At 47.5% G+C, this 1056708-nt stretch overlaps 9 protein-coding genes, 5 long non-coding RNA genes and 1 other non-coding gene across 35 annotated transcripts; 7 read left to right on the top strand and 8 right to left on the bottom strand.

Moving 5' to 3' along the window:
* Positions 1-19156: 19156 nt before the first annotated feature.
* CDON (cell adhesion associated, oncogene regulated) lies at positions 19157-122086 on the bottom strand. Of its 8 annotated transcripts, XM_068554358.1 has the most exons (22): positions 121767-122085; positions 113961-114068; positions 93028-93106; positions 80161-80297; positions 78338-78610; positions 76909-77055; positions 75871-76014; positions 74918-75205; positions 72725-72994; positions 68284-68637; positions 62877-63166; positions 61098-61272; positions 58534-58662; positions 55017-55220; positions 53292-53473; positions 52700-52805; positions 47838-47960; positions 44954-45175; positions 42389-42639; positions 39582-39673; positions 23642-23916; positions 19157-23038 (listed from the first exon to the last, which is right to left on the bottom strand). In XM_068554358.1, exons 4-22 carry the CDS (start codon positions 80234-80236, stop codon positions 22875-22877), a joined length of 3765 nt encoding a protein of 1254 aa, XP_068410459.1. In that variant the 5' UTR covers positions 80237-80297; positions 93028-93106; positions 113961-114068; positions 121767-122085; the 3' UTR covers positions 19157-22874. The 8 variants fall into 8 exon arrangements, 7 of the variants coding, with proteins under 7 accessions (XP_068410459.1, XP_068410460.1, XP_068410457.1 ...); XM_068554359.1 differs by lacking the exons at positions 93028-93106; positions 113961-114068 and adding an exon at positions 119907-120049; XM_068554356.1 differs by lacking the exon at positions 93028-93106.
* A 48672-nt stretch (positions 122087-170758) lies between these two features.
* Positions 170759-177111, bottom strand: LOC137772679 (uncharacterized). The gene is made up of 3 exons (XR_011075516.1): positions 177010-177111; positions 171963-172048; positions 170759-170839 (listed from the first exon to the last, which is right to left on the bottom strand). It is a non-coding gene; the product is annotated as an uncharacterized lncRNA (long non-coding RNA).
* A 1410-nt stretch (positions 177112-178521) lies between these two features.
* LOC137772680 (uncharacterized) lies at positions 178522-203813 on the bottom strand. The gene is made up of 3 exons (XR_011075517.1): positions 203665-203813; positions 203412-203503; positions 178522-178688 (listed from the first exon to the last, which is right to left on the bottom strand). It is a non-coding gene; the product is annotated as an uncharacterized lncRNA (long non-coding RNA).
* Positions 203814-241067: 37254 nt separating this feature from the next.
* Positions 241068-259065, bottom strand: RPUSD4 (RNA pseudouridine synthase D4). 2 transcript variants are annotated; one of them, XM_068555042.1, is made up of 8 exons: positions 259022-259065; positions 251705-251937; positions 251159-251324; positions 249671-249872; positions 246532-246625; positions 246313-246457; positions 244096-244193; positions 241068-243618 (listed from the first exon to the last, which is right to left on the bottom strand). In XM_068555042.1, exons 1-8 carry the CDS (start codon positions 259053-259055, stop codon positions 243382-243384), a joined length of 1209 nt encoding a protein of 402 aa, XP_068411143.1. In that variant the 5' UTR covers positions 259056-259065; the 3' UTR covers positions 241068-243381. The 2 variants fall into 2 exon arrangements, with proteins under 2 accessions (XP_068411143.1, XP_068411142.1); XM_068555041.1 differs by having other exon boundaries at positions 241068-243621; positions 259022-259059.
* FAM118B (family with sequence similarity 118 member B) lies at positions 251821-306516 on the top strand. Of its 5 annotated transcripts, none has more exons than XM_068555045.1 (8): positions 251821-251906; positions 283273-283365; positions 287170-287422; positions 295742-295969; positions 298542-298670; positions 299987-300272; positions 305651-305731; positions 305986-306516. In XM_068555045.1, exons 2-8 carry the CDS (start codon positions 283280-283282, stop codon positions 305997-305999), a joined length of 1077 nt encoding a protein of 358 aa, XP_068411146.1. In that variant the 5' UTR covers positions 251821-251906; positions 283273-283279; the 3' UTR covers positions 306000-306516. The 5 variants fall into 5 exon arrangements, with proteins under 5 accessions (XP_068411146.1, XP_068411149.1, XP_068411148.1 ...); XM_068555048.1 differs by lacking the exon at positions 251821-251906 and adding an exon at positions 251992-252087 and having other exon boundaries at positions 295775-295969; XM_068555047.1 differs by lacking the exon at positions 251821-251906 and adding an exon at positions 251992-252087 and having other exon boundaries at positions 305654-305731.
* A 264-nt stretch (positions 306517-306780) lies between these two features.
* Positions 306781-312790, bottom strand: SRPRA (SRP receptor subunit alpha). The gene is made up of 14 exons (XM_068555040.1): positions 312558-312790; positions 311853-311936; positions 311392-311555; positions 311046-311209; positions 310634-310793; positions 310350-310503; positions 310029-310120; positions 309806-309924; positions 309595-309681; positions 309113-309285; positions 308799-309012; positions 308240-308403; positions 308052-308150; positions 306781-307884 (listed from the first exon to the last, which is right to left on the bottom strand). The coding sequence occupies exons 1-14, from the start codon at positions 312672-312674 to the stop codon at positions 307756-307758; spliced, it is 1920 nt and encodes a 639-aa protein (XP_068411141.1). The 5' UTR covers positions 312675-312790; the 3' UTR covers positions 306781-307755.
* Positions 312791-313024: 234 nt separating this feature from the next.
* FOXRED1 (FAD dependent oxidoreductase domain containing 1) lies at positions 313025-320570 on the top strand. 2 transcript variants are annotated; one of them, XM_068556510.1, is made up of 11 exons: positions 313025-313292; positions 315133-315353; positions 316186-316296; positions 316548-316666; positions 317849-317943; positions 318224-318325; positions 318703-318779; positions 318928-319088; positions 319179-319308; positions 319547-319651; positions 319856-320570. In XM_068556510.1, exons 1-11 carry the CDS (start codon positions 313085-313087, stop codon positions 320108-320110), a joined length of 1584 nt encoding a protein of 527 aa, XP_068412611.1. In that variant the 5' UTR covers positions 313025-313084; the 3' UTR covers positions 320111-320570. The 2 variants fall into 2 exon arrangements, with proteins under 2 accessions (XP_068412611.1, XP_068412612.1); XM_068556511.1 differs by having other exon boundaries at positions 313026-313169.
* LOC137772549 (uncharacterized) lies at positions 319292-323952 on the bottom strand. The gene is made up of 4 exons (XR_011075497.1): positions 323272-323952; positions 323069-323181; positions 320535-320728; positions 319292-319443 (listed from the first exon to the last, which is right to left on the bottom strand). It is a non-coding gene; the product is annotated as an uncharacterized lncRNA (long non-coding RNA).
* Positions 323953-324064: 112 nt separating this feature from the next.
* On the top strand, positions 324065-341214 carry TIRAP (TIR domain containing adaptor protein). Of its 3 annotated transcripts, XM_068556514.1 has the most exons (6): positions 324090-324141; positions 334047-334430; positions 334638-334761; positions 334974-335132; positions 336598-337191; positions 338302-341214. In XM_068556514.1, exons 4-6 carry the CDS (start codon positions 335066-335068, stop codon positions 338319-338321), a joined length of 681 nt encoding a protein of 226 aa, XP_068412615.1. In that variant the 5' UTR covers positions 324090-324141; positions 334047-334430; positions 334638-334761; positions 334974-335065; the 3' UTR covers positions 338322-341214. The 3 variants fall into 3 exon arrangements, with proteins under 3 accessions (XP_068412613.1, XP_068412615.1, XP_068412614.1); XM_068556512.1 differs by lacking the exon at positions 334047-334430 and having other exon boundaries at positions 324065-324141; XM_068556513.1 differs by lacking the exons at positions 324090-324141; positions 334047-334430 and having other exon boundaries at positions 334512-334761.
* A 5938-nt stretch (positions 341215-347152) lies between these two features.
* DCPS (decapping enzyme, scavenger) lies at positions 347153-383320 on the top strand. Of its 2 annotated transcripts, XM_068556455.1 has the most exons (6): positions 347153-347387; positions 348790-348964; positions 370250-370395; positions 376451-376564; positions 380918-381028; positions 382912-383320. In XM_068556455.1, the coding sequence occupies exons 1-6, from the start codon at positions 347187-347189 to the stop codon at positions 383176-383178; spliced, it is 1014 nt and encodes a 337-aa protein (XP_068412556.1). In that variant the 5' UTR covers positions 347153-347186; the 3' UTR covers positions 383179-383320. The 2 variants fall into 2 exon arrangements, with proteins under 2 accessions (XP_068412556.1, XP_068412557.1); XM_068556456.1 differs by lacking the exon at positions 376451-376564.
* TRNAK-UUU (transfer RNA lysine (anticodon UUU)) lies at positions 357755-357827 on the bottom strand. Its single transcript has one exon. It is a non-coding gene; the product is annotated as a tRNA-Lys (tRNA).
* Positions 383321-391071: 7751 nt separating the features above from the next.
* Positions 391072-423530, top strand: ST3GAL4 (ST3 beta-galactoside alpha-2,3-sialyltransferase 4). Of its 2 annotated transcripts, none has more exons than XM_068554339.1 (11): positions 391072-391232; positions 416236-416308; positions 416609-416681; positions 417113-417193; positions 417397-417494; positions 417687-417747; positions 418205-418300; positions 418399-418588; positions 419223-419366; positions 422880-423023; positions 423295-423530. In XM_068554339.1, exons 2-11 carry the CDS (start codon positions 416293-416295, stop codon positions 423379-423381), a joined length of 990 nt encoding a protein of 329 aa, XP_068410440.1. In that variant the 5' UTR covers positions 391072-391232; positions 416236-416292; the 3' UTR covers positions 423382-423530. The 2 variants fall into 2 exon arrangements, with proteins under 2 accessions (XP_068410440.1, XP_068410439.1); XM_068554338.1 differs by having other exon boundaries at positions 391073-391232; positions 416609-416693.
* An 8325-nt stretch (positions 423531-431855) lies between these two features.
* KIRREL3 (kirre like nephrin family adhesion molecule 3) lies at positions 431856-991173 on the bottom strand. 4 transcript variants are annotated; one of them, XM_068554334.1, is made up of 17 exons: positions 990835-991173; positions 555283-555360; positions 522705-522854; positions 517973-518122; positions 473077-473234; positions 464234-464384; positions 457965-458070; positions 452794-452942; positions 451176-451303; positions 449931-450057; positions 446409-446509; positions 443895-444093; positions 442506-442541; positions 439137-439244; positions 437597-437706; positions 433768-433854; positions 431856-433297 (listed from the first exon to the last, which is right to left on the bottom strand). In XM_068554334.1, exons 1-17 carry the CDS (start codon positions 991004-991006, stop codon positions 432854-432856), a joined length of 2454 nt encoding a protein of 817 aa, XP_068410435.1. In that variant the 5' UTR covers positions 991007-991173; the 3' UTR covers positions 431856-432853. The 4 variants fall into 4 exon arrangements, with proteins under 4 accessions (XP_068410435.1, XP_068410436.1, XP_068410437.1 ...); XM_068554335.1 differs by lacking the exon at positions 442506-442541; XM_068554337.1 differs by lacking the exons at positions 431856-433297; positions 433768-433854 and adding an exon at positions 436915-437154.
* LOC137771234 (uncharacterized) lies at positions 522800-524592 on the top strand. Its single transcript, XR_011075346.1, has 3 exons — positions 522800-522877; positions 523447-523535; positions 524282-524592. It is a non-coding gene; the product is annotated as an uncharacterized lncRNA (long non-coding RNA).
* Positions 602219-608850, top strand: LOC137772657 (uncharacterized). The gene is made up of 3 exons (XR_011075511.1): positions 602219-602653; positions 605425-605584; positions 608774-608850. It is a non-coding gene; the product is annotated as an uncharacterized lncRNA (long non-coding RNA).
* Positions 991174-1056708: the final 65535 nt, after the last annotated feature.

Below are 1056708 nucleotides of genomic sequence, written 5' to 3'. Positions count from 1 at the left end.
TGATACTCTCCCAGAAAGCCTGAGCAGGTTTTGCAGCCCACAGCCAGAGCTGGGCCCCAGCTCTGTCACAGCAGACTGCCACCAGCAGCCTCAGTGAATGCGCCTGTCATCCCGGTGTGGAGGGGTGTTTCTGGCCTATGTCTTCTGATATTCCATGTGCATGTCACCTGCCCATGTTGTATCCCGTGGGCAGGGCTCAGAAATACATGAAAATCGTTCAGCCTCCTCACCCCACAACAGATACTTATCGTGCACCCTTTATGCTAAACACCAGGGAAGAGAGATGAATAAGATGTACCAGTCATTTCAGAATTCAGAGTCTCACAGCAGAGACTCAGAATAAGCCAGCATTATTTTAATAATGATCTTTGCTTAAGGAAGGGGTTCAGAGGAGGCACCCCAAACACCGTCGGGGCCAGTTTCCCAGAGGAGAAGACGTCGTATCTCCTCTTATAAGAGAGAACATGAGTTGCATGGTGCCTCTCCTCGGGTACTTAGTACCTCCTTGCAGTCACCTGACACAGATCCACTGAGACAGTGTTCCAGACCCAGCTGATTGCCAGAATTACCTGGAGAACTTGGGGAAAAAATACAGATTTCTTCCGCATAGTGTACACCAAAAACCAAACTCTCTTAGGGTAGAGCTCAGAAACACAGTTAACCTAAGGAAGCTGAAAACAGGTAAAGCAACAGGTCTTAAAGACCACTGTCTTAGGGAGGAGATGCCGAGGCAAAGAGAAGTCCCAGGGAGAGAATCTATAAAAAGTAGAGCTTCCGCCTCTGAAGGTCCACTCATGTTCTCCTTATGGTATGTCTGCCTTCCTCTCTGGGCCGGATCAGCTTATCCACTCGATACCCAGCCCCCAACACAGCGCCCAGCACATAATAGGCAGTCAGTGAATACTTGTTCTGTTGAGTACGTATTCTCTTGCCATCTCTTCATTGACTGACGTTCTTCCCTGATGTTTGCCATCTTAGTTTTGAACCGCAGTCATGTGGCGCAAGATGAATAAACGTAGGAAGTGTATCGAGAGAGTTTGCTCTCACTATTTGAGAATTGAGTTGGACTTTCCATCATAGTCAGCTGAGCATTGGGGTCTCTTAAATAAGATCTTACCACCTCCCTTTCCGGTCCAGATCTGATGGAATCTCTATCTGCTACCCTCACAGGCGTCTTGAGCGATTTCCATTTGGCAGCTATTCCCAAAGAGTCTGCAAATAGTGGGCATTCTTCCTGCCCCTTTGCCCCTCCTCACTTCCATTTGTCTCTCCACCTAGGAGGCAGAAATCCATCCCTGTTCTGTGTGCATGACAGTTGCCTTCACACTAACTGTCCAGTTGGGCAAGTCGACATTCCCAAGGCTGTCTTGCGGGGCACAGCTACTCGCTTAGAACTGCCAGCAGCCTTTGCATCTCCGTGCCTCGCTGGGCCAGGGTTGTCTTTCTCCGTAGATGCCGGCCTGGGGAAGAGTACGTGGAGAAGCCGGGAATAGCCAGATGATTCCAGTGCATCCATGAGCCGGGCTAATCAGCTGTGTGTTACTTGGCAACAGGCACTAAACCAAAGCCATTAGGTTTATGTTGGCCAGCTTCAGACTGTGAGCGTATTGAAATTCCCGATGACATAGAGCAGGGCTGTAATTTCCAGTGGGAGTTGTGAGTGAACACCTGGCCGCCGCCGGGGGCGCAGATTCCTTGGATGCTAGGTGCTGGATCTGAGGCCGCTATGAATAATAGGAAAGGCAAACGTGTGGGTCCTAGTCTGGTAGGACGTCTGACAGCCCTTCTCAGGAGACATGATTGCTTTCGCTCCTGAGAAAGTGTTGACGTCCCCAGCAGACTTCGGGCCCCAGGAGAGCGCTGGCAGACTCTGCACGTGTGGTCGACAGTGGAAAGTCTTAGAGGGTCGCTGGGGGTCAAGCGGTGCCTTTCCCGAGAAGCCCCAGGACAGGAGCCGGTTGTGCCCAGCCTTGGTTCTGCTCTTGGTCCCCTGAGGGGTTCAGCCTCCTGCCCGTTGACTCAGGTGGGGGCCCAGGTCAGAAAGAGGGCCGAGGCGGAGCCAGCGCAGTTGCGGGATGGATGCTGCGGTGGGATCCATAGTGATGGGCTCCCCGTGGACCTGCTCTTCTTCGCCCTCCGAGCTCAGGGGCCTTCCTGCTGCAGTACGGGCAGCCCTGCAGGCTGGTCCGGAGGGCACATTCGTCTTCTCCAGGGACAGCAGAAGAGTCGGGTCCTGTTAAATCCTAAACCCCACTCTACCCCTCTGCCACTGTCAGGCAGTCAGCATGTATTGAGGACCGTCATCATGCTGCAACCCACAGGCTATGAAACATCACAGCCTTGCCCTACGCTGCAGGGAGCACCAGCTTTCTGCTCTGGGAAGAACCCAGAAAGAACTCATCCCAGCGCCTTCTGTACTTTTTTTACCCACGGCTGAGAGAAGAGTTGGGACTCTTCCTCCTCCCTTCTGTCTGCTCACTACCCCTCTCTCGGGGACACTGTCCTCTGGCCCTGAGCCCTCCTGTGGTCCCCGCATCTCTAAGGAGGGATGGGTCAGCCAGGCCGGCTGTCAGAGCCCTTGTCTCTGGATGCTGCTCTCTTCCTCCGTCTCCCTTACTGCTTCGTGTCTCAGTCGGCTCAGGCTGCTGTGACAAAATACCACATAGACTGGTGGACGTAAGCAACAGAAATGTATTTCCTCAGATTTCTGGGGGCAGGAAAGTCCAAGATCAAGGTCCGGCAGGGTCGGCTTCTGGTGAGGTGAGGACTGGTCTGCTTTCTCACGGTGTCCTCACGTGGCAGACAGAGAGGGACATGCATTCTATCTGGTGTCTCTAATCCCACAATCCCACTGTGAGGGCCTCCCCTCATGACCTAATCACCTCCCCAAAGCCTCACCTCCAAATACCATCACATGGTGATGGGGGTGGGGGGAGGTTGGTTTAGGGCTTCAACATACGAATTTGGGGTGGAGGACAGACATTATGCCCCACCCACCAAATAATACTTTGCTATCCATCGTTTTGAAAATCTGGGTGGGGTTGAAGCACCATTATCTATTTTTAATGTGGTTGGTCTTCCACCCCACCTGTAAACATGAAACTTTTAGACTCTTCTCATGAAATACAGGAAACACACCTGAAATGGGATGATTCTTGGTTAAGAGAAGCGCTGATGTGTCCTGTAAACCCAGGGCAGGGTCCCACTGCCCACGCTGGGCTGCCGGCCCTCCCTCACCGCTCATCAGCCTTGCACTTCTGCTGCTGAGGTTAGAGACAACCAGAAGCGCTGGGATAATGAGAAAGAGGAACGCGGAAAAGATGGGTCTCCGCCTCTGGTATTCACACAACTGAAAGAATTTTCTAAATGACAATCTTTACAGATCCAAAGTCTTTAGTCTTTAGGGAGAAGCATAGGCAACTCTCTGTTGCACTTTTCTTTGGGAATTCATCTTTTCCCGTAATTTATTTTTTTCTATTCAGTAGAATAGCCGTGGGTTTCTACATTCCCAATGCTAGAATACATTTGTCATGAATGGAGATAGTCTCTTATTTTGTGTTTAATGTTTTTCTTTTGTCAGGAAGGTAGTGCAGTCTCACTCAGTCCCTTAGTTTGTGATTTGTGGCTTGAAATCCCAGTTGGAAGGAAGTGATTGACAAGGGAGCCCTGCTTTGTGTGAGTCAGGTTAGAGGTGTGGTCCTGTATAGCAGCCTCAGGCTTGGTTGAGAAGGCGGAGCCTGAACAGGCTACTCTGCGACGTGGTGAGCTCCCTGCTTGTGGGAATATTCAATCATTCGGAAGCATCCATTACAGTTACTTGTAATGGGTGCTGTAGTCCTGGTTCTTGAATGAGCTGGGAGTTGGGAATAAAATGACCTCTGAGACTGCACCCATTCTAAGATACTGCGTTTCCCTGACGTCACACAGCAGAGCTATGCACACGGAAGGGCATGAGCCATAGGAGCTCTGTACAGAGGAAGACTGTTTGCCACGAGCAAAAAGAAAGTGGAGTGATTGATTGACTCCTACCCGTACCCTGTCTTAACTTTCAGATTCACTGGCTTCCCCGTGTGACCATCTCATTATACCTATTTTCATCAGCTTATGCAGAATGTGGATCATTTATAATTTAATATTTACCTTATAAAAGTAATAAAACAGCAAAAAAGTGCTAAGGGAAAATTATCAAAAAGCTCATTACTTCATCATAACACTTATTGTCTTGAAATGGTCCTTTTCATCTTAATATGACTGTAGTTAATCATAGCGCATAGATGGTATTGTGTCCTTTTATTTGAAACATTCAAGTGGTTTTTTTTTTCATGTTGCTACATAGTCTTTGGAATTATTATAATAATAACAATTGATCAGATTATCCTATGAGATGAATATAACATAATGCATATTATTATCCTGGTTGAACATTTATGTGGTTGTCCGGTTTCTCAACGTTGTAAATAATGCTGCGGCAAATCTTCTTGCCCATTATTTTGAATTATTTCTTAGAATTAGAGATGTTATGTTTGAGAACTAGGTCAAAACATAGGAGCATTTTTATGGCTTTTGATAGGTAGTGTCAAATTGCTTCCAAAGGCCAAGACTATTTCAGTTTATATTACCCCACTGATTTCACCTCACCTAACCAGCAAGGGATATTTTCATTTCAAAATTGCTTGGTAACTTTTTCTGGTTTACATTTCTTTTAATACAAAGTTGCATATTTTTATTTTTTGGCATGAGGTTCATTGTTTGAAAAACCTCTGTGGTGTCCTTTGCCCATTTATCGTATGAGATCTTAATATTGTCCTTACCAAGTTTTGTGAAATACATGTGTGACTTGATTTTTCCAAATAACGATATTAACTTTTTACTGAACATATATTTTCCTATTTAATTTATACTATGGCTTTTACACACAAAACTATCTCTTTTTTTTTTTTAAATATTACTTTATTTATTTATTTATTTATTTTTATTTTATGGCTGTGTTGGGTCTTCGTTTCTGTGCGAGGGCTTTCTCTAGTTGTGGCAAGCGGGGACCACTCTTCATCGCGGTGCGCGGGCCTCTCACTATCGCGGCCTCTCTTGTTGCGGAGCACAGGCTCCAGACGCGCAGGCTCAGTAGTTGTGGCTCACAGGCCTAGTTGCTCCGCGGCATGTGGGATCCTCCCAGACCAGGGCCCGAACCCGTGTCCTCTGCATTGGCAGGCAGATTCTCAACCACTGCGCCATCAGGGAAGCCCCACTATCTCATCTTTGTAGTGAAATAATAATTTTGTGGTTTCTGTCTGCTGGTTCTAGAATGTCAGCCCTGCTCTAGGAAATATTCAGTTTTATTCTTCATTATTATTGTGATTTTTATCTTTAAAAAAGGTATTTGAGTAATCCATCTGAAATTTTTTCTGGTGTGAGGTATATCAAACTGGTCACATTTTCCCTTTTTAAAAAAATTAACTAAATTCAATACCGTTTATTGAGAAATTTTCTTTTTTCCACAATCTCCTTTATCATATTAAATTTCTATACACCTACACACATATAATAGGATTCTGGGTACCTACTTAATTTCAGTTTGTTCTTGTGCTAGTGCCACAGTTTTAAGTATTATTGTCATACAGTGTTTTAATTTAAGGACTTGTTCCTCCTCTTGACTATTTTAATTCTCATTAAAAAAAAATCATTACCAGTTTTATTCTTCAAGATTAATTTTAGATCCATTTTCTCAACTTCCAAAAAAACCTCTGAATTTTTATCTGTACCCATTTGGCAGTAATAATTTGTTTACTCAGTCCATACATTAATTGGTGGATAATTGATGTCTTTACAATATAGAATCATATAGTAGATCTTTCCTGTCTCAAAAAAGTCAAGAGGCACACCTGGAGCCAAGACACAAGGGAATGGGCACGGTTGGCCTGGCCAGGAGGCTGTGACTGCCGAGGTGGGGGAGTGAGGTATCTCGCTGGGTGTTCCCAGGTCGGGCCGTGCACGCCCACCTGCTGACTCGTCTGCCTGAGGGATTCCAGGTGAGGCACCAGTGATGCGTGTGGAGGGGTCAGGACACCTGGGTTCTAGCCTCATCCCCAGAGGTCCCTTCCAGCTCTGAAGTCCTTCTCATCTCTGCTTTATGTCAGGGAAGACACCAGGCGCAGGAAGGCAGAGACCCTTCCTAATCCATCCTGCACCCTTCCTAATGCATCCTCCCCTCACTCATGTCCCGTCCCTGCATGAAGAGGAGGGAAGGAAGGACTTGTATTGCCCCAGTTTATAGAGGAGTTTTGTCCTGGCCCATGTGTTTGGACCATCCTCTCCCAGCCTTGAGTGTAAACAGAAACCACGAGGGAGCATGTTAAGCGGCGGCTCTGAGTTCACAGGTCTGGGCGGCGGCGATGCCCTTAGTCTGCAGAGCGCACTTTGAGTAGTGAAGTTCTAGAACACCAATCAAGATGAGACTTCTTGGCTGAAAAAGAAGGGAGGGGGTAGCCGGAAGGGGGCCTGGAATCCTAGTCACAATTTTGCTTTAAAAGTACGGGTTTAGGGACTTCCCTGGTGGCTCGGTGGTTAAGAATCCTCCTGCCAATGCAGGAGACACGGGTTCGAGCCCTGGTCCGGGAAGATACCACATGCCACGGAGCAACTAAGCCCGTGCGCCACAACTACTGAGCCTGCGCCCTAGAGCCCATGAGCCACAACTACTGAAGCCCGCGTGCCTAGAGCCCGTGCTCCACAACAAGAGAAGCCACTGCAATGAGAATCCTGCGCACCGCAACGAAGAGTAGCCCCCTCTCGCCGCAACTAGAGAAAATCCACGTGCAGCAATGAAGGCCCAACACAGCCAAAAATAAATAAATAAATAAATTTATTTAAAAAAAAAAAAAGTACGTGTGTAGACAAGAAACTTCGAAACAAAACCGTTGTATACATTATAGGAATGGTGAGGTTGTGGGTGACTTTCTTCTACATGTTTGTTGCTTTCAAGTGTTTGCAAAGAATACAAACTCTAAAGAACTCTCAGTGAAGGAAAAACAAAAGCAGTTCTTGGTCCCATGGCCACAGGGGCTGGCTAGGCCACACCACTCATTGTCCCTTCCCTGAGTGACTGCACTTCCTAGGTAAGGTTGCTCTCTGGCTGGGGGTTTTCAAAATGTTTTCCAACAGCCTGCGTGAGTTTGCTCTCGTTTAGAAGCATTTGAGGCTGTACCCACAGCGCAGAGGGTGAAGTGTGACAAGCTGCCCAACTCTGGTGCAGATAATGCCTTTATGGGCTGCAAGAAAATCCCTCGTCCCCCATCAGGGTTAACCCACAGCGTGGCCAGATGACCAGCGCTGCCCTCCACCCACCTCCCCTCCCCCGAAAGCGCGCTCAGGAAAATCTCGGAGTTAAAAGTTTGCCTTTCTTACTGGAAGAATTTTTATTAGGCCAAAGCGTTGACAAGTTTGTCATTCCCAGAATCTGCTAACACCCTCCCCCGACTCCCTTCGATTTTTAGTACTTTTTCCCTCCTCATTTCTAAAGGGGGTGAAAAACTGTCTCCAACAGGCAGAAAGTTTTATCCAAGGTGTTTGGCAGTGACTCCACGCGCTGGGAGAGATTTATGTCTCCGTTCTCTGGCACTGCCTCGCGTGAGCTCACTTAAAACAACCGAATAAATGAGTTCACTTTATCCCGTCAAAATGGAAACGAGGGTGGCATGGTACCCAGCTGGGGTCCTCGGGGACCCTGAGGCAACGTTCCTGTCTCAGTCGCTTGCGCTGAGCTCAGCTGTTTTTATGTCTGTCTGAGATCATTAAAAAGAGGAGGGCAGGGAGCCGAAAGACCCGTGGAACTGGTGGTAGGATGGAAACACCACTTGGAGCCTGGAGGCCTCCCCCGAAAGCATGAACCCAGGGGGTTCGTTTAAATGGCTGCCTCTCACCATCTGGTTTGGCCTGAGCTCCCTGAAGGGCGTCCCCCCAGAGAGGTTTCTTCATGCCGATGGTCACAAGAATATTGGTTTTCCTGTCTCATTGAGTCATATTTTTTTCTTTCCTGCTGCCCTACTACCACTAAGACCAGGGCCTTGTTGCTCTAGAAAATCCAGTGGATTTTCTGGGCCAGGCCCAGGTCCTTCCCTCTCACATGTGTTGGGGCTCAGGATTCACCAAGCAGCTGTGTTATTAACCTGAGGCAACGTGATCAGAAACATAACGGCTTCCCCGAAGGGAAGGACTGTGGAGCAGAGGGGAGCTGCGTCTGCCCATCCGGGAGAGGCTGCCTGACTCTCCAGTCTCCCATAGGCTAGGGCTTATTCCTCCTTCCAGAGTCCTGGGCTGCAGCCGAAGGGAGGGATGGCTTCTGTCTTAGGGTGGGGACCAGGATTGCAATAACCCCTACAATTTCTAAGCTTTTGAAGATGACAGAGCACGTCTCCTAGACTGTAAGGAACCTGAGGGCGGGGATTGTGCCTGCCTCCTGACGAAGAAGAAGGGAGGGAGGGAGGGAGGGAGGAAGTAAATCGATCCTCGCTAGTCCTGGGAAACTCCCAAGGAAACTTAAGGATGCCATTTGATAAATGCAGAAGGTGAGAGGTCGTGGTTTCCATCCTGCAGCAGAGCTGGGACTGGACTTCAGGCCTGTCTGAATCCTTGTTCTTTGCCCTTCCCCTTCATCAGTATTGCCCAAACTTCAATCACCCTTTGCCTTCGCCTTCTTTGCCAATCTTCACACAACATAGATGTGTAAATATATCCTTAAATCAATTTATTTTTACTTAAAAATATAACTAGTTTGACATGCTGGTTATACTTTCTAACATGCATTAAAGCATGATAAGATAACAATTGTCATCCACGTTATCACCTTGCAAGCCGCCCAGAGCCGCTCCCATGATACCAGAGCCGTGGTTCTCAGTGTGGTCCCCAGACTGGCGGCATCAGCGTCTCCTGAGAACTTCTTAGAAATCCGAGTTCTCAGGCCCTACTACAGACCTCCTGCATCAGAAACTCGGGGGTTGGGGCTCCACAAGCTCTATTTTTCAAACCCTCCAGGTGATTCTGATGCCTGCTAAAGTTCGGGGACCATTGCACTGGAGTGTTGGACCACTCAGGAGTGTCCTGGTTGAGTCACCTTTGCCCCCGCATCCTGGATCCTCTCAGTGTCCCCATGACCACAGAGCATATGAAAACAGTGAGTGAAGCACCACATAAATGTTAAATCATTAGTTAGGAAAGACAGGAAGTGTGATGTGAATGAACATCTGCATCAAGGAAAACACCTTGAAACGTATACGTAAGGATACGAAGAGCCAATGCTGGCTCATATCTCGGTGACTCCTTGGGTCAGAATTCAGAAGTGATGGGGAGGACCTAGCAAAGCAGCCAGCTCCTCGTTGCTTAGAGCAGCTCTGTCCAACAGAACTTTCTGCAACAATGGAAGTGTTCAATATCTGCCTTATGCCGGGAGACAGTTCTCCATGGGTCTTGCATTTCTGCACATTTGGCAAGCAGAGACACTGAGTGCCCTTTTTCCTGGACACTTTTCAAGAACCTTTGTATAGCCAACAGCCTTGGAAGGTAGAGGTAGTGTCTTGCTCCAGAACAAAGGACAGCATGGTTCCTGCCTGTTATAAAAGATTCAGGTTTTCTAAACTCAGGGTTCTTGTCTAGTATTGTGACCCACTTCATGCACATATAAGCAGGTATCTCTGACCCTCTTCACGTTGCCCTGTAGGAACTGGAGCTCAGAAAACTAGAGCAAGAAAATGCTAATACTCTGACTACTGATACTGCTATAAATAATAAAGCCCCTTGTCTCAGACCCTGGAGTCATGTCTTCTGCAGCGTTCACGAAACTGGCAGATTAACCTGTTACCTTGCAACTAGGGCAAAATGTGAGATCCCTTGAATTTCTTGACACGTTGTCCAACACGTGGCTATTGAGCACTGGAAATGTGACTAGTGTGACTAAGAAACTGAATTTTTAGTTTTAAATTTTTCCCAGTTTTATTAGGTATAATTGACAAATACAACTGTATATATTTAAAGTGTAGAACGTGATGATTTGATCCATGTATACATTGTGAAATGATTGCCACAATCAAGTTAATTAACACATATTTAACTCACATAGTTACCTTTTTTCTTTCTTTCTTTCTTTTTTGTGATAACTCTCAGGAATTACTCTAGGCAAATTTCAAGTATACAATACAGTATTATTAACTAAAGTCACCATGCTGTACATCAGATCCTCAGAACTTATTCATCTTATAACTGAAAGTTTGTACACTTTGACCAATGTCTCCCCATTTCCCTCACCCCCGCCCCCTGGCAACCACCATTCTACTGTTCCTCTGAGTTTGACTTTTTTTTCTTGTTTAAAAATCCCACATATGCCATACAGAATTTATCTTTCTCTTTCTGTCTTATTTCACTTAGCATAATGCCCTTCAGTTTCATCCATGTGATCACAAATGGCAGGATTTCCTTTTTATGGCTGAATAATATTCCATTGTATATTTATACCACATCTTCTTTGTCTTTTTTTCATCCATTGATGGACACATAGGTTGCTTCCATATCTTGGCTATTGTGAGTGATACTGCAATGAAGATGGGAGTGCAGATACATCTTCGAGATACTGATGTCATTTCCTTTGGAGATATACCCAGATGTGGGATTTATTTTTTTTTAAATAAATATATTTATTTATTTATTTATTTTTGGCTGCTTTGGGTCTTTGCTGCTGCGCGCGGGCTTTCTCTAGTTGCAGCGAGCGGGGCTACTCTTCGTTGCGGTGTGCGGGCTTCAGTAGTTGTGGCACATGGGCTCAGTAGTTGTGGCTCACAGGCTCAGTAGTCGTGGCGCACGGCCTTTGTTGCTCCGCAGCACGTGGGATCTCCCTGGACCAGGGATCGAACCCGTGTTCCCTGCATTGGCAGGTGGATTCTGAACCACTGCACTACCAGGGAAGTCTGGGATTTATTTTTAAATAGCCGTGGGGGGCTAGGGACTACCATATTGGACCACATAGCTTAGAATGTTCAAGCATCAACTGTCATGACCATTGGTCAGGATGCTGTTGAGAGAGTTTCTACGTTGAGAGTGAGTTGAGACTTAGGTGATCTCTAAGTTATTTTCAATATTTGAATTTTGATGATTCTGCAGCTCTAGGAAGAGTGGAATTGTGAAGAAATACCTTTTCTAGTTTATTACAGTCAGAGGGGTTTTGTGGTACAGGTGAGAGATGAGAGGAAAGAGAAACTGGGCTGAGTTTGGAGCTTGGGGATGGGGAGATGCTCTTGCTGTAGGATACGTCTTTTGGAAGAGGCTTGGAGGCTAGAGAGAGAAGATATGGCCAGAGAAGGTAAGCACTCCAGGGGCCCTTCAAGAATTTATCCAGGCCTGCATCCCTTTCTCCCCTCAGCTTGAGAATACCCGCATCTGCCCCAGGCTGGCTGAAGACTCCCCTGGGCCCTTCTCAGCTCCCCAGGCTCCTGCCCCTCTCACCTCCTGGCTCAGAACAATCTCCCCTTTGATTGCTGGCTCAGGCCTTGCTGACAGGTCAGGTCATATGTACCTAATCAGGAGGAGCTGGGGCCTGATGGATGAGAAATGGGGCTTCCCATGTCAATAAAGTTTGTGCAGAATATTGGAAACAGCTGTGGGCCTTGGCGGGCAGTACCAGAGCCTGTGGGGACCTGGTGTTTGGAGGAGGAGGGTTGAGATAGGGGAGCACCAGGGCAAAAGTCTAAAGGGTGCTTTACCACCCAAAGGCTGACAGAGCTAGTGAGCTTAGTTCAGCGCCAGCCTGGAATCCTGGACCCTGAGGAGGGTGAGAGCGCTCTGGAACCAGAGGACACAGATCACGGCCAAGCAGATCTGGACTACCCAACAGATATTTATGTACATCCATTGCCATTTATTTCACAAATACCACACTGATTTCTCTGCAAGTTGCTTTTCTCACATAACCTCGTGAAAATCCTTCTAATTTATTTTTTCTTAAATTGTGGTAAAATACACATAACATAAAATTTACCATCTTAACCATTTCTAAGTGTACCTTTCAATAGTGTTAAGTATTCGCATTGCTGTGCATCCGACCTCCAGAACTTTTTCATCTTGCAAAACTGAGACTCTGTACCCCTTAAACAATTGCCCATCCCCGCTTCTACCCCAGCCATGGACAACCACCATCCTTTCTGTTTCTATGAGTGTGACTACTTTAGAGATATCTAGAGTGGAATCATACAGCATTTGTCTTTGTGTAATTTATTCTTTTGAATAGCTGCATAACATTACAGTATATGGATATATGTGTATCACTCAACCATTACTAGTATGGTGGGAAAACCCACCACATAAAGTGCTATAAAGAATTTTTTCTATGCATAACCTTGCATACTGGAGTTTGCTGGGGTTTTTTCCCCCCCTATAGGATAAATTGCCAGACATGACATGACTGGGTCAAAGAGATGCATATTTTTAGTTTTTATATACGTGACCAGATCCCTTTCTCAAAAATCCGTGGTAATTCACATACCTGCCAGCTGTGATTAAGAGTGTTTTCTCTCCCACATCTTCCCCAGCCCTTCCCCTTCCCCTTCCTCATTCTTTTTGTTATTCCAATAAATGAAAAGTGATGTCACACTTTAAAAATTTGCATCTTCTTGACTATTAATGACTTTGAGCATCTTTCCATAAATGTACTGATATTTTGTTTTGTCCATTTTTGACTAGGTCATTCCTCTTTCTTATTGTGTGTAGGAACTCTTTGTATATTATAGATGTTAACTCTTTATTGGTGGTAATTGAAATATTTTCTCCAGTCTATAAATTGTCTTTTGACTTTGTATATGTTATCTTTTATCCTTCTAAAATTTAAACATTAAAAATTTTCCTCTATAGCTTCTGGACTTTCTGCTTTATTTAGAAAAATCTCCTCAAACCCTAGATTGTATAAATATTCTCCTAATTTTTTCCTCATTAAATTGTTTTAAATATTTAAACTGTTTTAAATATTTCCTCATGAAATTGTTTAAATATAAAAACCAATATTTAAATTGTTTTAAATGTTTAAATTTAAATACATTTAAATCTTTCATCTATTTGAAACTTGGTTTTCATAACTCATGAGGTAGAGAGCTTAACCTTGTTTTGTTTTTTCAGACAGACAGCCAGTTGTGTCTTTACAATTTATTAAAGAAACTATCCTTTTCCCCTCTGGTTTGAAATACCACCTTTATCATATACTATAATCCATATGTACTGGGATATATTTCTCGACTGGTTTCTATTTCTGTCCCCTGGAGCTATTTATCTTGTCCTTTACCTTTAATGTATTATTTGATCACAGAGATTTATAGTTAGTTTTCTTAAGGCCACTTTTACCTAAATATTTCTTCACTGATGTTGTTTTCATCTTTAACATTATACAAATTCCTTCCAGCTGTCAGAGCCTGTGAATGTCAGTAACTCTTCCAGACAAACCAGAGTTAAGTCCAGGGAAGTCCACGTGCCCTTTCGGGAACCAACCAAGGCAGTGGCCAGATAGTGATATTAGATGAGCACCTACTATGTGCTCAGCACCACTCTCTCCGCTAAAGCTGGGGCTGGAAGACCAGAACTTCCCGCCCCCCAGTGGCTAATACTTTAAGAGTCTTGCTTCTCAGCTCCATACCCATCCTCTGTCCCCTGCTTTGCGACGCTGACCTTGGGCACTGTGAGCCCCATTTCCGCTTTGCCAATTGTTTCCTCGCAGATTCCCCAGTCGGAGTTGCTAAAGGGAGGTTGCAGGATGGAGGACGAAGGGTGGGCATCTCCTCGTGTCTGTGTGGTCCCCGTAAGCATCATCTCAACGACACTTCTTCACCCCAGGCCCACCCTGACGCTGCAGCTGAATCCAGTTTGCAGTTTTTCCGACACTCGCAGCTTCATCAGCCACCACCCACCCCCACGTCCCTGCCCCAGAGACCCCACCCCCAGCTGGCAGGAGCCCCTTCCTCAGAGGTCTGGGCACAAGCCCAGGGGTCCTTGTTTCCTACTCAGAGCCTCCTCCTCAGAGGTCAGGGTCCCAGGCTCTGGGTCCCCCTCCTTGAAATGTCTAAGGTTCAGTGATTCCAGCCTCTTCCTTTGTTTTCCCAGCCCCAGCAGTTGCCACCTCCATGACACCTAAGCATTCTCTTGCGCTACTTAATTAGCAACTTTATACCCAGTTACCAATTCTTTATAGTAAGTTCTCTTCTCAACTGACTGATGGGCCTCTGTCTCCCATCTGGACCCTGACTGACACAGGTCAGAAAGAATTGAAGTTTTCTGGGGGCCGAAGGCCTGCTTCTCTTGGCCAGCCTGCAGAGAGTTCCCCTGCCTCCTCCATTCCGAGAATTATTTGGCTGCCGGTTGCCAAGGAGATGGCTGACAATTTCCAGTTGCCAAGCCTCCCACTGGAGCTCTACAGAGACATTCTGGAAACTCCCTCCTCCTTCCAGCTCCCCAGCCAGGGAACTTGGAGAATCAAGCCAGGTTGGGGAGCGGGGGATTGGGAAGAGGGGGAGGAGGGAGTAGACCAGGCCTGAAGATGGAGATAGAGGCAAGAGTTTTCCTTGAGCCCTGGCTTCCTCCACAGACCTGTGCCTGGCCTGGCTCCCCCTCAGCCCTATCCAGACAGACACCCACTGGGTCCAGGCAAGGCTCAATTCTCCAACCAGGCCCTCAATCACAGAAAGCTGTCCTAACACTGTCACTCCAGACACGATAGAAGCCCCATCGCCAGCTGGAGCAGGGAAGGGCCTGGAACATCTACAGGGGAGGAACCTCAGCCTTGCCCAAGCTTTCCTCTATTGGAGCAGCATTCAACACGCACTCAAACCTGGTGTCACAGCGCAGGCTCCAGGCTATTTCATAATAGAAATAACAGCAACACTAATGATAACAATAGCAGGGAGGTGGGTGTGAATCTCACTCCACAAACTTATGTGTGCAAGAGTATCTGTTCCTTTATTTCATTAAAATCAAATAAAGTGGACTCCATACTGGAGCCCCTGCCCCTCCCAGGGTCCCACCAGAATCCTGGAGGTTTACGAGTTACCAAAAACGGAGAAGCTTCGAACCTTGGGTCCCTTATGGTTGCTGCTGACCCTGTTGCCCGAGCCTCCAGGGGGCTCTCCACTTCTCTGCCCCCCTGGGTCATGGGCCTGGCCTTCAGATTCATCCTGTCCCAGGGACCCAGGAACCTCTGACCTGTCCCCAGTTCAGGGAAATCTCTTCCTCTTCACTTTAAGTGCCTCCAAATGCTCTTTCCTTTCTCCTGCCCACCACTTCCACTGAGAACACCTAACACGACTTTTCAACGAGTTTAGGCTTTTACAAAAACAGGGAAATGCTAACTTTGGTGTCAAGCAGGTTTTGCATCTGCCCCGTAAAAATCCCTGAACCAATGCGGAGCTAAAGACCTGGCTAAAGCTGCTTCACCGATTTTATTTTCACGGAGGTATTTTAAAGATACCATGACATCTCACCCTTGAATATCTTAGCATTCATTGAAAAAACAAATAGAAACATTGTCTTCCATAAACACAAAACTATTATCACACATAACAAAATTAACAATTTTCTAATAGTAGCCTCCTTTTGTAGGGGAAAAACTGAGACTTGGAGTAAGTCACTTGCTTGCTGTCACCCAGCTAGTGGATGATGGAGCCAGGGTCCGAACGCTGATCTGATTCCAAGGTCTGCTCTCGTTCCACCCCCCACTTCTGTACAGTGGTTTTCATGCTTTTTGCAGACCTCTCCTACTTCACCACGCAGCCAGCTCTTACAGCAACTCAGAGAAGCGGCTGGTGGGCATTACGACCACATTGTTCATCCATCAGGAAACAGAGGCCCAGAGAAACGGGGTGTCCTGCCCACAGCGGCCCAGGAAGGGCTGTTTGTGGAAGGGCACCGAGAGTGGTCGAGCAGATGGAAGGAGGGCTCGTTACCAGGCAGAGCTGGCACAGACACCAGGCCCCGAGGGGGCTCTACCTCTCCCGCCTCCCCTTCCTTCTTCCCCTGCTCTGTTCTCCCTCTCTTCACCCCTCCATCTAGGGCCCCATTCATTTCCTCTCTGGTCTCCAAGGAGCAGTTTACAAAGTGACTAAGCCGCAACCCCTGCTGGACCCTCTGTCCCTCCTTCCCCCATCCCCCCCTCCTCTCAGCCGTGAATGCAGCGGGAGCCGTGTGGACCGCGGAGCCTCTGGCCCATTTCCTCTCCAGCCTTCAGCCCGTCTCCCGCTGGGGTCCCCAGGGGGAGCCTACGGTTGGCCTCCAACAAGGCCCACGTGGACACACGTGGAAAAGCCATTTATTTCCAGGATCATCCTCTTCCTCTGCTCCAGCCCAGCTGTCCCCATCCTTCCACATTCTGCTCTGCCCAAGGCCTGGGCGTTCAGAATCAGGCCTGCACGTTGGCTCAGAGAAGCAGAGATGTGAGTGCAAGACAAGAAGAGGCCGGGAATGAGAATCCCCTGGCCCCGAGTTTAACAAGGGTCACAGTCTGGCCGAGGCTGCCCATAGCGCTGCGGAGGTTCCTGGAAAGTGAGGCAGTGGCCGGAAGCCTGGACAGTTGCTGCAGCCACGGCACTCCCTCGTCCAAGGATCGGGGAGCCCCACGGAGCTGCTGCGTCCTCTCAGAGTGCTGCGTTCTGTCCGGCCTTGCTCATGGGCCTGGGTGAGGGCCCAGCAAAGCAGTGGAGTCAACATGCCCTGGTACATGGTGGCCGGGAAATAAATGTTTACTAGACTGATAAACAAAACCCTAACAGTACGTAACTGAGAAAGATTTTGAGTCTTCTTGTCAGAGAGAAGGAACTTAGCGGTTCCATGGACCCCTGGCCAGTCAGAGGTGACACAGCTTCAGGTGGGTGGGGACAGAATGGAAGGGGCCCAAAGGTGGGGAGCCAAGTGGGGCGTGGGAAATGAAGCCGTCAGGGGAAAGAGCGGAGAGAATTTGAGCGCATTCATGAAACGCGGACAGCAGTGCTGTCTCCTGGAGGGTGGAAAACACACGGCACATCCAGCACACGCCTGGCAATGGTTGGGAACTCAGATTACCATCCAGGTAGAGAAGAGGAGGGCTGGACATGCTGTTTCAAATATTGGATGACTCTCATTTGGAAGAGGGATTTGAATAGTTTTGCAAAGTTTCATGGGAGGAACTCAACCCCTAGGATAGATGTGTCAGAAAAGCAGATTCCAGTTCAACCTAAACACAAAGAGGGCAAGAATGAGCATTGACTGAACGTGCACTGTGGACCATGGGCTTAGGAGGTGCTGGATGTGTGCGGCTGCATCTTCTCTGTCCAATACCCTGAAGAGGTCGTTACTATTACGCTCGTTTTAAAGATGAGGACGCTGAGCCTCAGAGCAGGCGCGTTGCTTGCCCAGGGTCGTGCTGCTAGGACACCGCCCACTTAATGCCGGCTCCTGGACACGTTCCCCTGTGAGTGGGAAGCTCAAGGGCAGGGTTGCTTGACCCCGTAAGGTGGCCCCATGAGATGTAGACTCCCCTGGGCAAGGAATCTAGGCTCTTCCTTAGTTGTGACCTCTCCCCAATGCTAGATGTCCATCAGGGCTCCAACCCCCAACCTCGGGCATCTAGGACCACCCCCTTCTGGGTTCCTGAGTCTCGGGGAAGGGAGGGTTATTCTCCCGAGACCTATGCTGGTTGCTCAAGAAACGCACCTCTTCCTTTTCTTCCTACCGGCCTTGGGCGGTTGCTTGTTCCCAGGTGAGTATGGAAGCCCAGTCATCCTGGAGGTCAGGAAGGCTGGGAGAGTGTAATTGTCATCTAACTTTACTCTCACACTTCACCCTCAGGGAGCAAAGTCACCAATATCGGGGTTCAAGGGGTGGCCCCGAGGCAATGACAGGTAAGCTCGATTTTATCCCCAAAGCCAGGAAACAGTCCTGAGTTTCATGCGTGATGTTCAGTCTCTCTTGTTCTCTGGGAACAATCTGGGGCACCCCCAGGGCATCTCTCTCTCCTTTGCTTGTGTCTATTCTTTGTAGGCACTGAACAACCACCCACCACCCCAGGTTCGGATCCTGCACAAGAATCCACGGAGGCTCCAGTAAACATCACCATCACAGTGACTGCCACACCATGAGGCCTCAAGGGGAAGGTGCCAACACGCTTAGGGGAGAAGGTGGGGATGGGAACATCCCCTCGGTCATACTGAGTGTTCAAGCCAAGGTAGCTAAGACCCCAGCTACCCCTTCCCACTGAATATCCGGCTTTTACAACCAGCACGAGGCTCAACTGCAGGGCCTCTAAATGACTTGATTATGAGACAGGTCCTGGCCCAGCTTGTGGAAGACAGAGGTGGAAAGACGAGGAAGACACACGACTGGGGAGAAGACCAACCGGCTGTCCGAGGGCAAGTGAGAACCACGGTGCCGGGAACAGTGTCTGGTGCCGTAGGAGCGAGCTGCCTGCTTCCACACCAAGTCCGTGAACTGAGAAATCCCTTGATAAATCACACGTGACGCTCTCACCAGTGGAGGATTATTCCGATTGCAGCTCCCACAGGGAAAGGCTGACCTGGCTTCAGCTGGGTCCCAGGTTTCCCTACTGGGGGGAAGCTAGGAGATGGGAAGCAAGATCTGCAGGCATGTGTGCCCTTCATTCAACTCTAGCAAGAGATGTGCTCGTCTAGTTCTTTCCACATCCCAAGTTCCTTCCCTAAGAACACGAGCTTCTACTGTAGGACCAGCTGAATCAGGGCTGGTAGCAGAGCCAGGTGCCCGGGGCCTTTGTCTCCCTTTCACCTTTCACGTAGGAATAGCACCGAGCCTGTCGTTGTCAAAGGGCCTCACAGTTGCTAGACCCCGGAGTCCGTGCCAACAAGACGGGACAGGGCTCTTGCCACCAGGCTTGGGGAGCTGGCTGAGAGGGGACCCGGGCGAGCCAAAGTCACACTCTGTCAGCCGCCAGCATGACTCACTGACTCCAAGCGTGTGTCTGACATCTGGGTGAAACACAAATGCATGCTTGTTCCACTGCCTGGAAGAGTCAGCGGAGCTGCCTCCGCAGGGGACTCAGATGAGAAGAAACAGCAAGAGAGCCGAGGGATGATCCTGCCAGGAATCAGGAAAGTGGCGCCTGAGAGGAGACAGAAAACTGACAGAAACTAAGCTCTCCTTAGGTTCTCACAGATTCAGACTTTATTAGAAGAGGGGTTTCAAGTTCCCTCACAGCTCTCAGGACAGGGGCTGAGGTTCAAGGAAGGCTCTTTTAAATCTGGGGAATACAACAGAACAAGGCCTCACCCCATGCAAAAGTCCCTCTTGGCTTTCTGGTCTAAGCAGCCCAGACACTTTGAGTTTTTCAGGGCAGTAAAGCAAAGCTGCTTCTTGAGACTAAATTTCAACCCTGGGGTTCATAGGGACATCGCTCTAGGTAAACGGTGAAAATAGGTGAGGTCTCAGAAGGGACCCCTCTTCCTCACTCTCCTCCTGCTGCTTCTCTCCCACTTCTTGCTTCCTTCCAAAGAAATACCGAGTTCCCCTAAGGGAGTCTGCCTGCTTCGACAGAGCTCCTTGGTGCACGTATTTTCCCAGCCTCCCATAAAATACCTGTCCTGGATCTTTTACCTTCAGGGCCTGGATCTCTGCAGTCAGAACAGAATGGATTAGCTCACTGGGCTCTGGGATGTGCATAGGGGATTTTCAGGGGAGGACAGGGGTCCAAAAAATGTCAGGCTGAGATGTACACCCACCCCAATCACAGGCTATAAGCAGCTTTACACAAACAGGGAGCAATCAGAGGATCCCCATCTTCACATGCTACTCTACATGAAAGCAGCATTCTCTTTTAATATAAAATCAAATCGACAAAATAAAACCTGTCAAAGCTACATCATTTAAAATATGTACAATTTCAAACATAACATTACCACTTTAAGGAAAATAAAACATACTTTTCAATATGATACAAAAACATGCATCTTAAAAGTCATTGCTTTAAAAGAGAGCAACACAGATGAAATTCAGTTATAAAGTTAACTTCTTGGCAGTACTGTAGCTGGAATGAGAGTTGCATCACAATCAGCTTAGTAAGGATGTATTGGTCCTCGAGGACTCATTGAACAAAAACAAAACCCAGAAAGAGATGCTTTTTCTAAAGACCACTTCAGAAGGTTTAAAACATTGCCATTTCACTTACATCTTGTAGAGCACCCATCACCAGACGATCAGTGCATAACCAAAAGAAGGAAAAAAAGGAGCTAGTGAAATTACATAGTAGGAGTGGGGGGAGTTTTATGCTAAAACAAAGACTCACAGTGAATTCTAAGAGGAGAAGGAACACGAAGAGGCCTGACGGATTACAGGATCACTATTACGCTGAGAGAAGGTCAAATTCCCGTGCGGGGCTGGTAGTGAGGGGGGTCATGGAGAGAAATGAGGGCTCCGGGAAGACCAGGCAATAAGCTCAGAGCTCTGCCCATGGAGGACAGAGGCAGCTTCTCTAGTTGTGGAGTTAGAGCATCCGAGGAATCCCATGGCGGGGCGGACCAGGGCTTACAGAACTGGACCAGTTCCATCAGGAGAGTGAACCACGATGCTTTCGGAAAGCAGTATGGAAAAACGGAAGGAGCTCAGATTACAGCTCCAGGTAAGTTCAAATGCAGGCTCTGTGGCTCACCTGTGTGACCTGGGGACTTTACCACCTACTTTGTAGATGTGTCTTAACAGTAAGATTTGAGATAGCAGTCACAAGCACCAGCACAGTGCCTGGTACACAGCAGTTACTTCACAAATGTTAGAGCCATCGCCCACGCTGTACTTTCCTCTGACTTCCTGGCAAGTGACATTAGGGCAGGACTGTTTTGGGTGACGGTGCAGGGCTAAAAGTTCAGAACAACTCATGGTTAGAGAGCACTCATAACTCCTAAACATGAAGGCAATTATATATATATTTATATTTATATATCTCAATATATAAAGGCATTTTTTTATAAATAAAATACAATAAAAGGGATAACACTTAAAACAGCGTTACTAATAATATAAATAAAGCAGTCCACAATGAGATTGCCCTAAAGGTAAAGTTGTTTTCTCTTCCTAGTGGACAAATCCCATATTCAAAGTCAATCTTTAAAAGCAGTTTATGACCTAAGGCTCATGCTAATACACCTCTGTTTCCTGAATCAAAATGACTGCCTACAAACATTTACTCCCCAGTTTTCTAAAACTCCCTTTGTGACTGTATTGCCGTAACTTGACTGGCAAACACAGGGTATGTCTTTATGTTCTGTGTGCTAGGACTTTGTCCTTTGCTAGCCACAGAAGCGAGGGTCACAGCTATCCCCCTCCAAAGCTAACTGCGTCTGAGCAACATGAAGAATAAATCCAGTATACTACAGGCATGGACGTCTGGAATGGAGAACTTGACTCTGCAGCATCCCTGATACCCGACTATGAAATTATATCCACTACATTCTACTCAAAGTAATCCTTGCATAGTGACCTAGCTCACAACGCACATTCCACTAACAGTTCTATTTATAAAGTATATAGACATATGTAAGGGGATATTGATGCATTTATATAGAAAGTCGATTAGTACGGTATTCTAGTCTATTTCACTGCAATTGTTGGGAAACTGTAAAATTTTTCCACTTATGCTGGAATTGCTTGACTCTTAGGTAGAATCTGTTTCTTCCCCAAAGGGATGCACAATCCAGAAAAGAGCAGTGATCTATGAAGCTTGACTCAAGCTATTAAATACTCTTAGAGTGTTGTTTTGTTTTGTTTTAGATGTGGAGAAGAAAAGCCTTCCAACGGCAGCTGCAAATGTCCTTGTCACTCAGAGGCAGCAATAATTGTGATGTATGAGCTCTGCTAATCAAAGCTTTAGGTGCCTGTTTGTTACAACGATGACATTCAGAAAAAACGTCTGGAAACTTCAAACCTCCAGATTCTTTTCTGACACTCCCATCTTCCAGGTATTGCCCAAGCTGGAAATCAGAAAATATCGATTTTCAGGGGCTGTGGCACCATAACACATCCTATACTAATGGGAGAGCTTCCGCCGAGATAGTCCCCCTGGAACCTTCCCTTTTTTCTTAAAATGCAGATCTTTCTCTTCCAGTCACTACTTGAAAGTCTTATTTTGCTCTTACTCTTAGAAACAGTCAAAAAGAGCCCCATGGTGACCATGTTATAAACAAATGCGATTTTAAATTTTAGTAGGCATTCTTTTTCTCTCTGGCCTTGGCTCCCTTTCTGCCTTCTGCAATAACCCAACCAGACTTAACCACCACCATGTCCATGACACTCTTTGTGATTAGTGCCTAGAAAGCTGGACATAACTTGTGCCCATGTGCAGACAGTCTACAGGTCAACTATCACTTCTGTGGAAGGCACTCATCAAATTCACAAGACATCTGCTGTTACAAACATCAGGCTAAAACTGTGGTTGACTACAAATGTTCTCAGGAAGTCTGATGACATGATAGTGAAAGACAGCTTTCCATCTGAAAAGTTCCAACGGCCTGTGCAATTCTCTCTTAGCTGAGTCAGCCAATAGGTGGGATCCTTGTAGGAGGGGCTCTTACTGTCGCTGAGGCTCTTGGACAACGTGGAATGATCCCACTGTTCTCATATGATTGAAAACTATGCCAAACCAGGTTGTTTACTACTGAGGGGGAGGAAGAAATAGGGAGGGAAACTTTTAAGGCATAAATAATATAAAAGGGCACACATTTTAAGATACATTCATATGACATTACTACTACAAAAAATAAATAACGATTTTTCTCTGAATTGAATTAATGTCCTTCACACAGTCCATCCCCAGGCCTGTTTTGTGCAGTTACTGGCTTGAAGTGGAAACATCACGAGGCACTGCCACATCCTCAGGTTTCCTGGGATTGCTGAAGGACCCCTGAAGGGCTGTCTACAGGAATGCCAGGAGGAGACCATGGTGTCTTTTCAGTGCAGTCCTTTGAAACAGGTGGCAAAATAAGAGGATTCCAACTTAAAATTTTGTTCTCTGTTTCTGAAGGCACACAGCTGTCTCCTGAAAAACAAAGGTTTGGAAGCATTATGAGATGATAAAGGCTGATTTTTATCAAAGCAGTCTACAGACATTACCTTGAGCAATAAAGAAAGAATCATGAGCAAAATCAGAGCCCAGTTACGTTTAGTTTGAATTTGAGGGAGACAGTAGGTTTAAAAGGTTTAAAATAAAGTTGAGCTCTCATGAACAGTTATACAATTCATCTCAGGGTTAAAGGAAACCCCTTAAAAGCCCCAAAATTACCATCTTAAAGAAAGGCTGCAACTCCAGAATCAATTCAAATGAAAAAGCTCAGGATCACAAAATGCATCCTTCTAGCAAGTCTACTTTCAGGTACAAACTGAATCAAAGCCTAATTGGATTTATTTTCCAAAATGTTCTCAGGATGAACAACCTGAGATGAATGGTGTGCATGACAAAATTTCAAAGAACTCTTTATCGGGTCAACTTTTTTTTAAGTATCCAATACCCCCCGACCCAATATCTAAGAAATACGTGAGTTGATCACAGAGAGAACATTCTGAAAGCATCACCTTTCCTGATACAGTTCTTAGTTAACTGAAGACTACCTAGAAACTTAAGATTTATAATGTCTTGCTGTACCTCTGTTGAACTCTGCTGCAACTTCCACACAATCAGAGTTGGTCTCATTTCTTTTGTCTTGACAGCAAATGTGCTGAGCAGGTCTTCGTGCCTTGTCATCTTTGATGCCCTCCTCAGGTGACTGACCACAGTCGGGGACTGTGGAAGCCAGACATACAGGCATCTTCATGTGAATGAGGGGCATCATTTCCAAACCATCCTGAGGATAAGGTGCTACCACTGGGACCACAGGAAGGGGGCTGCCGCCCAAAGTGCTGCTGGTTTTGGTGAAACACCTACAAAGGGTAAACCAAAAGAAATAGAATTGTATCCAGAGGGATCAATAATTAAAAGTCACTCATTTTGAAATATCGTTTGGTATTTTGTATTCACAGATTCTTGAGAAAGATTGATGCTTAGAAATAACTAAATGATTCACTACTATGATTTGAAATATCAAAAATTAGAGTTAAAGTGAAATACAACAGGAGAATGCATCAAAAAGCAAACCAATTAAGAATGGAACTGTATATGATGACCTATCCCATGTTTCCTTTGCCTTAGTCCACTGTCAGAAGTTGTCTTCATAATTAAATAGCTCCAGAATATAGCACACAGACGGAAAAGGCCATCCGTGCTGGAAGGAATGAAAGAAAAAAAGAGGAAGAGGACAGAAAGCTAAGAAACTTATGGCCACATGAGAGAAGTGACCTTATGAAAGCCAACAAAAACACACTGTTTTGAAATCAGATACGTTCCCTCTCACTCTTGGAAAAAAACACTACAAGAACTAGACACTCAAAATCCAGGTTTTATTTTTCCATTTTTTTCTTTGCAGAATTAATTGCTAGAGTTTACTAGTACTGAGCATTCACTTCATTTCTGCCCTACTTTTATTTCTTGCCTTCATCCAAGATATGTGTTTTCTCTAATTTTTTTCCTTCCTGTTCTTCAGATTGGATCATTTCTATTGATCTTCCAGTTCATTGACTCTTGCTTCCATTTTCTCCAATCTGATTTTAAGCCCAATCAGTAAATTTTCCATTCCAGTTATTTATACTTTTCAGCTTTGGAATTTCCATTTGATCTTTTTAATTGTTTCTATTTCTCAGATGAAATTCCCCATGTGAATTCATTGTGTGTATATCTTCAAGTCCTTGAGCATATTTGTAACAGCTGCTTTAAAGTCACTGTCTACTCGTTGTGATATCTGGATCATCTCAGAGTCTGTTTCTATTGACTATGTTTTTCCCTTGAGTAAGTATCACATTTTCCTATTTCTTTACATGTATGGTAATTTTTTTTTACTGGATTTTTCCCTCTGATTTTCTGGTTGTTCTGTTGGCCTCAAACTCCATCCTTCAACACCTTCAGTTTGTGTTCTTGACCCAAGACTGGAGAATGCCCTCAGGCAAAAACCCATAAACAAATGTCACCCATTGTCTTTCAAGGTTAGATTTATTCAGTTTCTGCCTGTTTCTGGTTACTCTACAATACTTTCAGATTGTCCAATTTCATCATTATTTCCTGTGGATGATCAAGCTAGTCCATCATTAGCAGAAACTGGAATCTAAGAAGTATTTACATATAAAATAAAAATATTTTTTATTTATAAAATTAGGAGTGAGGAAAGTCTGGAGAAGACATTTCATTTGGCTTTGATCTGGGTTTGTTAGGTAGGAAACACACCAGGACTGACCAGTAGTATGATGGAGCTAGGCATGTTAGGGAATAAAGATAAGAATTCTTTGGACTTCCATCCTTTTAACATGGGATGGTATGTTTCTGGAGCGTAAGAAAATCAGTAAAAGGAAGTCCATGCAACTGTTACCAGCATTTCTGTTGGTTCAAGTTATTAGAAATACCAAATCCTAAGCATGAAGACTCGGAACCTGAAAGAGAATAAGACGTCTGTCAGGAAACCAAATCCTTAATTTAAATAAGTCCAACTTTAATTTCAAATAGAGAAATATATTCACTATATACTTAGTAGAATTCAGATACCAGTCACCTGGCATGAAAGCAAAGTATGTCTGTCAGGTATTCATCTGCACAGAATAATTTGACTACAGCGTTATCTGATATGACTGTAATTTTAACTTTTAATAATACAGGAAAGATATATACCTGATTGAAAGAAAATCTGTGTTCCCATGCAAGTGTTAAGGCAGTCAAACGTGGAGGGAGCACTGGTGTGGAAGAAAGTTTGTTGGAGTCAGAATCAAAGCCCTGCGCTGGACAGATCACGACTCCAGGAGAGCGTGGCATTCCTTATTGGTCTGCTATACATTTTATTCAACTCTGAACTTAAAATTTCTTTCCGGGGCGCTGACGAGGGTGAACACGAATCTCTTGACATACATTTAAAAATGTCCATGTTATCAGTCTCTTTTTTCATTAGTCTCTTCCACTGTCTCAATACCCAGGGAACCTGAAAATCCCCCTGAATGTATTCAATTCATGAGAATCCACAGACTCTTAACAGGGTAACTCACCCAAAATGTGGGGCAAGTCCAGGGGAAAAATCTTCTTGTTTTTACTGTTTTTTGTTTTTTTCTTTTTTGGCCGTGCCGCATGGCTTACAGGATCTTAGTTCCCCGACCAGGGATTGAAGCCGGGGCCACGGCAGTGAAAGCGCTGAGTCCTAACCACTGGAGCGCCAGGGAACCCCTGGAAAAATCTTTTTGCATTCAAACTACTACTAATGAGAATTTAATAGATATGATATATCTACAAATAACGTTACTTAGAAGAACCCTTTATTCTAAAACCATTTGCTGATACTTTCTAAATGTCAGACACTGTGGTAGACACTGAAAGTATAAAGATAAATACAAGAGGTTCCAGCTCTCAGTCTAGCGGAGGAGAAAAAGTAAACAAATGGTTACAATATAATGTAGTAAGTGTAATATAAGAAGGTATAAAAGATACTGGGAGCACTCAACTTTGAGATGGGTTATAGATGTATAGCTGATGAGAACAGGGTACTTCCCACATTCCAGCTAGAGACCAGTGTGTATTCTTCCACGCTATTTCAGACTCAAGTGTCTTATAATTGAGGAAATTACATTAGATGGCAATTGTGGATTTAGAGAGTAAGAAGGATTCTGATTTCAAAAAACCATAAATATCTCTGGTCAGGGGAATCTATATGGCTACCATGATTCGCTGGAAATCATTCTTAAAAATTAAGTTCCTGGCTTCTGGCTATGGCTGATTAGTTTATATCAGAACAACTCTCCTGCCAAAAGCAACTTGGCAACTAAAAAAGATGGAGAAATTTTAGTTTAAATCTGTCAAAATCATCAGAGAGCTACTCCAGCACTTAAGTGGCTGAGATTCCAGAAAGAAGGTAAATGTGAGCTTCAGCGCCACTTTTCCTCATGAGGCATCTTCCCAGTTCAGTGCAGGATGAAACACTAAGACGTCAAGCAGGAAGTGGCTACCGAACTGAGCAGAACTTCTGGCAGTTTCCTGGGGCTGGGAAGACAGAAATTGGAGTTCAGAGCCTACCAAAGAGAAAAGGCCCAGTAAACACCCGAGGCTTTCCATTGGGACTCTTGAAGGGTTACATTGTAAAAATAACAGTGAAGCAGGAATAGACAAGGCTTTTAAAAAGACTGAAACTCAGCATTAAATCAGCTCAATCACTAATTAGGTTAAAACGATCTGCCCCTTGCCTAACTGCCTGCCAAAAGCAAAACTAAATCCTTTCTGGGGCAAGAAAACATCTTCCAGAGCCTCTATGAGTTTTTATATGCAATGTCCAGAATTCAATAAAAAATTACCTGGCATTTCTGGAGACAGAAACAAGAGAAAACTAAGTGATGCAGATATTGAGTTAGGAGACAAAGATTTTAAAAGAACTGGATGAACATATTCAAGAAAACAGGTGACAAGATGGAGAATTTTAACAGAGACTTAGAATCTAATAATAATTATTATTTGGAATTTCTAAACTAAAAAGTAGAATACCTAAACGAAGAACTCAATTCATGGAGTTAAGACCAAATTGAACACAGATGACTAGAGGTTTACTGAACATGAAGCGTGTCTCTGCACGGTCCTCAGACTGAAGCACAGACACAAAAGGATGGAAAATATAGAAAGAAGCTTAAGAGGCACACGAGGCATAGAAAAAAGCTCAAAAATATATGCAGGCACACCTCATTTTATTATGCTTCACTTTATTACACTTCGCAGATAACGCGTTTTATACACACTGAAGGTTTGTGGCAACCCTGCGTCAAGCAAGTCGATCAGCGCCATTTTTCCAACAGCGTTTGCTCCCTTCTGTCTCTGTGATACATTTTGGTTAACTCTCGAAATATTTCAAACTTTTTCATTATTATTATATTTGTTATGGTGATCTGTGATCAGTGACCTTTGACTGTAGTTGTTTTGAGGTGCCACAAACACTGTGGTCTTATTTTAAGAAATTGCCACAGTCATTCCAGCCTTCAGCAACCAGCACCCTGATCAGTCAACAGCCATCAACATCGAGGCAAGACCCTCCACCAGTGAAACGATTAAGACTCACTGAAGGCTCAGATGATGGTGAGCATTTTTTTTAAGGAATAAAGTATTTTTAAATTAAGGTATGTACATTTTTTTGGACATAATCAAAAAATTCATGTGACTCACTTTATTGCAATATTCAATTTATTGCAGTGGTCTGGAACCAAACCCCCGATATCTCCAAGGTATGCCTGTAAAGTTGGAATCTCTCTGAAGGACAGAAAAGAGAGAATGGGATAAAAGCTATATAAGGAGAGATAAAGGCTAAGAATTTTCTAAAACTGATGAAAGTTCAAGCCACAGATTTAAGAAGTTCTATGAACCCCAAGCAGAATAAATACAAAGAAAATTATACTTTCAAATGTGAATAATTAAACTGCTGGAAGCAAAAGTACAAAGTGAAAATCATAAAAGCAGCCAGAAGAAAAAGACGTTATCACCTTGAAAGGGAACAACAGCTGTATAGATGATTCTTCAATAGAAACAATAGAAGCAACAAAATAATGGAATGACATTGTTAAAGCACAAAAAGAAAGTAACTGCCAACCTAGAATTTAATGAACAGTAATAAATACCCTTTGAAAAGGAAGATGAATTGAAGACATTTCCAGACAAAAAATCTGGGAGAATATGTAACCCTCAGACCTGTACTACAAGAAATACTATAGGGAATTCTTCAAGTTGAGGGAAAATGAGTACCAGCAGACAACAGGAAGAAATACAGAAAAATCTACAAACCATAAACGAGGGATAGGGTGTGGAGAAAAGGGAACCCTCCTACACTGTTGGTGGGAATGTAAATTGGGGCAGCCACTGTGGAGAACAGTATGGAGGTTCCTTAAAAAAACTAAAAATAGAGCTCCCATATGATCCAGCAATCCCACTCCTGGCCATATACCTGGAGAAAACCATAATTCAAAAAGACACATGCACCTCAGTGTCTATTGCAGCACTACGTACAATTGTCAGGACATGGAAGCAACCTAAATGTCCATCGACAGATGAATGGATACCGAAGATGTGGTACATGTATACAATGGAATATTACTCAGCCATTAAAAAAAAGAATGAAATAATGCCATCTGTAGTGACATAGATGGACCTAGAGATCATCATATTGAGTGAAGTAAGTCAGACAGAGAAAGACAAATATCATATGACATTGCTTATATATGGAATCTAAAAAAAAGGTACAAATGAACTTATTTACAAAACAGAAATAGAGTCACAGATGTAGAAGACAAACTTACGGTTATCAAGGGGGGAAGGGGGGGTTGGGATAAATTGGGAGATTGGGACTGAAATATATACACTACACTATATAAAATATATAACTAATAAGAACCTACTGTATAGCACGGGGAACTCTACTCAATACTCTGTTATGACCTATACGGGAAAAGAATCTAAAAAAGAGTGGTTATATGTACATGTATAACTGATTCACTTTGCTGTACACCTGAAACTAATACAACATTGTAAATCAACTATACTCCAATAAAAACTGGTTAAAAAAATAAAGAAGGGATGAATAGCAACACAGGTGATGTTGGGAGTTGTGACTAAATATATCAACTGCAAAAAACAGTAACTGTATTGTCTTAAAGGATTTTAAATATTTATAGAATTAAACCACATGACAAAAATAACAAAACACTGGGGAAGGAACTGGAGTTAAAATGTTCTAAAGGATTTTATTGTCTAGGGAGTAATAAAAGTACTAATGCACGTTAGACTCTAATTAAGATCATAATGTCCAGCACCAAGCACACAGTAAATGGCACATGGTATGATCTCAAAAATGGTGACTAAATAAATAATAAACATTAGAACATCAGACTTTTTAAATAACCTTTTCTGTAAGCAAGTAAATTTATTATCAAGGAGCAACAATTAAACTAATTGGTCAAGATACCTTATAACAGACCATACCTAAAACTAAGATAATACACGTAGATTAAAGTGAGAATGAACCACGGGACTTCCCTGGCGGTCCGGTGGTTAAGACTTCATGCTTCCACTGCAGGGGACACAGGTTCGATCCCTGGTCAGGGAACTAAGATCCCGCATGCCGCTCGGCACGGCCAAAAACGTAAAGTGAGAATGAACCACACACTTACCCCTTAAGATTTTTGTACCACAATAGTAGTTATCTCTGCCCTTGTTCAATACTAGCTCTGTTGTTCGGTTTTTCTTCTACCTCGTGGCTTCGAAGTTCTCTGACTTCAAATTCAGTCTTCTGGAGGACGGGCAGTGCCTGTCCTAGGTGGCAGAGAAAGCTCTTAGTGAGACAACGGAGCACAGTCAGGCACTTAATGAAATCCCCAATCATGATGTAAAACAAACTAAGTGAGCTTCCGGCTTGATGACATTCCATTTCTCTGCAGGAATCTGGAAGTAATACAAAGGTGCTAGAAACCTGAAAGACAAAAGAGGATCAGGTCAGAAAGAGAAGTTTTCATTTAAAGAGGTAAAGTTAAGGTGTAGGAAAAAAATATACTTGCCAGAATTTGAAACACCAGGGCAGTTCCCTAAACACAAGATATTATAAGTTAATAATTGGCTTATATAGATCTAATACGAATTTAATTTCATAATGCTGACATAAAATAATCAAGACTCACCAGATAAGATGCCTTAAATTCTTCTGTTGTTTCGTTCCTTTCAGTTTCTTTTCTGTCCTGCTCATTTCTTTAATTTAAAGCAAAGGACAAGATTTTTAAAGGAAATCTAAGGGCAGTCTAACAGTTTTGAGTGTAGAGCACTTTCGTGAGAAAGAAGGTGAACTACCTGGATGGGACAGGACCGAGGGATGGTCAGGACAGAAGAGCCAGGGCCAACCACAATGGATGGTAATTAAAGAGCTGATACTGTCACCTGGTTTTATGTGCTGGGACTTAACAAGCAGAATATACATATGTTTGAAAAGAAATTACAGATATTTAGCAAGAGAAAAGTGCAATTTCCTATTACGTATTCTTTAGCAGCTATTTTTCAGGTAAATGATATAGAAAATCACAGCAGTGCATACTTTTATTCCAAACTGTGACTCTCAATTAACAGGGTGGTGCTGGTAGTAACATCGTCATTTGAGTTAGACTGCTAACGTGATTATAACCCAAATTTCAACATGATAAACCGAACTGATTTAAAATTTTCTAGTACACCGAACCCTAACTCACAATCGTCGGTAATTAACCACATAGATAACCAAATATAAAAAATTCAGTCACCTTACTTTTAGTTCATTTATGGATGTCTACATGTGTTGACATAAAAATGGCTTCAACTTGGGGGCTACATGCTAAGACATAAGCACAGAGGACATAGTCGATAAAAAAGGAATATAATACCTGTTCTGAATATAATTAGGCATATAACATGTGAAACAATTCTTTTACTGATAACGCTTTAATTAAAATTTCTTTTTTTAAAAAAAACTGTGGCTTTATTTATTTATTTATTTTTGCCTTGCTGAGTGGCATGCGGGATCTTAATTCCCTGACCAGGGATCGAACCCATGCCCCCTGCAGTGGAAGCACAGAGTCTTAACCACTGGACTGCCAGGGAAGTCCCTAAAGTTTCTAAAGCAATCAGATAATCACAAAAATAATACCTGTATATACGTAAATGTAAGAGACCCAAATCTATAACAAGTGAGAGAGAGAAAAGGGCAAATGTCTGTGTCTGCAAATGTATCACATTCATTAAGATGCTCTTATAATGCACATCTTACAGTTTACATGATAACAAAGAGCTTGTAATTTTATTATCTTAGGCTTCTCAAACAATCTTTCAACTGCAGTTACTATTGGCTTAACGTGGGGTGAAAGTTTTCACTGAGTTGTCTCTGGCTCAATGAAACGACTTTTCCTAATTTTAAAACATTGAGTAAATAGAACTCTGTGCATCTTGCCACATACAAAAATCTGTGCTGTTTTGCAAGAATTCAGGTAGTCTGGGACCTGTTAGTTTATTACTAAGACATCTTTTAGTAAACAGGAGAGGCCTGTCTGACCAAGCTGTAAGATAGGAGAATGACTATTATAGAGTCATAAAAATAAAATATTCTTTCACCAACAATCTGAATAGCACAGACTAGGAAATAAGAAATTGGAATAGCAGCATAGAATTGTTCTTGAAAGAATACATTGCTTTAGTATTTGACTAAACATATTTTGGACATTCCAGTAAAACTACATAGCACCTCCAAAATATTTTGCAGAGAAGTATCCCATTTCTGATTACACAGCTGAATATTTGTTAAGCATGATTATGTGCAGAATAACTCTGATTAGATAATTATATACATTTTGCCTTAAGTTTCCTCTTTTGATTATCCCTGGAGGGCAGGGACTAACTACCCATGAACCTCTTGAATGTGTGATACTTATTTTCATGAATGTGCTTCATGAACATCTCCTGAAATGCTTTCATCTTGGTGGTGGTTTGTTTTAATATTCAGCTCACCCCTGCTGTTTCCTCTTGCCCCTGTGTCTGTCATTTTGCTGACTTAGCCCTTATTTTGGGGAAGTCATCAGTAACTGTGCAACAGAACCCTGATGACATTCCTCCAGGGCCCATAAAGTTTCTCCATTCTCACCGTACACTCTTTGTTGGATTGCTGCAGTGACCCAAGCCTTGCAGTGGGAATTTCCTTTTGGGAACTAGTTTCTTGGTGACTGTCACCCAACAACATGTTGGGTGACTATAAATGACTGAGTGTATTACTGAACATGACAAGTTCACTCACACACACACACACACACACACACACACACACACAATCCTACAAATAAAAGACCAAAAGTACTAGTCTAACCACGTGACTCCCTGACAACAGGATTGGGTCTCCACATCAAAAGTAGGAGATATGTAACTCAAAAGGAAGGTACTGATCAATTAAAGAAATCAGACATAGTTCTTTCAATATTTTTCTTAGGGAATCAGGCTGATTACCATAGATGGAAGAGAATCCAAATCTTAGGCTTTGTCGTGTTTCCTTCCTTTGGTTTTATGGCTAGTTCTGAAGTAGCTGAGTAGACAGGGATAGATGGTTTAGTCATAACAAATTAACCTGCTGCAGGGAAGAGTCTAGGTGTCCTGGATAAGCAGTTGTTTTCATACTTAACAAACCAACTGGGTAGACCAAACTCTAGGTCTGAAAGAACTACTACTATAATGAAATGTTTTCATATTCATCTCTAGACACTATTTTTACTTGAGTATATCTGACAGCAGTGGAAGGTTTCAAGTTGGCGAAAGAGCACCCCCAAACCCAACAATACAAAGACTTCTAAGGTGATCATTATGTAAAAACTCGGAGGTCATTTATAATATCTATGTGTTCTAAAGCACTATTCCGAATAGCTTTATTTCTCCTCTTGACCAACAGCCAGGTATAGATAGTACTTTTCTTCCCAGATGGATTATATACATTTTTCCAAGCTGATTTTTACTTGGCTACTTCCTGCCCATTTCCAGTCTCTCTAGGACCCTTAAAGTTAATTTTTTTGTTCCCTCCTGATGGGACCTCTCAGTTTGTTCATCTGTGAATTTCATCAGTGTCCTCTCTACTCTCTTACAAATTATCAAGACTGATGGTAAACAGACCAGATTTAATGTCAATCCCTTCCCATTAAACTAGCCAAGCAACTGACAAACCCCATTTGATTACATATCCAGAACTGCACTACTGCTTTTTGAATTGAGGAGAGGAGGTGGGTAGAAAGCTATTGATTTATTTGATTAAAATCTGTTTAACTCTTGCAGTGCCCAAATTGCACAAGACTCTCAGTTGAGTCTTTTGTGTAGGGGGCTAGCTCCCTGAAAAGCCTCGTTAAATATGCTTCTTTCTAGCTGTTCATAGGGAGCTATTACATGCTACTCTCAAACCTGAAAAGCTCACATGGACTGAACCCAGTGAGGCAGGCAGTCTTCTACAAATGCCACAAAAGCCCTAGAAGCAAATGAAACTCCACAGATTGCTGGAGTGCACACGCCCCTCTTATCTGTTGTCAAATCTGCATGTCAATATGCCAGTTTAGACAAGAAAAGCAAACTTTTCTATGACTAAAATAGAAGGATGATAAAAGGCGCCTCAGGTTGGCAATGACTTGCTTCTTAAAAGACCACTCTAAGAAATACATTCAAGTTTAAACCTAAGAAGGCAGAAAAAAACAAACTGGGGTGGCAGGACACAGCGCAGGCAAGATTGCACGTGGAAAGGCCTTCGTCAGTTCTCAGGCACCTGTGGACTAAGACAGCTGCCCTGGGTCAAGGTGAGTTTGATGAGGCACCCCTGGGGTCTAAGGGGATGAGTCCCAGGTGTGTGAGGGGTAGACAGGTATAAGCTCTCTCCTGCAGTGTTTCCTCGTTCAGTGACGGCATCCAATTACCTGGACACCATCCTTGACACCTCCCCCTCTGCTGCCTCCTCACACAATTACTCATGTCTTTTTTAAAAACTGCACCTCCTAAATCTCTCCAACCCACCTACTTCTCTCTGTATCTACTGTAGCTATCTTAGTGCACTATTTCTCGTCTGGACTACTGCCACAGCCATCCAACTGGTCCCCTGTATCCTTTCCTGCGCCATCCAATGGATTCTCCAAACTCTATCCTCCGGAGTGCTCTATCACAATGTTCTTTACTTAAAATCTTTCACTGACTCGCCATGGCTCCGTACCATCTGATTTCACTCATCTTCTACCTCTGACCCTTTCGCTTACTAGGTTCCTGCCACGTTAGCCTTCTTTAAGTTCTGTGAGGATTCCGGCATTCTGCTTTAAAGATTTTGCATAAATGGTACCTTGCCTTTGCCTGGAAAGCTTTAAACCTATCCCCATTCTCTTTTACCTAGTTTTACCAATTCTTCAGACCAAAATGTCACTTGCTTAGGGAAGTCTTTCCTTTCTACTACATTCTTTACTTTGTCTTTAAAGCATCCAGTTTTAATTATATATTCATCTTTATGATTATTATGTCATTTTTAAAAAAGATATGTCTCCCCATCAAACTATAAGCTCAGTGAAGGCAGGGACAATGCCTGTTTTGCTCACAACTGTAGCCTCAGGACCTATCTTGGTGCTTGGCCCACTGCAGACCTTCAACAAATGTCCGTTGAATGAATAAATGAATGAATGAATCCTCTTTCCCTTTCGCTCTCCTGATTTTCACACCCCTTTCCTCATCTCTTTGAAGATATATCAAGGCAATAAGCAAAAGATATAATAAAAGAGAGGATTATAAAAAAGATGTCTAATCACTTTAAATACTTAAGAAATAGGGACTTCCCTGGTGGTGTCGTGGTTAAGACTTCGCCTTCCAATGCCAGGGGTGTGGGTTCGATCCCTTGGGGAGCTAAGATACCACATGCCTCAGGGCCAAAAAAAACAAAACATAAAACAGAAGCAATATTGTAACAAATTCAATGAAGACTTTAAAAATGGTCCACATCAAAAAGCTTAAAAAAAAAAAAACTTAAGAAATAAAGCAAACAAATACCTTAAATAATTAAATATATAAAAATAATCAAACTGCCAAGGTTGTTGTCTCCATTGGTGATCCCACCTATTCTTAAATTCTATCACTTTGATACAAATGACTCTGAAATATAGAGATCATTGTCCCAATCTAACCCCTGAACCCAAGACCAGCATTTTCCTGTGTCTCCTTGACTTAGATACCCAATTGGCAGTTGAAACTCTAAAAGCCCCAAACCAAATTCATCACCTTTCCTCCACACATCATTTTATTAAGTTTCTTATTTCTATGGCTATCACCATGGCAACTACCAGGTCATTTGTGTTTGAAACTTTCTATTCATTTGAACCTCCCATTTTTTCCCAGATCCCGATCAGTCAATGGCCAGGTCCTAAAGATTCCAGCTCTAGAATCTCACTTTTCTCTGCCTTTCCACCCCCATTCCTTGCGTGAAGCTAAGGCCTTCATTACACAAGTAGTCACACTGGTCTCCTCCCTCCAATCCTACGAGTGTACTGACTACTACCATTAACCAGCTTATTATACACATCTTGCAGAGATGGCTCCCTTTCTTAAAAATCTTCAAAAGAATCATTGTGCCACTAAGCCCGGTGTTTCTCAACACTTAACCCATATCCCCCTTTTTGATTAATGTAAAAATCTCACATCCCTCCTGTATTGTATATTACAGAAACAGTAGGGATTTTTTTCTATTCCTTAAATAGAAAACTACAAGATTCAATGTGCTTCTTCAAACTCTACTCACTATACTTCAAGCTCTGGCTGTGAATCACTATTATTAACTGTTGGCTCTCTGGAGGGAGGGCTTGGGCCAGTACCTAGGACATGGTGGGCACTCAATAAATGTTGATTAAATAAACTACTAGGGGGCTTCCCTGGTGGCACAGTGGTTGAGAATCTGCCTGCCAATGGAGGGGACACGGGTTCGAGCCCTGGTCTGGGAAGATCCCACATGCCGCGGAGCAACTAGGCCCGTGGGCCACAACTACTGAGCCTGCGCGTCTGGAGCCTGTGCTCCGCAACAAGAGAGGCCACGATAGTGAGAGACCCGCGCACCGCGATGAGGAGTGGCCCCCACTTGCCGTAACTAGAGAAAGCCCTCGCACAGAAACGAAGACCCAACACAGCCATAAATAAATAAATAAACAAACTGCATTCCTTTAAAATAAATAAATAAATAAATAAATAAACTACTAAACCCTGACAGTAAGGGTCATCCATGATATAAACTCAGACTGGTTTTCCAGTTTTATATCCTGCTACCCGCTATTTGCATTTCTCTAGCTAAATTATGTCAGTGTTTCTCAAAGCACGGTCCCAGGACCGGCAGCATCAGTAGCCCCGGAACTCATCAGAAAGGCAAATTCTCAGTCCCCACCCGAGACCTACTGAATCACAAACTCTAGAAGTAGAGCCTCGTGATTTGTGTTTTTACAAGTGCTCCAAGTTAGTTCTAGTGTGTGCTGAAGTTTGATAACCACTGAACTGGACTATTTACCCTCCTGTAAGCACTATCCTTCCTCCTTCCATGACTCGTGATTCCTTCTGCCTGGAAACACCTCAGAACCTATTCCAGTGGCTAGTGCCCAGTAAATGTTTCTCTTGACTGAAGAGCCCAAAACTCTAAAATATCCCCTGGATAGCCCTCATATGTCTTAACTGAAATTATACCACTTTTTGTGTACACACTCTTTTCGGTTGGCATTAGGAAACGCAAATTTAGTCTTAGCGATAATGTCAACATTCTAAAAGTGTAAATTGATGAAAATTGTGCATATTTGGGGAGTACATGATATATCACCCGCCTCTCAGTATTAGAAGCTTATTACAAATTTTGCCATCTTGGGGATCTTGAGAGGGGATAACTGTTTTCAGTTACAACGTTAAAGGAGTTAGACGCTTTAGATTTAATGATTCCAATTTGGCAGAGTTGAAGATAGGTACTTATTGATGTTCATCTGTGTCAAAACCGCATAAGCGCTCCTGGAAGCCAGATGAGCCACTTGGCTAACCTCGGAGGCAAGGCAGGCAAGCGAAGGTTTGCCCTAAACAGGTAGACTCTGAGGTAGGAAGAAGATTTAGGCCAGGGAGAAACAGAAGCTGGATTTCTCAGGCTGCAGAGAATTCACCTAGGCTCCCACACAAAGCCCCCAAACATGAAATGCAAGAGGCCATTAACTTGAAAACCAACAGAAATATAATTGTCCACTGTCTTAAAGGAAAAAACCATGTATAATAAAACCCCCAAATGCCACATACACACAGGCTCACACATACAAAAATGGCCATGAATGCAAGATGGCAGAAGTCATTCAAATTCTTTTAAGGAAATGGGATGTATTTTTGGTACTAGGATATGATACCTCATTATAAAGATGACGAGCAGCAAATTACCAAAATCTATAATCAGAGTATGTTGGGAGCAATTTTACACTATCTAGGACAATTCTCCATTTTTCAGATAAGGAATAGCCTCAGAGAGATTACATAACTTTCCCAAGATCATAGATTTAAGCAGTGGCAAAGCCTATGTTTACTTATTCTTAGACCTGAGGTCCGCTCATTCCATCATTCTAACGTCTGGGTTGAATCACATTTGCTGATGGCCACAGGAACCACAAAGGATGTGTTTTAATTAAGTCCATCTGATTACTTACCAGGCGTACGAACCATCTTTACCAGTACTTCAGCATGCTCCTAACAAGTTGTGATAAAGCCTTTGACAAGCTCAGGACAAAACTGTAGCTTCACTGTTACGAGCATCTTAAAATTTAGCTAGGGTCATACAGAATTTTAAAGTGTAACAAGCAAATCTTAGTACACAAAACAGGCAGATGGCTCTTGCTAATATAGAAACCCTAAGATGGGTTAAGTACATGATTAAAAAAAAAAAAAATCTCCAGAAAGCTTTATTGCTTTTGCTCTGCAACTCTCAAAACACATGATGAAACAATGTACTTTTAATTCAATGGTTGACCAGATCCTTCTTCAAGTTCTGGTTTTGATAACTCCCAGATGCAACTGTTAACTTCATAATTCGTTTGAAAAATATGGGTCAAATCCCATTTCAGTAATGAAATAACCAAACTCCAGTCCATACTCCAGGTATTTTATGTACTAACTATAATATGAATTTTAAGTTGCAGAGCTTTAGAGTTGGGAAGGACTTCTGACACCATGTAATCAAACACCATCATTATGTAAGAGAAAGAACTGAGATTTCTGACAGATGCAACATCAGTACAACAAAATATTTGATGATCCTTTGGGATTAATACGTAGAGAACTAGCATGAAAGCTTTCTGAATATTCTGTCAAAATTTAAATGTACATTTCACTCTACATATTTCTATCTTGTCTGAAGTATTGTGAGTACATATAACTCTTAATTTAAAAAAACAGAAATTAAAAGAAAGCAAGATTATGCTACTTAATTATCTTAAGGTTTTAAGAATTTTTTAAAAATTGAATAATCTGATACGAAAATTTCAGTAATGTTACTATGAAAAAACATTACCATACACACAGGGTTTTTCCCCTAACATTCAAACATGCTCTCATCCAGAATATAGAGTAGAAAATATCACATACCATAGAAAAGAACTCTACTGAAAATAGAACAGGTGAGAAAAGGTAAAGTCTGTATGCAGAGAATGACACTAATTTAAAGATTTCAAAAACATCAAACCTCTTAAAAGCATCTCAGTGAGAAATAAAGTCATCAATATTGTCAATATATCTAAAGAAACCAAAGCACAGAAAGGTAAAAATCGTAAAGCTGGGGCAAAAACTGAGTAACAGCCTTAAACTTAAGACTCCACATTCTGAGATTTTATGACTGAGGTAAAATTTTAAGAACTTCCTCTGCTGAAGGGAGAATAACAAAGGGAGTCACGTACCTATTCACAACCACCTGTGCAAACACACAGCAACATACCTATTGTTGTTCCGACAATTTCGACAACTAATGCACTCCATCGGGTCAGTCTGAGGTACTGCCGTGTACAGGCCACCGCCCTTATCAGGAAGCTAGTACAGGGAAAAAGAGAAAAAGAAAGAGTGCTGAAGGTGCCACAGACTAGTGACCACATCATCTCAAATGTAAAAGCCGCACCAACAATAAATGGCTACGTGGTATATTTTAACCATCTCCCTGAGCCCTGTTATGTTTATCACTATTTACTTGTATCCACAAATGAGTTCTGCACAATATTAAAAGTGTTCTCCAAAAACTTAACTCCTATGTTTTCTGCATGTATGTTTGTACTGGAAAGAGGCAAATAAATGAAGGGAGAAGTTTAGTCACTTTCCTTCAGTGTTTCAAATCTAATGGGCCCAAAATACACTATACGTTATAACCTCCTATTCATTTTTACCTTCCTAGCAGTCACAGAAAAATTTTATGGGATGCCGGTTGGAGAAACAGGGTGGAAATCTGTTTGAATGATGTCACAAGATAAACCCATCTTCATTTGCCTGTAATTATTTCGATTGGGTCTGTTCACTTGACTAGACGAAGCCTTAGAACATGTTATAGTTTTCCAGATGGAGCAATTCTCAGCCAGCGATGACTTGGAGCGGAGTATTAATATTTTGCTGTTGCTTTTGGCGGAAACCGCCCAGCAATTAAGAAAAATGCCCAGATTAACACATACCTCATTGTAAAATGTTCACGTGACATATACGATGGCAAGGGCTCTTCAAAACTGAAGTTAAGGCTTGAACCAGCCTTTTGGTCGGAGTCAAAATTCTGCTTTCAAAAGCAAAACAGCAGAACTGAATTTGATAAGGGTGAGGGGAGGCTGTTACGTTGCACCCAAACTCAGAACAGGCCTTCAAGGTCAGGAAAAGTTCAGCAATCGTTTTGCCCAGAACACTCTCCACTTCCATTCATCTCATAACAACAGCCAGAATCAAAGCAAACCACAAGTACTGGAAATTTCTCTCAACATTCCTGAGCCAGCTAGCAATAGGAATTTTTAAGAAAACTTTGAGAGAAAGAATATTCCTATGCTACATTCAGTCCACGAGGATAAACTCCAAAGCTGCCCAAAAAAATGAAGTTAACAACCTATAGAATGATGCATTTATTTGAATCACTAAACGGATTACAGTTAATTCCATCATGTGTATGATCAACAGCATTTAAAATATGTCCCTATTTCCACCTCCCCAGAAGAGAAGAGTAAGAAAATGAATGAGTTAAGATCACAGAGGATAACCTCTAAAATTGTACACTTAATGCGGCAACTCTCATTTAAATAGCAACTCATTGTTCAAAAAACACAAAGTACTGTGTTCAAATACCAAAGCAAGCATCAGAGCTATTTTTTTCTTCTTATGGAAACAGCATGTGCTGTTCAAACCGTCATGCTCTCTCTCTCCTTCAGTTTCTTGGACAATGTTAGTAGTTTGGACTAGGAATGGTGACAAAAAAAGTTTAGAAAGTCTGAATATAAGCCATGTCTTTCCACACAAAATAATGAAATCATTATTCTCGTTTGGGAATGAGATGCACTAAAGCAAATTAAATATTTTTTCTATGACATACTAAAGCTAGGTCACAGGAAAGCCATTAGATTTCTAGCTTTAAGATACAAATATATATTATAGTTTTGTTCTCCAAAGGTAATATTTTAATAAACCTTTACTACTGTTGAAGATAAAAAAAAAAAAAAATCTCTAAACTTCTCCAAACTTTAGCACATTGGGGGTTATGGGCAAATATATCTGTAAACAATGACAAAAACATAAATGAGTGCTTAATTGACCAACTAAACATATTATCTATCTGATTGAAAAATAATGTGGATGCATATCCAAACAATGTAATAAATCAAACTGCCTAGTGCAGAGAATCTCTTTCACCAGCACAAACCTAAAATACGCCAGTCATTCTACTCTCATTTCAAAAATTAAACTATATCAGCTGGTTATCCCTGAAATAAAGTAGTTTTAAAGGTTTATCACTCCTTGTGGCTAGAGAATACTAATATTGTAAAACATAAACCACAGAAACACACAGAACCGGCAACCACAGAAACACACATGGGGCAAAACAAATCAAAAAAACCTCACAGGAGGTCAGAAGTGACAATCTGGTGGCCTGCAGACATGCTGTGCATGGCCCATGCAACGCTTTCTACAACTGGAATTAGTTGCCAACGTGTAAAAAAGTCTGGTGATTTCACCTAGATTTACGGATGTTGTGAAAAATCAGAAGACCAGGCCACACGGGGCCCTCAGCCCTGCATACAAACAATGGGCGCTGAACCGGGGCTGCTGCTTTAAGACAGTGCACGACTCTCCCACGCCTCCACCGCTTCCGTCCCGTCCCCAACTTGCTTCACTCAGTTTTCAAGATCTGCCTGACTCGTCTAAGCATATGAGCTTTCAGAGTTTGCTCTAAATAAATCAAATTTAAAGTATTTGGTTTGGTCCACGCTCAGTGGTATTTCAGCTTCATCGCAAGAATAACTTCCAGTCTGTTTGTTACTGGTCCTGTACTTCCAGTGCTAAATAATTTAAAAATATAAATCAGATTGATTAATATAACTAGTGCCTGATAATAGAAAGCTTCCAAACATGACTCTGGATCAAGGGGCTGCCGGTGATACATGCTACGTCCACTCCAGTGAACCTGTGAGGTTTCTATATTGGGAAAAACCACGCGTGCCGGCCCTGTTCTTGTATCCTGGCACCGTGGGGCACAGGGGCGCTTTTATTTATAATTGGGTCTCTTACATTCACTAGATGACGCGGATGTTCCAAATCCACACGTGTCCTGGTTAGAGAGCTCGTGCGCCCAGAGTAGAGTCCTCCACTTAAGCTCCCGCTGACTCCATTGGGGAGCTTATGGTGGAGATGGGAGCAGCCATTGCTGAAGCTTCCATGCACATTTCTGTTTATTCGGTTTGTGCCAGGCAGAGTGGTGTATTCCACCATCTGCCCAGTAACATCTGACCCTTGGTAGAGATAGCCTGGTGGGTCATATTCTGTTGAGAGAGAACAACAAAAAGAAAAGGTAAGATACTGAAAAGGACAATTCTTCTTGCTTAGGAAGTTTTATTAATTAAACCCTTAATGAACTATAACTATACTAAAATAAAATACTCTAAAAACGTGTTCACTTAAAGCCTCCCTGTGAGATATGCTTTAACAAAGTTATTGCGGTTATTTCCTTTACAGTGTGGAGTCAGCCAGGAACTGTAAGTTAGTTATGATTCTTTTAATGGGAGGAGAAATGAACCAGAGAGAAATTACTCAAAAGAGAATTAATAAACTATGCAAGCTGAAACCATCAAAGTACCGGCAACACTACGAAAAGGTGTTTAAATTCCCCTGTGCTTCAGAGTGCTGAAAGAAATTGTACAACAACAGGATAACTTTAGGTAGGATATTTCAAAAAGCAATAAACACCACTTTTAAGTAAAAGGATGGGGTTGGGGAAACATTCACTATTCATATAGTTCTTTGGTTATTACAGCCAAGTTGGAAGTTTTGAGGCACCAAAGGCAAAAGGCTAATTATTCCCTTTCCTTATATTAAAAGCATTTCAACAACTGCCTCAAATATCTGATTCCCAGAGGCACACCTACCAGATATATTTAGAAAAAGTGAAATGTCCTTTAGAAAATATATTATCTGAACTGCACAGGATTTGTTGTTAGAGTTTCGATCGATTTTTCACAGGTATTGGAGGCGCCAAGATTGGACTAGGTGTTCTTATTCCTATGACAGGTGTGTTATTAGCACAGGTGTCTTAGTATCAGTATACCTGCTTCTCTTCTCCACTAAACTATAAGGAGAGGGCATTATACCTGCACTGTCCACCACAGTGCGGAGCACACAGGAGAGAGTCAACGAGTATCTTTTGAATGAACGACGGAATGAACATCACCATCATAAATTCCCGTCTTTCAACATGTTATCAAGTCACAAAGAAAAATGACTTTAGCCAGATTAATCTTGCTCAGACAACCAGATCAATACTCTTCCTTTAATGGTTCAGCGCACTCTCACACACTCAAAGTCAATGACATTAAAACCATTTAGAAAAAGACCCAATCAAGGGATGGCCAGTTCTTTCAGGCTGGTACCACCACCATTTCTCTCCCTGCCTATCTCCTGGAAGGCGACAAGGCAATAAAAATACATCACTTTCTCCCCCCCCCCCCCCAAAAAGGGACCACGGGCAGGAACCGGCTAAGAGCTGCTCGAGTGCCTATTACTGCTGGGGTCTTCCTCTGCCTTTGTCTCATCCCTTTCTCCTGGGGCCAAAGAGGAAACCAAAATACCTCCTCCCAGCAGAGACTAAAGACTCTGACTGATCTGATTGTCCTCTTTTATGATAGCTGAGGGAAGAGGAATGGTAGGAACGTGAGGGGAAGAAAAATGGGGAAAGAGGGCTTCCCTGGTGGCGCAGTGGTTGAGAATCTGCCTGCCAATGCAGGGGGCATGGGTTCGAGCCCTGGTCTGGGAAGATCCCACATGCCGCGGAGCGACTAGGCCCGTGAGCCACAACTACTGAGCCTGCGCGTCTGGAGCCTGTGCTCCGCAACAAGAGAGGCCGCAACAGTGACAGGCCTGCGCACCGCGATGAAGAGTGGCCCCCGCTTGCCGCAACTAGAGAAAGCCCTCGCACAGAAACGAAGACCCAACACAGCCAAAAAATATATAAATAAATTAATTAATTTTTTTAAAAAATGGGGAAAGAAAAGGGAAGAGTGTTCTAAGGTTACTTGTTTTACTACAGCACCATCACTGACAGCTCGGACACACCTACTACTGGACACATTTGGGGGTGGGGACGCCACTCTGCAGAGGTTTTAGTACATTAAGTACCGAATCAGGACTGTGGTATCTTCATCTGTGTCATCCCGGGACAGTAACTTAGAAAAGTCTTCACCACCCTCCTTTCCATCATGCCTTTTCCATTCCTCGCTGACAAGCTCTGGACCCGTATGAAGGGGCTCCTGCAGCAGTTCCAAAGCTCATGCTTCAAGCCCTCATCCTCTTTGGTGGTCCGACAGGGCCAGAGTTTCCCAGCACTAAGTCAGCTATTTACTTAGAGACCTGCTTAGTTTGGGCTTTGTTGTTTATTTCTCCTGGGCAATTTAATTTGATGCTCTACTTACTTTGGCTTACAGCTAGAACTGTTTTAAAGTCACCTCTGCTGAATGAAGAGTATTGAATGTGTTTTATACCACGACACTCATACGTGAACGTGTTAGAAAGCAATATTTATTCTGACAATCTTTTTCTACTTATCTTTAGAAAAAGAGGAGGAGACACTGATGGATGACTTACTCTGTATGGGATTCTGCTGGCGGTTCTTCCACAGGCACATGGCAATGAAAGCCATGAGGATGAGCACCATCACACCCAGAACGCAGCCAACGATCAGATACAGCATGTCACTGCTTCTGGCAGGACTGGTTGCGGGCCCAGCATTTCCTCCACTCCCCGAAGAATTTGGAGGGGTGCTCAAGTCTTTGACAGGATACTCAGAAGCTCCAGGAACCCGTTTCACTAGTTGAAATGTACAGGAAAACATGATGTCAGAGTGAAGACAGACTCTATGAAATGGTTTACTCTCCGAAGGAGGTCTGGTTAGGAATCCAAGCCAGTCTGTTTACGCTTGGTACTGAGATGATCTGACCACCAATGAGTCACAAAGAGGGCTCAAAAGTTAAAAAATCTAATGTCAAGGTTTTAGGTCACAAATTCTAGAGAAATTATAAGATCAGAGACACAGATGCACTTGGTCTAAGCCAAACTGCTATATGATTAGCTGCTCAATTGTACTTGCAGAAGACTCCCAAAGAGTTGACATAAAACTATTTCAACTTACAGATGGGACAAAAACTCCTTTCGATCCGATATACTTTGAGCTGAATGAGACTCACAATTAGATATTGTATGCCTCTCGCATGTGAATAATATTAGAAGACATGACTCTGGACGACTAGAACAATTATATACAATTCCAAAAGCCTCACACATAATATTAAACTTCCAAAACCAAAAAATGTTGGAGTCCACATAAACACAGTGCTTTTACCTAATTCACTGGTACTCTGGATAATGGCAACAACAAAAGCCAATAACCGGTGGGACACAAACCCCATTTTCTCTGTCCCCAAATAACATGCTCTTGATGCTTTAAATGTCATAGAAAAGCAGTAGAGCATAGTGGTTGATGGCCTCATCTTTAGAACCAGACTGCCCAGGTTTTTAACCTGTTCCATCATTTATCCTTAGCTGTAAGACTTTGACCTCCATGAACCAATTTCTGCATGTGGAAAGTGGAGATAATAATAACAGCCCCATCATAAGGTTGTCATGAAGAGTAAAGCGCTCAGCATGGAGCCTGGCACGCGGCAGTGTTCAATCCATTTTGTCATTATTATTAGTTATTATAGTATACTTCCTGTTATGGTTCCTAATAACTTACAGGAGCAGAGTGGTCTTTAAAAAAATCTACTTCAACAAACATTCTATTGGGGTTCTATTTTCTAGCAACTTGAACTATGCAGAACAGGGCTGCAAATCAGTCAACGAGAGGCTGCCTTTCCAAGGAAAGAGCTCTCCATCACTGAAAGCTGGAAGAATACCTGGCAGAGAGTCTCTATAGGAAATTTCTACTCTGGGTGGTATGTTGGATTATACAATTCTAAGGTCCCTGACAATTCCAAAGACAACAAACAAGCTTCTGAGACAAAAATGGATGTTATAGATCGCACGTGAAATACCATGATTACTCATAGGGAAGTCCGTCAGGTTTATTCACTCTTTATTTACTCTTAATGTATTCAAAATTCCACCAAGCTTGATGACCAGTTGCCAACCTCTCACTGAAGTTAGAAACTTTTGCAGTGGATGGTGAGTGAGACGGTCCCATTAACATCAATAAGAAGAGACAGCCAGGAGCATGACATGAGCAATGTGAGGTGAAAAACATAAAGAGAAAGCAGAGAACTAAAGAAAAGTTGTGACAGTCTATGATCTTTAAGGGTGGGGGAAAGGCTGGCCTCCAATATTTACTGAATTACTAAAGATAAGACAATTGCTGTTCACAGCAAGAACTCTGAGTCATTTCTTTAAAAGGAGAAATCATGCATCAAATGTTCTACTTAAACAGGCTGGGATTGTGTAACACATTTTAGAAACTCATTCAGTATGAACAGTTAACATTTTAAAGTTTTTTGTTTTTCACTGATCTGAAAGTCTGTAGGTAGAACCTTTGATTCCCCAGCAAAGTCAATTAATAATCCTTAAAAACAGCACAGTTAGCACTTTATTGTCTGTGTTTTATGTTCTTCCTGGCTAGACTCTTAAATGTCTTGGGAACAGAGATGACAAATTTCATTTTTATGTAATTTTGCTCCAAGTTTCACAGCACTCTGGAGGCAAGTAAGAAATGCTCATGAACATATCACAGTGTTCAGTACAAAAAGGTACTCAAATATATGCTAAACAAGTGAAATTCAAGGTAAGTCTACAGGTCTGTGTGTATATATGTTTAAATGTGAATTTAATATGTGGGTTTTGCAGCAGGAAGACACATGATTCAGAATTAAACAAGGAAAGCGAGTCTTAGCTTTATAATTCAATCTTTCTGAGCCTGTTTCTACTTTGGCTATTTCTATTATTCAAGTGTGGTATCTTCTCTTTTCAATGATGGTAATATTTTACAGCTAATCTATGTATGCAGGCAGAGCTGAGAATTTCACTTTAGAATTATCGACTAATTCTGAACTTTACTACACTTCATTGAACGAGTAGGTAGTGTTACACATATCTGTGATTCAAGAAACCACTTTAAACGTACGTACTGCTTTTCCTTAAAAATCCTTATACTTTTTTTTTTTTAAGGATTCTAATTCTCACAGCAGTCTCAGATAATTAGTCAGCAAATATTTCTGTTCCTTCATGGAGGAAAAAAAAAAGAAATGACTTACTCAGAGTCACACAGAAGTTAATGAATACAATGAACGCTTATGTAAACTATTCTTAAGGCAAGTTCTCTAGCCGACAGAAGGCTGGACTGTTGGGACAGTCTAAGTGGATGCACCTAAAAAACGGTCCAAAGTTTCTTTAGTAAATATATCGATAGTCAGGAGGAATAATCCAGAGTTCAGAATTCTAGTTCTGTCCAGGGAGAAAGCACTAATTCTGACCCCTCCCCTACCTTTCGTCTCACAGATCATCACGTTACTAAACTCGCTCTCTCCTCCTTCGTTGAAGCATTGCATTTTAATATCATAGGAGGTTTCTGGCTGCAGGTGGCCTATCATGTGCCACTGCTTTGAACCTAGAAAGGAAAAATAAAAGATAAGCTTTACAACCCACAACCTAAACAACACTGTCAATAAAATCACTCAGTAATTTTGAAATGAGGTTGGAGCAGCCGCCATCACCATATATAGTCAGTTTGTGCAATAAAAGTGTACTTCATATAAATATTTTAGCAACGCACAACAGATAAATAGCATTTCTATTACGTGGTATGAAAAAATGGTAAAGAGAAGAGAGAAACTGAATTAAAGCTCTACCTGTGTGTAGGCAGACTTTGTGTCATTACACGTAATTAGTAGTAAGTCCTTCATAAAATACATGTTACTTTTATGCATAAGTAAAAAAAAACAAAAACAAAAAAAAAAACCACCTCAAGTCCTTTGATCCCCTAGTTCAGCCCAGCAAGTCAATCACTCTGTCCACCTAAGCAGAAAGCAACGCCACAGATGAGGCCAGAAAACGGTGCCTTACCCAGAACAAGACAGGCCTCAGCGAAACTCTCAATTCCACTGTAATAGACACAACATGATCCAACAGATAAATGAATGCCTGAATTCGAGAACAGTCAGAAAGCAAAGTGTACTATGGGAAACTCTTGGCTACCGCTCCCACCATTTCTTTCCTTTTGCACCAGGGTCTCCAAACCACACAAGCATCTCTAACAGAATAATTCTGCTATCCATGGTGCGCAGCCAGCATTTCATTTAGAAACACTTCTAAACTGAACACTCCAGTATAAATGACTCTCCGTTTTTACTTCTGTGGACCTGTGACAAACTTTAATAAACAGGGACACTTCTGCCAGATTCAATGAACTCTTCAAGCACTTTTAATCCTTCTTAGAAAATACCTCTTCAACCTGTTTCCACTGTTTCTTAGAAACTCAACTATACCACCAACTGATTTAAGAGTCGATTAAAGGGGAAGAAAAACAAAACAAAACCAATCCACACACACAAGTCATATCTACTTGGCTGACAGGACCAATAGCTCTGGGATCCTTTCTAACTCAACACAGACAAAAACACCTTGACCTGGAAGCACCTTGAGCCCTTTCCAGGACACCAACACAAAGCCCCTCGTTCATATTTTATAAGCCCCATATTTTATAAGGAAGAGAATCTGCTTGTTTTAGGATCAAGGGACTATGAAAAGCTCAAGAAGTGAGGAATTCTATGCCCCATTTATAAGTGTAAAGAGGACCCTAAAAGAAACTTGACTCAAAATCTACTTGAGAGAGGAACAGATCTATTTTTAAATTCCAAAAACTTTTCTAAAAGACTTCAACATTTTTCTGTATCTTTAGGTCTTTCCCAGCCTTCCACTCACCTATCTCCATTCACTTGAATAATTATTACACTAGATTTGAAGTTTTCCTTTCGTAGCACTAGTTAAAAAGTGGAATTAAACTAAACTTCTGATATGTTTCTAATAAGAGAGAATAAAGTAATACATATTTTGTTAGATTAACATCCCGTTGTTATGGTAATTATTCCAATTACAGGAAATATCGGCAGAGAGAAAGTTTTACGGCTCACTGATGAATAAGACACCTAAGTGCATTATTAGGTTTAAAATCAACCAACCAGCGTATCCTTTGCTTAGCAGGCAGTTTTTTTCTCCAAGAATATTTTAGAAAGGGTAAAAAACCAAAGCACAGGCTTAAAGATCAGGATGACTGATACTTTGATTTACCTGGAACTCAACTTAATTTACAAGATTAAAATATTCATCACGAAAACATGGTATGTTGGAAATGTTTAGTTTATCTAAATGTGGAACCTAATTCAGAAGATAGGATAACTTAATATAATTGCTCTTCTCTTACTGTATTCTTTAACAATGTAATTGTGTTTCAAAGCTTAAACAATTTTGAGTCAATATACATAAGTAATCTAAAACTTTAAAGAAAACTTTATGTACAAAGGATAAATACTTCTGCTCCTCGGCTTGGGAAAACAAGCCAATAGTTTCCAACTGCCACAAAAAGAATTTCAAGTGCATAAACTTGAAAATAAGGAAGGAGCAAATTACACAGCACAGTGAAGCCCACTTAAACATCTAACTGCTCCATCTATTACGTTCACAAACAAGTTCTCTGTGAACCACAAGGCAAAGCTCACATGTACAGACGCTTGTAGTGAAAACAAAGGCTTCTTTAGAGCAATTTCCCAGTTCCACACTCAACAGTCACTTCACTCAAGCCTGCAAAAGTTCAAAGATTTAACTAGAGAATATAGTTTAGAAACTGTTTATCAGCGGATTATTTCTAGAGTAAAACCCAGAAGGGTGGGGAAGAGAGTGATACAGATGGAGACAGAGAGGGATGTTCATTTTACTGACATTTGCCTCGTTTAGAACGGTTTTCTAACAAAGGTGTAGCCTCTCTCAAAAGATTTTAAAAATAAAAATCTGATAGCCCCACTCGCCTAACCCAGATAAACTAAAATGAAGACTGAGCCAGGACTAAAGTGTAGATCAGTCACTAACAATTCTTTCCATTTCGTTTTTTAAACAGCTTTTTTATGCAGTAAAATATGCATATGGAAAAGTACCCATCACTGTACAGCTGAATGTTCACGAACAGAACACAGCCATGGGACCAGCACCCAGGTGGAGAGAGAGAGGGGACCTGGCTCCCCCATCCCCATCATGCTCCCCCCTGCCACTGCTCCCTCAAGGCAGCTACTATCTCAACTTCACAGAATCCTTTTGCCGCTAACAATGATCTTTCCACATTTCCCCAATTCTTACCGTCTAAAGCAGATTTGGGGGACTCGTTTCTTTCCTACTTTTCCAGATTAAGAGAAGAGAAACAATCACTCTTTCATTCAAAAAATATGCTGGGTATTAAAACTTAGACAATAAATTTTTCATCATATTACAAAAGTAATTCCATTGGATAAACAGTAAAAGGAATGCTGCAATATTTCAAGAAACGTGATGGTGCAGATTAAAAGTAATTTATTATAAGACTACTTGTAACAAAAAACCATGTGCAGTATTTGACGTCGAGAATTCAGGGGAAAGAAACCTTGGCCTGGGACGATTTTCTGACACAATCCATTAGGAGATTAATATTTCAAAAGGGAAGAATCTTGGAGTGAAAAAAAGACCTTGGAAGAAGCTTTCCTCCCAAACTAAGAATCCCTTCCAAGATATCACTGAGAAACAGGCACCCAGCTTCTGCTGAACACCTCCCGAATTAGGGAGCTTATTATTTTGTGAGAGAGCCATGCTAAAAATGCAGTATTGGAGGGTTCTTCTTCACAAAATTTCCTTGTAGCCCCCACCCCCCACCCCAACAGGTTGAGTTCCTCTCCCACATCCTAGTCCTTAAATACCTGGAGACAGCTGTCCTGTTCCTGGGTCACTGTCTTTTTTCCAACCTCATCATTCCCACACACCCCACTGTTCTCTTTGGACCCCAAGCATTCATTCATTCCTTCATTCAACAAACACCAGACATCTCACCACTGTAGGACCTGGGACACAGCTGTGGGAAAGAAGGCCCTTTGCCCACAGGGAGGTTAACATTTAGTGGGGGAGACAAACTTTAAGCAAATAATTCCGTACACACAACTAAACTAGGATAAACTGCATGAAATACACATAAAGCGCACGGTTAGAAATCACAAGGGCATCTCCTGTCAATGGGAGGGGGTTCTCTGAGCAAGGAACATTCAAGCACACAACAGACAGAAGTGGAGGTCCTAGATGAAGCCTTGGGGGAGGTAGCTGGAACTGCCGTGTGCCAAGGTCCCGAGGCAAGAAAGATCTTGGTGCACACGAGGAGACACAAAGAAGACCCATGCGTGACGGAAGACACGGTGAGGAAGGGAGAATGCGTGACACATAGTGGAGGTGAGGCAGGCGCCAGCCAGACCACGTGCGGCCCTCAGACCACAGGCAAAGTTCCGGATTATATTTTCTTTTCTTTTTTAAAATTAATTAATTATTTTATTTTATTTTTGGTTGTGCAGCACGGCTTGGGGATTCCCCAACCAGGGGTTGAACCTGGGCCCTTGGCAGTGCAAGCGCGGAGTCCTAACCACTGGACCGCCAGGGAAGTCCCCGGATTATATTTTAAATGTAGTCAAAAGGCAGTTTCAACACCCTTTGCCCTCTCGGCTGTTTTCTTCTCTACATATATTCAACTTCTCAGCATCTCTAAAAATGGGTAACACGCTCAAGATGTGATCTTTCTAGGACAGACTTCAATGGAACTGTTGCCTGAGACATTCTTTTTTTAAATATAGCTAGAAGTTGTAATTGATTTTTATATTCAGGCCACACTATTCATTTAAACAAAACAGAAAATTTTTTTTTCAGATGAACTACTGACAAATCGTATCTCCCCCACTCTTTTGTAACTGACTGTTTCTTTAAGCAAATGTAAGATGGTATATATACAGCTGACGCTTGAACAACGTGGGTCCACTTTTACACAGATACTCGGTAGTAAATGCTACACTACTACACAGCCTGTGGTGGGTCGAACCTGCAGATGTGGAGGAACCCTGGATACGGAGGGCCGACTGTAAGTTATATGAGGATTAACCCCCCCATTCTTCAAGGGTCCACTGCACTAAATTGGAAAAATTATCTTTCTTTGGGAAAAATTCAAAGTAATAGTACATATACCATTTCATTTTTTACTCTATCGTAACTTGGGATAATGTTTTTCATAACATTTATAAACCCTCTCCCTCCAAAGTTCCTTTATTAGGACTCCCACTTGTCCTTGTAACTTACCTTCTACAATATCCCTCTTGTAATCACTGTCATTGTCACTATCTGTTGGCCGGTAATAGATATAAAATCCTTGAATGGGAGTGTTATTGTTACTTGCTGGAATGTACTAGAAAAGAGAAGCAAAGACTTGTCAAAAGACAAAAATAAATGTAACTTTCACATCTATTAAGATTTATTTATCTGTGTGGCAATATTTTTTTAGCTTCATTTTGCAAACATCCTTGATGGTCATTTTAAATTTAATTTAAAGGTATTCAAAGGTATTAAGAGCATTTTAGCTTACTGCAGGGCTAAACAAAAATAAAGCAATATATCTCACCAGGTTCAAAGACATAAAAGTACATTGGGTTCAAAAGGAATAAAACATGAAATGGCGATTAAGTTAACATTTGGATGAGAGCTGAGGAAGCAATCATCTTATTTTTAAACCTGCCCCTCTTATAACACGTGCTCTTACACAAATATCTGTGCCCTTCAATTTCCCCTTACTTGAAAGTTCAAAAATTTGCCGTTCATAGTATTGTGTCACAAGATATTAAATTAACATGGCCAAATCAGAAACTCTTCTCATTAGAGAAGATGTTTTACTTACCGTCCACTTGAGCATGATCTGAGTATCACTGACAGCTTCTGTGTATGCGATGTGAGGTCCAGTTATCGGACGGTTAGAAAAACGATTGGGGAACCCAGCCACCTGATAAGGACGAGAGGCCGAACTCCGAAAACTCTCACCATAATGGTTGATAGCAATGACCCTAAATTTGTATGTTGAACCTTTTGAGGGGGGGAAAAAAACACAGAATTTTTTAAAAGCTATAATAAGACATCTGAAAGGACAATATTCAAAATACGACAATTGTGCTTAAGTATCTCTCTACAATGACAACAACATCCTCGAAAGCCTAGATGGTGAATAGATTTCAACGCAGTTGCCAACTCCTATTCACTGGTATTGCATGTGTTCACTGCGTGTGTTCAAGATTCCAAGACCTTACTGGGAGTCACTGGGAGAGACGGATGATGTCCGTCATGGAAGGGGGCAGGGAGAAAATGGGAAAGAGCACGTTACTCTTTCAACATCCTGTTCTAAAGTCATACCCATCAAATACAGAACTAGCTGGTGTATCTGTGCTCAAAACTAGGTTCTTTTCCCTTTCAAAGAAACAACTGAAGCGAAGTTTAATACGGTGAATACGTGTGTGAAGAGGCACTGTGTGGGTGATAGCAGATGTCACTCTGCTCCCACTAATAATAGGATAAGGGGAGCAGATTTAAGCTACAACAGAAGGTATCTGTTTGGATTAGATATTAAGAACTTAAAAAAAACCTCTAAGGATTGTGAGTTTCTGAACATCTGAATCTAAAGAATAAATTAGACTCCTAAAGCAAGTTTCCTAAAAGCTCAAAAATAACCCCTGGGCATCTGAAGACAGTCTTTTCTGTCTGTAAATTGTTCCTTAGCTTTGCCCATATTTAAAACTGCCATCTTCTCCCAACTGCACCCCCATGTTCCTGGGCTCCTCATGTTACCTGTTTAGACAAACACAGGTATTTGCTACTAAAGTACATTTAAAAGTCCATCAACAAAAATGGTCATGAAACCCAAACAAATAAAAGTAAAGAAAGTTGATTGGTGATTACTGCTTTTCTCTTTTACAGTTTAATTTCTTTCGTACACTGGGGGGCTGGGGGAGTCCCCTGCTGCTGAAACAAAACTTACAGAACAAAGAGGTGTGAGCGTGTCTCGTCTTCATAAAATAAAGCAACGGGTCCCACCATGCTGAGATGCGTTATCAGATCGATTGTAGTCAAATAAGCAATTTTCCTCTTAAAATATTCATTCACAGCAAAACAGACACACACACACACAAAGATGTCACCACAACACTGTTTCTATTTATTCGCAGTTAGAAATAATCTAAAGCCCAGAAATGATGAATGGGTTAAGAAAATCATGGTGTACTTACTTGGTAGATACACAGTTATTAAAAATTGAGTTTCTGAAGAATTGTTAATGATATTGGAAAATGCATATGATATAATATAGGGGAAAGGGGTCACAAGATAATATTTATGGCACGATCCTGGTTTGTATTAGAAAGGAAAAAAGACTAGAAAGAAATACAACAAAATATATAACAATGGTTATCTCTGGATGGGTGGGTTTCAGGTGACTATTCTCTTTTTATATTTTATTTTCAAATTTTTATACAATAAGCTCATATTACTTTAACAATTAGAAGAATATGAGATTATTAAGAATTTGCATCTAAAGTCAGCACTGATGGTTTAAAAGAAAATGTTTGCATATCACTACCTGGCTCTAAACTACGCACTTCCACAGAAAGTTTGGAAGGAGGAATGTCTTCAGCTGCCACCAGCCAATCGCTAGTCCGCATCCGTTTATATTCGACCTTGAAGGCAGTGATTGGAGACCCCCCATTTGCCCGAGGAATCCAAGTGACATAGACAGACGTCTCCGATGCAGTGGAGATAGTGGGCCGATCAGGTGCCTCTGGGACTGGAAATGGAAACATTCATTTCAATAACCCGCGGCAGCAGAGACAAGAATGACTCAAATCGACTGCAAGGGATAAATCCCAAACATCATTGTCTTCACGGCTCTTCACTAAACTTCCTTCCAGAGTTAACAGTATTATGACTACCCTCCTGTCCTCTGTTAAAAGCCAAGGGGCAATGAAATCGCCAAATACAGCACGGAAGGAAGGAAGAGTGAAAAAATTTATAAATTTGATAATTAGCTCTGAAACACTGAAAGTTCATGAGTATGATCATTATGACCATGCTATCTTGGATTCCTGGCTAAAACAGTGAGTACGTAATTATTACTTGGTGCTTCAAGTCTGACTGTGGTTAAAATTTACAGTAAATTTTCAAAACGATGTGTTACTTAAATGTTTTTCTTTACCCATCCAAGCTACAGAAAACATATTCAGCAAACGACCTACAGATTATTATATTAGCTATTACTATTGTAGCCTATCAATAATCAGTAATGTAGCTATTACTTTTGTAGGAATGCTACTCCAAAAAACAGAATGCAAGCAGTAAATAGGGACAAAACTTAACCAATAATATCAATACTGATAAAAATGGGAGGAGAGAAAGCAGGAAGGCAGGATGCGCAGTTAAGTAAAGAGACAAGTGCTATCAGGAAACTGATAATCCACGTGATCACGCACATGAACTTATAGAAAAAGGGGGTCAGAGAGCTAATGTCTGGCAGTTTCCAGTTAGCACTGCCAAGGGGAGGGGATGTCCTAGTCCCCAAATGGGACGGTTTCGATTCTGTGGCTGGTGGAAACCTCAGCAGGGAGTTCATCAGTCATTTAAACCGTGTACCTAACACTTCTTGCTGACCAAGCAATCTCGTGGTTATAACGGGTTTCCCATTTGGTTCCTAAAGGAAAGGACGCAGATAGAAACAATCTGGTCTGTATGACAGTTACATTAAACTGCCCATTTCAGTTTACATTAATCACCTGTGAATTTTGTAAGGGTGAGCTGGTTCTCAAGAGATCAACTATCCTTTGGCATGCTAACAATCAAGTTTCTAGAGTTAAAACAAGGAGGACCAACTCTGGGCCACGGTTACATTACTCTGGTGAATTACTCAGGGAGCCCTGACTCTGTCCAGCCTGGGCCTGGCCTCAAGCAACACCCCTCCGTCTCAACACCTCTTCAATCTGACTACAAATACACAAGAACAAAATAATGCTGCATGTGGTACCTGCATGGAGAAAACTGTGGCATTTTAAAAATAAACTGCTTAATGGATAAAAAAGAGGAAGATATTCAAAGCAGGCAACTTGGCATGATACTTACTGTATTCCTTTCAAGTTAGAAAGCAATGGAAACAGAATGAATAGAAGTGTTAGTGAATGTCTTTTTTTTAATACCAGATAACCAAACAACTTCCTATGTTGATTCACGTGAGGTTAAAACTCATCAAAGAATACCACAGACCAAATAGAAAAAGAAAGTTATTAGGGGAAAATCTCTACTGAGAAGAATAGCATCAATATCTAAAAGAAATCGTGTGTGACTGTTAGGAGATAAAAGAAAGAATACTGCTCCTGGCGTTCAAATATCTGACTGTGAATAGCAGTTCCACCACTTTCTGGATGGTGGAAGATGATGATCTTTCTGGATGATCTTAGGCAAGCTGCATAACCTCCTTGAGAGCCTCAGTTTCCTGATTTGTAAAATAGTTATGCTACTTTCCTCACAGGGATGTTGTGAAGATTAAATAAATCACTTCTTTATGGTTATCTCTGCTTGGATAACTCCAAACTCGTGATTTCCAGAACAGAATCCACAATCTCCACCTAAAGATTCTTATCACCTATCTTGGTAAAGGGTCCAAGTTGCCCAAGCCCAAGTCACCATATTTCTTCCTCTCATTCTGTGTAGATTCAACTCCCTTTATCCCTCACCTGTGTCCTCCTTCTCCACTCACACTGCCACTATCTTTATTTCTAAGCCTCACCTGTTGCCACTCCTCCTGTCCCGTCTCTAAAACCCTTCAGGCTTCTTTATAGCTTCCGGGGAAAGACTAAATTTTTAAGTACATCATATACGGCACCCGCCCACCTCCCCACTGTCGCATCACTTCACACAGCAACCAGTCACACGCTCAGTAAAATCTCTGAATCTCTAAATGAAGTAGAACATGTCATTCATCTGTCTCTGAACAAGGAGGGGTCTCTGCCTAGAACTGCTTCTCCTCTTTCTTTATCCAGCGGCAACATTCTTATCTTTGAGGCTTAGCTCAGGACACTGCTGATCACCACTGAGCCTCCTTCATAGCAAGTGAGTGATTTAGATATTTCTCTTCTGACCTCACAACACCAAGGGTGGAATCAAAATCACTGTTATGGGTTAATTTGTCTGTCTTCCCTACTATATTGGTATTGGTTTAATTGTCTGTATCATCCACTGTACTGTAAACTTCTCCAAGGGCAAGATTTATTTTATCTCTGCTGCTCCAGCATTTAGTACAATGTGTTAAGTCATAAGGTTTTTGTTCTTCCGATGTCAGTTTTATACCTATGAAGTTGACACTCCTATATCTGCTTAAGGAAGCGGAAAGGTTCCTCAGAAGTAAAAGGAATCAAGAAAAAGCAGCTCATGATATTGAAGATGCAGAGGTGCTCCAGAGGGGTGTTCAAATGTTATGGCTTGCTTTTGTCTGAAACCAATGCATGGAAGACTATAAAAATAGGGAGGAGAAGCTTGAAAATTCTTAGAGCTCAGCAATAAAATGTTAAGCCTTCCCTAGATCACGAAAAGCACATTATGTTGTAACAGTAGAATTCATGTGTGATTAAGTACTAAAAAGAAGTCTTTTGAAAATTCTACTGCTACGGCATCTAAAAACCGTAAGATATAACAATAATGCTGAGTATGCCATGTAGTCCATTCAATTAAAAAAAACTAAATCTTACTCTAGGTACCATCACATGTTTTGACAAATCATTTTTTTTTAAAAAGTCAGATGTTCAGAGTTCAAATGTAAATTTGGTTTCCTTGCCAGAGAGGAGACTGAAAAATCCCTTTTGTGAGTTATAAAAACTTAGTATCATAACATTTTGAATCTGAGTTTAAATACAAACCATGGTACTGGGTTACCAAGATCTGAATATAGGACATTTTAAAAAATGGTTGAAATAGAACCTAAAAGAGCTGTATGGTAGGATATAATCTGAATAGTAAACAAACACCCTGTGCCACTCCACCCCCCAAATAATCTGAAACAGGTCAGTTGCATCTGAAAACAAGCAAAATGAATAAATGAAGGGTCTTCTCTTTACCTCCACTGTGCCTGGAGGGATCTGTGAGTATCACTCCAAAGTTGTCTGCAGCCTCTGAAACAACAGGGCGCTTAGGGATGCCGACAGGTGGAGAGGAGGCCTGGGTGTTTTTGGATGATGTTGTTTTCTCTAGAAAGGTATAATAATAATAATAATAATAATATAATATAATATAAAAGCATCTATGTATAAGTAAGAAAAGATACTATGAAACTCACCTGGCATATAGATACAAATATATAAACTTATCGTTACAGTGTCTAAATTTAAAACCTACATTTTAATTACTTAGCTAATATGAGGAATTAACTTTAAAAATTACTTTGGGGCTTCCCTGGTGGAACAGTGGTTGAGAATCTGCCTGCCAATGCAGGGACACGGGTTCGAGCCCTGGTCTGGGAAGATCCCACGTGCCGTGGAGCAACTGGGCCCGTGAGCCACAACTACTGAGCCTGCGCGTCTGGAGCCCGTGCTCCGCAACAAGAGAGGCCGCGACAGTGAGAGGCCCGCACACCGCGATGAAGAGTGGCCCCCGCTCGCCGCAACTCGAGAAAGCCCTCGCACAGAAACGAAGACCCAACACAGCCAAAAATAAATAAATAAATTAAAAAAAAAATTACTTTGGCTTTTTGTAGTACCTATAACTAAAATGTGTCTTTCTTCACCAGGCCAGCTTTAATTTACACATAGAAAAAATGACACAAGTGAAAAAGCCAAATGACTAGAGTGAAGGTTTTCAAACTATTCACTCATTTTTCTTTTTACTGTACATATTTCTTAATTCTGACACATAAAATTCATTATTTAAGAGCTTCTGTTAAGCTTCTTCATGGGAAAGCTGTCATGTTAAGTTTTAAAATTTCAAGAGGCAAAAAGTGAAATTCGGTGATTGTTTTAAAACTGAAATACATGCTTACTATTCAGTATTTGTAGGTCACACTTTATAAACAACTAAGGACTAATTATGGAAGTTAATTCAAAATACATTTCAAATAAGAAATACTCATTATTTTTCAGGCCAGGCTCAGTAATTAGATGAAAGGGTCTTTTCCTTTTTCTTTTTTTTGCTTTTTAATTAATTAATTTATTTATTTTTGGTTGCACTGGTCTTTGTTGCTGGGCGTGGGCTTTCTCTAGTTGTGGCGAGCGGGGGCTACTCTTTGTTGTGGTGTGTGGGCTTCTCATTGTAGTGGCTTCTCTTGTTGTGCAGCACGGGCTCTAGGTGCGCGGGCTTCAGTAGTTGTGGCACGCGGGCTCAGCAGTTGTGGCGCACGGGCTTAGTTGCTCCGCGGCACGTGGGATCTTCCCGGACCAGGGCTCGAACCTGTGTCCCCTGCATTGGCAGGTGGATTCTTAACCACTGCACCAGCAGGGAAGTCCGAAAGGATCTTTTTCAAAAGCCAATAGACAATTTCTTCTCAATCATCAGAACTCCTTTTTAATACTGTGCCACCCCGAGAATACTCCTCTCCCCAATTCCCATCTCTGCTCACTGAAGTCTTTTTGTTCACTTATGGCCAACCGGCAATGGCATCTTTTCAATCAAGCTACCCTCACAAGCTACCCCACAGAAAGACTATCCTCTGGCATCTTCTCTGTAAGTCTTTCCTAGTCCTTGTCAGATCTGGTTTCTCTCCCTATTCCCTTGCCCTCCTCCAGTCTATCCTTACCCTACAGCCAGTATGTCCCATTGAAACACACAACAGATTGTGTCACAACTCTGCTCAAAACCCTCCAAAGCTTCCGGCTCACTCAGGGTCAAAGTCAGTGTCCTTGCAGGGTGGACAACGTACTTAGTGCTTTGGCCACTCTGCCATCTCCCTGAGCGTTCTCCCCTCCCCACTTACTTTACTCCCATCACTATGGCCCCTCAGTGTTCCTAGGGCACACCAAGTACACCCACCCCAGGGCCTTTGCACTTGCTATCCTCTCTACTGGGATGTTCTTGCCCTAAATACCCACATGGTTTTCACGCACCTCCTTTAAGTTCTGCTCTGCTGTCAACTACTCATTGAGGAGTTCTCTGGCCACCTGCTCAAATTGTGACAACTGCTATCTCATACACTTCCTATACCATACCCATCCCTTAATTTATTTCTCTTGTTAACACTCACCACCTACTAATGTTCTTATAACTTATCTCTCCCAACTAGAATGGAAGCTCCATGAGGGCAAAGGAGTATTGTCTATTTTGTTTATTGCCTGGCACAGAGAAGCCATTCAGTAAATATTAGCTGAACCGAAATTTTGCGTTGGTATTTATGTATATATGTTACCTTTCTTAACAAAGTAGAAGCTCCATTAGGATGGATCTTGTCTTAATCATCTTCATTTTCCCTGCATCACCTACCCTACTGTCTTACCTATAACAAGCCCTCAAAAATATCTGTGAAATACTGGATGGAATAGAAGAATACAACCATCCAAATGTGGCCTCGAAAGTTACTATAAAAGGTTTATTTAGTAAATTTATAAACAAGAATCTCTACTACCCCAAAAGACACTTATTATTAAAGTGACATCAAGACAGCCAACTCCTTCCACTTAAGGAAGATTATATTCACCTTTGCTGGTTCGGAAGGTGAGCATGGCAGGCTGTCCTTCACCTGCTGCACTCCTTGCCACCATCAAAACTTCGTAGAGACTCGATGGCTCCAGTTCCGTTAAATGGAGCTCATTTTCACTTCCTGGGACTCGAACTGTGTGCCATCTTCCCACCACGCCAACACCATCTTCCAGCTACTCGAGGGAAAATAAGGCATTTTTTTAAAAAAAGGAGATACAGGGCAGAAGAATCTTCCATTCCAACTGGATAAAAACTAGAAGTCATTCAATTCCAGATGAATTTTGGGAAGTAATACACTATCGAAAGTGAAAGAGATGTAACACCTCTTCACGTTAAGAAATGGAAGGAGACCTATAGCAAGAACTTAGGGATTCTCACTGTGAAAAGACTCCTGCTCCGTTAGCTGCCACTAACTTACGGCCTCAAGCAAGTTATTTGGTCACCCAGTTTGTTTCCTTTTCTTGTAATGGAAACAATGCTCCTTTCTTACTGGGCTAATGGGAGAATTAAATAAGTATACAATAACATGTATTAATGATAATATATACTATGTATAATATATGATAAATCAAAATATATACTATGTATGTCTATACATGTATAAATTATATAATTACGCATTATATATTTCCAACAGTCTTGCTTCATGTCTTGACACTGTTCAATGTGAGCTCGAGGAAACAGAAAGAGATCCAATCCGTTGGGTCTTGATTAATGGAACCGAGAGCCAACATTACATGGGAAGTTTCACGTGGATAAGAATGTCCGTGAAACTATCCGCATCTAGAATCATCAGGTTACAAACAGTGAATAAACTCTCAAATATCACCATGTTAATTTTTCCAGATATTAAAAATATTACTATAAGGGGAGGGATGGAGTAGGAGGTTGGGGTTAGCAGATGTAAGCTTTTATATACAGGATGGATGAACAACAAGGTCCTACTGTAGAGCACAGGGAACTATATCCAATATCCTGTGATAAGCCGTAACGGAAAAGAATATGAAAAAAAGAATGTATATATAGGTATAACTGAATCACTTTGCTGTATAGCAGTAATTAACACAACATTGTAAATCAACTATACTTCAATAAAAAAATACCTAAAGAAAAAGTATTACTGTTAAATGATGGATACCAAAATGTCTTGAACATAGAAAATTATTTTAAATACGAGTGCATCTCCTCCCATTTCATTCACAGTCTCATTAAACAAAGAGGGGAGATTTTTTTTCATTTTGCTTTAATAGAAGCCTGTGGATGAAAAACATCACCTGAAAAATCAACTGAGACAATCAAGGTTTACCATAATAAATGACCAAACAGTGTAAGGTTTTAATACAATTAAGAGAACTTGAAATGAAAACATTTGTCAGAGATTATAAGGGACAACTTTGTTCAAACAGTTGTTTCTAATAAGAAACTGCTTTTTTACTAAATAAACTTCATTCTGCCATCTCAGAGAGGGAAGGAATTACTTTTTAAAAATTGGTTTATAGAACTTTATACCCAAGGGGTTAAAATATTTGATTAAAAATGTCTAGAAGTTACTGGGTTCTTAGAATCCCAGTTTGAGGGGAAATTATTTGTACTTCATTCTTACTGCTTTTATAAGACTGGTAAATCCGGCATGATTGCTGGCATTTCTCTCCCAAACTCATCATTCTGGGACACTCCTGTTTCCTGCCACTCCACAAATGTGAAAGATAACAAGCATGTGTTATACACAGGATGTGAAGGTGTGAGAAGGAAAAGATGATAAATGAGAAGACATTACCTTTCGATACTTCACAAAATAGGCATTGATGGGCAGCCCGCCATCCTTCCCCGCCCTCCAGACCAGGTTGTACGTATCTGGTGTGTGCGTCTGTGGGGGGCTCAGAATGATGGGGGCATCGGGGACAGAGGTACCACTAGCATTTTTCTCTGATGACGATTCTGTAGCACTGGAATGTTCCTTCAACGGAAATGAGCTCAATAGACCAGTTTCTGAACCATCACTTTTATCATTCTGAGTGGGATCAGAAGGTGTGACTATTTCTGCTTTTATATTTGTTTCAAAAGGAACTGCAGAGAAACGGAGAAAGAAAAAGAGGAGATTGAAGAAATTCATTATTTCAGGGTCTCTCATACAGTGATCTAACACACTGTCAACACAGTTTGAGCCCTAGAAGTTAAAGTAGGTAACATTTCAATTTATGATTCATGGAAACATCTAATCTCCAGTAGCCATCTCTCATTCATGAAGGAGCAAATTAATTGTCTGAAAAATCAGTTCTATGATGCAGGAGTTTAGTAGCTGAGAGGATGCCATTCTTCCTTGCTCGACACCAGCATTCCCTCTTTTACAACAGCAATTTGCTAGGGTAACCTCAGAAGATTTTAAGTTGGAGAACAACTTTTAACTCTAGTTGGTAAATGAAACACAATGAGTAATGCATTCCCTTGGGAACAAAGTAAACTAAATAGTAAAGAAAAGGTCAAGAGTCAGGCTATTACCTACTGGGTAGCTAGTCTCCGAAGATATCTCAATGTTCACACCCTTGAGCAGTCCCCTCCCACGCTGAATCCGGGCTGCCCTGTGACTCGTTTTAACGGACACCAGGCCCAAGAGAGGCTGCGCTCTTCCAGGCTTAAGCCTTAAGAAGGCCTGGCACCCCTACTGCAGTGCTGCCACATACAGATAGATGTCCAAGCTACCCGTGGAGAGGGGTGATGGGGGGGAGGGAGAGGGGGAGGGGGAGAGGGGGCGGGAGGAGGGGGGAGGGGGGAGAGAGGGAGAGGCAGGGGATGTGGGTGGGGTCCAGCCCTTACAAAGATGCCACACGCGTGAGTGAAGCCACTTTGGCTGTTCCAGTCCCAGGTTAAGGGGCTAAGAGACAAGGGGCTAAGAGACTCCAAGTAAGGCCTGCAGAACCGCCCAGCTGCATCTAGTTAACCCACAGAATTGTCAGGTAATAAAGGAGCTGTTGTTTTAAGCTGTTCACCTTTGGGGGTAGTTATACAACAACAGATAACTAAATACCTACCCTACACACGTTAAGACAAGCCACAGGCAAGAAGAGGGAAGAAATGAAGCAAGACTAGCAAAGATAAAGGACGAATTTACTTGTTTCCAAATGAGCCCTCTCTGTGGATAGAACACAAGGTCGGCTTAAGAAATTGCCAATCTATATCATACTAAGTGAAATCAGTCAGAAAGAGATAAATACCATATGATATCACTTACATGTGGAATCTAAAATACGATGCAAATGAGCTCATCTACGCCACAGAAACGGACTCACAGATACAGAGAACAGACCTGTGGTTGCCAAGGGGGACGGGGGTGGGGGAGGGAAGGATTGGGAGTTTGGGATCAGCAGACGCAAACTAGTATATGTAGGATGGATAAACAACAAGGCCCTACTGTATGGCACAGGGAACTATATTCAATATCCTGTGATAAACCATGATGCAAAAGAAGATGAAAAAGAATGTATATGTATAACCGAATCACTTTGCTGTACAGTGGAAATTAACATAACATTGTAAATCGACTATCCTTCAATAAAATAAATTTAAAAAAAGAATTTGCCAATCTAAAGATAAAACAGGCAGACAGCCTTAATACTTATTACAATGAGCATACAGAATCTACACAGGAAGGTAAAAATAATCTATTTGTGCTGAAAAAAAATAAATTGGTCACCTACACCCAAAAAGAATTACAGATCACATATTATGTGCCAAGCATTGTGCCAGACACTTAATAACCATCATCCCATCTAATTCTCAAAACAACATTCTTAGGTAGATGGTAATATACCCACTTTACGGATGAAGAAAGTCGGGTTCTGAGAGATTAAGTGACAACAGCTGGCAGGAGAATGTTAGAGGTGCTGCAGTGAAAAAATGAGAGAGCAATTTATGAAAACAAATAAACTGCCAGCACAATAAAACCCGAGGGTCGACAGCCTAGTTTCTCTAAAGCACTATTAATACTGGCAATGAAAAGTCTCCTACTTTTGTGGAGGAAGGGAGCTGAGGAAACAACGGCAGAGTCTCCTTTCCACAATGAAGTCGGATTCCTGGTGCAAGGTGGGAGTGTATTAGGAGAACTACTGCAGTTTCATAGAGAACTGACCAAAAAACAGGACTAACAGTGGAAGGTCGGTTCTCTGGTTCTCTGTTTGTTTAAAAGAGAGAAAAGGTGTCCCAGAAGCATCCCCCATCAAAGAAAACAAGAAGCTAGTGGGAAAATAATATAGAAGAAAACTAATTAAGTTCGCTGACACAGCTTCCAAATATTGCTCCTGGAACAGTCGTGTTTATCTAGTGAGTCAGAATGTGGGCTGGATGTGAAGGGTGTGGTCGAGAGCCTGTTAATGCAGAGATGGACTCTAGCAAGTAGAGGCAATTAGCTGTGGCTCAGGGCAGTGGAGAAGGACCTTTTTATCATTAGTGTTTCATGGATCCTCTGGGCAGGTCACCACTGGGAAGTGGTATTTGGCTGTAGAAGAGTTTGAATACCACACGCCTCAGTTTATACAGAGGCATGAGAAAAAATGTTATGCTACAGCCTGTGTCTACTGCAGGAGTATCAAAATTCCACTTGTGTTCAGGCTGCAATGAGACTTTTCCATAACTTTTATCGAAAAGGGGATTCAATTAATTTTCTTCTACTATTCCCGATAACAGAATTTGAGCACTCACAGATACTAGATACAATTCATAAGGCCTTCACAGTACTTTCCAAAGGTTCTTCACATACACGATCTCAATTTATCTTCAAAATAACTCTGTGAAATGGTCAGAAGAGACATCTAGCATTTTTTAAGGTAGAATGTTTTTTGAATTGGAAAACAGATTGATAAAACTCTGGCTTTCTAAGTACTATAACTATGGTAATGTCTATGAATTAATGACTCTGAGTTGAAACCAGCTCAACAGGGAACGGAACCAGATCTGCCAAAGTTGTTCCCACTGTGACCACTCAAACCAGCAACCCCACCCTAAACTATTTAGGACCCCAGGCCAACTCCCATTATAGTTTTGAAAAGTTACAACTCACTCTACAAATATTTGTACATCCAGGACCTCAAAAACCCAAGGTCTCTGGAAAGAAAAGAAGGTGGGGGAGAGAGTCATCTTGCTTACTCCCCCCTTCATAACAAATAAAGTAAAGGCTGCCAGCATGCTAGAATTTAATAATAAGCTCAGATTCCCATGGGAAGAAGTGGGTTGTTGTTACCTGCTGTTCTGAGCTTTAATAGACTCAGCTAGACTTCAGTAATTACTATAGAGCACGTAAAAGAAGCAACGAAGGACCACTCAGGTAGGATGTAGCTCATGGGGTTACTATACATAAAAAATGGTATTTATCAAGACATAAAATCCTGGGAGTGAGGGGGATCTTAAAGATCTAGAAAGATCGAATCTAAACAAGTTATGTATCTTCTAAGGGCTTCAGATTTCTCATATTTAAAATGAGGGGCTTCCCTGGTGGCGCAGTGGTTGAGAATCTGCCTGTCCATGCAGGGGCCACGGGTTCGAGCCCTGGTCTGGGAAGATCCCACATGCCGCGGAGCAACTAGGCCCGTGAGCCACGACTACTGAGCCTGCGCGTCTGGGGCCTGTGCTCCGCAACAAGAGAGGCCGCGACAGTGAAAAGCCCGCGCACCGTGATGAAGAGTGGCCCCCGCTTGCCACAACTAGAGAAAGCCCTCGCACAGAAACGAAGACCCAACACAGCCAAATAAATAAATAAATTAATTAATTAATTAATTAAATAAAATAAAAATAAAGTGAGGCAGTTAGACAACCAGATACTTACCTAGTTCCATCAGCTATGACTGTGATGTCTATGGCTCCCTTTACCCTTTATTTACATAACATAATCACTTCAGGGACTTCCCTGGGGGTCCAGTGGTTAAGAATCTACCCTCCAATGCAGGGGACGCAGGTTCGATCCCTGTTCGGAAAACTAAGATCCCACATGGCGCGGGGCAACTGAGCCTGCGCGCCGCACCTGCTGAGCCCATGCGTTCTGGAGCCTGCACACCACAAATAGAGAGCAGCCCACACGCGGCAAAGAAGAGCCCGCATGCCACAACGAAAGATCCCGCATGCCGCAACTAAGACCCGACACAGCCAAATAAATAAATACATTTTAAAAAATAAAAAATTTAAAAGAAAATCACTTCAGCCAAATGATACCCAAGCAGTGCCTGCATGACAGCTGTCTTACAGCTAACAATATTGAGCACAGCCACTCCTATTTTTGCTTAGCAGAACAGATATATAAACACACACACGTACACATACATATACACATCCATATGTGTGTATAAATTTATGCAACACTTAACTACCTTCTTTATTTAAGGATTATTGAGGTCTACTAATATCAGTAACTATTTCTTCTTCCCTAAACACTACCAGAAGGGATAATTATAATTTAATAATAATTAGATAGTAATAATTGTAACCTAATACGTAGTATTTATTGAAGGCATTCTACTTCCAGACATCATTCTAAGCACTTTACAGGTACAGACTCCTTGAATCCTCACACCAGCCCTATGAGTAGGGCACCCTCACCAATGCCCACTGATATAAGATTTGAATGTGGATTAAGTCAAATTTGAATTAATTTGAATAATACTGATATTCTATATACCAGTACTCCAAATTAAGTCATCATCACCCAAAATCAGTAAAATATAAAGAATATTATATTATACACCCTATTAGAACAATAACTTTGAGTAAGGTTGAGGCAAATATACAGATGGGTGTTGTTTGACAGTACACGTGACTCAACATTCCCAATAAAAGCCAACTCTTTAGACTGAATACTACCCTTACTAAGGGCCCACCTGAAAATATCTGCAACGATATTTTCAGCTTAGAAAACCAAAAGCATTAATTCCCCAAAGAGGTCATACCTTGGGCTTGCTCCCAAATGAAAGTGTCCTATAGGAAAACTACAAGCTTAACAAACCCACCAGAAGTGGAGACCAAAGTTCATCTGGTTCGCATAAGGCCAAATACCAAACAATGCAGTTCTACATTTCACTGTTGTTGGTAAATACATATATATTTAGAGGTTGCTAGACTCATTAAAATCTACTTCAAATCACTTTATCCCCTACTATCAAAGGAAACCATTCACCTGGGAAAAGGTACTAATGACAACTCACCAACAGTGAGGACAGCTTCCGACTGTGTGGTGCCGTGTGCGTTTGCAGCTTCACAGGTGTACTTCCCAGCGTGTTCCCGAGTAACAGCCTGAATATATAGAGAGCTTGAGCCAGCCTGGGACATGATGAAGTACACAGGCTCCAGGTCAGAACCCCCAGGTCTTGATAAGTGCGGTTTTCGGGATTTAGATCTAAGAACTTGAGACAAATGGCTGGTTATCAATCCATGCCTGTCGTACCAACGAATGGTTGGAACTGGCACCCCGGTGGCATTGCAGGACAAAGTCACGGAGCCTCCAGAGGCCACCTCTGCACTTGCTGGTGCTGTAATTATAACAGGCTTGAGTCCACTGTCTGTTAAAAAAAAAGTAATTCACACAAATTAAGAACATTACAGTATCTACAATGCAAAATAATTTCATCCTATTACGTAAATGTTGTGTCGTGCGCAAGTAGCTGTCTTAGAAACATCTTTTATATGTGTGTTTCTAAACAGTGTTTTACATGCAGAACAGTGTGGTGAACATGTGCATTCACTGAAGTAACAGTGTTTGCAATGTCATTAGCAAGTAGTAATGATAATAGTAATGATTAGAACAAAGATATCTCCTTCCTTGTTAGTTCGCTTCTCAACTTTCACCAAGTAAAGCAGTCAATAAAAAGTAGAATTTTTCATCGTGTGGGCTCCTAGACATTTCCCACGTAGGTTGCCTGTCCTTCAGAAAGGAAGGAATGTATATAAAGGAATCCATAGAGAGGTTTCCAATTTGCATCCTCTGCATCTGACCACTGTAAATACAGAACATGTGAAGCCAAAACCTCAGACTTTAACATGAAAAAGGTGTAAAGAAGTATAAAACTAAATAATAGTCCTTCAAAAAGACAGTCAATTCCAGGGTGCAAAAATCTGATTACAAAAATCCTGGGAGAAAAACCTGTTCTGAATTACAGTTGACAAACATATTTCTGACCAAATACGTGAACAAATTTTTGTTTCTGAACAAGTGGCACCAACTCTTTCCTTTTGGTCCCAGGTATTTTTCGGGGGGGATTTTTAAGTGATCTCACAATGGAATATCGATTACAAATGACATTTTCTCCAGCACATCTTTCTCCTTTTCCAGTCTTACTTCCTGTGTTTGACGAAGTCTATCAACAATGATCAGATTTCTGAATTTTTACTAATCTAAAAAGTTTAAAATGCTTTCATGGGTCGTAACCTGCATTTCCCTCAGTACTAAGGAGGTTGACTATCTTTTCACATATTTATCTGCCACTCATTTTTCCTCCTCTGTCAAGTGCATTTTTTCCATTTTTCTATTGGATCCTTTATCCTTTTTGTAATGGTTCTGAATTCTTTGTAAGTACTAGATACTGCTCTTTTGTTAGTTACATATGTTACTAGTATCTTCTCTCAGTTTATTGCTTTTCTTTTCATTTTTAATGGTATCTTTAAATAATAAGGATGCTTTAATTTTAATGTAGTCATACCAATCTTTTCTTAAAAATTAGCCTAAAATGTCTTGTTGAAAAGTTTTACCCAGATCATATAGATATTCTTCTATATTTTCTTCAAAAACTTTGCCATTTTGCCTTTCATATACAGGTCTTTAATCCACTGGAAATTTGTCTTTGTGTACAATGTGAGTTAGAGATTTAATTTCTTCTTCTCCATTTTGATAACCAATTATCCTACATCAAATCTTGAAATGGATATCCTCCCCTTGGTGATCTGCAATGCCACCTAAGTCAAATCCTTAGTGCAAATCCTTTTTGCTGGTCTCTGTCTTGTTCCAAGAGTCTATTTGTCTGTTCCTGCACCAATAATACAACACTGTCTTAATTACTATAGATTTTTGTGTATGTTCTAATATCTGGTAAAGCAAGGTCCCCACTTTCTTGTTCTCCTTCTTTTAGAGTGTCCTTTAAATTACGTTTTCTGTCTGTTGCTAGTTGTAATGGTTAATTTTATGTGTCAGCTTGACTGGGCTAAGGGATGCCCAGATAACTAGCTGTGTTTGTGAGCATGTTTCCAGAAGAAATTAGCATCTGAATTGGTAAAGTGAGTATAGCAGATGGCCCTCCCCAATGTGGGTGGGCACCATGCAATCCGTTGAGGGCCTCAGTAGAACAAAAATGCAGAGGAAGGGCGAATTCTATGAGCTGAGCCATCGTTCTTCTGCCCTAGGACACTGGACATCAGTGCTCCTGGACCTCTGGCTTTTGGACTTAGGTTGAGACTTATACCATCACTCCTCCTCCCACAGCTCAACTGCATCATTGGCTTCCCTCCTTCTCCAGTATGTAGATGGGAGACTTGTCCTCCATAACTGTGAGAGCCAGTTTCCATAATAAATCTCCTCCTATGTGTATATTATATATCCTCTTGTGTTTTGTTTCTCTAGAGAAACCTGGCTAACACACTCGTACACAGAAAGGCAACATTCTTGTTTATTGGTCTTTATCCAGCCACCTTGCTAAAAGCTTTTATTATTTCTAACAATTTGCCATCAAACTATTGAGGATTCTCTATATTGACAACCATAGCAGCTGTGAATGAATAACGATTGAGTTTTCTTTCTCTCTTATCCTTACATCTTTCATTTCTTTTTCTTGTCATTCTGTACTGATTAGAATCTCCGCTATGATGACAACTAAAAGAGATTTTAAAGGGAATGCTTAAACATTTCGCCATTAAAAGTAATGTTTCCGGTGAGTTTTTGTTAGATACTCTTTATCAAGTTAAGAAAGTTCCTTCTATTTCTGTTTTCCTAAGAGTGTCTATCATGGATACTGAATTATGTCAGATGTTTTTTTGCTTCTATTGAGATAATCATGTTGTTTTTCTCCTTTATTCATTAAATAGGATGAATAATACTTTAAATTTTCTGATTGATTACTGGGATAACTCCTTAGTTAAACTTTATCTTTACTGATCCTATTTTATCTTCATTTTCTATTTAATTGATTTCTGCCCATATCTCTATTATCTCCTTTCTTCTGTTTTCTTTAAATCTATTCTGTTATTTTACTTAGTTCACTAATTTTCAGTTTTACTAGCTTTCTTTTATAAGCATTTAAGGCTATAAATTCTATGTTCCTTTTTCCTATAACCCACACAATTTGACACTCATTATCATTGAAAGAATTTTAAATTTCCATTATGATTTTTTGACCCAGCTGTTGAGAACTATAATTCTAAGTTTCCAAATACATGCCATTTAAAAATTATTTTTTATTATTAACATCTAAATTAATTGCACCAGGTTCAGAGAATTGGTCTCTATCATCCTGATTCTTTGAAATTTGAAATATTTATAACTCTCAGACAAAAGATTAATCTCCCTAATATATAAAGAACTCCTATAAATAAGAAAAAAGACCAACAACCTAATTTAAAATGGGCAAAAGACAATGAACAGTCAATACACAGGAAAGCAAATTCAAATGGCTCATAAACACATGATGAGATGTCCAACTTCATTCATAATAATAAAAAATATATAGATCAAAAGATACTTTTTTTTAAACCTATCAGATTGGCAAAGATTAAACAGAAATTTTGACAACACCATGCCTTGGTGAGGATATGTGGAAACATTGCTAGTGGGAGTGTAAACTAGTAACTATTTTGGAGAGCAATGATATCTATCAAAATTACCAAGGCAGATATGCTTTTATTCAGCAAGTTCATTTCTAAGAATTTATGTTAGAGATATTCACACATGTGCAAAATAATCTATGTAGAAGGACATTCATTGTAGACTTCTTGTAATAGTGAAGGATTAGAAACAGCCATCAATGAGGTACTAGTCAAATCATCACAACTATACAATGGAAGACTAAGCAGCCATTTTTAAAAAGAAATGAAAATAGTCTTTAATGTACCATATGAGAAGATGTCCAAGATATATGTGAAGTGAAAAGTTCAAGGTAATTTTTAAGGTAAAATTCAAGGAAAAATTTTTAAGGAAAAATTCAAGGTAATTTATATGAATGCTACCACCATTTATGTTAAAAAAAAAAAAGACATCGTTATTAAATGCACACAAGCTCACATGTTATATGTAATTGATTATACATACATACAAGGATATTCAAGAAAATGATAAAACTAGTTAGTTCTAAAGAGAAATCTGGCTGGCTGGGGAACATGAGTGAGACTTCTACCATGTGCTTTTCAAAATTATGCCTTTTCAAAACTATGTAGTATCTGTTGAAAAAATATTATAAAAATTTTTTTTAAATGAGCGTGATTAAATAAGGTTGCTTCTTCATGGAAATGCCTACCTGCAACTAGAAAGGAACATGGAAAATGAACACTGCTCTGTTATGGTGATAGGATTATTTCCTTTTTTGAAAAAAGGATTTAATTTTTAACCAGAACAAAACCCCATCTGTAACGTAAAATCTCCTATGATTACATGACCTAAAAGCCTACCGTTTTCAATTTCCAGTCTCCCAGTAGACTGCATAAATCCAATCCCATTATCTGCTACACACTGATACAGCCCAGAATCTTCCGTGGTAACACCCCTGATTTTCAATCCATTTCCCACAGTTAGATGTCGTGGGGAACGATGAATGGGCCGTGCGTTGTGAAACCAGGTACGGTTGGGGGTTGGGTTCCCATGAACTTCACACGTGAATTGTACCGTGGCACCCAGAGACACTGTCTGATCCTGCAGTCCTTTAGAAATGGAAGCATGTTCTAAAAATAAAACAAATAAGAACTAATGAGAACCTACTGTATAGCACAGGGAACTCTACTCAATACTCTATAATGACCTATATGGGAATAGAATCTAAAAAAGAGTGGATTATATGTGTATGTATAATCGATTCACTTTGCTGTACAGCAGAAACTAACACAATATTGTAAATCAACTATACTTCAGTAAAAAGTTAATAAAAAATAAAATAAATAAAAAAATATAAATTAAAGTCTAGCCCTCAAGATGTACTTTATAAAAAAATATAAATTAAAGTCTAGCCCTCAAGATGTACTTTTTAAATTATCACATGAGTCATACCAACTCTCCTCTCTATTAATAACTAGTTGAAACTGAATTGTATTATTTCCTCACATACTCCCATCCACCATGGTCATCAAGAAAAAATTAGAAATGTATTTACTTTCCTCCAATAGGATAAACCATATGTTACTAAAACATTATAGCCTCTTTTTATAGATCTCTCCTCCCACTTAACCACCCCCCGCTAACCCAACAAATGCACACACACATACATACATACATGCAGAGTTTCTAATCTTTGGCTTCTCTGAGCATTTGTTACAGGTGATCTGTTTGAAATAAAGTAATCATTTCCCTGGATTTCACACTACACAAAAGCCAAAACAGAAGAATGCTTATTTGGAAGTTAAATTCTTTTTATGCTCAATTCTGCTTTGAGGTTACGTGTATTCTGGGCAAAAATTTTCCTTTCGTATCCATCAAGTCACTCTTTACCTGGACAGAGTTCATCATGTATCGGCATTTGTAACATATGCCCAAATTAAATGATTATGCATATTAATCTAGTCCTAATTATCATTAAATTTTAAAGCCCACTTGCCACACACTTATATTAATTCCAGTGTAACCTATGTCAGGCCACTGTTGCACATAAACAGGTGCAGAAGGTTTACAAAAACTGTATTTATTATGAAAACCTTTTTTTTCCGGTTTTCATGAAAATCTGTTTTGATAAAGGAAAACATTTTTGCTGCTACACATGACAGTGAGATAGGTAGCTGGAAGAAAGGAATAGCTTTGAGATAAATAGTATATATAGAAATATGGGTGAAAATAACACAAATTTTATGAGCCAGCTATAGTGAAAGCATTCCAAAAGGGAAAATAAAATGAAATGATTTCTTTTTGAGATGACATTTTCTAGTCAGTACTCTGTCTTAGTTACGATTACTGGACACTACACACTGATACAGCCCAGAACCTTCCATCCTGTTGAATTCCAGTCTCTTTCCTCCACGTCATCGAGAAGGAAGAACCAGCTCTGTAAATAAGTCCCCTACGTATGAACCAGTTCCATTCCGAGAGTGCGTTCATAAGTTCAATTTGCTCCTCAGTCCAACAAAGTTAGCCTAGGAACCCTACTAACAATCGTCTATATAGTACAGAACAAGCTACATCACCGCTGCTTTTACACTTGCTTCAGGACATCCTGGGCTTGAAATAAAGATACTGTACTATGGTACTCTATACAGTACTGTACAGTACACAAAAGCACAGCCACTTGTAGAGGATGCACACACGTGACAATGTACACCAGACACGTGAACTAACTTACGTGATTGGACATGCGAACGCACGTTCGCATCTTTGAAAGTTTGCAACTTGAAGGTTCGTATGTAGGGGACTTACTGTATTGTGTAACCAGGTTGGCGGGTGAGGTTCCCAAGAACATCCCAGGTGAAACGCTCTGTGCCACCCAGAAACACTGCCCAACTCAGCAGTCCTTTAGAGAAATGAAGCTCATTTTGGTACTGGGGTAGCTATTTCTAGGTAGTCTCTATTCCATTTACGGTTCACAAATAGATCTTCTACTCAAACATCAGTTAGACCAGAAAAATAGCCTGACTTGAAAAAACACTTAACAAGTAACATCTTACCAAGTACATTCACCACGTAAGTCACGTGTTTGGTGTCTCCAGACTTGTTTCCCACCACACAGGAGTAGTTGCCAGAGTCCGCCGGATCAATGCTGTCCGTGGCAAGATGCGAATGCAACCTTCTCCACTTGCTTCCCGGCACAGCGTCCTCACCGTCCTTCAGCCAGCGCACGTGAGAAGCTGGGATCCCACTTACCACACACTCCAGGGTCACAGGGCTACGAGAGAGAACAGCTAACGCCTGTGAAAGGGTGGGGTGAAGAATGTGAAAGTCATCTGAAGAAGGGCCTGGAGAAAGAAGGGAAAATAAAAAATCATTATTCTTACGTATTCACTTCCACCCTCTTCCTTAGCAAAGCTGTGAGTTTCCCCATCTTCCCATTTATTCTTCTTTACACTATGAGGTCCTGTTTGGTAACTAAATCATTTTCAGTTGAGAATTAAATTTAAAAGACTTGATGACCCTTTAGAGCTACTTCTGAATTAGCAGTTTGGAAATGCTGAATTTCTCAACAAGTATGTGGACTGTTACTTAACTATGCTTTGACTATTGGTGCTACTACAACTCGACCACCCTAAGCTAAACATCAGCTATGACTTATCGTATCTCGAAGAGAACAGGTAAATATTTTTTCATAATTCACAGTTAGCTACCAATTTGATTACCACTGATATAAAGTGATATTTGCTCACTAATTTCTTTTTATTTGAGCAAAGGGCGAAGTTCTCCACATGAATTCTATCCTGTCATCTTGACCAAAATTCTCTTCTAAAAAGTCATTATATTTTTAAAACATATACAGTACTATGCTATAATGCATTTATGCATGTAAAGACTTTCTCATGATAAACAAACAGGATCTGAAAGAAAAATGAACTCCCACTTCCCAACTTTTTATGAGAAATGCTTCTGAGAACTCTTCCCAGTGACCACGATTCCCCCAAATACTTACGACTCACAAGGAGCTTCTGGCCAATGGGTTCAACTTTTAATTCATGTGTGACAGGATTAAAAGCTGCACATTTATATGACCCCTTGTCCTCTAAGGATACATTCAAAATCTGAAGATTCCCTGATGGAAGGATTAAGTAATTCTCTGAGGAAGGAAGGGAATGCAGTTAGGCCTCTCTCTTTATGAAGGACACAAGTTAAAACTAACAAAGGTTGATAGTTATGCTTTAAATGTAGACGTGACATGAGCAGCAAATAAGCAATCAGGGAAAATTCATTAAATGAAGGAAAAGGAAAGTCAAGGCAGAACAAAAAAAGTCAACAGCACTACAGTAACAAAATCAAACCCATCAGAGCCCCAAGACAACAGATCACTCACTGAGAACACCACAGCACAAGAAACATATTTAGACAAAGATACAATGACCACAGCTGCCACTTTGGGCAAACCCCTGCCTGCAGCACTGACCACTCAGTAGTCATTCACGTCTTCATTCATTTCTTCTCAACAATATGTACTGAGAGCCTATTTTCTGCCAACAACGGCCTGTGCACAAGTGATACAACAATGAAGCAAGCAGATAAAGCAAGCCCTGCACTCATGCTGCCAACGCTCCAATGCAGGGACAAGGTGGCAGAGAAAGGGACAAATGACAAACAAGCAAACAGTAAAACATATAACACAGTGGTACAGAAAATGAAGCTGAATAAAGTGGACAGAGCGACAGAGCATATTATTTTAGACAGTGCCATGAGGGCGATCTTCTCAAAGGAAGTGATATCTGAGTAGATTCCTGAATGAGTTGAAGGAGTGAGCCTTGGGGGTGCGGGGTTGTAATCATTTCTATACTGTCTTCTATACTATGTTCTATTTCATACTGTAACCATTTGTCTAAACTACTCCACTTGACTCCCAATAGTAGAAACAATATATCTTATGTATTTTTGTGTCTACAGCCCCTAGCACACAGAGCTTAATGGTAGTTGGTTAATCACATTTGTTCTCTGGGTGCCACTGGCTTGTCGTAAGAGGTCTCACCTGTGGAATGTTTCAGCCACTTTCCCCGGATTTTATAGCGCACCTCAGCTTTGGGGTTACTATCTGGTACCTTGCAGCCAATGAAACCAGTACTTTTTTCTTCTGCTGTAATAACATGCTTTGTTGATGAACCAAAATCACCAAGAACTAAAAGAAATAAGTAAATAAGTAGATAGATAAATAAATAAATGTAAATTTGAACTCTCTTTCCCAAAGGAAATTTTAAAACTAGAAACAACATCTGCACCATGGCCATTTGTGGCAGCTAATCCCAGTTCCCAAAGTAGCAGGATCTTTTTATCTTAGAAAGCAGTTGGGGTAGAGGTGCACAGTTGAGAGCTGGAGCTTAGTCATGGCACCCTTTTCCAGAAGACAATGCTTCCAGGAGACTACAAGACAAGCAAACTGTTCTTAAAACATTAGGGAGAACTATGAAGCCTAATTGTTCCCATTCTGTCAAGATAAAGCCTTCTTAATCCAGTTTCTCATCAAAACTCACTTTCCCTACGCGTCCTTATTCTGTTTGTAGCTACTCACATGGCAATAAAAGGGTTTCCAAGAATGAACCGAGGATATCAAAAAAACAAACAAAAAAAAAGCAGTGTATCGTTTGAATTACCTGAATATTCTAACTAGGTCTCAATTTCTCTCGGTTTAAGTTGACTACAGCTGGAGGCTGCATGGAAGGGCTCTTTATTATTGCCAGTGCTGAAAGCACTCTGCAGCTCCTAGGAATTCAGCCCTCCGGTGTGTGGCTTGGGGCTGTCCATGGGTCACAGCTCTACCAAAACATTTACTCTTCTCAGTTATGACAAACTCACTACTCCTGGGGAATCCAGATTTGTTCTGTAAATAGGGGTGCCCTCACAAAGACGTTTTCCATTACTGGAAGCCATCACCATTTGAAAGGCAGATGGCTCAAACTTACTAAGAAAACCACACATTCCAGATTTTTCCATAAGTTCAATACTCAACATTCCTTTCTTTTACAGTTATTTTTCTACCCCGCTTCTTTAGCCTGGTTTCAATTAAATTAATGAAAATCATTCTGTAATCAAGGCAAATAAAACAATTAGATGTGAAAAAAAGATAAAGGACTGCATGAAATAACTGTCAAAGCAGACAACAGCTTTTTTTGTTGTTGATATTAAGGACTTTTAAATACTCACAAAGAAATTCAGATTCACATTAGAAAACTGTCCTAACGCTGCACAAAATAATTTCCATATCCCTTGTTACAAAGGAAGACACTAAGCAAGGCTCAAGTATCGTCCCCCAGGTTAAACACACAGCAAGTGTCAAGGCTGGGATGAGAACTCATACGTGTCTTACTCCAAAGCCCATGCTCCTCCCACTACTCAAAAAAATGCAAGTATTAACAGTAATTTCAGGAAAAAAGCATGTATAACAGGGACAAAATCAGACTCACCTGCAGTGGATATGGTTGCAGGACCACTCACAATGGCGCCAATGCTATTGTTGGCAATGCACTGGTAATAACCCGAAAGGGAGGGGTTAAGAGAAAGGATAGTCAACCTCCCCTGATGAACCTTAATCTGTTCCACATTTCTGTCCAATCTTTTTCCATTATGCAACCATGAGATACGAGCAGTCACAGGTTTAGCAGAACAATGCAGTACTACAGGTCCACCAAGTTTCTGGACAGCAGACAATGGCTCAGAAATAAAATAAGGTGCCAAGTCTACAAGGGAACAGTCCCCGTGTGCAAAGGGGTGGGGGGAGTGGGAGAGAAGAGGAGATAAGGGGAGAGAGAAAGAAGAGCACGTTTAATACACTTCATCTGAATCTACACAACGAAAGGCAATCCCTTACTTTATCTATACGTTATGGTCCTTAGAGCTTGTAAGAGTTCTAGGAACATTCTTATATTTTGGAAGAAGTAAGGCAACATACCAATGTAGAACTTAACAATTAGGGCAGCACAGATGAGAATCCTTATGATATAAATAAAACAAAATACTAATTCTATAAATGAGAAATGGTAAACTGCTCTTTTAATGAAGTAGCTTTTTAAAAATGGAAGTTAAGAATCTGAAAAAGAGAAGATGACTTTCAAAATAAAAAGAATTCTCTTCCATATTACCAACAGGATTTGACTTTAAGAGCAAATTATTTTCTCAAAATAATTTGACTACTTCCCTTTAATATAAATAATGTTCAACTTTTAAGAACGCAGAAGTAGAAAGTTAGGAAGCCAGGCTGAAATACAAAGTCTATCCTTTTGGGGACACGAGGATAAACGGGGTATCAATCGTAATATTTTTATTTGGTGTTTGGAGTAGTTTCATTTGTTACGTCTATTCCTCCAGTAACTTGGGGGAGAGGGGTTCTTGTGCTCAAGGATCAAAACAGATCCCTCTCCTCCACCCAAAAATGAGGGCGGGGGACAGGAATACTATTAATCTGGTGTAATAAAATACTTAAAAGAAAAAAAAATAATAAATTGCTGAATCTACTTTTATAGGATATTTTACCAGAAATAAAGATTAAGGGAAATGCCTTGACTGAATCTGAGGTTGCTATTTAGCCAAAAAAAACCCAGAAATAAAACCACTAAATCAATTTTCCCTTACTAAGTCGAATATAGTTATACAGTATTTTTAACAGAGATAATAAATAAATATTACTTAATAAATAAACATCACCGTATTTGTATATACTCCTATGTAAATCTTCACACATATCTAAAATAAAAAGAAATGCATATGGGCCATGAATTAGCCTCAGGCTTATATATACATTTCATAATAAACACATTTAAGCTTTTTAGTAACCCAGAGTTAGATAATAAATTCGGCAGGGTCATGAGAGACCTGGGATTTGAACCAAGTTCTCTCACTCCAAGTGGAGTACTCTTACATATGGATTCTAAAATTCCTCTTTGGTGGTGTATAGTCAGCATTTTATTCCTATCATAATTTCCAAATTCAGAGATTTGTAACATATCCTCACTGAAAAAAAAGCGTGTTCGGAAAATATTTATTTTCAAGGCAACAAAAGGAATAAATTATAAGGACAATGATGGGAAGGCCTGAGAGTGCCCAGAAGCACTACTAAGAGATCCTTAAATTGCTTAATGAATCAAAGTTTTCAAATCATTCCACTGGTCAAACAAATCTTAGAAACGTCTTTAGAAACCATTACTATCGTCGAAGCACTAAAGTCGAAGTTCTTCATAGGATTAAGATGAGGAAAAGCTTCAGGCCCAAACTACCATTCTTCTCCTCTTACCTGGATGCACAGAAGAGCACAGAATCGGGAGAGTAACATACAGCAGTGTCTGTAAGGGTCCAGCAACTGGATGCATAGCGCCAGATTACAGAAGCGGGCAGGACAGACTTCCAGAGCAAAATCCAGGCCTTGGCTTACTAAAAGACATCAAAAAAAAAAAAAAAAAAGGAAGAAATTCTAAAGTACAAAAACAGTTGAAATTTTTTATCTGAATAGCCAGAGTTACGAACACGGTGTCTGCCCTCTATTTTGAAAGCTCTATATAGAGTGCGTCAAATACAAGGCATTTAATGATCCACATCTTCCCAATTCACAAGCTAATCTCTAGACGTTAAAGTTAGAAATTCTGCTCATTCTTCCAAGATACTAAGACACTTATTTTACACAGAACCAATCGTTCCAAATGAATACGTAACGGCCTTTAGCGCCTTTCTCTTTGTACATCTCACAACCATCTAAGACTCAACACAACTAAAATGCATTCCTCCTCCATGTTCCTTAAAACAGCAACAATAACAAAAACAACAAAATAATAACTAACGTTTATACAGTGCTTGTACGAGCCAGACACCATCTCAGTGCTTTTCATATATTAACTGAACCTTCACGACAACCCTATGAGTTAGGTACTTCTGGTTTTCTTCCCTTTTTTCAGATGGGGGACTCATGGATAGCACAGAGAATACCAAGGGCAGGCCTGTGTGGGGATTGAGCTTGTCTGCAGAAATCCAAAGACCACTGTGGTGAGAGTGGGATGATCCAAGAAAAGAGCACAGAGGAAAGCTGGGCTAGATCCCGCCCAGCTTCAAAAGCCACGCTGAAGATTCTGGCATTTATTCTACATGCGATGGCAGACCCTTGGAGGACTTAGAGAAGGGAGTGATGGGATCTCATTATGCTTTAAGAAGATCACTGGCTGATGGAGACTAGACTGAAGTGGGGCAGGGATGGAGGAGGGAGACCAAGTGGGAAGTTACGTGATCGCTGGGGGGAGAGATGAGCACGTGGTGGGTTAGTCCAGTGAGTCAGCTGTGGAGGTGGTGAGGAAAATCACCGGATTCAGAACATACTCTAAAGGTTAAACCAACAGAAGCTGCTGAAGGCTTGGATAAAGAGTGTGACAGAAAGAGCTAAATCAAGGACAACTCTTAGTTTTTGGTGTAACAGAATAAGTAAAAGCTCTCTTTCCTGAAATGGGGAAGACTGGAGAGGGGAAAACGGCTGAAGAAGAGGTTGCTCAACAGCTGTGCTTTGGCCACGGAAAGTCTGAGATCTGTGAGGCATCCGAGTACCAGTAACTAGTCGACAGTTGCATATAGGATTCTGGAGCTGTGGGAAGAAGTCAGAGCTGAAAATGCAGATATTAGACGTACTAAAGCCTTGGCATTAGATGAGCACTAAGGAAAATATGATAGAGGAGGAAAGATACTCCAACCTTTAGACACTGAATAGAGGAGAAAGAAGTAATAATGGAGACTAAGAAGAAGTAGCCAAAAAAAAAAAAAAAAGAAATCCAGGGGAATGTTGCATCCAGGGAGAAAAATGGAAAATATTTCTGGAAGAAGACAGTAATCAACCCATCTCAAACACTGCTGAGAAATAGAGTAAGATAAGATGGCATCAGAAAGCCATGAAGAAGACCACTGGTGATATAGCAAGAATGGTTTCAGTGGAGAAGGGACAAAAGTCTGATCAGTTCAAGATAGGATGGGAAGGGAGGAAATGAAGAAACAGGCACAGAAAACTCCTTCAAGGATTTGCTATAAAAGGGCAGCAGAAAAATAGAGAGAATTGCTGGGGATGGATGGATGGCAGCCATGGAAATGTTTGTTTATGTGTTTTTTTTAATATAGAGATAATATAACACATTTACAAAGCTAAAAAAAGTTTCACAAAACCCAGCACTGGTAAGGATGTGGGTAAAAATCACTATAATATCTCGTTGGTGAAATATAATTGGTAAATTCCTTTTGGAAGGAAAATTATTCATTCATGCAACAAATATTTATTGAGTGTTTATTACATGATGGGTACTATTCTAAGAGCTGGAGATAGAGCACTTAAAATATATACAAGTAAAAATAAGTAACAGACAAAAATGTATACCTTACATTCTGTGGGAGAGATGGACAATAAACAAGATAAATAAATTAGGAATATTCACAAGGTCCATGCCATCCTCCAGATATGGTTCATTCCTTCTCCTCTGTGTTACTTCTACACCTTGGTCACTATCTACCACTGCACTCACTACTGTGCTCTGCAATTTATCTGGTTACATAACTGTGTCCTCTTTGAAGGCAAGAATGATGTCATATTCAACTTGGCAAATTCTAACGCCTAGCAGAAAAGAGGCACTTGATGTTTCTTAAAATGAAAGGAATACCTTAATATAACGTAATTCCCAGAAGTACCTTAGAGAGTAGTATTTAATGAGAACTGTTATCTCTACTGAATTCAGTGTAACCTAGCTATATTTTTATTCCTTCATTCACTTATTCATTCATATATATGATTTCAAAAATTAGCAAACATAAAGTAAGTGCCTACTGTATGCCAGACACCATGCTAGGCTAGAGATCCAAAGAGTGGTTATTATGTCGACAAATTCTCCCCTACATTCCTGCTTGGCCAGGACACAGAATCTGACTACAGAATACAACAAAATGTAATGCCAGAGTTACATTAGTGACATTTTAGAAATGAGAATTCTACGTGTGTGCTCATCTGTGAAAAGAAAGGTTAATTCTAACCATTGGTAAAACTGGGTAGTAATACAAAGTAAGGCACCTTAAGTATGGCTTTGAATAAATCGAATATTTCCCAGGATCTGCTCACTTCTCTACACCAGGTACTCCAAAATCTCCAAGTTGCAAACTCAAGTTTATCTACCTCGCGGACTATCAGTTCGAGGCATGCCTTTTAAAGGTTTCCTTGCTGAGCTCTTTTAAAAGTGGGAGAAAATACTCTGGTACCACCCGCTGGCAGAAGGGGCCAGCTGTGTGAAAACTTTTTTGGTTTATTTGAATTCTTCCCTTGGTTCAAGGGTAAGAACTGACACACCATTGCTAAGCAGTCACGGCAGAGTAAACATTCAAACAACTTGTTAACAGGAGGCACTTTCCTGAGAGGATGAGGACAAGGAAGAGAGTTTCTTCCTTTTGCCAAATCTTTCCTCAACTATTTATTTATTGAAAAGCAGTGAAACAAATTCCAGAGTCAACTTTAACCCCAGCACGTGATCTAGTGAGTTACTTTACAGCTGTCCTTTAAAACATCACAGCTCATTACTGCTACCTAAATATTATCACACAGGAATACGCCTATCTTTCTATTACGTTAACATGCTGTCTGTCAGTTGATTTGAGAAGCTGGAAAGAAATTATGACCCTCACAGTCACTGACTAAATATTTGTTGACTTGGTTTATGTTTATCTGTGGCAAGCCTGCTCAGCTTGTTAGAAAATTGTGATATTCAGGACAAGAACCTGGGTTCTGTTGCTCTACGGGTCAGGTGGCTTGAAATTATACTCAACAGCCACCAAGAGCAACCTAGGTCCAACCTCACAAACAAACATCCCTGACCATAAGGAGGGTTAGATGATGTATAAATCAGCGTATATGCGTTAGCACTGCTGGAAAATTATTCAATACTATGGCATTTTCAAAAGTACTATATTTGTTGAAAGAGGAAACTTCTTAATAATATTAGTGTTATTGCTACTTGACTAATTAAGTTATTGGAAAACAAAAAATATATTTTAACATATATATATATTTTAACATACATATCTAACATCTATACATAAATATATGTGTATACTATAAATGTATATAAGTATATATACATTTTATATATTTATAATTTATATACACATAAATATAAATATGTATCATTTCCCTGCATTGCTCGCAAATGAACAATTTGTTTGGCCAAGTTTATCACAACTGAACAAGGTTCCTGCCATCTTCTCACACACAGATCAGTGGCCTTAACACGTATGTCATCTTTCTTACCCACAAAAATTTACCTTGCCAAAGGAGAAAACAGCCCTAATTTCCTCTGCATAGAAACTGTTATCCCATCCTCCTTTTCTGATCTGGAAACAGTGGCCAGCAGAGAAAAGGTCCACAGTAAGAGGACACCAGCCCACCCCATCACACGTCACTTGCCAAGGCTGTCTGACCTCTGTTCTAGCATACATACCATCCAAATATTCTCATGCAAAAATTAAAAACAGAATTCGGATTTAAATCATATCAGATAGAACAGAATTCTGATTTAAATTACATTGCCATTTTTCAGACTGCAGTGTTTTTCTCATTTAGAATTTTGTTTTAAGCATCCAATGTGGTTAACATAATGCCAGGTGATATTTTAAACAAAATATTCAAGGTTTTCTTTCACATATTCTACAGTGAATATGCTATTTTATCAGGTAGAAAATTGTTAACAGAAAGTTTCTACAAATACTCAATGACAAAGAAAATTACCCATTTAGCATAAAAATGTGGAATGTGGGCTTCCCTGGTGGCGCAGTGGTTGAGAATCTGCCTGCCAATGCAGGGGACACGGGTTCGAGCCCTGGTCTGGGAAGATCCCACATGCTACGGGGCAACTAAGCCCGTGAGCCACAGTTACTGAGCCTGCGCGTCTGGAGCCTGTGCTCCGCAACAAGAGAGGCCGCGATAGTGAGAGGCCCACGCACCACAATGAAGAGTGGCCCCTGCTTGCCACAACTAGAGAAAGCCCTCGCACAGAAACGAAGACCCAACACAGCCATAAATAAATAAATAAATAAATTAAAAAAAAAAAAGGTGGAATGAATGTACAAAAAAAAGGAAAGTAAGCATGACAATTCTATCACCTAAAGACAACACATCAATATCTCAATGCATTTTCAACTAATCCTTTTCATATTGTGTATATTTACATAACTGAAGATCATTATATGGAATATAGTTTTAAATCCTGCTTTATTCATTTATCATGATCATGTTTATTAAATTTATTTAAATTATTAAATTATTAAAATTATTCATAAACGTCATTTGTAACAGCTATAGATACTTATTGAATGAATGTATCAGCACTTAATTTGCTTAGCCATTCCCTATTGGTTAGGGTCCATTGTTTTATACGTGTGCATATGTATATTTTTTGTTTTGTGGGGTTTTTTCGCTATTACAAATAATACTGCTGTGGGTATCTTTGTCCATAAATCTTTAACTACTCTTCTAAGTATGTCTTTAGAACTGACTTTTAAAGTGGAATTATTGGGCCAAGGAGTAAAAACATTTTTAAGACTCTAAATATATAGATGGTTGAGGTTGTCGTCCAAAAAGATGGCAACAAGGCACAATCCCATCCCCATCAACCGCCACCAGCACAGTGGGGGGACCCCTGCTCACCAGCATACTGTTTATATCCTTACACTGAGGTAAGCTAAGTGTGGATATCAAACATGAATTTGAGAAATTAATTAAAATATTTTATAGGGCATAAAGCAACATTCACTGTCTAATATGTTAGGGATTTCTCTAACAGTATTCTAAATTTATATGGAAGTAACTGCAGAAAGAATAACAATAATGGACACTGCAGGCTACACTGATCAAACCTTGTCCATCTCTGAACTTTCAATTACAAAAAACACCATGGACACAAAAATCTCCGCTTTTTACCCAAAATTTACTTCAAGTAAGTTAAGGGGTTGTGTGTTGAGGTTGTTATACTGTGTGATTTTAACTTATAACGTGTATTTGTCTGAAAATAAATTTGTACGCAAGAACTGCTGACAGACGCTTTCTGGCAATATTTGCTGGCATTCAAAATAGTAAGTTACCATTCATTCCAAACCATTATCCTCTCTTCCTTACTGCTTTCCGTGTCCATTAAGCATATATATACACCCCTACTTTCCTAAACTACTAGAGGTAGTAAAATAACTCAAGGACTTGGACTTTAAATTGGGTTTGATCTTGTCTTACTATTGGACATTGGCAAAAGCCTGATCAATTTCCCATGTGGAAAACAGAACCATTAAGGCTTATCCAACTCACTGGTCTCAGGAGGAATTAACATGGTCATGAGGAAGTTCTTTTACCTCCTTCCTATCCTCAGAGGAAGTTAAAGGCCAACATCCATTACTTTCACTGCAGTTCTGAGTGGCTGACTTAAGTGTCTGAGAAGATGCTCAGTGGTCACTTTCCTCCCAAGAACACCTGGTAGTACAGTCTCTTCAGAGTACCAAAAAAAAAAAAAAAAAATAGAACAGCTAAGTGTAGTATCCCATTCAACCTACAAATCAGGGGATAACTCCTCCATGCGGTAAAAATCTTTTTTTTACCCATTCTCCTCCCCATTCCCCACTCTCATATGGCCCAAATGCTGCTCCTTGAGTCCTGGCCTAAAGACTAGCTGGTATCTCCTGAGTTACAGGGCTTTCTCTAAGCCTTTCCTGCATGCCTACAGAGAAGGCAATTTGTCTTGCATTACAAACTGTCCTTTTAAGCCATCCCAGGCTTAAGAGAATTTCTGTTGGCAAAGGGAAGCTAAAGGTATGCCTCGTCTCAGAATAAGAAAGGAAATAGTTCCCTAACATTTACTTAACTTATTGTTCAGGTTGTGAACTTCATGCTTTTATAACCCCTTTTCAACATGCTGCCAGAATAATCCTTTGGGAAAAGTCCTGAATTTCTAGATTTGATTCCTCTGTTTTTAAAGGAACGCCTTTGCTTTCCTAAGGATGATCAAAGCTGTCTCTCTGAATTATCCCCTCCCTAGACTCCTATATCAGACTTTCTTATAGTTTTCTTTGAGGCTTAGGGAATAACTGGGATTAATTTGTGAACAAGAACTCAGCTTTGGGATCAGTATTGTTCTTCAAAATAGAAAATTCTTTAACTTAGTTTTCTTTTTTAAAGGCATCTTTTTCTTCATGAAATAGTAATTTCCTTCTTAAAAAAAAAAAGATTGATTCTTACTTTCAAACCCTCTATTTCAAAACATCCTATTTCTCAATTGTTGAGAAAAAAAATGAGTTTTCAGAAATAACTAAACAAAAGAAAAAATAAAGCATGTCTACTTGAAATTTTTTTATTAGGTACTGATTAATTCAGCACAATTTCAATTACGGAAGTCCAACACACAATATACTTTTTTTTAACCTACTGAACCACCTTGACCTTAATCACATCCAGCTTTAAATCTCCTCTCAAAGTTTTCTTCATTCTGAATATTTGAATAATTTAGCTAAGAAGCAAAGATTTCCTGCACAGATTTCTCAAAGAATCTTACTTTTTCCAAGAAATATTCATCCAGTCAATTAATTCCATACGTAGGGCACCTACTTTGGGCAAGGTCCTGGGAGGGTACAAAAATGAGGAAGATGAGGAAGGCATAATTCCTGAACTAAAGGATACTGCAGCCTAATTAGGAAAAGAGGGCTTGAACTAATTAACTTTGGAATAAAGAAGATGATAGTAAGTAAATGAGACAGTGAAAAGCATTAGAAGAATTCAAAGCAGAGGAATTCATGTTTCATTCAACAAATACTTAGCGCCTGCCTACTACGTGCCAGGCGCTGTGCTATGCTGGAAACTCAGCCAGGGAGAAAACAGGCAGGGCAGCTGCCTTCAGGAGGTTTTGAGTCAGGTGAGGACAGGTGACAACTAAAGAAGCTGTTCAAACACAGCCTCACCTAACAGCATGACTACATGTTTTGCCACAGGGGCTCCTGTGAGGTTATTCCACGTTGCAGACGGCTTCTTTTTACTTGGTATAAACTTTTATATAACTTTTTCAATCAGAAACTAAACAGTGGAACTTTGATGCTACAGCTTCGGTCAAAGACACACCCACCGGCGGGGATGCATCGTTTCCACAACTGGTGGGACACTTCGCCGCTTAGCCTTTATTTTGCCATAAGGTGCTTTTGTGTGCTGTAACTTTAAGTGCCATGTGACTGCAAGATAACTACATGCCTTTAGAAGACTTCCTGTCTCCAAGTCCACTTCCCGACTCCCCCCCCCTCCCCAAGGACTTCCTCACCAGCCCTCCTTCACCAGTCACCACCCTCAAGTCTTCTCTTTCTCCTTTGCTGAGGACAATAAACTCACTGTAATATATTTAGGAACAAACTATTCACTTACTTTCAAAATATTGTTTATTACCTACACAAATTTGTTTTTATTGCTTAGTTGATTTATTTTTCTATCTGTGAAAACAGTGTAGCTCTCTTGGTTTGGGAGGGAACACATGATTTTTTTTTTCCACTAAAATCAATGAAAATGGCTTTCGCTAAGAAGCAAGACTTTTCAGTGGAATTCCCTGGCGGGCTGGTGGTAAGGACACAGTGCTTTCACTGCCGCGGCCCCGGTTCAACCCCTGATCGGGGAACTAAGATCTGCAAGCCACAGGGCGTGGCCAAAAAAAAAGAAGCAAGGCTTTTAGGAAATAAAGGTTTTTCCGGAATTAAAGTAGGTAAGTGAGGAAGGGATAGGTAAGCCACAGAATAAAGCAAGTACAGGTGCTACGGGAAAAACGGAAGGGTTACCCAACCAAGACTCAGAGAGTGAGAAGATTTCCCAGAGGAAACAATGATTTGGTGAATCAGATGGAGAAGTTTGGGAGGAGGGAGGAAAAGCAAGGGGAGGGGCGTATTCCAAGCAGAAGGAAGAGTCTGTGTGCAGAACCAGAGGCAGAGAGAGCAAGGAAGAATGGGCTGGAGAGGAGAGTAAGGACGGGGTTGACAGGTGACAGGTAAGGCACATAGGCGAGTAGAAGCTAGAGCATAAAGAACAAAATAAATCGGGTCAGGGTGCTTGGCCTTTTTCCTGAGAGAGGAGTATTGACAACTTTTAAGCAGGCAAGGGACAAGATCAGACTTGTGCCTTTGAAAAATCATTTACACTGCAATGTGGAGGACGACTGAAGAGGGGTTAGGAGGCTGCTGTGAAAGAGAATGGGGACCTGTACTAGAGAAATATCAGGGGATAAACGTAAAAGGTTTACAAAATGTTAAGACATGGACATATTTAAAAGCTATTGGGTTGGCCAAAAGGTTCATTGGGTTTTTTTTCTGTAAGATGGCTCTAGTAAGACTTAGTTGTCTTTAACTTCATTCGAAACAATTTTGTTAGATTGTACGTGACAGCTGTCATATCAGCGTGCATTTAAAAAAAGACTTATCAAAATTGGTGAATTTTTGTGTAGCCATATTTAGGAGGTAGAATTGATAGGACCCGGATAGTGAATGATGTGCATTGGAAAGGAATACATCTCTTAGACATCTTTGGAATGCACTGTCTGTCCACTTCTGTTTCCCTACTGCTTCGGCCATAAATAAAGGCATGAAACCTGCTGTCCAGATTTCTCATTTGGACAAGCGAGTTCGTGGATGCCGTGCCTTCACTAAGACAGGAAACGCACAGAAGCAGCAGGGCTTTCCGTGGTTTGTTGTTGCTGTTTGGAGGGTGGCAGAGAATGGAGAGGATGCATCTTAAGGTGTGGAGCTAATAAGCTGAGTTGGAGAGCAGAGAAACTCTAAGAAAGACCTGGCAGGCAAGCGGAAAGAAGCCTGAGTGCTTAGGAGAGACGAGGGAGGCGTCGGCGCACAGAGGAACTGTTATCCCTACTGGGGAGGGGCCTCAAGCTGAAGCCTAAAAATAAAATACAATAAAATCGCCTTTCAAGGGGTAGCAATTCCTCACTCAGAATAACTCACATTATGAATACTACTAATAAAAAAGATTTTTGTAACAAAAAAGGAAAAGACAGAAAATGATATTCCAGGGATGGAATCAGACACTCAGACTTCCTAAAAATGAGTTTCCAAATGTCCCTGAATTTCACACCCATATACCTTTCAAAGGTACCACAGTGTAGGGCAACCAGACGCATTCCTTCACTAAAGCCTTTGATCAGTGACAGTCTTCATGCTGCCCACATGGGGTCCCGAGAAATGAGAGTAACAGCTGGCAGGCATCCTTCAGTGGTCTGACTGGAGGCGTGGGTAGGGGCAGGAGGAGGCGGAGGAAAGGAGAAGGGAAGAAAGTGCTTTCCTAAGTTCGGTGGCAACAAATACACCCTCTAAGAGTCAGCATGTTCATCTCTGGGGGCTATTCTCGGTGCTTTTAGAGACTAGAGAATCCCTTCAAGCAGTCATGTGCAACTGACAAGGATGCATTCTCCGACCTGCCTCATAGCTGGGACGCAGGACGAGGAACGTATAGATCTTGTGAAAGCAGAGCTGCAGAATGTCCAACACCCAGGCCAGGTCAACGACTGGCAGAACTCTCTTCTCACCAGAACTCAGTCCTCCTTGCCGTCAGAAATGCAGCACTCTCGGCGGTACCCGCTTCATGAGCTCGGAAGGATCACGCAGTCATGAGGCTCAACGTTTTTTTAAAACATTGACACCTACAGGCTTCACGACCCTTCCCCCACTTCTCCTGAGTCTCAATCAAGTCAGCCAAGCATACACACTGACCCTGCTGCTTGCAGAAGCATTTCCTTTCACTGTGGACCATCAAAAGTCGAGGAAGAAAATGGAAGTGACTTGGAGTTATGGCACCAAAAAGGCCAAATGAGCAAAGAAATAATCAACTCCACATGAGCCACTTCAGCTCCAACACAATGAAAAGGGCCTAGGACTAACCCCAAGAAAGGTGACGGAGATCAAAGGTCACAAGCAGAAAAAGGCAACCGTGAGGGGCTGCCAGCTGCAATAGGAGTCAATGTGGTCTTAATTACACTCCGAAAGGGAAGGGGTCTGAGTGAGAGCCGAGTTGGGTTCTGTTCACAATATTTGTGTGTTTAAAAAAAAAAAGTCAAGTGTTCCTGTTCCACTCTCTTTCAAAGAGGCTATTTCTTCCTGCTTCTAGAGCACAGGAAACCAAGAATTGTGGAGATAAGATAATTCTGGCATCCACAGTGAGCTGTACAGGAGCGTTACAAATATTTAAAAGCACAGCTGCATACAGACAGTGAAATTCTAAAAAGTGACTTGGGAGAGATTATTAAAAACACAAAATACAGCAAGTTTCAAGGGGATTACTCTGCAAGCATCACAGAATCAACACTTGCCACAAATCCAACTCTCAGGAGATGTTCAGGTTTGTCATTGGAATTGGCTTCATGGGAAAAAATAAGAGAGTGACGGTAACCACAAAACACATGCCAAATGCAAAATCTTAAGTTTGCAAGGAACTAGCTAACCCTGAACAGGGCGATATTATAAAGATCCAGACAGACACCTGGCTAACCGTCTTTGATGGAGAATGAGGAGGAGGAAAGTGACGACATTTAAAAAAGAGCTCTAGATGATGTGTTAGGTAATAAGATTAATATAGTTGTTAATAAGGCCAATGCCTTGCTCAGACCTTACCAAATGGAACAAATTTTCCCTGGCCATGATGAAAGACACCCTCATGGGGTTTGGTTTAGATTGCATTTTCATAACAAGGAAATAAGAATTGAAGGAGAAACTCGTTTCCATGAAATATATTCTAATGTACACAAACACTGAGGAAAAAGCAAAATAAGAAGAATTTAGAAATCTAAGAAAAAATATCTTTGCTGCAAACAAACTTGAATCAATGCTGCTTGAGCACTGGACCTCCTTCAGGATGATTTTTATATTATATGACCTGCTGAATTATGAGTTTCCTAGAGACCTGGAACATAGTGATACTAGTTTCCAAGTACCTCTTCCATCTTTAAACTTGGCTGCATAAATTAACTGAAGGGGTCTAGATTTCTCAGGAGGCCTGCTTTGTTCAAGCTGGTGATGGGAATTAGGTCAGACACGGCTTCATCAAAGCTGTCACAGCACCATGTCTGTGCACCAAGCACTGAGAATGGGACTCTTCAAGCACGTTCATAAGTTGGCACACAAGTCAATCACAGATTCCTGTGCAGTTAGTACGCAATCCCCACAAACAGATTGAGAAACCTAAAAATAAGTAAAAATGCACATTGGTCTGTAGAAAGAAAACTTGCATTCCCGGAAGCTTTGATAGACAGATAAAATCAAAGAAATGATCAAGATACAATGTCTTGATGAAGTGAAAACAGAAAAAGAAATCAGTTAAGACTGGGATATCTTTCTAAACACAGCACAATACAGCATGAAGTTTTAGTGCAACTGGAGAGCCTGAGACGCACTTTTAGCATTGGGCCCAGTCTGTCCACCAGAAATGAAGCAAAGCTTGTTGGAACAACTCTGCTGGGCTGCATGTGTATCAAGCAAGAGCAGCTGCTTCGTGACATTATATTGGGCAACAGTAAACAGGATGGGTCAAAGAAAGGATTCAAGGACACACTGATACAGGAGACACACACACACATATACAATACACACAGAAACCACTGGAAAGCCGTAGCAGCAGATAGACCCAACCCGGAAGACAGATAAACTTATTCTAATGATGCTCCTCTTTGCAAAACTTTTCTGAAAATCCTTTGTTAATCATTTTCAGTGTCCATGTATAAACAAGGTATAAAAATAATCTCATTAGGTTATAATTACACCTGATTTTTAACCCCATATAGTCTTAACTCTATCAGCATCACCCAATTAATTCATTAATGGTTATTTCCAAAAAACTCAAGAACACCAAAAATTTTTTTAAAGTGCCATAAGCAGTAAAGATAATTCCAAGAGAACCCCAAATTACTCAGTACAATAACAGCAATGTGAGATTAAATATACAGCTTCCTAAAGAGACAGACTTCTTTAAAGATACAATTCTCATTTAAATATTTAAGTTCTGATATATTTCTTAAATATTTCATATCACACTATACTCATGTCATAGCTGACATCTGTAGAATACATGTTATATGTTGATACATCCATGTACCTTGTAAGCTGGAATTTTAAGGACTTATTGGCTTCTATGCACAACTTGAGGAGTTTTTGTTTTGTTTTCTTGGTGAGATCTAGAAGAGAATTAAAACTTTATTCTTTACATAATGAAATGATTAATTTAGGGCTTAAAAGTATAAGAATGCTGTGGGTTGGATCCTTAGCTTAATTTTCTAAAATCTCTTCATTCAACCCTTTTTCTAAGACAAATTATGAGTGGAGTTGGAAGCTGTAGCCTAAAAACACAAAAAGCAGTTTCTTGTTCATTTATACCACAAAAATGTATTGAGTACATATATTCAAGGTAGCTGGGAGAAAAGATGGGCGGAGGGGAGATAATGTAGAAGTAGAATAAGATAACAGAGACCAGACCTCGACCTCATTTCTTAATCTCTGAATTTTTAACTCTTGAACTACATATAAACAATAGCATTTAAAACTTTTTTGAGGTATAAAAAAGTTTCCAAAAGTGACAGGAGTCTGAATTTTTTAAATAACCGATTTTTAAATATTTAGTAAGTATATTTTAAATATATATATTTTAAAATTAATAGCTGGTGGTCTACAGTGATGTATTTCTTTTTCTTAAAGAATGTTAGTCAGTTAGAACATTTACTAATTTAATGTGGCTTAGGTTCTGTCTGCAAGTGGGGAGAAAAAAAACCCACAATTTTTTCCCCAGCTTTAGGATTCTATGACAAACATTCTACAAGTGCTGTGTTTAAATGAAAAATCACTTAAAAGCTTGTATGCACCTCTTACACTAGGTTTTGCCTCATCTTTGGCAGACTCCAAAAATGACTGAACTAACGAAAGAGGAAAGGGGGAATAAAAACAGCAAAGGTATCCAAAATCAACAAAATTTCAGCTCTAAAAATTAAGGCAAAAGCATATAGTTCAGCACGTCAGTTTGCAAGCAAAAAAAGAGACTGTTCGTGTTCACTCTTATTTAAAAAAAAAAAAAAAAAAGCCAAGTTGAAAAAGAAGCAGGAGACTAGTTTACGATTTCACTGTAAGAACTTAGAGAGGCGGCCCCTTTACTTTGTTTTCAGGTAAAGAAACCGGAGAAATTTCCCTAGCAAACTTTCCTGCTTTGTGAAAGGGTCACCCACTATCTTACAGTCAAATTATCTGTGAGGTTTTCACAGAATTCTTGAACCACTGCTAGAAACATGTACACGATGGAAAAGACAGGCCTTCTCATGAAAACTCAGGGTTTATCTTAGAAAAGAACCAGTGGTTATGAAGCAAACAACACCGGCAATTTGAAAACTACTTAGTTATCAAGCTTTCCAAGAATTTACATTTAAAACATTTCATAACTCCACATAATCATCTTCTTTTTCTCTTCCCAGCTTCCCTGCCAACCTGAGTAAGTACTTAAGAGGAAAGGCCCAGATGGCAGGTGTGGGCGTTCCAAAACATCAGATATTATTTTGTTTATTTGAATTATATTCTTTGCTTGAACAGCCTCAGGGTACAAATAAAACATACTAGTAATTAAAATAACCAACAGCAGGACTAATAAAACATCTAAAAACAGCTTTTATATATAGAGAGACTTTTTAGGTGTTTGCCTCCTGACCTCAGTATACGGAACAATGAAGGTACACTTAAAACTAAGTGAGGCATTTCCATTTCTGCTGGGGAAGGATAAAAGCCAACTTAAGTCTGTGGTCAGAGAGAGAATCCTACTCAATACTGATGCATCATAAACACGTGGGCATAAATCTTACAGATGGAAAAACATCTAGCATGAGGCACAGCAAAGAAGCCATATCCAATTTGGATAATTGTACACTGATAGTTTACTAAATTTAATCTACAGCAATGGTTCCCAGACTTTTCAATTTCAATAACCAGGAATAGCTAAAAATAAAACAAACACCAGTATGTCCCATGTAAGAGTGCCAACCATTTACCAAGTTAAAAAAAAAAAAGAAAGAAAAGAAAAGAAGAATTGCCAACTACGATCATAGTTTCATTGGATCAGAACAAAATGTAGGCCAAAAGGTAATTTCAGAATAAATTTAGCTTTAGGAAGTAATCACTACATGTCTTTTGGTTAACTGTTTCTCATTTTACTCCAAACAAATATAAAATTATAAACCACGCTGGTTTGAAGAGCAATGTTGAGAAACAACCTAAAGACTTAAGTTTTCACGGCCTTAATTCAGTAGATTATGTTATAAAAGCTCATCACCAACATTTGGTTATAAAATAGGCTGAATCACATGTCCCTTAATGGAGCATTAAACACAGATATCCCTTAGCTTTTCATCCTGAATGACAACCAACAAATTTCCCAAAAGGAGTGTTTTCACTCTTCGTAGTACTGACAGGTTTCTGCCACTCAAAAAGACCCCCTGGGCTTCCCTGGTGGCGCAGTGGTTGAGAATCTGCCTGCCAATGCAGCGGACATGGGTTCGAGCCCTGGTCTGGGAAGATCCCACATGCCGCTGGGCAGCTAAGCCCGTGCGCCACAACTACTGAGCCTGCGCGTCTGGAGCCTGTGCTCCGCTACAAGAGAGGCCGCGACAGTGAGAGACCCGCGCACCGCGATTAAGAGTGGCCTCCGTTCACCGCAACTACAGAAAGCTCTCGCACAGAAACGAAGACCCAACACAGCCAAAAATAAAAATAAATAAATAAATAAATTTTTTAAAAAAAAAAAGACCCCCTGCTCCCAATGCCACCTTTACTTTTCATTATTAACATTCCTCTCCAAAACAGGCCAAACTTTTAGACCTTATTGGGAAACTGTTGTTTCAGAGGCGGGGAACATTTGTCTATACATCCCTACATTCAACTCACAAAATTCCCGTCATCCCCTTGCTTTCTCTGTAGATTATTCTTAAACGTACTTCTTTCCTCATACAGTAACGGCCTTGATGTTCATTTTAATCTGATTGCTCCTGAGTAAAAATTGTAGCCAAGGAGGAGTCATGCAGAGAAAGTACAGAATTTGGTTTTACCTGACGCATTATAGTGTGAAAAAAAAGAACTAGGCTAGATATTTATATCTAAAGACTTAAGACATAAATGTAAAAAATTTCTACCGGACCTGGATTAAACACTAGTTTGTCAGTTCCGTGAGGGAAGGGAACCATGTCTATTTTGCTCACCACTGTATATCCAACACCCGGGAAGTATCCTGCACAAAATGAGTGCTTAACGAATGTCGATAAATGAATAAACGTACACTGAGAGAAACGTAGCAACGGTTCCTAGGAATTACGACATGTCTTAACACACTACTAATTTAATATGTTTAAAAACATTCTAGTAAACCAAAAGAGAAATGATTGGAACGGTCTAGCACTCTAAAACAGATGTTGAAGAGAATCAGCACTAAAGCTTTATGATCTGTCTGCTGAGTTTATTTGGTCTTCTACAGAAGCGAACACTCATTTACTTAAATTTTATGATGTCCATTTTTAAAAATCAATAGCTAATAGTTATATAACATACAATTTGACAGGTACTGAAGCCAAATGACTATCAAAGCACATGATGTAGCAGTACAGAAAAGCCATACACAAAAATGAAAAGAGTTCAAATAATGGATGTTATCAAGAGGTCCTTTTAAATCTAAGAGGAAAAAAAGGTACTAGAGCTAACACCAGAAGCCCTGTTACTTTGCTCACAAACAGCAATGACTCGGCAGTCAGCAAAATATTCATCTTAAGCATTCTAAAGGCATAGGACCAACAGTGGGTAAATGGAAATCTTACTTTTAGGATCGTCATAAGGATTTGTAGCTAAAACAAATACAGCAGACTGTCTTCATACACTTATGAGAGATTGGTGTTACAGACTAAAATATCAGGTTTTTAATTGTACATAGTCATGTTTCCTGCAATGGGATATGAACTTTTGCATAGTCAAAATCATGTAACCAAAATCCTACCACACAGTGCTATTTCTAAATAGGAAGATAACTCTCTAGGAAACGGTTCAAATATACTTAAAGAGTACTGGCCAAATTAACTGGGTCAAACCACAAAGAGTTTTATAAATTTATAAATTTCCCTAAAACCATCAAGTCAATCTGTCTCACATCTTGTCAACACCTTTTTTTAGGTCCCGAATTTGGTAAATAAATACCTAAGGAAAACCACATACATTTTTTAAAGCAATCTGCTGCAACGCTAATTTGATTTATACATACACGTCAGGTAGATTAGTCATTCTCTGTCAATATCAGGCAATATCAACTTGCTAATTTATTCACGTAAATAAATAAGTTTGTCTTTAGGATAACTAATAATAAAACTAGGATTTTAAAAATATTGTACAAGTATTGAAATCAGAGCTACCAGAGAAAGATTCAAATGTTTTAGCCAGTACATCTCAGTCACCTTTTTGTCCCAGCACAAGAGAGTAATGATACATTCCCAGTGGTAATCCCAGGTCATTTGGAAATGATTTTAGGAAGCAGGTCTCTACATGCAGTGTGAAAAACCTTACCAAAGAATTCTGAAACTCTTTGCCACCTTTGCCTCTTGCTTTCACTAGGCAGAAAATTGCTTTGTGTAGAAATACATACATTTATAGATAGATACAATACAGATACATACATATATATATATATATATATATATATATATATATATGCATCTTAACAAACATCTGTCTTTTTTTTTTTTTTGCCCGCACCACAAGGCTTGCAGGATGTTAGTTCCCCGACCAGGGACTGAACCTGGGCCCTGGCAGTGAAAGTGCCGAGTCCTAACCACTGGACCACCAGGGAATTCCCCAAACATCTGTCTTATGAGATTAATTATTCCAAAGAATAATGACAGCTACCAATTATTAAGTTCATGGGTGAAAGAGTTTACATATATCATCACCCATCCTCACAACAACCTTAAAGATAAGTATTATTTCCATTTACAAAGGAGGAAACAGAAATGCAGAAAGTTCAGGTAGTTTCCCAAGATTCCACAACTAATAAATGACAGAGGTGAGACCTGAACCCAGGGAGAGCCCAGGACAAGCCCAGGCCTCCGCTTCACCCATTCTACACACAGCTTCTTAAATAAAAGGAAAGCCTTGAGTACAGGTCTCTTTATGCCCATTTAATTCACTGTGAATCTATAGCCACTTCTCACTCTGGAAGGATTCTTAAACCTACCAGGTTTTAGTTCTTTTTCTCTATTTTAGTTTTAATCTACAGATGAATTTTTGAAGGTATGAAAATTGTTTTTTTTATTTCACTGTGTTTCTGCACTGCTGAAACTTAAATTATTGTAAGCTTACTCTGGCTCACTGGCCAGAAAATGAAGACATGACACAAGATTTCAGTACCCAATGTACATTTGTGTTTTGGGATCATATCTATGACATGTGAAGGTCAAATGATGTTACAGAATACTATACAAAGAAAGTTTTTGAAACAGGTGAAAAGAAAAAGTAGGAGTTGTAAATCATCTTCTAGCTCATGGCAGCATAAGCGTGCCAAACTTGAAAAGCATATGACATAGCAGATGGTATAACACAACATTAGGAACACATGTATAACAAAGATCCCACATTACTATGGCTTATCAACAATAAGCAAATATTAATGCATACATGCACTTCATCAAATGGGTTTTTAAATTTTTTTTAGTATTATATATCAGGGTGAACTTTTAAAGTGACTGGCCCACAAAATAGTGCACCAGTAGTTAATAACAAGCCATTATTAAGAAGAAAAAATAATGTCAAACATGCTTAAAATAAAAAGAATCAAATCAGAGTACAACTAAGCGATAAGCGAAAGCAATCAAATACAAAGGTTAAAGTAAAAGAAACTGATCCAGTATGGAGTCAGATTTGTTCTTCCCTATTACACACTGAGTTTCTGCAATGGACCAGGCATTGTAAGAGGCACTAGAGAAACAAGGATGTTCCCTGTCCTCAAGGATCTTCCCTTCTGGTTTGCGAGGAAATGCCGTGTGGCTGACAGAGTCTTGGTGCTCTGGCCGGGTGTCAGGCCTGAGCCTCTGAGGTGGGAGAGCCGAGTTCAGGACACTGGACCACCAGAGACCTCCCAACCCCACGTAATATCAATTGGCGAGAGCTCTCCCAGAGATCTCCGTCTCAATGCTAAGACCCAGCTTCACTCAACGACCAGCAAGATCCAGTGCTGGACACCCCATGCCAAACAACTAGCAAGACAGGAACACAACCCCACCCATTAGCATAGAGGCTGCCTAAAATCATAATAAGTTCACAGACACCCCAAAACATACCACCGGACGTGGTCCTGCCCACCAGAAATAGAAGAACCATCCTCATCCACCAGAACACATGTACCAGTCCCCTCCACCAGGAAGCCTACACAACCCACTGAAACAACCTTATCCACTGGGGGCAGACACCAAAAACAACAGGAACTATGAACCTGCAGGCTGTGAAAAGGAGACCCCAAACAGTAAATTAAGCAAAATGAGAAGACAGAGAAATATGCGGCAGATGAAGAAGCAAGGTAAAAACCAACCAGACCAAAGAAATGAAGAGGAAATAGGCAGTCTACCTGAAAAAGAATTCAGAATAATGATAGTAAAGATGATCCAAAATCTTGGAAATAGAATGGAGAAAATATAAGAAATGTTTAACAAGGACTTAGAAGAACTAAAGAGCAAACAAACAATGATGAACAACACAATAAATGAAATTTAAAATTCTCTAGAAGGAATCAATAGCAGAATAACTGGGGCAGAAGAACGGATAAGTGACCTGGAAGATAGAATAGTGGAAATAACTGCCACAGAGCAGAATAAAGAAAAAAGAATGAAAAGAGTTGAGGACAAGCTCAGAGACCTCTGGGACAACATTAAATGCACCAACATTCGAATTATAGGGGTCCCAGAAGAAGAAGAGAAAAAGAAAGGGACTGAGAAAATATTTGAAGAGATTATAGTTGAAAACTTCCCTAATATGGGAAAGGAAATAGTCAACCAAGTCCAGGAAGCACAGAAAGTCCCATATAGGATAAATACAAGGAGAAACACGCCAAGACACATATTAAGCAAACTATCAAAAATTAAGTACAAAGAAAAAATATTAAAAGCAGCAAAGGAAAAACAACAAATAACATACAAGGGAATCCCCATAAGGTTAACAGCTGATCTTTCAGCAGAAACTCTGCAAGCCAGAAGGGAGTGGCAGGACATATTTAAAGTGATGAAAGGGAAAAACCTACAACCAACATTACTCTACCCAGCAAAGATCTCATTCAGATTTGACAGAGAAATTAAAAACTTTACAGACAAGCAAAAGCTAAGAGAATTCAGCACCACCAAACCAGTTTTACAACAAACGCTAAAGGAACTTCTCTAGGCAGGAAACACAAGACAAGGAAAAGACCTACAATAACAAACCCAAAACAATTAAGAAAATGGGAATAGGAACATACATATCGATAATTACCTTAAATATAAATGGATTAAATGCTCCAATCAAAAGACACAGACTGGCTGAATGGATACAAAAACAAGACCCGTATATACACTGCCTACAAGAGACCCACTTCAGACCTAGGGACACATACAGACTGAAACTGAGGGGATGGAAAAAGATATTCCATGCAAATGGAAATCAAAAGAAAGCTGAAGTGGCAATTCTCATATCAGACAAAATAGACTTTAAAATAAAGACTATTACGAGAGACAAAGAAGGACACTACATAATGATCAAGGGATCAATCCAAGAAGATATAACAATTGTAAATATTTATGCACCCAGCATAGGAGCACCTCAATACATAAGGCAAATGCTAACAGCCATAAAAGGGGAAATAGACAGTAACACAATAATAGTAGGGGACTTCAATACCCCACTTTCACCAATAGACAGATCAACCAAAATGAAAATAAATAAGGAAACACAAGCTTTAAATGACACATTAAACAAGATGGACTCAATTGATATTTATAGGACATTCCATCCAAACACAACAGAATACACTTTCTTATCAAGTGCTCATGGAACATTCTCCAGGATAGATCATATCTTGGGTCACAAATCAAGCCTTGGTAAATTTAAGAAAATTGAAATCATATCATGTATCTTTTCCAACCACAATGCTATGAGATGAGATATCAATTACAGGAGAAAAACTGTAAAAAATACAAACACATGGATGCTAAGCAATACACTACTAACTAACCAAGAGATCACTGAAGAAATCAAAGAGGAAATCAAAAAATACCTAGAAACAAATGACAATGAAGAAACGACGACCCAAAACCTATGGGATGCAGCAAAAGCAGTTCTAAGAGGGAAGTTTATAGCAATACAATCCCACCTCAAGAAACAAGAAAAATCTCAAATAAACAACCTAATCTTACACCTAAAGCAATTAGAGAAAGAAGAACAAAAACACCCCAAAGTTAGCCGGAGGAAAGAAATCATAAAGATCAGATCAGAGATAAATGAAAAAGAAATGAAGGAAATGATAGCAAAGATCAATAAAACTAAAAGCTGGTTTTTTGAGAAGATAAACAAAATTGATAAACCATTAGCCAGATTCATCAAGAAAAAAAGGGAAAAGACTCAAATCGACAGAATTAGAAATGAAAAACGAGAAGTAACAACTGACACTGCAGAAATACAAAGGATCATGAGAGATTACTACAAGCGACTATATGCCAATAAAATGGACAACCTGGAAGAGATGGACAAATTCTTAGAAAAGCACAAACTTCCGAGACTGAACCAGGAAGAAATAGAAAATATAAACAGACAAATCACAAGCACTGAAATTGAAAGTGTGATTAAAAATCTTCCAACAAACAAAAGCCCAGGACCAGATGGCTTCACAGGCAAATTCTATCAAACATTTAGAGAAGAGCTAACACCGATCCTTCTCAAGCTCTTCCAAAATATAGCAGAGGGAGGAACACTCCCAAACTCATTCTACGAGGCCACCATCACCCTGATACCAAAACCAGACAAAGATGTCACAAAGAAAGAAAACTACAGGCCAATATCACTGATGAACATAGATGCAAAAATCCTCAACAAAATACTAGCAAACAGAATCCAACAGCACATTAAAAGGATCAGACACCACGATCAAGTGGGATTTATCCCAGGAATGCAAGGATTCTTCAATATATGCAAATCAATCAATGTGATATACCATATTAACAAACTGAAGGGGAAAAACCATATGATCATCTCAGTAGATGCAGAAAAAGCCTTCGACAAAATTCAACACACATTTATGGTAAAAACTCTCCAAAAAGTAGGCATAGAGGGAACTTACCTCAACATAATAAAGGCCATATATGACAAACCCACAGCCAACATCATTCTCAATGGTGAAAAACTGAAACCATTTCCTCTAAGATCAGGAACAAGACAAGGCTGTCCACTCTGACCACTGTTATTCAACATAGGTTTGGAAGTTTTAGCCACAGCAATCAGAGAAGAAAAGGAAATAAAAGGAATCCATATTGGAAAAGAAGAAGTAAAACTGTCACTGTTTGCAGATGACATGATATTAAACAGAGAATCCTAAATATGCTACCAGAAAGCTACTACAGCTAATCAATGAATTTGGTAAAGTAGCAGGATACAAAATTAATGCACAGAAATCTCTTGCATTCCTATACACTAATGATGAAAAATCTGAAAGAGAAATTAAGGAAACACTACCATTTACCATTGCAACAAAAAGAATAAAATACCTAGCAATAAACCTACCTAAGGAGACAAAAGACCTGTATGCAGAAAACTATAAAACACTGATGAAAGAAATTAAAGATGATACAAACAGATGGAGAGATATACCATGTTCTTGGATTGGAAGACGCAACATTGTGAAAATGACTATACTACCCAAAGCAATCTACAGATTCAATGCAATCCCTATCAAACTACCAATGGCATTTTTCAAAGAACTAGAACAAAAAATTTCACAATTTGTATGGAAACACAAAAGACCCTTAATAGCCAAAGCAATCTTGAGAAAGAAAAATGGAGCTGGAGGAATCAGGCTCCCAGACTTCAGACTATACTACACAGCTACAGTAATCAAGACAGTATGGTACTGGCACAAAAACAGAAATATAGATCAATGGAACAGGACAGAAAGCCCAGAGGTAAACCCATGCACATATAGTCACCTTATCTTTGATAAAGGAAGCAGGAGTATACAATGGAGAAAAGACAGCCTCTTCAATAAGTGGTGCAGGGAACACTGGACAGCTACATGTAAAAGAATGAAATTAGAACACTCCCTAACACCATACACAAAAATAAACTCATAATGGATTAAAGAGGGCTTCCCTGGTGGTGCAGTGGTTAAGAATCTGCCTGCCAATGCAGGGGACACGGGTTCGAGCCCTGGTCCGGGAAGATCCCACATGCCTCGGAGCAACTAAGCCCATGTGCCACAACTACTGAGCCTGTGCTCTAGAGCCCACGAGCCACAACTACTGTAGCCTGCACACCTAGAGCCCATGCTCCACCACAAAAGAAGCCACCACAATGAGAAGCCCACGCACCACAACTAAGAGTAGCCCCTGCTCGCCCCAATTAGAGAAAGGCCACACATAGCAATGAAGACCCAACACAGCCAAAATAAATAAATAAAATAAATTAATTTTAAAAAAATGGACTAAAGACCTAAATGTAAGGCCAGACACTATAAAACTCTTAGAGGAAAACACAGGCAGAATACTCTATGACATAAATCATAGCAAGATCCTTTTTGACCCACCTCCTAGAGAAATGGAAATAAAAACAAAAATAAACAAATGGGACCTAATGAAAATTAAAAGCTTTTACACAGCAAAGGAAACCATAAACAAGATGAAAAGACAACCATCAGAATGGGAGAAAATATTTGCAAATGAAGCAACTGACAAAGGATTAATCTCCAAAATATACAAGCAGCTCATGCAGCTCAATATCAAAAAAACAAACAACCCAATCCAAAAATGGGCAGAAGACCTAAATAGACATTTCTCCAAAGAAGATATACAGATTGCCAACAAACACATGAAAGGATGCTCAACATCACTAATCATTAGAGAAATGCAAATCAAAACCACAATGAGGTATCACCTCACACCAGTCAGAATGGCCATCATCAAAAAATGTACAAACAATAAATGCTGGAGAGGGTGTGAAGAAAAGGGAACCCTCTTGCACTGTTGGTGGGAATGTAAATTGATACAGCCACTATGGAGAACAGTATGGGGGTTCCTAAAAAACTAAAACTGGAACTACCATATGACCCAGCAATCCCACTACTGGGCATATACCCTGAGAAAACCATAATTCAAAAAGAGTCATGTACCACAATGTTCACTGCAGCACTAGTTACAATAGCCAGGACATGGAAGCAACCTAAGAGTCCATCGACAGATGAATGGATAAAGAAGATGTGGCACATATATACAATGGAATATTACTCAGCCATAAAAAGAAACAAAATTGAGTTATTTGTAGTGAGGTGGATGGACCTAGAGTCTGTCATACAGAGTGAAGTAAGTCAGAAAGAGAAAAACAAATACCGTATGCTAACACATATATATGGAATCTAAAGAAAAAAAAAAGGTTCTGAAGAACCAAGGGGCAGGACAGGAGTAAAGACGCAGCCGTAGACAATGGACTTGAGGACACCGGGAGGGGGAAGGGTAAGCTGGGACAAAGTGAGAGAGCAGCATTGACATATATACACTACCAAATGTAAAATAGATAGCTAGTGGGAAGCAGCCGCATAGCATAGGGAGACCAGCTCGGTGCTTTGTGACCACCTAGAGGGGTGGGATAGGGAGGGTGGGAGGGAGACGCAAGACGGAGGGGATATGGGGATATATGTGTACGTATAGCTGATTCACTTTGTTATACAGCAGAAACTAACACAACAATGTAAAGCAATTATACTCCAATAAAGATGTTTAAAAAAAAAAGAAATCAAATAGACAAGTGAAATATGAAATAAGCAAAAATATCTTCCTACTATTAAACTCAATACTGACAACATAAAAATAAATTTTTTAAGATTTAACATTTCTGAATTATATTGGTTTTGTCACAATTTGCAAATTTAGTTTTATAAGAAGTTGGCATCTAGTTTATTTGTACATAATTAAATGAGATTCATAATAAAATTATTTCATCAACATTGGGGTTTATGAGAATTTTTCCCTTTGAAGAAGTCACACATTATTCAAGTTTTAGTGTTTACCCCTTTTTAGCAAAATATAGGACATTATCATCTCGGTTAAGACATTATGTTAACTAATCAAATGCAAAGCTATATCCTTGATCACACACATCTTTGCAAATCTCAACTGAGAATGGGTGTGACAGGACAAGAATTATAGTTTCAAATACTAGATTCACATTCCCCAAAATCAAAAAGTTTAAAAGAATCTTGTAAATGCTACCCAATTCCATAGCCACCAAGACCACTACTTTAAGAAAACTCATAAATGCAATTCAACCAAGCTTTATTCTCTACTTTATAGGCCCCAGATGGAATATCTTAAAAATCTGTGCATTTTAGAGTTGCGGTACAATGTTTTCTCCTGCAAACACACTCATGATTGCTACAAAAATTACTGTGCTGAAAACCCAGATTCCAGTGATAAAAATACAATAATGAGGCCAACCTGTAAGGTAGAAGAAACAGATGAATTCTCAAAACTTACCTTAAAAAATATTTAAAACAACAACAACAACAACAAAGTAAGACAAACATCTCCTTCCTGAAGCATTATTACTGTCACTGCTGATGACAGAAAGGAACTGCAGGACAAAGAGCCAACAGTCAGCTGGAAAGGGGTGCATGCAGCCCCACTTGTCATGTTCTGACTCAACAACTCCTGGCTCCAGTTCTTTGGATCCCCCTCCACTGCTAAATCTCAATCTTCAACAGTCACTTGAGGGCTTATCCTGGCCAGCGAGAAACACACCGGGGGCGGCTGGGGTGGAGCTGGCAGTACGCAGAACTGGCCTTTCTCCAAGTCAAAGACTGGCATCTGATGATCCCATATCTATTCTTTTCTTCTTTTGAAACAACGTGGGAATGGTATTTTATTGGTGGTCTTCAAGGCTACCAATCCCAGTTAAGTGTTTATCTGCTCTGACCATACCTAAGCCCAAGAGAAAAATAGGAAAACTGGAAGAACAGACGTAAGAGTCAAACTCATTATTTAAGTACATACACATCAAAATTCTAGAAAGCACTGGGATTTCCCATAGATAGCAACATTTGTACTTTCGGTGGAAAATTATCAAGAAGAGTTATCAAAGGGTTCCAATGATAGATATCCCTTGCTTTTAAGAAGGAAAGCAAACTTATGTCAGTACGTCTAGGTATGAAGTACATCTCATACCTAAAAATAAATTTTATTTTCCTGGTACTAAAGTATGTTTCTATTGAGTCTAGGGAGATGAGAAGGAGAAAGGGGAGATCTCAAAGAAACAAAATTGAAATTTAGGGCAAGAAAGTTAAGATGGTATTCAGCTGTTTGGGGATATGGGAATTCATCCAAAGGTTCCTCCATCAGCTATTACATTAGTCACCTAACCTAACCAGTCTCTGTGATGGGAGCCAAGTCCTAACCAACTCAAGAACAACAACATATAATCAATTTTAGCTTATTCCCACACTTAGAGCCCCACAGAGTTTAATCTCTACTCATTTTACATTTGACAGTGTCTAATTCAGCTACATCGCAATAATATTTTGTCACTATCGCTGACCTAACAGCCATGGAAGCAGCAACAGCAACCGTTTACATTCAAGAAGCACCTACCAAGTGCCAATCACTCTGTGAGGACTCACTGAGGTGATCCCAGAGCCTAATGAGGTGCCATTCCCATTATACAGATGAGGAAACTAAGGCACACAGAGGCTATGTCACTAGAAGACGGTGGAGTCTGGCTTTGACCCCAGGCACTCTGACTCCAGAGTTTACCCCAGTCTAAACCTGTATGATCCACAGCCTGGAAACTCCCAGGTTAAGAAAACCCATTTACAGAAAACTAATTCATTCTCAACTCAATCGTTTCACTAATCTGGAAATTCCTTATGCTCAATTTACTTAAAATAAGGCGGAGAGAGTTCTTCTGGTCCTATACCCATTTCTACTAAGTAGCGTATGAATGATAAAAAAACAAGAAATGATCTTCTTTGGTTGGACGCAGCACTATATGTAGACTAATGATTTAAAGTGTTGCCAAGAACATCTGGCACATTCCAGTCACACACAGAATCTATCTGTTGGTAATGAGAATGAGATAACGAACAAATAACGTAGCAAAGGTCAGCAGCAACACTCAATGATATGCTATTACAAGTGTCCAAATCATGATTGTATAGTGAGAAAGCAGGGGGTTGAAATGCCTTAGGTTAAAGCCAAAGATTTGCAAATAACTCAATTTCATTAGAAAATAAAGAGGAAAATTCCTTACAGGTTAAAAATTCCACTAAAGAATATATAACATCTGGGACCTCCCTGGAGGTCCAGTGGTTAAGAATTCCACAGGGGACACGGGTTCGATCCCTGGTCAGGGAACGAAGATCCCACATGCCACAGGGCAACTAAGCCCGCATGCCACAACTACTGAGCCCGCATGCCTCAACTAGAGAGAAGCCTGCACGCTGCAACAAAGATCCCACGAGCCGCAACTAAGACCCGACGCAGCCAAAAAAATAAATAAATTTAAAATAAATTTTTTAAAAAAGAATATATAACATCAAAGAAAACCATAAGAAAGATGTTATGATACGAAGCAAGATCTCTAAAATTTCAAGAATTTAATCCTGTAGAAGCTAAATTAACCTGCTGACCTAAAAATATTATTTTAAAGCCACTTAATTATAACATTAAAAATAGCATACAAATTAATACATATTAACCACTACAGATAAAACTACATTATAGACTTGGCTTATATGTGGCAATTAGAGATCTGAACAGTATTCATTCTTGTTCTGTTTTTCTCCTTTCAAAAAAAAAAAAAAAACTTACAGACAAGCCTCATCAATCATCAAGAGAGCCTGGCTCTGATATTATATGAGCTGTGTCAACCTTAATCAAATTGCTTGCCAGATCGTAGATAAGTAATGACTTGCTTAGGTTAAGCAAGGCCAGAGTTTTCCTTCTGTAGTATATACATCTCCAGAGTGAAAATAAACAGCCTCACACCTCTTACTGGGCGCTGGACTCTGCACTCTTACAACTCAGCCTTCACTCCGGCCCAAGAGGAGGGGCAAGATTTGCCTTTAAGAATATTATTTTTCTTTCTTTCCTTCTCAACCTGGTCATCAAAACTACTCTTAAACTATCTCATTAAACAGCTAATGAGTATTTTGATCTACACTGAAAGAACACATGAGCTATCTTTAAATGCTGTAGCACTAACATTTGTTGTAGCCAATATGATACAATGATACAAAATGAAAAAGAAATAGCTAACCATTGACAAAAGCGATACTAGAGGAATCACTTAAAGTTGCAAAGCTTGTATTCATTTTCTAACACACCCAAGAAAGTCAGGTTAAGTGTTGACATCATCTGTCACGCTTTGGACACAGGAGCACCGTGGAACAAATGTTAAGAGAAAGTGCATTCAATTTGATTTTATATTTATTCCACGAGCAAAGACACAAATGTAAAATGAGATTTACTTCTAAAAAGCCCCCTTTGCTATTTTCCTTACTGTCATACAATTCGAAAGGGCTTTCAAATATCACTTTCAGCTGGAATATACTATTAAAGAATTTCTAAGTATCAAGTACCAGCCTTAAAGATATGTGTTAGAAAGCAAGGATCCCTGTGGCTAGAAAAAAAAAAAAAAAAATGAAAAGACCTCTTTAAAGAGGAAAGAGTTTAAAAATACAAGACATCTGGGAGTCAATTTTACCTTGGGCAAAATTCACTTCACTATCTCAATATCTTCCATTAGGTCAATAGAATCTAGAATGCAGAGTTTGTGGTTTACAAATGTCAAAGACAAAAACAAAACAAAACAAAACAGGGAATTCCCTGGTGGTCCAGCGGTTAGGACTCGGTGCTTTCACTGTTCTGGACCTGGGTTCTATCCCTGGTGGTAGAACTAAGATCCCACAAGCCACGCGATGTGGCCAAAACCAAAAACCTTAGAATTTAAGAATGTGCAATTATAACTTAAGCTTTAAAAAGAAAGGGACTTCCCTGGTGGTCCAGTGTTAAGAATCCATCTTGCAACGCAGGGGACACCAGTTCAATAGCTGGTCAGGGAACTAAGATCCCACATGCCACGGGGCAACTAAGCCCACACGCCACAACTAGAGAGAAGCCCTCACACTGCAACGAAGAACCCGTGTGCCTCAACGAAAGATCCCGCGTGCTGCAACTAAGAACCAATGCAGCCATTAAATAAATAGATACTTTAAAAAAAGCTTAAAAAGAAAGACTATAGTTTCAAATATTAGGCAGAGATATTTTAAAGATCACCCAACTTTGAACTACGTTAAAACTCTTGTACGTGAAACCAATGCTCGATCATTATTGTCTTCATGATTTCCATTCTCATGAAAATTTTACCATCTCATACATTATTGTAAACAGAAGAAAAAAACTTGTAAAACACTCTGCAAAGTACAAAGGACTCTATAATATTACTTAAGAAATGATGACAATTAGAAATAAAGGATAGGAGGGCTTCCCTGGTGGCGCAGTGGTTGGGAATCCACCTGCCAATGCAAGGGACACGGGTTCGTGCCCTGGTCCGGGAGGATCCCACATGCCGCAGAGTAACTAAGCCCGTGAGCCACAACTACTGAGCCCGCGTGCTGCAATTACTGAAGCTTGCGCACCTAGATCCTTTGCTCCACGACAAGAGAAGCCACCACAATGAGCACCCACTGCAACGAAGAGTAGCCCCCACTTGCCGCAACTAGAGAAAGCCCACGCGCAGCAACGAAGACCCAACGCAGCCAAAAATAAAAATAAATAAATAAATAAAATTAAAAAAGAAATAAAGGATAGGATAAAATTATTTCATATATGGAATAAAAAGAACCACAAGACAGGAGTTGTAACTGAACTAGCAACTCCTCAGCTAGGAGCCGAGTGAGCATGGGGAGGGTCCTGGTTTCTTCTGTGCCTGTCTGTGCATGCAATGCCAGACAGGACAGTCTTTCCTTTCCCAATCCTCTGGAAGCATCATTCTGATAAGTCTGCAGGGCACTCAAACAGACAAGGGCCCTGCTTTGCCTAAGCAATACTTCACTCCTTTGTCACCATATTATTTATCGTTAAATTGCCCAAGTACACCTGTAGTACAGTCCCTCTAGGTGAATCAGGCACAAAAGATGCTAGTATTTCTCAGTAAATTAGAAAGGACTTTTACAAGCAAGTGGGGACTCTGTTTGCCTAGGAAATGTCAAGTGAAGGGATTCTTTTTCCAGAAAACTCACATTCCAACATGAAGGGGGAAAAAATTCTTAATTGCACAAATGAAAAACTCAAAACTCAAGTCTCTCATTCTTAGTCGTTGAAGGCCTCGGGAGTTTAATATGTGGTGCCTGTTAATTTGATTCCATGACCAGCTGACATCTACAATCACAACTAATTAAGTATTCTGTGTATGTGTACAACACCCAGCTGAGAAAACATGGATCTGATCAAGGGTTAAAGTCTTTGTTCTACAAGGCCAATCGTTTCCTTATCTTTTTCCTAATCATCTACCTATCTGGAAGAGAAATCCCAAAAGAAGTAAAACACTGACAATTTTTCTTTAAAACAATTTCTACTGTTATTTTCCTGTGGGGTGGGATATAGCCTGGACTTCCTAGGCTCACATTTAGAAACCCACTTTGGGAGTTAGATATAAGACTCTTATTAACATTATTAAGATGTATCTAGTCAAATCCCTGAGCTAAAATTTATTTGATGCTGCAAAAAATATCAAATCTCTGCACAAGCTGTACTGTATGATTAAAAACCCCACCGCGGCTGCTGTCACAGTGACAAATGTGTAATTATTTTAAGACCTAACCACTGTGACAATAGCTCTTTTAAAATGCATCCTTAAACACAAAAGAAATAACAAATAATGACAATTTCGTTTCCTAACCTAATAGGAGACCACAGTTAACAACCCAACTTAGAATGACTCAAAATTGGCTTTAGTTAGCCATGGGGTTAAAAAAAAATCTTTAGCTCTAAAATGTATGATGAAAATTATATGAAAGAGCTTATATAGGTCTACAGTCAAAACATGAATAACTTAATGACTAGAGCTTGGAATTAGGAACTCAGGGTAGAAGTTTGATCTTTTTGTATTTGTTTTAATCTCAAAAAGGACTCAGCCATAGTAAAGGAAGTGTGCCTGATAGTCAATAAATAAAAATCAAAAGAAACGATTTAGCGATCAGAACCAATTCTAATCAGATCATAATATGACTTGAAAATATGTTCTTCAGTTGAAGTAAATATGCAGAATTAGGTTTAAAAGCTACTTTAACCCATCAGTACTATAATCCTCCTTACTGTAGAACAAATCTTAAAATTTCATTTTGGAAGAACATCCAAGACTTAATGGAAGAAACAATAAAATGGCCTTGTTTTAAAAAGTGATCACAGTAAGAAGAAACCAAAAGGTAAATTACGGGCACAACACAATGGTAAGACCAGTGTGGTTCTACTCAGGAGTTTTAATAATCTATTAAGAATCATAAAAATATCTTCTCAGGATTTAGCAGTCCCAAGATCTACTGGAACAACTGCTCAGATGCATGGAAACCAAATTGAAATCCTGGTGCATGAGTTGTCATTAAATCACAGCAATATCTAAAAGCCTAATTAGCCTAATTTCACAACAGGAGTGAACAGGTCAGAAGGAAACACTAGTTTAAATCAAACGATGTTACTTTACTGGTGTTTATAAAGAAGAATAAATAGCACCTTTCCTACAAAACTGTACAACCCCATTCATAATCACATTTAGACATTCCCCCTCACGTGACCATTTTAACAGCCAATTAACAAACGTTTTCAATATATTGCAAGCTATGTAACACCAACCCAAATAATGAAGCTTAACTCCACTTCATAGATGGGGATTCCTCATACCCACTCTCACAACCTCATATTCACCAATCTGGGAGGAAGTCTACTGAAATAGAGATGAGTGATTAAACAGTACATCTGTTCCAGCTGAAACTATGTTCACTCCTTCTTATTGCCTGTTACTCACTGTGCTATTTTGCTGCACACACACCCTGAGGCCAAAACCATGAAAATAAGCCAAAATAAATGGGCAAGAAAAATCTTATCCTTAGCTTAGGATGCTATTTTTCTTTTTATTGTAATAAAAGAGGCTGCCAAATTCTGATGTCACTACAGTAATTTCACGGCCTGATAAAAGTAGTATTTTATCCATTAGACATTCATCCCCCTTGCCAATTTCACCTCCAATCAGGCAGTGTGTACAATTACTCACTAAACAGACTTCAAATGATAGTAAAATAGAAAATACTAATTACTGTTATTCTGATACCTAAAAAGCCAATAACTGTCAGAAATTTCCCTGGCAAGAGACAGAAGGCAGAATGTACTTTTTAATACCTAGATATCCAGGAAAACTTCTCTAATACTGCATATTTAAAAAACAGACAAAACATTACATCAGCTCTCTGGGCACAAACTAATGTAGCACAGAATGAAAATATGCATTTTAAATATGTAAGATGTTTGGCCAGCATTCCAGTAATAATGTGACAATAGATGTCCTAGTATCTTCAATATTTAACTATTTTTTTATCTAAAGCTTTTTTAACCTTCATTACTTGAAGCTGTGATATGCCTGAACTTGACATGCAGAGTCACTGATTTCACTGGATTTTTTCTTTAACATCTTTATTGGAGTATAATTGCTTTACAATGGTGTGTTAGTTTCTGCTTTATAAGAGCAGAATTGTGTGTTGAAATCATTCATGGGTCTAGAGATGACAGTTTAGCATCTCACTATTCAGTGTGGTCCACCCAGTGTCATCAACATGATTTGGAATCTTGTTTGAAAGGGAGAATCTTGGGATTCACCCACAACCTACGAAATCAAAATTTGCATTTTAACATCCCCCCCACCCCCACCCCAAGAAATTCAAATGCACATTAAAGTTTGAGAAGCACTGCTTTAGGACTCATACGTTCGGGACATTTGGGTTTAGTATTCGTTAGGCATAGTGCAAGGAAAGGGGTGAGAGGGGATACATACAAGGGAAAATCACATTGTCTGTCCTTAGGGATTAAGATAAGGATGAGACAGACACACACAAAATGATGACACAACATCAGCACCACGAGAGACATGTTCCCAGCCTGCAAGAGAAAAAGCAAGGTATATTCAAGGAATGCAAGGTAGGTGGAGGATGGCAGAAGCACCAGGTAGGTAAAGACCCCTGTGTGCCCCTGTGTGCCTGTGTGGGTTTTAATAAGGGAGTCAGGGCCTTTGAAGAAACTGATGTTAAGGAGAGCAGTCACACGATCAGTTTTATGTTTTTGGAAGATCATTACTCTGACAAAATGTAGAAAAATGGATGATGTGGAAGCGGGGAAAACCAAGAGTGGAGACAAGGGAGGTGAGGTGGCAGCAGTTTAATAAGGAGTCACGAAGATATTTCTTTTGTCTCACATTTTGTCTCATCTTCTCTGATCCCCTTCCCAAAATTCGAAAAGGAAGTTGGAAGGGTAAGGTAATGGTGACAGAGAAAAGAGAGAGCCACTTAGAGGTTACAAGAGGCTTCAGACGGTTGTATGGGTATACATCAATACAAAACAGACAAAACTCATTATACTTTCCTGCTTCATAAAATAGACAAAATATTATTTTGGTGATTCAGGATTCTATACCCCCTTCAATCATTCTAAATAGCAATTACTAACATAAATTATTAACATATATCTAAAGACACAAGATGTGTACCTGGTTATAGTAAATAACTATGGACTCCAGAAAAGATCCTGAATACAGCTTTGTTGCTTGGATAAGTCACTCATATCAGCCTTTCTCCCCTCCGTGAGTTATTTCTCTCTTGAAATTCAAGTGTGGAAAAATTGGGGTGGAGGAGAGAAGGTAGAGAGACAAGAGATACATTTATTAATTTTTACTTTACATATAATTTGCTGTAGGAGTGCATAAATAACTCGGCCAACAGACGGGCTTCAAGTAAATTCAGGTGTGTACCTACCTAAAAAGCTAGCAAATACTATACTTGTAAAGTGTTTTCACTTCTGATACTGATAGAATATTGGAAAGGTCCCTGTTCTCTCTTTAAGTAAAAAAGAAAGAATATTTGACATTTACTTGTTAGTGATAAACTAAATTACATTTAACGTGAAAAAGGTCAACAAGAAGAGGCATTCCTCAACTTTAAACTAGGGAAAATTTGAGAAAATTTATTTATCCAGTGGTCGTTTGGAACATTTTTTACACATTTTCTCCCTCCAAAATTAGGTACGGTAGTCCCCCCCTTAGCCACAGCGGATGCATTCCAAGACCCCCAGTGGATGTCTGAAGCTGTGGATAGTACTGAACCCTATTTACACTATGTTTTTTCCAACACATACATATCTACGATAAAGTTTAATTTATAAATTAGGCACAGTAAGAGAGCAACAATAATAATAAAACAATTTTAACAATATGCTGTAATAAAAGTTGCATGAATGTGGTCTCTCTCTCTCAAAATATCTCATTGTACTGTAATCACCCTTCTTATGATGATGATGATACTGTGAGATGACAAAACACCCACCGGATGAGATGAAGTGAGGTGAGTGACGTCCACATTGTGACGTAGCGTTAGGCTACTATTGACCTTCTGATGATACGTCAGCAGGATCATCGAGCCATGACGAAGTGAATGGCTGGATGTCAGGAGCAGAACAATGTTGAGGGTTTGGGGATCTCGGGAGGGATGGCACGGGATTTCATTACACTACTGAGAACAGTGCACAACTTAAAACTTATAAATCATTCTTTCTGGAACTTTCCGTTTAATATTTTTGGACTGCAGTTGACCTCAGGAGAATGAAACTGCAGCAAGTGAACCCTGGGATAAGGGGGGACTACTGTATGTGGTGGTTAAGTAGCACAGCTCCCCCATAAGAGCCTGTTTAGAGGACTCAAAAGGCAAAGGCCCTTGGAGGTCACGTGGTCCCAACTCTCACCCAAGGAAGAGATTCTTACCGCACCATCTTTTGCAAATGCCACTACAACATATCTAGTAATAAGGAGCTCATGCCCCTTCAAAGGAACATTTTCCAAACATGAGGCAGCTTTATTTGTCAACAGTTCTTCCTTCTTTTGAAACAAAACCTGCATCTTTGGAGTGCCCCTCTGGGACAAAAGATGAATCTCATATTACTCTTTCACCCCTCCCAACCCCATTGAAGTCTTGGCCCCTGGTGCTCTGAATTAGGAGAAAAGGGGACAACTTGCCCCCTCTGGAGTCCAGAGGAACACACCCTACACATGGCTGCATGTGAAGAATGACCTTGTGTCAAGGAGCTATGAATAATAAGATTTAATAAAATTACAAATGCTGAAAAAGACAATGTCTCCGACGAGAGAAGTGGCTTGTGTTCAAGCAGAACATCCAGAAAATCCTTCATCAACATTTCCAAGAACAGAAATATGATGATGGCAAGCTATTAACCTCAACCGCAGCCCCTTTCAAAATGAAAAACAAAAAACACACTTCTGATTCATCAATATCACCTTGTATTCTTGTTTCATTGTTTAGTGAAATAAATTTTATTTAGCACATTAGGGAACCCCAACAATACAAACAGAAATTCCAAACATATAAGCACAGCCTGACAGCAACTGTTCAGAAAGTTAGTAGCCAAAATTCTTCTTCCTGATATAAATGTAAGGTCCCACTCTTCAAAATTTTCCTGTAGTATAACAACATCCTTGCTCCATTTTCTTCCATTATTGGTGGATTTTTTTTTTTCCAGAACACATTGTGTTGTTTTGTTTTCTTCTTAGGGAATATTACACTTATTGCTGAGCTAGTGGTTACTTCTGTACCATTCTAAGTACTAAATCCTAAGCATGAAGGTTATAAGCTACCTTAGATGGTCCTTCTCTCTTTTGAGGCTCCCTCCCTTCGCTTCTAAACACACACACACACACACACACACACACACACACACAAAATGAACGCAGTTATCAAAAGATTTGGTTTATGGAACTGTCACTGAAGGTGATTATATTACCTTCAACCCAACTTTATGTATAAACAGAAGGTCATGGTTATTCTTCTAAGATAGTGACTGGGATCTGATTTTCTAATAATTTAGGAAGAAATGTTGTTATTTTCTTGTTTTCTCAATGACCACATACCCAATGTGCCGACAAAATGAACTATGAATTTCAAAACAGGCAAAAGATGCTAGAACAATTTAAAAAGCATACATTCCTACCGTACACAGTAACAGAAATGGATCTCGGACATAACGAGCAGTGCGAGAAACCAGATATCAAAGAGTATTTATCGTATGAGGCTATTTTTATAATGTTCGGGAACAGGCAAAACTCATGTATGGTGAGACTAGTCCAAATGCTTGTCGTCTGCTGGGGGTGGTGGGCTAGTCTGGGAAGGGGCACCAGGGAGCCTTCCACAATGAAGGAAATGTTCTACATCTTGATCTGGCTAACGGTTACCACACATGTGCATATATCACACTTCATCTGGCTGTTCACTGAGTATACATTAACTGTACACTTGTATACCTTTTTCTATTATACCTCAATCAGGAAAAAAATTGCAACATATTGTTTCCAAGTGCCTTTTAAGTTTCAACTGCAAAAGGAAGAAAACTGTAGCGTACTGAAACTATAGCAGTTCCACGTGCCCACACTATTACTAACTTCAGAGAATTCCTCATTATTTAATCTTCAAAAGAAATCATTTCTGGATCAAAGTAACAGACTAACATGTACAGGAGGAGTTACTTAAAATAGCAGCAGCTAGCATTCATAGAGGTTTTATAATATGCCAAGCACTTTACTTTCAGTATCTCATGTAATCCACACAACAGGGGTAACAGATACTATGGTTATTATACTCATTTCAGCGATGAGGAACCCAAGGCTTAGGTCAAGATCACTGCCCCAGCTCACACAAATAAAAAGAGATGAGCTAATCTATGTCAAGAATAGCTGAAAAGCAAGCTATATGTTTATATTAGGGCAATACAAAAATTTTGTAACAAAACGTAAGCAGAATATAACTAAGTTCAGTAACATAACCTGTGTGTTTTTCCCCCTCTCAAGTAAGATGTAAGGAACTTCACAGTTCCTTAATTCTATGGTTAAAAGCACATCATGGTTCTCAAGAACTGAAGTCCTGACTCACATTCCAACTGATACGTAGCAGAACAAAATGTGCTTTGGGGTAGTTTTTTGTTATCTCTGGCCATCAAAATGCATCACACAGCAAAGTGCCTGAACAACTGTGAACCGAGACAGGCCCAATGCTAACTTTAGTGTTTACTCCCATTCATTCCAGAGTTCTTTCAATCTGGCCATACTACTAGAAGGCAAGCCCAGGATGAAGGTGGGAAAAAAATTAAATATTCTCTAAAAGGCTTCTTTATTTTATAAACACTTAGTATTATAAGGAGAATTCGGTAGAGGACTACACGGGAATAGGATGGAGAGAATTGCGACACACAACATGATTTTAATCAGAAACAAAATACATCAAATTAACCATCAAATAGGCTACTGCACTCTGCACTAGTTGAAAACTACAAGCACTGGAATTCACATTCATTTTTAACTATTCTCAGATGAGGAAAATCAATTAACTAGACGATCCAAGACTCAGAACTGCTCTTCCTTGAAAAGTACACAAGAATCAAACTGGGCTCATATTCTGAAGAATGTCTGTATCCAAAAATGATTCAGGGGCAGGGGAGGTGGGGCAGGGAGAGGAAGACACGCTGATGCTTCTCAAAAATCTTGCTCCAAAGATTTTACAGAATATTTTTGGTAGATATATTTTCATTTACACACGGCTGCTGGCAAGTCTGCAAAGCGATGCCTTAAAAAATACTAGCAATCAGAAAGAATTCTTCAAAAGACAACAGAAAAGAGAGAGACCCTAAATGAATTTAAATTCTGTAATAATGTTACAAAAACACAAGAAAAGTCATATAAAAACAAAAGAGCAAACTCAAATATGCCTATTCAAACAAGCATTTCATCTCTGCAAAATACTTTGCTTCACAGAAAAGGTTGATTTTGCTCTCGGTTGAAAAGTTATTAAAACAATAAAAGCAGCCCTTACAGGCAAGACCAAACTGTAACACGATTTTACATATTTATCAAAAGATCATTCAGAAAAAACTTACCAAGTCTGCAACGTGTATATGCTTGTGCTTCGGAGGCAAAGCGGAAAAGTGACTTTCTGTACTTACAGTGGCGTGCACTTCAGGGTAAAGACACATCACCACGGTCGTGCTTGTAAGAAAGTCCTGACCAGCAATCTGCCTTTGGGTTGGGCTCTTCTCTTACAAGATAAGCTGTTAAGTCCTGCCTTGATTTTAGATCTGCTAACATATGGAGTCTTCTAATGTAGCCTCTCTCCGCACCCCCCCCGCCACCCTCCCCCCCCCTCACCACTCGGCTCCCCTCCCTTTCCACACACGCACATACACACATACAAAAAAGGCACTGCAGGGCAGAAATTCCTCAGGTGCTCGCTAATGGAATTCCCAGGGTCTTGGAGCCGCTTCGGGGATCAAGAGATCTCATCGCCCCTGCTGGGGTAAGGAGCAGCAAGTCTGTTCCATTTAATCAAATACAGAATGAATTTTCAGCTCTATTCACTAGCTTGTCTCCAGGGCTCTCAAAAGGCACCAGGCAGCTAGAATCACACACATGTGGCTCTTTTAGGCAAGTATAATTAGTTTGATTTTAAAAAGCCACATTAATAATATCACCTCAGGACCATTATTCAGGGGACAGATGACAATGATACTGTATGTTTTAAGCCTGACAATGGGGGAAAGAGCACAAACAATGAGGGAAAACTTGAAGGATTAAAGAACAAAAACAAAAACAAAAAAAACCAACAACCAGTTTTTCATTTAATTGTAATCCAATATTTTTAAAGTAACATTAAGTATATTCCATATACCATCTCTTAATTGCAATTGAAGGAATCAAGTAAAGCCCTCCTCCCCATTCTCTTGAAAATGAGTTAGTACCATATATACAACAAAAATTTATAAATGTAATGTTTATAAATCAATGAAATGTCTACATACAATATAAAAATTCAATAAAAACAATAAAGCATTCTCTAATTCAAGTTAACAAAATTTCTTGAAAAAGGCACCCATCAAAAACCACAGTAAAATCAAGTCCTTCAGAGCAATCTATTTAGCAACCAGACTCCAACCAAATTCCCTTTCTAATTAGTTTCTATTAAGTAGTAAGATCATATATCTAAAGAAAGACTATCTCTAGACAGCTCACCTTCTCTTGCGATGTGTTGCCTTATCTGCACTCCTACATAGTACAAATGTTAATCACAAGGCAATGGCTAACGTAACGATGTGTTTAAAATAACAGATTTTTCACTTAATTATCTTTAATTTCCTATCTCCAGCCTGATTTCACTACAATAATGGTTAATTCCTGAAAGCATTTCTCCAGGATTTTACTTAGAAACAATACCAATTTTTAGTCTAAATGCCTGCATAAGAAACATTTCTAGAGAAGACACATTTTACTTCAACTTACATTTTGACAAAACCATAAATGAAATCATCCAGAAAGTCATGAAAGCACACAGGCAAAGAGGAAAAATAAGAAGAAGGCACCAGAGCTAGTCAACAGGTTTTACCTGACCTTTTTAGAGCCCAGCCCTGTGGCAGAAGTCCTTAATCCAACATAAAGCCTTCCTCTTTATATACACCTTGCAGATGGGGGCAGAGGTGGGGGAAGTCCTATCTTAAAGTGAACTTAATTCCTCCCATGCACAGTCAAACCACCTGCAAAAAAGGCAAGGAGTAACATTGACTTAGAAGCCAACCGACACAAGCTAGATCAGTATGCTCCAAGTCCTAAGGGTTCTCTGTACTTCCCAGCTTGAGAGTCAGAGCTGTTTAAGTACTTTCCACAGAAGAGGAGGTTGATGAGAACCATGGCAATCAATCAAAGCATCGCAAGTGAGTTACTACACAAACAACAGCACAGTACCTCTAGTAACTGATTTTCCCGGTTGACTGAACTATTCAAACGAAGACAGATTTCCCCAATACTATATCCGAGTTTTTGCATGAAAGTTAAACAATATACACTTGTGTGTTTTTTATAGAAATATAAATGTGTCTGCTCCACACACTGCCAAACACACACCCAGGGCACGTCTTTACAAAATGAAACAGTTTTTCTCCATCCTCCTCATGTAACTTCAAGTATGAGGCAGTTCATTTCAACATGTGCAAAACAGAAACTACAGTATTTGGTGCCTCTCTGGGTTCCTAAGAATGCTTTCTAGTTAAGCACTAACTTAAATTTTCCAGTTTTCTGGAGTTTTCTTTCATCTTGTCCTAAAAGTTGAACTACCCCCGCATTTTCAGCTAAAATAGACTACCCCCAAAAAATGAGTTATGAAAAGTAATAAAACGTTTAGAATTATACTGAGAATAAATCCATTTCATTCTCCAGCCCCTTCCCCACCCTCTCCTAGCAGACACTGCCCACTAGGTATTCCAAAAGTCAGCTGGAGAGTCTGCGGGTTGTGGCATCAGTGAGGCATGGAATCAGAACTGGCCTCTTTCATCTTTACTTGCCACTGGCCTGAGACTAAATCTCATGTTACCTTTTAGACCTATCTTCTGTTTCTCAAGGTGTCTGATTCAGGACACAGAGGTTCTGTTAATGAGGTTCCCTCAATTCTAGATGTCAACTGGAAAGCAGCCTGCCCTTAAGGCACCTGCCACCCTCTGGAGTCCGGACTGGGAAAGGCAGGCATTATGGAGAAAGCTCCTTTTGGAGAGCCTTCCACCTGATTTGGTGGGGTTGGGAGAACAATGAAGGGAAAGGCGAGAGAGCCTCTCTAGCCCCCTCGGTGATTTATTACTGAAATTCCTAGATGTGGAGAGAATGCAACAAAGGTCTGGAAGCTGCAGAGTGAAATAAATTGCGAGCTGTAATGTATTTAGCAAATGATAATGCAATCCACAGAAAGCTATACAGAGGAGAAGGAAAAATACGCTCCCTGGGGCTGGGAAGTCACTGAGTCTGTGAAGGCAAAGATACATTGCGCAGGAAATTTCTCTTGATTCTCCCTACACATAAATCACTGTCTCTCGCGGGCGCTCTGCGGGGATGGAGGTTGAGAGAGGCGAGGGACCCCGCTCCCTTGGGAAAACGTGCCGGCGCCCCGTGCTCCCCGCTATGCTGCATCTCACCTGCCCCAGCGGATCATTGTCAAAGAGGTTTAATCGTGTCACTGACACCTCACCCCGCCTCCTCCCACGAGGTGGCTCAGAGTTCCCGAGGACGGGGGACGTAGGCGCTCCCCACTGCGCATCCGTCAGCTGCCCTCCCCAGACCCCGCACGCAGCCTGGACCCCCACGCCCTCCCGGGCACTCCGGCCAGCCCGCCCCCGGACCTCCAGCTCCCAAGCCTCGTGGCGCCCAAGCCCGGTGTCCCCAGGCCACCCCTCCCGCCCACCCTTAGGTGGGACCCCACCCCCGCACCTCTCAGCAGGGCTGGCTAAGCCCCCAGACCTCCTGCGCGGCAGCCGGCTCCGAAAGCCACCCCCAGGTCATCCCCCGCGCGCTGGCGGCGGCTACGGCGGCAGCGGCGGCTGCGATCCGAACGGGCCCCTCCATGCACCGGGCAGGGCAGCGGGAGGGCGCGGCGCCTCGCACGCCGGGGCGGGGGCGTGGGGGCTGGCGGCGCGGGGTCGCAGTCTCCTCGCACCAAGCCGCGCGAGCCGGGCACCCGGGACTCAGGGGAGGGGAGCCCGGGGTGGGGGGGGGCGGAGTCACCGGGGCGCGCCCCCGCGGCCGCGCTCCTCCCCTCCAAGGCGCGCGGGCGCGTAACCCGGCGGGCGCTGGGCCAGCGAGGAGCACGCGAGGAGCTGGAGGAGGGAAGCCGGCCGCGGAGGCCGCAGCTCCCCGACGGCCCGCGCCCCGCCGGAGGGTGCGCGCGCAGCCTGCCAGATCAGCGGCGTGGAGGGGGGGATGGGCCGTACCAACGTGCAGGGGGGGGCGCTCCGTGCAGGCCCTTCTCCCAGTCCCCCTCCCGCTTGCTCTCCGAGAGAGCTCCCCCAGAAAAGGAGAAGTCAGTCTCTGCTTTGGTTTAGGCTGGGTGAGGATGAGCTGCCTTAGCAATTCCCGGAGTTTCCCATAATGCCTTCATTCCCTTTCCCCTCACCTTTACTTCCCCGGGAGAAGCGGCGTTTGGGGCGGGTCCACTACTGGTCTACACGTTCCCCTGTTTCCCCGCCCAGGCCCGGCCCCTCGCCCCTCCACCTAAGCAGTGTGCGAAGCCAGGCAGTCCGTCCATTCTCTTGGCTCGTACCTAGTATCTGCTTCATGGTTCCAGCTTCCCGCCGCTTTTGGTACCTTCGCTTTTAAGCCACTTTCAGTGTTTAGATTCTTAGGCAGTTTCCTCTGATTCCCATCACACCCGCCCTGCATTCACATACACGCAGGCAGGTAACAAAACTTCTCAGAGACTAGGAGAGGCTCAGTGTCGCCTGGTGCAACCAGCACGGCCTTTGGCCCCAGAGTCTTCCCAACTCGTCCTTTGGACGTGCCCCAAGTGATCTGATCTCACTGAATTTCAGTTGTTCAAACAGAAAAAGGGGGAAATAATTTCTGTTTAAAAGGTTGTTGTGAAGCATAAATATGATACTTAGTGGAAAGCACCTGCCACTGCATGGACATTTGGGAACTGTAACTTCTATATACTACTACTAATAATAGTAATAATTATTATTATTAGCAGTTAATTTTTTAACCATCATCATCTTTACTTACTATTTAACTACAGAAAGAGCTCTAATGATACTTGGAATTCAAAAACACTCAGTACTGAACATCAGGAGAAATATGACAGAACTCCTTACCTTCTTACTTGAATTTCACAAGCAAAGGCTCTGAAAGTGGGGTGATGTTCAGACAGTTTAGTTTTTTGCTTTAGCTACATCCAGGGTCTTTATGAAAGTATCAGGTCCTAAGAAAGTCAGTATAGGAGGGAAAAAAAGAACTCCACTTGTTTGTTCTCTATTGTTCCATTTTTTACTTATTCAAACCGAGTCTGTGTGTTATTAACTTAAGGTATATTAAATGATTTTTCAATCAGTAAATAAAATGTCCTGGAAACACTGAAGGAAAAACATTGAAAGTTTATCTGAACTGAGAGTTGTGTGTGAATGGGGTGGAAGTCTTGCAGGTTTCTAGTGGCACTCTGTAAGAATCCTAGCTGTCCCCTACCACAGCGGTTCCACTACAGACCCTTGTAGGGTCCTCTCTTGGGGCCCAATTGATTCTGGGCACCCCCAAGTCTCACAGTGCCAGTTGAATATCACTATGCCTATTGTTACTCATAATCAGACCTGAGAAATAATCATGATGTTGTGGATACTGATTACTCCCTTGCTGCCTTGCTTGTAAAGTGGAGTATTCATTTCAGGGGCAAACAGTTTTTCATTCATGAATCATTCACTTGTTTGTTCACTTATAAGTGTAAAGTAATATTTTGCAAACTTATTGAGCACCTACTCTATGCCACCGCTAGGCAAAAAGGTACATAGAGAAATATGGCACAGTCACAAGCTTCAAAGAGCTCACAATCTGATTGTGATACTGATACATCGATGGATAAGTACATTGAGACGTCTTCAGTGCAATGAACAGGCGGATGTGAGAGCACAGGGGCAGTGTGGCCAACCCAGTCTAGAGTTTGGGGGGAGTGGCGGGGGGCTTGTCAAGAAAGACTTCCCAAAGGAAGTGACCCATGAACTAAGCCTTAAAGGGTAGTAGGGCTTAGCCAGGTACAGGTGAAGGAGTGGAAGGACCATCTAGGCAGAGGGGACATTATGAGCAAAGGAACAGAGGCGAGAAACAAGACAGCCCAAAGAGACTGCAAACTCTTCTTTGTGGTTGAAGTGTGAGAGGCCAGGTAGGGATTGGTAAGGGAAGGCACTGAAGGAGGAAGCTGAAGCCAGATCACAGGAGGCTGTGCGTGTCATTCCAAGAAGCTGGGACTCGATCCTGTAGGCAATGGGGAGTCAATGCACAGTTTTAAGTGGGAGTGTGATACGGCCAGGTTTATGTTTAGAGATATCACCTAGCAGCAGCCATAAAGACAGATTTAAGGGACTTCCCTGGCAGCCCGGTGGTTAAGACTCTGCACCTGCAATGCAGGGGATGCAGGTTTGATCCCTGGTCGGGGAACTAAGATCCTACATGCCTCACGGCACGGCCAAAAAATAAAAATAAATACATAAATAAAAAAGAAACTGCTCTCAGGAAAAAGAAAAAAAAAAAAAGGACAGATTTAAGGGAGCCAAGCCTGAGATCAAAAAATGTGGAAGCTTCTGAAGAATCCAGATAGTCCAATTGGATCAAGAGACTGAACTAGGACAACCATAATAAGGTCAGAGAAGAGAAGGGAAATTCTAGAAACAAGAGGGAATCTTGGCTGGACTTGGAACCTGATTGCATGTGGAAGGTAAAGAAGAGAGAGGACTCAAGGATGACATCAGCCTTCCAGCTTGAGAGGGTGGTGGCCATCTCCCTACCCCCACAGTACCCAGGAAGAGAGTCATGCCCTGAATAAGAGATGGATTTTAGGGGAACAATGATGTGTTTAATTTTGACACTTTTGAATTTGAGGTGCCCATGGACCCTCCAAGTACAGGTGTCCACTAGATGGAAAAGTCCAAGCTGGAGGTATTAGATTTGAAAGTCATCAGCATAGAGTAGTTTTTATACCATGAAAGTAGAAGTGAAGCCTCAGGAAGAATGTGGAATTCTAGAAAGTTGTGGCTAAGGATAGATCTCTAAAACTCCGATATCTAAAGCCCCCAATTATCCTGATGAATTTGGAGGGAAAATTGTTTACGGGACTCAAGGTGTGGGACTTGAAAAGGACGCTTGGGGAAAGTGGTGAGGGTTTGGAATAGTCATTAGGAAAAACAAGAGTTGAAAAATGAAAGTTGAAAAGCAGTCACAGGATTGATGAGTGATGCTGAGGGCCTGGCTGAGGTTGGAGATCATGAATTTGTAGTGATGGAGTCTACATGGTTGTGTGACTTTCTCTATCAAAATTTAACCACTTAAGTGTGAGGGGAAAGCATAACACTGATCCAGATTTGGCTTTGTGCTGGAGGATGTGTAAGAAGGAGATTAATACACAGTATTAGTAAGAAAATAATTTAAATCATCAATCATAGAATCTAGGCTCTGAGCTGGAGTGATACACTGGAATAAAATGAAAAGTTGAATAAAAGTAGATTTCTATGAGGTTAAAGGGCCCTTGTTTCAGGATTGAGGAGTGAAAAAGCCAGGAGGTCTTTGGTTACGATCCCCAATTTCCGAAGTGGAATAGTTCCAGGTAACTATTAGGTCCAGCATGCTAATGGATGCTGGTGGATGAAGTGGTACAGAGATTTAAGGTCATCAGAATTTATGGGATAAGGGGACATTGGGCCTTGAGAGATGGTCAGAGATTGAAGGTACCTAGAGGATGTTAAGAGAAATACCATGAGCCCAAGTCCATAGTGACTAGCTGGGAAGGTTGCTAAGTGACACAGATGTACATTCAATGAATTTTAGGCCTGAATCGGGTGCTTTTCTAATTCAAAATAAAAGTTAAAATTGATTCTCCAAGAATAACACAACAGACAGTTGAATGAAACAGACCTGAATCAAATTCTGACACCACCTCATTTGACTTGGTCAAGTTACTTAAGCTCTTGGAGTCTTGATTTTACCATTTATAAAATAGGGATGATACTAATACCTTATATACCCACTTGATACTTTCATAGGGTTGCTGGGAAGATTAATTGAGATGATACGTATGAAGCACTTAATACTTGGAACATGGCAAACACTGAATAAAAATTAGCTATAATAATAGTTAATGATTATATGGTACTTGCTATATGCCAAGTATCATTTTAAGCATTAGTTTCATATTACAAATGAGAATATGGGAGGCCCAGAAACCCGAGGTGTCCTGACAAAGATCACACAGCTAGTCAGTGTTGGAGTTGGTGTTCAAACCCAGGTAGTCTGGCTCTAGAGGCTGGACTCTTGATTACTAATGTCTCCCCATAATAGGAATATTTATTTGTATTAATTTCACTTCAAATGAATTTATCAATTAAAAAACTTTTATTGAGCACCTTTTAGATGTAAAGCACTGAATTAAAGAGACATAAGACCAGGACATGGAAGCAACATAAATGTCTATCGATGGATGAGTGGATAAAGAAGAGGTGGTACACATATACAATGGAATATTACTCAGCCATAAAAAAGAACAAAATAATGCCATTTGCAGTGACATGGGTGGACCTACAGATTATCATACTAAGTGAAGTAAGTCAGAGAAAGACAAATATCATATGGTATCACTTGTATGTGGAATCTTAAAAAAGGTATAAATGAACCTATTTACAAAACAGAAATTAAGTCACAGATGTAGAAAACAAACTTACGATTACCAAGGGGGAGCGGGGGAGGGATAAACTGGGAGATTAGGATTGACAGAGACACACTAAAATATATAAAATAGATAACTAACAAGAACCTACTGTATAGCACAGGGAACTCTACTCGATACTCTGTAATGACCTATATGGAAAAAAAATCTAAAAAAGAGTGAATATATGTACGTGTATAACTGACTCACTTTGCTATACAGCAGAAACTAACACAACATTGTAAATCAACTATACTCCAATAAAAAATAATTAATTTTAAAACAGCTATCACTTATAGCACTTTTTGTACATCCTCAATTTCTAAATGTAGATCACCAATAAAATTCTTTGCCATTTAACTTAGATTATATATATAATAATATATATAATCTTATATATATAATAATATATACAATCTTATATATATAATAATATATATATATATATAAAGAGGTATAAGAAAATACCTGGATTAAACAACCTGAGGGCCTCCTGAGGCTCCCTTGGCCGCACTGTCCCTAGGACCCTCGGCCACCACAGTGACCCACTCAGCGCTCCTCCCACCATTCCTGGACACTGCACAGCTTGGGATGTGGCTTCCCTGCATTTGCTGAGAGAACCAAGTGACTGAACCCAAAAGTGCAGGTGTGTTATCTCCCCCACGACCCTGAGGAGAACACAGCAGGAGCCCCACAGGAAGGTTCCTTCTCTGCCGTGCCCTGTTCAGAGGCGTGGTTTTTCAGTACATCTCCTCTGGAGACACCTCTCATGGCCAAGCTGGAACGCCTGATGAGTGACCAGCTGTGTCTCTTGAGACGTGTCAGAAAGCAGCGGCCAGCGTGGTAACACGTCCCCTTGCACTTGTCTCCCAGCTTTTCCTCCCCTTCCCCCTTCTCCCTCACTCCCACCTGGGGTTGACTTCATTGTCTCAATCTCTGTGTACCAGAGGGTCTCTGAACATAAGGAATTTACATAAAGCTTTAGAAGGATTAAGCCTATGTCTGCATGAGATAAGTGACAATACAAATAACTATTTGATAAATACCAAATGAGCATCATGCACCAGAGCACAAGTTTGCAGCCCAGCCTGAATATCATTAACTACATGATCTTGCATTTTCTGTGCCTCGGTTTCCTCATATATAAAACAGGTATAGTGAGACATGTGTTGTAGTTTCACACATTGACGGTAAGAATAAAAAATGGCACAATCTCCAGACAAGAAAATTTGAGGACGTTTATAAAAATTTAGCACTCTTTTACCCTTTGATCCAGCAGTCCCAGCCTCTAAATCTATCCTACAGACACTCTTGCACACATGTGAAAGGCTGATGTGAAAGTCATTTACCGCAGCATTGCTTATAACAGATTAAAAACAACCCAGGTGGGACTTCCCTGGAGGCACAGTGGTTAAAATCTGCCTGCCAGTGCAGGGGACACGGGTTCGAGCCCTGGTCCGGAAGATCCCACATGCCACAGAGCAACTAAGCCCTTGTGCCACAACTACTGAGCCTGCGCTCTAGAGCCTGCAAGCCACAACTACTGAAGCCCACGAGCCACAACTACTGAAGCCCACGCGCCTAGAGCCCGTGCTCCGCAACAAGAGAAGCCACTGCAGTGAGAAGCCCGTGTACCGCAACGAAGAGTAGCCCCAGCTCGCTGCAGCTAGAGAAAGCCCGCGAGCAGCAACAAAGAACCAACACAGCCAAAAATAAATAAATAAATAAACTTATTTTTAAAAATCCCAGGAGTTCATTATTAGACAAAACACAAAAATTTGATATGAAAATAATCCTCCTTTCAAGGCTTAAATGAGATAACCCATGTCAAATTCCTAGCATAGTACCTGACACATAGTAGGATCTCAGAAAATGGTGACTACAAAAATATCTCTCAGTTGAAGTGGAGGTAGAAAGGCTTTAAGAAGGAAAGAGAACTTGACCTCATCCTGGAAGCTGGGGAAGACTCAGAGAGAAGTAGGGAAATGGGGAGGGTCCCCAACGAGGAGTGGGGGGCACAGGGGAGCAAAGCTGTGAGGGCAGAATGGCAGGTGGAAGGAAGGCTCTGGACAGAGTGGCCCAGGGGGTTAGAGCAGAGTGGCGCATAGGAGCAGTGGGAGGTGGAGTTAGTAGAGAAGTTGGGGCACATGGGGAGGGATTGAATTGTATCATGAACTTGAGACTTTATTCTTTGGGCCATAAGAGTAACTAATTTTATATTTGTATTGTAGCTTATGGTAGAAAATCAAACCTTATTGGTTGGATTTGATACCAACCCAAATCAATATTATGAGCCTCTCAAATATTCTTGGGCTAGAAATGACCTAATAGACGTGGCAAATGTCAAGGAATTTCCCTTTTAGGGAGAGCAAGTTTGGTCAGAGTTGGTCATCACCAAGCTGGCTCAGTCTGTTGAAGGTTTTCAAACTAAACAGTGATTTCACATGTTTTGATGTTGGTCTTGGCTTTGGATTTTATTGGATCTTATATACATAAGAAAAAACATGAACCAACTTAAAGCAAAAGAGGGAAGGAAAAATGACCATCTAAAAGTCAATTGGTTTAGGGCCTTTCTCTCTGCTAAAAGTTCCAAAGTTCAAAACAACAACGAAATCCCACAATAAGTTGGGCCCAGAGGGCTAAACAATAACAAAAGTCACTTGTCTCCCTTTGGATGGTTTCCAAATTTATACAACGAAGTTCCCATTAAATATGCAGGAAGTTCTGATTATTTATGATGTAATTTAATATTGACATGTTATTAAGTGAGCTGACCCTCCCCCAAGCCTTTAGAATTTCACATCTAATGACTGCAGGATAACCCCCCTACCAAGGCTCAGAGGTTGGTAATCAACGGCTTTCCTCTGCGAGATATTTTTTTCTTCAAAAAGAAATTCCAATAGGTTGACTGTATTCTCACTGTCCTGTACATTTCCTGAATTGTGTGCAAGAGGATTTCACGGAGAGAGAGATTTCTATGGTCTTTTTTATGCTGAACAGGCTAAGCTCTGGAGACTCACTGCCTAAACCCATTACACACAGATCAACTAACTCTGTGACTGGGTGTGTGATGCCAGATTAATTTACCCACACACCAGGTCGGGAGAAAATGACTTTACACACCTCCTTTGCACTAGCAAAGAATGTGGAGATCATTTTACAGGAAAGAGAAAGACAGGTCTGTAACGGAGGTCAGGGCTGAACAGATAGGATGCCACCTTCCATGCCATTCAGTTACAGGCGGCAAAGGGGCCCCATCTGAGACTTGAAAGAAAGCAAAAGGCCTGAGAGGGAATGATGAGGGGTTGGGGGTATTTGCAAAGGGTAGCAGCTAACGAATGAGCTATTTGGGGCTGGACGGCCTCATAGGCAAGCACTGAACTGAGGAATGGGAAACCTGTCCAGTGTGATTTATTCCCAGGTCCCTCATTAGCCTCCTGTCTGCTGTGTGAACTTGGGCCAATCACTTAATCTCTATGATAGAATTTCCTTTCTTCCTCCCAGAGAGGAAAAAAATGAGCTCCAGTATGTCAAGGTCTCTAAGGGGCTGGCATTGTTAGAGCAGATTCTGGCAGCCTTAACAGCTCTAGTATGGGTCGGAACAAAAAGATTTTGGCATGATGTCTTCGCTGCTGCTTGAAGGATGTGGTTTTCCAAATCCTCGGGACAGGATCTCTAACACCCAAGGCAGCTCTGACTGGGCTCGTCTCTGGAGATGCTAGAGGTCTTCTGTTTAGCCCTTTGGTCCATACACTGTGTAAAGTCAGGTGAGTTTCCCCATCAGCCAAGATACCATACGTTGCCCGGTGGTTTTGAGGATTTAAAGTGTATAACGTACCTTGTGTTGTGGCCAGCACAGAATACGTGTGCTGTACTGATGGCTCTTATTATTCACCAGCTTGCTTTAGACGTTCCTTATCAATTATGAATATTTCTTATATCAGCAGCAAAGAATGTTATGAAAACTAACTTCCCTCTTGGACAAATTACTTATGCTTTGTGCATCAGTTTTCTCATCTGTGGAACAGTAATAATGGCACCTGTTTTCTATGACTCTGGTGAGGATTAAGTGAAATAATGCATACAAAGAACTGGGCTCAGAAATAATAAATAATAAAAGCAGAATCAATAATTTAAAATAGCTACTATTATTATTTTTATCATCATCATCATCATCATGGTAAAAAATCATTGTGAATTCTCCCCTACAGTCTAAAGTTTTCTCTCACTGCTTTAGCTGTGAACGACTATCATGCTACACGAGCAGTGAAAGACTGAGCACACGTGAATTAACGGTCTGTGTGCTGATCATTCACATATTAGTAATAAGGATAATACTTGCTCTTCATATTAATAGTTATCCATAAATGACATAAATTTAGAAGACTGTTAGGAGGTGAGGTAAGCTTGGCACATGGCAAGCATTCTATGGTGCTTGTTAACCAAATAAACACATACATACATAGAAAGACAAGGCGAGCTCATGAATCATTATCCTTAGCTTTGCTTGTGCCCTACATAACCAAGTGTTTTCTCTTCTCTAGGTTGGTTAAAGGTACTTACAGAGCGCGTCGGTGCTGACACAGTGTTCTCAACAGAGCTCTCTAAGAGTCCTTAAGTCTCCCCCAGCCTCGGGTCTGGTGCCAGCCACTATGCTTCCCCACGTTCTCACATCTTTGTCCCATCCTTTCCCTTGATCACATCCTGTCCAGCTCATTTACCACCTACTGTTCACCAGTTACTGTCTGTCCTGTCCTGGAGGTTCTGGGTACCACATTTCCCGGGAGAAATGGAAATTCTTTGTTTCTGACTGCATTACCATCTCAGCCTTATCACATCCCTGGGGGCTAGAGAGATGGGGACCAGGGCCCGGGCAGAGAAAGGACACCAGGAGAGGAGAGCCTGGGACTCTGGCCACTTGGGACAGAGATAGGAGACTGGAGAAGGCCCCCCACCCCCGAGTTTTGGATTCAGCCTTTACATTCACATTTACGCCCGAAAGGGAGGGAAGCAAGTAGGGAGACAGCCCCTGGGAGCTAGGTACCCAAGTGAGGGAAGTTTATGAGGGGCGGCAGGGATGGAGAACAATTTACACCGTGTTCTTACTCACTGCCCCTTGCCTCCCTGCACCAGGGACAGCCTTGTTAATGAGGGGAGTGCGATGGAGAAAGAGACAGATTTTCTCCAGGTTTCTTCAAGCTGCCCATGTAAACTGGCCATGGGCTTTTCAGCATGTTTTCAGGCTAATTCAATCTAAGCTGTGAATAACTGATAGCAGCTTTATAATTGGGACCCCGGGATCCCGGGCAGTCAGACTCTCAGGTGCTACAGCAGACGCCTAGGGAGATATTCTGGCTTTAGGGGATCTTCTGTCTCCTCCACCATCCAGATCCCAGCACACGTCTGGCTCTGCGCTGCCTACGTTTAAGGCCCAATACCCTTTCTCTGCTTGCCCCACAGCCAGCAATCTCCCTGGTGACCAGCAGTGTGTTAGGGGCTGAAATTAGCAAACCTGGTCCCAGATTGGGAGGGGGCACGAGAAGACCTTTGGAAGAGCTCATTCACAGGCCCCTCCGGTCTGTCTCAGACCTCACCTGCACTCAGGAACACCTCTTTGCCCACTCCTCTGTATTCATTTCATGGATTTGTCAAAAGCTCAGCTCTGCAGTGAGCCCCTCCTGCAGCCCAGCTTTTCTTGGGCCCCTTCACAAAGGGCTTCCACCTTGATTAAAGGACTGTGCTTAACATTCTTCACAAACGCTGGAGGAGGAGGGCTGTGGGACCTTTTGAAGAAGGAAAGAAGGGAGGAATGGAGTTGGGGGCGTTGAGACTTAAGCCCCCAAATAAACGAGACCCACACAAAGTGTCAGGACTCCAGGACGTTTTTCCACAGTGAGATCATTCTCTTTCTAACCAACCATCAGGAGCCATGCCTCTGGGGACTATACGTGCCCATCAGGTCCAGTCCCCTGCCTCCATGCATGAGGATGGTTCAGAGACGGCACACTCCTCTAAAAGTCCCTGTTTACCCTTCTCTCCCTGTGTCAGTGTCTCACACTCCTGATCATGAGGCACGTAATCCTGAGGGCCCCTTCTAGGGCCAGAGGCTGGTTTCACCATCCTGTAACACAGGAAACATTTCAGGACGTCTTTGGGATGTTCAACCGTCTGGCTTCCTGTCGGTGAGCCCTGTGACCTGTCCGGAGTCACCAGGAAGGTGGTCATTCTCTAACTTCTCTTTCTATCAACAGTGGCAGTCACAGTTTGGAGATTCAGCACCGTGCTTCCTCTCGAGCCTGGATCGGTGCGTGCTTCCACCCCATGGCTGCCCTAGAGATGGTTCAGAAGGTGCTGAGCTTAACAAGCACTTGGAAAAACCAGCCAAAGGCCTGAAGGAGATAAAATCTATCATCATCCCTCTGCTTCCTTCTTTTCCTTTATTTCTCTCTCTACCTTTAAACACTGAAACTGCCATAGTTCTCAATTTTAATCAGTTTGCTGATTAAGTTAATGAAATGATTCAATGACATTTACTAAGCACCTACAAGATATTATCAAGAAAAATGTAGTGATTCTACACTTCTTTGTTTTACTTCCTATTTTGCTGCTTTCCTGGGAGGGGTCCCAGGAAGATACATGTATCTTCTCACCATTTCTTTGAGCAAAGACCCAGGCAAATGCTTATCAAGTACTTGCTCATCACTCACTTGCCACTTATAGAAAGACACGGTAGCATCTCTGCCCTTGAGACACTTAGTCTCTTTTGGCCAGATAGCATTACACTTAGGTAGTACCTATTATGTGCCAGGCACAGTTCGATAGCACTCATTTACTATTCCTGTGAAATAGGCATATTATTCCTGCTTTATAGATGAGGAAACCAAGACTCAGAGAGGTTGAGTAACTTGCCCAAGGTGACACAGCTAGAGAGGACAGAGCTGGATTCAAACTCGAGTGGCTAACTTCAGAATCCACACACTTTACCCCTATGCTATGCAGCCTTTTAAATGTGTCTCCACAACAGTGAGAAAGCCAGGCAAGGCAGCACAGAAACAAACACTCAGTGGTTATGGTGGAGACTGAGTTTATGGGTTTAGAGCAAGAAAGAAATGGTTCTTGGGGAGAGAACCACAGAAAGAGCTGGGTTGGACTGTTTCAAGGCTAACAGAAGACCTTGTTCATGTGCGGAATGAGGGAGATAACCTGGAGATCTGAAGAGAAGCTAAAGGGTAGGATGGGAGCCTCTCCTAACTTAAGAATAAAGAAAATAGGAAAGCTCTTCTCTGCAAAATGACAGTACTAAGATTACCTCCTTCCTGGTTTTGTGAGAATTAGAACAATGCCTTGCACGTAGTAAGTGTAAGTTTGGGCTATACTATTACTATTATTGTTCTTGGATGAACTTTTACTCCAGGACTAGCTCAAGTTGGGGACCGGGGAGCCTGGCTTGTATTATGGTGTCTTAGGTTAGTGATTGAAACACAGTGAAAATCTTTATTCCTGGCACAACAACACTGTGTTCTCATTTCAAACCCACTTATAAATCCTGCAGTGGAAAAAAAACAGGACTGGCCCATAGGGAACTCACTGTAAGGGCCCGACACTTGGGCCACACTCTCACTAAGTCTGCTGGCAGAAGACCTTCAGGCCACCCAGCCCCACCTGTAGGTGGAAGGCAATTAAATGGGTGATCTCACCGGGTCCCTTTTGACCGAGGAAAGGGCCTGAGCCTGTGGTCCTGTAAACAGACTCCTGTGCATTGCAAACCATGGTCGTTTTTGTGGATTGTTCTTTGTTCAGAAAAAGCCAGAGCCGTTCTGAGAAGTCTGCAGAATGTTAGCGCTGTCACTCCTAAAGTAACCTAACTCTGTTACCCAGCCGGTCAGCAAAGTAAAGCAAGGTATCCGTCTCTGTGAGTCAGGGTTTATTTAATATTCACCACCCTGGCAGTTTTTTGACTGATGAAAATGTTTTGCAAACAGAACCTGGTCCTGTTTTTCTCCACGCTCCTTCCCCTGCCAAACGTCGAGTGAGAGGTTGGCAGAGGTGCTGCTAAACTAGTAGGGCTGATGAGATAGTATCTCCGTGTCCTTGTAACACAAAACATTTATTTTGCAGCGAGTTGAAAGCCAAATTGAAAGTGGTCCAAGATTTCTGGGAGCGAGAGGCTTGATCTTCCCCCTCGCTGGACGGTCTGGTTTGTTGACTTTCTGCGCTTTGTGTACCCACAGCAGTGCACAAGCCGCTACCACCACCCTGAGACTCACACTATGAGGAAGGCAGTTCTGGATGCACCAAACACCCACCCCCCCACCCTCAGCCCAGGAAGTTGGGGAGACTGCCTATGTTCGGTGAAAGACATGAGCTCTGATGGGCCGAACCAGGCTGGTAACTCCCTCCCTGTCCTACCTTTGCCCTCTAGCTGTCTGTCGGGGACCCAAAGCCCTAAGTACAGACACAGCCTGGGGACCACGCAGCGGCCTCAGCAGACACAAGGGCGTTTAGCCGAGGGCTTGACTCCCCCGTGCAGCAAGACGGCGAAGCCTCACAGCAGACCAGTTCCCCAGCTGGACCAGCCTCAGACGCTGCCTCTGTTAAAATCCTGGCTCTTACTAGGATGGGGCCCTGGGCAAATTACCCGATGTCTGTATCTGCAAAATGGGGATCATAGTAGTACTTACCCCCTAGGCTGTCGTGAAACTTAGAACAGTGAGCGCAGTACAAGTGTTAGCTGTGCCATTACTATTACTGTCAACGGCAAGGTGTGAGTATGGTTCCCTCTTCACGATCCAGGAATCACTGACACCTGCTCTCAGTGGCCTTGCTGTGACCACCGGCTGGGCCCTGGTGCCTCTTCTCATGAAGGCTCACCTTCCTCTTACCTCAGAGCTGGCTTTGTGTTGTCTCTGAGGCTCCTTGGACTCATAATCGATTTCTTTGGTCCTGCTTCTTGCACGGGACTCCCAGCACTGGTACCACTCAGCCTCAGTCTGTTCGTTCAGTTACTTAAAACACAATTGTCCAAACTCTTCCTTTCAAGAAAGCAGAAAAACCTAAAGAGCTGGTCCCAAGGTGATTCACAACCACATGACTGGAGGTCCTGCTCCAGAAAATGCACCATCGCCTCATGACCTGTTCATCTAACTGAGGTTTATTGGGTGCTACTTACATCAGAATTTCTCAACCTGAGCACCAGTGGATATTTTAGGGCAGATAACTCTTTTTTTTTTTTTAATTTTTATTGGATTATAATTGCTCTACAATGTTGTGTTAGTTTCTGATGTACAGCAAAGTGAACCAATTATATGTATACATATATCCCCTCTTTTTTAGATTTCCTTCCCATTTAGGTCACCACAGAGCACTGAGCAGAGTTCCCTGTCCTATACAGTAGGTTCTCGTTAGTTACCTATTTTATACATAGTAGTGTATATATGTCAATCCCAATCTCCCAATTCATCCCACCCCCCCCTGCCCCCCTTAGTATCTATAAGTTTGTTCTCTACGTCTGTGTCTCTATTTCTGCTTTGCAAATAAGTTCATCTGTACCATTTTTCTAGATCCACATATAAGTGATATTATAGGATATTTGTTTTTCTCTTTCTGATGGAGCCGACACTCATTGTTGTGGATGCCGTCCTGTGCATCGTGGGACACTTAGCAGTGTCCCTGGCCTCTACCCACCAGACGCCAGTAGCCCCCAGTCATCCAGTTGTGACAACCCAAATATCTCTAAGACAAGCCAATGTCCCCAGTGGTAAGGTTGTCAGATTTAGCAGATAAAAAGATAAAGATATGTTTTATTGGGCACCTTATTCTGGGGGCAGATCACCTCTGTCGGGAACCACTGGGTTAGGTGTCAAGCCCTGAGCCTGGTGTGTTCACAACCATTTACCCACATGATAACCGTGTCAGGCAGTTATGAAGATGAGAAACTGATGAGATATCTCCTCACACCAGTCAGAATGCCCATCAACAAAAAATCCACAAACAATATATGCTGGAGAGGGTGTGGAGAAAAGGGAACGCTCTTGCACTGTTGGTGGGAATGGAAATTGATACAGCCACTATGGAAAACAGTATGGCAGTTCCTTAAAAAACTAAAAATAGAACTACCATATGATCCTGTAATCCCATTCCTGGGCATGTATCTGGAGAAAACCATGGTCCGAAAGGATACATGCACCCCAATATTCACTGCAGCACTATTTACAATAGCCAGGACATGGAAGCAACCTAAATATTCATGGACAGAGGAATGGATAAAGAAGATGTGGTACACATATACAATGGAATATTACTCAGCCATTAAAAAAGAATTAAATAATGCCACTTGCAGCAACATGGATGGACCTAGAGATTGTCATACTGAGTGAAGTAAGTCAGACAGAGAAAGAGAAATATATGATATCGCTTATATGTGGAATCTAAAGAGAAATGATAAAAATGAACTTATTTACAAAACAGAGACAGACTCACAGACTTAGAGAACAAACCTCATGGTTACCAGGGGGAAGGGGGAGGGGGAGGGGATAGTTAGGGAGTTTGGGATTGACATGTACACACTGCTATATTTATTTATTTATTTATTTATTTATTTATTTTTGGTTGTGCCAGGTTTTAGTTGTGGGAGGTGGGCTCCTTAGCTGTGGCATGCAAACTCTTAGTTGCGACATGCATGTGGGACCTAGGTCCCTGACCAGGGATCGAACCCGGGCCCCCTGCATTGAAAGCACGGAGCCTTAACCACTGGACCACCAGGGAAGTCCCCCACACTGCTGTATTTAAAATGGATAACCAACAAGGACCTACTGTACAGCGCAGGGAACTCTGCTCAATATTCTGTTAACAACCTAAATGGGAAAAGAATTTGAAAAAGAATAGATACATGTATGTGTAAAAACAAAGCAAAACAAAACAAAGGTGAGAAACTGGGTCTTGGAGAGGGAAAGCGGTTTGCCCCAGTCAGCCGGGTGGGTGACTAATTTCAGGCTCTTTCTGTTCCATTACAGCGGCTGGGTGGTGTTCATCCTCCTGTAGAATCTTCCCTGTGTATGAGCACGGAGGAGCCCCCATTCCCACCTCATTCCAACCCTTCTGCGCCGGTGCTCTGATAACTGGGGCGTCGATTGCACAAAGGGCCACACCGGACACTGTCCCACAAACCTCTGCAGCCGGCGCAGCTCTGCAAGCCTCTCTGGGAGAGGAGGCGAGGGGAGGAGGGGAGGGGGAGGAGCAGCAGGGGGTGCGGGGTCCCTGCCTCTCGCTGCTCGGCAGCCCACGCCTGGAGAGACAAAGGGCGCGCGGTGAGGCGTGATCGCTTCCCGGGCTCCGCCACCCAGTCAATGGGGCTTGCTGGATCCCTGCCCTCGGACGCTCTCAGGCCTTATTAACAGACCTCAGCTGTTGCCCAAAGCCCTTACCTCACCCAAGAGGGCTCTATTTGCATGATAATGCCCTCTTTGGGGGGATGATTGCTTAATTAAAGAACAGCAATCACTTTAATTAGCATGTCTCCTTGCGCCCTGGTCCTTCCTCGGATTCCAACGAGCTGCTCATTAGGTCTGGGCACTGGCACAAATCTGGGGCCTCTGTCACCAAAGGGAGGCTCCCAGGGCTGGCAGCTCCCAGGGCTGGCGGCTCCAGCGGGGACCTTGGGGACAGGAGGCCCAGCCCTACCAAGAGCACAACCCAGGCTTTGTGAGGAGAGCTACCGGTGGGCCTGGGCCAGCACCCTCAGGGCCCACGACCTGCGTGCAGGGGAGGGCCAGGCCCTGGAGGGTGACATCTGCTGGCTTTCTCTCGGCCTCTGCTCATCCGCTCAGGCCACACTTCCCTTTTCAGCTCTTTTTGCCCTTAACCTTTCGCTGCCTGATACCACCCTCCTCCTCCCATGAGCTACTTTCTGTGACCCCCAACCCATCTCTCTTCTCCTCCCCACCCCACACCTGAATCTGTTTTCATCTCAGTGCCCCGCAGATTCCTCACCCCCAGTTTTAGGGGACGATTTTCTCCCTTAACAGGTTGTGTAGGGGATGGCATGTAAAACAAAATAAAAACAAACAAGGAAAAACACCTGTCCTGATCCAGAGATGGTCTCCTCCCCTGGGTGAGATCACCACCTTTCTGTAGCTTCTCTTCCTTGAGATCTAGGGAGATATCCAGGGCCCTGAGAAGGATTTCCAGAAATGTGGGCCAATGTGGATTCTTACTGCCAAAGCTCACCTTTCCCTGATTGTTAGTAAAGCAGAAGTTATTTAGTTGGTTGCTGGACAACCACTTCCTATACACTACAAGGAATGTCAGCCAAACTGTACTTTGATATTTCTCTTGATGTTTTCTAGAAGATCTTTTCTAGAATAAGGACAATAGCCTCCCCTCCAGAAAAATATCTTCTCTCTTTGCCTGGATGTCAATGTACCTAACATCAATTGACCTTCAGCCCCCTTTCCTACATCACACACATACACACACACACACACACACACACACACACACACACACACACACACACTCCATCCCTCAAGTCCTCTGTCTGTAAGATTCTGTCTATTGCAAATAAAGTTAAAATACACATTTAAAAAGTGATAAGATAGAAATAGCCCTGGATTTGCACTCAAGAGATCTGGCTTCCAGTGCAAGATTAGCATGTGAGGCAGAAACACCCCTTCCACCCGTTTTCTGGGGTCTTCAGGAAGACAGTGAGAGAGAGACTCCTGGACCCCAACCCTGGAGAGGGACCCAACCCAGCCTCTCACTCAGTTTGGGGCTCTCTCCCACCTCAGTCTGCTGAGCGCATGTCCAGCCTGTACCATCTCCAGCTTGCTGGCCTTTGTGCCCCCAGAGTGAGCAGGCCTGGGCCCCCCTTCAGAGTCCCCGCCTTCGCCGGCGTGGCAGGAGAATTCAGGGTGGGGAGGAGGTAGCTGGGAGCAGCTCTGGGGACGCAGGCTGGAGAGAGAAGGGGGAGGGGAGGGAACGCACGAGGTGGGGGTCCCCGGGGAGAAAGAACCTCCATCAACCCTGGGCATCATCCTGTGGAGAGAGTAACAACAAATCAGAGGTAAATCCACTTCCTGGCAGGAAGCTGAGCCTGAAACCAGATGAAGCCACAGCGGTTCAAAGGCAGAGTGACACCCAAACAAGAGAGCAGCTCTTAATCCCCCATAGAAAGATGAGAATGGGGAGCTCAGGCCCAGGAGGGAGATTGCCTGGCTTTGTTTAACCAGAACTGAAAACACAGCCCTATTGAGAGGCCGGGCCTCCGAGACACAGACCCGGAGGGGCAGTTGCCAATTTGAAGGCAGCCCAAGGCTGCCAGCTTTCACCTTTTTAGCTCTGGCCTTGGCAGTAATGAGGCGAAGGGGCAGGACTTTTAACTGGCTGGGTCAGAAATGTTTCCTCATTAGACAAACATTGGGGTGGGGGGGAGGGTGGGCAGGGGATGAGTCTCAGCTTGGAACCAAGAGCTTCCAGAAAAGAGGCAGAGCCGGGGGCGTGTGAGGCAGGCTCCTTCCACCCCCAGCCCCGCTGAGTCCCCAGGCCCTTCACCTCCGCCAAAGCCTCAACAGCTGCCATCTTCACCACAGCCTGAAGGGAGCCGGAAGCAGTGTCAAGCGGGCCAGAAGAAGGTCCAGACAGACATGAAGTGACAAACGGGTGGCCAGGGGAGAGGCCTGCCCCGAGGCTAGTTCTTGACCTGTAAGTCAGCACCTGGGCTAAGGTAAACTCGGGGAGGACATCCCTCAGCCGTTGGGCAGACAGGGCCCACGGGAGGGAGGGGTCCCTCTCCTGGATGGCAGCAGGGTCACATCCTGCATCCTGCTGGGTCTTCTCCAAAGCTGTTTGTCAACCTGCTCCCCTCAGGGACCTAACTAGGGCTTAGGAGGTGATTCACAGAGATGAGAAAGGGGATGGTCCCAGCTGAGTGAGGGGATCCCATCCTCTCAGCCACACATCTCAACCAGAGGTCTGCTCACATTTACTTGATATACCTTCCCTGTAAGATTTCAGCTAAAGAGACAATCACAGAATCTAGAAAGTTTGAAAGGCAACACCCTAAGGGGTAAGATGCTCTGGAGGAAAGATTCATAGATCTCTACTTTCAGGAAAACATCTCTGCAGAGTTGGCATCCAAATGTAATTCATTAAATAAATGCTTATCAGACACCTTGTTTATATGCCCACTAGTTCCACAGAAGATTTGAGGAAGCTTATGAAGAGATGCACATAAAAAGTAGAGAGGTAAATATAAATGGGAATAAATTACCAGGACCAGAGAAAACATACCTTAACAGAAATCCAGACTAGGGAAGAGAAGTCTATAGATGCAGGTGATAAAGTTCTATATATTTACTGTTACTGGACTCCAAAGTGACTTCTGATTTTCCTATAAGGCAGGGAGGTGGGGGGAGAGGGTCTGGTATCTAATTCTCTTTATCAGAATACAAGAACTATACCAGCTTCTCAGGCTAAGCAAAAACATCTTCCACCTTAAAATTTTAGAAGAAATTTTTCACAATGAACATCATATAGGAAGTGCTGTGTAACAGAATTGACTATGTCTTTAGCAGGCTACTGAAGGAATTGGACTCCTTTGGCAGATTCTGGGCTTAGTCAATAAAAACTAAAAGCATTAACATTAAACTGCAACTCTATAAAAATAGCTTGTTAGTGTATAGGAATGCAAGAGATTTCTGTGCGTTAATTTTGTATCCTGCTACTTTACCAGTTCACTGATTAGCTCTAGTAGTTTTCTGGTAGCATCTTTAGGATTCTCTATGCATACTATCATGTCATCTGCAAACAGTGACAGTCTTACTTCTTCTTTTCCAGTTTGGATTCCTTTTATTTTTTTTCTTCTCTGATTGCTGTGGCTAAAACTTCCAAAACTATGTTGAATAATAGTGGTGAGAGTGGGCAACCTTGTCTTGTTCCTGATCTTAGAGGAAACGGTTTCTGTTTTTCACCATTGAGAACAATGTTAGCTGTGAGTTTGTCATATATGGCCTTTATTCTGTTGAGGTAGGTTCCCTCTATGCTCACTTTCTGGAGAGTTTTTTATGGTAAATGGGTGTTGAATTTTGTCAAAGGTTTTTTCTGCATCTATTGAGATGATCATATGGTTTTTATCCTTCAATTTGTTAATATGGTTTATCACGTTGATTGATTTGCATATATTGAGAATCCTTGCATTCCTGGGATAAACCCTACTTGAGCATAGTGTATGAGCCTTCTAATGTGCTGTTGGATTCTGTTTGCTAGTATTTTGTTGAGGATTTTTGTATCTATGTTCATCAGTGATATTGGCCTGTAGTTTTCTTTTTTTTGTGACATCTTGGTCTGGTTTTGGTGTCAGGGTGATGGTGGCCTTGTAGAATGAGTCTGGGAGTGTTCCTCCCTCTGCTATATTTTGGAAGAGTATGAGAAGAATAGGTGTTAGAGCTTCTCTAAATGTTTCATAGAATTCACCTGTGAAGCCACCTGGTCCTGGGCTTTTGTTTGTTGGAAGAATTTTAATCACTTTCAATTTCAGTGCTTGTGATTGGTCTGATCATACTTTCTATTTCTTCCTTGTTCAGTCTTGGAAGGTTGTACTTTTCTAAGAATTTGTCCATTTCTTCCAGGTTTCCATTTTATGGGCATATAGTCGTTTGTAGTAACCTCTCATGATCCTTTGTATTTCTGCAGTGTCAGTTGTTACTTCTCCTTTTTCATTTCTAATTCTGTCGGTTTGAGTCTTCTCCCTTTTTTTCTTGATGAGTCTGGCTAATGGTTGATCAATTTTGTTTATCTTCTCAAGGAACCAGCTTTTAGTTTTATTGATCTTTGCTATTGTTTCCTTCATTTCTTTTTCATTTATTTCTGATCTGATCTTTATGATTTCTTTCCTTCTGCTAACTTTGGGGGTTTTTTTGGTTCTTCTTTCTCTAATTGCTTTAGGTGTAAGGTTAGGTTGTTTATTTGAGATTTTTCTTGTTTCTTGAGGTAGGATTGTATTGCTATAAACTTCCCTCTTCGAACTGCTTTTGCTGCATCCCATAGGTTTTGGGTCATCGTGTTTTCATGGTCATTTGTTTCTAGGTATTTTTTTATTTCCTCTTTGATTTCTTCAGTGATCTCTTGGTTATTTAGTAGCATATTGTTTAGCCTCCATGTGTTTGTATTTTTTACAGTTTTTTTCCTGTAGTTGATATCTAGTCTCACAGCGTTGTGGTCAGAAAAGACACTTGATATGATTTCAATTTTCTTAAATTTACCGAGGCTTGATTTGTGACCCAAGATATGATCTATCCTGGAGAATGTTCCATGTGCACTTGAGAAGAAAGTATATTCTGTTGTGTTTGGATGGAATGTCCCATAAATATCAATTAAGTCCACCTGGTCTAATGTGTCATTTAAAGCTTGTGTTTCCTTATTTATTTTCATTTTGGATGATCTGTCCATTGGTGGAAGTAGGGTGTTAAAGTCCCCTACTCTTATTGTGTTACTGTCGATTTCCCCTTTTATGGCTGTTAGCATTTGCCTCATGTATTGATGTGCACCTATGTTTGGTGCATAAATATTTACAATTGTTATATCTTCTTCTTGGATTGATCCCTTGATGATTATGTAGTGTCCTTGTCTCTTTTAATAGTCTTTATTTTAAAGTCTATTTTGTCTGATATAGGTATTGCTACTCCAGCTTTCTTTTGATTTCCATTTGCATGGCATGTCTTTTTCCATCCCCCCACTTTCAGTCTGTATGTGTCCCTAGGTCTGAAGTGGGTCTCTTGTAGACAGCATATATATGGGTCTTGTTTTTGTATCCATTCAGCCAGTCTGTGTCTTTTCACTAACAACGAAATATCTGAATGAGAAATTAAGGAAACACTCCCATTTACCATTGCAACAAAAAGAATAAAATACCTAGGAATAAACCTACCTAAGGAGACAAAAGACCTGTATGCAGAAAACTATAAGACACTGATGAAAGAAATTAAAGACGATACTAACAGATGGAGAGATATACCATGTTCTTGGATTGGAAGAATCAACACTGTGAAAATGACTATACTACCCAAAGCAATCTACAGATTCAGTGCAACTCCTATCAAACTACGAATGGCATTTTTCACAGAACTAGAACAAAAAATTTTACAACTTGTATGGAAACACAGAAGACCCCGAATAGCCAAAGCAATCTTGAGAAAGAAAAACGGAGCTGGAGGAATCAGGCTCCCAGACTTCAGACTATACTACACAGTTACAGTAATCAAGACAGTATGGTACTGGCACAAAAAGAGAAATATAGATCAGTGGAACAGAACAGAAAGCCCAGAGATAAACCCATGCACATACGGTCACCTTATCTTTGATAAAGGAGGCAAGAGTATACAATGGAGAAAAGACAGCCTCTTCAATAAGTGGTGTGGGAAAACTGGACACCTACATGTAGAAGAATGACATTAGAACACTTCCTAACACCATACACAAAAATAAACTCAAAATGGATTAAAGACCTAAATATAAGGCCAGACACTATAAAACTCTTAGAGGAAAACATAGGAAGAACACTCTTTGACATAAATCACAACAAGATCCTTTTTGACCCACCTCTTAGAGAAATGGAAATAAAAACAAAAATAAACAAACGGGACCTAATGAAACTTAAAAGCTTTTGCACAGCAAAGGAAACCATAAACAAGACGAAAAGACAACCATCAGAATGGGAGAAAATATTTGCAAACAAATCAACGGACAAAGAATTAATTTCCAAAATATACAAGCAGCTTGTGCAGCTCAATCAAAACAACAAACAACCCAATCCAAAAATGGGTGGAAGACCTAAATAGACATTTCTCCAAAGAAGATAAACAGATAGCCAACAAACACATGAAAGGATGCTCAACATCATTAATCATTAGAGAAATGCAAATCAACACCACAATGAGGTATTACCTCACACCGGTCAGAATGGCCATCAACAAAAAATCTACAAACAATAAGTGCTGGAGAGGGTGTGGAGAAAAGGGAACCCTCTTGCACTGTTGGTGGGAATATAAACTGATACAGCCACTCTGGAGAACAGTATGGAGGTTCCTTAAAAAACTAAAAAGAGAACTACTATATGACCCAGGAATCCCACTACTGGGCATATACCCTGAGAAAACCATAATTCAAAAAGAGACATGTACCACAATGTTCTTGCAGCACTATTTACAGTAGCTAGGACATAGAAGCAACCTAAGTGTCCATCGACAGATGACTGGATAAAGAAGATATGGCACATATATACAACGGAATATTATTCAGCCATACAAGGAAATGAAATTGAGTTATTTGTAGTGAGGTGGATGGACTTAGAGTCTGTCATACAGAGTGAAGTAAGTCAGAAAGAGAAAAACAAATACTGTATGCTAACAATATATATGGAAGCTAAAAAAATAAAAAATAAAAAAGGTTCTGAAGAAACTAGGGGCAGGACAGGAATAAAGGAATAAAGATGCAGACGTAGAGAATGGACTTGAGGACACCGGGAGGGGGAAGGGTAAGCTGGGACAAAGTGAGAGAGTGGCATGGACATATATACACTACCAAATGTAAAACAGATAGCTAGTGGGAAGCAGCCGCATAGCACAGGGAGATCAGCTCGGTGATTTGTGACCACCTAGAGGGGTGGGATAGGGAGGGTGGGAGGGAGAAGCAAGAGGGAGGAGACATGGGGATATATGTGTACGTATAGCTGATTCACTTTGTTATAAAGCAGAAACTAACACACCATTGTAAAGCAATTATACTCCAATAAAGATGTTTGAAAAAAAAAGGGGGAACGGAAGGTGATGTCTCACACCATGTTGTACCCTGCCAAAAATCCTTCCAAAGCTTAAATCATCATTTGCTTTTTAAAGAAATACTGCATGGTTGCAATTATAACTTAACATTTTGTTAAACATGAGGTAAAATGAACTTATTTTTCACATTTTTTGTATGATTTTCAATATAAAAATTTAATCTACCCTTTTTCCCCTGCTAGTAAATAGTAAATATGAACTATTTGGTCCTCATTCTACGTGGATTCACTTTCAGTGACCATTTCCCAGGAACAATTACCCTCCAATAATGAAAAATCTCTGTGTAGCCTGAGGAGTCTGAGACAGGTAGCTTGTCAATAGCATGAAATCCCTTTAAAGTTTCACGCTTTCTCTTAAAATTTCATAAAACTATTTTTATACTCTGTAATTGCTTCTGATAAATTACTCTCTGTTAAATTACTCACACTTCTCACTGCAAGTCTTTATGAAAAGGATACTCTCAGAAAATGAGCCTTATTCATCCTGTGGTTTTACATCCCCCTGTGGCATGTTGCCTATTTCCTTCATGATGTATGAACTCCATTTGAAAAGCATGGCCATAAAGGATGATCAAAATTACTTTGGTTTTCACAATGTCCAGAGGGGAATGTTGTCATCAACTACTGTACCCCGTCATAGAAAAATCTCAAAAATTCTCCCTTAGAAGATCTAGCTTGGAGCAGTGCTTTCATCACTCAGCAAAGAAAATTAATTGTAAATGTACTCCTAAATTGCTAGACTGATTAATCTGATCTGTGGGATTATCCTAGGTGAGCCAATTCAATTTTGGAGGATAATATCTGCCCCAGATAGTAATTCTGTTTTAGAACAGCAGTAAGTCACCCAACATGGTAGGATTCCAGGACCCTTGGTCCCTTCAATTTATCTACTCCTAATCATGGCAAACAGAAGGCCTAACCCATCTTCAATTAGAGGAATCCTTCCCCTCCTATTTCTAAAGCAAAGATATTCATCCTTATGTAATCCCAGAGCAGATTATTGGGGTATATGTTTTTAAAGTTTTAAATTTAAAAGGTGGGGGAGGACAAAAGAGAAAAAAGAAATCAGAATGGTGTTGTGGTTTAGAATGTTCTAAATTGTTATTTGCTCTGATTCCTGAGGACTTCGATTCTCATGGTGGCATCCAATGAAAGATTTATATGAACATTGACAACCGGGGATCTATCCTGTTCTTATGTGATCCATTTTCTGTCCATTGAGTCAAGGCCAATGAGAAGCTAGTGGAAACCTCAAACAACCTGACATTGGCTTTGACAGATTCCTTCACAACCACAGGGAGAAAATCAGCGATTCAAGTGAGTGGCTGGGCTTGAAAACCCCAGTTGCTCCCCAAGCAAACTATTCCCCAGGAAACACAAAACTATGATTTGCTAAGAAGAAAGAATGAACAATTTTACTGAATACAATTTATTTCATTTTACTGCTGTAACAGAAAGGATATTCCATATCATCAAATGCTGCAAAAAAAGTTGAGTAAGATGAAAGCTGAAAAGAACCTGTAGGGTCTCCGTTCAATTAGAGGAGAGTGTCTGAGCCCTGGATACTCACATGGGAGATGAAGCTTGAACTACTGTCAACTTCCTCTCCCAAGCCTGCCTGAGACCATTGGGTATTTGAAGACTGGCTAAAGGGTGTGCTGGTCAATCATATCATAAAACAAATCCAGGTATCAAGCTGAAGGTGGTCTGGTTTAATGGAAAGGGGTTGAACCTTATGGTGATTCCACCACCTCTGGCTGTGTGGCCTTGGCAAAATCGTTCACCCTTTCTGTTTTCTCATTTGTAAAAGGAGGGTGATAACATCTGCTTTCCGGGCTGTCGTGAGGATTAGAAATCTTCCAGCCTTGTTTCTGTTAAAAGCATGGTAAAAGAAGCTATGATTTTCATCATGAGAAGACTATATTTCTAGACTACAGAAGTTTAGTTCCCACAGAAATGCTTTCATTAAGCAATGTTTTAATGTCTGCATATCAATTGTTATTGAGGATTATCATAAGAAGTTATCATAAGAATTCTGCATAATGTCATTCATTCTGGGTCCTTGTGATTCTTTGCCTGGATAGGACAAATTGCTTTGAATTTGGCACTCAAAAAAGGTTTCCTATTTTTGTTTGCTTTTTATCAATGAGGATCACAGTGTTTTCATTTTCGTTTAGTTGCCAGGAAGCCTAGGGCTAAACTAAATACAATATAAGTCTTTGTTTTCCTCTTCCTCCCTATATGGTTTTGGGGGTTTCATTTCTATTTTAAACCTCATTTTATATGTGTATATTACCATTACTATTACTCCTACTACGGCTACTACTACTGCTTCTGCTGCTACTGCTATGTAGCATATGGATAGTGACGATGTCAAATTTTACCTGAGCCCTCAGATCCTGGAAAGCAGTGAAAGTTAAGAAATCCCCCCATCTTTTGTGCTCCAGAAGATGGCTACTGAAAAGTACCACCCTTCCCCACATGACTAAGAAAGACTCCACGATGCCCTTGTTTACCTGTGACAAGGCCAGATACACACCCTCAAAATTCCCTTTCCTTGCCTCAAAAAAATTATCCAAAGAGCTTGTTCCCCCCCCGCCGCCCCCCATCAATCAGAACAAAATGTTCATTACTGGAACTCCGGTTATGCTCCTCTCCCTCCTCCAGGACCCTGAACTTCGGCCCACCCTCCGCCAGCCAACTGTCCTGAGAATAGGCTGGCCTCAGGGTACAACATTCTCTGATCTGCTGTCCCCTAATTCAACCTTTTCAGTCATCCCACTTCCCTACCCCTGGTTCTTTTCAGCCTTGTTTACTCCCCTCTGGAAAGGAAAATCCCTTTTTTTGCCCAACTCTTAAGATGCTTGCAAATCTCCCAATCGACAATGTTCTTCTACCACAGCAGTCCCTTCCCCTCCCCTAACCTGGCAATACTCCTTCCTGAATAAAGTCCATCCTTACTAAGTCTGGATTTGTATTTTCTTTGAAAGTAGTCATTTGCATCTAAAGAGTAGGCACACACTTAAATATACATACAAATAATCTCATTTAAATTCCATGATAACCACACAATAAGGTCCGTTTTCTAACTACCAACTTCAGTTTAACAGTGAGGAAACAGAATCTCAAGGAATGACTGGCAGAGGGCTTCCCTGGTGGCGCAGTGGTTGGGAATCCTCCTGCCAATGCAGGGAACACGGGTTCGAGCCCCGGTCCGGGAAGATCACACATGCCGCAGAGCAACAAAGCCTGTGGGCCACAGCTGAGCCTGCACTCTAGAGCCCGCGGGCCACAACTACTGAGCACACGGGCCACAACTACTGAGCCCACGGGCCACAACTACTGAAACCCGCACACCTAGAGCCCGTGCTCTGCAACAAGAGAAGCCAGCGCAATGAGAAGCCCGTGCACTGCAACGAAGACCCAGTGCAGCCAAAAATAAATAAATTAAATAAATAAATTTATATTAAAAAAAAAAAGAAATGACTGGCCAGTTGGTGAAGTAGAGACCTGAAGATCCTGCGTCTTGAAGTCCTGGCTTACTCTTGCTCCTCCATCACTGACCTTTCTTGGACGTGGACAAGCTGTACATAAAGCTGCACAGTCTTTCTGGCCTGTTACGCCCTGCCCAGACGTGATTACTCACATGCGTCATGATGCTTGGTGTGCGTTTGCTTGTTTCCCCAGGAGCGCACGGCTGGCCTGGTGATTAAGAACATTCTGCCTGTGAAGACAGCGGATAACCCCATGCACGGAGACCCTCGTGGAGTAAACTCTCTCTACGTGCAAGCGTCATCGCTGGCCATCAGGTCGGATGTGTGACTGCAGTCCCGTTCTGCCTGGTTCCAAAAGCATTTGAGGTTGACCTTAGTTACTTCACCTAATCTCTCAACAACCTAATGAGGCAGGTGATTATCTCCATTGTCCAGATGAGAAAACTAGGGTTAATCCTTGGATGGCTCCGTCCGTGGTTCCAAAAATAATAATTACTATATATCAGAGACAAAAAGAACACTGTGAGTTATGTATTATTATCCCCATTTTTTTGAGGAAGAAATCAGAGAAATTAAATAATTGGCCCAAAATACTGCAGAGCCCCGTCTTTACTGGACTCTTCTGAGCTCTTCTTCTTTTCCTCCCCTCCTGCTCTTACTTCTGTTCCTTGTCTTTTTGTTTTTTTTTAATAACCATTTTCCTGGCACATAGTTTAAAGATACCACAAGTTCTGCAAGGCTTAATAAGAAATACAGCAGAGCTCCTGCCCCAGTCGGTTCCTGCTTCAACTCCTTTTAACTGATTCTTTCCCTTCATATTGCTAAGTAGCGAGCTTACATCACTACTCCTAATTTTTCAGTGTTAGACATTTCTTAAAAATTTTTAATGTAGACATCGCTTTGTTCCCCATTATGGAAGTGGAGGATTTCTCTCTCTTTGGCCAAATCCTTCTGCCCTTTTTGCCACACATCCACACACGTTTCCTGCCGTTTCCCAGTGTAATTAGATCATGATTTTCGTTAGATCATGATTTTCGTTAGATCAACATTCAATATTTACCTTATTATGAATATATAAACACTATTCACAGCCAAGTGCTAAGTATAGAATGATTGTTTTCCTTTTCCTGCTAAATTTTTCTCTTGGAGTTAAAAATCACTGTGTTTTTGTTTGCTTAGTTGTTTCGTTCTATGTATTTGTCGCTAATTTAGTGACAAACTCTTCCCACATTGAATGTTGCCTCTCAATCATCCCAAATGCTGAAACTCCTTAGGTATTTTATTCATCTCATTTTCTTGAAGAGATGATCCCGGAGCTTCTGGCTGGACCAGTCTGGACCGGGTGCTTCCCAGGCTGGCTGCAAAGCAGCTGACTTGGGTTCTCTCCTCACTATCTAACTGGGGCCTCCCTCCTCTCTCGTACAGGGTCCTCTTTTCCCTGGGCGCCCTGTTTTCTTCCTTGGTCTACTCCCAGATTTTTGGTGGAGCATATGCTTCGCAGTAGCTTCCTGAGGTGGAGCCTATGGGAGACAAAATTTGGAGACATAACAGAAAATACCTTCCTTCTACCCTCACACTTGATGGAGAGTTTAGTTGAGTAGAAAAATTCTAGGTTGGAAGTGGTTGCCCTTCTCTGTAGTCTCCTCATTTCCATTGTTGTCGGGAGGTCTACTGTCATTTTGATTCCTTTATATGAAACCCGCTTCTTTTCTCTGGAACCTTGTTAAGATACTTTCTTTGTCCCTAACACACTGAAATTTCATCATGGTATACCTTTCTGTGTTTTGGTTTTTATAATTCATTGGTTGTTCTGGGCATTCAGTTAGCTCTTTCAGTGTGGAAACTCATGTCTTTAAGACTGGGGAAATTTCCTTGAATGATGCTTTTGATTATTTTTGACCTCCTTTGTCTCTATTCTCTGTTCTTAGAATTCCTGTAATTTGGAGGTTAGCGCTAATGAACACATCTTCTAATTTTCTTTTTTTCTTCTCTCCTAACTTTCCCCTCTACTTTCTGAGTAATTTCCTCAACTTATTTTTCAATCATCATAAGAAACTTTAAAAAATTTTCTTCTATCACATTTAATTTTCATAAGCTCTTTTTTTCTCTGAGAATTACTTTTTTTAGAGCATCCCATTCTTATCTTTTAGATGCAATATCACATCTTTCTAAGAATATGAGTTTTCTTCTCCTTGCATAATCTGTTTTCTCCAAGATGTTTTTGTCTTCTGTTTGTTTGTTGGGCCTTTGCTTTTCGTGTTAAAGTTTCTTCAAATATCTAGTGCTTCTTGGCTGACTGCTTAGGACTGAATACTGAAAGGCTGCTTGGGGTGCTTATCTGTGCATGGGTAGGGCTTGTCAACTGTAGGTTTCACTGTAGGGTGATCTGGCTGGGACATTCCCTTGGGAAACTCTTGATGTCATCTGATAACATTTCTCAGAAAAACTTTATCGTGGTCTCCTGCCTGGAGAGTATTAGCCTGGCTTTCAACATTTAGGGGAAGAAGGCTGGTGGTCTCAACATTCAGTCTGTAAACTTGCACTTAATTCCCATGTGTTCATGTATTGCTAATAGCGCATGATACCCCCAGTCTAGAAACTGTTTTATCTCTTCTCCTCTAGAAAGGTCTGGTCTTTGCTAGGGATGGGAACGTGGAGTAGGGGAAAGGATCTGGGGCTTACGGCTTTTTGAGCAAACTTTTAATCTCTTTGTTTTCAGCGCTAACTTTGCCCCTCTCCCTTCTGGAAATATCTTATATCACTAATTCCTTAGTCTCTGGGGGTTCTGAGATATGATTTGGAGTTTTTGTGTGTGAGCTAGGATTTAACTTTCTCAGCCCTGCTTAGACAGTTTCCACTTACTAATATGGCATTTATTAAATGTGCTTTCTAGCCTCCAGAATTTTGTTGCTGTTGTCTCCTTTCCCACGTCTTTGTGGGTTTATACTTTCACACAATACATGGAACCCAGGGCCTGTGCTCTTCGCCCAGGCTGCCCTTAATTTTCCCCAGTGTCTCCCTTGTCTGTCTTTTGGATCATCCTCTCCCCTGCCCCCAAACCTAGTGACTTTTTTGTTTTCATTCTCATCAGATTTTTTTCTTCTCCATGAGCCCTTCTCATGCACACACCTCCTGTCTCATCACTTTGCCTGGTTTCTTGCTCCCAGTGGGGTTTTCCAACATGTCTTGGGCTCAGAAGCCTAATATGTAGAAGTGGGGCTCGGCAGGGCTTCAGGAAGTCTCCCTCAGAGTACAATCCGAAAACCACTGCCCTGGAGCTGCAGTCTCACCCCTCCCTTACAGAGCAGACAGTCAAGAAGCCCCCTGCTCCAGGTCACGCAGTGGGTACATGGCAGAGCCCTGGGTTCCTGTTACTTCCCCATCCTGTTTCCACCACCAACACTCCTGACTCTGCCACATCAGCTACAATCAGGTTTGACGTCCACTTGCCTTGTCTTGTCATGGGTACCCACACGTGCTTGAAGACCACTGCCGTTCTCCTGTGGTCTTGTCTCCCACCACCTGGCGACCGAGAAACTGATCTCTGCGGGGAGAGCCCTTGCAGCAGACCATCACCCTCCTCTTTGGGGGTGATTGGTCTATGGGACCAGCCAGAATCCCTACCTTCGCTCCCAGGAAACACCTTCTCCTGGTCTGAGCGCCCCACCGGTCTCCTCTCCCCAGCTACCCCCTGTCCTTTAGCAGATCCTGTTAATTCCCTTCACTGACTGTAGGGGTGAGGCACAGAGGGGCAGGGGGAAAGGGATCTGACACTTAGCTCTACTTAGCTCTTAGCTTTCTACACATGACTTCATTTATTCCTCACTCTGATCCCCATTTTATATTATGAGAAACCAAAGCCCAGAAAGGCTTACGAAGAAAATGTTCTTAAGTGCTGTCAGGTCATACAGCCAGAAAATGCTGGAACTGGAATTACTCTCATCCCTATTCCAGAACAAGTGAGACTGGATAAAGAGGAACCCGGGAGTGAGCAGGAGGGAAGCTTCTGATGCGGATGCTCAGAGGGTACCTGGAAAAAGTGGAATGGCGAAGACGGTAATGGAACCAGACCATAGTAGGCTGGATGGACATTGTAAGTCTGAGTGCTGTGAATTGTGGGGAAAGTGCTGTGAGTTGTGGGGAGATGCTCAGGCATTGGGATCAGTGCTGGGGGCTTCTACTGACATAATTACCTGAGCACCTAATGCCTAGCAGAGCCCCCAGATCTCTTTGCTGTCCTTGGGTGCTGGGCAGAGGGTCTGGAGCTAGGACTTATCATGGGCAGCCCTGGCAGCTGAGGGCTCAGTGTCAGCGGAACCCAGGAGCAAGGAAGAGGGCGGGCTTCCCAGATGGGCTGGGGCCTCCACAGAGTAGACAGCTGTGGCCTCCAAAAGGCAGCCGCTCCAAAGGCTGCATTGTTCTCTTTTTCTTCCTCTGGGACTCCAGGATCAGGATGAGGGAAAGGGGCATTTGGGCAGGAACCTGGTTTACATTTCAGATAGAGAGTCTAATTGATTCGGACTTGCGCCTCTTCACTTTTCATTACCCCCAGGAGCCACTGAGTTCCTTTTATGTTCCAGGAGACCCAGACCTCTCCCTCACCAGTAAGACTCTGGGTTAACCCATTCCTGGCCCTCGGATGTATGTGTCCCCAGGCCAGTGTTTGCTGGCAGAGGAGGGGGTGGTGGGGAGAAGTCCCTGGCATCCGCAAGTTACAGAATCAACACCCATTCCGTTCCTACACTGCAGGCTCTCTCCTTCCTCATGGGCACATCCCTGCTGCCTTCTGGCCTGGATTCCCCTTGATTCCCACCACCTCCATCCCTTGCTCCTAGACTGGACAGGTGCTTAAAGAAGGCCACCTCCTGGGCAGTTTGAAGGTCAGGGCTCTTATTTTCCTGTGTGTGATTTTGTGCAGGGTCATTTAAATTTTTTGTCCTGCATGTTCCTTATCTGCAGACTATGAGCATTGGGCCTTTTCCTTTCTGTGTATATTCATTTTTTTTTAAAACAAAAGCAATATATGCCTCTGGTAAAAAATTTTTTTAAAATATGTACATATATAGAGGTCATCCTATTAACAGTTTGGTGTAAAGTTTTTCAAACTTTTTATTTATTTATTTTTTAATTTTTATAGGAGTATAGAAGATCTACAATGTTGTGTTAGTTTCTGCTGTACAGCAAAGTGAAATCAGATATACATATACATACCTCCACTCTTTTTTAGATTCTTTTCCTATATAGGTCATTACAGAGTATTGAGTAGAGTTCCCTGTGCTATACAGTAGGTCCTTATTAGTTGTCTATTTTATATATATTAGTGTGTATATGTCAATCCCAATCTCCCAATTTATCTCTCCCCTTACCTTTCAAGCTTTTAAAAAGTGAACTTTAAATACTTAAATATATATAGATATATAGGGTTTTATTTTGCTTTGTTTTACATAAATAATACTATACAGGCAGCTCTGAAACGTGTTTTACTTAATATATTAAGGATATTTTCCATCTAAAGATATACAGTTCTTCTTCAATCTTTTTAACAGCTGCATAGGATTCCATAAGAGGTACCATAATTTATTCACCTGTTTCCCTATCGATAAACACCAGAATGTGTCTAAATGCTGTAATGAACTTGCTTTGTAGTAGACTCAGTGTGGGGTGATTGCTTAGCTCGGGGTTCACATGGAGGCCACGTATGTGATCACCCTCTGTCTCGGGGAGCCGTTTCCTCCTTCTGCATCCTTTAACCTGTAGTCCAAATACGCACAGGGTCATGCTGTTTCCAGGGCCACCATCATGGGTGCTAGGGTGGTGAGCACCCCTCAAGCTGGACCACTGTGGAGTCCGTTCCCAGCATCCTTCCCACCAACCTGATCCAGGAGAGAGAAGCCCTGTTTTCTTTCTGGTTAGGAAGCTGGGATGACAAAACCCAGGAGCTGCCAGAAGGTCTGAGTGAATGAAGCCACCACACAGAACAGTAGAAGTTAGGGATACATCCTTTCTTTTTAATCAAAGGTCTAGATCACTTCTAAGGTCCCTCCGCCCCTCCCATTCTGTGACTCTGGGAGGGGGGCTTTGGAGGGGATGCCAGAGCTCCTCCCGGGCTTCCTTTCTGCTGCATCAAAGTCTCCTTCCTGTGACCCCTAGCTGGGAGCCCCCGAAGCCTTGGTAGGCCAGGGGTCTGCCTGGGAAAGCCCTCTCCTCTGTCCTTGTCTCTTGGGTCTTCCCACTGTAGTCTCCAGTGTCTGCTCACTGGAATGACATCTGTAACACAAGAACTGACTCCTTTGTGAGGCATCGCTTGAAAACTATCACCAGTTGCTTACATCTCAGTGTGGCTTTCAGGTCTTTTCATAAGAACAAGTAGAAGGCAGGGATATCAAGAGAACACCAGGCATATTCAATCAGTCGATGAACATTTACTAAGTGCCCCCAGTACCCTGGGCACTGGGGATAGAAAGTTTCCGAGCTCCTGGTCCCCCCATGGTGGGCTACTTTAGCTCCTGGCTCCCTGACGTCTTCTCCATCTCCACTCCTGACAACATCTGAGGCAACTGGAACATCCGTGTGAGCATGCCATCTAATAGCCTTAAACCTCTTGTTTCCAGAAGCTTCTGCTTCCTCCGTTCCTCTGTCCCTTCCTGCATAGGGTTCTTCTAAGGATCAAATGATCTAGTGTGTATAAATGTGCTTTGTGAACGGTAAAGCACTGCACTGCTAATACCCAGGAAAGGAGGAAGTTCAGGGAGCATGGAGGAGGTGGGAGGGGAGGGGGCAGCGGATAACTGGGAGGGCAGAGAAGGGCAGCTCCAGAGGACCCCACACTGGTAGAACTGGGCTGGGGAGGGGAAGTGACGAGCTTCGGAATGCAGAAAGCATTCAGCCGTCATCCCAGGAGGCAGACCCACCAATCCCAACATTATCCATCTCCCTGGAGGGGGTGGCCTCAGGAGGTTTCTGTGACCCGTCTCCAGCGGCAGCTGCCGAGGCCTGGCAGCCTCTCCCATGGGACATCCGTCTGCCTGTCTGTGCATCCATCTCTCCGCAGCCCTGAGGAGCAGGCAGGAGGCTCAGCCGAGCTCCCTTCCCTCCCTCTGCCTGTTTCTCAAATTTCCCGAGATGGACAGAGAGGGACAAGGAGATGCCGGCAACTGGGAGCATCGTTGGGGGTGGGGTGTATGGATTTGGACTTCCTACTCCACACCCCACGACCACCGCCAGGGCCACAGCAGGGCAGGCGGGGCCAGACAGCTTGGGGATGCGCGGCTCCCCCAAGGCAGGGCTGGGATATCAAAGCTGGAAGCACAGGGGCATGTCAGCCAGCTTTGTGAGCCCGCTCCCATCACGGCATGAAAACCCGGCTGTACAAACTGCATTCGCTGCGCTCCCAACCTGCATTCCCGATTGGTCACAGCCTGGCCCCAGCTGCATTCCTGGGACAGAGGAGGCAGAGGGGCCTGGCCTCTTTGTTCTTCCCAAATCAGGACTGGAACCATGACAGGCTGATCGCATTACCCAGCTGAGGTCAGCCTGGCAAGGATGACCCCTTCCCGCGCCTCCCCCACCTCACCAGACAGCAGCGCCCACCCTGCACCGCCTAGCTCCCTTACCTGGATCTTTACAACAGGCTCCAGTGGGCCCTAGCTGAGGAAGGAAAATCTCCCAAACCACAGCTCTGCTGTCTCCATCCAAGGTCAGATGCTGGGAGCGGTGCCCAGACCCTCATTCCAGGCCTTGTCCAATTTCAGGCCACCTCCAAGGGCTGCAGCTGCTCTGGGTGGGCCCAACTGCCCTGTTTGTTGTTGGACCTCTCAGAACCCACATGTACCTAAGTGGCATTTAAGACCTGGACTCAGTATCAGAACAAACCCAAGTTTCAGAGTTACCATAGATTAGAAGCTATTCTGTCATAAGCCCCATTTGAACCACTGCCCACTTTGCCTGGGTAAAGCCTTCCACCTCCTCTCTTGTCCTATGCCTGGTTACAGAAACGCAAGCTTTGACATCTGGCTTGCCTGGTATGACATTCTGGCTCTGCCAGTTACTTGCTGTGTGACCTTGGATGATTTACTTACCTTCTCTGGGTCTCAGTTTCCTCCTTTGTAAAACTAGATAACTGTGAAGATGTAAAAAGATGTCGTAGGGTAGGTTTCTGGCATGCTGTAGACACATGACCAATGTTACTTTTCCTGCTCTCTTCCTTCTCTCTGGAATGCGTGGCCTCAAGCAGAGTCTTCACAAAGTAGCTAATACCCTTTCTTCCTTTCTCTGAATTCCTAAAGCCCCAAGGGTGAGGGCCACGCTCTCTGGAGATGGCTAGACACAACTTACCCTGCGTTGTTCTGAATAGTTTTCTATGTCAGTCTGTGTCTCCCCAGCAAGCTTGTTGGCATTCCAGGCAAGACCTTTTACTTCGTTATTCGTTTAACAAATATGCATTGGACAGAACTGCACAGGCCACTGGGGATTCAGCAGTGCGGAAGGCAGTCAAGTTTCCTGCTCTCACGAAGCTCCTGGTGGAGAGGACAGCCAGGCCGCAATCCATCACACGAGGAGTTGCAATAAGTTTTCACCGGATGCAATGGGTGCTGTGATGGGAAAGTACAGGCCATCGTGAGAACACAACAGGGAACTCTGGGGCTTTGGGAAGCCTCCTCGGAGTAAATGACATTTAAGCTGAGATCTGAAACATGACAGGGACAATTGGGAGGAAAACAGTCCGGGTTGAGGAAACAAGGGCAGCTGTGAGACGGTAGGGGACTTTGCATCCCCACAAGGAACCTGGATTGTGTTCTAAGTGAAATTAGAAGCCGTGGTGAGGTTTTGAGTAGAGGAATGGCATAATCCAGTGTCCCTAGGTTGAGAAAAGAAAGGAGGTGGGGTGGAGGGTGGTGGCCAGAATGGAAAATGGTGGGATTTGATAGGCTCCCGGAGCAGCAGTCTAGGCTGGAGGTGCAATATCTTTTCTAATCTTCACAGTTACCCTAGTTTTACAAATGAAGAGGCTCAGAGAAGTTACGTAAGTCATCCAAAGTCACACAGCAAGTAAGTGGTAGAGCCAGAATTCAAACAAGGCAGGCCAGATGTCAAAGCTTGTGTTTTTGTAACCAGGAGTAGGACAGAAGGGGAAAAGGTAAGACTTCACTCCCAGGCAAAGTGGGCAGTAGTTTAAGAGGAAGGACTGGTGGCCTGGCTTGATAGGGACAGTGGAGACAGAAAGAGGCAGACAGGCCCATAGAGACTACTCCACGGAAGCCCCGTTTATAACTGGGGGCCTGGTGGGCCTGGGAGGACCATGCATTGTCCTGTTGTGAGTTACACAGGCTATGTGAACACCCTTGGAATGGCCCACCCATCATGACTGATGGGGTATTTTCAGAGATTTTTCATCACCAAGGACTCCTTTTATTGTTCCTGTTCTCACCCCATGAACTGTTTTGAAGGATTTTTTATCCACTAAACAAACTGAATTCATTAAGTTACTAATTTGCTTTACTGTCTCGTGTTCTGATAAGCAGGCCTACATAACTGTTGATCCAAGCTTCTGATTGCTGGACATAACTACTGTTGACACATTGAGATGATGCAATTTCAGCCAAAGTAAAGAAATGTGATGTCTTAGTTAGTCTGAGCAACAATTTTATTCATTTTTCCCAATGAATTTTATTGAGCACATATGAATAAACCATAGCCCTTGCCCTCAGGAAGATTTAAGTCTTGCAGGTGATACAGAAAAGGAAAAAGCCAATTATGATAAAGTATGACAATGTTATGGTCTAGGTAAGCACAGGGTTGGATGGGAGACTCGGGAGACACCGAACGCAACCTTGGGAGGTTTTAAGGCCTGAATGTTTGTGTCCCCAGATGCATATGTTGAAGCCCTACACACACACCCCACCATGTGGAGGTATTTGGAGGTCATGAGGGTTGGATGAGGTCATGAGGGTGGGGCCTCCATTATGGGATCAGTGCCCTTATAAGAAGAGACAAAGAGAGCTCTCTCTCCACGTGCACTGGAGAAAGGCCATGTGAGGACATAGCGTGAAGGTGGCCATCAACAAGCCAGGAGGAAAGCCCTCACCAGGGACCAAATTGACCAGCACCTTTATCTTGGACTTCCAGCCTCCAGAACGGTGAGAAATAAGTTTCTATTGATTAAGCAGCCCAGTCTATGGTATTTGGTTATGGCAGCCGAGCAGACTAACACAGGAGGTAAGGTGGATAATTTCCTTCGTCCCTCCAAATCCACTCTACTCCTGGGTCACCCTGCCCCAGACCTCAAGGCCTGACTTAGGACTCTATCAGAGGGGTTCCTCTGCCGTCCAGCTTCCAGGTGGGTTTTGCCAATGGGAGGCCCTGGCTGAGGAGGGTGTCAGTTCCCTCTCTGATCAGCCGCCGTGGACCCTCTCCTGAAGGCCACAGAACTTGCCAGGCAGCCCCTTCTATCACTTCCAGTCTCGCGGGGGTCCAGTCACTGCCCCTTTCCCTTGTCCCTTTAGGCCTCAGGTGGCTGAGGGCTCGAGATGCTGTTGTTAGTGTCCCTTAATACTGCCAAGAGCTTTCTTTTTTTAACACATACATGTATCTATTCCTTTACAAATTCTTTTCCCATTTAGGTAATTACAGAATATTGAGCAGCATTCCGTGTGCTATACAGTAGGTCCTTGTTGGTTATCTATTTTAAATATAGCAGTGTGTACATGTCAATCCCAAACTCCCAATCTATCCATCCCCCTAACCCATTCCCCCTGGTAACGGTAAGTTTGTTCTCTATGTCCGTGAATCTGTTTCTGGTTTGTAAATAAGTTCATTTGTATCGTTTTTTTTTTTTAGATTCCACATATAAGCGATATCATATTATATCTGCCAATAGCTTTTTCAATAATCCCTTCTTAAACTCTCAATTACCCGTCTGCAATGAGCCATCGGTTCCTGCTGGGAACCTGACATGTAAAAGGTCAGGAAAGCTTCCCAGAGGAATGACGTTTAAGCTGGTATCTGAAGGGTGAGCAAGAGTCAATCTTACTATAGAAAATATATGATTTTTATGAGATGTTCCTATAAACACTAAAATAACTCCCCAACCTCCAAAACTGCCTCCAGGGACCCCTGGGGACTTGGCGTGACAGGGTCGGGAATCCCTGGCCTGGAACCTAACGAGGCTGCACAGACCCCAGGGCGGGTAACGTGGGAAGAGAAAAAGTTGGGAGCTGCACCCAGCGGGAGTGGTACTGTGTCCCTCCCCTCGGGGACTCTCCTGGGACTCCTGTCCTCTCAGAGAGCTGCTGGGATGCTGGTGGAAATGATGCCTCGGGAAGGGACGCCCCCCCACCAACCCCCGCATCCCCTCCGTGGTCCATCAGGCTGAGGGGGACGGCTGCCGGAAAGATCAGGTTTCAGGACAAACAGGCCTGCTTCCTCCTGCCTGGCAATCGTGGGTGTCGAGACACCTGCCCAGGGCCCACGCCATCCCAACCCCTCTGGCCCGGCTGTGGGTCTGTCCCGCTCCTCCCTCCCCGCCCCCCAGCCCCGAGTCCACTCCCTCTCCCACTCCCTGTCGCCTCCAATTCCACAATTCCTGTTCATGCTCTTCAGAATCGGGTCTTCCCACCGGCTGAATTCAGCACCTGCTCATGCCTCCCCCTCCCCCAGCTTCCGTCTGAGATGTCACGCTGACCTCACCTCGTGTGTCTTTGTGGAGAACACACTACTTACTCCTGTCCCTGGGCTTTGCCAGGTCCCATCCTCCACCTCCTGATTCCTGCCACCTCTGGAGGTCAGCCGTCTCCCCTGCCTTGAGGAGGCCCACAGCCTCCAGACCATCAGTTGCCATCTGTGCCCTTGGATGAGGAGCTTAAGGCTACCGCATACTATTATTTAAATAATAACACAGCCACTATTTATTTCTGCACGTGGCACTTTGTGATGAGCCACGCTCCAAAATCACCCCATCAGGCAGGTGTTGTCATTGCAGTAGCTGAGAACTTGGGTAACTTTCCAGGCTGGGAAGCAGTAGAGGGAAGACTCAAGCCCAGATTCCTCTGTCTTAAAGCCCTGGATCTTGCCACTCTCTGCATCGCCTTGCCATGTCTCCCCAGCAGAGTGTAGTTCTCTGTGGATAGAGACCGTATCGTGCAGTGCTCCTGTATCCCATGCCCTGGCAACCCTGGGCGCAAACCGTGCCCGCCGCTGAGCAAGTACGATGACCATTTAATACTTAAGGCACGTCATGCCAGTGCAGTCTTCTACACAGTCTTCTACAGTCTTCTACACAGAAACTTCTACAGTCTTCCCGCCTCACCCAGGATACAAACCACAGTCTCTTTGATGGCCTGCAAGGCCCTATGTGATCTGCTACACACACGCACACACACACACACACACACACGCACACACACTCTGCCCCTTACCTACTCAGGCTCCTTGCCCTTCCTCAATGTTCCAAACATGACCCAGAGTCCCTCCATGAATAGCTGGCAGAGCCAGCCCCAGGACTCCTGGCTCCATCACTGCGGGAGGCTGCCTCCCAACTGCCCCGTCACAGCCTTATTGGTTGCCAGAGCTGAGGGAGCTGCACCATGTCTCTGGCAGCTCAGTTTCCCACTCAGCATTCCGGGGCCTGCGGGCCCTCCTACTCCTGCTGCTGGAGCTGTGAAGGCCTCCAGTCTGGCCCCTGCCTCTATCTTGTACTATGCCACCCCTCCCCCTTCCTCCCCGACCCCCAAATACCAGGTGCCCTAACCTCCAGCGGCACATGCCACCCCAGCGTGCACCAGGACCCCTCCCTGCCGGGCTTTGCTGGCTCTCTCCCCACTGCCCAAACGGTCCTCCCAATTCTGGCCTATCCAAATCCTCGGGGTCCTGTTCAAATCATTCCTCATCCCTGAGCTTTCCCAGTCTTCCCTCAGGCCCTTTAGACTCAAATAGCAACTAGTCTCTTCCCTCTGCTGGTCCCCAGGGTGTTGTGATTATCTGCCTCCGCTACCGAGGCCCCTGTGCACTTTCTTACATACATGTCGGTCTCCACCCGTGCACCTGAGCGCCTACAAGGCAGAGCAAGGCGCTTGAACGTGCTGTGCTGTCGCCCAATTCATACACATGGATTTTAAAGAATTACATTGAGTTCTCTGAGGGGAAACTGAGGTCAAGAAGGGGAAGGAGTTGATCCTGGCTATGAAGCAAAGTCCCCTGGTGGTCTATCCCCACCAGGGCTGCCGGGAACACACAGGACTCTGGGAAGTTGTAATTTCTAAGGAACAGAAATGTAAATGTGTAGTACAGGTGTGGTGGGCAGAACTTTAAGATGGCCCCATGACTTTGTCTCTTGGTGTCTCTCGTGGGATTATTCCGTGCTGTGCTGCAAAAGAGAGATTACCTAGACTAGCCCAAAATAATCACCATGGGCCCTCTAAAAGCAAAGAATTTTCTCCAGCTGGTGACAGAAGGGAAGTCAGAGATTTGAAGCATGAGGATTCCATAATCGTGTGCTGGCTTGAAGATGGCAGGGACACATGACAAGGAACGTGGATGGCCCCTAGGAGCTGAGAGCATTCCCCTAGCAAGGAAACCGGATCCTCAGTCCCACAACCACAGGGAATGGAATTCATCCAGCAACTTAAATGAGGAGGAGCGGATACATCCCAGAGCTTCCAGAAAGGAACGCAGCCCGGTCGACACCTTGACTGCAGCCTGTGAGACTCTAGACAGAGGACTCACGTGAGTCACACAGGGCTGAGTTCCGACCCATAGAACTTGGAGCTAATGAATTTGTATTGTTTAAGCTGCTACCTTTGTTACATAGCAATAGAAAAACAATAAAATAAGCATGTCCCAAATATTGCATGGGACATACTTACACTAAAAAATTATTCATTGTTGAATAATTATTCATTATTCAACAAAAAAAATTATTCATTGTTGACCTGTAAATCAATTTTAACTGGGTCTTCCATAATTTTGTCTGCTAAACCCTAAAACCCAGGTAGGTCACAAGGACAGACTATTTAGAGCTGGGCCAAGGAGCCACTCAAGATTCCTCAGCTGGCACAGAGCTCCACAGTCTCGAAGTGGTCTGCATACTCCTTACCACCAGGGCAAAAGGAGAGGTTTCTAGTTAACAACCTCCCTCTAAAGCAATGGTTCCTAACCTGGAGTCTAGACCCCTGAGGTATCCACGGACAGAATTCTGGGGGCCTGGGAACATGATGGGGGGATAAAAAAGTCACATCTTTATTTTCACTGCTCTCTAACTGAAACGTGATATTGTCTTCAATTAAGAATATCGGTGTTATATATACAGTGGAATATTACTCAGCTATAAAAAGGAACAAAATTGGATCATTTGTAGAGGCGTGGATGGACCTAGAGACTGTCACACAGAATGAAGTAAGTCAGAAAGAGAAAAACAAATATCGTATATTAACGCATATATGTGGAATCTAGAAAAATGGTACGGATGATCTTATTTGCAAGGCAGAAATAGAGACAGATGTAGAGAACAAACATATGGATACCAAGGGGGAAAGGGGCAGATGAGATGAACTGGGAGATTGGTATTGACATATATACACTATTGATACTATGTATAAAATAGATAGCTAATGAGAACCTACTGTACAGCACAGAGAGCTCTACTCAATGCTCTGTGGTGACCTAAATGGGAAGGAGATCCAAAAAAGAGGGGATACATGTATATGTATAGCTGATTCACTTTGTGGTACAGCAGAAACTAACGCAACATTGTAAAGCAACTATACTCCAATAAAAAATTGATTTAAAAAAAACAAAGTAGCCATGGACAATACATACATGAATGGACAAGGCCGTGGTGCAATAAAACTTTACAGAGACAAAAAAAAAAAAAGAATATCGGTGTTATCAGTACCCATAACTCTGCTACCAGTAGAAATCACACAGCAGTTTTCGCCGATATCACAAAATATTTTTGCATTCATCGCTATTTTGAAATTATGATAATTATTAGATCTTGTTATTTAATGTGTTAATAAAAAGCACATATATTACTATATCACACATTTTTTGTGTTTTGATAACTATATTTCAATGTAATTGGTTTCCTTTGTGAATCTATTATATTGTTTATAAAAACATTATTCTGAGAGGGGTCTCCCACGCCTTAACAGACTGTGCCCAGGGCACCAAAAAGTCAGACCCTGGTAGAAGCAATGTGGTATAATGGAAAAGATGTCAGGATATCAGAGAGCCTGGGTTCAAGTCCCAGCTCTAATGCTTCATTACTATGACAACGAAGACATTTACTTAACCTTTCTGAGCCTCAGTTTCCTCATCTGTAAAACTGAATTATTGGGAGAATTAAAGAAATAATATATATGAACCACCTGGCTCAGGCCTGCCCTCAAGAAATGAAGGCTAATTATTATTATTAACAAGTTACAGCCAATAACTATAATCCCAGCATCACTGGTTCCTCCTTTCTCTTTTCCCCGCGTGTTTGCAAAGCTGCCCCTGGGCTCCAGCAGGGACCGTGGCTTCCTGTGGCCCCTCAATGGCTCTGCCCCACGTGGCCGCAGCCCCTGCCCTGGGTCCCACAGGCCCTGTCCCTGGCTCAGCCCGCACGTCCCCACCATCTATCCAGGGCTCCAGCAAATAGGACAAAAATGCACATCCACCCCGTGGTGATGACATCGTGCAGTTTGCTAATGAGAAACAAGTGGCCTGCCGTGCTCAGGGCAGAGGGCGGAGGACAGATTCCCACCACAGCCCGAAGCCACATTCCCCAGGTGACACACAGGTGACCCAGCCGGAAGGTGCAAGGACTTCTCCGCCTAGACCTCTCTTTCTGCACCGAGGCCCTCGGCAGCGCCCCTCCTCTGCACCCAGAGCACAGCCCTTCCTGTTATGGGGCACCGGACCCGCCTTGGGTGTGGGCAGGAGGGCAGCCAAAGCCTGAGTCACTGGGAGGGGACAGCGGGGCCCTGAGCTGTGGTCTCCATGGGTTGGGCTGAGAGGACAGGGAGGAGTGCAAGGCCCCTCCCGCTCACCCAAACCCCTGTAGCCCCATGTGGGGTGAGCTGGCGCCCCGTCTCCAGCCCTGGAGTCCTCCGCAGCTGCCTCGGCCCACACCGCCCTTCTCCGGTGTCCTGCGCCGCTCCAGCCAACTGTTCCCTCGGGGCACCTGCTCCCGGCCTCCTCTTAACAACCCACCTCTCCCTCCTCAGTATCGCTAGTCCAGCAGGAAAACAGAGGCCCGCAGAGGACTACTCACTCACTCCAGGTAGCAGGGCCCCGTGAGGACTAAAGGTTACTGCCTTGGACTTTGGGTGGAGCTGGAGATGCCGGCTGGAAGAAGGGACCATCCCTGAGGCCTAGTGGCCCGGCGTGTCTATCCGCAGCCTGGCCTGTTGCCTGCCCCGAGCTTGCCCGGAGCCCTTTGTCCCATGCCCAGGCCGCTCCATCTCCAGCCTTGGCTTCACGCCCTGGCCCTTGCTGCCTGGGTCAAGCATCCACCCCCCCACATGCTGGGTCCTCTGATCCTTTGGGATGCTTTTCTTGAACACCATGGCCTCGGGTTCTCTGCCTGCCTGTGACTCAGTGAGGCTTGCACGGCCCCCTCAAGGAGGGGCAGATTTGGACACTGCAGCTTGGTTTCCAGCACACCGGCAGGGGACCCTCCCCCCAAACTACTCTCACATACAACTGCCCTCTTGTGCACCAGGTGGGGGCCAGCCATCCCGCCCCCCGCCCCTGCTCTCCGGGCTCAGAACCCTGCTGTGTCCTCTCAGCTGTCAGCACCAACCCTGACCACTCTAGCCCAGACAGGTTCTGGACCAATCCTAACAAAACCAAGCAACGCATTAGTCTTAGGGGAAGAGTGTGGAATCATCCCCCCTTTCCAGGGAAGGGAGATCAGCCACCTCCCATGGGATCTCAGACACTATTTTTTCTAAAGAACATCTTAGATACTCCTTATAAGAACCTGTAAAATTGGTATTTTCTCTATTTTACAGGTGAGAACACCAAGGTTCAGAGAATTCTTGGACTTGCCCAAGGCTGAATGGTGAAGCTGGATGTCAAGCCATGTCTGTTTGGTTCTATAACTCCTGCTTTTTCTACCACTCTGGGCACTCTTAGGCCTGCCCACCCACTGTCTCCCCCAAGCCTCTGCCAACTTGGCCTTGCCTTAGTTTCCCACGTGGCCTTTCAGTGCCTCGCTGGGAATAGAGCTTTCCCTGAATCCCTTCCAATATGACTGAAGCCCTGACACACCCTGTAATTCTTGGTAGACCCTCTCCCTGGGACTGGTCCCTGGTACCCAGGTGCCCCAGAGCCCAGAGGGCCCCTGCACCCTATTGGCTGACCCCCAATGCCATGCTGTTTCTGTCCTTTCTGACTGTCTTCCTGCTCTTCTGGCCCATCCATCAGATTGGACCTCCTTGGAATGGCACTGGCCCAAAAGAAGGCTAATTTGCTGTACTCTTCTGGATGCTGGCCTTGTGACAATAGGGTACCGCCCTCAGGGCCCTGCCCAGCAGCTGCCTAGCCATTCTCTCCCTTTTCATCCCGGGTCCCATCACCCTTGAGGGCTGAGCCTGCAGGAGTCATGACGAGCGAGGGCAGTTTCTGACTCAGCCCCCGGGTTCTGAGTCCGATGCCGCTTCTCTTCTCTCCTCCAAACAGTCCTGTGAGGGCTGCCAACCCTGCCTGAACATCTGGGTCCGTACGCTTTCCAGGGCGACCTTGCTCAGGGAGTGGGGACCAGGCCTGATCAGAAACAGCCAAGGACAGATGTGGAGACTGGGAAGGTGGTCTGGAAAGGCTTCTCCAGAGGGTGTGGATGCAGAAACTTGGTGGAGAGCAGCTGGCAGGCCTGGGCCTCCTGGGCATGAAGGGAAGGAAGACCCAGGGATGGAGGGGGCGGGGAAGCCAGGAGACACCCTCACCTCCCGCGGAGCTGCCTGTTTATATTCTGTCTGCTCACTCGGCCTTTACCAGACGGCTGGCCCACCTCCCTCTCATGCTGCTGTCGTCAACGCCCTCCCTGCTGCCTGGTGCTCCCACGGAGGGCCACTGCTGTCTGTGATGGCTCTGCCACCCCCACAGCCGGGGACAAAGGACTAGAAGCTGGAGGGCCCCTGGGAGAGCAGGGTACCTAGGGACCTCACAGCCCCTCCCACTGGGGGGCACTCATCAGATTTCCCCTGCTTCTCTCATGTGAGTTTTAGCTCTTTCCCCGTATCTGTTACTCTCCACCTACCTCGTCTCCGAAAGTCCAGGGAACGAAGGCTATGAGAGCCAGGGACACCGCACTCCCACACACAGGGAGGGACAGGAGCAGAAGCCCACATCCTTCTAACGGGCATCTCCCAGAACCCAAACCCCTCCCTCCCGAGGGGCCTTCAGGGGGCAGGGAGCCCAGGTCTATGTCAAACAAACAGCCCCGAGCCTGGCTGAGCCCCTTCTCCACCAAAGGCCAGTCTCCTGCGTTTCCCGTGCGGCTTTCCCATCCCTTCTGGGACATCCTTAGTCAAGGACTGCCAGGAGGGGAGGAGGGAGGGTTTGGGGGTGAGTAGAGCAGGCCACTGTCTCTACCTACATCACCCAGGGATGCGGGAGCAGCTATTTCCTGGAAAAAGAAAACAGAGAGGCCCAGAGACAGGCTGAGGAAAGACAGAGACAAAACGACAGAGAGACACAAGCTGGGGGAGACAGACAGAGAGACAGAAAAGCACCAAGAGGCCCAGATTGACACCACATGGCCTCTCTGCCGGACTCCAGGGCCCAGCAAACAAGGTTTTGTGCTGAGTCAGTTGCCATGGTGACAAACATGCAGGAAATATCCAAGATAACTAGAATAGTGGCAATAACATGTGTTTTGGATAAAACCTCCTCCCCACCCCACCCACTCCAAGATATTCATTGCATTACTTGGGATAAACTTGGCTTTTGCACAATCACCTTCCCTCAGAGACCTGGGGTGGGGATTCTAAGGTCATCGGGTGAAAGGAATGGCTGCCTTAGGGGACCATGATGGACTGGAACAGACCTTTGCTCTGGAAGAAAGGATACATTTTGTGCCTCTAACCTCACTTGTGCCTCTTGAGTCTAGATTTGGGTTCCCTTATCCTTGTGCTCCAGAACAGAAAGGCCCAGAAGAGTCTAAATTCCTGTTGGAGGTCACATAGTAAGTCTGAGGGTGGGGGAAGGTACTGGGGGTTCTTTACAAGCCCCAAAGCATCCAACAGAGTTCAGTTTCCATGGTGGAGACAAAGCAAAAATGAGGGCACGTGAGGCAGTGTAAGAGCCAGACACCCTGGGAATGCTGGCACCTCCACTGGGGTGACCCCTGCCCTCTCTTCCGAAGCAAGGGCAAAAATATCGGGGAGAAGGAGTGGAGAAGCAGAGAAGGAGCAGGGGTTCTTTGGGGCAGGTGACCCAGAGAGAGAAGAAAAGGACAAGCTTTCGCCTGGCAGACACACAGGAAGGAGATCTGGCGATGCCTCCTGAGGATCTGAGAAGGCTGAGGCCGCCACCAAAGACCCAGCTGGAAGGCAGTCAAGGCAGTCCCTTCCTCTTGCCAATAATCGGGGGGCTCTGATTCCCCTACACGTCTCCGGGTGGCCGGCAGAAAGGATGCCAGGGAAAGAACCCAAGATTTCAAGTCAGGCCCTGCCTGTACCTGCTGCTTGTACAATCTCAGGAGGGCCCCAGGGCTGGGCAACCTCGGTTCTGGCCTCTGTTGGGTGGAGCGAAGGATCACTTATCTCGAAGGGGCAGGGCCGGCAGGAAGAGGGCCTGTGGGAGCACTTGGCACAGTGGAAAGCCCTGTGTTCAAGTTGCTGATTGTCGTGACTCAGGAGAGAGGAGTGGACGGGCCGAGGGAGCAAAAGTTCACGTGAGGAGACTTTCTGGTTTCTCTAATGACATTATACCCAGATTTTCCAATGTAAACAACCAGCTTCAGTTGTGATTTCCCATCTTGGAAAGTTTCTGGGAACTGATCCGTGATAGAAATGGGTTTGGGAATGGTCCACCTGGACACAGTGGACCTTGCTTGATTTGGAACAGTCCCCTTGGGAATGCCAGAACGACGCTGTGGCCTGGGGGGAACCCAAGGGAGTTCTACCTACTGACCCTTGTCAGCAAACATCAGGCCAAGCCCTCCTGCATTGAGGTCTGTGCTGAGCCAGGCCTGGAAGTGGCCCTTAAATGACCCTCCAGGCTCAAATGAGGTAAGTGGCACCAGCTGCCTTGGGAATGTAGAGATGTCTCAAATTGAGACCAGATTTACTTCCTCTATGCTGTTGGGAAGAGCAAAATCCATCCCACTCACATCCCAAATTCAAAACTTCACTTTGGTACCATGCTGGAAGGATGTGGAGGTGAGGCGGAGACAGGTAGGAGAAAGCAAGAAATAGCTCAACCCTTGGTACCTCGCTCACCAAGTGACAGCCAAGCAAGGGGAGGGGTTGTCTCGGGGGTGGGGAAGAATCATATTTCCCAGATCTGGGACTAGGGCCCTAGAGGAGCAGGGGCCTGCCAGCCCCTTGCAGGTGGCCTGCCAGCTGAGCAAGCAGGGAGAAAGGCAGACCAAGGCTGGGCCTGGGCCTGGGCCCCCCACCCAGGCCCCGGTTCCAAGGGAGGATGGCAGGAGGTCTGCCGGGGGGAACACCTCCCCCCTGGCTACCTTCTCAATATCTGGTTTCACTCTCTCCCCTGCTTTTTCCACACTGATTCTCTTTGGCCCTGGGCTGATTTTTCCAGCTCTTCGTCTGTTTCTATGTGGCCGCAGCAGGAGAGGCAGCCTCAGGGGCGGAGGGCTGACTCTGGGTGTGTGTGTTTGTGTGTGCTGGGGGCAGAGGTGGGTGGTGGGGTGATGGGTAAGGAGGAGGAGAAGGAATTAGTAGCCCTGAGCCTAGCAATTATGGTCGCTTCTCCAAACATCGTCAGGAAAGCCACAGGCTGATGGGAGCTAGAGAAGGCTGGAGCCTGGAGGGGGCAAAACGTGCCCACCTACCCTCTTTCTTCATAATTCCTCTGGGCTTTTGAGAGGAACACACGTCAGCCATAGATTCCACAAGAGCCTTAACCTGAAAAGGAAGAACCCGGTCTCCCTTTCCTACCCGACAGGCCCAGCTGGGATCCCAGCCCAAGCACCCTGGGGCTGTGACAGAGCACTGAGGCACGAAGCCTGCCTGGGAGACTCTGGGGTATGGAGTTCACGGCCCCGGGGTGGGGGCAGAGGGCAGGCGCTCACTCTTCTCTGTTTGCCAAGGATCCTTCTCCCAGGGGATTAACAGGGCCTTTCCGCCACCCCTCTGGCTGGTGCAGGAGCCAGAACACCAGCCCTGGCTGCCAGCCAGCCTGTGTTTGGGGGGCCGTGCTCCCTCAGAGACTTGCAGATGCATTGCTGGGGCCTTAGGGCGGGGGGCGGGGGGGGGGAAGGGAGATGCCTCTGGGGGGTCCCTGGGGCCACCCAGCTGGGAAGTACCAACGCTGAACTCCAGCCAGCTCCGGCTTCTGGGGAAACAGGGCTGCCTGGCCTGCGGCCGATGGCAGACAGGGAATCAGGAGGGTCTCTTGTTGGTTTGTCCCCTTTCTCTCTCTCTCCTGCAGTCAGAGAACACGTGACCAACATGTAACCTGGAAGGCGGAGGATGGGGGGCTAGGAGGCTGCGGCCAGTCTTCAGCTGAGGGGTGGGAGTGCTCTCTGGCGGGGATGGGAGTGGAATGAGACCATAGCAGCAGGATCGCCCTTGCAGGTCCCACGGGATGGGAAGCAGCTGGCGTATGTCTCCGATTCCTGAAAGAAACGACATAGATCTGCAAGGAAACTCTGAAATCACCCTCATTCTACAGATGGGGAACCAGGTGAGGCCCGACGAGGTGAAGCAGCTTGCCAAAGGCCATGCAGTTATGGTCAGTGGAGCCCCGTTTAGAACTAGCCGTTCTGTCATTATACCCCAGTCCCTCCTGGTTCTCCTCCCCCTTCTCTCAGGACCCTGCCACCAGGAGACCCCCAGCAAGAAGGGATGATGGGGGATGAGCAATTCTACGCAGTTTGGGTGGAGGGTCGGCGGTAGAGCAGCTGGTGAGGAAGGTACACCAGAGCCTGTGGGCCTGAAGGGGGCGCTCTCGAACCAGCAGCACCGTAAACGGGGACCACTCCGAGTGGCCCCAAGACCATCTCTAGTTGTACAGAGCCTGCACTTGTCTCTCCCTTGTCCTTCCCTGGGCTCTTTTAAGTAAACAAACACGGCACTCAGGCAGCTCTCTGCTGGCAAACATCCCCGACTTAGCAACCGCTCCTGGAATAAACAAACACTCGCACGCTGCACGCTTTCGCACGCCTGTGCCCCCTGACGTCCGCGGAGCCCCCGCCGGGCCCCAGCCTTAACAGACAGGCTCCTTTCAGCTTTGTGGCTGAGACTGCCACCTTCCGCCAGGATGCTGGGACCCTCAGGGACCTCGGGGTTTGGAGACCCGTCCCACAGGCTCCATCGAGGCCCGCTCTGGCAGCCCCAGTCCCAGTCTCTTCTAAGAACCCCAGAGGTCAGCCCTGAGGACAGGGGGACTGTAACGGCACCTTCAGGATGATCTAGTAACTAGTTCAGCCAACGGGAGCCCTGGGAGAGAAGATGACTTCCCCGAGATCCTGAGGATGGGTCTTACAGAGGCAGGATCAGAACTCTTTTTACCTCCCCCAAAAGGCCCCTACTCCTGCCAATCTTCTGGGTCATTTTCACTCATGGTGGCCCTCTGTGGTCAGGATGTTTCAAAGGGGACAAGCATCATCCAGATCCGGCTGAATCTCAAGAAACGACAAGTAGATAGCAAAGCCCCTGCCTCGTCCTGGAATGACGTTCCCCACGAGGCCTGGGCCACGTGGAGGAAAAGTCCTCACCGTGTTGTCACAGTGGCCTTACCTTGGAGCTTCCCAGGAGCTGCCTTGTCTTATGCTTGGGAAAGGCGGCTTCCTGTGACAACCAGCTCACCGCTGAGCGCCAGGCACCTTAACAGTAAGTCAGATGGGAACGTCAGTTACCTAGAGCTTGAGTTCCAGTGGGGCAACAGCAGAGGCGAAATCACCTTAGGCCAAAGGGACTGGAGATGAACACCAGGGAGCTGTGTGGGGTTTTTTGTTTTTTTGTTTTGTTTAGTTTTGTTTTTATTTGGCTGCGCTGGGTCTTTAGTGGCGGCATGCAGGATCTTCGTTGCCGCGTGCAGGATCTTTTTTCAGTTGCGGCATGCGAGATCTTTTAGTTTCGGCATGCGGGATCTAGTTCCACGACCAGATATCGAACCTGGGCCTCCTGCCTTGGGAGCTCCCAGTCTTAACCGCTGGACCACCAGGGAAGTCCCGGGACTTGTGTTTAATACATGAGAAAATCAAGGCAACTGAGGGGTGGGGAGGCGGTGGTGTTTAACCTGCGTTGAAGCCCAGAGCACACAGCAGGACTAGCGGACAGGCCCACAGATGGAGACCAGGCCTGGCGGCGGGCAGAGCACAGGGCTGTAAGCGCAAGCACCAGGCAGATCTGGTTTCAGGTCTCGGCCTTTCTGTTATTAGCTGCGGGACAGTACGCAAGTTACCGAACTTCTTCTGTCTCTAAAATTCTCATCTTAGGTGATTGCTGTAAAGATGAATCAAATGCTGTATATTAAGCCTCCGACACTTGCTCTGCTGCCATCCACAGTGATGGATGACGATGGCACGGTTTTCCATCCCAGCTGTATTCCCCTTTATTGTATGAAGAAAATTAACTGAGTTGAAACAAGATCGTATGTGTGAAAGTGCATTATAATAAAAGTGACCTACAAAATTGAGGCGTTAGCATTTAAAGTAGTTTCACTATTCGGATCAATCTGGCCCCAGTGTATTTCTAAAGTCCAAGTTTTCTTCATCAGTGATTGCGTATTGTTAACATAATCGCTATCGTCAGATACAAGTGATCATTAACATAGCAATCAAAGCTGGGTTTAAAATATTAGTCCTGTTGTCAGGAGCATGTTACTTGTACTTGCAATGTAACTTTGCCCTAATGACAAACAAACAGCAATAGAGGGATAAGAAAGCCACAGAAGGTGGGCCTGTGGCTCCAAAGTTCAGGTGTGAGCTCTCCGACTGCAGGTGTGGGGGACGAGGACCAGAGGGTGTTGACCCACCCGTCCTCTGTCCCAGTGTGTCCCTGATCGGCACTCACGGGCCTTTTCCAAGAGTCCCCTCTGTTCTCTGTCTCCTCTGGCTGTCTGGTCCCTGAGCTGCTGTCAGTGTGAGCAGACAGGAGGGTCTGAACTCAGGGAAGGGAGACTCAGAGCAAAGCAGGGAGGCCCTGGATTAGGTGGCAGGCATGCTGAGAGCACTGGGTCTACGTGGGAAGTGCTCAGATCTGGGCTGGGGGTGTGGCCTAGCCTGGGGTGCACACCAGAGCTGAAGGCCCAAGGCAGACCTACTGGCCAGACGTGTCTGGGAACCAAGCATCGTTGAGTGTTGCCAGCTACAAGTCTGCAAGAGTCAGGAAGCAGAACTCTTAAGTCAGGAGACCAGGAAACCGGGCATCAGATCTCAAAGAGTCTGGGCAGGGGTGTGGGACTCTAGCAGCGAGAAAGGATTTTGACTTGGGAGAGAAGACTGGCTGACCTGGGAATGTGGAAATATTCACCAAGTGCTGGCCTCAAGGCCCGAGTTAACAGGTGGAGGCCCATTGACTGCAAGCTAGGGCAGGGTGGATGGTGTGGGAGGCAGTTCCTGGGAGCTACGCCGGAACCCCTGCCCCGAGTGTTCATCAGCGTGAAGGACGGCAAACAGCAGCATACACACGCACGTTTAATTAGGAGCACGGTTCACCCCTCTTCTGAGGCACTTACTAGCTTGGGAGAGTTGATGGACCCCTCTAAGTCTCAGTTTTCTCATCCTTAAAAGAGGGATTATGACACCTACCTCATAGGGTAATTGCAATTGTGTGAACTAAATCACACAATGGGTGTTAAAGTGCTTAGCACTCCGCCTGGCCTTATTAAGAGTGCTTAACAAAAGGTAGGCATACTTACCAATTAAATATTTATCAAGTGCCTATTATAAGGCCAGACCCTGCACTTTGTATAAGAGATACAAAGATGAAAAGATCTGGACACTGCCCTCGCGAAGCTTAGAAGTAAAGAGGTTAGACAGAGGCTCCAACTTCACACTGGCACTTAGAGTGAGATCATGATCCCCATGGGGGCAGGTACAAGTGCAGCAGAGGGAGATGAGGGAAAGAGCGCTCCAGTTCACCTTAAGAAATCAGGGAAAGCTACCAGAAGGAGGCAGCGCATGAGTTGCACCTGGAAAGATGAACAGGCGTTTTCCAGGCAGACAAGCCGAGAGACAGGAACACAGGCAGAGGAAGTAGCAAGTGGAAAAATGCAGAGCCATGAGAAACCCGCTGCACCCTGGGAGTTAGAACAATGAACTTCAGTGTTGCTGTAGCATAAAGACGAGGAGTGGGACTGGACTGACAGAAACCAGATCCCACAGGATCTTTTGTGCTGAAGAATTGAGATGTTACCCTGAGCACGATGGGGAGCCACTGGAGAAGTTGAAGTGAGGACCTGAGGGACAAGATTTGTCTCATAACAATATCTCCCTTGGGCTTCCCTGGTGGCGCAGTGGTTGAGAATCCGCCTGCCAATGCAGGGGACACGGGTTCGAGCCCTGGTCTGGGAAGATCCCACATGCCGCGGAGCAACTGGGCCCGTGAGCCACGACTACTGAGCCTGCGCGTCTGGAGCCCGTGCTCCGCAACGAGAGAGGCCGCGATAGTGAGAGGCCCGCGCACCGCGATGAAGAGTGGCCCCCGCTTGCCGCAACTAGAGAAAGCCCTCGCACAGAAACGAAGACCCAACACAGCCATAAATAAATAAATAAAATAAAAAGATAACTGCTTAAAAAAAAAAAAAAGAAGTATCTCTCTTGCTGCCCTGTGTGGTATGCATGGCGCACAGTCAAGACTGGCCGAGGGGAAACCAGTCGGGAGCCTGTAGCAATAGCCATCAAAAAGTGAGTGCTGCATGTTACATGATTTCATTGATATGAAATACACAAAATTGGCAAATCTATGGAGACAGAAAATAGATTAGTGTTTGCCTAGGGCTGTTGGGGGAAGTTGGAGAGAAGTAGGGAATGATCTCTAGTAGTTATGGGGTTTCTTTTTAGAGTAATGAAAATGCTCTAAAACTGACTGTAAGAATGGTTGCAAATATTTGTGAATATACTAAAAACCATTGATCTGTATACACTTTAAATGGGTGAATTGTACGGTATGTGCATTATATCAATAACTCACTAAACTTGTTATTTCTTCTTTAAAGGTTAGAAAGAAGGTAAATCATGAGAATCCTTCCTGTTGTACTTTTATAACCACACCCACCTTCTTCCCACCCTTCCCTATCCTCATTTCTATTCAGTGGCAATCGCTAGTCTGCCCTCTATTTCTAAAATGTTGCTACTTGAAAAATGTTACATAAATGGAACCATACACCATGTGACCTTTTGGGATTGACTTTTTTCACTCAACATACTTTCTTGGAGATTCATCCAAGTTGTTGCATGTATCAATAGTTTGTTCCTTTCTATGTATTACCCTTGGTATGGGGGTACCATAATTTGTTTAACCATTCACCTGTTGAAAGACATCTGGGATGGTTCCAGTTTGGGGCTGTTGGAAATAAAGCTTCCATGAACATTCACGTACAAAAAAAAAAAAAGAAAAAGAAGAAGCGAGCGCTGGACTAAGACAGGAGGGGGTGGGGACGGGGTGTAGAGCAGAGGGGATGCTGAAGAGGTTGAATCGGCAGGACTGGGCGACTGATTGGATGTTGGGGATGAGGAGGAGGCCCTGGGGAAATGCTGACACCCTCCTCCAAGGTAGGGGGCTGCAGAAAGGTGAGCAGATTCAAAGGGAGAGAGAGTCCCGCTCAGGAGTCCTGCTTTATCTCAGAGAACTTCAGGTGGAATTCGGAAGAGAGACCTTGACTGGAAGTGCAGATGCAGGGTCAGGGGCCTGAGGGTGTAGTGTAGCCAGAAGTGTATGGGGAGTGTGTAGAGTGAGAAGGGAAGGCATGGAAACCCCACCAACATGTATGGATCTAGTTGGGGGGGAAGGCAGCAGGGGGCACAGAAGACACTAAACAGAATCCTCCAGAGTAGTGGCAAGAGAGTCAGGAAAGAGCAGTACCCCACAAGCCAAAGGAGCAAAGCACGTTAAGACTGAAAGGTCGATGGTATCAAATAACCACTGACAAGTCCAGTAAGAGAAAGACTGAGGAGCGCCTGCTGGTGGTGACTTGGGGGAGTGCACTCTGGGTTGAGGAGTGAGTGTGAGGTGAAGCAAGCGATGACAGGCCACTCTTTTGAGAAGCTTGATCAAGAGGGAAGATGTGTGGCGTCATAGCTAAAGAGGGACTGCGGGTACAAGGTAGGTTTAATTTTCATTTTTTAACATGGGAAGGATTTGAGGAAGTATATACGCTAAGGAGAGGTGGAGTTTGAAGATTCAGGGGGAAAAGAGGAGGAAATGGGATGGAGGACAGAGGAAAAAATAGGATCCCAATCACAGGATCCTGTGCCTGAAACACTCCCTCTTATCTCCGATCAGGTTCCCCAGGAAACAGACTTGGAGATTTTCTTGGAGAATTACCGGGGCAGGAGGGGTGGGGGAGGGAGGAGCTTAAGGACAACACCTGCTGAGTGAGGGAGCCAGGAGGCAGGCGTGGCAGACAGGAGCTGAAGGTGATGCAGGTAGCAGAGCATCCTACGTGAGGAGGGGGTGCGCAGAGGCAGGCAGGTTTGCAGAGAGTGACAGGCATGGAGGAAACTGTCCTGATGGACTCTCCCCTTTTCTTTGCAAAACAGATAATTGTTGAGAAAGAGAGCTTGAGGTCTTGAGAAGACCCCAAGAGTGGTGAAGGTCTGGAATGGCTGTGGAGACTCACCTGATGGGGTCTCTGTGTACTCTCTCGGGTGCAACAGAGATCAGATACCATAAATCTGTGGTGACACCATCTCCTGGGCTGGGTGATTTTCCGTAGTAAGGCTCAGAATCCCAGAAGTACAAGCAGAAGGGGAGCTGGGGGTGAGATGAATTGAGGTATGTTTCTGGGTTTTTGGTGTGCTCCCCAGGTAGGCCTGGGGGAGGAGCCTGCAGGTCACGCCTCTACTTGAAGCATCCTTCCATCTCTCGGGGTAGCTGTTTATTTTGTTTTGGCCAACTCACCAATCCAAGAGTTGAAAAAAACCAGACTACATATCAAACCATTCCCAGAGTCAAACATTAGGATAACTTAGAGGTCAGTGAGTCAGATACATGTGGATTACATTTTCTTCTAATGACACGCTTGGTTAGAAAATCCTAGTTTGGGATTTGGGAGTGATGGGTGCTGTTTGGGACGCCCATATAATTATGAAGGGGTAAAATGTACGTCCGTGTCCCAGTCGTTGAACACTGACAAGGTCTGAACACCTTCGTTCAAGACTGCGTAAATTCCCATGTCTGCAGACCACTGGAAACTTCTAGGAAACCTCTCATGGGGCCAGCCTGGGGTAAAAGAGGCCCCATATGGCTGGCTTCTGCTACCCTCACCCATCCTTCTGTTTAAGTGGGGTGACCCTGAGGCCACAAGGCAAATGCCAAAATGGGCTCAAGAACAGTAAAATCAAGGTAAGTGCAAACTACTTTAGGGTTAATAAGCCCAAAAAGGAGGATCCCCAGGTTAGGTGAGGTGCTTTTCTGGAATCAACGAGTTTGAGGTGAGTGTGGAGAAGACGAAGTGAGCGTTTTGTCAGGACAAGACCATCAAGAGACGCCAAGTCCTCAGTCCGGCTCTGTGACCTTAAGGAGGTCACTAAGTTTTCTGTCCCTTCGGGCTTTTGGTGCCTCCCCTGAAGAAATAAAGGTTTGGAATGGATTCAAACCTTAGGGTCCTTTCCGATCTTACTTCTCCAGTTCTCTATCCTTTATGCCTCAATTTAAACTCATCCTTTTCTGCCTCTTCCATACGAATCTTTCTTCTTCCCAAGGGGCATGAGGGCGTTTGGTGAGCTACACAGTCTTGGCCTTGTCTTCCTGTCTCTTGCCGAAACTTCAATCAGTTCTCTAAGATATCATCCATCCACGTGTTCATTCATCCATTCATTCAACAAAAGTTCAATGACACCAGTTTCCATCCACCACTCTAGCTAGAGCTGGGCGACTGACACATGGCAACCTCCTGGGGAAGAAAACAAGAAGTCCACCTGGGCCATCGGATTAGGGTTAGACTATGTTCAATTAGACCAGGTTAGGTTAGGTTAGGGACTGGCCCACTCGGACCCCAAACTTCTTCCTACACAGCCATGTAACGGAAAAGTCTCTTTTTCTAGCCCTCAGGTCCCCTGCTCTTACCTCAAGGAATAAACGTCCCCATTCTTGACCCCCTAGTGAGGATGGAGAGGGAAAAGACTTAGGCAAGGGCGGTGAGGCTTTGTGTCAGGTGGCAGTAGCTGGCAGCTCTCCGGGGCTTGATCTCAAGGCCACGTTCCCTCAAAGGAATGATGGTGGGAGGGGAGCCAGCAAGAGATCCTGGAAATGGGATGCCGGAGCTTTCAGGATGGACGGGGTGCCACAACAGCTGTCCTACAGATGGGGAAGAGCATTTGAACCTTGAGTTTACATTTCTAGAAAAACTCCCCCACCCCCTCTCCTTCTCAGCTCACTCCCTTGCTGTATTAAGGGGCTTTTGTGAGGTTTAGAAAAATAAACAGAATCTAACCATAACTGTCTGAAAGTGCTAAATTACCGAGGAAGACATAACAGATTAGCTGTGCAAATGAGGCCTGGGTGGGAGATGGCCGGCACACTGGGGAGCTGCGAATCACCCACGAGATCAGTGGTTTCCTACTCCCCGCCCTCCGCTGGGGTGAGCTGACCGTGGTGAAGCTTGTGACTTCTCTGGTGGCACTGAAGGCTGAGTCCAATTGTCTACAGAGATGAGCTTTAGGAAAGGGGCCCATCCACCCTAAAAGCAGCCACACCCTCAGGCTTGAAAAGATCTGGCTAATGCCATCTAGTCTATTCTCGCCTTTCCGGGAGGATGGTGCCTCACTCATCCTGGTTGGAGGTGAAACTTTTCTGTTTAAGAGGCGACTTTCATGGTCTTCCCCTAGAACCTGTTGGAGTGGGTGTGTGGGGGGTAATGATGCAAAAGTCTTGCCGTGTTAGAGTTGAAAGGCATCTTAGAATACTGGTCCAACCCTTCACTTTACAAAGGAGTAAACAGGCTCACGGAGAGGAAGCCACTTGCCCGAGGTCCCTCAGCTGGTGAGTGACAGAGCCGGCACTGGAACCCAGGTCTCCTCAACCCCAGGAGAGATGCACTTTGTGCAACAGCCGACTTCAAGCCTCCCAGCTAACTTCCCAATTCCTGTTTCCTTCAAAAATCCTGTCCCTTCCGTAGTTGTCCCTGAGTTCTGCTCCATGAATTCGTGTACTTTTGGCCAGTCTGCCGATATAGCTTCTATAGTTTCGAGCCCCAAGACTTAAAAGTCCAAGTCAGCCTGCATTTATGGAGCCCCTCCTGTTTGCCAAGCGCAGCATTAAGCACCAAGGACACCAAGATGAATAAGGCATAGTCGCTCCCCTTAGAGATTTACACTCGGCCAGCCAGGGAGCATCTGGAGTTCTTTCTACAAACAACCTGAACTCCCCCTGTAAGTATTTCCTCCCCCTAAACCTTCAGGAGGTACACAGGGTGGGTTAGGAAGTAGAGGTTACCTGGTTAGGCTGCCATCTGTAAGGTGCTCTTCTGGTTCCGGAGGAGAGAAATCCCACTTCCCCACACTTCAGGATATATGAGAAAGAGAGGTTTCTAGTTTTCTAACGGATTTGGAGTCAGAGATCCTGGATTTGAGTCATAGCTCTACCTTTCACCAGCTACTAGCCCGTAAGCAAATTATCTAACCTTTTTGAACCTCAGCTTCTTCTGAACCAAGGGTCATGAAACCCACCTTATAAGACTGTTAACGCAAATCAAATCAAACAAGTAACTTCCCCAGCGCCATGCCTGGCACACAGGGAACCTCACTAATGCTACTCTCCTTCCTTTCTCCCGAGCCCTGGCCTCTATGGCGGTGTGCCACCCCCGGCATGATGCCTTCTGAAGGGTTTCAAGGCTTTTTTTTTGAGAAGCTCACTGTTGATTCCCTCCCAGGCACGAGAAGGGGTTGACATCCACCTTCTTCCTTCTCAGAGTGAGTTTCCACCTCATGTCTGCCCAACTTAGACACTCAGACCCTCTCTCAACACGGCATCCCTTCCTGCTGGCCACGCTCCCTCACTTGAGTCCGGCGTTGCAAAGGAATGGGCCGCCCTGATCTAAGTCACAATTCTGTTCTGAAGATGTAAAAATGAAGAGAAGGCATGTGGGAGATGCATTCCCCCAAAGAGAAAACTCTCTCCTCCTTGATGTGTCACGGAAGACACACAGGATTTAAGTCAGAAGACACGTGTTGGACACCCAGCTCTTCACTAATTGTCTATGTGACTCTAGCCCACTGAGCCTTGGTTTCCTTATCTGTAAAAGGGGAATACAAAAGCTGATTTATTTAGTTGTTGTGAAGATTAAATTTGAAAAGACATATGAACAATCATAACAAAAAGGAAAGTACCGCATTGATATTACTATTATTTTTCCCCTCCTGTTCCCCTCACACATCTCAAGGAAGGACAGTCCTGGGTGAGGAAAGGCAGTTTGCTTCTTGCAAAGCCTCCGAGTCCCACCTCTCCCTCTCCAATCAGAAAGAGCAAACTCCTCCTCTCTCCGCCTGAGCTGGGGGAGGTAAGGGTGGATCCCAGAGTGGGGAGCCCAGAGCTGTCTCCTTCTCCATCTGTCTACAGGGGAGTGCTGTTGGCAAGGAGCAACTCTCCAAGTGCCAGAGGTGAAATCCATCACCAGGGCCCTGAACTGAGATAAGATAGAGGAACGTAAATCAAGGCTCCCTGAGATAAGAAGGCAGCCTGGGACCTAAAAAATGCAGCTCTCCTGCCAGCTGCCCACTTCGACGAAGTTGCAAAGCAGAGGTCTGTGCTAGGCGGGGAAGAAACCCAGACCCAGGGCCCCTCTTAGAAAAGAAGGAGGAATCCCAACCTTCTCTTTCCCTCTTACCAAGTCCCAGCCAGAGAGGAGGAAGAGGCATATTTACTGAGTCCCTCTCAGCAAAAAAAAAAAAAAACAAAACAAAAACAAAAAAAAACCTGTGAGGCCATCCACTGGCATCAGAGATTAAGGGCAAAGGTTTGGGGGTCAGGCAGCCTGGGTTCAAATCCTGACTCTTCCTGTGTCATCTTGAACGATCTACCTCATCTCCGTGAGCATCAGTTTCCAACAGGGATGAAAACTGACGCTCTGTAATGCTACTTTACTGAATGGTTTTGAAGACTAAATATGATCCTTTTTGTAGAGCATTAGTAGTAAAATGTCTGGCACATAGAAAGTGCTTAATCAGTAGTAGCTATAGCTATGTATCATATAGTTATATATAAGACTGGTTGTGGGGCTTCCCTGGTGGCACAGTGGTTGAGAATCTGCCTGCTAATGCAGGGGACACGGGTTCGAGTCCTGGTCTGGGAAGATCCCACATGCCGCGGAGCAACTAGGCCCGTGAGCCACAACTACTGAGCCTGCGCGTCTGGAGCCTGTGCTCCGCAACAAGAGAGGCCGCGATAGTGAGAGGCCCGCGCACCGCGATGAAGAGTGGCCCCCACTTGCCACACCTGGAGAAAGCCCTCGCACAGAAACGAAGACCCAACACAGCCATAAATAAATAAACAAAAATTAAAAAAAAAAAAAAAAAAAGACTGGTTGTGATCAAGGAAACCAACACCTCACTAACTGACTGTTTATCTCATTAATATAGTCATCTTTTTCTAATTCTCTGAATGATATTCCCAAGAAACAAGTCTGGTTGAGTGTTATTGAGGAATGGACCATCACCTTGCCAACGCTCCCCAGGGTTTGACACGAGTGTCACCATATGTAAAGAGCTCCTTCTCCCCCACCTCTCCCCCCTAAATATGTGTGTTTAAGTACATGTGTGACAGAAAATCATTAACAGACACCTAGAGGCCTAAGACAGGGCTCCAGGGAAGGAAGTGGCTGAGAGAGACCTGGGAGGAGAGTGAATACAATGGGTCCCCTACATGAGATTGAGTTCCGTTCCAAGAGCGCGTTTGTAAGTCCAACAAAGTTAGCCTAGGTACCCAACTAACACAATCGGCTACATAGTACTGTACTGTAATAGGTTTAAAACACTTTTCACACAAATAATACATAACAAACAAACACAAAAAATAAACATTTTTAATCTTACAGTACAGTACCTTGAAAAGTACAGTAGTACAGTACAACAGCTGGCATCCAGGGGCTGGCCTCGAGTGAAGAGGCAAGAAGAGTTACTGACTGGAGGAGGGAGAGGAGGTGGGAGATGGTAGAGCTAAAGGATCGTCAGCAATAGGAGATAGAGGGCAAGCTGCAATTTCACTCACGCCTGATGTCGATGGAACGCACGTTCGCATCTTTGAAAGTTCGCAACTTGAAGGTTCATCTGTAGGGGACTTACTGTAATGACCTAGGCAGGCGCCCACACAGGCAGAGGGCTCATTTCTGCCTCAGAAAGAGGCCCTCATATCCTTAGCCATCCTCTCGGCCGTGTGGTCATCTTTCCCTCCTTGGTTATCAATCAAGGCACAACTACTTAATTTGTGCCTGGGTTTGGAGGATGGTGGGAGAAGTTGCTACCTTGGTCCCTGATCTAAAGGTGCCAATCTGATTCGAGAAGGAGCTGACAAACTTGAGATGTTTCAGGGAGTCAGGGAACCCAGGCTCAGTCCCACAGAAGCCCGTGATAGAGTTTAGCTGGGTTCATAGGGGGAGCGGGGGCTGGGCAAGTACTGGAGGGCCCTGAAAGGTGGGCAGAAGCATGTGGATGGACTGACACAGTCAGCCAAGGGGACCCTTTATGGTTTCTTGAGCAAGGAAATTGCACAATGGATGTGGTGTGTGGGGTGAGGCGGACTGACAGACCGTGTAGGAAAGTAAGAGTGTGGGACCTAAGTTCAAGGCTTGGGTCAGCCACTTAATAGCTGTATGGGTGACACCGGCGAGTTATCTGACCTCTCTCTTGGGTTTCCCATTTGCAAAAACAAAGCCTAGCTTCCAGGTTTGCCGTGAAGCTACCAGGTGACATATGTAAGGCCACTTGCTACAAATGTATGGGTTACGATGACTGAAATGGGTGTGGGGACGATGAGCCCTGCAGGAAGGGGGACTAGCTGGGGGCAGGCGGGCAGGGACAAGGGCAGGGATGGGAGTGGGGAGTTTTGGAATCGGCTTCCTCCTGCTGCCCTTCCTCCTGCTGCCCTCCTCTGCTGCGGGCCAGGTAGAAAGCGTCCCATCCTGTGGACTTGAACCCTGTCTTGGGCTAAAACTGACCGTAAGAGGCAGACAGCTGAGCAGATCAGGGAGTGACAGAACATGAGTGGATGTACAAATAGACAAGATGAACGATTCCCATTGTATACACAAGAGGCTTTGCTAACACTCAGCCAATTAGAAAACTAATCTAAACAGCCACCGGCTTCCAGTCTCTTCAGAGCTCCTTCAAACAGCTGTTTAGTCTGCACTTGCTGCGGCTCCCAGCAAGTGCCCTGGGTCTGCTCCTGGGTCCGGTTCCCCACTTGAGCCTCAAGGGCTCCTCAAGAGCAAAGGATCGTGTCTTTTCCACCCCCTGGACTCCCTCTAGGGTCCCACTGCTGTTTGAGCTGTGCTCCTGTGTCCCCATCTCTGAAAGCCCTGCACGGTGCCCCAAATACAGGGACCGGTCTAGTCCTGCCCATGTTATATATTGCCCTTCATCTGGGAGACAGGGAATGATGGGGTAGGAACAAAGGCTTTGAAGTCTGACAAATTTGAGTCCAAAATCTCCTAGGTCTCTCACTGCTGTGATCTCTCTGAGGCTCTGTTCCCTAACCTAGAGAGGAGATAGTAATTGTACCTCCTAAATAGGGATTAAAAGCAAGCATATATAAAAGAACCTAGCACAGTTCCTGGCACACTATAAGTGCATATAAGTACACTACATTTGCCATTACTGTTATAACTGTCATTATTGTTGACTCTGAGTTGCCTGAGGGGCAGGAGACCATTGGACTTCGGTGTCAGGCAGACTCTCAGATGGTCCTGGACAATCCCTGTGTCCTGGTATTCACAGCTCTGTGTAATCCCCTCCCTTGAGCCTGGGAGGGCCCTGTAACTTGCTTCTAACCAATACCATATGGCAAAGGTGATGCAACGTCACTTCTATCATTAGGGTACATGAAGTTGTGACTTCCGACTTGCTAGGCAGCTCTGTTGCTTCCAGCTTGTGCGCTGCTGGAGAAGCCCTAAGGCGAGGGCTGAGGGCAGCCTCTGGCTGAGGACAAGCTGGCAACTGAGGCCCTCAATCCAACAACCCTCGATGAACTGAATTCTGCCTGCTATCACGTGAGCTTGGAAAGGGATCCTTCCCCAGCTGAGCCTTCAGACGACACTCCAGCCCTGGTCAAAGCTGTGCTCAGACTCCTGGCCCACAGAAACCATGAGATAACGGGTATTCTTTTAAGCCACTGAGTTTTATGGTAATTTGTTGCACAGAAATGAATAACTAATATAATTTCTTTGTGTTTCTGGCACAGCACTTGGCACAGAGTAGCAGTCAAGTGTGGACTGAGTGGATGGATGAATGAATAATGGTTACAGGTAAACTCATCAGGATCTGAGAAAGGTCTGGCTGGGCTAGACCCAAAAAGTGGGCTCTTCCCCAGACCTGCTACCTATATCTTTTGTTCCTTTCTCTCCCTCACCTATGACCCGAGGTCCCTCTTCCGGTCTCCAGTCCTCGGGACATTTCCCTGCTTCTAGTTCCTGCGTTTAGTTTATTTTCTTCCTTAAAAAACAAAAACAAAAAACAATCCAGCTCTCGCTAAAATCTCTGACCCTGGTGAACTGAATCATTTCTGATGGAAAGCAGTCTTGTCCAGAAGCCTCTTACCCACCCTGCTTAGGAATGCAGTTGCTGCAGATATTAAAACAGACCTGCAGACGTCTGCAATGAGTGGGGAGCTCGTGCCAGGAATGACCTCAGCCTGAACAGCAGGGCTTTTACCTGTGAAAAGCTGCTGCTCTGGTCTGGACCACAACAAGACCCTCCCTTCTCCAAACCCTTGCCCTTCAAGGTACCCCAGGCTGCTCCCCTAGTTTAAGGCCTGAGCCATAGCTTCCTGCCCAAGGCTGCTACAAAATCAGGAGGGCGGTGCCATCAGGCCCGCTAGAGAGGATGCTGTGGGTCCCTTTGTCCAAGCGGCTCCAAGTGGCTTTGGCTGAAGCATGTGACCTCATGGCTGGCAGCCCCCCTTTCCTCTTCTCTCCTCCTGACTCCACTCTTCCCCTCCAGACAGCCGAGAGGGACCCTGTTCAGGTGGAGAGGTATCAGGCTTCATTCCTCTGCAAGAGGCACCCTCTCAGGGAAGGCCAGGACTCTTGGGGTAGAAACCAGCGACTGGAAACCCTCATTCTGAAGGCTCCTCCCTGTGTAGCCGTGTAGCTGAACTCCCACCCTGACCTTGAATTTTGCCCTAATTCAGCTCCTGCGGCTCAATCTGAACACGTCCAAGATGAAGCAGAAACACTCGTCAATGATCGGATTTCCCTCTTCTGCTGAGAAGCTCCGAGAACTAGGAGAATCCCAACTATAACTCTTCCAACCTGCAAACTCAGCGGTCTAGTCCTTGACAGTCCCGATAATCATAACAACTAATATTTGCCTAACCCATTCCCCTATGCTAGGTACATCTATATATGCTATTTCTCACAAGAATCCTGCAGTATTTTTAGCTCCATTTAACAGATGAATGAACTGTGGCTCAGAAAGACTGTCACGTTTTCCCAGTTAAATAGTGGGCAAGACTAGGAATCTAAACCACGGTCTGTTGACTCAGAGCCCCGTGCTCTTCCCACTGCTGGGCTCACCTCGCCCCGCCCCCATCTGCCGTGCTCATTCGCCTCTAATTTTGCATCTCATTTGTGCGTTGATCACTTTATGTTGAAATGGACGCACTGTATTGCCCAATTCCCGCCCCTTTCACCTTAATCTTGGCCTATGCCAGCCTCTAGAAAGCTGGATTGAGTGGCTTCATCCAAAGTAGCATTGGCCTGATCCCTGGTCTTCAAATCTAGAGACCCGGGTTCGAAATTCTGCCACTGACACTAATGAGAGGTATGACTTTGAGTGGGTCACCTCACTTTTCTAGGTATTATAATGTGAAAGTCACAAATTGGATGCGCTTTGAGGTCACTTCTTGCTCTGAAACTGTATGTTCTTTGACTCAATTTCTGGTTGGCCTCCCTCTTGGGGAGGGACAGTTTCCCAAGTCACTGGGAAAATGACTCAGCCCGTTGCCATCTGGAGCTTGGGCTGGGAGTAGGGAGCACTTAGCCAGCTGCTCCAGAGACCACAGGAGGATGCTGTCCCCCACTCCACCCCAGCTGGTCCCTCCACTCTTGGCTCCTTTTTCCAGCCTTCCATGACATCAATGTGATCTCTCTCAGGTTAGAATACAAGCTCTTAAAGGTCTCTGTCCTTGATTGTCATTGACCCATGATTACCGCCCAACCCGGGTACCACGCCAGACAGGCTGGCACTCCACTGATCTCACAGGATGTCTGTGAGCTTGGGATGAAGGTTATCCCAATCCCCGTGCTTGGGGAGACCCGGGGGCCCTGCAGCTGCTCCCAGCTGTCCGGCTGAATAATGCAGAGTCTGTCGGGTCTCCGGCTGAGCCTCTTTTAGAGGGTATTCGGGTTGCAGCGTTAACTGGAGGCATCTCAGCTGCTTCCTGCTCCTTGGGTCCCCGCACAGATTCCTAAGCAAAGACAATCCGTCCAGCTCTGTGTCCAATCACAGCCCCAGAAGCTGGGGGTGGAGAGCTGAAGACCTTCATCATCATCGCAGAGCAAGGAGACAAACTTCCTAGGCCGGAAGGGGCTCCCAGGGCCAAGCGCGCCCGGGTCTCTTCCTGCAGGCACAGAGGCAGAAGCGTGGCTCAGTTTCCAGAAATCTTTGGATGCTTCTGTGGCCTCCTAAGTCACTCTTTCAGAATCTAATCACTGACAACCACCCTCCCCAGAGTCAAACTATTTGCACAAACTACCTGTGCTACTGACACTAGTTCAACCCTCCACATCAGCAAGACGTAGCCTCCTGCCTGTCTCCCGAGCTCAGCTCTGCCCCTTCATTACCAAGCGCGGCAAATGCTGTCCCCCAAGCATGCCCACCTGCCCCCATTTCCACAACACCCCTTGTCCTTCTCTGGGCTTCAGGTCTCGAGTGTAAGACTTATCTTCTCCCCAAAACTGCTGTGAGTGATACCAGGAGACTCTAGTTAGTCTGTTCATTCCCATGGTTCTTTCTCTGCTGCTTCCTCAATGCTAAGTGCTTACTTGATAATTTTTGCCAGTGCACTCAGTTTCACGGTATCTTCTCTCAGTTTTGTTTTCATGCTCATGTCAGTGTCTCCCACCCACTCATAAACCCGGAGCCCCTCTGGAGTACAGACCAGTTCTCCTCCTTCCCCTCTGAACTGTCGTCGGTGCTCACATTTCTGACTATTGACCCTCAGGAAGTTCCACCTGAGAGCTACCCTCTGACTACAGTTCAAGCCCATTTCCTGTTGGGTTGGGACCTGGAAATGTGACAAGGTTTTGGCTGGCTGCCCACAGACTGGCTGGTTCCCAAGGCCAATTTGGGGAGATGAAGGGGAAAATGACTCTTTTGACATAAATAGTGTTTCAGAATGCACCAGCATGGAAACAATGGCCCTCCTGCACCCCATTCACGCTAACCCTCTTCCTCATGCCAAGCACCCTGGCCTGCCAAGACAGCCGTGCTCCTACGGCATCCTGGAGGGAATATTACTCAGGGCAGTTGGCCCCAGGGAAGTGTGGAAAGGAAGAGGCTGGGCAGGGGACACGCAGAGGACCAGCAAAGGCGAGACACAAGCCAGGTGTCCAGCTCCACCCTCTTCTGCTTCCACAAACAGGGGTTTCTTTAGGGCTTGTCTTGAGTCTAAATGAAAAACAAGTTGGAGCAGAGATGAGGGGTAGGGTTTGCAGAGCAGAGTTTATAGGCGCTTGCGTGTTCTCAGTGGCTCCCTCCTCACACATTCCTCTGCATTTTTCCTTTTATTAACGTGGCGTCTTTCCCAGGCCACTTTATGGAACCGTGTGTGTTTTTACTTATGCCCTGATTGGGTTTGATCGCGTCTCTCCCTCTGAAGAAACTTCAGATCTGTTCAAGCCCTCCCCGCGGCCCCTGCAAGGACGCGCTGGTCACCATGGGATCCTGGGCTGACCTCTCCACCGAACCCCAAGGGCTCCGCTGTGTTTTTGATGACACCGGGCACTTTCCCGCAGGAGGGTCACACCTCACTTGGACCTGAAACGATACAGCTCAGTCTGACGACTCATCCAAACCTGAAATGACTTCTGGCTCTTGCCCTAAAAATCAAATCTGCCCCAGACGAGGAAGAGGAAGATTTACCACAATGAAGATTTTCCAAGGAATGTGCTCTAAGCCCTGAAGGCCATTGCCAGAGAGCAGATCTGATAGAACACAGCTTTCCAAGGACCTGGTTTCAAAGCATGGCCTGCATTTCTGGACAAACAGGCGTGTTTATTTAAAAAGACACTTGTTAGTTTCAGGAACTCTGCTCTTCACCTTTTCCTCTTTGGACCATCAGTTCCAAGAGGACCAAGACCAAGGTCTGAAGTTGACCTACTCTCTTTGAGCTCCATTTTATCAATGTTTCCCCATAGTGGTCTCCTGGTGTCTGGAAGACATTCTGTTTTGCTGAGACCTGAAGCAGCAGGCAGGATAGCCAGCCTGCGATCTTTGAAAACTTATTTGCCCTCTTGGAGCTGCATTTTCTTCCTCTGTGAAATGAGGAAAGTAATGCATTCTCTGGAGGGTTTTGAGAATTAAATGAACTAATGTTTGTAAGAGGCCTGGCACTTTGGAGGCATTCAGTAAATGGTAGGGACTTCTGTTACGAAGGAGGTAGGGACCTCTTTCTGAGAATCTGCTTTTGTTCCCTAAACCCTCCCCTTATTCGTCCTGGCCATCTCCCGTCCCTCTCCCGCTGCAGCAGTCCTTCCTGAGATGTCTGTAGACAATATCAAACTCCCCTCTACGTTCTCAAGGGCAAGCATCTCCCAGTCCTTTGGGAAATGTAGTTCTGAGATGGTTTTCCTGTTGTCAGCAGGCTCTGGAAGAGGCATTAGCCCAACAAGGCTTGATGTGGGAATCTTTCACAGGTACCACTCATCTGGCTGGCAGATGTAGCTTTGCTGCAAGATATAGCTCTGTCTTCCAGATGGGAGGGTGCCTGGGAGTCCTGAGGTGGGACTGGTCTCTCTCTGCCTGGAGCCACTGTGGGGCATACTCTCGGGTCTGTCACCCTCTTCCAAACCCCCAAGTCCTTGAACCAACTTAGATGGAGCTGATTGTATCTTTGTCCCTCAAATCCACATTCCAGCAATCAGCTGACCATCTTCCCATCTCTCCACCACCCCCGCCTTCCCCCAACACACACACACACACACACACACACACACACACACACACACACACACACACTGGTATTTCCAGGGGAGAGGGGAGTAATACTGGGTAACAGCAGAGGATACACTGGATGTTTCTCCACCAGGTAGAGTTATATTCATTCCAACATTCTCTGGGAGGTGAAACAGGATACAGAGGGCTTCTCAGGTGAGGGTCCTCACAACAGAGGAGTTTTTTGGCTGAATGAAGGTGGGGGAGGGAGTAGGGGTCTGTGGCCCTGTTCTCCTCCCCTGGTAACCTGACACTGCCAGGCAGTGGTCCCTAATGCTCCACTCCCAGAGTCCCACCTCTGCCTTGACAGGGTGGGAATGCACCTTGCCCATTGGCAGCTGTGGTCCAGCCTCATTTGAGTCGGGCTTGTTTGGGGACTTTTATGCTAAAATGCTCCCTTCCTCATCACTTCTGGTCAAAGCGCTTTGGGTCACAAGGGGCAGAAACCCATTCACGTATAAAAAGTGGATAAAGGGACAGCTATTGGAGGACAAAGAGATTCCAAATAAGTGAAGTACCAGGCCTCATAGCTACAGTCTCCTGTCTCAGCTTTTCCGTGTGTTGCTTGGTTTGCCCTTGGTGTCAGCAGAGGGTCGTGACTCAAGTCCTGGTTGAATGAGAAGTTTTTGGCCAGCCCCTCCAACTAAATGGCTGCAGAGTCTGTGCTTTTTTCTTTCAAACTCTTAAAAAGAAAAACAGATTGGCTGTGGTTCCGCCACAGTATCGGCTGGCCTTGGGCATTTACTCCTGGTCGAATGAGCCGTGGCTGAGGGGTGGAGCAGGAGGTACAAAACATGTACGAGGTAGCAGAAGCTGAACGTGGGGAAACAACTCTCTGAGAAGTAGACGCATCCCTCCCGAGGTGTGTCTAACCCCCCACGTGGTTCTGGGGTTCATCGAGGGACGGGTAACACTCATCCTCAGCGAATCCAACCATCTCAGGAGTGGATCTCGAAAGCTGGGGGGCAGGAGCCCCACGGAAGAACTGTCACCTCCACAGCGCTCTGGGGACAGGGTGAAATTTCTCAACAGAGGGACACGTAAGATGGTGTCTTGTGAAAATAGCACTGGATGGGGAGCTGAGAGCCCCTGTTTCTGATTCCAGCTCTGCCGCTAACCCACGGAACAGCCTTGGGAAAATAGCCTTCACCCTCTGGGTCTTAGATTCTCCAGAAATTAAAAAATAAATAAATAATAATAATAAATTCACAGTGTTGAGTTAAATAATCTTCAAGGCCCTTGCCAACCCCTAGGAATTCCTTACCTGACCCCGGCCCCAGCAATTTCCCAGAATGGAGCTCTCTGACCCGTGACTTTGGTGGGGTCTTTGCCAGCCACCTCTCTGTCATGACAAACCACCCATCCCTGGTGACTAGTCCTTGCCAGAAGCTTCCCAGCCTGGCCCTGTAGTCATCCAAGAAAACCCAGGCAGGGCGTCCTGTGGAGTAGGGTCAGGAATCCTCATTTCAAGAAGCAAATTTATTTCTGCGCTTTGGAGAAACTCAGGACAGGACCTGAGCTTTTGTTCTCTGACCTCACCAAGGAGGACAGGTGAGGACTCCTCTAACGGAAGGTGTCCCAGCGGGGTCATCGGGGCCTGTGAGGCCAGAGGGAGCTGTAGGAGAGGGTCAGCAAAAGCTGCAGAGGGCAAGTACTGTAAGTCACATGGAGTCGGAGAGGGAGAGCAGAAAATGTGGGTCCCAGGGGAAGAAGGCAGGGGCAATTGGTTGTGCCTTCGGGCAGGAAGTGAATTACATTCAGAGAATATGAAAATGCCACACTAATCAGCACCTGTTCATTTGGGAGCCAGCAGGCCTGTGGCATCTGAGGTTGAGCCTGGCTTTGGGTCTCCCCAGGGGGAGGAAATACAGCACATTGAGATCCACTCAAGTGTTGAAAGAGGCCCTGCTCCTAAGTGCGGGGGAGAGAAGGAAGGTGCCCTCAGCCTCCATTGCTCCTTCCTGGCCCCAGATGGTCAGTTACACACCCCCCAGCCCCCAATCCCGGGCAGATGGCTGCAAATTCTGCAGGGGCCTCTGAGCATTCCCTTGGCTAATAGCCACATTCCAGAGCAGCATATGTTTCATCTCAAGCCCACAAGGTTTGCACTTCCAAGTGGAGCCAAAGAGAAAACCTTGGCCCGGCTGCACATGTCTTTGGAGAGGTGGGGATGCGGGAGGCCAGCAGGGAGGTGGGAGCTGTCATGTCCAAGAATATCTGAGCGAAGGCAAAGCTGGGTCCAACATTGGCGACACCCTCCTTCCTAACTCAAAACTCCTCCAGGCACCTACCCAGGAGCCTGAGCAGCAGAGCCACGCCTCCAGCCTCATCCAAGTGCCTCTCACGTGCCTGCACATTCCTCCAACCTCTGGCTCCAGTTCTGCACCTTTGTCTCACCTCCTGCCCCTCCTGAATCGAGGGTTCGTAGCGCAAGGCTGTGTGGAGTGAGGAAGAAAAGAGGGTGCATTCGGATCTCTCTTTGTCCCTTGAAAAATGCCTGGACCTGACCCTCCCTTGCCCCATCTCTCTGCTCTGAAGGGTGAGCTCCCCTGGCCTTTGGCTGCTGAAAGACACAAAGTCTGGAGGAGGATTCAGGAAGGATCCAGAGTTGGATGGAAAGAGACAGGAGGAGGAGGAGATTGGGGGAGGGGGGGAGGGGAGAGAGACGAGGTCAGATGGGGGCTGAAGCTCGGAAGGGACTATAGAGGGCTTCGGGCTGGAAAAAGAGAGGCGGGGTCTCCTCTGGTGGGTGGGGAAGGAGGGGGAGGGACAGAGGGGGTCCCGGTCCTCCAGGGGTTCTGCTCTGTGGTAAGCCAAGGGATTTCTGACAGCAAAGTAAACTGTGGTGTGCTGAGTTTACCCAGCTCCAATAAGCAGTGTTTGGAGTGTTTAATGTTTCCTTCCCACCGAACTAGCTGACAAGCACTGAACTGCAGCCAGCCCTTGCAGTCTTTTGGGAAGGTAGAGTGTGGGGAGGTAAGGAGAGGGCTGTCAGCAAAGCCAGGGTCCCTGACACAACCCAGGAGGGGAGACTTGGGTGGGAACTGGGAAGTGCAGCTAACACACACAGTCCCAAAGTCCCCCATCAAGGAGAAAGAACCCGAACTACAAGTCACCCCCATCACCCCAACTTCTCTCCACATCAGTCCCAGCCTGGCCCGCACACCCTCCTGTCCTTTACATGGTCCGTTTTTCTCATTGTACTCTCTGTATTAAATGCTGGCCTAGGGGGGTACAGTGTCAGACAGCCGTGCATATGCGGATAGAGGCAGAGGGCACACAGACCACAAAATAAATCAGGACGACACCAGAGCTCAGTGCCCAAGAACAAAGTAAACTAACCCTGGCATGATGCCCAGTACAATGTGCCAGTGGGTTTTGCGCTAAGTATGGATGAACGGGTGGAAATATTAGGGAAAGATAGCTCTACCTTTCTACAATCCAGGGAAGATCCTGGGAAGAAACTGGCTTCTGAAAGGCCCTTACAATGAAACGGAGGAGAAAAGTTCAGACAGAAAGGCATTTCAGGGAGTGGAATGAACAGAAGCACAAAGTAGTAGGTAAGAGAACCAGGTGGTGCATCCAGAAAGTGAGTGCACACAAGGGCAGGGACCAGGTTAGGAGAGGGAGGAGGTGGGGAAGGACAGAGTGAGCTGTGGGCACAGAGCCAGAAGCTGGTTCCAGCACAGTAGCCAAGGGTTCGTCCTCTGCAGTCCTGGGCTGCCGTTGCCCCCTCCCCATCCCACATGCAGGGAATTAGAGGTCACTCTGGACCTCTAGAGCAAAGAGAGGTGGACGAGTGATGGGGAAGAGGGAGGGGCCCATGGCACCAAGACACAGCCCAGGCTGAGGTCCAGGATGTGTGATCCCCGCTGAGCTGTGGGCATGGAGCGGGGGATGTGGCCATGTTATGAGGGCAGGCACAGCAAGGCGTGGAGCAGCCTGGACCAGTAAGGTTAGAAAGACAAAAAGCAGGAAGTGGTTCACTGCTCGGGAGAAGGGGACCAGAGAGAGTTTGAGGATGCAGGTTGGGGTAACAATGGTGTGTATGGAGGTGTGTAAACGTGACACAGCTGCCAGGATAATTGTGCATCAACTCAGTCTAACTTAACTCAGACTCCTGAGTCACAACTCGTTCTCCTGTGCAAAAGTTCATTTGGGTTTTGCCACAAGATGTTATGGAAAACCCAAACGAAATTTTTGGCCAACCCAATATTTTAAAATACCCCCCTAAAAGCAGAGAGGAGGGGTAGATGAGTAGCTTCAGATGGGCTCCAAGGAACACAAGGAGCTCCTGGGAAGCCAGCAGAGGGCGGGGAGAGGAAGAGGGTAGGTGGTGGGAGGGAGGTCGCTCACAGCTGGCAGGGCCCCCATCTCAACCAGAGCAGCTCCACATTATCTGCTGGATTTGTTTGCTTTTATGTAAGACTTCCTTGAAAGAAAGGCTTACCGTTGCAAGCCTGTAAAAGAAGAGTTTGGAAACCACTAAGGTATAATTTCTCTTGGGAGTTCCTATCGGCTATAAGAACTGTGGTTCTATGAAAGAATGTGCAGTGAACACATGCACCAACTTTGGGGCACAGTTCCCACATTCAAATATTCTGTCTCGCTGTCAGATCATTCTTTCTCTCTTTTTATTTTTTTTGGTTCAGAGAAAATATGATCAGCACGAGCATTGTAATTCTCCCCTCTTTTCATTTGGTTCAGGAATGGGAGAAACAGCACCGATTCCATCATTCCTCCAGCCCGTGCCCATGGCAGATATCACAAGTCAATAATAACACTCTCAGAATAATAATTATAATAATAATATTGAAAATAATAATAACAGCAACACAGTCTCAGGATCTGTCTAAACAGAGCATTCCAGGTGCCCACCCCAATCGGGAAGAGTCAGTACATGAGCTGAAACCTCCCTGCTAGCCCAGACTTTGTTGGTGTCTGACTCCAAGAAAGCCAAGCTAAAAGGACCACCACCATCACTGCCCAAACCATCCTTCATGGCCTCCTGGACCCATAGGACAAGGTGCTGGCCCATAATTCCAACAGGAGATGAGGGCTGGCCTTAACTTGGGAGGTAAGTGCTTTAAACTTGCCTGTTAACTGCCTGGGCCCTGGAGAAAGAGGCCTACGATGTAGGGGAAATACGGTCATTTCTTGTACCTTGCAATCTATTCGAAGTCCAGGGACAGTTACCATATATGACTTTGAACTCTAGATTTATTTATTTCTTCAGACTGTCCCCATCTGTTCATTCTCTACAGTTACCAAGAAAGAGACTCAGGAAAAACTGTAAAGGACTTTGAACTTGTTTGAAGGGGAAGTATAAAACGGGGCCGAGACAAACTGGATTCCAAATCCTAAGCCAGCTTGGGAAAGATCAGTCTCTATGGGCGAGAAGTGTAGGGAGGAGGAAGAAGGAGCCTTGGAAGGATCTGGGAAGGGTGCACAGTATATGAAACAAGACAAAAAAGATGAGAATAAGGTGCTGAACGGGGTTTGATTCATGGTTTTTAACCTTTTTGGCCGCACCATGCAGCATGTGGGATCTTAGTTCCCTGACCAGGGATCGAACCCGTACCCCTGCAGTGGGAGCACGGCGTCCTAAACATTGGACCATCAGGGAAGTCCCTCAACTTTTTAAATAAGGCGAACTACCTTTTCAAAAGAAATCAAGGGACTTCCCTGGTGGTCCAGTGGGTAAGACTCCGTGCTCCCAGTGCAGGGGGCCGGGGTGCGATCCCTGGTCGGGGAACTAGATCCCGCATGCTTGCCACAACTAAGAGTTCGCGTGCCGCAACGAAGATCCCGTGTGCCGCAACTAAGGAGCCAGCGCAGCCAAAATACATACATACATACATACATATTTAAAAAAAGAAGAAGAAGAAGAAGAAAAGAAATCAAACGCAGACGTAGAATCCCAGGATGTAAATGGGTCAAAGGAGCTGCTCTGGTTGAATGTGGTTCCCTTCTGGTTCTGCTGCTTCCCCCCCGCCCCGGACTCAGAGCCATGTGGTCATTGCCGGGGGTCAGCAGCATGTCGACTCCAGAGGTGCCGCGCCCAGAGCTCCTCACCCGCTTTGCTCCCCGCTTCTGTCCAGCGTCTAGCATCATGTCTGGCACACGGAAGCCCCTCTGTGAGCACTTGTGGAATAAACGGATACACCGCAACTATGCTTTCTGTCAACACAGTTCACAAAGCACTTTCACAGGAGCTTTCTGGGCTAAACGTCAACTCTCACCCCACTTCTGTGCACTGTCTCAGCCGGGCCAGTCCCTCTGGAGCTGGGGGTACACTCAGCAGGTGTGACCCCTCCGTCTGGAGGGGCTCCAGATCCAGGGAACTTGAGGTTTCATCCGAGAAGCCTCATTCCTGCCCTGACTCGGTCACTGAGCTGTGACCCAGCCTAGAGACCCTCTGATTCCTCACCTCCGCCCCCTCAGGCCCCCTCCCTAGCATGCCCCCCATCTCCTGGAAGAAGATGTGGGTGTTCACTCCAGATCCTCCAAGACCTGCTCCTTGTCCCTGGCACAGACCTGCCAAGTTGGGGACATGAGAACAGGCCAGGTTCCCTACGGGGAGCCCAGGGGGGTGGAGCCAGGCCTGGCTGGGCCTCCAGGTCATCCTGCCCTGGCCCCAGGGTTTAATAAACTCCAAGAGAGGTTTTCAAAGGCCACTTGATCTTCCCCATCAGGCAGCCCCTGTCTCCCTTTCAGAGCCGCGGGACTGGAAAGAAAAAACCGCTCAATGAACAAGGGGGCCAGAGAAAGCCGAGCCACGGGGCACCTTCTATGAATTTCTGATGAGCACACGGTCTGACTCCTGAGTCCCGGCCCAGTGCAGTCAGGGATGTTAGTTTAAGTCATTTCGCACGGTTCACTGGCTCTCTGAGAGCCGCTTGTCTCCAGCCTGGCCCTCTCTAACAAGCTCTTTTTACTTGGGGCTCCTCTGAGCAGAGACCTCAAACAATAACAGCTTTCAAGGGGCTCGGCCCTCCTCCGGCAGCTTCCCTCTCCCACCCTGGTCCACTCTCCATCCTTCTCTGCCCTGCCCACCTGAACGTCCCACCCAGTGCAGGGCCTGACACAAAGTAGGGATTCAGGGAAAATTTGCCCCTCCCTCCCTTCCTTCTTTCCATCCTTCCTCTTTCCCTCCCTCCCTCCCTCCCTTCTTTCCTTCCTTCCTTCCTTCCATCCTTCCTCCCTCCCTCCCTTCCTTCCTTCCTTCCCTCCTTCCCTCCTTCCCTCCTTCCTTCCTTCCTTCCATCCTTCCTCCCTCCCTCCCTTCCTTCCTTCCTTCCATCCTTCCTCCCTCCCTCCCTTCCTTCCTTCCTTCCTCCCTTCTTTCCTTCCTCCCTTCCTTCCTTCCTTCCTTCCTTCCTTCCTCCCTCCCTCCCTTCCTTCCATCTTTCCTCCCTCCCTCCCTTCCTTCCTTCCTTCCCTCCTTCCTTCCTTCCTTCCTTCCTTCCATCCTTCTTCCCTCCCTTCCTTCCTTCCTTCCTCCCTTCTTTCCTTCCTCCCTTCCTTCCTTCCTCCCTTCTTTCCTTCCTCCCTTCCTTCCTTCCATCTTTCCTCCCTCCCTCCCTTCCTTCCACCCTTCCTCCCTCCCTTCCTCCCTCCCTCCCTCCCTTCCATCCTTCCTCCACCTCCTCCTCCACCGTCCTCGCCCTTCCTCCCCTTGAGCAGTCATAGACTAAGTAACCATGCTCCCAAGAGCAGGCCACCTTGTCACTGCAATACTTTGTGGCTGGCGCCCCCTGGGGTTGTGTGGTGGAGAGGCCCCGGCCAAGGGCATGGGCCTGATACCCTAGGCCTGTTGGGCTCCTCAGCCCTCTTGAAACTTTGAGCAGTTTCCTCCTTGCTTTGCTCGGAGCCCTGGGGGCACTGGGGGCACTGTGGCTGCGGGCCTGCTGGGGGCTGGTCCGGGCAGGTCCCTCTGGGCCCCACAGAGGGTGGGCGTGTCTCCCCTGTTCCAGCTTCTTTTCCTCCACTGTCCCCTCTGTCACTGAGGCCAGTGAGGAGCCAGCCGGCCTCCCCACCCCCCGGTCTCCTCGCTGGGTAATGAGTCTTCAGAAGAGACTCCTGGGGAAGAAAAGACGCACTCAGCAGCAGACGACAGTCGTCTACGTGTTTAGACTAAACCCCCGGCCAAAACAAACAAACAAAGTTCTTATCAAGACCAGTCTGTATTTTGGCTTAATGAGAGCGTTGCCTTAACATTTGGATCCTTTGATGGTGACCTTTGACCGGGGGAGCTCCGGAAGGCTTTGGACATTTGCTCTGGGAGAGGCTCTGCCCCACACCTAAGGCACCTGCCAGCACTTAAAGGTCTCCTCCCCAGGGCCTGGGTACCGCCTTTGGGGCCCAGGGTCGCTCCCCTTTCAAGAGTCCCAAGCAGGCGGGCTGTGCGTGTCCCTCCCAACCTCCCCCCCCCCCACCCCGCACCATCCCCGCCTCTCCCTGCTTCGCACCCTCACGTCTCCACCCCCCATGTTAATAACCCAGCTTCTTCAGGAAGTGAGGTTTGAGCATCAGGAGTGTGGCAAACTGAAGGCACCGTGGACTGGGGACGCGGGCCCCAGACCCCAGCTCCGCCCCAGCCGCTGTCTGGCTCTATGGCTGTGACTAGACTCCCCGTTCTCCACCATCACCCCCTTATGACAGGGGTGGGCCGGACCAGTGTTTCCTAGAGTTGAATCCCCAGATGTCCAGGATCAGACTGCTCTGGATGACCCAGAGTTAAATAAGCAGGCTCCAAGTCCCCACCCAGATCCACAGAAGCAGGGCTTTTAAGGGTGGGACCCAGCCCGCATTTTCACACATGCTCCGGGCGTGTCCTGGGCCCCCTAAGGGTGGAGAACCACCGTCCTTGTCTGTTCCGAACTCTAGCCTCCACCGAGAATCCACCTACGTGCTCAGTCTGAACTTTTGTGAGCTCTACTTGGGGCGGATTTTCCAAGAACTGAACGACCTTTGCACAGGCTCCTTACAAGGCCCTGGGAGGGGCCCTGGTAACTCTGTATTCCTACTTGTGAATTCTTTTACTTAAAGAGAACGTAACCACCGCATAAGAAAAGCTCAAACCCCGAAAAACCTGGCCTGGCCCCTGGGTGAGCTAGTTGATCGGTGACTTTTTATAGGGTCTTAAGCCTAGGTCACACGCCCCCTCTGATGATAGGCTGTCTCCGGTTTCTCTTACATCCCTCTTCCCTCATACAGTCCAATATTCTTTGCCCAGTGAAAGCTATAACATCACCTCTAACAATCACTATGGTAATCCCAGAGGTCAAATTCCAGTGGCCAGAGGTAGAAATGACTCCAGAAAGAGAGAGGTTTGTCTCAGGCTGGCTGATGCCTCCACACCCAGACTCTATTTTTTAAAAGTTTCATTCCCACGTGTTGGAACAGAAGGGGCCAGGTGGAGAAAGGCAGACCCAGTTTTTAAGCTAATCAGCCATTCTTCACATTAGACCAGACTTGGGTTCACATCTTTACTTGGTCTTTATCAACTGAATGATGCCGGAGCCTGAGCGTTCTCTGACATGAGGAGCTGATAGCCCTGCGTTCCAGGGCTATGGGGAGGGTGGGTGAGACTGAAAATAAAGGCCTTTCACAGTCCATAAGTACTAACCAGTTGTAAGATATTGCTAATCAGGACATATTTAGGCAGAGAGGGCTTGAAACAACCTGTGGTCAAAGAGTTTGGGATACTTAATGTCATTGATGGTGCCCAAATCCTTCTAGGGCAGCTGCGTTGCAGAAGGGACCAAGGCCCCCTGCTGGCTAAGCTCCCAGGGGTAAGAGCTTACCCAGCACCATGCCTCACTGTTGGCACTCAACAGACGTCCTGTCATGCACTTCTTGCTTCCCCTCGGCCTGGGCCTCGGAGCTGGGCAGGGAAGCAGAGGAGGGAGAGCAGGATGTGGGTGGAGAGCTTCTCCTCCCCCTCTACCCCCCGCAGCCCTTGGCAAATCAGGGGAAGAAGGAGGAAGAGGAGGAGGAAGCCACATCTGGTTTGAGTGAGGTTCCCAGCAGAGAGAGCAGGGCCCTGGGATGCCAGAGGAGAGGGCCCAGAGCTGGGGAGGAAGGGAAGCAGGGGGGGCTGGCGTGGGCCCCGGCCAATCTGGGAGTAGAGAGTGAAAGTGGTTGGTACTGGGGCAAAGCAAATAAACAGAGTGGTTGAGACAATAATAATAAAGAGAAGAGTCATTGAAGTGAAGAATGGAGGTTGTGTCACACCCAAGACAAACAGAAAATAAACGGCCAGTGGATCCACTCTACAGATGTTTGGCACCGAGGCACGACAGATTTAAGATGTGTGGAAGATGCCGCAGCCGACCAGGGCTCCACCAGCAGCAGCTGGAGAGCAGGTGGAGAGGAGCCCCAGCCAAAGGCCTTCGTGGCTGGAGGGGCGCCAACCCCAGAGGCCATTTCACCCTCCTCCAGCCTCAGACAAGCCTGCCCCTTGCTGATCCCAACACGGCATCTGCACGTACCGAGTGGGAGAAGTAGAAGGAGCCGTCCTTCCTGGGCCAGGCTGGGTCCCTGGGCAGGGCGGCCTCCTACTTCCCAGCACGGTTCCCTCCCTGCAAGAGGGACCTAGAAGCCCCAGTATTCAGATGGAATGAATTCTTCAAGTGGCCTCAAGGAAGCGCAGACTGCCTTTCTACTGGCTGGTCGCCAGCTTGCCACATGCTCATGTCAGTGACTTCAGGGACCGTGTTTTCCCTTCCTGGCATCTCAGGCTTCTGAGCTAACCTTTGACCTGGAATAGCATGGGGGCTGGGAGCTCAGTGTGTAGAGTGTTCACCCCCTCGTTTACTCAACAGTCTACTTGGTGTGCCTGGCACTCCCAGAAGCACTTCAGGGGTTACAAAGATGGACGAGATGCTATCCTTCCCCTAAAGGGATTTACAATCCAGGGATAAAGAAAGTTAATGTTTTTTGAGTGTCCATTACCATAGTAAGTACTCCACTAGGTGCCGTCAAGCGGTCTACCTTATTTATTCGTTACCCTGTTTGGTAGATATTATTCCATCATTATTCTCACAGAGGACCACAGAGATTTGGTGCTTTTTCTACGGTCACAAAGCCAGGAAAGGCATCATCTGGTGTTCAGACCCGGATTCATCTGGTCCTAAAGCCCAGTGCTCTTTCCCTGACCCCATAAACAGCCACAAGGTGAAGCAGAATTCAACAACTGTCAAATAAAATCGCATGCTCTCAAAGATACAAGAAAGAGGTCTCCTATCTCACATCCACCCCTGCTCCCTGCCCCCTTAATTGGAACCAAACTTCATCTTTCTGTTCTGTGCACCAGCAGGGAGGAGCCAACACATCCCATCCCCAGCCAAGGCCAAGTGCCTGCAGGTGTCTGAGGAATGCTAATGGCCCTGAATTGGGGGAGGGTCTACACAGGGCTCTTCTCTGGCATTTGCTTCCCATTAAGCCCTCTCCCTCTTCCTCTCCAGACCCTCCCTCCCCCTCCAGCAACATGCAGCTTTCATGAGCCAATTACCATGGCCAGGTTTTTCTGTTCGTCTGAAGCCCCTGGCACTGCTAACAAGACACAGATGCAGCAGAGCAAGCCCCTGCTGTCCACTTCGGAGCAGGGGCTTTCTTTGCCCTGAGGGACCCCAAGTAGACAGAAGGAAGGTTGGATAGTCCAATTTCAACTCAGCCCCAAAAGGAGGGGGAGGCCTCAAAGGGCAAGATGGTTATGATTGGTCTCAGAAAGGACTCTTCCCAGGGCTGTGGAATCATGGTGGACCTCAGGGACAGAGCAGGGGTCCCGAACAGGAAGATCAAAGACCAGGCTTGAGTGAAGGTACATAGCAGGGGAGGGTACCGTGAAACTTTCAGTTAACAAACAGGTATCCAGAGTCTAGGTAACTTAATTCAAAACAGATTGTGTTAAAACCAGTTCAGAAACTAGTCCGACAGTCTGGAATCTCCTATTTTCCTACTACTCCTTAGATTTCCTCCACAGCCTCTCTGCATCTTAAAATTCTACTCCGGCTTAAGCCTCAGTGATCCATGAACTCTCCCAGACATTCATGGGCAAAATTATACTCTGATTGTGTTTCTTTGAATCCAGTGTCACCATAACATATCTGAATGTGGATTTACTTATGTATGTCCTCCTCAGAACTCCCCAAATTTCTTTAACCCGAGGATGAATGTCTTCCATCAATTCTGGAAAATTAAATATTGCCATTCCCACATTCTCTCTGTTCTTCTCCTTCTGCATCTCCTTGTAGGGTAGTTTGGACTCTCTTAGTCTACCCTCCATGCCTCTTAGATTCTCTTTCATATTTTCTCTCTCCTTATCTTTCTGTGCTGCATTTGGGGTAATTTCCTCTGATCTATCTTTCAGTTCACTTAATCTCTGTTCAGCTTTGTCTAACCTGCTGTTTGACACATCCATTGAGCTTTTATTTCAATGACTATTTTTTTCATTTCTAGAAAGTTCCATTTGGTTCTCTTTACAAATTTCCCTGTTCTCTTTCAAAATATTCTACCCTTTCTTTATGGTTTATAATGCTTTTTCACCTTTTTAATCATTTTAAACATAGTTATTTTAAGGCCTCTTTCAGATTGCTATATTATTTTATGTTATTGATGCTAAACTAGTTTGCTGTGTTTGCTGACTTTCCCTAATGGCATATTGTTTCCTCATGTGGTTTGCAATTTTTTTATTGTTAGTGCAACTTCAAAGGGGATTATGTTTTGCTGTGAGAACGCTGTTGCTCTGGGGCACATTCCTCCAGAATAGTCTTGTCCTTCCTCCTCTTGATACCCCATGAGTTTTACTGGTCTGGAATCTATTCTTACATTAATTTCTCAGCTTGGGAATTCCAACAATGGAAATTCAGACACTATAGTCACATATGGTTTGGGCCTGGAGCTTCTTTTTCTCACTGGAGACTTTTTTCTATTCAGAGCCCCAGTAAGTCCAAGCTTAATTGTCACTGCCCTAAGGCCCTGAGTGATATATTTCCAGTCCAGATTTCTCTGAGGATGCATCCCTCACAGGGTCTCAGTTTTTTCAGAGGTCTCTATTTTAGCTGTCTGCCTCTTATGAACTAGAGATCCTGTCACCTGCCCCCTTGCTGATATCAAAACCATAGTCTCTAACACCTAGGACTGCATCTAATCTGATATCCCCCATGGCACCATTATCGTGGCTCAGCTTGTGGAACTTACCATTCAGACTTTAAGCTCTATATTTACCTCCTGAGGACTTTTTTTTATTGCGCTTTGCATTCTAAGTCATGAGTTTTTGCAAACAGACCGAGTACTTCTTGAAAAGCCTGCCTACTTCATCTTTATCGCTCCTGTAGTGCCTAGCACAGTGTTCTGTCACAGCCTCCTTACTTATCCATCCAAACAGACAAAACCCTTAGGCACCCACACATGACCCTGACCCCTTCATCTGTGCAGAATCCCATAAGCCAGGGACATGCAGGGTGATCCAGGGAGGAGGGACGCAGAAGTAAGCACTGGCACTGACGCAGGACACTTCATTGCTCTTTTCCAAGCTATGGGTTCTTTCCTAGGAGGTAGTGCAGGTAGAGATTTGGACCAAAAGCTAACCCTCATTCTAGTCTGATCTCGGGCACTTATGAGCTGGGAGAACGTGGAAAAGTCACTTCACCTTTCTGGGGTGTCAGATTCTGCATCCATAAAACAGAGGCAGAGGATCTGGGCGATCTCCAAGATCCATTTCAGCTCCGACAGCCTTTGAAGCTGCAGGGTAAGAACATATACTGGAGAAAACAGTGAGGCTCTCACTCAAGTGTCCCCCAGATATTCCCCACCCCAAATCACCCATGAGAGTTTCTATCTCCCTGTGGCCTCTCCTTCCACCCCCAGCGCCCCCCGCACCCACCAGCTTCCTTTCACCGTACCTTGCCGTTCCTCCAAGTCCACTGCCTGGGAGGCCTTGGTCCCACGTCTGTGTCTTAGGAAGTGGGGCGTGGAGGCTTGGCTGGCAGTCAGTATCCCTCCCAGGGGTGGGGATGAGCCTCATGGGAGATCAGAGGAGACAGCAGATGACACGGTGACCCGGCCCCTGGATGCGCAGAAACCCCATCTGCCTCCAACTTTAGGGGTTTCCTGAGCCTTGGGCTGGGGACCCTGCATCTTAATGAGCCTCTTGAGCCGGTTTAGAAACAATGAATCAAATCCAGCTGGAAGCTGCCCTCCGACCCAGCTAATGACTTGTTTATTGTCAGAGCAGCAGTGCGTCATTTAAGGGAATTTCAAAGTGTCACTAATTGGCAGAGGGCCAGCAAATAGCACCATATAAATCTGAAGGCACTTCCGCTGGTGCTGAGGATTGCGGAGCAGATACAGAAGAGGCAGGAGGAAGAAGGGTACCGCCGGGGCAGGGCCGTGGGTGCTGGGTGTAGCATCTCACCAGCTGCTGCTGCTTCTGCCCTGGGTCTCCACTACCCTGGGGAGGGTGGAGTGTCTGTTCTGTGACTGAGGAAAGGAAAGAATAAAGCCCTAGGATGGTCCTTGTGCCCTTAGTGACATTACACTGCATGTCCCCAACCCCAAGATGCCTGGCTTCCTACTGTGCTCTGGGAGAAGATGCCTTCTTTCTGGGGTAAGAACTGAAGCTCTCATTTGAGGCAGGATTGATGGATTCTGTAAGGCCCTGTATCCATTTCATAGAAATGTGCTGCTCACAGAAGACCCTTGGCAAGACCCTTACTCCAGTGGGCCTCTTAGGGACGGAGCTGGGAGGACCAGGAAGGAATGACGGGATAAATAGAGCCTCTTCTCACTCAGCGTAACCCACGAGCTCCTCCTAGGAGCAGGACCAGACGATGCGCCGGAGATGGGAGATCAGTGAAGGCCATGGGTGTTCCTTCCACGCCCACCCAGCTCCTCCCACACACATCCCTCAGCCGTCTGCAGATTTAAGCCGGTGGGTGATGTGGAGAAGAGGCAAGCAAGAGGGAAGGAGAAAGGAGGAAGGGCATAAAGTGGGAAATGAAAGATGGGTTGGAGCGGAAGACAGGAGGTCGGCGTGTCAGAGTGGCCTCACCCGGCTCACAGCAGACACTCCTCAAGGCCTCCAACAGGCCCCCTCGTGCACGCCTCCAAGCACTGGCCCTGATGCCGTCAGCAGGCGGGCAGAGTCAGGAAGCTTTGCCCTGAGGCCCTGCTGGGGAGCAGTCGGGGAGGGGGGCCGAGGGCTGATTCCTTGGGCTAACTACTCCGTGCCTGGTGGCGATGGGCCCTAAAGTTAGGCCCAGCCTAATGCCAGCTAAGTTTATAAACTGTGACACCAAGGACCCATGTGGGAAATGGAAAGAAGGCAAAATCTGCACGCAGTAGAGTTGACAGGAAGTCAGAGGACCAGCACTGCCCAGATGTATCAGGCATCCATCAGGGCCAGCGGCGCAGCGGAGACTCCTAGCACAACCCAGCTGATTTCTCACAGGTGGTTCCATTATTGCCATCCCCATTTTACAGATGGAAAACTGAGGTTCAAAGAGACAGGACATATCAGGGCCTGTCCAGGAGGTCCTGAGGGCTAAGAGCTATGCACTCACTCACTCACTCATGCCTTCACAAGCATTGATGGAGAACTTAAGATGCTCTGGGCCCTGAGCCAGGAACTCTAGAACTAGTCTGAGCTGTGGTCTCTGTCCTTGGGGGACTTCAAAACTAACAGTGGGGGCTAGCAGCCAAGTGACTGAAGAAAATGTAAAACAGGCTGGAGGAAAGAACTAGAATAGAGAAACGAGCAAAAAAAATACATGAAGGGATGGGGAGGTGAACTCTGATTCGGTAGGAGGAGAGAAGATTTCACAGAGGGGTGGAATTTGAGCTAAACCTTGAAGAAAAGACTTTTAACGAAAGAGGAAGGCCTGCAGGGGAGAGGGCTCCCAAGGAGGTCTCCACAGGCCATGGCTGCAACTTCCTGCCTCACTCCCCACAGAGCAGAGCTCGCCGCACGGATGTTGAGTGTCTGCATCCAGGTCACAGAGGAGCCACTGGGACAAGGCACTCAGGCAAAAGATAACCTGCCAAGGAAATTACTCCAAACAGACCCACACCAACCCCCTGGGGCCTTGGACCCTCTACCCCTCGGTCCCCACATCACTTTCTCCTCTGAAGAACCCCTCATAATTGGCCCTTTGCCCAACCAGATGGCCGAACACCTTAAGGTTCGAGAATTGAGAAAGCTTAGGGGTCTCGCCACTCTTGGGCATATATCCAGACAAAACTATAATTCGACAAGATACATGCACCCCTATGTTCATAGAAGCACTATTCACTATAGCCAAGACATGGAAGCAACCTCAATGTCCATCAACAGATGAATGGATAAAGAAGATGTGGTACCTATACACAGTGGAATACTACTCAGCCATAAAAAAGAATGAAATAATGCCATTTGCAGCAACATTGATGCAACTAGAGATTACCATACTAAGTGAAGTAAGTCAGACAGAGACAGACAAATGCCACATGATATCACTTACATGTGGAATCTAAAATATGACACAAATGAATCTATGTAAGAAACAGAAACAGAATCAGGGACATAGAGATCAACCTTGTTGGTTGCCAAGGGGGAAGGGGATGCAAGATGGTTGGAATGGGAGTTTGGGATTAGCAGATACAAACTATTACATATAGGATGGATAAACAACAAGGTCCTACTGTATAGCACAGGGAACTATATTCAATATCCTGTAATAAACCACAATGGAAAAGAATATGAAAAAGAATGTATATTTACATATATATATATAAAACTGAGTCACTTTGCTGTACAGGAAAAATTAACACAACATTGTAATTCAACTATACTTCAATAAAAAATTTTTAAATTTTAAAATTATTTATTTATTTATTTATTTATTTTGGCTACACTGGGTCTTAGTTGCGGCATGTGGACTCTTAGTTGCAGCACGCGTGCGGGATCTTGTTCCCCGACCAGGGATCAAACCTGGGCCCCCTGCATTGGGAGCACAGAGTCTCACCCACTGGACCACCAGGGAAGTCCCTCAATAAAAAGTAAATTAAAACAAAAAAAGAAAGCTTAGGGATTGCTATCCCAGTGTGTGTCTCCTTTTATGTGTTTCTAATATTTAATTTTTAAATTTTATACATTTTTTAAAAGGCAGTTTTGTATGATGTAAACACAGAACAAAGAGTCAAAAAGACCTATGATGGGGCATATTCCTCCTACCCCTGCCTGTGGCCACTGCATTCCCCTTCCTGTTCCCAATATTCCCAGGGCCTTGTGGATCCTTTCAGAGACTTTCTTACCTGCATATCTTCTTTAGAAAAAGAAACACAGGGCTTCCCTGGTGGCGCAGTGGTTGAGAATCTGCCTGCCAATGCAGGGGACACGGGTTCGAGCCCTGGTCTGGGAAGATCCCACGTGCCGCGGAGCAACTAGGCCTGTGAGCCACAATTACTGAGCCTGCGCGTCTGGAGCCTGTGGTCCGCAACAAGAGAGGCCGCGATGGTGAGAGGCCCGCACACCGCGATGAAGAGTGGCCCCCACTTGCCGCAATTAGAGAAAGCCCTCGCACAGAAACGAAGACCCAACACAGCCATAAATAAATAAATAAATAAATAAAAATTTTAAAAAAAGAAAAAGAAACACACTTCCCCGCTGAAACAAACTTTCTGGGCCATTTTGGAATTCCCCTGCATGGGGGCAAGAGGGGAATGCACACAATCCTGTGTCCTGGCTCACATAGAAGAGGAAAGTCCTCCCTCAGACGTTACATATAATACAGATGAACATCGAGTGTCCTCGGGATGGTAACTAATATTGTGTGTGTTACGGGCATTCTCGCTTGTCATGCTCCGTATTACTTTCAAAAGCCCCATTTTCCAGACATAGAAACTGAGGCTCAGAGAGGTTCAGAAATGTTCCCTGTCACCCAGCTAGTAAATAGCAGCAGCAGCAGCAGGATTTGCACTCAGGCCTGTCTGATTGCACCTCTTCGACTCTCAACCACCACACAACTGTTCCTAGAAAGAGGAAGTGGAAAGCACTTTGGATTTTGCAGACTGAAGTCCAGGGGTGGGGTGTACAGAGAGTACAGAGAAGAGCCTGAAATCCAGTCTCCACTCAGATGTCCAGGGAGAAATCCACCTGCAAAGAGCACCCCGAATTTCCTCGTGAGATTTCTCTGGCCCAGCTCAGGTTTTGCACTGAATTTTAGGAAGGGAGAGAGCTGTGTGCCGGAACAGAATGTGTGCACACAGAAGAATACCTTCTGGGCGTCCTGAGTTTACAGTGGGCAAACACCACGAGGAAAGGAATTCTTCTTCACAAAGAAGAGCAGGGTTGGCTTTTAGGGAGAAGGTATTGGAGACCCATCATTCTGCATCTGATCCAACAGCAGCTGTTTCCTTTGGGCCCTGAGAAGACCTAGGCAGTCCTCCCACACCCATAGCCACTTTGCACTAATGACCACAGGGTAGAAACAGTCCTGGTCACTCTGAGGACACAAGGCAGTGCTTCCAGGGCCTCTGAGGGGCCTCTGTGCATACAGGCTTCCAGTAGAAGCTCGGGCCATCACGCCAGACAGAAATGATTGTGCTAATAAGGAGAGAGGTGGCCTGCAAGAGCCCCGCCTTGGCCCCAAGCCTCCGGTTAATGAGACTTCACAGGGAGAAAGAGCCTCTAGGGTGAGGGGGTGGGGCCCAAGGGGCCGCAGAACAGCTGGAGGCCAGCGATGGCTGAGGTTGTTTATTAGGGGACAAAGAAAGGACTTTGCTCCCTGCACCGAGGTCAGAATCAAGGTATCCCGGGGAAATGGCAGGGGAATTTATAAAGTGAGGAGGCAGCCGGTTTGATAGCTCTCTGCTGGCCCTGCCCCAGCCCTGTTGCCTCAACCCTGCACCGTCCTGGAGAAGGGTCACCTCGATGAAGCAACATTCTCACCAGCAAGCTGGGCAAACCCCTCGGATTTCAGGCCCCTGGAAGGGCCTCTGGGAGATGATGTTCACACAATGGTGAGGGTTGCAGAACAGGTTGGAAAGGGATAAGGCGGTGACAGCCACTTCTGGGTTCCCACACAGGTCCACCCACTTCCCAACTCCCTCTAACCCAGACGCACAGATCTCCCCCAGTGCTGGATGCTCCCCTGACATACGGCACAGCCTCTGACCTCTGAGGACAGGCAGCTGGGTCCCAGTTTTGTGACCATGAGGCAGAAATGGACAGGACTGCCCTCCACATTCCCCCCCACCCCTGCAATTCTCGGGCATATAAGGAGGAAGGGGTGTGGAGCTTGTACAGGAGAGGGTGGACCCTCAGGCACTGAGCAGGAGGGAATTTGACACTGCACTTGGGGCACTGGAGAAACAGGTGGGAGGAGAGACATGATTTACAGCCAAGAATGTCAGTTTAGACACCTCGGTTATCTAAGTGGTCAGGTTTCCATGGAAACCAAAGTCCCTTTTTTTAATGAAAAGAGGTTCTGTGGGTATGTGTGTGTGTGTGTGTGTTTGGGGTAGGGCAGAGGATACTGACAAGAAAGGCACTACCTGTTTGGCCTGTGTACTGCATTTGGACCCAATCCCTCCCCAACACGGGCACCCTGATACCCACACAAAATACAGTCACACTAGCTCCTTAGGAAGCCTAGCAATACAACTCAAGATGGTCTTCTCTAGCCAGAGAGTCATTTAGTCCGCTGCCCACATGGGACTTGTCCTTTCTCCCCCCACAGACACCCACCTCCCATCACCAGCCCTCTGAACAGCCCCCGCCCCCCATCCCGTGGACATTTCAGTCACCAGAGCCCCCTCTGCCCTCAGCCTGACCTTGCTCTGCAGAGCCTGGGCCCCGACCCACAGCAGGGCAGCTAGAGCTGCTGCCAGGGCCCATCCATCAGGCCCAGCACAACCCTCCCTCCCGCCAGCCCCATCACACCCAGCCTGTGAATGTCAGAGCTGCCGTCAGAGGGCCCACCAGGAGGGACTCCCAGGGCCTGTCCGCTGCCAGCCCCTGGGGTGTGACAGTTACTGGGCAGAGGAAAAGGATGACTCCTCCCCTCCCATCCTCCTCTTTCGGAGGCTGACGCCCCCCCCCCCACCTGGTGACCTGCTGGGACCTACAGAGACCAAAGCTCCCAGTCAAAGATAAAAAATGCCTGGCTATTGACTAAAACACAATAAAGGGCCAATTTGCATGTTATTTACATAAACAGTTAATGCCAGAATGGACGGAATGCCCCCTCCCCTCTGCCGCCTTCCTCAGCGGCCCGATCCCCAGCCTTTTCTCCCCACGGCTGTGTCACCTTCTCCCGCGCCCTGCAGAGTGGGCTCCAGCCTGCACCAAAACTCTTCACGCCTCCGCCCCGCCCTCAGGGTAGGGGTCTGCGCAGGGCATCCCCGTGGATGGCAGGGGTCCAAAGTGCCTGTACCCCTCCTCTGGCACGTTTCACGGCGCTCAACCCCTGAGGAAAGCCCTATCCCACCTTGCGGGTCTCTCCCCCCAACATCCCTGCCCCTACAGACCTGCTCTGTTTGTGCAGGAGCTCAGGGGACGTAATGAGAGGCTGACTTCCTGCCGCTGGGCTGTGTCTGGGCTCCGGCGGGGGTGAGGGGAGGGCAGCAGGGCAGCTCCAGAGAGTGAAGGAGGGCGAGGGGGGCCGCAGAATGCTTGGGGCCGGGCAGTCGCAGCTCTCATAGGATTTTTCTCCCCACAGGGTTCTCTGCTCCACGCCTGTGGGCCCCTGAGTCAGAGGCTTCCAGGACTGTAAGGAGATTGAGTTTATACACAAACAGCTGCCTTTTCCTACTACTGTTTCCTGCAAGGGGGGCCAGCCTCGGCATCCTCCCAGCTCCACTTGGCCCCAGTCGTGGGTGTTCGCTCAGCTGGTCTGGGAGAGCAAGGACAGCACGGGCCATGAATGGGGAGCATCCCCAGGGTCACAGGGCCGACTCCTGGGTCTGTCGTTACTCCAGCTCCTGTTTCCCCATCCTTCTGGACCTTGGGTTTCCTCCACCTTTCATCCCGCTCCCTGATAAACACACTGATAGAAGGACAAAGAGTTTAAGAATGAAGGCAGATGCAGTCAGATCATTGGTCAGGCAAAGGAGTCACAGTGACACGCTTCAGGGCCCGAGTGTGTTGTCACCTCCATTCGAGGTCAGGTCAACATGCAGAGACTGCACCTCCTGCCCCTTCCACACCCCACGGTCAACAGGGCCACGACAAATGCCCTGTGCCCTGGGGCTGCCGTAAGCCCTTATTGTGAGGCACTGATGAAGCTCACAGCCCTGGAATCCCGGCCACCGGTCACCCTGCGGCTACCAGGCCCGGAGGGCAGCACGAGGAGGGAGGGGTCTCCCCACCAAAGCGGGGCCAACCTTGCCTCTTCTGATCTCTGGGCTGCCAGCAGCTGAGGGAAGAGGCACCGTCCCCTGAGGACCAGAGGATGGTGACCCTCCCCCTCTCTGCCCCTTTGGAGACGTGGCAGGGGAGCTGCTGGAAGCATTCCCCTCAGGGCTGCATGGCTCAGTGGTTAGCGCCGGCACCAGGAGGCAGGCCCCCGGCTCCCTGAGCAAGAGAAGTTACTCAGCATCTCCAAGCCCCAGTCTCCCTCTTAAAATCGAGTGAGGCCCCCTTGCCAGTGAGTTACCCCTCTGGAGCGCTCGCAGTGGGCCTGGCACACAGGTGCTCAGTGATGGGCTGTTGGTATCTCCGCACGGGCCGGGCCGGGGGGATGCAGAGGAGGGAGAACCGGAGTCTGATACGGACACCACTTGCTTCCGTCTTCACACCGCTACTGACTCAGAGTCACCTGCAGGAATTTCATGTCTCTCTTCACAATCTTACCTCAGAGAAAAATGTAGAAGAACCAAATTTCCTCATCTCTAGCCTGGTGCGAACCCCCCCGCCCCTCACCCCTTGATGCTGCGTCTCCACATGGCGTAAAGGGAAGCGTGAGCTTTGGAGCAGACAAACCTGGGTGAAATCCCAGTTCTGCCTGGAGCTGGCCGTGTGGCCTTAAGAAAGTGACTTATGACTTAATTGTCCGGCTCTAAGGTCATGGCCACTAGCACCTGTCTTACCAGGAGAGCCTCTCCACGCGACCACACCTGGTGCCAGCAGAGCCCGAGGGGCGCCACCCAGGGCCAGTCCCCCAGCTTCTCCAAGTCAGGGGCCTCTCTCAAATCCGCTCAGATAATAAGCAGTAATGTTCACAGGGACCTCAGGACTTTGAACAGGGGACACCCACAGAAGGCCGGGATGCAGTCAACCCCCGCTCCTGGGCCGACTCTCCCGAGGTGGGCCAGGCTGAGAAAGTGCAGGGGCTGCCGTGAGGACAGTGTAGATGAAGTACGGCTCACGCTATGCCTTCCAGGGAGAGAGAGCGATTGATGGCATTTGTCAGGGCTCAAAGAATCACCCTGCACGTGGCCAGCTGGGCGCCCCGGCAAGTGGGCTCTGCTGTCACGGCTGTCTTGACCAGAGCACCCCTGTCACATGCGCAGGGGCCAGGGGCTTTCTGCAGGGGCCTCATCGCTATCCCCTGCCCCGTGATGACCTCACACACAGAGGAACCTGCACGCCCCACCCTCCCGCTGGACACAAGTGTGGGTCCTCCATCCCCAGCTCCCGACACCCAGGCTGGGGCCCAGAGTGCAGAGTGCCCGGGGAGGGTGCCAGGACAGCCCGCAGCCCGTTGTCCTGACCCTTTTCCTCTGCAGGGAGAGAGGAGGGAGGAAGGGGCAGTTTGGGGAGAAAACAAACTTCAGACTCATTATCCCCCTGTCTGCTCTCAGCACAATTAAAGGTCTCTAATCCGGAGTGAAAAGCAGACACAGTTCTCCTCTTGTGCCCGGCTTCCCCTAATCAGGGGCCTGGGCCCCGGCTCTTGTTTTCAATACAAATATTCAATTAAACTTTCCTGGAGGTTCCAGTAATTGAGTCCCAAAGGGGGGAGGTTCCCACAGAGGCAGTGAGACCCAGGAGGTGCAGACAGAGAGCTGCAGGCAGATTTGCCCTAACAGTCAAGAAACTCTTTTCTGGAACTCTGTGCCCACGTAGTCTGGTTTCCTCTGAACGGGCCTGGGAGAGGAAATGAATCTTCAGAAACAGGCCGTGGACCTGCCTGGACCCGCCTGGACTCGGGGACTTCCAGCAGGTCCCACCTCAGCCACCTTCTCCAGCCGGCCGCTCTCGCCACCCCACCTCCCGCCCCCCAAGGCCAACATCCTCGCCGTGTTTATTTATTTTTTTATTTTTTTATTTTTTGGCTGTGTTGGGTCTTCATTGCTGTGCACGGGCTTTCTCTAGTTGCAGCAAGCGGGGGCTACTCTTCGTTGCGGTGCGCGGGCTTCTCATTGCGGTGGCTTCTCTTGTTGCAGAGCATGAGCTCTAGGCACGTGGGCTCAGTAGTTGTAGCACATGGGCTTCAGTAGTTGTGGTGCACGGGCTTAGTTGGTCCACAGCATGTGGAATCTTCCCGGACCAGGGATTGAAGCCGTGTTCCCTACGTTGGCAGGTGGATTCTTAACCACTGTGCCAGCAGGGAAGTCCCCTCCTCTCCATGTTTAAATCAAAACAGTCCAGCTCCATCATGAAATCCTTTAAGACGCCATCTACCTATGACATGAACTGCTCCTAGCAACCATCACTCCTTTTCCTGCAGCCACTTATCCGAAGTACCTTCAAAAGCAGAAGTGTTCTCCTATTTCTATGAAAACACTCTGAGATCCAGAGAGGAGAAAAATCTGGTCCAAGGTCGCCCTGCAATTTAGGGCCTGAGCCTGACCAGTGCCCAGGGCTCCCGGTGCCTTCCTGGTTGTTTCCACCCGGTTAGCTCCAGTCAAGGCCGGAACAAGGGGATGTCTGAGATCCAGGCCCAGCCCCATGGCTGACCTGCTATAACAAAAAGGAGAGAAACCTCCCTCCTCGGACGACTTCCAGGAATCAGTTTCCTCCATCAGAAACTTTCCCCTGCAAATTCTGAGGACATCTAAAGACACCAGGAGTCAAGAAGTAAGAAGTAAGTCCTGGCACAAGGCCATTTTTAGAACACGGGGAGGGGGTGGAGGTTAGTCGTCCTTCTTTTTTTTCTTTCTTTCTTTTTAATTTTTGATTCCACCTTAAAAAGTCAAGTTACAAGCCAGGGGTGTTGGGTGGAGGGGTGAGGGAGCCAGAAAAGACTAAAGAAGGAGGCCAGCTGGCCCTCCTAATTACAAACCCTAAAGCCCTCTTGACAGATCTGCCTGACAGTGTGGGATTGACTGCCCTCATCCCAGCAGAGGCTGCACCTGGACGTCTCTGCTCATGACCTCTAGTCGAAGGACAAGATTGACTGGAAAAGGAAGAGGGGAGGGGAGGGGCCAGGAGTCCCCTTATCAGAGTGGAAGAGAGACAGACTCCTGGACAGAGGGCTGGACCTGGAGGGAGATCAGCCCTCTGGGATGGGGCCACAGAAGGAATGGGGGGACCTGGGTGCCAGAACCTCCGCTTGAGGAAAGGGGACTGTAGGTAGATTTCACCTAAGCTCTTCCTGGTCTGATGGCTGTCTGGGACCTCTCCAAACTTAATCTCTCAGACCTTCCCCAAAATGCTGGGTCAGTATCTCTCGATCCAGCAACCTCAAGTTTCAGAAGGACTTGAGGGCTATAGCTCTGCCCAAAGATGCTCACGCATCTTAACCAGAGCAGGCCCAAGGCCTTGGCCAGGCGGTAGAGGCTGCCTGGCCAGAGTCAGGAGTCAATGCATGAAGTCTGCAGGGAGAGAGGGCGGGCAGATGGGAGACGCTGCCCGTGGCAGGGAGCCCAGGAGGCGAGTGCTGAGCCAGGAGCTTCCAAGGGAGTCTGGCTTGGGGATTTACACGTCTCTTGTTCCCATTAAAAAAGACTCTAGGCCTCAAGTGCTCTGGAGAGGATCATTACACGGAGCCAAGACCTCAGGGGGGAGGGAAGCTGGCTTTCTCGAGAGGTACCACCCTCTCCCCTCTGAGGGCAGATTCAGGGCTCCCCGTCTCCCTTACCCCAGGCTGGGGCTCAGAACTTCTCTATGATTTAGGACAAAGTACGTGCAGAAGAGAGGGAAAAGGCCATGTCTCCTTGGCCCTGAGCCCAAGAAGGAGCTTTAAGTTCCTGAAAAGTGGCAGCGAAGGTCAGATGTGCTGAGATTCTCAGGCCGCCTGACTCGGGATGGGAAACATCATTATCTGTAACTTTGCTGTCTTCCCAGGATCGCTTTTCTCAGTGATTCCAGAAGTATCTCCTCTGTGATTGAAATTGTGCTGGCAATTCTCCTCTCTCTACAAATCCCTTCTCCGTTTCCTACACTAGGGTTTGGGTACCACGTAAAGCTTCGGTGTAGATTCCACATAAATCCTGATTTGGGCATCGCGTTGTCAGACAGAAGACACTGGACTCTACGATGTCCAGCCCAGGCCATGCATGGATGGACACCGACCGCCACTGCTCTGCTTCCCATTTATCTTGTATTTGTTGAAGTCTTGTGGCTGTTTATCCTGCTTCAGGACAGTCCCAGGATGACTGGGACTCGAAGAGAAGAGATGATAGCGTGACCCCGATGATGAGTTTCATGGGAAAACGAGCTATGTTAGTGGAGGGGAAAGAGCCAACCTAGGAGGCTCTAGGCCAAAAGTGAGAAGAATGCTTCTGGGATCAATTTACAGGAGCAGGGGGAGGAGCAAGAAAGAGGGAAATGGTGACAGTGGGGGTGAGCAGATTAATAGGCTCCCAGCCAGGCTGCTGTTAGATAAGGTGCAAATCCAGCAGGAGACAAGAGCTATTGCAGGAGACTGTTTTCGGTGGAATAAAGATGCCCTGGAGATGTTTGAAATCCATCTTGTAATCAACAGCTATCACCAACTGCAAGATATCTGCAGGGATCTTTTCCTCTGGGACAGAGAAAAAGAATTGCAGGAAGAGGTAAACAGATCCCCATACGTGATTTGCATGTGGGGCCTCCACATCTTTGCGATGCCAGTGCCTCTGCCTGGAATGCTCTTCCTTCTCTTTTGTACCTGTTCTTTGCTCCCACTCTGCACTAAGCTAGGTAGGTAGTCCTTCCCAATGCTCATAGAGTTATTGTGAGAATTAAGTGAGTAAATTCATGTAAAGTCCTTAGACAACCTGGACCGTGACACTCAAAGATGAGTGCCCTTCACATACCTGTACATGGGCCCCGTGGGTTGGTAGTCAAATGCTTTTCCATCACATCCACCTGATTGTAAATTCTTGACAAGCAGGACCGATTTGTTAGATGCTTTTGTATCCTAAGAACCTGGGATATGGGATAATTTAGTGTCTGGTGTATGCTAGGCGATCACTAAATGTTGAATGAGTATATAAATGAAAAAAAGAATGCCTCTGCATTTTTCAGATGTACTGTGAGCAAAACATGTGCCTGCCACCAGAGGTGGTCATATCCCCTTGGACATGTGTGCCTTCACCCCTCACCCACTGGTTTAGGCACGCAGCCAACAGCCTGTGGTCCGCTCTCTTAGGGAGAGAGTTCATTTTGCTTTTCTCCAAGGCAGCCAACATCAACAGCAATGTGGAGATGGAAAACAGACCAGGACCAATGGAAGTGGCTCCTCCTCCAGCTGAGGTTCCAAAGGTTTTAATTCCACTAATGAGACCCAGAGAGGAGTAATCAGGGAGTGTCTAAAATTAGCCATTTTAATTTGAGCAAGAGAGAAAGGGACTGACTCAGAAGGGGGCACAGTCTCTGGTGGAGACAGTGGGATCCCAGGGAACTCCAGAAAAACCAGAGCAACATCTGGTGCTCCAGGACCCAAGAGAATGCCCAGGATGGACTCAGGATCCCCGTGACTCAATGCATGGCTACCCATTTGAACAATTCACTGGTCAATTGTCCCAGAATCCATTGTGTTTCAAGTAAGTGGCCATGGCTCCAACTGGAAAGTATTAGCTGGAGTTTGGTGATGGCAGACCCTTCTCCTACCCAACTTACCCCTTTCTAACTTCATTATTTTGGTTCCCACTTCCCACCACTGAAAGTTAGGCATACGGTAGGTGCCTCACTGTCTTTGTCAAACTTCCTGACTGTTCTGGCCCAGAGAGATCCCTACATCCTCCGAACTCTTAGGAGAAATGTACTGTCTTTACCATTCATTTATTAATCTATCAAACATTAATTGAGCACCCAGTGTAAGATAGATACTGAGTTAGGGAGGAGGAGTTCACATAAACAGGAAGGGTTCACACAAAGAGGAAGAAGCTGTTCTGCCTTAAGGAACTCAGCCTGCTGGGCAAACAAAATGGAAACAAACAGCCGTGCTATCACAGGACAATTGCTAGGTGGGACTAACTTGTGTACCAGGAACAAGGGGAGCACAGGCAGAGAACAACCCTGGTCTAAGTGAATCAGGAAGATTTCATTTGGCACTAAGCCTATATTGCCTGGTGTTACGAGTGTTCTTTTTTACTTCCTGACTCGCCAGATATGAGCAAGTCAAAGCCAAAGAATGTGTCTTCTAATTCTTTATAATCGGGTCTGCACAGAACCTTTCACACAGTAAGAGTCCAATAAATGTTCTTCATTGGTGATTGCCTAAGAATGTGGGAATCTTTCATTACAGAAAATGGTGGCTATTTCCATTCCTTTGAGAATCTACAAAAATAAGTTGAAACTGTAAAGGAAAAGAATTAGGACGAGGGCTCCTGTCAACGAATGGATGACCCAGTGAACTGGTAGGATCTCCTTTAAAATGCTTCAAATATAGGAAAGTTTCTCTTGTGTCCAGGACAGTTTAGATCTGGCACCCCAAAGGACAGCAGAACGGATAAGATGAACTTCCAAGGGCCCATGGGTGCCAAGGATTCTCTTGTGTTCATAGGGCCCCAACAGAAGGTCAAAGACCAAGTCCTGTGAGGAGGAGAACTTACAAATTAGAGGAGTGGAACCAAAACGGAAATCCAAATCATTTGTTTGGCTTCCACAGCCCTTCTCAGCTGGTCCCAGCCTGTCTCTCCATCACATCCTGGTCATTCTCCCAGACACAGCTACATCGCTGCCACTTTGAACTTCCCAGTGTTTCGCAGACTCGACGGGTCCTTTACAACCCTGTGCCCTCTTACGTGCTTAGGACACCCTCTTCCTTCTTCGCCTGAGAACAACGACGACCCTTCCAAGAACCAACTCAGATGTCACCTCCGCAGTGAAGTGTTCCCTGACGTTCCCGGCAGAATTAGTCCCTCGGTTCACTCAGCAGCTCTAGCATTGTACTGATATTTCTCTCTCTGTTGTGACACTTGCCATGTCATATTAAAAACAAATTCATTAGGCTGTTTGGGTTACAAGGACAAAAGTGATCTGATTTCAAAGCCTGGACAACCTTCAGGGCACAGCTGCACTCACTCCTCAGACAGAAGCTCTGGTGCTAATGGGAGCCTCAGGCAGCAGTCACCTCCTAAAATCCGATGTCTCCGGACCCCTCTCTGGCGAGTCTCCATTTCCATCACTTACCTTCCCCTCTTCATCCTCAATACCTCCCTGACCTCCCACCAGGCAACACTCCAGGTCCTATAAACTGAAGCCCACGGTCCTTCTCCAGTCTGTCCACTTCTGCTTGCCTTTACTGCCACCGCCTTAGCCCCAGTGGTTCTCAACCCTGAATGCATATTAGAGGCACCTGGAGAGCTTTTCCAACCTTCCAACCTGGAGGCTTTTCCCCTGCTCTTAGGTTAGAGGTCACACCTTTGCCTTGGCACCGAGGCCCTCAGGTCCGGCCCTCCCCAGCTTCTCCAGCCTCACCTTGGGCCCCTCTCCTGCGCTCTCCACCCTGGCCTTTCTGTTTCTTACATGTGACATGCCCTTCCCTGCTGGGGCCCTTCTCAGGGGTGGTTTCCTCCACCTGGAGAGTTCTTTTCCTTTCTCCCTGCCTAGGTAACACCGCCTCTTCTCCTAGAGGGGGCAGAGGTTAAGAACAGGAGCTCTCGAGAAAGACAGCTGAGACCCCGAGACCCCAGTCCCAGCTCTGGGACTGCATCCCCTGCATAGGTAACCTCGGGCCTGGCTCCTGCCCTCTCAGCCACGATCTCTTCATCACAACATTGCTGCTTAGGGCTACAGCTGCAGAAGGTGACTGCGGGCAGGGGAGTCACCTACCGGAGAACAGCATGGTAACTTATTTAGATGTCTGTCTTCCTACTTTCCCCTAATACTGATGGAAAAGGCTCGTGATTTGTTTACCTGCGACTTGTCACTATGCCTGACACTAAGTATTCAATGTGCATTTTTTGGGAACAAGAATGAGTCCTGTCTACGTTCCTAAAACAGCCCCCTGCCTGGAGCTGCCTCGGTTCTTCTGGTGTTTGGGGTCCTGGATCATCTCCAGCTTTGCCCAAACTGGGCAATTTACAGCTAAAGAATCGTGACTTCCTCTCTCTCTCTCCCCCATAAAAAAGCAGAAAGTGAGTTGGACATCAAAGGCCTCTTTAAAACCAACATTTTGATGACTTAGGAGTAAATGAATGAGAAACATACGGCTTAAATTTCCTTTATGATACACGAGGGCTCTTTCTGGACTTGCTTCCCATTGCTGCCAAGCTCGTGATGAGGGTGGAAGTTGCCCAATTCTCACATCATCAACAGATGGCTCCCCATATTTGGAAAATGTTTACAAGGCCGAGGAAGGAAATTGCCAGCTCCCCGAAAGAGTTATGTGCCTGGTGGTGCTTTTGCCTGCTTCTACATCTGACCCTAGTCGCAAGCAACTCCACACCCAGTGGCCCCAAGGCCGGGGCAGTAGGGGATGCCCTCTGGAGCTAGCAGCGGGGCACAGCAGAGGGAGCGTGGGACCCAGCAAAGATGGGAGGCCCAGAAGCCAGTCCATATAACTTCACTGAGCTTCAGTCTTCTCAGCTGCAAGATGGAGATAGTGATCCTTATTCTATCCAGGACAGAGTTGTAAGGATACATGAGATGACATACAGTGTGATGTCTGTCACACAGCAAACAGTCAACACTAATTGACTAAAAACTAATACAAGTGTAAGGGCGCCAGGAGTCTTAACATTCTATGTTAAGTACATAATCATTCGCTGGCTTCTTCTGTTCCCTTTAGTTGGGGAATTGGCACTGCTCCAGCGGGGTGCAAGGAAGACCCATGAGGCTTGGCCTCATTTTGGTGCTGTGATCAGAAAAGGACCACATGCAGGTGCAGAGTCCAGGTGGAAACTCCCAGGGTGCTGTATTCTCAGTGCAGTGACACCCCCATTTCCCCAAGGCCCAGTCTCACTTTCAGAGTCATTGGTGGATGGCTGTGATATGAATGCCATTTTTAAAACCTTCCCAACACTGACTTGGTCCGGCAGACAAAAAATATCTCAGAGTCACAGCCGGACCAAGCCGGCAGGCTTGAGACAGAAAGCATCGATATCCTGCAGCAGAAGGAAGGCCCAGCTGCATTCCCTGGACAGGGCCATGCTCAGGCAGAGGCTGACCTGAGCTCTGTGGGCCCTCCCTTTCCTGTTAACATTAGTTGATGGTGAAAACCAGTTCAAGTGAACATCAAGCAAAGCCCAAGCAAGGGCATGCAGGAGAGGCGGGGTGAGGGCTGGGAGAGATGGCAGAGAAAGATGAGTGGCTGGGGCCAGGGCCACATAGGAGAGACATGGCAGCCGCCTCCCTCCTTCTGCCTCCACCTACTGTTTTCAAAATCTATTCACTGATTTCCCAAGAAGAGCCTGCTCTGGGCCAGGCTAGGAGCTGGGTCAGAGTAGAGAACAGGACAGGTAAGGTTCCTACCTTCATGGAACTCATCGTCTAGCAGAAACCAGACAAGGAGTGAGTTACTCCGAGGGTGCTGAGCATTTAGGAGATGGGCAAGGTGCTCCAGGAACTTATACCAACTGGACTAAATGGTCTGGGGGGTCAGGGGAGGATTTCTAGAAAGAGTGATATTTAAGCTATCAGTAAGAGTTTGCTAGGCAAAGGGACTGTGGGGAGGAGGGGGCCGGGGGGGGGGGGAAGGAGTGTTAACAGGTGTCCAGGTAAAGGGACTGCATGTGCAAAGGCCATGGTCAATACTTTTGGCTTTGAGTGATTTTTTTCGGTCCCATTTTGCCTCCATGCATTTACAGATTTGTAGATGGATCTGGACATCTGTGTAGATATCTGAGTTCTTTTCCATGGGGTTCCTGGGTGCCTTGCAAATGGGTATGTGTGGCACGAAACAGACGATTTCACCTCCCTTCACATTCTAGTGTATTGGAATTTTCACTCTGATGCAGGTAGCTCCCTGCTTATGTGCTTTTCTAAAAAAAATAAAAACTGGTTTTCCTGTTTAAAAAAAAAAAAATCAGGAAGGGATGATGAAGCCCCGCCTCCTCCCCAGGTCACTTGATGTCTTTTTCAGGCAAGACCCACCCTGCCGTGCTCCAACCAGGAGTCAGCCCAACCTATGCCTACTAGAGTGTTGAGATAAGAAACTATCCTGTGGGGTAGAGGTGGGAAATCTAGGCACAACTGACCTTTTCCCCAGAATTCAGTGTGTCCTTCAGAGACATCCTCATCCCTTGCCTTCTCGCAGTTCCCCTCCTCAAGCAGTTTCACTGATCACAAAGCTGTAAAATGCTCTCTCTCCCCTCTCATGAGTGGCTCCTACAGCACGATGCTGTGGTTGAAATTCACAGGATCTGGAGCTCACAAATACCATGCGAAGTTTTAAAGCTGGCTTCCCTCTGTCCTCTAAGTAGGGCAACTACTAACATTGTGCAGGTTGTGCACTGCAAAAAAAGACACCAGTTAAGATGCAAATGCAGCTTAGGACTACATTAGACCAGAAGAGGGTTGCCCTCTTCAAATTCACATGGAGACACCATATGAGCTGGTTGTAACCCTGCTCTCAAGTCCCTTCGTGATCTAGAGGCCACATAGAGTCCAACTTCATCTAAGACTACAAGCAATCACTAGCCCTTTGTCTTCAGAAGGATCTTGAAGGGACATCATCCCTGCTTTTGAAGGCTTGCTAAGAGGCAAAGCGAGCAAGAAGATAAGGGTCAGCTCTCTCCTTTGAAAGGAGATCGTTTCCAAAGGGCAAGTTCTTCCCTTCCTTCCCCACTTCCTACAAGCTCTCAGTCCAGTTCCCATCCTCGTCTTCCTCCACATTCCTAGCCTCAGTGTGGAGCCACTTACCAGATCAGCCAGACAATTAGTGTCATTGAATCAGAGATAGATGGAGAGTCACAAGAAAGTTCCCTAAGAAGAGTAATTCAGACAGATGAAGGGCAGAACAACAGGAAATAATAATACCTCCCACCATTGACTAGAACACTTACTTTATCCAAGTTATTATCCAGGTGCTTTACAGACAGTTTGATTGATCCTCACAACCACCTATGAGTCAAGCAGAGTATCCTTGTTTGACAGATTAGGACATTGAGGCTCAGGGAGATTAAGTGGCTTGGTCAAGCCTATATTTAATAGAAATGTGGTAGGACAAGTGACCCAATGTACACTTTCAACCTTGCATCTTCCTACAGACCTCCTCAGACAAAGACAGGGAGGTTTCAGATCACCTACTTCGTCATCCCTGTCACTTCCCATTTCCAGTCCATCACAAGTCCAGAGGTCCAGAGAGTTTTAGCTCCCCCACTAGTCTGTAAGCTTCATTTGAATGATTCATAGCAAGTGATGAAAATTATCAGATTAATTAACTGACTGATGGAGTGGGTGATGGGGAGGAAGATTAAGAGAAAGTGGAGAGAGGGAGCCTGGCCCATGGGATCACCAAGACTCAGCTCCAAGCTACATGAAGCAGGTGTCTCCACCTGCACTCTTTACCTCTCCTTATCTGTGAATAAAGTGCAACCCTCTTACTCATACAAAAGATGTCCACTGAAGGCTCCCCCTGAGCCTAGAACAGTCCCAACACATTGGAAATGCTAAAAATAAAAATAAAAAATAGAAAAAAGCAAAAGTCTGCCTGCCCTCGTGCCTCCTCAAGACAAAGTGTAGAAGGAAGTCCCATTGCTGAGGAAGAGTACAAAAGACTTACAAGTGAACACGAGATCCTGGGGAGCAGAAGTGACAGAGAAAGCAGAGTTCCTGCCATTTCATCAAACAAAGGGTGATGGGCCTATTAAAAAGTGCTCACAGAATTTTGTCCACAGCTGCCTCTATCATCTAGTTTACTCCTCACAGCATACCCTTTGAGACAGGAGTTGTGGAGATACTCATTTTACAGATTTTTAGAGATGAGAAGTCTAGGACCCTGAGACACAGGTGACTTGGCCAAGGTCACACGGCTGATCAATGACCCCACATTCCTTGCTTTTGGGTGGGGATAGGAGCAGGAGGAGGGAGAAGGAAAGTATAAAGAGAAAGGGAGCTTTCAACAAACAAAGCTGGGCCAACTGGATGTACACATGCAAAAGAATGAAGTTGGACCTCTACCTCACACCATATACAAATATTAACTCAAAATGGATCAAAGACCTAAACGTAAGAGCGAAAACTAGAAAACTCTTAGCAGAAAATGCAGGCATAAACCTTTGTGATCTTGGGTGAGATGGTGGTTTCTAGATATGACACCAAAGACACAAATGACAAAAGGAAAAATAGATAAATTGGGCATCATCAAAATTCAAAACTTTCGTGCTTCAAAGGGCACCATCAAGAAAGTGAAAAGAGAGACTTCCCTGGCAGTCCAGTGGTTAAGACTCCACGTTTCCAGAGTTTGAGCCCTGGTCAGGAGCTAAGATCCCGTGTTGCACGGCCAAAAAACAAAAAAAGGTGAAAAAATAACCCAGAGAATGAGAGAACATTTTTGCAAATCATATAAGAGACTTGTATATAATGAACTCTTACAACTCAATAATAAAAAGACAACCCAATCTTAAAATGAGCAATAAATAAATAAAATGAGCAAAAGATCTGAATAGACATTTCTCCAAAGAGGATACACAAATGGCCAATAAGCACATGAAGCGATGCTCAACATGATTAGCAACATAAAAATTCAAATCAAAACCACAGTGAGATATCACTTCACATCCACTAGGATGTCTAGAATCAAAAAGACAAATAATAGCAAGTGTTAGTGAGTATGTGGAGAAACTGGAACCCTCATACACTCCCGGCAGGAATATAAGATGGTGCAGCCTCTTTGGAAAACTGTCTGCCAGCTCCTCAAAGGCAAAACATATAGTTAACATTTGACCCAGCAACTCCACTCCTGAGTATATACCTAAGAAAAATAAAAACACATGTCCACTCGATATGTCCATAAATATTCAAAGAAGCGTTATTCGTAAAAGGAGAAAAGGAGAACCATCCCAAATGTCCATCAACTGATGAACGAATAAACAAAATTTGGCATATCTATGCAATGGAATATTATTCAGCAAAAAATATATATATAATATTGATACTTGCTACAACAGGAAGAGCCTGAAAAACGTGATGCTAAGTGAAAGAAGTCAATCAAAAAGGATCACATATTGTATGATTCCATTTATATGAAATGTCCAGATAGGCCAGTCTTAGAGACAGAACACAGATTAGTGGTTGCCTAGGGCTGGGGAGAAAAGGGAGATTGGGATTGATGAATACAGGGTGTCGGGGTGCTGAAAATGTTCTAAAATTAATTGTGATGGTTGCACAATTCTGTGAATATACTAAAAACCATTGGATTGGACACTTCGAACGGGTGAATTTTATGGTATTGTGAAGTCTCAATAAGGCTGTTGGGGGAAGCCCATCATTTCCTCGGATAGAGATTCTTAGGGTCCATGAATCCCCTGGAATTGCAAAACAGTACGTGGGAGAGCATTTGTGCGTTTTCTAAGAAGGCCGGCAGCTTTCAAAAGATTCTCCAGAGGGTCCAGGCGACAGAAAGGAATCGCTGGCTTCAGGCTGACTGGAGGGGGAAGGGTGGGAAAGCGTGTCCTGCGAAGCCCCTTTACACCTCTTCCCGCGATCCGCTGTCCCGCGGTGGTGGGAGAGGAGTGGTTCCGCCCAGCACCCCCCAAGCCCCCCCACCCGGGGCGCTTATGCTACCGAGTCTGTTTACTTACTGCTCTGCTGCGGTGTGGAGTCGGGTTGGTCGCAGCTCCCCACAGAGCAGCGCTCTGCCCACAGCCTGGCGCCTTTCCCCCGGGACCCTCCTGCCTCCCCGTCCCCCCTCCCGCTGCCCTGCGAGGCTCCCCTGGAGCCGGGAGTCCTGGCTTCCAGGGCCGCCAACTCTGATGCTGGGGTGACCCATAAGTAGGGTGACCACAGTCCTGGTTGCCTGCAGACGGTCTTGGTCTAAGCCTGTGTCCGGGGATGATTGCTGAGTGTCACGTTTGTCCTCAAAAGTATCCTGGTTTGTAAGGCATTTAATTGGCCCTTTGCCTAAAGGGGGAGTGACTGTGGGGAAGACTCCAGCATCCCAAGGCTGTGCCTGCCAGCAGAATCGTTGGGACAGCCTTCCTGGCTCTGTGTGTGAAGACCTTAGCATGTGGTCCTTTGCCACCGCTCTGGCCCCAAGGCCTCACCTCCTCCCATGTCATCTGTCCTCATCCCCAGGACTCTCCCTACAGACCTTTGAAGGCAGTGGTGACTTTCCCCTGGAGCCCCTGCAGCCAGCAGCCTTCCTTCTCCTCCCCAGGCTGAAAAAACCCAAATCCTCACATTTCATTTCTACCCTTCCCCGGCTCCCCATCCTCTCTGCTTTTTACCGTCCCAGACCACATCCTTTCTACTTTATACAGCTAGTGCCTATATAAAGTAGGAGGTGCTCCAGAAATGATTCTTTTTGAAAAGTAACTTTTGAATGAATAAAGCGCTGGCAAAATTATGCTAAAGCTGCCAGTATATCGCCCTGGGCATGGGCCCTGCAGAGCCTGGCCTCTAGGCGTGGGCAGCCCTGGATGATACCCTCTCCGGAAGAGTGGCACTGAGGGCGGTGGATCCCACCGAAACCTACCCTCGGGGATGCAGGCAGGAGGGTGACAGACCAGAGGGAAGGGGCGCTTTCTGCTGTCCCCATAGTTATGACACACACGGGACCCTCCCCAGAGCCTATCCTTTTCAGCCAAACCCACCTCTGCTGCTCAAAAGAAGAAGGAAAAAACTGTGGTTTTATGAAGGGGCATCCAATGTAGAAGGGGCCGCCTTACACTTTGTATCAAGGGTCCTTTCTATTTTTTTTTTTTTTTCCTTTTTACAGTATTTACTACCCCTTTGACGAGCATTTATTAAGCACGTCCTACGAACCAGGCCTTGCTCGGCTCTGGGATGCAATCACGAATTAGATAATTATCTCTGCCTCGTGGGGCTGTATTCAGTCGAGTCCAAAGCTGGCCCTGGGACTATGTTTAGAATGCAATAAGACCATGATTTCTTGGTTCCTACACACTGGATATCTCAATTAATGGCAACCTTTACATAGGTCCATAACGGCAATGGCATAAGTATCTACTTAACAACAGAATTTTGGAGTCAGGGGGAAACATTTTCAAATGTCAATCCTGTGTCCTCTTGGGCAAGTTATTTAATCTCCATCCCGTTTTTGAAATAGAGATAACGCCTTCTACCCTGCAGGATTATGTGAAGGGCACAGTGGGGTAATGGCTGTAAAACATGAAGCGCAGTATCTGATGTGTGGGGACATCCATAGATGGTGCCAACGAGTATCCCTGAGAACCGGAATTTCCTAGCCCGGTGAGAGGATGATTCTGGCCAGTCGACATTGCTGTGTGTTCAAAGACAGTGGTTACTAAACTTGGTTTTTGTTTTTTTTTTTCCACAGGAGCTCACCTTATTTATTTTTTAAACATCTTTATTGGAGTATAATTGCTTTACAATGGTGTGTTAGTTTCTGCTTTATAACAAAGTGAATCAGCTATACATATACATATATGTCCATATCTCCTCCCTCTTGCATCTCCCTCCCACCCTACCTATCCCACCCCTCTAGGTGATCACAAAGCACCGAGCTGATCTCCCTGTGCTGTGTGGCTGCTTCCCACTAGCTATCTATTTTACATTTGGTAGTGTATATAAGTGCATGCCACTCTCTCACTTCATCCCAGCTTACCCTTCCCCCTCCCCGCATCCTCAAGTCCATTCTCTACGTCTGCGTCTTTATTCCTGTCCTGCTCCTAGGTTGTTCAGAACCATATTTTTTTTTTAGATTCCATATATATGTGTTAGCATACAGTATTTGTTTTTCTCTTTCTGACTTACTTCACTCTGTATGACAGACTCTAGGTCCATTCACCTCACTACAAATAACTCAATTTCATTTCTTTTTTATGGCTGAGTAATATTCCATTGTATATATGTGCCACATCTTCTTTATCCATTCATCTGTCGATGGACATTTAGGTTGCTTCCATGTGCTGGCTATAAACTTGGTTGTTTTTAAGAATCACCATGGGAGCTTTTTAAAAATACAGGTTCCCAAGCCCCACCTCAAACCTACTGAACCAGAAACTCCGGGGATGGGGCCTGGGAGTTTGTATTTTTAGAAGTCTCCAGGTTTGCAATCTATGCCTCTCAAATCCAGCCCCCGCTTCTATTTTCCAGAGCTCCTCTTAGGGAGGCGGGAGGTGCAGGGGCTCCAGTGAACCCTAGCCTGAGCCCCAGTCCCAGCCCTCCTTCTCCCCACCCGGGGCTGAGCATCCCCAGGCTGCGGTGGGTCCCTTGTGAGGGAGCTGCTCACTCGTAAAGCTCCCGATGAAAGGCGAGATGGACAGGAGAGGTCAGAGTTCACACAAGCTGCGCCGCCTTCTGTTTCATTTACAAGTGGCAGTCACCTCATTAACCCCAGGCCCCTCCACCCACCCTTCTCACCCACAGCCCCCCACACACATGCCCACACCTGCCCCTCCTCCCCTCAGCCCTGGCCAGGTGGCAACACAAACACTTGCTGGAGAACAGCGGTCCAGGGGCAGACAAGTGACCTCCCGGAGGTGCCACCCACATCCCGTTTGGCAAGTCCAGCCCCTAAACTAGCCCAATGCCTGGGGTAGAGAATGAGCTCAAAAAAAATGTTTGTTAGACTCGGGTATTTATAAATGCAGGGAACCGCGGGTTGCAGGCTAGCACAGCCTGAGCTTGGCAGTCAGCGCTGATGCCTTCAGGCGGGGTCCTAGGAGGTGGTGGCCGTGGAGAAAGGAGGTCACCCCGGCAATGGGGCTGACTGCTCGCCCCTCTGATCCGCAGTTCCCTCCTGCGGGTTCCCTCCATCCACAGCTCCTGGGATGACTAAATCAGGTAGATGGTAGGAAAGATCCTAGTTTAGCAACCGGCACATTGTAGATTTTCAGTAAATCCTCCCTCCCCTGAGCCGCCGGCGGGCAGTGTCTGAAGGGGACGCACATCACACAGAGGGGCCTATGTGATGGGGCAGGGGCGTCAGACTGCGTAGAAGGACCCAGAGTCTGGCGGAGGGTTGGGCGGTGGTCCCCGAGGTGGGGACGTTTATACTGACGTCGGAAGGAGGGGCTTCAGCCGGCCTGGTGGCGGAGGGGAGTGCAATGGGGGTGAGAGAGAAGCCTCCACGCACACAGACGCCCCCCTCCTCCCCCTTCACAGCAGAGAGGCGACACTCTGTGTGTGGGACCTGGGGACTCAGTGTAGGTTTGGTGACAGCCCTTGGGTGGTGGAGGCTCAGCATTTCCACCCAGGAGGGGGTTAGGGGCTGCAGCCCCTCTGGCAGAGAGGGCGAGGGGGCTGGTATGGAAACGTTAGTCAGGCAGGCACCTTAGTACTTCGATTGTTTGCTGGGGGAGCGGGTGGAGATTATCAGGAGCTAAAGCCCGCCCCCCCACCACCCCCCAACCACAGGGCTGGCTTCCCCATGCCTGGAGGAGAGCCCGGTGGTCTCCTGGTCTCCATGAGGGGGTCCTGGGGACGAGTGAGGCCGCTGGGCCTGCCCTGCACCACCCCTGCTGTACGGGGGGCTGCAGAGAGGATGCAGCTGAAGCTGCCACCAGAGGAGAGGAGGGACTTCACACAAAGAAAGCCAATCAGGACAGAGAAAATGGGGGCGGTTTGGGCAGAGAGAGAGGAGGGGAGACTCGGGTCTAATTAGGAAGGAAAAGGCACTAGATAGGGAACAGCAGAGGGGTGGACGCCAACAACAGCTGCGAGAGAAAGAGAGAGAGAGAGAATGAGAGAGAGAGAGAGAGAGAGAGAGAGAGGCAGATACAGAGAGACAGAGACGGGACACGGGGCAAGACAGAGAGACAGAGGCAGAGTGAGAGAGGGTGAGAGGGGTGGAGAGAGACCACAGCAGAAACGAGGGTGAGAGGGGTGGAGAGAGGCCACAGCAGAAACGACGGCAGAGGCAGTGAGACGGACGATGCGCAGCCACTCGTATTTCAGAGCTTGACTCTCTTATGAGAATTCTTGGCCTCAGTCCCGGGTCAGGACCCAGGAGTGTGCCTGTCAGTGGATGCCTTCCTCTCCCATCTTTCTGATGGGAACCCTAGAGGCCTCTGCAAGCCTCCCCATCCTCTCTGTGAGGTTCCAGCTGCAGCCAGAGACCCCAGGGTCCAGCCAGCTGGGTGGGGCTGTCTGTGGGGCATCAGGAACAGAGCCCCTGGAGAGGGCAAGAAAGACCCTAAGAACCAGCAGTCAAACTGACCCTCCCAGGCTCCTTCCAGGCCCACGTGGCACATAGCAGGGCTGAGTGTGGACCTCGGACCCAAGAAGAGCTGAGGACAGGGCATCTCTGGGGGTTTTGAGACAGAGAGGTGGCCTGTCTGCGGCTGCTGAGGCCATGACAGTAAAACGGGCAGTTCAGGAAACTGTCCTTTAGTCACCAGAGCCTAATTGCACGGCTCAGGCCTCCTGGTCCCCATAGCTCGGACCCAAGACTGCCCACGACTGCCCATCACCCTAGGCTTCCCGGCCTCACCCTCAGACTCCCTTACCTGCAGGTCACCAGGCCCTTGCTCCACTCCCCAGCCGTGCCTCTTCCTGCCCCAGCTCTGTGCTCCAGCTACACCAAACCCCCTGCAGACCCACCTGTAATCCCTGCTGCTGTCTCCTGGGAGACCCCCTTCCCCTCCCTCCACCTGGAGCTCCAACACTCCAGGCTGCACCTGCACTGCCTGGGGCCTCATAACACCCTGTATGTGTCTGAAACATGCTCTCGAGGATGGGGCTGCAACTTCACGTGCATCACCACTGCCCGGCACAGAGCCTGGGCCCAGCGGGGTGAGTGAACAGATACGGCACGGTCAGATGGGAAGCCTCAGCTCACCAGTTACTCCTGATCGGTTCTCGCTGCATTTTTGTCTTTCCACCTAGAGTGCCGGCCCCTCGGGTGCAGGAACTCTACCTCCCGCTCCTTACGCCTCTGTCCAGGTTCAGCTCTGTTGATGGCAAGAGGAGTTGGAGTCTTGCTGTGACTCAGGGGACCCGCCTGGATTCTCCGAGGCCTTCCCAGGACCCTGAGTTCCCGGGCACCGGGAAGGTTCCAGGTCTCCCTGGGGCTTTACCCCTTTCCAGGGACTGCCTCCTCCCACTCCTGCTACCCCAGACCCTGGCCTGGAGCCCACCCAGGTTGATTTTAGGGTTGGCCAGAAGGAGGGGCGAACGAGACAACTGGTGATGGGGCACTTTTCTTTGGACAATATGAGACAGGGGGGGCAGAACGCAGTCCTGGGCAAGTTTCCTGCTGAGACAGTGGCCATGCACTGCTAATAAGCCAGCGTGTTGGAGAGAAGCTGTCGGCCGCTGTCACCCGCCCCGCCCGCTGCTGCGGTTACCTGGCCTCTTGGTTTGGGGATGAGCTGGGCTGGGGCTCAGGGCCTAGAGCCTTAGTCCCCAGAAGGTCCTCAACCAGGCAGAAACGCAAGCCCAGTAAGGTCCCTGGTCGTGTAGGGCTGTTGGGCCATAGGGCCCAGGAAGACTTGGGGACCACGAGGAGGCCCATCCCCAGGTGGTTTCTCTCCTCTCTGGTGGAGGCCCAGCTCCCACAGAGGCTAGGCTTCCTCCCAGGACACGGGGAGGGGGATGGAGGGCGGGGGACACTGCGTGCAGAGTCCAGGTGCGGGGAGGCAGGTCAGGGACAGAGCCCCCTGGCAGGAAGCTCTCCATGGCCAGCGCTGGTCAGGTGAGCCCAAAGGTTGCTGTGTCCCCAGCTGCACCGCCCACTTCGGGCCCTGGACCCTGCTCTCCCGGTCCTGTCTTTCCCAGGTGTCCTGAGATGCCTGGCTTTGTCAGCAGTTGCTGGGACAGGACACCAGCCCCGACAGCTCTTGTCACGGCCTCTCAGGGCTCATTCACGCTGGGGAGGCGAGGAGAGTTAATTCCCTGACCCAGACTCAGGGTTGTGTGCCGGAGAGGGTGCGGGGCTGCCGACAACCCCCGCCCCTCCCCCAAAAGTTGGGCATGGGAAACAAAGCCGCCAGTGTCCCCCACGCCCCAGGGCTCCCCTCTGCTCTCCTCCCTGTTCTGCCTCCCCTTCCCTCTCCCTGCACCAGACAGCACCACTGGTGGCAGATAAATTGCCCAGGGATGAGTGAGGCTGGGCGCTGAGTGAACCTGCTTGGAGGATGGGAAGGAAAGAAAGCTTCTGATACAGCAACCTCACCCCTCCCCCTCCGATTCTGGGACAGGGAAAGGATTTGAGGCCAGATCTTGGCGGTTCCCTTATCCCCGGTATCTTGGGCTTCTGGCCTGCAAATCAGGAACCCAGGAGTCCTGGCTGCATATCAGCACCTTCAAACCACCGCACACGTCTCAAGGAATCCAAGGCTCTTCGGGGGCTGCCCGTGATGCTGTGCTGTCCCTCGAATCTTCTCATTTCCCGGCAGGGGGGCTTGGCTGGGGGTGTCTGCCATGTCCTCCACTCCCAAGGTCTCCAGCTTCATCTTTGGTGAACCATCCAGTTTGGGGAGCACCTGTGTTCCCACCCTATTCTCGGGGTGATCTTCTGAGCTACGGTGGGGGCCTCCTCACATTCCCTCCTGAGGCTCTAACTGCTCAGTCATTGCCTGGCAACTCCCAGGTCCAGCTTGGGACTCCAGTCTTTCTCTTTTTTATTTTTATTTTTTGACCACGCCACGCGGCATGTGGGATCTTAGTTCCCCGACCAGGGATCAAACCCATGCCCCCAGCATTGGAAGCGTGGAGACTTAACCACTGGACTGCCAGGGAAGTCCCCAGTCTTTCTCAAGGTAGGGAGGACCCAACTTCTTTTCCTTTCCTGCTTCTCCCCCAAACTGTAGTAAAGGTAGCGTATTTAGGGCTGTTCTTCATCCCATGAGGACTCCAGAAAAACATACTAATGGCCCAAAGAGCCTAACCAGAGATCCGCCTCCTTTCTAGAAAAATTGGTGAAAATCTAAGACTGCGTCTGAAATCGGGCCCACGATAGCACGGTGGATAAGAACGTGTGTGCAATTCTCAGCCCCCTCACTTCCAAGCTACCAGCCACTGGGCAATTTGCTTAACTCGATTTCCTGGTCTCTAAAATACCTACTATGTGGCAGTTCTGTGAGGATTTAATGAGATCACATAGATAAAACACACAGCACAGCATACACAGTAAGTGCTCAGGATAAGCTACTCGCTGTTGCTCTGATTCTCCTGTGATCACTCACTGCCTGGAATAGTAGGAACGTGCCTCCCAGCCCAGGTGCTGGGCAGAATGTTAAGGACACCATGTCCCCAGGGCCCTTCTGGGAGGCTCAACAGGCAAGCCTCCGAAGTTGGATCCAAATATTGAGTGATTACACTGTCTTTCTCTGAGATGCTAAAGGGTCTTAGGCAGAAACCCTGTGGGTTCCAAGCAAGGGGCTGAGGGCATTGTTTCTTCTTCCAAATCAGTAGTCTCAGAACAATCAGACTCAGGGTCCTGCAACTAGAAGTGATCTCAGAGATTGTCTTTGCTAGAGACTGAGATCATAGACTTTGCCTCATCCTACCCATTTTACAGGTGAGGACACTGAGGCCTGAGAGATTGTGACCCAGCTAGCCATCAGCAGAATAAAGATAAGACGCATCTGAATCATCCTCCATTATGAGATGCTCTTTCCTCTCTTCTCAGGGCTGCTGTCCATCTGGTTGGGACCTGGGAAGGCTGGAAGAGGACGCCTGGGACTCCTTTGTTGATCTCTGGGACACCTGGATCGCTGGGGAGATGCAGGTGAAAAGCAAGGGCTCCAAAGTTAGACAGATGTGGGTTAGAACTTCGTTCTGCTGTGTAACCAGATGTGACCTCAGGCCCAGTGGCCACTCTGGGCTACAGGGACCTCTTCTGTAAAACAGAAACCAGAATCAGAAAGAAGAGTGTATTCCACCCACGGCTATTATTGGGGGCTTTAAATCAGCTAACACAGGCAAGAGGTTCTGTGTGGGCAACAGGTGTTGGATGTTACAGGTACTGTCAGTTAGGCTCCGGGAACTCCAAGTAGGAGGGAAGAAGGGAAGGATCGGCCTTCGGTGTGATCACAGGCCCTCTGTCTGCTTGCTTTCCCTCTTTGGCTTTTCTTCTCTAGGCCAGAGAAGCAGGGGGACAGGAGAAAATCTGGTTTCTAACGCCAGAAAAAAAGAAAGACAGGGAAACTTCTGGAAAATTCTGTAACTTTAGACAGGAAAAAGGCCAGACTCCCCGGCTGCTGACAGCCTTTCAGGCCTGGCTGTAGGAGGGGTGTGTGTGTGTGTGTGTGTGTGTGTGTGTGTGTGACTCCGGCCACAGTGAGGGGAGCCGGTGGCTCTCTCCCTCTGTCTGTCCTTCTGTCTTCCATCTCCCTGCCTCCCTCCCTGTTCTCCCATCTCCTCCCTCCACCCATGAGTGCGGGACCCTCAGGAGATAATGCTCTGCCGTGCAAGTGTGCAAGGCCAGGCTGGGCAGCTGCCTGCTACGAATGTAGCAGAAGGTAGAGATCCCTCCCGGCCCTGGGATTTCTGGTTCCAAAGGGAAGACTCTCTTCTCTCTCAGGCTGGGTGCTTCCTGCAGGAAGCAGTTACCACTTGCCCCTTAGAATCAAGGACAGATGAAGCAGGTGGGTTTGGTCCCCACCCTGGGCACTACCTGCCCACCCACTGCCTCACTCCCCCTCCGAGGAGGGTGTGTGGGCAGGCGATGGGGCCACATCTGGGACACGGGCTGGAGGGGTGGGACCAGGAGCCCAGAGCAGTCCAGAGGCTTGGGCGGAGAGTTGGCCCCAGAGAAGGGAGACAGGAAAGGGGTGATGAAGACAGCTGGCATCTGCGTGGAGGCCTGGCTGGGAGAGGAGATTGCCGCCAGCAGCCCGGCCCTGGCTCTCACCTCCTGCTCCCTCCCTGACCCTGTTGCTCACATCAAAGTGGGGACCCCTTCCCCTTGCTCGCTCCCTGAATGGGTCCAGGTCATCACTTCTGGCTCCCTGAAGCTGCTGATGGACAGACGGTAATAGCTCCCAGAGCGCTGAAAGACCAGCTTCGGGTTAGCACAGCCCCGGCGGTCAGAGCTGGCCCTCGGGGCTCCCTGCTGCCCTCTCCTGCAACCACCCTCTCGGCTCCCCCGGGACAGACTGGTCAGTGGGTGTTGGGAAAAAGGGGTTCACAGTCTGCTCTGACGCTGGGGTTCAGAGCCCACAGATGCAGGTGGGAGGTGTGGGAGAGGTGAGGGACCTGAGGACTCTGAAATCCACGTGAGGAAGCCTGTGGGGAGCAGGAGTGAGGCCCGCCCCCGGAGCAACAGTGGAGAAGGGAAGGGCGACAGCTGAGCACACATGTCCGGTACGTAAGGCACATCATAGCAGCCCAGGCTTCCAAACCTGCCATCTTTATTTCCCCCCATTATTTATTAAATGACATTTTATTGACCTGCTTTTATTAGTCAAAATCATACATATCAATCAGTGCTTCTGATCAACAGAGAGATTGCAATTTTTTACTACCTTGAGCCAAAAGCTAAGAACTCTGGATATTTCAGCTGAGCTGTGCAACCACGTGGTGAGTAAATGCATATTTCCATTAGGCTTTTTTTTTAATTGGTGAAAAATTGAAAGTAGCAGTGTCTTATAAATGAATGGAGCCTGCAGACTATGGAATGGGCCCCATCAACAGAATTCACGGGTAAAATCTCTGTCTCTAGCGGAATTGGGAGGAAAGGTGGCCCTTCAACCCCGTGCACAGTTAGGAAGCCCGGAGGTGAGGATGTAGCAACACTCCTCCCAGCAGATTCTGGGACTTCAGAACGGCTAATACTCTGAGAAACAGGCAAGAGAGGCCAGTGAGCCAGAGCGGAAGGTATTTATTCCTGAAAGGAAGGTAGGCGAGCACTTTCACTTCCCACTCTCACTTCTCCCCTGGTGTGCCAGGGACAGCGTGCAGGCAGTGTGATTGGTGGGCTGGGCCCCATAATGCAGATCTGGGATAAGGCAGGGCTCCCATTATAGGGCTGGATGTCATTTTGTCATCCCACCTAAGATGTACTCTTATCTGAGTGTAGCCATTAGGCTTTTAGATAGTTGAGAACAGCTTGATTATACTTTTCATTTCTATAATGAACTTGTAGTACTTTTATAACTGAGTGTTTATGAGTCAAATTCTAGTTTGAATGCACTCGGCCAGCCTAAACCATGACCTCTCCCCACTACCTCACTCTCCACCTGAGAACAGAAAACCCCACGTTTAAGCTAAATTAAAAAATAAAGGACCGAGATTTACAATGCTGGGGAAGCCAATGTCAGGGGTTTCAGGAGGTTAGAGAAAAACAGGGAAAGACTCTTGTGGAGGATACTTGATTATAAAACGTGTTCCCACTTTCAGCCCAGTGAGGGATAAGAAATCTGGGAGACTGTTGCCATCTGGTGGCAAAATAAGAAGCTGCAATTATTTCTTATTTTGCCTCATTCACATTAACACTGTAATAAAACTAAATTGTACCCTATAAAATTATCTATATCTGACCCAGTGTGACCTTCAAAAATGGCAGCTTACCAAAACAATTCCATGGGAGAAAGAATAATCTTTTCAACAAATGACGCTGGGACCACTAGCTACCCACATGCAAAGTTAGGGACCTTAATACAACATACTGAAAAATTAATTTTAAATGGATCATAGGCCCAAAATGTAACAGCTAAAACTAGAAAACTATTAGAAGAAAAAATAGGATTAAATCTCCGTGACTTTGGATTAGGCAATTTTTTTTTTGTATGTGGCACCAAAAGCACAACCAACAAAAGGAGATATAAATTCAACATCAAAATCTAAAACTTTTGTGTTGCAAATGTTATAATTTTTTAAATGGAAGGACAACACACAGAAAGGGAGAAAATATTTGCAAATAATATACTTGATAAGGGACTAGCATCCAGAACACATAAAGAACTTTTACAGTAATAAAAAGACAACCCAATTTTAAAATGGGCAAAGGATTTGAAGATATTTCTTCAAACAAAATATATAAATGGCTAATAAACACATGAAGACATGCTCAATATCATAAGTCATCAGAGAAATGGAAATCAAAACCACAGTGAGAAACCACTTCACATCCACTAGGATGCCCATAGTCAGAAAGACAGGTAATAACAAGTGTTGGTGAGAAACTGGGTGTGTAAAATGGTGCAACCCCTTTGGAAAATAGGCTGGCAGTTCTACAAAGTGTTGAGTAGAGTTAACGTTTGACCTATAGTTACCATGTGACCCAGCAATTCTACTCCTAGTTATGTACCCAAGAGAAATGAAAACATACACCCCCACAAAAACTTATACATGAATGTTCATAAGCAGCATGATTCATAACGAAAAAGTGGAAACAATCATCAATAAATGAATGGATAAACAAAATTTGGCATACTTATACGATGGAGTATTATTCAGCAATAAAATGAAGTGAAATACTGATACATGTTACAACAAGATGAATCTTGAAAACATGCTGAGTAGAAGAGGCACAGAAGATCATATATTGCATGATTCTATTTATATCAAGTATCCAAAATAGGCAAATCTATAGAGGCAGAAATCGGAGAGTGGTTGGCCCTGGCTGAGTGGGAATGGGGAGTGACTGCTAAATGCATATCGGGTTTCTTTTTGTGAGGATGAAAATATTCTAAAATTACATTGGGGTGATAGTTGTCCAATCCTAGGAATATACTAAAACCATTGAATTTTACACTTTAAATGGATGAATTTTATATAAAGCATGTGAATTTTATCTCAATAAAAATGGCAAATTTAACCTGCTTTAACCTAACATTACATTAATTGGGCACTTGCCATATGTCAGGAACTCTTCTGGGAACTTAACATGAATTATTTCAATTAATCCTTAAAATATCTGTGTCATAGAGGTACTATTATTATACCCTTTTTGAAGGTGCACGAACTGAGGCTCTGATAAGTTAAATAAATTATCCACGGTCATACCAAATAAATATCAGAGCCATTTGAACCCAAAGCCCATCTGGCTCCAGAGCCTGAGAGCTACCACAGACCTAGGGCTGCCTCTCTGTTCAGTAGCCACTTTTCAAGGGTTTACAGGTATAGGGCTTGGGGGCCAGACACAACAATGAAAGCCCTGGTGCCTGCCCCCGAGAAGCTCACAGGCTGGGAGAAGGCAGACACGATTACAGGTAATGTGCGCTGTAGTAAGTGTGGAATGACGAAGGTGGGCACACCTCGCGGTGCTCTGGGGACACGGGGTAACCGCCACCCTCCGCTCCTCCCTCTTGGATGCGTGGATGTGTAACAGCACTGACATAGGACTGGGACGGCCACCCCACACCTCTTCCTCCCCCCTTTATTGTCAACCCACCTCATCTACCCCACCACTCAGACAGGCTCCCTGGGAGGCACCCTAGACGCTCCCCCTACCCCACCCATGTCAACCCCTAATCAGCTCTACCCATGCTCCTTCCCAGCTGTGTTTTGAGCCTGTTTACTGCGCGCCCAGGGCCCCACTCTAGTGCAGCCACCGTCACTTGTCACCTGGGCCATGGCGTGGGCCTCTTCACCAGTCTCCCTGCTCCTAGTCTGGCACCCACAAGACATTCTGCACACACCCACTGAGGAGTCCACAGTGTGAGCAGGGGCAGGTCAAGAGCCCCACAGGTGTGAAGAGTGGCAGTGAGGTGGGTTGGGGGGAGTGTTAAAGAGAGGTGGTATGAAGTGTGGACTCCTGGTGTGTGTGGAGTACACACGTGTGTGGACTGACGTGGGCTGGAAGGCATGGGGTACCTGTGTATTTAGGACATGTTTACTGTAACTGTGAACACACAGCATAGAAAATCCCCCGAGAAGAAGAGATTCACCCTACTGTGTGATCACCCCTGATTAAAACCCCAGGGATTTAATCTACGCTGTGGATCGTAGCAGATAAGAGTGCACCACATGGTGTTTGAGAAAGGAAGTGAACGGAAATATCTCAAGACTGCTGGTCCAAAAGGACCCTAAGGCCCCAGCTGATGGAGGCACCTATACAGACAGCCACAAAGGAGACAGAAAGGTGAAGGGGTCCCTATGTAGGACATCGAGAGATGACTCAGGGAACTGGGGGTGCAGAGGGGAAACAAAGTTGTATAGTAAGGAATTTGCCTGGCTTTTGTCCCTGGCTCCTGGAACGAAGCGTCTAAATCCTTGGAATGATAGGAGTGTCTTCGTTACTCACGGTGGGCCCTGACAGTTTGTGTAACCCCTGGGGACTGTCAGGGTGGAGGCTATGTCAATAGACCAACCTTGTATTTAGAGGGTTTGGGCTCCGAGATGGAAAGGGGAGCTGGATTGAGTTCAATTACTAGTGGCCAGTGATGTAATCAATCAAGCCTACATGATGACACCCCAGTAAGAACTCCAGGCACTGAAGCTACATGACCTTCACGGTTGGCAATACACATCCGTGTGCCAGAAGGGTGATGCGTCCTGACTCCCCAGGGAGAGGCCATGGTAGCTTCATGTTTGGAACCCTCCCAGACCTTGCTCCGAGTCTCTTCTTTTGGCTGGTCCTGACGTGTATCCTTTTATTGCTGTAATAAGCCTGTAATAGTAAGTATAGCACTTTCCTGAGTTCTGGGAGTCACTCTAGAGGATTATCAAGCCTGAGGAGGTAGCAGGAACCCCTGAATTTTTAGCTATTTGGTGATGGTGTTGAGGACATGCTACCCCAAAATCTGGCACCTTGAATATTTTAAGTTGAAGAAGTTTGAGAAAACAGCAGAAGCAGGAAACTCGCTTTGACCTTCTCCTCTCCTTGCCCTTCTTCCCTGAAACAGGTCATGAACCGTCACGTGAGAGGCGCCCTCCCCACACCTGGAGAAAAGGAGCATCCTTATCTGCAAAGACTGCGTCGCCAAGAAGAATCCTAACAAACAGGCCTTGTGAAGCTTCCCCCAGTTACTACAATTACTTCCTCCCCCTAACCCATCCCATTCCTCCCTGATGGGCCACTCTTCAACAAAACTAGCATGAAAATACACAGGTATTTTTCTGGGTCTTCATTTCTTTATGAAAATTCTCATGCCACGTTTAAAACTTGTATCAAATAAATTTGTACGCTTTTCTCCTGTTAATCTGTCAGTTCAATTTTTAGACCCAGCCAGGGACCCTAAGAGGGCTGTGGAAAGCTCATTCCTCCCCTTGATTACTCGGAAGTGCGGTGGCCTGGGAACCCCCGAGCTTGCAGCTGGTGTCTGGCCAGGAGTCCTTGCAGCACTGTGCCCTTCACCTGTGGAGTCTGGCCTCACTCTGGGCAGGTAGTGTGGGAAGTACACCGCGCTGTCCGCCCCACTGGGGGAAGAGGTGTCTGCACCCCCAGGGCATGCTCCGCACAAGCACAGGCAGAAGGCCGTGTCTGTATATCCTACTGGGAGCTCTGGCTACAAGTGGCCCAGAGAGCCAAGGGCAGCCGATTGAGAAAACATGGGGGCGTGTTTTGCGGTGTTCTGTCGTAGTTACAACAGCCCTCCACTGTCCAGAGCCCAGGGACCCAGGATGGTCTCAGCACAGCCTGAGCTTGGTTTCTGGGGGAACGAGCAGGTTGCCTGTGACCCTACTTCTAAGTGGCTCTGCCACTCCACCTTCCCCATCTATCCCCTCGCGGTTGAAGGCTGGGGAGGGTGACACTGGCGCCCGGGAAGCAGGACGTAAGTGCATATTCAGAGAAGGGGTTTAAAGGGAAGGAGAGCAGACTTGGTGACTAACTGGATTTGGGGACAGGTGTGAGAGAGGAGTTGAGGTTGATTCCCAGGACAAGGGTGATACCATCTAACTAAGGCAAGAGCAGGGGAGGAGGACCAGGTCTGGAGGGAGAAGATGAGCAGTGAGCACAATTTGGGGGGCCGGTACGGGATCTCAAGGGGTGATGACCACGGGCAAATGGATATAAAGATCAGGAGCTCACAGGAGAGACCCAGGTCACAGAGAGATTTATGAGGCATCAGCACACAGGCAGAGGTTTCCAACGTCGATCCAGCTCTGCTGCCAGGTCACCTGGGTGACAAACAGGATGCACAGACGGAGCACTGAGGCCGGAGCCCTTCAAGGAGCCTGGAAGGAAATCAAGTGAGGAGATGCGAGAGGAGTTCACGGAATCAAAGCGAGCAAGGAGGCAGAGCAGGAGAGATGGGTTCTAAACGTACAGACAAGGTACGGCGTGATGATGGAGGAAAGTGCTTGCCGGCTCAGGCTGGGGGGTGCCCAGCCTGGAAAAAACCTACCTGGGGAGTCACAGGCGAGGAGCGGCTTCCTGCAGCAGCGAGTACTGGCGTGAGTCTGCCCTACAACCCCCTGAGCAAAGCGACTGGCTCTTCCCAGAGGCTCACAGTGGCCATTTGTGGGGAAGCTAAAAATAAAAGCCCCGATGGGCAAGGGACGCTGTTTTTCATTCTAAGCCTTTTAGTTCTTGATTTTTAAAAAAATCACGTGCATGTAGAACTTTAATAAAAAGAATGAAAAACTACTTTCTTATTAATTATATAATACCAAATCCAACCTTTTCACTGGCTCTAACCAATATTTCATTTTAGGCATGCTCCAGCCTCCCTTGGATGTAGCCCACCTTCCCAGGCCACGCCAACCTGGCATAAAAGTTCTCTTAGATTATCCTGGATAACTGCTATACCCAGCACGACTAAGAAAACACAGACAGGAAAGGGAAGAGCACCGTCACTCCGCGCCCTGCCCTAGCCGCCCAGCAGTCGGGAGTGTTGCCAGCAGACTGCTGCAGGCTGGTGCTGACCCATCTCTTCCAGCCAACGCCTGCAGCCCGGGCTGCCCTACATCTGGACTGCCTGGTCCCTTTGGGGAGCGGTTCCCAGGTTCCTGGGGTTTCTCCAAACACTCACAAAACCAGGGGTCTTCTTCAATTGCCTCCCCAATTCAAAGTCAATTATCAGGATTTTCTAAGCGTCACGTTCTTGTACCTTTATCTCGAGGAGCATGGTTTACTAGAAATAGAAACAACAGCCAACATTTTTAGGCCTTACAGAAACAAATACAGTTAAGTCCCCTACATACAAACCTTCAAGTTGCGAACTTTCAAAGATGCGAACGTGCGTTTGCATGTCCAATCACGTTAGTTCACATGTCTGGCGTACATTGTCACATGCCTGCATCCTCTGTAAGTGGTTGTGCTTCTGTGTACTTCACTGTATAGTACTGTATAAAGTACAGTAGTACAGTATCTTTATTTCAAGCTCAAGATGTCCAGAAGCAAGCGTAAAAGCAGTGGTGATGTAGCTGGTACTGCAGCTTGCCCTCCATCTCCTATTGCTGGCAATCCTTCACCTCTACCGTCTCCCACCTCCTCTCCCTCCTCCAGTCAGTAACTCTTCTTGCCTGTTCACTCGATGCCAGCCCCTATATGCCAGCTGTTGTACTGTACTGCTGTACTTTTCAAGGTACTGTAAGATTAAAAGTTTTATTTTTTGCTTTTTATACATTATTTGTGTGAAAAGTGTTATAAACCTATTACAGTACAGTACTATATAGCCGATTGTGTCAGTTGGGTACCTAGGCTAACTTTGTTGGACTTACGAACAAATTGGACTTACAAACATACTCTCAGAACGGAACTCGTTTGTATGTAGGGGACTTACTGGACAGTTATTTCATCTGAGCTTTTAAAGTTCAATCCATCGTGCATGGTAACAGGCATTATGGAAACAGGAAAGTGGGTTTTTAGAAAGTTGTATTATCAACACAGAGAGAACACCTAACGACTGTTCTTGGGGCTTCTCCCCAACTGTGCTGTCACTCCGAGTTTTCTCAGCTCAGCCAAAGTAACGTGAGGTGTATTTGTTTGCAAGATGGTACTGTTGCAAGAAATAAGATGGGAGCCAGCTGGACAACTGAGTGGGATGGCCGAGATAACTCCCTCCCGCGGGGTGCTCGGCTCTGCATCTCCCTCCTGAGACCCAAGGACAGGCTTGCTTCCAAAACAAAGGAGATTCAAAAAACCGGCAGCCCCCTCACAACCACGTATTTACAGATTAATCAAAGCCATCCCCTAGTCTAGAAAGGACAGATGCTACATGAAGCTAAAATGCCAACTACTGATCCAGAACTTTCAAGATGATCCCTTTCCCCAAACTTCTACACCATTCTTTAGATTGCAAACAGGCAGCCTGCAGACCAAATCCAACCTACAAATATGTTCTGCTTGGCTATCCAAGTGTTTTTTTAAAAATTCTGATTTAGTTAGCAATATACTGGGAGATTTCACATAAATATCTGGGTTTCCTGACTCTCTGAAAACAGTTAGGACTTCCCTGGTGGTCCAGTGGTTAAGACTCTGCACTCCCAATGCAGTGGGCCCGGATTTGATCCCTGGTCAGGGAACTAGATCCCACATGCCGCAACTAAGAGTTCGCACGCCACAGCTAAAGATCCTGCATGCCATAACAAAGATCCCGTGTGCCGCAACTAAGACCTGGTACAGCCAAATATATAAATATTATATAAATATATAAATATATAAATATATAATATAAATATAAATATATAAATAATAATAAAAAAAAGTTAGAAAATCTGTTCCCACAGAGCAACCCTCAGCTGGAGCTAACAACTGCCCTCTTTAGACATGTGGGTGTTCCGCACCACGGCCTTACACCCTGCTTGCTCCACTCGTTTTTGTTACCTGCCTGCCATTTACACCTGCTTTGCTTGCTCACTGAACAGCCCTTCGCAGGCTCCATGGTCACTTGCACAGTAAGGGGCCTGAGCTGAGGCTGAAGAGAATCCTTGTAGTCTATGGCTACAAAGTCTATGGCTATCTTGTAGTCGCTGGCTACAAAATCTGAGACTGAACAAATAAAGCAGGAAGGCTTTGCTGATAGATCCTGCAGCTCCATGAGGACAGCAGAAGCTGCTTCTGAATCTCTATGAGCTAGACAACCATTATGTTCTCTCCAACCACAGGAACTTTCCTGACAGACCAAGAGCTTTATTCTTGGGTGAAAACAGTTCCTGATCACAGATTCTGTGCTTTAGTTCTCCTGGTCCTGGGCTCTCTTCCACTCTGAAGCAGGCAGACTGCCTGCTGGCTTTTCCAGCATGTGGCCAAAGTGTCGAGAAACAGACACTAGGCCCCAGTAAGAGCCCTGAAGCAGCTGTTTCTTCAACTCATCAGGCCTGGCTCTTCTGGAGTCTGTCCCAAGTGAGAAGTTAGCAGAGTCCCTTAAACAGAGAGAAGAATTCAGGGCAAACTGCCCAACTGTCTTCACTGTGCTCCTGAGTGTGTGGCTTCCTCGTCCCCATTTTGATCCCGACTCGGCATCCTTAAGCCCAGACGGTGCAGGGAATGGACAAAGTATCGAGGAGGCTTGCAGACCAAGTTGAGTTCCTCCTTCCCGGGCTGCAGGGCAGGCAGAGTCAGCTGGCAGGCATGCAGGTGAAGGGGGATGTGGCGGGCCTTGGACTGCGGCAGCCCCATCTTCTTCAGGATGCAGGCAGACAGCTTCTGTGCAGAGGAGACAGCTCGTGAGCGCAAGGCCAACAGCCCCTCCTTGACCAGCGTGCGGGGGCAGAAGACCTCCACTTACGGGGCCCCCTCACCAACTCCCGGAAGACACAGTGATGGACAGCCTGCTTCGGGGCCATTTCTAGGAAGGCTTCGGAGCCCATGTATGAGAAAACCCACCACACCAGGGAAGCTCTCCTTGGCCAGTTCTCTGGCTTTCCAAGAGAACGGGCTGTAACAGCAACAAGCAAAGTTTCCACCAAGGCTCTTTAGCTGTAGCGTGAAAGCCTGCTTTGAGCCTTCAGAAAGTCTCCTAACTGCTTCTCAATTTCTCCATAAGCTAGATAACTAGCATGGTACTGTGTCGGAAGACAATCAACACATCTCTGCTGTGACTCACTTCAGGGATTGAACAAGGGGAAAGAGTAAGTTCTCCCCCTTATTCTGTTGCATATTGGGTCAAACGTGTATTACCTGGGGGGCCAGCCTGTTCCAGTCTGAATACTTGTGATCACCAAGGACTGGGCAATCCAATCCAAAAGACAGGTGAACTCGAAGCTGATGCTTTATTCCTTTAAAAAAAGAGAGGGAGGAAACTTATGAGTAGCCATTGAAACAATACCACTGGTGGCATCTGCTTCTAATCATATTAAATCAAAGGACAGTAAAACCGGCAAAGCCCCAACTACAATAAGGTATAAAGAATAATCTAACAAACAATAAGCTATTAGGAAATAAACATTATAAATACTGTTAAGCCTCTAAGTACCCCTTGCCATCACAGTTTCCTTTCCACCACAGATAACCACTATCAACTCGGTGTCTATCATTGCCATGCTTTTTTATTTTTAAATAATTGTGTTGTATAACACTAAATAGTATCGCTTTGTACATTTTTTTTATTGTGGCAAAATATACATAAAATTTACCATTTTAATCCTTTCTTTTAGTATAAATTTATTTATTTATTTTTGGCTGCATTGGGTCTTCGTTGCTGCATTGGGTCTTCGTTGCTTCGTTGGGTCTTTTTTCTCTAGCTGCGGCGAGCAGGGGCTACTCTTCGTTGCAGTGCACGGGCTTCTCATTGCGGTGGCTTCTCTTGTTACGGAGCACGGGCTCTACACGTGTGGGCTTCAGTAGCTGTGGCTCGCAGGCTCAGTAGTCGTGGCTCACGGGCTCTAGAGCACAGGCTCAGTAGTTGTGGCGCACGGGCTTAGTTGCTCTGCGGCATGTGGGATCTTCCTGGACCAGGGATTGAACCTGTGTCCCCTGCATTGGCAGGCAGATTCTTAACCACTGCACCACCAGGGAAGTCCCATTTTAATCGTTTTTAAGAGTAGAGTTCGGTGGCACTGAGTACATTCACATTGTTGTGCAATCACTACTACAGTCCCTCTCCAGAACTCTTCCGCTGCCCCCAACTGAAACTCTGTACCCAGGTAACAATAACTCCCCGCCCCCTGCTCTCTCCAGCCCCTGGTAACCATTACTCTACTATCTGTCTCTATGAATTTGACTACTCTAGGTATCTCATATAAATGGAATCATACAGTATGTGTCCTTTCGTGTTCCATTTAGCATAATGTCTTAACGTTTATCCACGCTGCAGTATGTGTCAGAATTTCCTTCCTTTCTAAGGCTGAATTACATTCCACTGCATGATGTACCACATTCTGTTTTTCCATTCATCTGTTGATGGACATGTAGGTTGTTTTCACCTTTTGGCTACTGTGAATAGTGCTGCTATGAACACCGGTGTACAAATATCTTTTCTGAATCCCTGTTTTCAATTCTTCTGCATATATACAGGGAGCAGAACTGCTGGATCATATGGTAATTCTATGCTTCATTTTTTGAGTAATCAATTTGCAAATTTTTAAATAAACGTAAGCAAACCATTTATTTATTTATTTATTTTTTGAAGGGAAGAATTGATTTATTCAATCATTTTAACTGAATATTTCTCACCCACCCAGGAAACTGATTAAGAGTAGGAGTCTGGGCTTCCCTGGTAGCACAGTGGTTAGGAATCCGCCTGCCAATGCAGGGGACACGGGTTCGAGCCCTGGTCTGGGAAGATCCCACATGCCGCGGAGCAACTAAGCCCGTGTGCCACAACTACTGAGCCCGTGTGTCACAACTACTGAGCCCGTGTGTCACAACTACTGAGCCTGCGCTCTAGAGCCCACGTGCCACAACTACTGAGCCCGCGTGCCACAACTACTGAGCCCGTGTGTCACAACTACTGAGCCTGCGCTCTAGAGCCCACGTGCCACAACTACTGAGCCCACACGCCTAGAGCCTGTGCTCCGCCACAAGAGAAGCCACCGCAATGAGAAGCCCGCACACCGCAATGAAGAGTAGCCCCCGCTCGCTGCAAACAGAGAAAGCCCGCGTGCAGCAACGAAGACCCAACTCAGCCAAAAATAAATTAAAATAAATAAGTAAATTTATAAAAAAAAAAAAAAAAGAGTAGGAGTCTGCCTAAAGCAAACTATTTGTATCCTTCTGCTACCTACTGTTTGTAACAATCATCCCTATGGAAGCTCCCAGCCTCAGATCAGCACCGGAAGCAGGCTCTGGTGCAATCCCAGAGCCCCCAGAATACCAGCTGCTCAGGGGAGGGGCGGAGCCCAGCACAAGGCCCTGGGTGAGGCTTCTCCGCCCACTGCAGAGCAGTGGGACCCTCACCGGTAATAGGCTGGAGCTCCACGAGGGCGGAGGAGAGGGTGCTGCTCAGCACCCGGTACTGAGTCACAGCCAGCTGTGCGTTCCTGCTGGTCCGCACCCTCACTATCTTCCCATTGTCCATGCAGTAGCTCGGGGACAGCGTCATCTGGAGCCAAAGAAATCAAGACACGATTTCGAAGAAAGGGCAGCAAACCCACCCCTCTGGAGGCGCTCACCCACCTTGTGGTGTCGTTCCTGGCCCTGCGCCTCCTTCTCAATGATGGGAATGTCCACGACTCCCGCTGAGGGCACCGGGACGCGCATCGTGATGGCCCTGGGGGGACACACACAGACCCTTGCTTAAGCCACAAAGGTGAGTGAGGCTCTCCTTGCATCGGCTACTTAGAGGTTTTAACTCTGGACCTCCTGCACTACTGCGGTCAGTTCTTAAGATCAGAGGGTCCCAAATGATCTCCTGGTATAGTGCTTAGCCTGAGAGCTTGACACTATCCTTATAAGCCTATCTTTTTTTACAACTAAACTAATATGTGCTGATTGTAGAATATTTGGGGAAAAAACGGAAGAACAAGAAAAAAATTATATTAATAAGACGGTCACTCATCTAGCCTTTAAAAATGAGTATGTACAGCTTAAGGTAAAACTAGGGTAATACAGTTTTGCATCCTGTTTTTCTTTTTTAAATAATAAAAGACGGTAAGTTCGAGCTGCATATGGAATAAATGAATTAATGAATGAATTGAGTGAAAAATTCACAGGACCGCTCCTGCCCTATTTGCCAGGTCGATAAAACAGGGAGGAACTGTGCTCAGAAAAGTCCCAGGAACCCCAACCACAGCTCAGTAAGTCCCTCTTGTGGGAGGTTTCCCTCCATCACACCACAGACAGGCAGAAGACTCTTTAATCTGTCCTTACGTCCATGCCTCTTCCAGTCAATCAGCTCTCCTGGGTACTTGGTGGCCTAACACAGAATCACTGGCCCAGGAGTCACAAGCCCAGATATAACATCGCACACCCTAGACACCCCACTGCAGACTGGTAGCAGTTTAGGCTGCTATCTGATACATTTTATCATACTTACACTGAGTTGTAACTACGAGCTGACGCTTTCTAATGGCCTAACACTACTGCTCAAAAACGTTCAGTCAGTAAATATTCACTGAATATAAATAGACACTGATTTCAGTAGGTACTAGTTCTAGATGGATGAACAAGACAAAAATCCCTGTTCCTAAGGAATTCCAAATCTAGTAAGAAGACTCAAAGAAATCACTAGAATATAACAAATTGTTATCATACTAAGCCAGCAAGTGCTAATCAGTTGCCTGCTATGTTCTACTTCTAACTTCTATTTCCTGCACCTGGTATTTAAGGCTGTCAGTAACCAGTTTCCCGCCGAACCTTCCAGCACTCTCTGCCACCGCCCCCTGTCCCACACCAGACTGTAGGCCTTACTCCTACAGTGCCCACTGTTCCTATAATCTGGAACACGTTTCTCCACCTCATCTATCAAACCCTTCATTCATCGAGACCCAATTAACTGACTTCAAGTCTTCCACGAAGCCTGATACAGAAAACGGTGAGCGATGCTGAACTTTTACAGACAATTCTCACAAATAACACTTTTTATAGACTTACATTTTGATTACTTGTATACATAATAATAGTCTTGATTTTCCATCTTTCAGCCTTTACTGTGATGTGGGTACTGTGTTAAACACTTCACATGCACTGTCTCACTTAACTCTCTCATTGACTCCATTATTCCCATTTTCCATTATGACGACAAAGCTTAAAGAAGTTCAATAATTTCCCTAAGGTTCCACTCTGGTAAATGACACAGGTGAGAGTTGAACACAGATCTTGTTGAGCTCTTAGCTGCCATGCCAAACTTCCTCCATTACCTGTAATCTCTTCTTACAGTGATTCTTAAACTTGATTCTACATCAGAGTCATTTGTGGAGCTTTTGAAAAATATAGATGCCCAATCCCCACACCCACCAGACTTATGAATCAGAACCTCTGTGGGTGGGTCTCAAGCATATAGATTTTTTAAAGGCTCCCAAGATTACAAAGCAGCTGCAAAATCAAGGACTAACAAGCAAAATCTAAAAAGAATACTCACAAATCAAACAGGAAATAATAAACAACCTAACAGAAAATAGGCAAAAGGAAATAGTCTGTTCACAGAAAGGGAAACTCAAACAGCCAATAAACACACACACACAAAACAGTCAACATCACTAGTACACAGGGAAACAGAAAATAAAATATCATATATTTTTTTACCCATCAGAATGGCAAACCTTTTAAAAATGCATTGGTCAGGGATAAGGGGAGGTAGATATTCACTACTCCTAGCGGGAGTAAAAACTGACATAACCATTTTGGAGAGCAATTTGGGTAGTAACCATTCAAATTTTAAAATGTGTGTGCCCTTCAACCCAGCAATTCCATTTCTGGGACTCTGTCCTAAGGATATACTCACATATTCTTTGCAATAGGCTCTGAAAATTGGGAAAGTACCTAAACACCCGTCAATAAGGAAATTATGATATCCATACAACAGAGCCATTAAAAAGGAGATAGCTCTAAATGTACAACACAAAATGCTCTCCAAGATGTACTGTCCACGTGAAAAAAGCAGGATGCAAAGCAGTGTAAAATATGCTGCTATACAGTAATATGCTTATACATGTCCCATATAACTCTGGAAGTTTACACAAGACACTAATAGTAATAGGGACTGCTTCTGGAGAAGGAAATTGAGTAGGTGGGGGACAGGAGTAGGTTTCATTCTTGCTCATGCATCTTTCTTCTATTAAAAAAACTGAGGTAAATCTATATGCACTAACATGGAAAGATCCCCAAATCAAAGAGTTAAGTGGAAAAAGAAAGTACAATATACATTGTAAAGTGTGATATATATACACACATCTGTATGTAGACATACACAGGCATACACACATAGTGTATACACCAGACATATATGTAAGTACGTTGAGTAAGCACCAGAGGAATAAAAACCAAAGTACCCCAAGGGAAGAAACTAGAATAATAGAATGAGTGGATTCTCCAGGAGATTTTTGCTTTATCTTTGTTGTCTGACATTTTACCACAGGAATGTAATCATGTATACTCATATAATTAATTTTTAATAATTTTTATGTACAGCCATAATTAGGAACCACTATGCCACCGGACTCTAATGTTCTAAGCACTAAACCTGTTTCCTATAATTTTTATATGCCCACGCGTCCGAGTGCAGTGCCTTCTATTACTAGGAGTTCCTGCTGTATGAACGGATGAATAGATGGAAGGGTGCCTACACCACCTCGACCGCTATCGATGGGCTTCATACCAGTACTTCTTTGTCACCTGACGGGTTCTAAACAACTCTTGGACTTGATGCGCCACTTCTTTTTCCCAAGCCAACACCATTACGCCTGTAGTTTCCTTGTCCAGCCGATGGCACAGATGCAAGGGCTCTGCCTTGTGGCCGTGAAGCATCTTCGCCAGGACAGGCAGTGCATCACTGATGCAGAGCCGGACCCCAGGGCCACCTAAGAAGGAAAAAGCCAGAGGTTTGAGCGGCCGGGAAAAGATCCCACCGAAGACCTCTACCTGGGACAACAGCCCTTACTGGATTAACAGTAAATGCTTTCTAGAGCCTTATTACTGAATTGTGGTCCAGGGACTAGCAACGTATCAGTCTGCCCAGGGAGCTTGCTAGAAAGGAATCTCAGGCCTCCAACCCAGACTAATTAATCAAAATCTGCATTTTAACAAAAGGCCCAAGTGACTCATATGCATATTAAAGTTTAAAAAGCACCATCCTAGAGCATGTGGCTTTCTCCTCAGACCTATATGTGTATATATATATATATATATATATTTTTTTTTTTTTTTTTAATCTACTTATGTACTCATACTAAAATTAGCAACCAAAATGATGAGATCTGATATTTCACTATGTAAGCAAAGGCTTGAGAATTTGCCAAGTAAACCCTAGTGAGAAATGCAAGACCATGAGGCCCTCCTGAGGCATTACAGAAGAGCTGAGAGGCTGGGCTTTGGGGTGAGACATTCCTGGGTTCCATTCTATGGACCCTCACAACTAGCCACTGACCTTGGACAGATTACTTACTCTTTCCAACTTTCAGTTTTCTCATCTATAAAATGTAAATATCTTGATAATAGTTATCTCTCAGGGAACGGAAAGGCAAGCTACTGGAAGGATCAAGAGAGAAAAAAAAAACATACAAAGCACTTGGCACTGTCTGATTTAATTCGTTGTTTTCATGTACAACCTTCTCCATACCTCTCCCCAAAACATTCGTTCTTCTAGCTAAAATACGCCTATTCCCCCAGCAAAACCCTTTCCACAAATGCATTTTTTTCTATCAGTCTTTCCTGACTCACCCTAGCTGTCTCTGACAACTACATTTAACATTTATTCAAAAACATTAGGGTTTCCATTACGTTCTAGGCACCCTGGGGTTTTGTTAGGTATACACCAACACACGTTATGTCCTCTTTCCCAGTTCTGATGGAAAATAATCTGAAGACAGGAACCACACAGCCTTTGTCCTTCTCTATAGCAATCCTCGGTGGAGGTCTGCACACAGCAAATTCCATAAATCGCTGCTGGCTGCCAGATGTTTGGAAGGTGGGGACTGTCTTATTTATCTCTGCGTCCTTACTGGTTCCTCACAGAGGACAGTGCCCCACAAAAGTTTAATTACTTTGAAAGCAAGGCTTCAGAGAGCCCCCCGGGTAATGTTAGAGTTGCCCCTACGCGTAGCAGAAAGCAGCAGCGGCCCGCCTCCCTTCCCCACGTGCTGCTTACCATGCACAGGGAGACCGTAGGGCTTATTGATGACCACAAGGTCCTTGTCCTGGTGGACAAGTCCTCGGCTCAGCGCCTTAGCAAGCACGTTGGGGTGGACGCGCTGCAGCTGCTCTGTGAACCGCAGTAGTTCTTGCACTCTCCGCTGAACAGGGTTTGTGGGCACCTGCGGGGAGAGAAGGAGCGACGGTAAATGCCTGGTGGGGAGGACTTGCAGTAAGTCTGGGTGAGAATTTGGGAAGGGAATGCCTGTATTTTAGCATTAGACTCGCCCCGTCCCCGAGGAATTTGAGCGCAGGGGTGGGTGTCCGTCTCGCCTGTACCCACGTGGTGCTTAGGGCCGGGGTCGGCAGGAGCCAGAGACCCAGCCCACAGGAAGATACCGCACCCTTCCGACCTCTCCCCTCCGCTTTCTCCTCATTCTCCCACCACAAGTCCTCGACATTGATTACTTGACACGTGTCAGAGGACCCTCCCACCTCCCTCCCGGCCTGGGAAACCAGTGAGCGCACTGCCTCTTGGGAGTCGTGGTCCTTCTGGGCTCACCGGCTTCTTCGTCTTTTGTTCCTGTTTCTGGGCTCGAAGCCTCTCCGCTAATCGCTGGGCATCCAGGGGCCGAGAGGCAGCAGCAGCGGAACAAAGTGGCTTTGAGACGAAAGTGAAGAGATTCCCCAGACGCTGCCAGGAACCCCGGACCCAGAGGCCAGGCACACTACAGCTAGGAGCCGCCATCTTGCCGAGAAGGGAGGTACGAGCCAAGCCCACGCGCAGAAGACGGACTGGAGGGAGGAGGGAGTGGGTGGGCCCTTCGGGTCACATGGGCCGGGAGGGGCGGGGTCCCGGGAGAGTCACGTGGGGGCGATGCGCGGTAAGTGCGGCTGCGCCGGCCGGTAGCTGCAACTGGAGTGGTGGTGCTTGGAGGAGACGCGGTGAGTGTGTGGGGAATTCGGGTTGGGGCTGGGAAATGCCGGTGCCTCAACGCTTTAACGTTTCCGCGTCCCCAGGGCTTCCGTTCTCGGAGACCCCTGTCTTGGGAAACCGTTTCTCCCTTTAAGAGACGACCCCACTCAAAACCACCTCCCCGCCCCCGCGCTCGGGAGAAGCGTGCCCCGTGAACACTCGCCCCAGAGCCGTCTGAGGCGCCCACCTCGTCCCTTTTGGCAACCACGTCCCGGGTGCTCGGCCAATCCCTCGAGGGACGCCTCGCGTCCTTTTTTTTTTTCCTTACCGCTCGACCTTCGGAGATGCGGGATCTCTGAAGCCTCTCCACCCCTCATCTCCTGACTCCCAACCTCTTTGTTTCACGTTGTAACTAGTCCTTCTCTCCCAGGGGTGACGGGGAGCCCTTCCGTTATCCACGGGTCCATATTTTCTTCCTAGGGAGCACCTTGAGTCTCTTCTGCCTTCTTCCAGAATTCATTTCGTGGCGTCTCCTCCGTCCCTCCCCCAACTGCTTCCAAAGAAAAGAAAAAGTACAGAGCAGGAATCTTCCCTTCCCTTTTCCACTTCCTTCGTTTTCTCCATCCCTGGCTTGTAACTTGCTCCAGACCCTCTCCTTCTCTTACAAGGTGCAGTGTTGGGACTTCCATGCCCAAACTGCCAGGGACTTCACTAAGTCAAGACCTTGTGACTTCACTAAGGGGTGTCAGGGAAGAGGAACATCTGGTTGGGATGGTAATGTTAAAAGTACCTGGAAACAGACCTGCCATTTACTAAGAAGAAAGCTGATGCCGAGCCCTGAAGAGATCTCAGGAAATTAACGGAACTGTGCTGACGATAGAGGAAACAGTTTTTAAGACTGCTTAGAATGAAGGCTGCCTGAGGAGTTAGAGGAGGTAGTGGCATTAAGTTTGCGTCCTACCCCTCTAAAAGGGATTGGCAGAAGGGAGCCCTGTAGAGCATGAGATAAAGTTGAACAGGTAAATGGAGCTAGCCTATAGAAGACTTTAACTGGAAGAAGGGTTTGAACTAGATGTGGTAAGTAGGGAGGAGTCTTTGAAGATGCTAGAGCAGGAGAGAGACTCCTTGAAAAATGGAATTCTGGGAATGAATCTGGCAGTTGAATGCAGGACAGATTGAAAAGGAGAAAGCTTTGGTAGCTGGGAAATCAGCTAGGACGCTGCAATCTGAGTGCTCAGTAGAAAGGCTGTGCTTGGTTCAGTGGTCTTTTTCCCTACACTGTACTGTCCTTGGAGTGTGAATTGGTTTTGAGTTGTACAGGTCAAGATGTACTATTGACTGCTGCTGTTGAACTGTGAGTTCCTTAAGGACGCGTTCATTTTTTTTATCCCCTGCATCTGGTACAGAGTGAACTCACAAATATCCCTTGGCTGGCTGAAGTGCGTCACAGGCATGGGTTAGGTGTGTCTGAACATTTTGAATGATCTAATTTCTGTCCATTTTTGACCTAAAGAATGGAGGTAGGAGTACATGTATTTGTAAAGAGGGGGAAAGAAGACCTGTGTATGTTTCTGTAATAAGAGAGGTGATCGGGGTATAAATGTGAAGAATTCGAAGGGAGATTGAGAAACAGCTTCTCTGCTACTGTTTTTTTCCCCTGCAAATTCCCAGGAAAGACACAGATCTAGAGAAATTGAGAATTACTACCTTTTACTGATAACGTCCCAGACCCAGGTTCTAATTTCACTAAGCAGTCACGCATCACGTGTTACGTAAGTATGTGAAGGCTCCTTTCCAGGGACTCTGAAATTTGGACATCAGGACTTAAATTCGTATCGTTACATTAATTACAAGCCTGTTTTAGGTGTAGGACTTTTATGGTTTTGGGGGGGGGGGCTGGGGAACCTTCTTCTGCCTTAACCTGTCCTTAATGGCATTCAAGAAGTGACCCCTGTTCCTGCAGAATTGGCCTTCTGTGGCAGGAAACAAAATGAAGAACCAACTCAGATGTCATTGTCAGTGACACAGAGCTTGTGTTCTTGGGTTTCAGGTTAACCCAAGGCACACACTATAGTGCCTAGGCATAAAAACACTGGTCCCTTTTTTTCTGAAGAAGGAACTTTTAGGTTTTTCTTGTTGAAACTTTGTAAGAGAAATTTGAAGAATTCAGAGTTTTTGTTTGCTTGGTATCACAGTACAGCTTTAGCCAGTGTGGGTACAGAAGTTTGGTTCCTTAATGTTTATCGTTTGAGTCTAGGCACTTGCTGATTTGAAATAGAGTTGCTCTCAGTACACAAGAATTTATGTAAAGATATATATTGCCTCCTTTCTCTTCCTCATTCAGTTGATCCTGTTTTAGGTAGCTCATTTTTCCACTTCTGCACTAATCTCATATTCTCTTTTTGATTGGGAACTCTTCTTATCTGGACTGTTTTCTCAGTGTAAGGAGGGAAATTCTATTAGTGGTGTCTTCATTCTTATAGAGTAAAACGTGGCTTATCTACCTAGATCTTGATATATCATAATATGTGCCCCTCCCCCATAACCATACAAAGAAGAACTTGATAATTTGTTTTTAAGGATATTTTCTAACCTGTGCAAGAACAACAAAGCCTTCTTTTTAATTTCATAAATACAAACAGGGACTAATAAAAGAACTTGTGTCTGAATATCCCAAATTTAAGGTTAATTAGTGGCATGAGGTTAAATTCTGGTTCCTTGAACAGCGATTTGCTAGTTGCAGATTAACCAGCGATTCAGTTTCCCTGACGAGCAGGAAGTACTTGGATATTGTTTTATGGTTTTAGAGAGATTCAAAGAAGCAATTAGCAGTTCTCTGGAGGTGCCCTGGAAAGAGCAGTTGTCGGCAGCTGGGAGATCTGGGGACTGGTCCCAGTTCAGCTGCTTGTGAACTTGAGCGAGTAATTTGGGCTTCAGTTATTGTTTTTTAAAAGAAGATCCTTACTAGCTCTAAGCTTCTATCAAGATTTTCCACTGACACTTAAGTGCTTCTCTTTCTTAACAAGTGGAATTTATTTCAGACTTACCTTGAGTACATTTAGCATTGGCACAGAGAACCAGGATTTTAATCCTGTCCCCACAATTTAACCTTATGCCACTGAGCTACCATTTGTGTTTGGAGGTTACTTCATTGAGTGCTGCTGGAATACACCTTCAGATTTCCTAGGTGGGTTGTGGAAAGGAGTGCAGATAGAAAAAAAGTTAGAAAACAATGGTATTGACCTATACCATGTGTGTTAGTTCTTTTTTCCATGCCAGCATTTCAAAGAGATTCCATTGTATTGTTGACCCTTGTTTCACTTTTTTTCAGCTTTTGAGCAACGATCAGGGCAGGTCTAGCTTAAATGCCTGCTTCACAAACTTTTTTCATACTGTGACACACATGGAAATTATTGTTGTGTCACTGAGGAAAACTGGCGGCGACACACAGAAGACAGCTGGCCTGGGAGCTGTGGCTGTCCCATCCCCACCTGGCCATACACTGGCGAGGAGATCCCTGTCCTGTGGCCCATGTGACCATTAGGAAGGTCAGCATTACACATTCAAAGTCTTTGTCCCAAACTCTGCCTAACTATCAAGAGGAACTGTCTCACTAGTTAGTCTTTTTTTTTTTTTTTTTAAACCAAAGCATGTTATATATTAATTATCCCTTGAAATGTAACCCATCTTTACCTGACCGTATCTGGTTTTGGGGTTCAATTTCTTTTTTAAATTATTATTATGTAAGTTTCAGTTGTACAGCATTATAATTCAACATTTATATACACTACAAAGTGATCACCGCCACAAGTCTAGTTACCATAATTATTTTTCTTAAGTCTGTGTCTAATTTGTTTTGCCCTTATGTGCCTTTATGCTCTTGGCTAGTTTAATATTTAAAGACCATACTTGTCCTTAAAAAGTGGCCTTTTTTTGAAGTGTGTGAATGGTAGTTAACTGATAAAGAGGTGGGAAATGCTTTCGTCATGATGCTTTGACCTCATTAGATTATGGGCAGACTTGCTCTGCCTATTTTTAGAAGATAGGGAATTTCTTTTTTTGGGGGGGGGGAGAATTTCTTTAAGTAGCTTATTTTATGTTTTCCATTATAAAAGTAATATAGAAAATGTGAAAATACAAAAAGTAGAGTGGGGGAAAATCATTCATATTTCTGTTTCCCAAATACTGTTAAAATAACATGGTTTTTCTCATCTTTTTCTTTTTTTTGTGCATTCTTTCTGAATTGTGGAAATTTTCAAACGTTTACATGATAGAGAAAACTCTAATAAACCCCATGTACCCATGAGCCAGCTTCTAATACATCCAGCCAACACAGGGCCAGTCTTGTTCTACACCCCAACTCCCAGATGGTTTTGAATCAAATCCCAGAAATAATCATTTCATCTGTAAACACTTCAGTATGTATCTGTCAAAGATTAGAACTAGTTTTCAACATAACCTCAACACCATCATCACACCTTAAAAAATATATTCCTTGGTATCACCAAGCAACCAGTCAGTGCACAGATTTTCCTGTTGGTCTCACTTTCTAACACTTCATTTGTTTGAATCATCAGGTTGAAAGAAGGGTCCACACATCATGTGTACACTTTTAATTAGACTAAAACCATATGGGCATTCAGAAGAGATAATGTGGACTGTAAACCTTGGAGATGCTAAGAGCTTGCACTTCGGAGTCATGCAGACTGGGTTTCAGATCCAGCTCTGCCACTTGCTAGCTGTGTGACCTTGTGCAAGTTACTTAATCTCTCTCACTTTAGTTTTTTTATCCTGTAAAATGGGAATAATATCTACCCTAAGACCACCATGAGGATCGATTGAGTTAATGCAGGTTAAAGCACTGTGGAGCCCCATACGTAGTTAATGCTCAATAAATACTAGCTCTGTCCAGCACCTAGTATAGCATCAGTGCATAGATTTGTGGAATAAAAATAGAGTAAGAGCCAAGAGCTATGGAATTTGGTTTCATTCTGCCATTTAGGGGAATCACTTCAAAGTTTTGTACCCTAAATTTCTCGTCCAAAAAAGGGGGTGGAGTAAACAACCTGATGATCGCTGAAATTCCAGTGCTTGCAGGAAATGAGGCAGGCTTAGTATTTTAGAAACAGCATGAGCTTCAAAAACAGACTGGGGGGACTTCCCTGGTGGCGCAGTGGTTGGGAGTCCGCCTGCCAATGCAGGGGACACGGGTTCCAGCCCTGGTCCGGGAAGATCCCACATGCCGTGGAGCAACTAAGCCCGCGAGCCACAACTACTGACTGCGCGTGCCTAGAGCCCGTGCTGCACAAGAAGAGAAGCCACTGCAATGAGAAGCCCGCGCACCGCAACTAGAGAAAGCCCACGTGCAGCAACGAAGACCCAACGCAGCCAAAAATAAATAAATTAATTAAAAAAAAAAAAAAGACTGGGATTTGCATCACACTTTGTTATTTACAAGCATTTAATCTTCTCAGCCTCAGTTTCTTCATATGTGCAATGGAACCAATAATACCTACCTGATAAGATTGTTGTGATGAGCAGCAAGATAAATATATCTGGTTCCTACTGTGTAGTAGGTACTCACATTATTAGTCAGCATTTTATGATTATAAAACAAGAATGTTACATTGGAGCATTTTCAACATTGGAGTATTTTCAACATCTTAAAGAGCTATGTATTTTGTAGCATTTATATAAATAAAGATGACCAAGTATCTTATGGGAAAAGGAATATACACTGGAAGGGTGAACCTGGAAACTATGTTTCCAGAACATGGACAATGGAAAATTGAGGGATTATTCAGCCATGTTGCTAAAAGCCAGAGGATATGAGGATCCCTAGAGAAATTCAAGAAGGTCTTTGCAACACATAGTTGGTTAAGTTGAATAAACCTATTTTCTGTAGCATTTGAAAATTTCATCAATAAGTTAAAAGATGTGGCTTTTTTTAATTGAAATATAGTTTGCATACAGTGGTATGTTAGTTTCAGGTGTGCTAACATGGTGATTTGATATTTGCATACTTTATGAAATGATCACTGCATTAAGTCTAGTTACCCATCTGTCCCCATACAAAGTTATTAGAATATTATTGACCATATTCCTTATGCTGTATGTTACATCCCTGTGGCTTATTTATTTTATAACTGGATGTTTGTACCTCTTAATACCCTTCACCTATTTCTCCCCCACCTCCACCCCCCCTCCCCTCTGGCAACCACCTGTTGTTCTCTGTATGTGTGAGTCTGTTTTCATTTTGTTTTGTTTTTTTAGATTGCACATGTAAGTGAGATCATATGGTATTTGTCTTTCTCTGATTTATTTACTTAGCGTAATACTCTAGATCCATCCATGTTATTATAAGTGGCATGATTTCTTTTTTGTTATGGCTGAGTAATATTCCTGTGTGTGAGTGTGTGTGTGTGTGTGTATCTTCTTTATCCATTCATCTATCGGTGGACACTTAGTTTGCTTCCATATTTTGGCTATTGTAAATAATGCTGCAGTGAACACTGGTGTGCATGTGTCTTTTCGAATTTGTGTTTTTTCTTTGAGTAAATACCCAGAAGTGAAATCACTGGATCATAAGGCAATTCTGTTTTTAATTTTTTGAGGAATCTCTGTACAATTTTCTGTAGTAGCTGCACCAGTTTACAATCCTACCAACAGTGCACGAGAGTTCCCTTTTCTCTCATTCTCACCATAAAGACACTTGCTACTTCCTGACTTTTTGATGATAGCCGTTCTGACAGGTATGAGATGGTATATCATTGTGGTTTTGATTTACATTTCCCTGATGATTAATGATGTTGAGCATCTTTTCATGTGCCTGTTGGCCATTTGTATATCTTCTTGGAAGAATGTCTATTCAGGTCCTTTGCCCATTTTTTAATCAGGTTGTTTGGTTTTTTTTGATGTTGTGTTGTATGAATTCTTTGTATATTTTGGGTATTAACCCCTTACCTGATGTTGTTTGCAAATGTCTTCTCCTATTCATAGGCTGCCTTTTTGTTTTGTTGACAGTTTCCTTCACTGTGCAAAGGCTTTTTTCAGTTTGATGTACTGTAGTTCCATTTGTTTATTTTGCTTTTGTTTCCCTTGCCTGAGGAGACAGATCCAAAAAAAATTGCTAAGACCAAGGTCAGAGAGTGTACTGCCTATGTTTTCTTCTAGGAGCTTTTGGTTTCAGGTCTTACATTTAACTCTTTAATCCATTTTGAGTTTATTTTTGTATATGGTGTAAGAAAGTGGCCCACTTTCAGTCTTTTGCAGGTAAGTGGTCCAGTTTTCCCCACACATTTATTGACAAGACTGTCTTTTCCCCATTGTGTATTCTTACCTTCTTTGTCATAGGTTAATTGACCATATAAAAAGATGTGGATTGGGGGTGTGTGTGTGTGTGTATGTGTGTATTAATTGTTAGTGATTGGAATATGCTGTGTTTGCTCTAATGATATTGTTGGCTTAATGAAAATGACTTATACTAGCTGTTATAAAGAGAGCTGCACTGTTAACTGACTCAGAAAACCAAATCCACTCTGTTTACTGACCCCAAAGTACTAGTCAGCATTTCCCCAACTTGCTTGATGATATAAGAATCACCTGAGGTACTTTTAAAGCTACAGATCACTCCTCTAGAAATTTTGATTCAGTGAATGCTGAGTTAGGGCCCAGGAATCAGTCTCCCTCCCTCCCTCCCGCCCGGCAGACACTCCTGTATTTATACCTCTGCCCAATGTCGTCCACCGTTGGTTGAGCCAGGTGATCCTGCGTTGCTGTTCCCTGTGTGTAGGTTCACCTTTGCCTGGTTATTTCACTTACCTATGTTAATTTTTTCCCAAATGCTCTAATGTATTAATCCCATTCATATCAGTAACATTATCTCTGGGCTCAAATGTATCAGTTCCATTTTTTATTGGAGCCCCGCACCACCTTCCTCCTGCCTTTACTGCTTCCTGTCAGTATCGTTCAGGAACTGACCTTTACTCTCCTCCTGGGCTGGCCCCCATGCCATCCCATTTCTTGGCTCACATCTTACATCCTAAGAAGTATCTGAAAGACTTTATTTTGCCCACAAACTTGTTTGATAGTTTGGAAGTGTAATCGAGTCCCAGGTTAGAAATAATTTTCCCTCAGAGTTTTGAAGCCCTCGTTGTACTTCCCGGTGTCTGTAAGTGCCCTGGAGGTGTGGTGGTTCACACCTTTTCTACGAAACCTTGTTTTGTTGGTTTGGTTTTTCTTTTCTCCCTCACTGGAAGTTTGAGGATATTTTCTCTCTCCCTGGTGGTCTGGAGTTTCATGATGATGTACCCTGGTGCAGGTATTTCATCATCGACTATTCTGAGTGCTCAGTGGACCCTTTCATTCTGGAAATTCATGTCCTTCAATCCTGGGACATTTTCTTCTATGATTCCTGTGATCTTTCTCCCGATCTTTTCTTTTCCTTTGATCATTTTTCATAATATCCATTCTTGTCATATGGATATGACAGCTTTAATGAGAGCCCATTATAGTTTTCAGTTTCCTGCTCTCCACATTGGAGCAGGTTTGAGATCTATTGCCAGAATGAATGCGATAAGAACTTAGCGTTTCACCACAGCTCTGTAGACCCCACTAAGGCATGTCCACGGGGACCTGGAGGGTCCAGCCCTCTCCTCACTTCCTCCCGGTTCCCCCATCACCCCAACTTGCCCAGTGGCCTCAGTCACTGCAGTGCACTGCTTCTCTCTTTCTTCTGCTCTAGAAACATGCTCTGCTGCTCTTTGCGTGAATCCACAAGTACTTAATATTTTAAAAAGTTAATTTTACTAAGACACTAAGGTAAATGAAGGAAGAAAAGTTAAAAAAAAAAAAAAAAAAAACCCCGAAGGGGATTTACGTATAAGAAAACGTGTGGTGTAAAAGCAGGGGCAAACTCTTAAGAATACAGTTGTTTTGAATTGATGTCAACATGAAACCAGGATGCTTACACTTGCTCCAAGAGTTCCTCCTGAAAACTGCTTTTCTCCACAGAACCAAATGGGAGCACTTGTTCTTTCTACTTCGCTGTACCCTAAACGTATTCCCGGGTGCCTACATGCAACCTGTTCGTTTTCTCAGAAAGCAGAAGTGCTTTCCCCGACTCCCTCCGCCCCCATGCATTGTCCCCATCTCGGGGCCCAGGCCATCCAGCCCTCTTGTCTCTCCCTGTGACTCCTCAGTCTTGCATTGACCTCCTTCGCTCTTTATGAAAGTATGTTTTTAGGTCTCCCTAATCTGTTTTTCTCTCATCTGTCTTTTTTCCTTAATTATTTTCACTGGCCACTTTTTAAGTCTGATGCCGCCTGCTCTGCAAAGCAATGCTTTTAAAGCTGTTTCTTCTAAGTCAGCCTAGTCTTTGTAGCTCTGGTGGGCCTCTATGGCAGATAATAACCTCTTTTTGGAGCTTTCAGATTCTTGTTTCAGGTCTAAACAATACTTTCATCCCTCAGTTCATTTACAGATCAAAGAGAATATTTTTCAGTTAATTTTTTATTAGGAAGAAATCCAAATACCCTGAAAGGAATATCAGCTAGTTTACAGTTACAAGCTTAGCCACTTTCCTACATTCCCACTGGTCCATCATTCTCTTGTTCTTAAGGGATTACTGAGATTGGTCCAGGAAAGGTACTTGCAAGAACTTTCCTAAAGTAGATGACAGTTCTTTCAAAATCAATAAATACTTGTGTTAGTGCTTGAGACAGAAAGAAGGAAATAATCACCTGTAATCCTATCTCCCAGAGATTATTTCTGCCATTCAGAGACCTCCAACACATGATAAGGAGCAGGTTTTTGAACTGTTTTGATCTTTAAGTTTGAAATAGGACTGTCTAAAATTATGTTTGAGTTTTGAAGGGCTGTAATGAAACTTCTGAGTAGGTATCTCATCGGTCTGAAACACAGGAGAGATCTGAGCTGAAGATACAGATTTGGGAGTCATTAGCATTTAGTTGGCCTCGTAAACCATTGGAGTAAGTGGGGTGGGGAGAGTAGGGAGTAGGTAAAGTGGTTAAACTGGAGAGCCTCAGATGGTGCCATGAAGACAGTCCACATTCAGGGAATGGGCAGAGGAAGAAGAGCTTTCCCTACAGGGTTGGGAGGAAGACCAGGAAAACACAGTATCCACGGGAGATGAGAATGGAATTAAGTGTCAGATGCTTCTAAGAGGTAAAGGAAGATAAGTCCGAACTATTTCATTGAATTTTGCCATAATGGTAAGTACATGTTTACAGTTCCGTTGCCCCTAAAAGATGGAGACTTTTCAAGGGTTTGGCCCTTAAGGGTATGACGTTAGTCATCTTTGGTGAGACAGTATTGAGTTGTGTCTCCAGAACGTGGACTCTGGCATCAGCATCCCGTATCTACTGTGTAATAAATAGCCATGTGACCACTAGCGAGTTACTTAACATCTCTGTGCTTCCGTTATCTGTGATATCTGTGACATGTGATGGTGATGGTGTCTGCTTCATAGAGGAGTGAACGTTGTAAAGCGCAGAAAACAGTGCCTAGCTCACTGTAAACACTACATGGTGTTTGTTGGAGGTGAACTGGATGCGGTAATAGTATCACTTTTAGCCCAATGCCTGGCATTTAACAGGTATTTTAACATGAAAATTCAACAACTTGTGACTGCAAAGCAATGGATTTGCTGTGACTAATACAGTTCAGTCATTTTAAACTCTACCAGCATATACAGAATATAATCGTGCCAGGCCAGAGGAAGAACGCAGGGGACTGAGAATTCGCTGCATGTAGCTTTGAAACTGTGTAAAACTCAGATAGGGACTTGAACTCACGTGCCGAGACTTGAACCCAGCCTAAATCCTGATTGGGACTGAACCCAGCCAAAACCCACGGTCTTCCAACTGAGATCACACACCGGGTTTCAGGACTTAATGAAGTTTAGGTTCTTGATGTCTCATTGCAGAAAGAATTCAGTGAGAGACAAAGTGATAGGTAGGAAGTGGATTTACTTAGAGAGAAACACTCCACAGAGTGTGGGCCATCTCAGAAGGCGAGAAAGGCACCAGGGCATGGGGGTTGTCAGTTTTTATAGGGGTGGATAATTTCATAGGCTAATGAGTGAGAGGAGTATTCCAGCTATTTCAGGGAGGGGCAGGGATTTCCAGGAATGGGGCCACCATCCACTTTTTGATCCTTATGGATCCTTGGAACTGTCATGGCGCCTGTGGGTGTGTCATTTAGTTTGCTGATGTATTACAGTGAGTGTACAGTGGGGCTCAAGGTGTAGTGGAAGTCGACTTGTCCGCCATCTTGGACCCATTTGGTTTAAATCAGTTTATGTCATGTCCTCAGGCTATGTTATTCTTTCAAAGGTTGTGCCCTGTCCCCTTCCCTCCTGTTTCATTCCCCCCTCGGAGATTTTAGTCCCATATTCTTATGGGAAGCAGAAGGGCGATGGTTCCTCCTCTCTAACTGCTTCAAGGCTGAGTAGGGGCGTCGACCCTGCCTGTCAGGGAGTAAAAACCTCTGGATGCCTGATCTAGGGGCCCCAGGGGCAGGACAGCTCCTTGTTTTAAGTCAGTATAGGCTGGAATCCTCTCATAGTCATCATCTTGGTATAGAACTGTTGTAATGGCTTCCATAGCCTTTCTATGAATCTCCTTGATGATGAAGCACTTTTTGTAACAGCATCAGAGTACAAAAATATCTATACATGGTAAAAGACTTAAACGGCATGGTTACACATCGCTTACAGTGTAATCGATAAAGAAACTTGGTTACAATAACCAGAATTAGGAATGATTACATTTAACTTAACGTACCACATAATCCTAGTTACATATTTCTCTTTAAGATGCCTCAGGGCCCCTCTAAAGTACCCCAAAAGTTACCTGGAAATCAAAAGAAACTTAATTAAAATTTGGTATTTGGGAAGTTTGTCCAAAAGTTTACAAACACCTGGTCAAATAAGATCATAGGTCACTGTGAGACAATATTTATTTCTTAACCAAAGTTACAAAAGATCTCAAAAGTAAATACAAATCACTTAAAGGCAAAGAAACTCATACTATCGCTTGTTAAAAGCAGCATTTCAAGAAAACTTTGGAGGGAGAAACCGAATCTACTCTTGTCCCAGCCCACTCCCAACAAAATTCATTTATGCAGCTAAATTTAATCCAACCTCAGAAAATCTTGATCATGCACAACTTTTTTCAGTTTTTTTTCTCATTCCTCCCACATTCTTTTACTGAAAACATGCATGTTACTTTCCTTAAAAATGTTTTTTTTCACATTGAGTTACTTTTCTTGTTGACAAATTTATAACAGGTAGAATAAGGTTTTATTTGACCCCTAGTAACCTAGGTACAACAGAAGTATTATACTCAACATTGATGATTTTAAAGACATGCCTATATTAATCAAACCAACAAGTTTAACCACCTTCAATACTAGATATCAGTTTAGTACTGAATATTTTCCAGATGACACGTACCTGAAATTTATTCTGGCCATTTTATTTTCTATTTCTGGGTATTTATATAAGCGCTTAATTTTTTAAAAGCCAATTAAGTAGAGCTCTTTTATGAATTAATTTTTGGCAGTACCGTACACCTACAACACACGTATAGATACATATGAACACACAAACACAGAGACCTCGTAGTTGCCATTCCAAAATTTCAGTCCTGAGAGGTACACCATAAAACCCATCAGTTACAAGAGGTTGGACTCAAATTTGGCTTCTGGCAGATGGAACAAATCAAGGTCACTTACCTAAACCCTTTTTACTAGTGTTTACAGAAAAGACACTTAAGATTTCTATTTATCCTTGACCAGTCAAGTTCTAAATTACTTGACCCTCTTTTGATATTGAAGGACTGACATACCCATTCACCTGTGTTGGAAAGTTTTACTTTTCCTTGTTTAGCTTAGGGGAGAAGGCCTCCTCCAAAATGCCTATCAGGGTCTGAATATCAGCTATGGTCAGTTTAGTCAGAGCAGTGGCCTCCTATTTTGGTAATCTACTTACAAACATTTTTGAGGATCTTCCCCTAGGTTTAAGAAATGTGTACCTTATATTTAGACACTATATAACCCTTTTTACTTAATGATCACCGGCTGGATATCTTTGGCCAAGCCCGGAACCTCAATATTCCACATTCCAGGGTCTACTAAGGCTTCTGTTTTAGCTTCAGATTTTATCTGTTCCTTTTTGCTTTGTGTTAGAACCATTTGGTGATGAGGGTGGTTCCCTTGCCCCTCAAGAAACAGAGTGACCCCTAACTTAGTTCATAAATCTCTTCCTATTAGAGGGATGGGACAGTCAGGCACAAACAGAAAGGAATGTAAAAACAGCTGGCCATTGATCTTGCACAAAAGGCGTTCCAGGAAAGTGCCCGTGTCTCTTCCCTGACAACCCCATTACGTATTCCTTATGATTGCTAAGGTTTCCAATCCTGTGGGTTAAGACTGAGAAGGTTGTACCAGTGTCGATAAGAAATTCTATCAAGTGGCCTGCCACATCGATGACCGCCGGAGGCTCTACATTAGTTACATCGATGGTATCTCTAGGCAGAGCCACTTTTGGCCTTGTCCCCCTTAGTCTTCTGATTGCAAAACCATATGTGGCCAAGGGGTCCCCGTCGCTCTCTGGCATCTGGGGCATTTCTTCCAGTGCCTGGCTGTTTGCAATGGGCACATCAATCTCAATCCTCCCTCCAGTGCCCCTTTTGTTCACACAGGGTACACTGGCCTTGTATGGGTACCCGTGGGCCTTGTGGTCTGCCAAGGCCGGATTGGTCCAGAAAAGCTGGCTTCCTCTTTGGTGGTCTCTGAACGAACAAAGCCACTGCAATCATTCAGGCCTTTTGCATATTTCTCTGGGAGCGTTCAGCCTTTTGGGCCACATCCCTGTTACTGAAAACCAAATAAGCCAATTAGAACTAGTCATTCATTGGAGTCTGAGGACCAGCAGTTGCTTTCTGAATTTTGTGCCTGATGTCTGGGGCAGACTAGGCTATGAAATGCATAGCCAAAAGGGCCTGTACCTCGGGGGAGGAGGGATCCACGTTCATTTGGGATCCACGGCTCTGTAGGGTGAGCCAGTGAAAATGTCCTCTGTGTCCTCCTAGAGTTATCCCTCCCGAGCTACACACTCCTTGAATTCCTTTTGGGTTCCATTGCCTAGATACAAGGCCATGAAAATTTCACTCCATTTTAAATTTCCTAACTCATATGGTGGCCAAACCTGATTACATAACCTACTAAGTTTTTTCCTTTTAATTTCTGTTGTCCAAATCTTTCCCAGTCCTGGAATATATGGCCCAGAGGGGTATTGGTTGAGGTTGATGCAGCCTGACCCATTTCAGACAACCTTGAGGTGACGTCTCTATCTCCCAAGCTATCCAGAATTCCACTCTTAAGTCAAAATCCACCGCGCAATTTAGTCAAGATTTGCACTTACAATTTTAGATACTATAGCTTCCATGGTAGTCTCCCTACCAGGTGTTAGAGCCCCAGAAGTCACAAAGAAACGGCACAGAAGACGTCCCCAACAGTGTTGACGATGAACAGGAGTTGGTCTAGCTATAAGTTGGGAATAAAGGGTCAGTATTTGTAAGGGTCAGAGGGAGGGGAGTAAGAGCAATAAAAAGTACACCTTGGGGCTTCCCTGGTGGCGCAGTGGTTAAGAATCCGCCTGCCAATGCAGGGGACCCGGGTTCGTGCCCCGGTCCGGGAAGATCCCACATGCCGTGGAGCGGCTAGGCCCGTGAGCCACAACTACTGAGCCTGCGCGTCTGGAGCCTGTGCTCCGCAACGGGAGAGGCCACGACAGTGAGAGGCCCGCGCACGGCGATGAAGAGTGGCCCCCGCTCGCCGCAACTAGAGAAAGCCCTTGCACAGAAACGAAGACCCAACACAGCCAACAATAAATTAATTAATTCATTCATTCATTTAAAAAAAAAAAAAAGTACACCGTGGTGTTCACACAGGTCTTCTGGGGTTAACAGAAGAAAGAAAGAAATAGAGCAGGAATGAACAAGAATGCAAGAATGTAAGAGAGAAACCTGAGTTAAGGAGAAGAATTCAGAGATTAACAATTCTGTCCTGGACCTGCTGTTGTATGTGCATAAGTATACAGGGTTGACCCGCCGGTCAAAATGGAGCAGACATTGGCAGAGCGTCCCCCCCAGTATGGCTGGCTCACGGCATCCCATGGGCCTCTTTAAGACTGAGACCTAACTCTCAACATTTTCTTACCTTATCACTGTTTCTTCGTGGTCGCTAGTTGAAACTGTGCACCTCAGTTTGGGACTTGAACCCACATGCCAGGACTCCAACCTGGCCAAAACCCAGATTGGTACTTGAACCCACGTGGCCGTGACTCGAACCCAGCCAAAATCCACAGTCTTCCAACTGAGATCACACACCTGGTTTCAGGACTTAATGAAGCTCCGGTTCTTGATGGCTCATTGTGGAAAGAATTCAGTGAGAGAAAAAGTGACAGGTAAGAAGTGGATTTATTTAGAGAGAAACACGCTCCACAGACAGAGTGTGGGCCATCTCAGAAGGTGAGAAAGGCACCAGGGTATGGGGTTGTCAGTTTTTATAAGGGTGGGTAATTTCATAGGCTAATGAGTGGGAGGAGTATTCCAGCTATTTCAGGAAGGGGCGGGGATTTCCAGGAATTGGGCCACCGCCCAGTTTTTGGTTTTGTTTTTTTTTTTAATTATTTATTTATTTATTTATTTTTAGCTGTGTTGGGTCTTCATTGCTGCGTGCGGGCTTTCTCTAATTGTGGCGAGCGGGGGCTACTCTTCGTTGCGGTGCGCGGGCTTCTCACGCGGTGGCTTCTCTTGCTGCGGAGCACGGGCTCTAGGCGCGTGGGCTTCAGTAGTTGTGGCACGTGGGCTTAGTAGTTGTGGCTCACGGGCTCTAGAGCGCAGGCTCAGTAGTTGTGGCGCACTGGCTTAGTTGCTCTGTGGCATGTGGGATCTTCCCAGACCAGGGCCCGAACCTGTGTCCCCTGCATTGGCAGGCAGATTCTCAACCACTGCACCACCAGGGAAGTCCAACCACCCAGTTTTTGATCCTTATGGTCAGCCTTGGAACTGTCATGGCGCCTGTGGGTGTGTCATTTAGTTTGCTGATGTATTACAGTGAGTGTATAGTGGGGCTCAAGGTGTAGTGGAAGTCGACTTGTCCGCCATCTTGGACCCATTTGGTTTAAATCAGTTTATGTCATGTCCTCAGGCTATGTTATTCTTTCAAAGGTTGTGCCCTGCCCCCTTCCCTCCTGTTTCATTCCCCCCTCAGAGATTTTAGTCCCATATTCTTATGGGAAGCAGAAGGGCGATGGTTCCTCCTCTCTAACTGCTTCAAGGCTGAGTAGGGGCGTCGACCCTGCCTGTCAGGGAGTAAAAACCTCTGGATGCCTGATCTAGGGGCCCCAGGGGCAGGACAGCTCCTTGTTTTAAGTCAGTATAGGCTGGAATCCTCTCATAGTCATCATCTTGGTATAGAACTGTTGTAATGGCTTCCATAGCCTTTCTATGAATCTCCTTGATGATGAAGCACTTTTTGTAACAGCATCAGAGTACAAAAATATCTATACATGGTAAAAGACTTAAACGGCATGGTTACACATCGCTTACAGTGTAATCGATAAAGAAACTTGGTTACAATAACCAGAATTAGGAATGATTACATTTAACTTAACGTACCACATAATCCTAGTTACATATTTCTCTTTAAGATGCCTCAGGGCCCCTCTAAAGTACCCCAAAAGTTACCTGGAAATCAAAAGAAACTTAATTAAAATTTGATATTTGGGAAGTTTGTCCAAAAGTTTACAAACACCTGGTCAAATAAGATCATAGGTCACTGTGAGACAATATTTCTTAACCAAAGTTACAAAAGATCTCAAAAGCAAATACAGATCACTTAAAGGCAAAGAAACTCATACTATCGCTTATTAAAAGCAGCATTTCAAGGAAACTTTGGAGGGAGAAAGCAAATCCAGACTTGTCCCAGCCCACTCCCAACAACATTCATTTATGGAACTAAATTGAATCCAGTCTTAGAAAATCTTGATCATGCACAAATTTTTCAGTTTTTTTCCTCATTCCTCCCACCTTCTTTTACTGAAAACATACATTTTACTTTCCTTAAAAGTTTTTTTTTCACATTGAGTTACTTTTCTTGTTGACAGATTTATAACAGATTGAATAAGGTTTTATTTGACTTCTAGTAAACCTAGGTACAAAAGAAGTATTATACTCAACATTGATGATTTTAAAGACATGCCTATATTAATCAAACCAACAAGTTTAAGCCACCTTCAATACTAGATATCAGTTTAGTACTGAATATTTTCCAGATGACATGTACCTGAAATTTATTCTGGCCATTTTATTTTCTATTTCTGGGTATTTACATAAGTGCTTAATTTTTTAAAAGCCAATTAAGTAGAGCTCTTTTATGAATTAATTTTTGGCAGTACCGTATACCTACAACACACGTATAGATACATATGAACACACAAACACAGAGACCTTGTAGTTGCCATTCCAAAATTTCAGTCCTGAGACAGGTACACCATAAAACCCATCAGTTACAAGAGGTTGGACTCAAATTTGGCTTCTGGCAGATGGAACAAATCAAGGTCACTTACCTAAACCCTTTTTACTAGTGTTTACAGAAAAGACACTTAAGATTTCTATTTATCCTTGACCAGTCAAGTTCTAAATTACTTGACCCTCTTTTGATATTGAAGGACTGACATACCCATTCACCTGTGTTGGAAAGTTTTACTTTTCCTTGTTTAGCTTAGGGGAGAAGGCCTCTTCCAAAATTCCTATCAGGGTCTGAATATCAGCTATGGTCAGTTTAGTCAGAGCAGTGGCCTCCTATTTTGGTAATCTACTTACAAACATTTTTGAGGATCTTCCCCTAGGTTTAAGAAATGTGTACCTTATATTTAGACACTATATAACCCTTTTTACTTAATGATCACCGGCTGGATATCTTTGGCCAAGCCCGGAACCTCAATATTCCACATTCCAGGGTCTACTAAGGCTTCTGTTTTAGCTTCAGATTTTATCTGTTCCTTTTTGCTTTGTGTTAGAACCATTTGGTGATGAGGGTGGTTCCCTTGCCCCTCAAGAAACAGAGTGACCCCTAACTTAGTTCATAAATCTCTTCCTATTAGAGGGATGGGACAGTCAGGCACAAACAGAAAGGAATGTAAAAACAGCTGGCCATTGATCTTGCACAAAAGGCGTTCCAGGAAAGTGCCCGTGTCTCTTCCCTGACAACCCCATTACGTATTCCTTATGATTGCTAAGGTTTCCAATCCTGTGGGTTAAGACTGAGAAGGTTGTACCAGTGTCGATAAGAAATTCTATCAAGTGGCCTGCCACATCGATGACCGCCGGAGGCTCTACATTAGTTACATCGATGGTATCTCTAGGCAGAGCCACTTTTGGCCTTGTCCCCCTTAGTCTTCTGATTGCAAAACCATATGTGGCCAAGGGGTCCCCGTCGCTCTCTGGCATCTGGGGCATTTCTTCCAGTGCCTGGCTGTTTGCAATGGGCACATCAATCTCAATCCTCCCTCCAGTGCCCCTTTTGTTCACACAGGGTACACTGGCCTTGTATGGGTACCCGTGGGCCTTGTGGTCTGCCAAGGCCGGATTGGTCCAGAAAAGCTGGCTTCCTCTTTGGTGGTCTCTGAACGAACAAAGCCACTGCAATCATTCAGGCCTTTTGCATATTTCTCTGGGAGCGTTCAGCCTTTTGGGCCACATCCCTGTTACTGAAAACCAAATAAGCCAATTAGAACTAGTCATTCATTGGAGTCTGAGGACCAGCAGTTGCTTTCTGAATTTTGTGCCTGATGTCTGGGGCAGACTAGGCTATGAAATGCATAGCCAAAAGGGCCTGTACCTCGGGGGAGGAGGGATCCACGTTCATTTGGGATCCACGGCTCTGTAGGGTGAGCCAGTGAAAATGTCCTCTGTGTCCTCCTAGAGTTATCCCTCCCGAGCTACACACTCCTTGAATTCCTTTTGGGTTCCATTGCCTAGATACAAGGCCATGAAAATTTCACTCCATTTTAAATTTCCTAACTCATATGGTGGCCAAACCTGATTACATAACCTACTAAGTTTTTTCCTTTTAATTTCTGTTGTCCAAATCTTCCCAATCCCAGAATATATGGCCCAGAGGGGTATTGGTTGGGATTGATGAGGCCTGACCCATTTCAGATAAGCTTGAGGTGACGCCTCTATCTCCCGAGCTATCCAGAGTTCCACTCTTAAGTCAAAATCCTCCACGCATTTTAGTCAAGATTTGCACTTAACAATTTTAGATGCTATCGCTTCTAAGGTAGTCTCCCAACCAGGTGTTAGAGCCCCAGAAGTCACAAAGAAATGGCACAGAAGATGTCCCCAACAGTGTTGACGATGAGCGGGAGTTGGTCTAGCTATAAGTTGGGAATAAAGGGTCAGCATTTGTAAGGGTTAGAGGGAGGGGAGTAAGAGCAATAAAAAGTACACCTTGGTGGTCACATAGGTTTCCTGGGGTTAACAGAAGAAAGAAAAAGAAAGAGGGGGAGAGAGAGAGAGAGAGAGAGAGAGAGGGAGGGAGGGAGGAAGGGAGGGAGGGAGGAAGGGAGGGAGGAAGGAAGGGAGGGAGGAAGGAAGGAAGGAAGAAATAGAGCAGGAATGAACAAGAATGCAAGAATGTAGGAGAAAAACCTCAGAGTCAAGGAGGAGAGTACAGAGAGTAACAATTGTGTCCTGGACCTGCTGTTGGATGTGCATAAGTATACGGGGTTGACCCGCCAGTCAAAAAGGAGCAGACATCAGCAGGGCATCTTCCCTAGTATGCCTGGCTTGCGGCATCCCACAGGCCTCTTTAGGACCAAGACGTAACTCTCAGCATTTTCTTACCTTATCACTGGCCCTTCTTGGTTGCCAGCTGAAACTCTGCACCTCAGACTGGGACTTGAAACCACGTGCCAGGACTCGAACCCGGCCAAAACCCACGGTCTTCCAACTGAGATCACACACCTGGTCTCAGGACTTAATGAAGCTCAGGTTCTTGATGTCTCTTGCAGAAAGAATTCAGTGAGAGACAAAGCGATAGGTAAGAAGTGGATTTATTTAGAGAGAAACACACTCCACAGCGTGTGGGCCATCCAGAAGGTGAGAAAGGCACCGGCGTATGGGGGTTGTCAGTTTTTATAGGGGTGGGTAATTTCATAGGCTAATGAGGGAGGAGTATTCCAGCTGTTTAGGGAAGGGGGATTTCCAGGAATGGGGCCACTGCCCACTTTTTGATCCTTATGGTCGGTCTTGGAACTGTCATGGCGCCTCTGGGTGTGTCATTTAGCTTGCTGATGTGTTACAGTGAGTGTATACTGAGGCTCAAGGTCTAGTGGAAGTTGACTTGTCCACCATCTTGGACCCATTTGGTTTAAATCAGTTTATGTCATGTCCTCAGGCTATGTTATTCTTTCAAAGGTTGTGTCCTGCCCCCTTCCCTCCTGTTTCCCTGGCAGAGTATAGCACTCTAAGCAAAGACTGTGTGAGCCGGGAAGGTGTGTGATGTGTTCTGTGTGGGTGAGGCAGAGGGCTGGAAGGGATGTTAAGAGGACTGGAGAGGCCAGGCCAGGCCTGGTCTTGCAGGCAGGATGAGGAGTTTCGTATTATTAAACACAGAGAGCCTTTGAGTGATTTTAAACCGTGACTTAATCCAATTTGTGTTTCGAAATCCCTTTTGCTGCTACAAAAGACTTTGACTTCTCTAGCTGTAAAACACTTAGGATAGATTTAATATATTAAATAAAAGAAACTGATTTCTTAGCCCTAAATACTAAGGTCTTTGAGTTGTTTGCCAGAAAGAGTTCCTGCATGAAGAATCTACATGAGTTTACATCTTAGATATCAGAAGCTTGAGTTATAAAAATAAAATTATTTACATCTAAAATTTTTCATTTAGTGTCAGAGGATAGTCTTAAAACTTTTAAGTCTGAAATCCTTCTTTTGCCTGCTGGAATCAGATTACCTTCACTCCCTGTTGTGACTGTTGGTGTATCTGAAAAGTGATAGCCTGAATGTTGATTTACTGTGCACTCAATTTTCACAGGAATTTGTCTTTTCCCATTTGTTCCATTTTAAAAAGAAATGGCCTTTTATGGTCCTAGTTGCATTAAAAGCAGTCACAGGGTGTTTCTTTTAATTAGAAATGCATTCTCTGTTGCACAATAAATTTCTTTCTTGTAATTCTGATCATGAGCAACATCTTACATTTCAGTTAGTTCATTCAGGAAGTATTTTCACGCCTACTCTGTGCCAGGCACCGTCTAGCATCTTGGGCTACATTGTGAACTAAACAAAGATCCCTACCTTTGAGGAGTTTATATTCCAGTGGGAGGAGGCAGATGGCAAATAATAAGCGTAATTAATATCTTTATTATACTAATAATAAATATAACTAGTATACTGGGGGTGGTATGTGCTATGAAGTTAAAAGTAGAGCAGTTGATGCAGTGAGTGAGGAGCCTGCAGCTTCAGATACGGTGGCCAGGGTCGCATCGTTGAGAAGGTCTGCCTTGAGCAAAGGATTGGAAACTTGTGCGGATTGGTGGGGGGGTGTGGGGTGAAGATCCAGCAGGAGGAACAATCATACAAAGAAAGGCCCCAGGCCAGAGTGCTCCAGGCCTGTTTGAGGGCCAGTAAAGAAGCCAGCAGGCCTAGAGGGAGGGAGGGAGTTCCTCAGCCTTTTAGGAGCAGGCTTCTCAGCCAAATTCAAAAGCTCATAAGCCAAAATAAGTGAATAAATTAGGGAAAGAATTTTCGTTCTGTGAGTGCTCTGCAGGTGGTAATCTATAAATACCCCGACTCATGTCTTAACTTGATTTAGGTAATTCCAGAGTAACACGAAAGTTTCTTAAATTCATTTCAAAGGGCAGCTAAACAAGCCAAAAATCTCTTCTTCTGTGAATGAGAAACTGATGTTAGATCACAAGCTCATATGACCTAGCATTTAGTAAAAGCTGAAAATTTACCTTTCCAATTTAGAGATCTCAGGTGAAAAGCCAAAGGCTTTGTTTTACAGCAAAGGATGGCAAAGGTGCCAAATGCACTTACCTCCAAGAGGGGCAGTGATGGGGGTGACGGTTGGGCCGAGTCTGGGAGAAACTGCCCTGTAAGAGCAGGTTTGGTCACCTCCCTTATTTCTTTCAAGCTCAGTTGCTCCAAATCCTTTTTTAACATTTTCATTTGGTGATCTATATTTTCTGTTCTTTGACTCAGTGAGATTTTCCATGTTTTTCTTAAGTTTGCGACCTAAATCAGGCACACTACTTTCATAAGGTCCTGTTACCAAATCAGGTCTGGCTGCTGTCCGCTCAGAAATCAATACTCAAGAGAGAGAGAAATGTTGGTAGAAAGAAAGTTGCTTTTAATTATAGAATGCCTGCAATCTGCAGAGATGGTGGACTCAAGTGTCCCCCCAAAACCATCTCCAAAGATTCTGCTTGGCCGTGAAAGTTTTTAAAGGGAAAAAGGGAAGTAATCTCAGTCAGTCATTCACATAGGGGGTCACAGTCATCGACATCCCACTGTGTGCAGGCTTGCCGACGTCTTGTGATGATCCCTCCCCGCCCCCCTGCCCAGCTGTGCAGCGTGTGGGACTCTTATTCCCCCACCAGGGATTGAACCCGGGCCACGGCGGTGAAAGCACCAAGTCCTAACCACTGGACTGCCAGGGAATTCCCATGATTTTTCTTTAGATGCTATCGTGTTCACAGTTTGTTCGCCGGATTACTGAAGGGGAAGCTGGGGAAGAGATCTGGTTATCTGTTACTTATTCTTCATTTCTACTCCTTTGATCTACGGAAAGAACCAACAGACTAGGATTAGGAAAGGTATCATGTGGTCAAAAGATCTGAAAGGTGTACTAGGGCCGGAGATGAGTAGAGCCGGGGTGGGGGGGAGCGGGGGGCGCTGGGGGCTGGTTTAAGGTTAGTGACAAGGCAAAGGGGCCTCCTGCAGAGAGCGCTTTCCTGCCAAAAGCTGCTTACAAATCCCCACTTGTCAGAACATCATTCCATTTCTGTGGGATCATGGGCAAAGGTCTGTCTTCTGTAACTTCTTCCTGCTGACGTAGGGTGCCGTGTTCTTAGAGTGGAAGATGTTGACATGGGTCTGTAGCATCTCTTTGCTCACAGTTGTAGTTGCCCGTTTCCAGACAGGGGCAGAACAAGCTACAATTATTTTGATGCCCACAAAGATACAGATTATTTTCAGCAGTAGTGTTAATCCCATTCTCTTAAGGTCAGTTCTTGGCACTGTGCTAGCCATAGATTCCGTACTGCTCAAGATGGAGCGGTTTGTCATAACTGCAGTCTGGTCATCATGCAGTCAGCCTTTTCCCTCTGGTGGCAGTTACGGTATCTGTAAAACAACTCAGGAACCTGCATCAGACACTGAGTCTGTAACTCTATTGTCCTAATCATTAGCTGCTTGAGCCTGCTCCTTTGTGACTCAGGGAGGCCTGGGAGACTTCAGCTTCTCTACAGACAAGAGGCAGGAGACGTGGAGGGGTGTTTGTCCTTGGGCGGGGTTGGGGTGCAGGGTTCTGCTCAGTTCCAGTCCTAATCAGTACTAATGTAGTAGAATACTGCCAGAGTTGCATGCATATCAAGTGTGTTTTGTTGGTGTGTATATTCAGTATCGTCTTTGTTTTGCACATACAGTATTCTTTATAAAGAACCAGGCTTAGTTTATCCAGGGAGGTGTTCTGCCGTACTTGCCCATAACTGATCTTTTCCCATGTTTCTGAATTTTATTTTTCAGAGTATCCTTTCGTGGTTTCTTAAACTTCTTTCTTACTGATTCCTTTCCCAATTTGTCATGGTTGTTTCATACTTGAGTCCTCTCTGTGAAATTGCTGTTTATTGTTTTGAGTTTAGTTTCCCATGAGGCTAAAGCTGAGGTATGATCACTAAAGAAAATGCTGAGAAGCGCACGTCTTTGACTTTCTGAAACAAAACATTCTACATTCATCTCACAGTAAAAAAGGAAAATGGTACAGGTTAATAAAACTGAGTTAGACAGGCCCTAGAAAAATTTGCAAGGCCTTTTCTCTCCTTCCTTTAGATAGGACTGCATAAGCATCACCCCAAAAGGTAATGGTCTGCCCTCTTTTTCTTTGAAAGGAAATGCCATGACCTCTGTAGGCCTCCAGTTCCATTGCCATCCTGAGTGGGAAGTTCAGGAGCGAGCACTTCATAGACATTTAATCTCTGTTGAATGACAGAATGAAAAGATTGAATGCACTCACAGCAAGCTTTTTGCGAAATCCCTCTTTACTGGGTATTTTGATAATTGAGTTTTAAACATAATTAAGAACCCAAGATGGGTATCTATTCAGTTCTTTTTTATCCGTTATGTCAGTTTAAGATATTGTGCAAAGACGAGTCTATTTTGTGTATCTTTCCTATATTCTGTCCTTGGTTTTACTGTGAACGGGTTTTGGATTACATGGCCACGACGGACCTCGGAGATGTCTCACCCGGTGTTGACGTTCACTTAATCACTATTAACATTCAGCTACACTTGAAGTTTTTAACCATAATATTTGCCAAGCTCCATGTCAAAATGCAACTTGAAAAACATTTTTTCAAACTCAGTGCTGTTTAAGTCAGAAATCCTCAAGAAAGTAAAAAGGAGTGGAAACTAGGTGGGATATTCTTACTAAACATTTTAATTTTTATTATGACAGGAAGGTCTTCCCTTCTTTACGACTTGTCAAATTTCAGCTCATAGAGAGATCCTCTATAATGGTGACATGGCCTGAGCTCGCCCGGACTTGAAGGAACCTGTGTCTGTATGCGGCACATTGTGTGTCCTCTTGGTGGCATGAGAAGCAAGCAGTCGAGGGTCCAGCCATTCATAATTCACACTGTCTTAATCGGGGACTTTAGTTTTCAAGGACTGGCTAGAATGTAAAATCTTACCCTTGAAGATTTATTTAATCTTATTTTTAATGAATTGCCTAGGTCACTTGTGATGAAATTGTATGATCGTACTACTTGATACATGGAAAATATTTCTTTTTAATAAAGACCATATTTTTTTTAATATATACAAATTTATTTTATTTATGTATTTTTGGCTGCGTTGCTACGCACAGGCTTTCTCTAGTTGCGGCGAGCGGGGGCTACTCTTGGTTGGGGTGCGCGGGCTTCTCGTTGCAGTGGCTTCTCTTGTTGCGGAGCATGGGCTCTAGGCACGCGGGCTCAGTAGTTGTGGCTCGCAGGCTCTAGAGTGCAGGCTTAGTAGTTGTGGCGCAAGGGCTTAGTTGCTCTGCGGCATGTGGGATCTTCCCAGACCAGGGCTCGAACCTGTGTCCCCTGCATTGGCAGGAGGATTCTTAACCACTGCGCCACCAGGGAAGTCCCCATGGAAAATATTTTTATTAAATATTTTTAAAGTCTCCTTCCTTAGGAACATGTGTCATTGTTTTCAGGATATACCGTCTCAGATACAAGATTCTCAGAAGCTTCACAGGAGGGAAAGCTGTGACAAAGAAGGAATTCATTAGTTATCATTCTTTGCATGGTAAAATCATCAACTTCCATCACCAACTTCTAATTCAAATCAGATTTTAATTTGGATGTTCCATTAGTCCTTCTTGAAACTCTTTTTGTTCCCTGTACATGCATGCTGTGTTACTTTGGTTTTATAATTGAAAATAAATGATATAAACAACATCTGAGCTCTTGAGCCTGGAATACCAGTGTAGTTTATTTTGGGACTCGAGTTAAAAGGCTTTCTGGAATTTGTGATTATACCTCTCAATCCTTAAAGTCTTTCCAGAAACCCTATATCTTATGAGTTCATTCTCACATTTTTCACTGATAGGTCATTGTTTGCTGGTGAAATCCCAAGAATAAGGGGTATCAATCTGGCATTTTATCAGTGACTGTATTAAAGGAAATGAGTGTGATACAGATCTTATCTGACAGAAGGTAGAGGGTGTCAGGCACATACAATTTAGGGATAAAAGTAGGAGCAAACTAGGTTAACCAGAGGTAGAGGAAAGACTTAAAGACTGGGGTACACAGAGGGATTGCATCCTGGCACATCTAGATACAGTTCTTATATATCAGTTCCATTTCTTTGTATGAATGAGAAGGAAGAAAATGGAAATTTTGTTTTATACAAAACAAATAGGATAGGCTGCAATCTACATTATAGAACTGAATTCATCAACTGCCTTAGTAAACTATTTTAGTTATATTGTTAAATTGTCAACAAGCTTGTCGGGTGCCCTTTTGTAGTACCTTACACTGGCTATCTTTTCCTTCTTTCCTCTCCCATAGTTGCTAAAAAAAACAGATGTGTTGAAATTAGTCCAAAAGCCACAATCAGAGGGGCTTGGTTTCTTCCAAGTCGGAGGATGACTGTCTTTTCCCTTAAAAAAACGAAGTTAACCCTTTCCTATGTTTATGATAGAGAAATAAGCCAGTCTCTATTTCAGTCACTGTTTTATTTTATTTTTATTTTTAATAGAAGAGGGGAAAGCTTGCTATAAATACAGCTGATCTTTTAAAACAAGAAATGTACCATCTTTGCAAGCTAGTCATTTGTAGATCTTTTATTTCCAGGCAAAAATGCCATCATTAGAACTCTTCTTTCCTTTTTATTCCATCCACCCATATCTGCAAGTGTATTATTCTGTGTTCCTTCTGGCATGTCGGTGGTTTGTTTGGGCTGAAGACCACACACTGGAAGTTCAGGGAGACCCCTGGATCAGCGTGAGGAGAGCGGGCTGGGAGGCCCCACTCTCATCCCTCCATGAAAAAAGAAGCCAGATTTTGCCATCTTTGCTAGCACCAAGATGCTGTGAAAGGAGGAGCTGGAATTCTTTCATGTTTTCAAATCTACAACTGCTGGTTTATACAATCTTAATTTCATTCATATAACCAATCCTTTTTCTCTTACCTTTTCCATGTTTCTTAATGGATTTTTCCTAGAACACTTGCCTTGATTTTTCCGTTTTTCACCCACCAGATATAAGCATTCTGTTTCTTGCCAAGCTGACAGATTTCAAAGTAGAAGTATCCTATCTGATATGAAGACTTAGGCCTTAAAAAGTTTGTTAATGAGGTTACTTGTCTTGGTATTTACCGAACGTCTAACTTTTATTTTGCTGAACTCTGTTGGCCTTAAAGGATTTCTCAGTGGCTTAGCAGTAATTGGAGTAATGAAGACACTGGCACAGGTAATTGCCTTTGTTTTCTTGTGGCAAAAAAGCTTTTTTCCACCTCTGCTAAGTCCCACTAAAATGAAAACTCAAATAGTGATCACATAAATTAATGTGTGAACTAGTTGATGCATATTAGGAATTCTGTGCAAGATTTTCGCGATTAGCTTAGAACCTCTTTAGCAGTACCTGCAGATTGTTTAAACAATGGGGCAAAATAGATTTTTTTTTTCCTGAAATAACACTCTAAAAGGAATAAGATATGGTTTATGCTTAGATGTCACTGAGGTATACATGTAAGATTGTATCATATGAGGCATCTTTTAGACTGAAGAAAAGATGTTATCCTGTTAGAAAATGGAATGAATGTATGGTCAAATTTAATGTGGGCATAGTGAATTACTTCTCGTTCAGTTCCTAAGAGGACCGAGAACATTCCAGTAACAACTTGTCAAGAGTTGTCGGCCATATTTAACTCTCTTAAATTATGTAGATGGAATGGACCTTCGGAACAGTTGGCTCTGTAAAGAAAAAAATTAAAAAGCTTAGTATTCAGGTGTTGACACTAAGAATTGACCATCTGTCGGAAAAGAGAATCCAGCAGAATGACCTTGCATACTTTCCAGGAGAAAATGATAGGACAGATCTAGGGCTCTGGTAGGTTGTTGGTGGTGGGAGGTACGTGACAAGTAGTGCTTATCACCAGAAAAAAATGGCTTCATTTAGCTCCTGAATTTAGCCGACTGCCGTGATTGTATCAACAGAGCACCTAATCATGTAGCAGCTATGAAGCGTTACAATTATTTCAAGTAAATCTTTCTAGAATGTGGGAGCTCCGTTTTTTGATAGTTTTGGACTGTAAATTAAAAACGGGGGGGGCTTCCCTGGTGGCGCAGTGGTTGAGAATCTGCCTGCCAACGCAGGGGACACGGGTTCGAGCCCTGGTCTGGGAAGATCCCACATGCCATGGAGCAACTAGGCCCGTGAGCCACAACTACTGAGCCTGCGCGTCTGGAGCCTGTGCTCCGCAACAAGAGAGGCCGCAATAGTGAGAGGCCCGCGCACCGCGATGGAGAGTGGCCCCCACTTGCCGCAACTAGAGAAAGCCCTCGCACAGAAACAAAGACCCAACACAGCCAAAAAATAAATAAATACAAAAACGGGGGGAAAAAATGCTGAGAAGCTAATACTTGGAGGATGTTTTTAGGTTGTAATAGTGCGATTAAGAGCATGAACTTGGAAGGCAGACCGCCTTGTTTTGAATTATGGTACCCAGCCTTTCTGTGCCTCAGTTTTCTCATCACTAAAATGGGGTAGTAATAGTACTTCATAAGGTTATGGGGATAACATGAGTTAATATTTGTAAATAGTGCTTGGCACGTGGTAGGCACTATATAAGAGTTAAAACTCTGGTTTAGTAGCTGAATTAAACATTGGATTATGAAGATGTCCATCTTCAAAACTTAATGAACATTAAATTACTTTCCTCTATGTTTTACTTTCATCTTTCTCAAGACACAGTGTTTTTTACATGAGTGTAGTTTGTCCGGATTGCAGATGGGTTTATACAGCCATATTTAAGGAAAGAGATAAGCATATACACTTTTCATTGTGTTCTTTTAAAAAACATCCCCAAACTGCTGGGCTGTCGCATATGTGGTAGAAATTCCCACTCTCCTGCCACGACTTCTCCAGTCTAGAGCATAGGTAGACTTCAGAGAAATAAAAACCTCATGGAAATATTTTAATGGCAGTTAACTCCTAACTCTTGGTATTGGCAGCTGGGGAGCTGTGAGACTGTAATAAGTGATGTGTACACGTAAAAGAAGGGAGTGTGGCGTGTGGTGTGCATCCTTTATTTAGCAAAACGTTGGATTGTGGGGAAATTGTTTGCATTTCATTTAGGTGTTCCCTGTTTGTCTCATCATAAGAATCCCCTCAAGATTGTGGAGATTCTCGTTCAGTAATGTAGGATTAGAGCCTGGAAACATATACTATCTTTTAAATTAACTAATAGACTTTATCTTTAAGAACATATACTTTTAACAAGCATCTCAGATGATTATGAAGCTAGGGCAAGGTTTATTGAGTTAAGTAGTTTGTGTGTCTGCTCTGAGCCCCAGCTTTCTCACCAACAGAACCAGAGATTTGACTGGAAAGGTGGTCTACTTCCTCACTCACTGCTAGGATTTTGTGATCCCTATTTTCCAAGTGATTATGATACCAAAGAAGAATTCTAGTATGTGTGGTGGAATATGAGTTGAGGGAATTAGCCTTCTCTTTACCAGAAAAACTAATTCAGCAAACTTTTAAAAATGTCTTAAGAAAGAAAAAAGCTTTCTGATAAAACAGCAAGCTTCAAGTAATTATTAGTAATTTGGTTTCTAAGTACTGACAATGTAAGGTAATAAAACATCCAGGGACTTCCCTGGTGGTGCAGTGGCTAAGAATCCGCCTGCCAATGCAGGGGACACGGGTTTGAGCCCTGGTCCAGGAAGATCCCACCTGCCGCGGAGCAACTAGGCCCGTGCGCCACAGCTACTGAGCCTGCGCCCTAGAGCCCGTGAGCCACAACTACTGAGCCCGCATGCCACAACTACTGAAGCCCGTGCACCGAGAGCCCGTGCTCCACAACAAGAGAAACCACCGCGATGAGAAGTATGCGCGCGGCAACAAAGAGTAGCCCTCGCTTGCCGCAACTAGAGAAAGCTCGTGCTCAGCAACGAAGACCCAACACGCCAACAATAAGTAAATAAATAACAAATTTTTTTTAAAAGTCCCAAACTCTGGTAATGTGTATTGTCTTCTGTTCATTGGGGGGGGAGCAATATTTAAAGTATAGCTATTTTAGAATTAACAGTCCTTATATTTAGCAAGTTTAGTAAACTTTTGAGCAGTTAAAACTTCTGTTTATTGATCTTATTCTAATCCACGATAATTCTTTCACTTTTGCTAGTTATCACCTGACTATAATTGCTCGGTAATACCTTTCCCATTCTTCACAGTGTCTCAGAACCCACTCTGTGTTTAGCTAGAGAGTCATGCCTCGCTGCCTGTGAGGACACAATTGTCCAGCAACAAGGGATGTTCAACAATCAGCAAATTAGTATTGATTATTCTATTCTTGAGCCAGTGATTTCTTTAGGTGATAGTAAAGGATAATTGGGGGCATTTAGCACACTTACCCGTGGGTTAGTTTTAATCTTTTTTTTTTTTTTTTTTGATTTATTTTTGGCTGCATTGGGTCTTCGTTGCTGTGCACATGCACAGGCTTTCTCTAGTTGCGGAGAGTGGGATCTACTCTTCGCTGCGGTATGCGAACTTCTCACTGTGGTGGCTTCTCTTGTTGCGGAGCACGGGCTTCAGTAGTTCTGGCACACGGGCTCAGTAGTTGTGGCTTGTGGGCTCTAGAGCACACAGGCTCAGTAGTTGTGGCTCATGGGCTTAATTGCTCCGCGGCATGTGGGATCTTCCTGGGCCAGGACCGAACCCCTGTCCCCTGCATTGGCAGGCGGATTCTTAACCGCTGTACCACCAGGGGAGTCCCTGTGGGTTATTTTTATCCTCTAAGTCTTCCCCAAGCCTGTCTCATGGGAGAATAGCAGGTATTTCTTAGGCTCCACAAAGTGATGGCCAACAATTGACATGAGTTGATGTTGGTTTTGTTTGGTTTTGGAGGGGGAGGGGAAGCCTTCAGGACTTATATATATCTGTATACTTTGGATAACAATATAGAGCTCCAAAGTCATAATTTTGAGGTTACTTTCCTTTGGATGAATTTAATTCCTTAAGTTTGGGACACATTAATTAATGAATTTCCGTTAAGCCAGTTATACATTTAGAACACTTTTTAGGATGTACAGCTTGTTAAAACTGTTTAATGCATGTGCTATTTTGAATGGTACACCTTACACATCTAATTGTGGTCCATGGTGTTTAATCTCTTTTAGAAACTGGATGGCTTCTACAGGGAGCCAGGCCTCGGATATAGACAAGATTTGGGGGTTCTTCAGTGATGGCGCACCTCCCACCAAAAAGCCCAGGTAAACAAAGGAAGGGGATCCGAGGAACAGAGGAAATCACCACTGATGGTAGATAATGAAAAATAATGAATTTGCCCTACATCCCAGTTGGCGTCACTAATTAATATTGGCCTTCATATAAAATTAAATTATTTTTATTTTGCATTTAATTTCTATTTTTTATCAAGGTCAGAAATGTATATAATTTTAAAAGTCAGTTCTTCAAGGCTCATAGTGCCTCACCCCCTCCTCAGAGGCAATCGCTTTCAACTTTGTCTGTTTCTTCTAATACTTACATTCAGATTTTTAATACTGTATGTGTACTGCTGTTTTTTAGTTTTGGGTTTTATCTGTTTCTGGTTATGGAAGGTAGGGTTAGGCTTGCTGTCCTGAATCCTCCCCTCATGTCCCCAGCCGCCCTCCCCCCCCACACACACCATAGACTCTCCTCACAGCCTCCTAGTGTGTTTTATATCACAATTTTTGGTTTAATATTTACATTGTATGACTGTATAAATAGTATTCATAGCTGAGCCTAATATGTTATCGTTATGTTTCTTTTTCTTGTCCATTTTTTCCTCCAGGTTATTAAAGATTGTCTCATTTTGGGGGGGGGGGTGGTTTGCTTTGTTTTCTTTGAACCTATCCACTTAAATTCAAACTCTGTGACAGAGAGTAAATCTCCTAATCTGCTGACACACGTCAGTAATGTACGAGTTTAAAGTTGCTCCGTGGGTTCTTCCCTCTGGCCAGTTGTGCCCCAGGCCTGCCACAGTGCTGCTGTCTGCTGTTTTCCTTTCCTGTCACCCTGCGAATTCCTTTCACGTCTCTCCTGTATTGGATCCTCTGTTTCCTGGATCTTATGTCTTCCTTTTTGGCGTACTTCTTCATTTTGCTGAAAAATACCTCGTTAGCTTCCTTAGTAAGGATTCAGAGGAGAAAAGTTTTGGGAGACATTTGAAAATGTCTTTATCGTACTCTTACATTAATTTGATGATTTGGCTGAGTGTAGAACTTTAGATACAGACTCATTTTCCTTACAGTTATGAAATCATTGCCCATTCTCTGCTAACGTCTTAAGTGTTCCTGCCAAAATAGCCACTCTCTTCTAATTCCTAGTCCTTTGTATTATATGATCTCTTTTTCTTTTCTCATTAGAAACTTGTAAGTATGGTTATTTTATTCTCAGTAATCTGAAATTTCACAATGATATATCTTCATATGAATCTGGATATCAGGTAGCTCTTTCAAGCAGGCTACTAATAATTTCACTTTGGAGGAATTTTCCTGTGTTACTTATTTGATAATTTCCTTTACAGTTCTTTCTGTATTCTGTCTTTGTAGAATTCTTGGTATTCAGATGTTGGGCCTTTTGGATAAGTCTCTAATTTTCTTACAGCTTTCTATGACTTTTGTTTTTATCATTCTACTTTCTCAGAGATTTTCTCAGTTGTATCTCCCAACTTTATGAATTTTTTATTTCTGTCTTTTTTTTATAGAAATAAGAAATGTTTTCGTTTGCCCAGTTTTTTTTATAGCATCCTGTTCTGTTGCACAGATGCCATTTAAAAAAAAAAAAAATCTATGTCAGGATGTCACTGTTTCCTTTTCAGTTTTTCTCCCCTTTCCCAGATTGTCTCTTATTTCCCCCAAGTTCCTTTCTATCTGCTGGTTTGTTTGGGTATAACTCTCATGCTGGGGATTTTGTTCAAAGGTAAGGTGACCCTTATTTTTCTGCTCATATTTAAGAGAACACACTGAAAAGCCAATGGAGACTCTGTGTGTGACGAGGGGCTTGGTGGCTGGTGGGCCTCCCTGTGGCTAACAAGCGTGGGCCGGGTTCCACAGCCTGCCAGACTCTGTGGGTCTTTTCTCTCATGCTGGCCATTTTCCCCAGAGGGAACTCCTCCCATCTCCTGACCCAATGAGGTTAAGGTGTAGGCATAAGGGTGACTGCCAACGTCCGGGAGTCTTCCTTTAGGAGAGGGGGGCAGGGGAGAGTCTCATATTTCTTACACAGAATGTACACAGTCCCCCTCCCCAAGCTGTGCACGGTGTTCTCAGATGCAGAACCCTCGGGTGGAAGCTCTCTGGAGGACAGGCCTCCTGTCCTAGAGTTCTGACCACTTCTGACACAGCCTTGCAGAGAACTGACCCTCCACCTTCAGCTGTGCCTGAACATTCCCAAGCTTCTGCAGAGGGAATCAGCTCTTACTTGACCGCTTCTAAAATCTATTGACCTCTTCTGTCTACTTTTCCTATTTTTGTCATCTTTTCCTATTCTGCTTTTTATGAATGTATGCCTTCTTAAAAAATTACTATTATTTAGTGTTTTAGGAAGAACCAGAGGTGAAACATAACTGTTAAATTTTTCCCTTTTAACTGGAATCTTAAATTTGGAAAAAATCACATCTCAAATCTATAATGTATGAGGTAAAGAATTCAAATAGCACAGCACATTCAAATGGAAAGCAAAAATCCCTGTTCTCCCCAATCCCCAGAGTTAACCACTATTTACAGTTCTTATGAATCCTTCTAGAAATTTTTTTTTCTTTTCCATTATGGTTTATTAAAGGACATTGAATATAGCTCCCTGTGCTGTACAATAGGACTTGTTTATTCATTCTATGTGCAGTAGTTTGCATCTGCTCGTCACCCCCTTCTAGAAATTTTAAGTATATGTTTGTGTGCGCTTCACTTTCTTGATCCCCTTGAACTGAAGTGCATTTTTCATTGTTTGCTTCTAACGTCTATTATCAGTCTTCCCCAGCAGACTAAGCTTTTGCGGCCAGGGACTCCATGTGTACGGTGCTTTATGAGTTTTTCATGGAACTGGGAATAGGGAAGGCAGTTCTAGAAGTGGTTTCTTCAAAACCAGCTTTCTCAAGGCTAAAAGTACCTTTCCCTTCTTGCATTATGCCAACATGCAAATCCTTTTTCTGTTCATTGTATTATGTGGACAAAAGTTCTAGAAGGGCACTTTCTTAGGAAAACACATGCCATCAGCAAAAATTAAAGTGCATAAACATATTTCAAACAGATTTTAATATAGTTCCAGGATGAAGGGGGCGTGGAGAAACAAAACACAAAAATTATCTCACACAGAAGTCAGGGCAGAACTCAGTGTTTATCACGGGAAGAAAGGAATGTTTTCCACCTTCCGTCATATCCATTGAATAGTTGTTTCTTTATTTAGGTATGTAAAGCTTTTGTGTTTTCAGAATTCTGTTGGCCACTATTTTTTTTTTTTTTTTTTTTCTGCTTGGGGATATCTAGAACAAAGCCGAAGGCAAATGTGTTCCCATATTTGACTGTCTCATGCTCAACTTTAGTCATGTTCATTTTCATCTTTGTGTTCACAAACTTTGGACTTACTTTTTTTTATTGGCTTTTCTTTCATCTCCTGTTTTGCATTTCTCAACAATAGGAATTTCACACGTGGGGGGGTTTCTTTTCTCTCTGGAATCCAAATCAAATCAGACGTGTTTTTTTAAATTTATGTTTGTTTAAAATGTAATTTAGTTACCAGAACTGAACTGAGTGGTGATAGTTGGACCTTTTCCTGACATTAGTGGGTTTTCTTAGGTTGAGAGGACTACAAAGGAGAAGATTGGTCTTACGGTGGCTCTTCAGGATTTCCACAGTAGGGTTATTACTTTCTCAGCAAGCACTGGCTGTGCTCACAGTACTTTGGAACGGCATCAAGCCTGTGCTTGTCATCTTTGCGGCTGTAGGAGTTAGAGCTGAAAACCGTGGCTTTGGACGGTCTTCGTGCCTCGTGTCTGTTGGACGTTCCCAGTCCTCTCACTTGTTTGACTTTTTCAGGAAGCTGCTCCCAAGCCTGAAAACGAAGAAGCCTCGGGAGCTCGTGCTGGTGGTTGGAACAGGCATCAGTGCTGCGGTCGCACCCCAGGTCCCAGCCCTGAAATCCTGGAAGGGGTTGATTCAGGCCTTACTGGATGCGGCCATTGATTTTGATCTTCTAGAAGATGAGGAGAGCAAAAAATTTCAGAAATGTCTCCATGAAGACAAGAACCTTGTCCATGTTGCCCATGACCTCATCCAGAAACTCTCTCCTGTGAGTACCCTTGTGTGAGCCCTGGCGTTCGACCTTTCCTAAAACCAGACACACATGCTGAATGCAATAAGGAGATTTATGTTTCTAGCCTATAGATTTGCATAACATTTGGCTCTTCTGCAAAATGTCCGTTTATGGACCCGAATCATGGTAGTTTCCTTGACCTCGTTTCAGTGTGTGTGGTGGTGGTGGGGGGGGGGGGGGTGGGTGGTGATGATGGTGACGATAATGTTGTTGAGGCCTTTATATGTACAAAATGAGACCACTGTCCCATTATTGCTGTGTTTTAAATTTACTTTTTCTACACTCACTACTATAAAAGCTGTGTTCCCTGGCATCCATGCCTTTCAGGGAACCTCAGAGAGATTAGAGATAATTCTCATTTTGTGGATGAAGCAACGCCGGTTTTTAATGTTCCTTTTAAAGGCAATCATTCGTACATATTTATATATATATATATATATATATATATATATATATATATATATATATATATATATATATATATATATATATATATATGGAGTTTTGCTGCGTTTCAGCAAACTGAGCTGGGAATCGATTCCTGAATGATTTAAGGGCCTCCTTGTCTTGCTTCGTTTTAAAACTGTCTTAAAAATCAAGATTCACTTAAGATATATTTGGAAATAGTAGAGTAGCCAAAGCATATTTTAAAGCTTAATGAATTAAGTGCACCTTGAAAAAAAAATGTAACTCTTATGCCTTAAACAGTCAATTATCAGTGTTGATTTTTTCCCCCTACGCCCTAGGGCCTATAGGAAAGAAGTGTCATTAAGTGTTAACCTGAAAGGCATTTAAAAGTATTGATAATTCCCTCCTAGATCATGACTCATTCAAACACTTAGGGCCTTTTACTTCGTCTTTTCATTTCTTTGTCCTTAATTGGGGTAAAATGTTACTAACCTAGAACAATATAAAAAATTAATAGACTTTAAAGAGCTCATGGGACCTCCACCTCATACCATATACAAAAATTAGCTCAGTGGATTAAAGACCTAAATGTAAGAGCTAAAAACTATAAAACTCTTAGAAGAAAACATAGTTTTAAAGCTTCATGACCTTGGATCTGGCAGTAGTTTTTTAATCGTGACACCAAAAGCACAAGAATCAAAAGAAAAAATAGATAAACTGCACTTCACCAAAGTTGTAAAAGCTACTAAGCTCACTGAGCATTATCAGGAAAGTGAGAAGACAGCCCCCAGAATGGGAGAAGATGTTGACAATTCATATATCTGATAAGAGTGTAGTGTCCAGAATGTATTAAAAAAACTCTTATAACTTAATAAAAATGCAGATAATCCAGTTTTTTTCAATTTAATTTGTTTTTGAAGTATAGTTGATTTACAGTGTTGTATTAGTCTCTGGTGTACAGCAAAATGATTCAGTTATACATATATTCTTTTTCATATTCTTTTCCATTATAGTTTATTACAAGATACCGAATATAGTTCCCTATGCTATACAGTAGGACCTTGTTGTTTATCTATCTTATATAGTGATTCGTACCTGCTAATCCCAAACTCCTAATTTATCCCTCCCCCTGCTTTGCCCTTTGGTAACCATAAGTTTGTTTTCTATGTCTCTGAGCCTGTTTCTGTTTTGTAAATAAGTTCATTTGTATCATTTTTTAGATTCCATTTATAAGTGATGTCATATGATATTTGTCTTTCTCTGTCTGACCTACTTACTATGGTAATCTCTAGGTCTATCCATGTTGCTGCAAATGGCATTATTTCGTTCTTTTTTATGGCTGAGTAGTATCATTGTGTATATGTACCACACCTTCTTTATCCATTCATCTGTGGATGGACATTTAGGTTGCTTCCATGTCTTCCATGACTATTGTAAGTAGTTCTGCTGTGAACACAGGGGTGCATGTGTCTTTTTGAATTAGAGTTTTCTCCAGATATATGCCCAGGAGTGGGATTGCTGGGTCATATGGTAGCTCTATTTAAGGAACCTTCATACCGTTTTCCATAGTGGCTGCACCAGTTTACATTCCCACCCACACCCTCTCCAGCATTTAAAATAATCCAGTTTTTAAATGGCAAAGGATTTGAATAGACATTTCTCCAAGGAAGATATACAGATAGCCAGTAAGTGCGTGAAAAGATGCTTAACATCATTAGTCATTAGAAAAACGCAAATCAGAAACTATGTCAGGTACCACTTCACACGCACTGGGATAGCTAGAATCAAAGAGTTGGGTAATAATTGCTGACGAGGCTGTGGAGAAACTGTAACCCTCGTACGCTGCTGGGATTGTGTAGTGGTGCAGACAGGATGGAAAATAGCCTGGCCATTTCTCAAACAAATAAATAGAGTTGTCATATGACCCAACGATTCCACTTATGCATATATATATACACACACACACACACACACACACACACACACACACACACACACACACACACACACACACACACACACACACACACACACATACCCAAGAGAAATGAAAGTGTATGTCCATACAAAAACTTAGAAACAAATCTTTATAACGTTACTCATAATGGACAAAAGCTGGAAATAGTGCGGATGTCCATCAACTGTCAAAGAGATAAACAAAATGTGGCATATTCACACAATAGACTATTACTTGCCAATAAAAAGGAATCAAGTACTGATACGTGGTGCAATGTGAATGAACCTTTAAAACATTATGCTGAGGGGAAGCCAGTCACAAAAGACCACATGTTAGAGGATTCCACTCATATGAAATGTCCAGAGTAGGGAAATCTGTTAGAGCAGCAAGTAGTTTAGTCGTTGCCTAGGACTGGAGCAGGGATGGAGGGTGGGAGGGTGATAGTTAAAGGGTACGGAATTTCTTTTTGAGATGATGAAAATTTTCTAAAATTGACTGTGATGGGGAGCTCCCTGGTGGCCTCGTGGTTAGGATTTCGGGCTTTCACTGCTGCAGCTGGGGTTTCATCCCTGGTCGGGGAACTGAGAACCTGCAAGCTGTGAGGCACAGCCAAAAAAGAAAAAAATTGACTGTGGTGACAGTTGCACATATCTGTGGATCTACAAATAACCACTGAATTGTGCACTTCAAATAAGTGAGTTGTATGTTATGTGAACCATATCTCAATAAAGCTGTTAAAAATAAAAGTAAGAGGATGGAAAAGCTGTATGATCCAAACACTAGTCAATGAAAGTGAGGGTGGCTGTGTTAATATCTGATAAGTACACTTGAGAGAAAAGAAGAAGAAAGCATAATTTTTTAATGTTCAAAAAAATACAAAATCGTTGTCATATAAAAAGGTAATTAAAGAGTATATAGACCCAAAATATAAGGGAAAAGTATTAAAGAAGTGTGTCAGCCCAGTAACAAAAATGTTGTCTTTCTGGGGGAAAAAAGAAAGAAAGAGCTCATGAGGACAAAGAGTGCTGTATTAGTCCAGCAAGTCTTGTCTGCATGGTGCCGTGCCACTCGGCTGGAGCCTTCATTCATCCGTTGAAAAGGTCTCCTGAGACTAGAAAGCATGACCTTGCTAGGTGGGTTAGTTATGTTTGAAAGTAATGAGAGGATTTAAAGTCAGTGTCAATAAATGTATACTAACCAAACATCAAACTGGAGTCACTAATTATCTTTGGATGAAGGTTTAGTATTCACCTTAAAGTGTAGTCGTAGTGTCACTTCCAATAGAGTAGCAATTATCAAACTTTTTGGTCTCAAGACCCCTATTTACGCCTAAAAATTACTGAGACTCTCAAACAGCTCTTGTTTATGTGGGTTATGTCTATTCATATTCACTATATTAAAAATTAAAACTGAGAAATTTTTTAAACATTAAATTCATTTAAAAATAATAATAAGCCTGTTACATGCTAACATAAACAACGTGTTTATGAAAAGCAACTATATTTTCCAAAAACAAAAATAAATTAGAAGAGTGGTATCGTTTCACGTTTTGCAAATCTCTTCAGTGTCTGGCTTAATTGAAAATGGATTCTCCTATCTGCTTCACGTAGTCAGTTCGGTGTCTTTGTGAGGTTTTGGTTTAACTATGCAAAAAAAATCAGGGCTTACAGGTACATACTTGGAAAAGAGAAAAGTATTTTAATAGTCTTTTTGGATAATTGTAGGTACTCGTTGTTGATACTACACCAAAAATTCAGTAAGTGATGGCTTCCTAAAGATTAATAGCCATAAAGAATCTGATATCAGATCATATCCATGTTATTGGTGATATGGAATCTGAACTTCCCTTATGCTGCTGCATTAAGATCCATGATCATCTTCTACCCATGCACGGTGTTGTAACATTACCCATTGGGAAAATACTGCTTCCCTGAGTTATATGTATCTTCTAGATTTTGGCACATTTCATTACACCATCCAAAAAAATTGCATCCATTAATATCACCACCAATCTCATCACAAAGGTATTTGGAAGCTGTCAAGCTCATGGTGGCAGATAAAAGTTTTCTAAAAATCTGATTTTTGCTTGAAAGCTCAGCTTTTATCATTGGCAACAATGGCAGCGATCATTGGCTAGTTTTCCCTCGAAATGACAGGCTCACTTCATTTATTTTTGCAAGAATGCTGAGAATACGCAAATCTGAATAGTCATCGTTTGTCTGCCAGTCATTCTTTCAAGTAAAAATGATGTCTGATGAAAAAAAGGTGGCTAGTTCAGTTTAAAGCTCAAAATACATTTGAAGATGTCCTTTTTGGGTTTTTTGTTTGTTTGGTTGGTTTTTTTTTTTAAGAATCTAACAAACAACAGTAATATGACAGGGTTAATAGGCCCATCTACTGAGCCAGTTTCTTACAGTAGGGAAATGCCATTGCAAAAATCTTGGGTTTCAGTACCGGAAAGACTGTGCCATTTTTAAAGGCACTGGGACCCTGGGCAAATCACTTAACGTCTCAGAATCTGTTTTTGAACCTGTAAAACTCGGATAATGCTACTTATCCCACTTGAAAAATAAGTGAGAAAATGTATGGGAAGTGTCTGGCACAGAGTAAATGCACTGTAAATGTTAATAACCTTGGTGAAAATGAGTCAGGATTTTTTTTTTGTGGTTTTTACTGTGTCTGGGATCAGAAGGATGGGAGTTACAGGGTAGGAGGAAATGAAACAACATTGGATTCAGTTCACTGTTTTAAACGAATGAGAAAATGTCCATAAATATGTGTGGGAGTTTGGCATTTCCTTTTGACCTTGGAACCTCCTTGTTTGTTTTCATTCTTTTGTCTTTACTTAGAGAGGCCGCTGGTGGGAAATTCAGTTCTAGGGTCACCTGTTTCAAGAGAGAAAAAGTTGATTTTAAGTCTGAGGAAATCGATGCAGCTATAGAAGCCGCTTTCCTTCCTCTCTATGTTGATATGCAAAATGTAATAACTCAAAGAAAGAGGACCCAAAGATAGTTAGCTAAAATAAGTGACTCATGACTTTTATTTCCAGACTTTAACCTCTTGTATTTCTTTTCTTAGAAGCAAGGAAGTATATCTCACACCCATGCTTACCTGGTCGTATACCCAGGTGTTTTTATATGTGTGCATAATAATTAAACTGGTGCTGGCTTATTAGTGTTGTTTAACGGTGTGTGTGTATGAATCAGAGTACAAAATGAAGGTATGTGGGCTTCCCTGGTGGCGCGGTGGTTGAGAGTCTGCCTGCCAATGCGGGGGACACGGGTTCGAGCCCTGGTCTGGGAAGATCCCACATGCCGCGGAGCAACTAGGCCCGTGAGCCACAACTACTGAGCCTGCGCGTCTGGAGCCTGTGCTCCGCAACAAGAGAGGCCGCGATAGTGAGAGGCCCGCGTATCGCGATGAAGAGTGGCCCCCGCTTGCCGCAACTAGAGAAAGCCCTCGCACAGAAACGAAGACCCAACACAGCCATAAATAAATTAATTAATTAATTAATTAATTAAATTTTTTTAAAACACCTGCTTTCTGATGGCCCTACCATCCTGGAGCAGTGCTATTAAAAAAAAAAAAAAAATGAAGGTATGAAAGATGAGGAAGTTCCTAAAATCACCATATTCTTTAATTTTAAACTTAATTTTCCTTTTTTGAATGGGTATTGTTTATACACATTGCAGAAATCAAAATGGTATAAAAGGTGTGCATACATCATGGCATCTCACTCGCACCCATGGCTTTGTCTACCTCCTTTCCCCGACTTGCCCCCAGTTGGTCACCACTCTTTTTGAGTATCCTTCCAGTGTTCTTTTGTGCAAAAACAAGCAAATAGGATTCTATGTATTCTTATTTCATTGCTTCCATCCCCGTGTCAACAGGTAGCATTCTAGACATACAGATCTGCACTTGTTTGTTTTACGTGACAGTATATCCTGGAGATCTTTCCATACCAGTTTCCTGTATATGGATACTTGGCTCATTTCCAGTCTTTTACTGTCACAGGTAACAGAGCAGTGATAATGTTGCATATGTCATTTTATTTGTTTGCAATTACATCTGTGGGATATACTCCCAGAAATGAGATTGCAAGATTATAGGGTACATGGATTGTAATGTTGATGGACATTAAAGGGGCACCATATTTTTGATAACAAATCTAGAACAGTGCCTGGCATTCAGTAGTGGTTGACTCTTGCATGTAGTGAAATTCAGTTTCTTCACTGTTCGTTTCTGATCAGATTGTTCATTCTGATTCAGTGTTAGCGTCCCTAGTTGGTTGCCTGTGGGCTGCAAATATGTGACGTAATAATTTATGCCATGATGTAAAGAGAGCGGACAGAAGTTGAAAAACATGACCCACGTTCTTAGCCGCATAAATCGTGGGCTGTACCATCTAGTTAGCCCTAGAAAGGAGCCTGAGCCCACTGACAACAGGGTACACTGAGAAGCCTGTCTTGTGGTAAAAGTAGCATAGACCAGCGATCCACAGAACTAGACAAGCTTCTGGGTGTGTCATCACCAGGCAGAGGTACTGTTTCACCTCTGTGCTCTCATTTTTCTCCTGTGAAAATAATTTACCATTTACTTGGAAGGTATAATGAAAAAATGGATAATTTTTTTAAATACTTTGAAAAAAATAGGAAGCACATTTGGCAAATTGAAGTGCGCTTTATGAATCTACTTATGTGGTTCCATGGAAACAGATCTTTATGGGCTATTAGAAAGGTATACAAGGGAAACCAGGAAGGTAGGGGGACTACTTTGAGGAATAACAGAAGGATTATGGCTCGTCTGCTATCTAGCAGCTAATTGCAGTTACTTGGAGTTTGAATGGGGAATAATGGGGCCTTTAAGAACTGATTCTTGCTTAGGTATTATCTAATGGAATGGTGTTGCAGGGATAAGATAGGGATCAGATATTTGTTATAGCACACTGCATAGTTACTTTCCTGTTTCAAATTCCTTTTGTCCTAGGGATCACTTTGCCTTTTAAGTTAGAAAGCCAACTTCCCACTTGAGATTGGTATTATATTTCCTCATCAGTTCTCAGAGATATTTACATGTAGTATTCAAAACAAACCTGGGAAAGCAGTTATCTAAATGAACCATTTGTTAAGAAATAGGGAGTCTGTTCAGAACTGATTAGTTTTGGTATTTTTAACAGTTGCAAAATGCAGACTTTTGGTAACCGTTATCATGTACTAAATATTCTCCCTGGCAGCCTTGTAAACAAGTTGCTGAATTATACCAGGGAAAAAAACAGGCAGGGAGAAGGTAAGCAGTTTGTCCTAAAGCCGTCAGCATCTGTAAAAAGCACCTAGGGTTAGAAAAAGACATGTTAAACCACATTTAGAGCTGTCTTTTAGTGGTTATTCCCTAGATAAGGAAAGTTTAACAGAAAGTATTCTTACCTGAGGCCTGCTTAAAGGGTAGTTGGAGCTGTGCTTTCTGCCCCAGTTTTCCTTTAGTCCGGGTAATAGTCACCTCTCCTCGCCATGCCCATCTTCTTCATTGTATCAAAATGCCTATTTAGAGAGCATGTGCTTCTTTGCATATGATGTAATAGTGCGGATCACTTGCTATGTGCTAAAGTGTTGAGCTGGCACTTGGCATGTATCCTCCTATTTTCCGTATTAGAACCCTGTGAGGGAGACAGTATTCTACTTTTTTTTTCTTTTTCTTTTTTTTTTTAATATTTTGGCCATGCTGCGCGGCATGTGGGATCTTAGTTCCCCGACCAGGGATTAAACCCGTGTCGCCTGCAGTGGAAGCACAGAGTCTTAACCACTGGACCGCCAGGGGAGTCCCAGAGACAGTATAAGTGCAAAGCACTCTTCAAAAAGTTGCTGTTATTTAATGAAAACAAATGACCTACCAAAACGCTAGAACTAACTTATCTCTCTTATATCGCTCCCCAGCGTACTAGTAATGTTCGATCCACATTTTTCAAGGACTGTTTATATGAAGTATTTGATGACTTGGAGTCAAAGATGGAAGATTCTGGTAAACAGCTACTTCAGTCAGTTCTCCACCTGATGGAAAATGGAGCCCTGGTGTTAACTACAAATTTTGACAATCTCCTGGAACTCTATGCAGCAGATCAGGGGAAACAACTTGAATCCCTTGACCTTACTGATGAGAAGAAGGTAAGAAGTAAAGGATTAGTTTATCTCTTCAGGCCAGTGGATTGTATCCTCATGAGAAATACTGTTTTCTGGTTGGGATATTGTATAGTACTGGCGTTTATGGAGAGGTAGAAAGGGAGACTGTTATCGCTGGTTGGATTTTTGTTTTTGGTTTTTTGAGATAAAAATCAATGTACAATAAAAAGCACAGATCTTAAAAGTGTTCCGTTCTGTGAGTTTTGACAGTTTCACCCGATTTTAAGCAAGATTATAGGAAGCCATTTGAACTGTGAAATCTAAATCTTTTAACACTAGATAATATCAGGTGGGTGCAGTATTGATTTAGAGTTCTCTGTTAGGATATATTCTTCATGGCATCTGTTGGAAATGTACGAAAGCTACTTTTTGATGTCTGAAGGGCAAGTTTCAAGCCAAATGACAGCTGGGTTGAGATTAGTATTCAAAGGACACCTCAGCAGACTTCTTTTTTTAATGTAGCCCATACTATACGTAAGCCATCTCCCATAATATGGAATTACAGATGTCCATCTATGTCATCTAATGAGAGAAGGCTTTTATTAGAATGGTCACCAGAGGTTGTAATTTGAAATCTAGCACCAATGGGATATTCTATAGATAACACTATTTAATTGATGAAATACACTGAAGCCATAAAAGGGAAAATGTTTTCATTGCCATAAGAAGATGTCAGAGACATAATGATTGAAGAAGGAGGGGGGAAAAAAAAACAGATTATAAACCGCCACAGGGTCTCATTTGTCCTGCCCTGTAGTTTTTGTAATTTGCCTTCATACTTCGTTTTCCTGGGAGCCTGCCTGCCTTTGTGTCCCACTTAGAGCCCAGCTAAGTAGAGTTTGAAGAGACAAATGACTCCCCCACTGGCACTCATGTCACAGTACTGCCTCTGCCAGAGCAGTAGCTATAATGCCAGTCTTGTGATTTTGCTGACCTTGAATTCGAGTCGTAAAAGGAAATCCAATTTAGAGAAATGGTGCTGAAAAGACTGGTTTTCTCTGGCTGGAGTGTTTTCCACCTGCTGCCCCCATGCTTTGTATGGCCAGGTCCTTCTTCACCTGGAAGTCTTCACTTACGAATCACTTCCTCTGAGAGGTCTTCTCTGACCATCCTAATTAAGAAAGGACCCACCCTTATTTTTTGGTTCATTTTTTCAATGAAGCACTTGATACAACTTTCCATTTTCATCTTGGTTTGTTTGTTTTCTGCCTGTTTGCCCCAGAGGAATAGCAACTCCATTTGGACAGGAACCATGTCAGCCCTTCTTACCCTAATGCCTAAGATAGTACTTGGTACATAGTAGGTGCTCAGTAAATATTTTTGAATTTATAAATGGTTGAATGAAATTAAAAAATGAATGGCAAGAAACAGCTTCCATGCTGTTTCTGATACAATCTCCAAAGATCATGACCAGCATCAAAAGCATAAGGGCCTTTTTAAAGTTAAAGGTATCAATCAGACTTGAAATCTTCCTTCTCATTTTCATCCTGGAGTCTCAAGATTTGCTTTGTATTTTAGTCCACATTAGGGGCAATATTGAAGTTTAAGGGTTAAAGCCATTGACTGGCAGTCAGAATAGAGCCTGGTAATACTCTAATTCTAAACCGCTGTGCCTCTTGACTGTTTTTCCCTAATCCATACCTTATTTCTCTAGAATGTTAAAAATAAATTTATACTGTCTCAAGTCCTTGGGAAAATGGAAACATGGGATCCAGTTGGCCCTTATTATCATTGTCATCTAAATAATCGTTCTTCATTGGTAGCCTTTTGGTAACTCAGAGGTGACCGAAGTGATTCTTTTATCACTTATCAATTGCTGCACAAGAAATCACCCTGAAAACTTTGTGGTTTAAAACGATGTTTTATTTGCCCGTGATAATGTGAATTTGCTACTTGAGCTGGGCTGATCGGCTCAGCTGGACAGTTCTGCCGGTTTTGCAAGTTACACACATGGCTGCAGTCCTCTGGGGGCCAGACTAGGTGGTGTTAGATGGCCTTGATTGCATGTTTGTTGGTGCAGGCAGTCGGCTGGGCCATCAGGCTTCTTCACATGGTAGCTGGGTTCCAAAAGCAGCAAAAGAGAAATAAGACTCATTGTGCCAACATTTTCCAAGCTTCTGCTCTTGTTTGCTAATGCCCCCTTGGCTAAAGCAAGCCATATGGCCAAGCCTGGAGTAAGTGTGAAAGGGGACTAGACCAGGGCATCGATACAAGGTTTGACATCTCGGGGATCCTTCCTGAGATGGTCATCCAGAGCTGTCATGTATGTCACCAGTGGAAAGAGCCCTGTGGTTCCTGCAAATTATGACAAATAAATTCTAATTTTTGCTTGTTACTCTCAAAGAGAAATCACCAGACTTGCTGCCCTCATTCCTAACAGTCATGCATGAAGTAGAAAGTGAGGCCACGTCGGGTGGCCGCATTCTTGGCCTATAGTATCATGAAGCTGGAGAGTTATGTCAGAAGCCTTGTCCTCAAAAGAGCCTCTTGCCCTTTGGGACCCTGAAGCAAGTGCTCAGCCCTGCCCGCCTGGTTGAGCTGTGTTTGTGTTGTGCAGGTCCTCGAGTGGGCTCAGGAGAAGCGGAAGCTGAGCGTCTTACACATTCATGGGGTCTACACCAACCCTAGTGGCATTGTCCTTCACCCAGCTGGGTATCAGAATGTGCTCAGGAACACTGAAGTTATGGTGAGTGGTGTTGACCTTGCTGCCCTCGGGAGAGCCTTCCTGGGAAACCTCTAAATACACCACTGGTCTTCCAGGGATAACCTCTAAATACACCACTGGTCTTCCAGGGATAACAGTTTCTTCTCATTAATTAAAATTGGAAGGCCGGGACTTACCTGGGGGTCCAGTGGTTAACACTCTGTGCTTCCAATGCAGGGGGCTCGGGTTCTATCCCTGGTCGGGGAGGTAAGATCCCACATGCCATATGGCAAGGCGGGGAAAAAAAAAAAAGGAAGGCCAAGCATTCTTTCCTGTGCTTCTTAACTTGTGGATGTGCATGCCATCTTTGGAAATGTCAAACATCTCTTCAGGTGTCAAACTCTGAGGTTTTACTTTGTTCTTGATTGACACCCAGCAGATGGCACTGTGTTATTGGTGTCATTTTCACATACAAAGAAGACTTACTACCCTTCATCGTTTGGTGTATATAGTGTTAATGGCCCTCTCTATGATGCCAAAACTAATTTATGCAGCTTTTCACTGACCAATCACTACTAGACCATACATTCTAAAGAGATTTTATGTAAATGGTGATGGTTTTATATTGAATCATCACACTTATTCACTTATTGCTCACTGGAAAACATAGAAAAAAATTTGGATAGGGTGATAAAATGGAGGCTTTCTTTGTGAAAAAAGACCAAGAAAATGTGATGTTTTCTAAAGCATAAGGGACCTTTTTTCACCTGTTCTTTCCCTGACATCTGTCATAGCTGCATCTATCATCACTATCATTTCTAATATTTTTATATTTATATATGTGTAGTGTGTGATATATATATATATATATATATACACACACACACACGTATATAAATGTATACACACATGTATATATTAATGTTCTAAGTGTCAGGCTTTCTTTGAGCAGATCTGGTGATGGAATTGTCTTCTCTAGTTATCCACGGCTTATTCTGTTAAGCAAAAAAGGCAGATATGGTCAAGAAAATGGGAAGAGTAAGCTATACTGAAGATTACTCATTGCCTTATGGCCTCTGGGCACATAGATCTAAAAAATAAACTGTAAGGCATAGACCAGTGAGACCCTGAATAGAGAGCCTGCAGGAGAATTCCAGGTAAAGATACAATTTTAGGGCAGTCATCAAGTTACAATAATAAACAATGAGGAGGTCAGACTCCTTCACGGGATGCATCTCCCCTCTTAAATGCTGGTTAATCGGTCATCACAGTCTGCTAAATGCAGCAGTTATGACCTTGTTGACTCTTGTTTCAGACATGTCTTCACGGTGTCATTAATATGTTTCTTTTCCTACAAGAGAGAGATTCAGAAGCTCTATGAAAACAAGTCGTTCCTTTTCCTGGGCTGTGGCTGGACTGTGGATGACACCACTTTCCAAGCCCTTTTTCTGGAGGCTGTCAAGCACAAATCTGACTTAGAACATTTCATGCTGGTTCGGAGAGGAGATGTGGACGAGTTCAAGAAGCTTCGAGAAAACATGCTGGACAAAGGGATTAAGGTCATCTCCTATGGAAATGAATATGCTGACCTTCCAGAATACTTCAAGCGACTGACATGTGAGATCTCCACAAGGGGAAGGTCAGGTAAGATGCGTTTTGAGACTGAGAGGGCTCGGAGGGCAACCGCTCTTCAGCCTCTTATGTGTTTGTGGTGGGTAAAGTCATCACCAAGATGAGGAATATAATCCTAACCAGATTATGAAGGGAGATGGCGGTTAGTCTTCAGATTAATAAGTGAAATGCAATTAGAGTTTAGATTTCAAAATAGAGAAGAATGATAACTCCCTTTCGGCTAAGGCCGTGAGGAAAGGAATACATTCATGTAGTATTGGTGAGAAGGTAAAGTTAGTACAACTTTTCTGAAGGGGAAATTTGGAATATGTTCAGAAGTTTAAAACCTTTGACCCAGAAATCCCACTTGATACAACTTATCTTAGGAGAAGTTTCTCCTAAGGAGATCACCGGACACTTGCACAATTATACGACACAGTTGCACAAAGATACAAGTGTAGGGATGTAATCAGTGTTGTAGATAAATGGCAAAAATTGGAAGCAATCTAAAATGTTCCAGAAAATGGGGGATTCTATAAATACACCATTTATTAATTGATGAAATACATATGAAGCCATAAAAGAAAAAATGCTTTTACTGCCCAAAATAATGTCAGAGATATAATACTGTGAGTGACAAAAAAAAAAAAAAAAAAACGGTTGTAAAATGCCACCATGGTCAGTCCCTGGCATACAAAATTGTAGATATATTCTAATATTTTGTTTCTCTGTTAGCATTTTCTATGATTATGCTTTGTCTTTATAAACAGAAAAAAAAAAAAACGACACACTTTGAAAATGCTGTTTGGAAACTGTTATGGTGGAATTAAAGTCAGAGGGTAGGGGTACCACTCACTTGACATTTTACCTCCAGGTTCTAACAGGAAAGCCAAATGGGGATAAAAGGTTCAGTTTATTAATGGCTCCAGGCAAATTCTCAGTTACTCTACAAAATACAAAACCTTTTGGTATAGCTAAATTGGAGAACGCTTTTTAAAATCTCAGTTTGAATAAAGCCGGACCCCAGGGTATGGCCATTCTGACTCACCACGCAGTTCCAAAGGAACTTTCCTGCTGTAAGTAGAATATGTTCTTGAAAAGTCATGTGCCAGTATGCATTTTCATTGTCAATCTGAATACATGTTAGGGAGCCTGTTAAGGTACAGGTAATTTAATAGATTAAATTAATCTATTAATTAATCTATTTATTAATCTATTAGTAGATTAACAGATTGATTTAATTGTCCTATACCCAATAATCATTCCCAGGTTTCTCTTCTGAATCAGATTGCTTCAAGTGGAATTCTCCTGTGATGAGAAATTCCACAAGCTCTTATTATCCATGGCTGTGTTTTGATGGAACAAGATCTGTAAAAGGCATCACCATAACTGAACACTGAAAACTAGGTCTACCCTTTTTCCAGAAGACTTTTTTTTAAAACCCTTAAAAAGAAAAATCTTCTGGTTTATCTCTTTTGTGAAAGCAATTTGCTATTCTTCCTTGGGGGTATGTTTTCTGCTGTCCTGCAGTGCTCCAGATTCTTCTGCTGTTTGCCCACACATAGGACTCTCAGCAGGCTTCTCCACTGGGCAAGGAGTACATAGCCAAGCTCTACTTACTTCTTTTGATCTGCGTTCTGAGATATTCCACCTGGGGAAGATGCTAGGGTGGAAAAGAACAAAGTCCTGCTGGACAGCTGTTCCTCTTACACTGTGTCTTTTCTTGACAAAAATCATCAGAAGTGTTGTGGAGCAGCACAGACTCTTTCATTAGCTGCATGGGCTTCCTAACAGAGCAGCTCTCCCCAGAGTTATCACTCATTAAGGTATTGTGAATTGTTAAAGATCAAGGATTTTCAGTGTGGCCAGGGGCTTTATTAGAATGGTCAGCTAAGTTTGTGATCTAAAATCTAGCAGAGCAGTTTTAGGTTAAAAACTTCTTTGTTTTGAGACAGGTCAAGCTTACCTTCCATCCATGGTTATGTTTTGAGTCTCTATAGATAAATACCGATGAGAGGTCCGAGGTCTTTTGCTGATGGTTTTTTTTTAACCCTGACCTCTTGCTGTGTGCCTGGCGTTGTGCTGCCTACTCGCTTTTGCATAGTGAGAATTACTTGGGTTCAAAAGATTCTGTAGGATCCCAGTACATTTATTTCAGAAAAACCAAGTAATGGGGAAAATAAAATAATTCTTTTATAATTCATTACTGTAACAGAAGCAGTTACTTTGGTATATTTCAGGTAAGTTTTCCTTGTGCATTTCTTCATGGCTGTAAACAAAGTATGCATACACTCCTGGTACTTTTTTTTTTTTTAATTAACTAACTTATTTTTGGCTGCGTTGGGTTTTTGTTGCTGCGCGTGGGCTTTCTCCAGTTGTGGCGAGCAGGGGCTACTCTTCATTGCAGTGCGTGGGCTTCTCATTGTGGTAGCTTCTCTTGTGGCGGAGCATGGGCTTCTAGGCACGTGGGCTTCAGTAGTTGCAGCACACAGGCTCAGTAGTTGTGGCTTGTGGGCTCTAGAGCGCAGGCTCAGTACTTGTGGCGCACGGGCTTAGTTGCTCACGGCATGTGGGATCTTCCCGGACCAGGGCTCGAACCCATGTGCCCTGCGTTGGCAGGCAGATTCTTAACCACTGCGCCACCAGGGAAGCCCCTGGTACTTTTTTTTATTCAGTGATACATCATACATTTTCCCACATGGCTGCAGTCTTCATAACCAGTACTTTTTTTTGGATTTTTTTTTTCATATGGACCATTTTTTTTTAAATTTAAAATGTAGCCTTTTATTTTTTTATTTTTTGAATTTTTTTGGATTTTATTTTATTTTTTATGCAGCAGGTTCTTATTAGTTATCTATTTTATACATATTAGTGTAGATGTGTCAATCCCAATCTCCCAATTCATCCCACCACCACCCCCTGCAGCTTTCCCCGCTTGGTGTCCATATGTTTGTTCTCTACATCTGTGTGTCTATTTCTGCCCTGCAAACTGGTTCATCTGGACCATTTTTCTAGGTTCCACATACATGCGTTAATATATCATATTTGTTTTTCTCTTTCTGACTTACTTCACTCTGTATGACAGGCTCTAGATCCATCCACATCTCTACAAATGACCCAATTTCGCTCCTTTTTATGGCTGAGTAATATTCCATTGTATATATGTACCCCATCTTCTTTATCCATTTGTCTGTCGTTGGGCATTTAGGTTGCTTCCATGACCTGGCTATTGTAAATAGTGCTGCAATGAACATTGGGGTGCATGTGTCTTTTTGAATTATGGTCTTCGCTGGGTATATGCCCAGTAGTGGGATTGCTGGGTCATATGGTAATTCTATTTTTAGTTTTTTAAGGAACCTCCATACTGTCCTCCATAGTGGCTGTATCAATTTACATCCCCACCAACAGTGCAAGAGGGTTCCTTTTTCTCCACACCCTCTCCAGCATTTGTTGTTTGTAGATTTTCTGATGATGCCCATTCTAACTGGTGTGAGGTGATACCTCATTGTAGTTTTGATTTGCATTTCTCTAATAATTAGTGATGTTGAGTAGCTTTTCATGTGCTTCTTGGCCATCTGTATGTCTTCTTTGGAGAAATGTCTATTTAGGTCTTCTGCCCATTTTTGGATTGGGTTGCTTGTTTTTTTAATATTGAGCTGCATGAGCTGTTTATATATTTTGGAGATTAATCCTTTGTCCGTTGATTCATGTGCAGATATTTTCTCCCATTCTGAGGGTTGTCTTTTCGTCTTGTTTGTAGTTTCCTTTGCTTTGCAAAAGCTTTTAAGTTTCGTTAGGTCCCATTTGTTTATTTTTGTTTTTATTTCCATTACTCTAGGAGCTGAATCAAAAAAGATCTTGCTGTGATTTATGTCAAAGAATGTTCTTCCTATGTTTTCCTCTAAGAGTTTTATAGTGTCTGGTCTTACATTTAGGTCTCTAATCCATTTTGAGTTTATTTTTGTGTATGGTGTTAGGGAGTGTTCTAATTTCATTATTTTACATGAGGCTGTTTAGGTTTCCCAGCACCACTTACTGAAGAGACTGTCTTTTCTCCATTGTATATCCTTGCCTCCCTTGTCATAGATTAGTTGACCATAGGTGCATGGGTTTATCTCTGGGCTTTCTATCCTGTTCCATTGATCTATATTTCTGTTTTTGTGCCAGTACCATATTGTCTTGATTACTGTAGCTTTGTAGTATAGTCTGAAGTCAGGGAGTCTGATTCCTCCAGCTGTTTTTTTCCCTCAAGACTGCTTTGGCTATTTGGGGTGTTTTGTGTCTCCATACAAATTTTAAGATTTTTTTGTTCTGGTTCTGTAAAAAATGCCCATAACCAGTGTTTTTAATGACTGTGTTATAATCCAGTGTGGATGTCGCAGTTACGTAATTATTCCCCTATGTTAGGCAGTATCTAGTTTTTTCTATTGTAAGCACTGTTGCAGTGAATGGTATATTCATCACTACAGTTTTTCCTTTTGCCAGTAGGATGGGTTCTCAGTATAATTACTAGGTCAAAGGGCATGAACATTTTAGTGGTTGATAAATATTGCTAAAGTGCTTTCCAAGAGAGGAATACCAATTTGTATGTTCGGGTGCTGTCTTTTGTTTATATTCTAATTGGCCATGTTTCTGATTGCTATTCTTTCCTCCCGTGTGTTCAGATTTAAACCTCTTCCTATACATTATCTATCCCAGTGCTGTCCAATAGAATTTTCTGCAATGATAGAAATATTCTGTAATCTTCTCTGTCCAGTACTGTAACCACAAGCCACATGTGGCCATTGAGCATTTGAAGTGTGGTTAGTGTGACTGAGGAACAGATTTTTTTTTTTTTTTTCTCCTGGCCGCACCACTCGGCTTGCGGGATCTTAGTCCCCCAACCAGGGATTGAACCCAGGCCCCTGCAGTGGAAGCTCGGAGTCCTAATCACTGGACCACCAGGGAGTTCCCTGAGGAACAGAATTTTTAATTTAATTTAAAACTAAACAGCACATGTGGCCAGTGGGACAGCACAGCTCTAAACCCATTTTATACCGTGGGCCTGTCTGCTACTTTTCACTCTTCTACTTGGTTGAATTTGCCCCCTTGCACGCTGCTTCCCAACCCCGGCTGGAGTAGTTTTTTTTTACCTAAACTTGGCCTTCTGGACTAGTTAGGGACAGCAAGCACACTTGTTTTTTTCACAAGTAATGTCCGTGTACTCAGGGACCTCACTGCTTCCCTGTTGTTTAACCCAACAGTGTGAAGACTAACCGGTTTACTCTCCTGCCTAATGTGTGCATTCCTAAATAATGTCATCCTTCTTAGTCAGCCATGTACTTTCATCTCCCTTTAGTTGGTTGCTTTTCTGTTATTAGCAGTTTTAGCTTTTCAGTCAAATATCTGATACTGATGTATGTTCTGTTTAGCAGGGATGGTAAGAGAAGGCCAGCTAAATGGGTCAGAAGGCCAGCTAAATGGCTCATCGACAGCACACAGTGAAATGAGAGGTATACTGTTTCCTGTTCTACTCTTTGTCAGTTTGTCAGCAGAAAACGCTTTCCCAGAACTTAGTTAAGACCTTGGAGAACCTCTCCTACCTGTTAAAGAGTCTATATTTTCCTACCAAGTCTGTTACAAGTTTCCTAGTATCTTGTGTCTTGTCTTCTGAAGGGTTAAGCTTGACTTCAATTTCTGCAGCTTTAGATGTGTAAACCTGTTTTGTGAAACTTCACTTACTCTCTCCCCTTCTCTCTCTCCACAGACTGTAGTACATGAGAGGGCTAGAGGAATCACCACCATTAGGCCAAGCTGTAAGGGCCTACCGTGGACAGTGTTTAACAAGTAAACTCACAAGAACCCAAAGCAGCTCCTAGGAAGTACCAGAACGCAGAGGTTGAAGGCCGGGGCCGGTGGGCGGGTGTCGCAGCTTATCCCTTCGTGCTGCACCGGCTGGTTCCTGATCCTCCGCGGCCTGTTCTAGTTCAATACCCAAGTGACAAGGGACCCGGAAGTCGCCCTGCCCCACCCCCAGGCTGGACAGGCCTGTGTCCACACGGCAGATCCATGGGACATCTCTACTGACTGTGGCCACAGCTCTGCATGAAGGACTTGGGATCTAGATGCCACGGGATCGCCACGGCCCTTGTTGCAGTTTTGTACTCTATACTTGGTTTTTCAATTAAGCTTAATGGCTTTTTTAAAACATGGCTTGAAGCTCTAGTTTTCTAGATCTTTTACAGTGTACAGTATTTTACATAATTGAGCTGTATTAAAAGCTTGTTCATTTACTTCCCAGGGCCCCACCTCTACTTTGAGTCACTTTAGAAAACTCCTAACCTGCAAAGGTACAAGCCGAATTTAAATTTTGAAAGTTCTCTTCTTTCACCTTGGGGAAAGGTGATCTCATTCTTGGGACAACTACTTATCTTTACCTGATTCCTCAGCATTATCGATTCCTGTTTCCCTTCTTACCATAAATCCTAGAACTACAGTTAGTGTGATGTAGGATTTTAGCTTTGAATCCTCCTGTAAAATAACTCCAAGACCTAAAAGGCAATTTATTTATGAAATTTATTTTCTTATATAAATTATGTATTTCTCTGGGCAGACAGCCTTCACCTTATTGCACTAGTAGCACATCTGTAATACCAAGCTACAAGACAAGTCTTAACAAGGTCTGTATTCAACGTAGCACTTGTCTACCAGGCACTGTAGAGGAGGATGAGGAAAAGCCAGGATCCATCCCAGGTGAAGAAGGGGGAAGGGGCAGTGTGTCTCCCCTTCTGACAGTTGGTTTTCTCCCGGGAAGGGGAACATGCAAAGTTATGTCTGGATTCTGGAAGTGGGAGGAGATCTTGGAGGCTGAGAAGCCCAGTGCAGCACTGCAGCTCGGCTCCCTTCATCTCTGAGGGAAGCAGGGACTCCTCTTTCACTCATCTGTAACACATCACTGTGGCCTAGCTGATGCTTTGGGGAAACGGGGCCAGGGGTCATCCTCGAATCAGCAGCAATTAAGAACAGGCCACACACTGCCACAGTGTGGGGGTGTCGTCCTGGCCCCAGGGACCTGAAAGCTGTGTATCCTAGGGGGAGGTGCCACTCAAGACCCAGAGCTGGCTCTGGAAGTCTCTCCATCTAATGGAGCTGGGGATGATGCTTGGACGTGCCCACGACCACACTTAACTAGCAGAGCTCTGGTGCTGGCTCTTCTAACCACTGGTCAAAGCTGTACTGAGACCGAGTCTGTAGGCAGAGTGAAGGGATGCCTGAGTGAGTAGGAAGGGGGAGGAGCATGGGGCTGGGGGCGGGTAATGGGCAGTGACTGCGACGTGATTAGGCCCTCCTCGCAGAGGGAGGCTGGGCTGAACGGGGAGTGGGGTGAGGAGGGGCTGCAAGCCCCCGCCTGGAACTCCCCTCACTCTGCCTTTGAACTGCACTGAAGACAAGTTGCTCACGTTCTCTAAAGCACATTCTTGATACGGGGATGGGGGCTTTGGGGGAAGCGGTGATTTGGTATCGGCCGAGAGCCACGTTAAGCCTTCATGAGCGCGGCCACCACGGCCTTGGCGTTGAGACTGCGTAGGTCACAGTAGGTCTGGCCGGTGCCCACAAAGACGATGGGTTTGCTTGTGATGTAGGTCATAGAAATAGCAGCTCCCACCTGAAGCAGAGAAAGGGGGATACCCAGTCAACCCCAGGCCACTCCTTTTCACTCCCTTAGCAACAGGAGGCTGTGGAGCCAGTGTGCCCTTAGAGCCTCTGCTCCCTTGTGAAGGATGGCCATTCCCCTCTCCCAGTCCCACTTTGCCCTGTGTCGTCCATATTTACCTTGTCGTCGATGGTATCAAATTTGGTAAGGACAATGCCATCAATGAGCCGAGGTGTCTGGGCCATAGAATGGTCAGCCAAGGCTCTGTTGAACTTGACCTGGAAAGGAGGAACATGATGTAAGTAATAAGATGCACCTAAAGTGGCCAAAGCTGAGGTTGGAAAGAGAACCAAGCCCTAGCGCTCACCAGCTGGTCCACGGCCTCATTGCCTACTAAGGCCTCCCCCACAAACAGCACCAAGTCGGGTGTGTTGACAGTAATGAGCTTGGCCAGGGCAGTCATCAGAGGGGCATTGTCCTGCATGCGGCCAGCTGTGTCCACCAGCACCACATCAAAGCCTTGGTTACGTGCTAGAGAGAAAAAAAGAGGTCAAGTCAAAACTCCTGGACTGTCACGTTTCCAGCTTTCCTCTCAGGAAGTCCCAAACTGGCCGTATTAGAAGTCTTACCTGTTTATTTTCCTTAGGTTACAAGGTAGTGTAAGAAAAAATTCCCATACTCAGCCATCAGGCATATTTAGGAAAAGGATGGCGGTAGGATAAAGGTGACCAAATAGAGATAAACAAATATACTAGGTTTGCCTGCAACTACACTTGTTACCCCAAAGCAGAGCACGGCACGTCACTAATCCTGACCTGTCACAGCAGAAAGTTGGTGGTAGGGTAACCCTGGTCCTCTGCAAGTTCCAAGAGAACCCAAGGAGAAAAGGGGCCCAGACAAGCCCCCCAGCTTTCTGTGCACTGTACCAAAGGCAATGGCTTCCATGGCGATGCCAGCAGCATCCTTGCCGTAGCCCTTCTCAAACAACTGCACCATGGCGCGGCCACCGTGATTCTCGGGGGGGTGCAGGGCGTGCAAACGCCGGGTGTGTGTCCGCAGCTGCTCTACAGCCCCAGCACGGAATGTATCACAGGCCGCAATGAGGACACTGAAGCCATTCTCTAACAGCCAGAAGGAAATCTGCAAAAGAGGCAAAGAAAACTGTCACCTAGACCCAGAGTTGCCAGGAAATGCAGAGTGAAGAAGTGATGTCAGAGACGGGCTGCGGAACTGCACCGACCTTGGCAAGGTTAGTAGACTTCCCCACGCCGTTCACACCACAGAAGGTGACCACGTAAGGGCGCTGATGACGCTGGGCGTCCATGATATCCCGGAGCATGTCCACACGGCGCTGTGGCTGCAGAATCTGCACCAGGGACTCCTGGAGAGCTAGCTTTACGGTGGAAGTCACCGCTGAGGTGGGGGGAGAGGTACATATACCCGTGAAGCCCCAGTAATGTGCTCCAGGAATGCCCAGCCCCTTTCTGAGCTAAGGGAACTAGGAGCCTGCCCAGGAATCCTAAGCACTTTACAAGTATTAGTTCATTTAAATCCTCCTAATTTAGAGGTCATCAACACCCAAAGTCTAAGTTACGGAATAGAAATTTAGATGTTACGGGATCTGTCAAAAGTCACGCACCTAGGAAGAGTGGAGGCGGACGCGGCGGCCTGCTGGGGTGCGTAACGCCCACCCAGCACTTCCAGGCCCAGCGAGATACTTACTGCTGAACGTCCCCATCACCTTCCCCTCCAGCTTGTTCGCAACAGATTCACAGAGTTGGACTGCAATGTCTGCTGCCACGTTCTTGGCTGAGAAGAGGGGCACAGGCACGGTATGAGTGCTCCACCAGCAGTGAACAACCCCTGTGGTACCGCCATTCTGCCCCGCACCGTCCCTACCCCAGAAACACGAGTCCACCCGTTCCTGACTCACCAATGAGATGGTCACGCATCTTGTCCAGCACAGATTCCATGTCTTCACGACTCAAGCTCTTGGAACCCACAAGGCCCTTCAGCATCCCGAACATGCCACCCAGAGTCCCCTTGGTAGCACTGCAGGCACAGAAGGTCACAGATGCACATGTGGCCAGCAGGCAGCAGTCAAGTCTCCTCGGTTCTGGAGCCACACCCACCAGCCACCACCTGGGATCCCCTACCTAGGTTTGGTGGAGTTTTGAGCGACCCCTTCGTCATCTGAGCTGCTGCAGTCCAGATCCTGAAGCTGCCTCCCAGACCCAGTCCCTCGAATCTGGAGGGTATGCGGAAAGGAAGGAGATGGGATCAAGAACACGATGGGCTGTGGGGGGAAAAGCCTGGATTTACCCTGTCTACACTGCTCTCCACCTCTTCGATTCAGGAAGCTCCAGATGTAACTCACCCCTCGCTCCAAGAAGTCAAGAGTACTGCCCTCCTCATCTCTCCTTCCTCCCCCATTTCTTATTGACATTGGCCTTCACTCTGGCGCTGCTGCCTCTTACCAAGTTGATGTCCTCGGGCGGGGCCCCCTCGGGGGCCCCGTTGGCGGTCGGAGCGCTGTAGTCTAGGGCTTCCTTGTTGGCAGAGCCACCCAGCGCCCACACCCGGGGCGCTTTTTTGCCCTTCTCCTTGGGAGCGTCTGACTTACTGGACTTGCTGCAAAGGGTTACAGCACAAAGGGTTCCGATGAAGAAGCAGAAGAGGAAACATCCACCCCAGAGACAAGGACTCCCTTCCCACAACGTGTCTAGATAGCAGTACGTATGGCAAAAGCTGGAATGCTCACCTGGACTTCTCCATACCCCTCCCATGCTTCTGAATGAACTCTTCTCGCTTCCTGCGGATCAGTTCCTCTTTGGAAAGTTCTATTCCGTTCTCAGGCCCCACTGGGAGACCTGACTTTTCTGCAGGGACTGCTTTGCTGGTAGCCAAAGGGCCATCAGAACCTGCCAAGGAGAAAACTCACTGGGGAAAAAAAGACCAAATTCCAACAAAATACACAAATGGGGAAAAGCCTTCCAAATCAGTAAGACGGAACTAGGAACACACATCTGGGGGATCGCAAGGACCGGGGACGATGGTGAGGCTGGTGGGCACGCGAGCGAGGGAGGCACACAATGACAAAGGCAAGGGCGGGGAACCACTCCAGCCCACCTTAACGACTTCTCATGCCCCCAGGTGTCCAAGTTCAAACTCACCTTCCTTCTTGGCCCCCTTGTTTTTTTTGCTGTTCTTGGCTTTTTCCTTAGGCTTTTCACCCCGTGTCTCAATCATGGACCTCACAGGTTTCTTGGCCTTTTCAGAATCTTCAAATTTCTTCATGGTTGTGGGAGCACGGACCTTACTGCTCTCCTCTGCTTCACTAAAGAGAAAAGGGAACAGTCCAAATCCAGGAAAAGGGCCCTCACACCCAGAGGACAACCAGAACTGGACAGCAAACTCAGGAGTGCCTTTCAATCCACAACATACTACCCTTCACCCACCCTCGGGAAGGAAGGAAGCTCAAGTCACAGAAATTGATTTTGGAGAGGGGAGGCCTCTCACCGAAGGAGCCGCAGAAAGTCATTTTGGAAATCAAAAGTGCCATTCAGTAGACTTAAGGCACTTTGCTGTTGGATCTCAGTGCGGTACTTGTCACGAAACAGCCGGTGCACATCGTCTATCAGCTTGTCTACGTACGTCAGTGTTAGGATCTTCTGAAAACCTACCTGTTTAGGGAAAGAAACAGAGCCAAGAGATCTGCTCACATGCCAGCCCAGAACAGAGGGAAGCCAACTCAACCTAGGCCTTCAGAGACTGGCTCAGCCACCTGGCAGGTTTCCCTGACCGGAGGAGCAGCCAAGCCCTCTGACTGGGCCCGAGAGCGTCTCCCCTTTCCCCCTCCACCCTCCGTGTCTTCTCAGTTACTTCATCATAAACACTGGGTGCAATTAATCAGGGTTTTCTGAATAATCAGGACTCCGTGGTGACTGTAATCATTGCCCCTCTAAAATACCCCCACTTACCACAAACACCAGCTCAAACTGGTTGTCCAGTTTATACTTGAGCGTGAGTGCCTCATGGGTGAAGGAGTTGTTACCTCCCCTTTCCTGGAAAAAGAGTATGTCTCAGAGTTCAGACTGTCCCAGCACCTAGACTTGGGCCTCTCCAGGATTGCCTTTGGAGAAGAACTAGACATTCCCCCAAACTCAAACCTGTCCCCAGGGCAAGAAGATTCAGGGGAGCTGCTCTTCAGCATTCCTCCTGCGAGAAAAGGAGACAGCCAGCTTGGGGGAAAGGGGCAAAGAGGTGGGAGGGGAGGACACGTGCGAGCCAGAAAGGAAGGAGTCCTCATCTCATATAAACAATCAGACTTACTAGCAGCTGTACACTATCTACAGTTCTTAAAGGACGTTTTTCCATCCATGATCTCACCCGGCTTTCGAAACAACAGAAAACCAAGCTGCTGGGGGCGAATGGAGGGAACGACGGTAAGTCTCAATAGGCTACGGATTCCGGCCAGAGTCCCAGAAAGAGGAGGGGGAGGGGACAGCGCAAAGTTGCCGGATGGTCTGATGGGGGCGGGAGAAAGAAGTGGAGTCACAGTTACAAGTGAGCGGCCAGTTTGAGGTGGGCCGACGGGGTGGCAGGGAGGCGCGGGATCAGTCGAGGGGGACTAGGGACCGGGTCAGGGGGACGAGCCCGGAGTTCTGATCCCGCGGGGGCAGTACCTGCAGCAACACGGAACGAATCAACGCGTTAACTGGCCCGGTGCATGAGTCGCTCACGCCCTGGAAGCACCAGAGCACGAGCCCGCCTTTGGAGAAAATGGTGAAGAAGTCGAGCATGGCGGCAGCGGGAAAGGAGCCGGGGCCGGCGCCGGGAACTCAGGCCGCGATCGCCGCCGCTTCCTGCTGCGCCAAGCGCGGGACACGTCACACCAGCGGCCCCGGAAACCTGCTCAGCCGCACTTCCGCTCAGCGCAGTGGCCCGGGTCCCTCCCCAGCTCGGCCAGCGGGCGCGCAAGACCGACGTAGACGCCGGGCTTGCCAATGGCGGGTGGGGGCGGGCCTGGGCGGGGCTCTCAGGCAGTCAAGGGACAGTACGGCCGCCTATAGGGTGGAGGGGTGGGGCCCGGAGGGGTCGCTGGCCAATGGGCGCGCGCCAATGAACAGCCGGCGACGCGTAGCAGTGACGGCGGGCTGGGATCGTGCCAGGGTGGGGCGCCCGTCACTTAGCGGCCAAGAGCAGCAGGGCCATGCTTCGGGGGGCGCTGCGGTTCGGCTTGGGCCCGGGCCTCTTGGGCCGGGGGCTAGGCACACACAGAGGAGGCTCTACTCTGGGTAAAGCTGAGGGCAGCGGAGGGTGTCGTGGTTCTGGGGTGTCCCCAGTCTCCAGCCATGTGACCTTCAGGACTCGAGGTCCCGGTCCGCGCTGGGAAGACAGCGGGTCGCTGGGAGCAGGAGGTAACCTTGCCTGCCGGAGCTGGTAGAGCCTGGACAGGGGTATGGATCCTAGGGTTGCCCTTCTCAGGTGACAAATCCCAGATCCTTCTGTGCCTGAGCTTACCACCAGAATAGCAGCCGGGCTGATTCATTGGTGGCACAGAAGTGCACGAAGTCCTGCTCGCGTGCAGGATGCTGTGCTTAGTGTTGTGGCCGTGAAGGAGGAAAGGAGAGAAAGAGAGGATTCGATAGATGTCCTGCAGGTGCCTGAAGTGTAGCTGGAGAGGGAAGGCTTTAGTAGACCGGTTCAAGACTGGAGAGAACCCAACTCGGAGGGTACCCTTCACTGCCAGTGCCAGTAGCTAGTGTAATTGTAGCAGTACATGGAGCAGGTGGGAACGGAGATCAGCCTTGAAAGATGATGTTTACTGGCTCAAGGAAAGCATGAGTTCCAGGTTCTGGGGAACTGAGCAAAGGTTAGGAGGAGGAAAGTATTGTTCTTGTGCAAGGAATTAGCAAAGGCCATCCAGATAGAGAGTTTGAGTAGTAGTATGAAATGTACTCTGGACAGGTAAGGTTAAGTCCAGATCAAAGAAAGATTCGAATGCTGAGAAGAGTTTGAACTTTGAATTGGAGACAGTGAGAGAAGACCTGGAGATTTGTGAGTTAGCTGTGAAAGACAAAAGGATTCATGTATTCAAGACATTTATTGAGCACTTAGGATGTGCCAGGTACTGTTCTAGACTGGAGATTCTATGGAGAAGGTAGACATAGTACAGCATGAAGCAATCACAGATAAACTCAAAGTTGCAAGTGTGTTGCATGCTGCAAAAGAGCGGTTCACGGAGCTATGAGATAGCGTGACAGGAGAACTTGGCATAGTCTAGGGGGTCAGGAAAGAAGGCATCCCTGAGAAAATGATAACTGAGCTGAGATCTAACGGAAGCAAGGAGTTAACTGGGCAAAGAAGTGGGCACAGAGTTTCAAAGCAGGGAGAACACCTGTGTGGATCCCCTGTGGCGGGAATGAAGGGGCTGAGGCTGGAGGGTTCGGGGAGGACAGGGCAAACAGGAGCCAGATCACGCAGTGTCTCACAGGCCACGTGAAAGATTTTGGACTTTTATCCTTAGGGTAATGGAAACCCACTGGAGGGTTTTAAGCAAGAGAGTGTGTGATTAAATTAGTGTTTAGAAAAGATCATTCTAGCTGTGATATAGAAAAGAAGCTGGGGGGTTGGACAAGAGGGGAATGAGTGGAAACAGGAGCTTTTAACAGTTTAGGTGGGAGAGACATCGTGGTTTGGTCTAGGGCAGTGGTGGTAGAGATGGGGAAAAAAGGGGGACAGATTGGGCAGATTGGGGAGATATTTAAGAGGCAAAGTCATCAGGACTTGATAACAGACAACATGAATGTAGGTTTGCTGATGGTGATGGATATCCAGGATAAGGTGCCACTCAGAGGTCCGTGCTTTAGAGGGCAGTGCAGCTCTAGGTGTGCCGGGACCTCTTGGTCCAGGAGCCTGCTCTCAGGGGAGAGAGAGGTCCGCACAGGAGAGAAATATGTGTAAGTCCCCTAGCCAATGGAGAGAATAGAGAGTGTCAGTTTTAGGAAGTTGAATCTTGCAGTGCTGGGTATAATGCACTCAAAGGAAGCGAGACTCTGGTGTAGAGAACATGAAGCCAAGCTGTGGAGTCCTGCTGGGTGCGAGTTGGCCTCGTGAGAAGGAATGGCAGTGAGGACTGAAAACTCGGTGTTCAGTTTAGCCCACCTTCTCCTGTGCCCATCCTCTAACACACACCCCCCCCTCCACCTCCTGAAAAGGAGATGTATGGCCCTCTTTGACCATAACTGTATCCCACAGACTGGGATGGAAAGGTGTCGGAGATTAAGAAGAAGATCCAGTCCATCCTTCCTGGAGGGGCCTGGAGTCCACTGTGTGACACCAGCCACCTGCCCCCCGAACACTCCGATGTGGTGATTGTTGGCGGTGGGGTAGTTGGCCTGTCCGTAGCCTATTGGCTGAAGAGGTTGGAGAAGCAGCAAGGTGCCATTCGGGTGCTGGTGGTGGAGCGGGACCACACGGTGAGGTCTGGGGTGGGGCAGAGTCAGGAGTGGGGTGCAGACTCGTATTTTCTTAAGGACTCAAGGGGAGGAGAAGGGAGGAAAGACCTCATTGTTGGAAGGGCCAAAGGGCAGGGACTGTGCTTTGGCCCTTGTTGAGAAATAGCCCCAGGTTCTTCCTCCCTCAAACCAGAGACCTTGACAATAAGGTTTTTGCTTTTGGAAGCAAATTTCACAACGTTGTATGTCTTGTGATCTCAGAGGTCTGGCCTGCGTTCAAGCTGTGGTTAACAAACAGCTGTCACGACGCCCTTGCAGGTTACATTACTTCTGAGGTTTTTGCGCTTTAATTGTTCCTGTTTACCACTGTCAGCTAGTCACGAATCTTGCTCCTTTGGCCACATCCCTCTGTTTTCCAATCAGTAGAGCAAACGTCAGTCTCCTGCCTTGTACTTCCAGGCCATTACCATGTTGTACGACGGCGCCCAGCCCTTTTTAGATGACTGAGCCTCTCTGCTCTGTGTATCTTCTAATAAGGATTTTAATAGCTATTGTCCTTGATGGGCTGCTGGTGGACTTGCATATAGGTTTATGCAAGTTTAGATTATAAACTTGCAAGTAGGACTCCCCTTTAACTTTGGGTACGTGGGACTTCCCTGGCGGTCCAGTGGTTAAGACTCCGCACCTCCACTGCAGGTGGCCCAGGGTCCATCCCTGGTCAGGGAACTAAGATCCCGCAAGCAGTAGCGCGGCCAAAAAAAAACTACCTTTGGGTATGTGACTCTCACCCTCCAGTACAGTATTCTGCTCGCGTGGAACAGGGCCCATGTCGCCTTCTCTTGTCTTTCCACAGTATTCCCAGGCCTCCACCGTGCTTTCTGTGGGTGGGATTCGCCAGCAGTTCTCGTTGCCTGAGAACATCCAGCTCTCCCTCTTTTCGGTCGAATTTCTCCGGAACATCAATGTACGTGCTGTGAGATTTGGGGGTGGGGTGGTGACCCCTCCTTTAGCCCAGAGAGGGGAGCAGCCCAGCTGGCTGGGCGAGCACGGGCAGCTAGGAGTTGGAACCCCCGGTTTTCTTCCCAGTGGCGGTGCCCGGAGAGGGCTTCCCTCTGGGTCGGGGCACCGAGCCTGGGGGCTGTGGTGAGAAAGCCAGGAAAGCTCTCCCTCCCTTCTTGAAGTCAGCTTCTTGGAGGAGCTTTTCTTTGCACACAGGAGTACCTGGCCGTGGTCGATGACCCTCCCCTGGACCTCCAGTTCAACCCCTCTGGTTACCTCTTTCTGGCTTCAGAGGAGGGGGCTACGATCATGGAAAACAACGTGAAAGTGCAGAGGTGGGCGCCCGGCACGGCTGCCATGCTGCGTCTCAGCTGCCCGCCCGCAGTGGGCTCTGACTCACTTTCGGAGCCGGGGTGACAGAGCCAATGAGACAGGCCCTGCTCCCTAGGAGCTCAGTCCGTCAGGAAGATGGACACGGGCAGACCTCCGATGCCCTGTGCTAAGTGCTGTGACACAGACACGGACAAAGCGCTGCCACGGTGGTTCCTAAATTCCCAGGTGATGAGAACCACCCAGGACACATCCCTCCTAATAAGTCAGGATCTCTGGGGAGGGGCCCACAAATCTGCAAATGTTTTCTCTAAGCTGGAGAGCTAAGCTCGTAGGCTTTGCCGGCCATACCGGGACTCGTGTAAAAGGCCGTGGGTCTCATGACCAGTCAATCAGGACTATCATCTGGGCCTGTGAGCTCTTCACTGGGCCCCCAACGCCCCATCTGTCACCCTGGGCTCTAATCCCGGCCCGGGTTCACACCTCCTCACGGCTAGGTTGCCCCCCAGCACCACGCCAGGGTCTCCTCCGCCCCCCTCTCGTCCAGGCCATCCCGCCCCTGTATGGCTGGGCAGGCAGGTTGATCACTGTGCCTGAGACCCTTCAGCAGAACCTCCTACGAGTTTCACTAGTGACATCAGGTCACATCCTAAATGCATTATAAATATTAACTCGTTTAATCATCAGAACATGCCCATTTTACATGTGGGAAAACTGAGGCCCCCAGAGCTAGTAAGTGGTGGCGCTGGGACTTGAACCAGGCAGTCTGGCTTGTGAGTGTGTCCTTTTAGCGCATACAATGCTGCCTTTGGGCATGAGGGTCCCAGAAGGAGACAGTTGTGCTGGTGAGCAGGATTGTTCTAGAAGGTGGACGGGAAGGCTGTCCTGGGCAGAAGGAGTGGAGGCAACAGAGTGACCCGCCCTGTTGTGAAAGCACGAGGAACAGTTAGGCGGTGATAAGGTGTTTAGCGTGGCCAAAGGGAGGCTAGGGTGTCGTAAAGGAAAGGGGGGTCAGATGCTGAAGAGCCTTGACTAGGAGCTTGCTCTTTTCCAGGAAGCAAGGAGGCTACGTGGGGAGTTGGGGGCAGAGGAGTGACATGAAGGAGGTGACTTGTGGAGCTGGGGCCCATACTTCTCCCCCCGTACACTCACCCAGCACACATACGTAGACCCACACATTTCTCCAGGCAAGAAGGAGCCAAAGTTTGTCTGATGTCTCCAGAGCAGCTTCGGAAGAAGTTTCCCTGGATAAACACAGAGGGAGTGGCTTTGGCATCTTACGGTGAGGCTTGCTTGCAGAGGGCGTCAGGGGTTGAGCGGCACCTCAGGTTACGAGTCTCAGCACCCCGCAGCCAAGTCAAGGAGGAATTCTTCCCTCCTGGCTGGCAGGGCCTCCCCCCGGGCCAGGCCAGCTCTCTGTCCTTCCGCAGGATCTGACTCTGGTGCAGTTGGTCAATGTGACTCCCCAGCTTACGAGCCCTAAAGAAGAGTTAGGGGTGCAGGAGAGACAACAGGAGAGGAGGGTCCTAGCCCACCTTCACGCGTCCTCTTTCTCCTCACAGGGTTGGAGAACGAAGGTTGGTTTGACCCCTGGTGTCTGCTCCAGGGGCTTCGGCGAAAGGTCCAGTCCATGGGGGTCCTTTTCTGCCACGGAGAGGTGACACGTGAGTCTGCGGCCCCGTGTCCACTGCTTGTGACCTCTGCCAGCCAGGACGCCAGCCCAGACTGGGTCTTACCTTCACGCACAGGCTGAGCAAGGCCTTTGCTTGCTCAGGATAGGGGGTTCTCCCCCGGGGACTGGTCCTGGGCATCCTGACTCTGGCTCCTAACGCATTTGTCCGTGATTCGTGATCTGCTTGAAGATTTTGGCACTCTCCTGTCCTGTGCGGCCAAGTTCATCCCGGTTACCCTGTCTCTTTGCTTCAGTGTCTGTGGGAAAGCTTCCAGCCTTCCAGCTTTCTTTCCTTAGGAAACCAGTGGAATCTCCATCTCCTTCCTCTTTGAGGCCTCAAGGGCTTATTTTCTTTGCTTTTTCCTGCAGGTTTCGTCTCTTCATCTAACCACATGGAGACCGCCAGTGGGGAGAAGGTGACTTTGAAAAGGATCCATGAAGTCCATGTAAGTTCCCGGCCTAGGTGTCTCCTTTACCAAATGAGAAACGTAACGGCTGTCATTTTGATCTTCTTCTACCCACTTCCAGTGTGGGTAAACTGAGGCTCAGGAAAAACTGGACCGCTCCCTCCTCCCCCCTCTCTGGTGCCCATAGGTGAAGGTGGACCATAGCCAGGAGTACCAGCCCGTGGAATGCGCCATAGTGGTCAATGCAGCGGGGGCCTGGTCTGGGCGAATCGCAGAGCTGGCTGGCATTGGGAGGGGGCCGCCTGGCACCCTGCAGGGCACCAAGCTGCCTGTGGAGCCGAGGAAAAGGTGACTTGCCCAGGGCCGCGGGTGGGTGAGAGGAGAGTCGGGGAGGGGAGTTGCTGTTCTCGCCGCTTCTAACGCCGCTGGTCACGGCAGGTATGTGTACTTGTGGCACTGCCCCCAGGGACCAGGCCTGGAGGCTCCGCTTGTCGCAGACCCCAGCGGAGCCTATTTCCGCCGGGAAGGATTAGGCAACAACTACCTGGGCGGCTGTAGCCCCTCTGAGGTGAGCTCTGTGGGGTCGGGGTGCCGGGGAGAAGACAGAGACCGGGTGTCGCTGAGCAGTCAGGCTTCTTTGGCGGGCCCAGTGCTGGTCCTGATGTCACGGTCCCCTCTGGCTCTGACTTGGGGTCTCTTCCCCCTATCCGCCACGTACCAAGCAGACAGGTTAAAGAGGCCAGCGAGGCCTGGGTCTGCCCGTGCGTCCCGGGCAACGTAAGCCTTGTCCCCACCTCTGCCCCCAGGAGGAGGAACCAGACCCAGGGAACCTGGAAGTGGACCATGATTTCTTCCAGGAGAAGGTGTGGCCCCATCTGGCCCGGAGGGTGCCAGCTTTTGAGGCTCTGAAGGTAACTGGAAGGTGACAGATGGCCCCGGAGCACCTGGGCCCCGCGGGAGGGCCTGCCTGCTGTGTTTGTGCCTCCGCCCCACAGGACCCGTCCCACGAGCGTGCTCAGCGGTGGTGGAGGGTACCGTGCGCCGACCCCAGCCGCGAGTGGGTGGGGCGGAGCACATGGCAGCCCTCCCGAGACCCTGCGTCCTGTGCCCTGCAGGTTCGGCGCGCTTGGGCCGGCTACTACGACTACAACACCTTTGACCAGAATGGCGTGGTGGGCCCTCACCCCCTCGTCGTCAACATGTACTTTGCGACGGGCTTCAGCGGCCACGGGCTCCAGCAGGCCCCCGCCGTGGGGCGGGCTGTGGCAGAGGTGATGCTGGAGGGCCGCTTCCAGACCATCAACCTGAGCCCCTTCCTCTTCAGCCGCTTTTACTTGGGAGAGAAGGCCCAAGAGCGCTGTATCATCTGAGCCTGTGAGCTCTTCGCTGGGCCCCGACGCCCCATCTGTCACCCTGGGCTCTGACCCTGGCCCACGTTCACACCACCTCACTGCTTGATTGCTCCCCAGCACCATGCCAGGGTCTCCTCCGCCCCCCTCTCGCCCAGGCCATCCCGCCCCCATATGGCTGGGCAGGTGGGCCGACCACTGCCTAAGGCCCAGGCTGACAGAGAACGATGGGGCGGGACCCCAGGACTGATCATGGCCCAGGCTGATGCCACGCACCAGGAGCCCAGCCGGACAGAACACCTCAGGGGACCTGAGCACCGTGGCCCAGGACTGGCTCCTTCGTGGGACCGACCCAGAAAGACTGCCTCTGCCCCCTTCTCGGCAGAGCCCAGGCAGGGAGCATTCTGGGGCAGCCTGGCCCAGGTCTACGGACTTGTCTATTTACCCTATTCATCGATCAATAAATGTGATTAACGCCTTCCTTTCAGTCTTCTGTTCCTTCCTCTTTTCACCTCACGTTACCCCACTTGCCTTTGATACCAGGCTGGGGGGAGCACAGGAGCATTCTTAAATCCTAGATGTCAGGCATCTGGTCTGCAGGTTAGTGCCTCCTTTTCCTGAGTTCCTGCAGGGGGGTGACTGTAGAGGGAAGGAAGGTGTTCATTCATCAATTCAATACGTATTCAGGCCCAGGGCTGCATATTAGAGATACACCAGCAGGCAAAGCATGGCATGTGGTCTCACTGGGAGTTCTCACCTCTGCCCGGCCCCTCGCCCCTAGGTCAGTCCCTGCAGTGCTGCGAGAAAGCACAGGACACAGACGCCTGTCCCCAGCTGGGTGTTTCTCCCTGAAGGTTCCCAGGGAAGCTGACCTCTGAGCTGAACCTAAAGGACGAGCAGTTTAATACGGTGAGCGCAGGGTGATCCCAGGCTGCGGGAGAAGCACATACAAAGGCCTGGGGCCAAGAGTTAGCAACATTCAAGGGACTCCAAGTGGTGTGTCCCGGCTAGGTCATGGAGAGGTAGGAGCACAGCAGGGCCGGGGCCTGAAGAGCCAGCTGTGGAGCTTGGCTTTTTCTCTGTGCACAGGGGGCCGCTGAAGGGCTTTCAATAGGGAAGCCACATGATCGGATTCTCCTTTTAGAGAAATCACCCTGCCTGCCTTGTGGAGAAGAGTATGATGCCAAAGCAGGAGACCAGACAGCAGGCTGTCACTATAGTCCACGTGGCAGGGACAACCAGGCCTGCACCATCACGGCAAGAGGTGCGTGGACCCAAGAGGCAACAGCAGCAGCGAGAAATGGGCTCAAGTAAGACTGCAGGGTTCTGGCTTGGACAACTGGGTGGATGTCATGCCTTTCGCAGAGCTGAGGAGCAGGGTGAGGGACGCTGAGTGGGATGGTTTGGGACACGTTGAGTTAAGGCTCTGCCTGCAGAACGTCTGATAGAAATATCTAATAGGGGCTGACTCACGGTTGTGGCACTGAGGGGGATGTGGGCTGTAGGTAGAGATGTGGGCGTCAAGGAGAACGACAGCATCACCCTGGGAGGGGAGAAGAATAGGGGACTGGTGTGTGTGTGTGGGGGGGGAAGCTGGAGGGGCTCCTGCCACATTTAAGAGATGAGGATGCTGAAGAGGTGGCCAGAGGCAGGAGAAAAGCCCAGAAAGTGAGGTGTCTCCAGAGCCTGGGAGGAAGGATCAGTGGTATAAACACACACATGAGGGCTGGATTCAGTACCAAGAGGGTCCGTGGGGACCTTACGGAGGGCAGCCCCAGGGAGAAATGCACCCAGTGGGGTTGAGTGTGGATACTTGTTCAGAGGGAGAAGTGAGTGGGAGTAGAGACAGCTAGTAAAGTGCCCACTCCCTCCCAAAGTGGCCTGTGGGGAGAAGAATGAAACATAAAAGATGGAGGTGGTGGACCTCCCGATCATCAGTTGGGTGAGGGAGGGAGAAGAGGGCAGATGTGCTCCCAGGGAGGGAACAGTAGAAGCCCCTCAGTGGGGGGGTGGGGGGGGGTGCGGTGAGGATGGGTGGGGAAGAACCAGGACTAGTTAGGTGAGCAAAAGAGGAAGAGCCACCTGAATGCGGAATGAACTCAATGAACTCACGCTGAAAGAGAGGAAGGAACTTGCCAGGGCCCAGGGGCCAGGATGAGGCTGGTTAAACCCAGCATCCGTGTTAACCGTGCAAGGCAGCCTCCTTTAGTGCCCAGTATCCACTCACCCTTCCTTCAGCACAGACGCCCCTATCTACTGGTCCGGAGGAAAAAGGCCTTCATGTGGCTCCTCCCCCAGAAGCTGCTTCCTCCAGGACAACAAATGCTGCACTTGTTAGGAAGGCGGTAATGAACCCTCTGCACTCCCACAGGGCTTTATTCAGGCTACAGGACAGCACTTACCCTTGCATCTGTCTTCCCTGTGCGAGGGACACTGGGACCTAGCCTTCACGCTTGTCCCAGCACTGAGCTGGGCTGTCCTAGGCTTGTCCTAGCCTTGGCTCTCAGTGTGTTTACCTGAGTTCCTCTTTGCTTCCACTGGAGCCAGATCGATCCCTGGCCTCAGGGAATTTTCACTCTAACAGAGGTAAGCTGCTTGAGCACAAGTTCCGAATAACATAAGGTCCTAGCGGGGATTTCAGGGAAGAAGGTGGGAAGAGCAGGGTTAAGAAAAGATTTCCTGCATAAGCTGCAAAAATGACCCTTGTCAGAAGACGGGGGTTTTTGAAGAGCGGAGTTGGGAAAAGGGAGGACACCTTGGGTGGAGGGGACCTCGGAGCACAGGCACAGGGCAGGGAAAACGGAGGTGTACTCCATGCAGAGTACAAGGAACCCTTTTACTCTGAGCACCTGGGCACTAGGCTAGCTGTCTGACAGGCCTTATCACATCTACTCCTTCCCACAACATTAGGAACCAGATATCATAATTTCCATGATGAAAGTGAACCTCGACAGGCCCCGCGCTTCCCCAAGGTCTCACCTCTAGCGTGATGCGCCCTGGATACGAACCCCAGCCATCTGACTCCTGAGCTCCCCCGGTAAGGCCTTACACCACACTCCCTCCCAGGAGTAGCACTAAGTCCTTTTGGCTGGCTGGTGAGAAAAGCAGGAAATCAGATGGAAAAGGAGATCATGAATCTTAGATCGGCCCTATTAAACCACCTCCACCCTCCGGCATTTCACCTGCACAGCAGTAGGCGTGTTTCCCAAACCGGCATGCGAGGAACACTGCTCAGGAAGATACTGGAACACTGCTCAGGAAGATACTGGCATTCCCGCTGGGGTGGAACAAGCTTAGGAGATGCCGGGTGCTGTATCCCCGCCCGGGGGGCTTCACGCTGCTCATCAACACCCCAAGGGCGCTGAGAAGTCCCTTCACTCTGTCTAAGCCAGGCCTCGCCACCGTTCGCCCGTCACACTCGGCCAGGCGTTAGTGCCCGCAGAGCCGTGCCCGGCCGGCCGTGCGCTGGGCCACGAACTTCACGGGCGCGTGCCAGGCGCCCCGGCCCCGGGGTCTGCCCTCACGGCTGCCACGGCCGCCGGCCTCTCCGCCTCACCACTGACTGTGTGTGGCCATTGGAAAAGTCCTGCATCATCTTCCTCACTTGCCTAAAAAGAAAAAAGGTATAAACGCTTCCCTGGCAAGGCGTCGAGAAGACTCAATGAATGAAGTAAGGGGTTTCTTTCCGTGTCCGCGACAGAGAACACAGCCGAGGCTGCTGGTTCTCCTGGTGGGTTTCGGGGAACTCGGGAGGAAAGACTCATCTCCAAGCTTCCGCCCGGTCCTCAGCTGCGCAGATGCCCACGAACCTCCCTGCGAGCCCGGGGAAGCGGGCGCGGAGGACCCGGCTGCCGGCGGGCGGGCCGCCCCCTCGGGTCGGGCTCGGGGCGCGGGAGCGGCGGGCGGAGGAGGGGCCGCGGGCCGGGAGCCTCGGCGCTTCCGGGACAGCGGGCGGCCGGCTGCACTTCCCGTGGGCGAGCGGCCCGCCGGGCGCCGGAGCCCGCGCCCCGCACCGGCCGCACCGAGGCAGCGCCCCGCGCACGCAGGCGCAGGTGAGCGCTCGGGGAGGCGCGGGCGGGAGCGGGCGCGGCGGGGCCCCGCGGGCCGGGCGAGCGGGCGGGCGAGCGGGCGGGTGGGGCGGGCAGGCGGCTGGGCCGGCAGGACTCCCGCGGGCAGTGGACCCCCGCGTTCGGCCCCGTTAGCGGCCCGGTCCCCGGTCCCTGGTCGCGGACTTGCCCCCTCCCTGCGGCACCTCTGACCGGTTCACCGCCGTCCCCTCTGCGCCCCTTCACCTGGCCGCTCGTAGCCCCCACAACGCGGAAACAGGTGAAAAGGCCCTCGGAGAGAGCTGGCACCTTCTCTGTCGCCAAGAAGCTCGTGCAGGGAGACCTCCCTGAGCTTGAGGAGCCTGCCTGGTTCAGGTGGCTTCGGTCTTGAACTGTAGATTCTTTTTCTTCCAGGCTCTCGCCTCCTTCTCTGCTCTGGTCGCAGCCTCTCCCTCTGCTCTTCTGATGGCCTTTGTGACAGTGTTTCAGCAAGAACAGGGCTTTACTTAGGGTTACAGGCCTACGGAGCGACCCCTTCCACAGTCATTTCACGAACCTCTCCGATGGGCTGGGCATCGTGTGACAGCACTGAACAGGACAGAGTCAGCCCTCGTCCTCTACCTGGGGACACTAGGAACCAGACACACCCTGACAGGTGCAGCTAAGAGAGGGGAGGATGGAGTACAGGCTCCCCAAGCCGATGCACCTAACCCAGGGGCCACGAGGGTCAGGAATGACCCATTGTCAGAGGAAGTCACATCTAGTTATTTTTAAAACCTTTTTTAAAAATTGAAATACAACCCACACACAGAAAAGTGCACAGATCTTAAGTGTACATCTTTCCCAGTGTCACGCAGTGACATTCCTGTGCAGCCCACACCCAGAATAAATAAAACATTACTCACACTCCAGAGTTTTTTTGACCGCATCAAACAGCTCGTGGATCTCAGGCCCCAACCAGGGATTGAACCCTGGCACCCAGTAGTGAAAGCCTGGAATCCTAACCCCTAGGCCACCAGGGAATTCCTCAGATGCCCTCTTATGCCCACTTCCAATCACTACTTTCACCCATGGGTAACTGCTATCCTGGTTTCTAACATCATATAAAATAGTTTTATTTGGTTTTGAATTTTGGATACTTGGGACCATACTTATGTACTTTTGTGTATGGTGTTTTATACTCAATATATAGATTGAACCCTGTTGCATTTAGCACTCGTTCATTTATTCTCACTGACGTGTAATTTTTCACTGTATGGATAGACCACAATTTATTTCTACATTCTACCGGATACTAGGATTGATGGATACGGTTGTTTCCAGCTTGGGGTTATTGTAAATAGTGCTGCTGAGGCATTCTTATGTTTGTCTTTTGGTGAGCATATGTTAGCACTGCTGTTGGGTACATTCCTAGAAGTGGAATATAGCGCCAGTTTTTCAAAGTCCTCCTACCAATTTGCACTCCGGCAGGCAGTATATGAGTTCCTGTTTCTCCACATGCTTACCAATACTTGATATTGTCTGTCTTTTTCATTGTAGCCATTCTGCTGAGTGAGTGGGAAGTGGGGTTGCATTGAGGTTTTAATTTGCATTCCTCTGGTGACTAATAAATTGTGCATCTTTTCATACATCTGTTGGGCGTTTGGATACCCTTTTGTGAAGTGTCTGTTCAATTCTTGTGCCCATTTTTCCAATAGGTTGTCTCTCTTTTTCTTACCAGTTTGTAAGAGTTCTTAAATATTCTGGATATGAGACATATTGGATATGTATTTTTAAAATATCTTCTCTCTCTCTCAGGAGATTGCCTTTCACTGTCCTAATGATGTCTTTTGAAGAACAGAAGTTCTTCATTTTAATGTTGTCCAGTTTATCATTTTTCCCCTTATGGTTCTATTATTTATGTTCAGTTTTTTTTTAAAAATTGTTGCCTATCCTGGGGGGTAGGGAGTGGGCGAAATGGGTGAAGGTGGTCAAAAGGTATAAACTTCTAGTTATAAAATAAATAAGTCCTGGGAATGTAGTGTACAACATGGTGACCATGGTTAATAATACTGTATTGTATATTTGAAAGTTGCTAAGACAGTAGTACTTAAAAGTCCTGAGGACAAGAAAAAAAATGTTGTAATTATGCATGGTAGTGGAAGCTAATTAGACTTATTGTGATGATCATTTCTAAATACATACATAAATCGAATCATTGTGTTGTTCATCTGAAACTAATATAATGTTGTATGTCAATTATATCTCAATTTTTAAAAATCAGGAAAATAAAGTCAGGAAAATAATCTCCTATATTTTCTTCTAAAAGCTTTATTGTTATCCTCACATATATCTACTATCCATCTGAAATTACTTTTTTGGTATGGTGGGATATATGGGTCAAGATTCATTTTTCCCACAAGGCTGTCTAAATTGACCCAGCACCATCTTGTAAAGAGACCACCTTTCTCCAGTGCACTGCAGTGTCAGCTTTGTCATAAACCAGCAGACGGTATAGATGTGGATCTGTTTCTGGACACCCTATTCTTCCATTACTCTGTTTGTCCTTGTGCACAAATTATCACTGATTGTTCCGTATGTCTGAAGATATAAGCTAGAGAGTACGGAGTGGAAAAAGAGAGTGATCAAAAGAATATGAGGCTGGGTAGGTAAACAGGGACCATATATTTAAGAGCTTGGTAAGTCATTATAAGGAATTTGGGCTTTAAAAGCAATGAGGAAACATTGATATTAAGCGACAGAATGATGTGATCAGAGATGGGAAAATGAGTTAGTAAACTGAAGTCATCCAGGTGACAGTCTATGGTGGTCTGAACTATTTAATATTGAATAGATATAATTGACAGGTTTAGTAATTGAGGAGATGTAGAGGAGAGTGGCAGTCAAAGATGATTCCTAGGTATGTAGATAAGGCAAGTGAATGGGTTGTGTGTAATTCACTGAGACAGAGAATACATAACGAAGATCAGGAACAGAAAGTGATAATAGCAGAAATATGGGAGAATCATCGGATTTTGGCAACTTTTGTACAATGGATAGTTGTACTATCCATTGAAACCAAGACTATTTTTCTAATTTAGAGTAGAATGTTTTAATATCTATTTTTGAAGCCTAAACAATTCAGTTTAATATGAATCTTTTGTAATATATTTTCATTATATTTGGCATTTACTTAATAGATATCTCTTATCTGCCCTACTGATATTGGTAAATTTTACTAAGAAACCAAGTTGAAGGTAGATTTTAACAAAGAAGAAAGGCCCAGTGAAAATAATAAAATGTCTGGTTTTAAAATAGCACAAATAGCAGGAATAATGCAGGTATTCCAATAAGAATATAGACTTGTATAGCCTAGAGTTACTATTATTTCCTTCTGGTAAATACTTCTGAACAATATGCTTTTAAGTTATTTGAAATTATTCTCTGTTAGGAAGATACAGATTGCAAATTTTCATCCTTCTTTGGTCCCCAGACATTACTAAGACTTTCTGTCTGGTTATGGTTAAATATGAACAGAATTAGATATTAATGAAATATTTGCTAATGAAAGATGAAGATATTATAAAAAGTTAGGGAACAGAATCTTAAAGCTAAACATTGCTGATTCATTTGCTCTAATAAGACAACTATTCATGAATCAGTTCCTACAATTCATGTTGTCTGACATGATTCTTTGGAAAATAATGCCAGTCTTCTGTTAAATTTTTAAGCATGTGACGTAATCATTGCGCTTTAACTTGGGATGGTATTTCAGTAAGTAATTACGTGTGATAGTCAACCTATTTTGTAGTCAGCCTATTTAGTTAAAAGAGTTATAAACGTACTGAAATCTCCTGAAAAAGAAAAACAAACAAACAAAAAAACCAGTAAATCTTGTTTTCTGTTTATACTATGATGTTACATCTTCCCTTCACTTCACAGGCAAAACTTAAAAAGTGTATAATTACTGTCTTCATTTTCTAGCAGGCATTTCATTTGTTCCCCATAATCTAGTTTCTGTTCTAAATGAAAGTGGGGTATTGTGTAGGCAGTTGGTCTCTCCTAATTTTCAAATTCAAATGCTTCTTCTTAATCCTCACTGGGCATTTGACATTGTTTACCAACACCATTGTAAACACCATCTCATTTTCAAAACTCTCTTTCCTTGCCTATCATAACATTGCACTCTCCTGATGTGTCTGCTTGTAAAACTTGCCCCTCTCCATGTTTTAACTGTAGGTATTCCTTAATGCTTTGTCTCTTTCCATGCTACGCTTTCCCCAGATGATTTGAATTATCACATACAGGCTGATGACTACCACGTCTATAATTCTGGCCCTGCTGCCTTCTTCAAACTCCAGACTCATTTTAAACATATGGCTTGGCATGTGTCTCCATGCAAATATCCCACTAGGATCTTAAACCTACTGTTGCTTTAGAGTAAGTTTTTATTATTCTGGTAGTGGAAGTCTTCTTAAAGTTCCTCTTTAAAAATCTTAGTTTTTTTTTAATCTAACCGCCCCCCCCAAGCCTTTTTCAAAAATATATAAAAAGCAATCATTTTGTAAGCTCAAAAGGGAACTAATGTATAAGGGCATAATTTGTAAACTATATCCGTCATTAAATTCACTGCTGGCACAATCTAGATTACATTCAATGCCTGCGTATTTACTTGAGACCTACAGCAAATACAAAATAAGTTCACACCATTTCAGTTTAAAATGACCTTTAGTACGCATGTGACATAGTTTCAAAACTAAGGCAGTTTTTTAAAACTAAGGAGCTGTTTTCCAAAGACCAATTTGCTACATTTTGCAAAATACAGCAACACTAATTAAAATGCTTCACATTCCGTGTTTGGTCAGTAAGATATATTCCTATGTGACTAAAATACAGCTAAGGTTTTAGATTTTAACAACCAAGTAACAATACTTTTGATATATAATTAAATTTAGGGAGTTCCCTAGTGGCCTAGTGGTTAAGATTCAGTACTGTCACTGCCGTGGCTGGGGTGTGATCCCTGGTCGGGGGGCTGAGATCCCGCAAGCCTCGCGGCCAAAATATTAAGAAAAATAAAGCAGTGGGTGCTTTTATATACACATACACACACACACTCACACATATATTTGAAATGTTTAAAAGTCTTCAAAATTTACAAAATGTAGTGCTGAAAGCATATGTACCTTGTTATATATGCAGCAAAAATTCAGCAAAATGATTTAATTTAATACAGGCTATAAGACTTCAGTTTTCTGCTTGCTAGAGTCCCATCTTAAATCTGACTTTATAGCAAAATTAGTAGTTTGAAATTTATTTCACAAAATCAAATCCCAAGATTTGCCAGGCAGTTTTCAGTTATTCCACTGCTTATATAAATCGAGATGAGTGGTTCCTTGTGTCAGAATTACCTGGAGAGCTCTTTAAAAAGTACAGATTTGGGGGCCCCACTTCTGAACTATTGAATAAGAATTTCCAGGGGCAGCTATATTTTTAAAAGCTCTCTAGGTGATAATTGTATACAGCTTAGTTTAGGAGTCACGGCTGCAGCCCACTAGACCAATCCTTAGTTATATCAGAATCCTGGGGTACTTGTTTTTTGTTTTTTGGCTTTTGTGCTTTTTGGGTTTTTTTTGGTTTTTGTTTTTTGTGACGCACTGCGCGGTTGTAGGATCTTAGTTCCCCAATCAGGGATCAAACCCAGGGCCCCAGCAGTGAGACAGCTGAGTCCTAACCACTGGACCGCCAGGGAATTCCTGGGGTACTTGTTTAAAAATCACATTCCCAAGTCTTACACCCAGAGATTTGATTCAGTAGATTTGGGATGGGGCCCAGGAACTGGCATTTTAACCCATCATTTTGGTTGGTCCCTGTGTTCATTTTCTGTGCTGCATGACAAATTACTACAAATTTAGCAACTTAAACCAACACCTATTTGTTATCTCATAGTTTCTGTGGGTCAAGGGCCTGTGAAAGGCTTGGCTGAGTCTTCCGTTGGAGTCCCACCCAGCTGCAGTCCAGGTGTTAGCTAGGGCTGCGGTGCCATCAGAGATGCAAATGGGAAAAGACCCACTACTAAGCCCCCTCAGGTTGTTGTTTGTTGGCAGAATTCACCTCCTTGAAGTTGTAGGACTGAGGTCTGCTTTCTTGCTGGCCATCAGCTGGACACCACTCTTGGCTTCTTGAGGCTGCCTGAAGTTCCTTGACACTTTGCCCTCTCATGACATGGGAAATTCTTCCAAGTCAGCAAGGGAGTCTCTCTCCAGTCTGCTAAGATGAATTTTTACACCCACACCTACACCCATGCACATAGGTACATGTGTACATAATATTCATTTATATGTTATATTTATATATACACATCTTATATAGCAAATATACATACCATATGTATGTATATACACATATACACACACACGATTATGTTACTATATATATGATGTGTATATACATTTATATACATATGCAAACACACACACCCTACAGAATAACCCAATCATGTGAGTGACATACTACAACCTTTGCCATATTCTTTTGGTAAGAAGTCATGGGTCCTGCCCACACTCACAGGTATGAACATGGGGCCACCTTAGGGTCTGCCCACCACAGTCCGCAACTCCTCAGAAACAGTGTATTGTGCCTCTCTAGCTATTAACAATTAATTTCAGCACTTTAAGGGACGTCGTCCTGCAAGTTCTAACGCATCCTGCCCTGACAAGTGTTTCAGCAAATGTTTGAGAAGCCAGTGTTGGAGCCTTTGAAACCAGTGTTCTTAAAGTCAAAAATCACATGAAGAGTAGATAATAATTTATCCATCAAAGAAGTGAAAAACTCCCTCAAACAATTTAAATCTTTAAGCAGACCAGTTTTTTGTTTGTTTGTCTGTTTACTTTCTGGCTGCACCACACGACATGCAGGGATCTTAGTTCCCCGACCAGGGATTGAATCCGCCCCCCGCCCTGCAGTGGAAGCGCAGAGCCTCAACTGCTGGACCGCCAGGGAAGTCCCGAGCAGACCAGTTTTTAGCACTCAGATTCAATACTTTCCCTATTCATTAGCCTCACATACAATCAAACATAGTGTAGTAGTTTCCTATTGCTTCTGCAATAAAGTACCACAAACGTAGTGGATTCATACCACACACATTGATTATCTTATAGTTGTGGCAGTCACAGTCTGAAGTGGATCAGTGGGGCTGCATCCCTTCTGGAGGCTCTAGGGAGGAATCCAGGCCCTTGCCTTTTCTGGCTTCTAGAGGCTGCCGCCTTCCTTGCGCACAGCCCCACGCTACACCCACCTCTGCTTCTGTTGTCACATCTCTTCTCTCACTCTGACCCTCCTGTCTTCCTTTTCTAAGACCTTTGGGATTACATTTGGCCCACCTGGATAATCCAGGCTAATCTTCCCATCTCCAGACCCTTAATCACATCTGCAAAGTCAGCTTCTGCCAAGTAAGGTAGCTTATTTTCACTGGTTCTGAGGATTAGGGTGTGGATGTCTTTGGGGACCACTGACAGTGATTCCAGCTTAACAGAAATGTGATATGAGTTATATAAGATACATAATCATATGCCTTCATAGGTTTCAGAACATTCCCTATATAATAGATACTGGAGACCAGTTAGATATTGAATAATACTTAATACACTTGGGATTTTATACAGTGAAACTTTATTTACCTCACATATTAAGTTCCTTCATGTAATATTGAAAAAGCATTCTAAAAACACTGATGGTAACAGGCTACTGCTTTTTTTTTTTTTTCTTTTGAAGAAGCTCTTTACTAATTTTCTATCAAGTCTTTGTAATTATCTACAAAGTAGGTATTTAGGTCTATATCATTCTACTTGATGAATGTTTTAAAAGCACAGGGAAAGGTGACTACATAACAAATCAGAGAATAGACGGAGTGAGGGATGAGACCTTCCAGTTGGAGATTTGGGTTCATTATCTTCTTACCTGCCTGACAACTATGTCTCCCATATCTCGACCATATCTCGATATAGACTGTTACTAAATCTTGTAAAGATTAAAGCGTATTTGAATGTGATTGCTCCACCGCCTCAGCTGTACAGAACTGAAAAAGTAACAAGGAAAATGCAGTATGGTTTTAGACTCTAGGAAGTAGACAGTGTATACAGTTAATGGAACTGATCTGCATTCTTGCTCAATTATCCTTTGTCAAAGATGCTATTTCCTGTGTTTGAACTTTTCCATAATATCAATCACTAGGGCTTATACCAATCTACTTCCAGTGGCTGTTGGGCAATTGGATTTCTTAAACAAGCAATGAAAAAAGGCAGCTACCCAAAATCAGCATGTATCGCCAAAAAGACACGTCATTTGATAAAATGAGAAACTGAAACTTAGATCTATCTACATCTGTTAAGTGTTATGTTAATTTTGAACCTTTAGGCTGTCATTAAAAATATCAAATGATTCTCCAGTTTGTAAGTGTATCAAGGCCAAATAATGAATTTTCAAATTAAAACACAATTGAAAAAAAGATTTAAATAATATAAAAAGCAACTAACATTGTGTCTACTGCTGGGGGGCGGGGTGGGGAGGGGAAGGACATCTTGAATGGTTGAAATGAAGATGTCAAGAAACAGAGACTCCTGACCAGGAAAAGGATTTCAAAACCTAACAGTGGTTACCAGGCACTGCCTCAATCTCACCACTTAGGGGCTGAAATCCAAAGAATATTAGGTAGGAAAAGAAACCCATGTCCTTGTTAATGTTCCCCTTTTCATGTCTTTTTGACTCGCGTAGCAGCTCTCTGCTTTGCTCTTTCAAATGTACTTCTGGTCCCGAGCCCGTCGCAACTCCTCCTCCTCCTCCCACACCCCTGCACCCACTACTGCTGCAGTGGAAGTTCTCCTTTTTTTGAACTTTGGTATATTTTCATGAATCATCGGTATCTCTTGTCTTCTCTTTATCAGCTTAGCATAAGGGTGTCCAGCATTTAGCAGAATGAAGCATTTTTGTCCAACATTGAAGGACATTCTTCTTTTTTTTCTAATTTATTTATTTAATTTTATGTATTATTTTTGGCTGTGTTGGATCTTCGTTGCTGTGCGCGGGCTTTCTCTAGTTGCAGCAAGCGGGGCTTCTCTTATTGCGGAGCACGGGGTCTAGGCGTGCAGGCTTCAGTAGTTGTGGCGCATGGGCTTAGTTGCTCTGCGGCGTGTAGGATCTTCCCGGACCAGGGCTCGAACCCGTGTCCCCTGCATTGGCAGGCGGATTCTTAACCACTGCGCCACCAGGGAAGCCCTGAAGGACATTCTTTAAATTTTGAAAACTCTTATCTCAGCGCGTCTATTCAGACAAGCCATTTCTCTGTGAGTTCCTGGCTGGTGGGGGCAGGGGGGGTTGTTTTGACCTCTGCAGATCCATCAAATAATGAGAAAGCAGTCCTTGCTCTAGAACCAAGTTCTCCACCAGCCCTTCATCTTCAGAATCCACTAGAACACAGTGGCTCCATCTTGGATCAGGGTGGGCTCTGCCCCACGCAGTGTCCTCCCAGAAACCTAGGCAGAAAGAGCCTCCACCATCAGGGACATCAGGTCACTGTGGTGGGAAGAGAACATGGCCATGGCGAGTTGCCCGTCTAATGGGCCTTTGCATTTCCATATAAATTTAGGTGCTGTTTGACAATCCCTTCCCTCCCCCCCCCAAAAAAAACAAACCAAAAACCTTCCGGAATTTGGAATAACATTGAATAGATCCCTCCAATATCTAGATTATTTTAAATACATACTAACCCACACTATTTTCTGAGCATTGTATGCCATGCGTTTTACATAAATCATCTCATATAATCTTCACAGTAATGCTGAGCAGGCTGTAGTATTATTTCCATTTCACAGATGGAAAAGCTAAAGTTTAGGGTTTCCCTGGTGGCGCAGTGGTTAAGAATCCGCCTGTCAATGCAGGGGACACGAGTTCGAGCCCTGGTCCGGGAAGATCCCACATGATGCCGAGCAACTAAGCCCGTGAGCCACAACTACGGAGCCTGCGTGCTACAACTACTGAAGCCCACGCGCCCTAGAGCCCGTGCTCAGCAACAAGAGAAGCCACCGCGATGAGAAGCCCGTGCACCGCAACAAAGAGTAGCCCCCGCTCACCACAACTAGAGAAAGCCTGCACGCAGCAAGCAACGAAGACCCAATGCAGCCAAAAATAAATAAATAAAATAAATTAAAAAAAAAAAAAAAAGCTAAAGTTTAGCAAGAGTAAAGTAGTTTACCAGAGGCCACAGTTCATAAGAGATGAGATCTAGGACCTCTGCCTGCAGAGTCTGCAGCCTTTACCACTATGTACAGCTGAGGGAGGGAGGGAGGGGAGGGAGTGGAGGGAGGATGGGTGGGTGGATGGAGGGAGGGAGTTATTCAGGGGAAGGCAGACCTGGAGGAAAAGTCCCCCAAGGTTTCTAACATGTGCTCTCTCTCTACTGCTCAACATCTGTCTACCTTGATACTTAATTATTTGTCCAAATAGTAACAGACCTTCTTCTCTGATTTCAGCATTTACACAGGAAGCCCTTACAACAAGCTGCCTGCCAGCCGCCCTTTCCCAGATCCCGAATGCAACCCTGGCCAGGTGGCGCGGAGAACCGTCACTCTGCTGGTCATGCTGAGCTCATACTCTGTAAGTCTGATGGCTACACAGTCGGGGTTCAGCTGGCAACCAGCCCGGATCCCAGTGGTGTCTGTCCCTAATCCCCAAAAGGATGAGGGGCCGATCTAGAGACTGAGCCTCTGTCAGGCACCAGGAGAGAAAGAAATGCCAGAGCCCACCCACTGGGACTGGGAGTAAGGTTAAGTACAGCTTTTGTGATCCTGTCTCTCTGTCTCTTGTAGGATGGCTGTTGGATGAGGTCAAGACTGGGTCCCCTCCCTTCTCCCACTTTACCAATGCCTGATCTCATGGGGTTAGTTTGGAGCCCACCACTATGGCATCATCACCCTCCTTGCCAGCTCCTCGTTCCAGGTCCAAGAAGCCTCTGGGCAAGATGGCTGGTGAGTGGACACAGACTCCTAATTCCAGGAGGCTGCCTGGCCCCCAAGCACAGGCCCTGGAGAGATGCAGGGAGGCTGACGGGGTGGGCGTGGGGGGGTCCTGCCTTGACCTCAGTGCCCAGAGGCTCTGTGGGGAGTGAAGGGGCGTGCATCAGGGAGCCTTCAGTCATTTTGGCTCACAGGTTTCCCAGGTGTGCTCAGCTAGTCTTCCCAGCCTGGAAACCACTGTGCTGAGTGCTTAACAGGGTGTCTCTTTTTATCTAAATCGCCCTGAACCATTCAGAGGTAGGAGCCAAGCAGAGAGAAAAAAACAAATCAACCTCCAGGACACCATACTTTCTGTCCAGGTCAAAAGCTGGGGAAGCTGAGTTGAAACCATTTGGAGTACTCACAATATGCCAGACACTGCATTATCTCTGCTGATCTTCAACAACAACTAAAATGAACCCATTTTACAGATGAGGAAGTGGAGACATAGACTGACTTGCTTATGGTCGTATAGAAAGCAAGTGGCAGGTCCACAATCAAATCTGTGTGCCCCACTCCAAAGTGTGGTCCCGGATCACTCAGCTCTAAGGTCTTCAGGTACTCTGGGCAGTGAGTGGTCCTCTCCCACATTTCCGTTTTACCCATTTAGCAACAAGCTAGGATTTCTCAGGGCCAAACAGATGCCAATCCCTGCCTCTCTCCCTCCCATAATGGGTAGCCCCTTAATCTAAATCCACCTCCCCTCAATGCTGAAAGTGGGTTTGGGGACTAATTGATCTTTACCAGCTTAACATAGCTCTACTTACTGACTCACAGATGGTTGACTAGTCAGCTTGTGGGAAGTTCTGGTTAGGATAGGTTAGGGGGGTACCAGCAATCGAAGGGTGTGGGGCAGACAAAGCCATCTTTCCCAATCAGGCTGGTGAAACAGCCAGAGTTCTTTTCTTTCTTCCTTCCTTCCTCCCTCCCTCCCTTCCTTTCTTTCTTTCTTTCTTTTTTTTTCCCTCATATTGTTGTTATACCAAAAGCTTTACAAAAAATTATTGAGGTATAATTGACATACAGCATTCATTAGCATAATGATGCAACATTCGTATACATTGTGAAGTAATCACAATAAGTTTAGTTAACATCCATCACCATACATAGTTACAGATTTATTTTCTTCTTGGGATGAGAACTTTTAAGATCTATTCTCTTAGCAACTTCAGAATATGCAGTACAGTAAGACAGGCTGGCATTACATCCCTGCCGACTTATAAAACTGCCAGAGTTTTTATGTACTCCCGAAACCTTTAAAGACAAGGGAAACTTTTGGGCAAGTCCTGAGGGATGTACACAGTCGCAGAGCAGCAGTTGTGAGAAGGTGGACAGGGGAGATGGGCTGGCCTCCTCCCCGAGGTGGCTCCTCTCTGGGGGGGTCGCCAGGAGACCCCTGCTGAAAACTCCAGGCCAGAGCAGTGCTTCTTCCCCGCAGACTGGTTCAGGCAGGCCCTGTCGAGAAAGCCCACAAAGACGCCCGTCTCCCCAGAAAGCACCCGCAGTGACGTCTCACAGCCGAGCTCCTCGGACAGGCCCCCACCCCTGGGCCCCAGCCCAGCGGTGTCTCCCACCCCGCCGCCGACACACGTGGGCGCCCACGGCGGCAGCAGCGGCGGCAGCGGCCGCTGGAGCAAAGACTATGACGTGTGCGTGTGCCACAGCGAGGAGGACCTGGTGGCCGCGCAGGAGCTGGTCTCCTACCTGGAGGGCAGCGCTGCCGGCCTGCGCTGCTTCCTGCAGCTGCGCGACGCGACCCCCGGCGGCGCCATAGTGTCCGAGCTGTACCAGGCCCTGAGCAGCAGCCACTGTCGCGTGCTGCTCATCACGCAGGGCTTCCTGCGGGACCCGTGGTGCAGGTACCAGATGCTGCAGGCGCTGAGCGAGGCCCCCGGGGCGGAGGGCCGCACCATCCCGCTGATGTCGGGCCTCCCCAGAGCCGCCTACCCCGCCGAGCTCCGATTCATGTACTTCGTGGACGGCTGGGGTCCCGACGGCGGCTTTCGCCAAGTCAAGGAGGCTGTCACTCGGTGTAAGTTATGGGGAATGGAGAAGGGGAAGGGGCTTCAGCCATCGCGCCTGCTCTACTTGGGCTTTTAGGAGACACCCAATGTGGCCTAGTGCAGGCTTCAGTTTAGAGCACTTAGCAGATGCTGCGCTTTTTTTTTACAAATAGGTTTGTGGCAACCCTGCGTTGTCAGATGATGATTAGCATTTTTTTTTAGTAATAACGTATTTTTAAATTAAGGCATGGTCATTGTGTTTTTTATCAATTTTGTATTGAAGTGTAGTTGATTTACAAGGTTGTGTTAGTTTCTGTTGCACAGCAAAGTGATTCAGATATAGATACAGATATAGATATATATACACACATTCTTTTTTTAAAATATTCTCTCCATCATGGTTTATCATAGGTTATTGAATATAGTTCTCTGTGAAGGCACGTACATTGTTTTTAAAAACATAATGCTATTACACACTTAATAGACTACAGAAAAGTGTAAACATAACTTTTGTATGCACTGGGAAGCCAAAAAATTTGTGTGACTCACTTTATTGCAATATTTGCTTTATTGTGGTGGTCTCGAACTGAACCTGCAATATTTCTGAGGTCTGCCTGTAGTTCAGAATGCAGGCTCTGGAAAAAAACTGTGTCACTTGGGCAAGTTACTTAAGTGCTCTGTGCCTGGGTTTTCTCATTGGTTAAATGAGAATGAAACTATATACCTAAATAAGTATATACACTAAGTAAATTCAGAACGTGGCCCGGCACATGTAAAGTACTTGTGACAGGCCGGGCCTAGTGCATTATCAAGTCCTCAATAAATATAAGTCACTATTATCATTATTAGTATTAATAGTATTAGGTTTCTCTCACTGAGGTCAGGTTGGAGATGGCCGCCAAGAGCTGGGAAAATGCCAGGAGGGACCCTGGTTTAGTATTGGTTTAGTAACGCAAACAGGTACAAAATAATAGGAAAGAACTGCCTACCATAAGTGTATCCAGGGAGGGGCATTATATTACAGTGGGTTTAGAAGTAAAATAGATTAAAAGGTAGCGAAGGCAGGGACGTGGGGGAAACAGAGATTCTGGGATTTGAGGAGGGTGACAAGCCATGTGATTCTCTTTCGTCTCTTTCAGACCTGCAGACCCTCAGCTGACACTTCTTACATCAACACGGATGCAGACAGTTGGAGCAAAGCTGGAAATGGAGTTAGAGGGCCTAGGACCTTGGATTCCAGCAGACGTGCCAAGTTGTATGGAGTAAGTTTGCAGCACGTTGTATGTGACCCTGGGATCAGATTGTCCGTGGCCTCCATAACCGTGGGCTCCCAGGAAGGCCTGGGGAAGCCAGAAAGTGGCGGTGGAAGGAAGTGCTGATACCAAGACATCACCCACGTGTTGCCTCCTGCGTGACTGGACGTGAAGCCTGGCACATCGTGCCTATGTCTTCTTCCCCTGGAATCGGGCACTGGTGTCTAGGCGCCTTCCTCCCGAAGAGGTGACTCACCTGAGTAAGGAGCTGGAAGCCTGGACTGCTCGCCTCAGCTGGGTGGTTTTCCCAGTTGCCTGGGGAAGCCCTGAACAGGTGTCAGGAGAAAACAACAGGTATAGCGTCTTTCACACTCACACTCTTGCCGGGGTCTCCCAGTGAGTCGTTCACTTCCGAAAGCTGCGTGGAAGATGCCCTCAGCACGTCTACAGGACAAATACTGTCCTGTATTTGTTTTCACTGCATGCCTGTCATTAAAGACTCACACCTAGAAACGAGTCTGAATAGACAGAAGAGGGGAGGGAGCAGGTGGGGTGAAGAGAAGGAAAGCTCAGACCCTTTAGCTGGGATCAAAAGCCCACCCACCAATGCTCTGACATATGGGGGCCTCATCAGGCGTCTGGCCAGAACTCCTGCTTTTACAGTAGTTCCTTCACCTCTGCACTCAGAGGAATCAGCGTATTTCTTCTGGCAGATGATTGTCTACCTTGTAGGACAGGCAGAGTTTCATTCATCTGTTCTCAGTAAAACTTGGTTGTTGAACTGAAATGAATTTATGATTCCCCTGATGTGTACTTTTGTGTCTCTTCTCCCACTTCCCCCTACCACATCTCCTCCTTTTACTGAAAAAAATGTATATGTATATATATTAAATTGAGATATAATTGACATATAACATATTAGTTTTAACTGTACATGATTCGCTATTTGTATATATTGTGAAAAAATTTTATTTTTAATTACAGATTATCTTATTACATACAAAAGGACTAAAGGATAATACAGTGTACACTCACGTACTCAACACCCAGCTTAGAAGCCAAACCTCACAATCCCCATGTTGCTTCCTTTGTGCCCTTACATTCTCTTCCCTACTCCCACCAGAAGTAACCACTATTCTGAATTTTGAATTTATCATTCTTAGCTTTTCTCTAGAAATTTATTACATATGTATGCATCCCTGACAATATATTAACTTTTACATGGTTTTACACTTTACATAAATGGTGTTATATTCTGCAAATTCCTTTTTTCTTTTTTTTTTGCCATGTTTGTAAGATGTGTCCATGTTGATTCATGGAGCTGCAGTAAATTCACTTTCATTCCGTTATGTAAATATACCACTATTCAGTCGCACGTGTTTTTACAAGTGGGCATTTGGTTGTTTCCAGGCTTTTTGCTGTGGAAAACAATGAGCCTGTGAGCATTTTTATTCTTGTGTATGTTTCCAAGAGCAAGATTTTCTAGGATTTAACCTAGATGGGGAAGAGCTGGGTAGTGAAGAGTGCGCACCTTCAGTCTTGGTAGAAGATACCAAATTTTCTTCCAAATTGGTTGTGCAATTTATGTTCCTGCCATTTGTGCATAAGAGTTGCCACTTCTTCATGTTCTTGCTAACATTTAGAATTATCAGATTTTTTAAATTTTATTTTTTTGCCATGCTGCACGGCTTGTGGGATCTTAGTTCCCTGACCAGGGATTGAACCCGGGCCCCGGCAGTGAGAGCACCGAGTCCTAACCACTGGACTGCCAAGAAATTCCCTAGACTTGTCATCAGTTTTTTAAGTGTTTAATAAGCTGGTGGATGAACACTGGTATCCCATTGTCATAATATTCTTTTTTTCCTTTTGCCTTTTTTATAAAAAAAAAATATATATATCATACACTAGAAGGAAGGAGGAAGTTTGATGAATCCCCATATACCTATCACCCAGTTTCAACAATTATCAACTCAGAGATAAGCTTTTATTAATAATGACCCTACCCATTAGTCACCGGAAGATCATTTTGAAGCAAATCGCAGGTATTATTTTATTCTAAATATTTAAGTATGTCTCTCTAAATAATTAGAAGTTTAAAAAAAAATGACCACCATATAACAGTATCTTTTAAAGAACAGAAGCTTTATTTTTTAATGTGAAAACTTTTATCTATTACTTTGTAGTCTGTGCTTTTTGTGTCTTCTTTAGGAAATCTTCCCTACTCCTGTATTTTCTTCTGGAAGTATTTCACATTTAGGTCTTTAATCCACCTGGATGTTTTGTTTGGGTTTGTTTTTGTTGCTCTTGGTTTATAAGTTAGAGATACTTTTTTTTTTTTTCATTTGAATAGCCATTATTTACTGACTAGTGCATCCTTCCCCCACTGATTGTGATGTCACTGCTGTCATACGTTGTCATACGTGAGGGTCTGCTCCTGGGTTCTCCAGCCTCCTCCCTCTGTCTGTTGATGTATCCCTGTGTCAGTGGCACCGTGGCTTACTTACTGTTGTTGTTAGTAAACCTTGATAACTTAATAGGTCAGCTCTTCCCACTCCTCTTAATCATGAAAATCACTTCAACCCTTCCTGTTCCTTTACTCTTTCATATAAATTGTTTATTCAGTTTGTCAGATTCCAGGAAAAGGCCAGCTAATATTTTTATTGGACTTACATTGAGTTGAGAGATTAATTTGGAAAGGATAGATGTTTTAATGATATTGAATCGTTCTCCTAATAAAAATGGCATGTCTCCATTTATTCATGTCTTTAAATGTATTTCAATAAAACTTTATAAATCTTTTCCATATTGGTCAGTCACATTTTTTATGAGATTTATTCCTTAGTACGTCGTATTTTCTGTTGCTACTGTAGAAGGTTTTTTTTAAAAAAAATATTTATTTATTTATTTATTCATTCATTCATTTTGGCTGCACCGGGTCTTTTTTTTTCTATAAATTTATTTATTTTTGGCTGCGTTGGGTCTTCGTTGCTGCGCGTGGGCTTTCTCTAGTTGCGGTGAGCGGGGGCTACTCTTCGTTGTGGTGCGCGGGCTTCTCATTACGTCCACCGGGTCTTAGTTGCAGCACGCGGGATCTTTTTTTTGAGTTGCGAGAGGCGAACTCTTAGTTGCGGCATGCGTGTGGGATCTAGTTCCCCAACCAGGGATTGAACCCCGGGCCCGCTGCATTGGGAGCGTGGAGTCTTGACCACTGGACCACCACCTCATATTGATTTAATATAAGCAAACTGCTGAATTATTTATTCTCTAAGACTATAGATTTTGTTGGGTGTCTATAAAGACAATCATATAATTTGCAAGACAAAACAAAAACTTGTCTTTCTCTGCTGCCTAGGATCACCAGTAAGATATTGAAAGTGGTAACTTTGTCTAAATCATGATTTCAAAGGGAATGCTTCAAACATTTCACCGTTATACGTGGTATCTGTTGTACGTTTTGGGTTTGGTACTTTTTTTTTTTTTTTTTAAGTTATTTATTTTTGACTGTGTTGGGTCTTCGTTGCTGCGCGAGGGCTCCCTCCAGCTGCTGCGAGCGGGGGCCACTCCTCATCGCGGTGCGCGGGCCTCTCACTATCGCGGCCTCTCCTGTTGCGGAGCACAGGCTCCAGACGCGCAGGCTCAGTAGTTGTGGCGCACGGGCCCAGCTGCTCCCCGGCATGTGGGATCTTCCCAGACCAGGGCTCGAACCCGTGTCCCCTGCATTAGCAGGCAGACTCTCAACCACTGCGCCACCAGGGAAGCCCCAAAGCTTAGGTTCTTGATGTGTCCTGGCAGAAAGAATTCAGTGAGAGACAAAGTGATAGGTAAGAAGTGGGTTTATTTAGAGAGATACACACTCCACAGACAGAGTGTGGGCCATCTCAGAAGGCGAGAGTGGCCTGGTACATATTTTTTAACAAGCTGTTAAGTTTCCTGTTGTTTCTAGTTGATTAAGAGTTTTACTTATCTTGAATGGGTTTGAAATATATTCTAAAATTTCCGCATCTACTGAAATGATGTTTTTTTTTCCCCTTTTAAATGGTAATGCAGTGAATAACATTAGATTTTCTAATGTTAAGCTGGTCTTATATTCCTGGGGTAAACTTATCTTGATCGTGATGTATTATTACCTTTGTTTAAATTGCAGGATTCAGATTGCTAACATTTTCTTTATGATTTTACATCTATATCCGTATGTAAGATTGGCCCATAATTATCCTTTCTTGTATTATCCTTTTCTGGCTGTGTTACCAAGGTTATATCAGCTTTCTAAAATAATTGGGGAGTGGTCCCTTTTTTCTATTCATTGATGAGTTAAAGCTTGGAATTAATTGTTCCTTGAATGTTTAGTAGACTAATCTGTAAATCCAGTTGGACCTAGCGTGTTTTGCGAGGGGGGAGTGGGGCGGATTTAAACTGCAGTTTCTGTATCTTAAAGAGTTATAGATCTATTTAGATTTTTCATTTCTTCTGGAGTCAATTTGGCATAAACAGTGACGAATACAAGACTGGCTGAAATAGATTTTTCAGTTTGAATTCCCGGATCATGTAGGCAGTATGAATCTGAATTCTAAACCTGCATGGAGATTGGCCTGTGATTACAAATTTTCAGGGGTTTTTGTCTTTTCTTTTCTTCTCCCCTCTGGAGCCAGATGTTGAGGCGGATAAGTTTCCTAAACATCTTGTCTCCTTTAGTAGGGCAGCTTTTATTTTACTTTTTAAGTAGTTGGCCCTTTCATTGAGGTGGGGGCCCTTTAGAGGTCTTGGCTCTCTGGGAAGTTTTCTCTTCCAACTCCTCGCTTGCATGAGCCCAGATCTGCGCCTTAAACATCACATTTTAAAGCCCAAGGCTCTAGATTTCCAGAAACAAGCCATCACCCTTAGAACTTCAGCTTCAATACCCACTTACTATTCTATAGATTTGTGCTCCCACATTTTTTGTTTCTGAAAATTTTATTTTCTTGGGAGCGCAGGAATGTAACGAAAGGGATGTTTTAAATTTTGCATCCAGAATGTTTAGGTGTTTTTAGCTGATTGTTTTTAGAATATCTAGTCTGTCATACTACCTGAAGTGGAAGTGTCTAGTCCTTCTTTAAACTAAACTAAATAAATAAGTAAGTAAGTAAGTAAAATAAAAGGGAGAAGTTTTGAGATTCCACAAGAAAACGGAAGGATTGATGCTTATAGACTAGGGCTTCCCAGTAACAACCTTCTAATACAGCAACGTCCAGTCGAACTTTCTGTGGTGATGGAAATGTTCCACATCTGTGCTGTCCAATGTGATACGAGCCATACGTGGCTATCAAGCACTTGAAACGTGGTTGTATGACTGAGGAACTGAATTTTAAATTTCATTTAATTCTAATTAATTTAAATGTAAAGTTACATGTGGCTAATGGCTACTGGATAGGACAGTGCAGAGCCTTCTAATGTTTCCAAACAAGCTGAACTAAAAAATTATCAACAGACAAATGCCTCTGAAGCCAAGTGAAGATTTACTGCTGTAAAGGTCCCTTACACTCTGCTGTCTGGTATTCCAGCAGGCCCTCTGGGGGCTGAGGCTCCCTATGAGCTCATCTTTTCCTTGAGCCAGGCCCTCTTATGAGTAGAATTCTGACCTTATGCATATTCTAATTAGAATTATACAGTTGGTCCTCCAACAATGTGGGGCTTAAGGGCGCCGACCCTCTGTGCAGTAGAAAACCAGCTACAACTCTACAGTTGACCCTCTGGACCCGTATCTGTGGATTCATGTAGTAATGCAGTATTTACTATTAAAAAAAAATCTGAGTATATGTAGACCCTGCAGTTCTAACTCATGTTGTTCAAGGGCCAAGTGTATGCTTCTTTTCTTTTCTTTTTTTTCATCAGCTAAGACAGCAAAAGAGATGATTTACTGTACACATTACATTCAGCCACAGCTGAGGACAGAACTAGTACAGAATGACACAGGTCCAGGGCAAAGGACCAAAAGGGGCCGTTTTGATATGAGCAAGGTGGGTCTCTCAAAGGTTGTCGAGGCAATCAGAATGGCCATACATGTTCCAGATCCACTGAGACAAGTTCTAGACAGTAGGTATGCAGCCCAACAATTTCTACCAGCATCCCTGGCCTCTGGCTTCCCTTGTTTCTGCTCCTGTGGCCTCCATGGGTGTACGATTTTACTTGGACCTCTGCCTCATCTTTCTTCTTTTGCGCTTCAGCCTGCGCATTTGCTTCTTCCTCCACTTCGCTCTCATGGCGCGGAGGTTTCTCAGGAGATGGCACTAAGGCTGAGAGCTGTTTCTTTTCTTTTTTAAAAAAATTATTTCAAAGAAAAATTTCACTTTGAGTGACAATTATTTTTCTGGAAAGCAGAGACTTCACTCTCCTGAAGTTTCCACCAAAGCCACCATATTTCAACCAGTTTGCTAATAGCCCAGCTGGTCACTCATGCTTATGGGGGGACGGGGAAGAGGAGCTAGAGAAAGTGCTATAAATTTAACTGGAGTAGTGCAAGCTCACCCAAGAGTGCTTTGAAAACCCAATATGCTCCCTCCTACCAAATTTAAAAAAATTTAAAAAGTAAGGGTGGTGAGTAGAAAATACCAATGGTTTGCTGACAAAAAAAATGTCACCTACCATTTCAGGAAACAACAAATATTGCCACCATCAAGCCATCAGCCACGCAGCCACCCCATGGTGCACCCTGAGGGGACTCAGGATGGAGAAAAACAGGATACCGGCCCTAGATAGTTAAGATGCATATCGAAGGAATAATTCCAAGGAGCCCAGACTCTTGCATTTTCCCATACACAGACAAGCACTAAAATCATTAGCTTGAGATGTCTCTTTTTTGTGATGAGCAGTAATCTTTTTAAAATTAATTAATTATATTATTTATTTATGTATTTATTTTGGCTGCTCCAGGTCTTAGTTGTGGCACGTGGGACCTTCATCGCGGCATGGGGGATCCTCAGTTGTGGCATGCATGCGGGATCTAGTTCCCTGACCAGGGATCGAACTGGGGCCCCCTGCATTGGGAGTGTGGAGTCTTACCCACTGGACCCCCAGGGAAGTCCCCTAGCAGTAACCTTTTGATGTTCAACTACATTTTTTTTTCAGCAAAAGCTCCTATATATCCCGGCTCCTCCCTTACCTCTTTGGAATAGCTCCTCAGAGCCATCCTGACAGTCCGTCTCCCGGGCTGTAGTCCTCAGTAAGGTCCCCGAATAAAATACAACTTTTAACTTTTACATTGTGCGTTTTTTTTTTTTTTCAGTTGGCAGGTTTCAGCAGGGGTGAGCTCACTTCTCAGGAGGTGATGCTTATGTGCCATTGGTCCCTGGAAGGGTGTGCTCGAGCACTGGGAGGTTGCAGAGAAGTTATAAATTAAAATTTTACATGGCCAAATAAAGAAAAGAAACTGATGGATGAATCATATTCATGCTGCAAATCACAACCTTGGTTGCACAGTGGACACATGGTCAAAGTGGGTGAAACGGAGCAGGACACTGTGAGGCTTTCCTGGGAGCAGACCCCAGCCCTACCCCCATCTCAAGTTTGTAGAAAAGCTTCAGCCTCCTAGGACTTCCCGGAGTTCCAAAGAGCAAGTTGAATCAGAGAAGTGAGGAAATGCAGACACAAAGGAAAACAGTCAAGCAAGACAAAAATAATAATAGTTTAGCCATAAAACAAAGTCAAGGACCCTTAGTTCCTCCTCCAGGGCTAGAGATAATATCCTGAGCCATATCCCTGAGTTATTTTTCAGAGACTGAAGCCCCCACCAGGTGGAACAAGTTAACTGCAAACCGCATGCTGACCATAACTGCGTAGACTCCCAGCCTCCCTGGAACTAGAAGGTTGATGTTGACTCCAGAAATACCACCTAGTTACATCACCACCAGCCAATCAGAAGAAGTCCAGGAGCTGATCAGGCACCCCGCGACCCTCTCCCTCATCTTGTCTTTAAAATCGCATCCCTGAAAGTCATCAGGGAGTTCAAGTCTTTTGAGCATGAGCTGCCCACTCTCCTCGCTTGGCCCTACCTTGAGAGCCTTGCTACTTTCCTTCACCACAACCCAGGGTGGGTAGACTGGCGGGCTGGGGGGAGCAGACACAAGCTCGGTTTAGTAATGTGGATACAGAAGGGCAGGAGCCTCCAGGCTGGAGGTTTTACAAATGTATTTCAGTCCCTGTTCACTTACCTTTCTTTTCAGCAAAAAGTACTGAGAACTGAACATGATGAATATTTCTGTAAAAATGAAAACGGGTGAAAACTGGAAATGATTTAAGGGCTCTCTCTAAAAACAAATTGACCAAGAAACAGATTGGCTCAACAAGATTTATTTCCGAAACCCCCCTTCCACTCTAATCAATGTGGGTGTAATTCTGATTAAAATGTGCATTCAACCAAAGTGTCAAAGCATTCAGAGTCCAAACGGCGTCTTTTGGCTCCTGCCTCTGGGAGGCTGGGGCAGCCCTCTCCCCTGCAGCCTCTCTAGCCCACCTCTTTAGGGCCTTGTTGCCTTCTCGCTGCCCTCAGCACCGGCCTCCACTCGGGCCGGCTAGCACCAGGGGACCAAGGGGAGGTAACTTGAATTAAAACGCTCGTTCCGGGCGGATCCCAGGGATCAGCGCTCCGAGGCTCCCTAGGGCCGGAAGGGATGCGGACTGGAGGCGCGGACCACGTCGGGAGTTGTAGTCACCGCTCCTTGGCGGAGGTGGGAGGAGGCGGTCGGGAGGGGCGGGGCCGCGGCCGGGTTCGCGCAGGCGCACACCTCCCGCCGGGCAGCATGGCGGACACGGCGCTGCAGCCCAACAAGAGAAAGCGCGAACTGGATGCCGAGGAGGCGGAGGTGCCCAGCACAGAGGGGAAGGAAGCAGGCGTTGGGAATGGTACCTCTGCCCCTGTCCGCTTACCTTTCTCCGGCTTTAGAGTGAAAAAAGTGCTGAGGGAGTCTGCGCGGGACAAAATCATTTTCCTACACGGGAAGGTACCATTAGGCAGCCCTGGGGAGGGGGTGCGGGAAGGAGTGACCCAATCGTCGCCTCGGAGGCGGATTTTTTTTTTTTTTTTTTTAGATTCTTCGGAAAATACCAAGCGCATTCCTCGGGGGGGGGAGCGGGGAAGGCAGAGTGCACTAAAATGCAGGGGGGTTAGTTCGTGGAGGAGGCAAGACTACCTGTGAAATTAAGGGAATTAACACGCGTAGGGCTAATTTTCCTAATTCCTCTTTTACTAAAAAAAACTAACATTTGTAGAGTGTATTGCCGATTCAAAATCACATGTTGAAGTCTCTAAGCATTGATCAGTCATTCATTAAACCTGTAAGATGCTAGGAACCCAGCAAGTTCTGGACGGTCTTGCTCATCCAGGTAGGGACATAGAGGATGTGGGAGGTCTGATCCTTGCTATACAGAACTCCAGCCCCAACCGAGGAGACAGTTTATTAAATTGGTGATTCAGTTCTTTATTAAATTGGTGATTCAGTTCCACATATCACGCGCTGACGGGCCAGCACTGAGCTGGGTGCAGGGGACGTAGTGATGAAAGTTACCATCCTTAGTCTTCAGGAGAGCAGAGTATCTTCAGGTAGGCAGACACCGCTGCCTCTAATGCCATGCGCTCAGCTTTCCAGCAGGGGCTGAGGAGAGACTGGAGACCACCTCAAGAACTAGTGAGGACGCTGCCCAAGGGTTCTCCAGAACTCCTGGCAGGAGCTCTCACTTTTGACAGCATCAGGGGGACCTGGCCGAGGCTTCCATGCCTCTCTGTGCCTCTCTCTGTTTTTTGGCAGTGCTGGATCCTAGTTCCCAGACCAGGGATTGAACCCACACCCCCTGCATTGTAAGCGCAGAGTCTTAACCACTGGACTGACACGGAAGTCCCTGCAACTTGTTTTTTACAAGGTTCTGTCTGGTTCTCTCAGCCCTACCTGTCTTCAGTCTGCAGCACCTGCTGAAGATTTTAGCCATGAGAACCTTCGACCTAGAAGCCTGTTGGGATACCCAGATTCTGTTGTCTGTTTCAACATTGACTATTCGTGTGACTTTGGGCAAGCAGTCTTCTCTGGACCTCAGTTTCTTCATCTGTAAAATGGGGAGAATTTGACAGAGGCCTTGTGAGCCTAAAATAGAAGACAGCTGAGAAGCTTTGCATCTTTTAGAAGGAGGATGTGAGAGCTGCCACAAGGATTTGGGTTGATGCGATGCCTTCTCTGGGAGAAGAAACATGGGCGCCATCGGCTAGACTTCCCCAGAGGGAAGACTGCAGGGAAGGAAATCCCAAGTGTTGCGATTGCAGAGGCCCTGGGAGCTTTTACATCTTTCACCTTTGCTCTCCAGGCCTCACCTGTGGTTCTGCCCCTGGGCCCACTGATGGTGTCTCACCCACAGGTCAATGAGGCTTCTGGGGATGGGGACGGAGAGGATGCCATTGTGATCCTGGAGAAGACACCATTTCAGGTGGACCACGTTGCCCAGCTCCTGAAGGGCAGCCCTGAGCTCCAGCTGCAGTTCTCCAATGATATCTACAGCACCTATCACCTGTTCCCTCCACGGCAACTGAGTGGTGAGCACATGGGGTGGAGGTGGCCGCCTGGGGGGAGAGTGGGATGGTGGGGAATCGGGGTGCGGTGACCACTCCACAACTGATTTGCATATTCTAGTGCAGTAGTTCCTTATGGAGGAAGAAGGGGACATTTAGCAATCTCTGAAGACATTTTTGGTTGTCAGACCTGGGGAGGTGGGGTGCTGCTGGTACCTACAAGGTGGAGACCAGAGATGCTGCTATATGTCCTACAAAACACAGGGTGGGCCTCCACAACAAAGAAATGGCAATGGTGCCGAGGTTGAGAAACCCAGTTCTGGTGTGATGTGTTTTGGGTGGTAGTGTGATTCATAGGATAGAACGGTTTCATCTACTAATTGAATAATAATGATTGTCAGCACTTATTAAACCCTTACTGTTGTGCTAGCCACCATTCTAAGTATTCTACATGTGTCATTGTATTTAGTCTTCAAAATAGCCCTATTGTGATAGGACTTTACAGGTGAGGAAAATGCAATTTGGGAAGGTTAAGGAAGTTGTCTAAGATCACACAGCAAAAAGGTGGCAGAAAAACTGAGATCTTTAGTCGACCGAGGACTTGCTCACCACGCGGCTGTGGAATGAGCAGTGTGCTGGGTGCCGCAAGATCAGTTAGTTCCCTGAAGGAACTCACTTTCTAGGGGGGAGACAGTGTGATTGAGGAAGGACTTGAGAAGGGCAGGAGTTTGTGGGTTAAAAGGCAGTGATTTGGGTTTTTTTTTTTTAATTTTATTTATGTATGTATGTATGTATGTATGTATGTATGGCTGTGTTGGGTCTTTGTTTCTGTGCGAGGGCTTTCTCTAGTTGCGGCAAGTGGGGGCCACTCTTCATCGCGGTGCGCGGGCCTCTCACTATTGCGGCCTCTCTTGTTGCGGAGCACAGGCTCCAGACACGCAGGCTGAGTAGTTGTGGCTCACAGGCCTAGTTGCTCCGCGGCATGTGGGATCTTCCCAGACCAGGGCTCAAACCCGTGTCCCCTGCGTTGGCAGGCAGATTCTCAACCACCTCGCCACCAGGGAAGCCCCAGTGATTTGGTTTTGATTGCAAGTATTTTTTAACTTATTAAGAAGAGGAAGAAGAAGAATATTCCATGCCTAAAGCCAGACGTGACGTGAGCTTTTCTCCTTTAGATGGTTAGATTCAGGAGGCAGCTTTGTGGGAAGCATGAGACAGCCTGGTTGACCTTGAAGGTTCCTTCCAACCAGGAAATTCTGGGATGTGCTTTGCAGCCCAGGACAGTTTTATAATATCCTTCTGTCTTTATTTGCCCTCCAGCATTTAAGAACAGTTTGGCTTTACAGATATCCTGCCGCGGTCTTTTGGATAGACTTAGTCTTTTCTGCACCCCCGAGAAAGGGTTCTCCTGTTGTCCTTCGGAAATATATGTGAATGCTTAATGTGAGACAAGCAAACTTTTCACGGCTGGAAGCAAAAGAGCCCGGTCCTTTGTTGAAAGAGGGCCAGATTGATCGGTTCCCGTTGACGGAAATGGACGGCTGTATTTACTTTCTCAGGCGCTGACATTTAAGCAGACATAGTCGTCAACACAGCGTGGCAGAAGCATGACAGTAGCCAAACACTGTAGTCAAACATGACGTGGGGCAGCCCCCAAACTACAGGCTCTGGGGCCGTTATTCTGCTGCACCCCTTGCCCTTGCCTTACCCTTTTCTCTCTCCACCCTCCCTACCCTCATCCAAAATTCAGAAGGTTTTGCTCCACAGAGCAACCTTGTAGAACTCCCTTTCGTATTATTTTTTTCAGCACATGTACTTCTGTGGTGCTGCACACAGTTGCTGGTGGCTGTTGCCCCATCTTTCTGTTTTTGTCGTTTTTTTCCAGGATAAGCTCTGAAAGAGGAAGTGGATTATCAAGATGACAGGTGTTTGTCCCCATTCAGCCCCGAAGATGTCTACACCTCTTCCCCAGTGCGGCACACTCCCACCTGGGAGCCTCAGGCTTTAGCTCATCTTTTCCAGGGCTCACTGTCTTTAAGCATAAGCGCACAAACAGTGCATTATACTCTTATTTTTCCTACTGAAACTAGGCACGGCAACTTGGAAGTCATAACAGTCTGGCTCAGGGCTCCACCCTCATCCCTCTCTCGTTTCGCTGTGCGTCCTGTCCCTGGATGACATACCAGATCAGGGGTTGGCAGACCTTTTCTGTCAAGGACCAGAGATAAATATATTAGGCTTTGTGAGCCACTAATGGTCTCTGTCACATATTCTTTTCTTTTTTAACCTTCTTAAAAATAAAAGTACTGCTCTTATCTTGCTGGATGTAGGGAAACCGGCCATAGGCTGGATTTGACCTTCTGGCCATGGTTTGTCAACTTCTGTTCCAGATTTTTCCCACTCAGAGTGTGGTCTGTGGACCAGCAACGTTGGTGTCACCTGAGAGCTTGTTGGAAATGCAGACTCTCAGAGCCCGCTCCAGACCGCACAATCAGAATATGCATTTTAGCAAAAACCCCAGGTGAGTCACATGCACACGAAAGTCGTTGAGAGGTCCTGGTCTTTGAACACATCTGTGGGTGATGTTCACATTTATTTCTCCATCTCTGACCTCTCCAAGAACCCCAGGCTCATACTGAAATAAACACTGACTTGACATCTCCATTTGGCGGTCTCATAGGTGCCTCAGGTAAAATGGTGAGAACTGATGCGCTGTCTTTCGAAGCACTTAGCACATATTAAATTGTAGCCACTATGACTGTTCTGATGTGCTGGGCCCTGTGCTGGGTGCTGGAGCTTCAGAGATGAATGAGAGACCATCTCTGCCCTCTCAGTCTTGTTTCGGGGAGGGGGCACCCCACAAGCTACTGCGAAAAGGGGGAAGTAAACCTCTCAGGGTTGGGTCACTGCCCGGATGTAGGGAACAGCGGTCCTGGGACGTTGGAGCCGTGTCAGACTCATTTCCAGGCCCCAGCAGCCAGGCCCACATCAGGTGTTCAGTAAATGACCCCTGAAGAATGAACCCACAGGCCAGCCCACCTCTCTTTTTTTTCCTGTGGGCCAAGCATTCCACAGCCACGAGGTGGCAGCACGGCCAAAGTATCCCTTTGGCCTTGGTCCTCAGGCTTCTCGGCCCCGCCTCTCCAGTCCCAGTCACCAGCTCATTTCTAAGCTGGCTGCTCTGATGACTTCTTCTGGTATTTCTCTGTTCTTTGGCAGACTTCTTCTCTTCTAGCCTGAGGTTTTGCTGTCTCCTCACTTACCCCTTCCAAGTTCTCAGCTGACCACAAAAGGCTGTTCAGCGAGGCCCTCATGGCCCCCCTACCCCGTTGACCTAATAGAGCACAGGCGTCGGAGTCCGACCCAGCCAAGCGCTAACACTTACTGGTGCTGTTTCATAGTTTTCATATACAGTGCAGGGGTCAAGGGGTCCGGCCTCCTCCGGCTGGGATCCTGGCTTTGCCATTTACCAATTGTGAGAACTTGAATGTCTGTATTCAACCAACCAATTAGGAAGTGTCTGCTGCCAGGTACATACAGGCGAGGGCATCAGACGTTACCTCCTTTGGGGTCGTAGTGGGGAAGGCAGATGGCAACAAGGAGACACATCGACATAGCCGTGAACAGGAGAGGGGCTGCTCGGGCTGGGGACCAGGGCTCTGTGGACATGACCCCCAAGCTGAGGCCTGAAGGATGGAAAGGAACCAGCTGTGCAAAGAGCTGGTGAGAGGGGTGGGGAGGATGCCCTGGGCTGAGGCTGCAGCACGTGTTCTGGGGGAGGAAAGGGAAACGGAGAGCAGCGGGAGCCTGGTGGGTGGTTGGTGACGGAGCTGTGTGACCCAGATGAAGCTGAGGAAGTAGCTGCAGTTATTTTCTTGTTAAATTAGGTTAGTAACTGAACCTACGTCAGGATGGAAATAAATGAGACAAGAAAGGGTGTTTTAAGATTTTTTAGCCTCTATCCACAGTGAGAGATATAGATATAGTTTACATTGTGACCCAGTGCAGATAGATAAATATATGTGAATATAAGGTACAGAAAGAATTCACAAAACAGTACTTACCCTTACGTTATGGGACACGCTCTAGTATTCTCATCTTCATTCCAGTCTTGTCTGTTTCCTTTTGTTTAGATGCTGGTCTTAACCTCCTAAATTAATTTCCTCACCACTGTCATGGGTTATGACCCACTGGGATAAGGTATCTAAAGCACTTAGCACAGTGGCATATGGTGTGTACTCAAAAGTGTTAGTCATCTTTTGTTGTTGTTTTTCCACCTTTAAAATTATATGAGCCTTAAATGGAACAATATATGTAACAGAGGGAAACATGCCTGGCCCTGACCACGGTCCGGTTTCCTTTGTTCCCCCTGTAGCCATGTGGCAAATGTGAGGACCTTGTGGGCCAGATGGCGGGGCAGAGCCTGGCCCCCTCCTGCTCCAGCTCTCACGCTTTCACGCCTGTGGCCCATCAGTGGAGGCCTTTCATTGGGAACTCTGTTCTCTTACCCGGGGAAGAAGGGGCAGATAGTAGGCAGAGCGGTGTGACTCAGAAATCCAGACTGCCTCTAAAAAGGCTGTTGTTCTCCCTGCTGTTAGAGCAGGGGTGGGGAGTCTCAGGTTCAAAGCAGACGGCTTCTGTGTGTGAGTAAGGCCGCGCCAGGGAGCAAAGGGACCCTGGGAATCCCATCTTCTCGTGGGTGCAGGGAACTCCCAGAACTCTAGCTACAGGCCCGGTATTCTGTACAGAGGCAAAACCTGGGGCTCTGGAGGAGGGGCATTTTAAAAGGCCAGCCACTCCCATAAGAGTTTTTCTGGCAGCATAGAAAAAACTAGAAACAGTCCAGATAACAACTAACAATACGAGTAGGTAAGTAAATCCTGCACTGGACTACTTCTCCACCCAGCTACACACACCAGGAAGGAAGGCCCTACACACATAGAGCCGGAAAAGCAAGACATAAAATACTGTGTGATTCCTTGATTCCGATTAGATCACGTTGAAAAACAAGCAGAACTAAACAGTACACTGCTTGTGGATGCATTCATGCCTCATAAAACTAGGAAGACAAAAAAAAAATAAATGATTAATCCCTAATTCAGCAAATGATTATCCCTGGCGGGGCAGGGCAGAGACTTCGGGTAATATTTGTTTCTTGGGCCGTGTGCTCCATGCATGGAGGTTCTTTTATTTTAGGTCTTTAAACGGTATATATTTTATATTTATGTACATATGCGTGTGTATATGTGTATATATGTGTGTGTGTAAAATGTGTGTGTGTATATATATACACATATATATGTGTGTTATATATATACACAGACACACATTTAATACTTACAGTATATTTCCCAATTAAAAATTAAGAAAAACTGGCAAGTCCTTGGAAGAACTAAGAATATTCCCCAGCTGCATTATAGGGCTCTGCCCTCACTCTCAGGTTTGGTTTCTAGTCACTGTTGCTGCAAGTAAAAGTGTTTGATTAAGGCCTCCTGCCTTCCTTTGGGTCTGGGGCACTAGCAGACTTTTGTTTCTGTTCTGCCTTCTGCGGACGAGGGAGCCCTGTGCCGTGCGGTGCCCGCTCGGGACAGTGCCAGCGGGCAGAGGAGGGTGGCATGTGGCCTCCTCCAACGACTGGAGGACAGGGCCGGTACCAGGCTCCGTGGCTCCGCTCCAGCACAGACTGGCACAGGCCTCTCACCCCGTCCCCTCGGGTGTCCTCCGCAGCCCTCCCGGCACAGCTGAGCTGAAGGACAAGTGCAGTTTGAACCGTGACCAGCAGGGGAAGCCTTGCCAGACAGGTCTCGGCCAGGACAGCACCAGAGCAGGGTGGGGAAGGGCGCCAGCATCATCCGACGCGAGAAATACCCCAGGCTCAGGGCCACATCACGGAATTGCTCTGAGACTCGGTTTCTCTGAATGAGAAATGAGGAATTGAGTAGCTGACTAGCCTACCTCAGGGGGCTTCGGTATCGGATGAGGTCATAAAATCATCATTTCTCAGCTCTGAATGGGATGCAGAGGTTAGTCATCAGAATTGCTTGAGGAGCTTTCTTGAATACAGAGTCTGGACCTACTGAATAAGAGTGTCTGGGGTAGGCTGGGGCATTTATCAAAGTCATGCAGTCACACGGTCAAATAATCAAATAGCACGGAGGCTTATCTGGGTAGAGACAGGCTCTGGTACCACTCTGACCCACCCTGGTTCTGCCTTCCAGAAGTAACTACCATTAAGACAGTTTCTGGGGTTAGTGCTTCTGGTGATTTCTTCTAGACACTTAACTGAGTAATATGCTTATACACCTCTTTCTTGATTTATCAATTTTGACATTATCAGTTTCCCACAGTGGAAGATGAAAGTCTTAGCTCCTTTACATTTTCCTCACCCTCCCTCCCTCCTCCTCCCAATTTTTGATGTTTATATTATTATTTCCAGGGTTTTTTTCTTAATTGCCTTTGGAAGCCTAAATATATCAAAATCTTTAGTCCTTATTCCGTGTACTCTAGGTTGTATCACTCTGCTGGGGGAGAGTATCGGTGAGAAGCCTCCGGCCTTCCCTTCCCAGCACCTCTTCTGTCCTTTGCTGTCCCCCAGCTTCTCTGTCAGCTGTACTGTACTTGTATTTCACAGCTCCCAGGCAGCCCTGAGATCACGAGGGCAAACCACTTACAACCATTCTGTACCCAGACAGCCATTCTGTTTTTCACATTCAGTACAGTATTCAATTACGTGAGATAGCGACACTTTATTATAAAATAGGCTTTGTGTTAGATGGTGGTGCCCAGCTGTAGGCTAATGTTAGTGTTCTGAGCGCATTCGGGGTAGGCTAGACTGAGGTATGGTGTAGGTTAGGTGTAGTAAATGCATTTTTGACTTAGGATGGGTTTATCTGCATGTAACCTCATAAGGTGAGGAGGCCCTGTACTCTGAAATTACCTAGTCATTTACTTCAATAATTTGCTATGTATCTCCTTCCTTCCTTCTGGAAACATTGTTTCCAAAATGTTCTTCTCTTTTCGCTCCAATCTGGAGAGCTGATTCTTGAGGCATGCTTTGAGCTCTCAACAGACTTCCCTTCCACAGCTGCTTTCCTGGGTTAGATCCACTGTCTTCTGGATGCTGTGTCTTTTTCTTTCTTGTTTTACTCTTGTTTAGCTGAAGTACATTCTTAAGTACTTCCTCAGAAAGAATAAATGAGAGGAAAACTTTGAATCTTTTGTTTTGCCCTCACTTTTTTTTTTTTTTTTTTTTTTGGCCACACCACGTGGCTTGTGGGATCTTAGTTCCCCAACCAGGGGTTGAACCGGGGCCCTTGGCAGTGAGAGTGCGGAGTCCTTACCAGTGAACCACCAGGGAAGTGCCTGCCCTCACTTTTAATTTATGATTTGACTGAATACAGAATTTAAATTTATTTCCCCTCTGAATATTAAAGGCATTGATCTCTTGACTTAAATAAAGCATTGTTGCCAATAAGATATCCAATGCCAGTTTAATTCTCATTTCTCTGTAGCTAACTTCGCTTTTTGTTGTCATTTGTTTGCTCTGTTAGTTTCCTCTCTGGAAGCATATAAGATGTCTTCTATCTTTAGTGTAGTGGGGTTTTGTAATGCTGTGTCTAGGTTGGATTTTTTTTTTTTTTCATTCATTCCGCTGGGTACTTTTGGATCCTTTCAATTTAAAGTCTTATGTTAGCCTTTCACTCTGAATATTTCTTCTATTATTTCTTTGATAATTTCCTTCTCTCTGTTTCCTTTATTTCCTCTTACTGGAAATCCTATTAGTTGTTAGACTTCCTAGGTTGGTCCTGAAACAGGAGGGAAGGGGGCAGGGCACAGCCTTTGAAAGAATGATATAGCCCAAGGACATGACATAAACTGATTAGAACCAAATGGATCCAAGATCATGGACAAGTCAACTTCCATTAGACCTTGAGCCTCAGTATACACTCACTGTAACACATCAGCAAGTTAAATGACATACCTACAGGCACCAGGACAGTTCCAAGACCGACCATAAGGATCAAAAAGTGGGCAGTGGCCCCATTCCTGGAGATCCCCGCCCCTTCCCTAAATAGCTGGAATACTCCTCCCACTCATTAGCCTATGAAATTACCCACCCCTATAAAAACTGACAACCCCCATGCCCTGGTGCCTTTCTCACCTTCTAGGATGGCCCACACTCTGTCTGTGAAGTGTTTCTCTCTAAGTAAATCCACTTCCTACCTATCACTTTGTCTCTCACTGAATTCTTTCTGCCAGGACACATCAAGAACCTGAGCTTCATTAAGTCCTGAAACCAGGTGTGTGATCTCAGTTGGAAGACCGTGGGTTTTGGCCAGGTTCGAGTCCCGGCCGTGTGGGTTCAAGTCCCAATCTGAGGTGCACGGTTTCAGTCCCGTGTGCTGTTTCTGTTCTCTTCCTTTTCCCATCCATGTCTTTTCTTTCTGTAGTCTGGTAGATGGTCTTGACGTTGTCCTCCAGACCTCCGAGTGAAGGTTTTCATTGGGAGTCACCATTTTAATCTTCTTTCTTCTGGTCCTCTGATGATTTCATTTTCATAGCGTCTTGCTCTTGCTTCACAGAGGCCAAGTTGGGTTGACTTTCTCTGACACACTAATTAGAATTGTTTTAAAAATTATCTCCTGACCCTTAAATGATCCCGTTTCCTCTGGGATCTGGTTCTGGTTGTTTATTTTGGTCATTCTTTTTCAGGCTGCTGTTTTTCCCTCAGTGTCTGGTGAATGTTAGTTCATTTGTATTTATTTTATTTTAAAAAGTTTTTTTGGCCATACCATGTGGCTTGTGGGATCTTAGTTCCCCGACCAGGAATCGAACCCGGGCCCTCCGCAGCAAAAGCACAGAGTCCTAACCACTGGACCGCCAGGGAATTCCCGTTTCATTTGTATTTAAAATTGAAGAACCAGGCTGATAGTCTAGTGAGCTGATAGGTAGGTCTGTTTCCACAATAGGCCCCTCTTGGGTGGGTAGCTGCCCAGTGCTGTGCAGACGGGGCATGGGGCTTGCCGGCCGTCTGGCCTTGCCTGAGTGTGCGGCTTGACCAGTGTGTGCTCTGGAGCCTGCATGCTCTCTCGTCCACCATAGCTCATGGGCCATATCTGGGCTGCTTCCTTTGGTATGGCCCATGAGATAAGAATGGCTTTTACATTTTTCAAGAGTTGTTTAAAAAAAAAAAAAAAGAAAAGAAAACTAAGAAGAGTTTTCCTACCGTTGCTCCAGCCCAAGGGTTAATATCTTTGGGGCACATTCCTCTGTTTTCATCTGCATTAAGTGCCTGCCCCTAGGATGAAGGTAGGCAATGGATGGAGCCAATTGGTACAGCTCTTCTCTAGAGGGGGCCTTTAGCTGGTCCTAGTCTCCAGCGTCGTTTCCCGTCCTGTCCTCTGTCCCTGCTTGTTTAGAGCCCACATCCTCTTCTGGTTCCTGTGGTGAGGCTGGCAGTCACCTCCCTGTAGCCCATTGGATGCTCCAGGCTGCAGCTTCCTTCGGGGTGGTCTCATCCACTCACATCCTACCTTCCACTTCCTAACTTCGGATAATGAATTGCTGTCTCATTCTCTGCTGCCTCCCTCCTCTTGTTTCTGTCACTGTTATGGGTTTGTTCCTATTTGTACGTCATTACTGCCATTGCAGTGGGTTTTTGAAACGGCCTGAGAGTCACTATTAAATAGGAGATGGGGACCTTCCCCATATGTCTCAATATGCCGAGTGGGGCTCTGTCGGTGTAGGGAGCTTAGGCCATAGAGAAGTTACCCCATTGAGGCCATGGCCAGATGGAGCCAGTGTTGGTGAGCTGAGACAGACACCTCGTTTCTCCCAAACTCCCTTGCACAGAGCGAGTCCTAGGTGCTCATGCACAGTGGGTGGGGTGTCAGACATGGCCAGATCCATAAGATATTGAAACCTGTGTCCCTCTGACCTAGCGTTTCTACTTCTAGGTGTCTGACTTAGACAGTCACTCATCCACGTCACAAAGAGGGGCCAGAATGTCCACTGCAGCATCGTTTGTGATAGAAAAAATGAAAAATGAAACCAAAACCAACCTAAGTGACCATGTGTGTGTGAGAAGGGTTAATAGGCGTGGTACGTACGCAGCCTAGGCTACAACACGATTGTTACAAAGGAGGAAGGAGGTCTGTATGGACTGTCGTGGGAGATCTCTGAGGTCACAGATAACCCCTCAAGACTCATCCCTCTTGTGCTTAAAAAATAGACCTCTATGTACGTGTGTTCATGTATATGTAAATTCATTCAAGAAGAGACTGGAATAATGAGCACCGAACTATTATTGGTGTTTACGTCAATGAAAAGGATTAGGGGTTAGACCTCTGGATTACTTGAGAGTATAATCACGTGATGCTCTGTTAGAGATTTTTTAGGATGTTAACCTCACCCCCAAACAAACCAAACAAAGAAGCAGACCAGAAGATGAGCCTGGACGGGGGCCTCTGGCTGTGTCCTTACTTCACAGCCTGAATGGCCCTCGTTGTATGGGGCTTGTCAGTTCATCAGCAAGTACTGCGTACCCCCAACTATGCAGACCCCAAACTCTGGAGATTTACACTTAGCTGCAGAGACATACCTGGGAGGTACTGGTCAAGAGCATGTGGCCGTGGAGGGGTGATGCTGGGCCCTGCACAGTTAGCTCCTCCCACTCCTGGAGACGGGAAGGCAGAAGGTGGTTCCCGGTGAGGACAGCGGTGTGGACAGAGCTGCGGAGTGGCCTCAGCTACTTCTGGGGCTTCTTTAATGGGGCAGGGGAAAGGCGAGCCAGCCCACAGGGGTCTCTCTTCATCAGCAGAGGCCACCTAAGGATGGCAGATTTCTGTCTACCTTTCTCCCTGGGAGCTTCAGAGCTTCTGACACCAGCAAGCCAGGGCCCTCTCTGGGGCTTAGAGGGACAGTGGAATAACAACAAGCAGAAACTTCAAGATGGAAAGGTCCCTACCACCAGAGTAAAATTCTTGTCCCAGAATCTGGGTTCTGCCTTCCTCTCAGCTGTCTGACGGGCCTCGCTTGCCCTCCTCTGCCAGCTCCGCTCCGAGCGCCCTCGGGTGCGGCCTCCTCCGTGCCCCCATCTCCTCCTTCACCGGCTGGGAGCAGAAGCCTCTCTTCAGTTCTCTGTTTAGACTTGTGGCTTCCGCGAGGCTGGGAAAAGCCACTGCGTTCAGAGCCTGTTTAGAAGTGGCTAGATCCTGAGCTCCTGAAGTGTGGCCACCACTCTCTCTCTCACTCTCTCAGATGGGGCAAGGCACCAAGACTCTGTGGCAGTCTTAAGGCTCGAGTCAGCAGAAAGTCAGCTTGCTCAGGACCAGTGGGCGAGGGCGGATTACCCTTGCGTTAGCTGGTCCCACTTCAGCCTGGGCGGCCTGGTTCTGATCCGTGCTTCTCCGTGAGCGAAGGCCTGGCATTCCTGTAGTCCTGGCTCCCCGGAGGCGGGGTGTCCTGTGCCCTCCACCTTCTCGCTTCGCGCCAGCGCACGCAGGATGCCCTGAGACTTGGCACCTCTGCTTCTTTCAGAGTGAAGTAAGGAGATGCCTTTAGACAGAAGTTGAGATTGAGGCCGTCTTCTGGGACTCCTGAGTGTTCAGTCTAACAGCTTTTAAGAGTCAGGTCCGCTGGGCCCCAGAACAGTTTCTTCCCGCGTGTGGGGTTAGGGTCTCGCCAGGACTGTCGATGGCAGCTCCATTATCTCGTTAGATATCTGCTCTCATCCTTCTGTTCAGATGCAACTCTGGAGTGCTGTGCGCCCTGCAGCCGTCCTGCCGCAGCAGTTCCCATCCCTAAAGGATGTAACCCCTGGGGCTGCATGCAGAGTCACTGAATTTGTGGCTGGGCCGTCAGGTCCTGTCAGACCCTCTCCTGACCCTCCCGGGCCTCGGAGGACCAAGGAGAGGAGGGGGCGGGGAGGAGCCTGCCGGAGCCAGGGTCTTGCTAAAATCGGCATCTGCCTCTCCTGTGTCTCCAGTGGCATCTCTGTGCTTTCGTTGAGACAGGTAATTAGCTGTTTGGAGGTTTGCTGTGGGGCGGTTGAAGCTGCTTTCCAGTAGGATCCCGACCACACCCTTCAGCCCAGTTTATCCTTGATCTGGAGGTCTTTTCAGGCCTCACTTGAGTACTTTCAGCCTCCTGCAGCGTGGGACAATGGACGCCCCGCCCCGGGCCTCCTCTTCCAGCCTCCGGCCTGCTCTCTGGTCTCTATGACACCAGGGCTGCAGAGGGTGTTGTCTGGCCGGGGGAGGTCCCCAAGAGGAGGAAAGAAAACGCAAGTCCCGGGAGACCCCCCACCAGCCTCTCCCCTTGCCAACCTTCTCTAGGAGTGCTCTGATGGGGTGCCCTGCCAGCCTGGGTCTGGCAGCCCATCGCCCGGGTGTCTGCTTGGCTCCTGTGGACGGAGGGCGGGGTGGGCCTCGCAGCCGCTCCCGCTTTCCTCTTGCTTCTCCCCTGCTCCCCTGAGCCTGCACATCTGGGTCAAATAAGTTGAAAGCAGCTCCTGATAATGGCGGGAGAGCAGGAGCCACGGGCTGGGCCGCAGCGATGACCTCATCACTGGGGAGAAGTCAGCAGCAGCGCTGGAAAGCAGGCTTGTTTGAACATGTGTGTGGGAAGGAGAGCAGACTGTCTGTGGTTTGCATTTTCATGTTTCATGGGCAACAGCATTTTCCTGGGGATTTGGCTAAGCTAGCTCTGGCAGAGGGCAAGAAAGGCAGCTGCTCTTTCCTGTCTGTAGCCCTGCCTCTGAAAGCAGTTGGGCTTTCGTGTCTGGGTGGGGGACAGGGTTGGTTTTATTTGTTGGAGAAGGATGTTCAGGAGACCCTAATTAAGGGTCCTGACGGGCAGGACGGAGCTGTGTGCTGGCCATGGGCACACCAGCCTGCTCCTTGGGCTGCGGGGAGAGGGCGCGGGTGTGGACAGGGCTGCTGACACCTGGGGTGTGTCAGTGTGGCCATTCCTGCCGCCACGGCACCCCTGTAGAGAAACAGCTGCTGCCCTGAGCCCCACAAGGGCGGCGACCGCCCCGCCCCAGGCCTCCTTCCCCACCATCCGGCACTGTCACCGTGGGTGGGCGGCAGGGCGGTTGGTACCACCCACAGAAGTCGAAGCAGCCATCGTTCCCTGTTGTCCGCGGGCTCGTCTTCATCCCTCCGTGCTCCCCTCCAGAGCCTGTTCCAGCCCAGCACCTGGCTTCAGCGGACCCCCTGGGGCCGCTCCTCAGACAGGCCCCGGCGGCGGCGGCGGCGGCGCTGAGGGGAGCGTGCTTCTGCTTCCCTGCGCTCCCAGGGGCCATGCAGCGAGCAGCGAGCATCACGTTGTTGGGCTCTCGCTCTGACGTCCTCCCGGACCTCCCAGTCTGCAGCTCCAATCGCTCTGGCACCTCACTGAGCTCTTTGGTTTTGCTGACGGCTGTTTACGTGTCTCCAGGAGGGGTTGGAACTAATCGTGTCTCTCCTATCTGATAGGGCTGCTTTTTGGAGAAAGTGGCTGCAGCACAGGTTTCTTAGGAGAAGGCCTGGAAGAGGATGGCCCTGTAGCAGGGAAAGCACTATTGCATAGAGGAGTCAGACTTCTTAGGTTCAATCTCAGCTCCACCACTTACTAGCTGTATGACCTTGGGTAACTTACTAACCTCCCTGGGCTTCAGTTTTAAGGGGTGGCTTATTTTTCTGCTTTTAATATATTTGTCATGAAGTGATCCATATTTGTTTTAGAAAATGTAATGAATACCCAAAAAAACTAATTTTAAAAATTACAATTACACACATCTCCACTGCCCAGACGTAACATCCCATCTTGGAATATGTCCTGAATTTCGGACTTTTTTCTGTGTGTGCTTATGTGTATGCAGTTGTACATGCACACACTCTTTTATCAGTAAAGTGGCATATATTCTGTTCTGTAGACTGTATTGTGAGGGCCCAATATGTGTCAGGTGCTGTTTCAGGCACAGTACACCCAGTGTACAAAACAGAGTCTTTGCTCTCAAGGAGCTGATGTCCAGTTGGAGGAGAGGAACCATAAATAACAAACAGGTCAAGAGTCAGTAAACGGCTAAGAAGAAAAATTAGAAGGGAGACAGAAGGACAGGGACCTGGGCTTCCAGTTAAAAGGGGGCAGTTCAAGTGCCCACCTGCTTCCTTTAAAACCCTCACGAAAAATGGCATGAAAGGAATTACCTTTAAATAAAATTAACCCATAAAGACTAGAGGGAGAGGAGACAAACCGAGGAAGCGAAGGGAGGAGGAGGAACTGACGTGGCAGGTCTGAGAGCGGAAACCTGAGCCACGGCTGCCGAAATCCCCTTTCCCGCTTCACAGGACTGGTAACTGCTCCTTCCAGAGATGGGTCTAGAGATTCTAGGTGCCGGTGAGGGTGGGGTGATGGTACCAAAACGTAGAAGGTTAAGTGGAAGTCAGCACATTTAGTGTTGAGATGACCCCTGGCCACCTTCCCTCCACCCACCTGCTTCTCTTCCTCATCGCTCAGAATGCTGCCTGCCAGGTTCCTACCTCCACATATGAAACTGGAAGAATCATGTGGGGAATCTGACCAGCCCAAGAGAAAAGACTTAAGTTCTTGAGGGCTCCATCACGCAAAGGAATAGCCTGATGATCCTAAAATGAGGCTCCAGGTGAGCGCCCGTGTGTCTGCAAGCTTCCCGCCAGCGACTTAGTGCTCTCCTCTTACATATGAGTGAGCGGACAAACCAGGTGGCAGACTTTGGAGTAATGCCTCAGTTAAAAAAGAAAGGACAAGGAAAAGGAAGGAAGGAAAAGAAAGAGACTTGGAGGAGACAGAGACTACGCAGGGAGAAGGAATTTTCAAAGACTGTCATTAATCTCAGAGAGAAATTATGGTATATAGAAAGCAAAAGAACAAGATACTATCAATAAGGAAGTTTTTTTTAAAGCTCTTAGAAATTAAAAGTACAACAGAAATGGGACTTCCCTGGTGGTCCAGCGGGTAAGACTCCATGCTCCTAATGCAGGGGGCCTGGGTTTGATCCCTGGCCAGGGAACTAGTTCCTGCATGCCTCAGCTAAGAGCCCGCGTGCCACAACTGAAGATCCCACGTGCCGCAATTAAGACCTCACGGCAGCCAAGTAAATAAATAAATATTTTAAAAAATGCAGCAGAAGTGAAAACAGAAGAGAAGATGAAGAAAAATTCCTGAAAAGTAGAGCAGAAAGACATAGAGCTGGAAAATGGGAGAGAAAAGAAAACTACAACATGAATCAAAGAAGTTAAATATGCGAATAGTGTTCCAGAAAGAAAGGGCAGAGAAAATGGGGAAGAAAATAATCAAAGAAATGAGTCCCAGGACTGAAGAACATGATTTTCAAGATTGAAAGGGCCTGACACTTACCCAGCTCGATGGATGAAAGTAAACCCGCTCCAAGACCCATCAATGCAATCAGGACACGGGGGGACAGCGAGGAAAAAACAGGTCGGTACAAAGGTTTGGGGATCAGAATGACCTCAGACTTCTTAGCAGTCTAGAAGGTCACAGAGCAGTGCTTTCAGACTTGGAGGGTCGTTGCTATCCATCCTAGAATTCTTTAGCCAAGCGCTTAATTAAGTGCAACAGTAGAATAAAGACATTTTCAAATGTTTCAAGTCTCTAAATGTATCTCCCTTGCACCATATCTCTGGACGCATCTTGAGTGTGTACTTTAGTGCCGTGGTTCTTTTTTTTTTTTTTTTTATTAATTTCGTTATTTATTATTTTTGGCTGTGTTGGGTCTTCGTTGCTGCGCGCAGGCTTTCTCTAGTTGCGGCGAGAGGGGGCTACTCTTTGTTGCGGTGCGCAGGCTTCTCTTGTTGCGGAGCACCAGCTCTACAGCCCACGGTCTTCAGTAGCTGAGGCGCGTGGGCTCAGTAGTTGTGGCTCGTGGGCTCTAGAGCGCAGGCTCAGTAGTTGTGGTGCACGGGCTTAGTTGCTCCGAGGCCTGTGGGATCTTCCCGGACCAGGGCTCGAACCCGTGTCCCCTGCATTGGCAGGCAGATTCTTAACCACTGCGCCACCAGGGAAGCCCAGTGCCGTGGTTCTTGATGTATGGTTCTTGGCCCGGCGGCAGCAGCTGCATCTGGGGACTTGTTAGAAATGCAGATTCTTGGACCGCACCCCAGGCGTCCTGAGTCAGGTGGTTCTGATGCACACTAAAGCTTGAGAAGCACTGCTTCAGTAAAATGAGGACATACATGTGAAAGAGGAAGATAATGGATCTGGGAAACAAGGTACCAGCACAGGAGAGGGGGCGAGGGCACTGCTCGGAGCTCCCAGGCCACAGCCCTGCACGGGGCACCTGCAGGAGCAGGTCACAGGCTCCGTGAACACACTGTTGCTCTTGTGCCTGATGAGTTGTAACATCAAGAGGAGATTTTTATAAAAAGGGAAGTGGATGTGGGGATGAATTAGTGACAAGTTTATAGAAAAGAAAACAAAAAAGTAAATACTAACTCTGTACACCAAAAATTGTGCTGAAAAGGAAAAATAGCCATAGTGTACTATTCAGCAGTAGACAGCATTTACATCATCATAATGGTATTGCTGTTGAGCACTGATTTATCCAAAATCGTGATCTGGTTGTGTTGTGAGGATGGGGTAGAAGGAGCGTGTGTACTGATTTATCCAAAATCGTGATCTGGTTGTGTTGTGAGGATGGGGTAGAAGGAGCGTGTGTACTGACTTATCCAAAATCGTGATCTGGTTGTGTTGTGAGGATGGGGTAGAAGGAGCGTGTGTACTGATTTATCCAAAATCGTGATCTGGTTGTGTTGTGAGGATGGGGTAGAAGGAGCGTGTGTGCTGATTTATCCAAAATCGTGATCTGGTTGTGTTGTGAGGATGGGGTAGAAGGAGCGTGTGTGCACACGCGCACACACATGCATACTCAACGCTCTTCTGGTATAGAGTTGGTAAAAAAGCTAAATCCTTATCTTCCATAACGGGAGGTTAATAAATAATAAAACTGAAAAATCAAGGTGGAACAAGTTATAAAAATGTTTGTAATTTGGAACTGTGGAAGTACGAAACCAAGGAAATGGCCGGAAGAGTTGAAAATGGTGCTCAGAAAGGAGCAGAAAATATTTTAAAACAAGCTTCGTTTGACTTTTAACCTATGTGCAAACACACCTTAAACTAAAAATAAAAACAAAGTTTGAAAGAGCATGACGGATAGGAAGCCCTTGTAAGGAGTGTCAAGGATGCTCTCAATAGATTGTGAACATTTTTGAGCTCTTGGTTTTGGAGTTGATTTTTTTAAGAATGCCAGCACGAGGGCAGGGTCAGGAAGTTCCTTGTTGCTTCTCTAGCTACGGGAAGAAGCTTCTGGGCTGGGAGGTTCCAGGTACTTCTCATCCTGGGCAGGTGGCCCCTTAAGTCAACTTGCTAAACTGGGGTTGGCAGAGAGGGCGCCGGGCGGAGGGGTGAAGCCACGTCTGCTGGCCTGCGCGGCTGGCACGTGGTGCTGAGGCTGGAAGCCCGGCCCTGAGCCTCAGCTTCCTCGTGTGTGACACGGGGACCAAAGTCATACCCGTCCCACGCTGGCTGTGGGGAGTGAGTGGGTTCATACGCATGCAGGGCTTAGGACAGCGCCTGGTACCTCCGCTGCCAGTTAGCGCCCAGGGTCTAGAGAGTACCAACACCTTTTTATTTAACTTTATATTTTGAAAAAAATTTTCAGCCTTACAGAAGAGCTGTAAGAATAGTACAAAGAACTCCCTTAAAAAGCCCTTCACCTCTTGTTAACATCTGGCCACGTTTCCTTTTTCTCTCTCCACATACACATATAATAATATTTTGTTACTATTCGCTCTGTTATTGAAAAGTAAGTTGAAGACGTGGTAGCCCCTCAGTGCTAAGCACGTCGGTGTGTGTCTCCTAGGAACCAGAGTAAAATGATCAATTTTGGGAGCTTCCCCATTTATACAAAGCCATTATGTGATGTGGAGACCGTTATTAAATCTTGCCAGTGTTTCAGTACCATCTTTCAAGCAGGAAACTCCCGCACACCCCGGTCCTGCCCCCGTCCAGGATCCAGCCCAGGCCCTAGTGTCCTGTAATCGGGAGCAGTCCCTCAGCCCTAACTTTGACGCTTGGGCAGAGCTTGAAGCCACTTGTTCCGGAGAGCGTCCCTGGGTTTGGGAGGATGATGTCGCCTCGCGATCGGATGCGGGTTATGCGTTTCGTCGGGCGCACCACGGCACAGCCCCGGAGGCCCAGGCTGTCAGTTCATCCCACGGGGAGTGGTGTTCACCCCAGTCACTTTGTGTCCGCCTCTGTAATTAATAAGTAATCTCTGAGGAGAGTTTTTGAGGCCCTGAGTGCATGTCCTGTTCCTCAACATATTTTCACCCGATGGTTTGAGCATATATCGGGCATTGACTCTTGCCCAGATTCCTCGTGAAGCTCAGTTGCAGGTCATTTGGATAAACACCAGAGTTTGCTTTTGGCTTCCAGTGAGAAAGTCAGCATTGGGAAATATATTGACTCTTTTTTTTTTTTTTTTTTCCGGAGAGGTTTTATTCCATTTGGGACAAGAAATGCTCTTCCTGGGTTTAAAGTCTAAAAAGGCCAGATTCATTTTTTCATTTGTTCAGTATTTGTTGAGTACCTGCCGTATACCAGGCGCTCTTCCAGGTGCTGGGGATAAAATGATAAAACAAAATTTTAAGGTAGACAGAAATCCCTGTCCTCCAGGGAAGTCCGTCTAATGGGGGAATCAGACAATAAATATGTCCTCTGTCGTCAGGCAGTGAGGGGTGAAGGAGGCAGGGCGTGGGGAGGTAAGGGGTGCCTCTCTGGTCGGGGCCGTCTGGGAGCTCTGAGGAGCTGGCCTTTGGCCGGAGGCCTGAGTGAATGAGACAGGGGGGCAGGTGTGAGGCCTAGAGATGGGAGTCGGTGGGGAGTGTAAGGAGGTCGCTGTGGCTGGGGCAGAGACGGCCCGGGGGGGGGCGTGGCGGTCAGTGGGCTCGGAGGGGGGCCTGGGCGAGACTGGAGGGGCAGTCCCCACCGTGATGCCAGCAGCGTGGCTCTGCCCGAGGCCGGGCGAGGAGTGACTGGCTCTGGCGGGGCTCAGGGTGCAGCAAGGTGTGCCTCCTCCAGGCAGGCGGGTCTCGGGAAAGGAAGCAGGACGGCAGAAAGTGAGCAGTTGGAAAGTGCCTTTTTATTTTTCCCCCGCTGCTGGGGGGAGGGCAGGAGGGGCCGGTTCCCAGGGCTCTGCGGCGGGGGCAGTCTCTGGCCGGCCTTGGCAGGCGGGCAAGCCCATAGGCCCCGTGGCTTTCCGGTCTGGAGCGGCCAGGGGGGCCCCAGGCCGGGAGCCCAGGGCTGCGTGTGCGTTGCCAGTGGGACTGGGCTCTTCTCCAGGTCGTCCCGGCCGGCCCGTCTCCCCACCCGGAGGGAGCGCCTTTCTCCGCCTGCCCCGCCCAGGCGACACAAGGAGAGTAAGAGGCAGCGTTGGAGGAGCACTTTTGCATGGGGCTGCAGGTGGAGGGCAGCTTCTAGAGGCTTCCCACCTGCCGCTCACTGGCTTCTCACATGCCCAAGGTTACCCAGCCAGGATTTGAACCCAGGCTGATGGGTGCCAGAATCTCGTCCTTCCCCACCAGGCTGCACTGCAAGGGCCAAGGTGCTGACATTCCCTCTATTTCAGGCAGTCTCCTGTCTCCTGAGAGCTTGGTGTGCTTGCCCTTTGACCTCTGGCCTGTGACCCTGGGCCGTTAGAGGGTGGTGGGAGTGAGAAGTGCCCAGAGGATTGCGAGGAGACTTTTGTGCCTCCTGTTCCAGGTCAGATGGGAGCCATGGTTCCAGTCCTGCCTCTGCCCCATCCCACAGCGTGGTGTCGGAGGAGTCGGGAATCCCTGTGAACTCTTCACCCACCTGGGAAATGAGCATGACAATCGCCTGTATCCTCAGACCTAGGTCGGTAGTTCTTAGGTGGGTATGCAGGCGAGTCTGAGAATTTCCTGGAGTGTCCAATGCTCATGCTGGGCTGCTCCTCTCAGGGACCTCTCTGGGAGAGCACATCTGAATCTAGAGTCAGGGAGGACTTGGGTCTTTTGAGGAACATCCCAACTGATGTTGCTTTTAAGATCTATGTTGCTTTTAAGATCCTGCTTTTAAGATCTATGTTGAAGCTGTTGTAGCAGATGTTAAGAGAAACAGGAAAAAGGACTTAACCAAAACCGGGTGGTGTTTTACTAGGACCCTAGCTTAGAGTCTCTTTAGGAACACTACCAGGTTTCCTTGTGATGGAAACAGTGGTTCTCAACTGGGGGCAGTTTTATCCCCCAGGGGCACTTGGCAATGTCTGGAGGCATTTATGGTTGTCACAACTGGAGAGAGGGTTTAACTAGCATCCCGGTAGAAACCTGCAATGCTGCTAAACAGCCTGCAATGCACAGGACAGCCCCACAGCAAAGAATTATCTAGGTGGAAATGTTGATGGTGCCAAAGTCAAGACTGAGTAACCCTGGGTTGAAAATAGCCAGTATTTATTATGTGTCAGACATTGTTGTTCGAAGAGCTCCACAGGCATTAACTTGCTAATGCTCCCAACCCTATGACGTAAGAGCTATTATTACCCTCAGCTGACGGATGGGGAAGTAGGGGCACAGGCAGGGTAAACACCTGGACCGGGGCAGGGGTCCCAAGCGAGGAGCAGGCAGAGCCAGGACTTGAACTCTGATGGTCCAGCCCCAGAGTCTGCACCTTCAACCACTGTTGTGCTGCACTGCCCTGTGTTAAGGAGGCTGCTTGGCTTTTTTTTTTTTTTTTTTTTTTTTTTTTTGGCCGCTCTGCGCAGCATGTAGGATCTTAGTTCCCTGACCAGGGATCGAACCCGTGCCCCCTGCGGTGGAGGCGTGGAGTCTTAACCACTGGACCGCCAGGGAAGTCCCTGGCTTTAAATCAGACTTTCAGCTTTGGGTCCAGAAAGCCACACACCTGGACGTTTGCTATGTGAGAAGAGTCAAGAAACGTTTCATTCCTGTGCCTAGAAAATAAGAGGGAATGGCTAGGGTTAAGGGTGATGAGGGGCCTAGGTACCCATCAGTGAAAACCGTACGTTTTCCAGATTCCGAGTGTGGTTCAGGTCATGAATTTAATGGCACGAGGCACCTCATGGGAGTGGGTTATGGGTGAACATAACTTCTTAGTCTTTGGCTCCCTTCACTGGGGAATCAAAGAGGGACTGGGCCCATCCTTTCCGTGGTGCCTGTCAGAGCCAGAGTGTGGCAGGACTGGGTGGAGAGAGTGGCTGACTGTGGCCCGGGCTGTGTTGTGTCACTGCAGACGTGAAGACAACCGTGGTTTACCCCGCCACAGAGAAACACCTGCAGAAGTACCTGCACCGGGACCTCCGCCTGGTCCGGGAGACGGGCGATGACTACAGGAACGTCACCTTACCGCACCTGGAGTCCCAGAGCCTCAGCGTCCAGGTACGGCCGCCACGGCCTGGGCCAGCCCCCTGGGTCAGACTCGGAGTGCTGTCCCCGCGGCCAGTGTATCTTCTCAAGCACCTGTCGAGGTGGTACCAGGGGCCAGCGCTCTCCCACAGCACAGGCCATGGGACACAGCAAGCAGAGAGTACAGCGGCGCCCCTGCCTTCATGGAGCTTACCTCCTTGTTCAGGCGTCAGACAGCGCGTGAATATATAAGTAACCACACAAAACGTGAGATTGTGAGTGCTGTGGAGAAGAATAAGCAGGATAGAGGGCACAGAACGTGCTGGGCCGAGGCAGTCGCGGTTTCATAGAGGATAGTCACCTTCGTTGATAAGGGAATTGACACCGGTCTTGGGCACGCCACCGAGGCACTCTGGGATCTCAGGGCAGTCCAGTTCGTGGAAAGAATTTCTAAGTACTCTACAGTAGCCTTGATACGGTCTCAGAATGGCTTGCCCTGGCCGGGGGTCTGTGAACGGTAAAGACGGGTGCTGGTTAGGCCTCCTCATCCAGACTCTTATCCCTGGTTTCACCCACAGCAAACCAGCCTCCAGGAGTTGAGTCACAGGGTAGAAACCCCCTTCCCTCGCTCCCCTGCATCCATTGCAGGGGGTAGGCTGGGGGGTTGGTGCGGGGCCTCTTCTCCCAGGGCGATGTCCGTGGGTTGGGGGCATCTTCGAAGTGTCTTCAGCAACTGGGCCAGATGCGAGGCCATTTCGCTAAGACATCCGACTTCTCCTTGGGTCTGTGCCCAGCGCCAGCCAGAGCCTCTGCCTGGAATTGGTCCCACGTGCATGCTCAGAGATAATGTGATAGATGAGGTGTTTTCCCGTTCTCTGTCTCTTTATTACTCACCCCTGTTCTCTCTGAGCATCTCTACGTACTCCACCCAAGATTCAGGCTACGGTGGTGTGGGACGTCCTAGTATGGGAAGCTCACAGCCATTTGTCCCGGAGAAGGGAGGGTGTCCTGTGTGTGGGGTCCCGGGGGGTGGATTGTGCCTGGGAGGAGGAAGGACAGGAGGTTGACAGGGCCTGCAGGGGGGTCCCCTGGGGAAGACCCGACCCGGCTGTTAGCCGTGGTTCCCTGCACAGTATTTGCACAAGGCTCCTCTAGCTCACAGTGGCTTGATTTTTTCCTTTTTTTAAAGAAGTCCCAGCACTTGCTCTGTCTTCTAAGTAGAAGGGAAATATGTCTCCATCTTCCTAGACAGTGTCTAAGATCGCGGGGGGATGTCCTGGAATGTGTGTTCTGCTGCACTGGTTGCACATATATGGGATTCAAGAGAGGAAGCCCTTAATACAGCTGGTATGAGTCGTATATATACCTTCTTATAGACCGTTATGCAGATCCTCTTGGGAAATAATAACCCCTCTGCTCTACCAACTTCTGCTTGACATGAGCATTCATGTATTCTTTTTTTTTTTTTGGCCGCACCACGTGGCTTGTGAGATCTTAGTACCCCAACCAGAGATGGAACCCAGGCACACAGCAGTGAAAGCGCCAAGTCCTAACCACTGGACTGCCAGGGAATTTCCCATGTATTCTTTCTCGGCTGTTTCTAGCAAGTTTACAAGCACTCAGCTTAATTGGCAATAGTCATTATATTTATTGAGCATCCCCTATGTACCAGGCCCTGTGCTAGGCTCTGGAGGGTCACCAAGATAAACACTGATAATGTCCGCACAGTCTTGTAAGGAAGATAGGCATGCAACCTGGTAACTGCAGTATAATGGGATGAGCACTTTGGTGCTCTATACACGAGGTGCAGTATCGACACAGAGGGGGAGTGATCAGCCCAGATAGTGGGGGGCTTCACAGGGGAGAGGATCCTAACCCTAACCCTAAAGGGGTCTTAAAGGGTCCCCTTTTGGGTCTTAAAGGACAAAGAGAAGTTTGCCAGCTGGAAGAGGCAGACAGGGCACTCCAGGCAGAGGGCAGAGCAAGTATAGGGGCACAGAGGGCTGGACCCATTTGTTGCATTTCGGGAACGGGCAGGAGAAGGCAGGTGGGGGCCAGAAAGAGGCTTGTGCACTTTGTCCAGGAGACCAGGAGTTCCCACACCTTGCTGATTGTCAGGATGGCCTGGTTAGATTTTTTTAAAATACAGAGCACAGGGCCCTCCTCCATATCTACTGAGTCAGAATGGAGCTGGGAGTAGAGCTGGGAAATCTGCATTTAAAAAAATCTTTTTGTTCTAATGATCGTCAGATTTGTGGACGATTGCCATAGCAGTGAGCGTCCTGTTAAAGGTTTTGAGCATGTGGGTAACGTGATCAGATTTAAAGAATCATCTGGAAGTGGTGAGAGTAGAAGAAGGAGGAGGACTGAACCGGGGCAGAGGCAGCGGGGAGCTTCCCTCGTGATGAAGAGATAAGGCCTAGACGTGGGGGATTTGGAGCAGTGAGGGAAGGGCCTGGGGTGGGTCCAGGGGTAGCTTGGGCGATGAATGGTACAGAGTCGGATCGTTAGCCAGCACGGGGGCCTGGGCAGCGGAGTGGTTTACGTGGAGGACGGTGAGTTAGTTTGGCACTTCTTGGAACTCACGGGGTGACTTAGAACAGCGACTGTCCTAAGCCTTTTACAGGCATCGTATCTTCACAACAGGCCTTTGGAGACGGGCTTCAAAGCCAGGCAGTCTGGCCCCAGCGTCTGTGCTCTAAGCCATCTACCCTATTCGGCTGCTCAAATTTGAGGTGCTTGTAATTTCCCAGTAAAAAAAAAATGCGGTGGGGTGTCTGGATCTGGAGCCTTAGAGACTGATTTGTGAGCCATCCGATAAGGGCTTCTGCGTCAGCCCAGGGTTTGGACTCTAGTCCTGCCACCCCAGAGCCTCGCGACCTCACCCTTCACTTCTGAGTCCCGGTTTCCTTGTCTGGAAAATGTGACCGACGGCACCTCCCTCCTGGGGTCCCAGTGGAAGTTGAGAGCCGTGCCACTTATCATGTGCCTGCTGCCATTTCCAGCACAGAAAAGGCGCCAGAGTGGTGGCCGCCGTTGCCCACACAGGTAGCCGTTCCAGGGAGGACGGGAGAGTGTGGGGCTGAGACACAGGCAGGGGAGGGGCGGCTGGAGGAGAGGGGCCTGCAGAAAAGAGCAGGAGGATAGTGAAGAGGGGGCTCGGGGAGAGGGGCTCCTGGGTCAGTTGCCAGTGTCACCTGCAGGGAAGAAGTCGTGCCAGGTGCGTCCGGAAGCCGCCAGTACCCCCATATCGTCTGCGGGGCCGAGGTTCCCGGGCTTGCTCTCCCAGCGTGTCACTCTCCGTTACGTCACCCCTATGATTCATGTGGACTTTGTTCCCTGGCTCTCCTCCCTCTCTCATCTGGGCTGAGACATCCTGTGGATTCAGGCCCCTCCCGGCTCTCCCAGAGGCCTTACCCACGTGGCCTGGAGCGTGGGCTCTGGGTCGGAATGTGTGAACTCGGGTGAACTTCCTTGCACCTGCCTCTTCCTTCCCTGCAATATGGGGACCCCGACAGCGCCCACCTCACGGGCTTGCCGCACAGCGTGGTCCCGTGAGATGCCCTCATCACAGCATACCTTCCCAGCCCTCACGCGCCTTTCCAGCCCCGTACGCGGTCCCCTCAGCGCACCTCCTTTGCTCTCATCTGCTTTCTTTTTTGCCTTTCCACAGTCGGTCGTGTAGCCTCGGGCAAGCCCAGCCTGACCTGCCCTTGGAGCCTTCCCAGCACCTTCCCTGCTCTCAGTTGCCTCCCTGGGCAGGGCTCTGTGCTCGGTGCTTTCACACGCATTTTCTCACCTACAGTCCGCACCACAACCCTCACTTGGGGGTGTTATTAGCTCCTCTTGACGAAGGAGGAAACCAAGGCTTAGAGAGATGAAATCACTTTTTTTTTTTTTTTAAAGATGCTAGTTCTTTATGTATTTATTTATTTTTGGCTGCGTTGGGTCTTCATTGCTGCATGCGGGCTTTTCTCTAGCTGCGGGAAGTGGGGGCCTTCGTTGCGGTGCGGTGGCTTCTCTTGTTGTGGAGCACGAGCTCTAGGTGCATGGGCTCAGTAGTTGTGGCGCACGGACTTCAGTAGTTGTGGCGCACGGGCTTCAGTAGTTGTGGCGCACGGGCTTCAGTAGTTGTGGCGCACGGGCTTCAGTAGTTGTGGCGCACGGGCTTCAGTAGTTGTGGCGCACGGGCTTCAGTAGTTGTGGCTCACGGGCTCTAGAGCGCAGGCTCAGTAGTTGTGGTGCACGGGCTTAGATGCTCCGAGGCATGTGGGATCTTCCCGGACCAGGGCTTGAACCCATGTCCCCTGCATTGGCAGGCGGACTCTTAACCACTGTGCCACCAGGGAAGTCCCAGATGAAATCACTTTGCCAGCGTACAGCTAGTTAGTGGTGGAAGTGAGAGATGAACCCGGTCTTGTTGGGCTCCAGAGCCCGTTCATTCTCTCCCAGACGACATGTTGCTTTCCAGGCAGAGGCAGAGCTGCTTATCTGTGGGCAAAAGCTACAGGCCCCAGGGAGGCTGGGCCACACCAGGGCCCTCCACGCAGGGCCACCATCCCCTCCCTCCCATTTATTTTTGGGAGGCTTCAGGTCAGGATCCGGCTGGCTTTTCTTCTCCAGTAGCACATTCTTAGAGAGAGTTCCGGTCAGAGAGGACATTCTGACTGGAATGTCCCTCCCTCGGACGTTCTCCACCTGCTGGGCTGTGCATCGCTCTGGCCCCAGTGCTGCATGAGGAAGCCACTGCTGGGCGGCCTCCAGACTCCACCCAGGAAGTGAAGCTGGCAGGCGCTTCTCGACCGTGTTGTGACCGGGCTGTGGGTCTTACCAGGGGGTCTGGGAGGCCCAGATGGTCCCAGGCAGGTGTTCTCTGCCTCCTCCCTCTCCATCTCAGACAGTGGCACTTGGCCTTGGCCCTGCTGGCCGGCAGCAGAGGATGTAGACCCGGCGGGGCATGGGGGAGGATGTGTGTGGCCCTGGCCCTCGCTGACACTGCTGCGCCAGCGTTCCTGGTGGTGGGCAGAGGAGCCCTCCGCTGGCCTGGCCGTGTCGGCGCCCTGGCCTCCCATCCACCCCTCGGGCAGCTTGAGGTCCTGCGTGACTGCGGGGCGGAAGAGGCAGCCGTGTGAGCCCAGCTCCTGCCCTCTCTGTGGCTCTCCAGCAGGGTTCGCTCTCGGATTTCAGGCACAGAGTTCACTGGCCTGGAAGGAAGTCGTGTTGGCAAAGGGCTCTCAGACCTCTGGGGAAGTGGAGAAGAGCTGGGGCTGGGGGGTTGGATCCCCGTGAGAACAGGGGCCTTCTTATCTTAACCTCCCTGCAGGCTGGCTTCTTCAGAGAGGCCCCCAGGACCTTAATGGTAAAGTGATGCCCTTGGGATCCACACAGCGCCCAAGGAAGGGTCCTCTGAAGACTGTTGACAGCAGCTAATCAAAGGGCGTGAGAGAGCTGACAGCCTGGGGTTAACAGGAAAGGTCTGTGTAATCGCCTCTCCACGTGGCGTTTGTTCTGCTTTGTCATGAAGGGTCCATGTCAGCTGGGTCCCCAGGTGGGGCAGAGGTGCTAACCCCAGCCCTCACAAGAATCCCAGCAGGCTGAGAAACCCAGCACACTAACTTCTAGAACCTGAGCCTTTCCCCACCCTGGTGTGTAGCGGACTTCCTCTGCAGAGGGAACTCCCAGCCTGACTCTCTGCCGGTGGTCCTGAATAAAGTGGGACAGGGCCCGCCCATGGGACGCTTTTCCCGAGTCCTGTGGGCAGTGGAAGGGGCGGCTGCAGACCAGGCCTGTGAGGCCGGAGCAGAGCGCGTGCACAGTGCCGGCCAGGAAGCGCCTGAAGAGCTGGCCCTGTCTGAGTTGTCGGGACCCCTGTGGGGGTGGCTGTGGTGGGAGAGGGGAAGCCCCTTCCGGACCCGCAAGTGTAGCTCCCCGGAACAGGACAGCCTGAGTGTCGGTCCCCTGAGCTTAGTGGCCCTTTCGGACTTGGCTGTCCTTCCTGGGGAGGCCTGAGAGCCTACCTGGCCCGCTGTGGGGTGTCTCCCGGGGAAAGTGATTGGTCTGTGAACCCCCTCTCTCCCCTTCCTTCCAGTGGGTGTACAATATTCTCGACAGGAAGGCTGAAGCTGAGCGGATTGTTTTTGAGAATCCAGATCCCTCTGACGGCTTTGTCCTCATCCCCGACCTCAAGTGGAACCAACAGCAGGTAAAGGATTTAGTGCTGGGCCTCTCTGGTCCCTGAGGGCCCTGCTCCAGGCTGCTGGGCCTCCTTAATCCTGCCCTCCCTCCTGACGTTGCTCGCTCTCTCTAAGCAGATTATAATTAACCAACAGGGGAGGCCCGAGTTCTCTGCAGTGGGAGCGCCTAAAACAAATGTTTACACTTTAATGGGCCAGTTAAAGCCCCTCTCTGGCTCACCTCCCACCCTGGGGGTGAGGATGGGACAGTGTTTGCATTCATGACCTCGAGGGCTGTTCCTTTACCAGCCAAGCTGGGGAGCTGCACCCTCACTTCCAGGAGCACGTGGGGCCCTGAGGTGGACTGTTCGCCCTCCCCCCGCGCCCTGGATACCGGCAGATCCAGGCAGGCCCACGGTCTGCGACGCTGGCCGGCAGAAAGTAGGGTGACCGACCCGAGGAGTCCCCTGCACTACCCGAGCCACACAGGAGGCCTCCGGTGGCCCAGGGCCACCCCCCTCCTCCAAGCCTCTCAGCTCTGCTGCCTGGCCCCCGAGCGGCCCCCCGCCCTGACCTTCTTGGGAGCAGCTTTCCCGGGAGCCGCCTTCACTCACACCGCCCCTCCTGTCCTCTGCAGCCTCTGTCCCCCTTCTGTCCTCCTTCCTCACCTCACACTGTGAGGCCCGTCACCAGTCTCCCTTACTGTCGCCTCTCTGGGTGGACTTTCATATCCTGATAGTAACACAAAGCAACAGAGCGCCGGGTGCAGGAAGCGCTCTTCCTGCACAGACTGGAGTTGGGCCGGGAAAAGGCCTAGGAAGCCAGACCCGGGCTCTCGGGGTGGGCAGTAGGGATAGATGAGCGCCCCCTCCCCCAGCTGAAATCTGTGAGCGACCCAAGCTCAGATTTGCCGTTCTGCTCTCGGGCGGGCCTTCCTGGTTTCTGTGTTCCTCGCACCGTCGCGAGATCACCCGGGCACCGTCGCGACATCACCCGGGCACCGTCGCGAGATCACCCGGGCACCGTCGCGACATCACCTGGGCACCGTCGCGACATCACCCAGGGACGTTGTTCTGGAGGCGCCCGCCCGGCATGGACGCCTCCCGTCTCGCTCTCTCGGCTGCCGCCCGCCCTCCTGGCCTCTGCATCCTCACCTGGGCTCCCCTGCAGTTGGCTTGGTTCACTTCGGTGGTTTTCCGACTGGCCACACCACTCCAGTTGCCAGAAGAGGGGGGCCGAGAGCCAGTGGTCGGGGTGAGGGGACAGGATTTGGATGGCGAGGCGCACAGGCCGGCGAGCGCCAGCTGCCTCCTGGGGAGGCTCGCGGGAGTTCCTGAACGTGGCTCGCCGGTGGGGCTCTGGGCCGTGCCTCCGTGCGGTTCTGCAAACCCGCCTGTCCCTTGGGCAGCCCCGCACCGGCAGGTTGTGGATCGCAGACTGGGTGGCGGCAGGTGGGTGTGTGGTGGGAGGGACTTGTGACTCACGGCATCCCTGCAGACGTCGGAGACCTTGTGGTCTGCGGGGGGCGGGGAGGGGGTCTGAGGGCCATGCGGGGGCCACCGAAGCATCTCCATCCAAGAAGCCCTAACACACCGGCGCCCACGGCGCCAAGAATGGAAATTCATCGTCCTCCTGACCTGGTGCTGGCAGGCATCCCGCCGGGCCTGCCGGTGGAACTGCCCTCTCTCTGTCCCCTTTAAGAGAGAAAAGGCTTCAGGAGCTGCACTGGGCTCCCAGCCACCTGGCTGGGGCGACTCGCCCTTGGGCTGTGAAGGGGCCCCCTTACATATCAGACTTTCCTTGATGGTGGGACACGTGCGATTGTCCCTAACCTTTGCTTAGCTTTTAGCACTTGTCTCTTTGGGGTGCCACGTCAGTGTCTCAAATCCTCGACTTGTGACAGAGCACTGAGGTCCGCCGCTCCCTAGAGTTAGGCAGTGTGTCCAGCAGGGAGACAGGCCAGGCCTGGACCTCTGTCCTTCGTCCTCACCCACCAGGAGAGGACTGAGGAGAGGGCTGTCTGGCATGTGCTTTGAGGGGACTTCTAGCCACCCTGGAGTCTCCTGCCGCCACTTCTCCCAGAAGTGTGTCTTTTTTCCCCCAGCTGATGGCCTAGGGTTAAAGATGTCCATCCATCCCTTCATCCGTCCATCCGCCTCACAAGTATTTATCAAGTGCCTAATGTCTGCTACAGATTCTGGCTCCCTGGAGGTTATAGAATCCCTCCCTCAGTTCTCTTAAGAGAGACCCTGTATATTCTTTTTTATTTCCTTATTTGGGGTTGCCGGGGCGGGGGGGGAATCGGTCTAGTTAATACACGTACGTGGTAACAATGCAAATAGTACAGAGATGGGCAGTGAAAGTCAGTTCCCTCACCTCACATTCCTCCATTTCCCTTCCCAGGAGAGACTGTGTTTGTCTCTCCTTCCAGAGTTAGTCTTCACATATTGTGCACGTCAGCATATATGTATGTGTTTATAGAGACACACTTTCAGTTCACGGAATTTAGATCCTTGGGTCTAAAGCCCTCAGACAGGGGGATCCTCCTTTGCGTCTCCCCTGAGGTGGGGAGATGGCTCTCCGAAGCTCCAGCCGCTCTCCGTCTTGCCCCTTGCGAGGAAGCCGTTACTTTGAGTTTGCTGTCCTGCCTTACGAAAAAGATTGATGACGCCTGTCTCCCCAGAGTGACTGATGGGCCACCTTCTTGGGTGCCAGTCTGAGACCCTTGCCATCCCCCCGTCTAGCTTTTTTCAGATCATTTCTCTGGGCCGGGGCCCTTTGGCTGCCTGCAGGAAATCCGGGGTCACGTCTGATCCCAAAGAATGGGTTTGTTTTCCTTCCCTCGCCCATCCCGTGAGCTGATACCCAGCACAGGCGTCATGCTTCATTCCATGCCAGTGGAGCAGAGAGGTGTGATTTAATGTCATGTTTGGGATTCATCAGCAGATACCATCTAAAATAAATGCTACTATTATTTGGAAGTCCTGTGACAGTGACACGTGGAACAGCTGAAGACACCCACAGACATGCACGCACTCCGAGTTCAAGCAGTTTTATTTCCTACTTCTCCTTGGGCCCCTAGCTACTGCGAGAGTCCTGGACACAGGCCATGAGAAGGAAGAGTCCAGAAGGGACTTGTAGGCAAAACTGAGGTCTGGGTGGGCACAGCTTAGCCATCTGTTGGGAGGTCCCCACTGGGCTCATCTGTAGCAGGTCTGGGGCAGAAAGCCTGGATTCTTAGGGCCCTGGAGGAGAAGAATGTGTATGGCATGGAGAGACTGTTGGCATGCAGAGGCACGGTTGGACGTCCGGCACCATATGGAAAATCGCATTCTAAGTTTTTAAGTTGGGGCCCTTGGGGATTTGGTTGGGTGACTCATGGTCCCCAAATTATCTCATTGAGGAATCTAGCAGCTCAGACTGCAGGGCTGAGGGCTGCTGGATTCTCTCCACGCCTTGGCCCTTGGAGCCCTGGTGTCTGGGGCTTGCCTCGCACGAGGATGTGAAACTGGCCAAGGCCAGGGTTTGGGTAAGCAGAGACGGGTGGGAGGGTTTTGTGGGCAAGAGGAAGAGTCCGTTTGCTCCTTGGCTCAAGACCTTGTTGGCCTTGGGTCTCAGTACTGTTGTGAACTCCAGGTCTTCAGCCAGGCAGTGTTCAGGACGGACGGCAGGAAGGGCCGTCTGTGAGCCCTGGGAGATAGGGGAAGGGAGAAGAGGGTGAAGCAGTGGTGGAGCTCACTGCCCCGCTGGCCTGAGGCTCCCTTCCCCCCCGTCACATGCCTCTTCACTCCCTCACCTGCCTCTGATTCCAGGCACATGGAGTTGTTTACTCTCCCGCTTAGATGCCCTAGACTTTCTTGCCTCTGAGCCTTTGCTTTCCTCTACCTCAATGCCCTTTCTCCAAACCCTACCTCTTCTTCAAGACCCGGGTGCCCTGCCTTCTCTTCTAGGAAGCCTCTGTGGATCACCCTAGCTAGTCTTTCCTTCTTCCTCCTGCACTCTTACCACCTTATGTCTTACAGCAGTTACTTCTGTACATGCGATTAGACCATAAGAGTTGTTCTTGGCATTTTCTTGAACCTCCTTCCCGCCCCTCATTCCCCATCAGCTGTGAGTATGTAAATGCTCTCATATGGTATTTTTTAGCAGGAAGAATAAACAGAAGCTCTGTCCCTTAGACCGTCCCAGTCACCCTGGCCACGAGGACGCCCACGTTGCCTGGGGATTGGTCCTGCCACGGGGTCCCTGGGATTGGCTATGGCTGACACTGCAGGCCTTGGGGTGTGGATGCTTCCTGGTTTCTGGGTGGAATTCTGGGATTGGCAGCCTCCCCGGCCCTGTCCCCTGCTGAGCCCGGTTTACCCCTGCCTGTCTCTGCACAGCTCGATGACCTGTACCTGATTGCCATCTGCCATCGCCGGGACATCAAGTCGCTTCGGGACCTCACCCCAGAGCACCTGCCACTGCTCAGGAACATCCTCCAGGAGGGGCAGGTGAGCTGCCGGGGCCGAATCCGTGCCGGAGCCCAGGGGAGTTACACTGCAGTTCCATTGCGTTCCTGGACCCCTCTCCTCACCCCTCCCAGAAGTCTGTCTCGCGAAAAGGGCTCCTCTCTGAATGCCCGTGCAGGGGCCCATGAAGGCTCTTAGGGGGCCTCACGAGGCCCCCGTTCCTGGTCCTGCCCTGCCCTCGAGCTCTACTCTTAGCCCCCTTGCCTCGCCCCACACGGGCTTCCTCAGCTTGGGGTCCCGCTTTTGCTCCCTGCCTTTGTCCTGCAGGCCACGTCTGAGATGCCCTCCCACCCCAGGGTCACCCGCCCTGCTCACGACAGCCACATCATGCCAGACGTGTTTCTCGGGTAGATGGTGCACGACCTGACGTGTGTCTGTGCCCCCTCATCTACCCTGAGGGAAGAGACTGAATCCTCTAGCACCTGGCATTCTCCCAGATTCTTTCTCTCTGGGAGATTTGCTGAATCGAATGAAATTACAGGGTTGCTAAAAGGAGCCCTGGGGGCGAGGGGAGATGGGGGTCAAGAGAGTCTCAAGTCTTGGGTCCTGGTCCTGGTTCTGACACTTTGACCTTAGCCCACTGGATGACCTCAGGCAGGTCACTTCGCCTCTCTGGGCCTCGGTGTCTGGAGGGGGTCTTCTTCCTTCTGATTCCATTATTCTGTGGGCTTGGTCTCAGCCTGAGACATTAGAAGATGTGGCCTCCATGCCAGGCCTGCTGTCACCAGGGTGCCCAGCGGGGGAGACGCTCCCCCCCAGGTCAGGTTCAACAAGAGCTGCTCTGAGGCTCTGCCGCAGACCTGAAGGAGGGGCTGTGCTTGGGGCCGCTCTCCCTTCACCTGCGGCCCCTCCCTGTCCTGTGCCCACTGCCTTCTGCCCCGCCTGCCTACGTCACCATCCCCCTGGCTGCCTTTCTCTTTTCCCAGTAACTCGTTTCTCTGCTGAAACAGCCTCTGGATGCAGAGCCCCTGGGAGATGCTGGGCCAGCACTTGCGCCTGCCCTGGCAGTTCCGGCAGCACCTCCCAGGCAGGCCAGCCCTCCAGGAAGCCCTTTGGGTGCCCTGGTCCTGGTGTCACCCTGCTGCCGAGATCCCTGGGGGAGCGCCAAATGCAGAATAGAAAACAATTCCAGGGTGTATTCTGAGCACACTGAGGCCCTGTCTTTTTCTCTTCACCCCTGCTGCCTCAGGGATTTGCCTACAGTGGAAATTAAGTCTCCTCTTAATTCCGAGCCTTGGAGGCTCCTGAAGGGGGTGTGGTAGAAAAAGCCCTACCCCTGAGCAAGGTTGGGGCAGGCAAAGGGAGCCAGGGCCGAAGGTGATGCTTTCCTCTTCCACCAGGAGTCCTGCAAGAACTTGATGGTCCTATTATGACTCCCTGGTCTGTCCAGGGCAGCCCTGCTCGCGTCCCCTCCCCTATCCTTTCTCTGCCACCAAGCCCTTAGCTCTGCCGCAGCCCAGCTCCACTCTGTTCTATGCTGAAAGGGAGAACAAGGCCTCTTCCCACCTACTTGATGATATGAGTCTGGTAAATCATCCAGGGCAGGATAGTCCCCACAGTCTTGGAAACCTGGGCCTGTCCTTAGCACCGAGACTTCCTAGAGGCCCAGTGGCAACTGTGAGGAAGCAGGTGTTTTACCAGGTTGGAGCGGGGAAGCCTGATCGAGGCCACCGTCCCCATCCTTGGGAGAAAGAGCCTCCGCTTTGCTGCTGTCACCTGCACTTGCTGACTCCCAAGAATGGAAGACAGGGATCCGAAGCCAACAGCGGGCGGAGAGGCTGGTCGGGGCCGTGGGCAGGAGGGGGTTCTGGCGCCGGTGTGTGGGTAGCACGGTGACCCTCCCCGCCCCTCCCCTTTCTTGCCAGGAAGCCATCCTGCAGCGCTACCAGGTGGCGGGAGACCGCCTTCGCGTGTACCTGCACTACCTGCCCTCCTACTACCACCTGCACGTGCACTTCACCGCCCTGGGCTTCGAGGCCCCTGGTGCAGGCGTGGAGCGGGCCCACCTGCTGGCGGAGGTGATCGAGAACCTGGAGCAGGACCCCGAGCACTACGGCCGCCGCACCCTCACCTTTGCCCTCAGAGCTGATGACCCCCTCCTCGTGCTCTTGCAGGAGGCCCAGAGAAGCTGAGTTGGAGAAGAGCGCTGATGTGTATTGGGGGGGTGGACAGCCAGGTTTTTAGCACCAAGTGAATTTTTTTTTTTTTTTAAATATATTTTGTACTGGCTTCTTCCCAGCATGAGAATAAACTATCGGTCTCATTCGGTGTGGACACACGGTGTGGCCTGCTGGGGAAGCAGAGTGGGCAGAACCTAGGGGGAAGGTCTTAAGAAGGGGGTGAGGGTCTGGGGGGCAGCCCCAGCTGGCCCGGAGGGCTTGGGGCTTTCTCTAGGCCCCCGTGCACCCGTCCTGGCTGACTTCACTTCCGGAATCCAACTGAGCCTCCCTGCTTTCACTCCTTCCTGTTCTGCCACCACAGGGCCCTCTGCCTTCTTCCCACTTACTGTATCTTCCTAATGGTTCTCTAGGTCCACCCACCTGTCTGGGAGTTCCCCCAAAAAACCAAGTACAAAAACTTTCTGGAAGTAATCTATAGAGTCTTTTTGACAGTACTTCCTCTTTCTCTCCCCAGCATTGAGGTCACACTTCCCATGTGTGAGCCAATCCTGTTGATAAACTCTTGTTGACAAGGATGGAGCATGGCTGCTCCTGGAAGTGGGAGGGCCTTAATAAGAATCAGATGATGCAAGCCCAAGAAGCCTGCCTTTGCCTCGGCTACTTGGTCAGTGAGTCCGTGGCCTTGAGTTTGTTATCTGGGCAGGAAGATAAAACAACTCTCAGGGAGCAGCCAGGAGACCAAATACAAACAGTGTCTCAACAGGGCAAAGTGACATGGTTGCAGTGGAGTCTGAAAGCCCTGAGGGCCTTGGGTGCAAGGTATGACCAGCATCATAGGTCCCTGTCCATAGACTCGCGAGGCCAGGAAGGGACTTCAAAGTGTCCAAGGCTATGGCCTGTAGGAAGCCATCCAGGGCTTGTCTGGGAAGGTGACATCTACCACTGCTCCAGCAGAACAGGGACACAGGTGCAGACGTTGACAGCATGCAGTTAAACACATGAGGCCCTCTTTCCAGCCCAGGGGACAGATGTATCACGCTGCTGGAGAGGGGCTGGCGTTTGCTCCTTAGTCAGCATGGGGCTGCGGGTTACTGGGTCTTGTTTCCTCAGGACACACTCTCAGGGGAGACAGGATGTGTGTCCCGCAAAGTGAAAGGAGGAGGAAAGCTGAGGCAGACGACGGAGTGGCTCTTATTCTGCGTCCCCTGGACTGAGAGGCAGGAGACTGGAGTCAGAGCCGAGCTCCATTCATTTGTTCTCGCATGTTTATTAAACACATACTACAGGCCAAGCACTGCCCTAGATAGTGGTAAATGGTCTCTTCCTGGCGTCAACCCGAGGCGTCCTGAGCCTGTTTCTTTGTCAAGGGGAATGGGGATGAGGACCCACTACGGAGTGATGTGCTGGGTGATCATAAGCCAACAGGGCAGAGTGACATGGTTGTGGTGGCGTCCAGAGCTTTGACTCGCTGACGGACTCTTGAGCCAGACAGTGTCCTAAGCGCTGGGAATGCAGAGGTGACTGAAAAGAAGCTCCCAGCCTACGGGCTAGTGGGCGGACAGACGGTCCTCAGCCCGAGGGATGCAGAGTGAGAACCACCCCGTCCTCTGCCTTGGCTTTCCTCCTGCCTTCCCTCAGCAGACCCCAGCATCCCGCCGGCCCGGAGACAGCGTCCTGAGCAAGACGGGCAGTGCCAGCCCTCTCTGGCAGCGTGGATGTCTGTCCTGTGTGTTCAGCCGCGTGCCCTCGGTGGGCGCGCCTGTGTCCCTGCTCTCCTGGAGGTAGATGTCACCTTCCCAGATGAGTCCTGGAGGGCTCCCCACCGGCCACCAGGCCCCAGTTCTTGGCCGACTTTCTTCCCGGCGTGGTTGGGGAGGGAGGGGAGCAACTGGAGACAGGACTGCTGTTCCTCGGCTCCTCTCAGTTTGCCCAAATGTTTCCTCAGAGAGCCCAATTGCTGAGTGTTCTGTATTTGTCAGCGTTCCTTCATGACCCTGAGAAAAATAGCATTTCAGGAGGAGTTGGACAGTTAGCTCCACAGTGCCTGATTCTGTTGGATACAGATCCCCAAATGGAGAAACAACTCAAGAAACAGTTACGGGGGCTTCCCTGGTGGCGCAGTGGTTGAGAATCTGCCTGCCAATGCAGGGGACACGGGTTCGAGCCCTGGTCTGGGAAGATCCCACCTGCCGCAGAGCAGCTGGGCCCGTGAGCCACAATTACTGAGCCTGCGCGTCTGGAGCCTGTGCTCCGCAACAAGGGAGGCCGTGATAGTGAGAGGCCCGCGCACCACGATGAAGAGTGGCCCCCACTTGCCACAACTAGACAAAGCCCTCACACAGAAACGAAGACCCAACACAGCCAAAAATAAATAAATAAATAAATAAATAAATAATTAAAAAAACAACAATTACGTACAAATTAATATTTGAAAATGTTTCTCTTGTAATACTTCTATTCCAAAATAGTTTAATATATCTATTTTATTTCTGAATAGGCTGACGTGGGTCTGCTAACTCTGCCTTCCCAGAAAGGACTAAATCTTTATTCCAGACCCGTATATTGAACCCTAAAATGTCCTTTCTTTTGTAAGAAGATGGTGATAATTAATAGTAGTTGTTTTTTAAAAATCCTCACTTAGCAAAATAAATGTTGGCAGCCCTGTGTTTGCTCCATATTCTTACTGAAATTACACTGGATTCTGAAGTCTCTATAAACTTGAAGTTACCAAGTTTTAACCACTGTTGAAAAATAAGCACGGACTACAGTGTTTCCGTTCAATCAACAAGGTTTTGAATATCTACCCTACTTTTTGTTTTTAGACAAGAATATGGAGCTAGAGCTCTCGTGGAGCTTACAAGGTAGTGAGACACAGAGACATAATTACAAAGTAATTCCATGGACGTGAGTACTTTGAGAAGACCCAGAGGGGACTGTGGCAGCTTATGCCGAGAGAAGCCAGACTTCCGGGCTGAAGCTTGAGAGCCAAGTGGCCAGCACAAGCCAAGGCCAGCAGTCAGGGAGACAGTGGCTCAGCACGGCCGGGACCTAGAACTTGGCTTCTAGCATGGGGCACACACGTCCAAGAGTACCCTGACCAGTTTTTCCTTCAGGATCAGGAGGAAGAAATTAAAGTCAAGGCTAAGGGGAAATTTCTTTTTTTTTTTTTTTTTATGAAGTTTTTTTTTTTAAATTTTATATTTATTTATTTATTAGTTTTGGCTGTGCTGGGTCTTCATTGCTGTGTGTGGGCTTTCTCTAGTTGCAGTGAGCGGGGGCTACTCTTCGTTGCGGTGCGCGGGCTTCTCACTGTGGTGGCTTCTCTTGTTGCAGAGCACGGGCTCTAGAGCGCACGGGCTTCAGTAGATGCGGCGCGTGGGCTCAGTAGTTGTGGCTTGTGGGCTCTAGAGCGCAGGCTCAGTAGTTGTGGTGCACGGGCTTAGTTGCTCCGCGGCATGTGGGATCTTCCCGGACCAGGGCTTGAACCCGTGTCTCCTGCATTGGCAGGCGGATTCTTAACCACTGCGCCACCAGGGAAGCCCAGGGGGAAATTTCTTAATGTTCTGTACCACCTCCTTTTGAGAGCCAGCGTGGTCTGGTGATTCTGGCATAGAACCTGCACCAGAACCAGATATGATGTCGGGCAAGTTACATAACTGTTCGTAAGCTAGGAGTGATAGCAGTGCCTACCCCGAGGGGCTTTGTGAGGATTAAATAAGAGGATTTTGTGGACATGGTAAGACCTATAAATGTTAGCTGCCATTTTCCTACCGCGAGAAGGGCCTAAAGGACACAGCCAATATGTTGGGGTTAGATATTAAAAAGGACTTCCGGATTAGAAGGCAGTGAAATCCTCGATTATGCACTGAAGTCATGGTGACCAAGAGACTTGAAGGCAAAATGCAAGCCATAAACTCTCTGTGGTTAATTGATCGTGGCCCCAAAAGAGACAAGGGCTGTGTGCAATGACTTCTCAAGGATCCCGTCCAGCCGACAGGTTCCTGGAATGCGTTTCAGCCTTCGCCTTACGGCAGGTTTCTGAGACTACAATAGTGATGTGTCCGCTGCTATTGAGAACCCTGGCGACAGCTCAGCTCCAGCGTCCAGCCATATAAACCTGATAAAAATAGGAGCTGAAACACCATCCCGGAGTTGCTATTTTTAAAAGCGTCTGAGATGCTGGATTGGGTTTATTTCTTCCTCAAACGGCATCTTGCTGTTCCCTCCTCCTGGTGGGCAGGATGCTAGCGTGGCACATGTGAAGGACAGGAGCCAAAAGCCTGTGAGACACACGTGTCAAGGGCTCCACACCTACCCACACCCCTGCCTGCCCGGGAGGAGCCACAAGTCCAGGGCCTCCCAGCTCCAGATGCACCTGCCCCTCCCACGCCCGTTGCTCCTCTGTCTCCTCCCTCTACTCCCTAGAGAGAGAGAGAGAGAGAGGCGCCCTGGTCGTCCCAGCAGAGTGGTGTCCGCCACCTCCTCCACAGCAGAGACAGAACCAGAGAGGTAAAGGGGGGCGGCTGAGGAGGTGGGAATGGAGGCAGCATGGCTTGGAAGGGGACCAGGACCCAGACCACTGACCCTCAGGGTGTCTTGACGCGCCTTTGGCACAGCTGGTCTCAGACAGGAACAGTTTCAGGAGCCGAAGCCCCGCTTGTCCCACCACACTGCCTCTTGCTAAGCAAATCCCAGTGCCTTGTAGATGGGCAGGCGGGGCGGTGGAGCTGGGAGGGGCTCCAGGTGAAAAGTACCAGAATCGCTTTCCTCCTGCCCCACAGATGATACGGGTTCTAGGCAGCCAGCTAAGCATCTGGCTGTGCCATTAAGAAACTGGAGGGAAAAGATTCTGAGTAAGCACACTGTGGCCTAAGGGGAGAAGTCAGGATCTCAGTTAGCTTCTGGGCACCCAGTAACCAGGTCTGGGATAAGCTGGGGAAGGGGGAAGGGAGGAGATCCGAATACAGCTTACTGGTTCCGTGTGCATAATAAAAGCGCATACTTATACAGCACCTTATACTGCCAGAGCAAATGTGTATCCATTTGAACTTACATTCCTTTGAATAAGCACAGTTATTTCCATTTTTTTCTAGTAAGAAAATTAAAGCTATTTATTGACCGAGGCAGAGTTAGAAATCAGGTCTCCAGGAGCAAAAGTTGGCCTTTCAGTTCTGTTTTCCCACAGAGTGAAGTTTACATGGCTCATAACAAGAACTGCCAACTGTGTTTAGATCTAGTTCATTAAAGGGTTTGCAAAGTTTAGAAGCTGGGCTGATTCTCAGTTCAGCTCTGCCAGACTCACCTAGTCGCTTGTGGGTGATTGCTTACTCTCTCTGGGCCAGTTTTCCCACCCACGCACCAAGAAGGCTATTCTGTCTTCCTCTAACCTTGACCCAGGCAGAGACTTTAGTCACTGTGCCAGACCTGGAGCTGATACACAATACATTGACCTGGAGCTGATACAAAAACCTGGAGCTGACACAAAAACATTTGTTGGATGAATGCTTGATTGACAAAGCCAAAGGCACTATTCAAGCATAATATAGACACTGGGGAAACGTAGGAAAAACCTCTGCCCACGCAAGGTGGGATTTAGGATGGAGAGTCACCTGTGGAAGCACTTGAAGCCCTCTATCTTCACCCTGCCTTCTCCACTTTGCTTACGCAGGGTAGAGCTTCCTCTGTTATACGTTCTTAGCAGATAAACTGTCCAGTATCGGCTGAAGCGAGTGTTGAGCGGGCATTTCCGGGAACCCTCTTTGTCAGTTACACACACCCTACACTTGGTCACATCCTGTCCTAACTTATTTTTTAACAACTTTATCGGAGTATAATTGCTTTACAATGGTGTGTTAGTTTCTGCTTTATAACAAAGTGAATCAGTTACACATATACATATGTCCCCATACCTCTTCCCTCTTGTATCTCCCTCCCTCCCTCCCTCCCTATCCCACCCCTCTAGGTGGTCACAAAGCACCGAGCTGATCTCCCTGTGCTATGCGGCTGCTTCCCACTAGCTATCTATTTGACGTTTGGTAGTGTATATATGTCCATGCCACTCTCTCACTTTGTCCCAGCTTACCCTTCCCCCTCCCCGTATCCTCAAGTCCATTCTCTAGTAGGTCTGCATCTTTATTCCCGTCTTGCTGCTAGGTTCTTTATGACCATTTTTTTTTTCCTTAGATTCCATATATATGTGTTAGCATACGGTATTTGTTTTTCTCTTTCTGACTTACTTCACTCTGTATGACAGTCTCTAGGTCCATCCACCTCACTACCAATAACTCAGTTTCGTTCCTTTTTATGGCTGAGTAATATTCCATTGTATATATGTGCCACATCTTCTTTATCCATTCATCTGTTGATGGACACTTCAGTTGCTTCCATGTCCTGGCTGTTGTAAATAGAGCTGCAATGAACATTTTGGTCCATGACTCTTTTTGAATTATGGTTTTCTCAGGGTATATGCCCAGTAGTGGGATTGCTGGGTCGTATGGTAGTTCTATTTTTAGTTTTTTAAGGAACATCCATACTGTTCTCCATAGTGGCTGTATCAATTTACATTCCCGCCAACAGTGCAAGAGGGTTCCCTTTTCTCCACACCCTCTCCAGCATTTATTGTTTGTAGTTCTTTTGAGGATGGCCATTCTGACCGGTGTGAGATGATATCTCATTGTAGTTTTGATTTGCATTTCTCTAATGATTAATGATGTTGAGCATTCTGTCATGTGTCTGTTGGCAATCTGTATATCTTCTTTGGAGAAATGTCTATTTAGGTCTTCTGCCCATTTTTGGATTGGGTTGTTTGTTTTTTTGATACTGAGCTGCATGAGCTGCTTGTAAATTTTGGAGATTAATCCTTTGTCAGTTGCTTCATTTGCAAATATTTTCTCCCATTCTGAGGGTTGTCTTTTTGTCTTGTTTATGGTTTCCTTTGCTGTGCAAAAGCTTTTATGTCCTAACTTATTTTTGAGTGGGAGTCCACTGTGAGCCTTCTTTCTAGTAAGCTTCCTGTGGGGTGGGGGGCGAGGGAGGTGTGTCTTACGTTTTTCCTTGGAGCCCTGGAGCCCCCAGCATCAGGCTGTTCACACTAAGCGCTCCGTAAATGCTGTGCACCTATGAAAGAGTGTCTCGGGGGATGGGGATTGTCCTGCGGGTGACTTCTGGACTATTCTTCGGCCTGAGTAGTTCCCAGGTTTGATTGGGGTGGGTGGCCCCCAGGAACCAAGGTAAGGCCTGACGGGGTTTCCCCTGGAGACAGGCTGCTTGGCGCCTTCAGTAAGGAACAGCAACTGAAGCTTTCTCAAGGCCAAAGATAGGGTGTGCAAAGAGGCTGCAGAAGGAGGGGTTTGGGGGTGGCAGGTGGAGACTAGGGCAGAGGGAGGGTCTAGGTCTCCGTCCAGGGCACCTGGCCACTGTGCATGGGGAGTGGAGGTGGCCCTCCCTCTTCTGTGCCTCGCTTTCCCGAGCGAGGGAAGGACACGGTTCATCGCGTGGGAGAGCGGAGAACCCTTTGTTGGGTCTCATTGTTTCCAGGAGGGTGTGCAGAGGCTGCGTTGGGCATATCCATCCTGGTGCCACTCACAGGCTGCGCCCGCCAGAACTCTACCCTCACCTTACCAGCCTCCTCTCCCGCCCCTCCGCGCCTGCCCGGTCGGTCGACCCCTCCGCGCCCCTCGCTCCTGGCCCGGCCGCCCGCCCTCTCCGCCGGCCTCCGCGGCTCCCGGACCATCGCGAGCCGCCGGCATCGGCCCCGCCCGCAAGCAGGATCTCCCGAGTCCTTCCTCCTCCTCCACCCCGCCCTTCCTCCTCCTGCCCGCCGGCTCCCCCAGTCGGCTGCCCGGCCGTGTGCGCAAGCGTGTTCGGCCCCTTCCCCGCCCCCCGCCTGGGCCTGGGCCCCCGCCTCCCAGCAGGCGGACTTACCCGCTCGCAGGCCGGCCCCGCGCCCGGGACAGGCACCGGGCCGAGCGGAGCCGCCGCGCCAGTGCCGCGCCTCCAGCCCGTGCGCCTAGCGGATCGGAGCTGCGCGCGGAACTGTCCTGCCTCGCCCCGCGCCACCCGCGAGGGTGAGTACGCGGCGGCCGGTCCCCGTGGGGCCCGCGAGGGAGGGTGGGGAGCGCCTCCGGGTCCCGGGTGCCCGGTTGCCCGGTTCCCCGCCCGGCGCCGCGGCCGGGGAGGTGGCCGGGCACGTGGGCGCCGCGCGGGGCCGGGTGGGGAGGCCACAGCCCTGGGATCCCTTGCCCTGGACCAGTTTTTCGCGGGAAGCCGATTCTTTCTGCTCCCTGGGAGTGAGCAAACGGGACGGTCTTCTTCTCTAGAAAGTTTCTAGCCCCCACCCCTGGGCATCCTCTGAGCCGACTTCTCCCCACAACTGCCCCACCGAGTCCAGGAGATCCTGGGCTGGCTTGCCTGCAAGTGGCAGGCTCTGCTGCGTCCGGCTGTGTGCAGGAGACCCAAGGTCGCCAAGCAGAGCCCAAAGGTGGGGCTCTAGCTGCAGGCTGGCTGTGCCCAAGACACCAGTCCACGTTGCGGGGCTCTTTGGGCCTAGGCCACTGGGCCACAGAGCTGGCTGGTGGGCAGTGGGAAGGGATGGGGTTGGGGTGAAGGTGGAGTCCAGCTGGGGGCAGAATCGCTGGGCTCAGCCGTCTGTGCTGGGTGCCCCCCCCTGGGGCCCCTGCTGGCTGGGACCTCCCAGGCAGCCCAGAGCTGCCAACATGTCTGCCAGCACTGCCCCCTCCATTCCCAGTCCTGGGGGAGGCTCTTTCTGGGCATCGGAGGCCTGATCTACTGCTGCCCCTTCCTCTGTCTGTCCTGCAGACTGGGTCCTGAGTGCCGGGGTGGGAGGCTCCTGCCAGAGGACTGGGGCTACAGGCACCGTCCGGGTGCTCAGCTCTGCCCATGTGACCTCATGCCCACCCACAGGCTGGCACCCCCATGCGCCTCTCACAGAAGCCTGTGCTTTCCACCGCTGGGGGGAGGCACAGTGTGGAAGCCAAGTTCAGGCAGACTTATTCTTTGCGGAACCTTGGGAACGGGCCTGGTATACAGCTAGGGTGTCACCAGAGGCACAAACCAATACCGCTCTCTCCTGAGCTTTGCTGTGCTGCGGGGGGCAGGGAGGGGTGATCGTAAAGGCGCTGAGTACTGTGGACGGTGTCTGCACAGAGGCGGAGGTATGTGAGTGTTTGCTATTAGCAGCGGTTCTCCCGCACCCTCCAAAGTTCTCCACACTCACCAAAGCTGCCCCATAATTCCAGAGAGGGTGCCTGGGAGGCGCCAGCTGTTTGGGGCCTAGAAATGAACTTCCGGGGCTTTTTCTCTTTGCCGGGAGCTCCTCTGTGAATAACCCCTGCCCGAGCCGAGGCACCCCAGGTCCCTCTAGCCTGTTCCTGGCTCTGCTCGTGTCTCCCCTGCACGTGCTCTTCGTGCCCCATCCCTCAGCATCCATGTGCTGGGCGGGAGATCTTCGTCTGTCCCCTGGGCCTGGGTCTCCCTCCCAGCAGCTGAGGGGGAGCCAGGAGTCGGGCGCTTCCCCCCAGAGTCCAGGTGGTCAGGGGTTAGGAGGGGAGCGTAGACAGAGGAGGAGTTAGGAGAGTAGCGTGGGAGCCTCTTGCTTGGACTGTGGGCCGAGAGGCATCTGTGGCTTGGGAGTGGACTGCTGTCATGGCCACAGGCCCCTTGCCCGTGAGTGGAGGCCCAGGCCAAGGAAGCGCTCGGCGTCTTCTGGGCCATCTTCCCTTCCCTCCCTCACCCCTTCCCTACCCAGAGCAGTGACTCAGTCCCCACTCCTCAGAAACAGACTTCCTCGGCCCCTCCACCCTGCCAGCCCTCTTAGATCCCTGGGATCCAGTTTTCTGGAGAGAACCGAGAATCTGCTCCTTTCAGAATTATATAACAAATCCTGGAAAGAAGCCCCCCTACCCTTCACCAGCTGGAGCAGAGAGGCCAGACCCCCCTTCCTGTGCCCCAGCTTAACCTGTGGCCATCTGTGGTTTACCCCTACTGGCCTGGCATCTGCCCTGCACTGGGTGCCCGCCCAGGCCCTACCTGGGTACGTTCTCTGGGTGAATTCCTCCTCTCAGAGCGGCTCAAAGGTTTGTCCCCGCCGTCGTGGGGAAGGGGTCCCTCCACCTCAGAATGACGCAAAGTGGTCCCAGCCCACGGTAGGGTGGGGACCTCCAGCCTCCTGAAAGAGACCCTTCAGATCAGTGTCCCAGAGGGTCCCAGAGCCTGAGAGCCAGACCTACAGATTGTGCCCAAGGCGTCCACCACAACCCAGCTGAGTTCCCAGGCCCTGGGGGTTGGGCCGTCAGTGCTAGGGAGCAGGGCAGTCAGGTGGGGGGACACCCAGAAAACATACAGGGCCTGCCCCTCCCTCCTGACTCCTCAGCTGCCCTGGGGTTACACATTTCCCTGCAGAAACGAGCTGGCTTCTCATGCCTCTCGACCTCAGGTCCTCCTTCCTTCTCGACTCTTGTCCTTGACCTGAAACCTTTGGTTTCCTTGAGGAAATGACTAGGGCAGGCACGTTTGGGTGCCTGTAGTCATTAATTCCCCCTCTCGTTTGTCACCCCTTCCCAGAGGTGCTCAGCACTTCTACATGAGTGTTCTGAGTGCCCCTGGAGGGGCTGCTGGCCACCCCTGGCCTCACGTTCACTCCTGACCTGTTATCACATTCCGTGTGTGTGTGTGTGTGTGTGTGTGTGTGAATGTGAGTGTGAGTGACGCCCTTTATTCTACGGATAGAGGAAGTGGTCAAATGCACTACAAGTGCGAGCAGCTGTATACGATGTGTGGGCCCCAGCCAGGTGCCATGGGCCTCCGACTGGTGCCCCTGAGGCTGGCAGGGGGTGAACTCTGCCAGGGGGTGCGCTGGGTTGATCGCTCTTCAGAGTGAGGAAGGCCATCCCAAGCTGCAGGTTCTCCTTTAATCTTGGCCCCTTGCCTGGGACCAGGAGACCTCCAGCCAGATGACTGCCTTATCTCTGCCACCCCACACCCCGCAAAGCCATCCTGCAGAGAGATGATGTGAACGCTCTAGAATCTGAAGCCCTGGCTTCTGCCCTGAGCCCAGCAGGGAGGAGGGTGCTGCTGGGGCCGGGGGGTGGCCGGGGGGGTGTCCACCTGGGCCTCGAGGGTGAGGAAGGCCTGGCTGTAGGATGGTCCCTTCTTCCTGCCTGCAGCTTCACTTCAAAGCCCCAGTGTGTCAGGGGCCCCAGGATCTTGCTTTCCTGTGCGGGGTGGACCGTGGTTGCTAGAAAGGGGACGCGGAGCAGTTTGCAGAGCGCCGGGCTCGCGCACTGTTGTGCTGCGTGGGTCCAAACCCTGCTCCAGGGTGCACGTTCCAGGGCCTGCGGTGATGCTCCCGTGTCCATGGTCTGCCCTGTGTCCTCTGCCCGTGCAGCCTCTGCAAATACCTGTCCTTATAGTAAAAAGGGACTTAGCAAGTAACAAAACTAGTTATGATTTATCTATAGAGCACTTATTAAAAGCCTGACCCAATAAACCTAAAAAAAAAAAAAAAAAAAAAGTGCTGTCCACTTATTTACATCACTTCACGCAAGCACGACCCTTTCATTAAGCCCATTTGTAAATGAAGCCATGGAGGCTCGGGAAGATTAAACCATTTTGGCCAAGGTCACACGACTCCTAAGCAGCTGAGCTGGGACTCCTAGCTAGGCCTGTTTCCAAAACCTGCACTTTTCAGCCCAGTTCTCTACTGCTCCCCAAGCTCATCTTCTCCTGCCCTGTGATCCAGGAAGAGGGTGAGGCTCAGAGGTGTGAAAGGGTTTGCTCAAGGCCACCGGGTGTGGGTGACAAAGGAGGACACCGCCCTCCTGATTCGCAGCCCAGGGTTCTGTGCGGCCCTGAAGCCCACATCTGGCCCTGCCGGTCCTGGCTCCCCATCCCCTGCCTCTCTCAGCTGGGCAGGGCTGGGCTCTCCTTCCTCCCTCCCCGCTGCGGCCCCTCCCAGCCCCTGCCGGCCCCCACCTCTCCCGCTTTCCCTCCGGTAATTGCTTCCATCTGGCCTGCCCAACGGCTCCTATTCCTTGGAAATGCGGCTCCCCGGCTGCCGCCCACAAGGATGTAAGGCCTCATCCGGCAACCACAGCGACACGTGGGGAAGGGGAGGGGTCCTCCGGGGGTCTGAGCGCGGGGACCCGGCCAAGGTGGCTGCTCCTGGCATCTGGCATCCGCAGATTCCTGCCAGGCCACAGTACTTTGCTCTGGGGCTCTCCTGGACCCTGGCCTGGCCTGGCTCAAGGCCAGAGAGGCTCCTCAAAGACCTGCTTCCCCTCTGCTCCTTAGAGGTCACTCAGGTCAGGAGGAGGGAGGCCTGGTTGGAAGGGATGGCAGGAGAGAAGTGGGGGCCAGCAGGGGCCCACCCTGGCAACCCACTGCTTGAAGGTCACGGGAGGGGAGCAAAGCAGGGGACGGGCGGTGGCAGGGACCGAGGGACCTGGGAACTCTGGGCAGGTGAGAAGGGAGACGGCTCATTTCCTTTGGTTCCGAGCAATTGACCCAGAACCAGCAGAACTCGAGATGAAGCTTTATATTTTGTCATGATAAAAACTAAAACTTGCCCATTTAGCGGTGTGTTCAGCGCCCTGTGGACTGCCTTGCCTAGGCTGGGCGGGGAGGGACCCAGGGCCCTCAGTGTGGCCACCTGGAGCTTTCAAGAGCAGCCCTCTGCCTGCGTAGGGGGCAAGTGCCCTGTGGCTGAAGATGTTCAGGCTTGGAGCCGTGACCTTGGCCGGGCCGGTCCAGAGGAGATGCAGGCACTGGAGGGGCGTGTTTGTGGTGTGAAACGGGTTTGAAAACTTCCAAGGCATTTTCCTCCCTGACTTTTTAGGGTTTTCATGTAAGCTCCAGGAACCTGTCATCTCATTGCCATGTTCTTCATGCCTGGAATGATGTCTAACAAGTAATAAGTGCTCAGTAAATATTTGTTTGATGAACAAAGGGAGGATATAGATCGGATGTGACATTGTCTTCACTGTGTCCCTGCTTTGCTTCCCCCTTTTCTTGGGGCGAAGGGCGAAGAGTTTCCCTTTTGACAGCTGTGCTGTTTGGAGCCTGGCCTGGCAGCCTTTTCAGACACAGGAGAGGCAGGCAGGAGCTCTGGGGGTGGGCTGGGCAGGAGTCTGCCCACCGGGAGGGCATCCCCCCACTCCCCCGTGCCAGGGCCACCTGGTCACCTTCCTGCCGCCATCCCCTCCTCAGCCCTGCCTTTGGGTCCTTGCACAGACTGGTCCTAACCTCCCCTCCTGCCCAATGTCAGCTCTCCCCTTATCCGGGTCCACGAAAAGCGCCCCAGGGGTGGAACCCTCTGGGGTGTCATCTCAGGAGTGAGGGCTCAAGAGGCGGGTTCGCCCCCATTCTTGCTTCACCCCAAACGACTCCACTCTTATTCCTTCTACATATTGGGTTTCCACATAAAATCTCATTTGAAAGTGGTAGAGAGGGTGTCTTTTTATTTGAAAACCTCCGTTGGGCGCCGGTCAGACTGTTGTACTTCCCCAGCCGCGTGTTCTCAGCTCCCCACCTCTGCTGCCACTGTCCCCTGACGGTGGCTTGGGCGCCGCTGGCAGTCCCCTTCCTAGACTGCATCCGACTCGAGCCTGTTCTGAGGCTCCCCTGACGGCCCTGCACCCTTGTCACATACCCCGCCCCCCCCCCCACAGGTCCCAGCCTGTGACATCAGGGGACCCTACCACCCGTGAGCTCAGACGGGTGGGGGAGGGCAGGACTGCACAGCCTTGGGCCCGACACGGAGCCTCGGTTTCTCCTCTTCTGAACCAGAGTGCGTTTCAGATAATGTCTCAGCATCTGGGGCCTGGCTCTGTAAGTGCTGGCTGGTGGGCTTTCAGGGTGCGGCCCAGAGACTGCAGAGTGCCTTCCTTCGGGGCCAGGAAGCCAGGCAGGTGGCCTTTGTCTTCTCTGTCTGCTCCCAGCTGTGTGACCTCAGGCAGGTCTGGGACTTTGGCTCTCCATCAGACAATCCGATAACTGGCCTGATAGCGTCTGCCGAAGCGCAGCTCACAGGATGGATCTCGGAGCACAGATGATAGACACTGGCGAGCTGGGGAGGCCTCAGAGGTCCCGGCTGATGTTAGACTGTCGGGCAGGACCCGTGACCGTCTGACTCCCCATCGTGTCCCCAGCACCCGGCACCGCACTGGCACATAGTAGCCTCTCGGTAACTCTTTCTTTTTGCAAAGGTGGGAGCTGAGACTCAGAAAAGTAACTTACTGTTCAAGGTGTCAGAGCGACTTTTCCCCCAGGCAGGGGCTGCCTCTCCTGACCTCCATCCCACCCCTGTCTCTCCTTCCTCCAAGGTCCTGGTTTGTCCTCTGGTTCCGAGGAGCCAGGATTGTTGAGGCTGAAGCCCCTGGGGCGTGGCTGACAGTGGCACGGGGCGGGCTGGGGCCGGTGCTCCGGAAACGCCCCCTGCCTGTGCTGCTTCTCCTGGACCGGCCTGGCTGGCTGAGAGGGTGTGGACGCATCCTTGCAGGAGGTGTGGGCCCTTCTCTCCACACCGCCCCCTGCTCCTCTTGTCTCCTCTTTGGTCCTTTTCCTCTTTCTCCTCTTTTTCCGACCCCCCTGCCTTCCCTCCCTTCTCCTTCAGATTTCTCCCAGCTCCTCCCCCAGCCATCCCTCTTCCTTTGTGTCTGCCTCCTCTTCTTTCCCTTGCCCCTCTGCCCCTGCCCCACCCAGGCCTCAGCCTCCTCGCTGTCCTGCCTGATGTGGCAGCTGGACTTCGGGTGGGTGCCCTGCAGCCGTGGAGGTTCAGGAGTGCCTCCTCTTGTTGGCGGCCCCAGCATCTTCGAGCGGGACGCTCGTCCAGCAGTTGGGTTGGGTGAAGGGACAGGGCCTGCCCCAGGTGCGGATGCTCTGATCTTAAGCTCAGCTTCCTGGCCCCTCACCTCCCTTCTTGGACATCTGCCTGGGTGGGAAGGCAGGATCTCATGCCGGAGACAGAGGGCCTCCAAAGAGGAGCTGGCTGGTGGAGCTTCTCTGGCCTCTGACCTCTGCCCTCTGCCCTCCACCCTCCTCTCTCCAGAGGTACCTGCTGGGATGGAGGAGGCTGATGAGAGCAGGGAGGAGATTTCTGCTCAGATGCCTTCCAGGTGAGCACACACAGCGTGTGTGTGTGTGTGTGTGTGTGTGTGTGCGCGTGTGCGCACGGAAGAGTATGTACATGGGTTGTGTGGTAGAGAGAACACGGGCCTGCATCCACGTGTGGACAAGAATGGGGTCCACTGGTGTGGGTCTGGGCCCCCCTCCAGGCCTTCACTGTGCAGCCCTGCTCGTAGCCCCGAGCTCTCCTCTCCGGGCTTCGGGGCCCTGGCTCTGCACTGAGGCTTTCCTCTGTCTTGAGGGCCAGCTGCTGCCCTGTTGTGGTCCCACGCGGTGGTGACTGATCCCGGGCCACCCATTCAGCTGCCTGGGGGCCCTGGGGCCAGCGTGTTTTGCCCCCCACCTCCCCAAATGGAGGCGTCGGGGGGCTTCCTGCCTGGTGCCTCACCCCTGCCAAGGCGGAGGGAATGGGGAACAGCTGCGCTGGCCGATCCCGGCTCCGTATGGATTTGGTTTGACAACAAAGCTCCCTCTGTGTGTTCTCAGGCCCCTTACATAACCGCGGCGGGGGAGGCAGGCAGGAGGAGTTGGAGATGGGGACAAGGAGACACCAGGATGGGGTGGCTGGAAAGGGGACGGGGGCGGGGAGGAGCGGGGAGGGGAGTGAGAGAGAGACCGGCCACTGAGAAGGAGGCAGGCTGGGCAGAGGGAGGAGGAAGAGCCTTTGGCTTGACCCCGCGCTCCTACTTCCTGCCTCCCAGGGCAGGAAGAAGCTGCGCTTCCAGGTCCTCTGGCCTTGTCCTGTGGGTGCCTTGTCTTCCTTTCTGGAGCCCCGCCTGTCAGCCCTGGACCTGCAGAGGGGCTGCTGGGCCTGAGAGGCGTGCTCACCCCGCCCTGTAACCGAGCACATTCCCTAAAGATGGGAATCGGTCTCCCTGGTGCCTTGGGCTTCTCGTCCCTCCTGCTACCCCCGGACCTGGGCCGGGAGACCCTCCAGCTACTCTCTTGATGGTGCTGCTGAGGGACGCTGACCCTTGTCGGGTGGCCCCAGGCCTCCCAGCTCCTCACGCAGCCCCCCATCTGGGGCCTCCCCAGCTCCGGCCCCCCGGCCACTTCGGGGGCCCTGTGGCCCTGTCCCCTGCACACCACCTCCCTCAATGATCAGACACTCTCTTCTCACTCTCACTCTCCCCGCAGCTGTCCAAATAGAGTGAGAAGAAAATGTTCTCTTTCTGGAACAGCGGGACTGACAGGCTGGGAGGGCCAGGTGAGCTGGCCAGGCTTGGGTGTGTTGCTGGGGGCGGGAGGGGCCCTGTCCCAGGACCCTGATCCTGACAGCTTCTAGGCAGGAGGAAGGGCTCGCGGAAGAGGCCAAGAGGATGGATGGGGGCGCCTCTCGGGCCTCCCACCTTCAGACGGGGCCAGGGCCCCGCGGTGGCTCAGTCGCCTAGGCCTTCTCAGGGTCTCCTCTGTGCCTCAGTTTCTCTGAGTCTGCTTCTGGCACCAGGCTTCCTCAGAAGGAGCCCCGGATGTGGTCTGGCCCTGAGGGTGGTACTCATGCGCAGGCCGCAGGGGGCTGACAGCTCCTGCCCTCGCAGCCTGAGAACCAGGACGGCTCCCACAAGGGCAGAGAGGAGGAGCTGCTGGCAAAGCCCGGGATTTTCCTGGGCGTGAGTGGCAGAGAGCCCAGGGTTCTGGCTCGTGACTTGACCCCCAGCACCGCCCTCCGTGAGATTTAGGGTGCCCGCCCAGGGGCACCCTCTAGGACCCTGGGCCAGCAGCTCTGGGGAGAGGCGGCGTGGGCATGGCCCAAACCTGCCGAGCAAGCCCGAGACTCTGGAATCCTCAGTCCCCAGGCCCTGACTGCCCCAGGCCTGCCCTCCTCCGCCTCCCCCAGGACTGGGTGCCTGGATGAGTCTGGAATTGCTAATGCCTCAGGGCTTGAGCCCAAAAGGGCTTGAACGGGGTGGGATGTGGGCGGGGGAAGGCCTAGGGGTTTCCTGGATTTGTTAGCGGGAAGGTCAAGATCAGGTGCAGGTGCAGGTGCAGAGAGGCTGGGACAGGCCAGGAGGATGGTGAGTGAACGCTGCTGCTGGGGGGTGTGCCCTGCCCCGGGGCAGGGGCCTCTGCCCCGTGCCTGACATTGGCCACAGGCTGCCCCAGGACGCTCCCCTGGCCCCGGGGACACGCTTACAAGGCCGAGTGTCCTCCCCCTCTGCTTTCCTGCCGCCCCCTGCTCCACAACCCGCCTTCCCAGGCACCTCTGAGCACAGCTGGGGTGGGGCTCCCTTCCTGGGAACTGGGCTTGGCCGCGCCGAGCCAGGAGCCCAGGGCTCCCCTTTACTCAACTTTTGGAGACGAAGAGATCCCCGGAGGACTGGCCCAGCCACTCCTGGCTCCTCCCGAATCTCAGGCTCCCTGGCTGACAGCCCAAGGGACCTACAACCTGACAAACAAACTCCGCTGGAGCCGGAGCTGAAGTTGAAGGAACCCGGTGGGCAGTGCCCTTCTCGAAAGATGGGGGAAGACAGCGCCCTGGCAGAGGAGGCCCAGCAGGCCCCAGAAGCTGTACGTTGTGGCGGGAAGTGGGGCCAGCAGGGAGGAGGAGGAAGGAGGAGAGAGAGAGAGAGAGGGGGAGAGTGTGTGTGTGTGTGTGTGAGTGTGTGTGTAGGGGCCATGTTTATCCTGGGGTGTGCTCCTGTGTTTGAACAGGGGTTCGTGTGTTTGTGCTCAGAGGTGTGTTTGTAGGTTTTCAACACGGAGGGTCTCAGTGGACCAGAGCGGAGTTGGCCTGGGAAGGGGCTCAGAATGTCTTCTGGGTGCCTCCCGGCTCTGGGGTGTGGATGGCGCCGTGCGTGCTCAGATCTGCCTCCCTGTTTCCCCACAGGGGCTGCGTGAGCCCCTGGCAGGGGAGGCTCTGGGTCATCCCTGATGACCTGGCAGCCCTCCTGCCAGCAGTCCCGCCTGCTCTGCCCCAGCCCTGCCCCAGAGGGACCACTGGTCAGACTGGAGGGTCTGCACCTTCCCCAGCAACACCTAGAATGCTAGCCGCCCCTTCCCTTCCCTCATTGGTAACCTTTACCTCCAGGAGAGTTGTATAAACAGCTGGTTTGTGGAAACATCTTACTGATGTGAAACGATCTCAAAAGGGTCTCTCTTATCGGCTTCGCTGTTCCCAGGGGACAGGCTGATGCAGGAAATGGAGGTCTTGTTTTCATTCTCCGCAGTTTCATTTCTCCTCCAGAGACCCCACCCCGGAGGCCGTGCACACCAGCATGCATAGCCCTCCCTTTTTGCCCTAATCCCACCCTCAGCCACTCTGACCCTGGTGGGCTCCTGATAGAAATTCAGGCGTGGACTGAACTTGGCCCTGTACCGTCCCTGCTGGGGGACTTTGGGAGCACCAGCTCTGGAGAGGGGATAGCACTCTGCAAATGAGGCACTGCTCGAGCGGAGCAGGTGCTGCCCCTGGAGCCGCCGGGGGAGGGGGCAGCTTGGCGCTGGCTGGAGGTTGGTGGCCACGCCCCGTGGGACTGGGCACTTTCTCTAGGAGGGGCTGTACCCAGAAAGGGAGAGCGGCTTGGCCACTGAGGACCCCAACGCCCCCTGAGCCTGGCCTGTACGTGGGATCCATGTTCAGTGCAGGCAGAGTCTGGGTGGCAGTCCCCCCGGTCCCCGGGCAGCTGCGTGTGTGCCATGAGTGCCGTGGACCCAGCGGCTGGGAGGAGAGGTGAGTGCAGTCGTGGTTGTGGTGTCAGGTGGGAGCTCTGGACCGCTCCCCATGCTGGGCTGGGGCAGACCTGGAGCGGAGAGGGGCTGCCACGCACTGGGGGAGGCCCAGACCAGGAGTCACCTTCAGCTTCCAGGGGCCGAGTGCTTGCTCTGGGCTCAGCCGGTACTAAGGCTGCGGGCTTTCAATCCTGGAATATGTTTTGAGGCTCCCATACCTCCCAGAACTTGTTCTTGCTACTCCCATTTCACAGATGGGAAATCTGAGGCCCAAGAGATGTAGGAGCTTTTCTAGATCCACCCCAGACAGCTCCCCCCAGTTCATGGGTGCCAGAGAGTGTAGGGCTTCTGAGCAGTTCAGACTGCTTGAATTCTTTATTTCTGGAGACCCTGGGACCCTTAATGTATCTCTCTGTGCCTGTTTCCTCATCTGTAAATGAGAATGAAAGAAGACTACCACACAGAGTGTTTTAAAAATTAAATGAGGTTATGCACAAGAGCTGCCGAACAGCCCCAGGGATCTTTAAAAAATGAATCCAGAGTGTCACTCCTCTGTTCATACCCTCCAGTGACTTCTCATGGAACCCTGAGTAACGTCCAGGCTCCAGGGTGGCCTGTGATGTCCTGTACCACCCGGCCAGCGGGTCTCCCTGGCACCGCCACTGGCCCTTCCTCACTGTCTCCGGTCACTTTGGACTTGTTTCTGTTACTTACACCCCACAGGCCCCAGGGTCTTTGCTCTTCTCTCGGGCTGGAACCTCTGCTTCCCCTCCCCCACCCCCCTTTCCACGACCGCCTCTCACTTAGGTCTGAGGTCAAGAGGCAGCCCCTCAGGGACCTGCCAACGCTCCATCCCAAGGTGCTGCCCCATCTCCCTCTGCTCCAATACCCTGTTCTGATGGCCTCACCGTGTGTTTCTTCTTCTTTTTTTTTAATAAATTTACTTATTTTATTTAATTTTGGCCGCGCTGGGTCTTCGTTGCTGCGCGCAGCCTTTCCCTAATTGCGGCGAGCGGGGGCTACTCTTCGTTGCGGTGCACGGACTTACTGCGGTGGCTCTTCTTGTTGCGGAGCACGGACTCTAGGCGTGCGGGCTTCAGTAGTTGTGGCTCGCGGGCTCTAGAGCGCAGGCTCAGTCGTTGTGGCGCATGGGCTTAGTTGCTCCGCGGCATGTGGGATCTTCCCGGACCAGGGCTCGAACCCGTGTCCCCTGCATTGGCAGGCGGATTTTTAACCACTGTGCCACCAGGGAAGCCCTCACCGTGCGTTTCTTGGCACCTTTTCTTATTCATCTATGTGGTTGTCAGGTGTCTCCCCCCGCCCCTCCCCCCCGCTCCCCAGGTGTACACTCCAGGAGCACAGGCCTGTTACCTTGTTTCCTGCTGTAGTTCAGTGCCTGAGGCCGTGCCCTGGGTGCACTAGGCCCGCAGTCCCTGTCAGCTCCTGTTTCTTCTGGACTGCCCAGCCTCACCGTGTCCCTGGAGGCCTCAGGACCCCAGACCTGCCCTGGGACAGGGCTGTTCTTGCAGACAAGCCCTTCTGAGGAGCAGGCAGGCGGGGCAGGGGGGTGTCCCCTTGGCTCTCCTTCCCCCACGCAGGATTCGTCTCAGGGTGACCTCACTTAGAACATCACCCAGCTGCCCAAGGTTTATGAGGTGGGTACCGATGGGCCAAAGGTGGCAGGACTCTTTCCCTAGAAACCACTGCTGCTGGTAAAACAGGGTGTCTCTGTGAGTTCAGAGGAAATGACACACGGAAAGATAAATACCGATGGGATGACTGTACCAACTTTCCCATGGCTACCCCCCGCCCCTGGTCTGTGTACCCCCAGATCTTTTCACTGGGCTTTTTATAACCTGGCAAGGATTCTGGAGAAGGGTTAAATTGCTCTGCTGTAAATTATGTTGCTGCTAGCCTGTACAGAGCCTTTACAGAAAGCAGAATGAATGACCCCAGCGACTGGACACAGCCCTGCACCAGGGCGATGGTTTGACAAGCCAAGGGAGGGCTGGATTTCAGCCCTCACTCCCCACCCAGGCCTGGCCACGCACACCCAGTCTGCATAGCTGTGCCTGGTGGCCCTGCCCCTGCTGTTCCCTGTCTGCGGAGTGGGACATAAGGAGAGATAAGAAGGGCCTGTGTCCGTTGGATCCGTGAGGGGGAAAGATGAAGCGCATTCTGGAGTCTGAGACCAGCTGCTTCTACTTCTCCACGGTAACAACCTTAGAGTCCCTCTTACCTGGCATATCCACCCACCCTAGGAGGAAGTGCCCTGTTTTTATCTCCATTTGACGCAGCAGAAAACTTGAGATCCAGAGAAGATCCAACACTTGTGCAGCCAGTAAGTGGTCAGTCCGGAATTCAGGTCCGGGTGTGTGAGACTCCAGAGTTTACATTCCTTTTTTTTTTTTTTTTTTTCCTCTCCTCTTTTCCTTTTAGCAAAACTTTAGTTGAAAGTGTATCACACTCACCCGTTAAAAAAAATTAAACGTAAAAAGAGAATATGGGGCTTCCCTGGTGGCGCAGTGGTTAAGAATCTGCCTGCCAATGCAGGGGACACGGGTTCAAGCCCTGGTCTGGGAAGATCCCACATGCCATGGAGCAACTAAGCCCGTGAGCCACAACTACTGAGCCTGCACTCTAGAGCCCGCGAGCCACAACTACTGAGCCCGTGTGCCACAACTACTGAGCCTGCGCGTCTGGAGCCTGTGCTCCGCAACGGGAGAGGCCATGACAGTGAGAGGCCCACGCACCACGATGAAGAGCGGCCCCCGCTCGCCGCAACTGGAGAAAGGCCTCGCACAGAAATGAAGACCCAACACAGCCAAAAATAAATAAATAAATTAATTAATTAAAAAAAAAAAGGGTATATGATATAAAGAAGGCCTTTCTCCCATTCTAGACCCCTGCCCCCTTAGTTTCTTCCGCATCCTTTGAATAATCTATTCCTTTAGCGACATATCCACGTATATGCGTGTAAGTCTTCTGTCAAAAGGGCATGAGATACAAAGAACACTGCTCCCCACCTGCCTTTTTAAAGTTTCATCATGTACTTGGGAGATCATCTGGTGGCAACGTGCATGCATTTGCATCCTCTTTTTCACAGCTGCGTAGCGTTCCGTTCGTTGTTTGTGTGGTGATGCTTCTAAACAGGTCCTTGTCGATTTTCGGTAGAATTTCAAGTCATTTACATCTTTCACTGTCACAAATAGTGCTGTCTGTAAAGACTGTGATAGAAAAGTTCATGCAAATATAGGAGACTTTTCTGTAGAATAAACTTCTAGCAATGGAATTCCCAGGCTAAGGGGATTTCGACAGATATTGCCAGGTCACTTCCAAAAAGGTCGCCCTGATCCACTCCTGATCTGACAGAGGGCCTGTTTCCCCACCTCCCCAAGCAGCGTGGGCTCTCAGGCCTCTGGAGCTTTGCTGTTACGATCAGTGAAGAATGGGTCTTTCCTCTGTGCCGTTATATTATGTACTGTCAACTGCTCATTCACGTCCTTTGCCTATTTCTCTGTCTGATTCGTTGACTTGTTTCCTTATTGACTTGCATGAGCACATTATAGGCTAAGGGAGTTCATTGGTCTGATACATATTATGTTGCAGAGATACTTTTCCTAGTTTGTCATTTGTTTTTTAACTGTTCATCCTGTCTCTCTCCCCCTTCTCCCGCCGCCCTCTGCTTCTTAAATCTTTATGTTGTTGAATTTATCTTTTATAGCTTCTGAATTTTTGTCTTAAAATCTGTACTCCCTTTTTTCAGTATAAAAATATTTCAAAATATAAAGGATAATAGAATCCCATGTGACAGCCAGATTTACAAATGTTAATGTTTTTGCATATTATGTCTGATTTTTTTAAAAGAAATAAAATATTAGAAGAATAGAACTAAGCCCTGTCCTCACAATCCATCCCAGTTTACTCGATCTCTTCCTAGAATGTAATGGTCACCAAGAGTTGGGTGATTCCTCCATGTTTGTTTGTTGTTTTTTTAATTCTTCTAACTCACACACGCTATATATAGTCTTGTGTGTTTTTAAAGTTAATGAGATCATACTATAAGTATCTGTTTACAGTTTTTTGAAACCCTTAAACATCAGGTTTATCCTAATAGATCCATAGAGAGGACTTTCTTCAGTTTAAATGGCTGTATTCAGTTGTGTGATGATACAGTTTATTCAGCCATCCCTCCACTCTTGGACATTTAAGATGTTTCCATTCTTTTGCTGTTGCCACAGTGCTGCAATAAACATCCTTAGTGTGTGTACACGTACAAAGGCAGGTCACTGTGGGCTACACCTAGACGTGGAATTGCTGGCTCGTAGAGTGTGCACGCCTTCAGCCTTACTAGATACTATGAAGTACTTTTTGTCAATGAACAAAGCCTTTTATGTCAGTGAACTCTAAGCCTTTATGTCAATGAACGCCTGCCAGCAATGTGCAAGAAGTGATATTCGGTTTTAATCTGCATTCCCTGGTCACTTAGTGAGGTTGAACATCTTTTCATGTTTGTTAGGTGTGTGGGTTTAAGCTGTGAATTGCTTTTCCTGTCCTTTGCTTTATTCTCTTTGGTTCCTTGGTCTTTTTCTTAATTGATTGGAAGGATTACTGCCCCATCCAGGTATTTGTTGATGGTATGCCTTCTCTGACTTGTCCGAGGCTGGGACCCTTCACCGCTGCACCACTGCCTCTGCCTGTGGCCGAGCAGCTTTGTGAGCACCTGTTCTGCAAAGGGGGCACACCACTCAGGAGAGGGGTCTGATCAGGGGTCTGGGCACCTTCTCTAGGAGGTGCTGTACCCGGAAAGGGAGAGTGGCTTCTCCAACGAAGCCTCATCTCTCTCCTCCATCCCATGCTCCTCCCCACCCCAGCAATGCAACCCTGAACCTGGCTAGTACGTGGGATCCACGTTCAGTGCAGGCAGAGTCTGGGTGGCAGTCCCCCCGGTCCCCGGGCAGCTGCGTGTGTGTCATGAGTGCCGTGGACCCAGCGGCTGGGAGGAGAGGTGAGTGCAGTCGTGGTTGTGGTGTCAGGTGGGAGCTCTGGACCGCTCCCCGTGCTGGGCTGGGGCAGACCTGGAGCGGAGAGGGGCTGCCACGCACTGGGGGAGGCCCAGACCAGGAGTCACCTTCAGCTTCCAGGGGCCGAGTACTTGCTCTGGGCTCAGCCAGTACTAAGGCTGCAGGCTTTCAATCCTGGGATATGTTTTGAGGCTCCCACACCTCCCAGAACTTGTTCTTGCTACTCCCATTTCACAGATGGGAAATCTGAGGCCCAAGAGATACAGGACCTTGTCCAGGGACAGCTGGCCCGTGACCACAGAGGCTGGGTTGGGCCTCAGGTCTGTGTCCAAACCCCTTTCCTCTGCTTCCAGGAGGCCAAGGGTACTTGGAGGTCTGGGGCTTGCTGGCTGGGGTTTTAGCCCAGGCTGGCCCTCTTGAGCAAGTAAGGAGGAAAGGAGGTTTCCTGGGTAATAGGGTGTCTCCAGGCCTGTAGCTCTCCTGGGACCCCACAGAGTATATTGACATCAGCTCGCAGTGTGGTCCAGCAACCTTGGAGCTGGTAGTAATTAAAGGGAGTCAAAGGTTAACCCTAGCCAGTTCTGCAGAAACAACACCTTCTTGGTATAAGGATGTGTTTATGAGCATGGCAACGTGCCTTTGGCAACAAATGTGGTAGTGGCTGGCTGTGCCAGGTCCTGAGCTGACCTCTAACAAGCCCCTGGCCCCTTGTTTGACCAGGTCACGGCAAAGTAAGGGTGTGGAAATTTTTAACTTGGTGAAACTTTCTGTTCACACTTGTTCTGCTAATTTGCTCGTTCATTTAGACATCTGTTCATTTCAATATCCGTCAGTTACCTACCACACATCAGGTGTTTCGTTTGGTGCTGGAGATACTGTGGGCCACAAGAAGTCCCTGCTTTCTTGGGTCCTATCATCTCGTGAGTACGGGAGACAGTGTGGTGTCCCTGCTACAGAGGAAATGAAACAGGGCGACCGGGTGGGACAGACTGAGGGAGTGGTTGGGTAATCTGGGACCCGGCGCCAGGAGGAAGCATGGAAGCGTGAGTGCCAGGATCCTTGAGGGGTGGCTGGGGAGAGCAGCCTGGGCTTGGGTCCCAGCAATGATTCCAGATCCCCCCAACATTTATACTGTAATCAACCCCCCTGACGAGGACTCAGATGTGAAACTGCTGGCACTGACCTTGCCTCCTCCTCCGTCCTCAAACGGGCTTGGGGTGCAGATGGGGGCGTGTGAGCTAAGATTCTTACCTTTGGGGAGGGGAGGGTGTGTTTAGGAAGTCTGGTGGGGCCTCGGGGGTCAGCCGGGACCTCTTCAGTTCAGTGGCCGTCCAGCTCTGCTCCATGTAAGGTTCAGTCCTTAGTGCTGTGCTTTCTGGCCACAGAACAGGCTGAAAAAGTGTCTTTTCAATGACGGCTGCCGCCTCAATGTAAATAATTTTTAAGGGGATAGTTTACTTTTTGTTTTTGTAGTGAGTCATTGAAATCCAGCGTATGGGCCCCGCAGACAGCGCTCCTCAGCGCAAACTAGCCGCATTGCAAGTGCTCCATGGCCACGTGAGGCTGCGGCCACCTCACCAGACGGGACACGGCGGGGCTGGTGCAGTCCACCGTCTTCAGAAGGGGCATCTGGAGGCCGGAGGGAGGGAGGGGACTGGCCATACTGGTGGTTTCAAGCTCCAGTTCCTGCAGGGCCTTCAGCTTTGGCTCCCTGGGGCTAGATTCATTGGCCCCTGGGTGGGAGGTATGAGGAGGGAATCGTGCCCGGGAGCCTGGCGCCAGTCGACGGCCACACCGGCTTTTTTCTTTATTTATTGTGGGCATGAACCTGTACTGTTGACTCCCCACCCCGTCACTACACTTAAGCTCTTTTACCCAGCGAATGGAATTCAAAGCTCCTGCCCCACCCCGGCCAACTCCAGAAGTATGATTTTCATGTGGTTCTCGGTGGTGTCTTGTGACCGGCAGCTGATAAAGTGGAGAATACAGTGTTTCTCTGCAGGAGGCTGCAGGCCTGGGCTGTTGGAGACGCCTGTTGGGGGTGGAGGGTATCCTGTGGACCCCCAGGGTGGGGAGCAGAGAGCCTTCCTGCCCTGCAGGTGGAAGCCTCTGCAGCCCCTTTCCTCCAAGCTTGGCTGGCTGGACAGATGCCCCATCTGCCCACTGGTGGGCCTTGAGGCAGTTGGTCAGTTACTCTGCCCTCTGCCGCCTCACAAGAGCCCCGGGCCAAGGCCAGCTCCCTCCCTACTGGGCCGGCAGAGGTCAGATCACGCTGTGCTGTTCAGGCTGTGTCTAGCCAGCGTCCAGGCCAGAGGGGCTGGAGTGGGTATCTGACCTATTGCTACCGCCTCTTCCCCTCTTGCTCTGCCTGCTCTGTGGCGGTGTAGTTCCCGATGAGTAAATTAATTCAACAAACTTGTGTCGAGAGCCTGCCGTGTGCCAGTCACTGTTCTAGACATTGGTGATACAGCATCGAACAAAACAACAGCAAAAGTTCTTTGCAAGCCAGGGAGGGGGATCTGAAATATGAGGTGTAGGGGGGATTTTTGACCAGAGGTGGAGAAGATGAGTGGGTAGCTACCAAGCCTGTGTCTAGGGGAAAAGCATTCCAGGCTGAGGGAACAGCCAGAGCGGAGGGAGAGGGACTTCTCGCCCAGTCAAGAGCAGTGAGGCCCGTTTGAGTAGAGCAGACTAAATGAGGGAAATGGGGAAGGAGGGCAGAGGAGTGCTGGTGGGGAGATCATGTGCATTCTTACAGGTCAGAGCAAAAGGCTGGGCCTTTCCCTCTGAGCAGATGGGCGCCGTGGAGGGTTTTTGAGCTGAGCAGAGGGGATACAGATGATGCATTCTGGAGAATCGCCGTTAGCTGACTCCACCCAGGACTGGCTGATCACAACACAGTGCGACTCCAGTGGCCTGTGTCCTCACCCTGCCTTACCTCGCAGTTGTATCAGTTACATTAAATTCCCCGTCCAGCTCAAGCCCCCCCCTGGAATAGCGGCAGAGGACTCGAAGCTGAGAGGAATCGCTGTGGGTTAGCTGGCACTGTCGAGATTCACACGCCTCATGGACACGTGGCGGGAGATCCCCGAGAGGAGATGTTTGCAAGCAGCTGTGGTAGCACAGCCCTGCTCTTTGGTTCCAGAGAGTAGCCACACGAGCTCAGGGCCCGGGGGACCTGGCTGACCAGCTGAGGGCTGTTGGTTCCCTGCCAGCAAAGCGGCACGGCCGTGAGAAAGTGGACGCGGTCTTTGCCAGCATTCGTGGAAGTCTGGTGTCCAGATGGAGGGCACTAGTAATCCCGTGAATACAGCTGCGGGCTTTGAAGACATGCTGGAGGGCTTCCAGGGCAGCCAGGCGATGCGGGGGCCGGAGACTGTGTCTCATGAGGCAGCCTGCCTGAGAAGGGGCGCAGGAGGCACCTCTTAGCTGTCAGAAGGCTTTGAAGGACTTGGCTGTGACGGAGGGCAGCTTCCTCCTGTTGCCCCAGAGGGCTGCAGGTGGGCCCTGCGAGGATCTTGGCGTCTTCGCAGGATGGTTTAGGGGCGGTGGAGGGCAGGAGTTGGGAGCACGCCTCTGGAGCTAAGCTGCTCACTAGCTCGGCGACCCCGGGCAAGTTGCTGACCCTTTTTGCACCTCACTTCCCTGTCTCCACAATGGAGGTAATAATAGTGTTTAACTCATAGGGTTGAGATCATACTTGGACAGTCCTTAAAAGTACCTTGCAGAGTAGCTCTCAACATGTGGTAATGTCCGGCGACATTTGGTTGCCAGAACTGGAGAGCGGGGGTCATACTGGCCTCTAGTGGGCAGTGGTCACGGTGCTGGTAACCATCCAGCGGCGCACAGGACAGCCTCCACAGCGATGACTCACCTGGTCCCCAAAGCAATGGCAGTGAGGTTGGCACCCCCCTGGTGTTGCACATTGTAAGTGCACAGTACATTTCAGGATCAGTAAGGGATGTAATACAGTTTTAGTCTCATCGTATTACTTGTGTGTCAGATGTTTATAAAACATCTGCTATGTTCTAGGCACTGTAATAGAGTCTGAAGATATAATGCAGGCCTGGACCACAGAGGTCATAGTCTCATGGGCAAGATACGAAAACACAATAATGTAATATAAAATTATATTATGTGATAAAGCATCTTCTCTAAGTGCTCTGGTAGACTCTTGGTATAAACAAGCTTCCAATTTCAGAGGTCAGAGGATAGTGGGCAAGCCATGAAATTAGTAATTATATAATACAAAAAGTTTACTACCTATTAGGTGCTAAAATCAAGACATAAATGATTTTTTGTGGAAAGAAAAACATTGCTTAGAAATGTCAGAAAACACTTCGTAGAGGAGGGGCCGGTGCTGCAGAAGGAGTGAGATTGTTGAGGCTAACCGGGGCTGCGGAGGGTCTTCCTGCTGGAGGAAAGCCCGTGCAGAGGTGGGGTTGTGGAAGAAGGCGGCACCTGCAGCGCACGTGGCAGGAGCTCCGAGATGCACATGCAGGGCTTGGGGCCTGGGACTGAAGCGCCCTGGTTGCCTCTAAAAAGCTTTGGTTTTTCATTGAAGAATGGGGAGTGACTGAAGCAGGAGGGTGGTTTGGTCCAAACTGTTTCTGAGAAAGATACCTTGTTGGCAGTTCTGAGGAAGAGGCTTGAGTGAGGAAAGACTTGTGGCGAAGAGACCAGTTAGGAGACAGATAAATTGGGGTGAGATCCTAGAATCCACCTGTGGCTCAAGAAGAGAAGATGCAGGCTGCTTTCCGAAGTACTTCTGAGGCTCTAGACTGTGTGGCCTTCACGCTGCGCTGAGCTTTATCAAGCTTTACATCCCAGTGCCGCCTATAATGGCGAGCGTTCAGTGGGAGTTCAGCAAGCGTTTGCTGGAACGAGGAACTGGGGGTAGAGTGGGTAGCGTTTCGCAGGGATGGTGTGAAGGCGAAGGAGATGTTGGGCGGATGAGCTGATGAGAATGTGGGGTGGGGGGGAGCGGGGAGATGCGGGCCCAGTTGTGGACGTGTTACGTGTGAGAGTTTAAGATCATCCAGGGAGGAGGAGCAGTAGAAAATCAGAAATATTAGGACAGGATCTGGGAGAGAAATTACAGAGCTGAAAAAGAGCTTGAATCATCAGGGTTTGAGTAGTAGTTAAGCCTCCAAAAATGAATGAACCTGGTCTGTGAAAACAAGCAGAGGGAGAACAGAGGCTCAAGGGCAGCTCCCTGGAGAACGCCAGCACTTAAAGGAAGTGGAGCCAGTTTGGAGGAAACCTGGAGAGAGTCTTGACCTGGAAGCATCGGCCTATTAGCTACTAGTAGCAAAGGCTTCAGAGTATGGGTAGAGTGAAAATAGATCTTTTTCAGGTTTGACCATTAGGAGGCCACTGAAGGCTTCGGCAAGAGCGATGTCAGCATAAAGACAAGGGTGGGGATCAGGGGTGGAGTGGGGGTAGAGGGTTGAGTGGGAAGTGAGGATGTAGCACAGATTAAGGAGTTTGACCACTGGAGCTCAAGATGGAGATGCAGAGGTAGCTTGAGGAGGAGGCAGAGGCAGAGGCAGAGAGGGGGTTTGTTTTGTTTTGGGTACAGGGAGACTTGATGTTTCTGAGTCAAAGGGAGTGGAGGAGGGGGGAGAGGTGGAAGCAGCAAGGCAGAGGGGACCACTGGTTGGGAGCAATGCTGGAAAGGTGGGCGGGGACCCACCCAGTATCCGGGTGGGGCAGGAGCTGCAGGTGGGTCTAGAGGTGGCAGGCAGGCAGCTCCGGGTTTTCCCCCCAGAACTGAGGGACGGTAACATTGATTACGGCTTCTGCCCCACTGGTTTTCCCATCGCCCTTCTCAGGAACATTAAGCCACAGCCCTTTGATGGGCCCAAGGGCTTGGAGGGGCCTGGCGTCATGCCATGTCCATGGGTGATGCCCAGTTCTGTTCATCTTGGTACAGCGTGTACCCACTGAGTACTCGCTGTGTGAGGCTTTGAGTGCCAGGCAGCAGGAGGCTTCTGTTCTTCACCCCGTCCTCCAGTTCTGCCCCTTGGCAACTCCGTGGCAGGGCTCGGCAGCCTCACTGCCACGGGGGACACCGTGGTTCTTAGCAGAGCACCAGGAGGGCACACAGCCTTCCTGCCCTGGGGTCAGCTTTACCTAGCGGGTCGGGTGAGCCAGTCTCCTGGGCAGCTGGTGGCAGGCAGAGGTTGCTGCACCTTGGACATGAGTGGATCAGATTTCTGTTCTCCTGCCCAGGTACCCTGCTGTGACTTTTCTTCTGTCCTTTTGTCCCCAGGGGCTGTCAGTGATATGGGACAGCTGCTGGGAGAAGACTCCCACTTGTCCCGAGGCAGCAGCCAGCCCAAGGAGCCCGTGCTCCTGGAATCCGGGGGGCTGAGCCATCCTCTTGGCTTGGCCAGTAAGGGGAGGGGGTGGGTGGGTGGATGACATCCCTGGGGGTCTCTCGGAGCAGACCCCAGGACTAGCCAGTCTGCTTAGCACAAGACCAGCACAGTTTAGGAGGGAAGTGCAGAACTTTACTGGGGAAGAGGTCAAAAAAGAGTAGTTGTCTTGTTGCTCAGGACCCATCACCTCCGGCCACCAAAGTTCTCCTTCACTGAGGACAGCTGAGTCCTTGACTTCCGGTTACTGCAGAGCACGTTCTCTGTAGTGTTCTCCATTTTGGTTGCATGTTAGAACCACCAGAAAGGTGAGCTTTTTTTGTTTGGTTGGTTTTTTACTGGCCAATGCCTGGGCCCCATGCCCAACCAATTAGATAAGACTTGGAAAGTGGGGTCTAGACGTCAGTAAATGCCTCAGCTTCTCAGATGATTGCCTTGTGCCCCGAGTGCTGTGACCTACTGATACAGGGAGATGGAGTACAATGGACTGAATCCTGATCAGAAAGGAGGACTGAGAGCGCGGAGGGCGGGAGAGGATGCAGTTCATAATGTAAAGAAATGTGAGAGCCTGAAGGATCTTGTTTAGAGCTTTGCAGCTCTCAGTGCGGTCCCAGCCTAGCAGCAGGGCACCACCTGGGAGCCAGTTAGAATGTGGACCCACGACACTCACTGAGTCAGAACGTACACATCAAAGATTGAGAACCGTGCTTTCGCCGTTATCCGGACCAGTGGTTCTCAACCTTGGCTGGGTTAGAATCGCCCCTGGGTGCTTGAACAAATTCCAGTGCCAGGCCAGACCACGTAAGTCAGAATTTCCAGTTATGGGACCCAGATACTGCAGTCCTCCTGTTCAGCCAAGGTCAAGGACATCCATCTTGACAAGTGCTTCTCAAGCTTGAATGTGCCTGTGAATCATCAGGGGATCTTACGCAAATGCAGTTTCTGATTTGTGCATCTGGAGGGGCCTGGGATTATACATTTCTAATAAGGTCCCTGGCGTGGCTCAGGCTGCTGATCTGATAAATATATTTGCGTCACAAGCATTTATTAGGCCAAATTCCCAGTTTTACAGCTGAAGAAACTGAGGGTCAGAGAGGGAAAAGTGACTCCCCCAAGATAACCCAACATGCTATTCATTCAATACTTGCTGAGCACTGGCTGCGTGTCAGGCAGTGTGCTAGATGCTAGAATAAGACAGACCCGATTCCTACCCTCACAGGGCTTATATGCAGCGGGGGAGACAGACAGAGAGCAAGTAACTAAACGAATTACAGATCAGGAGAAGCGTGTGAAGGGGATAACGTGGTAGGGCATGACTTGGCAGTTGTCGTGGGTAGGTCGGGAAGGCAGGCCACCCTCGGAAAAGCAGTAGGTCTTGACTTTCACTGGGGTCTGCTGATTACAACTCTAGAGCTTTTCTTTACTGGACAGGACCATCCCCCATTCCCACTGGGATTCAGAGATGGGCCCTTCTGACCCTACTGAAAACATCTGGCTCTGGTCCCCACCCCTATCCCTTTCCCCCACCCGGCTTTCTCTTTCCCTCAACACTCTCATTCTTGGGTATTAGTGGACTCAGGGTGGAGCCTGGGGAGTGCCCCCTGGGAGCAGAGCATCGACTCCATGACAGGACAGTGTTCAGGATAATGGATTTATGATATCTAACAAAACCCAGACCGTCCAGATGCGGTCCCCCACCATTGAGAAATAATTTGAGATTTTTCATTTCTCCCCAAAAGAGCACAGACACTAGGGCTTCCCTCCCTTTCCTGATCCTTCAAAAGAATCACGTGGGCAGCTTGTGAAAATGCCCATCCCAGGTCCCACCCCAGCTGGCCGAAGCTATCCCAGGAAAGGGCCCTGGAATCTGTGTTTAGTATGTGGCCCATCTGATTCCTACAACCCAGATCATTGGGGAAGATGTCATGGAGAGGAGAAACTGGCGCTCTGCGTGCATCCCGTGCCTCTTTGTGTGGCTGTGAAAGCTGCAGAAATTCCTTCCCGGTGACTCAGAAGCATGGTCCTTGGCTGGCTTTGTGACTAGAGGGACCTCACTGTTTATGTGCATGTAACAACTCACCCCTCCCACAGCCCTGTCCTTACCTTGCCAGCCTCTGCCCTTACCTGAAAGGGTCTCCTTTCTCTCCTCTGACCAACCAGACCCTTCTCACTCTCCGTGCTCCTATTCAAACAGCCTGCCTCCATTGAGTTTCCCCCATGTACCTGGTGGTGACGGCTTGGACACTGTTTGTACTCAGCCAGAGTCTAGAAGGGCTGCAAGAGGGCTTGCGGACCATCTGATGGTCCCAGAGTCACCCCAGGGCATGGCCCGAGCAGATCTATTCGGGTGGAATAGTGAGAGATGGATGATAGAGGGGTGGACGGTGGCCAGAACCAAGGGAGTGCCTTGGATGTGGAGAAAAGATAAACTTCAGTTGTGTAAAATGTGAATCACGCCCTTGTACAGTTAGCTTAACTTTCATGTAGAAAATGGGTGGAGGTACATCTGTTTCCTGGAGCTGGCCCTTCTGAGGTCCAAGTGAGGGAGAGGACACAGTGAGGGGAACCGTGCCGGGGAAGCTGTGGTAGGCTGGTCTGGCCTGGGACGGAATTCGTGAAGGGTGGGACTCGGTTTCCCTTTCTGGGGCGTAGGCCCCACCTGGACCGCTGGTGCTGCCTCTGAGGGGTTAGGGAGATGTCCAGGGTGAGGAGGGCCACTCCCCGGATGGCCGCCCTGGAAGCAGCTTTGTGCTTTCTGGAGGTGGGAAGAGGCAGGCTGTGGGTGTGCCCTGCTCCGGGGTCTAGGCGAGAGTGTTTGTGGCGCTGACCAGACACCTGTGACTCCTTTCTCCTAGGTGGCCCGAGGCAGCCGGGATGACAGCTCTCCCCAGGAACCCTGGCACCTGAGAAACATGATCAGCAAGTCCCGTGAGTATTCTCCAGGAGCTCCCCACCCTGAGGGGTGGGCTCCCCAGAAGCAGTCGTAAACATCATCCTGGGACCCGCAGGGGGTTGTGGAGGGACTGACACGGAGCCAGGGGCCCCTGTCTTCATCTTGAAGGACAGCAGAAACACTCGGGTCCGAGCCCTGAGCCAGAGAACTAAGGCCAGGCGAGGGCCTGCTTTGAGCCGGCCTTGCAGGGGCCCCAGCTGGGGCAGCTGAGAAGGTGGCCTGGGGCGGTGCCTGCCTGTTGTTGCTTCCAGCTCTTCTGTGCGTTCGCCCTGCAGGCTGGAAACTCCTGGCCACGCTGGCTCTGGTCCTGGCCGTCATGGTTTGGTACTCCATCTCCCGAGAAGACAGGTACACTGAGCTGTGAGTCCATCTCTCGTGTCCTTCTGTGGGTTCCTCTTGGGAACCGGGCTCGGGGATGGAGCACGTGAGGTGGGGACCTAGTGGGGCGACAGGGGGGTTCAGAGAGCCAGGGCATGACCTCTCCCGTACACTACAGCCCAGAATCCTCTGTGAGGGGAGTTGGTGGGTTTTGGGGAGTAGGGCCTGGGATGACTCCCCGGGGCCCTCACCCAGGGAGTTCAGGAGAAGGAAGAGCTGGGTTTGCAATGATTTGGTTTCAAAGTGGGACTTGGGCTGACACCGTTCCAGCCTGCAAGTTGCTCTCCAGGGCCCTGGGGCCGACGTGCCCTGGGAGGAGGTGGAGGCTTCCTGGGAAGCTGGCCCCCCGGGGCCCGGGAGGTCTGACTGGAGCGCCTGCCTCTCTCCTTTTCTGTCTCCAGCTTTTATTTTCCCATCCCAGGGAAGAAGGAGCCATGCCTCCAGGGTGAGGCGGAGAGGATGGCCTCCAAGCTCTTCGGCAAGTACGTGAGGATGCGGGGTGGGGGGTGGGCCTGGGTGCCGGCTGGATGGAGGGAACCGTGCTGGCGGACACGGGTCTGGTGCAGCCCGTGAGGGAGGGAGAGGCCTTGGTGTGTATACATAATGTGAGTCAGGGGTCTGACCCAGTTTCTGGCACAAAGACTAATCTCTTTCTCATCCCTACCCTGCCTTCACCTCGGCACAGCTACTCCCGAGAACAGCCCGTCTTCCTGCAGCTTAAGGATTATTTCTGGGTCAAGACGCCATCTGCCTATGAGCTGCCCTACGGGACCAAGGGGAGTGGTAAGTATCCGCCTGGTCAGGTGGGAACGGTGGCCTCACCTTGGCCACGCTGCTTCTCGTTTTTTGCTGTCCGTGGTCCCAGCGCCCAGGTTCTCAGCCAGGCCTGGATCCTGGGGTCAGGGCAGGGAGGGCTGGCGGCCTTTGGGGAGCTAGCTGTTGTCCTCAGCCCCTTCCGTTGCGGTTCTTTTGTAGAAGACCTGCTCCTCCGGGTGCTGGCCATCACCAGCTACTCCGTTCCAGAGAGCATCCAGAGGTAAGAGACCCTCCTTCCTGCCCCAGTGTGGAACAGTCATGGTCCAGCACCTGCCGATGAGCCTGCCTGTCTCCAGGGGAGGCGGGCACGCCAGTCCCCACGGCAACTGAGCCTGGGCATCAGGCTGCCGGAGTGGGCAGAGGCTGCTGAGGGTATTGCTGTGGTAACAGGAAGGCCTGGGCAGCAGTCGGGGGCTCCGAGATGGGATTGCTTCTTGGTACTCCCCAGGCATCTTCCCTCCTCCCCTCTGTCTCCCGTGCTCTGCTCAGTTTCCTCTCCCTTGAAAGCCCAGGGCCGCAGGGTCGGCATGACCAGAAGCAGGACTTCTTGGAGATGCCTGGTCCATGGGGCCCAGGGGCTGAGGGGCTGAGGGGGCCTGGGCAGACTGGGCCAGGAGAGTGAAGCGGGGCAGGAGCGGGGGCTCCTTCTGGGTCTCACCACCCTGTTCCCGTGGCAGCCTCAAGTGCCGCCGCTGCGTGGTGGTGGGGAACGGGCATCGGCTGCGCAACAGCTCTCTGGGAGAGGCCATCAACAAGTACGACGTGGTCATCAGGTCTGTAGGACCGCCCTTCCCTCTTCTGTTTGGGGGGCGACGGTAAACAGACCCAGGGGGGGCTCTAGGTGACGGGCACCCTCCCCCCTGCCTCCCAGGTTAAACAGTGCGCCAGTGGCTGGCTACGAGCATGACGTGGGCTCCAAGACCACCATGCGTCTCTTCTACCCTGAATCCGCCCACTTCAACCCCAAAGTGGAGGACAACCCTGACACGCTCCTTGTCATGGTCGCTTTCAAGGCCATGGACTTCCACTGGATTGAGAGCATCCTGAGTGATAAGAAGCGCGTACGTGGAGAGACTGGCGGGGGTGAGGTCGCAGCCTGGGGATGGGGACGCCGCCTGGGTCAGGCCCTGCCGCTCCATCACGTGTGCCCCACGGTCCTCAGGAGTCAGGCAGCAGCCGCGAAGGGCACCCCAAGCTCGAGGCTGCTTGGGACAGAGAAGCTGCCAAAATATGTTTGCCAGTGAGAAGCTTGGCAGCAGAGGGGCCAGTTGGTAGTCGTCTCCAGGTGGAGGCGGGTTAGAACAGTTGAGACCTCTGTCCTTCTAGGTGGACTCCAGAAAGTCCGCTCTGTCTCTTTGCCATCCGGTTGACTGCTGAACTGTCCATTTTCTGCCACGTGTTTAGCCAGCCCCTTCTACCTGCATGCCTATACTTGGAAGTGGGCAATGGTTGGAGCCCATACTCTCCATACCATGTCACCTGGCCTCCCCTGCGGGGTGCCCCGCTCCCCTCTCTCCCTCCTCCTCTCTTCCGGTCTCCTCTCCCACCTCTGGTGTAGGCCTCCACGTCCCCCCCCCACCCCGCACTCCCGAGGGCCTGTGCCATCAACACAGGGGCCCCGTCCCCTGGAGAAGCCCCTCCCCACCTCCCCATTTCAACCCACTGGCTCTCTCCCTCCCAACCCCACCCGCCTAGGTGCAAAAGGGCTTCTGGAAGCAGCCTCCCCTCATCTGGGACGTCAACCCCAAACAGATTCGGATTCTCAACCCCTTCTTCATGGAGATTGCAGCTGACAAACTGCTGAGCCTGCCGATACAGCAGCCATACAAGATTAAGCAGGTGATGATGGGCTGCAGACGGACGGGAAGCCAGAGGGTTGGGGTTCTCTGTGGGAAGTAGGAGGGACTTCCTAGAGGCTCCAGAAGGCCAGGGAGGACCCCAGGCGAGGGGAAAACAATAGCAGAGACCGCAGCACGAATCTGAATAACACACAGCCCCCGGGCACACACCTGTAATCAGAGGCAGGTATTCTGGCTTTTACAGCAAAGGGAGGGCACGCGCTCCTGAGATGCTCCGGGGGCATCTCCAAAGTGGGGAGTCAGGGAAGGGTGTTTTTAGGGCTTGGGGGCTAGAGGTAGAGCATGGCTTTGGCAGGCGCTGATCAGAATCTGTACACTGCGGATTTGCTGGGACAGTCAGTAGTCTTTTTTTGTTTTTTGGGCCGCGGGCCGCACGGCTTGTGGGATTTTAGTTCCCCGACCAGGGATTGAACACGCACCCCCGGCAGTAAAAACGTGGAGTCCTAACCACTGGACCGCCAGGGAAGTCCCAACAGTCAGTAATCTTATGTTTAGGATATGGAGCCCAGCCTGAGCCCTGTGGTTACTATTTGATCACTTCATCTGTGATCCAATCTTGGAGCATATTGGTCTAAAGGAGTTAAAAGAATTTGAGGGTGCAGTTGGTCCTGCAGATCATGGTTTGGTAGGTGTGACAGTTTGGGAAGTCAGGGTGCAGTTTGCAAGTTCCGGTTTTGGTTTCGGCTCGCAGTACCCTCCCTAGTGGTCTTCTGCTGGCGGGCTTTGGCACACTGGGTAGCTTCCCAAGCAGGTACTTCCACCGTATCTTTGAGCCCTCAGAGAGGCTGTGTAGGCTAGGAGACAGAAGTAATGATCAGATATAGACAGGACTCACGGTGCTACCTGCTGTATGGCCTTGGGCCAGTCAGCCACTCAGACCCTTGGTTTTCTTAACTGTGGGGTCGGGAAAATAGGAGTACTGACCTTTTAAAGCCATTCTAGAATTTAAAAAGATAATTACATAATGTGCTTATCACGGAGATTGACACACCGTGAATGCTCGATAAATATTTGCCAAGTTTTGAATAAATGATTTTATTCTTTCTCCCCCCCCCCCCCCCCCGCCCCCGCCGGCGCTGCATGGCTTGCGGGATCTCAGTTCCCTAACCAGGAAGGGATTGAACCTGGGCCACCGCAGTGAAAGACCGGAATCCTAACCACTTGGCCACCAGGGAGCTCCCCATGATTTTATTCTTTACTGAAAATCTACTCCGATTCAGCTTCCTATGCTGAATGCCTGCTTTTGTGACTGCTCAGTGCCAGGCCCCAAGTTTGCACGCATGGGGAATAAGACATGCTCTCTGCCCTAAGGAAACTCGGTCTAGCGGAATAAACACGCAGGATGCAGCCTGGAATGGCAAAATGCTCCAATAGAGAGTTGTTCCAAGTGCTGCGGGGTCTCAGAGGAGGGGCGGAACTCTGCTTGGGGCTGTCTGGAGGTGGTGCCACCTGAAGAGGTGGGGCTGGAGCTGGGCCCTAAGGGGTCATGGGGCCCGTCAAGCAGAGAATTGAGGGAAGGTATTTCATTTGTCAAGAGCAAACAACGCCCCTGGCACTGAGTTCTAGTGCACGTGGAGTTGGGTGGGGGGCAGCAAAGAGGAGTTTTATGGCCCTGATGGCAGAGGGTGAAGGCTAGAGAGGGAAGCCAGAGATTAGGACCAGAAACCAGCTCCTGGTAGGAGGAAGAGGGAGAGGAAGGGATGAACTTTAGTTTCCTGTCACTGCCTAACAGATTACCACAGTTTAGAGACTTAAAACAACACCCATGTATTGGCTCATAGTTCTGGAGGTCAGATGTCCAGTACAGCATGGCTGGATTCTCTGCGTAGGGTATACAAGGTTGAAATCAAGTTGGCAGCTGGGCTGCCTTCTTGTCTGGAGCCTCAGGGGGTGAAATTTGCTTCCAAGTTCATTCTTGTTGTTGGAAGAATTTGGTTCCTTGGGTTGCAGGACCGAGGTCCCCATTTCCTGGCTGGTTTTCAGCCTAGGGGTGGTATCCTCAGCACGTAAGAGCTGCCTGCATACCTTGCTGTCTGGTCCCCTCCATCTTCAGGCCAGAAATGCAAGACAGATTCTTCTTGTGCTTCACATCTCGTACTTCCTCCACTGCTGATCTCTAGACCCAGATGTAAAAGCTCACGAGATTAGGTCAAACCCACCAGGACTATCTATTTTACAGTCTACGGTCCCATAGTAAGCAATATAATACAATGTAATATATCTCATCATATTCATAGGTTACGCACACTCTCAAGGGCAAGGGGTCATTGGGGTTCATCTTAGAATTCTTCTGCTACAGCATTTCTTTTAAGGTGAAATTGAGAGATTTATGACAATTCTAGGTTTCCAGCACAACTGGGTGGACGGTAATATGTTTAACAATTACAGGAATACACGGGGAGAGAAGAGTTTGCTAGAAGGTGATGCATGTGTAGTTTGGCAGAGGTCTGAACTGGATGAGATAACACAGTGGCGGTAAAAGCAACAGGGCTGAAACGGAAGGCCGGGGCAGGCAGTGACATGAAAGGGCAGGAGAGCTCAGAAAGGGAAGCTGGGGAACACCTGGCCTTAGGGGATCTGACAAGGTCCGGGGAGTGGAAGGCAGGTCATCCCTGCTGAGGAAGGTGGTTTGTGAGGCTAGAATATCAGGTGGCCCATCCCCGTGGATGGCTCAGGGGTGGAGAAAGTGAGGCCCTCATAGCAGCCCATACGGTAGGGGGCGGGGGAGGTGCTGCCGTCCCCACTTTATAGGAGGGAGAGCCCACCCTCATGAAGGGCACACAGCCCGGAAATGTGAGAGCCTCGGGGCTTCCAGGAGAGGTGAGGTTCTCCAAGATGGAGAGCAGAACCTTTCCACTCCTTGAGTGACTTGTTTAACGGTTGTAAGCCTCAGTTCCCCATCTGGAAAATGGGGCTAATAATACTATCTAGCTCAAAATGTTTTTGTGAGGACTGGATGAGGTGACATATGGGGTGAAATACTTAGCATAGTGTCTGGCACATAGCAGGTGCTCCGAAAATCACAGATGTTATTATTACTATCATTTGTGTCATCTTGATGGCCATCATCATCCCCAAAGGCCCAACCCCTCCCCAGACGTGTTGAGCTATAGTATGCAGTATGGTAGCCACGAGCCACGTGTGGCTTTTTTTTTTTTTTTTTGGCTGCGATGCACGGCTTGCAGGATCCTCGTTCACCGGCCAGGGATCAAACCTGAGCCGTCGGCAGTGAGAACACGGAGTCCTAACCACTGGACCACCAGGGAATTCCCCACATGTGGCTATTTAAATTTAAATTTTAATTAAAATTGAATAAAATGAAAAGTTCAGTTCCTTAGCTGCATGAGCCCCCTATGGCTCGTGGCTGCCATATAGGACAGCACAGATGAAGAACATTTCCATGATACTAGAAGGTTCTGTTGCAGAATGCTGGCCTAGAGGTGCTGAAAGAAGCAGGCTCCCTCTAATACCTTCCCCACGCTTTGTCCCTCAGAAGCCCACCACAGGGCTGTTGGCCATCACCCTGGCCCTCCACCTCTGTGACCTGGTGCATATTGCTGGCTTCGGCTACCCAGACGCCCACCACAAGAGGCAGTCCATTCACTACTATGAGTATATCACACTCAAGTCCATGGTGGTAAGTGGTCCCTGCTGGGGAACTGGGTGGGGCGGGCCAGCCTGGGGACACGGAGTGAGTGAGGGTGGTCCCAGAGGCAGCTCACCGTGCGGTCACACAGAGAGTCAGATCTGGAACCAAGGCATCTGGGCTCCCAGGCCAGCGTCCCCTGTATTCTGTCTTCCTTCCGAGAGCCGGCATGGGGAGCGGAGCTCCCGGGGCGTGGGCTTACGGGGAGGACCAGGGAGCTGCCTAGGAGTTCCTCAGCTGGCTTCCTTGGCTGTCTCCACAGTGGTCAGGCCACAATGTCTCCCAGGAGGCCCTGGCCATCAAGCGGATGCTGGAAATCGGAGCCGTCAAGAACCTCACGTACTTCTGACTGGGCAGGAGCTGTTCCCATCCGCCTGCTCACCCTGCTGAGTGCCCCCGTCCGTGGCTGTGGGGGGTGCCCGGTGCCAGCCTGGACTCAGCCTCCCCTGCGTGGGGAGGAGGCCAGGTCTGAGACGAGGCTGTATCCCTGGCTGCTCTGGTGGAGGCCAGATCGAGTCAGGGTGGCGGCCGTGAGGCAGCAGGAGCCCGGCCAAGGCACGGGGCTTGTTGCCGTGGCATCCCCTCTCTGCCAGCGCCGGGAGATTATTTAACGGGCTATTTAATTATGGGGTAGGAACATGCTGTGGGCTGGCCCCGTGGCATCCAGAGAAGGGGGCATATTACAGTGGTCTGCTCGCTTTTTACACAAAAGTGATGGACCCACTACGGCCTAGACCCAGAGCAGGCCTCCCAGGAGGGCGAGGCGTCTGGAGTGGGCGGTGCCCAGAGTGGGTGGTGCCCTCCAGAGAAGGGCTGCTCCCTCCCAGCAGGCATGGGAAGAGCACTGGCACACGGGTTCCATGGAGGAGAGGACCTAAAAGGGGTTTCAGACTTATTAAACTATTTTTCCTAAAACAGAAGCAGCTGTGATACCCTGTGTCCTTTCAGAGTGAAGAAGACACGGATGCGTAGTGGGCCACAGCGGCGGGTCCCTCTCCTGGCCGTGGACAGGCTTGTTAAAGACCCACTGAGACCCAGAGTGGGCCAGGGTCATTCAGGAAATAATTATTTACTGAGTACAGTGCTTGGTGGGTGCCAAGTCGCGCTTTGTCACCCTGGCGTAGCAGGCAAGCAAGTGGTGCCCCAAGCAGCCCTGTCTGCTGGACACCGAGCCTGGCATCTGGCATCCTGGTTTACCTTCCAGAGGTAGGGAGGGGCAGGAAGATGCCAGGGTAGAGTGGCAGCACCCTCTTCCACCTCCCTTCCTCTCCCTCACCAGCCTTTTTTCCAAAATCTCATTCTGGGAGGTGTGTGTTTGAGGACAGGGGTGGAGACAGACAAAGAAAGCCAAGTTTCCCTTCTCAGATTAAGTGGGAATCATAAAATGGAGTTTACAGAAAGTCCTGCCAGTGGCCCAGGCAGCCAGAATTGGGATAGGCAGGGCATGGGCGGCGTCTGAGGGCTTGGCAAGGCCTGTCAGCCAGTCGCCGAGCCACAGGATGAAATGCTTTTGCCCTCCCCCAGTCTCTAGAATTGATACAGCCCTGCTGTTTGCCTGTCTCTACCCAGCTTTGTTCCTCATCTCCCCAGGCCCTGCTTAGCTGCCAAGTGGGCTTCCTGCCACTCTCACAGCTGTTCCTTTACATCTGGAGCCAGGAGGGAGAGCTGGACCTCCCCCAGAGGGAAGGGACTCACAGCTGTGTTCCTGGCTTTCTTGGAAAGAATTGAAGCCTTGAGGTTTTGAGACAGCAAGGCTGGGACAGGACAGATACAGAGGGGCAGAGATTTGGGAGCAACAGAGGACCATTGCAATGCATGGACAGAAGCCTGGCAGAACACTTTTGCTACCTGCTCTCCCCCCAGGGGAGAGGGGGAATTCTGAAAGCAAATTGGGCTGCAGCCCCAAGCCCCCTCCCCTCTCCACCACACAGGCCAGCTTCATCCCCCAGGCTTTGTCCTGGGGGGCCTTGCTGACTCCGACAGGCGTCACAGGCGTGAGTGTGTTGGGGGATCTCAGCTCTGCTGATTCCTGATGCTTCTCCAGCTGCTTCTCGTAAGGGTATGCATGGGAGTGTCCAGTTCCCCGTCCAGGCCATTGAAGGTGGCTGTCAGCACATATGATCCAGCTGTCCTGGACTGGGGCCACTGCCTGTTACTGAACGTGCCTAAACTCGAGCCAGAATCCAAACTCATACCCACCCCCCCCCCAAACTCCACACGCACGCATGCAGACACAGGAGCGGTTTACATTCTTGCGTGAAGCCTGTGATACCACATGCAGACATAATCACATCCACACATGAGTGTGTATGGGGAGGGGGTGTATACTCCCCAAAGTGGCCATTGTTCCCTGGGGGGTGTGCATTCTCCAGGGTGCCCCAATCTAGGTGGATGGAGGCAGCACCGCTCAGCTAAGGAGCAGGCAGTGGAGCTTTGATGTGGACTTGCTGGATGGGGTTCTTTGGCGTTCTGAGAAAGGAACTTTCATTCTTCAGTTAGCCCGACCGATGTGAATGAACCGCCGGCCAGCCAGCCTGTCTGGTCCTGATTAAACCGTGCCCCGAAAAGGAGGCAGGCGGGGAAGCAGGGTACAGCAGAGGGAAGGCACTTGGGTTAATTCTCGACGACCCTGGGCTGATCACTTCTCCACGTCTCTGCCCCAATTCCTACATCCCTTGAAACAAGAGGGAGGGTCCAGCCCATGAGGACCACCTATGCCGGAATTATCTGGGCATAATCAAGAATGGAGATTCTCGGGTCTTACCCAGGCCGCTGCGGGTACGGCCCAGGAATCTGGAATTCTAACAAGCACCCGCAACCACTGCTCCAGTCGTCTAGACTACAGGATGATCTCACGGACCTCTTCCAACTCAACGGTCTGCGTGTACAGCCCAGCCTAATCCCCGGAGCCCTTGAGCCGCGTTAATTAGGCGCACGCGCGGTTTTCTTCGGCGGGCGGGGGCGGGGGGCGGGGGGCGGGGGGCGGGGCCGGGGCCGGGACGCGCATGCGTCGTCCGCGCAGGCGCGGGACCGGCCCCGTCAGAGCGGCGCTCTAGCGCGGTGCGCGCGGGAACCTCTTGGCGCGCTGAGAGGCCGGCGCCTCCCTGGCAACCGGTTCCGGGCCTGGCAACGGCCGCTGAGGCCTCCCCAGTCTGCCCGGTTTGCAGCGGAGCCGCGGTTTTCCCAGCGGGTGTCTCCCTGGGCTCGTCTGAGCTCCCGCTGGGCCTCGTTCACGTGACTTACGTTGACTTCACCGCAGGGGCGGGGGTGAAACAGACTAGGACTGGGAGGGAGCGGCGGAGATCTGCTCTGTGCAGTGTAGACTGTGAGGTCCATCTCTCCTCCACAGAGGCCCGGAGAAGAGGCGGGACTCCCAGCTCGACCTCCACAGAGGCCCGGAGAAGAGGCGGGACTCCCAGCTCGACCTCTTAGCTGGGCAAGACAGAGTTCAGGTCTTTATCTAGCCCAGGAACACATTGAAATGATATTCTATAGTCACATCAAGTGGCGTGTCTTAATTTTGAACACTTAGGGTTTTATTTACACTTTCCGAGGACATGAATACATCCAACTGCCTTACCCCAGAGACTGGCCAGCCTGCGAAGAGTTTGAACTCGGAAGCAGTTCCGTCCACGAGGCAGTTAGGTGTAAGCGCACACACAACCGTGCTCTGCCACGTAATCTGTAAAATAGTGATTACGCGTGCCTGTCTCACAATGAAGTTTTAAGGATCTAGTGGGAATATGTCTGGAAGAACATTGTGTAGACTGTAAAGTATGACATAAATATTAGATTGGAAAGCTACCTTGCATAATGGAAAATACCGGAAAGCATATGGGACAAGTGAGGTCCATCTGAAGGGCCAAACGTATGCCCAGGTACGGCTAATTACAGAAAAGTCTTTGTCCTCAAGTCACCCACAAGCTAAGGAGAGGAAGGTTAAGACATTGGTGAGCGGACTCGAATGCAGGCTTTGCAGAATCCGACAAAGAACTGTGAGTTCAAACTGCTCTCTGGCAGTGGCTTTCAAGTTGAAGTCAGACGCTCTTAGGGGTTTTTGGAGAAAGGGGTTTCTTGGGTGGCATTATCCGTTTCCATGGCATGCAGCACACCAGGGTAGGTTCCCAAACTAAGGTTGAGAAGTACATCTTCAGAGTTGGTAAGCTCTCCCCTAAACCATCTGACCGTTTTGATGTCTTAATTATAGCTTCAGAAAACTATTTGTTAGTTTTGAGCATTTCCATGGTTTTGTACCAGACGTGGTTCCAGGAAATCTTTCCAACTTAAAAGTTTAAGGAGGGATCTATGTGTGCGTATGTCAGTAGGTATATAGCCTGTTTTCCTGTCCAGTTCTTCCTCAGTGACCTTCCCTCTCTTGTTAGAGTTTGTGGAGATCCTGCACCCGGGAAATGAAGCGGGGACATGAACCTTGGGTCTCATTAAATGTCAGATTTGGGGGGAGCCCAAATGTATTGGAGGGCTCCACCTCTTAAAGTAAAGGGATTGCTGGGAGCAGGCTGGGGAGACCACAGTCCTGTCTGTCTAGGAGCGTCAGCACAGAGGATCTGACAAAAGTTTTTAGGGAAAACTGAAAGTTGGGAGCCAGATTTCAGGTTCCCAGGGCAGACCAGTTGAAAGTACTGCACCCCTCAACGGAGGGGCTGTTTCCTCTGGAGAATCTTGCAAGACTGGGAGGGTGGAGTTGGCGGAGGGAATGAGAGAAATCACCCCAGGGGAATCGAAGTTGGAATTACTGAACTAAGCTGTTCCAGAACCGTCTGTTATTCTGAGGTTTCCTAAAACACTATTTATGTACATCACCAACTTTAACACTTAAGGAGTGTCTTCACTTGCTTAAAAATGTGTTTCTCTCCTGAGGAAAAATATCACAAGGGGACAAGTTACAGTCTGGTAGGGAGATTCTCTCCAGTTCTGTTCTTTTTCTCTGTAGATTTCTGTTCCACTTGCAGCCCTGCATGGCAAGAGAGCGATGGAAACTTGTATATAAAACTCAGGAAATTCTCATCTGAAAATTCTGCTGTAGAAGTCCTCAATCCTTTTCTGTATCACTTTATCTCTAATGCCTTCCTCATTCCGTATTTCTCCCATTAGTGTCATGAATTTGTTTTCTAGTCCTTGGGCAGCAAGGCTGTGGCCCTTTAATTTCTTTACAAAGGTGGTCAAGGTGGTATCTTGAGCTCAGTCCCCTTGAACTTTTCTTTGCCTAGTTGAGGGGGGATGAATCCATTCAGGGGGAATGAATCCCTATATTCAGCCCCTATCCTGAGTAGCACTTTTCCTCTTGCATAATGGGGAGTAGATTTCAGAGAAGGTCTATTTAATAAGACCCCACTTCTCCCTAAGAAGACCTGTTTCCTGAGACTTCACATACCTTGTCTTTAAACATGAATACTTTAGATTCATCACAAAGAAGACAGCTATTAAGGAGCATTATATGAATGTTCTCATAGCATTCCAAGATATTTCCAAGGGTCATAGATTGAGAAGCAGTGGAAGGAGATTCCTTTGTGTGACCGGGGCTCCCTGATCAGTGAGCTCAAGGGAGGCTTTTGGCCCAGGGGTTGAGGCTGTTCCGGCCATGTGGGTGGGCCGAGTGGGCTGGTCCAGAGAGGAGCTCTGGGAACATGGAATGGCAGGCAGATACGGGCACCTGGGATGTAGACCAAAACTCAACAATGGATCCTGTGAATGGCATGTTAGAGAGGGAAAGAGTGGATGGTCCTCTCCCTAAAACACAAATGGATTCATCCAGGAAAACAAATCCTTATTTGTTTTTTCCCAGTTTATGACCTAGTTAGGAAGATGGAGACATAGTAGGGGGTTGGGGAAAAGATGATTAGAGCCTTACTGGGTGTAAGAAGTAACTGTCAGAGCAAGGGAATGTTTTATCAGTGACTCAGAGATCGCTTGTAGTTTCGATGCTGAAGCTGTAAATGGCTGGCCTGTGGTTACAGCTCCTAAAAACAGCTTCCTTAAGAGGCTTCTAAAAGGCTTTTTTAAAGGGGAAGTAAACGTCAAGATTTAGTTGAGATGTCATCAGTTTATGTCTAAACATTCATGTTTCTTTAAGCAGGCACCCCCAAGTGGTATTTTAAATAAAAATCTATATGCAAATTAGGATAGTTTTTATTTAAATATTTATACTTTTATTTTAATAAAGAGTTGATTTTATAGGGAAACTTACTAGAGAAGAAACTAATCACAGGACTCCCCCTCGTCTTTTTGTCTGGCGCCATCATAAACTGAGCACGATACCTGGGAAGGGCTGATGGGACTCCTGGAGTGTGTACCTGGCGATTTCAGTTCTGATCCCGTAATAGCAAAGGCCACGGTGCCTCGTGTATGCCGCCCCCATATAGGAAGCGAGAAGCGGAATTCCTGTTGGCTCTTTTCTCCTGTTCTGAGAAATCTCCCAAGGGCTGCTTCACATTTGCTGTTATTTCCCCCCCGGTTCCTCTTCACTCCGGAAGCTCAAAGGCAGCTTCAAGGCCTATTCCTTTAGAGCACTGTTTCAGTAGTCTCCATCAGAGATGGATTTGCTGTGGTGCTCTAGTGCTTTGTATGAGACCATTTCCTGTTCCATGAAAGTTGAAGACGTGATGGAAATAACCCTGGCCTTTCCAGACCGATAGTGAGCCTGAGAGTCAGAAACTGGGCCCCCATCCAGTGACTCGGAGCCAGTAACGAATTGTAAAGCTATCAGAAAACTGGGTCCTGGCCTTGGGAGGGGTGGGGGTGATTTGATACACAGACGAGCTTTCCCAGGGCGTTGTGGTCTTTCCAGGTCATCTGGGGACTGGCGGTGGGGGATGCCAGTCCTGCTTCCCTGCTGGAGCTCTGGCCTGTCCTTGCTCAGCCTGCCCCCGAGGGGGTCCCAGCTCATGGCCTTCAGCGTCGGCCGTTTTCATCTTATTCTAGGATGAAAGTGGCCTTGGGTTTGCACTGTAGGATGGAAACATTTCACAGAGGAAATCATATGTTTAAATCTCGTGCTGTCACTTGTTAGCTCTGTGACCTTGGGCTGGTCTTTTGGCTTCTTTAAGTTCACTCCCTCGTCTGTAAAATGGTAATACTTGGTAGAATTGTGAGAATTAAATGATTACAAATGTGAAGCACTCATTTCAGTTAAGTTGAAATCACCTACAGGGAAATTCAGGGCTTCCCACTGCCTTAATTTTTTGTTTTTTTAACACTTCCCTTTACCAGCTATTTTGTCCCCTCCTACGTGAGAAGTAAATGGAGTCAGAGGGGTTGAAGGACACACACTGCTCAGGCCAGCATCCTTCTCAGTGCCTCAATGGTCCAGAGGCCACCAGAGCCTACTGATTTCCCCTGCCTACATTCATCTCTTTCACCAGGGCCTTACTTGTGATCTCCTACCCTTTCGGCGATTCTTTGCTGTGTTTGTGCCTCGGAGAGAGCTCAGGGGGTGGGCCCCGTGTAGCGAGTCTTGACTGTGCAGCCCCATCTTCCGTGATGCCCACGTTCCCACCCTGGGAGTGTCTGAGGCTCCCAAGGGAGAAGAGGGTTCTGTTCTCCAGGAGATCAGATTTCTTCCCTGTTCTCCAGGTTATTCTGTGCCATAACCTTGGGTTCCAAGAAAGAATGGGTACCGCCATCCTATTATAAGTGCTGTGTGTGTGTTGGGGGAGGATGTGGGCAGGGGGTAAGGGGCAAGGAAGGCTGTGGTGAGGCTTAGGAGGTAGATTTCCCACCCACCTCCAAGGTGGGGAAGACTAGGAGAAACGAATGGACAGATCCTCTTAGGTCATCCTCTTCCTTATTCTAGCACACCAAGGCATTTTGCATCTGATCTTAGATCCTTACTCCTTCCTGGCAAAGGCAAAACGTATATGGGAAGGAAGAGAACTTGTCAAGATTAACCTGGAGCCCACAGGCATCTGTGCTGGGCCAGAAATGGTACCAGGAGCCGGATGTGGGGCTGGGATTTACACTTAATATTTCTCACCCGTTTCTACTACCTCAGGCTTGGGTGCTGCAAAGGAAGACATCTAAGGAAGTGGAGGGTTCTGAAGCAATAGGAAATATGGGGGAAGCAGAAACATCCTCTGGGTGGAGGCTCTAGGAAGGCTATGTATACCATCTGTGGGTTGGGGCCGTCCAAGGCATCAGTGGAGGAAAGAAGCAGAGACTTTTGTGATGAAGGTTCCCAGGGTGGGTGAGGACTCCCGGGGAAGGTTGGAGGAGAAGGGTCTAAATCTGAGGAGGAACCTCCAACCTTTGGGACAGTGTGGGCTCTCCAGAGTTCCATTTGAATCCTACTTGCAGAGTAGCATCCTAACTTGGCCCTGTTTATCCACCCTAGCCTGTCTGCCATCACCACGTCAAGCTTTCCACCCAAACAAAACCATTCTTAGAACATCACTTGAGTCTCAGAGTGTTGGGCTGCTTGGTGGCACAGGCTCTTTGAAGAGGGCCTCCTCCCCTGAACCCCCAACGGAGGGAGCCGCCCTTGCAGAATATAGCTGAGAGAAAGGCCTAGAAGGACCCCTCCAATGTGCAGTCTGACCCCTTGGCCCCTAAGCTGCACTTGGCATGAGTCAGGCAGTTGGTGAGGCCCGGTTTCGTGCGCCCTCTGGGTTGGGCACATCTGCAAGGAGAGGAGTCGGCCCATAGGTCCTATTGTCACCACAGCCAGAGCTCTCCACTGCCTGGGAAAACCAGATCAAAGCAGGGCAAGGCACCCTGCGTTCCCAAAGCATCCTCTGAGCTCTTGGGGTCTTGCTGTGACTCTGCAGGAACAAAAGAATAGAACGCATCTGTTGGAGGAATGACCCCTAACGTTTATTCTCAGGTGGCAGGCAGGAGTGAGGTGCAGATATGCTTTCTCTCTTGCCCCAGCAGCCTTACTGAGGACAGGACCATGGTTCCTTGTGTGAATCTAGGCTCAGCTGAGAAGGTGAGTCTCATCACCTTAAAGGCCTGCCCCCTAGTCCCCTCAAACCCCACAGATCCTGGGACACAGTCTCTCCAACGGCTGTTTAAAGAACCCTGACCAGAGAAGCTCTCACACTCCTTATATTGACTCCGAATGTGCAGAGGGGAGGAGGGGAGTACACGAAGCAGGGCTGGGTGGGGAGGCTCTGAGTTGCACAGCCTGGCGAGGGGTCCCCGAGGGTCACGCTCCCCCCTCCCTCCCAGACGCCAGTCTCTGATTGGGCCAGTCCCACCTCAGAGTCCAGAGGCATCCAGTCCAAGGACAGAACTGGCAAGTGTGGACACAAAACACCCAACAAAGTGGGGGTGGGCTCCGGGCCAGTGTGGCAGCCAGGGCCGCTTCTGGCTTCTCAGCCTCTGGGGTCTGCACTAGGAGCGGCAGGGGGCGCTGGGGTCTCTGGGGCAGCTCAGTGCCGGCAAGCACTTGATCCCCTGCTGCCCGGGGCTGTACAGGAGCACAGGCACGGTGGGAGTCGGGGGAGGGCTTGCGGGCAGCAAGGGGCAGAGCTCCTCCGAAGCCCGGAGCAAGGACCGCAGTTTCACGAAAGCAGAGCTGTAGCTGCCTCTGGAGCCTGTGGGAGGAGCAGGTAGAGGAGGGGCCGCCCGGAAAGGGCCGGGGGCCCGGGGCGGCCAGCACGGAGCCCGCTGCGCTCAGCGGCGTCCTCTGGCCACGTCCCCACCTCCACGCCCCGATGCCCTGCAGCTGGGCCCGCGTTTGTGCTTGATCGGGGTTGGGCTGCCAGGAGGGTGGTGGCGGGGCCGTCCTGGAGGCGGCTGCTTCCGGGGTCCTCTGCAAAGTCTCTGCAGAGCCAGGCCGAGCCCCCGCCCTCGGTCCGGGATCCTCAGACGTGAGTCTGCATCCGCCGCTGCAGGGGCCGGCTGGGGTCGGAGTTCTGCGACGATGACTGGGAGTGGTGGGAGGAGGAGGCCGAGGCCTTGCTCGCCTTATCGAACTGCACGTAGCCGTCCTGCTTGCCGCTGCTGCTGACGCTGCTGTCGCACTGCGTGTCCAGGAAGGAGCTGCTGTCGCTGAGCGAGCCCCGCTGGAACTCCCGCTCACAGAGCTCGATGGACGAGCTGCCCGTGCCCAGCACGAACCTCTGCCCGTAGTCGTAGAGGCGGCCCTGGCCGCTCAGCGTGCTGTAGATGTTGGTGAAGGACATGCCCGTGGGCACTCGCTGCTTGCCCGCGGGGCGCAGGTCGGCCTGGCAGCCGGACAGCGAGATGGCGGGGGTCGAGTGGTGCTCCTTGAAGGTGTTGACGCTGTAGTAGCCATTGGTGGGGTCCTGGGGGGCCGGGGGGAGAGCGGCGTCACAGCGCCGGCCGGGCGCCAGTCCCGCCCTCCACGGGGAGGGCCGGGGACACACAGGAGGAAGGGGACAGCGGGAGAGGTGCGGGGGGTGGCGGTCGGGAGGGTCAACCTGGGCAGGATGCTGGCAGGTGTTCAAGTGGGGTCTTGACCGGTACGTTTTGTTATTTCAGGGCAGCTCAAGGCCATGTGAAAACCAGGCTTTCATTGTTTTTTGTTTTAGTCCGGAACTTGGAAACGTTATTAAAAATGTTATTGGTGAGGAGGTCGTGGGAGGGGAGAACTGTGAGAGCTCAGCCTTAACTCTCTCACCTCCTTGGTGCTGGGGCGAGAGAGCAGGTGCCTTTGTGGGGAGCTGTCCCTTCTATCTGTGCCTGGATCTGGGGCCTGGGTCATCAGAGCTGAAGACCAGATGCCCGGCGTATCGTGACCCGGGGCTCGTCTTACCTTCAGGTTCTGAAACTCCTTCTCCTCTTCTTTGAGCACCTCCAGCTGCTTCAGGACTGAGTCTTGCTGGAATTCACCCCGGTCCATCTACAACCCAGAAATCGCTGCTCAGTGGGTAGGAGGTGGGCTAATCGTCCACTTCCCCCAAGGAAAAGCCGGAGAAATGCACTCAAAAGATGCTTGCCATCTGTGCCTCCCCTGCCCCCCACCTCTCACTGCCTGGCCCCCCGAGGCAGGTGACAAGAGTCTGGAGGAGATTCCAGATCTCACTGTTGTTCTTGGACCCCCTAGCCCCACCCCTCCTGAGAGCCGGAGACAGAGAGGTGGGTGGGTGTAGGGCAGGTCTCTGAGACCCACCGCCTTCCTTCCCGCGGGCTACGGTTATCTCCTCCAGAGATCTCGCTTTGATTTGGTTCAATTCAGTGAGCTTTTATTGACTTCAGGCCAGGCATTGTGCTCAGGGCCAGGCAAACAGAGGTCAGGAGACATTACAGAACAGCTGTGCTCATCAGGGAGCTGGGCCTGTAGATAAATAACTGCAGAACCTCTGGGCAGGGGTCGGGGCCCCGCAGCTCCTCAGCGGTGCTAGGCTTCATGACGGCCTTGAGAAGGAATCAGTGAATAACTACCTCTGAGGTGCTGGCAGCTAGGGCCTCACCTGCCATTCACAGCAAGGACTTAGATTATTCAAAGTTATCTTCCTGAACAGAGGCCAGAGAGCCTGGGGACAAGGACCACTTCCTGTTTCTCTTTGGTTCTCCAGCACACCTGGTACAGTGCCTTACATACTGTGGTCATTGACCCAAATCCTTTTGGAGTGGAGTCATATTTAATTGTGTTTTATTCATTCTTTGATTTGCCGGTGCCCGGCGTGGTGCCTGCCATGCAGTAGGACTGTCACAAATGTTATGTTTATGTCAGATGAATGAATGAAGTGGCATGGCGCTCAATTACTGGAAATTAAAAAAATAATTAGACTTAAGGTGAAAAGTAAAGCACACTTGGCACACAGTGGGGTTATTAATGAATGTGAACAGCCACAGTGGTTCTGGTCCTGTGGCACAGAGTGTTCTTCCCATGTATCCCTTCTGCACATGACATGATCTGGGCCAGGTTCCCACCCACTCTCAGAACTGGCATGTGTCTTCTCCCTTGTGACTCACTTTCCTGACCTCTTTTTGGAGCCCCACAGAATCAGCCAGCGTACTTCCATCCTGTCACTTCCCCACTAATGCTGCTTTTTTCATTTTCCAGTAAATGCTGTGGCTCTATCTGGATTGAGTTCTTCTCTTCCACCAGATTCAGCTTCTCAGCCCGCCTCTCCTCAGTGTTGGGGCTGTATCGGTGCCGGGGGTGAAGGGAGTGGCGGAACGAAGGTCTCCCCAAGGGGAGCCCTCAGCGGGTTCTTCTTATCTCCCACTCTTAACTGACGACTGAGTGACCCCCCCCCCCGCTTCCCTGAGGGTCTGGAGTGGAGAACGGTGCGGAAACAGTCAGAGGCAGTCAGAATATCCCAGTGGGAGGGAATGCAAGGTCCCCAGGGGATGAAGGACAGGCGTGGGTACTTCCACACTAGACTCAATAAATCTCATCAACAGAGATGTCCATTCCTGCCCAGGTCTGGACTGTGGTCCCCTCCCTTGTAAGACTGACCGTTCAGCTGGGTCAGACACTATGTTAGGTCCGGGCGAAGTAGACATTTGTCCCTTTGCCTTTGAGGAACGCTGGGATACTTGGGGAGGCTGACGTGTAATTAGAGAAATGCACTATGAAAGAGGAACATGCAAAGTGTTTGGGGAGAGCACCAGGAAAATGCATAGCTCTGCCAGCCATGGTGGGGCAAGCCTGGAAAATTGTGGAGGAGGTGACATTTGAGCTGACTCTCAAAGGAGAATGTGAAATTCAACAGACAAAATCAACGGGCCGAGGGAACAGCGGTGCAAAGCCTCCGAGGTATAAAAGACTCAAGGGCTGGGAACTGCAAGTTCTCTGGGGTGTTGGAGGGCTGGATGCATTTGGCAGGAAGATGGGGCTGGACAGGCCAGAAGCCACTTCCTGCTGAAGGGTCTTGATGACCCGCCTGGTGCTGGACTATCCAGTAGATCTGGAGCCACCGAGGGTCTTTAAGTAGGACGGTAACAGGATCAGATTTGCATCTTAGAAGGACCCTTTGTGGGACTCTGGAGGGTGGAGAGTAAAGTGGTGAAAGATTAGAACGTGGGACCACTTGGGAGGATGATGTCATGGACCAGGGGAGCCGTGGTGAGGCCTGCGCTGAGGAGTTACAGTGGAGAAGAGGCAGGGGCACAGCTCTGAAAAGATTTTGAAGTGGAATTGTCGGGACCTGAAAATCAACTGGATAGAAAAAGAGCAGCAGAGAAAACGTCAGTTCAATTCACTAAACGTTGGTGAGCATCTGCCAGGGACCGTGGAAGGCTCTGGGGACACAGGGATGAGCAAGGCAGCTTGCTCACCATCTAGTGGAGACAGATAAGGAAACAGGTGATTTCACAGCAAAGCAAGTAGCTACCGTTCCTTGAGCCCTCACTGTGTTCCACTGGCTCCAGCCTCTTCAGGGGTTCATCCACTGAGCCCTCACCCCGACCCCATGTACCATGACCTTCATTCCATTTCCTAGAAGAGGAGACTGAAGCACGAAGAGGCCCATGCTCTTGACCCACCTGCTTGCTGCTGCTACTGCAACATACTATAACCGTGACACAGTAGGCACCAGAGTTTTCTAGCAGAGTTTTCCAGGATTTTGTTTGGACAGATGGATGGGTGACGGTCCATCGATGGGGATCAGGAGGAGAAGTGGCCTTGGGGTTGCTGGAGAAGTTATGAGTTTAAAGCAATCCACTTCCCAAAGAGGAACCTATTCTTGTTGCAGACTTCTGGGGAGATGGGGGGAGCAGGGCATGTACTGAATGTTGATAACATCTATGTGTGGAGGATTCTGTGTTATATCACAACATCTTATGGCAATCATGCACATCTTCTCTCCCTACCGGACAGTGGGTCCCTTGAAAGCTGGGACTGCATCTTAGATGCCTTTGAGTCTCCGAGAACCCCAAGCACAATATAGTAGACACACAATAAATCTTTGTTGGCGGAGAATACGAGCACACTTCGTTTTATTGCGCTTCACAAATATTTCATTTTTTATAAGTCAAAGGCTTGTGGCAACCCTGCAGAGGGCAAGTCTTTGGGCACCATTTTCCCAAAAGCATCTGCTGCTCACTTTGTGTCTCTGTGTCACATTTTGGTAATCCTTGAGAATTTAAGACTTTGTCATTCTTATCATCTTTGTCATGGGGATCTGTGATCAGTGATCTTTTTTTTTTTTCTTTTTGGCCACGCCGCACGGCATGTGGGATCCCGTGCCCCCTGCAGTGGAAGCGCGGAGTCTTAACCACTGGACCGCCAGGGAAGTCCCTGTGATCAGTGATCTTTGATGTTACTATTCACTGAAGGCTCAGATGATGGTTACCATTTTTTAGCAATAACGTATTTTTTAATTAAGATATGTACCTTTTTAAAGACATAATGCTATTGCACACTTAATAGACTACAGTATATAGTATAAACATAACTTTTGCATGTACTGGGAAACCAAAAATTTCATGTGACTCACTTTAGTGTGGTCTGGAACCCAACCCACAGTGTCTCCTAGGTCTGCCTGTAGATGCCTGGCCTGTTACGGGCGGAGAAGCACATCTTGGCTGATGCTTTGCTTCTCAAGAGCATCCAGAGCATCAAGAAGCCTCTGGTTCTGGGAGCTTCAGGGCACAGAGGTCGGGGTGGGGCGGGGATAAGATGACATTCTCACCATCAGCTGCTTGATGGTGGGGTGTTCCTCAGCCTCCCGGCCAGAGGCAGGCTCCTTATGGACAATCTCCACCCGGATGTCATTCTTGGCTGACACGACACCTTTGAGATCTGGACATAAAATAGGAAAGTGTAGATGACAGAATCAGTTGTCATCTCAGGCATTAGGGCCTGAGATGTCAAGCTCTCCCCTCCCCTCCAGTTGACCCTCCAGCCCCTGAACTCAGCAGTTTCAGGGCCCGCCTGGTAATAGAACCTGTCTGGACGTGCCATGGGCTGTTGGGACCTCAGAGTACTTTCTCTGCTGGCTCCTGGTTGCACCACCCTCAGCCTTTCCCTGCCGCTCCCGTGGCATGGGTGGTCATCCCCAGCCATTCGGCCACCTGGTCATCCTACTAAATCCTCACCTCCTTCTAGAAGTCTTCTCTGACCTACTCTGCCAGGCTCTGATCTCTCTGTTCAGAGAATCACACATCTGTTAGAAAGGACCTTGAGATCCCACGGTCAACCTCCCGCCCAAAGCAGAAACGTCCCTGCACTAGTGGTCCAGCTTCCGTAATGGAGAGCTTACGGCTTCTAGAGGAAGAAGCCGATTTATACCTGGAGAGCTCTGTTAGAAAATTCCTGCTGAAATATGCTCCCCTATGATGTCCACTGAGTGGGTGGTGGGGGAGGGCCTGAGACCGCATCACTGGGGGCCCTCAAAAGAGCAAGGCTGCTCAGCTTGGAGGGGAGGACACAGGCAACCTTCTTCCAACACGTGAAGGCTGCCAAGCAGAGGAGGGAGCAGGCTTACCCTGATTATTCTTTTCGTGCCTTACGCTCATAGAATGTCAGAGCCGGGTGGGGCCCCGAAAGTCACATCAGCCGACCCCTTGCTATTACACAGGAGAGAACCGAGGCCTGGAGTGGCTGTGGCTTGTCCAGGGTCACGGGGTGGAAGAGGCGGGACCACAAGACAGTCTCTATTGTTCCCCACCGTCCCATTTACCCTTTCACGTGTCTGTCTAGCACACGTTAACTTCAGAGCTACGCCCAGGACGGAGACTCCAGGCACACACGATTCAAGAACGCATCAACACCAGCATTTTATGGCCAACGACTAAAAGACCTTTAGGAGTCCGCACAAAGCAATTCCTTGAACGCCTTTTTTCCTGTGTGGGTGACCTGCTTTTCTGGTTCGACTAGCAGATCTTGGAGGGCAAGGATCACCTCCCCCCACCCCCCCACCCTGGGTTTCAATACAGTTCCCGATGGGTGGAGAGTGCTGCGTATGTTCAATCCGAGGTGCTAGCTGACGGCCCTGCTGCATGAAGTTCACTTCCGTCCAGCTCAACAGCAGTGGAGCGCCCACTGTGTGCCAGATGCCGAGCAAAGCGCTGCATGTGAAAAGATGCACGAGACCCATCCCTGCCCCAGCAGCTCACAGCACTGGTAGGGCCCCTGCTCACTGTACGCCTGCTTACTTGCTCTCCGGGGCAGTCTAAGCCTGGCCTTTTTCTCTGTCCCCCTCCCTGAGCTCCCGGGTCTCCCTCCCGTACTTCTCTGGGAGCGGGCACAGCAGAAGGCCACAATGGTTGCCAGAAGGACGAGGAAGGCCACGCCAGCTCCTACGGCCACCCCGATGATGACGGCCATCGGCACAGCCTCTGTGGGAGAGAAGCAAGCAGGCTGATGAGGGAGCTGGGACAGCCCGCTCTCCCCCAAGATCTCACCCAGTTCCTTGGGTGCAGCCCCTGCCGAGCTGGGGCCAGATCACTGCGCGTGGGCGCTCCTGGGAAAGGCCACAGGGGCCTGGGCAGGCGCGGGCACAGTCCAGCAGGGGTCAGCTCGGGCGGGACACGGTGTGGCGGAGAGGGCCTGGGAAAGATGGCAGCAGTGGTGGGGGGAGAGAGGCAAGCAGACACAGGGAGGGGAGGGGAGCGTCGGAGGTGAGAGGCAAGGCTGGTACACTGAGCTCTCCGAGGTGATAAGCCAGGAGAGTCGTTAAGTCCTGGCTTTTCTTTGGAAAGCGACCAGGGTCACTGCCGCTGTTTGTTCGCTTCGCTTTTTCCTTCTCTCCCCTTTCCCAGGTGCAGAGGGTGGGCACAGAGCAGCAGCTTTTGGAGAGTTTTCAGGCCTGCGGCAGCTTCCCCTCAGGACCTGGGCATCACAGGTGGTAACTGCCAGAGGCCACGTCTTAGGGGCCGGAGGGCAGGATCAGAGGCTCCCTCCACCTCTTTCTGTTTTTCTTGTTTCTTCCCTTTTTTTTTTTTTTTTTTTGGTCGCGCTGCATGGCATGTACTTCCCCAACCTGGGATCGAACCTGTGCCCCCTGCTGTGGAAGCGCGGAGTCCTAACTACTGGGCCGCCAGGGAAGTCCTTCCCGCCACCTCTTTAAGGAGAGATGCCCAGTCCTGTTCCCTCCTCTCCTGGGCCAGTCCTCTGGGCAGGAATCCCGGCACCCCACCCCTACAGAGAGGCACCTGGAACTCCAGCTAGACAAAGCTTCACTCCCTGCTGAGTTCCTCTAGTCTGTCTCCTGCCCTAGCCAAGTAGAGATGGGGGTGGGGAGGGTGACGTTAGGCTGGGGTGGGCGCTCTTCCAGACAGTCCTGACCCTTCTGTGTCTGCAGAGGGGGCCTGAGCATATGATGCGGGGGCCCTGAGTAGTCCATGGGGGGATAGAACTAGAGAATGCAGGGGCAGGAGAGCTTAGGGCTCAGAGAGTCCAAGCCTCCCATTTAGAGATGGAAACCTTGAGGTCCAGAGAAGTCAAGTGACTTGGTTAAGGACACACAGCTGCCATAGAGCCAGTGCAAATCCACGTCTCCTCTTATCCGCCCCCCTCATCCTGCCCAGCTCCGCAAACTGCGTCCCATGGCATCCTACAAATCTCACATCCTCTGTACAGCCCGGAGCAACGTACTTTACCTCTCTCTCTTTTCTTCACCTGTAAAATAGGATAATTACAGTGCCTGCCTCAGGGCGGGTGTCTGGGGTTTAGATGGGTGAATGCAGGCAGGTAAAGGCTGGCACAGAGCCTGGCACCCAAACTGATCCAAGCCTTTGCCCTCGTGTCTGTGTGGGAAGGAGGACCGCAGCAGATGCAAGGATAGGAAAGACCCTTTTTGAGACTCAGCTGCTGCCCCTACCCACGCTCTCAGTGTGGATGACTGGGGACTCCAGGTATCTGTCCTGAGCTGGAGGTTAGCCTCTCGTCTCTCACTGTCGTTTTCTTTAAAGAGCAAAAGAAAGGAAGAACCCCGCAGACCCTGGCCCCTGGAGACGCCGCTGGGAGGGGGTGGGGTCCCTCTCCCGGAAGGAGCACGTGTCCGATGGTTGGCAGTGTTGGCCGTCAGGCTGGGGCTTTCCTTCCAGCCCAGGACAGGCACACTGGTGCATTCATCACCTGCCTACTGGAGCCCAAGACCCCTGTAGGGGTGGCAGGGGAGGCGACGGGGAGGGGGTGGGTGCGACAAACACTCGGGGACTGAAAATGGGAGGCGTTTGGGCTGGTCTCAACAGTCAGGGGTGAGACAATGGACTTGACCTCGGCCAGCCCTGTAAGCTTGCTCTGACGGTGAGATGGTTCTGTCTCCAGGTTTGAATTCCTCTAGGAAAGGAAAGCCGCGTTGGAAGTTCGTTGCTTCTATGCTTTTGAATTTTATTGATTTGAGTTGAATTTAGTTTCTCCTAGATTCCTAGGGAATTTCCTTGGAAAACTCGGGTCGTGTCTCAGCTGAGCTCAGAGCCAAAGGATGACGGTGGAAGGGTCCTTAACCTCTCTGGGCCTCAAGGTCTGTGAAACCAGAGAACCAGGGAAGCGGTATCTAAGGCAGCTTCTGCCTCTGGCGTCCGCATTTCCTTAAGTTGTTAACAGCTGGGGGGTTGTGGTGGTAGCCATCTTATCTGGAGGACTGTCCTGAGTGGGTGGGCGGGGGCAGAGGGAGAGGGTTCTGGGCGGGGGACCCAGGGTGCAGGCACAGAAGAGATGGAGACGGAGGGTGACACCAGCTCAGCGCCAGGAGTGGCCCTGAGGGGCGTCAGGGAGAACACGGCAGGCGTTGATACCATGTGCCCCCCTTGAGCCCGCCTGTGCCCGGCCGGCCTGTCGCTCTTTAAGGGGCTGTCCGCCCAGAGGCGAGGGGGTGAGCGGGACCCACCAGGGACTTGCTGAAGCTCCTTCTGGGCCGGTGTGGCGGGAGAACTAGGGCAGGGGACCCCACATCTTCGTCATGGCCTTTGTCGACCCTGTAGGGTCTGGCTTGCCATGTCCTGATTCTCTTGTCTGGGTTTCTCCCTGGAGGGTGGTGGGGGGCAGTTGTCTCCTGTGGGGTCCCAAGAGAGAGCAACTCAACCCAGGGAGCCTGGTGACCCCCTTGCTGCCGAGTCCCCGGGGAGAGAGGCACTGCCCAGCGGCCTCAGCCCCGGGGGTGGGATGACAGCTCCACGGCAATGCAGGAGTGCGGGGAGGAGCCAGCCAGCAGAAAGCATGGGGTCAGCATGGATTACGGCAGGCCACAGCCGGGCTGGGCGGCCCAGGTGTTCTCGGAAGCGATGGCCAAGCTGGTGGTGATGGTGAGAAGCGGGGGTCAGGCGGGGTGAGCTGACCCCAGGGGGGAGGAGTCAGGGCTTCAGAAGAGGAGGGGCGGGAGGAAAGACGGGGAGGGGCAAGAGCCAGTGCCCTGGGCTGCGAGGAGCCTTTGGGGGGGGGGCAGCGGCAGCGGAGACAGGCCTGCGGGGTCTCTAGACCCATGCTGCCTGGAGACCCTCTCCCTGCTGCTCTGACTGCACTAAAGCCTCAAGACAGGGGGGAGGGCAGAGAAGTTAGCGGCTGCCCTGGCCTCCCTACCCACACCTTGGGCTCCCTCCGCGACTAGCCCAGCAGTCCCTTCCCCCATCCCGGGGAGTCTCAAGTCTCCTTCGTACCTGCTTCCAGCCCGGCTCCCGACTTCATTTCCGAACCTGTTTGGAAATAAAGCAAGCGTCCACAGCCAGGGCCTGGCTGGCCAGGGTTGGGTGGGACTGGGGGCGGGGGCGGGGGCGGCCTTCTGGAGGGTCTGGGGTGGCTGGGGGCTCCCTCCTGCCTTACGTCTCCAGGATGCTGCATCAATCCGGGCTGGCCGAACTGAACCTGGAGTTCGTTCAGACTGACTTGGAGACTCCAGACGGGTGGGACCAGAGAGAGAGGTCAAAGCTGGGGTGGGAGTTGGCTCTGAGGAAGGGGGGGTGGGAGTTGGCTCTGAGGAAGGGGGGGTGGTGAGAACACTAAGGGGCGGGCAGAGGAGTGGGGCACTGAGGGGAAGACACGGAGGGGAAGCAACAGTGGACCGGGAGGGTTGGGATGATGTGTGGATGATATTATGCAAATTATGTGCAAAGCATTAGCAAAGCAGCACTTATTAGGGAAGAGGGGTTGGGAGCAATGCGTGACCCACAGGGTAGCACTGCGGCCCCAGGGGTCCAGCTGAGACCACCTGCTTGGCCCAGAATCTCTTCCGAGGCCTGACAGCCTGCGGATGGGGCTTCAGCTTGGAGGGGTCGGAGACTGCCAGGGCCGAGGCCCCCTGGACCGTTCCCGTCTGTCTTGGACTAACCCCCGCTGGCCAAGGGGCTAGATCTGCAGCCCATCTCAGGACCTGGTGTGCCACTGGCTGGCTGCCTCGCTTCTCTGGAACCCCCTCCATGCCCCTCTGAGGCTCCCCGCCCTCCGAGCCTGAGTCCTTCTGAGCTCTGAGCCCTTCTGCCCAGCGCTGCCCCGCCGGCCGGGGTCTCCGTCAGAGCACAGCGGTCCAAGTGTCTCCTGTGTCCCCCTGGGGAGCTGCAGACAGCCTGAGGCCAGTCCTCCCGCACACCAGGGATTGCACAGCTCAAGTGCCACTCCTTAGCTTAGCACGGGCACCCTCGGGTTTGGGGCACCTGGACTGGCTTGTTGTCTTAACGGGCTGGGCCAGGCTCCCCGATACGCCCATCCTGGTGCATCCCCGTGGGGACGCTGCTCAGAGATCACGCCCCCAAAGGGCCCCAGGGAACTGCTGAGAGCAGGGAAGCCGGGGCCTTTAGGCGATGTGGCGCTTCCTGAGGGGACACCACCCGGGCAGCTCTCCGCCTGCTCGCTTCTGGTGCAGGCCAGTGCCCCTGGGCTCGGGGGAGCTGGCTGACCGGCAGCGGCTGCGTGGCAGGTGAGGAAGGGCCTCCCGCCCGCCCGCACCGTGTAGGCGCTCTGTCCCCCCCAGGGCCCCGGAGGACCTTGCCTGGGGCCCTGCCCTCGCGGGAAGCGGCCGCGGTCCACGGCCCTGGCGGCTCTGGCGGCCCCACCTTGCTCCTTGAGCCGGATGATCTCTGTGTCGGAGCCGAAGCTGTTCCAGGCGGTGCAGTTGTAGATGGTCTGGAAGTCGGCCCGCACGATGTTGCTGATGGTCAGCGTGGAGATGACGCCCTCCTCGGTGCTGACAGTCTCCACCGTGTAGCGGCCCGAGGTCCCCGACTCCAGCACGTTCTCCTTCCAGGACCAGGCCTGCCCAGGTGTGCAGAATTAGGAGGACATCCCGCCGGAGCCACCCTGCCAGGACCACCGTGCCGCCTCCCTGCTCCCGGGCGGACGCTGCCAGGCCCACGCTCGTGCTCACCGCCACACGGCACAGGTCGACGCGCACGCCACAACATGTGTGCACACAGCACACGCAAACACACGTCACAACACGGGCACACCTACCGCCCCACCCACAGTGCCGACACGTGTACACACAAGTACGCCCATGTCACAACACACAGCACAGACACATGTGCACACAGCACACACACACATCACAACACGGGCACACCTACCACCCCACCCACAGTGCCAACATGGGTACACACAAGTACGCCCACGTCACAACACACAGCACAGACACGTGTGCACACAGCACACACACATGTCACAACACGGGCACACCTACCGCCCACCCACAGTGCCAACACGGGTACACACAAGTACGCCCACGTCACAACACACAGCACAGACACGTGTGCACACAGCACACACGTCACAACACGGGCACACCTACCGCCCCACCCACAGTGCCAACACGTGTACACACAAGTACGCCCACATCACAACACACAGCACAGACACGTGTGCACACAGCACACACACACACAGCACGGGTACACCTACCGCCCCACCCACAGTGCCAACACGTGTACACACAAGTACGCACACAACACAACACACAGCACGGACACGTGTGCACACAGCACACACACGCATCATGACACGGGTACACCTACCGCCCCACCCACAGTGCCAACACATGTACACAAACAGAGGTTGGGCCGCCTCAGAGGGTATTTCCAACGACACGGGGCCTTACGCGGCTCTGTGCTGGAACATTTTCGCAGGCAAGCAGGGGACTCTGGGGCGACGGGAGCCCCTCCGTCAGCTGGGGCCCCTGACAGATGGTGGTGAAGGCCAGCCCCAGGCTGACTGAGTCTGGTTTGGTTACGTTGTGTGTGTCTTTGTTCAAACATTACGCTCTGAGAGTTGCGGTTGTGAGAACCTTAGTGCAGCTTGGTTTCGGCCGGTGAGTGTTTACCTCTTCTCAGAGCCCTTTCCCGTACACTGTCGCCGCCCGCCCCGCCGTGTTGCCCTGGGCTCTGTGGGGCGTTTAGCTGCACCCTACAATGTCTCCACGTGTCGCCAAATGTCCCCTGGGGGCAGAACCGCCCAGGTTGAGAACCCCTGGCCTAGAGTTCCATTTCCACGAAGAGGAAGACAGTGTGAATATGCTCAGGAGTGAACAGGATATTATTGACACTGGCACGTGTTACACTTTAAAAAGATTAGAGTGAAGGGAAGAGGGAGGCGTAGGCATTAGTTCTACGCGTGGACTCTTGCCATTTTTGTGTGACTCAGACAGTGAATGAACTGAATGCCTGAGGAAATGCGTAACGCACCAGCGCTCTAACAAGGTCTTCGTCTACGGGGTGACACCTTAGCTGTTGGCGTGTGCCTCCCACGTCCCTTCTGGTGCTGCCGCCCTGGGGAAAGGTGAGACTGCCCTGTGAACTTGACCTGGGCGGTCTTCCGGCAGGACCGCCTGGGCACTGGGCTTGCCGACAACAGTGTCTCCACCCCTCCCCCGACACCCAACAGTACGGGGAGATGCTCGCCTCTCCGTTTTCCCGCCCCAGCTTCTACCAGTGTCAGCGGAACCTGGGTGGGAGACCCCCACTTCTACAAATGCAAGTACATGGGAGGGCTATGTGTGAGCCAGTCAGGCGGCCCAAGCTGCACTGCGGGGGACGAGGGTTTTGAGGGAGGGGCGGGGAGAATGGAGTGATGCTTTCAGAGGGAAAACTTGCTAACTGGGGCAGCGCTCTCCATGGGCATCAAAGCAGAGGAGGACTGTGGAGGCGCAGAGAGAGGTCTGCCGACTATAAACTGCATCCTGTTTACGATTTTGCTAAAGGCTGGCCTTGAACCCAGGAAAGGGAAGAAATCATTTTTTTCCCTTCTGCTGCCCTCACTGGCCCTCTGCCCCCAAGATGCAGAATTCGGTCGGAACCATTTGTGTTGGCACACAGCTGAGAGGCAGAGAAGAGTTAAACACACCTGCAGGCAAGGAGCACAGCCTGTCCTGAGAAAGGAGACTGCCCGTGATTTTTGTCTTCGCGATGCCTTTCCAAGAGATAACAAGGCAGGAGTAGTTTTCCCCAACGGGGAAAGGCAGTGCAGAGGCAAGACTGACCAGCCGGATGGTGGAGCGGCTGCAGGCAGAGATGACCTGCCAGGCTGCCCAGCCCGGGGGCCGTGCCACTGGCCCTCCCTGCCCGCCCCGGGGCACTCACGATGCGGTCGGGTGGCGGCGTGCTCCGGATGAAGCACTTGATTTGGCCTTTCTCCCCGTGGAGGGCGTGCTGGGTCTGGGTGCTGGAGATGATGGGGGGTCCTGTTGGGGAGACAGCATCACATCAGGGATTCGGGAGGGGGTGGGCCCTGGCTGAGCCCCTCTTGGCAAGTTCAGAAGTTTATACATTTATTCAGTCGTTCAGCAAACAGTTACTGGAGGCCCGTATATGCAAGGTGACGGGTGAGGCAGGGGACTCAGATAGATGAGGCTTCAGTCATAAAACCTCTCAAGGGATTGTGAGTGAGTGCCTCTAAGTCAGGACACCCAGAGACATCAAGAGCTGCCACAGGAGGTGGGGAGGCGAGCACCAGGCAAAGTGCTAACCGACTTCACAGCAGAGAGAAGAACTCTACCCGGCAGGTGGGGAAACCTTTATGAAGGAGGCGGTACACCTGAGAAGGGAGTGGGGGAGGGGTCAGGGAGGAAGGAATGTAACGTCACCTCCCCTAACTAATGTCACCTCCACCTTAGCCAACTGTTGGATTTCAAACCATTCCCTTGTGTCTCCAGTAGAGGGCGCGCTTGCCTAACAAACCGGTGTCCTCGGCAGGAAGGGAAGTAAAAGATGTTCCTCCACCAAGCGGGGAATCACCCCCCACCACCCCCGCCGGCATACGTGGCTTGGGCTGGGCACCTTCATAGACTTCATCTCACATGTGTCTCAGGAGATCCCTTAGTTCATCGCTTTGCACGCCTCCACATACATACCCGGACAGCCCAGGTGGGACCACAGCTCCAAAGCTGACCCTGACATTATCCTATCCGGCCGGGCGTGCGTGCGTGTATGGGTCATGTTTATGGATGTCTCTGGGGACACCTGGCTCGTTTACCGCCTCGGACAGCCTGGAGGGTCCACCAGGATTCCAGCAGCGTTTCCTGTCCAGTTCTGCCTGTTAACTAACCCAAACGACTGCATTTAGGCTGGGAAGGGAAAGGTCTTGGAGCTGGGAGAGGCAGACATGAGGGACCCTCAAGATAAGGGCTTCCACCCTCAGGGGGCCTTCAGAGTACCTCTCTTAGGTACCTTAGCTCCAAGAAGCCTTTGGCCAAAAGGCAGGAGGGCTTCATGTTTTAGGACCTTGGGTGGCGCTTTGTTTTGCTGCCGGGCTGAAAGTGCTGATCCTGTAAAACCTTTTCCCCTTCACTTCCCAGGAGCTAGGATTTCCCTGGGTGGTGGGGGTGGTCATCAGCTGTTCTAAAAACGATCAGGTAAATGCAGACACATTTAAGGGCTTCTTAAAAGAAAACAGGAATCGGGGTAAGGGTAGATGAGGTTGGGAGAGTCAGAAGGCAGCAGTAGTATGGTTTATCTCCCCCTTCCTGCCAATCCCAGGTTTGAGCCAAATCACGGGCCCGTTTATTCCCCAAAGGGCAATGGCCAGCAGTCACCCCCCGGCCGGGATGCATTCTGATGAGAACCTCATCTCAGTTTGGATTTGTTCACAGTGTTGATTCCTTCAGCCTAGTCCAGGCCTGCCCAAGGGGCTTCACCACCCCTCCCCACCTGTGCTCCAGACACAGGTATAGACAAGTCCATTCCCAAGTCCACGCATGTGCGGGCTGGCCGGCTCCCCTCTGTGGGCCACTTCCTGCATCCTCCTGCCTCAGGGCATGATAACCCTCATTCAGAAACAAGCACACTGCCTCCTCCTTGCTTCACTCCAATCTCTTGGGTGTTTCTCTTCCTAGCAGCCTAGGGGAGCTTGTGTCAGAGCATTGGAGGCATAGGCGGGGGTTGAAAAGAAGGACCCTGGAGAGTGCAGATTAAACCCTGGATAGACACCAGGGCCCAGGCTGGGGTGTCCCATCCAAGAGGAATGTCCCTTTGAGGTGTGCGTTCCCGCCTCAAGAAACCGCTTTGAATCCCTGTTGGCAAATGCTTGAGAGTCTTGAAAGTGCCAAAGGATTTTAGTCCTTCCTTTATCCGTCGTGTTTTCCCCAGAAATGAGGATGCTCATTTAAAAGCTTCAGGCTTGGGGACCCTGGGGGCCACACGTGAGTCTGAGGGTCCCCAGCCCGGCTGGTCACAGGGCCATCGGAGCGGAGCTGGCCGTAGTCATGCGCCAGCACGACTCCCAGCGCCCTCCCAGAGCGGGTAGCGGGTAGCGGGTAGCGGGGGAGGCCGCTGATTTCACCCGGCCCTGGCGCCTGAGCCGAGTGTCAGACGCTGGAGCCGGCAGGAAAAGGCTGCAGCCCATGTTGCCATGGATATATGGAGGTGCGATCAGATGCTGTTATTTTTAGCCCTGCCGCGCCAATTTATTGGTGGCGTCCTGGGGACACGTAGGAAAGGCAGGATGGCTCCCGAGGCAGGGATCTGCCCCGGACAGACGGACAGACGGCTCCGGGGTCTGAGCAGGTTCACCATCCCTCTGGGGCCGCCACGACTCTTGGGGAGGCGGGAGGAAAAGAAAGGGACGGAGGGGGGCTGGCTAGCGGGGACAGCACCAAGCTGGTTTTAGTTTCTAGCAAAGCGGAGACCAGAGGAAGCTGTGCGCCACCTGCGCTGATTCCTGGGTCCTGGCTCAGCCCCGCGCTAGGGCCCTGGTCTGGAACAGGAAGCAGAGGCCCTACAGACGTGGGTCTGTGGCTTGGTTCCTGCTGGGGCTCAGAGCCTTGATCGGGAGACAGGCTACGCGGCAGCAGAGGCCTCACAAGGAAACCGAAACCCAGCGGAAGGAGGGCGTTTGGAAACGCAGAGGGAGCTGTCTCAGCATCCTTGCCCTCTCGGACCAGCAGCGTCGGTTGCCGGCGTGGCCCAAGCGCACGTAACGGCAGGGACATCGACTCTCCGTCCCGGTGCCACAGCCTTCTTGGGTCTGACCTGAGCTAGGTCCCAGCTTCTCTGTGACCTTCTACGTCCCATCAACCAGGCCCCGTCCCCGGAATGTCTCAGGTGCCAGTCCTCTGGTAGCTCACGCTGTGTTCTTGGAGAGAGATGGCAATACTCTCCTGCTGTGGTGATCTTACTACTTATCATAAGACAAGTTCCCCGCCCTCAGGGGACCCCCTGAACTTGGCCCTGTGGGGATGGTGGCAGGTCTTCCTCACTGAGCGGCTCTCAAAATGGGAAGAGGCAGACGAGGAGTCACAGAGATGCCCCCTTAAATCCTCCACCAGGCCCAAGGTCATGGTCAAAGGGTAGATATGGGATCTATGTTGGTTGCCCAGTAGCTCTCGGACCCTTCTTCCTGGCCAGGAATAAATTCATCAGCCATCACTTTTAGGGCTGAGACCCCTTAGAAGGAACACAGAGGAGGGAGGTGGCCAGACAACCACCCAGGTCCTTCGTCACCCCAGGGCTGGGCTCTGACACGGACTGGAACAGGTGGATGTAATCACTATGGACCCATAGTCGGAGGTGGATGTGAGGCCCAGAAGCCACGTGTGCCCCTTGGGGCAATGCCAGGGACCCTCTTGGCCCCCTCCCAGCCCTGCCCTGGCACGAGTGGGGTCTTACCATTGACAGTTAGGGTCACCTCTCGCTCCCCGGCCCCTACCCGGGGCACCACAGCTCGGCACACGTACTTCCCCGCGTCCTCCTGGCGGACGGTTTTGAGGGTCAGGGTCTTCTCATTGCTCAGGACCTAGGAGGAGTGGGGAGGGTCAGACCCCGAGGGCAGGGGCCACGCTCTCTGTCTCAGAACCAGAAAGGCTGACAGGCAGGCCGGGTGGCAGGGGACACAGTCTCCAGCATCTCAGCGACAACAGGGGGGTGGGGAGGGAGCCAGAAGTCTTCTTACACAGCGTGCCCGGCGGGCTGTCGGGTGCGGGAGCCCACGGCACAGAGCACCCCGTGAGGCTGAAGATGGTCCGCCCCAGCGGCGGCCCTGAAGGGTGGGCATGCAAGGGGGGGGGGGGATGGTGAGAGAAAAGGAGGGGGCCTCCCTGGCTGGGGCCCCCAGGGCTTTCTCATCCCGGGGGTCTGCCGACCAGCCTGTACCAGGCTGGCCAGGGGTGAAGCTATCCCGCAGCTGAACATCTTTGAGGGTCCCGGGTCTGTCTCTCCTGAGTCATTTGCAATATCCCTTTGGGATGAGGTTTGGGGTGATGAAAAGAAAACAGGCTTTGGCAACAGCTGCTCTGAGTGGGAATCCCGGCCTCAGCGGTGCCTACGTGTGTGGCTTTGGGTGTTAATTATCTTCTTGGAGGCTCTTTCCTCGTCCCTGTAATGGGGGCAGTGGCGCTCAGAGGATAGTGCAGTGTCTGGCACACAGTAGGGCACACAGAAGTCACTTTTCTGCTGCTTCTCCCCCTGCTTCCCTGCCCAAGGCTCTCACTGGTCCTCCTGGGAGGAGGGATGTCTGAAACTCCTACGCACACTAAAGAACACATACACTTTAAAAGAGGAACACAGGAAGAAAGCAAGGCTTAACCCCAAAGTTAAAGGGTTACAACTATTTGGGGAAAGCTGAAAAGCCTTCCTAGTGACTTTTCACCCCCAGCATCTTGGTGAACACTTGCTTTTCTTATAAGGTTCAGGATAAGGCAAAACGGCACCGGCTGAATGTGTTTAGACCCAAGGGGGGTACGTGTGGGTACCTGGGGTTCCCTCTCCTCTTTCTGGGGCCTTTCTTCCTTCAGTTTACATGGGAGGCTAACGTCGCCAATCTAAGAGTGAGAGGGGCCATGGGAGGCAGTTCCCTCCTGGACTGTGGACCTCGCACCCCTCCAGGGCCCTCCAGGGTCTGAGCTGCGGACTCACCACGCCAGAGCCCCGCTTCATCCAGACGATGGTCAGGGACGGGTTGCCTGTCCAGGCACAGCTGAAGACGGCGTCGGAGCCCAGATCCACGAGCAGGGATTGGGGTTCCGTGGTCATCCTGGGCCCGACTGCGATGGGAGGAAGGAGGAGACAGGGCTCTCGTGGGCCGGGAGTTCTGGGGACCCTCCTTGCTGCTGCCTTCCCCCCCCCCCCATTCTGGTTGGGGGAGGGGACACCACTGGTGCCACGTCCCTCCACTCCGGCCATTCCCTTCCCTTCCGTGTCAGTCCTCTACCGGTCTGGGCCCGGGTCTGGGCAGTTTACGAAGGAGACGCCTCTCCCCCAGCCCAGCCTCCCTCAGGCCCACCATGGGAGTAAGCAGCACCAGCCCCGGAAAGCGGCTCTGGTCCCATTTCTGCCTGGATTTGCCCCCAAGGGCTCTCCCATCCCATTCCCTCTGTCCTGGTCCCAGGAAGCCCCCCTGACCCCAGCGTGTGGGCAGAGGGTCCTTCCCCCACCCCAGAATCTCTCTGTGTCTGCCTTCAAGTCAACTGGCCACCTCCTGCAGGCCTCAGCCTTGTGACCGGGAGTCAAGGTACCCGTGCGTCTGGCCCAGCTCCCTGGGCCCACCCAGGGCCCCGCAGGGCCACCGCAGGGCTCTGAGATAAGGAATGGGGAGGCCAGGCCTCCTGGAGGTGCCCCCCCACACCTGGCGCCCGCCCAGGTTACTCTCTAGTCCAGCCCCGCCCCACCTCTTTTTCAATCCACAAAGCATGCGGTCTTTGGTTCCGTTGCCCGCGCCCCTGCTGTTAATGGAGCCTTCTCCTGCTTCCCCCGCTACACCCGCCCTAACCCGAGTCCCCCGCAGACCAAGCCTTGGTTCCCAGAGTGCGTGCAGCCGTGGGATTTCAGGGGTGGTGACGGGAGGGTGTGCAGACAGCTGTTTTCAGGGAGCAAAAGGTGTGAAACCAGGGTCAGGAGACCCAGATGAGTCCCTTGGTGCAGAAAGGGAGTCATAGCACTTTCTGCTGAGGCCAGTGTGGGCGAGCGGGCGGTCAGGCATAAAGTTCGCACAAGTGCTTCTAAATCTGTAAAGGGCAGCGGGTGAGCTGACGCTCAGTGCTGTGAACACAGCTGTGGGCTGTTTCCCCGAGGGTCCCCTCCGGGCCGCTGGGGAAGAGGGGGAGCCCCTGATGGGAGGTGGACCCTTTTCAGTCCTCATCGTGCCACTTACTCGCCGCGTGACCTTGGGCCTCCATCCCCTCATCTGGGTACTGGGAATGAGAAGTCCAGCCTCCCTGGGTGATTTTTTTTTTTTAAGTTTTTTTTTGGCCACACCGCCTGGCTTGTGGGACCTTAGTTCTGTGGCCAGGGATTGAACCCGCGCCCGCGGCAGTGAACATGCGGGGTCCTAACCACTGGACCGCCGGGGAACTCCCCTCCCTCGGTGACTATGAGGGTCAAGATAAACACGAGGGCAGCTTTTCGTAAAGCACACGGATTACGAGCCTGTGAGGCATTCTTATGGCACGTGCAACGAGCCCACGACGGTTCCTCCTGCCGTGAGCAGCGACCAGCCGGTGCCCGTGCGCCCGGAAGCCCCCAAACAGCCACTCACAGTAGACGTCGACGTTGCGGCTGACGTTGGTGCTGCCCAGGGCGTTGGTCGCCTCGCAGGAGATGGGCTCTGAGAAGTACGTGTAGTCCACGGTGGTCCGGTACACCTCCCCGGATGCTTCCTTGATGATCTGGCCCCGCTTGGCCCACCTGCAACGCAGGCGCCCGGGCTGATGTGGACCTCCGGTGGCGAGGGCGTCCTTCCCGCCCGGGGGGCTCTTCTCTCTGGGAGCCGGACGCATCCATCCCGCAGAAAAACGAGGCCGAGGGAGGGGCGGCGTGGGGCAGGCCCCCGAGCGGTCCCTCAGGGGAAGCCTCCGCAGAGGGGTTACCCTCAGGGCTAGGGGCGTGGGGTTGGTGATGGGGGCAGTGGTTTCTGGTCCGTGGGTCACCAGGCAGCCGGCAGCACTCGACTAGTGGGTTATTCTGGAGGGCGGTGGCTTGACTATTCAGTGGGTCAGCGCACCTGGCTGGCCAGGTGATGGCTAACCCAACTGTCAGTGCCCAGACCGCTCGGCCCTCTTGCTCTGAGCTCTCTCGGGGGTGGCGGGGGACCGTCCTGGGCCACAGTGGAAAAGAAGGAAGCCAAATCCGTGACCGAAGAGGCCAGGGTCTAATGGTGTGTGCCCATACATGCGTGCACTCCTGCACGCACGCACACGTGCACGTGTGTACACACGCCTGGGGCTCAGGACGCTTGATTTCCAGACGAGGCGAGAAGCTGATGGAGAGGTGTGAGCAGTGGTCCCAACTGCTCCCTCCCCAACTCGGTCAGCTCTCTCAGTCCCCCTGTCCTGACTCCTGTCCCTGGGGGGGGGGGGTCCCCTCATGGTGTCCCTCTCTCTCTGAAAGCCCTTTCAGCCTCCCCCATGGCACTTGCTCTTCTTCCTGCCCAGCCTCTGCCTCCCACCCTGGCTCCGCCGCTCAGAGGCCTGGGCTCCATCAGCACTGGTTTGATGGGGGTGGGGGAGGGGGGATGGGAAGACAGCTGTGCTGACTTCTTTGCTGGGCCAGTTGGCTGATCTGTGTCTTGGACCTGGCTCCGGGGCGGTGATCACTGCATTGGACCGGTAGCTGGGCAGCCTGCTACCTGTGGGGCAGTGCGCCCAGGGGGGTGTGTGCCTGTATGCGTGAGGCTGGGGTTTCCTTACAGATGCCTAAGGAGAGAGAGTTCAGAGCTTCCCTTGGTTTACTCCTATTGTGGATAAAACGTTTTAAAAATCACAGAACTTCCGACCAGGCTCTTCCTACTGTGGCTCAGGCCTGTTTCGGGGTGCATGTCTTTACCAGAGCTGGGCAGGTACCTTGGCCCTGCAGTCGTTACCCTGGGGCCACGGTCCCCTGTGACCACATTCTTGGAGCCTTTCCTGGGGCCACAGAGGCCCGTCTCCTGCCCTTCTCTCCACCGGCTCCCACCCAGCCTGCCCGTCCGGCCCGGAGGCTGCCGTCTCCCGGCATAGCAGGGAGCGTCAGGCTGGCAGCATGCGGTTATTAGCTCAAACTAATATCGGGTCGTTATTAAGAAGACAATAATAACAATTATAGTTTAACGACAGAGCAAACCATAGCTCCCCGAGAGCTGAAGGAGCTTCCCAACAAACTAACTTTAATTTAATGACCAGACTTAATAGTCAGGTACAGCTCCCGCCTCGGGTGGCTGAGTTCAGTCCCAGACACACGGCCGGGGATCGGTGTCCAGCCCCTACTCCATCTACCCTGCTGCGGTGAAGATTTAGGCGGTGGGATGCTGGGGGGTGGAGCAGGCAGCTGGCTGGGCTGGGGGGAGGCGGGTGAGCCCCTCCTGCCCTGCCCGGACCCCTGCTCCTGCCTGCCCACAGCTCCAGATGCTGGGGCAGGGGTGGGCTTGGCCCCAGCGAGCAGGCTCTGCTGGGCAGTCCTCTTCCATTGCTGGGGGGTTCCTGGGGAAAAGGGGGCTTTCTCCCCACCTGTCTGGGGCCCCTCACAGTGTAAGAAGGGTGAAAGCTCCACCACTGGGGCCCTGAGGGTCTCAGAACTGCTGGGGCGTCCTCAGGCCCGGAGCCCAGTGCCCCAGGTCACATGGGTCTCCTCTTCCCCAGAGCAGGCTGGCCTCCCCTCTCAGAGCCAAAGAAGGGAGACTTCAGGGATGCCGGATGGCTGTGCGGCTGCGGCTCTCAGCTCCCAGGGCCCGTCCCCACCTTGGAGGTGAAGGGGGAGCCGGAGGAAGTCATAGGCCGTCTTCTCCCAGGGCCACAGGAGGCCAGCTGTGGGGCTGGGCCTTTGGGGGACGCCCCACAGTCCCCTGCTCACGTCCCACTCAGCCAGTCTTTCTCTCCCCCGTCTTTATTCCCCTCCCACACCAAAAAGTCCCTAAGAGGCATCCCTTCCAGAAGCTCAGACCACTCACTGAAGCAGCTGGTCACAGGACCGAGGGTGAGCCAGGGAGCGAGTCCCACCCGCTCCCGTCTCCCCTCCCATCTTCCCTCCCATCTGTCTTCTCCTGTGTTCCAGCTTCGCTCCCTCCTCCTCCTCTTTCCTCCTGTCTCTTCACTCTCCCACCACCCACCTACGCCCCTGCCACCACTGCTGCTTTCACCGCCTCTCCCAGCCCTCGGAACAGGAGTCAGACGAAACCTTTCCCAATCAATGCCTAATTTGGCGTGAGCAAATGTAAGAGGATTAATTATTTATATCACACAATCAGGAGGCTGGTGTGTCAAGGCTGACAGGCTGTTCTCAATAGCCCTGCCTTTCACACTGGGCAGTGGGACCCACGCTGTCACCTGCCGGGTGGGGTGGCCCTGAAAGCCTCAGAGGGGAGCAGAGAGGCCGGAAGAGATGCACTTCAGGTGTGCGTGGGCCTGTTCTGCTCGCCCCGGGCCGCTGGTCCAGTGGGGCAGCCAAAGTGACTGCTGAGTCCAGCTGGATGGGCTCCCCTGCACCAACCCCCAGGTCCCCTTGCTGGGTGCTGGGGTGGACGAGGGCATATCTCTAATTTCCAAGATCACAGCCTCTTATGCGGAACAGGAGGAAGCAATCAAGACCAAAGGAAGTTAAGAAACAAAGACCCCTTAGTCTTGTCGAAGTCCTTTGGGAAAAATCGATGTGCTTACGTGCCAAGATTTGCTCAAGGCTTTTCCTCTCGGATCCCAACACCACGTCTAGAAGGACCATCTGCCTGCTGGGTGAGCCCTTCCTGAGGCCAAGGGGCTGAGCGCAGACGTCTGCCTCCGCTTGCCATGGCCCCTGCACCCCCTTCCTCCTGGGCCACCCCAGCTCTCCCACATTTTCCTGGAGGCCAGAAGGGCTCCCTGAGAGCCTCTGCAGTCCTGGAGGGAGCCTGATCCGCACCAAAGCCTTTCTGGGGCCTTTGGCTAATTGGAAGCTCAGGAGGGAAGGAGGCAAGTAAGAACAGGTGCATATCTGCAGGGGGCCTGCCTGCACCTCTGGCTCCTCCTCTGTGTGTGATGGGCTGACCCAGGCTCTGAGCTGCAGGGAAGGATGCGGATGGAGGGAAACCACAGGTGCCCAGAGCCTGGGGAAACCTGCACGTCCTGGTTCATTAACTTTTTAGTTTGAAAGCTAAATATAACTTTGTAGTTATAGAAAAGTCACAAGAATGGCCCAAGTAACTGCCATATTCCCTTCACCTAGATCCACCAGTTGTTAATATCTTGCCACATTTGCTTTCTGATGATCTCTCCATATGTAGATTTATACCTTATTATTGTCAACGATGTGAGGGTGAATGTGGGTGTGCCTGCCCGGGGGGGTCAGTGGGAGAGAAGGGCTGCCCAGGGAAACTGGCATTAGAGGTCTTTTCTGGGCAGATGGTGCCTGGTGTTTAGTGCCTGTGAGCAGAGAGCAGACAACAGAGAGAAGCCCACCTGTGGATGGAGCCCAGGTCTTGCAGGTACAGGGTGGAAGCTCAGAAAAAAACAGAGACTCTTTGGGCATTTCCTTCTGCACCTTTGTCACTTGTCCCAGCCGAACCAGACCTGCCCCCTGGACCTAAGGGGCTGTAGGACTCCAGGGAGCCTGAAGGTCGTCTGATCTTTCTCCTGCCTCTAGCCCAGTGACTGGTTACATCGACGGGACAGATGGGTTCTCATCCTACTTAAAAATATTCTCAAGGATAAAGACTCTGTGCCTTTCCTGGGTTTCCGGTTCCAGCGTTAATTATCTGCAGTGCAGGGAGTACCACCTATGTCCAGCCTGAATCTCTGGCTGCCTCTTTGGCCCATTTGCTCGAGTTCTGCCCTCTGAGGCCGCACTGCCTCTTGTCTCCCCTGTCCTCCACTCCCACTGGCAGGCTTGTTTCCTAGTCTGGGACCATCAGCATTCCTGGCACTGGCTGATGCTGGGGTTTCATAGCCCATCTCGACAGCGGAGGCGACACCAGGCTCTTCCACCAGGTCTGGGCTGGGGGAAGGGACGGGGCAGAGTGAGGGCTGTGGTGAGTTGCACAGATGCCTCAGGGAGGGGAGTGTCTGAGTCAGCTCCCGGAGCACCTCTGAGGCCACTCTGTGTCTGGAAGTCTTGGGTGGTGGTGGTGCCCGGGCAGGAGGGTGCCCAGAGGGGCTGCTCTACGTGTTTACGGAGTCTGCGAGCTAACGTTGTGGAGCGCCGAGTACCTGCCACACAAGTGCTGCACCTGAGAGCTGTTAGGTGACTAAACTGCGGTCCCGCCTTCGAGAAGCTCAGTCAACAGGGAAAGACAGGCATGTAAAAAAAAGTGATGCTTTTATCAGTGTGGTGAGCAAAGGCTGCACAGGGGCGGTGGGTACGAATGATTCTGGGTACCCGCCGCTCAGGGCTGGCGGTCCCGGAGACCCTACCCTACCAGGAGAGCGGTTCGGCGAGCACAGAACCAGAATCCAGATGCTGAGTGATCCTGCTCGTTCTCCGGGTCGTCTTAGCTTTTCTTCCCTGAGCCTCTTTCCCTCCTTTCAGAAATAAGGGGTAAACAAGCTGCTCAAACAGAAGGAGTGAAATCTTCTGCCTCAGAGGAGGGGGGGTGTGTGCTCATGAAGGAAAGGAGAAGTCCGCCTGGCCAGGGGTGAGCGGGTGTGCTGCGGACACCCACAGCGGACCAAGCACCGCGCTGGAGGCCCAGGACCACAGGTGACGCCCCCGTGACAAGGAGGGGTGTGCAGGGCGCCACGGTCTGGGCCTCCCCAGCAGGGCTCTTACCTGTACTGGGTGACGGCGGGGTTGGCCTTTGCAGAGCAGTGAAACGTGACCACGTTGTCCTCCAGCACTGGCTGTGGCTCCACCGACAGGTTGACAAGCGGGGGGTCTGCGGAGAGAAGAGGTGTCCTTGCAGATGGGGAGCTGCATGCACAGGTTGGGGATTGAATCCCCGGGAGAACATGAGGGTAAAGGCCAGTGATTCCACCACCTGGGACCGTCAGAGCAGCCACTCCCCTGGTGGTCCCCAGGAAGCTGGGGGCCCCGGCAGGGGGCTCCCTCCCTCCCTGCAAGTGCCAGATTCAGGCCGTCTGGCAGTGGGGTCAGGGCTCCCGCTGTGGATTCAAGGCCGTTGTTTAAATGAATGGCCAGCCAGGAAGCAGGGCTGCCTGGGCCTCACAGCGTACTGTCCACCTGCCAGCTTTGGGAGAACAAACCACTGCAGAAAGGAGAGGTGGGAAGAGGCGATGCAGGGGCCAGAGGGGGATGTGGACACTAAGTCCCTTTAAATACAAACTTTCTGTCTCTGAAGTGTCTGTTTCGTGTCTCTTTGTGTAAAGGTTCTGGTGCATCTGTTGCCTTGAAAGTGGCATTTACACCCTTTCATCAGCCTAATCATCTCTGCTGAGTCCTGACTGGTGTCACCCAGCCCTCAGCTCCCCAGGCTGGGCTCGTCTTTCTCACTCAACATGACGAGAAGCCCAGCTCTGAAGTGCGAAATGGTCGAAGGTGGAGGAGACAGAAGTCAGAGAGAGGGAGAGAGACGGGGAGACACAGAGACACACAGATCAGTGCCGAAGGGATGGGGGGACAGGCAGAGAGATGCCTACATAGGAGAGACATGGAGATGAGGGAGGGAGAGAGAGAGAGACACACAGAGAGAGAGAGACAGAGACAGAGAGACATATACAGAGAGGGAGAGACAGAGAGAGGGAGAGAGAGAGAAAGTGCAGAGGCAGACTAAGAAAAAGAGGCAGAAACCCAGAGAAGCAGAGAGCAGAGATGGACAGGTTCAGAGAGAGACTGACATGTGCACAGAGACACACAATCAGACAAAAATTTCAGACTTAAGGCAGAAAGACCAAGGGAGACTAAACAGATGGAGACAGAAAATGATAGGGTGCTGGGGAGAAAGGCCAAACAAAATAATGAGAAACTGAGAAAAGAGGGAGAAACAGACACGGAGTGACCTAGAGATGAAAACAAGAGGAGGAGGGATGTACAGCAGAGATCAGAGGCGGGGAATCAGCCCAGAGACAGGCCCCAAGGCGGCCTGGCCCTCCTGAGCTCCGGGGAAGCAGCCTCGGGACCTGCTCTAAAAGCTGGGCATCCTCGTGCTTCTGGGCATGCGCCCAGGCCCAGCACCCCAGGCATCCGCGCTTCGGGGGAGGGGCGATGGCAGCCAGTGCCCGCCCTTCTTGCTTGTCGGGTCCTGGAGGTCTGGCTGGAGTTCAGCTCTAGGCTGAGTGAAGAGGGCGGCTTGGTCCCTGCGTCCTAGCCAGGCCCCGGGGCCACATCTTCTAGCCCGACCTCACCAGTAAGCACAGCAATGTGCTGGAAGGGCATGAGAACTTTCCAGGGGTTCAGCCCATTTTCAGAAAAAGAAGTGAGGAAGTCGGTTTCTCAGAGACCATCGAGAAAACGCTGAGCCCTCTGGGTGCCTGTGAAGGGCACCACCGGGGGAGCAAGGCTCCAGCCGCCTGACCCAGCTCCTGGCCGAGACGACAGGGTGGTCCCCGAGCCCCTCAGAGAGTCATCTGTGCAGACGCCCAGCCATGGACGGAGCCTCACCCACCCCGGAGCCGGGATCCTTTGGCCACTCGGCCTCCCTGCGCCCTGCTGGTGCTCAGGCTGCCAGCGCTGGGGCACCGGGGCCGGGGAGATGACCCACAGGGGCTGTGCCGGGGTCTGCAGACAGCTTGTTAGGACACGGGAGAGAACGCTGGCTCCTGAGTAGCAGGTGGCGACTGAGCTGGGGTTGTTCTCCCCACATTATCCCCGCTTCTGGTTGGGGACCACGAGCTTCTGCTACCGGAACAGCTGGCTTGTCTGCCTTTTTCTGGAGAGTTAATTACCGGGGAAGTACTTCAGTGATCTCAATCTTGGTTTCTAAAGCGTAACTCCAGTGGTCCCAAAGATGCGAGGCCAGGACTCTCCATGAGAACTCTCCCCACGCCTCCCAGGAGAGCTACCCCCCAGAACCCTGCAGCCTCTCCCCGGCTGCTGCCCATCATCCTGGTGCCGGCCCACCCAGCCGAGGACCACCAGCTTCCAGGGCTAGTTCAATGGCCTCTAGAAACCCGCCACAGAACTTGCGGGGTAGTTCCAGGAGGTCTGCCCCCAACTGGATGTGCTTTATAAAGTGATGAGGCTTTGGTGGCAGGGAGATGGGGCACACACCTGATGGAGGACCCCCTTCGGGCTGCCTGCTCCCCTTCTCCACCACAGAGCCGCCCTCCTCCGTTTATCCTGTGGGCACCACTCTCCTGCAGCTTCCCTACCTCTTTGCAACATGCTCGGTACCCAAAAGAACAGGCCCTGGGAAGCTTCCACACTTGCCAGTCTCATCTGTGCTTCCACCCCAGGCCCAGCGGTGCCCATGCTCCTCTCTCCACCCCTCTCCTCTGCGTATGCAGGATATGAATTTTCAGTAGTCTACCAGGCTCCGGAGGTATAAATAGTTTATGTCATATCCAACTATTAAACATGATTTTAATCCCATTTGTGATGTCAGCTGAATAACTTGCATGGGGGCAGCTTTGATGTAGCTGGTGGAACTGAGATCACATTGAACAGATGTCACAGCTGAGAGTCTGTTAGTGTATCCATCAGCAACCTGCCTCTGTGTGTGTGTGTGTGTGTGTGTGTGTGTGTGTTTTCAGGGGAAGTAGTACATCGAGGAGGGGGTGAGAAAAGAGAGAAACTCCATGACTCAGTGATTTTATAGCACATCCATTTGAAACTTGGCAGCTGGATGCAGAGTCCAGATGTAGCAAGACTTTGGGGGTGTTAAGCTTTCTCTCCCATTACTCAATCTGGGGGCTTTGTCTTCCGTTGGGTAACATCTAAAGACCAAGGGAAACAAACAACAAATGTGTTTTTGCTGAGTTTGGATGCTTCTTGGCTGACTGAGAAGATGAGCAGGTTTGTAAAGGCAGCTCTGATCCAGCCCGTGGTGTCCACAGTGAACAGCTGGGTGCTTACTGAATGAACAAAGGGATAAACGGGGGCAGGGGGAGAGCAGGAGGGAGGGCGTGGCGGGAGCGTGCTCTTTTGCTCGGCAGGCGCACGCAGACACCTTCAGGAGAGGGGACAAATGGATGCAGAGCTCCCCCTGTTGGGGCTGGGGGCACCGGGGAGGGGCAGCTGCTCCCCCATGACTGTGCACGGTAACAGCAGCTGACAGGTGCCGGCGCTGTGCCAGGGTCGCCACCTGAATGATTTAATGTAATCCTCGCAGCCAGAGTGTGAGCCAAGCGCTGCTACCTCCAGGCACAGATGAGGAAACCGAGGCACAAGGAGGTTAAATAACCAGGTCGGCATCACTCAGTAAGTGGCAGAGCCAGAATTCAAACCAGGAAGGGTTTAACCACGACGCTAGACTGCCTCGGATGGGGCCCAGCTAGGAAACCGGGCACCTGGGTTCTCAGCCTCAGCCCGACCTCATTCCCGATGCCTCCCCACCTCAGGTGGCTGAGCTGTCCCTGGAAAGAAGGCCAGCAAAGCCCAGAGACCTGGCTAGGCCGGCGTCCTCCTCCTGTGCAGACTGTGGTCTGTGTGCCCTGGTAAATCGATCACCTCATTAGAGTGTGTTTAGAGGGACGTGTTTTACTAGTTGGTGGGCTGTTGTCACGATGATGACTTTCCTGTTGACAGAAGAGGTTCTGCTGTGTGACGGAGAACGGGCTGGAGGGAGCAGAAACACCCCTTGCCCTGGGTCTCTCCTGCCAGGGCCCAGGAGCTGACCAGGCGGTCCTTTTGTGAGGGTTCCGTGGCTGGCACAGGTCTCCTGACCAGCTGGGGGGTTGGTGGGCGAAGGAGGGCGGCGCTGCACAGCGCCCAGGACTGGCAGCCTGTTATAGGAGGCTTGGGTGTCTGTGTCTCCCACCCTCATTCCTCCCAGGTTTGGCTCGTGTCTGGAGAGAGCTCTGATTCACGGTCAATCTCAGGGCAGAAAGAGAACTCGGATGTCATTCGATCCAATCAGACAAGGAACGGGCATCTCTGGCGTGAGGCGCCAAGCTTAGGCCTGCATAGCTCCTGGGTGGTGGAGCCTCTCTGGACGCGGACCACTCCATCCTCCGGCATCTTGCTTCCCCTCCGTAGCTGGACCTGCTGCTTGATGCCACGCCTGCTGCACGGAAGAAGCAGGCGGGTGTGGAGAGCCAAGGCCTGGACTGGGGTTGGGGAGGGAGGCATCCCTCTCAGGGTGACCCTGAACTTACATGACCCTCAGAGCGAGGGCCTCCCTCCCGTCACCCTGGTCCTAGACCTGGCCAGAGCCCTCCGCTTGGTGCAGACGGGGGTGGGGGGGGTGTTAACAGCTGGTGAAAATGGCAAATACAAAACCTTCTCCGAGGCCTCAGCTGTTGTGTCTAGGTGTCCAGAGCAAGCCCATTTGAGGGTTTCAATAGTTTCTTCTGCCCTCTGGAACCTAAACGTCGCCTGCCAGGATTCCAGACGCTGAGAGAAGTCTGCTCTCTGGCTTCCAAGACGGGCTCTGGAAGCCCCAGGACATGGCCCCTGCAGACCCCAGATCCCTGGAGAGCCCCGTGGAGCACAGAATCCAGACACTTAGATGAGCCAGGGCTGTTGGGAGGTGTTTCTAGGTGGATTTGAATTAAAATGAGTAAAATGACAAGGAAGAAACAAACGCCAGCCTGCAGCTCTGGCCTTGTCCTTCAGAGACTCCAACCAAAGCCACCAGCTCATGACGGCCTCATGCTCTGTGGCAGGGAGGGGGGCTTAAGAGAAGAAAAGTCGACTTCCGGGGGCTGACACTTCCAACCTAAGCCAGTCCAGTATGGAGAGCAAAGCTGCTGGGTCCCTGTGTTGAGCTCACCTTTGTTCCTGGGGGCCGACGGGTACATTAGAGAGATTTTAGACCTTCAGGAGTCTCCTTTAGGGACGTTGGGAATGCAGTGCTGGAGGAGCTTTAGAGTGTCACTGCTCACGTGCGTCGTAATAACTGACCCTGGCTGAGGGCTCCCGGTGTGGACGTCTACAAGAGGAGTTCCCAGCGTGGGCCCTGGAGAGCTGGCTGCCCACCTCAGAAACCCGTGCGGCCTGGGGGCCCTCGGTTTCCCAGATAGGGACCACAGTCATACCCTGGTCCGGGAAGATCCCACATGCCGCAGAGCAACTAAGCCCGTGCGCCACAACTACTGAGCCTGCGCTCTAGAGCCCGCGAGCCACGACTACTGAGCCCACGAGCCACAACTACTGAAGCCTGCGTGCCTAGAGCCCGTGCTCCGCAACAAGAGAAGCCACTGCGATGAGAAGCCCACGCACCGCAACGAAGAGCAGCCCCCGCTCGCCACAACTAGAGAAAGCCCGCGCGCAGCAACTAAGACCCAATGCAGCCAAAAAAAAAAAAGATTACATGAGATAATACGGGCAAAGTACGAGCTGACTGAGTGATGACTCCTCTTCGTCTTCCTCTTCTCTCCTTGACCGACCCTTCCAGGACAGGGCCTGGTGCCGTGCCTCCACTCTGGAGCCCTGGGTGCCCCTTCTGCTGCCAGCACCTCTGCTGTGGCATCCTCTCCAAGGGAGGGTGTGAGGCCGCCTGGCTGGGCCGGCACTGCCAGGGCTGACCACCCTATTTGCTGGTGTGGAAGTTCTACCTTATACAGGTATGGAAATGGGGTTTCAACTTGTCGTTTGTAAAGGACCCTCATCAGTGATGTTTTCTTTTGTTTGTTTGTTTGTTTTTTGGCCGCGCTGCGTGGCAGGTGGAATCTTAGTTCCCAGACCAGGGATCGATCCCGTGCCCCCCTGCAGTGGAAGCGCAGCGTCTTAATCACTGGACCGCCAGGAAAGTCCCCAGTGGTGTTTTTAAGAAGATTGTCACCCTCATTTCTGACAGTAAGAAGGACAAGATGGTCCTTTGGGTGCCCATACAAATCCGCGAGTCCCCGGGGTGGACTGACCCAGGTCCTGTCTCCAGCCCTCCTGCAGGGGTGTGGCTCTGGCCTGGTTACATCCCCCCGCCCCGTGCTCCGGGCAGGGGGTGCTGGGTGGTCCCTGCCCTGGGCTGGGTCAGTACTCACGCTGGATGTCGATGGTGACCGAGGTCTCCTTCCCTCCGGGGATGGCTTTGTTGGTGGCTCGGCACACGATGCTCTGCCCGTTCTCCACGTCGCCGGGGGAGACGAAGAGGGTACTCACAATGCTCTCACGCTTGCCGTCGCGAAGCAGGGTCTGCAGGGGGGAGAGAAGGCCCTTGTCACTTGTCACTCGGCTGGGACGGCCTGGGTGGGTCGGGGAGGACACGTGCCAGTCTCGGAGAGGACGAGGGAGCCCTGTGGATGGAGGTGGGTCAGCTCAACACACCCAGGGGAGCCCGTCTCCATGCAGAGCCAGGGGTTACCCTTGGCTCCCCGGCCCAGCTGAGTGCTGGGCTTCGGCTGGAAAAAGGAACTGGAAAATTTTCCATCATGTGTGAAAATCAGCCTGGACTTGCCCACCCTGACACATAAAAGAAACCAGGCTGGGCTTGACGGAAACCAGGTTCTATGCAGAAATGAACTTGTAACTATTCTGCCTCTGGTCTGGGGGTGTCTCTGGGTCTGCAGGAAGCTCTGAGATGGGGGCTACATGCAGGTGCCGTGGCCCCTGGGGATGACGCAGGCTGCAGAAGGGGGTGCAATTTGGGGGGTGGGGGTAAGGGCGGGGCTGGGAGGGATGTAGGCAGAATCAACGCACACTGAGCATTTCATTACTTTACCTGTACAAACCCTTTCAACGTTTCAATCGTTTCACTTCCTGACCTCATTAGAGCTCGGACCAAGCCACAGGTGGGACAGATGCCATCGTCTTTCATTTGACAGGTGAGAAAACAGGTGTGATCAAGAGAGGCTATGTAGCTTGATCAAACTCACTTCAAGTTGGTGCTGATAGAAGTAAGAGGGTCCTGGAGTGGGTTGAATAGTATCCCCCCAATTCATGTTCACCCAGAACCTCAGACTGCGACCTTATTTGGAAATAGGGCCTTCACAACTTAGTTAAGTAACTAGTAATTAGTTAAGGATCTTGAGACAAGATCATCCTGGATGTAGAGTGGGCCCTAAATCGAGGGCCTGGTGTCCTTGTCAGAAGACGAAAAGACACAGGGAGAAACAAGGAAGGGGGCCATGGGAAGAAGGAGGCAGAGATTGGAATGATGCTGTCACAAGCCAAGGAAAGCCAGGAGCCCCCAGGAACTGAAAGAGGCAAGAAGATTCTCCCTCTGGGGCCTTTGGAGGAAGCACAGCCCTGCCCACACCTTGATTTTTCCCCTCTACAAGTGTGAGACAACACATTTTGGTTGTCTGAAGAACCAAGTTGTGGTACTTGGTTACAGCGGCCCTAGAAACTAACGCAAGCCTAAAGGTCTCCTGTCTTCCCCGTGACCATGAGGTCATTCCTCACAGCTGCTGTTCCCCATCATTGCCGCTACCCCCTCCCTCCTCTGAGCCCCCGTCCAGCTACTTCCCCATCTGTTTGCTGCCCTGCACCCTGAGCTCCCTGGTGGCCCACGAAGGTGGGTGCATACTGGGGAGGTGCAGTGTGCAGGCGGGTCACTTCAGGGGATGAGGTGGGGAGACTGGACTTGCTCAGTACAGAAGGAACTTGATCCTGCAGCAGGCAGGTGCCGGATGCAGTCTTACTTTGCCATGATTGGAGCCAAGGAATAGATGGACAGACTCTACTTCCTCAAAACCTCCCTGAAACTAACCATGACATCCTCTCTAATCCTCACAGGACCCTGGAAGGAAAGGTCTCCTAAATAACGGAAGAGAAAACTGAGTTCAAAGTGAGTCAGGAACTTGCTGGGCAGGGCTGGGATTTGCACCGGAGAATGGTGAGCCCTGAGCCCATGACCCTCCCACTGCAGCTTCCTGAGGACCTGGAAGCCGGGTGGTGTGATCCCCACTTAAAGGTGGGAACAGTTAGATGATGAAGTAGCTTCCGAGTTTAGCAGTGACGTGCAGGCGGCTGGACCCTGCCTCTAGGTCCTCAGTTCAGTACCCTCCAACACTAGGAGAACAGGACGGGAGCTTCGGTCCAGAACAGCGCACCCTGCTGTAGACAAAGCCGGACTCAGATGCCGGAGAGATCCGCAGAGCAGGGCAGCAGTTCCGGCCTGTTTCTCCTCTGCTCTAGAACAGCCCGGGCGCAGGCCTGCTCCCGTCCATATTCTCTCCTGGGACGTGGGGTGATGGTCTCAGCCCTGGGCAGAGGGATCTCGGAGAGGGGCTGGGGGAGGGTGATACGGTCAGTCCCAGGAGCCGGTGGGGTGAGGGTCTTGAGCTCAGCCTCAGGGCCAGGGCGCTAACCTGGACGCCGGCCCCCGGGGGTGGGGCTTGGCGTGCGGGCGGTGTAGCCCCGCGCAGCCGGAGCAGGGAGCTGCGGCCGCGCCACCGTAACCTGCTGGCTCCGGCTCTGCTGACCTCACGAGTCTATAAATAGCCAAGCGATAATCAGAACAATTTCCTGGATGAAAATAAGACCTCGGGGCTGGGGTTGAGGAGGAGGGTGATCGTATTGTTCTTCCCCCTCTCTTTTTCTTTACTTTTCCGTGGTGCTAACAAGGGACATTTACATAAATTTTACTCTGCCAGGACCCCTCAGATTGATCTGCTGGAGGGTTGCAGGGCCGGTGGGAGGGGAGCCGGGGGCCCGAGCTCCTAATTAGGCCCCTGACTGCTGCCAGCTCCCCCGCACCCAGGGCGCTCCTCGCCCAGAATGATGATTAATGACATATTTACTGTGTCCGGGCGTGTGCTTTTCTGGGAAATAAAAATTCTGGTTCAAGTTGTTTGTTCCACCTAATTAGAGAAGGGGAGATGTGTTCATTAAACCGGGGGAGAGCTCAGCGCCCGCTCCCCAGGGGGGGGGCCCGCAGCTCGGGGGTGTGAAGGCGAGGCCACAGCGCGTTCCTGGGGAGGGAGCCGAGCGCAGGGCGAGGAGGGGGCCTTGGTCTTCCCACCCTGGTTTTCCTCCTTCCCTCGTTCGTTCCTTCCGCATCTCCTCCCCTCTCCTTTCTTTCTCTTTTCTTTTCCATCATTCCTCTCTGATAAACCTCCACTATTCTCACATGCAAATGAAACCCTGGGACTTTGTGGCCTCCAGGTCCAGGCCAGGTGGACACTCTCTCATTTGCTGATTCTTGTCACTTCCCCATCCTCCCTGCCCCTTCCCTCCCCTGAACTTGGCTCTGGGGACACACCTCCAGGCCGCCACCTTCTGCCTGAGAAACCTTCATAAGCACGCACTCAGCTTCAGGAGGGTAAGTGGGTTATTAGCGGTGAATCACTGTTTCTAGGGCCACCACCTCCAGGGCCTGGGGCAGCGTTCCCTCCAGCTTGGTGGGCACTAGTGTGACCCTGATGGCCTCTCCTGCGGGTGCCACCTGTGTGTGCAGATATGGACCAGGAGCGGGGCCTATATACCTCACCTGCACGGGGGTGAAACACGCCAGGGCCTGTGTGCATGCCCACCGGCCTCTGGTCCACTAACTGCTTCCAAAGAGCCTTCCTGACTGTCCCAGTGTCTGTGGGAGGCTTAGGGCTCATCTCTGGACCCTGCCTGTGCTGTGCTGCTTCCTGTCTGTGCATCCAGCCCCCCTGTCCCACCCCTGAGGGCAGGCACTTGGCATTCAATTGGCAGTGGTAGTGGGGGAGCTGGGCTGGCCAGGCGCAGACTGCACCCTGTGTGAGGTTATCCAGTGTGGGCAGCTGCCACCACTCTGCTCTTTCCAAAGCCCCTGGAGCCTCAGCTGGGCAGTGGAGAGCCAGGCTGAGCCCCAAGAGCTGGGAGGCCTCGTGACCACAGTTGAGGGAGGGTGGAGGTTTGGAGGGAATGCAGTGGGTGGGCGGCCCAAACCTGGTGCTAAATATAGGATGTTCATTGATATGCAAACAGCCTGGAAAGGGCTTGAGCCGGCCTGATTGCCTGGCAACAAGGCCTCCTCTCTTCTCCCTCCTCACTCACCTCGCCCACCTGCCATGTCCCTCAAGTTTTTTTAATCATCTCTCCACCTCCCCTTCTTACAGCTGCCTGGGGACTCCATTGGTGCCTGTTATGTGGTTTGAATGAGGGCTGTCAGGGAAGGTGGAGATTTGCACGGTGCCTTTTGCCCCAGACCCTGTGTCTTCAGGGACCAACCCCCAGTTTTGTTCCCTGGGACCAGGAAGGATGCTCTTCACAAAGAAGGCCAGGATGAGTGGCAGCTGCACACCAAGTAGAGACTCTTGGCCCCTCAGATGGACAGATGGGATGGGGGGTACTGGGGTGACTGGTGGGGAGAGATTGCAGAGCTGGGCCCCAGTGAGGGCCCAGCATGGAACCTAATGAGGCTCATTGGTCCTGGGGGTGGGTGGGTGGCCCCTTGGGCAGGCAGCAGTCTGAAGCTGGAGGAAGCAGAGGGGTAGGGCTGGAGGGTAAGGGGCTTCAAGGTAGAGATGTACACGACTGTACATTCTAAGACCAGGGGACCCTCCCCCTGTTCTGCGCGTCAGGGTCAAGGCCTCATCCCCCAGTGTGGCAGCTGCGGGGGTAGTAGCAGTTGGAGCAGGAATCTGGCTCCCAGGGAAGATTTCTCTCTGGCCTCAGCCCAGACTGTCTCCTCTCCTCTTCCACAATCTGTCCTGCCTCCCCTGGTCTGCCTTCCAGATGAATGCCAGGTGGCCTCCGTTCTGGTGCCAGGCCCGGAGAAGACGGCCTGAGGCTGGGTGTCCAGGAAGAGAGGACTTGGAGAGAGGCCCTGCCATCCACTCCCCTGCTTCTGCAGCCAGGCACCTGCTGGGAGCTGCGGGCCCTCCCCCAAGCACCCGGGCCACGAGGGCTCTGGCGGCGGCCGTGGGTTCAGGCAGAGGCCCCACAGCCTGTGCTGGTGCATCCTGTTCCCGAGGATTCTCCCAGGGCGAGGGACCTAGCCGTCCTCTGTGATGCCATCCTCAGTCCCACCAGCCCATCCTTCCCCTGCTGGCCGCACGGTGGAGGAGCAAAACGAACACCCCACGAAACCTGGGCTGCTGTGTGACCTCTGGGGAGGGAGAACAGGGTGAGCGAGACGGGGCTCTGGGAGGAAGGGCCCAGTAATACCAGCGAACGTTTACGAAGCCCTGACTCTACGCCAGGCACTTTACACAGTGCTTTCAACGCATTATTCTTTCTACGTCTCAAAGCAATCCTAACGGGTCTGCGGTTATCATCTTCCCGTTTGGCAGATGGGGAAGCTGAGGCGGAGAGCTGAAGTTACCATAATATGTGATGGGGCTCAGGTTTGAACCAAGTGGGTAGGACCATGGGGCCTGCTCTACTATGACACTGTCACTCTTATCCAGGAAATGTGGTTGGCAGGATGCAGCATGGGGACCTCACGGATCAAGTGAGGGAAGGCAGTGATCCTAACAGCCTTGCTTCCCCCTGCCAGGCTCTCTGCTCATTCAAGCCTCACGACCATCCTCTGAGGCAGGTGCCATTGCTCCCCTTGTCGAGATGGGGTCTCTCAGGCACAGCAAGGTTAGGGGGCTCGCCCATGGTCACAGAGCTAGAAGGAGGCAGAGCCTGGATTCAGGCTTCCCAGCCCCCTGGGCCCACGGGCATAACCACCCACCATGTGATAAATACTGAGGCTTCAGCTATGAGGGCTTTCAGGGCCGCCCTGTGGGATTTTTTTCTGTAGACGGTGGACCCTCCTTGACTGTGTGTACTTGTGTGTCCTCTCAACCTCTCTCTCTCCCAGTCTCTCTGTCTCTGTCTCTCTCTCAGCTGCTCATGCCCCCGGCCCCTTCTCTTGCATAGCCTGTCTGGGGCTGCTCTGCCTTTGGGACATCAGAAGTTCCTAGGTCAATGGCACTTGCAGTCCTGGGGAAAGAGGGGGCAGCAGAGGGCTGGGCTCTGACAGCCCCCAGAGCGGACTCCATATGAGTATGGCTGGATGATCCAGCCTTCTCCGTGTGCCCCAAGTCACAGGTTTATAGCTAGTCAGAGCGGGCAGGTCCCTGCTATATATAAATTGTGTCCCCCCCAGAATTCATATGGTGAAGCTCTGACCCCCAATGGCACATATTTGGACATAGGGCCTTTAAAGAGGTAGTTAAGGTTAAATGAGGTCATAAGGGTGGGGCCCTAATCCAATAGGACTGGAGTCCTTATGAGAAGAGTTAGAGACACCAGAGATATCTCTCTCTCTCTCTCTCTCTCTGTTTCTAAACACACAGAGGAAATGCCGTGTGAGGACACAGTGAGAAGACCGCCGTCTATAGGAAGCCAGGAAGAGAGGTCTCACCAGAAAGCAACCTCACTGGCACCTTGGTCTTGGACTTCCAGCCTCCAGAACCGTGAGGAATGCATGTCTGTTGTTTAAGCCACTGGTCTGTAGTATTTTATTATGGCAGCCCAAACAGACTAATACAGTGTCTGATCCAGCCCCTTTGTTTTACACAGGAGCCTGAGGCTCAGGGAGTGACTTTCCTGAAGTTACACAGTAGGGATGGATCCCAGGGCCCTGGCTGGCGGTGCCATGTTCCTGTCTGTGGGCTGGCGGGAGGGTGACAGGGTCGGGTGGGGCAGAGGGTGGAGCGTGGCCTCCCTGCTCTGGTCTGCAGGGGCACGGGGCTGGGCTCTCGGAGGGGCCTTCCCCTCATGGACGAGGCCAATGTGCTGGGGGCAAGGTCCAGCAGGGTGACCCGGACCTTTTTCTTCCCCTGATGGGGGCATGTCCTCTGAGGGCAGAAATCTTGGCAGGGGCCAGGCTGGTCCAGCTTCAGGGAGGGACTGGACAGATGCCCAGACTGAAGGAACACCCCTTTCCTTCTCCACCCTCACCTGGATGATCCATCCCTGTGTCATATTTTTGTGTCTCCTAACACAACAGGGTGGCTCCAGCTCTGGATGTGAGTGCGAGATTTCTCTCACAGTAAAGCAGCTTCCCCCTGGATGGACTCGTGCCCGAGGGAAGGCACTTGTCCTGGGTCTGGCACCAGCTCTGGGTGGGGGCCGGGGGCCCAGGCCTCGATCTGCAGGCTTGGAGCTGACTCCTTGGCTGGGTTTTCGGCTTTGGACAGGAAGGACACTCCCTCAGAGGAGGGACGGTCCTATCTCGTATCCTCCATGGGTGGTGGAGGCCGTGCTCATCTTTCCGGGGCCCAGGAAGTTGGTGCACTGGGAGTGGGCAGCAGGCCGTGCCCCTCCTGCTCTCTGAGGCCAAGGAAGGCCAAGGGGAAAGGAGAGCCACGGTTCTGGAGGCCTGGGCCTCCCGCCTCAGAGACTGATCCAGTCTCTGAGCAGCTGCCCATGTGTCTGAGGCTGCACGGAGAGGAGAAACAGGCCCGCCGTTGTGAGGACGGTCATCAGGTGAGAAGGGCCGTCGCTTCCTTTGTCTGTAGGTCAGGGAGTCGGACCAGCCCTCCCCAAGGTCCCGTTCATCTTTAAAGGCTCCATGGTATGTCAAAGCCGCCTGGAACTCTACTCACAGCCTCCTGGAGTGGAGTTTGGTGGGAGCTGTTTTAAGATGTGCCCAGGATTTTGTTTTTATTCAGGGTTGATGAGGCTGACAGATCAGGAGAAGATGGCCATTGAAAAGGTAGTTTGGGGAATTCCCTGGCGGTCCAGTGGTTAGGACTCCGGGCTTTCACTGCCGAGGTTGTGGGTTCAGTCCCTGGTTGGGGAACTAAGATCCCACAAGCCATACAGCACGGCCAAAAAGGAAAAAAGTAAAGGTAGTTTGTTACTCAGCTCCCTAGAAGAGGGGGCACACGACTCCATGTACAGCACTGGCCCCGCCGGGAGGCACCGGGTCGGTCAGGAGGCAGAGGGAGCGAGGGGAAAGCACGGGTGCAAGCCTTTACTGTGTTTTTTTGTGGGAAAGAATGGACGAGGCAGGGTAAGCAGCTGAACAGGTCTAGGATTGGAGGGTTAGAATAATTTCCGCGGGCTCTAAGCTATAGGGGTGGTCTCTGGTTACCTGGTATCCAGCTCTGCAGCGACTTAGGGTAGGGGGAGAGCGCCTGGGACCGCAGGAGTCCGATAGAGGAGGTGGTGAGGATGTGGACCCAGGGTGGCTTGGTTTGCATATTAGGGGCCTGTTCCCAGCTGTTTGCTCTCTAGGGATTAGCTAGCCCTAGGAGGGACCGTCCCTCCTCAACTACAAGATGTCAAAGCATCATGAAATATAGAAAATAAAAACATGACAAATACAGGGGCCAGTTCAGGGCCCTTCCAGCTCATGGCACCTTGTGTGAATTAGAGAAAAGCACCTCAGCCGGTAGGTACAGCAGATGCGGGGCTTGGTAAGGGATTATGGACTGGATTCAGCACCCCTCCCCCACCCCAAGCCAGGCACCTGGGACGGGAAAGAACCTAAAGAGCCTCACCTTGCAGCTCTGGGAAGGTGGGCAGATTGACTAATAAAAATACAGACATCAGTTAAATTTGAATTTCAGATAAACAATGAATAACCTTTAGTATAAATATGGCCCATAGTACGGCCCATGTAATACTTGGGACATACTTACACTGAAAAGTTATTTGTTGTTTACCTGAGATTCACGTTTAACTGGACATCCTGTATTTTATCTGGCAACCCTCAGCCCTGGCCACCTCTGTCCCTGAGTCCTCTCCTCTGACCATACTCTATTCTTAGGGTGACCAAGCTCAGCGATTACCCCAGGAAAGAGAGAAAGTGGAGGAGAGACAGAAAAGGTCAGATAAATAGAGCCAGAGCACGAGAGAGAAAAAGAGAGAAAAGGTGACAGTGTGCGCGAGAGAAAAAAGACAGAGAGAGAGAGAAAACGAGCCAGGAACAAAAGGCGACAGAAAGTCATACAGGCAGAGCAAGAGCTGCAGAGAGAGGGGGAGAGCCGGCCCCTCCTGCAGCCCCTCCCCTCCTTCCACCCCGCCTCACCTTGGAGTAGGTGGCTCCATTGATCACCTCTCCCTTCCTCAGCCAGATGATGGAGGCTGCAGGCTTGGCGTTGTCTGCATGGCAGGTGAGGTTGAGGGGGTCCCCGGCCCGCAGGCTGATGACAGGCCCCCCCAGGATGACGGGGTCGTCGGGTGGCACTGCGGGGAGAGGAGGGGAGAGGTCAGGCTGAGGGCGTCCCTCCCCTCGGGCAGGGCTGGGTGGATTTTATGGAGCCGATGACAAACGGTAATTATCATTCTTTGATAAAATGTATAATCCCCTTGTAGGATAACAATAACAGCAACAACAGCAGTAATCCTGACACAGGCATCGCGTGTTTATTTGCAGAGGACTCTCATGTCATCATTTCATCCCGCGCGCGGCAGCCCGTGACGGGACAGGGCAGGCGTCATTAGCTGTGATTTGCAGATCGGGAAGCACGGCACGGCTGCCTGGATCAGATCATTCTTTTTAACTTCTCTCTCCCTCTTTTAAAACAAAGCAGTGTCACATCTGTCGTCTGATTTAATCCTCACAACCATCTTGCGAGGTAAACATTATTATCCCAATTACACAGATCTGGAAACTGAGGCTCAGCAGGACCAAGTGACTTGCTCAAGGTCACACAGTGCGTGAGTGGCAGAGCCAGGGCTGGAAGCAGGTCCCCTGACACTTGGAGCACCAGGCTGGCTGCTTCCCTTGCAGGGGACAGGTGACAGGCAACCTTCCAAGGCTGAGACAGTGTTTCAGAGGGCTGGGCATCTCCTTAGCACTTTATTCTCCCTCATCCCAGAGTCAGAATGAATCTCTCTTGCCTGGTCCTTCCACCCCATTTCATAGCAGCGTGGTCCCCGCCAAGAGACGGGGACTGCCAGGAGGAGAGTGACGCCTCCCATAGCGCCCGGCACAGGGCCCGGTGCCTGGTGGAAGCTCCACACACGTTTGCTAACTCCAGTGCAATCACGCCTTTGATCCCCATGACGACCGTGGGATGCGGGATGGGCAGTTATGATGATGAATGACCACTGTTCGGAGAAGAGGCCCAGAGAAGTTAAGTGACTGGCCTAAGGTCACAGAGCCTCTTCTGAGGTTCGCGCTTGTGGACGCACGAGGGTCTCAGGCCTCTGCTGTCCCTGCCTCTCCTCCCTGGACAAACCAGAAGGGGCAGGGCTCCTTGGAGACCACCTGAGGAATCCCTGGCCTTCTCCCCCAAGGAGGGGCTGGTCAGGAGGGCTGAGCTGCGTGTTTGCTCAGTGAATGGGTGAAGCGGTCATTAGGTGAGAGTTGGGGTCCTCACACAAAGGGCCTTCTTTGCCCAGTAGCCAGAGAAAGTCCATCCTTCCAGCCAGGCCCTGTGCGGCCTTCTGGGCCCGTGGGCAGGAAGGCAGCCTCTCCAGGCAGTGGAGGCACGTCCAGACCCAGCAGCTCTGCCTTCCAGCCCCTCCCCACCCAGGGCACCCCCAGCAACCTGCTGGCTTCCCTCCGCTCCCCAGGGCCCATCCCTGCCCCCGCACCCGCCAGGCTCCTCAGGAAACTCCAGGAGACCCTGGGGCCAGGTAAGTACTTGAAGCAGCATGCCTCCAGCTAGTGGCTCTGCCCCCTCCCTTTCCGGCCTCCAGGACGCCTAGTTCAGAACTACAGCCCCGGCGAGGGCCATCCCCCAAGTCTCTATTTCCTAAGGGAAAAAAAACCCTTCCGGCTTCCAAGTTGCTCTCATCAGCCCCAGGACTCCACCGTGATCCTGGCCCAGGGAGGAGGTCGGCCTCATTCAACGCTGCCCAGCCTCCTAGGGGGCCCTGGGTGCAGGCAGATGGTGGGTGTGGGCCGGACACTAAAGACAGCCTCCTACCCCACCCTCCCTTTACTCCCTCATTAGTGCCAGAGGCCTCCTTGGTGCTGTGCGGCCAGAGAGCCACAGGGAGGCTAATGAGGGCTTTACAAGTGCTGGGGAGGGGATTTTATCGCCTTGCTTTGGGCTGGCCCTTCCAGCAGGGAGGGCTGGGCCGGGCTCCTGCCCCCTCCCTCCGTGGTGGCGGCTTTCTCCCCGTGAGCTGTTCGATGGATGTGCTCAGGCTGAGCTTGCTGAGGGCCAGGGAGACTGGAAAGAACCATCCGAAGCTTCCGGAACAGAATCAACACCTGGCCATCCTGTCTCCGTGGCCCCCCCAGTGCTGAGCCAAGGGGGCGAGATTGTGGACGTGCCCTAAATCAGAGGCCGAAGCGGGAAGGCAGTCCCTTGCCCAGTTTTATTTCCTCAGATATAAAATGTGGAAGTACAACAGGGGATCTGGAACGTTCCCCCAGCACTGACATTTGTTGGGCCCGAGACAGTGGTTCTCACTGCAGTTTACAATATTCTGGGGGAGGTTTTAAACGTCCCATCGCCAGGCCACACCCTGACCAGCTGAATCTCCATTTCAGGGGGTAGACCAGAGAGCATCAGGGCATTTTAAAGCTCGCAGAGGATTCTGCTGTGTGACCAGGTTTGAGAACATAGTGTCTCGGGGCCTTTGCTCAGTGTAACCACCTGTGATCACGGCACGGAGACAGAAGGGGCCTTTCCAAAGAGCAAATGCAGCCAGGGGCCGGGCCCTTTCTTCCTGCTTCTCTAGTGCTGTGTTTGGAATGTCGGGTTAGAGGAGGGGAGAGGGGAGTGGGGCTGTGCTGTGAGATGCTTAGGCGCACGTGCGCGCGCACACACACACCCCCCCCCCCTCAGAATGGGCCCTGATTACATCTTCCCAAATAAGTGGTTATCACGCCGGTTGTTCACGTAACCATGCATTATGGATCGGCCTTCGCCTCGGTGCACGCCAGATGGGGTAGGAGGGGGTGTGGATGGGGGCTGGGGTGGGGGAGGGCGGGAGGGGGAGGAGGGGGGAGGTTTGGGGCCCGGCAGGCTGAATAGAAATCAACAGTCGCTCCTGGCAGCTGTGGTCCTGACAGGAGGTGAGGTGACTCATTACACCTCCATTCAGACCCGGGCCGGAGCTGGGGGGCCAGGAGGGGGAGAAAGCCTCGAGCAGCCCGAGCCTGGACATGCATCATTATCCCCCTCCCAGGATTGGTTGTTATGCTGAACCACTATAGAGCTTGGTCTCCTAATTTTTAATCACAGGGAAGGTGGAAGCGTTAGCCTTTTGTGATTAATCCGGAGATGAAAATAGTTGACTGTTTTGGTGCTGAGCTTGTTGTCGGTCAGGAAAAGTGCATTAACTGTTGGGTGACTGAGGCCTGGGAGGACTTGATGGAGCCCGGGCAGAGCGGGTGCCAGGAGCTGGAAGCCAGCCCAGGGCTCACACCCTCCCTGGGACAGGGGCTGGCTCCGGGGCGCTGCTTTTGAAAGGGACACATGCGAATTAGGGTTCTACAGTTTGGGGGGGGTGGTGCCTGGCTCTTTGCCATTTACCCTCCTGTCATCCAGGATTTGGGCAGGCGGCTGGGGGCCTTCCTCCTTGCTCTGCCCGCCTCTGGCCATCAGCTGTATAGACAGTGCCACGTGCGTGGGTGTACAGTGTGGAGGACCCGCGCTCCCTGTGTGGGAGGGAGCCCCTGAGGACTTTCTCCCATCTCTGCTGCCCAGGGCAAGCGGGCTTCAGTGGAGAGGCGGGCAGGTGTGTGAGGCCAGAGAGCACGGTGGCCGCCCAAAGTCACAGGGGGCAAGGCTAAGAGGCTGGGGAAGTGCATCCTGGCTCCACCTGCGGGGTAAAGCTTTCATCTGTTTTATGTACTAGGGTTCTTTATACCATTTTACAGCAACAAGAGATTCTGTGGCTAAAAGTTGTATGGGACCGATCCCCAGCCCCACAGCTATCTCTAAGACGTGCTCCTGTGATCAGAAGGCCTCCTGCAGTAGAGCATATGCTAGGGGTGACCATCTGACTGTCCTTCCCGCCGGACATCGGCTGGAAAGAGAGCAGAGTGGAGCTGGGCTCAGAGGGCTTCCGCCTCATTCTGGAACTGCTCACTGCCTCTGTGCCCAGCTCATTTCACTCCTTGGTCTTGGTTTGCCGGGTTGGTCAACCTTGCCCGAACAGGCTGGGAAAATTCTCTCGGTGCCAGGTTTCCTCCAAAGTCCAGTTGGTCACCTAAGTGGCCCCCTCCAGCCCGCTGGGCTTCCAGAGTTCCCCAGATGCTCCGTCAGCCCAGATGGTTGGTCCCCAGAGATGGGGGATGGGACACATCTGCCAGCAGAGGCCAGCAGCCCGGACACAGAGCTTATGTTGCCAGGGGCAGAGGTGGGGCGGTCAGCGGGCCATCCCCCTGCCCCCATCAGTACGGGGAGCACCTCGTAGACGCTAAGCTCTCTGGAGGGCAGGCCCGGGTCTTGTTCAACTCATGTGCAGTGCCTTCTCCGCAAGTGGGCTGTTCAAACACAGTCTGGTTGTGTCACTGCTCTGTTCCAAGCTCTCTGGGACCTCTGCACTGTCCCTGGAATGTAATTTGAAATCCTCTCTGTTGTCTATAGGCAACTGCACCCCTGGTCCTGGTCTGCCTCTGGGACCCGGCTTCCTTCCACTCAGCCACTCAGCCCTCACCACGCCCCGCCCCAGGGCCTTTCCGTCTGGAATGTTCTTTTCTGTGTCTTTGTCTTGCTGGCTTCTCCTTGTCAGTGATGGCACGGCTTAAATGCCACGTCCTCTGCGAGGCCTGGCCACCCCGTGTAACATCCCCTCATGACTCTCTGTCACACCAGCCCCCTTGCTTCTTTATCACCGGGTTCATTTGTATCTCCCCTTACGGAAAGGAGGCTCCCTGACAGCAAAGAAAGACCTTGTCTCTCTTGGTCACTGGATCAGTGCCTGGCACACAGTAGGTGCTCAGTAAATGTGTGTTGAATGAATAAATGAAAGATCCCTGGGTGAGGGGTCTGGCATAGGCGTTTGCTTCCGAGGCCAGCAGTTTTTCTGCTGTGTGTGTACGGCGGTGGGTAGAGTTGGGGTGGCGGGCAAAGAGGAGGTGCCTCCCACCCCTCGCGGGGACAGGAACTCCCTATGGTGGGACCTTGGGGAGTGGTTGCTTCCTGCCGTTTCTGGAAAGGAGGAGCCCAGGCGGGAGGGCTTGGGGTGGTGGGGTGGTTCTCGGCGTGCTTTCTCGGTAGCACCAGACCCCTCGGTCGAGGAGGGACCCCGTCTGATTTGTCTGGGTCATAGGCTAGGGGGAGGTCTGCGGCAAGCAGGGTGGCAGCTCGGAGGGCTTCTGGCTTGGAGGGAAGAGGAGGTGTGCCTTCCACGGTGCTTTTCTCTGCTTTTAGGGGTCAGTGTTCAGCCCCAGGCTCCAGGGAGTCAGGAAGGGGTAGGGAGCGGACTGAATTGGTGCTGGGAGTGGGGGAGCTAACTGGAGGGGAGGGAGGACCCCCAGGGGCCTCTGAGCTCATCCTAACCAGCACCTCCCACACTCCAGAACCTTCCTTCCTCCCAGTGTCCCGGGTGCACGGCCAGTGTTCCTTCCTTCCCTCCTGAAATTGATGTTTCCACGTCTTTCTTTCAGCCTCTTTCACGCCCCAATCTGAGCCCATAGTGGTTGAGTAAAGCCAGACGCAGCCTGCCCTCTTGAGCTGGTAGGGTGAACTTTGTTACTCAAAGCGTGTGCCCGGGATGGAGCTGCAGCCTCCACGTCACCCGGGAGCTTGTTAGAAGCGCAGGCACTTGTGCTTCACCTCAAGAGCTCCTGAATCTGGATCTGCGCTTAAGAACGACCCAGATAATTTGTATGTACGTTAAAGTCTGAGGAACACTGCTCTGGAGGGCTCCTAGGATGATTACAAACCGTTAAGTGCTTTGAAAAAAAGGCGCATCGGACAGTGAGATCACGTGTGGGGACCTCTGTGCCTTGGTTGGTGCCTTTCCCTCCATGACTTCCTGCGGTAGCGTCCTGCTCACTAGACACTAGGTTTAGAGGTGGACCCCAGTATGAATGTGTTTCATAACAGGTTCCTTTGGGACTTCCCTGGTGGCGCGGTGGTTAAGAATCCGCCTGCCAGTGCAGGGGACACGGGTTCGAGCCCTGGTGTGGGAAGATCCCGCGTGCTGTGGAGCAACTAAGCCTGTGCGCCACAACTATGAAGCCTGTGCGCCGCAACTATGAAGGCTGCGTGCCACAACTATGAAGCCTACGCTCTAGAGCCTGCGAGCCACGACTACTGAGCCTGAGTGCCACAACTACTGAAGCCCGTGTGCCTAGAGCCCGTGCTCTGCAACAAGAGAAGCCACCGCAATGAGAAGCCCTCACACCTCAGAGAGAAGTAGCCCCTGCTCGCCACAACTAGAGAAAAAGCCCGCATGCAGCAACGAAGACCCAACGCATTGAAAAAATAAAAAATAAAAGTAACAGGTTCTTTTGCTTGGGCAGTTCTTTAACTTGGGATGCTGGGGTCCTTCTCCTCCTGGATCATTCTTACCCAGCCTCCCAGATTTAGCTAAGGGGTTGCCCAGTCCATGAGGTCTTTCTGGATCTCCCAGTTGGACCCAGTGGCTTTTGTCTATGATCCCATAGCATCCTGGGCATCCTTCTGTCTCAGTATCTCACCTCTGCTATGGAAATGATCCGAGCGTGTTTGCCTTTCCCTAGACTGCACCCTCATCCGTCCTGGTCCTCGTCACCTGGCAGAACACCTGCCGCTCCAGGGTCATCCCTTGTATGTTTGCTGAGCTGAACCTGGCTTGAGTCCATCCCTTTACAAGCTGTATGATGTGCGGGTGACATATATAATCTGACAACGTTTGCCCTCTTATCTGGGAAGTGGGGCAATAAAGATACCTGCAGGTTGTCGTGAGGATTACCTTTATGATATGAAGAATGAGGAGGGAGCTTTGTAAAGGGCTAGACAAATATTGATTATCAGGTCCAATTTTTAAGAATGACATTTAGTTTTGTTTATGTGGACGGCACTGGGCCAAGGGCCCTCTTGTGTCATTCTCAGTTTTCCTCGAAACGGGTGCTCTTAGGACCTCCATTTTATAGACTAGGAAACTGGGGCTCAGGGAGGGCAAATTACTTAGCTAGATGACACAGCAGGTAAGGGGTAGGGTTGGGATTGAGACCCAGGTTTGTTTGCCCCTGTGATATGTTCTGCCAGCATCAGAGCAGCACCCAGAGCCGCCCGTGAAGCTGGGGCTGTGCCTCACAGCCCGTCCCGTCAACCCTCCTGCCCCACCCAGTCCTGACTCTTTATCCCTATGCATTCAGACCCCGCACTCCCGTCCCCCAGCTTGATTTCCGACGGCTCGATGACGCACGGGCCTGACTCGCAGTTTGTGTTGGAAAGAGATGTCTGCTAAGGGAGAGGAGGAATGATTTCTGCCGTTCAGAGCCACGCTTTGCTCACTTTTGTCATTCTGCCCTGTTGTCAAGTTCTGGGCCCCATGCGATCCCAGCCTCCTGCTTCCTCGCTCACTTTGATGCGCCACCTAATGGCCAAAGTGCAGAACCGCAGTCTGTAAAGACACGGCTGGGATGGGCCTGCTTTTAAGGGTTGGCTTCTCAGGGCCAGCTCACTAGACATGTATTCAGAAAAATCCATATTGAGTATCTACTATGTGCCAGGCCCTGCTCAAAGCAGCGGGGACGCAAAACTCCTGCCTTGGTGGAGTTTATACTCCAGTGGGAGAGACAGACAATACACGGGTAAATACTCAGTACAATGTTGGTTGGTAGTAAGTACTAAGGAAAAAAAAAACACCAAGTGGGGGAATAGAGAAATCCTAAGTTGGCCTCTAGGATTCTCTTCTGGTTTTCTCCCATCCTCTCTGGATGCTACTTTCTGTCTTCTTCCCACCCGTAACTGGTGGTCTTCCCCAGGGATTCTCAGGCCTGCATACGTCCTTCTGTACACTATCCGTGGAGAAGCACATGGCTTTCCTGTGGACTCAGCCAACATCTGCATGCTGATAAACCCCAAATAGGCATAACTTCTATCTGGGGGAATGGCACCACCATTCAACTACTGAAGCCAGAAATCTGCACGTCTTTCTGAATTCCACTCTCCTGCATCCGGCATTACGAACCGTCCTGGTTAATTCTCTGAAATATCTCTCAAATTTGTCTCTCCCTTTCCATCCCCAACAGTCTTCCTCTCTCAGGCCCTCATCATTTCTTACTTGGGTTACAATACCTAACACCCTCTGCTCTACCCTCCACACTGTTCCAGAGTGATCTTTGCAAAGGTTTGATATTCACCCATCCACTCAGTCATTCATTCACTCACCATTTGCTGAATTTCTAGCAGTCCTCTGATTAAAACCTTTCAAAGGTCCCCCACTGCCATCTGGATAAAGTCTGAACTTCTTGGCTCTTGCCAACCCCTCCTGCCTCATTTTCCATCACTTCTAATTTGTTCTTATGGATGAGAATCACCTGCAACTCCTGGAATGAGTCACTCTTCCCCAACTGTCACTTTCCCTTTCCTTGGCTAACTCGAAAGTCAGGCAGCTTGGGTTCACGTGCTGAGCCCTGCACTTACTAGCTTGTGGCCATGGCCAACTTTCTTAGCCTCTCTGTGCCTCAGTTTCCTCATTTGTAGAATAGAAAATATAATAAAACCAGATTTGCTGTGTAGCTCCCAGGATCAAGTGAGATGCAGTGTGGGAAAACACTTTATCAATGGTCCAGTGTTGTAGAGAGGTTATTTGTTCTCCAAGCAGACTGGGCTCATTCCCTTGAAAGATGGTGGGCAGAGTGCCTGGGGCTTGTGAGTCTCGTGCTCTGTTTCCCTGGGGAAGCAGAGGTCTCTCTCTGCTTTCCCTGCTCTGTCCTCACCAGACATGGCGTGAAGACCCTGCTGCTCCCCAGGGGTGATCTGCTGCCCTGCCTGCTTGGCCCCCTCCCTCTCCAGTCTCCCCACATGCTGTGCCCATGAGAGTGAGGCCGTTATGCTAGACGGCTGCAAAGGCGTACGTGCGCCACTGACCCTGTGTAGAGTCGAGGTGAGCACCTCCTCTGGGCTCGGCCAAATCGCTGGCTTACAGAATCATTAAGTTTGCAAAAGCTAACTGATGCACTCAGTAGTAACCTACTGTCCGGTGTGCTCCTGAAAGATGGCCCGGAGCTCTGGGCTCCTGTAGTAGTCCCAGCACTGGGCCCATGGCCGCGACCCTGTCTGCTGCACTCCAACCCTTTCCACCTCCGTGATGGTCGGGGACCGTCCCACAGGCTCCATCTCTGCTACTCACAATGTCCATCGCTCCCTGCTGCTCCGGGATAAAACCCAGGTCACCCGCGTGGAGCGCATCCAAGGCTCTCTCCAGCTAGGCCTTCTTTCTCCAGCTCTCTCTCGTGTGCTTTCCTTGGACGGGTCTGTTCACCTCTCTGCAAGGATAGCCTGACCTTTACAACTACATGCTTAGGTTTGTGAAGTTCCCTCTGCCGAGAATGTCCTCATCCTGAGTCTTAACAGGCTGGAATCCCATCCTCTCTCCAAGCAGCTCAAAGGCCACCTTTGCCTTGTTAACTCTTGGTCATTCTTTACTGTCACCTCCTCCAGGAAGCCCTCTCTCAATCTCAGCCCTTGCCCTAAGACCATGTGCCAACTCCATGAGCTCGTGAGGCCCTTGGTGCCATTGCCGTCGGCTGCCCGACCGCTGTGAGCTCCTTGAGGACTGGCCCTCGCTGGGTTCTTCTTTCTATCCCAGTACTTAGTACCGTGTGCAGCTCAGAGTGAGCCTCAATAAATCTTGGTTAGCTGGTGCCTTGTCTGATCCCACTGAGCTGGAAGCAAACGTCCCCTGCTCCCTTAGCACTAGCCTTTTACGCTGGCACCCACCGTGGTCCCCGTTAGGCTGATCTGTGGACCTGTTTCAGGTTCCCTACAGCTCCAGGAGGAGTCTTAATACATCTTTGCATTTTTACCACCTCCTAGCATATTACCTTGGGTGTAGTAATAAGAAGGCAACAACAACAACAAATAATAATATGGTTAACAGCCAGAACTCCAGAACTCTTCCAGTGCTATAAAAGTAGTCATTTAATCCTCACAACAACCCTATACAGGTAGACGTGGTCATGCGTACTTTAGAGATGAGGAAATGGGGGCACAAAGCAGTTAGGTTTCTTGCCCAGTGTCACGCAGCTAGCAGGCAGCGGAGTTGGGAGACGTGCAGGGTTGCCAGATTTAGTAAATAAAAGTACAGAACGCCCAGATAAATTAGAATTTCAGATAAACTGCAAATAATTTTTAGTATGTTTATCTGAAATTCAAATGTAACTGGCATCCTGCATTTTATCTGGCAATGCTATACGTGTGTTAATTAGGTATATGTAATTTAATAAATGTGAGTGCCTTCCCCCCCTCTTCAGACCCTCTCCACTCCCAGTCAGGACTACCGAAAGAAGATTTGGGGTAAGATGCAAATAGGGTCTTTTTAAGATGTGTCATCCACGGATTCTGTGGCACCATCGCCCACACACTTTTCCTGGGAGGTTGGGGGCAGAAGGACAGGAGGAGAGAGGGCTGGAGGCTGCATTTCAGCTCTGGCCCTGCCCCCAGCCTGGGGGGCCCTGGACTAGCTGAGCTGCGAAGTCCGCCCCTCACCTGGAGCTCCTGTTATGCAGGGAAAAGACGGGCGGCAGGTGCCTTGCTCGGCTCCTGGCTCCTGGCTGCGTGACTGTGGGCAGTCGGCTTCATTCCCCGGGCAAGATAGCGTGGATGGCATAGATATTACAGTATCTATTTCACAGGGCTGTGTGCTGATGAAATGGGTTAATACAAGTGCTTTGTCCCAGAGCTCGACACCACAGTAAGAACTCAGCCCTCATTAGCTCCCGATATGAGTACTGTGTGTTCAATAAGTGGACGCAGAGAGCAGCAGCTACATGCGAAATTGCTCCTTTCAGCCTCTTGCTCCCTTACCTCCTTGTTCTGCACCCTGGCCTCCGCCTCCCTAGATGGCCTGGTCAGCACCTTGCCTCAAAGCACCGACGAAACCATCACCATGGTGATGGTGCCGAGCAGGAGGTAAGAGGCCAGGATGGGCAGGGCCCCCAGGGGGGAGAGACGCGGCAAGGGAGACATGCTGTAGGGACAAAGTCAAACGAAGTCGCTTGTCTCGCCCCTCAGATTAGGAAGGGTGTGCGCTCTGTTTATTTCTGATTACACCCTGAAAGGGTCTGAGCCACTCCATCTGCGAGGAGACGGATGTTTCCTTACTCCCGGGGACACAGATGAATCACAGGGTGTGTGCAGAGCAGAGGGAGGGAGAGATGAGGGGGAGCGGGAGGGCGCAGGTGGCGGGCGCCACGCAGGCAGAGGGGTGTGTCTGTGTGCGTCTGTGTGTGTGTGTTCACGGCGCAGGTGGGTGATGTGTGATGGTGTGCGGAGAGCAGGTGTAGCACCCTTTGGTGGCCAGAGGGAGAAACCAGATGGGAAAGGGTGACCTGTGAGAAGAGCAGCAGCAAGAACAGCGTGGGGTGGGAGAGCACGTGGAACCCTGGGGCAGGCAGGGGGGGGAGGGGGGGCAGGGGAAAACACCCCTCCTGCCACGTGGGAGGTGGGTCATCCTGCGGAGGAAGGGACTTCTCCCTCTCCAGCTCGGCTGTTGTGCAGAGGGCCACAGGGCGGGCTGAATGCCCTTCTCAGGTCCATATCTGCTTTGCAGCACCTCCCAAAGCTCTCCAGCTCGTCCTGACCTTGACTTGACTTTGGGGTTCTCCTGCTCAGCATGGCTGGGTCTGGTGGAGAAGTCTAGCGTGGTGGCATGGGTTGCCATTTACTGGTTTCAACCTCACAGTAACCTCATGCCTTATTCTACAGATGGGGAAACCGAGGCACAAAGCGGCAGACCCACTCGGAACAAGTGATACAACTCACGATGGGGGGACCCAGAAGTCTGGCTCAGGCCCCTGAGGTTAGCCCTCCTAACCTCAGGGCTGCCTGGCTGCCACTGCGTGAGAAGCTGTCTCGGGGCCTTTGGCTCTTTAACAGCTTCAAGGAGGCCATCCTGACCCAGCAAAACACCGCGGGACTCGGGAGTGTCTGGGTCGGTCCCATAAATAGAGAGCAGAACTGATACGGCTGGTTTTGCAACAGGCTCCCATCTGCCAAATCAGGGTCCTCAAGAGGCTCCGTGGCTTCACTAAGGAGGGAAGGGAGGCTGGTGGAACCTCCCCGACCAACACCCGGAGCCTGAGGAGTCCCTCAGAGATTGAGGGGCACGGGGCAAAGGTCACCTCATTAAGGGGCTTAAAAAATAAACACATGAAATCCTAATAATTGGCTTTTAAGATGAGACACTAGGAACACTGATTTTTGCGTTATACAAATGTGTGTTTGTTCCCTATGGTAGCTGGTTGAGGAAGTGCAGGGAAGGATGGAGAAGTGACCGAGAGAGTTCAGGGAGGGGGACACACAGGGTCAGACAGGCGGGACGACAAGAGACGGAGCCAAGCGATGGGCAAGTCATCCACTCGGGAAAATGATAAACGGGAGCAGAGAAAACACACTGTCCCTTGTCACGGGGAACTGTAAAGCAGCGTGCCAAGCAAGGAAAAAAGCAAAATGCTTTCTCTGGGCTTCTCGCCACAAAACTTCATTTCGGGGAATCCCAGAAAACCACTAAACGTACCTTTCAACTTGATGCAAATTTACCAAATCCACTATTTGCCAGCATCCTTGAGAGGAAAAAGTCAAGGTTTTTTTTCTGCTCTGAGCCTGTTTTGGGAAAAGCACGAGCCTCTGAATTTGAAAAAGGGCAATTCTTTTAGAATTCATTGCAAAAAGCGCTTCACTGCTCCTCCGTACTTTAGCATTATAGATATTTTTGAAATCTCCTATCTTCCTCATTTTTCACAGAGAGAGACCACATTTCTCCTCCGAAACTGGTGAGCACTGCATGGCATTTTCTATGGAGAGGGTGCATTTTATAGGTGAACATTCCCTCTTTACAATCTGCCCGGATGCTGCGATGTGCAACGTGACAAGGCTGAGGCCGCTTTGCAACCGGAGGGAAATCAAGTCACGCTCATCCTCATCCTGGGGAGGGTGCAGGTGGGGGGGCAGTGCAGACTGGGGCCCTGTAGGCCCAGCCCGAGACAGAGCCCTCAGGACGTTTAGCGGGGAGGCCTCTCTGGATCACCCCTGATGGGAACCAGGGAGGTGGGACTGGACAGAGGGGCAGTCTGGACTGCGGCGGCGGCACCTTGAAGATCTCAGCAGACCCAACAGGAAGCTGTGAAGCCGGGAGGGGGACCTTTGGGTTGCCCCATTCCGGGAGGGCAGGCTGGCCTTTATGCCCCGCAGGGGCCAGTCACTGGCAGTGGGCTTCTTCCCCTTGGGCCGCAGCTAATCCCCAGAGAGGACTCAGCAGAGAGCTGGCCACCTGACAGCCCAGCAGCTGAGGGAAGGAGTCCTTCTGTCCTGAAAGGCGGAAGGGAAGTGGAGGTGGCCATCACAGCGTGCACTGCAGGTGGTGTGCATAGGAGGGGGGCATGGCCTCTTCTCCCAGAGCGGCCCCCTCTTCCTCATCAATATTGCGGTGGGGTGGGGTGGTTTTGGCCCCAGCGCGCTCTGTATCAGAACACAGCGCGCTGTATCAGCGCGCTCTGTCCTTTCGGAGGACAGCTGGGTAGTTGGCCAGGAGAAGGTGCCGGCCCTGCTCCGTGCTCTGGGTCTGATTCACGGGGGGCAGGGAACGACTCCCCGTCTGCCTCTGGTCACGCCCACAGCTGGTGTTTGCTGGTGTCGGTGGGCTGGGTTTGGGGCCACCCAACCCCTGCCTCTCTGGCCCCAGGGAAGCAGTGTCAGGGTGAGGAGTGGGCACCGTCTTTGCTCTCAGACGGACCTGGGAACCTCCTTACGTGGTGACCTTGGGCAAGTTTCTAAATTTCCCAAGCTTCAGTGTCCTCATCTGTAAAGTGGAGCTAATGTGGGCTTCTCGTGGTGCAGGATTGAACGAGGGAGCACACGAATGGTGCGGGTGGTAGCAGGTCCTCAGCAGGGGTGGCCGTGAGCTGGGTCGGCTAAGGTTGAGGTCGGCTGCCCTCTCTCCTGATTTGTGCTCCCTGGGCTTCAGGCAGGGTGCCAACAAAACTCAAGTCAGATATGTGGTTTGCAAAACGTTTTCGATATAGAGAAAGAAGATATATATATCTATGTAAAATGGAACACTATTCAGCCATGAGAGAGAAGGAAATTTTTCCATTCGTGACAACGTGGATGAAACTTGAGAGCATTATGCTAAGTGAAATAAGTTAGACAGAGAAAGACAAATACTGTATGATATCACGTATGTGGAATCTGAAAAAAGCTGAACTCTGAGAAACAGACAGTAGAGTGGTGGTTACGAGGGGCTGAGGGTGAGGAAAATGGAGAGATGTTGGTCGAAGGGTACAAACTTCCAGTTATAAGATTAACACGTTTTGGGGATCTAATGTACAGCATGGTGATTATAGCTAATTACACTGTATTATACGTTTTAATATTGCCACCAGAGTAGATCATAAATATTCTCACCACTAAAAAGAATTGGTAATTATGTGATGGGATGGAGGTGTTAGCTAACGCAGTGGTGATAATCACAGGCAATATATGAATGTATCAAATCAATGCATTGTATACCTTAAACTTACATATTATTATAAGTCAATTATATCTCAATAAAGTTGGGAAAAAAAGGTCAAGTAAAATGCTATGTGCAAGGTAAGAGAAGCAACGGGGAAAGAACCCTGATGTCTCATGGCGACGGACAACCTTATCAGATCTGCCCAGAAAGCCGTACGGGGCAGGTAAGTGTGACAAGGTGCAGAATTGGGCGGTGTTCTGGCCTGGGCTGGAGAAGGCTGCTCCCCAGACATTCCTAACGTTTATACTAACTTTCCACCTTACAACGTCAATTATGACAAACCTACGAGGTGCAGCCTTAGTCACCCACTGGGTGACGTCCCTAGGAGGTGGGTGAGGGGTGCCGTTCCAGGGATGAGGGACCAGAGCCGGTGTCCAGGCCTCAGAGCTTTTCGGTGGAAGGAGGATTTTAATCTCACCTTTCTGACCTCAGGTCTAGAGACCTTTCCACTTAGTTGCTCCTCAGCAGGGGCTGGGCAGCCTGGGGCAGTGTGAGGGCTCAGGTACCCTGGCCCCAGGTTGGAGGGCCCCCCCCACCCCGTGCTGGGTGGTAGCCTCCTGGGCCAGCTGTCTCCCGGCCCTGATTCTGATGCACTCCTGGGTCTCCTTCCAGCCTGGACCCCACAGGCTCCCACTCTCCTCGACACCCCAGAGTCCACTCAGACCCCTTCCACCCTTTGGGGAAGGTGATCCTGATGGGACCCTCAGGATGAAAAAATCCCACTCACTGGTGTGTGCTCGGACCTCAGTTGGAAGATAGATTCTCTTTATTCCAAGTCTGAGTGATGTTTTCTTCCCCATCTCCCTTGGCCCCCCTCACCCGTGCTGGCCCTGGGCAGGGGCCCTCCTCTGGGGTGTGTGCGTCCTTCTCCATCACTGCCCCGACAGCTCCGAGGTGCAGCCACTGCGCTGGGTTCCCTGCCTGCAGGTACCCCATTGCGTGGTTGCCCTCACGTCCCTAGGGGGCGGGTGGGCAGGGAGGGGTGGCTCTCTCTTCCTGGAACACCCATCCTTCTTTTCTGACTTGCGGGCACCTATGTGACCTGCAGGCTTTGCTGAAGTGCCTCCCATGTGACCCCCACTACACTGTGGCTGGGTACTGGGGGGCAGGGGACAGTCGTATCCCCGTGTGACCCGGTGCCTCTGCCAGTGCCGCGGGGCTGAGCTGGCTGGGAGCCTCCCCTCCGCTCCTGCAGAGCTCCTGCGCCTCGCAGGCGGCTGAGTCCGGGAGCCTGGCTGGGGGTGACTTCCTGAGGGGAGCGGCCCCGTCGTTTTCCTCCTTGTCTCTCCGGCCCCAGCCGAGAGCTTGCACCGAGCCGGTGCTCAAGAGATGAGCGCGGAGTAAGCGAGGGAAGGGTAGGAAGAGATGCTGCATGAAGCGGGGTTGGGTAGAAAACACGAAGCCTCCAGATGGGGATGCTTAGAGAGCAGACCTAGAAACGTTAATAAACACTAAGATGTATCGAGGACCTACTTTGTTCCAGAAGGTCCCCTTTGGCCCTACTGGCACTCCATGTGGGACTCAAAGGCCAGTTTTAGGGCATTGCTAGTTTGGAGATGGCTACAGGGATTTGAGTCACCAAATGGGACCCAGGACAGCTGGTGTCCCCTGGATTTCTTGAGACCTCGGACAAGTCTTTTAACTTCTGTGTTCCCCACTCTCCACCTTCAACCACCCTTCCCTATGGCACCTGTTAGCTACGCCTAGCTACCCTTGGATCCTTCTTTTCACCGTCTCCCTTCTAAGGCTTCCCCTTTCCTTTGATTAGCAATTGACTCACTGTGGAAAGGGTTCTGAGCACGGTGGATACTCTATAAAAAGAGACAGGACAGCACCGAGTTGCTGGGAGTGTCCTGGGATCAGAATGTACGGGTTTCAGCTCAGATCTACATCACTGTTAATGTGCAGGAACCTGGGGAGTCAGTGCTGCTCACATACGTGTCTCTGGGGAACAGCCCACCAGCTGCTCAGAGGAGCGGGTGGGGTGAGGTGCTCAGTGCTGGCTTGGGGTGAAATGTATTGGATGTGTCTTAAAGCCACAGTCGGCTTCTGTGATGGCCACTAACGTTCGTGGCCAGAGGCACGGATAGTCCAAATTTGGTGTATAATTGAAAGTATCACTTGCATTTGACTTTGGAACCCACTGTGAGTGTGTGTGTGTGTGTGTGTGCGCGCGTGTGTGTGTGTGTGTGTGTGTGTGTGTGTGTGTGTGTAGGGGAGGAAGGCGGCTTTCCTTTTTGACCATGTTTACTTTAGACTCCTGTTAGAGTTAATTTGCATTCACTGGACGCAGTCCCGGGAGACGTGGGCAGGGCTTTCCCTGCACGAAACAGCCCTCAGCGTGGACTTGTTCACGAGGTGGAGCGTGGGATTCACAGGTGCTCAGAACTTCTGGGGGCTAAGACACTGCCTCCGTGGATGGGCCACTGGGCCAGGGAGGCAGGGCTGTTTTTGGAGTTAGACCGGGCATTAAATTGTGGTCTTGGTTACTAGCGCCCATCTCTCTGGGTGCCCTGCAGCACAGATGTGTTTTTTTTTGGAAAGGGTGATTTCAGAATCCGGACTTATTTTCTTAGTTGCCTTAAATGAGCCCAGTGGCTCCCATCCTTGCTTGACTCAGTTTCCTGGGGCTTATCATATATGAGGATAACTTACAATGGACCTTCAGTAACAGAGGGGTCATCGATACGTAGAGGATGGCCTCTATGGGGTCTCCATCTGCCCTTAAAGGGAAGAGGGGCTCAAGGGCAGCCTGAGCGAGTGAGGTTAGACATCAGGAAGCATTGAACCAGGGAAGGGAGAGGGGGCTTCTCTCTCTTTCTCCAGAGCCTGCTTTTTTTTATACATAAAAAATTTTTTAAAAAATTTTATATTGGAGCATAGTTGATTAAAAATGTTGTGTTAGTTTCAGGTGTACAGCAAAGTGATTCAGTTATACACATACATGTATCTATCCTTTTTCAAATTCTTTTCCCATTTAGGTTATTACAGAGTATTGAGTAGAGTTCCCTGTGCTATATAGTAGGTCCCTGTTGGTTATCTATTTTAAACATAGCAGTGTGTACATGTCAATCCTAAACTCCCAATCTGTCCTTCCCCCTGACCCTTCCACCCCGGGTAACCATAAGGTCGTTCTCTAAGTCTGTGAGTCTATTTCTGTTTTGTAAATAAGTTCATTTGTATCATTTTCTTTCGATTCAGCCTATAAGTGATATCATATGATATTTGTCTTTCTCTGTCTGACTTACTGCACTTAGTATGATAATCTCCAGGTCCAGCCCTGTGGCTGCAAATGGCATTATTTCATTCTTTTTAATGGCCGGAGACTGTTTTTTGTTTTTTGTCTTCCCTCGTCTGGGATGAGTTGCATACAGGTGGCGACATGGCCCCGAGGCAGACGGTGGACCTGATGGCTTCCCAAAGCCCCTTTGGGCCTGTGTCCGCTCCCAGCCTTGCTCATTAGTTGGCCCCAGCCAGGGAAGTTTCTTCCCTGCTCCCAGTTAGCCTCTGCCCGTCTGGTTCTCTGAGAGGAGTTTCTCTTTGTGGAGGAGGAAGGGAGCGGAGAGCAGGGGCCAGGGCTGGGTAGGGAGGGGGCTGGACTGGGGGTGGGGAGGGCCAGGGTCTGGAGCGGGGACAGCAGTCAGGCAATTTTTACAGCTTCCTATCAAACTTTGATAAATTGACTCTGAAAGGGCCTTTCCTTCTGAAAGTGATTTATGCCTCGCAGCTGTTCACGGTGTGAAGTATCTAGGTGCTGAAGGGGGCTGTGAGGCGGGCTGTGCGGGGGAGACTCTGCCCTCTTACTGCTCTGAGCCCCCAGGACCCCCTCGCTGATGCTCAGGGGAGGGGTATTCAGGTGGCCGCCTCGGAGCCCCAGCTGGGAGCCAATGGCTGCAGAACCGAATAGGGACCTCTAGGCTGGTCTTCCAGAAGAGATGGACCAGGGAGAGAGGGTGGAGGAATTAAGTCAGACACGAAGCAGAACTTTCTGACACTGTGCTGAGTGACCAGAGAGGCTGTGGAATAGCCTCGGGTGCCCTGGCTGCCCAGCACGGGGCGATCATTAGTATTATTTACCTTGAACCTCACCATGACCCAGCGAGGTGGGCAGACAGGGCAGGCCTCAACAGTCCTCTGGGACTCAGGAGCAAAGAGCCCAGCAGGGATCAGAGAGTTGCCCGACATCACACAGCGGGAATCTGAGCTGGAACCTGAACTTCAGGTCCAGGACGATTTCCCCACGGCACCTCACCCTGCAGCCACGCAAATCTTGCACTCACCGTCCCTAGCTGGCCTCGCACATGCTGGCAGCAATGTCTCGGGGTGAGACGACCCTGTGAATGCTCTCAGACCCGTGGCTCTCAAGCTGTGCAGAGGGCGCAGGCAGGGGTGGCTGCTGAGGGAGGGATCCATCGGTGTCACGGCCAGGCTGGTGGAGCGGGAGGGGAGCTCAGAGCTCTGGCCCCTCTGTGAGCCTGTGTGGGAGCCCCCGCCCCTCTCAGGGTTCTCCTGACAGAAGACATCGCTGCCTGAGGCGCAGGACACTGGATTCTCCTCCCAGTGTCCCAGCAAATGGCAACTGCCCCCTGCCAGCAGCTCAGGCCAGACACCTTTGTGTGCCCTTGACTTTGCTCTGTGTCTCACACTCCAACTGCTGTGGCTCCACCATTGAAATATACACAGATCTCATCCCTTCTCACACCTGCGCTACTGCTGTCCCAGTCAGGTCACCAGGACAGGACACCTGGACCACACAGTGGCTTCCTAGCGGGTTTTCTGCATTCATTCTTGCTTCCTCCCCGCCCCCAGTCCCCCATGATCTCGTCTCAAAATAGCAGCCAGGATGATCCTCTTTGCATTATGTCTCTCCTCTACCTGAAGCTTCTGGTGGTTTCTCCCTTAAGCAGAGTAAACTCTGAGATCGTTATTGTGATCTACAAGATCCCACAAGATCTGGCTCCCTCTGACCCCATCTCCATCGCTCTCTCCTTTATTCACTCTGCGTCAGCCCTGAAGGCCTCCTTGTTGTTCCTGGAAGATGACAAGAACGGTCCCGCCTCAGGGCCTTTGCTGTGCCCACCTCTGCCCTCCCCAGGTCTGGAACGCTTGCTCTCCAAATGTTTTCTTGGCTAGCTCCCTCGCTTTCCCCAGGTCTTTGGTTATATGTTACTCCCTCAAATAGGCCCTCCCTGGTTCCCCATATAAAATTGCACCTCTGCTCCACCCCCTCCTCCTCCTCATCCTGCTTCATGTTGCTTTATGACACTCAGGACGTTACAGTATTTGTCTGTCTGTCTCCTTACCCTGGTGGAAACTCCAGGAGAAGAGTGACTTTTTCTGTTTTGTCACTGTTGTATCTTTAGTGCTCAGAAAAGCAATGGCACACAGTAGGTGCTTATCCGAACGGCTTACCGCCTACTAGCTGCATATGATGGGGGATAAAGTTCTCCCATCTGCATATGGGTGGATGGACTTGCATCCCATCAGGCCACGTCCAGCTCTCATGCTCTGCTGGAAGGCCCCCTCTGCACCCATGGTCCCTGCTTTGCACTATGTTGGCACTCTATACTTTTCCAATGGCTTTCAATACAGGATCTCATTTCATCTTCTTGCCCATCCCTGGAGGCTCACGTGGTAAAGTGAGATGCCTGAGGTCACCTATGAGTGAGGGGTAGACCCTGGGTCAGAGGCACGCCCCCTGGGGCTCAGCCTCTTCATCCCAGCCCTCCGGGGTGGCCTATGGTCTGAATCATGAGTGATCTCTGGGGTCCATGTCCAGGCCGGCCCCTGGGGAGGCTGTTGAGCAAATCCTCAGCCTCTCCAGCCAGGGCTTGGTTCCCGGTATGGGTCACAGCTCTGTCACTGCTCTTGCCTGTTTTATGATGAAGGGTGATTATACTAAGGGACATTAATTACAGGAAATAATGGCTCACTCTTGGGGCTTCTCCAGCCTCGTTTTGCCGAAGAGCCCAGGGCACTTTCATTCATTTCAAATAGCCTCTTTGAATAGTGAGGACAGACAAGAATATTTGCTCCTATTTTACAGATTAAGACAGGGGAGGGGCCAGGGCAATGGCCGGCTGTAAACCCTGCTCTCCAAACATGACATAACACACCAAACAAACCCTGATTGTAATGTTTGGCAATTTCTAGGGTATACATCCTCCCATTATGGCCAGTTACAAGCTGCCGATGTGTCGTCACTGGATGCAGAGCTGGGAAGAGACGTCCGCCAACCCCTCTCCTGGGCAGCACACACTGTGCCAGGGTGAGGGCCCTGAGCTTCGCTTCAGACCTTCACAGTTCACGCTCACGTTCAGTACTCGTCTGATTTTCATAACAACCTTTTAGATGGGCAGCTATTCTTATGCCCATTTATCAGATGAGAAAACTGGGGCTCAGAGATGAACTGATTTGTTCAAGGTGGGAGGGGAGGGCTATGTGTCCCTGCTGGGAATGCCAGCCAAGCCGAGGCAGGGCGGCCGGGCAGGAAAGGCGCGGAGGGCACCCTGACTGGTTTAGTGCCCTGGCTGCTCCTCCCTCAGTCCGAGCTGACCTGGACAGTTGCAGTGGAAGGTAAACTCCCTTAGCTAATAGGTGACCTTGGTGGTCATTCATCTGTTCTGCGGACTCTACTGACAGCGGTCGTGTGCTGGGCCTGGGCTCGGTGCTGGGTGCAGAGGGCAGGGAGACCAGGCCCTGACCACCGGAGACACGCAGTCCAGGTGGGGAGACATCCACACAGCACAGGACTGTGTGGTGAGGGCTGTCACAGGGAGCGTAGGTCACATGGGAACCTAGAAGGGACCCTAAATCAGAGGCCGGGGAAGGCCGAGGCCTGGAGGGGCCTGGGCGGCATGGGGGGTGGGGAAGAGCGAGGAGAGGCGTCTTCCACACAGAGGAAGAGAGAGAATCGTGTGATTAACGCTTGGGAGAGGATGAGTGAGGGGGTACCCTGCAGTGGGGAGAGCGGAGGCTGGAGGGAGGCTGGTCCTAAGCCGGACACTCCTGGTCCCCAGTGCCTTTTCAGCTCTGCCCCTCCGTGGCTGCGTTCCCTGAGCGTGCTCAGACTCTGTGAGTTTGCTATGAGAATCTGGAGCAGCATGAGGCAGATGCCAGCCTGGTCAGCCCGTCAAAGCCGTATTTGGATTTGGGATCCTGAGAAACTGACCTCCTATTTGCCGGTCTTAAATCCCAGCTCCCTGGAACCCACTGGAGGCAGAAAAGGTGTCTGCTGTCCTGCCCTCCCTGCCCCCAGCCCCAGAGCAACTCCCCGCAGAGGGCAGGGCTGGTGTGTGGTCGGCAGGTGCCCACACATGGCTTCTGGCCACAGGATGCCATGGCCGGTGGGAGCCCGCGGGGCAGGTTGTGTGTCAGGGAGAGGGGCTCCCCATGCAGATGGCTGACCAAGGGCCAGGTGGCTGAGACCCCACCCTGCTCTGGGTGCCCCGGGGCAACAGGGCACTTCTGGTGCATTTGCCACTAGGGGAGGGACATGTGCTTTGGAGCCCTAAGCAGCTGTGTAAGAAGTTCACTGCCCTGAGGCCACTGCGCTGGAGAGACCACGTGGAGAGACCACACAGAGATGGAGAGAGAGGCCGAGGAGCTGGCACTCCAGCCCCCTGACGCTCACATATTCCCAGCCCAGGCACCAGACATGCAAATAAAGGAGACTTTGAGATGACCCAGCCCCACTGGGCTCTGATGGCCATGACACAGCCGGAGCCAGAGCAGACCGGCTGAGCTGGGTTTAGCTTCTTGACCTGCAGAAACGACGAGAATTTAATAACTGATTCCTGCTGTTTTAAGCCCCTGGGTTTGGGGATGACTTGTTATGTAGCAACAGAGAACTGGCGTAGACTTTGCAAAGGTATCTGCGCTCAGAGCATCACGAGGCACCGTGCTGCTCGTCACGGGCTTTCCTTTACACAGGCACCTTTCTCTCTGTGATAACCCAGGAGGCTGGTAGGCCAGGTATTCTTAATCCTCATTTTATAGATGAGAAACCGAGGGTCAGAGAGTCCGAGCGATGCGGACAAGGGCAGGCGGTATTAGGGCTTAGGGATCTGATAATAAGTCCATGCTTTCTCTACCACCCATGGCTCCATTCCAACTCACTGCTCACCACGTGGGAACCCAAGTCTTTGGCCAAGCTCAGAGTGAGGGGTGGGTGTGATGGAGGCAGCAGGAAGGAAGGACTCTGGGGAGGTCGGGTGAAGGGGGTCCGTTCCTGGAAAAGGAGGTTAAATCCAGGGTGGGTATCAAGAAACCGAGGGCATGGGGAGGGGGAGGGGTGAGATGTGACAGGGTGAGAGAGTGTCATGGACATATATACGCTACCAAATGTAAAATAGATAGCTAGTGGGAAGCAGCCGCATAGCACAGGGAGATCAGCTCGGTGCTTTGTGACCACCTAGAGGGGTGGGATAGGGAGGGTGGGAGGGAGGGAGATGCAGGAGGGAAGAGATATGGGAACGTATGTGTATGTATGGCTGATTCACTTTGTTATGAAGCAAAAACTAACACACCATTGTAAAGCAATTATACTCCAATAAAAAAAAGAAAAAAAAAGAAACCGAGGGCTAGCCTTGGACTCCCATCTCCTCCAGGTCAGCACCCTGAACAGGAGCCCTTAGAAAAGTTGGGGGTGGTGCGGTGGTAGGCATGGGTGTCCAGGCTGCAGAAGCAGGGCTCAGCCAAGGGGGACAGACACAGATCCTAAGTCCAGGAAACTCTGTCTGGACCCCCGGGAGCTGGGGTTGCCCTCACCCGAGTGCCACGATCATCCACAACTCCTTCTTGGAGGGCCAAGAGGGTGGAGGGGTCCTGCTGGTGAGGAACAAAGGGTGGAGGGAACAGAGGGCCCACTCGTGGAGCTGGGGTGACGGTAGAGGAAAGCAGTCCTGGATTCCCCTGAGAATCCTTTCAGGTAGCAAGTCAAATACTTAGCCTGAGCAGCTGCATAAACTAGTATACTTCACATGGGGCGGGGGTGACCTCTGCAGGTACCTGAGCTTGGGGCCTGTTTGGCTGTGTGTGTGCTCGTGTGTGTGCGTGTGCGAGTGTCCCCCTCTCACCAAAACACCAAGAGGGGCTGTTTTCTGTGGCCCTGGCGTCTCTGCCGTCTCTCACCCGCATAGAGCAGGTCGAGGGTGGACCCGCCTGGTAATTCGGGAGGTTCAAAAGAAATCATTCGGGTCTCCCCAGGGCACCAGCCCACGCCACCGGATTGATCGTGTAATGGCCACACTGCACTCTTCCAGGGCTGTTAGAGCGTCTCTCTGCTCGGGGAGCCTAGAAGACTCTTCTTGCATGAAGATACTCAAGCCCAGATTTCCTCTCTTCACGGTGAACCACTTGGAGAAGGTGTCACTTTATTCAGCAGGTGAAGGAAGCAGCCGAGCGCACAGGTGAGAGTGTCCAGCAGCGCGTAACCCCGTCTCCGCTGGCCTTTCTTCTCCTGGCAGTGCCTGCCGCTCTTGGGGAGGGAGACGCCCCCGCCATGGGTCCTGGATAGGACTTTAGTGTGGCTCCTCCTTCAGTGACGAGGACGTTCTCTGAGCCAAGCCTGGGGCTGAGCCTGGAGATTCCCAGATGATTAAGCCGTGGTCTCTGGCTCCCAGTGAGCCCCCAGCCCCAGAGCCCTGCAGGTAATGGCAGGTGTCTGGCTCAGAGACAAGTGTTGTCCCCATTTCACAGATGAGGAAGCTGAGGCTCAGGGAGTTCAGGTGATTTTCCCAAAGTCACACACTAGTGTCTTTTGATCACGTCCACTGCGTCACTCTGGGCAGTGGGGGTGGCCTTCGAACCCCGAGAACCCGAGATGGGGGAAAGAAGGGGAGCACAGCAGGGAGTTCAGCTTCTTCCTCCAAATGATGTCATCAGCTGAGACAAAAAGGAGATGGTTGAGGGAAAAAAATGTGCATTTCTGCACTCCGACTTTCCCCCCTGCACTAATTTTAATCTAATTTGATCGTGACATTCCTCGGTAAAGAGCAGCCTCCCTCTAATAAGCCAGGCTCTTCCCCTCGACCCTGCAGTTGTGTTCCTAATCAGCCAGCGTATCAGGGAAGCCTCGCCGCTAATTGTTGCAAGGCCCAGTCCTACCGTGTGCGCCAGGTAAGGGATGGCAGCAAGAGATAATTATAATCAGATCTAATTAGTAATTATAACAGATCCTGACTAGAAATTGTTTTCAGTTAAATATTCCCAGGGAGGTGCTAATAGCCCCCAGGGCTGCTGAGAGCCACAGACACAGGGGAAGGGGCTTGTGAGGAGTGGGCGACCTCACATCCGTGGTTTCCATCCTCTGAGCTTCCACTGAGTAAAGAGACTCAGAGGAACTCGTGGCTCAGAGGCCAGGAGGTGGGTGGACCCACGGGGACAGAGCCCGACTGGCATCCGGGTCACCTGGCACCTGTGGTGGCACTTTCCCCTGCACATCAGAGACTGGGGTCTCTCACCCCACAGGGCTGCCCTCAATGGGTGTGCAGCAAATGCCAATTATTAAGTGGCTCAGGAGCCCGAGGCATGGAAACTTCTGGATCATTAAAGAAACTGTACATGGCTTAGGCATCATGGGATATTTACAGTTAAAATCATAGTTGAATTGAATGGGAAGAAAGGCATTCATAGAAGTTCCCTGGCTAACGAAAAGCGAAGGGGGTGACTCTCACCCCCACTTTGGTACCCTCTCTCTGGGCACTTCTTTCTTTTTTGTCTCTAGCAAGGGCTTTGGCAAAGTCTTGGTTGTCCTGCCTTCTGTTGACCAGGATCTAAGTAGCCAATGCCTCCCTGCCTTCAGATCCATGCCCCATACACCATGTGGTTCTCTTCCTTGGGGCCATCAGATTTGGTGATGAGCTTCCTCAAGCACCTGCGATGGCTCCGCGCTTATGATTATTTCTTTTAAACAACATCACTCTTTCTAGTTTCCCAGTCTCAGCAGATGTTCTCAAGTTTGCACGTCTTTTTATTTATTTATTTATTTATTTATTTATTTATTTATTTATTTATGGCCGCACCATGCGGCTTGCGGGATCTTACTTCCCCGACCAGGGATTGAGCCTGCGCCCTCGGCAGTGAAAGTGCGGTGTCCTAACCACTGGACCACCAGGGGATTCCCTGATAATTTTAAAATAATCTACCAAATAATTTAAATAATTAGTCTACTAAAATTCTACTCATTCTTCCAAGGGAGAGTTCAATAGTCACTTCCTCACAAAGGCCTCCCAGACTTTCTCAGTTGAAACGAACACTTTCTCTGTATTTTGTTTACACACGCAAACACTTCCTTCCTTCTGCTTTGTATGATTGTTAAATGGTTTGTATGTTTTCTCTTTCCCATGGTGATAAACTCCTTGAGGGCATAGACGATGTTTTATACCTCCCCTTTGCATCTACGTGATGCTTTTACACATAGTAAGAATTTAATAAAGACTTGGTGGGTAAAACAGGGAGTGAATTAATGAGAAGCTTCCACCCATTGGCTGCATTATGACATCAACGCAAATGGTGGCGGGAAGCTGACCTCTACGCCTCCAGGTCCAAGTCTTTGACCCTGTGTCTACTGTTGGATGCTGTGGGGTTTTTGCGGCAGGATTAGATGGCCTTTGGCCAGGAACGCCTGAATCCTGTTTAAACGAGCCTTCCCAGAGCCCCATGCGGCTATTGAGCACTTGAAGTGGGTCTAGTGCCACTGAGGAACTGTAGTTTTAGTTTTATTTAATTTTAATTGATTTGAAATTAAAATTAAATAGCCACTTGTGGCTGGTGGCTGCCAAATTGGACAGCAAGATCTAGAGGCTCCACTGGGAGTCCTCAGAGACCCATCACCCAGGGCAGCACGAAGGGCCTGGAACCAAAGCCCATTTTGTATCAAACGAGGTTGCTCACAAGTTATTCCGGTGACTCACATTCATTCAGTTGAAAATGGGATCTATTTTTAGTGCATTCTTACTTTTTCGGTGCTGATGTGGGTATGATGTTGATGGTAACTCTATTAACTGGAAGCTTAACCGGGGAAGAGCCTCTCCTTGGCCACGTTGGGGAACATGAGTCATTTCGCTCAGTTCACTGCCTGCGGAGCAGACCCCACTCCAGCCCATCCTGGGCCCTGTTTCTGGGCCACACCCTATACGGGGCATTTCCATACCAGGCAGTGAGTGGCAAAGAGAGTTCAGCTCCAAGCTCTGGGCTCTTTACAAGAGATCCTCTGTTAGCAGGGAAGGAATAGGCTTCTGCTCTTCTAGGCCAAACTGATTGAATTGTCCAAACTCTTCTCACACTTGAAACCTCACCTAAAACTGGTTCAACCCTGCCCTTGGTGACTCCCCTGGCACGACTGGGTGCTGCTGGCCTTCTGCCTTCCCTCCTCTCCTTTCCCGTTCCTGTTTCTCGTTTAACCTTCGATTCTCCCTGTGAGCTCCCCGAAGGCAGGTCTGGGATGGGCAGGACCAGGGGCGGCAGATTCAGTGCAGGTAACGGGAGGCATGGAGTGCCCCAGGTGAGCGGGGGCAGGCAGCTGTACCGCCCCAGAGGGAGCAGCCATCCCACATATTGCCAAGCAGGCGAATGGGCCTGATGTTGCCAGATCTTTGCAAGAGAAGCCAGAATCTGTGTTTTTAATACATAACCCTTCAGAACCTGAAATGTTGGTGATGAATTTAAAAAACTCTACAGATGCTTTGGGAGCCAACCAGATGCGGCTGTGTGCCGGATCTGGCCTGCCAGCTGCCACTTGTGAGCCTGGGCTCAGTGAGTCATAGGGTCCCTGCCCACTCTGCTATCTCTCATTCTTTGGCCGACCCCACGCCGCCTCACACAGAGGAGGCATCTGACACATCTTGTTGGACAGAGTCCCAGACTCCTCATGTGTGCGAGGCCCAGGGGACTGTCCTGGGAATGCTGCCCACAGCAGCCAGCCCACTCCCTGGGGTAAGATAAGATGTGACAGCTCCTCTGTCTGGTGGCCATCAGAAGAATCCATCCCCTCTGGGCGGGCGCACCTCGGAGGGAAAGCGATTCAGTTAAGCACCATTCACAGTGACGAAGGCTAACATCCTCCCTCCAGACAACCATCTCCTGCTATGGATCTTTAGGACCCGGGTCTGGAGAATCACTCTCCTTTTTTTTTCCTTTTGGTGCTGTATCTCTGGTCAATAAATAAGTGGGAAATAAAGGATTCACAAGAAAATGGAATGCAGTCAAAAGGTAAACTGTGAGCTTAAAAGCCCCTAAGAGTCTGACACAGACTTGGAAATGTTTCCTGGTTTGACGCGCTCGTCTGTAAGCCCAGCTTTCTGCGCTCCGATTTGCATCTCGGAAAGGTAATCTTTAAAAGTGGTTTCCCTCGGTTGCATTTCACTGGTGTAGAAACTGAACAGACTGTTGTATTACAATAATAACGTCAACAATGAACCTCCCTTCGCCTTAATTATTTTTCTGTCTTGCCAATGGAACCCTTTTAATAAGATTTATAGGTAGTGGGGAGGTGGGGTGAGCGGGCGTGTGGCTCAGATAATGGGCCAAGCTGATTTCCCCTCACTGGGTGTCACAGGTATAAAAACATGAACTAAAAGTGTCACAGCACTTAAGTAATAATAATGTCAACATTTCACCTGCCTCCCCCTTAATTTTTCTTCTCTCTCACTCTTGCCATCTGAACCTGTTCAGGTAAGATTCCTGCACAGATAAAAACCAAGGGCTCTCATTCTCTTAGGCAGCTAAGCTGCTGCTTTTCTGCGATTCTGTGTGGAAAGGGGGCTGTGAGTGGCAGAAAGGCTTTCTCTCATATCTTCCTGGGGGGCGGTTTCTGAGCCTGTGGATCATGGATGGACCAATGGCCGTGGGCAAGGAGGGCAGGTGACTGTGAAGGCAGACGTGGGCACTGGGAAGGGCACCCTGGCCTGGGAGGCAGGCGGGCACCAGAAGCTGGGCACAGAGGAGGGGCCATTTCTGTACTCCTGCTCTCTCCCATAGGTGCCCCTAGGCAGGAGTGAATGGGTCTCATTGGACTGGTGGGGAGAGGTCCTGATTAAACATACCACTAGGTAAACTACCGAGGTGGTGGGCAAGGCAGCTGGGATAGCCCTAGCTTTACTGCTAGTTTGCTGAGTGGCCTTGGGGAAGTAACCCAACCAGTCTGAGCCATAGTTTCCTAAAAATGAAGATGTTGGTCTAGATTAGCCATTCTTAAATTTTGGGGAGCTTATTGACTGACTCCTTTAAACATGTGACACCTCTCTCTTGAAATACACATCTTCATTCAGAATTTTGCATCCAATTTTATAAGGACAAAAGACTTCACTCCCAAATACTTGGCATCGCCCTTGGCTCCTGCTGTTCTCTTCGACTGCTGTCCACTGCTTCCACTGCTACCATCCTGGTCTGAGTCCCATCACCTCTCATCTGTATCACTGTAAGAGTCTCTCACAGGTCTCCTTCCCTGGCCCTCTTACAGTCTGGTCTCAATCCAGCAGCCAGGGTGGGGCTTTTAAAATGTAAGTCAGATCATGTCACTCCTCTCTTTAGAATCCTTCAATGACTCTGCTTTTTCACTTCAAGTAGAGATTTTCCCCCAAGATTCACAGCTAAATCCTTCACCTCTCAAGTCTGTTCAGAAGCCACCTTCTACAGAGAAAATCTGAATAGAACTATGTCAAGTAAAAAAATTGAATTAATAATGAAAAATCTTCCCACAAAGAAAACCCCAGGCCCAGACAACTTCACTGGTGAATTCTATCAACTATTTAGAGAATAAATATTATCAATCCTTCACAATATCTTCCAGAAAGTAGAGGAGGAAGGAACACTTCCTGACTCATTCTACAAGTCCAGTGGTACTCTGATACTAAAGCCAGACAAAGACATCACAAAATAACTACAGACCATTGTCCATTGTGAATATAGATAAAACCCCTCAACCCACAATTAGCAAACTGAATGCAGCAACATAAAAAAGATTATACACCATGACCAAATGGGATTTTCCCCAGGAATTCAATGTTGGTTCGACATTTGAAAATCAATTAATATAATCCATATTAATAGAATAAAGAACAAAAACCACATGATCATCGCAATTGATACAGTGAAAGCATTTCACAAAACCCAATGCCATTCATGGTAAAAGCTCTTAACAAGGTAGGAACAGACGGAAACTTCCTCAACCTGATAAAGGGCATTTATGAAAAAAGTAGAGCTAACATTATACTTTATGGTGAAAGACCGCATGCTTTCTTCTAAGACTGGGAATAAAGCCAGGATGTCTGCTCTCACCACTTCTATTCAACTTTGTACTGGAAGTTCTAGCCAGTCCAATAATTTAAAAAAGGCATCAGATTGGAAAAGAAAAAGTAAATCTATTTTTATTCTTAGACAAAATGATACTGCATGCAGAAAATCTTAAGAAATTCACAAAAATTATTAAAACCTAAAAAATGAGTCCAGCAAGGTTACAGGATCCAAGATCCATATATAAAAATCAATCACGTTTCTATATATTAGCAATGAAAAATCTGAAAGTAAAATTAAAACAATTCCATTCAGAATAGCATCAAAAAGAATAAAATACTTAGGAATAAATTTACCAAAAGAAATATAAGACATACACTGAAAACCATAACATGTTGCTGGGAAAAACTAGAGAACTAATTAAATGGAGACGTATTCTATGTTCATGGATTGGAAGACTCAATATTGTTAAGATTACAATTTTCCTCAAATTGGTCTGTAGCTTTAGCACAATTTCTATAAAAATTCCAGCAACCGTTTTGCAGGAATTGATAAGTTGATCCTAAAATTTATGTGGAAATACAAGGAACTCAAAATAGCTAATATCATTTTGAAAAAAAACAAAATTGGAGGACCTTCTTTTCCTGACTTCAAAATTTAATATAAAGCTATTAGTAATTAAGACAGTGTGGGACTCACATAAGAATAGACATATAGATCAATGTATCATAACTGAGACTTGAGAAATAAACCCTTACATTTTTGGTCAGTTGATTTTTTTTTTAATTTCTTAATATTTTACTTATTTATTTATTTACTTATTTTTGGCTGCATCGGGTCTTTGTTGCTGTGCGCGGGCTTTCTCTAGTTGTGGCAAGCGGGGGCTACTCTTTGCTGCGGTGCACAGGCTTCTCACTGCAGTGGCTTCTCTTGCTGCGGAGCACGGGCTCTAGGCACACAGGCTCAGTAGTTGTGGCTCGCGGGCTCTAGAGTGCAGCCTCAGTAGTTGTGGCGCACGGGCTTAGTTGCTCCGCGGCATGTGGGATCTTCCTGGACCAGGGCTCGAACCCCTGTCCCCTGCATTGGCAGGCGGATTCTTAACCACCGTGCCACCAGGGAAGTCCCGGTCAGTTGATTTTTGACAAAGGCAATTTGGTGGGGGAAAGGGTAGTCTTTTTCAACAAACAATGCTGGAACAACTGGATAGCTCTATGCAAAAATGATGAATTTAATTCCTTACCTCATAAAGTACCTAGAAATTAACTTAAAATGAATCATAGACTAGATGTAAGAGCTAAAACTGTAAAACTTGTAAAGAAAATATAGCAGTAAATTTTTGTGACCGTGGGTTAGACAGAGTTCTTAGATAGAATATCAAAAGCACAATCCATAAAAGAAAAAAAAAATACTAAATTGGGCTTAACATTAAAAGCTTTTGTGCTTCAAAAGATACCATTAAGAAGATGAAGAAACAAGCCACAAACTGAGAGAAAATATTCACAAATTATATATCTGATAAAGGACTTGTATCCAGAGTGTGTAAAGAACTCTTACAACACAATAATAATAAGACGAGGGCTTCCCTGGTGGCGCAGTGGTTGAGAATCTGCCTGCCAATGCAGGGGACACGGGTTCGAGCCCTGGTCTGGGAAGATCCCACATGCCGCGGAGCAACTAGGCCCGTGAGCCACAACTACTGAGCCTGCGCGTCTGGAGCCTGTGCTCCGCAACAAGAGGGGCCGCGATAGTGAGAGGCCCGCGTATCGCGATGAAGAGTGGCCCCCGCTTGCCGCAACTAGAGAAAGCCCTCGCACAGAAACGAAGACCCAACACAGCCAAAAATTAAAAAAAAAATAAATAAATAACAAATAAGTTTAAAAAAAAATAATAAGACGAGTGATACGGTCTAAAAATCGGCAAAAGATTTGTATAAACAGAGCAAAGAAAATAAAAAATGGATAATTATCAGATCCAAAGATGCTTAACACATGAGTCATTAGGCGAATGCAAATTAAAAGCATAGTGGAACACCACTTTGACCCACTAGATGGGTTATTACAGAAAAGCCAAACAACACCCAGTGTTGATGAGGATGTAGAAAAACTGGAACTCTCATACACTGCTGGTGGGAACAGAGTAAAATGATGCAGCCACTTTGGAAACTTTGAAAGTCCTCAACCCCAAATTAGCAAACTGAATGCAGCAACATAAAAAAAGATTATACACCATGACCCAATGGGATTTTCCCCAGGAATTCAAGGTTGGTGCCACATTGGCACTTTTTAAAAAAAGTTAAGTATAAACTTTCCACACGGCCTAGCTAGTCCACTTCCTAGGAATCTACCCATGAAAAATGAAAACACATACGTACACTTGGACTTGTATGTGAGTGCTCACAGCAGCATTATTCATAACAGCCTCAAACTGGAAACAATCCAAATGTCCATCAAGTGATGAAGGAATAAACAAAATGTGTCAAACCATACAATGGGATACTAAAAAGAAATGAACTATGGACACTTGCCACAACACAGATGAATCTCAAACACATGACGCTAACTGAAGGAGCCGGACACAAAGGCCACATATTTTGAGTCTATTTATATGAAATATCCAGAAAAGGCAAACCTATGAAGACACAAAGCTGATCAGTGGTTGCTGGGTCTGGAGGTGGGAGCAGAGATGGACAAGGTATCTTTTTAGGAAATGGCCTAATACTGGATTATGGTGATGCGTGCATAACTCTATCTACTAAAAATCATTGAGTTGCGCACTTAAAATGGGTGGATTTAATGGTATATAAATTATCCCTCAATAAAGCTCTTAAAAAATAAAGGGGAAGATGAAAAAGGACACTTCCTCTGGGAAGTCTACCCTGAGTGCTCAACCTGCTCTTTTCCCCAGGAAACCCCACCCCTTATACTCTGCTCTCCATTTTTTGATAGCACTTACCACCTTCTAATAAACTATCACATTTTCTTCTTGTATTTATTTTTTATTGACGAACTCTTTGCTAGAATAGAAGTTCCACGGAGTCAGGAGATTTTAGTCTGTTTTGATTACTGATGAATATTCCCCATGCCTAGGACGGTGCCAGGTGTGCAGAAGGTACATAGATATATGTTGAAAAACATAATGAAGGAAGAAGTCTTGACTGGCAGGTTCCTTCTGAAACGGAGAAGGACCCTGTGGTTCCTCCCCACCATGTCCGCCACCTGCCCTTTGTCTGTAAATAAACTTTAGCCGAAGAAGAAGTTTAATCAGAGAAGTGAGAAAATGCGGAAGCGAAGGGAAACAGCCAAACAGGACAAAATAATAATAGTTTAGTCATTAAGCAAAGTTAAGGACATTTAGTTCCTCCTCAAAGGCTATAGATAATATTCTGAGACATATCCTGTGAGGTGTCTGGTAGATACTGAAACCTCCACCAGGTGGAAGAAGTTAACTGCATGGTGACCGGACTGTAGCCATGACATAACTGCCACAATTCTGAGAACTGGCCTCAAAGAAATGGGAACAAACCGACCCTGGAACTGAAGACTAATTGTACTGAAGACAGTCAAGATGACACTGACCAGATGACCGCATGACCAATTTCAAGATGACTGTCAGAGCTGACTGTGCTGTTTCTACATGTAGCCCCCTCCCTCTGCCTGTAAATGCTGGAAACTCCCCTTTAGAAGCCCTTGCCCACTGATTGACAGGGGGGAGTCGACCTTTGGACAAGAGTCTGCTCTCTCCCCCAGTTGCCGGCCTCTGGAATAAAGCAAACTTTCCTTTCCACCAATCTTGCCTCTTGAGTATTAGCTTTCGAGCAGCGAGCAGCTAGACACCAGTTTTGGTAACACTTATAGCTCTAATATTCTCTCATCAAGGTTTGGTTTTGGGGGAGCTTCTCTTGGTCCTTAGTAGAACTGTCGCCCAGGTCAAGTTGGTATTTGAGTCTGGGGCTGGAGGAGGGACAGGGCAGTCCCAGGTGACCCTTGCTCAAAGCCCGCCATTCTCTGTCTTGCAGAGTCAGAAAGGACTAGTTTTCTCTTCCCAGGCATCGTGCAGCCTCCAGTTTATTTCTTTTTTTGACCTCAGTCGACCCATCTGCAAAACAAGTTTTCTTGATCACCTTATTGAACGTGTGTCTTTCTCTGTGTGTAGACAGAGGGGAAGCGAGTGGAGGGCGTGTTTGCGGCCAGAGCGTGGCCAGCTCTTCCGGGAGGATGGCTGTGGGACCACTAGCCTGCTCCCCAGTTTCTTGCCTTCCACCCTGGAGGCTGCAGTGGTGTTCCTGGCACTGGGTGATTTCTCAGCTGCTGACACCTTTCCTGACATATTTACATATGGAAAGTTCTCCCTTCCTACAAACATTTACAAACACCTTGATCGACTTGTGAAAATGTGAAACTCTTTTGGAAGCCAGCCTTCGTGGGCTGTAGGGCTCAGCTATTGATTTTTGCGAGACAGGGGCAGCTGTGTGGGCTTCTGGGTGCCTACGAACCTCCCACTTAGGAAAACCTCCACAGGGACAGAATAATTTAGAGGCCCAGGGCGACGGGAAAAGAAGCAGCGGGCAGTCCCCTGATGATGAGACTTACTGGGATGGAAAATGGACGCTGTGGGTCCAGGGGCCCTGGCTCCCGTGGCACATCTGGAGAAGAGGGCTGCCGGGACAGGTTTTCTGGAGCCTTTGGTTTGACTCTGGGGGCCTGGGCAGTGAGAGGGCTCAGACAGGGCTCCTGGAGCTCCCTGGGGCTGGAAAGAGACTTGTGATCCTAAGGGGAGGAGTCAGGCAGCAGTAACTGTGAACAGAACTTTAGGAAAGGGGCGGGGCATGACTTAGCAGAAAGGGCAAGGGTTTTCGAGCCAGAAAGACCCGAGTTCAGGTTCTAGCTCTTTTTCTTTGTTGTGGTGTGACCCGGGGCAACTGAATGGGCCTCTTGGGTGTCAGCCTCCTCATCTGGAAAAGGAGACCACAGGCCTGCCTGCCACAGATGGTGAGAAGTTTAAAAAAGGTCCCTGTGTGGATGACCGAGCGGGTGAAGATTCCCGAAATGCTCCTCTCTAGCTGGACCTACAGCAAAGGGCTCATCCCAGCACAGCGGCAAAATAACAAAGCTCTGGCCGTTCCCAGTCCCAAGGTGGCTCTGGGCATCCTTCCTCTGCAGAAAACTGCCTGCAGGGAGAGACTGGCTCCCGGCTTCTGCTGGCCGGCATCGCATCCTGTCACCGTGGGCTCCTCTGCTGGCCCGGGATGCGGGGGCTCTTGGGAGCGCTCCTGGGAGTCTGCCCGGGGTTGTGTGACTTCAGCTCTAACCTCCCTTGCCCATTGGCTGCTGGGGGAAGGCTTCCATTTAGTGGCATTTTCTTTCTCATTTCATGCTGTAATGGAGAGTCATTGCTAGTTTTAAATCCATAATTTGCCATGAAACCCTCGTCCCTGGCCCGGGCTGAGGTCGGAGCGGAGAAATAGTGGCTATTCTTACCCTTTCAAGGTCCCGCTGTCCACCCCAGCCTCTCGGGTTTTCCCCAGGGCTGGCCTCGGGCAGAGTCCTGGGCGTGACACCTGTGCTGCCCCACAGGTTGGAGCCAGGAGGAGGCCCTTCACTCCTGGGGGACTGGCTGTGTTTGCCCCTCTCTGTTGGCTGTGACTCTTCCCTCTGCTTCATTCCTCCTTAGGGGGAATCAGTGGAGAAGTGGGCCTCGTGCTGGGGGTGTCATGCTTCACCTACTCCATTCCTTTCTGGGCCTGACAAGGAGCGGGGTCACCGAGATTTGTCTATTTCCCAACAGTTAACTATTGTCTTGATTGAGGGTTCTTGTGTCTTTTCACCGTGGGCGCACTGATGAATCTGCCAAGCTCTGAACTTGTGTGGGTGTGTGTGTGTATGTGTGCACACCAGTGCATTTGTCCTTGGTGCACGGTGTCATTGTGTGTCTGGATGCATAAACAGGGAGCCTGGGAAATGGCCAGTGGCCAGCTGGACTTCCTGACTGAAGACCCAGGGGGGCACCCGGAGAGAGGTGGGCTCTTGCTTGTGCCTTTTCAGGTGGGAGGGATGTTGGAGACCACGTCCAGGCCAGAGGAGGCAGCCCTGTGATGGTAGAGCTGGTGATGGCCTCCTCAAGGCAGCTACATTCCGAAAGTTACAGGGAAGTGGCTGGAATTTCATGCGTAGCCATGGAGCGGGGGGTTCCATGCTAAAGGGCTGACACCAGAGGATCAAGGTCCTGACTTTTGCAAATCTCCGTGGTCTGAGCCCACGCTCCCCTTTGCTGAGCATTGGAGCCTGTTCAGCGTCTCCCAGGGTCACGCTTGGTTACAGCAGCGGAAGGACATATTATCCTTGCTCTCAGGAGCAAGGGAAGAAGGACTCAGGGAGCAATGATCTCTAAACCACGATGGAATGAGGGAGAAGCACAGTCAAAGTGTGGAGTGGATTTGCATGCCATCTTTCCAGCTCCTGGTTTTCCCAAGGAGGAGGAAAGTGGGTCCCGAGAGGTTAAGCATCGTGATCCCAGGTGTCACGGCTGCTCAGTGGCAGGACTGGGGCGACGATGCTGGTTTCCTGACTTCCAGGCCACAGCCCTTGTCTGGCTTGGACCTGGAGAAGTGGCGGTGCCCTGGACATGGTGGAGGCACACTCAGGACCGCAGGGCTGCCCTGGACAGCCTAAGCCACTTAATGATGGTGGGGGGCTTCGGGGGAGGGTCAGCAGAGCTAGAAATGGAGTGGTGGGGGGCCAGGAGCAGGAGGCTGAGAGCCTTGCATACAGCAGACCCTGGGCTCCTACAAGCCTCCCTGCCTTCCCTTGTGCTGCTGTTGAAAGCAAGAGAAGCTGGAACAGGGAGGGGAGGGGCTGGCCCTGGGGTGGTCGCGTGGGTCGTGTGCTTTGAGCGGTGAGCACTTCCCAGCGCCGTGTCGGGCATCTGGGCCACCTCGGCAAGGCCACTTGATTGGACCACTTAGCTCTCCTATCATTGGCTGAGTCTGCTCCAACTGCCCTTGGCGATGGCGGGGGTGGGGGACGTTCGTCCTTGCATCAGGTCTCCTCCTTCTTGGAGAGGCCCCCGCCTACCCCCTGCCACCTACGTTCAGGCCAAGAGGGGAATTGCTGAGCTCGCCTCCATCCCCTCTGGAGCCTTGGGAGTCGCCCAGCATCTGTGAGTCTCCTTCTCCCCCGCACTTCCCACCACGATGGATGGGCCCTGGCTAGGGAGCAGCGGCCTCTCCTGACATCCTACTGAGGCTGAGATGAAGAACAGGGAGATGGGGGTGGGCAGAGAGGCCACTCCTCTCCACACAACATGGCCGATTAGAGGAACAGTGAGACTGTCGGTGGTGCGGTGGGGGCGATATTAGCTCACAGCAGGAGGGAGGGTCCACTGTGACTCAGCTCCAAAGTCAATGCACCTCCACCCAATGGCCCTCCAGGAATATCCTCCAGGGACCTCCAGGAATATCCTCCATCTCCCCCGATCCCCCATCAACAACGGCTATGGGCAGCCACTCGGGGGTCATATGGCATTGAACCCAAGTGTGGACCTCAGAGACCAGAACCCCACCCTCAGGGAGCTTATAATATAATTTGGGGGCTTCCCTGGTGGCGCAGTGGTTAGGAGTCTGCCTGCCAATGCAGGGGACACAGGTTTGAGCCCTGGTCCGGGAAGATCCCACATGCTGCGGAGCAACTAGGCCCGTGTGCCACAACTACTGAGCCTGCGCTCTAGAGCCTGCAAGCTACAACTACTGAGCCCATGCGCCACAACTACTGAAGTCTGCGTGCCTAGAGCCTGTGCTCCGCAACAAGGGAAGCCACGACAATGAGACGCCCGCGCACCACAAAGAAGAGTAGCCCCCGCTCGCCACAACTAGAGAAAGCCCGCACGCAGCAACGACGACCCAACGCAGCCAAAAATTAAAAAAAAAAAAAAAAAAAACTTTGGAAGAGAGGGACCATTTGTCAGCTCCAGGTAACTCAATGACCCCAAGCCACGCCCACCTCATAAGCTACGCGAGCAGGTGGGCACAGAGTTAAACCAAGAAATCAAAGAGGGGCAAGCTCTGGCCAAAACGAGGCGGGGGTGGGGGGTGGAATCTGCTTCTGGCCCAGGGGACCTTGCGGGTGGCCTGGGTCCCTGAGAGGGCAGAGGAGCAGGAAGGGAGAGGAAAGAGCCGGCGGCAGGGGCAGGTGTGCACGGGGTGAGGGGCACAGCGGCTCAGGCACCATCTCCCGTCTGGAACTCTGGGAGATAAGGATGCTTTTTTTTTTGCTACTCTCTCCCATCTCTGGCTTGTTCGCTGTCCCAGTTTGGGGGTGATTGCAGGGTAATCAATGTGGCAGGAAACAGGCACACAGCAGAAATGTGACATGGCGCCTAAGACCAGGCTGGGCCCCAGGAAAACACGCTTAATGAGGAGATAAGGAAATCAATTCTGCTTGTCTTCCCAGGCACGCGAGATATGAGAGGCCTGCAGGAATCGTGGATTTCTGCCTTTGTATTGGATGGAAAAGCTTCTCTAGAAAACAGAACCTGATTCCCCCAGGAAGGAGGAGTTGCTTGTTGGTGTCTCTTAACGTTGCAGGAATAATAGTAACAACAACAACGAGAGGTGTAATAACAACAGCCAACACTTGCATGTCTTGCTGCATACCAGGCACTGTTGTGAGAAATGCCTTACATGTATTATTTTATAAAATCCTCTCTATACCACTAAGAGGGCAGGTACAACTCTTCCCCCATTTTACACACGAGGAAACGGAGGCACAGAGTGGCTGAATAACTGTCCAAGGTCACGCCACAGGTTTCAAGTGCAGGCAAGCTGGCTATCAGAGTCTGGGCTCTTAACCATGAAGCCGTGTTGCTTCTGTAGACACAGCACAGCACAACACAACTCTCCCATGTATCGAGGGCGTACTGTCTGCCAGGTACGGTTCTCTGTGTAATCCCCCTAGTCAGCCCCACCCCTATCACTACAGTCACCTGATGGACACTTACTGAACCCCCGGTATGTGTCTGAGCTGTGCTGGCGTGAGGGCTGCTCACTGCCTCCTAGACACTCAGTGGGGGAGACAGACATGTGAACAGTGACTTTCAATGTAATGTGCCGAGCGTTGTGATTGAGGTGGGGATGGACGGCTAAGGAGCGCAGAGCGGGATGGTTGGGCCATGTGGGGTTCAGGGAGGGCTTCCTGGAGGAGGTGATATCTAAGATGAATCCTGTTAGGTGAGCAAGAGTTAGCCAAGGGAAGAAAGGTGGGAAGTGCATTCCAGGCAGAAGCACATGCGAGTGGAGGAGAGGAGTGTGGTGAGTGGAGGCCGCTGTGAGCTGGTCATTATCCTGGAGCAGCGGCCGGAGAGCAAGCCGAGGGGAGGCCTCAGAGGGCCTGTGTGCCACGGAGGGAGCTTGGGCTTTGTTCTGTGGAGGTGCTTCCTCACCCGTGAAGGGCCACTCAGACTATCCCCTACTAAAAGTGTGACCGGGTGGCTTTCTCACCACCAGCTTCTGGAAGAATGATTTTAGAAGCCAGTGCTCTTGGGCTCTTGTTTCAGCTCTGCCTTCCCTTGCTGTAGGACCTGAGTTATGCACCGTCTCTCTCTGGACCCACCTACCCAGCTTAGGGGACTGGGAATTGGGGGCTGCTGCCAGCAGTGTGAACTTAGAGACCTTGCCCTGCAGCTCCCCCTGCTGGAAGAGTTGCAGACAGCGCTTGTGGCTTTGAAAAATGCACAAAGTGAAGACACATTTGGACCTTATTCGTTTGCCCCAAAGTATTTGGGGTTTGACGTCATTTTAAAGATGCCTTCTTCATTTAAACTGACTTACTCTCCATCAGAGTTAAGTAATTCATGTTGATTTAGGAAGCTTTCTTTCTTTCTTTTTTTTTTAACATCTTTATCGGCGTATAATTGCTTTACAATGGTGTGTTGGTTTCTGCTGTATAACAAAGTGAATCAGCTATACATATACATACGTCCCCATATCTCCTCCCTCTTGCATCTCCCTCCCACCCTCCCTATCCCACCCCTCTAGGGGGTCACAAAGCACCGAGCTGATCTCCCTGTGCTATGCAGCTGCTTCCCACTAGCTATCTATTTGACGTTTGGTAGTGTATATATGTCCATGCCACTCTCTCACTTCGTCCCAGCTTACCCTTCCCCCTCCCCATGTCCTCAAGTCCATTCTCTACGTCTGCATCTTTATTCCTGTCCTGCCCCTAGGTTCTTCAGAACCATTTTTTTTTTTAGATTCCATATATATGTGTTAGCATACGGTATTTGTTTTTCTCTTTCTGACTTACTTCACTCTGTATGACAGACTCTAGGTCCATCCACCTCACTACAAATAACCCAATTTCATTCCTTTTTATGGCTGAGTAATATTCCATTGTATATATGTGCCACGTCTTCTTTATCCATTAATCTGTCGATGGACACTTAAGTCGTAAGAAGCTTTATTTCTAATGGGAGCCACAAGACAGCTGAGTTAATATTAGAAAGGACCAGGAAGAAGAGGGAAATAGGATAGGAATACTGGGAAAATCCCCTTCTTAATAATTAACCTGACATCCACTATCCTTTCGCCCCCTCACTTCCAATCCCCCTTACTCTGCTCTGCTTTCTCATTTTCATAGCACTTGTTACCATCTGATATCCTACACAGCTACACAATGTACTTGCTTAATGTTTATTATGTATTGACTGTCTCTCTCTCTCTACTAGAACACGAGCTTCACCGGGGCAGGGGTGCTTTTCTCTCTCATTTACTAATGAATCTCCAGTGCCTGGCACATAATATGTGTCGATCAAATCCTTGGTGCTCGTGTCCTCCTGATCTGGGTCCCCCAGATCCCTGCCTTCCCAGTTTTCAGGAAGTTAGAAGGATCACATCATGCAATATCACCCTTACAGCTCTGGCCCTGGAACCGTTTTGGTATTTTTCAACTCAGGGGTTCTGGCAGGTGGGAGAAGCAGCAGTGTGCATGGGTGTGTAACTTGAAAGTGCATGCCACTTAGTGGCATGTGTGTTAGTTTCATGCTCGCAATAATTCTAGGAGATTAGTATTTTTATCATCCCCCTTTTATAGATGAAGAACCAGAAACTCCATCCATTCATTCAATCACTCATTCGTTCATTCATTCATTCCTTAAAAATCCCCAACGTTACTGAGTATCTACCCTGTACTAAGTACTGGTTATAGAGTTGAACCAGAGGCCCAGAGGGAGCTCTGAGGACCTTGCCCAAGGTCACACAGTGAGTAAGCGGCAGGCAGGTATTCTGGTTCTCGGCCCAGCCTCTTCCCCTTGCACCACAGCTCTGCACACGTGTGGGGGGCCCTGAGCAGCGTCCCGGCAGAGCCGGCTGGGTGTGCATGGAAGCCGGATGTGGAGGAGGGCTCTGGGGCTAAGGTGTACAGCCAGAATCCCAGCGCTGGGCAGGACTTTGAAAGGTCCTTTCTATAGCCTCAGAGTGGGATGTTGCCTAAAATACCCTCATCAGTTACTGTCTATGACTCAGGCACCACATGAATTCGGGTTTCCAGTGGGGGATTTTCCTAAAATAGCTGCTAGAGCAAGTTGGGCTCCTTATTGCAGAAGTCGTTGCTTTCTGGGAGCTGGATGGTTCTTCATGGTAATGGGTCATCTTATCGCCACCTTTATTTTACAGATGAGGACACTGAGACCCAGAGAGGCTGGGTAACAAGATCACACAGCTGGTTAATGGCAGGACCGTGACTGTTGCCTCCAAGCCTGTGGCTCTGCCCCTGACACCACGATTCCGGAGGTGTTCTGTGGGGTGGAGGGGCGCCCAGACCTTGCCTTGCTCAGCTTCACAGGATCTGCCCCTTCCCCTTTTCCCTCTCTGTCCCCTGGCTCCTTCCCTCCGTCTCCCTGAGGTAGCAAGTGCTCGGCTCGCAGTGGCTCCTTGCCTGATTGCATCTGCGAGCTGGGAACGCAAGGCTAATTAATGTGTCTGTGACTGTAGGCTTGGCTGCCGGGCCCGGGTCCCCATGCCCTCCCTGGAGCATGGCAGACTCTGAGCTGGCCCTCTGACTTCTCTAAGCAGGCTGCCGGCAGTTGCATATTTTAACAGTGCACATCTGTTGGCTATATAATCTCTCGTATTTGCCCTTCTCACTTGGTGCTTTGATGGAAGACCCCTGGGGGGTCTCCCTCTGTTCCAGCCAAAGTGTTTGCTTTGCAATTTTGCTGGAATACCATCTGATTCCTCTCTTACAACTTCTGCAGGTTCTAATCAGGCTCTTACTTTATTTAATTAAAAATCTATCTCAGGCAAATACGGACTAAATTAGGAAAGCTCTCTCATTCCTGGAACATAGGGAAAGCAGCGCCTCCCTTGGGGATCTGGCTGGGACATTTTTCCAGGCTGAGATGTCATGGCAAAGCAGATGGGATCTTGGTTGGGAAGCTGGCTGCCCAGGGTAGAAACAGCCCTCTCTCTGCTGGGACAGGAGAAGCCCTGTCTATCCACCACCGTGAATAGACCAGGCTCCCTTTCCAGAAGGCTGGGTCAGCTTCTGCCTGTAGGGCCTCCCTCCAGGGCAGTAGGTGGGGCTGTATACCATGGAGAAACTCAGCTAGAGTCCTGCAGGGCCAGGTCAGGGCTGGGACCCACAGGACCACTCAGGGGTAGGGACTTAGGGTAGCCTTGAGGAGTCAGGCGGGAATGTAGCAGAGCCTGGGGAAGCTTGAGAAGTGGTTTTTGTGGAGTCCTTATGAAAGTCTGATGGACAAATGCCAGCTCAGTCTCCCTTTCTGGCCTCAGGAATTCTACCCAGGCCGTGCTGCTAGGGTATCCTGGAAACTCTGCCTTCCCCCTCTTCAACTGATCTCCAGACTTGTGAAACATTTCCCATCCCAAACTGCCAGAAGCCAGTGCCAGGTCAGGCCTCTGGAGAGGGAGACGGGGGAGTGAATGCCTTTTAGATGTGACCCAAGACAAAATTAAGTCTGTTCAGATCAGATCCAGAGGCCTTGCTCTCAGAAGCCTGGCTCTTAACCAGCCAGACAAAGGCAATCCTCCTGGCATTTAGGGATGTGGAGGCCGGGCAGAGAGCACCCTTCGCTTCTCTGAGCCTCAGACCCTCATTTGGGGCCACAATCCCCATCCCACAGGCCGGCGTCGGAACAGGCGAGGTAACATAAGTGGTTTGGAGTTGGAAAATCTGGGGTCTATTTTGAGGGCTAATTAAGCTGTGTGACCTCCCATGAGAGCCTTTGCCTCTCTGAGCCTCAACTTCCTTATCTGTAAAACTTTTGGGATAATGTGTGGACTTTGTCACCTAACTGAGATAGTAGAGAGGAAAGGAGGCTGTGACTGGCTGGGTATGACCAGGTTGAAGCTCTGATACCAGGACGTGAACTTAAGAACCAGAGGAGTCTCCATCTGTTTTTGGTCCTGCGTGAAGTCAGGAGTGGGCGCTGCTCAGGTTCCTCTCATTGTAGCATCTCTGGGACCCTCTAGAAGGGGTACCAGGGCAGGGGCGGTGCTAAATAACCTCTGGAGATGAAGATCCTACAATTCCGCTTAGCAAATCTATATGGCCTTTTGCAATCCTTAAAGATCAGAAAATATATTAGACACTAAATCCTCCCCTCTCCTCCCTCAATCCCCACAGCGATTATAGACCGGGTCCCATTTTAGCCACATCTCAGGAGAGATGAAGGTGGCAGCCTCTCCTTCTAACCCAGGAGGCCCACTTCCTGGTCAATCCCAACTTACTGACCCTCCAGAGCAGGTTTATTTTTCTCATTCCTTCCATCGCAGGTGGGGGGAAACTCAGAGGTGGAAGGGGGTTTCTGAGGTTGGCCCCCAGTTCCTCCTTCCCGTCTCAAGAAGCCAAGCTCCGAGTTGGGTAAGTGGTCCTCCAGGGTCAGTCTGCTGCTGTGCTTTACACAGTCTACCCCGTGTGCTGGCCGTGTAGATCTGAAGATAACCTGACACCCTCGTAAATATTTCATCTCTGAGCAGCCGGTGGCAAGGAGGCAGCACCCCAGCTGCTGACCCTGTTGTCAAACTTCGCACCAGCTGCAGGAGGCGGGGGTGGGAGGGACTTCCCTCTTCTGGCTACCTGTGTGCCATCCCCCACGCGTGCCCTTTGCTTCTCTGAGCCTCAGACCCTCAGCCGGGGCCACAATCCCCGCCCCGCAGGCCGGCGTCAGAACAGGCGCGGTAACATAAGTGGAGGTGCTGAGAGGGCTGCTGTGTAGCGCTTTGCGAATGTGAGCTATTATTACTTATGTGCCGGCATGGCTCCCCGAGGGCCTGGCTCCTGGCTAACATCCGGCCGGAGGAGGCAGCTGACAGGGGCTGAACTCTAAGCTGGGACGAGGCAGCTGGAGGGGGAGATGAGCCCGTCCCCTGGTCTCAGGCAGGTGTGCCCGAGTCAAGGAGTGGGGACCCCTTCAGGAGGATGTCCCAGGGATGCTGGGCTCCTGGGAAGCCACGATGGAGAACGACCGAGGGGTAAAGGTGTGATTGAGCATAAGAACCTGAAATGACTTTTCCTGGGGATGACGTAGGCAGCCGGGGACCTGAGAGCCGGGATTCCCAGGGAGCAGCAAAGGTGGGAAGGAGCAGGGTCAGGGTGGTCCCTCTGGATGCTGAAATCATGGAGAGAACTGAGCTCCATGCTGAGTCTGACGGGAGGGGGTTAGATGGGGCTTTGTCAGCACCAGGGGAGGGCAATTCAGAAAGAAGGGACTCGAGGGTGTGTCCCCTTCTTCTGTGGATTTCCATCACCGAGCACAGGACCTCACATGGATCACATGTGCAGAACATGCTTCCTGATTCAATAAATAAGCACCCAGGAGCCCCTTTTAACTCCCTAAGTGGCAGTCAAACACACTGGGGTTGGGCAAAGTCAGAGGTCAGCTGGTGCTGGCCTTCTGATGTCCAGGGCAGGAACTTTCATTTTCCCCCTTTGGGTGGGGAGGGACTGACACAGTGGGGCAGCAGTGGTCAGAGCCCAGTGGGACAACGCCGGGGGGCTTTGTCCAGTGGGGAGGCCCCTCCAGTCTGGCCCCTGGCTTCTGGAGCTGAGCCCAGGGTGCTTCCCACAGCATCCTCAGCCCAGCGTACGGACGGTTCTTACCTAGGACGGTGAGGCGTGCGGGGCGGGACCGGATGGCGGCCTGGATGGCCTGGCACTCGTACACGGCATCGTCTTGCAGCTCTGCCCGCAGGATCTTCAGGTGATGTTCCCCTGACAGGTGATTCCCTACCACCAGGTACTGTGGGTAACCTGTGGAGACGGCAGGCATATCAGGAGGGCTGGGGCCGGGGTGGAGGAGCCGGGCATGACAGACAGGCACAGCGGGGGACCGGGGGGACACCCGAGCCGGGGCCGGTCTCAGGGGCTGGCAGAGCAGGAGGTGACTGCACAGGGCCCTGATCTCAGTATAAGGAGCACAAAAGAGAGTTTCCCCGGGGGGCTGGGGCAGCGTGTGTGCGTGTGTGTTTGTGTGTGTGTGTGTGTGTACAAGGGTACTGTAGGTTTTAAGTTTAGGAATGTTGGGGAAGCTATTATTAGAGCGGGGAGGAGAGAGCAGAGATAGGGGTGCTAAGTGTGGACAGACACAGCGGGGCTGTCACCCTGGAAAGCAGCGCACTTGGCACTGTGGTTTGCAAAGCAGACATGCATCCTAATAAGGAAACACACAGAGAGACAGAGAGACCCATGCTGAGATGTACAAACCGAGAAGACAGAGTCAGAAGGAGAGAGAAGAAGGAAAAACAAAAACTTGGAAAAAGATCAAGAGTCATTTTGGGGAAAACTTTAGTTTCAGGATGGATAGGAAGTAGAAACCGAGGCCCACCCACCAGTTCCCAGGAACCTCTGGTCACTTGGAACTGTAAGTGACTCTTTTCTGGTCATTCCTACTACGACCCCCTGAACCCCAGGGCCTGATTAAAAGCTTAGGAGGCACTCGGGATACTTAAAAATTTGGGGCCTCTTACACCGTGGGCAATGAATAACAGATAAATAAAAGCTTGAGAATGATAAATCATTAAGCAGCTTTCCTATGCTCTGCGGGTTGAATATAAATGCCAACATGAGTCATGGCTGCCGGGATGGGCAGAGCCTCTCTCTCCCGGGTCTTGGACCCTCGACCTCCTTAGTTTCTCCCAGCAGGACCTGTTTTCCATCAGTCCTCTTCCCAGAGCTCTGCTTTCCCCCCACCAGTGCCTTACAGGGTCCTTCCTCCCCTCAGAGGCCCATCCACCCTCCAGCAGCCCCACACTGCTCCTCTTTCTGAAGGGCCTTCGCTAGGGCAGAGTGAGTTCTCAGAAACGTGCCATAGGAGGAGGGAATTGGGCACATTTGGCCTTTTAAAGAGAAGACTAGTGCTTAAGAGACAGAAGCAGAGACAGAGGGACGTGCCATAGCTCTCTTCAAATATTTCCAAGTCTCTTAGTGGGGGTTAGATGTGTTCATGTAGCTCCCAAGGACGGCATTAGGACCAAGGGTCAGAATGAACATGGGGAAATACTTTAGAATATTGTTAACAATTTACTGGTGTCCCACAAAGATCTGGGCTGCCAGAGGTGGTAGTGAGGTCCCCGTCACTGGCTGTATTCAAGCATACATGGGATGATCACCTGTCAGGAATACTGCAGAGGAGATTTCTACTCTGGATGAAGTGTTGGCGCTCTTAGGCCCCTTTTACCCCCCATAACCTAAGGGTCTTCCAGAGGTGGGGCAGGGCTCCCTGGGGGTGGGCTGTTAAGCAGCACCCATTTCTGGTCAGTGGAGGTAGCTGTGATCCTCCACCAGACTCCCCGGTATGCTTTTGGGATGCATCCTGTGTGGCTGAGACTTTCAGGCTCACGTTTTCACGACTAGCGTTGTCCCCATCATGCCATCAAGTGGTCCTGCCCTGCACAGCTGTTCAGGCCTGGCCGGAGATGCTACAAGGCCATCAGCTGTACCCCCAAGAGCCCGGCCGCCCCCCTGCCCGCCCTTCCTGCCCTCTGCTGGGCTTTGGGAAGGAGCCCGGCTAAGTTAAGTTGGCTCTCCCTGGGGCCGGGTGAGGGGCTGGAAGTGGGTGCTAGTTCAGCTGTCACCCTGCTGCGGCTGTCCTCAGTGTAGCTGGCGCACTGCCCCTAGCCCCTCCAGCCCAGCCTCTGGATCCCACTGTCCTGTGCTTAGCCCCTGGTCTCCTGCAGGCATCTTGGCCGGAGCTTGTGTTTTTGTTGACTTGCAAGCCGTCAACAGCAGGCTTCCGCTCTCATAAGCTGCTGAAAACATCAGTGATGGGTTTGTTTGTATTTGCATAATTAGGCAGCGAGCCGTGATGCTATCCCAAGGACTGGCAGCATCTTCGGAAAGCACAGGCCCAGAAGCACAGATTCTGGGGAAGTTCTAGCTCCTTCCACAGCATCAATGCTCTCTCTTGCTACTCCCAGGGGAGGCAAAGTTGTCGGGAGTCTGGGTTCTACAGACAAATTGCCTGGGTTCCAATGTCAGCTCTGTCACTGCCTAGCTCTGTTGTCTTGGGTCAGTTACTTTAACTTCTTTGCCTTTCCATTTCCTCGTCAGTAAAGTGGGGACAATGCTAGTACCTCACAGAGTTACGGTGAAGATCAGACAGGATAATCTATGTAAAGTGCCTGGCATTCAGTAAGTAGTCTATAAATGCTAGTTTAAATGAACATAACAATGACGTAGGGTAGCCAAAGAGGTCCCTGTTTTGAGGAGGGAGAGCAGACAGGGTATAAGGGCTTTTGGGGTTACGAGCCAGGGTCCCATGCATTGGGATTGGGTATTTGTTTGAATCAATTTCTTTCTCAGCTGTGATTCTATTTACCTGCCAAACAAAGGGGAAAAGCCTTCTTTTTCTACCCGTGGATGATTGTAGATTTATGAGATAATGTCTGAGAAGTATTTGAGCTTCTTAGAAGAGAAATGTTCCATCAGTATGAGGGAGTGTATTTATAAATCACTTCCTTCGACTGTTTTTTTCCAGCTTTGGTGACCAGAAAGATAGTAAGGTCTTCAGTTAAGGCATCATTTCTGGTAGACTGGATGGGGCTACACATTTAAAATAGAAGAGGGCAGAGCTGTAGCAGGCTGAAACCCCATAACACGGGCCCCAGTTCCCCCATAGTGTTAGGCGCTCGGCAAATATTTTCTGAACTGAATTGAGATCTATTACACTCACGTTCTTATCAGGCAAACAAACAGTGTTTATTGAGCATATATTTATCATTATTGTCATGATGCTATTTTGGGACAAGTGATCAAATACAGAGAAAACACGTTACCAAGAGTTTGAGTTTATTGGCTCTGCAAGGAGAGGGCTGACTTTCTTTCTATCGATGGAGTCAAGTTGGAGAGGAAACGGACCCCAGTTCATCAGATCCCATTGCCCTCCAGCACTTAGCAGGACCCAATGCTGGATCCCAGAAAGCCATTCATGGAAGTGGATGCCAGAGGGTCAATTACCCATGCAGCGATGACCACTCTATGAACCATCCATGGTGACCTGGGGCTTCCTCTTCACCGACCCAACAAGTCCCCAGTCCCTGATGCAAGCTGAAAACCACTGACCAGGAACCCAGAGAGCTTCCTTAACCAGCAACAGTGCTGGGCCAGCTCACAGCCTCGTGGAGCGTGAAGGACTCGGTTTGGGAAGATCATATTATTCCCCCAGTTCCTCTGGGGTAAGGGGGTTCAGAGTCCCTGAAATTGGCTGGTTCCCACAATACTTAAATTTTATGGCAGCACAGTATATTTTGGAGATGTGATTGTGTATTTTATCCAAGCTCAGCTGGGCTGCAGCACTCAAACCCTGTGATGCTATTGACCATTGCTATAATGTTTCAATACACATTTTTGGCAAGACATAACTCATCTTAAAATATTAATTTCCCAACCATCATGTTCCTGAGTGCACTTTGATTTTTATTTTCCTGCAGCTGAACACCATGAGAGAGGCAAAGCTACTTCTCCGTTGAGTACATATTTTTCTCTCCTTCTCTACCCCCAGACACTCCCCAACCACAGGGATACCCACATTCTTCGTTCTGCATTTTGCGGTTTATGCTAAGTTAGCAAACAGCCACATGCCTACCCTCCTCAGGGGAGAATAATAATGGCTGATGGGTGAGTGACCAGGAGGATGATTTCATTCTTTTTTCTCCCAGGGGAGAGGATGGATTGGAAAAACGTCTGTATGGGCTTAAGGGTTGACATTTACAATAGTTAACAGGTGATGGGACGTGGGCACCAACTAGGCAGCACAGACGCCAGCCATCAACAGCCATGGGAGCCCACCAGCGCATCTTTGCTGAATGCCAGCCTGGGTGGTGGGCTGAACGAGGCTTGGAATTTATTTTAAACACTTGTTTTCTTTTCTCCCCATCACATGGCGACCCCTAAACCCAACCAGGTTTCTTCGCGTTTTCAATCTACTTGGCTCCCTTTAATGGACGGAAGGAGGGAAGAACAAGGTTGTGACTTAAGTGGGGAATACGTTTTGGACCAAGGAAAAGGAACACTTTACTTCTGGAAGACTGACTTTATGTGAATCATGTTTGACTTTGGAATGGATCCTCCAGGGCAACACTGTGTTAAGTTTAGGACTGACCGCCAGAATTGAGGGTTTACTCGTAATTCATCACCAGAAGTCAGAGGGGCCCTCAAAGTCCTATGCATCCTGGACCCAGGGCCTGCCTCGCCTGCCTCTGCCTGTGGGATCTGCAATGAAAGCTGAGATTTAATCCCCAAATGCCTAGGAAGATGGGGTTCCCTAGGAGGGGGGGTGGGTGGGTAGGGCAGGGGTGGGTTCTAGGCCTTCCTGGGGAGGTCCGGGGGTACTCACTTGAGAGGTCCCTGCCCACGCCCAGAGCCAAGCCGTCTTTGATCCACAGAACGAAGCCATCGTATTCAGGGATGGCACACAGCAGTGTCACCGGCTGCCCCGACACCACAGCCTGGTCCTGGGGCTGCTGGCTGAAGGAGTACACTTGACCTAGGAAGGAAACAAGTGCAACGGTCAGTTACTTGCCGGAAGGGCTTCCCCTCGAGCTATGGAAGCAGAGCCCAGGCTGCCCTGGGGGACAAGGACCCCCAGAGCGCCTCCCTACCTGCCTGGGGCCCAGCAGCGGCTTCTTCGCTGCCCCCAGCTCCATCCCCTGCTTGCAGGAGCTGGCCCCGGCTGCAGGCTCCCTGCCCATCAATCCCCAGCGCACTCACGCTGTGGTCCAGCCATCCTCCAGCCCCCAAAACGGACCATGCGCTGCTGCACTTGGCACGTGTTATTCCCCTTTCCCTTTAACGCCACTTCCTGGCGCCTACTTCCACAAGGGGGCAGAGGCAGGAGAGAGACCCCCAGTTGGAAGCACTCTGGGGGGGGCGGGGTGTATTTCAAGAGGGCAACAGGCATAGGGCGTGGTGTGCTTTGGTTAAACCTGAGAATCCAAGAAATATCAATAATATCATCGTTTTAGTGGCTCCCAGGATGGGACTAGGGCCAAATTTGGCAGGATGAGGGGTGGTGTAGTGTGAGGGATGGTGGGGTTGAGTGAGCAGGTAATCGTCTCCTGTCCCTTTCTTTTCTGCAGCAGACCCTGCACTAGCCCCTCTGTCATTGGGAGCAAATCATCAGTGTGAACCCACACCTGCCCATACACACCTCCCTGAACCGTCTAAGGTAGGCAGTTCATATTTTATTAAACAGAGACACCCACATTGGGTACAATATGCCAGGCATTGTTCCGAGATTTAAAAATATTAGCCTGTTAATATTTTCATCCTCATAACAATCTATGAGGCAGGTACTATTTTTATCCCCATTTTTCAGATGAGGAAATGAGGCCCTAGGAGGTAAAAAAATAGTAACAGGAGCTGCGCATGTTAATGACTCACCACGTGCCCTCTGGGCCTTCTCTGTGGCTGTCACATCCCCACAACACTTGTGTGGAGCCTTATTAACCCCTTTTCACAGGGACTCAGCACACTGAGCCTTAGAGGTTAACTAAATTGTCCAGGGAGCATCTAGCGGCAGGACCAGGGCAGCGAATCCAAGACTTTCTGGCTCTAAGGACCATGTTCTCATCTACTGCATGCAGGTCCCTACGCCTTATCCTGGAGGGATTGCTGAAGAAGGGGGGTGATGTGACCCACATTCCCTGGGAGGCCACAGCTGAATGGACAACAGGACATGGGACGTTGATGTCCACTGAGCTCCCGGCCCACAGTGCCATCTGTGCTTCCCATGCTGTCCCTCCTGTAACCGTGTAATTACACTTCAGAGCAGGACTATTCCCATTTTATAGCAAAGACACCCAGATCAGAGAGGCAAAGTAACCTGCCCAAGGTCACACAGCTAATGAGTGGGGTTTGACCTGGGGTTCATGACGTCTAAGCCTGTATTCTTTCCTACCCCCTGCTCTGCAGATGCAGATACACAGCCGAGGAAAACAGGACCTGGTGGGCAGGCTGCCCTTCCACCTGGAGAGAGTCAGAGGTGGCCACAGAGGTCCTGGACACCGGCTGCTGTCCAACTTGGGGGCACAGAGCCCCAGGCTTGGACCACGGTTAGGGCCAAGCTGTCAGCAGCAGATGGCCCTAAGAAGGGAGCCACTGGCGTGTGGCTCCAAGGGGCGCTGGGGATGGCAGTGGAGGAGAGACAGAGGTCCACACTGGAGAGTTTGTGGCAGGTGGGAAGGTAGCTGAGTTTTCAACCTGATGAGATCCTGGCTGGGTCTCTGAGGAATCTCATTAAAAATCAAATCGGCCCTGAATTGTGAGAGTAACACTTTTTGTTCTGATTTGAGCTTTATAAATTAGATTTCATAGGACATTATCATCAGCTATGTGTGGTGGGGTGGTTTTTTTGTCTTTTTTTCTTCCTTTCTGTCTCTTCAAGTTCCCTGTTGTAATTAGACTGTTTCTGGCACCAAAACAAGAGAGAGAAGGAGGGAAGAGATGAGAGGAGAAAGGGAGGGAGAGACCGGAGAAGGAGCGAGAGAGGGAGGGGAGTGAGGAGAGCAAGAGGGGAGAGGAGGAGAGAGATGGAGAGAAGGCAGCAGGGAGAAGAGGAGGAGAAAGAGGGGCGGGAGAGGCTGGGATGCAGAGAGGACGAGTGCGTGGGAGGCCGGTCCTCTCCCAGGCTCCTTCTCCAGGCCCTCATGATGATTTCACAGCGCATTCTTCTATCTCAGCACCTTCCTTGCAAGGACAGTGTCAAGACAGCAGCAATAGCTGCCAAAGAGTGTGTGATCAGAGAGAAGTATCGGGTTGTCAGCTGAGAGCTGGGGGGTTGGGGTGAGCTGGCCCTCAGCAGTAGAGCCTGAGCCCCCAGAATGCCCACGAATAGGGAGGCCTGCGGTGGGAACTGGCCTGGTCTCCCCCGCCCCCAATCCTGCTGCCTCTTGGTGTTGGTGAGGGTGCCCGGAGAGCTGGAGTGCAGGAAGCACCCCCAGGCCAAGGTGCGGGCAGGGGCGAGGGTGAGAAGCCCAAGGGTGACGGGTGTGGCAGTGCCCCAGGGAGAAGAGGGGCTGTCACCATGGAAACCGGGCTCTGGAGGGGCTGGGAGGAGAGGGTGTCAGAAGCAGGCGTGGAGGTCACGATTTCACCTTGGAGGCTGTCTCGGACCCAGGAGTTGGGGTAGGGGCCGCCGGAAGGGAGCCTGAGGGGCAGGGAAGTAGCAGCAGGCCTCGAGGGGACCAGAGTCTCCCGACCCATCCTAGCAGGCTTCAGAGAGAGTTTTCAGCTTTCACATTTTTTTGTTTGGATCCCCTTGGCTTTTCTATGGAAAGAATGTCTCTGGAGGGATACAGGTACACAGGATAGTCTCAAGAAGCTGCCTTAAAGGACATAATCGGCAAATTATTTGGGGGGAGGGCGTAGTTAGTGCTCTGATGATTTTTTTTTTTCTTTTTTGGCCGCACCTGGCGGCATGCGGAATCTTAGTTCCCCAACAGGGATTGAACCTGTACCCCCTGCAGGGGAAGCATGGAGTCCTAACCACTGGGCCACCAGGGAAGTCCCCAGCATACTTTTAATTTTTGTGCATTAAATACAAGCCACTAAGAACACTTTTTTGAATCAATGAGATGCTTTCTCAAGCAGAACCTAAGTCAGGTGTCACTTCTAGAGGAGATGAAGGTTGCAGTGCGAGAGGATGGAGAGGAGGTGGAGGAATGGCCTAGTGGGACAGGCCCTGAGCCCTCCCCTTTAGGCTCAGGCACCCTTGGGGATGTGGCGTGCAACCACAGGGGCAGGTTCTTGTCCAAAGAATCTCCTCACCAATTCCCTCACTTCCTGCTTTCCAGTCCAGAGAGGTGAAAGGCAAATGATCATTTTCTATAACCTCCTGGGCAGTATATTGCGTAGCCAGGAAGCCCCTTGAGAACCTTTGTTTATTCAGCACACACTTATTGAGACCTGCCGGGAGGCAGAAACTGCACTGTCTGGTGAGAAGTGGGTGAATGCGACCTGGTCCATCCCTCCAGGTGATCATGTCTGGGCTCCCCACATCCGGCAGCTCTGATGTGAGCGCAGTGTGTGCTGCATCAGCCAGTGTCCTGCTCTCATTGTGGACTCAACACCATCCCAGGTTTCTGCTTCAGTTTCCCATTTTCTCCAAAGACGTTCTCCTGGTGTGAAGCCCGGCAGCCCGTGTGACCTCCCTTCTCATGCTTTGTTTATTTATTTATTTTTATTGAAGTATAGTTGATTTACAATGTTGTGTTAGTTTCAGGTGTACAGCAAAGTGATTCAGTTTTATATATATTTATATATTGTTTTTCAGATTCTTCTCTATTATAGGTTATAACAAGATATTGAATATAGTTCCCTGTGCTATATAGTAGGTCCTTGTTGTTTATCTATTTTATTTTTAGTGTTTATCTACTTTATATTTAGTGTTTATCTACTTTATATTTAGTGGTGTGTATATGTTAATCCCAAACTCCTAATTTATTGCTCTCCCCCCTTCCCCTTTGGTAACCTCAAGTTTGTTTTCTATGTCTGTGGGTCTGTTTCTGTTTAGTAAATAAGTTCATTTGTATCATGTTTTTTTTAGATTCCACATATAAGTGATATCACTTGATATTTGTCTTTCTCTGTCTGACTTACTTCACTTAGTATGATAATCTGTAAGTCCATCCATGTTGCTGCAAATGGCATTATTTCACTCTTTTTTTATGGCTGAATAGTATTCCATGGTACGTGTACCTGTCACCATCACCGAGTCTGGCCCAGCCTCCCCCCCTTAATGTCTCCCAGATCCACCCTTTCCTCTCCATTCCTGCAGCTACCATCCAAGCCCAGGCCCTCATCATCTCAACTGGGGTTCTTTCAACAGACTATGAATCCTTTTAAGTACTGCGCTGAATTTTTCTTCCTAAATCACCACTTATCTCATGTTCTTTCCCTTTACAGGGGGTGTGGCTCTCCGCTGTCTGCAGGAGGGTTCCTGACCTTCCAGCCTGCATTACAAGGGTCTCCACAATCCACCCCGCCCTGCTCCCTGGATGCTCAGCAGTAGCAACCCTGGGCTGGCTCTCCACTGAGGCTCCCGGCCCCAGTCCTCACTGCTCCACCCTCCTGGAACTCGCCCCTCTTTCAGGCCCCCCGGCCAGCTCTGCCCGTCATTGAAGGCTGAGTGTTCAGCCCATGACCTTCGCTTGTACCTCTAGAGCTCCCGTCACCAGGAGGGGGTCTTCTCTCTCTCTCCTCCTCCCCGCTGACCCCTTTTCCTCCTTCCCATCTCCCTTAATGTCTTCAGTCCTTTATTGAGCACCTACTGTATGTGTTAGATGCCAAAGAAACAAAAGCAAGTAAGAACTAGAGGGTAAACCCCTTGAGGGCAGGGGCACCGCTACCTTTCCATCTGGTGCTCTTAGTGACTAGGTTTAATTCGCCTGTGGCCCAGGAAGCTTACCTACTCTGCTTTGTCTCCTGAGATCTGTGGTCACTGCAGAAAGATGCTTTTTACATTATAAACGACTGATTAGACAGATATTGTGCTGAGCACACCACACAGGAGGAGTGAGGTGAGAAATAAAGGCAAAGGGCCAGCGTCCCAAGGAGTCAGGCTTTACCAGACAAAAATAACTGAGTTATTCATGGAGGATATAACTACAATGCTAGTTAGCTGTTATTACCCACAGTTTGCAGATGAACTGAGGCTCCTAGAAATGAAGTGACATGCCCAGGGTCACACAGTGGACCCAGGTACACTTCAAGGTCACACAGTGGGCCCTGGTGTAGTTCAAGGTCACACAGTGGGCCCTGGTGTAGTTCAAGGTCACACAGTGGGCCCAGGTGTAATTTAAACGAAAGTGTCTCTGGTTGCAAACCCTGTTTTCTTTCCACTATCCCACATTGGCTATTGAATTAAGGGCCTGGAACCTGGATTTTGATTCTCAGACAAGTACTCATCCCACCAACTGAGCAGCTCCCTCAGACCATCTAAAGAGAGGCAAAGGATCTTTGGAGAAAAAGCGCTTTCTTGGTGCTTCCCTAAGTTTACATAGCCTCCTCCCAGCGGAGTTAAGGTTCAGAGTGGACTCCAGTGCTGGCCACCATCGGGGTGGGTGTTCAGAAGAAAGGAGATGTAGTATTTATTGGTACTTACTGTTATACAGCTAGTCATTATTAATATAATACTGTTATATAAATATTATTATATAACTAGTTATATATTATTCACAATATTTTTATTATTATAGAATTAGTAATAACTGACTTTCATTGAATGTAAACCATGTGTTAAGAGGTTATCTGATTGAATTCTCTCCATAGTCAGTCCTATGAAATGGGTACCACACGAGACCCACGGGAACATGAGGCTGTACGGGGGACCCAGAGTGCTGCGTGGTGGAGAAGGGGCAGCAGGCCCAGCAGTCCTGTTTCAGGGCCTCATCCTGAGGTCCTTTACTAGACCTCAGCTTCGGGGAGCTCATAGAAACCCCCTGAGACCTCCTTCCCCTCGTCCTTGGCCAGAACTGAAAAGTCTCGAGGAGATGTTAAAGGAGAGGGCCGGGTGGAAACGCATCTGGAGCTCTCACACATTTGGTGGGTTAGATGGAGGGGAAGGTGATCCTGGAGGTGGATGCAGGCCATCTTTCCTGTTCCCTTCCTGGGAGGATGGTCCTGTCCCAGGAAGGGAAGGGCCCTGCAGAACTGTGGTCCCGGGGCCATTTCAGAGCCTCTGAGGCGACTGCCCCGGCCTGCGTGTCACCCGGCATGCCCAGGCTGCCGTGTCCTGCCCAGGCCAAGAGAGCTTCTCACCACCTCTGCAACAGACCTCTACAGCACGGGGGCAGGGGAGGGAGTCTGCGTCTCCCCACTGAGCCCAGAAAGGGAACGTGACCCCCTCAAGGTTTGCTGAGTCAGGATTAGGGGTGAGCAGGCAGGAGTGAGGCAGCAGGTGAGGGGCAGCGGCAGAGGCAGAAGTCTGAACAGGTGGGGCCTTTGGAGCCTTCTCTCCAAACCTCGGGAAGCGGGGGCTGCTTCCAGCTGGAAGGACGAAGAGGAGGGATGGCTCTGAGCAGCCCCATCTTGACGAGCTGCGCACCTGCGCCCTGCGGGCGGGCTCTGAGTCAGGATGGGGATGGAGGCGGGCACTGACGGTTGGCGAGGGGGAGGAGGCGTAGGGGTGGCGGCAGGTGGGGGGAAGACCCTCATCTCCCCAGCGCTGGGAGGGACAGGTTCGGGTGCAGCCTGGCCCAGGGCGGGGGAGGGGGCGGCGGGAGAAGCCCCTGGAGGGCTCAGGTCCCCCACCCCCCGCACCAGCACAGCCTGGGGCCTCCCCTCCTGCAGCCCTGCTGCCCTGTCCTGCTGCCGGCCGCTCCCTGCCCTCTGCTTTCCGCTCAGCACCTCTCTCGTGCCTTCTCTAGACTGTTCTCCAAAGCGCCCCATCCCCCGCTCTCTCCCTCGTCTCCATCAGCCCACCAGGCTCTCCGAAGGGGCCGCCCCTGCCGGCCCTGACCGCCCAGCCCCTCGCCTCAGTCTCTTTCTGGGGTCTCGCAGCACAGCTTAGCATGGAGAGACAATCACCATCGGGCTCGGGGAGGTCCCCACTGTCTTTCAGGAAAACATTTAAAACGCTGAAGATCCCGTAAGTGTCTATGAGCTCACACACCTCTGGCCCCCGATCTGAGGTCCCCCCCCCCCAATTCCCAGTTACTTCCTGGGGAGGGAAGAGGCACTTTGCTGGCTGAGGTGATAAGGGCCAGATCACCCTGAGTGGTGCCTTTACAGCCGCGCTCCAGGGGCCTGGCTGCCATGGTGTATGCACGTGTGTCTGTGTGTGTGTGTGTGTGTGTGCGCGCGCACACATGCGTGTCTGTGGGGCTGAATGAATTGACTTCTAGGCCTCACCCCTTCTCCAGCCAGACTTTTCTGCTTCTGTTCCTTGTCAACCACTTAAAATTTTGCTTGAACAAACTCTTCTTATTCTTCCAGAATCTTTGAAAGCCTCTGGTTTAGAATTTTGTGGGGGGGGCGGGGGCGTGGTGGAATTTTTTCTGGGACTAAAATGTAGGCTGAGAAGGCCAAGGCCTCCCTCTGCTGTCAGGGTCACTGGAGACCCCTGGAAGGGACTGTGGTCTGGACAATCTTTAAGGCTTTAAGTTTCCAGGAGCTCGTGGTGCTGCGGCCTGACTCTGGCTGTGCGTGTGTGTGTGTGTGTGTGTGTGTGTGTCTATGTGTGTGTGTGTGTGTAGAACAGGCAGGAAGAGGGCCCAGTGAGCCACACCCATGGTGGCCGGGGTCCTCCCTGCCAGGCTCAGAGGAACCATGGCGCTCACCCATCCCTGCCTCCGATAACTGTCAACCCCAGATCTCCTGGGGACACATTCTGGTACTGCGGTGTCGTAAGTCTGTTGCCACCCCTACAGGCATATGTGTTTGTGCCTCTCCCCAGTCACTGATCTGGTGGTCAGGTGGTCCCATGCTGGGATGAGAGGCAGCTCTCTGTGGGGTCCGCACGCACTAGTGCAGAGAGCAAGGGGCGTGGGGTTAGTTAGCGTAACAGGAGAGACAGCCTAGGGGCAAACTCCGCAGGGAAGCCTGATGCGGGGAGCAGAGGTGCAGATGTCCCCATATCCCCTGCAGCCCCCTCGGGAGATGGTGTGGAGTGAGCTCACCCTCCTCCTCCCGTCTCTCTGGGCACTTTGGCCAGGGCTTTGCTCCAGTAGCAGGCGGAGGGGAGGTGCCCACTGCCCTTAGGGTTAATCCCAGCCAGACCTGGACAGGAACGTCAGGGCCGCCTGGTAAGCTTGCCTGGCTTTTACGGAGCCCGGTGCACCGCCGCCCTCACTTGCTCCTTCAGCGGGGAGGGAACGGCAAGGAGGGAGAGGCCGAGTGACGCCCCGAGGATGCCCAGGGGTCCAGGAGCAGGTGGAGTAAGGACTTCTCTGATGCCCTGGGGAGCACCAGTGCCACCCCTGTTCCTGAATGCGGGGGCAGCCCGGCTGAAGTCCTGCTTGCTGCAACTCCCAGGACATTCGGTGAAACTTACTGAGAGTCTGTGCACGGCCGCACTTGACCCAAGTTCCTAGACCGTGAGGGAGAAGGTGATGGGTCTCATAAAGAGGTCACATAAAGTTCTTTTGGGCTTTAAGAAAGGCCTGCTGCAAGTGTAGGGGTGGGGAGAAGAAACAGAGGGGCTTCCTGGAGGAGGAATCAGGGTACGGGGATGTGATGGAAGAAAGATGGCCTTCTGTGGGAGGGAAACTACAAGCAAAGGTGTGAGTGACGGGTAACGTCAGGGACCCACTTTGAGTACCTAACGGGTCACCTGCCAGGGCCTGGGTCCTGGACAGTGGAAAAAACACAGACCCAGGCAGGCCTGGGAAGGAACTCCAGCCCTGTCACTAGCAGCATGATGTGGGGCACATTCCTCACCCGCTCTGAGCCTCAGTTTCCCCATTTGTAAAATGGGGGTGACACACCTACTTTGCAAAGCTGCCGTGAGGCTGAGGGGCCACATGTGTAAATGATCTGGGCACACACAAGGTGTTTCATAATGGTTTGTTATAATTTTCATCACTATTTGTGAGTCTTTCCTGAGCCCAGGACTATTAAAACTGGAGCCACGAGGGGTCCCAGGGATGGGAAAGGAGGCTTTGCAAATCTGAAGTTGGACCGATTAGAATCTGCTTCTTCCCATGAGTCATGCAGGTGAGAGAGGTGAGCATTTGAGCCTCCTGCAGCCCTGCCTTTACTGGCTTCAGCCTCCTGGAGCTACCTGGTCAGCCATGCAGAAAAGGCGCAAATGTCACCGTCTGCTCTGCTATTAGTGACCAATTGCGGAAGGCTTAAGAATACTTGTACCAGGGATTATTTGTTGCCAGGTTTTTCCCAGCCCGGAGCACGCAAATTGCCTCTTATGAGATTAAGGGAAGCTGCACAGGGTCCAAGAAGCGAACAGATGGGTGGAAGGGAGGGGAGGCAGGAGCCAGCTCAGCGCTCAGCTGACACCAACAATGCCAGGCGGGTGGGAAAGGACCAGGGCAGGATGGCTCAGATCGTGCCTGGAGGCCCAAGTCTTGACTTCTGCTGCTGTCCTGTGGCTCAGCACAGGGCCAGCTCTTAATGCAGGAGAATGAGTTTTGGGAAATTTCTGGAATGCCCTGTTGTGACCTACTCAGGGGAGCGGGATTGGGGATTATGGGGTTATGGGGTTATGTTCTAGCCCCCTGACTAATAATAAAACTGATCATTATGGGGTGTAATGGTACCAGCGATGTGCCATTGGCCACACACAGGGGCAGGTCCCACCCCATCAATCTCCAAGACCCCTGGCCAGGTGTGGGGATGCAGAGGAGGGACTGATGTATTTTGCACGACAAGGAGCTTAGCGTCTGGAGGCGACAAATATGTGCACAGGGAACTAAAATAAAAGGTGCCCCAAGTGAGGTATAAAGTCCTAAGAATATCACAAACCGGAAACAGACTCACAGATACAGAGAACAAACTATTGGTTACCAGTAGGGAGAGAAAAGGGGGGAGGGGCAAGAGAGGGGTAGGGGATTAAGAGGTGCAAACTACTGTGGATAAGATAAATAAGCTGCAAGGATGTATTCTACAACACAGAGGATATAGCCAATATTTTTTAATAATTATAAATGGAGTATAACCTTTAAAAATTGTGAATCACTAGGGCTTCCCTGGTGGCCCAGTGGTTAAGAATCTGCCTGCCAATGCAGGGGACATGGGTTCGAGCCCTGGTCCGGGAAGATCCCACATGCCGCGGAGCAACTAAGCCTGTGCGCCACAACTACTGAGCCTGCGCTCTAGAGCCCGCGAGCCACACTACTGAGCCCACGTGCTACAACTACTGAGACCTGCATGCCTAGAGCCCGTGCTCCGAGACAAGAGAAGCCACCGCAATGAGAAGCCCGTGCACGGCAACGCAGAGTAGCCCCTGCTCGCCGCAACTAGAGAAAGCCCACTTGCAGCAACGAAGACCCAGTGCAGCCAAAAATAAATAAATACATAAATTAACTAATAATAATAAAAAAATTGTGAATCACTATGTGTTCCCCTGAAACTTATATAATAATAATAAAAAAAGAAAGTCCCAAGGAAGAAAGATTTTTCCTTCTGGGAGAATGGGGAAAGGAGTTGCCAAAGGGCTGGCTTCGGAAATGGCCTGGAAGGGTAAGCAAGGTGAGGGCAAGGAGGCAACGTTCCCTGGGATGCGGACGGCGTAAGGAAAGCGAGGAGGTCAGAACGCGTTCAGGGAACAAAAGCACGGACGCCACACGGTCCAGGCGTGATCTCTGGCTCTGCTGTTACAGCTGTGCGTCCCTGGGCAAATTTCTTAGTTACTCTGAACCTCAGTTTCCCCATAGGATGGTAATCATGCTTGTTGGGTTGTTTGTGAGAATGAACAGGACACTTTGAGGAAAACGCACAGGGTCCTGCATGCCCTCTTACTGCGAGCCTGGTGTGACGGGCGCGTGGCCTCTGTGCATGTAGGGTGTGTATCGAGAGAACGTGGTAGGTCCAGCTGCGCAGGCCCTGGAATGCACGCTAAGAAGTTTGCACTGATGAGAAATCATTACTGGTTTTGACCCACAGGCTCAGGTCTGAGTTTGAGAATGATGACAGTGGCCACGGTGAGGAGGGCGGATGAAGAAGGATAAACTGAAGGCAGGAAGACTATCAGGAGGATTTTGCTCATAAGGGCTCAGGCTGAAGCTGCAGCCACGGAAAGAAGGAAATGGATTTAGGAGCCAACGGAGGTAGAACTGATAGCACTTGACGTGGGACGAGGAGGATGGAGGGCTAAAGGCCCCTCTCTCCCTGACCTGCAGAACGGGGTGAATGGGTGACTGCTGGAACCACTGCTGTCTCAGGGGAAGAAGCAGGTTTGGGGGAGGGTAGTGAGCTCAGTTGTGGAGAGGGGCCCGGAATCGCTCGGGAGAAGAGAGAAGATGCCCTGGTTGTAGTTGGATCCTTGGGTCTGGTGGAAGAAGGTGGGATTCACTCACACTTACTGAGCGTCACTATGGCTCAGGCAGTGGGAGAAGTGTTTTCACGACGTGTCCTCTCATTGGGTGTTGACCTGAGAACTCATCTGCAAATCTGGAAAGTTATAGGTGTTGATGTGACTAAGAGGGACGCGGTTGTTCTAGGCTGGGAGTATTGGGGGCAACTGCCTCGGGGGGGGCACGTCTAACTCCTGTCAAGTTTTGCACAGGCTTAGAGCCCTGTTGGGATGGAAAGAGGTCAATCTCCTTCCTTTGGACCAGAATTGGAAATACAGAGAAGCCAGAAGAATAGGCAGGGGTGGAAGACAAGCCTTCTCTCCGTTGTCTGTTCCCCCTGGACCTCTGCTGGGAGAGAGGCTTTCAACCCCAGCATTGCCATCTGCAGCTGTTGGTAGCCTTGACTCTGAAACAGGTGAGGGGAAGCTTGCCAATATCATGAACGTTCCAAAAATTGTGCTGAATTTTTATTGGGGCTTACACGGGAGAGAGTGACTACTCTTCCCAGGGCTGGATGAGGGGCAGAAGTACTGAGGGCACGTTCTCCCACCTCGTTCCTTGCCTAAGCTGGGGCAGCCGGGCAGCCTGTGATCCTCCCAACCTCACACGGCTCTCCCTAGGACACGCAGTCTGCCAAGGTTATCCAGGACAGTGTGGGGCTCTAATGGAAAACAATGGGGCTGGCCGAGGCAGGTGACTCCAAAGGCACTATAAATCCTTCGCCTCCTGATTATCAGCCTGTAGCCCCAGCCCGAGCCTGCCCTGAGTTCATTAGTGGCTGGGAGAGGTGATCCTCCATCCATTCAGCCAAGTTCTGGATGCCAAGAAGACACTGATAAGGGCTGCTGGAAATACTGGCGCGTCGGTGCCTGTGAAGGAGCCCATCCATCCCTGCCTGCGGTCATCCTGGGGTCTGACCGAGATGGGAAGGGCAGAGCAGTGTGGGCTTTGGTGGTGGCGATGGGGGAGGGTAGAGATGCGAGACACTCGGGCAGCCTCTGAAGGCTGGCTAGGACGCTGGAGGTCATCTCAGGCCTGCTGCTGGCTGGCCAGGGGCCCAGGCTAAGTCCCCTTATTTCTCTGAGTCTCGGGCTCTTGTGTCTTCGGGATTGGAATATGTGCTCACTGAACCATTGTTGGGGGAGGGTAGGGAGCAGCATGAAATAAAGAAAGTGGGGCTGAAGAGCGGTGACGGACTGTCATTAGCCTGAGAGGTATCTGTAGGCGTCAGTTACAGGCAGACAGAGCTTCTATGGTGCCCGCTTAGAGCACAGCAGCTTGGGAACCACCGGGTTAGGCTGGAGGCGGGGCCATGGATCCCGGACCCTAGGAAGTCCAGCGAGTCTTGTTCCCTTTTATAAGAGATGCTGTCTGGACGTAGGAAGCCGTGAGCACCCAGGCCCAGAAGGTACCAGTTTGGTGCTGCGTCTGCCACCTTTTAGCTGTGTGCTCTTGGGCCTGACCCTTCCCATCTCTGAGACTCAACTCCCATCTGTAAATGCAGGGTTTAGACTAGAAGTCAGTCCCTTAGGTACCCCCTTTCAGCCCTAATGTTCTGTGTTCTGATTTATCCAAAGTCTTATTTTGGGGGAGGGTTTAAGGCCCAAAAGAATAAAACCGAGGCACACGGAAGTAAAAGAAAATCTCCTAAGACCATTTGGTCTATTTGGGGAATATCTATGTCCTAAATCACTTTTTAAAATTTATTTTTATTTTTATTTATTTTTGGCTGTGTTGGGTCTTTGTTGCTGTGCGCTGGCTTCCTCTAGTTGTGGCGAGCGGGGACTACTCTTCATTGCATTGCGTGGGCTTCTCATTGTGGTGGTTTCTCTTGTTGTGGAGCATGGGCTCTAGGTGCGCGGGCTCAGTAGGTGTAGCTCATGGCCTCTAGAGCGCAGGCTCAGTAGTTGTGGCTCACGGGCTTAGTTGCTCCGCGGCATGTGGGATCCTCCCGGACCAGGGCTCGAACCCATGTCCCCTGCACTGGCAGGCGGATTCTTAACCACTGCGCCACCAGGGAAGCCCCTAAATCATTTTTTAAAAAACAAACATCTTAAAAAAATCATTTTTATGCTGGTATAGGCCTTGCCAGTTGCGGGTTGTTCTAAAACTTCTGTATGCATGAGAATCACCTGGGGAACTTGCTAAAAATACAGTTTCCTGGGCTTCAAGCCAGAAATTTCAAGATGGTGGGTCTGAGCTGGGCCAAGGAATCTGGATTTTCACAGCTTCCCAGGTGGTTTTTGGTCCACATCTGAGAAGCACTGTTGTATGCAAACAGCCCAGGCTCAGAGGGACGGCATTCTTTCCCGTCTTGGCTCTGTCCCTGTGTGGCCTTGGTCAAGCTGCTGTCTGTCTCTGAGCATCCCGTGGTTTTCTCAGCTGCACAGTGAAGATACTGGATGAGGTCAGAAGCTCCCACACTTTTTTTAGTGCATATACTCTTATGTTGATGGAATCTTGTGTGGAACCTCGGTGTATAATGTGGTTGGAGACAGAACTAGGGTGGAGATGGAAGGACAGGGTCTGGCCCCTTGGCCCTCTGCAGTGGACCCCAAGGTCCCTGTGTTAAATGCTCCTGGAATCAGAAGGCTCTGGGCAGTTTTGCTGGCCTCCAGGTGTTCCAGGAAGGGTAACATTGCTGTGTCCCACTGACAGGTGCAAAGCAGGCCTGGGGATCCAGGGGACACTGTGGCTGAGGCAGCCTGGCCTTGAAGCACGGGTTACTTCTGGGTCACTCACTAGCACTGCATTAGGGACAGCAACTCAGGCCTGGTGTTTTTGGAAGAATCTTCTCGTGGCTGCTGAAGTCCTTCCTGATTGGAAGCAGATCATCTCAGGGCAATGTCCTGAATTTCTCCTCTCTTAGAGCCCAGATACCATCCACTCTTCTTGTGTTTTTAAATTGAAGTAGAGTTGATTTACAATGTTGTGTTAATTTCTGCTGTACAGCAAAGTGACTCAGTTGTACATATATATACATTCTTTTCCATTATGGTTTATCCCAGGACAGTGTATAGAGTTCCCTGAGCTGTACAGTAGGACCTTCTTGTCCATTCATTCTATATGTAATAGTTTGCATCTACCAACCCCCAAATCCCAGCCCATCCATCCCCCAACCCCCCGCCACCCACCTCGCCCTTGGCAACCACAAGTCTGTTCTCTATGTCTATGAGTCTGTTGCTGCTTTGTAGATAGGTTTGTTTGTGTCATATTTGAGATTCCACAATAAGTGATATCATATTGTATTTGCCTTTATCTTTCTGACTTCCTTCACTTAGTATGATAATCTCTAGTTGCATCCATGTTGCTGCAAATGGCATTATTTTGTTCCTTTTTTATGGCTGAGTAGTATTCCATTGTGCATATATACCACGTCTTCTTTATACATTCCTCTGTGGATGGACATTTAGGTTGTTTCCATGTCTTGACTATTGTGAATAGTGCTGCTGTGAACATAGGGGTGCATGTATCTTTTTGCATTATAGTTTTGTCCAGATACATGCCCAGGAGTGGGATTGCTGGATCGTATGGTAATTCTATTTTTAGTTTTCTGAGGAACCTCCGTATTGTTCTCCACAGTGGCTGCAGCAACTTACATCCCCACCAACAGTGTAGGAGGGTTGCCTTTTCTCCATGCCCTCTCCAGCCTTTGTTAGTTGTAGACTTTTTAAGGATGGCCATTCTGACTGATGTGAGTTGGTACCTCATTGTAGTTTTGACAATCCACTCTTCATGATCTTTGTTAATGGAGAGGAGCAAGGGTGTGAATAATCCAAAATGATGGACATTTCAAAATAATGAATAATCCTAAGTAACATTTATTTTCAACGTTGGAATGCATTTTGGTATTCATGTTTGAATATGGATGTGTTTGATGCTCTGGGAATTTTTAATACTTATGAAAAGCCACAAAAACCCAGCGATGAAACTTCCTCCGGCCTCCTTCTCAGCTGGGTGGAAAACATCACCCCTGGTACTCATCCACTCACCCTCCCCAGCTTGCTGTCTTTATGGCTCACACTTTCTGCAGGAGGGGATGGAGATCTTAGCTGATTTTGCCTTTAAAGGACTTTCATTCCCTTTGGGCTGCATGCAAATAAGAAAAAAATAAGAAGCTGTGAAATGTTAACAGAGGACTTCATTAAGCATCTTCGTGAGAGCATTTGCCAGGAATGGGGATATTTGCCAACAGATAACTGAGAGCTGACTATATATGTGTCTAATTAAAAAGGCGATTCTTCTTCTCACAGCCCTGGGATTCTGGGTCTTGTCTTCTGGCTGCTCTAGGATATTAACCACAACTAACTCTTGTGTATGCTGTATACATCACAAAGCTCTTCACTTACATTATTTTACTTAACCTACTCCCCTGACGCCCTGTCAAGAAGATTCTATCATCAGTCCTGATGTAGACACTTGAATGTCGAGGTTCAAAGTGATGACAAGCCAAGGTCCTAATGCAAGTGTATGCCCCATGCCGGCCCTCTTCTGTGTCACATGGCCTCTCCTGTCACCACCTAACAGTGGCCCTGGGAAGGGCTCAGATTATTTGCGTCAACCCTGAGAATGCAGCAGCAAAGGAAACAAAATAAAACTAACTTGCAATTACTGCCCTGCCTTTGTTTTGATTGTTTGAAGTGGAGATGTTGGTAAGGGAGAGATTTTGTGCTGGAAGCACCTTGAGAGGAAGGCGAGGGAGCGTGCAGGCTGCTGGGGGGTGCCAGATGGGCTGAGGGCTTGTCTTCCTTTCCAGGAGGCTGAGGCTGGGTCACTGAGCCCAGGCGTTGCAGAAGGATGGGGTGGGACGGGCTACTCCTTGGAAGCAGTAACCTCAATTGCAGGCAAGCTATTTTCACATCAGTAATCCCGAGGGGTTGAGAGAATCAATCCCACTTTATGGATTAGGAAACGGAAGCTCAGAGAGGTTAAGAAACCCACCCAAGGTCACCGTGTGCGCTGGAGGCTGGTATCTGAACCATCTGACACGAGTTATGGGCCTTTGTTTACTAGACAGTCCCCGGTAAGCCCAGAGAGTGTTTGAGCTGTGTGGTTTCCTCTTCAGAAAGCAGAGGCTGGCTACTGTGTCCTCCAGCTGCCCCCAGCTGTGCTCCCAAAACACACAGGAAGCGGACGGGACGTCTGCTTCTTGCCGCTGGCCACAGGCCCTGTCCCACCTGCACACCGCAATCAGCCAAGAAACCTCTGATCCTCCCGGGGAACCCCTGGGCCTGAGATCAGCTCCGTAAGCAACAGTTTAGGGCAAAAGTCATCCACACCCAGGCAGAGGCACGGGCCACACTGCTGCATCCTTGTTCAGAAGCCCTTTGCATAGGCGACCCCCTGAAATAGCTTTCTTAGCTCAATCCAGGGCCGTGTGAGGAATGACTTCCATTCCCTACACGGCTGGAGCTCTGGGCCTTTGAAACAGCCGCTGTGATGCAGAGCGTCTTCTCTGTTGTAAAGGTGACCCAAGGAGGACCAGTTGGTGCCCAGCCTTCTACTGGGCACGGGATTGGGGGCAGCGAATGGGAGTCTTCCTGGGAGAAGGATCTCCCAGGACGTCTCTGTTTAGAGCCTGGAGTCCCCCTGGAGGGGCCGACTCCTCTAATAGGAGAGTTACTCATGGCTTCACTGGAGAGAACAGAGCAGCTTTCACGCCTCCTCCCCGAAATATAACAATATCTGGTACCACTTGGTGTCTTGGGGAGAGAATTCATGTCCGTAATTAGTTACTGTATATTGCCGTTAGTACTCTGCTCAGGATTTACTGGGCAAATACCGTTTAACTGCACAATAAGGACAGGTCCTTGCTGCTTATTGGGTAATTTACTAAGGCTGGAGAATGGGGCAGGAGGGACTCAGAATAGGAGGTATTGTAACCCCTTGAATCAAACTTTATGAGTTTGGGTTCGGCAGGGAGGTGGCAGCTGGTAGCCAGCTCTCGTTGCTTTGTTTCACAGAGTTGGCTTGCAGACTGCTTCCTTCCCCTTTCTTTATTGCAGGAGAGGTCTGGGACTGGGGCCTGCGGCTGCCCGGGGCTGCTGGGGGCTGCCTGGGGCTATGGAGGGCCTTTTGGTGGAGAGGGTCTTTGGCTGAACACATAGGAACTCAGCAGGAAGCCAGCAGCAGGAACCAGGCCTGCTGTCCTGGGGGCTCCATCCAGCCCTTCCATTTATTCCCTCCACTGGGCCTCTTTCTGTATCTGGGCCAGTGGGTGTGCAGGGTAGAGGGAACTGTCCTTGGCTGGCAGCATCAAGATAATCTGAAACCCTCTCCTCTCTCGCAAGTGCTGTGCTGGTCAGGAAGCAGCCATTCCTGGACACTTCCCAGCCTCCGACTGCTTGAGCAAAGTCTGTCTTTGTTTGGCAGTGCACTGTCTAAACTCCTCTAACCTATTTAGACCGCGGAGAGGGGAAGAGACACAATAATGAAAAACGCAACGTGCAACATTGCCTTACGCAATCTAATAAATTACTCGGTACCTGGCTGCCAGCTCAAACTAAGCCCAATATTGCCTGCAGTAATTATTTGGATCAAATCCAGTTTATCTGCTTCATATTTGTGCTTCTGTGCTCAGTGGTAACTTATTAATGTCATTGTGGTGTTTATTCGTTACAATGAAACTTAATGACGTTGGAAGCCAGAAGCAGAGGTGGTGGAGCGGCAGGTTTAAAACAATCTTTTCATCTCTGGAGGAGGGCTGAGCCAAGACAACATGGAAGTTATGCCCCATAGGGAGGAGATTTGCAGGGATGGGGGTGTCCTCATGCTGTGGGGTGGATGGAGAGAGCCAGGAGCCTTCTCAAGAGGCATCCATCAGGAGGCGGGGAAGACTTGGCTGGGTTTACCCCTGGCACTGCCCCGTCTGTCCTTGCTTCATCTTCTGAGGGCATTTAAGGGGGAGGTGTTCAATCTTTACACCACTCGATGGCTGGTCCAGATAAGAGATACAGGTTGCCCAGGGTCTTGGGAGGCAAAGGTCTTGATGGATGGGGACAGAAATTAGAACCTCAGGGTGACCACCGCATGGGAGACAGACCTTTTAAAAGAGGCTTGGAAGAAGGGAGTAGGGGTTGGAAAACAAAAGGAGGGTATCCTGGAGGGCCAAGAGGGGGTGGCAAGGCAGGTAGGGTGAGCACAAGGCATGAACGGAATAGGGAATTGCTGGCGGGTGGAGGCTGGGTACCTACCAGTTCTGCAGAAGTACAGACAAAGATGGGCCGTCGGTGCAGAATGAAGGGTTTTGGCTTCATACCACCCCGGACTCTGCCATTTACTAGCTGTATGGCTTTGGGCAAGTTATTTATCTTTCCCGGGTTTTCTTTCCTCATGTAGAAAATGGGAGTAATAACAGATACCTCTCAGGATCGTGGCGATGATTAAACGAGGTGATGTGTATAAAGCGTTGAACGCAGTGTTTGGAACACTGTGACCGTGGCAGTGATCGGCACAGGGTAGGTGTTCAACAGCTGTGGTCGAGAGAATCCATGAATAACAACACTTCCCACCTGAGTGCATTGCAAAGCCGTCTTCCAAACAGTCGAGCTTGGACTGAGACCTTGCAGCCGTGCAGGGCTGATCTTATCACCCCATTTTACAGCGTGGAAGTGGAGGCCTAGGTTGGTGACAGTCACTTGCCCAAGTCTACCCAGCTGGAATATGGAGTGGGCGCTGGCTCTCCTGCTTCCCCGGACAGGAGTCCCCCGGCCAGTCCGAGCTGGACGGCTCCCCGTCTGTGATGAGGGCTGTGCTCTTCCCTCTTGACTGGCTGCCCTGCTCCCCAGAGCCACTCATGAGCCTGGACCTGTGCTGACTTCCCAGCTGCACCTGGAGGCGGAGGCAAGCGGGGCTCTTTCTGTCCATCTCATCTTAATACTACATTTAGTGCCCACTCATGAAATATTCATTCTCTCCCCTCAGGGACATGCTCATACAAGGCTCCTAACATCATAAATATGGATGAAAATTATTAGTCATTGTTATGTCTCCCACGAGCCGATCCCCTCCCCCAGCACGTCTCCTGTTTTGGTCTGAGCACAAGTGGGACTGAATTGAGGGTGTTAACCTGGAGCACTAATAATAATGCCTTGCATTTTATGGTGCTTTGTGCTTTCTCAAAGCACCTGTACAACCATTGTGCATATTTTATCATTGCAACAAATTCACGGAGGAAAGAGGGCTAGCATCGTGAGTACACCCATTTTGCAGATGAGAAAACATAGGTCAAGAGAGATCAAGGTCAAGGTCACATGCTTAGTCAGGAGCAGAACTTATTACTTAAAAAAATTATTAATTACTATTATTATTATTACTATTATTTTGGACTCCGAATGAAATGTTCTCTGGGAAACTGAGTGTGTTTGTTTTATGTGAATAAACAACAGCGCCATCTTTTATGTAAATAAACAATGGCACCATTTCCTTTATGGTTTGTAAAGAGTTTTCATCCCTGTTATTTTACTGGTCCTCATGAGGCAGGCTTCATTTATTCTTACTTGACAAAGCTCACATGCCGAGTTAGTGGTAGAGCTGGCCTTAAACCATTATGTCCCAAAGTGGATTCCAAGAAATCCTAGTCCTACAACGCGCTCTAGGGAAAGTGTTTTGTGGTCAAGTAAGTTTGGGAAACTCCGAGAACCGTATCCTCCTTTTGGGGGTTCACCAGGCCCCCTGGCGTAGTAAAGGCTCTGAGAGGTTCTGTAGGAGAGACTTGTTTAGTCAGGGTTAACCCAGTCTCTGCCCACCTTATTTAACTATGCAGACTCTATTTCACAGAAAAACTATTAACCTGCGACAGAGACAGAAACGTTGCTCCAGGGAAATGCGTGTATGTGATCCCTCCTCCGCCGTATTTCCTGAGGCCATGGGGTTTGGAGCAGGGCTGGGAGGGCAGAGCAGGGAGGGCAAGGACAGGCAGCAAGCATGCTCGTGGGGCCCATTAGAACCGAAGCCCTCACCTCAGGCTGCCTCTTCTCTTTCCTGTACCCGCAGGGCTGTGAGTTCCAGGTAATTCACTCAATATTAGGTACAGTCAGTCCAGCTTACATCTCGGGCAGGATCAGAGGGGCTGTCTGACTGGCTGAGTGCGGGTCCATGGACAGTGCAGTGCGGGGAGATACGGGAGTGGGCAGTCCATGGCCAAGGGGAGAAACCTACACGGATACACAACAGGCTCTGGTCACGTCTGCCCTTGACGGTGATGGAGGGAATTACCCCATCCCCATCTCCCCAAATACACAAAGCTCCCCTAAGCAGAGTAGGCGTAAGAAGACCAGGGTTTGGGGCTTCCCTGGTGGCGCAGTGGTTGAGAATCTGCCTGCCAATGCAGGGGACACGGGTTCGAGCCCTGGTCTGGGAAGATCCCTACATGCCGCGGAGCAACTGGGCCCGTGAGCCAAGATTACTGAGCCTGCGCGTCTGGAGCCTGTGCTCCGCAACAAGAGAGGCCGCGATAGTGAGAGGCCCGAGCACCGCGGTGAAGAGTGGCCCCCGCTTGCCACAACTGGAGAAAGCCCTCGCACAGAAACGGGGACCCGACACAGCCAAAAATAAATAAATAAACAAATTAAAAAAAAAAAAAAGAAGACCAGGGTTTGAATCTTAGCCCTATGCCTTTGGTAGATGACTTAATCTCTCTGAGCCTCACTTGCTTTGTCCTCAAAATGGAGCTAACACCACCCACTTTGTGATGTCATGAGGATGAAACGACATGTGTGTGAAGGTGCCTCCCTAGCCCCACAGCTTTGCGGGCTAGCTGCCCCGTCCCCTCTCCCGCTCTCCCCAAGTCCCTCCAGTCTTACTGCAGTCAGACAAAGGGCTCCCCCCACCTCTGTGCTCCACGAGCATCTCACCTGCACACCCCTCTAGCTCTCCCACCACCCTGCCTTCTGCTATTTCGTTATATGCCTGTCTCCCCGTTGGCCTCAAAATTCCCTGGGGGCTGTAGCCAACTCTGCCAGTGCCCCACCTGTATCCCTCAGGCCGACTCCCCACTGCCAGCACCTGCTGCCCTTCTCCTGAGGTCTTTCTCTTCAGCTGCAGAGGCCACTCTGTCCTTGCAAAGAGCAGGACAGAAGTGCCAGGGAACGAACACCCCGACCCGAGCGGCCCTCAGCCAGTTACTGGCGAGAGTGCTCTGTAGATACCCTGATCCTTGGGTGGCCTGACTGTGAGGCATGGATTCCACAGCACTTCCCAGAGCCTCCCACTGGAATGCGGCTCCAGCTGCCCCCCATTTAGGGACCTGATGGTACCCTCTGGTTTGGACACCTTCCCTTTCTCTTGTCAATGCCCTACCGTCCTTCTGGCGCTTTCTGCCCCTCCTGGATGAGTCCGTGCTTAGGGTCTGCTTCTGGGGGAACCTGAGCTAAGATAAGGGCATCCTCTACGCGTTTTTCATCACCACATCACCCTTAGCACCAGGCACACAGTGGGTGCCTGATGAATCTTTTCTAAATCAGACAGAAAGGAGCCAGAAGCACAGGCACTTGAAGGCCATGTCCTACCGCGGGCTGGCCGAGTGGGGTGCCTGAGGATCCCAGGGCAGGACGGCTGCTCCTTCCACTCCTCTGGACGGTGCATCCTGTCCTCTGCACCTGCCCCGCCCGACACCCTGCTCAAACCTTGGCAGGTGCAGAGGACCCACGGTCTGGCCAGTATCCTTCCTCAACGAGAGAACAGCTTGGTGTTGTGTTTTGAGACCCTTTCCTGAGTAATGGTTGAGAAGTTCTGCTCTTGTAGTAAGAATAGTGGTTATTCCTGGTACGTTTGATTTGGGGGTTGGGGGGAGTGTCACATCGCTCTATTTATCCTACAGTCTGTACGCAGTTACTGAAACTGTCACCGTGTCCTATATGCCACAGGCCATTATGTGTATTTCAAACCATTATATAAATGGACTTGATCTGGTACTTCCGAATGTCATTAAACTCCTCCCATACCAGTAACAACACAGTCACCATGGAAACGAATACATTGGAGAAGGGAAGGCATAGAGAAGAAAGCAGATGGATTGGGGGGAGACGCACCCGCCGATTACTATTTCCAGAGCACGGGGCTCGGCGGTGTGACACGGCCACTCCGAGGAGATGGGGCAAGCTCCTTCAGGTTTTTATTGACTCTCCTTTGATAAAAGGTCTGGATAATTCATCTCAGCCTGAACCTGCTCACTCCGGCACACAGCTCTAAAACTTTATGGCACCGCAGGCCATTAAGCACCCTCGTTTATTCACTGTCCCTCCCTGGGGAGGGGGGTGGACGGAGGGTCTCAGCATTCAGTGATGAAGCCTCTGGGGCTGGCTGAGGATGGGGAAGGGGAGGCGGAGAGAGCAAAGGATGCCTACTCAGGGCATAGCTGGCGTGCGGTGAGACCCCGGGATTTTGGCCCGTGGCTGCTACCTGTCACTCGGTCCCATTGTCCCCAGTGCAGCCAGAATGACAAAACTGTAGACTCTCGGGGTTGAAGGGGTGTTTTCTATTTGAAACTCCTTTATAAGAGCCTAGCCGAGGAGCTGCCCATGGCCTTGGTAGGCAGTGAGTTTCCTGTCTTTGGAGGGATTCAAGCGTAGGCTGCAATGACCTCTTATTTTTTTTTAAGTTTTTACTAAAGTATAGTTATTTACAATGTTGTGTTAGTTTCAGGTGTACAGCAAAGTGAATCAGTTATACATATACATATATGAGCTCTTTTTTAAGATTCTATTCCCATATAGGCCATTACAGAGTATTAAGTAGAATTCCCTGTGCTATACAGTAGGTCCTCGTTGTTTATCTATTTTATATATAGTGGTGTGTGTCTGTTAATCCCAATCTCCCACTTTATCCCTCCCCCCCTTTCCCCTTTGGAAACCATAGTTTGTTTTCTATGTCCGTGGGTCTGTTTCTGTTTCGTAAATAAGTTCATTTGTATCGTTTTTTTAGATTCCACCTAGAAGTGATATCATATGGTATTTGTCTTTCTTTGCCTGACTTACTTCACTCAGTGTGACAATCTCTAGGTTCATCCATGTTGCTGCAAGTGGTGTTATATTTTTTTATGGCTGAGTAATATTCCATTGTATATATGTGCCACATCTTCTTTATCCATTCATCTATCGATGGACACTTAGGCTGCTTCCATGTCCTGGCTATTGTAAATAGTGCTGCAATGAACATTGGGGTGCATGTATTACAATAGCCTCTTATAATAAAATTTGTTCCCAGGGCTCAGGTATCACTTTCTCCAGGAGGCTTTCCTGGGCCCTGCTCACTTGGCCTACAGTTTGACTGGATTCCCTTTCTCTGTTCCCATAGCTCCTTACACACCTGGTTATAGCCATTATGACACTGTGCTGTAATTGCTGTGATATCCTTGGGGCAGGGACTGTGTCTTTACATGCCAAGGGCCCGGCACAGGGCTGGGCATGGAGTTAGCACTTGATACATGGTTGGTGAATGAATGAGCATGCAGCACCACAGTATTCAAAAGTATTTACGTGGATTGGTAGTTGGCAGGGATATTGAGCCGTCAGAAGAGGGTGTAGACTAGATGACCTTGGGTCCCTTCTGGCCTTGAGAATCTCTGATGATATGGTTCTCAACCTGCTCTGACGATACCTAAACTTCTGTGTCTCCCAAGCCACAGTGCTTAACCATTAAGCATACTAACCACAAGGCTAAAGAGAAAAACCAAAACCAAAACAACCACAAAATCAACTTGACCTGAAATAGGTCTAATCTCTCCAAGTGGAGGATGGAGTTCCTGAGGACGGAGGCTGTATCCAGCCTCTGAAGCTCCTGTACCCGGCACAGTACTGGGCTCACAGGGGTACGTTTCATGTCAAAACATACCCCTGTATCCAGAAAACCTACTTCCCTTCCTTTTCTCCAGAGGTCCTTGATTCTTGTCTCTTTCAAAACACGGCCCACCCCTCCCCAGAAGTGGTCCAAGAAAATGAGAGTTCTTTGCCTCTAAAGTAAACATAAGCTCTAGGCAGCAGAGCTTGAATGCCTAAAATAAAAATGGAAGACCTGGTTTTTCAAAAAAAAACAAAAAACACCCTATGGCCCCAAACACACTTTTAGCAGGCAGACCTCCCTGATAGACCTGCTCAACTGGTCATGCCCACATTTCAAGGACTCAGCACAGTGAGGTGGGGAGGGGAGTGGACTTAGGCTCAGGAGCCTGGGTTCAAGCCTTCGCTGTACCGCTCGCCAGCTGTGCTGTTCTGGGCAAGCCTGTCACTGTCCTGAGTCTTGGCTTCCTCTTTTCCAGGTGATTTCTAATGTTTCTTCTGTGATTCTCAAGTTGCCCAGTCCCAGCATCTTGGGAGCCACTGACCAGGGGCAGAAAAGTTCACTGTCCTTGCTCTTCTTTCATTGTCTACTTTGTGCAAACATGATGCCATGAAACATTATCCTGGGAGATAATGGAGACCAAGCAGAACTTACAGACTGGGAAGGGAAACAGGTCTGAGCTAAATAATTGCAAAATGAACTTCTATGTACAGACTGAGCTAAGCCTTTGGATGGAAAGAAATATGAGAGCATGTAACACAGAAACTTGATTGAGACTGGGGAGGGGTGGGTCTGAGGAGGCTTCACTGGAGAAGTGATACTTCAGCTGAGATCTGAAAGTTGAGCAGGAGTCACTATGTGAAGGTTTGGGGATGGGGTGTGGCCAGTGTGGCCAGTATCCTAAGAGGAGGGACCAGCGTAGACAAAGGTTGTATGGCAGGTGGGAGCATGCCCTGTTGGAGGAGCCAAAAGCACGCTGATGTGACTGGAGTACAGAGTATTAGGGGGCAACATGAGGCCAAAGGGGTTGGTAGGAACTAGGTCACAGAGAGCCTTATAAAACATGCCGAGGATTTGGGTATTTTCCCTACCGGTAATAGAGAGCTATTGAAATATTTTCAAGAGGAAAGTGGCATTTTCAGATTTGCATTTTGAAACACTGCTGTGGCTAAAGGATGGAAGAAGAACTGGGAGGGAAGGGGCTGAGCTTGATTGACACAAGGAAGCAGTTAGGAGTGCACAGCTGCCGTCCTGGTCAGGGGGTTGGCGATGGGTAAGGGCGCTGGCCGTCAGATGGGCAGAGGTGGACGGATTCGAGCGATATTCTGGAGGTAACATTTCTAGGTCCTGGGGAGGATTGGATAGGGGTGTGAGGGAAACTGAAGTCTGAAAAGGAGCTTGGCAGGCTCTGTGGTCTAGATGGCCCCCAGCTCTCCTTAGAGCAGCAGGTCTCCTGGTAGGACTGGTGTCTGGAGAAACAGGTCTAGGGAAAAGCTCCGAAATCCACCGTCAGATGGAGGCAGGAGAATGGAAATGGTGGGTTCCTTGTTCCAAGGCGCCGAGCTAATTAAATAACAATCATAAAGCGCCCTGGAAATCTGAGTCTTGCCATAAATAATAAACAGGGACGTTATACAAATAACAAGCTTTGCAGCCCCAGTGGAAGAAAACACATCAGTAAGAAAAATGAAATAAGAAGAAATGCACCTAAAAGCTCCAACTAACAAAATGACAGTACTAGCCAGTATCCGGGGCGCCCTGGCAGGCGGTGAAGGGACTGTCTCAGGAAAATGATGGTGGGCCCTCAGCATGAGCCAGACTCTGGGGGATGACAGGCAGAGGGCGAGGAGCTCGAGTGTCAGCCGACCCACCCTCCCCTGGGTCAGGTCCCCGGGCCAAGTCCAGACCACCAGCCTCCTGCCCATCCCACCAAAAAAAAAAAGTGCAGCTTGTCCTGCAGGCCAGCTCGACGGCCTCCCAGCCACCCACGGTACAGCTGACATTGGCCCGAATTCATTCTCTAAGGACAGACAGAAACAGACACTCATCTGCCTCTGAGGCTGCTGAATTTCCTAGTGCTGGTTCCTTTGGTGACCAAAGCATTTAAAATTATGGGGTGGGGGGTGAGAAGAGGGTGTGGCAGGGTGTTGAGAGCCGGGGTAGAGTTTTGAATCATCACATTTCAAAGACTTAACGGAGATCATATCCAACATTACCCCGTTTTGCCCACAAGGAGGTTATCTATCATCCGGGGGTTTAGGGATTTGCCCCAGGCCACACACATGCCCATGGGGCACGTCTCCTCCTTATCACTCTGTGAGGGGACAGACCGGGCGCAGTGGACGTGTTAGACTCATTCTTAAGGATTAGGGAACAGGGGTGCAGGAAGAGAGGACGGGTGCCCCTGCCATCCCAGAGAACTTCCGAGCTGCTCAAGATGCCTGGATTCTCATCCTCCAGGGCTCTGTCTCCCTCACAGGCTGAGAGGCAAGGACGTTCGCACGCAGAGCCTGGCCTAGGATGATGGTGCCCTCAGGGGCTGTGCTGCAGCCTGAGCCTGTGTGGACCAGTGGCCCGTGGAGCAGGCCTTCTCCTTCCTCGGCCCCTCCCGCCCCTCCCGCAGTGGCCCACCCCCAGTGAACAGAAGCTGCCTTTGCTAATCACTTGCATTTGTTTCTTTCTGGGAAGATGAAAGTGACAGTGCTGGGAGGCATATCTGCTTTCCCTTCACTGAGCCGGGAGAAGCAGCCGGTCGGTCCCTGTGATTCTGAAGGTCTGGGGACTCTGCCGCCCACCAGATGCGCAGCTGGAGGAGGGAGGACGAGAGCCTCCTGGGCAGGCCCACCTCGGCCTTGAAGGGACGCCCGGGCAGGGAGGCCAGGGCTTCGCGGCTTCCCCTCTCCTCCTTTAAGCATCCTCTTCCTCATTTCCCCCTCATTTCCCCCTTCAAGACTCCTAGGGCCCGGTAGCCTTTTCTGGTTCCATAGAAAGAAAGGGTCATCCCTGGCCTGTGTCTCCCTCCCCACGTCTTTCCTGATTTTCTCCCACATCAGGTGGAGAGTCTCCTGTCTTCTGCCCCCGTTTTCTCCTGCCCCTCCCACTTTCTCTGTATTTTCAAGTCAAAGCCTCAGGGGCTTCCCCTCCGATCATGGCCACAGCCTCCTCTTTCCGAATTCAACGAGGGCTGGACTGGATGTCAGGAGAGCTGGGCTGTAGTCCTGGCTCTTCCAGCAACTTCCTACTGACCCTGGGCGAGTCCCTCCATGCTCCCAGATCTCCCTGGGTGGGTGGGTTGTGCTGCAGTCGCTAGAGTTGCTCACGGTTCTAACACAGAGGAGTACTGGGCTTTCTGAGAGGCAAGCAGAGCCCCTCATCTGACACCACGTGAGAGCTTCCTATTCTGCCCTTGGATAGGATCCGCCCTGGGTAAGCGATGTGCATTGAGCAGGTGAGTGGTTCTGGGCTCTTCAGGAGAAATGGGTAATCAGGTAATCGGGGAAGGATGGAAAGAGGAAAGGGAATGGGGTGTGTGTGTGTGTGTGATGTTAGAGCAGTTCCCCTCGCATATCTGATGGGAAATACCTGCCTAGTGATGTCCCAGATGACAAGGTGGCCCAGCAGTAGGAGGGGTGAGGAAGGAGGGCAGGTGGGTACAGGACGGACAACACCACTGGTGGCCTCACCTCCTAGCCCTCCTCTCGGCTGACCTGCCCGGGTCCTAGCCTCCCAGGAGGGACTGTAGCACTGGCCTCGGAGGAGAGGCTGAGAGGTAAGGCTTATGGGACTGCTGGGGATGTGGAGACTCGTGCTCTACGTCAGGACGCTCTGCCTCCTGGGCTCCTTCTCCGGACCCACCTTACCCTTGTGGGTGGCTTTGGGTGCTCCTCCATTGTCACTCCTGGCACTAATTAATTACTTAACTTGAAATTGATTACTCCCTATGTGCGAGACACTGGGCTAAGGCCCAGGGACGGGCAAGGAAATGAGGGAGAAGAATCCTTGCCTTCCTGAAGCGAACTCTTAGGTGGGACAGTCTAATGAATAATCACCAGTTAGAGTAAGTGCCACAAAGTAAATAGGCTGGTTGTCACCACGGAGCACAATGGTGGGGGGAAGAGGGGTATCGGGTTTAGGTGAGGTGGTCTGGCAGGACCTCCTGTGGAGGTGACAGGAACACTGAGATGCGCCTGTGTGTTTTTATTGGGAGCGTGAGGGCAGGGGCTGTGTCTTATTTACTTTTAAAGCTCCAGTGCTTAGAACAGTGGCTGGCACTTACTATGAAAAATTGGTATTATTTTTATGGTGGGTATTCTTTGAATGTTTGATGAATAAATAAATGATCTCCTTCCAGCAGTTCCTACTTAAAGCACCATGTACTTAATCACATGAAGACAATTATGTCAAACAAATCTAATAGTCCCAGGCCTAGTCTGTCTTTATTTGCACCTTTCTTGTCAGCCCTTCATTGATTTTTGTCCATATCTCCATTTGATGCCTCAGATGTGTTGAGTCCAAACAGGAAAGAACACACACACACATTTTACCAACCACCTCCATTCCTGCAAATGCTGCAGATTCTACCCGAGAAGCTATTACGTGCTCCTAAATAGAACAAACCTCTCATTAACTATCACATGCCTCCTTAAATGATCTTTGAATAGTGTTTTCTTTGTATTGCTTTTTGTAGTTTAACGGCACCGGTTGCGTTTACTCTAGCTTATGATAAACCCCAGATCTATAAAGTTCCTGTTCATTCATTATTTTTCTCTTGCTTCTTCTCAAGCTGTTATTTTTTGGGGGAGTGTAGTGAGGAGGGGAGAGTGGAAGGAAAAGAAAATAAAAAGATACCAAATTAACAAGGAAGCAAATGAAATAGGGGACGACTTCTCCCCAGGTGACAGACACCCTGTTAGATACTGTTAAACAGAACGAACATGCTTTAATACAGCACTAGTTAGTCTTTTATTTTTATTCTAAACTGCAAATATAATGCTCACCACCTTATCTTTGATGGAAGAGGCAGCTAATTGTTCCAATATCTCACTAATTCCAACACCCGGGAGAAAAAATTATAATTTTTAAAACTATTTTACCAATTGTTCAATTTATAGCGAGGAGTGTAGTGCAGCGTGGACAGAGGTGTCTGTTTCTTGATCTATGTCATAGCTGCTATTCCAGTTCAATTATTAATGTGTGGAAGTTATAAGCATTTTGAGTATTGGAACAAGATAATTATAAACCATAAAACAGCTCCCCATGCTTGCTGATGCTTTTTTCTTATGTGCAAACATGCTGCAGTTGGGGCATGTGAGCTTTAGAAAGAGAAAAAAATGTATAATATGGCACTTGGGGTGGTAAGATTGGCCGGAGTGGGAGCAGAGAAACATTCTTTTCCTTTCCAGGCCCCTCCCACCTCCACTCCTCATGCCTCCCACCCCTCCAGAGCCAAAGCTTACCCACCCCCGGCAACTCTCCTTCTGCCCCAGTGACTCACCCGCCTCCTATCCTGTCTCCTCTTTGTTAGCCGAGATTTGTAACTCCTCACACATGGTGGTTTCACTTGCTTACCACCCCCTTGTCTCCTTGTTTACCCAGAAGCAGCAGCAGCTACTGTATGTGCTGTTGTGTGTGAGCCTGAATGTGTGCAGGGGCATTTGGGAGGGGCGAGAACCACAGGCAGAGAGGAAGGCAGGGCTGGGGGGTTAGCCGCTCTGTTACCTCCTGGCTATTGCTGATGGCTCTGTTGCCTCCTCCTGCTTGATTCTCAGTTTGTCTTCACTGGCGGAGGGTATAGGTTGGGGTAAAGCATTCCTAACCAGGTCGACCATAATCAGTTGAAAGGAATAACCCGTTTGTGTGGATTGTGTGTGTTTGAAGAGGGGACTTAGAGAGAAGAGGCATTGTTCTGGCATCTTCCCTTTTTAACAAGAAAAAAACAGTTTAAAATGCCGCCTTAGCTTAGTTGTTGCACAAAGTAAGGCTAACTGTCCTCAGAAGTAATCTGGTGCTGGTCTTGTCTCCAAGTCCTCCTCAAGTCCTCCCTGACTTTCTTCCTTCCTTCTTTACTTGAACAAAATCTAAGGAGATATTAAGGCTGCATTTATTCTTCTTACCATTTTCCTAACCTCTGGTTCAGAGTATCACCATCGTACCTTTCTGCTATGGCAAATGTATTTAAACTCCTTGCTATGGATTGAATTGTGTTCCCCTGCTGCCCCCCCTGCTCCTATGTTGAAACCCTAACCCCTAATTGTGACTGTATTTGGAGATACGGCTTTTACAAAAGTGTTAAGGTTAAAGAAGGTCATAAGGGTAGGGCCCTGATCTGATAGGATTAGCGTCTTTGTAAGAAGAGACACCAGAGCACTCTTTTTCTCTCTCTCTCTCTGCCATGTGATGACTCAGTGAGAAGGTTGCTGCCTGCAAACCAGAAAGAAATCTCTCACCAGAACCTGACCATGCTGGCACCCTGATCTTGGACTTCCAGTCTCCAGAACTGTGAGAAAATAAATTCCTGAGTTTAAGCCACTCAGTCTATGGTATTTTGTTATGGCAGCCCAAGTCACTTGTGAAAATTTGGGGGGAGTCAAATCGTGTTCATCAGCCTTGTGATATGAGTTTTTTTTTAGGCCCCAAGGTCTTGAGTCAGTATCCTTCTACCGAGGTCAGACACTCAGAGCTTGAGCTTTCAAATCCAGTCCAACTCCTGACTTTTTGGCTCCCCTGTTCCCTGTGAACCTCATTTCAGCTTCTCTAATGAGCATGGCCAGCAAGAGAATGTGTCTATTCAGCACCATGGACAGAGACAAGCTGTCAGTTTCCACAGATTAGCTGTTACTTGCCTTGGCTCTCAAGAAGACGGTGTTGGGAAGTGAGGGGTAGGCTGAGAAAGAGAGCAGTCAGGAAGGGGTGCTGACTGGCAGGGTGCAGAAGATGCAGCCCTCAACCCTGGCTGTGCTCAGCCACGGAGCTCCGACAGAGAGGAAGCAGCTTCTGGAGGCTGTTGCCTTCTTACACAGACAGGCAGTGAAACGGGGGAGGTGATACTCTTCATGTCTAATTGCGCTGGCTTAACCGCTGTCAAACTGTCAGCATGATGTGTGCTGGCAACAAACCTACAGCTGGTGAGGCATTAGGTCTGGGGGGGAGCACGTGGGGTTGTGAGTGTCATGGTCTGTGGGCTGGGAGGAGAGGCAGCTGAGGAGCATAGGAAGAGGGCACTGGAGCTATGCTATGGTCTCACTTTAGGGCTAGAGATGGTACAGGTGAGCTGCCTTATCCATGCCTGGAATGGGAATGAGGCTGCAGGGACCCTGGGCCTCGGGTGGGAGGGGCCCGGCTCACGGCAAGCTGGGCTGGTGAGAAGCCAGGGTTTCATTTGTCTGACTTTATTGAATAAATGGCATCCCCAGCCATTGTTTACCTACTTTTGATTCCTGACAAACAGTCTGTGGCATCTGATGGAGAGGGTTATTAACTGCACGGAGACAGATGGCTGGGGATGAGGGGATTGGCTCTTTATTACAGCAGGCCCATAAGTGACAGCACTCCTCTCACATCCTAGCCTCCACATCAATGTCAATACCTTCCTCCAGCCTTCTGTGGTCCAGTGAAACCTCAGAGGAAAGACCCAGTGCTAGAGGAAGGCAGAATGGCCTATGAGTAAATGGGAGACGTAGGGCCAATGGAGTTGGAAAAGAGGGCAGTTTTTCGAGGGGAAGTTCTTTGAGAATAAAAGCTCTGCCTTATTCTTCTATAGTATCCTCCCAAATGCCCTGTGAGGTGCCGTTAATTCAATAAGCATCCAAGAAATGTGAATGATTAAGGAAAAGGGCAGAGAGGTCTGGATGAGAAAAGATAATAGAAGCAGATTTAATTGCACTGGGTGGGTAGGTGAGGAACAAAAGGAAGCAAAGAGAGAGGAAGAGAAGGAGGGGACACAAAGGGAGGAGGGAAGATAGCACATGAAGAATGCTCGTGAATCAGCATACAGTGTTTCAGGCATTAGCTACTCTTCCCCATGTTACTATCTGAACAGCTTCATGGAAACCAAACTGATCTGTCCACTGTCCTTTCTGAAACGGCCCAGATTCTTTTTCTTGGTACCATAGTTGTAGGGCACAACTTCTTCCCTCCCCATCTCCCCTGCGAGGGCAGGTTCTCACTGACCTTCATTCATTCTCCGAAACTTGTCCTTGGCCATGTAGCCCAGCACCAGACAGCATCCTCTCTTCTGCAGGCCCAGCTCTGGAAGAAAAGCAGAGGTCGGTGAGGTGGGAATGGGTCAGGGGTCAGTGAAGGTCCTTTTGCAAGGGATGTAAAGCTTGTTGCTCTTATAAACAGGGCTACTTAATTATCTAACAAACATTTAGGAAGCACTTACTATGGTCCAGACATAATTTAAGGCCAATAATTTCATCATTTGATCGTCACAACAACCCTATGAGGTATATGCCATTGTTATCCCCACTTACAGACATATTAAGCAGGCAGCCTTAGATGAAAGAGCTGGTAGGTGGCAGAGCCAGGAGTTTGAACACAGGCAGCCTGACTCCAGAGTCCATGTTCATAACCATTACTCTATAGGTTAACGAGGCCCTATATACCCCAGGCATAGGGACGACGCTCAGATCACATTGGGATTGTTGTCAAGCCAGAGAAGAGGCGGAGTCCAGCCAGCGGTGTCCAGGGTGGAACAGTACAACTAGACACAGTGGCCAAAGGAGTGATGGGGTAAATTTGGAAGAAGACACAGGGGTCAAGGTGTAGGTGGAAGGAGTCTATCTTTTGGGAGAGAGTGAACTTCTGGGGCTGGGGATCCCTGTTCATCCTTATATTCAGGCGCAATTCAGCAGTGCCATCAGGCACTAATGAGATGTAAACACAGTGTGGAACACAGGGGTGGGGATGGCTAAGAGACATAAGACATAGACTCTGGTCCCACAAGACTTTGACCCAGTGGAACAAGTTAGAACAACAATTCCAGGTAGCGAAAGCAAGAGACCATTTTCTCCTCCACGATATTTTGTAAATCAATGCTCACTGTGTGTGAGCGTTGGACTGGAGTACCTCAGCCAACGGGGCAAGATTTCCTCTCTGGTATTTATCCTTTGCTCCTCACCTGTCTTCAGCACTTGTGGGCTCTGAAGCAATTCCACACCAAGTTTCTCTTTTGACCCTCACAACAACTGCATGAGGTAGGCAGATCGGTTATTACTATTCACATTACGCAGATGAGAAAATTGAAGTTCAAAGATGTTAAATGACTTCCCATGATTATTGTAGACTCCCCGCCCCTCCCTCTTTGCTTTGGAGTCATACAAATGGTGGCAGCTGCCATAAACTGGGTAAATGGATAAGGGGTATGATTTCTGGAGGTGGGGATGTGCCTGCAGCTCCTTCCAGGCTTTGCTAGCTCTCTGGACACCCAGATACTCTCTCCATCGGTTTCTTAGAGAAGGAGGGTCCCCCTGAGGGGTGTGTCACAGCAGCTTCTCCCACGACACTGGGTGTTTCTCTGAGCCCTAGACAGTCTGCATCTAGGCTGTCAGCGCATAGAGAGGCTGGGCTCGTTCTCCCCCCTACCCCTCCACCCACCTCTTGTGGCCCAGGCCCAGCCTCTCTGGGCAGCAGGATGAAAGGGCCCAAGAGACACGGATAAGCCAAGCTCAGGGGCTCCAGCCCCAGAGGAAAACAAAGCGTGGTGGGCGGTGGCAGAAGCCATGGCCCAAGGAGGTTGCAGGCTTTGATCTCCTGATTCTTTAAAGGGGTTTATTGACTATCAGTAAAGAGCAGAGAAGCAGATCTGAGCGTGCCTTTTCCAAAGGCACTCACTTCTCTTCCTTCCCCTCCACGCTTGCTCGTCTGAAGGCACGGCCAAAACGCCCCCACTTCAAACAGCCTTACATCTCAGGCGCTCAAATTGACGATGTTAAGTTCCCTCATCCAAGGCCTTGGCCCTTTCTTCAGGGGCTCCTGCTCTGTTGAAAGCCGTGCGGATCAAAGCCCCTTTGATGTTTACTTACTATATTTGTGGATCCTTTCTAACAACCACCTTCAAGAGGCAGGAATGCGGCATGCCAGGAGGGGGCCAGCGGAAGCCCGAGCTGTGAGGGTGCTCTGAGCTCCAGCAAACAATAGCCTCTTGCCTGGCGCTGTATTGAATCCTCAACACGCTGACGACAGGCAGAGTTCACCAGCCCGTCAGAATTGCACGCATATTGTTCATCATCAGGATGATACAATTGCTGATGTTCCTATTATATTTTCCACTGACTTCTTATGTTCATCTGAAGCACGTCAGCGGCTGCTCCTAATGAGAAAGGGAGCCTGGGTTCTTGAACTGAGCCCAGGAACGAGCCCAGGTGAGCACTGAAGGGTGGAGGGCAGAAGAGTCCGGATGGATTTTGGCCAGTGTTCGTGTTGGGCTTCCTGGACAGTCCCCTCGACTCTCAAGGAAACGGAGGAAGCATGATTCTCCTAACGATTTCGAGACCGTGGACAACCTGTTGACTCTGTGTTATCTGGGCTGGCTGTCTCTGCCACTGAAACCCACCCGCCCAGTCCTATGTCATATAATATGCCCCCAGGGGGAATCGCCCAAGGAAAGAGGCTGCACGTACGCACGGTTATTATAAGTAAGAGTCTCACTGACCATGTTTGATTTTTGCAAATGAGCAGGAAAAGGAGTTTTTAAAAAAAACCTGATTAATAAAAGAAATGGAGGACCAGGCAATTTCTCAATGTATTTGGCTCATTTAATTTGACACTTGTGGGTTAGTCTTAATTATTTAGGCGGCTACATTACAAGGCACTAATAAGCACACTGCAGAAATTTATTAAGTGAGAGGGCTCTCTGACTGAGTCTTTACTGAGAAGTGGGGAGAAGCCACTGGGATCTTTGCAAGAAAGAGCAGGTTGGGGGATCAGCGAAGTGAGAATTAGCTAGCTATCCATATATGAAAATTTGGGTTGTTCTTGGGAGAGATTTTGCAGAGCTAAATTAGAGGTCATTGGTTCTACATGAGGAAGCGGGCCAGGGGCCAAAGTGGGGGAGGGGAGGAGAATCTGGGAACACAGGTGGGGAGGATGGGTGTGGTTAAAGATACCGACCAGAGAGAGAACCGGGGGGAAGCAGGAACCAATGGCATCTTCTTGGGAAAATGCCACCAAGCCAGATCAACCAGGCTATTAGGGGAGAGATGAAAGAATGTGATAGAAAGAACAGGAATCATTCACTTTGTGATCTAGACCAGCCACCAGACTGCGACCTTCCTTGTCACATGGCATGGGACCGATGATGGAGTCAGGGTCCTAGATGCCTATTTTAGAACAGCAAGATGATGGGGTCTTCTCCACGTAGACTTTGGGGCTGCAGCCTTTGGCTGAGGACTAATCAGTAGCAGAACCACCAGATGCGCTGAACGTACCCATGGGAAATGATTAATGTGAATGGAGTCATCCTGGCTTAACGGACAGCTCAGAGCAAAGAAGACCAGTGTCACCTGCAGATGGGGAGGTGGAGGTCGCTGTCTCAGGAGAACAAAGCATTAGGGCACACTGCTACACAACGAAACATTTCCTGGGAAGGGGTATGTTTCTTAGGGAGAAGTCCAGATTGCACCCCAGGAACTCCCGGCCTCTAGATTGTGAGCAACAGAAGGGCGAGGTTAGTGCCTTTTTAGGCTCCGAGTCCTTAGCCCTAAGCACAGTGCCTGGCACGGGGCAACTGATCAGGAAAAGTCTGATTTAATGAAAGAGATGACTAAGAAATAATGGGTAGTGAACAGTTCTCCCCGACCCGGGCCAGAGTGAAATCAGGTGGGCTTAACCCTGGCACAGTGGATTAGGTAGATGCAGATGGTCTGAAGTGAACGAACATTGTAATTCAGCAGAACAGGAGTCTGGGAAGCGTGAGGTTTCCTCTCGGAAGGAATAAAAAGGGATGGCTTCATAAATGGAATGGTTTTCCTTCAGTTTCAGAGGGTGAGGATGGGACTTTTTCTAGCCCAAGGATTCCTTTATTCTTACTAGTAATCATAATGATAGTGCAGTGATATTACCTCACGTTTGTGGGATACTTATTTTTTCACGATGCTGTCATATTCAGTATCTTATTGGGTGTTCACAGTAGCTCTGTGAAGCAGGCAAGGCAGAAATGATTTCCTCCATTTTGGTTTCAGAAACAGGCTCAGAGAAGTAAAATGACAATTCAAGGCCAAAGCACAGTTGGTAATAGTGCTCAGGCTAGAATCCAGGTCTGATTTCTGGCTAATTCTTAGGGGAGGTTCCAGGATCCCAGGGCTGCTGATGCCATGATTCAAGACAGAGAAGAGACAGCAGAGATCAGTGGTCCTGGCTGGGACTGTGGGTTGAACTGTGTCTCGCCAAATCCGATGTTGAAGTCATAACCTCAATACCTCAGAATGTGCCTTTATCTGGACAAAGAGACTCGACCGAGGTAATCAAGTTAAAATGGTCACTGGGGGGCCCTAATCCAATATGACAGGTATCCTCATAAACAGGGGAAATTTGGGACAGACACACATATAAACATGGAGACGGCCATCAATAAGCCAAGAAGGGAGGCCTAGAACAGAGCCTTTCCTCACAGCCTTCAGAAGGAACCAACTCTGCCAACATCTTTTGTAGACTTCTAGCCTCCAGAACTGTTAGGCAATACATTTTTGATGTTTAAGCCACCCAGTTTGTGGCTCTTTGTCACAGCAGCCCTAGCAAGCTAACATAGACAGGAAGAGGGGAGAAGCTGGTCTTCTATAGGACCTGGCTATTTCCATTGGCCACGACTCTTTGACTCCCATCCCTTGGTCACGGGGGATGCAGGCAGCAGTATCACATGACCACTCAAAAGGCTTGTGAGAGGCACCAACTGACTGGAGAGCAGCCAGAGGGGCTGCTAAGATGGGACAATGGGGGTGGTGGCATAAGAGATGATGGGAAAGAGGGCGGGCGGGGAGGGAGGGCGGCTATGGGTCTTGGTGGCAATCCAGGATGCTGTGAGCTTTCCTGCTGCCAGCGTGAGGATGACATTGGCTAGAAGAGTGCTGGCTTACTGCCCCAGCCAGAAACAAATGAGCTGTGAAGTAACCACAGATCGAGCTGGTGACAACGGACAGGTACCAGGTCCTTCTCCCTCACCATTTCTTTCTTTCTTTTTTTTTTTTTTTTTTTTTAATTTTTATCAGAGTTGATTTACAATGTTGTGTTAGTTTCAGATGTACAGCAAAGTGAATCAGTTATACATATACCCACTCTTTTTTAGATTCTTTTCCCATATAGGTCATTACAGAGGATTGAGTAGAGTTCCCTGTGTTATACAGTAGGTCCTTATTAGTTATCTATTTTATATATAGTAGTGTGTATGTGTCCATCCCAATCTCCCAATTTATCCCTCCCTCCCTTTACCCCCTCATAACCATAAGTTAGTTTTCTACATCTGTAACTCTATTTCTGTTTTGTAGATAAGTTCATTTGTACCCTTTTTTTTAGATTCCACATATAAGTGATAACACTCAGTATGACAATCTCTAGGTCCATCCATGTTGCTGCAAATGGCATTATTTTGTCCTTTTTTATGGCTATCCCTCACCATTTCTGAGGCTATTCGGTGCATCTGGGGGCCCTTCTGTCCCCAACTGGCCCAGTCACAATGGTTCAGGGGTGCCTGCTGAGGACTAACCCTTTACCACCTGAAGCTATTAGATGGAGCATGTCCCCAGAAGCCTACTGAATAAGAAATAGAGCATGATGGGCAGGCAGTTTGGTGTGGATACAGCAAAGATTTCGGGAGAAGAGAAAGTGAGACGAGGCAGGAGACAGAGTCAGGGACCAGATCTGGAGGACCTGGTGAGCCTTGCCTAGGAGTCTGGACTTTTCCTACAGAATGCTTAGCAGAAGAAAGGCCAGACTTGCATCTTATAAAGACCATGTTAGCACTGGGGCAGATGATGGCTGGGAGAAGGTAAGACCAGACAAGGGAGTGCAGCTGGGAGACTATTGCAACACTCCTGGCGGGAGGCGATGGGCTGACATCTGCCCCCTCTTCCTGCTCTCCCAAGACAGCCTGAGAGGAGAAAGCAGGTGAAAGGACCCTGGGCTTCTCAGAGAGACATTCAGAGCCTCCACATCCCCGCCACCTTGACACAGGAGAGCAGTGCAGGGGCTGAAAATAGCTCCCCAGATGGTTCCAGAGAGCAGGTGGAGAAGACATCAGCTGGACCTGGCTGCAGTCACAGGGGGGCCCTGGGGGGCTGGGGAGGCCACGTGTGCTGTAAAACCACCACTGCCGGCTGGAGCCTCGCTTCGGCCCTTAGCGGTCCTCAGGGCTTCTCCGGGCTTCAGTTTTCTCATCTACGAAATATGGTTACTGGTAGTAAAATCCTTCTCACATGGCTGCCATGCAAATCCAATGAGACAGCATTTGACGAAAAGGGCCTCGAATGAAGTACTGATGAGGGAGAGTTCAGGAAACAGAAACAGAATATCAGACTGGGGTTTAGAGATCATCAAATCCCCTTCCTTCCCCTCCTTTTTTTTTTTAAACAGATGTGAAAGGGGAGACTCAGGGAGGTGAAATACCCTGTCCAAGGTGATATAATGAGCTGTTAGGTGGCATCTTTGAAGGTCAGTGTGGCAGAGACAAGTCAGCTGGGCTGGAGGAGTGAAGTAAGTCAGGAAGACAAGCCAGGGGGTGTCACAGGCGAGGCCACAGGACCAGAGGTGCTGGCGACTGAGAGGAAATGGCGACTTGGAGAGATGTTCTTGACCGAGACAATGGGGCTAAGCATCAGAGTGGCTCCGGCAGAGGAAGGGGACAACGACGACCACAGGTCTTTAGTGGGGAAGATTGCAGGAAGCGAGGGGTCTGGGTCAGAAGTGATTGACAGGGACTTCTCTGGTGGCGCAGTGGTTAAGAATCCGCCTGCCAATGCAGGGGATACCGGTTCGATCCCTGGTCCGGGAAGATCCCACATGCCGCGGAGCAACTAAGCCCGTGTGCCACAGCTACTGAGCCTGCGCTCCAGAGCCTGTATGATGCAACTACTGAGCCCACGTGCCTAGAGCCCGCGCACCGCAACGAAGAGTAGCCCTGCTCACTGCAACTAGAGAAAACCCACACACCGCAACGATGACCCAAAGCAGCCAAAAAAAAAAAAAGAAGTGATTGACAAAGGAAGCCTATGAGGTTACGCATGACAACGGTGCATTTTGGACTTCCTGTATTTGAAGGATTCCGCAAGTGAACAGGTCCTGGATGATTACATGACCGCAAGTGCAGATCTGAAGAAATGCATTTTTAACCAGCTTCACTGACCTCGGAGAGCAAATATCTTGGTCTGTAGACCAATTCATAATGTGATGAATTATGTAAAAAGCAGTGGGATGATACAGGTAACCTCTGCTATAGTGCGGCTACCACCCCTCCATAACCAGCAAGTATTTACAAAATGCGGCAGCTATAAAATCCAACCCACGAACACTCGAGAGGCACGATGCTCAAGACAAAAATATGTAACACAAGCTACCTCTCCCAATGAGATTATGATCCAGTTGGTTATGTAAGGCATACACCTGTGAAAAGGTAGAGTCAAAGACAAGCAATGGTTCAGTTAAAGAAGCGTCATGAGGCAGGGCTGGAGTCATTTCTACATGAACGGCAATAATTGCTGTAGGGGTCCCGAGGAGGAAAAAGGAGCTCAGGTGGTGGGGTGGCCCTCCTAAAGGACCTGGGGGGCTGCAGATTTGTCTGGGGTTTGCCTTGGTTGGGTGTCTGTACCCATGGCCTCTCTCATAAGTGATTGTTCATCACAAGCCATTCTGCCCGGTGAGAGCCCCCTGGTGGCAGGATGCTGGAGTCTCATGTTTGGCAAGTTCTCACTATGATTCTGCTAAACTGCTTTCTCCATCGGGTTTGCCTAGTCCTGTTTTCAGCATAATTACTCACATCCCAGGCAATAAGGGTGCCCATAAATCATGCAAAGATCACAGTTTTCCGATCGACCTCTCTAGGAAAGAGTCCTGAAGAGTGGGATATTAAGGTTTATTAATCCTGACTAGCGCATGGCTCTGGGCCTCTAGGACAAGTAATAAATGTTTAATAGACCAATAATACCTGTTTCATAATTTTTGAATTGCATTGCTTGCTAATGCTAAGTTTATTAAAGCACTATAAACTTTACATTGTTGTAAAGACATAATTGCTCTTTCATTGCTTATTTAATGAGTTAATTATATTAGAACTAAGTTTTTCACCTTCATGTTAACTATCAATTAGTTCTCTTAAACAATTGATTTGTATTTAATTAACTATGCTATTACATACCAATTAAATTCTTCTAAGAGAAATCTGAAACACCCGTGGTCTTAAATTAAATTTTTTAAAACAATGAATTACATAAAAAGCTCACATCAAGCGACCCTCTTTTAGGAAGAGTTGGCAATCATTGCGTTAATTCCAAAAAAATTTTGTGGCCACCAGCCCATCCTCACTGCCTCCTGCAGGGAGCAAGGCTCCTTCAGGAACCTGATGGTAAGCACCTTGCGGCTCCCTACGACAGCAAGGACCAACATCGGGGCACCCCTTTGCCAGCCCCCGCCTTCTCAGCTGCCTCAGCCGTGCCATTTACTGCCTGGCATGGCCCTACCCCAGTGCAGCCAAGGCAGGCAGCATATCAGCAAATTCCTCACCACCAGCTGTGGGGCCCATGATTGTCTGTGTTGCTCCTGGCCCCAGATCCCATGTGCCTGCAGGATCCCATGTGGCCCCCAGTCCTCCGGCTTCTCCGAATCTCTGCTCACTGCCCCGAGTCTGTACATCGTGGGCAGGAAAAAGACAGCCCTGGGTATTTACTTTCCTCATCTTGTTTCACCCTCACACAGACCTTATGAAGCTAGGTATTACTATTCCTGTCTTTGTTTATAAAGAACTGGACATTTTAGATGGGTAAGGAGTTTGCCAGGGTCCCTCAGCTGTGAGTGGTGAAGCTTGGGCACACCTGTGTGCCTGACTCCATGCCTGGTGGCTTCCATGCCGGTCCCCCTTCTCTGTGAGATACGACTCCTCACCAATGCTGAGTCTCAGACCCCAGGCTGGTTCTTTGAGACCTTGCCGGGCTCTTATCATCCTTCTTATCTCTCTCTTCGAGGCTGGGCTCATCTCCTACCCTCAGATGCTGCCTGGGGGTCTTTCTCCCAGCGGATTAATTGCTTAGCGTTCCAGCGCGGCCACCAGCTGACTCGGGACGTGGCCTTCCTCTGGGCCACTTGGGCATCGGTGCAGCCCCCAGGGTCAGCAGAGTCTACCACACCCCTCTGCACCCTGGAATTGGGACACTGGCTGCCCGCCCCTCCCCTGGGGGCTGGATGCAGCCTCGCCTTGCCCCTCTCCACTGGCTGGTATCACCCGCCCTGGGGCCAAGCTCACTTAATTCACCAGTGCAATTAAAGTTGCCATTTACTGATTACTTACGATTGATTAGTCTCTGGGCGAGTACTTTGCATGCGTTATCTTCTATCGTAAAAATTCTGTAAGGTAAGTACTATCATTGTTCCTAATAATAGGAAACTGGTAATCCAAAAGATTAAATATTCACTCAGGGTCAAAGCTAGTAAATGTGGAGGCCAAGAAAACTGATTATAAACGAGTTTCTTTGCGCTACTAGTATAATCTTTTTGTGAGAGGTGCAGGGAATTGGGGGAAGTTTAATAACGTTGGTGGAGACATTTTATGGGAAGCAGTTTTATCACATGTACAAGAAAACCTCAGCCATCTCTGATTTAGGATATCTAATCCCAGTGCTTAATTGCTCTGTGGAGGAGCATGACAGAGAAACGAGATCATGAAGGCCACCCCTCCACCCCCTGGCCTGCCATCAGTCTACTTAGCCTGTGAGGAATGGGGACTGCTGAAGGCCATAGGCCTGGAAGGCTTTTAGACTTTTCCTAAGAGAAAGTTGGGGGGTGGTGACTAATGTCTGCATGGGGCTGTTGCTCGACAGCTGTGGCCCTGCCCCTGGGGATGCTCAGCCTGGTACAGGCCGTCAGTCACGCTGGGAGGCCAGGCAGAAAGAGGGCATCTCTCCTCTCTTTTTTCTAGTAGGACCAAAAAAGTCCCCAATGACTAAGGCTGAGGGCAGTGGGAGGCCTGCAAGGTCTCCCCACATCCACGTGCTTCCACCCCGTCCCCTGCCCTTCTCTTCAATACCAGATCTAAAGCCAGAAGGCAGAGCCCCAGTAAGAGGCTATGAATGTAAGACTGATTTGTGGTTTGCTATTCACACAGGTTCGTAGCCCCATTGATCAGGTGGGGCTCAGGGAAGTTAGGTAATTTTTCTGAAGTCACACACCTGGGAAGTGGAGGAGGCAGGATTAAAATCCAGGTGCATTAGATCCCAGAGCCCAGGCTGTGCCCTTCTGCCAGGATGCAGCCTAGATACTGCACACACAGCTCAGGTGACCCGCACAGACCCCAGTGGGAGGAAGGGGACCACGTGTGTCCAGAGGGTGCTGGCCAATTAGGTCAGAACTGCCAGGTGGTCGGGGGGCTCTGAGAAGCCCTCGTGGGAGCCAGGTCCCTGGTGAGTCCAGGCCTGGAGAAGGAAGGGTGGCCTCAGAGAGGCAGGGGGTGAGGGTAGGGCAGGGAAGCATGGAGGGGTGGGAGTGGGAGTGGGGGACAGCAGGGGCACTGCCGCTGTTTAGTTTTGTGCTAACAAACCCCCCTGTCACCCATTTATGGCCCAAATAAAATCATAAAGGCTGAGGAAGAACCAAGAGGGTCCCATAAAGGCCATGAGCTGGATTTAAAGCATTTCTCACGGGAGTCGGGCGGGAATGGCCAGCCTTTGTCCTCAAGCCCACATCCCGCTGGACAGGGTTGGGGTGGAGGGAGACGTCAGTTCTCACCTGGCACAAGGGAAGAGGGCAGAAAGAAGGGAAATGTGTCCGAGGAGTGCGGGGAGTGTCGGGTCTTTTAGGGTCTTTGGGATGGAAGGGGGTAGACTAGGCCTCAGTGAGCTGGAGGGCGCGTCCTCCACTTTCCGGGTAGAAAAGCAGGACAGGAGGGAGGCCAGGTGATGGCACGTTATTGTCCCCAGGCCAGGACAGTCACAGCTGCCTTGTTCACAGTCCGGTCCCCACGCCGTGCCTGGCTGCGTGGGCTGTGTCCAGCCAGAAGCTGCACACCTTCCCCTGGGGCCGAGGAGGAGAGTGTGGGTGAGTGTGCAGCCCTCCTGACTCTGCCCCTCCGTCCCCACTTCCGACCTAGGGCCGTCCACTGGCGCATCGTGACTTGGGCCGCTTTGCGGGTGAGGCTGGCGAGGAGGGGAGGACCAGGCTTGGCCAGACCTCGTCCCCCAGGGCAGTGCCCAGCTTCCCGCCCACCCGGCAAGGCAGGAAAGTGGATGGTGGGGTTCGTAGAGGAGCCGGCGGGGAAGGCAGGGAACCCTGCCGTCCTCCCTTTACTGCAATCCTCCTTGAGCTCCACACACCCCATTTACAACTCTGTATCTTATAATTAAATCGAATCTGCCAGTTACCTCTCAGCATGGCAGCAATTCAAGCTCCTTGGAGGCTTTCTTTGTTTATTTTTATTTATTTATTTATTTAGTAATTATTTATCTAGCTACGTGGAGGCCCCAGCCCCGTGTTTCTCTTGCCGTCAAAAAGCACAGATGTGGACAGGAGAGGGGGAGGCGAGGAAGGCAGAGGGAGGCAGGTGCACCGGCTGAGCTCCTTCTGGGGGATACCTCTGGGAGTGGGTTAGGGGGAATGCCACGGGCTGCTTCTAATCCCCTGTGCTTGTCCAAGGTGCCTTATGGAAGGTCCACTATTTCCAGAAAGCTCCATGGAAGCCCCTTGCCCCTAAGGGACTTGAACATGGGTCTGAGAAGATGGCTGTGACTGGGTATCAGGACGAACACACTTACAGGGCTTGGCAGGCTTAGCAGCACCCGTCAGACACAAGGTCTCCTTGAACCTCACCATCCCTGAGACAGCCCCAGAGGAGGGTACAGAGGATCAGAGAGGCTCTGCGACTTGCCCCAAGTCACCCAGCTGGTGCTGGCAGAGCTAAGATTTGCACACAAGGCTTGGGGTAAAACCAAGCCTCCCCACCTCCCCCCAGCACCCCAGATCCAAGCTGGCAGCCCAGCAACAGAAATCAAAGCGCCTTTCTTCTCTTTAATGATAAACTTTCAGCGGTGAGGGGGTGGAGGAGAGCCTGAGAGCTTTGATTAAGGAATCAACCTCAAACAGTTCCAGGGTTGCGATTCTGAACCACCAGCCATCACTTAGTAAGAACATGAAAGTTTATTTACCACGAGGCCAGCCCGGCAGGAGGCTGAATGCTAGTAGGCGTGCCAGGGGCTGCGAGAGCTCTGCACACATCAATAGCCGAGCCCCGGAGAGGTGACCCCATTCAGGGCTATCAACTTGGCAACCCTGCCAGGGCAGAGGACGAAGTTGCTGAGATGCTGTGAGAGAGGCAGAGGAAGGCACATGCTTGCATATCACGGTGGGAGAATGGGAGGGAATTCCAGACTCCAGCTGACACCTAAACGATTCTCCCCTGAAGAGAAAATGGTATTTATTCACCACCTGCTGGTTGGGTCACCCGTGGGCTGTTTACTACTTCTGGGAGCAGGCATGGGTGGTACCAGGAAAGGCCCGGACCACTCCTCCTCTGTTTGGGGGCAGTGGAGCTCAGAGGTTTCAGTGCACGTGGGCGGAGGGATCCATGATCCCAACAGGTGTGACCTGTTGCCCATAAGAAACCACCAGGGACCTTGACTCGGGCCCCGGCCAGTCCACAGAGGACATCATAGCCTTGGGAAGGAGGCTGGTGGCTCAGATCTGACCTGCAAGAGGATTTATACCTCTGGTTAATCTGGAGAAGGTTCTCTGGCTGGAGGGCACAGTGAGGTAGGCTAGTCTAAGACACAGAGGGGCCTTTAAACCCAGGGGCCTGGTGAGCAGGAGGTCCTAAGCTGACCTGGCTTCCAGGCTTTGGACGGGACGGCCAGGTCCTCTCCCTGCTCCTGAGACCAAGGGAAGCCAGCCCAGGAAGCTTGGACCACTGACCCCACGGTCCGTGGGACTTGTCACACAGTAGGGTGGAGCCTTCCACTGTCTCTTGGCTCTTGATCTGAGGGTCCACCTTCATTGTTTCCTTGATCTGTGAAATGCAGACCTCCTGGTCTGTGATGAGGAGTGGAGACTGACGCAGAGCGCTGGGAGGTAAGGAGAGGTGTGTCCCTATTACCTGTCCAAAGGCACGCAACCAAGGCTGGGTGCCTTGTAAGTGCCCCATGCATGAGAGTCAGTTAGAACAGCAACATAGTATACTGTTATAAAGAGCAGGGGTGGACTTCCCTGGCGGTCCAGTGGCTAAGACTCTGTGCTTCCAATGCAGGGGGCACAGGTTCGATCCCTGGTCGGGGGACTAAAATCCCACATGCTGCGTGGTGTGGTCCAAAAAAAAAAAAAAGAGCAGGGGTGTGCTACAAGTCAAGACAAGGATAACATTCTCTAGGGACTTCCCTGGTGGTCCAGTGGTTAAAAGTCTCCTTCCAGCCCAGGGGACGTGGGTTTGATCCCTGGCTGGGGAACTGAGATCCCACACGCCACGGGACAACTAAGCCCGTGCACTCTAGAGTCCATGTGCCATAACTAGAGAGAAGCCTGCGTGCTGTAATGAAGATCCCACGTGCCGCAACCAAGACCTGATGCAGCCAAATAAACAAATAAATATTAAAAAAAAAAGAATAAAATTTTCTAGGCAGGAGGTTTGCCTGAGGGCTCTGGTTGTGTAGTTTGAATCAAGGCTCCCAAACTGTTGTAAAGATGATGCCCATAGCAGCTCGGGGGCGGCTGTGTCCAGCTCCCTGGGTCGTGGTGGACCTGATGGGGCTGCCACTCCTGGCTGGCATGGGAGTGTAGGTCCCAGGCTGGTGCTGTGCAGAATCAGAAGAGCAAAAGGCCTGAAGACGGTCATTGCCAACCTCGCCAGCAGCTGTGAGTAACTGTGGAGTGAGTGCAGGGTGAATACCAGGAGCTGGGCAGGGAAAGAAGGTTAAGACCCGCTCTCGGGGGTCTTTGAAACTAGTCAGGAGTCAGAACAAATATTCAGACAGACCCAGATAAAAAGCCTCTCATGACACATCCAGTTCAAGCAGAGGATGGAAGTTTCCACCTGGCACTGCTCAGAGCACAGGGAAGGTGGCACGCAGCTCTGTAAGCCCTCCTTTAAGGGGCACACGGACAAAGCTGGGAGCGCCTGGAGGATGGTGCCAGGCCAGCAAGGGACAGGAAGCCTGGCCGAAAGAGGCACAGGTGAGGGTCGGGGTCGGGCAGGTAGCAGAGAGGAGACTGACCGCAGGGCTTTGGCAAGAGGTCGGACGGGGGTGCAGATTACAGGGAGGCAGGTGGCAACTCAGTAGAAGGAAGAACTGGTCTCAGGGCAAGCTGCCCAGGGCCTGTTCTTCACAAGGACTCAGGTGGGACTGGAGCCCAGGACCCTAGTCCCCTAGCCTGTCCTGTGGGCCTGGGATATAGGCTGCATTCAGCCGGTGGAGTGGGGACCTAGCACCAGCTTGGGAGGGACGATGTGGGTATCTCTTCCCATTACTGCATTGACTGAAAAAAAATGCACAACAGAAAAGTTGAGAATTCCGTTTTATTTGGCAGACGAAACTGAAGATTTAAACCTGGGACGCAGCCCCTCAGATAGCTCTGAGAGGCTGCTCGGAAGAGGCCGGTGGGGAGCCAGTATACACAGGAGTTTTTGCAAAAAAGACTAGGTAGTCTGAACATCAAGAGATTACAGTAAATTAAAGGAAACCAGACAGCTCAAGTTAAGGAATTTAGTACTTTTCTGCTTTTCTCTATATGGGAAGATGCAAAAGTCTGGGCTCATTCCTTTGATATGCACCTCAGCTCTGTGAGGCCCATATCCTGTGCTGTCTCATCCTGAGTATGCCCAGGCCGCGCCGTCGGGGATGACTGCCGTGGTTGACTGCTAGATGGTGGGCATCCTGTTTCCATCCTGAGTTCCCTCAGGGCTCACTGTAGGGGCAGCTGTAATGTGATGGCTTGATGGCTGCAACGTCCTTTGTTTACTGGTATGGCAGGCAACATTTTTTTCACTGACAGCTGTGTTCCGTGATGCCTCATAGGCAGCCTCAAATCGGCCACGGTGGGAGGATTCACACCGGGGTGATCGGCAGAGGGGCCATCAGGGCTCTTCCCCCGCCCACTCTCCTTCCCGAGAACAGGGCCACCAGCTCACACCGGCTGAGACTTGACATTTGAGGAGAGGGCTGTCTACCCCGTTTCTGGCTTCCAGGCGTTTCACAGATGTGACTGAGGGCCTCCGCCTGCGGTTTCCGATTCATTCCAGGTGAGTCACCACACCTCCAGGCCTCATCCTGTGTCGGCTGACCATTGAGCCGAAGCTGCCGGGTCCAGGCAGAGAAACACATGGCAGAGGGCCATGGGAGACCATGTGTTCACTCTCTCGCCACCTGGCGGAACTGCCATTTGACCGTTCCGGAAAGATCAGGACTGACTCGCTTTGAAATCTCCAAGGGTGGGTGCAAACTCACGACCTCTCAATGGGTGGCAAGTTCTTCCCAGCCTTCTGTGGAGGCCTCCTGCTTCACTCTTTTTTTTTTTAAATTTTATTTTATTTATTTATTTATTTAGTTAGTTAGTTATGGCTGTGTTGGATCTTCGTTTCTGTGCGAGGGCTTCCTCCAGCTGTGGCAAGCGGGGGCCACTCTTCATCGCAGTGCGCGGGCCTCTCACCATCGCGGCCTCTCTTGTTGCGGAGCACAGGCTCCAGATGCGCAGGCTCAGTAATTGTGGCTCACGGGCCCATTTGCTCCGCTGCATGTGGGATCTTCCCAGACCAGGGCTCGAACCCGTGTCCCCTGCATTGGCAGGCAGATTCTCAACCACTGCGCCACCAGGGAAGCCCCTGCTTCACTCTTTAGCAAATACTTGGAAGAGCGGGAAGGGGGATTTCTCCCCACCCTTGTTACCAGGGTGTCAGCCAGTAGCTGGGTGTGAGATTCTGAAGGTGAGGCTCTACAACACTGGGGACCCCTTGGGAAGTGTGACAAAAGCAGCAAAAATGTTTTACCAGGCATGGTGCTAAGTACTTTATATAAATTATCTCCTTTAATTCTTACACCAGTCCTCTGAAGAGGTACCATGGTGAGCCTATTGTACAGATGAGAATGCTGAGGCTTGGAGAGGTTAAATAACTTGCCAGATGTCAGCTCATCTATGAAGTGGCTGAGCCAGGATTTGAATCTGGGTCTGTCTGACTTCACAGCCTGAGTTCTATTAAATCTTGTCCCCCCCCCCCCACTTACCCCCATCCCATAGCATTTTAGCACTCACAAGCCCAGGTCTCCTGCTCACACTATGGGGGGATGTGGGCAGCTAGCTCTGCAAATGCCAGCAAGGAGATGCAGTTCTCCCATTTTTGCCTAAGGAGCATTCTGTGCGCAGAGTGGAATGGAGCCTGCTGGATCCTTGGAGAGTGCTGAGTCAGGGAGCCGTGGCCCAAGTCCCTTCTCCTGGCTGGGGCCACAGGGAAGACCACAGACAGAGAGGCAGCAGAAGCTGAAAGCTCTGGGGACCGGCCAATACCCAGAGGAGAGCACCTGCCCGCCGGGGAGCCTGGTGGTCCCCTCTCCTCGGCTGCCTGCCGGAGTTGAGCCATGGCCTCTGCTAGGGGCCCAGCTCCAGGTCAGGGGCCAGCAATGCTGTGCCCTGCTGGGAGCCTCGCTGCTTGGGGCAGACACTGGCCCAGTTTTCCTGGGGATCTGGCTTTGCTCTAATTAGCTGGGTGATCTTGGGTGAGTCACTTACTCTTTCTGGGCCTCAATTTTCTCATTTGCAAAATAGAGGGTTTGAACTAGGATAGGAGACTTCACCTGGTGTCTGAGGACCTCAAGGGGACCTCCACCAGGGGCTCTTACACTCTTCTGGAGGTGTAAGCAGGCATTTTTTCTGGGGAGAAAACTGTGGCTTTCGTGTATTGTCCAAGGTGCTGGTGCTTTCCCGTCCAAACTAATAACCTCTCACCAAAGGGATCCCTAAGAGCCCTCTGGCTTTAGGATTTGTTGAGTCTGAAGACCTCCCCTTCCTTGGAGACTGTAGCTTAGAAATGGTGCTGACTCTAGGGAACTGAGGGCTACGAAAGGTTTCCACTACTCTCGACCAAAGCATTTTTTTCTCAGTGTCAGGAGCCCTGTGGGCTGAGGTGTACTTTCAGCACCCGCCCCTGGCCAAACACGAAGAGGAGGAGGCCCTCCTGACTGCTTCTTTCTGTACCACCAACTGGGGGCATTTGGCTCACATGGGTGAGACTTCCCAGGGGACAACTGGGAACCTCCCCTTCCCTGAGGGCTGGGGAGGGACCACGGGGTTCTGGGAACTAGGATGTACACCTGGGGGAGGACTCCACAGGTATAACAGGAGTTGCCAGCGTAGCCACGCTATTCAGGTCTTACTCTGTTTGCACTAGATTAACCCACGTTTCTCTGTGTATTTTCTTATGCCTTTGGTCTTGTGTACATATTTGATCTTGTGCATTAGTCAGAAATGTCATAGAATGTTAGAACTGGAAGGGAACTTAGAAATCACCCCCTTCAACCTTGTGTGGAGGAGGAAACCAAGGCTCAGAGGAGGGGAGGGATCAGCCCAGAGCCACCAGGGGCAGGGCTGCGTCATTCAGTCCTGCACGGCGGGGATGCTCTCCCCTGCGTCCCTCCCCAGTCTTGCTTCCCGACCTGCCCTCTCCCCCACCACAGGGCTAGTTGTGATGACTACTTCTGTGCCTTGGACCTCGCTGTTCCTTCCACTAGGGATTCCTGCACTCCCTGCAAACATCCATCCCGTCCCACTTATAGTTCAAGACCTCCCACCCCACCCACAGAAAACTCCCTCTCCACGTGGCCCTCTCTCACCCATGCATGCAGCTGGGCACCCCTTCCTCTGGGCACCCCTCTACCTCGCGAGTACTGTAGTTGTGAGACTTCTGTGGAAGCAATGATGGTTTATTATCTTTTGCACCACCCGTGTTGACTGTAGGCGGGGACCATCTCCATTGATCCTTGCAAGTCTACTACCTAGCACAGAGCTTGGCACACAGTAGGCACTCAGTAAACACACATGATGAGTGACTTAAATGGTTGGGACTATCTACCCTTATGTCTTGGGGGCCGAGGGGAGGTCTTAGGTCTGAGAGTTTATTTGGCGGTTTGAGAGCAGGACTCTGTGCATCTGCTTCCTTCACTGGCCCTTCCTTTTTCAGAGATGTGCCCGAATCAGCCTTACATGGAGGTCAGACTTATGTGGTTAAGTTTCAGGTCATTCAGAATTTCATCTTTGATTCTTTTTCCTATCCACCATTCATTGACTCATTCATTCCTCCCACATTTGTTGAGCGTTCACCCTGAGTCGGTTTTGCTTGCTGTGGATGTTGTGCTGAGCGGACGGGCAATGCTTTGCCCTCCCGAGCTTCTGTTTCAGACACATCACTTAGTGGTAGGAAGTGTCACATCACTTGGACAAGTCACTGGGCCTCAGCAACACCATCTGCAAAATGCTGTCCGTAGAGCTGACCTCATGCCGGCAGGGTGTGTGTCAGGCACCACGCCTGGCCCTGCGTGAGGCTGGGGCCGGAGTGGCCGCTGGTCTGAATGTGGGCGCACACGCACACGCGTGCTTGTCGGTTTGCTTCCTCTCTTCCCTCTTGCTTTGTTTCTGGGGCCTTTTTAATCAGCTGAGGTGCCAGAGACTTCTGAGCCACAGATGAGGTTTTCTGAGCTGGAACGTAAACCGAAGGACGAGCCACCAGGTTTAGCGAGCTGCTCCATGTGCTGGGCGCCGCAACACACAGTTGGGTCATTTACTCCACACAGAACTGGTGAGGGTTCTGTGCGTCTCCCATTTCTCAGAGGAGGAAACTGAGGCCCAGGGCAGGTAAATGCTAGTTACCAGTCCTACAGCGGTCAGCAGCCAGCAGCCAAGTGGGCTCAGAAGCCGTGACTCCCTCTAACTGCCCCTCAGCCTCTGTGGACACTTCCCCACGTGTCAGGGAGGTCCTACCGGCTGGAGGGAAGAGCGGACCTGAATGTCATAAAGGCCCCTTTCCATAAAGATTTCACAACATGTTTGTCTTGGCAGCATTTTCTATCGAGCTGGTGTGTGGCCCATGGATTAAGTATGCAGTTGGGTGGTGCTTAAAGGGTGAACGTTTTCTCTAGGATCGATAAGCTGAGTGAGTTTGGGTCTAAATTCATCAAAATGTCAAAATTTCATCACCTGGAACAGATTCGGTCTCTGGACTTCTGCACTCAGGTCGATGGCAGGGGACAGGGGGCAGAATCCAGGGAAGAAGGAGGTCTGGGCCACCTGTTGATCAGTGAGGGTCCAACACCCAGGGTGGGGGAGGGTCTTACTGGAGCCCAGCATCGTAGAAACTGGCCGTCCTTCCTCTGTTCTAGGCTTCATCCTTGCCTTCAGGGAGAGTAGCTGGGCAAGATGCTGAGTGATGACTCCTTGCCTTTGAGGTCACTCAGCTGCACCCTCACAGCAGGTGCAGGAACCCCTCTATAGCATCTCTGAGAAGTAGTCCCATGGTTTCCCCTTGGATCCTTCTGGTGACAGGCAGCTCATTACTTTGCAAGGCTGTGCTTTTCATTTTTGGAAAACTAAAATAATTTTAAAGTTCCTTTATATTTAGCTTAAATGTCCTCCACTGCCCTGCAACTGTGATTCATTCATCCCACATCTGCCCCCAGGGCCACACAGAACAAGGCCAATCCCACTTCCAACTGACTACTCAGAAGCTGAGTAGACGGTCTTTCTCTTCTGCAAGAGGAACAACCCTTGGGAGTTTGGGGCCTGGGATGCTAGCAGCCCAGGAAGGGCCCCCTGGCCTCTCTGCACATTCAGGGCCCTGTTTTCACTCACTACTCCTTCCTCAGCATCTCGAGAGGAAGGAGGAGGGCAAAATGGGAGTTCCCCGGAGGAATCCTTGCTTCACACGTCTAGGAAAGGAAAGACGGTGATCTGACCTTGGTGTGACCTCCACCTGGGCATCTCACACGGGGGAGCGTGTATGTGCACCTCCGTGAGGGGAGGATGGCTGGGAAGATGGGCGTGCATGTCCCTGTGGGGTGGACACGCAGTGAACAGTGAGTGTCTCGCATGTGTGAGAGCGTGCGGGTGTGTGAGTGAGCACGTGTGCACGTGTGTCTGCTGCTCTCAGGCCCTGGGGGAGGGGCTGTAACGATGCTCCTGTGGCCCAGAATCCGCCGCACCCCCCCCCCCCCACCCCGGGGAGGGTTCTCTGCATTCAGTGACAAACTGTTCCTACCCTGCAGCCTTCTGCACCTCGGACCGCACATGCCCTGCTTCTTCTGTCTCTAAAACAGGCCCACGCTTTAGAAATTGTGAAAGTTCCAGCCTCTTGTATCCCAGTGGGTCTGGGCTTCGGACTCTGAGAAGGAAAGGGACAGCCACGTCCACGAGCACGTTTCTACCCTTGCGTTCCTTTCATGCAATTTATCTCCATTAACTCGGATAACACTGAGGATTGGCAAAGGGGCATCATTATCTGGGGCCACACAGACAGAGGGCAGGGGACCCAGATCTGGATCAAACCCAAAGCCGGTGCTTGTCCCCCAGCACAGTCACCGTGATTCGGTCACCGGCGGAGGTCTCAGTGCCAGAGCTCACCAGGCCTCTGCAGGGCCTTCCTTCCTGCCAGCCACCGTGGCCCTGAGGATGAGACGAAAACAGTTGATGGCAATGTGGCCCCCAGCGGATTCCACCAAGAGCTCTTGGAATTGACCATTTGGGAGGGTAGTTAGTTCCTGAACACAGGTGAGTATAAAATCCAATTTCTAAGATTCCATCCGGGGCTGGGAGAATTGAGGCTGCTCTGTCAATTATGACGTCCCCAGGTACCCCGGGCAGCAGCTCCTCCCTCCCCAAACCCTCCTGCTTGTTGTCTGAGCGTTCATCTCTCTGATTTACTTACTAGGTTTCTACTGGGCCTTCCTCATCAGGGCGCTCCGAGTTCCCAGGACCCGTGCTCTCAGTGAAACAGTAACTTCTCTCATGAACGGGATGGGGCTCGGGATGAAGCAGGGAGCCAGCGGGAGAGGTGGGCTAGAGAGACAGAGCATGAGGGACGAGGAACAGAGGGAATGGGCCACGTCACAGGGGCCCAGGCGACTTCAGTCCTGGGCAGAAGCTCCCCGAGCACGATGGCATTTGTGTCTTTCTCCACATCTGGATTTGCACCTGGATCTGGACAATGCCCGCAGGTTACCAGCAGTGGTAACACCGTCTTGGCTCCTGGTGCCCTTCCTCTGTCACTGTGTTACAGGTATCTGCTCACGTGTCTGCCTGTCTCCTTGGATGGTAAGATCCTTGAAAACGGGGGCCATGTCATCTTTTTATACCTGACGCTTGTCACTGTGACTGGTCTATGATAAGAGATTAACACATACTTGCTGAATGGGCTGGACATTGAACAAAAGCTGAAAGTATACAGATGCACCAGGCTCCATTTCAGCTCACCCGAGGCCCCCATAGTTGGGGACACAGGGGCACCCACAAAGGGTAGCAAACTGCCATCGTGGTTGGCCTGGCCAGAGAGGTCTTTGTGGAGGAGCTGGGGCTAGAACCGGGCCACAGAGGATGATGGGGACTGGTCCGTACAGGAGGGAAGAGCGTTCCAGGCAGGAGGAACGGCTTGGGCGAAGGGTCAGGGTCAGGGTAGGGAGGGGCAAGAGGCAGCCCTGAGTGTGGCAGGGAGGCGGGTCTGAGGGAAATCTGGGAAGGTGGCTTGAGGCTCACTGTGGAGCACTGTGAATGTGGAGGATGGAGCCTGGAACCTCCTTTCCTCCTGCCATGGAGGGTCTCCAACTGGCCCAGGCAAAGCCCTACACGGTTCCTGGGATTCATGCACTGCCCTCCCGTGAGCCTCCTATTGGGAGGGGCCGGCTGGGACAGCACCGTCCGGTCTCCTCTCTGAGTCCAGGAAGGAAGAACAAGCCCTGGGCTCTTCTGGTCTGGGGGAACCTCTGCCCTACTCCTGGCCAGGGCCTAACCCAGGAGTCTCCTCTCGAGCCAGGATTGGGTCTCAGGACCAGAGTAACACACTTAGCATCGCACACGGAGAGCTGCTGGTGTCCTGATGAGGCAGAGACACCCCAGGGGAGAGGGGAGAGGGTGCTGGAAAAGGGCTCCCGCTTACTGAGGGCCTATGATAGACCAGACCTGGCCTGCGGCCCCCTGGTCCTATGAGGTAGGTATTCATAGTCTCATTTCACAAATGGCGACGCAGATTCTTGGGACTCGGCAAACTGCCTAAGGTCACACAGCTAAGGGGCAGAAGGGTTGTAACCCGAGTCTGTCTGATTCCAAAGCCAGACTTCTCCCCTTTATTTGGCCCTGGTCTGCCTGTGAGTTTCGTCTGGCCTTCCTTTCGTCTGACCTTGACCAAATCACTGAAGCTCCCTGAACTTCAGGTTTCTCATCTCTCCAACCAGGGGGTGAACTCGCAGGGACCTCCCTGCTCGGGTCACACGAGGGTTCCTCCCCGACGACTGCCCGCTCCGAGGATGCCTGTTTGCGAGGCTGCCGAGTGCCGCCAGCGGCCCCCGTGGCCGCCTTCACCAGCCTCCCTAAGCCCCGGTTTGTGTTTCTGCTTTCCGTGTTTTGCCTGTGTGAGCTGGTATCAGAACGCGCTCCCCTGATGCTGCCGGTCTGTGCATTTACCTTCCAAATCCAGCTGCTCTGCAGGGACAGGCGGACACCCTCAGCGCCGGGTCAGGTGGGGAAGGGGGAAGCTGAATGCAGAGGTCTCTGGGGTCTCCGCAGGCCTGGGTCCCATGAGGACCGAGCACCCCTTCTGCACTCAGGTCCATCGAGAGCTGAGCGCACGACAGGTCAGCACCTCTTGCAGTCACACTCATTTCCCTCCTAAGTCCTTACAACATTGACAAAGAAGTAGGATTATCCCTATTCCTGGTCTGAGGCTCAGACAGAGTCAGTGACTTGCCCAAAGTCACACAATCAGTAAATGACAACACAGAGAAGAGCTTCTGGTTCCTGACGGGGGTTGGGGGGGGGGTACTGCTGTCCGTTCTTGGCCACCAGACACCCCCACCCTCCGCTGCCCAACACCAGCTACTCGTCATCATGGAAAATAACCCTGACACCTTTGGCCTGCTCCCCACGCCTCCCGTGCCCTCTCGGCGGGAGCCTCCTCCATCCGACCCACCGACCTGTGGTCACAGACCCTCCTGCTGTCCTCAGCTGGCTGTGGACTCCTTCGGCGCTGGGGGGTTTTGTGGTTACCAGGGAAAATATGCCCTTGCTCTCGGCTTGCCAGCCGCTCTAGGGCAACGAGTTACCTTTCTAAAATGAGATTTTCCATTTCTGAGATTCTGAGACCTCCAGGTTTGCCAAAGTGCCGGACTTCCTCCCAGCCCAGGATGGCTGGGATCACAGCTAAGGTGGAACTGCTCACAGACCGCCGTGCCACCTACACTGCCAAGTCAGCGATAACAATCTCGTCCAGACCCCCAGCGCCTAATGTACGCCTAACACAAGGCGTTTCTCTCTCACTCCCGTCTACGTATCTACATACTTAGATATAAAACCAGTACACAAAGGAGGCTAGATTAATGTGGATAGGATGTGCTATGGACTTAGCAGACCCAGCTTCTAATCCCAGCCCCGCCATTCATTGATTGCACAACCCCAGGCAAGACATTTAACTTCTCGCCTTCCTTCTTTGTAAAATGAAAATAACGATACCACCCACTCGAGGAGCTGCTGTGGGGATACAACAGGATCAGTCACTGAGCTCAGTGGCTGGCCTGCAGCGAGGGCTCCTCACGGGGAGGCCCACGGAAATGCCCATCTGCTCCGTCTGGGGAGTGGCAGCCAGCGGCTGCCCGGGAGCGAGGCTGCCTGTGAGCCGGCCGCTGGGGAAGCTGCTGGTGATTGCCAGCCTTTCAGAGGGCATTACAGGCCATCGTTTTAATCAATACGCTATTATTTCCTCTGTGGCATCTATCCCCATGTTTATTATGCGTAAATAGGGTTTTTCAATGATGTGAATGTGTTAGTTTAACGTAGCTGACATTTAGCGTGTGCAAACTGGTGGCCGCGCCTCAGGACCTCCAGGAAAATGAGATGGTGTAACTGCCACCAAGCCGTCCTCGTGAGAGAAATTCGAGAACTGCAGGTTGGCGGGGGTCAGGGCGCCCGGTGCACGCTTGCAGGCATGGGCTGTGTGTTCAAGAGAGGCAAATAAATAATACACATGGACCCTGGGAGCACGGTCTGGCTACTAGGGAGAGGGTATCCAGCCTGCGGTCCAGAGCCCAGGCACTGGGGTTCCCACCCCTTTGCTGCCCAGATCTAGATCCTGTACAATAGGTCTACGTGGTCCGGCCAACTCCTGCTGATGTTCTCCCTTCCTGCTGACCCTGGAGCTTGTCAAAGCTCACGCTGCTGGACTCTCAGATGACCCACTTCCTCCCTTCCCATTACGCGGTCCCCAGGGACCTGAAAACCCATTTTGTACATGTTTCTCTGGCTTGGCCCCCGTCGCAGGCTTGGCACAGTCTTGCCGTCCAGGCAGCAGAATACAGCACAGCAAAGGTGGCTCTTCCAAATATTCCACATGGGCTCAACTCTCCTCCAGTAACAGGTGCTCAGAATAACAGATTAACAGAATAACAGCTGGCCCTACCAGCTCCCCTCCTTCCCTCCCACTGGACGGAAGCTGATGCAGGAGGGGTTTCGTTAAGATCTGGGAAGAGCTTCCTCATCATGACTTCGTTACAGCTGCAGGTCAGATGTCTGTCCCACGAGCGTCTCACAACCAACAGGGCCAGACCCCGGTAACGGCCACTGAACTCAATATGTCAGCTATCAGACAACTCTGGACTCATTTGTGTGGGTCTTGGGAGTGTGTCATAAAGGAATGAACCTTTACCAAGACAGTCTGTGGACCTTTATCCACAGGATGTGCTCTTATCCCTTGGTTTTTTTCGTTGTTGTTGTTTTTTTTTTTTTTTTACTTTTTTTCTGCTATCTATTTTTTTTTTTTATTGGAGTATAGTTGCTTTCCAATGTTGTGTTAGTTTATACTGTACAGCAAAGTGAATCAGCTATACGTATACAAATATCCCCCCTTCTTTTTGGATTTCCTTCCCATTTAGGTCACCACAGAGCATTGAGTAGAGTTCCCTGTGCTATACAGTAGGTTCTCATTAGTTCTCTATTTTATACATAGTATCAATAGTGTATATATGTCAATCCCAAGCTCCCAATTCATCCCACCCCCCCTTTCCCGCCCTGGTGTCCACATGTTTGTCCTCTACCTCTGTGTCTCTATTTCTACTTTGCAAATAGGTTCATCTGTCCCATTTTTCTTAACAGTGTTTAGAAGCAGAGGACTGGGTAGGAAACTGCTTGATTTTCCACCTTCACGCCAAATGACAAAAAGGGCTCGAGGGAAGGAAGGGATCCGGGCCTAGTCCTTCATGCCCGTCTGTTCACCTGTCCGCAATGCTTGGCACACTCTGGGGGCCCATCCAGCTAAACAGTACTTTATTAATGAAATGGCTGCTGTTATCATGAGGCCATGAGGTCTGTGTGTCTTCAACCTTCCACCCAGACCGTGACTGGTTGGGCCTTGGCTCCCCCTCACTGTCTGAGAGATGTGAGGGAGGTGTTTTTCTTGGCAAATAAATATGATATCATAAGGCCTGGCAAGACTCCAGCCTGAGTAATGGCCGTCTGCCTTCCCAATTCCCTCAGCAGCTTGGAACAGGAACATTATTCTTTACTTCCTCTCTTTAAAAACAAACTCTCTGTTGGAGAGCATCTTTCAGCCCCAGGATCCCTGCCCGATGGGGCCGCATTTCGATGATGGGAAGTGAGGGATGAGCTCAGGTGACAGTGCATGTTTGGGAAAACACAGCAAGATGTTTGGCTTGGAAGAGGCACCTGAGGGTCTTGAATCAGAGGGGCCCCCGCCCACGTGTCCCAGTTCATGAGAGACTCAGAGCCCAAATCAGTAAGACTCACATTGCTGAGCGCTGCCACCTCCCTGGTCTAAATCTTTATGAAGTAACTGGGCAACTAGGTAACCTGACTGGAGCTGGAGATTCACGATCAAGTACAAGGTTGTCCGGCTGAGCCCCCCTTGTTGTACATGAGTTGGGGGGTGTCTTGTGGCTTCTATGCTCACACGGGCACTGCCACCTTGAAATATGTAACCCTCCTCACCCTTTGCTTGTCATTCGATCTTTCTACAACCCTTTGAGACAGGTAGCAGGTATTGTCATTCCTCTTTATAAACCTGACAGTAGAGGCTCAGAGATTAATCAGATGACTTGTTCAGAGTCACACGATAGATGAAGCAGAAGTGGGAGTTGAACTCGGGTCTTTTGGCCTCAAAGTCAATTTTTATGATGCCACATCTAGCCTTCCCACCTTTTCTGGGCCGTGCGGACTTGGCCGCTGCCCCTTCCCTGTCTTGACAGGCAACGATCACAAGGCAGTGCACGGGGAGGCTCGGAGCCAGCGGTCAGGCCCGGCTTTCACATCACTTGGCCACTGACCTGCTGGGGGCTCATTGCGGTCCTCGGTCAGACAAGGAGGATACCCGGCCGCACTCACAGGGAAGTCTGGGGGCAGGTGTGTGGCCAGGTCTCTGAAAGTGTCGGAGGAGGGCGAAGCAGTGTGCAGATGCTCAGGGCTGTTGATCCACCCCATGAATATTCACTGAGCACCTACCAGGACTAGGCTTAGGGACAAGACAGAGTCCCTGCCATGAAGGAGCTGGTGGTCTAGTGGGAGAGACAGCCAGAGAGCGGCCAAATAGAGAGTGGCCGCTGCTCTGATGAGAGGAGCCTGGCACCTTGACGATGTGCAGGAGAGTCACCACCGGATACAGCGGTTCTTGGAGAAGATTCACAGAGGACGTGACATCTAAGCTGAAACCTGAGGGGCAAATGGGAGACAGGCAGATAAGATGGGCCTACAGAGTGTTCCCAGCTCAGGAAATGGCATGTGCAAAGGCCCGGCGGTCAGAAAGAGCATGTTCTGCTCAGGTGAAGGCACATTTAGTCCGGACTGGAGCAGAGCTGGGGGGACAGTGGTGGGGTGGGGCGGTGAGGCTGAGGGGTTAGCACACCCCAGCCGGGTGTCTGGGTCATCAGGGGCAGCGAATCTAAACCCACAGCCCTTTCCTTGCCCTGACCCCGCAGCCTGGAGTGTCTTCACCTTGCTCTGGACTCCCTCAGCCTTTAACTGTACGTGACGGAGCTTCTGGAAATGCACCCAAACCAGAGCAGACAGCACCAACCCGAGTCAAAAAAACCCGGCTGTGCTTTATCAACTGAAGGGCTGTAATCTGGGAGATGTTCATTGAACGTATTTCTGCCTTCTGAATGGCTTTTACTTTTCACTAAATTGAGACTGCAGTACAATATATGTGAATGATTAGACTGTGTAATACATTCCTACAGATTTAGATTAGGAATGATTATGACTTAAGTAAAATAGTTGAACACAATTCTTATTGCCATCTATCTTTTTTTTTTTAGTGTTCATGGGGGTGATTGAATGCAAAGAGAGCCCGGGTCTGGGTGCAGAGAGGGCTCGGAGGAAGGAAGGACAAGCTGATGTAAGAAGATGTAGGATCTACGGGGCAGGGAGAGAGCCCTGGGATTGGGGGCAGATCTGGGAAAAGTCCTGGCTCTTGCCATTTGCTTTGCTGTGTGACTTAAGGCAGGTTACTTAGACTCTCTGAGTCTTAGTTTCCCATCAGCAAAATGGGCTTTATTGTTCCTGGCTCATGGGATTGTTCTGGGTGGCACGAGGTTGGGGAGTGAGAGCCACGCTGCAGGGTGGCCAAGAGCTGGGATGGGAATCCACGTCCTGGCCATATTTGGGCAACACCACTTACTAGACCTGTGTGACCTTGGTCTTCGTTACTCAGCTTCTGGGAGCCCCTGTCTCCTAATCCACAAAATGGGAATAAGCACCCCTGGCCTTGGGTGTCCTTAGGGAGAGGATTAAATGGGATTTTCCATGTTAAAAGTGCTTCGTAAAATGTAAGCCACCTGGGAGGGCTGCCCTGGCAGGTCGGGGTGGGAACAGGAGTCTGGAGGAGGTCGGGGCTCTCCTTCCCTGAAACAGCAACCAGAAGTGGTTTGGGGGAAACTTGCTGGGTGTCCCTGGGTGGGGAGGGGAAGGAGAGGAGCCCTGTGGAACGTTTCCCTTGGGCTGCCCTGCCCTGGCACTCTCGCACCAGCTTAGTTTGCTCTGTCTACACCCTGTCTCCCATCACCTAGCACGCTGCAGCATTCTATATAATTTACTTATCTATTATGTTTTGTTTAGAGTCTGTCTCCTTAGTTCAGGGATCTGTTTTGTTCCCTGGCACATCCCAAGCACCTAGAACACAACTTGGCAATTAGCAGGCACTCAGGATATATGTGTCCAGTGACTGGATTTATGAGCGGGGCTAGAATTCTGTCTCCTGAGGTAACTGAGGTGAGGGAGACGGTGGGGGGGAACCAGGAGAAACCCAGGGCATTCATCACTCCAGCAGGGAGCTTGCTGCAGGCAGAAAGAAATAACAGCAATTTGGTGCGTGGAGCCCGGCGCCCATCCTTCAAGGGAGCCACAGGCCCCCAGGATTTTCCCGGAATCCCTGGGCACCGGCAGCCCGGCTGCACTTCCCCGTGCCTCCTAGCAACCTGACGAAACGCCTTCCAATCACAGCAATTACTGCCGCCCCGAGCCGATGCCTCTTGAGGTGTCTGCCTCCTGCAGTTCCAGCTGGAGACAATATTTCTCTTCTGTTCCTCGTGACAACAGGGACAACAAATAACCCAGCGGCAGATGAAGGGCCCTCCAAGCCCTCCTGAGCTGAAGAGCCTGGGCTGGGCCTGCGTGGAGGGAACCGAGGCGCCAGCCCGCGTGGGGCACGCAGCTGTCCTCTGACTATTCCAGGACTTTCAGGCCGCTCTGTCCATGACCAGTGTCCCTCTGGCCAAGGGGGCAGGGGCCTGCAGGTGTGGGCAGCATCAGCTGTACCGCTGACGGCTCGGGGTCCTCCGGGCATGCCGTGCAAAGGGAGCTGGCATTCCATCACGGTCCAGTGCGTGGGTCTTGCTAAGTGCCTCCCCCTCCTCACAGCCCCCTGAAGCAGCCACTCTCAGTTTCAAACGGGAACTCAGGGAGGTTGAGTAATTTGCACTGGGTCACACAGCTCATTAAGTGGCAGTGCTGGGGGAAGAACTCCCACGTCTCTGAACTTAAAGCACATCCGTCCTCTCTGGGCCCCGAGTGGCGGGGACACTCCCTGGAGGGTGGGAGTGCAGCCCCTGACCTCCCAGCCTCAGGTTCCTGACCAGGGCACCTGCTACCTGTGCTCTGCAGAAGCGCCCTGCACCTCGGCCCGCTGTGTCCTGCCGCCTCGCCTCACCTTGCCCGTGTCCTCACCCCGCCGGGCTTGGGCTGGTGCCATCCCTGGGCCCTGCTGCTAGCTGAGTCCTGTTTCAGTTACAACCCAGAGCCCCTCTCTCTACTGCACCTCATCCTCCGAGCGGGGCTCCCCCCGAATGCCAACCAGGGTCCAACTGCAGCACAGAGTATCCTTGGGTACCCACACTAACACCAGTACCAACACGAGTATGAATACGAATACAAATATTAATACTGATACAGATACAAATAATACTCATAGTAATTAATACTCATACTAATACTAATGCTGGTTTATATTTGTTGAGCATTTATGGAATCTCAAGTGGGAGCCCAGGAAGCTGACTCTGGAGATCTGTGTTCTGAACCACTGCGTACGTCCTGCCTCTTCCTCGTATGACATGGTCCTTCAACCTAAACCACCCTCGTCTGTTTTGTCAACATCTCTTTTCAAACCGACTTCTAGAACTGAATGCAAAATTCCAGATGTGGTCTGACCGAACAAAGCCGAGGGACACGTCACGTCCCTACGTTTTGAACATCGTTTTGCAATTAACGCAGTCTAAGATTGCCCTCGCTTTTCTTGGTCCCCAAGTCCCCGGGTTGGCAACTATCAGCCAGTCCTGAGTCCCCAGGTCTTCCAGAAATGAGCCACTGTGGGTAAAGCTCTTTTCATTGCCCTCTTGTGTGGCCGAGGGCCAAAGCCCACCTTTCCTGCCCCCTAGTCTCTGATGGCTGCACTTGGCTTTGCTGTGGCATGGAGAGAACGCTCCAGATGAAAGAGAACTTGGTCCCGGGAGAGTCGGGGGCTGGATGGAAGTGAAACGGCCTGTGAAGGTCGCTGCCACTGCTTGGTGAGTGATCTGTCCCCATTTCAGCCTCAGTGGGAAAGTGATGGAGGGTGTAATTAGGACCTGAGCTGTGCCTGGTGGGGGGGAGGCTGCTGTCCCCAACTCAAGGAAGCTGGGGACACAGACTGTAGTCTCTGTCCTCCTGGGCAGGGGGGAGGAGTCCGCCTGCTCGTCCACGGCCGTGGGGGAGAAGGAGTAGCAACCAGGGCTTTTGGACCCGGTAACTGAAGACCCTGATCGTCCCTGGGAGTGTGTAGGTGGAGTGGGGGATGGGAGGAAGATGAGGATGGAGTGAAGCAGGAAATATGGCCAGAAAAATTTTGAAGGGAGTAAAACCTTCTCTTGCCCTGTCATCTCCCTGGCTTCGGTCTCCACCTCGTCCCCTCTCTCCACCCACCAGAGAGCCCGGAGCTCAGCTTCTCAGGACCCTCCCTAGCTGGGTACCCCACCCGGGTTCTTCCTCCCCTGTTCTCCCTGTGTCTTCTCTCACCACAGTTTGCTTGTCCTGTGTGTCTCATTTTACCCCCACCTCCTGGGGCACTTGCCTTATTAGAAAGTGACCTAATACATTAATACGGTATTAAGGTGTTCAAGTCTAGCAATTGGCTTGACGCTTGTAACCAGCCATAACCCAAGAGTATAAACACTTTAACAAGAGAATTCCTTAACCTCCAGGCGTAAATCCCAGGGTGACCTTCCATGCGTTCTGGCAGGGAGCGAGTCTGGGCAGGGTAAACCCCAACTGGTTATACGGCCCGGGACACCGCCCTACTTCACATTGTTCCTCACAATAATGTTTGAAGTTGACAGGGTGATTTTCCTTAGGATGAGGAAAAGGAAGCTCAGAGACGTTCTGTGTCTTGCCCAAGGTCACACAGCTCACCATTCCTGGAGCCCAAGCAGCCTCAGGCCCCTTGCTGGCTCAAGAGCCCCCCTCCCCTTCCATCTCCTCAGGGCACTGACAGATTCTGGGGCCTGCATGCTAGGGCTGGGGGCTCTTTGCCTTGGACTCCCCAGAGATGAGTCCCTGCGATGGCTAAGGGCTTGTCTGTAGCCCTGGGTGGGCCATGAAATAAAATTCTAGAACCGCTGTCAGGCCCCTTGGATGGGGACTTAAGTGCGCTAGGCACCTATGATGTCTCAGACCCTGTTCCAGGTGTTTTCCCAACAGTTATTGTTTTACTCCTTGTAAAGAACACAGTGAAGCATGCATCCTCGTTTCCTTTCTATGGATGAGAAAACCGAGGCAGAGCAAAGTCTGAAGTCGCACAGCTAAGAAGGGGGGAGCCAGGATTTGACAGTCTCAGCTGATTCCAGAGCTCATGCTCTCTCCCCTACACTGTGTGGCCTCCCACAGAAGACCGGGGTCTAGAAGAGGCAGTTTCCTTGAGGAGCCTGGTCCAGTGAGGAAGACAGAGCGCATGAGGATGGGAAGGACCGCGGCAAAGGAATCACGGCAGGCGAGCCTACTGCACGGGGAGCAGTGTTCCCCGGGGCTGGGAGTAAGTAGCCCTTTTGTTTGGGTCAGGGCCAAAGGAACCAGGGCAGTAGGCCCGGCAGGTCCATCTGTGGAGGCCTTGGGGAGGAAATGGGTTTGGAAGCCGTCCCAGGTTGAGCCGTGTGTGCTCCGGGAAGTGAAAGCTGCTGCGGGGAGCTGGGTGTGGCCCCAGGGGCAAGGGGCCTGAAATAATGTGAAGCGGGCTGTTGCCCAGAGCAGAGGGCCTGGCAGGCCTTCCGTGTGGACGCCTAGGAGCCAGGAGGGGCCGAGGGGAGGAGGCACGTGGTCCAGCCACTTTAGGATGCTTGCACAAACGGCTTCTCGGCCACAAGCCCGTGGAGCCCACGCTTTCTGCGGAGAACGGTTCTCCAACAGGAAAAGCGCCAGGGCTTTGGAGAAGCAAATGCTGTGGGCTTGGCTTTCCATGGCACCAAGATGCTGTCTTCTGCAGGTTATCCTTGTGTGGACGCGGACCACGGGCCAGGTGGCTCTTCAGAGCGGTTGCGCGACAGCAAGCCCAGTAAGTGACTGACTCTGGCCACTGCTCGTGCGCTCAGCCACTGCTAGCTGGTGACGTGAAAATGACCTTTATTTAGCACCGTTACCTGGGGGGCTGCAGGGGCGCCGGCATTTCCACTCTGCTAGCTCTCTCTGGCTGACGGCAGCCGGCCGAGCGTCACACTGTCCCCGGCCCCAGCCGCAGCCCCTCCTGCTCATGGGGACAGCAGGGCAGGGTGCTAAGTGGACGCAGCAGCAGACCCGCACTTGCCAGGCTGCCGCTTCCCCTCTGGGCTCAGGGTGGGCAGTGGAACGCCCGCCTGGCCCTGCTCGCTGCTGTCTGTCAGCACGACTTGCGTGCCTGCTGGTCATTTCCCTGTGGCCACACTGCCCTGCACGCGCGAGACAGTCTAGAAGAGCGTCCTCAGCTGGGGCCTGGGCATGCACAGATGGGGTGATTTGCAGGACTCGTGCAATTTCTTAATTTTGAGTGAATGTGCGTAAAAGCTTTAGGGAGGGAGAACGATCGCCTCCATAGCTTTTAGCAGATTCTCAAAAGGATTTTTGACCGCCCCCCCCACCCCCCGCAAAAGCTGGGAAGTCATCGGTCTCATCCGTCCCCCCAGGAAGCTGTGCAGGGTGACCCACTGGATTGTTGTCGTCATTGCAGTGGTACTTGGGGCATCAGGAGATGCAGTCTGACTGTCCTCCTCTGGAGGAAAAGGCCAGGTCCTCACTCTGTCACCTGTGCCCTGTGGATGGGCAGGTGTTTGCTCATTGACTGACAGACGAATCACAGGGAGAGATGGAGGAGACGGCGCATTTGCAGAACTCCTGTCTTTCCTTCTGCCTTAAAGGGGAAAAGAACTCATATCCCTCGGCTCCTTTCCCTCCGTCGTGTGTTGGCACAGCGTACGTCCCTTCCACTCCCAAGTCCCCACCCCCATGCCGGATACAGCGCTGTGCGGTGCAGTCTCCCACATACTAGGATGTGGGACTCCTTTACCTGGAGAAGGAGGAAGGCAGAGGGGTGGGCTGGGAGGGATGGGGAGTTGGTAAAAGCTAAGGAGGAAGGTGACGGGTAGGGCTCAGTTCTACAGGGCGGGGAAAGTCCTTTCTTCCCGGCTGTCCACCGCTGGAGGGTCTGGGCCAGTCAGCTGAACCCTCTGGGCCCCAGAGGCCTCACGACTGGGACCTTTAAGGGTACAAAGAGGCAGCAGCAGAAACTCTCTAAGGCCCCTGCCAGCTCTACAATTCTCTGATGTCTAACACATCCTCGTGGCTAACTCCCCTTCTCTGTCTAGCCAGGGGTCCTCATAGAAAGAAAGATAGAGGCCCTGACTAGAACATAGGAAAAAATCATTGTCCTAAAGATCATACAGAATTCTGAAGCCACAGAGAAGGAACTTGTGTTTAGGGTCTGTGTGGTGTTTTCTGCAAGCCTTCCGCCCTGCAGTTCTCAGCCCTCCGGGCCAGCGGGGTGGGGTTCTGGGGGAGAGGCATTTCCTGGCAAAAGCCACTTTGCAGCTGCTCTGGGACCCTGGGCCCAAGGGGGCCTTCCTGGTCGTAGCGCGTGGTTCCCAAGCAGGCACTGCATGTGGACGCAGGGTCCCCTTGGCTGCCCGTGGCACCGTGTCCCCGCAGCTGTGGCCCCCATGACAAGGTCTGTGGGCTGCCAGCCCGGCTGGAGAGCACTCGAGAGCCACGTCATAGATCTCTTCTCTCTCCAAGGCTCTTAACCCACCCGAGCAGGGAGGAGGGGCCTGACAGGGATGGACGCCCACTGCGGGCAGACAAAGGAGCCCAAGTCAGCCTCCTCTTTGGCCCCCAGAGACTGGAGGTGGGGACAGGGCAGGGGCAGCTGCAGAGCCCCTGGGCAGAGCTGAGTCCAGCCGTGCCCGGTGGGAGGACACAGGGACGGGAATACACAGGAGGCGACACCCGGACGGGGAGGCCTTGGATAGACACCCGCGCAGCTGACGACTTGAGTCTCGGCCTCTTTCTCCCTTGTCAGGGTCTTCCTATCGTAACACTTGACCTTTGATTTGAGCCTCATTAATTTACCAAGCATTTACATAAATCATCTCATTTCATCTCCGCCACAACCCGAGAGGTATATGTTGTTAGTACCATTTTCTGGATGACGCTGCTGTGACTCGAGAGACTAAGTGCTTTGCCCAAGGTCACACAGCCAGTATGTGACAGAGACAGGAGTAGAATGAGGTTTCCTTTCGCAAAGACCTCGTTGACCACCTGCGCTTCAGTCCCTCAGCCAGGCCACACTGCCCCCTTGAGAGTGACAGGGGAATGACAAGAAATGACAAAGCCTTAGGTGACGGGTAGTGACAGAGGGAGGCAGGAGTTTCTTTCCAGAAGCTTCTCCAGGCACAGGCACCACCTGATTTTCCAAAGCTTTCTTTGGTGTGTGCGTGGTCATCATAAAGAATTGTAATAAGCTATGATTTAAGAGCCAGGGCCATAGGCTGGCAAAGAGTTTCTTCCTTTAGGAGCTGGGGGAAGCAGCCGAGGTCTTGGCCCCTAGAAAGGCAGGAAAACCTCCCAGGATGAATCCCTCTGCCCTAGGCTCTGATGGACCACAGGGAAAGCCATTCGAGCAGAGGTGGCGGATCCCACCTCGGGGCTGAGCTGTCTTCTCCAGAGGCTGTTCACCAACTTCAAGGGTTCCCTTCCAGAAAGTCCCAGTAACTCTGACGTCCAGCATCTACGTCCATGAAGGAGTGTAGCAAGAATGCTCTGTTCACTGCCTTATGCTCAGATCTCATGAGTGCCTGGCATATGCTAGATGCTTAGCAAACTCTCAAACGAATGAATTAAGTGCAACGCAACCTAGAAGATCATCACCTGCAGAATTTTATTCACTGTACTTTACAGAGGTGGCACCTGAGGGCCAGAGAGGTTAAGTAACGTGTCCAAGGTTGCACAGCCAGTTAGTGGCGGGAGAAGTACCAGAATCGAGGTCTCCTTTCCCTACACGCTCTTCCTTCTGTAGGGGGAGAGATGGGAATGTGAGGACCTTGGACCTAGGATCAAGCAGCTGATTTGACCTCTGAGAAGTTCTTTCCACGTTTCTTAGTTGCATTGAGTCTGCAGCTATTGGATGTGGTTGGGAAGGAACTGGCCTCCCGTCTCCTGGCAGGCACACGCCGGCAGTGGGGAGAAGACGCTTCTCTCCGCTCTCTCCTAGGGGCACACACCTCCTTCACAGCATCTCGCGCACCATGCGCCCTGCTTGCCTCTTTTGGGAAGCAGGAATAAAAGCCAGTACCAATAAAGTAAAAAGAGCAGAAACCACCCTCCAACCTGGCCTTCCAGATGAGTTCGGTGGCCTCTGGGGATGGGTTCTGGGAGAGAGAGGCAGAGCCCAGGGTACGGTTTCCAGGGCCCAGGGGACACGTGTGGGCACAGCCATCTGCCAATCACTGGAATCTTCAAAGCTGGAGGAGGGAGCAGGATGGGGTCATTATATGCGTTCCAGTCCCTCCGCTGAGTCACTCAGAGGAAAGCTAGGACATAGGAGGAATGCCCTTGCTCTAGACTCGCCCTCACCAGAAGCCCGTGTGGCCCCCAATCCCTTCCTCTGAGGCCCTTTCCCTGCACGGATGCCTCGGTCTCCCCACTGGGCTCCTCCCCTTCTCCACAGAGCCCCTCAGCTCTCAGTGGCTGGGCCCCGCTCTCGCCAAGAGCGGCGTCAGTGGTCCTGGGGCCTGGGCCAGATCCTGCGTGTCACTCTGCAGCTCCACAGTGTGGGGACACGAAAGGGCAGTGCCAGCAGCCGGCTGCAAGCTGACAAGCCTGAGTTCACTCCAGCACCCAGGAGTCGACAGGATCGTCTGAATTAAGTGGCCAAGTTTGGTTTTTAATTAAGTCCCCGTGGTCTTTTAAAAAGGTCACTGATGACACCATCTTCTTCAAGGCCAGTATGAAAAGGCATTCAAAGTCAAAGTTCTGAGATGGGAGCCTTGTAACTTGAAATGTCATAGGGAGAAATTTGGAAATGGGGGAAGAGGAAGCTGGTGGGAAGAATGACCCTGTCACATTGTCCTGCCGTCAGAGTCACAGTTTCCAGTGGAAGCTCCAAACTATTTTGGTCTCAAAGTGGCCCCACTCTGCTCGCTCACGTTCCTACCCCCATGACTGGTTATGGGCTCTTTGTTTGCTGCACCAGTGAAAAATGGGACCCTTGTCTTCCCTGACATGGAATACAAGTTGGTATCAATGGGGCAGAACGTGGCAACTTGCCCCGATCGCTGGGGAATTAATAAACATATATGCAACTGACTGCCATTCTTCTGCTCTGATGCCTGCATACACTCTTCTATGTAACTTGGCCGATACTGTATCACTTGGAAATCCAGCTCTGTCTAGAGTGGAACACAACAGCTACTTCATTCCTCCACAACATCCCATAATATTCCTCCTGTGGCAGCAAAGGCCTGTGCCTGGTTCTGCACGGCCCTAACAGAAGTAGAGATATGAGTTCACTCGAGCGGAGGGGGCAGGACAGCACCTCTTCGAGAGGAGATCTGGGCTGGCCCACAGCTAATGGGGCCAGGATTTAGTGGGCACAGTCATATTTTCCTGGGGTCCTTGGTGCAACACCAGTGCTGGGCAGTGGGATGCTCTGGATGCCGGATAGTTCAGTGCAGCCACTGATTTTGTGTTAGAGTCAAGGGACATTGGTATTCGTCAATAGTCTGGGCCATTCTGTCCATGGTCACCACAGGCAGTGTAGGTAGTGGACAGAATTTTGGATTTAGATTCAGGAAATTTGGATCTTACAGCAAAAAAATTTGCCTATCTAATATACATTCTCCCATTTATTTACTATCAGAATCCTTATATTGTTGAGGAGGAAATGTAACTAAACTAAAAAGTATGAATTTCCTAGCGCCCCTTGAACGGCTAGAGGTGGCTAATGAGATATAATCAGAAACCATTCTTTAAAGATGGCTGATGTACCTGGGAGGGTACATCTATTTTGTTTTTTCCTCTCTTTTTCCTTCCTGCCTGAAATATGGAGCCATAGCTGGAGCTTCAGCAGCCGTTTTATGACCATGAGGTATAAACCAAGTATGGAAGCCAGTGCTAAGGATGGGCTGCCTACTTACCTCCAAACTTCATGTTATGTGAGAGAAAAATTAACCCCTAGCTTGCTTATGCCACTGGTGCTTTGGATATCTGCTACTAACTATTGAATGCCAATGATACAGAATGATTGCCTGCTCTATCATTTATTCCTGAGACTTTGGATAAATCATTAAATGTCTTTGAGCTTCAGTTTCTGTACTTCTACAGTGGGAATAATAATTCTTGCTTTGCCTTGTAAACGTTATCTCTGACTTCTGGGGCCTACTCTAGGCTTCTGAGCATGCCGTCCCCCTCAGTCTAAAGATCATGCATTTTCTGTATCTGAGCAGTGGCGGCCTCCCTCGCATTGTTGGGGTGGATTGTTCCTGGGCTAAGGCATGTGCCTGCCTTCCAAGTTCAATGGCTTGCTCGGGGCTGTTATAAAGTCCCCTTGTGGGCTCCCATTTTCTAGAGACACAATAGCTTTTCCTGGCTCGCACAGGCCTTGCCCCTCCTTGCTGGGTGCAGAGACATTTGCCGTTTCAAGCTGCTGAAAAGGACGCTTCAAAGAGCCCCACATTGGCCCCTCTTAGGCTCTGACTCATAGAAACGTTTTCGGAAATCCTCAAAAACCTTATTAATCTGTGAAGACGTCCCAGAAGCGGGACTCTGTACACCCTATTTCCAGGGCTTTTCAGCGCATCCATTGTCTCAGCTACATTGTTCCTGCTTGGTGTCTTGGCCCCTAATGGCTCTCTCTGAGGCAGGCGCTTTCTGCTGCGCCTGCGATTTCATCCCCTGACAGACTCTCCTCTGTTGCCTTGAATTCTTAAAGTGAAAAGGTGGCCGCTCTTCTTGGGCTGTTGATTCCTCTATACCCCCTTTGTGGCTCTCTGCTTCACCCCTTCTCTCCTGGCGTCTGGCTGGATCTGGGTCAGGCAGACACGGACCTGTGTAGGAACTGAGGCCCACTTTTTTTTCAAAAGAAAACCTCTTTTTTCCTTCAAATGAAAACCTCTAGGGGTTTGTCAAGCCTGGGGAAGACTCCTGGGATCACCACGGGCCTCTGCAGGGGACCTGCTGCAGCTGTTGAGTAGATAAGCTTTGGGTGGGCTTCTCCAGGACACTCCCCTGGCTCCAGCCCATTCACTGACCACCCTTCTGATGTGTGGCCTTCTCTGCAGTTGAAAAGGCTGTGGGGAGAGAACCAGAAGACTGGGGCTCTGTTCCTGAATTCAACCCCTGGCTGGGCTTGCGCTGTCTTGGTCCACATTCAGGGGTTTTGACTTGGAAGCCCAGGGCCTGTGTGACCAAGGCAGCTTCCCAACGATCCTGTGTCCTGGTTTTCAAGCCCATGTGTACTCCCTCCAGTCGAGTGTGGGCTGGGCCTAGTGCCTTGTTTCTAGTGAAGAGAATATGGCCAGAGAGATGAGAGATCACAGCTATAATTCAGTCATAAAGGACAGTAACTTCTGGGTCTGTCTAGGTGGCACACATACTCTTTGTCTCGTCTTCTTGATGTTTGCTTTGCAGAAGAAAGCCACCGTGCTGGAGAGGCCCATGGGGCAAGAACTGAGGTTGGTCTTTGGCCCACATCCAGTGAGGAGTGGAGGCCCTCAATCCAACAGCCTGCAGAGACCTGAATGGGGTCAACAGGCACGGGACTAAGCGTGGAACCAGATCCTTCCCCAGGGGAGCCTTGAGGTGACGGCAGGCCTGGCTGATACCTTGACTGCAGCCTTGGGTTCCATGGAAGCTGAGGACCCAGCTGAGCCACAGAGATTTTGAGATAAGAAGTGTGTACTGTGTTAAGCTGCTAATTTGGGGGTACTTTGTTCCACAGTAGTAGATAACAAATACAGGTCTTTGTTAGCCTAAAAATGTGTTTCTTTATTTTGCTCCTCCATACTTAGACTCAAGGACTTAAACCTTTCACATCCACTCGTAGTAGTGCATTCATGCGTGTGCGCATGCACACACACACACACACATACCCATATCTGCACACACACTCTAATCTATGGGCTGTTCACATCCCTTTACCCCTATTCTAAAAATACATTATCACAATAAGTGGAAGAAAGACATAGCTGAGATGAAGCTCTACTGAGGTGATTTCTGGTTTCTCTTAGTAACCTAAGTATAATCCGAATTTCTGCCAGAACCCAAAGTGCCAGAAGAGGCCTGACCAACGAGGCCCTGGGGGTCTGTGCGCTTCTCTGATAATTCACTTCCATGCTTACCTTTCGAAGGCTGACTCAAACTTTCTTCCTCTGGAAAAAAAAAAAAAAATTACCTGACTTCTCCAGGGAGCGTTCCTATTCCCTGAGTCCCAATCATTTTGTATCTATATCAGATACATATTTTCATTATTCATATGTTCCCTCCTCATTTTCTCATCCCTTCCCTAATCCTCCATCCTAAGAAGCTCAGAATGCAGTGACGTCTACAGAAAATGATCCGAGATTTCACAACCAGAGTCAGAAGCAAAATTTAAAAACCTTTGCCCCCCTCCCCCTGCTCCCACTGTGTTCCAGGAAGCCAAAGCTCAGAGCAATTTCTCCAGTCTGGGAAGCAATAAAGAAATGTATTTATGAACCAGCCTCTATCTAAGGGAGGGAATTTATGTCTCTTCATGCACTTGTTGACAGTAATAAGGGATTGCTGCATCAATGTGATGCAATATAGTTTAAAAACCCTCCAAAACAAGGATCAGGAAACAACCAGCGGCGACGGAGCCATGGGTACCCTCGGTTCGGTGGCCGAGCCCTGGGCCAGATAATGCCTACAGGAGATGGGAACACAGGTCCAGGAGCACCTGCAATCTCATCTTGTTTCTTCCCAAGCACCAGGGAAGAAAAGCAATTTGTTTGCTCTCATACTCTAAAGATGAACTTCCCGTGCTCAATCAAACGTTATTATCCCAGTGTAAGTCAATTTACCTTTGAATCTGAAGGCTATTTTCTTCCTAAATGGCTAATTATGGGAGATAGATGGCTGTAAACAGAAGCCTTCCGCTTCACCTCTCAGCCAGTCCTCCCCCAGGCACCGACGATAATCTGGGAAAGCAGGCCTGCCCTTTTCCTGCCTTCCCCACCCTGTCTGCGCTGCCCCGTCCATTCTTCTCTGTCCTCCTGCAATGCCATTCATCCTGCCCCCTAAAGTCCTAGACACCAGTTTGGAGTCTCCCGCTCAGTCCCAAACCACAACCTCTGCTGCTAGGCTTGTTTTTGGAGTTCTGTTCCCGATGTCCCCCTGAAACGTGACCCATCTTCTAAAATAGCCCGCTCAAGCTGCACATGCGAGATGTTTGAATTCAGAGGAAAGAGCAGAGAACAAGGCATAGCCAGCGGGTGGCCCACGCCGTCCCCCTCAGCGCGGTCTGCACACTGGCACACAGGATGCTCCGGATGAAGGCCAGATCCTTCCCTCCCAGCTCCGTCTTTCCTTCCTCAGGATCCGGCTCTCCTTAAGGCCTCTGTATTAAAAGTGGACATTTCAGTCCGAGAGCTGTGCACACAGGACAGCACGCGTTTCAGGAGACGAGCGATCCTGTGAGCATCTGAGATGAAACAAGGTCACCCAAGGCTGCCTCTTTGATTCTCCTGGCAAAGTCACAGAAGCAACCAGCGAGGCCTGGCGAGGCCCGGCAGGGCGGTGGCCTTTCCCCGTGCACGATCAACACTGCACAGGAGCTAACTGAAAGGCTGAGTTTGTTTACCGAGATGGGGACTGGCTCCCCTCCCTCCTCACAAAACAAAGTCTTTCCCCAGGAGCGGTGGCAGAGAGGTCAGCCCGGGTAGCCTTTCTGTTTGCCTTTTGATGAATGATGCAGCCGCCGCTCTGAAGGAGGGGAGCATTGTGTGTGCACCCGCACAGGTGGCTCCAGCAGGGACACCTTAGCCCTCCGAGCCTTTTAGGTCTGGGGGTTATGGAGCCTGTGGTGTGTGGGGTTATTGGGGAGGAAGCAGGCCTTCCAACTCCGCTCTCCGAGGCCTGGCCTGTGGCCCTCTGTGCTTTCCACCTGCGCCAGCGATGCCACAATAACAACTTGCCTTGGTCAAACGCCTCATGGATTACACAGCACATCTACGTACATTATTTCATTTGATCATCCTCACAACCGTCCTGCGAAGCCATCCTCATCTGACCATGTGGGACAGGCTCAGAGAGGTAAGCGCTTTGCCTGAAGTCACACAGCTCGTAAGTGACTGAATTAGGGCCTGCATCCAGGCTTTTTGACTTCACAATTCCATCACAAGAAGGAGAGAATGTGGCTCCACCATCAGTGTGACGCCTCCACCTAGCCTTGGACCTGAGTCACTTCAGCTGGGGTTCCAGTTTGGGACCCTGCCTTGGACCTGGGAACCATGGCCTTGATAAGCCCATTTACCCTGAGCTTGCTGTTCTGTTCTGGGGCAGTTCTTGGGGGCTAGAAAGACAAGTAAGAGAGAATGAGCTTTTCGAGAACTGCTCTGGGAAAGGTTAAGGCCACGGCGAGGGGCAGCCCGAGGAAGCGTGGCCAAGGGAGACGCAGGCCTCTCTCAATCAGCCGTGTCTGCAGGGGTCTCAGTACGTAATTACTGAGTCTGGGTGGTTGAGACCTAGAGACCAGCCTGAGATCCTTTCTCTACAAGCTACATCACGCTGCCGCCCAGCGGGGGAGGGCTCTGGCCACACTCCGAGTAGGGAATCCATTTTGCATTGGATGGGCCATAATGTTGAGAATCCTCTACAGATTTCCAGGGCTGCCGAGCCCCGCCGTGCCAGGGTGAGGATACCGGAGCTCCCTGTTTCACTTAGTGCTTTGATTAAAACAGTAAATTCACGCTGAATACCAATGAGCAGGCAGGTAAGGGCTCCAGCCAGCTCTGGCTCCCTCCTGGCATCATTTCATAGCAGCTGGTTTGGAGAGAAATATCTCCCTCCCCCGTGGCGAGAGCCCTGGTTCCCCATAAATAAGGGGGCAGCAGCGGCCCCGGAGCCTAGGGAAGGAGAGGTCACGGGAGGAAGGGGTGGGGTGGGGACAGGAGCCCTGCCAAGGCAGAGAGGGGCGTGGAAGTAGCGGGGAGCCCCCCTCTGTTACCTCCTCTCCACAGACAAGCTGAGAGGGAAGGAACGGGCGCGGGTCTCGGCCGTCTGAGCAGCTGTGCCGGGCCATGCACCAGAGCGTTAAGGTGGCGGCGCCTGCTGCCAGCATCACAGCCGTGCCGCTCTCTGGGCGCTGCCTGACGTCCGGCAGCCAGCGTGCTGGCAGGGCAGCTGCGGCTGTCACCTCTCCTGGCTCTGGAGGGCTGGCAGCTCTGGGTTGGCCAGGCCTGCTGATGGGAAGAGAAAAGTGGTACAGGCCAGGGAGTAGGCATAGGACCCGTACTCCCCATCACAAGGCTTTTACCCATGTCCCCCAGTTGGATACCCCTCTCCCCACTGACCCCGAGACCAAGCAGCACCTGTGCTGTCCTGTTGTGAAGAGGCAACTGAATCTGTTGGGATGGTCAAGCAGCCACAGAATATCAAGATTCTTATCACCCATCCACTTTTTGTTTACTGGGCAGTTTTTCTTCCTCCCTCCCTTCTATCCACCTATTAACATGTATTGATAATCCGTCACATCAGGAAAGATGCTAGGCAGTGGGAATAAAAGATGAATAAGCTACAGCCCCATCCTTGTGCTGTCTCCTCAGGGTGTCCAGTATTATGATGACTGCATTTCTCAACCAAAACCAGGACATGGAGGTGACAAGGGTGAGTGTACTTATGGGAAGAGACCATCTCTGAAAGTCTGCAACATGCTGTTCCCAAACCAGGATGAGACCAGAGCAGTCAATAAATCCTGGCCGCACTGCATAAGTTTGCCCTGGTCTTTAAGAAGAATGCCAGGGGCTTCCCCGGTGGCGCAGTGGTTGAGAATCTCCCTGCCAAGGCAGGGGACACGGGTTTGAGCCCTGGTCTGGGAAGATCCCACATGCCGTGGAGCTACTAGGCCCATGAGCCACAACTGCTGAACCTGCGCGTCTGGAGCCTGTGCTCCGCAACAAGAGAGGCCGCGATAGTGAGAGGCCCGCACATTGCGATGAAGAGTAGCCCCCACTTGCCGCAACTAGAGAAAGCCCTCGCACAGAAACGAAGACCCAACACAGCCAAAAATAAATAAATAAATAAATATTAAAAAAAAAAAAAAAAAAGAAGAAGAATGCCAGGAGCCATTGCTTGCTGAACACCTACTGTGTGCCGGGCTGTGCTGGACACGTGCGCAGCATTTAGTCTCCTCCACGGGCCTGTAGAGAATTCACTGTGTAGATAAGGTGATGGAGAGCCAGGTGGACCAGTCAGGGTAGCACGGTCCTTGCTGGCCTTGCGGCCTGAGCTCCTGTGGGTGGGCAGGTGTGCACAGCCCGTGGCCTGAGTGCCTGGAGCACAGCACGTGGTTCTGAGGTTGTGCAGAAGGGCAGACTCCAAACAGTGTCTCGACTCTGCCAGGCACCAGTGTTTGGAACTCAGTAAAAGGAGCGGTCTGCGAGGTGAGGCCGTGAGACAAGGCTGGATGCTGGGTCGGAGGCCTGGGCACCATCCTGGAGCTGCCGCTTAGCGACTTCGCAACCTCGCTTGCGTTACTTAACCTCTCTGAGCTTCCTCTCACCATCGGCACAAGAGGGAAACCAGGCCGATCTGTCACCCTCCCAGCAGGACTGATGAGGAGCAGAGGAGATGGCCTATGAAACAGCGCGCTGTAAATTGCATCGTGGATTATTACTGCTTCCTGCACCTCAGCAAAGACCCATGATCACACACGGCGCACAGTGCAGGGGTGGGCCCGTCCCACCAGCCTGTCTCCCGCCTTTCTTGGTCCTGCTGTTTCTACTTGGTTCCTCCCCATCCTCTTGCGTCTTCTCTGGCACCACTGCTTTCCCACCTGCCCCGACTGGGCCCCCATGGATAACTCTACCTAGTCACTGACTCCAGTGGGCCAGAAAGTGGGGACCACACCAAACCACATGTCCAGTGGTGCCTCCTCAGCCACTGCCAGGACCCTGGTCAGGTTTAATGTGCTGCATTTAATGTAGTCACCCAGGGGCCCTGAGGCAGCTCCATCTCCAGGTGCAGGCGGTGCGAGGGATGGAGCGCCTGTGGTCTCTGGGCCTCAGGCCGCCTGGGTCTAGGATTCCTGTCTCAGAGGGATGCCACACGGAGGTGTCCTGTGGTGACTGCTGTAAGGGAGTACCATGGGGGCTCAGGATGGCGCCCACCTCGTGGAAAATGATGGATGAGATGCAGGATGCCAGGAGGGAGGCCGAGCCCACACTCAGCGGCTTGGAGCATACAAGTAGGGGCTTGGCTCGCAGCCTGCACTGGGCACTTCATTTCCCAGAGACAACCGGCATGTTTTAATAATGTCTGCTTGGGTTAATGAAAGTTGTCGGATTCACTTAATAAATACATCACCATTCTTGGCCATACATTTCCGTCATGCTTGCCTGGAGCTGTGCATCCCTGCCCGGGTTGAGCAGGGATGCTGGGGGCCGGGGGAAAGGATGAGGGGGATAAGCACAGGGCATATCGGTGGAGAGCCAAGGCTGGGAGGGCAGGGGACACGGTTCCTCTTGGGAGTTAAGCAGAGATTTCTCTCATTGCACTTTTTCTCCAGAGTCAAATCAGAGGCACACAGGCAGAGGGACACCCAGAGACCCTCCATTCATTCTTCAGCTCAGGAAAAAGAGGCACTCAGACTGTCCCCTTTGGAAGGGAGCATTGGGAGGTAATGTCTCCAAGTGGGCTCGGGCTCTGGATTCAGACAAATTTGGGAAGTCATCCCCGTCATCTACTCACCACCTCTGTGACTTTGGCCTAGTTATTTAATCTCTCTGAGCCTCCAATGCTTCATCTGGAAAAGGAGATCATAGCATCTGCCTTGTAGGGCTGTTGAGAGCATTCCCTGATATAAGGTACGCCAAGGTCCTTGCACAGTGCCCAGCGTAGAAGCACTCAAATCAGAGCCAGTCATACTAAAATACTATTTTTATGAAGAAACAGCTTAGCATAGTATTTATGAGCGTGGGCTCTGGAGCCAGAATTCCTGGGTTCAGATTTCAGGTCTGTTGCTCACTAGCTGTGACGTTAGACAAGTCACTTTACCTCACCTTCCTGTGTCCCAGTTTCCTCACGTGTAAAATACAGGGAAATAATAATACCTGTCTCATAGGGTTGTCGTGGGCATTGAACAAGTTAGGGTGTGCAAATCCTTTAGAACAGGGTCTGAGACATGGTAATGATTCAGGAAACATTAGGGATTATTACCATCATCATTGTCAATTTCACAGGGCCACGGGGGAGGAGAGTCCAGGCTCCCTGGAAACCATCTTCCACATTTCACCAGCTTAGGTTGGTCACAGGGCCACATCCCAGGTGGCCCCACACATCCCGGGTCGATGCCAGGCTGAGACCCTAGACGTTCCAGCGCAGGCAGCAGGGGAAGGCTGCTGCGTCCCAGCCCCCAAGACTCGGCTCAAGGCGGTGGCGGAGGGAACCCAGCGGCATGTTTAGCATTCCAGGGACGTTCTCCGCAAACTCTGCAGAGGCCTTAGAACTTGCCCGAACTGCCATGCATCAACAGGCTTGCTTCCGTCCACACCTTTTTTTTCTCCTCTAAAAGCTTAGACTGAGCAAAGGAGGGAGGGATTTGGGGGCTGGGGGAGGGCCCCGGATGTGTCGGGAGGGGGCAGGCTGCAGGTAATTTCTAGCTGAAATAAGCAGCTTGAGAACCTGCCTGGATTCCAGAGCTTTGTGATTTCGCGCGCGTGTTTACCTCATTAAGCAGTTGCTCGCTTCCAAGGGGGCTCTCCCAGCAGGGGCAGGCAGACGGCTGTGAACCAACCACAGGGCTTGTCAGGGGCTCAGGAGTACCAGCCCCGCCAGGAGGCCATCGGGAGGTGGGGTTCTGGCGCCCCCAGCCCAGGGGAACAATGGGGTAGCAGAGCTGAGGTGGGCCCATCGCCTCCTTTTACAGGAAAGCAAACCGAGGCAATCGACTCAACTCCCTTTATCAAATTTTGGTGTCAGATCCTGTGAGTCTGTGGTGGTTGGGATTGCCTCTGATGGGGATGTGAAGCTCTCGGCTGGGAGAGGAAGGGCCGAAGGCGAGATCGGAAGGGAGGGGAGAGGAAGGGCCGAAGGCGAGATCGGAAGGGAGGGGAGAGGAAGGGCCGAAGGCGAGATCGGAAGGGAGGGGAGAGGAAGGGCCGAAGGCGAGATCGGAAGGGAGGGGAGAGGAAGGGCCGAAGGCGAGATCGGAAGGGCGGGGAGAGGAAGGGCCGAAGGCGAGATCGGAAGGGCGGGGAGAGGAAGGGCCGAAGGCGAGATCGGAAGGGCGGGGAGAGGAAGGGCCGAAGGCGAGATCGGAAGGGAGGGGAGAGGAAGGGCCGAAGGCGAGATCGGAAGGGCGGGGAGAGGAAGGGCCGAAGGCGAGATCGGAAGGGCGGGGAGAGGAAGGGCCGAAGGCGAGATCGGAAGGGCGGGGAGAGGAAGGGCCGAAGGCGAGATCGGAAGGGAGGGGAGAGGGGGCCGAGCTTGCTGACCAGAACCGTCACCTTCCACCGGAGGGAGCAGCCTCTCCACAGGTGGGGCTGTCCCTTGGGAGCAGGAACTCGGCTCCCTCTCGCCCCGCCCGGAGATAAGTAGCTTGCCTGGTTCAAGAACTATTACAGCCAGTATTAACGGCTCCCTGTTATCGCGTGGGCACCCGGTGGCTTCCCCTGTCCTCAGAGCACTAAACCTCCGGCAGCAAGGTCAACATGAGCCTTCACTACTGCAATCTACATCCCGGGGCCTTGTGCAATGAGCCATTTGACAGATGGAGAAACTGAGCCCTCCATTTCTTGCTTAAGGGCCAAATCCTTCCAAGGCGGGCCACCCCTCCCTTCCCTTCCGGCCACTTCCTCTCTGCATCCTAGCTCTGCAGGGTGTACAGGTGAAGAGTGAGGGCGCTGCTACCAATAGGAGCCCTGAGGCCAATCGCCGCTCAGCTCAGGACAGTCACTGCTGGGTAAGCCCTGCAAGGCTGGGGACTGACACCTTGTCACAGTGACCAGGGCATGATGTCCCCTGAGACATTCTGCCACCGGACGGGCCGGCCATGCCGGCCTCTTACCAACCAGGAGGAAGAGTGGCAGCTGCCGTTCCGCCGACACCCTTTACCACCCCAAGGGGCGGACCGGGGGGGGGGGCGGTCTGAGCCCGGTGCCCGGTCCAGGACCGCTGCTGGGGTGAGGGTGGGCAGGCCGGGTGGGAGAGACAGGTGGGAGGCAGCTGGGCGGGGCGTCTCAGAAGCCGCCCCCGGGAGCCTCCCTTCCACCCGGGCAGGCTCAATAACAATGGCATTTGTGAAATCTAATTAGCACAGCCTTAACTTCTGACTTTCTGCTCTGGCTCCTCCTCTAGCCCCAGGCTATCGAGCTGAATTAAGCTGCCTAAGATCACCTCATTAAATTCACTAACCTTGCTTTTCAACTGCGCTTAGCCCCTGGAGCCCTTCTTCCGTCTGTGGGAGGTGCACGTCTGGCCTTGACTGGTTCCCAGGCAGGTGTTTTAGGATCGCACCTCCTCTCCCGTCCCCCAAATGGCTTCCTTAATCACAGAGCTCCCTTCTCAGCCCGTAATCATCCTGGACGGATCCAGCCACAAAGGACAGCCCCTCCTCACCCCTCCTGCCTAAGGGGATGGCGGTGCCGGGCGGGGCCGGGAATTCAACCGGTAGGGGAGGCTGGTCCAGAGGCAGAGTACCCTGCAGGCTTGTGAGCTGGTAACTAGCACACGTGCTTTGCAGTTTCCTGGGGCCTCACTGCGCTGGTGCAGGGAGCGTGCTTCTGAGGCCGAGATGGGCAGTGAGGATGCGAAGCCTGGGGCAGGAGAGTAGGGAGCCAGCAGGGCAGCCCCTGAGCCAGGCTGACGATGCGCTGAGCCCCCGATAAACCAATGATCACTGTCGGGGTGGGTAGCAGAAACACTCAGCCAGAGGGACAGTTATAGAAGAGAAATGCAATTAGTGTTGTAGGAGAACAAGAAAGATCTTGCATGGAGGTGGAGATGGGGCTAAAGTTACTGCCAATTCTAACTCCACATTTACTTGGGCTAAATTGACAGCCGTCCATCCGCCTTGGGTGTGTGTCTCTCCTGCTGAGGCCGGGACCCCAGGAAGGGGCCTGGGAGGGAGGGGCAGCTTCTGAAGGACTGAGGTTTAGCTGTCACTCTTGTGCAACCCCAGGTGGCTTCCTTCAGGTCTCAGCTTAGCCTTGTGCCAAGACGGCTAATGCGTGTCTTCCCCGGGGCTGGTGGCAGGGTTAATTGCACATTGTTTATGCAGCATCTCTTACTTATGACTTTCTTTGGTCTGTCCTAGAGGGACAACATGGCTGGCTGACTAGAGTTTTTCCTGCCTTGGGAGACGTGTGAGGAAGGTCTCCTTCCCAACCTACCTGAAGGGACTTTTGAGGCCCAGAGCGGCTCGGAGAGACGGTTGGGTGGGTGTGTCTGAAACTAGAGTAAGGGGAGAGCTTCACTTTCAGCTCAGCGCCTTCTGGGCATTCTGGGGGAACCTCTGTTCTCTGGTGCTCACTTGTCTTACATTCATCTGGGTAGAGCTGGGGAGGAACGGGATCGTGGGTCATCCTGTTCTGGGGGTCCTCCACTTTGGCTGCATATTGGAATCATCCGAGAGCTTTGACAGACCCTGACAACTGGTTCCCTCACCAGAGGTTCCGACTTAATTGGTATGGGGTGCACCTCCTACTGAGTGGTTTAGAAGCTCCCCAGGCGAGTCTAACACACAGAATCGCTCTTCTAGCTCCTCCCTATCGTGATTGTTTATTCTGTGAATCATTACTAACAAGAGCAGCGAACGAACGTTAATTGAATATTACTATGTGACAGGCACAGAGGTAAGATTGTATGTAGATAGTTTCAGGGAAACATTAGAACAGCCCAATGTTGTTGGAAGATGCTATTATTATTTCTATTTTGCAGACAAAGAAACTGAGGCTCAAGGAGGTTAAATAAATCGGCCCAAGGCCACTCATTTATTCAGCTGGAAATCTAGGTCTGACTCCAAAGCCTGCGCTCTTAAGACGGTTAGGCCACTTTATATCCCCTTCAGAAGGTCATTAGAAAGGTGGCAAGAGGGTGGGGCATTTTGAGGTCCCATCTGGAAGAGGATCTTGTTAAACAGGTCCCTAAGTGATGCTTCGTATTAACCAATGAACCTTTGGGTACAAGGACAAAGGGGGCATCCCTAGGATAACGGGTGGTCATGGTAATGAGATGCTGACCCCATCTATTCTGTCTACTCACTGTAGACAGAAGGGCTACAGGCTGTAAAGCAAGTGTGGGGCTCCGGCCCTATAAGCCAATGGGGTTGGGGGAGACAAGGAGAGCCTGGAAGGGCCTGGACTGCAGATGGGGCAAAGGGGAACCAGGACTTGCTGGAGAAATCCGCTTCTCTGTGGTCACTTGGAGGGCTCTCCGTCTCCCTGAGAGCAGTTTCATTGGTTTCTGGGTCCCTGCAGGCCTGGCAGGAGCTTTGGCCTCAGGGAATAGCAGGTCCTCACAGAGCCTAAGGTCCTCTTGGCCTTCGTAGCCTGACTTGGGCAGGGGCTGAAGGCCGGGACTCTTGGCCATAATCTCTAAGATTCAGGAGGAATCTGCTAGCCTCCACCACCTGTGATGGAGAGGATGGGAGGACTAGGCCATTGGCCTTAGGGGCCGAGAGGGCTGTGCGGGAGGCAGACTGCCATGTGCAGGTCTGGCTCCCCTTCTTCCTAGGCCTGCGACCTCGGGAAGGCGACATCACTGAAGTCACAGTGGCTCCATCTGAGAGGTGACCATAGTAACAGGACATCCCTCACGTGGAGGTCCCCGGGGGAAAATTAAATGAGATAACACGTGTGACCTGCTTAGCCCAGTTCCTCTCTCGAAACGCTCAGTGAGTACTAGCTATTATTATTGTTACTGTTACTACCACCTTCAAAACCTTCTCGTTACTTTCCTTCTATAACCGGTATACATTTTCAACTTCTAACACCTTTGAGGGATAACGTCTTTTGCAGGTTTAGGCTTCTTTCAAACGTCAAGGGCGGTTCTCTATTCAACTCATTCCACGGTCTCTGTTCACCTCTGGTGAGCACACATGCACGGGAGCTACACTCCCTTTCAGCCTGTGCTTCTTCAAACTGGACTTTGCGGATAACCGAGCATCTTCACATTTCCCACCTCATCAACTCCATTTTTCACTTTCCTATGTGCAGCCCTCATCTCTTTCTTGAAGGTGTGGCAGGCGGATGACATGCCAGAGCCCAGACGTTGTAACAGCATTTGCACAAATTGGCTTTCCTGTTTCCTTTCCATCAGTACCCTCCAGCCTGCATGCATGTTGGGTACATTGGCCCTGGACCCTTTTTCTGGCTGACAAGACCACAGTAGCCTCCCAACTGCTCTCTGCACACTGATGCTGCCTCTCGCCATCCGTCCTCCCCAGATCGGCCAGTCTGATGCTTTAGGAACAGATCACGTCTCAGCTAGACCCATCAGCTTAGGCTGAACACCCAAATCCTTAATCTGGTCTACAGGCCACTACTGTCTCTCTAGACCCTGACACACCCTTCTGCCCTTCTCTGGTGCCCTTGGCCACATGGATCTCCTTTAGTTCCTTAAATGTTCTGGGCTCCTACCCCCTTAGACCCACCTGCTCAAGGAGGCCTCCTGCCCCCTGCCCTGTCTGGTCTGTTACACACTCATGTCACCTGTGCTTCTCCTTCACATCTTGCACCACTATTGTAATGACACAATTTGTTGTGGGTTTGGTGGACTATCTCCCTCCCACTAGAATGTCAGTCCAAGAGAGTAGGAGTACGTCTATTGCTTCACTATGGGGTCGGGGTCGGCAGGGCCCAGGTGTGCTGGCATGTATAAATAATAAGCATCCATCAATATTTGAGTGAATAAATACACATGACATCAATTTGGGTTAATCTTCCTTATCTCATACTCGCTCTCAGTATGTTCTCCTATCACCTGGCTCTGCTACTGCTTGGTGAACTTGTGCGTAAGTTAATGGGGATAGTATTTTTTTTTTTTTTTGGACACTCAAAAAATGAGGTATAGTTCACCTAACGTAAAATTCATCCTTTTAAAATGTATGGTGCAGTGGTTTTTAAGTATATTTACATCATTTTGAAACCATTATCATTAGCTAAGTCTGGAACATTTTCATCACCCTAAAAATAAACCCTGTACCCTGTATTACTCACTTCCAATCCCCAACCCACCCTGCAGGCAACCACTAATCTGCTTTCTGTCTTTAAGAATTTGATTATTGTTGGGGAATTCCCTGGCAGTCTAGTGATTAGGACTTGGCACTTTTACTGCCAGGGCCTGGGTTCAGTCCCTGGTCAGGGAGCTAAGATCCTGCAAGCCACACGGCACAGCCAAAAAAAAAAAAAAAAAAAAAAAAAAATTGACCATTTTGGACATTTTGTATAAATGGAATCATACAATATGTGGCCTTTTGTGACTGCCTTCTGTCACTTAGCATAAGGGTTTCAACATTTATCCATGTTGTAGCCTGTATCAGTACTTCATTGCATTTTATGGCTGAATAATACTCCATGTATGACGGATATACCATATTTTGTTTATTTATTCAGCATTAGATGGACATTTGAGTTTCTCTCTTTTGGCTATTATGACTAAAGCTGCTATGAACATTTGTGTAAAGTTTTTGTGTGAACATAGGTTTTTAGTTCTCTTGGGTACATACTTAGGGTTGGAATTGTTGGGTCACAGAGTAACTCTATGTTTAACTTTTTGCAGAACTCCCCAACTATTTTCTGGGAACAGTTTTATTTTTATTTTATTTTTCAAATGAAGGGGATAGAGCAGTTCAGTGGTTCTTAATTTTTAATTTTTATTTATTTTTGATAAACAGCTTTTTTAGAAGTTTATTAAAAACCATAGAATCTCTTTCCAGGTAAGTGTATATGTATGAATACACATAACTCCAGGGGTTCAAGAACCATCGGAAACTGGCTATGGATCCCAAAGTTCCATGATTACGGGCTCACATGTGGCAGCATTTTAAGGTTCAATTAATTTCTCAAACACAGAACTCCATCTACATTTTTGGCTTTTCCACATGGATACAGGAAATGGATAATTTGACTAATGAGTTCTGATCCATGTTCTGATTTCCATCTGGGAACTGAACATTCAGCAGCCAATCAGTTGCCTTAATTTTTTCCACCCACTCTGTAATCATCAGATTGATGTGCAATTATCCCCCCTTGCTCTGACACATGCTTTTCCCTTCTTGTGTTTGCAATCCAGTGCCAGATAACCTTCTTTTTTTCCCATTTATTTTGTGTGTGTTGGCTACTGTTTGGTATAATTATTTTTGCAATCATCTTTCATTAGGTGAAAGAATATTGCAGTAGAGAAAGAAGGAAAAAGAAAATAAATGCCTTCCTGACAAGTTCTAATATTTTATGTTCACAAATAATCTCCCAATATCAGAGCAATAATATTATTTTCTCAATGTGCATTTATTAAAATGTAAAGTAGCTCTATCACATTGGAAACTAAAACCCTGGCATTACCTTGGCCAGAAAATATCACTTATTTATTTCAGATTACATTTCTGGAATTTTAATCCTGTTTCTTTTCTTCCCCCACCCCCGCATAGCCTTTCTCTTGCAGAGGGCTGAACCTGAAGGGTTGATTTCTAAAGAGGCTTTGCTGAATGCTTCGGACCTTAATTTGGTTTTAAGAATTGCTTTTGGCTTTTGATTTACGATGAGGTTCTTTCCTGTGTAATTCTTTTGGCTGAAAACTGAATAGAGCTCTCCCTTTGTGGATGTCATTTTGACAACACATTTTAAGACTGGAGTACAGAGGTGAGGGAGGAGAAGAAAGGTTTAGAAAAGAGAGTGGGATTAACACGGTGGGTTTAGGGCTTGGAAGAGTAAGATCCATTGTCTACTTCTCTATAGCATCTCATGGTACACATCTTGGATTCTAGTTTGAAGTCAGGATGTTAACCTCCAGATAGCCTAGTGAAAAGACACTAGATAGGGCTTCCCTGGTGGTGCAGTGGTTGAGAATCCGCCTGCCAATGCAGGGGACACGGGTTCGAGCCCTGGTTTGGGAAGATCCCACATGCTGTGGAGCAACTGGGCCCGTGAGCCACAACTGCTGAGCCTGCGCGTCTGGAGCCTGTGCTCCGCAACAAGAGAGGCCGCGATAGTGAGAGGCCCGCGCACCGCGATGAAGAGTGGCCCCCGCTTGCCGCAACTAGAGAAAGCCCTCGCACAGAAACGAAGACCCACCACAGCCAAAAATAAATAAATAAATATTTTAAAAAAAGAAAAGATGACTATTATCTTTAAAAAAAAAAAAAAAAAGACACTAGATAGGGAAGCAGGAGCCAGGACTTCTAATCCTGCCTTCTCCTCTAACTAGCTTTGTGACCTTGGACAGATCATGTCTACCCTTTGGACAGTTTTCTCAAGTGCAAAAGGAAATGGTGAGCTAGATGGGTGGATTTTTAATCCTGGCTGTGTATTAGAATGCCGTGGGGAGCTTTGGAAACTATTTTGATGCCTAGGCCCTTAGATCAATTAAATCAGAATTTCTTGGGACTTCCCTGGCAGACCAGTGGTTAAGACTCCACGTTTCCAGTGTAGGGGGCGTGGGTTCGATCCCTGGTCAGGGAACTAAGATCTCCCATGCCACACGGTGCAACCAGGAAAAAAAAAAAGGAATTTCTTGTGGGCGAATGGGGCTGCCCATTGGTGTCTTTATTAAACATTCCCCAGGAGATTCTATGATGAAGCCCAGGCAGATAACCCCTGGCCCAGATGATCTCAAAGGTTCCTCTGGATTTCTGGTTGCCTGATGCTGTGAGCTGGGCAGCGATGTCTCACCAGCCAAGGTCGGTGAAATAGAAAAGAAGGCCACAATCACTGGACAGTGCATCTGAGCTGGGGTCTGACGTGCGTGTCTCAGCTGAAGGACCCTGGAGGGATCCCAAATGGAATTAAATTTCTCTCGGTATCAGGCCTGGGTAGGGCAGGTAAATCTTCCTTTCTTTGTGGGCCCACTGTGCTGAGAAGATGAATGAGCTGGGGCTGGTAAAATACCTTTTGTTCCTTGGAGAAAGGCACGTAGAAAGATAAGCCAGGCTTATTATTTTTAGAGGGGAACTGGGACTGTTTAGCCTAGAAAAGGGGGGACTTAGGGGGGACATGATTTGTGGTCTTCAAGAGGTTAAAGGCTGTCATGTGGAAGAGGGAGTGGAGTGATTTTTAGATGCTCCAGGGGGCTGAACTTGAGCCAATGAGTAGAGAGTCAGGGAAACTGATTTTGTTGCATTATAAGGAAGAATTGTAATATAGAGCTCTGTTCCCATATTCCCTGTCACCTGCTTTTATGACCATCTTCTCTACCTTGAGACCATGTCTTTGTCACCCCTGTATTCCTAGTACCTAATCCACTTCCTGACATAGTCTTCAACAAATGTTTATTATTATTTCTATGATGCTTAATGACTGTCATTAATGCCCACTAGGCAAAGCACTTTTCTTGCTTATTTCCTTTAATTCTTCCAGTGCTTTAAGAGGTAGGTCTATTTATTACCCCAGTCTACAGTTAAGGAAACCAGAGCTTAGGGTGGTTAAGTAATGTGCAAACTTACCACCAGCATGTAGCAGAGGCAGGCTGGGAACTCAAGCCTGTCTGACTCAAAACCTTTTCTCCTAACTGTTGTGCTACCCTGCCTGCCAGCACCCTGGGTGGGCTGTTTTGGGGGATAGAGGGCTCCCCAGTCCCAGAGGTGCGCAGGTTGAAGATACACGACTATTTGGGTGAACTGATGATACCACGGCAGTGAGTATAGATTGAGTTAGGCTGGTCCCAGATGATAATGGAGCCAGAGGAGGCGGATATTTAAAGTCCTAGGTCACCTGGTTACTGCTCCCATCAGCCTTCTACCCCGACTCCACCAACAAGCAAGGTGTTGGTCTGGTCCAGAGGGAGAGCCTCACTACCTCTGCCACACAGGATCCAGGATGGAATGCTCTCTTGGCAGGTGTGGTCACCTCCAGGTAATGGATGTTGTGGTCTCTTTTGTCACCGCCTGCATTTTTCATTAAGGCCCACGGTCACATGTCCGGGGACCAGACTCCTTTGTATGTCCCTGGTGACAGGACAGAATGGAGAGACTAGTCCTGGGTCTTGGTGGGGAGATGCATAACTGCTTTGGCCATGAAACATTGTGCTACTTCTTCGTTCATGTCTCATAGACACAGTGATTGCATTACCGCGTGGCTCAGGCTCTAAGTCGGAGGGGTGGAAGCAGCTGATGAAGGAGGGAGTGCTCCCAGGAAGTCTTTCATCAAAGTGCTGGCATAGCCAAAGGCAGAGACATAATATTCCTGAGATGGAACTGCCAATTAGTGGAAGGCTACAAGGAGCACTGTGAAATGGGGGCTTGGGAGAATGGGTGGGAGGGGGCCAGCACAGGGCGAGGAGAGGCAGGAAAAGGAAAGAGGGGGGGACACGTCGCTGGGTTTGGGGATTCCTTTAACTCAGGGTGCATTGTATTAAAGGTCGTGGCATTCTTCTTAATCATGGCCAAAATCAAACTTCACGTGGAAAGGGGGGATTCAGTTGGCTGCAGTGACTACCCTCCTGTTAAATTTCTTAGGCATAGAGGTGTCACCCTTTCTCTGGAGGGGTTGGGGGGAGGTAGTGATGAGACGGTAAGGATAACGATGGGCGCAAACATTCGAGAATTGGGCCCTGAACATACACTATCCCATTAGTTGCTGATCAACATATGGGACAGGTGATAGTGTTTCCATATTACAGATGAGGAAACTGAGGCTCGGGTCGGGGGTTTGAAGATGAAATTAGAAACTAGAGTGAGTGAGTCTTATCTCAGCATGACTTAACCCTTTGTGTTCATTTCACTATATTGTGCTCTCTTCCAGAAGGGATACCTGAGGGCCGTCTGGACTAAAGTTGGGGACTTAGGAGAATGCCCTCTGAGGAGGCTTTCCTGGGCTAATAACCCTGATTTACCAAGTGAATTCTGGGAGCAGGTCCTCCTGGCCTGCCCAGGTTGAGGCCACAGTCTCAGCCCACAGGATGGGTGGATCTGGGTCCCTTGCAGGTTGGAAGGGTGCTCTCATCATCAAACAGGTGTGGATTTGGCCCATGAGCATTAGATGGTGGGTCAGGGAGAAACAGAGCCCTGGCTGTCATTTAACCCTGAGGGAAGGAGTGAGAGAAGAGGGGACCCCCAGACCCACGACAGAGAAATTCAGAGCTACATCAATAGCACGGTTAAACTGTTTTTTGGGTCAGAGATACGAGGCCACACATTCATTTTGATGTCTGTCTTTCAGAATTGACACTTATTTTCTTTCCAAAAGGAATTTGAAGCGGCATATGATTTTCTCAGGAAATGAAGATGCCCTCCACAAATTCTTCTAGCCTGAATATTGCCAACAAATCAGCCCTCTTGTCAAAGGCTGAGAGGTTGTGGAGGAAGCTGTGCTGCATAACTAGAGCCGCCATTGTGGCGTCCCGAGTAGGCACATGGCACCAAGTTTGGTACATCATACGCGTTATCTTCTTAAATACGCCCCACGGCCCAGCAAGCTAGGTCTTGTTATTTGCATTTTTCAGATGAGGAGTACACTGAAGTCCAGGGAGATTAAGTGACTTGCCCAGAGTCCCCCATGCATAAGTAGCAACACTAAGACTTAATCCCAGGCCCATCTGACTTGGTCACGCTCCTTCCCCCCTGTGACGTGAGCCTATGAAATATGCAAATCTCAGATCTGAAAATTAGAGTTCAACTCATTTACCTATTCAACGCTAGGAGCTTCTCAGAGCATCCCTGATAAGGGCTGTGACTGGATTCACCCACCTCTACTGATGGAAGACTCGTGAATCACTTCACAAGGAAGTTATGCTGTTTGATTCCTCATTTGTCCACCCAAGGAATATTTAATAAATGCCTACTTTGTGTCAGACACTATTCCAGAAGCTGGCAAGCCAGACAAGGGCCGGTTCTCATGGATCTTGATTTCTAGCAGGGGAAACAAGTATTAGAAAATAAAAAGTAAATAAACAGGAGTTTCAGGTGCTGATAAATGCATTGGAGACGATGAAACAGTGGCAGAGGGTGCCTGGGTGTGGGGACCACTTGAGATTGAACAGTTAGGGAAGAGCTCGTTAAAGACCTGACAACTGAGCTGAGACCTAAAAGACAAGACGGATCCATCTTCCCAAGATCCAGGGAAGAGCATCTGAAGCAGAGGAAACAGGACATGGCAAGGCTTTGAGATGAGTTTGTCACATGAAAGAAGGCCAATGGCCTGGAGAACAATTAAGTTGGAGGAAGATGGGGAGGAGATGAACCTAGAGAGGAAGGTGGAAGCCAGATGGTGTAGGGCCCACCTGCCATAGTGAGGGCTTTGGATTTTATTCCAGGTGTGGTGGGAAGCCATCAGATGGGCTTGAATGGGAAGGTGACATAATATGATTCATATTTTAAAAAGATACTATGTGGAGACTGGATTGCAAGGAGGCACTCCTAATTGTTCGGAAGATTATTCCCTTTCCTACGGTTCACACTTGGTTCTTCTAGTAATGACTCCTGCACCAAAAACCAACACAAAACCCAAAACAAGGCTACTTCCCTCTTGAAATTTTTGTTATCAGCTGTTGTATTCACCTTTAGTTCTTTCTAAACTTTCCCTATTATTTCAATTAGTACTTTGGATTCTAGACTCCTCCTCATCTTGAGCATTCTTCATTGGCTGATCTCTTGTTTATACATGACCTTTTCTTTTTTTTAATTGTTCAAATTTTTATTTTGATGCACAGTATGAGAAATGAACTTTTAAATCAACTGAATTTTATGGAAAATGAAATAGCAAATAAATTAGACCCATGTTAAAATAGAAGGTCAGTTAAGTGTCCAATCTTAAGGATATAACAGTCACAGGTAAACTTCAATTCTATAGTCTTCTTTCAGGAGGTCAAAGTCTTTCAAACACAACTTTACTATGAACTGGTCCAGGGCTCAACAGCATATGGGAATGCTTAACAGGGGTGGTGATCAGGGACACGTTTCCTTGGTGCTGCCTTGATGATGTTGTCCACATGTAGAATCACCTCTGGTGCTTCAGCTGCACTTAAAAGAACTTGTCGCTTCACTTGGAAACTTTCTGTTATATGCAGTATCGCCATATCTCCAATGGTACCTGCCTTCATATCCAGTCCAGCAGTTGTATTGCCTTCACTCTGGGCTGCTCGGAGCCGTGCCACCAGATCTGCCCGTCATAGCCTGCATTTCCATGACCTTTTCAAAATGTGGTATCCAGTATCAAACATTCTTTTGAAGAATAAGTTAGTTTGAAGAAAAACTTTGTCAGTTATAGTACGGGTATTGTACTGTGGCATGGACATGATAAATGGATATGACAAATAGAAGGGAAGCAGATAACTAAAGTTTGCAAAATATTGCTCGTAAATGAAAGGGAAATTTGATGAGATCTAAAAAAACCCATACTTTTGACAAGCCCAGGATTCAGAGGTACTGTTAACTCCATGGACAGTCACTAAGTAAGAGTATTAGACTAAGTCTTTAGCGTACAGGGGTTCTCAATGTGGGGCTTCTGGGCCCTTGGATGGGTCCACACACCCCATGCACAATGGTGTCCTTACGTGTGTGCACACGTGTGTTGTGTGCGTGCTTCTGGGAAGTGAGCCCAGAGCTTTCATTCAGGTCTCAAATTTTCATTGCTCTCAAAAATAGAGAACCACTGCCCTAGGAAGTTAAATCAACGGATTTTTACACTAAGGAGAAGCTACAATTAGTCCCTTCTCTGGTTCCACATTCATTCTCTTCCCTCCCGCTTCAAATGCCTATATAGGTCTCTTGATCTCTTCTTCCTGCCTCACACCCCACTTGAAATTCCTTCCTTAACTTCTTATAAATCATCCAAACCCAGAAAAGACAGCCTCTGCTTTTTTCTTAGAGAGGAGACGAGTATGTCCAACTAACAGGGGTGATAACATATAGAGACATGGGCATAGAGACATGGTTTTTCCTTTCCTTTCCTCTCATAGATCTTTGGAACTGACCTGTGTGCCTGACTTGCAGATTTCTTAAGAGCAGAGCACAGTCTGGAAAAGGGCTCAATGTAAGCTAATGCAAAGGGCAAAGTCATCTTAAAAGAATTATTATTCATTTCCCATTGCAGTTAATTTTGGCACCTTCATCAGGGTTTAAATTCCAGTACCACATCATATCAAAGGAAAAAAAATTTTGATGTACATGTTAATTACTGCTCAGATGTAGCTACTTAAATCAAGAGTTTAATCTTTGTTTGACTATTCAGAACAGCTCTGAGTCGGGGATGGGGAGAGCCCCTTTTGATTTGGTTTATTTGAACAGGTGATAAGAACTTCAAGTAAAATGGCTTCCTATTTTTCTAAACCAACATTTGGAATTATACCCAGCTAAGTGAAAAATAGTTCGGAATATCAAGTTCCTGTAGGAATTCCCAAGTCTGACTGTTCTACGAAGTAGGAGAAAGGTGTGGGTAATATAATTTCATGTGCTCAAAGACTTGAGAATCTTCAGAGTGATCATCTAATGGTAAGTGAAATCTTAAAAGCATGTGAGAGGCTTAAAAAGTAGATCTATGAAGAAAATAATATACTATTATTTAAAAGCATAAATTGCCAAAATGATACTACTCTTGGATATAATCTTTATAAGAATTATCTTGGATGGATCCCTGATGTGCATTTTTTTTTATACCATGAAACTATAAAACCCATAGAAATACCAACTTATTTACCAAGTAGTTAAATCATAGTCATTTATCGTAGTTTTACTAGAACATTGTTTTCTTGGATTTCCAAGGCTTTATCGCCTCCGATATACCACTCTGCTCCTAAGAATCCCTATTGATTCTACTACAGTACCTTATAGTTTTAGATTTGTTTTACTGTCTTGCACTAAATTCTAACCTTAATGTGCTTTATAAAATGAGATCCATTATCACGTTTCTTAAACTTTATGAAGATAATTATCTTGCCCAACATGGGTGGAAAATGCTCATTTTTGGCTGCGGAGTTGGGGACCTGGGGTTGCAGCCCCTGGGGCTGTCAGTTGTGTTTCTTCTGGAGTAGACAGCTCTGAGGTGCTGGCCGGGTGCTGGCCGGGTGCTGGCAGGTGTGGGAATCAGGGTCTCAGCACAGATTAGAGGACATATCTGGGGTTGCATCTGTGTCACTATTTTGCTATAGTTGCTAATCTCTCTTGGGAGTTGTGGCTCATATTGCATCTTTAAGGTACTTTGCATACAGTAATTGTTCCCACGCTAAACCAGCCAGCGGAGAACCCTGTGTTCTTAGAGAAAAAGTTATCACAAATTTGGGTGCTGTTTTAATTACTCTTCTTAGAGGCACCTTCTAAATGTTGTTAAAAATGGTGACACATTTTATCTCATGTTGAACCTTGAGTTTCCATTCTCTGGCCGAGGAGCTTGGTGAAGGTGGAAGGAGCCAGCGGGCTCTGGCTTTTGAGGGGTGATGCGCCTGGTCCCTCTGGAGGAAGGGCCGCTGCTGATGACCCCTTGGCAGGACGGCAATCAGTGCCCTCTGTGACCACAACAAGAGCCCACACACCCTTATCAGGTCCCTATGCGGTTAACTTGGCACTTTCATTACACTTTAGGAGAGACTAGATCTTGACTCCCAGGAGGTCGAATTCTAAAAGGGGAAAATAATAACAGCAGCTACACTCTTTAGAGTGCTAAGTACATGCCAGAAACTGTTCCAAGTGCTTTATCTCTATTAATGCTTTTCATCCGTACAACAGATCTCATAAGGCAGGCACTATCTGGGTCCCACTTTACAATGAGGAGACTGAGGCACTGAGAGATTGTTTTGCACAAGGTCACACAACTAGGGGGGTGGATGCAGAATTCAAACCCGGGCAATGTGACTCTCAGAGTCCATTTATATCACATTTATAATTTATAAAGTCTTACCCACTAACTATCTCATTTGATCTTCCTGACAACCTCTGTTCCATTTTAGAGATAAGAAAACAGAAGTGGGTAGTCATTTGTCTACGGTGACACAGCCAAAACCTGCTAGCGGGACAGCTTGCTTCCTCTCTCCCTCTCTGAAACCCACCTCCAGGGTGGAAGATGGAATAATGTGTCACGTGGAAGGGAAGCCAAGGCTCTCTGCACATGCGCAGTCTGCCTCGCCAGAAAACACGCCCCCTCCTTGGTGGTGTACGAGCCAAGCCCCTCGGGGATCAGTGTCCCCAAAGCAAATGGACTCAGCCTGGATTCTGTGCAAATGGATAAAGCGCGGGGAGTGGTGGTGGAACTCTTCATTCCCTCGCATCTCCATGGGCACTCCCTCCGATGTGCTCTTCTCAGTTTGTTGCTCCTGTACTATAATTTCAGGGTCTTTGAAGGGACTGGGTTGGTATTTGTGATGTTGGCCGCCTGATGCGCTGATGAGATTTTGCAGCCACTGGAATGATCAGACAAGCATCTGTGTGACTCTTCCATCAGGAAGAAGAAGGATAACTCAGACTAGAGTGAGAAGGAAGGCAAAAGGGGCATTAAGGGATAGGCCAGCAAGGATAGAAAGGGTGCCTGGGGTCAGGGCTAGGCTGTGTGCAGGGCATTCCTATTGCTTTCTTAAAATAAAAGAGCATAGCAGCCAAAGGAGGCAAGGGGAAAGTCACTGACTAAATATCAATCTAGCAGACAAAGATATATGGTGAAATTCTAGGCCCTCAAGAAAATGAACCAACCAACTGGAAAAGTCCTTTTCTGTGAAGTGCGGCCTGTGTTGAACCCAGCAATAAAAGTTATGCCCCCGTTTCCCCTCAGTTCAGGAGGGGCTGGCAGGTAGTCATTTTAGCCTATTGAGAAAATAATGGTGAGCAGTTGTCTGAATTCAATAAATAATGCTTGAACTGGTCAGAATCGAAGAGGCAGAAACTGAAATGAGGAGGACAGAAGAGCTACCCTTCTCTTCACCTGCAATAACCGTAGCCTGGGAAGGACTGTCCTCACCGGTGATGGACGGTGATGTAGTGCTTGGAGATCCCTGGAGGACAGGTCAGGCTACTAACAAGGAAGATGGCACCGTGGGTCAAATCAATAGGAATCAAGGTCAAGGGCACGGGGTTGGAGGGAGCCAGAATGAACAGTGGGGGGGGGGGGTCAGAGAATGGGGATACGTTTGTGCAGCTGGGTCATCTGTTATTTTCCCTAAACAGATGATTCTTTTCTTCTCCTCTGATTTCTAGTAGGAAAAAAGCCAATCTCCAGATCTTTCTTATACCACGAAGCATGATTCACTTAAACCAGAAAGGAAAGAAAAGCACAATCAGGTGCTTAAAAAACCAGTTATAATTGTAAAGACCAAGAATCTGTGGTTCATTTCTAGCAGGTAAACACATGCATATTTATGCCAGGTCGCCGCTTCTTAGTCCGGGCGCGGTCACACTGGGCTTGGAACACTCTCCCATGCTATTCACCTGACAGATTATGCTCCACAGAGGCAGGCTGCCTGGGCATGTCGTGTAATTCAGCATTAAGTATCCTATTGATTCACTGAAGTGCTGCCATGGATATTAATGGAGACAAATATAGTGGCTGTGATTTTTCAAAGGGCTGAGTAATTCCCAAGCATCAATAACGTCTGTCATGATGTAATGCGGGGCAACCTCAAGATGCTTGACTTGAGGCCAACCATGAGGGCGGGGCTGCTGGAAGGGGCCCTTGGATACTGATCCAGGGCTTAGGGAGGTGGCCTGTACTTTTTCAAGACCTACCAAGGTAAGGATGGTGGGAATTGGGGTGGGATAGGGTAGTGGTGGTGAAGCAGAGGTGACTGTTGACAGCATTTCCTAGTGACTCATCACAAAGGTCACTGATTATTAGAAAGCACAGGTATCCTACACTCTTATCTTGAAAGCTGGCCAGGCCCTGGGAAGTCAGACCCTACCCTGTTGCAGAGAATAGGGTAGGTTTTCCCACCTCTTCAGCCAGAAGCACTACATGCCCCTGATAATACTGAAGCATAATGCCTCTAGTCCTGCAGCAGTAGACCCTGGGTAGCAGCTCCTACGCTGTGCCCTATGATCTGAGCATGGGACTGCTTTAGTGTATGATTCCAGTGACTGCTTTTAGAGAGGTTAAATTTCTTATTCAAGGTCACACAGCGAGGTATTCATGGCCTGGGCTAGAATCTAGGTCTCAGAATTTCTTACCCAGGTCTACTCTCAGTTACCTTTAGGTAGACTGATGCAAACTATTTGAATATATGACCTGAAACAAGTGATATTTCCTTCTAAAAAGGCTCTGTAAAAAACCTCAGGGTAATTGTAAGCGATCAATTACTCACAAACAAATCCCGTTTCAGTCAAATTCTGCAGGCTGCCCCATCTTTCTACATTCCAATTCAGTCTCCATATTGCTACTCACATTATCTTGCTACAAGACGAATCTGATCTTGTCACTTCCTGGCGTAAAGACCTCCATCAGCTCCCTCTTCAGACAGGATAAACCCCTTGGCATGATCCTCAATCTCACCCCCCATCTTCAGTTTGATGTCCTGCCCCTCCTGTTCCCAGCCACTCTGGTCATTGCTGACCCTTCTGTGTCCTCTTATCCTCTGTATATTTTGTACATGAAATTCCCTGTGTCTTCAACATCTTCCCCCATCTGCTGCCTGGGAAATTCTTACCCATCCTTAAGAAGAGCCAGCTCTTCTCTCCCACTCTGAGAACCGTCCCTGCCTCTCTGTGCAGAATTAGGAGCAGTTCCTCCTCTGAGACTCCACAGGACACCACTCAGCCTTTATTTTATCTCTATTATAACAGCCTTCCTGTTGTACTGTGTTTGTTTTCTTGTCTATACCCAGTGCAGTTTGAACTTCTGTGGTGAGGACATGTGCCTCTTTCATTTCTATATCCCACTTCTGGGCACACAGTAGGTGTTCTCTTTGTGTTTATCCAATGAATGGGGGACTGTGTTCTGGAATAGAAAGAAAGCTGTGGGGTGGGAGCCATCAGTCGGGTTTAGGGCACATACATTGGCCCTGTCCGACATATTTCTGCAGCCTTGGGTCTAAGGATGGACCCTCATGGAATTGAGACCTAGAGGCAGAAAAGCAGAGCCTCAACTCAGTAGCATTTTGGGGATTTTAGGGTGTGTGTGCGCCTTTTTACCACCAAGTTCTTTGAAAACAGTGGCCCTGGGCATATGTGCAACCATGGACCCCTAGGGGTATAGAGAGTGACATTCTAATGGGAGAAAGAGCACACCCTGCTTCGATGTAGACTGAATATCAATCCTGCAGACTGATGAGCGGGATTGATATTCAAATGTTTAATAACTGACAGGGCAAGTGTACTGACCAATCAGAATGGACACGGGCCACAGGGCTAAAGCAGAGCCCTTTGGTCCAAGCGTTAACCCTTTAGGGGCTGGACGGTTAGGGGTACCATGGAAGAGGGTCTGGGAATAGTAGAAGCAGCTTGGGTGAGGGGGCTTGGGCCAGCAGCTCCTTATCTGTCAGTATGAAAATATTTCAGTATTTTAACAACTGGCCCTGGTACTGCTGTACTAGTGCATATCAGCCTGCTGATATCTCACTAAAGAATAACAAAAATTTTTTGGATAAAGAAGATGTGGTATATGTATACAATGGAATACCACTCAGTCATAAAAAAGAATGAAATATGCCATTTGCAGCAACAAGAATGGACCTAGAGATTATCATACTAAGCAAGTCAGACAGAGCAAGACAAATACCATATGATATCACTTATATGTGGAATCTAAAACAATGATACAAGTGAACTTATTTACACAACAGGAACAGACTCTCGACATAGAAAACAAACTTATGGTTACCAAAGGGGAGAAGGTGGCGGGTGGGATAAATTAGAAATTTGGGAGTAACATATACACATTACTATATATATAAAATAAACAACAAGGACCTACTGTATAGCACAGGGAACTCTACTTAATATTTTTTTTTTTTTAATAAGTAAAGGGTTTTGTTTTTTTTTTTTTAAACTATTTTATTTATTTTATTTATTTATGGCTGTGTTGGGTCTTCGTTTCTGTGCGAGGGCCCTCCCCAGTTGCGGCAAGTGGGGGCCACTCTCCATCGCGGTGCGCGGGGACTCTCACTATCGCGGCCTCTCCCGTTGCGGGGCACAGGCTCCAGACGCGCAGGCCCAGCAATTGTGGCTCACGGGCCCAGTCGCTCCGCGGCACGCGGGATCCTCCCAGACCAGGGCTCGAACCCGTGTCCCCTGCATTGGCAGGCAGACTCTCAACCACTGCGCCACCAGGGAAGCCCTCTACTTAATATTTTGTAATAACTTATATGGGAAAAGAATCTGAAAAAGAATATATAGATATATATTCAGTTATATACGTATATAACCAAATCACTTTGCTGTACACCTGAAACTAACACAACATTGTAAATCTACTATACTTCAATAAAAAATAAAAAAGAAAGAATAACAGAAATTTTGAACCCACCTTCAAAGGAAGGTGTGTGTGTGTGTGTGTGTGTGTGTGTACTTGTATGTGTGTGTGAAGGAATGAGGCAAAGCTTTTATAAGAAGGCAGCATTTGAGCTGAACCTCTAAGTTTTAGTTTTTTTAAAATTTAAAGTAACTCTTTGTCTTTTTAAAAATTAATTAATTTATTTATTATTTTTGGCTCTGTCGGGTCTTTGTTGCTGTGCACGGGCTTTCTCTAGTTGTGGCAAGCGGGGGCTACTCTTCCTTGCGTTGCATGAGCTTCTCATTGCGGTGGCTTCTCTTGTTGCGGAGCATGGACTCTAGGCGCGTGGGCTTCAGTAGTTGTGGCTCGCGGGCTCTAGAGTGCAGGCTCAGTAGTTGTGGCGCACGGGCTTAGTTGCTCTGTGGCGTGTGGGATCTTCCCGGACCAGGGCTCGAACCTGTGTTGACTGCATTGGCAGGCGGATTCTTAACCACTGTGCCACCAGGGAAGTCCCTGGCTCGCGGGCTCTAGAGTGCAGGCTCAGTAGTTGTGGCGCACGGGCTTAGTTGCTCTGTGGCGTGTGGGATCTTCCCGGACCAGGGCTCGAACCTGTGTTGACTGCATTGGCAGGCGGATTCTTAACCACTGTGCCACCAGGGAAGTCCCTAAGTTTTAGTTTTATTTCCATACAAGGAGAAGGAGGTGGAGATCAGAGAATTTCAGGCCTTAGAACTGAATGAGTTCACAGATGTGTGAATGGGCCTGCTTGGGAAAGGTGACTGATTGCACGATGCTTAGAATCACTGGGGGCACAAGAAGGAGAGGCAGGATTGAAGCCAGATTGCTAAGGGCCTTGGAAGCCTGAGGGAAGCACTGTTATCCTGTCTGTGGTCCCACAGGCAGCCCTCTAGCCAAAGCTTATTGGCCGGGCAGGCTTCGGGGTGGCCCTGGCTGGGACAACCAGTGGTGCCATCTTCACCAAGTCTGGGGCTGTCACGTGGTGAGGGGGACAAGCTTCGCCTTAATTAGGAATGTCGTGGCTGCCTCCTTGGCTCCGTGGTGACTGACGCAGCCCGTCCAGCTGCCATGAGGCCGATGTGTCCTACCACGTACATCATCTCCTAATTAACACGTCTCGTCAGGTCCAGCGGTTGGCGTCGGTAAACATGCTCCTAGCAGCTGTCGCTGGGACACCGAGTGGGGCCTTCTGCCTCATTAGCTCAAGAGAAGGGAGATGGCATTGGCGGCCGGGCGGGGGGGAGGGATGTTCTTTATGGGGGGTGTTGGCAGGATGAGAGGGATGTCAGATGATCAGACAGCACGCGCGGGGCCCAGTGGAGGGCTCTTCTCCTTGGTTTAGTGACAGGATAGGGTGGGTGGCAGCGTGGTCAGGAATCAGGAGGCCCGGATCCTCACACTATCTCTCCCACCCCCTGGCAAGGCTAGGTGTCCCCCTGCCCCAGATGTATAGGCTGGGGTCCTAATCCTCACTGTGGTGGTATTATGAGGTAGAATTTGGGAAGGCAATTCGATTTAGAGGAGGTCGTGAGGGTGGAGCCCCCATGATGGGATTAATGTCCTTATAAAAGAGGAGGAGACAAGATGTCTCTGCACAGCCCAAGGAAAGGCCACGTGAGGCCATGACCGGGAACAGGTCCTCACCGAGAATCCAACCACGCGGGCGCCCTAATCTCAGCCTTCCAGCCTCCAGAACCGTGCCTGCGGCTTCAGCCATGAGGTCGGTCTGGGGTAAGTTGTATAGTGGCCCAAATGGACTAAGACAAGGGCCCAGGCTCCTTTTTAAAAATGGGGACGGGGCTTCCCTGGTGGCGCAGTGGTTGAGAGTCTGCCTGCCGATGCAGGGGACACGGGTTCGAGCCCTGGTCTGGGAAGATCCCACATGTCGCGGAGCAACTAGGCCTGTGTACCACAGCTACTGAAGCTTGCGCTCTAGAGCCCGCGAGCCACAACTACTGAGCCTGTGCGTCTGGAGCCTGTGCTCCCCAAAAAGAGAGGCTGCGATAGTGAGAGGCCCGTGCACCGCGATGAAGAGTGGCCCCCGCTCGCCGCAACTAGAGAAAGCCCTCGCACAGAAACGAAGACCCAACACAGCCAAAAATAAATAAATAATAATTAAAAATGAATATCTGCTTATTAGAGAAAAAAAAAAAAGGAACGGTACCAGCCCTACCTACCTCGCAGGCTTGTTGAGTGGGTCTAATGAGAAAACGGAAATTCTAAGGGATAAAACCCTGCAATACTACGATATAACCAGACTGTAACATGGTTCTAACCTGGGGACGTCGGGGAGCGTTCTTTGCCCAGGCAAGGTTAGTCCCGTGGTGTTTCTCGGAACACGTCTCACCTGTCTTTCCAGGGCTTCCTGGCCGCATCCTCCGATCACTCATTTCATCGAGCCCTTGCTCTCCCCTCTCTAATCCTGCCAGCACCTTCTCCCTGTCCTTGGAGGCCCAGCCAGCCTCACCTTCTCCATGGGAAGATCTTGGAAGGAAATATACTCTCCTTCCCCTGCCTGTAGGAGTGTCACCCAGGGCTCTGGGGGTGAGCAGCTCACCTCCCAGTGACAGTGTAGACATAGCCTCCACCTCCCCCTCTGCTCCCACCCTTGTATTCTGAGCACATGTCTAAACTCTGGACCCTGAGAGCGCACAACGGGCAGTTAGTCAATGCCCTGGGAGCAGGAAAGCAGGACATCTCACCCTCACGGCTCTCACAGCAGTGGCGGGTGCTCTCACAGTTCCCTCCAACAACCCTCTGTAGACCTCCCTCTGAGGGCTCACCCACATCTCCCCTGGGGCAGGGCACATCTGTTTCCTCTTTGTCTCTCCCTACCAGAAAATAGAAACTTGATGGCCATCCTCCCCGCCTATGCTGGAAGGGTGCTACTGAGTGCCCCCATCTTCCCCCAGTCTTCAGATGCCCAGAGTCTAGCCTGCAACCTGGAGCCAGTCCCCCTCCTCATTGCCCCCTCGGGGCTCGTTGCTCCTGGGCAGGGTCTTTTCTGGGTAAAATCTGAGCGTCTGGGGATGTCGTGAAAGTGTCTAATTGCAGCAGGGAGGCGAACTTTAATGACTCAGCAGAGGTATCAAAACCGCACAATTTGTGAATCGCTGGTCATGAGCATTTAAAGGGCACATCCTAGGGAAGAGCCGGGAAGGCTGGCCACGGGAGGCAGGATGCAGATCCTAATTACAAGGCTGCTCTTTTTCTAGTTTTCCCTTTTCCTCTCTGCCCCTCCTTAACACCTGCCCCCACCCCCCACCCCTGAGGCATATTTCTTGCTTCTGGACCAGGCCTGTGCAAAAGGTGTGTGTCTCATATGTCCTTCTGCTGAGCTGCTCTCTGGGGGATGTGGCGCTCTCCTCTGGCATGGGCCCGCCGCACAGACTTGGTTTGACAGAGGATATGCACGTGTGGGCGGAGGTGCATCAGGACTGCGCTCCCAGGAGACAGGCAGATGTCCACATCCCGGGAAGCGCAGCGGGGATCCACACGGGCTCATGAATGAGTGGCAGCTGCCAGCCTCCAGAGCTTCCTGGGTGAAGCTCTGGGGTGAGGGCTCGGGGACCAGCTGAGGGACCTCTGGGCCAAAGGGGTGTTTCTTGGGTCACTCTTGACAGTTTTCTTTCCAAATGGCTAAATGGAGTGGGGAGCAAAGGCAGCTGTGAGAAAGGGCTTTGCCCCGTTTCTCTGGGGATGGAGTGACTGCTGTGCTGGAAAGTAACTGCCTGTTTGCTCCTTTGGATCCTGCCCCCTGCCCTGGGAGTCTGAAGTGTGTGGACTCCATCAGCAGACTTCCTTGCCATAGGCCTTGGATTGGGTCTGGCCAATGAGGAGGCCTTAGCAGGACATCAGAGGGAAGTAGGACAACGAGGTTGAACCAGTTCCTCCTCCAGCTCTTTCTCTGTGAGATCATCAGGGGCTGGTCTGTCTCTTGACTGGAGTTCGCAGTTCCTTGTTAAGGCGGCTACTCTATGAGATGCTCTCTTTCCTGGTTCTCCCCCTCTCTCTAACCACTCCCTCTACTCACCCCTGGTTCTCACCACTCCCGCCCCTCCCTCCCATAGGCAGGGCTGGTAAGGGCCGCCTCTCTTTCTAGCCCCAGGCTATTTTTTTCTTGTGTTACTTCCTGAACACAGTCTTGCAAACAGTCCCTTTATTAAACTCTCTCCAGATTATCCCATTCAAGTGTGTCATCTGTTTTTTTTTTTGGCTTTGTTCTCTTCCAGGCCCATCCTTCCCACCAGACACATGGTCAGAAGGATCCTGTTGGCCTCAGGTTATTCCTGGGATGCCAGCTTTGATATGGAACAGAATGTAAAGTTTTGTGTGTGATAAAGGTCCCCGTTTCAAGGTAGATAAGTGGGTTTGGAAAAGTGCTAGTGAGTTATCTTCCCAGGACCCAATGATAGTCCGTAAACTTATCTGAAAGTGTGTGTAGGGTGGAATAGAAGCCTTCTGTGTGTGTGTATATGGGGCAAGGCGGGGGTGGGGTTCATTCCTCCCCAGATGTCTTATGCAGGTGCTAATTCTTATTTATAGCTAAGGCCACTGCAGTTGAGTAACTAGACAAGAATTTAAGGGGCATGCTCTCTCTAATATTTAGCAAAGAATTGAAGCAGGTATTCTAGCAATTGATAGGAATCTCTCCCTCTTTCAATCCTTCCATCTTTTATCTGCTCCCTGTTGGCTATGAAGACTCATTTCAATGATCTTGCTGGAAAGTGAGTAGGGCATTGACCCAGAGCTAGGGAGGACTCCACTGAGATACAGTCCCTTAGCCAGGCCCCCAGGATCCTTCTTATCCAGTGATGATTTACCTCCCTACCTCTCTCTGGAGCTGGCCCCTGAGTAGGGTTTCTGATTTTGGCTTAGCTGCCTGGCTTCCTCCTACAGGTGCCTCGCCTCACCTCACACAGGTGAACTTTGAGAAGCATGCCCTGCCCCCAGTCAAGGAGCTCTTTTTTGACTCCTGATTGGTCTTTTTGCCCGATGGTTTGGGTTGGTGTTCTTCCCCCACCAGGTCCCGGACGCTTATTAGTGCTGTCACACACAGAGGCCCCAAAAGGTGAGCCTGCCCTTGACCTGACGTTGTGACCAGCTGCACTGCAGGTCTGATTATCCCTTGACATACCTCACTTTCCACTCCACTCCACTCCGGGGCCCCTGACCGACTGGGAGACAGGCACGCTCTCCTTGATGTGTCCTGCCTGAAATGTCAGCTTCCACCCCTGCCCAGTGTTCCCCACACGCAACTACGGCATGGACCTTTCTTCTTATATATATGGAATGGACCTTTCTGCTCGTGTAGATGGAACGGAACTTTCTTCTCATATATGACACAGTGGCTACTTCATTTTCACTCTTCATTCAGCTGTCTGTGCATCCAGTTAATACTCACTCATCTGTTCATTCCTTCGTCCTTTCTGCTCTTTATTGAGCACCCTCACGTGTCTCTATCAGCTATGATGTATTTATTTATTTATTTATTTTTTGGCTGTGCCGCGCAGCATGCGGGATCTTAGTTCCCTGACCGGGGATCAAACCCACGTCCCCTGCAGTGGAAGTGTGGAATCTTAACCACTGGACCGCCAGGGAATTCCTCAGCTATGATCTATTATTATTGTCATTTTACACAGGAGGAAACTGAGTCAAAGAGTGACTAAGCAGCTTGCTGAGGGCCACACAGCTGGTAAATGGTGGAGCCAGGGTTTGAAGCAGGTAGTATGCTACAAGAACTTGAACTCTCAAGCCTCAGCACAATATTTCTATTCACAGACAGTTAGAAATCCTTCATATGTAAAAGTAGAAGGTCCTGAGCAGATCCCCTCTCTCCCCCTTCCCCAAGTCACACTTCCACGGGCTCTGCTCAGAGCAGGTATGACTGCATGTGCAAAAAGAGAGCTGGAAAGAGACGAGGCGAGAAAACCCTGAGGGAGAAGTGTGGGGAGGAGGTGCAAGCGGAGCCAGGTCACCCCGAAATGATTTGCATCCGTAGCAGAAGGGAGGACATGTCACGCTGTCACAGCCTCTTCCTGTATTGACACAATAACAATCCCTCAATTTTGTGTAGCACTTTGTAGTTTTCACAGCACTTTCAAATCCATTAGCTCATTTTATGCCCACAACAATCTTGAGAAGAGGCAGGAATTGTTATCCTTATTTTGCAGATGAACGGGCTCAGTGAGGTTATGTAATTTGCCCCAAGTTGGGGATCCTGGATGAAAACCTGGGTCCTTGACCCCTGGTCTTATGGTCTGTGCAACATGCCTCACTTTCTTCTTTATCACCTTCTGATTTGGAGCCATTTGTGGGAAGGGCTGGCTGCCCAGACTCCCAGAAACCCCTCATTCTTGGGTTCCAGGCCACCTAGACTATATAAAACAGTGGTTCTCAAATTTTACTGGGCATCAGAACCACCCGGAAGGCTATCAGACAGATTTCTGGGCCCCGCCCCAGAGCGTCTGGTTTAAGAGGTCTGGGAGGCCCAAGAATCTGCATTTCTAACAGGTTCCCAGGCGATGTTCATGCTGCTGGACTGGGGACCACACACTTCGAGAACCACTAATACCAAGCAATGTCTTATGGATATTTAACCGGATTTCTCTCACCAAGGCTCATATTCTGGGCTAAAGAAACCCCACACAAAGAGAGACTTCACCTTGTGGGTCTCTCCCTGAGGTGAGAAATCTGCCTGCGTCTTGCTTCCGTGACTGACTGCTGTGTGGCCCAGAGAATGGGAAGAAAACCTCAGGATTTGGTTCACACACACGAAAGGAAAATGTCCACACGTGAGATTATTAATTCCTTGTTCAATTAAGTTATGATCTCCAAAATTATCACATTATTTGGCTCAGAGGGAGGCAGCATTGAATAGCTTGTTCCACGTAAGGTGTGAATAATGAAACTTTATTACTTTTCTTGCTGGTGAGTAATTGTGACTGACACATTGGCAATAACACAGATTACCTTCTCACCCTCCCCACCCACCTCCATGCTCTCAGCACTGAGCAGTTACTTTCTTGTGTCTGCTTCTTTCTTGCTTTCTTGCTCACCCCGCTCTCTGTTGCCAGCCCCCTTCCTGTGCCACTTTTTCTCTGTTCTGCCTACAAAGCAGACCTGTGGAGGGGCAAGGCGGTGCCAGGCTGTGGGTCCCAGGAGACAGGACTGAGCAGCATGTCCAGGCCCCTCAGCCAACCTGGTGGGAGCCCTTGTAGGACTTGCTTGAACCCTTGCTCACGTTGTTCCCTGGACCCTCCCTTGTCTTCCAGGTACCTTGTACGTCCACTCAGGGGCAGTGCACTACAGCTCAGCTGCCTGCTTCATGGCAGGTGTGAGCTGACCTGGGCACACACTCAATACAGGGAGGCAGTTGCTGCTGCAGTGTTGTGACGGGGCGATGCATCCTGCTGAGGGTAGGAATCTCTGTGTTTCCTATTTTGTACCCCTTTTTATCCTGCTGAATCAGCTTCTGTCTCCAGCTGGCCAGTTCTGGGGAAACATGTTACTCATCTGAGCCCCTCCTTTCTGCCTCCTGGTGCTCTGGGCACGCAGGCTACAGACGGTTGTTGTCAGCACCTCGGACAGCTCCCAGCTTGCTAAGGGCTGCTCTCTGTTTTCTGTCAGCCTCCTCAGCCGCAGATTGGCTGCCTGTGTGAGGAATATACTTAACCTCTCACCGATCCTCTTTTTCTTATGCCACTTGGGGTCTAAGTATCTTTTAAGAAATGCTAACACATATATATGGAATCTAAGGAAAAAAAAAAAAAAGGTCATGAAGAACCTAGTGGTAAGACGGGAATAAAGACACAGACCTACTAGAGAATGGACTTGAGGATATGGGGAGGGGGAAGGGTAAGCTGTGACAAAGTGAGAGAGTGGCATGGACATACATACACTACCAAACGTAAAATAGATAGCTAGTGGGAAGCAGCCGCATAGCACAGGGAGATCAGCTCGGTGCTTTGTGACCACCTAGAGGGGTGGGATAGGGAGGGTGGGAGGGAGGGAGATGCAAGAGGGAAGAGATATGGGAACATAATGTATGTGTATAACTGATTCACTTTGTTATAAAGCAGAAACTAACACACCGTTGTAAAGCAATTATACTCCAATAAAGATGTTAAAAAAAATAAATTATTCCTCAGATGTTAAAATTCATACTATCTTGTCTTCCTTTTTCATCATCCATCAGAGCATACTTTTGTACCAGCAATATATTTATTTAGGCAGAACCCGAGTGCTGACAATTTATCTACAGTGTAGACATGGAAAGGACAGGAAGGATAGCTGTATCCAATAGAGACCTTGTTTCACATGGTTCAGTCACGTTCCTGCCACAATGTCCCTGTTCAGATGCATTTCCAGCCTCCTTCAGTGGACTGAAGTACAGTCCACTCCATGTGAAGCAGACCTGACCATCGGAAGCCCTTCCCTCTTGCTCTGGAGAGCTGGTTTGGTGATCTGGCTTAGTTTCCCCCAAAGCGCCTATTTGAAGGGAGAATAGTCTCTTTTTCTGAGGTGATCCAGTGTAGAAGGTTGATTTGCATGCAGCTGATTTGCATGAGTTGCCTATTCTGCTGTGTCAACAGGTAGGTGGCTTGGACCTGACTTTGCTTTCCCCGAGAGAGTGGGGTGTACTCCTAGCTGAGCACGTAATCTATGTCAGACTCTGTGATAAGCACTTGACATGAATGATTCCACTTAGTCTTCATAATAATTGAATGAGGAAGCTGCCCTCTTTCCTCCCTATTTTACAGCTGGTTAGGCACAAGCCAGGACACTCCACTCAAGCCTGTGCTTGTCACAATACTGTAGTTGCTGGCCTCCCTGGCTGAATGCTGGCCTCACTCCTGATGCCTGGGACACAGCTGGGCCTAATCAAGGTGAAGCAGGTGATGGCTCAAAGGGCAGGTAAAATGGCTGGGCTGGAACAACTCTGGAGTTGAGAGGAAAGACCACTGGGCTGGAGAGGCTGGGGGGGCTTTGTGTGGGAAATAAGTCTTGATTCTTGGGTCCTGAGGGTTTAAGGTATGCCTTTCTTCTCAAAAAAGTACCAAAGGGAACCAGGTGTCTTTGGTTAGCCTGGCTCTGGGTATACCTGGCAGGAATGTGTTGGGGGATCACAGTCTCCCTCATCCAGCCCTCCTCACACCCCATTTCCACACCGCCCAGTCAGTACCACTTGCTCCCTGTTCAGTAAAGAATCAGATTTCCAAAAAAAAGCCACTCTCAGCCCTGGGCTACAGGTCTGGCCCCTGTTGGCTATGGCGGCCCTTGCTGGTGTTCTTTCCATTATACCTCTTGCCTCTCTGGTCTCCAAGAGGGGCTCATTGCTCTATGGGGAGCAGAGGGGAGAGGGTCTGTGCACCCAGGGAAGAAAGCCAGTACAGCCTCTCATGTAGCCCGGAGTATTAGTTGCTGCACTTGGTTAGGAAATGCGGCCAGTTCCAGCTTCTGGGCCCTACTTGACCCTAAACTTCTCCTAGATCAGGAGTAATGCTAAGTCTGAGACTGAGCACAGTGAACACTTTTTCTTTTAAGGATTGGCCTTAAAAACCCTCTAAGTCTCAAAGGCAGAGCTATATCTCCTCCTGGTCCAGAGCAAACCACTGTCCCCAGTTTTTTTCCTCCCTGGTCCCACGGAGGTTGGACTTGAGGGTTACATTAGGCTTAGCAGGAGCAGGGAAGCTTCCTCATTTAAAAGGGCCAGTGTGACTGAGGGGCTCCAAGGCCCTTAGCACCTCCAGGCTCCTGGGCCACAGGACAGTGGGGCTGGGGCTGAACAGTGGTCAAAGGCCTGGTGCCGGAGATGGCTGGAAGAAAAGGGACTGGGAGTGTGGAGACGGCTGGAGGCTGGGATGCGTTCTCAGCAGGTCACTGTGTGTCCCAGGGATGAGCACCCCTGCCAGATCAGAGAAAGCAGAGGTCCTGGGTCAGGAGCCAGAGAGACGTAGGTCGAGGACATGGCTTTAATGCCAACTGGATATTTGGTCAGGTTGCAAAACCTTTTGGGGCCTCAGCTTCCTCATCTGTAAAATGGGGATGGAAATACCTGCTCTACCCACCTTAGGTTGTTGTGAGAGTCTGAAGAGCCAACAGGTATGAAAATACCTTGTAAAGCGCTGAGTGTATCCCAGGCATGAGGGGTGAAGGAGAGGCCCTGCCTTCCCCCCTGAGACATCCTCCCTGGTTTCTCATTCCCAGTGTGAAAACACTAAAGAATTCTGTGAATAACTTGGCTATTTTTAAGTCACGGGGAGGCTCGACAGGCCTGCAGGAAGTGAGAGGGATCAGCGAAGGAAGTGATGTTTCCTATGAGACTCGGATCTCCCTGAGTCAAAGTCAGGTCTCAGATCCCGCCCCCTAGTGTGACAGACATGGGAAGACATCTCTGCTCTGCCGCTTATTATTTTTACGATCTTAGGAAAATCACAGAAAACTCCAAATTTCAGCTTTCTCATTTGTAAAAACAGGAATGGTAATAGAATTATCCTTAGATATTCATAGAATTATGGGATAAGGGATATACAGGCATACACAGGTATGGCATGTACTAGGTACTTAATAAGTGTGGACCTTGTTGTTACTTTATTCTTGAGCTCACCATCTTTGCTTAACTGGGAGAAAATATCCATTTCAGAGAGCTGGGAGGGTCAGTGAGGAGGCATGTAAGGAACCCCCGGCGTATAAGACCAGAAGCCCTAGAAATGAGCTGTCCTCCTCTTTCCCCCTTCCTGTACTTGTCCTCTTGAGGGCTCAGTGATGCCCAGACTTTAGCATGGGCCCTGACAGGAGAAGTGTATGAAGCCGAGAGGTATGTGGCAGCTCTGCTTTAATACTGGGTTCACAAACAGGATGTCGAGCGTTGGGCCCTCCTCCTGCCTCCCAGATCTCTCTGTCCTCCGGTTCCTCTGTTGGTCTCCGGTCTTCTGTGTTGCCCTCCTGGACCCAGCACTGCTGTCTGTGGCGCTTCCACACCCCGTAAGGTGCACTCTCGCAGCGCTCTCCGTATCTGCCTGGGATCCTGCTCTGCTGCCCTGCATGGTCTCAGCCGGAGGGGCTGAGCTCTTTGTGCCTCCTCAGAGTGGGGTGACAGGGGTGACACCACACAGGGAGTCGAGGTCATCTGAGCTTGAATTTGAATCCTGGTTTAACTACTTACTGTGTGACCTTAGGCAAGTGGCTCGATGTCATCGAGTCTGTGTCCTCATCGGTACAATGAGAGTGACACCTATTACACTGCATGATGGAGGGATAAAAAGAGATGATGTGTGAAAGCACCTAGGAGGATAGGTACTTAGTAAACACCAGGTTACCTCCCTTCTTCCGCTTATTTCTCCGGCCTTGAAGCCTGCTTAGGGGAGGGGAGGAAGGCGGGGTGGTGAGACTGCCCCCACTCCAAGATGACTCAGCCCTTACTCTTCCTCCCTCACTGCATCACGATACCTCCTCATTATATTCTGGAAAGTCTAGATCCAGCCTAAAGGAAGATTTTTAGCTGGACACGTTTTCCGGGGTGGAGGACAGAGCTTCCTCATGGGTGAGCTGTTTTGATTTCCATATGGGCTGATTTCAGAGTACCTGGGATATTTCAGTAATTAGCAGTGGCAGCATGGGTGAGTCAGGTTGCAACCACCCTCTTGTCACTTCTTCTCTCTTTTGCTCTGAATGCAAAGGCTCCAGATGCATTTATAACAATGTCTGCTCCTCATCTGGCCTTTGGCCTCATGTTCCCACTGCAGATGCCACATTCCCTGCTTAGCGCTATGGGTCAGTCTCCAGGAAGCCTCCTCTCTTCTCTTCTCCAGCCTCTTGTCCAAGCCTCTGCCTACCCGTTTACCCAGAACCAGCAGGCACACTTAGCTAGCTTGTCTTTGCAAATCTTACCTATGGGTTTATTTCAATTCCTACTCCTGGAAGAAAAGAAAGAAAAAAAAAAAGAATCAGGTCTAAATCCTGATTAAAAATATGGCTTAGTGCTGTCTGGGCTGATAAAAATCCTACTTGGAAAATGGGGACCTATTTCTCTCCCTCAGGCTGGCTACCTTTGAAGGTCGGTCACTTAAAAAAGGATAAAAGTGCAGAGAAAGATTTGGCTAGCAGAAGCTAATAATCAGTGACTCCAACATCTGTCTATCCGTCCATCCATCCATCCATCCATCCATCCATCCATCCATCCATCCGGTTATTCATTTAATAATACTTGCAGAATGTCTACAGTGTACCAAGCCTAGCCTGGCTTTGGGGACACACAGATGATGGTGGGAAGACTGGGAAGTAAACTGAGATCACTGTACAGTGTGATACATGCTCCCATGTGATGTGATACATGGGAGCCTGAGGAGAGACATCTGGGTCAGGGGCAGAAAGGGACAGCTGCTCTGAAGAAGGGGACACTTGAATTAAAGATCAAGGAATGAAGAGAATTGAGCTCTGCAGTGTTCACTTTCATTGGCACACGTGTGGTACCAGGATCAGTAAACTCCAGAATCTTTACAAAATCTACACCTGCTCCAATGTGTGGGGAGAATTGTAATGTCCTGAGAATGGGGAGCTCGGAACAGGAACAATAACCGACTTTGCTTTGGAATCAGAGAACTCAGAACATTTAGGTAATGTGACTTCCTCTTGACAGGATTTTCCTAAAAGAAAACCCTGCCAGAGAGATGGGAATAGAAACACCTCTCTTGTTCTTAAAGAATCCAAAGCTCCACCATGTTTCTCTTTCATTCCACCATCTCCTGTTGCTGGAAAAACCTACTTGTCTGTTCTCTGGCTGCAGCTAAAGTTGATCTTCTCCTTAGGAGAGCCAGAAATTCCTCATATTTCACCAACTCTCCTTTTCAACTAGGCTCAAAGCTCTGAGAGTTGCCCTATATTCTGTGCTGGGTCTGGCCTGGGCTCCCAGAGTGTATATGAGCAGAAACAATTATTGTATGCATGGGGAGGATTGTCGATTTAAGCAGAAGCACTCAGATGTGGGGCAGCCGTCTTGCCATACATGGCTGGGAGGATAGCCCCGGGGTCCGTGGGTAATTCCCTCCTCTTTATTTTCCCCTCACTTGTCCTATACTTTCCCATAACTGCAGTCATGTCCTACAGCCAGGACAGCCAGTCCTGGTCACGCATCAGCCTTGGTGACCGGAAGTCCAGGCTGAGGGCTTGAAATTAATTTAGTGCAGGAACCTTGCTGAGAAAGCTGTTGCTGTGAGGGGACCACTGTTCAAAAGAGCCTCAGTCTTGAAGATCCAGGTGGTGACTGAAGCATCTCCCAGTCTCTCCACAGACAGAAGGTGGAGTGTCTGGATATTGATTTATTACCCACTTCCTTTTCTAGAATGAGTAAGCTCTGTTTTGCTCACCACTCTGTCCCCAGGGCCTGGAAGAGTGCCATTTAATAATTTCTTGTTGGATGAACTAAGATTCTCAAGTAATGTGTGAGGAATCTCCACTGGTCCCACTGGTGTCTCTCAGTCCCGGGCTGTGTTGCCAAAGTCCACAGTTTCTTTGTGACTTGGCTGCGCCCCAGCCATCCCAAAGCCCAGTCAGAAGAAACACTTCAGTGCTAATGGATCTGGAGACTTAAGCTCTGGAGGGCCACCCCTGTCAGATGAGATTTGCCTTCAAAGGCCACTGGCTCTGACCTTTTGATAACATTTAAAAAAAAGAAACCTTATGTATTGACTGAATCGGTCCTATCTCCAGCGAAGGTGTAGGCAGCTATTTGTATTTCTGTTTGAATTTTTTGGTCCTTTTCTTTTTCTACTTCTGGGTAAGCATAAAGGGGGGAAAAAAAAAAGTTCCTTTGCTTGACCAAACCTCATTTAAAAGTCGTCTGTATTTTTTTTTTAATGGAACCCAATCCCTTAAGCCTTGAAAAGTACCTCCACTGACTGCAATAAACCATTTCTAACGTGGCAGCTTCTAATCTAGGAGAGTTCAAAGACAGATGCTAAATAACCACCAGTTGCATCCCAGGACAGTTCCGGCAAGTCTCGGGGCTCTGTAGGCTGGAGATGTGATTTGCTAATCCTGACTCTATTCCTGTGTCCGCTCTGCTGGCTGGCCTGACTTGTGTAATTAGTATTCTCCCCAGTGTTGATTTTGCTTAAATATATTGGGCCCATCAATCACCCACTTTCCAACTCATCTGTCTGGATCAGTCAATTACAAAGCTATATTTGAGCCACTAGGATTCTTGTGAAACAGACACAGGAAGGAGCTAAACTCATTTCAGATTTGACCTCTGAAGCTGGGATCTGAGGAGGCTTAGTTTGCTTACACTTCATGGCTATCCAATCCAATCTGGCCTGTAGAATAGAAAGGCCATTTGCTTAATTGGGAACACTTTAATATAGATATCCATTAACTTATGCTAAATTACAGTAAAACATCTATGGAGGAACTTGATGTGACATCTGTATGAATACTAAGTAACTTCATTACAGTCAGTACTGTGACAGTGAATATGAAATGAATGTGCCCAGAGAAGACAATTAATCTCCCACCTTCCCAGGCCATTACTGCTTTATTTCCCCCCGCACTGTGCTAAGAAAGACAAGGCATAGACGTTCTATGATTTTTCTGAGCCCATCAGCTGCTGAGTGGTCCCTGAGAGCTGCTGTCATTTGTAGCATGGAGACTGGTTGGGGCCACCTGGAGGAACAGCCATGGCCGGTGGAGGGGTGGGGGTCCTGGGGTCCCACTTTGGTTTGGGAAAGAAGGCTGTCAAGACTGATGGAACACACCACACACGCACACACACACACACACACACACACACGCGCGCGCACACACACATATACACACACATACAGACACACAGAGTATTGAAAGATGTCCTCATCTGGAACTAGCAGACAAGACTGTCAGGTCAGATTATCAACATCAAAATCATTCCAATCTGCTCGCTGCATATGTTACGTGCATAGATCTGGGGGAAGAATTTGGCCTCTGAATTAAGTCAGCTTTTCCTTCTGGGCTGCCTGCACCTGAAAAGTGTGGCTAGGTGGGTCCAAGGGTCAGGTAAACACACTCCGTCACACTTTGTCTGAACCACACAACTTGGTCTTAAAGATGCATCCTCTTGTATATTACTTGGTGCTACTTCATATAAGTTCTTCCTGAATCTCAGGGTGAGCCGCGGGGACCTTTGTATTTAGGGATGCCCAACTCAGTGCGAGGAGTAGCCCATGAGACAGGCAAGCAAGGAAGAATATTCCTGGGTTCCCCTCCTTTCATTTTCCTCTGGGTCACAGACCTCTTCTCCCTGCTGTTTTCTCCTCCTCTCCTTGACCTTTAACATCAGAGTCCCCCGGCTCAGTCCTGCTACTCCAGGGCTGCAGAGACCCATGTAACGATGCCCATTATACTCCTCATCACAGGTGCCTTTGCTTGGATGTGCTTATGCCTGACTGCCACTGTTTCTTAGGACAAGAGTGTCAGTTCTGTGGCTCCACATGGTGTTTATGAAAGGGCCCTCTTTGCATCATACACGAGGCAGGTGTCCAGTGGGGAGGAGCCTCCCTGTGAAATGGGCAGATGTCCTTGGATGCTTCGGATGGAGCTCAGGCAGGTCCCAGTGGGCAGCTGCTGGGCTGTTCATGGAGAGCCAAAGGCCCCCCAGAAAGGGTAGATCTCCACAACCCATGGGAACAGAGGGCACACCAATAATCTCGTTAGCATGTTAAGTAACAGATTTTGACAGATGCTCCCCTGCCTTTTAGTCCTAGTTTCAAACTCTTTCCTGCACCGGTCTCACCAGGGTTGGTGATTTGTTCTCACTGTTCCCTCTTCGGAGACCAGTAAGCGGCTCTGTTTGTGCCAGGTTTCCCTATAAATACTGTGGCTGCACCCACATGAGGCAAAGCATTCCTGGGGGATAACACTGAGCTTGCTTCTGGACTCCTACCGGGAACAGGAGGGGAATGAAACCGCCTCTCTGTGAGAGCAGATTACCACGTGGCCAAGCTCAAGCTAGACTCACAGGAACGTGAACTCTGTCTTCCTCTTTCTGTTCTCTCCCTCTCCTCTGCCCTTTCCAAGCAAGACCTCAGTCTAAGAAGAACAGGTCTGATTGCCTTGGGTGACCACCGTCTCCAAGCTAACACCTGGGAATAGGCCACAAACAAACAAGAAGCCTCAGAAAAGCCAAGGGCACCTAACAGGAAAGGAAAGTGGTGATGAACACTTGGAGTTTCAGGGAGTAATGACACAAAAAGGTGCAGGGGGAACCAGAAAGGAGCATAGAAAGAGTCTTTCTGAGGCAAGGGAATGGATGATATAATGTTTTATGTCCCTCCCAGGTTTATGGTTTTATATGTGAAAAATTCTAAACTGTACATTCAGTTCAACAAAGTAAACATTTGTCAAGCATGTCCTCTGTGTCGGGCTCTAAGTGAAGAATTCAAAGGTGAACCAAGTATGGTTCCTGAGTTCAAGGCTCCTATAATCCAGAAGGATAAAGAAAGGCATTTGGGGGCTTCCCTGGTGGTGCAGTGGTTGAGAATCCGCCTGCCAATGCAGGGGACACGGGTTCGAGCCCTGGTCTGGGAAGATCCCACATGCCGCGGAGCAACTGGGCCCGTGAGCCACAACTACTGAGCCTGCGCGTCTGGAGCCTGTGCTCCGCAACAAGAGAGGCCGCGATAGTGAGAGGCCCGCGCACCGCGATGAAGAGTGGCCCCCGCTCGCCACAACTAGAGAAAGCCCTCGCACAGAAACGAAGACCCAACACAGCCAAAAATAAATAAATAAATTTAAAAAAAAAAGGCACTTGGGCAACCTTCCCTCCCTTGCTCCCTCCCTTCCATTTATCTCTCTCTCTCTCTCTCTCTCTTTCTTTGTCCCATACAATGTAAGGCAGATTGTACTAAAGGAATGGTAACTCCGGGCTGATGTGAAGAGCATTAGAATTAGGTTTGCAAACCTGCTCCACCCTTACTGACTTTATGACATTGGGCAGGAAATTTAAACTCACTTAGCTTTGGTTTTCTTATTTATATAACGAGAATATTAATGATATCTCCCTCACAGGATTAGTGTAAGGATGAAATAAGATAATGTATATTTAAGTTCTTTGCACATAGTAGATGCTTAATAAATATTAGTTGAATGAATGAATTATAAATAAAGAAAATGTTAGGGAAACACAGAGGAAAGCTCACCAATAGTTGGGAGGGACAGTATCTGAGATGATCTTGAAGGGTGAAGAGGATTTTGACAGGTGTAGATAAAAGCTATTTCAGACAGGGGGAACAGCATGAACACTGAAGTGGAAAAGAGTAGGTCACACGAGAGAGGCAAGTACTAGTGGGAAATAAGACCAAAGATATAGTTGTAGGCTCTACTGTGGCGTATGATTGCTATGCTAAGGAGTATGGATTTGAACCTTGGGCAACAGTAAATTATTAGAGATTTTAGAGAAAGGAGTGGCAATATTTTAGGAGAATCAATATGGCAATAAATGAGTAGGATTATACTGGAGATAAATTGGAGACAGCGAGATGAGTTTGGAGGCAGCAGTAACCTCAGTGAGATTAAATGAGGAACTTAACAAGGCTAGTGATAACAGAAACAAAGGAAACAGAAACAGAGTCAATAGGAGCTGGTGACCAATGGGATGTAGAGAATGAGGGAGAGGGAGGATTGAACCTGACCCTGAGCCTTTAGGGAAAGATAAGTGAGAAGACCATGATGTCAACTATAGTTCATGGAACACAGAAAAAGGTAAGAGTTTTTGAAGGAAGGTAAGCTATGCTCTAGGTGGTCATTTAGAAATCTTGCAGGAAACCCATGTACAGATGTTCAATATATAGCCGGAACTATGCGCCTGAAGGCCAGGCATAGTCTAGAACTGGAGATAAGGATGTGGAGTCATCTTCTTAGGGGTGATGACTGAAAGTGTGGGGAAGGGTGTGATCGAGAAGGGGATAAAATAACTCTTAGTTTTGGGATGGGTGTGCTTGAATTGAAGTGGATCCAGCGCATAGTGGGTCCTGAGAATAGGGGGCTGCAAAGTCAAGCAGGTAGAAGGACAAAAAGTTGAGAAATTCTGGAATGTTAGCAATAGTAGAGGTAAAATGTGTGGTCGTTGTGTTCAGACTGAGTGAAGCCAGTGAGGGAGGTGGGAAAACAGGAAAGGACGGAAAAGATGGAAGGCTATGGGAAAACCAGATAGTAGGTCGAGAGGGAGTGACAAAATGGGTAAGGATAGAGAGAGGTTTTGACAATTGAAAATCTGAATGTTTAGTAATTCTGAGTTGTGAGTTTCAAAATGCAGAAGAGGTAGAGACAGAGGTCACTGGAGTGAAGGGGGTGTGAAACTGAAGAGGTCAGGGGCTTGGAAGGATCCGAAGTCACCAAGGATGAAGGAGGTGATGAGAAAGAGAGGAGAGGGCCGAGAGCCTGGTGCGAAAATCCTAGAGGAAGATGGGGTCGTGTCCAGAAAACTCGTAGATGAGGTGAGAAGGATGGACAGAAATTATAATGGATGGAATTATTGGGGCAAAGAGATCAAATTGAAGTGGGCCTGGGCAAAGCAACATAAAGGATAAATTTGTTGATTTCCTACTAAATGCCTTAAAGTCTTAAGTCGGAGGGTCAAGAGATATCTTTGAAACAAGTAATAAGCAAGAGGTTATAAAGACATCAACTATTTTAAGTGCTACAGTGTGTGGTGCTGGCCACACAAAGTTTGATTCTGGTGCTTTTGACCAGCCCTCTTGACAAATGGCAAACATTCCAACTCCTACTATGCACCCCTGCAGCTCAGGAGAGTCAAGACACACGTCATGGAAGAGGTGGACTTGGGGTGAACCTTGAGGGATGGGGTAAGAATGCTGAACAATAGGTGAGAGAATAAATGAGCAGAAGTGGAATGAATGTGGCATATTCTGAAGCTAGCATCGGAGGGATGCAGGCTGGGAGTTAGGAAGGACAAAGTTAGGAGTGAGAGTGGAATGAGAAAATGGAGGCAGGCAGACTGATGTTATGAGAATACAAAAGCAACGAAATATTCCCAAGTTGGTTTTCCTGCAGTCACAGGCTTGGGCCAACTTAAGCATGTAGTTTTTACATGGACCCAAATGTCCTCATTTGTGATCCCCAAATTTGGAATGCGTGTCTCTCTCAGCATTTACCACGTGGTGCTCTTGGTTGGCATGTCAGTCTTTCTCTACTGTGAGCCATCGGAAGGCAGAGACCAGCCCATCTCGGCAGCCCCCTCAGTTTATAGGGCTCCGTGGGTCATGCAGAGCTCTACAGATATTTGTGGCATAAATGAACCAATCGGTGAGTAATAGCTGGGCATAAGTCAGAGGATATGTACTTAAACTGGGCTACAGTTGTTGGCCAGAAGCCTCCCATATCTGAACAGAAGCATCATGGCACAAGATGAAATTCTAGGTTTCAAAAGAAAAAAATGTAGGAAGGACGCTCAAAGCCTTTGTTAATTAAAAACATGAATCGCTCTTCAGGGAACATTCCCTGCCTCCCATTCTCTTTCCTGGCTCTGAATGGCAGATAAAGTGGTATCTTTGCCTATGCTTTGGATCACATTTAATTAAATGCCTACATTGACTGCTTCTTCACATACCTTGTTTTATTTCCTTCCCTTCCTTCCATGCTAAAGAGGGCCAGGGCTAATACTAATGCATATGCTGTTAAAAACCTTTTTAATTAACTTCAACTTCTTCCAGAGATTTATGTTTAAACAGTAAATTTTTTGTTGATACTCAGATACATAGGCGGCACTCAGAATGATGTATGAGTACTTGTCCTCAAAATGATTCTTCATGAGTTACCACCAGAGACGTTTTCATGAGCCTCTTTTATTAAAATAATAATACTCAGCAAGGCAATAATGCTTTACAACCAGCAGCTAATTAAACTGCCCCTCCCCCCACAGGTCAGCATTAGCATCTGCAGGTTAAGATATGAGCGCCCAGTGGGTCTCTCTCTACCTTAGAGTCAGCACTGAATTGGTCTGGGTTTGTGCTCCGGCATCTGTGAGTAATAATTTTCATTTAAAACACACCTTTGTTCTCGGACTGTAGCTCAATCTGTTATTATTGTTATTTATTTTGTTCTTATTTCGTACCTTCTCTTCACTGAGTATCGGGATGTCAGATCTGCACTTGACCTCCTGAAACAGAATTTAACCATGCCTTGGAAAAGCCAATGGATTTCAAACTCTGGTTTAATTGCAAAATCCATTTATTTTCCTGTAACTCTAAATTTGTGCTCCAAGTATTTTTAATCATGATCTGGGCTGTCAATTGGTAATTGCCACACAGCAACCCTCTGCCAACCAAACCAATCTACCTACTCAAGTTCCTGTCCCATCCTTCATGTTGAGACAACGCTTCCCCCGACAAGCCGATATAGTTCTATTCCGTGTTGTACCATCGACGAGCCAATTATTTCAATTTTGGTATCAGATTCAGAAGAGAGTTTAATGATCCTCAATAGTATAAACTGAACTTTTATTCCTACGGCAATTTAGTAACGATGACGATATTTAAGCCCTTAGAAAGTACTTCTCGTTTCCCACCACTGACAAACAGGAGGCCAGATGATCATTTCAGGCACTTTTCTGGGCAGCTCTGCCTCGGCTCCATTTTGCAATATTTATGAAGCCCAGACTTACCCCTGCAACTCTGCCAGGGGCCAGAGAAAGAAGCCCCCCTAGACGCAGGGCCTATCTGCTGGGGTTTCAGTTGGAAGTCAGAACAAGGTCCCAGGTTTTGCACTCCCATTTTAATTAACTCGTTTATTCACTTATTCAACAAATATTTAATGAGTGTCTACTAGGTAAGGTAACTCAGCCCTGGGAGAGAGACTGAGGGGTTTGTGGTGTGCTCTTTTTCCTCTAATCAAATCAAATTCAACCCCAGCCCCCTCCCAGCCCCACCCCCCACCCCCCACCCCCGGCTGAGGTCCAAATCATTTGAATACTTTACACATGTGTTTAGTCTACTCATTCAGCAAACATTTCTCAGCACCGTCTAGGTATGTAGTACGCTTCTGGGAGCCAAAAAGTTTACAAAGATGGTTGAATCTGTCAGCAGATCCTGTTGGCTCTTTCTTCAAAGTGTTCAAGCTCAGACTCTGTTGTCACTCCCCACTGCTACACCCTGGGCCAAGTTATGACGAGCCTGCACCTAGATTCTTGCCAGAGCCTCCGAACTGGTCTCCCTGCTGCGGCTCTTGCTGCCCCACACTCTCCTCTCAACGGCGCAGTCTGGGCGAGGCTTTTAAAAACTGAAGTCAGATGGTGTCATTTCTCCATCCCTAATCATCTCAGAATAAAACCCAAAACCCCTTTCATGATTTACAACATTCCTACCTGGTCTTGCCTCCCTGTTTTCTCTTTAACTTCATCCCCTACTCATCCGTTCGCTGACTCTGCTCCAGTCACTGTGGCCTCTTTGCTGTTCCCTGAGCTCATCAGGCACGCCCCTGCCTCAGGGCCTTTGCACTAGCTGTTCCCTCTGCCTGAGATGTCCTGACCGTAAGTGACCCACGTGGCTCAATCCCTCACTTCCTTCAGGACATTGCTCAGTTGTCAGCTTCTCAGGGACTGACCACCTTATTTAAAATTTGCACCCCACTCTTGTACCGTATCCCTTTCTCCGCATCCCTTTCCTGGCTTTATTTTTCTCTGGAGTGCTTATCCCCATCTGACATATTATTTATCTCACTTATTTGTTTATTTTATGTCTCCCCCACTGGAATGTCAAGTCTGTGAAGGTTTAGATATTGTCTCTTTTACTTATTGATATATCAGTGCCTAGCACAGAGATATTCAGTAAATATTTATTATATATATGTATATATGTACACACATATATGTAATGACTATATGTAATAAATAGCACTGTCATAGTCTGTAAGAAACATACAATCAAACAGGGGCTATGTCTGAAAATAAATAATGAGCTATATTTTAAGAAAGCTGGAAATAAATAAAAAGCTATGGTAGTTCAAAGGGTAGAAAATTTCATTTTGCCTGGTTGAATGAGCCTGCTAAAATTAGGGCTCTGATTTCACTACGGGTATGTAGTATTGGAAAAAAAAACCCCAAAAACTGCAATCGATGTTGAAAGGAGAAAATGGTTCCCTGTTACAAGATCCCTCAACTAGATCAAGACTGGCTCTTGGGAATTGGTGATCACGTACGGTGTGCAGTGTTTCATTGGGCCTTGGTGGCTTTTCCAACTGGGGATCCCTTCTCATCACCCCAAATCTCACAAACAAATCCCAAGGAAAACTCAACTCCATGTTTCTGAGGCTTGCGGCTGCTTTTTACAGATGTCAGTGCAGGCATCGGGGGGATGCAAAGCCAGTGCAATTTTTAAAGGCTGATTTTGAAGGGACATGTCTGGTTAGTGCTAGTTATCCTGGAGCCTAACTGGATCTTGAGGGTAAATCTTTTATTTTGGAAGCACTTTAAAATAAGTGGCAGCAGTTCATGCATAATTACTTCTGAATTATCTAGGGGATTCATCAGGTTTGATTATAGATGCATAAGGAATTTACCAAATTTGTGGGTATTAGGGAGATATTAATTCCATATGAAACCTCACAATTCATTCATGTGCCATTTGTTTTCATTCCTTTTTGATAATAAGCTAATTAGTTTAAATTATTTGTACTTGTACAAGGTCTTGAAACACATATAAGGAATGATTATACCAGGGCACCCAATAAATGGGAAGCTTTGGAGACAGCATTAATTGTGATAAAGGGTTCATAAAGCAGTCGATGTTCAATTTTCCCATTTGGGATGGTAATAATAGGTCTAATCATGACACCTCCTTAAAATGGCAGGAAGTCCCTAATTAACGTTTTTGAATTCAGATATTTAAGACAAGGTGGAGGAAGTCATTGCACCAACTGGAGAAGGAGGTGAAAAGGGGAGTTTGACCTTGTTCTAACAGAAGGGGAAAAGATGAGATGGCGGGGGCTTATTAACTCTGAGCCAGGAGGGAGACAGGCACACGTGGTCTCTGATCCGTCCAGAGAATTCCTGTAAGAAGAACCCGTGCTTCTGGGGGTCACTTGAAAGCTGAGATTTCAGCCCCTCAGAAGGGAAGGATGGGCTTCTTTGGCTAGGGGCCCCAGGATCTTCTGCTTCTTCTTCTTCTTTTTTTTTTTTTTTTAATGTGGAATTGGCACCTTCTGGCCAATGAGCCTGGGCAGGAAGGGGCCCGGACCAAGCTCACCCAGGGAGTCTATGGTCGTAGTAACAACAGCTACCGTATATTGGGCAGATGCTGAATGTCAGGTAGTGTGGTTGCCACTTTATATACATTATACCATTTCATCCTCATAACAGCCCCTATGGTAGAGATACTATTATCATCTCCACCTCACAGGCCAGGGGACTTCGGACAAGAGGTCATGTAACTTGCCCAGAGTCATTCATTCAACCAGTAGGCAGCAGGGCTGGGGCTCTGGGGACATCTGATTCTGAAGCCCTGCACTTAATCACTATGCAGTACAGCCTCCTGTATTCCCCACTGTCTCCCAAACATCCGGGATGTTATTATAACCTCATTAATGCTACCCCTGTTATTACCACCCCAAATGGGGAACTTTGAAGAGTTATTCTTTTTTGAAACCTTAATACCAAATTTTTACTCCACAGGAAATCCACCAGGTCAGAGGCCTTCAGATTTCCCTCCCTCAGGTTCCCTTCTGTGGAGCAGCTACAAAAGGACCAGCCACCTCACTGGTCTTCTACTGCCATTAGAAAAAGCTCCACAGGGGTTAATGCAAAAAAGAAGTTTTGCTTTGGATGAGACACCAGTTTAATTTATATTTGATTAAAAAAGTCATTCATTCATGCATTCAGCAGCTGGTATTTGTTAAATGTCTCCTACACCCTTAATTGGGTTTTGTTATGGGGGAAGGGAGAGAGGGAGCAGGTATAATAAAGCGTATGCCAGACACCTTGTTTATAATTTTCTTGGAAGAATATATGTACACACCTGAAAAGTTAAGTAAATAAGAGAGTGATTGAATACCAGGCAAGTGAGATGCAGACAGTGAGCTTTGTATAGTCAGAAGGAGACAGCACTGGGCCTGGCGCGGTCCTGGAAGGCTTCCTAGAGGGAGTGGGATGTCAATTGCTCTTTGAAAGATGGGCAGAAACAGGATGGCAGAAGGGGCACCAGCTGGACCCAGTGAGAAAGCCAGGCTCCAGGTCTCAGTTAGTAATTAGGTGTTTGACCTTGAGGGAATCTCTCTCTAGTGTCTCAGTTCTTTGCCGTAAGATGAAGATAATGATACTTCACAGGGTGGTCATGACATTCAAATAGGGAAATGGATATAGAACTGCTCTGAAAGATGTCAAGTGCAATATAAACGCCAGATATCGCGTGAGAAGAGCAACCACAGAGGCGGGCATCCTATAAACAGAAATCTCCAGGTGCCTCACTTTGAGTTCCGTTCCAGCTCACCTGGACAGTTAGTCCCAGCTCTGTCCTGGCAGCATTCAGGGTGACACGTTGCTCGCCAGGTCAGCGAGTGGAGCCCGTGTGCCTAGTGGGAGAAGCTGGGCAGGATGTGGTAAGACCACAACTGACCCTGAAGCTTCCCTGACATTGCACAGGGGGAGCACAGTGAGACCTGGGAAAGGGAAGTAGGAAGGGGCAGGAGGCTGTTGAAGTTTCTCCTGTCTCTTGTGCTATCATATGGAAAATGACAACTCCGTTCTATTATAGCCATACTCAGTCGCACCATAAAGGGTAACTGAAAAAATACCTTGCAAATGCCTATGTGGAGATCCAGGGGGAGACCCCCCAACTTCTCCCCACACAGAACCACCTGGAGGGCATGGCTGAGTCTTTTACTTCTCTATTATTCTCCACCACACCAGAACCAAAGCTAGCACATATCACAGTCTTAGTCACAGTGAGGCCACAGCCCTCAATTCTAGAGTTTAACGTCCTTGAATCTCCCCACCTTCGGCCTCTGGTTCCAAGGGAAGCCTGGATGCGTTAATTTCTACTTTGAGAATCTCTTTGACTTCGATCTCTGCATTCAGTATCACTAGGTTGATGAAGGAGGGCTCACAGCTAGGATACCGGGACAGAGGGTGGAGGGCCCCTGCTCTACTGGGGATACTGATTTTATCACTAAAAGCTGCTAAGGGATGAGTTTTCTCCATCACATCCAGGACTTTTTCCATTTCAGTGATAAGATGAAGAATCAATCCCAAGAAGATGGATCTAGAATACTTAAACTGAAAGGAATTATAAGTGAATACTTTGTCCCTTTTTCCTACCTCCATGCATCTGCCTCTAAAATACTGAAGATGGAGACAGGCTTGGTCTTTCTGGGAAGACCTCCAAGAAAGGCACTTCCTACTGTTAACTCAAAGTTGAAGGGGAGTGTGTATGATCTAGGAAGCTCCCTTGCTTCAGATAGATGCTCTCCTTTCACCCCTCACCCCACCTAAGAACGTAATGGCCATGAAACCCCCTTCCACGTCTGTCTGGAGGGGGCATTGAGCTTGGACCACATCACTCCAGACCTCTCCAACTGCAGCCACATAGCCTGACACCACAGGAGGTCTCAGCCCCTGAGAACCACAGACTCTTGGACTCAATGGAAACTTGTGTATCTAAACCTCTACACCCTTTCCCTTCCACACTGCCTCAGTATTTTTCAATTTTGTATTAAACCATGAGTATTTTAGGGATTTGCTTCTTTAAAGCCCTTGCCTCCTCTCCCTAACTTTTATTAGTTACCTATTAGGTAATAGGTCAGGGGTCTGCAGAGGGCCATTCATTCACCCCAGAGGTAACGCCTTGGTCTTTCCTGGCTTTAAAAAGACAGCTCAAGCTGCCAGATTTTAATTAGGGTGGAAGAAGATGTTGAGAGACGTTCCTCACTCACCCACTGGCCGAGGCTGCGTTAAACACGGGTCTCACCCACAGGGGATAGGGGGTGGTAGAGCACAGCTGTCTGTCTCTCTGTGTCGGCAGATTGTGACCTGGCAGCTCTGACAAAGATTTGTGAAAAGGAGAGGGAAGGGGACAGGGTCGGGTTATGGGGAAAAGGGTAAGAAATGGGATTAGTCACTTGAGTTGGGATAAGTTTTCCTGATGTCAGAGCCTCATCCAGGAGAGCTTTTACTGTTGCCTGCGTTTATCTGGGAGACAATATAGGTGGTATCTCCTGAAATTAGGTCACAGCTTGCAAAGGCAGGGGCTTGCCAAGGTTCTCACTGCCTGAATTCTCCGTGGGTTTACACAGCTCTCTGCTCTGACAAATGCCTTCTTTGTTTCTCTGAAAAGTCTGACTTGCTGAAGCAATCATGCCTGCCTCTTTTCTCCTTCCCCCTCCCCCCCGTACCCCCCACCCCCTCCCCCCGCCCCCCGCAAACAACTGAATTTGGAAGGTTAAAAATCACTTCACTTGTCATCTCAAAAGCCCTCCCTCCTCCTCTCGAGTTGCTTTCCTTCCTGCCCAGGGAAGGGAGCTACCGTGCTCTCACTCTGGGGTCTGGAAGCCACTTTGAGAAGACAGCGGAGGTACAATTTTCACAACGCACTTGTCATCTCCGGAGCAGGGGGTGGCAGGCTGCCCTGGAGAGCTGTATGAAGGCCGTGTCAAAGCTGTTTCAGTGGGCACAGAATGAGGGGGAAAGTCCTGGTGGCCTGATCTCCTTAGTCCTGTCTGGGCTGAGGTCTCTAGGTGGTAATACCGTGATGGAAATCCCACCCACTCTGCTAAAGTGGGGGGAACCACAGCAGCAGCAATAGCAAACATTAGCTCTTGTTTGGCTTTTGAGGCCAAAATGAACTTTCTCTTGCTCTTTTGGTTCCTAACATTTTGTTCCTAACATTTTGTTACTGACTCAGGTGTTGTCATAATAAAACAGTGTGACTCTAGGAGGTGGGTGGGACCCAGGAACGAGTGGAGGAGGTGTTGGAAGCTAATTAGAATCCTCCAGAAGTGGGCAGAGATGAGAACCTGCGCCAGGAAGTCCTGTGGGTTCCCTGGACTCTGGGCTGTCAATTATCTATGCTCCCCACAAGGAGTCAAAAACTGGAGATGTCTCTGGAGCCAGAAGCATCAGGTGCTCACGAGAGCAAGGTTCGGTGAGTGAGGTCAGAAGGACAAAGAGTTTGGAGAGATGCTTGTTGCTTCTGCCATTCGTATCTGTGAGGTCTTTGGCTGGTTTCTCACCATCGTCTTTATGCTTTCTCATGGGCAGAATGAAGTTTTTTCATTTGCAGAAAGGTTTAAATCAGACAGTGCATTGAAAAGCTTTGGCTCACAACAAGCCTTCAACAATTGCTCGTTATTATTATGATTGTTTTGTTATCTTTTGGGAAGGAAATAGAATAAAAGATGCTATCTTTGGAGTCTCTAGAAATCTTTGAATAATGGCTTCCAATCTTTTTTTCTTAAGTAGTAGATTTTTTTTCAGATGAGGTTTTACATGGAATCTCAACATATAAAATTGGTGTCAGTAAGGTCTAAGGCAGTGGGTGTCGAGGGGTGGTGGGGTCCTGGGCCCTGCCCGCTCAGCCTCCCCATTGATTGCACAGGCAATTTGGACTTTCCTGGATCCAAGGCTCTGAGGGCCCCACTTAGAAAACCAAAGGCTTAGAATATAAGAGAAAGGATGGTTTGTTTCCAAAAGAGTAGAGTCCAGCCAAATGCCCTGCTAGTTAACATGTTTTGGTGAACCAAGAAAACCAAGCCAGAGAGAAGTGATCAGGAGAAGCCTCCAGGTAGGGCAGGACACAGATTTGCCAGGTGAGAGATGGTGGAACTGATGCCCAGGGATGTGCTCTTTGGAAGAGAAAGGGCAGGGTTCTTTTCCTTTTCTCACACAGAGGGGCGCCAGGAATTGTGGAAACCCAGGGCCTGCAGATGAATGGGGGTTCAGGTGGAGTAAGGGGAGAGGGACAATAAGACAGAGACTATCTGTCTCCACCCCACAGAGGGCTCTGTGTCAGCTCTGGGAAGGAGTGAGAACCAGTTGGGGTTTCTGCAGACGGGGTCAGGTGGAGCTGTGCAATCTGACTGTGTCGATACAGAACCCTGTGTTCAGTGATGGTAATACATTCGTAATTCTATTGTTCCTTTCCCTTTTGCTTCCTCTTAGTTTTCAGTAAAATTCCAGTTTGGCTTTACTACTATCTACTGGAAAAGACAAGGATGTAATTTGACTAGATCAAGGCCGGCAAAGTTGGCAGAGCACAGGTAATGATCAATCTACAAAGCTCTCACCACTGGATGCCCATGAATTTAACAGTGAATATCGGTATCTCCAAAGCCCGAGGATCACTCGGCTTCTTTGTGGCTCAGTCACAGCTCTCCCACTTCTGGATGGGTCTGGTAGACCCCTTATCCCCATGGGATACCTTCTCATGACCTTTTTTTTTTCTTTTCCTTAGATTCCATATATATGTGTTAGCATACTGTATTTGTTTTTCTCTTTCTGACTTACTTCACTCTGTATGACAGACTCTAATTCCATCCACCTCACTACAAATAACTCAATTTCATTTCTTTTTATGGCTGAGTAATATTCCATTGTATATATGTGCCACATCTTCTTTATCCATTCATCCGATGATGGACACTTAGGTTGCTTCCATGTCCTGGCTATTGTAAATAGAGCTGCAATGAACATTTTGGTACATGACTCTTTTTGAATTATGGTCCCTTCTCAGAGAAGTGTTTCTATGACTGACTCGCGGCTTCATACCCTAACACTGTCTTGTCTGTCATGGTAATGCACGGAATGAGAAGGCTCTATCTTACAAGAACAGGGGAACTTTCCATGGTCCTGAATACTGTGGATGCCTGCCTCACTTTTGCCTATCAGTAGTTGTATCCAGCGTCAAGGAATTTTTTTTTTTTAATTAATTAATTAATTAATTAATTTTTGGCTGTGTTGGGTCTTCGTTTCTGTGCCAGGGCTCTCTCTAGTTGCGGCGAGCGGGGGCCACTCCTCATCGCGGCGCGTGGACCTCTCACTATCGCGGCCTCTCTTGTTGCGGAGCACAGGCTCCAGACGCGCAGGCTCAGTAATTGTGGCTCACAGGCCCAGTTGCTCCGCGGCATGTGGGATCCTCCCAGACCAGGGCTCGAACCCGTGTCCCCTGTGTTGGCAGGCGGATCCTCAACCACTGCACCACCAGGGAAGTCCCAAGGAATTTTTTAAAATACATTTTTATACATGTCAGGACTTGGTACCTTTAATTCTCTGGGGAAACTCATAACCCCAACTCCCTGAGCTATTCCTAAAGAAAAAAAAAAAACACAGATGCCACTTTAGTCCTGCACAGGCTTTCTGATATAATTCCTCATCTCAGGGCCGGAGGTGACTCAGGGATGTATCTTGCTATTTTCATGATCCACTGGTATCTCAGTAATGACTGTTCACCACCACGGTGCCCTCATTTAGCCTTATAACCTCAATAAGGTAATATCTGATTTGTGTTAAGTATCTGATTAAACAACATAAAGTATTTAACCTATTGATCTTTTATACTTCACCAGCCCTACATTCCTGGGTAGACTTTAATTACTAAGTCGGAGAGCTTTCCTGAATGGGATTTTCATCTTGTTAAGACCTTTTCTTTGTCTTTAGGGCTCCATGTCATCAGCTTTCTCTTCTTGTTGCCTCTGGGCCTTATTTTACTGCCTGCTTCTCCATTATATCCTGCTTGATTCTGCCTCAAGACTGACAACATTTGGTTTGTCTACCAGGAGTAGGGTTCTTTAGGTGACCATGAATCTTACTGTTTATTTTAGAAAGTCAGTGATCAAATAAACCATTGGACCTGTTACTTTGTCCACCCTGATCTTTGAAGCACGGGAAGTTGTCCAGAGTGACAACCCCATTTTAGCCAGTTGGTCACAGCTGTTGGATTGACCTAACCCTTATATCTCACAAGGAGAATAGGCCAGTGGGCATCTGTCAAGAGGATCACAGAAAACCATTTCAACTGACCAATTAGTTAGCTAATCGCTCTAGTCGTAACCATCTCTTAGAAAGCTACAGAAAATCATATTTTTCCCCTCTTGCCTGCAAGGATATAGTTATGAATGTTAATAATAATTAGTTGATTTACATGCTGTCTTTCCTTCAAGAGTCTCAAACATGCTGGGTTTGTTTATTTTTTTCTCTTATTTTAAAATTGGCTCTACAAAGACTGAGATAGCTTCTCCACAGGTCCTCCCCAAATAAGAATAACACCTCTTAGGATTAAGGGAATTCAATGAGAAAATTCATGTGGAACATTTACAATCATGCTGGCTAACTCATAAGTACTCAATAAACAGTAGCTATTATTATTGCATCATTTAAGAAGGCTCTGTGGCTTGTGGGTTGGCCGTGCATGGTCAGGCTGGGAAGAAGGTGCACTGACCCAAGTGTCTGGACACTTTGTCCAGCCCACTGGGTTGCCCCACCCTGCATATATGGTCTCTACTGGCCCATCACAAGTCAAGCTCTGACCAAAACATAATGGTTTGTGGAAGAAAAGACCCTGAAGAGGCCGATGTTCATCTTCACTCAAGCCACTGCCCACTGTCAATCAGAAGCAGAGTCAGATGGTCCTGTAAACAGAGATTCTCAGAGGGAGTCTCTCAAAGGGTGATGTGCTTGACAACAATGCAAACTGAAGGACCCACCCCAGGCATGTGAACTAGAATTTTTGTGAGTAGAGCCCAGATATGTGCAATTAAAACAAGCTCCTTGGTGATTCTTATGTTCAATAACGTTGGAGAACCACTTCCCACCATGTGGTTCCTTTCAAGCTGACCCTTAGGAACTTGCAATCAGCTTCCAAGAAAGGCTGGGGTTGTGAGATGCTTACTCTGCAGCAGCATCTAACAGGCTCTACATCCCAGGGTTGAAGGGGGCAATCAAAGTTCAGTGTGGCCACCAAGCAGGGGTAATTGTGCAGTCTGTAGAGAGAGTGGCTGGGAGTAACTCCCAACAGCCCTGCCAGGGTCTGGAACAGAGAGTGGGCACCAGCCACCCCATGGGGGGTATGGAGGGCAAAGCAGGGTCCCTGGTGGGAAGGGACCAGCCCAGTGGTACCCACAAAACTACTGAAACAGAGGTCCATGGCCCTCTTCGTCACCTCTGGAGATACCTTCGGGAGCATCTGTAACTCCAGGCTGGCTTCCCTCTGTTACTCATGATACAGGTGGGAGGCTCACTCTCGCTTCCAAATGATGTTACCTTAGGGAACCTTAGGGAACGCAAACTCTGCTGCATATAAGACACAGACAGTCCATGGAAAATGTGACGTTGCTGGGAAACACACTCATGCACACACACTTACATGCACTGCATCATTGCATTTGTTCCCAAGCCGATAAAAGTGATTTTCAGATAATCTGCTATTTTGGATTATCTGCACCACTGCTCGCCTCCATTAGCATGGCTAATTGAGAACTGACTGTGTGTTTTGGACCATTTCCAAGAAGGGAACCCACTGTCTGGATGATAAGAGCTCCCGAGAGAGCCACGTAAGTGGATGGAAACGTCAGGCAGATGCCCATTGGAGGAGCAGCAAACTTTTGAGGATGACCTGACTATTACCAGGCTAGAGAAAGCAATCTTGTTCAGCATGTCACATTGATTGCCAAGGCAGTAAACCATAAAACTGTCCCACAGCTAGAACATGCACCGACTCTGAGACAGATGAGGCTTGGTTAGTAAAGGATGAAGCCATTCCAAGAACCAATAAAAGATGCAATATGGTTTTCCTTGGGCTGTATATTAACACCATCCAGGAAGCTACAGGGGATGGGGTTTGGCAAACGACTCTGCTTTGCTCTGGCTTTTGCATAGCAAGGATGAGACAGAGACCAGCATTTGAGATGGGGAAATCGTGTGAGACCAGATGAAAGGCTTGGAAGGAATAAGCCTCTGTAGAAACCAAGACTCCAAAGAAACCACCACTGTTTACATGTCACAGACACACTCTTCTGTCATTTAACATCTTGGTGAAACATTCCAAATAGATCTCAAAACCAAAACATCCTAAGAAAAAAAGAAAAAGAAAAAGAAAAAAAGAAAACAGACAGCACAGAGTTGTAACTGCCTTCTGGGTAACTGTGTTTTGGATGGTGTCATTTTTCTTATGACATAAGCTCCCAAATGGCACAGACTCTGTTTCTTAGAATAAACAGCAACTAGCAGTGGGGCATGCCTCATGTGGTTTCCTGATAAGCATTGTTTGGTTGTATGCTATTTATCACAAACAGAACAGATACTATTGTCACACAGGCTCATGAGCTGCCTTTTGCAAGAATCATGAGAGGGGTCCCCTACAACTTTTACAAGTCTGTATTCTGTCCCAAATAATAATGAGAAATGAATTATCTAGGTTGAAAGGTAATTGAAGGAGGAGGTACATTACTCGGTAGGTCAGAGAGCCTATGTCTGGGGTTAATCTGTACTCATGAGGTCTTTTCAGCGGGTTCCCTATCAGCCAGAGGGTCTGCTGACTCTGTTTCTGGCAGGTCACCCCTGACTCCAACCCTTAACAAAACCAAAGGATGTGAGCTGTGAGGTTTACACGTACAGGGTTCTGAGGACAGCTGTCTATGGCTTTGGGGATGGGGCTAGACATAGTGGTTTTCACTGCTGGCTGCACATTAAGATCACCTGGGGGAGCATAAAAAAATAGACACCCAGACTCTAAAGACACCTCTAAAGATTCTGATTTAATTGGTCCAAGGTGGGCTCACAACGTGGGTAATTTTAAAAAGTACCTTGGAGATTCTATGCGCAACTAGGGTTGAGAAAACCTGAGCAAAGGTCTCTACTGTGATATGCGAGAAAACAGGAGGCCCTGGTTCAATTCACAAAGCTGAGGACCAAATCCAGCCTTTGAAAGAGGATTTTTCATCCTTAGGATGCCAGCAAATAAATGGCAGTGGGGGGAGGGAGGTGCGAATAGGAAGGAAAGAGAGAAACAAAGAGAGAGCCAAAAGCCTATTGAGAGAAGAGAAATAGGATTGATTTTTCCCTGAATAGTTTTTTTGCACCCAGCGTCTGAAAAGTGAAAGCTGTGTTTATTCTTACCCCCGAAAAGTGTTATCATTTAGGAAAATTTAGTATTTCCATCAGCAATCACAGAGGAGTCGGGCAACTGGTGAACAGCAGCATTAGGGACTGATAAAAGAAAAAATGTACTGCTATGATCAAGAGCCCATAACCATAACAACTGCCAGGGACTTTGGGGAGTCTGCCCATTGACCATCAAAGAAACCAGAAAAGGGGGCAGGCCCCTTGCAGAAGGCGGTGAGGCTGGAAATGGCAAAGCAGAGCGTGACTTATCAAGGAAGGGACTTACAGGGAGGAAAATAAGAAGAGGCCCAGTGCATCACCTTTGCTTCAGATGGGTTCTTAACAGCAGGCTCTTTAGCTGTCTGGAGTGTTGCATTTTACTTGTTCCTTTCTTTTTCGTTTTCCTTTCTTTGTTCCATCTCTCTTCTTACTCATGCATTTCTACTCAGAACAGGAGTCAGGAATCCACTCTCCCTGTTCACCGGTCTCTCCTCGGCAGAGATGCTCCTGAACAGGTGTCAGGGCGCTGCTCAGGCTTGGACCAGGAAGAAGCAGTGGGAAGAGTGCTGGTGAGTCGGTGATCCTGCCCACCCGCCCATGGGACAGATGAGGCTCTGGAGTGTGGCCTAGGAGTGGATGCGGCAGGGGGCCGTGAAGGAAGTCTCCACCTCATGTCTGGCTTTAACAAGACAAAGCCATTGACTGCTTCTCTCCTACAACTCCTGGTTCTCCCTAGGGAGGTGCTGGTTTCTACTGCACAGGGATAGATGGAGCTGCCTGTCATAATTAAAAGCATATGCTTCGGTGTTTCTCAGGAAGCTGTAAAACTAGCTGGTACCCAGGGAAGCGAGGAGTGGCGCTCCAGGGCTGCCCAGAAAGAGGGGGGCACAGTACCTAGCCCCTTGGATTTCTACCTCTGAGCCTGTTGATCCCTGTAGCCACTTCCAGATTCCATCTGAGCCGCTGAAGGAGGTTGAGAGAACTTGGACGTCCCCTCTGGAGCTCCCTGGCAATTCCTAACCTCTGAACCTGCTCCAATGATAGGCATGGGAGAGCCACCGTAATCCTGTATAGAACTCGAGGGTTACGCTAGCAGACGAAAGCGCGAGGGTCACTGGCCTGGAGATTGGAGGGAATTGCTGAGTGTGTGCGTGTATGTGCGTGTGTGTTATGTGAACCCATGCCCCCGGCACAAGGGAATTTAACCAGGGGGAATTCTGCATGGCAACCTAATCAAGGCTTAGTTTTTCATTAAAATTTCCATTAATACTGGAGCCGTTTGGAGCAAGTTGAGTGGAAATATCCCTAATGCACCTTCCAGCCTCTATTACCAATCTGGGGATCAGAGGGAGGATGTACACTTTTTCCGGGACCATTTGCATTTTTCCGTCACTATTATCATCACCCCCAGCACCTATTATGCGTAGCAGGCAAAGTACAAAGAGGAGCACAGAGAACCTACCCTCGTCCGATGTGACAGACAGGAAATGAATAAAAGAGGAAGTATGCAGAGGTGGAGAGGGCAGTACCATGAAACCTCATGGGCTGGACTTCACTTTTCAGCATTGAGAAAAGCTTCTTCTTCCCCCCACCGCCTACTCTAAATGAGATGGGAGTAGAGCAGCCTCAGAGGGAGGGAAGGCAGCAGGTCTTCTGTTGGGGTTGGGGATGCTGAAACGGACTAAGGAATTCACCCTCTTGGGGTCGTTCCTATATAAGAGCTACTCAGAGTATCTCCATCTCTACCAGCTCTACTGTGCCCTTTCTATGCCCCCAAGGCCAATTAGCTCTTGGAGATGCCCATTGTTGTTCCCTTGGGGTTGGCAGACATTTGGTCCTGCCCAAAACATCCATGAGACGTTTGGTCCATAAGGCATTTGGTCCAAGCCAAAAGATCCTTTATATTTGGAGGACCGTTTGGTCCTGTCCAAAAATGTCCATAAGATGTTTGGTCCGCTCCAAAAGGTCCTCGGATATTTGGTCATATTTGGTCCTGTCCAAAATGTCCATGGAGACATTTGGTCCACTCTGAAAGGTCCTTGATATCTGGTCCTGTCCAAAACCATTTGGCATGGATCAAATATGCTCACGGCTATTTTGGACAGGACCAAATTTCAAGGCCCCTTTGGCATAGACCAAATATCTTATGGAGTTTTGGACAGGACCAAATGTCCGGCAGAGCATCTGGTTAGCAGACGTTTGGATGTTTTGGACAGGACCAAACACCCTGCAAGGCATCTGGGAAACTGGTTCCCTTGTTTCAGGTCCCTCAAAGGTTGGTTCAATGACACTTGACTGAACTGCATCCCTTTCCACCCTTAGCTGCAGCCACAGCGTACTGCTTCCTGTCCATGAACACTATGTTCTCGACAGGAATGCCCTGGGGAGAACGTTCACCCGCAGGTATTGAAGCTCATCCCTTAGTGTCCAGCTTGAAGGCCCCTCACGCTGTCCTCTCCAGGCAGAATGAGCTGTGATCACACTCTAGGTTTCCACGGCCTTCCATATGTTATTTATGATATTATGATTATTTGGGGTGTGTCTCTTTTCCCCTTCACACTGTAAGCAGAGACCATATTTTGCTCAGCATGTATCCTCTGTATTAAGTGCAGGGAAAGTCGCAGAGCAGTTCCTTGTAAAACTTGGTTGAATTGTGGTAAACGTCCTTCTGATGTGAGCTTAGTCATTGGTACTGACAAACCAATAGACGTGCATTAACAAGAAAACCCCAACACAGCTCCTGCCGTCTGCAAGTGATGTTTGTGGGATGAAGTTTTCGTGTCCCATGTATGTTTTGCCACCTGAGGCTGCCAGTTCCGAGGGAAACATTGTACGGTGAGAATATCTAAAAGCAGTTTTAGTACAGTGGCTCTTAGCCAGGTATGCATTTCAGGAGATATTCTAGTAGAAATATAAGAAAACCCTAATGGTAAAGAGCATAGGGCCTGGAAACTTCCTACATGGGTTTGAGGCCTATACCTCCAGCACTTATCAGCTGTGTGACCCTGGGAAGGTTTCTTAAAACTCTATGTGTGTCCATTTCTTCCCATTTGTAAAATGGGGGTCATCATAGAACCTGTCGCCTAGGGCTGTTATGAGGATTACATGAAGTAATTTATATAAAGAATTTAGAATTTTCTACTTATGCTATGTAAGTATGAGCACACACATGCTATTGTTTTTGTTGTTACTGAATCAGAGTCCCTGGATTGGGAAGATGTGGGCATTTTTATTTTGAAAGAGCTGCTCAGGAGTTGCTGATTTGCACCCTTGGTTCAGAACCATCTGTCTTCTTTTTTTATAGGAGTTGAGGAAACATTTAATCAACAATAAAGAAGTGCAGTGGGATCTTGGTTAATCAGGAAGATCATGGATTCCTGGTATCCAATTCTCCCTGGCAAATCATTTCAAGTCATCTTGCTATCTTCCTTCTCGCCGTATCTACAATGGACAGCCTTGGGTTCCAGCTCCTGTCTGGGTACCAGCTTCCTCTTCCCGCAGCGATGAGTGAGCAAGGAAGATCTTGAGAGCAGGGAAGGGAAGAAGGAAAGTGTGTGTGTGTGTGTGTGTGTGTGTGTGTGTGTGTGATCCACCCACTGCGTAACCAGCTCCTGAGGAATAGAGAGCCAAGTGCCCTCAGCGCTCTTCTGGGGCTGCCGAGCCTTCCAAGGGTTTACCAAGATGGGACAAATCTAATGAGAAGAAAGTTACAGCCGAGCTGACTGAACAATAACCCATTTCCTTCACTTAGGAACAATGAAGAAACATTTTTCTCACTTCCATGGCACAGGGAAAACAATATCAGTGATTTGTGCTGCCTGGTTATCCAGTCTCCCTGCCAGCACGGTTCATTTTCTCGCCCCGTGATATTAACACTTAGAGCTGAATACAGCTCTCTTTTTCTCTCTGGTGGGGTTTTTGCTTTTCCCAGTTTTATTTGGATCGACTGTGAGGTCTTTCATCAGAAGAATAAAAAAGACCATGTTCTTGAGGAGCCAGTCACTGAGCTGACGTGCTGATCAATGAACAGAGCTGGTGTGGGTATATGCAGTTTGGGTCTGGAATGGGAGAATGACTGTTGAAAGATTCCTGGGGAGGGAGAGGTCCTGACCGACAGCCTTGGGGTCAGGGCTCCCCCCCAGTCTTACAAGGTTCAGACACCTGACGTCCATCCTAGGAAATGCTGGCATGACCAGGAAACCTGTTCAACAAGGCATTTTTATTTGTCAATAGCTCTGCATCTTTTTGTCCAATTTATTTCAGGGAAAGATATCACTCTACGTTTAAAAAAAAACAAACCCAACAGCACAGAGAAAAAAAAGCTCCAAATGACTCCATGTTGTAGGACAAAGCATCTCAAGGAAATAACTTTGAAAGTTGGGAGTTGTGGGAAATCAAAAAAACAATCAGAGAATGTGCCTCTAATGAATTCAATCACTGCAAAAGTCCATTTCCATTCTCTTGAATTCTAGACAATTTCCACCTGCAAATATTGTTCAGAAGTACTATATGCACAAGGTTGAATATTAAGTTGCTTGACAAATATTTTGGTTCAGAACTGCCTGCCTAGAAGTGCTTCTGGAACAACAATAATGTGGCTTTCGAGACAGCTGGGCTGCTTGCACATAGCAGCTGACGTGTTTAATGGACTTTTGCAGAAGGGAATTGCCTGGAAAGCAGCAGGTTTTTAAGGATGAGTTTTCGACTCCAAATGTGAGGTGGAGGGAAGATTGGGGGAGACTACAGAGAGAAACGCAGCCTCTTCATAACCTGTTTTCCCTGGAGGGCCATGGCTATAATGACTTCGACTTCGCTGTGATGGATTCGGCAAACAATTGAGCCCACGCTTCTGCTCCCAGAGAGAATCTCAAGTCAAGCTGCCCAGCGGAACCGTCACCCTACCTGGATTCTGAGACCCCTCCTGGGACCTCATTTGGGATGTTCACAACTAACATTTCTGAGAAGTGCATGAGTGTGCATGTGTGTGTCAGTACGTGTGCGTGTGGCACTATTTTCAGGAACAAACAAGGCCAATGATATTTAGGGAAACCTGCTCACTTTGGGCAGGCGTGCAGTGACCCTATGAACACTTCACAAAAGACCTAAGGTCCTGGATCTGGCTGGTCTGGGAAGGTTGCTGTTTCCTGATCTTGGGACAAAGCAGTTAAAATCCTGGACTCCTTGCATCCTGGAGAGAAACCCTGAAGCTTCTTTTCTCCAGGGTGCGGGACGGGACTGTTCGGTCACACTCATGCATGGTGACAAATACGGGGAAACTTGTCTCAGAAAAACCTCAGCACCTCCTGAAGGTTTGATACAGAACCAATGGCTAAAGAAAGACGCTGGACTTTCGTCTCCCCAGACTGCCTCCCTTCCCCCCACGGTCGGACGGGCTGCCCAAGCTTGGGGAGCTTCCTGCCTCTTCCAGGAAGAAGAGGCCTGTCCACTGGACCCCGGGCAGCATGGGGGCCCTTCCCCCTGCCCCTCCTCATTAGTTCCTTCCCGACTCCCCCAGATGACAGAAGCGCCCCTGCTTGGTTTTCATTATGGTTGAGAGTCAGCTAATAACGTGCTATTTGCCGTCTCAAATCTATAAACAGCTGTGGGCAGGCCATTAGTTTTTTAAAAATTTAACTGCCCCAGGTGGTTCACGTGGGGTTTTAGTAATTTTCAGGTCCATTTAAAACCCCCCAGCCCTGAGTGTGCAATGGAGAGTCTATTCCTGTGGGCATCTGGTTATTGTAGAATTAACAAAAATGTCAGCCCTCCCCTTCTCACCCATGGTTGAGGTTGTGTGTACAGAGTAGGAACGTTCTGGATGAAGGAAGGGGTTCCCAGCGATGTCCTGAAGCTTTCTCTGCCTGTTAGGATTTTCCATCCCTACCCCCAGTGCGGAGCTAACTAGAGAAATGTCTCACCCCAACTCACTTGCTCTTTATTGCTTGGCTTCCCCTGCATGGGTATGCAGATCTTTCTTTTGTTTGTCTTTGCAGGATTGCCCAGTTTTGGTTACTCTGGGAAGTCACTAGACTCATTGAACAGGTGAAAGTAAAGGGCACCTCTAGGTCCAGGGTCCCAAGGTGGTTTTGAGTGCCGACACGGTCTCTCTCCTTCTTGGGTGCTTGTCTCTTCTTTAGCTTTCAGATCTTAGACCACCTCCTCCAGGAAACTTTCCCCTCTTGAACCCACTAGCATATTCCTCAACCTTTTTTTATCTGTAGTTCATTCTTGTAACAGCTTATGCGTATCTCAGGGTGTCTTTGTTAATTGTGGGTGGCTAGACTTTTAACTCCTGGTTTGGAATCAATCCATCTTTTCTGGCACAAGGCTACAGGTCTCAGCGGCACACTCTGAATACTTGCTAACTCTCTGCATGACTCACTCAAGCCATCCCATGGGTCAGGTTACCCAACCAGCCAGCAAATGTTGGAGGACACCAGGGCTTGGCTGTGAACTTTCCCCTCTTCTCCACTTACATTTTTCTCCCAGGGTAATTGCATGAAATTCCAAGGCTTTAAATACCGTTATACAGACAATTTTTGAAATTATAAGTGCAGCCCTGACCTACCCTCTGAGCTCCAGCTTTGTTTATCCCACTGTCTTTTCGAATCTTTTTTTGGAGGTCTAATACTTACTGCAAACTGTAACATATCCGAAACAGACTTGTAACTCCTACCCCCCAACCCCCAGTCCGTTTCTCTTCCAGGCTTTGGCTTGGTGGTACATTGTAACACCATCCAGCCAGCGGCTCAAGCCTCATACCTAAAAGTTTGTCTTGATTCCTCCCTTTCCTTCTCCCTCCGTATTCAACATGCCAGAAAGTCCTATGGGCACCTATGGGTGCTCGATCCAGAATGCATCTAGAATCTCTTCACTTCTCTTACCTGCTGCCATTCTAGTCCAAGCCACCATCAGCTCTTGTGTGGACCCAACTGGTCTCTCTGCCTCTTTTCTTGCTCCCTAAAAATGCCCCACGTAGTAGCAGGCAACAGTGATCTTTTGAAAGCAAATCAGCAATGACTGGGAGAACATATTTGCAAATCACATATCAGGTAAAGAACTTGTATTCAAAGCATACAAAGAACTCTTAAAACTCAACAATAAGAAAACAAACAGCCCAATTAAAAACTGAGCAAAAGATCCAAACAGACACTTCACCAAAGAACATATACAGATGGCAAGTAAGCGTATGAAAAGATACTCGATATCATCTGCCATTAGGGAAATGCAAATTAAAAATACAATGAGATACTTCTACACGCTTATAAGGATGGCTAAAATCGTAAAAGCTGACAAGACAACGCAAAGATGTGGAGCCATGGGAACGCTCATTCATTGCTGGTGGAAATGCAAATGGTACTTTGGAGGACAGTTTGGGGGTTTCTTACAAAGCTAAACATACTCTTACCATATGATCAAGTAATTGTAATTCTAGGATTTACCCAACTGATTTGAAAAGGTATGTGGGCATAAAAACGTGTGAATGCTTATAGCAAATTTATTCATAACCATCAACAACTGGAAGCAATAGATGAAGAGATAAACAAACTTGGGTAAATCCATATAATGGAATACGATTCAGTGATAAAAAGAAATGAGGTATCAGTCCATAATATGGATGAATCTTAGATACATAACGCTAAGTGAAAGAAGCCAGTCTGCAAAAACTACATACAGTATGATTTCATTTATATGACACTGGAAAAGGCAAAACTATGGAGAGGGTAAACAGATAAGCAGTTACCAAAGGCTTGGGTAGAGGAGAGGGTTGAATAGGTGAAGCATAGGGAATTTTAAGGCACATAGCTAGGAGGATACAAAGATAATAAAAACAGTCCTAAGAGTACCTAGGGAATTTACTATCTAGCCAGATAACTGGTGGTGTATTTCTTTGCTTGTATCTATAGCAATGAGTTCCTCCCTTACTTGTCACCTAACTAAACTAACAAACCAGCTGACTAACTAGTTAGGCAGTGAACTCTCTCACTCCTATTTGAATCATTGTCTTGTGTCCCAATTGCTCTGAGTTAACCTCGAAGTCTCAAACTTTGTATTTTAGCCAATTTTTAGTAATCTGCTCTTCATCAAATTACAGAAAGTAATATAATAAACAGGCTTGAGTTTCCTCCTCTCCTAGCCCTCCTTGCTCTCCTGGGAAAGTATTAAAGATAGAAATGGTCCCCATGGGACTTCCCTGGTGTTCCAGGGGTTAAGACTTTACCTTCCAATGCAGGGGGTGCAGGTTCGATCCCTGGTTGGGGAGCTAAGATCCCACATGCCTCGGGGCCAAAAAAACAAAACATAAACCAGAAGCAATATTGTAACAAATTCAATAAAGACTTAAAAAAATGGTCCACATCAAAAAATCTTTAAAAAAAAAAAAAAAAGAAAAGAAAAGAAATGGTCCCCAGGTGTGCAGCTGGGGCCAGGAAGGGGCAATGCAGTCAAGGGCTTGAATAGCCAAAGGAGAAGCAAGGCCAGACACCAAGCACTTGTATTCAGCTGATTTGGACAGCCACACCCGCAAAGATGTACAGGAAAGCAGATGACCCAGACAAATGAAGTTCAAGGAAACAAGGCCACATCTGGCTTGGAAGGGCAGAGAGAGAGCTTGGTCAGCCAGAGCGCTGTGCTTCGTGTGCAGAATCTGAGCTGGTCCCATCTGTTATCTGGTCAGGACAGGTGGGTTGCCGGCAGAGTCTGGGCTCAGGCAGGCGACACCAAGAGGAAAATTTATGAATAGACCTTCAGCTCTGGTCACTTTGTAGCCCAGCAGCTCTGAAAATTAGATCCAGATGGGTAGTATTTTCATAGCTTCTCCTGACCAAGGCATTTATGTTAATTCTTGGGACCCAAGCGGAAGGAGGAAGCATCTAAACGCAAGGAATCTATAATTGCTTCTTAATATGTTTCCAAAATTCATCTGTGTTTTCACTCATCGCCACAGTCGGGGCTGGCACAGGGACTGGGCAGGGAAAAACAAATGGGAGCCCAGGGCCTTCCTCATCACATATGTGTCTTACATGAGATTTCCGAAGCAGAACAGCGAGGAGGTTTTGGAATATTCTCCCAATCCAGGAAGAATTCTGGGTTGGGCTTAGTAAGTTCTTCCTCCACTGGGAAATTGATTAATCCTGGCTCTGCTCATAGAAGCATTTAAAGAAGCTCTAAACACCAGGGTGTATTCCCCTCCCTCCACACGCAGGTTTTTCCATGAGTTAACTATGAAAGGGCTGAGGGTTGACAGAGCGTACACCAGCAAGGCGCATCCACTTGGAGGCTTCTCTGGGGATGAGGCTACTTCTGGTCATGGCTCTGCCATTAACTAACTGTGTGATCTTGGGTGAACCCTTCCTGGGCCCCCACGTCCTCACTCGTTAACGGCGAGGCTCAAATGAGAGGACTGCAAGGGCCCTTTCGGACTCTAATCTTCAATGCTTACAAGGGTCTGCATTGGAAATGGTCTGGCTCTGCTGTAATGTTATAGAAAGAAGGGAAGGACAGTTCTTTCCTGAGCAATATTTTGGAATTCTGTAGCTTGGAAAGAACTTCGAAGACTCTATATTCTACCTTCTTTTGTGAGATTGATCCCCAATCTCTATCTCAAGGGGACGGGATGTCGCAAGCATGCTAAGTGACCTCTGTCCAGAATTTCAGGGCCTTTGCAAGTTCCTCTTAAGCACCTACCAAGCGCCAGATGCTTGCCTGTAAGTCCTGATTCCATGGTGAGACGTCCGGACAAAGCAATGGCACCAGGGAAGGGCTTGAACAAGCTCAGGTGGTCACCACTATGAGGAGGGCTGCCGCACAGGTTACTGGGGCCCAGTACCCACCCTCCTTCCTGATCCCACACAAGAAATCATGCAGTCACCCAAGCCCATGTACTGCTTGGGGACCCACAAAAGGAAAATAGTCTTTTCATTTCTCTTCCAAATTTCACGGGAAGAGTATTTGAAGGGGTTAGCGGGAAAGGATGGCAGGGGCTTTGCTTGGGGGCTAAGAATTTTAACTTCTACTTAAGAGATGGTCACAATCAATGGATTCTAAGAAGCTGATCTGCTTTCTCTGAACACTTCCCAGCCCCCCAGCCTGGATGACAATAAAAACATGTCCCTCTTGTCTCTACTACTGGGTGGCTTGAGGAGATGGAGTGAGTTTTATTTCTACTTGAAAAAAAGTAGGGGGCCGATTGCAGTGGCGCAGGTGATGTCAACCAGTGCACACGTAAAGGGGTCTGCCTCTGGTCGAGAGGAGGTAGGTGCACCTGGCTCCACTAGGTCACTTCCAAGTTCAGCGTCTGTGGAAGGCCCTCACCTCCAGGCTTGCTGTCTGCCCACTCCAGCTGGCCTCTCAGATCCTCTGAGGGATGATATCAGCATCACCCCTCTCCTGCTGGTTTCATTTATCTCTTAAACACACCATCCCAGCTTTGGGGGCTTTATCTCCACACTCGTTTCATATAATCAAGTCCACTGAGCCAGTGATCTGACCTTTTACGTTTCCAGCTACTGTTCATGACTTCAGAAGTGGATTTCTGCTATTCCACAGCACTCAGCACGTCTGACCTAATGGGCTGGGCCGTCTTTGCTTTGCTCTGTGATTATACACTCGGCATATGATTAATTACGGCTCAATTCTGTATTTTAAAAGCCCTCAATTTTGGATGGAGGCTACAACAAAAAACTTTCAGCTTTGGCCTACATCTGCTTTCATGTAGGGGTTAGGGGTGGAGGAGGAGAGTTGGGGGAGGAGTTGGATGTCATGGGATTGAAGCCTGCAGGCAGCAGTATGAGACCATTTTTCTCTAGTTGGGGGTCTGCAGGTGGTGGGGACAAAGGGGTCAATCTCCAGCATGTACTGCGGGGGCATCCCAATGCCTACCGGCTGTCTTTGTCACTCCCCGGAACAAAGAGGCTGCTTCCTGGCTGACTGGGAGTGCATCATGGCAGAGGTGGGGAGTGAAAGAAGGCACTCACAGCCTCAGTTCATGAAAGGTTTTGTAAGCCATGCACGGGGGACTGAACTCTACTCTGTAGGCAACAGGAAGCCATTCAAGGCAGGCAAATGATCACTTCAGCAGCTGTCTGGGTAATGGGTTAATGAGGAGAGACTGGAGGCTTGGAAACTACTTAGAGGCCACAGAAGTAATCCAAACAAAGAAGAGGAAGCTATTTTGTAGGCAGAATGGAATGAACTTGTTAACTGAGAGATAGAAGGAGAGGAAGGTGTTGAGGACAATTCCATGCTTTTGGTTTGAGAAATATACGGATGATGATAAAACTAGAATAAGAAATCCAGTAGGAGAAGGAAGCTTGAGAACGGGAGAGGATGACAGGTGCTGTTTGGGGCAGACTGGATTGGAGACGGTGTATGGGTCTAGGTCTGTGTGTGGAACTCTGGAGAGAGACCTGACTGGAGCTACAGATGGGGGTGTACTCAGCATCAGGGTGAGAGTGGATCTCATGGGCAAAGGTGAATTCACCTCGGAAAAGGAACGCACAATGTCGGGGCACAGCATCTAAGGGGCAGGCAGAGCCAAGAAGTTCCAGGAGGTGAGGAGCCCGAGAAAATGCCGTTAATATCCTGGAGGGAATGGTGCCACGTCCATCCTACCCATCCTGTTTCAGTCATGGGAGAATTCCCTCCCATCCTGGGGCTTCTCCTGCCGCCGGGGCTGCTGGGCTGGCTCTGGAGAATGGCCTCCACCATGCTGCTCTTAGACCCAAGTCTCTCCAACTAGTGTCTGTAGATGTAGTTTTTCTTGTTTGTTGGTTTTGGTGGGTTTGGGAAAGGTGCTGAGAGTTCTCTAAAGAGCTTCTCCTGATAGTCTGGGGATACATATTCTGAGGGGCCTTTGAGTTCTCAAGTTCAAGATTATCTGATGTGGCTCTGGACTCCATGTGCCTGGACCAGAGATATGTCTCAGGCCCGTAGGCAGCCATATGCCACCACATGGTACCATTTTTGCTACTATAATGTTTTATTTATTTATTTTTTTGCGCTTCAAATATGTTTTATTACCAACTCTAAAGGTATTGAGGTTTTTTTTTTATTGGAGTACAGTTGCTTTACAATGTTGTGTTAGTTTCTGCTGTACAGCAAAGTGAATCAACCACATGTATACATATATCCCCTCTTCCTTGGATTTCCTTCCCATTTAGGTTACCACAGAGCATTGAGTAGAGTTCCCTGTGCTATACAGTCTGTTCTCATTAGTTCTCTATTTTACACATAGTAGTGTGTATATGTCAATCCCAATCTCCCAATTCATCCCACCTCCCCGCCCCCCACCTTGGTATCCATATGTTTGTTCTCTACATCTGTGTCTCTAGTTCTGCTTTGCAAATAAGTTCATCTATACCATTTTTCTAAATTCCACATATATGCATTAATATACAATATTTGTTTTTCTCTTCCTGACTTACTTCACTCTGTGTGACAGTCTCTAGGTCCATCCACGCCTCTGCAAATGGTACACTTTTGTTCTTTTTTATGGCTGAGTAAGAGTCCATTGTATATATGTACCACATCTTCTTTATCCATTCCTCTATGGACATTTAGGTTGCTTCCATGTCCTGATTAGAGTGAATGGTTCTTTTCTAATAGTCGCATTGAGAAATAGTTCTCATACCATACAATTCCCCCATTTAAAGTGTATAATTCAATGGTTTTTAGTATATTCACAAATATATATGACTACCACCACAGTCTGTTTTAGAATATGTTCATCACCCCCAAAAGAAGCCCTACATTCTTTCGCTGTAGCCTTCCTAACCCTTTAGACTTGGCTTCACCCCCCTCTCCCCAGCCCTAGGCAACCACTACCCTACTTTCTGTTTCTTTAGATTTCCCTGTTCTGAACATTGCATAGGAATGGAACCATGTAATATGTGGTTTACTGTAACTGTTTAAGATTTCATTATCTTATCTGATAACTTAATCTTCACTCTGGACGAAGGATATTGGCATCAAGCACAGGGCTGGGTGCTTTTCCATTTTCTCATTTAATTCTCTCCACTTCTCCAGAAAGGTAGCCTTATTAACCCCATTTTATAGATGAGAGAGCCAAGGTTAGAGAGATTAAATGGATTGTCCAAGGCCCCCGAGACCGTGAGCGGTAGAGCCGGGATGAACATCTACTGAGTTGCTAAGTGCTGCAGGCGGGATGGGTCGGGGAGAGAAGAAAAAGAGTCCACCAGCAGTCGCATGAGTGGGGCTCCCAGAATGATGCCCATGGGACCTGCTGGACCAGATCAAGGTGAGGCTGATTCCAGCAACAACTTGATGTCTGCCCGGGGTTGGGGTGAAATTCCCTGTTTTACTGCTTCTCTAAGAGGGGGGAGGGAGTGGCAGGAGTCTGAGCCCCCAGGCACCCTGGTGCCCTGGGAGTGTTCAGGACTGGATCCAGGCTGTTGTCACCACCAAAGCCCTGCCCTGTCACCGGCATCAGTGTCAGGCCCTGGGACACAGACAGACACCCCCTCCCCATGCTCCATCTTCGTGGACCTTTAGACTCAAGGCTCTGCTACACCCACCGCAGAGAATTTATCATCTCATTATAAAGGAGAAGGCATATTTTTTCAGTACGGTTATATGTGGTAATGAAGCATGCAGAAAACCACGCAAGATAGATGGCGGCTTTCACTAGTGAAGCCGAAAACTTGGTTAACTTACTAGTCTATTTATTACATTCACTCTGTGAGCTTCCACACCTGATTAACATCTCCCATCTTCCCCCTTGCTGTACAATTAAAATCGTAATGTGTGATCGTACGAGCTGACTCCAGCAGAGATGGGGATGGGATCTGAGGCCATACCCATCAAAGAGAAGAAGTGCAGAAGGACTTTCCTCTCCGGGTCGGGGTGGTAGAGTTGTTCTGCTTCTAAGGAAGTGACCTTTCAGAAGTAAGTGGACTCTAGGAGTAAGGGCCCTTCTGGGTCCTTTGCCTGGTCTTATCCATCCCCACGCCTTCCGGCAGGAGAGTGGCAAAACCTGCACAGAGAGAGGGTCTCAGCGGAGGTGGCCATGCACCCCTTAAAGATCAGAAAGAAAGATGGCTGGGCCTAGCTTCACGTCCTAGGACGGGAAGGCGGGAGGTTGAATTAGATGATACTGATGATAGACCTACTCAAAAGCCACTCCTGACTTCCTGCCCTCTTACCCACCTAGTAGTAAAGAGCTGGGCAGGTGGCCAAGTTCTGACTAATGAGATGGAAGACGAAATCTGCTGAGGGGTGTCTAGGAAAGATATTTTGCTTTCTGAAGCAAAAGGAAAGGCAGGTTATAAAGGTTTGCTGGTGTTGCCCCTTCCTCCTTCCTCTTGCATTGAATGTGGTTGTGATGCTTGAAACGTTGGCAGCCATCTTGTGAGAATGAGGATGGAAAGGTAACATGTGGACGTTGATAACAGGGGGGGAGTGCGTGTGTGGGCGCAGGGGGTATAGGTGAAACATCTGCACCTTCACTCACTTTTTCTGTGAGCCCAAAACTATTCTAAAAAATAACGTTTGTTAAAAGCTATTACATATAGAACAGATAAACAACCAGGTCCTACTGCATAGCGCAGGGAACTATATTCAATGGTCTGGGATAAACCATAATGGAAAAGAATATGAAAAAAGAATGTACATATATGTATAACTGAGTCAGTTTGCTGTACAGCACAAATTAACACAGCATTGTAAATCAACTACACTTCAATTAAAAAAAAATTTAAAAATAATACAGTATTTTTCCAAAAAAAAAAAAAAGAAGAGGTAACATGCTATGGATCGTAGAATAGTAAAATAGAGGGAGACTGGGTTTTTGATTACATTGCTCAGCTGGCAGACCACCTCTGAGACCATCTACTCATAGACTTTTTGTTAAGCTACCTGTATATGTCCTTATGGTTTAAGCCACAGTCAGAAGGGTGTCGTGTTACTTGCAGCTGAAAAACATTCCTATCTAATATAAATGACTCTCACCTATTGAGCCCCTGCACATGCTTTTGGTGTTTTACGTCGTTTTGAAGCTTCTCAACATCCCTTTGAAGCAGGTGCTATTATTACCTCCATTTTGTAGATAAGGACACTGAGTTTAAGTGTATTTAGGTCACACAGCCAGGAAGGAGTAGAGTCTGGATTTGAACCCATCTTTCTGACTCTAGAGAGTTACTACTGTTACCCATCATGCTCTGGGACTTTGCAGATGCTTCACTTGAGCACTGGTGCCTGGGAATGAGTGTTGCTTAGAGTCTGGCTGACTTAGTACTCAGAATAAATCACGAGGTTTGCCCACACGACCCACTGAAACAAGGTGAACTTCAGTCTAACTGCTGATCTGACACAGCCAACCTACCACAAACAATCCACACAAGCCACGTTTACTTACAGGTTGAAATTAGGCAAAAGAGCCTCACCTGCCCCAGCCAGCTGGATGGCCAGAGTGGCGTGGATTCAAGGAGAAGAAGTGTCCCCAGAGAGAGCCCTGGAGTAAGAAGCCCCTGAGCTGAGCCGGTGGAGCCCAGCGGAGGCCCCCCTCCTATCTGTGAGTCCAGAGCAGGAAGCAGCTTCTTCATGGCGTTTGAAAACTGAGAAAGATTAAGATGGCTTTTTGAAAACCGGGTCTGGTCCTCCCAGCAACACTTCTTTCTGTTGCTTCTTCTGGTTGGAGGAAACAATCCAAGTTTGCAATTGCCCTTTGACAAGACTGTCCCCAAAACGTGTGAACTCCTTGAGACTGTTCCCAATTCCCCCAGGTGCCTACTCAGTGCGACTGCCTAGCAGATGATCAGTTGTCTTGTGACCAGTCTGGGTGACAGCAAGAAACGTTCTCTTAACGATACGATTCATCCTTCTATTCCCCAGTGAAAGGGCAAGGAGCAGGCTGCTCTCAGTGTAACACATCTCAGAGTGACACTTCGCATGCGAGGGACCACTTATTGATTCTTTCCCACCAGCCCAAAGTGCACCATCTACTTTATTAGGTATATACATAGCCAGCAGCCAGTTGAGGGAGTTGTCTATGCAGCTGATTCTCTCCCCTCCCAGCCCCTCAGACCCTCATTCAGCAGGAGGCAGAGTTTTTCCCTCTTTTCTACCACCTCCAGGGTAGACACTGTCTAGAGAGGGGAAAAAAATCAGAATAAACATATGCAAGAACTGGGCTTTAAACATCCCATGCAGATTAACTTATCTGCGGTAATTGCCTTAACTAGGGGGTTTTTAATGCTTTTTCAAAGTTTCTTAGAGGAGGAAAAATATGCAGAGTGAGTCTTAACAACAGCCAACAGAGGAGCTACTCAGAGCAAAAAAAAGGGTATCACCCGTAAGAAGCCCATAGCTAGAAAATTTTAAGGCACCGATTCTAGGGGATTCAATAAGAATGTAATTTGTATAATTAACCATTCATCAATGTCAATTTCATTAAATGAATGCCAGAAATATTACCTTCAGCAGCACGACCTAACAGGATTGGAATATATTATGTGAAAAATGAACACTTAGTGGTTCCCCCGCCCCACCCCTGCTCTGTCTGTCACGGCAAGATTTGCAAGGCTGAGAAATAATTTAAAGGGTAGTAAATGAAACCGGCTAAGGCAAATGTGTGCATTTTGGTAACCTCTGTCATGATGTATGAGAGTTCGTGTCAAAATGTTTTTCTGCAGCAATGACTAAAGGGACTTGTAGCTCCCTCCTAGGTGGTAAAATGGGAGAAATAATGTCAGGGCCATCCAAAGGTACCCCTGGTGCCCCGCTTGGATCCAGCTTATTCTCTCCCTAGCTAGGCTATCTAGGGTCCAAGCTCCAGAGTTGTGGAGTTTGCAGACGTTCCCTAAGGCCTCCAGGTTGCCTGGTACTGAATCATTTACCTATCTGCCCAGGAAAGTGATGATTGATGCCCAGTAGAAGGAAATCATTCTGAGTTTTATTCATGTTATTGCCTACAGTCATCAGGGGAACATGGGGCTGGAACTAGGGGGGCTGATGAAGTATTTGTAAATAGGACTTATTTCCAAGGTTGCTCATGAGGGGGGCAGTTTATGGGGATTTATTCATTTCAGTTCACCGTGGGAAAAGTGGAGAACTGCATGTGCCCAAGGGAGGGTGTGTACAAACAGATGCTCACGTGCACACACACACACACACGTGATCGGTGATATAACCTGGAGGTCGATGCTTGAGCTTTGCAAATTGTCACCGGAATTAGCCCACTGCCTCACACATAGTAGGTGTTCAGTCACTATTTGTTTAATTGAATTTCTTTTAATGTCAATCCCACTCCTGTTCCTTTCTGCTTCAAGGCACTCTAAGGCTAATCCTACTGGATCAGTACTGCTGAGGACTCTGCCTTTCAGCATCCCAGGCCCCGACAGACAAGAAACACACTGCAAGCAAATCAAATGTACCTTTTAAAAAAATGAAATCATGCCATAGAAAGATTGTTCAGAATTCTTTTACACATTAGATTTCAAACATCATACCATCTCATAGGAAGAAAGAAAGTATTAGTTTGGGAATCAGGAGACCAGATGTCAAAATTGGACTAAATCTTCAGTTGTTCCCAGCTTTAAAGTTCTTTGTTATCTATTAGTTGATGCAAAGCAATAAAATATTCCTCCCCCCTAACCGCTGAAAAGGTCACCAGAACCCAGAGAAGAAAGAGCGGGTGGCACAAAACCAGCGTGGAGGGCTTCCCTGGTGGCGCAGTGGTTGAGAATCTGCCTGCCAACGCAGGGGACACGGGTTCGAGCCCTGGTCTGGGAAGATCCCACATGCCGCGGAGCAACTGGGCCCGTGAGCCACAACTACTGAGCCTGCGCGTCTGGAGGCTGTGCTCTGCAACAAGAGAGGCTGCGATAGTGAGAGGCCCGCGCACCGCGATGAAGAGTGGCCCCCGCTTGCCGCAACTAGAGAAGGCCCTCGCACAGAAACGAAGACCCAACACAGCCGAAAATAAAGAAAGAAAGAAAGAAAGAAAGAAAGAAAGAAAGAAAGAAAGAAAGAAAGAAAGAAAGAAAGAAAGAAAGAAAGAAAAGAAAAAAGGTCTTAAAAAAACCCAGCGTGGAGGGCGTGTGCAAATTCCATGCACTAGACCCGCGGGGTCTGCAAGACACACAGTCATGCGCTGGTAGCTGCGAAACATCTCTTGCAGCCCCACAGTCACTTTCTCTTCTTTCTAGCTTGGAATGGGTGACACCGGCAGGTACCATAGCCTCTTGGAATCACACTGGCCTCATCTGTAAAATGGGGTTGCTGTGAGGAATAAACTGAGATGGGCATAAAGCATCTGGCCCAGCTCCTGGTGAGACAGAGAAAATCAGTGTTTGCTTTTTCCTCCCACTCCTCTTTCGGGTCCTTTCCTACCAACGAGTGATGATCTCTGAGTGGTGACTTCCTTCATCAGTCTTCTCAGAGAGGATAGGAAATCTGGCATACTGAATCACCCTAAGACGCTATGAAGTTACCATGTTGCGCTTCAGGGGTATTGGTATTTTACGAAAATAATGCAGGAGCGGTTAATGTTTAAGATAAAAAAAAAAAAAGAGAGAGAGAGAATAGAACTCATGATAGAATTTCAGGTATATTTCCATGAGATATTTTTAGAGATGAGAATCAATGTCAAGCCCTTTGATCTGTATCACGTGGGTACTGTGACCCAAATTTGCCGACCCCAAAACTGGGACAGAGGGTGTGACAAGTGTTCTTAGAGCTACTTCCAAGGGCATGAAATGAATCTGAGAGACAGAAATGGGATGCGAAAGCACTGGAATGTTGAGATAGTTGGATGGTTTGTAAGTATGACAGACTATGTGACCTCAGGAGAGTTCCCCCAAATAGCTGCGGTCCACACGGGGAAAAACTTCCGGATCTGACTCAGAGCCGTGGGTCTGGGGCATACCGAGCTTTTTGCAGACAGGGTCTCTATGTGACTTTGGGCAAGTCACCAGACCTCTCGAAACCTCTGCTTCTTCTCTGCAAAATGGGAAGCACGATGGTATCTGTACTGAAGAGGTGCTGGGAGGATAACAGAAGATTCGGTAAGTAATGCTCTCAGCACATGGCCTGACACACAGTAGTGTTTGAGCAATGTTACTGACTAGCTAGGATGCACAGGGACCACAGAGACCCAGGAGAGTGGGTCTGCGGCACAGGAGCTGAAAATAAGAGTGCTGATATCAGCCCCTTTTCTGTTTTGTCTACGAGCAGCAAAATCTCCAATTAGGCTCCATTCAGCAGGGCTGGCAGCCTCCTCTCTCTCAGGAGGTCAGCTTGCTTTCGGAGTAGAAACAAGATGCGTTCTTGAGACACTGGCTGGGCCCCAGACAAGCGTGGTCTGTGGCTGGTCTACCGGATCCCGAGGTGATTCCTGCCTGGCCCCTTTCTGGGCCTCGGAGGTCCTTCCCAGGATGATGGGAGCCCGAGCTCAGGGTTCGGTTCTGGGCCTCTGCCCACAACCTGGGCCGGCCTGAACCTGATGCCTGGTGAGTGGGACCCCTTATGGGGAGAGGCCTCAGGCCGGGCTGCTCAGAGCCCCGGATCAGGACACAGGACGGCGCAGGGCCGAGGGGAAGGGAGTGTGGGATGCAGTGGAAAGAGCCAGGGGCTGGAGTCAGCAGACGCAGCATCCGTGCCCAGCTCTGCCACCGGCCAGCTGTGGGACTCCCCTGACCTTGGGGACCTATTTCCTCTGCTCTAAAACGGGGAGTTGGACGAGATCAGGGATTTCCAAGTTGCTGTACTTTTACGTTTATTTCTTTTGTTTTGGCCGTGCCATGTGGCTTGTGGGATCTTAGTTCCCAGACCACGGATTGAACCTGGCCCCTCGGCAGTGGAAGCCTGGAGTCCTAACCACTGGATGGCCAGGGAATTCCCAGGTTGCTGTTATTTTAAATAGAAGAGTTCTTTTCACAAATCAGATCTACACAAAGAACTGTTACATAAAAGCATATGGAGGCAAAACTTACTGATTAAACGTACTTTCCCCCAAACTCAAAGTTGTCCTAAGGCACCGTCATGAAACCTCAGGGCTCTGGGGAATACTGGGGAAACCATCAGCGTAAATTGCATCTAATACCGTATGACTTCATCTGACCAATTGTGTCCCTTCATTATTTGGGTGAACATCCCTGTGAGACAATAGAAAAAACATACATTGGTCTCTGTTCCTGGTTCCCGGCGCAGGGCTCCTAAAAGCCTTGTAATTTCCTAAGTGTTAAGAACACCTTTTGTTCTAACACTTGGTTGTTACCCCCGTTCCTGACACAGGGCTTCTGAAACCCTTGTAATTTCCTGGGTGACAGGAGCGTCCTTTGTTCTAATGAGGTGACTCTGGGTGGGCTCCTGGACGAGGGCTGGCCACCGGAAAGATACAGCCATGATTAGAAGTTTGGGATTATCTGCCCTAAATCCTCATTCTCTTGAGAAGAGAGAAGTGGAAAAAATGGAGTTAATGATGGATCAGCCTACATGATGAAGCCTCCATAAAAATCCCAATAGCAGGGGGTTTGGAGAGCTCCCTGGCGGGTGAACACAGCCACTTCCAGGAAGGTGATGCATCTCATGTCCACGGTGTCAGAAGCCCCTAGGCTTGGAACCCTCCCAGACCTCACCCTTTGTATCTCTCCATCTGGCTATTCATCTGTAGCCTTTATCATATCCTTTAATAAACTAGTAAATATGAGCAAGTGTTTCCCTGAGTGCTGTGAGCCTAATTAATCAAACCCGAGGAGGGGGTCATGGGAATCTCCGACATGTAGCCAAGTCAGACAGAAGCTGTGGGTAACCTGGGGACATATTGCTTGCAATGGGCATCTAAAGTGGGGGGCAGTCTGTGGGACTGAGCCCTTAGCCTGTGGGGTCAGATGCTGTCTCTGTGCAGAGTGTCAGAATTGAGTTGAACTGAGGACACCCGGCTGGGGTTGCAGAGAATTGGTGGTGGTGAGGGAAACCCCCCTCCCAAATGCCAATGTTGGAATTGGGCTCAGAATCCTTTAATCCCCTACCAGGCAAGTCTAACTTTACTCACTGATGATCAAACAAACAAACAAACAAAAAACCCAAACCAACCACACAAAAAAACAAAAAAGAGAGAGAGGGAGAGAGAGAGAAAGCACTTTAAATTCATTTCTTTGTGTGGGTCTCCTCTTTTGTTTACATCTTCCGAGAAGGCATTTATGATGTCAGAGTGACTTATAGATACCCTGGTGGGTATTGAAGCTTGTAAAGGCCACCTAATCACTTTGGTTTGATATTCATTAGTCATCTGCACCCATGAAGAATGGAAAGAGGTAGCAGCTTGGCTGTGTGTGTGTGAGGGGGTGGGCACTTGGGAAGATGGAGGCGCTGCTGGTCCAGGCCCCTAGCGACCTTCAGCAGAACAGGGTTCTTTGCCTTTGTCTCACTCCACACCCACTTCCTCCTAGCCTTTCCTCTCTCCCTCCTTCCCCGCTTCCCTCCCTGCCTCCTTCCCCCCCTTTTTGCTCCAATATTGAAGCAATATGGTACACACATTCCTGTAGATATTGGGATGGAAAGAGATGTTGGAAGAAATACCAAGGTGAAGGAGACGGTCAATTCTTTCAAGGAGCTCAGGGCCTCGTGGGGGAGCAGGACCTGCAAACACGCCCCCTGCAGGCAGGACTGGGGAGGTGTCCTCCAGGGCCGAGAGCAGAGGATGGAGTGCCCAGCTCCGCACAGGGGACTGAGGGGCAGGTGTGGGCACACAGCCAAACACAGAGCCTTTCCCAAACCCAGCACGACGCAGATTTTGTGCAGGAGACCTTCTTGAAGGAGAGGTGGAGGCAGAAATTCTACGGGAAAGAGATGGGGGTCACTGCCTTGCATGAGGTGGAAGGATTCCTGAGGCACTGCTGCGCGTTCCACCTCTACGCAAGCTGACGGGACCGGTTCAGGAAAGGGTTCTGCCCCCAGCACCTAATAACAGCGACGATAGGAACCGTCTATACTTAATGAGATTAGATTAATAATTATTTTAATTATGATGTGCTTTCCTCCTGTCTTCCCTCTGCCAGGGCAGGATTGGCGCTTCTCAGGATTACAGTCATAACGGTAACACATAAACCTTAATTAAAACATTCCAAAATACAGTAGGTGAATTAAAATGCTGTGACAGGTCGTTTCCATCTCATTGTGATCTCTCGCTTACGATGGCGACTGTTTCCCCACTGTTGGCAGCGTCTTGGCTGTGCAGAGCCGTGCATGTCCTTCAGGGGTAGTTTCTAAAGCCACTTCACACCCCTGGGGATGAGATGGTAAACTCACTGGAGTCAGGGGCCACTCGAGTCTTTTCCCTCATGTGAGCCTCTGCACACAGCATCTCACGACTGATCGACGCTGCATCTAGTCCCCGTGTAAAAACTTCACTCCTCTTGGTCCATGGGACAGCTTGCTCCCATGCCTTCTAGACCAGGGAAGGTCCTCTCTGCTCTGGCTCCGTGGCCCCATCCCTGGGGTCTGAGCGAAGCCTGCCTCAGGCAGCCCCAGCTGCGTAGGCTTCTCCTTTCCCCCTGGTCCTGCTTGTCGGCAGGGGTCTCTGCCTTCTGTCCCACTTTGAACTTCACCACAGCCCATCTATCTGCCCATGTTTTCTGACTCACGGCTCAAGGCTACAGGCAGCTTTCCATGTATTGTGTAGCTTCTCAAGGCCACCTCCAGACTTTCTATAGCATTAGCATTCTTTCATTAATTCATCCATGTATTCGCTCATCAGTAAACGTTTATGGACCAGTCTAGGCATGGTGCTGGGATACAGAGACAAGAGACATCATCTTAGCCTCCAACAGGAAGGAAGGTACACAGACAGTGGGAGTCCTGGGTGCTGAGGGTTTGAGGGAGACAGTGCTGGGTGGGCAGTGGGGTGCTGACCTGGGGGGGCCGGTGAGGGACAGTTGCCTGGGCTTGTGACCCTATGTTAAAATTTGAGAGACAAGTAAGTGTTATCAAGTAGAGGATAAAGGGGAAGGTCACACAGAGAAGAGGAGGCATCACATTAAAAAACATGAAGGTCCAGCAGGGCATAGCGTTCCTGGAAGTGCAAGTAATGAGCGTGGCTGGAGGTGGGATTCAAGTGGATGAGAGGCAAGAGACAGGCTGCAGACATAGGTAGGACACGCCTAACTTCAGGACGCACCTAGGAGGGCTCAAGTTCATGAATGGGTTTGGGAAAGACCATGCCACAGAAAGGAGCTAATTAATTTATACAATGTTATCTCAAACATTTGCCGAGCTATACTTTGTGCCCGGCAATGAGCTAGTCGTTATTTTCTCTTCTGGCTTTCTTGCCAAAGCTAATTCAGCACTGACTCAAGGGCCATTTGTATCAACAAATCTCCTCTGATTGGTACAGAGAGGGAAGAATTCACACACACACACACACACACACACACACACACACACACACACTTACACACATATGCCCACTAATATAACAGCCCCAAATTTACCTAGCCCAAAGTTATTTAAAAATCTTTCTATTTTTGAACCAATAAACCTTGGAATCAAGATAACCTCACTGAGTTGGAAGCTTTCGTGTGGGGAAACCACAAGAGTATAGACCAAAGCTTCTAAAAATTCCCCCAGCCCTTTGGAGCTGCCAGTTCTGGGTGAGGGAGAAATTACAGAGTTTTCTATTAGCTTCCAGAGGGTTTTACTTTACTGGAACACTTTTCTGTGAGCATCTCTTACACAATTTGTTCATCTGATTGACTAGTGCATTGTTTTTTAATCTCTTAATTCAACAAACGTCCATTGTTCCTACATGCCAGGCACTGTTCTGGATGTTGAGGATGCAGAGATGGATGCTACAAGGCCTGTACCCCACATGCTTGCAGCCTAGAGAGAACTGGAAGAGCCCATGGATACTGGCAGGCGAAGGGAGAAGCATGGTCATGGCGGCATGAGTGTGGCCTTAGAGAGGGGCAGGCCGGAGTCGGACTCCACTGCTGACAGGGGAGAAGCCCCTCCCCGCTACCAAACAAGACAAAAAATAGGACAATAAAATAAAAGGTTTAATGACTATAAAAGGGATCCTGGCACTGGTTAAATCTGAGAGATAAACAATTTTATTTATGAAAATATCAAAGGCAAGAAGACGCGCAGAACTTCTTTAAGAACAACTCCTGCCTCTGCTAATATGCCAGTACCAAGAAACCCGAAATAATTGGGGCTTGAAGACACTTGTAGCTGGAGAGCTCAGCCTCATTGCCAACACTTGAATCAGGAACCTCGGAGAGCATCCTTCTCCCACCTGGCACGCTTCTGCTGTCTGGCTACCTCTTCATCCAGCTCCGGCCACAGCCAGATGATCTTGACAAGTGCATTCAAGAACCTTCCCTTTCCATTTAGAACATGATTGCATGCATGCTGTACATAAGAGATATTGATTGCAGATACGTTGTTGACTGGAAAACATGCCTCTGTGGGAATGTTTGGAAAGGGGGAGGGGAAATAAAATTAAAAAGAGTGAGGAAACCCCTATGGCCTCCAGTTGGAAACTGCTCAAGGATTTGAAGCAAAGGATGTCTTGGTTGCCTTTTCTAACTTTTTTTTTTTTTTTTTTGCTAGGGGTTTTGAATGTCAATATTGCATTTACCACTGAACAAACTCAAATTGTAACAAATATAATAAAAGCAGAGAATAAGCCTCAGCTTTCTTCAAAGAGTGATTGGCATTTTTGAGCCCCGGATTGGTTGGGCCTTTATCTTGGCTGCATCAGCTCGTAATTAAACAATAAAGGAAGGAATTGTTGTTACTGGCTTTGAATACATGATGTCAGTTTTCTGTAGGGAGGGCAGTGTGTGTTTCTAAAGCTCTGTTGCTGTTCCAGTTTCCTGTATAGAAGGAAATGTGTGTATTTCATTAGCTCTGTGTATTTCTTGTCTCTGTCAACACTGGAAGATTCAGACATGACATGGTTGTTGTCACAAGACATTTTTGCTTAATAACATGGAATGCTTACTACCCAGAGCTCTCTCAGCCCCAAAGAGGAGTGAGAAGATGATGAGCAAGGGGGAGATAAAAGCAAAAAAATGGTTGGATGGAGGGATTTTTTTTTTTCTGTTCCCAATCTTGTTTTTGCTTGGCTGTAAGGAAGCGATGTAGAAGTGTGTGTGTGTATGTGCGTGTGTGCGTGCGTGTGTGTGTGTGTGAGAGAGAGAGAGAGAGAGAGAGAGAGGTGTATGATGTAGTAACATGAGTTGCCCCATCTTCACCAGGTGATAAGCTGAACCTCTGTGATCCTGCTGGCCATGTCAACAATCTGTGATTTGCTGTTTTAGCAACTGGAAAGAATCCTGGAAATAGTTAGGAAAGATGATTTTCAAATGAGCCACTATGTTCTGCCAGTGGCCTCTGAGATGAATATGTGGTGTAGGAATTTGCTGCCTCTAGACTTGGGAACAGCGAGGCACCTGGAAGATGAACCCCACTGGGCCACAGGAATGCTGGGATCCGGTCTTGCATTTTCCAACCTCTCACTTAGCATCCTCTCCGGTGCGTGCGTGGGAGATCACAGGCCGGTGCGTGTGTGGGAGATCACAGGCTAGGCTCCTTCAGGCTCCCAAGAGGACGTTTCCAATGTTCAGAAGGAGGAGAAGCCTTCAGACTTTCCAGCTGCCCATCTTGTCACCTGGCTCTGTTCTTACCCTGACACTCCCCAGTGGAGACATGTCTAATTATTCCATCCCAACCCCGCTTGGAGATTGGAAAAGATATCTTGTTAGCCAGTTTCTCTGGTAGCTTCCATTGCAAGACTCCAGCTTTTCGTTAGTTTTGCTTCAAGTCACTGCAACTAGCTACCCGTCTGCCTGTCACTTTTCTGTGGCTCCCTGGCTCTCCTATCCAGCAGAGGATAGCCTAGGACTGACAGGTGAGCACCGAAGGCATAATCTGCTGCTCAGATTTCCCACTGCTGCACAGGGAATAGGTACCCTTGACAGGTAAGTGAATAAGTACGGGAAGATACTTGCTATTAGCTGCAAATGGCAAGCAACACCTTAGAAAGCTAGTTAGTGACACAGGAATAGGAGTGTGAGTGTTGACTCTTGTTTTAGTCGCTATTTATCACTCTGCCTCCCTGCTTTTCTCGCGCTTGGACCTTCCCTCTAGAAGGCTGGAGGAAGCCACTGGAGGAAGCTGGAGAAGGGAGCCCAGGCTGACCTCCAGAATGGCCCCATTTTGGCATTCTCTGAAGTGCAGACCATGTTGAAAATTACTGACAGCTCGTGTCCGTTCCCCACAATGCATTTATTTATTCAATATATTATCTTACCCTCCTTCTCTTTACACTTCACCAGAAACCTCACCCCAGCAGGGAAGTCCTTCAAAGCCTAAATACTTCCCCGTTTCTTTGGCTCCAGGGAATGTTTGAGAGAAATTAGTTCCACATAGATTTTTTTTTTTTTTTTTTTTTTTTTTTGGTCATCAATCTCAGAGCAGTTTTAGAGCAAGAGAAACGATCACCCTTTCCTCAGTGCATGAATAGAGATGGGAAGATTCCCCACCTCCCCTGGGAATATTCTGGAACGGCCCTGATGGGGAAAATGTAACCTAGTTCTTCTTGGAAAGGATGGCTATTCATGCCTTCAGCTTTAGGGTTTTCTAAGGCTTGAGTGTCTCTAGGTAACCACCTGTGAGAGTCCCTTGGCTTCGAGGTTTACTCCTTGTGAACACCTTTTCTGGACTCAGATGAATTCCCTAGTTGGCAAGGGGGAAAGCAGCAGGCTTGTCTGACTAACCTCTGAACTAGCTGAGGGCAAGGCTTTAGAAAACTGTGTCTACACTGAAAGAAGTTTCCACCTCATGTTAGAAAACTCCCCCATACGACCAGCCGGCGTTATGAATAGAAACACATCTTTATGGCTAACAGTAATAACTGGGGGAGGGGGGGTTTCTGTGAAATGCCTGCCGTTTCTTCTGCCCATTTTCTATTTGGTGAGTTGTCCTTTTCTTGCAGATATTTTTCACACTAAATCTTTTGGCAGCTATGCGTGTGGCAAATAACTCGTCTCAGTTTGTAACTTGTTTTTCCCTTTCTTTGTAGTGTCTTGATGAACAGAAGCTCTTCATTTGATTAAAAAACACATATGGCCAATAAACACAGGAAGGGATGTTCAACCTCATTAATGATCAGGGAAATGCGTATCAATGGCACATGAGATACCATCCTCACCCGGTTCACTGTTAAAAATGAAGAAGTTTGGGGCTGCCCTGGTGGCGCAGTGGTTGAGAATCTGCCTGCCAATGCAGGGGACACGGGTTCGAGCCCTGGTCTGGGAAGATCCCACGTGCCGCGGAGCAACTAGGCCCGTGAGCCACAACTACTGAGCCTGCGCGTCTGGAACCTGTGCTCCGCAACAAGAGAGGCCGTGATAGTGAGAGGCCTGCGCACCACGATGAAGAGTGGCCCCCACTTGCCACAACTAGAGAAAGCCGTCGCACAGAAACGAAGACCCAACACGGCCAAAAATACATAAATACATAAATAAATAAAAAGAAAAAAAAAATGAAGAAGTTTGACAATATCAAGTGTTGGAGAGAACATGGATCTACAGAGCTGTCTGTACGTTGCTGGTGGGAGTGTGAAATTGTATAGCCACTTTGGAAACAGATGGCATCATCTCGTGAAGCTGGACATTCAAATGCCCTACAAGCCAGCAACCCCACTCCCAGGAAAACACTCAAGGACAACTCTTGTACACGTATTCCTGGAGATGTGTACGAGAATGGTCATACCAGCACTATCCATAAACAGCAAAAACCTGGAAACCATACAAATGTACTCTGACAGAAGAATGGAGAATTATATTGTGCTGTGGGAATATGACGCAACAGTAAACCTCAGCTAAAATGCATGAACAATAGCTACATGCAACACTATGGATTTGTCTTAGTAGTAGAATTTGAATAAAAAAAGCAAGGCCTCCAAATAATAAATATTGCCTGATACCCTTTGTATCATAATACATAAATTCATAACTTAAAATAAATAATGTTTTATACGATAAATAAAATACATAAAATAAATGAAAGTTAAAATCAAACCAAATCCCAAATATTATTTTTTAAAGAAAATATGTAGCTGTAATAAAACTTTATTTGAAAAAAAGGAAAGCAAGGCAATAACAAACATAAGATTTAAGACAGTGCTTAGTAACTTTGGGCAGAGGAAGATGGGGCTACTACACAGTTGCCATCAGTGTTCTAGTTTTGTTTGTTGGTGACTGAATGGACATTTATTATAGTACTAAAATACATAAATGCAACAATAAAAACAAAATATATCAAATAACCCAATTTAAAAATGGCCCAAGGACTTGAATAGTTCTCTAAAGAAGATACACAAGTGGCCAACAAGTTTATGAAAACTTGTTCAACATCACTAATTATCAGAGAAATGCAAATCAAAACCACAATGAGTTGTCACCTCACACTCATTAGGATGGCTACTATCAAAAAAAACAGGAAAATACAAGTGTTGTCAAGGATGTGGAGATATGAGAACCCTGTTCCCTATTAGTGGGGATGTAAAATGGTGCAACTGCTATGGAGAACAATACAGAGGACACTCAGAAAATGAAAAAAAATAGAGCTATCTTATGATCCAACAACCCTACTTCTGGGTTTAGAGCCAAAAGATTTGAAGGCAGTGGCTCAAAGAGATATTTTCACACCCACGTTCATAGCAGCATTATCCACAACAGCCAAGAGATGGAAGCAACCCAAATGTCCATCTATAGATGAATGGATAAACAAAATGCAGTATATACATACAACGGAATACTGTTCATAGAAATGGAAAGTAGAATGTTGTTTACCAGGGCTGGGGGGTGTGGGGAGAAGGGAGCTTGTTCCTTAGTGGGTATAGAGTTTCAGATTTGCAAGATAAAAGAGTTCTGGAGATTTGCTTCACAACAATACGAATATACTTAACACTACTGAACTGTGGACTTAAAATGGATAAGATGGTAAATTTTATGTTATGTGTTTACTACAATTTAAAAAAAAATGTTAAAAAAAGCAGGAGCCATACTGTATAAGCACTCGCTAAATTACTGCCAAATCTTCAAGAGAAGAATCTCAGGTTCAATGAGCATTAAAAAAAAAAAAAAAATCACACTCAAGTCCTAAAACTCCATCATAACAACCTTGCAACCCTGTGCCCCCCACACAAAAGAAATACATTAGTGAACAAACACATAAATCAAGAAATAAATCAGAGGAGCCACTTGCAGACTAAAGATGAGAGTGTGTGATTAGTGGTTGTATTTAATTCACTTATGTCTCAACTGGGCTCACTGGTACTCATGAAATGGAGAAAGGCCACAAACAGAAACCTCCCAGATGGCCCTGATCTGGACTGAAGGAAGCCTTGAGGTCACATGACTACTCAGTCTTAGCATGGAGGACAGGGACTGGCCAGGGGGGTGGAACTTACAATCCCTTCTAAATCCCTTCCCCTTGATCCTTGGGCTCTTCTCTGGGCAATGATCAGGCCAGCATTTTTGACTGAAGAAGATTTGAATGCTTGTTGATGGCTTATTAAAGGAGGTAATGAAACTTATCGGATTCATATTTGATTTACTACCATCCAATGAATTCACAGGTTGGCTCATCTAACAGCAGATGAAATTCATGCCTTGATCCTATTCAATTGGATCATCTATTTGGCAGCAACAAAGACTTTCTCCTCCTGACTTGCAGCTGGGCCCTGGGATGACCCCACCATGGCCAAACTTGGAAGAGATCAAAGCTAGGTACAAAGAAGGATGAGAACGTATAAATGGGTATAATCACAATAGAACTGAGTTTTGGATTTTGTGCTGGTTTATGTTACGTATCCATCCTTTAGTGGGTATGGCAGACTGATGGCAAAGATGTCCCCAATTCTCCACCTCTCCTTGGTCCCAGATGCTTTGCAATGTGACTCTGCAGAAGTTCCCATTGATGGGTGAAGTCTATTTTCTCATCCTTTGGGGCTGAGCTGGTCTTGTGACTTACTTGGGCAATACAATGGGTGGAAGTGAGGGTGTGCTGGTTCTGAGCTGAGGCCTTGAGAGCCTTTGCATGCTTCCACTTGCTCCCTTGGAGCCCTTATGCTGCTGTGTGAACATGCCTGTGACAACATGCTGGATGTATGGCCCAGGCATGACTGTAATAACCATCAACAGTCAGACAACCACCAGATATGTGAGTGAAGCCATCTAAAACCAGCCATTCCTCAGTCTCTCCAGGTTAGCTACAGACAGATGACTGAGTGGCTAAGTTCAGCTGAGCCTGGCCCAGATGAACAAAATTGCCCAGCTGACACATAGCTAGGTGAGCGATAAGAAGTGCTTGTAGTGTTTCCAGCCACTGAGCTTGGCATTATTCCTTACACAGCAACAGCCAGCTGTTACTAAGAGGGTGACTGAGAAATGTCTATGTGTATGTGTGCAGTTTTTTGTCTTCAGAGAGCTTAGTAGTCTAACACAGATGAAACAACTTGAGAACAATACATGACAATATAAAATCAAATGTTAAATTGTGTGACCCATCTATAACACAGGCCTGCAGCATGGCTATGGAGGATGGCCTCAGTGAGTGGCCACTCTGCTGGGATTCTACATGCACTAAATAGTCCTAGGAAGGGCAGTGAGTTCAGGAAATGGAAAGAGTGGCTTGATATTAGTAGAAAAACCAGAACTTGGTTTCAGCCAATTCTTTGGTTTTAAGTATGGCTGGGACTCAAGGTGAGGAGCAAAGTCAGAGGAAGTTGTCAAAAATGCTGGTGGACTGTGGGAAGTTATAACGTGGAAAACTTCCCATCGGGAGGGGAAGATGCTTTAAAAGTCAACAAGGAAACTGAGACTATGTGGAGATGCCACAGGAGTGTGTGACTCATGACATGGGACATGGTTCCAAAAAGACTGAACATGTAGGTGTACATTGCCTGACGCATGGGTGCACACACACACTCACACACACACACCTGTAGCCAGAGTAGCAGCATTTCAAATCAGGTGAGTTTACAAAGGGGAGATCTCATCGGTCCACAGTGACAGCCTCTGTAACTTTCCATGTCAGTATAAACCGAAGTAGGGTCACTTCCCAGTGGACCTGATGACAAAAGCCCAGGGCAGGCAGGGTTGGAGGGAGAAGGGCAGAGGCACAGCTCTCAAAGTGACACTTGCACAGCTGGGACGTGGGATTTGGCAGGCTGCAGCAGGCGATGGGAGCACAGACTCCATCCCCAAGGGAGCCACATTCGTTTTTTCCCTTTCAAAGTCGGCAGGCAGTAAAAGAAAATTGCAGGGATGGGGAAATAATGAAAAAGGCTCTTTGTTTTTCCCCCAGTCTGAACTCCTAGCTCATCAAACCTTGGAAATGCTCACTGAAAATGGCTGTTCCTCTTTTATTGCTTATTTATGGGGATCTATGTAAAGTGAATTGCACTTTTCCTTTGTATCTCAGCGAGTGTGTGCTGGAGTCGTGTCTCCCTTGGCTGCGGGGCTGTCTGGACTGGGGATTCTGTCTGATTGTGTCAGCATCACTCTCCATGACATTTAAAAGCGGGGAAGGGAAATACTGCCGAGAAAGCAAGGAAAGCGTAGAGGATGATTGCTCAGATCTCCGTCAGCTCTGGGTGGGTGCAGGGAAAGCTGCTAAGAGGGCAGGTTTGGGGGCAGCCAGTAGCCTTCGAACAAAGAAGAATCTGCTTTGGGGGATTAATGAATGGCAGTATGCCATTCCAAGTCTTTGAAGTTTTATCCTGACTCTGCTCCAAGCAATGCGACCCTAGGACAGTTACCTAACCTCTATGAGCCACCTTTTCTAACCTGTAAGAGAGTTTATTAACACAGGGCTGTTGTTAATAATAATGATGATGGAGTCAGTGTACGTGTGAAGTCTGACCCAGTATAGGGCAGGTGCTCACTAAATGTAAAATTCCCTTCTAAGGACGGCTGGAAGAGAAGTTAGCATCTGACCTCGCTTCATCTCCTGAACCTGCCATGGACTCTTGAGAGGATGTGGGCTCCCTCATCCTTTGCTTTGATTGGAAGATTAGATGTGAGGTTCACTGTGTCCAGAATGCTCTGGGTCAGGGATCAGCAAACAGTGGGCTAAGCTGGCCACTGTCAGTTTTTGTATATAAAGCTGTATCGGGATGCAGTCATGCCTGTTTGGGTTCTACTCGTGGTGCTTTCCTGCTACAAAGGCAGAGTTGGGTATTTCTGAGAGAGATTGTAGAGCCCACGGAGCCGGAAATATTAACAACCTGGCCCTTTACAGAAAAAGTCTGCCAACCCCTGCTCTAATTCATTGGTATTTCTGGGGTTTCTCTTGTCTGTGTGGCCAGAGGACTCACAGAGCTGGGAGAGGTCTGAGGTTCAGAGACAGGAAGCGACCCGTCCGAGATCACAGAGTTAGTGTGTGCGCTAGAACTGCAACCAGGTTTCCCGATTCCCAGCCCAGTGGTTTCATGAATTGATGGTCCCGTCGCACAGAGACCCCAAAGCCACCGGGATTCGCCCTGCAAGTCTCTGAGTCATGTGGTGGCTTGAATTCCACTTGGTGGGTAACACTGACACCCGTACCAACAGCCCCCTTTCCCAAGGCTCCACCCTCGAGGCCCCTCGTCAAGGCACCTCCATCTGTGCAGGCTCAGCAGACGCTTCCAGAGACCCTGATGTGCCTGTGCCCCTGAGAACACACCAGCCAGCTGTGCTGGCCTCTGCTCACCTCCAGGTGGGAGTCAGAGAACTCCGACGAGGCCAAGCCAGCTCCTTGGTGTGGGGTCCCTCTGTCTGTGTGTCTACATGCCACTGCCCGTCTGGGGCTTTTGTGTCTCTGAGGCTCTGCAGCTTTGCACGGAGGGGCTGGGACAGAAATCTGAGAGGCAAAGGAAGCGGGGAGAGGAAGCTTGACTCCTGGAGAATCCTCCTTTTCCGTAGAGGGTCACACTCCTGGGAGACTTTATCTTTTAATTCATTTTTGGTGGGGAAGGACTGAGGTTATCTCTGATCCACGGTAACATTTCCAATTCCTTGACACAGCTGCCTCCTCAGATACCTTGCCTAAGAAAGCCTCCATGGCTAAAGCTTCCTGCTCGATGAATTTGTCCTCGGGCCTTTTACTCCAGAACCTGCACTTCCTCCTTGGGTTCCTAGCTTGTTTAATGGCAACACAATCCATCCAAAGTCTTATGCAGTAACTTTTGAGTTATCCCCCACTCCCGCTGTTCCATCATTCCCAACCTCCAGTCAGTACCAAATCCTGCCTGCACCGCCACAGCTTTAGATCAGGCACTTCACCTCCTTTGTTGACCTCTGGATGTGACCTCTGACAGATCTCCCCGCCTCCAGGCTGGGTCTCCCTCCAGCCACCCTCCACACAACTGCCAGCCTGTAAAGGCTCCACTGTGCCACCTCCTCTCTAGGCCAGTCACCCACCCTTCCAGAGCCTCAGTTTCCTCATCTGTATAATGGAGACAGCAATGTCTACCTAAGGGCTGCCCCCGAGGATTACATAGTATAATGTATATGAAAGGGCCGAACGACAAAAAAATGCATTGTAGAAGTGCCATCTCATTCCTTTCAGCCCTGCTGGACACGCCTGCTGCCCCTGTGCCCAGAATGCCCTCCCTGCCTCTCTCCCTCACCGGCGACTGTTCATCCTTGGCCACCGCTCCAGCACACGCCCCTCCGGCTCCCGGCAAAGGGTTAGTCACCCCCTCGGCCTGGCTCCCGCACACCTTCGTCCCCTGGATGACGGCCCTCCTCACTTACTGTCGTAATTGTCGACGCGCTTGTTTATCTAGAAGATGACAGGGCTGCTAGGGGGCTGCTACAGGACCACTCCGTTTCCCCAGGGCCAGGGGGACGCCGTGGAGAGCCCTGGCCTCGGAGCCAGAGATCCGGGATCTGGCATTAAGTGTCTCTGACTCAGGCAATAACGCAACCTCTTGGAACCTGGTTTCCCATCTAGAATGTGAAAACAATAATTCCGGGCTTCCCTGGTGGCTCAGTGGTGGGGAATCCGCCTGCCAATGCAGGGGACCCGGGTTCGAGCCCTGGTCTGGGAAGATCCCACATGCCATGGAGCAACTGAGCCCGTGAGCCACAGCTACTGAGACTGTGTGCTGCAACTGCTGAAGCCTGGGTGCCTAGGGCCTGTGCTCCCCAACAAGAGAGGCCGCAGCAATGAGAAGCCTGCGCACCGCAACAAAGAGTAGCCCCTGCTCTCCACAACTGGAGAGGGCCTGCACGCAGCAACGAAGACCCAACCCAGCCAAAAATAAATTTAAAAAACAAAAAAAACCCCCCAATAATTCCTGCTTGCCAAAGTGCCTTCTGCAGGCCCTCACTCAGAGCAGACATTGAGTGTGTTTGGTTCTCTTTTACCTTTCCAGTGTTAAGCCCTGTGGGTGGGGCACAATAGCCGCTGGAAGACCCTGTGCTGGATGAATGAATGAATGAATGAATGAATGAGTAATTATTGTGAATGAGGCTGTGGGATCTAGAGCCTTGGGCTCATAAGAAGTCAGAAGATTTGGGCCCATCCCAATGACCTGAGCTCCGGTGTAATCGGATGGAGAGGGAACACGGATTCTTTCCTCCCCCTCCAAACCACAAGACTCATCCAGCCCCGCTGTCCCGGGGCCCCGGCTTCTCCCACGGCTGCAGCGTGGGTCCCAGGGCAGGAAACAGTGCTTCAGATTGCTCTGACCTCCTTCCTAGCATTTCACGTTAGATCGCATCCGGCTCAGCCTACCAAGAAGCAGCCGTCTTCCTGATAGACATTTTCGGCTCTCTGCTGGGGGATGAGGGAAGGAGGAGGAAGGGAGAGTGAAGGGGGAAGAGATTGGAAGTGACGAGGAGGGAGAGCGGGAGTCGGGAGGAGAAGCCGGGAACACTGGTGAAGTCGGAGCAAACGCAAAGTCAAGCACGATAATAATTTGGGCAAAATGGCAAATGGCACAGCTGAGGACGAGATAGCATTGTGAATGTAAAAACTCCTAAATGGAGTGCAGATGGGAGGGAAAAGTGTAATCTCCTGGAAAAGCCTCTAATTGTCTGCCCACACTAATAATTTCAGCAAACGCTCCCCCTCTCCCTCCTGTGTATAATTACAGCATTCCATCTGTCTATCAGCGGGTTTCTACTGTGCCTTACTGCTACCACGTTCTCAGGCTCATGGAGAAATGAGGGTTTTTGAAGATTTAAGAATCCTTCTGACACATATCCCGAAGAAAAGACACTCAGGAGAGACAAATCCCTCCCCTAAGCCTGCTAAGACTCTATTTTAAAAAGTCTTACGATCCCTTCAAACCCCAAGATGGAGTCAAAAGGAGGCAAGGCCACATGATATCCCCACTTTGTTTTGTTTTTTTTTTAAACAAAATGATCTTTTTATTGGCATAATTCGCACACGTGTACACACACATAAAAGACTGCACCCAACAAAAAAAGACCATGTTTTTTGTAAGTGCACAGGAAACATTTACCAAAATAGATCATGCTGTTCTATAAGCAAACCTCATATGACCACAGTATACTGAAACTGGAAATCAGTAAGAATCAGATAACTAGAAAATCTTCAAATACTTGGGAATTAATAGCCTATTAGATAAATAATTATTAATAATTAATAGCAATAATCAGATTAATGCAGAAGTTGTAATGAAAGCTAGAGAATATTTGAACTAAATGATAAAGAAAGTACAACACATTAACCCTGGATATCCCCACTTTGTGTGTTCTCCTCTGCGGGCTTGTCTTGGTGGGTGAGCCCTGGGTAGACAAGGAGGTGCTGGTGGAGACAGGGGCCCCTATGTCCTGAAGGTGGCAGGCCATGAGAGCATCTGCTCAGGGTTATCCCTTTAGTGTGTCTTGGGCACCAAAGCCAGGGTTCTGCTGAGTGAGGAATCCAAATGGAAGGCGAGAAGCCCAGTGGGGAGAGGCTGGGCGTGTTGGTGGCCTGAGGCATTGGCTTAGGCACCAGCTCTGCCTGCCTGGGGAGCACCGCCCAGTGTCCCATCCAGGGCTCTGAGCGACTCCAACTGCTGTTGGCTCCTCTCCCTGCTCTGGCAGTGAGTCCCAGAGAAGACAGGTGGCCTCCAGCATGGAGCCCAGTAGGAAAGGCTCCAAGATTCCCACCCAAGTCGCTGCCTCTTCGTGGCCAGGAAGCAAAGTCCTCCCCATGCCCTTGCTCCATAGAGAGGGACATGAGGGGGCTGTGATCCTAGGATGCTGTGCAGGGAGATGCCTGCAGGTTGTTCATCAGTAAGTTTTACCTTCATGTAGAAAAAGTCACACCTTAGTTCATCTCCCCTTCCTTCCAATCAATGGTTCCCTTCCTAGTTATTGGGAGAGAGGCAGGACGGGTGGGAGGGGGAATGAGACCAGCACCCCAAGTGCCTCCTGAAGGCTGAGGGGTGCGGTGGTGGTGTGGGGTGCCACTGGGGTGTGACAGCCACGGGAAGATGAGGCCAGGGAAGCCTCATGGGGCGGCGATGATGGCAAAGCCAGAGTCCCTCCCCAGCTCATCCCCCCTCATCCAACATCACAGCCGACCCTCCCCCAGGGTGGCTGAGAGTTCACTCACATCACAGTTCATCGACAAACACTGAGAGTGTTCCCACAGGGGGCTCTGAACGATGGATACGACACGCTTCCCATTCTCCAGGGCAGCGATGTCCCATAGAAATATAACACGTCGCATGTGGAATTTTTAAATATCCTAATAGCCACGTTAAACGAGTAAAAAGAAATGTGAAATTTATCTTAGTAGTATGTGTTATTTAAGCTAATACACCCAAAATATTATTAGTTCGACATGTGATTGTGATGAAAAGCATTAAAAAGATATTTTGCTTATTTTGCTATTGTCTTTAAAATCTGCTAAGTATCTTTGCCCTTACAGCACCCTCTCAGTGTGGACTGGCCGCATTTCAAAGCTCACGGGCCACATGTGGCTGGTGGTGACTGTATTAGACAGGGCAGATCTAGAGCTTATCAAGGAGAGAAAAATGTATGCATAAGAATTATTATAATATAGGCATAATAATTATTGTTATTTAACCCCCAACAATCATTTGCTAAGAACTTTCACGTACATGATTTCATTCGATCTTCTCGGCAATTTTGTCAGATAAAGACGGTGAATATTATTATTTTTTAGCAGATGAATAAAAAGGAGATATAGAGAGCTAACGCGACTTGTGGCCTCAGACGAGTAAGTTAACGTGCTTCCCCTTTTCCTTCTTAAACAGGCATGTTTTAGAAGTGACCTGGCATGGCTCGCTGGAGGAGGTGGCACTGCACCGGGGTCTTGACAGAGGGGAAGCCACTGTGCCACAGGGAGATGGGTGAGGATACTGGGGAGGAGGTTTCTCGTTTGAGGAACAGCCATGATCAAAGTAGTGTAGGAAAGTACAAGCTCCGAGTGGAGGAGAGCAACGGCCCAGTTCTCTGGGGAGCAGGCCAAGTCCGAGCAAGTAGTGGAAGACAAGGCTGCAAAGGCGACTTGGACCTGGTGGTAGAAGGCTGTTGGATGCAGAGAGCTCTGCACTTCCCTGAGAAGGCAGTGTAGACTCCCTCAAGGCTATGTAATTCACCAAACGTTTGCCGAGCACTTATGATGCTAGAATGCTTTTGAATGGCGGAGGGGGATGAAGAGGCTGAAGCTTTGCCTTAGATCATGTGATCTCCTGGGGTCACATGGGTGGACCGCCGTGGGAGAAGAGGGGCACAAGGGGAAGCAGGGCAGCCCGTGGGTGAATTTTAGGTCTAAAGCCGTGCAGTGATGCAAACGGAAAGGAATGGATAGAGGTAAGAGGTATTAGTAGTTCATTGCTGTGACTCAGAGGATGCAGGAAGAAAGGAGTGGTCGGATTTGACTTGCAAGGTTTTGAGCCTGGATGACAGGAAGAATGGTGCTCCCATGAACAGAAGCAGGTTGGCCCAGACAGGGATGACCACTAGCCTGAGAAAGAGCACTTCCCTGGGGGGCTCCCAGAACTCTCCAGGTGGCTAGCAGCAGGGACTGCTTATTATTCCCTTTCCGCCTACGGTTTCCAGGGTCTAAGAGAAATCATTTGGAAACTTTATTGATACTTGAAGATAATTTGGAGCCATTTATCTGGAATGAGTTCATTTCCTCTTAGAATCAATGAAAAGGATACCTTGGCTCACTCCCTCCTCCTCCCCTCCTTCCCCTGCTCTGATGCTCCTGCCAACTCTGGCGGGAGAAGACTGCACTCAGCCCGCTATATCCATGGGCTCCGCATCTGTGGATTGAACCAACCATGGATTGAAAGTATTTGGAAAAATAGCTCCAGAAAGTTTCCAAAAGCAAAACTTGAATTTGCTGTGTGCCGGCAACTATTTACATAGCATTCACGTTATATTAGGTATCATAAGTAATCTAGAGATGATTTAAAGTATATGGGAGGATGGGCGTAGGTTATATGCAAACACCGCACCATTTTATATAAGGGACTTGAGCATCGGCAGATTTTGGTATCCTTGGGGGTCCTGGAGCCAATGCCCTGGGGACACCGAGGGATGACTGTATATAGATTCTTGGCAGCTCCCTCCTCTCCCCCCGTCTCATTAGCACTGCAGCTAGTGAGTTGTGTATAACCCCAAGCTCATAATTCATCTGTAGAATGGGCCTAATAGCCACAGGGCTGATTTGAGAATCAGAGGAGAATCCTGTATGTGAAAGGCTCTGCAGACTTGCGAGCTGCTGGCTGGCTGCTGCCTTGCCTTCTTGGAGGGTACACAGTGCCCAGCAAGAACGCCACCACTTCCTGCACCTCTGATTTCTTGCCAGTGTCTTGTTCCTTCTTGCCTCTGAGATTTTGTCCATGCTGTCCCTTTGTCAGCAATATCTTCCCCTCCCCTCATCCTTGCTACCTCTCATTTATCCTCAAAAACCAGCTCCAAAGTCCCTTCTTCTGTTAAAACTTTCTAGACCCTCCCTCATCCAACAGTTACTGTCACAGCATCATGTTTTTCTTTTATTATAATTTGTTATAATACGTTACGGGATTCTAATAACTTATGTGTCCATATTGGTCCCTAGACTGTGAACTGAAGAACAGGAAAACATGTCTTATTTGTTTATCATTGTTTATCATCGCACCGTCCAGCCCCTGACACTGTGCCCGGCATGTGCTAGCTGCTCAGGAAATGCAGAACAAGTGAAAGAGCAGTGTAAAAAGCCATGTGTTAAAGGCACTGCTCCGAGAGGACAGAGCTGAAAGTTGACGTCTTGAATCCAATACACCACCGGTTACCCACCTAAGGTCCCAAACCACCCCCTGCTTTAGTGGTCATCATGAAGGAACATGGATTATGGTCAAGATCCCTTTACATCCTCCTCTTCCAGCTCCAGGGGTCAGCAAAGTATCCCACAGGAGCCTGTAAGTGTTCAGACGCCAGAGAGGGCATGTCGGTGAGAGAGAAACACTGCCCTACCACTGGAGCTGTCATGAGGTCACCCACCAGAGTGGCCTTATACCCTCAGCTCCCACAACTCTTTCGTGTGGCCTATCTCCCCCTCCCCTCCTTTCTTCTTAAGAACCCAGCAAGGTCCTCCAAGCAGCAGGGCTGGAAGACGATGTGAGGTGACCGCATTGTGCTACACGTACCATGATCGCCCCTTATTGACTTCTGCCTCTGTCCCTGGACCAAGCTGGGGTGCACTGGCCCTCTTGCCAGGCCGAGGCACTCCCATGGCTGGACAATGCCCGAGTGTACCTGGGCAGAGGGCCGGGGGCTTGGTCTCAAGAAGCGGAAGGGCCGCGCGTTGTGTTTCTGCGAGGTTCATGCCATCATTCAGCACATTAAATCTCTTCTCCTGAAACCTCCTCCCAGTCCCACAACGTGCAAAGTGTACGGCGGGCAAATATCTCCCTGAGGTCTTCCCAGGCGGAGCGGTTATCCCCAACCTTCCCCGGTGGTGTTGCGCTAATGAGCTCAGTCCCTTTAAACCCAGCTCCTGCCTCAGCCGTTCCCAGCAACTCTTTGCTTTGTGTCTGGCCGTGTAGACTAAGCCCAGAATCAAGGCCTCCAGCTTCATTTCATTTAACAAGAACCCACAAAAGCCGGCCCAACAGCCCATTCATCCCCAAATAGCCTCTGAAAGCCCGACCGTAAGTCAGTGTCTCTTTGCGGAAGCCATGGTGCCTTGGCAGGAAAAGGCCATTTGAACGAGGCAGCGCCAGAGAAATTATCTCAACGCATTTCAACCACTTTCCAACACCAAGGTTCACTGCTCAGTGACACAGTCCCTTTGACAATAAATGAATCCCATGATTGGGGGGGGGGCGGGGTGTGTTTGGGTGTGAGACCTGCTACCCAATTTCATGATGAATTCCTAGATGAGCTGACGTCACAAGTGAATGGTCTATGCATCCATCTCTCAACATAAATCCAAGTGTCAACACAGCAAGTGGAGAAGCCGCGAGCCCCCGGGTCCTCTGTCACGAGGGGAGGGCCGCGGGCGTTGTGTTCATGCTGCTGCAAAAGGACATCTAAGGGAGGCAGCGGGGAGGCAGCGGGGCATAAAGGCTCCGAGTCAATGGCTCTTTCTCCTTGGTGGCTTCGAGCGTGCAACCTGTCATCCTGCGGCCCGTCATTTGGAAATGGAAGACTCCTCGGAAAGTCACCAGGTTAGTGCTTTTAAGAGCAGCTTCTCTCCTGTTGTGCTTGGGAACTCGTACAGCACGTGAAAGAGAAAAGGGGCACAGAGGCCCACAGAACCCCCTTTGCTAGAGGAGACAGATGGGCAGGAGGTAGAGGAGACAGGCTGGGCCCCCAGGGGCAGCTCCCGGGAGGAGTCCTGGAGCTCGGTCCCAGCCTGCTGGGGAGTGATACCCCTACCGTCATGGGGAGAGTTTGGACGAATCCTTTTCTGGCCTGTACTTCAGGTTTCCCATCTATAAACAAGGAAGGCGAACATCCTGTGAAGGTGCCATAAAAAACTCTTAGGGTTTAAAATTTTTTATTTCATTAAGACTCTTAGACTAGTCAATGTTGTTCAAGCACTGGCTCCTAGAACTGTCATGAACTTGCTGCATGGCCCTGGGTCAGTTCTTTAACCTTTGTTAGGCCTCAATTTCCTTCTTTAAAACAGGGTCATAACGGTACCTCCCTATTTAACTTATAGATAATTCGTAATGGCTGTGAGTGTGGGCTTGAGCCCAGTGATACCTGACTTTGAATCTGGCCTCTGCTGCTAACTAGCTACCTTATTTTAGGAAAGCCTCCTAAGGTTTCTGTTCCCCACGGCCATCCTCATCTATAAAACGTGGAAGAATAATGCCTGCCTCGAAGATCTGTTGTGAGAATGAAATGATGATGCAGGTACAATGCTCAGCGTGGAGCTTGTCAGGCAGGACGCCCCTCACCGATGGCAGCACAGGTATTAACACAAGCTTGGGCTGAACAACAAATGAAAGAAAGCACAATCTCCTTGAAGAGTGCACAGGAATTCAGAATACATGACACTCTGATTACTACTATCGTCACTGCCCATGTCGCACCCTCACTCGAAGCCCAAGTCCGGCAGGCGGGGCATGCCACTTGGGCCGGGATGTGCCACGGGCAGGATCCTGCTCTGCAGGCTGGTGTCAGGCTGGAGGGAGATGATGCCCGGCCCGCGCTTTGATCGACTCCTCTGGTGCAGTGCTCCAAAGCCTCGGCGGACCACGCATTCTCTTCTGAACGAAGCAGAGCAAAGCAATGCGCACGGCGGCTCCAGAGGGACACGTGTGTGCGCTGCCTGGTGGGGCCGGCGACCCCCTGCTCGGCTCTCCTGCCCTGGTGCCCATGCGGCCCCTCTCTGCCCAGCCTGCTTTGGGAGCGAGGAGGCCCCGGCAGAGGACCGGCAGAGCTGGGTGTCCCTGTGCCCAGTTTGTCCCCAGGAGGGGAAATCCTGTGGGGTGGGTGGACAGGCCTGGCTCTGCCGCGCTCACTCGGGGTCGTACCCGCAGCTGTCACTTAGTCCAGTTGGAGGCCCTGAAGACAATCATTGCTCTTGCTCTGGAGGAGCCTCTTTATTTTCAGGGTGGCGGGAAGATGGTTTATGGTGACTGTGGATCCCAAAGCGGAAGCGATCGGATGGCACATTCTCTGAGCTGTGAAACTACTCAGGCCAGCAGAGGCAGCGGGATGGGGTGGGGGGCCTGGGAGGATCCAGGAGACCTGGATTCCTCCCTGTTCACCTTGTCTGGCTTGTGTCACGGCCCGGGCTACCGTGGGCAGCCGTGCAGACTGTGTACTGCACAAGGCCAAGGGTTGCCGGCTGCACATACCACGGATGAACGGTGCCCCGAGAGCTGTACGATGCAGCAGCCCTGCTCGGGGGCTCTTGTGAGAAGCAGATGACATCACGTCATCACTGTCCGCAGCAGTGTCACTGTGACCAATTACTGACCACCTGTTATGTGTCAGGCTCTGGGCTAAGCACTCCACTTTTATCCTGCTCCCCAGCACCCCGCAAGGTGGGTACTGCTATCACCTTATCCCCACGTTGCAGATGAGAAAACTGAGGCCAGAGAGATTAGGCAACCTGTCTGAGGTCATTCAGACAGGGAGTGACGGGGGTCAGCTGACTAGGGGCTCACTGTCTCTCACTTAGAAGTTTTGGCCGACAGATATTGGCAGAGTGGTGGAATTCAGAGTGGGGGCCACAGCCCTGTAGGGTCTTCCTCGGGGAGACCATCTCACCCACCTGCGTGTGCCCATGCACATGTGTGTATCTGGCTCAGGTTTACTCTCCATAGACAGAGGGCTCTTTGTTTTCGGATGCCTTGGTTTTCACAAGTTGGGGCTGAGAGGGGAGTCTGAGTCCTTCCTGACACCTGGGTTTCCATGACTTCTGGATGTCTGCATCAGCAAGGCATTTTTGGCTCCATCATGACACCAATCCTAAGGCCTCCCACAGAAAGCACATGAAAGCTGGTGACAAAACAAGCCACGGGTTCTCCAAAAGGAAGGCACCCGAGGTTCACAACAGGCCATCACCCACAAGGCAGCAATAGTCTCCTCCTTAAACCAAGCCATTGGGACAAAAACCCTCTACCCTTTATTTTTTGGCCAGTTTTCTGCCTCTACAAATGATCAGTCAACTCCTCGGGGGGATAGGGTTGCATGATTAGGGTGGGAGGAATCTTGGGGCCAAACTTTATATGTGAGTGTTAAACTGATAGCTTATCTATTGAATATAGCTGGCTTTGGCTTAATAAATGGGTTTGGTTTTCTTAAAAAGTTTCTTTCCAAATTAAAAAAAGGTACATGCTTATGGTAAGAATACAAGCAGTATAAAGAGGTCAGTCCCTTTCCATTGATGCCAAAATTATAAACAGTTTCCTGTGCATCATTCCAGAAATTTTATATATGTCTATGTATCTGCAGGCATGTATGTGTGTATGTATATATGTATATGTATACATAGATGTATGTGTATAAATGGAAAACACACCATGGAGGACTAGATGACCACAAAGACCTTGCCACTTCTCCCATGAAATGTGCAGGAAGTGAGGCTGCGTACCGTCTGAGACACAGCCGGAAGAGATCTGCTGTTTGTGCTTTCACGTCCTTGGAATGCTTCTTCTTGGAATCTAGCTACCATGCTGTGGGAAGTCCACATCCCACGGAGAGACCCATGGAGAACTGAGGCACGAGGCCAAGAGCACAAGCTGAGCTCCCAGTGAGTGAACCATTGGGCCCGCCAGCCAAGTCGAACCTTCAGATGATGGTAGCGGCCCCACGTGATACCAGACAGAGCAAATGAACCACTGGACTGAAATGAGCCAAGCCACAGAACCATGAAGGACAGTAAATAGTGGCTTTTGTTTTAAGCTAGCATGTTGTGAGGTGGCTTGGTAATACATAGAGAGTACTACATCATGTGGATCGATTTATTCATTTTAATAACTACGTAGTCATGCACTGATTGGCTATAATTTTATAAAACTAATATCATATTAAAGGACATTTATGTTATATCTGGTTCCCAGGAGGGGCACAGCAATAGACATCCTGTACGTGTGTATTTGTGCACATGCGTAAGTATATACTTCTAGGTTAAATTCCTAGAAATAAAATTCTTATTAAATAACATGTGAATTTAAAATTTTGACAGATATTGCCAAGTTATCCTCCAAAGGTGTCCCACCACATTTTGTACTCCCACCAAAAGTATATGAATGTGCCTGATTCCCTACACCTTTGCCCACAAGGGCATGGCGATATAATCAAACTTTTAATCTCTTCTTGTCTGATTGATAGATTAAAAAAAAAATCAACCTTGTTTTAGTTTGCTTTTCTTCAATGACGACTGAAGTGGTTTGCCTTTTGATAAGTTTATTAGCTATTTTTTCTTTTTCTGCTAATGTCCTTTGCCCATTTTTCTACTGGCTCATAAGAGCTTTTCTCATTATTGAATTCCAAGAACTCTGTTCCTTATTGAATTGCAAGAACTCTCAGATGACAAACGCAAGAAATGAGCCCTCTGTCATTTGTGTTACAAGTAATTTTTTCACAGATTGCTTTTTAGCCTCCGACTTTGTGTATACCAACAGTCACATGTATGTATGTGATACATTTTCTTTCTCTCTTGTTTTCTGGTTTTTGTCTATTTTTTATGCAGGTGGTATTTGTTTTGGTATAAGGAGTGAGGAAGGGATCCTGTTTACTTTTTTCTTCCCAAATGTCTAGCCAGTTGCTCAAAACATTTACTGAATAATTGATCTTGCCCCCACTGCTTTGAAACACCCCTTTATCACATACTATCTCCCACGTATGTACTTGGCTCTATCTCTGTACTATTTTGTTCCCTTGATCTCTCTATTTGTTGCCAGCACCTAAAGTCTGCATCTCAGCTGTTCTGGCGGGCACTTCCTCTGGGATGGCAGTTTGCTTTAGAGCCAGGGTTTGGGGCACTCCGTCCTGTTGCCGGCCCCAGAGTTATAATACCTCCATTTCATTCCAATCCAACCCATTCTTTTCTCCCATAGAGTCCTTGATGCACTTCTTTAGGAAGTCTCCCTCCCTGGATCATTTCTCTCTAGTAGAAAAATTCCTTTAAATAATTGCTCCGAAGCTCTTCTTGGTCACCGTGATTAGCTTTTCTCACTTTCCTGGGAACCCCGCTACCCGGGGCCAAGAGCTGCCTCTTCCTGACTCTTCCAGGAAAATAGTTCTTCTTGTGAACATCCACGCTCATTCATTCTCTTGCCTGTTCACTCACCTGCAGTGTTTTTAAATGGGGCAACCTGGTTGAGTAAGTGGCGTGCAGACTACGAGATTGTTGGACCTCTTGTAGGTGTCCCTGACTAAGGTGATAATCTCCACAGGTCCTAGGGCATCCGTGTACCATTTGATGATCAAGAAATAAACTGTCTCCCTTTTCCACCTGCTTTTCACATGTGAAAGAAATCCCTGATCAGGGAATCAGAAAATATTCATGCCGCCCGAAAACCTTATCAGCCAGTGCTTCTTGTTTTTTACAATGTTGTATTGCCATGAAAGCAGGCAAGATGACCATGTGAAGTCAAGCATCTGAGAAGGCCTGAAAGTCTGAAATAAATACTATTGGAATAACAATGTCCTCCACACCCAGGGCAGTTAGCCAGAAAAGCGCTCCTCCTCAGGAATTCTATTTGTTCTCCTCTTGGAAAATGGGAAAGTAGATCTGTAATTCAGCTGTGAATACCCTATTTTCTTATTCAAGGGAATGACTGGAGGGGAACACTGGAACTGGGGTCCTTTATCTCAGGTCTCAACTCCTGGCCCGGGGATCACAGGGCCAGGGTTCATCACCATCAGTAACAACGGCTTAATTCACAAGCTGCAGTTCCCCGTTGGGCTTCCTGTGGTCGGGAAGGTGGGCAGTTCAACGTCCAGGAGAGGCACCCGGGGACTGAGGAGCCAAGGCAATCTCAGCTCGCACTCCTTGGCTGATGGATCCGACCTCCCGCCCCATTTCTCCAGTGCCTCCAGGGGCCTCCTTTCCTCTTCTGCATGACCTCCAGCTTCTCCTTCTGTCAAGGGCACCGCTCTCCACTAAGCCAGGTCTAAGATGGTGGGATCAACAATCATTTCTCCCTTTCTTTTTCATTCTGCCCTCCTCGTATCCAAACTGCCCCTAAATTCAGTGCTTCTTCCTTCAGGTGTCTCTTGAAGCTTTCTTCTTCTCAGCCCACTGTTCCTGCCCTGATCCATCTTAATCCCACAGTTTCGGCCCCCCCACCTGGTACAGCCTGTGCCATCATGGCCGGATGACTCTTCTGTAACACTGTGTTCAGTGCACCCCTTCTGATCAAGAGAGAAGGGCACTGGTATTTGAATGCCTATGTTGCATCAAGCACCATTACAGGCTGTGCTCACTTCATTTAAGACTGTCAACAACCTTATGAAGTGTGTTTTACTATATCCTTAAGCAAAAGGATCAAGAAATTATTAGAGCAATTACAAGTTCTTTTCCTGGCATCCAAAACTCCCCCTATAATATGGCTCCGATTTGACTATTTGGCCTTACCACAAACTCTACCCCAAGGGGAAATTGGTTCCAGTCAAGGTCTCTTGGAGGAGGTGGGGGTGGCAGGGCAGGCCCTGTGGTGGAAGGTGTGGTCAAACAGGAAAGACAGAGCTCACACCTACCTGGCTAAAGTCCAGACAAGCATCTGCTAGCGTGTGGTTATGGTGGCGGTGGGGAGCTATTATGGGCTGAATTGTGTCCCCCCAAATTCACGTGCTGAAGTCCCAACCCCCAGTACCTTAGAATGTGACTGTATTTGGGTTCAGGGTCTTTAAGGAGGTAATTAAGTTAAAATGAGGTCATTAGGGAGGGTTCTAATCCAACATGACTGGTGTCCTTATAAGAAGAGGACACGGACACACTCAAGGGAGGACGATGTGAGGACACAGGGAGAAGATGGCCATCTTCAAGCCAAAGAGAAAGGCATCAGAAGAAACCAAATCTGCTGACACCTTGATCTTGGACTTGTAGCCTCCAGAACTGTGAGAAAATAAACTTCCCTTGTTTAAGTCACCCAGTTTGTGGGGCTTTGTTATGGCAGCCCTAGCAGACTAACACAGGAGCCTAAGCAGGTGTTGGCTGAAAAAGTGGGGGAGGGGAGTGGGGGAGGGGAGCGCGGCAGCGGGGCACGAGGGCGCGTACTGATAACGGGAGCTTGGCTCACTGAGCATCTTCTATGTGCCAGGCATCACGCTGCCATGCGAGCATTTCACATTCATTATCTCTAATCCGCATAAACACTCTGCGAGGTAGTTACTGTCACAGCCATTTTAGAGGTATGCGGATCCAAAGCTCAGAATGATAGTAAGGGTTCCCAGGAGACACGGAAAATGAGCCTCAGCTCTCAGAAATGAACCCCAGTCTCCGACCCGCGAAACCTGTGCTCATGCTTCCGTGTTATGTGTGCCGGTCAGCATGTAGGCTGGCAGCCGTCGGCCCCAGACCTGTCTACCTGACCACCAGGTGGGTTTTAGGAGCAGTGCCATGTCTAGAGGGGCATGTTCACTGCCCTCGTGGGGTCAGAAGCACAAGACTTCACAGAGCCAAGGGGAGGAGGAACAGCCCAGTGTCCTTTCCACCAACCCACCGCCCCTCCCTGTTTATATTCAGCCTGGGCCTGGAAGTATTCAGATGGGGAGCCAGCTTCAGCTCCCAAGATGGTTCAATCTTATTCAAGCAACCCTCCAGGGCAGCTGACGTTCCTAATAGGCTGAGAAGGCGGTGCTTAGAGCTCCAGTGAACGTGTGTGCAGATGGAGCTTGGAGGGATATTTCTTTGAACGACGCTCTGCATGAATGACCATCACCCTTCAAGTCTCCCAGGGAGGGCGTCCCTCCTCTGCCCGCAGACGTGGGGCTCCCCCATCCCTCTGTGGACTGGGAGTCCCTGGTGCCCTGAGGGGAAGCAAATTAGTCTCAGTTATAATTAAGTGCCTCACATCAAGGTTTGGTTTAGTTTGATAAGAAAAGTGATTCCAAGTCAAACAGATCACAGTCAGTCATTACGAAAAGAATCGCTAAAGGGCAACACGAGCCACCAACACAAAAGCTGATTTCGGAGTTCAATAAAGGCCATTTTCATAATTAATGAAACTTTAATTAATGCATGGCAACAGTCTCAACCTGACTGACGTCCTCACAGTGAGGGGGGTGTGATGGAGCTGGGCGCTGCAGGGAAGGTACACCTCGCAGGATAAGCAAGGGGAGCCCCGGGTGCCAGGTGCCCCCTCCCTGGGCAGTGGGAGCTGCGGCTGGTCTCTCCTCAGCTCATCGCAGGGAGAAACTGGCCAAGTTCACCTTCCCTCAAGAAGACAAAAAATCCGTGGTTTACACTAATCAAGTTAATCACCTAATTGTCGAACATTCTGGGCTTCAGGTTGCAAATGCCAACCTCGGGTGACTGTGACACGCTTTTGGATCCTTAGAGAAAAGATTCTGCTCCGTCCTTTCATGGACGAAGTTAGTGCAAAATAAGGGTCTCCATCCTGCCTGATGCGTGAGCAAGTAACCACCTGAGTTTAAGGAGAATCCTTAGCATAATTTATTAAATCAATGGTTCCCACATAGTTAGCAGAACTAACTAACTAACTAATCACGTTAGTTGTAAGGAAAAAAATGGAAAGCTGTGGTCCCGTAGAAGCTTGATTTAGCGGGGATGGGCTAAGAGACCTGACTAGTAAGGTGGGGATTTCTAGCACAGTCGCCACTTCCCGAAGATGCTTTGCAGGCAAAGGCCAGGGCTTAGCTAGTCCACAGAGGCTCCCTCCCACCTGCGTGGCCGGCTACGGAGCACTTTATTACTGAAAGCAGCAGCTCCCCTAAGAACATGATATTCCAGTCACACGAACAAACTGGCACTCCACTGTAAGTGCCTCCTTTGGGGTCCAGGAAGCCCACTCCCCAGTGGCGCCGAACTACTGTTCCTCAGTGCCGTGGTACCTGGGTTTCCACCACCGCCGGCCAAGCCCCTCTCCCGATGGTCCTGTTTGAACATGAAAGATGCCGGGAAAGGGAAAGCAAAGCAGCGCGCTCTGGTGTTCCCACTCTCCTAGCATTTTCTTTCTGTGTCTCCGGTGAGTCAGTTTGTTTGAATGTGAATTATCTGCAGTCGTAAAAGTGACAGTACAGCAGGCTGCCAGGAGCCCGGAGGAGAAGGAAATGTGTGCTGCAGATAAGTGGGGAGTGCGTGTGTGCACGTGTGTGCGCGCGTGTGTGCCTGTCTGTGCACACGGGGTGGGGACGGGGCTGTCCTCACGTATCAGAGCAATTCCTAAGGGGGCCTTTCTGAGTGAGGCAGGGGCTGGGAGGGATGAGACGCTCGGAGGCCCCTCATCTGGATGAGGTTATGACGGCCAAAGGCCAGGGCCTCTGCAAGCCAGGGGGCCACTCCCGCCACCTGCCCCCCCTCTCCAGCCCCTGGATTTCAGTCCACTCAGCATGTCCCCCCTGTTTCCTAGGGCTGTGAGAGGAAAAGGTAACACGGAGGCCTATGGTTATTACCCTTATTCTCCTGGTGCTGGTACCTCTTCCTTAGGAACCGGGATGCAGGTGAGGGCCCAGGCACGATGCCCTGTGCCCCTGACATCGAGATCTAGGGCTCCTATCCACTCATCGCGTCGGGCTGGTGGGAGGGAGGGGAAGAGGACAGGAGGTCTGCAAGTTTGGGCCTTTGGCTTTCTGAAGTTGGTGACAACCAAAAAGCTAGCAGTAGAGAAAAGCAGGTGAAGATAGTGCTACTTTTGGGCCAAAACCCCCTTTTTTTCCATCTTTGGTCCTCCTACAAAGTAACGGGAGGTCCAGAGGCCACTCAAGCCCCCTGCCAGTCATCTGGGTAAAAGCTACAGTTGAGGTGTTCCGAGGGTTTTGGTTATTCACCACTTACTCAGAGTCTCCTAAGCTCTGGTGTGGTGCTAGGCGCTAGGTGGTGGGTGGTAGGTGGTAGGTGCTGGGTGCTAGGTGGTAGGTGCTGGGGGGCAAGGTGCTGAGTGCTGGATACTTGGCTCCTGGTCTCAGGATGCTCATAGTCTGATAAGGGCAACATTAGGTAGACAATCAGCTGTAATATAGTGTAAGAAACATGAAATCGGGTAAGCAAGGGAGCTGAGGAGGCCCATGGTGCCAAGACCTACATGACTTGGGGGTGCTGTGGGGCGTGAGGACAAATGGCCCGGGAAGGCCTCTCAGCGAAGTGCCTGGACCGACGGGACGCACAGAGGGAGACAAAGGGCATCCGTGCAGGGGAGCCAGCCCATGCCAAGGCCTGGAGGCCTTCTCTTTTAGGAAGTCAGGGACCACCGGTAACTCAGCATGACTGAAGCAAAGGGACTGGCAGAAGCCGGAAGACGAATGAGGGCTGAACGGGTTCTCGTGAAGACACAGGGGGGGGTCACGGATGCTTTTAAGCAGAGGAGTGACACACCCAGGAGGGCCGCTCAGGAGGCTGTTGCAGGGGCCTAGGTGAGACCAGACGAAGGCCTGGTCCAGGGCTGTGATGGTAGAGGCAATGAGGAAGGAAGATTCCAGACATGTTAGGAAGCAGACTTAACAGGCCTTGGTAACTGAAGGGAACTTATGTTCTGGGGAGGGAGACAGACATTAAACAACTAACTACACAGGTAATTATGCAATTACTACTGTGATAAGTTGTTCTGAAAGAGAGTGGAGGGGGTGAGGGCCTACTAGGGGAGGATCTGCTCTGGCCAGAGGTGTGGAGAAGGCTTCCTTGAGGAAGTGATGTTGACGGGCAGGCGGAGAAGGAAATGCCCAGGTGAGGTGACGGGCGGAGCTGAAACGGTAGAGCAGGAAGGAGCAGGGCGCTCGGAGGACCTCAGAGACCAGACCGGCTAGAGCAGGGGTGGACCAGCTACGGTCTGGGGGCCAAGGACAGCTGTCTGCCTGACTTGATGTGGTTTTATGGGAACACAGCTGCACCCATGTGGGGCACAGTTTGGGTGGGCCGCTTTTGCACTTTATTGGGTCGGGACTAGTGTAAGGGAAGTAGGTGCCCAGCCGCAGCCCTGCCAGCGAGCGCCTCCTCTAATCTCACAGCCCGGGTGCCCTGCTTGCCTTTTGCTACTCCCCATCTTGCCGCACTTGAATTCTTGCGGAAGAATTGAATACTTGCAGCAGAGGCTGGTTACAGAGCCTGAAGTATTTGCTCTCTGGCCCTTTACAGAAAAACAGTGCTGCCCCTGGGCTAGAGCAGCATGAATGAGCGGGCGTGTGGCACAGGCCAAGCATGGATGCTGTTGGAGCGCCGCCCATCCCCCCTTAGCACTCAGCTCTGCACGTAGGAGCACCTGTGCAAACACCTGTGACCCTCTGCAGGGCCTGGCGGATGGAGGGGACATTGTCTCCAGCTGCAGAAACGTGCTCAGTCTGTGCACAGGGCAAGGGGGTGGGTGCCGGAGTTATCGCCCTGGAAGCAACCCTCAACAAATGATGGGTGGTTTTCATGAGGACAAATATCCCAATTTCCTCGCCTCTCAATGGGAGAAGCCTATGCCCCAGAGCTGCCCTGTGGGCCAGAGCACAATACACACAGCGGTGTCTAATGCGACAGTGACAATGAACCCTTCGTTGGCTCCCTTCCTTCCCTTTCTTGCTCACTCCCTGCCCCCCACCAGTGTTTTCTGGGATCACCACCCTGGCCCCCCAGACGAACCACGTGCATTTGAATCTTTGTCTCAGAATCTGCTTTGAGGGCAATCCAACAAGACAGTGGGATGTCCCCAAGTTGCCCCAAGGTGGGAGGGGGTCACATTTACCAAGTCCCACTACAGAGAAGGGATGCCTTCTTCTGCATAGCTAGCAGAGTTTCATTTGCAGGACTTCTTTTCCCCTGTAGGCCTCAGGCCACAGGGTGAGGAATCGGACTTAATACATACATATATTTTAAATTCTAAACTCACACACAAGCTTTCCGTGTGACTGCGTTGCCTGGGACTCTAACACTGGGTCCCTGTGCAAGCCTCCCGCCCCTCCACCCCAGGAACAAACCCTGGACAACTGATGTCTCTGTTTTGTCAGCTGATAATTCTGTTTCCTTCCTCCTAAAAGAAAACTGTTAGAGAAAGAATCACTTGAGAAAAGCAGTCTTGGCCTACTTACCCCTTCCATCTGTCTTGTGTGGGAAGGAAACACAACTATTCTGTGCTTTCCAGATTCCTTCCCAAAGATCCCAGTGCCCAGGTGGCCCATTTGAACCAGTCGGTGGCTTTGACCCGGCACCCGCTGGCCCCCGAGGGGTCCCCAAATTAAAAAGCAAGTTTTAAGAACGGGCTCTCCTTTCCTGGGGATTGTTGACAGCTAGAGACCACATGGGCTCATCAGTGTGATCCTGAAGAGAGATGTGATCAGGGCAAATGGCTCCAAATGGAGATGAAAAAGCTTTTACGGTGACAGGGAAGAGCTATCGCAGGATGCTTGAGCAAACACAGTTTGGGGATAAAGGGGAACATGGGCCGTTTTGCAAATCAAAAACACGAGGCGAGAGACAGTGAGCGCACGCAATGATACGGAAGGGAGAAGCAAGGTAAGATGAGAAGGAGGAAGAGGGCAGGCAAGCAAAGGAGGAGGGAAAGAGGGAGGCAGAGCCTGCAAACATCAGAGAGCATTCAAAAGAATGAGTGGGAAGGCAGAGCACGAGCAGACGCCACGGCGGATGAAGGTGGCGGCGGAAGGGCTAGTGTTCCAGCGTGAAGCCTGCGCAAAGGCGCTCAGTGCCCCTCTGAAGAACACAAGAGCCATCTGCAGTGCTACTGCCTAGCAGAAGACAGCTCCTGCTTGACTTGGTAAAGGATGCGATCTATCTTCGGAGAGCACCCTCAGTGTGCCCGTGTCAGTTCTTAGATGCTTTGGCAAGAGGTTGGGCATGAGAAGAAAGGAGATGGAGAGAGAGAGGAGGAAAGGAGAGGGGAGGAGGAAAAGAGGGGAGGGAGCCAGGGAAGAGGAGAGAGAGGATAGGATGGGAGTTTGGGAGAGGAGGCGGGAGGGGAGGGAGCTGCAAAGAAAGATTTTGAAAGTCTTGAGCTAAGAGGAGTAAAGCAAGCCAACATCTCTGGAGGACCTGCTAGGCGCCACACACTGAGCTAGGTGTCATTTCATTACCTTATTTAGTCCTTATGCCAACACCACACTGGTGCTGTCACACTCATTTTTTTGGACCATGCTCTGCAGCTTGCAGGATCTCAGTTCCCCCACTAGGAACTGAACCAGGGCCGCGGCAGTGAAAGCTCAGAATCCTAACCACTAGGCCACCAGGGAACTGTCACGCTCATTTTTATGTAAGTTGAGGAAAACGAGGGCTCTGACAATTAAAGTAACTTCGTCCCAAATCACAACGTTGAGGAAGTAGGTAGGTTGGGATTCGAACTCAGGGATAAAGGAGTTATCCCTGAGTTCCAGAGGATACTCCAGGGGAACAGGCAAGTGCCTGCTTTCACGGACCGCTGGGCTTGTCCCATGTAAGGGACCAATTTAGCACAGAAGATTCCTATACCGTCCTACACACGTAAAAACTTAGGCCTCCAACCACCAGGGGGAGCTCTCTCCCCAGCAGAAATTGCAACCACGTTGATCTAAGAACTAGCCACGCCAGGCAAAGGAGTTATTTGCTAGCTTGAGTTTGCGTGGGTTTAGTCGGTGACCTGCGAGGGCAACAGCTGACTGGGCTGATTTGTATCAGCCGATTTTCACTGTCTCCTGGACTCCACCTAAACGGGATCTACCTGTTATTCTCAGTCAGTATCTGTTTGCTCCCCTTTCTCAACCTGTGACCACGGACTTTGTTGCTCTGGTTAGCTGTCCATCCCTTGAAAGATGACTCGTGTCTCATCCCTAACTTCTGGCCTGGGGCCGGGCGGAGAGCCTGATGCATGTAGCTGTGTGGTACATTTCTGATGAATGAGCAAACGAGAGGATATGGACGGGCTTGAGCAGGAGGGGTTCTTGAGGAAGCATTTAATCCTACCAAATCCTGTTCAGATCGGAATCTCAAATGTTACTTTTAAGCAAAGAGCTCCACAGAGGGAGCTTTCTTTGCTTTCCAACGGCCTTCAGGCTGGACCTTGCCTTCAACACTGCCCTCTTGGGGTTTAGCTGCTGTTTCACCCACTGCTGTCTTCTTTGGGGGGTGGGGTTGGGAGGTAGGAGGAGGGTTACTTATCTTGTTTTGTCCTGGTAATCATAGTAATAAAGGCTCCTTTCCAAGTCTGCCATGATGTCCAGTGATGTGTGAGCACAGTTCGTAAGCTAAAGCTCTTTGCAAGTGGCTACTGTCCTAGGGGTTCCACCCTCCTCCACCATCTGTAAATTCTCTCATGGGGGCTCAAGGGACTGTGCAAACCAGCAGTGAGAGAACGTTCTAGCATTGGCTACTCCTCACCCGAATCTCTGAGGGTTCTTGCTGGAAACTGATCCTTTTAACCCCCCTCCGGCAGGTCTGCTGTGGGACCACTTGGGGAACCACTGTCCCCACATCTTCTCCACCCGCCCCCCCCCCATCCTGTCCTCGGGTTGACCACCCACCCCAGGCTGGTGGCCCCTGTCTTTCTTGGTGACTTCAGGGTCATTGCCAAACTAAGAAATCCATTTCCATCAATGCTATTCTTCTTTTGGAGCCACAAAATAAAACACTTTATTGCGATTACAAATAGCAAAGTTATTTTCTGCTGAGTCTTGGCATCCGAACTTAATAGCATGCTGTAATGCCACCCCGTGCTGATGTGTGGCACATTTAATATCCATCTTAGAAATAACAGTGTTCAGAAATTAGAAGGGACTTCAGCAGCGAAATAATTAATGTGGATAACTGTCATAAACGCCACAAATGGAACAAATACAGATGGTAGTGAGCCGTGATTGCTAACAGGCTAACCTGTTTTGACAGAACTTTAAATTTTTTCCTCGGGAGGTTTGTGGAGGGAAGTTAAAATGTCCTTTTCCTCATGACAAGAGCCCGGTCTTTCTGGGTCAGGGATTCACAGATCTCCTAGTTGGGCAAAGCAGTGTCACAGAGCTCTGGCTAAGACGAGGGTTTGCATCCCGGGCCTGGGTCTCTCTCCTACCCTGGCTGCCCTCATGGCCGTCAGGAGGGAGACTTCTGTCTCCTGTAGCTGTACTGCTGCCCTCTGTCTCAGGCTCAGGCAGGCTGTCCTGGAATGGCAGACAGGCCTCTCCCGCCCCTGCCCTGCGGCTCCGGCGGAGGAATGGGAATCCCTGGCTGGGCTCCACTCAGTGGGAAGCAGCTCTTTGAAGATCCTGGCAGCGAGCAGGTGCGGGTTACAGAACTCAGCTCCAGGAGACCGCACAGAAATGAAAAATCGTCATAGAAGAATGACTCACCAAACGCACAGGCAGAAATCTACTGAGACAAATATACAAAGGGGTGTTTGGGGGAACGACAGCTCCTGGCTGTTCCTATTTTCAGCCCTGCTGGCCTCGAAGCAGCAATGGAAGCAGAAGGACCATCCACGTTCCTCACGATGAGTCATATGTCCCCAGGGAAACCCTGGAGGGCTAGCTTGGGGAGGGAGGGGGGAAGGAACTGGCCTTTGCTGAACCCCTACAATGGGGTAAGCACTGCACTCTGCACATATTCTTTTAATTGATTTCCTTTTCACAATGGTCATTTGAGGTGGGCATGGCCAGCTAATATTTAAGACAAGGAAACTGAGAATTAGACAATAAGTGATTTGCCAAGTTCACCGGGGCCCTCCCAGAGCTTCCTGGGTTCTGGGTAGCACACGCTGGCCAGACACCCCCATTGGTGCGATACTAGAGGGACTTCCTGAGTCCTTCTCCCCCTGAGGCCAAACCCTCCTCTTTGTCGCTAAATCCCAGCCCCTCTCTCCCACCCAAGGACACTGATCCAAACATTTGTCCTCTTCCTCTCCAGTGCCATCATTTCCCTCTTCTCTATTTAATCATCTCCTTACAAAGATGCTGTGATATCTCCGAGTTTTAAAAAATGGACAAACCTCCCTTGACCCTGCTCCTGCTAGAGATCCTATTCTGTGTTCTCTTTTACAGAACAGGAGGGCTGTTTCCCACCATCTCCAATTCCCCTTCATCCATTCTCTCTTGAACCCACTCACTCAGATCTGGTTCCCAGCTCTCCACTGAGAGAGTTCTTTTCAAGGTTACTGCCCAATCCAGTGGTCAACTCCTAGTTGGCATGGTTGATCAGCTCTTTCTGTTTGAATGCTTTCTTCTCTTAGCCTCTGGGAGAACAAACTCTTAGGTCACGGCTGCTCCTTCTCCAACTCTTTGTGGTCCTTCCCCGTCTCTATTATTGCCAGATGTTGGAGGACCTCAGGGCATCTCTGGCCGTCTACACTTACTGCCTAGGTTATCTCATTTAGTCCCGTGGCTTCCAATACCATCCGCATGCTGAAGACTATCCCCTTGCCTGACATCTCTATTTGCATGTCTTATGAGCATCTCAAACGTAACCCATCCAAAGCCAAGTCCAAAATCCCAAACTCATGCATCCCAGCCTGCCCTCTCCACACCCTGCCCACCTCCCCCAACCCGATCCTCTCAGTATCATCCCCAACTCAGAAAACAGCAACTTCCTTCTTCCTCTTGCTCAGGCTATAACCTCAGAAGTCATCCCTCTCTCTAACACTCCACATTCAATCGTGTATTTGGAAAATGACCGTTTCTCCCCATCTCTGGGGCAGCCTCCCTGGTCGCAGACAGCATCGTCTGGCACCTGGGTGAGAGCAGTAGCTCCTAGGAGACGCCCTGATTCTTTCCTTTCCCCTCCAGCCTCCTCCCGGCCCGCGGTGGATACACCATCCGTACACAGTGTGAATCGGAGCCCATTGCCCCTCTGTTCAAACCCTTCAGTGGCTCAGGGTCAGGATGTGGCTCCTTCGCTCTTCCCATCTCAGCTGCTACTCATCTTTTTACTTCCTCTGCTTCAGCCGGAGTGACCTACTTGCTATTTCTCAAACACGCCATGCAGGCTCCCTCCTCTGAATCTCGGTCCTTACTATTTTTTTCTGCCTGCTATCTCTTTTACTCTGTCTTATTTTTCTTCATTGAACTTCTCATCCCCGACATCATATATTTATTTGTGGATTGTTTGTCTCCTGCCACTAGAATGTGAGCTCTCGGGCACAGGGGCTCTGTTTTGTCCACTCCTGTGTTTGTTCCCAGGGCTCAAAATAGGTGGTGCCTGGGCATAGAGTAGGTGCCCAGTCAATATTTGCCAAGGGGATGGATCTAGATCCACGGTGACTCCGAAGTTTTGCCCTCCCCGTCCCTCCACCGCCCTACAGGGCTGCTTGCATGTAGATGGGGGCATGCTGCAGGGTGGGGCTTTGCTTAAGGGGTGTATCTGCCTGGCACCCTGGTGATATTGAGTTCGAAATGCCAAGGCCCCAAATCCCTCCAAGAAGGTATTACCACAGTAGTTAAAAAATCAGACCTCAAGGAGACATGCTAGATTGACGGATGATATAAGGAAAAAAAAAAAAAAATTAGATGAGTAGAAAATTGTGACAAACTGAAAATTATTTTCAACTTAGATCCAAGGGGTTTAAATTAGTGTTCACTCCCATGCTCGGTCTAGGCGAAGACATTCATCATCTGAGCAGAGATGCTTTGGGGAGGGAATGGGGAGTTTTAATAATAATGCCAGGACAATGGGCATAAGCCAGGACTGTTCTGGGCAAACCAGGTGATAGCACCCTAATCAGGGAGGAAGGGGCTGGCCTGTGGCTGGGTCTGGTGGGCATGGGGGTGATGCTGGAGGGATGGAGTGGAGGAAGGTGTCTGGGGAAACGGACGGAGACAGAGGGGATCCGGAGGCGGGGAGGAGTCAGGAAAGGGCAGAGAAGTGCGGGCATCAGGTCTGCCACATTGAAAGGGCAGGGCCTGGGAGAGTCTGGAAGAAGGGTCTATTTCATATGCCCGAGAGAAGAAAGAAACTGGGATTCCTGCGGAAGGAGCTAACTGGGCACCAGCTGAGCTGGTCTGGGAGGGGGCCATGGAACGAGAACAATTCTGGCTGGGAGCCAAAGTGCCTTCAGGGCCGACCGAGTGAGGGGCATCACGGCGACGGGACGGAACGTCTGGTCCTGACTTGATCTCACCTCCTGACGCTCATGAACTAGACTGTGGGGACGTCACGGACAGTCCCTGCCTCCGTGTCCTCCTAGCTCCTTCTTGAAGCGATTCTGAGGAGTAAACAAGGCAGGAGGGCATCCAGCACAATGCGTGGCACAGAACAGGTGCTTCCCCCGCATCTTCTCTAAGGAACCCGCTCTTCAAGAAGATAGGACCAGTCGCTGAGGCTCCAGGCTGGGCTTGCGGAGAGGAACTGGGGGGGTGCGCTGGAGGGCCTGGTGAGGAGGGCTGTGCACTGGAGCAGGGACAGTGACAGGGGTGCTTTGGGGGGACGAGCACAGCTTCACGCCTGGGCAGGGCCACTGGGGCCCCCGGAACTGCCCTGCTCTCAGGACAGCTATACGTGGCTGATACCACGATGGCGCCTTCCAGCTGAAAAGCTTGTTTGTGCTTCTGAACCATTTGTGTCTGCTCTGGTCAGAAGAGAGGAATTTGCAGAAAAGTCCTTTCCTAGGAAGAAAATTAGGACTCCCTCGTGCGGCATCTCTCCCCAGTCTGTCAAATCTGTCTGCCTGCAAACATCCCAGGCATCACCTCTTCACTGACACTTGAACCCAGAGGTCTGGACATGATGTTCCCTCTGTCAGAAGGCTCTTCTCCTGGTCACCAGCATAGCTTCTCCCTCAGTTCCTACAGGAAATCTCATCTACCTTCTTGGGGATATTTTCTCTGGTCACCCTACTAAAATTTCACCCCCTTCCACTCTCACTTAGTTTTACCTTCCTGATTTATGTTTTCTTTTGAGCACTCCTGACTATCTAACATACTCTATCAGGGCTTGGCAAATGCTGGCCTATGGCCACGTCCAGCTCACTCCCTGTTTCTGTAAATACAGTTTTATTGGAGCACAGTCATACCTACGACTGCTTTTGTGCTGTAACAGCAGAGTTGAGTAGTTGTGACAGAGACCATATGGCCCTATAGGCTAAACTCTTTATTAACTAACCCTTCCCCGGAAGTTTGCTGAACCCCTGCTCTACCTAATTTACACTGTTCATTTTCTGTCTTCTCTACTAGAAGGTGAACTCTATAAGGGTGAGAAATTTTGTCTGTCTTCTAAATTATTGCATTCCTCTTGACCTAGAAGAACATGATAATTATCCAGTAAATATTGGCTGAGTGAATAATGTTGAAAATTCCACCCCTTGGCAAAGTCCAGCTCCGAGACCACCTCTTCATGAAGAACTCTTTATCTTCTAACCAGATATATGCTCCTTCCTGTTTGCTCCATGGTGCTTTAGTTTTACTTTGGAGCATAGCGATTTCTGCACAAAATCTCACTTCTCTCACTACATGGTAAGCTCCAGGTGTCACCTCTATCGTGAAACCATCCTTTGTCTCCCAAGACAGTATCAACACTTGGCCTCTCTAACCCCCTTTCATCATCTATGGCTGCCCATGGAAATGGCATTGCAGTGTCTGGCACAGATAGGGCTCCTGCACTTGACCGAGACCCTCGTGGGCTGGGACTGCGGGCTAGCCATCTCTGCCAGGCATCTAGCGCAATGCCTGTGGCCTGGGCACGGGGTACGTAGTCAGTGAACACAGCTGGACTTCCCCACTGAAACCCTGGTAGCCCTCCTACTTAGCAGGGCTCTTGTGTCTGCGGAATACAATGGAAAGAAAAGGGAACAGGGCTGAACCAGAGAACACTGCATTCATGGGGGTGGGGCAGTGGAGAGGGAGCCAGAAATGGTTAAGCAAGGAGGGGGAGGGGCCGTGCTCTGTCCATCACATTCTGCTATGAAGAGGCATCCTTTTTTTTCAGACGGATTCTCTGTGGCTTCCTGACTCACATGATCTGTGGGATCAGTAAACAGTTGGGGCTGACACTACCTAGCACCTCACCTTGGGCGAGAAACCATTTCCTGGACCCTTCTCCTCCATGCTTTTAATATAAAGGCCCCAGGGAATTCCCTGGCTGTCCAGTGGTTAGGACTCCATGCTTCCACTACGGGGGGCCCAGGTTCAATCGCTGCTCAGGGAACTAAGATCCTGCAAGCTGCATGGTGTGGCCAAAAAACCCCAAAGCCAAACCAAAACAAAACAAAAAAGCAAAAAATAAATAAATAAACAAATAAAATAAAGGCCCTAGTAGAGCAACCAAAGCAAACGTAGTATTTTCTACTCTTCTAAACTGTGAGCTTTTTGAAAGTAGCAACTGTGTGTTATGTGTTTATATTCTTAGCACTTAGACCAGTGCCTGATTACAGAGTAAATGCTCAATTAATTTTTGTTGAGTTACATAAATGATCCGATATGATATGAAAAAGGAAGGGAGGAGGGAAAGAAGGAAGAAAGGGGTCAGCACAAATGCTTTCTGGGACTTGGAACTCGGGAAACAAGCCCCCAAACTAACAAAACACTCAGAATCCTTTAAGAGAAGGTGAACACCAGCACTGTTATCTCCCCATCTGGGGTTCCTGGGAATTTTCTTCTCTTCAAGAACACAGTTGCAGGAAACCAGGCTCTGAGCTGGTTGCTTTCACGAAGCTTTCTGATGATGAAAGGAGACGTAGGCAGGCGGATCCACGGGCACGCTCAATGGGAAGAGGAATTGCTGGAGCTGCCTCTTCTGAGCCTTTGTGTCTTGCCTGGCTCTTTCTCAGACCCAAGTCTCCTGACAAGGACAGAGATGGAGACCAAACCCTGCCCTCACTCGCCCCATGGGTGACCTAAGAGACAAGTGGGGAGAAAAACATGATGCCTGAAAGTAGGTCACCCTTCAAAAGTAGGTTTCTTCTACCCTGGCCATGGGAAGATAGGTTCCCATGTAAGATTTCTGGTTTCCACCTCCTTGAGGTTGGTTCATTTTTCTCTACACCTTAAACACCTGTGCTGTGGTACACAGACACCATCACAAGACAGGCCCCTGGTCCAGCACACAGACACAGACACACACACACACGCACACATGCACACACGCACGCACACACATGCACACGCACACGCACACACACAGACTTGTTGTCAGAGTTCGTTCCTCTTACGGATAAGATGCAGAGTGAGCGAGCTAGCAGATGGACACCCTGGAGGTCCTGAGCCATGTCACTCCCTATCAGCCTTCTCCAAAGATCCAGGCAGGCTCTGGGAGGGGCTGCTGATGAGACGGGTGGGCGCCGTGAATTTCCAGCTGGAGTGAAACCTTTCTCTCCCCGAGGGCTGCTGAGGTCTCTTCCGCTGCTCAGCAGGTACGTCATGCCAAGATTGAGTCCAGGTGTGTGTCTTAGCCGCCTTTCTTCTTGCGGCCTTTCTTTCCCCTTTTGAATTCCAATGAGACCTCTTGAATGCTGAGCACGGGAAGCAAGACCAAGCCTTGCTTATGTGCCAAGAGTTCTTACTAAACTTGAATAACCTGAATAATAGCAACTTTCCTGCATTCCCCTTTATCACAGATCAGCCAGCCAATTAGTCATTCATTTGATGAATATTTATGGCGCCTTGACTTTGTGCCAGGCGGTGTGCTGCATGCGGGAGTAGGTACTTTCCTTCCTGTTTTACAGATGAGGAGACTGAGGTTTCGGAGAGGTGAGGAATTCGCCTGAAAAGTGGCTGCTTCAGGAATCAAAGGCCCGTCTTCCGCTGTCTGCCCAATGGCCTTTTCCTTTTACCAAGGTAACCAACGTGGGTTTCGGTGAGGGGAGGTTGGAGGGGAGGACATAGGGGGTTCCTTCCTAAGCCTGTGTGTAACCGCCAAGGCGCAGGCCAGAGGGACGTGTGACTGGGTGTGATGGATATGGAAGAGGACAGCGTGGTGCCGGCTGTGCCACGAAGAATCAATCTCAAGGAGATGCTACTGGGCTCCAGAAACTTAACATCAGTGCCGAGAGATCAAAGCTATGACATCCCTGGCAGGGTGTGCTATCAGCGGCGATCAAAGCAGAACAAAAGGGTTCATTTTGGTGCCCTGTGCATCAGTGGCCTGACTCCCTGACTCCGGGCACAAAGCAGACCATCGTGATTTGGGAATTGTGCTAACACCCACCTGGACTATTTTTTTTTTTTTTTTTTGACATTTCCTTACATCTCACTGTTGCCGGTCCATAAACAAAAACGTTATCATGCCTATCAGCTTGCCCTCGCTCACTCGCAAGCTGGCTGGCCCTCCCATTCGCTTCTGAGTGTGGCTGTGTGCTCAGCAGTGCGCCGGCCTTCCTCAGAAGCCAGCCTCGCTTGGAGGATGCAGGGGCGAGGACCATCAGGGCGCCGACCTTGCTGGAGGACTCCGGGAGAGCATGTTCAGGGCTGGTGGTCTCTGTCCTCGGGGCCCTGCAGACCACCACACTGAGTGCCTTCCCTCTCATTCTAAACCCAGCACCCTGGAGTGGCTCTCGAAGGCCTTTCCGTGGAACCCTGGGGCTCCGCTGAACCCAGCTTGACAACCACAGAGATCCTGTCCTAAGTTTCTTAAAGTTCTGACATTCAGTGATTCTAGGGGAGCACTTACAAACCCCTCACAAATCCATGGAAGAGCTCTGACATGTTTTCTAGAATTTTCTCTCATAAATCTCCCATTGTTTCTTTTGGAACCTCTCTGGAGTAAACTTTTGGCTTCGTGGAAGAGTCTAAATTTCTCAAGATGCCTCTTTTTGAGTGGCTTCAGCCTACCTTTCCAGCCTCTTCTCCCCACCCCTGCCGTTTCCCTTCTCTCAGTGAAACTCTGCATTGGACCACACACCATTTCTGAACACGCCATGTGTCTGTGCCTCCTTACCTTTGCTTATGCTATTGCCTGTGCTAGGAATGCCCCCTTTCTGCGTTCTTCCCAGAAAACTCCTACTGATCCTTCAAGGCCTGGCTCAGATGCCCCCTTTCTTGAAAAGTTTCCTCTCTTCCTCAGCCACTCCTATAGGGCAACCAGCTGCTTCTTCTTCTGAGACACCTTATCCTCTGGGCCACCTCTATCAGCGGTCTCAGCAGGGTGTGTCGTGGCTACCGTAGACAAGCCCATCCTCCCCACCTGATTAAGAGCTCCATGAGGACAGGACCTTAGCTCCAAATTCCCAGTGCCCAGCACAGAGCCTCCCGGGGAGAAACCATCAATACATGCGTGTGAAATGACTGAGAAGAACAGCAAAGGCGCATGTACAGCGGGTGCTTCCCCAGAAGAGGTGGGGCTGAGGGGGATCCCACGTGGACACTCCCTGCGCCCAGCGGGCTGGCCGTCCCTCACTGCCACCAGCCTGGATTCGCAGAAGCTCAGGCTACCTCTTCTTCCTCACCTCCACGCTCCCTTGGAACGTGTTCTCCACCAGAAATCTGAGGTTTTGCCTCTGGTGGCCTCAGCCTGAGAAGAAAGGCCTCAGAGTTGACAGATCTTAAAATTAAAATGAGGAAGTAAATGGGCAGCGGTGCTCTGGCTTCGTGACGAGGCTCAGTTTGGAGGACTTGGCTTCCGTGAGGCTCAAGACCGAGAGCTGCTCAGCTGTCCCCCGGGGCCCGGCCCACCCACCAGGCCGGCGTTTCCAATCTGCACAGACACCTCCCTCTGCCCCTCGGAGCGTTTGGCTGTCCCACCTTGGGTGAGCCGTGCTTTTCTGGTCCTCCTCCTTCTAATCTCTCTGTCTACCTCACAAAGTGGAGAATTCAATTTTCTCCCCAAAGAAAATCAGATTTGACTTAGCTTGAGCCATTTCCACCATTGCTACTGAAGCACTGTCTCTGTGAGGACAGAAGGGCTAAACTGATGGCTTCTTAGGGGGGTGGGGAGTTGGGGTGAGGCGCAGCAGTATCTGAGTGCCTAACCTGGCTCAGACACAGTGGAGACACCTGCAGCCCGCAGCATGCTGACCTGGAGCCCTTGGTCCCCCAAGCCCAGGGATGAGGAGGCCCAGAGCTTGGAGTAGAGCCGCCCCAGGTGGGAGTATTTCTCCCGAAGACTCCACACCCCACAGCTCAGAGGGAAGCAGGGCAACGGTGCCTGGGAGCCTCCAGCACATCACACAGGACATGGGGCAAAGGCAGTCCCTCAGGAGGCATATCAGAGTCACGGAGGTGGGGCAGAATCAGAGGGGCTGGACGTGACGGGGAAATGGTGCTGCAGGGCAGGGCCACCAGTGGACGAGGTGGCCGTCACAGCAGGGCAGCCAGTCCCAGTGAAATAAACACGACCACAGAGGGGCAGGGTCAGAGGACCCTATGTGACCTTGGCTGAGTCACTCCAAGCCCCTGAGCCTCAGTTTTCCCCTCTGCAGAATGGGTATGGGGATGGATGTCCTTCTGTAGCACCCACATCACACTTACCCACATACTAAAGCGCGGTGTCCGTGAATGTGTTTTCCCCACTAGAGTGTAGGCCCCTAGAGGGGCAGGGTGCTCCTGCTCTATTCCAGCGCTAAGCACCCTGCCTGGCCCGTACGGAGTTCAGGGATGTCTGTTCACCTGAGCTGAAATGATACAGCGCAGACAGCTGGCTGCCTGCTGTACGCGGTTATTAGTTTCCAGGCTGAGTGATGCTGACGTAGAACACAAGAAACCCTGGACAACCTGGGCTTTGTACAGGGAGGGGAAGAGAGGCAGAAGAAGCCCCGAGTACTGATCAATGGAGTAAGGGCTGTAAAGGATTTAGGGGCAGGTCTGTCCATTAGGTAACGTGGTCCTCTGGGCAAATGATTCTGCATCCAGTCTCTCCCACGTCCTGCGCTGATTCCACCGCCCTTCCCCTCTCTCGCGGCTCCTGCCCTGATCTCTCGCTGCCCCCATTCCCGGGGTGCTGTTTGTATTTGGAGAGCAGAGCCCTGGCTCTGAAGCTTGAGGGGTGGGAGGAATGGTGGGGCTGGGCTGGGCAGTGGGCTGTCCAGTTGCTGGGGAGACCCCGAAGGAGGTGCTTTGGGAGCAGGTGTGCATGCTTTGGGGCTTGAATCGGGCCAGGGTGATGGGTGCCCACCCCAGGCCAGAAAAACACAAGCTGGTCCTCTCCTCTCGTCTCACCTGAGTCCTGCCTGAATCGCAGGTGGGGTAAGAGAGCTGCTGGAAAGAGATGGCCTAATAAAGCAGGGGAAACAGACTTCTAAGAAACACAAGACTTCTGATTTAACAAAAACCCTAATTCTTTCGGGGAAGAGGGTGGTGCATGGGTAAAGTACGGAAAGAGAAAGGAGGAAAGGACGGAGTGGAGCCTGGGGAGGGTCGTCTTAGGGACGATGCAGGAGACATAGAGAGTGGGAATTTGGACCATTCCTCTAGGTCACTGCAGCGGAGCTCACAAAGCCCTGGAGGGAATCGGCGGGTCAACAGGGCATCTCCTTGCTTCTTCGGGGGGCGAGTCACCTAACACGCCGGGGGTTCTCCTCGTAAACACAGGGAGGACAGGGAGACAGGAGCCACTCCTGGCCTTTGGATTCCTGGAGACAGCAGGGGGCCCAGGGGACCGGCTGGCCGGTGCTCCCAGGTGGGCATGGGCCTGGGTCCTGCTGTGGCCACTGTGAGGCCCAGGGCACCCCCAGAGGCACGGACGAGCTGCAGTGCAACCACCCCAAGGGCAGGCACCTGTATTTTAGGAGCTGGGGAGGCAGCCAGAAGCCCAGGGAGCCCTGGTCAGTGGCGGCAGCAGTGGCGGGGGGGAACTTAGTTGCCACCGAGCGCCAGCGTGTTTGTCCTGCACTATGAACCTTTAACAGATCTTTCACATTCGCTCCAAAAGCAACCCTTTGAGGTTATCAGTGGACACTTTCCTCCCTTCCCTTCCTTGACATTTCCTCTGCAAACTCTCTTTCCCCGTCTTCTTTCTGGGACACCGTCCTCCTGATCTTCCACTGACATCTCTGTTTCTTCTCAGTGACCTGTCCATTTCCCAGCCCCTTAAATGTTGGTGTCCCTAGGATCTATCCTCGGCCCCCATCTCTCCAGGACACCCCTCCTGGGGGCAGCCTCATCAATCCCAGAGCCTGCAATCTGTGTCTTCCACCCACACCTGGGCTCTGACCCTCAGTCCCATGGAGCCAACTGCCTATTGGACCTTGCACCCAGAGACCCACAGGCCCTCAGGTGTGGTGTGTCCAAACAGCCTGATCTCCGTTGCCACCAAGTCTGCTCTGTCCTCTCTTCCCCACATCTCAGTGCACCTCCAGCATGCCCTAGTTGTCCACTGAAGATCTCGGGGTCACCCCGGCCTCAGCCCTTCTCCCCAACACACACGTCTATCTGTGAGTCACGAGTCCTTCTCAGCTTGACTCCTAAATGTGTCTTCAATCTGCCCCCATCTTCACACCATACTTAGGATTGCATCATCCTCTGCTTAGATGAACGGTTCTCACTCGGGGGAGACTTTGCCCCCGTGGGAATAGTTGGCGATGTCTGGGGACCTTTTTGATCATCATGACTGAGTGGCTGCTGCTGGCATCCAGCAGGCGGAGGGCAGGGATGCGGCTGAGCATCTTACAACGCACGGGACAAGCCTCCACCCCCAAGAGTTTACAGTCCCAAATGTGGACGGTGCAGAGCTGACAAAACCCTGGCTAAGATGATGCCATGTTTCCCTAACTGGTCTCTCTGACCTCAGGCTCCCCCTTTAAACCACTCTTCTCATTGCTTCCTGAGAGAATTCTTAACCACAAACAAATCCATCTGCATTTCTCCACTTCCCAACTTCTTAGCATACAGTCCTCCCTCTGTATCCACGGGGGATTGTTTCAGGAGCCCCCATGGATACCCAAATCCCCAGACGCTCCAGTCCCTTACACAAAATGCCCTAGTATTTGCATATAACATACGCACATCCTCCCGTATACTTTTAAATCATCTCTAGATTACTTACAATACCTAGCACAATGTAAACACTGTGCAAATAGTTACTGGTGCCTGGCAAATTCCAATTTTGCTTTTTGGAACTTTCTGGAATTTGTTTTTATCAAATATTATCGATCCTCGGTTGATTGAATGGTGGTTGGTTGGATCTGAGGATGCGGAACCCGCGGATACAGAGGGCGACTGTAGTTTGCATAATCTCTGTGATCTGGCCCCTGCCTACCACCCCTCCAGTCCCGTGTTCCGGCTCTCCTCTCATTCTCTGCTCCAGCCAGATGGGATAACTTGCAGCTCCCTGGGGAAATCACGCTCTTTCATGACCCTGTCCCACCAGGGCTCACGCACCAGGTTCACTGTCTGCGTCTGGCCAGTGTTTACTTAATCCTTCAAGCTTCAGCCGAGTGTCCTCTGCACCACGACTTGTGTGCATTCTTACGTGTACCTCTCACATTCCTGCAGTCTCCTTGAGATGTGGTTTTCTTGGTCGTCGCAGACCAGCGCCCTGAACCGTGCCTGGTGAACGAGTGGGTGAAGCCACCCCTTGTGGCTGGAAGGACCGGGCCTGGCACTCAGGCCTTGGGACGCCCAAGCTCTGCACTGCTCACCAGACCTGATGGCCCCAAGGAGACCACTAGTAGGTCCCGAGCCGCCTGACCCCGCCCGCTCCCAGTTAGGGAAGAACAAGGAACTAACCAGCGGCTGGCGCTGCTGCCTAAGTGCTTCTATTTATTCACAAGCTGAAAGACAAAAGCCTGGCCCCCAGCATATGCCAGATCAAAAGCAAAGAACAAAAGGGACCAGGAAGGGAAGATGCTGGAAACAGTGGCCACTTTGATGCAGGTAGCTCTTTGAGGAAGCAACTGAGGACTGAGCCTCCAGCAGGGAGGAGAGGGAGAAGTGGCTGCCGGAAGGTGAATGAAGTCATGAAGGGAGGGTCCCGCTAGTGGCTCGGTGGGTTTCTGGGGCACCAGAAGTGGGGATCTCGTTAATGTCACCGCATCGCCGCCCTGCCTCGGGGCCTCACCAATGTGTCCATTAGGAGACTCAGAGTTCCTGCAGGAATGGCAATCGAAGCCAGGGATTTGGGATGGAGGATTTAAGTAATGGCTAGAATAATATAGTAGTTAATATGAAGCTATTATTAACAGTAAAATGACTTCATAGTTTATAATAATGCAATAACTTGGTAAGTTCTATATTGAGCCGGGGTTGCAGGAATACCCCAATCCTGTCCACTCCTCATGAAGCCACCCTGAGAAAATATAAGCACAGAAAGGGAAGCAATGCTTTGTCGTTAGCTGGGCTTGGGGTCAAAACTCTGTTGCTCTCTGGTCAGCCGGATAAGACTATGATTTCTACTAAGTAAGTTAGGCTTTACCAGCTTCATGACAAGGGCCAATCCAGTCCATCACCAGCCCCAGGAAGGCTGGAGTCAGAGACGGAGAGGCAATGAAGACCTAGCATTTCCCTCCAGTTCCTGATCTGCAGTTGGCCTGGGAAGCCTGGCCCAGAGCCAGGACACCGTCTCTGGCTCAGCTGCCATCTCGGAGAAGAGAGGAGACGCTTCTAGGAAGGTGACCTTTTGATGCTGGGATGTTGCCCATCAGGAGACTTTGCCTAAGAAGAATCCTAAGGAGAGATTTGGAATCTGACCCCAGAGGGCCATAGACAAGAAAGGCCCAGTGGGAGCCCTTTCTCTCACCAGAAAACCAAGCAAACCAGAAGTTAGCAAGAGGCTGAACCCTAAGGGGAAAACAGTGCTTAAGTGTTTCATTTTGGACCCTGAACAGCTTGCCTACCCACTGGATTCTCGGAGAGTTTTGGTGAAATCCAATATCAGAGGAGGGAGATTGGCCCTTGTTGTGAATACTGAAGAAATGAATGCTGGGCACTGAGGCATCTTGAGATAATTTGGAGCATTTCACCTCTGATAGGAGTACAACCTTCCAATTCAGACGGGGAATTTCTAGCCCCTTTGTTGAAAAGTCAGTGAAAGTTCTCTAGAGTCTCCCTTTCTGGTTTTGGGGCCGCTGCAATTTTCAGAAACTTTCAAGTAAGGTGGGAAAGTATTTTTAGAGATGGTAAGGACTCATGGGCCAGACACACAGTAGGAGCTCAGCTGGTGTCTTGGACCAGAAAGAGGAGGACCACAGTCACGGCCAAGGCGCCCTGCCCAAGCAGCCTTCTGTCCCTCGCACCGCAGGAAAGCTAGCTCAGGATACCTTCATCATCTGCCCAGCACTCCCTCCGTCCCCGGGAGGGACACAGTGTGCAGGGAAGATCAAACCCGTTGCGTCTTCGGAAGGATCTAGACTCTTTTCTTCTCCCTCTGAGCTGTCATTTGCTGTAAACATGATCATTGATATGCAGCCATTATACTTCCATAATCATTAATATTCTTAAAAGGCTCTTGGGAACACATTTATACAAGGCTACATGATCCGTTCCTACATTTACTTTCAATTTAAATAACGGTTTTAGCCAGGGTTTTGATGTGCTGTTTACTTTAATTATTGTTCTGCCCCTATCTGTGTCTTGACACAGTGTCATTTAATATTTTATGACTCTCCTTTAGCCCATTTTTCCCCTGATATGTGTGATTCTAAGGGGCTGCTGATGCAATTTTTTTTTTAAACTTGCACTTTTAACTTTTCTGATGCTCGTTGTAAACAAGATGTGGCATGTCTACGGATTCTCTTCCCCTGGTGATAATGGGAGGAAGTAAATAAACCAGCAGACAGCTGCTTTGCTAAGCTGACAAACGGATGCCAGGGCGTTCTGGCCCTACTGGGGGCTCCTAGTGACAGGCCAGCAACTTCAGACAAGGTAGGACGCAGCCCAGAAGAAATCAGAGTCTGCTTCTCAAAGTGTGGTCTGGCAGCTTGAGGGTCACCTGGGAGCCCCACCCCAGAACCACTGGGTCAGAATCTCCATCTTAACAAGATCCCCAGATTATTTGTATGCCCATTAAAGCTTGAGAAGCATTGCACTAAAGGAAATCAACCTGTGGGTGGGAAGAAAATAGACCTTTCTCTGCTTCTCTCTCAAAATTCCCAGGCTTTCATGAAAGAAAAAAAAAAAAAAGCTCTACTTTCAGAATCTATGGTAGATTTTTCTTGGGCCATTTCTATAGTAGTTCAAATACTGTGTTTGTTATTTGGCTTGAGATTTCACCCCCCCCCCCCATTTTTCCATTCATCCATTTGCTCATTTAAGAAACATTGATTCAGTATTGCTGTATCCTAGGAATTGCAGAAAGTAATAAATAAGACATGGAATGTCACCTGCTAGAGACGTGTTCACAGTGCTAAAGGCACACGGAGGGGGAGACTCATGGAGAGGTCAGAGAAGGTTTCATTGAAGAGATGATTCTTGAACTGATTCTAGAAGGATGAACAGGAGTTCGCCAGGTAGAAGAGAAGGGGTGGTTGGGTGTTAATTGAGGCCGAGGGAATGATGGCTAAAAGACACGGACATTGATGTTCAGGGAATGACACTGTCCTTTGGTCCAGCCCTGTTTCTGTCTCTGGTCAAGGGCAGGGCTGACTGGCATGGCCTGGACCTATCACAGCATCTGTAGTGCAGAGGCTCATAGGGGATGTTTCCCATCCTAAGGAAGAAAGGGTTTTCCTGTCGGGACCGTGGTTGGCCGCTGCTGGAGAGAGGAACAAGCCCTGGGACTCAGAGCTGGGGGGCACGTCAACTCATTTCTACCAATCCCTAGTGGTGGCCTTTGACAATACCCTTGACCTCTCTGTAAATCTGTAAAATAAGTTCCTGGGAAGGCTAGGTGAGATGAAATACATGAACGAGAACAGCACTTTGCAGGCGTGCCAAAATGTGGCTGGATCTGAGCGTGAAGCAGAGGCCGATGAGTAGAGCTGGGAAGTGAGTAATAGCAAAGGAAACCAGCAAAGCCAGGTGAGCGCTGCGGGGACCCCGGAGCAGCAGAGACTGAAGCATGGTCAGCCAGGAAGAGAGAAAGGAGAGTTTCCATCAGCCCCATTTCCAGCCTCCTCTGCCCACTCTTTGTTGACACAATATAGAAACCGGACCTGGAACCCGGAGACTGCTCAATACTTCCATTGAAGAGTAAAACCTCTCGTGGGGCAGGCCAGACCAGGGATGTGAGCTCTGTAATGCGCACTGGGGAACTGGGGCTTACTGGAGAAAGTGGTTTTGAAGGTAACTGACGGCTGTCAAGCCTCGGAAGATGGGAAACGAGAGAAGAGGAAATCGAAACCTGTAACTCTGGTTTAAGGATAGATATTATTTCCATTTCTCTTTCTGTATGAACTGAAGTAAATTGCCCTTTGGGTAGAACCAAGCCAAAGAGGAGACAAGAACTCACTGGCCGTGAACAAATCCAGCTAAAAACTACTTTTCATCCCTTCCCGTCTCATATATGGCATTTATCCTGGGTAACAGAGAATGGATAATCTTAATTTAATGGCAAAATAAGAGGGATCATTCCCGATACTGACGGTACAAAATAAATACCTCGATGTTTCCATTTCCAAAGGCATTGGACTTTGACAGGGGTCTGGCTCTGCCCATAGCTATCACTGCGTTTACTAGTTCTCACTGCTGTTTACATTCCTGATGTAGCCTGAGAAGTTCCACAGCTAATGTAGTGCAAGGACATAGCAATATTTAATACATGTATTAATTTCTTTCTTTGCATAGGTATTGAAGCTGGCTGGCCAGCTTTGTGTGAATTTGTATGAATTGGGTCACGAGAGGGACTGTCCAGAGAAAGAAGATGATCTGGCTTACTTTCAGTTACAATCATACAAAAACAGAATCATTTTTTGGGCTATATACTATGTGCCAGATGTTTTATATACATTTTCTCATTGAATTCTTCAATCCACCCTATGAAATAGGTACTATCATCTCCATTTTGTAGATAAGCAAACTGAGGCTCAGAGAAGCAAAGTAATCTGACCAGTTATAAAACGCTGAAATGTAAATGTCAGAGCTGGGATTTGAATAGAGGTCCACCTCTAGTCAACCAACCCCATCCAAGCTTTCTGTGTGTTCATACACCTTCTAAGCAGAGAACTTGAACGTTGGAAGGATGCTCGGCGATCAAGTAGGCCATTGGTTCTCAACTGGGGGCAATTTCGTTCTCCAGAGGAGGTCTGACGATGTCTGAAGGTATTCTGGGTTGTCACAACTAGATGGAGGGGTGGGGTGCGTGCTCCTGGCATCCAGCGGGCAGGGGCCACGGATGCTACTACACATCCTTCAATGCACAGGACAGTCCCTGCAACAATGCGTCATCCCACCTGACATGTCAATAGTGCTGAGGCTGAGAAACCCTCGTGTAGACCAGCCTCCTGATTTTACGGTGAGAAAACTGAGGTGGCGGTAGGGTTCAAGGTCACAGGGAGACAGGCGGATGGGGATCACCATACATGTCCCTGTGGTACCCGGGACAAAGAACTCAGAGGGTGTGCCCTACTCTGGCTGTCAGGGAGCATGGGAGGGAAAGGCACTCTCTAGTTATCCAGGGAGCCAGCAATTTGTTACATCAGAAAACATTATCTTCAGGAGCACTGCCCTTGTTCAGATTTCAGAAAAGAGAAAAGGCTAAAGTTTTCTCAAGTAGTAAGTTTCCCACTTTGCTTCATTTGGCAATTTTCGGATGCAGACTTGGCAGAATCTGGGTGAGAGTGTACGGAGTGGGGATGCACTCGCCAAGGGGAGAATGAATGTGTCCTCCTGATTGGGGGGCTGACTCTGGGGACAATGGTGGCTGTCAGTGCATCGGGCTGGGGTCCAGGAACATGGGAGGGAAGCAGGAAACGTTCAGGGCAGAGGGTGTGCTGGTGGCTTCAGCTCCAGAGCACCGAGGGCAGCGGCCACAGAGGCAGGGAGAAGGCAGAGCGGGTGTGAGCTCGCCCTTCGGCTCTCCCACCACCCAAGCAGCCCCCATCGTCCTGGGGTCTAGGGGTGGGGCAGCATGCTGGGGGGTGGGGGAGGAGAACAGGGGCTTCTGGGTCATATGTGGATCCCGGTAAAGGACCTGGGCAAGGGCTCAACATCTTGAAGTCTCGGTTTCCCTACCAGTACGACGATGGCAATGATCCCAGTGGTGGACGGAATGAGATCACTTACGTGAACACTTAGCATGGTGGCGACCCATCAGTGTGTGTTAGCTTCTTCCCCATCTCGGCATCCTCCAGTGTATGAGGGCATTTGGGGACATGGTGAGCTACAGGAGGCTTGTGTATGCACAAGGTTGGTCAGGGCAGGACATTTGAAATGCACAAGTATACCTAAGGCTTCCCATGTGCTAGTTACAAAGTGTGCAAGGCCCACAGCTAAGCCAAGGAACAAAACCCGACCTGTCTTTGATTCCAAGGTGAGAACCCCCCAACAGCACCATTGGCCGTCCCACCTACGCCACCTCCTCTGGTCCTCTGCCTCCTTCTGGTCCTTCCTGGCAGAGGGCTCCCCCTCGCCACCGTTCCAGACATGGGCCACAGGTGCAGGTGGGCTTCCTAGAGGCACCCGGCCAGACCCTGCCTGGCGTGCCCTGCCTGTGCCTCCCCTGGAGTCCTCAGGGCCACACGAGTGGGACGCGGGTTCACACGAATGGGACGCAGCCACACGAGTGGGACGCGGGTTCACACGAATGGGACGCAGCCACACGAGTGGGACGCGGGTTCACACGAATGGGACGCAGCCACACGAGTGGGACGCGGGTTCACACGAATGGGACGCAGCCACACGAGTGGGACGCGGGTTCACACGAATGGGACGCAGCCACACGAGTGGGATGCAGGTTCACGCAGGCTAATGGAGCCCTTTAGTAACCAGGCTGAGTTCCTGTTTTTTTTCTAGGAGCACAACATTGTGGTTCAATATTTGCTGGGTGGTAATTAATAGCACGTTATCTGTAAATCTTGAGCTTGTTTCCCATTTGTTAAGAAATGAAGTCACCGTATTCATCCCCTTGTTGGCTCCCTCCATCATTTTCCCTTCCCCGAAATGGCCTTTCCTATTTTAGCCCTAGCAGGTCTTAAGAACAGAAGGCCAAAACCAAACAAAACAACATTAAAAAACAACAACAACAAAAAACCACGACAGCCCAGAAAGAGGTTTACTGCTTCATGAGTCAGGTAGTTACCTGAAAAAAAAGTTTATGGAAAAAGAAATGAACTCCACCCCCCAGGACCTGGTGTCAGACAAGAAGCTCCTTAAAGGCAGAGCGACATCTCTTGTTTCCTTATTCTTCCAGACAATGTCTAGTAAACAAAGCACCTCAGTGATAAAGCTATCATTTATCGAGAGCCTACTGTGTTCCAGGTGCTTAAATATATGTTTCATTTAATTCTCATAACACCTCAGCGATCTTAAAAGGCAGGTATGTATTATCTCCATCGTACAAACGAAGAAACTGTTTCCGAAAGTCCAAGTAACTTGCTCACAGCCACACAGCTAGAAAGTGCCAGAAAGGAAACTCAAATCCAGACTGATCTGGCTCCGAAGCTGAACTCCCCCCGCTGTTCCATGTTAGTATCTAAAATGTGGATTCACCGATGCAAATTGCCTGACTTCCACAGATAACTTGCCCACAGAGCATGGGGTGACACTCATAATAGTGTTCATGTGACCCCATCCTGGCCTGGCTACGGGGTTCTCCATAAATCACTTAATCTTCATCAGCATAACAGCCTTGTGCCGGCATTACTGAACAGGCTGAGCCGGCATTACTGAATTACTCTCATTTGCAGGAGAAGAAACTGAGGAATCTGGGGGTAAAGCTGAGAGGCCCCTGAGTAGCATTTGGTCCCTTGGTTTCGGGCCAGGTGTCAGGTAGCACCATGAACCATGAACCCTGCCTGGGTCTTACACCACCCAACACACGCTTCCCGAGGGTTTCTTGCCCGGCTCAGCCCCTCGGTTTGGTAACATACAAAGTCTGTATTTCAGGCCGAAGGAGGCACAAACAACAGTCAAGGCGTGTGCCGGGCTTGGTGGATGAGACGGCCCTTGGGGAATACTCCCGCCAGCGACGTTGACAGTGGCAAACACCTCCAGGAGAAAGGCACCAACCCCCGCCAATCAGGCAGCATGGATCAGGTTTCAGAAACCTCAGGGAATTTAGGGCGAGCACATAAAATGTGCTCCATCTTGCCAGAGCAGAGGGGATTGGGCAAGAAGCAGCACTTAGAATTGTGACACTGCGCTTTGATCAGTTTGACGGGTTTAATATTATAGAAATATTTCATTGTTTCGGCAGAGACGAGGAAATCTAATCATCCATCCAGCTGAACTCTAAATTTGTCATGATTCACTGGAGGGCTGGGGGCAGAGAGAGAGAGAGAGAGAAAGAGAAAGAAAGAGCTGATTTAAAATCCAGCTTAACCTGAGGTAATTTGGCCCATTAGTTCAAATGGTGTTTTTTCCCCCTTCCTTCTTTTTTATTTAAGTCATCGCTCTGTTTTCAAGATATTATTTTTAAAAAGTGGCACCTAATTATGTTTTCTCTCCACATTCATTTTGAGCAGGTAATGAAAGCTACAGTGGGGAGTTCTACTGTGATTAATGGAAGAGACTGCAGATGGAGCTGAATTGAAGCAGTGGTGTAAAATATGGTTTTATAAATAGGATTGAAAGAAACTAAACTGCTCTATTGCTAAATTCAGTGGCGATGGTATTCGTTCTACTTTTTGGTGCCACAGTCGTCTGGAAGTTAGAAAAGTCTGTCTGGATATTCCAGACCAGCCTTCAGCAGTCACAAATGTGCCCTGACTTGGGGGTCACATGAAAGCCCCTCACTCACAGATCTCTCTCCTACCCGGAAGCATGTTGCTTATATTTGCAATTTATCCCTATGGGTAAGACACTGCTCTGTCCCAGCATCTTCATTTATCTTGGGAAAGAAGACTACTAAAACAATAATCCCACAGCTCGATTGAGACTCAAAGATGGTAGGGTCCGGGAGGTGGGTGCTTGGTGCTTTGATGGAGAGGTGAGGGGGGCGGAGGAACAAAAATGGACTGAAAGACAAAGTTAGACAAATTCTTAATTCTGCCTCGCTGGGCTCAGGTATATCCTTTCCTTGTTGGGAGCAGAGAAGGTAACCCTTGCCAGATTTACATCAAAATGAGGTCATGCTGCTTGGAGAAAGCCAGACTCATTGAGCAGGAGATGTACATTGTCCCAGGGGAGTCCTCCATGGTATAACAAGGGACAAGGTTCTCGGAAATATCATCAAACAGCGCTGACTTTGGGGCTGTGTGAGAACAGGGCAAGTGACAGACCAGGGAGAAGCTATCATCACAAGGAGCTCGTTTCTGCGGGCACTGCACGGAAAACCATCCTGGGCATTACACAACACAGGCCAACTCTCTGTTCTCAACAGTAGGAAGAGGCAATTCAGGGGAAAGACAAGGTGTCCTTTCCAAAGCACAGGCCTCTTCTCTCTTCTCCCCCCCATCTCCATTTTCACCAGTGCTTTGGAGCACAGGTCCAAGTTCTAATGCAGATTCCCATAATGCTACTCACTCAACACCTACATAGACAGAAGGGTGCTAATATGCAGGTCATTTTACTGATGCAGCTGTGTTTGTTCATCAGGGGGTCTGCTAGCTTCCGTAGCGCAGACACAATGACTCTTCAGGGGCTCTGTCATGCCACCAGATACTGAGCTCCAAGCTTCAGCCTCGTCATCAGAGTGTGCTGGGCTGATAAGTGATGGTTTCTTACATCCAACCAGAGTTCAACAAGTGCATCAAGATTCTTCAAAGGAAATGCCTGAGAGTCCACAATATGGGCCATATGATAAATGGGAATTTTTAGCACATACAAGAGTGCAGGAGGCAGGTAGGGAAATATGAGTTGAAAAGAGATACTTCAGTACAAATCGTAGAACCTTGTAGGTAGCGAGGAGAGATCCTTGTAGATTATCTAGGCTAGTGGTTCTCATACCTGGGCGCACATCAGAATTACTTGGGGAACATGTGAAAAATTCCAATTCTGGGGCTTCACTCCTGGAGACTATAATTCAGTAGATCAGGGCGAGAAGTCCAGAATCTGGTCCTCAGACAATTCTAATGCTGCCGACATCAGGGAACCACAGAGGTCTTATGTGGGACCCAAATGAAGAAACTGAAACCTAGGAAAATTGGGTAACTCACCCAATGCCATAAGGTTAGTTAAGAGGAGGAGAATTAGACTACCGTTTCCTGGTTCTTTCCATTATTCCTACTGCCACCAATTAGCATTTCCCTCCCAGAGAACTTCTCTCGGGCTGAGGTTATGGAGGGGTTGAACGGAGGACACTTGGGCTAAGAAGGGAGAACTATTTGGAACACATGCAAAACTCTATTTACACCAAGCTTTAAAATGAACTTCCCATTTTCCAGCCTCAGCTTCCAGAATGCAACCTTAATCTAGTTCATTTGCATAAGCTTTAAAATAAGCCTTTAGAACAAATGTAGATGGATCTTCAAAGAACAATATTATGATGGGTTCAGTGTAAATGATTCAAAAACATATGGATGGCATTTCTTGAGGATTTCCCAGAGAGTCGTGCTGTCTGTCTGTATGCAGGGGAGCTTTATTATCAAGGCAAGACTGGGGGTTGGGAGGAGGGTGGTATTCATGGAAGGACAAGGTATCCTAACCTCTCACTGCTTCTGATTTGTTTTCATGCCTCAGTGGGCTGGACTGATAACACAGGATGGCCGACATGAAGCAGAACTGAGTCTGTTCATCACACTGAACTTGGATCATAGGAGGAGCTCACACCGCAGGCCGTGGAACACAGAACATAGATGTCAGAACTGGAGGGAACCAGAGATTCCCCATTAAACTCTCCTCACAATAGGGATGAGGAAACTGAGGATCAGAGAGGGCAAGTGACTTGTCAAGATCACACAGTCAGTATGTGGCTGAATTGGGACATCAATCCAGGTAGGTCTAACTCCAAATCTTATTTTCTTTTGAATACATCACCCCAGCTGCTAAGAAATTAGCAGACAGTGGCTTTTAAAACCAGATAGGCCAAACACAGCTTCAGAGAGAGGTTATGCAGCCCGATCTTCATTGATCAACAGCTTTGTCGCGTCACTGACACACTGGTTGCGGGGCAACGTGGCTCCTGTCTGAAGAGGCAAGAAGGAGATTCTGAAGATGATGGATCTGCGTTAAGCAAAACCCAAGAACAAGGCACTTCCAGGTCAAAGACTTGGTTTGCCGTGGTTTGGAGTTTCTAGGTCAGCTGCTCAGAGGCTGTCCCCTGCTCAGCTTCTCTGAGATGAGGCCCTAGTAAGTGCCTCCTCAGAGGGAAGAGTCAGGAAAACCAATTTAAGATCCCCTTAGACAGGACAGATGGAGATATAGGCTTGCTTTCTGCCCAGTGTTCGTATCGTATCTTCCAGCCAGGCGGACGCTAAGAGGAGCTGACTATAAAGGCTCCAGACAGAAGAAATGGCTTCGGGGTGGGAGGTAGGCTGCTAACCCTGGGCAAGTCGATTAACTACTGTGGGCCTCAGTGTCTTTTGCTGGACTAATGTCGTAATGTCAGTCTGTGGACAGGGGAGGGCTGGCTGGCTGCATACGAATCACCTGGATTTTTGTCAACATAGAGACTCTCAGGCCCCGGTTTCAGCTGTTCTCATTCAGCAGTTTTGTTGGGGTGCCCGGCAACAATCCCATTCATTCAGTCAAAGGTGTTTACTGCACATGCAGGAGATGTTCCGGACTCTGTGTGAGGTATTGGGATATAACTGTGAATGCATACTGCACGAGAAGCACTATACAAGGCAATTGAGGTACATGATTGTTTAAAGAGGAATTCTTGCCTGATGAATGGCAGTGTAGTATTACATACATGGGATTAGGTCAGAATTGGGTTTGAATCTTTGCTTTGCCACTTACTGGCTGTATGACCTTGTTTATGCAACTCACCTAACCTCTTTGATCTTATCTGTAATATGGGGATATGATGATGGTGCCCACTTCATTAAAGGGTTGTGATGAATACAAGGGAGACTCTGGCTGGCCACTTAGCACAGTTCCTGGAGCACAGCCAAGGTTTACCAACGGCAGGTGCACACAGGGATTCCTAGGGGTTCTCAGCCACCTGTGTGGCATGCATATGAGTGTGTCAGACACACACAGGCAGGCACGTGCACTGAGGATGTATCTTGGAATAAATTCAGTGATGGGAGAAACTACTTCTGCACCTCCGCTTGGCTTCATCAGGGAAGGCCTCATGGAGAGGTGACATTTGGTTAGGGTCTTATTTCTGAATAACAAGTAGAAATGGAGAGGGGCATGGGGCCCAAGAAGGCAGAAGTTGTGTTTGGGGAAGTGGTGAACAGGTCATTTGTGGAGATGAACCTGGAAAGCTGGCCTATGGGGGGAGGGCAAGCGTGCCAGGTGAAGGAGGTTGGACTGTCTTTAGTCAAGGGACCACAATTGGCATCAGTTTCTCTATTGAAACATATAACCTGATTTCTTTTATGCTTTATTAGTCTTTTATTTCATAAAGTTTAACAATTATTTTGCTATGAAGGAATGCACAGGTAAAGTGATTCAATCTGATTTTAAGACAGTCTTGTAATAAGTAAGTGGATGACTTGCTTTTTACAAGTCTTCTAAACTTGTTTTTGAAGTGGTGTAACCTGAGTTTTGGAGTGAGGCAGACCCTCTGATAAATCTTTGTTGAATAAGTGACTAAGACGTTGAGCAGGGAGCAGCCTTTTGGAAAGCTCATCTGGAGGAGATGTGCACAGCAGAGAGGACAGAAGGGAGGCTGGAGGCAGAGAGGCCAGGGCTGTTGTGATGTCCAGCTGGGGGAGCCAGGCTGCTGGACCAGAGAGGGCCAGGAGAGGAGGGACAGGTGATGGAGGGCCAGGAGAGGAGGGACAGGTGATGGAGGCAGAGCCATGTTTGGTGATGTTAGAGAGGAAGGACAGAAGAGGCAGAGACCTCAGTTTCCAAAGTGTGTGTCTGAGAACAAATGGGGGCCAAGGGGGACACTACATGGGGCTGAGGAAGAGGGTGCAGAGCCTGTTCTGACCCTCCGGACTAAGTCCGGGCTCCCCGTCCACGTCCAGTGGTGACGGCAATGGCGTCTGGTAGACGGTAAGGACTCAATGAACAGTAGTCTTATTACTGTTATTTATGGCACTCAGGACAACGGCAACAACATTTCAGATCTGCTTTCCCTGCTAGAGTGTAGGCTTCAGGAGCCAGATACTGTGTCTTTGCTGCACACCGTGACCCCAACACTTAAAATTCTGTCTGTCGCATAGTAGACACTAAATAAAGATTGAAACAATAATAGAACTGGTTCAGTAAGGAAAGCAATCGACTCTGTTCAAGACATTTTAGGTTTGAGGTGATGGGAGCCATCCTGGTGGAAATGTCTACTGGGTAGTTGAATATTCTGGGCTGGAGGCCCAGTTGAAAGAGGGAGACCCTGGCCACCAGTGGGCACCCCTGCCATCCTGGGCAGTCACCCTGCCTCTGGCCACCCCCTTGAGAGGATCTCAGGGAACCTCCCCCAACATCACGTGCACGTATTCCACGATATTTTAAAGAAACTTATGTGTGCCAGACACTGTGCTGGGCACTTGGGCATACAGACATTGCTCTTAATCAGCCTGTGGTTTAGTAGAAGAGCAGGTACATAAAGCAAATAGATACAACACGGTGGGATGTGTGTTGTACAGGTGTTAAGGATATGTGGCAGAGAAAGTGATGAACTCTGCCTCGTACACCAGAATCAACTTTATGCAGGAGGTAGCAATCAATCAAGGCTCCCAAATTCCTATCTCTGCCCGTGATCTGCCTCCTGTCTTCTGAGTTCCACACTGGAGTTTCAGATGACTGGACAGACATCTCCACTGGCATATCCTGCAGATACATCAAAAACTCAAGATTTTCAAAGCTAAAACTCCAACCTCCATGCGTCACCATTACCAGCTACCCAGACACCCAAGCTGGAGACCTCAGCGTGATCTTGGAAATCTCTCTTTCTGCCTCATCCAACCACATCCTGATGACAATATCTCTGCAAAAGTTCTCTACAAAAGAAGGCCTGCCAGGGAGAAAAGGGAACCCTCTTGCACTGTTGGTGGGAATGTAAATTGATACAGCCACTATGGAAAACAGTATGGAGGTTCCTTAAAAAACTAAAAATAAAATTATCATATGACCCAGCAATCCCACTACTGGGCATATACCCAGAGAAAACCATAATTCAAAAAGACATATGCACCCCAGTGTTCACTGCAGCACTATTTACAATAGCCAGGTCATGGAAGCAACTTAAATGCCCATCGACAGAGGAATGCATAAACAAGATGTGGTACATATATACAATGGAATATTACTCAGCCATAAAAAGGAACAAAATTGGGTCATTTGTAGAGATATGGATGGACCTAGAGACTGTCACACAGAGTGAAGTAAGTCAGAAAGAGAAAAACAAATAACACATATTAACGCATATATGTGGAATCTAGAAAAGCGGTACAGATGAACCGGTTTGCAAGGCAGAAATAGAGACACAGATGTAGAGAAAAAAACGTATGGACACCAAGTGGGGGAAGCGGGGGTGGTGGTGGTGGGATGAACTGGGAGATTGGGATTGACATGTATACACTGATGTGTATAAAACAGATAACTAATAAGAACCTGCTGTATAAAAAATAAATAAAATTCAAAAAAAAAAAAAAAAGAAGAAGGCCTGCCTCTTTCTACATTGTCATGGTCACTGCCCAAATCCAGGCCCTTGCTACCTCTCACCTGGAGTATTGCAGATATCAGATATCTCAATCACTTCTCAACTTGTTGGTCTCAAACACCATTGTACTTATGAATCACACGGGGAGCTTTTTACAAGCATACATTCTCCAGCCCCTGGCCTAGAACGTCTGGTTAGGTAGGCCTGGGGGAAGGGCCTCCAGTGGCTCCAAGGTTACTGGTTTATGGACCACACTGTGTATAAGTGGTGTCTTTCTGCCTTCAGTTTCCACCATGCTCTAATAGGCCTTGCTGCCTCTAGAGTATATTCTGAAACAGACACGCTCATGTCCTGCCTTCAGTGATTCTGAACTTATTTTTTTGACCGCTCCATGCAGCTTGCGGGATCTTAGTTTCCCGACCAGGGATCGAACCTGGGCCCTCAGCAGTGAAAGCACGGAGTCCTAACCACTGGACCACCAAGGAATTCCTTGAACTTCTTAATGCAGTACTGAAGGACTTTCTTAAAATGAATGGAATTCTTTCAGCTGTGTAACTAACTTGTTTTTTTTTCTCTCTCCGGTGAGCAGGTTGGCCTTTATACTTTATAGCTCTGGTGCACTGGATTCTAAAATTTCAAGTCTCCTAGCCCTTCCTTCAGTTAACGTGACTCAATAGCATAGAGCTTGGGGTGTGGCTTCATCCCCTACTCTGTCCTGACTAGCTGTGACCCTCATCAAGTTACACAATCGTTCTAAACTTCAGAGGGTTGTTATAAGGATTAAATACAATAACAGAAACAGAGCTCTTGGCCATGTATCCAGTGTGTGATAAGACCTTAATACTGAAAGCTATACTATCTCATGCTTTCCCCACTAGGCACTCTAAACCCCAGTTATCCTGGACCATTTATTACTCCTTGATTAAGTCATGCAATCTCATTGCCACTATCTGGATGGTCTTTCTCTAACTGGAAAACTCCTATTCACCCTTCAAAGGTTCATGTGTTACTTTTCTACAAAGCAGTGCTCTTGGCAGTTGCCACTGTGTGCATGGGGAAGGCTTTGTCTATCCCTCCATTGTGGTATTAAGGACCCGATGTGATTGGGAGTGCATCTTCCCTGAGCATGTTGAGACTGGAAACGATCTTATTCATTGTGGAATCTCCAAACCTAGCAAAGTGCCTGATACAGGGTAGGTACTCAGTACAAATTGAGTGAATAAGTGAACGGGTGAGGAAACAACCCTGTGCAGGGAGTAGAGACAAGACCCCTACACCCCTTTCTATGTGCTGCAGAGCGGTTCTTTTCAGACAGTGCTTTCTGTGGCCCTTGCCCCCTAGAGACCCGTGGTCAGCTGAAGCCCGCACCACAAGGGTGCTGCCCTCTTTCCTGCCCCTCTGGCCCTGGACGTGGCCTTCCCAGATGACCTTCCTCTCGGTCTGTCTGCAGCCTAGCACTGTGGCCCCTGTTAGGGGGCGGTCCCTTAATAACCACCTCCCTCATCATTGATTTATCTGCTCTTCCAACCTGGTGAGGTTGAGCCTTTAAGGTGAAAACAGCAAGTCACTGCAAAGCTGAATTATCTTACGCCATTCCAGTCCTGGCGACTCAAGGGAGACCCGGGGCCCTCTCATCCCGGGGCAAGATGCTGCCTCGGTACTTTTTGGCCTTCTGGACGTGCAGACAATCTCACTGTCCACTTCCTTTCACTCCCTTTCCCAATAAGCTGCCCAGGCTTCCGTGGCAGAAGTCAGTGTTATCCCGAGGAAGCTGCGAAAGCAATAAAGGAACTAAATGTGTTCTAGGTCGCCACCTGATCAAGTCCCCACTTAAACAATAATCTTGCCGTTGCATCTGCAAAACCCCAGACTCGGGCCCCAAAAGGTTATTTCATCAATAATTCTTGAGCTTGCCTGTGGCTAGAATTATTCTCAGCAGGCATTCAGGCCATCCTAAACAGGCTCTGTGGAGGAGAGGCCTGGCTCCGCTCAAGTACTTAGGCTGGAGCCATTAATATTGTTGAAGGGCAGGGCGGGGCAGGCAGAGTGTGTGGTGGGGAGGGAAGAGGAGGAAGGTTCTTCTGGAAGGGGCAGGGGCAGGCAGGCTGAGGCCGGATAAGGCCCTTGGTGGAGTGCCTGCCCTCTGACAAGGGAAGCTGCTTTTCAGGTTAATAAACGTGGATTAAACCGGGGCAGGCGTGCCATCCAAAGTTATGATAAAAAGTCTCACTGACAAACCCAACGCTGCACGGGATCTCTCTGGAATCTGCAGCCAATCTGCTCGTCCCCAGCTACTCTGCTGCTGAAAATGCTTCTTTGATTTACTCAGCGTATTTACCAAGCAATTTGCAAGAGCAAGTAATTACTCCTCAGTTCACTGAATCATAGGTGGAAGAACAACTTGGGTCATCTTGTTTGACCCCCATCTAGCCTTCTTGGGCCTCCTTGGACTCTGGCTCAATTCGCATTTAACCTCCTCCTGCCCCGGTCTCCAGACAGCGGTGGATCTTGGCCACTTGCCCTGGAGAGCCCAGCCTTTGCCCCATTACCCCTTCGAGCTCTGAACTTTTTACTACTGTGCTTTCCATCTCCCTCTCCATGCTGAGGGCTACTGCACCTTGTCCCCCCGGCCTTGGAGACACGATTGATTAATTCCCTTACTTTATTTATACTGTTTTTACAGAGGTATTTATAGACCGTGATTGTGTCCCCTTGGAGTTGGATGCTTTCTCGGCTGCATAAATTTGGCTCCCTGGCCCTCTCCTGATACGACTTATCTGCTAATCCCTAGAACATTTGCTGGTATTTGTGTTTGGCCTGGATTGCCTACACCTTTGCTACATGCACTGACTAGCACTGCCCCATTCCTCTGTGCCCAATGAGGAGGGCTCGTCCTTCCTTCCTGCCGGTTTTCTCTGGGGAACTGAGCATCAGAAAGATCATGCAAGGGGAGAGGAGCTTAACAGATGGCTCATAATGCTGTTACAAGAGCATCTCCACAGGAAATAGGATCATTTTTCAAGTGACTTTTTTACCAAAGTACTCTTTTGATTCTGTCCCCTCACCAAAAAGCCCTTCTTTTCAAAAAAATGTCAACAATTATTTCTCAGGGAAGGAAATAAAAGAGAACTTCCAAATAGTCTTTAGAGAGGAAGGGAGACAAATGAAGGGGTGGGAGTGAGAGAGGTGGAAATTGATGGTTGTGACCGTTTCCATGACTCCACCCTTAATGAGTCCAGGCTGGCTGTGAGGCTGGCAAGGAGTCCAGCATTACATTCATCAACTATCTGGGACATAGAAGACCCTAGAGAACTTCATCTAACCTCATTTTTTTCCACAAGGAAACTGAGTCAGGGCTGTGGAGTGGGACAGGGTCATGCTATGACGTCCTGCATCATGGGTGCTAATGTCAGCTCATCTGTTCACCGGCCATCAGGGGTCCTTCCCAACTTGGCTGAACCTCAGTTTCCCCATCTGTAAAAGGAAGGGTGTGTTGTCTATCTACCTCGGGGTACTATGGATATTGAAAATAATGAAGGTAGTAAACAGGTCCCTGGCACATAGTAGGCACAGAATAAATGTTAATTGCTGCTGAGGCACAGAGCAGTGAAGTGACCTGCCCCAAATCACCTTGGCAACCCTGCATCCAGAACTCGGGTCCTTTAATCCCCAGTTCGCTGCTTCTACTGTGGTGCTTCCTCCTCAGTACACATCCCATTGAACATACTCCTATTCCTTAGAGGTGCCATGAAAATGTTCTCAGTTATGACACACTGGCTGTAAAAATACTCAATGCTCAAACATGTAGGAGCTCAAAACCAGAGAGAAGCACTCCTCTCCTATCCTCTTTGGAAACGAGGGCCCAGACTGGGGGTGGGAGGGGAGCTGGCTGAGAGAGGCTTAGGCATGTGGTTTCAACTTGCCAGTGAATGTAGCAGTGAGGCCTTACAGGGCTCCTGGGCGGCACCATGCAAGAGGTGCCATGGAACATTTTACTAGCAAAGAACCAACTGGTATTGGCAGGCACTCGGAGGGGTGATGTACAAATGCTATCTAATCTAAGCTCCCTCTCCCCATACCAGGAAGTAGGCGGAACCTTTTTTTCATCTTAGAGAGAGGAAAGCAGGCTCTCAGATATATCACATGAATTGTACAAGGATCTGAACCCAGGTCCTTAGTGACCGATGCTCATCTGTCTCCGTTTCCATAACTGTGCTAATAAAATGCATAGTGGCTACCATTCTAGAGATGGCTTACATTTACATGGCACCTACCTCTAAGAAGCTAACAACACTTATAGATTTTTATAAATCCAATTAAGTTTGTTATCTTAATATGATCTTGTCTAGTTTCTCTATATGGATGTGTATACATGTGATTTGGACAGAGAAATCAATTTGGATCCTTTAGATGAAATATATTCTATCTTATATCTGTGCTTCAGAATTTACCAGAAAATTGATGAAACTTCCACTTCGCGTTGACAGTGTAGACAAACTGCCTAAACACATTCTGTACAATGAGAGGACTTAGCCTGGAGGAGCTGAGGACCCAGCCTGGACTCAGCGTCTACTCAGCTCATTCAAACTACTCCCCCTAAGTCAAAAGTGCCCCAGGAAGCAAACCGTCCTATTCAGAAAGGTGTTCAAGGACAACCCGCCTCGGTAAACCATGTCCTTGTCTAACAGTTCTTCACAGCCAGAAAGTTCTTACACATAATCAGAATTGTCTATTGCTTTGAGTGAACCACTTTCCTTCTGTTCTGTTTTTGCTAGCAGAGGAGAACAGCTGGGAAGGTTTCAATATCTCTGTTATAAATTGGAAAGCTGTTTTAAAAACACTGTTCAAGTTTCTCTTCTGCTGGCTAAATAAACTCAGTTCATTTAGTATTTGTCACAGAGAGAGATCATTTTCTACGCATCTAGCCCTTTGATAAGAGAGTTAAAATAATTTTGGAATGTGAGATCTTAGGGGCAAGAGGGACCATCGGTTAAAAAACTGTGCAAAGTAATTGTTACAAAACCTGCTGCAAATGGATTCTTACCAAATATTTTTGTTAAGCGAAAGAGAAAAATATAAAGGTGAGAGCTAGTGTAAAATTCCAGTGTCTATCTGATTATAAGAAGAAAGCCAGAGGGGAAAAAAAAACGCAAAGGGAAAAGTGAAAGGAGATGAATAGAAAAAGAGAGACAAAAGTCCAGTCTCCTCGGTTTGTGTTTATCTGTAACCAGGGCAGCCAGAGAATTATATACAGTCAGTCAGAATCTGGGCTTGACAGCAAAAAAAGAACTGGTTTCAAATCCCAACTCTGCCTGGGCATGCAACTTTGATCAAGTTACTTCACCTCCTTGTGGCTCAGTTTCTTCTCTTGCAAAGTGGGGACAGGAACCCCTATCTCTGAGTTGTGAAGATGGAATAAGATACTGCATTTAAACATTTCCCAGGCTCTTGGTAGGTGTTCAGAACACTGTAGCCTTTATGATTCTCTTCAACCAGGTAGCTGGCTATGGGTCTTGGCTTTCAAAATGATCTTTACGAGCTTCCTCACTTTTGGATTTTGTGGATTTCTTTTTCAAGAATTGAAAAGATGGCTTTAAAAAATGTCAGGATTAGTTAGGCATTTATGAGTTCAAGAGATCCCAGGTGCTAAGTAGCTGGTGAGTTAATTATGTAGCTGCAGCATTTACATTATTATTACTGTGCTAATAATATTGATTGCCTAATAGCATTATCCTTACAACAGAATAAGCCCACTGGGTGTTGTACCTGAAAACAAATGCAGAACTATAGGACACTGAAGGCTTTCATGTTTGGGAACAATTTACAAGCATCTATTGTACCAAGTATCACTGTTCAAAAAATTACTGTTTTTTCCCCTAAAGGTTCACATGTCAGAGGAATGAAAATTCCATTTCTCCTGTCAAGGAAATCTAAATCCATGGATTCTCCTAGCTGTACCCCTGAAAAAGAACTCTCTTAAAGTGAAGGCATAAAAAAGAATAAAGGCATATGCATGTTTCCTTGTGGATGTTAGGAGGAAATGGGGTTGAGCTGAACAGTGCTGATGGCATGAAATGTTGGTACAGATACACCCCCTTTGTTCTGTAAAACTTGTGTCCTTTGTTGAAGGAAGTAGCAACGAACTGCTGTAAATCTAGGTTTCTGTACTCTGCCACCGTCTCTTGTGATAATATTAAATTCTGTTTTAGCAGTGAAGCCTTGGAGTTTTCATGTGGCCAGTGGGCACGAAGGCAATAGCAGAGATGTAAGCCTTCCACAAATGGTCTGCCTTCCTCCAGTCAACATTTAGGGACATGAGGTTAGTAGATTCGAGGAACAGCATGCGTTCAATAAACCTATGCTATAAAAGAAAGAAGAAAAACAGGCAAAAAAGGTCCCCAGGATGTAACATGTTGGTAAATGTTTGCTTGCCCACTCTCCACGCTGGAGGAAGCCTTTCCGATCCAAGTGACCTGGCATCAGATCACCCAGCATCCCTCGCTGCCTTGGCGGGGCTTTGCACCTTCCTCTCCAACTCACAGCCAACCAGGCTTTCCAGAGCCAGGCAGGGGGGCCCTGTAGTCACCCTGAGGGGCCACCAGCTCCTTCCTGCACCACAGGGATGCAGGGCTCCCTTCCCGGCTAACCACACTCGCAAAAGAGAGTGGGTAACCTAGATTATTTAGGACAGACAACAAACAAAAATGACAACTGAAGAAAAGAGGCAATTTTTCTGTCTGTTAATCTAAAAAATAAAATGACATAAAAGACAGCTGTGGGACATGAGTCTTCTTCTCCTTAGCTCCCCAGATGGCATGCCTATGTTGATTCATTTACTCAATAATGACTTCATTTTCTGTTTGCTTGGACAGTGCAGACCTAGTTCAGATCATATTAAGACCGAGTGAAGGGCTACAAGCAGGGAGCATAACCTGATACAGTGGAGGGTTGAGAACCTGGGGGCTGGATCTGAGCTCCTGCCTCTCCTCCTGGTGCTCTGTGTGAGGCTGGGTAAATCCCATCACCACCTGTCTCCTGGTCTATAAAACAGGAATCATCACATCTGTTCCTCTCATGAGGCTCCATACATCTTCATTACATGCTAGGAAATGATTCGATAGAAGGGTCCACAGATAGTAATAGTCTTAACTATAATGGTCTTAATAAATATTTATGCTGCCCAGTAAGGGAGCGTATGATGTTGGAAGGATTTCCTTGTGTTCTATTTAAGGCCGGGACTGGGAAATGAGGGGAAGAGCCTACCTTGTCACTATTTATCTTTCTTAGTTAACAATGTGAGATGTATGATGGCTGCTAAACAATTTGGTGGCAGAACATCATAAATGAAGTCTGTTTTCCCTGGAACCTGCATAACCATTTGAATTAATTTAATTTGAAATATCAAATTAAATTAAACTGTAGAATAATCCCCAAGGGAGAGCATATTTCATTTGCCATGTCTTTTGATGGAGTATTCCCTGCCAAAAGTTTTGCTTTGCATCTGGCTACAGATCTAAATTTATTGCATTAGCATTGAGAAGACTTTTAATAGAAAGAGAGATTAAAAGAAAACTTGGTGGAAAATAAAGATGTTCAGTGCTGAAAACAGCATCCCCAGAACCTTCCTCACTAACTTCATGTTCTCTGTACGTCTGTCTCTGGCCTTCAACTCAGACTATGTAGCTGGGCTGGATGTTTGGTTGGAGAGCTTTCTCTTGGGGGCTCAAATGAACATATACAGAAAATAACAGAAGGGGATGGGCAAAGTCTACTTGGTTTATGGGCTATAAACTGGATAATATCTTCCTCAGATACTGGTGAAGGGGCTCAGCGCCATTTGTGAAGCAAACAATGGGGATAAGAGATAAATTTAAAAGACCACCTTTAAAGTCATGGTGAGTCTGTGCATTTAGTGGTGTCAGGTGAACATGCTGTGTTCTTCCCAGATTATCTCTCCTTTCTCAATAATCTCTCCTCTAAGTGCAGTTCTCTATTCAGGCTTTGGGTCCACATGTTGGAAGAAGAGGAGGTGATGGTGAATCCAACAGTTTCCAAAAATATAGGTCACCCCACATCACCGCTTAGGAAATGACTGGTCTCTTTTCCCATGGCAAGACATTGAAGAAAGTTGCCCTGAGCAGCTGCCTGAAAGTTGATTCAGGGCGGAATAATCTATTTCCTCTTCCCGGTGAGCAAATACACAGCAGGAGAGGCAGATGTGAAAGACAGTGTCTGCTTGAAACAAACAAGCCTGGCCCTTTAAGGAAGGTTTGTGCCGAGTCTAAATTGGGTCCAAAGAAACCAGATAAGAGTATCTTAATCAAATAAAAAGAAGCATTAGGCTTTAATCTCAGCACTTTAGTAACCTCCTAGTTTGTTTTAAATCTTGATTGGAAGAATTATCCTGACAGGAAAATTAGTAGTAAGTCAATAAGCCGGTGGCCCAAAGATAGGGCACTAAGTAACCAGAGGAAAAACATTTATTCCAGCCCAAGGCCCTAGCCGCCCCTCCTACAGCCACAAACACGGGCCTGCAGGCAAATCTCTCCTGATCCTGTGCACTGTGGTGGATGGGGAAGTTCATTATGATTTTAGCCATGAAGCCTTGAAGTGCAGGTAATCATATTTAAAAAGATAAGGAACACAACAGGAATAGAACCCAGCTTCACGAAGAAATTTTAATTTTCAGCAGCCATGGGTGGAAAATCAATACTACTCCTCGACACAAAATGAGAACTGGACTTGATAAAGACACCTCCTCCCCCTACTCTGTTTAAAGAAAAAACACACCAAAAAGTGTGTGTGTGTGTGTGTGTGTGTGTGAGAGAGAGAGAGACAGAAAACAGAGAAAAAGAAAAAAAAGGCTTACATAGGAAATGGTCTGCATATTGACAGACGCTTCCCTGAGTATCTATGCTGTCCCCTCCCCCATTTCCTGTTGCTTCAGAGCTTCCCCTGGCAGCCAACTAATTCCAGCTCTCTCTGTCAAAACGTGTCTCCCTGACAGCTTCAAGTAACTCTTCTCCATGCCACTTATTTGCACTTGTTTCCACCCCCTTTCCCCTACCTTGCACATGTGTGTCTGCCATCTGCCATTCAGGGCGAGAGAGAGAGAGAGAGAGAGACAGACAGACAGACAGACCGACAGGGAGAGAGTCTTGCGCCAGCCTACATGACCCAGCACTCAATTTTGAAGTCTCACTCAGAAATATTAAATCACACCCAGTTGTTATCTTGATGTAAAGAAATTTCGTTCATTGACTGGCAGCGGAATCGGGGCTCTATACACACTGTCATTAATTTAGGGTGGCTGTTTTAGACATCACGAGATTTCTGTTTTAATCACTGATTATGTCTTTGGCCAATAAAGCTCATATTGTTAACATTAAAATATACGTATTTATAACTCAATGGAGCTAGTTATAATTAAGTAGAAAGGTTTATAATAAAAATAATGATAATCATTCAAAATAAGATTTCCTGATATCCTCCGGCAGAAGACTCCATCCCCCAACACTGCCATGTAAACTATACACTGAATGGCTTACCCTGGGACCCCTCCTCCTCACCCCAGCCCATGAGCACTCCTGCTCCACCTAGCCTACCAAAGCCACCCAGCACACACAGTCTACACAGCAGATGCACCTACACAAGGTCATGCCTTCAAGACTGGGAGAGGTAGCTGTTTCACAGAAACAAGAGAGAGAGAAAGAGGCAGAAAACTTATTTGAAGAAAAAAATGACTGAAAACCTCCCTAACCTGGGGCAGGAAAGAGACCAGTTTCAGGAAGCCCAGAGAGTCCTAAACAAGATGAACCTAAAGAGAACTACACTAAGACAAACTAAAATTAAAATGGCAAAATTTAAAGATAAAGAGACAGTTTAAAAGACAGCAAGAGAAAACAACTAGTCACATACAAGGGAACTCCCATAAGGCTATAAGCTGATTTTTAAGCAGAAACCTTACAGGCTAGAAGAAAGTGGCATGATATATTTAAAGTGCCAAAAGAAAAAAACACAACCAAGAATACTCTACACGGCAAGGTTATCATTCAGAATTGAAGGAGAGATACAGAGTTTCCCAGGAAAGCAAAAAGTAAAGGAGTTCACCATCACTAAAGCAGCCTTACAAGAAATGTTAAAGGGTCTTCTTTAAGAGAAAAGAAAAGGTCATAGCTAGTAATAAGAAAATCTATGAAAGAAAAAAAAATCTCACTGGTAAAGGCAAATATATAGCAAAGGCAGTGGAGCAGCCACTTAAAAAGGTAGTATGAAGGTTAAAAGACAAAAATAGTAAAATCAAATATAACTACAATAAGTAGTTAAGGGATACACAAAATAAAAAGATGAAAAATATGATATCAAAAGCATAAAACATGGAGGGGATAGTAAAACTGTAGTGCTTTTAGAATGCATTCAAACTTAAGCAACTACCCGCTTAAAATAAACTGCTATATATAGGCTGATATATATGAACCTCATTGTAATCACAAACCAAAACCTACAATATGTACACAAAAAATTAAGAGAAAGGAACCCAAACATAACACTAAAGAAACTCATCAAACCCAAAAGAAGAAACAAAGACAAGAAGAAAGGAACAGAGAAGAACTATGAAAACAACCAGAAAACAATTAACAAACTGGAAATAATACATACCTATCAATAATCCCTTTAAATGTAAATGTACTAAATGCTCCAATCATAAGACAAAGGGTGGCTGAATGGATTAAACAAACAAACAAACAAACAAACACAAGGCCTCTCTATATGCTGCCTATAAGAGACCCACTTCAGATCTAAAGACACACACAGACTGAAAGTGAAGGGATGGAAAAACATATTCCATGCAGATGGAAACAAAAAGAAAGCTGGGGTAGCAATACTAATATGAGAAAAAATAGACTTCAAAACAAAGACTGTAACAAAAGACAAAGTGGGGCATTACATAATGATAAAATGGTAAATCCAAAAAGAGGATATAACATTTGTAAATATTTAGGCACCCAACATAGGAGCACATAAATATATACAGCAAATATTATCAAATGTAAAGGGAGAAATTGACAGCAATGCAATAATGGTAGAGGAATTTAATGCCCCACTTACATCAATGGATAGGTCATCCAGACAGAAAATCAATAAGGAAACGTTGCCTTTAAATGACACATTAAACCAATGGATTTAATAGATATATAAAGAACATTCCATCCCAGAACTGCAGAATACATACTCTTTTCATGGAACAAACTCCAGCATAGATCACATGTCTGACCACAAAACAAGTCTCAATAAATTTAAGAAGACTGAAATGATATCAAGCATCTTTTCTGACCACAACAGTAAGAAACTATAAATCAATTACAAGAAGAAACCTGGAAAAAACATAAACACATGGAGACTAAACAACCAATGGGTCAATGGAGAAATCAAAGAGGAAATCAAAATATATCTTGAGGCAAATGAAAATGGAAATACAATTTCCAAAACGTGTGGAATGCAGCAAAAGCAGTTCTAAGAGGGATGTGTATAGCAATACAGTCCTACCTCAAGAAACAAGAAAAGTCTCAAATAAACAATCTGACTTTACAGCTAAAGAACTTAGAAAAAGAAGAACAAAGCCCAAAGTTAGCAGAAAGAAGAAATAATAAAGAACAGCATGGAAAAAATGAAATAGAGAATAAAAAACAATAGGAAATATCAGTGAAACTAAGAGCTGGTTCTTTGAAAAGATAAACAAAATTGATAAACCTTTACCCACATTCATCAAGAAAAAAAGAGAGAAGACCTAAATAAATAAAATCAGAAATAAAAGGGAAGAAGTTACAATCAATACCACAGAAATACAAATAATCATAAGAGGCTGCTGTAAACAATCGTATGCCAAAAATTTGAAAAACCTAGAAGAAATGGGTAAATTCCTAGAAACATACAATCTTCCAAGATTAATCAGGAAGAAAACAGAAAACCTGAAAAGACTGATTACTAGTAATGAAATTGAATTGGTAATTAAAACTTCCAACAAACAAAAGTTCAGGAGCAGATGACTTCACAGGTGAATTCTACCAAATATTTAAAGAAGAGTTAATACCTGTCCTTCTCCACTATTCCAAAAAATTGAACAGGGAGGAACACTTTCTAATTCATTCTATGGGTCAGCATTACCCTGATATCAAACCAGACAAAGACACAACAAAAAAAGAAAAGTACAGGTCAAAATCCTTGATGAACAGTGAATCAAAACATTTCAACAAAATATTAGCAAACTGAATTCAATAATATATTAAAAAGATCATACACTATGATCAAGTGGGATTTATTCCAGGGATGCAAGGATGGTTCAATATCTGAAAAATCAATGTGATGTACCACATTAACAAAACAAAGGATAAAAATCATATAATCATCTCAAAAGATGTAGAAAAAGCTTTTGACAAAGTCCAGCATCCATTTATGATAGAAACTCTCAACAAAGTGTGTATAGAGAAAACATACCCCAACATAATAAAGGCCATATATGACAAACCCACAGCTAACATCATATTCAATGGTGAAAAGCTGAAAGCATTCCCTCTAAGATCAGGAAGAAAACAAGAATGCCCACTCCTGCCACTTTTATTCAACATGGTGTTGGAAGTCTCAGCCACAGCAATCAAACAAGAAAAAATAAAATGCAAGGCATCCAAATTGGAAGGGAAGAAGTAAAACTGTCACTATTTGCAGATGACATGATATTTCATATAGAAAACCCTAAAGACTCCACCAAGAAACTATTAGAACTAATACATGAATTCCAAAAAGTTGAATTAATTTTGAATTAATTTTGTAAAGGGTACAAAATTAATATAGAGAAATCTTTTGCATTTTTATACACTTAATAATAAACTATCAGAAAGAGAAAGTAAGAAAGCAATCCCATTCACAGTTGCATCAAAAAGAATAAAATAAAAGGATAAAATACCTAGGAATAAATTTAACCAAGGAGGTGAAAGACCTGTACTCTGAAAACTACAAGACATCAATGAAAAAACTGAATATGAGACAAATAAATGGAAAGATATACTATGATCATAGATTGGAAAAATTAATATTGTTAAAATGTCCGTACTACTTAAAGAAAGCTATAGATTCAATGTAATCCCTGTCAAAATACCAAGGGCATTTTTCACAGAACTGGAATAGATAATACTAATATTTGTGTGGTCCTACGAACGGCACATGAAAAGATGCTCAGCATCACTAATCATCAGCGAAATGCAAATCAAAACCACAATGAGATATTATCTCACACCTGTCAGAATGTCTATTATCAAAAAGACAAGAAATTACAAGTCTTGGAAAGGTTGTGGAGAAAAGGGAACACTTGCATGGGAATGTAAACTGATACAGCCGGTATGGAAAACAGTATGTAGGTTCCTCCAAAAATTGAAAATAGAACTACCATGAGATCCAGGAATTCCACTTCTGGGTACTTATCTGAAGAAAATGAAAACACTAATTTGAAAAGGTTTACGCACCCTAGTGTTCATGGCAGCATTATCTACAATAGCTGAGATATGGAAGCAGCCTAAGTTGCTTGAAGGTATACTACATATATATATACATGTCAAAAATATTGAGTCACTAGGTTACACACCTGAAACTAATATAATATTGTAAGTCAATTATACTTCAATGAAAACATTTGAAATTTGTTAGAAAATAAACAAACTTGCACAGAAAAACTAGTAGTGTGCTACAGAGATGTCATTCTATCCACCCCCTATGAAAATGTAGACCTTTAAAATGGTCTGCCCAATGTAATAGTCAATAGAATGGTAGGGAATATCTTAATTATATTGTATTGAATGTTAACTGTGTTCTAAAAACTCCAGTTTCAAAGGCGCTCTTGAAGAGGAAGGGGCTTCCAGGAAAGTAAGGCAGGTCCTTTGGAAGGCATGCCCTCTGGATGATCAGGCCAATAGATGACCAAGACCAGGACAGATGTAGTATTTGTCCAAGCCCATGAAATGCCAGTGGCATTATCTCACGTCTCTGAAAGAGAGTGGAGTCATCTGTCATCTTGGCTTCAGCAGTTAAATACAACAGGTTCCCCAAGGAGGAGGGGGCTGCAGCTCTGTAAGCAGCAGGGGAGACAAGCAAAACCAAAACATTTCCTTTGGGTCAATCTGACATCTGCCCTTCATTCCACCTCCATTCCTCATGTGCCTCTGTAGCTTTTCCCTTCCTTTGCTTTGAGCAGTGTACATTCTGAATTCAGTTTGGAGTGCAGCCACGTGTCCCTGCCAAATACGCTGGTGGCATCCTGCGTCTTCTCTCCCCGATTAGGTTATAAACTTCCCAAGGTGCGTGCTACTCCTCCTTTCACTCCTATAATGCCCAAGCAGCTCTGGGCAAGTGCTCAGGAAATGCTTGTTGAAATAAGGGATCCATGAATAAATCTTCCAGAGCTTTCTGGAGGGGAAAGATGGTGGTATTGTGGGTGAGCTGACTTGAGACTGAAGTCTGTTTCTTGAAGGTGTCACCTCTACTCAAGGATTTTTAAAAAATAAATAAATAAATAAATTTATCTATCTATCTATCTATTTATTTATTTATGGCTGCGTTGGGTCTTCATGGCTCTGTGCCGGTTTCTCATTGCAGTGGCTTCTCTTGTTGTGGAGCACGGGCTCTAGGCGCATGGGTTTCAGTAGTTGTGGCATGCAGGCTCAGTAGTTGTGGCTCACAAGCTCTAGAGCGCAGGCTCAGTAGTTGTGGCTCGCGAGCTCTAGAGCGCAGGCTCAGTAGTTGTGGCTCTCGAGCTCTAGAGCCCAGGCTCAGTAGTTGTGGTGCACAGGCTTAGTTGCTCTGCGGCATGTGGGATCCTCCCGGACCAGGGCTTGAACCTGTGTCCCCTGCATTGGCAGGCGGATTCTTAACCACTGCGTCACCAGGGAAGTCCCTCAAGGCATTGTTTTTCTTTGAGTACCTGGACAGGCACAGCTACTGAGACACAGGGGTCTGTCTCCCAACAAATGCGGCTCCAATTCTCACATTTTTATATGCCATGTTACATCATTTCTGAACCTCTCAGAAGCCCAAGCATTTCTGAGCATTGGCAATCAAGCATAAAGTTCTGGCGCAAGCTGTGAAATCTCTGAAATGAAAATCAATTGCATCTCCATTTCATGGAGACTAATGTGGCATTTACAACATAAACAATCACTTCTGTTAGGGAGGAAAATTAAAAGCTGTGCTACATAGAGGCACAATGTTTAAAGTTCTGGTGGAAATGAGCACTTGGCTTTGAGATGATTACAAAGGAACTGGAAAAAGAAAAGAAAAGGAAAGAAAAGAAAAAGTCAGTCCCAACAATTCAGAAGAGAAGAGGTTTCATAATCCAAATTTGCTATGACTGAAGCCATTGGCCTCAGCTCAGATCTCCGGGGGTGTGGGGGAATAGGAAAACCCTGGGTACTTCCTAAGCACTGTGGGGGGGTGTTTCAAGGACTCATGAAAGTCATGTCTATGTCCTTTCATGATGGTGTTAGATGACCCACGAATTTTCCCATGGGAAAAGGCTCAAGTCCCACATGATGGGCAGAGAGTCTGTGGTTTTAGTATCCTTCAAATGACAGGTCTCTTGAGTCCTTGATCTGGTGACACTTCATTCTATCAACCTTAGTTTCCCTGTCACTATAATAGGGTCTCATGAGTTTCTGTGTGTAGCATCCCAACGTTTCCAAGATGAAATGAAAATTAAAGGCAGAAGAGAACAGAGTCTATTACAAGTTTAAAAGCCTGAAATTAAGCTTGGCTTTACCACTAGCTAACTGAAGAACTTTAGGCAAGGATCCTAATCTCTGAAGACTCAGTTTCCTCATCTGTAAATTGAGAAGTTAGACTATGTGATCTCTGAAGGAGATTGGCTCTAACACTTTACCATTCCCTCATTCTGCATTGGACTACAAACAGACATTCAGTTGGCCTCGTTTTGCATGGGCGGTGGGGAGAGATACAAGCTGTTGCCAATCAGGAGGTGCTCATTTGCACAATGGCTGTGATTCACTAATTAGCCAGAAAGACATCCAGTACAGCCATGCAGGAAGGAACCAGTGTTCCCGCTGTGACACTATTTAACTGGGTTCCTGGTTTTGGCTATTAAGCTTCTCAAAGTACTAGCCAGTAACTGACTTTTCTATAAAGCTGCCCAGGCAATTAAGAGCATTAGCATAAAGGAATCTTTCTCAATTAGCTATTTTTAGAGTGGGCTGGCAATGCTGTCTTGTAGCCTTTTAAAGATTTTTATAACAGTACTATGCTTGTTGTATTACCAGTGTTGCGTGTATATTTTTATTCTGCACCGAATAATTTGTAGTACTACTATTTTGATGGGTAGTGATTTTCATACCATTTGAAGAGAAGTCAGATGTATTTCTGATAAAAGCAGGCTTCGTTAATTCCAACATGAACACAGGACAACCCAGGGTATGGCTTGTATATGTACATCAGCCAGTCATCTGTCAGCCAGCTTGATTTGCCTTGATCAGAGAAGCATTTTGTTAGGTATCCCTTCCCCAATAGCTCCCTATGGTAAGCTATTGCTTACCATAGCTCCAAAATGCTAATCACTTACGAACGTCTAAATTATGACTTGAGACCTTGCATGATAAGATAAGAACACAGTGCTTGTGCATACAGAACTATTATTTACCAGTGTCAAAAATAACTATCACATTTGCATAACTGTAGCGCTAGATGACAATTTCTCCCTCAAAACTGCTTCTGGGGCAGAAAAAGCTTTGACCGATCTGAAATGTAGCATGTTGGTATTTTTTTCAACCCTTACAAGATGGAATGGGACCTTTTGGAATGAGATGTTTCAGCACTGATTTGGAAAACAATGTAAAATTCTTCTTTGATTATGTTTAGTTTGGGTGCATTGGGTGTCATCTTGTGTAAGCCAGTGGCCTCCAAAATGGGCTGTGGGCACCCCAGGAAGTCATCTGATCCTTTGGAGTACAGGAAAATAAGTACTTCATCTCTTAATTCTATATTGCCTATTTTGCAGATATATTTTTAATGCATATAATACATTGGAACTGGAGTACATGTGTATAATTTACGTAGAAATGCACATACTCTGGGTATATGCTAAATTTTTTACAGATAAGGGCTAGTGATAAAAGAAAAATCTTTGGCAATCATTAGTAGACAACATATATTATGATGCTGGCCAGGAGGATGGCCTGCTTTTAAAGAGAATTTTCTAGAAGGAAAAGCTCATTAGCTGTATGAACAAATATACTGTTAGAGAAGGTACTTCTATGACATAAGGAAGCCTGACTATAAGAATTGGACATAAATACACCTAACATTTTATACACTTTTCTATTCAGACAATAATAAATATGCTTTTCTGAAATACAGTTATCAATATCGCTAAAAGAGATTCAATTCTCTTTGGGTAAGGAAATACATCTGGAATAAAATAGAATGAGGTGTTTTCAGAGAAGAATGGCCAAGATGGAGAAGAAGTGGGAAATATGTAATGCCAGCTAAGCAAGCCCAAACATAGGCCTAGCGTCCAAAGGCACCCTACCCAAACCCAACTCAACGCCAGGACTCCCTACACAGACATAAAGACCTCTGAGATTTCCCATGCAACTGATTTTTATCTGGCACAGTCCTCCTTGTTCCCAAGAACCTTTTGCTCTGGTTCCCCATTCATTCAATCACAGATATTTACTGGGTGTTTAAGATGTGTCAGGCATGGTTCTGATCAGCCTGAGATTCTCCTTCCCTCCCTCCTCTTTGGCTGGGAGTCACCCATTGGTCTCCACTCTGGTATTCTGGGGAGGCTGCCAGCTCATGGCTCCTATTTATTGTTCATTGCTCCCATACTGAGAACTGTAGATCATCAAATATGTTCCAACAGAGCTCCGACAGTAGGAGGAGAGGGAGAGCTGCCATAGAGAATGGGAGCCTTCCACGCCCAGCCTGTCTGCACCGTCCTCACTCCTTCCTGGTAGCTGTTCCTTCAGATGGTTTCATTCTAGCATGTTCTTACAGCTTGCACTTCTGTGGGCCATCAACAACTAATCCACTCACATCTGAGAACCTCCTTTATGTTCCACCTTGAGCTTGACGCTGGAGGGATCCAAAGGAGCGCATAAGAGTCAGTCCCTGTTCTCACTGACTTGCATCATAGTTGGAGGGATCAACCAGAAACCCAAGACTACACAGGAGGATTATCACAGAGCAAGACATACCCACTATAACACAGCACCACACCCATTAATGCTAGTGCTCTACTCAGGGTCTGCTAGGAGTTGGGGGGCCACTGTGATGTACTAGAACAAGTCGAAGACTTGACGTCATATGGTCAGGATTCCAGTCTTAGCTCCATCACTGATTGGCTACCTGCCCTTGAGAGAGCTACTTCTCTCTCTGAGTCTTAGCAATAGAACAGGAGTGATAATACCTATTGATAGGATCGTCTTGAGGATTAAATGAGACAGTGGCTGTGGAAATGCTTTATAAGCTGGGAAGCACCATGCACGTTTTAGGAGTTACTATTAAAGGTGGTCAGTCTGGTTTGGGGTGGCTTGGAAGGTGGTTATTCTCTTGTCCATTTTCGCCCTCTGGGACAAATACTGCTAACCATACATGGGATAAGAAGCTGAAGGTCAGTTCATCAGTTCATATTCCTTGATGCTGGACCATGGGGGACGTATGGGATGGACACGGAGGTGGTCCACTTCCTCCAACCCATCCCTTCTTCTGAGGAGTTGGCTAGGGTTTGGAGTCCTTGTCTTGACCAGTCTGAGAAGAATGGAAACTCTGGGTGGAAATGGAGTTGACAGGGGCTCGGGGTCATGCACGGCCTAAATAAGGGAAGAGGGATGGCAGTCAGCCTGTCAGGCCCCAGCACTCTGCCCAGGCAAAGGCTACTGACAGCTCTCCCTCCCTGAGGCTCACTGGGGGGGACTGCAGTGGACTGGCCTCTCCGGACAATTTCTTACTCCTTGAGACTTGCAGGGATGGTGATTCGCCGCTGGTCACCAGCAGAGGGCAGTGTCCAGAGTCCATTCCTCCTGCCTCCCCCCACCCCGAGTAATGTCAAGATCAGTAAGTGGGAAGAGGATTTAGGAAGCAAATGTAAGCCTAACTCACAAAGCAGATTATATGGTTATACTGTTACTACTTTGGGATGTAGTTACTCTTAATGCTAACTAATCTTGTACAACTGTAATTACCGTGTAGTCTCTGCTTATCACTGGATTATACGATGTAGACCAGTGGGCACCCCACTCAGCCCCTGGGGCTGGAGGAGAGTTATGATCTGTGCTGTTTCTTCTTGGTTTTATCTTCTTTCCTATAAAATCTCTTAGGAAGCCTCCCCAGGAGGTTGCCCCCTGCTTTCAATCTCATTTTCTGATATCTAGCTCTGAATCTCCCGTAATTGAATTTACTCTGGGTCTCCTGGTTGTTCATCTTGGCTTACTCACCTTTCATTTTGAGATGCCTTGCAGAAGGATCCCTCTCTTGACTGGGAGAGCTGGGTTGCATTGGGCTCCCAAAGAAGATGCATAAGGTTCACTAGAAATAATCTCTTCGCTGAGACAAAAATTACTAGATGTCTTTTTTTTTTCCCACTAGATGTCCTTTAATATCCATTCTTCTCTGCTTTTTGAGCTACTACTAAAGGACACCCTAAATATTAGGAGAAAATGAGGCTGCCCAGAATAAGCCCCACATTCCACATCTGCCCTTGCGCCTTATGCGATCAACTCCTGGCCAACAGGATGTGAGCAGAAGGAATGTGTACAACTTCTGGACTCTGCCCTTAAGAGAAGGAGACAAGTGCTTCCCTTCTGTTTCTCCCCTTCCCATCGACTGGCATCTGGGCACGACAGTGGGAGCTGGAGAAACCATGGGGGACCAGAGATGGGAGTCACGCTCTGCTGCCTACCTCCTGACTACCTGTGAGAGAGAAATGAACACTTTTGTGGTTTACAACATTGCTAAGTTGGGTCTTTGTCACATGACCCTAAACAGAAACCTTTGCTATGGAGACCTTCAGTGGGGGACCTGGGATGGGGGCTCCTGTCTTGTTCTCCTTTGTCAACCTGCTAGGCAGGGTCCCTGCAGGTAAAAGCTAAGTAGGAGCTGGGACCCAACTCTGTTGAATCTGGGGCCATCTTTTGCAACAGTCCCTTCCAAATCACGCTTGGCCCCAAATTTCTCCTTTGTTTTCTTTGGTTGTGGCTGACAGCTCTGGAGATACACTCTCAGAGGCCACTCATACTCTGCGCTCCTGGGGTTGAAGTTTGAGAGCATGACAAGGTAGGAGGAGGGGGGCAGGGGCCCAGCAGCACCGTCCTGACTCCCAAACAAATTCTTCTCATGGTCCGGGCTCGGGCTGGGTTCGAGAGCTGACTCTGGCTCTGCCATTAACCAGCTGTGTGATTTTGAACAACTCTCTGTCTTCCCGAGCCAAATAAGGGAGTTAGGCTAGCTGATGGCTGGAATTCCTTCCAGCTTGGCATTCCATAATGTGACAACTCCACGGCCAGCCTTGAGGTTGCGGTGTTATCTTCAGTACACAAGGCAAACGACCTCAGGAAGGTCCACGTCTGTGCTGAGGGCCCGGCAGAGCAGCTCTGCTCACTTCTCATCATTTGCTGAGCCCTGAATGGTGCTTGGTGGAGGGGGAGGGGTGAGGCCATGGGGGTGCAGGGGGCGACAGGCATTACAAAGGTGACAGCTGACAGGCACCTTTGGCTTGAGGGGGCTAGTCTCTCTGGAGCCACACGACACACGCATAGAATCTGTGAGAACAGCCTAATAAGTGACTCAAGTACTGTGCCCCCGAGGAGAGGCCAAAGCTCAGGTGGGGCTCGGGGAGAGGTGAGCGTGGTGCCCTTAGCACAGGACTGAAGTCTGCCCGCCCCCGTTCTTGCTATATGACCTTGAATGAGTTTCCAGGCTTTGGAGCCTCAGTTTCCTCACCTGTCAGGTCAGGATGATGCAAGCAGCCCCCCTCACATGTGCACATATAGGGCGGGAATGTCTCTAAAGCACCTGACCCACAGTAGGTGCTGAGTGAATTCCGTTTCTCTGTCCCTCCCTCTCACTCCCTTTCTTCTCTGAAAACATCAGACTCTGATTAAGGATCCCACTTAGTTTCCAGCCAACATTCCAACTCCCCTGGCTTCTGCCCCCTGAATCTTTCCTCTCTTTTCCTGTATCTTTTTTTCCCCTACAACTCTGCACAAGCCCCCCACCACCTCTTTCCCCAGCCAAGCTCTCCCACCCTCCTTCTCTGTAGAGGGCAAGGGAAGGTGGTGTTATACAGATGCCCGGTGATATTTCAGAAGCTCTAATTAAGGGGAAGATTATGTATGCCATTTGAGTTTGAAAAAGGATTCAGATCGGAATGAATAGAATGCTAACCTTCCCCCTGTCTAACCCGCTCACCCGTATACCCTGGGACAAAATGAAACGTAACTCAGTTTCTCCAGGAAAGCCAACAGACAGCAGGTCATTGTGGCCAACGGGCCGACAGCAGCAGTGCCAGTGGTCTCGGCAAGTATCGGCTCTGCCCTGTGTCCTGCCTCTCACCACCTTCCTTAGCTAGATGTTGACGGAAGAAGATGACGGCACTGTGCTGTGTTCTGCCTTCAGGGGAAGCTACGAATGTCTGTCCTACAAAACAGGTGGCACGGTGGCTTCAGGGCTGTGTCGCTCCCGGTTTGCTCTCAGCAGAGGCACTTTTTCCAGGGGTGCTGAGGACCTTCTCCTCTCACATCCCTCTCCGATGCCCACCTCCTTCTCTATGGCACTCCCACTGCCTCAGGAGTCTCCTGCCAGCCCTCCATGTGCCAATGACAGCTAGACCTCTATCCCCAAAACAATTCCCCACTCATTCCATGGGTCTCAGTTAATGTCAACTTGGTTATCACCGTCTCCCTCTCTCTGGACTTGTAGGTCCTGAATGCTGGGCTTGTATCCGGTTGGCCAAAAAGTTTGTTTGGGTTTTTTTGTATCATCTTATGGAAAAACCGGAACAAACTTTTGGGCCAACCTGATAAGTTATTTTACACATGAGTGGAGCTTGGGGCTTGCGCTGTCGGCCTCTGGGGCCCCATAAACATGGCTCTTCCATGATCTGACTTCAGGACCCAAAGGGGCAGGTCCCCTTAAGACTGAGCCTTAGGCCAAGAGTCCCACACTCCTGGATCGTCTGCTCTGAACCATCTGAGTGTCACTCCCACCGATACCTCAGCTCTGTTTGTCAAGTGAAAGAGTTCCTCGCTGCAGTTTGAAGAATTCTGGGGTGTAATCAATTGGTATACAGGTGAAAAAGTAAAAGGTATCAGCTTAGAGACAGCACAAGGGGACCATCATGACATCCTAGAGATGGAGAAAGGAAGCCTTTCGTGAAAGATCAGAGTGTAATAAAAAGTGCCTAGAGTCTCCCCGCTTTCTGGGACCACAGATTGGTAATTCAGAAGCCCTGATGATCACCAAATACCCCAGGCCAACCATATTCCATGGTTCTGCAAACTCTTTTTACTGGCTAGGTTATCAATTTCCCCATCTGTATAATGGAGGCCATGATGATGGACAACCTTCTAGGGCTGAAATAGGAAAGTCTTGACCTAATGGTCGTCAAGTTCATCTATGGATTTATCTACTTACTAAAACCCCACAAAGCTAAGCCTCTATGTCCTTTTCCACTCTCTTCCCAGTATTTCTCCTTTCCGGGCCAACTCTGGATGGCAGACAGTGCAGAGCAAAGGGAAAGCCTAGACCAATGCGCCCACGTCCTCGTGAGGACCAGGGGCGGCTGACAGCCGGCGAGTCCGTCGCTGCACCTGCTCCTCGGCCCTCGCGGGGCGGGGCACGCGGTAGGCGGGCTTCCTCATCACAGGTGCTCCTCAGGCTATATTCAGGCAGGACTGTGGCTGCAGCTTTTGGCTGTGGAATAAACAATGTTCTGATAATTGCCGGGACACCATTATTTACTTCTACAGTTAGTTTTGATCACAGAAAGCCCTTTTCCTTAGGGCTCTGGGAAGAGGGTGCTACTATAATTTTCTTTTTTTTTTTTTTTTAATTTATTTATTTTGTTTATTTATTTTTGGCTGTGTTGGGTCTTTGTTGCTGCGTGCAGGCTTTCTCTAGTTGCGGCGAGTGGGGGCTACTCTTCGTTGTGGTGCGTAGGCTTCTCATTGCAGTGGCTTCTCTTGTTGTGGAGCACGGGCTCTAGGTGCGTGGGCTTCAGTAGTTGCGGCACGTGGGCTCAGTAGCTGTGGCTCACGGGCTCTAGAGCGCAGGCTCAGTAGTTGTGGCGCACGGGCTTAGTTGCTCCACGGCATGTGGGATCTTCCCGGACCAGGGCTCGAACCCGTGTCCCCTGCCTTGGCAGGCGGATTCTCAACCACTGTGCCACCAGGGAAGCCCCTTTAATTTTCTTCACTGTCTCCCTTTAATGAGGTCAAAGGTCAGGCAAAGGGAACCAGGCAGTTTTAGAAGGAGCTGCACAGCAACAAAGTTGACCTCAGCCGAGAGAGTGGGACCCACCTCACTCCTCAGGGTGATTAATCGTTCCCGCTCCTGCCACCTGGCTGAAAGGTGAGGAAGTCATTAGAGCCAGCTTCTTACTAGGTTCGAGCTCACCCTTTTTTTTCCCAGTGAAAACTTTTTTTTTTTTTTTTTTTAAATTTGCTACCTGGATAAGGAAGCATCCCCCGATCCCCTTCTCACCAAGCCCCATAACCCAGTGCTCTGTAGTTTCCACTTTGTGCTGCAGAATCCATCGCAAGCCGTCTGAGCTTGGCCACAGTGGAAAGCAGCTCTCAGCGGAGTTAATTCACCTCTTCATAGTGCTGTTTACTTCCAACTCCCATAACCCTTTGCATTCGCCAGCCCTCCAGGGGTGGCATCTAGTATCACTTCATCCCTAATGTTGTGAGTGGGTTAAAATGATCATCTCTTAGGATGCCTAAACCAACTGGAGTGTCTCTGCCTCCCACCTCCTCCCCTGTCTTCCTTGCCCTCGGTTGGCTGAGAACAGTAGGAGCCCGTAACAGACAGCATATCATCCTTTCCTGACAGCCTCGGTGCTGTAATATGGACCTGCCAAATCCATTACAGTAATGACAGCATTGCAGAATTAGAACACTCACTCCTACATAGAGAAGAAAAAAACTGGAGAGAGAGGGGACAGGGTTGAAATCTTGTGCTGTTTTGCTTTCTTTCTCTCTTTCCTCCTCTTAAGAAGTGGCATTATTCCTCTTTCATTTTCCTTTATTTCATTAAAAAGATAAACAAGCATGCAACCATATATCCCTAACCCAGCGAACATGTTTTCTGGGAAGGGGAAGTTATCACTGGGGTTTGAGGGAACCATGGTGGATCCAGCAGTGTCATCCCATGATCGTTTCCCCAAATGCAGTCTGTTCATGGATGCTCTTTGCTGGGGCTTTCATAATCTCAACAGGCACTTACAAAATTAACTTTCTGCCTTGGGCAGGGAAGAAGGGGTGTCGCAGAACTTAATGATCATCTTTCTGACTGGGGATCATAAAGTGCTGTTGATAATTATGATGATTAAAGTGATTTGCTTACGGTAATTAGTCCCTAGGACTCCCTTGTGGAGGTGAGAGAAAGAGATTGCTCCACTTGACATATGGGCAAACTGAGGCACAGGGAGCTGGGTCAAAGCACTAACTCTGTCTGGCCATCAGGGACTGGTCCAGGCATAGAGACTGAGGGCTCTGCAGACAGTAGGGGGTTGAGGCGTGGCTGCATTGTGGGGATGGGGAACATTCAACATGAGATATGCAGGCTGGTTTAACACAACAAAGAGACGTGCAAGGCTGAGGCTCCCAGACTCCTGCTGAGCATGGATGTTTAGGAACAACGCTAGAAGCCTCTTGGGGGAAGTGCTGGGTTTTCCAGGGGGTGTCAGGCTCAAATGGGGGTGACGGAGGCACTGGGAGTACACACCAGGACACAGGAGGAGAAGCAAGCCTAGGAATCAGCCTACCTCTCTATGTGTTTTACACCAGGCACCCAGCCACAGGGTCAAAGGGCCTCTTGGAAAGTCCAAGGGCATTTTCTACCAAATCTAATAGGCAATCTAATGCGTGATTAGGCTCCAGATACACTTAGGAGCCCACTGAGCTCTTGCCTAAGTTGTGGCCACTGAGTCTGCCTCTGGGACAGACACTCCCAGGGGCTGCTAAGGCCAGGACTGTGGATGGATTGCAGGGCAACATGGACCAACGGAAGTAGTTCGGAGCCTGAGGCTTGAGTCCTGGCCCTGCTGCTTCTCAGCTGTAAGACCCACTGTCGATCCTCTCTAAGCCCTAGTTTGACCATGAGGGGGCTAATGACACACACTGCATAAGGCAGCTATGGGGACTGAGTATGTAAAGCCCTAGCCTGTTGTCCAGACATCACCATGCTGGATATGTCAGTTTCCTTCTTTCTACTCTTTTAAAGGACCACCTCAGACATTCAATCAGTTAACAGATATTTATTGAGAACCTACTCTATGTTCAACCAAGTGCTAGAGGGATTTACAAGGAGAAACTTGTCCATGAAAACCCAGTAAAAGAAGGAGTACGTAGAGTTCTCTGCAAAAATTGGTTCACGCTATCTGGTTGGTGATTTGGTGAGATAAGGTTCAGGCATAAGAAACTCTCAAAAGCCAATGCAAAGCAAGAGATAATCAAATGCTAAGTTGTCTGGTAAGAACGATAATTTCCTAGTTTCCCCATCAGCTACAGGATAAATGATCTGCATGACATCCAAAGCCCAGTGGGGTTGGCTCCCTGAATGTCTCTCCGTCCTTATGGTTCCTCGTATCAGCCTTGTCCAACAACAATCATTCATTCATTTATTTATTCCATCCATCCATCTATCCATCCATCCATCCATCCATCCATCCACCCATCCACTTATTCCACAAATACTGAGGGCCTATTAGGTGCAGGCACTGTGTGTCCCTGATCTCTGGGGAATGCATGTGTATCAGTCAGGGAGGCTGAAGATCTTACGAACTTACAGTTTAGTGTGTGTAGAAGAGACTGACAATAAAAAGTAAAGAAATAAATAAGGTAGGTTCAAACAGTGAGAAGTACACAGGAGGAAGTAAAACAGGGTGATGAGTGACTGGAGGTGGGTTGGAAGAGTACTTTGGATGGGGTGATCAGAGTGGGACTCTTGGGGGCTGTGATATTTGAGCTGAGACTTGAATATGAGCATCCTTTCCCCAAAATGGGGGCAGGGGAGTGGAGCTGAGAAAAGAGAATTCCAGGCACTTGGAACAGCAAGTGCAAATGTCCTAAGGTGCAAATGAGCTGGGTATCCTTCAGGAACAGAAGGAAGGCTGCTGTGGCTGGAGCTTGATGAATCTGGGAGCTAGGGGACCTGGCGTAAGTCTGAGCAGGAGGCAGGGACCAGAACATGGCAGGCCATGGCAAGGTGTCAAGATTGCTTTCTCTGTGTGTGGAAACCAGTGAAGCATTTTTAGCGGGGAAATAGCATAATCTGGTTTATGTTTCAAAATCATTAAAAATAAAATAGTACTCGTAGCTTCCAAAATACACATTTCTGTGGGACACTGCCATGCCTCTGTGTAGGCTGTCCCCTGGGATCTCCTTTCTGTCTTGTTTACCTGTCAGTCTCCTACAGAGCCTTTAAGATCTCATTCAGGTATCTCTTCCTTTGTGAAGCCTCCCTTGACCTTCCTGCAGGCCCTGTCTCCTGCCCATCACTCCTTTTTCTTATTCCTATGCTTTATACACACCTCTATTTTGCACAAAGTCTAACAGATTTACCTCCTTACAAGTGTCTCCTCTAGCAAAGGACCCAGAACATGGAAGGGGGTTAACAGATTGGATCAGGGCCAGTAGTCAGGGTAGGCTCCGTGGAAGCAAATCGTGAAGGATGGATAGAATTTTGATAGATGACCAAGAGAGGCCGGAGTCACACACATCCTACAATATCTGCTCAAGTCAACAGGAGCCATGACTGAAAGATATTGTCATCAAGAAGGGAAGCCCATCCCAGTGAAACCCATGCAACCCTCTCCTCTCTCCAATGGGACGCCAATACAGGCAGTTGATGAGAAAGAGAGAGGTTGATTTGCATACGATATTCATGCATTTTGCATATTTCCATTTAACATTGAAATGCACAGACAGACTTCTCAATCCCCTGGTTCCTTCCCTCTTTCATTTAGCAACTTTTAATTAAATGTTTCCTGAATATCCTGCTTGATACTAGGCCCTGTGAAGGATAGGAAGTAAAAATTTGTCTTTGGTGAGATTACATAGGTTGGCCCCCAGGGGAGAGGCAGAAGAATGTAATACAGTTTCCAGCTGGGGTTCTGGAATCAGAAGATGCGGGTTTCAACACTGACGAGTTGTGTGATCTTAGGCAACTGGCTTAATCTCCTTGAGCCTCGGTTCCTCATTTATAAAGTGAAGGTAACAGTACATAACTAGTTGGGTTGACTTGACAGAGCTTTGGGCATATAGCTAGAACTCTGTGGGTAACAGCTGGTGATTACTGTTTTTCCCAGCTCCCTCTATGGGAGGATTTACAGATTCCATTAAAAACTCCTGGCTAGACTCTGTAAGCATGTCCAGCTTCCTTCCTTCCCACATTCCAAGCCTCAGAGCCAGGATAACTGCAGCTCCACTTGGAACGGTGGTGGAGCCAGCAGCTGGGAGCCCGAGTTGGGTGTGGGGTGGACACTCCGTGCTGCAAGCTGGCCAGGGTGCTCCCTTCTCTGCCGCTTCAGTTGTGAGCAGAAGCCATCCATTCACTACCTTTCTCTTCTCTTGCCTTAAACATACCCCAGAGGGATCATAAATCCACTCACCCGCTTCCGACCTACAGACACCCGAACGAGCCTTCTGGTTTTCTCCCGAGACTTCTGCCCTTTCCCTGCCACTCAGCCCCTTTCTCTTCCTGTCTCTCCAGTCCCAGCGGCATTTGGGGTCAGTGAACGGGTTGCGAGAGCTCAGACACGATGTACGGTGTGTGATTCATTTGCACCAGGGGATTCTGAATAGATAATAATCGTCTACAGATGGCAATTAACAGAATCTTTTAAAAAATGCCTTGATTGTTATAAAATGGAAGGCGAAGCACATCATGCCTCTGTTGCAAGTGATTATGGGGCGGCTGGTTGCACAGGCCTTGAAGGACCTGGTATTTCCACCCAGTCACGCCCGACGAGAGAGGCTCCCTCAACTTTCATGGGACCCCCTGGGACTCTTCCTCAAGACAGCCTTGGAGGAAGACTCACTTTGGCTTCTTCCTCAAGCCCTTGCCTGGGCTCCACGTCTCACCCTGGGCAGCCAAGGGAACGGACATTGGCACCACTGGAAGATGGAGGGTCAGAAAGAGGAACCAACATTTGCTACAAAGGGATACAGACCAAGCCTTGTGTGAGATGCTCTGGCTCTGACTCTTGTATCTCAGTCATCACTAAACCACCTGGCAAGCAAAGACATTTCATCCCTTCACTTTATTATTTTTTTTTTAACAGACGAGGAAACTGAGGTTTAGCCTTGTTTGAGACCATTTGGCAGAAATATTTGAACTTGCAGCGCCTGGTTCGGGAGCCCGTACTCCTTCCCATGCTACAGTACTCCCTGAACTTCTCCATCCGAGTGCTTACACTGTCATCCATTCTCCATCTGACTAATCATTTGCCTGCCTCTCCTCCCGGCTCTGCTGTGGGCTTTCACCAGGGCAGGGCATCACTGTCTTTCCTACTCTGCACTGTATCGCCAGGCTCTATCTTGGTGCCTGCGGGCAGTTAGAAAAAATAGTTGGTGAATGAATGACTGGTTTCCTCCATGGCTATGAACCATTAGAAGTGACCAATGTAAGATCATCTGGTCACCAGTCAACACCTTTATTAAAAAACATTTTCAGGTGAAGCAATAGCTTTGGTGCAGACTAATCCGGCCAGACATGGCTTCCGTCCTGCAGGCATCGACTCCTGACCCAAAGACCTGAGGCCCATCTGTACACTTCTTGTGGACGGGCTGAGCATCCATCAATAGAAAACAGCATCCTTCTTGCCTTAATTATATCTTAATATCCTCTGACCCAGCCCTGCTCCCTAAACCCCTTCCTCTCCCCCTGCTCCCTGTCTTAGGGGGGTGGCGAGAGGGCAATCTCAGGGAACCACAATCTCCCCCCGTGCCTGGAGAGCAGGGAGGCTCCAGCGGCTTCCCTGGGAAGACAGACCCAGTGTAGCTCTCACTGATGGGAGTTCTTATCTAGTCTAGACTCCAAATCATCAGGTCTGATGAAATCTCCCCGTGTTGTTTGGGAGGAAAGAGATGCTACAAATTAAAAGCAAAACACAGCAGTAAGATTTTTGGGTACGGTGCTCAGGAAGGATGCTAAATTCCTTCCTGGTCATTTTTTGGAGGAGCAGACCCTCAAACTCGAGGCTGCTAAGAGGGTTTCTGGGATAGAGAGTGAAAGGCAGCACACGTACAGGTGAAACGCCGACCTGGGCACCTCCCCTCCTGCCCAGCAGGGGTGGTTTGTAATTTGGGATAATTTGAGGAAGAGGTTTGTGGGGAGGAAGTTTCAGCCACCGGGTGGGAGGGACAGGTGAGCAGTGAGACGCGTAGGAAAGAGCAAAGGGGAGTGGCAAGCTGCTAACTGATGTGTTTCCAAAGGCACCTACCTACCCGCTTTGCACTCACCCCCCCACCCTCACTGCTTCAGCCTGGAATGCTCTGAAGAGGCCGGGCCAGCGTATCTCAAAGTGTGTCCACAGATCACACCAGGTGAAGTCACCTGAGGGCTCCTTAATCAAGCAGCCTCCTGGGGAGGCAGTCATGGTACTTTCGGCAGCCTCCTGCCCTCGGGGTGTTCTTCCCAGGTCCCAAGTAGCTACTTTCTTGCTGGGTAGGTTTTAGGGCCCAGGCCCCCAACATGATGCCACATCTAACAAATAAGAATCTTCACAGATGGGTTGGGAAACTGCTCGGTTGAAAGGTCCCCGGGTGATTCCCATGAACATTAGAACTAGGCCACTGAGCAAAGTCATGTCCTGAGGTTTCGTCGTCTGGAGTCAGCTGGGGAGGGGGGTCCACTGTGGAATCATTTGGCGGCATCATTGATCTTGGGCAAACCACTAAGGATAGCTTGCTTCTCTAAAAAGTTCCAACAGGGAAAGCACTGTCTGTGTCTCGTTTACCAGAGCTGCTAGCCTCCTAAAATACCGGAAATGAAGGAATCTTCTAACTCACTGCAGTTCAATCTCTTGATTTAACAGGACAGTGATGGTTAATTTCATGTGTCAACTGATCCCCGTGCCCAGATACTTGGTTAAACATATCCTGGTTGTTTCCGCGAAGGTGTTGTTTGGATTTAGCATTGAAGTCGGTGGACTGGGAATAAAGCCGATTACCCTCCAACGTGCTCTGCTTGTGGGTGGGCTTCATCCAATCAGCTGAAGGCCTGAATAGAACAATCACTGACCTCCCCTGAGTGAGAGGGAATCCTGGCGGCAGACGGCCTTCGAACTCCGACTGCAGCTGTGCCCTGGGTGCTCAGCCCGCCGGCCCACCCTGCAGGCTTTAGACTTGCCAGCCCCAGAATCCTGTGAGTCAATTCCTCAAAATAAATCTCTCTTTCTATATACACACATTCCATTGGTTCTGTTTCTCTGGGGAACTGACTAATTTAAGGCCCAGCGAGGTATGGGAACTAACACCGGGTCTAGAACGTAGGTCCCTGCAGAGCCGTGAAGTAATGGATACAGTTGACAGTCCTCCTTGCCCTGCGAGTGCTGGCTTCGGACACAGGAAGAGCGTCAAGCTATGTGTGTGTGTGTGTGTGTGTGTATGTGTGTGTGTGTCCTGCAAGTTCCTTGGAGCCTGGGACCCACATGACTTATTCATTTCTATGGCCCCAGTCCCTAACACTGAACCTGGCAGACAGTAAGTACTGAGTGAGTGATTGATGGAAAGCAAAAGCCTTTGTGAGTCTCAGTTCTTTGGATACTTCTGGGGACTTTCCAAATCCCCAGGCAGCAGGACACATACTGGTTCCCTGTTTACTCTCCCTGCCCCCTAGATATCTTGGCCGATAGGAACGAGGCCAGGGGAGAGAGCTGTAGGGCCTGTGATGGGTTGGAAGAAGTGATGGGGGTCCTGGGGGTAACAGAGTGAACACCAAAACCTGGAGGGAAAGAGGGAGGGGATGGGAGGGAAGCCCCTTGTACCCAATGCCTTCCCCGTGGCCCGTGCTCTGCTAGGGACTTGTGTCCAGGCTCTGGCATGGAATCTTCAGGTAATATAAATAAATGAAAAAGGGGTAGAGAGTAGAGATGGGGGTTAGGGACAAGGGCCCTAACCCAGCAGGAAAACAGGCCTTAGGAAGGACTATCTCGTGCGCAGGAGGAGACAGAAAGAACTTAGAATCCATGCCAGTGGCCACTTCAGTCACCTCCCGCTGGGGCCCAGAGCCTGCACACTGGGTGCCCTGGCGGCAGAATGGGGCCTCCGTGGCCTTCGGGATGGGCTCTGCCCTCAGATACACAAGTGGAGGGGGAAGTGATCTGGATTTGCTTCAGTTACGGAATTTTGCTTTGGTCGTCAGAGCTCTGGGCTACCCATACCCGGAACACCACCCATGCCCTCACCCAAACATAGTGCAGGGTGTGTGTGCAGTGTGCAAATGGGGGGGGGGGCTGAGAGTGGGTGTGGGCTGCACAAGCTACACCTCAGCACTGCATCGGCATGACCTGTGCCTCCCCCCAGGGCAGAGGCAGAATGGGACTCCTGTCAAGTCCTTTCAGCTCCAGTTGGCAAAATTCTCCTTTGGACAGCTGAGCCCTTGGGCTGGGTTGGCTCCTCCAGGGCAGGGCTCTCTCGGAGTTGCTGACCCATCTTCCGAGCCAGCTGGATCTGCACCCTCAATGGAAACCAAGCTGACAGCCGGCTCCTGCTGCAGCCCAGGAGCCCAGCATCCTACTCCGATTTCTAAGCTTCTCTTTGTCAAGGTGCCGCTCCTGCTGCCGGCTGCTCTGCAACAAGTCTTGGGCTCTTGCCTGTGAGCTGCTCCACCTCATGGCACCCCAGAACGGACCCCTGCTGCACCCCAGGAGTCCCAAATGTGGTTTACCTTAATAAAATAATAACAGGGTTTCCCATTATGCTATTGATAACCAGTTGTCCACCAGGCTTGATTGGTTCTAAGCAGTTGGGGTAAACAACAAATGCCCAGCTCCATGGTGCCAGAATAGCTCCTCATTCTTAGAAATCACTGCATTCACCTCCTGGCGGTTCTGTCAAAGAATATGCAAGCCGTGGGCGACAGGCAGAAGGAGCTCTTTGCCAGATGTGCTCGCTTAAGGAGTGCATCGATTTAAAAATTCAGATGGATGCATTGGAAGTTGGCTCCCGATAGCAAAATGGAATTCTCCCCAGTTCCACTGAGTGAAGCATCAAGTTACAGATCTTTCCCAGCAGCGTGGACACTTCCAATAACGCCAGCTTTGTATGGGGAATGCAGGTGGTCGGAGCTCCTTGACCGAGGAGCTCGTCTCGACTCGCGAGGAGATGAATATGAGTCCTGGGACAGTGCCCGTGGCGCTCCTCCTTCTGAACTTCCCAAACGCCCCCTAAGGGAGTCTGCGCAGCCAGGTCAGGGCCTCCAGACCAACGTCCCTCCAGAGCACCGAGGATGCCCGGAGCCTGTCTCGTTCCCCCAGGTCCTCAGGGCCTCTTCTCATTCCTGGTGCATAATAAGTGCTCAAGAAACATTTCCTAATTTAAAAAAAAAAATTGCCTTTCATGGACCAGGTTCTGTAAAATTATCTTATGTATGTGATTTTTTGTGTGTGCTGGTCTGGGCAGTGATTCCCCTCTTGCCCCCCCGCTGCCATTTTGAAAACTGAAGTATAGTTGAGTTACATTGTCGTGATAGTTTCTGATATATAGCAAAGTGATTCAGTTATATATATATATATATATTTATTATTTTTCAGATTATTTTCCATCATAGGTTATTACAAGATATTGAATATAGTTAACTTTTATTTTTAAGTCTAACACAGATCTTGGAGGAGGAAATGCTATTATTTGCATTTTGTAGATGAGGGAATGATTTGGGATTTGAATTGGCTTCTTCTCAAGCCAAGTCTGGGGCTCTCTCACATCACACTGGCCATGTGCCTGCTCTTTTTACCTGAAGAACTTGGAGAAAGAGGCTGCCCTGAGGCTCCTGACTACTGTGGCTTGGGGGAGTTGGGGCGCTGAGCCTGGAGAACCACTGCCCTTCCTGAGGGGGAGGGGCTCCAGAGTCAGCATGGTGGGAGCCTTGGCGGCTGCCCCAGAGGGCAGTCAGGCCTGGCTCAGGCGCTTGTGGGGCACCCTTCTCTTCGGGGGTTCCCTGGGTCTCTGCCTGCTCTGCAGGGGCCTGGCCTCTAGAAGCTGGTCCAGCCTTGTCTGCAAGGGATTCCCTCCCACACCCTCCGCTCTCTCCGAGGCTCCCTTCGCACCTGCACAGGGAGGAGTGAAGAACTGGGGGCAGAGAATGTGTGTTTCAGGTGGCGCTTCCTGAGGGGCCGGGCAGTGAGCATGGAGAGAGGCAGAGACCTGGGTTTCGGGTCCTGGTTCTGTCCATCTTCAGTGATGAAACCTCGCAGAACCACAATTTCCCATTGGTAGAATAAAGACACTGCCACCTACTTCCCAGCGTGGTTGGGAGTCAAACGAGATGATGAACAAGGGCTAGAGAAATACGCCTTAGCAGAGACACAGTGTTTCAGGGCATTGACGGCAAGACCAGGTCAACCTTGGGTTCCATACCACGTGAGAAAACACCAGGGTTAATCCAGGTCCGCTGGGAGAGACTGAGTCCTTCTCTAGGAAGAGGCTCTAGCTCGACCCAATGCCAGGTGTCTATCCAAAGCTTGGGGATTTTGGAGTCACAGAAGTTGACTGTTAAAACTTCATGGTAATCCAAAGAGAATGGAGGGTATGGTTTAGTAGATGTCCTTTTTCCTTTCGCCGAGTCCCCTGCCTGCTGTTCTTCTCCACAGGAAGCATTTTCAGATGAGCCCTCCCACCCAGCCAGCAGTGCCCAGCTTTCGTGGCACCGCCTGGAGCAGCCCCCGGAAGCCCAGGACAGCAATGGCCACGTGAGGCCTCCGGGAGGTTTCGGAAATTTGGATTTGCAACCATAGATGCCCCATGTGGCTTCTTGAGAGATGTCAGCCAGCACTGCCATCTGTGAGCGGTACCAAAGCTCAAATGTCAGGAGAGAAACTGTCCCAGGGCCCTGGAACGGCATCACCAGCTGGACTTCAGTGCAGGAATGCTCAGGCCCTCAGAACTGGACTCAGTTTACACGCTGCAGCCTGTTGCTTGTTAATTGTTTGATGTGTACAGTTTTGTCCCCAGCAACTTGAGAGAGCAGGAACAGGACTTCTCCCAGTGTCCCCTTAGCCCATAGCACAACGTGGAGCAGATGCAGGGATCCCAGTAAACCTGACTGAACCACGGACCATCACAGCCACAGGATATTTGCTTGCTCCTATTTCCATGTCCCGACTTCCTGGATGATGGCTCAGGCCCAGCGATGTTAAGTGACCTTTCCGAGGTTACATGGTTGGTGACTGCAGTGGTTCTTAACCTGGGGAGACTTTTTTCCCCCAGAGGACATCTGACAACGTCTGGAGACATTTTTGATTATCACGACTGGAGGGAGGCTACTGCTTCTAGAGAGCGGAGGCCGGGGATGCTGCAAGGCGTGGGCACGGCACAGCCCCATCACCAAGGATTATCTGGCCCCTAAGGTCAATGGTGCTGAGGCAGAGAAGCCTGGGTTAGAGGTAAAGAAAACAGTATGTTTCAAGTCACCAAGTTGTTCAAGGGTCTGGAAGGTCAAGAGGACAGTGAGAGTTCAGGTGAGAAGCAGGACGCAGAGTCAATGAAGGCAACAGTGGGAGATGAGACTGGAAATGTAGGTTGGAAGCAGAGAACGGTCTTGTACACCAAATGACAAAAGACGAAAAAGGTTTCCTGGGTTAGTTGAAGGGCCAGACCAGAGCCGATTTCCTACCCAGTACTCTGTCCACCCACCACGCTGCCTCTTTCCCAGTCAAGACAAGACAAGAAGAGATGCATGGAGGGCAGAACGACAGCCATCCAACACAAGTCACTTTTTAATCACCTACAGGACTCATCTGTGAGCCCATCAAATGATGTAAACACCTCCATCATTGCTTTCCCTACTGCACCATGTTATAATTATTGATCTATTAATCAGTTTTCCTGCTAGATTATAAGCTCCTTGAGGACAGGAATCATGCTTCATTATCCTTGCATCCCTGGTACCTTCCATGATGCCTAGAAATAACAGGTACATCAAGCAGGATGGTTGAATAAACGAAGCAACAAGAGAGGGTAAGTCCACCCTCTGCACAGTTGTAAGGACTGTGATGGACTTCCTTCCTCCTATTTTCTTTTTTTAAATATAAGAAATACGTGCTCATTGTACAAATAAATGAAAAAACTATAGACAATCCAAAAGAATAAAATAAAAATGATCCAACCCCTATGTTTCCCTACCCAGTGATAAATACATTTAACATTTCAGTAGATATCATGCCACCCTTTCTAGGGTTATATATTCATGAGATTCACATGCACATATTTTTCTTTTTAATTAAATTGGGATCACGCTATATATGTTGTTCTGTACTTGCTTCTCCACTTAAAAATATATTGGAAACTAGTGCAAGGGGATGCCAGGGGATTTGTCTTAAAGTTGTGTTTGCATAGCAATCACCCATTTTTATTTAGACTGCATCTTTGAAGAGAGGCTAAATCTGTGTGAACATCTTTCCATGTCCGTGAATATACTTCCACACCATGGCATTGAAAGGCTGCAAACTATGTGACCATACAGTTGTGCTATAACGTATTTAACCAGGCCTCAATTGTTGCAGTTTGTATGGCTTTTATATTTTTGCTATGACAACAATGCTACGATAAATATCCTTTTAGTTAAATCTCTGCACACATCCCTCATTTTTCCTTAGTTTGAATTTCTAGAACAGAAATTGCTGGAACAAAAATTGCATATTTTACAGCTTTTGAAAAGTAGGGCCGTGCTGCTTTCCAGAAAGGTTGTACCGACATATATTCCCAAAGGCAATGTATGGAGGGTGCACATTAGCTCTTCTTGAACAAAAGCTATCACGTAGTCCATGTAAACACCAACACAAGCTATTTCAATTCCATTCAAGGACCCATTTATACCGTTTCAGTGCAGAAGAACTGTCACTCTTATAATTTTATAGTCTACCAGTTGTGTGCTCAGTTTTGGTGTGATGAGCTATACAGTTGTGTACGTGCTTCTGAACACAGACATGAGGTAACATGTATGAAAGCATCTAGCTCAGTGCCTAGGACACAGCAGAAACTCAACAAATGCTCCTGCCATCTTTGCCCATCACTGCTGCTCTCGGTATAGCCTTTATCATCTCTTATCTGAAGGGTCATCTCCAGCCACCTGTCTTGGAAACCTATAAGCCAATCTACACACCTGTCAGAGTGCTTTATCAAAAATGTAAGACGGACCATGTTATTCGCTTGCTTAAATGTCTTCAGTGGCTCCCCATTATCCACACGCTGAAGTCTGGACTCCTTGGTAGGGCTTATACGGCTCCATGACCTGCCCCTGAGACCCTGCAGCTTCATCTTCTGTGAGTCTCCCACCCTCACCCATGTCCCATCCATGCTCTACTAGTGGGCCTCTTAACAGGATTCAACCCTTTATTCCTTAGTGACTGGGAACTGGGCTATTCTCTCTCCCTAAAACACATTTATTTCCTTTCTGACATTGTTTGTCTGCAGAATTGTCTCCTGGGAAACCTATGTTAACTCTTTTTCTCCCTACCCCACCTGAATGATAATATCCTCCCCTGTAGCCCCAGAAAACCTGGCCCGATCGCTATTTATAAGGTCTCCTTTTGTGTTTATAATTGTTATTTTCATGTGTGTCTCACCAACTAGAATGTTTAGAATCAGAATCTTGTTTTACTTTATGTTCATATTCTCAACATCTGACACCAAGCTTAGCACACAGTATGTGCTTAATAAATGCTTCTTGAATGTATGTATGAATGAGATGATAATGTCCTTCCATACTTTTTTATTTCCTTTCTCCCATCTGTCCATCTACATGGCTCCATCCACAACAGTCACCATCGTAGCCAAATAAAGTCATGACGTTCTCTCCTATTCAGATTAGTTTCATGAATTAATGACACACGGTACAGGTCCCTTCTTAGGATCAAGCAGAAATGACTGAGCTAAGTGCTCTGCTACCATGTATACCATCTTCAGGAGCAGATGCGCAGCTGGCAGGGATGGAGAGAACAAGTTCTAGGTCTGTCACCAGAGGCAGGGCTGGAGGGGTAGCTGGGCTGAGCCTGGCTGCATGCACCGGTGGTGGGAAGCCCCAGGTCATGTGTGGAAGGGAGGACGGAACATCTGAGACCAGAAACGGGGGTCCCAGCGAAGGGAGGAGATGGAGAAGGATTAGGAGAGGGAAGATGGGCAGGAAGCACAGGGAGAGAGATGTAGGGAGGGATTCAGATTCAAAGGAAAACAAGAAGGGACAGCAGATGAGAAGGAATAAAATGAGGAAGCAGCACAAACCCAAGCCAGCGTGGGCATGTGTACCGCGATTGTGTAAGAACAGCGTCTTCTTGCTGAACACACTTGAGAAGTATGGTGCAGGAGAGAGCCTTAGCTTTCTACTCAGTGTAATTAATTACTCTGTGGCTTTAAATAAAAGCCAGCTATTCGTGGGGAAGCCCGACAGAGTTTCTTTTAACTTAATGTTTGCTGAACCATCCCTTCTATCTCACTTACCTGATGCGGAACATATGCTGGGATCAGAATGACAGAGAATAAATCACCAGATTTGCTTGGCTTCTTTGAAAAATGAATCTGGAGGCTGAGATTTCTCATCAGTATATATCTTCCCTGAGCAGCCTCTTGACAGGGCATCAAGCTTGGGGGATGTCCTGTGCAAAGGTAAATGGGTACTCAGAAGTGCCCAGATGCCCACATCACCTTGGGATGCAGGCCAGGCCACCTGTGCTAGGCTGGCAGGTGTTTTCAGGGTGAGATTTGAGAGCCTGCTGAAATCTCAGGCATGGGACACAATTGAGGTCTTTACATGAATTCAACAAATCCCTATGGAGCCTTGAATATGCACCTGAAACATGGTGCAGCAGGGAGGCTGAATCGTAATGGTGTCCACAGGAGGGCCAGAAAGCCTGGGGTAAGTCTGAATCTTAGCTCTGCTACTGGTGGCCATGAGTGTGCCTCAGTCTTTTCACCTGTAAAATGGGGATGAAGCAGCCTTATGGCTTAGTTTGTTATGAGTTCGTGTTAGTCTTCCTCTCCCCACCCTCCCTTTCCCATTCTCACTGTTGGGTTTCAGTGAGTTATAAAGTTCCAGCACAATGCCTGCCTATCTCAGATATTAAATAGAAGTTCCTTTCTCCTCCCTAGAGATGGCAAGAGCTCCCAGGCCTCTGGGTGAAGTGGAGGGAGGGTTTGGGAGCCATTTTAACTCTGGCTTTTTGGATCGGCGTGATAGGGGGGTTGTGTATGGGTATGTGGTGTGGGTGGAAGTGGGGGTGATATTTCCCTAGGGCTTAATTTGTATGTGCTATACTCTCTAATGGGAGCTGTGGAGAAGATAGGCTCGATGCTAGCACTTGGGTTCCTGACCTTTCGATTTAATATCTGTGTCATGTTGAGAAACAATCTACTCTCTCCAGGCATTGGTTTCTTCATCTCTACAACAGGGAGGTGACTTGGATTAGGTATGTTTAAAATTTTTTCTCAGCATTCCTTTCCAGATGATAAAAGTCATGTGTACTCATTATAGAAAGCTTGGAAAATATATCAAAGTATAAACAAGACAATTAAAAACACCCATTATTCCACCGCTCAGAGGAAACCATTGTTAATATTTTGGTGTATTCTGCTTTCTCTGCACATAGTGTATTGCAGAGTGAAATCGAACAATTTTGTAACATGCTTTTCCTCTCCCTGAATGTTAAATTATCATAAGCATTCTCCCTGTGTCATTAAAAAATTATTTGGACCTCATTTTTAAGGTTTCGTCTGACACTAAAATTCTAAGAAGAATGGGGCTCATCTCCTTTCCTAATAAAAACATTTGTTCTCCCACAGCAGCAGAAATCACATGGAAGAAGCTGCCCTTGAATGGTGCCTCTCAATTCCCTTTGGCCCATGCATCATGCAAGGGCACCAGGGGGCTCTACAGACCACCTGGCCCACCCACTTTCATCTGCCACCTTAGCTCTGGAGAAGAAAAGGAAATTGTGGAGCTGCTTTTGATGAGTCACCAACAAATGATGAAGCTTTAAAAAAAATTAAATATCATCATGAATTTGACCTTGTGTATTGGTAGAAAAGGGAGCTGCCTATAGGATAAATTTTAGGGGAGGGGCTAAAAACATTTCCTAAGCTGCCCTTTCCTTTCTCCCTGCTTATAAATATTCAGAAGTCCTTAATCATAAAAGAAGACTTTTTGTTACAAAGTTAAGATTTAAAATAAAACTGATTTGGGGAAAGTTAGCACACTGACCAAAACTCACACAAAGATTAAGGCAGACACAATGCTATGTTCGCAGCATATGGTTTCCTCTCCTGGGCTCACAGGGTGACTTCCACTGCCCAGCCTTGCTAGGAATCAGCTTCAGGCCAAGAGACAGTTCTCCACTGGCAAGTGGGTGGAAGGAATGTAAGTGACTTCCAGGCCTGGGTCTTTAAAAAATCCTGCATGATCTGCCAGCTCTCTCTCTCCTTCCTGTCCCGACTTTGGAGGCCACAAGTTCAAGATGATAAAGCTGAACATGGAGAAGGGCCACCCAAGCTGCATCAGAATCTGATGTGAATTAGTAACCAAGCTTTGTTGTACTAAGCGAAACTGAGATTTTGATGTTCATTTGTTCCTGCAGCTAAACCTAGCTTATCCTGACCGATACAAAGATATAAATAGCTGATAACAGATCCTTCTGAGAGACTAAGTTTGGTTTTAGAGAAGATGAGGGGGAAGTGCAGAGGTTGCACGTTCTTAAACTTGGCTGGGAGGAAGCTCAGTAGGGAGGGGGCACAGGGATGCTGCTAGCCTGGGTAGCACTTTTTGCATGAATTACAAAAGGAAACTCCAGGTTAACCATTCTGAGATGCTCTACATGTACACTAGAACTGAACAATTAAGTAAATGGATGGCGGATGGTGGGAGCCAGATAACTCCCTGTTGGGGTGGGAGGTTACAGATGAGCAAAAGGAAGCAGCTACAGTGTGGTAATGGATTAGACCTGGATGAGAGTATGAATGCATGCTTAGTTTACTATAGATACAGATGGTTACATATGGAATTATTTATAGATATGTGTGTATGTGAGGGTTAGTGTGCATGTATATATTTCCCTGCTCTGTCCTCTGAGACCGCCTAGAAGCAACAGCACTCCAGTAGTAACAAGCACACTTAGCATGCAGATTTTGGTTTCTAATACCATTCTCTAATAAAAGGAACCAGGGCTCCTTGAAGAAACGGCTGATTCTAGGACTGGGGCAGGTCATATACAAGATGAGTCTAGAGCATCTTATAATGCCAGAAAATAAGGAAGTGCTGTGTTAGTCTCTTAGGGCTGCCATAACAAAATACTACCAAGTGGGTGTCTTAAAACAGCAGGAATTTATTCTTTCACAGTTCTAGAGGGTTACGAGTCTAAAATCAAGGTGTCAGCAGGGCCGTACCTCCTCTGAAACTTGTAAGGGAGAATCCTTCCCTGCCTCTCCCTAATTTCTGGTATTTACATATGATCTTTGTCATTTCTTGGCTTATAGATACATCACTCCAATCTCTGCCTCTGTCATCACATGGCCATCTTCTCCCTGTGTCTCTCTCCTTTTCTTGTAACTACACTGGTCACATTAGATTAATAAGCTATTCTACTCCAGTATGGCTTCATCTCAACTAGTTACATCTGCAGCAAACCTATTTCGAACTATGGTCACATCCTGAGATATTGGGGGTTAGGACTTCAGCATATTTTGTTTTGGGGGAAACAATTCAACATAGTCTAAAAAAAACCCTCACAGTGATGGGTTATACCAAAGGGAAGGAAGCCAACTGAAAGAACTCCCAATGTCCAAAGATGGAACAATTTGAGCAATAAAATAGTGTTGGATTATAACCCAAAGTATAAAATAAATATTCATGAGTCCATACTGATAATGTGGATACAGTATGGACTCATATTATACATCAATGATTGAATAAATAAGTAAAACAAATAAATAGAGGAGGCTAGATAAATCTCCAATGCAAAGGAATTCCAAATGATTTGTGTAGATACTCTGCCCTTGAGGTAGTGGAGAATAACTCCTCACTTCTTAACTATAGGCTGCATGTAGTGATGTCCTTCTAAAACAATATGAAAAGTGGAAAAAAAAAGAGTAACTTTACGTGGAGAAACCTGACAAACATGACCTCAGCCAGGTGATCAAAGGTAACCTCTATAGTGACAAGTCATGTTGATAGAATGCACCCTTGATATGATGTGATGAAAGTGGCACTTTAGCTCTGTGGTCATCCCCAAAACCAGTGACCCCAGTCTAAATCATGAGACAACATCAGACAAATTCCAACCAAGGGGGCTTCCCTGGTGGCGCAGTGGTTGAGAATCTGCCTGCTAATGCAGGGGACACGGGTTCGAGCCCTGGTCTGGGAAGATCCCACATGCCACGGAGCGGCTGGGCCCGTGAGTCACAACTACTGAGCCTGCGCGACTGGAGCCTGTGCCCCGCAACGGGAGGGGCCGCGATAGTGAAAGGCCCGCGCACCGCGATGAAGAGCGGTCCCCGCACCGCGATGAAGAGTGGCCCCCACTTGCCGCAACTAGAGAAAGCCCTCGCACGAACCGAAGACCCAGCACAGCCAAAAATAAATAAATAAATAAAAATAAAAGTAGCTATAAAATTAAAAAAAAAAAAAAAAAATTTCCAACCAAGGGACATCCTACAAGATGCCTGACCAAGACTCCTCAAAACTGGCAAGGTCATCAAAAACAAACAAAATCTGAGAAAATGTCACAGTCAAGAACAGCCCAAGGAGACAAAACTGCTAAACGTAATGTGGTATCCTGGATGGGATGCTGGGATAGAAAAGGGCATTAAGTAAGAACTAAGGAAATCTAAATAAAGCATGGACTTAATAATAATGTATCAATATTGATTCCTTAGTTATAACAAGTGTACCATACTAATGGAAGATATTAACAATACAGGAAACTGGGTGGGGGGTATGTGAGAACTCTGCACTATATTATAATCCTTATGTAAATTTAAAACTGTTCTCAAATAAAAAGCTCATTTAAAAAATGGTACTCCTAGAATAACAACATTACCTGGGCATAGCCTCAGGCTAGGGTATATATACTGGATAGTAGCTAGTAGGCTAGGTATCAGTCTTAACTTACTTGCCACCTCCTCCCCCAACCACTCCCCCCAAGCCAGGTGCTCTTGTGCAATAGACAACCTGCACAGCCTGAGTGGCAGTCCTAAAGTCAGAATTACCCTCTATCGCCGATTTCCTTAGAGCTTGTCTTGCATCTAAACACAGTACTAATTTGTGCTAGAAATAAAAGAATAGTCAGTTGCATCATAAGTGGATGTATGACACTGGATCACCTATGAGCTTCCAGAAGAAACCTCATGAACCACCACTGGCCAGTGGATTCCTCTTCAAGAAGCATTGCCTTCCAAGCCTGGACAATGACAGCCCTGGTTTCCTACCTGTCTGAAGGTAGAAAAGCCAGGTGTGTCAAGGAAGATGAGGATCTCATGGATTCTTAATTACGCTTTGCTCACAGAGATACAGTAGGGGGGGAATCTTACACCAAACCCTACTGAGCTCCCATGGGAGTAAAGAGGTGTGGAAAGCATGTGGGGCAGGGGAGGTGGGGATCCATCCAGAGCAATGCCCTCAGAGTGTTGTTTTCTATTATTTACATGTGACCTGGTGACAGCTGGCCAGGTGGCTCTCTGTAACAAAATGTCTTAATGCGGCAGAAACAAGCATTTTGAATTATGCATGACAAGTCTGACGTTAATTTTCTGCTTTTCACCCTAACAAAGAAACACACTGATACGTTTCTTCCAAGGCTGCCTCCACCTCGGTCAGAGGTCCTGTTTGTTCCTCCTTTTCCACCAAGTGTCCTGTGGTGTGAAGTGCTCCAGGGCATGAGAAGGGCCTTCTCGAGGGGCCTTCTTTCTAAAGAGCAAGACAGCCCAGACTGTCACCATATCGATGCCATTCCTGGGCCATATGTCTCCTCCCCCACCAAACATAAAAACAAGCTGCTGACTAAAAAGCCTACGGAATATGGTTAGACTAAAACATGCATTAGAAAGCAATTTGGCAGTGTGTATCAGTGGTCAAAATAATGTTCCTACCCTCTGACTCAGTAATCCCACTTTTGTGAATCTGTTCTCAGAAAATAATTCTAAATACCAAAAAAATCTATAAGTGTAATAGCAAAAACAGCCTAAATATTCAATCACTGAGATAGGGTTAAGTAAATTATGGTTCATAGATTTGATGGAATATTACGGAACACTTAAAATGATTGTTTATGAGAATTATATAATATGGAAATTGCATATGATAACTATGCTAAGTAAAAAAAAGGGAAGATAAAAATATAAGTAAAGATAATTACTACTGTGTTAAAATATGCATAAGAAAAAGACTCAAAGGAAATTCATCAAAATGCTAATAGAGTTTGTATTAGACTGATGGGATTTGAGTTGATTCTTTTTTCTTTTCTCTAGTTTCCAAATTTTCTATGATGTGGTAATATTACATCCTAATGGAAGAGATTATTTTAGAAACATGTCAAGTTCTGTCCCCCAGTGCATATGAATAGTAGAGTGGGGTTCCATAATATGTGTAGAAAAATATAATAATGGTCATCAATAATAAAAGAACCTTAATAAAAATTAATAACATAAAAGTGAACACAGCCTGGGAAAAATGGTGTGATGATTTCCTAACATGGACATACTGACTTCCTCCGGGATCAGTTTGGGGGGCCTTTTTCTCATCGAAGTGATTGGCGTTTTGTCGATCTAGGCTACTGGGGGAAGCTGGCCAACTCCAGGCTTACACGCTGCCCACAGCTGTGCAGCCATGGAGCAAATGCCTTGCCCACTCCTGAGCCATGGCTCCCCTCCCCAGGGCTCCCTGGGCTGAAGCGATGGAGCCCTAGTTAGGCTGGTCCTGCTTGCAGGGCACCTTGGATGAAGCCCTCACTTGATTTTTTAACTGGGCTGGAGCCTTTGGACAGGTGGCCAGTAATGAAGGCCAGTATGAAAGAGGACAGGAAATGGAGCTGGCCTCTCCAGATGAGCAATCAGTAGCAGCCGTAGCGGCGGGGGTCTGAGGGAGAGGCAGTGTCTCTCTCTGCATCCCCTTATCTGTAGTTAGAGGAATTCTTGGCTGATGGAGCACAGTGGGTTTGGGGAATCTGCCTGCATAATAGCAAGGAAAGGGCCAGCCCGGGGGACCAGTTATGTTATCAGTGAAAAAGTGGGCCAGATGTAATTTTAGCCAAGCCAGGGGGCCATTGACTGGAGGGAACAGCTGATGTAATGAATGACAGGATGATGAAATGATGGAGCCAATCAACCCTCAGGTGGATGGGTTTTGTCCTCCCCATTGTACATGTTCTCAGGATTCTCTTTGATTTGCAATGTGTGGACCACAAGGAAACAGCCTGCTTTATGTGCGCGGAGTTTGCACGATTAATCATATCACACCACGGCCCCGTGGTGTCTGTTATTCGCATGATTTAAATCCTTGCCAAATGCTAAGAACAATAAGCTCAAACCAACCCCACCTAACTCAACATAAACACACACAAACCCACAACGGAACTTTTCATCACACTGTTTTCCTTCCCACAGATAAAGAAGGGAGACCCAACTTTTCACGCCAGTTTCTAGCATCTTTTCATGTTTCTCACTAGAGGAAAAGAAGACTGGTCTTTTTTTTTTCTTTCCTGGAAAGATAAATTTTTAATGAATGTAAATGTTCTTTCAGCTCCTTAGTTTGGAGGCAGAGACGGTACAGCTTGGACAGCCAGTTTCAGGAATACAATACTTGCTTCTTGTTATTTCTTTTCCTTTTCACCACCCAGTGAAGCACAGATGCTCTCCGCCTGGGCCTTTGTTTCCGAGGCTGCCATGCTGTCAGCCAGCAGAGACAGGCTGCCTTCAAAGGGAACGCTCCTGATGAATTGGCCTCACTGGATTGTCTTCTCACAATGGAAGCCGGTCTATTCCGACACAACCACTCTTGGCCCTGCTTCCTTCTGGCATTTATCCAGTTCTATTTATTGATTAACTATCTACTCTGTGCCAGGAAGTACTCCACTTCATCCTCTTAACAACCCAATGATACAGCTACTGGTGTTATTACCACCATCATTCCCATTTTACAGATGGCAAAACAGAAGCACTGAGAGGTCAAGACTTGCCACAGCTGATATATGACAAACTTGGCAGCCTGGCCCAGAGCTCATACTCGTAGCCAAGACAATATTCTGCCTCCTCTGACACCTGCTAGGCATTGTGGGTGTGGGAGAATGGGGGATGGAGCTGGGGCTGAGAAGAACATGAGAACAGCTCAGTTGCTTCCCTCGTAATCTGGAAGGAAATCATTTCTAATCATTTCTTTTCCATTCCCAGGGACACTGCCTCTCAGGGCTGCTCTGCAGGTCCGAGTTCTTTTGCGTTCATCTTGTTCTCATTGGGCTTTCACTTCTACTGGCCGAGACATGATTCTTCTCACTGCTCTGATTTAGAGGGTACAAGCTGCATTCTGCATTTCTGCAGGGTCTGAGGTCCTTGGCCTTGAGACTGAGTCAGGCACAGGCTCCTTTCCTTGCCTCCCTTGTCTGTTTCCTACCAGTGGCTCTGCAGAGTGCAAACAGTCCTGTCAAAGAGGTCCAAGGGAGCAGCACAACCACCTCTTGGGGTACTGGGCTGCAGGGAAACCTGCAGTGTTAAGTTCACCTTAGAGAGGCCTGCTTTAAGGACGTAGGGTAGACCGTGCTGTAGTTTGCATGATGCTTGGGTTAAGAGCCAACTTTAGCCTCACCGGACCCATCACCACCACTTCTCCACAAAGGCCTTACAATCACTATCAAAGAGACTGACTGTTTTGATCTGGAGATGGTCAGAGTTCAATCTGCAGTAGTCCAGGCAGCTGTACATCGTATCAGCAGCATCATAGGAAAAGGAAGGGGAAATAATGGGCTGTTTTGTAGATTTCAGTTCCCAAATCATGACCTCCATTTGTAGAAAATCAGAATTCTAAATAATTGTCATCATCAAAGGGTGACATCTATTAAGCATCTACTAGTGCGTGAGCCTGGGCACCCCGTCCAGCAGCTCAAGCCAATTTCTTTGATCTGATGATTGGGTTGTTTCCCCCCCCTGCCACTCACTCCATGTCCTGTGCAGACCTCCAGCATGTGATGAAGTGTCTGTCTCCCCCATGTGACCATGAGCCCTTTAGGGGCAAAGACTACTCTTAATCCCCTTTGCATCTCTAGTGCCTAGTAGACTGGGCATACAGTGGGCACTTAACATTGATTTGTTAAATGTTGATGAAGCTCATACTTTATGGAGAAACTAGATATTTCCACCACGAAATCCACAGACCTACCACATCTGCCTTCATCTTTTCCTTCTTCTGTCCTCTCACATGTAGTGTCTCTTGTGAAAGAAGCCAAGCCTTCACCATGTGCTCTGTGTCCATCTCCTCTTGCCTTCGCAAGGATTCCTCAGCTACCTCCTCTCTTTCTTGCATCTTGAAGCCCTTCCTCTCTTCCCTGGATCATTCCCATTAGGCAAAAAGCAAGCAAACTCATATTCAATTACCACCCACTCTTGAAATCTCCCTTAGACTCCACACCTTATCTTGGATGTCATCCCCTTTCTCTGCATCCTTCTCAGGAAAACTTCTGCCAAAAGTCATCTACACACATTAGCTTCACTTTGTCTCCTCCCATGCACTCTTGAGACGACCTCTTCTGGTTTCTCCCCTGTGGTTACAAAAACTCAAGATGAGTGCCAGCCTTTAGGTGGCCAGATCTTGGGGTCCATCTGCCTTCTGCCTCTACCCTCCTGGAGCTGCAGGAAAAATTCCACACCGTCATCTCCTCCCAACTTCTCTGAATACACTTCCCCTCAGCCCGGGTGCCAGCGCTCTGCTGTTCCCACTCATCCCTCTCTTTCAGGTTCTTCTCAGCCTCCCTGGCAGGTTCCTGTTTCCTAAACATGGGCCCCTGACCTCAACCTGTCCTTTCCATGCTGTACTCTCTTTAAGAATCTCATCAGTTCCATCATACACGGTTGACAATCCCCATATCAACATCTCCAGACCAAACTTTCCCACTGTATCCAGCTGCCCTCTTGATACCCTCCCTTGAATGTGTCACAGGCACTCCAAACTGACCCTGGTCCACACTAACTTCTTTGATCACACTGCTTCCCCAAGACCACATCCTTTTCTAGTCTCCTCTATCTTAGTAACTAAAATCTCTGTCTGCCTAGTTGCCCAGGCTGGAATTCTGAACCATCTCTAATTCCCCTCGCCCACTCTGTCTGTGTGGTCCTCTCACCGACCCCATGGATTTGTTCCCTTGTTTCTGGTCCACTTGTCTCTCTTCTCTCAACCTGAGACGGCCAGGCATTGCACTGGGCCCTGGGCAGATGCTAGTAACTTAAACAGACTTGGTCCACATGCTTGGGAAATATATATCGGATGATGAATGGATGAAAGGATAGGTGAATAGTAAAAGGAAAGGCACAGAGTCAAGAGTCGTAGCCTGACAGTTCTCATGGAAAGAGGCTCCTCCCTGATTCGTTTGGTGCAACTGGTCAGAGAACTAAATCTTGCTAAGTTTCAGTTTGTTGATCTATCAAATGAGACTAGTTAAACCTAATGCATAGGGTTATTGCAACGTTTATATGCATAAACGTTGCAAAACGTTTACATGCATAACACCTAGCACATCGTTAGTGCTCAATTCATGCTTCATTAAATAGAAAAACACACTCTAATAACAACCCAACCATTTGATCAATTATTTTTTCTGATTGTTTTGGCACATGTTCCACCCAGCCTGAGGTAAACCTAAACAGCATATGAACGGATGAGAAAATAATGAGCACACATCACCACCAGTGAGTCAGAGGAAAGATGATCTCAGCCCTGACCCCAGATGTGGTGAGAACACCGCTGGCTTGGACGCGGGTCAGTGTACTCTTCGGTGGTCCCTGGCCCAGTCTCCACCGCTGGTCCAGGCTCTGCCTCTGTCTCCTGTTCCCACTCCTGCTCCCAGAGGAGCCAATGATGGATGGAAACATCATAAACAAGAACAATGCCTATTGTGCCCTGCTTAGAAATGGGCTGTGTTCTTTTAAAAATTATGAATAAAATAATATACTGACTAAATCTGGTGGTGGGGGGATTTGCAAATGAGAATGCAAATGAAAATGAGGTCACTTGTTAGGTTTGGGAGGAAAAAAATGTGGTCCCCGGAATGGCCTTTTTCTGCTGCTGGAAGCTGAGAGAAAAACCATCTCTGTGAACAAAAGATCAGAAATCGCCTCCTGCACACTCTGTCTGCTTCCGAAGAAAGGTCTGTGTTTAGGAAACCTCTTCCTGAGGAAACAGTGCACTTTTTGGGGGGCCTGTACTGACGATTTGGTTGTTATGTTTTTGACCTGATGAGATGCGAAAGAGTTGAGGTATTAAATCCTCAAGGAAGGGCAGAGAGTGTTATGATAAAAAACCCAATTCATCGTCCCTGGCCGGGGCCTAAGGCAGTCAGCTACCATCTCACCAGACTTCTGCTCACGGGTGTTTCACCTGGGCCTCAGCTCACGGGAAATGAAAGCCTGGCCACTCCTGATGGTTATGGGATTTGCAGAAAATCGAACATATCACGCAGATCTATTTCCTTTTCTTGCCCTTCTTTAAAAAAAAATGAATTTCTAGGGCACTTATGAAAAGGAATGACTAAGGCGAGGAGGCCGCAGCCCAGCATTTGTAGGCAAAGGGGTCTGACAGCAGTTTTCGAGCCAGTGGATAAGGCTGGGGTCCTGGCTCAACCAGCCACTGCCCTCCTCGATCTTTCCACCAGACCTCAGGTGGGCTGAGGGAGGGGTGACTTTGCCCTTTCGAACCTTCCTCAATTCTCTTGCACATGAGTGCTGAGTCAAGGGTCTGATGAGTTAGCCAGAGGGCGAAAAGGAAAGAAAGAAGAGACAGGTATCAGTGAGGTAGACCAAATGTCATCAGGGGCTCAGCAGAAGACTCATGGCGGCACCAGGAGGACACCACTGCTCACCAACAGTGAAACCCACAGAAGAATCAATGCAAGGCCACGTGAGTCTTTCCAAAGAGGATGTGACAGGGAGCAGCCGCAGGAAGAGGGTGCAATTTGAGAGACTAAACAATTTCACCCAAAGAGACTGAGAACTAACTAGGGCAAACGTGTAAATTATTACATTGGATCAAGTGTATGGGAGTGAACCAAAAGCCCACTCATGAGAAGTTCAGATAAGGAATAGGCAGATTGGAGTAACTCCTGAGGTCTACTGTGAATAAATTTGCAATCAAAATACACAGGTTGCTTCTCTCCACTCTCAACCAGTACGTGGATTTTAATAGGTGCTGACTGAAAACCTGGAAAGTTATATAAAGGCATAAATGAATGAATTTCTAATAGTTGAGTTTCCAATGATAGGATGAGAGATTTGTGAACAGAGAGAGATCAGGGCTGTATTGAAGCCTTTAAAGGGTACTAAACACTGAAAATATTAGCATGTGCCTTCCTCTGTTGTTTAAAAATAAAAACAATTCTAAGACAAAAAATAATGGTAAGGAAGTCCAACAATGTTCTGATGTTTCTCATGATGGCTGGAGTTAATTGTTTTAAACGCTGAATATAAAATTTTATCTGACAGATGTTTTAGGTACCCTTAGGACTTGTTCAGTCTATCTCCTGGGTAAGTTAACCGTGGAAGAGCCTTGTAGAACCTGCCAGCCTGGGTCCATAGTTCCCCCCCTGGGCACCATCTCTTTCGCTGGTTCAGTGGGATAGAAGCAAGAGAATATGGACTTTGTCCTTAGAAGACTGGATTCCAGGCCCTGCTCTTGTCACTTAGTGTGTGACTTTGGGCTTTTCACATAATCTTCCTGAGTCTCAGTTTCCTCATCTATAAAATGGGGATAATACAAGCTTCCTTACAGGGTGGTAACAAAGATCAAATGAGAGAATATGTGTGAAAATGTCACATGATGTTGGCTTGTATGATTACAAAAATATTGTAACCTGGTTATTTCTGAAAGTAAATTACAACCAGACGCTAAGGAAGGTGCGGACCAGCAGGAACTCTCATTCATTGCTGGTGGGAATGCAAAATGGTGCAGCCACTTCGCAAGACAGTGCGGTGTTTTCTTACAAAACTAAACATACTCCTACCATCTGATCCAGCAATTGTTTGCCTAGGTATTTACTGAAATGAGTTGAAAAATTATGTTCACACAAAAGCCTGAACACAAATGTTTAAAGCAGTCTTTTTTCTCTTTTCTTTTTATAATTCCCAAACATTGGAATCAACCAAGATGTCTTTCCATAGGTAAATGAATAAACAAATTGTGGTCCATCCAGACAATGGAATAGTATTCAGCAGTACAAAGAAGTGAGCTATTAAGTCATGAAAAGGCATGGAGGAAATTTAAATGTATATTGCTAAGTGAAAGAAACCAATCTGAAAAGGTTGCATATTGTATAATTCCAACTATTGACATTCTGGAAAAAACAAAACTGTGGAGACAGTACAAAGATTGCCAGAGGTTGGGGGTGTGGAGGGAGGGATGAATATATGGAGCACAGGGGATTGTCAGGGCGGTGAAATATTCTGTGTGGTACCACAGTGGTGGATACGTGTCATTATGCATTTGGCAAAACCCATAGAATGTACAACACAGAGAGTGAACCCTAGTGTAAACTAGGGACTTTAATTAATGAAAATAGATCAATATTGGATCATCGATGGTAACAAATATACCACACTAATGCAAGATGTTAATAATAGGGGTGGGGAGAGTGTATGTGGAGTACTTGCATTTTCTGTTCAATTTTCCTGTAAACCTACAACTGCTCTAAGAAATAAAACCTATTAATGAAAAAAATTAATCACAGAGCTGGTTGAACCCTGACTCTTCTTCCCCACCCGGTCCCTGTAGAGAAACAGCTCTCCCACTCCAGCCCAGCCTCGACAATGTTGGGCTCGTTCCCACGCCGGGTAAAGGCTCACGCAAGCTTTGGGAAAAGCATGAATCAAAAATGACAGCATATTTTTCATGCTGAACTATTACCTTGTCTGGTTATTTTGTTTTTCATACAGTCAGTAATAAGCCACTTTGCTATCATGTCTTCATTTAATTTGTGATTTAGACTAACCTTTCACTGGGCCACTTTTGTATCCACGGGGGGACATAGGCTTGACTTTATTTTTGCTAATGCAATAAAGTTGGAATCCTGAACACACTCTTGGGTCTCTAGAGATGACCCAGGGAGTGACAGGGAAAGGAAAAAAAGGTGAGACACCAGATAAGACCTGACTGATTATACATTAAAATGGGGAACCGAAAAAACCTGGCTAATGGGATAAAAAGGGAGGGGCTCAGTTGGTGATAGTTCCTGGCCCAGGGCACGGCCTTGAAGTTTCCCTTGGATGGAGGGATTTCATTCTGCGGTCCTGTCCTGCTGCGCTGGGTGAGGGCATTGCTGAATCTAGAAGGAAGGAGGAGAGCCTTGGAGAGCCAGCCAGCATGGCTGGAGGAGGGGACATCACAACCGTGATGGCAGAGCCAGCCTTCTCCTTAAACAGACCGTGTTGCTAAGGGGTGTGATTTGAAATGCCCCAATGTCTCTGCCACTGAGATTGAAATTCTCCTCCTTCCCGAGTGAAGCGCTGAGCAGGCGCCCACTGGGTAATAGGGCACTTGAGATGTTGGCGCGGGTCCCCTCTTGTGTTAAGTATCACCCTGTCCCGGGCTCTTTTTAAATGCTGATGCTCCCAGGCAGAGCCGCAGCTCAGAGAGCAAGAGTGTCACGGCGCTGGGGCTCAGAAAAAGGCCTGCCTGCGAGCGGTGGGGAACCAGCACAGAGCGGGGAGCGGGGAAGATCCCAAACACAGCGTGTCTGGGGTGCGGGGTCATATCAGGGCTGGGGCCAGAAAGCCTGATACTGTGCAGGGCTCTGCACACCATTGAGCAGGGGAGATGGTGCCTGTAGGGGAAGGAAAGCGAAAAGCATCCTTCAGATTCCATGAAGCCCACTTTCAGGACCACCTGTAATGAGAAAACCAGGACTCTGGCGGTGTTCCTTCAGCTTTCTGTCACCGAATTTGGGGGACGCACCATCGTGCAGGGAATACGAACCTGGGCTCTGAATATCTAAACGATTTGGATTTAACCTCCGCCTCTGCCACTTATTTAATTTCTCTGAGACTCAATTTCTCATCCATAAAGTAGGCTAATGATAACCTTATTTCATAGAGCTATTGTGAGTATAAAACACATCAAGTTCTTAGCACAGTGTCTGGCCCAGGGAACTGCTTGATATTGATGGTTTGGAGGCGTGGCTCTGGTTGGCAGGAAGAATCTGCTGGTCAGTGTCTGGTACCCTCCAGCTTCATCGGCTACCCGGGAAGGACAGCCACACCTGCCTCCCTGACCATCCCCCAGAGCAAGTCCTGACGGGCACTCCAGTTTGATGAGCGGCTGACTGTGGAGCTTAGTCCTAATCCACGGGGTGGCCTGCGGCAGTTGGGGCCAAGTCACAGGGCTGCTGAGGAAGCGGTGGCAGCGTGAGCCTCAGCCTCCAAGCCCCGTCAGCACCAGGCTGATGTAGATGAGGAAAGCACAGCATCATATGGTTGAAAAGAACTGTAATTGTAATGGAAATTCAAATCACTCCACTGACCCTGTTTTCTGCATTTGCATTTTGTCCTTGTAAATCAGAAGCGCCGGGAGCAATTTATTTCTAAACATCAACAATTCGGAATGGGAAGGAAAATGAAATAATTGCATTCAGACTCGCTTGAAACAATTCATCTGCATGTCCACGCAGATCCTGAGGGCCTGCGGACACCGCAAAGTAACGCACGGGTTTGTTCTGTGGTTTCCGCCTCCCTTGTATGCCTGGCAAGGAGGAGGAAGGCGAATATCTCGGAGCAGGTGGATTTCTACTCCCTCCTGTGCGAAGCTGATGACTGTGGAAGTGATGGCTCATTACACCCACCCCAGCCAGGTGGAGAGGGAAGATTTCTCTGTATTCGGGGCCCCCGGGCAGGTGTCTGTGCAGCCCCCTTCTGCTTCCCTAATTCAGGAGCCCCCAAGGGTGGCCCTCACAGCTGCCCCCCCCACCACTCTGGGATCCCAGGCACCACACACAGCTCTTTCCTCTTTTAAAATATCTGAATCTTCTTGTCTGTCCCAGCCTGCTCCTTTGCCAGAACCTTTAGCATGTCGCTTGCTGGGGTCCCTAACCTGCTGACTGACGTCCAGGGATCCTCCTAGGAGGCCTGCCCAGGGCTCCGCATCCAGTGGCAACAGAAACAGATGCGGTGGGTTCCAGAAAAGCCAGGGTTGCTAAAGAATTAGGAACACATTTCTTTTGGGAAAGAACTTGCCATTTGCTATTTCATTAAAAGAATGGAAGAGACCCTCCCTAGCAAAAGCAGAGGGTCTCAGAGCAGCCTCGTTTCCTGACTTGGTGGATTAGTATTGGTTACAAGTCCATAGTGGCCTGGGGCACCAGAGGGGCACACGGGGGCCGCAGACCATCGTTTTAACACATGGAGCCTCTAAATAGCTCACTCTGGGCCTGCCCTTCAGGCTCTCCCAATCCTTTTGGTTTCTCTCTGGTTTTAACTGGATGGCAGGCACATCTTCAGGGATCTCTTTAGAGAAATGGAATGGAGAAGCATTAGCCTAAGAAATGCTTTTTTGATTGAGAAGGCAAAGTGCTCTAAGAGGAAAGAGCATGGGTTTGGGGTCTAAAGGTGGGTTCACATCCTCAGCGGCTCTGTGATTTCAGTCTTGCTGTGCCTCAGTCTCAGTCTATAAAACAAAGACTACAATAAGGCCTATCACAGCGGAGCACCTGTGAGGACTTACACACAGGTGCTTGGTGAACTGCAAAGAGGGGTGTGTGTGTGTGTGTGTGTGTGTGTGTGTGTGTGTGTGTGTGTGTGTGTGTGTGTGTGTGTGTGTGTGTGTGTGTGTATGTTTCTGTGTGTGTGTATGTTTCTATGATGGAGAGGAGGAAACATTATTATAGTAACAGCTTCTCCCAGATTTCTCTAGGGTATGAATGGTTTTTGTTGGAAAGATAAAATGATGAGAACTTGGGGGAAGAGGAGATTCCTGGGAACTTGAGCCCAGGTGGAAATAACAGTTTAGCAGAAAACTAGGCCGGTATCTGGTGTCATTCTGCAGAGAGAGGGGGACCAGGAGGGAGGAAAGGGGTTGGGCTGGAGGAGGGGCAGAGAGACAGAGAGATGGTAGAGACCCTTCCTCATCCCTGGAAACCCCTCTGCCCCCAATGTTGATAAACTTCCAGTAGGACGATGCAAGGCTTGCTGTGAGTGATTTCTTATGGGGACGCTTCCGAAGGAGTGGAGGCTGCCCTCCTGGGGGTTCCAGGGCCAACAGGCCTAGGGATGCTGGGGTGAGCATGCGAACGTGAGCTGCTTTGGAGGAGTGGTCTCCACTCCGCTGCTCTTTCCAATCATATGAGGAGTTCAAACAAATAACAATGCCCAGGCCCTGCTCCAGACCAACGCATCAGAATCTCTGGGGGTGGGACTCCAAGCCCTGGAGCTGCTTTGAAACTCCCCCGGGGATCCCAATGGGAGCCAGAGACGAGGACCACTTTTAACACAGCCCCAGGTCGCCTGTAACCAGATCTCAAAGGGCTGGGGCCCGGACTGCAACCAGGGCCCATTCCTTGTGCACACAGGTTTGGCATCATTAAGAATCTCCTGGGATATCTCAGGGAAGTGGTCTAGACCGACAGAAAACTAATTAATTTGGGCCATTTAGAATCTGACCCAAGTGGGACCGAGGGCCTCCCTCTTCGTCTGCAGGAAACCTGGCCCATCCCCCGTGTCCTCAGCTGAGCTCTCTGCATTGCCTGAGCACCTGCTCCACCTTCTGGCCTGGGGAAAGACATGTTGTCACGATAAAGCAGGGGTTGCACTACGATAACCTGGGTTAGAGAAGGTGGGCACCTAGGGAAAGAAAATCTCACGAGGGTGTTAGTGTAAATGGCACAAGTGCCAGGTATGGAGGTCTCCAGGCAGGGGTTTCTCCCTTGATTAAGATTTAACTGCAGTGCAATACCAGAAACCTTACACCTCTTTTATGTGGAAAAAAAACCACACACACACAACAAACAACCAAGTGCTAGGATTCTCAAGTATCTTAAATATGCTTCCCTCCTGCCTCCTCTGCCTGCAAACAGTGTCTGTGGGGCTGTGACCTTCAGGATTCCCTCAAGAATAACGAGCCCTGGGCACCTTCTCAGCTCCATTAGTGACTGAGACGCAGCACTCTGTCCCCAGCATACAAACAGGCCACCTCCGAGGGCCAGGAGTGACCTCCAGGCCTTCCGACTGAACAGAACTATTCAAGCCCTGGATAATCAGGAAGCAAACGGAAAGCCAGGGATCATTATACAGGGGATGCGGCTGTGACGGGGGATAATGGGATGGCAGAGAGCAGTGGCTGGGCTCTGAGCCGCAGCTTCTGGAAGCTCCAGCTGATAGGATGCCTGCTGCCTGTCGGGGTTGGTGAGGGGCAGGGACACGAAGGAGTGCTGGCCCTTGAGGAACTCGCATCTCGGGTGCACGCATGCCCTCAGATCTGACAAGGGCAAAGCTGCAATCTCCTTGGGCTTTCTGAGTTTTAGTAAAACTTTAACTTGTGTGCTTGAAAAAGATGTGGATTTATGGTTAACTAAGTTCATTCTGCATAACTGAGGATTCGCTAGAAACTCCACCCCTACATTTAAGTTTCCATTTTTATAGAAAATCTTTTTAATTTTTTTCACCTTTAAAAACTTTGTTTCAGAATGATTTCTGGGGAACCCCTATGTCTGAGGTAAGTCTATATTACTTATATGTGTCTCAGATTTTAAAATAATCTGGAAGTTTATTACTCCTAATTCTTTATCAACATTGTCATCATAGAAGTTACGGATTTTTTTCCTCAAAAATTTTATATGAGACATAACATGTTTGTACTAAATTAGATAGGAAGTTGAAAATGTGATTATCTTCTTTAAAGTAGTACCTGATTCTTTCCTTGGTTGTGTACCTTGGCTTAATCTTTTTTTAAAAAAATTTATTTATTTAATTTATTTATTTTTGGCTGTGTTGGGTCTTCGTTGCTGCGCGCGGGCTTTCTCTAGTTGCAGCGAGCAGGCTTCTCATTGCGGTGGCTTCTCTTGCTGTGGAGCACAGGCTCTAGGCGCGCAGGCTTCAGTAGCTGCAGCATGTGGGCTCAGTAGTTGTGGCTCGCGGGCTCAGTAGTTGTGGCTCGCGGGCTCTAGAGCGCAGGCTCAGTAGTCGTGGCACACGGGCTTAGTTGCTCCGCGGCATGTGGGATCTTCCCGGACCAGGGCTCGAACCCGTGTCCCCTGCACTGGCAGGCGGATTCTTAACCACTGCGCCACCAGGGAAGCCCTTAATCTTTTTTTTTTAATTGAAGTATAATTGATTTACAAGGTTTCAGATGTACAGCAAAGTGATTCAGTTATACATACACATATATATATATTCTTTTTCAGATTCTTTTCCATTGTAGGTTATAAGATAGTGAATGTAGTTCCCTGTGCTATACAGTAGGTCCTTGCTATTTATTTTATATTTAGTAGTGTGTATCTGTCAACCTGAAATTCCTAATTTATCCCCCCCTTTCCCCTTTGGTAACTGTAAGTTTGTAGAAAATATTTTTTTAAATGTACTCGCTTTCTTTTCTATCTTCAGAGTTACAGTATGGTTAATTTAATGGATGGTTTCAGAGTCTTTGAGGACATCAGACAGATACATCATTTCTCATTGATTCATTTACGCAAACGTTTCTTGAATTTCCACTTTACGTCAAACACCAGGCCAGTTGCTGGGATATTGCTGCCACAGGTATGAGCATGGATATAGATGATGTAGCACCTGAGCACACAGCCCAAGACGTACCTCATGATCCATGGGTCTTTGGTATGGGGTACCCACCCCCAAATCTCTACTATGTGGAAGTCAGATGAGAAAACAATCCTCCCCCAATGCGAGCTGTGTTAGCACTGGGAGGCAGTGCAAAGACCACAAGGTTCTGAGTCCGAGGCCTTGGGTTCAAATCGTTGCTCTCCTGCTCACCAGCTGCAGGACCTTGGCCAGACACTTTACCCCCCTGACCTGTTCCTCATCTGTAAGATGGAATCATGACACCCACCCAGCAGCGTGGGGCAGGCGTAAGTGAGAAACACACACATGCCTAGCACAGTGCCTATCATAGGAAACATTCTTAGTTAATTTGTTTAAAATAAAAAGTTGAACCATCCCAAAATCTGAGACGAAAAACTAAAACAAGATTCCACTCCACTGCCCCCAAACACCCTAAATCCCCAGTCGGTTGGTTACAACCTGATCAATTGCTATTCCACGGGCAGGTGATGCCACCAGTCAGTTGTCTGTGGCTGTGACAGAGAAGAAGAGGAAAGAGAGCAGACATTCAGGAATCCAGTTCCAATGCCCCAGTTACTACTCCCTTTTACCTGCTGCCTTAATCGCCTGCTTCTGCTTCTCTTTGCATTGGCCCTATGTCAAATGGAGAGGCTAACCAAGTTAAACATCCTACACATGGGCACGGCGAAGGCAGGTGGGAGCAGAAACAAGGGAAGCTCAGCCTAGGGAGACAGCGTTAGTCCCAGACTCATCATTCACACAGCATGAGAAATGGTTTCTATATATAAGGGAGCCGTTTTCCCAGGGAGCTTCCTAAATGAGTATTACAGAGTCACCTAATTGATTCCTTCATTCATCAATTTAGAAACACTGAGAACGTGAAAACGAAGTGCCAGCCCAGACAGGATGCCAGGTGCTGGGAGGAGCAGACAAGAGTTTGAAGGGCAGGGGCTTCCCTGGTGGCGCAGTGGTTGGGAGTCTGCCTGCCAATGCAGGGGACACGGGTTCGAGCCCTGGTCTGGAAGGATCCCACATGCCGCGGAGCAACTAGGCCCGTGAGCCACAACTACTGAGCCTGCGCGTCTGGAGCCTGTGCTCCGCAACAAGCGAGGCCGCGATAGTGAGAGGCCCGCGCACCGCGATGAAGAGTGGCCCCCGCTTGCCGCAACTAGAGAAAGCCCTCGCACAGAAACGAAGACCCAACACAGCCAAAAATAAATATAAAAATAAATAAATAAATAAAAGATTATTATTAAAAAAAAAAAAAAAGAGTCTGAGGGGCACACCTGGCCTCTGAAACTCCCAGTCCAAGGAGCCCGGGCTTAACTGATGGAATGTAACACACGGTTCCACAAGGCATGTTCACAGCGCAGTGGGACCTGACGTGTGCTACGGCCATTCTGTTTAGAGGAATATGTAAAGTCTTCACGGGGACGAACACAACGGAGCTGGGCCCTGAAAATGAGAAACAGAGATTGCCACGTGCAGATTTGAAGGAACAGCGTTATTAACGGAGGGAACGGCTCCTGCAAAAGCACAGAAGGATGAAAGCTCCTGATTCTCTCTAAGAGAGATGACCATCATTTCCGGTCCCATGAGCGTCCTCAGAGGATTGAGGGTAGGAAACTCTTACCTTCCGTCAGAGGACTGGAAGAATACGTATTATAAATCCTATTGCTAGTGGGATTTATAATATATAAAAATTATAACGTTCGGCTACTATGAAATTCTCCTGTAAATTGCTAAGTCTCCAGGTGAAGATAAGCTGGAGCAGATGACTGCGTAATCAGAGGAGGCTTTCCATCCCAGTATGATCAGAGCTAACTTTCCACATGCATCCCTTGGGCAACTGTACTATCAGCTGGACACTACATGGGTTTTACTTCTTTTCTAACCTGCTTGTTTTATGTTTACTTTGTCTCAGCTGTAAAGTAGATAAATTCAAGGGTAAGAGCTCCATAGGGACCTGGGATCCTACTGTCACACATACAACATCTATATCTGTTGCCAAGGCAATGGCTAATAAAATCAAATCGGAACAGGGCCCTTTGCAGTAAGACATTGCTGAGTGGTATGCTGAAGAGTTATCCAAACTGAGAAGAGCAAAGACAGGGGCATGGGTGTGTGTGCGTGTCTGTGTTTGTATGTGTGTACGCACATATGTTTGCTTGGGAGTATGCATGTAGGTTTGTGCTTATGTGTGTCTCAGACACTCTGGCTGTATTTCGATAAGGGCACATGAGGTATAATGTACATGCCAGTCAATAGCCAGCAATGTTAGAAAATAAACCTGCTGAAACCAAACACCTGAGACCGGTGATGTCTTAATCCGAGAAGGAAATTACAGTTTAGGAGCATGTGATTTCTCTACTTACCTGTCAAGAATCCCTGAGTTCTGTGGAGTGCAAGAGTCTGAAAATGACCTTTTCCCGGCAGAAGCAAGAGTGGAGAAGCCTATTGTGGCGCATAAGCCAACTTACTCCGTACAGATAAGTGGCAATTTTCTTCCTTAAATACATAAGGGTGGAAGGGAAATGCCTACAAACCGAAAGATGCTCTCCGATGGCAAATCTCCTCTCGTTTGTGGAAAGGAGGGGAAGGTGATCCACTTAGAGGCTTATGAGAAGATGTCAGAGGAAGCCGATCTGAGTCCCCTGGTGAACTTCACCTTGAGAAATAGGTCTGAAACTGGTTTTTGGATGGGGAGGAGGAGGGGGTAAACTGTGGATAAATATCTTTTGACAAATCATCTTAGTGAGGGAGAAAGGAACTACGAAATATGCTTCCCTGCTTTCATTTGTAACTTCTTTTTGTTTAAAAAAAAATACGGGCGGGACTTCCCTGGCGGTGCAGTAGATAAGACTCCGCACTCCCAACGCAGGGGGCCCAGGTTCGATCCCTGGTCAGGGAACTAGATCCCACGTGCATGCCGCAACTAAGAGTTCGCATGCCACAACTAAGGAGCCAGTGAGCTGCAGCTAAGGAACCTGCCTGCTGCAACTAAGACACAGTGCAACCAAATTAAAAAAAAAATATGGGCATCTGTCCACGGAACGAAACTAAAAGTCACAGGTCACATTTACAACGACATTTACTAACAGAAATGGGAAAGTCATTGTTATATAACGACTTTTGCTCCAAGCAGGTGTTCCCACTGTTCAGATCCCTAAGAGTGGATAAACCATCTGCAAATGTCGGGCACATCTTTCCAGGGAGCAAAATCCAGGATTTAATTAGGTTTTCCAAGGGATCGCTGATACAAAAAAGGTCAAGAATCACATTTTAGTGCCTTGTTGGACATTTCTTAGCTAAGGGTTGAGATCAAAGGATAGGTGAGGTTGGACGGGTGTCTGGTTCTGGGAGGGGTTGCAAGGGGATTGAGATGAAAAAAGATTTAAGGCTTATCATTTAAGGAGCACAGTTCATAAGGTCTGAGGAGTTTTTAGAGATTGGTCTTAACCTATAATGAAACAATTACATATGTATGTGTGTATATATTTATACATTAATGTACTAAAACAGCATCTTTGTATTCAGATTAATTCCTTCACAGATGAATACATAAAATGAGGCAGTGATGACAAGTGTTCTAGAAACCATAAAAGACTTGTTTATAAATTTAGGTCTCATCCTAAAGCTGGGGAGAAGGGCTACCTCTCATTAATAAATAGACCTGGGGGGGGAAAGGAGATCCACCTGTTAGAAGCCATTCTGGATGGAGGGGCTTTAATTACTCAAATGTTCTGCTCATCTTCCTCAAAGGTCCTGGTGCCCTATTTGGACAATTTCCCCTACCAGCCTCAACCCACCTCATCCGGTTTTGCTCTGAACTCCAATGTTTAGTGTGATGTGATGTCCCCCCCAAAAAGAAACCTGGATCTCATTGCAGACTGTTGTTTCTAAGTTGCTGTTTATTCATTTAGGAATAAATTAAATAATGCTTCCCCACCCGGTCATCCTGTCATCTGAAGAACATTTATTTTCTGGGTGATTGCTAATCTCCACAGTACAAAGTATGTGATAGACATTCAATATTTGTTTATTATGTAAGTGAAAGAAAGACAGAGAGAAGGAAGGGAGAGAGATGGAGGGAAGGAAGGAAGAAAAACCAAGGAAGGAAGGAAGGAAGGAAGGAGGGGAGGAGGAGTTATTGGTACCCTAGACCATAGACAGTTTTCAGCTCAGCCTCTCCATCCAAGCCCCCTCTCCATCTCCATGGGACCAGAGGCTCAAACCCAACCCAGTGGGTAGTGGTGGGGTGGGTGGCATACGTGTCCTAGTGTCGCCTGCTCCTTGGCTGTCCTCTTAATATGCCTGTGTCCCAAACTCCTCCCTTCAACTATTTCAACAAACTTTTAAAATCCACACGGAGCCTGTCATGTGCCAAATTAAATGCCTGAACAGTCACCAGCCCAGCAGTTGTACAAACATCCAGACCTTGAATCCCAATTTGAGTTCAAACTGCAAAAAAAAAAAAAAAAAAAAAAAAAGAAAAGAAAAACAAACAAAAAGAGAGGCTGGGGAATGAATAAGATGGAAACCCAGCTAAGATCTTCAGGGAGAGCTATTGTCTTGATTCTTCAGCCTTGATGAGCCTCATGGAGATAATAAGAACATGAATAATATTTTCCCTCATATACTCACAACAACAATTTGAGTACTAATAGTGATGGTAATAAAGAAGAAGAGATTGCCTTCCAATGCAATCCTTTACGTAGCATTGCCTCCAGAGTAGCCTTGGGGCCTTGGGCTAGCAATCTCTTACTCCTGCCGAGCTCCATCTATAAACTGGGGGTGGGGGGGCGGGGTAGGAGAATAAGTCCTTTCCAGTCCAAAGATTGTATTATTCCATGACAGGAAGCTCAAATAGTAATCACAAAAGTCCTTTATTCAGCCAGAGATGGAACTCGGTATAGTGGTCGCTTTTCCTGGGCTTTGGAGTGCCGCCCCCCAGTTCCACGGCATACTTGTTATGGATAACTTCAGGCAAGTTATATGACCTCTGCTACGCCTTCGACTTCTAACCTATAAGTTAGGGATAACAATGAGGGCATATCTCATTTTATTGTGCTTCACAGATAATGCGTTTTTCTACAAATGGAAGGTTTATGGCAACTGTACACAGAACAAGTCTAATGGCGCCATTTGTCCAAAAGCATGTGCTCACTTGGTGTCTCTGTGTCACATTTTGGTCATTCTTGCAAAATTTCAAAATTTTTTCATTGTTAACATATTTGGTATGGTGATCTGCGATCAGTGATCTTTGCTGTTACTTCCACTACTCGCTGAAGACTCAGATGATGGTTAGCATTTCTTAGCAATAAAGTATTATTTAGTTAAGGTATGTGCCATGTTGTTTTAGACATAATGCTATTGCACACTTAATAGACTACAGTATAGTGAACATAACTTCTATACACTGGGAAACCAAAAAATTGGTGTGACTTGCTTTATTGTGATATTTGCTTTATTGGGGTGGTCTGGAACAGAGCCTGAAATACCTCCAAGGTCTGCCTGTAGTATTATTAGGTGAGGATCAGATATTAACCATGTTGCTTTCTGCAGCGGGGGTGTCACTGAGACCCGGAGAGAGTCCAGTACACAGGCATGTTTGCGAGCAGGATACAGGATGAGAAAGTAGAAGGGCGGAGGGCTGAGACCCTACTCCCTGCCAGAGCTTTAGTTCTTCTATCAGACCCTCCCTGATAACACCCTACACTTCTCATTTAATGAGGGAACTTCTCACACTGAAATTTTGGAACTCAGCACAGAGAATCATCAGATCACCAAGGTGAATTATGGTTGCATTTCCATGTGGTGGGAAAGATGTTAGGAGAAAGGATAGTTCTGGTAAATGAGGCTGTCCAGCCCTGTCTCCCCCTCTCTGCAGGGAACAGAGGTTCTAACTGGCAGGCAGCCCTCAGACTTACCCTCAGCCTCTAGTGTTTGAGAGCTTCTCATTAGCTATACGTTTCACCACTCATACATATATTACTATAAACAATTTTTAAATGCATTTCAATTAAAAACTTAAAAAAAGTCATCCCGAACCCCCCTGGGACATGTACCCACCACGACAGCGAACACCAGCTTTGCCGAATGCGTCCTCACGCGAAACCACCCGCAGGTACCCAAAGATGCTCTGCTCTTTCTCATCTTCAGGTCTTTGAACTTGTCACTTCTTCTGCCTGGAATGTCTTTTCCCCTCACCTATCACCTGAATTTTGCAAAATGGTCTTTTAAGCATTTCTAGAAGGCTTTTCTAGAGGTTATTCCACATGTTTGCTCTGCGACACGGGTCGGGACTCCTCTTTGGAGGTTGTTCTTTATTGGGACAGACATGACTGCTTCAGGACTTAGGACCACGCTATTCGACGGTTCACACATATTGTCTTATATAATGCTCATCGCGCTCCTAGGGGAAGAGGATGAAAGGAAACCCAAGTTAGGGAGTGTGAGTAACCTGCCCAAGGACACAGAACCTCTGGATGTCAGAGTCAGAATCTGATCCAATTTCTGATTCCAAAGTTTCACCGCACGGACTCGCTTGGGGTTATAAGTGCCTGTTCATGTTCCTGCCTCCCTCATTGGACCCCGAGGGCGTGGAGCGGATCCTTTTTTTTTTTTTTTTCTTATAAGTTTTTAATTTTTTTATTGAGGTATAGTGAATTTACAATGTTGTGTTAGTTTCAAGTGTACAGCAAACTGATTGAGTAAGAGAATCAGATTGTTTCCATTATAGGCTATCTGCATCCCTCAGTGCCTGGCACGGGGCTCAAGCCCGCAGTCAGCACTGGATACAGGTGGAGTGGGTGAGTGTCCCAAGGAGAGTGAAGAGGGTTCGCTGCAGACTGGAAGTGACCTCTGCTCCTTCCTTGCAAGCAGCAGGGAGCAGCTGCTGCCCTGGGGCAGGAACAGTTGCGTGCAGTTTGGTGGAAGGAGCTCCCTCTGGAGGCTGGGAGGGGAAAGGAACAGAGCACCAGTGTCCTTGGAGGATGCCGCGGGGGAGTCGTTAGCCAAGGAGAGCGCTTATTTAAACGTTACCTGTCCTAAATTCTTTCTCATGATCCTCTTTTGGCAAGCTGTGATCAGGGGCTGCTTCCAACGGGTCATTCTAGCAACTCCGGCCTTGCCCAGGGCTGAGTGGCCCCCTTCTCATGCTGGGGGGAGGCGTCTACCAAGTTGAAACCCGGTTATTCAGGCCTTAAAATAAAGGCAGTTTTTCATGGGGTTTGTTTTTTCCCCGTGGCCTCCTGAGGCAGACGACTCCCCAGGTTCACTGCAGCACTGCCCAAGGAGGGATTTTATGTCCTCAGCGTTGTACATCAGTTTCAATTGTAACAGCAGAAACAGCAGCAGCAAAAGGGGGCCAACCGGGGGCTGAGGCCCTTTTTTGCACTCACTAACTAGCTCAAATTAAATGCTGAATTGTATTTTGGGGTCTGAGTTTTGTCATGCAAACGAAGAAAAACAACTTGCTTTCCAATTTCCACATGCAAATAGAGAGTGAATTGTGGAGACAGAGAATATATTTTGCCATCTCAGTGGTTCTAGAAAAGATAAGGGGCTCTTGCAAAAAGTTCTGCCATTTGTCAGCTGGCAGCTTACTAAATACCCCAAACAAATGTTTATAGAGCATTAGAGGGACACTGTCAAGGTCGGGAGATTCCAAAATGGACCAATTCGGCTTTTTTTTTTATAACTGTTTGCAAAATCTCTTGTTCTTTTTCCCCCCTCACAACAAACGCAACTATTCTGTTTTTAGCTGCCTTAGGAAAAAAAAAAAAAACAAACAGGCAAGGAGCCAGCCCTTATGTACAGGCCTCTAATAATAAACCCGAACTCGGCAGGCAGGAGTAAACCAGTAACAGTCTCACAACACGAGCCCTTGGCTTCAGCAGAACCTTCATTAAGGGGTAGTGGAGAGAAGAGGCTCACCCAATCTGGAAAACAAGCCCTGACTCACGGGCCCCAGGAGCAAATGAAATTAGGCAGGAGGCTGAGGGGAAAACACCACCTCCTCCGGGCTCAAGAAGGGGCATGACCAAGGGGGATGATGGCCTTATGATCAGCTGGGACCCTGATTCAATTCAATGACCATTTATTTACGTGCACACTAAGTGCCGAGTGTGTTGGGTGACACAGAAGACAACCAATAAGGCACTGACCCTGCCCTCAAAGGATTGTATAATCCAGTGGGCAGATGGGGAGAGAGACACTTCAGTAACCTCAGTTGCCCGCGGAATAAGAAGAGCTCTAAGTGCTATGCGGATGCAAAGAAAGGGCGAGGCAGGAGTAAAAAATGAAATTGCTGCGTTCAGTGTCTTTAGACTGATCATCTGTTAGTAACCCCATTCAAGAAACTTGTTAGTTAACTCAATCCCTCTATGCTAACTGGAGAGGTTGGAGGGTTCACAGAGGTCATCAGCTGCTTAGAGGTCAAGGTCAAAGCACATCGGGTGCTGCCCTGTACAAAGCTTTGCTATCAAGCCTGCTTCTAGGGAGCGGCTGGGCAGCCCCCAAGACTAAGTGGCTGCTAAGGTGGAAGATTTGACAAAACTTCCCTGAAACTGTGTCCCATCTCATTGCACATCCCTCCCTCCCTCCCCCACCCAACCTCGGAATCCTTTCTCACATTCAGCTAATTCGAGATGGTCTCAATTTTGGCAAAGAAGGCTCTCCTCGGGCCCCCAGGGGCCGAGGTGTGAAACAGCTCTCTTTCTGCGATGACACGTCAGTTGCCTCAGCTCGCTTCGTGGCTAAATAGATTTCTGTCATTCTTCATAATGGTCCCATTGGGTTTGGGAAGGGCAGCGTGTTCAGTCAGTGATCATATAGGGCACCGAGTGAAGGATGAGCAGGGAGGGGAGAGCTGTCAGCCCCTCAAGTACACTGGACTAAAAGCATGTAATTCACAACTTGTGTAAGCTTGGGAAGTTATCATTTAAAAGTTGTTGCTGTAGAGTGCCTTGACAGTCTAACAATACAAAATAAATCTCCTATTCACGCCTCTGCAGCAAGAAAGGATCCCAGGAATATGCAGCAACAGCGGAAAATAGCGATAAGTTCCTTGTTATGTTGTCGAAAATTACAGCCGCTGCACACGGCTCTGATTATCATATATTAGCTTCCTGAAGACATGTGAGGACTTGCCAGGGGGCCTTCTTTCTGGACGGCACTTTAAAAACATTTTGTGTAAGCCCTCAAGTCCCATAGGGTCCCTCCAGAATCTCTGGTTTCCGTACGTTTCCAAGCTGTAACGTGTTTTTTCTCCTTAGGTTAAGTGTCTTGCAAACATCCCATAAACGGGAGCATGGAACCATAAGGCAAAAAACGATCAGCCCAGAGACCTTCTCTGCGCTCAGCCCTGTACCTGGGCATTGGCAACATTTTGGAAACTGGTTGAAGCCAGAGGCATTCATGTGGGGGAGGGGAATTGGCTCCCAAGGCAAGGCTCAGGAATGGTTCATAAAATGGACATCTGTTTGGAGGAGTAACTGAAAGAGATGAAGACCTCATGGGCTACTGAGTCTGAAATACCAAATTAATCAGGGAGGCTGAGCAGGGGAGAGCAGTTGCCACCTTTTGTTGCGGTCCTGGCTGCAACCCTGAGAGCGTGATGCTCTTCTGGAGGTTGCCTGAAGCCCCCCAGCTCTGAGCTCTCTCCCCGACAGCTGCAGGTGTTTGGGTGAATGTTGGAGTGTGCTCAGGAAGGAGGGAGCTCGCTAACGAGCTGTGCAGCCCGTTTGACAAACCCCATCTGCTGCCTTCCGTCGGCCACCTAGGCTCTCTGCCTGCTCAGCCGGCAGCCCTGGGCATGTGCTGGTCCCTGCTGAGGGACCAACGGGCGTGTTAAATCCCCGATGCTAAGCTCTTGCTGCGACCAGCCTCTGAGAAGCCAGCACAAGCAACTCCACGCCTGGTGCATCACCAGGGCCCATGCACGTTCGCAATTGCCTCTTTCCTCCTGTTCTAAGAAGGCTGCTCTTCTCAAGGAGGTCCTCCCCAGCACTCTCCTCCCCTCCCTCCCATCACCCTCCTTCTCCAGGGAGAACTTTGACCCAGAAACCAAATGACTTTGCTATGGAGTCATGTGGTCCTTCTCTGAATTTTCCATGTGGTTGCTATCTTGTTAAGGGTAGGGGCACTGTGTCTGAATTATTTCTTGCTGTGTCCCTAGAACCTTACAAAGGGCCTGACACATGAAGAATTCTCAATAAGTAGCTGTTGACTGTTTGGATGGATGGACAGACAAGTGAATGAGTGAATGAATGGGGGCCAGTGTGCATTGGGCAGGAACAGTGCCAGCGACAGCTATGCCTTCTTTTATAGCCCTCCACATTAGCAATGGACTTCTCTAAGACTAAAAAACATCAGACCAAGCCCTCAAAACATTAATTTACAGTTTAGAGACTATTTCTGAATCCAGCCCTCCCACACCTCCAGCACTGATACTGACACATCACAGACCGTCTATTTTCACTGAGAAGGTTATGGCACATTTAGGACTGGAGAATTTTTTTTTTAAACATTTAAAAAAAATAAATTTATTTATTTATTTTTATTTTTGGCTGTGTTGGGTCTTCGTAGCTGTGCTCAGGCTTTCTCTAGTTGTGGCGAGCGGGGACTACTCTTCGTTGTGGTGCGTGGGCTTCTCATTGTGGTCGCTTCTCTTGTTGCGGAACACGGGCTCTAGGTGCACGGGCTTCAGTAGTTGTGGCTCGCGGGCTCTAGAGCGCAGGCTCAGTAGTTGTGGTGCACAGGCTTAGTTGCTCCGCAGCATGTGGGATCTTCCCGGACCAGGGCTTGAACCCGTGTCCCCTGCATTGGCAGGTGGATTCTTAATCGCTGAGCCACCAGGGAAGTCCCAGGATTGGAGAATTTTTAAACTTGATTTCCGTTTGAACAATTCACCCTGATGTCAAGATATAATAGATTCTACTTATTAAGCAAACAGTTTGCTATTTTCTACCACTTAACCTATTCTTTCTGTTGCGATCATAAGAAACAGAAGACCAAAGACCTTTACTCTCCTACTTGGGTACTTGGGGCATTTATGACAGAGCTGTGTATATAGTAGGCTCTCGTTCACATTGTTTTGAAGATGCAGCTGATGTTGACAGTGGCGAGGAATGGGTGGGTGGGGGGGCAGTGATGGGGCAGGCTGTCCAGGCCAAGCACTTCTGGTTTAGGCAGCAGAGCTCCTCCGGAATGTGTTCACACTTTATGACAGCACTTCTTGATGAGCTCTGACAGCATCCACATTGAATGCTATCTAGTGGACAGAACAAGGTATTCTAGAAAGGTAAGACAACACGTCCACAAGTACTGGAGATGCATCTCCAGTACTCAGCACATGGTATACACGTCACAAATGCTAGTGACTAGTTTTTATAACCACTTTTTAAATTGAAGTATTATTAATTTACAACGTTGTGTTAGTCTTAGGTGTACAGCAAAGTGATTCAGTTATACGTACATATATATGTATATATGTATGCATATATTCTTTTTCAGATTCTTTCCCATTATCGGTTATTACAAGATACTGACTATAGTTCCCTGTGCTCTACAGTAGGCCCTTGTTGTTTATCTATTTGTATATAACTAGTGACTATTTGATGACTAGACTCCAACCTGTGTGGGTTTCAGATGAAAGGAAATTGTTAGTAATTAAGCTTTCTTAGTGTGCTTGGACTTTGAGCCTCTGTGTTGGAAATTCAGGTTCTTGTCGTTGGTATGAGCAGCTACTATTTCGCTGAGACCCAGGCTCAAGCAATCAGTACCTGCATTTCCATCAAGCTCGACTGCAGTCCACATTCTGGGCTGGGCGCTGTCTCTCAGACGCTGTGTGAACCATCTCCATTCACCTGCCTGAGAGCATGGCGCTGTCCTGGGGAAAGGGGCCTTGGGAGCCTGCTCAACTCGTCCACACGGGAAGCGGGAGTCCACGGCCGGGTGGGACCGCACAGCAGAACAGGACGGGCAGATCAAGCAATGATGCCTGTTTCTCCATTTCATTAGCCACAGCTCACTCTGCGTCCGGCCCTGTTTTCCCCAGTTCAGACCCGTACGCTGGCTTCCATCATCGAAATAGGACGTGCCTCTCTTTGTAATCACTGCAAGATTTTAGGGAGGCGGTAGCTATCCAGCGAAAATAATTCAGCAACGGATTTGAGCTGAAAATAACTTGATTCAAGGACTGTGCCTTCAGATACCCAGGATTCAGGGAGATGAAGGAATTTGCAGCCTTGTTTCCCTTTGTGGCTGGAGCATTAACAAGGCTTTGGCATTCACTTCAAAATCATTAAAAACATGTTCATTAGTCCAAAGCACCTCTCACCACCTGTGTATGAAGCAAATAAATTGGTGGAATCTCTGATCCATCTCTGATCCCTGTTGCTAGCTTCTCCTTAGGCAGTCCCTCATTTATCTCCTTCCCACACATTCACGCTGCCAAGACGATATTTTCAGTTAAAAAGTTGTAAGTATTTTGGACCAAAATATTACCTTGAGATTTGGCCCACTCGACTTTCACTGCAGTGATTGGGAATTCTGCCCAAAGAGCGACTGAAGAACGAATTCCCTTGTTCGCTTAGCCTTAATATCTTCATAGGCACCTTGACTAGCGTGAACCCTTTTGCCATTAGGACTCACGAGCTTAGATCATTTGTACTGAGGTTTAAATCTGTGATGACTTTCAAGCAAACAGGTCACAGTAATGAGTCAGGGAATGGGGTCCTTCACTCAAAGCTTCTTATTCAAAATCTACAAAGTGATAAAACACAGCCAAAACAAACCAAAACAAAAATAAGTTCTTTCAGGTTACCTTCCTGCAATCTACCCTAAATTTAGAGGCTTAATCACGGACACGGAAGTACCTAAACCTGCTGATCTCTTCTTTTGGGCTCTGGAGGTCGCCTCTTATGGTGATGGCTTACTTGAGACAGATAACGGAAGGTTCTGGTTTATACGTTCATCGCTCTTCTCTAGGATCATAGGAGCAAGTAGCGCTTCTGAGCTCACTTCCGTAACAACCCTCGACACACTTTATTTCCCCACTGAGAAGTCTGGGGGCACCAAGTTTCCAGCTCAGGCACCGCAATGACTGGGTGGAAGGAACGAGGCTGTGGAACCAGACGGTCCTGCTTCTGTTCTTGGCTCTCACTCCTCTGTGTGACCTCAGGCACATGACTAACTTCTCTGAACCCTCAGTTGACTTCTCTGTAACATGGGGGAAGGATAATGCCTTTTTTATACAGGTATTGAGAGAATGAAGAGGACAAATTTGAAGCCACACCATACCTGATATATAATGACAGTGGGAGCTATTATTTTTATTATAAGATATACTTCTTGTTCTCTTTTCCCTTTATTACACAGCACTTATCAACTCTCAATAAGTAAAAGCCACATGATAACAGAGTTTTAAACTGGCTTATGTAAAGTTCTTACAAAACCCAGAGCTGAGCTCATCCACCAGAGAAGAGCAGGAATTAGTGTGTGTTTTGAATATTAATGAAGAAATGACCTCCTTCCTTATTATGTATCCGTATTCAAAATGCCACAGCAAGTTCTAGTGGTAATTATTGAATCTTCAACATTTATAGAGAAACAGCACATACGGTATGGAGATAATTGCCCCATTGGATGCTTAAGAAAGAGTCAGCTCTCTATAAATATAGAATTTGGTAATTATCACTAGTGCTATGTGTTAAAATTAGAAAGTAGGTAAATAACAAATAAGAACAGTACTTATTCATTATCAGTCAAAGGTATGTCAGTTCAGTTATCCTAAAATTTCACAGACAAGAGGCAAATTGTTTTTCCCCTTTTGGGGGGAAGACTTCTTTTTTAAAGATTAAAAAAAGTATATTTTAATTTACTTTTTATTGAAGTAGAGTTGATTTACGATGCTGTGGTAATTTCTACTGTACAGCAAAGTGACTCGGTTATACAGATATATATATTTTTTGTATTCTTTTCCATTATGGTTTATCCCAGGATATTGAATAAAATTCCCTGTGCTGTACAGTAGGACCTCGTTGTTTATCTATTCTAAATGTAATAGTTTGTATCTATCAACCCCAAACTCCCAGTCCATCCCTCCCCTACTCCCCCACCCCCTTGGCAACCACAAGTCTGATCTCTATGTCCGTGAGTCTGTTTCTGTGTTGTAGACAGGTTCATTTGTGTCACATTTTAGATTCCACATATAAGCGGTATCATATGGTATTTGTCTCTCTCTTTCTGACTTGCTTCACTTAGTATGATAATCTCTAGTTGCAAGACTTCTTTTTGAGTTTACATTTCCTGAGGCAGAGTGAGAAATCCACTGTTTGACAAGCCGACAGGATTATAATGGCCACTGGATTTAGAATTGGGCTGAAGGCAGGTTTCATCTGTCTGCTCTGGATTCCTTGCCTCAGTTCTGAATTACGTGTGTTAGGACCACTTAGAATTGTACAGTTGGAGACCCACGGGGGAAAAAGAAAGTTCTGGCTATGTTTTCATGTATAATCCCTAATGCTGAATTTTAAGGTCAGATCCAAGTACAAATCTCCAAACCAGGGATTTCCCAAGTGCTCACAAAGTTTCAGGGCTGCTTGTCAATGTTCTCCTTTTCACCCACCCCTCTTCCACCCCAGCTGGGAGGTCAGCAGAAGCAAAATGTCAGGCTCTTGTCTGCTCCAAGGCCTGCTTGCCACGTTGTTCCAGACCAGAGCCACTCTGGGAGCTGTGGGAGGCTCACCACAATCAATAATTGTCCAGGAAACAAACTCAGAGAAGAGAAATGAGTGATTTATTGAAAAGGCATGCGGAAATGGCACAAGCACGGCATTCCTTCTAATCAGAGACTTGGCACCTACAGGAGCAGCTGAGCAGAGCCTCGTTAAACAAGCGTATTTACACTGGGCACAATCAAAAGCAGTTACAGGGAGCATGTTACCTGAAGAAAGAGAGAACCTGCTGCATTACAAACAGGGCCCAGGAAAAGAGCACGTCATCGTAGGAGGAGTGCAGGGAAAAAAGACCAAACAGGGAAAAGCCAACGCTACTGAAATTAACAGAAAAGGAAAGAAAATCTAAACGGCTGGGCCATCGATACACAGCAAAAAAGCCAAGTGTATAAGCAGCCCATCTAAGACCAGAGGATAAACAGCGCACACTGTGTTGCAGATGTTTACTTCTGCAACTGTCAAGTATAAAGGAAAGAAATGCAGATTTTTTGAGTCAGAATCGGTTTCCAAAGAGGGAGGATGCAGCGTGCTGAGGGCAGTGGCCATGGCAGAACCAGTTAGCAAAAGCTTATGGTGACTCAGATGCCATTGCTGGACGAGGGTTGCAGGAGACCAAGGGCGTCTGCCTCCCGGTCTCCAGAGGCAAAGAGGATGGAGTAACAATGCTGCTCTTTCCTCTGCTTATGGGAAGGGCCAGACGGAGGCATGGGCCATTCCTGCCACTTCTCTGACCAATTACACATCCACATGACCAAGTCTCTGATGTCCTATCATAGGATCTTTATCTCAGTTACCTCGCCCCCCCAACTCTGACCAGAAGGGGATACCTTGCTTTCTCATCCTTCTGGTCTAAGGGGAAGCAAAACGACACTCATGAAGTCACATACGGAAGACCAGTCAGACCCAATGTCAGGTGTCAAAGGGATCAGGAAGTTCCACTGAGCTCCCCGTTTAGAGCTCCCGAAACTTGTTCATGACACACAGAGAAAACGATAATATCTTTATAGCGCACGGAATAAACAGGTGATGGGCTCAGATCTGGATTTGACTCCCTGGGGCTCTGGCTGCCCCAGCTCCACCCTGATCTGAGGGCTGAGGGGTCACTGTGTTGACCCCTTGGTAACCCATGGGGAAGAAGCTCTGACTCGCTCACTCCTAACAGTCCAAGGGTGTGGACTCTAGATCTCAGTGACCCTTCTGTTTGGGTCTGGGGTGGGGGGTCTCTTCACCAGTGCCTCAGGTGGGCCAGTCAGCTCTCTAATCAGTGGCTTCAGCAGAAGAGCCCCGAAGGAGCCCAAGCTTATTAGGACGGTCACTGTGCTCTACAGAAGTGCGGCTCAGTCTTGTCGGGAGTATTAGGAACCTTTCGAGGACGCTGAGACCTAGCAGACACCTGGCACGCGGCACTCAGGTGGGCAAGAGCATCTGTTCAAAATCAGCTTGTGAGGCGAGTCTAGGCCGGGCACACCGCAAGGCAGGGGAGCAGTCAGCCTCATGCCACGTGAAATGTGTTCACAGTTGGGGAGGTGACCGGGGGCCTCCAGTGGGAAGGAGAGGCACAGACGATAGGCCAGCCCTTTGCAACTGCTTCTGGTTCATCCAAAAAGGCAAATAATGACTTAGCAAGGGTGAAGAGTGAAGCAAATACGTATCTATAGGGAGGCCATGTGGCAGAGTTTGAGGTGCTCAACCAGCTTGGGAGTAAGTCAGACACTTGAATTCTGCCTCTGTCATATACAAGCTGTGTGACTTTGGGCAAGTTCCCTAACCTCTCTCTGAGCCTCAATTTTCTCTCCTAATTACAATGCCATATCTCTCACAGAGTTGTTGCATATATTAAATAAAAGTATGCATACAAAGCACCCAGAATGCTATAGGATGACAAAATGTTAACCGTTCCACTTTACTATACATGTTGTTTAAAGTAGAAAATTGGTGTGTGTGTGTGTGTGTGTGTGTGTGTGTGTGTGTGTGTGTATGAGAGAGAGAGAGAGAGAGAGAGAGAAAGATCCTTATGGGGAGGCTTAGGAAATACTGCAGAGATATCCTTGTTGATTGTCAGGATTCCCCAAATTATATAGACTACAAAGTGATTGTAATTGTTGACTCCAGACCTGCCTCCACCTAGAGTCCGTCACTTGGTCTCTGGTCCCCAAATTCTGCAAGGATTTTTACAGTCATTCAACTTCCTTGCATGTGAGACATCATTAGACGCTGAACCCTCCAATGGCAGGGAATGTATCCACACATCCCTGCACTGGCCCAGGGCCTGGGCCATGTGAACACCCAATACATTTTACTGAACGGCACTGAGCTTACATGGTGGGCCAGGGGAAAAGGAGCAGGAAAAGGCATGTACCTGGTAAGGACATGTGGGCAGCTTTAGGTATCTACTCCCCCACCAGCCTAGTGGAAGGACAGGCGGGGCCCCAAGGAGATGACGTCAACAGAAGGGTGGCAGAAAACCTGGGGTCCCTAGCTTGCCAGGCAGCCTGGGGTGATGGACTAGTCTGCCAGGCTCCTCCTGCCCACGGGGGTGTCTCTCAGTGTACACCACCCTCTCCCAGGCTGAGGGGCATGAGAGCTTCCTGAGGGCAGGTCCATCCCCGTGTGCCGCTGAGGGCAACATGAAGAAAGAGGACAAATACAGGAAGCAACTATCTGACGTGGCTCCACCCAGCTTGTCAAAACAAAACAACACGATATCAATTCTCAGGTATAATGAGGTGTGGACGAGCAGAGTGGGAGGCTGCTCGTCCCCGCCGTGGTCCCCAGCAGAACTGATGGATGGTTCTCCCGGTAGCCGCCCAATCAGCGCATCTCAGCGGGTCTCCTCCCACAGTTACTATGCGCAGCGTCCTTTGGGTGGGGCTCCGGCCAGACTTTGGAAGACTGACTGGAGGATATGGTCCTCCATACACCTCTCTGAGTAATGGTGAAAGGGTAAATTTGGCCAACCTCTCTGTCTGTCAAAAGGATTTTACCTGCAGACAACGTATCAATATAACTTAAGAGCCCTTCGCCAGGTTCAGAAGCAACAACGAACAATTCTGCTATAAAGCAGTGGTTCTTTTTTTTTTTTTTTTTATGGAGTACTTTATTTTTTAAATTGGAGTATAGTTGATTTACAATGTTGTGTTATTTTCAGGTGTACAGCAAAGTGAATCAGTTACCCATATACATATATCCATTCTTTTTTAGATCCTTTTCCCGTATAGGTTATTACAGAATACTGAGTAGAGTTCCCTGTGCTATACAGTAGGTCCTTATTAGTTATCTATTTTATATATAGTAGTGTGTAATGTTAAACCCAGTCTCCCAATTTATCCTTCCCCCCCCTTCTGCCTTTGGTTACCATAAGTGTGTTTTCTACATCTGTGGCTCTATTTCTGTTTCGTAAATAAGTTCATTTGTACCATTTTTTTTAGATTCCACATATAAACAATATCATATGCTATTTGTCTTTCTCTGACTTCCTTCACTTAGTATGATAATCTCTAGGTCCATCCATGTTGCTGCAAATGGCATTATTTCATTCTTTCTTATGGCCGAGAATAGTCCATTGTATATATGTACCACACCTTCTTTATCCATTCCTTGTCAATGGGCACTTAGGTAGCTCCCATGTCTTGGTTACTGTGAATAGTGCTGCAGTAAACACTGGGGTGCACATATCTTTTCGAATTATGGCTTTCTCTAGATATATGCCCAGGAGTGGGATTGCTGGATCATATGGTAGTTCTATTTTTACTTTTTAAAGGAATTTCCATACTGTTCTCCATAATGGTTGTACCAATTTAAATTCCCACCAACAGTGTAGGAGGATTCATTTTTCTCCACACTCTCTCCAGCATTTATTGTTCGTAGATTTTTTGATGATGGCCATTCTGACTGGTGTGTGGTGATACCTCTTTGTAGTTTTGATTTGCATTTCTCTAATGTAACAGAATTATCCAGGAAGGGTGTTAATAATATCATCATCCAGACCCCACTCCAAACATTCAGAGTTGGACTCTGCACTTGTTTTGGGTCCAGAACATCTGGTTTCCATTTGATGAGGGCTAATGAAGTTAGTCATCTAAGTAATAGCTAATTAAGGTACGCATCTGAAATCTGTATTCAAAATATTTTTCCACAATTTTCATTCATTCATGCAATATTCGTACCAGGCACTGTTCCAGGTGCTGGGGGTCCCACCCATGAACAAAACATACAAAAAAATCCCTGTCCCATTTTATTTGCGTGGCAATTTTCTTTAAGAAAAAGACTACAGCTGGCCCATGGGGTAGAGGGGACGCTGCAGTGGGAGCCAGGACCCCTGAGGTTGAGGTTGAACCCAGCAATGAACCGGCTGTGGGTGTTACATGTGCTCTTTAACTTTCTTTTTTAAAAAATTAGTTACAATGTTATGTTAGTTTCAGGTGTACAGCAAGCTCCTTAACTTTTTGAATGAAGCTTTATAGTAAGCTTCTTTAAATAATAACCAAGATGTTCTGAAGATAAAGTAGGTCAATCTGCAGACCAGGCTACCCTTATCAAACACCTGTGCCCCTCGTCTTCTGGTGGGTCCATGATGAACTCAAGGGAAATCCTGTGTAAGGGATGGATTCTGTCCCAGATGTGCTCACAACCTCTCCTGGGAGAATGACTCAAACCCGGGGAGGGAGATGAATAAAGACACATAGCTATGGGCTACTGCACTTGAAGAGGTAGAGGATTTTGACCAAAGGAGGGAACCAAGTAGGAGAAAGTAGGGCAGGCTTCTTGGTGGGCGAGGTGGGATGGAAGGGCAGATGAGAGGTTCTGATGGGTGGGAGGTGTAGTAACAGATGGTGCCCCTGGGAGACCGAGTAGTGAGCAGAGGCTCAGCGGGCAGAGCAAGCAGGGTGGGGGGCAGGAGGCAAAGTGGCCAGGGTATGGGGTTGGGGCCGAACAGAGCTGGGCTCGCATCTTATTGCCACTTACTGGCTGTGGACAGCAGACTTATCCCCATTCTGCAGATGTGGAAACTAAGAGAGGTTAACAGCTACCTGGGGGCGTTTTGGTGAGGATTAAAGAACACGCCCTCAGGTGTCTGGCTGGCTGCCATGTCTTGCGTGTGCGGGACAGCAAGCCTTGCATTCGAGGCAGGGCTAGCAAAGTGCCACGTGGGACACACTTGGAGCTTTCTAGGTCCGAGGCACACAAAATATTTTTAAAGAGCTCCAAAACATTCCCTCTTTATCTCCCTTGGGACTGACAGGGTTGATGTGCTGGAATGATTTGTGGCTTCATGGTGAATGGAGTCCCCTTATCACAGAGTTCATTATCGGAAGGCTTTCCTGGAGATGAGAAATGGTGTTTCTTCAATTCTCAGGGACAGATAAGTGAGCGCTCTCAGAGGGGTTTTCCTAGACAAGATTTCTCTCTCTTTTTTTCAGGCTGGAGAAGCTGGCAGGGGGAAAACCCCCAATAATGCTCTCACCGCCGTAAAGCTGATAGAAAATGATATTTCCACGGGCTGGTGGAAAGGCGTGGTGATTGGCTTAGTCCACTTCCAAATAACAACTCTGCCTTTGGAAGGGGCTTATCTGGCCTTTTTCTAGAATACTCCTGCTTTTTAGCCCGAGACCCTACAGTTTTCAGGTGAAGTGACATTTGGTGTGTGTGACCTTGGAAACATTATTGAACTGCCATGAACCTCAGCTCCCGCATTTACAAAAGGGAGACCTAGCCTTTCCCATCTTATAGGGTGTGGTTGGCAGAATAATACCCCTCCCTCCTCCCCCCCAAAGACATGCCCATGTCTTTATTGCTGGAGCACGTGAACATGTTACGTTACACGGCAAGGGGAGGGGATTAAGATTGTAGATGAAAGTAAGGTCGCTCATCAGCTGACCTTGAGATGGGGAGATTATCCTGTGCTATCCAGGTGGCCTGCTGTAGCCACAAGGGTCCTTATAAATGAAGGAGGGAGGCAGGAGAGTTCCTGCGAGAATGATGCAGTATGAGAAAGGCTTGCCTGGTCATTGTTTTCTTTGAAGATGAAATTAGGGGGCCAGGAACGAAGGAGTGTGGGGGCCCCTGGAAGTTGGAAATGGCAAGGAGACACATGCTCTCCTAGAGCATCCAGAAGGCAGGCAGCCCTGCTGACACCTTGATTTTGGCCCAGTGGGATCCATTTGGAGTTTCTGACCTCCAGAACTAGAAGATAGTGCATTTGTGTTGTTTTAAGCCACAGAGCTTCAGGTAATCTGTTACAGCAACAATAGAGTTAATGGGAGAATTAAATATTACAACGCACTTCTAAATTTGCAACCTTGGAAAATACTTGACTTCTCTGCTCCTCAGTTTTCTCAAGTGTAAAATGGCGATGAAAGTGAGAGCTGTCTCGTGGAATTGCTGTCAGGAAGAAATGGCCAGTACTCGTGAGGTACCAGAATGCTTTCTGACACACGGTAAGGGTTGGCTGATGGTATTACTGTTCCATAAAGCACTTAGTTATGTCCTCAAACATAACAACGATTATCTTTGCTATATGGAAATGTGAAGGGAGGAGGGACCTTGGCCACTGCTCTAGAACTTTCCCTTCCCAGTTGCTATCCAGGCACATTTCTCAAATTCCAGGACGTCCTGCACTCACAGACTTTGCCCAATTCCTGTTTTAATTTAATTTTAACATATGTGTCTTCTTGAGGAAGGTGGTCTGACCTGGGTACTTTTCATAACTCGTGTAGCATTGAGGTTTTTATTGTTGTACTGCAAAATACCCCCAAACTTAGAGACTTAAAATAACTGTCTTATAGCTCATGATTCATGGGTCAGGAATGCAGACAGGGCTTGGTTGAGAGGTTCTTGTGCTCCACATGGTATCTGGGTTATTTAGTTGGTCTAGAGTATAGGGTCCAAGCCAGTTTCACTCATGTTCCTTGTGGTTGGATTGGGTTGGCTGGGAGAGCTGGGGGCTGGCCAGCAACGCTCTTTCTCCATAACCTTTCCAGGTGGCTAGCTTGGACTTCTTTAGAACAGGGCTTCCAGAGAGAGTGTCTGCAGAGGCAGTCTCTTAAGGGCTGGGCCAGGAAATACACAGCATTCCATCCACCATTTCCTGTGGGTCAAAGCAGCCAGAGGTCCTGCCCAGATTCAATGGGATCCAATGACCCCACCTCTCAATGGAAAGAATGTCAAGGACTCTGTGGCCCTCTGTAATCCACCACATAAATCTAATATTCCTTAGAGATAACCCAGAATAAGAGAAATGGGAGTTGGATGTAAGGGACTAAACTGTCCATCCTTGGCAATACAACAAGCACTGAACCCACTGGCCTGCATCACTCTGGACATTCTGGATTCAACTAACATTTATTGTGTATCCACTATTTGCAACACATCATGCTAGGTGCTTTCATATTCATGATTTCTTCTGATCCTTTGAAAAGAAAGTGTTCTGTTTCAGCTAAGGCACAAACCAAAGCCTGGAGGACATGGTGGGGGGCCGGCGGGCAAATTGAAAGTCCCTCATCTAACCTCCAGGGCATTTGCTTTTCATTATAGGCTCATCTAACTTGGGCTTTATGCCTCCATTTTTCTGACTCTAGGCAGACAGAATGGCCTCAGCAGGAATGCGGGCTGTCTTAGATATCTGTGTCCTGGGAGGATGGTGGGGCATTTTGAATCCAGGTCAGAATGGACCCCAAATGATCTCATGTTTCTAAAGTGCCTTGAGCTCCTCAGAGAACAGAAGCTATTTAACTCCAGAGCCTGGCTGGTCTCATTGGTGAGTCCCTGCAAGGAGGAACATGCCTTGTCCCTGCTAGCACCAGGCTGATACCTTGGATAAATAGGGGGAAATCAGTCTCCAGGGTTCTCTGTCTGCAGTCCTTTCAGTCACAATAAATTAATTTTCAGAAAAATGGAGCTCAACAAAAGAAGAGAGAGGAGGAAAAAAAAAACAACTAACCTGTCAAGACTGAAAGAGAAAACACAATTTCTGCTGCCCACTGCCCCCAGCTGAAGCATAGAGGAGAATGCGGACAACTGGGTCCAGAGCAGCAGTCCAGGCACCTTGGTGCCCTTGGTCTTCAGGAGGGCAGGGGAAGGGGCAGGGAACAGGTGGAGAGCCGGGGATGTCTGGCGGGAGCTACCTGTAGATAGTCTGGATTTGTCAGCATCTCTCAAAATGAGATCAACTTGATGCTGATTAAAGCTGAAAAACCCCACCAGCCCAGCATGCTGAGTATCTGACTCTAGGGCCCCCAATCAAATTGTTTTCCCTTTTCCTGCTAAATCCCCGTGAACCCTTTGGCTCAGCATGGTTCGCCTGTGGGGACAGGGCTGGAAGTGGAGGCAGGTTTCCTCTTGGCACCTCGCTGTCAGAGCCATCCCCAAGCTTCCCAGCAGGCCCCCCAAGTCCAGCAGAAGGGAGACAAAAAAGCATTCTTGTCAGTCCTACGAGCTGATGTCTGCATATGCAAATGGGCTGAAGAGCCCAGGGCCTTGAATCAGATTCAAAAAATGTTTAGGGAAGGTCTACCTGTGCAGGTGTTTTCACATAAATGGTCTCATTTCTATTCATGACAACTGGTGAGGCAGGAATTATATTACCTAAGATTTGCTATGAGGACACATAGGTTCAGAGAGGGTAATATCTTGCCCAAAGCCACACAGCTGTCCATAGGCAGTATCCAGATATAAATATGGGCCTTCTGACTCTTACTCCAGCATGCTTTCCACCATCTAGTGGCCAAAACACTGTGGCTCCAGGTAGAACAATACAAATGGGGTTCTTCGGTATGAAACGCCCTCAAAATTATGCTTAGAGTCTGAACACCTGACCCAGAACAAGAATTCTTAAATTTTGGCAATCTGCTGACACTATGGACCTCTGCTCAGAATAATGTTTTCAAATATAAAACAAAATATATAGGATACAAAGAAAGCATTGAAATAGTTATAAAAGTGTTTAAAAAACACAGTTGTGGGATAGTACAGCATGTGCTTCAGTATCAACACAGTGAATCACGAGATCTAGTGAAAGTCTAATAATGACTGTCATTTAGATTTTTGGAGTGCTGTTCCCTCCCCTGGGCCCAGTTAACACCTAGCCATCCTTCAGCTCCCCTTCCTCAGAGAAGCTGCTCTGAATTGTCACCCACCCATGACATTCGCCCGTAGCTCTGACTGCCTCTTTCTCTCAGTACGGAGCACCATGGCAAGTGAGCATCTATCTGTGCGATCATTAAGTCAACGTCTGTTTCTCTTGCTAGATAGTGAGTATCAGGAGGCGGGGACTCTGCCTAGTTTAATCACCTGTATATCTCCAGCCCCTGACGTGTGTGCCTGGCACAGGTAGGTGCTCAGTAACGGCGTGCAGAACAAATGAATGGAGGATAATGAATCCTGGAGACGTCACCTATTTGCTCACCGTGATTATAGACTTACTTGACCCCTCCCCCCGCTAGATCCTTTTGTGGCTGTTTATTAAGGGGATCCCTTTGTCCCCCTGGCCTCTAGATCATCATTCTTACTCTCCTCTGAATCGCCTCCAAGTTTTTCAGACGTTATTTCTGCTCTGAACTTCCAGGACTCGGATGTTCTGGCAAGTACCTGTTTGAGGTGTTGGGAGACATCACTCAGCCCTGATGCTGGCTCTCCTCCAAAGCACGTGTTCCGGTCCATCTGCAGAAAGGTGGGCGCCTGTGGGGCTCCAACCTGATGCCACCAGTTCTACCTGCCCCCAGGACCATAGCCGGGTGACAGGAAGGGAACAAATGGACATCTATCCTGATGCCTGAAGTGCATCCCCCCCCCCGCAAACAAAATGCTGTCATGAAGACATTGAGTGTCTGAGCCTAGAGCCAGCCTCTCCTTCGGGGAGAGACTCCGTGGGGCAGCCTTACTGTCGCTGTGTTGGGAGTGAGGCAGCTGAAGCAGGGCTCACCTTCCTTCCCAGGCTGTGAGCATGGCGCCGGGGACAGCGGCTTTCCTTTGTCTGTTTTTGTGGAGCTCCCTACCCAAGAGCCTTTAGGTTCATCTGGATTTTCCTGTTTTACTACTCTGTTATTTATTAGATAAATAACAGAGAAGAATCAAATGTCATCCGCTTCTCTGTGTCCCCAAATATTAAAAAACTGATTTGAGGGAACAGCCAGTTGAAGGTCTTTCTACCTTCAAAGATTTCTTTAAATTCCTTGCTTTAGATGATCTGGGATCGGTATTACTTTAAAGAGTGATAGCATTGCGTCTTCTGTGGGTGAGGTAGAGATTAATGTACTTTAGAGGATATTCTTTTGAACCAGTTTTGGACATAATGGTAAAGGATTTCTAAAACTGTGTAAGGTTATGGCTGCACCATTAAATAGGAGGGCATATTCCAAAGTGACTGCTTTAAACAAGTGATGTGTGAGTTGCGGTTGGTGTCATTCTGTTCAACTTGCACCCAAGTTAAAGGGTTGCCAGGTGTGGAAAGAAGACCATCAAGTCACAGGCAGTAGAGAGAAGTTTTCTTCCTATCTTTGCCTGAGCCTTGTCATATGGGCTCCACTGGATAAAATTCCAACCAATCATACAATGTTAAATTGAATTAGACTGACTTGTGTTCATTCTTAGCTGACCTGTGACCCTGGGGGTGGAGCTCCTTATCCTCTTCTGCTTAGTTTCTCATCTGTACCATGGGGATAATATTACTTATCTTAAAGGATTATTAAGGACGTTGAATGAAATAAGGTATGGAAAGCACTTAGTACAGTGCATGACACATGGTAACCATTCATTAAAGGGCAGAACATTTTAAACTGAGGAATTCATCCAGCGCTTCACCACGTGTCCTGGTTTACTACCTAGAGTTTACTGAGTGATTTACCAAACAGGATCCCAGTTCACTCCTCCATCCACCCTACAGAGGGGACATTATTTCCCCATCTGGACGTGAGAATAGTGAGATGGGAGGGCTTGCTCAAGGTTGAGTAGTCAGTGGCTGGGAGGGCAGTTCTAGAAGGCAGCTCCCCTGGCCTCATCTGGGCGCCTTCCCCACATCTGCCCTTGCTCTCTCCTAGGAAGGCATCTCGGAAGTCATTGCATAAGGGGTCTGGATTGCTTAGAGTGTGATAGTTTAAAAGAAAATGAGATGCTAAGAATAGGAGTAGTTATCTAATGTGTTTTGTAAACAGCAGGGCCAGGACGAGGGGGAGGCACGTGAGGCACTGAAGGAGAGACCCTCACCCCTCGTTCCCCCCAGCCCAGGGCCAACCTGCACTTACCTCTTACATTCAGCACGCTGGCTGCCTCACTGTCACACCCTTGCCCAGCCCTGTAACTAGGCTCTGTGGGCACTCTCAGGAATGCCCAGGCCCATGAGCTTGTGAAATGAGTGGACAGCATCTAAGGCTAGGTGGTGGCTTTGAAAGGCACCTTCATTTGGACGTTTCAGTTCTGGGACTTTTAATTTATTTATATTTCTTCTTCTTTTTTTTTTTTTAGTGTATTTTATTTATTTATTTACTATTTAAATTGAGATAGAGTTAATTTGCAATGTTATATTAGTTTCAGGTGTACAGCAAAGTGATTCAGTTATACATACGTATATGTATATTCTTTTTCAGATTCTTTTTCATTATAGATTATTACAAGATGTTGAGTATAGTTCCCTGTGCTATACAGGAGGTCCTTGTTGTTTACCTACTTTATATATAGTAGTGTGTATATGTTAACCCCAAACTCCTAATTTTTCTCTCCCCCATCCCCACCCCTGCTATTCCTTTTGGTAACCATAAGTTTGTTTTCTATTTCTGTTTTGTGAATAAGTTCATTTGTATCATTTTTTTTTTTTAGATTCCACAAATAAGTGATATCTTATGATATTTGTCTTTCTCTGTCTGACTTACTTCACTTAGCATAATAATCTCTAGGTCCATCCATGTTGCTGCAAATGGCATTATTTCATTCTTTTTATGGCTGAGTAATATTCCGTTGTATTTATGTACCACATCTTCTTTATCCACTCATCTGTCGATGGACATTTAGGTTGCTTCAAATGTCTTGGCTATTGTAAATAGTGCAGCTGTGAACACTGAGGTGCATGTATCTTTTCAAATTAGAGGGTTTTTTTTTTTTTTTTAAGTTCAGAGCTGAGCCAGATTGAATAGTTTGATTCCCCTGAAATTAGTGCCTGGACCAGGACTTGAGTGCAGGTAGTTCCTTGGGAGGTGATTACAGGAAGTAGATATGAATGAGTGGGGAAGAGAGATGGGAAGAAGAAAAGCCACTAGGAGAGAGCGTCACTGAGGTCACAGCTATTAGACCTGCTTTGAGACCTCCAAGGAAGCATACAGAAGGCCTCCAAGATTTGTCCCCAGAGGGAAGGAGGCTGGGAGGTTCGTCCCCTCGCTCCTCCCCCATTGGTTGCAGATGCCCTCAGGAGTGGAACTTCCTGACCCTCCAGGCACACTTTTATGCAGGCTGAGGGGACCCCACAGGACTGGGCAGGCTCTGAGGCCTCTTCTATTCAGAGCAGCCATCTAGAAGGATAGAAGTAGGAGCAGAGTCTGAGCAACCATGGGACTGTCCAGACCATTTTATTTTGGGCTAAAATCAGAGGCAGACGGATGGACTGTGTCACAGGGTACTAACGCAACCTAAGAGAATTTTCCTCTACCCCAGGAAAGGCAAAGAGTAAAAGTCCCCAGATGAGGAAACAGATGTGAAAAGAAATCAATTTGTGTGTAAGTCGTTTGTGAATTCACAGCCTTTGCTAATCACTCCCAAGTGACTGAAAAGATCTTGGTTAATCTCTTGGACGAAGAGTCTTCCACCAGATTCCACAGGCATTAAAAATCCAGGTCAGCAGCAGGATAAGCTATTTGCCCTCAAGCTGTGATTTCAAGGGTCTCAAGATTCAAACTGCATTCCTACCTGTACTAGAGATACTTAAAACCCTTGGCTTGCAGGTCAGCTACTGGCACTGGGGAGGGCCACCCGTTCATGTGTTCATTCCCAAGGCTATTCATGTAGGAAAAGGTTAATGAGAATGACTAAGTGTCAGGGACCAAGCGTGGCAGTTTTGCTGGGGCCATGATGGAGGAAAAGAGGTGAAAATGGATCCCCTTTAAGAACCTGCAGTGCACACAGGAAGAGAAGGCAATTATAAGGCTTTACCATAAAAGGCAAAATACGATTAAATGTTATTGATAAATGAGTGTGATGGAGTCAGATGAGTGCAGTGGGAACCTGAAGGGAGGGTTCCAGAAGGCTGATGTTGCCAAAAAGCCTGTTGGGAAGAAGTGAGTTTTGATGTGAGCCTGGAAAGATGTGCATGGTCTTTCCACAGTTCATTTCCCTGAACATGCAGACACTTCTGCTTCTTTTATTTTATCTGTCTTCCAGACTAAACCTATCAAGGTACAAAAAGAGAGCCAAGAGTGTGGCAATGATGACCATGTTATGATCTTAAGCTCCTGGTTGCCTTGCACAAGATAAAAAAAAATGCATCCTGTTACTGGTGGCGATCGAGTCGCTGGTGTGCTTGCAAGTCATTCATGAATTAACAACCATTGCTAATCACTCCTGGTTGATATTTATCATAGGTACACTTTGCAAGATGAATTCTGTCAGTGATGCTGGCAGCTACTCACCAAGTCCCAGCAGCAGCTGCAAATATTTATTAATAATATTTCGTTTGGGTTCCCACTTGCCACTTTCCATCCTCCTGCTTCATAAGTATGAACGGCATCCTTACCAAGTGGCGTCAACACAACGGAACACAAAGGCAACTTAGAAATTTTAAATGAAAACAGATGTTGAGAAATGCCATTATCCCAGGCATGCTACAATAAATAGCATTAACATTTCTAAGTGACGGTCCTCTGAATTGGACTGCGAGGAGCTCCGTTTGCAATTAAATGAGGGACGTATCCTTTTGCATCCCTGGATTCTACAGGTGGCTTGGTGACAGTCATCTCTTAATGTTTCGATTTCAGTGCGGCTGTTAAGAGGCAGCTAAGCAGGGATTGGACAGGCAGGCATTCAGAAAGGTGTTGGTGGTGCCAGACGCATTCATTGTCTAACTGCCTGGATTGTCTAACTGCGAAACTCACTGAGCGTAGCAGCTGAAGTGTGAGAGCTCTTGAAGTGATTTCTTCCTAGCAGTGCACCTCCCTGTGCCAAGGGACGGTATTATTGTTTACGTCACTGATGACTGGAGCCTGGGCCCTCCATGCATTTTATCACCCTTGGTCCTTCATTAGAGCAATTAGAAGAAAGATCACGTCATAATTACTGGAATGTTGCGTTGTGGCCCAATAGTACATCCACATGTGACTTCACATATGTGAAGAATACCACCCTGGGTGTTATCATCACCCAGACTTTACAGATGCTAAACCTCAGCATAGGGATTAAGAGCATGGACCGTGGATCACACAAAATTGGGGTTGAGAACTGGCACTGCCACTTACTAGCTCTCTGGTCTTATGCACATCGTTTATTCTGTATGGGCCTCACTGTCTGCATCTGGAAAACAGGGACAGTCATGTTTACTTGAAGGTTACTGAGCAAGTAGCAAATGCCTGGCACAGCACTCGCTGATAGCTCCTGGCTTAGGCTCCATTCTGAGATCGCTGTTATCCCATCTATTCACGGGTGCAAGTTCACCTTCACTAAGATGATGCCCTGGGAGGAGAGTGACGGCCAAAGAAAAGCTGGGCTCGGTAAAGCAACTCAGGGCACAGCTTTCTTGGAGGATATGCTCATTATTTATTAAATCAATCTCTCTTTCTTTCTCCCTCTCCATGCTTTATCCATCCATCCATCCATCCATCCATCACCATCCTCTTCTATTCTAAATAACAACCTAAGCGCATCCCGCCGTTTGTCACTTAGCGCCTCGCGGTATTGCAGTGCTTATGTTCAAGTGACCCCGATTTTACTTAATAATGGCCTCAAAGCGCCAGAGTAGTGATGCTGGCAATTCAGATATGCCAAAGAGAAGCTGTAAAGTGCTTCCTTGAAGTGAAAAGATAAAAGTTCTCTGCCAAAGAAAGAAAGAAAATCATACGCTGAGGTTGCTGAGATCTACGGCATCAAAAGATTCCAAATTATCTTGTATTAATGAGAGCGGTATAAGAAGGCTAAGGGGGGAGACCTTCAAGATGGAGGAGGAGTAAGACATGGAGATCACCTTCCTCCCCACAAATACATCAGAAATACATCTACACGTGGAACTGCTCCTACAGAACACCTACTGAACGCTGGTAGAAGACCTCAGACTCCCCAAAAGACAAGAAACTCCCCACGTACCTGGGTGGGGCAAGAGAAAAAAGAAAAAACAGAGACAAAAGAAGAGGGACGGGACCTGCCCCTCTGGGAGGGAGCCGTGAAGGAGGAAAGGTTTCCACACACTAGGAAGGCCCTTCGCGGGCGGAGACTGCAGGTGGCGGAGGGGGGAAGCTTCAGAGCCACGGAGGAGAGCACAGCCACAGGGGTGCAGAGGGCAAAGCGGAGAGATTCCTGCACAAAGGATCGGTGCCGACCAGCACTCACCAGCCCGAGAGGTTTGTCTGCTCCCCCGACGGGGCGGGCGGGGTCTGGGAGCTGAGGCTCGGGCTTCAGAGGTCAGATCCCAGGGAGAGAACTGGGGTTGGCGGCGTGAACACAGCCTGAAGGGGTTAGTGCGCCACAGCTAGCCGGGAGGGAGTCCGGGAAAGTCAGGACCTGCCTAAGATGCAAGAGACCATTGTTTCGTGGTGCGCGAGGAGAGGGGATTCAGAGCGCAGCCTAAACGAGCTCCAGAGACGGGCGCGAGCCGCGGTTCTCAGCGCGGACCCCAGGGGCGGGCGCGAGCCGCGGTTATCAGCGCGGACCCCAGAGACGGGCGTGAGACGCTAAGGCTGCTGCTGCCGCCACCAAGAAGCCTGTGTGCGAGCACAGGTCACTCTCCACACCGCCCCTCCCGGGAGCCTGTGCAGCCCGCCACCGCCAGGCTCCCGTGATCCGGGGACAACTTCCCCGGGAGAACGCACGGCGCGCCTCACGCTGCTACAACGTCACGACGCCTCTGAGGCCGCAGGCTCGCCCCGCCTCCTCCGTACCGCTCCCTCCCCCAAGCCTGAGTGAGCCAGAGCCCCCGAAGCAGCTGCTCCTTTAACCCCGTCCTGTCTGGGCGGGGAACAGACGTCCTCAGGCGACCTACACGCAGAGGCGGGGCCACATCCAAAGCTGAACCCCGGGAGCTGTGCGAACAAAGAAGAGAAAGGGAAATCTCTCCCAGCAGCCTCAGAAGCAGCGGATTAAAGCTCCACAAACAACTTGATGTACCTGCATCTGTGGAATACCTGAATAGACAACAAATCATGCCAAAATTGAGGTGGTGGACTTTGGGAGCAACTGTAGACTTGGGGTTTGCTTTCTGAATCTAATTTTTTTCCAGTTTTATGTTTATCTTAGTTTCGTGTTTAGAGTTTATTATCACTGGTAGATTTGATTATTCCTCCTTTTTATAAATATATATATATTTCCTTTTTATAAACATATATATTTCCTTTTTCTCTTTTTGTGAGTGTCTCTGTGCAGGCTTCTTTGTGTGATTTTTGTCTGTATAGCTTTGCTTTTACCATTAGTCCTAGGGTACTGTCTGTCCATTTTTTTATTTTTAGTATAGTTTTTAGCACTTGTTATCATTGGTGGATTTGTTTTTTGGTTTGGTTGCTCTCTCCTTTCTTTCTTTTTTTCTTTTTTTTTATTACTTTTTAATTTTTTAAATTTACAATAATATTTTTTATTTTAATAACTTTATTTTCCTTCCTTCCTCCCTCCCTCCCTCCCTCCCTCTCTCTTTCTCTCTTTCTTTCTTTCTTTTCTCCCTTTTCTTCTGAGCCATGTGGCTGACAGGGTCTTGGTGCTCTGGCTGGGTGTCAGGCCTGTGCCTCTAAGGTGGGAGAGCCGAGTTCAGGACATTACTCCACAAGAGATCTCCTGGCTCCACGTAATATCAAATGGCAAAAGCTCTCCCAGAGATCTCCATCTCAAAGCTAAGACCCAGCTCCACTCAACGACCAGCAAGCTACAGTGCTGGACACCCCATGCCAAACAACTAGCAAGACAGGAACACAGCCCCACCCATTAGCTCAGAGGCTGCCTAAAATCATAATATGAGCACAAACATCCCAAAACACACCACCGGATGCTGTCCTGCCCAGCAGAAAGACAAGATCCAGCCGCATCCACCAGAACACAGGCACTAGTCCCCTCCACCAGGAAGCCTACACAACCCACTGAACCAACCTTAGCCACTGGGGGCAGACACCAAAAACAACGGGAACTATGAACCTGCAGCCTATGAAAAGGAGACCCCAAACACAGTAAGTTAAGCCAAATGAGAAGACAGAGAAACACACAGCAGATGAAGGAGCAAGGTAAAAACCCACCAGATGAAACAAATGAAGAGGAAATAGGCAGTCTACCTGAAAAAGAGTTCAGAGTAATGATAGTAAAGATGATCCAAAATCTTGGAAATAGAATGGAGAAAATACAAGAAATGTTTAACAAGGACCTAGAAGAACTAAAGAGCAAACAAACCATGATGAACAATGCAATAAATGAAATTAAAAATTCTCTAGAAGGAATCAATAGCAGAATAACTGAGACAGAAGAACGGATAAGTGATCTGGAAGACAAAATAGTGGAAATAACTACTGCAGAGCAGAATAAAGAAAAAAGAACGAAAAGAACTGAGGACTGTCTTAGAGACCTCTGGGACATCATTAAACACACCAACATTCGAATTATAGGGGTCCCAGAAGAAGAGAAAAAGAAAGGGATTGAAAAAATATTTGAAGAGATTCTAGTTGAAAACTTCCCTAATATGGGAAAGGAAATAGTTAATCAAGTCCAGGAAGCACAGAGAGTCCCATACAGGATAAATCCAAGGAGAAACATGCCAAGACACATATTAATCAAACTATCAAAGATTAACTACAAAGAAAAAATATTAAAAGCAGCAAGGGAAAAACAACAAATAACATACAAGGGAATCCCCTTGATCTTTCAGCAGAAACTCTGCAAGCCAGAAGGGAGTGGCAGGACATATTTAAACTGATGAAAGGGAAAAATTTACAACCAAGATTACTCTACCCAGCAAGGATCTCATTCAGATTTGACAGAGAAATTAAAAACTTTACAGGCAAGCAAAAGCTAAGAGAATTGAGCACCACCAAACCAGCTTTACAACAAATGCTAAAGGAACTTCTCTAGGCAGGAAACACAAGAGAAGGAAAAGACCTACAATAACAAACCCAAAACAATTAAGAAAATGGTAATAGGAACATAGATATCGATAATTACCTTAAATGTAAATGGATTAAATGCTCCAACCAAAAGACACAGACTGGCTGAGTGGATACAAAAACAAGACCCATATATATGCTGTCTACAAGAGACCCACTTCAGACCTAGGGACACATACAGACTGAAAGTGAGGGGATGGAAAAAGATATTCCATGCAAATGGAAATCAAAGAAAGGTGGAGTAGCAATTCTCATATCAGACAAAATAGACTTTAAAATAAAGACTATTACAAGAGACAAAGAAGGACACTACATAATGAACAAGGGATTAATCCAAGAAGAAAATATAACAACTGTAAATATTTATGCACCCAACATAGGAGCACCTCAATACATAAGGCAAAGGTTAACAGCCATAAAAGGGGAAATCAACAGTAACACAATCATAGTAGGGGAATTTAACACCCCATTTTCACCAATGGACAGATCATCCAAAATGAAAATAAATAAGGAAACACAAGCTTTAAATGATACATTAAACAAGATGGACTTAATTGATATTTATAGGACATGCCATCCAAAAACAACAGAATGCATTATCTTCTCAAGTGCTCATGGTACATTCTCCAGGATAGATCATATCTTGGGTCACAAATCAAGCCTTGGTAAATTTAAGAAAAGTGAAATCATATCAAGTATCTTTTCTGACCACAACGCTATGAGACTAGATATCAATTACAGGAAAAAATCTGTAAAAAGTACAAACACATGGAGAGTAAACAATACACTACTTAATAACTAAGAGATCACTGAAGAAATCAAAGAGGAAATCAAAAAATGCTTAGAAACAAATGACAACGAAAACACGATGACCCAAAACCTATGGGATGCAGCAAAAGCAGTTCTAAGAGTGAAGTTTATAGCAATACATTCCTACCTCAAGAAACCAGAAACACCTCAAATAAACAACCTAACCTTACATCTAAAGCAATTAGAGAAAGAAGAACAAAAAAACCCCCAAAGTTAGCAGAAGGAAGGAAATCATAAAGATCAGATCAGAAATAAATGAAAAAGAAATGAAGGAAACAATAGCAAAGATCAATAAAACTAAAAGCTAGTTCTTTGAGAAGATAAACAAAATTGATAAACCATTAGCCAGACTCATCAAGAAAAAAAGGGAGAGGACTCAAATCAATAGAATTAGAAATGAAAAAGGAGAAGTAACAACTGATACTGCAGAAATACAAAGGATCATGAAAGATGACTACAATCGACTATATGCCAATAAAATGGACACCCTGGGAGAAATGGACAAATTCTTAGAAAAGCACAATCCTCTGAATATGAACCAGGAAGAAATAGAAACTATAAACAGACCAATCCCAAGCACTGAAATTGAGACTGTGATTAAAAATCTTCTAACAAACAAAAGGCTAGGACCAGATGGCTTCACAGGTGAATTCTATCAAACATTTAGAGAAGGGCTAATACCTATCCTTCTCAAACTCTTCCAAAATATAGCAGAGGGAGGAACACTCCCAAACTAATTCTACAAGGCCACCATCACCCTGATACCAAAACCAGACAAAGAGGTCACAAAGAAAGAAAACTACAGGCCAATATCACTGATGAACATAGATGCAAAAATCCTCAACAAAATACTAGCAAACAGAATCCAACAGCACATTAAAAGGATCATACACCATGATCAAGTGGGGTTTATCCCAGGAATGCAAGGATTCTCAAATATATGCAAATCAATCAATGTGATACACCATATTAACAAACTGAAGGATAAAAACGATTTGCTAATCTCAATAGATGCAGAAAAAGCTTTTGACAAAATTCAACACCAATTTATGATAAAAACCCTACAGAAAGTAGGCATAGAGGGAACTTACCTCAACATAATAAAGGACATATATGACAAACCCACAGCCAACATTGTTCTCAATGTTGAACAACTGAAACCATTTCCTCTAAGATCAGGAACAAGACAAGGTGGCCCACTCTCGCCACTCTTATTCAACATAGTTTTGGAAGTTCTAGCCACAGCAATCAGAGAAGAAAAAGAAATAAAAGGAGTCCAAATCGGAAAAGAAGAAGTAAAGCTATCACTGTTTGCAGATGACATGATACAATACGTAGAGACTCCTTTGGTAAAGAAGCAGGATACAAAATTAAGGCACAGAAATCTCTTGCATTCTTATACACTAATGATGAAAATCTGAAAGAGAAATTAAGGAAACACTCCCATTTACCATTGCAACAAAAAGAATAAAATACCTAGGAATAAACCTACCTAAGGAGACAAAAGACCTGTACGTAGAAAAATATAAGACACTGATGAAAGAAAGTAAAGGTGATACAAACAGATGGAGAGCTATACCATGTTCTTGTATTGGAAGAATCAACATTGTGAAAAGGACTATACTACCCAAAGCAATCTACAGATTCAATGCAATCCCTATCAAACTACCAGTGGCATTATTCACAGAACTAGAACAAAAAAATTCACAATTTGTATGGAAAACAAAAGACCCCGATAGCCAAAGCAATCTTGAGAAAGAAAAATGGAGCTGGAAGAATCAGGCTCCTGGCCTTCAGACTATCCTACAAAGCTACAGTAGTCAAGAGAGTATGGTACTGGCACAAAAACAGAAATATAGATCAATGGAGCAGGATAGAAAGCCCAGAGATAAACCCATGCACATATGCTCACCTTATCTTTGATAAAGGAGGCAAGAATATACAATGGAGAAAAGACAGCCTCTTCAATAAGTGGTGCCAGGAAAACTGGACAGCTACATGTAAAAGAATGAAATTAGAACACTCCCAAACACCATACACAAAAATAAACTCAAAATGGATTAAAGACCTAAATGGAAGGCCAGACACTATAAAACTCTTAGAGGAAAACATAGGCAGAACACTCTATGACATAAATCACAGCAAGATCCTTTTTGGCCCACCTCCTAGAGAAAGGGAAATAAAAACAAAAATAAACAAATGGGACCTAATGAAAGTTAAAAGCTTTTCCACAGCAAAGGAAACCATAAACAAGACAAAAAGACAACCCTCAGAATGGGAGAAAATATTTGCAAATGAAGCAACTGACAAAGGTTTAATCTCCAAAATTTATAAGAAGCTCATGCAGCTCAATATCAAAAAAACAAACAACCCGATCCAAAAATGGGCAGAAGAACTAAATAGACATTTCTCCAAAGAAGATATACAGATTGCCAACAAACACATGAAAGGATGCTCAACATCACTAATCATTAGAGAAATGCAAATCAAAACTACAATGAGGTATCACCTCACACCAGTCAGAATGGCCATCATCAAAAAATCTACAAACAATAAATGCTGGAGAGGGTGTGGAGAAAAGGGAACACTCTTGCACTGTTGGTGGGAATGTAAATTGATACAGCCACTATGGAGAACAGTATGGAGGTTCCTTAAAAATCTAAAAATAGAACTACCATACGACCCAGCAATCCCACTACTGGGCATATACCCTGAGAAAACCATAATTCAAAAAGAGTCATGTACCAAAATGTTCACTGCAGCTCTATTTACAATAGCCAGGACATGGAAGCAACCTAAGTGTCCATCGACAGAGGAATGGATAAAGAAGATGTGGCACATATATACAATGGAATATTATTCAGCCATAAAAAGAAACGAAATTGAGTTATTTGTAGTGAGGTGGATGGAACTAGAGTCTGTCATACAGAGTGAAGTCAGTCAGAAAGAGTAAAACAAATACTGTATGCTAACACATATATATGGAATCTAAAAAAAAAAAGAAAAATAACTTTATGAAGAACCTAGGGGCAGGACAGGAATAAAGACGTAGACGTAGAGAATGAACTTGAGGACACAGGGAGTGGGAAGGGTAATCTGGGGTGATGTGAGAGTGGCATGGACTTATATATACTACCAAATGTAAAATAGTGGGAAGCAACGCATAGCACAGGGAGATCAGCTCGGTGCTGTATGACCACCTAGAGGGGTGGGATGGGGGGTGGGGTGGGAGGGAGACGCAAGAGGGAGGAGATATGGGGACATATGTATACGTATAGCTGATTCACTTTGTTATACAGCAGAAACTAACACACCATTGTAAAGCAATTCAATAAAGATGTTAAAAAAAAAAAAAAAACAAACAACCTAGGCCATCGGGTGACCTTTGCATAGCTTGAAAGATTTCTTTTGAACCATTTCCCCCCCCAAAAAATAGGTACATAATTTTGAAGGCCCCAAGGCACCTTAGAAGAGACAACTACAACCCTCCTTAATTGGTTCAGCAATTGCGAAATATGTCCTTGAATAATTTTTACCCCTACCTTATAAGCTGGGGTTACATACAACAGAAAAATCTGTATTTTCTGTTTGTTTGTTTGCTTGAAGGATACTGTGTCTGGAATACTTCCTGAAGGGTTTCTACTATCCTATTAAAGTAATGGTTGCACGTTTAGAGAAATAATGTAGGGTGATAGTTAGACACAGTAGATGGTCAAAGAACTAATGACACATTCATACTACTGGCTGAACATCTGAAATGTCTTATTATTTGTAAAACATTATTTAGCAATTGCCTCCACGGCATGTAACTGGTTGACAAGCAAGCATTACCCTATCTCTATCTCTCTCTCTCTCTCTCTCTATCTATCTACCTACCTATCTCTACAACTGTACAAATAATATACTCCTTAAATCTTTATATTTAATTGGTCTTTTACTTCTTATACTATTTAAACCTTGGAAACCCTCAAAAATCAAATGTTATTTCTCCATCAAATATTTCTTCATTTTCTTTTAAAATAGGAAAAGGAGCACGTGTCCCAGATTCCACAGCAAGTGGGGGTCTGAATGGAACAACAGGGTCAAGTCATTGCCTTGCTTGATGGTATATTCAAAAGCACCATAGGTACGTGCACTTTGTGAATAGACAGATGTTTCTCCCTCGGCTCAGGGCTGCATTAAATGAGAATAAACAGCATCTATTAATGTAAGGTCTAGGAATCAATGTATGTTTGTTTTTAAAGTGAAGCTCACACGATGATTATACGCTTGGGAGATAAATATGATGGAGAAAATATATAAATGAGCATGTGAAAATTTATAATAAACCTATTCCTGTAAGGAGATCCCTGGAAGAGGCAGCACAGAAAGGCAAGCCTCCTCCCTCTCCCAGTAGCTGAAATTATCCTAAGGAATATCCTGTATTTCAGGACAGCAGATTCCTTGCACATTCAGAACTACTCAGAGCCAGAGCTGTGTATCTCGTTAGGGTAGAATCAGATGATGAATAAACTCATGGGGCTACAGTATTACTCTTGGAAATTTAAATTGCTAAAGGGTCTTCCTTTCGAAGGGCCCTGCTCTCAGAGGTAGCACTGGGCTTGTGTTCTGGGAATGTCATAATGAGCAGATGTGGGTTCCGAAAGGGTCAGCATGGCCCACAATGCCGCTACTGGGACCCAGGAAAACCTGTTCCTTTTTGCCTGGACTCTTCCCCGGCACCCTCACTCTTCAAAGACCTAGCAGTGCTTATTTTTGTGTTTCTGTTTGATGCCCAGATGGCACGTTCCTTTGAACATGGATGTGTTCAAGGGGACTCCGCCGTGGTGCCCAGATCAAGCTACGCTGAAATGATGTTAATGGGAAGGAAATCCAAAAAAGAGGGGATATATGTATGCACATAGCTGATTCACTTTGCCGTACAGTGGAAACAAACACAACATTGTAAAGCAACTATACTCCAATAAAAATTTTTAAAAAAATGTTAAAGGTCTGTACTGAAGCAATCCAAAGCAGAGAATCCCGGGTTTCAGGCTGCCGCACCACCTTTACACCCGCGGAATGTGCCCACGCACGGCTGTCCGTCCCCTCTTCTCACTGCTGTTATCTTCCTAACAGGATCATTCAAGTTCACTTATCTAGTCTCCGAGATGCTCAGTTCCAACTATTTCAAACAGAAGCTATTTGTCACGCAGGTCCACCTGTCCTCCTGCAAACAGCACAAGGATGAAGCAAGCTTGCCTTCCTCTGCAGCCCAATCTTCTTCCCTTTTCTCGGTTAAGTATTTTGCTCATGGGGCAACGAGCCCTTAAAAGCACGAAATAGGCATACCTGCATATCACAAATGGGCACACCCAAGTGCAAAGCTCAAATCATCTATGGCAAAAGGGATGCACCTATGGTCCCCAGACCAGTTGGCCACTAAAGGTCCACATGGCCACCTCCCTGTGGACAGAGAAACACATTATTACCTCTGTCTGAACATTTGCTGTATTAGCTATATTTTATCTTGCTGTCTACTCATCTGTGGCTCCCACGTAATAAGCACCCTTTGGAATAGCAACAGTACTCCGTTAAGACAGCGATGGACGGAGTCTTTAAAGTGTTTCCTTTGCACTGAAACATGCAAATTGGAATTCCGTTGTGAAGACAGTTGGTGACACATTACCGTGTATGAAGAATGAACGTCTCACACCTTTGGTCCCCTGAGCACGGTGCAGCTCCAGGCAGACCAACAGGCTGCTGACACACGGAGCTCTCGGCCGTGTTCAACAAAGCCTTGATTTGAAATCGTACACAGATCGCTCCTGTCTTCCTGAGTTCCACATTTCTCCTTGTGCGTTGTTTTTACAGGTCTGACTCAGCCTTAGACTCTTGAAAATGATGTTCAGCCTACATCTGACTCCAGACTTGTGAGGGAGAATTAACACCCAGCCACCTCCTGAGGTTTTATCCCCTTGCAAGTCTGTTTTAGCCCTCAGGGTCCACGGCACCTTTTTTCTCAACTTCTTTTGCTCTGAGCATCTGCTCCGCCTCCCCCGTCCCACCGATGCACCACCCAAATGGACAGCATTTAGGAGAAAGTTTGTTTTCTGAGATTTTTTTCTACATTATAATCTTGTACCAGGGATAGCAGAAATGCAGCCATTACATATACAGTGATATATATAGAATTTCAAATTGTGGTCTGAGGCTGGATTACCTACAGTCCCTGGAGGCACTCTGTAGGGTCACCCCATCACGTGACCTCCTATTGCAGGGCTGGGTGCTGAGGGGGCCATAGCTCACATGACCTGGAACTTGGGTGGGGATTGATTTCTTTCAAGGGTGTACCTTCCAGATGACCGTAGCCACCGGAAGCGGTCCAAGCTAGGGTGAAACTACTCATTAGTATAACGGTTAACACCTAATCCGATCTGGGGCTAAGAGAAAAGCCTGAGTCATAGATACAACGTGGACTTTCCCATCCTTTCACAAGCCCCAAGAAACTCCACTCTCAGACCCTGGCTCTTGGCAGGAGAGAGAACAGCCGATGACACTGTATATCACCTCAGCAGCTCACTATTGAGAAAAAACTGGAAATCAGATCACTCAGGGGCACTCCGAATGCCATTACTGAATATTATTTTGAGGTGCTGTTGGTCTGAAACTCTGCCATCTAAGAGTCTTGCTCTCTCCCCAATTTGTAAAGAAGAGAATTCTCATGACAGGAGTCTCAGCAGACACCGACCTGCAGCCCATCCTCACTAACAAGGAGCATGGCAAGCTGCACGGTGTTGCACTGACAAAACACACTCACGTGCACACGTGGCAGAGTGGCCCCTAGTTTGTGCCACCATTGCAGACACACTAGGAACACTCCACAGCTGGCACATAATTAGCAGCTCAGTGCAAGCGAATCATTGCTTTTTCTTTGTGAGCGTTCCGCCTACCGTTCATGCTCAGAGCACAGCAGCTCCACCCACAAGACAACAAACATGCAACAACAAACAGATATCAGGGGGAAAAGACCCAGGTGCATCCAGCTGTGCATTTTTCAGTGGTTTCCCTGCCGCTTCTCTCCTTTTTATATTTTGTTTGAAATGTTCTGTTCCTAAGATAGTGGAGTTTTTCTCTTCAAAATCCTGTGCTTGATTTTCAGTGGGCTGAATTCTCCTACAGACTTATCTTTAATAATGTCACCAAATGGAGAAATAACACAAAGCAAGGAATAGCTGCTTTGGACTCTATACTTCCCAGGGCTTGGAAGTAATTTTCTCCTATAAACATCATTGACATGCCCAGGAAGGTGTATGGCATTTGCTCCGGCTTAAGAAGATCCTGCAACCATCAGTGGAAACTGAGATACAGCTGAGGGTTTTATAGGCTAGTAGAAAGTTAAAACATATTTCTGATGTCCTACACTTGGGTGTAAGGGCAGAATTACACCTAAAAACCATAAATGTCCACCAGAAAAACAAAAGAAAAGCAGCTAGTAAGATCCAAACTCTTAACAAATCTAAAGATGGGTTTCTTCATCAAATAGAAGAATCCAACCCAATTAAAATTTATTAAACGCATGCTATGTGCTTGACCCTATAGGTGCTGAAGGTGTTGAAGGCAGAACGAGTATTCAGTGTCCAGCTCCAAGGAGTTTACAGTGTAATCAGTGCAAACAGAGACCTGGACAAAGTGCTGTGGGGAGTCAGACGGAGAAAGCAGACTCTGCACGGCGGAGTGCATCTTTGAGCTGGTACTGAGAATGGGGCCGTAAATTACTTAACTTTGCCCCCAAAGAGGTCTGGCTGATGTCAGTGTCTTTGCCAGTGTCTTTAGTGTCTTCGTTTGTCTGGGGGGCTTTGGTTCACGCCATGCAATCTAACCATGTGAGTCAGGTTGGGGGCTTTGGGTTGCCTGGCATCAGTGGACCTGGAGACTGAGATCAACCCTGAGAGCAATCGATCAGTCTATCAACCAGTCATGCCCAAGCAATGGAACCCCAGTAAAAGCTCTGAACACTGAGGCTCAGGTGAGTTTCCTTGGTTGACAATTCTCCCTGTGTGTTGTTAAACGTGGACACCAGTAAAGTGACCATCCTGACTCCATAAGAAGAGGACAAATGAAGCTCTGCATTTGGTGTTTGCCCAGATTCTGCCCTGAGGTCTTCTTCCCTCCTTGGCTGATTTTAATCCTTTTTCTGCAGAAAACCTTAATTATGACTATAACAGCTTCTAGTGCATTCGATAAGTCATCTAGAAAATGATCAAACCTGATGGTGGTTTTGGGGACCCTCCTGGACTTCCAGCTGATGTCAGAAGTAAGGTGGTCTCTTGTGAGGGCTGTTCTCTCTAACTATACACAAGGGGCTGGGTCTAACTCACACAGGAATGAATGGGAATTTGTTAGGCAGAGAATAAAGGTGCCACAGACTCACTTTTAAACCTGATACCTTTAAGATTCTTGCCTGGTATAAATCCTGACTCCAGCAAAGCCTTGATAAATAGCCTTTGTTCTCCCTACCAGGATTCTAAGGTATATGATAAGCATCTGAGCCAAGCAGCTATAAGGAAGATGAACAGGCTGCTTGAACTTCAATTAAACCAAACAGTTCAAAAAGTGTTTACTGTATTGACAATCTGGTTAAAGATGCCTTTCTGAGGTGCCTAGAGGATGGAGTTATTTCTTTTTCTTTTTCCTTTTTAACCTCATGGAAGAACATGCTAGCAAGAAGGTCGGCTTCCTCTGACTTGTGCAGGGAAGAGAAAACGTTCAGAGATTTGTCCTTGACCTCCTCATTGCAGAATGGGTCAACAGACCTCCTGGTTATGTGCACAAGGTGGACACTGCCCGGAGGGAGGAATCATGCAAGTGTCTCACGATAAGATTTGACACAGGGTCTGCTCCTTCAGGAAGTTCTCCCTGAGGCTGGTGGGCATGGAGACCTCGGCTACGCCCTCATGATACCCTGTGCATAGCTCTTCCAACACACAGCAAACTAATCTAGGTACTGTGCCCCTAAGAGTAGGCTCAGTGGGTACTTGCTCTCATCCTCAGCACCTCGAACATTGATGGCCTGACATATAGAAGCTATTCAGTAGGTATTTTTTGGTGAATCGAACAAAACAACAGCTTCAGGGTAATGTGGTGTAGAGAAGAGAATAGAAGGTTTGGAGTAAAAAAAAAAAAAAAAAAAAAAAAACACTTGGTTCAAATCTAATCTCAGTGTTTAACAAGTAGGTGACCTTAGGAGAGTGACATTTTTGGCTAAAACTCAGTCTCTTCAATGGTGAAACGGGTTAAATCTAACCAGCTCCATGAGATTGAAGGACACAGCATATGTGAAAGCACGTGTTCAGTGTGCAAAAAGCAAACTTTGACATATGGTCAGATAACTTTTCACAATCCTGAATGAAAAACAACGATCCTCATATATAAGGATGGTGCTAGACTCAGAGTAGAAACAGAAACCTAGTAAATGGGTCGGTTGGATTCTTTATCATTGGGTTATTTCCATAACAGTTACTCGGGAACCAAATCTGTCTAAGACATGGGTACAGGATGGAAAGACCACTTCCCATTATTTCCAATCCTAACCACCATCAAGGAGTCACACTGGTGTGAAAATATCAAAGCAACATGGGGAATAATGGCTCCATTGCCTCTGAGCTGAAGTACAGGTAGGCTAACCAGAAGTATTTTTACAAAAGATGTCGGCGGCCTTGGCAATGGTATCTCAATGACAAACTATTGAGATTAAAGGTGATTTTGTCAAAACACAGCGCAGCCTCTCACACCGGAAGCTTTGTTCATTTCACATGGGAGGACAACATTTCCCACCACTTGCAGTCTATGGCTAGGATTACCTCTTATCTCTCTGCACCCGTGAAGCCTGAAAGAATTGCCGTTTTCAGAAATGCATCTAGGACATAATCTATAGTTAAACATGCAGTTGATTTATCAGTATCTTGGGTTATTTGGAATTCACATTATTTATGTTACTAATCCTGTCCCCAGACCTCTAAGTCATTTCCCGTCATTCTTCTAACAAATAATAATAATAAAATCATATTCAACGTTATATTTGGACATCATTTTTCTGAAGGTAATCAGATACAGCAAATACAGTGATTGAAATGAAGGGAAAAGATTGTTAATACAATCGAGGTTTCTACTGGGCATGCTTTAAATCAATGTGCAGAAGCAATTTAAACAACCCATCCTGTCATCAGGTTTAAAACACATTGATTTCTTTCTTTTTCCCCCTTGTGGTTTTTATCTCTTGGGTTTTTTTTCCCCTTCTTGTGGATTTGGATTGTAAGCCAAAGGAAAAGAAACTTCAACAAGAGGACTAGCTAAAATAACCTGAGTGACAGACTGCCCCTTTTAGAATATTTCTAATAAATCAAGAGGAAAAATAAATCTCTGCCATCGTGCCACATATGACAAATTGAAATTAAATTGCACCAACTCTGGGGAAACCAGGATGACCTGCTCTGATATTTCTTCCCCGAGTTAATAGCTAACAGGTAAGAGAGGATGTTTGAGGGTTCTGTTCTTAAAAGAATCCCCCTGAACTCTGATCAAAACGTGATTCTAGAACCCCAATCCATATTCAGCCTGGAGTATGAGTTCAGGGGCTAAAAATAAATATGGATATTTTTGCATAGACATGTATATGTATTTTTTCCTTTAATTCTAAAATTATTATCTTGGAGAGAGTGGTAAATGGAATTTTTTGCTAGCAGTGAATTTTCGGTGTCACCAGCTGTCAGGTTGGAAAAATATATGACAGTAATAACGGGGGGAATATATGATCCATAAATAAAGAAAAACGGGATTGTTTGGCATTATAAAGTTTTAATGCCTTTAGGTAGCAAAGACTCCAAACAAATCCCCTTCCTTTAAATCTTCTTAACGCTCTCTTCAGATTATGTCTCTCCAATTCCTCCTCCAAAGCCTACAAACGGTGCTCTGGCTGGAGAGACCCTGCATACCAAGAAGGGAAGGCACACTGTCGCCGGCTCTGGGCGAGAACTGGGTTTTTCTTCTTTCGTAAGAGTCAGGATGAAGGACTTGTCAGATTCATGACCAGCGACAAGTCACGAGAAAGTTCTCATGGCAAAAACTTTCGTGAAAAGTTCTTTTGTCTCTATTTCTAAGAATTCCCATATGCTGCTGAAAACAATGGTCCAGACCATTAACAACATTTATCCATCAGCTACAATATGCCAGGGTCAGGGCTGGGCACCGGGATACTGACCAGGGTTCTTGGCCTTCCCCAACCAATAGAAATTGATAAGAGGCCAGAAAAGAAATTCAGGCAAGGCTTCATTGGGGCCAACAAAAACAAGTAACAGGTTCCTTTGCTCTGTCCCTGAGGGGGGGCAAGCTGATTCCTTACATGGGGTGAGGGGAGGGGCAGGTCCAGGGGTCAGGCTGGAGGGGTGGCTTAGGTGGTCTGCCCACCCCTTTGGTGGTGTTGAGTGCAGGGGGCATGCGCAGTTCCCTGCTTTTGTTCCCAACACCTTGTTCTTGCTCCTGGCTCTTCAGAAGTGGCAGTTGGGTTTTTTTTTTTTGTTTTTTTTTTTTTGGTCTTTTTGTATTTTGTTGTCCATAATTTGCCCCAACTGCTCATGCATGCAGTTATTTTTAGTCCCTTATAGTTTCTTTGTATTTTGTTGCTTGAGGAGATGTTTGTCCAGGAGCAAGCACTGCAGCAAAGGGTCCCAGGTCTCAGGTCCCAGCCTGTCTCAGGACAAGCCACAGCATCTGCCTTCAGAGGGCTCATTGTCTTGTGGAGAAGACAGATCAGGTGCTCTACGAGGCTGCTGGAATAGCCTAGAATGGTCTTTATAGGCAACAAGTGGACAATGGACATTACTTGAATGAACGAGTAAACGAATGGGAATGTAAGGTTGTCACTAATTAACCGGAAACTTAGAGGCCATTGAAATATGTTGTTTTATTTTGTTTGAGGGCTGGGGGAGGAGAAGGGGTCGGCTGTACAACAATAAAGGACCAGGGAGAAGAGGAGGAAGCACAACATTGGTTTCAGAAAGCTGTTCTTCAGCATCACTTTATATTACATACATTTTAGTTTTTAATGAGAAGTCTGCCTTGGGTAAAAAGATAATGATGACTCATCGTATTACAGGCAAACAATCCCAGGCCATTGTGCTCAGGTCTTTGCTCTGGTGGAAACGTGTTATCTCCCTAAAACATCCAGGCGGGTTCCACTGCTGTCAGTGTACCATTTGCATGCTTCGGTGATGTTTTATGTATTATGCTACTTATACGCTAAAGTGTACATGCATGCGCCTGCAAATTTAGGTAGATTATGAATAAATTAAATCTTATCTAAATAAACAAGTGTCTTTTTGAACCAAAATGCAGGCTGCCATGAATATTTAAGTGGACAAGGATGAATCCTCTTCCTGCTGTGTGCCTTACAGATTGCTTTCTGTATTCTTGATTTCAGGAAGGAAAGTGCACGCAGCTAGAGCAATAAAATCGATTTCTCACTGGGGACATGAACATTGAGAAATCCCTGGGAGATTGATCCATTAAAAAATAAGAACCACTACCGGGATTAAATTATATGGGTATCTACTGACACTGGTAATCACTGCCTTTTCATGCCATTTGGTTCTAGGAGAGAGTTATTATTTTTATCGTTCCTATTAGCAGAAAGAGGCAATTCATGCAAATCACAGCTCTAGAACTTACTGAAATCCAGACTAGTTTCTTTTGGTTTACATATGATTTCTGTAGGAGTCTCATGGACAAGAGAACGGACTCATCCTAATCAAAATTTTCAAGAATGTTCCAGTGCCTGTGGTCAAGTCTAAGGATCTCAGTTAATGTTTCCAAACCGTATCTCAGTGACACAGTCCTATTTCCCATGACTCATGGGTCTGAGTTGAAAGGGCAGATGGGGCTAGGGTTACAAAAGAAGAAGCAAAGAAGCTTTTCATACTTCCCCAAGTAGGTCATGCTTTCGCATCTCTACATTCTTGTACTTTCTGTTTCTTCTGTTTAGAGAGCCCTTGTCCCCTGTGTGTCTGCGGAACAACTGAAGCTCTTTCTCCATGCCTTGGGTCCTCTCTCTCCTGGAGCCCTCTCTGAGCTCCCCGGGCAGACTGGGGTGTGTCCAGCTGACTGTAAGCCTCCTCGAGGGGCAAGGCCTATACTGTTTCTTTATCATCCCCAGCATCCAGCACAGTGCCAGGAATGGAGGAGGCATTCAGAAGGGAATCCCTGGGAATTCCCTGGCTGTCCAGTGATTAGGACTAGGCACTTTCACTGCTGAATTCGTGGGTTCTATCCCTGGTCGGGGAACTAAGATCCCACAAGCCGCGCGACACGGCAAAAAAAAAAAAAAAAAAAAAGGGAATCCCACCTCTGGTGTCTACAGCATACTGTGTAGATCTCTCTGGAACACTTATCAGATTACTATGCTTCATTATTTGCTTAGATGTTCGTCTGGCCCACTAGACGGCTGGGCCCTCAAAGGCCGAAGTCCCACCTTATTGGTCTGTATTCGCAGGACCAAGAATCATGAGTATTTGATAAATGTTTGCTTACTGAAAGAGAGTTATATCCATTACATTTCAATTAATTGCAGCAATAAACCTGAAACTTATTCGTTCCTGTGTGCCCTGCAACGTCGTCTTTGTCCTTCAGAGCCGTGCTCAGTGTCTAGGGACCCTTTCTAATTATTGTTGACAGTGGTCTTTTTTTCTAACTAGGTTCTGCAGGAGAAGACAAGGCTACATATATGGTCAAAATGAGCCTTTGGGTTGAAACAAGGAGAAACAGGAGGCAGTCCTAGGGAGTAAGCCTTCCTCCCCCTTTTCCCCCTCAGCCTGTATCCCTGGAAGGAAGATACTGGGCCAGGAAGGATGGGGCAGGTGAGGAGTGGTTGGATGTGTCCAGGCTCTGCTGAGCTCTGCAGCAGTGAAGAGGTGGGACAGAGGAGGGACAGAGCACTCCTGGGAGGAGGTGGCAGGAAGAAGAATCGCTGAGCCTGGTTGGATGGGGCTGCCGTGTGGAACCCTGTCTACGTCAGTCTCTGCACACAGGTCCATGGCCTGAGATGGCACATCCAACCCGTAATGTTGAGTCTGCCCCTTGCCACGTGGCTGCTTCTGCTCAACTGTCTATGTCTGCACCGCTAAAGAGCTGTGAACTTGTTTTAGGACCTAACTCTCTTAGTCATGAGAAAACTGCCCCTGTATCAAGTCTAAATCTCTCAGGATTCCACGACGCAAATGCTTTTCCATCTGCTCTGTTCCAGGTGGAGAGGCCAACATCTTGCCCTTTTCTTCTTGTAAAAAGCATGTATCCACTGGAAGACCATGATTACACTAGGGCTCACCCTCTTCTTTTTCAGACTGAGTCCCCCGATGTCTTTCACGGATTGCCTTCCTTTGGGATCTAACTCTGGGATCGCAGTGCTAGGGTGGGACTAATGGTCCCTCCTCTGGAGGCAGAGGAATCCGCAGAGCTTCATGGTCAGACCTGGCTCTGGCCCACATGTGACGGTTTATACAATGAGGCTTAAAGGACACATTCCAAGAGGTGGCACAGAGATGACAGAGCCACAGTCAAGGGGCTGGGAAGGGCAAGGCATGGGTGATGAGGACCCACGTTTATTCTCAGAAAGTGGACTGAACTACCACCCGTCAAAGGCCCAGTGTCCTATCGGCCCCTGTCACAGGCAGACAGTGGGCTGACCGTGAGTTTGACTCAGTATGACACCATCCAGTTGGATTGAGAGCTGACCTCCCAATCAGGAGAGAATATGGGTCAAGTTCGGAAAGACCGAGCATCACAGATTTTTTCTCGCCTTTCTGCAAAAGCGAGGCATTTACTTGGCACTCTGAAGAACTGTTCCACAGAGTCCCTGCCTCACTGTACACAATCCAAAGCCTAACTGAGAGGCTGGTCCCTACTTCTGTAGAGTGGCATCTTCCTTCTCTCCTGCCCTTTAGGACAACATCCTGTACCATCAGGGCAGCAAGGGGCGACACAGAACTGCTCTCTGTGACCAAGATATGGTCTCTGAGCAGGACAAAAACCAAGGAAAAACACTAACAGAAAACCCACCGAAGCAGCCTAATGGGGGTTCGCTCTTGCCTGGAGGTCAAGGGAATTTGGAAGATCTCCAAGTATATAGGTGCTGGTGAAATGCTTATTTCGTGTTAGAGAGAGATTTCATGTTAGTTTCAGGTGTACAGTAAAGTAATTCAGTTATACATATACATATACATATAGCTATTCTTTTTCAAATTCTTTTCCCATTTGTGTTATTACAGAATATTGAGCAGAGTTCCCATAGTCCAATATAAAATAAAAATTTAAAAAAAGAGATTTCATGGTGGGTGTTGGAGTGGGTGAGCCATTCACTCGACCACTGGTTACGAGAAGGAGCAATCCCAGCCCCAGCTCCTGCGTTCGGCGTGGGTCTGCCTAGCCTCACTCCCCAGGAATTACACAGCCTAGTGGCTTGTACTATGAACAAGCGGCCAGAGTGCTGACCACTGTGAAAGAGACCATGGAGCCTGGCAAAGAAATGGGGGTCTCCAGGCGACCCCGCTCCTAGAGGGTCTTCCCAGCCACCCTGGCCCTCCTGACCGATGGGACACCTTGACCAGGTGTGGAAGGAGACAGGCTTGAAACACCCAGCGATGTTTTCCAGTCACTAGCACTTGGAGATGGGGTGGGGGGAGGGAAGGGGTCTGAGGGAGGAGAACTGGTAGGGGGTGGGGAGCACTGCAGAGACAGAAAGAGACCAAAGGCGGGGGTGATGGAAAATGGGCAGATCCACCAAGACAGCACAAGGCTGCCTTCACACGTGCGCTGCGTCTTCAAGGGCTGCCTCTCTGGAGGGCGGCAGGGGCGGGATGCAAGTCCGTCACCACGCAGCCAGCTGAGGCCCATCCGTTACCAGGAGGCTGACAGCCCATCGGTAACCTGTTTCAGAACTTTACTTAATAAATCAAAGCTGACAACTCCTCCCAAATTGATATGAAAAGGCTCTTTAGCGTCCATGAACTGCATATGTTTTATTCATTGCACTTTCTAAAAGAAGAGGTGAATAGTAATCACAAACTCTCTTGTTTTTGTCAGGTCGCAGCAGGGCCTCTTTCCTGGGCCACCAGTGGAAGGTGAGGCCCCTGAGGTCTGTCTGGCCTGGGCCTGGGGCAGAGGAGGCAGAGTTAAACAGCGAAGGCCCAGTGCCAACACCCCACCGCCTGCCGGGCACTTCGGACTTTCTAGAGAGATTTCCCCCGCGTTACCTCTTTGAGTGGCACAAGCACCCTGGCAGGTGGATTTTATTGTTCCCACTTTTCAGAGGAGGAAGTGGAGATAGGGAGGAAACTGCCGGGGTTCTGCAGCTCTGCTCCTGCCCTCTGGAGGGGAAAGGACCACGGGGCAGCCTCCTTAGGATGGAAGATGGAGGCAAAGCTAACCCAGGCCCGTCCCCACGGAGGCTCCGGACCCCTCCTCCTCTTGGACCTCATTGCTCTGGGCTCAGGCTCCCTGCCCCTTCCGTGGTGACCATGAGCCAACCTCACAAACTAATAAGGGTCTGTGGGTGGGAGTGAGCGGACGGTCCCTGTCACCACCTCTGCTGCCAACAGAGGGACATTTTCACCAGGACTCCAGAGAACAGTACTTTGGCAAAGGTTTATTACCAAATTCAAAAGACAGACTCAAGCGATTGACACGTTGGGTCTGGGAATCTGTGAGGGGCCCCAACTGTGCAGGGGAGTGAGGCTAAAAGACCAGGACCCCGGAGGGTTGTGATCGGGAGAAAACTGCACCTGGTCCACCAGGAGACCCCCACACCCAAAGCCAGGCCGCAGAGGCAGTCAGACCACAAGACAAGGGGACAGAACGGGCCCTGAGCCTCATCAACGCTGCACAGCAAGTCAAACCCAGAGCAGCGCTACCTCCTGGAGTTCAGATGACTTCCAGCCCACGTGGAAGGTGCCAGGGCGTTAGGCTCTCTGGTAGGAGCTCTGAGGGTCGGGAAGGAGAAGGATTCTGTACAGAGAAGGCTTTGATCTCAAATCATTTTGTCTGTGTCCAATTACACGTGGACCAGACTGCCAGTGTGTGTGTACTGAACGAAGGGGCTGTGTTTTGGAAACCTGAGTGTGTGGGTCATTGGGCTGTGCTGCCCTAGGTGACATCCTGATGGTACAGTGGGAGTAGTCCTGGACCGGGGGCAGAACATGACTTATAAACTGATGGACAGCAGTAGGCTCTGGCAGGCATCTGGGGGACACATGTGATGCGTCCACGCGGGGAGGCACCTCTCTACACGGCTGCATGGAAGCTTCCTCGGCGACATTGCTTTGGTGCTACACAAACACGTATGTATGGTTGGTAAGTTGCTGCAACTACCAAGGGGGATGCCCTGGGAGTCACCCTGGGTAATATCTGCTCCCTTCCCCCGTTCTCAAGCCACACCATTTGCTTCAGCAGGAGAGAGCATACCCATCGTCCTTTCCTGTTGGCCGGGGACCCGCATACTCACCCCACTCAAGCCCAAGATGCCTTTCTTCAGGGCACCCACCCTGTCTCCCCACTGTGGTTCTCTCTCTTTTCTGGCCTGCAGGCTGTGAATGGTGGACTCAGGCCCCCAGTGAGAGCGACTAAGACATCCTGGCAGGGAGGCGAGCTCTTTATTTGCTGATTTTTGATGGGACAGTGTAAAGCTGGATGGTTCCTCTGAGCTCCCTTGGGGCCATGAAGGTGCCCATGGGCAAGTGGCTCCAGCAAGTAGACGGGGGACGCAGGAGCAGCTATAAAGCGGGCCATGGCCTCTCCACCACCCCACCTGACCAAGCTACTTTCCACCTGCCATTCTTTTATGAAGCACAGCTTTCAGGAATTCTAGACAAGAGGGAGGGGAGGAAATCAGTGGAACGCCACTGGGCTTGATGGAACTTAGAAGATCATGGTTCTAGGCTCAACTCTGCCATTTATTAGCTGTCTAGCCTGAGACCAATCATCTATTCTCCCTGAAGCCCATCTGTCTTCTATGTGCATGGAAGGAAAGGGGTGAACTCCTGAGCACCTACTCTGTGCCAAACACCATATGTATACGTTTCCTCACTTCTCACTGCAACCAGGAAACCTAGCCTTGAGATAAGAGGTCGTCTGTGCAAGGTCACCCAGCTTTGGGACTCCAAAGCCTATGCCGTCTCTACTTCAATACGATGAGTTGAGAGCGTCACTGACACAATGATGTGGTGACAGCAGAGAAAGCACCTTGTGAATTCAAATTCAAGGTCCTATATCTGCGCTCAAAATATCTGCGGTGCTTTTATTATATTAATTTTCAAAGAAACTGAAGCATGAGGGTTAAGGCACTGAGCTAAAGGTCCCACCACAAAGCAATGGCAGGCTGTACACCCCTGTCAGAATGTGTGTCACCACTATTCTGGAGTCAGTAAAAGCTCACTGACAACAAACGTTTCATGTAACTCTGGCAAGTTTTTTGTGTTGTTGCTGGCTTATTTTTTTTAATGGAAAAAATATTTCCTTTTTCCAAATGCTATCAATTTCAATCAAGTTATGTATATTGCAGAGCCAAAAAAGATGCTTAAATGGCTGTGTTGTGGGGTTTTTTCCCCTTTCCTTTCTCTCAGCCCTTCTATTCAGTTTCTTGAAGAATTAAGGTTGGGTCTTTTCAAATGTAAATTAAGCAATTTGCAAAATATGTATTTTGGCATATAGGCAACTTGACTTTCCAGGCAAACTGGAGTTTTATTGATTCTGCGAACTGCCATCTCGTGGAGTTATCCTGTGGCTGTAATTTGAGTCTTTAATACGAGAAGCTGTTTTCATTTATATTAAGCAGGATATTCTGCTCATCCCGCTCCCCATATCTGGGTTTTTAAATGAGTAAAAGAAGGGATGTCAGGGGCTTCCCTGGTGGCGCAGTGGATTTAAGAATTTTATACAATGGCGAGTATGCCAGGGACACAGCTCTACAGTCTGAATTTTTTCCCACTTAACATTATATCATGAGCATTCGGCTTCTTAAGTGAGTGCAACTGTCACAGGAGGCGGGAAACCTGACAGGTGAACGGGAAAAAAAGGGCGCTGACATTTACACGTGTGTGACGGCCTTTGGATCTCACATCAACGTTATGGTATACCTATCTGTATCCTCCATTTACACCGAGGGCCCTGAAGCTCAGTGGGCTTGGGGATGCAGCGGGTACGACTGGTGGTCCACGCAGACCCCTGCATCCTTCTGCTGGTCCCACAAGCTGTCCCTACCCACCTGCGTGCTTTGCTTCTACCGGCCCACACCCGCAGGTCTCAGGACACCGCTGCCCTTGGGCGGTGGAGACGCTTGGTCCCACTGTTCACCCAAACCTTCAGAGGATGGGAGACGCCTGAGAGCGTTTTCGCTCCTTGGGGACCTTAGCCAGCGGCTGGTGTGGCAGGATGAGTGCTTGCTGAGAGTCAGGTATACCCTAAGGTGTAATTTACATTCCGGAGCTTTTCTGCAGGGTTAGCGGGACCGGGGCTCTGCCTAAAATCACACTCCTGCTTGGCTTCTTCTCCATCTCTGTCTGCTGCCCTTTCTCCTGCCTGTTTCTACTGGGAGCACTTGCTCAGGAATCTTTACTTAGAGACTGCATCTGGGACTCTGATCTGACACAGGTATTTCCACTATGGTCACACCTTTCATAAGCAGCGTATCCAGAACGCAGACCGGACACGCTTCCTATCACAGCTCCTCTCCTGATTCCCAGGGAGGCAGCAGACGTGTCGGGAGGAGGGTCCTTGGGCATCCGGGGTGCAGGGGTGAGCCTGGTCCTCCAGTGCTGCAGGGGATGTGCCCGGAAGGATGGCAGGGGCTGAAGGCAGTGGAAGGCTCTCAGAGGGAGGCAGAGAAGCCCCCCCAACCAATATACCTCGGGGAAATTAGCCGGTGTGGGTGCCCCAGTCCTGCTCCAGACAGCCAAAGGGTACAGAGCTGGTGCTAAAGATGAACTAGCAACAGGCACACAGCTCTAACATGCTGGCACCTGGCCAGGGCACCACTTACCTGCCAACCACCCCAGCCAACCAGGCCAAGAGGCTCATGTACAAAAGCTGGAGAAATATTACTGTGGGCTCACGCTGGGAAGCAATTTGGTCCGTTTCAGCTCTCATGTCATGGCAGTGAAATACACAGATATAGACCAAAGGCGCTTTTCTCTCATTAACCTTGAAGGATGTCCCATATCCTGTCGAAGGATGCTCTGTGGTCGGCCACTATGAGGGGCTGCTGGGCCTGATTCCACAGAGCAAGAGGACTTAAACAGCGGATGGTAGACTGCCAGAGGCATTTCTCTCCTCATACACTAGAGACCCACCATAAATGCCGAGAACGGGGTGTGTGGGGGGCGGGGGGAAGACTGCGATGGTGGGCCCGGGGCACACGGCCTACCACTGGGCATGTTTGTCCTCAGCAAAAGGGATTAAACTCCAGGTTCTGACCCCTGAGAGCATGTTAGCATGTTCTCTGCCTCTCTCTCTCTCCTCCTCTCTCCCTCCCTCTCTCTCTCTCTCCTCCTCTCTCTCTCTCTCTCACACACACACACACACACACAGCCAATGTGAGTCTTCATCTGTCATATTTTGGCTTTGATCTCTTAGGAGGTTGGTCAGCTGTGTGTGTGTGTGTGTGTGTGTGTGTGTGTGTGTGTGTGTGTGGCTTTCAGTTTCGGATCTGAGAAGGAGGAGGGGCAGGGTTGGCTGTGTCGAAGGACTTGCACACTAGCCGGTGTACAGGCAGCTGATGTGCAGAGTCTCCTGCAAAGGGACGCTGAGGGAAAGATGGTCTTCGAAGCCAGCTCAGTCACAGCTCTATTTACAGCTGGAGAGGTAGGATGCTGGGCTGCTAGGAGAGATTGTGGTTTTGCTGGGGATAAGAATTTAGGAGGGAAGTGTGGTTTAAACAAGGCTGCTGCACTGCTCCTGGCTGGGGCTCCTGAGATCTCAGGACAGAGGTCTCAGCCGCTGAGGACTCAAGCTGCGGACAAGGATTCTGGTTTCCCTCAAGTTTACGTGATGAGCTTCTGGGGCACAAACACATTTTAAGGAAGTCCTGCAAGGACAAGAGTTGATTTTTTGCTGAGCTAACCCCTGTGGGCAGAGCCTTGGAAAGGAGACTTTACAATTTCAAGAAAATGGAGTCTTGTCCCTGGTGCTCAGATGGGAAGAGGGGAGGAGCACGAGCTTCTGCAGGTGAAAAATATCATCATAATAATTGCAACTATGCACAGGTTGCTTAGTCCATGTTAGGCACTGTTCTCAGGACTTTATACACATTGGCACATTGAACTGTCGCAATGGGCCCATGAGGGACCTCCTATCTTTATCCCTGTTTTTACTCATGAGGAAGCAGACGTAAATTCACGAAAGGCTGTAGAGCCACATTTAGCAGAGCAGGGATGGGGAGCCAGGCTCCCTGGTTTCAGAGTCTGTGCCTCTAACCGTGGTGCTACATAACCTCTCTGTACACAGAGGGACGGACGACAGTGAGCGGTGTCCAAGGGACAGGCAGGAAGCCACGCCAAGAGGAACAAGGAAGGGACTGTCTCGAAATGGTCTTTCAGCTGGGGAGTTTGTTAATAATCTAATGGGGGAACCACACACACACATACATACACAGGGAGATGACTGAAAACACTGGCCTAACCATACATGAATTTAACTGCCATTAGAGATAAAGTACTACCCAACCCTGAGAAAGAGCACAGTTGTGGAAAGAACTTTCTTCCCAAGGTGCAGTCAGCCCAGCTGCCTGGAAGAGAGGGCAACTTGCGAGTGAACCAGGGTGAGGAGAAGACGGCTGGTGGACCAAGTGGCCATGGGGTGGGGGAGACTGCTTGTCACAGCACCAGCCTCAGCCTGAGTCTGGCTATTTCTCTTTCCCACAACATAGCACTTCTTCCCAGCATACCTGCCTTACTCCATTTTTATCTCTCTGTATCTCAGTTGAGAACAAATCTTTCTTTTTCTAATGTTCTTCTTAATTTCCTTCTTCCCTTCTATTATTTACCTTTCTAGCTGTATTCAACTCTATCAACCTACTGTTGTGTGAAAAGCACACCCCAAATGAAGTTGTGTCAGTGTCAGGGGACACTCAGCATTCTCATCCCCCAGCCCCACAGACGCCTCTGAGAGCCCATCACAGTGTGGAAGGGGGCAGACGTTTCTGACCTCTAGTCTAAGTAGAGGAATTCAGGAGGGGAGTAGGGAGTACAAGGAGATGAGGAGGAGGGACGACAGTGGAATTCATTTCAGTGCAACAAATGTTTAATGAGCATTTATTATGTGCCAGTTTCTGGGTGCGTGGTGCTGGGACGTAGAAGACGAGCTGTGAGCTCCTAGTGTGGGAACTGTGGTAAATGCATAAGGATATGACAGTTTGATACAATTCAATACAAGTGTGGGCAATTGGTTCTGGGAGCACAGAAAAGGTTGTCTGTATTTGTGTTTCAGGTAGAAGTGCCAGGGAGAGTTACAGAAGTCATATCCTTTAACAGCATTGCGTGATGGGAAGGAATTTACTGGATGAAAAAAAAAGGAGGGCATTCCAGGCAGAGGGGAGAGTTTGAGCAAAGCAAGAGAAGCACACGGCCTACTGGAGACTTGGTGGTTGGTCCCCACGTGGCCTTGGATTTTGGGCTTGGGCCAGTCCCATAAGCAACAGGGAGTCATCAAAGGTGTCTAGACAGAAGACTGGCTTGGTGGGATGTGTGTTTGTTAGAGAGACACTTCCTAACAGAGGGTGGAGAATGGACAGGCAGACCAGCGAGGCGACAACTGCCTTGGTCTGCGAGAGGAGGATGAGAATCTTGGCAGTCACGGGGAGGGGGGCACAGGGACAAATGCAGGGCAGCAGCTGTGGGCACTTTGAAAGTCGGGTGTCCCACACTTGACCCTTCTCTGCAGTGTGGGAAACAGTATCTCCTTTCACACCAAATTTCAGCACATTCATATCCCATCCAAATCAAATGTCACTTCGCCCACAAAGCCTTTACTGATGCCCCACCCGCAAACAAACTCTCTCTCCTCTGTGCTCCCCTGCTTATGTCTGTGCTTTCCCCTCTGGGTTCCCTAGAGTTGTATTACTTTGAGTTGTATTAACTTCTATTAAATTGACCCCTTTTCTTTGCCCTCCCATGGGTTGGGAAAGGGTGTGTTCTGGAAGTATGATGACTTGTTTTGCAATAAAGACACGGTACATGGCAGCTATGTTGCCCTGGGCTTGGTTTCATCATTTCCGGTAATGTACTGGTCAGGCTGCAGCCAGGTGGACAGAGCCCCTGCCAGGTAGTCTAAAAGGGGAGGGTGAGGACGCCCAAAGGCTAGCAACAGGTGGCAGCCAGGCCAAAGCTGGAGGCATAGGGCCACCCAGCGGGAACTAGACCACCAAAGAGACAAAACTACAGTCTTACAGGCCACCCAAACCAGGATGGAAGGGGTGAAATATACTGGCTTTACCTCTTCTCTACCCGCTAATCCCTTGACAGAGGTGCCATTGGCTGAACCTACACAGATGCCAGTTGGAAGGAAGTCTGGGAGGTATATTTTGCAGGAGAAGGAAGGGGAATGGATCTGAGCCTGTAAATGGGCAAATGACCAACATAGGAAATTCACAAGATGTCTCTAACCCCACTTATTTCACAGGATATTGGTGAGAATCAAATGGAATGATACATGGAAATTACATACACAGAGATTACGGAAGGCTACCCAAATGCAGCTCTGAACTTAACTATGTTTGTGTATTAGAGTTTTGTCTGGCAGTCAAAGAGAATCCATATTTAACTGTTCAGTCATTGCTTCTCTCCCTCCTAGATCTGGAGTAGGGATAGGCTGATGGTGTTTCCCTGGGGTTAGTCCACGGCACATGTTCATCCAGTAGGCTGTCACAGAGGTCTGGGTGCACTGGATTGTACCAGGTGATAAGAAATCTTCCTGCAGAAGATGAAGCTCTAGTCACCTGCTTTTAAACCGTTAGTATCAGAACCAGTTCAATATGCAGGTGGCCACCTGGGCAGGTGGGCATCAGCCTTGGAGAGGGGCCTCTCCAGCCCCTGCCCTTCTTGGCAGTGAGCAGCCCTGATGAACAAAGCCACAGCCAAGTAAAGAGGTTTGATGCCACTCAGGTGATGGAAGAAGAGAGAGGAAAAGACACCTGAGAATTTCCTGAGCAGCAGTGCTCCCCCCCAGAATCACGCTGGGCACTGTCCTGTCGTTTTGCTCCTGATGGTGGAGGAGATGCCTGGGGAATAGGGCCGATGCAATTGAACCCTTTAGTCTATTCAGCCCCATTAACCCACATCCACCCAAATGGATTCTCAGCCAATTCCATTAAGACATCCTGTCAGAACCATCCCACGTCATTTGCAGAGTGAAGTGAATATCAATAAAACTGTAATGAGTAATTTTCCCAGCTTCACTGACTCTTACTGGAAACCAAGCCAGCGCCTCTGCTGTGGGTATTGACAAAATCTCCATTCCTCCTGGGATCTGGGAAAACCTGAACCTATCTGAGCAGATACCAGGTGTGCTGGTTTAATGGACATGGACACATGGGCAGTGGGCCTGGACGGGGGCCTCAAGCCCCTGTCCCTCGTTGGCAGTGAGCAGCCCTGAAGAATGAGGAGGCTCGGTCTCTCCATGCTGAGGCAACAGAAAGAGCACTGCACCAGGAGGCAGGCACTGACTTCCGGTCTCCAGTTACTAGCCTCTTCTCCCACCGTCTACTCTAACCCCACCGGATGTTATTTTATCAATAACACCAAGGTCCTTTCCAGCTCTGCATTCTATGATTCTGAGAGATGGAGAAGGCACAGAGAAATCAACCTGCCAGAGAGTGATGCATCTGACAGTGTAGACCCTTGAGGCTGAATCGACACTGCCAGGCACTCAAGAAGCAGACACAGTGGGACTTTTGCTGGCAGTTTCTTGTTGTGGCTCCCTGACCACGGAGTTCCTGGGCCTCACACCTGCTCCATGGCCGTGACAGCCAGCACTGGGAGACCAGAGCTGTGAGTGACAAGGCGTTAATTCCAGGTGTAGGAAGTGTGATGGTTAGGGACCGGCCTCCTTCTTTCCTGTGCGCTCCCTTCTGTCTGAAAGGCTGTCAGCAGCTCTTCCACGGTCTTCTCCTCCCCTATGTGTCCTCCTGCGTGTAGGCACAGACAGTGTGTGTGTCACGTTCATGTTTCCACGCCCAGCGCCCAGCATGGAGCTCCTCCTCGCCCCTCCTTGCACGCACCTGTGCACAACCCCAGCACACACACCTAGGGCCCCTCCGACGAGGCAGACAGGCTCACCCGACTTGCCTCCAGGCGCAGAGAGGCTCTAACCGTGTGTTTCCTGGATCCCAAAGCCTCCTTCTCTTCTGCCCCCAGGCCACGTTGCTAAATTTATCCTGGGATGATCCCATTTACCTTCTATAGCTAAAATGCCTCTTGACTGTTCTGTGCCAAGATTAGAAGTCCGTCAATAATTATTTCATCGGCTAAAAGCAAATTGATCAAGCCCGCTCTCCCTGCAGACTGGGGAGGCTCTCAGTCTATTTGTAGCCCTGTCTGAAGGGCAAGAGGCGGCCGCTCTGAGTCGAGGCTGCCTGTTGCTCTCTGCACTGATGGAGTTCACAGAGTGGATCACGGATGCATTTAGCCTGGGCTCAGCAGATCCTGGGGTAGAGGTCAGGTGGACAGTTTCCGCCGAGGCTTCTTAAAGCAGACCCAGGCTGCTGCAGCAATGACCATTCTGTACCCCCTGCAGGGCCACACTGCATGGGGTGGGAGCCTACCTGGGCCATGAGGAAGCCCCTCCCAACTCGGCCATCCTGAACTAGTCACAGGAGCAAAGTCAAACTAAAAATGGTCCTTGAGAAAGGAACAGAAATGCCATCAACCGTAAGGGACTCTGAAACAAAGTCTTTTCTTCTGTCTTTGGGGGAGTTAAGGAATGAGAGCGGACACTTGGGTGGGAGAGAAATGCATAAAGAAGCAGAGAAAAAGTATTCCTATCCAAAAAGCTTTAGCAGAAATTTAAAAAAATTAAAAAAAATAAAAAGGCGAGAGACAGGGAGAAAGGCATGTAAATGTTTCAGTAGATATTTTTATTACCTTTAAAAATTTTTGTTTAACTTTGTTTTCCTTTGTGATCCTGAGTTTCTCACCTCCACTGAGTTTCTGGCTGCCTCTGAGCTGAATAATACAGTAGCCAGCCCAGCAGAGCCAACCCACTGCTGGGCAGGAGTCTCCCAATACACAGGGAAGGGATTTTTCATTTCATACATCATTTAAAGCCTGCTGCAGTGATTTACCAATGTCAGGCCATCTCTGGAGCACAGAAATAGAAGAAAGAGAAATATGCATGCTTCGGTTGTGCATCTGGACTGGGGTCCTGGGAGAGCGATTGGGGGAGGGTGGTGGCCTGGGATTTCTCTCTTGTCTAAACACTATGGAGAAGCCAAAGACTGCCCAACATTTAGGAAGAAACAGAATAAGAGGGAAGTAGTTTGTGTCTTGCAGGGAAACTCTGCTTCCCTTTCTACCTGACCTGGCTAGGCAGGGTGGGACTCCCTCCCCACAGCCTGTGTTCTCCTCGTTCCCAGGCTTTTGCACTTAGAACCATCCTCGACCTCCACAGGAATCACTGTCTTGAAACTCCACCACTATCACGCCATTCCGCCAAGCAAATCGAATCACTCCTCTCTAGGCATGCCAGCCTTCAGGACCTGCACGCCTGACTGCCTTCCCATTTACCCCCTTGGGGCCAGGTGCCCCGAGATGCCTGCACACTGCACACCTTTGCCATCAACTTCCCGTCCAGCTGTTCTCCTGGCCTGGAGGACTCTCTCTCTTCCCTCCCATTTCTAAACTCTCTCAAGGGCCAATCTAACACCCACTTCATCCATCCCTCTTTCCATGACTAAGCCTTTCTGCTTATTCACTTCCCCAAACTTCCATAGCACTTTGAGTCAGCAGTGACTCGAATTAGAGAATAGATAATACCGGTAATAGATAATAATACTAATACATTTCACTGAGTGATTTTTGGGCACCACATGGTTTCCACGCAATACCTCTTTCCACTCTCACAAACCCCACCGGGATACGCTGCTAATATTTCCAGGTGACAAAAATGGAGGCTTAGCCTCTGTGAGGTAATTATTTAAATTTACATTCTGTGAGGAGGTAAGTTGGCCAGAATCTGAACCCAGACTTTCTACCTTCTTCTTATTCTTTTTTTTTTTTTGTAATGAGCCTTTAATCACTCCCTTTACTGACTCTCAGGCCAGTATTACTTCTGAGGTAATTGATTTTCAGGTTTTAGTTTAGTTCCGCAATAAAACTGTGGATTCCCTAAGGAGGCCGCTCATGCCTGATATACCTGTATCCCCTACAGTACCTAACCTCAGAGCCAGATAAGCAAGAGGCATTCAATATAAACTTGATCATTTATTGATTGGCCAGAGAGCTTCCAGATTTGGAAACTTCTCTCTTTTCTCATTATGGAAAAGTGCTCAAGACAGACCGTGGGGCACAGGTAGGAGGGCATAGCTAGTTCTATTTAGGGAAGTTGATGTTGGACCAGTTCAAGGTAATCAAGCAGAAGTCTATTAAACACACACTATGACATGCTAGGCATGTGGGGGGCAGGAGGGAATCAAAACCCTTCCTGCCACAAAGGAGGCAAAGCTGAGCCTGAAAAGAGGCAACCAGAGAGCTAAGGCAGCCTTTGGTTCTTGCTTGGTTGTGTGGTACATGGTGGGAAAGGGGGATTAAAGGATCAATGTAGGTCCTCATCGTGGCTGGAGAGAGCTTCAGGAGAAAGGGGGCCAGTGGGGTTTGAGGATGCGCAATGTGCCCCTAGGTGGAGCGAGGGGGAGAGGCACATTTGTGAGAAAGATTGCCCCTGATTCCTCACCTTCACTCTTTTCTTTTTTTTTTTAGAAATAATTTGAGCAGTGGGAAATCTTTTTTTTTTAATTAATTAATTTATTTATTTATTTTTGGCTGTGTTGGGTCTTCGTTTCTGTGCGAGGGCTTTCTCTAGTTGCGGCAAGCGGGGGCCACTCTTCATCGCGGTGCGCGGGCCTCTCACTATCGCGGCCTCGCTTGTTGCGGAGCACAGGCTCCAGACGCGCAGGCTCAGTAGTTGTGGTTCACGGGCCTAGTTGCTCCGCGGCATGTGGGATCTTCCCAGACCAGGGCTCGAACCCGTGTCCCCTGCATTGGCAGGCGGATTCTCAACCACTGCACCACCAGGGAAGCCCCTCACCTTCACTCTTTAGTGATCTCTGGAGGGTCGGGTTGGGGTTCGCTTAGACTTTTTCATGATGCCTACTAAGCTATGGTGCTTGCTCAGCCTTGCTTGCGGGCTGGTCATGGGGTAAAATATGACCAAGTCTAGGAGCGTAGTGCAGACGTGGAGGTCCTATATACACGTAGCATCTGGTCATTATTTGTTATCGTCTTTGACGTGGCTGGTGCCCTGCTCTATCTCCTCAGCAGCATTCAACTCTACACGCAGAGGCTGTTTGTGGTGGAACCCTCCGCCTGAGGGAGTTTTTTCAGGCAGAAGCAGTTCTCAACCAGTGACAGATGGGAGCAGGGGGACAAATGCCCTGCTTCCTTGCTCCTTGGCTCAGCTGATTCGGAGGCCTGGCCTGGGCAGCCTGAGCTCTGGCCGCCCCACGGTGACTTCTGCATAATGAACTGTTTGTTGGCTGCCTTCCCTTCTCTGGCTTCCTCCCCTTCCTTCTCCTACAGTGTTTCTAGGGATCACGTCCCAAATGAACTGCTTGCACTCGAATCGGAGCGTCTACCTCTGGGAGAACCCAAAGTAGGGCAGTGGGGTCTTTATTAGTTGTAGAGATAGGCACATTTGCTAATAGATCAATTCCCCCAGTTGTCCACATGGGTTCTGCTCAAGTGTCATAAACCAGGTCAACCATTTGTAATGCCTCGACCCTCAGCTCTGAGTGTCGTACATGTTCACCGGAGGCTGAATCGCTCTCATGGTGTGCTCATCCGGGTGTTTGATTTATCAGCCCCCGACCTTACTCCACGCCGAACTAGGATTGTAAAGTCCTTACGGCAGGGGCTGTGCCACGTTGAGTCTTTACTGTAAATCCCGCTCACAGAGTGGGCGCTCCGTGAATGGTCTTTAAATTGGATTGTGTTAACAGAAAAAAATACCCCTCTGTCCAAAAGCAACCTAATCCCTATGCCTTTCTCTGGCTTCTAAAGTGATAAAAGTTCAGTTCCCGAAGCCACAGTGTTCACAAGTGCCTTGGAATCAGTCCATTATTTTATTTATCCTGTTGTACCAACCCTGAGTGGCCTTTCAAATGGCATCACCGGGACCCTCTCCTCAATCAGCTTCAAATGCTCTAAACAGTGTTATCTTCAGTAAAGCTCATCTGGTCCATGTGTAGACGAACACCTCCTTTGAAACTGGGGCCTGAGAACACCGTGATTAATGCGCAGGGGTGAGTGCTGGCGAGTGTGTGGCCCAGGTGATCCCTGTCCCGGGGCAGGGCTCTTCTCAGTCCGAGGCCAAGGCCGCGTCCTCTCTGGCCCAGCCTCATACTCTGCCAGGGCAGCAGAGTGCATCTTCTTCCTTTCCCCAGCAGCACGGCCCACTCTGCACCCCCTCCTTGAGATGCCAGGACTGCCTGTGCCATATACTCGGCAGTCGGTCCATTAGACGGCTGGCTACTGCTTAGGAGATAATTATCAAAGGTGACAGTGGAACCAGCCTGGCTTCTGGGGGCCGAGGCCGGCTGGAGGTCCCATCCAGCCAAGTGATCATCACTCAGAGATGGCTCACCACTGCTGGGTCAGAGCTAAAGCGCTAATGCAGAACTGGAGCCCTCCCCCTGAGGCTTCCGTCCCTGCCCCTAAAGATGCAAGTCCCCCAGAAGGCGGGTCCTTCACCAGAAATCCAATACCACCTTGTGAGAGGCAAACATCTCACTAGAACGCAGCTTCCTGGTCTGGCCCATGCCAACCCCTCCAACGGTAGGTCCTCCTGGCTTCACCACACCCTCATCATGCCAGGCTTGGCAGGCCCCAAACTGGACAAACAGTTGCTCCCTCAACCTCTCTTGCAATTCCACTCATTGCAAAGGCAGCAGTGATAACGTGAGCATGAACTCCAGGAGGCCTGGGGCGCGCCCACCTCCTGCACCTGCCAGGGAGGAGAGCGGACAGCGCGGGAGCAGGGGTGCACCCTGCATGGTCTGTGCTCAGTGGAGGCCTTGGGACTCTGTACAGAGAGCAAAGGAGGGCTTGGAGCAGCGTGCTGCATGGGCCACAGGATACACACGGTGAGGGCTGCGGTGTGTGTTTTCTGCACTGGGCAATGGGATTTTTTTCTTGCCTCACAGAAAGACTGGACCCAAACTATTCTACTTGAGCACAGAGGCACGGAGCACATTTCTCCAGGCAAGCAGGTCTGCCGATGACCTGGAAGCTGGCCTGGCCTGGGGTCTGGAACCAGGAGCAGACGTCAAGAGCATCCGTGGAGCCTCCTTTGGTAAAGCCAACAGATGATGCCTAAAACAGTCCAAAGAGACTCTTCAGAAGCAATCTCCATCCCTCAAACAGCTGTGCCCTGCTGGCCAGGGTCTGCTGAGCACACGGTCTTCTGCTCTGATGCCCAGACTATGGCTGTGTGTTCTCGGGAAGGAAGAGGAAGCACAAACGGGTGATTCCCTCCACCGTTGATAAAGGACCTCTAGGTCTGAGTGGGAGGGGAACATGCAGGGCCACCCTTGAGCTCAAAGGTAATCAAGGGGGAGATTCATGGCATGGGTGATAGGCAAGCTGGTCTGTATAGAGCATTCCCTGCTACATTATGTTGTGTGACTTTGGGTAAGTCACCTACCCTCTCTGCACTTTCAACAATGCCAGATACAGATACACCTCACAGGGATCCGCAGACGATGAAAAAGAAGGGGATAAAACCTTTTATGCAAGAGAATGATGAGGCTTCTGAATAAAGCTGCTGTCATTCTCCTGGCCTCTCGTCAGGAGAGCTGAGTTACCCTGTAGACCCGCTATGAGAGAATCTAGACGTAGGGGAAAAGGGCCTTTTTGCCATTTGCACCAGCCTCTTCCTGGAAGCAGAAATCCCTTCTGCAGGATTTGCTTGAGCACGTCCATGACGACGAGCTTGTCTCCCTCAGATCAGCAGAGTGTGTGGGGAGCTCTCAGAGGATACGGAAAGCAGGTCAACGAAAAAAGGAAGGGAAACCCAAGCCCAGCAGAGACAGACAGGCTGGTGCACATGGACCCGAAACCATCTCAGCCCTCATTCAGCACATTTCATCAAGGGCCCGTGCAGGATGCTGGGGACACAGGTCAACAAAACATCCATCCCTGTGCCTGCTCTCACAGAGCTTGCACCGCGAGGACACCCTGCCATCAGGAGCGGAAGAGAAGGCATGGTCCATCCAATTCCGGATACCCCCCAGTCTGGTCAGGCTGCCCGGGACAGACCACAGTGCCCCCCACTTTGCACTGAGTGCAGAGAGTGGCTACATCAAAGACGCAGCGGCCCCTCGAAGGGACCACGGGCTGTGTTACCTCTGAAACAGTTCTACGGAGCCTCTAGCTTTCCTTTCTCTGTCTCCAGCCCAGCCCAGCCCTGCTTTCATCTTCTCTGTCAGTGGGGGCACTTTCCTGCTCCGTGTGGCCACACGGTGCTGTACAGACGTGAGAAAGAAACGAGACACTGATCAACCCTCTGCGTTCTTGGTGTGCCATAGAGTGCCCCAACGACAGCTGTGGTCGTTTGAAAGGCAGCCCAACTCCAAGAGCAGGCCTGGAGGGCATCCAGGGCATGGCCAGTGTTCACCTCTGAAGCTGAGTTACTAGGCAGCTGTTGATCAGCTACTTTTCTGGCCACCGGTCCTGAAAGCCACTGGCCATGCGTCATTACCTGGATGGAAAATTAAAGCAGCCCGTTCCATCAATGGTTACACATTCCAGTGTGTAAATGAACAAATACCTCCAGAATCCACAAAAGATACGTCTTTGTTCAGCCAAAGAACTTTGATAGAAATTGTAGCTTTTTTGGAGGGCTCTGTCAAAAGTGTAATATATCATGGAATAGCTGCTACAAGTTCAAAAGTACATATAATAATATAATTAAGATAGCTTGACAAGAATGTATTTTAAAAGTATAAAATACCTGCAGGTATAATAGCTTCATAAAGTCTGTCAGATTTACTTCTGCTGTGAAGAACTTTAAAATGTTTTACTTTAATGGGATGCAAACGAAGTCTGAGGTATGCGTATAACACAGTCCTTAAAAAATAGGTAGAGGGAAAAGAATAAAAGTCAGATTCAGGCCAAACAAGACATTCAACTTTGCAGGTGACTGGATAATAGATCAAGCAAACAGATTGGGGAGCGGTGCTGGGCTGTCTGGAGAAAACACCAATTTCACATTTCACTCCCTTGTTGGCTACGGGAAGGTAAGTGTTTTTATTCAAAATTAATGATTCCCTCTGTACATTTTTCTTCTGGCTCAAAAGGTTCAAGCATAATCCTTGTTTAAAGAAAAAGCAATTTTTATACAGTTACTGGCCTGTGGAAAATTATTTTTCAACGCATTAAAAGCTAAGGAGAGGAGCGACTCACAGCTGGAACAAAGGCCTTTGGGAAACCTCCAAGTACTCAGGCACCAGCGACCTCCCGGACAGGAGGAATCCAGGCACCTGTCTGGCCTGACTCCGCTACCTGTGTGCTGGACAGATGCTTTTTCAAGCAAAGAAGCAGTAACTCTTTACCTAGTATTAAAGGATGCCAAGATTGGAAATTAGAAGGTTAATCCAATCAGCAAGGCCACAGATTAGGACACCCAGATCACCTCTCACTCTCTCTCCTCCCAAAAAATTCCCCTAAGGAATCCCATCTCTCCAGCCTGGGGGTCTGCACCATCAAGATTAACCCAATAACGTCCACAGCTTTGCATCTCGCTGTGCTGTGTATACTTCAGGTACCAAGGTACCCGCCCGACTGTTACTCAAATGCAACCCTCTGGCCTTGGCTTCATTCTCGTTTTCTTATTCCCAGCTGACATAAAACAGATAGGAGTCGGAGATGAAGTAGCTACGGGGTCTTCAGGAACTCTCCTAACCTCTGGGGACCTAGGTCATGGTTTACAGTGGGGTCAAAGGTCCTTTCCTTTGCAACCCAACAGAAAATCCTGTATCTCAGATCTCCAACTGTGCTTGTAAATAAGCCTAGGTACTTGCCAAAGCAAAAAAAAAAAAAGTTAAAAAAAAGGAGTGGAGAAAGGCGTTCAATAAACGGCATCTCTTATCCAAGGTAAAAATTACATGCTCGAATCACGGAGTGGCATAGTTTAAAAATCAACACTCCGGTGCCTCTGCCGCTGATGACTGCATTTGAAAGAGTTTTCAAAGTAAATGTACTTTTCACCATTATCTTGCTCATTTGCATTCTGCTCCATTTGGGTTCTGAAACTCGACTAGACACTTTATTTTCAGGGTAGGTCTGCGTGATGGCAAACAAACAGTCTGGGAAGGAATTAGCCATATGGGCCCGGGCATTATTTCCTTAATGTGGGAATTGGGTCAACCCTCCAAAATGTTTGCTCAACTACTTTTCCACAGGCACTTTCTCTCTTTGAGAGGGGACGTTTTCAGAATTCAGCCTCCCGCTTGGCTCTGCTTGGACGCATAGCTGTGAACTTTCAGCCCCCAGAGCCTCATGAGATATTAAAGGCTCAGCAACCTCAGAGAATACCCAGTCCAGCTTCCTCATTTTGTAGCAGAGACATGAATGTCCAGAGAGGTCAAGTGACCTGGGAAGGTCACACAGCTAACGGGCCAGTCTACATCATGCTCACCTGTTATGTGATTGACCCTGACCTGGCAGAGGTCTGTGTCTGCTCCTCTTGTTTCCTGCATATTCTAGGAACACTCATTGGCCTCTAAGGGACCCCATCTCAATTTCTGGCCCCGATCTATATATTCCCAGCCCTCTGTGAATTCAAGAGTTTTTGAATTTACATCAACCAGTCAACCACTATCTTATTCTGCGCACCTCCAGGTGTGACGCTGAACGTCCCCTCTCGGCTCTGCAGAATCAGAGGCAAAGTGACAAAAACACAGATGAGACCCCCAGAAATCACTATTCTCCCTAGCAACTAATGGGAGATACAATATTGGGAATAGCACTGCCAGGGATGTCACAAGTGAAGGATAACAATATATGAAACAGACCTTTTAAGGGCAACCCATTATTTTTGTAATTTGTTTAAACAAAACCAAGTGACTCTTTAAATTCTAATTCACATCTTGGAAATCCAATGCCGCTATCTCTTGTTTCTCTGTCTGGAGCCGTGGCAATAATTTTAATGCCAGTAGAAGGCATTAGACATTAGAGGTAAGCAAGGCACAGGGTTCTGGCTTTTATCAGATAATTAAGATGCTACCAAAGTCAAACCTTTATCAACATTAGACTAAAAATAAGCTTCTTCCATCCAAGGGCCTTCTACAGAGCATTCAAAGTGACAGTCCTCTGGATAAGGGTTCACTTTTAAAACTGGTTCACTGTTTTTCAGCTTTTATTGGCAATCCATTCTCATTATGCCCTATGCATTTGTCTTCATATGTACTTCACAACTATAATATCAAAGAGTTTGTATCTACATAACAAAAATGATCTACAGAATAGCACAGGGAAAACAGAGTAACACGGCACTATCATTAATGAGATGAATACTTGGAGAGAAAACATGGCATTTCACGGGAGGACTTGTCCCTATGTCACAAGACATTAGAAACAGGCAAAGCCTTGGAGGTGAAAGTGAAATTAAATCTCTGATTCCCTGAAGGTGGTGAGCACAGCACGGCCATGCTTGACTTTGGTGATGGGGGGCGGGGTGTGCCAGGCGACCTCGCGTTGGAAATAGTCATTTCAAAGTACATCATTCTATCTACCCTTCAGAACTTTCTGGGCGTAAATACCACTGGCTCAATAGACCACTGAGACCAGGCTTGGGTCTTTTCTCTCCAGAATCAGCATTAGTTCTCTCTACTGACCAAGATTTGCTACAGCTGGCCTGCAGAAACGCACCTGCTGGGTGTAGGCTTACCAGAATCAGTTTCCCAGACTACAGGCCTTGACTAGAGAAAAGAAAAATGTGGAGAAGGGGTGTCAATGTGGTATAAAGAAGCTTGGTGACCATCTGGATAGTTGAATCTCCTATCACACTCAGGGAAAAATAAGCACATAGCTGGTCAGCTTGTACAGACTACGTTGTGCTGTTCATTATTGCACCTACGGCATCCATCATAGGGTTTGGCTCACAGTATATACTCAGTAAATAGTTTTTAATGAATGAAAAAAAAAGAATGACTTTATCGTTAAGCCGGATAATTCATAATTGATAGCCCCTACAGGAGATGACAGAAAGCTTTAAAACAGACTAACCCTGAAATGATGAAAAGAGTTGTATTAATGAGGACCAAGGAAAAGGAAGAACGGACAAGGGAGGGGCGGGAGGCTGCTTGAGCCTGCATAAATATAAAAGTTGCTTGTGGCACTTGGCCAAGGCAAAGCTGGGGACCCCTTGCTGGGCAGATAGGAGGCTTGGCAGATGTTTGAACAGGAAGGGGGAGACCAAGCAGATGTCCAGCTCTGTTAAGAGACCACGAATTGAGAAGGAACACTGTATGCTTCTTAGCTGATAGCAAGCAGTGTGGACCCACTGGGGGCAAGAGTTTTTTTCTGGAATGGCCAGCCAAGAGCTGAGCTACACCTGGAACCGGACTTGTATATGAAAACTGGATTGCATGTATACAAGTACAGTCAGCCCTCCGTATCTGCGGGTTCTGCATCCATGGATTCAACAAATATGGATTGAAAATGCTAAAAAAAATTTCTAGAAAGTCTCATAAAGCAAAAATTGAATTTGATATTACAAGTAATCTGAAGATGATTTAAAGTATATTGGAGGATGTGCATAGATTATATGCAAATACTATACCATTTTATGTAAGGGACTTGAGCATCTGTGAAGTTTGGTATCTGTGGGGGGTTTCTGGAACCAATGCCCTGTGGACACCAATGGATGACTGTATTTTCCAAATCTTCCTGTGGATTCTGTACATTCAAACCAAATGCAAGTCTGAATGGAAAGGGTTTGGTCGGTCAGGGGGCAGGGGAAGTAAATTATTTGACCTATAAAACCCAAGCAGTTTACAGTTAAGATCTGTGATCCTGCAGTGGAAAGTATCTGTTCCTTTACTCATCTCTCTCCTCAATTTCCCAGACACACCTAATGCACATGGGTCTACCCCGGAAAAATGAAGTAAATTACATTGGGAGCTAAAATAATTTCAGCATCAATTGATTTAGGTGAAAGCATTTTTGACTTGGGTTATTTAGAAAATCATCCCAATTTATCAGCTTTATTTGTCTAGCATAACTTGTGAATGTGCCAGTATAACTTCGAACAGGGAGAGAGTGGTTGAATTGTTGCTACAATATCTCTGGGCTCAAGATGGCGTACAAAAACACAGGGGTGACGGAAACTACATAACATAAAGGAAGTGGCATACAGCAGTATGTGATAACAGCAATCTTGAACTCACCATTTACATTTTCTTAATGCATGGGAAGGCAGATTATTAATGTAATAGGTGGTAAACAGTTGCAGTGTCAAGGCTGGATTTCTCCTTAGAGATATAATCCAAGCTTCTCATTTCACAGATGACTCAAAGAGGTGAGATAACTTGCCCAGAGTCTTAAGAGCTGAGATTAAAACCTGGATACCCTTGATTTCTAACTCAGTGTTTTTCCACTCCACACACGACCTTTCATTCACAGGGAGAGAGACAGGTATGTATGTGGATGAGAGACAGATGGATAGATACATATTCTCTAGGTAGTGTTAGCTTTTAGACACAATTATTCCATCTTCAGATTGAACATCCCGTAGGTACATCAAAAACTCCCCGAAGGACATTTAAACTTTACTGCACAGTTAGAAACTGTGGGGAGTTAAAAGTCCCCTGTAGCTATTAAAATAGTGTGTAGCAGGAAGAGTTGAGTTACAGGTGACTAATAGGGTTTCACCACCTCCCACTCCCATTATATACAGCTGCTGATATAGGCTGTTGCATTTCTTAAGCAAGGTGTCCAGTATTTTTACTCCTGGGGCAGGGAGCAACTGCTGACTGCTTTTTTTTTTTTTTTTTTTTCCCAAAACTACATTAAAACTTTCTTTTGTAAGAAAAATGAGAGAAAAAAAATCAATAAGGTATGAAAGGACATGAAAAATGCATTTTAACCTGTATATATATTTTTCTAACAGTGCAATTTTTTAAAGCTCTCTGAAAAAAAAAAAGAGTCAATGTGATTCTCAAGGAAAAATGTAACACAACCCTGAATTCAGGAGCAAAGGAAAAAAAAAAAAAAACCCTCCAAGAATAATGAAGATCTGAAGATCTGACCTAGTAATTTGAGGCACGGATGAAAAATGGCATAAGCCTTGGCCACCCTTGGGACTGGCAGGTCAAAGGGTGTGTTAAATGTGATGGGGAACAAATTCTGCTTTTGGATAGTTCAGCATATAACCATATTAAAGCTTTTAAGTCTCCCAACTCAGTGAAATTACTCCCAAGGGCCGAAGTGTTCCCTTGTGGACCTCACTGCACTTCTTTTTTCTCCCGCAAAGAGTAAAATAGCACAGCAAAGAATGAGAGACATCCTTTACAGGGCTCAGGTGAAAAGTAAAGTGGAAAAAGAGTGCGGGTTAAATACAATATTGAAGATGATCTCTCCTAATCAGTGTATCTTTCTTTCTTGCAGCTAAGCAATCTTTGTCAATTACAGGGCATTACTCCACAGGCCAACTGGCAATTACAATGGCATCTTTCTTCTCATCAGTGACAGCAAAAGGAGGAAATATCCTGAGTCTGGCTAAATGTAAAGTGGGAGAGCGGAGCTCATTTCAGAGGTAATGTAGAGGGAACCTATCACCAGGATGCAGATGCTCTATGCAGCTGTTATGCAAAGAAACTCCTGCTCTAAGAGCTGACGTGTTTATTTAGACTGGTGCTAAAGCCGAGTTAATGCCAATTTCCAGAGAGGATTAATATACACTGATGTGGAATTATTGAACCATTATACACATCTGGAAATGCGTGTTTTAACTGTTTCTTTTTTGTGGCTGCCAGCTGCACTGGGGAAGCAGCTGATAAAGTTGCCATTGCTTTTTAGGCCCAGATGAATCGACGTCATGCTACTGGGATAACTATAGGCCCTTCTGGTCAAGACCATGGCCCTCACCCACTTCTGGTCCTTTCACTGCTCCTCTTTACCTGTGTCTGAATGTCAGTTTCCCACCTTCGTTTTCAAGATCAGCCTGCAATCTCTACCATGTCTCCCCGCTTGTCTCACTGCTAAACCACTTTCCGTGCAGGCATAAGTTATCCCAAAAGAGTGGAGAAGTAGCCAGAGAATCAAAATCCTTTGGATTTCACTTAGATTTTTGTGGTTCATTCATTTAACGTTGGTACAGTACCGAGTGGGTCATCCAAGAGAATAATCCTTTGGCAAAGAGACCACTTGGATTCATGGTAAAGATCATGTCAAGGACTCAATTGGTCTCATGACCCAGAAGTTTCTATCTCCAGAGACCTACACCACCACGTCCCTTCCTGAGTGACTGGCCCATCTCAGGATAGACCACTGCCCCACTCTCCATCTCAGCTGTTCAAGGAGGAAGCTGTGGTATTTACTGGGAAGCATTGTGCCCAAGGAGACCCCTTGAGTAGGAAAGGTCCAAGCTATTGTGAAAGTCATCTGGCCCACCCTCTCCTCTCTGTCCCTTCTCCGTGCCTATCCTTCCTCAGATGGAGGCTAATCCAGATGTGCAAAGCATCCTAGGAAAGCTTTACCTATTTGATCTTGGCTGTAGCTGTAAGGAATTGCTCCTCAGTAATTACAAAGCACATGACAATCAAAGTGCCTGACCGATATCAGCCATAAAAGCAATTTATGTTTTGAGATTCTGTTGGGGGCTTTCAACAACTATTTGTTTCAACCCATCCACCCCTACCTTTTGCTCCCTAGATAGCCAGCTGTTCAGAGAGATCCCACTGAGTGAACATCAGTCAAACAGTCCTTTGCCTCGGTTCCCAAGTACCCTGCAATCATTTGTGCTTTCTTCCAGAATATACCTCTTTCAGCGCTACATCAGAAGAGCTCTTGAAAAGCTAACAAGAACCAATATTTTAGATTCTACTGCTCGGCGCTTCAGCTCAAGTCACTTTATTGTAAAATTAGATGTCATTGTGAAAAGCATGGATATAAATATAAGAGCAAAAGGCCCTTTTCTTAACGTGGAAACCAAGGTAACAATATCCTATTTTTCCTTGTCGTCAAAAAGTTCTTTTTTTTTTTTTTTTTTTTGATAGCCCAGCCAGCATAATGCACTGCATATTTACACTTGGCATTAAATAACTATTATGCAAAAGTACTCCACAGTAATATCTAAGTATATTTATGGAAAGCTAAATTATATTGCCAAGTTTATTTTAGACCAAGGAAGCCCCTGGGAAGGGATCTTGTGTATTTTACAGAGTAAATGTAAGCTATTAAATAGAGAGAGACTTTGTGGAATGTAACACATTCTACCTAGGTAAATCACAGAGCAATTACACGGTAAACTTTTCTTTGATGAAGCGCTGAAGTGACGCCACATAATTACTTTTCCAACGTGCACCGTGTGTTTATAAAGATGCTAATGCAAGCTTAATAACAGGCTGTATGTTTGCGCCGAGAATGCCAGAGCCATCCAGCTGTCAATCACATCTGAAAATAAAATCGCAAATAAGCAGGCAGCTGGATAACAGAGGTGACAGCCAATACCCACTCAGCTGACAAGTACTTTGCTCCCTCCACCAAGCACAGTGTCAGTGTAATGTACTTAATGGGAGTGTATCTTTGATTAGCCGGAATGGGACCAAGTGGCATAAATGGGCTGAACTTTGTGTGCGGCCGCCTCTCCCTTCTCCTCGTGCTCTGCTAATGGGGCCTCTCTCAGGTGCCAGCTGATCCCATTTCCCTTCTCCGAGCTCCTCCAGAGCCGTGCCCTTGTCAAAGATTGCAGAACTCATGTACAGGCTGGCATGACAAACACTCAGTTCAGACTGGGCCAAGGAGCCTGGTTCAGAACAAACCCTACTATGCTTTCCTCGGTCATGGTCACTGAGACAGAAGGTCCTAGGCTAAGACCTGTCTCAGCAATTGGCTGAGCTGGTTTTGCTTAAAGCTCTTAATGCAACTTTTAAAAAAGGGGTGCCTGGCTTTGAAAAACAAGTGTCAAAACGTCTGGGGAAAAATGTATTTATTACTTTGAACTAAAAGTAGGATGAGCTAAGCAGCGCTTGGAGAATATATGATCCACTCTGGAGCTTTCCTGGGGTGCGAGAGTGGGTGGGGTCCAGTCCTAAATCGGCCCCTGATAAGGTCATTTTCCGTATCATTTCTTTGTGCTCTGGAACATCTGGGAAATGAGCACTTTAGTTCTGGAAACTTTCTGCTCACCCTGACTCATGCCCTCTTGACATTCTCTGAGAACACTTTTCACTGAAGGAGCCTTTCAAATGTATCTAAAAATTGCCAGCCACTTGTTAAAGTAGGAGCAGGTGCATACCTCACCTTCTTCTTGAGATCAGGAACTGCAGACCTCCTGTTCAGTCCAGGGCATTTTAGAATTTCATCCTGCTAAGGCACCGTAGGGTGGGCTGGTGGGCGTAAATCTAACCCCAGAGCTACAGCGTTCACTTCCCTGGTTAACTGAACTCAGAGCACAAGTCATACCTGTGTATTTGCATTTTGCTGTTATAAAACACTTGGCTGGGTTGTCCACCCTGCCCTTTGTGTGTGTGAGATTGTAACCAGCGGAAGTGCTCTGGTTCTCAGCACAAAGAGGAACTGGGAAGGGAGGCATCCCAGCAGGAAGCAGAATGCAGGCAGAAACCATGTCCCTAAACCCTCTGCTTGGCGGCAATCTTACTTCCATTATTTTTCATGCTTTCTGGTGATGCCAACAAATGTTGCAATGGCAAGAGCCACCCTGGACATTCTTGGCTGTCTGAAGTGCAGGGGAGAGCTGATTTTGCTTCCCTTCTGTGACTCCCTGACTGGTGGAAAATTTTCTATCACATGCTTGGACTGACTAATGGATGCATTTTGAGTGGCAGCTTTCCAGTTCTACGGAAACTTTAAAAGTCACCCAAACAAAGAAACTTTTGGAGTTCCTAGGTTCAGGGTCCATGGATGCAAAGCCCCTCACCTCCCTGGATAGGATCTGTTGGACATTCGATGACTATGCAGGAGAGACAAGGGGTGAGAGTTTAGACAGACCTCAAAGGTCTGCCTGCTGAGCCCATCTGCTAACACCCCAACTCAGCATATACGCATGCTCCCCATTAGAGCAAATATCCTTATAAGTAATAAACCTCCTCCTGTTTAAGTGAAAGTCCTTAGGGTTTGTTACTTTGCTTTGTTCTCTTCCAAACAGGGACTGAATCAGATACTGAATCAGGAGCCTAACGTCTTGGCAGTTGAGGAGACAGGAGAATCATCACATGTTGTAAAGAGTCATGGAGAAGCCAGCGATCATTAAGAGGAAAGCAAGGCAATGTGCAAAGGCAAGGCAGGTCACCAGGGTGGTGAGAGATATCTCCAAACAACACAGCATTTACAGCCCTTCACAACCTGTTCCCACCCAAGGCTTCTACTCTTGCCTCCCGTCACCTTCCTCCCCTGCGTCCTGTCTACCTATTTTCTATGCACACACAACTTTGGACTGGTTCATAAGTGCATGGTCACCATCACAATTTCCATAACGCTACTCATGCTGGCACCTTGGAATGTCCTTTACTCGTTTTTCCACCTGGAAAAAATCCAACACTCTCTTCAAGTTACATGATGCGTACATTTTCTGCAGTGAAGAATTCATTGCTCTCTCCTTAGCATGCTCATACACCTCTATTTTAGCATTCACATCCTTACATAGCGTTTTCTTTCCCCCACATCACAATATGAAAATCTCATGGGCAAGCATTAGGCACCAAACTTAGGTTTGGAATTCCAAAGCTGAACACAGGTTGGCTTATGGATTCATAAAGGATGTTCCGAAGTGCTTGTTGGTTTGAATTTATGATCCAGTATTAGAAAGCATGTTGTGTAAAAGAAGGGCCATTACATATTTATTCAGAGTCAGAACTGGAACTGAGAGGGGAGGATGGACGCTTTGAATCAGTACAAAGAACTTTCTGATCATTAGAGCAGCTTCAGTGGAGCTCTCTTGAAGTCATAAGCTCCTTATCTCTGCAAATATAAAACTGGAGGATGTGTGCACTCCCCGGGAGATGGCACAAATGACTCCAGTGACCCTTATGACACATGTCAACCTTAAGATTCTATGAAGCATTAGGCCTATATAGATGAACAAACAATTGTTCGTGTCTACTAGTTTAAAAAAGTTCTCTAACTGCAGTGAAGAGAAGTCCTAGGATGATCGCTGCTCCTTAGAACTGGGGAACAATCAGGGCAGATTGGAGCGACCTCTTGATGCTTTTCTTCATCAATTTTTTCCCTCAAACTGAGAGGGATTTATTACAAACTGATTTACCTTTCAGTGAATAAATATTTTTCCAAAGTAAAAAAAAAAAAAAGTTCTCTAATACTGCGTGGTTCTCAGCGTGTATAAGACTCACTTGTAAAGCTTGTTAAAATCCTGGGCTCCACTACCAGAAATCCTGTTCAGTAATGTAGAGGCGGCCACTGGGAATTTACATTTTAAACAATCACTACAGATGATTTTGTTGGAAGTAGCTCGGGACTATCACTGGAGAAACACTGTTTTAGAAGGTGCCAATCAACAGACCCTAGGCCACTTTATTTGACAAATCTCTCTTTATATTGACATGAAGTCGACCCAAGCTTCAGGTATCTCCCAATACATGAGTGTGAAAAGTTTACAGTTTGGGCTCCAAGTCCAAGCACAGAGAGATGCGTAAGTCTCCAAAGCCAGGCTGTCAGGATGTAGGGAGGATGTGCTTGGAGAGTCTTGAGGAAGGCTGGGCAGGTTGGTAACAGGCACACGCACAAAACTGACACAAGTCGCGCATCTCTGCAGCCAAGGACAGCTCAGTGCTCTATGGGGGAGAATAACAAACGATCGAGCAAGCAAGAGTCATGACCCAGGAAACTAATTAACTGATCAGCCAGATGACAGATTTTGAGGCCTATTCCTAGAGAAATGAGACAAGGAGATTTGCAAAGGTTGTGGGAGAGCTCAAAAGCAATGATGTCACCTCTCCGCAGAGGCTAATGAAGTGGAAAAGTTCATCTAGAAAAGCACAACAAGCATATTTTAGCACAGAGGTGCAGCGGTCAGTCAATATGACAGAGACAACCAGGGGTTGCTTGGCAATGGGGTTTCTCCAAATTAAGACAACTGACACAACATGTGCAAAGTTTAACAGCATCTGGGGTTCATAATTTAACCCAATCTTTTGTGAATAGATGTTGGGTGAAGGGGGCAAAGGTTAAGAGGCTAGGATATTGTTTTCAAATAGAAAACCCTTCCGTGGATTTAGTGTTAATATAGAAGCCCCCCCGCCCCCGCCACTTCTTCAGATTGGGCAGTGGTAGGGAATAGGGTTCTTTCAAAGGCTGTGAAAGCTTTGAATAGGGGAGAGGAATCTGATGCCAAGAGATGACCATGGGCACTGTATTCTTCCGTCCTGGACAACAGTCCCTTCATTTTTACATTTCAGCAGTGAGAAAGATCCCAAAGGCAGAGGTGTGTCAAGTCTGAGAAGATTCACGTTCAAGTAGGAAGACAGTGGGAAACATAAAGAATCTCAGTGCGGTGACATCTTCTGCAACGCCACGTCGGTCTCATTCATAGCACAGCCTCCCCAGAGAAAGGACGGAGGCATGAAAATGCAGTGTGTTCCCCGAATGGATATTCTGAGAAATTTTCAGGCACGTTCTTATCAAATGTATTGAATTTCTTAGAAAAGGCAGCTTAAGGACAGATCATCCTAGAATGCCAGCGTCCCTTAGATCTTGTTAAGTTTTGTTTGCATTGCGTGTGAACTCCGAAGAGTTAGTCATTATCACCGTCACTGCCAACGCCATCATCGTCAGCATCATCTCCCAACGGAGAAAAAACCAGAAATACTGAATCTGCCTTATTATTGTCTTGCAGGCCATTCTTTCATGGTAACTGGGAGTCCTTTCTTTTCTGAATAAGACCGTATCAGTTAGGTGGAGCCCAGGGCAGAGGGCAGCCAGCTGGCTCCCGAGCTTTCTCACGTTGGATGCCTCAGGCGTGCCCCGTTGTGCTCATTCTAGGGTATTTGGGGCTTTGAAAAATAGGTCTCACTTTTCTATTTGGCAACAAATATTTTATCTAAAAAATTATGAGGCTCACAGGGCAAGCATGATTTCCCCACTGCCTGAATCCACTGATTACGGGGTATTGAAGCTAATCAGTAAAAATGAGGAAGGGGACTAAGAAATGGTTACTTTTCTTCACCTGTCCAAATCTGTTTCTCACCTGAGTTCTGTCTTCTGTCTTCTCTCTCGGCCCTTGCTCTCCTCTCCTCCTGATTCTTACACCCTTTCCTCTTCGCTGTCCTTTGACATAGCTCGTCCCCATGCTGCACCTTCTAGCCCTAATGAAGCTGCTAAGTGGTTTTGACCCATTACCAGCATCAAGGTGGTGGTGCACCCCCAATGTTCATTGCAGCACTGTTTACAATAGCCAGGTCATGGAAGCAACCTAAATGCCCATCAACAGACGAACGGATAAAGAAGATGTGGTACATATATACAATGGAATATTACTCAGCCATAAAAAGGAACAAAATTGGGTCATTTGTTGAGACGTGGATGGATCTAGAGACTGTCATACAGAGTGAAGTAAGTCAGAAAGAGAAAAACAAATATCGTATATTAACGCATGTATGTGGAACCTAGAAAAATGGTACAGATGAACCGCTTTGCAGGGCAGAAGTTGAGACACAGATATAGAGAACAAACGTATGGACACCAAGGGGGGAAAACCGTGGTGGGCTGGGGATGGTGGTGTGCTGAATTGGGAGATTGGGATTGACATGTATACAATGATGTGTATCAAATTGATGACTGATTAAACAAAAAAAAAAAAAAAAAAGAAACTAACACAACATTGTAAAGCAATTATACTCCAATAAAGATGTTAAAAAAAGAAAAAAAAAAAGATGGTGGTGCACGCTAGATGTAGAAGACACAGAAACGTGGTCTGGGTACAGCCGTGAAACACACAGATGCCAAGCATGGCTCCCTCCCTGACAGCAAAGTCCTCATTAATATCCCTTCTAAGCAGCCCCCGTCTTCCCCTTCAGAGTCTCCCCTGAGGTCTAGGTGCACGGGGACTTCAGGTACCCGCTTCATTTGCATTGCCTCAGCCCTCGCTTTGTCACCTACCGGTGACAACAAAAGGGTCTTGCTCGTCAGAGAAGAAGTGGGGCTCACTTTTCTCACGAAAGATGAACTTTTTTCTTAAACTGAAGGTCTTCTGCCTGAAAACGCAGCCATGTTTTAGCGCTACATTCCAAAACAGGTGTTGGCTAATTCAGTAATTAGTATGCACATCTAAATCTGTGCAGGCTCTGTTGATCTCTCCATTACAGTTAGTGGGTCCTCTGAAGTTTGCAGTAGTTAATTAGAGCATTATTGAACAGTCGGGCTGGAGAGCCGAGCTCTGCCATCAGTGGACAGCTTGGTCCCATGCACCGAATGCCGGGCTGGGCCTCGACTGGGGAGCACCAGCCTGCAGGGTGACCCAGTGCCAGGAGGGCTTAGATTGTCTTTTGAATAACTGACAAAGAGGCTGGAGGGAGGCCTCTTTTATGAGCCGAGAATAACGGTCACATTCTTTATTCTGTCCCACCCCTGACAGGAAAATTCACATTCCAATGGTGATCCGTTTCATAAATGTCTCCTGGGGGAAAAAAGAAACCTTCAACATTCAAAAAAGAGGATAATGGTTCCAAGTGGGCTCAGGAAAGTCAAAATCTAAGGTTAACACATGAGTTAGAGATCATTCTTCCTGCCCTGCACTGCTTCACCTTGACTAGCCTCCCAGAAGACCTTGGGAAAGGCAGAGAGTGATGGTGGAGGGGGGATGTGTAGGGACCCATGCAAGGTGAACAGGACACAAAATTACAGAAGGCAGTTTGGAAACGGTGGCCTCTGAATAATTGAGGTATCGTGTCATCTGAAACATCTGAGTCTGACTTTCCAAAACTCTTGATAATTGCCCGGGTCCAGTTTTGAATGTAGCCCATGAATATTAAAACAAGCATGCACTCATCACTCTAAGACAAAAAGACAAGCATGTTTTTGTCGGTGGAACGACAGGTGATGCTTTGGGGATTGGAGGCTAAGAAGAAAGGAGCATTACTGATTATGTTCACGGTCAGCGTGCTTTCTAGGGAGGACTCTCCTATCTGCCCAAATTTAGCTTCCATGCTGTTCTTTTTCCAAATTCATGAAGTCAAAAGGGTTACCGCTCTTTCCTCAGCAAGGAGTGAGGGATGCTTTTCTGCAACCCATCCATCACCACAGGGAGGGGATGGGAGAGGCAGGGATCCGGGCTGGTCCACTGAGTTGGTTTTCATTTCTCAACCTCTCTTCCCCCCCATCCCTTGACACCCCCAGGGTTCCCCAAACCTGGCCAGGAATGTAAAGGCAGCAGAATGACACACACATTTCAAGAGTTTGAAATGAACTTCATACCTCGGAGATACTGCGGGTTCGGCTCTAGACCCCTGCAATAAAGCGAACATCGCAATAAAGCCAGTCACACCAATTTTTTGGTTTCCCAGTGCATATAAAAGTTATGTTTACACTACACTGTTGTCTACTGAATGTGCAATAGCATTATGTCTAAAAAATGTACACACCTTAATTAAAAAATACTTTATTGCTAAAAAATGCCAACTATCAGCTGAGTCTTCAGTGAGTCGTAATCTTTTCGCTGGTGGAAGGTTTGAATTATTGTGAGAATTAGCAAAATGTGACACAGAGACACAAAGTGAGCAAGTGCTGGTGGAAAAATGGCGCTGATAAGAGTTGCTCAACACAGGATAGCCACAAACCTTCAATTTGTAAAATATGCAATATCTGCAAAGTGCAATAAAACAAGGTCTGCCTGTGTTGGAGATGCAATTGGTACAGTGGAAAGGAGGCTGCATTTGCTAGGACCCAATCCCCACTCAGCCACCGGGTGACCTTATTACGTAGGTCACATTACTTCTCTCCATCACATCTGAAAAGTGGGAATAGGCATAACGTTGCCTTCAGCATCAGTTAAGTGGAGGTGAGGTCACCCATCCCCCTGGGGATGGCGTGAGTAGAGAGAGTACGGGAAACGACGTTAGAAGGTAGAGAACTGGTTCTTCTCTCTACTCTGTTGAGTGAGGGATCTCGGGCAAATCTTTCATTGACGTGGGCATCAATTCCTCTAACTACAAACAGGAATCCTAGCAGGATCTACCCTAAACACGCCACAGAACCAAGGTGAGGACTAAATGTGATAATTACACGAAAGTACTTTGAGATCTGCAAAGGGTGACATAAACAAATGTTTAGTACTGGTTGGAGTGAGGCAGATGTGTGATCAAGTGGGCTGAATTGATTGCCAGGAAGCTAGGGAGAAAATTCTGAGAGTTTGGGATGCTAATGTAGACGGCAGCCACGAAGGCTGGAATCAGACAATTTACAATTTGGAGCTCTCCGAGGCCTGCAAGAGGCTTTGAAGTGCGGGAGCTCCCCCACTGCAGTTCCACTTGGCTGAGCTGTGAGTTTAAAGGGCTCTTACCAGATTCACACCAGGCTCTCAACAGATCAATTCCTATAGTAGTGAATAGCGTAGGAGAGCACATCGAAAGTTCTAGGGATTTCGTCTTGATCACCACTTTCTCCTCCATTAAAAAGGATGCTTAAGCATGCTTTTTAAAGTCTGGGCCCCGAATCAGGTACTAGACGTCCTCACGTCTCATCTCTCTGAGACTAGGCTGTGGTGCCGGGGCTCTCCTGATGTCCTTCCATCCTAAGATGTGCTATTTCAGGATTCCATGAGTCCCTATCAGAAATTCAATCAATAGATAATAATTAGACTCTGTGGTGCCAATGGAGGTTTACTAAGCATTAAACATCAGACGTCCATCATTTCAATTAAACAAAGACTGAGTGCTGACTGTGTGCTAGGCTCTGGGACAGTAGCACTGACCCCTGTTACCTCTCCAGGGATTGAGGTTGAGGAAGTCCATTTGTGAAGTTATCAGTACGTATATACCTGGGCTGTTGTTTTCTCATGTTGATGTTTCATGACACCCTGCGGGGTAGGCAGAGAAGATGTTATCATCCCCACTTTACAGATGAGTAAACCACCATCCAGAGAGGTTAAGGTCACATACCTAGTAAATGCTGGAGCCAAGATCTAACTAGGGGTGTGTGTTTGTTGTAAGAGGTTTATGGAGGTATAATCAGCATACAATAACCTGCCCGTATTTAAAGTGTCCATTTGATCAGTTTTGATATGTATTCACCCGTGAAGTCATCACTACAATCAAGATAATGAACATTTCCATCACTCCCTCCAAAGTTTTCTCTCTCTCCCTCGTAATCTCTCCCTTTTGCCTCCCTCCCATTCAAGCAACTACGTGATCTGCTGTTTCTAAAAATGAGTTTGCTTTTTCTAGTACTTTATGTAAATGGAATCACATGCTAGGAACTCCTTTTTGCCGGGCTCCTTTCACTTAGCATAACTATTTTGAGATTCATCTAACATTGTTGCGTGTATCAGTAACTCACAGATTTTTACTGCCAAGGTGTGTTCCACCGTGTGGATGCACCAAGGTTAGTCTTGACTTGATGTCCAATGATATTTTTTAACTGCTCCTCTTAGGAAAAAGGGGAAGAAAAAGTCAATTCCCTCTACTCCTCCTCCAACTGTAGATGATAACAATTCAAGTCTGTTCCTCAAATATTTCCTGCTTAAATGGACAAACGTATCGGAGGCTGCACAGGCCTTCAGAACCCAGCAGCAAAAGCATCACCGTGAGTAGGTTTTACTGGGACCTGCACATCGAGGCGACAGCTTCTTTGCTTGCAGAGGAGAACGCACAGAGGCATAAACAATAGAGAACTTTGGAGAAACTATGAGAGCAATTTAGGAGTGGATAATTAGATATCTTTTGCAGGGTGTTTAGGAAATTAAATTAGCTTTTTTTTCAATGAAGGTTTGGGGGGAACACTTCATAAAATATATCCCTGTGACTGATTATTTTTCTAATATCCTCTGCCTTTCTTTCTTGCATATCCAGGGAAGTGACACTTTTCGCCCTTAGCGGTGGCAGCCAATCATAGCCTATAATTGCATTCACTGCATAAACTGTCAGTGTCATGAATAATAAAATTAGTTTAAATAAACCCCCAGCTGCAACCACATGTAACTCTCTGGTGGAGGATCCTCCGTCCTTTCATTCTAGGGGAAAGGGTATGTGTATTTAGATTTATCTCTGTAGTTAAATTCTTGAATTAAAATGAAGATATAATTATTAGAGGCAGAGGGCTGGGAGCGGAGGGGGAGGCTCTGTGGTGCTCGGCAGTTTCACGAGAGAACTGGCCTCCCGCCTGGACCCTTAGGGAGTGCCTGGTACCTACGAGAGATCGCCCTGACTAGCAGCGATGGTCCAGGAAGGGTCTGCATTGGCCCAGTGCTCTCGGCTTTCCTGCAGGAGGGTCTAGAGGGAGAAGCACGAGCTCCAACGCTGAGCAGTTCTTCACGCTCCTGCTGTGTCCTAATGAAATGTCTCCACGTATTACCCGGTGGCACTAAGATACTTCTGAAAACTCTACCCACTGGTCTGGCACTCTGATCGTCCAAAGTGCTGGCCAGTTTTCAGTGGAATCTCATGAAGAACTCTCCCATTGAACAGCGATCAACTCCTTAAGGTTCCTACTCCCCGACTGCACACACAGAGATGCCTTGAGGGTTTCGGAAGTCCCAGCTCAGCTTCTGTGTGACAGGGTGACTCACAACCTCACCGACCTTTGGGGACTTCATTTGGATGGCTGAGCAGTTGCCCTCAGCGCCTCTCTTCCTTTACAGACCCTGCTCAAAAGCTCTGCCTTCTTTAGACGTTCCTGAAGCTGCTGGGGTGAGTAAGACAGGAGCCGGCAACCTCACTCTTAAACTCAGAGTGCCTCTAGGTCACAGCATGCTCGTAGGTGGCTGTCTGTACCCTGGGTTCTTCCAGCATCCTCCTGACTACTTTCCCTAACACGGCTTCTTCTGGGGTCACGTGATTTCCCCAAACACAATCCTTTCCACTCCAACCCCAGCCCCCCTCGACTGAGCCAGTCCTCCGTCTGAGTCTCGCCCCTTCTGTCCCCCACTTGCCTTACTCCGTTCCTGAGCCCACTCCACTGGCTTTATTTAATGAGGTTTATTGTTTGTGCTTAGTGATTTTCAAAGCCCCATCACCCCCTTTGAGTCTGCCCTCAGATCTTCAGTCTGCCAAAGAGGTACGCTTTTGAAGCTCCCTTCATTAATTCAGTGCCCAGCTTCTGCATTTAATGGCACATGGGTTTGAAGTGTACATAAGCCACAGTGGAAACATCTGAGAAGAGTTCCAAGATACTGCAAACTGTAAAGGCTGATTAGGAAATAGCATGGTGCTCTATCTTCCCCTGCCTTAGCACTTTATTCCTCATATCAAAACGATTCTGGAATACCAAAATATCACTGTCTGACTCTGATAATGACTTCCCAGAGTGTCAGACATTGGTGGAACAAAGATTTAATTTTAATTATCAGCAGCTCTGTTTTGGTTTGTTTGTTTGTTTTATCTTCAGTGCTTTCAAAGGACAGGGGAGCTGGGAGGAAGGACAGTGCGGAGGGGGAAGCAGGTGAAAGAGCAGCTATGAAATCCTGCTGCTTGTGACAGGTCCCGCCACCCCTGGATGGAGGGACTCCTGGGCTGCAGATGTAGAAGGTTCTCAGCCGCTAGTCTGTCTTGCTGGCACTAACACTGTCAGGCAGCAAATGGCAGGAGCCGATCCCAGAGAAGCCACGTGGGCTAATAATCAAGGCAAATGCACAGACGCCGGAAACCGCAGGGAGGCAATTTAGCTTTGAAATGCAGCCTTGACCAGCTGAGTCAGAGAAGAAAGGCCACCAGGACCTGCTGACCCTAGAGCTATAGCAGTGGTGGAGGTGATGCTGGAGCAGTGGTAGTGGGCAAAAGCCAACCCCCCTCCCCCCTTCATTGAGGTCCCTGTTATCCTTGAAAGAGGAGCATGACCCTTGGGAAATCTAGCTCAGGGGAAGGCATCTTACCTAAGACCACCTAAGAATGTCTGCAGAAGTAAGGCTGGGTTTGACGTTATTTAGGGGAGTCACCTGTTACGGATTTGGGAGCAGCTGACGCTCTTCACTTTCCTTTCACCCCGACCTGGAGACAGATCACTGAACCATGAGGCCCGGATGCCGGTCCCGGCCCGACCAGCATTGGGGTGCAGCCTGAGGGAAGTCACAGAGCCTCCCAGGTCTTCAATGGCCTTGGTGATTTCAAACCATTTTTTAGCAGTGGAAGTGTTTTCTTCTCCAAATGAAATTTTAAGCGCAAACTCACTATTTAAAATAGCTAAGAGGGGTTGGTCTGGTGGCAGGAGGTCGCAGCCTGCTGTTTTTCTTGGTTCCCCTCCTACCCTGCTGCCCCAGCAGAGGCTGAGGGACCTCAGAGCACCCCAGCCCTCCTCAGAACCCACCGTGAAAACAAAGCTCTAAACTATCTTTACAACTGCTTCTGGCTGTAATATCTATGACTTGATTTTAATCTGTGCCATTTAGGATACACGCAGGAGGGGCTCTGAGGGAGGCACAGTGACAGAATTTTTTCTTGGAAAAATCAGCTACCACTTATCTTTAAGGAGGAAAAAAAATGACAACCCTGAGAAAATGATTTCCCTTTCACAACTTTATTATGAATGCTGAGCACAGCTGGAAGCAAGGCAAGGCTGTGTGTGTGTGTGTGTGTGTGTGTGAGTGTGTGTGTGTGAGTGTGTGTGAGACTGTGTGTGAGTGTGTGCGAGTGTGTGTGAGACTGTGTGTGAGTGTGTGTGTTGTGTGAGTGTGTGTGAGTGTGTTGTGTGAGTGTGTGTGTGAGTGTGTGTGTGTGTGTGTGTGTGTGTGTGGTTTGGGTGGGTGTGGCTGGAGGGTCAATCCTTTTTTGCTATTTTGGTGTCATCTGCAGTAACAGGGTAGAGACTGCGGTCAGATCTGAGTTTTGTGCCCCTGGCACTGCGCGCACGTCAGCCCCGGCATGGTAAAGGGGCTGTGAATCTCCTCACACCCCATGTGAGTGCAGGGAGCCCGCTGGGTCTCCCGGGTGAATGAGAGAGACTCAGGCCCAGCTGGTCTAGCGGACAAAATCCACCCCTGGACACAGCATACGTACTGCCTGACATCGCGGCTGCGGGTCTGGGCTGGGCCAGTGCTGAGTATTCTACCTGCCTGTTTAGACGTGCTTTCACTATCTCCCTGCACAGCTGTTTGCATGTCGGGGAGGGATTTTGGTACCACAGTAATTTCCCCCTCTTGTTTGGCATCCCTGCGTTCACATTCGAGAAGCATAGGAGAAGAACCGTGTTCTCCCGAGGAGACGCCAGCATTTAGGGTTCATACAGATAAATCCACTCACTGTCCTCGCTTCCCCACTTCCTTCAAACCACTCAGAACAATTCAGATAAACACCTTTTCAAATGGCGCTTCTCCTATAATTTCACTTCCTTTAAAAACGGTGACAGGGTTATGTCTGTTGCCCTGGAATGTCCATCATGCATTTATTTTATCAGCTCAGTGCTAGGCAGCAATTAGCAAAGGTAACACTAATTAGGTTTTACAATGTAATATGTATCCCCCTAAACTTAAATCGTAGCATTTTAAGCTTCTAATGATTGCAAGGTCACTCTGCTGTCCTTCATAAGAGCAGGGATGTTAATGAGTGCATTTGGTATGCACGGGGACGCCCCTGTTTCCTCCTGGGACTTATTAGCATTTACTGGGGACACTTTACTTAATTTGTTGCTGAGCTCATGCCCTAAACAGAACCAGTGAACCAGCCACCTGAAAGGCTAGAAGTTTTAGACTCTGGAGGAATTGACCCTCTTGAAGGCCTGGCTATCTGGGTTATTATGAGAAAATCATTTGTTTTTCCCTGGACTTCCAAGCCTCACATCCTCTTTGTCTAATTGTCTCAGCCAGCTCACCATCTCCTACCTCCAAATGCACTTAAACTGGCTCCTTCCTGCTAAGAAAAATGTTATATTATTAAACATGTATGTTATAAATGCCTTAACATTCATAGTTTCAGGTTTTGATCATGTTGCCGGGATATTCTAGATACAGTTACTATTTCTAGAATCAGTTTCTATTTCTTAGACTGTAAGCTCTCAGGAGGCAGAATGCAAACCTATGAGACGGTCTCTGTACATGCCTATCCCAGAGCCACATGTGACTCAGTGTTCTGTGTGGGCTTTTGGATGCTGAATGAGGTGGTAGGAACGCCAAGGATGAACTTGAAGGAGCCTCAGCAGAATTCTCCCCAGGGTGCAGCTGCAGGAAGTCATGACAAAATCTATTTCCAGGCCTGACATGCCTAAATCATCACGTCTGGGGCGACCTCAGAGGATGATGTGATTTTATGGGGAATCAAGCTTCCTGTCTTCCTTCTAATGGAGTGAAAGGAAGTGATGAATTGAGGTTTATATATGCAAACTAGAGAAAGCTAGGGTTGTCTTAATTTATTTCTTCGTTCAGTAAGTATTTATCCCAGTGTAGGGATATAGTGGTGAACAAGACAGGCATGCTTCCTGCCTCTTGAGCCTGTATTCCAGTGTGAGGAGACCACAGCAAGCAGCAAATTCCCCAACTGATTCTTCATTTTTAATCACGTTAGGTAAAATAAAGAGCTATGGGGTGCCATGAAAGAAGAGATGGCCCGATCTACTCATTGGGTCCAAGGGGGGTTCCTTGAGGAAGTGATGCTTCAGCTGGGCTGTGAGGGATGAGTAGAAGTTATTAGACAAACGGGAAATGGAGAGAGAGTAGCATGCATGAGGGCCCCAGGACAGAAAGTAGCAAAGAGCTAAAAGAACAAGAGAAGGGTGGTACCAGCTGAGGCTGTCTGGTCAGGCTGGGGTTGCAGCAGGGAGTTCTCTGCAGACCCTGCCACAGAACTTCATTTTTGTCCTTGGCCATTGGAGGCCACTGGAGCCTTTAAAGCAGGAAGTGACATGAATCATTCACCAGCCCCGTCCCTCCAATATTTTCTTGACCAGTGATCAGATGAGCTCTTGAGCTTTCTAGGCACTGAGAGCGGGAGATATAAAATCATTCATATCATGCTCCATCTTCTCTGGGAATCTACAGGGTGTAGGGCTCCAAAGCTCTCTGTGAGAATCAACAGATTAGCACGGGAAAATCTGAGCTTCAAAGGAAGTAACTCCCAGGAACAGAGATTCTCAGATATTGCAGCTTGCGATCATGCCTAGTGCTTCCATGATAGCTTTCTCCCAACAAGGAGCCTCTTTCTTGTGGGAGGAAGGAAACGAAAAGCAGAGCGGGCTTGAGAGAAGAGGTGGGAGGAAGGAAGAAACATTCAAAGCAAAACTTCTGAGAAGCCCTTGGAATTTTCCTGCTCTCCCTTTAAGAGAACTAAATGCCAGATCCTGGAAGAGGGAGATGAGTCCCAGGTCTTAGATGGAGCGAGGGTCTGAGTTATGACTCTTCTGGTTACTGAAAGACCCTGTGAATAGAGCGCCAGGTCCTTCCGCCTCTGGAGCAGGTGGGGGATGGACATTCGTTCCACCCCTGCCTTAAGCCTCCCATTTACTGCTGTCCTGAGCCAGAAACAGAACTCATTCTGTCAGGAGCCTCAGTGGCCACACGACCCAGCTGCCCCCGTCGGGCAGATGCCTCAGACCCCAGACGATAAACACTACTTTGTAGCACACACTTAAAATGACATCAAGAGAAGAAACTGCAGTGGCTTTGTCACCAGAGCGAATGGCACATTCTCATAGCCAGATAATGCAGAAATACAGTGCATTTGTAACAGACAACGAAAGGATTATCCCCCATTCATTTCAAAGCACCCTTCATTCCACTAAGGGATTACATTTCTCTTTACTTATCTTGCAAATGGCTTTCTTTATTCTTGTTTTCTCTGAAGAGCACACGCATGGCTTATGGCAAATATAAAATGTAGCTGGGCCTTTTAAAAGACAAGGCCTCCATTAATCACGGAGACGTAATTCTCCAGGATACCGTGAGTGCTCTAATCCACTGCCAGGTGGTTGGATAGCTAAGCAACTAACCCCACAGCACCCAAGGCAGAACTGCCTCTTTGCTAGTCTGCAAAGGGGAAAATGAGCCCTGAGAAAGGGCGGCATCTCAGAGCAAAGCTGAGCCAGTAAGAAGGCTTCTCTGAGTTCTCCCAACATTGGGCTTTGGGCTTTTGAGCAGGCTTCACGGCTCTCCTCTACACCCCCTCCAGGTAACCGTGGCCCTTGCAGAACCACTGACAGGCATGCTTTCTAAAGACTTCTCCTGGTCTTTACTCGGAATGGAGAAAACATCAAAATCTACGAAGCAGGCAGAGCGAGGGGTATTCCCAGTGGATGGAATAATGGCACAGATGCCCTACAAAAATATGTGGAGGATGTGGGTCCCATTGGTGGCTTCAGTGGCCTCCATCCAGGGTATGGGAGACTGTGCGAAACTGGCCGGGACTTTAATGCCACCCAGAGTTCTGACTCTGCTCAGACCCTGGGGGAGGGGTGGCCCGATCGGTAATCTCTAGCACTTGAGAATTCACTCTCGCCATAGGTTTCATCTCTGTGTCTGTTTGCCTCCTTATTTCTTATCCAAGCACATTTTCTCCTTTGCTATTGTTTACACACCTTACCCCCAACCGCATTTAGTGCTGTGCTCCTCCCAGGGCTACTTTCATAAGCATCACCATGGCTTCTGTTTGATGCTTCTGGCTCTGTTCATTTGTTCTCCTAGGACTTTGCAATCGCAGGGCCCTAGGAAAAGGTCAGGGAAGGAGCAGCAGTGAGTAATGGGCCCCAAGTGCCTTTCTTGTGCTGATCTCCTCCCAGCATGCTGTGCCTTGACCTCTTTATTCCCTGTTTTTGCAACAATCCAAGTTATCAGCCTAAGAAAAGTGCCTCACAAATATGGACTGCAAACAACTTCATAACTAAAACAATCCCTTCTGGCCGCTGGACCAGAGGAGCACAGGTGCCCCCACTGGGAAAAGCAGAAATTTGGCCCCAGGCCCACCAGGTTGGGGGTGGAGCCCTCCTCCCAGGCTGATGGGAAACTCCAAGATGAAGAGGTCAGTCTTGGAATGAGGCCAGCCCTGGATCACACAGCTTAGGGAGGCTTCCCTTGAAGGTGCTCCAACCCTCATAGAAAATCAGAAGCCTTCCCCAAGTGTCCTCTTATTTGGGAAAAAATAACAAATGAACGTGCAATTCAACTGGACCCCAGCACGGCTTATCGTGGGGGTTAGACCTCTGTCACTCACCTATCGAACTCCTAACCAACCCCACTCCCTACCTCACTGCCAGTGGGAAGGAGAGTGAAACGCTGCTTCCACAGAGGGTTAAATTTACAGCCTCCCCCTGTTTGTGTATAACAGAACCATTAGGATATTTTTATTTCTCCTCTCTCCGTGTTGCACAATGCCACATCAAAGATACATTTACAGTGGAGCTTATTTTCTGAAGATGGAAAATTTGGTTAAATCTCTTCCACTTTGATTTCATCTCCAGTTTCAGATGAGCAACAGTACAACAGGCAGCAGCAAAAGCCCATTTTATTCTCATGAAAAAAGAAGTTAACGATCCTTTGATATAAAATTGATCCTCTGATAAGATGGCACTTGTGGGCTACTTTGACAGAAACATTAAACTAAGTGAGTCTGCACATATCCACTGATGTATGACACCTCAAGTTGCAGCTGGGTCCAGGGAGGGCATGTAACTTTGCCTCTGCTGAGGAAGGGGGGAGTAGATGCTTGGGTTGTCCAAGCCCATCAAGCACTATCGAGTCACTGAATTCCTGCAGCATTAGAGCAGTCATTATGCAGCCCGAAGCTCAGAAAGGTTGGGGAGTTTGAACAGCTGCCCTGTAAACCCAAGTGTTCCATTTCAGGCAACCTCAGGTTGTTTGCCCTGGTTCTGTTCTTTGATGCTATCCTTCCTATCTTGTGGACAGTTGAGAGTAAAGATTTAACATCAAAGTTATCAGTAATGAGAATAAGTGAAAGTAACAATGAAATACTACTTGTACCAATTAGGTTAGCAAGAACTAGAAAAGTGGAGAATACCAAAAGTTAGTGAACATGGAGGGAAAACGGAACCCCTGTGAACTAGTGGTGAGAATGTAAACTGGTCAATTATTTTAGAATACATTTGGCAGTACTTAATAAAATTATTTATCCTAAGACCCAGAAATCTTGTCTGGGTGTATGAATGCCAGAATTCCCAAACAGGTTCATGGTAGTGGGGAGTGGAAATAGAAGCAACCTAAAGATCCATCAAAAGGGAATGGATAAAAATTGCGTCAATTAGAGATAATAACTAGGTAAACGTTAACAATATGAGCAATTTTTAAACGTAGAGTTGGGTGGAAGAAGAAAACAGAATTATGTATGTGGTACCATGTCATTTAGGTAAATTAAAGTCATTCACATAGGAAATGCTACATATTTACATATATATTCAAAGACACATATTAAACATAGAATAGTTACCTAGGGGTAGAGAAAGGGAAATAGGAGTGAGGACCAGAAATAAAGGTAAAAAAATACATAAAAGAGAGTTCTTTTTAAATGGGTGACAATGTCCATTAGGTGAGAAGTACGATTAGCCAAAGTCTTCATAGCTTATATTCAATTAAAAAAATAGCACATTAACGTAGAACATGGAGTATGTAAATTCCAACATAAACGGTGATTCTGATGATTACAATCCAGGCTCCCTTTTCCAATGGTCCTCTGAACCTACTTATCTTGTACAATCAGTAGGGATGCTGTAAGACGGGTCGTGGGCCAGGGATTCAAAAGCACGTGGAAAATCTCTCCCACTTCTCAGTTCCCTGTGACTCTACGTAGTAAAGGCTAACAGAAGGTAGAAGGTCAGTTAGACTCAATTACAAACTAACTGACCCACCAGGATGGAAAGAAACCCAAAGGATGTTCTACATTCTTGTAAAATGGAGATTTCCTACATATATGACTCCAATTTGGGAAGTGCATTGACTTTTTGACTTGGGGATAATGATCATCCAGAGAGGTTGATGAAAAAAAAGCTGGTCTGAATTCTTTATAGCCTTTCACTCTGTAGATGTGAAGAGAGCTAAGAAGTGGATGGAGATCATCCAAGTCATTTGCACTTGTAAAATGTGACCCAGCAACCAGTAAACACAAAATCTCTGATAATAGCAGTAAAAAAAGAAAAAAGTGTCACGCACCCTAACTGACAGGACAGGACAGGACAGGAAAGGAAAGGGAAGGGAAGGGAAGGAAAGGAAAGGAAAGGAAAGGAAAGGAAAGGAAAGGAAAGGAAAGGAAAGGAAAGGAAAGGAAAGGAAAGGAAAGGAAAGGAAAGGGAAGAGAAGGGAAGGAGCGGAGCTGAAAATCAGATGTGAAATGCTGATAAACTCTCTGATCCTGGAATTATAATGGTGCCTACTTTTCTCCTTCCATCTAATCAATCTGCAAGAATGTAGTGGAAGACAAACCTTCCTCAAAGTTGGAGCACCCCTCAACCTCTGGAAAGCCATGCCATTCTCACCAACTGGCATGTCTGACCAGATGAATCCTAGGGATGAGGGAAAGATGCCATCAAGCAAAAGGGCTGATTAGGGTGGCTGATGAAGCCTAAGGCTAGCAAAGCAGCTATTCCTGAAGTTCTATAATATTTGGTTCTATTTAGTTCACAAGTGATCACCAAACCTGGCCCCAAATGTGTCATGGGGGTCTAGTGGTTGAGTTTTACATATTAGAATGAAAAAGAAAGAAGCAAGTAGAGGCCCTGGAAGAGGTCCTAGACATATGGCATCCTCTTAGAGTCTTTCCTGGAGCTCAAGTCTCCTTCTACAAATCCCAAACTGCCCTTCAGTTAAGCAAATTTGCTGGGAGGGAAGGAAGCAACAATGTGCCTATTAATTGCTTGGTGGTTGGTGTTTTGTAAAAGGAGAAGTCCGTTGATAGATCATTTTCTCTACTCTTCAAACCAGGTGTTTTGCACAGTGGAGATACCCTGCCAGAGTCAAGGAGCTACAGGCAAGTGTGTCTGTTCCCAGGTGTGTCAACACACAGCTCTCGCGTGTCTAATTTACACCAACTATGGAGCCTAACACCAGAACACTAATCCCTCAGTTACCGATCGCTTACATTCTTCAAACCAAAGACCACTTCATCACCCATGCTCAAAAAGAAAGTGGATTCAGTTGGGGTTCAGTACAACTCAGAGGTTTCCTTGACTGCAGAGTTCTTGTATGTGAGAAATGCAGAGAAGCATAGGAATAGAAATGACAAGAAAAGAAATACTGGAAGCCTATTGATGGCAACCCAACAGGAATGCATATTCATTTGCCAATAATGCATTCCCACTCCCTTTCCTTCTGCAAAGGGTTAAACAAAAAAGTAATTAAACAATGATTTCTTTATAAGTGCTGGACTTCTGAGGCCTGTTTTCTCTGTTGGAAAAAAAAAATAGATTTAAGATAATGGCCCTATTCTCCTCAGAATAAATTAAGCTCAGAGATAAAGAATTCCATTACTACTGCCTTTCAGCAAGGCCCAGGCATCCTTTAAAGTCAAACTTTAAAGTATAATGTGCCGTGATCTTGTTGAAATCTTTCCTGTAATGATATTTAAGTGATGGGCAAGGGTATCAATGGTTCAGGCAATGTATTGATTGTATATCTTCAGGGCTGTTGAGCTCTTCCAGAGTATTCCGTTGGAAGGGATGCATTGCACTTATTTAAAGACACTTTCAAAATAACTGCAAGTTAAGTCAAGTAGCTGCTTTTTCTTGGAAACTATAGGAAAAGAGGGCAAGTTAGGAGAGGAGGGGAGAGAAGAAAGGGACCTGGAGGAGACTCAAGGTAGAAATCAATGGCAAAGACCAAAATATGGAACCAACAGACAGTTGCTGGGATATTGGCTCAAACCAGTACACGGTACCTGCTTCAAGTTACAGATTCTGTTTTAGTGTTCAGTTCTCATCATTTTTCTTTTCTGTGGGAAAAGCTGACAAAGGATTCATCTTCACCCTTGCGGCAAGAAGCTGTCCATTTTCCCTTGGGGAGCAGGGGGCTTCTCGAAGAGGAGACAGCTAGTTGTTAGTCTGAAAAATCTGCACAGTCACAGCAAATCAAGCCCCATTTTCTCGGGAAGGATATGCGGAGAGTCAGAGGGCACTCAGGGTCAATTCGATCGGCAAAGAAACAGGATGTTGACTGGAGAAAGAATGGGCGATGGCTTGGGACAGTCATAAACTTGCAGGGAACCTCTTTTGGGGCTAAAAGCCCTTGATACCCCATAAGATCATCTGAATTATGACCCTACTGGGTGTCTAATGCCATCATATGATGCTGACAAATTGCTGACCAGCCCCAAGCATGGATTTGTAATTCTAACTCATCTCCCCTACATGACTATAAACTTCTTGAGGGTAGAGACTAAAAAAGTCCTTTTCTCACTTGATGGTCTCAAGAAAATATATGCATCTTGAGGGTGCCCAGTGCAAACTCTTTCAATAATTGGTTGTCCTCCTCGAAGCAAAGAAACAACCAATGAGTTTGCCTGGCACTGATGCCATCTTATAATTCACAGCTTCAGTGACCCCAGCTGGTTGCCAGGTGGCTCTCGGGACACCCTTACTGCAGTGGGAAACATTTCAAGAGCCTTGGAGCAGAACCTCTGCAGCCCCATTCTTTTCCCCCACAGGACGATGAGTAACACCTCCAATATCCAGCACTCTGGGGTCCACAAAGCACATCTTGGCTCCTGGGTGTCACCCTCCAGTCAGAAACACCCACAGAGCCTTGGTCCGATGGTGTTACCTTCGTGGAGCGTGCACAGAGCTTTGGGGCCACCTAAAGGCGCTATGGTTGACCCTGGCAAGGAAACACCCACTGGGTGGAGGGGTCTACATAACTGACAAAAGAGACCCAGTTCCGGCCAGAAGGAGCATACTTTTGTGTCTCTCCTATAGAGGAAGAGTTTCCTTCCCATTGCTTAAAATTCCTGGCTTACTCTTAGTTTGATTCTTTGGGTCAAATTAACCTATTTGAAATATGTATATACACACATGTACATGTATGTATGTAATATACATTCTCTCATGACTTTGAAGTGTGTATTTCATAAAATTAGTTTAAGACTTTACAAAAGGGCATTCAAAAGAATGTACTCCTAACAATAACTGCCTTAATGCAGCAGATTTGTTTAATGTACTTGGTACTTGCTGCGTGTCAGGCAAGGTGCTAATTCCTGTAGGTACAAAAGTGAAAGGCTCACTCCTTTCCCTCAAGAGTCCACAATCAATGGGGCAGATGAGTGAGAAAACCGACAACTACAATGCAGCGTGTTAGGAAGTGGACAGATTCTGGGCAAACACTAGGAGGCGGCTCCCTTCCGATATCCTGTATGGAACAATCTAGTTCTTACATGCCTATCATTGTGGAAGAGATGCACTTCTGTGTTCTATTTTCCTCCTACCTGTATTTTAATCACATTTCCTTCTGAGGCTATGTAGATGTGCCTTCCCTCTCTCAGGGAGTTTTTCTTTAAATAAACAGAAATCTGGTTACCAAAATGCTATCATCCAACATCTCTGTCTATATTTATTTCATTACTTCATCCGAATAATAATATTTTTAAACGGAAGCCCAGGATTCTTCGACCTTGTGAAACAAGCAAAAAATAGTCTCATCATTCAGCCAGCAACATATTGTACCTCTGCCTGTTGTTTTCTAGCTTGTCTAATTATTCCAGAAAGAATAGCTATGGGGTACATCCTCAAATCGGCAAATATGCTTTTGATTTAAGAAATTGTTGTAGGAAAATGCTGGAAGCCTTGTCGTCATCTTTGCTATATTTAGAGGGAAATAATGTCTCTCTGCAGTTACCCTTTGGTATGAGCTTTAGGCATTCATGGTTTTCTTTTCTTTCTTTTTATTTAATAAAGTTTTTTTTCCTCTTTTCTTCTGGGTTAACAATGCAGGGATCATAGTTGCACAATTATTAAGAAGAGGCCACTTAAGTTCCACCCTCCGTAGATATAGTGTCTGTGGCAGTGTTTAATTAGAGATTAAAATTGAGGAATTGAATAATTGGGGTTGCTAATGAATTTGAGAACTCAGCAAAGCAAGGAACGCTGAGCATTTTTCTGGCTTTGCTTTTCTTTCTCGAACCCTTTTTCATTTCCCCCTATTTTCACACTTCTGGACCTGACTGCTGAGTTTATTACTACTCATAACCCTGGCCTAAGTGGAAACAAAAAAGCTGCAGCCTCTTTGCTGAGCTCCTGGAGCCATTCAGTCTATTGGATTTACGACATGTCCAGGGGTTGTGATTGCAGGAGGCTGGCAATGATGGAAATGAGATATATTGGGCCACCAACACTTTCTGTAATCACCTTAATAGGTCAGCATGACAATGGATGCTGCCAGCTGGAAAAATAGGAAGATGGTCTTATCAAAGAAATTTCCAAATATCACCAGTCCCCCTGCCACCTCCTCTAGGGAGACTGGATTATTTGGGCACCTTGATTTGGAGGCTCACATCAGCTTCAGGTGCCCAACAATGAACGTAGTCCCTTGGTTCACCCTGGAACAGAATCGACCCTCCCCAAGGTGACCCTATAATAGACCTGCCCTGGGTAGATAGCACATTTCAAGCCCGGCCTGGAGGCAATTCTTGAGCAGGGATTTCTGCATTGGGACGCGGCTGGATTATAAGACCCCGACGGTCCTTTGCAACTTGAAAATACTATGATTTCATGAAAATGGCATAGAGCAAATTGCCTGGCTCTAAGAGGACCATCCCCTTGGAAACGTCTTTTTCATACAAAGGCAAAGCTTTTAGGACTATTTTTATCTGTTGGACACTGTACTTCAGATGATACATTTCAAGCTTCATTTGGCGCAAAATCTAGGTGGTTTAAATCAACATTCAAGGTAAACATCTGCATTTTTATGGCCAAAGGCCCACACATTTATGATTACTTGCTATTTTGCTGTTGCCGGTTAAATTGTGCCTTGATATTTACTGCGTCTCTGACGCCAATCAGACTGATTACTCGTAGGGATATTACAGTTGATAAAAGAGACCTGGTCTGAAGCAACATCAACAGAACAGACTTTCGGTCACAGAATCTTTTGTGAATAAGAGGTCATTCCTAATAATATTTCCTTAAAATTTCTCAGCCACGCTTCTTAGCTCAGCTGCTGATGGCTTTCCACTGATGACTCTATATATATGTTTTTGACAAGCAGGGGAAAAAATCATCTGTTTTATAAGACTGTTCTTACTTGGGCCAAGAAAATCTGCCCCCTGCTATCGTTTAGCACATCTATAGCTTGGTGGGGGGAGGTGGTCAAGAGGGGGAGGTTTGCATATGTACATATTTAATCTTGCCTTATCTATTTTCAGTCCACGTTCACTCAATGTTTGTAACGTTCTCTTTGCATCTGTAAGCATGGATGCTATCCCTCTGAGACGTTAAGACCCCACCCAGAGAATAGAAACTGTGAAAATGTTCTTTGAAGGTATCTAGGACAGCTCCAGGTATTGTTAAGTAGATAAAATATAATTGACATGATGATGATGATGAAGATGATGATGCACAAATAGGAGGTCATGTACAAACCCATCTTCAGATAGGTATTTGTGGCAATGTTGCCAAGGAGAAGCTGGGGGAGTCTGGGTCATTCCCTGGGTGGGCAAAAAGGGCAGTGTTACGCCGGTGCCACTCTGTATCACTGCTGGATGGATGGCTCTGGGGCCACAGAGCTCAATTTGTAGAGGCCGAGCTAGGTTTGATTCAGAGGGTTCCATCCTGGAGGGCAGGACTTGCCATGCACAGCTGGGGGGTGGGGCGAGGATGGTTAAGGTTTTTTAATGAAGGAGGGGCTCATAGAGGGGGCTGCTAGCTGCGGGTCTCAACCAGGTACACAGGCTTCCTGTGAGATGAATGGAAATCCTCTAACCTTCACCTGCCTTATTTTCTCATTTGCAAAATGGTATCGAAGACGTAAACAGCCCTAAAGAATTGCAATTCATCAACACACTAGAGAGGCACTTCCTATACGCCCTAGATGCCCTTTCTCATTGGGATCCCAAGCTGAGGAGCCCACGTGTGGCATTTACCATTCCCTGCCCAGGGGTCAGAGAGTGCGGAGGGAGGGTCTTTCTTTTTAGCCCTTACTGGACCGTCGTGCTTGTGACCTGCAAGCACATGGCCAGCCTCAGCCCACACGCTGGATGGGTTTGAGATTCGGTTGCTGAAAGGCACCACCACTGTCTAACCTTTCTGACTGTGAACCTTTAACAAAACACTGGAGACGTGTGTGAAATGGAGCTATGGCCCATCTGCACGGCCTGACAACACAGAGCCGTATCAACCGGCTGTCACTCCATGCTGGAAGGCTGGGGAGCGGCTTCAGGGGGGATGTAACTCCCCGAAGGACCCCAGGGTTCCCTCGTCCACACCCAGCAGTGCAAAAACCCTGGTGCAGCAGCGTGGGGAAGCGTGGTGGGGACGAAAGAGCTGACAGGGCAATTCTGTTTGGGGTTTGTACACAAAGTTGTCAGTTCAGGTCTCCGGGTCAAAAATCATTTTATCTGCTAAACCAGGATCTTTGTAGAACAAAATGCCAGGCGGGCTTCAAGGCTGGGCGGTGTGCAGAGCCCCAGGCTGCAATCACACGGCAGTGGGTACCAGCCCCGACCTGCCCCTCTCCAGGTCCTGTCACTGAAGACACCGGTCCTCTTTCTCCCCATGCCCTCCGTTTCCTTTGAAGACTTTTTGATGGGCCTCTTTCTGCCCGATGACCACTCAAGAGGCAGGAGGTTCAAAGACGTGGCTCCCAGTCTCTGAAATCAAAGTTATTCTGCTTTGCATGGTTGCCGAGGTCTTTTTGTTGGTGGCGTGGATTTTGCTAAAGGGAAGCATTCAAAGGTAGGGAGGCCGGGAAAGAGCTGGGATCCTTAGTCTTTTATCAACAGAGGGAAACTGAGGCTCAGAAAAGGGAGGTATTAACAGCAAGATGACTACCAAAGAGGCAAGTCACAGAGCCTCCCAGATGGTGAGGACCTTACAAATGATTTCCTCGCTGTCTCTGCCCATAACCTGACTCTCCTTCCAGCAGATAAGCAGATGGGGATTCTCCTGCTGCAGGAAACAGTGTTTTTGCTACAGATCTCATTTCCTTTCATTGTTTTTAGCATGTATGGGAACATTATATTCACTAATAATCAGGAATAGTATTAAAAGCAGATGATGTGAATTGTACACATTATAAAACAAATTAAATCCTGAAAGTTTACCGTCCTTTTAGACCCTAGAGCTCGCCTCTGTAGCCCCATGTACGTATGAGGCTGCATCTAGCCTCAGGGACATGATGGAAATCTTCTGGGACATCTGCCTTGTCATGACTTATTCTGCCTTTCTGGGGGCCATGCAGGGAAATCAGAGTGGTTTGGCTGAACCCCAGTTTTCTGCTTCTGAGTTATTCTGCTCCACATAGGAAAAGCATGATGAAAGGTTCAGAAGAGGGAAGCAAGTCTACGAAGGAACCCACAGCTTCCTTATTTTTTCAAACGAGGGCACCTCTCTGATGCGTGTCCAGTCACCCACATGGGGCCCGGCACACAGTCAGTGAATCTACCAGTAGAGGGTGCCACTATTACAGTTGCTGTTGGACTTGAATTTCGACTTGAGATTTGGTCAAAGTGCAATGTTACATCTCTTCCAGTTGGAAATGCCCTTGACCTCTATCCCCAGACCCTCCATTATTTGGACACAGTGACTGATCTTAAGCTCCACGTACTCCCACACCTGCACTGAAGACTGTGCCATCTCCTGAGAGGGAGAGGTCTGCATTTGATCAAATCATTATCTGTGACAAATATAGCTATCACTGTATTCACCAAAGACCATCACAGTCTCCTCCACACTTTGGGATGGCTGCAATACAGAGGAAGTTGAAATGGAAGGTCACTGCCAATGGCACATAACGCAGTGAAATAGCAGAAAAAGACATCTGACACCTGGCAGATTCCAGGCCAGGCAAGGAAACTTTCGTTGAAAGGACAGGTTATAAAGCTTAAGAGAACATCAGCAACAAAATTAAGAAAAGAAAAGAAGTCTAGGATTGGAGCTCTTCTAGCACTTCTAGCATTAATTCAAAAAGTGTTCTGAGTACCAGCTGTGGCAAGGCTCAGAGCTGACTTCGGGAGCTACAAAGATGAATGTGTCTTTCCCTTAGTCTAATGGAATGGTGGCCCGAACCTGTAAACAGAAAATGAGTGTAAAGTGACGGAGATGAACACAGAGCCAGCAGGACTTGGCTTCTGCTACCTTCCAGCCTCGCCTCTCCCGCTCTCTCTCCCACTCATTTTCTGCACGTTCTCCATCCCGTCCAGGCCCTTCCCTTGCGGGGGTCTCTGCATGGCTCGCCCACCCCCCGCCCCCAACACTGTCTTCAGGTCGCTACTCATGTGTTGCCTTTTCAACAGAACCTACCTTGACCACCTGACATGAAATTACACCACCACCCACAAGACCCCCAAACCTCTCCCCTGTGTTATCTTCCTCTGTAGCACTTCTTATCTAACTGGCCAAATCTGCCGTGCAGTTTGTTTACTATGCTGACTCTCCTCATCAGAACGTAAGTTCCACAAAGACAGGAATCTTTGTTTTGTTTACAGTGGTAGCTCCAGTTCCCAGACACATAACATGCATTTGATAAATAGTTATTAAATAAATGAATCTAGCTGGATATGCCAATGGGTAGCTTCTAAATTCATAGACACCAAGAGCTAAAGAGATTTTTGTGATCACTTTGTCCAACCAAGGCAGGGGCTCTGGAGTCAGACTCCCTGGGTTCAAACCGGAGCTCCATCACTTACTAGCTGTGTGACCTTGGGCAAGTCATGTAACCCCTCTGTGCCTCAGTTTTCTCATATGTAATATGGGGAAGATAACAGTGACCCTTTCATGGGGTTGTTAGGAAGATTAATTATCATTATTATATAAAATACTTAGAATAGGCATGGCATAAGGTAAGCACTTTAGAAGCATTGGCTATTGTCACTATTATTAAGAAAAATGAAGGCTAAGAGAGTTAAGTAATTTGCTCAAAATCTTTCATCCACTCAACACATTTAAGTGTGTCCTACTACTAGAAATTGGGGATTCTGCAACAGATCAACTAGAATAGTTCCTTCTTTTATGGAACCTGTAATCTAAGTAGAGAGATGAATGTTGGAAAAAGTCACATAAACATGTAATTACAAATTAGATGAGCACTATGAAGGTACAGGGTGACCCTGAAGGGTAGGAGACGTAATCTGCATCCTCCAGGGGCTGAGGGGGAATGGGGGGAATCCTTAGAGAAATGGCCAGCATGTGGAGCTCTGAAGGCTGAGTAGAAATTAGCCGCGGTGGGGATGGAGAGGAAGGGGTTAGAGGGGGTTGTGGAGCTAAAGCCTAGGTCCCAGCTGTGGGCTTTTTTGATCATGGATAAATGGCCATGGGCTTGAGTGTGGACTTCTTCGCTAGCCAGATATTTCCTCAAAGCAAAAGAGCAAGCACTCTTTGTAGTTGGAGAAAACACCAGGCACGCTGCGTAGTGCACCCAAGGTGTCCGCAGGATGAAGGCAGAACCCGCTCCTTCAGCACCAGCTGAGCACCAGGTCCCAAGGGGTGGTTCTGGTGATGAGACGGTGATCTCAGTTTAGACACACACCCCACGCAATGCACCCCCCCACCACGGGTAATTTACAACTGAGAACAGGCTCTGTTGACTGGGGTCACGATGGTCCCCTTCTCCGTGGTGTCTTCCACTCTTTCAGGAGGCGCGGTGTCTCCTGGGAGGCCTGCCAGAGGAGGGGAGATGCGCTTTGTTCTCCAAAAACCCAGGAGAGGCGGCATCCTGACCTCAGGGATGACCTTTTGCCTCTATTGTCTCAGCATCGGTGGGAAGGGCTGTGTAGGGGGTCGAAGCATCGGCATTGTAAAGCACTGGGTTAAAATATGTATTAATCCCCAGAGGGTGTTAGGCAAGATTCAGATATATGGTCTGTGATATGGATAGGACATATTTTTTTATTGCAATAATAAGTTTCTCAAGTCCTAATGGACCCTGCGTTAACTGAAGATGGCAGGGAGCAAGGGATGGGAAGCCGGCAATTTGTTAAGGTGGCAGAGCAGCAGTTCTGGGGGTTGTAAAAGATAAGACATTTCAGAGTCATTAAAATCACCCTAAATTGTCTACCTGAACTCAAAGCAACAAACTAACTCAGCCCGGAGTCTACCACCGGATATCCTTTCCTTTACCATGTGTCTGTGCCTTGGAACTGATATACGGGTTCATCTTTCACTCCCAGAAGCATCCAAACTTTGAAAAGACCTCCATGGAGGTGGGCTTTTCATGCTCAGGAAGGGAAAGGGGGCAGCTATTTGATGGAGGCACAGCCCTTGGTATAAAGGTCCTCATGTAAAAGAAGAGGAAGCGGTCAACCAAGGAGTACTTTGCAAAGAAGGGATCATCTGGGGGGATTTGAAGGCCTTTTTGGAGTTGGTCTCTAACAAGTAGAAAAGTCTTGAAGTCCTCGATCGGGACTTTGTAGTCGTCCATCTGGATGACAAGGGGCATAGCAAGGTTTTGAGGAGCCTATGGGCAGACTTGTGGTCAGTGGGGCGTTTTCATGATACACCTTGCTACTACTTACGGACAGCTTACGAAGGCCCAGACCCCTGTTGAGGGATTTTCATAAACTAACCCATTCAATTCTTAGCACAAGCCCATGGGGTAAATAATAGTATCCCCATTTTGTGGCTGATGACATTGGGCAAGTTTGTCAACCTCTCCAAGACCCACAACCCTCACAATCACATGGTTAATAAGGCAGGTGGGTCGGGCCCCAAGCCCCAAAGAAGCAATCTATGTTAACACGTCAGCCACTGTTTCCTGCCCTGCTTCCCAGGAAACAGTGTATGTGCTCTGATGGAATTCAGTAAGTGTTCAACACTTCGGGCTCCACTTAGCTGGTGGAGGGAACACCTCTGGTGGAGTGTCCTTGCTATCAGGTGATATCAGAAGCAGGAGGAGCCCAGCAGTGGCTCTGCCCCGGACCCTTGGGCTTAGCAGTGACAGAAAGATATGTGTTCCAACAGCCAAGAAGAAGGAAGGCTGGGCTTTACAAGCCCCTCTGCAAGTGCCCTGGGCCACTCTCACTCCTCCTGTATTTCATCCTCTGTTGGGGGGGTGGGAGGAGTCACTGTGGTCAGACGGAGGTGGGGGGGAGGGGAGGGGAGACAGGGGAAGCAACGAGAAGCGGGAAGCTCCAAGGTATGACGGAGCTCGGGATACTGCGGATGACAACGATGATCACGTATTCCCAGGTCTACCCTTCCTCTCCGCGTAGGAGCTCCAAAGGGGGAAGGAGGCACCCAGAGCAAAGGCAGTCCCTATGCTGAGCTGCTTTTCTGAAAGTGGCATTGTTCTTGCACTCAGAAAACAGTTTCTCATCCCGAATGAAACACTGATATTTGTCTAATTAAAAAAACCTAATGGAGATTTTGCAACAGAGGGACGCAACCAATGCATCTGCTGGTGAAGTCTCCATATGGTCCAATCCGATGTGGATTCTGTTGCAGACACTGAGCAGGGCATTCTAGCATTAAGGCTGCCCAACCATTAAATTACCTCTGCGCCCTGCTGGCCACTGGCAGCCAGAGAAGGGAAGGCTCAGCCCAGATTTCTGTTGGCCTCGCTCTTCCCCGCTCCAAGAGGAATGACTTTACGTGTGGACAAACCCCCAGGATGTGGTAGGGGTGGGAGATGGGGGTGGCGGCAGAGGGATTATTATGAAGGAATCTCCTCTTCTGGCCCCAGTGGATAGTGGGAGGACTCAGTAGAGACCAGGAAAGAAGTCCTGGAGGGCTGCTTCCAGGCCCAGGCACCCATGGAGGAGCCCAAATCATTCAGAGTCCCGGCAGGATTGGGGTGGGGTTCAGAAGCCCAGATGAAGTGAGTCAGGCCTCCAGAAAGCCAGTCTGGAGACCAGCTCTCCTTTCAGAAAGACAAGATAGTACCAAAGCACAGCCATCAGTAGCACGGCCACTTTCCCCAGAGATATGCGGACCAGCCCCACCTCAAGCAAGCTACGTGGCATTCAGGACGTAAAGGTGAAGCCCACAGGTACCTCGAGCCAGTCTTCCCTCTCCTTGCCTCTCTGGACCCTGTCTGCCACCGTCTGAGGTATTTCTTCACTTCTGTCCACACCAATCACCCCTGCCCATCTCACACTCCTCCAGCAAGTGTGTATGAAGATTCAGCACTTTCACTGGCCCCAGGCCTGAGCACCTGCCACACTAGGCATCAGCCAGGAGGACCTCACACCACATACAGAACAGTCAGCCCACCATGAGCTGCTAGATAGAAATAACCCAGCCTGGGCTTCCCTGGTGGCGCAGTGGTTGAGAATCTGCCTGCCAATGCAGGGGACACGCGTTCGAGCCCTGGTTTGGGAAGATCCCACATGCCGCGGAGCAACTAGGCCCGTGAGCCACAACTACTGAGCCTGCGCGTCTGGAGCCTGTGCTCCGCAACAAGAGAGGCCGCGACAGTGAGAGGCCCGCGCACCGCGATGAAGAGTGGCCCCCGATTGCCGCAACTGGAGAAAGTCCTCACACAGAAACAAAGACCCATCACAGCCAAAAATAAATAAATAAATAAATAAATAAAATTTTAAAAAAAAAGAAAATAAACTTGTTTAAAAAAAAAAAAAAAAAGAAAGAACCCATCCTGTCTACTAGTTTGGAATAAGATCCTGATAAGCAGAGGAAGGGCACGGCACTTCGCCTTCCTCCTGGAGGTCATGCTGTGTAGCTACGGGGCTTCTGCACCTGCCATTCATTATGTGTCCAGGGTCTCTGTTTCGAATCTGAGGCACCACAGAGCATCCCGCTTTATCACCTAACTACCAGCCTCTCTCTTCGTTCCCACGGGTGTGGCAGGTGAAGCGTAGCCAAGAAGGACTTGACGTGATAATGGAAACTAGTGATGAACTTCTTTCATTATCATGACTACCAGTGCCATGTCATCATGGTGACATGTTAGGGGGTGCTGAGTCCTGACATCTGGGGTGTGCCAGTCAGTCAAAGCAGGCACGAGAGGCAATCCCTAGGGAACCACCAGCTCCCTTGGAAAGGCTCTCAGCCAAGCAAACATAGTTAACAAGAGTGGCTGACAGGCAGGTGAAATTTAGAATGCACCTCTGGCCTGAACTACCCAATTTGATCCGAATGTGGATCCAACACGAGGAGCAGGGGCCAGGGAGGCTGGGCTCATCTCGCCCATCTTCCAATATTCTTTCTCCATGAGCTATCTGGGATCAATAGTGACTGCAGGTGATACCAGATTTTCCAAATGTAGTTGGGGAATGCAGTTCACTCTCCCAAGATCCATTCAATTTCCCCTGCGTTGAAGAGCAGCAATACTCTTTAGGGAAACGACCAGCTCCCTGGATGAGCCTGATGGGTCTAAGGGCTATGCAATCCCCTGACAAGTCATCAGTTCAGAAGTGGCCCTCTTTAGACCAACGAGATGCAAGGGAGGATTGCTGAGGGGTGTTTGGAAACTCATCTCACTCTTAAGAGAGTGATGGAAAGCCACACACACACACTCTCTCTCTCCCTGGATGTAAACCCAGAATCATGTTGCCAAGATTGCTGTTGGCAGCCATCTTATGGCCAGGAAGGAGGCTTGCTTGGGGGCAAAAGGCAATCCATGAAAGAAGGAGTTAAGACAAAGATGGAAAAATAGACCCAGGGCCTTTATTCAATAGCACCTAACTCTGGATTTCTCTTTATGTTAGCAAAAATTTTTATGGCTTTAGGCACGTGGAGTCAGTTTCTGTTACTTGAAACCCAAAGAATACTTGAAAAAGTACCTCCTTCCAAGTCTGCTTGGGAAGAGACCATCACCTAAGTGCTGACGGAAGAACACAGGAAGTGGCTGGGCAGAGCAGAGGTACACGGATCGTAAGGTCTGCAAAGCCAGGGAGGGGTCTCTGTGATTGACGCCTACATGCTTGCTTCAGAGGGGGCTTGTTACCAGGCAGCACATCTATCACGCTCATGAAGAGCAGCTCAGCTCTCCCCACCTCGAGTACGATCCACCGGCAGCATTAGGGTAGGCTATATTTGCTCCCCACAGCTCGACTCCCTCCCCCATTGCCGTGTGACTTGTAGTGTTCCCTGTAGGCAGAGTTTCTTTCCTCACCCCTTCGTCAGGTTTGCACTGGCCTTTGCTTTACAACTTGCTTTGGCTGATAGAAGATGAGTAAAGATGAGGGATGCCTCATGTGAGTAGATGCTCTGACCGCAGGTGTCTGATCTGGCTTGACCAATTTCTGCCTTCTGTCATGAGAAAGAAATGTCTCAGAGAGGCGTACTGCTTCACCCGGGGCCCTAAATGCAGTCACGTGGAGCAGAGACACATCTGACCCACAGCCACATCTGACCCACAGCCCCCCCTTGTGACATTAATCAGAGGTCAGCATTTCTTGTTGTAGGCCGACGAGATTCTGGAGTTATTTGTTATGGCAGTCAAGCTAAATGCAAGTATATATCAAGTGCCACTATATTCTTAGAACTCTGCAGGGTGATTTGGAAGACACAGAATTATGAGGCATCGTTTCTGTTCTCAGAGAGTTTACAAAGACAGTAAGGCCAGAAAGAATTACAGGGAGTACAAAATTCAGGGATACATTATACACAGAGATTGTGCGGGCCACCAGAATTCAGAGGGAAGAAGACCAGAGTCGGACGACGCTTGTTGGGACAACCTTCAAGACTGGGTGAGACCTACAGAAGGTAGTGCACGGGGTTCACAACAGGTAGGTGCCAAAGCCTGACCAGCTGAAGATCCTCCAAGCCCCTTATCAGCTGGCCTCAGTGAAAGGAGAGGCACTGTCAACGCTTGGAAAGCACACACCGCTTCACTTTTTCTTCTGTCCGCTGGAGGCAAAGATGCTGAGACTTTCACTTTCATGTTTGAATGAAAATATCTTAGTGTACAATTATCACTTTACAATTAATTATGCAGAGCAAGCAATACACATGAGACCTCAATATTATGACAGCTTGGAAATCTACTGTTTTCAAACTTAAGATGCAACAAGTCTTGCCAAATGCATGTTGGAAAGTAGCAGAAGACTAGACAATTACCATGTGAATTTTGTATATTCACAGCACACCTGTGGGTCAGTGTAAACATCACAAGCCACTCAGCGTACGATATAACCTGACACCCCCTCTAAGACTCTGTCCTTAAATACCAATGTTCCTTAATTAGGCCTTTCCTTCCCCTTCTGCCTTTGGGGAGAAGGGATTATTATGAAAAAGATATGACTGCACCATACTGGAGTTCACCAGTCATCTCAAACGGTTTGGGTTTGATAAAAAATAGCAGATTTCATTGCTGGAAACTTCCCTCCAGAGTTTGTAAGCACCATGTGGATATCAAGGGGAATTTCATCAGTATGTTTCTGATTCCTTTACACTTAAATCATTAAAAGATTTTTGAGGGTTTTGAAGTCCAAAAACTCTCCTGAGCCACTGTTTTCCCCCCAGCATATTCTTCATTTCTTTTCATAAAATTTAGGAAACTGAATTTTAGCTCTGGATTGAAGAGAAAAGAAAAAGCAGCTGATTGTCAATGATAGCGGCTAAGGATTAAAATCTTACTTCTAAAAATTTGTCCTGGGGTCCATCCATCTGATGAACATTCGTTTATTCTCACCAGGCCCATATCTCAGATGGTAGAGATTTGACCAATTATGATTCTGGAAAAAAGCTCAGGAAATATATGCTTTGCTTTACTCTTTGTATTGAATAGTATACAGTTTCGTCCAAGCGAAGCCACAATAGTTGGTTCAAATGGAGAGAGCAGAACTGGAATATCATAAGCTGGATGAGGCCTAGAGTACCATTCATCCAAGCCTCCGGCGTAGAGAGGCAAGGCCCAGTTTGACAGTTTTTAAGTCTCTTCCTATGTTCTCTCCTGGTAGCTGATATTGCTTTAGCTGCATTGTAGTCAACTCCTTCTTTGTTATGCTTGACATAACCTGATTCTTACTCTTAGGTAAAAGCAATTCACATTTTCCCATTCCCGTGAGAGATCTGAACCTAATCTCAAAATGGATTGTATAACTGTTTGCAAATATTAAACAGTATCACAAAGGATCCAGTGTGGAGTGTAGACTCCGTGACAGCAAAGGCCTCATCTGTCTTCTTCCTGTAGCATCCTCCAGACCCAGAGCACATAGGTGATGAAAAATATTTGTTAAACGAATGAATGAATAAAAGTCTAGTCATATGAAAAATATATTCAAACTGCTCACAGCATTTCCACACCTACTGATGAACTGTAGCCTACTGATACTCCGAATGGGTAACAGAGGTAAAGTCATCCTTAGTTTCCTTATAAAGCAGCTGAGGTCCAGATAGTGTGTGAGTAATTTAAGATCTTACAGTTGGTCAGTGGGAAAACCGGAGTAGATTTCAGGCCCCCTGATTCTCAGCATGTGCTATTTTTTCAGGGAGATAGTGTTTCTGAAGGTTTAGCATGCCTCAAAGCACCTGGAGAATTTATTAAAACACAAATTTCTGAGTCCCACTTGCACATTGTCAATTCAGCAGGTCTAGGAGGACCACCCAAATCTGCATTTCCAATAAGTTCCCAGGTGATGTTGATCCTGCTGGTTCTGGGACCACACTTTGAGAACCGTTCATTAACATCACAGCTAATAAAGAGCAAGACAAAGGCGCACGAGAGAGACAGACTCTTCTGAACATCCTCTGGGCCTACGACTAGATTATCAAATTCAGCTGATCAGTGTAGAAAGCCAGCCTGTGAGGCTTCATTGCAGAAGCCTATTTCCTCCTTCATTAGAAAGCAAAACAACAAACTTACTGATATAGACCATGGGGTAGGGGATACCAACTTAGGAATAGTCCAACTTAGAAAGAAGGTTAGTGGAAATTTTACTGAGGATGAGTTTAGGTCTTGAATAGAAATTTGGGAGCTGGAAAGAACATTAACGATCACCTGGTCCAACCTTCTCATTTTTACACCTATAAAAAGAACATGAAGGTTTAGGCAGATGAGTATGCCTGGCCCAGCCTCCTGGGTTCTCCTTATGCCTGATGCTTCAGCTGCAGGCCAATTCAGAGGTAGGCGTGGCTTCCCCCAGCCCGGTTCTCCTGCAGGGGCACTTGGTCACCTTACAGACACACACTGTGTGGGTAATGAGTAATGATGAACTGGAGCAATCTAGTTCCCAGTATGAGATTTCTGGTGGCCGCCATGATTTCTGGTGGCAGCAGATTTTCTGCCCCCACTAATTTCCTAAGCTTAGGGATGGATGGCAGAGTTGGGGTGAGGTTTCTGGAATGGGAGGATAGAAGCACTGAGGGGATCTGCTTTTCCCTCCAATCCAGCCGTGCCTCTGGTAGTTGCTAAATCCTACTTCACTGGGTGTGTGATTACACGGCTTACAGGGGTGAGGCAGAATTTGGATCTCGTGAGTCTTCTCCTCAAGCTGGGCTTCCACAAGAGTCCACGCTGATCTCTGGCATGTGTGTTATGAGGTTAGCATATGATGATATACATGCCTCTCAGAGGGAAGACAGGGACCCATGACGTAGCAGTTGAAGGACACACGACTCGAGTGAGATAAATGATGTTGAAGCAAAAAAAATGTCTGTCATTCATTTGCTTATAAGGTTGTTCCCTCTCCCATGCATGTGTCCAGCTGAGCCTCAAAAGCATTGCTGGATTCCGGGGACATCTAGTGAATCTCAAGTAAGCAAATGCACATGATTTAGTAGGAGAAGAGAAGAATTTGCCACACCACAAAATTTCCCTCTTTATTGATTTTGACAATTTGGTGTCTAATATTTACGACAGTGCTTTAGACGAGCCAAGCAGTTTTCGGATAAGGAGTGAAGACTTTGTAATCTGTGTTGCTTATTCTCTGACAAGGTGATGAGCAAGCTTAAGGGGTAAAGGGCAATCATCAGATTTTAGCTGGCTACAACTAGTTAAAATACTGTATTTTGGGATAAATATTTGTCGCCATCATCATCAACTCATGACATATGTCAGGTACATTTACACAGAGAACGAAAATGATACATTCTCTGCCTCCCAGAAGTTTGTAATCTAAGATCGGGTTTGCAAATACATAGAGAGGGTACTTCCAATCTTCATGCCTGTGCCCATGGCAGACATTACTAGTCAAGTAGAGTGTTATTTTTCAGCGTCTTTTCTTACATTGAAGGCCAGGCAGCCACTACCAATGGATTGCAGTATGGGGGTGCAATCCTGATCCATGTATATTGGAGAGAGTGGGCAGCTGGACCAGCAAGACATTCCTATGACACCAGATGCTGGGAAGCGGTGTATTGCTACAGACCCAAGGAAATAAAACTTTATAACATCAACTTGGGTTTCCATACCTTCCAAGTTCTAAATAAACATGTAATTTTTAGAATGAAGGCATAGAAACTTCGTGGGTTTCAATATGTCTGATCCCACAGCGTGGATGCTCTTGTGATGTGGGTGGGAGAGAGCTCGTGGGAGGTACAGCCATCAGGAGTGGCTTTGCCCCTAAGATAGGAGAACGCCAGCCCTTTGCTTAAACACCGATCACAGCCCCACACCCTCCTCACTTCCTTCCTTCTGTAGTTCCAGTTGAGTAACTAAAATCACTTCTGTTAAACTAGTGTGGTTGGGCTCAATAAGCCAAGGGCAAGTTTATGGATCTGGAGGATGGAAACTACTTTAAACCTCAGCAGTTCTGGCCGCGGTGAGGTATGACAATTAGAATAATTGACAACTAGGTCCTTGATGTTGAGCCACCATCCAGGGCCTCAACACGTGGGTGGCGAGCCTGATTCTCTGGCTGCGGGAGATACCAGAGCTGCGATCCGGCTGTTCTGGGTGCTTGAGCCTCAGTGGCCGAGACATGCTTCGTGTTAGTGAGGCCTGTTGTGCAGAAGCCTTTTGAGCTCCCACAGTCAGCCGTGCTCTGGAAGAGAAGCACTTCCTGAGAGGGGCTAGATAAGGGTACATGACTTTCAGAGTAGATGCGGAGAAGTTTTAGGCTGTAAGGTTCCAAGGAGGACATGCAGGAGCTGCCGGTGCAGGCTGGGGGGGGACGTGTGGGACTAGCTCGGTTGGCATCAGCAAATGCGGGCCATAGGTGTTGCTACCTAGGGATGAGTCATAGAGCCTAGCTTGTTCTTCTGCCTTAATCAGTAACAGTACTACTACTATCACGAATTGTCATTTACTGAACCATTACTACATGCCTGGCGCGATGCTGTGTTCATAAGTCTATCATTTATTTCATCATTTAATTCTATCATTTACCCTTCATATCAGTCCCATGAAGCACTCATCATTCTCTCTATCGTATAGATGAAAGCTCTGAAAGGTTAAATCACTTTCCTAATGTCAAACAGACAGTGACTGGCGAGGTTAGAAATTTGACCCCCAAAACTCATGCTCCTAACACTCATGCTTGATTGCCTTTACACGGTCTGATATGCTCTCCCACTGCCGACTCTACCTATAAAATGTCTTTCTTTATCACTATAAGATGCATCTGTAGATCTCAAGAGACCTATCGATTAGACAGAGACAAGTACACAGCATTATAATAATGCTATCAAACCACTGCTCTGAGGAACAAAAGGTAGAGTGAAATCTCTCTAAATGCAAAGATCCTCACTTCACTGTGGAATTTAATCCATTTGATCTGGATTTGGGATTTCCAGTTAAAGAAGTCTTCCTGTGAAGAGGTTCTATTGGTGTTCATTTTGTTCTTGTGGGGCCGTGCCATAGTCTTTTTTCCTGAAAGAATAAATTTAGATGCTTTATTTCCTGTTCACAGCTTCCTAATTTTCCTGATCTTTCTTGGCTATAGCTCAGAATGTGTTCTAAGACAGATACGTTCTTAGATATTATTGAAACCTCCCCTCTTTGGCCTCTTTCTTTCTCCTTATCCTACAGACCCTGCATCTTCACTCTCTTCCCTAAGTCACCCATCGCACTTACCCCCTTGTCTGTAATCCTACCTTCCGTGAAAATCCCAACCCCAGCTCACTTCATGATCTGCCTTCCCTGTGCCCAATTCTGGGATGCTGAGAGTTGCTGGACCAAATCACCCCAGCACTCGACTGGCCCCATGTGTATGCGTGACCTCCAACCTCCACTGGCCCGTCCACGCCAGCTGCAACACCTCTGTGCTGCTGTGGTCAGAGCTGTCTGCCATCCTCCACAAAGGCTGAATGATGCCTCCTCCACGCTTCCTAAACTTTACTGCTGCCTTCCCTGGCTCCCACTTGTAGCAGAGAAAATAAAAGCCAACAGAGAAGTGTTTTCTCAATGTCCTGTCTCCAACCTGTCATCTTGACTTTGTGCTCATCCTCTCCACCTTTCCTCTTAGGACACGAGAAAAGTGGACCACCACCTATACATGGCTGACCCCCCCATCTGTGCTGTGGATCCCTTTCCCTCCCACTTCCGGGGGCCTTGTCCTGTCAGTTTTACCCTCTCCCCTTCTTCCCAACAGGATTAAGATGTGTGCAAGTCTCTTCCATCTTAAAATGGAAGCAAAAAGCAGTAGCAACAGAACTCTCTCTACCCCAGACTTCTCTGCAGCTACTTCCCCACTTTCTCCGCTCTGTTTACCACCAAACTCCTGGAAAGGGGTGTGTGCATTCACTCTACCTGGTTCTTAACCCCCGTTTCTTCCTCAGCCCACACTGTTCTGGTGCCCATTTCTACCTTCCTCTTGAATGTCTTTCTCTGAGGTTTCGTAACCTCATTGCTCTGAATTTCAATGGCCACTGGTCAGTATTTATGTCACCAGAGTCAGTTTTCTCTCCTTGAAATGTTCTTGCCTTGGCTTCCATGACAGCACACTCTCCTGGTTTTCCCTCCTACTTTTCTGGATGTTTCTTCCCAGTTTGCCTTGTGGACCCCTCTCTCTTGCTTCTTTCTTTTTAAATTTTATTTATTTATTTTAACATCTTTACATATACATATATCCCCATATCTCCTCCCTTTTGCATCTCCATCCCACCCTCCCTATCCCACCCCTCTAGGTGGTCACAAAGCACCGAGCTGATCTCCCTGTGCTATGCGGCTGCTTCCCACTAGCTATCTATTTTACATTTGGTAGTGTATATATGTCCATGCCACTCTCTCACTTCGTTCCAGCTTACCCTTCCCACTCCCTGTGTCCTCAAGTCCATTCTCTACGTCTGCATCTTTATTCCTGTCCTGCCCCTAGGTTCTTCAGAACAATTTTTTTTTTTTTTTAGATTCCATATATACGTGTTAGCATACGGTATTTGTTTTTCTCTTTCTGACTTACTTGACTCTGTATGACAGACTCTAGGTCCATCCACCTCACTACAAATAACTCAATTTCGTTTCTTTTTTATGGCTGAGTAATATTCCATTGTATGTATGTGCCACATCTTCTTTATCCATTCCTCTGTCGATGGACACTTAGGTTGCTTCCATGTCCTGGCTATTGTAAATAGAGCTGCAATGAACATTGTGGTACATGAATTATGGTTTTGAATTATGGTTTTTTTGAATTATGGTTTTCTCAGGGTATATGCCCAGTAGTGGGATTGCTGGGTTGTATGGTAGTTCTATTTTTAGTTTTTTAAGGAACCTCCATGCTGTTCTCCATAGTGGCTGTATCAATTTACATTCCCACCAACAGTGCAAGAGGGTTCCCTTTTGTCCACATCCTCTCCAGCATTTACTGTTTGTAGATTTTTTGATGATGACCATTCTGACTGGTGTGAGGTGATACCTCATTGTAGTTTTGGTTTGCATTTCTCTAATGATTAGTGATGTTGAGCATCCTTTCATATGTTTGTTGGCAATCTGTATATTTTCTTTGGAGAAATGTCTATTTAGGTCTTCTGCCCATTTTTGGATTGGGTTGTTTGTTTTTTTGATATTGAGCTGCATGAGCTGCTTATAAATTTTGGAGATTAAACCTTTGTCAGTTGCTTCATTTGCAAATATTTTCTCCCATTCTGAGGGTTGTCTTTTTGCCTTGTTTATGGTTTCCTTTGCTGTGCAAAAGCTTTTAAGTTTCATTAGGTCCCATTTGTTTATTTTTGTTTTTATTTCCCTTTCTCTAGGAGGTGGGTCAAAAAGCATCTTGCTGTGATTTATGTCATAGAGTGTTCTGCCTATGTTTTCCTCCAAGAGTTTTATAGTGTCTGGCCTTCCATTTAGGTCTTTAATCCATTTTGAGTTTATTTTTGTGTATGGTGTTAGGGAGTGTTCTAATTTCATTCTTCATGCCTGTGCCCATGGCAGACATTACTAGTCATGTATAGTGTTCTTTTTCAGCGTCTTTTCCTACACTGAAGGCCAGGCAGCCACTACCAATGGATTTCAGTATGTGTGTGCAATCCTGATTGATGCATATTAGAGAGAGTGGGCAGTTGGACACAAGACATTCCTATGACACCAGAGGTGGGGAAGGGGTGTATTGCTATAGACCCAAGGAAATAAAATTTTATAACATCAACTTAGGTTTCCACACCTTCCAAGAGAAATTAAGGAAACACTCCCATTTACCATTGCAACAAAAAGAATAAAATATCTAGGAATAAATCTACCTAAGGAGACAAAAGACCTGTACGCAGAAAACTATAAGACACTTGATGAAAGAAATTAAAGATGATACAAACAGATGGAGAGATATACCATGTTCTTGGATTGCAAGAATCAATATTGTGAAAATGACTATACTACCCAAAGCAATCTACAGATTCAATGCAATCCCTATCAAACTACCAATGGCATTTTTCACAGAACTAGAACAAAAAATTTCACAATTTGTATGGAAACACAAAACACCTCGAATAGCCAAAGCAGTCTTGAGAAAGAAAAAAAGAGCTGGAGGAATCAGGCTCCCAGACTTCAGACTATACTACAAAGCTACGGTAATCAAGACAGTATGGTACTGGCACAAAAACAGAAATATAGATCAATGGAACAGAATGGAAAGCCCAGAGATAAACCCACGCACCTATGGTCACCTTATTTTTGATAAAGGAGGCAAGAATATACAATGGAGAAAAGACAGCCTCTTCAATAAGTGGTGCTGGGAAAACTGGACAGCTACATCTTGCTCCTTTCTTAAATGTTAGTATTGCTTGGGAGTTCTGCCCAGATTCTTTTCATAATCCTGGAGCAGATTTGTCTCCTGAGCTCCAGCCCCACATAACCAACTATTTACTGGGCGTCTCTACTTAAAGGCACCAGAACCAATTTCAGCTCGATATGTCCAAAATGGAAGTCACTGGCTTTGCCTCCAAACCTTCTCCTCCTCACATGGTCCCAGTTGCTGTGAGGGCTTGTCCATCTACCCGTGTGTTCAAACACAAAACTAGAGCATCAGTCGTCACGGCTTCTCCCTGACCCTCAGCCCCCAGGACCAGCGCAACACTGAGCTCTTTTCATCTTACTCCTCAGTATTGCTCATCCCTCTACTCCCAGCACTTGCCACAGTGCCTTGTCCATAGTAGGTACTCAATAAACAGTGGCTTTACGTCTGGGAGACTAGACATCTCTTGACTCTATGCCCCCTGCTCCTTCCCCATGTTCCTAGTTGAGGTCACCATCATCCTCACCTGGATGAATCCACCCAACTGGTTTTCCTGACCCTCGTGTCCTCTTGTGGCTCATCCCTTCTCCTCACTGCAGAGACAGTGATCTTTCAAAACACAAATTCGGTCTCACTGTCCTGTTTACAACCTGCAGAGAGCTCTCTGCCAGCACCTATCATAGTACCAGGCACTTAGCAAGCGCTCCAAAATATTTGCTCAATGAAAAAAATGATCGGGATCTAAAATAGAGAGGATTTCCAGGCACACGGGAAGTCTAATGCCCATTAATTTTATGTCATTCTTATATTTGCCCATTTGCAATAAGGAACATATGTGGCTTTACACACCAGACCCGCAGACTGCTCTTCAGCTTCTGGTCTCTTCCTCCCAGAAACTGGCCTCAGCACGGCATTTATTTAAAGGTAGGGCCATTTGGGTATTTGGAAGAAGGAAAAGAAAAAGGAGCAGCTTGGCTCCATTAAAACCCCTGCCTCTCCAAGCAAACGTGGCTACTCCCATGCTCACCTGCAGCCCCGCCACTGTTTGACTACAGTGGTGACACTGGATGCACCGTCCCCCAGCCCACTGACACCTCACCTGGCTTCCCCACTCCTCCTGGTTAGGTTCCCTGGAGGTTGAGGATAGAAGTTGTTAGTAGCCTGATTCACTTCCCAACAGCATGGATATTCAGCGTGACTGTGTGTGTCTGGTGTGTGTGTGTGTGTGTGTGTGTGTGTGTGTGTGTGTGGTGTGGCAGAGGAGACAGGGAAAGAATAATAACTATGCCTGGGAGCTGTGCTCTTAGGGCAAAGGGAAAGGGTGTGTGTGAACTTAAAAGGGACTATTCTAGAAAGATCTCTGCTCACTTTCCCAGCTCTCTCCTTCCACGAGGGAAAAGGGTGAGGGTTTACAGGATCGCGGAAGCCCTTGCAAAGGTTTGGCCGATGCCCCTCTGTTACGTCTCCACCTGCCACCCACCATCACACTCCACTGGTAACTGGAAGGCTCTCCTGCCCTTTCCCTGGGCTGTCAATGCCCTGGGATCCCGCTCACACGTGCGTGTGTCCTGACCATTGAGAGGGGGCCCAGCCCCTGCGATGAGGTTGCCAGGCAGCAGCAGGTCGCTGCTTCTTTCCAGTGACGGGAGCCTGGGAATGAGGAAGGGATGGAGTGGAGAGCAAGAAAAGTCAGCGGCTGCCCCATGACACAGGCATGGAGTCACAGGACCGCCTGAGGCAGATGGGGGAATTTTCAGATTAGATGGAGGAGGCTGTCAGGCCTGCGCTGAAGGCAGCATGAGGGCTGAGCTGGAGAGCAGATGCCAGCGCCTGGGACCTTGCCCACCTGCCCTCTCCTCCTTGGCATTATGTCTTCCTGCTGTCAGTGACCGCCAGATTCCCAGCTTCACCCTCCGCAGGGCCCAAGAACACCAGCATCCCGGAGTCACCCCCGGGGAATCAGCATTAAAAATGCCTGGCAGCCCTTCCCACCTGCCCATCTCCGCCACTTCCCCACTGTGCGGGCACCTGCCTTCTCCTCCCCCTTCTGCCCTGTACGTTCCCAGGCAATGACCCTCCTTGTACCTACAGCGGACAGAGAACAGGGCTCTGGCCGCCAGGAATCAGACACGCCAGGACCTGGGGCATCCATGTCCAGAAGAGTCATCTGTCCTGTGCGTGGCAGGCAGAGAGCTGAGGCGCTCTGCTTCTCTTTCCTGACGTCCTTTCTATGACCCCCAACCTTGCACAGCACTCCCCCGTGTTCCCACGCCTTGTCCACGCATCACATCAGGGCCGGGGAGAGGAGCGGAGGAGAAACCGGAAAGCAGTGTTGGAGGTCCATCCTGCCCATCAGTAACGAAGGGCAGGATCCTGGCACATCTGGGGTTGAAATCTGGATCAACTGCCTGCTAGTTGTGCCCCTTGAGCTAAGCAATTCACTTTTGTCTTCTGTAAGATGGGAGGACAAGTATCTAGCTAGTGGGTTGTACAATGAAAGTCAATATTCCTAACATAGAGCCCAGGATCATCATTGAACCTAACTGGGCTAATTTGAGTATTTTCTTGTCATTTGGTGACCCGTGCAGCTCTCTGTAGGGTCAACCTGAAGTGCTGTGTGTGCCCACCTTCCCAGGTTCTGCCAGGTAGACCCACAGCTCTACGGGACAGCTGAGAGACTCCCTGGGTACCTTGTCCAGTCAGAGGCTACTCCCCACTTAACTCACATCTCTAATGCTCTCTTTGCCTCTGCAGAACTGTCGCCATCACTGCTCCAGTGGCTCGCTGGCAGAATTATGCCTGGGAGTGTGACAGAAGCCCCCTGGCCTCGGCCTGAAAGGAACGCTGAAATCTCCAGTAAGAATTCCTTCCCACTCTGTGGCTGGGATACTGAGCACAGCCAAGCATCATGGAAACCTCTGATGCTTGAGTGCCTTCTGAATACTAAAGAGGGTGCGGGAAAAAAATGGAAGCCAAAGGAGAAAGAGGTCTCGGTCAGAAGTTTTTCTAATCGCTATGGATTTTCCCCCGTTTTAGTGGATTTGAGAGAGGGTGTAGGAAAAGTAAGGGGAAAAAAATCAAAAGGAGATTATCACCCTGAGCTGCTCTTCCTTTTCCTCCTGAGCCGTGACAGCGGCTCTCTGCCTGCGCCATCTGCATGTTCAAGGCTAAGGGAGCGGGCAGGCAAAATATTGACAACTGAGCTGAGATTATAGGTTACTTGGATCTTGAAATATAGAATCAATTAAAATGGAGCTTTCCACTCACAAGGTAAATTAGCTTCTGGGAAAAAAAATGTGCTTTCTCTCCCAGTGTCCAGAAAGTACTGAAGACAGAAGAGATGAGGGTCATACAAATTACTGAAAGGAAAGCTTCCCAACATAGCATGTGGAACACACACAAACACACACACACACACACACACACACACACTGCTTACTTGGGACACAGTGGCTACTCAACAAATATTAGGTGGATTTATGACTACATGTACACACACTCATATATTGATATGTACTATTCAGTTATACCCACCATTCTATACCTGTTCTTACTTAGCAATGCTAGGCATAAGATTGGTCAGACTTCTGTGGGATTCCACCAGGCTTACATTTTTCTTTCTCTCTTTATCATAAAAATAAACAGTATTTTAATAAATGAAAAATGAAAGTTCTCCTTTGACCACTCTCCCTTTGGACTATTTTACTGGGAAATGTGGAGATGACTTTTACTCAAATCACCTAACAATAGAGTAGAAAAGAAACCAGAATTTCAAGTGTTGTCCACCCTCCCACCCCCTGCCCTCTGACTCCTGAACCTTCAGAAACATTCACATAAGAACCAGGCACAGGAGCTTGCTCTGTCGTCCCCCTGGTGCCTTCACGTGTTCTCAAATCTCAGAGTATCCATCCCTAGAATGCGTGACCTTGGAGAGAGACCATCCTCCAGAGGAGACTGTCTGATCAGTATTTCTAGTACTTCTACCTCTCAATTCACTTACACTTTGCCACCTTGGGATCTACAGTCTTGAATAGGTTATGATGACGTCTCAGAACTTTTCCATTTGTAAGTGAGAATTTCGTTGAGGAAAAGAATAAAACATGAATAAAGAATTTTAAAAAAAGCATAAACTTCCCCATGTTCGATGAGGATTCAAAGATGGTATCTCTCAAGGGGTTCAGAAACTGACGGGGGAACCAGGAATGTGTACAATTAAACACAGGAGATTGTGAGAAGTGCTACGGTAAAGGCGATTTTCCGAAGAGTCCAGGGAAGGGAGATTCACTCTTTAGGGGGGCTTCAGGGGTCTTGAAGATGAGTAGGAGTTTTCTAGGTAGAGAAGAGATGGCGTGGATGCCATCAGCGAGAAGATCAGGAGCAAAGGCTCAGACAGACGGATGTGCACGGAGCATTTAGGAGCTAGAGGATATGGGGCTAGTCATGGGGTAGGGAAGAGTGGCCAGAATTGAGGGCAGCGAAGTTGACTGGGGCCAGATTTCACTGGACCTTGAAATGCTTCTTACATCATCCTTTACACAATGAGAAGCTATTCTAGGACCTTAGGTAGGAATGCCTTGATCAGGTCCAGGTTTTGGAAAGACAGCTCTGAAATCAGTGTAGAGGATGGACTGGAGAAGGGAGACCCTGTAGACTGACACTGCTTCTGAGAGAGCCGTCCATGAGCTGGAGAGGGTGATGGCTGGAACCACAGCAGTGACAGTGGCAGCAGGAGGAGAGGGAGGGTTGTGGGCTACTGCAGCGGTATTATCCACGTGCAGGGACTGAGAGGGTGAGATCCTGGTTAACTCAAGTGCCCCTCACCTGCACGGCTGGCTGGCAGATGCTATGTTTTAATGTCAACAAGAAATAAAAGACAAGTAGAGTTTTTGCTGTTGTTTTATATAATATTGCTTTGTTTGATTTGTTTGCTTGGGGAGGATAAAAGTAGAAGAGGTTACCGAGGAGAGGGGGAAGTTGTTCGTTTTTAAAAAAAATGATTTTGTGGTGCTTATGAGCTACACGGATGGAGATCTCCAGGGGGTTCCTCTGAGCTTAGGTAAAAGATGAAGGCCAGATTCTGGGCTTGGGAGTTAGGAGCTGATTCCCAATTGGTAAAACTATGAGAAAGGAAGGATGAAGTCACCCTGAGAAAAGAGAGAGAGAGAGAGGGAGTTATCAAGTTCAGATGCACAGATTCCTTAGGAGCTTTTAAGAATGTGGGCGGCCAGCTGGGTTCAGAGAGTGGGGAAGGTGCACAGCCAGTTGTGACTGAGTGTGGTCGGAAGGAGAAAAGGCACGCGAGAGGAAGTGATCTTACAGGCAAAGGAGAGGAGAGTTTCCAGGAGGACAGTGTGGTTGGATCCTAAGAGTCAAGGGAGGTGATGCAGCCACAGAGCTGAGTCCTAGCTTCTCCTCCCAAATCTGCAAAGCATCTAATGACCCAAATGCCACCTAGACAGGGATTGAAAGGGGGAATGTGTGGGCATGTGGGCAATGAGGGTGTGTTCAGGAAGAGGTCAGAGGGTCGGGGGGAGAGGGAGACTGTGTGTATAGAAAAAAGGAGGTCAGTTCCACACATGACATCATCTGGAACGCAGAATTTTCTGTCCCTGCCTCAAAGATACAGAGCAAAACCGAACACGACAAAAAGCAAACAAATACAACAACAACAACGAAAGGGAAGTCAAATAAGACAGAACAAAAGCATACCAAGCCTGTTCAGGCTGGAGTGGCACATGACCCAGATTTGCAGCTGGGGGACCCAGAGCCCCATCAGGGAAGTAGGCTGTGGAGTGAGTCAGCCAGGCCCAGCATCCAAAAAAAGCCAGCCTGCCCGGAGTCCCCTTGGGTATGAATGTTCCTGGAGAATCTATTCACGGCTTCCAATTTCCCCTCATCATATGGCACATTTGCCTAAGAGCGATTCCGCACTAAACATAACTCAGCCCAGAAAAATGCCCCTCTGTGCTTTCTTTTCAGTGCTGAATTTCAGCTTGGCTTAAGTAACACCCCTCAACATGCAGGGAGATGTGAACCGAGAGCTCGTTATTGCATGAGAGGCTGCGGGCCCCCTCCTCACCTCACCCACCCCTAACTACACTGGAGGGAGGAGGAAGGAGGGGCATGTCATTTGTTCATTTCTTACATTTTATGGAACACTTCACTTTGCTTTCAGCATAATTATTGTTGTACTTTTTGCTGTTTCCCATTTGCCATGTTTAAAAAACACACACACATAAACCCTTCACTCCCCCCTGCACACTTTTCTTAATGCATTAAAATTAATAACTCGTAACAGTGACCTAATTTGCTTTGATTACTGTAACTTAGGGTTTGTTTTTTTCTTTTTTTTCCTCCCAGATCTGCAAAACCCTTGACATGTTACTGTGGTAACAGGAGCCACTCAGTAAGTTCGTGAATGAACCCCATTGTGCGCGCCAAAGCCTTTTCTTCCCCCATTCTTTGCAACGTTTGGATCTCACCCGTGCCTCTGGAGCCCTGTGTGCAATGCCCTGGAACTGGGTTACTCCTCAATGCCTCCAAACCCATGCTTGATGCCCATCGCCTTGCTACCCTACTCTAGTGATGGGGGCAGGCCTTTCCCTACTATTTCTAAGCACTCTAGAGCTCCACGGCAGGCGTTTTCCCCTTGTCCCTCAAAGTTTCTCCAAGCTTAAAAGCTGTCTCTGTGATGCATCCACTTTCTTGGTTTCAGTCTTCTGCCCTTTCCTGCAGTGACTGCCTGGAACCGATGCTGAGGAAGGCTGCTGAGGATGAGGGGTGGGCACGGGATGCTCTGCATTCCCATGCCACCACGGGGCCTGCCATCTTCCTGTATCACCTCCCTGCATTCAGCTCTGCTCCCCCAACCCATCCCATATGCAACACAGTGCGGGGGGCTTACTGAACTGCCTATCGGGTCACGCTGCTCCCATGCTCCACCCCCCGCCCTCCGTGCTCTCAGGATTGTGTCCCAAATCCTTCACACAGCCTCTTCTCAGGCCCTTCATCATCTACAGACTGGGTATCACACTAGCGTCATAGCTGACCACCCTCTTCTACACCCACTCTTCCCAGCTGCCCTGAACACTCGGAATTCCCAGCCTATGCAGACATTTGTCTCCAGGCTTTTACATTCTGTTCGCTCTGCCCTATGTCCCCCCGCCATCCTCCTTCCCACATAGAAGAAGTGTACAACTCACCTTCTCTCAGAAACCTTCGGGGAGTTGAACACCCTACCTCTGAGCTCCCACAGCCCTCTGTGCTCAGCCCAGCACAGACCTTATGTGCCTCACCCACGTGTGTCTGCCTCCCCAGCCCATCGTTAAGCTCCTTGAGGCAAGGGCCTGTTTCTTGGGCACCGCTCTATCACCAGCACCCACTGCAGTGCTTGGCACGTCATCTGTGCTGAAATCAAGATTGGATGAACGTGCTTCCGAGTCAAAGCTCACATTGCTCACAGCACGACAGGCCAATAATGGAGAGATGAGTTGCTGGGGCCAGGAATAACGATTTTATTCGGAAAGCCGGCAAACTGAGAAGATGGTGGGCTCACGCCCCCAAAGAACCATCTTGCCTGAGTTAGAATTCAGGCTCCTTTTATATTAAAAGGCGAGGGAATAAAGTCAAACACTTCCTGGTTCCCATCAGCCTCTGGAGGGCATGGGTTAATTTCTTCCTCCCTGCAGTCATTCACGGGTGGGCCTGGTCAGGAGGTCTCCTGTGAGCTAAACAAAGGTATTTTAGCTTAACGCTCATTACCTGGGAAGCAGGGTTCCCAGGGATGGACCATTATGTATAATTTTAGCTTATAGGCAACATCCCTTTAGCGATTAACTTGTAATAGAATATAAAACGTCCTTCCCTGTTTACAAATGGACACACTGGAATCTATGATCTCTCTCCCATCCCTCCCTTCCATCTCCATCCTTTGCCGTCAATCACTCCACAAGCCTTCACTGTTGGTTATGGAAAGAGAAGGAGTTTACAGAGGAGAACCTCCCTGTCTTCCAGGAGCCCAAGTGCTATGGGATCCATGCTTGGGACAATCTTACGATACTTTTCTTTTGAAGGGAGTCCTTAGTGAACCCTCTAGGATGGCCATCCTAGAGAATGAATTTGTTTGATGTCCAAATCTGCCTTCTAGTAGCAACTGGAACAGCGAGGACCCTGAGTAGCACTGGCTGTCCAAACAAGTCAAAGGCGGAATGGGGACAGTCATGTGCCTGTACTCATTCTTCCTTAGAGCAGTCTAGGAAAATTCACCAGTTTCCGGATGGGAGCAGTGAGGCTGGAAAAGTGGATTCAATTCCCGTTACAGCAAAGAGAAAAGATGGTGACAAATGCTGCAGAGCCCTGGGGTAGGCTGACACCCAGGAGTGCTGTGTTTTCACCTGGGTGGGCATGGACATGGCACCCTGGTACCTAGGCGAGTATAAGCATCTTATTTCTACAGCTACCTGGAGAAAGGAATTCATCATCACCCTCAGCAGACAGCAAGAAAAGAAGAAAAAGAATAAGTATGTAGCAAGGAGGCTTGGTATTGATTTGAAAATCCTCGCTGACAAGAAAATGATTTGAGTCCATTTCCATTTTGTGGCTGAAGCCTGGTGCTTTCTCTGCCTCTGTCCAATCTCCCTGGCTGACACTCTAATCCTGATTTTCCAATAGTCTCTCACCTGTTTGTCTAGAATGGGGAAGGGCATGTGTGTAAGGGGTGCAGTGTGGCTTCCTGGGTCTTATCTGGAAAGCAGTCAAGCAGGTGAATTTGGGGGGTGGGGACCTATCTGATTTGGAAGAATACATTTTAAAAGCCCTGGTTGGCGTCACACAGATATGACCATGACCATCAACATTCCTGTCCCCATGGAGGTTTTCAGCCCACCTGAAAAGCCAAGGCGCAGGGCAATGCATCCAACCTAACAAGCATCAGCTCTTGCCTTGGGCAGTCCCTGCCACTCCTGCTCCCCACAGGTTCTTCCCACCAGGAACTGTGCATCTGCTGTGAGTGCCTTCTTTTTGCATGGACAGAATCCTAAGTAAGGGCTGCAGGCCTACATGTTCAATTTACTTGTAAGTGAACAGCTTCTGCGTGTTAGAAAAAAAATAACTCACCCTACGAATGTGTAATTGCTTGAGATTTCACTTCCTGGCCACACTTCCCTCCCTATGGAGTTATTAAAACCCACACAATATGGTCTAATCATTTATTAATAGTCAACATAAATAGATAACAGCTCACATAACCATATAGCCATTGCATGTTAGATAATGAGGGAGGATTTCCCTGGTGGCGCAGTGGTTAAGAATCCGCCTGCCAAAGCAGGGGACGTGGGTTCGAGCCCCGGTCCAGGAAGATCCCACATGCCCCTGCGCCACAACTACTGAGCCTGCACTCTAGAGCCCGTGAGCCACAACTACTGAGCCCACACGCCACAACTACTGAAGCCCACGTGCCTAGAGCCCATGCTCCACAACAAGAGAAGCCACCACAATGAGAAGCCCACGCACTGCAACGAAGAGTAGCCCTCGCTCGCCACAACTAGAGAAAGCCCGTGCACGGCAACGAAGACCCAACACAGTCAAAAATAAATAAATAAATAAATAAATTTATTAAAAAAATAAATAATGAGGGATTATTTAAAAGGCTCTTCACTGGAGAAGAGGAAGCATGGTTGTTATGGTTTGGAATTACTGCTATGATGGCAGATAAACTCATGTTCTCAAGAACTCTTGACTGTTCACCTGGCTACCTTCGTGTCACTGTTTCCCCGCCTTCATTTGGAAGGGGTAGCGTACCAGCCATTCCCTGCTGAGCAGAAAAGGATCTCCAAAATAACGGGAAGGGAACAAACCATTTCTTCATGGAACAAAATAAAAAATACTGGAGTATGTAATTCAATTTCTCTGAAAGGGGCTCAACAATAATGCATCTTCTGTCTCACTATCAAAGTCCCCACCATCAAACCTGGACATGCATTTCTTATAGCAGTTCCTTCATCCTAGCGCTCTGCAAGGTGAATAAGTGAGTCCAAACTCATCACAGTCTAATGAGGGACTCCCTGGTCCCTTCTGCCACCCCAGCCCCAATTTGCAGACTCGGGAGTCATCACACTATCTTCCCTGGGGACCTCCTCTTTACTGTTTTTGAGTGTTCTGTAAAATTTCAAATTCATTAACAGATACTTGGCAACCAGACTAGAAGGAAGATGAAAGGAAAGCTGTCTTTATTTGTAGAAGACCCTACATATTAAAAATCCTAAGGAATCTATAACAAAAATTACTAGAACTAATAAATGAATTCAGCAAGGTCACAGGATATAAAATCAATATACAAAAATTAATTTTCTTTCTATATACTGGCAATAATCCAAATACAAAACTAAGAAAACAATCCCATTTACAGTAGCCTAAAAATACTAAACACTTAGGAATAAATTTAACAAAAGTGAAAAACTCGTACACGGCCAACTAAAAAAACATTGTTGAGTGTTACGATGGTGCGCTGTGAGAAGGACTTTCTGGCCATTGCTTGCTTTGAAGCTGGGGGAAAGGGGCAGCATCTAGAAACTGGAAAAAGCAAGAGAACAGATTTTTCCCTAGGACCTCTGGGAAAGACCGCAGACCTGCTGCTCACGTTGGTTTTGTCCCAGTGCGATCCATTTTGGAATTCGGACCTCCAGAACTATGGCGGAGTAGAAGGACGTGCTCTCACTCCCTCTAGCGAGAGCACCAGAATCACAACTGGCTGCTGGGCAATCATTGAGAGGAAGACCCTGGACTTCACCAAGGAGGATACCCCACGTCCAAGGACAGAGGAGAAGCCACAGTGAGACGGTAGGAGGGGCGCAATCAGAGTAAAATCTAATCCCATAACTGCTGGGTGGGTGACTCACAGACTGGCGAACACTTATACCACAGAAGTCCACCCACTGGAGTGAAGGTTCTGAGCCCCACGTCAGGCTTCCCAACCTGGGGGTCCTGCAATGGGAGGAGGAATTCCTAGAGAATCAGACTTTGAAGCCTAGTGGGAATTGATTGCAGGACTTCGACAGGACTGGGGGAAACAGAGACCCCACTCTTGGAGGGCACACACAAAGTAGTGTGCACATCGGGACCCAGGGGAAGGATCAGTGACCCTGGGGGAGACTGAACCAGACCTACCTGCTGCTGTTGGGGGGTCTCCTGCAGAGGCGGGGGGTGGCTCTGTTTCACCGTGGGGACAAAGACTCTGGCAGCGGAGGTTCTGGGAAGTGCTCCTTGGCGTGAGCCCTCCCAGAGTCTGCCATTAACCCCACCAAAGAGCACAGGTAGGCTCCAGTGTTGGGTTGCCTCAGGCAAAACAACCAACAGGGAGGGAACCCAGCCCCACCCATCAACAGTCAAGTGGATTAAGGTTTTACTGAGCTCTGACCGCCACAGCAACAGGGAGGGAACCCGGCCCCACCCATCAACAGTCAAGTGGATTAAAGTTTTACTGAGCTCTGACCGCCACAGCAACAGTCAGCTCTACCCACCACCAGAGCCTCCCATCAAGCCTCTTAGATAACCTCAACCACCAGAGGGCAGACAGCAGAAGCAAGAAAAACTACAATCCTGCAGCCTGTGGACCAAAAACCACAGTTACAGAAAGATAGACAAGATGAAAAGGCAGAGGGCTATGTACCAGATGAAGGAACAAGAAAAAACCCCAGAAAAACAACTAAATGAAGTGGAGATAGGCAACCTTCCAGAAAAAGAATTCAGAATAATGATAGTGAAGATGATCCAGGACCTCGGAATAAGAATGGAGGCAAAGATTGAGAAGATGCAAGAAATGATTAACAAAGACCTAGAAGAATTAAAGAACAAACAAACAGAGATGACCAATACAATAACTGAAATGAAAACTACACTAGAAGGAATCAATAGCAGAATAACTGAGGCAGAAGAACGGATAAGTGACCTGGAAGACAGAATGGTGGAATTCACTGCTGCGGAACAGACTAAAGAAAAAAGAATGAAAAAAAATGAAGACAGCCTAACAGACCTCTGGGACAACATTAAACGCAACAACATTCGCATTATAGGGGTCCCAGAAGGTGAAGAGAGAGAGAAAGGACCAGAGAAAATATTTGAAGAGATTATAGTCGAAAACTTCCCTAACATGGGAAAGGAAATAGCCACCCAAGTCAAGGAAGCGCAGAGAGTCCCATACAGGATAAACCCAAGGAGAAACACGCCGAGACACATAGTAATCAAAGTGGCAAAAATGAAAGACAAAGAAAAATTATTGAAAGCAGCAAGGGAAAAACGACAAATAACATACAAGGGAACTCCCATAAGGTTAACAGCTGATTTCTCAGCAGAAACTCTACAAGCCAGAAGGGAGTGGCATGATATACTTAAAGTGATGAAAGGGAAGAACCTACAACCAAGATTACTCTACCCGGCAAGGATCTCATTTAGATTTGATGGAGAAATCAAAAGCTTTAGAGACAAGCAAAAGCTAAGAGAATTCAGCACCACCAAACCAGCTCTACAACAAATGCTAAAGGAACTTCTCTAAGTGGGAAACACAAGAGAAGAAAAGGGCCTACAAAAACAAACCCAATACAATTAAGAAAATGGTCATAGGCACATACATATCGATAATTACCTTAAACGTGAATGGATTAAATGCCCCAACCAAAAGACATAGACTGGCTGAATGGATACAAAAACAAGACCCATATATATGCTGTCTACAAGAGACCCACTTTAGACCTAGGGACACATACAGACTGAAAGTGAGGGGATGGAAAAAGATATTCCATGCAAATGGAAATCAAAAGAAAGCTGGAGTAGCTGTACTCATATCAGATAAAATAGACTTTAAAATAAAGAATGTTACAAGAGACAAGGAAGGACACTACATAATGATCAAGGGATCAATCCAAGAAGAAGATATAACAATTATAAATATATATGCACCCAACATAGGAGCACCTCAATACATAAGGCAACTGCTAACAGCTATAAAAGAGGAAATTGACAGTAACACAATAATAGTGGGGGACTTTAACAACTCACTTACACCAATGGACAGATCATCCAAAATGAAAATAAATAAGGAAACAGAAGCTTTAAATGACACAATACACCAGATAGAGTTAATTGATATATATAGGACATTCCATCCAAAAACAGCAGATTACACGTTCTTCTCAAGTGCGCACGGAACATTCTCCAGGATAGATCACATCTTGGGTCACAAATCAAGCCTCAGTAAATTTAAGAAAATTGAAATCATATCAAGCATCTTTTCTGACCACAATGCTATGAGATTAGACATGAATTACAGGGAAAAAAACATAAAAAAGACAAACACATGGAGGCTAAACAATACGTTACTAAATAACCAAGAGATCACTGAAGAAATCAAAGAGTAAATAAAAAAATACCTAGAGACAAATGGCAATGAAAACACGACGACCCAAAACCTATGGGATGCAGCGAAAGCAGTTCTAAGAGGGAAGTTTACAGCTATACAAGCCTACCTAAAGAAACAAGAAAAATCTCAAGTAAACAATCTAACCTTACACCTAAAGAAACTAGAGAAAGAAGAACAAACAAAACCCAAAGTTAGCAGAAGGAAAGAAATCATAAAGATCAGAGCAGAAATAAATGAAATAGAAACAAAGAAAACAATAGCAAAGCTCAATAAAACTAAAAGTTGGTTCTTTGAGAAGATAAACAAAATTGATAAGCCATTAGCCAGACTCATCAAGAAAAAGAGGGAGAGGAATCAAATCAATAAAATCAGAAATGAAAAAGGAGAAGTTACAACAGACACCGCAGAAATACAAAGCATCCTAAGAGACTACTACAAGCAACTTTATGCCAATAAAATGGACAACCTGGAAGAAATGGACAAATTTTTAGAAAGGTATAACCTTCCAAGACTGAACCAGGAAGAAACAGAAAATATGAACAGACCAATCACAAGTAATGAAATTGAAACTGTGATTAAAAATCTTCCAACAAACAAAAGTCCAGGACCAGATGGCTTCACAGGTGAATTCTATCAAACATTTAGAGAAGAGCTAACACCTATCCTTCTCAAACTCTTCCCAAAAATTGCAGAGGAAGGAACACTCCCAAACTCATTCTATGAGGCCACCATCACCCTGATACCAAAACCAGACAAAGACACTACAAAAAAAGAAAATTACAGCCCAATATCACTGATGAATATAGATGCAAAAATCCTCAACAAAATACTAGCAAACAGAATCCAACAACACATTAAAAGGATCATACACCACGATCAAGTGGGATTTATCCCAGGGATGCAAGGATTCTTCAATATACGCAAATCAATCAATGTGATACACCATATTAACAAATTGAAGAAGAAAAACCATATGATCATCTCAATAGATGCAGAAAAAGCTTTTGACAAAATTCAACACCCATTTCTGATAAAAACTCTCCAGAAAGTGGGCATAGAGGGAACCTACCTCAACATAATAAAGGCCATATATGACAAACCCACAGCAAACACCATTCTCAATGGTGAAAAACTGAAAGCATTTCCTCTAAGATCAGGAACGAGACAAGGATGTCCACTCTCACCACTATTATTCAACATAGTTCTGGAAGTCCTAGCCACGGCAATCAGAGAAGAAAAAGAAATAAAAGGAATACAAATTGGAAAAGAAGAAGTAAAATTGTCACTGTTTGCGGATGACATGATACTATACATAGAGAATCCTAAAACTGCCACCAGAAAACTGCTAGAGCTAATTAATGAATATGGTAAAGTTGCAGGATACAAAATTAATGCACAGAAATCTCTTGCATTCCTATACACTAATGATGAAAAATCTGAAAGAGAAATTATGGAAACACTCCCATTTACCATTGCAACAAAAAGAATTAAATACTTAGGAATAAACCTACCTACGGAGACAAAAGACCTGTATGCAGAAAACTATAAGACACTGATGAAAGAAATTAAAGATGATACCAACAGATGGAGAGATATACCATGTTCTTGGATTGGAAGAATCAACATTGTGAAAATGAGTATACTACCCAAAGCAATCTACAGATTCAATGCAATCCCTATCAAATTACCAATGGCATTTTTTACGGAGCTAGAACAAATCATCTTAAAATTTGTATGGAGACACAAAAGACCCCGAATAGCCAAAGCAGTCTTGAGGCAAAAAAATGGAGCTGGAGGAATCAGACTCCCTGACTTCAGACTATACTACAAAGCTACAGTAATCAAGACAATATGGTACTGGCACAAAAACAGAAACATAGATCAATGGAACAAGATAGAAAGCCCAGAGATTAACCCACGCACCTATGGTCAACTAATCTATGACAAAGGAGGCAAAGATATACAATGGAGAAAAGACAGTCTCTTCAATAAGTGGTGCTGGGAAAACTGGACAGCTACATGTAAAAGAATGAAATTAGAATACTCCCTAACACCATACACAAAAATAAACTCAAAATGGATTCGAGACCTAAATATAAGACTGGACACTATAAAACTCTTAGAGGAAAACATAGGAAGAACACTCTTTGACATAAATCACAGCAAGATCTTTTTTGATCCACCTCCTAGAGTAATGGAAATAAAAACAAAAATAAACAAATGGGACCTAATGAAACTTCAAAGCTTTTGCACAGCAAAGGAAACCATAAATAAGATGAAAAGACAACCCTCAGAATGGGAGAAAATATTTGCAAACGAATCAACGGACAAAGGATTAATCTCCAAAATATATAAACAGCTCATGCAGCTCAATATTAAAGAAACAAACACCCCAATCCAAAAATGGGCAGAAGACCTAAATAGACATTTCTCCAAAGAAGACATACAGATGGCCAAGAAGCACATGAAAAGATGCTCAACATTGCTAATTATTAGAGAAATGCAAATCAAAACTACAATGAGGTATCACCTCACTCCTGTTAGAATGGGCATCATTAGAAAATCTACAAACAACAAATGCTGGAGAGGGTGTGGAGAAAAGGGAACCCTCTTGCACTGTTGGTGGGAATGTAAATTGATACAGCCACTGTGGAGAACAATATGGAGGTTCCTTAAAAAAACTAAAAATAGAATTACCATATGACTCAGCAATCCCACTACTGGGCATATACCCAGAGAAAACCGTAATTCAAAAAGACATATGCACCCGAATGTTCATTGCAGCACTATTTACAATAGCCAGGTCATGGAAGCAACCTAAATGCCCATCAACAGACGAATGGATAAAGAAGTTGTGGTACATATATACAATGGAATATTACTCAGCCATAAAAAGGAACGAAATTGAGTCATTTGTTGAGACGTGGATGGATCTAGAGACTGTCATACAGAGTGAAGTAAGTCAGAAAGAGAAAAACAAATATCGTATATTAATGCATGTATGTGGAACCTAGAAAAATGGTACAGATGAGCCGGTTTGCAGGGCAGAAGTTGAGACACAGATGTAGAGAATGGACATATGGACACCAAGGGGGGAAAACTGCGGTGGGGTGGGGATGGTGGTGTGCTGAATTGGGCGATTGGGATTGACATGTATACACTGATGTGTATAAAATTGATGCCTAATAAGAACCTGCAGTATAAAACAAACAAACAAACAAAACAACTAATACTAAACTTTCATTGGGTTATTTGTATGGAATATGTTAATATAAATGTTTCAGACATTATATGAAATTTCTAAAAATCTTATATTTGTATTTGTATGGAAATATGTATGGAAATATGTTAATATAAATGTTTCAGACAAAAAAAAAATTGTTGAGAGAAATTAGTTTCAGATAGATGGAGTAACATTCCATGTTCATGGATAGAAAGACTCAAAAATGTTAGATGGTAATTCTTCCCAAATTATGTTTAGATTTTACACAATTCCTATCAAAATCTCAGCAGGATTTTATTTTTTTGATAAAATTGACAACACAATGCCAAGATTTACATAGAAATGGAAGAACTCAGAATAGCCCAAAGAATTCTGAAAGGAACGAAGTTGGATTACTTACATTTTCTGATTTTAAAACATGATTTAAAGCTACAGTAACCCCTACAGTGTCGTGCTGATATAAGGATAGGCATATAGATCAATGGAATAGAATTGAGAGTCCAGAACTAAAGCCTTACGTTTATGGCCAATTGATTTTTTAAAAAGATGCCAAAGCAATTCAATGGGAGAATAACCTTTTCAACAAATGGTGCTGGAACGGTTGGATAGTCCCATGCAAAAATGTGAATTGAGATCCTTGCCTCACATCACACAAATTTACCCCAAATTCATATAGACTTAAATGTAAGAGGTAAATCTATAAAACTTTTAGAAGGAAACATAGTTGAAAACCATTGTGGCCTTGGTTTAAGCAGAGCTTTTCAATACACAACAAAAGAATGATCCATAAAGAAAGACATTAAGAAATAGGACTGCATCAAAATTTAAAACTTTTGTACTTTAAAAAACACCATTAAGAAAATTAAAAGGTAAGTCACACACTGGGAGAAAATTTTCTGAATCAGATGAATAATAAAAAACTTATATCCAGAACATATTAAGAATTCTTTTGAAAACTCAATAATAAGAAAGCAGACAACCCAATTTAAAAATGGGCAAAAGCAGACAAGTCAGAAACTGGGAGAAAATATTTGCAAAAGACACATTTGATACAGGAGTAATATCCAAAATATACGCAGAATTTTTAAAACTCAACAATAAGAAAATGAATAACCTGGTTTAAAAAAATGGGCAAAAGAGCTGATCAGACACCTCACCTAAGAGGATGCATACCTGGAGAACAAGCATGTGAAAAGATGCTCAATGTCATATGTCATTAGAAAATTTCCAATAAAAACAACATGAGATACCACCACACACCTATTCAAATGGCCAAAATCCAAAACACTAACAACACTGAATGATGGTGAGGTTGAGGAGCAACAGGAACTCTCATTCATTGCTGGTGGGAATATGAAATGGTACAACCACTTTGGAAGACAATTTGGCAGCTTCTTACAAAGTAAACATACTCTTACAATACAATCCAGCAATCACACTCCTTGGTATTTACCTGAGTTGAAAACTTATGTCCACATAAAACCCTGCACACATATATTTATAGGAGCAACTTCATTCATAACTGGCAATACTTGGAAGCAACCAAGATGTCCTTCAGCAGGTGAATGGATAAAGAAAGCATGGTACATCCAGACAATGGCTAAAAAGAAATGAGCTACCAAGCCATGAAAAGACATGAAGCAAACTTAAATGCGTATTACTGAGTAAAAGAAGCCAATCTGAAAAGGCTACAAACTTTATGATTAATTATATGACATCTGGAAAAGGCAGAACTATGAAGACAGTAAAAAGATCAGTGGTTGCCAAGGGTTGGGAGGGAGGGGTGAATAGGTGGAACAAAGAGGATTTTTTGGGCAGTGAAACTATTCTGTGTGATAGTGTAATGGTGGATATATGCCATTATACATTTGTCAAAACCCATACAATGTACAACGCCAAGAGTGAGCCCTGATTTAAACTATGGACTTTGGGTGATGATGGGTCCATGTAGGTTCATGGATTGTAACAAATGTTCCACTCTGGTAAAATGTGGAAAACAGTTTGGCAGCTTCTTAGAATGTTAAACGTAAATTAATTGCATGACCCAACAAATCCACTCCTAGATATCTGTTGAAGAGAAATAAATATATATGGCCACAAAAGACGTGTCCATAAATGTTCATAGCAGTATATTCATAATAAGCAAAAAGTGGAAGGCATTTAAAAGTTTATCATCAACTGTATAGCCATACAATGAAATACTATTTAAAAATAAAAATGAACTAACTTCTGATACATGCTACAACATGGATGAACTTCAACAACATGCTAAGTGAAAGAAGCCAGAAGCACAAGACCACATATTTTAAAATTCTATTGACATGAAATGCCCAGAAAAGGCAAACCTAGAGACAGAAGGTAGCTTAGCAATTGCCCAGCGCAAGGTGGGCGTGAGTGTAGGGTGGGGGACAATTCTGGGGATTGTCTGTAAATGGGCATGAGGGACCTTTTCAGGGAGATAGAATTATTCTAAAATGGATGGTATCAATAGTTGCATAACTGTGTAAATTTACTAAACATCATTCCATTGTACATTTAGTGAATTTTACGGTATGTAAATTAAACCTCCATGAAGCTGTTAAAAAATAGCGGATGCTGATTAAGGATGTCATGAGGGTACATGAATGGGAGGGCACACATTAAGAAGACTACCTGTGATTAATTTCACATCACCCCATTACCGGTGAACGGGTCTTTCAGGAATACCTCCTGCTGGTACTAGAAATTTGCTGTATTTATCTAGGACGTGGCCTCACAGTTAGATCAAGCAGAGACAACTGAAGCCACCAAGCCCAATTCGAACATCACCTCGCTGACAGAATCAAACAGGATATCTCCCAGCTTGGTCAGAAAGAGGGTATGACCTGTCGGCTAGTCCTAAAACAACCATCACCTTCCGTTTATCTCTGTGTGGGTTAAAAGGCCTGAACGATACAGTTATCACTTAACCAGTTGACTGGCCTCTGCTTTGTGCAAGGGCTGGGGCGAGGATAATCACCTTCTTTGGGAAAAGCACGTACAAAATGCTTTCACATACACCAGCTCACCTATTCTCCCAGCAACCCTATTACAAGACGTGGCAAACACTGTTAGCTGGCTGGTCTGACCCTCATCCCCATTGTGGTCGGTGACATGTGAGCGTCAGTTTGCTGGGTGGGCTGTAGGGAAAGCTTTTGCTTTTCTGGCAAGAAGAGGCATATCTTCTGTGCCTTCCTCTTCCCCCTTCTCCATGCCTAGGACAAAGATGATGCCTTAAACGGACAGCAGTCATACTGGGACCACGAAGGGCAGAGCCGGTGAAAAAGGCCAAGAGAACCCCGGAGAGTCACCCAGGTGCTGGTCCTGCTGAGGTCAAGCTGCTGAACCAACTCTAGCATCGTGTCCCTGGCAGGCTTGTTAAGTGAGATCAATGGCTCCCTACGTGTTTAAACCATTGTGGTTGGCTTTTCTGTTTGTTGTTGCTAAACCTACTGCTATCTGGTAAAGTAGAAATTACTAGTCACACTTCACAGATGCCAAAATCAAAGTTTTGAACAGCTATGCAATTCATCCAAGGTCAAAGTGCCAGCACGTGGAAGAAGAGTGACTTGTACCCAGTTTTCTGAATCTAGTGATATAATAGTAATAACAGTGACAAGGACAAAACCCACCTACTGAGCACTGATTAGGTACCAGGTCTCTGACTCCAGGTACTTGACTTTTATCTTTTCTGTAATTCTTACAACTCTGAAAACTAGGTATCATTATACCCATTTTGGGATTGAGCACATTGAGGCTAAGAAAGGTTAAGTAAATTGCTCAAGGTCAAGTAGCTAGCAAGTGGCAGCGCCAGGATCCTCAGCTGGCATGTGTCTTGCCCACTATGAGGGAAATTAAAGGAATAAAGCACACGCCCTAGGATAAAGGGACCAGCTGTTCTAGGTCACCACTGATTAAAAACATCATCTACTTGCAAATGGGTCTGGATGATCCCTAGTGGGATTCAGGTTAGCTAGCAAAACTCACCATGTTTCCATGTGTATTGCAATGTTCATACTTTAAACTGTAAAATAAAGACACTTTCTGGACGCAATTGTCTTTTCACTGTCTACAACCACTTCTGTACCTTAAACTCCACCTTCTTCAGGAAACCCACACTGATTACAGGATGTAGAGGAGAGTAAAGGAGTTCTCCATGGGAGATGTGAGGTTCTGTTTCTTTCTAGAGACAGGAGTAAAGATTAAAACACCACTTTTCGGCAGCACCAGGCATGAGGACAGCTCCTGGAGCCTAGAATAGGCAAAAAGGAGAAAGGAGTCGTTGTGGAGGGTGAAGGCCAGACCTAGCACCTGCCTGGGCAAAACAAAGGCTTCAGTGAGAGAAGCTCTTAGCCAGCACCAGGCACATACCACAGGCACCACCGTGATGGTCATTATTGCTATTCTAGGTGTAACATGTGTAATCTGTAGCATCCTTGAGCTGTCAATGGGCTTGATGTGCATGTTGGTTTGGGACTAGGGGAGGATGGTAAAAAATAGTTTGAAGGGATTCAGAGATGTTCATTGCTAACTGCTGTCTCTTCACAGGAAGTCATCTCCCCCTTCTGAGATGCACTGCAACATCATTCATCTCCATCAGACCCATATGGGTTGCTCAACCTTTAAGAGCTTAATTAGTTTTTCTTTCTGGGTTACTGCCTCCCCAACAATGACTGAATAATTGATTCACTCAAACACGGGGCGACCGGAATTGATGCCTTTTCGAGGGATCACGGAATGCTGGGCCAGGGAGAAGACAGGCCCACGTGGCAGCTCAGCGAGGGCTGGGACGGTGCTGTCGAGAGGCTGCCTCACTTAACAGGCCTCCACTGGCCACCCAACTGCTGTCTCCTAGAGACGGTGCCTCTCGCAGGCTGAGGGCATCTCTCGGATTAGTGACATGAGACACAAGGAGAGTTGGATGTGGAGAACAACGCTGTACCTTGGTGAGCAAAACGTCCCTCCTTCCCTTGGCACAGTCCTGTAGACCAGAACTCGCCCTCATTCCTCCCAGATGAGGCTGCTTCCCTACATACGGTCGATTCAGCATTTCCACTTTGCAAGAAACTGAGAATACAGCAAATCTTATCCCCATGAAAGCACTGAATCTTCCTGGCCAAGTTATCATGCCGTGTCCTTCAGAGATACATCTTCTTCCCCAGGGTCACTCTGAGTGAACCACAGGGTCCTACGAGGGCCTTGGGAAAATCATTAGGAGAAACCCAGCAGAAAGATAAATCTGAGTACGCTCCCAGGAACTTCACCCCCTTGCCTTCTTACCACCCTCTTCACTGTCCCTTCCCCCTACCTCCTGCCCCTTCAAGCTTGAAGATTTTCACAGAGTCCACCTCTAAGGATAAAAATGGACTCTTTCAGCTTATTGAACAGACCATCAAATGCCAGTCCTCCAGGACAAGCAGGAGTGTGGACCACAGGTAGGTCAGAACACCCGGCACTTCTACAAACAGCATTCCCCCAAAGGAGTATCAATCGTTGCAGCTAACCAGTGCTTTCCCATCAAAAGCGTCATAACTCATTTAACGTTGAGAGTATTCTTAAAAATCCTTTTTCCTAGATTAGAAAAACAATAGTTGTTTCTTTTTCTTTTTATTTCAGCAGGGTTCCAGATAATAAAAAGATTGATAACTAAGCCAGCAGATTTACTTTTGCTATGCCACCCTAGATTATGAAAAAATATAATTATATGCAATTAAAAAATGAACAGTATTTCTTACCCGAGTGAAGCTTTAAAAGTCATTATGAATCCATTAGCTCAGCAGACCTTACAAATGGCCTTCACTACTCCGGACTTCATTTAAATTTACAATGGAGAGAAGTAAATTTTTTCCCATATCTATGCTGCATGTGTGTGTGTGTGTGTGTGTGTGTGTGTGTGTGTTCACCCCCCTCTGCTACCACAGAGTGTCCAGACATTCATCTTACGTGCTAAGACCATGTTCTCGGTATTGAAGTTGCTGTATTCTTCCAGTCACATGGCTCATAATACTTCACTATGGGAGCCTGCCTGCTGGGAAACTGAGGGATGACCTTAGACTTCTAATTTATGCTTGTACCCCACCTTTGCTCCTATAGGCAGTAATTCAGCCCTTAAATGCCGACAGCACTGGATGAGGTCATGATTGCCATGTATGTAGCCCTTTGGACCACGCTCTGGTTCCCTCCTCTCCTCTGGCTCCATCAGTCTAAGTTGTCCCAGCAAATTCACTTATGGCTGGTTTACTGTGGAGTTATTAGTTGCCTCACTTATCCAGATAATTACCTAGTGTGATGAAAGCTTTATCTGTTGACTACCAGGGACAATGCGTACAGGAGAACTGATCTAGATAATTCAGACACCATTCATGATTTTATTTCAATTGAGCCTTCATGTTGGACAAGAAATTGTAATTATGGAAGATTTCATTTGCATTCAAATAATGGACCATACCCATAAAACCTTTTTTTCTTGTTTCTCAATGCTGGAATCACCCTCAGTGTCTCTCTTAGCAATAGCCCAGGAGTTACAGTTAAAACAAAACCAAAAACATCCCTCCAAACCCTCTACCACCTTCTTTTATTTAACTGGGCACACTGTCGCTTATCTCTCCAGCCTCCCCTGTGTTTTGCCTGGTGACATTAGAGCCTTCAGTAGTGACTCCAAGTTGGGCCGATAATCAGAATCACCTGGGAAGCAATTTTTTAAAATATAGATGAATCATAACCTAGACTTCCTGAATCAGAAGTTCTGGAAGAAGGCCTTGGGAATCTGCCTTTAATTTACTCTGCAGGTGTTTCCTGGCAGCCAGCCCAGTGTGGTACCTAAACTGACATTTATATCACTCCAGTCTGGAGCATGTGCTGGGCACACTCAGGTAGATAAGAGGGAAGGTCTCATCTCTGCTCATTTTCCCACTCTCTCCTCTGCATCCTTTTTCAGTCTTCGGGTACCAGCCTGGATGAACAAGTGTCCCAGGACCAGGACCAGAACCAAACACCTCCAACTCTGCAGCCTTCCCCAGGCAGGCTGGGTGGAGATGGCTGCCTCCCTGGGGGAGACGGTGGGCTTCCCAGGCGTCTGTCTCAGCACACCTATAATTGCTCAACGGACACAAGCTTCCCCCTGGTTATTTTCCAATTTGTAGACATTCTAGTTCCATCATGCACTTAATTCACCACAAGCCATCGACAAGTTACTTAAAAATGAAAATCCTGCAGCACTCCAAACGGGAAGACAATGAGACAAGGAGTCTGCCAAAGTGAAAAGAACAAAGGGCTAGAATTCGACAGAAACTAGCCTTTCACGCCAGCTTTGCCCATTTCCAGGGCTTTAGCCTTACAGGAGTCTCTTCAGCTTTCCTGGCTTCAGTTATTTTCACCCAAGTAATAAAAAGTGTTGGGCCAGATAATATCTAAATTCCCTTCTGGTTCAAGTACTCTGTAATATAACACAGTCCAAGGGAGCTCTGTATACATTCCTCCAGTGATTAATACTTTTGCATTTTCCATCACTTAAGAGCTTTATAACTGTAATCAAGTTATTAATCTCTTTGAGACTTAGTTTACTCCTTAATAAAAATGGAGTAATAACATTATCAAGCAAATAGTTGAGTAAGGATTAAATAATACCGGCATCCAGAACACCTACTGCCATGTCTGGCCCATGGTGAGCACTGGGTACCGGTTACATGACGTCATCATCACCATCATCATCATCATCATCCTCACCATCACCACACGATCTCCAGTGTTCCCAAGGGCCTGATTAACACTGGCCACTGTATCCCCCTGTCAAGGTAGCAAAGTGACCTCAAGAACCTGGTAACAAAGAATCAGTTACCTTGGATTCAGAAAACAGGGGCGTACACATTCTGTAAAAGCCCAGGGCCCACTCCCTCCCCTGCTCTCCCAGCTGGAGAGGGTCACTCAAGTACCATGAAGTGGCAGCCAGTCGGGGACAATGACCTGCATTCATCCTGGGAGCCACGTGGCCTGCATTGGAGGGTGTTTTGTATACTGTTTTAATGAATGGGGTCGTTCAGCAGAAGGGAGTCTCAGGTCCCCACTGGCTCTCTCTGTGTGGCCCCTCCTGGAGCAAGGACACTCCCCGGGGGGGCTCTCCTTGAGACCCCAGGGCTTGCAGGGAGGCAGCCTCCTACTCCAGGCTTGCTGCTCTCATGCAACCTCATCTTCCTTCTCTGTCCCTGAGCGTCTCAAAGCCAAGCTGTTTGTAAACTGTCCCCACCCAATGGCGCTGTTACCTGGGCTCCACTCATTAACATGCAGGCAGTAAAGTAGGCAGGAGCGCCGATCTGTCATATTCAGGAGGCTCTAATGCTGTGGCGAGGAACATTAAAAGATTTTATTCTAAGATATTCCCTCCAACCTCCCACCTACTGCAGACAAAGTCTCTTGGGACAAGCCTCTGCTCCGGCACTCTCATTTGCAGATTTCTGATAAATGTCCCCATCAGTGTCATGGACCCTTGGTGCTGCTTCACTGGGCCTTTCTCTTGGGGGTCTCGGGGGTTGGCTGTTGAGATGGCTTTGGGCCTTGAGCAGCCCTCATGGTAAGACAATCATCTTCCTCCTTTCCCTCCTCTCACTTCCAGTGAAAGCTGTGTCTCAGTGAGGGATGGAGATTCCACCTCTGCCACAGAAAGCCTCACTCCTGGAACTAATCACAGCTTTTCTCTGCCCTTCTTGGCACAATCTGATATCATTATCACCATCATCATCAAAAGAAGCCCCTTTACAGACCGCATTGTACACACAGAATTGCCTAGACATGGCCGACTCTGCCTCTTAGGAGCTTGCGAGCACACTGACACAGTGCCATGGAGTACGGGTGAGGACAAGCCCAGGACGAGATTAAATCACGGACCGAAAGCTAAATGAACCTCAGGCATTAATATTGAATACATTTCTGAGCGTGAGTGCCATGTGAAGTGGAAGGTTGGGAGGTGGGCACAACCGCAGGGTCAGGGGGACCAGAATGACTGATGTAAGGGGTCAAGGGCAGGCATGTCCTCTAAGGGGAGCATTAAAGAGCCGTCTCCATAAGTGAAAGGAAGGCGTCCGCGTTCCCCTTTGTCCTCTTTGTTTCATTAACATCCTGTTGGGGTGAGTGAAATCCAAGTGGGGAAACGGCCAAGTCTCAAGGTTTGGGGGATACGCTGTCACTGAATTCAGGCTGGTGGGGACTTCATTTGGGTATCGAGGGCCAGGCCAGGGAACCTTCCAGGGCTCACTGTGAGGAAAGAGTCGCGCTCCAGGTGGGCAGGAGGAAGATGAGAGCATGAACCAATTTTTCTCGGAGGGGACAGGGCGCCTTTGCCATTGAAACCTTCCAGAAGAGGCAGCGCTCATGTGGGCTCCATGGGAGACAAGGCACGACTCTGAGACGAGAGCGGGGCAGCCCAAGGGGGGGCGCCCACACCCGCCACCCCTCCAACACCTGCATGCTTGGGGGGCACACATTGGCCTCCCGGGGCTCCTGTCTCTGTCTCCATCTGGGCTGGAGATGAGTTGGAGGAGAACCCACTTCCCTCCTCCCCGGCTCCTGGAGCTGCTAATTCATAGTTGCATTAACTTTCATTTGGCTAACAGCATGGGGGATTGTCAGATATTGGCTCTGACCAGATTTAATCTGCAGGCTATGTTCTGCCCTCTTTCCACTTGCCTTTTATTCAAGACGCTGATGAAGAGGTTGATGGGACGGGTGGACCCACGTCCCGTCTGGGATGAAGAGCTCCAGCCCTCCATCTGTGCCCACCTCGCGCGTCCACTTCAATCAAGGACGGGGGCCCTCGCGACTCCCTCTGCTCTGAAACAAATTAAATCTCACTGACACACCCTGTCTGCCCCGAGTTCTCCATTATGCTTCGCTTTAGGTTTGCTTTCCCGATGACAAAACTGCTTTGACACGTGCGCAGATTCTCAGGGCCCCGCTCTCTGCAGTCCCCGCCCCCGCCTGGCCGCTGTCCAGTGTGATTTTTGTCACGACAAAGCCATCGCCATCCTTCTCGGGCATCCCAGCATCTAGAGCTCTTCAGCGATGTGTCAGCAACCTTCAGCCGCAAGTGTGGATCTGACACGGCTGGCTGTGTCCGCGGCATGAGGACACCTCCGCTTATTTCCTGGAGGGACCGAGGAAGGAGTCCTACACCTTCTTTCTTCACCTTCCTTCCAGCCAGCACTGCCGTCCTGTTGAAAAAAGTCATTTTTCCCCAGTCTCCACAAGGTTCCTGGAAGAATGTGGCCTGGGTCCTTTCAGTATCATTTTAATGTGTACTTGCAATTGAGCAAATCTTCAGATACGTTCCCCCAAGCTGTGCGGAAACAGATCTCAGGATTACGCTGGTGCCTTTGGGGAAAGCTGCTCACCTTCCTCCACACTAATAGCCTCATTAGACACACAACAGATGTACCCCTCCTCTGCTGGGTTCCTAGACTTAAGCCTTCCCACCTCGTTAGGGCAGCTGGAAAGAGGGGGGACAATTCCAGGCAGGTCACCATCAAGATGGTGACAACAATAAGCATGTTGATGACTATAAATTCTGCAGTTTCAAGCTTCTGTTAGTGTTTTATTTTAGAGTTGCTTTATTGGAATTAATCATTGCAACCATATTGATTATATTCATCACTTGAGGTCCATTAAGGACCTCTAATAGCTTTCAGCTATTAGAACTTCCTTAAAGTTCTATTCATTCATGGGTTCATTCATTCATTCATCAAATACCTATTGAGTACTTGTCATGTGTCCTTTGGCCTAGGGTTCCCTGGATTGAAGTTCCGAGGGAACGGGCTGGAGTCAACCAGGCTGGAAGGGAAGTGAGACCACATGCTTCCTGGATGCAGGTACCCACACACTCTTCTCACTTCTTGTCCCCTCATAGTCACCATATCTTCTCTTTCCTGGTTACTTTTTCTGTGCAAATTCCCTTTGATCCACCCAGCACATCAGCCATAAAAAGTAGGGATAGGTTGTCTAAGGAGAATTGCCACTTCCCTCCCCAAGCGGCACTGACCTCTTTCATCTGACTCCTGGCACTCTTCATGTGCCCTTCCCACAACCTATGGTGACAGCTGCTAGGTGGTGCCTCTCCAAACCTCAGATCCTGAGCTGGGTGCTTTAGACATTCAGATCAAGTCAGGAAGCCTAACCAGAACTGCCAAGAATTCTGAACCGGAACGAAGGAACCCAGAGCCCTCCAACTGGGGCTCAAACACCCCCTGTGAGGTCAAGAACCTGGAGCATAGACTCGAGTTGCATTTCTTCCCCTGAAATGATGGTAAAGCCCCTGAAACTGCAAAATGAAGTCACATCTCAGGCAGTAGCCTCCAGGCTCTGCAACTGGCCAGCCACCCTTGTCCCCCAGAAGGGAAGATCTGGTTGACATGACATGCTACCACATTGGGAGCTGCAAGACCTGGGCTGTAGTTCTGATTTGGTCCTCATGTACTGGGTCACCCAGCCCAAACCATCTAACCTTTCTGGGCCTCAGCTTCCTCGTTAATAAAATGCTATTCTGCTTTAGTTATGATATTTATATATTGTCAGAAAAGGATCTATAGGCTATGCCTATAAAATCTACAGGCTAGACTAGACGTTCAGTAAGGTGACTTTCCACTCTGAAGTCCTACAGATTAATTGATTCATTTATTTAATGTACCTTGAAAATGTGTTTTATGTCACTCACAATCATAAGGGCTCACAAAATATGTCCCAGTAATCATAACAGGAAGGACATCACTTAGATAATAAGATTAAGTGGCTACAGAAAATCAAACACTTGGATATCCTACTAATATGTGTAATAATAATAATTGTTATCATTAATGTTACAGTTATGATGCATCAGGCAATACACTAAATGTTCCATGTGGGTTTTGCAATTCATCTGGACAAAACAACCATATAAGGTAGATATCATTGTGTACACATTGTTCAACCAAGGTTTATTGTGTGATTAGGATGTGGCAGACCTTGTACTAGGTACTTGGTATCATGTCTCCAGGTGTAGAGGGGTTGACTTACCAACCACAAAGCTAGTAAGTGGCAGAAAGAATCTCGTCGGCCAGGCTCCACAGCCCAAGCTCCTAAGTGCTAACCATCCTACCTTCCTCAGCTTTGTTTGGTGATCTCCATACTGTCAGCCAAAGCCGGTGTTTTCTGAGTCAATAGCTTACTCACTCCCATGGTCCTTTGCCCACTCAGCGTCTCGCACATGGGAGCTAACCTTCCCCACCGCCGTCCTCTACCTATGAAATACCTACTTTATATTCTCCCTGTTTCATTGGTTCTCATTTTCAATTGCCACCTGCACACAGCTATTTTCTTCTTGTCTTCCACTCTTTGCTCTTTCCTTCACCTCTCCTATAACTCTGTAAAATAGCTGTGAATCGGCTAAACTGAAGGACTCTCCCATGGTCTGATTCTAAAGGCACAGACTGTGAACTCCTCTGAAAAGAGTAGCCACACATTATAGAACCCAGAGCAGCAGCAGAGCTAGGGAATTCTAGAACGACGTTCAATGAAGCTGGGAGTGTGGGTGTCTTGGCATGTTTCGAAACTGGATGGCCTCTTTCTATCCTGAAACCACATTTGATTGGACAGTGTAGTGAAAAGGGAAAGCATAAATAGCAACTGAGTTGACTTAAACACGCACACAGTACATACAAACAACTTTTCAAGATAAAGATCTCTGGGTCAGTGATCACGTACCACGTAAGAGGTGATACGGCAGATGATGGAGAGAGGGGTCTCTAGGGACTGGGACATGTGGCTCTTCAAGTTACCTAAAGAAATCTGGAAATGTCATTTCATAATGCACGGCATCATCCTAGTGGGTTCTTCAAAATAACGACTTGCTCTTTCAGGCCAATGTGATGTCAGTGTCGTCTTTGAGCCTAGTCTAGATGGTGACTCTTCGAAGCTGTGTGGGTCAGGAGTCACGATCCTAGAACCGAAGTGAACCAGCCCTCATGAGGCTGTGAAATGCTGTTTGACAAAACGTGGCATCAGGTTCCACCTATGAGTGATATTCCTGCAACTAATATATTTGTAAATCAACTACATGTCAATTTCTTTTTTTTAAATGGCGCCAGGTTCTTCAAGAGTTAACTCAGACATCCCAACTGCAGCTTAGCTCCCCCAAACTCCAATAGAGCCCATGATTTCATAAGAGGTGTTAAATATGAATCGTTCATTAAAACACATATTATTGGATGTTTAACTACCGTGTAATTGATTTTCTATCCAGTGCCTAGTGGTTAACCCTCAATAAATGCTTTTTGTAATCAACTTAAAGTATAATACCTACCATGCTTGATATCTTTCTCCTTTGATTTAATGAGAAACCAATTCTCTATTACTGAAATCATACTTGATCATAAAAAAAAAATGGTCAAGTTTTTAAGAACGGCATAAGAAAGACTCTCTGGCATGAACCTGTCCCCCTTTATAGAAGGATTTCAGTGCAACTGAGAGCTCAGGGGGACCTGGATACAGTTCGGATCATTGTGATGTTAGCTAAGGTCCAGGTCTCTCAAAGGCTACGCTCACAGCTAGCAGAAACCCGGGTTTACAGTCCAGTGTCTGACAGATAGCACAGCTCTTCCCCAGGGTTGTGAGGTCCAGAAAGCTAGGAGGCATTTTTGGCTTCCCCAAAGAACAACGAAAACAATTAAGTATTAACATGCATGTAAAAGACCCATGGGATTCAATTTTCCTTCTTCAGAACTTTGCCCAATGCTGTTTCCCTCTTTCTTCAAAGCACTCCTAGAAATCCTACCTCCTGGGGGTGCCTGCCTTTTCAGGATGGAAGGAAAAGGTAACTGACCCCATTCATGGTGTAACCAAACTGCGGAAATGTTTTGTTCAACTCCAGGGAGGCAGAGGCCTGGGGGCGGGAGAGCAACTCAGAAGTGAGAGTAGGGGGTGTGAGGGAGGAGACACTGCTAGCTGGTCCTCACAAACCCTAACGTGTTCACAGAATCCCCAACCCTTCCAGCCTCCAAAACCCACTCGCATAGACACACATTCCGTAAACATCGCAGAGCTGAGTGAATAATGAATGAACTAATACATATAAAGCTCTCAGCAAAGGCACAGAGCAAGTGCTGAAAATATTAGCTATTACTGGTTTTCTCCATTAATATTTATTATTCTACAGCAAGATTTGTAATTCACTTAATTTCCTTACTACTATTGAGAGGAATATAATACCTTGATTAATTGATTGTTTGATTCATTTCTTTCCTTAGATAAATGCCTAGATATGAATTTGCTGGCTCTGCAGGTATGATTTTTGGTGAGCTTCAGACATATAACTCAGTCTCTCTGGAAGTGCTGTATGGAAGCAGTGTATGAGCTTACTGGGTACCGTGGATTAGATATCTTTGTAAGGTGGTAAGTCTTCTGTCAGAAGAAGCTAGCAAGAAGAAGCAGAATGACTCTTTTTTAAAAAAAATCGAAGTATAGTTGATTTACAATGTTGTGTTAATTTCTGTTGTAAGCAAAGTAATTCAGTTTTACATATATATATATAAAGAATGTATGTGTGTATATATATATACACACACACATTCTTTTTCATATTCTTTTCCATTGTGGTTTATCACAGGATATTGAATATAGTTCCCTGTGCTATACAGTAGGACCTTGTTGTTTATCCATCCTATATATAATAGTTTGCGTCTGCTAATCCCAAACTCCCAATCCAACCCACCCCCACCCCTCCCCCTTGGCAACCACAAGTCTGTTCTCTATGTCTGTGAGTCTGTTTCTGTTTCATAGATAGGTTCATTTGTGCCCCATTTTAGATTCCACATATAAGTCATATCATATGGTATTGGTCTTTCTCTTTCTAACTTACTTCACTTCGTATGATAATCTCTAGGTCCATCCATGTTGCTGCAAATGGCATTATTTCATTCCAGAATGACTCTTAATTGGATCTGCTATAAAGGGAGTTTAGTGATTTGTAGGCAGTTGGACTCCCACGTCCCTTCTAGTTCTTAAATTTTAAGATTCTGATTCTTCTGGAACACTGAAATGGTGATGTACATGCATCTTCACATGTAGGGTGACATAAAGGTATAGTTCAGACTCAAACCCTAACAGGCTGCTACGCGTTCTCCCTGGATACACTCACCCTTGGAGCTCAAAGGCTGAATGTGTCCTCATTCAGCCTGTGACAAAAGAGAGAGATTGCCCGGGCAGCGTGCTGTTGTTAGACAAATAGGAATCCTCTTCTCAAAGGGCATTCTCTTCTGCATAGTGAGTGGGAAGCTCACAGTATTTAGGACACATCTCTAAAATAAAATTCAGTGGCCACCAAATGACTCAGTGTAGAAGCCTTCTTTCTGCAAGAGAGGAGGGCTGCTAAGAATGGCAGGAACCACCCACAGATGGTCTGGGTACAAGTTGCATCAACAGATGCATACACAACACAGTCCTTTTCCCTGAAGCATCCAGCCAAGCTCACATCGAGTTTTCCACTGTGTACATTCAAACCAAAATAAATAATCCAAGAAAATCTGCACAAGTATGTGTGTTTGGGGTACAAGATAATTCAGGCAATAGGCCCAAGAGGAATTTAAGATATTTGGCTACTTTTTTCTTCTTCCTTTTGGTTTGTTATTTATGGAAACCTAAGCATTAGATCACTTTCCAGCTTTAAAATATACAAGGATGCTCAATGCCCTAACACCAAGGCTAATGGCTGGTGGTTAAGAGCCTTCAGGATCTGACCCTGCACACTTAACTAATTTCACGTCTCATAAATGCTCCAGCTCAACCAGACTAGTTTCCTCATTACGGCCAACTTTGTCCATCATTCATTCTTATTTCTACCTTCAGGTCTCTACTCAGGCTTGGTGCATTAAAAAGAAGCTCACACTTTCCTCCTCCATGTAGGAATATACATCCTTCTCTAAGGTCAAGCTGGTAATGAATGCCTTTGCCTGGTGCTGATCTGGGCTGGTCCCTCTCCTCTCCCATCTCGCATTGCACAGTTGAGGGTAGGGGTGGGGAACCATCCATCTGCATACTTATCTTAGGAATTCCGGGAAGCTAGGACTGGTTACATTTGCACAGAGCACCTAAACGCCTTGGTAGAAAAGTGATGAAGCAGATCTGGGCTGAATGACCTCTTGGGGAACAAAGATCGACCTTCACAAATAAAGGGGAGTTTCCAAGACCAGCTCAGTTTAGAGAGAGGATTCCTGTCCCATGAGAGCAGAGAAGTTACTCAGAGATGGGAAACAGTTCTAAGCTAGGTGTCCTGTTCAGAAAAACCAGTTACTAGATATCAGAGAAAAGTATTCCCAAGTTTAATACAATATGTCATCATTTGAATAACCTTTGGCAACACCCTAGAATCATGTTCCCAGATACTTGGGTTTGGGATGGGTGTGGACGGGAGTGTTTACTATATCGTCCCTATTCTGAACATCTTGAACACCCTTAGTTCAGTAAAAGAGTGATTTCTTCCCTATGGGCTTGGTCTGGAAGAGCTCTGTGCACAGAGACATCCAGTTGAGCACTGAAGGAAGGGTAAGTTTTAAATAAATGGAAAAATAGGGAGTTCCTCACTTTGAGAAAAGCTGGTGTCTTCTCTTGGACAGATCATCTTTTAGATGTACACACAGATAGATTCACTCTTGGCTTTAGTAAGAAACATAGGCATGATCATGGACTTAGGTCTTCAGAACCCCCCAAAGAAGGAGGTCAGCTCCCTATATAGTTTGATTCTGAAAACTTGTCAGAAGAAGAATCGAGAATTCTGGTGACCAACAGAATGTTGAGGGCACATTCTGAATCTGGTTCACAGGGAGATATGACCTCTGGCTGGGCATAACCTCCAGGAGCCTAAGTGTCCTTATCTGTGACAACAGGGCTAAGATCTTGTAGGGTTGTGGTGAAGACTAAAAGCATTTAACAAAGGGTAGCTATAGCATCCAGTTGTTAAAGTGATGCTGCAGTTAGAAGAGTGGTCAGAGCAGAAGCTACAAGTTTAGCAGTTAGTTGTCCACACAGAAGATGGAGGGACTCTGTGGTGCCATGAGAAGAGCTGAGCTCCGTGCGAGAGAGGAAGGAGATGAACAATGAAAATACCAGCGATAGATAGATAGATAGAACGATAGATAGATAGACCAACAGTTAGAGAGATAGATAATAGACAGATAGATAATAGATAGATAGGTAGATCGACAGATAGATCGACAGATAGATAGATCGACAGATGGATGGATGGATAGATAGATAGATAGATAGATAGATAGATAGATAGATAGATAGACAGACCAACAGATAGACCAATAGATAGACCAATAGATAGATAGATAGATGATAGATAGATAGATAGATAGATAGATAGATAGATAGATGATAGATAGATAGATAGATAATAGATAGACATAAACAGATAGATCTGATGACTCATCTTAAAGGTTAGGAAAGAAACAAATGAGTAGTTAAGGAGAAATTAGGAGAGCTGAACCAGTAAAGGGACTTAGAAGCCAAGAAAGAATCTTCAGGAAGATGTTGAAGTATGGTTAAATGCAGCAGAGTTTCAAAGCAAGCAGACTAAGGAAAAGCCAGTGGGTTCAGTGATTATGCAAATGGGGGAGGAGGAGCAATGTGGTAAACTTCCTTGAGAATCTTCTCACTAGTGTGGTAGGTGCCAAAGATCAGTGATGGATGGGGAGCCCCAGCTAGGCAGGTCTGTGGGGAAGCCTGGGAAGATGTATTATTTAAAGACTCCATGGGTGATTTTGGTGATAGATTTGAGAATCACTGCCTTAGACCATGTTTAAAGTAATTTGGCTATAAAAGGTTGAAAAATATATAGGAGATAGAGAAGCACTGAGGGTTTAAAAACAAATGGAGTTTTGTTTATTTGTTTGTGACCTAAATGTGTTGACAATACATGACCTGTAGAAAAGGAGATCAAAGATGCAAATGCAGGTCAGGTAACCAGGGATGGTATGATTGCGTATTAGTTTCCTATTGGTGCTATAACAAAGGACCACAAATTCAGTAGCTGAAAACAACACCAATTTATTGTCTTACAGTTCTGGAGGTCAGAAGTCGAAGATGGGTTGGCAGGGCCGGGTTCCTTCTGGAAGCTCTGGGGGAGAATCTATTTCCTTGACTTTTCCAGCTTCTAGAGGCTGCCTGCATCCTTTGCTCCTGATCCTGCATCACTCCTACCTCTACTTCTGTTGTCACATCCCCTTCTCTGACTCTGTCCCTCTTGCCTCTCTATATAATGACTCTTGTGATTACATTGGGTCCAACCACATAATCCAGGATAATCTCCCCATTTTAAAATCCTTTACCAAATCTCATCTGTAGAGTCGCTTTTGATATGAAAGGTAACATATTCACAGCCTTCAGGATTAGGCATGGACATCTTTGGGAGCCATCATCTATTTGCCATAAGAGGTAAATAAAGCACACGTTCTGAGAATAACCATGGGAGAGAAGAACCACATGTACCTTTTGCTTTAAGACAAGATGGAAGTAACAGAAAAAGCCTAATAATCCAGAGACCTGAGGTTAAAAAGAGAGGCGCGTGCATCAACAGAAACGCTTTGAGCATTTGATAATGGACACTCATACTTTTGGATTTTCTCTCTAATTAGAACATAAGCTTCAGAGGGGCAGAAACCATGTCTTACAATTTCCAATTTATTGCCCATAGCATCTGGCTCACTGCAGAACACACAGTAAATGCTCAATAATGCCTTACTGACCAGCATGAGTGTTGGCACAAGGAGGAAGTTATGAGGTGTCTGCTACTGGTGGATGGGTGTCTTCTACTTAGGAGTGGCTCAGAGAGTAGTAGACAATCCTGAACAAGAAGATTTTGTTGTGTCAGGGGACTAGGATTTGAGGTCAAATTCTCAGTGAGGAACACATCCTACCTCTTCCTCATCATGGAAGGGCTGACAGCATCTGAGGTGTGAAGGCAGCTGTCCCCATCATTAGGTTGGCATATGAGACATTGGAAACAAAGCAACCAGAAGGCAAACCAAACCTCTGAGTGATGGAAGGAACCGCAAAGGGACTGGTCCCATCAATCCCGCAGCGAGACAGAATCGGCTGAATGCTTGCCGGCCATCCTTTCTACTCCACTGAAATCTGCAGCAGTGAACTCACCTTGAGGAAAGAAGCCATTGACAAAAGGAAAGAGGAAAGAAGAACTGAAACTATGCTTTGAGAAAAGGCCAGTCGTGGGCCTGAGGCTCAAAATGAGCTTGGACCACTATGTACGCATTTATCCTATATATATTTGTCCTGGAAAAGGTTGGAAAAAGATAGGGGCTAGAGAAACAATGAGGGTTTAAGAACAAATAGAGTTTTGTTTATTTGTTTATAACTTGAACACATTGATAGTTCAAAGAGAAGAGCCTTAGAAAAGAGCAAAGATGCAAATGTGAGTTAAATACACACACACACACACACACACACACACACACTTCAGAGAGAGAGCGAGAAATAGTCACAAATCCACTAAGTATGATAAGACAAAAAGTCTGATTGCTGACAGAAAATAATCAAATTGGTCACCAATGTTTCACAAAAGAGTAATTCTTACACTTTCAAACCACAGGCTGGCAGGAAAGAATTTTTGTGATTTCTGCCTCTCAGAGGTCTCTCAAACAGCTTTTGTGACATCCTGTTTTCATATAAATTCAGCAGTGACTTTTCCCTGGTGTTATTACTTGTTTGGGTTTTTCTCTGCCTGCCACAGGCTTATTTATGTTATCCTGATTTAGATCTTTTCTTTCCCCCTTTCTTTCTTTGCTGAGGCTGGGTTTCACAGCACAATCTGCTGAATGGTGTACGACAAGATGCAGGTCTGTCAGGTGTATACGTGTGTGTGTGTGCGCGCGTGCGTGTGTGTGTGTGTGTGTGTGTGTGTGTGTGTGTGTGTGCAGAGTCTAAATTCTCACCAGGGGCTGTGACTATCTCTTGTATCTTAAGTCATTCCTCAAGGTTTCCAAATGAGGGGGACAGAGGTGTTGAGGTCATCCCCATAGGTACTGGAGGATGGAGACAGCCATTGCCTGCCCTCGAGTGAGGATGAGAGAGGAATTCAGGAAGTTCATATCAGGTCTCTCGAAAAAAAAGTCTGCCTCAGATTTGACATTTTATTTTACGGCCACATTAGAATTCAGACATATTTTGTGCTATTATAGCTGATTGATTATTTATCACTTCAATGGAGAACATACTGATTTACCTAATATTCATTGCTTATAATGTAAAGATCTGCAAATTTCAAATTGTCTGGGGGCTCAGAACTGCTTCTTTCTGCCTTGCCTTTCTTGTGGTCTCCTATCTATCTCCCACCCCCATCCCCAAGTGCCCCTCCAGCCCTTTATACAATAGTCTCCCCTTATCCTGGGGGATGCATTCCAAGACCCCCAGTGGATGCCTGGGACTTCAGATAGTACCAAACCCTATATAGACTATGTTTTTTCCCATACATATATACCTATGATACATTTTAATTTATAAATTAGGCACAGTAAGAGATGAACAACAGCTAATAATAAAATAGAACAATTACAGCAGTATACTGCATTAAAAGTTATGTGAATGTTGTGGCTCTCTCTCAAATATCCTGTACAAATTTAATGCCTTTTCTATCTTAAATAAGCACTTATCATGCACTGTGGTCCTAACTTTTGCAGTTCGAGGTGTGACAGTAAAACTAGCATGAATTTCTTTTCCTTCTTCATAATTTCATGGACAGAAGATTCATTCTTACCATAGATCTTAGTAATCTCAGCATTCGAGTTTTTCCTTCCTTATTACGTTGAGAACTTTTACCTTTCCATTTAAAGGAAGTACTTTACAGCTTTTCTTTGGTGTATTGGATTGCCAGCATCATGCCTCTGGCACTTTGGGGCCTTTATTAAGTAAAATAAAGGTTACTTGAATGCCAGCACTGTAATACCTTGACAGTCCATCTGATAACCGAGACGGCTACCAAGCGGCTAACTGATGTGCTGGACAAAGGGATGATTCACATTCAGGGTGAGACAGAGCACGACAGCATGAGATCTCATCACGCTACTCAGAACGGCACGCAATTTAAAACGTATGAATTGTTTATTTCTGGAATTTTCCATTTAATATCTTCAGACTGCAGTTGACCGTGGTAATTGAAACCAAAGAAAGTGAAACCGTGGATAAGGGGGGAACCACTATACAGGCCGGGTAGAGTGGATGGTCCAGAAAGGATGGTCCTTGCCTGCCCGTGAAGGAGGGGAGACAGTCTTCACAACTCAGCTCCAACCTCATAAGACAGCTTGATTCACAACATTACATTTCAGCCTAGGAAGGGCCCTTAAAGGCCACGTAGTTCAATCTCCTGGGCGGTTCATTTGAACAGTCATATTGAGAGCCTACGCTGGTGGGCTGCATCCCTGTAGGTGGACGGCCTGGCTCACCCCTGAACCACTCTATCAGAATGTCCCTTCCCATAAAAGGCAAAAACGGGTCCCCGGGTGCACTGTCATCCTGTAAGCGACCCATGTAACGGATGCAAAAAAGAAGGGTAAACTGAGGCACATTACATAGGAACCAGCCCTGTCTTTTGCTTCCCCCTCATCGGCACATGTAAACATGCTTGATATGACTATGGTATATGTGCCTTAACGCAGCTGAAGCTGAGAGGTGGGCAGGGGCAGGGGACTGACCCGCTCACTATGCTGGCCTTGCTCTGATTACATTAGAACCCAGTGAGCCCTGTCTGTCCAAGGGGGCACTGCTTCAGGCACATGGCATTTCACTGTGGTCTTCCCGCTGAAGTTGGTTTGAAGCATGAATTAGGGGAAGGGACCAGCGGGGTAAGGAGGTAACGGAGGAGATGGAACAGTGGAAAGCGCGTTGCTTTAACACCTAAAGAAAGCATTTCTTAAGCAAAAGCAATTGCTTTGAAAGCAATTGACAGAAAGCTGGCTTAATCCTTGTTCTGGAGATACTTACAGCTGCCCGTGGTTTTTAATTAATGCACTGCGCTCCCTAACAAAGGGGAGAGGTCTGGAGAGCATTAACAGAGTTATTTACCCAAGCCGAGGAAAGCACTTTGGAGGAAATGCCCGGGCTGCCGGGGGCGGGGGTGCTGGATCTGCCTCTGCCCTCCCTTCCCTGTGTGTCAAGGCCCCAGGGTGGTCCTATGTGGCCCCCGGAAGGAAGGAAGGCTGTCCTGCCGTTTGGGTAGGCCAGGGAAACCTCCCTGCCTCCATCTCACTTCACACAGTCCATGCCTTCCCTACGTAATGCATTCACTCATTCCACAGGTATTTATTGAGTAGCTGCTACACCCAGAGCAGACACAGTGTCTAAACGAGGAACTATATTTGTATCAAAGGCTTGAGCTAGGTGCTGAGGCTTCAGTAGGTATTAAAACAAACATGATACTCATCCTCAGAAAACCTCGGTCTTGAGAGGCAGTCAGGGCTGATATTCTGGATGGCCACACTGGGTTTTTAGCTGGTGTCCCTTGGGATTGTGTCTGTTCTGGTTGGTTGGTGCCACTGATACCCCAGTTCTTAAATAGTCTGAACATTATCCTGTGATCGTGAATTGAATGATCACACAAGTAAATGCAAGATGTAAAAAGTTCTATGAAGAAGGGGACACGCAACTGTGGGTCCATGCTGCCCCAAGAGACACGTGCCAAGCCCGCACGCCCACCCCACGCTGTGCTCTGCGCTGCCCTCTGTTGATGGTTCCTACTGATGCTCACCCGCTCGCAAGTCCTGCGTCCTGCCCCCACCCCTGCCCCACCCTGCTTCCCAGACTCCGGTCCGCCTCTCTGCTTCAGTGGCTCATCTGTCTTGCTCATTCGCCCATTTGTTCGTGAGTTCATTCATTCATCCATTCACTCACTCATTCGCTCACTCGGCCAATGAGCAGTCGGCAGAGGCTGGGCATTGAGCTGTGCTCTGGGCACACGATGCCTCCTGGACGTTTCTGGGCACGGGGCCCGGCTCTCCTCCTCACCGTCCAGTAGCAGGATCTTTCTCTTTTGGTTAGTGAATCCCATGTTACAGTCATTCCATCTGACAAAGTCTCTCCACGTCTGAAACTCCCCTTCTCCTCATATCTCCATCAGCCCATTTCCACATGTCTAAGCATTTTAATGGCATATAGTTCCAGGAGGGAATCTCCAAGTGAGAGAAAATTAGTGACTGTGCTTATTGGGCTAAAGAAAACCACTGGAGGGGAAGTTTTCTTTAAGAATACCCATAAGAAGCAGCAGCCCAAGGAGATGTGACTGCAATAAAAATGATGATTTTTGTTAGGGGTGATGGTGGGGGTGGATTATCAACCGCATTCTCTCCTCCCTGGAATGCGTCACAGTCATTAATTTGTTTAATTTATTTTTTGCCTCTTCCCTGGTGAAGCAGTCCAATTCACTGTCGGCCCACCCATCAGAACAAATTACACCTTGGAAATATCCAAATGCTTCAATTTTCCATTAAATATAATAAGAAATCACAATGCACTCTTCTGGCCTGATGACTTCTCGCCAAGGATCTACAAGTACTTTTTACAATTGCTGCCAGGCAATTCTAGTTGTCATCCTTGGTGACACAGAGGCAGGAAAACAGGCCCACGACCACCAGGCCCCATATTAATTTGTACTCATGTGGGTGCCTCTTGGGCGGTGTGCTTAATCTACTTCATGTGTATATCGTCTGATTCTGCAATGCAATTACCAAGTCTTCACAGCAGGGGCCACCTTTTCCGCTTCTCTGGTGTCTCCCCACTGTGCCTCCATTAACCCCATCCTGGCCCAGCCAATGGCTGCTGCTGACTGATGAATTCACAGAGCTAAGCCCCAGGAAGACAGAGCTGGCCAGTGTTTCATGGAAGCTGGCCTCCCACCTTCCAGCCTCTGGGACTGATCTCAAGGCTCAGATGCTCATCCCTCTCCTTCTTCTGACTCTCCTGCTTCTTGCTTATCATCAGCCACTGCTCAGATTGTGGAGACTTCTCACTACTGCAAATCAATCTATCCTAAGGAACATCGCTCATTAATGATTACGTTTCATTTTCAGAATGTTATCTTACTTGTGCAGATTGGAAACTGAAATGTCCAGGGGTTACACATATGGTATATACAGCTCTCTCAAGTCAGAGATTAATTGTCAAGTGTTAATTTTGAATTTTTCTATTGCAGATGCTTGTCAAATGTTGCCAGGGGAAGGTGCGAGCTCAAACTTATCTCACCTGATGTTCAGCGTACCCGAGAACAGAGTCTCTAGCACTGCCAGTTCAGCACTTTCTGAGTCTGAGGAAGAGCACAGGCTGCAAAGAAAGGCTGGACCGTAGCAATCTGTTGAGTTCTTGGATGAGAGAAGTTTCTAAGGAGCAGGAGGCAGGTTGGCCCTGTTGTAGGGTTGAGTCAGGGTTGAATTCTGCCTGGACAAGAGCAAGATCTGAGGCTAGGCCTTGACCTCTTCCTGCACAGGTAGCTGGGGGTAACCTGGAGGACCAGGTTATCTGGGTATCACAAGACCTGGGTTTGCTGCCAGCTTTACTACTCACTAGCAAATCAGTCTCAAGGAACTTTTGTTTCCTCCCCTGTAAAATGGGCAGGGTGCCATCTACCTTGAGGGCTGCCATGTGACTCAATAAGATTGTTCAATTGTGTACTGCTTCACTGTTTACAAAGCACAATGGAGAACAGGGGTCCTCTATTGTCTCTTAATCCTCACAGCTTCTTATAACCTTAAGTGGATTGAAGTTTTAGTTTTGTTGGACAATCTCAAAGGATTGTTGGAAGAGGTAAAGGAGATAATGTATGTAGAGCACAGTGCCTGGCACTGAAATGTTAACTCACCCCTTCTAGTAGTTGCAGTTTAGGATTTTTGAGAAAAAAAAAAAAATAAGAGGATATCTGGGAGTGTGAATATGTAAGAATAATTGTGTGATCATGACCATTCATCAAGCACAAAGACAGAATGGTGGAACACGGGATGTCCCCAGAGGAGCCCATATCTTAAGTGAAGTTGACGTGGGCTGGTGTTCCGCTGAACTATCCTCCTTCTGACACTGTACAAGCATCTGTAAGAAGCTCTTCCATTTTAGCCCACCTCCCATCCTCTGGCTGAGGGGACCTCCCCCCAACCGGCCACAATAAGTGATGATGTACAACAGGGACCCACATTCAACACCCTGAGACTGGCTAGCACTTTTTCAGCCCCATCCTTCCTCTTCCATTTTATCTATAGATACGTTTAACCTCTCTCACTACATTTGATGGTATGGAATCACCTTCACTTGTGAATTCTCCTACAATACCTAGCACAGTATTTTTCACACATAGCTTTTTTTGCCCAATCATGTTGAAGTGTGCACACAAATGCAAAATACTCATACAAAACCTCCCTAGCAAAAGGTGTTTAAGGTGATTTGAGGCATTATTCCTACAAACGAGAGCATTTCTCTTATCTCTTTTACCTTCTCTGTCTCTGGCGCCCCTTCCTTCTCCTCTGTTTGCCCCTTGTGATGGTTAATTTTATGTGTCAACTACATTGGTTCACAGGGAGCCCAGATATTTGGTCAAACAGTATTCTGGGTATGCCCATGAGGGTGTTGCTGGATGAGCTTAACATTTAAATCAGTAGACTGAGGAAAGCAGACTGCCCTCCCTAATGTGGGTGGGCCCCGTCCAATCAGTTGAAGGCTGACTAAAGCAAAAAGGCTGACCCTCTCATAAGTAAGAGGGAACTCCTCCTGTCTGACTGCTTGGATGAAAGATCCATCTTTTTCTTGCCTTTGGACTTGAACTAAAACATTGGCTCTTCCTAGGTTTCACCCTGCTGGCTTTTGGACTAGAACTTACTACATCAGTGGCTCTCCTGGTTCCCTATCTTATAGGTAGCAGACTGTGGGACTTCCCAGCCTCCATAACCACATGAGTTTATTTCTTTTACGTAATCTCTTTCTCTTTCTATATACGTCTTACTGGTTCTGTTTTGTTTTGTTTTGTTTCTGGAAAATTCTGACTAATACACCCCTAATGTTGGATTTTACTGGGTCTTTGTCTTAGCCTTTTTTCTCCTTGCTCCACAAGCTATACTTAGATAACCTCACCCACTCCCATTGTTTCAACTACCACCTTTATGTGGAAATAGCCCAAATTGTTCTCTTTAATCCAGATCCCTCCCTCCAAAATTCAAGCTCCAATATCATATATTCAACTGCCAACTTGATTCCCCTCCCCAGACATCAAGTTCACTCACATTCAGTGAGTCCAAAGGAGATGACAGCACTTGCTACACAAATCTGCCTCCCCTCCACTGGTCCCTGCGTCAAAGGATGCCCCACCTTCCACTCTGTTAGCCAGCCTTGGGGCCATGCATCTGACACTCCCTAAATCCAACTGGTGCTCAAGGACGGTAGGCTTGACATCTTGATTCCCCTCATATCTAACTCCCCCACCTCTTATGCACATTAGCACTGCTTTAGCTCATTCTTAATCATGTCTTCGAATGTTTATTGTACATGCTTATTTAGGCCTGTCTTTCTATGCCTCATTCTATTCTCCTTCTGGACAGGAATCCTGATTGATCCATTTTTTAAAATTCCGCAGTTCCCAGCAAAGTACTTGGCAAATATCAGATACTTAATAAATGGCTGTTGTCTGAATAAATGATTGAATGAATGAATGACTTCCCTTGGAAGTCTGCTGCGAGTAGGGAAGAAGGCAGAGTACCTGATAAGACCTTGACACGACTCAGGAGACATGAAAGGAGAAAAAGAAGTTAATTTATTTGCCAGAAATAAATAAAAGGCAAATCCTCCATGAATAAATGTGAAATGAGGAAAACAGAAACAAGCAGTCATCTTAAGAGCAGGGCAGCTAATATCCTAACTACCCCCTGTGGGACAGGACAAGCTCTGCTATAACAGGTTGTGTTTGTCTGTTTGTTTTTGTTTTTATTTTGCCATTTTCAGAAATGGAGCCTAGGACACTGAGACAAACCCAGTCTTTCTAAAGAGGCCCTGGGGTACATTTAGGGCTCTCTCAGCACACACTGCCTGAGATATTAAGGTTTTGATTCAAAGGACCAGCACTGAGCAAAACTCCTGGAGCTCAGTTAATCAAACTCATCAAGATTGATTTGATTCGAATTGTGGTTCCAGGCAGCTGCTAACGGTCCAGAGACCAGACTGCTGAGTTGGCTCCTGGATCGAGATGATTCAGCCCGGGATACCCAGAAAAATGCAGATGGAAAGCAGACAATTAAGCTAAAAATTCAGACAACATAGACCCTACTTGTGAATAACTCGAAAGTCCCCTTCCCTTTCATCTTCTCATCAATGTATTTTCCTCAACTATTTGGAAAAATCTAGGTAAATAAAAAATAGGCTTCTATAGCCTGAATTACTAATAGGACTGACAAATAATGGAGAAGAGAGGAAGAGCTGTAGGAGAGATCTAGTCTTCCAACACTTAGCTTTCTGAAATGAATGAACTGCTAGTTTTCTCCCTTTACCATCCTTCACAACACACACACACACACACACACACACACACACACCCCATCCTTGAGAGTTTGGAAGCACTGCTGCTTGCAAATGGGCCCATTAAAAGCAGATAAATCAATGGGAAACACATAAAAAAATCTCATTTATCATAAGACATGTTGGACAGAGTTTTGAGCTTTACATACATTTATTCTAGAAATCTGTTTATCTGTGCAACATTTCTGAACAGAATACTTTGTGACGAGCCATTCTCTCTCCTCAAATCTATACTGAAAGCAATTAAATGCAAACCCCAAAGACAAAACCTGATGAACACAGCACCCACCCTATTGATCTGTCACTTCATCACTGTCTGCCCTCCCTCTTGGATAACGTCTTCTCCATAGGTTCTAAAGCAGACCCCTCCTGCTCTTACGAAACGTGTTTCTCGTGTCTTTAACCAAGGCAACCCCTTCCCCCAACTGTTCCCCAAAGACCGCAGATGATGTGATGCTGGCAAGGTGTCTGAAAGAGCTACCCCTGGAGTGAATGACCTTAGTCCTGTCTGCATGTGACTCCAATGAGAGATTTACACGAGCACCAGCTCCTGGTCTGAACTCATTCATGATGGGAGAGGTGTGGGTATGAGGGTTTGAATGAGGTGAGAAGTAGGAAAAATGAGGAATGCATTCAACTGCGTCTATACTACAAAGTTCCCTCCGTGCCTCATGCATTTTTGTGTTCTCAGTCCCTACCAGGCAGTGGGCAACTGTGGGGTTCAAGAGAGAGCAAAACCTCACCTTGGCAAAGAGCTTGGCACAGCAGTTTCCTAAAAAATATTCAATGGACACAATTACTGAATGGCTAAATCTGCACATATAAAACAATTGGTCTCAGCCCAGCTGATAGACTATTCCAGGCATGTTCATGGTTTGGAGTGAAAGCGACATAATCTCTTCGGTGATGAAGAGCATTACTGATGACCATCAGCGTGCTCAGATTAACGTCCTATGTCTGCAAACACGACACCGGGCTGCATGTATGCAGGACCCCCTACTTCCAAGTAGACGGACAGCCCTCAAACACTCAGTGAATGGAATCGTCCAGTTTGATAGACTCTGTTAGGAGTCTACCTAGTCCACACCTTATTTCATGTTGGGTAGGCCCTCCTAGAAAGCCCCTCCCTGCAGGAAGAGAAGTATGGACATAAGATCAGGGATTTTCTAAGAAGCACTGGGATAGTTTCACCTCAGCATTTCTACGCCAATGCCTGGGGGATACACCCAGCAACTTTACCCCTGAGGGCATGCCAACAGCTTGTGTTAAAACCTCCTGCAAATAAGGATTTATTAAAACAGAATCAAGTGACAGCCTTGGAACTAAGGCAGCACAGACGAAGACCCTGAGGTTCTGTGGAGATTGTTGACTTTTATCAAGGTCAACACTGAGATTTATTGACCCAAAAGGTAAATATTGATAGAGGCTCAGGAGGTCAATATTTGCCCCAAGGAAAAATACATCTTCTCGGTGACCCCCAAACTGAATCAGTAGACTCGGTTCCAAAATGAATTAGCTGTGACACAGATTAAGATATCATTTCGTTAGACTGTCTAGGGCATTGGAAAGCAATATTAATACTGAGCACTTCATGTTCACAGTACTTTCCAAACATTCATTACAGAGGACCACCCTCTGCCAGATGCCTCAGACTATTGCTCTCCCAACTCAACAGATGGGTCATTAGCGCCAAGAAAAGGTTAAAGAGCTTTACCTAGGGCACAGAAAAAGCAACACAAGAATGAGAAGGTGGATTGGAGATAAGGGTGGGAGGGGTGCTCTGGGGAGACCAGCAAAGAGCTACAGGATGGTGCCTTAATTAAAGTTCCTGGTAAAATCTTAAGTCCACTTGATTTAATTCCTTAAATGTAGTTGATTTATTTCCCACTATTGACAAATCTACTTGAGTTGGTCAATGGTATTGCTTATTTACAAGGAGGCTTTTGGGTGTTTACACATCATAAGCTCTATCTTTTCTATCTTTTGAAAACTGGTACTTAGGAAGTGGAGACTACATTGGTAGTTACTGGGAGGGGAGAGTCATGGTCTATTCTTCTATTTGCACAATAGTTACCATCAGATTCCAATTCTCAGGAATGCCTTGGCTTTCACAGTGGCGTCCTGGAATGCTGGTAACATCACAAAATACTAACACACAAGTAACTGGCATTTGAATTCATGGAACCAATTATCCTTTCTTTTGTGTTGCCTCAAAATTGAATTTTAAATATTATAAAGTTGTGATTGTCTTTGTTAAGGGAGAGAGAGGAGACATGGATAATCCAAAATATCAGTCAATTTAACAATCTTATTTCTTTCTGACTTTGGAATATATTATTTCCTTGTGTATCATGTTGGCCTCATTATGTCCTTCTTTGGATATTTAACATTGGGAAATAATGACCAATTCCAGAGCACCAGCAAATGACAGCCAGAGAAGTGACAGAACGTGACGTGTTCTGGGTATCAAGACAGTAACCTTGATGATGTGCTCTGTCTAATCCACAGACACGTTCTTGAGTTGATGGGGCTCAACTTCTAGAATTTCGAATTTTCAAAGTCATTCCAATCGACTTTAAATCTGCCGGAGAGAAGGCGGGTGTCTTAGGAGCACGCCCAATTCTGTTGGCTTGGAAAGAAAACAATCTGACTTGAATAGATATACGGGGTTAGCTGATGCCAGGGTCTGAAAAAAAGAATTTAGGAGTCCTGAGCAGCAGTTCAGGTCCATCCTTGTTTGATCCTGCCACGGGATTTTTGAATGGCTCCGGAAAGTAAGAGATACCAATATGACTTGATACTGTTACAAACGGGTAATTTGACTGACAATCTGGCGCAGACAAATGAAAGTGTTTACAGGGTTTAATATTTAATAACATAAAGTGAAAAAGTTGGCAGGAGCAGGCAGGAGATGAAAAGCTGTGTAGCAAGTCAGAATTCCTGCGGACTGTCAGAGCGGCTGTGTCTACTGGGGGTCTGGGTAAGCGAGGCGTTGTTCTGCAGAAATTGTTATCTCGGGTGTATTGACTGTGTTTGCTCTACTCCAGCTGTCAGCGTCTTCCTCCTGCCTTTATTTTATTTTTTATTTTAGACATTATGGCATCCTCCTAACCCCTCCCATAATGCTTGGCCTTCAGAGTTTAGCTACAGGGCCATGAATGCTCAGCCGAGGAGGTAGGCTGGGCTGGGACCTGACAGTTCTGTCTGTGAGTGGCAGCTCGATGGCTCTGCTTCCCCAGGTTCCTGTGAGCTTGGAGTCCAGCCACCTGCCACAGACCTTCCTCCTAATCGATTTGGATGAGAGGATGACAAGCTTGCTCTTACAAACCATGTGTCCCTGCTCTGTGTTACGTTACTTCACCTGTAAACACCTCAGCTTTCCCATTTGGAAAATAGGAATTATACCTACCTTGCAGAACTGTCTGGAGATGATAAACCTAAGAGGCTCAGCACACCTTCCAGCACAGAGCCATCCTCAGTGAGTGGCCGCTCCTGCTAGATCAGTGTCTGCCCAGAAATCTGTGGATGAATTAAGGGACGGTCTGGATTCCAGAATACCCAGGCCTGAACCCAGAATCCTAAAATTCTTGAGCTGGAAGGGCCCTTGAGAGCTTCTCATCCATCCACCCACCTGTCTTCCCATCAGCCCAGAAGCGGGCAATCTCTTTACTGTTAAAACACCATTAGAAAAGGTTCTGGGGCTTCCCTGGTGGCGCAGTGGTTGAGAGTCTGCCTGCCAATGCAGGGGACACGGGTTCGAGCCCTGGTCTGGGAAGATCCCACATGCCGCGGAGCAACTAGGCCCATGAGCCACAACTACTGAGCCTGCGCATCTGGAGCCTGTGCCCCGCAACAAGAGGGGCCGCGACAGTGAGAGGCCTGCGCACCGCGATGAAGAGTGGCCCCCGCTTGCCGCAACTAGAGAAAGCCCTTGTACAGAAACGAAGACCCAACACAGCCATAAATAAATAAATAAATAAAATTAAAAAAAAAAAAAAAAAAAAAGAAAAGAAAAGGTTCTGAAATGTTCTCTGACCTGGGGACTGGCATTTACACAACCTCACAGGAGCCCGAGGAGTTCAAACACCCCTCGACCTGTTAAGGGGAGAAGAGAGGGTATGGGGAGGGGACTGAAGCCCCTTGTACAGCCCTTCGTCTTGTGTATATAAGATTATTCCATCTCCATTAGCTGCTCCTCAGTGATTTTCTTTGCCCCAGTGCTCTTTCACCAGGTCCATCAGTTCTCCGAAGAACACTGCAAACCCTACCCGCCCCTCCAGTCTCGGAGTGTGGGAGAGCTCCGTGCTAACAGGTCAAGTCAACAAGTTTGTGCCCTGTGTTAACCTGGCCGAAGTCCTAACGGGATCGCTTCCCACTGCACAAAGCTGCCCTGTGGCCCTCCTCTAAATTTTCACCTCAGGCGCCATTTTGCAATAATAATAATAACAACCTATTTTCCTAATGCCCTTTTCTACATCTGAACATCTTCCACATTCCACTTGACCTTCACAGCAACCCACTGCTGAGATGAGGAAGCCGGTGTCGAGAAAAGCCAGGTGATTTGGCCAGGGTCATATAATTAGAACGGAATGGCCACTTAACCCCACGTCTTCTGAAGCCAAGCCCTGTGCTCTTCATATTACACAGCAAATAAAAATGACTGGTTCTCAACGGGGGGCGATCTCCCCCAATCCTTCTCCAGGGACATTAGGCAAGGTCTGGGGCCATTTTGGGGATCACCACTTGGCGGGGGGGGTGGATGCTGGTGACATCTAGCGAGCGGAGGCCAAAGATGCTGCTATACATCCCACCGCGCACAAGGAAGCCCATCACAGCAGAGAGTTATCCAGCCCCAAACACCAACAGTGCCGAGGCTGAGAAACCCCGCCCTCCACTCACCGTAAGGGGCAAATAACAGAATCCCGTGAGCTGTCACTCCAGGCCCACTTTCCCGATTACCCTATTGGGCCCACCTGCTTTCCCCAGAGAAACTTCGTGGATGTTTGCAAAGGAAGTTGGGATAATCAGAAGCAGCTTAATGGCTAAATGCAGAGTTGCTGGATTTTGTAAAGCCGCTGGTAAAGTTATTTTCATTTTGCTTTTTAAATTAGTTTGGGAGGTGGTGTTCTTCTTTACATAATTACAAGCTGACAAACATGCTTCTGTATTTTTTTTTTAATTAACAGATATTTGTATTCAAGTTCTCCAAATTACACAGCGCAGCTTGCACATTACAGGATAGCTGCCATGCTCCAGATGTGGGTGATGACCAGAACATGGGAATGGCAAAATGCAGAAGAAAGAAACGGAAAAGGAAGAAAAAGTTAATGTATTTGGATGGAGAAGAGCAATTTTAGTTAATGTGTTTGGATTTTTTTATGGAGATGAATACCTTAGATTCTCCCATATTTTCAGCTCGGTTTGGACATTTGGGATGAAGCCGTCTGGGTCATTCATTGCTGCCATCGAAGGCTCACCAGTGCCTTGTAAAAGCAGATTACAGATGAAATGGGGCACGTATAAATGTTAACAGTGTGCTGGAGAAACTATTCAAATAGCTCCTGTTTACAAGCACCCTATTAAATGTGCTAAGCTCCTCCTGAAGAAAGCTGCTCTAAGATGGGTAAGCTGTCATATTTATTTATTTAGCCCATTTATAAGGCTGCACCCCTTTTGTTCACTTTATCCCAGAAGCAGGCTCTCGGGAGCCCACAGATCAGGAATTGTACACAATAGCACCTTGCCACAGAAAAACGGCAGGGGTATAAGATGAAATTTCCAGTTGCAGGTCTGCTAGCAGGCTTGCTGTGTGAATCCAGGAAGGGGATCGCACCTCTCTGGGACTCGGTTCCCTCATTTGTAAAAAAAGAGTGGGTGTGGCTGGATGATCACTAAAGTCCCTTCAGCTCTAACAGGATGTGATTAGACGTGTTTTCGACCATCTTATCGGATACAGAAAATCTCTGCCTCATCATTGGAACAGGTCTCTGATGGGAGGGAGTTACTTTGGGCCTAGATGTCTGAGAACCTGCTCTGTGACCACCTATCAGAGGACCAGGCTCCGAGCACAGCACGCTTCTGCTGGGACAGAAGAGGGCGCTCAGGGGCCCATGAAGCCACTTAACTGTGAAAACCAGGTTGGGGGCAAAAGGTGTAGTGGACATCTGGTCAAGGGGGATTCACTTTATTTACTTAATCAATAAACACTCGCTGAATGTCTCCCATAGGCACAGGGGAAGGAGAAATAAGACAGATTTTCTACCTTTAGGATCACCAGTCTTCCAGGGAGAGGGGGTTACCACAGGGGAAAACATATGGGCAATTCAGTGTGGTATGGCAAGTCCTAAGATGGGGTTGGGAGTAGGCATGGGTACTGTGGGAATTCACAGAAAGAGTGAAAGAAAGCTGCTGAGGAGGTGATATCCAAGCAAAGCCCGGAAGAACGAGTGGGTGTGAACCAGGGCAGAGGAAGTCAGACCCCCTGGCAGGGTTGTGGAGCTGTGGGCAGGGTTATGATGCAGCCTGGGGAGTCCAAGGCCCTCCAAGCAATCCCACATTAGGATACAGGAAATGTCCTCCTCACAGACAAAGTCTACCCAAGTGAATAAAGGGAAGAAACAGCAGCAGTGAAAGAGCCTCCAGCACACTGTGATGGTGGCCTTGATGGTCTTCATATCACTGATGGCACGAGGCTACTTTGAGTAACTTAGTGATGACATGCCATCCTGGAATACGGCTTTGTGGATCTATTCAAAGTTGGAGATGGGTTCCTTCCAGGATTCTCTTGTTGGATCGAGGAAAGAGGCAGCAGGGGAGCGTTTCCATGTTTTTTAATTTTCCACCTTCTCCCTGCTATTGATTGTCTGGGAACAGCACAGTGCCGGGGTCCAAGTGTGCAAACAAAATGGTATTGAAGGGTTGGTATGCCATTCCAGCAAAACCAATGAGAGGAATCAAAGTCTTGTGTTAATGTGCTTAGTTAATGCAAGACTCTACCTGAGTTCAGACAACACAGTACAAAAGAAAACCTAGCTGAAAACTAGCCTTCTTTTACCCAAGTCATAGAACAGCCAAACTGCCTGGGGTTGACACTGCCACCTAGAGGTTGACTGGGGAATTGCAACCTTCCCTACCACCATCCTCTTCCCCTCAGGGATATTATGCATTTGAGAAATCCTTCTTCCTGTTTTTCATGCTTCACAGCTCGGTTAATTCTACTTCAGGCATGCTGCTTTCCATATCTGTACACATTTTTATTTGGCTCCCTTTTAATTTTTTCTTAATTTGAGTTTTCTAGGAAATTCCCTCCTCTTTCTTCTTTTCTTCCCTTTCTTCTAGTCTCTCACATTCTCCTTATTAAACAGCATTCTTATTACAGTTGACCCTTGAACAACATGGGTTTGAACTGTGCAGGTCCACTTATACATGGATTTTTTTTTCATTAAATAGTACTACAATACTGCGCTATCCATGGCTGGTTGAACCCGCAGATGTGGAACCGTGGATACAGAAGGCCACCTGAAGAGGTATAGGTGGATTTTCAATCGCATGGAGATTGGCGTTCCTAGCCCCGGCATTGTTCAAGGGTCACCTGTATCATCCGCAGATGAGTGTAAATCTAAGTGATATAGCTGTATCAATGAAACAGAAATCCATACCTTTAGAGCTAAATTAGACATAAAGAAATCTGTACCATCAAACTCTAAAACCCTGACAAATGCCCTGACAACCTTCAGGGTCCAGAAAAGCCATGATTTGCATCAATATACTGTCCTCTAAAGAAATCTGATTTTTATTAAATACCAAACTACTGAATAGTTTTGATTTTACCTTTTTTTAAATTCACTTATTGAATTGCTAATGAGTTCATTGATGTGGTGACAGGTGTGTTTTCTATTATACGTAAAAGTGTAAACACAGAGTATTTCAACCACATTCCTAGTTAAATAAAATTCTGTGGATGGGCTAAGGAATCCAGTCTAATTTAGAACATTGCTTCCACAAAAACAATGTTTGCTGAGTTCCAAATAAGTGACACCTAAGGAAGCGAAGAAACACTTTCACATTAGTATCTGATGAGCATCTAGTAGACGTCTGTCCACACAGCTGCAGAGGGACAGACTGGCACTGTGGCAGTGCTGTGGCCTCTATCTCAGATTCCAGCCTCTAACACCTCCTTCACTTGCAGTGGCTGTGAAGGGCTCAGGGAGTTTTAAGAGCTGAAATATTAAACAAATGTTGCTTTTCAATTTTCCTTTAATCTATTGTTTACCCCCCCCCCCCCAACACAACGGCTTTCACCTTCCTTGGTATCTCTTTAGTGTCATCTCACTCAAAGAAGCACATCCTTATTTAGGTGGTTTTTGACTATTTATGAGCAGACTGTATTATCTACAATTCTGGTGACAGAAATTCTAGAAACAGAACTGAATAAACATCATGAAAAGTGCAATGGTTTGGAGATTAAACCATTAGTGAAAAATTGTCAAGGTCTGTTTCTGATTCTTGAATGAATAGGGGATGCAGAGGCAAGTCTTTGAGTGCCCAGTTTTCCCAGCTCTGACCTGAGAATAATGATGTCTACCGAAAAGATTGTAATCATTACAAATTGCTTAGACATTCTCAAGAGATAACAGCTAGATGTGAAAATGAGAGTTAGAAGCCGCTGGAAGCTGTACAGGCTTTTTATGTCCTGTTCTGGGTGCTGCTTCTCCATCCTGTCATCTGACCTTTGGCATGTCATTGAGCCTCTTTCTTTTTTGCACCCATAAAAATACGATCACATTACCTTAACTCAGCAATCCTAGGAGGGGGAGTTACTGTAGGAAGAGCTCTGAAAGGAACCATGGAAGAGAAAAAAAAATCGTTCTGATTCTCTGCTCTGAGATCAACCTAAGGTATTATCATGGAAGGCACCTGTCATAAATCAATGTCTCCAACCACCAATTAGCAAAGAGCGCTGAGGCAGTGCTTCTGCATCTTTCCTATGGTCCATCCTGTAAGACCTACAGATAAAGAGGCAGGGGAATCTTGCTATTTATTTCAAAAGACTCTAATGATTCACTTGCAGTGTTTTTCCAGATACACAGGTTCTATGTGACTTGGGCTCAGTCCATTGTACAGACAGGATGACCAGCAACTGAACCCAACGAGGTTAAGCACAGCATCTGAATATTCAGTCTAGGAGAGACAGATTCGTGGTAGAGAATTTATACGGCCCTTTCTATTTAGGATTATAAACCCACTGCTGCAAAGCGACACCGAAGCTCATCTGGTTTCTCTTGTTTGGAAAGTTGAGAATTCTGGATGAGTTAGAGAGGATGACACCTCAGCACCTGTTTCACTGGAAAATATCACAGGGTATATTCACTATGTACACATCTCCTAGACCTGGTGATTGTACAGAAAAAGCCTGGTAGAGAGAGAGCAGGATTATGCATACATAGTCCTTCACACGCTGTGCTTCCCGCCCCCAAATTAAGAGGGAAAGCCACACCAGATGTGTCTGGGGTGGACATGTTCTTCCTTTCGGCTGCCCAGCAGGAGTAACCCTTCCTTTCCTGGGGGAAATTCATTATCCATGAGTCTTGGTGGGAAACAGAGGCTCCTCCCACCTCCAGGTAGAAGTTGCAAAAATGCAGATCCTGGTTTTCCCAGCCTTCCTTGCAGCTAGAGTGCAGGCCCAGGACCCAGTCACTGCTAATGTGACCCACTTCCCAGACTCAGTCTTGGGAGCTGGTGGTGTCGAGAAGAGGTTAAGCAGAGCGTCCTTCAGACAGGGTTGGCAGCTGTGGCCAGATCAACACAGGGTCAGTGTGTCTGCTGACAACAGCAGGGGTTCTGAGGATGGTTCGGGGTATTACGTAGACCACCTCAGAGCCTGGTCACCAGCTCTTCTGAAATTCTGTGCCCTGCCCAATATTGTTCACTGTTTATACCAGCTAGATGGCTCGTGTTGCTTGCCACTGAGGCCCCTGATGGATACAGTACCCAGGAGTGTGCCTGCAGGGGTGCCACGTGTGTGCACACACCACACATGCACACCTTCTCTTTCTTCCCTAGTATTCTTCTCTTGCCTTGAAAAATGTTAGGTACAGCTAGCTCAAACAATCGCCGAGGGGTGGGGAAAGAAAATCCCTTTATTCATTTTCTCTATCATCCACATAAAAAGTGACAGAGAAAAAGGAGCAATATTTTGCTCTGATTGCGTTGATAGCCTTTAATCTACCCTCTCTTTCACTCAAGCAGGATGCTGGCCAAAGTCAATGGGAATTAGATTTGTATAACGAAGGGCAGAGCTGAACCCACAGGGACTGGAGAACAATTTAGCACACAACTTATTTCACTGCCAACTCTAAGTTTTGAAAAAAAAAAAAAGAGGCAGAAATTGAGTCCTGAGGCCAATCCGCATGAACGTGTTAGTCACGGGCTTCTGAATCACAGGCCAAATGTCCCCTGGCATGAAAATCTGCTCATTTTTATGGTGGTGGGGGAGTCTTCTTAGGACCTCTGCATCAGACAATTTCCAGTCCCACCCACATTGCCAAGTTCAAACTGACCCACCCAATGTTGAGGTAACCTTGAGCACCCTCGCTCAGTGGCAAAGAGAGAGCTGGCTAAGGCACATGCGCCCCATGTGAAGGCCGAAGGGCCTGCAAGGGTCAGCAGAAACAAGGCAGTGGTGGAGTGAGGTCAGCTGCTGCTGTGTGACAAAGAACCCCGGTGGCAGCTGAAACCAGTGTTCCAAGCTTCAGTCTGGACCCAGTTTTGTTAAAAATTATCAGGGCGATCCTGACTGAGACCTTGCCCCTCTCTGGATCTCAATCCACTTGTCCAAAATTGAGTTATCTAGACTAGTACGGTGTAGTAGAAATGGCCTGAGTTTAGGAGGTACATAACTCAAACACAGGCTTTATGACCTTGGCAAGTGACTCAACAATGCTTCCATTCTGACATCTGTAAAACAAGGATAATGCTTTTTACAGAGTTTGGAAAAATTAAGAGTAATGACTTATACAAAGTATGTAATACACTGTCTGGGAAAAAGGGATTCAATAAATGTTAGTTTCTATTGCTCATTGATTCATTCAACAAATATTTATTGGTGCTCCCAGTGTGCCAGGTACATGCTAAACTCTTGGGATGTGGTGATTCATGTGACAGGTAACGTCCTTCCCTGTGGTGCTCACATTTTCTCTCCCTCCGAGAAGAGGCAGATTCATGTTCTGTAATTCTGGGGGCAGAAGTAGGACTCATGATCTCTTCTGTTGTCCTGTGAGTTCCTGGAGGGCCGAGACCAGCTCTAACTCTGCTTCCTGTCTGTGTATAGTAGGTGCTCAATGAGTGTTTGGGGTGGAATTAAGTTACATACCATGTAAAATGTTACAGGTGCCAATTCCACAACGAAGACATTCATTGCTTTATGCTTGTTCGGACTTGGTCAACTCTTCGTATTTCCAATGTGTGCTTCTTGCCTTTTTCTACAATGCTCGTCACCATCTTTCTTTTCCTCTCTACTTTTCTGACTCCATTGTCTATGGACTTGGTCAAATAATTTTTTCAATATATTTCTTTAACTGAGTTTTAAGAATGTGGAACATGCTGGCGGTCACCTTAGTGCCACCACCTCTTACACATGATTATCCAGTTTCCCCATAAAGATGGCTGTTGATGGCATGCTGGCTGCCTAATAAGGCCACGTGCTTCGTTTTCCAGAAGCTTTCTTTCTTGCCAAGTTCTTTCTTCTACCGTCTTGTAATTTTATGAAACAAGTATTTGCTGCCCTCCTACTGTGTGCCTGATGCCATATTTGGAAGCAGAGACACAGGAATGAATAGCCAGGGTTCCCACTCTCCAAGGGCTGGCAGGATTGCTGAGGACTTATCCATTCAGGTTCTGTCCTCTCAACCACATGGGAGAGTCTAACTTTTATTTCTGAAGACAATTATTTTGTTGTTCTAAGTCAGTGTTGCTTAAAATATGGTCCCTGGAATGAGAACCACCTGGAATGCTTGTTCGATTGTAATTTCCCTGGCTCCTCCGGGGATTAATGGATCGGAATCTCTACAAATCTAGGGATTGGATTTGCTGGAATCTGCAGTTTAAACAGGCACCCCAGGGGATTCTGATGCACAAGAAAGCTGGAGAGCCCTGAAGTCTTGCCTTTCTTGCCTCAATAACACACAATTCCTCCACCCTTCCGTAGATGACATCATCCCCAGGCTCTTCACTACCCTGGCCCTCCCAGCCTTTTTCGGATGCCCTTGTTTGTAAGAGGCTAAGATGTGACCTCAGGGCGGAGCACACACCTCCCAGGTGTGGTCACATCAGCAGAGGGTGGTACTGCTACTGTTTCTACTGAGGCAGCAGAAAAGTCCATTGTTTGTAACCATGTCACGCTGTTAGCTCATATTGAGATTTCAATAAACAAACCTTTTCAATTAAGACTCTGGAATTGAGACAGAGGAAGATCTGTTTATCAAATTTGTGAATAACACAACATCACAAAGGAAAGACAGATTCTGAAATGATACTAAGTTCTTTTCTTAAATGAGATGTTAGCATGACTTGCTCTGAGCAAGCCCAGGGTGGTTTCAAGTGACCACAGGTGACTTCCTGGGTGTTGACGAACCATCAAATTCATCTCCTGCAGATTTTTTTTCCCGGAGGTCTCTAAGAAATCCACTTGTCTGCTGTTTCTAGAATCTACTGCCATCTACTCCTCCACTTAAAAAAAAAAAAATGGTATTTTTCCAGACTCTCATATTTTCCATTATTTCTTGACTATTGTTCACCCAGAATGGTTCCAGGATCTTATCTTCAAACTGTTTCAATATCCTGGGAAGTTAATTTTGTTGGGTCGTGTCATCAGATTTGTTTTAAACATCTAATCATCGTCATGATAGCTAACATTCGTTGAATTTTTTTATGTGTTATGACGTTAAGTGTGTTATTTGCATAAGATCTTTTAATCTATACAACAGATCTATGACATCTGCACTCTTGTTATTACCTCTATGCCATAGACTGGTAAACTGAACCAGGAGAGGTTACTACTGGCACAAGTTTCTGAAGTGGCAGAGCTGGCACTGAATCCTTGATCGTTGGAACTCTGAACCTTATACAGCCTCTTACCATCATACCACCTTGCTCAGGTTTCAATTCCATCTCCACCAAGTTTATTCTCCCTCAAATATGAAAAGCATAATAGAAAAGACAGAACCAAAAGAGAAGCTGAGAAGTTCTCCGTAACTGATTAACATTATGCGCCTTTCTTAAGAAGTACTAAAAATCTCCATTTTGTCTTTTCTCATGGTTTGCTTTCTTCTTTTTCTGCAAACTTGGCTCAGTCTGGGTCTTTATGTCACCTGGCCCTCCTCCTCTTTTGTACTCATCCTGTGCTAGGTGCCCACCTTCCATCCTTTCTATGCATCTTGTTACAACCTGAGCCCCTTGGAGTGTTGTCTGTGTAGCCATGTTGGTTTCTTTAGATGCTGCCCAATGCTTCAGCCGGATGATTTGTATTGTATCGTCAAAGTATATTCTGATTTTTGAAGCTCCCACCCTTCTGGAACCACCTTTCCTTTTGCTTGCCCTTTCTACATCTTACTTTTCTGTGGATTTCAGCAACAGGCTTACAGCCTAGGATAGGCATCTGATCACGCCCAGTGTCCTGTTTTTATTATAATTCTGAAGATGAGCATTCATTTTCCTTCAAGGTTCCTGTTACATTCATTCATTCATTCCTGTATTCTTTGAACATGCCTTTCCTGAGTGCCTACTATGTGCCTAAGTCATCAAGAGGTTTATGTCTTGTTGGCATAATGCCTGGCACACTTTGGGTATTCTATAAATATTTGTTGAAAAAGAGAAAATTACTTAGGCTTGACCCCAGAGTGTCAGAATCCCTAACTGATTTTTTTTCTCAACATTCTGAGAAATCAAGCTGCCTATAAGGTGATTAAAAATACGTCAAGAACTCTGCTTTTGCCGGACTGGCCTTCCAGCCAATGTCCAGGGAGTTGAAGGTCCCCATCATGGCAGTAACTTACTTCTGTGACAATTTATACTTTGCATCAGGAAAGAGAATGCATATCCTGTATGCTACATAGTCAGAGTAATCCCCTCCGTTTCTTTTTTTCTTTGTACCCTCACTCAGATTCTGCCCACCACGCTTCCCGCCCCCTGGAGCGTGGGTTCCTGCACCACAGTTGTGCCTCCTCGATGCCCAGTACTGCCATCTTCATCCGTACCGTGGTCCACTCCAAGGTGCTTCCTACCAAGCCTGTGACATCAAGTCCAGGGGATACCTGTTAACACTTTGGTGTTAAGATTTTAATGCTACCTTAATGTGTCATTATGCGCTGTGTGTAGGCAATCATGTGGTTCTTTCAGGGTTGCTTCTGTACCTCTTTCTCTGATGTTTTCTTTGAGGGGTTGCTGTGTACTCCTCTCCCACTAACAATCTTTCTGTGTCATATCTGTTGTCTTCTCAGATGGGTGTGTCTTCATTCTCCTCTACAAATTTCAGTTTCAAAGACTGTCAATTTAGTTTCCTCCACCCCTATGTGTGGAATCTCTGTAACGAACCTGTACCCTTTCTTCCTTTTGCCTGTGTCCTCTGCAGCAATTACACCCTAAAGCAAAGCACCCAATAACCATACACTGGTTATTCCCTCTCCCATCCAACACAAGTTACACTTCCAGGCCAGGAAGCTCCCTGACTTCTGGCTCTGGGCACAGTGCATGAAAGCACTCGTGCTACCAATGGCCTCGATGCCCCTTGGTTCTGGCCACACCAAGCCCCTCGTAGTTCCCGGAACTGACTGCATTCATCCAGGTTTTAGCATATGCCATTCCCTCTGCCTGGAATGCCCTTCCCTTCCCCTAAGCTCCCTCCCCCACGCCCCTCCACCCCCTGTTTATTTTCTTAGCTAATTTTTTTTTTTGGATTTGAATGTTTGCTTTTATTTATTTAACATCTTTAGTGGAGTATAATTGCTTTACAATGTTGTGTTAGTTTCTGCTGTATAACCAAGTGAATCAGCTATATGTACACATATATCCCCATATCCCCTCCCTCTTGCGTCTCCCTCCCACCCTCCCTATCCCACCCCTCTAGGTGGTCACAAAGCACCGAGCTGATCTCCCTGTGCTATGCGGCTGCTTCCCACCAGCTGTCTATTTTACATTTGGTAGTGTATATATGTCCATGCCACTCTCTCACTTCGTCCCAGCTTACCCTTCCCCCTCCCTGTTTCCTCAAGTCCATCCTCTGCGTCTGCGTCTTTATTCCTGTCCTGCCCCTATATTTATTAGAACGATTTTTTTTTAAGATTCCATATATATGTATTAGCATACGATATTTGGTTTTCTCTTTCTGACTTACTTCACTCTGTATGACAGACTCTAGGTCCATCCACCTCACTACAAATAACTCAATTTCGTTTCTTTTTATGGCTGAGTAATATTCCATTGTATATATATGGATATTCCATTGTCTAATAATATTCCATTGTATATATATATGTATATATGTCCATGCCACTCTCTTAGCTAATTTCAGCTCATCCCTGGAGCTCCTCTTCCTAGAGGAAGTGTCCTCTGAGACCTCTCCCCTCCCGGTGGGTTAGAATCCCTCCTGTCTGCTCCCGCAGAAATAACTCTGTGCAGACCACCCCGGGCCCCATCTTCCTGCACTCTAATTGCCTGTTTTCATATCTGTCTTCCCTTCTATGCCCTGTGCCCCAGGATACATCGGGATATACTTGCCTTTCTAAAAGTTTGGCACACTTTCCAGTGTGTACTGAGAAAACATCAGGGGGCTTCCCAGAGGTGGAAAACACAATTTCAAGGGAGAGAATGGTGAATGCACAATTCACAAGCAGAACCGATCTCCCAAACGCAGTCAAAAGCACAAAGTCTCAGACAAGCAGCTATTAAGGACGTACAGTCCAAATTCACTCGGAACAAAAGACCCGTCTATAGCCACTATTTATCACCCAGAAAACACTCTCTTTTTGTTCCATTGTCAGTGCTCCACAGACCACATCTGCTTTTGAACAGAGGGGGGAAGACGGAGAGGGAGAAAGAAATGAATAGAAATGAGAGTATGGGTTTCGTTTATTTATTTATTTTACATATAAATCAGCTAATCTGTTTAACATTCATATTAAAGTTGTAATCACCTTTGCACACATTAAGATACAAACCAGCACAAGTAATAGGCCTTAAGAACAACATTACAGTAGCTATTAACATATAACAGCTACCTTATCAACTTACAACATCCCTATAAAATAATAACTGCATCCAGGATTGATTTGAGGGAAACTCATTCTCCCAGAGCACTGAGGCCTGACCCAGAGACTGCGGAAGCCGAGAATCGGGCTGCTCTGGCTGCCTATAGAGGCAGCTTTGGGGTAGTGCCAAGAACACTGGATGGGGAAGCAGAAGGTTTGAGCTTCCGTTCTGGGTTTATTACACCAGAGGTATGACCTGCGGCAAATTTCTTAGGCTCATTGAGACTCAGTTTCCTCACTTGCAAAATGGAACGAAGGATCTTTTCATCTCAGTGTTTTTGTGGAGAATCAAATGAGATCATGAGAAGCACCTGGCCTGTGTAGCAAGCGCTTAATAAACATCAGTGTCTTTTCAGGACAACTAGGTGCTGGATGGGGCAAGGGCTGAACAGGATGCTGCAGAGAACCGGACAAGCTCTAGACAACAGTGTATCTTTTACACTCATTCATTTCATGTACTCCCTCATTAAACATTCGTTGATGGTCACAGATGATCAGATGATATGAAAAATGTTAAAACATTAGAGTTTCTCTCCTTGTGGGACTTGCGATTGAGTTGGTGAGATATCGGGTAAACAGCAATCTGGACAGGATCGATCACCTGATACAACAGGATATTTACATCATGTCGGGGGGAGGACAGAGAAAGCAGCGGTCTCTAAGCTGCAAACAGGAAATGACTTCATGGGAGAGGTTAGGTTTGAGCTGAGCCTTGAAACAGGAAGAGTATTTTAATAATTGATGAGGAAAGAATATTTAGGCTGAGGGAATAGCATATGCCAAGACACGAAGGCATGGTATATCCAGAGAACATCATTTCTTTTTTCTTTTTTTTTTTTTGGCTAAAGCTAGGAGAGCAAGGAGAAATGGAGAGAAGACGATGCTGGGAAGACAGCTGGTGCCAGATTGTATAGCACTTTCAGTGTGGGCTGGTGGTGTAGATTCAGATTCCAGGGGGAGGTGTGGGGCTCAGTTTACAGGTAGCCAGTGGACTTGGCTGAGATGGGTAAGAGTAAATCTGACTTGTATCTTAGGAAGCTACAAGTAGTGAAGAATGACGATGGTGAAGGATGACTTGGGAACAAAAAGTGAGGAACTTGTGAGGATGCTCTAATACTTTGGGAGAAAATGATGAGGATAAGTTGGGCAATAGAAGAGAAAATAGAGACGGTGCAGAGAAAATGTGTCATGATAAGAGAGCTGATTGGCTGTGGGAGATGAGAAAGAGGCTGGTGATAACTTGGGTTTCCGAACAAGGTACTGGGAATATGGGGGTAGCCTTCACTGAGATTAGGACCACAACAGGGGATACAATGATTTTAGTTTTCAGATTGTTGAATTAGAAGTGAAAATGGGGTACACATGAGAGCTCATGGAATAGGAAACTAAACGACTCCCAAGTATATTTTCATTGTTACCTGCTCTCACAATTGGTCACTAGAATGGGCGCTATGGGTTTAAACTTGGAACCAGCCAGGATTGAGTTAGGACAAAATCAAATAATTTGGGGATCACTTAGAAATGTTAATCCCTAATACTCTATACAATAGACAACCATTAACCCAATTCAAATTGCCAGAAAATGCTGTTCTTACATGATGGGCCTACAAATTTTGATGCTGAGTTTTAAATATTTGAAGCCTGGACCCACAGGACACCTTTTAGGACAAATTGCTACCCAAATGTCTAGACAAAGAGAAGAAAGATGGCCAGTGAGCCCCAGACGGGGTGTTCTTATGTTCACAGCCTTTCTATCGTATTTCTTCTTGGAGGTTAACCCAAGGCTCAGGCAGGGTGCAGTGACCAGTATCTAGTGATTTCCTACCAGAGCCTCGAGAAGAACTGACAGCCCTCAGGCCCACTGAGAACACACAGGCAAACTGTCATCACCCTGTAGAAAATAACCAGGAGGTGTTACATGTGCTTGAGCTCCAGGACCCAGGGCAGAAGAAAGCACAGCACCTGGCTGGGTCCCTGAGGAAGAGCTACCCTCGCCTGGGCCTGTCTGATTGCAGCACGACTCTGCCCCTCACCCCCCAGTTCTAGGAGGGGAAAGGCAGAGGCTTTTCTTCATGTGGGAAAACCTCCTGCCCTTCATGACCTTGCTAAAACCATGTGTCTGGATGTCTGATGAGAAGCCAAACCCACTCTGGGGGCTGTTTTCAATGCACCCCCTCAGTGAAGCGGGCTCCTAGCGTGGTGCCAGCAGCTGTAGGGGGGCACCTCCCTCCTCCCCGAGGGCGGCCCTCCCCTGCCCTGGGCTACAGTGCTGGTGTCTGGTGGGGCGGGTGCCCGAGGAGATGGCTGAGCTCCTGCACCACAAGCTCCCTTGCCAGGGGACTTTGCCAGGGATGGCAGCCTTTAAACGCCTCATTAATATTCAAATCTATTCAAGTCATTTCAATTTGAATTCTATGCATATTATCAGATAGAACAAAATGCAAATATATACAAATTCATCCATATGAAGAAATAAATAGGGGGAGCTCTGCATAGTGGGATTATAATCACTCTCAGGGCTTGTCTCTCCTTTAACTCCCCAGAGCCCCGGGCTCAGAGCTGACTGTGATGCTCCCCTTGGGACAGTTTAGCTGCAACATAACCTTTCCTGGACTCAGGCTCTCCCAGGGTTGAACATTTTGTAAACCTATTTGAGGATGTTATCATTGTCTGCTGATGGAGTCTCTCCCTGGGCTCCCGGGGTAGAGCTGGGGGCGATTTCAGAGTGAGCGTGGGGTGGGGGCCAGCTCAGAGGCCCATCTGGGGCCTCCCATGTTGCATCCTGGAGGCCTGGGAGCTGGCATGGGAGAGGGTTGGCCACTCCAGCCCTCGCCGTGAACCACGGCAAGGGGCCAACAGCCCCCAGGCCTTCTATGGAGTCTTACGGCATCTGGTGGTGAGGTGGGCAAGAAGGGCTAAGCTTCCAAATTCCTTACATCGCTAACCTGAGGGAGACCTCCTGAAGCCTTTACAGCACACTAATGGAGCCTCAAGACCTACACGAAAGACCTACAAGACCTACACCTCAAGACCTACTCCAGGGCTTCCCTGGTGGCGCAGTGGTTGAGAATCTGCCTGCCAATGCAGGGGACACAGGTTCGAGCCCTGGTCTGGGAGGATCCCACGTGCCGTGGAGCAACTAGGCCCGTGAGCCACAACTACTGAGCCTGCGTGTCTGGAGCCTGTGCTCTGCAACAAGAGAGGCCGCGATAGTGAGAGGCCCGCGCACCGCGATGAAGAGTGGCCCCCGCTCGCCGCAACTGGAGAAAGCCCTCGCACAGAAACGAAGACCCAACACAGCCAAAAATAAATTAAAAAAAAAAAAAAAAAAAAAGACCTACTCCAAAGTGGTGTCTAATACAATCATAACAGACACTCTGCTTTGCTTGGGCACGTGGAAGGACACACACTCATCCCTGAGCCTCCAAACCCATGTTCACTGCCACACACTCACACCCACTCCCTGTGCCTCCTGCCCAGCCAGAGACTCAGCCAGACGCAGAGGCCAAGATAGAAAGATCTACTACAGCAAATCCATGTAGAAAAACCCAGTGCCCATGTGTCCTTTGTTTTACACTATTGCTGTTTATCTCTGTTCCATTTCAATGACTCCAAAGACAGGAGGAGGCCAGGCTATATGATATTTGCAAGGAGCGTTCCCATACTCCATGCTAATGACGTCAAAGTAAATCGCTATTAAGAATCATTTAGTGAGGTTTAACTGTAGACTCTGATAGATGCTCCCCTAATCTCTCCCCCATGGGACCAGAGGAACGTTGCATCTAGTAGTAGCTCCACTGATCAACGTGAGCATAATTTCTACCAAGTCATAGTAGGGTATTATAATAGCCATTCCATAGTAAGCACCTTTTACTTGATAATCCCAAGGTACTTGATAAATATAAATGGGGTGGGAGATAGTTCTCTCTAATTTATGGATAGGGAGACTGAGGCACAGATTTCTCACACAGAGAGGCAGGATAGGAATGCCTACATTTTCATGAAAAAGAGGGGCCACCCAGCTCCAATTTTGACTTTGGTCCCTGAGGTGGGAAGGATAATGAACCCCCAGAGATGTCCACGTCCGAATCCTGGAATATGTCACCTTGCAAGGCAAAAAGGGCCTTGCAGATGTGATTCAGTTAAGAGATGCTGAGATGGGGAGGTGATCCTGAATTATCTGGGTGGTCTTGATATAATCACAAGCATCCTTATAAGAGAAAGGTGGGAGGATCAGATTCGGTCGTAGTAGATGCGGTGACAGAGGCAAGAGGTCAGAGTGATTCAGGGAAGCAGCCACTAACCAAGGGATGTGGGTGGCCTGCCTCTGGAGGCCAGAAAAGGAGAGGAAAAGATTTCCCCTAGAGCCTCCAGAAAGAACCAGCCCTGCCCACACCTTGACCTCAGCCCAGAAGACTCATTTTAGACTTCTGGCCTCCAGAAATGTAATATAACACATTCATGTTGTTTTAAGCCACTAAAGTCGGTGGTAATTTGCATACCAGCCATAGGAAACTAATATAGCCCCGTACACTCTTTCTCAACTGGGGTCCCCCTTCGGAACCAGGGAAGCCAGAAAACAATATGAGTATTTTTTTCCCTTCTCCCAAGCATAGCACATACCTAGAACCATTTTAGCTGCAGAGGGAACACATTAATTTATTAATACAATCGATGTCTTTTAGGCCTTTTGAGTTTAATTCTCCTGATGAGCTCTGTTAAGAAAGGGTGCCTGGCCTCACCTGCTCCCCCAGAAAGCCACACACTGTCCTGCCTTGAAAAGAGACCGAGGTTCCGAGCAGACCTGTCCTGACTTTGGGCCCCAGCTCACCACATCTGGAAACGCTGAACCAGAGGGTGACAAATACCTCCCCTCTGCTTAGCACGCTTCGTGACGATTCAAAACACTCCTCAACAAGTAACACCTTTGGGAGGCATGTGGGAGAGGGAGCCTGGTTCCCTTTTACATAGGAAGGCCACCCCCAGAGCCACGCCACAGACACGAGACAGAGGGAATGGACTCCAGGCCTCTAGTCGAGAGCTGGTGTCACATGCTCGGAGGATGAGGAGGTGTGGAGGGTGCTCTGGACCCCAACAAGGTCCTCCTTTATTGACAGGTGCCCTGGGAGAAGCTCCCAGGCACGGTGAAGTCCTCACTATACCGGAGCTACTAAGTCCCCTTATTATGCCTCATTCACAAGAGAGAGCCCCAGTCAAGAGCAATTTCCCCACAGCTTCTGCACAGAGACCCGTGTGCCTCAGCTGGAACCAGCCATCGCTCCTTTCCCAGCATCTTTGCCGAGCTCCCTGCACAAGTTGCTCTCCTACCTCTCCATGGACACACTGACCCCGTCCCAATCCACGTGATGATGCAGGAAATACCCCCCAGGGCCTACTCTGCCAAGCGCCCGCTAAGGACATGCTCCTTGGAGGCAGGAACCCAGCATGGGCGGCATGGAGGAGGGAGAGCGGAAGAACTTCTGGGCTTGGATTTGGTTTCCGCCTTCACTTTCACACTGACTACCTGTGTGACCTGAGAGAAGCCACTGAACCTGACTTGGTCTCATTTTCCTTATTTTTTAAAGTGAGGATGAGAGTTGCCCATAATACATGTCAAAGGGATCTGAAACCATAACGTTCTATGTAAATGCAAGGAGGGATTACATTACTATCACCTTTTCCTCCAGGAAGGCTTGGTGCTCACAGGCACACTAGCTGCAGAAGGCAGTGACGGCAAGTAGAGTGTATTCCCTGATGAAGAGCTTTCACGGGCTTGGCAAGTGAAAGGCAGAAGCTATCCAGACTCACTGACACATTGCATCCTCTCCCGGTGTGCGAAACACTGGACCTGTGATGACTGTGTACCCAGGTCCAACAGAGGCACTACGCAAACCGAGACCACAGGGTCCAGACTCACTGACACATTGCATCCTCTCCCGGTGTGCGAAACACTGGACCTGTGATGACTGTGTACCCAGGTCCAACAGAGGCACCATGCAAACCGAGACCACAGGGCCAGCCCTTGCCTTCCAGAAGCTCACCGTCCTGAAGGGAAGGCGGATAGGAAAAAGCCGCTTTAATCTATTGTGACAAGAGGGCTGTGGAAGGAGGGAGGAAGGGCACTTAATTCCCTGTGAGGAGGGAGGTCAGGGAAACCCTCCAGGAGGCCAGGTGAGCTGACCTTTAGGGTGGAAGTTAGCCGGACCAACGTGGCAGAGAGGGGAGGTCCTAACGAGACAGGCTGGGACCTGGGACCCTTTGCTGCAGCGCTTGCACCTGGACAAATGTCTCCTCCAGCAACAAAATACAAAGAAACTATGAGGGACTAAAAATAACTGCGTGCATGCCCAGTTGGGGTAAATTATGGACAACAAGATACAAAGAGACCAAAAAGTCCAATTGCCACTTCTGAAGAGCTGGGAGCAAAAGCAGGGTACTGCGCATGCCCCCTGCACACAGCGCCATGAAAGGGTGGGCAGACCACCCAGGCCACCGCTCCAGCCCGACCCCTGGACCTGCCCCTACCCTCACCCCATATAAGGAGGCAGCTCGCCCCCCCTCAGGAAGCAAGCTAACAAGGGAACTTGTTTGTTCTCACTCCCCCCTGCTGCGGCAGGGGCGCCAGTAAAGCCTTGCCTGAATTTCTTGTCTGGCCTCTGGTCAATTTCTATTGATTAAGGTTAGTAACATTTCCAGGTGGGAAGAAAGACAGGTGAGGAAGCCAGGAGGCGTGAGGCAGCAGAGGGCACTCAGAGACGCCCCTAGCTTGGCTGGGCTGGAGCCAAGGGTGCGTGAGAGATCAGGCAGGGGAGAGAGGCCAGACCTCTGGCCTGAAGATCTTCATCCTGAAGGTGTCAGGACACCATCAAAGGAACATACAACCGTCCAAAGACAGAGACCTCTGTGCCCCCAAATCAGGCACATGTGCCCATCTGCATGGCTAAGCTACTCAAGTATTTCATAATGAACCTTTAAAACCTTCTTGTGTTCAAGAGCGTCCCCACCTGGGTTGGGAGAGTTAACGCTGTTCTTTGAACCCTATAGCCTTTTGATCTCTGGGAGACTAGAATGTCTGTCTCCCGCACGCATCTCAGCTGGTTCAATCTTTCTGTCTGTCCATCTGTCTCTCTTCTCGAGTCTGACGGCCGCACACCTGTGTCTTCCCTGCTTCCTCTCTCCCATCACGTCGTTACGCAGACATCTGGGAACGCGCACAATGCACGCGCAGCAGCCCCTGGGGGCGCTGAGGGTGCCTTCAAATCTGGCACCGGCCCCACCTCTCTCTCTCCTCCCATCACCATATTCATCAGCTCCTGCATTTGGTTTCCTATCGGTGATTTGGGTTGAAGAAGGAGGCCCACAGGCCCAGTGATGAGAACATCATTTTTTACGAATTGAAAAATAAAATGACAATAAGCAGCTAGCAGATCCCAGCTCACAATGAAGCAAATATCAACGTTTGTGGTTGTATTGACCTTGAAGATTTAAAAAAAAAACACAACATAACAAGAATTCTTGGGGTGCCTTATTATATACGTGCGGAATCTGGACCCAGAAAATCCATCCTTTATGGACATGAGCATCTCTGGTGTACAGCCTTGACTTAAACATTCTGAAGTGCAGGTGGAAGAAAATCTATGGCCGTCCTATGCTACGTTCTCTCCTGTCAGCACAGACCATCACGTGGCTTCCCGGGCTCCCTGAGGGGATCAGGGCTGAGAGTCACATGGAAAGGAGTGATCCTCAGAACTCTTTGCAGTGATGGGCGGGCAGAGCCACCATGTTCTAAATTATATGTTCTTGACCTTGGTGCTTGTCTGGTTTCCTAGCTCAGGACTCATGGCGGTTCCTGGGTCCATTCTCACCGGGTAAGTCACCCTAAGATAATGTGATATAAAACTCTTAGAGGCAACTCCCATGAGTCACCTTACTTCCTCTGGTTAAAAACCACTCCCAAGACCCCTTGTACAGCCTAAGTTAATATAAGCAAGATTCACATGGAGGTGAGGTTGGGGGGGGGGTGGGATAGAATGGATGCAGGTGAGTCCCATGCCAGAAAATGCACCACCAGAAACTCGTTTTCCTTTTACAGACAAGTATCCATGAAGCTGTTCCTTTAAAACACCTCAGTATTTATTGAGAGGAAAGTTGTGACCTCCATGCCCCACCCCCACTGGTGCCTCGTGGACACTCAAATACTCTGAACCCTACTCAACAAAAGTAGCAAAACTGTTCAGTGTAAAGGATATTCATATTTGGATTTGAAAATACTTTTTTCAGTTTATATGGTTGCAACAGCCCTTAAGAAAGATTGAAACAGCCCTGCCATGCCTGTGTAAACATTTAAGGTGGAAAACATAAGAAGACTCAGACTAAGATGGTGACAATGTAAGAAGACTAAGACAATTTCTCTTAAAAATACAGCAGTGTATGTATTTTTATTTTCCTTGGCAGGAATTCAGTGGTATGGATTTTAGAAAATGAATATCTGTTGATAATAAGAGGGGAATGTAGATTTTCTATTATTATTCGCAGGAGAAAAGGGGAGGAAAGTAATCTGTTTCTCTGGATGGTATTTCTTGATTCTGATCAGCTCAGCATTCAGCTGCTTTTACCTATAAAGTATGCATTTCTATCTGTGAATACCTCTGCCCTGGTCTGATGAAGAGAAAACCCAAGGCAAAGCTCATGCCCAGAGAAACGGGCAACCACGTGGATTTGGAGCCCTGGCGACAGCTGACAGTGTACTGCTGATATGATCCGTGTGTTCCACTGAAGGGCTTGGGCCGTGGAATAAGAAGGAGGTTTCCGTTTTTCATGCGGAGATCTACCTGACTGGCATTCTTCCTCTGTATTCCTCTGATTCGATTTAAAGGAGCTTTGAAAACTTCGAAGAACTTTCATGTTTTGCTAGTTTATCTTAAGTGTCTATCTGAAACCAATATTGTGATTTCAAGCATGGTCTTGGTAGATACATGCCATCTTCAGAAATAATTTCTGACACAAGATAAGATGTACCTGCTGGATCCAAAGTGAGGAGAGTCGAAGGCTGAACGGCATTTGGACTCCCCTGCTTTTCAAGAGTCTTTTCTACTTCTTCCTAACGACCAGTATTAATCATTTCAGAACCATGTGGTCTTCTGACATTTCTACTCTTCTAGACTTGACAAAAAGGTAGGGTTTTGATGTCCTGAGTGCATTTTCCCGTCAAGTAGCTCTGTTCTCACAGTGCACGGCTAACAGCAGACTAACCTCTCCCTAAGCAGAATGGGGTTTCACATTTTTTCTAATCCACTGAAGAAAAGTTAGGTGGTGATGGATTCTTGTTAAGAAATCAGCACTTGGTTTTCAAAATGTTCAGCTGAATTGGAGCTGGGTCGTGGAGGTAAAAAGTAGCACCAGCCGTGGAGCAAAGCTTCTCAAATTCTTACTTGTGCTTTTGCATAAGGGGAGACGATTTCTTCTATTTTTACCAGCTCTTTTCCCCAAGCCCTACAAGTTAGGAACGAGGAGGACCACAGGCCTGGCCAGGGCTTTCTGTGGCTTAAAAGAGACTAGTGGGACCAGGATTCTTCCTGAAGGGATGGGCGGCAAAGGACCTGGGTCTTCATCCGATTGTTTGAATGGTGGTTCCATGCTTATCCGTGGTGCCACCTTCGGGCAAGTTATGGAATCTAAGCCTCGGTAGTTTTCATCTGCAAATGGGTATGACAGTCCTGGCTTTATCAGGTTGCTGTGAGGATTAAATAGGCAAATGCAGGCAAGCTCAGCAAAGGACCTGGCCGTAGGCCTCAACAGTGCCTCCCCATGGCTGGTTCCAGCTCAACAACCGCAGGTGTTAGTAGTAGAAAGAGAAATACAATGAGACTATTAGAAGTTTTGCTTCTTCTCTCTTCTCACCATTTCCCCTCTCTATTGAAGGATCCCAGAGGGAGGGTCGTGTTTGTAAAAGGAGAAAGGGGAGCAGGTGGCCAAATCAGGGGGCCAGGAAGGCAGGGGACAAAGGGCACATACCACCTTGCTATAACATCTTTTTATGTGGGGAAGAGAGCTACCTCTATTATTTTTAGCAAATCCTCAAATTATGCAGCTCTATCTTTCCTCTCTGACCTGTGTTAGCAACACATCTGCAGTTTCAAACAAGATTTTGCAAACCTTATGCCAACAGTTTTCTTTTCTGATATGAGATGCTCAAGGTATCACCTGCCATGTGCCAGCGGATCTGTTAGTAGGATGGACAGAGCATCCTATGTCCTCCCAACTCCCTCCCCCACCCCTAGGAAGACAGACAGTGAGGACTGGGCAGATGGCAGCTCTCCACGCTCCTGAGAAAGCAGCAAGGGACAGTGGTGGTGACTCAGGTGCGGGAGGCTGCTCTGGCTTGAGCAAACCTCATCTAAAATCCCACTGGCCACCAAAACCTAATGGACAGTCACACAATGTCTGACGATTTCCGACAACATAAACAGCCAGTTCTACCAGCCCCTCAGGCCCCACAGAGAAGACAAGAGAGAGATGGTCCAATGACGCCTCACCCTTCCTTCACCCCACATCTCACTGTATTAGTTTATGCCGCCCGTGGGTCGACCCCGGGCATAGGTCCAACCCGCCTGCAATTCTCAAAAGGTGAATAAGGCAGCTACCTCCCCCTAGAAGATAAAGGAAGAGGTAAGGTGTTCTTGGGGCCAAGAGGACTCCTCCCTTTCCCTCCGACAGAGCGCAGTGCGTCGGCTAGCCGTGCCTGTGTCAGGATCCGGTTACCCTGCCTGGAAAGACACACTTTCAAACAGGCAGCCATGGCACATGGCAATTTTAAATGGTGCCTGTTTCTGTCCAGAGGTGAAAATAGAGTACCTCCTTCTCGAGCCTGCCCGCGAGATCAGGGATAATGAGGCCTAATTGGAGCACGTCTGTTTGGCTTTTGCAGCAGCAGAAATAGTGGCTCCCAGATCATTAAAGGGGCAAACACCTGGGAGGGGCAGTGGGCTCCCCGGGGAGAAGTGGGGATCCTGGCTGCCAGCCGCCCTCCTGGGAGGACTGACCCATCCATCACCCTCAGGACAGACATCACCGCAGACAGCGACACCGCTAGCGGGGGCTCTCTACCACCCCCCCCCCCGTAGCTCTTCCAAGCCCCTCGAGCATTTTTAAATGTGTCCACATACCTCTTGCCACTCTACATAGGCGTCCCCCTTAACACTCTGCCCTCACATCCATCAACGGAAAGAGGAGAAAGGAAGTGAGCCCCCTTGGGGGGCTGCTGCCCTCCGGAAGGCCTGCTCTTCCCTTCCATGCCCTCTGCCCGCCCTCAGCTGCCCCAGCTCCGTTGCCTGGGCACCCTGACTCTCTTCCTGGTACTAAGAGGCAGCCCTGGGCCTCCTGCTCTCAGCTCGCTCTTGGGCTTTGCAAGCGCTGCTGCTGCCACCGTCAGGCAGATGTAGGAACTGCAGCGCTCACCGGGTTTCAGACCCCAAAACGTTCTGCTCTGCCAGCTCTTGGCCGATACGGTCCCAAGACAAACACAGGCCCTCTCTCCCCAGGCCCCATCACAAGGGCGCAGTGTCTTATGCAAGAAGGAGGCTTCAGAGTCTAGCTCCCCGAAGAAATGGGACTCCCCGTGAACGTGGGGTTGACCCCAGCATCCTTAAGCAGGCACAGAGAAGTGTGGGTCGTAGGACGTGGAGAACAAAGCCACTGGGAGATTAATTGGCAGGTGCTCTTCTTCTGGGACGAGGGCAGGCAGGCAGGGAAGGGTGGCCGTCACTCCTTGTGCGGCACCGGGATGGGTCCCCGGGAGAGAGCTCTAAGTTTCCGTCCCCTGAACACCAGCATGATGAGCCAACCGGGCCCGGTGTCACTCTGGAGCTGTCATAGCTCCCAGCATTGCCGAGGGTGACAGGTGGCCTGTCACGCTGCACCAGAGCTGCATCACCTGTGACATGTGCAGGTGACTGACGGAGATGGGAACTGACACGCATTAAAGGACAGAAGGCCCGACTGTTTCTTGGGAGGAGTGGTTGGCTGCCAGGGGGTGTTTCTCTTGGCAGTGCTCCTGGTGCCCCGACGGTCATTCAAGGCCTCGGTGGGAGAGGAACACCTTCCTACAGGGCAAGACCACACTTCAAACCGTCAGGGTCTTTCCTCCGTCCTCCTGTGGGGGGCGTCTCAGCCTCTGCTGTGGTGTGTGGTGATGCGGGGGGGGGGGGGGGGGGTCAGAGGCACCGTGTTCTTTCCTTTCGTGTTTCCTCACATTTTATTCCATTAGTTGATATTTATTCATAGCCTCCCATATGCCGACTAGGGTGCTAGGCACCAGGGCGATAAAAGAAACGGAGATTTTAATCAACCAGTTAAGAAAAGCCCCTGGCTGTTTTTTTGGTTGTTTTTGTTTTTGTCAGAACAGCTACGAAGAGAGCTACCCAAGCAGCAGCTCCTTGGTTGCCATTCAGCCCAAAAGGCTGGCCTGTCACTTCCCCCGGTGGAGGGGCCTGGAAACCTCGGGCCTTCAAGGCGAAGCTGAAGGCCGGACAGAGGAAGGGACCAGCTCAGGAGGAGTCTGGAGTCAATCGAAAAGAGACAGAGCTGCAATGAGGGGTCACGGTTCAGAGGTCAACTCCCCAGTTTTCATAGGGGACCCCCCTAAAGCCCTCGCCTGTGCCTAGACACTGAGGATTTGCACGAGTTCTAAGCGCGTGGCTCATCTCAGGCCCCAGCTTAGGATCCTCTCATGCGTTTGTCAGTGTTGCTGGTGTGGATCCGCCAGCCTCTTGAGAAGCATTGAGGCTTCTCGACACCGCAGTGAGCTGGATGGGGAGTGAGCGCGGTCAGCAAAGGAACCTTCCTGAGGGCCTGATAGTGACAGTGGCCGCCTCTCGCTGTTATCACGGTGACGAACGAAGCGGCGCTCCTGGAAAGCCATGTGCAACGCGTGAAGCTTTACACAAACGCTAAATATCATCATCATCATCCTGATACCGTAATCATTGCTACCGCTGCTGCCACCACCAACAACCCAAAGAATCTGTCTGGCACCTGCAAGAAAATGAGCTGGACAAAGAGATCTATAACCCATCATCTACCTTCTAGATGACAGAAGATGGTAGAAGAATGTATTATCCAAAATAAATAGCTTGCCGTTAATAGACAATATTTAGGAAATCTTGGAATTGGAGAGAATTTCGATGTTATCTAGTCTACCCTCCAATCCGACTCTTCCATTATCATTATTTATTTATGTTTTTTAAGAGACTCACTTTATTATTATTTTTTTATTGAAGTATAGTTGATTTACAATGTTGTGTTAATTTCTGCTGTACAACAAAGTGAATCAATTATACATAGATATATGTTCTTTATTATATTCTCTTCCATTATGGTTTAACCCGGGATATTGACTATAGTTCCCTGTGCTGTACAGTAGGTCCTTGTTTTCCATCTCGACTCTTCCATTCTTGATGGCCCGAATTCCACTCTTAGCCTTTCAGCAACGGGAGGCCGTCTACCCAGCCAGCCTTCGACAGTAGGGTTAGCTGTGGACAGTCCTGGAGATGTCACTGTCTTCTTCCTGTGCGCCAGTGCAGGGTTTGGCTTCACCCCTGAGCTTGTCCTGCCAGCCCCGCCATTTCCTGAAGAGAGCGGGCCAGAGTGGGGAACATGTGATCTGACGATGTTCTTTACTCTTGAATGAAAGGTTACTTGGTGCCGGAGACTTGTAAGCATTTCCGAGTAAAGTCAGTTAGCTTGTAACCTTGTTTCCCCCAGAGCCAGGGTAGCTCAGCTTCCTCCTGAGAACAGGAAAGAAGTCCTCAGCAGAGTGTCCCCAGACACCTCTTGCTTGTCTCATCCTTGTCCCCATCTGCCTTTCTGATTTACCATTCGTCCTCAATGTTAGGCTTCCTCCACCTCTGCCTAGCCTTCCGGGGGCCCCAGAAACTGGAAACTCCCATTCCTCAGAGCACTCCATCCGACTAACGGTCCTGTGTGTACTCGGCCATCCCTGCTTCTGTGTTCTCCGTGGTCCTGTCCACATTCTTTATCCAGCACGTCACTCTTGAGTATGCGGCTACCTACTACCCTTCTCTTGCTCACTTTTCCATCCCTTTACACTACTATGTAGGAAGATGAGTGAGGCTATTTCCATTCAATTCTACACTTTTTAAGCCCCATGTGCAACACAGGGAATACCAAGAATAAATAACATGTTGATCTGTCTCTCTCTTTTTTTTTGTCCATTGAACCCTTGGTATAGAGAGGATTACAGACCCATAAGCTGCTAACGATGTTTCTGAAGAATAGACTTAATTCTGACGATCCGTCCTCAAAACATTTAGCATGGAACTCACGACCATTCACAGGCTTCCTCAACACCCAGAAGTCTAGCCCCCACACAAACCACTGCTTCTGAACCCTGACATTCTGTCCCGCCTTCTGGCCTGTGCGCACATCTGAGGTACCACCTGGGACCATCTTTCTTTGCATCATCGGGAGAACTCTACACATCTTTTACGATCAAGTCACCTCCTCTGCACAGCCCTTCTTAATACCTTCAGCCATTCCTGATGCTCTCAGAACACCCTGGATACTCTGAGCTGTTTAATTGTAACGACAAGTCCAACTGTTTGCTCCTTGACTAGCCTGAGAGCTCCCCTGCGGCAGAAACACAGCCTCAGTCACCTTTTCATCAAAAGTCCCTGGCACAGTGTGCCCACCACGTAGGAGGCCCCCAGTGAGGGCTGGCTGAGTGGACAGGCTGAGCTTTGGTGTCATGAAGTGCTACTTAATCACAAAGGAAGGAGTAAGAAATGTGGCCCTCTGACACACGGACCCTCCGGAGCCCCTGGGGAAGAGTGTGGAAAGGCGAAAATGATGTTTGGTTGTCACTGCTGCAGCTGTCAGTGTCAGATTTCAAATTCCTGTCTTCTAGGCACTAGTTAGAAAGAACGTGAACTTGCAACAACTGTCCAGTGAACACAGGCCAAGCAAGCAGACCACCTAGATAATCCAGCCTGACGGGCACCCCGCCTTTTAATAATGACAAACGCATGCCACGGCAGCGTTGGTTTCAGTGATCGAAAAACAACCTCAGGCAAATCTCCGTCTCTTTGCCCAGGAGGACACCAACACCAGGTGGAAGATTAGGGGAAACGTTCATCCTGCATTTGAGGAAAATGGCTGATTTGTTCTAAGTTCTGCATATCACTACACTGTAGCAATAAGTGGTATGTGCGTGCGTGCGTGCGGGCAGGCGTGCATGTGTGTGGAGAGGGGGCTCACGGATGGGAGGAGGCTTGAAAGTGGGCACGGTACGGCTTCTTGGCTGCCAGGAGAAACCTCCCCACGGCGTGTCGGGAGGTGTCTACATTTGGCTACGCCTTGCCTTGATTTCAGCCAGGAGAGGATGAGTGTCCATCTCCCAGGCTCCATGCCCCAGCCAGGGCTGCAACACAGTAACTCTGCAAGGAGCAGGAGTCACTCGTGCTGGCCACCATTTCCGTGGCTTTAACTTGTTACCAGTGTGCCCAGGGGAAGCTGACATTTATTTAACCCTCATAGTGGTATTGACTGTGTACTCACGGAAACATTGTATGCTTATGGAAGACATCTGTTTCCAAGCAGCTCATGCTAAATTGCAACTATACAAAGGAAACACTTACCTAATGTTGACATTTACTGACTTCTAGAAGTTTACAGCCAGAATACTCATTTTTACCATTGGGAGAGGAGGGAAAAAAAAAAAAAAAAAGCGCCATATTTGATCCCTAGCTCTTTCAGTGGGTTAGAAGTAGAAAGTTAATGAAAGTTCATGTTAACGTGGTGGTGGAGATCCCTAGTCTATGGCAACTGCGTGGGTTGGGTATACTCCTCAAGCTCAGCAGAAAGCAGGACACAGCATTCTTTGCGTGAATGTGACAGAAGTATTCCAATGTTCCATAAGGCATAGCTATATTCCTATTCGACGGGCCAACCTAACTGGATTCTGGCTTTCCCCTGGGGAAAAGAAAATGACACACGATGACATACAGAGCTGTACCGTCTCAATGCAGTACACTCTGCATCATTCCCCGAGCTGGAAATAAAATCCCACTCCATTTGGAACACCGGGCAAAGCTATCACAACCTGGCACAGGATGCTGGCAGCCTTTGCTCCTCGCTCCCTTGTGACTAGCAGTGATGTGATATGAAACCCGCGGGCACAGACATCCCCAGGGCAGCAGCTCCAGCCAGACCCTGCACCATGAATGCTGGAGAGTCCACTGACCTCGAGGGAAGACTGGGGCCCCAATCACTCTGCTGCGAGAACCACCATTAAGGTCGGGATCGGTGCCATGGTGAGACTCCAAGTGTGGATTCCAGCAAGTTCGTGGTCTTACTGACCCCCTCCACTGCTGAATTAGAACGGCCCTGTTCCTGGGGTGGGGGGGGAAGGAATTCGGCACCCCGTTATTTCTAAGTTGACCCTGATTAAAAAGGCCTGCACTGGTTTTACACCCAAAAGTCATCTCAACAGCTTACAAGGGTAAGGACTGTAGCCGAGAAATGATGCCTAAGGCTGTGTAACTGTCCCCACCCCCAATTACATGGAGATCCTGAAATGAATGCTCCTGGCCCTCCTCCCCAATCCTCCATCACAGGCAATTTTCTTTCCCTCGTTCATGTTTCCAAAACAGTTTATCTTTTTATCTCCTTGGAAGAAAAGTACTCTGCAAATCAAAGGAATCATTAGTATTGTTATTATTTTGCTATTGAAATCTCTTGAATTCACTCAGGATTATTCATGGGCTTTTTTGGGTCTGCAGTATAATGCCTCCTAAGTCACCCCCACTGGGCTGAACAAAAAAGAAAAATTGCATCTTCAGGCCTAATGCCCTGCTCCACCGGGTCCCCACTGGCCCTGGCTCCTACCAACACTGGCACCCCAGGCAGAGCTGCTGCCCCTTGGTAGCATGCCTAGCTCACTGCTGCCATGTTCCAAGCAAGATCTGCCTTTTGTAACCCAAGAGGGAGGCTCTGTGGGATCCCCTGAGCGCAGCGTGAAGGCCCTGACCCCACCACACACCCCTCTCCCCCTGGGACATATCTCCTCCCTCCTCTATAGGTCTGGCTGGCAACTGACGGCTCCCTGCTGGGCAGCAGACACAGTGACCACCCCCAGGCCCAACAGACATGTCCCAGTTGCCCTCACCCAGGCGATCTGTGAAAGAAGGGGTCCCACACCCTTGGCAGCTGTGCACTGGCCTTCCAGGACAAAATAAGTGATTCTTCCCCCTCTAGACAAGCCATCAGATCACATGGGGTGCCGGTGGGGGAAGTCTCACACTTATTACTTGCTCTATCTTTTGTTCCGTGACATTTCTGGGGAAGGATAAATGTTTCCAAAGTTGCTGTCCATTCTCAATTTCCTTTTCCAATGCCTTCTCGGCCTGTACCCCCCTCGGATCCCCTCCATACTTCTGGCTGCCTCGGCTATGCTCGTGCTGTTTTCTGAGACCCCTCCCTGCCCTCCCCAAGGGAGCTTCTTGCAAGTTGAAGCCTCTTGCCCTTGCTCATCCCTTCCCATACTTCCTGTCACCCCCCCGGGTCCCCTTCTCCCTGGCTACCTCTCTCCACTCACACTCTATCTTACCCTCTGTCTGCTTGACGCTCTCCTATTCCCTTGGAGATTCGCGTCACCAAGAACCTCTGCCCCTCTGATGGCCATCTGACAGCCCTTCTTGGTGATTCCTGCCAGCAAGTTACGAGAGCAAGTGGCTTAGATTCTTCCCAACAGGGAGATGACACCCCGGATTAATCCTCAACTCAGGGATGCCATTGACAGGTAAATGCAAGTTTTCACTCTCACCCCAACACGTTCAGAGCAGTGTGGTGCACATGTAAAGCCAACAAGGGAGCTGGACTCCCCAGAATTGGAACTTTCAGGCCCACAAAGTTACTAGGCAGGACAGGACACGCTGGCATGCTAGAGCAAAACGTCAGAGAGTGGAGCAGAGGACACCTTTCCTAGGAGCAGCCGAATAGGAGGCACCGACTTTGTACCACTGCACACTCCCCGAACTGTCTCAGAACCGGAGACCTGACGGGAAGCAGGGCGCCCTCAGTCCTGCTACAACATCATCCCCCCAAAGCAACTTAAGACGTGGCTGTGCAGGCTGCATGGCACGGCTCTTGAAGATGAAGGAGGGCACAGAAGGAAATCGTTGTGGGCAAACCGAAATGAGAAAGGGAAAAACACAGCAAGTTCTAAGGGTATGGGTGACAAGAGGATAGATTCCTTTTCGCCCAGGCGCAGAACATGCCTCTTCTCTGCGGGAGGCAAAGCGTGCTGTGACATTATCCCTCTCTGTACAGAGCACGCCGTCCTGACAGCTGGGGAGGAGGCATCCCCAGCAAGAGAGAAACCCACAGACAGCGCACGCCGGCAGCTCTCCACTTCCTTGTGGGGAGCCAGGCCCGGGGACACTGGCCACGGCGGGAACGGAGGAATGCCATTTGGCCTTTCTACTGCCACCTTAAGAATGATCAATACCTATTTAATCTCAACCTATATAAAATGCCCAAAGTTTACAAGATAAGGGATACAGCGTATCACTAACATTAATTATACCTTAATTTTACTCTCTGAAGGGGAATGAAAAAAAAGTAAAGGTGAATAAATATTTAACAAATTAGAAGAGAAAGGATGATTGAAATGACTTACTTTAAGAGTTCACCTAAATGTTTTGCTTTTAAAGTCTTCGGAGCGCTGTCTGGAGCTGCCCCTCTGTATGGGGGGCATGAGAACTGTGTTTCCAGCGACTTCAAAATGACACGCAGTTTCCCGCCGTGAGAGGCGTTGACAGCAGATGGATGTGTCACTAGAGGGCCAGAGAAGGCCCCCAAAAGAGCCCTGGACATTTGTTTTCTCCGAGTGGAGGGCCATCCCTGAGTCTCTGCACATTTCCTTGGAAAGCATCCCCGGAGGAAGGGCACACGGGGGGTGGGATCAGACGGGTGGCTCAGAGGGGGTGTCAGGTGGGGTGCAACCGCAGTCGGGGCATGAGAGAGCGGGGGCCATCTAAAGCCTGTGGGCTAGTCCTTTCGTGACCTGTTGACAGTGTATACTCTCTATCTGATAACTCGATAAACATATGGCACCAGGCAGGAGTTGGGCACAGTATACGAATTAAGCATATATGTGTAGAGGGTCAAATGGAATCCTCTGGGGAATTCACAATACTCAGAACAACATCCACATTCAAATCAATGCCCCCGGATCAAGTCAAAAGATATTCTATTCCAGTGAAGTCCATTAAACATTGTCCCACTTGACCCTTAATTCCTGCAGTGAGACACTGTCTTGTCTACTCACGGAACCTACCCTACCATGTCCGGTGATGTAGGGGATTCTGATTGGCTACGTCCACTTTGGTCTCCTTGTCTTTCTTTAGACTTGTTTTGGAGTCCCGTGGACTATGCATCTACCATTTGGTAGGGTGGGCAGAGCTGGCCAAGCTCAGAAAACTCAGAAATAACAAGGAACTACGAACTGCATGATGCTGTGGTTCCTTCCTAGTGCTCTTGGGGCTTAGGATAGAAGAAACAGAGCACTTAACCTCCATAGGTAAATATTTAAAGATTTATATGAGGCAATCAAGAAACAGCTCTGTACTGAGAAAGGAATAAGCAAAGTAGAAGGTGCACGCTGTGATGATTCCGACAGCCAGAGAGGCACTTAGACACCTATAGGCTTCTTGTGTCAATCTAGACAAGAGTCTCGGCTCAAGCTTCTAAGAACATAAACAACGGAGAGAGTAAAACGTTCACTGGTTCCATGAACCTGGGTGTAGGGGGGGATGGTTGGATCCTCTATTTAGGGATTCTACATGTAACTCCCTGAGTGAATGAATTGGTAAGAGGCAAAGGAGAATGAGAGTGAGCATGTGTGTCGGTGTAGGTGTGACCCATAAGCAAGCACACACACATCCAAGAAAGAGGGTTATCTCACAAAACGGTAATAGAACCCAAATGTTTCTATACCAGTGTCCTGAGATAGTTTTTATTCGTTCAGCCCAAAAACTCTGGGGAAGGCAATTTATCTTCCTGCTGCTGTAGGGAGCCCTGGTGAGAGGCACACAACCACATGAATACATGAGTGTGTGTGTATGTGTGTGTGTGTGTACATTAGAATTACATACAAGCAGGGATACATGCATACTCAGGTGTGGGAAGGGCCCCCAGGTTAAATGAGGATGGTCAGAAGCAAAGTTTGACAGCGGGAAAATCTGCAGTGACCACAAGTAGCAGTGGAGGAGCTGGGGAAGGAGGTGTGGGTTTCTGCTCTCATCTGGCTTCCGCCTGACAGGGGAAGAAAGGGAGACATGCTGTTTGCTTGCAAAGCCAGCCACCCATGGCGGTGCTGTGCTTTCTCAAAAACTTTTACCCTTCATTTAATCAACAGATGGACGTGCTCTGTTGTGGATTTTTCTGAGAGAGTCCTGTTCCTCCCAGAGCTGTGCTGGCTGGCACAAATGCCGCCTCAGATGGCAAAGACAGCGCCGGCATTCCAGAAGCGGGGGAAGGAACCGACTGACTTGTCCCTCAAACTCAATTCCACAGGTGACTCGGATGCCGCTGGCTCTGCGGGCACTGGCCATCCCTCTCCCCAGCGGCCCTCCCTGCCCTCCACCGCTACGGGCCCCAAGGCTCCCAGGGGCAGGGAGCCCGAGGTGGCCAAGTTCTTTTCGGAAAGTCCACCAGCTTCTCTGCCCCTGCTAAGCTGCAGAAAGGAAGCAATCAGCATCACGGGCGGAATTTCATTGTATGCCCTGAAACCTAGTGCTGTGTAGGACTCAGAATGCAGTCGTATTCAGAGAAGCCGATTACATTCAATGAAACTCTTGAGAAGCTTTTCCCAAACATAGCACATCTCCCCCACGGTCCATGCTGTCATCGCAGACCCCTCCACACGCATTCCCTTCCGAATACACCCGTGCCAGCCCGACCTTATTCGTGCCGAAATAGCCACGTAAACAAAGCTCTCCTTCCCGGCCCTCTTCTCCAACCTGCGTCTGGACGAGAGGAGGCGCCCAGAAGTTCAGAGCCGCACAGCCACGTAGATGCCGCCTAATTAACATACCGGGAGCAAAAAGAACTCATTTGCATTGGGGAGTTTGAGCTGGATGTTGACAAGTGAGGGGAGAAAGTCACCCTCCCCCCCCCGGTATCCCTGCCTTCCAAAGGAAAATAAACAGTACCATTTTGTTGCATTTTCAAAGGCAAAGAGGCAATGCCAGTGCCTCTCGGCCGGGCACCGGGAGACGCATCCATCAGTTCGAGTTTCCGAAGCCTGCCCACATTCCTGCCCGCAACCTCGCGCGCCCTGACAACCCCGCCGACTTTTTTTGCAACTCCAGCGGCGCACGGGTCCTACCTTGGCTGAAGAGGAAGAAGCAGACGAACAGCAGGTCGAGCTGGAAAGGTCTCATTCCTCCGCGCGCGAGGGGAAGCCGGCGGGGCAACTTGGGTTCGCGGTGAGTTTCTCCTGCTCGGCGGCTCGTGGTGCCCTGCCTCCGCCGCGGTCCTCCCGGGTTCGCGCCGACCATCTGTCTGTCCGTCGGTCCCTCCGGGTGGCCTCGGGCTCCGTGCCTCAGGGGATCCGCGGCCAGCCGAGGCAAGTCGCCTGTTTCTAGCCGCCTCGGGAAGCCGGGCTTGTCAGCGACGTCCCCTCTCGGAGCAGCTCCATCCTCTGGCGCTCGGCATCCCAGGCACACAGCTTCCTCCGGCGGCTCCTCCCACAGCCAGCGCGCGAGCGAGCCAGGGAGCGAGTGACGAGTGACAGAAGGGCTCCTTTCACTGAAGCTGGGGCAGGGGGAGAGGGAGGGGAAACAGGTCATAATTAAAGAGGAAATACTCGGTGAAAGGCAATCTATGCAAAACGGAGGGTGGCGGTGGTGCAGGGGAGGCTCTGTTCTTTCTTTCCTTCTTTTTTTCCCCCTACATAGGGGGAAATTCAGCTTTTGCCACCATTATTGACCAAAAGCCATCTTGAAAAGGGAGCGGAGCTGTGACTTTTTGTCCACAGGACATAATGTTGTTTAAAGGAGTGAAGGGTGGCTGGATGCACGTACCCACACTACAACATGCCTGCCTTGCCTTTGCACGGGGGACTGGAAACTGGGCTGGATGGGGGAAAGCAAGAGGCAAGGGGGGGATACCTCTTTCCCCAGGAAAGACTTGGCCAGTGTGTGCAGCAGGAGTCTCGGAGTTGGGGAAAAGATAAGCGTGCTTTGCATTTTTGAGACTTTCCTAGGAGGGGACTAGGTAATAAGCTGGGAACGTTTGCACCTTGGTTTTGCTTTGCTATACTCCTAGAAAACAAAATGAAGGAACTAGAGGGAAAGCAGGTAGATTTATGACACATATCCATTTATTATTATTATTATCCTGGTTTGTGCATTTCCTACCAAGGATAGGGGAGCAGGCTGGCTTTGCATTTGGAGTCTCTCCTCTAAGGATCACCCCATCACTCTGAGCATGTCTTTTCTCCAAGAGGTGCTGTGAATCCTACTGCGAAGGAGAGGCCAAGGTCATAGGCAACTGCCTCCTAAGAACCTTCAGGTCTTTCACCTGTCATGAAACTCACACTCAAATCAAACTCTATTTCCTCCCGCATATCAAAGCAAATTTATCTAGGTCTATTTATTTGAGAGATATTTAGATATGCCTGGTATAAGCAGGGCACTGGGGGAAATAAAACTGCAGGCACAGTCCATGCCTTCAGGAGCTCATAATTTAGTGTGGAAGCAGAGTACGCACATAAGATACAAACTGTAAGGATAGTTACAAAGCAACATATAAAAATATACAGCATTATGCAGAAGAAGGGGAGGTAATGAGTAAGGAGAGGGAAATGAAAGATGCTCGCTCGATTTGTGGCATGCAATTATAAAATCAATCATTACTTTCATCAGTCACTGGACCTCAGGGAGGTTTTTTGGGAATCTCTTAGCTTTTCTTCCAACAGTATTACAAATTTTGGGGACTTTGCTGATTGCAAGGTACATTCCAAGTTTCCATGTGGATCTTAACTTTAAAAAACACATCCCTTAGTATTTATGAACAAGAAAGAGAGAAGGGGCACACGTGAAAGTGTGTGCTATCAGGAGCTTACATCTGGTTGTTGACATCAAAGATCTACAAATTAGTAGGTGTCTGCCCTGTTGACTCTTCTATTCTTAATAGTTTATTTAACTGCATCCCTTAGAGGCTGTTAAACACATCAAAGGGAAATTTATAAGCAAACTTTTGGGGGAAAATAAGCAATGCTGAGCAACAGGAACTAAGAGGACCCAAAAGAGGCACCCCATCAGCTAAATTAGCAAACAAGGTACAGAAGCAAAGTGTCAGCACTGCCTTAGTGCGGGGACTTGCTATAATAGACAACGCAATGAAACAGAAGAGACAAATCAGAAACACGTGCAAAAGATGAATAATAATTCTAAATAACATGTCAAATAACATATCAAGAGTGAAAATATGGCATGTATTTTGCCATATTTTCAGGAGCTCATAATTTCAGGAGCTCATAATGTAGCATGTACATCCTACTGTAACTTTAGTAGGAGCTTTCCATTGAATCTATAAGGGTGGGAAGAAATTTCAGGTCTCGGGGTCATTCCTAAGGCCAACCTTGCAGTGAATAAGACTAATAATTAAATGTAGATTGTGCCTTACAAAGCAACATTTGATGTTTTAACTGACATTTACCCTTTAAGCTGTTAATTCTGATTGCTAATTCCTAAGCGGCCTGGGGCCCAAACTTGCTTAATTCAGCCCAGGAGGGAAATACTACGAACAAGGGTCAAAAGGCCAGGGTCATGACTTGTGCAATCCACCAAAATCAGGCCCACCTACAGGCGCCTGAAAACAACACACACTCACTCTTGGTCAGGAGAAGAGGGGTGGGGGGAGCCCGAGGTTGGAAGGACCTGGTTTCCCTCGCCCCCTGGTCCCGAGATTGGCCTCCGGACTCTCAATCTGGCTCCGATCCCCCACCCCCTCCACCCCCCAGCCAGCTGGGCCTGTTCCCTTCGCCATCCCTCCCCCCTCCCCCCACCCCCCCCACCCCCCCCCCCCCGCAGCCTCTGGTCTCCGGCAGAAAGGAAAAAAGCTTGGATTAAGTGCTGAGCTGCTTGCCTCTAAAAGGACCAGGAGGCCTTTCAAGCCCAAGTGCCGGAAAAACCAGGGCAGTCTTCGGCAGCCACCACGTGGGGCAGCGAGAACCACAGCGGTACCTGCAGGACCCACAGCCGGCCGGACTCTGGCGCCAGCCCCGACGGCAGCCCCGCCATCTCCGCCTGGGCTGGTCCTTGGCCTCACCTCCTCCGGGGTCTCGGTTAACCTCCTGGCGCTGTAAGGTGCCTGCGCGCAGTTCGCGGCGAGGAGGGAGCGGAGGAGGGAGGCGGCGAGCAGCACGGCTCCACCTGATGGAGAAGCGCGGAGGCTTAGCCCTCGGAGCGCCGCGAGGGGAGGGGTGGGGGCCGGGGGAGGACGCCCGCCGGCCCCGCTGGGAACCTCGGCGTCCGGCGCGCGCCGCGCGGGGGACCGGGTCTCTGGGCTCGACCCGAGGAGGTGGCGACCCTAAAGAGACAGCAGAAAACCAGCCACTTGGAAAACTGCCCGAATTCTTGTTCTCTGCCCATCTAGGCTCCGGGTCTCCGTTGCGCCCACCGCGCGAGCCGCGGCCTCTCGCCAGCAGGTGGCATCCTCTCTAGCGTTTCTTCACCTGGCGCAGAGCCCGTGGCCGCCTTAATCAGTCCCCGCCCCCTCCGGGCCTTCAGGGCCAATTGCTGTGTCCTTTGAACCCCCAGCCCAGCGGGTAGGCACGAGATCTCCCTCCCGAGGATGGGGGCCGGCTCCGGAGTCCGCTGCTCTCCGGCCAAGAAGTTTCAGAAGTGCAAGTCTCCTCCGGACAGCTTCCAAGCCCTGGTCTCTGGGCAGCAAGTGTACCCCGCTGTTTTCTGAGGTCAGGGACAAAGAGTGAGGCAGGAGGCTCTGGGCCCAGGTACAGGGGTGTCCGGGCACCGCTGTTCAGCGCCCTGAGCCGGCGGGAGTTCAGACAGTGACTCATCACCACTTTCCAGTGACTTTCCTCCTGGCTGTTCATCCAATGTCTGTAATATTTATTATTCCCTCGATGTGTGCAGAGGCCTGTTTTGGGTACTTAATAAAGATGTGTAGAATGAATACGTGAATTCCTGTTCTTGGAAAGTTTGCCCTCTAGTTGGGGCGAAGCATACGCAGGTGCATCCATGGCAAAAAATTATGAACCTTCTCATTAGCTTTTTAACAAGACAGACGTTACCCTGGAGGGTCATCTGTCAGCTGGAATCCTTTGTAGTGGAATCCTTCTGGGCCCACTTGCCTGAGGCCCTACAGGAAGCTGCGGGGTTGAGATGCAGCACAGGACCCCAACCTTCAGCCGGAGTTTCCACTGTCCTGCTCCCTTGCTCTCCTGCAATGCTCATGCGCCCTCATTATCTTCCTGTGTTCACCAGGGCCCCTGTGTAGCACGGAGAGGGAGAGGCAGTGTTATGAGAGGGACAGTCATCATGAGTGGAGAATTTCCTGTTTAATGCCTCTTTGCAATATTTTTTGCACAGATACATTATAAACCACATTCCTTCTTGTTTTTCTTAGAACCTGCCAGGGCTGGTGAAAACCTCCTTGTTCAGGGGTTTAAACACGTTTTGAACAGGCCCCTTCTGGGAGTTCAGGGTAACTTGACTCTCCCATCTTGGATAAGTTAATAAGGGCCGGAAGTTACATATACTTCCAGAGACTGAATGGGCTTCAGAGGTTCTCCCTGGGTGGCAGCCCGTCTGACCTGGGCAGTCACAATCTTCTAACCTATTTCTTTTTCATTTATTTGAACCAGCTTTCTTGCTCACATCTGTGTAGGTGGGTTATAAGACCTCAACCCCTGTGTACTGTGGTCAGTCTCTCTGCAGTCCTGCGGAAAGGCCCCAAGAACCAGCTTGTCAGCTTTCAGAAGCATCCCCCAAAGGGCAGGGCCAGACTGCACCACTGATTCACCCAAGGCCAGGCCTGAGTGGGGGATCAGGGTGAGCCTTTGGACCCAGGCTCTAGCCTGAGAACTGCTACCTTTTGTAAACACTTAATAAACCTGGGTGTATCTTTCTTCATCTATGAAGTAAGACAGTAGTTCTCTGGGATCCCTCCCAATCCTAAAATCCTATTGTCTGCTTTCCAGAAGCCACACCTCTCAGCCTGGAGAGATTCGGAAGTGCTTCCCCAGTGACTCAGTGACTTCGGCTTTAGGGCAGATTGTTGCCAGTGACTGACCCCCACCCCCAGGAAGACTAGCGATGGCCCTGGAATCTGCACAGACCCCTCTGGTCTCATTGGTCACATATTTTCCCCAAACTGTTTGATTTTCATTCTACTCTGAGTGCCCTCGGTCTTTCCCCAACTTGCTCAACTTGCGATTTCTCTTCTTTCCTTATTTTCCCCTGAACCGTGCTCCACCTTCAGCCTGGATTCTGAGCTCCAGAGCAGCTTTTCTTCAACACACACTCCATAATTCTATCGGATGCAAGCCTTTTAGGAAAGTGAGGGAAAGCTGATGCCAGGGTGGCTGATGGTAAACACCTTCCTTGAAAAGCAGTAAGGACCATGGCGCCTTGTCTTTTAACTATATTTCAACCTGAGTCAGACTGGACCGTAGAATCTATCCGATTGTGCGTCCTCCTGGATATCCTGGCGGCCCCTTGAGGGTAAGAGTGGTGCCTCTCCAGGTCCCATGGCGCCCGGCTCTTACCCTGGTAGGCAGTAGGCACTCAATACATAATGTGGGATTAAGGGCACAGTTTCACCTAGTGCCCCACATCCCATTTCCTGTTTTCCGAGTCCAATTGAACTTGTTCTTCACTCTGTTATTAAACCATTGTCAAACATCTGGCATGTGCCTGCCACTGCTCTGGCTGTATTTTATGGGGATGGGTAATGAATTGAGCCTATATATAGTTTGCAAAATGTGGAACACACTTTAAGATGCAATGCACTACAGAAATGAAAGATAGTTTTATCTCTTCAGCATCATTCTGCACAAGGAGACGATTCTCTGGCAACATTGTTTAAGAACAATAGACCTGTTTAGCCTTGACGCACTCAGGCATGCAGGGCACTGAGTATCCAATTCACATGGGAGCAGCATTATCTCCCTCGGCAAAGGCCTGGCATGTGTAATTCACAGGGAAGAAAAGATATGGGAAACGTTATAAAAGGAGATGGCAGTGTCCTGTGCCTTGTCTCATCACCCGCTGAATGCACAGGCCAGGATGGTACGGGAGGCAAGCCTCAGCATCCCGCTTCAGTGCTCGGAGTGAGTCCTGTGTCATTTTGGAATATTCCATGTGTTCTTTTTGTGTATATGAATGGGCTAATTATATGGAAAATATTGGAAGAAAAAGTGAAATTCCAATTTGTGACTCATTTGTGGTATTCAAAGTCCTACAAATTATACTGCATTTATTCTTTTTCTCCATTATTCTCTTTCATAACCCTCTCCTCCCCCCGTCAACACACACATACACACACACCCTAGGCCTATGTTATAAATTACCAAACCTTTATAGCAGCCAAGGGAGCAGCTGGGTCTCACTTGAAGCCCTTTAAGCTCTTTTCCTAGATGGCAAACTTTACTTTCTCTTTTTTGTTTATTATAGATACAGTATTTTTCCTTCCTTTCTCTTTTCTCCCTTTCTCCCTCCCTTCCTTTCTTCCTTCTTTTCTTCTCTCCATATTATGGCCAGATAGGTGATATAAAAGTTGTATATGTAACTTTCATATTTATCTCTCTTTATAAAGTTATATAAGTTTATGTATATTCAAACCTCTACATACAAATGCACGCACACACGCACAAACACACACACAACTTTTCTATTGGCATGCTAGCAACGGGCCTCCTATGCAAATATTCTAAACTATGGAGCCTTAGGCCAAGTTTTCATCATCTCTGCCTGAACTCGTGGCCTCCTCAACTCATTGCCTGGTCTACAGACTAAAGAAACCTCTTGCCACTGTCTAACCCACTGTCCCACTGCATTTGGCTCTTTGAAATTCAGCTCTTTGATATCTTCCCCATACACCACTTTGGGGTACATGGTCCCCAAGATAGAGTATAAACTTTTTATTGCCGTGTATAGGGCACGTCAAACAAATATACCTTTTCTGTGTCTTCGCCAGCCCCCTCCTCCTTCACAGCGCACGCTTTAATCCTGTCAAATGACTCTTTGATTAGAGGCAGGAGCCACTTTCACTCTCCCACACTTCTACTGCCTCCTCTCCCGCGTGCCTCTCCCCTGCATGCATCTCTTTGCTAATAGACAGGTGCTCATTGCTCAAGAACAATTTGAACTGTCATCCCTTGAGACTGTTGCTTCACTTCTTTCCCCGCTTAGTTGAAAACGAACAGCATATTCGTAACAACCACAGTTATTATATAATGATTAACATTATAGTATAATTATTTATTTACATGTCTACCTTCCGAACTATATGTGAGCTCTTCAGGGTCAAGGACCATTTTTTTGGAATTTATTTTTGCATATCCCAGAGTCTATTGCTCAATGCTTGGCACGCAGCAATCGTTGGCCAACGGGTGTTTAAACGAAATAAAATTAGACCAAAAGTCCTACTTGCCTCCTTGTGACCATCCAGCCCAAGCTTGAAATTTTCTTTCGTCATCATCTGATGCCTCTAGACCCAACGAGATGCAGAAAGTTCCACATCTATTTTCTGGAACTAGGCGCATCTGAAAGACCAAAGGAAAAGATTTCTGACTACACATTTTAAACCCATTCTGAATCTCAGGCAAATACGGGAAGTGGTGCCATCAGTCTAGATAAATCACAACGTAACTCTAGCTCTTGTATTAAAAGAACAGTTAGAAATCCTGGTTATTCATTTTGCTTAATGGCACAGCCCCAAAGCAGTTGGGAAGCTAGCATACTCCATAACAATTATACAGATAGAGGTTCAGAGTAAATGAGGAAAACCAACATTATTGTTTCCCAAACTCAGTCCAAGTGGAATTGTGTTGATGGTTCAGTGCTTTTCCCATTGTCTGTGTCTCTTTTCTGCCTTTTTTTCCTGCTGTTTGAGATTCTAAGCAGGCAGAGGTAGGAACTCCGTTTAATACAATGATTCTCAATGTGGGGTTCCCAGGCCAGCAGCGCCAGCATCCCCTGAGAACTTTCTAGAAATGCAAATCCTTGGCTCCACCCAGACCTCCTAAATCAGAGTCTCTGGGGTGGGGCCCAGCTCTCTGTGTTTTAACAAGCCTTCCAGATGATTCTGATGCATGCTAAAGTTAGAACCAATGCTGTTAGCACTCCCCTGTACCATCATCCAGCCTCAACAATGATCAACCCATGGCCCGGTCTGTTTCACTAATCCTCCATGCTTCCTCCCAGCTCACTGGATTATTTTGAAGCAAATTCAGACCTCATATCCTTTCATCCATAAGAATTTCATTGCGATAAGGGCCTTTAATGTGGATGAAAATAACACTTCATAGTATACATTTGTTAGCCATCTGGGCCTGACTATTCATCTTAGACAATTCATCCTTTGAATACATTCAACAGCCTTAATATGGTAGTTTTCAGCCATAAATAAATAAATAAATAAATAACAACGTTCAATTAGATAAGATGGACAAAGATCCTTTTTTTTTTTTTAGATTAAGAATTTATTATTTAGAAAAGGATGAGTCTGGTCATTGTAATGGGGAAGAAGAATTCACATCAAAGAAGCAAGTCCTTAACAAAGTGATGCAGGACTTCACCTTGAAAGAGGCTGCCTTCTTCCAGTTTCTAAAGTTTTGTGCTACATCCTATTCATAGGGTATATAGTCTGATTGTTTTCCCAGAATTGTCATAGATTCACAATTTTTGTCCATGCTCTGTGGTCTGATCTTCTTTGTGATGATCTGATATTATGATACCATGATCTGATATTACCTGAGAAATACAGGGGAGTACAGCCAAGACCTGGGTCTTATCAGCCGAGTGTGCTAGCTCTCCACAGTAAACAGCTGGTTTCATCATAGGGCTCTGTCATCACCTGGTAGACCCCACGAGTACTTATTAGACTCAGAGAAACTCAAGAGAATATTTGTTCCCCTCTTCAGATGTCTGTGGCAAAAACTGACACTTGCATAGAGCATGATTTGATAGTAATATCTGCAAAGTGTCAGAAAGAGGAGGGGATCGATACACTTAATTTATTTGTAATAATTCATTACCTAACCGGAGTTTTCAGGGAGGGCAGACAAATTCCACACTAAACTAACTTACCCACCTGGATGGAGAGGAGTACAGTGAATTCATCTTTGGAGTGAGATCTAAAACTGAGTTTCTTGCTTTCATTAATGTCTCCCTTGGCTCCTTTCTTTCTTGAGACAGGGTGTTCACTGAGTCAGCCATTTTTCACAGTGGGTGATTTATGCTACTGACTGAGAGTCCCCTTGCTGTTCCAGCTGAGCTGATCGTTTGCACTCTCTGCCCTTATATTTGGGTGTGTTGCTTGCTCAGAGACTGTTGGTTTGGAGCTATACTCCACCTCAAGAGAAAGGAAAAGCACAGATCTTTTTCTTTGGTGGAGGGTGGTGATGGTGATTTTTCTTTGCTTTCAAGGCTAAACCAATAGGGAATCTGTTTGTCATGGGACTGAAGGTTACAAAATAAGGAAGAATTGTTAATGACAGTGAGGTGAGAACCTCAGCAGGGTGTACTGAGGTCACAGAGTCCTTTTGAGATAAATATTGAAGAGGCATCTAGATTTAATGGCTTCACAATGATCTCTCAACCTCCCATCTCATTTATCTGGCACCATATACAGAATGATTTGAAGTAGAGTTTGCCATGTAGTAGCACTGAGAGCCCAAGAATTCTGAGTTTTGGAGAGAATCCACTGGAGGGTTCCTCCCTTATTAAGGTACAACCATCCCTGGTAAACAACGTTGGCCCAGTGGCATTGAACTGATACAGGACAGGAGGACAGGAGCCAAGATCCCAGTTGAAGCAGCTGAAGGAGCTTGGGGAGGATGGATGTAATTATAAGGTGCCTTCAAATAATTATGCTATTACCATCTAATTATGAAGTGCCACTTTCTACTTTAACTACCTGAAATTCAGAGATCACTCAGCAATGGGCTGTCTACCGAACTTTAGCGTGCTCCCTGATGGGGAAGGGAAAGTCCACAGTCAGAAAACAATGGGCTCTTGAAGGGGCCAGAAGGGTCCTCAGAGACTAGCCTGGAAAGGTCAGGAGGTATATTTCTATTCTCCTAAATTGTCAAGCTGTCTCACCTTTCTGTGCCTCATTGGAATTATCTACAAAATAAGGGGGAAAATACACCTCTCCTCCTCTTGCTTGTCAATAGGCTGGCAAAAAAAAAAAAAAAAAAAAAAAGTCAAGATCTAAATCTCTGTGATTATTCTTTTTAATCATCCTTTAAAATAGGTGAAATCAATCAACAAATATTTGTTGGATGCTAATTTTTCTTAGGGCACTGTAAGAGGATGCAGAAGATTTAAGACATTGGCCCCTGTCCTCAAATACCTTCCAATGCAGTTGAAGACACAAAACAGACACATGGTTTGATACAGCCAACCATGTATTCATTCATTCAAATGTGCACTTGACATGTATTTATTGAGCATCTACTTTGTATCAGGCACTGGATACAGGCTCTGGCAACACAGAGATGAAAAAGATTTACATTCTGTCCTCCAGGAGCCTGTCATGGTCTCGTGAGACATATAGGACAACTGTATAAGCCCTTGAGAGAAGCTGAAAGTGACTCAGAGATACAGATATTCTGAGAAGGGAGAGTTTGCTGTGGGCTGGGTGGGCAGGGGAGTATCACAACGGGCCTGAGATGGAGCAGGAAGAGACAGGACTTAAACCTGACATGAGTCCCAGTAAAATGAGAGACCCTGACACCCAGTGGTTCCTTATTCTCCTCTTGTGTTCCACCTTCCAGAACATAAGCAATAAAACTCAATAAGAGAGGCATGATTGTGGTAATAGAAGAGGAGATTAATTCATAATTTTGATTTCCTTTGAACCATTTTTACTTGACTTAGTCAAACTTGCTGTGGAAGATGATTCATTACAACCTATTTTAAATCATGATCAGGAAGCACAATGACACCCTGAAATGACAGAGGATGTATTTCAAGTGAAGAAATCTCAATTTTTAAAACTTAAAGAAAATTAATTTGGTAGAACAGAAGGAAAAGAAAAGACCTAAAAAAATTGTTAAAGAATTCGCTATTTGTGATTGAATCCATGTATTACTTATGCAAGCAAAAACTAAAGAAGATACTCTCATTTTATAGAACCAAATATTATGGAAGCATATAAAGTGTGAACACCTTCCTTTACCAACCCTTGCCCCAAATCTACTCCCAGAGGTAGCTGCTATTAGCATTTGGAGTCCTTTGCTATGCGTTTATATACATATAAAAGAACAAGCACTCTGTGCACAAATGCATAAATGGGAATCACACATGATATATGTTATTCTGCAATTACATTTTCTTTGAATTTAACAATATATCTCAGAGATTTTTTCCAGTGATTGTCTGCTTTAATATGCCTGAAGGAAGCAAGAACTGAAGCATTCATTTCCTTTTGTCTTCTGCTTTCCAAGGCAAGACTTGCTTTTTTCATCCATATCTGATCCAGGCTCTCAGTGAAGCAGTAATTGCTGTCGTGGTCAGGGTAAAAGGGCAGAAGGGAAAAGGGGAGGGCACAGGAGAAAATACTAGCTATATTGAGTCTCCAGGTTTTAAAATGTGGCCCAAACATAGGGAAGGGAAACAGGACCAAATATTAACTCGACACTTTTAGGTAACCAATGTTCAGCTGGTCTCAGGGAGGCAGACAGCCCTGACCTTGAACTAATCACTCTCAAGTCCACATGTATTCATCACTTTCTTTGTGCAAAAATGTACGAGTGCTTTAGTGATATTCTTTTAGGGTACCATTGACCATTTTCAGAAGGAAGAGGAAAGAAAGAAAGGAAGAGGAAAGAAAGAAAGGAAGAAAGATAGAAGAAAGAAAGAAAAAAAGAAAGAAAGAAAGGGAGGGAGGGAGGAAGGAAGGAAGGGAGAAAGAAAGAAACGGAGAAAGGAAGGAAGGAAGGAGGGAGTGAGTGAGTGGGGAAGGGAGGAAGGAAGGGAGGAAGGAAGGAAGGAGGGAAGGAAGAAGGGAGTGAGTGAGTGGGGAAGGGAAGGGAGGAAGGAGGGAAGGAAGGGAGGGAGAGAGGGAGGGAGGGAGGAAGGAGAAAGAGAAAGAAACAAGTCAAATGCCTCTGCCCTCCGCAAGCTTGAGGCTGAGTTTCTCGGGTGCCTGTCTTGGGGAGAGTTTGGAAGCTACCATCCTATCAGTACATCCAGAACACACAGACAAAGCAGAAAAGGGTTTATTCTGAGTTCACAGTGTGACTGTTTGATAGCTCTCTGTACATTCAAACATTTCAACTCTGGAGAGGGGTGAGGTCTTTGGGGAAGCATTCTTTAATTTATGTGGTTCTAGACACAATTAATCAGAGACTTTAATATCCATTGGGCCCTTATCCCCACCTCTCTCTCCATCTCCCCATCTCCCCATCTCCGCAAACATAAGCAATCCCATCTGACAGGACAAACGTTGTTTTTGTATCAGAGAAGGAGATTCATTCTGAAACGTGCAAGTGTAGGCCAGTTGTGGAAACAGACAGACATCAGGTCTTTGGTGAAGATTCACTCTGTCCTCAGAAAACAAGGAAAACACTAACCAGGGCTTCTCTGGAGACTGTCATAGATGTGTGCGTGGAGCCAGTTCAAAATTCTGAATAGTCTTATCACGTTGAAGACATCTAATGCTGGTCACGGAGCAAGGGCCTTGGCGGCCACGCCAGTCTGTATCCTGGCCACTTGGATGGGATGTGGAAAGAAATTTCATAAACTGTGTATGGAGGGATGGGCTGGGTTCCAGGAGCTAAGAAGAGGTGACGTTGCGGCACTCAGGGAGGTGAAGACCTTTACCACCCCTACCCCAGTCCTGAAGCACAGAGGGAGGGACCATTGTAAGTGGAGCCCTGTGAACTGAAGACGGGGGGACTGGGCCACCTGGCTGGAGTTGAATCCTGGAGGACAGGATGCCACCAAAAACAGAACCCAGCCCTGAAACAGAAAGGGAGCCGTGGGAGACATTCCCTTACCTCTCTCTCCTCCTGCTCTCTCATCTCTTTTTGGTGACTCCTGATGGCTGAACCCAACTGGAAATCAGAAGGAAGAGGAATCTGGAGGTGAATCCCACAGAGTCAGTGCATCAGGGCAGAGAAGAAAGTGGAGAAGGTCAGAGAGTGAACCCTGGTGGTGGTGATGGCGGTGAGGTGGGTACAGAGAACAGCCATCACTTCAGCCTGATGAAGATTCAGCCTGGAAGCCAAAACAGAGCAGAGTGTCATGAGGCTCAGGTTCAAACCAGAAGGGCGAAGAAACAGTTGTCTGTGTCACCCTAGTGTGTTCAGAGCTTGAAGGATGCAGAACAAACCACCAGTCACTGACGCTGCAGAGCCCTGATCCTCTGGACGGTGACACCATCACAAAGCCCACGGGCTGGAGAGATCCCAGAACTCATCCTTCTGCCTCCAAAGAGGGTAGCACCAGCCTATTCCAGGGAGATGGGAGGTCCCAACTTTTTTCTACTTCCACAGCTTTATGAGATGTTCCTTTTCATCCATCATTAGCCATGCATGCAAAATGCAAAAATAATTCCAGTTGTAAACACTTGGGCATTTACTGAGGAACATACAGCATTTTAAACGTCGTACTGGATATAGAGATAAACAGGATAGGGTCCTCGGTCTTCTGAAGCGTACAGAAGAATGAGGCAGACACATGCACGGTAAATGACATTTCAGAGTGGGATGTGATTACTGCTTTAATAGAGATAAGTACAATATGTTACCGGAGAATAGAAAAGTTGGAGGTTAATTTTGACTGCAAGCGTTAGGAAAAGCAAAGTGGCGTTCCATCTGGGTTTTAAAGAAGTGGTGGGCAACGAGGTATATAAAAGCAGCAAGGTAGAAAAGCACACACCCCCCCCCCCCACCCGCCCCGTGCTTGGGAGGGCAACGGGAGCCCTGGGATGGCCGGGCCATGGAGTGAGTGGCCGAGGCAGGAGGAAGTGGGACCAGGAAAGTCTGCTGGGGAGGGACTGTAGGGCATCTGAAGGTCAACACTAGGCTATTTGGGGCTGAGATTGCCAGTTGTCTGTTCAATATTCTTGCTTCTCTTTCTCCTTACTAACAGGACCTCAGTGTTTTTCAGTGCGGCATTCTGTCCATTTAAAACCATGAACCTCTTCTGCTCCCTTGCAGCTAGAGGGGCCTCACGTGACCAATCTCTCACCTTCAACTTGTAACTAGAAGTCTCCTAGGTGAGGTTTCTGGGAAAGCCATTGGACGACTGATGAAGAAGGACTCACCTGGTCCATGCTTTTGCCCTTGCTCCTCTCTCCTCCTTCCTGTCTAGAGTGTGAACTTGAGGCCTGGAGGTGGAGCAGACATCTTGTGAGCACGAAGCAAAGGCCCAGGCTTGGGAGGGCAGAAGGGGCATGAGAAGGAATCTGGTCCATGATGACTTCCTGGAGCTGCAGCATCTGTTTTGAAACACCTGCCTCCTGACTTCTCGTTATGTGAAAAAAATGAGCCCCAACTTTTAAGCCTCTGTAGTCATGTCTCCATTTTATGAAGCTGCATAGAGTGGTCCAGGGCTTGAGTTTATTCTGTAGGTTATGAGGAACCCCTGAAGGCTGACAAGCAATAGTGTAGACCCCTGAATGTGATAAGCGATAGTATCGACCTGGGATTTGGTCATCTAGTCTGGCTTTCGGTCCAGCTCTACCCCGGCTAGTAAGGTGGCTCAGGGTGATTCCCGTAGCCTTTCCGAGAGCAGTGTCCTCATTTATAAAATACAGGTTTTCTTAGAAGGTCTCTGAAAGACCACTGAGGTCTCCTGATTAGAGCAACGTATTAGGAAGGCGGCAGGAGGCAATGCGGAGGCTGGCTGAATAGGGAGAGCCAGGAGCAGAAAAGCCAGTCATGTGATTGTTGGATTTGGAGAGAGAGAAGGTGCTGAGGACTTGAACCTGGGGTGTAGACAGATAGCAAACGAGTTAGTTGTGCAATACGTCGGTCTCCTGGATGGATCGAACAGAGGCTGTGTGGTGTAGACGGAGAAGTTGCAGCTGATTCCAAAGGTGAACGAAACCCAGAGAGTGTAAAAAGCCTTAGTATTCTTCAATATTACCAAGATTTTGCATGGATTTTTGGAGATACTGAAATAGCGTGGCCTCATCTAACACTCTTAGGAAGTCATAGATGCAGAAGCCAACAATAATAAAAATAACTTCGATTCATGTCACACTCTCCCCCTCAAGAACCCAAAGCATGTTTGCGTAGTTGTTAAGAGTTTATCATTGCGATGTCCTTGTGCGGAAAGGGAGGGAAGACTCATCTCTCCCCGTTAGACTGACAGAGAACCCGCAATCTGGAAAGAGAGGGATCTGCTGAAAGTCAGGGCACAGCGGGCCCTCGACATTAAGTCGGCCTCATCCCTGGCCTGGGCTTCTCAGGGCCAGAGACGTGAGGAAAGCTAGGAGTTGGTTGCCTCCTCCGAAAACTCATTGCTGGTTCAGGATGCATAGCTAATAAAAGATCGCTCCACCTCTTCTTCTTTCTCATGACACGTTATGCTTCTCTCTGGAGTCAGATCTGGAGGCCCTAGAACACGGATGTCTTACCCAAAGCTTGAAAGCTCTGCACGGAAAATAAGAACAAGGTGTCTTGGCCTCAGTTTTCCCGGCTGATGGGGTGCTGGGAAAACACCCTGATCTGGAGCCGGGTGTGTTTCTTCACCTCCTCCTCCAGTTTGCTTACCTGCTGCCTTGGCCTGGTCTGAAATCACAGGGCTCCCTTCCCATTTTTTTTAAACCTGCATTTCAAATCGGTCCAATCTCAGACACAATCCCTCTCCCAGATCTCTCCTACAAACAATGGGGACATAACTGGTATATTTTAATCCCAAAACGGCATCCGAAAGCGTTCTGCAATGCCGCCAAGCCAGCACTTTTAGAAGCATCTGACGATATTAATTTCAGTCTATTTCCTGAGGTTTGCAGGAAACTAAAATGTAGAAAGTGCTGTGGCAAAAAATTAAAGCTTTGTGGAAAAAAAAAAGGAAGATTGACAGGAAATGAGCCTTCAATAGGACAGCTTGCATAGAGCAAGACTGTCCGCTTTTCTGCTTATCAACATATGCTTGGGGGAAATAGCTCTGACTCCTTGCAGCTCTGCCATTGGGAGCGGCTTTGCCTACAGGCTGTAGGGATGTAGGGATTGGGACGAATATACATCGGTATACATCGGAGGCTGTGCACGGGGTCCTTTGGACTGGCTTGTGAATCATTGCTGGTGGCCAGACTTCCATAAAAGCAAAGTTACATCCGATTTTTATCCAGTTAAGAAGAAACCCTAAGGAGACAGCTCAGTTTTTACTAAAACCCATGATTATTTTGTTACTTGATTTTCCCATATCTCTCTTTTATTTTTTTTTTTTTTTAAACATTTGATTCTGATGCTTTAAAATTCAGGCCTTTCTGGAAAGAATTCCTTCGAAATCCCCCACATGCAATGATACTTTAAAGCGAATTCTGCCCCCAAACACACCATCTTTTGTTTTAAAATTGCCTTTCTTTGTCTGGTTTTCTCTTTGGCTAATCCCAGGGCCGGTTTTCTTGACTGTTTCCTGCCAGGCGTTAGCCCTGTCTTGCTGGGCTCCTTCCGAGGGTCTCTTCCTGTTTCTCACCAGTAGGTGGACACAGTCCTGCTCAGCACGGACAGGATTTCTAGCATGTTCACTAGGAGGCCCTGCAGGGTCCCAGGAACCTCCAGGAAACATCACCAAGCAAGCCATTGGTCAGTTACCCCCAAAGCTTATGATAGTGAAACTGAGCAGGACCCTGTGGGGCTCCTGGGCACAAAAGCCTTCCTGTGTCCCCCATTTCTTGATTACAGAAAACAGGATTCACTCAGCCTCCCTGACCTTACCCTGAGTTCCAATGGGCAGGTTCAAACAGCTGTTAATTAGAGGAGGGAGGGGATGCGGAGACAAGGGAGAAACAGTCAAGAGAAACAATAGTGCAGCCTTAGGGCAGGATCCTGGTTCCCCCTCAAGGGATACACACAACAATATCTTCCAGCTGTTTTGCAGATACTGAAACCCCCACCAGGTGGGAGAAGTTAACTGTCTGCCACCCACGAGCACATAGACCCCAGACCCGGCGGGAACCAGAAGGTTGATGATACTGACTCCCCGTTACCTCCCCACCAGCCAATCAGAAGAATGTCCATGAGCTGATCACGCCCTATTTGAACCATTACTATAAAACTCCTCACTACTCCTTCCAGGTCAGGACACAGTTTTGAGGGCATTAGCCTGCTGTGGTCCCCTTTGCCTGGCAAAGCAATAAAGCTCTTCTTTTCTACTTCACCCAAAACTCTGTCTCTGAGGTTTAATTCAGTGTTGGGGTACAGAGGCCAGATTCAGCATCAATAGAAGGTGGGGAGGACAGGGTCAAGTCTTCCAAAGAAAAACAGTCCTGCTTCTCGCCTCCACTGGGACTCACTCTACCTTTAAAAGTAAGGGTTAGTCACTCCTACCTTCCCCTGCTGTCTGCTTGTTATGGTGAGATCAACAAGGTCAAGAGGGCAAAACTGGAGGTGTGTGGGCGTGCGGGTTTGTGGGTCAGACATGGGCACCTTGGATTTCAGGGATAGCTAAGGAGTCAGTGTGACCCAGGAAGAGGTGCTGGACCCTGCAAGGCAGGACCTTCTGAGGGGCTCACATTGTCATTGGAAAAGCGAGTTAGTAAGGGAATCTGGAGCAATGCAGAAGACACCCAGACTGGGCTCTTTTGAGAGACTCACACCCCCTAGCTCTCCTCTGCCTGTTCTGTGTTATAGCCCAAGTGAGACTTTTTTTTTTTAATTTTCTTTTTTCAAATTTACAGGTGCAAGACATGCCCCATTGCCACCATGGATAGTGTTAAACCTATTATGATTTGTTGTTCCTGAGACTAGGTGAGAGATGAGCAGGTGAGAAAAACAGGTCTACTTCACTCCTTGCTCTAAGTTTTAATAGAGCCAGGAAATCAGAGTCAGGACCATTTGGGCCTGTGGTGGTCCTTTAAGGAGAATTCTCTGTCAGATATCCTAGTAACTGTAGGTCTGTTATGATTATGGTCCCCATGGTGGTGTGGTGAAAAGGAGGGGCTGGGAGAGGTTCAGGGATGTTCTGGAGGCCAAGTGGGGGCTGAGTGGAGTGGCCCTAGAATCCACTCCCAACCAAGTGTGATGTTCATTGCAGATCGTCTGTTATTCTGATTCTTAGACAGGAGACCAGCCTGTATTGTGAGGAATATCAACAGCAATTGGGCCCACTGAGTGAATAATAGGGTTAGAACAAGACTCTTGCAAAGACATTGGGATTCCTCCTGGTTTTGTGCCTCTCTTGTGGGAGCCCAGATTGTGTCACCGTGGAAACCTGGATCCTGACATCCAATGCCTTGGAGGGCCACAGGGACAGGACATGCAAGACTTAGGGCAAGGGCACAGAAGGGCAGGGTGAAGGTGGGAGCTGGTGAGTGACTTCACTAAGAAGTGGAGACTTGGGAGGATGCAGTTTCCTCGGGGACCTCTGAATCTTTAAGATTCTGGCGAGTTGTATGAAGGTGTCCACGGCCTCACAGCTCCTGTCTCACCTCCCTACTCTAGCCCAGGGACATTTAGTCCTGGCTTGATGGTTATTGGCACAGATGTTAAAGGTCATTAACAGGGGAAAATGGAAAGCTTTTTCTGAGCTAAGAAGTAAGTGCGGGTTTGGTCTATTGATTTGAACACAATAGATATTTCTCATCATTTGAACGCCTATGTTGTCAGGCACACAAAGGCATTTGCTAAATCACAAACACAGTAAGTACAATTTGAGAGTGTGTGAGTGGCAGGGATGAGTGAAAGAGATGAGTTGGTGGTTGAGAGTTCAGATTTAGAGTTTGGAGAAACAGCTTTCAAGACTCGAAACACCATGTGAAAAGCCGGAATTTTCAAACCTGCTTTTCCAGGACAGATTTGGACCTATCTTCTACTTTGACAAATAATTCAGAATCATGGCCTTCATAAATCTGTGATGCTGTTTTCCCTTATCGACAAGCCTAGGGGACCTTGCTTATTTGAACTAATTGCTCTTAGGTCCAGATGCTCTGGGAACTTGACTTTGTTGACTTTCCCTGGGATATCCTAATAAGAGGTGGGACTAACATGGCAGATCTCACAGTCTGGCTGGTAATTGAATTGTCTGTACTCCCCAATCCCTTTCTGTGAGCTACTTTTATGTGGGACCCAGGGAAAATAATTTTAAAAGTTGAAAACTTTTGAAGTAACAAGTGGCTGCTTTTTTCTCTTCTCATTTCAGGTGTGCTGAATTTTAGTTCAGCATGGTTGTCAGGGGACCTCTCCATCATAAATCTGGAAATGCTCTATTGTTAAGGATTATTTCTCAGATTTCCTGAAAGTAAAAGAAAAATGGGAAAGGTGGAAACTTGATGTTTTCCACCTGATTTATGCCATTCTCTGACACTCACACCCATCCCCCAGTTTGGAATTCTCATGTGAGCTTTAAGCTTCTCTTCTTTGTCTTTTTGGTCATCAGATATTCCTGTTAGAGGAGAGGGAGACACCAGACACCATTTTGTGCAGAGTCTGGGATCTAAGACCACACAATAAAAGAGGAGAAATCAGCTGGTGGAGATGTCACTCATGCCTGGGGAGCAGGTCTAGACCTGCATTGGCTGATGCAGTAGCTACTACCCACATATGACTCCTTAACCTTATGTTATTAAAATTAAGTACAATTAAAAATACACTCCTTCATTTGTACTCTTTTTTTAGATTTCCCAGATAAGTGATATCATATGATAGTTGTCTTTCTCTGTCTTACTTCACTCAGTATGACAGTCTCTAGGTCCATCCATGTTGCTACAAATGGCTTATCTACAAAATAGAAATAGATTTACAGATGTAGAAAACAAACTTATGGTTATCAGGGGGAAGTGGTGAGAGATAATTTGGAAGATTGGGATTTACAGATACACGTTAGTATATATAAAATAGATAACTAATAAGGACCTATTGTGTAGCACAGGGAACTCTACTCAATACTCTGTAATGGCCTATATGGGAAAAGAATCTAAAAAAAAGTGGATATATGCATAGGTATAACTGATTCACTTTGCTGTACACCTGAAACTAACACAACATTGTAATTCAACTATACGCCAATAATAATTTTTAAAAAATATACTCCTTCCATCATTCTACTCACCCTCAAGTACCCAGTAGCCACGTGGGTCTAGTGGCTACTCTATTAGACAGTGTAGATTTCATAGACCATATCTAACACCACAGAAAATTCCACTGGATGGTACTGGTCTAGTCTCTTTACTCAATCAGTTTTAAGTGAATATGTTATTGGAAAAAATACTGACCATCAGAGTTTGTTCCTTTTGAATAATAGTCACAGAAATAGTCAACCTTTGGTTTGATAACAATGATACGTATGAATAGAGCAAGCTGGAGATAATTCTACAAAATTAATGGTATTTGTTCCCATCTAGATCTCCAAGCCCTGATGAAAGATTAAGAAACTTAGATCCATTTGGAAATAAATGAGTGGATACCAATGTACCATGACTGCTATAGGTGGAAGTGTATCTCCCCCAAATCCTTATGTTGAAGCCCTAACCACTAATGTGACCATAAATGACACAATAGACCAGATAGATTTAATTGATATTCATAGGATATTCCATCTGAAAATGGCAGATTACACTTTCTTCTCAAGTGCACATGGAACATTCTTCAGGATAGATCACATCTTGGGTCACAAATCAAGCCTTGGTAAATTTAAGTAAATTTAAGAAAATTGAAATCATATCAAGCATCTTTTCTGACCACAATGCTATGAGATTAGAAATCAATTACAGGGGAAAAAAAACATAAGAAACACAAACAAATGGAGGCTACACAATACATTGCTAAATAACCAAGATCACTGAAGAAATCAAAGAGGAAATCAAAAAATACCTAGAGAGAAATGACAATGAAAGCACTACAATCCAAAAGCTATGGGATGCAGAAAAAGCAGTTCTAAGAGGGAAATTTATAGCAATAAAATCCTACCTCAAGAATCAAGAAAAATCCCAAATGAACAATCTAACCTTACACCTAAAGGAACTAGAGAAAGAAGAACAAACAAAACCCAGAGTTAGTAGGAGGAAAGAAATCATCAAGATCAAAGCAGAAATCAATGAAATAGAAACAAAGAAAACAATAGCAAAGATCAATAAAACTAAAAGCTGGTTCTTTGAGAAGATAAACAAAATTGATAAACCTTTAGCCAGACTCATCAAGAAAAAGAGGGAGAGGACTCAAATCAATAAAATTAGAAATGAAAAAAGGAGAAGTTACAATGGACACCACAGAAATACAAAACTTCATAAGAGACTACTACAAGTAAATCTATGCCAATAAAATGGACAACCTGGAAGAAATGGACAAATTCTTAGAAAGGTATAACCTTCCAAGACTGAACCAGGAAGAAATAGAAAATGTGAACAGACCAATCACAAGTAATGAAATTGAATCTGTGATTAAGAATCTTCTAACAAAAAAAGTCCAGGACCAGATGGCTTCACAGGTAAATTCTATCAACCATTTAGAGAAGAGATAACACCCATCCTTCTCAAACTCTTCCAAACAATTGCAGAGGAAGGAACACTCCCAAACTCATTCTTCGAGGCCACCATCACCCTCATACCAAAACCAGACAGAGATACTACAAAAAAAAAAAAAAAAAGAAAAGAAAAGAAAAGAAAATTACAGCCCAATATCACTGATGAATATAGATGCAAAAATCCTCAACAAAATACTAGCAAACAGAATCCAACAACACATTAAAAGGATCATACACCATTATCAAGTGGGATTTATCCCAGGGATGCAAGGATTCTTCAGTATTTGCAAATCAATCAATGTGATACACCATATCAACAAACTGAAGAATAAAAACCATATGATCATCTCAATAGATGCAGAAAAAGCTTTTGACAAAATTCAACACCTGTTTATGATAAAAACTCTCCAGAAAGTAGGCATAGAGGGAACCTACCTCAACATAATAAAGGCCATATATGACAAACCCACAGCAAACGTCATTCTCAGTGGTGAAAAACTGAAAGCATTTCCTCTAAGATCAGGAACAAGACAAGGAATTCCACTCTCACCACTATTATTCAACACAGTTTTGGAAGTCCTACCCATGGCAATCTGAGAAGAAAGAAATAAAAGGAATACAATTTGAAAAAGAAGAAGTAAAACTGTCACTGTTTGCAGATGACATGATACTATACATAGAGAATCCTAAAGATGCCACCAGAAAACTACTAGAGCTAATCAGTGAATTTGGTAAAGTTACAGGATACAAAATTAATGGACAGAAATCTCTTGCATTCCTATACACTAACAATGAAAGATCAAAAAGAGAAATTAAGGAAACAATCCCATTCACCATTGCAACAAAAAGAATAAAATACCTAGGAATAAACCTACCTAAGTAGGTAAAAGACCTGTACTCAGAAAACTATAGGACACTGATGAAAGAAATCAAAGATGACACAAACAGATGGAGAGATATACCATGTTCTTGGATTGGAAGAATCAATATTGTGAAAATGACTATACTACCCAAAGCAATCTACAGATTCAATGCAATCCCTATCAAATTACCAATGGCATTTTTTACAGAACTAGAACAAAATATCTTAAAATTTGTATGGAGACACAAAAGACCCTGAATAGCCAAAGCAATCTTGAGGGGAAAAAAGCGAAGCTGGAGGAATCAGACTCCCTGACTTCAGACTATACTACAAAGCTACAGTAATCAAGACAGTATGGTACTGGTGCAAAACAGAAATATAGATCAGTGGAACAGGATAGAGAGCCCAGAGATAAAACCACACACCTATGGTCAACTAATCTATGACAAAGGAGGCAAGGATATACAATGGAGAAAAGACAGTCTCTTCAATAAGTGGTGCTGGGAAAACTGGACAGCTACATGTAAAAGAATGAAATTAGAACACTCCCTAACACCATACACAAAAATAAAGTCAAATGGATTAAAGACCTAAATGTAAGACTGGACACTATAAAACCCTTAGAGGAAAACATAGGAAGAACACTCTTTGACATAAATCACAGCAAGACCTTTTTTTGACTCTCCTCTTAGAGTAATGGAAATAAAAACAAAAATAAACAAATGGGACCTAAGGAAACTTAAAATCTTTTGCACAGCAAAGGAAAGTATAAATAAGATGAAAAGACAACCCTCAGAATGGGAGAAAATATTTGCAAATGAATCAATGAGCAAAGGATTAATCTCCAAAATATATAAACAGCACATGCAGCTCAATATTAAAAAAACAAACAAACAACAAAACCAATCCAAAAATGGGCATACGACCTAAATAGACATCTCTCCAAAGAAGACATACAGATGGCCAAGAGGCACATGAAAAGCTGCTCAACATCACTAATTTTTAGAGAAATGCAAATCAAAACTACAATGAGGTATCACCCCACACCAGTTAGAATGGGCATCATCAGAAAATCTACAAACAACAAATGCTGGAGAGGGTGTGGAGAAAAGGGAACCCTCTTGCACTGTTGGTGGGAATGTAAATTGATACAGCCAGTACGGAGAACAGTATGGAGGTTCCTTAAAAAACTAAAAATAGAATTACCATATGACCCAGCAATCCCACTAGTGGGCATATACCCAGAGAAAACCATAATTCAAAAAGCCACATGCACTCCAATGTTCACTGCAACACTATTTACAATAGCCAGGTAAATAGTGCCCATCGACAGATGAATGGATAAAGAAGATGTGGTACATATATACAATCAAATATTACTCAACCATAAAAAAGAACGAAATTGGGTCATTTGTAGAGATGTGGATGGACCTAGAGACTGTCATACAGAATGAAGTAAGTCAGAAAGAGAAAAACAAATATCGTATATTAACGCATATATGTGGAATCTAGAAAAACGGTACAAATGAACTGGTTTGAAAGGCAGAAATAGAGACACAGATGTAGAGAACAAACGTATGGATTCCGAGGTGGGGAGGGGGGCAGTGGGACGAATTGGGAGATTGGGATTGACATATATACACTAATATGTATAAAATACATAACTAATAAGAACTTGCTGTATAAAAAATAAATTAATTAAATTAAATTAAAAAACAAAAAAAGAAAGCAGAATTCTGCAAGCCACAAAGAAAACACTCATCAGAAACCAACCATGCTGGCACTTGATCTTGAACTTCTAGTCTCCAGAACTGCAGGAAAATAAATTTCTATTTTTTAATCCACCCAGTCTATGGTAGTCTGTTACGGCAGCCCAAGCAGACTAATACAATAACCTTATGTTTGAGTTGCTGCTACTAATAATGGCTAGCATTTGCACAGCATTTTCCAAGGTGATTTTATGTATATTATTTGTTTTTCACAAAAGCCCTGGAGGCTGGTATTAATATTATGATTTCACAGATGAAGAAAAAGAAGCCTGAGAATTCTTGGATAATCCAGGGTCAAGGTGAAGGTAGAAACTAGGGCATCTGAATTCCAGCCACTCCACCATGTTGCTTTATAGATCTAGTGTGATTGCCCAACACAGACTGCCTGGGAAACTCTGAACATGAGTGCTTCTCCATGGCTGCTTTCACATTCAAGTCTGCCCAATAGAAGTAATGGAGAGTTCAGGAACGTGGAAATCAATATCACATAGTCAACAAGGGATTCATTTCCAAAATATTAAAAATATTTTTCTACAAGCATGTTATAAAAAAGCAAGGGAGAAATTGCCAAAGGACATGAACAAGAAATCCACAGAACTTTAGTTTTGTATATGGTGTTAAAGAATGTTCTAATTTCATACTTTTTTACATGTAGCCGTCAGGTTTCCCAGCACCACTTACTGTCTCAAACCATATACAAGAATAAGCTCAAAATGAATTAAAGACCTAAATGTAAGTCCAGATACTATCAAACTCCTAGAGGAAAACATAGGCAGAATACTCTTTGACATAAATTGCAGAAATATTTTTTTGCAACCGTCTCCTAAAGTAAAGGAAATAAAAGCAAAAATAAACGAATGGGACCTAATTAAACTTAAAAGCATTTACACAGCAAAGGAAGCCATTGACAAAATGAAAAAAACAATCTACTGAATGGGAGAAAATATTTGCAAAAGATATGACCGATAAGGGATTAATATCCAACATATATAAACAGCTCATACAACTCAACATCTAAAAAACAAACAACCCGATTAAAAAATGGACAGAAGAACTGAATAGACACTTTTCCAAAGAGGAAATGCAGATGGCCAACAAGCACATGAAAAGATGCTCAACATTGCTAATCATCAGGGAAATGCAAATCAAAACCACAATGAGATATCACCTCACGCCTGTCAGATGGCTATCATCAAAAAGAACACAAATAAATGTTGGTGAGGATGTGGAGAAAAGGGAACCCTTGTACACTGGCACACTTTTGGTGGGAATGTAAATTGGTGCAGCCACTGTGGAAAACAATATGGAGATTTCTCAAAAATCTAAAAATAAAACTACCATTTGACCCAGCAATTCCACTCCTGGATATACATCCGAAAAAACCCAAAAAACATTAATTCAAAAAGATACATGCACCCCAATGTTCATAGCAGCACTATTTACAATTGCCGAGATATGGAAACAACCTAAGTGTCCATCAACAGGTAAGTGCATAAAGATGATGTGGTATACATATAGACACAATGGAATACTATTCAGCCATAAAAAAGAACAGAATTTTGCCATTTGCAGCAACATGGTTGGACTTGGAGGGCATTATGCTAAGTGAAATAACTCAGACAGAGAAAGATAAATACTGTATGATATCACTTATATGTGAAATCTAAAAAATAACAAACTAGTGAATATAACAAAAAAGAAGCAGACTCACAGATATAGAGAACAAACTAGTGGTTACCAGTGGGGGGGGCAAAATAGGGGTGGGGTATTGGGAGGTACAAACTACTGGGTGTAAGACAGGCTCAAGGATGTATTGTACAGCAATATAGCCAATATTTCATAATAACTGTAAATGGAAAATAACCTTTAAAAATTGTATAAAAAATAATAAAATAGCAACCCACATTAAAAAAAAAAAAGAAATCCACAGAAGGGGAAATTTAAAAAGCCAATAAACATTTTTAAATGTGCAAACTTGTTAGTAAAAAAGAAAATACATTAAAAAATTAATTTATTCCATTATAAGCACTTGCTTACCCAGTTAGTCATGGAGGGTAACAGGCCTGCTGGTAAAACAGGTCCCCTAAAATACAAATGGTATCAAACTAGCGCTCAAGGACTAACTTCTAAAGGAAAGGTCATTTTTATACCCATCTGACTAGGAAAAAAAATTTAAAGTCTCATAATATCAAGCACTGAAGAGGAAACAGGAATTATCATAAACTGGAGATTGGAGTATAAATTAGTGCAGCCTCTTTGGAGAAGAATTTGTCAATATCTAGTAAAGTTGAAGATATACACACCTTATGATCCAGTATTTGACTCCCAGATGTATTGATATATCCTAGAGAAAATCTTGCACATGTTCACAAGCAGATATGATCAAGGACATCCATTGCAGTCTTACAGTAGTTGCAAAAAATTGCAAAAAAGCTAAATGTCTATCAATAATGTAATGGATAAAATGTAGTCCATTCATACAATGAAATATTGTCTGTTAAAATGAACTAGATTTAAATGTATCAACATATATACCTCTTGAAGATATGATGTTGAGTGAAAAGAGCAAGTTACAAAAATACATGTGCAGATGGTATGATTTATATAAAATTTAAGAACAAATTAATATTGTATATTACTTGTGAATACATACATAGGACAACTATAAACAATACAGATATAAAGATAAAATTCAACTTCAAGATGGTGATTATCTTTGAGGAGGGAGAAAAACGATTTGGGGGTGTTCAATGATGTCTGTAGATTTTTTCACTTTAAAAGTTTTTCTAAAGCAGATAGGAAAAAAATTAACATATAGCAAATCTGGATGGTCCATGGGTAATTGTTAAATGATTCTCTGTACTTTTATGCATATACATTTTTCAGAATTAAAAAACCCAAAACATTCTGCAAGATCAGAATTTTCCTGATCATTTGATATCAGCACTCACAGCCCCAGTCTGAGCCATATAGCCTTACATGTTTCAGAGCAAACAGACAAGGACAGAAAGATGCACTCAGAGCAACTGTCTTCCAAGGACAGCCAGCAGGTCCAGGGGAGAGCTGGGGTGTGACGTCATAGCCTGGGGACCAGGCACCCTTGCTCATCATGTTAAACAGAGACCCAGCAGGAGGCTGAGGTCTGAACTTAGCAGTGTGGAAGGTTGGGGAGCAATTCCCCTCAGTTCTGCCTCTTCCTGCCAGGTTAGGTGTCACATAACTTAAAACTTGGCTCTAACACTCATTTCACATGTTGAAAAACAAAGCTAAAACATAAAATTAATTTTTAAAGCAATTAATGTTCCACCCAGGCAATTATTTTCTTGGGTCTCCAGAAAGCTCGGCGTTGCTAAAAGTGCTTTGTTTGTTTTATGGGGATAAAAAGAATAAAAACTTTAATTAGTGTTTCGTGAGTCACCTAGCTGACACACACCTTTTCCTTTAAAAAACAAACAACGGAGACACCTTTGCCATTAAACATCTCCCCTCTCACAGCAGCCTCCCTTCTCCCCATCCCGATTTCAAGGCTCTCTCTGGATTTTCGGAAACTTTGTGTGATTAAGTCTTCAACGTTTTAGTCATCCTCTGAAAATATGTCTTTGCTAGATCCTTCCTGGATGTCTGCCAACAACCATTTGGGTGAATAAATGAACGTCTCTTGAGCAACTATTATGTGTTAGATGCTTGCTCCCTACTTTTTTCACTTGACTTTATTTGATTCTTATAACAATCCTTCAAAATTAGTGTGATCATTAACATTAGCATCATTGCAGAATTAAGAAAACTGAATCCCAGAGGGAGTAAGTGACTTGTCCATGTTTGCAGGCTATAACCCTATTAAGAGAGCTAGGATTTAAAAGCTGCACTGGGGCTCAAAGTTCTGGGTTCCAATCCCAGATCTGCCACTAATTATCACTAATTATGTGACCCTGTGTGGGTCACTTTATCTATTAGAGCCTTAGTTTTGTCATCTCTGAAATGAAAGGGTGAGACTAGATGATGTCTAAGTTTCCATCTAGTTCTAAGGGTTTTTTTTGTGTGTGTGTGTGGCCTTTTATTATACAAAAAGAACAGAAGAGACAGCTTATCTTTGCCAGTTCCATTTCTTTTCTGGTTTCTCTGAGGACAAGAGCTCAGGGAATGAATTGAACAATTGAAAGAAGGTCAGTGAGCAAAACAAACCCTGGTGGACCAACGGCTCACGGAGGCCATGATTTCTCTGGGCAGGACTCAGACCTGACTCTCTGTCTCTGAAACACTTGCACATTTGGAAATCAGCCTGTGTTATTACGATTACTGAATGTCTATGGAACACAAAGAATGGGCTGAAAAGGCCCTGGGCACATAAAAAGCTGAGAAGCAATGCCTTGAACTGTATCCACTTGCGTTACTTTGGAATGTTCTTAATTCAGAGATGAAGGGTCCCCCTGTTCATAGGGTGGGCTGGGGGGTGTCGGCTTCTTTCCTTGGAGTCATTTATCCACAGAGCCAGGTTCACATCAGGACTGACGGTGAACAATTCAGGGCCCGGGCACATAAGTTTTCAATCTGGAAGGACGGCCGTCTATTTCTTTCCAGCATAATTCTGGCATTAGTGTCAGAGTAAGGGCCTGAACTTGAGCTGGGTCCTAAAGGAGAGGTACAATTTGGATATTGTAGCAGATGGTGGTTTTGCAATGTGTGTGTGTTGGTGGGGGGACAGGGTAGAGTATCAAAACCCAGGTGGGGGCTTGATAAAGGCCCAATATTTAAGAATGAGACTAACCTAAATGAGGGGAAAAAGGAAATAGAGCAGAGGACACAAAGATTATACATACTTAGAAAGAATGTTAGATTTGTCAATAGACGGTGTAGTATGGCGGTTTAAATGAAAGACAGAATTAGGCTATTTGGGATGGAATGCTGGGTCTGCCACCTACTAACTCTTGCCAAGTCATTTAACCTCTAAACTTTAGTTTCCTCATCTGTAGTATCTACCTTACAGGGTTGTCATGAGGATTCAACAAGAAAATTCCTGTAAGGCTTTTAGCACAGAAAACTCAATACACACTAGTTATTATTAGCATGGGGTTAGGGATCTTGGACATTGACTTCAGGGGAAGTTACTGAAGGTTTTTAACATGGGAATGATGATTTTAGGGCATTGGCAGAATGCAACTGAATTTCGATGGAGCCAGGCAAATAGCTTGGAGGTCACTACAATGATCTGGGTATGAGATAATTGGGTCATGGCTTGGGATGATGTAAATGAGAATAAAAGGAAAAGGGTAAATGTGACAGTCATTTCAGGATTTAAAAATTTAGTGGAAAAAGGGGACAAGAGAGAGAGATGAATAAAAAATGATGTCCAGTTGTTGGACTTGGCCTACTAGAAGAGTGGCATCGTTGAATAAACAGAGGAACTGGTTTTGGGGTGAAAATCCATTTGAGATTTATTTATTAATGTTAAAGGTATGGTGGACCGCCATCCAAATGCAACTCTCCAGGTGGCCATCACAGGCGTTCATTCAAAGAGAACTGACTGCATTTACTATTTGAGGATCAATAATACATTACCTAAACTTCAGCTGTGTGCTACTTACATTTTTTCCCTCTGTCTCATACTCTTATAGTATTGTTTATTTAATATTTTACTGTAATTTGACTTAAACTTATTTTTTTTTGGCTTCACCTAAGCAATAATATCTGTGAAATTTCAGGGTTTATGTGCTACTTATATTTTGTCTAATACACAGTAAAATAAAATGATAACTGTTAAAAGAGAAATGTTCATCCATATACCTCCTAAAATCATCCCCAGTATCACCATTGTTATACATACATTTTGTGAAATGTGAATAAAAATGAAAAGCCATAAGAAGCATTGCTTTTCTCATGGAAATAGAATAGCGAGAAGATCAGGAAGCTAAAGTGAGGGAGAGAAATTGTGGTCAGTGAATTACAAAGAAAGAGATGAGTACAGGAGAACCAGGACCCTATAGTGTCATGGCAAATAGGTTGGGAGCGGGGTGAGAGGGGGTATTGTGAGAAAATTTCAAAGAAAGGGTAGTAAAAATACTAATATCTAGAAGAATGAATTTTTGAAGAGCCATGGTATCTAGAATTAGATAACCAAAGGAGGGTCAGATTCTGGAGCTATATATATATATATATATATATATATATATATATGTAAATTATTATTTTTTTATTGAAGTATAGTTGGTTTACAATGTTTCAGGTGTACAGCAAAGTGATTCATTTACACACACACACACACATATGTATGTATATTCTTTTTTAGATTCTTTTCCATTATAGGTTATTATAAGATATTGAATATAGTTCCCTGTGGTATCCAATAAGTCCTTGTTGGTTATCTATTTTATATATAGTAGTGTGTATCCATTAATCCCAGACTCCTTATTTATCCCTCCCCCAGCCACTTTCCCCTTTGGTAACCATAAGTTTGTTTTCTATGTCCATGAGTCTATTTCTGTTTTGTAAATAAGTTCATTTGTATCATTTTTTTAGACTCCTCATATAAGTGATATCATGTGATATTTGTCTTTCTCTTCGTGACTTACTTCACTTAGTATGACAATCTCTAATCCCATCCATGTTGCTGCGAATGGCATTATTCCATTCTTTTTTATGCCTGAATAACATTCCATTGTATATATATATCACATCTTCTTTATCCATTCATCTGTTGATGGACATTTAGGTTGCTTCCATGTCTTGGCTATTGTAAATTGTGCTGCTATAAACATTGGGGTGCATGTGTCCTTTTGAGTTAGAGTTTTCTCCAGATATATGCCGGGGAGTGGGATTGCTGGATCATATAGTAACTCTATTTTTAGATTTTTAAGGAACCTCCATACTGTTTTCTATAATGGCTGCACCAATTTACATTCCCACCAAAAGTGTAGGAGGGTTCCCTTTTCTCCACACCCTCCTTAGCATTTATTATTTGTAGGCTTTTTGTTGATGGCCATTCTGATCAGTGTGAGGTGATACCTCATTGTGGTTTTGATTTGCATTTCTCTAATAATTAGTGATGTTGAGCATCTTTTGAAATACATTTTGCAAATATAAAAACTATAAAAAAGTAAAGTAGGCATGCACGACTTGCTGATGATGGATTCAATGTGCAGTATAAGAGAAAGAGAAGAGACAAGAATACCTCCAAGGTTTTTGTCCTGAGTCATGGGAATATTGTAGCTGCTATTAATTGACATATGAAGATTGTAGGTGGTCCAATTCTGGGGAGAGGAGAGATCAGGAATTCCATTTTGGACATGTCCAGTTTGAGATATATAATAATTTTATGAGAGAAGATTTAGAGAAATGGTAGAATAACTGGTTCTAGAGTTCAGGACTCAGGATCAGCCAGGAGATAAAATTTGGGACCTGTCAAAATATAGGTTATAACAAACTTCACAAAACTAAATGTGTTCATTGTATCAGTTAGAATGGGCTTCGTTATGCTAAGTAACAAAGACTTCCTAGCCTCCCAAATCTTAGTGACTTATAACTTCATTTTTCTTCTTTGTTTATGCTATTTATCCATTGTGGGTCAATGGTGAGCTCTGCTCTTAATTTCCTCACAACCCATGCTGACAAAGTGGGCAGAGGGAGAAAAGGGTTCTGGAGAGGCTTGTGTCCAGCACTGAAATGTTCCGCCACGTGAGACAATAGGAGCCTGGGAGTTCTGTTAAGAATACGGTGCATTTGGTACCTACACCAGGTCAGAACACCGGAGAGGCCTGTGTATGGAGTGTAAGAGCTCCAGCTTTCTGGTGACAAGGACCTGGGGTGGAGCCCCAGATGTTACTGAGTGTGATCTTGGCAAGTCTCTTAACCTCAGTTTCCTCATCATCAGAGTGTGGTGTAGCCACACAATCGCACGACCCAGCAATAAAAAAGAACCACGTAAAACGCAGCACTGTGGGGGACTCTCACAGCATCGTGACAAAGAAGTACATTCCCAATGATTCCGTAATGCACAAAACCAGGCAAAACTAAGCTCTGTGGAGAGAAGTTAGGACCGTGGTTACTCTTCGGAGGAGAGGGACAAGTTACTGGAAGGTGTAAGTGGTGGATTTCAGGGGTGCTGACCATGTTCTGTGATTGGTACTAGTAAATGAATGTAGTCAATATGGGGAAATTGATCAAGCCACACACATATATCATGTGCATTTTCATGAAAAGGATAACAAAATTTTAATTAAAAAAAAAGAATCAGATGTATTGTAGCAGCCAAGTAAAGCTAAGTTACTTTGCTTAGTTGGTGGAGATCTCTGATGTCACTTGTTTTTAATCACCACTTGCTGCCTCCTGGGCTAGAAGGGCTGATTCAAACCACAGGAGTAAACATTTGTATAAATAGGATGTGTGTCATTTAGGTGTGATTGGCAGTTTAATTAGGCACATGTCCTTTTGTTGCCATGCTAATTAAATTGGTGGAGAATCCAGAAATTCCAGGTTGTTACATTTGTCTCTTGATTGCTGGATTTTTAAAAAGGATTTATTATACTTGTGAACGTGATGGTGTCCTTGGCATGAAGGAAGCCACACTCACTGCAGCAGGAAGGCTAATCTTGTTATATTAATGAGGAAATTGCTAAGCAAAGAGGTAAAACGGGGGGAGAGGGGGTGGGAATTGCCCCATTGCTCCTTACCTTTTCTGCTGTGTCAGTCAGTAACAAAACAGGGCTCCTGGAACATGGAAACCAGTCTTGAATTTAAGAGCACCAGCAAAAAGCAAGTGAAAGTCCTTGCCAATTTTACAAGGCAATCTCCGGCTCCCTCTCGCTTGCTTTTTTCCTTCTTTTTTTCTTCTTTTTGTTTAAAGTGATGCTGTAACTCTAATGGTTACTAGGAATAAACACAGCCCAGCTCAAGCAGGGCTTATCCAGAAAGGGTGACTGTAGACTCAGAAAAAAATTGAGGGGCCATCTGTTTCATGCCCCGGGCTCTGGGCTAGATTGTCTGGAAATCATTGCTCAGGAACCTGGTCACCTGAGTTGGGAAGGTGGGCTGGTTATGAAGCTTTGTTCTCTCCCTTTGCCTACTCTGACCCTTCGGGATTCAGCCTAGATCATCTCCATTAGTTAATTTTAGTTTTGCATAATTAGGATTAAAGAATGTCTTTTAATTTTTTTAAAAAAGAATTCCTTTTTCTCTTAGACATTTTTACTTAATTTAGGGTAGGTAATTGGAATCTTATTTTCTCCCAGAGTAAACTAGAAGGTATTTGAGTATAAGTCAGAGTTAGTGTTTGAGATTTCTATGGAGATTTCAACTCAAACTTACACACTTTATAAATATATTTTTTTCAGATATTAGTCACAATATATTACTTCTAATGCAAAAGCTAAACATGGTAAGCCTTGCATATTAAACTAGATAAACTTTAGCAGGAGACATCAACATGTAGGTAAAGTTTTATCACTGTTTTCTTAGCTATTCCCCATCACATCTTAACCTAATTCTGATCTCATCCCTGATCATCAGGATGATTATTTCTAAATCACCCTCAACACTGACTTGGAGACAAATGCAATCAGTTCAATTCACTGAACATTTACCGAGTGCTTACTATATGTCAGGCACTATACTTGGTATTAGAGATAGGAAATGAATAAGAAACTGGTCCCATCTTAAAGAGGCTAAAATTTAGACAGAAGAGCAAACATAATAACCGGATGTTAGGGGATAAAAGTAAGTACAAATTATAAATACAGTACAGAGGAGGAAAAAAATGGCTTTAAAGGTATGAGGATTCTTGGAAAGGCTTCCTGAAGAAGGGAATATCTGAACTGGGTTTTTAAGTATGAAGAGGAGTTTTCCTAGAAGACTTTGGGACAGAAGGAATGCAGTAAGCATAGGCACAAATACTTGAAGCAGCCTAGCCCATGCTGGGAACTAGATGTAGAGGCTTCATAAATAGATAGAGGCAAAAGGTACCTTGACACAAATCTTGGACCTTCTTCTGTAAGTGATGGGACAAGTGAGAAGGTTTCTAAATAGGTAGCATGATTGGACCACTTAGGCAGCAGTATGGAGGATGGACTGGCTCTGTGCCTGGAGGTGGAAATGCTATTAAAAGCAGGAAGAACAATTAAGAGGTTGTTGCATTAGTTTAGGCTAGTGATGATGAGAATTTGGACGAAAATGTCAAGATATTTGGAAGAGGACAATTTAAGAGATATTTAGGAGGACCAACAGTACTTGGTGAAGAGGGAGGCTTAGCTTAACAACCTCTCCTCCAGTTCACCTGATAACCTTCACTACCTTTACGGTGATCGTGGTGCACCTTGGGACCCAAGACATCCTGGCCCTCCAGCTCCTCCTCACCTGTGATCCCCAACCACACAGCAATACCATCCCGAGAGTGAAAATCCCCATCCCAGGCTCTTCAAACCTAGAAGGTTTTCTCAGGTACTTGTTAGAAGGCGAATAGAACAACCTGGAATATTTCTCTCCATCTGCTCTTTGAGCTTTAGTTGGCAGCACTAATTAGTTAGCTAATTAGTTAGTAACTAGCATGAGTTAGTAATGCTACACTGCTAACTGGGTGTAGCATTATTTAAATAGTTTCTTTATTTTTTGAATTTTTGGATTTTATTTTATGTATTATTTTATATAGCAGTTTCCTATTAGTTATCTAGTTTCTACATATTTGTGTATATATGTCAATCCCAGTCTCCCTAAATAGTTTTCTAAAGAACATCTTAAGCTCATGATCTGACTTACTTTACAGAATTCCGTTTATACACCTAAAGATATATTAGATAGAATCTGTAAAAAACACAGTTTCACAAAACAGGAAACTGAGCAATTCATGAACAGTTATTAATGGACCTATTGTTTTTTTTTTTTCAATCACACAAAAAAATAGTCCTGGAAAAAAGTCCACTTAAGGTGCAGCAGTTACGACACACTGGGTTGCAAATAACAGAAAACCTAAGTCAGATTGGATTAGGCCCCAAAGGAAAATTATGAGCCTGCGTAGCAGGGGATAAAGACATGGCTTCAGGGCTTCCCTGGTGGCGCAGCAGTTAAGAATCCACCTGCCAATGCAGGGGGACATGGGTTCAAGCCTTGCTCCGGGAAGATCCCACATGCCGCGGAGCAACCAAGCTCATGCGCCACAACTACTGAGCCTGTGCCCTAGAGCCCGTGAGCCTCAACTACTGAGGCCCGCACGCCTGGAGCCCGTGCTCCGCAACAAGAGAAGCCACCGCAATAAGAAAAACAGCACACCGCAAGAAAGAGTAGCCCCCGCTCGCCTCAACTAGAGAAAACCCGCACAGCAACAAAGAGCCAACTAAGCCAAATAAATAAATAAATAAATTTATAAAAAAAAAAAAAAAAAGACATGGCTTCATCCAGGGAAACAGTATCACCAGACAGCAGTCTGTACTTCCTGGCTCTCTTCTCCAGGTTGGCTGCATCCTTAGCCTCTATCCATTGGTCGCAAGATGGCAGCCAAAAGCTCCATGTCCACATACACACCAGGTTTAAGTCCAAGGGTAAAATCGGAGTCAGGCAGACTTGGTGCTCTACTTAGAGGAGGTCCCCCAGACAAAACAGACGGAGTGTTTGTTTCTCAGAGGAAGTTCTGAGTTCTGGTACCAGAAGAGAGAATGGATTACAAGTAAGTAAAGACAAGAAATATCTACTCTACTAGGAAATCCAAAAATTCAGAGAGGAGCACGAGGCTTTGTGTTTCTTTCTTTTTAATTAATTAATTAATTAATTAATTAATTAATTAATTAATTAATTTTGGTTGCCTTGGGTCTTTGTTGCTGTGCACAGGCTTTCTCCAGTTGCGGCAAGAAGGGGCTACCCTTTGTTTTGGTGCGCGGGCTTCTCATTGCGGTGGCTTCTCTTGTTGCAGAGCACAGGGTCTAGGCGTGCAGGCTTCAGTAGTTGTGGCTCACAGGCTCTAGCGCACAGGCTCAGTAGTTGTGGCGCACAGGCTTAGTTACCCCGCGGCATGTGGGGTCTTCCTGGACCAGGGCTCGAACCCGTGTTCCCTGCATTGGCAGGCGGATTCTTAACCACTGTGCCACCAGGGAAGCCCACTTTGTATTTCTTGAATCGACTACTTCATTTGCAATCTGCTCAGCAATGCACCCAATGACAGGTACGCGACCGTGCTCGCTGCTAACTCTTTGTTGAATGAGTGAATACAGTTTGCTCTTCCTGTCAGAACTGCTTCCTGGTTTCCTGATTCTAAGAGAGGTAATTGCACATGAGATGTATGGTTCTGTGTCATTAGTGGCACCCTCATGTATTCCACGGCACCACGACCTCACTACTGCTGCCGTAGTCCCGCTACCCTGGAACCACCACCCTGTACTTGAGTTGTCTGTTCACTCCTCTACATCTCCTCCCCTGGACCATAAACCCCAAGAGGGCAGGGGCTATGTCCTTCCTCTTTGAATCTTAAGGGCCCAGCATAGCACTGGCACAAAGTCTGTTGTCAGTAATTATTTGTTGCATATGCGCATGCACGCATACATGCATGCATGAATGAATGAACAATCAATCCAGAGGCAGCTCTCTTGAGTCCTTCAGAAAACTACCGTTTCCCTCTCACCTCCATCCCTGCACTCAATCAATGTACCCTACAGCAGTGATTTCCAAACTTGTTTGCACATTGAAACCACCTTGGGATAAGGGTGAGGTCTTAAAAAAAAAATCTAAAGCCCAGGATACACTCCAGACCAATTAAATCCCAATATTTGGGGGTTACACCAGGCCTCAGAAATTTTTGAAGCTCCCCAGGTGATCCCAGTGTAGAGACAAGTTTGGAAAGCATCGCTTTATAGTTTTACTCAGAAACTTGGTGAACCATAGGGGACATCTGTGATTGCCTTTTCTGGTGGGTACCACAAGTTATGATAATTGTATTTGCTGTGCCCTCTGAGACCAGGCGAGAAATCTGCTGAGCTTTTATAACCAGGCCTAGGGAATGTCTCCAGGGACATGGAAAGGTAGAGAAGGGATGTTTATCAGACTCTACAATTTAAGCTCACGGTTGCCTCAATCATCTGCTTTCCTTTCCTGTGTCAGTGCAGAAGAGTGAGCTGGGACAGACCACGTGTAATAATAGTCAACAAATTGGGTGCCTTCTCCTGGTCTTGCCGGCCTCTTCAAAGATATTAAGAGCCCAAGTGAGTGGGGTCCAGGTTTTTTGTCTTTCAAACACCCACCTCGGCTAAGGTGAGGTGGCCTAACCTATCTAGAGCAAATTTTAGAATTTCAACTTTAGTATCAATGAAATTGCAGAAACCAGCGATCTCTGTTGACATTAGATCCTTGCTATTCAAAGGGTAGTCAATGGAACAACAGCTCGGTCTTCCACTAGGAGCTTCTTAAAGATGTAGAGGCTTAGGCCCCACCCCTTCTGAATCAGAATCAACACTTTAACAAGATCCCAAGTGACATGCATGCACATTTACGTTTGCGAAACACAGCTTTATACTACCTTGATGGGAAAAAGGAAAAAAATTTAGTTTTGCCATTTTCTCCATTGCTCAGGAAATGTCTTAAATTTTTTTGCTTTTGTGAGACTTTGACTACTTGTGTCTCTACTGAAAAATGCCCAAGGTACCTACATCCTTTGCTTGTGAAAAATAGGCTTACCTTTAGGGCTCTCAAAACAGTGGCAATTCTTATGTTAATGTTTGGAGGCCCGAGTCTTTGCATTTGACTAGAGGAATTCTAGAATCCTTATTTCTAGCTGTATTACACTAGTAACTATAGTGAAGTGAGGAGATCATCCGAATGCACTTATTAGAGGGTTCCTGTTTTCATCATTTTTTTCCTGTATGTTTGCTCTATAAGAGTACCTTGGCTTAGGTGAGAAAAAAAAAATGATCTGAATGAAAATGCAATAAATGTAAACCTGTTCTTGGGCAAAGGAATTATGAAACAACCAGGTCCAGGATGTAGAAATGTAATTTACTTGAGTTGTGAAAAGAGGCGTTTAAGGAGATCCAGGTCAGAGATCAAAATTTAAAGCTAAATCCATGCAGGGTGGGCGGGGCTGGTGGGAGCGCCGGTTCGGGGTGACAATTAGGTTGGGGAAAGCGGGATGAGTGTTTGGTGGTAAATGAGGGTTCCATGGTTCTCGGATATGGAATCCAGGGAAATGAATTTGCGCCAGTGTTGGTATTGCCTAGAAAATCTGAGGCCCCTGTAGAAAGCCCTGGCATTCTTGGTGAATCTGCCTACAGGAACTAATGCGTCCAATGTGAAATGAGTCGTAATAAGAAATCAGATTTATGCATTTAGAGTCTAATCTAGATTTAGTTACAAAGCTTAATATGTGTATATTAGTCTGTTAGGGCTGCCATAACAAAGAACCACAGACTGGGAGGCTTAAACAAGAGAAATTAATTTCCTCACAGTTCTGGAGGCTAAAAGTCCAAGATATAGGTATCAGTAAGGTTGGTCTCTTCTGAGGCCTCACCTTGGCTGGTACATGGCCCTATTCTCACTATGTCTTCTCACCGTCTCTATGCATGTCTATCTCTTCTTGTAAAGACACTAGCCCTATTGGATTAGGGCCCACCCTAATGACCCAATTTAACCTCAATTACCTCTTTAAAGACACTCTCTCTAAATATGGTCACATTCTGAAGTACTGGAGCTTAGGACTTCAATATATGTCTTTTGGGGCGAACACAATTCAGCCCATAACAATGTGTCAAACACCAAATTAGAATTGTAGGAAAGAAGGAAAGGAATCTACAGGATTACGTAGCTCAGTATCGCCATTTTATTTATAAGGAAAAAGAAGCTATTAGAGATGAAGGGATTTATTTTATCACAAAGGTCATCAGTCCTAGTACTGGGACCAGAACCCAGGTCTTCCAGGCAGCTTTCCACTCCTTCAGGCCTCTCCCCCTTGCATCGTATCCGAGACAATAGAGGTAAGCTAGGAGGGTGCGCTTAATGTGCACACAGATCACTGGGGGCTCTTTTTTTTTTTTTAACATCTTTATTGGAGTATAATTGCTTTACAGTGGTGTGTTAGTTTCTGCTTTATAACAAAGTGAATCAGCTATACATATACATATATCCCCATATCTCCTCCCTCTTTCATCTCCCTCCCACCCTCCCCATCCCACCCCTCTAGGTGGTCACAAAGCACCGAGCTGATCTCCCTGTGCTATGCGACTGCTTCCCACTAGCTATCTATTTTACATTTGGTAGTGTATATATGTCCATGACACTCTCTCACCCTGTCACATCTCACCCCTCCCCCTCCCCATATCCTCAAGTCCATTCTTTAGTAGGTCTGCGTCTTTATTCCCACCTTGCCACTAGGTTCTTCATGACCATTTTTTTTTTTTTTTAGATTCCATATATATGTGTTAGCCTACGGTATTTGTTTTTCTCTTTCTGACTGACTTCACTCTGTATGACAGACTCTAACTCCATCCACCTCACTACAAATAACTCAGTTTCGTTCCTTTTTATGGCTGAGTAATACTCCACTGTATATATGTGCCACATCTTCTTCATCCAGTCATCTGTTGATGGACACTTAGGTTGCTTCCATGTCCCGCCTATTGTACGTACAGCTGCAATGAACATTGGGGTACATGACTCTTTTTGGGGGGGCTCTTTTAAAATGCAGATTCTGATTCCTGAGGTCTGAGGTGGGGCTTAGGTTTCTGCATTTCCAGCAAGCTCCCAGCGTTGTTGATGCCGTGGCATCGGTCTCCAGGCTTTGCCTCTGGACCAGCATCACCTGGGAGCCTGCTAGAAATGCAAATTTCCAGGTCGACTCCAGATCTACCAGATCAGAATCTGTTGTGTTGGGGCCCAGAAACCTGTGTTTTAATAGGTCCTGGTGATTCCAATGCACGTGCAAGTTTGAGAAACTCTGCTCCTTGACCTTGTTCTGCCTCAGAATTTCCTGACGGGCTGGTTAAAAGGGCAGACCGATTGCATCAGAATCTATGGTGACAATGTATGTGTTTGGAAGCAATGGTGAGGATGATGAAACATCTATATTTTTCTAAAAAAGCACTCCAGGTAATATTGCTAGGCAGCTAGGTTTGAGGCCCATTATTCTTGACTGTGCCCTGGAATCGTCCAGGTTGAAATCAATCATTATAAAATATTCCATTTTTAGCCAGCTGTTCAGTGAGCCCTTTGATTAACTGAAAGAACTTCCTTTCATTCCTCAAACCTCCCTCCTCCTTCTGTAAGCCCCCAACCCTCTTCTTCCAACTGGGTCATTCTGGACTTCAGATAACACCCGCCATTAGCAGAATGTCATTGAGCTGAATTTCATTCTACTCTGACACATCTGCTCTGCAGGTCTGTGGTGTTCTGTGGCTCACCTTTGTGTTAAATTAGTTTTCATTAATAGTTTGCCCTTTTGCCTTATCTTTGTCCTTTACCATCCTGAACTCTCCCTCCCCACTTCTACATGCCCCTCAGCCCCTGGGTTTGCAGGCAGGGACAAGTCACAGTTGGGATCGCTCGCTGACACTGCATACAGCTGGGGCACATCATAAGGAAGGCTCTAGAGATGACATCAGAATGGTAAAGATGAAAAAGTGATAAAACTCAGTGTTGGTGAGGTTGCAGTGAAATAGGCACTCTTATGCACCATCAGGAAAAGTCTAAATTGGCATAGCCTATTTGAAGGGCAATTTGGTAATATCTATCAAAAAAAAAATACTCTTTGGTTCAGCAATGTTATTTCTAAGAGTGTGTCTTGCAGACATACCCATATAATGCACAATGATGTGTGGATAAGTATGTTCATGGCTGCTTTTTATAATGCCAGAAACTTGGAGGCTACTACAGGAGTTATCATTAAAAGGCTGGTTAAATCAGTTTTGCCATGGCATCCGTTAACTCTGTAAGTGCTGGAGAAGGCTGGAAGGCTGCGCCCAGCTGGGACTATTGCCCAGAGTGTGGGCACGTAGACTCTCCAGCAAGGCTGCCCCAGGGAAGCTGAGTTTCTTATATGGCAGCTCAGGGCTCCGAGAGAGAGGGTGTTGGGTGAACAAGGCGGATGCCGCATGGCTTTTTATGCCTCAGTCTTGGAAGGCACACGCTTCCCCTTCTGCTCTCCTCTATGGGGGGAAGTAGCTGTAAGCCTGCTCAGTTTCAAGGGAATGGATAAAAACGCCCCCGTCAGATGGAGAAGCCTCAAGAATTTGTGGCCGTGTTTCAAAACCACCACACCACTGTTACCTCTAGGGAGTACGGGGTAGAGGAAGAAGATTTTGCTTTTCATTTTGTGTCCTATATTTTCGATTGATTTACATTGTTTGTGTTATTTTTGAGATTAAAAGAAAGATAAAATAAGAAGAAAGTAATTGGAGGAAAATGGAGGAGGTCAGTGGTAGAAATTTGCAAGTGGAGGGAGGGATGGAAAAAGAGGAAGAAAGGCAGGTAGGCCTGGGAAATGAGGCCCACAGAGGAGACAGATATGGGATTGATGGACTTGCAGGGTAGCAATTTGGCTTTGGGCTTGTGCTGGGTGCAAGTGGGACAGCTTTCAGCCACCTGCCCCCCATTATCTGCCCTTGGAAATACTACTTATCCTTTAAGGAACCCTTCAAATATCTCTTGGGTAACATTCTTGGATCTCTCGTGTGAATACACCTGCATAGATCATGTACCAGCTCTGCTCACTTGATTTTTGAGTATGTCTACGTCCCTCCAAACACTGTCCTTAAAGGCAGGCATATCTTGTTAATTTTCTCCATTCTCATGTTGCTTAACATTGTGTCTTTGAGCAGTGGATATTCTATAAGTATTTCTTCAATTAAAATGTCTGCCAATGTAAATTGGTGCAGCCACTGTGGAGAACAGTATGGAGGTTCCTTAAAAACTAAAAATAGAACTACCATATGATTCAGCAATCCCACTCCTGGATGTATATCCAGAGAAAACCATATTCTGAAGATACATGCACCCCAGTGTTCATTGCAGCACTGTTTACAATAGCCAGGACATGGAAGCAACCTAAATGTCCATTGACAGAGGAATAGATAAAGAAGATGTGGTACATATATACAATGGAATATTACTCAGCCATAAAAAAGAATGAAGTAATGCCATTTGCAGCAACATAGATGGACCTAGAGATTTTCACACTAAGCGAAGTAAGTCAGACAGAGAAAGGCAAATTCATGATATCACCCCTATGTGTAATATAATTTAAAAATGATACAAATGAGCTTATTCACAGAACAGAAACAGACTTTCAGATATTGAAAACAAACTTACAGTTACCAAAGGGGAAACGTGAGGGGGAGGGATAAATCAGGAGCTTGGGATGAACACACACACTACTATATGTAAGATAGATAACCAACAAGGACCTATTGTATAGCACAGGGAACTCTACTCAGTATTCTATGATAACCTATATGAGAAAATAATCTAAAAAGAATAAATATATGTATATGTATAATTGAATCACTTTGCTGTACACCTGAAACTAACACAACATTGTAAATCAACTCTACTCCAATAAAAAATATGTCTCTCATTTAACACACACATATACAGCATAGACTATGTGTTAGGTAATGCCGTCAAATATGAACTCATTTACTTTCTCATAACAACCCTCTGAGACAGGGACCATCATTACCTCCGTTCTACAGAATACAAAGTGGATGCATAAGGAGGTTAAAGCACAAGGTCATAAACCTGATAAATGATAGAGCTTGGAGTCAACTCAAACCACTTGGCTCTAGACTCCGTCCTCTTTCCACTGCACTTTCCTTCATCTGTCCATAATACAGCACATTTCTAGGTTTCCCCATTCGAGAGTCTCGTTGTATTTTGTAAAATGTACCAGCCACTGGACAGAATTGGAATTCCATGTACAAACTGCTCTCTGGATGACTGTGCAGTAGAAGAGGTAGAAGAGCACTCAGACTGGTTGATTAGAGCTTTAGTCATTGAACCTTCTCTGTCCTTTCATTGACTTCAGCCTAGACTAGACAAGGCCTTCTAGGAAGCATACAAAGCTCCCAGAACCATGATCAATGGTCCAGAAGGGCCTACAGAGGGAACATTATAGAAATGTCTGAAGAAGTCACTTAGAAGAAGGAAACAGAGACTCAGAAAAGCATTGGGATGTGGGCAGGAAATAATGCGAAAGAAATAATCATGGGTAGAGTGTAAAAACTCTGTGGTTGAAAACTCCAAAATAAGGAAGTCACACATTTATTTTTGCCAATCTATCCGCTCAATGATTGCAGAGCTACTATTATATGAAGATAGAGCAAACGTAATCAATTTCAATACTTGTTATCATGGTCTGTGTTAAAATAGAGCTGGGAACTTGGGTCAGTTACTCATTATCAAAGTGGTACCGAGCTGGAAGGAAAGAGGGTAGTCAGTTGCCTTGAGCCCCACTCAGCTTCATTTGGAAGGGAGTGTAATTTAGAGGCAGGGACTGGTAGAAAAGTTACCTCAAACATGGAGGTGCTTTGTATGACGTTTTTGTTCCACTTTGCTGTGAGGTCCCACAGATAGACAATAAAAATATGAGTGTTGAATATTAGCCCTCCTACTTGCTTATTGTTTCTTATCATCTAAACAACTCAGGCTAATTTCTAACATTCAACATTTATGGACTTCCAGGAACTCATAAATGTCACATCAGGCTGCCTCCTGGTGAATTTTTAATCAAGGGAGGGAATTTCAGCTACAAATAGACCAAGAATCAAAAGGCCCAATATTGATCGGTCAAAGTGGCACTTACAACCCTGAGGTTGAAGTAGTTTGGATAAAAGGATGCTGGGCTTTCGATGGCCCCAGAGCCATCTTTTTCCATCAAGTCCAGGTGAGTATCAAATATCCCCTTAGAGTTATCGAATAGCAGCAAATAATACGAGGTCTACTGAATGCTCCTACTAATAGCTGTAAATATGAGAAGGAAAAGCTGAAATTCTAGCCCAGGCCAGATATCATCTCAGTCAGAAATCCTATAGATGTCACCCTCCAATCCCAAAGCAGATTGTGGCCTTCCTCCCCACTTAGGACAGAAGGTCTCCTTGGTGGAATGGGCCAAGGGAAGAGGCTCTGGGCATTCTGCTCTGAGCAGGGTCTGGCCTCCCAGTCTGAGGCCTTGAATCGTCCCTGCAGAGATACAGAGCAGTGCTTGTTATGTCAGAGATCACTCAGCCCCGTGAATAATGTCTCTCACTAATGCCAAGCCATGAATCATTGGTCTGTGGTGCTGTAAAATTAACATGCGCCACTATAAATAACTCTTCTGTAATGGGCTGTCATTGATGGCTTTTTGGAAAGGCTTGACTCAGGAATAAGGGTTTTAATGACTGTAATTGAAATTAGATGAAAAGAATCAGTATTGGGCTTTTTTTCTGACCCATGAGAGGACAAATTCCATCGTATGTCAAAACAATTATGCTGTGTCAAACCTGAGGGACAGGGCGCCCTGGCCACTCTCCTCCAGCACCTCCGCCAGAGTCCCCTGAGGTGTCTCCCGGTGAGGGACAGGGCACACGCTGGTCCTTTACAAAGGACCTTAACAGAGCTGGCAGAGCATCCCCCCAACTCCCGGCTGACAGCCATTACCAGCAGGAAGAGTCATTACCATTAATAACAACAACTTTCCTTTGTAAAGTGGAATATGGTTTACAAAGCTCTTTCATGTCCATTATCTCATCGGATCCTCACCAAGGCCCTGGGAGGTAGGTCAGACGTTCCTGCTATTATCATCCTCAGATGTCTGAAGGGATGGAGGCTCAGAGAGCTGATGACTTGCCCAAGGTCACACAGCCAGTAAGTGATGAAGCAGGAACCGGGACCTCTGATCCAGAGCATGACTGCTCTCTAGGGCCTCCTAACCATGGTCTAGGGTTAGTGTCAAGTGTCCTTCTCCTCCTGACCAGCACGCCTCTTGCTCCTGTGAAGTACTTGACCCTAAGTAATCCCGACAGACCCTGCTTCTCCATCATTAACAGAAAAATAAAGACAGCTGAGGACAAATGCAAATGTAGGCTGTTTCTCACCAACCGACTCAAAATCTAAACAGCTTTTTCTAGTGCAATCTGAGTGAAGACTGCAAGTTCTCAGCGAGTGAGTGGAGAGCTTTTGAAATGGGCTAGTGCTCTCTTTTCATTTTGCTTCTGGTGGGAATGAGAGCTTCAAGAGTTTCCTTGAGGGTGATGCTGAGTATTATGGGGGATCAGGCTTTCACAAGGAAAAGACCTAAGATTGGAGATTAAGGCCCGGAGGGATCCGCAGCCTCCAAAGCCCAGTCACCTCTCAGTTCCCTAAAATCAGATGCAGCTCTACCTAGATATCCTGGTCTCCCGCGTGTGTCCTGGAAAGGAGGGGCTCCAAAGTCACCAACACGCCCTTCAGCCCTGTGGCGGCCACTGCTGCTGGCTTTGCTCTTGGGAGGCAGAAAATCTCAGAAGCAGTAGAGACCACATGCTTCAGCCATAATCTTCGGAGCCTCCCGGCCCCAGACAATGAGACGGGGGAGCTGAGCCCACGTGTGTCTCCAGCCCTACCATTTCCCCACCGAGCCTCCTGCACTGGGCCAGAGGAGGTTTGCAAATGAACACGCAGCCAGCGTAACTTTGTCCCTTTGTCACCGTTCCCCACCTGGAGACAGCTCCATAACCCTCCTGTGCGAAAATACCAAGTCCCACGTAGGATTGTGGACATGGTCTAATTACACGTAACAAAGCAACTCCTCTCAGGAGACGAGGAGTGTTTGGTAGTAAATTAAGAGATGCAAAAACCACTGTGAGCCGTGCTGATTAATCCAGTTTTCTAGCAATGGGGAAGGATCCTTGAGAAATGGGTTTGCAGTTTGATGATGATTAGATGCCCGCTATGGGGGCTTTTCATCTGCATTGGCTTTTGTGTGGAGCGGCAGGAGACCGCAGAGATGATTCGTGCAGGGTTGTGTTGACAGAATGGAAATGGCTCCCAAAAACGCTAATACTTACTCAAGGGGTAAAGCTCCAGGGAGCCCACCGGCAAGGGCTCTCAGTACCTTTCACTGCCATTTCAGAGGGGACAGCATCTACGCAAATCGACACCTTTATCCAGCTTCGCTCTGAAGAATTGTGGATTTATTTGATTTTCCTTACCCCTTTGGGCACCAAGCTCGGAGAGCCACTCTGGGCTCCAGTCTAGGGGGACCTTATTGATTAAAAGGAGAGCAGAGCAAACACATTAGAAAAAGCAGAGAAAAACATGCTTACAACTAATTACAGCTATAAAGATCGACTGTGTATGGGGACTGGGGCGAGGGGCACACGCAGGTGCACACACATGCATCTTGATGCATAATACAAAGTGCCTAAGCTTTTGAACAGAGCTCTGTTTGAATTTGGGGGTTTGTCACTTCCCAGCAGCCACCTGACCTCTCTGGGCCTTAGTTTTCTAATCTGCAATATGGGATTAGTAATTATTTCTGCCCTTCCTACTTTAAGGGTTATTGTGGAGACCATATAGGAAAACAGATGTGAAAATGCCTTGCAAACTGTAAAGCATTACACAAATGTCATTTTCCCTCCTATTAGCACAGCGCCTAGCACATACCAAGTGTCTAATAAATACACCAGTTGATGGATGGGTAGACAGATGCTAAAGGGTGAGAATGGAGTTATTTGAAACATTTGAAAAACTCAAGGGAGATTTGCTATAAATCATGGGTTTTTAATAGAATTTTTAAATGGGAAGGGGTGTGGGAACCCGCTAGGAAGAGAAGAGGAATATTCCTGACTGTACAAATGAGAAAATCTGAGTGGGAACGGCATACTTCCTTGGCTAGAATCTGAGTAGAGTAGGAGTTGAAGGGAATTAGGTAAAGGCAGGGAGAAATGGAGGAGAATTAACGGAAGGCTGGGAGGTCAGAGGTTAGGTGCTGGGGTGGAGCTTATCTGTGGCTGTGCACATGTCTAGCTCAGGTGCAGAACCCAGAATTCTAGTGCCTCCCCCATCTTTTGCGGAGGTGATAATTGCGGGTCCTGGAAAGAGGGTAGAGTGGGAACGCGTAGACTTGATCATGAGCTGGAACTCTGCCATATACTGATGAAGGGCCCATCCCAATCCAACATTCCAGGATCTCAAGGAACGGAGCAGCCCAAGGACCTTAGTCCAAAAGCAGTAAAATCTCCAGGGAACCAAAAACAGCCTGTGAACTTTCCAGGGGAGCCACACCTCCACTCCTCCATTCCCCTTTTAGCCTGCGCTCTTCTACAGAGTTGTAATCCCTAAAGATGGGGGAAAAAAAATACATCTCCACTACAATAGAAGGAACTTCTGTGTGAAAGAGCTGTGTTTTGAATGTTTTAGTATACAGAAATTGACACCCATCTACTTGGGTATTCAAAAACCCTCTCTCCGGAATAGAATAACAATGCTCTCTTCTCTATATTTTCCTTGCATGCTGCCACGAACTGCTGTTGTGAAGCAAATCCTTCTGTTGCAATCTTTTATTTTTACCTCCCCCCTGCACTTTGTAAATCACTTTCTTTCTCTAAAAGATTAAAGTGTGGTAAAAGCTGCAAAGTGACTAAGAAAAGGACCCTTCTGAGTCAGCAGAACTGCCCTCCATGTATCTTTGAGTCACCGCTGCTAATGTTTCTTGACACAATCCAGTTTTTCCTTTGATTTTTTTTTTTTTTTTTCTCTCCTGGTATCAGGGCCTAGAGAAAAGTTTCAAAGTGTTTGGAGATGGGTGATTTTGCCCCGCTGCGTGAATCTGCTTTCCCACCGTGGCGGGCGTCCCGTCAAGGAGCACATGACTGTGACGCGACGCGTGCACTTCTTGTCACGACTTGGACATCTCTCTGCTCCCACTGCCGAGTCACTTTGGGGGGGGTGACAGTGTGCCTCCAGGAGTTCCAAGTAGCCCCTTATACGTGGTAGCCACCCCGCTCCCTGCCTGTTCACATCCCAGTACAGAGAGGACAGTGTTGATTCAACTCCAGACCCTCCCCCGCTAGCTGAGGTCTCTGCACAAGTCACTTTGCCTCTCTGAACTTCCATTTCTCGTCTGTAAAGTCGAATGACAATACGGAACCACTGGACAATATGGGTCGCTGGCAGAGAGGACGACAACCTGCACATGCTTGGCACTTAAGGGTCTTTCAACAGGTATGAGCTCACCTTCCCCCTCTTTCATTTAAAACACATCTCTCTCTCTCTCTCTCATTTTTTCTCTTTCTACAGACACATATTATGTGGACAGGTACGTAAGAAACTGGTAACAGTGGCGGCTTCTAGAGAGGCTGCAATCTGATACAGAAGGTTGATTTCTACCTTTCATCGTACAACTTTTTGTACTATTTGAAATCTTGTCATTAGCATGTATTTCTTTGAAAATATATTTGTCATTAGCATGTATTTCCTAAAAATAAACAAAATATGTATATTTAGAAACTCTAAGTTTCTAACCCTAGGTCCTTTTTTTTATCAGTGTCTGTCTTTCAGGGCTTGGAAGTATCACACTGAAAAGGCACAAGAAGAAAACCCATCCATTTCTGTCTTGACATGACTAATATTGACTGCAGGGCTTATTTAGTGTAGAAGACCTCCAAACTTAGGAAGCTCTGGGAAGTAGGTGGACTTTTTAACAAAAGGTTGGAAAATTAGCTATTTGGGAAAAGATAAAAATGCATTCATATCTCACACCATCTTCCAAAATATACTCCAGATGGGTCAGAGATTTAAATGTAAAAGCAAACAAACAAACAAACAAAGAACCACACAAGTAGTTTCTTATATAAAAGAAAGTACTTTTTTTTTTTTTTGAAAAAACATGGGTGAATTTCTTTATAATCTGGGTAGGGAGAAAGCTTTTCTAATCATGATTCAAAATCCAGATTTAAGAAGAAAAAAGATTGATAAATTTGACCATATTAAAAAAAGGCAAAATTCTTTCATGGCAAAAAAATCACAAATAATGTCAAAAGACAAGCAACAAACTTGGAGAAAGTATATTCGTTATACATCATAGATAAAGGGCTAATACATAATACATGTATTGGGGAATATGTATAGGGAACATAATACATGTTCCCTGATATATAAAGAACATTCAAAAATCAAGAAATGGGGCTTCCCTGGTGGCGCAGTGGTTGGGAATCCGCCTGCCAATGCAGGGGAGCAGGTTGGAGCCCTGGTCCGGGAAGATCCCATATGCGGTGGAGCGGTTAAGCCCGTGAGCCACAGCTACTGAGCCTGCACTCTAGAGCCCATGTGCCGCAACTACTGAGACCCACGCGCTTAGAGCCTGTGCTCCACAGCAAGAGAGGCCACCGCGATGAGAAGTCCACGCACCGCAGCAAAGAGTAGCCCCCGCTTGCAGCAACTGGAGAAAGTCTGCACACAGCAATGAAGACCCAACACAGCCAAAAATTAAAAAAAATAAATAAATTTATAAAAAACAAATAGAGCCGAGTATTCATAAGAATTAAAAAAAAAAAATCAAGAAATGAAAGTCCAAAACCTGAAAGAAACATGAGCAAAAGAAACAGACATTTCAGAGAAAAATAGACACAAATAGTCTTGAAAAAAACCTGCTCTAACTTGCTCTTAATAAGAGAAATGCAAAATAAAACTACACTCAGATACTAATTTTTACCTATCGGATTGGCAGAGTTGAAAAGGTTGACAATACACACTTTGGGCAAAGAAACAAGTACTCATAAATTGCTGATAAAAGAGTAAGATGATGAGTCCCCACGGAGGAGAATCTAGCATATTGAACAAAACTAGGCATTTCCCTTTTGAGCTAGCAATCATTCTTTTTGGGATTTATCCTGCGATACACTTCCACAAATGTAACCACTGTGATAAAGTTATTTACCGTGATGTTATTTATTGTAAGAAAACTTTGGAATCAACTAAAATGCCTTCTACAGTAGATATGTTGAATAGTCTATGGCCCATCTACACAGGAGAGTACACACAAAGTAAAAAAGAATGAAGAAGCTCTCTATGAACTGTTACACAATGATTTTCAAGATATATTGTTGACAGCAGAATGTAAGGTGAGAAAGAATGCATATAGTATGTTACCTTTTACATTAAAAAAAACCAAGAAAACAAAGTTATTTCCTTGCTTTGCAAAAAGAAATGCAGGAAGCGTGAACCACAAACTAACGAAAATGGTTACCCATTATGGGGTACGTGGAAAGAGGAGGGGCAGAGATTATTAGGGATGATAGTAAGACTTCTCTGAATATACCTTTTCATATAGTTATGACTTATAAATCATATAAATATTTCATATATTTTAACATAAATTAAATCAGTAAGGATGAACACAAAGCAGTCCTAAAACGGAATACAATGAAACAAAGGAAGCCAACCACACATCAAATTGATAACGTAACCATGCAGAAAATAAATAATGAATTCACAAACTCTTGAGCCCAGTGTTCCAACTGTATATCCTAATGGGTTATTTTTAAAAAAAAGAACTGTAAAGACACCTTGAACTTACTTAGTAGGTTTGTTGTTGGCAGTGAGTGGTATTGGTATAGTAATTCTAACAGTTTTGAATATATTGTAGGATTGAGCAGATGAGTTAAATATATTGATGGTGATAGGGCCAGGGAGAAGGGGTATAGAAATATAGTACATGAAAAGAGGAGGAAGAGCTCTGGGATGCTGGGTTTGAGTGAGGGGAATCAATCTGAACTCAGGTTTGTTCACTCAGGTTTGTTCACTGGAAGGACCTTCTGCTAAAATCCAGTAGCAAATAACTCACCTAGCACCTAGATCTTACACTTAAATAACATCCCCTACCGAAAGAAACCAGGGCTTGGAATCAGGATCAAAGTTTCAAGGGGAAAAAAAAAAAAAGGAACCAAGGCCCCTTGGAGAAATGTCTAATTACAGATCTGGAGTCTGGGATATCTTGTACCGGAAACCAAAGAATAGCTCAAAAACTGATGGTAGCTTATCAATAAGATACATAAGCTGGCTTGAAGGGGTTCTCTACTAGTCAACCTTGAGACATTTTGAGCATCAACAAGAGTAAGGATGGTAATAGATTAAAACACAATGAAAAAAAAATGAGTTCAAAGGGATGCTAAACAATTAAAATAAAATTTAAAAATTTTTAAAAGTGAAATTCATGTAAAGTCTGTAGTCTAGTTAATCACATTGTGCCAGTGTCAGTTTCCTGGTTTTGATAATGTACTATGTAGGATGTTATCACTGAGTGAAAGTGTGGCTTGGGTGCACTGAACCTCTTTGTAATTTTTTTTTTGCAACTTCTTATGGGTCTTTAATTATTTCAAGATGAAAAGTTAACAAATAAGCATGTATATGCATGCATGGTGAGGTAGTGTTCTTTTTTTAATCAATTTATTTATTTATTTATTTTTGCTGTGTTGGGTCTTCGTTTCTGTGCGAGGGCTTTCTCTAGTTGCGGCAAGTGGGGGCCACTCTTCATCGCGGTGCGCGGGCCTCTCACTATCGCGGCCTCTCTTGTTGCGGAGCACAGGCTCCAGACGCGCAGGCTCAGTAGTTGTGGCTCACGGGCCCAGTTGCTCCGCGGCATGTGGGATCTTCCCAGACCAGGGCTCGAACCCGTGTCCCCTGCGTTGGCAGGCAGATTCTCAATCACTGCGCCACCAGGGAAGCCCGAGGTAGTGTTCTTTACAGAAGAGTGCTAGCCTATATATGGAGAAGAGATGATAGAATTAGAAAAATCACCACTTGTAAGTACCAGTGCAATGATTTATTCAGAAAAAGATCATCAGTGGATGTTAAATCCACTGGATGAATTCCATTAGAGAACGGGATATTCACGTGGCCTCACCCCATAGATTACTTATTATCTACAAAGGATAGAAAAGATTTTATGATGGAGAATTCTGGCAGACTTCACCTTAACCAAGTGACAGAAAAAATGTCCTGCCTGATTGTCCCACTTGTTCTTGCTCCCTAAGCCTCTGAAGCCAGGGCATCATTATCAATATTGAAGCAAAATTACATTATGAGCTTTCTGATATGCTGGAATGAGAAGGATACAACACCTATGTAGTACTTATCCCCAAAATATCTAATCTGAACTTGATAGTGAAGAAACAAACACCCAAATTTAGACTACGGAATATTCTACATTAGCCTGTACTCCAAAACTATCTGTTTTAAAAGACCAAAAGAGAGAGAGAGAAAAAAAAGTAGGAGGCTGTCCTAGATTAAAGAGACTAACTAGACTAAAGAGAATGTCAATTACATGGAGTAGATAATTCTTGATTGGATCCTGAATCAGAACATTACTAAGACAACTGGGGAAAATGTTATATGGACAACATATTAGATAATATTGTATCACTGTCTTAGGAGGTAAATGTCTTGGGAGTGAAAAAAAACATTGTGCTTATGTAGGATAATACCAACTTCTTAGGAGATACATGCTGAAGTATTTCGGGGGTCGAATTTCAAGATATCTGTAATTTTCAAAAGGTTTAGCAAAAACGTTGACAGCAATCTTAAGCAAATAGAAGAAAATGTTAGCAATTGGAGAGCGAAGTTCAAGGTAAGGCATATACATTTTTATTTGTAGTATACTTTTAACCTTCAGTAGGCTTGAAAATTTTAAAAATAAAAACTTGGGGAAAATACAGTTAGCTGACATTGTTTCATCCATAAATTCTCTTTTTCCTGGACTTGAATTGGAATTCCTCCCCTGTCAGTTCATCCCTTCCCCCACATCTCAGCATGAGGCAGCACGAGTTGCCTGGGGCCTAATGGCCCACTGGGGCCAAGGCTTCCAATGAGCCTGCAAAGAGGGCTGGCCACCCACTGCCACCTCTGGGCTCTGCTGCCCCAGCAGGGACCCTTAGTGAAAGCTGTTTGGTTCCTCACTGAACCTGAGAGAATGTCTGGGGAGTTGTGGGGCCTCAGTGGCCTAAGGTGTGCTGAGCCCTTCAGCCTTAGAGAGCTGATACCTGAGACTAAAAACTGGTGGAACACGGTGGATTTCTGATCAACAGCAGAAGTGGGCTCATCTTCCTTTTAAAATGGGGGACTGCAAATGGAGTAGATTGTTTCCAGGAGAAGGGTCTACACTAGTCAGTTTTGGATGGATCCATTAGTTACTGTGGAATCTTTAAATAATGAATCACAATTATCTAACCGGTCAAAAAAACAACAAACAAAAGCACCCATTAGCTCAAAAATACGCACTGGGTAGTTTGCTCCGTGCTCTACACTGAGGCTGAGAGGGTAAATAAGGCCCAGCCAGGGCCAGCAAAGAGTTTATTGTGTATTTGGGGAACGTGGACTTCAGATCACTACCAACCCAATAGTCGGTAAATGCATGGCAGCAATTTTCATATCATGGTCCTGAAGTGGTCCACCTAAATTAGGAGGGGGAGGCATGAGAGAAAGCTGCTTGAAGAGGGTGAAACATGTTCCTTCAGTTGGAAAACCATTTCCTTTTGTCCTCAAATGAGAAAATAAATCAGGAAGTAGGGCCTATAGTAGGGAAGGGGTGGTTCTAAAAACTTCATTTGGCTACTCAGTTTTCTCCATCTCTTCAGCAGGGCTAGGGAGGCCACCTCATCCTTATTTGCCTGGGACTTGTCCAGTTTTACTGCTGGGAGTCCGGAGAAACCATTAGTCCCTGACAAGCTGGGACAGCTGGTCACCTTATGACCCTCCCGCCCCCACCCCAGAATCTTTAGTTATGAAGGATCATGTGTGAAGAGCGAATCAGAGAATTCTCAGAATATGCTTGCTCTGAGAATTCTGAAGTGGGTGCAGAGGAAGAAAGAGAAAAAAAGCCAAGTTCATTTCTCCTTTTTCCATACAGATCAGACACAGGCAAGGAACCCAGCAGCCAGAGGGACTGCTCTTTCTCAGCTCTGTCCCCTTGCTCCCTCTTCCTCCCAGAAGGTCCTCCCTCTCCATCAACATATCCAAACACTGTGCCTTCTCCAGTCTCAGCCTAAATCACATTTTCTCTTTAAAACCTTTCCCAACCATTCTAGCTGAAAACGATCTTCCCTTCCTGAGAGATGTAATAGCACTTATTGTCTGTGTGCTCATGTGGTACACATCGACTCTTATTTTAGAATTAGAAACAGCCTCAGAGAAATCAGAGGGAATTTAGAGATATATTCATTCACATGTAATTCACTCATTCTTTCATTTGTTCATCACTAGGTACCAAGCATTGTACTCAGCGCTGGGGATTCCAAGATGAATCAGGTCTTGTCACAACACAGACGAAACCTGCTGTGATGGAGGCTAAGTTTTGGCAAGTCAATGCCGTTGGAGTATCTACTGAGAGTAGGACACTGTCATAGACTAAAGGGTTATAAAGCCCTGTCAGAGGTTCCAATCAGTTTAGTGTCAGAGGCAGATCTAAAAGCACAGTATTTTAATACCATACAGTAAGTGCTACAAAAAATGTAAACTTGCTCTGAGGACACAGATGAGGAACATTGAGTCAAGCTAGGGATTAGATCAAGGAAGTCTTGGAGGACCTGGCACCTGAACTGACCTGTCAGAGGTCTGGGAAAAAGATGATGCAGGCAATGGCGACAAGGAGGGACTGGGAGATCAGAGACACACTTAGCAGAGCCAATCGGTAGAGCGTGGTGACTGATGGTAGTCGCAGAGAAAATAATCTCAGACTTTCCTGTATCTTCTGGGAAGTTTCATATAGGATACCGCACACGGTGGGTGTTTAACATCTATCTGTTGATTGACTTTGGTGAGACATTAAGTAGAATCTGAAAGACATCTGACTTGATTATCCAGGGGGATCTTGTAACCAGGGTTTCCCAGACTATATTTCTATGACAAGGTCTAAGATAAAAGGTTAGACAAATGATGTCTCCCCATTTGAGAAATCTTACTTAAATCTTGTGTGTGTGTATATGTGTGTGTGTGTGCACGCACACGTGTGTGTGTAAGAATTACAAAATGAAACCATTTTAGGAAATGCTGTTAGAGACTCTTCTTGGGAATTATTTATGGCATGAGGAAAAGTAGGAGGGTCCAACAGGAAAAAGCCTCCTCTTTATGCCTTTGTCCTATTTCTTTATTCGAACCCCATCCTCATTCTTTTGATAATGATTAGAAAGTGAAATCAAGGGCTTCCCTGGTGGCGCAGTGGTTGAGAATCTGCCTGCCAATGCAGGGGACACGGGTTCGAGCCCTGGTCTGGGGAGATCCCACATGCCGCGGAGCAACTGGGCCCGTGAGCCACAATTACCGAGCCTGCGCGTCTGGAGCCTGTGCTCCGCAACAAGAGAGGCCGCGACGGTGAGAGGCCCGCGCACCGCGATGAAGAGTGGCCCCCACTTGCCGCAACTAGAGAAAGCCCTCGCACAGAAACGAAGACCGAACACAGCCATAAATAAATAAATAAACCCCCCCCCAAAAAAAAAGTTAAAAAAAAATTTGCAAGATTCAATAGTGATTGGCAACATGTCAATTCTCTAAAAAAAAAAACAAAGAAAGTGAAATCAAATTAAAATGTATGGGTTTCCTATCTTCTCATCCCATCTATCCCAACACATGCTCACACTCACACACATGCATGGACACACACACACAAGCATAGACACACACACACACACACACATTTATTATGCATTTGTTTTGTCATCTGTGCAAAACTTATCTCGCTTCCTAGAGTCAGATTACAAATGCTCGCAGCTGGGGGGTGGTGTGGACCTCCACCCGTGGGCTTTAATAAATGTGCCTCGATGTTGACCTCCAGGGTCACAGCCTCAATTGGCTGGATTTGAAGAGGAGGCACTAGTCCTTGCTGGATTCAAATGAACAGCTCCGATCCGTCTCCAATTCCTTGTCCCGCTCCTAGGATTGCCGGGACGGGTGGGAAGATGGAGCACAGGGAACAGCCTCCCTTCAGTGTTGGCATCTGCGCTGGAGACTTCCTGAAGTGCTGCTCAATCTGTCCTCTCCTGTGAGCGCCTCCTGCCTGCACACCTGCCTGCTGGGCACTGCTGCCACGTCGGCAACCTGGGGGCTGGGCCTCCTTCTGAAAGGGCCCTGGCAAAGTAGGGCTGGCTGGGCTGGAGATAGAAAAGTGGTTCTGGGTGCTCCAGCAGAATTTGGGTCAGGGACAGGGCACCTGCTTTTGTCTGATCCTCTTACCTTCTACTCTGAGAAATACAGAAGTCCTAGGTTGTTACTGTAACATCTGCATCTTGGGATACTGCGGCTAGGACTCAGGTGCACCTCAGTGATGTTAGGGACTTTGATGAAGAGCCTAGTGCTGACCTAGGACAGAGGAAGCCAAGGGCTCCTTCTGTATATCCCCTGACTCCTTGGATGACTTTCTATCCATCCTTAGTCGTAAGCACCATCCACAACATGAATGGAGTATTAATAGCTACGGGGCACTTCCAGAGTGGGGGTGGGGCATGGGCTCTTGCGCCCTGCGTGAAAGTTTCATTTAATTCCACCAACACTCCAGGACCGGCATTGTTCCCCTGTTTTAGGATGGAAGAAATCAGGGATCAGGGAAACAAAGAGACCTTATCCAAGGCCTCTAGTAAACAGCAGAGTCAGGATTTGCCTGGTTCCAAAGCCTGGGCTCTCCTGTCTCCCACGGTATGAAGGACACTGGGTTAGCCCTGGGCCACACAGGGGAAGGATCTGTGTCACACACACTACCTTATGGACCCTCTTAGATTGTCAGCTGGTTGGGAGTAGAGACCATGCCTTATGATTGTATTAGGACACAGTTTCATTACCTGTGAAACAGGGATAATCTTTTCATTTCTCCTCGAATGGGTCAAGTCAAATTAAGTCCATGTGAGCCTTTTTTGGGGGAGAAAGTGGAACCGGGGGTCTCAGGCACCGAGATGAGGCCCCGAGGTCCCACGGTTCCCGCAGAAGCACACCTCTGTCTTGGGAACGTCCTCTTAGAGCTCATTTAGTTCTGCAGATTCTTTCTGAGCTCGTGCCAGATAAACAGTCAAATTTCTTACATGTTATGAGGCATTGCAGATAACTCTGTATAATCAAATATGTCATTCCACATCTCATTTGTAATTTCACAATTTAGCTCTCTGCGCCATTTAAGCACACATAGAGCCTCTGGAGGAATCCTTACTTTTTCCTAATGCTTTTATATGTGAGCTTTGTGCTGATTTCGGTCTTTGCTGTGTCTAATAAGATTCTCGCAAAGTTTTCTCACTATGGAAGGGTTTTATCAAGTTTAAGGAACCATGGAAATAAGCCCTGGCCTGATATAAGTCAAACAGGCCAAGGAAGCATCAGGCAGGAGGCTCCAATGAGGATCTGAATGTTCTTTTCTATTATGTCTATCCATTTTGGGTTTGGTTTGACTGCACCTATGGAGAATGGTGTTTTACAATTATGCAGTGCTTGACAATTCACAAAGCACCTCTCCTATGTCATATTTGATCTGAGCTTCACAACTCAGTAGATGAGGTGGGATAATGCTTATTATTCCCATTTTATAGATGAGGAAACTGAGGCTTGGCGAGGTTAAGTGACTTGCCCAAATCCATGAAGCTAATTTTAATTACCTAATTAATGGCAAGGCTAGGAATTAAATACAGTTCTTTTGATTAGAAGTCTGGTGCCTTCCCGCTGATCCAGTCTGCCTTCCTAGCGGGGATCCTTTGCCGTCGATGTGCTGAGGTTTCAGAGATGAGATTGTGGCGTTTGGACTCTACTGCCCACTTAGTTATTGGCTCCATCCACTGCTGTCCATCCCCACGGCCCTGAGCCCTGCCGTCTCTCACTCGGGTCACTGCCACACACTCCTAAGTTGGTTTCTTTACTTCCAGTCTTGATCCACTATGGTCCAGTATCCACAACGGCAGCATAAATGACTTTCTTACATGCAAAGTCTATCAAGTGCTTCTCTGCTTGAAACACATTTATCACTTCCATGGTCTTCCAGAAAAACATCCAAACTCCCTCACGTGGCCTCCAAAGGTCCGCATGGAGGGATGCGGCTTAAATCCCAACACCCACCTCTTGTCACCTGCCACCCCCAGATCTGAGTGCCAGACCCTCCTCATCACCAAACTCTCTCCTGTCTTCAAGACTTTGTCATCTTCATTTTATGACTCATGTGACCTTCCCTCTGCTTCATCTTTTTCTCTTTATAATATTTTATAATTTTGGAGTCGTTTGTAACCAGCCCTCCCCCCCATCAAAAAACACCTTGTTTATAACTACTTACTATTATCGGTAGTAGTAATCTTTATTTTTGTAAACTGATTTAGAGTTTATAAAATGCTGATATTACTTCCAATAATTAGCATAGAAATTATGGGCAGGGAGCCGTCGCACAAATGCAGACACCGAGGGTTGGAGATTTAAGTAACTTGCCACCTTCGTGTCATGGGCAAGTGGCAGATCCAGGACCTGGGAATCAAGTCTTGGTATTCTAGTTCACACAACGTGCAACCTGTTCCCATCGTTGATCAGCTCCTGTAAAGCATTTTGGGGTACGTGGTTTAAAGATGCAATGTCGAAAACTGAGTTGCATTTCACAGACTAGTCGAGAAGCACTGTTGCATGAGAAGCATTTCTAGGAAGGAGGAGAGACAAAAAGAAAGGGAGAAAACCACCGGAACAGCAGCCCGTGGGCTCATTAACCTCTTCCAAACAACCTCTCATCTCTCCCATCTCCCTGTTGACCAGAAATAAGTCAGAGGAGAATGAGTGTGGTAAACTTTCACCTGCAGGGACATGATCTCTGGAGAGAAAAGACATCATGAGTGGATAGAGTTTGCGGTTCTCTGCTGAGTCATGGGGGTAGTTCTTCTTTCTTGGAATAACTGGGAATCATTCTCCTGGGGAAATATTAGTGTCCCCAACAGTGTTGACTAAATGACACGAATGCCAAGGGCAATCTAGCTCCAGGTAAAACTCCCAACTTTTACCAGGAGCCCTTCCTAACTCAAACACTCATGTACCACTTCCTCATGGCCCTCATTTGGCAACAGATGGTGATACGCCATTGGAGAGTCAAAGGAGTTTGGGGGCATAGTCCTCAATGTTGCTAACAATAAGCCATTGAAGAAGGGGGGACAAGGACCCAAGCTTGGGGAAAAAGTTGTGAAGACACTAAAATGGTCAAAAACATGACAGGTTCTACAGCACTTTGGAGGATGGAAGTTACAGGACTTGAAAATTGATTGAGCTGTGGGAGGATGAGAAGGAGGGAAGAGTTAACGGTGGTTCCCTGGTGTCTGACTAAGACAGCTGGGTGGGTGACTGTGTCATTTCACGAGCTAGGGAATGATAAAGCAGGTCCTTTCCTATTTCTTTCCTTTATTCTTTCAGATCCCGTGATCAGTGCCATCCAGAACACCTTGAATTTGATGTGCCTGTGGATACTTGAGTCTGGAGCGTTGAAGACAGCTTTGGTCTGGAGATATAGATTTGGGATACCCCAGCACACAGATAGTAGTTGAAACCATGGGGTGGATAAGACCACCTGGAAGAGAGTCTGGAGGGGGAAGAGTCTTACCTAAGGGTGCGAAGGATGTATTTTTCATCCAAAGTCAGAAATGGAGAAAAGAGAAACTAAAGCTACACAGTTGTAATTGGGGAGGCAATAGAAAGCATCATATCCAAAGAGTGAAGCAAGGACAAAATTAAGAACGACTGGAAAAATCTAGGCGAGAAGGAAGTAGTTAAGTGTTTAGGAGAAGAGAGAGATTAAGCAAGAGGCGAAGAACTGGGCAGATGGAGTGGCTCAGTTTGTTGCTGAGGATGCTCTAGACTCAAGAGCCCTTTCACGTGGTACCTGGTACATGCTTGGAAGGTGGTCACAGACACTTTGAAAAGCAGTGCTGGCCTGGGTACTATCATTCCTAACACAGTCAGGTGATCATTGAGAGGCTAGTTTAAAGGGAAAGCACCTTCAGATTTGTCCTCTGGTGAACACCTTGTGCCCTGCCTTGTTTCCCCAGGTCATCAGTCTTTGGGAAGCTGTTGACACAGTCATTTGTTGATATCAAGAAAGAAGGAAGCGTAAGCTTCTCTGCCCCCTCTGCTTGGGACGCCACTTGCAAGCAGAACTTTCTGCAGGTGTACCGCACAATGAAGAGTCACCTGCTCACAGCCTGTGTAAAGTCAATGGTGCCTCTTGGAACAATGGATGCTTCTCATATACACCTTGGTTTTGCATGGGGGGGTTCATCTGGCGGAGTGCTCTGCCTTTGAATATGCCTCTAAGCCCTAGACTCATGACCTTTTGAGGTGTAGGGATTGGCAATTCTAAAAGTCCTAGGATCTTCCATCCAAGGTCCTGATCATGCGCTAGATACACTCTAACAAACATACCTTCAAATCTCGGTGCTTAACGCAATCAAAGCGTATTTGCCAGCAACGCCAAGGTGAAGGGCTGGTCCCTGGACCGGCACATCGGCATTACCTGGAAACTCTTTAGAGTTCAGATCTCAGAACTGCCCTAGATCTACTGAATGAGGATCTCCACTTTAACAAGATTCCTCAACGATGTGTACACAGATTAACATTTAGGAAGCACTGCCCTAGATTACCAAAGTCCCCTTGATGGGTCTTGAACAAGATATTTCTCATATAAGAGGGAGCGGAAGAAATCAGACTCAATGAAATAGAAGCAGAGGAAAACAGAAAGAGAGAGTTTGACCTGCTGAGAAGACACTGAATTATCTATCGAACTATGTAAAGTCTATCCCTAAAATCCCAGCACATGAATGGCCGGTGCCTAGGCTACAGGAGCCAGCCTTGGCTCGTGGTCATTGTGTTCCTGAGTTAGGTGGCCCCTCTCCCCTGCCTGGTTCCCAGGGCACAGATGCCAGGGCAGGTTGATTTCCATTTCTTCAGCATGCCTCTTCGCTGTTGCTGCCAGGCACGGAGGTGGCAGAAGAGGGTCTAATCAACCTCAGTAAGTCCTGTTAGAAAGTCAGAAAATCCAGCACAGTTTTTTTTTCTCCACGTGGCACCCCAAAGTGCCAGGTCAAGGGGACGATTACTGGCCCTTTATAATTCTCATTTATGGTAAAGCTGCTTTTCAGCCCCACACCTATGTTCAAGGTTAATTTGTGTTGTTCTCTCCCTGCAGGCCTGTGCTGAGTGCCACAGGGAACAGCGTTTAGTAACACCAAGCAGGAGAGGCAGAGAGACTGGCGTTAACCCCACACATGACTTGAAATTGGCTCGGTCTGATGGCAGGAGAATGTGTGTGTTTCTGGTGTTAACTGCGAAGGGGGAGAAGCAGCGGGTGCTCGAGAGCCCTGGCACGCGGCCCTTGCTTCCTGTCATGGGAGATTCTGCTGAAAAGAGCACTAAGGGAGAAGGCAGAGATGCTCTCCATCTTTTGCAGGATGGGCTCTTGGGAAATGAGGTGGGAGTGAGTGTGCAGAGGACTTGGGCTGCGTGTGAGGGACATGGGGGCGGCACAACCCGTCTCAGAGGCAACTGAGAAAGGGTGGTGCAGGTGCGTGCACCCTGGGGCAGAGCCATTTCAGACACCCACACCTTTACCTCCTAGGCCTCAAAAGCCAGAAACTGTCCAGCACACAAAGGGGATCCAGCATCACATAACCAGTCCGGGCAGTATCTTCTGATTCAAAACCACTATCCCCTCTCTTCTTTTAAAAAAGACTCCTAGTTTCCCACCCACGTAGTTTCCCACCTAGTTTCCCTTCTTTCTTCCCAACAGAACCCTGATTTTATCCCAGGAAGCAGGGTGCCAAGTAAAAGGGTGATGTTTTCCAGCCTCCTGTGCAAGGAGGCAAGGCCCCCAGATGTGAGCAGAGGTCATTAGGTGAGGCTTCCAGGCAAGCCCCTCAACCCGCTGACTCACCAAGGGGCACTTCTCTTTTGCTCTTTGTCCTTTTTTCTGCCTAAAAGGTGGCCATCTGCCTGGATCTAAAGGATGTCAGTATCACATACTAGAGATAGTGAGGCAGACACATAGGAGGACTCTGATTTCCAGATGACTGTCATCCCTGACTATTTCTGGACTCTGCCTGAGAAGCCGCTTGTTTGAATTTTGAACTCAGTTCTGCGTTGCTTCCCCATCCTTCACCCTCCCTGTATTAGGTCGGGCAAGTAAATCTAGCTACTGTAACAAACTTACAAATCTCAGTAGCTTAATCCAATAAAAGCTTGCCATTCACATCAAGCCCAATGTGGAAATAATGGGTTGGCAGGCAGACTTCCTGGACCCCAGGGCCTGTGCTCCTTCCCTCTGCATCTCCACTGAACTCTGTATCCTCTGTACAAAGCGGATGGGGAGAGGGAGCAAGAATAGCATATGGGTGGTTTTTATGGGCCACACCTGGATGAGGTACAGGCCACTTTCACCGGGATCTCAGTGGCCGGAATTCTGTCGCTCGGCCACAAGGTGGCCAGGAAATGTCCGCGGGTTATGTGCTCAGGAGGAAAGCAAGTGGGTTTTGGTAAATATTCAAAGTGTGCCAAACACACTGTTTCAGGAGGAAGGAAGGAAGGAAGGAAAGAAGGAAGGAAGGAAGGAAGGAAGGGGGAGGGAGGGAGGAAGGAAGGAAGGGGAAGGGAGGGAGGAAGGAAGGAAGGGGAAGGGAGGAAGGGGAAGGGAGGGAGGGAGGAAGGAAGGAAGGGGAAGGGAGGGAGGAAGGAAGGAAGGAAGGAAGAAAGGAAGGGAGGAAGGGGAAGGGAGGGAGAAAGGAAGGAATGGAGGGAGGAAGGGGAAGGGAGGGAGGAGGAAGGGGAAAGGGAAGGGAGGGAGTGAGGGAGGAAGGAAGAAAGGAAAGAAGGAAGGGAGGAAGAGGGAGGTATGGAGGGAGGAAGGAAGGGGAAGGGAGGGCGGGAGGGAAAAAGGAAGAAAGAGAAAGGAAGGAAAAAAAGGAAAGATTTTCAAATGCTCTAATTGTTCTCTAGAGATTATTCAGGCATGTTTCCTGGGATGCAAAATATGGCAATGAGTAGAAATAATGGAATGATGTCAATGGATTCCCAATTGGTTGTACGTGTTAGCTAGTCTTCCCTTCCTTCAGGAGGGTTTTATTCAGCAGTGGGTGTTCAGAGCCCTGTGCTTACATCCCAGGGGCGGGAAGGCTCTAGGGAAGCCGCACAGGTCAGACTGGGAGAGGCTGCTTTGCCGGGAAGGTTACTGGCTCAGGAGACGGGTAGATCGCACTTTAACCGGGATCCCTTGTTGCAGCTGTCCCTGTGGCTGGCCTTGAGCAAGCAGCTTCCCTTTTCTGCGCTTTGATTTCCCTGTTTCCTCATCTGTAAAGCAGAAATAATAATAACTGCCTGCTGGGTTTCTCTGTCCCTCTCTTTTAAAGATTAGAGGTGATGCAGCAAACATCCAACCCAGAGTAGAGGCTCCGTAACTGGCAGCCGTTGTTTTCACCTATTGCAGCTTCTCTTAATCGGCTCCTTGCTGTTTGTGGAGCCAAACTTCATAGTTTGGGGTGTTGAGACTTTTCTCTCTGTCTCAGACCTCCTTCCCAGCACCATCTCCTGCCATTGCCTCCATGGACTCCAGATTTCTGCTTCACACTTGAACTTCTTCTACTGTTCTCTAGACTTTCCTGATGACCCTTGTACAACTTGATACCCTTTTACATGTTGTTCTTTTTACTTCTAATGAGGGGTCTCTCAGCCTCGGCACTACTGACAGTTGGGCTGGGTAGTTGTTTTCTGGGGACTGTTCTGTGCATTGTAGGATGTTTACCAACATCCCTGACCTCGACCCATTAGAGGCTGGGAACACCACTGGTTCAGCCACAACAGGCAAAATCTCTCCAGACATCACCAAATGTCCCGGGGACAGAAAATCACCCCCAGTTGAGAAACTCGGTTCTAATGTCTTTTACTCCCTTCTCTCTGGTAAACTCCTACTTATCCTTCAATGCCTGCCTATAACGTCATTCTCCCTGGAAGGCCTTCCCTGTCTCCTTTGGAAAGAAATTCATGGAAAATTAATTGATTTGTCCTCTGATCTCTCATGGCCTTTTATTTGTATTCTTGTGTTAGCATTTACTTCTTTTCTTATAACTTGTTTGTCCACTAGACTTGATGCTTATTGAAGGGGCCTGTTTTGTTCACCTTTTGTTCCCCAGCAGAGTAGATATTTTTAAAAAGTTAATGAATTAATCAATGACTCGAGTGAACAAATGATCTCTCAATGGATTAGTGTTTTAGGTTAATTTGAACAGTGGAGACATTGTCTGATTGAAGTTAAAACTAAAAATGCAGGGGTTCCTGAGTACCTGGGTGGGTTCACAGGGAACTATGACTGATGAGGTGTGGTTCTTTCACAACGTTTCCTTTCAAGGGGGCAATGGAAAGATGCTCAGGATGTTAGACAGGAGGGATGGATGGGATGACCTTGGGGCTCAGGGAAAGACACAGAAATCAGGAGGAAATGTGGGGAAATTTCATCTGCTTTGGGCATAGAAAACACAAATGTGTGAAGTGGTGAAGCTACAAAACAGGTGTCAATAAGGTCCAAATGAACCACTTTGGGACCAGTACAGGAGTTCGAAGAGTGGGTGGTCCTGTGGGACTGGACCAACTGGAGAAGAAAATGCTTCTGATTAGAGGCCCAATTACTTCTTTGACCACATCTATTGCCATGACAACACATGCCCTGCACTGGCTTCAGTCCAATCAAATTGGCCTCCTTGCTGTTTCTCAACACTCACTGTGTTCCCACCTCAGGGCCTTTGCACCTGCTGTTCCCTCTGCCTGGGATGTTTTTCCCTGGATGCCTAACAGACTCCCTCATTTCATTCTGATTTCTGCTCAGGTGTCAGGCCATTGGACCATTAGGCCTATAATAATACCCTCCAGGTATTCTCTAACCCTCAGCCAGCATTATGTTTATTCATAGTACTAAGTGTTTATCTGCTTATTATTTATCTACCTCCTTATTGAATGTAAGTTACATGAGGAAGGGGATTTTTTTTTTCCTATTTTATTCACTGTTCTTTTTTCAGTGCCTAAAACAGTGCATGGCACATAGTAGGTACTCAACAAATAATTGAGGAATGAATAAATGGATGAGTAAATGGATGCAGTCTGTTTTGAGCTGGCCTTGAAACGTGGGCAGATAAGTAGTAGAAGAAGTGAGTGTGGAGCCAGCAACCGAGTGTAGACAGAAGAGGCTGCAAACTCGGGGACCTGGCAGGCCCTACTAATCTCCTCTCAAGGTGGATGACGGGGTCAGGACCTCTTCCTCAGAGGCTGGCAGGCATCACGGAGGGCAGAAGGATTTACATTCGGCCTGCTCCTCTGCTAAGGCAGACGTGTTAGAAAAGATAATTGCAAAATACGAAGAGCCATGGAAACACTTAATACCGGGGACTGGTGTGCCGATGAAGCCCGAGGCTTGCTCTGGCCCCAGTGAACAGCCAGCAGTTCTGAAGTGCGTCCAAAGCACTTGGTTTCTTGGACCAAACATCACAATCTTCAGTACACAATGATTTAGTGCCTTCTGTCAGAGCGTCTCAAAGCGTGTCACCAACAGTTACCCTGCCCACGTGCTTGTGAGGAGGTGGCACCGAGCAGCAGGGGCTCCATCCTGTTGGTTTTTGACTAATATGTTTTTGGAAGGTTGTCCCCCCTTTTCTGCTATGACAGATGCAGTTTTCCTTTCACTTCAGCCTGTTGGCTCTGCCCTCCAGTACCAAAGCCTGCTCCTCACCCAGTCATTCTGGAGGTTCACAGCCCTGCAGGATGGGGAGGGAGGTACTGGATGCAGCTGGTGGTGACACTGGCCCTTGCAT

The sequence above is a fragment of the Eschrichtius robustus genome, chromosome 11 (genome assembly GCF_028021215.1).
Source record: "Eschrichtius robustus isolate mEscRob2 chromosome 11, mEscRob2.pri, whole genome shotgun sequence".
Lineage (NCBI taxonomy): Eukaryota > Metazoa > Chordata > Mammalia > Artiodactyla > Eschrichtiidae > Eschrichtius > Eschrichtius robustus.
This window is presented reverse-complemented; position numbering and strand designations above follow the sequence as displayed.

Excerpts from the sequence above, each read along its gene's own strand:
- CDON (XM_068554359.1), bottom strand. The coding sequence starts at position 80,236 with ATGCATCCAGTTGCTGGACCCTTACAGACACTGCTGTATGTTACTCTC. Across the intron at positions 63,167-68,283 it reads GGAAGCTGTCCTCACTGTTG|TTCCTTTTGAAACAAATATA; the intron begins GTGAGTTGTCAT and ends GTTTCTCTGCAG. Across the intron at positions 55,221-58,533 it reads TCCCTCCAGGCACAGTGGAG|TCCCAGAGGCACCTGATCGG; the intron begins GTAAAGAGAAGA and ends TTCCATTTCCAG.
- RPUSD4 (XM_068555041.1), bottom strand. The coding sequence starts at position 259,055 with ATGAATAGGAGAAGACATTTGCAAACAACATCAG. Across the intron at positions 251,325-251,704 it reads AACAAAAGACGAAGAAGCCG|GTGCCCACAAACCCTGTTCA; the intron begins GTGAGCCCAGAA and ends CTCTCCCCGCAG. Across the intron at positions 243,622-244,095 it reads GGAACAGGCTGGCCCCCCAG|AAGCTGTCTGCCTGCATCCT; the intron begins GTAATACACGTT and ends TCCTCTGCACAG.
- FAM118B (XM_068555045.1), top strand. The coding sequence starts at position 283,280 with ATGGCTTCTACAGGGAGCCAGGCCTCGGATATAGACAAGATTTGGGGG. Across the intron at positions 283,366-287,169 it reads CCTCCCACCAAAAAGCCCAG|GAAGCTGCTCCCAAGCCTGA; the intron begins GTAAACAAAGGA and ends TGACTTTTTCAG. Across the intron at positions 300,273-305,650 it reads CTCCACAAGGGGAAGGTCAG|CAGGGATGGTAAGAGAAGGC; the intron begins GTAAGATGCGTT and ends TGTTCTGTTTAG.
- SRPRA (XM_068555040.1), bottom strand. The coding sequence starts at position 312,674 with ATGCTCGACTTCTTCACCATTTTCTCCAAAGGCGGGCTCGTGCTCTGG. Across the intron at positions 311,937-312,557 it reads TTCGTTCCGTGTTGCTGCAG|GAAAGGGGAGGTAACAACTC; the intron begins GTACTGCCCCCG and ends CTCTTTTTCCAG. Across the intron at positions 310,121-310,349 it reads CGCCCGAGGACATCAACTTG|ATTCGAGGGACTGGGTCTGG; the intron begins GTAAGAGGCAGC and ends CATACCCTCCAG.
- FOXRED1 (XM_068556510.1), top strand. The coding sequence starts at position 313,085 with ATGCTTCGGGGGGCGCTGCGGTTCGGCTTGGGCCCGGGCCTCTTGGGC. Across the intron at positions 313,293-315,132 it reads CGGGTCGCTGGGAGCAGGAG|ACTGGGATGGAAAGGTGTCG; the intron begins GTAACCTTGCCT and ends TGTATCCCACAG. Across the intron at positions 316,667-317,848 it reads AACAACGTGAAAGTGCAGAG|GCAAGAAGGAGCCAAAGTTT; the intron begins GTGGGCGCCCGG and ends ACATTTCTCCAG.
- TIRAP (XM_068556512.1), top strand. The coding sequence starts at position 335,066 with ATGGCATCATCACCCTCCTTGCCAGCTCCTCGTTCCAGGTCCAAGAAG. Across the intron at positions 335,133-336,597 it reads GCCTCTGGGCAAGATGGCTG|ACTGGTTCAGGCAGGCCCTG; the intron begins GTGAGTGGACAC and ends TCTTCCCCGCAG. Across the intron at positions 337,192-338,301 it reads CAAGGAGGCTGTCACTCGGT|ACCTGCAGACCCTCAGCTGA; the intron begins GTAAGTTATGGG and ends CGTCTCTTTCAG.
- DCPS (XM_068556455.1), top strand. The coding sequence starts at position 347,187 with ATGGCGGACACGGCGCTGCAGCCCAACAAGAGAAAGCGCGAACTGGAT. Across the intron at positions 347,388-348,789 it reads TCATTTTCCTACACGGGAAG|GTCAATGAGGCTTCTGGGGA; the intron begins GTACCATTAGGC and ends TCTCACCCACAG. Across the intron at positions 348,965-370,249 it reads CCCTCCACGGCAACTGAGTG|ACGTGAAGACAACCGTGGTT; the intron begins GTGAGCACATGG and ends GTGTCACTGCAG.
- ST3GAL4 (XM_068554338.1), top strand. Across the intron at positions 419,367-422,879 it reads AGCCATACAAGATTAAGCAG|AAGCCCACCACAGGGCTGTT; the intron begins GTGATGATGGGC and ends TTTGTCCCTCAG. Across the intron at positions 423,024-423,294 it reads TCACACTCAAGTCCATGGTG|TGGTCAGGCCACAATGTCTC; the intron begins GTAAGTGGTCCC and ends CTGTCTCCACAG.
- KIRREL3 (XM_068554334.1), bottom strand. The coding sequence starts at position 991,006 with ATGGTCGGCGCGAACCCGGGAGGACCGCGGCGGAGGCAGGGCACCACG. Across the intron at positions 452,943-457,964 it reads CCCGCCGTCACCCAGTACAG|GTGGGCCAAGCGGGGCCAGA; the intron begins GTAAGAGCCCTG and ends CCTGCGTTGCAG. Across the intron at positions 446,510-449,930 it reads GGTGACCCTAACTGTCAATG|GACCCCCCATCATCTCCAGC; the intron begins GTAAGACCCCAC and ends TCTCCCCAACAG.